Source organism: Macaca mulatta, chromosome 4 (assembly GCF_049350105.2).
Source record: "Macaca mulatta isolate MMU2019108-1 chromosome 4, T2T-MMU8v2.0, whole genome shotgun sequence".
Classification (NCBI taxonomy): domain Eukaryota; kingdom Metazoa; phylum Chordata; class Mammalia; order Primates; family Cercopithecidae; genus Macaca; species Macaca mulatta.
The window spans coordinates 110,749,099-111,844,799 of NC_133409.1; the positions used below are offsets into that span (position 1 = coordinate 110,749,099).

At 36.8% G+C, this 1,095,701-nt stretch overlaps 1 long non-coding RNA gene and 2 pseudogenes across 2 annotated transcripts; 1 reads left to right on the forward strand and 2 right to left on the reverse strand.

The window, feature by feature from the left end:
• Positions 1–325,765: 325,765 nt before the first annotated feature.
• LOC114677563 (uncharacterized) lies at positions 325,766–899,636 on the reverse strand. The gene is made up of 4 exons (XR_003728918.2): positions 899,499–899,636; positions 634,775–634,829; positions 343,261–343,341; positions 325,766–326,155 (listed from the first exon to the last, which is right to left on the reverse strand). It is a non-coding gene; the product is annotated as an uncharacterized LOC114677563 (long non-coding RNA).
• LOC100427954 (protein FAM136A pseudogene) lies at positions 691,050–691,460 on the reverse strand (annotated as a pseudogene).
• An 83,642-nt stretch (positions 899,637–983,278) lies between the features above and the next one.
• Positions 983,279–985,598, forward strand: LOC716221 (protein FAM117A pseudogene; annotated as a pseudogene). Its single transcript, XR_014108.5, has one exon. The product of XR_014108.5 is annotated as a protein FAM117A pseudogene (transcript).
• Positions 985,599–1,095,701: the final 110,103 nt, after the last annotated feature.

The window sequence follows — 1,095,701 nt, forward strand, 5'->3', positions numbered from 1 at the left end:
TGTGTAGGATTGGACATGACCCAAAGATGTGTAACTTTTTAAAATAGAAAACATTTAAAACATTGAGGAGGAAGAAATTCTTCCAAACTCATTCTATGAGGCCAGTATTACCCTGATACCAAAACCAGACGAAGGCACATCAAAAAAAAGGAAACTATATGTCATTATCTCTGATGAATACTGATGCAAAATTTTCAACAAATATTAGTAAATCAAATTCAACGATACATTGAAAAGATTATTTATCATGACTAAGTAGAGTTTATCCCTGGGATGCAAAGACAGTTTAATATATGCAAATCAATTAATGTGATACATCATATCAACAGAATGAGGGATAAAAACTATATAACCATTTCAATTAATGCTGAAAAAACATTTGATAAAGTTCAATATCCCTACTAAACTCTAAAAAAAGATACAGAAGTAATATACATCAACATAATAAAAGACATATATGACAGACCCACAGCTAGTATCATATTAAATGGGGGGAAACTGAAAACCTTTCCTCTAAGAATTGGAACACAACAAGTATGCCCACTTTCACCACTGTTATTCAACATAGTACTGGAAGTCCTAGCTGGAGCAATCAGACAAGAGAAAGAAATAAAGAGCATCCAAATTGGAAAGGAAGAAGTCAAATTATCCTTGTTTGCAGATTATATGATCTTATGTTTGGATCTTAACATACAAAAATCAGTAACATTTCTATGTGCCAACAGTGACAATCTGAAAAAGAAATAAATTAATCCCATTTACAGTAGCCACAAATAAAATTAAGTACCTAGGAATTAACCAAATAAGTGAAAGATCTCTATAATGAAAACTATAACACATTGATGAAAGAAATTGAAAAGGTTGTCAACAAATGGAAAGATTTTCCAGGTTCCTGGATTGGAAGAATCTGTATTGTTAAAATGTTTATACTACCCAAAACAATCTAAATATTCAATGCAATTCTTGTCAATACTAATGACATTCCTCACAGAAATAGAAAAAAACAATGCTAAAATTTATATGGAACCATGAAAGACCTAGAATAGCCAAAACTATTCTAAGCAAAAAGAACAAAACTAGAGGAATCACGATACCTGGGGTCAAATTATACTACAGAGATATAGTAATCAAAACACCATGGTACTGGCATAAAAACAGACACATAAATCAATGAGACAGAATAGAGAACCTAGAAACAAATTCATACACCTACAGTGAACTCATTTTCGACAAAGGTGCCAAGAACATACACTGGATAAAGACAGTCTATTCAATAAATGGTGCTGGGAAAACTGGATATCTATGTGCAGAAGAATGAAACTGGACCCCTATCTCTCACCATATATAAAAATCAAATCAAAATGGATTAACTTAAATCTAAGTCCTCTCATGATTATTGTAGCACTGTAGTTCACTATAGCCAAGGTTTGAAAGCAACCTAAGTGTCCATCAACAGATGAATGGATAAAGAATGTATGGTACAGACACACAATGGAGTACTATACAGCCATAAAAAAGAATGAGATCCTGTCATTTGCAAAAACATGGATAGAACTGGAGATCATTATGTTTAGTGAAATAAGCCAGGCACAGAAAAAGAAACATCACATATTCTCACCTATTTGTGGGATCTAAAAATTAAAACAATTGAACTCATGGACATAGAATGTAGATAGAGGGTTACCAGAGGCTGCGAAGGGTAGTGTGGGAGTGAGAGTCAGGGAAGCAGGTATGGTTAATGGGTATCAAAAATAATAGAATAAAGAAGACCTAGTATTTGATAGCATAACAGGGTGACTATAGTCAATAATAATTTAATTTTACATTTTAAAGTAACTGAAAAAGTATAATTGAATAGTTTGTAGCACTAGGATAAATGCTTCCCGGGATTGATGCCCCATTCTCCATGATGTGATTATTATGCCGTGTGTGCCTGTATTAAAACACCTCATGTAACCCATGCATATCTACACCTACTATGTACCCATAAAAATTAAAAAGTAAAAAAATTTAAAGAATAAAAAATACTCAAGTCTTTCTGTATGTCTTAATTCAATTTAAAGATAGTGGTTTACTGTTGTTTGGACATTTTCTGGGAAGTGTTAGTATATGGCGGTGGGATTTGTTCAAAACATAATCCAAAACAAGCTATGAAATAAAAATGACTGCAAAATCAAAATTTTAAAGCAATGAAAACGATTCTAAAATACAGAATATAGAAAAGTTTAGTAAAAGTCATTCTACAAATTAGTGGAACTAGGACAAACTGGGAAATCCAACTAGTGAATTGTTCTGGTCTTGAAAATGGGGTTTACCATGTACTATGGAATGAATGTTTGTGTCCCCCAGATTCACACTGAAATTCTAAACCTTGAGGTGATCATATTAGGATATGAGGGCTTGGGAGTGGATAGTTAGATCATGAGGGTGGGGCCTGATGAATGAAATTTGCTCTTATAAGAAGAAACACAACAGCTTGCTCTCTACTCTGTCAGGATACTGCAAGAAGGTGCCAGCTGCAAACCAGGAATGTGCCCTCACCAGACATCAGATTTGCTAGCATCTTGATCTTGGACTTCCCAACCTTCAGAACTATATGAAATAAATGTTTGTTATTTAAGCTATCCAGTTTATGATTATTTGTTATAGCAGCCTGAACTAAGACATCATAAAAATTCACTCATGGAGCCAATTTGCCATGATCTGATGCATATCGAAGCTTCAATATACTTCCAAGGCAAAAACCCCTCATTGGTTTTGAGAAGCGTATGCTTGTGTGTGGAGCAGAAGGCCATGCATATCTCTTGTCTCATACTCCAGCAAAGTGTTCTCTGTACTTCCCAGTTATCATGTTACCTGCTCAGCTTCAACTTCCATTTGGTAGAACTGGCTGCAGTATTTAACTTAGTTGCAGTCCAAACAAACTTTTTCCCGTTGCTCTGAGTTTAACTGTGATGTGTGCAGGGTTTGCTTTATATCCCCAGGACCAGATGCTATAGAGGTCAAGATAGACTGAGATTAGTGCCTAATGAGCCACACAGTTAGTCAGCAGAGAGTTGTAAAATACATAAAGGTGGCAATATGGTGAGTGCTGGGACAGCCCACTCAGGTGCTATAAGAGATGTAGGGGAAAAGTCAGAAAATACTGCAAAAAGAGTTAGCATTTGAGGTGGAGAAGAAGAGGTAGAGATGGGCAGGACATCCTGGGGAGTGGAAAAAGCCCTTGCTAGGGCACCAGAGCATGAAGTGTGAGCTTGAGGAAAGAGCAAGGTAAAAATGAGAGGGCAGATGCCTGGCAGTGTTCATTAGAATATAGAGTTGCAAATGTAGGTCAGGCCCTAATTTGTTTTATCATTTGTCTTCCTTTGTGTTTTCATTAGTATTTGCTCTGTGTCTTCCATCAATTAATGCAGTGCCTAGAAGAGAGAGATAGATTTCTACTTCCTTTATTTTTTCATATCAGTCATCAGACAAATATTTGCCAGATGCTGACTATCTGCACAGAATCATGTTAAACTTGAAATAATTTGATAAGTTCCACACAGTGTGTAAGTAAACCTCTATGCAAGTCTTTGTTCACAATAATAAATTTCAAGATATGAAGATCCCATTACTATTTAATCAATTTATTCTTTTTTAAAAAAATAAGTGTTATTGTGTATGTTTAAGGTATACAACAGGATGTTCTGGGACACAGATAGTAGTAAGACTACTGAAATGAAGCAAATTAACATATCCATGGCCTCACATAGCTTCCCATTTTTTGCGTGTGCTACAAGAGCCACAAGATCTACTGATTTAGTATGAATCCCAAATACAGTAAGATTTTATTATAGTTTTCATGTTGTACCTTGGATCGCTAGACTTCTTCATCCTATGTCATCTACTTTGTATCCTCTGATCTACATCTTCACACTTCTTCCGCCAACCCTGTTTGTTTTGTTCTCTGTATCTGTAAATATTTTTAAATAAAAGTAATTAAAAATATTTTGCTCATAGCATAACAACATGTAAGTATTTATTTTTGTAATTCTAAATTTTGAAGCCTCTTGATTTTTCAGGGCACAGAATATTTATACTTTTAGAATATATTTTGTTACCCAACTCCATCATTACAATACTGTTATAAAATTTATCACAGTATAGACTCAATAAATAAATGCTTTTCTTTGGCAATTTAATTATGATGGCATAAAGAGACATAGCATAATATATGTATTCATATAGAAATATATTTTGCAGGAAAATGTAGTAGGTAAATCACATTTTGATAAATCGCATAATAGGAACAAGATATTTAACAGGTCCCTAGTTTGACTGCTTTTGTAATGGGAGTACTTCTCTTCACTTAGCTTTTTTGGGTAAATTTAGATTTTTTATGTATCGATTACACTTGATGGATGGTGCATATCATCTTTAAAAATAATTCAAAAGATTTCTCCTGACCAAATTTACATTATTATGTAACTTTTAGAAAATAATAAAAGTATTTTTAAACTAAGGCTGTCAATGAAATGTAAATTAATTTCACATTATTTAAATGCGTGTGGTGGAAATTATTGCTCAGGTGCAGTTTTACTGATTTCTTAAAAAAGAATTGCAATTCACAAAAGACCTAAATATGCCAACTCTAATAGAAGGATGTAAGTAAGTGGGTTTATAGAAGAATAGTGAATGGTATTTTAGCTGGAGGATTGGACATATTAAAAATTTCAAGAATTAAAGGACAAGATAATCTGATTTATCCAGATATGAATTCTCAGCATGTCAGAGTTAGTGGTTCTTATTTAATTCAGAATTCCTGTTTTTAATATAAGTGAGGTTTCCAGCAGTTCTAGTGGGGAGTGTGTAATTGCCAATGTAAACCCATGCCCACTGTTCAGCCAGGAGCCAGGCAGGATGAAAGAATTGAGAAAAAGTGTGAACTCCTGCAACTTAGACTAATAGCCAGCTAAATCTGAGGCTTAATTAACCCATATATTTATACTATATTTTCACAAAATGGTAGCTGGAAATCTGAAGGGAAAAATGGAACTACTACTTGCAAATCCATCTGGAGACTGTTAAATATAACTTACTGATTTTTTAACATGAACATTTTATCTTGTTCTGCCTCCTTGGAAATATAAACTTTTATGCATGGTTGCTGGTACTCATTGCCATCAACTTCTGTCCTTCTGCAACTGATGTCCTATTATAGTGTTTTTTAAAAGCTCACAAAAGATAAAAAAAGAAATCAGCTAACACAATATATTTGCTAGCAAAGGAAAAAAGTTATTTATGTGCTAAATGGGAAGTAGAAAATATTTTATGATTATTTAGAGATAGAACCTGCTCTGTCATCCAGACTGAAGTGCAATGACATTATTATAGCTCAGTGCAGCCTTGAGCTCCTGGGCTCAAGTGATCCTCCCATCACAGCCTCCCAAGTAGCTAAGACTACACCTGGCTAATTTTTTTTTTTTTTTGCCAGATCACACACTTTTTGTTAAAATCAACTTTGTATTAATACATTACAAGGCAATTTTGTGGTAATACATTATTTTATTTTATTATACTTTAAATTCTGGGGTACATGTGCAGAATGTGCAGGTTTGTTACACAGGTATACACGTGCCATGGTGGTTTGCTGCATCCATCAACCCATCATCTACATTAGGTATTTCTTCTAGTGCTCTCCCTCCCCTAACCCCCAACCTTCTGACAAGCCCCGGTGTTTGAGGTTCCCCTCCCTGTGTTCACGTGTTCTCATTGTTTAACTCCCACTTATGAATGAGAACATGCGGTGTTTGGTTTTCTGTTCTTGTGTTAGTTTGCTGAGAATGATGGTTTCCAGCTGCTGCCATGTCCCTGCAAAGGACATGAGCTCATCCTTTTTTTTTATGGCTGCATATTAGTTCATGGTGTATATGTTCCACGTTTTCTTAAGCCTGTCTATCACTGATGGGCATTTGAGTTGGTTCCAAGTCTTTGCTATTGTGAACAGTGCCACAATAAACATATGTGTACCTGTGTCTTTATAGTAGAAAGATTTATAATCCTTTGGGTATATACCCAGTAATGGAATTGCTGGGTCAAATAGTATTTCTGATTCTAGATCCTTCAGGAATCGCCACACTGTCTTCCACAATGGTTGAACTAATTTACATTACCACCAACAGTGTAAAAGTGTTCCTATTTCTCCACGTTCTCTAGAGCATCTGTTGTTTCCTGACTTTAATGATCGCCATTCTAACTGGGTTGAGATGGTATTTCATTGTGGTTTTGATTTGTATTTCTCTAGTGACCAGTGATGATGAGCTTTTTTTCATGTTTGTTGGCCGCATAAATGTTTTCTTTCGAGAAGTGCTATGCATGATAATAGCTCTCATCTTGGGACTCTCCTTTGTAGAAGTTCCAGGAATTCTCTTTGCCTTGCTCTTGTGTTAAGTTCTCATTTCCTATTCCATTATTCCATGTCTTTTTCTTTTTTTTTTTTTGTTAGTCTCTTTTGTTTTTCTCTCCCCTCCCCGCCCGCATTGTGGTGAAGAACATTCTCCAATAGATTCCTGAAAAATAGTGCAATAAGTGCACGGGAAATAAATAATTAGAAACCGTGAATGTCTGAAATTGTTTCCATTCTATCCACACACTATATTGATAGCTTGATGAGACATATACTTCTAAGTTGAAAATATTTTTCCTAAGAATTTTGAAGGTGTCACTCTATTATTTTCTAATTAACATTGCTGTTAAGAGCTCCAGTGACAATCTTATTCTCAGTTCCTTGTCTGTGACCTACTTTTGTTTTCTGACAACTTTTAAACTCATCTCTTTTCCCGTAAAAATTTATGGTGAGAGATTTTAGAATGGATATTTAAAAATCTTCGTTGTCCTGAGTATTTGCAGTTGGGAACCTTGTGCTTTATAGTTTTGCAGAATTCTCTTTTATTATTTTTTCCATCAGTTCCGACATCCTAATAGATTCTGACATCCTAGATCCTTCAATGTTATTTCTTCTTTCTCTTTGTCTATCCTTTTGTTTTATTTTTTAAAATATTTTTATCTTTCATTTTATGTTTAAATTTTTATTTTTGCTGTCATATTTGTAATTTCTAAAAGCTCTTTTTACATTTCCTAATCTCCCTTAAAGATAACACATTTTTCTTTATTTCATAAATAGAATATACTTTCTCATCCCTGAGGGTGGATGATACAGTTTTATTTTTTAAATCCATTTTACCATGACATATGTTGGATTTGAATATGATCTTTTCTGGCGGGATATGAAGTCTTTCTGCTCGGAAAGTACTCCAGTCTTTTTAATCTCCCATTGAAGCTATGAACTTTTCAATAGACACTTCATGCATAGTTGGCAGCTCTGATTTTAAAAAGTGGAATGGATAGCAAAAATAGGAATTTGGAGTAACCGAAGTCCTGGGTAATCCTAAAATAATGCACATAGAGAACATATTTAAGACAATGGGTGTAAATCATATTTCTGAGAAGTGGGAAACATGCCTTTCTTTCACAGATCTACTAGTGAATTATCATCTAAGCTATCTTAATATAAACCATAATGATGTAAATCCAAATCTCTACTAAATAAATGAAGTGTTTCTGTGAAGTTAAACCGATTAATACTGCCTGTTTCTAAAGCAACTTCTTATGAGCCTTTCTTTTAAAAGCACTTCCATTGTGACCATGAGGCTTCAAAACCTGCCTTCTTTCTCACCTCTTCTACTTCTGCAACAGTACTTATCCCTATTTTCTCTTTGCAAATCTTACAAGCAGGACTTTGGTTCAACTTTTATTTAATGAATTAACCTCTGAAATAATCTTCACACTGTTAGTCTTCTCCAATACATCTTGAAACACTTTTGCCAAATTTACTAAATTTAGCTTCATCAAGTGTAATTCTGACCATACACTCTTTTGCAAAAAAAAAAAAAGTCCTTTTGTAGGCTACTCATTGTCTCCACAATTAAATGCGAATTCCTAAACTGGGCATTGAAGGATATCTACATATCCTTTCTGTTTGTCCTCTGCTATTTTCCTCATATATTCCATACTCTATTAGATACAATAATAATGCTCTTCTCTTGCAAATTCATATGGCTACAGGACTAGGCAGGGAGGGTTTTTAGTGACGTAGGTCTATACATTTTGTTTAAACAAGTTTATTGAGGTATAATTGACATATAGTAAACTGTGTATATTCAAAGTGTACAATTTGAAAAGCTTTGACATATATGCATATTTGTGAAACCATCACTACAATCAAGATAATGAACGTATCTATCACTCCCAAAAGTTTTCTTGTATGCAGAAAGGAGGGCCTGGGATTGGCCCACAGAAACAGAAGGTACTCGGGGTTTGCATCCCCTCACTGTGTGGCAGGTTTATCAGCCTCTGATTCTGCCTACACAATTTAGGCCATAAGATGGAGCCCTAGCCAGAAAATTTCAAATAGTTGCAGCCAAGTGTTTGGCTCTCTTCTGAAATTGGAAAAAGGATGATTTTTTTTTTCTTTCACTTACTGACTTTCCTGCAAGAGTGTGATCTTGTTTTCTACAGCCAAAACAAACAAGCTTGAAGATGATGATATGTATCATACCCAACCACAAAAGCAAGGGGATTATCTGAGGCATAGCAAATGGCTTTGGCATGTTTCCTGGTTTCTGCCTGTGCAACATACCTGATTAACTACAAAAATAGTCCTATAAGCAATGGAATTCTCTTTCTCCTCCTTTCCTCCCTGCTTTTCTTCCCTTCAGTATGAATTTGGGTGTGGACAAAGTAATTCCAAATGGAAGGTCCAATGATGGGTCTCTATGATGGAAGATTACAGGGGCCTGCAGTTACATGCAAAACCCTGGGGTGTGAGGAACCACCCTGTCTATTGCAGACAAAACACAAATCCTGAAGACAGTGAGCAATAACATATTTTGGCGTGAATATTAGCCACATCCATGTGCAATCAGTGTTAGTCATTCTCGATGACACCCAATTTCCTTCTAAAGACAATACACATAAACATATAACCATATTTCACATTTTTTGTTGTTTTGAGACAGAGTTTCTGCTCTTTTGTTTAAGATGAAGTGCAGTAGTGTGGACATAATTCATTATAGCCTCAAACTCCTGGGCTCAAGCAATCCTCCCATCTCAGCCTCCTGACTAGCTGGGACTACAGGTACACACGATCAGGCCCAGGTAATTTTTTTTTTTTTTTTTTTTGGTAGAGACAGGGTCTTCCTATGTTGTCCAGGCTGGTCTCAAACTCCTGGCCTCAAATAATCTTCCCTCCTTGACCTCCCAGAGTGCTGGAATTATAGGCATGAGCCACTGGGCCTGGCCCCTATTTCACAATTTTAATAAGAAAGATAATTATTTCTTGTCCCTGGCAATACAGTGTAATCAAGATTTTTACATTAAATATTTGAGAAAAATTACCCTTTAGGTATTTCTGAAATGTGAATACCTTGAGCAAGGCCGAATGCTATTCCTGAAGATATTACTCGGCCCTTTACTCTCAAACAGGCATTTGAAGTAGTGGTCAAGATCTAATAGTCTCAGACCATTTAAGGGTCACTTGCAGGAGATCTACCAAGGGGATAACATAAAACCACTACTCAAGGGCTTGCAAGAACCACTGGAAACCTTCTATTTGTAAATTCATGAAGTGAATAATATATCATTGCAAATGACCACCATGCTGGTACTTTGAAAGTAAACTTTCTGTTGATGTATAACAAATAAAGTGCACAGTTTTAAAATGTATGGCTGGATGAGTTTCCACAAAGGGCATATACCTACATAGTCACTCCTTGTATCAAGAAGCTGATCAGTGGAATCCCATCTTGCCCCCTCCTGATAAGGTAACCACTATTCTGGTCTGTAACACCACTGATTAGTTTCACATGTTTTGGAGATGTATACAAATGGAGACATAGTGCATGTACTTTTTTATATTTGAAGGATTTATCCATATTGTTGTGGGTAAGAGTTGCTTATTTTTGTCATTGCTGAACAGTATTCCATTGTATGAATATTTACAATGTATTTATTTGTTCTTCTGTTGATAGACATTTGATTTTTTCAGTATTTGCCTGTTTTTGTTTGTGTTACTCTTTAAATTTTTATATGTGATTTTTGGTGCCTATTAGAATGCATTTTGAGGGTCATTATACTGAAGAATGGAATTACTGGTTCATAGAATTACCTTTTTGGTAAGCACATCTTTACCAAAGGGTAAGAAAAACTTTCCATTGCTTTTCATTCCTTACTACATTTATGTGTTCCATATAATAGAATTTTCCTTTTGCTTGAGAATTTCATTTATTATGATTTTTTTCTTTAGACCTTTCAGTTTTTGTTTGTCTGGAAATATCTTTATTTCACATTCTTTAAAAAAGCTATCTTTGCAGGGTATAGAGTTCTAGACAGTTTTTTTTCTTTTGCATTTTAAGGCTATGATTGAGTTTTATTATGGTTTTCATCCTTTCTGCTCAGAAGTGGAATGTCAGTCTTAATGTTGCTCCTTAAATATAAAGTGTCTTTTTAATATGATTTATTAAATATATTTTTCTGTCTTTGGCTTTTAGCTATTTATACTGAAAAACCATTGCCTAGGTATAGTTTATTTTATATTTATCTTGCTTTGGGTTTCTTGCACTTCTTGAATCTATGACTTATGTCTGTCATTAGCTTTGGAAAATTCTCAATTTTCATCACTTAATGAATTACTTGGGATTTTATTTATATAGCTTTGTTTTCTGTGAATAAAAATAGTTTTATTATATTCCAATTTGGAAATCTGGAAATAAAATCCACCTTTTATTTTTCTATCTTGTCAAATTGTCCTGGTTATAATCTCTACTATAACATTGAATAGGAGTGGTGAGAACAAATATCCCTGTTTTAGTTTTTATTTTAGAGGGAAAGCACTCATTCTTTTACTGTTAAGATTATGTTAGCTGTAGGTTTTTGCAGATGCCCTTTATCAGATTGCAGAAGTTTCTTTCTATTCTTAGTTTGTTGAATTTTTTAAAATAAGAAAACTGTGTTGGATTTTGTTTAATTCCTTTTATGTGCCTGATCACATAGTTTTTGTATCTTATTTTATTAATATGGTGAATTATATTAATTTAATTTTGAATATTAAATCAACTTTGCACTCCTGGAATAAATCTTACTTGATCATGGTGTATAAATCATCTTATAGTTAGCTAGATTCAGTTTGCCAGATTTTTTCCATACATATTCATAAGTGTGAATGGTCTGCAGCTTTTTTTTCCTTGTTATATTTTTGTCTTTTTGGCATCAGGGTGATACACTGGTCTCATACAATGAGTTTGAAATTATTCCTTCCCTTTCTATTTTATGGAAGTGTTTGTGAAAAATTGTTATTAATTCTTTTTAAAATGTTTGATTGAATTTACCAAGGAAGCTATTTAGGGTCTGAGATTTTCTTCCTGAGAAGTTTTAAAATTAATAATTAAATTTCTCTACTTGTTACAGATCTACTCAGATTTTCTACTTCTTCCGTTAGTTTTGGAAATTTATGTCTTTCTAGGAATTCATCCATTTCATCTATCTAATTTGTCAGCATACAGTTCTTTGTAACATTCCCATATAATCCTTTTTTTTTCCCCGAAGGTCTATAGTAATATCGTCTTTCATTCCTGATTTTTGTAATTTGAATCTTCTCTCTCTTTATCTTCGTTAATCTAGATAAAAATAATTACTCTTTACTTGATTTTAGCCAAAAGGTCAAGAAGTATTGATAGATAATTACTCTTTAAATATTATTTATGCTCAATTTTATCTCTTGTTTCCCTCAAGGACTAAATGACACATACATAGACATATTCACTATAACCTATATTTTTCACATTCTATTATGCATGTTCTACATATGCTATATGTTTTAGTTTAGAATTTTTTTACTGATCTGTCTTCTAGTTCTCTAATTCTTGCACCAGTGACAGCCATTCTGTAAATTAAACTCATTTACTATATTACTAATCTAGTTATTTTTATGTTTGATAATTTCTATTTTATTTTTTTTCTTATAGTGCAGTTTTCTGATTAAAGTTTCAATTTGTCATCCATTTTCTTAAAGGTATTAATCACACTTATTTTAAAGTCCACCTATGAGAACTCTAAAATCTGGATCACCTCTCAGTCTGTTTTTAGTCTGTTTATTTCTGGATTTTATTTCTTGGGAGGCTTGGCGTATTATTCCATTCTCGCACTGCTATAAAGGAATACTGGAGACTGGGAAATTTATAAAGAAAAGAGGTTTAGGCTCACAATTCTGCAGATACTCGCATCTGCTTGGCTTCTGGGGAGACCTCAGGAACCTTACAAACATGGCAAAAGGCAAAGGGGGAGTGAGCACTTCACATGGCTGGAGCAGGAAAAAGAGACAGAGAGGAAAGGTTCTACACACTCTTAAACAACCAGTTCATGAGAACTCACTCACTGTTGTGACACAGTAGCAAGTGGGAAAATCTGCCCCCATGTTCCAGTCACCTTCCACCAGGCCCCATCTCCAACACACATTCAGCGCCAGCCCACGAAAGCAGCCATTGGGGGCTGTACCCTGCAAACCCTCAGAGGTGGAGCTGCCCAAGGCCTTGGGAGCCCACCACCTGCACCAGTGTGCCCTGGATGTGAGACATGATGTCAAAGGAGATGATTTTGGAGCTTTAAGATTTAATGACTGCCCTGCTGAGTGTCAGACCTGAATGGGGCCTGTAGCCCCTTTCTCTTGGCCTATTTCTATTTTTTGGAATGGCAGTATATACCCAATGTCTATATCCTCATTGTGTCTTGGAAGTAACTAACTTGTTTTTATTTTACAGGCTCGTAGGCAGAGTCTCATAGCTCCACCAGGCAGTGTCCCAGTGGGGACTCTGTGTGGGGTCTTCAACCTCCCATTTCCCCCCTGCACTGCCCTAGTAGAGGTTGTCCATGAAGGCTCTGCCCCTGCAGCAGACTTCTCCCTGTCATCCAGGCTTTTCTATACAACCTCTGAAATTTAGGCAGAGGCTCCCAATTCTCAGCTCTTACACTCTTTACATCCACTGGCTTAATATTATGTAGAAACTGCCAAGACTCATGGCTTCCACTCTCTGATGTGGTGGCCTGAGCTGTATCTGGGGCCCATTTAGCAACTGCAGGAGCTGGAGCAGTTGAGATGCAGAGAGTAGTGTCCCAAGCCTGCACAGGGCAACAGGGCCCTGGACCTACCCCACAAAACCATTCTTCTCTCCTAGGCCTCTGGGCCTGTAATGAGAGACCTACTGTGAATGTCTCTGAAATGCTTTTGAGGTCCCTTCCCTATTGCCTTTGCTATTAGCATTTGCCTTCCTTTTAGTTGTTCAAATTTCTGCAACCTGCTTGAATTGTTTCCCTGCAAATTCTGCAAATGGGCTTTTCTTTTTTACCATATGGACAGGCTGCAAAATTTTTAAACTTTTATACTTTGCTTCCTCTTTAAACAGAAGTTCCAGTTTTAAGTCATTTCTTTGCTCACACATATGAGCATAGGATATTAGAAGCAGCCAGGCTATATCTTGAATGCTTTGCTGCTTAGAAATTTCTTTTTCCAGATACCCTAAATCATCACTCTCAAGTTCAAAGTTCCACAGATTCCTAGAGCAGGGGCACAATGCAGTCAACCTCTTTGCTAGGGTGTAACAGAAATGACCTTTGCTCTAGTTCCCAATGAGTTTCTCATTTCCATCTGAGGCTTCCTCAGCCTGGACTTTATTGTCCATATTACTATTAGCAGTTCAGGCACAACCATTTGACCAACATTGAGGGAGTCCCAAATTTTTCCTTGCCTTCCTGTCTTCTTCCAGGCCCTTCAAACTCTTCCAACCTCTGCTTGTTACCCTGTTCCAAAGCCACTTCAACAGTTTCAGATATCTTTATTTCAATACCCTACTCCTGGTACCAGTTTTATATTAGTGTTCTCTTTCTTTGTAGCACTGCTACAAAGAAAGACCTGAGACTGGGTAATTCATTAAGAAAAGAGGTTTAATTGGCTCATGGTCTCACAGGCTATACAGGAAGCATGATGCTGGCATCTGCTTTGCTTCTGGGGAGGCCTCAAGAAACTTACAAACATAACAGAAGGCAAAGGGGGAGTGAGCACTTCACATGGCCAGAGCATGATGAAGAGAGAGGTGAGAGTAAGTGCCACACACTTTTAAACAACCAGATCTTATGAAAACTCATTCACTGTTGTAACACAGTACCAAGAGGAAAGTCTGCCCTCATGATTCAATTATCTTCCACCAGGCCCCACCTCCAACACTGGAGATTACAATTTGACAAGAGTTTTGGACAGGGACAAAAGTCCGAACCACATCATTTGGAAATTTCTGACTGCATACCAGCCACTGTAAATATCATAGAAGTTTTGGGTGATATTGCCTTACAACTCATGAGAAGACTTATTCTATCCTCTGACAGGAAGTCAGAGTAAGGACAGACCACCTCAATCCACGAGTGTTCTCTCTTGATATTGGGTCATTAAGTATAATATAACACATTTAGGAAACAGAACAACTTTATTTTAAAGACAGTAGGTTTTTTTTTTTTTAAATTTTAAGATAAAATCCAGGATATTAATCTTTGAAGGTTTTACTTCAATATTGGTGGCTCCACAAAAGTCAACATAATGTTTGATTAGAAATCATTGATGGAAAAGGTTACTGTGCTCATTTTAAGCCATGGGGTGCTTAATACTGGAATACTGCGGAGTGTTTTGCTCACTGTCTCTCAGAGAGGTGGTAACTGGCAGGAACTTAGACCCTATTCCCATAGGTGATGAATAATACTTAGTCATTAAATTGAACAGCAGAGCTGATTATTTTGAGGACAGTAGTGTCTAAATTCTAGGATTGTTTTAAGGACTAATTGTGGAGCCAAACAAGCACTGAATATACTATAAAATTTACATTTAATATGTATTTATGTATATCTGTCAATCACTTATAAAAATGATTTTTTAACATACTCTTCCCTCCTTGCTCTCCTCTCCCCATCACTATACACATCTGTTGTTGCCTGTTTGCATGTTACCCTGGGCATCAGATCTCCCTTTAGCTAGTGTCTCTATACTACTCATTCTAATAACTGATTGTTCAACATTTAGCTGGCCTATCTTCTGTAATGCTTATATTTTTTAGGTTACCATACCCTATAAGTGCTTATGTAAACCTCTTGCCTCAATGTTACTTGAGAAGAAACTATAGTAAAGTTTATTATCAAGTAAAGTCAAAATCAATTCAAACAAATTCCAAATCACTGTTGACTTCCCAGAAGATTTGGATAGGTGACATGAGCCTTAAAATTGTGAACTGATTAACCTGAGGCATTAAACATGGAGACAAAGAAATGTCGAATATGGCTTCAAGGTCTCTCATGTTATAAATGTAAAAATTGAAAATTTGAAGACAGAGGGAACTTTATTTTCCATAGCTTATTATTTTAGAATAAAGTAAACCAATTTCCCTCCAATTCTTTTGCAAATAAAATAAAGAGAACCTCATTCAGTTCAATTAAGTACTATCATGTTTTTATTTTTTTAATTTATAGGATTAAGATTGTTTATTGGAGCAACTTCAAACAGAAAGGCTCCAAACCTCTCAAATAAGCCAAAATTGTGGCATTCCCCTATCCAATAGAGTTATTTTCAGAGTAAAGTGGTATTAATGTTTTTAGATGGAAACAACCTCAATGGAATATGGAATCCCAAGTTTTCCTTATAAGAAAGCACTTTTTACTGAGCTGTTGAGAATGCTGACATTTGAAATGCACAGGCATGGTTAGTTGGTGGTATGTTTAGACTGGATTGACTTAGCGGGAGAGAAATTTTAAAGGTCGTGCATGAGCCAATGAAGTTGAGGAAGTGACTTGGCAAGGTTTAAGCATGCAGCTTTCTGATATCCAGAAAAGCATTTGTTAGTGCTAAGTCCTAATGAAAGGAATCTTTAACAAACTGGCTACAAATGTAGTTGTTTTCCTCCCTTTAAGAAGCTGATGAGGCCTGTCCTTTGGATCATCACAAAACTGAGAGATCTATGCATTTTTAGTAAATAGCCATTGTGTTCCTACTTCTTTCCAGGAAGAAACAGCTTCTCAACTACAATTTCTCCTGCCAAAGAAAGATTTTATTTGTGAGAATCAATTTGAAAATTGAGTAGGAATTGGTATTTTGTACTCGTTAAGAGACTTAATAAGTTAAAAAATAATAGTGTAGTGTGATGCCTCCAGCTTTGTTCTTTTTGCTTAGGATTGTTTTGGCTATTTTTGGCTCTTGTTTAGTTCCTTATCAATTTTAGAACAGTTTCTTCTAGTTCTGTGAAAGATGCCATTGGTAATTTCATAGGAATAGCATAGAATCTGCAAATTGCTTTGGACAGTATGGCCATTTTAACAATACTGATTCTTTCTCTCCATGAGCATGGAATATTTTTCCATTTGTTTGTGTCATCTCTGATTTCTTTCAACAGTTTTATGGTTTTAATTGTAGAGATCTTTCACCTCACTTGTTAGCTTTATTCCTAGGTATTTTATTCTTTTTGTGGCCGTTGTAAATTAGATTGTGTTCTTGCTTTGGCTCTCAGTTTGGTAACAGTTGGTGTATAGAAATACCATTAATTTTTGTACATTGATTTTGTATCCTGAAACTTTGCTGAAGTTGTTTACCAGATCTAGGAGTCTCTCTGGACAGAGACTATGGGGTTTTCTAGATATATAATTATATCATCTGTGAAGGGAGATAGTTTGTCTTCTTCTCTTCTCATTTGGATGACTTCTATTTCTTCCTCTTGCCTGATTGCTCTGGCTAGGACTTTCGGTATAGGGCAATAAACAGACATTTCTCAGAAGAAGACATACAATACACATGACCAACAAACACGAAAAAAGGCATAAAATCACTAATAATTAGAGAAATGTGAACCAAAACCACAATGAGATACCATCTCACACCAATCAGAATGGCTATTAATAAAAAAGTCAAAAAATAACAGATGCTGGCAATGTTGTGGAGAAAAGGGAATGCTTACACACTGCTGGTGGGATTGTGAACTAGTTCAGCCCCTGTGGAAAGCAGTTTGGAGATTTCTCAAATAACTTAAAACTGGACTACTATTTGACCCAGCAATTCCATTACTGTATATATACCCAAAGGAATTTAAATCATCCTATGAAAATGACAAACACACACACTTGTTGATTGCAGCACTATTCACAGTAGCAGAGACATGGAATTACCCCAGGTGCCTATCAGTGGTGGATTGGATAAGGAAAATTCGGTGCGTATACATCATGGAATACTAAGCAGTCATAAAGAAGAATGAAATCATGTCCTTTTGCAGCAATGTGGATGCAGCTGGAGGCCATTATCCTAAGCAAGTTAACACAGGAACAGAAAACCAAATACCATGTGTTCTCACTTGTAAGTGGGTGCTAAACATTGAGTACATTTGGTGATTACTTGAATGATGAAATAATATATATACCAAACCTCCATGATACACAATTGACCCATGTAACAAACCTGCACATATGCCACCTGATCCTAAAATAAAATTTGGAAAGAAAAAGTAATAATAGTGCAAACAGCTAACTTATTTTATAGGACCTATTAGCAAACTGAATATGTTTTGTTAGACACTTTGATGAAGAAAAATGGTCTTCTTATTCAATTAAGGTTTATAACTGAAGGGCTGAAAACTTAAGAAGAAACTCCTTTGGTTTATTTTATTGAAAACTCGGAGACCTTGCTTTTGAAAATTAGTCATTCTCATCTTTCCAATGCATAGGTTGGGAATCAGTGTGCTCAACAGGATATGTGCCTACTTCAGGGAGATCTGTTCTTCTGTTGCCTCTACAAGGAAGATACTTGGGCCCATCACCCCTTCATCACCAGAGAAAGATTGTTTTCCAGGAGTCAAGGGGTAACTTGGAAAAGTTGGATGGGACCATTTGAGATTTTAAAATAATGGTATTTCCTACATATGTCTTGGGAATTCAGTGTGGACACAAATTATTTCTCTGGGGAAGTAAAAGCACAGGAAGCCAGATATAAAATAACAAAATGCTATTAGTATCCTACCAGGTGCCAAAGCATACTCTAAAGTTGGTTATCAAAATGTTACATTATTAGTATTCAAATCAATGGAACAGAACAGAAAATACAGAAGTACACCTTAGTAGTTAGAAGAATTAGTGTATTATCCATAAAGGTGGTCCTACAAATTAGTAGTAGAGAGGATTATTGGGTCATAATTTAACAAAATTGTCCTGTGATGATTGACTGATATTTGGAACATATAAAGTTAAAACATCACCTTATTTTATATGCCAAAGTAAACTACAGATGGGTTAAAGAGTTACATATAAAACCATGTTTTGAAAGAAAAATATGAATAAAATTCATCTAATTTAGACTAAAAATCCTTCTAAGAATAAAAGCCATGAGGAAGTGCCAAATATTTAAACTACATTAACATGCTGGCATACAAAGTTTAACAGTATCACATTTTAGCTATGTAAGAAAGCAAAAAAGCATCAAAATGAAAAGATAAATGTGGTAGAGGGTTAATATTTTTCTCACAAAGAGAGCTGTAAAAATCATTAAGCAAAACAAGGCTCCAATAAAGTAATGCTCAAACAACATAAAAAGAAGAAATATAAATGGACTATAATGGATACTAAAAAATTAAAATTCATCAGTAAGTGAAAATGCAAATAAAAATGGGATAATATTTCACAGATCATATGGAAAATGATACTAGGATTGCTGGCAAGGATGAGTGTAGGGAGCTTAGTCCCATCCCACATTGATGGTAGGATTATCAATTGTTATTAATGTCTGGAAAATAATACAGCAATGTGTGCTGTCTAATGAGGAGTACTTTATTATTGTAATTATTATAGAAATCAATTATTTTACTAAAAAATTATTTTTATTTTTGATTCAGGGGTACATATGCAGGTTTGTTAAAAGGATATATTGTGTGATACTGGGGTTTGGGCTTCTAATGATCCTGTCACCCAAGAAACAAGCATAATACCTGATAGGTAGTTTTTCAGCCCTTCCCCTTCTACCTGTCTCCCCTTCTTGGAATCCCCAATGTCTACTGTTCCCATCTTCATGTCCATGTGTACCCATGTTTAGCTCTCACTTATAAGTGAGAACACACGGTATTTGGTTTTCTGTTCCTGTGTTAATGTGCTTAGGATAATGGCCTCCAGCTGCATCCATGTTGCTGCAAAGCACATGATTTCATTCTTTTTTTATAGCTTCGTTGTATTCCATAATGTATATGTACCACATTTTCTTTATCCAATCCACCATTGATGGATCCTGGGTTGATTCCATGTCTCTGCTATTGTGAAGAGTGCTGCAATCAACAAATACATGTGTGTGTCTTTTTAGTAGAATGATTGATTTAAATTCCTTTGGATATATACCCAGTAATGAGATTGTTGGGTCAAATAGTAATCCAGTTTTAAGTTATTTGAGAAATCTCCAAACTGCTTTCCACGGGGGTTGAACTAATTTGCATTTCCACCAACAGTGTGTAAGTGTTCCCTTTTCTCCACAACCTCACCAACGTCTGTCATTTTTTGACTTTTTATTGATAGTCATTCTGATTGGTGTAAGATGGTATCTGATTGTGGGTTTTGACTTGCATCTCTCTGACAATTTGTTATGTTGAGGATTTTTTCATAATGTTTATTGGACACCTCTATATCTCTTTTGAGAAGTGTCTGCTCATGTTCTTTGGCCACTTTTTAATATGGTTATTTGTTTTTTTCTTGTTTATTTGTTTACTTTTCTTATAGATTTTGGGGCATCACTGTGTTTCCCAAGCTGGAGTGCAGTGGCTATTTACAGGTGCAATTATAGTATACTGCAGCCTCAAACTCCTGGCCTTAGCAATTCTCCTGCCTCAGCCTCCTGAGTAGCTGGGACTAAAGGCATGTACCGCCATGCCTGGCTAGGAATGATTCTTAAGAAATTATCACATTTAGAGTTAAATGCTACTGGACAAAGTTTTTTTTTTTTGGCCACATTATTTATAGTGAAAAATAAGATGAAAATGAAAACAAAGCTTGCTATGCATTCAACAAAAATAAAATTATCCAATAAAATAAAGAAAATATTATATAATTATCGTAAGTTATGTTTTCAATAAATGCTTAAGAACATGGAAAAACACCTATGGTTTGATATCAAGTGATACAAGGCAGGGTAGAAAGTTTATAATAAATACTCTATTAATTTTGGAAAATTTTAGGCATATATGTACATATGTAAATATATAGGAAAAAACTGGTTGAAAATATATTAAACTGTTAACACTTTCTTGTGGGTGGTAGGATTACATGTTTTAATTTTTGCTTTTTATACGTTATTATTTTTACTATTTGTACATGAAATTTGAGTTGATTTTAATGAGAAAAAATAGTACATTTTAAATTTAACATTCAGTACTTAGTAAAGAAATCAATATACTTGACATTTTTTAACTTACAATGTATAACGATGAGCTATGTAAAAGTGACTAATGTCTTGATGGATATCTGTGACTCAAACATTTAACACATTCCTTACATGTTTTAGCAAGGGAGGGGCATCCTTGTTCTTCTCCCTCCAGGTCTGTCTCTTCACCATAAGATGTGGCAAGAAGAGTGAAGCAATGAACTTCTTCAGGTAAATGGTGCAATGGGAAAAAAAAGAAATTCAGACATTTCCCCATAGAATGTTGTCATCCATTTTACTCTTGGCAAGACACTGATGGTTAGCAAATAGAGAAGTTGTCCCTAAGGTGACAGGCATTTATTTCCTCTGGTATAGGCAACTTTTATCCGCTCATATGGAAAAACTGGCAAAGCAGTGTGATTAGGAAATTGAACCCATAAGCGTTCTATTGCTCCCCTTCACCTCTGCTGTACTTTAACCGTCCCCTTTGCTGTCAAGTCTCTTGAAGAGCTGGTCTGCATCCATATCCTGGTTTCCTCAGCACTTCCTCCACCTTTCCGCCCCCAGCAGTGTAACTCCTGTCCTTTCCATTTCTCTAGAAGTGTACTCTTCTTTGAGAGACTGCCCAGTACCCAGATCCAAATGACCTTGCCTCAATTTTCTATCTTCTTGACCTCTCTAAAACATATAAAGCTAATCACCAGTCCCTTTTATTTTGAAATAGTCTTTTTCCTTGCCCCTGGACACTGTATCATCCGTGCTAAGGGAGGGTACTCTTCAAAATTTCATTGGCTCTATGTATTTCTGTCTTCCTAGTCTTGGGGAAGGGGAAGAATAAAATTACATTCTCTTATTTTAATTATTACTGCCTTGAGATTGCTATTAATAGTTTATTCATTTCTTCCATTATGATGATGATGATGATAATGATGAAGAAGAATATCAACCTTCAAAGTGCCTTAGATGAATTAACTAATTTCAATTTCCCAATAATGCAATGAGGTAGATACTACTATTTTCCATATTTTTCTAATGAGGAAATTGACACACAGAGTTTAAAAAACTTGCCCAGATCCACGCCTGTAATCCCAGCACTTTGGGAGGCCGAGAAGGGCGGATCACGAGGTCAGGAGACAGAGACCCTCCTGGCTAACGCGGTGAAGCCCCGTCTCTATAAAAAATACAAAAAAATTAGCCGGGTGCGGTGGCGGGCGCCTGTAGTCCCAGGTACCGGGGAGGCTGAGGCAGGAGAATGGCGTGAGCCCGGGAGGCGGAGCTTACAGTGAGCCGAGATCGCGCCACTGCACTCCAGCCTGGGCGACAGAGTGAGACTCTGTCTCAAAAAAAAAAAAAAAAAAAAAAAAAAAAAAGACAGAAATCATGTTTAAAATGCTGACTGTTTTTCTGAACGTGATTGGGTGCCCCGATGGATTCTAAACTGGGTAGAGACATAACGAGACTTTCATTCTACGAAAATGACCCTGGAGCCTATACCGAGGATGGAGAAAACAAGTTGCAGGCAGGGTAAATGGGTGATCCAGGGAAGAGATGAGAGGGCAACAACTGAGACATGCGCATTTGCAAGGGAGATGAGGGCCAGACACAACCTTAGAGGGTGGAATTCACAGAAGTAGTATTTGATTACATGTGGGGAAAGATTAAAAGGAGGAGTAGAAGCTAAGTATGACTTTTATGCTGCAGACTGGGGTGGAAAATGATCTCAATTCCTAAAATGAGGAATCAAGTAGGGGAAGCAGGTCTGTGGATGAAGATGAGGAATTCAGTTCTTGAAATGCTGAGTTACAGTAGGTGACAGAGTAGCAGATTAAAAAGGAAGCTGCAAATGTAAGTCTTGGAGTAGGATGAGTGGATTTGGGGGTCCTGGATATGTGAAAGAATGGTAAGTAAGACCATTTGGCGGGAATAACAAGAGGAGTCAGGCAATAGATTCCCCAGAAAATATGGATATTTAAGGGACAAAAGTAAGCAGAGAAAGCAGCAAGGGAGTCAGAGAGAACTGCCAGGGAAGTTTTTGTACAGTTTTGTTAAATCTTTCCAAATTCATAAAGGGCTGACCAGTGTCCTGCTTACTTAAAATATAAGTCTAAATTCCAGGAAGCCCTGGTGAGAAAGCAGGTCAGGAAAAGAAGAGGCATTGGTGAGGAGTTTGGCCTTCTTGCTTTCTTTTGTTCTCTAAGTGGCAAAGAGTAAGCTGTTCTCAAAGGATAAACAGAAGGATCTACAATGAGGTGTGCAATCATTCTGCTGGGCTGACCATCTGTGCGAGAAGAACCAAAAACATAAAAATAAATAATGGTCTCTCCTGAAATGATATGACAGCTTAGGACAGGAATTTGGCTACTTTTTATTTTTTGATTTAATATTTCCAAAATAGCTTTTCTTTGATCACTTTTCAATTTAGATTTTGCTTTTAGAATCATAGAATCATATGACACAGAAATTCCACCCAATTCTACCCAAGAGAAATGAAAATAAATATACGTCTATACAAAAGCTCAGAAAATGAATGTTCACAGCAATGTTATTCCCAATAGCCAAAACTGGAAACAATCTAGCTGTCTATCAACTAGTGAATAGATAAACAAAATGTGATATAGCCATACAATGGAACACTTCTCAGCAATAAATAAGAACAAACTGTTCGATATATGCTGTACATGACTGACTCTTAAAAAGTTATGTTAAAAGAAAGACTGAAATGAAAGCAATAGTTGCTTGGAATTAGGGGTGGTAGCAGGAATTTACTGCATATGGGCTGAGGGAAGTTTTTGAGATGATGAAAATGCTCTAAAACCATAAATTTACTAAAAAATAATGTATACAGTTACAATGGGCACACTTTATGATACGTAAATTATACCACAATAAAGCTTTATGTACCATAAAAATCATAGATTCATATCTTATGGCTGAAAGAGATCATCTATCTAACTCTTTGTCTCAGGTTCTTCCAGTTTTTTCCCACCTATTTCAAATTATTCCTCTTACTCATTGACAAGCTTCTACACATGATGACCTTTATTTAACCTGGCTAGGAGACAGAGTGGATCATAGACCCTTATAGACATGTTGAAACTCTGTAGTTACCTTCCCAAATGACTAAACCTGTATACTTTAGTAACTGAAACTTTTGTAGTTATTTTTCCAAATGACTAAATGGATTTGGCTGAATTCATATCCAATACTAACTATAAGATATTTAAAAATTATCAAAATCAGTTGTTGAAGGTTGGGACAAAACTTGTCAGTTGTGATAAAGTTTATGTTGCCTGTTGATTTTCTGAATTCCTTCCCTTGTGTAAATTACAATATTGTTGGCTGATTGGGAAATTTTAAGAATTCTTGAAGTTTGGATATGTTTCTCTCTGATTTTTCCTTCTAGAAGACTAATTCTCTCTCATTTTTGACATGTAAACTATTTCTGGTGAATCTTACAAATTGTCAGAAGGAAGATCCTTGAAAATCATATGTATTGTTCATTATTCTCATGTATCTATGAGTGTCACAGCTTATTAATGATAAAAACAGGATCAGAGGCTAGTGTAGGTTTAAAATTCCTAAGTGGTTTTTATGATATTGTTCAAAGATTTTATTCTAGTTACCTGTTACCTCTCTTGAACTCTTCTCTCACAGTCAGACTTGTTTATCTGATTCCAAGTACAAATATACATTTGGATGATTTACAGACACCTCTCCCTCAAAGAGTGAAAAATTGAAGTCATTATGTTCTCCCTAAAATTGTGTTCTGTTGAATTTCAAGTCATAGCTACACTATGTGTTAGTTTTATGATGTTGTACAGTAATTTAGCCTCTTTAAGCCTTAGTTTAATTTTCTATAAAATAAGGATCATAATAGTATCCATTTCATTGGTTTGTGGTAAATATTGAGATAATTTTAAAAGTATCATAGACTTGATAGTTTATAAATAGCTGAAATTTATTTCCAATAGTTTTGTAGGCAAGAAGTCCAAGATTAGGGTACCATCATGGTCAGGTTCTGGTAAGGACCCTCTTCTGAGTTGCAGACTATTATCTTCTCATTGTCTTCTTACATGGTACCAAGAGAATAAGAGAGCTTGGGGTCTCTTTTATAAGGGTGCTAATTTCATTCATCAGAACCCCACCCACCTAATTACTTCTCTAAGGCCCCATTTTCTAATACCGTTACATTAGGGGTTAGGATCGCAACATAAATTTGGGGAGACACAAAAATATTCATTCCATTGCAGGTATCTTCATCAGAGTATCTCTGAACTGTGATATTAGCGGTTGCTCCTGGCTGTGCACCTTTCATTTCTGATTTTCCTACAAGGTTCTATGAACCAGATTCTTTTAATAAATTCCTTAAAAGTTTTTTTAGTAGGTTTCTTCTATGGTCTGAATGTGTCCCCTCTGAAACTGATGTTGAAATTTGATTTCCAATATGGCCAAATTTGATTTCCAATGTTGGGAGGTGGGGCCTAGTGGGAGGTGTTTGAATCAAAGGAGATTTTCTTTCTTGGGAGACTTCATGCCATTCTTGTAATAGTGAGTTCTCACTCTTGAGCATCTGGGTTAGTTCTCACAGGAATGAATTAGTTCCCATGAGAGTGGGTTGTTATAAAGTGAGGATGCCCCTGAGTTTTGCCCCCTTGCATGTAGTTTTTTCCCCTTTGACCTTCCACCATGTGATGACATAGAACACAAGCCCTCACTAGAAGCCAGTGCTATGCCCTTGAACTCTCCAGCCTACAGAATTGTGAGCTAAATAAACCACTTTTCTTGGTACATTATCCAGTCTCAAGTATTCTGTTTAGCAACACAAAATGGATGACAGTTTGTATTGTTTGCAATTAATAGCCCTGACTGATAAAGCTGTAGAAAACTTTCGTCAAATGAAAGCTTACCTAGAATATGGAATGTGTAAAACAAATAAGCATTTTTAAAAATGAGGAAATCCAAGAACAGGCAAGCTGATCAACTTACTTATGGAATTGCAACCAGTAGGAGTGACTTTTATGGTGATTTGGGGGGAAGAAGATTTGATGGTCTGGAGTAACGGAAGCTGTTCAGGTTCATTGGGCCATATCACTTTGGCCATGAGTGACTGAGGCAGCTGTTTTCTCATGGAAGTTGAAGAAAGAATAAACTTCTTTCTTATTACTTCTTGAGTTTTCCTAGCGAAGGCCTGGTAGTCTGCTATGTGGACTTTTCACTAGGGTATTCTGTAGGCTTCCCATATGGGACCACCCCTTTGTGAAAAGCACAGGGGGTGGAAGTGGTGAGGTGTGGTTGGGAGCTGATGCTGCAGTTTGTTTTAGTCAGCCTTCCCAACTAGGTCATACAAATAGAAAACATGCTCTCATGCTCTTAAAGATAGAGAATGGCTTCAGGCTGCAGAATTTAATGAGACAATTTAGGTGCCAGGCCAGTCACAGCTTTTGGAAGGAGAGTATACATGGACTAGGTCTTCTACACTACAGATTGCTTGATAATTACAATGTGTAACTGGTTGCATTCTATACCACAGAGCAAGAAGATCTCTTTTTGCCAAATGTCCAGAAGGGTTCACCCAAAGTCATGACAGGTGTTTTTATTTCACTTGCAGACTTCTTTGAAAAGCTCTTGGCATGAATAAGTATTTGGCATGGAAGTTTAACCTGAAGGGAGTTCCAAGTTGCAGAAAGCCTTTCCTTTGGCTAATAAAATTCCTCTACCTCTTTCATTACCAATATCTTCCCTCTGCTTCCAGGAATATTTTATTGTGAGAGGTCTCAAACTGGATCACACCAACATCTGCATACTGAAAGCTTGATTCTATACTTTTGAAGATTTTAGAGGTAGATAACATATATCCTCTTTTGCTACTTCCATATTAAATCTGTGCCTTATCTCAGATTCTGGGGCCTCACTGTCCTTGGTGGGTCCACAGACACATTTCTGTAGAATAGAAACACTGATAAAATTTGCTTATCATATGATCTTTTGTGGGTTAGTTTTTGTGTTTCATATAAATCTCTTCCTTATCTGTTTGGTCACTGTTCCTTTCCTGACCATTTATTTCCTTTGTTTCCAGCTTTTTTTCCCATTTTGTTTTGCCATCTGCATCATTGCCGTTCTTCAGGGTAGTGGGAAGGAAATGTATTCATGTTGTCCTCTTTTTTGATTATGATTTTCACAGTTCTACTAAATACAAGCACAAATACAAGATAAGATCCTTCATAGAAGTGTTCAATGCCATGGGCAGCACAATTCTGTCATGTCTACTTGCATCTGATGGGAGTTCACTGCTTGGTCATGATGTTTCTCAGGGTAGAGGGGACTTTTTGAGGGGCATCCCCTGTCTCAAGAAAGACTTTAACCTACTTCATTCCACATAGATTCTTTGCCAATGGGAATTTTATAACCTCTTCTAGTGTCTAATGATGTCTCATGAATTTCTGCCTTCTGTTCAGACATGTATATAGATGGTATAAACTGAAAAGGTGTCAGCTCCTGTTGTCTCTTCATTTCAAAGGATAGTTTGATGCTGAGATAGACTGGGAATTTCAGATTAAGCTCCAGGTCAGATTGCAGAGGTTGGGTTGTTAAGAAATCCTCAGGCTTTCTTTGAGCAAATTGTTCTGAACTTTAATATTGTCAGGATGGCCTTAGAACTTGCCAGCTTACAGAGGCTTTTTATGCTGGGTGTGCAAAGACCGGAATTTTCCTCGTGGAACTTGGCCTCAGTGAATATCCCCAAGGCCAGGATATAATTTGCATAATTTCTGGGGGTGGAAACAATACCTTCCTTTCCCCAAAATCACTTTGGTATTAGATCATCATGAACATACATTTTCTCCCTATAATCAGGGAAAGGAGAGCAACTAACTAAATTAAATGGAGAGCTATTCTCCATTTAATAGTTATTGATAAGCATAATTAATGGAATCAAACTGTGTATATAACTGACATGTAACTCTTACTGTGCATGAGCAGAAAAGCCATTGTATGTAGGGCCAAATCCAGGCAAATTCTGAGATAACAAAATATAAAGTTTTATATTTTAAATCTCTTTATCTGGGACCTCTCCTATCTTCATTAATATTCTCTAATACTAATTCATATACCCCACATGCACCCAACACTCTTATGTGTCCTTCGTACTTTCCCTTTTAAAAACTTTCACTCAAGAAAAGGTAAAAATGCATTCACACTATTCAGCACTACCAGCACTATTCACACCAAGCAGAGCTGAATACAATCAATTATAAAACTCTCTGTGGAATATTAATGAATTTATAGTGTGAGAGATGTAGTTCTATGGATTTTACTCCATGGAAACTATGCCACAGAGAAAATCGGACTATGATATTTGACCTGAAGTCAACCTAATTATTTTGAATAGTTCTTATGGAATGATAAGACAAAACGTTTGGTGTAGAGGTTGTCCTGGAAAAATTAAGACACAAGATCATTGCACACTGGTGAGATCACCCATCATATCTTCATAAATTCTGTTTTGCTGTAGTAATTTTAGGACTAAATCTGGCCTAACACGACCTTTTCATTTTTTTGTTAGCCATTAGTTAACAGTAGACTAATGTAGACTATTAATATAAACTCGGTCGACCATAAGTTATGTTGATGGGAAAACTAGCACATATTAAAAATTCTTAGAAGTCACTTTCACTTCAGTAGTACACATAATATAGACCTTGTGTAACTGGATTTCAGGATATGATTATTGAATTTATTTGGAAATCATTTCCAACAAATATAAAAACCACCAGTTCTCTATAATTTTTTAATGGGGCTGCCTTCCAACATGGAGGAGTTAGGTTAGTATTCACTTCTAGCCTGGAGCAAATTGCAAGTTTTCTCAAGTATTTATATAAATGACCCTTTACCAGACTATTCTAGAAAAATACATGATAAAATAAGCCTGTTTGAAATGCAGCATTTTCAAAATTCTAAATTTGAGGCAAGAACTCTTGATCCTAATTTAAATAATTTGTATATGTTTTTCATACCTTTTGTTCCTCACTAACATTTAATCCCACTTTAAATTATGGAATAGTTTTTTTTTCTTCTTAGGGAGAAAAATCTATGTTCACATAAGGAATAGATATATAAAAGCTATCATTGAATAGACTACTTTAGTATGTTATCCTGGAAGGTAAGGAATACAAATCTTCCATGCCTTTCACAGTCGTTGGCCCAGGGTAGATACTCAGTAAATATCAGTTTAATAAACAGAAGTGAAAAAAAAATGAATGACCAATTTGAATGATAGACTCAAATATTTTCCTTTGAAAAGCATCACACATTTGTGATTTAAAATGACATCTGCCTAAAAGTCCTCCATGCACTATCTTCTAACATCTTCTAAAACAGTTAAAAAAATAAATATGTAGTGAAAAGGAAAACAGTCTAAATGTAATTCTTGTAGACAACCTACGGTACAGTCTTGGAGAAACTCCAAAGACCAATATTACCAATGTCTGGATTGAAACAATACAACTATTATCCTAGACTAAATGTGTTTTGCCACATCAAATCTTACCTACATGAAATAATGGAAGATATCTACCTCAATTACTAATCTCTGATTTAGACCTGGGGCAAATCAGCTAGAGAACTAGAAAAATAAGTCTTCTACTCATACTCATGGAGGAGGTCAAAATTCTCCCATTTTTTTCTCTATATTAAAATAAAGTGAGCTCATCAAGATGATATATATATACCTAGGAGATGTCAACTCTTCAGAAGACTATCAGAAAACCTGTTGACCAATCAGAACTAAATTTATTAGACCTGATGCCATAAAGCAGAAGCCCACCTTGATCATCTTAGAAGTGTCATAGAAGAGGCACATCACAGGAGGATTTTTATAAAGGTTATCCAGACTTAAGTGGCTTAAGGTTGGTATTTCAAGGTGGAAACATGTTAGAATTGAGCAAAGTTCATAACATAATAGTTTAGGATTGACAATTACAATGGTGTGAGGATCTTGAATGATTCCTAGTAAGTAAAATATTTCCTGGGCAAGCTGCTTAGATTTTTTTTTTTTTATGAACTTGCTTTCAGGAATTTCCTAAAGCAATAAATGAAATTATGTATTTGTTGACACCCTTATCTTCCTTTAATAATGTCCTAGCATAAATAGTTAAGTCATGTTGACACAGGTGTCCTGACTTCCTAGTCAGGACAGCTTCACTATCCAATACCAACCTTTGGATAGTGAAGCTCTGTGGATGCAAGTGTTTTCAACTCTCACCAGTTAGGAAGTAGGGAGAAACTGAGGTGATCATTGCATCCTAGAACATTTAAAGCAGAGGTAAATAGTCTGAAAATAGGAAGAGTCCTGATTTCAGGAAATGCCGTGGATTGTAAATTGTGCACAATCTCTTAGGATTATCAGACACTTAAGAGGTGGAATTTGAAGACAATCTCACCTAAATTTAGCTGAACCACATGAAGACCTGGAAGACACTGGGAATTAAATTAGAAACTGCACATGTTAACCTGCAGTAAGCCTCAAATGGAATTTTGACTGGCATCCAGCCGAAGAATGAGCAGGGCCAATGACCTGCTATTTCCCTAGTCTTTTGGAAATACCACATCTTTATAGGGATCCTCTTATTTGAAGATAAGTACACAGAACAAAACTTACACAGGGCCAATACAAATACAATTGGGAATGGAAGAAAAAAAATCATGTGTAGGCTCATGGAAGGGCATGTTGCTCAAAATGATTTATCTTGGAAATCACAGAAAAGTTTATAAGCTATTTGGTGTTCTTGCTAGGGTGCACAATGACCTGACCACCCTGAAAAAGGAGCAAAAAATTATAGGCATTGAAGAACTCAGATGAAATGAAAAAGGCATAAAATAAAGAGATGAGAAGATAAGATACAGGGGAGCAAGAAGAAAATAATTAAGTTAACAGTTTAATAGCACATTCTTTTACAGGTTCCTTGTTGAAGAATAAACAGTTTTGAATTGTGTTGCAGGATTTGTGACTTTAGAAGCAATTTTTCTTTTAAACATGCTACAGCAGAGACAAAGAACTGCTGTTCAAACACTGGAACTAACAGTTTTTTGGTAACATTTTTTGGTACTGGTGGAAACAAGAATACATCTTTGGGGAAGAAAATTAAAAATTCAAAAATTACATTTGTTTGGTTTATGAATTACCACAATCACATTAAAATCACACTTCATAATTCTTAACTTTTGGAAAAGCATTTAGAAGTCTACAGTGCATATGGCTAAAAACAGGCCTTTATAGTAAATGAATTTAATAGTAGTATAGTCCTTATTTCTATGCACTGAATCGTGGAAAAACAACAAAAATAATTTCATTATATCAGAAAATAGTTATAAAATAGATCTTAGTTTAGCTCATCAGGTCACAAGTACTGTGTATCCTCTAACCTCTCTGACCAGCAAAGAGAATATATGTAGAACACAGTATTGGAATAAAAAATTAAAAATTTCCTTATAAATAGATGAGTGGGCTCATAATTTTATTTTAATCAAAACTGACTTTCTTTTTGAAAGGAGAATCACATTTGTGGTTACAGATTTTTGTCTCTCTCTCAAAATGACAATGCTATATCCTTTAATTTAGATATGTGTAAGACATTCTATAACTAGATTTCAGCAGAGTAATTGAATTGGAAAAAACTAGTTAATACAAAGTTAGATATAAATAACTTCATAAAGCTGGTTACAAAATTTAATAGAAATTTCCTGGATAAGAGTGAAATGAAGCTGCCCTGAAGAACATCCCTACTCCAATTCATAATGAACCGAAAGAAAATAAGAAAGTACAAATCAGCACCCCCACATCTTTCCCCTCCAACAAATAAAAAAGTCCACAGCAGCAATTAAAACCAGAATGGGACAAAACCCAGTGCTTCAAAGAATTATAGCTAAGGAAAGAAACATGACTGTGGAATGGTAAGCCTCTTAAACCCAACCTACTCCTCAGGAGCCCTAGTGACAAATAGAAAAATTCCTGAGAATTTTGTCTTACATTCCCCCATCTGGAGAGAAGCGACCTGAATCGTGACCTTATATTTGCCCTGACTGGAGTTAGGGGAAGTCGCCATGTTGGAAATTAATGATTCAGGTACAATGAACAAGGGCTGCCCCTCCCTGAGAGAAGTAAAAACTTCAGAACTAACAATGAATTTGGGGCCTGATCCAAAATATGAAAGCATATCTCAGAGAACAATACTTTGCCATGTGGAGTGAAACTGATGCAAGAACTTCAAAGCCCAGATCCTTTTAACAAAGATTACTCAACATTGTAACTGAAGTCTCTTCCTCCCTCTACTGCCCTGCTCTCAAGCCACTGGGGAAGAGAATGAAAGATCCTGTGTGAAGCCAAAGGAAAAATCCTCAGCTAATACTGCCACATTTGGCAACAATGAAAAAAAAAAAATCAATGCTTTCATTGTGTTTAAGGTTTATCAGTGCTAATAAAAGATCATCTTCTAGGAACTTAGAATTGTAAGACAATAGAGCACATTGAACAATTTTTGTTATTGCTCAGAAAGCATCACAGACTATGTATATTTCTGAAAATACAAAAACGTAGAAGAAACAAATCATGGTAATGCCATTCTCCATTTAAATGATGATCATAGACCTATTATCAAACACATTAACAACATTGTAAAACAAACAAATACGTTAAAAAAAAATTTTGTGGCCGGGCGCGGTGGCTCAAGCCTGTAATCCCAGCACTTTGGGAGGCCGAGACGGGTGGATCACGAGGTCAGGAGATCGAGACCATCCTGGCTAACACGGTGAAACCCCGTCTCTACTAAAAATACAAAAAAACTAGCCGGGCGAGGTGGCGGGCGTCTGTAGTCCCAGCTACTTGGGAGGCTGAGGCAGGAGAATGGCGTGAACCCGGGAGGTGGAGCTTGCAGTGAGCTGAGATCCGGCCACTGCACTCCAGCCTGGGTGACAGAGCAAGACTCCGTCTCAAAAAAAAAAAAAAAAAAAAAAAAAAAAAATTTGTGACACCATGTAATTTTCCAATGAATAAGGCTTAAAAATTTAAGTGTTAACAAGGCCCAGAGTAGTGTTTTGTAAACCAAGGGTCTTATACAATTAAATAATTATTTGATCCTAGTGGCTCAAAATTAGTATTTTTAAAAATTATAAAATAAAATGGAACAGAATAAAAGTATCGTTTATCCTTAAACAACTTGTGTGTTAGGGCTGTTGACCTCCCTGAGAAATAGAAAATCCCTGTGTAACTTCTGACTCACCAAAAGCTTACCCACAAATAGCCTACTGTTGACCAGAAGCCTTACTGGTAACACAGAAAGGTGATTAATGTATATTTTGTATGTTATATATATTATACACTGTATTCTTACAATAAGCTAGAGAAGAGAAATGTTATTTAGAAAATCATAAGGAAGAGAACAACACTTGTTGTTCAAGGCTCCACTGAATATCAATGCATTTTGTAAAGGTAAGTGTTTTTTTGTAAAACTGTTATTTAATTTTTGTGTGTGTATGTGTTCACAGAGTTGTGAGGTAAAATGCATTTCTTTCTGGGGATTATACAAAAGAATTTTTAAGGCCACCAGTCTACAAACTAAAGATTACATTTCAGATGCATGAAGAACATCTTATATCTTACATTAGAGAAAACAAAACACAAGAGAGAAAATCTTTTACAATAAATGGCAGAGCATACCAAAATCTAATCTTCACTAGTCAGCAAATCAATTCTGTTTAGGTAATTAGACTAGAAAAATTCAGTTTTTTTAAATCATCTTAAAGTGAGGCTCCCTCCAACATTCCTTTTAATTAAAAATGTATCATTAAGCCCTAGAGACCACTTACATTCTTGTCCTAATTCCCACCTATTCCAAAAGATTACTTTTTTTAAAACTCAAGATTTATGAATTTTACTCTACAATTTTCTTACTAAATACTTGCAATTTCTAATTCTAAATTGATTTTATAGACAATATTAAATGTGAAAAGGCTATTCATTAAAATTTCACAGATATAGCCATCTCTGTACACAAAAGCAAATTCATAGCTTTAAATCATATATTAAATATAGAATAGGAGAAACAAAAAGCAGATAGGAGACAGGACTAACATGCAGCTCCCACTTTCATGGAAAGAACAGCATCTAAAGACTCACATTGTGAACATTTACTTCAAGAACAACTGCAGGAACATACCAGGAAAATAGAAAGATTTCACAGATCCTTTGAAAGAAGCAGCTTGCTGCTGTGAACACTGTGAGAGAGCCAAAAACCTGTGAGTTCCCAACGTATGAGAGGGGAAAAAGCCTCCAAACACACATTCCCACTGGAGAACCTGAAAATCCAGGTCACTGGAGAAGGATTTAACCTTACCTATAGCTGGCATGGATTTAGGGGGCTGAACAACATATAAAAGTACAGGAAGCAATGGGAAGGGCCCTGTAGGCACTCCCAGTTCTCAGCTCAAGCTCAGGGAAGCCATTATTGGCCTTATCTCACAGAGGTCCTTGGGGAAGAGAAGGCAGTCAGAGGAATTTGGGAGGGTCCACAAGGTGAAGGAAGCTCCTAGCTAAAGTTTGTAATAATTTCAACTGGGCATGAACTTTCCTGAGCAGTATCCAGTATTGGTAGGGAGGAGGGGTGAACAGGAAGTACAGATATGAGTGCAGAAGCCACAGCCAAAGGTGTGGGCAGGGAGGGAGGGGCAAGGTCTGAGAGCCCTGCTTGCTTTCTCAGCAGGGAGGCTTATAGCCTGGGGCAAGGTCTCAGCCCTGCTTGAAGGCTGCCTGGATATAAACTCAGCATGATTAGGGAGGCATGGCAGGAGTGAGACTAGCCTTGCTGGCTGTGTGTGAGCTGGGGGAGGCCTGTCACTGCTGGCTTTCCTTCACTTCCCTATGACACAGTAGAGGCAGCCATAACCCCCATTGGCCTGGGAACCAACCCCAACCCCCTACACTGGTCACAGTTTGTCCCACCCAGGAGAGTCTGCGCTCGGGCCCACCTAATCCTGCCCCTACCTGATGGTTTCTTTCTACCACTTGGTAGCTGAAGACAAAAGGCATAATGTCTTGGGAGGTCTGTGGCCCTGCCCATCACCTGAGAAACTAGAGTACTCATCCTGGCCAATGTAGGACAAGATTATATCCCCCTTCTACTGTGTCTGGAATTGGTGGGTTCTTGGTGTCTCTAACTTCAAGAATGAAGCTGCAGACCCTCGCGGTGAGTGTTACAGTTCTTAAAGATGGTGTGTCTGCAGTTTGTTACTTCTGGTGGTTTTGTGGTCTTGCTGGCTTCAGGAGTGATGCTGCAGACCTTCACAGTGAGTGTTACAGCTCTTAAAGGCAGCATGTCTGGAGTTGTTCATTCCTTCCAGTGGGTTCATGGTCTCACTGACCTCAGGAGTGAAGCTGTAGACCTTCGTGGTGAGTGTTACAGTTCATAAAGGTGGTGCGTCCGGAGTTGTTCATTCCTCCTGGTGGGTTCTTAGTCTCACTGGCTTCAGGAGTGACACGGCATACCTTCACAGTGAGTGTTACAGCTCATAAAGGCAGCGTGGACCCAAAGAGTAAGCAGCAGCAAGATTTATTGTGAGGAGCGAAACAACAAAGCTTCCACAGCAGGGAAGGGGACCTCAACAGGTTGCCACTGCTGTTTCAGGCAGCCTGGTTTTATTCCCTTATCTGACCCCACCCACATCCTGCTGATTAGTCTTTTACAGAGAGCTGATTGGTCTGTTTTGACAGGGTGCTGATTGGTGTGTTTACAAACCTTGAGCTAGACACAGAGTGCTGATTGGTGCATTTACAATCCTCTAGCTAGACATAAAAATTTTCCCAGTCCCCACTCAACTCAGGCACCCAGCTGGTTTCACCTAGTGGATCCTGCACTGGGGGCCGCGGGTGGAGCTGCCCACTAGTCCTATGCCTCATGCCCGTACTCCTCAGCCCTTGGGTGGTTGATGGGATTGGGTGCTGTGGAACAGGGAGTGGTGCCCGTCGGTGAGCCTCGGGCCATGCGGGAGCCCAAGAGGGGGGCCTCAGGCATGGCAGGCTGCAGGTCCCAAGCCCTTCCCAGTGGGGAGGTGGCTGAGGACTGGCGAGATTCGAGCGTGGCATGGGCAGGCTGGCAGTGCTGGGGGGCCCGGTGCACCCTCTGCAGCTGCTGACCCAGGTGCTAAGCCCCTCACTGCCTGGGCTGGCGGGACAGTCTGAGTGCAGGCCCTGCTGAGCCCACGCTCACCTGGAGCTTGCGTTGACCTGTGAGTGCCATGAACAGCCCTGGTTCCCACCTGTACCTCTCTCTCCACACCTCCCCACAAGCAGAGGGAGCTGCTCTGGCCTCGGCCAGCCCAGAGAGAGGCTCCCACAGTGCAGCGGCAGGCTGAAGGGCTCCTCAAGTGCAGCCAGAGTGGGTGCCGAGGCTGATGAGGTGCCGAGAATGAGCGAGGGCTGCCAGCATGCTGTCACCTCTCACTACTACTGCAGCTGCAACTCTCTTGAAAGTGCCACCTCCTGGCTGGAGGCCAACCAATTCAAGCCATTACAGCAACTTAGAACAGAACAACATTGCTCCAATGAAGGAGAAAACAATAGCTTATTCCACTACCTGCAACACCCTGGCTAACCAGAGGTCTTCAGTCTGTCTACATGACAGCTTAGCTGTTAGCAAAACCATCAGAAAAACAGTTTACTAAACAAAAGTATAACCAAAGACTCCCACAGAGTCCACTTCACTTCCCTGCCACCTCAAATGGAGCAGGTACTGATAACCATGACTGGGAGACCTGAAGATGAATCACATCACAGGACTTTTTGCCAACGTTCCCCAGCACCAGCCTGGAGCTTGGTGTCCCTGCTGGGTGGCTAGACCAAGAAGAACAATAACAATCACTGCAGTCTGCCTCTCAGGAAGCCCTATCCTTAGAGGAAGAGGGAGAGCAACACATCCAGGATCAGTCTGTGAGACAAAAGAATCTGAACAGCAGCCCTTGAGTTTCAGATCTTTCCAGTGATGCAGTCTACTCAAATGAGAAGGAAACAGAAAAGTAATTCTGGTAATATGACAAAACAAGGTTCTATACCTACAAGATCACACTAACTCTCCAGCAATGAATCCAAACCAAAAAGAAATCTCCGAATTACCCAAAAAAAGAATTCAGAAGGTTGATTATTAAGCTACTTAAGAAGGCAGCAGAGAAAGGTGATAACCAACTTAAATAATTTAAAAAACACTACAGGATATGGATGAAAAAGTCTCCAGAGAAGTAGATATAAAGAAAAGATGATCACAAGTTCTAGAAAGGAAAGACACACTTAGAGAAATGCAAAATACACTGGAAAGCTTCAATAGAATTGAACAAGTGGAAGAAAGAAAGAGCTTGAGGTTAAATCTTTTGACTTAACCCAATCTGACAAAGAAAAAATATTTAAAAAGTGAACAATGCCTCCAAGAAATTTGGGATCATGTTAAATGACCAAACATAAGAATAATTGGTGTTTCTGAGATAAAGGAGAAATCTAAACATTTGGAAAACTTACTTGAGGGAATAATCAAGGAAAACTTCCCCAGCCTTGCTAGAGATCTAGACATCCAAATACACAAAGCTCAAAGAGCACCAGGAAATTCATTATATAAAGATCATCACCTAGGCACATAGCCATCCAATTATCTAAAGTCAAGATGAAAGAAAGAATCTTAAGAGCTGTGAGGTAAAAGCATCAGGTAACCTATGAAGGAAAACTTATCAGATGAACAGTGGATTTCTCAGCAGAAACCCTGCAAGCCAGAAGGGAATGGGGCCATATCTTTAGCCTCCTTAAACAAAATAATTATCAGCTAAAAATTTTGTATATAGCAAAACTAAGCTTCATAATGAAGGAGAGATGGTATTTTTCAGACAAGCAAATGCTGAGAGATTTGCCACCACCAAGCCAGCACTACAAGAAATGCTAAAAGGGGTCCTGAGTCTTGAAATAAAATCTTGAAATACACCTAAAGAGAAGCTCCTTAAAGCATAAATCTCACAGGATCTATAAAACAATAACACAATGAAAAAACCCAAGGTATTCAGGCAACAACTAGTAAGATAAATAGAACAGTACCTAACATCTCAATACTTACGTTGAATGTAAATGGCCTAAATGCTCCACTTAAAAGATACAGAATGGCAGAATGGATAAAAATCCATGACCCAAGTATCTGCTGTCTTCAAGAGACTCACCTAACACATAAGGGCTCACATAAACTTAAGGTAAAGGCGTGGAAAAACTATTCCTTGCAAATGGAAAACAAAAGTGAGCCAGAATAGTTATTCTTAGATCAAACAAAACAGACCTTAAAGGAACAGTTGAAAAAGACAAAGAGGGGCATTATATAACAATAAAAGGATTAGTCCAACAGTAAATTATCACAATTCTAAATATACATGTGCCTAACACTGGAGCTCCCAAATTTATAAAACATTATTACTAGATCTAAGAAATGAGATAGACAGCAATGCAATAGTAGTGCGGGATTCAATACTCTACTGATAGCACTAGACAGGCCATCAAGAAAGAAAGTCAACAAAGAAACAATGGACTTAAACTATATTCTAGAAAAAATAGACTTAACAGATATTTATAGAACATTCTACCCAGCAACTGCAGAACATACATTCTTTTCATCAGCATATGGAACATTCTTTAAGATAGACCATATAATAGGTCACAAAACAAGTCTAAATAAATTTAAGAAAATTGAAATTCTATCAAGTACTCTCTCAGACCACAGTGGAATAAAATTGGAAATCAATTCCAAAAAGAACCCTAAAAACTATGCAAATACATGGAAATTAAATAATCTGCTACTGAAAGATCTCTAGGTTAACAATGAAATTAAGATGAAAATTAAACAATTAGTTGAACTGAAAGATAATAGTGACAAAACCTATCAGAACCTCTGGAATACAGCAAAAGTGGTGCTAAGAGGAAAGTTTATAGCATTAAATGCCTGCATTGAAAGTCTGAAAGAGTACAAGTGGACAATCTAAGGTCACATCTCAAGGAACTAGAGAATCAAGAACAAATAAAACCCAAACCCAGCAGAGGAAAAGAAATAAAAAAGATCAGAGCAGGACTAAGTGAAATTGAAACAAGAAAAACAATACAAAAGATAAATGAAACAGAAAGCTGGTTCTTGGAAAAGATAGGAGCAATATTGATAGACCATTAGTGAGATTAATGGAGAAGAGAGAAGACCCAAATAAACTTAACTAGAAATGAAATGGAAAGTATAACAACTGATACCACAGAAATACAAAAGATTATTCAAGGTTACTATGAACAGCTTTACACACACAAACTAGAAAACCTAGAAGAGATGGATAAATTCCTGGAAATATACAACCCTCCTATATTAAACCAGAAAGAAATAGAAACTGAACAGACAGACCAATAACAAGTAGCAAGATTGAAACAGTATTAAAAATATTGCCAACAAAAAAAGTCCAGGACCAGATAGATCCACAGCTAAATTTTATCAGATATTCAAAGAAAATTGGTACCAGTCCTACTGAAGCTATTCCAAAAGATAGAGGAGGAGGGAATCCTCCCTCAATCATTTTATGAAGCCAATATCACCCTAATAACAAAACCAGGCAGGGACATAACAAAATACAGAAAACTACAGACCAGTATCCCTGATGAACATAGATGCAAAAATCCTCAACTAGCTAACCAAATGCAACAGCATAGCAAAAAGATAATCCACTGTGATCAAGTGGGTTTCATATTAAGGATGCAGGTTTGGTTTAACATATGCAAGCTAATATCACAAGTCAATAAATGTGATATACCACGTAAAGAAAAGTAAAAACAAAAATAATATGATTATCTCAATAGACACAGAAAAAGTATTTAACAAAATCCAACATCCTTTTATGAATAAAACCCTCAGCAAAATCAGCATAGAAGGGACATATCTTAAAATAATAAAAGTCAGTTATGACAAACCCAGAGCCAACTTTATACTGAATGGGGAAAAGTTGAAAGCATTTCCCTTGAGAACTGGAACAAGACAAGGATGCCCACTTTTGCCACTTCTATTCAAAATAGTACCAGAAGTCCTCTCCAGAGCAATCAGACAGGAGAAAGAAATAAAGGGCATCCAAATTGATAAAGAAGTCAAACTGTCACTCTTTGCTGATGATATGATCACCTACCTAGAAAACCCTAAAGACTTATCCAAAAAGCTCCAAGAACTGGTAAATGAATTCAGCAAAGTTTCAGGATACACAATCGTTGTACACAAATCCATAGTTCTGCTATACACCAAAATTGCCAAGCTGAGAATCAAATTAATAACTCAACCCCTTTTACAATAGATGTAAAAGCAAATAAAATACTTAGGAATATACCTAACCAAGGATGTAAAAGACCTCTACAAGGAAAATTACAAAACATTGCTGAAAGAATTCATAAACAACACACACAAATGAAAACACACACAAATGATGTATTTTCATGGATAGTGTCAGTATTGTGAAAATGACCATACTGCCAAAAGCAGTCTAAAAATTCAATGCAATTCCCACCAAAATACCACCATCACTCTTCACAGAACTAGAAAAAACAATCCTAAAATTCATATGGAACCAAAAACGAGTATAGCCAAAGTAAGACTAGGCAAAAAGAACAAATCTGGAGGAATCACATTACCGAACTTCAAACTATACTATAAGGCCGTAGTCACCAAAACAGCATGGTACTGGTATAAAAGTAGGCATATAGTAGGCATATAGAAAAATAGAACATAATAGAAAACCCAGAAATAAAGCCAAATACTTAAAAGCCAACTGATTTTTGACACAGCAAACAAAAACATAAAGTGGGGAAAGGACACCCTATTAAACAAATGGTGCTGGGATAACTGGTTAGCCACATGTGGAAGCATGAAACTGGACCTTCATCTCTCACCCTATACAAAAATCACCTCAAGATAAAGACTTATCTAAGACCTGAAACCATGAAGATTCTAGAAGATAACACTGGAAAAACCGTTCTAGACATTGGCTTAGGTAAAGAGTTCATGAACTTTTGGGTTCAAGAACCCAAAAGCAAATGCAAAAAAGACAGAGATAAATATATGGGGCCCAATTAAACAAAAAACTTCCACACAACAAAAGAAATAATCAGCAGAGTAAACAGACAACCCACAGAGTGGGAGAAAATATTCACAAATTATGCATTGGCAAAGGACTGATATCCAGAATTTACAAGGAACTCAAACAAATCAGCAAGAAAAAACCAATCCCATCAAAACATGGGCTAAGGACATGAATAGACAATTTTCAAAAGAAGATATACAAATGGCCAACAAGCATATGAAAAAATGCTCAATATCACTAATTATCAGGGAAATGAAAATCAAAACCATAATGAGATACCACATTACTCCTGCAAGAATGGCCATAATTAAAAAATCAAAAAATAATAGATGTTGACATTGATGTGGTGAAAAGGGAACACTTATACACTGTTGGTGGGAATGCAAACAAGTACAAACACTATATATTTTACCTAACAACTAGAAATGTTACAACAAAACAAACATAAGGAAGAAAAAAAGAGAAAGAACTGATAAATACGAAAGCACACAGAAATGATTTTGAATACAGAATGGATAAATAAAATTGATGTATTTCTTTGGGAAAAATTATAACTATGGCAAGATTTAAAAAGCTAAAAGAGAAACCCCATCCCCTGCAGAATTAAAAACAAATTTGAAAGAAAAATGGTATTTATTACCAGATAAAATAAACTATTGAAAATTACAAAAGAATAATATGTGCAAGCTCTATTTGGAAATACCTGAGACTAGGGATATTTTTTGAAACAAATTAAAATTAATAGCAGAAAATATTAGTTGTTCAATAATACTGGAAGAAATAATAAAAATTAGTTATCTTTCCCAAAGATTGCAGTCAAATGGTCTTAAAGAGTAGTTATTTTAAACTGCTACGTTGTAACTATTTCCCTCAGTATATTCAATTTTTGAAAGTATAGAAAAAATGAAAACATTTTCATTAGGTTTTATGAAGGTAGCATAATGTTGATACTAAATGATAACACAAAAATTTAAAAATGAAAATAAATATAAAAGAAACTACTTAGCTCATATTTGAGTTTAAATGATAAAATGTTTAGTAAAATATTAGCAAATCGAGTTTCAAGCATATTAGAAAGAAATATTGAGATCAAAAAGGGTTTATTCCAGAAATAGAAGGGATTTTAAAAATGGTAATTCATTAATATGTTAATGTCAAAACTGTATATTTTAATATTTCATATAGTAGTGGTATTAAAGAGGGACAGTTTTCTTATTTAAAAACAGCAAAACATTAAAAACTCTTTGTAAAATAGGAATATATCAATATTTTTGAAACTTATAGAGGTTATCTATTTTCAAACAATAGACAAAAGGGTGCAGTAGCCAATGAAACATGCTCCCAATGGCTAAAGCTAGAACAAGTTGAACAGTAAAATTTTAAAAAAGTATTGGATTGTAACTCAAAGTATAAAAAACTATGCACGAGTTCATACAGATATGAATAAATGATCATATCAATTGTTTGATGAGGGAGAAGAGATAAATTTATTTTGCGACTGGGCATGGTGGCTCACGCCTGTAATCCCAGCACTTTGGGAGGCCTAGGCGGGTGGATCACGAGGCCAGGAGATTGAGACCATCCTGACTAATATGGTAAAACCCCGTCTGTACTGAAAATACAAAAAAAAATTACCCAGGCATGGTAGCGTGCATCTGTAGTCCCAGCTACTCAGGAGGCTGAGGCAGGAGAATGGCGTGAACCCAGGAAGTGGAGGTTGCAGTGACCAGAGATTGCGCCACTGCACTCCAGCCTGGGCAACAGAGCAAGACTCCATCTCAAAAAACAAAAAAAATTGTAGAATTCCAAGTGAGTCATGTAGATATTCTAACCTAAGAACAGAATAAAACTTTCCATCCTTTAAGACTACATATAATGACTTCTTTCTAAAGAGTACGGTATGGAAAGAGGGAAAAATGTGTAATATTACAATGGATAAATCTGACAAACACATTTCATGCAGGTGACCGAGGTAAACATAAACAGTGATAGGTTATGACATTATGTTCCCTGGATATGACATGAAAAGGCATTTTATATTTGTGGTCTTCTTTCTTAAACCCCATATATCTAGTCTAATCAAGAGAAAAACATCAGAAAAATCCTAATAGAAGTCTGGAGAATAACGTCCTCAAAATTGTCAAGGTCATCAAAAACAAAGAAAGTCTGAGAAAATGTCACAACCAAGAACCTAAGGAGCCAGGACAACTAAATGTCATGTGGTAACCTAGATGGGATCCTGGATCATGAAAAGCGATCAGGTGAAAACTAAGGACATCTGAATAAACTATGTATGGATTTTAGTTACTAATAAATGTGTCATTTGTTCATTAATTGCAACAAATGTACCCTATTATAGTTATAACTAGTATTATTTTAAATCAATTGTGGTTTTTTTGCCATTAAAAGTAAATGGCAATTACTTTTGCACCAACCTATAATATAAAATGTTAATAAGGGGAACCTGTGCAGAACATATGGGAGCTCTTTGGAGTATCTGTTCAATTTTTCTGTAAATCTAAACTGCTCTAAAGAATTGTTAGTTAAACACATACAAAACGCAATTGCCACATTCAGTCTGAGCAGTGAAAACCTATTCTAGGGGATTTTTTGATTACTATAGTTCTTTTTAGAAGTTCTAACAATCAATAGTACATGAAACAGAAATATGGTTCAAAAATAGGTGAAAAATAATCTTTCTTTACAGGAGATAGTACAGTTTCCTAGAAAATTCAACAGAATAAAAAAAAACCTCCTAGACATAAAAAGAAAATTCAGAAAACTGAGTGTGGCTACAATATGTATATACTTTTCATACATCAGTAATAACTAGTTATAAAATAAAATGGAAGATCTCATTTGTAGTCCTCCAAAATAGAAAATACCTAAGAATTAATAGGAAGTTTCTACGTGAAAAAGAAAACCTTGCAAAACTATACTGAAAGATGTAAAATATTTGTATAACGGAAACAAGGCTCTTTGTGGCAGAATCTGATAGTTGTTGTCTGATACCCATTTTGAATTCTTCCTTTTAGGGATAGAACCCCATGTTTTTAGTGGGGTACATGTAACCCAGGAAGAGTTCACATTTCCCAGCCCATCTTGCATTTGGGTGCAGTGGTCACATAATTAAGTCATGGTCTATTGGATATGAGTGGAAGTGATGTGAACACCTAGGCCACATCCTTAAGAGGAAACTGCTCTCACTTTTTACTCCTCCATGCTTGGGTCTGCAACACAGATGTGGTAGATGTGATGAGCTCCTGATTTACTGAACTTTCCTTAAGTGGTAGGTTATTTAAGATGCACTCTCACTCTGTTGCCCAAGTTGGAGTGCAGTGGCACAATCTCAACTCACTGCAACCTCCACCTCCCAGGTTCAAGCGATTCTCCTGCTTCAGCCTCCTGAGTAGCTGGGACTATAGGCACATGCCACTGTGTCCAGAATTGGTGGGTTGTTGGTCTCACTGACTTCAAGAATGAAGTCCTGGACCCTCGTGGTGTTACAGTTCTTAAAGATGGTATGTCTGGAATTTGTTCCTTCTGATGTTCGGATGTGTTCGGAGTTTCTTCCTTCTGGTAGGTTCCTGGTCTCGCTGGCTTCAGGAGTGAAGCTGCAGACCTTCAGGGTGAGTGTTACAGTTCTTATGGCTGTGTGTCTAGAGTTGTTCATCCGGGGGGCGGAGTGGGGTGGTGCGTTTATGGTCTTGCTGGCCTCAGGAGTGAAGCGGCAGACCTTCTCAGTGAGTGTTACAGCTCATAAAGGCAGCATGGACCCAAACAGTGAGCACCAACAAGGTTTATTGCAAAGAGTGAAAGAACAAACCTCCCACTGGGGAAGGTAACCCAAGTGGGATGCCACTGCTGGCGCCGGCAGCCTGCTTTTATTCCCTTATCTGACCCCACCCACATCCTGACCATTGGTCCATTTTACAGAGAGCTGATTGGTCCGTTTTACAGAGAGTTGATGGGTCCGTTTTGACAGAGTGCTGATTGGTGCGTTTACAATTCTTTAACTAGACACAGGGCTAGACAGAAAAGTTCTCCAAGTCCCTACTAGGTTAGCTAGATACAGAGTATTGATTGGTGTATTTACAAACCTTGAGCTAGACACAGGGTACTGATTGGTGTATTTACAATCCCTTAGCTAGACATAAAGATTCTCCAAGTCCCCACTAGACACAGGAGCCCAGCTGGCTTTGCCTAGTGGATCCTGCGCTAGGGCCTCAGGGGAGCTTCCCGCGGTCCCGTGCTGAGGCTTCACTCCTCAGTCCCTGGGCGGTCAATGGGACTGGGCGCCACGGAGCAGGGAGTGGCACCAGTTGGGGAGGCTCTGGCCCTGCAGGGAGCCCATGGCAGGGGAGTGGAGGGGGGAGTGGAGGGAGAGGCTCGAACATGGCAGGCTGCAGCTCCCGAGCCCTGCCCCGCTGGGAGGCAGCTGAGACCCTGGGAGATTTGGAGCGCAGCGCTGGCGGGCCAGCACTGCTGAGGGACCTGGGGCACCCTCTGCAGCTGCTGGCCCAGGTGCTAAGCCCCTCACTGCCCAGAGCTGGCGGTGCCAGCGGCCAGGCTGCTCTGAGTGCGGGTCGCCAGCCCACACCCACCGGGAACTCGCGCAGGCCTACGAGCACCGTGCGCAGTCCCGGTTCCCACCCGCACCACTCCCTCCACACCTCCCTGCAAGCAGAGGGAGCTGGCTCTGGCCTTGGCCAGCCCAGAGAGGGGCTCCCACAGTGCTGTGGCGGGCTGAAGGGGTCCTCAAGCTCCTCCAGAGTGGACGCAGAGGCCGAGGAGGTGCTGAGAGCGAGGGCTGCTAGCGTGTTGTCACCTCTCACCACCACGCCCAGCTAATTTTTTTGTATTTTTAGTAGAGACAGGATTTCACCTTATTAGCCAGGATGGTCTTAATCTCCTGACAAGCTCATAAAGCCCGCCTGCCTTGGCCTCCCAAAGTGCTGGGATTACCAGCATGAGTCACCATGCCTGGCCAAAAGCTTATTTTTGTCTTCATTTTTAGCTTTAGTATTTTCTTTCTCCAGAACCAATTGTTCCCGCCCCCCCAGATGTTTAGAAACTATAAAGTAACCTTGAAAGACTCCGACATAACACCTTGACTAAGCTTGAATCATGCGACTATGTTGCCACCTTGCTCTGTTTTTCCTGCCCTTGAGGCCTTTGGCAACATCCTCTGTGATATGAATACCATTTGTAGTTTGCCTACACTTTTAATAAAACCTTTTTGCTGGGATAAGCATTGCTCCTTCCAAGTTGTTGCTTGCCCAAGAAGGCAATGCCCATAAGTGCCACCATATGAGCAAATCTCTTGCAAAACTTGTGTCTTTGGTTTTGTGCACAGGTGCTGATGAAGAGATGTTCTTCCTAAGGAATCAGGTTATTCAGGCTTAGTGGCATATTTTTCCGGTTGAAGCTTGTTTTAGAGATTGTGGTAAAGTTTCTTTTAGCATGTATAGAGAAATAAGTAAATCAAATAGTGAGATATCCTCATTGTAAGAAGAAAGTCAAAGAGTATCTTACTTATTTTTCTTACTTACTTTCCTCCTGTCTTGAAACAATGCCACTAGAATGGAAAGGTTGTACAAACACAGTTCTTAAGGAAATTGACACATGCTGAACATTGATTGTCGGGGTAGGTGTGGGGGAGGTGGAGCTTAAGCTGGTCTATTTTCTATTGCAATTCCAACTTGCCTAGTTGTCTGTCAATCCATTGTCTCCTCATCTCCTTATCTCCTTTCTCTACTTGCTTAGTGGAGCAGCTTCTGGAGATCTTCTTGTTGAGTGTATGAGCACACACATGCATACTCTCCAGTATCTGAGAAGGGCAGAATCAGCCCAGTTCCGCCCATGTGACTGGACAAACAATTCCAGATGATGTTGATAACACCTTTGTTTATAAAAAAAATGTTACTAATGTTCTTACGACAAATGGGTTAAACTGATTGTTTAAGATCCCTACATTTGGCTTGCATAGTAGATTTTCCTCTTGTTTGCAAAATGAAAATTGTTATATTATTCTAATTGCAAAATAATACATGTTTTTGTAAAATGTTCAGATATTAGAGAAACATATTAAAGTAAAAGTTACCTACATTTCAGTATCTAGAGATAACCACTCCTACCACCTTGGTGTGTGCTTCCAGGTGGTTTTCCATGCAAGCTTTCTCAAACTGCTCTCTGTAAAATGCTGGTTCAGATTATTTTTTAAAGTAGAAGACTTTAATGAAAAATTTGAGATATGCTGGGTTAAACAATGTTAAGCATGCTTATTGTAGGCCACAGAATTTTTATTCCTGATTGTGCTATGAGAAACTCTAAAAAAGACTTAATTTGCAGTACTTCCCAAATCTATGAGACTGGACTACTTTTTTTTGAAGAACAAAACAAAACAAAAAATCTGGAAAATGCTATCCTTTGAACATTTACTCGTACATTAAGACATGTCATACAAATGAGATAAAAAACTCAACCTAGTTTTTGTCCTGTTTCCATATAAACTCAGCAATGTATGATGAACATTTGCCCATATCCATAAATAGAGATTTACATCATTCTTAATGGCTGTGTAATATTCTGTTGTATATATGTATTATCCTCTAGTGAACCAAATTCTCTGTTAGTGGATGTTGGACACAAAGGAACATTGAGCAAAGAGGCAAAAAAAAAAAAAAAAAAAAAAAAAAAAAAAAAAAAAAAGAGAAACATGCACAGAATTCACAAAAATATTTGCAAAAACTAAAATGAAATCAGTAAACAAACAGGTCAGTATATCTTTAAGAACATGTACAGAGAACACAGAATTCACAGAAAGAGAAACAATAGACCATTATAAATATAACATAATGTTCAGCTTTACATCTATGCCATGCAAATAAGGATATCCAGTTATAATATTTAATTGATTAAAGTAGCAAAAAATAAAGACTACAAAATATGGCATCGTTGAGGATTTGGGAAAGTGTACACATTTACCCTGTTAGTGAAAAATGTAAATTGGTGCCACCTTTCTTAAGGGTAGGGTATCTACACCCATTAAAAATTTCAATAAGCATATCCTTGGAAACAGCAGGTCCAGTTTAGATTACTTTTTTGGCTGCAAGACTATGATCTCCTTTTTATAAACAATCCCTTATTGAGATCTTGCCCTGGGCTGCACACTGTGCTAGATTCATGGACAGGACAATTTTCTCAAGAAGTCTATGATATGTAGAGTTTGAGCAAATAAGGCTCACACAGAAACCACTGGACTGTCTCCCAAAACTTTTGAATCTCCAGTAATGATAATGCATTTGAATAAAATAATAATTATAACACTGAAATTAATCAAGATTTTTCTAAACAGAATGTATGTAGTTTCAATAGTGATTAGAAGAAAGTTTATATTCCTTTAATTTCCTGGCAGAGCTAGCATTTACTACAACTGGAAATCCTGCTAGTGAGTATAAGCTAATAAACAGCCGGTTTCAAAAATCAGGATTTTTTTATTCTGAGACATGCTTTTCTGTCTTTTTCTTCTTCCAAATAATTACACTTCTAGTTCCGTCATGTTTTCCTACTTCAGTCACTGCGTGGTAGCTTTCTTCATCAGAAAAATAAATTCTGATGCAGAGGAAGAAGTCAGCTGGATGCATATATTTAATCCATTCTGTTGGAAGCTCTGTGAGGGAATGGATTGTTTTACCTCCACAGATCCCCAATACCCAGTGCCTGTTGCTAAGCCCATTGGGTGGACTCAATATATTTGTTGACTATAGTTTGAGTGGACCTTACATAAGGTGATATTAATGAACTTAGAGCTTTGAAGATGAGTTCTAGATGGAAAGATTAGCCATGATATCTATTCCACATCCAAGTACTTTTTAAACATAATTGCCTAGAGAGAAATGTAAAATCACTGGATAGAAAGAGTAGAAACTTCACAGCCAAATGCAAATTTAGGTAAATGAAAATTATAAGAAGCAAGTATTTGGAAATTCCCCTTTGTCTAAATCAGATTGAGTCATTAACATAGAATATCAAGAAATAAGTGATTTGATAAATATGAAAATAAAATGGAAGGAGAAGGAAAGGGGATCAGAAAAAGTATGCACTAAGGACATTAAGTACAGATTATACCTTTAGGGATATACTACCTTTAATCCTCCCTATCCCTACGATGCTGCAAGATTATTGTTACTGTGCTTATTTTACAAACGAGGACAGAGTGTGTATAACAGTTTAAATAATTTACTAAAGACCACCTATCCTGCTAGTACCTGGAATACATTGGAAATAAGCTCTGCCATTCCTTCTTATAGAGAAAGACTTGCCAAACACGGTGAAGATAGCAAATCGAAGGAACAGCATAAAAATTATCCATTGGATATACTATGGAAGTGGTTCTCACACTTTAGTGTGTCAGAATCACCAAAGAGCTTGTCAAAACCGGCTTTCTGGGCCCCACCTCCAGAGTTTCTGAATCAGTAGGTCTGGAATGGGATCAGATAATCTGCATTTCCAACCAGTTCCCAGGTGCTGCTGTTGCGGCTGCCAGTCCAGGAAACACACCTTGAGAATCATTGAACTAGAGGAATTTCATTATTATCATCTGTCTTGATTTTAGAAGGGCATTTGCAAAGTCTTTTTATGATATCCATTTGGTCAAGATTTTTTAAACTATTAATTCATAATTAATTCAACAACTGAGTCATTCAGCAAATAGAATAGTGATGGAGACAAAGCATAGAATTACAGTTGAAACCTGTTCCTAATATATAAAAAGTGACTTAATAACTTAATAGATATTTTAAAAGTTTAGATCACAAAGTCAATATATGGTTAAAGGAAAGAGGCTCTAAAATTACTAAGGCTTCTGATTATACTAATACAGGAAGTCTATCTATTTTATTAATTTTTTTTGAGAAATCTGCTCCTGAATTCATTGATCATTTGAATGGTTTTTGTGGCTTGATCTCCTTCAGGTTAGCTCTCAGTTTGGTTATTTCTTATATTCTTCTAGCTTTGGGATTTGTTTACTCTTGGTTCTCTGGTTCTTTTAGTTGAGATTTTAGGTTATTGACTTGAGCTCTTTCTAGGTTTTTGATATGGCCATTTAGTGCCATAAATTTCCTTCTTAACATTGTCTTAGTTTTGTCCCAGATATTCTGATTCATTGTATTTTTGTTCTCATTAGTTTCAAAGATCTTGATTTCTGCCTTAATTTCATTATTTACTCAAAAGTCATTCAGGAGTAGGTTATTGAATTTCCTTATAATTATATGGTTTTGAGTGAATTACTTAGTCTTGAGTTCTAATTTGATTTTACTGTGGTCCAAGAGACTTATGATTTCAGTTCTTTTGCATTTGCTGAGGAGTGTTTTACTTATGATTATGTGAGTGATTTTAGAGTAAGTGCCATGTGGTGATGAGAAGAATGTGTATTCTGCTTTGTGTGTGTGTGTGTGTGTGTGTGTGTGTGTGTGTAGTTCTGTAGGTATCTACAAGGTCCAATTGATCCAGTGCTGAGTTCAGGTCCTTAATATCTTTGTTGATTTTCTGTCTCAATGATCTGTCTAATATTGTCAGGGGAAAGTTAAAAGTCTCCTGCTATTATTGTGTGAGGGTTTAAGTCACTTTGAACGTCTCTAAGAACTTGCTTTATAAATCTGCGTTCTACTGTGTTGGGGGCATATATATTTAGGATAGTTAGCTCTTCTTGTTGAATTGAACCCTTTATCATTTTGTAATACCCTTCTTTGTCTCTTTTGATCTTTGTTGGTTTAAAGACTGTTTTGTCTGAAAACATAATTGCAACACCTGCTTTTTTTCTGTTTTCTATTTGCTTGGTAAATTTTCCTTCATCCCTTTATTTTGAGTGTCTTTGGATGTGAGATGCATTTCTTGAATGCAGCATACTAATGGGTCTTGGCTCTTTACCCAGCTTGCCACTCTGTGTCTTATAATTAGGGCATTACATTTAAAGTTAGTATTGTTATACATGGATTTCATCCTGTCATTGTGATGCTAGCTGGTTATTTTGCCAACTTGTTTATGTGGTTGCTTTTTAGTGTCACTGGTCTGTGTACTTGAGTTTATGTTTGTAGTGGCTGGTAGTGATTTTTCCTTTCCATATTTAGTGCTTCCTTCAGGAGCTCTTCTAAGGCAGGTCTGGTGGTAGGCATAATATGACAATTATGGGAAGGAATCCCACTGTTCCCTGGATTGAAGAGAATATATAGATTAATAAACTTAATTCCAGGTGCCTCTTCAAAAAGTAGAAGAGACTCTAGAGTAGTGAAAGTTCTAGAACTTGTACATGAAATGCCAGGACACAAGGAAGAGTAAGTGGCTCAACTTACTTGGGTTGTGGAGTAGCAGCTCCTATGCTGGTGAGGAATTGTACAAAATAAACTCCATCTGCCTCTGACTTAAGATTTAGTTCAAATTTTAGGGGAAAGACACATAAACAACTATTATACTGCAACATAAAAGGAACCAATTGCTATAATAGGGCTTATTAAAAATCGGCCAGGAGAGAATAGGAAAGAGGGAGTAGATAGGGCCATCATGATCCAGCAAGGTTCACAGGAATGCTGCATCCAAGGTGAGTCCTGAGAAAGTAGTAGAATTTCAAAATGTGGAATTTAAATTTATTCAATTCAACCAACACTTGTGGGACATTTATTGCATGTGGGACTAGGCACCAGATACAAAGATAAATACAATATTGTTTCTGCCCTCCAGAGTGCTGACCATGGCACATGTTGTGCTAGTTGCTGGGTATAGGGTGGTGGGAAGAAAACAGAAGTGGGTTCTAAGTCTCATGAAGTATATATGACAGAAATTTGTATAATGGGATAGAAATTTTGAAAGAAGGTGGAAAGGAACTCTATGGAAAGAGCATGAAAAGAAACACCAATATGGCTGTCAAATGCAAGAGGTACTCTCCTTGGCTGAGCAGTTCACTTGTGGGAGTGAAGATGTGAATAAATACAGTGAGAGATAGTTTGGGTGAGTATTAGTGTAGATAAATGAAGGGGACATGCCTGGTGAAGTTTAGACCTCATTAATTGGGTAACAGGATTTATGTAAAAGATGTGGGAAAATGGGGTTGATATCATCCAGTCTGTTTGGGAGGATAACTGGTGACCACATAAAGGACAGATTTGAGAAGCAAGAGGTTAGATGTGGGGAAATTAGGTGAGAGGTCACTGCTCAGGACCTTGTGAAAGGCGAGAGCTTTTGCTCATTATGTTAGAAAGTTCAAAGATGATATTAAAGAAAAAATGTACATGGTATATGCTTAAAAATATTCAAAATAGCCATTTCCTTTCTTCTCTCTTTCCTCCCTGCCTTCCATATCTATTTGCCTCTCCTCTTCTCTTACATTTTCTTACTGTTTGGAAAGATGTTTCTAGGTCCAATAAAATATTTTTGTGTTAAAATTACTAGAGGGATTTTTCCTGTGTTTGACTGAGAGATTCTAAGGGGGCAGTTTGCTAAATTGTATCACTTATTTATCAGTTGGTAAAAACCAAATCCATATTTTCATAGCATTCATTATGATTTGGACCATAGGTATGAGTGCATGCATTGCATATTTTATTGTGTTTTCCTTTTTGGCATGGTGCATCGTAAAATGATTTTGTTATTAAGCTCTACTTTTAATGTAATATTATTCCAGTTCTATGCTGAAGGTACCGTGCTGCCAGAGCAGGGAGTTTTCTGTACTACTTACCAGTCATTGGCTTATCTTATACCAATGTCCTTTCCTTTGGAGCAGGAGAACCCAGGGAAACAAATAAAGCATAGGTTAAATAGTCATCAAGTCAATAGCATTTTGGATTTCAAACAAGACAATAGAGCACCACTAACAAATCAATGTAAAATGCTAGTGAGGCTAAGAAGTTTAACATCAAGGGACAATAATAAAATTAAAACTTCAACAGTCTGCTCTCCACACTAAACTGTTCTCAAGTTTATTTGGTAATTCTCTTATTCTGACTATATTGCATCAGTACAAACAGCGAGAGGAAAATCTATCTAACTTATGATAACTTATGAACTATGGCTTAGAACTATCTATCTAACTTATGAACCTATGGCTCTCATTAAACTCTGTGACATAGTTTATTTGCAATGAGGGTACTTAATGTGGTCTTTGAGTTATTGTTTCAAAGAATTCCATTTATCAGAAGGGTATTTTCAATGGCTGTGGATTCAGGCAACATTTATTTGTATATTAGATTGATTAGATTACTTCCACCAATTTTAAAATAATTATGTCAGAGAATAGAATTTTTTGTTTGGTGTGATAAAGTTAATTATATTGACTTGAATAACAAAAATAAATATGATTGAGGAAAGGGAATGAGATAATATTTCTGTTAGCCTGTTAGGATAGGAGCAAGTGATAATTGTTGAGAGTCCACAGGTTTGGCATTAGCCAACTGAAAAATAAGAATACATGTCACTGTAAGGAAGAAATATTGGTGATAATGTGCTCGTGGCTATTTCTGTAACTCTAGCTCTTTATACCAGTGGCACAGATGCTACTTCTGAGTGTAGAAAGATACAAAATTTGCAACTTCAAACAAGTAAGCAAGAAATGGAACTCATCTAAATGATCTCAACTAAGACCTATCTAGGAATCTGTACTCCACGAACATGTAACATATCCAGTTTCAGTTACCTTTGGAAGTTCTTCCTTCCCAAGGCCATACCAGAAAGCAGAAGGCATAAAGGGCCATGAGAGAGGCTTTCATCTCAGGCGTTGAGTGGTTGCTGACACCTCATTAATGAAGCCGGCCTGGGCTGTTGTTTATGGTGCTGCTGCTCCTGCGCCAATGTGAAGGTGAGAATCTTGGCCTAGGCTGAGAGTTCTGGTGTTTAGGGCTCATTTTATTTGCACTCTGATATATTTTCCTGGCATTCCAGCACTTTATGGGTACTGGCTCCCCAGTATTCTTGGGATCCTGTAGACCCTATCTTCTTCATAGCCTCTGAGAATCTCTGCTTTTCTTACTCTCAAGATTATTTTTGTTCTCCCACTCTCCTCTTGGGATCCAGAGGACAATCTTTAATTAGCACAGACTCAGACCCTTGTGAAAGATTACAAGGGGATTTTTATCCAAGCTGAAGGAGATGTTAAAAAGGTCTTGCTTTTGGTTTGGAATAGGGGAAAAAATCTATAAGGCAAACAACTATAAAATAGCATGTTGGTATATTACAACATTTCTTATGTTGCTTCCTTTCTCTGGTGATGCAGATGTGGGCTTACTAGTATAGACTGGTTGGGTCTCTTTATGACTGTGGAGGGCCTATCTGTTATACAGCTGGGGGCTCCATTCCCCTCAGAGTCAAGCTATACAGAGTCAGCATGGTTGCACACCAGCCTGGGTTCAGTGTTGGCAAGCAGAATATCCTGACAAACATGGTAGGTTGCAGAATTAGTCCTGCATCTTGCCACCTCTATCCACCTCTCCCTCATCCCCCTACCTCTCTCAACATGTGACTCTTATTTCCCTATATTTGCTTTTCTTCACTTCTATGATCTGTTATGTGACTCCGTTCTTCTGATTTTCTTATTTTGAGTTTCCCTTTGAAGGATAAGCGATGCTGGAAATTTCCTCTGTCAACATGGCAATGTCCTTGTCCCTTTGTGTCCGAGCATCACAAGATATATAAGATATCTATACAATAAGATGGAAAATACATCTGACTTCACTCCTATTTGTAAACATTTGGGTCTGGGAAGAATGCAGAAAGGAAATGCTAATACTACATTTCAAGCTTATAAACATTTATAAAAATACATGCATCAAATTTGTTTTTTAGATACCATTTTGCAACATGTAGATGCAAATCATACCAAAATAACTTCTTTGACAGGTGTTTCTCTGAGTAGGCATGGTGTCAGTTCCATTAAGGCAGAGGGCTTGATACATTTTTTGATGTTTCGATGTCTAAAGTTCCCTTCCCTTCCCTTCCCTTCCCTTCTTCCCTCCCTCTCTTCCTTTTTTCCTCTCTCTCTCTCCCTCCCTCCCACCTCCCTCCTTTTCTTCCTCCTTCCCTCTCTTCCTCCCTCCTTTCCTTTCTTTCCTTTTCTTCTTCCCTCTCCCTCCCCCCCTCCCTCCCTCCCTTCCCCCCCCCCTCCCTCCCTCCCTCCCTCCCTCCCTCCCTCCCTCCCTCCCTTCCTTCCTTCCTTCCTTCCTTCCTTCCTTCCTTCCTTCCTTCCTTCCTTCCTTCCTTCCTTCCTTCCTTCCTTCCTTCCTTCCTCTCTCTCTCTCTTCAACACAGTTTGGCTCTGTCACCAGGCTGGAGTGCAGTGGTGTGGTGTGATCTTAACTCACTGTAACCTCTGCGTACATGTTCAAGCATTTCTCCTGCCTCAGTCTCCGAGTAGCTGGGATTACAGGTGCACGCCACCACATCCAGCTAATTTTTGTTTTATTAGTAGAGATGGGGTTCCACCATGTTGGCCAGGCTGGTCTCAAACTCCTGACCTTGAGTGATCCACCTGCCTCAGCCTCCCAAAGTGCTGGGATTACTGGTGTTAGCCATGGCACCCAGTCTAAAGCACCATTTCTATGTGAACAGCATACCAAAATTTTATTCCGGACTAAAATCCCAAACAAAAGACAAAGAAAATCTGTAAAATTCTTGCAGCAATTTTATCATGTTTTGTTTATTGGCTATATTTTAAATAAATAAATGAAATATTACATCAAATGAAAGCATCCACATTGAATTCTAAACAAATAAAATGGAATGAGCAAAATTGAGTCAGGGAGCAAGAAGTATTTATTTGAAGCCCTGTGATATGCCTGATACTGTTTTAAGTGCCCAGGAATGCATGAAAAACATATAAAAATAATCCCTGCCAATAAAGAGTGTTAAATCTAGATTGAAAAACTGTGTAGAAAATAGCTCAAGAACAATGTAGGAAATGACAGATTTCTTTTAGTAGGTACAAACTTAAGTACAATATGATCAGACTATAAATTTATTGTAGGTTCAGTTAGGAAAGTGAAGTTGCAGTAGGACCAAGAAACATAAAATCGAAGAATCAGTTTCCTACTTTCAAGACACATTTGAAGTCTTGCTCGTGGTTGGAAGAAGATACACATTTCTAAATATGTTTAATATGTTTTACTAAACTTATTTTTTTTTTTTTATGTAGAAGTGCTGTTATTTATTTATTTATTTATTTATTTATTATTATACTTTAAGTTTTAGGGTACATGTACATAACGTGCAGGTTTGTTACATATGTATACTTGTGCCATGTTGGTGTGTTGCACCCATCAACTCGTCAGCACCCATCAACTCGTCATTTACATCAGGTATAACTCCCAATGCAATCCGTCCCCCCTCCCCCCTCCCCATGATAGGCCCCGGTGTGTGATGTTCCCCTTCCTGAGTCCAAGTGATCTCATTGTTCAGTTCCCACCTATGAGTGAGAACATGCGGTGTTTGGTTTTCTGTTCTTGCGATAGTTTGCTAAGAATGATGGTTTCCAGCTGCATCCATGTCCCTACAAAGGACACAAACTCATCCTTTTTGATGGCTGCATAGTATTCCATGGTGTATATGTGCCACATTTTCTTAATCCAATCTGTCACTGATGGACATTTGGGTTGGTTCCAAGTCTTTGCTATTGTGAATAGTGCTGCAATAAACATACGTGTGCATGTGTCTTTATAGCAGCATAATTTATAATCCTTTGGGTATGTACCCAGTAATGGGATGGCTGGGTCATATGGTACATCTAGTTCTAGATCCTTGAGGAATCACCATACTGTTTTCCATAATGGTTGAACTAGTTTACAATCCCACCAACAGTGTAAAAGTGTTCGTATTTCTCCACATCCTCTCCAGCACCTGTTGTTTCCTGACTTTTGAATGATTGCCATTCTAACTGGTGTGAGATGGTATCTCATTGTGGTTTTGATTTGCATTTCTCTGATGGCCAGTGATGATGAGCATTTTTTCATGTGTCTGTTGGCTGTATGAATGTCTTCTTTTGAGAAATGTCTGTTCATATCCTTTGCCCACTTTTTGATGGGGTTGTTTGTTTTTTTCTTGTAAATTTGTTTGTGTTCTTTGTAGGTTCTGGATATTAGCCCTTTGTCAGATGTGTAGATTGCAAAAATTTTCTCCCATTCTGTAGGTTGCCTGTTCACTCTGATGGTAGTTTCTTTTTCTGTGCAGAAGCTCTTTAGTTTAATGAGATCCCATTTGTCAATTTTGGCTTTTGCTGCCATTGCTTTTGGTGTTTTAGACATGAAGTCTTTGCCCATGCCTATGTCCTGAATGGTACTACCTAGGTTTTCCTCTAGGATTTTTATGGTATTAGGTCTAACATTTAAGTCTCTAATCCATCTTGAATTAATTTTCGTATAAGGAGTAAGGAAAGGATCCAGTTTCAGCTTTCTACTTATGGCTAGCCAATTTTCCCAGCACCATTTATTAAACAGGGAATCCTTTCCCCATTTCTTGTTTCTCTCAGGTTTGTCAAAGATCAGATGGCTGTAGATGTGTGGTATTATTTCTGAGGACTCTGTTCTGTTCCATTGGTCTATATCTCTGTTTTGGTACCAGTACCATGCTGTTTTGGTTACTGTAGCCTTGTAGTATAGTTTGAAGTCAGGTAGCGTGATGCCTCCAGCTTTGTTCTTTTGACTTAGGATTGTCTTGGAGATGCGGGCTCTTTTTTGGTTCCATATGAATTTTAAAGCAGTTTTTTCCAATTCTGTGAAGAAACTCATTGGTAGCTTGATGGGGATGGCATTGAATCTATAAATTACATTGGGCAGTATGGCCATTTTCATGATACTGATTCTTCCTATCCATGAGCATGGTATGTTCTTCCATTTGTTTGTGTCCTCTTTTATTTCACTGAGCAGTGGTTTGTAGTTCTCCTTGAAGAGGTCCTTTACATCCCTTGTCAGTTGGATTCCTAGGTATTTTATTCTCTTTGAAGCAATTGTGAATGGAAGTTCATTCATGATTTGGCTCTGTGTTTGTCTGTTACTGGTGTATAAGAATGCTTGTGATTTTTGCACATTAATTTTGTATCCTGAGACTTTGCTGAAGTTGCTTATCAGCTTAAGGAGATTTTGGGCTGAGGCAATGGGGTTTTCTAAATATACAATCATGTCATCTGCAAACAGGGACAATTTGACTTCTTCTTTTCCTAACTGAATACCCTTGATTTCTTTCTCTTGCCTGATTGCCCTAGCCAGAACTTCCAACACTATGTTGAATAGGAGTGGTGAGAGAGGGCATCCCTGTCTTGTGCCAGTTTTCAAAGGGAATTTTTCCAGTTTTTGCCCATTCAGTATGATATTGGCTATGGGTTTGTCATAAATAGCTCTTATTATTTTGAGGTATGTTCCATCAATACCGAATTTATTGAGCGTTTTTAGCATGAAGGGCTGTTGAATTTTGTCAAAAGCCTTTTCTGCATCTATTGAGATAATCATGTGGTTCTTGTCTTTGGTTCTGTTTATATGCTGGATTATGTTTATTGATTTGTGAATGTTGAACCAGCCTTGCATCCCAGGGATGAAGCCCACTTGATCATGGTGGATAAGCTTTTTGATGTGTTGCTGAATCCGGTTTGCCAGTATTTTATTGAGGATTTTTGCATCGATGTTCATCAGGGATATTGGTCTAAAATTCTCTTTTTTTGTTGTGTCTCTGCCAGGCTTTGGTATCAGGATGATGTTGGCCTCATAAAATGAGTTAGGGAGGATTCCCTCTTTTTCTATTGATTGGAATAGTTTCAGAAGGTATGGTACCAACTCCTCCTTGTACCTCTGGTAGAATTCAGCTGTGAATCCATCTGGTCCTGGACTTTTTTTGGTTGGTAGGCTATTAATTATTGCCTCAATTTCAGAGCCTGCTATTGGTCTATTCAGGGATTCAACTTCTTCCTGGTTTAGACTTGGAAGAGTGTAAGTGTCCAGGAAATTATCCATTTCTTCTAGATTTTCCAGTTTATTTGCATAGAGGTGTTTATAGTATTCTCTGATGGTAGTTTGTATTTCTGTGGGGTTGGTGGTGATATCGCCTTTATCATTTTTAATTGCGTCGATTTGATTCTTCTCTCTTTTCTTCTTTATTAGTCTTGCTAGTGGTCTGTCAATTTTGTTGATCTTTTCAAAAAACCAACTCCTGGATTCATTGATTTTTTGGAGGGTTTTTTGTGTCTCTATCTCCTTCAGTTCTGCTCTGATCTTAGTTATTTCTTGCCTTCTGCTAGCTTTCGAATGTGTTTGCTCTTGCTTCTCTAGTTCTTTTAAATGCGATGTTAGAGTGTCAATTTTAGATCTTTCCTGCCTTCTCTTGTGGGCATTTAGTGCTATAAATTTCCCTCTACACACTGCTTTAAATGTATTCCAGAGATTCTGGTAGGTTGTATCTTTGTTCTCATTGGTTTCAAAGAACATCTTTATTTCTGCCTTCATTTCGTTATGTACCCAGTAGTCATTCAGGAGCAGTTTGTTCAGTTTCCATGTAGTTGAGTGGTTTTGATTGAGTTTCTTAGTCCTGAGTTCTAGTTTGATTGCATTGTGGTCTGAGAGACAGTTTGTTATAATTTCTGTTCTTGTACATTTGCTGAGGAGTGCTTTACTTCCAATTACGTGGTCAATTTTGGAGTAAGTACGATGTGGTGCTGAGAAGAATGTATAGTCTGTTGATTTGGGGTGGAGAGTTGTATAGATGTCTATTAGGTCTGCTTGCTGCAGAGATGAGTTCAATTCCTGGATATCCTTGTTAACTTTCTGTCTCGTTGATCTGTGTAATGTTGACAGTGGAGTGTTAAAGTCTCCCATTATTATTGTATGGGAGTCTAAGTCTCTTTGTAAGTCTCTAAGGACTTGCTTGATGAATCTGGGTGCTCCTGTATTGGGTGCATATATATTTAGGATAGTTAGCTCTTCCTGTTGAATTGATCCCTTTACCATAATGTAATGGCCTTCTTTGTCTCTTTTGATCTTTGATGGTTTCAAGTCTGTTTTATCAGAGACTAGTATTGCAACCCCTGCTTTTTTTTTGTTCTCCATTTGCTTGGTAAATCTTCCTCCATCCCTTTATTTTGAGCCTATGTATGTCTCTGCGTGTGAGATGGGTCTCCTGAATACAGCAGACTGATGGGTCTTGACTCTTTATCCAGTTTGCCAGTCTGTGTCTTTTAATTGGAGCATTTAGTCCATTTACATTTAAGGTTAAGATTGTTATGTGTGAACTTGATCCTGCCATTATGATATTAACTGGTTATTTTGCTCGTTAGTTGATGCAGTTTCTTCCTAGCCTCAATGGTCTTTACATTTTGGCATGTTTTTGCAATGGCTGGTACCAGTTGTTCCTTTCCATGTTTAGTGCTTCCTTCAGGGTCTCTTGTAAGGCAGGCCTAGTGGTGACAAAATCTCTAAGCATTTGCTTATCTGTAAAGGATTGTATTTCTCCTTCACTTATGAAACTTAGTTTGGCTGGATATGAAATTCTGGGTTTAAAATTCTTTTCTTTAAGAATGTTGAATATTGGCCCCCACTCTCTTCTGGCTGGTAGAGTTTCTGCTGAGAGATCTGCTGTTAGTCCGATGGGCTTCCCTTTGTGGGTAACCCGACCTTTCTCTCTGGCTGCCCTTAAGACTTTTTCCTTCATTTCAACTTTGGTGAATCTGGCAATTATGTGTCTTGGAGTTGCTCTTCTTGAGGAGTATCTTTGTGGCGTTCTCTGTATTTCCTGGATTTGAATGTTGGCCTGCCCTACTAGGTTGGGGAAGTTCTCCTGGATGATATCCTGAAGAGTGTTTTCCAACTTGGTTCCATTTTCCCCCTCACTTTCAGGCACCCCAATCAGACGTAGATTTGGTATTTTTACATAATGCCATACTTCTTGCAGGCTTTGTTCATTTCTTTTTCTTCTTTGTTCTTTTGGTTTCTCTTCTTGCTTCATTTCATTCATTTGATCCTCAATCGCTGATACTCTTTCTTCCAGTTGATCGAGTCGGTTACTGAAGCTTGTGCATTTGTCACGTATTTCTCGTGTCATGGTTTTCATCTCTTTCATTTCTTTTATGACCTTCTCTGCATTAATTACTCTAGCCATCAATTCTTCCACTTTTTTTTCAAGATTTTTAGTTTCTTTGCGCTGGGTACGTAATTCCTCCTTTAGCTCTGAGAAGTTTGATGGACTGAAGCCTTCTTCTCTCATCTCGTCAAAGTCATTCTCCGTCCAGCTTTGATCCGTTGCTGGAGATGAGCTGCGCTCCTTTGCCGGGGGAGATGCGCTCTTATTTTTTGAATTTCCAGCTTTTCTGCCCTGCTTTTTCCCCATCTTTTGGTTTTATCTGCCTCTGGTCTTTGATGATGGTGATGTACTGATGGGGTTTTAGTGTAGGTGTCCTTCATGTTTGATAGTTTTCCTTCTAACAGTCAGGACCCTCAGCTGTAGGTCTGTTGGAGATTGCTTGAGGTCCACTCCAGTCCCTGTTTGCCTGGGTATCAGCAGCAGAGGCTGCAGAAGATAGAATATTTCTGAACAGAGAGTGTACCTGTCTGATTCTTGCTTTGGAAGCTTCCTCTCAGGGGTGTACTCCACCCTGTGAGGTGTGGGGTGTCAGACTGCCCCTAGTGGGGGATGTCTCCCAGTTAGGCTACTCAGGGGTCAGGGACCCACTGGAGCAGGGAGTCTGTCCCTTCTCAGATCTCAACCTCCGTGTTGGGAGATCCACTGCTCTCTTCAAAGCTGTCAGACAGAGTCGTTTGCGTCTGCAGAGGTTTCTGCTGCTTTGTTGTTGTTGTTGTTGTTGTTTAGCTGTGCCCTGTCCCCAGAGGTGGAGTCTACCGAGACAGGCAGGTTTCCTTGAGCTGCTGTGAGCTCCACCCAGTTCGAGCTTCCCAGCAGCTTTGTTTACCTACTTAAGCCTCAGCAATGGTGGGCGCCCCTCCCCCAGCCTCGCTGCTGCCTTGCCGGTAGATCACAGACTGCTGTGCTAGCAATGAGGGAGGCTCCGTGGGCGTGGGACCCTCCCGGCCAGGTGTGGGATATAATCTCCTTGTGTGCCCGTTTCCTTAAAGCGCAGTATTGTGGTTGGAGTTACCCGATTTTCCAGGTGTTGTGTGTCTCAGTTCCCCTGGCTAGGAAAAGGGATTCCCTTCCCCCTTGCGCTTCCCAGGTGAAGCGATGCCTCTCCCTGCTTCAGCTCTCGCTGATTGGGCTGCAGCAGCTGACCAGCACCGATCGTCCGGCACTCCCCAGTGAGATGAACCCAGTACCTCAGTTGAAAATGCAGAAATCACCGGTCTTCTGTATGGCTCGGGCTGGGAGTTGGAGACTGGAGCTGTTCCTATTCGGCCATCTTGCTCCGCCCCCTACTAAACTTATTTAGGTACCATTGGTCATGTTGGGAGGGAGTAACTCCCAACTTAGGCCAAATGCTCAGTGGGGAAACATCCTACCTTGGCAGGAGAATAAGACGAAAGGTGAAACAATAAGGCATTTTCCAGGTTCAACCAAGTTCCATGTAAACTGAAGAAGCTAGGGTGAGAGCAATACAGAATTGTAAAAAGATCAAATGAAAAAGAATTTGTGCACTGACTTGCCTCTGTGACTAATTTGATAGTGAAATTGTTATCACATAAGCCATTTCCTGAAGTTTTAAAAAACATCAGGCCCATCTTTGAACTCTGGTTTATCTACCTCCAAAGTCTGTGTTCCGGCATCCTTCATCTTCCAACAAAGAGCCCCGGGAGGTGCTGTTGGGAGAAATATATCATGAAATTGCTTGAGGCACTTCTAGGAGACAGAAGACATTGTGGAACTAGCAGTAGAGCAGAGAGATTCAAACTCTAGCGAACCAAAATTGTCTAGGAGACAACTGGGACTGGTGGTGACTGTGGAAAGTATACTCATGTCTCAGAGGACCCCTGGCTAATCAGCCTCTGCCAACTGTTGTCATAAGGAGATGTGGGTATACTTAGTCCTCCAGTGTTTCAAGAGGAACCAGACATCCAATTGTTCATGTAAAATATCTCTCATATTTTAAATGCTGGTATTTATTCATTTGTTTTTAAAAATAAAAATATTCTATAGGTCAAATAAAACATATTTCTGGCTGGTAATTGGTCTATGAGTCAGGAGCTGGCAAACCTGAGATGGTGTGCCATGCTGAGCAAGGCTCATAATTTGAAGGTTTCTTGTTTCAGCTCTTCTTTTACTTGAGAAAGCCTTTAGGGAGACAAGGGTTATCTTCCTTTGTGCTTTTGACTTTCAGGAGAATGGAGCTATTCTGGAGAGAGAATGGCAATGGATTAAAGGCTCCGAACCTGCCTAGGTCTCAATCATAGAAACCCGAAACAGCCATTGGACCCCATTGCTAATCCCTGTGCAGTCTATAGTTACACCTGGAGTGTCAACTTTTATAGGTGGAGGTAAGCTTTATATACGTTCATTGTAACTAGGCCAGGTTGAGACAGAATGTGAATACCCAAGAAACACCCTAATGCTCACAAAACCATTTAATGTAGATCTAGGCATATGAAATGGATAATATTTGATTGTTTTTGACCTTAAAAGAGTCAATTTCATATTATTGTTACTGGCTCAAAGCCATTTCCTTTCTCAGATACTAGCCCATATAAGCAGATTTGTGAAGTCATCAGAGTTTGTTTTTGAAGAAATTTAGCGTGATGGTTAAAAGTATGGGGCTATGGAGCCAGGTTACCTGGGTTTGAATACTGGCTCTCCTACCTTCTAGCTGGTTTGCCTCAGATTCCTTATCTGTACAATAGAGCTAAAAGTAGAAACTACCCTATTATAATATGTTTGAGAAGGCCAGAGGCATTATTTCATGTAAGACTTAGAGGTACAAGCATCACAAGGTATGCTCTTGGCAAACGAAAGTTATTATTTTCATTTTCTCTTTCTTCACTTGCCTGATTTGATTGATTAGGAGTCCTTTCCTGTTATGCCTTACCCAGTCTAATTTTTCCCTTCAAAATGACCTCATTTATATCCTTATCCAAATTTCTTACCCATCAATCCTAACCTTGGTTGACACAAGAAACACAATTGGATAAATATGACTGATGTTAGCTTACTAGGTAACTTTTCCCAGTAGCATTTTCGTTTTAAACACTGGAAGAAGCTTGAATCTATATTTTTAATAACTACCTCACGTAAATTATTATTTCCAGTCAAGTTTGGGAACACTGTTTTAAACCAAATAATGCAATTTCTGATGATGGCACACCATCCTCTATGATTGACACATTTTCTTCCCCTTTCTTTGGGGGAGTTTGCATATGCACTTCTAATGCTCCCTAAATAACAAACATGCGCAACTTTCTTCTCCACCCACACAGATAATCTGAGATCTTAATTTTAAAATTAACTGCAAAGCACACCATTTCCTCTCCCCACCCCAATTAGTTATTCTGCCTTAAAGTCTTCAAGGAAAAGATCTTGCTTGTATTGTTGCTCATACAAATACTTTTCAGATTAGTGCCATTCAAAGTGAGGAGGAACAGGAGCATTTGCACCATCTGAAAACATGATAGACATGCAGGATTTCAGGCCACATCTCAGATCTAATTGACTCAGAATCTGCATTTTAACATGCACACTAACGTTTGAGAAGCACAGGTTTAAAGTGTAAGTCCTTGCTGATACACATTTAATTTATTCAATATAGTTTAGTTGGCAGTGAACTTTATAAAACCTCTTCTGTGTTCTTGATATTATTATTATTATTTGAAACAGAGTTTTGTTCTTGTTGCCCAGGCTGGAGTGCAGTGGCATGATCTCGGCTTACCACAACCTCTGCCTCCCGGGTTCAAGTGATTCTCCTGCCTCAGCCTCCTAAGTAGCTGGGATTACAGGCATGCACTACCATGCCTGGCAAATTTTTCTTTTTTCTTTTTTTCTTTTTTGTATTTTTAGTAGAGGCGAAGTTTCTCCGTGTTGGTCAGTCTGGTCTTGAACTCCCGACCTCAGATGATCTGCCTTGGTCTCCCAAAGTGCTGAGATTATGGGCATGAGCCACAAGACCCAGCCTCTTAATATTATTTTTAAGGTAATATAGTGTTTTATATTTTGACAATATTTTAGATGAAAGCAAAAGCCTTATGTTGCATATTTCTATCTGTAGAGAGCCTTTTCTGTATGTTAAATCTTCCTACACATAGGTAACACTTTAAGCAGTGCATTTTAGCCAGACAGTAACCATATAGCTAACCAACCACCATGAACATTGGCTCAGTGAAAGGGCTGAACATGCCTTCCATACATGGCAACTTACAGAAAAAACACATGAATGCGATGTGGATTTTCTATTTACTTGACATACTGGTGCTTTCTTTGCAGACTACGTCTCAGCCACCTCTCTTTAGCATTTTGATAAAAAGTTACACAGAATATCTAAAACGAATTTAGATCAATGACATTTGCTTACTAGACAGTAGTACTCATTTTTCCATGTTTAGTAGGGAGAGCAATTCACATTTAAAAAATTATGCTGACTTAGATACATGTAATAAAAATTAACATTTTCTTTTTATCTCCTTAATCTTCACCTCTCACTTTCCACCTTCCAGCCCCTGATCCTCTCATGTAGCATGTGCCCCATTACAGTACTTGCTTATTTAATATTTGTTGAGTTATAAAAGAATTGAGTTTCACTCATGACTGTGCTGCTGGTCCTATGTCAGTCTTTTCAGTTATGTCTAAATACACATGTAATGCTGGTGGTCCACATCATCTTTATGCAAGAGTCATCCAGCTCTCTGTGGACACTCATTAAACACTTATTGAGAATGAGGTTGTTTTTGCAGAGCATGTCTCTTTGAGAAGAAACATGAGCATGGCAACATGCTCGTATGGATTTTTAGTCTATTCTGAGGATCATCCACCTCTAAGTGACTCAGATTAAAAATATGTTATTTCATGAAATAAAAAGAAGCTGTTGACTCAGTGTTTAGAGAGTGTATGTATTCTACCAGAAAGGTAATCAGCTTCTCTGAGTCATCCATACTCTCGAATGGAACATATACCAGGAAAGGGGGATGTTCAGATCAGTTTTATTTACAGAGGATCACAGGGTTTAAATAAAGGCAATCACAAATCATTGGTATTCCTGTCTTTACTTTCTACAACCATAACCTCTCTACCCATATTTATAAGTCAAATCTATATGGAGAATTGGCTTATTTAAAATAGAATTTTAACAAATACAAACAACAACCCAGAAGTGGAATTGTTTTTATTAGTCTTGAAATTGACTTGGGGATGTCTTTGCCATCAGAATATTGTTAGTATGACACCATTAGAAGGTTCAAAATATGGTGCAGCACAAAGCAAAGCATGTAGTCAACTCAAATTGTGATGGTGCAGAGCATGACACTAAGTATGTAAATATCAGTATTGTTTTACTTTATAATAGCCATAAAATTTTTCATAGCTTTTTTACTGCCACATGTGGGTTTGGATTAAAAAAAATTCTCTCGTATTTTAAATTCAAGCAGGTTCCAAATCACAAACATCTGGAGAAGAGTTCTTGAAAGATTATTAATTTCACAGTACTTTATTTTCAGAATATTTTACATTTAAAAACAAAATCAACTATGTATTTCAACACAAAGAAAGCAGAATGAAGTTCATTATGTGGTGAAATGCCAAGACCAGATGTTTTTAAAATGATCTTGGACACTCAGTTTCTAAGAGCATAGAAAAGTATTAGCAAAACAATGTTTAAACTGAAAACTCTGATAAACAAAATTGTTTTTATATTTTTCAGTTAGAAAATGTAATACATGCACCATTGTACCATTGTGAATTATAAACTTAAACTTTTTTTTGAAAGGAAGGAATGCTATCCATGATGATGCAAAGCTGCGAACCCCTCATGATCTATTGTTAGATCTATTGCCTCTTCTAAAGGAAGTCTACAGCTGTGCTGTTCAATATGATATCCACTGTATATAAGGGGCAGTGGCCACATAAAGTTTGGCTACTAAGACTAAAGAAATCCATTCTGAAATTTTATTTAATGTTAATTAAATTAAAAATTTAATAGCTACATGTGACTAGTGGCTATAATATTGGTAAGTGCAATCTTACACAATAAAAAAGAAAGAACTCTAGTTCCTAGGAAATCATTTTTGGCTTTTTAGTGCCTGAAATTTTGGCAGTAGATTGCTATATCCCAACTGGGCTCTTAGATTTTTCCAGACTAAACAGGTTAATGTAGATGAAAGTTTAAGCACAGTCTGTGACAGTGAAGTGGTATGTATGCTCACTCAATTACTTTACTACCACGGTTGTTAATGTTTCTACACAGGCATCTTTCCTTCCAAATTCCCTGGCTTTCTAAGAAGTTCACCCACAATTCTGCATGTTGGAGAGCAGCTTTGGTGTGAGTTTCTCATTGCTCTTGGCTCCACTTCACATTTGACTTCTTTCAGGTAATGACTCCCCTGAGTTATCTATTTGAGTAGGGAGGGAGGGCCAGGATTGCAACCATATCCCATATCTTTCATTCAGTCTCTAGAGACTAAAGGGCTATGTAAATAGGATTTCCATTCATGCTGAAAATGACTAGGAGATAAAGCCACAGGCACACATCACAAAGAAATAAAGCGGAATAAAGGCAGACAAGTAATAGAAGCCTAAAGAGTCAACGAAACTATTGAATAAAATATATTCACTAATCCTGGAGAAAATACATGTTTAATACTCTAAGTTAGAAGACATGAAGGTAAAAAATTTGACCAAGGAATGTATGAATCAATCAGATTTTACTGGCGCAGGGAATGTTTTGAAGAGTAATTTCAATATCTTATGTAATAATGAAATGCACCCAGAGAGAATAAATGAGTTGACTCAGATCACATGTGTATGGAAAGAGCTCTGGTCTATACTGTGAGTCAAAAATGACTAGGCCAGTGGTTTTAATTGATAAAACATTTCATATTTCTTTAATATTCTGCAGAGAATGCCACTTACTGTTGTTTCATAAAACATTTCATATTTCTTTAATATTCTGCAGAGAATGCCACTTACTGTTGTTTCTGAAGTGACCTGAAGGACAGTGGAGAGCCAACCTAATGCAGGAATGTCTCTTGTCTCTTTTCCCAGCGCTCTCTCCAGAAGGGAAAATCCCCAAACAAGTCTTCAAATATGAGCTTTTCAGCTATCCATAATAACCTATAATTTCAAGCTTTTTAAGGTCATTCTGGGAGAGAGGTTTAAGATGAGAGAATTCTTTTTCCTTTTGAAAAAAGAAACCTCTGGTTTTCCAAACATTTCATAAACCTCTGGAATTCTTTGGAGTGAGCCAGAAGTGGAAAAAGTAACTGAAACTGCTTGGGAAAAATTAGTAGTAGCTGCTGAAAAGAGCATTTATCAGTAATCCAGACATTGAGGACGTTTAGACTTTGTTGAACAGGCAGTTTGTGGCAAGAAATGACTGGATTAGGGGCATTGCTGGTCAGACAAGCTGGGCTAGAAGTGGCTGGGTTGTATTGGTTTCCTAGGGCTGCTGTAACCAAGTACTACAAACAAGGTGGCTTAAAACAGTGTAAATTTATTCTCTCACAGTTCTGGAGGCTATAAGTCCAAACCAAGTTGTCCTCAGGGCCATGCTTTCTCTGAAGGCTGTAGAGGAGAATCTGTTCCATGTCTTTCTCTTAGCTTCTGGTATTGCTGGCAATCCTTGGTGTTCCCTGGCTTGTAAATGTACATCAATCTTGACCTCTGTTACATGACGTTCTGTCCTGCGGTGGTATCCTCTCCTCTTCAGCATGTGTCAGTCTTATGCAAATGTACTTACCCACACGGTGACATCTAGTGGGTCTGAACATAGATAGTTGAATCCTCTTGAATGCTGGAATCTCTTGATGGTTTGACTATCTCTTTATTTGAGGATCATAAGCCTATGTGTTTCCAAGGAATTTTGCTGACACTATGGAGCTATCAGCATGAAATGAGGCTGATACTAGTAGCTCTGTGAACGTAATAGATGGAAACTATACTTGACCTGTTTTTTTTTTTCTTGGAAAGCCAATACAATTTCACACAAGCCAGGATGGAACATGAGACACAAGTCATTTCCTCCACCATTAATATCTTTAAGCCATAAGAGAGGCAAAGTCTCATCTGAAAGAGACTTCACATATTTGTGTATAAAGTTTTCCTCATTAAATGTGACTCTTAAATGGAAAAACAAAGGTATGTTTTACTCAGAGTCCTCTTCAACTTTTCTTTCGTCACCCTCTTCCTCCCCCGCCGACAGCTTTGTTTTCATTCCTTAAGAGCTATTTGTCTTATCCACAGTGGATGGATCATGTTTTCAAGAGCTTCTGCATATGTAGTCACAATCCTAAGGGAAAGTTTATTGAGATGTTCAAGTATGGTTTGGTTTAAATGTTTATAATTATATATATATGTGTATATATATATAATGTATATATATAATGTATATATATATGTGTGTGTATGTGTGTATGTGTGTGTGTATATATATATATATATATATAGAGAGAGAGAGAGAGAGAGAGAGAGAGATAGCGCTGATATGAATGAAGAACCACAGGTCAAATTTTAAACATTAGGTGAATAACATTAAACAAGTAGAAATGTTTGTTTCTTGTGAATGTAGTCATTGGTTCAAATGTGAATGTTAATGTATTATCAGATTACTGTGTAATGCTTTCAAGGGGGCCAGGAAATAAAGTAACTGCTTGTTCTAAGATAAATGGTCTCACAAAAGACATGCTATGCTTTGTATTTTCTTTCTGAGAACCTAGCAAAACAAAAATAGTCTTAGCCAACCATTTTTAATTTTTGCAACTATGTAAATTTCAGCATGAGAGCTTTCTCAGAACGTGAATCATAAAATATCATTATTAAAAAAAAAAATAGCCAGCCCATTTTCTTGCCTTTTCTTCCTCAGTTTCCCAAGGTGAACTATTGTTGGGCTTACATTCAGGCCTAAACGTAGTCTGGGTCCTAAGTCAAGAGTTTCCTTGCACAGCAGCTCATCTTTTTGCGGGGCATTGAGTTACACTGTGTTGGGCACAACCTTGCTGAGCCAAAGCCTCCCTTGGTTGTTGGCCCAGTCAGACATTCATGTAGCTTCCTCATGTCATATGCTAGTTTTTCTATAAAACAGATGGTAGTCTGCCTTCTTGACTGAAGCCCTGGTGCCTTGGTTAATTCTTACAATCCTCTTTCCAGGGAGTTTGATCCTGTTCTCTGAACTCCCACGTTCTGGCTGAGTGCACCCACCTTCCAGGGTCATGGTGCTACTCACTTTCCTGTTGCTGCTGGCCAATGCAAGCAACTGACTCTGTGCACCAATAGCTACTTCTGATTTCTTGTTACTTGTTCTTGTTTTTGTGTTTTTGTGAACCACACTTAAACTTCTTTTTTTTTCTTTTTAGACAGGATCTTTCTCTGTTGCCCAGGCTGGAGTGCAGTGGTGTGATTATGGCTCACTGTAGTCTCAATTTCCCAGGCTTAAGTGGTCCTCCTACTTCAGCCTTCTGAGTACTTGGGACTACAGGCATGTGCCACCATGCCCTGCTATTTTTTTTTTTTTTTTATTATTTTTAGTACAGACAGGGTCTCACTATGTTGCCCAGGCTGGTCTTGAATTCCTGCGCTCAAGCGATCCTCTCACCTAGGCATCCTAATGTGCTGGGATTATGGGCATGAGCCACTGCATCCAGCCTTTAACATATTTTGACACTACCATGAACTGACTGGGTTCCCCTCCCCACTTCATAGGTGTTTCCCCAGTTTCATTAAGTCAGTTCCTCAGATTTCAGATGCCACCCTCCTGCTCTCCAGAGTTTCCATAGGTGGGGCTCTCTCTGGCTGTGCTCATGATGGGGAGAGGCCTGTGTTCTGCTCTCCTAGACTTTGTATAAGGAAACTAGGATGGCAATCTAATTGGAAGAGAAGGTCTGTGAGATTTGCTGGGAAGCTGCATTAAGAACAGACACACCATTTTCTTTAGATTAAACATGTATTAGAGTTGACTGTGGGAGAGGTTGGGTAGTGGAGTTTAAGCACTCTGCGGTACCCGTTAGTGCTATTGCAGAGCCTAAACATATCTTTCTCATTTTCTAGGAAACTTTCTTTTTTTTTGTCTCAAGAACTTGACACATAGTAGAAAAAAATAACTAAATTATTACATTAAAAAAACCCAATATAATCGTATTAACAGCTGACCAAAGGGCCTAAATATCTTGATCCAAAGAAATGACTAATTACAGCCACCTTAGGCATATAGTATGCCAAGAATGGGGGCGGTAGTCTTGGTAATTTGTAATTCTTGGTTCAAGATGTGATCTTCCTAAACTTTACGTATGAGGCAACCCAAACAATGAGAAGAGAGTGCTTACTTATGTGTCGCTTTTCCCCCTAAAGTCACAGCGTGATCCTTTGGCATCTGGAACAAGTAAACTTCCTCATAATAATGAAAATTTGCTTTGGGTTTCAATTTCTCCATTAAAAAAAGCTCCTCATCATTTAAGTATTTTAATAAAATGCCTATTCAAGCCATTTATTCTTCTTACTCCTTTCTTGACTGCTTTTCTATTTGATCCTTGCTTATTTATTTTATGTCAGTCTCTTTTTTCGGTGACTCTACAATAACTCACACTTCGGTGTTGCTACCTCAGGTTGCTTGCTGAGAAAATAGAGTTTAAGACAGAGGTTCCTCCAATGCTGTGTCCTTAAAAAAGGGCTTGAAGATAGGAGCCTAAATCAGTCAACCATTTGAGGTAAGGACAAGTAAAACACATAGCCCAGAACCAGGAGACAGGTTGTTTATTTATTTTTTAAAATCCCTAATCCAAAATTAAGATAGGCAAAATTTTCAGCAGAAGTGAGAACATCAAGGAAATACTAGGAGCCATTACTGAACTAGAATTCTCAAAGTTTTATTTTGTTTTGTTTTGTTTTTAGAGCCATCATTGACTATGGCCAAGACCCTTAGGCTGAGGCACTTTTCTCAGTGGATGTGAGGCCATAGAAAATTTAAAACTGATTTGGGAGCCAAACTTGGAGAAAATAGGAACAAAGATGGCAGATAATAAATTTTGTAAGTTATCACATGATGTTGCCTTGAATACTTTTACCTTGATCTTGAGTTGATAGGTCAAAGGATTCCAGATTTGCTTTTACTTTACTTCGAAGTGGACAGCACATTTTCCTAGACTATATCCTTAAAGCAAAAATCAAATCTTCACCCTAGAAAACAGAAATCTATTTTTCATGTAATGGAAATTATGTCTGAGAAAGTCTTTACTGCTCAGTTTTCCAGTTTTTAAGTTAAAAAATTGTCTATTTGCTTCCTATGACAAGTACACATTATAAAAAACAAAACCTTCTTCGATTTCATGCTATATCAATATACTAAATGTCTAGAAGAAAATAGATCAGGACTGATCCTTGAGTCTGGGTGCCAGGTTGAAGTTAGTGTGGTATTTGATGGACGGGTAGTATGCATGAAAATTAGCTTTGCTGTTGCAAGCGTTGTTTATTGTCACAGAATAGTTTGCTCTGCACTGACTGCTACAAAATTGTAGTTTGGTAAACAACAACAGCAAAACACAGAGGTTGTGATAAGGGATCAGTAGGAGTGTGTACATATGTGTGCGTGGATGATCAAGTTCATGTGTCCGTGCTTATGCATAAACCCTGGAATTAAACGTTTCCCTTTTTTCATGCCATACATTTCAGTTTCTCCTTGTAATTAATTTGTTGTATTTGGAGTAGCAAATGGACAAGGAAGCATCGCCAAATTTGGAGCTGGTTGCATCCATTTCTTGTAGGGTAAGAAGGACAAGGAGGACAATTTTATTGTTTTTCCTTCATAATTAGGACAAAATAGAATATGATGACCTCTGCAGATCTGTCTAGCTTTATGACTTTATGATGTTAAATGTTAATGTTAAATGATAGGCAAAACTGAACCTTCATGAGTAAAAGACGTATTATACCTTTGTACAGAGAGCTAAAATATAAGACAGCATGAAGGTAGGAATTGTGTGAAACACTTACCCTTGTGTATAAAATGGCTGCTGAGTGTGTAGATATAACTCACAGCTAGTGATGACCAGGGATATTGAATTATTATTCAGCATGGTCCCATAGCCTTCCAGTAGCTGGGTCCCTACCCCTTGAACTAAATACCATGCACTGCAGTGATTTAAACTGCATTTTCATTAAAATATCTATGATTGTAGAATGAAAGATTTTGCATTGTTAAATGGATTTAAAGAATCAATGAAGAGAAAAAGGTAATTGGGGATGAGAAAAGTTAAGGAAAATGTGATTTTCCTCTGAGATGACATAAAAATGTCCAATTGTCTGTTCTGTATGATTGAGTGCTATGAATCTACTATGGACAAACTTCACAAGATGCTGAGTGTGATTTGCTTAGAAGAGCATGGGATTTGAAATTCAAGGATGCTTCAACTTGGGTTCCTCCGGAAACAGAATCTGAGATAGAGATGAGTGTCTAGGAAGCTTATTAGGAGCTTCCTTGAGAGTAACACCCATCGAAGGGAAGAGAAGCAAGGAGTGAGGAGGAAGAAAGTGAACTCTGAGGCAGCTTCAGTGGAGGCCACAGCTGACATCAAGTGGGAATTGAAGGCTTCCTAGCTTGCAGAACAAATAAAAGAAAAAAATATAAGTTAGTTAGTTCTTTACGCCAAATCATACCTCTTCCAAGGTAACCCACATGCAAGGACTAATATGGGATTATAAGGGATTGGTCCTCTCCCCTATCTTAAGACAGTTCAGAGAAAACTGAACTCTCCTTGGAGTTTCCTGCAACATCTCACACTATTACTACTATCACCATGAAAGATGGTGAAAGTTTCATTGAATGAAAAGCTTCTACTTATCTTGGACTCTATAAAGTGTAAGAACTGAGTGATTTGATTTATATGGCAAATTTGTTCTCATAGTTCCTTCTCTTTTGTCCAAACTCTCCCTTTACTGGCACCACTTCCCTCACTCTTTCTACTAGTTCACCCATTGCATGTATTTTGCTAATGAGTTGTCTGTATTACTTTTCAGAATACATAATTTGTACAGAAAGATTTTTTTGATTAACTATGATGCATATAATAGCTTTAGGAAAAATTACTGAAATGATAATTGTGATAGTCTTTACTTAAGTGAAATCTGCCTATGATACTATAAATATATACTACATACTTTTGTTAACAGGCATAGAATTTATGCTGCTATTTGTGTATGCAGGGTAATAATTTCCTAAGCAATCTGTTTTATAATTACAACATGTTTCTTGAATCTCTTTTAAGATTGACAGGACACAATTCTCACCTACTTGACTTTTTTTGGGAGTTCTAAGTTAGGAATGATAATATTGCCAGTATTAACAGAGTCAGAATAACACACATGATGTCTTTAACATTTGGAGTTTGAAGATTTTAGAATTTCTTTTTGTGTGTACACATCACAAATATAGTTGAGCACATAACCATCTCTAGATGTATATATTTATAAATGTTACATGTTCATATTTGGAAAAAAAGTAAAAGCCTAAGGATAAAGTGTACGTTTTAGGTCAAGGGAGCAAAATACTTCATGTTATGAAGTTGCATTTCGATTATGGTTTTCTCAAATGGAAAGAAATATCCAAGAATGAATCAAATCTAGGCTTACTTGACTACTCAAGCTTAGTTCTTTATTGGAGTTCTGAAATCCAAGAGAATAATCTCTAATTTGGCAATATTCAACTGACTATTGATTCAGGCTATAGAATTGGCTTGTTTCCTCTTTTTCTTCATCTGGCATCACTCATTTTATCTCATTGTCTTCTGTCTTCCTATAAATTCTGATTCTTTTATGGCTAACCGAAGTCCTAGGGTTACATTTTAAGTAATGAAGACAAAAAATGTACTTTTCTTAAAGGATTAAAGTTCTCCAACTCTTTCTCTTTGTAATTCTATCTAAAATGTGTGACAATTATGGAAAGAACTGATTACATAAATGTATTCTCCAGCAGTAAATGTGGACCCAACTTCTACCTATGGACACAGCTCCAGGGGGCAACAAACAGCCCTGAGAGTGAACTTAGTACAACATCCAGTAGCACAGCATTGTTACTTAGAAACTACTGAGAAAACTGAGGAAATGCAGTTATTCCGACAAGTGCCCTGACATAGCCCTGACAACTTCCATAATCTTTAATGAAGACCCTTGACTTTTCTACTTGTGGGAAGGGAATTATAAATTTATATCTCAGCTTAATTTCTTCAGGGGGGTTGTGATTTTGGTAAGGGTTTAGCTAAAAGTGCCCCGTCCCCAACCTAGAATTCTTCTTATGCACAAGAAAAACTGGGCTTATCTAAGTCTTAGTGACACTTAGAAGAATTCAGTAGACTAATGACTGAAAATGCACGTTGTCAAAATAAGAAAACAAAATAGGGACTTCATCAACCAAACCAATATTTGAAGCTTTGCTGGAAGTCAGATGGACAAAAACCAAGAGTAACCAATGAGTCATAGCTCAAAACTTTAGTGAAGAATCCTGTCATACAGGGCACGCAACATTATAAAATCTGTTGAAATGCTTCAGAGATTGGGACCTGTGCCGATTCTGCCAGGCAGGGTTCTCAGCACAGGCTGCTTTCCATCTTGCTGAAATCAGTCCACTTTCAGCTCCAAGCTCCAATGGGGGACATGCATTGCATCAGACTTGGGCTTTTGATCCAACAGTGCCCAGTTGCAGCTTGGACAGCGTTGTTTGAGGTGATGTGGCATAAAGTGCTGTCTAATTCGGGGAAGTAATTAATTAAGGTCAGAATGTAAGGAAAGAACATTGATAATGAGATGAGGGCTGAGTAAACATGCATTAGTGGGTCTCTGGCATATCATATTTCTAATTTGACCACAAGTATCCTCAGCTAAAGTGAACTGAGGAAGCCTCTGCTTGCTACAGGCAGCTTGACATTAACACTTGACCCTAAGTGTCAGCCACTCTCTCTTGTGGCTTGGTGCTGACAGTCAAGAAATCTGATCACCGCTGGTTTCAACATCTTTGGTAGGAAAAGCCACATTATCTGCCTTATATAAAAGGATGAACCAACCAAAGCCAATAGGTAGTATAGAATGACTTCAGAAAAAAAAAAAATGAGGTTGTGGAGTTGTGAAAACCTTAGGGGTAAAAGTTGTCTCTCCAAATGCTTCTCCCTAGTTTTGGTAGACATTAACCTCCATTCAAATGGAAACACCTTCATTTAAGCAAATGCCAACTGGTTAATGTAAAAATGAATCAGTAAAATTCCTTTCAAACCATCCTTTGGATTTTAGGCATATTATTACTTCTAAGTCTTGAAAAATTACATGAACAAGCTTATTTTAAGGTTGAACAGAGGACTGACAGTAGAAAATCTTGAGACATCAAACAAGGGAGCTTCTGAAATTTGTGAAGTACATTCATTTTAAGAATATGAGGGTGTGCCTGCATGCATTTTTGGCAGCTGTGGTTGTGTGGCTAGGTGAAAGTGTTCAGATGAATTATGAATGGGAAAGAGTTGATTATTCAGTGCAGAGCACAGGGTGTTCAATTTGGCACACAGAGAATAAGATGATGTGGTGTAATGCCAGCTGTGTCCATGTGCTCTTGTGGACCTAGTGTATTAGCAAACTGGAAAAGTTATCTCCTCTGTTGATGTAAGCATGCCACTGATATTCCTCATTGCTAGATACATTCCAACCATTTATATTTCAAGCTTCTTGGAAAACAAAATCTCAGACTGCCTGGAAGGTTTTGCTACTTCGTGACATTGCTGCCAGTATTTCATTAGAAACATATTTAGTTAAGTACCTTCAGAAGAATTTTATATACAAAAAGAACCCCAAATTAAATTTTAATATTTTGTTATATTTTGACAAATAGCAGTTAACTTGAAATATAAAATTCTTTATATTTTATATTTAATATAGAGTAGCATTATTTGTTGACTCAGTATTTACCTATATAACAAATCCAAAATATTTGTTTCAAAAAAAAAAACAAAGGATGAACTGAATGTTTCTTTTATATTGTGCCACATAGACCCAATTTAAAGGCTCAAGAGAAAAACTCCCCAGGAGGGTGTGAAATCTGATTCCTCATATGCCCTCACAGGTCCAATCAAGCACTAATGGAGGAGATTTGGCTTCAGTGAGATCATTATATATACATGCATTGCTTAACAATATCAATAATTTGTATTCCTAAGTTATTTTTGTGGCTGTTTGTTAGTTTCTGGGAACTTTGACATTAACTGTTACAAAATCAAAAATGGGGAAAGGTTTATTTAGAATCAATCAATAGGTGGAAAGAAATCCATTAAACCACTTGGCTGATAATAGTGAACAGTTTCATTAATAGGTTGATGAGGGTATGTGAATGAGTAGATACTGAATGTGACTCCACTAATGTGGCAACATTAACATCCTGAATGCAGCTCTTCATGAAATAAAGAAAAAGTTAAATTCAAATGTATCTAAAATACATTTAACTATAAGCACATTCAAGGCTTCCTAATTCTGACAAATTGCAGGGAGGATTAGTATAGCACTAAGCTACTTTTCTAGGTTGGCCCAGTAAGGAAAAGAGTCAGAAAATTGTTGAAGGTCTTCAGGGGCAGCCGATGGTATCTATTAAAACTTAATTGAGTTCAGCATCTTCAACTTATATAGAGTATTATAAGTTCTTCTATAAAACAGCATGTGATTTATGAAAATTAAATATGCTACGTGTAATTTTATTAACAAGATAACCTTGTCCAGAAGCCCTTCTTTCCTGGACCGTATGAATGTAAATATTGCTTTGTGCCATTAAAAACAATTTGGTAGTTCAAAGTTGTGGAGTCTAAATTAATATTGAAAACTATAGAGAACCAAAATATCACAGGACAAAGTTTAGATTCATTTTAGTACTTTTAGATACTTTTACAGAAAACTCATGTCACTAGCACGTGCATAAACAGGCACTATGATTTGGAGAAAACTATAATTAATCTATGTTTTGGGATTCTTTTTTAAAATTTGATCTAGTTGTATTTTTCTTCTGAAATCTATCATGCCATGTTTTATTGTGTGGAAAGCTAAGCATAAATAGTAGGGGCTGCATTTTTCTCCTGTGGTGGTTTGTGGTAATTTGAAACAGGCAAGGCTCTTCCACATTCTGCATCTGTACCGGTGCTCTGTACCAGGACCTTACATTGATCACAGAGCACGGCTGTCCTTTGTCTTTGAATCTCTACCCTCCTTCTACCTGGTGGTCCTTGGATTTCCTTTCAGCACTTCCCTTCCTACTTCTCTTCCTCCACATTGTTTTCTCCTTCCATTCTTCCCCCTCCCTGTCTCCTATTGCTTCTCATTTTCTTTCTTTCCTTTCTATCCTTTTCTTCAATATCTTTAAAAAATTCTCTTTCTTCAATAAAATACTCTTTCTTCAGTATCTTTAAAACATTTTATGAAAATATTAATTTGAATTGTTGAAAATTAGAAAAGTACAATGAATAAATGTCATCTTGCCACCAACCACAGAACACCATGTGGAAACTCTAATGCGTGTCTTTCCAAATTTTTCATATGTATAAAAATATATTTTATAAACCTATAGTTTTTTATATATACACATATAGTTTTTATGTATATTTTACATGTTATGTGTTTATATACATGTAAATATATGAATGTATGTGTGTATTTGTGTGATTGGTTGTAGTATAACCTGCTTTTTCCAGTTAGCCATCTTTCAGTCTACTGTTTCAGTACATTTTCATCTAATATGATACCAAACCTTATTTAAATTTCTTCAGTTGATTCCAGAATGACTTTTGCTGCTGGTTTATCTAAACAGTATCCAATTCCCAGCCACAGTCTGCATCTGGTGGGTATATCCCTTTGAGTCTATTTTCATTATTTTTCTTATCCATCAGGATATGCCTAGATATATACCATTTACATCAAAACATATTGGATCTTACTGTCCTCTTTCAGTGTGCAGACTCAGATCTTTCCTCAGCCCAGACATATTATATTTTCATGTGTCTATTTCATTGCTTTCTTCCCAAATACCCAATATTTGCTTGTCAGGTTTTCCATAACTTTTCATCGTTTACCACATGCCTTCTACTACTTCCTGTGTTTTAAGCTATAATTTAATTCCTGTGCTTTAAGATTTATTAACATTAGGTTACTGATTTTGGTCATTCACTGGTTAAACTCGTTCTTGTTTATTATCAACTGATTTGTTTTCATTGGAAAATAATGATTGTACTCTCCAGAGGATATTTTGTTTTGTTTTGTATTATGTTTGGATCTCCTTCAGCATTCATTATTAATTTTTTTCAGATGATCATCTGTCTGATATAGCAGTGCATGTATCCACATTGTTTGCCTGGTCCTTTTATTACAGGTTGTGGGCTGTGGTAAAGATGTCAGCTCTCCTTAGGTTATAGGAAGAAGCTTCCCTATTCTCTGTCATCCCACAGTCCCTCAGCCAAGTGAAGGTAAAGAAGACTTTTCATTTTCAGCTGGAAACTAAAGAACAGATCATTGAGAGAAAACACCCACAGCCCAAGAATCCTTTACACAACCAGAATTCATTTACATGTCAGGAAAAATGTGAAGTTGCGGATAGGCAAGCACTAACTGAATGCCACCCAAGTTCCCCATATGAGGAAAATGCATGAGAAAAGACTCTAACTAAACAACAAACTACCCCAGGCAGACACCTCAACCTGGACCAAGATAAAAGAAACAATCATGGTGGGGCAAGGCAGTGTGGCCCAGGAATTATGTAAACAGGCTCTGAGCAGCACACCTGGATTCAGTTTCTGATTATGTCACTCACTGGCTGTGTGAAATTAGGCAAGTATTTAACATCTCTTTGTTTGACTTCTTCATCTGTAAAAGAATAAGAAAAACGGTGGAGCTTATCCCATAGTATGGTCGCAAATATTTAATATTTCTATTAATCTTCATCTACAAGATCAGGCTCCAGAAAACAAACAAACAAACAAAAACCAAAACAAAACAAACAAAAAAACCCAGATAGTTCACTCAAATTAGAGCAATTTCAGAATGGTTTGAAAAAGATATTATTTATTGAAACAAGGGCATAGGGTAAGAAAACCAAAAAGAGTAACACAGTATGCCAGCTAGTAGCAGTGGAGTTGTTGCCACGCTTGTTGTTGAAAGGAGAAGGAGAGGAAGCCCTAATCAGAATTTGGAAAGAGGAAGTGGTACAGAAGATATCCTCAGTGACTTTCTGTGGAGAGTTACAGCCAGCCTGAAATGACCCACTGGGGAGAGAGGCAGAGGTGTGTGTGTGCGTGTGTGTGTGTATGTGTGTCTGTGTGTATAAAATGTCCTTCAGTCTCACTCTATTCCTTATCTCCTGGTATTCTCTATCTGTGAGCCCAACTGGAAGCCAGAGGGCCCTGCAGTTCACTTAAATGGTCCATACTGGTCAGCCTCCTGGGTCACACTGGAGGGGCAAGCTGAGCTATCCAGAACATCAACAAATTAAGAGTGAGTTCTCAATCTAAATAAATACCTCTAACATATTTCATGCTGGGAAATTACAGGTTGTCACCTAAAAATATGAGATCTATTTTGTTATAGATAATCAACAAACTACTGGTTTAAATCATATTCACAGGCTTTCTTTGCAGGAAAAAGGAAAAAGTCAAAAATAATTGAGTTATATTATTAAGTCGAGCAAGTTGCTAAAGTACATTTGCAATGTGTTCTTATAAGGAGTGTAATTTACTTGCCTAAAGTTTTGAGACAACATGGAGAAGATTTCAATTAAAGAATCTGAAGAGCGTACTTAAACATTTTTTTTTTTTTTTTTGAGACGGAGTATCGCTCTGTCGCCCAGGCTGGAGTGCAGTGGCCGGATCTCAGCTCACTGCAAGCTCCGCCTCCCGGGTTCACGCCATTCTCCTGCCTCAGCCTCCCGAGTAGCTGGGACTACAGGCGTCCGCCACCTCGCCCGGCTAGTTTTTTTTTTGTATTTTTTAGTAGAGACGGGGTTTCACCGTGTCAGCCAGGATGGTCTCGATCTCCTGACCTCGTGATCCGCCCGTCTCGGCCTCCCAAAGTGCTGGGATTACAGGCTTGAGCCACCGCGCCCGGCCTTAAACATTTTAAAGAATCTTAATAACCCATGTTGGATCAATATTTAAGTGACACATATGCTACAGAGGGGAACTGAAGTTGGAGTTTTATTTTGATGAAAGAAAAATTATCCCCATCTGGTGAAGGAAAGACAACAACTTGTACAGTGACTTCTATTTCACTAGTCAATTAGTCCCTAGCATTGGCTTTGGCTACCATTTACAGTCACATTGATGTGGCATTAAAGACATCAAGTATGAAACAGCAATCAGTGGTCTAACCAATATTGATCAACACTGTGGCTTGACATTTAGGCTTCCATAGATATTTCAGAATGGCTTCTTCACCCTTGTTAAAGAAATCCAGCACTTCTTGACCACTGCAAGGTAGCGCGTGTCTGGGCAGAACAGAACAAAAGAAAATGAAGAAATAAGACATGGGTTTATTTTCCTTGCTCTTATTTACGTGTGCATTCCGTCCTCCTTTTTGATACCATCATACCAAACTGGATGAGTAATTAACTCTAAAAAATCTGTGGCTTCTCTTATTCACTGATTGGGGTTCTACAGTACTACTGAAACCTCTCAATGTCAATAATAACATGAAACACCAGGATATGCCAGGGTCTATCCCTTTCCTTTGATTTCCTGGCTTCTCTTCTTTTTATAACTCTTGAAACTCTTCAAGATTTATGCCAGCAACTTTGTTAGTAAATTTACCTATGATGTCAAGTAACAGGATCATAAAAATTAAGAGGTGAGAAAAATCTTAGGGATCATCTAGTCCAAACTCTAATTTTAAGGATGAGAAAAATGAGATCAACAGACTACTTAGCTGTGCAGAGGGCATAGTCATTAGTGGCCAGGACTAGGAACTTATATATCTCTTTGTATCTAATTAATTGCTTTTTCTATTATTTCTTATTAACTGTTAAATAAAAAGTACAATTTAGAGAAAAATTTTATACCTACCTGAAAAATATATCTAAGAAAGCATTTAAAGAAAAATAAAAAGAGATAAGTAGAGCAGAATTGTGCTGCTAATGATTATATAGATTCTTACCCTAATGCCTAAAGTAAATTATAATTACATGTTAGAAAAAGTGATATCAAGTTTTATTGTAACTTTAAATTAGGCTACTTATTTGATCACATGATCTTCTAGTGTTTGAAATATGGTAGACAATACATTGCATTTCTTTATTTTTTTAGGAGTATTGAAAGTAAAGAGAAACTCTTACGGCACATTTTTTGGAAGGAGAGAATAGTTAAAAATTGTTTGTAATAAAAGAATGGTTAGACTTATAGAACCTTATAATTTGAAGGGCATATACTGATTTCTAGTCTACCTTTCTACCTAAAAATAGGAATTCCTTTTGTAGTATCCCTGAGAAGCAGACCATGGTATCTGCTTACATTTTTCTAGTAATAAGAAACACGTGATTTGTGCAGAAATAGTTTTTGCCAAGATGACATACAATTCTTCCATATGGAGCCTAACTCAGTCCCTGCAACACTATACCTTTAACTCGGTAGTATTAATTCTTATTTCCTCGAAAGTAAATAAAACAATTTCTGTAATGTTTTTAGTAGCCATTGCACATACATTTAAAGATTGCTATTCTATTTATCCTAAGTGTTCTATTGCACCAGCCCAGCATTTCGAGTTTTTTTAGTTGTTCCATGTAAAACATGGCTTTGAATTTCCAGCTATTTTAGTGATTCCTCTGAATATAGTAATTTGTCAATGTACTCCTAGAAATGGATTCTTACATAACTATTGTGGATTCACAGTTCTTTCTTATATATTCCAGGTATTGTTTACCACCTGGAGTGGTTGGTACATTATGTTCTTGGATTGGGGCATAAAGCTTTCAGTACAGTTCTGGTTCATGTTCACTAGGGAGGCAGGGATTGATAAAATATCCGAGATCTTTTCAACATGAGCCTTGTTTAAATCTCCCTGATCCTATCCTGGTGAAATTCAGTTGATAAAACTTAATTATAGAACTCTACATGTTTTCTTGCTAAATTTTTTCATGAGTTGTTTACAGTATTCTAACATTGTGAATGACATGAGCAAGTGACAAAACTTGGGTGTGGGGACATTCTGGCTTTTAAGGGAACACACCGATGGGGATAAAGAAATATTGGCCAGGCATGGTGGCTCACGCCTGTAATCCCAGCACTTTGGGAAGCCTAGGCAGGTGGATCACCTGAGGTCAGGAGTTCAAAACTGGCCTGACTCATATGGCGAAACCCTGTCTCAACTAAAAATACAAAAATTAGCCAGACGTGGTGGCAGGTACCTGTAATCCCAACTACTTGCGAGGCTGAGGCAGGAGAATCGCTTGAACCCGGGAGGCAGAGGTTGCAGTGAGCCAAGATCGCCCCCACTGCACTCCAGCCTGGGCAACAAGGGCGAAACTCCATCTAAAAAAAAAAAAAAAAAAGAAATATCGAAACAGGAATGAGGCAGAAGGGGAAAAGTAAAAAGCTTCCTAAAGGCAAACTTGAATAATCTGTAATTTTGTCTGGGGCTGGCTAAATGTAGGGCTTAACAAAAAGACATATTGATATTTTATTATATAGAATTCATCTTTTATGCCAAAAATGTCATGGGGGTGAATTAGGGGTACATTAGTCAAAGATTCTCTATTATTTTGGTGTAAAGTTTTTTAGAGCAGGACTTTTCAACCCAGTGCTATTGACGTTCGGGACCAAATAATTGTTGTGAGAGGCTATCCTTTGAATTGTATGATGTTTAACAGCATCCCTGGGCGCTACCTGCTAGATGCCAGTAGCACTCTTAGACTAGCTGTGACAACTCTCACATGTCCCCCTGCTGGGATTACAGGCATGAGCCACCATGCCCGGCCTAATTATTTTTTTTTCCCAGCGCCTCCATGCTATTTATTTGCAAAATATGTAAAATATTAATTCATTAAGTTAATACTTTTTGAATTTCTACAATGCTCTTGGTGTAATTCTACACACTGGGGTTACAGCAATAAATAAGAAAGTGGAGAACCCCTGCTTTCATAAAGCATGAGTGTCTGTGTATGTGTGTGTGTGTGTGTGCACGCTCATGAGTGGTGTGCTGGAAGTGTGATAAAGAAACAATAAAATTAAAAAAAATATCACAGTGCTACAAAGTGATTGAAGTACCATGAAGAAAACGAAAGCAGAATAAGACAGGACAAAGAGGGTATGTATCCTTTCATTAATTGGTGGAGAAGACAACTTGTTTGAGGAGAGGACATTTGAGTAGAAGATGGGATTGTATGAAAAAAAATGAAGCATGAAAGTTCTTAGAAAAGAATATTTTAGCTAGAGGAAATAACATTCTTATGGGATGAATTGCGTTCCTCCAAATTCATACATTTAAATCCTAATCCTGGTACCTGAGAATGTGATTGTACTTGGAGATAAGGCCTTTGGAGATAGGCTAATTAAGGTAAAATGAGGCTGTATGACTGATCCCTCAATTGAGTATAATTAATGTCCTTGTGAGAGGAGAAAATGTGGACACAGATAATATATGAGCATAGAACAAAGACCATGTGAGGACCCAGAGAGAAGGTGGCCGTCTGCAAGCTGGAGAGAGAGAATAAATCAGACCTGCTGACTGATACCCTCACCTTGGACTTCCCGCCTCTAGAATTGTGAATAAACATATTTCTGTTGTTTAAGTCATCTAGTCTGTGGTTTTTGGTACGCAAAACCTAGCAAATGAAACAAGCATGTCAACTAGAGGGCTTTGATGTGTTTGATGAACAGCAGGCAGGCCAGAATGAAAGAATGAAAGGAGGAGAGAGTAGTAGAAGGTATGACTGGAAAAAAAAAAAAAAAAAAAAAAAAAAAGACAGGGATCAGACCATGTGGTGATAAGGGGTTTAGACTTTGTTCTGAGTATAATGTGGTCAGGTTTTTGAGCAGGTAACTGACACGAGTGACTTACATTTAAAGAACAGCAATTTACTGCAGCATGAACCATTGACTTTAAAGAGCTAAGAACAGAAGCTGTCGATGGATTAATAGGCACGTGTAGCAGCCCACATGAGAGGAGAATGTGGCTTGGACAAGGTTGCTGTCGGAGTAGGTGAGAAATTGTTTGATTCAGGATATGTTCTGAGGGCAGAGCCAACAGATTTTGCTGATAGACCTGAAGTACTGTGTAAAGGAAAAAGAAAGCAAATACAAATCTTAGGTTTTGCACCTAAGCGAAAGAGTTAATGATGGTTTTATTTTCTGAGAGGGGGAAACTTGAAGGAAGAAGCCTCAAATGTACGCTTATTGCAGGATCTGGCCGGCAGCCCTCAATGCAGCGGGGCTCTCTCTTTGTTCCCAGGTGGATCGGCAGGTCGAGAAATAATAGACACACACAAGATAGTGAAAGCTGGGTCCAGGGGGGTCACTGCCTTCTGGTCCCGCGGTGCCAACAATGCACTGGATAGGCCAGCTTTGTTATATTATGTGCATAATGAAATATTTTTCCTTAATTAAAAATGATAAATGGAGTAGCTGTGGTGAAAATGCAAAAAATATAGGAGTATATCGAATAAAAAATTTTCTGTTTGTAATCTCACTCCTGAGAGTTGAACAAGGCACTGTTAACAGTTAACACTGCATCTTTCTAGACCTTTTGTTCTAGGTATCTTTAATCTCTCTCTCTCTTTTACACACACACACTTCTTAGAAAACTGATTTATATTATCATGAAAAAAGTACCAGAATTCTAAAAATATTATTGAAATCAATGGAACATGTATTTATCTCCTTAAAAAAATTTAAGTGAGCTTGCTAGAATTGTATGTAGAAGGTCAGCTAGTGGGTGGTAAAACCACCACTTTGAGGAAAAATGAGTGACATTCTCAAATGGCAATCACTGCTGTTATTCTGGGCTCCAGATTCTCGATCTTTGTTGTCAACTGGATTTAGTTTTTATTAAGGTGAACTTTGTTCAATTGATTCAAATGTTATTTGCCTATAATTTTACAAGTGTATCATTTTTGGGGTCTGGTGAAAAGTTATATACATATATTAGCCACTGGAGTAATTTTTTGTTTGATAATTAATGTTATTTTAAGGGCTATATCTTTTTTATGCAGTGATTTTTTTTTCTAAAATTTTTACGTGATTAAACCAAATGTGAACACGGAGATTTAAGAAACCAAATTTACTTGCTGAATGCACCAAGTCTCTAGATTGGAAAAACAGAAATGAACAGATTCCATATAAAACATGCAGAGGAAAGGGCAAAATAAATTCAAAATCTTCATCTAAAATAATTTAACAGACCGAAGTTTTTAACCCATAAAGCACTGTAAAATAAGATAAAGTGAAAGTTATGTGTGTGGCTAATAAGTTAGTATATCACATAGAAATAAACATTGTAATATGTTGTGTATGATTCTTGAAGAAAGATTCTCAATCATAAACCAACAAATTATCCACAGTCCACACTATCCTGTTCTTTCTGGTCCTTCTTTCCCTCAATCCCCATACAACAAGAAATATATTCTAGAGCAAATGAGCGATACAGTGCTCTGAAAAAGAGTGAGTAAATTCAGAGGACCACATGTGGCTCTGGAAAAAGGAAACATGGCTCACACGCTGTATGGGGTCTTTGGAGAGAGAAACAGTGTATCTATGCCAGTCACTGTGACTAGCCTTTGACATTGACATCTCATTTAATCCTTACAATCTGATGAGTATTGTTATTCCATTTTGTAGACAAGCAAGCAGACCCAGAGACATTAAGTGACTTGCCCAAGTTCTTCCATTTGGTAAGCTTCAGGAGCAGAGAGGTATACAGACTTGTCGGACCTCAAAGATTAGGTTCTCTCCCACGTGACACAGTGCCGTCTGCTCTGCATCTGAGTACTGAACAGGTGTTTACCAAAGTAATAATCAATGAGGGATGTCATACATTTGTCACTTACTATTATTTCCTTTATATTAGAAATATTTTACAATTATATTTTCTATTTTCAAACTAAATATAAAACTCATTGTATCTCAATCAACTTTACATCTTGAGCCTTTAGCATTGCATGTCACATAGAGTGAATGTGAAACAGACATTACTGATGGGATGGTGAAGGTCAATCTTTTGGCATCCCAAAAAGAGAGAGTGTGTTTATGACAGAAGCCTATTTTTTATTTAAAACTATCTTATACATACATTATACCATCTTAATATACACGAGGAAAATAAAATTGAGAAATATGAAAAATTTTATTTAGAAATGTAAATACAGAATCTATAGCTTCCAAGACCTACAGACAAAATATATAATCAGTTATGGTTTCTTTCCTGTTGGGTTAATCTTTTTTAGTGTTGAATACACATAGGACTTTTGTTATTTCAAATTATTTATTAATATTAATATAACTCAGGACTGGTGCAGTGGCTCATACCTGTAATCCCAGAACTTCAGGAGGTGTAGACGGCCGTATCACTTGAGGTCAGGAGTTCAAGACCAGCCTGGCCAACATGGTGAAACCCTGTCTCTACTAAAATATTAAAATTAGCCAGGTGTGGTGGCGGGCACCTATAATGCCAGCTACTCTGGAGGCTGAGGCACAAGAATTGCTTGAACCCAGGAGGCAGACGTTGCAGTGAGGCGAGATTATGCCACTGCACTCCAGCCTGGGTGATACAATGAGACTCAGTGTCAATAATAATAATAATATTAATATAACTAATTACTCTTCTCTGAGCTGCTAATGTGTTGTAAATGTTTACCAAATGGGATAGGTTATTATTGTGCATGTATTTCCCCATCTAAATGTTAATATTGACATGTAACTCAGGTTTTGAATGTTCCTTATTTCTTTACATTTAACTAATAGAGCTCATTTAAAGATGTCCAAATTTATAGTTTTGTGGTGTTATATTAAGCAATAGAATATTATTTATACTACATATTACTCCTGAATCTTGAGCTTTTATGATACATGTAAATAATTCATATGCCCACTACATTTCTCATAAATAATTTCGTCCTAGCTACAGGAAGGTTTCTTCTACAAACAGGCTAGATACCAAATAGGAGTGAAAATTGCTCCTTGAACTTTAAAACTGGAAAAGGTGGGAATAACATTTTTAAGAAATTTAGCTAATAAATTCTTGTCTTTATATTTCCAAGACCCAATTTCTTTATGAAGAACTTCAGTTGGCTGAAGCAGATCACAAGTTTCTCTCATTGTAAAGAAAGGATAGCACTTTGCAATTAAGACTGAGACAAATATCTTTTCTCCAGAAGAAGCAGGGCAAGGTGTAGACAAAGTTCTACTAAGAGGGGAAGAGGAAGTAGGAAGCCACCTGCATTTTCCATGGGATTGTGGGAAGAGGAAGATGGAGGTCAAATATATGACAGGACTTCTTACTTTGGACCCAAACATCAGGGAACAAGTTGTATTTTTTACCTTAAAGTCTAAAGCTGAGGAATATTAGATCACTCTCTCTTTTGGAACCCTAGAAAGACACTGCCTTAGCTTATGGTCTCAAAATAACATAGTGGGATTATAGTAATGACGTCCATTAGTTTAGCAGTAGCCAAAGAAGATGTCTGGATAAATAAGCTTGACTGGGAATTCTCAAGACTGACCTCGGACTCTGATGTCATAGAAATTCCGACATGCTCTGAGGGAGAGGGCGAATATAGTTAAAAATTTGACTGGTTAACTTGGCAGAGACTTATTCTAATTAAGACAAACTGATGTTTCACAAGGACTGGAGAAAAGGAAACTTGTTGAGGCAGGAACTGAAGAGAAGTTATAGACAGACCTCATAGGAGACCCACAGTGCAAGTATAAGCTAATGTAGGGCTGGCTCAGCAAGATATGCAAACAAGAGAACACCAGTTGCCTGGAGACCAACAGGGTGCCAATGATGAGGCTGACAAGGGACAGCACCATGAAGAACAGAGATCCCAAAAGACACAGGGCAAGACAAGGACATTTATGTTGTTCCTCCCCGACAATGAAGCCTTATAAACCTTCTATCTTTCTTCACTTATATCTTTAACCGAGATCCACCTTGAAGGTGAGCATGGAGATGGGAGAAAATTTGAATGACTGAACATTTACTCAAAGGAGACAGAGTAATGGAACAGGGTCTCTTGTACTTGAAAAAGTTGAGACACCACTGATCTGCAAGGCTAAGATCTCTCTTTCACCTTGGCATGAAGACATGAAGATGAGTAGATAATTTTTTTTTCTGCCCATTTGTAAACCAATGCGTACTATAATTCTTGTTGACAGTTTTTTAGGCATCTTTTAAAAAATCAATTATTTTCCTAGATTGAGACACCAGTGAGGCTCGTAGCCTCTTTCCTCTAATGTGGTGGAGAGCTCTTTAGCAGCAGTAGTTTTGGCATGTACTATCTGGCCGCACACTTTTTTTTCAGAAGACTTTAAAGGGTCTTTAACTCAGTGAATTATTCCTGGGTAGTAATAGATCATGAACAGTAGCACTTTCATCTAGCTTCACTTTTAAGTTTTCCCTTCAGGCTTTAAGAACCATTATTGCTGATCCTCTAAATATGCACTAAAATGTCTATTTGGCCAATTTCCTCAACTTTGGTTGATTGGTTGATTCATTAACTTATTCAACAAATAAGTACAGAGTACTATGTGCCAGGTATGGTAAACCAAGCTGAAAACTTACCTATTGTCTCTGTCCTTATGGAACTCATATTTTGATTATTTGGATTATTGTCACCACAAAGGCACACTACAGCTCTTGCTTACATAGTTTGTCCTTTATTCTCTACAATTGTTCCTATTGTTAAACAACTCATCCTTTATGTATGTGCAACATTTGCCTTTTTTATCTCCACTATCAGTTTTACCTTTTTCTGCTTTTATTTCCCTTGTATTTTTATGCCTTTTAATATCACTTTAAACATTCTCACTATGTCTACACTTACAGTGTCTTAAAAAGTTTCTAATGTTTGAAAAACAGTTAACCCATACCTATAGAAAGCACATCAATGAATGAGGTGCACAATAACCAAATGTGTAGCAATCTGCTACAGTTACTAACATCATCTATTGGTGATCAGCTTTCGCTCTGAGACATAGTTTGTTCATATCTATGGAAATTCCTGAGTTAAAGTTTGTAAACTAAAAACAGAACATGTGTTTAATTATTCAGTTGAAGTAAAAAGAAATGATCAAGCAGTAACCAGAGAGACAAAAATTAATAATTAAAAATTTCTGCCTTTAGAAACGTATTCCCTGGATGCGGAGACCATTATCTAAAAATAACTTTTAAAATATGTTATGTATAAGGTTTTAGGTGTATAATAAATGAAGGTGTGTTTAATTATCTACAAAGAAGAGGTTACATTTGATGTGGGCCTTGAATACCGGGTAAGAGCTGGCTGAGCAGATGGGAAAGAATGATGTAGGCACAGGAAACAGCACATGCCAAGGCAGAGAGGTGGGAAGGTTGCCATGAGGCACAACATGGGAAAGAGAGAGGGAGCTGGAAAATAAATCAGGATCTGAAGGTGCGGGGTTTTGTGTGTCATGCTAAGGAGGCTGTAGTTAATTCTATAACAATGAGAGCCCCTAGATGCTTTAAAGTTGACCTGTTCACGTTTAGGTTTTGAAGCTGTCTGGCAAGTGGACAAAGGAATATTTGTGCTGAGAGAAGGGTGAGGAAGTAGTGCTATCACTGGAATATATTCCTTATTTTATTTTATTTTATTTTATTTTTTTGAGATCATTGCTTGTAACAGGAGTATATTACAGTTTGGATTTAAAATATCAATATGAATATCCTACAGAGTGAAAATATGTCTACTGGGTTACATACAAGGTATCTATGCAATTATTGACTTGATCGCTTTCTAATAGTGCGTTTTATTGCTGAAAACAACCCAATTCTCAGAAACATGAGTTTTATCTGATCAATAGCACAAGTTTACAACTTGTAATTTCCAATACTTCCAGCTTATTTGGTGTAGACATAGTTATTTCAAGTTTTTCAAGTTCTTATTTGTAGAAAGTGTATTTGGTTCATTCATATTTGTAATCCTGATATGCTTTACACTTTAGTTATTTTATAAGGTAACATTGCTGAAGAGAGTAATTGGATTGCACTTCAAATGAAAATAAATCTAAAATTATTTTTCCTTACAAAAAATCTAAAAAATTGTTAACAAATTTGTAAACTCTAAAAATGTGCAAAAACCTATGCTAAGGTCAATATAAGGCATTTTTTTCATCTTGGCTTTATTTCTAAGAAAATAAAATTTAGAGTTGCCATAAAATCCTATGGTAAATTCAATTTAAAAATTCAGCACTGAGTATAAACTGTCTAACACTATGAATGCAGATTTTGGGGGAGCATCTTGTCATAGTATACATAGTGCTCTTATGAAATTAAAAGATATATAGAGATCTCCATTTGGAATTGATTGTCAAAATGTGTAATTATTTAAACACACATTTAGAATAACTGAACTATAATTCTTTGCGAAAACGGTGACATTGAACAAAACAAGGCAATGCATATTTTTTCCCTGTACCTACCAATAATTAGATGCTAAAATATACTTGAGCAGGAACCAATCTAGTTTACAATGGAATTGCGGTGTTTGTAAAGATGTCCTTTAAATATTGGCTCATTTTTTTTTAAAGTTTGTTGGAAATCTTTAATCAAAATATTTAATAAATAAAGTCTATAGTGATTGTCTATCATAACTTGGATGGTAATAAAATAAAGTAAAAAAATTTAAAAAGAATAATAATAGATACTACAATCAGATGATTGACAAGTATGTAAGGAAAAGTTTCCACTTGTATAACATCATGCTAGCTATTATGACAAATGCAGGGATAAAACAGACTCTTATAGCCTGCTAGAGGAGATACCATTTACATTCATGAAAAATGACTGTGTTTAACCTATTGTAGTTGTAATTACATATCTGTGTGGTTACAGCAGTAGAAAAGGAGTTCGAGATAGGAGTGAATACTGTGACCTGGGGTTATCATTTCATCTTTACAATATGCTTAGCACTATGTAAGAAATTGGAAATACAAGAAGACAGAGTTCTTATTCTCAAGAAACTCAGAATCTCCTGAACCAAGGTAAGCCTCAGGTATCAGGTGAGATACACCATTCTGGGCAGTAGAATAGAACTTCTCATAGAGGAATAAGCATTGTAGGTGGAGTGAGCTTTGTTTATGAGTGCGGTTGGCTTGGCTGGAGTGGAGGGAGCATTGAAGAGTGATGGGAGGTAAGCCTGAGTAAGCAAAGTAAGAAACTCCATAATAAAAACACTCCGGATTGCTTTCTGAGCATGGCATTTGGGTGTAGTCTGGCATAAAAGTGTATTTCTGAAGACCTGCTAGGTTGCTAAGTTTTGTGTTAGTAGCTTTATAATTCTTCCATTCCTCCTGTATTACATGGAGAACAAATAATATGGTTCTCACTCTTGTTAACACTAGTTTCTGTATCAAGCAGTTCTCAATCATGTAAAATGGCATTAGCAGCCACACTATGGTGTGGAGTTATTATGTGGGTAAATTTTTTTCACACATTTGACACAAAAAAACATTCTGCACAATAGAATATTAGACTTCATTTCTTTGTTTTATGGAAGGAAACCACAGTCCATAACAGTTGCCTAAGATCCCACTCAATGTGTGGAGGGCCAGGACCCAAACTACATTCTCCTGATGCCTGGCAGGGGCTTTTTCCACTATATCAGCATCTCCACGATGGGATCCCAGGAATACTCATTCCAGAGGTGTTAATTGGGGCTCACAGAACAAAAGTTTCTAGGGAGAAAAATAACCTTGGAAGTATTGCATGTTAAATCCTTCTCTCAAAGATGCAGAGTTCACAGTAGTACATTAAAGACTTACAAGAGTTCCAACAGTAAAGAAGAAAGTTATTTAACAATGTTAAATAGTTAAAATGATACTCCGGGGGGGCGGAGCAAGATGGCCGAATAGGAACAGCTCCAGTCTCCAACTCCCAGCGCGAGCGACACAGAAGACCGGTGATTTCTGCATTTTCAACTGAGGTACTGGGTTCATCTCACTGGGGAGTGCCGGACGATCGGTGCTGGTCAGCTGCTGCAGCCCGACCAGCGAGAGCTGAAGCAGGGCGAGGCATTGCCTCACCTGGGAAGCGCAAGGGGGAAGGGAATCTCTTTTCGTAGCCAGGGGAACTGAGACACACAACACCTGGAAAATCGGGTAACTCCCACCCCAATAATGCACTTTAAGCAAACGGGCACACCAGGAGATCATATCCCACACCTGGCCGGGAGGGTCCCACACCCACGGAGCCGCCCTCATTGCTAGCACAGCAGTCTGTGATCTACCGGCAAGGCAGCAGCGAGGCTGGGAGAGGGGCGCCCGCCATTGCTGAGGCTTAAGTAGGTAAACAAAGCCGCTGGGAAGCTCGAACTGGGTGGAGCTCACAGCAGCTCAAGGAAACCTGCCTGTCTGTGTAGACACCACCTCTGGGGACAGGGCACAGCTAAACAATAACAAAACGCAGCCGAAACCTCTGCAGACGCAAACGACTCTGTCTGACAGCTTTGAAGAGAGCAGTGGATCTCCCAACACGGAGGTTGAGATCTGAGAAGGGACAGACTCCCTGCTCAAGTGGGTCCCTGACCCCTGAGTAGCCTAACTGGGAGACATCCCCCATTAGGGGCAGTCTGACACCCCACACCTCGCAGGGTGGAGTACACCCCTGAGAGGAAGCTTCCAAAGCAAGAATCAGACAGGTACACTCGCTGTTCAGAAATATTCTATCTTCTGTAGCCTCTGCTGCTGATACCCAGGCAAACAGGGTCTGGAGTGGACCTCAAGCAATCTCCAACAGACCTACAGCTGAGGGTCCTGACTGTTAGAAGGAAAACTATCAAACAGGAAGGACACCTACACCAAAACCCCATCAGAACATCACCATCATCAAAGACCAGAGGCAGATAAAACCACAAAGATGGGGAAAAAGCAGGGCAGAAAAGCTGGAAATTCAAAAAATAAGAGTGCATCTCCCCCGGCAAAGGAGCGCAGCTCATCGCCAGCAACGGATCAAAGCTGGACGGAGAATGACTTTGACGAGATGAGAGAAGAAGGCTTCAGTCCATCAAATTTCTCAGAGCTAAAGGAGGAATTACGTACCCAGAGCAAAGAAACTAAAAATCTTGAAAAAAAAGTAGAAGAATTGATGGCTAGAGTAATTAATGCAGAGAAGGTCATAAACGAAATGAAAGAGATGAAAACCATGACACGAAAATACGTGACAAATGCACAAGCTTCAGTAACCGACTCGATCAACTAGAAGAAAGAGTATCTGCGAGTGAGGATCAAATGAATGAAATGAAGCGAGAAGAGAAACCAAAAGAAAAAAGAAGAAAAAGAAATGAACAAAGCCTGCAAGAAGTATGGGATTATGTAAAAAGACCAAATCTACGTCTGATTGGGGTGCTTGAAAGTGAGGGGTAAAATGGAACCAAGTTGGAAAACACTCTTCAGGATATCATCCAGGAGAACTTCCCCAACCTAGTAGGGCAGGCCAACATTCAAATCCAGGAAATACAGAGAACGCCACAAAGATACTCCTCGAGAAGAGCAACTCCAAGACACATAATTGCCAGATTCACCAAAGTTGAAATGAAGGAAAAAATCTTAAGGGCAGCCAGAGAGAAAGGTCGGGTTACCCACAAAGGGAAGCCCATCAGACTAACAGCAGATCTCTCAGCAGAAACTCTCCAAGCCAGAAGAGAGTGGGGGCCAATATTCAACATTCTTAAAGAAAAGAATTTTAAACCCAGAATTTCATATCCAGCCAAACTAAGTTTCATAAGTGAAGGAGAAATAAAATCCTTTACAGATAAGCAAATGCTTAGAGATTTTGTCACCACTAGGCCTGCCTTACAAGAGACCCTGAAGGAAGCACTAAACATGGAAAGGAACAACTGGTACCAGCCATTGAAAAAACATGCCAAAATGTAAAGACCACCGATGCTAGGAAGAAATTGCATCAACTAACGAGCAAAATAACCAGTTAATATCATAATGGCAGGATCAAGTTCACACATAACAATCTTAACCTTAAATGTAAATGGACTAAATGCTCCAATTAAAAGACACAGACTGGCAAACTGGATAAAGAGTCAAGACCCATCAGTCTGCTGTATTCAGGAGACCCATCTCACACGCAGAGACATAGATAGGCTCAAAATAAAGGGATGGAGGAAGACTTACCAAGCAAATGGAGAACAAAAAAAAGCGGGGGTTGCAATACTAGTCTCTGATAAAACAGACTTTAAACCATCAAAGATCAAAAGAGACAAAGAAGGCCATTACATAATGGTAAAGGGATCAATTCAACAGGAAGAGCTAACTGTCCTAAATATATATGCACCCAATACAGGAGCACCCAGATTCATAAAGCAAGTCCTTAGAGACTTACAAAGAGACTTAGACTCCCATACAATAATAATGGGAGACTTCAACACTCCACTGTCAACATTAGAGAGATCAACGAGACAGAAAGTTAACAAGGATATCCAGGAATTGAACTCATCTCTGCAGCAAGCAGACCTAATAGACATCTATAGAACTCTCCACCCAAATCAACAGAATATACATTCTTCTCAGCACCACATCGTACTTACTCCAAAATCGACCACATAATTGGAAGTAAAGCACTCCTCAGCAAATGTACAAGAACAGAAATTATAACAAACTGTCTCTCAGACCACAGTGCAATCAAACTAGAACTCAGGACTAAGAAACTCAATCAAAACCGCTCAACTACATGGAAACTGAACAACCTGCTCCTGAATGACTACTGGGTACATAACGAAATGAAGGCAGAAATAAAGATGTTCTTTGAAACCAATGAGAACAAAGATACAACATACCAGAATCTCTGGGACACATTTAAAGCAGTGTGTAGAGGGAAATTTATAGCACTAAATGCCCACAAGAGAAAGCAGGAAAGATCTAAAATTGACACTCTAACATCGCAATTAAAAGACCTAGAGAAGCAAGAGCAAACACATTCGAAAGCTAGCAGAAGGCAAGAAATAACTAAGATCAGAGCAGAACTGAAGGAGACAGAGACACAAAAAACTCTCCAAAAAGTCAATGAATCCAGGAGTTGGTTTTTTGAAAAGATCAACAAAATTGACAGACCACTAGCAAGACTAATAAAGAAGAAAAGAGAGAAGAATCAAATCCACGCAATTAAAAATGATAAAGTGGATATCACCACCGACCCCACAGAAATACAAACTACCATCAGAGAATACTATAAACACCTCTACGCAAATAAACTGGAAAATACAGAAGAAATGGATAATTTCCTGGACACTTACACTCTTCCAAGACTAAACCAGGAAGAAGTTGAATCCCTGAATAGACCAATAGCAGGCTCTGAAATTGAGGCAATAATTAATAGCCTACCAACGAAAAAAAGTCCAGGACCAGATGGATTCACAGCTGAATTCTATCAGAGGTACAAGGAGGAGTTGGTACCATTCCTTCTGAAACTATTCCAATCAATAGAAAAAGAGGGAATCCTCCCTAACTCATTTTATGAGGCCAACATCATCCTGATACCAAAGCCTGGCAGAGACAAAACAAAAAAAGAGAATTTTAGACCAATATCCCTGATGAACATCGATGCAAAAATCCTCAATAAAATACTGGCAAACCGGATTCAGCAACACATCAAAAAGCTTATCCACCATGATCAAGTGGGCTTCATCCCTGGGATGCAAGGCTGGTTCAACATTCGCAAATCAATAAACATAATCCAGCATATAAACAGAACCAAAGACAAGAACCTGATGATTATCTCAATAGATGCAGAAAACGCTTTTGACAAAATTCAACAGCCCTTTATGCTAAAAACGCTCAATAAATTCGGTATTGATGGAACATACCTCAAAATAATAAGAGCTATTTATGACAAACCCACAGCCAATATGATACTGAATGGGCAAAAACTGGAAACATTCCCTTTGAAAACTGGCACAAGACAGGGATGCCCTCTCTCACCACTCCTATTCAACATAGTGTTGGAAGTTGTGGGAAGGGCAATTAGGCAAGAGAAAGAAATCAAGGGTATTCAGTTAGGAAAAGAAGTCAAATTGTCCCTGTTTGCAGATGACATGATTGTATATTTAGAAAACCCCATTGTCTCAGCCCAAAATCTCCTTAAGCTGATAAGCAACTTCAGCAAAGTCTCAGGATACAAAATTAATGTGCAAAAATCACAAGCATTCTTATACACCAGTAACAGACAAACAGAGAGCCAAATCAGGAATGAACTTCCATTCACAATTGCTTCAAAGAGAATCAAATACCTAGGAATCCAACTTACAAGGGATGTAAAGGACCTCTTCAAGGAGAACTACAAACCACTGCTCAGTGAAATCAAAGAGGACACAAACAAATGGAAGAACATACCATGCTGATGGATAGGAAGAATCAATATCGTGAAGATGGCCATACTGCCCAAGGTAATTTATAGATTCAATGCCATCCCCATCAAGCTACCAATGAGTTTCTTCACAGAATTGGAAAAAACTGCTTTAAAGTTCATATGGAACCAAAAAAGAGCCCGCATCTCCAAGACAATCCTACGTCAAAGGAACAAAGCTGGAGGCATCACACTACCTGCCTTCAAACTATACTACAAGGCTACAGTAACCAAAACAGCATGGTACTGGTACCAAAACAGAGATATAGACCAATGGAACAGAACAGAGTCCCCAGAAATAATACCACACATCTACAGCCATCTGATCTTTGACAAACCTGAGAGAAACAAGAAATGGGGAAAGGATTCCCTATTTAATAAATGGTGCTGGGAAAATTGGCTAGCCATAGGTAGAAAGCTGAAACTGGATCATTTCCTTACTCCTTATACGAAAATTAATTCAAGATGGATTAGAGACTTAAATATTAGACCTAATACCATAAAAATCCTAGAGGAAAACCTAGGTAGTACCATTCAGGACATAGGCATGGGCAAAGACTTCATGTCTAAAACACCAAAAGCAACGGCAGCAAAAGCCAAAATTGACAAATGGGATCTCATTAAACTAAAGAGCTTCTGCACAGCAAAAGAAACTACCATCAGAGTGAACAGGCAACCTACAGAATGGGAGAAAATTTTTGCAATCTACTCATCTGATAAAGGGCTAATATCCAGAACCTACAAAGAACTCAAACAAATTTACAAGAAAAAAACAAACAACCCCATCAAAAAGTGGGCAAAGGATATGAACAGACATTTCTCAAAAGAAGACATTCATACAGCCAACAGACACATGAAAAAATGCTCATCATCACTGGCCATCAGAGAAATGCAAATCAAAACCACAATGAGATACCATCTCACACCAGTTAGAATGGCGATCATTAAAATGTCAGGAAACAACAGGTGCTGGAGAGGATGTGGAGAAATAGGAACACTTTTACACTGTTGGTGGGATTGTAAACTAGTTCAACCATTATGGAAAACAGTATGGCGATTTCTCAAGGATCTAGAACTAGATGTACCATATGACCCAGCCATCCCATTACTGGGTATATACCCAAAGGATTATAAATTATGCTGCTATAAAGACACATGCACACGTATGTTTATTGCAGCACTATTCACAATAGCAAAGACTTGGAATCAACCCAAATGTCCATCAGTGACAGATTGGATTAAGAAAATGTGGCACATATACACCATGGAATACTATGCAGCCATAAAAAAGGATGAGTTTGTGTCCTTTGTAGGGACATGGATGCAGCTGGAAACCATCATTCTTAGCAAACTATCACAAGAACAGAAAACCAAACACCGCATGTTCTCACTCATAGGTGGGAACTGAACAATGAGATCACTTGAACTCAGGAAGGGGAACATCACACACCGGGGCCTATCATGGGGGGGGGAGGGGGGACGGATTGCATTGGGAGTTATACCTGATGTAAATGACGAGTTGATGGGTGCAGCACACCAACATGGCACTAGTATACATATATAACAAACCTGCACGTTATGCACATGTACCCTACAACTTAAAGTATAATAATAATAAATAAATTAAAAAAAATAGTTAAAATGACTTATTCGTAGAAAAGACTTTTCTTTGTATACTTTTCTAATAGGAAATTATTTTCCCTTAAGTTTGAAATGACTTCACTGTCTTCATCCTCATTTCTCAAATTTAGGGTAGCCCAATAGACTTTGCTGCAGGTAGCTGAGATGAGGAGGGCCAGTATTCCTACTGAAAAGACAGCAGAAGGATTTCACAGCAGGGCTTCAGCCTCAGAGATTACTGAAGGAGTAACTGGAACCCTGTTTTATTGAGTGTCACCAGACTGATGAGGCTTGTACTGGGCTGAAATATGAGCTAAGTGTATCTTATTTCTCACTTATTGAAAGCAGTGTGGCCAGCAGTTGAGAGCTTGATCTTTGTGTCAACTAGCCTTGTTCTTGCCTTGTAGTAACTCTGTGATGTTGAGGAAGTTATTTCAGCTTTTGGAGCCTCCCTTTTCTCATGTAGGATGGGGCTAATGATTCCTAAGTCTTAGAATTTTTGTTAAGGCTGAGATACTGTAATATGGACCATCTAAAGTGTTACATATAATGTATGATATATAGTTTTTGTAAGGTTCCTAGCAGAATTCTTGGCACACAGTTTGTGCTTGTGTTCAGCTCTATGGGGATTATGTGATAGCTCCTGCTTACAGAGTTGAGTGAACGTGACTCAACTCTATTATATTAGAAATAATAGCTGCTGTTCAGTGAAATGTCCTGTATGCCAACCACTCAACTAATGCTTTTTATGAGTTTCCTCATTTAATCTTATCAATGATCATGTTCATTCTTTTAATATTTTCATTTTATGGAGCAGAGAATTGAGGCACAGAAGGGTTGCATAACTTTCCGAAGGTTACACTATTAATACATTGGCAGAGCCAGGATTCAAATCCAGGAAAATGTTGTGTTTTTCTGCCTCTTTAATCAAGATAAACTATAGATTCATTTTAAAATTTCTATTTTTGTGTTAGACATATAAACATAGTATAATACAATAGATATTCAGAAATTATTTTGAAATATATAAAACAATACTAAAATTAGTATAAATTTTAAAAAATCTATTATACAATCATCCAAATGTAGTTTTCACATGATATTTTTCCTTTTAGCCTTTGTGAAAAATAATATTTTCCATATTTATAACCAATATTGTGTTGTTTATCAGTAATATTATATCATAACAGTTTTAATTTTCATTTTAGTTTTCATAGCTATTTTTAATCACTAATATTTCCTCAAGATGACATAACATAATTTGCCTGATCATTCTTCCATTGCCAGACATTTTGATGTTTTCCAACCTTCTAATTGTTCTGCATACATGATTTAGGGTCACTTTTCATAAAAAATCATAAAACCCTAAAAACAAACAAACCTGAATCATCTATATACATCGTTGATTTTAAACTTAGTATTTCTTTAACAAACCGAATTCTGGGATTTTAGTTACAGAATATCACTATCCTTTGGAAAAGCAACTTAGTATATTCTAGGATTTTCAAAGCCTAGCCAGGGTTGCACAGATGCAATTCTTTGGAAGAGGAACTGGTACAGCCTGCTCACACAAGCATCCCCTTGGACTTTTATCATCACACATATTTTACCCTCAGAAATGGAAGAGGGAGCGAACAAACAATGCCAAATTCCTACAGAAGAGAAACCCATTTCATATTATCAATCACCTCTTGGAATAAGTAACATGGTGTCAATCACGCTGCTAAAATGAACTTCCATTGCTGATTCCGTTTTCTGTTATTTTTCTCTTCTCTTTTTCCTGTAAGCTATACTCAGAGTGTTGCTGTTAATAAAAGAATATTCTTCTTCTGTTTCTCTACAAAGATACCTAGTATACCTCTGTAATTTATGGATCCAGAAAACATTATTTTTCCTAATTGAATCCACCAGCACTAAAATTACATTTTTCATTCTCCGTATTGCCTTCATTATTACAAGTTTAACAGAATATGAGATATTCATACACATTTTATTCATCAGACTTTTTTTCTGAAGTTATGGAATACATTTAGAAATGACTTGGTTCATTTTGTCATCTAACTTTTAGCTACTGAATAATGCCATGTTATCTATTTTGGGTCATACTTATATTAGAAATAAACATCTATTGAGATTTCAAAATTTCTTATTTTTTTCCAGAGTAAGGCATACATTAAATTTGGTATTACAATTTATCCCAACAGTACAGAGCCTGCTTAGGAAACAGTTCATTTTTTCAGAGTATAATGAAAGGTTAAGCTTTGTGTATCTTTCTTGGAGGGCCAAGTACAGCTTGCCTACATCTGCAATCTTAGGGGAAATGATCACTGCATAAACTTCATATTTTTAATGGAAAAGAACAAGCAATAGCTCTCCAAAGACTCTTTTAAGAAAGGCAAAATTATGGAACTTGAATATTTTCTGAAATGTTTGGCTTCATGATATATTTACATTAGGAACTCACTGTTTTCCTTGAGCCCTCAAACTTTTATTTTAAGACTTGTATCATTCTAAAGCTATAAGTTAACTGCTGAAGGATGGAATTTTACAGGATGTACTGTGGACAGGGTGCAGGCGGAGGAAAGCATATGTTCTCACACTTTAAGTTGCTAGGGGAAAAAGGTATTTTAGCCCAAATTGGCATCAGATGGCAGGAAAGTCTTGGTTGGTTAAAAAAAAAAAAAAGTCTGCTCTGTTGAACCACAATGAATGAGCTCCTCAGAATCATGTACGTTTAAAAAATGATTCATATTTTTAAGCAAACTTGGAGAAAATTTGGGAAGGAAGGGATCTTGAGATCGTAGGTCGAGGTTAGATTTCCGTCGGCATTTTCTTCTTCCATTGTGGTGCCAGTGTTGCAATATCCATTCTAGCTGAGGAAAATACAACTAGCGCTCATTCTCAAAATCTCCAACCACCAGACATTTCCACTCAAACATCCTGCCACCATCTGAAACTCATTTAATGTTGGACTGATCTTTTCACTTCTCCCCGAACCTATTCCTTTGCTTTCCTTCCTTATATTAATATAATCATTTTCTCATCCCTTAGACGTGAAGACTTGAAATTAATTTTAACTTTCTCTCCCTCACATTCAATGAGTCACCAAGTTCTTTATTCCATCTTTCCTATGTATCTGTCCCCTCCTGCCCATCTCTACAGCCTCTTCTTATACCATACCTTGGAAGCAGCACACACCTGATCCAGAACAGATTTTTGGACTCTGGACTCAAATTAGATACCCTGGACTCAAATCCTAAAACTGTTATTTACTAGCTTGGGAAAATAAAATAGGGTTGTTAGGGCCATCTTATAAAATTGTGATAACTAAAAAATAATGTATATAAAGCATAATACTTGACACAAACCAAGCTCTATAAATGAAAATTGATATCTGTCTTGCTGCTCTTCTTTTTTCCAAGCTCAACACTGGCAATTCAGTCTAACTAAACCATTTTCAGCATTCTATCCTTAGCCTCTGGACTTGCCAGTACTCACTGCACCCCAAAGACTGGTTTTAAGCTATGTGGTTATCATCTCTTCCTCTACATACTTGAATGCTTTACTCCTTCTAACCAGATTTTTTGTTTTAACAATCCCCAGAAACTGGTTTGCATTTTCCCACCTTTCATTGCTGTCCTGCTTTGGCTGATACTACCTATTCACTAGGAGTATCTTCTCTCTGTAAATCCTTTCTACATATCCAAATCTTGTAAACTCTTTAGAATAATGTCAAACCTATCATTACTGAAAAGTCATGCCTAACTGTGGCAGATGAGAGTAATTTTGTCATCTTCTGAACTTTTGTAGTTCTTAGTGTCAGTGACTAACTTTTTGGGCATAACCTTATGCCTTATGATATGGCTTTAGTATTATTCTGAACTTTTCTTGTTGTGTGTTACTGTTACTTAACCTTCCACGTATTTATTTCTTAGCTCTTCAGTTGTTTTCTCAGTTCCCTGAAGGCAGAGAACATGTGTTTTCCTCCGTAGTCTCTGTCATAATATCTAGGACTTAGTAAATCTTACTAAATCATAAGTGATTGAAGAGGATACAATTACTCTTGCCTGACATTCAGATATCTTGCATTAATATATGGGGCAAACTTTTGTAGAGAAATAAAGTTGTGGAGCACTTGCTTTGTGCTAAGTACTAAAGTGGGTAATGGGGATAGAGAGATTGATAACATGGTTCCTCAAGTAGCTCACTCTGGGAGAAATGGACATGTAAATACATTCATGCAAGAGGGGGTATGTTTCAAGTAGTACTAGACATACTTGCAGCACTAGGGAGGTTGTGTTCCATTCTGCATAAGGAGGCAGAGATGGTGACACAGAGAAGCAGAGGAGAAAGCTGAGAGCTGGTTCTTATAGAATGAGAAGTACTTTGCTCAAGAAATGGATGTGTGTGTTAGTATGTGGGTGGGAAAAAGAAGGAGTATCCTTTGAGGTACATGGCAATTCATAGAAAGAGATCATCTGTAGGAAATATAACAATCCTTTCAGAAGAATATGGAAATAGAGACGTCCGGTTCCAAAATGGTGTCATAGAAGCAAGTTGGCTCACTCCCACCACAGAAAACCAAAACTAAATATATAGCACCAAGATTTATGAACAGTAATATCCCAGGACTCACATATAAGGAGACAGTTCCCAAGGCACAGAGAAGTGAAAAAACTCCAAGCAGGTGGTAAGAGAATAGGACTTCCATTCTGTGATGCTCCTCCTCCAAATCTGATTGGCTCCAAAAATGCAGAAAATTTCTTCCCAACTCATGGTCTCTACACTAGAAAAAGTGAGGTCATGGTGAACAACCATCTTCCCTAACATCCTGCGTTCCCTGGCAGGCAGCCTATTCCTATCTCAATCCACCATCAGGAACCATCAAGAGAGCCTGAAGGAAGAGATATTCCTTTAGGCAGAGACAAATGAAGGCAGGACAACAATCCCCAGCCCAGGAAACTCTGCTCTGTAACTCAGCACTGGTCAGGAAGTTTGTTCCCACGTATGTCTTGGGCAAGAGCCCCTAACCAGCTTTCCCACACTGCCAAAATAACTCTTTTAGTATCTCCCTCATCTGGGATGGGCAATGCTCTTATCATTTACTAGAGCTGAGGGAAACCTGGACTTAAGGTGCCATCTAGTGCTGAAGAAAGACAGCAACTTACCAGAAAAAATGATATTTGATAGGTAAATTACAAAAAAACTCTAAGCATATTCAGTAATAACCAATATGAGCCAGACATAGAAGACTGGCATAAATAATTCTTTAATGCAAAGACATAGAAATATATCCACAAGAAACAACAGCAAACAGGGAACCATGACTCCTCAAATGGACAAAAAGAAATGACTCACCCTAATAAGATAGTGATATGTGAGTTGTCTGATCAGGAATTGAAAATGACACTTTTAAGGAAACTCAGTGATCTCCAAGATACCACAGAAAGAAATCAAGTCAGAAACTTAGAGAAATTTAATAAAGAGATTAAAATAATTTAGAAAAACAAATCTTGGAACTTAGAAATACATTTACTGAGCTGAAAAATTTATTATAGGATTTCTACAACAAAATTGATCAAGCAGAATAATTAGTGAGCTTGAAGACAGGCTATTCTAAAATACAGAGGAATAAAATAATGAAGATTATATATGAGATACAGAAAATTACTTAAAAGGATCAAATTTAAGAAATGTTGATGTTCAAAAAGGAGTTCAGCAACAGCAAAACTTTTTCATATAAATAATAACAGAAAACATTCCAAAATTGAGAAAGATCTAAATATGCGGGTACAGATAGAAGGGCAGAGAACACCAAAGAGATTTGACTCAAATAAGACTACCTTAAGGCATATAATAATCAAACTGTCAAAGGTCAAGTCAAAGAAAGGATCCTAAAAGCAGAAAGAAAAAGGAAGCAAATACCACATAAATAAAGGAGCTCCAATTCATCTGGTAACAGATGTTTCAAAAAAACAAAACAAAACAAAACAAAAACAAAAACCCAACTATACAGGTCAGGAGGGCATGGAACAGCATTTTCAGTGCTGAAAGTAAGAAACTGCCATCCAAGAATACTGTGTCCAGCAAGACTATTCTTCAAATGTGAAAGAGAGATAAAGTTCTTCCCAGACAAACAAAAACAGAATTCACTACCACCAGATTCATCTGGCAAGAAATGCTAAAGAGAATTATGCAATCCAAAGGGGAGAAAAGCATTAAATGTGCAAAACAAGCAAACATTTAAAGGTATAAAACCCAATGATAAAATTAAATACAGGGACAAGCCCAGAATAATCTAATACTGTAATTGTGGTATGCAGTTAACTCATAACTTTAATATGAAGCCCAAAAGACAAATCTATCAAAAACAATAACAGCTACAGCAACCTGTTAAGAGATAGGCAATATAAAAATATATAAATTGAGACAACAAAAAGTTAGAATATGGGGAGGATGGAGTTAAAGTACAGAGTTTTTGTTTTGTTTTGTTTTGTTTTTTACTTTTTGTTTCTTGTCTTTTCTTTGTGATCTAAGATAAGTTATCATTTCTTTAAAATAACTTATTATATTGATAAGATGTTCTTTGTAAGCCCCATGGTAACCACAATGCAAAATCCTATAATGGATCCACTAAAAATAACAAGCAAGCAACACATCAAGCCACAAGAGCAGAGAACCACAAAAGAAAATAGAAACAAAGGAATATAAAAATACAGGAGTTGCAAAACAACCAGAAACAAGCAACAAAATGGCAGTAGTAAGTCCTTAATATCGGTAATAACACTGAATGTGAATGGACTCAATTCTCCAATTAAAAGGCGTAGGAGAATAAAGACAGAATGAATAAAGAAATATGACCCAACAATATGATACCTACAAGAAACCCATTTCTCCTATAGAAACACAAATAGCCTTAAAGTGAAGGGATGAAAAATGATATTACATGCAACTGGAAACCAAACAAGAGCAGGAGTAATTATACTGGGATAAAATAGACTGTAACTCAAAAAGTACAAAAAGAGAAAAGGTTACTATATAATGATAAAGGGGTCAATTCAGGAAGTGGATGTAACGATTACAAAATATCTATGCACCCACCACTGGAGCTCCCAAGTATTTAAAGCAAACATGAATAGATGTAAAGGGAGAGATAGATGGCAATACAATAATATCAGGGACCTCATCACCTCACTCTCAATAATGGACAGATAATCTAGACAGAAAATTGATGAAGAAACTTTGGAGTTAAACTACACAATAGAGCAAACAGGCCTAACTTATATTTGCCGAACTTTTCACACAACACATTCTTTTCATCAGCACATGAAACATTCTCTAGAATAGACTATATCTTAGTCCACTAAAGAAGTCCCAATAAATTCAAAAACAGACAAATAATATCAAATATCTTCTTTGACCACACTGGAATAAAACTAAAAATGAATAACAAGAGGAACCTCAGAAACTACATAAAAACATGGAAATTGAACACATGTTCCTGAATAACCAAATGAGTTAATGAAGAAAGTAAGGAGAAAATTTAAAAATTTATTGAAACAAATGAAAATTGAATTATAACATACCCAAATATATAGGATATAGCAAAAGCAGTACTGAGGTAAGTTTATAGCAATAAGTAACTACATTAAAACAATAGAAAGGCTTCATATAAAAACTCAAGCATACGTCTCAAAGAAGTAGAAAAGCAAGAACAAACCAAACATAAAATTAGTAGAAGGAAAAGTATAATAAAAATGAAACATTAATTTAAAAATTGAGACTAGAAAAAAATATAAGACTAACAGAAGCAAAAATTGATTTTTGAAAAGATAAACAAAAGTGACAAAATTTTAGCTAGATTAACAAAAAAAGAGAGAAGGTCCAAATAAATAAAATCAGAAATGAAAAGGGAAACATAGCAACTGAGACCACAGAAATAAACAGAATCATTAGAGACTATGATGAGCAACTCTATGCCAACAAATTAGAAACCCTAGAAGAAATGGATAAATTCCTGGATCCATACAACCTACCAAGATTGAACCATGAAGAAAAGGAAAATCTCAACAAATTAATGCATAATAAGATTGAAGCTGTAAAAAAGTCTTACATCAAAGGAAAGTCCAGAAACTGATGGCCTCACTGCTGAATTTTACCAAAAATTTAAAGAACTAATACCAATTCTACTCAAACTTCAAAAAAAATTGAAGTGGAGGGAATACTTCCAAACTCGTTCTATGAGGTCAGGATTGCCTTGGTACCAAAACCAGACAAATACGCAACTAAAAGAGAAAACTACAGGCCAATATCCCTGATGAACACAGATGCAAAAATCCTCAACAAAATACTGGCAAACCAAATTCAATAGCACATTTAAAAGATAATTTACCATGATTACATGGGATTCATCTCAGGGATACAAGGATATTGCAACATAAACAAATAAAAAAAAACCCCATAAAACATTACATTAACAGCAGCAAGAACAAAAAACATATGATCAGTTCAATAGGTGCAGATATGAAAAAGCATTTAATAAAATTTACCTTCCCTTTATGATGAAAACCCTCATAAGCTAGGCATAGAAAGAATATACCTCAAAATAATAAAGACCATATATGACCAACCAACAGCAAAGATTGTATCTAATGGGGAAAAATTGAAAGTCTTTCCTTTAAGATCTGAAACAACAAGGATGCTTACTTTCATCACTGTTATTCAGTGTAATACTGGAAGCTCTGGCCAGAGCAATTAGACAAGAGAAAGAAAGAGTATCCAAATTGGAAAGAAAGAAGTCAAAGTAGGCTTGTTCACAGACAACATGATCTTATACTAAGAAAACCTAAACTATTCATCAAAAAGCTGTTAGAACTAATAAGCAAATTCAGTAAAGTTACCAGATACAAAATTGACCAAAAAATCAGTAGTATTTATATATGTCAAAAGTGAAGAATCTGAAAAGGAAATCAAGAAATCTATCTCACTTATAGTAGCTGCAAAGGATATAAAACAGCTAAGAATCAACCAAAAAAAGTGAAAGATTTATACGAGAAAATGTATAACCACTCATGAAAGAAATTGAGTAGGACACAAGAAAGGAAAATATATTTTATGCTCATGGATTGGAAAAACTAATATTATTGAAATAAGAATACTACGCAAGGCTATTTACAGAATCAGTACAATCTCTATCAAAATACTAATGACATTCTTCACAGAATTGTCATCGTATTGGCATAACAACAGACACATAGACCAGTTGAATAGAAGCGAGAACCCATATATAAATCCACATACCTACAGTGAACTCATTTTTGACAAAGGCACTAAGAACATAAAATGGGAAAGGATTGTTTCTTCAATAAATAGTGCTGGGAAAAGGTAAATAACCATATGCAGAAGAATGAAACTAGACTCCTATCTCACCATAAGTAAAAAACAAATCACAACAGATTAAAGACTTAAATCTTAGACCTGAAACTATGAAACTACTAGAGGAAAACATTGAGGTAATGCTACAGGACATTGGTTTGAGCAAAGATTTTTTTTGTGTGTAAAACCTCAAAGGTTCTGACAACAAAACTGACAATAGATAAAAACTGAAAATAGATAATTAGGATTACATCAAGTTAGAAAGCTTCTGCATAGCAAAGGAAACTGTCAGCAAAGTGAAAAGATAATTTCCAGAATTGGAGAAAATATTTACAAACTATCCAGATGACAAGGAATTTATAAATAGAATCTATAAGGACCTCAAACAACTCAAAAGCAAAAACAAGAAAACCAAACCATCACATCACAAAAAACAAACCAATTAAAAGCAGGGCAAAAGACCTGAATAGACATTTCTCAAAAGAAGACATAAAAATGGCTAACAGGTATATGAAAAGTGCTGAACATCACTAATCGTTAGAAAAATACAAATCAAATCTGCAGTGAGATATCATTTGCAGTTAAATGGCTTTTATCAAATAGGGAATAATGGATGCAGGTAAGGATGTGCAGAAAAGGGAACCCATGTCCACTGTTGGTGGGAAGGTAAATTAGTTCAGCCACTATTAAAAACAGTGTAGTGGTTTCTCAAAAAACTAAAAGAAGATATACCATATGGCCTAGCATTTTCACTGCTGAGTATATATCCAAAAGAAAGGAATCAATATATTGAAGAGATATCTGCACTCCAATGTTTATTGCAGCACTATCACAGTAGCCAAGATAAGGAATCAACCTAAATTTCTATAAATGGATAAATAAAGAATATATACATTCTATATATACATTTCTATAAATGGATAAATAATACACACACACACACACACACACACACAAAATGAAATATATTTAGCCATAAGAAAGAATGAAATTCTGTCATTCACAGCAACATGGATGGAATTGGAGGTATTATGTTAAGTGAAACAAGCCAATAACAGAAAGACAAATACCACATTTTCACACGTACATGGGAGTTGAAAAAATGGATCTCATGAAGATAAAGAGTAGATTGCTCATTACCAGAGCCTGGGAAGGGTAAAGTGGAGGTGAGTGGGGGTGGGGGTGGGGGTGGGGGACAAAGATAGGCTGATTAATTGGTAGAAATGTATAGTTAGAAGAAATAATTAGTGTTTGATAGATCAGTAGGATGACTATAGTTTACAAAACTCTATTGTACATTTCAAAACATAGAAGGGAATACTTTGAATGTGTCTAGCGTACAGAAAAGACAGATATTTAAGATGATGGATATCTCAATTATCCTGATTTGATCTTTACATATTATATTAATGTATTATATCATCATATGTACATCTATTATGCATCAATAACAATTTTTGAAAAAAGAACATGGAAAAATAAAGATGACTTTTTAATAATGAATAATCTGTAATTTAATTTCCAAAAACTTGTTCACACCAATCCTCTGTTTTCCTCCCACTCTCCTCCTTCCTTCCTTCCTTCCTTCCTTCCTTCCTTCCTTCCTTCCTTCCTTTCTTCCTTTTTTATTCCTTTTTTTCCCATTTAGGCTAGACATCTAGAGCAATCTTAAACCTGCTAGGATGTATTGACCTCTTGCTGTGTGCCAAGCTCTGTGCTAATCTCCATCATATATGATCTCATTTAACCCTCATACAATCCTAGGATGCTAACATTATTTCTGATGAAGAACTTGAGGCTTAGTGAGGAAAATAACTTGCTTAAGGTCAGGTAGCTGACAAGTCATATAGCCGAGGCTCTAAACCCTGCCCTTAGTCACAAAAACAAAACTGCTTCACTCTCCCTATTCTACTCCATAATATTCAGCACATCGTAAGTCCTGCCATTTTTAACTCCTAAATATTTTTCATTGTTTTCATCCCTATTACCACAGCCCCAATTCTTGCCTAGACAATTATCACTTCCTCCTGATGGGTCTGACTGCATGTAGCCTTTCTCTAGTTACGCCTGTCTTAGATGGTGGTCAAAGTGATATGCTTGAAAGGCTGCAAGTCTTCTTGTTGACTATCAGACACTTTAGTCAGGTGATGCTGACTGATAGTTTGGAACACACATTGAGAATCACTGCCCTGTAGTGTTTTGTCTGAGTTTCAGAAGAGGAAATGAAAGGTAAAAATATGGCAGATAGAAGACTGAAGAGAGCAGAGAGTAACCCCTGGAAATCCAGATGAATTATTTGGTCTTTACTTGAATGTTTGGCATCACAGATATAGAACTTGAGAATGAACAAGCTCATTGCTAGGTAAAGTCAAAGAAAACTGATTCACAGATAATTTCGTGTATGCATTAAAAGAAAGTCTGAGCAGTGAAAATTTGCATCATCCTTGAAAATCAATGTGGAGGTATATGTGCTAATTTTCACCCTGGTATTTAATTTTCTGAAGCTATTTTTTTTGTGTCTAGTTTTCCAGATATACATTTTATTAACATAGTTCAATAATGAAGTATTGACATAATTAAATAATACAGATTGATTTGAGTCTTCTCTTAATATAAAAGTGGGAGAACATGATGAGTGAGTCACATTTTATATCTTTCCACATTCTTTTATTTATATTTAGATTGAAGTTGGGAAAAGCAATCACTGTCAGAAAGCAAACCCTCTTGTGCCTGGTGCTCAGCTGGAAGATTGTTCTGGACTCTGGGTGGGTATCGTATGTGTATGTACAGGGCTGTATACTCGCACTCAGAGATCGGGACTCTTAAGCAACTCTAATTAGGAAGTTAAATAAATACAGAAATCTTTAAGAATTATCTCAACCCTATTCTCTTCTCAATCTATGTATCTATCTCTGGATCAGGCCATTGTGTGATATGAAAATCTTTCCTATGTTAGGAAGCAGAATGAGGTTATGATGTATTATTTTTATTGTGTTAAGTTTTCTTTCAGTGTAAAATTCAAGAGATTAAAGCCAAAATAGAATTATATAAACTACACTGTGTATTCAGTTGTGTGCCTCTGTATGAACAATTATATAAACTTGTTCAAATTGTTCCTAGACTGTTTTTTAATATTCATTTAAATTGCAATGTGAACTCTTAATCTCATTTTTGATAGATGATTATCATAAATTGTCTACAAGTGGATTCCTTTTCTGTGATTTTATTTTTTTATAACCCTGAATCTGACCATGTTTTTTAAATTATGTGTTTGTCATGCTTGGCGGTCCCTTCCATGTTTGGCCATTCCTAAGCTTCTGTAATTCTTTAGAGGGCTCCAAAAGGTCATTGTGTGCCCTGACCTCCTGCTAGGAGAGCTGCTTTTTTCTCTCTCCAGATGTTTTGCAGTTTAAACTTTTATTGTTGTACTCTGTATACAAGTCATATATGAAAAGTGTTAAATATCATTGTCCAGCAGTGAAATTAGGACTCTTCCAAATTGGAGGGGAATGTTAACAGAGTGCAACTGTGTCCTGCCAGTGTTTCTCCTGGCAAGCTGGCTCTGAGAACGCTGTTTTCCCTTTAGCCATCTGTGCTTCCATAAACAATCTGCAGTGGTTTCTTCTTCTAATTCAAATTCTAGCAGCTGGTTTTCCTCCTTAATTCCTTTTGATGCTGTGACACCAGTAGCAGCACACCCATGAATCTTTGTGCTTCTTTCTACTTTTAGGGATTATATCACCAAAAATGTTAAATAAGCAGTTCACCATGAGTTTCCCACATGGGGATTCTGCAATGCATGTGCTAAAGTAGGCCAACTGACTCCTGCGTGAGAAAATGGAATAGAGCGTTTTATGCCCCCTGCCCAACTTTAAATGTCCATGCTTCTTTTTCTCTATTTAAAAACAGGTAAATCTTCCTATCTAGTTAACATTTTTGTTGTTGTTGTTGAAAAATCTACCTCATTACTCTATCCCCACTATCCACCAATGCTACCTACTTCTAGTATCATGCACTTCAGCTTTTTGGATTCAGTTCAAAAAGTTTTTTTTTTTAAATAAATAAATATCTTAGTTTGTTAGGTATTTGTGGATGTAACCCTGCCTAGTGAAAGTCTTTAGATATGTAATTAGTGTTACTATATATGTAATATATAAGGTTCATAGAACAGAACACACACTCTTTATTCCTGTTTAAATTCATCTAATGCACAAATATTTTGCTGTTCAATGGAATTAGCAGTCATTAAAATTGGAATTTTTCAGAATACAGTATATTGCCTTTTTATAATTTAAAAAAGTTAAAAAAATCTTACAGTAGTTATAATTTTAGTAATATTTCCTTGCAAAAGATTCATGTTGCAAAGTCTATAAAATATGTTTTCCTTAAAGGAAAGACAAATGTCAGAAAATAAGATGTTATATAAACAAAAAGTAAATTTCAAAATATTTTTCAGAGGGGTTTGTGAGTAATTGAATTGGCAACCTGATAGTTGAAAGCAGAAGACCAAGAGAGAACACAATGACTTTTCCAAAAAAAAAGAGAAAGAAAACACCCAAAACCAAAAAACTAAACTAAAAAACGTTAGTGGCTTAAATGACAGAAAAAGCCCATAGAGATAAAGATAAATTAAACCATCCAAACATTAAATACTTTTTCATTGTGATACAAAAGATTTGGATTTAGTGAAACATTCAAGTGATTGATCAATATTCCTCTTTTCACTGAGCAGTTTTGTTGATTTGTAGGATAAGGACATTAAAAATGAACTTGGCTATTGGTCTTAATACGATACTGTTAGTTTCATGTAGTTTCATATCACTAGACTCATTTCTAGAAAATATTTCTTTCTCATAAGAAATATTTTCTTGAATTCAATCAGAATAATGAGCTTTTCGTTGAGAAAACATTCTTAAATTCCTATGAAATATCAATTAATGAATCCTGATAAATAATGCTGAGCATCCAATATTACATGAAGACTCAGGAATTGATTTCCATTAGCTAAAAGTTCCACAGGGTCAGTGGTTATCTTCTTCATTGTGGTCTCAGTGTCTATATGGTAGGCACTCAATTAATGACTGGAAAAAAAGTGAATGAGTGTTAAAATAAGGTTTGAAATTCGTTACTCTTAAGTGGCATTGGAGGAGATGCAAAGGCTAAAAATCAGAAATTCTGGTTTTGCTACTTAGCCATTTGCGTAGCCTTGAGAAAGGCACTTGATAGCTGCTGGTTTCCACACCCCTAAAATGAAGGGGTTGAAATAGACGGTTTCTAAATTCCCTTGCGGCATTATTCCAGTGTGATCTCTAGGAGGAGCAGCATCATCTCATTTATGCAATAAATATTTATTGAGCACTTTGCTAACACCATGCTGAAGTAAATAACACAGAAGTTAGGACATAATGGGAAAAATAACTTGAGTAAATGGATAAACTTTGATAAATACTGTGAAGGGAATGCACTAGGCTTTTTCAGGGAATGTCACATGAAGGGAATCTGGTCTAGATTAGGAGTCTGTTGGGATCTCTCTGGGCATGTGATATTTCTGTAATTCAAAGTATAAGTTAGGCAGAGGATAACAGGTATGAAAAGTATTATTAGAAGATAGTAAATAAAGTGAAAACCCAGAGGAACCAAAATAAAACATTATGTGGTAGGAGCATACTGGATGATGTTAGAAAGCAGCAGATGAGGAAGAAGAGAAGCAAATTAGGAGGCCCATGCCATGGTCCAGAGGAGCGACAAAGTAGGTGGGGACTAAGGTGAGGCAGTGAACTGGGGAAAAGTGGATGAAATTCAAATTTATCTTGTACCCACAGCCAACAGTCCTTGGATAGGCTTTTTATGAAGCATGAGTGATCAGGCACCATCAAGTGATTCCTAAAATTCCTGCTTGCTTGACCCACTGAGTAATGGAAGTCTCATTAGTTAAGGTGAAGAATTCAAGTGGGCAGGAGATTTGTGCATATAAAGTTTGACTTGTGGACATTAAGTGGAGATATCAAGCAGGCAACTGGATGTACTGAGCTCAGGGGTGAGGCTAGGAGTCATCAGAATATATAGATGGCATTTAAATTATAAAATTTGGAGCAATAAATGCAAGTATATTAAACCTAAAGCAACTCTAATACTTTTTGTTTCAAGAGGTATTTAATGTTATCTGATCCATTAGAATGTCTTTTTCAGTTGAGGTGATATATGAAGTAGTCATTAATAGCCAAAAGTTTTAGTGGCAAGATTGTGCAGAGATTTTTGTCTTTTTAAATCCACATTTTCTAAATATTACAGAAATATTTTTGTATCAAAGAGTAGTCTTTGATTAGAGATATATTTATGTAATATATACATTTAAATGTGAATTTGCTCCATGAAACTCATATGGGAGAAATGTCACATTTTAATATTTTGTGTTACTCCAACTTCACAGGCTTTTATCCTCCATACTCTATTGGTGGGAAATTCAACCTTAGTTTTGCTTTTCTGAAAAAGTTCTATTCTTTCAATGGCCTTGACAGAATTCCAGAAATTTACCTGGTCAGAAAACTTGACCAAGGACCCTCTGAGCTCTTCACTTTCCCATAGTAGACTGCTCAAGCCATCTATGGCTTCATCAGGCACTGAGAAGCTATCTTTGCCTTAAAGAAAGCTGCATAGGATTTAATTTTGAAAAACAGTTTGGGCTGATCTTCCAATCAGAATTCCTATTATGTTGCTCACTTCTTCAACAGCCTAGGAATAAAAAACTTGGCTAAGAAAATCTCTCTCTTGTTTTATAACACCCTTTGCATTTCTACATGGGTTTCTTGGATAGAGGGATCCAGGCTGTGAGCACTACAGGCCCTTCCTGTACTCCGGAGAGGCTGGTGCTGTCAGATCACAGACAAGCCCTCTTCTACCAAGTGTCCATCACCAGGGAGAATTTCAAGATTTTCTTCTTTCCTAACAGGATGAGAGACTATTTTCTTGTGGGACCAGGCAATTTATCTCCCATGCTGTGTCCTCATATGACAAAAAGAACTCTGTTCTCTTCAGCCCCTTATAAGGGCACTAATCTCATTCATGAAATTTCTTCCCTCATGACACAAGCATTCTATCTATAGCAGGTACCCTAGCCAGAGCCCTCCAGATCAATCTATTGTTATAGTCTATATATTCAGACATCTTTTCAACTAGCCTCCTGGTGTTTATCCAAAAGGCTGACATACCCTGCTCTCTGGTGTTCAACCACATCCAGGAGCCTGTTTGATTACTTGAGACATTCATTCGAAGTCACTAAAGTAGTAATGGCTTTGACAGCATGAAGATCACCAAGATTTGATCCTAAGACAGCCCATTGTCTGCCCCCCATTGCTAAAGTATTTGGTAATACATCCCAGCCACAGTTCATATATCTCTTAGGCTGGGAGTATCATTCTTGGAAAATGAATTCAATTATTGATAATTTGCTTTTTTCATCAAAAGGAGTACAGCATTCCTGTGTGTTCTTTTTATTTAGCGAGAGATTTTCTTCTGAGAAATTCAGGGTCTGAGATAAGAACATCAAAAATCAATTTCCATGCTCCTCCATTTTTGGTAATTTTTTAGTAATGAGAGAGAAATATATCTCTTGGGCAACAAAACTGCACTAGTCTTTTTTTTTCCTTTCTCAAATTTTTGAATATTGTTCTATATTTTCTTAGGAGATTCAAATCATTCTGTACATGCTTTCAAACCTAGTTCTGTTACATCTGTTTTCTCACATTCATCTTTTTCAGCATCCACATTCATCTTTGCACAACAGTTTTCCAACAGGGTCACAGCTGTGACTGGTTTCCCCGACAGTCTAAACTCAGTGGAAAGTGAATATGAAACCATTCTATTTTTCTCCAGTCACTTACTGCAACCATACTCAGATGAATCTCTTTTTCTTATAACTTAACAACATCTTGGACAGATGAACATCTTAGACATCTTGGACAGATATGGGTCACTTTAGATTATTTAAAGTGAGTCCATTTTTAGACTGTAATTTCCTGTCTGATTGAAACATTAGCCCCTCCTTTTTCCCCAGTAGATCTGAAATGGGGAGTGATCATGATCTCCTCTTTTTTTCTTCTTTTACTTGTGTGGAGTGAGGCTGGAACTGGAATCCCTCAGGGATAACTCTTCTCTCTTTTCTCTCTTCTTATGCTATATAGCGCTTCCTGTGAATGGAACAGGGAGCAGAAGATGGAGAATATATCACCATTGTCACTGGCTACTACTGTCAATCATCACTCTTTCTTTGACTAACACTGACTTGCTGTTAGCTTTGCTGTGCTGGCTCTGAGTAGAGGCAGGTGTGTATTTTCAGAGGGCCCTATGGGGGCCTCCTATTCCACAGTTTTTGGCATGAGAGATCTGGTTGCAGCTTCAGCTCTTCCAACTGTTTACAGAATTATCTAGTGTTGCCTCAGTCAGCAGCCAGCCTTCCTGGGTGGCAAGTCTGCTCATGTCTTAAGACTGTGTGTTGCTCTAGTTATTTGTGATTTGCTTCAGGATATGCACCTGGTAGTTGTTGTCACTTTATGTCCAGTATTTGGCCCTAGCAGTCAATTCTGGGCTTCTGAAAGAAACTCCACTCAAAAATAACATTGCTTTAGTCACGATAGGATAGGTTGTGTTGCAGTTGCAATTACAACATCTCAGTGACTTAACACAGTGTTTATTTCTTGCTTATTTTATAAGTCCAACACGGATTAGTTGGACAGCTCTGCTCATTATAGTCAGTCAAGAACCCAAAACAATGGAGGATCCATTTTGTCATATACCTGCATAATTACAGAAAGAGGAAAAGAGAACATGAGGAATCTCACTTTCCTAAAGCTTCTACCTAGAAGTGACATAAGTCACTCTTTATTGGTCAATGTGTGCAATATTTCTAAGCCTACCCTCAAAAAGAGTGAAGTGTAACACTTTCATGTGTTAGGAAGGAGAATGGGAACACTTGTGAATAGCCCTAATGACTGCCAAAGGCTGACCTTTCTGGTTCCCAAATATTTGGTTCCCCCTTACCCAAAAGTTCCATCCAGTGACTGCATTCATTGTCGAGTCCAGGATTTCTGAATGGTGCTCCACAATCTTTTTATCACATCTGGGCATGGCTCCTCTTAGTCTGCAGACCTGTAAGTGCAATTGAAAATTGTCTATCTCTTATACACCCATTATACAATGGTGGGAGAGGGATAGGATAACAACAACAACATCCTCATTAAGTAAGGGGAAAGAGTATGAGACACAAAGCACTGCATAGCAATTCTGAAATCCAGTCAGGCCTACACTGACAGTGAAAAATGTTATTTAATGAGACCCCAATTCTGCCATTTGGGAGGGCTTCCCGTTCACTACTCCCCGTGGTTCCTGGCTCTGCTGCTTAGAATATTCTTCCTTTTCCGTTACCCTTTGATGTAATCTAAAGTAGACACTGGAAAAGTTATCTGCCACTGAGTGCTGAGCAGTTTTATCAGTCTGCTTCCTAACTGTGGAAGGTTGGAGACCTAAAATTATTTTAAGACGCTGACCTTTTTCAGTTTAGGTATGTGGTTCCTTTGGTAGTGTAACTGTATTAACACATAGCATCATATGTATTAGATTACATTCAATGTTGTATGCCAACAACCACACATAGTTTGGTTTTAGACATACTAATTAGATTTATTGTATTTCCCCTCTGTCTCCACCCTCTGTTAATTAGGAACCTACCAGGTTGTTTTTTTTTTTTTTCCTTTCTTCTAAACCATTTTTTCAATGGAAAGGAATAAGTAAGCATTAGGCCTTTAGTTGCACTTGCTCATCTTGCCTTCTTAATCTAGCTAGAGCTTGTAAGAATGGGTTTGAAAGCTATACTCTTTATTTTATCCTCATTGAGTTATAATTGGCCTTGTCATTTTAAGACGTTCTCAAGCTTTTCTTGACAAGTTGAAAAAGGAAAAATAGTAGCCTCTTGCAGCTTTGTATGTATATGTGTATTTTTGCTATTCAATTTTTATTTCTATAAAAGAAAGTGGCTGAAGTTAACCAATTCTTTTCTGAACTCATCTCTTCTTCATAATACCTTATCAAAGGAAGCCAACAGCAATCAGCACAGCACACAAAGCTAACATTATTTTCTGATCTCTTTTATGAAAGCTGCAGGCCTTTTAGATACTTCGTCTTCCTTCCAAGCCACTATAGGAAGCAGTTTCACCAAAAGGACTATTGATTATAATCCTTCTAGCTTCCTTGCTACTTACCACTTGATTGCTAAGCAATTCTATGTATTAATAGCTTTATATTATGCATTATGACTACATCTCACATTGGGTTCCGATTTCTATACCAATCAGAATGTGTTCATTATTCTGTATATTGCAGGTAGAGCTTACAAGAATATGTTGTACTAACAAACATCTCTAAAATTTAAGTGGTTTAATCCAACAGAATTTATTACAATTCAAATGGATTAACTCAAAAAATTATTTCTTGTTATGGTTACATGTCTAACACAGGACAAAAGAAGAGCTTTGTTCACATAGTTGTTCAGAGATTCAGGTTGATGGAGGCTTCAGTTGATGGATGTTCCATGTAACTAACTTTCATTGGCTATAGCTACTCACTTGGCCATGCGTAACTTCAAATTGATTAGGGAAGACTAATACTACCAGATGCCTGGAAAGAAGACTGGAATGTTTGTGAACGGTCCTAATTAGCTGTAGCTTGTAACATTTTAATTTGCCCATGTGTGGTGCAGATGTGAGATATACAAGGATTTTTTAGCAATTCTGATATTTCTTTAAACCTGCTTCTTCCATAGTATTCCCATTCTACTTAATAACAATTCCATTTGTTAAATTATTTGATCAAAAATTGTGTATCTTTCACAATTATCTTTTTATTGCACCCAGCATTCACTGGAATACCAATCCTATTGGTTTTACCTTCAAAATATATCCATAATTTTATTGCCACTTCTTACTACCTTCATCCCTACCAAGATCTAAGCTACTATTATTGTTAATCTTCTAGCTGGTTGCCCAATTTCTGCAATTTAATCCTGTGTAATTATTCTTAACATGCTTATCATATTAATGCTTTCAATGCATAAAACATATAACTTGTTTGCTCAAAACTCTCCAAAAATATCACATTTTACTGCATGACCAGCACCTTCTAAATTCTTCTGTCCCTCTCAAGTCCTTCCTTTTTACATTCCTTTGCTCAGTGTACTCCAGCTGCATTATTTTCCTTACAACCCCTTAAACATACAATCACTTCCTGCTCATTTTCTTCTTCAAGAGATCCAGTAACTTACTCTCTCACCTCTTTCAGGTGTCTGCTCCTTTGTCAATGAAATCTTTGCCAACCAACACATTAAAATGTCCACACCTCCAACACCCTCTCCCTGCTTTCTGCATTCGTAGCAATTATCACCATCTAATGTATTTTTACTTATTTATTTTATCATCTCTATCCACTAGAATGTTAAACCCAGCAGAGCAAGAGGGCTTGTTTCTTTTACCTTTTCTCTTTCCCTTCCTCCTCCTTATTCTTCTTAATTACTATTATTTTTTTCAAAAAATATTTTTATATTGCTGTATCTCTAGTACCTTAAACAGAAGAACAGTGCCTGGAACATAGTAAGTATTCAGAAAAGTTTGTCAAACACATGAGTAGAATATTGGAGCATAAAACATGAAACCTAACTGAATAACCACACAGCAATTGTTGTAAACGGTGAAAGTGACTTTTCATATTGGTGAAGAAAAGAAGGATTTGCCATAATGAGTAGTTATGTAGAAAAATATAAATTAGGATTTCCTCAAAAGTTGCTGCTCACTCCAAAATAGATTGCAAATATATACAAGATTTAAATTTTTGAAAAATTATAAAATACTAAAATAAATGACTGGAATATGGGAAAGTATTTATGAGCATGGTGTAATAGCTGGAAACTATAAAATAAAGGATTGATAAATCCAGTTTATCAATTAGAATATATGCAATTCAATTGCATATCACTATAAACAAATTGTGTATGGCAAATGTACCATAAAAAATCAAAACAAATAAATAGGAGAACAAAAATCTTTCAGACTTATAAGACAGACAAATAGTTAACTTTCTTGCTATATGATATAATCACTTCTTCCAATTCAAGACAAAAGGAAAAAGAAAAACCCAAACAATGAAATGCATAAGGAATATGACCAGAGAGGAAAAGAAATAGAAATGGCTCTTAAACATATTTTAAAAATCACAATCTCACTGCTAATACTGCAAAAAAGCAATTTAGAACTGCAATGAGATACAATTTTTAAAAACATATTATTGGTAGAAATAACTTGTTTTTAAACATCTGGTGTTTGACAAATAGGATAAAATTATACTTCTAGGAGAAATGATAAACACCAGATTAAAAAGAAAATCTATCATAAGCCATAAATGCAAATAAAATTCCATCACAAATTTGTTAAGCACTTTCTGTTAACACTTCATTTTCCCAGGAAATACCAATATTCTTTAAAATGTTCTGAGATTCTCCGCATAAGGAGAAGAAATAATGATGCTCATTCCTTTACTCTGATTGGATTGGGTGCTGAGTCAATGAAGAGTTTTCTTTGGATTCTTGATACATTATGGAAAGATCGTTGAGAAGATTTTGTTTCGTTTCTTACCAGGAAACATATTTACTGAGAGAAAAACCTTGTTTCGCTTGTACTTAACAGACAGAGGGATTATCAGGATCATACCATTATGCAAACCATAGATATAAGAGTAATAGAGCTGCCTATTCAATTTTGGGGACCCATCAAAGGTGGTGGATTCTCCATAGGCAGCATGGCTGTTATGCTTTATTCTCGTTCCTAACACCTCTATACCAGTGCCTTTTTGCTGGCAGAATTCTTGACATTGATTTATCTTATTGTCTGTGGCAGCTGAGCTCTAGAGCTTTTGCTCAAATGAAAAGGCAACAAATTAATGCAATATTTCTTCTTGGATGTCTGGAGGAAGAAAGAAGGATCTTTAGAACAACTGGACAGGATGCTTAGCTGTTTGACACAATGCTTTTGAATTCTTTCACATTCTCCCCCAATCCCTCTTCTTTCCTGCCTGCTTCTAACTCATCTAGGTCTTCCCACAGAGGTCTCCCGCACCCTCCCAGTCTGGCTATGTTTTCCCCAGGCACTAGAATTGGAAGTACTTTCTGTTAGGCAGGACTGGATTTTCAGTAAGGCCAGTAGGAGGATATGTAGAAAGAACAGGCTGTGGGGGCAGTGAAGCTGTTTCTAAAATCTTGCCTTGAGGCTCAGAACATAAACCTAAACTACTAGTAGGAAGCCATAAATCCTTGATTTCAGTGAAAGGGTTGTAATACACTTTTTACAGCTCACAAGGAGGTTAACAGAAAAACATTTATCTTGTCTAACCTTGTAAAATTGTTCCAGAAACAGACTAGAAGGGGACAAAAATGATGGGAAAGCACTAACTACGAAGTCACTGTTCTTACAGGCAGTCCTCTGCAGGAGGGAGCTGTGCATCCACACAAAAATGCTTTCATGGTCTGGCTCCATTTCTTTGGCTTGGATGGGAGGCCAGATTCAAGGGTTTCCTTCAGGGAGATCTGCTTGAGATTTCATTTACCCTGGGCCCCACTTCACTACAGTTATATTTTTCTGTCTCTGATAATGATGATCCGTAAACAGTCATGGCCTCTCTGTGGCAACCCAGATGTGAGTTATACACTATGATGCAGAGAGAATTAAAAAAAATAAATTGGCCCAGTATTTTCTTTGCGACATTTAGAATTCCTTTGAGAGGAATTTTCCAACTTAAAGGTCTTTTTTTCCTCTCATAAGTATTTTATAAATCTTGCAGAATGATTAATCATTCTAAATAAAACATTAACTACTCAATGTCTAAATAAGGTATTTGAAAGGCAAAAAGGTCTTTGTCTCTTCTTGAAATAAAACATTTCTAACAATTTTTAGATGAAAGGATACTAATGTTCTTAGGTTGAAATGTGTCAAAAAATTTGAGACAATAGGGATGAAACCTATTTACCTGGTGACCTGGCTGTATTACTGCTCTGCATTTATGTTTTGTTAAATGATTTGTAGCATATTGAGCCTGGGAGGCCTTAGCAGTGTTCCAATGCATTCCATTATATTTTCACTGCTAACATAATTACAGACATCTACAGAATATCAAGTATGTATAAAAATGAATCATTCTATTTCTGCTGGCTTAACAAGCTTCTCAAAAGAAAGAGAGAGAAAAAAGGAGTGTGTCTATTAATAAGGCTCCCCTCCTTCCTCCTTTCAGTTTCCCAGTATAGGGTATTTCTTTAGCTACTATGACATTACCTTCTTTATTTTTTTCTCATTTCCAGGTTTAGTGAATAATAAACTTCCAAATTTCCTTCCTTCACAACAACTGACCATGACTAACTCTTTGTGAAAGAACTCTGAACACTATAAGGTACTGTAGTAATGTTAAGTAAACTTTGCCATAGGAAGAAAAAGGAAAAGTAACAGAAATAAAATGACAGAAATAAAAAAGAGAAAAAAGGCATAAATAGAGAAAAGTTTAATTATGTAGTGATAATTATGGGAGAGACAAAATATAAGGTAAGTTTTGTTCAGAGATAAGAAAATTATGGTTCCAGTGATCCCTGATTCAAATATTAACATAATTTTGATGAGTGGGCAAAAATATGAGATGACTAGAAAATGGAAGAGATACCTGGTCCTTTTAATTATCATTTTCTTTATATGACTTGGGAAACCAATAATTTGGGTAACTTAACCCAGTAGTTCTCAACTGAGTTGTTTTACCTTCCCCAGGGGGGATATTTGTCAATGTCTGGAGACATTTCTTGTTGTCACAAATAGGAGGAGGTGTGTTACTTGTGTCTAATGAGTAAAGGCCAGGGATGTTGAGGAATATCCTCTAGCACACAGGACAGCCCCATGTCCTCACAAGAAGAATTATTTGGCCCCAAAGGTAAAAAATGCTGATGTTGAGAAATCTTCGCTTAATCCAATTCATTTTTAAAACCAAAATGATGGGTTTTAAAACCCCAAATAAGCAAACACACGTAAAAACTGAGCTTCATATAATCTTCAGTCATTCCTTCTTTTTGGTCTGTTCTGTGATCTAGTACTATTGAACTATCCAGAGCCCCACTACATGGAACTTTATGATCCTGTACTTTAGTACTTTTTTCCTTTTTCCTTTCCACATTTAAGGATCTTCAAGACTTTTCTTATGTATTACCTCTCCTGTGAGAGATTTTCTGTGACATTGCCTCTACAAGACTCTGTCTCCTAGGAAAGGTGAACTATATTCTAAACAACCAGTGTCTATGCCTTTACTATGTACTAACTGTATTAGTCTGTTTTCATGCTACTGATAAAGACATACCCAAGACTAGGAAAAAAAAGAGGTTTAATTGGACTCACTCTTCCACATGGCTGAGGAGGCCTCAGAATCATGGTGGGAGGCGAAAGGCACTTCTTACATGGCAGGGGCAAGAGAAAATGAGGAAGAAGCAAAAGCGGAAACCCATCAGATCTCATGAGACTTACTCACTATCACAAGACTAACAGGAGAAAGACTGGCCCCATGATTCAATTACCTCCCCCTGTGTCCCTCCCACAACATGTGGAAATACTGGGAGATACAATTCAAGTTGAGATTTAGGTGGGAACACAGCCAAACCATATCACTCACATTCTATTATTTGTTCACATGCAACCACCTTCCCCAGACTACGAGCCCTTGAGGGCTCTTTCCTGGATATCTCTCAGGTTTCTCAAACTCAACCTCAACAAAACCAAATTTATTTCTCTTTCTAACTCATTTCTTTTTGCAAATGCCCTGTATTAAGATAAATATACAACATGAGGATCATTGTACACCTTTTTTTGTTTCTCAAATGACTAAACTCAATTGCTTTCAAATTCTTCCTTCTCATTTCCGTAACCGCTGCTTTACTTCAGAAATCTCACTCATCATTCTGTTGCTTCCAGAATTTTTTTAAATGTAAATCTCTCCTGTCCCCTGGTTAAATTGTTCAAGGGTTCAATGGCTCTTCATTGTTGGTAAATAAAATCCATACTCTGTAGACCGATAGTACAGAACACTTCATAATATTACTCCATGATATTATCTCCCTAGCCTTATCTCATCTCACACCTACATATGTGCTCCCAGCACACCAGTTTGTGGTTTCTTAAATTATTATGCTTTGTCCAGTGCTTTTACCTGTTTTGTTTCCCTTGCCTAAAATCACCTTATGTCCCAATCCCTTTTGTCATTCACCCACTGTCATCCACCATGCACATCTCTCCCGAAAGTATCACTTTTATCTTCAGGATGGATTGGTGTCCTTTTTCTGGGTTCCCAGCTCTTTCTGCCTGTATTTCTAGCACAGCTCATTTTTCCTAGTGTTGCCAGTGTCTGTCATCCCTATTAGATTGTGACTTATTTAAGGAAGGAGAAGGTATGACATCTCTATCTTCCTATTGCCTATCACAGTACTTGTTACAGAAGAGTCAATAAACATAAAGCCTTTCATGTGGAAGGTAATCAGTAAATACATATTCAGTTAAGCTGAATCTCAGAGGAAGAGTCCATTGGAAATACATCTGGAGGTGTCATGGTTGCAACATCTTCAGGTGTCTTTCATGTATGAACATCACTTAGTGGAACAAAAACTCAAATTGTCTCTCCAAAGTATGAAGCTCCAGTCTCTTGGTTTGTCTGCCATATTGACTTCTGCTAATCTTCATTCCTATGCTATCTTTTAGACCTTATTTAACAATTCAAACTCACAAAGATACCATTCAATTACTTTGTTGAGTGGAATTTAGTTTGGCTTTTAGAAAAGTACCCTAACTCTTTCCAGCCACAGGTTATCATTTAGTCAGAGTATTGTGGTAGCAGTGGTTGGAGAATGAATGTGGAGGTGATGGTGGTCTATGACGATATTGCAGGAAGCACATAAACGGCAGGAGCAACGTCCAAGTACACAATGTGAGAGAAAGGATAACTGGGTGTTAGGTGAGGTCCAACAATGAGATAATCCAAGTAGCATTTCCAGCTTTCAGCTACTACAGGAATTTTGAAGATTTAAAAATAGATATAATATGTTCCTTGTTGCATTCCCAGACATGGAAGGGCTCTTCTGTCACATTCTCAGACTCTGTGGGTCCTACAAGACATATAAAATAGAGAATGGGTGTTTAAGTCTGGACAAAACGGAGGCACAAATTAACGTTCCACATTCCAAAAGGAAAAAGAAAAACCTCGAAACAAAATCACATCACTCTATATCCTTGCAGACATAGCTGAGGTTAATGTTAAAAGTGTTAAATCAGCTCTGTTTTTTTTTCTCTTTCTGAGAAGTAAAGTATTGGGGGAAAGGAGGAAATAAAGTTTAGGCGGGTGAATACATGACTTATAGTTTATATTTTATAGAAAAATGTAGTTCTGGAAAAAATGTTGAAAATTGTATTATTACAAATTTTGAATGCAGGTACATTTTATCAAAATGAAAGTCAAGTAGTTCACCACCCAAAAAGCATTCATCCTGCTTTTTGTTGATGCTAAATGTTGTTATGTAGTTATTTAGTTGTTATTTAGTTGTAATTTAGTTTGTTATTCAGATTTTACCGATGTGTAGGTCAGTTCTGAGTTACGGAAACCTTTATGGACTCATGTATGACAAGAAAGTACATGAAAATCTTTTATGTATTATTTTATTATAGTTTAAACTTTTAACAGTGAATATTTTATTCAGCAGTTTATTTCTTAAAGTAACAGCTAAATTAAACATAGTGAATTGTATTACCTGAGAAATCACCTATTTATTAGGAAAACTACGCATATTACTGACATTTGATCAAAAAGAGGTTAAGAAATATTTTGCTGAGGAAAAACTGTAAAAAGAATTTTTCTTAGTTTGTGAAAATGAGTAGAAGTCAAGGACAGAGCCTCTTCTATCATTCATAGTGGAAGGATTAGTTTGGTTTTTTAAACATGGGTTTATGGGGAAAATTGAAGGGATGAAAATTTCCACACCACTGATTAAAAACTTGCTTGGGCAAATCCACTTGCCACCCTGTGTTTTAGTTGTCCCATGTATAAAATGAGGTGAGATTAAGTATGCAAAATTTCTCTAAGCTTTAAAATGTAATGATTCTTTTAGCTTCTTAATTGCCTTAAAAAAGTTGATTGAAAAATATATAACACTATAAAATGGGTATTGTAGCACAAGTCTTTGGAAAAATGAACATTATTGAAGATAAAAGATCAGGTAATATTTAATTTGTTCTTATCTTGCTTTTGTAGTTAAATATTTTTTAAATGAAAGAATAACAGTTCTATATGTTGAACTGTTTAAAGAGGTAGTAAAATACACATTTTGGTCAGATGCTGAAAGTTTGGGTGTTAAAGTCAATGTCTAGTTAAAGACGAGGTTAAACAGCATCATAGAAAGAGTGCCATAGAGAAAAACCTGAAATTTTATCAAAAAATTTAATTGTTATTAAATTTTTCATGTTAAAATGTTAAACATTTTAAAGAGGCAATTTATGCAGGAGCAATGATCTCTGAGCACTGTCAACAACAAATTTCTCTTGAGATTCCTCTCAACTGTATTTATGTTGAATTAATGTTAGTGGAAGAGCCTTACTTTTCTCTAGCACCACCATTGTTTTTTCTTCATATTCTTTTTAATTTCTAGATAGTAGAAACTTTTCATTGTCATTGCCAATGTGATTTTGGATTCCCACCCTAAAATCCTGGCTATCTTGAGATGTTAAATCTTGAAATGTTAAATTAATATTCTGCTTTTAGTTCATCTTGACATGTAAACATTGCAAACTGGTACTACACTCCTTGAAACATTTATGACCTAAAAATAAAAAGATATAGGTACATGAGAAAACACCAAGACATTAATCTTTCCTAAACATTGTAACTTTTGTTATATAATCACTTATTTATGAAACCAAAACCCAAAAAATTCTTAAAATGTTTTGTCTTCATATACATGTGTCCAATTCATTTGGTTGCAAAACGTTATCTGAACTGACACCCATCTCTTTTTAATGTTTATTTACTTAGAATGACTACCATACTGGGAAAGTATTAATGTGTTTGATTACAATTAATTCCCAGATCTACTGGGGAGTTTACATAACACATATTACATATACCATGTAACCTATCTAATAGCTGAATAATTCTGAATTCTACAATACATCCTACCCCAAAGATTTCAGATTTTCCAGTTGTTAGGAATATGCTGTGGAAAATTGTGTTTTCCAAAGACGTCCTCAACAAAATTTCCCATTCCACACTTTCTTTTAGAACCTTGCCACTCTTCCATCCAGAGGTGGTGTCTAATTCCTTTCCCCTGAATTTTGGCATATTTAGCAACATTTTTTATAACCAATGGAATGTGGCATTGGTGATGCTATGTGATTTCTGAGACTAGATTTGAAAATGCCACAAAATTCCCTTGTTCTTACGGGATACTCACTCTTGGAAGCCCTAAAAATGTATTAAAAGGCTCACTCTGGGATCCCGGTTCCACAGTCTTAGTTGAGTTTTCAGCCAATAAACTGTACTAATGTGTCAGCCACATGAGCAAGACATCTTAAAAGTGAACTCTCCAATTTCTAGTTGAATGACTAGGTGACACTATGCTTAGTCCTGCTCAAATTTCAGACCATGAAATTTGAAAGCATTCATAAGCAAATAAATATTTTTTGCTGTTTTAAGCCACTTGGGGTAGTTAGCTATGTAGCAATAACACTAGAACCCTAACCTGCCTTACAAGCAATTCAGTTGTCCTGGGAAGACCATGCAATAAAGAAGCCCAAACTATCCCACGTGGAGATCTCATGGAGAAGCTCTGGGACAATGTTTAGAAAAAAGATACCTGGCCAGTCACCTGGTCGAGCTCCAGCCAACATTTGACTGCAGCCACACGAGACGCCTGGGTTAGAACCTCCTATCCAATATCTTCTTGAGTTCCTGATCAACAGAAACTGTGATTGGAAATACAACAATTGTTTTGAGCTACTAAGTCTTGAAGTTATTTGTTACATAGTGATAGATAACTGGAACATCTGCACATAATTTTTAGAAAACAAAAAGGAAAACTATGAACTTTAAGAAACAGAAGAGGCAGCAGTTTGAAAACCATTTGTACAGAAGACCAAGCTAACTCTGATAGTCCCTGTAGCCATGGGTTCTGGGGCTCTCACTCTTTTTTTTTTTTTTAATTATACTTTAAGTTCTGGGGTACATGTGCATAATGTGCAGGTTTGTTACATATGTATACTTGTGCCATGTTGGTTGACCTAATACCATAAAAACCCTAGAAGAAAACTTAGGTAATACCATTCAGGACATAGGCATGGGCAAGGACTTCATGTCTAAAACACCAAAAACAACGGCAACAAAAGCCAAAATTGACAAATGGGATCTAATTAAACTAAAGAGCTTCTGCACAGCAAAAGAAACTACCATCAGAGTGAACAGGCAACCTACAGAATGGGAGAAAATTTTTGCAATCTACTCATCTGACAAAGGGCTAATATCCAGAACCTATAAAGAACTCAAACAAATTTACAAGAAAAAAACAAACAACCCCATCAAAAAGTGGGCAAAGGATATGAACAGACATTTCTCAAAAGGGGCTCTCACTCTTATCTCTCTCAAAGAGGATAGACCTTCACAGAGTATGTACCAGTATGCACATATGCATGGGACCACAAAGAGGAGGGTGATTAATTCTACTCTGTAGCATTTGTAAGCACTTTGCAGGACAAATCATATTTAAACTGGATCTTGATGGGTAGTTATGAGTTTTCTGCAGGTTCCAAAGTGTGTGTTGACATGTGCTGTGGCTACGTGGCCAGAGAGAATAGGAAAAAGAGAAACAATTGTAAGAATAGTTACTTAGAGTTCCAGTGGCTTATTATTGGTTTCTGTGCTTCCTGATGCCCCATTAAACTTTCCTTAAAAAATTTCCTTGAGAAAGATATTTAAAATAATTGAACTTTTTTTTTTAAAACTAGCCATCAAAAGTCTTGACTAAGACAATTCATCTTTTTAGCGGTTTCTCTATTCTAGATATAATGATATTCATATTGCATATAAACCTGTTTAATTTTTACAACTGCTTTTTGAAATGAATATCATTGTTCACATTTTGAAAATAGGCAAGTGGAGACTTAATAACCTGTTATAAAGTGAGTATCCTGGATTTCAAATTTGGACTTTTGCTCTTCAGTGTATAATGGCTCTAATATATGATCTTACTACCTTTATAGCTCACCTCGTGTGTGTGTGTACGTGTGTGCGTGTCTGTGTGTGTGTGTGTATGTATTAGGTGAGCCATAAAGATGATATACACACACATTTGTATATCAGGTGAGCTACATATATATGTCTGTGTATATATTATATAAATGTGTGTATATACACACTTACACATTTGTGGTGTCCATACTTTTTTGTGTGGACATATTTTATCCCCTAAATTTAGAGTAAGGCAGAATTTGTATTTATTTTTCTTTTCTTTTAGAGCTGGCATTGTGTTTTGTCTAGGGTAGATGCTCTGAATGTTTAATTGACTCAATTTATAAAAATAATTTAAAAAGCTATTGGAAGATAAAAGTTTTAGATGATGTTAAGACTTGGAGGAAAATGAGAAATGGACATGTTTCTTCTGTTTCTTTCCTTGGGAGGGAGGAAAGAAGTCTGTGACCTCTGGGTGTGTTGAACTTTCAGGGTATCTATAGTAGGCTGGAGATCTGGAAGGCCCTGCTGGAAGAGCTACTTATCTTTGTTTTTTAGCTGTTCTCTAAGATAAAATAGACGTTTGAAAACAATTCTTGAATTCTTTGTAGATGACTGAATTTAATATTATTGCCTTTAAAAAGCTCTTGCCTTTGTACAGCAAGATTCTCCTTAAATACTACAAAACTTTTGTTTCTACATTGTTATTATTTACACTCTTCTCTTGCCTCAGATACGCCTATTCCTTTCTTGTCATTGTGATAAATAGTGACAATAACAAATCTAATAATTAGTTGACTAATGTCTTTTGGAATATGGATAAATTAGATATACGCATATAGATTCTATGATATAATTTCAATTCATTCAATTTTTATTAAATCTTTATCTCCATAATATCCCTCAGGTTAGCCTAATATATTAAATAGCTTTTCAAGTTGAATCACAGGATGATAGAATTTGGTACTTGGAAAAAGGAAAAGTATGAAAAGTGAGATCTAGGCTTTATAAAAAAACAAATAAAGACAAAAACCTCTCCAGGTGCCCCGCAAAGCCAAGCCAGGATTGAAAACCAGCATTCAATTCCTTTATTTTACCAATGAAATAATTAGGTTATAGGGAGCGTTGGTAGAATGACACATTTTATACCAAGTTCTCACGTGCTACTATTCCTCTTCATTGTTGAACTTTATCCTCTTTCATTGCAAGACGAATTTATCCACATGGTAGCAAATGCGTTTGCCAATGATTTACATATTTGACACCTCATTATTCTGAAGGCCCTGAGAAGAGAATGACCTCAAGCTTTCCTTAGGACTGAATTAAGATATCCTAGAAAGGGATTCAACATGAACTGGGCACAAACCCTAAATCAAGTTGGACCGGGGGACAAGGTTACACTGTATTGAAAGAAGCACTCCCATATAAATCAGGTTGATAGTGGAAGAGGCAGTTTTTAGAAAAGGAATACGTAGCAAACCATCTCAGTTACCTACTAAAAGAACTTCATAAGTTACTTAATTTTAAAAATACATTACAGATATTTTAAATTTTATTGAAAAATCTTTACATGAAGTATGATATAGTGCTTTCTTGGGAAATATTTAGTTTCTTCAGAGTAGAATCTTCCATTCCCTTGGGCAGTAGGGTAGCCTGAGAACCCCTCAGCTCAACAGACAGACTTTTACTTACTCTCCTTGCATTTAGTCCTTCATTTCATTTCTGTATTTGGGTCTGCAGCTTAAAACATCCTAGTTCAGTTTTGTCTAGTCTAATTTCACCTCTCTTTATATGGCAAAGGAGTAGGAGAAAGAGTCTTTTTTTTTTCATTGTACTTTAAATTCTAGGGTACATGTGCACAACGTGCAGGTTTGTTACATATGTATACATGTGCCGTTTTGGTGTGCTGCACCCATTAACTCGTCATTTACATTAGGTATATCTCCTAATGCTATCCCTCACTCCTCCCCCCTCCCCACAATAGGACCTGGTGTGTGATGATCCCCTTCCTGTGTCTAAGTGGTCTCATTGTTCAATTCCCACCTATGAGTGAGAATATGCAGTGTTTGGTTTTCTGTTCTTGTAATAGTTTGCTGAGAATGATAGTTTCCAGCAGTATCCATGTCCCTACAAAGGACAAAAACTCATCTGGCTGCATAGTATTCCATAGTGTATATGTGCCACATTTTCTTAATCCAGTCTGTCACTGATGGACATTTGGGTTGATTCCAAGTCTTTGCTATTGTAAATAGTGCCTCAATAAACATATGTGTGCATGTGCCTTTATAGAAGCGTGACTTATAATCCTTTGGGTATATCCCCAGTAATGGGATGGATGAGTCATATGGTATTTCTAGTTCTAGATACTTGAGGAAACGCCACACTGTTTTCCACAAAGGTTGAACTAGTTTACAGTCCCACCAACAGTGTAAAAGTGTTCCTATTTCTCCACATCGTCTCCAGCACCTGTTGTTTCCTGATTTTTTAAATGATTTTCATTCTAACTGGTGTGAGATGGTACCTCGTTGTGGTTTTGATTTGCATTTCTCTGATGGTGAGTGATGATGAGCATTTTTCATGTGTCTGTTGGCTGTATGAATGTTATCTTTTGAGAAGTGTCTGTTCATATCCTTTGCCCACTTTTTGATGGGGTTGTTTGTTTTTTTCTTGTAAATTTGTTTGAGTTCTTTATAGGTTCTGGATATTAGCCTTTTGTCAGATGAGTAGATTGCAAAAATTTTCTCCCATTCTGTAGGTTGCCTGTTCACTCTGATGGTAGTTTCTTTTGCTGTGCAGAAGCGCTTTAGATTATTTAGATCCCATTTGTCAATTTTGGCTTTTGTTGCTGTTGTTTTTGGTGTTTTAGACATGAAGTCCTTGCCCATGCCTATGTCCTGAATGGTATTACCTACGTTTTCTTCTAGGGTTTTTATAGTTTTAGGTCTAACATTTAAGTCTCTAATCCATCTTGAATTAATTTTCGTGTAAGGTGAAAGGAAAGGATCCAGTGTCAGCTTTCTACTTATGGTTAGCCAATTTTCCCAGCACCATTTATTAAATAGGGAATCCTTTCCCCATTTCTTGTTTTTGTCAGGTTTGTCAAAGATCAGATGACTGTAGATGTGTGGTATTATTTCTGAGGGCTCTGTTCTGTTCCACTGGTGTATATCTCTGTTTTGGTATCAGTACCATGCTATTTTGGTTACTGTAGCCTTGTAGTATAGTTTGAAGTCAGATAGCGTGATCCCTGCAGCTTTGTTCTTTTGGCTTAGAATTGTCTTGGCAATACAGGGTCTTTTTGGTTCCATATGAACTTTAAAGCAGTTTTTTCCAATTCTGTGAAGAAAGTCATTGGTAACTTAATGGGGATGGCATTGAATCTATAAATTACCTTGGGCAGTATGACCATTTTCACGATATTGAGTCTTCCTATCCATGAACATGGTATGTTCTTCCATTTGTTTGTGTCCTCTTTTATTTCACTGAGCAGTGGTTTGTAGCTCTCCTTGAAGAGGTCCTTCACATCCCTTGTAAGTTGGTTTCCTAGGTATTTTGTTCTCTTTGAAGCAATTGTGAATGGGAGTTCATTCATGATTTGGCTCTCCCTTTGTCTGTTACTGGTGTATAAGAATGCTTGTGATTTTTGCACATTAATTTTGTATCCTGAGACTTTGCTGAAGTTGCTTATCAGCTTAAGGAGATTTTGGGCTGAGATGATGGGGTTTTCTAAATATACAATCATGTCATCTGCAAACAGGGACAATTTGACTTCTTTTCCTAACTGAATACCCTTAATTTCTTTCTCTTGCCTGATTGCCCTAGCCAGAACTTCCAACACTATGTTGAATAGGAGTGGTGAGAGAGGGCATCCCTGTCTTGTGCCAGTTTTCAAAGGGAATGCTTCCAGTTTTTGCCCCTTCAGTATGCTATTGGCTGTGGGTTTATCATAAATAGCTCTTATTATTTTGAGATATGTTCCATCAATACCGAATTTATTGAGCGTTTTTAGCATGAAGGGCTGTTGAGTTTTGTCAAAAGCCTTTTCTGCATCTATTGAGATAATCATGTGGTTTTTGTCTTTGGCTTTGTTTATAGGCTGGATTACATTTATTGATTTACATATGTTGAACTAGCCTTGCATCCCAGGGATGAAGCCCACTTGATCATGGTGGATAAGCTTTTTGATGTGCTGCTGGATTCAGTTTGCCAGTATTTTATTGAGGATATGTGCGTCGATATTCATCAGGGATATTGGTCTAAAATCCTCTTTGTTTGTTGTACCTGTGTCAGGTTTTGGTATCAGGATGATGTTGGCCTCGTAAAATGAGTTAGGGAGGATTCTCTCTTTTTCTCTTGATTGGAATAGTTTCAGAAGGAATGGTACCAGCTCCTCCTTGTACCTCTGGTAGAATTTGGCTGTGAATCCGTCTGGTCCTGGACTTATTTTGGTTGGTAGGCTATTAATTATTGCCTCATTTTCAGAGCCTGCTATTGTTCTATTCAGGGATTCAACTTCTTCCTGGTTTAGTCTTGGGAGAGTGTAAGTGTCCAGGAAATTATCCATTTCTTCTAGGTTTTCTAGTTTATTTGCGTAGAGGTGTTTATAGCATTCTCTGATGGTAGTTTGTATTTCTGTGGGGTCGGTGGTGATATCCCCTTTATCATTTTTTATTGTATCTATTTGATTCTTCTCTCTTTTCTTCTTTATTAGTCTTGCTAGTGGTCTATCAATTTTGTTGATCTTTTCAAAAAACCAGCTTCTGGATTCATTGATTTTTTGGAGGGCTTTTTCTGTCTCTATCTCCTTCAGCTCTGCTCTGATCTTAGTTACTTCTTGCCTTCTGCTAGCTTTTGAATGTGTTTGCTCTTGCTTCTCTAGTTCTTTTAATTGTGATTTTAGAATGTCAGTTTTAGATCTTTCCTGCTTTCTCTTGTGGGCATTTAGTGCTATAAATTTCCCTCCACACACTGCTTTAAATGTGTCCCAGAGATTCTGGTATGTTGTATCTTTGTTCTTGTTGGTTTCAAAGAACATCTTTATATCTGCCTTTTTTTCGTTATATACCCAGTAGTCATTCAGGAGCAGGTTGTTCAGTTTCCATGTAGTTGAGCAGTTTTGATTGCGTTTCTTATTCCTGAGTTCTAGTTTGATTGCACTGTGGTCTGAGAGATAGTTTGTTATAATTTCTGTTCTTTTACATTTGCTGAGGAGTGCTTTACTTCCAATTATGTGGTCAATTTTGGAATAAGTGTGATGTGGTGCTGAGAAGAATGTATATTCTGTTGATTTGGGGTGGAGAGTTCTGTAGATGTCTTAGGTCCACTTGGTGCATGGTTAAGTTCAATTCCTGGATATGTTTGTTAACTTTCTGTCTCGTTGATCTGTCTAATGTTGACAGTCGGGTGTTAAAGTCTCCCATTATTATTGTATGGCAATCTAAGTCTCTTTGTATGTCTCTAAGGACTTGCTTTATGAATCTGGGTGCTCCTGTATTGGGTGCACATATATTTAGGATAGTTAGCTCTTCCTGATGAATTGATCCCTTTACCATTGTGTAATGGCCTTCTTTGTCTCTTTTGATCTTTGATGGTTTAAAGTCTGTTTTATCAGAGACTAGTATTGCAACACCTGCTTTTTTTGTTTTCCATTTGCTTGGTAGATCTTCCTCTATCCCTTTATTTTGAGCCTATGTGTGTCTCTGCATGTGAGATGGGTCTCCTGAATACAGTAGACTGATGGGTCTTGACTCTTTATCCTACTTGCCTGTCTGTGTCTTTTAAATGGACCATTTAGTCCATTTACATTTAAGGTTAATATTGTTAGGTGTGAACTTGATCCTGTCATTATGATATTAGCTGGTTATTTTGCTCGCTAGTTGATGCAGTTTCTTCCTAGCATCGGTGGTCTTTACATTTTGGCATGTTTTTGCAATGGCTTGTACCTGTTGTTCCTTTCCATGTTTAGTGCTTCCTTCAGGATCTCTTGTAGGGCAGGCCTGGTGGTGACAAAATCTCTAAGTATTTTCTTCTCTGTAAAGGGTTTATTTCTCCTTCAGTTATGAAACTTAGTTTGGCTGGATATGAAATTCAGGGTTGAAAATTCTTTAAGAATGTTGAATATTGGCCCCCACTATCTTCTGGCTTGTAGAGTTCCTGCCAAGAGATCTGCTGTTAGTCTGATGGGCTTCCCTTTGTGGGTAACCCGACCTTTCTCTCTGGCTGCCCTTAACATTTTTTCCTTCATTTCAACTTTGGTGAATCTGACAATTATGTGTCTCAGAGTTGCTCTTCTCCAGGAGTATCTTTGTGGCGTTCTCTGTATTTCCTGAATTTGAATGTTGGCCTGCCTTACTAGATTGGGGAAGTTCTCCTGAATGATATCCTGAAGAGTGTTTTCTAACTTGGTTCCATTTTCCCCATCACTTTCAGGCACACCAATCAGATGTAGATTTGGTCTTTTCACATAATCCCATATTTCTTGGGATTTTATTCTATCACTGTAATAAATCTTTGCCATTAGTAAAATTATCTGCTGAGTCCTGTAATTCCTTCTAGTGAATCACTGAAAGCGTGAGTGGTCATTGGACACTCAAAAAGGTAAGGGCACACCTTAACTCTCGGGTTTATGGTATTCCCAGTTCCTGAATCTCTCTTCAATATCACCTCCCATCAGCTTTCTATCTTCCAGGATGCAATCTGTCACTACTTCTGCAACAGTGTTGACTAATACAATTTTTCACTACTGTAAGGCCATTTTAGGGCAGATTCATGCCAGAAAAGATATAAAGAAATGTGGCTAGGCTATTATTTATAAGTGGAAGTCCACTAATATCTTTAAGAAGTTTCCTGTTCTATTTATCCCAGTCACTTTTTGAAGAACACCAGTTCTTTATATTTTGGATCCCTAATATCACTCCTAATGTCTTTTCCTTATCATTTTATCGATTCATTCATTTCCTCATTTTGTATAAATTTTTCTGAAGTTACTTTTCCATACTGCTATTAGAGTATTCTGTATACTGATGATTTGATGTTATAAATTTTCAATTGGTATTATTTTTCTCCATAATTTTTGTTTGGTTGTGCTTATTTAATTTTTAAAATAAAACAGCATCCTTGTGATAATGTTAACTCATTTTTTAGCATGCTTCATTAAGTCTTCAACATTTCTTGATTGTACAGACACATTGGTTTAAGTTTTTAAATGATACATATATATCGTAATTTCTAAAAATTCACATATTTCTGATATCCACTGTTCCTTTTCTTTTTATCATTTTTATAGCTATAGTATTTTTATCATAATTCCAGGTTACACTATTTTTCTACCTATTTGTCTCGTAGTGGATGGTTATTACTGCACCTGCTATTTGCTCCAGAATAATGTGGTTGCAATTTATTTGACTTCATTATTTGTTTACTTGTGCATTGTATAAATATTCCCTTTCAAGCTTGAGGTTTAAATGTTAATAGTTTATATTTTCTTCAGCAGTCTACACTTTTAATATCACACCATGGGCAGATAAAATCTGAGTTCTTGTTTTGCTCTGTTTTACTTCCATTTGCCCAATTTTTCTATAAATTTGTTGAGACTCTTGTGATACAAATTGTGACACTTCAATTTTGCTTGGTTCACCTTGCTTCTGCATAAGTCAGCACTTTGGTGAGAATTCAGTTTAGAAAAAAGCTCAAGTTTTGTTTCATAGATCAACACATATTTTGTTCCCCACTGCCCTTCCAAAGTTATCTTTGGTATGAAACTGCAGAGCTGGCTTTGAGAATATTCTTTTTTACTTCTCAAACAACCCATCCTCACCTTCACATCTAACATCTGTCAGTTAAGAAGTAAAGTTAGAGGAGAAGTAATAGTAACAGATAATGCTAATAGGTAAGTTCCCGGTGTCTCTTCCAGATTCATCTCCACAGATGACCTGTGGATATGGGGCAATGTATAGAAATTTCCTGTCTTTCCCTCTCTGCTCTCCAGTGCTTGTGCCCACATGCTGGGGAATGTTAGTGGAACACTTCCAAGGTCGTCCTTCATTTTGGACTAAATTATATCTTTCTTAAATTATTTGATGCATCTTATGTGAATTGTGAGATGTTCCGCCATTTGAGAATAGATACATTTCCTTCTGTATTATTTCTTATTTTATTTCAGCTAATTCTGAAAGTGTTTTCAATGTACACCAAAAATACTATCTTCTCCAGAAGGCTTTAAAATAGCAAACTGCTTAGATTGATATTATATGAAATTACTAGCCTTAATGGAAACTTTTGGGTAGGTTTAACTAAAAATAAAATGATCCAAAAGATGGGGCTTCTCTGCCATCACACACATTGACTCACCTACATCACATACAGTGACTTAGAAAAGGTATCCTGTCTACATTGATAAATTGGAAAAAAAGATTCCGCTTCTGGCTTCACAGAGTGCAAGTGAAACAGCAGCACTTGGTAGGTGAAGCAAGAAATATTTTGATCATCACTCAAGCTTCTTGGCTGGCTATAAATTGCATGATCATAGGAAGAAATCCTACATAAAAGCACATAGATGTCTAATAAAATCAGCAGTGTTTACTTTCTTTCTTTCTTTCTTTTCTTTTCTTTTCTTTTTTTTTTTTTTTTTTTTGAGATGAGTCTCACTCTGTCGCCCTGGTTGGAGTGCAGTGGTGCAATCTTGGCTCACTGCAACCTCTGCCTCCTGGGTTCAGGCAATTCTCCTGCCTCAGCCTCCCAAGTAGCTGGGACTACAGGTGCATGCCACCACGCCCTGCTACTTTTTTGTATTTTTAGTAGAGACAGTGTTTCACTGTGTTAGCCAGGATAGTCTCTATCTCCTGACTGCGTGATCTATCCACCTTGGCCTCCCAAAGTGCTAGGATTACAGGCATGAGCCACAACGCCCATCCTAGCAGTGTTTACTTTCTATGCGAAATAAATCAATTTTTTTTCCCCTTTGGTCATACTAGTTTTATAGTTTTAGTTATCTGCGTATTTAACTATATTTCATTGTTGTCATCATGCCTTTTAAATAATTTACAGATAAGATGGGGAAAATGCATTTCAGTGACTATCTTACTTCATGCTCAGTTTACAAAAAGCTGTGAGCAATGGTAGAACTTGCTGATTTTAGGACCTATGATGCTATTTTGTATAATTTCATACAGATGATAAGTTTAAAACTTTATAAATTTAGGCTATTAGACAAATGAAAACTGCAAATTACTTAAAATATTACTAATGTAATAGCATTCTGCTACCTGAAAAATTTAAAAATTTAACAAATTTTAAAAAGTGAATCCCATGAACATAGAGAGCAGATTGATAAAATAGAACAATAAAGATGGTAAATCATAGACGTATATTGTATCTCAATAAAAACAAAAATAAATCTGTGCTATCAAGAATTTTTATTGGCTGGGAGGTAATCCCAGCACTTTGGGAGGCCAAGGTGGGTGGATCACGAGGTCAGGAGATCGAGACCATCCTGACAACACAGGATGGTCTACTAAAAATACAAAAAATTAGCCAGATGTAGTGGCACACACCTGTAGTCCCAGCTACTCAGGAGGCTGAGGGAGGAGAATAGCTTGAACCTGGGAGGTGGAGGTTGCAGTGAGCCGAGATCATGCCACTGCACTCCAGCCTGAGCAACGGAACGAGACTCCATCTCAAAAACAAACAAACAAACAACAAAACATATAATTTTTATTAGGTAAATTAACTACAGCATATTTTCTGTACATTCTCACGCTCTGAGTTTAGTTTTCTGGAACCTATTCACTATCCACTTATTGTTTTTAGCAACTTCTAATGCAAACACTACATAGAGTAATTGCTAAATTTCTTTGGCAGCAGAACTGACATTCAAGTGGATAAAATAAGATTAAAGTACTCAAAATACAAAAACAAAAACTAAGTCTGTCATGTAGAGTTTTCTGTTAGCACCAGGAATTGCAGATGGTCTTGTCACCAAATGGATCTGCCATATATGTTATGGGATTATGAAGTTGAATTTTTAAAGCTGTGACAGCATTCTCTGGTTGTTACCACTCACAATATTTTTAAATTGTTTACTTCATTTTCTAAATATTAGTTCTGGGTTTCTGCTGCCATAAAAGAAGATAAATGAGAGGCAAATGTAGCAACTGTACATATAGGGAGGATGAAATTTTGCAAATTATTTCAAAAACTTTAGTTGAGGCTGGGCACGATGACTCATGCCTGTAATCCCAGTATTTTGGGAGGCTGAAGTTGGTGGATCACTTGAGGGCAGGAGTTTGAGATCAAGCTTGGGCAACATGGTGAAATCCCATCTCTATTAAAAAATACAAAAAAATTAGCCAGATGTGGTGGTGCAGATCTATTTTCCCAGCTACTCCAGAGGCTGAGGCAGGAGAATGGCTTGAACCCAGAGGCAGAGGCTGCATTGAGTCGATATCGTGCCACTGCACTCCAGTCAGGGCCATAAAGTGAGATTTAATTTAAAAAAAAAAAAAAAAAAAAACAACAAAAAAACCTTGGTTGACAAGTAATATTGAATTATCATCCAATTGTTTCTTTTGACAACACCTTTAATACTGAGTCCCACCGACACTGAAATATATTTTAAAAACAAACACAGATAATTTTATTCCTTTGGTTACAAGTTTAAAGCTACTCAGTTTGGCCAGGTTCAGTGGCTCACGCCTGTAAACCCAGCACTTTGGGAGGCCGAGGCAGGCAGATCATGAGGTCAGGAGATCGAGACCATCCTGGCTAACATGGTGAAACTCCATCTCTACTAAAAACACAAAAAATTAGCCAGGTGTGGTGGCATGTACCTGTAGTCCCAGCTACTTGGGAGGCTGAGGCAGGAGAATTGCTTGAACCTGAGAGGCGGAGGTTGCAGTGAGCCGAGATCATGCCCCTGCAATCCAGCCTGGGTGACAGAGCTAGACTTCATCCTCTCCCCCCAAAAAAAGATACTCGTTTCATGAAAAGTTTTACATATTAAGTGGAATGGATTATATTTGGAACATTATTTATATTAGACATATGGAAATATGATATATACATATGAATAGAATAAAATAATTGCATGTGTGGATTAAGGTATGTTATTGCCATTCAGCACTCTATCAAGCTTCTCCGATTTTGGTTAAGTCAACACTGTGGGGAACATGATATATTGACTTAAACAACTTCAAGTATTTAGTTCCTACATATTGGTTGCTCTTTCCTTTTTTATTTTGGCATAGATCTATTGGGTCTACAAAGATCTGAAGTTACATCAACACATTTAGTATACAAACTATTATTATAACATCTCATCACAAAAGAAAAATGCTATTGAATTATCAAACACAAGCAAATAGGCCCAGCAGATAGAATAGTATAAATATAAATTAGTGGGAGGGGGGAGTTATTGGGTTATAAGGTTTTCTTTTAACATGAAGAAACTTGATAGGTAAGCAAGGACTCTGGATTAATATCCTTTGTGAAAAAGAATTCTTATAGAAAAGACAGAAAACTGCAATTGGTCTAAATTCTGAGTTAAAGTTTGTACTCTGATTGATTCAGCTTATATAATAAAAATTAAAATAAAATACCCCAGATATGAAATATTTTCCTGAACAGAAGTGGGAAGATAAGAACTTGGTTATTACCCAATTGATAATTTAATGTGTATAAGAGTTATACATCAATCAATGAAAGATTGATCTACTCATTTAATAACAAAAACAACCTTGATGTGAATGTATAATTATCTGATTTGGGGGATTCTGAGAGTCAGATAAATTAAAGAATTTGTTTAAGTGTTACCCAACTTATAAATGCACATGAATAGAATGTTGTTCAATCTCAAATGTTCATCAGATTTTGGTGATACTACAGATAAAAGCAAACAAAATTAATTTATAAAATATACAAAAGAAGTATTATTTAAAATTTCTGTCTCTGAACTTGATTTTAGACTTGATATAAAATTCTCTTATAGTCCTACTCACAGCAGATTAACACAAGTGTCTGACAGTAGGGAAGCATAACCTCAGCTTTAAAGTTACTGAGAATACCTTTAGCAGACTCAATTTTAATTAAGCCCTTAGTAAGTCACATGTTGCTAAGACAACAGGTAGTTCTTAACTATGCCTATTAAGGAGGCTATTAAAATTCCCATAGTATTTCGGGTGACATTTGCTTAAATCATCTGGTACTCGTCATTCAGCCATGTGATGCAGTTGGAATAACAGGTATTTATAAACTTTAAGAACCATTCAATCTATGGACAGATAGAATTTTCTTAATTATCCTTAGTTATTAAGAGTAATTTTGTCATCATAGATGTGGGCATGGGTTAATAGACAATATAAAGAACAAAAATAAATATATTTTTCATGTATATTAAATTTCAAGTTGTGAACTCACTTCTCCCATGCATTTCCAAAAAGTTTTAGAGAGAAATTTGCCAAACAGTACACCCCACCCCCAACACGCTTTTTTTTTTTAATACAATACATTTAAGAGGAGAAAAACAAATATGCCCAATGTAAAACTCAACATAATTGTTCTGAAAACATACATTCTGATAAGAGATCACCAATGCAAAAAAGACGACGTTTTAAATTAATGTAATTTTCATTTTCAGAGAAGAGAAAACAAGCTGGCTGTTGAGAAAGACAATTCTTTTCCTAATGACCAAACTTAGCAAAAAATAGGCAGCAGTAGTTTCTTAGTAAATCTAGAATCAAAATTCAAAGGCTTGCTTCCAATATTACCTTGATAAACTGAGGATTAAAATAAAAATGTAAGTCTGTGACCAACACCCTGCAAGGAGTTAATATAACAAGATCCCAGGTATCGATTCGGTGGAGTAGACTTTGAGGTAGACCTTCAATGACTCACTTGATTAAAGAACATACTTTTTAAAATTTTTTTCTTTTGTACGATGGAGTCTTGCTCTGTCACCCAGGCTGCAGTGCAGTGGTGTGATCTTGGCTCACTGTAACCTCTGCCTCCTGGGTTCAAATGATTCTCCTGCCTCAGCCTCCCAAGTAACTAAGATTACAGGCGTGCATGCACCACGACGCCCGGCTAACTTTTGTGTTTTTAGTAGAGATGGCATTTCACCATGTTGGCCAGGCTGGTGTCAAACTCCTGACATCAAGAAATCTGCCTGCCTCAAATTCCCAAAGTGCTGGGATGAGATTCAAAAGTTTACTTTTAATTTTAAAAGGAATGTGCACAAAGCATATATTTTAAATCATCTTCTATTCTGTAAATATCTCACATCACTTAAAAGCAACACTGTATTAACTTTGAGAAATTAGACGAGCAGGCGATATGATCATTTGGTGTTAGTGAAAACCTAAAAGACTGCCAGTGTTCTCCCCTGGATGAAAAGACCCGCCGCTTCCATAATGAGCTGGAAAGACGATCTCTAGTACCTGCCTCTTAAGCATGTATGTTTCAATATTTGCTGTCATGACTGTTGAGATTTATGATTGTTACGGGTTGAATTGTGTCCTCTTTCCTATGCTGAAGTCTTAACTCCCAGTATCTCAATAGTCTTTACCAAGTTAAAAATCAGGTGATGAGAGTGAACTCAATTCAATATGACTAGCATCCTTATAAAAAGGAGGAATTTGGAGCTAGACTCACATATAGGGTGAAGACCACATGAGCATGAAGATGGCTACGCATAATCCAAGGAGAGTGTCCTGGAACAGAGCCCTTGGAAAAAATCTGACCCTTCTAATACCTTAACCTCAGATCACTAACCTCAGAACTATGAGACAATAAATTTGTTAATTAAACCACAAAGGTTATGATATTTTGTTATCATAGCCCTAGGAAACTAATACCATGGTGATGACATAACTTCTAGATTTAGAAATTCTGAACATGCATCAGAATAAATCCACAAATTAAAATAAGTGGAAGGAAAAATGTAGCTGCCTTTCTTTCTATTAGTCTTCATGTTTAGTTGCCATTTTCCACTGAATATAACTGTGTAGTGTCAACCAATACGTACCTCTAAGCTGTTAACCAGTCACAAATTGTTGCAGAGCACTTATGGGTTTTTAGAATACATATAAATTCTTTCATTTGCCATTTAAGTGAAAACAGTGATTTTACCAAATGAGGGTTTTAGATTTAAGTGCTTTGATGATACAGCTATTAACTGTAATAGTAACTAAAGGAAACGTGTGCAAGCCAGCATATTATCTTAAACTGTCTAGATTTTTCCCCTCTAACTTCTCTACATTTTATGGTATGTCATCTACTGGGAGACCTGTTTTCTTAGGCAGTAGTAATTCTACTTACAAGGTAGCAGAAGGAAATTCTTTTAATAAAGAAAAATTATTGGACCAGTGAGATGACTGGTTGTCACGAAAACTTATTGGCCACTAAAGTACCAGCTGGCACACTGTGCGCTATGCCTGCCACACACCTGTACATCCTTCAGATCCCTCAGTCACCCTCTGGACTCCTGCTGTCTACTAATGAGTGATTCCATATGAGGCACTTAAATGGTGCGACTTAAATGACACTGAATTGATTCTGTATTTTACACTTAAATGACACGACTCTTTTCGGAGCCTTTTTCATAATTTCAAAAGAAGCATTTTTTATAATGTTTCTAGACTAAATTCTGCTTACGAGTACCTTGAAATTTAATGACAAATCTGGTCCCTTTCATGTGGCAAAACTTCCACCATTAAAATAAAGTACAGAGAATAGTACAATAGCAAATCTTACTTTAATTAGTATGTCAGTTTCACAAATTGGAATGTAAAGTTGTGTAATGGTGCAGACTTTAAAAGAAATAAACAGCCATGTAAATAGTTGAGATAATCCCACAAAGTTTGTTAGTAAATATTTTCTCTGAAAAATGTGGAAGACACATGTAAATAAAGTTTTAAAAATTCCTGAAGAAAACAGGAGAAGCTATTCACATAATTTCCAGTAATAGAACAAATCCCTGAGGAAAGTATGCTTACTGTTAACATGTTTTATTAAACTGTTTTGCATTCAGAGACACAATTTTATAATCTGTGGGGAGTGACTGTTAAGATTACATATTCTCCAGGTGCAAATGATTTTCTGACCTATTTTTAGTGTGTTTTAAAAATATAGATTGCAACCGATAGGGATGCCTTTTCTTTGAAGAACATTTGTTAAATACAGTGTGATTTTTAGATTTACAGAGCTGGCTCTTCTGCCTTGCAATGATATGTCTTGCTTATAAAGTCATGCTTTTATTTTCAAGTGAAACTGAAAGAAAACTAAATCTTTGTGTCTTTGTCTAACTTCAGCTTTTGACTTTCCCAGACTTTCCCCCGAGCATTAAATATAATTGCTAAGGTACATATACATGTGTAATCACAGGATAGTTAGTTAAATGGTTATTGTCCACTAAGGACTGAATCGTTTTTCCACAAGTTCATATGTTAAAGCTCTCATCCCTAACACGTCTATATTTAGAGATAAGGCCTTTGAGGAGGTAATTAAGGTTAAGTAAGGTCATAAAGGTGTTGTCCTAATTAAATAGGACTGCTGTCCTTAAAAGAAGAGCAGGCGACACTAGAGATAGCTCTTTTCTCTGTGCATGCACAGAGGAAAGGCCACATGAGGACACAGCAAGAAGGGGACTCAGCAAGCAAGGCAGGAAGGCATGCAAAGAAACGAGCTCTGCTGGCATCTTGATCTTGGACTTCTAGCCTCCAGGGCTGTGAGAGAATACATTTATTTCTGTTGTTTAAGCCATCCAGTCTGTTTTTTTTTTTTTTCCTGGCAGCCTGAGCAGAGTAATACATTGTCGAAGCTACTCCAGTGTCCATGGCATACTGGCTTTTGTTCCTTGGCTTGTCTCATTATGGTTGCAAAATGGTCACTCAAGCTCAGACATCACCTTTCTCACTGCCTCCAACAGAGGCAGAATGTGGAGTGTCTCCTTATATCTTTCTTTTTCTCAGGAAGGAAACATTTTCCCAGAAGCCCCAGGTATACCTCCTCTCAAGTTCTATTGGCCAAAATTGAGTCATATGCCCATGACCATAATGCAGAGGAATCTGGGAAAGTTAGTTATTGGCATTTCCAGCCTTAAAGTGTGAGGTGAGCTCTGCTAGCCAGTAAGATGGTTTAGGGAATGATTGTTAGATAGACAACCAATATTGTCTGTATGTATATGTGTATAAATACTTTTGTAAATGATAATACTCAATACAATAATACTTGCTTTCCAACAAACTATGTATTATGAATATTTTTCCTGCCATCAAATACAATCTGCATATTTTAAATACATACGTAGATATACATCCCTGTTTCTCCCCCCATCACCCTCAAGAATGGCATACAGCTAGTAAGAAAGTCAGGAATAGAATCAGAACCCATGCTTTTAAAACGAATATAATGCTATTCTTTAAGTAATCTTCCTCTTTTGGATAGTTAGGTTGTTTCCAAGCATTTGCTATTATAATATACGCTTCAAGGAGTATCCTTATAATATCTTCTATATATACGTCTAATTACGTTTTCGAGTTAAATTCCTAAAAATTAATTTGCTAGATTGACAGGTATACATATAACAAGGATTTAATATGTACTTTCATATTACCTTCTAGAAATGTGATATGTATTTACACTTCTACACCTGTTTTTCTATATTCTCCTTAAAACTATGCATGATTACTAATTTACTAATTTTATTCTTTAACATTTCATTAGATAATTATCACATGACCTTATTTTAAAAATTCTCAAGTTTCTCCTTAATGATATCAATAGATATATATATATTAGCCATTTGTATTTTTCTTTTGTATATTATATGTTTATTTGCTTAATTCATTTTTTATTCAGATATTTTTGTCTTTCTTGTTCATTTGTAGGACAGACTTTATGTATGAAGTTGTGTCAATGAAAGTTCTCTTTCTCTTAGCAAGCGTGGAACATACTCTGGGTGGGTGGTTGAGGCTGGTACAGGTTACGGCTCCCCTCCCATCTGTAATATATTAACCTAATTTATTTAACTGATTTTCCCTACTAGACCATAAATCTCTTAAGAGCAACCTTTATGTTTTTCAAGTTTCTGGTATTCATCAAGTACTTAATGCATTTTGAAGAAGTAAGAAATAATTTACTTGCTTTCAAAAATTAGTACAATTTCATGTTTTACTTAAATGACATTATAGACAAAACAATATTGTGTTGAGCAGCTCTGAAATTATCCATCTGATAATGGAAACCAGTTATAAATTTTCAATAAACACCCATTTGGTTATTTAAAAACCTCTCCAATATGTGAGGATTGTCCCAAAGCATATATTTAAATAATGTTTTATGTCATTATGTTTCAAAATCTGCTAATAATAAGAGGTGCTACAATTCCTGACAAGTGTGTCAGGAAGAATCCTGTACACACGGTTTGAAGAGCTATGAGGACACTGATGTTCAGCAGATCCAGACCACAGGTATTCCGTCAACACTAAAAACAGATTTGCCAATGGGAATTTCCCAATTTCTGTTTTTTCAGAGCATATGTGCTCAGTAACATTTGGTTTTGTTTACCAACTTGTCCTTTTAAATAGATCACTGTGCTAGCTACTGTGAAGAATTATAAAGAAAATCAGACTTCCAGACTTCATATTGAAGATACACTATCACTGAGTCTGCTATATTGACTCTAAGGATGTGTCTTGCAAGAAGCCATCAGAGCACAAGTCTCATCATCTCTCCCACACTTCATCTAAAACCACTCTTATGTTGTGTTTTGTCTAAAACACCATCTATAGAAGCACCTCTGATTCAGAGATCCCTCTGCTTCTCTTGTAAACTCCCATGGAGGATACAGTGTTCGATGTCTCTGGCTCTTCTCGGAAAGTGGTAGTGGTGGGGTATCCAGAGGCCTGCACTGGTGACTGTCATCAGTAGCACCGGCATCATCCTGTGGTGTGTGTGTGTGTGTGTGTGTGTATGTGTGTTGGGGGCAGGGAAGGGAGCTTCCTGCTCCTGTTCTCCTACTACAGGTAATCCTGGCACCACATCTTGGTACTGTAAACACATCTCCAAAAGGCAGTTATCACACATTAAAATTTACTGTCACAACTGATTTGTTAAAATGTAACTTTAACTTTCCCAAGAGTGTCAACTTCTGCTCACTGGAAAACACTCAATATCACTACTTCTAAGTAACATTGATTCAAAACAGTTGCTTTCAGGAAATTATGTAGTTTAGTATCCAAAAACAAACAAACAAACAAACACCCCTCCCAAGTGGTTTCCCCTATCTAGGGGCTTACAAGGGGAAGTATATGTGACTCCATTGTGTAGGGACCTCAATTACCTCTCTCGGCAATCAAAACCCTCCCCCTTAGTTTCTACTAGTGATGTCAGTCCTTTCAGTCTTGATGATGCTTCTCATCTTTTCCTTGGAATATCCAGATCCCCGCTAAAGTGTTGGAGGATTTAGCAAACAAAAATGTCGGATGCTCTTGGAATTACAAAATGGAGTGTGTTCAGTGCTGTTACTCCAGTGGTCTTCGGGGAGGCAGACAGCTCTCCTCCTCACTCCCCAACATAGAGAGATGAGGCCCATGGGCGACATGGTGTTAGAAACTCCTGGTTTGCTGACTACGAAGCACTTCATGTGGGAAGTACATTGAAAGAATACCAGAAGTGACCCACCCACTCATCCAGAAACTAGTAGCTCCCTGTGCACCTGGGCTTCACAGTCCATCAAGTACTGTGGTAGCCACCATGGAAGTTCAAAAAAAATGGCCAAAAGATTGCTGAGAAGGAAGTGACAGATAGGAATTGGAATCAAGAAGATGAAGCAGAAGAGCTGGGAACATTCTCAGTGGCCAATGAGGAAATTTTGAAGAATAGAGTTAAAAAAAAAAAAAAAAAAAAAAAGGCAAAACATAGAAATGTTGGATTTCAATCAGATAGGCGATTGGGCTTTCAAAGATTTCAATGGACTGGTTGTATATTCTGAAAGGAGAAGCATTTTCTGAATTTGGGAATGGTAGTGGAGTTAGCCTTTACAAGGACTGCCAAATGGAAACAACAAGAACTAGTGCCCTTTTCTTCACCAGTCCAAATGCAGCCGGGAAACCAAGGCAACGTTTCATTCCATTCTTGTAATTGAGGAAAAAATTTTCAGATCTACAGTCTAATAGCGACAGTCAGTAGCCTCACACTTCTGTTTTTACCGTGAGTAAATCATGCCGTAGTAATCCCTGTACCACACAGGCAGTTAGCTGCTTTAAACTGTTTATGACTGGATAGTTAAACACTTGAATGCAAGCCCACTCTGTGATGTGAAACCTATTTTTAAGAACTCTAATAAATATTTAGCAAATATTGAACAGCAACATGGGAACAATGACCTTAGTAATTCTAAAAATGAAGCTAATAAAATATTAGCTGAAACATAGTCTCCTTACCTATTTATTTCAACAAAATTATAGCAAGAATCAACATTTTGGTTGTATCTCAGCAGCAGAACTGAGAACATCTGTGAGGAAGATGGAGGCTGAGTCTGAAAAAACAATGAACCCATCAGTAGGAGCACCAAGTGCCTTGACAAGAAAATTGATTGCTGTGTTTTAGTTAGGCTTGTTTATCTCTGGACTCTTGATTGGATTTTCATTTTCCCCTGGACACTCCAGTTTATTTGGCAAAAATATTACCCAGAGTAATCCAGGCTTTTGTTGTGTTGTTGTAGTTGGTTTTAACCATTTTCCAGTAAAACATTGCAGAGTCAAGGAAAAGATGGCAGTAATGAATGTAAAGATGGAGACAAAGGGAGAGAATCAGGAGCCAACTAGAGTAATAGTTACTGAAGTAAAAGCAGAACTTTTTATTCCAGAAAGTTTAATGCTTTTTTTTTTTACAAGAAAGATAAGTTTAAAGAGAAGGATGTAGGTACCCTTCTCTTAAAATCTGTAGCAAATCAGAAGAACAGTTGTTACTGGGGGCAAACACCAATTTAGGCAATGTACTGCTGAATATTCTGATTCTACCTAATATGTTGTGTAATTGAATAGAAAGAACAATGTACTTATTTTCTGTGTTTCAAATCTACCAATTTATGAGAAAGATGCCATGACCTCAGCTAAGATATTAATTTGGTTAAATCTAAGTGATCATGAAGATGAGTAGGACAAAACTTCCTAAGGAAAAAAGATGCCTGAAAACAATCAACTGAGCAATCATGGCCAAGTTGCTATTTCCCCTCTACCCCCTTAAACTTAGTCAGCTTTTCTTCTCTTCTACTTTAACATTTTGAGAGTTTACAGCTGACTTAAAAACTTGTGAGGAAAATTACCATGACCAAGGAAAATTTAAAATGTAATTGACAAGAAAAATATACAGGATACCCAGTTAAAATTGAATTTCAAATACATAAGAAATAATTAAATATTTTTTTATTTATTATTTTTATTTTATTTTATTTTTTCATTATTATTATACTTTAAGTTCTAGGGTACATGTGCATAATGTGCAGGTTTGTTACATATGTATACTTGTGCCATGTTGGTGTGCTGCACCCATCAACTTGTCATTTACATCAGGTATAACTCCCAATGGAATCCCTCCCCCTACCCCCTCCCCATGATAGGCCCCGGTGTGTGATGTTCCCGTTCCCGAGTCTAAGTGATCTCATTGTTCAGTTCCCACCTATGAGTGAGAACATGCGGTGTTTGATTTTCTGTTCTTATGATAGTTTGCTGAGAATGATGGTTTCCAGCTGCATCCATGTCCTTACAAAGGACACAAACTCATCCTTTTTTATGGCTGCATAGTATTCCATGGTGTCTATGTGCCACATTTTCTTAATCCAGTCTGTCACTGATGGACATTTGGGTTGATTCCAAGTCTTTGCTATTGTGAATAGTGCCGCAATAAACATACGTATGCATGTGTCTTCATAGCAGCATGATTTATAATCCTTTGGGTATATCCCCAGTAATGGGATGGCTGGGTCATATGGTACATCTAGTTCTAGATACTTGAGGAATCGCCATACTGTTTTCCATAATGATTGAACTAGTTTACAATCCCACCAACAGTGTAAAAGTGTTCCTATTTCTCCACATCCTCTCCAGCACCTGTTGTTTCCTGACTTTTTAATGGTTGTCATTCTAACTGGTGTGAGATGGTATCTCATTGTGGTTTTGATTTGCATTTCTCCGATGGCCAGTGATGATGAGCATTTTTTCATGTGTCTGTTGGCTGTATGAATGTCTTCTTTTGAGAAATGTCTGTTCATATCCTTTGCCCACTTTTTGATGGGGTTGTTTGTTTTTTTCTTGTAAATTTGTTTGAGTTCTTTATAGGTTCTGGATATTAGCCCTTTATCAGATGAGTAGATTGCAAAAATTTTCTCCCATTCTGTAGGTTGCCTGTTCACTCTGATGGTAGTTTCTTTTGCTGTGCAGAAGCTCTTTAGTTTAATGAGATCCCATTTGTCAATTTTGGCTTTTGCTGCCGTTGCTTTTGGTGTTTTAGACATGAAGTCTTTGCCCATACCTATGTCCTGAATGGTACTACCCAGGTTTTCTTCTAGGGCTTTTATAGTTTTAAGTCTAACATTAAAGTCTCTAATCCATCTTGAATTAATTTTCGTATAAGGAGTAAGGAAAGGATGTAATTTCAGCTTTCTACTTATGGCTAGCCAATTTTCCCAGCACCATTTATTAAATAGGGAATCTTTTCCCCATTTCTTGTTTCTCTCAGGTTTGTCAAAGATCAGATGGCTGTAAATGTGTGGTATTATTTCTGAGGACTCTGTTCTGTTCCATTGGTCTATATCTCTGTTTTGGTACCAGTACCATGCTGTTTTGGTTACTGTATCCTTGTAGTATAGTTTGAAGTCAGGTAGCGTGATGCCTCCAGCTTTGTTCTTTTGTCTTAGGATTGTCTTGGAGATGCGGGCCCTTTTTTGGTTCCATATGAACTTTAAAGCAGTTTTTTCCAATTCTGTGAAGAAACTCATTGGTAGCTTGATGGGGATGGCATTGAATCTATAAATAACCTTGGGCAGTATGGCCATTTTCACGATATTGATTCTTCCTATCCATGAGCATGGTATGTTCTTCCATTTGTTTGTGTCCTCTTTTATTTCACTGGCAATAAGGACCAATAAAGGACCTCCTTGAAGAGGTCCTTTACATCCCTTGTAAGTTGGATTCCTAGGTATTTTATTCTCTTTGAAGCAATTGTGAATGGAAGTTCATTCCTGATTTGGCTCTGTGTTTGTCTGTTACTGGTGTATAAGAATGCTTGTGATTTTTGCACATTAATTTTGTATCCTGAGACTTTGCTGAAGTTGCTTATCAGCTTAAGGAGATTTTGGGCTGAGACAATGGGGTTTTCTAAATATACAATCATGTCATCTGCAAACAGGGACAATTTGACTTCTTCTTTTCCTAACTGAATACCCTTGATTTCTTTCTCTTGCCTAATTGCCCTAGCCAGAACTTCCAACACTATGTTGAATAGGAGTGGTGAGAGAGGGCATCTCTGTCTTGTGCCAGTTTTCAAAGGGAATGTTTCCAGTTTTTGCCCATTCAGTATGATATTGGCTGTGGGTTTGTCCTAAATAGCTCTTATTATTTTGAGATACGTTCCATCAATACCAAATTTATTGAGCGTTTTTAGCATGAAGGGCTGTTGAATTTTGTCAAAAGCCTTTTCTGCATCTATTGAGATAATCATGTGGTTCTTGTCTTTGGTTCTGTTTATATGCTGGATTATGTTTATTGATTTGCGAATGTTGATCCAGCCTTGCATCCCAGGGATAAAGCCCACTTGATCATGGTGGATAAGCTTTTTGATGTGCTGCTGAATTTGGTTTGCCAGTATTTTATTGAGGATTTTTGCATCGATGTTCATCAGTGACATTGGTCTAAAATTCTCTTTTTTTGTTGTGTCTCTGCCAGGCTTTGGTATCAGGATGATGTTGGCCTCATAAAATGAGTTAGGGAGGATTCCCTCTTTTTCTATTGATTGGAATAGTTTCAGAAGGAATGGTACCAGCTCCTCCTTGTACCTCTGGTAGAATTCAGCTGAGAATCCATCTGGTCCTGGACTTTTTTTGGTTGGTAGGCTATTAATTATTGCCTCAATTTCAGAGCCTGCTATTGGTCTATTCAGGGATTCAACTTCTCCCTGGTTTAGTCTTGGAAGAGTGTAAGTGTCCAGGAAATTATCCATTTCTTCTAGATATTCTAGTTTATTTGCGTAGAGGTGTTTTTAGTATTCTCTGATGGTAGTTTGTATTTCTGTGGGGTCAGTGGTGATATCCCCTTTATCATTTTTTATTGCATCTATTTGATTCTTCTCTCTTTTCTTCTTTATTAGTCTTGCTAGCGGTCTATCAATTTTGTTGATCTTTTCAAAAAACCAACTCCTGGATTCATTGATTTTTTGGAGGTTTTTTTGTGTCTCTATCTCCTTCAGTTCTGCTCTGATCTTAGTTACTTCTTCCCTCTGATAGCTTTCAAATGTCTTTGCTCTTGCTTCTCTAGTTCTTTTAATTGTGATGTTGGAGTGTCGATTTTAGATCTTTCCTGCTTTCTCTTGTGGGCATTTAGTGCTATAAATTTTCCTCCACACACTGCTTTAAATGTGTCCCAGAGATTCTGGTATGTTGTATCTTTGTTCTCATTGGTTTCAAAGAACATCTTTATTTCTGCCTTCATTTCGTTATGTACCCAGGAGTCATTCAGGAGCAGGTTGTTCAATTTCCATGTAGTTGAGCAGTTTTGATTGAGTTTCTTAGTCCTGAGTTCTAGTTTGATTGTACTGTGGTCTGAGAGACAGTTTGTTATAATTTCTGTTCTTGTACATTTGCTGAGGAGTGCTTTACTTCCAATTATGTGGTCAATTTTGGAATAGGTGTGATGTGGTGCTGAGAAGAATGTATATTCTGTTGATTTGAGGTGGAGAGTTCTATAGATGTCTATTAGGTCTGCTTGCTGCAGAGATGAGTTCAATTCCTGGATATCCTTGTTAACTTTCTGTCTTGTTGATCTGTCTAATGTTGACAGTGGAGTGTTGAAGTCTCTCATTATTATTGTATGGGAGTCTAAGTCTCTTTGTAAGTCTCTAAGGACTTGCTTGATGAATCTGGGTGCTCCTGTATTGGGTGCATATATATTTAGGATAGTTAGCTCTTCCTGTTGAATTGATCCCTTTACCATTATGTAATGGCCTTCTTTGTCTCTTTTGATCTTTGATGGTTTAAAGTCTGTTTTATCAGAGACTAGGATTTCAACCCCTGCTTTTTTTTGTTCTCCATTTGCTTGGTAAATCTTCCTCCATCCCTTTATTTTGAGCCTATGTATGTCTCTGCATGTGAGATGGGTCTCCTGAATACAGCAGACTGATGGGTCTTGACTCTTTATCCAGTTTGCCAGTCTGTGTCTTTTAATTGGAGCATTTAGTCCATTTACATTTAAGGTTAAGATTGTTATGTGTGAACTTGATCCTGCCATTATGATATTAACTGGTTATTTTGCTCGTTAGTTGATGCAGTTTCTTCCTAGCCTCGATGGTCTTTACATTTCGACATGTTTTTGCAATGGCTGGTACCAGTTGTTCCTTTCCATGTTTAGTGCTTTCTTCAGGGTCTCTTGTAAGGCAGGCCTAGTGGTGACATAATCTGTAAGCATTTGCTTATCTGTAAAGGATTTTATTTCTCCTTCACTTATGAAACTTAGTTTGGCTGGATATGAAATTCTGGGTTTAAAATTCTTTTCTTTAAGAATGTTGAATATTGGCCCCCACTCTCTTCTGGCTTGTAGAGTTTCTGCCGAGAGATCTGCTGTTAGTCTGATGGGCTTCCCTTTGTGGGTAACCCGACCTTTCTCTCTGGCTGCCCTTAAGATTTTTTCCTTCATTTCAACTTTGGTGAATCTGGCAATTATGTGTCTTGGAGTTGCTCTTCTCGAGGAGTATCTTTGTGGCATTCTCTGTATTTCCTGGATTTGAATGTTGGCCTGCCCTACTAGGTTGGGGAAGTTCTCCTGGACGATATCCTGAAGAGCGTTTTCCAACTTGGTTCCATTTTCCCCCTCACTTTCAGGCACCCCAATCAGACGTAGATTTGGTCTTTTTATGTAATCCCATACTTCTTGCAGTCTTTGTTATTTCTTTTTCTTCTTTTTTCTTTTGGTTTCTCTTCTCGCTGCATTTCATTCATTTGATTCTCAATTGCTGATACTCTTTCTTCCAGTTGATCGAGTCAGTTACTGAAGCTTGTGCATTTGTCACGTATTTCTTGTATCATGGTTTTCATCTCTTTCATTTCATTTATGACCTTCTCTGCATTAATTACTCTAGCTATCAATTCTTCCACTTTTTTTTCAAGATTTTTAGTTTCTTTGCGCTGGGTATGTAATTCCTCCTTTAGCTCTGAGAAATTTGATGGACTGAAGCCTTCTTCTCTCATCTCGTCAAAGTCATTCTCCGTCCAGCTTTGATCCGTTGCTGGCGATGATCTGCACTCCTTTGCCGGGGGAGATGCGCTCTTATTTTTTGAATTTCCAGCTTTTCTGCCCTGCTTTTTCCCCATCTTTGTGGTTTTATCTGCCTCTGGTCTTTGATGATGGTGACGTACTGATGGGGTTTTGGTGTAGGTGTCCTTCCTGTTTGATAGTTTTCCTTCTAACAGTCAGGACCCTCAGCTGTAGGTCTGTTGGAGATTGCTTGAGGTCCACTCCAGACCCTGTTTGCCTGGGTATCAGCAGCAGAGGCTGCAGAAGACAGAATATTGCTGAACAGCGAGTGTACCTGTCTGATTCTTGCTTTGGAAGCTTCCTCTCCGGGGTGTACTCCACCCTGTGAGGTGTGGGGTGTCAGACTGCCCCTAGTGGGGGATGTCTCCCAGTTAGGCTACTCAGGGGTCAGGGACCCACTTGAGCAGGCAGTCTGTCCCTTCTCAGATCTCAACCTCCGTGTTGGGAGATCCACTGCTCTCTTCAAAGCTGTCAGACAGAGTCGTTTGCATCTGCAGAGGTTTCTGCTGCTTTTGTTGTTGTTTGGGTGTGCCCTGTCCCCAGAGGTGGAGTCTACAGAGACAGGCAGGTTTCCTTGAGCTGCTGTGAGCTCCACTCAGTTCGAGCTTCCCAGCGGCTTTGTTTACCTACTTAAGCCTCAGCAAAGGCAGGCGCCCCTCCCGGAGCCTCGCTGCTGCCTTGTGGTTAGATCACAGACTGCTGTGCTAGCAATAAGGGAGGCTCGGTGGGCGTGGGACCCTCCCGGCCAGGTGTGGGATATACTCTCCTGTTGTGCCGGTTTGCTTAAAACGCAGTATTGGGGTGGGAGTTACCCGATTTTCCAGGTGTTGTGTGTCTCAGTTCCCCTGTCTAGGAAAAGGGATTCCCTTCCCCCTTGTGCTTCCCAGGTGAGGCGATGCCTCGCCCTGCTTCAGCTCTCGCTTGTCGGGCTGCAGCAGCTGACCAGCACTGATTATCCGGCACTCCCTAGTGAGATGAACCCAGTACCTCAGTTGAAAATGCAGAAATCACCGGTCTTCTGTGTCGCTGGCGCTGGGAGTTGGAGACTGGAGCTGTTCCTATTTGGCCATCTTGCTCCGCCCCCTAATTAAATATTTGAAACATACTTATGCTAAAAATTGTTCATTCTTTATCTGAAATTCAAATTTAACTGTGTCCCATATTTTGTCTGGCAATTCTATCTGCTATGTCCTATAACACATCACCAAATCACATGCATATTCTCTTGCTTTTGTTAGAAAGGAAAATGAGAAAAGAAAAAAAAAAAAAAAGAGAAGGAAAGAAAAAAGATAGATGAGTAGAATAAAGGAATTTAAACCCTAAATTAAATATTAATCTTGAAAGTAACTTTTTCTGTCTTTTTAAATATGATTATTTTAGATTCAAGGTGGTGCTTGTGTATGTTTGTTGTATCAGTACATTGCATAATGCTGGAGTTTGGGCTCCTACTGTACCCACCACCCTAATACTGAACATATTACCCAATGTGTAGGTTTTCAATACTTGATCTCCTTCTACCTTCCCTTGTTTTGGGGTCCCCAGTGTCTATTGTTTCCATCTGTATGTCTGTGTGTATGCATTAGCTCCCACTTATGAGTGAGAACATGCGATATTTCTGTTTCTGCATTAATTCACTCAGGATAATGTCCTCCAGCAGTATACATGTTGCTGCAAAGGATACAGTTTTATTCTTTTTTATGGATGAGTAGTACTTCATGGTGTATATGTAGCACATTTTCTTTCTCTAATCCACTGTTGATGGGCACTTAGGTTGATTCTGTTAGAAAGTAACTATTTCAATCAGTGTTATCTAGAATATAACCTGATTCGTCTCAAACTTTAAAAGTCTGTGGGTTGGCCTAAGACCTAGAAAACACCTCACCAAAATACCTATATAGATGGCAAATAAGCATGCAATAAGATGCTACACATCATATGTCATTAGGGAAATGCAGATTTAAACAACAAAATGCTACTATACACCTATTAGGATGCCCCAAATCCAGAAAACTGACACCACCAGATACTGGTGAGCATGTGGAACAACAGGAACTCTCATTTATTACTGGTGAGAATTCAAAATGGAACAGACACTGTGGAAGACAGTTTGGCAGCTTCACACAAAACTAAAGATATTCTTAACATAGGATCCAGAAATCATACTCCTTGGTATTTACCTAAAATGAGTTGAAAATACACCCTCACAAAAACCTGCATGTGGATGTTTATAGCAGCTTTATTAATAATTGCTCAAACTTGGAATTAACCAAAATGCTCTTCCATAGGCAAATGGATAAATAAACTCCAGTACATCCAGGCAATGGGATATTATCCAGTGCTAAAAAGAAATATGCTATCAAAACATTTTAAAAGTGTGGTACACTTTAAAACTTAAATGCATGTTGCTAAGTGAAAGAAGCCAATTGTAAAAGGTTACACACTGTGTAATTCCAACTATATGACATTCTAGATAAGGCAAAACTATGGAGTCAGTAAAATGATCAGTGGTTGCCAGGGGTTAGACGGGGGATAAAATGGTGAATAGAGAGAGTGTAGATTTTTTGGCAGTAAAACTATCATGTATGATACTATAATGGTGGATACATGTAGTCACACATTTGTTAAAATACATAGAATATACAATGCAACCCTAATGTAAATTACAGACTTTGAGTACTTTCTGTTCAATTTTCCTGTCAACCTAAATTGCTCTAATAAATAAAGACTATTTAAAATGAGGGAAAGCCTGTGAGAATATATTAGGTCACACTAGCATTTAATACTCAAAATTTTCTGTACCTCAGTGTTGCTTCAAATTCTTTCCAGGTATATCTGTAAGTCCCCAAGATTGTCTCACAGGTGCTCAGGAAATGTGTATTTACATTATTTGACTAAAGCTGCTTATGTGAGGTCCACCATGTCAACAACTCGAGAAACATCCCCACTGCCATCAGGACTGCTGCTGGAGCTTATGGATAGAATGCTGCTTTTCAGGGGAGGGTGTTCTGGGGTCCATCTTTTTTCTGTCCAGCAAAGTAGAGCATGGTGGTATTCCGTGGCGACTACCTTGAGTGGTCAGGTGGTGAGCTGATCACCCATACCTAAGTAAGGGGGAACTGACCCTCTGTAACTCTGTGTTGCACTTTGCTATATAGAGGCCCAAAGCTGCACAGTTCTATGTTCGAGCCCCAGTATCTCAGATGAAAAAATTCTTTCTTTTATGTCTTTTTCTCCTTGGAGCGTCCTAAAGAGATGAGACTGTTGTGGGTATGGGAAGGCTTAAGAGCCATCCCCTTTATTTTCTTCTTTCCTTCACTCTTTGGAATTGGAAAGTAAACTAACTGAAATAAAAAATCAAATTTATTGGAGGTGTACAACAACACTATTGGGCAGACAGCTTAAAGGAGATTGGGGAACAGAGTTATGTTTAAATGAAGTTTTTGTATTTCTATGAACTTAAATTGGTATTGACCTGAACTAGATTGTCATAAATTAAGGTGATAATGACAACCCCCAATGCAACTACTAAGAAAATGACTTAATAATATACAATAAAAATGAGCAAATTAAACTTATAAGTGAAAAAATAGCTATTTAATGAAAAAGAAGGCAGTAATACAGGAAAGAGGGAACTAAATGACATAAGACACATAGAAAACAAATAGCAAAATGACAGACAAGTCTTTCCTTATCAGTTAATGAATGAAATTTATTAAATTCTTTGATGCAAAGGTAGAGATTGACAGACTTGGAAAAAAATAAACATGATCCAATTATATGCTTTATGTAAGAGCCAACATTTTAGATCCGAAGACCAAATAGGCTGAAAAAAAAAAAAAGGAATCTATATGCCATGAAATTGGTAAGCAAAAGAGAATTGAATTGGCTATCTTAATATCAGACAAAGTAGTAATACAAAAATGGTTACTAGAAACAAACAAAAGAAAAAAAAAAACACTGTGTAATGATAAGAGGCCATTCCACCAAGAAGATATAACAATTATAAACCTACATGCACCTCACATTAGGGCCCCAAAATACATGACAAAAAGCTGAAATAATTGAAATAAACACATCAATAATAATAGTTGATTACTATTATGCCCCATTAAAAATAAATAGAACAACTACACATTATCAACAAGAGAATAAAATACTTGAACAATGCATAAACCAACCAGACCTAATAGATATCTAGAAACCACTTCACTGAAGAGCAGCAATCTGTACATTCCTACGTGCATATGGAACATTCTGCAGTACAGATAATATGCAAAGCCTGAAAGGAAGCCTCAAAAAAACTTAAAATGATTAAAATCTTAGTGTATTTTCTACAACTATAATGAACTGATATTAAAAATCAATAACAGAAGAATATTTTAGAAACTCACAGATATATGGAAATTAAACAATGCATTCCTATGTAACCATTGTGTCAAAAAATCCAAATGGGAATTAGAAAATAAGAAGATAAATGAAAATAAAAAATCAACACACCAAAATTTAGGGGATTTAGGACAAACAGTGCTCAAAGGGGAAATTTATATCTTTAAATGCCTGCAAGAAAACAAAGCACATCTTAAATCTATTACCTGTTCTTTCTTTTTAAGAAAGTCGAAAAAGACAAACTGAAAGCAAGAAGAAAGAAAGAATACAGATTAGAGTGGAAGTAAATGAAATAAAAAAGGTAAAAAAGGGAGAAAATTGGTGAAAATAAAAGTTGGTTGTGGCAAAGGACAACCACTTTGGCAAATCATTAGTTATACTGACCAAGAGAAAAAGAGAAAATTGTATTTGAATTCAATTTATTAAAATTAGGAATGAATGAAGGGAGATTACTACTGATCTTAACAGAAATCAAAGATTATGTGAGAACACAACGAACAATTGTATGCCAACAAGTCAGATGACTTACATAAAATGAACAAATTTCTAGATAGACATAACTATCAAAAGAAAAAAAAAATATCGGATTATATTAGATTTACCCGATGTAAAGATATTGTTTTAGTAATCACAAAACTTAGCACAGAGAAAATACCAGGACCTGAGGCCTTCACTGATGAATTCCAACAAATATTTAAAGAATTAACACCAAACTCTTCCAAAAAATAGGAGAGAAGGAAACATTTCCTGACTAATTTTTTTGAAGCCAAACTTACCCAGATAGCAAAATCAGACCATGATATAATAAAAAAGAATAATATAGGCCAATACTCCTTATGAATACAAACCCTAAATTCTCAAGAAAATACTGGCATATCACAACCAGCATCATATAGAAAGGATCAAATACCATGCCTAAGTGGGATTTATTACAGGAATACAAGCTTAATTTGACATATAAAAATCAATCAACGTAATACACCATATTTTTAGAATAAAGTTTTTTTAAAAAACACACAATCATCTCCGTAAATGCAGAAAAAAATCTGACAAAATCTAACATCACTTTATGACAAAAACACTCAGCAAATGATGACTAGAAAGGAACCTTCTAAACATGATAAATTACATCTTTGCAAAACCCACAGCAAATATTACACATAAAAGTGAAACACTGAAGGATTCTTCCTAAAATCAGGAACAAGACAAGCATATTAACAATTTTCACTACTATTCAAATTTTACTACAGGATATAGTCAAGACAATTAAGTAGGAAAAATAAAGGTGTCCAGATTGGAAAGGAAGAAGGAACCCTATATTTGAAGGCGTAATACTATATATAAAATTTTATAATTTTATATATAGGAAACCCTTAATAATTCATTCAAAAAACTATTACTTGCTAATAGATAAGTATAGCAAGGTTGAAGTGTACAAGATCAACATACAAAATTATTTGTATTTTTACATACCAACAATGAATAATCCTAAAATGAAATTGAGAAAATTTTATTTACAATAACATTAAAATATTTAACAATAAATTAAAAAATAAAAGTACAGGGCATGCATGCCAAACATGAAATGTTGAGAGAAATAAAAGAAAATCTAAATAAATGGAAAAACATCTCTCATTTATGAATTGAAAGGCTTAATATTATTAAGATGGTAATACTCTCCAAATTTATCTACACATGCATGAAAATTCCTATGAAAAGAACAACTGCTGTTTGTTTTTACAGAAATGACAAACTGATCCAAAAATTTATATAAATAGTAAAAAAGAAAGTTAAAAAGAAGAACTAAGTGGGAAAACCCACTTCTTGATTCAAAACATACTACAAAGCTACAAAAACCAAGATTCTGTGGTGCTCAAAGATATGCATATAGATTAACAAAGTAGAAGAACCGATAATCCAGATATCTACCATATACTTATATTCAATTAGTTTTGGACAATCTTCTGTACTTCTTCCAAGTACAGAAGATCTTTTCCGCAGATAGCGCTAAGACAGCCTGATATGCACATGCAAAATAAAAAGTGTGCACATATATTTTGTATCATATGCCATAATAAGCCCAAATATGAACCAAAGACCTAACTAAGACCTGAAACTATAAAAACCATAGGAGAAATCAGAGATGTAAATTTTCATGATCTTGCATTAGGCAATGATTTAGCTATGGACACTGAAAGCAAAAGCAACCAGCGAAAAAGTAGATAAATGGTACTTAACCAATTTTTTAAAAACGTGCTTCAAAAGATACTAGCAAAGAAAGTGAAAAAACCCTGCAGAGTGGGAGAAAATATATGTAAATCATATATTGGATAAGGGTCTAGTATCCATAATATGTAAAGAACTCTTACAACTAAAAAGTAAAAATCTAAATAACCAAATTTAAAACATGGGCTAAGATTGTGAATATATATTTCTCTGAAGAAGATGTACAAATAACTGATTAGCCCCTAAAAAGCTAATCAACATAATCAGCCATTAGGTAACTTCAAGTGGAAACCACACGAGATACTACTCAGTTGGATCCTCACACCTACTGGGATTGTTCTAATAATAATTGTGGACAATAACAAGTGCTTTCAAGGATGTGAAAAAATTGGAACCCTAACACATTGTTAATGGAAATGTAAAGGGTGCAAAGGCTGTGAAAAAGTGTTCCAGTTCCTCAAAAAGTTAATATAGAGTTACAATATTGTCCAGTAATTTTACCTTTAAGTATATATGCAAGAGAAATAACACATCTTCACACACAAACTTGTATAGGAATGTTAGTAGCAGCATTTATCATAATGGTAAAAAAGTAGAAACAATCCATATGTCCATCAATATATAACAGAACATTATTCCACTGTAAGATGAAGTTCTGATGTATGTTACAACATGGAATGAAACTGGGAAACATGCCTGTGAAAGAAGCCTGACAAAACAGACTTGTGAAAGAAGCCTGAAAAAATACCATATAACATAATTCATATTATATGATTCCATTCAGATTAAATATCTAGAAGAGAAAATACCAGAGGCAGACAGTAGAATATTGATTGCCAGGAAATGAGGGGTGGGAGAGAAATAAAAGTGACTGCTAACAGCCCTAGGTTTCTTTTTAGAGTGATGTAAATAGTTTTGTATTAGATAGTGGTGATGGTTGTATAACCTTGTGAATATATTAAAACTACTCAGTTGTACATCTTAAATTGTGAGCTTCATGGCATGTGAATTAAATCTCAAATTAAAAAATTAAAGATTGAAGGAGGACTTTAGTTACCAACAAATACCCTTATTACATTAATTCGGGCAAGTAAATGCATAGGAGTTCAAAGGGCTTACATACAATTTTATACTCAGTTTGAAATCATATATGTTTATAAATTTATTTTAATAGAGGGTTCAAGACATATTACATTTCTTTCTCTCTCCCTCCTTTCTCTTTAGAAACATAAGAAAGCTCTGTGTGAATTATGCTGCATGTAACATTCTGGGAAAAGCTTTTGGGTCCTCATTCCATGTTGGCTATCACTGCCAAGATAATGTTTCACAAGTGTGTAGGTGGATGGCCAGGGAGCATTCATTCTGATCTTGGTCAGAGCATATCTTCCTACAGCTTCTCAGACACAGTTCTTAATTTTAAGTGCCTTGAGTTCCCCTTGGTTTTCCCCAACAGAAGTTCCATCATCTCCTGTGATATATCTGCAACATAAATCCCCTGAAATGTGATTTCACTAATTTCTTGGGATAAAGAAAAAAATATATCTACAGCAGAGAGAACAAAACACTTACAAATTATCTTGCCTTATAAGTGGAGAAAAAAATGCCTGAATGACTTATACCAAAATGTGTTGAGTGCTTATCTTTGGATAACGGGAATGATGATTTTAAATTTCTTTCTCATGCTTCTTGCAGCAAAAAAAAAAAAAAAAAAATTTAGTAATTTTTTAAATCCTGGTTACAAAATTCAATTTAACTAGTAGACTAATGATTAATTACAGCCATACATTGCTAATATGTATCAAGTAATTTGGAAAGTAATAGGGAAATGTGATCTACATTTCAAATATATTTGTGTGATTATCACATATAAAGCACTTAGTATAATGCCAGGCATTTAATAAGGTTCAATAATATGACATGGCCAGAAATAACACTAAAAACATTTATTACTTTCAAATGGAAACTTGTAAAGGAGAATAGCTTCTAATTTCTATAGATTCTATTTTTGACTCATAGCTATTTTTGACTCACCCTTTTGAGTCATGGCTGGCGCTTGAGTGGCTGGGATGCAGGAAGCCATGTCCTGAGTCTGGGCAGGACAGCAGGGCCCTGGGCCTGGCACACAAAAGCATTCTGTCTTCCTTGGCCTCAGGGCCTGTGATGGGAGGGGCTGTCTTAGATCTCTGAAATGCCTTCAAGGCCTTTTTCTCCCTGTCTTACATTTTAATACTTGCATTTTTAATTGTTAAAATTTCTCTAGTAAGTGGTTGCTCAGCAGCCACTTGAATTCTTCTTCTAAAAATGGGCTTTTCTTTTCTACCATGACCAACCTGCAAATTTTCTGAACTTCTATGCTCTGCTTCCCTTCTAAATATAACTTCCAGCTTTAAGTAATTTCTTTGCTCCTGCATATGAGCACAGGTTGTTAGAAGCAGTCAGGTCAAATCTACAACACTTTGCTGCTTAGAAATTTCTTTAGCTAGATACCCTAACTCATCACTCTCAAGTTCTTAGTTCCACTGATTTATAGGGCAGAAGCACAATGCAGCTGAGTTCTCCGCTAAGGTGCAACAAAGGTGACCTTTGCTTCAGTTCCCAATAAATTTATCATTTCCATGTGAGAGCTCCTCAGCCTGGATTTTATCATCCATATCACCATCAGCATTTTCATCACCAACTATTTAATCAGTCTCTAAAACGTTTCAAACTTTCCCTCATCTTCCTGTCTTCTTCTGAGTTCTCCAACCTCTTCCAACCTCTGCCTGTTACCCAATTCCTAAAGTGTTTCAACATTTTCAGATTTCTGCATTTTCTTTATAACAACGGCCCGCTCCTTGGTAACAATTTTCTGTATTGGGCCATTCTTGCATTGCTATAAAGACATACTTGAGACTGGGTAATAAAGAAAAGAGATTTAATTGGCTCATGGTTCTGCTGGCTGCACAGGGAGCATGATGCTGGTATCTGCTCACCTTCTGAGGCCTCAGAAAACTTACAATTATGGTGGAAGGTGAATGGGGATTAGGCATGTCACATGGTGAAAGCAAGAGCAAGAGAGTAAGGGGGGAGGTGCTATACACTTTTCAACAACCAGATCTCACAAGAACTCACTCACTGCCACAGCAGTACCAAGGAGGGTGATGCTAAGCCATTCATAAAAAATCCTCCCCTATGATTCAATTACCTCCCACCAGTCCCCACCTCCAACACTGGGAATTACATTTCAATATAATTCAGATTGAGTGGGGACATATATCAAGACTATACATGCAGCATATCACTGTATAATATTAGCACTTCCATGATAGGTTTTTTTTTTTTTTTTTTTTTTGAGACGGAGCCTTGCTCTGTCGCCCAGGCTGGAGTGCAGTGGCGCGATCTCGGCTCACTGCAAGCCCCGCCTCCCGGGTTCACGCCATTCTCCTGCCTCAGCCTCCCGAGTAGCTGGGACTACAGGCGCCCACAACCGCGCCCGGCTAATTTTTTTTGTATTTTTAGTAGAGACGGGGTTTCACCGTGGTCTCGATCTCCTGACCTTGTGATCCGCCCGCCTCGGCCTCCCAAAGTGCTGGGATTACGGGCGTGAGCCACCGCGCCCGGCCCATGATAGGTATCTTCATGTGATTATCACATATGAAGCACTCAGTAAAATGCCAGGCATTTAATAAACATAAAATAAAAAGGAAATTTGGGAGTGATCATGTAGACAAGTTTAGTATAACCATTTGGTGTAGGTAACCCCCACAGACAAAGTTTATTGATAGAAATAAGTTTGGCCTTTCCACACACACACACACACACACGTACACACACATACACACACATACACACACACACACATACATGCATACTAAAGCATTTAGAAATTCAGAAGCAAGGGCTGTATAAGTTGATTTTTAAAAACACTTCTAACACTAAGGCTCTCAATTTAAATAATTTGGGGAAGTAAGTGGTTCTTGGGACATAAGTGGTTCTTGAAGAAGAGAGCTGCTTTTGTAACCTCAAATCAGAATTGAGACTTTTACATTCTAATAATTCAATTAGGTCTAATGATTCTAATTATCAAAATAAACTTGTTATAGAGAAATAGAGACCAGTGCAGACTTGGAACGAAGTATTAGCAGTGGTGTAAGTGGTCATGGATGTGCCTGTTGTCAGTGGTTAGTGTTTTGATCAAGTCCATATTTCTAAAAATATATAATTTTACTCAAGTTAATGCCAGTTGGGTTGAGGCTTTAGAGTATGGATTTATTTTCTATTCTGACAGTATGATGCCATTTGGTTGAGATGCATGTACTACTGCTTACTCCTGGAATTGCTAGACTGTGGCAACGTTTGCCAAGTTTTCCATCTATGTATGTGTAGCTCTGGGTCAAATCTGTTTTTCCTTAACGTTCTATTTCCTTAGAAAGACAGTTTTGGCCTCCATAAATCTCCCATACAATATTTTTGTGAAAAATAGAATTTAAAATAATTATCTATCCTACTCTACAATACACCTGGGGTTTATTTCCTTTGTTAATTTTTTTTCGTTATTCACATTGCAAGAGAAACTTGTTTATGTTCTATTAAATAATCACAGAATAATTTTAATAGATTGATAAATGATGACTGTGAAATTGATATCAATTTTCAAGGATATTAAAATTAATGCAAATTTTCATTTTTAAAAGGTAAGATTTATTTTGAAGCTTTATATTAAAAATAGCAATATCATCTTTTCATACTCAAGGCTTAATGAAAACAATAGGAAATAAGGAGGAATAAGTTGTTAATTTTTAGTTAATGCAAAAGGCTATTTCACTTTGAAAATTGATGTGAGTGCCATAGAAACTTAATGCATCAGGTATTCCAAAATGTTCTCTTACTTTGTTAGGAATAAAATGGATTGTTATTTTCTTCAACAGATATGTAGAGTTTCCCAGGGACATTTTCATTACATATCAGGGACGTGATGAGAGGCTAAATTTTGACTGGAACAAAATAACAGCAATCATTATAGTGGTCATGGATATGCCTGACATGTGTGGTTAAGTATTCTGATTAAGTACATACTCTGAAACTTTATTGTTTTACTCAATATGATATTTTATGTAAAAGCCTAGACATTCTCAATGTGCAAATTTTTCTCTTCCTCTATAATAAGCTAAAAGTTTTAATTCATACCTACATATTCAAAACCTTTGTAACCAATATTCCACTCTCAGTTTATCTTTATTTTAATATCAATGTCATAGTAACCCTCCTATGTGATGCTACTCCATTCCATAAAAATTATGAATGACTCTCTATCGTTTTAAGGAAAAACATACTATCCTTATCTTGAAGTTCGAATCTCTTCACAATCTAGCTCAATATATCTTTCCATGGACGCAGCTGGAAACCATCATTCTTAGCAAACTATCACAAGAACAGAAAACCAAACACCGCATGTTCTCACTCATAGGTGGGAACTGAACAATGAGATCACTTGGACTTGGGAAGGGGAACATCACACACCGGGGCCTATCATGGGGAGGGGGGAGGGGGGAGGGATTGCATTGGGAGTTATACCTGATGTAAATGACGAGTTGATGGGTGCTGACGAGTTGATGGGTGCAGCACAGCAACATGGCACAAGTATACATATGTAACAAACCTGCACGTTATGCACATGTACCCTAGAACTTAAAGTATAATAATAATAAAAAATAATTAAAAACAAACAAACAAACAAACAAACAAACAAAATATATCTTTCCAGCTTAAGCTCCTAAAATTTGCTTTTTTGGACCCTTACTTTGTCCCAAACTTGTCTATGTGATCACTCCCAAATTTTTTTTTTCTTTCTTTTCTTTTTTTTGAGACAATTTTGCTCTTGTTGCCCAGGCTGGAGTGCAGTGGCATGATCTAGGCTCACTGCAACCTCCGCCTCCTGGGTTCAAGTGATTCTCCTGCCTCAGCCTACTGAGTAGCTGGGATTACAGGCACCCGCCACCACACTTGGCTAATTTTTGTATTTTTAGTAGAGACGAGGTTTCACCATGTTGGCCAGGCTAGCCTTGAATTTCTAGCCTCAGGTTATCCGCCTGCTTCAGCCTCCCAAAGTGCTGGGATTGTGAGCGTGGGCCACCATGCCTGGCTCCAAATTTCTTTATGGTTTCTTTTGTTAAAGTTCGCAAGTTTCTTGGACCCCCTATATCAGAATTGCAGTGAGTGAATGTGTTTGTGTGATATAATTTTTTGTTAAAAATTCAGGTTCTCAGTCACACTTCAGACCAATTGAATCAAATATCATGATGCAGGCCCCCCCAAATATTTTGATAAGCATCTGCATGATTCTTACTCATGCTAAGCATTTGTCTTCACCTTTTCAGCCACCTGTAATATTATTGTTTAGTGTGTCCACTTTATGTAACTTTCAGACTTCTGTTTAAATCTCAGTTCTTTCAAAAAATTCTTTGTTTCTCCAAGATATTTAAAAAATTTTATTTACTTTCATGTTGCTTATTGTTAAGATTCCTCACATAAAACTTATATGCTCTGGTCCTCTGACATCACTGGACAATCCCTTAAAGCAGATAATTTTAATATTTTTTCTTGACCCATATGTAAGATACTTTACACCAGGGTTTAATGTGTGTGCATTAAAGGGTGCACACACACCCTTAAACTGAAAAAAAAATCAAAAAACAATATTAATTCTTATTTCATTAAATACATTTTGGTTATTCCTATTCTGTTCTGTTTTATTCTATTTCATTAACAGATGCTTGTAGAGACCTATTTCAAAATATTATGGCTCACTCATGGGTCACTCTAAATGGTTTGAAAAACATAGACTTAAAGGGCTAGTTTGAGGCCAGCAAAGCATGTTGTAATATTTTCCTAAGTGTTTAATTCCTGGAGAAAGCATTAGTTTTGGTAATAGAAAACAGATTATTTTAAAATGATAAGATTGTGGTTTGGCTGAAATTGAATATTCAAATGCAATATGTTTAACTAATTACATGATAATTTTGCTTTGAGCTGGTTTTTGTCAGAAATACTTGCCTGGGCAAATAATTTAAAAGGCTTGAAGAAATTGCTTTGTCAAAAGATTATATGATCATATTCTAAATACAAAAGAGTGGATGAATTTTTCTGTAGACTGGGATACAACGTCTGTCTCTTAGAGTTAGTTTGGCCCTTACATTTTTATAAAACAGTCTCTTGTACCTAATTAAATCGGAGAAGTCTCTTTTAAAGTCTTGGAGCATATCTACTAAGGATGTTGAGGTCCCTCAAGGACTATAACAGATAGACATTGTAATTTTCCATCTAAGAACCTAGCACAGTGCTCTTTACATACTAAATGCTCAATAAATCTGCTTGTCAGGTACTATGCTTATTACCTGGGTGGCAAAATAATCTACACCAAACCCCCATGACATGTAGTTTGTAACAAACCTCAAATGTACACATAAACCTAAAATAAAAGATAAAAAAGAAACCCAGAAATAGATTTCTGCATATTAGTAAAATAACCTTTAAGATCAGTTTTAAATTTTATTTTTTTTGTCTACAACAAAAAATGCATATATGATTACGACTGATGATGTATATCATTTCATGATCTGGCAATGACAAAAAGTAGCCTACATCAATATTCCTGGATTTTACTTTCATTCATGGTCATTCATTTATTTGAATATAAATGCAATATCTTATTACATTTCTATTTAAATAAAGATGCTAATGGGAGTTTTAGAAATATAGGCACAGGAAAAATGTAAAGTTACTTTCTATATGATCATGATTGTATCAACGAGATTTTAACACTAAGCAATAAAAATTTTATTATAATAAAAAAACTATAGTTCAACACCCTCGAGTCTTCATTAGCTGACTCGATAAAGCTATAATTTAAAACTTCATTAATTTCATCTTAAGCCCTTGAAATCCATATTAGATTTTTAAAAATTTTATTTTAAAATAATCTTAGATAGATAGAAAAGTTGTTGAAGTAATAGGGTTCTCACATATTCTTTACTTAGTTTTCCATAATGTCAACCATTTATATAACCATGGTCCTTTTGTCCATACTAAGAATTAACATTGGTACATTGCTATTAATAACTCATTCATAAGTTTTATTTTTATTTTTTATTTTTTTACTAATGTCCAGAACTGAATCCAAGATACCATGTTTCATTGGGTAGTAGTGATGCCTCCTTAGTTCCCTACAGTTTGTCAGGATTGCTTTGTTTTTCATGACTTTGATACCTTGAAGCATACTAGCTACGTACTTTGTAGAATGTCTTCGTTTTGGCTTTGGCTAATGTTTCTGTCATGATTAGACTGGGTTCATGGGTTTTGAAAGAATATCACAGAAAAAAAGTACTTTTTTCATCACACATATATCGAGAGTAGTACACAATATCAACACTGTATTGATAATGCTAACCTTGATAACTTGGTTAAGGTACTGTTTACTAAGTTTCTCCACTGCAAAGTTACTATTTTTCCCTTTCTATATTCTTTGACAGTGAGTCACTAAAACTGTTTTACACTCAAGGGGGTGGGTATTAAGCTAACTGCCTGAAGAAAGTAGTATATATACATGTAGTATTAGGAGTTCTCTTGTAAGAAAAATGCATTCCTTCTCTTCCAGCATTTATTTATTAAAATAATTTATTCATATTAGCATGGACTCATGTATATTTATTTTATATTTTTGGTTGTAATATAAAACTTTCCTTTTTTAAAAATTTAATTGATTTAAAATATTTTTTTCGTAAGTTTAAAGAGTTGCAAAGGATGTAATTTTCAGAATATTGCAAATATTGTAATTTTTAAATAAAATTTTCCATATCTAAAGGAATCCAAACATACGTATATAAGCTCTTTCTTTTTTTTTAAATTATACTTTAAGTTCTAAGGTACATGTGCATAACGTGCAGATTTGTTACATATATATACTTGTGCCATGTTGGTGTGCTGCACCCATCAACTGGACAGCACCCATCAACTCATCATTTACATCAAGTATAACTCCCAATGCCATCCCATCCCCCTCCCCTCTCCCCATAATAGGCCCCGGTGTGTGATGTTCCCCTTCCAGAGTCCAAATGATCTTATTGATCAGTTCCCACCTATGAGTGAGAACATGCGGTGTTTGGTTTTCTGTTCTTGTGATAGTTTGCTGAGAATGATGGTTTTCAGCTGCATTCATGTCCCTACAAGGACACAAACTCATCCTTTTTTATGGCTGCATAGTATTCCATGGTGTCTATGTGCCACATTTTCCTTATCCAGTCTGTCACTGATGGACATTTGGGTTGATTCCAAGTCTTTGCTATTGTGAATGGTGCCTCAATAAACTTACGTGTGCATGTGTCTTTATAGCAGCATGACTTATAATCCTTTGGGTATATACCCAGTAATGGGATGGCTGGGTCATATGGTATTTCTAGTTCTAGATCCTTGAGGAATCGCCATACTGTTTTCCACAATGGTTGAACCAGTTTACAATCTCACCAACAGTGTAAAAGTGTTCCTATTTCTCCACATCCTCTCCAGCACCTGTTGTTTCCTGACTTTTTAATGATTGCCATTCTAACTGGTATGATATGGTATCTCATTGTGGTTTTGACTGGCATTTCTCTGATGGCCAGTGATGACGAGCATTTTTTCGTGTATCTGTTGGCTGTATGCATGTCTTCTTTTGAGAAATGTCTGTTCATATCATTTGCCTACTTTTTGATGGGGTTGTTTGTTTTTTTCTTGTAAATTTGTTTGAGTTCTTTGTAGGTTCTGGATATTAGCCCTTTGTCAGATGAGTAGATTGCAAAAATTTTCTCCCATTCTGTAGGTTGCCTGTTCACTCGGATGGTAGTTTCTTTTTCTGTGCTGAAGCTCTTTAGTTTAATTAGATCCCATTTGTCAATTGTGGCTTTTGTTGCCGTTGTTTTTGGTGTTTTAGACATGAAGTCCTTGCCCATGCCTATGTCCTGAATGGTATTACCTAGGTTTTCTTCTAGGGTTTTTATGATATTAGGTCTAACATTTAAGTCTCTAATCCATCTTGAATTAATTTTCGTATAAGGAGTAAGGAAAGGATCCAGTGTCAGCTTTCTACTTATGGCTAGCCGATTTTCTCAGCACCATTTATTAAATAGGGAATCCTTTCCCCATTTCTTGTTTTTGTTAGGTTTGTCAAAGTTCTGTTCTAAGAACAGAACCCTCAGAACAGGGCTCTGTCCTCAGAAAAAAAAATACATTTATTTTGTATTTTTGGTTGTAAAACTTTTCTTTCTCAAGTCATTTCAGCTTTTACTGCTCAAAGTTCATTCAGATTGGCTCCTGTGTTTATTTGACGTGACCCACAATTTATTTATTTATTTATTTATTTATATTTATTTATTTGAGTATTTCCTTACTTTCTGGCACTACAAGATGCTTCAGGCTCATCTTGTATTTTGACTATTCCAGGCTTAGAATCAGCTATATATTCATGTAACCATTATATACAATAATAATATAAACAACTTAAATTCAAAATGATAGAGAACAATAAAGCAGCAGAAATTAGTAAATACAAAAGAAAAAGTTAATGAATTAGAAAGCAGAAAAATTAGAGAACTTATAAATAAATCTAAAAGCCAGTTCTTTGAAAAATATCCATTTTGTTGGTTGAAATTCCTTGTTGAAAGAGAATTCTTTTTGAAAAACTACCAACAGAATAAACCACTGACTAATCTAGCAATATAAAGAGAAGAAAGCACAAACAGATGAAATTAGAAATGACAAGAGGAAAATAACCATCAAAAAATAATTTTCAAAAGGAAAATTTTTAAATAATGAGACTAATTTGCACAATCTTTGCAAATAAATTTGAAGGCTCAGATGAAATGGCTAATTTTCTAGAAAAATACAACTTAACAAAATTGATATCATCCGAAACGGAAAATCTAAACAGACCCATTATTATATAAAAAATGGAGAAAGAAAGTCTCCCACCCAGTAAACACAAAATACACCAGGTCTAGATGGTTTCATAGGGGAATTCTACTAATCCATTAATGATCAGATGTTTCCAATACTATTTAGTGATTACAAATCATAGAAAAAATCCAAATTATGTCAAAAAACACCTGAAGTAGATGATATACATTATGCACATTATTTTGCAACTTATGTTAGTGGTTTAACAGTATTTATTGGCCATCCCATGGGTTAAGGTGTATGAACCCTAAATTATAATTTTAATGACTAGTTTCATACTTAGTAGACAGACATAATAATTTATTAAGTCATTCCCGTATTCCAGTTGTTTTCAGTTTATTTTTCTTGCAAACAGATACAGAGTTACAGCTAGATGTGTAGAATAAGTTTCAGTGTTATGTAGCACTGTAGAATGAATTATTTTTAAAAAGTTAGAAGGGATGATTTTGAATGTTTAAAACACAAATAATAAATGTTCAAGGTAATGTATATGCTAGTTATTCTAATTTGATTATTAAAGTTATCAAAATATCACTCTGTGTTTACAACTATTATGTGTCTATTAAAAATAAAAAGGAAAAAATCCTGTGCACATATTCCTGGGGGTCAGAGCTTTTGTTTTGGTAAAACTAAGAGGCCAGTCAAGGTGATGAGAAACAAATTATTTAAGGAAATAAATATAACACAAGCTGAGTTCAAGAACATGTGTAGTTAGTTCCTAGAAAATCATTATTATTATTAATTAATAATAATTATTCATTAATACTGTTAAAATACATAGTCCATCATCTGTATTAGGTATTTCTTCTAATGCTATCCCTCCCATAGCCCCCCACCCCCTGACAGTCCCCGGTGTGTGATGTTCCCCTCCCTGCATCCATGTGTTCTCATTGTTCAAGTCCCACTTATGAGTGAGAACATGCGGTGTTTGGTTTTCTGTTCTTGTGTTAGTTTGCTAAGAATGATGGTTTCCAACTTCATCTATGTCCCTGCAAAGGACATGAACTCATCCTTTTTTATGGCTGCATAGTATTCCATGGTGTATATATGTCACATTTCCTTAATCCAGTCTATCATTGATGGGCATTTGGGTTGGCTCCAAGTCTTTTTTATTGTGAACAGTTCTGCAATAAACATATGTGTGACCTGCACATTCTGCACATGTACCCCAGAACTTAAAGTATAAGAAAAATAAAAATACATGGTTAATATAGGTCAATGAATATTATCAACATTTGTCTAAATTTTTAAAATCAGAATTTCAAGTAAGTTCAACAATGCAATCAGTGTGCTTCCTCAATGCCGTGTGATATGGTTTGGCTGTGTCCCCACCTAAATCTCATCTTGAAATGTAGCTCTCATAATTCCCACAAGTCATGGGAGGGACATGGTGGGAGGTAATTTAATCGTGGAGGTGGGTCTTTCTTGTGCGCTGTTCTCGTGTTGGTGAATAGGTCTCACAAGATCTGATGGTTTTATAAAGTGGAGTTCCCCTGCACACACTCTCTTGCCTGCTGCCATGTAAGATGTAGCTTTGCTCCTCCTTGCCTTCTACCATGATCGTGAGGCCTCCCCAGCCATGTGGAACTGTGGGCCCATTAAACCTCTTTTTCTTTATAAATTACCCAGTCTTAGTTATGTCTTTATCTGGAGCATGAGAATGGGCTAATACACCATGTATTTCAATAAGGTATTTCTTTTACAGAGAAACATTAATAATCACATTTCTGAAGAACACCAGCTGTGCACATCTTTTGCTTAAATTATTTCAGTCAATTAAATTTAAACCAAGAAAAGAAACACTTCAAGATATATTTAAAATGGGAGTGATTTAGAGATAGTTATAAGAACTCTTAGTTAATAATCATTTTGCTACCTGAGTAATATTCCAAAATAACCCTTTTCCATTATTATTTGAACTAAGTGTTTAAACCATTGCAGTTTCATGGTATTAAGTTGCTTTATTTTGGTATATTCATATTAATAATAAAAAATTTACCTGTTACATAAATGAAAAATACTGTGAATCTGACAAATTAAATATCCTGTTTTACTTAGTAATCCATAACACTGAATGCAATTTATTTATTTTTTCTTTATTATTATTATGTTTTGAGACAGAGTCTTGCTGTGTTGCCTAAGCTGGAGTGCAGTAGTGTGATCTCAGCTCACTGCAACCTCCATTTCCCAGGTTCAGGTGATTCTCCTGCCTCAGCCTCCAGAGTAGTTGGAATTACAGGCACGCCCTACCACTCCCAGCTAATTTTTGTATTTTTAGTAGAGAAGGTGTTTCACCATGTTGGCCAGGCTGGTTTAGAATTCCTGACCTCAAGTAGTCTGCCCGCCTCAACCTCCCAAAGTGCCGGGATTACAGGCATGAGCCACCACATCCAGCCACTCAATGTAATTATATCTATGTGTATATATGTATATTATGTATTTAAGTGTACATGTGTTTACTAGAATTCATACATGCAGAGGAAAATGTACATTATTTGATCTAGAGCTAATTTCTGCTTCATCAGTTCTCACATATTGTTTAGCTGAAAAAAGTATAAACTTATTGTACATTCTGGCTTTAGACTTGGTCTGAACTGATATTTTCAGTAGTCACTTTGGTAATATTCTGTCTCTTAATATCATCTTCCTTCCTCTGCCTCTTTTCTTAAGATAGTTTTGGAATATAAGTGAACAGCGGGTGAGAGCTTGCATGCCTTAGTGGTATGACTGGGAAAAGTAGTGGTCTCTTATCTTTGGTCTCTTATCTCTTATCTTCAGCCCTGAATGCCGGCTGCCTGGGGTCCACTGGTTTCTGGGGTGATAACATTTGCCATAGCAGATGGTTCCTAGGCCTTCCAGAGTCTACAGCTGGTGAAACTGAGGTCTCTTATTTCTGAGAAACAATAGGGCACCTGCCCTTCACCGATTCATATTCCTCTCACTTCCTCCTGGATCTGCCACATACTCCATACTGTCTGTCAGTCTTGTAAGCAATTTCAGACCCTTTGGGACCTTGGCAGCCCTGTTGACTCTCCTGTTAGGCTCCAAACTACCCAGGAAGTGAGAAAGGCTCAGGAAAGCCAATCAGATTCTTTCTCTGTCTCACCATACTTCTACACTCTCCTAATTAGGCTGGGTTGAGATGTATTGGCACCTGGTTCTCTGCATAGTAATTTCCTGATACCCAGATTGGGCAGTTGAACATTAACTCCTGTTCTCTCTGTGCCTATCCTCTGCTTCGGTTTATCTAACACACATCCAGAAATAGAAAATAAGAATGCATACTGTATCACTTCTTCCATTTATTTCCTCTTGTTTGTCAATATCGTGGACCAACCAGATTATAAATGTCAAGAACACTGGAAGGCAAAGGGAAGAACACAAACAATATTTTTATTGTAACTTGTGGCATATACATGAATATAAAGTGGTATTTCCTCCTAAATCTTTTTAACTTCCTTCCAACCAGAAAAATAAATCTAGTATAAAACCAGTTCAGCAATTAAAAATAATATAAATTACTACACTGAGGAAGTATTAATTCTGATTTTTTTTTTCATGTGCTCTTACATACTTCTGAGATTTGGTAAAAATAAAAGATGATTTCCACATTTTTCTTTAGTTACTGAAGCTAAACAACTCATTTTTATAAGACATGTTTATTATAATGTTCAATGGAAACTTCATTGTTTATATTAATTATATTCAGTATAAAGACAAAGCTAACCAACCTTGAATTCACATGATGTCAAACATTTGGATGAAAAATTCACATAATCAGCTAAATGTTTCTAAAGATGTAATCGTTGACACTGTGTAGAAAGATTCAGACGACTAGCTGAATTCTGTAATATTTATTTACATATTTTTATATAATATGCACTCAAGCTTTTACTCAGCACCTTAGAACTTAAAAGTATGTAGTTTCATGGAAGAATATTTTTAAAATATTGGAGTACAAATAAAAATCTTCTATTTTATGACTTGGACTCTCAAATCAACAAGTTCATTCACATCTTGTAGCATTTAAACACCAAGAGTTTTGCTAAACCAAGCATGTAAGATGCATGACAGAAATAAGAAGTGCCAACAAAATTTTCAATAATTTGAGTTCTGTCATTAAATTGTGTTATCACAATTTAATCCCATAAAACCCTAGCATATAATGCTTATTTTGTTTTCTGATTAGTTTGGTAGTGTCAAGTCATGGCATTAGGAAATCTGCGAATAAAACAAAGGAAACTCTCTAACTATTCATAAAGTAATGATAAAAGTGTCTGAAAAAATGATTATTTACATAGTGAACTTTATTCTTTCTTTAAACTTAGCTCTTTAAAATTGTATTATGTATGTTTGTGCAATTAAAAACACAGTAGAAATGTTAGGAGGTAAACTTGTTTTTATTTATTGTATTTACAAAATTTAATGTGCATAGTGTACATGAAAAATACAGGGGCAAATATATTGAGAGAAAAAATAAAGACATGCAGAATGCAGCCAAAATTATAGAAATGCTATAATAACTATAAACTTGTAAAATAATTATTGTAACCACGTTGAGGGCACATTGGTAAATTCCAAAAGTATTTTAAGATAAAAAAAATTAGGTATGGATTTCACAGCACATGGCGTTTTTAAAAAACTGTATAGCTGTGACTAGAAGGAAAGCTTAACTATAAGAGACTTTTTTTTTAAATAAAGGAAGAGTTATGCTAAAATGTTGTAAAATTTATAAAATAAAAGATTTTTAGTAATACTTTAATTATGTGGTCAATAAGCTAGCATAGGTCTTAAGATTTGTTATGCCTCCCTCCTCTTCTCCCTATCTATGCTCATTCATTGACCTTATGTTGAAAGAAAGAAAGAAAAAAAAAACACTGTTGAAAGAAAGAAATTGGATTATTGGATCATTGGTAATCGATGACAGTCTTTCTTTTTTGTAAAACTAGGGTTATTTATATTTCTTAAGCCTCCTTTCCCACCCCAAAATGAAGAATTGGACTACATTATCTCCAAGATTTCTTGCAGGTTCAAATCTTTTTTGTTTGTTTATTTGTTTTTGAGACGGAGTCTTGCTCTGTCACCCAGGCTGGAGTGCCCTGGCACTATCTCAGCTCACTGCAAGCTCCACCTCCCGGGTTTACGCCATTCTCCTGCCTCAGCCTCCCGAGTAGCCGGGACTACAGGCGCCCACCACCAGGCCCGGCTAATTTTTTTTTTTTTTTTTTTTAAATGGAGATGGGGTTTCACCGTGTTAGCCAGGATGGTATCGATTTCCTGACCTCGTGATCCTTCCACCTCGGCCTCCCAAAGTGCTGGGATTACAGGCGTGAGCCACTGTGCCCAGCCCTGGCGGGTTCAAATCTTATGACTGTACTTGATAGTCTGTGAACAAAAACAAAAACAAAAATTCCAAAATTTGAATGTGCAAATGATAGAAAAAGGAAGTGATGGGTAGGAAAGTATAAAAAGATCACGCACTTCCCTTCTTGTAATTCACGCCCAGGTCACTAAGGGGTGTATAATACAGACAACCGCATTTCCAGATGTGAGGAAGGAAACTGTGCCAGAAAACATTAAGAAAGGATTTTTCTGCTTTTAAAGTAGTCAGAACATAGGTTAAGGATCAGAGAAGCCTAATAAGCCATGGGGCTTCGAAGTGAGCCTCTCAGCATCCTGTTGTGATCCTGAGGAAAAAAAAAATATTTTTACTGACTTCTTCCAATGTCTCCTCTATGTAAGTAGAAACATGTAATATCAGAAATGGTATGCCTACGGCTACTCACACTAAACTCAGAAATAAATAAATCTACTACAAGGCTTCCAGTTTTATCCCAGAGATGTATACAGCTGGAAAGCATCGTTCCCATCCCACAATAAAATATAAGCCCGAGCAAAAGAAAAAGTAACAATTTTTCTTACACTCATCAGAAAACTAAAGTTGCAAGGCAGACATCTTACCTGAAATCTGTAGAGACAGGAACCTGCAGGGAGAAACAGGACCTATGCATTTGCTTATTTGAATTGATGCCAGCAAATGCCATACAAATCAGTAGGAAGATTAAAATAATAATTTTTAATGAAGTAATAAAGGCTGAGTTTAGGTGAGTGTGGAAAGCTAGAGTGGCTATATTAATTTCAGATAAAGTAGACTTCAGAATAAGAAATATTATTACGAACAAACAGGACACATTATAAATTCTCCAAGAAGACATGGAAATCCTAAATGTATGTATGCACCTAAAAACAGAGCTTCAAAATGAGGTGAAAATTGATAGATTTGAAAGAAGAAATAGACAAGTTCATTATTATAGTTGGAGACTTTATTATTCCTCTCTTGGTAATTGATAGAATAAATAGGTGGAAAATCATTAAGGGCGTAGGAGACCTGAACTATAAGTATGTAACTATGATCAACCATATATAGTATCAGTCAATATACTTAATACAGTTACTTATGCTATAAAATCTCCTCTGACAATTTTTATCAATGTCCAATATATTCTAATACATCAGTTTTTCCCTTTTTCCTTTTTTTTTTTCAGAAAATCTATAATTTTGGTCCATATATCTCCTCTCAGACTGAAGATTTTTATTTGCGAGCTTTTTAAATTAATAGGAATGTACTTTTTGCTTTCTAATGCTGTTTTTATAATTTATGTTCTTAAAGTCTATCGAGGTTAACTTGTGGTCTAAAATATACTCCCGTATTTGGCAAATGTTCCATGTATACCTACAAAGAGGATATATTCTGTACTATCAAGGTTTAGATTTACTTTACTGGTTATGTCACATAGGTCTTATTAATGTTTTATTGACTTCATCACAGTTGGATCAGCAAGGTGTATTAAAATATTCTACTATTATTGTGTTTCTGTCTATCTTGGAAACTCATGTAGTTTCTGCCCTATGAAAGCTGTTTCTTTCTCATTGGATGAATAAATACATATCAATAACCATATATTTTATAAAATTTAGCACTAGAAAGTATCCATTTTTGCCTTTTAAAATATTCTGATTGCCAAGTTTCAATAGGTATAAAGTTTCAGTTACGCAAAATGAAAAATTTCTAGGAATCTGCTGTACAACATTGTGCCCATAGTTAGCAAAAATGTACTGTACACTTAAAAATCTGTGAAGAGAATAGTTTGTATTATGTTTTTTTAACCACAGTAAAGAAAAAAAAGAGAGTATTCTATGTAAAATAAATTTGAAGTCTTTGAAAAAATAAAAAAAATAAAAATAAAAAAATAAAATATTCTGGTTGCTAGGCCTTCAGATATTAAAAATTTTGAAATTTACTTTCTTTGTATTTATATGCTTGTATATTTGTCCTATTATTTTATCATTATGATTTTTTTTTGTTGCAGGTATGTCTTTAGTATATACTATAGCATTTATTTTTGCTCTGTTGACCCATTTGAACATTTTTTCTTTTAATATATGTTTTGCACATTTTAATTTATTGGTAAGATTAACATGTTTGCCTTCAGTTCTGCAATATTGTATTTCATTATATATGGATATATTATCTATGTATTAACAAAAGTATGGATGTAGATGTAGTCTACTATGTAATTTGATTTATTTGTTTTCTATTTTTTATTATAGTATATTTAGAAATGTTTGTTTTCTCATTCTAATGGTTACCTGCATATTAATTCATTTATACAATACTTTTAATGCCCATCCACTTTTTGGAGGCTACTAATTTATTCGCTACTCTTAGAAGAAAAATTAACTTGTACTGTCTTCCAGTCCCTAATCTTCTTATTCCTCAGCAATCTAAATTTAAACAATATACTTGGTATTAGTGAGCTTGTTCTACTACTCATATACATCTCCAATTCATGAATGATTGTTGTAGTTACACTGTTTCTATTTTGTAAGAGAATGTAACTATCATATACTATATTATCTTTTAAGAAATGCTTATTTACTTTTATTTCAACAGGTAAATATAAATGTTATGCTCATAACTAGTCTTTATGCCAGTGAATATCTGGTCATTTTAATATCTTGAAGCTTATTTTCTAGCAGATTATTTACGAAGTTCTCATGGCAACAATATTTCATATTCCTTATGGTTTATTTATAAAAGAAAGTCTAAAATTCTCTTTTTTTGTTGTGTCTCTGCCAGGCTTTGGTATCAGGATGATGTTGGCTTCATAAAATGAGTTAGGGAGCATTCCCTCTTTTTCTATTGATTGGAATAGTTTCAGAAGGAGTGGTACCAGCTCCTCCTTGCACCTCTGGTAGAATTCAGCTGTGAATCCATCTGGTCCTACACTTTTTTTGGTTAGTAGGCTATTAATTATTGCCTCAATTTTAGAGCCTGCTATTGGTCTATTCAGGAATTCCGCTTCATCCTGGTTTAGTCTTGGGAGAGTGTAAGTGTCCAGGAAATTATCCATTTCTTCTAGATTTTCTAGTTTATTTGCGTAGAGGTGTTTATAGTATTCTCTGATGGTAGTTTGTATTTCTGTGGGGTCGGTGGTGATATCTCCTTTATCATTTTTTTATTGCGTCTATTTGATTCTTCCCTCTCTTCTTCTTTATTAGTCTTGCTAGTGGTCTATCAATTTTGTTGATCTTTTCAAAAAACGAACTCCTGGATTCATTGATTTTTTGGAGGGTTTTTTGTGTCTCTATCTCCTTCAGTTCTGCTCTGATCTTAGTTATTTCTTGCATTCTGCTAGCTTTTGAATGTGTTTGCTTTTGCTTCTCTAGTTCTTTTAATTGTGATGTTAGAGTGTCAATTTTAGATCTTTCCTGCTTTCTCTTGTGGGCATTTAGTGCTATAAATTTCCCTCTACACACTGCTTTAAATGTGTCCCAGAGATTCTGGTATGTTGTATCTTTGTTCTCATTGGTTTCAAAGAACATCTTTATTTCTGCCTTCATTTCGTGATGTACCCAGTAGTCATTCAGGAGCAGGTTGTTCAGTTTCCATGTAGTTGAGCGGTTTTGATTGAGTTTCTTAATCCTGAGTTCTAGTTTGATTGCACTGTGGTCTGAGAGACAGTTTGTTATAATTTCTGTGCTTGTACATTTGCTGAGGAGTGCTTTACTTCCAATTATGTGGTCAATTTTGGAATAAGTGTGATGTGGTGCTGAGAAGAATGTATATTCTGTTGATTTGGGGTGGAGAGTTCTGTAGATGTCTATTAGGTCTGCTTGCTGCAGAGATGAGTTCAATTCCTGGATATCCTTGTTAACTTTCTGTCTCGTTGATCTGTCTAATGTTGACAGTGGGGTGTTGAAGTCTCCCATTATTATTGTATGGCAATCTAAGTCTCTTTGTAAGTCTCTAAGGACTTGCTTTATGAATCTGGGTGCTCATGTATTGGGTGCATATATATTTAGGATAATAAGCTCTTCCTGTTGAATTGATCCCTTTACCATTACATAATGGCCTTCTTTGTCTCTTTTGATCTTTGATGGTTTAAAGTCTGTTTTATCAGAGACTAGTATTGCAACCCCTGCTTTTTTTTGTTCTCCATTTGCTTGGTAGATCTTCCTCCATCCCTTTATTTTGAGCCTATGTATGTCTCTGCACATGAGATGGGTCTCCTGAATACAGCAGACTGATGGGTCTTGACTCTTTAATCCAGTGTGCCAGTCTGTGTCTTTTAATTGGAGCATTTAGTCCATTTACATTTAAGGTTAAGATTGTTATGTGTGAACTTGATCCTGCCATTATGATATTAACTGGTTATTTTGCTCATTAGTTGATGCAGTTTCTTCCTAGCCTCAATGGTCTTTACATTTTGGCATGTTTTTGCAATGCCTGGTATCGGTTGTTCCTTTCCATGTTTAGTGCTTCCTTCAGGGTCTCTTGTAAGGCAGGCCTGGTGGTGACAAAATCTCTAAGCATTTGCTTATCTGTAAAGGATTTTATTTCTCCTTCACTTATGAAACTTAGTTTGGCTGGATATGAAATTCTGGGTTTAAAATTCTTTTCTTTAAGAATGTTGAATATTGGCCCCCACTCTCTTCTTGCTTGTAGAGTTTCTGCTGAGAGATCTGCTGTTAATCTAATGGGCTTCCCTTTGTGGGTAACCGGACCTTTCTCTCTGGCTGCCCTTAAGATTTTTTCCTTCATTTCGACTTTGGCGATTCTGGCAATTATGTGTCTTGGAGTTGCTCTTCTTGAGGAGTATCTTTGTGGCGTTCTCTGTATTTCCTGGATTTGAATGTTGGCCTGCCTTACTAGGTTGGGGAAGTTCTCCTGGATGATGTCCTGAAGAGTGTTTTCCAACTTGGTTCCATTTTCCCCCTCACTTTCAGGCACCCCATTCAGAAGTAGATTTGGTCTTTTTACGTAATCCCGTACTTCTTGCAGGCTTTGTTCATTTCTTTTTCTTCTTTTTTCTTTAGGTTTCTCTTCTCACTTCGTTTCATTCACTTGATCCTCAATCGCTTGTACTCTTTCTTCCAGTTGATCGAGTCGGTTACTGAAGCTTGTGCATTTGTCATGTATTTCTCGTGTCATGGTTTTCATCTCTGTGAATTCGTTTATGGCCTTCTCTGCATTAATTATTCTAGTTACCAATTCTTCCACTCTTTTTTTCAAGATTTTTAGTTTCTTTGTGCTTGGTACGTAATTCCTCCTTTAGCTCACACCAGTAACTGACAAACAGAGAGCCAAATCATGAATGAACTTCCATTCACAATTGCTTCAAAGAGAATAAAATACCTAGGAATCCAACTTACGAGGGATGTAAAGGACCTCTTCAAGGAGAACTACAAACCACTGCTCAGTGAAATAAAAGAGGACACAAACAAATGGAAGAACATACCATGCTCATGGATAGGAAGAATCAATATCGTGAAAATGGCCATACTGCCCAAGGTAATTTATAGATTCAATGCCATCCCCATTAGGCTACCAATGAGTTTCTTCACAGAATTGGAAAAAAAGTGCTTTAAAGTTCATATGGAACCAAAAAAGAGCCCGCATTGCCAAGACAATCCTAAGTCAAAAGAACAAAGCTGGAGGCATCACCTACCTGACTTCAAACTATACTACAAGGCTACGGTAACCAAAAGAGCATGGTACTGGTACCAAAACAGAGATATAGACCAATGGAACAGAACAGAGTCCTCAGAAATAATACCACACATCTACAGCCATCTGATCTTTGACAAACCTGACAAAAACAAGAAATGGGGAAAGGATTCCCTATTTAATAAACGGTGCTGGGAAAATTGGTTAGCCATAAATAGAAAGCTGAAACTGGATCCTTTCCTTACTCCTTATACGAAAATTAATTCAAGATGGATTAGAGACTTAAATGTTAGACCTAATACCATAAAAACCCTAGAAGAAAACCTAGGTAATACCATTCAGGACATAGGCATGGGCAAGGACTTCATGTCTAAAACACCAAAAGCAATGGTGACAAAAGCCAAAATTGACAAATGGGATCTAATTAAACTAAAGAGCTTCTGCACAGCAAAAGAAACTACCATCAAAGTGAACAGGCAACCTACACAATGGGAGATAATGTTTGCAATCTACTCATCTGACAAAGGGCTAATATCTAGAATCTAAAAAGAACTCAAACAAACTTACAAGAAAAAAACAAGCAACCCCATCAAAAAGTGGGCAAAGGATATGAACAGACAGTTCCCCAAAGAAGACATTCATACAGCCAACAGACACATGAAAAAATGCTCATCATCACTGGCCATCAGACAAATGCAAATCAAAACCACAATGAAATACCATCTCACACCAGTTAGAATGGCAATCATTAAAAAGTCAGGAAACAACAGGTGCTGGAGAGGATGTGGAGAAACAGGAACACTTTTACACTGTTGGTGGGATTGTAAACTAGTTCAACCATCATGGAAAATAGTATGGCATTTCCTCAAGGATCTAGAACTAGAAGTACCATATGACCCAGCCATCCCATTACTGGGGATATACCCAAAGGATTATAAATCATGCTGCTATAAAGACACATGCACATGTATGTTTATTGCAGCACTATTCACAATAGCAAAGACTTGGAATCAACCCAAATGTCCATCAGTGAAAGACTGGATTAAGAAAATGTGGCACATATACACCATGGAATACTATGTAGCCATAAAAAAGGATGAGTTTGTGTCCTTTGTAGGGACATGGATGCAGCTGGAAACCATCATTCTCAGCAAACTATTGCAAGAACAGAAAACCAAACACCGCATGTTCTCACTCATAGGTGGGAACTGAACAATGAGATCACTTGGACTAGGGAAGGGGAACATCATACACCAGGGCCTATCATGGGGGGGGGAGGGGGGAGTGATTGCATTGGGAGTTATACCTGATGTAAATGACGAGTTGATGGGTGCTGACGAGTTGATGGGTGCAGCACGCCAACATGGCACAAGTTTACATATGTAACAAACCTGCACCATGTACCCTAGAACTTAAAGTATAATAATAGTAATAAAAAAAAGAAAATAGAGGGTAAGTTGTTAATTATAGTCACCCTATAGTGCTGTAAAACACTATAATTTATTCCTCCTATCTAGCTGTAATTTTGTATCTGTTAACCAACCTCTCAGAATCATCCTGCCATCTTCTCAGCCTCTGGTAACCACAATGCTACTCTCTACTTCTATGTCATCAACTTTTTTCACTTCCACATATGAGTGAAGTATTAGGAATTTATCTTTCTGTGCTAGGCTTATATCGCTTAACATAATGTCCTACAAGCTCATCCATGTTGTCTCAAATGATACAATGTCATTCTTTTTTGTGGCTGAATAATATTCTATTGTTTGTGTATACCACATTTTCTTTTTCTAGTCATCCACTGATGGACATTTCGGTTGATTCTATATCTTTGCTATTGTGAACAGTGCTGCAATAAACACAAGACTCTTTTGTCGTGCTCATTTACTTTCCTTTGGATAAATGTCAAAGAGTGGGATTAGTGGGTCATATGATAGTGTTTTTAGAAACATTTCCATGTTGTTTTGCATAATAACTGTTCTAATTTACATTCCCACTACCAGTGTAGAAGAGTTCCTCCTCATCCTCTCCAGCATTTGTCATTTTTGTCTTTTTGATACTATCCTTTCACTGGGGTGAACTGATACTTCTTGTAGTTTCAATTTGCATTTCCCTGATGATTAGTGATACTAAGTATATTTTTCATATACCTGTTGGCCATATTTATGGTTTTTTTTTTATGAGAGATGTCTTTTTAGCTCATTCCTCATTGCTTAATTGGAATTTTGTTTGTTTTTGGCTTTTTTCTTGCATATTCTGGGTATTAATCTCTTGTCAGATGAATAGTTTCCAAATATTTCTTCCATTTTGCAGGTTATCGATTCATTCGTTGATTTTTTTTCCCTTGCTTTGGAGATTTTTTAGTTTAATAATATCTCACTTGTTTATATTCTCTTTTGTTGCCTGTGCTTTTGAGTTCTTATTAATAAAATCTTTGCTCAGACCAATGTCCTGAAGCATTTCCCCTATGTTGTTTTCTAGTAGTTTTATACTTTCAAGTTTTACAACTAAGTCTTTAATCCATTTTGTGTTTATTTTTGTATATGGTGAGAGATAAGAGTCTAGTTTCATCCTTCTGCATATGGAAATCCAGTTTTTCCAACACCATTTATTGCAGATTGCAGAGACTGTTCTTTCCTCAATGAATATTCTTGGTACCTTTGGTGAAACTCAGTTGACTGTAAATACATGGATTTATTTTCAGTTTCTCTATTCTCTTATTAAATAGTGGATTTTCAGTCTCTTTTTTACAATTTTTGATTTCTGTCTGTCTTATGTGACATAAGTATTTCTACTCCTGCTCAATTTTGGCTTGTTTGTATGGGCTGCCTTTTTCGAACTCTTCATTTTCAGTCTATCAGTGTCTCTTGAGGTGAAGTGAGTTTCTTATGGGTGTTCTATGTTTGAATTTTTTTTAAATTATTCATTCAGGCAGTCTATATATTTTGATTGGGATGTTTAATCTTCTTACATTTAAGATTGTTATTGATAAGGGAGGACTTACTCTTTTTTTATTATTATACTTTAAGTTCTAGGGTACATATGCACAACGTGCAGGTTCGTTACACATGTATACACTTGCCATGTTGGTCTGCTGCACCCATTAGCTCATAATTTACATTAGGTGTATCTCCTAATGCTATCCCTCCCCCTTTCCCCCATCCCACGACAGGCCCTGGTGTGTGATGTTTCTTTTTCTGTGTCCAAGTGTTCTCATTGTTCAATTCCCACCTATGAGTGAGAACATGCAGTGTTTGGTTTTTTTGTCCTCGTGATAGTTTACTAAGAATGATGGTTTCCAGTTTCATCCATGTTCCTGCAAAGGATATGAACTCATCCTTTTTTATGGCTGTATAGTATTTCATGGTGACTATGTGCCATATTTTCTTAATCCAGTCTATCACTGATGGACATTTGGGTTGGTTCCAAGTCTTTGCTATTGTGAATATGCTGCAATAAACATACGTGTACATGTGTCTTTATAGCATCATGATTCATAAACCTTTGGGTATATACCTAGTAATGGGATGGCTGGGTCATATGGTATTTCTAGTTCTAGATCCTTGAGGAATCGCCACACTGTCTTCCACAATGGTTGAACTAGTTTACAGTGCCACCAACAGTGTAAAAGTGTTCCTATTTCTCCACATCGTCTCCAGCATCTGTTCTTTCCTGACTTTTTAAGAATCACCATTCTAACTGGTGTGAGATGGTATCTCATTGTGGTTTTGATTTGCATTTCTCTGATGGCCAGTGACGATGAGCATTTTTTCATGTGTCTGTGGGTGGCATAAATGTCTTCTTTTGACAAGTGTCTGTTCATCTCCTTTGCCCACTTTTTGATGGGGTTGTTTTTTTCTTGTAAATTTGTTTGAGTTCTTTGTAGATTCTGGATACTAGCCCTTTGTCAGATGAGTAGATTGCGAAAATTTTCCCCCATTGTGTAGGTTGCCTGTTCACTTTGATGATAGTTTCTTTTGCTGTACAGAAGCTCTTTAGTTTAATTAGATCACATTGTCTATTTTGGCTTTTGTTGCCATTGCTTTTGGTGTTTTAGACATGAAGTCCTTGCCCATGCCTATGTCCTGAATGGTATTGCCTAGATTTTCTTTTAGGGTTTTTACGGTATTAGGTCTAACATTTCAGTCTTTAATCCATCTTGAATTAATTTTTGTATAAGGTGAAAGGAAGGGATCCAGTTTCAGCTTTCTATATATGGCTAGCCAGTTTTCCCAGCACCATTTATTAAATAGGGAATCTTTTCCCCATTTCTTTTTTGTGTCAGGTTGTCAAAGATCAGATGGTTATAGATGTGTGGTATTATTCCTGAGGGCTCTGTTCTGTTCCATTGGTCTATATCTCTGTTTTGGTACCAGTACCATGCTGTTTTGGTTACTGTAACCTTGTAGTATAGCTTGAAGTCAGGTAGCATGAATGCCTCCAGCTTTGTTTTTTTGGCTTAGGATTGTCTTGGCAATGTGGAACCTTTTTTGTTTCCATATGGACTTTAAAATAGTTTTTTCTAGTTCTGTGAAGAAGGTCATTGGTAGCTTGATGGAGATGGCATTGAATCTATAAATTACCTTGGGCAGTATGGCCATTTTCACGATATTGATTCTTCCTATCCATAAGCATGGAATGTTCTTCCATTTGTTTGTGTCCTCTTTTATTTCATTGAGCAGTGGTTTGTAGTTCTCCTTGAAGAGGTCCTTCACGTCCCTGTAAGTTGGATTCCTAGGTATATTATTCTCTTTGAAGCAATGGTGAACAGAATTCATTCATGATTTGGCTCTCTGTTTGTCTGTTACTGGTGTATAAGAATGCTTGTGATTTTTACACATTGATTTCGTATCCTGAGACTTTGCTGAAGTTGCTTATCAGCTTAAGGAGATTTTGGGCTGAGACGTTGGGATTTTTTAAATATACAATCATGTCACCTGCAACGGGGACAATTTGATTTCCTCTTTTCCTAACTGAGTACCCTTTATTTCTTTCTCCTGCCTGATTGCCCTGACCAGAACTTCCAATACTATGTTGAATAGGAGTGATGAGAGAGGGCATCATTGATTTTTTGAAGGGTTTTTTGTGTCTCTATCTCCTTCAGTTCTGCTCTGATCTTAGTTATTTCTTGTCTTCTGCTGGCTTTTGAATGTGTTTGCTGTTGCTTCTCTAGTTCTTTTAATTGTGATGTTAGGATGTCAACTTTAGATCTTTCCTCCTTTTTCTTGTGGGAATTTAGTCCTATAAATTTCCCTCTACACGCTGCTTTAAATGTGTCCCAGAGATTCTGGTATGTTGTATCTTTATTCTCATTGGTTTCAAATAACATCTTTATTTCTGCTTTCATTTCATTATGTACCCAGTAGTCATTCAGGAGGAGGTTGCTTAGTTTCCCTGTAGTTGAGTGGTTTTGAGTGAGTTTCTTAATCCTGAATTCTAGTTTGATTGCACTGTGGTCTGAGAGACAGTTTGTTACAATTTCTGTTCTTGTACATTTGCTGAGGAGTGCTTTACTTCCAACTATGTGGTCAATTTTGGAATAAGTGTGATGTCGTGCTGAGAAGAAGGTATATTCTGTCTATTTGGGGTGGAGAGTTCTGTAGATGTCTATTAGGTATGCTTGTTGCAGAGCTGAGTTCATTTCCTGGATATCATTTTTAACTTTCTGTCAATGTTGACAGTGGGGTGTTAAAGTCTCCCATTATTATTGCATGGGAGTCTAAGTCCCTTTGTAGGTCTCTAAGGACTTGCTTTATGAATCTGGGTGCTCCTGTATTGGGTGCATATATATTTAGGATAGTTAGCTCTTCTCGTTGAATTGATCCCTTTACTATTATGTAATGGCCTACTTTGTCTCTTTTGATCTTTGGTGGTTTAAAGTCTTTTATCAGAGATTAGGTTTGCAACCTCTGCCTTTTTTTGTTTTCCATTTGCTTGGTAGATCTTCCTCCATCCCTTTATTTTGAGCCTATGTGTGTCTCTGCATGTGAGATGGGTCTCTTGAATATAGCAAACTGATGGGTCTTGACTCTTTATCCAATTTGCCAGTCAGTGTCTTTTAATTGGAGCATTTAGCCCATTTACATTTAATGTTAATATTGCTATTTGTGAATTTGATCCTTTATTATGATGTTAGCTGGTTATTTTGGTCATTAGTTGATGCAGTTTCTTCCTAGCATCAATGGTCTTTAAAATTTGGCATGTTTTTGCAGTGACTGGTACCGATTTTTCCTTTCCATGTTTAGTGCTTCCTTCAGGAGCTCTTAGGGCAGGGCTGGTGGTGACAAAATCTCTAAGCATTTGCTTGTCTGTAAAGAATTTTATTTCTCCTTCACTTACGAAACTTAGTTTGGCTGGATATGAAATTCTAGGTTTAAAATTCTTTTCTTTAAGAATGTTGACTATTGGCCCCTACTCTCTTCTGGCTTGTAGAGTTTCTGCCAAGAGGTCTGCTGTTAGTCTGATGGACTTCCCTTTGTGGTTAACCCAATCTTTCTGGCTGCCCTTATCATTTTTTCCTTTATTTCAACTTTGGTGAATCTGACAATTATGTGTCTTGGTGTTGCTCTTCTTGAGGAGTATCTTTGTGGCATTCTCTGTATTTCCTGAATTTGAGTTGGCCTGCCTTGCTAGTTTGGGGAAGTTCTCCTGGATAAGATCCTGCAAAGTGTTTTCCAACTTGGTTCAATTATCCCCGTCACTTTCAGGTACACCAGACACAGGTTTGGTCTTTTCTCATAGTCCCGTATTTCTTTGAGGCTTTGTTTATTTATTTTTACTCTTTTTTCTCTAAACTTGTCTTCTCACTTCATTTCATTCATTTGATCTTCATTCACTGATACCCTTTCTTCCAGTTGATCAAATCGGCTACTGAAACTTGTGCATTCATCACATAGTTCTCCTGCCATGGTTTTTAGCTCCATCAGGTCATTTAAGGAATTCTCTACACTGGTTATTTTAGTTACATGTTCGTCTAATCTTTTTCAAGGGTTTTAGCTTCTTTGCAATTGGTTTGTACTTCCTTCTTTAGCTTAGAGAAGTTTGATCGTCTGAAGCCTTCTTATCTCAATTTGTCAAAAGTGAACAGAGATATTCACCTTTGTTCCCTTGCTGATGAGAGGCTGTGTTCCTTTGGAGGGGGAGAGGCACTCTGATTTTTAGAATTTTCAGCTTTTCTGCTCTGTTTTTTTCCCCATCTTTGTGGTTTTGTCTGCCTTTGATCTTTAATGATGATGATGTACAAATGAGATTTTGGTATGCATGTCCTTTCTATTTGTTAGTTTTCCTTTAAACAGTCAGAACCCTCAGCCGCATGTCCATTGGAGTTTCCTGGAGGTCCACTGCAGACCCTGTTTGCCTGAGTATCAGCAGCAGAGGCTGCAGAACAGTGAATATTGCTGAACAGCAAATGTTGCTGCCTGATCGTTCGTCTGGAAGCTTCATCTCAGAGGGGTACCTGGCCATGTGAGGTGTCAGTCTGCCCCTACTGGGGGTGCCTTCCAGTTAGGCTACTGCCTTGAGGAGGCAGTCTGTCCATTCTCAGATCTCAAACTCCATGTTGGGATAATTACTACTCTCTTCAAAGCTGTCAGACAGGGACATTTAAGTCTGCAGATGTTTCTGCTGCCTTTTGTTTGGCTATGCCCTGTCCCCATAGGTGGAATCTACAGAGGCAGGCAGGCCTCCTTGAGCTGCGGTGGGGTCCACCCAGTTCGAGCTTCATGGCTGCTTTCTTTACCTACTCAAGCCTCAGCAATGTTGGGCACCTCACTGCTGTGTTGCAGTTAGATCTCAGATTTCTGTGCTAACAATGAACAAGACTCCATTGGTGTGGGACCCTCCGAGCCAGGTACAGTATATAATCTCCTGGTGTGCCATTTGCTAAGACCATTGGAAAAGCACAGTATTAGGGTGTGAGTGACCCAAAAAATTTTCCAGGTGCTGTCTGTCACAGCTTCTGTTGGCTAGGAAAGTGAATTTCCTGACCCCTTGTGCTGCCTGGGTGAGATGATGCCTTGCCCTGCTTCGGCTCATGCTTGGTGGGCTGCACTCACTGTTCTGCATCCACTATCCAATAAGCCCCAGTGAGATGAACCCGGTACCTCAGTAGGAAATGCAGAAATCACGCATCTTCTGTGTGGCTTATGCTGGGAGTTGTAGACTGGAGTTCTTCCTATTTGGCCATCTTGGAACCCAGTTCGAGGACTTACTCTTATGTTTTTAATTGTCTTTTGGTTATTTTGTATATCTTTTGTTCTTTTATTTCTGTTTTTCATGGAGGTTTGGTGGTTTTCTGTGGTGATAAGTTTTTATTCCTTTTCCTTTCTCCTCTGTATCTGTTCTAGCAGTGAGTTTTATACTTTTGTGTGTTTTCATGATGATAGTTTTGACCTTTGGCTTCCAGATGTAAGAATTCCTTGAATATTTCTTGTAATGCTAACTAGTTGTATTGACTTTTTTAGTTTTTCTTGTCTGGGAAAGACTACTTCTCCTTTGTCTCTGAAGTATAACTTTGCTAGGCATAGTATTCTTGGTTAGTACTTTTTTTTTGCCTCAGCACTTTGGATGGATAATCCCAATATATTATGGTCTATGAGGTTTCACCTGAGAAACCTGCTGTTGGTCTGATGGAGATTCTCTTATATGTGACTTGTTGCTTTTGCCTGCTGTTTTTAGAATTCTATCTTTGTGTTTTGACAATTTGTCTATAATGCTCCTTGGAGGGTACATTTTGAATTTAATGTATTTGGGACTCTGAGCTTCCTGGATCTGGATGTTCATACCTCTCCCCAGACTTGGAAAGTTTTCAGCTATTATTTTAGTCAATAGATTTTTGGTGCTTTTTTTATTCTCTTCTCCTAGTCTCTTCTGGTAATCCCATAATGCAAAAATTTGTGCACTTAATATTGTCCCATAAGTCCTGTGAGCTTTCTTCACTCTTTTTCATTCTTATTTATTTATTTTTCTCTGATTTTACAATTTCAAATGACTTATATTCAAGTTCAGAGGCTTTTTTCTTCTGCTTGATCAAACCTGCTGTTGAAGCTATTAAATTCTTTATTTCATTGATTGAATGCTTTAGCTATACAATTTCTTTTTGGTTCTTTTGTATGATATCCATCTATTTATTAAATTTCTCATGCCCTTCATGAATTGTTTTTCTGTTTTTGTTGAAATGCTTGTCTGTATTCTCTTGCATCTCCCTGAGTTTCCTTAAGATTATTATTTGTCATTCATTTTATGAAAATTCATCTCTGTGGTATGTTACTGGAGAGTTATTGTATTCTTTTGGTGCTATCATATATCCTTGCTTTTCCATGTGTTTTGTGTCCCTACATTAACGTTTGTGCATTGGTGGAGCAACTACCTCTTTCAAATTTTGCAGAGTGGCTTTCATAGAAGAAGACTTTCATTTGGAGATGGGTCTTTGTGTCAATTGAGAAGAGTATGGTGGCTTTGGTTCCAAGTAGGTACAGTGATATAACACCCATGAGACTTCCTCTGCTGCTGTCAACATCAGTGAATAGTGTGGATGCCTCAGTGACCTAGGCTATGGGAGTTTGTAAAAGCAGTGGTGGTGCCATTATCAGTTGTTAAGTTTCTTGGTGTTGAGGGCTTTTGAGGTCCTCCATTGTTCTCATTTTCTCCACAATGAGGAACTGAGCCAAAGGAATCTCTCTTCCTGTTAGTTTTGATATGATCTACAATCAACTGCAGCCTCCAGTCCCTTTGGATAGCAAGAGTGGCCTTTATAGTACTGTTTTCCCAAGTATCAGAGTACCATTTCAGCTCATGCACGGGAGGATGTTGCTGCTCTGGGAGGCCAGAACACCTCTTCCTTGGGATATCAGGTGTTTTAGCTACAGCACAGGAAGATAGAGTGCAGCAGGAACTGGGAGGAGTATATTGCATGGCTTTGCCAATGTACCTCTTCCATAAAAGGCTGTATGTAGCTTTACTTTGAGTCCCATTGATAGGGACAGGAGGTAAGGGAATTCTGAGCAGAAGAGGTGGGTCCCTAGCAGGGACCACAGCCTCAAGCCTGGAACCACAGCCCAAAGTGGTTCCCTGTTTTCTTGCTCAAATATTGCCTTTTCCAAAACCACCCATGGCCAAACCCTACCGCACCCCTGCCAATCCTGTGCCCATAAAATCCCCAGGCTCCACCAGTAAAGAGAGAAGAGGAGAAGCAGCTGGACAATGGAGACTTTGTTTGGATGTTGGAGAGAAGCAGCTTGACTTCAGAAGGATGTCTTGTTGGTGTAGCTTTGGACAGGAGTCTGGTTGGGTATGGCTAGACTCTGGGGGAAGATTATATTCCTGCTTCATCCCCTTTTCAGCTCCCCTTCATTGAGCCGACAGTCACTTCCATCAGCAATAAAATCCCCCACACTTACTATCTCCAATTTGTTTGTGTGACCTCATTCCTCCTGGATACTAGACAAGAACTCAGGTGCAGGTGCAAAAGGTCACATTAGCCCTCCACTGAGCTCTGAACACTTAAGCCATCTGTGGATGGCAAAGCTAAAAGGTCACCGACTATAATACTCCTTCTAGGACTTTAGGAGTCAGGAGCACCCTGCTGGATGCTGCTGTGGAGTCAACGCAGTTTGTTCCTGCCAGCACCCAAAAGTGCTCACCCCCAGCTCCTGCACTTGCTCACCAGCATATTCCCTCCTGTGAAGGGTTAAGCACAGTGGGTTCAAGTGATTGAAGCTCACCTATTCTGGTGCCTATGCACTCCAGTTCCAATCCATGAAGGAGTCAGGGAAAACCATGGAGCCAGCTAAAGATACAACTGGGAGGGGTTTTTGGAACAGTTCTGCCAAAGCACCATTTCTGCAGGAGGCAGTGTCCAGCTTCAGCTCTGGCTCCTATACGCATGGCACAGCAGCAACTGGAAGTGGTAGATGTAGCAACTCCACCAAAGGACTATTTCCCTAGGAAGGAGTGCACAGCTTTAGCTCTATCCAAGGGTGCAGGGCACAGGTGTGACTGGAAGAGACAGATAAAGTGGCTTTGTTAAGGTATTGTTTTCTTAAAAGGCCATCGGCAGCTTCACCTCAGATCCCTAGGGGCAGGGTGCAGCAGCCATTGGGATGGTTAGATGTAGCAGCTCTGCCAAGGCATCATTTCCTTAGGAGGCAGTATCTGGCTTTTAACTCCAGCCTGAGTGGGCTGTGGTGCAGCTGTGACTAAGCTGAGTAGGCAAAGTGGCCCCGTTGCCACTTAGACCCAAAAGGAAGAGTGTAACAGCTGCTCACAGCTCTGTTGTGCCACTCTAGTGCCACTTGCACTAGAAGCAAGACACACTCTTGCAGCAGTTTCAGTTCCAAGATGATATAGTGCAGTAGCCATGTGGGCTGCAGGGGCAGGACACAGTGTTAATTCTTTCTCTAGGGAGAGCATAGAGGTGTGGACTCCAGGCACCTCTCTCAGCTGGATTTAGTACCTGTGAGGCTGCAGGGTGAAGATTGTAGGTGTTCAAGGGGTTGGGGACTGCTAAAATCTTCTGATTGACCATTTCCCCTCCAGCAGAAGTTTCTCCTGCTTCCTGGCTGATTCTGGCTCAGGGATAGGGTGATGGAGGCTAGGTGTTTCCTTCTGTTCTCTATCAGAACTATCCTGAGCTTCTGTGATCACCAGTTTCTGTTAATTCTTTGATGTGCTCTGGTGCTCTCCTTTACTTATTTCTCTCAACATGTATTTGTTTCTTGGTTGTTTTGGTTGTCTCTATTTGGGGGGTGGCAAGGATGAGTGCTAAAGGTCTCTAGTTGGCCATCTTGCTGACGTCCGACTCACATGATCTTCTAATATATAGTTTCAAGCCTTTTTGAAATTTTAGAAATAATTTTCTTTGGTTGTAATGTTTAGTATTTATTCTGTCCTATTGCTTTGGATTTCATCTTCGGTGACTTTTGTTATGCATATATTGAGTCGTTTTGCATGTTGTCTATCTAGCACTTTCTCTCAAATTCTTTTAATCACTTTCATTATTTGTTTTTCAATCATGTTATTTCCATATCTCTTTCTCTTTGTCACTTTGTTATTTTTATTTGCTTTAGTGTTATTTTCAATTTGTTCTTCAATTGTGAAGTAATTTTTGAATTCTTTTATTATCTTCCTCTGCAGATCTTTGTCTCCTTTATTCTCATTTATGAGTTTTTCTAATTCTGGTTTATGCCAATCCTATTTTCTTTATTGCTCTGATATGTCCTCAATTTCTTTTAACTTGTTTTGACATTTTCTTTATTTTTTATTTCTTTTTTTTAACTTTTATTTTAAGTTCAAGATACATGTACAGGTGTTTATGTAGGTAAACTTGTGTCATGGGGGTTTGTTGTACAGGTTATTTCATTACCAAAGTATTGAGAATAGTACTCACTAGTTATTTTTCCTGATTCTCTCCCTCTTTCCACCCTTCACCTTCTGATATGCCCCAGTATGTGTGGTTCCCCGTTGTGTCCATGTGTTCTCATTTACTTCCCACTTATAAGTGAGAATATGTAGTATTGGTTTTCACTTCCTGCGTTAGTTTGCTAAGGATAATGGCCTCCAGTTCCATCTATGTTCCTGCAGACAACACGATGTTGTTCTTTTTATGGCTGCATGGTATTTCATGGTGTATATGAACCACATTGTTTTATCCAGTCTATTATCAATGGAAACTTAGGTTGGTTCCACATATTTGCTATTGTGAATAGTGCTGCAATGAACATATGCATGCATGCATCTTTGTAATAGAAAGATTTATATTACTTTGGGTATATACTCAGTAACGGGATTGCTGGATTGAATGGTATTTCTATTTTTAGAGGAATTGCCACACTGTCTTCCACAATGGTTGAACTAATTTACACTTGCACCAACAATGTATAAACATTTCTTTTTCTCCACAACCTTGCCAGCATCTTTTGTTTTTTCACCTTTTAATAATAGCCATTCTGACTGTTGTGTGATATCACATTGTGGTTTTGATTTGCATTTCACTAATAATCAGTGATGTTGGGCTTGTTTTAATATTATTGTTGGCTGCATGTATGTCTTCTTTTGAAAAGTTTTTGTACATGCCCTTTTCCTTCTTTTTAATGGAGTTGTTTGTTTTTTTTTCTTGTTAATTTGTTTAAGTTTCTTATAGATGCTGGATATTAGACCTTTGTCGGATGCATAGTTTGCAACAATTGTCTCCCATTCTGTAGGTTGTCTGTTTACTCTGTTGATAGTTTCCTTTGCTGTGTAGAAGCTCTAGTTTAATTAGATCCCATTTGTCAATTCTGGCTTTTGTTGCAATTGCTTTTGGCATCTTTATCATGAAATCTTTGTCCATTCCTACGTCCTGAATGGTGTTGCCTTTTTGCTATTTGCTTTCCATATATCTCGATGTGTTTTGGTTCTTCTCTTTCTCCATTACTGCTGTATTTTGTCTTCAATATATATTTGTTATTGTACCATTTTAATTCTCTTGTTTTTTGTACTATATATATTTTTAGTTATTTTCTTAATGGTTGTCTTAAGGATTACAATTAATATCTTAATTTATGCAAATGCAGTTTGGTTTAATATTAACTGATTTCAATAGTATACAAAACTGCTCTTAGATTGCTCAGTCCCCCACATCCTTTATGCTGTTATTGTCACAAATTGCATCTTTATACATTGTGTGCCTGCTAACTTAGATCTAGAATTATTTCATTATGCTGTTTTTTAAAAATAATATAGAAAAATAATGAATTGCAAACAAAAATACATGTATACTGTCTTCTATATTTATCCATTAGTTATTTAGATGTCCTTAAATACCTTGAACCAAAAAGTCTCTCAGTCTTTGAAATGGGGCTCTGTATGCATTTTGAGTACATTTCAACACTCAGCCAGGCAGCTGACAACTCAACCTTATCCTTCACTTCCTGATTGCATAGAGCCTCAATGTCAGTCTGAAGTCAGAGCTTAGAGCATTCTCAGGTATTTCCTAAAAATGCACGTAGCACTGGTCATGAGCATATCCCTACACTCACGTGGCCTAGGCTAGATTTTCAGGAATACATCAAAGCATTTCAGATCTCTCCTATGGCCATCTCATTCCTCTGCTTTTCTTTTTAAAACAGTTTGGTTAGTCTAAGATTTCCCCCAGTGCCTGTCCACAAAGGTAACCACAAAGTAAATAGTTGCCTATAATTGATTTTGATAACACCACTACAGGGAAAGGCTTTTGAGCAGGAAGAGAGAAAGGGAAGGATTTTCATACTGGCTGAACTCTGAGTCAGGTCAAATGCAGATAGCCTTGCAAGTAAGATATTTTAGTGAATGACCAGATAAGTTAAATAATGACAATTCTTTGGGAACTTGAGGTTATTTCAGATTTTGAAAGAGCTCTGGTCTCCTTCTTCAGGTGACTTGCAGGCTGCTGGTTCTCACAGAGTATGGGTTGTCGTTTTACAAGGCTACTATGAAGCTGAAGAATAAGGATGGGACTTGGGCAGGTTAAAATGACACAAAGCTTGCTGTTCTTACTGAGATAGAGCTTATTCTTTCCTTTTTTCCTCCTTCCATCCCTCCTTCCTTCCCTCATTCCCCCCTCCTTTCTTATTTCTTTCCCTCCTTCCCTCTTTTCCTTCCTTCCTTCCTTTGTTCGTTCGTTCGTTCCTTCCTTCCTCCCTCCCATCCTCCCTTTCCCTCTCTGTCTTCCTTCTCTCTCTTTCCCTCTTTCCTTCTTTCCTCCCTCCCTTCTTCCTTCTTCCCCCCTTTCTTCTTTCTTTTTCTTCCTTCCTTTCTGCCTGCCTTCCTTCCTTCCTTCCTTCCTTCCTTCCTTCCTTCCTTCCTTCCTTCCTCCCTCCTTCATTCCTTCCCCCCTTTCTTCTCCTTTCCTTCCTTCCTTCCTTCCTTCCTTCCTTCCTTCCTTCCTTCCTTCCTTCCTTCCTTCCTTCCTTCCTTCCTTCCTTCCCTGTCTTCCTCTGTCTCTCTCTCTTTCCTTTCTAAAAGCCCCCTGGGTTGCTGCAAACTTGTGGTTAATTTCCAGAGTTCTGAAGTAGTCAATTTTGGCCACTTTTTGCCAGTTTTCTCACTGCTTTTATGGGGGAGAGAATTTTCAGAAGTCCTTATTGAGACATTGTACTGACATCCAGAGCCACTGGACTTTAAACCATGGAGTATACTTGTCTAATGAGCTTATTGGCAGTGATATGGATGGACTAAAACCAGAGAGGTTTTCCTGTAATGATTACTCTGCTTTAGATTCCAGGACCTTCCTACATATATGGGATAGATTTGGAAAAGATATCCAACAAAGATGATTGAGACTAAATTTAGTATTGAGTTAGATACTCTGGGGGCCTTAAAGTGAGATTTAACTGAGTCAAAGAAATTAAAGTTACTTGGCATTTCCTACACATTGGACTTTGAAGTGGCAAATTAATATCTGTTACGGTAGCCTCTAGCTGCTTTTCTTCCTTCCTTCCTTCCTTCCTTTTCCTTTTCCTTTTCCTTTTCCTTTTCCTTTTTCTCTTCTCTTCTCTTCTCTTCTCTTCTCTTCTCTTCTCTTCTCTTCTCTTCTCTTCTCTTCTCTTCTCTTTTTTCTTTTCTTTTCTTTCACCTTGAGTCTCTTTGTCTTCACAAACTCACGATTGGTGAGGCTTCTAAACACCTCAGTGTCATCCAAAGGCTCCTTTGTAATTTCCCAATTAATTACAGCAATTAAAAAAAATAACAGAGAGCTTCTGGGGCACCAAGAGCTCCCTACGCATGCACGCACACGCGCACGCACACACACACCCCATACAAATAGGGCTTTTGTTTTATATACTAAGTTTCAACATATGATGGTTGATTGCTAAGAAAAATGTTTATAACTGATAACTTGAAGGTATTTTTTCTTAAACACAAATGAACTGGTGAACTTGATAAAGACAGATCCCCTGCCTTCACCGTCAGAGATACTTATATATAGTAGGTTTATATGGTGAGTATAATACAGGTGGTCTTCAGACAACCATTTGGAAAAAGCAAAATACGATGTACAAGAGTATGAAAAAGGCAGCATTCAAAATGTCTCATCAATTGGTCAACCCTAGTTTTGCAAACTTGAAAGAGGCTGTTTTCCCAAGATTGTCTGTTGTATGTATTTTGCCCGTGCTGTGCCTTGGCCGAATTATTTACTGCTATCTGACGTGCATTATTTGTCTTTTATGCTTGACTTCATTCTACCCTTCCTTAAAGTTTAGCTGAAATTTCACCTTCTCCATTTTATTGACTCTACCTAATTTAACCTACAATGATCAGAAGGACAAATTGGGCTAAATACTACTGTTTCTCCAAGTAACAGCAATGATTGCTCAGTTTAAAATTTTCTGATTTCATCACCTTAGGGTTTAAATATGACTTGCTTTTCTCTCCCTGATTAGCTGGAAACTTGCTGGGCCTGTCAGCCAAACCTGGCCTGAGACCACAGGGCAGGGAGACAATCCTGATCCAAAGATGTGTCTAGAAACAATATGGGAGTGAAAAGCCAGGTGAATAGCTCCTCTCACATGGTAATCTGACAGGATAGAGAGGCAAAACCCAGATGGAAGCCACTGAATAGAAATAAGGAGCCACAGATGAGAGCAAGTTCTGAGTAAGGGCAAGGATCCAGTGCCAGTGTTTTTACTGTGAGCTTCATTTTTGCACAGTATGGGCTTGGGTGGAGACATCATTGGAGGCCCTGACAGAGAGATGGAATCATAAATTATAAATTACATTTTTCTTGCTCTTAAAAAGGATAAAAAACCACAATAAACTAAACCTAAACTCCCTCATCAATAAACTAAACCTAAACCTAAATGGTCACAACTGGCTTAACTCACTCCTAGAGAGACTATCTTTGGCCTTGGGTTTGGTTTTTTACTATCTTCATTCAGTCTCAATACTAAGAGTTCCTCCAGGTACTAGAGGGTGGAGGGAAAAATATGAAATAATCTTATGCTATGTTGATGGTAACAGAGGCAAAATAAATGTTTATTGCTTCCATTTTAAATTTGAAATACTGATAATTATAGAGGGCTACCATTGTACTATATTAAATCAGCATTAAAATATATTTAACAATTTTGTAATTAATATACATAATATTTGTACATAAGAGAAAAAGCTGATTTTTTTTCTCCCACAAAACTACTTTCAGTGTTATTTAAAATTATTTAGGCTGCTGTGGTGGTTCATGCCTATAATCCTAGCACTTTGGGAGGCTGAGGTGGGTGGATCACTTGAGGCTAGGAGTTCGAGACCAGCCTGGCCAACATGGCAAAACCCTATCTCTACTAAAAATACAAAAATTAGCCAAATGTGGTGACACATACTGCTATAGTCCCAGCTACTCGCGAGGCTGAGGCATGAGAATCTCTTGAGACTTGGAGGCACAGGTTTCAGTGAGCCGAGATCACAACACTGCACTTCAGGCTGGGTAACAGAGCAAGACCTCTTGTCTCAAAAAAACACTCTGACTTGTTACCAAAAATGTTAATATAATTTTTTCTTAAATCACTCTATGCCATTTGATGATGCTTTCATACAATTTTCACGGTCAGTATACATACATACATATACATATATATGTATGACGTGTGTATGTGTTTATACATTCACATATATATATGTTTATTTATCTGCAAGTATAAGCATAGTAAGACAGAATAGAAATGTTACTGTGTATGTCCCTTTTCTCTTGTACTCTTCATTTCAACCTTTGCTTTTAATCTTATTCTTTCTTAATCTCTAATGCTCCTTGATTGATAGAGTGTAATATTTCCTTACTGTCATTGACATATTAAATAATTGTAGAAATGATACATATAATATACAATGGTACTCTCTTTTCTAGGGGAGGATGACCCCCACTGAATGCCTGAAACCATGAACAGTGCTGAATCCTACGTGTATTATGTTTTATTCCATTAATAAATACCTAAAATAAAGTTTAATGTATAAATTAGGCACAGTAAATAATAAAACGCTAATAAAATAATAACTAATAATAAAATAGGAAAATGTGAACAATATACTGTGCTAAACGTGATGTGAATGTGGTGTCTCTCTCTCTCTCAAAATATCTTCTTGTGCTGCACACACCCTTCTTCTTGTGATGATGTGAGATGATACAATGCCTACATGATGAAGTGAGGTAAATGGCAGCATTGTGATGCAGCATCAGGCTACTATTGACCTTCTGTAGTCCTGAATTTGTGTAACTATCCTTCATCCTTTACTTGCAGTAAATGGCTTGGTGTCACTCAGTGTAGTGAATTCTTTGCTAAAGTCTTCATTCAGCTTAGCCTCAATGCTTTCTGATGCAATACGTTCCCATTAATCAGAACACATTTTCTGTTCATGTCTTCCACCCACAAATTCAATGCCTTTTCCATCTTAACTAATCACTTATCACACCCTGTGCCTATAACTTGCAGTTTGAGGTACAACAACAAAACTAGCACAACTTTTTTTTTTTTTTCATAATTTTGTGGATAGAAGATTGGTTCTTACCATAGATCTTTGCAATCTCAGCATATATTTGTTTCTTTCTTTACTGAGAAATTTCATCTTTTCACTTAAAGGAAGTACTTTCTACTTTCTCTTTGGCATATCTGAATTGTCAGTATCACTACTCTTGTGTTTTGGGTCCATGAGTAAGTTTCTTGACCACAAGCACTGTGATACCTCAACTGTTGATCTGGTAACCATGATGGCTACTAAGTCACTTAACAGGTGGGACACGTCTATAGCACAGATGTGCTTAACAAAAGGCTGATTCACGTCCTGAGTGGGATGCACAAAATTTCATCATGCTACTCAGAACAGCAGTCAATTAAAGCTTATGAATATTTATTTCTATAATTTTCTGTTTAATATTTTCAGAGTATGGTTGACTGCAGTAACTGAAACTGAAAAGCAAAATTGCAGATAAAATGGAGTACTGTATAGTTAAATCCTTGAATAAACAAGAGACATTTATAGAAAGTGAATAATTTGTATAGCAAATTAAAGGGCATTAAATATAAGTAACTATAGGTAGAAAAATCTTATCTTTATGGTTAGATATGTTTTATAAATTTTTTAAAAGCTAGTATTTATATAAACACATGCACAAAACACCTCAAGGTGATTGGTTACTCCTTAGACTTTCAGACAATATGTTGAGTTTGAGGCTGAGAGAGAGGTTGTTTGATTTTTTCATTTTTCATTCATTTATTTATTTGTCGAGCACATACTACATGCCAAATAAGCGACATAGGCAGTCTCTATTCTCATGGAGCTGCTATTCCAATGAGGGAAGGCAGAAAGAAAGCAGGTAGACAGTTATTAAAAATGATAAGATTTCAAATAGCTTTCAGAGTTATCACAAAAATAAAGGTGAGGAGTGGAATATGGGGAGAGAATGACTGGAGGAGGCAGTGCTTTAAATGTAATGATAGGAAAGGTATCCTTGAGGAGGTCTATCTAATCCAAAGCCTAAAATATGAAAAGCAGTTAGGCTGGTGAAAATATGAGAGAAACTGCTCTAAGCAGAGTGCGAACACCCGGAGGCAGGAACACCCAGCGTAAACACCCAGAGGTGGAGTCAAGATTGGAAATGTGTGGGAGAGGAAGAAATCTAGGCATATGAGGTCTAATGAAACAGGAAGCAAGAAAGAGCTGACGTAGAAGTAGTCAGGAGCTGGATGGTATAGAGTCCTGTGGACTATGGTAAGGGATTTGGCTTTATTCTAAAATTTATGAGAAACAAAAAGATTTCAGACACGAGAGTAAAATAATCTGATGATGAACAACATGGGCTACAAAGCAGGCAGGGGACCATCTGGTTTGGCTTTAATAGGTATATCAGATCAGTCATCCTAATTCTGTTCCTCTTTATCTTGTTTTAACTGCATCCAGAGCCAAGCAGGGGACTGTGAAGGGGCTAACCTCTTTTGAAGAACATAGTGGTTTAAAGGAATCTTTTGGAGAGTACTGAAGACCATAAAATGTTTGAATATTGGTAGATTGCCCGTGAAAGAACAATTGCCAAGGGATTTTAAAATGCATATCAGGAACAAAATGTTCCCTTATTCATGGAATGCAGAGTAGAAACAGTGTAATTTCTCTCTGTTTCTCTCCCTCATTATAACTTCCTACATTTCTCTTTTTTAGCTGGTATATTGTTTAATCCATAGTGTTTGATATCATTGTAAAAAAAGACATTTAATAGCACAGATTTTTTTCTCAAGTATTTTATAATAAAGGCCAATACAAAAGAGAGAGACCTAATATGAGCTGTATTTCCTTCTACTTCAGTTTTCTTCTCTTTCAATAGGTGATATAGTCTCTTCTTTGCTAGAGCTCATAAGGGGGCACAATTGATAGGTCAATTATATTTTATTCTGAAGGAATACAATTTCAATTAAAATATTATTTATTACAATCATGTTACTATTTCATATTGCATATTATTCCATATTGCATAGTATTCTTTTTTTATCATTATACTTTAAGTTATGGGGTACATGTGCAGAACATGTAGGTTTGTTACATAGGTATACACGTGCCATGATGGATGCTGCATCCCTCAACCTGTCATCTACATTAGGTATTTCTCCTAATGCTATCCCTCCCCAGTCCCCCCACCCTCCGACAGGCCTCAGTGTGTGATGTTCCCCTCCCTGTGTCCATGTGTTCTCATTGTTCAACTCCCACTTATGAGTGAGAACATGAGGTGTTTGGTTTTCTGTTCTTGGTGTTACTTTGCTGAGAATGATGGTTTCCAGTTTTATCCATGTCCCTGCAAAGGACATGAAGTAATCCTTTTTTATCGCTGCATAGTATTTAATGGTGTATGTGAGAACTACAAACTACTGCTCAAGGAAATAGAAGAGGACACAAACAAATGGAAAAACATTCCACATTCATGGGTAGAAAGAATCAATATCGTGAAATGGCCATAGTGCCCAAAGTATAGATTCAATGCTATCCCCATCAAACTACCACTGACTTTCTTCACAAAATTGGAAAAAACAACTTTAAATTTCTCATAGAACCAAAAGAGCCTGCATAGCCAAGACAATCCTAAGCAAAAAGAACAAAGCTGGAGGCATCACGCTACCTGACTTCAGACTATACTACAAGGCTACAGTAACCAAAACAGCATGGTACTGGTACCAAAGCAGATATACGGACCGATGGAAAGATCAGAGGCCTCAGAAATAACATCACACATCTACGACCATCTGATATTTGACAAACCTGATAAAAACAAGCAATGGGGAAAGGATTCCCTATTTAATAAATGGTGCTGGGAAAACTAGTTAGCCATATGCAGAAAGCTGAAAGTGGATCTCTTCCTTACACCTTATACCAAAATTAGCTCAAGATGGGTTAAAGACTTAAATGTAAGACCTAAAACCATAAAAACCCTAGAGGAAAACCTAGGCAATACCATTCAGGACATAGGCATGGGGAAATACTTTATGACTAAAACACCAAAAGCAATGGCAACAAAAGTCAAAATAGACAATTGGATCTAATTAAACTAAAGAGCTTCTGTACAGCAAAAGAAACTATCATCAGAGTGAACAGGCAACCTACAGAATGGGAGAAAATTTTTGCAATCTATCTGTCTTACAAAGCGCTAATATTCAGAATCTACAAAGAACTTAAACAAATTTACAAGAAAAAAACAACCCCATCAGAAACTGGGCAAAGGATATGAATAAACATTTTTAAATTTTATTTTATTTCTTGAAACAGGGCCTCTCTCTGTTGCTGTAGTTGGAGCATAGTAGCATGATCATAGTTCAGTGCAGCCTCAAATTCCTGGGTTCGAGAGATCCTCACACTTCAGCCTCCTGAGTAGCTGGGACTACAGGCATGCATCACCACATCTGGATAATTTATTTATTATTATTTTTGGTAGAGATAGGGTCTTGCTATGTTACCAGGGCTGGTTTGAACTCCTGGATTCCAGCAATCCTCTCAACTAAGCCTCCCAAACTGCTAGGATTACTTTGGGTGTGAGCCACCATGCCCAGCCAATAAATACTTTTTTATATTTCCAAATAATTAGGTAATATTTTTAAAATATTGTCAAACCAGTTAGAAAGAATAAAAATACTTATAAAATTATTTAGGTAAAAAGCATTTGGTTTTTTAAAAGACGTATTTGGGCCCTGTGTGGTGGCTCGTGCCTGTAATGCCAGCATTTTGGGAGGCCGAGGTGAGTGGATCATCTGAGGTCAGGAGTTGAAGACCAGCCTGGTCGACATGGTGGAACCCCGTCTCTACTAAAAAATACAAAAATTAGCTGGGTGTGGTGGTGCACACCTGTAATCCCAGCTACTCTAGAAGCTGAGGCAGGAGAATTGCTTGAACCTGGGAGACAGGGGTTGCAGTCAGCCAAGATGACATCACTGCTATCCAGCCTGGGTGACAGAGCAAGACTCCTCAAAAAAAAAAAAAAAAAAAAAAGAGAGAGAGAGAGAGATTTCATCTGATTGTCTACAAAATCCAAACCACCAATATCTCCAACTGTCTCCTAATTATTTTCAAAAATATATATATATATATGTTCTTTTTTTTAATTGGCCCAGTAAGGGATTCTATCATAACTGTTCAAAGTAGGTTTGGAGTTGATGAGTAGACTGGTTCATACACTTTTGCAGCAGCTGCTCTCTGCCCTCATCATTTCCTTGCGTGCCAAGACCCCCAAGAAGTCCCAGGGTGGACAACAAACAGCTCTGGGTGGCCTGGAGCTGACCAAGGACCTTTGTGTATCCTGTAGGCCTTCTGAGACCACCTTAAGATTTTTTTGGATTTATTATTTTATGAAAAAGATATATGTGATAAATATCCAAGAAATATTTCTCTCTATATATATAGATAGATATTAGATATAATGTATAGCAAATAACACATCACATAAAATATAATATATATTTTAAGGAAAACAGAATCACAAGATATATTCTCTTTCAATTAAAAAAAAAAACTGATTTAAAAAAAAATTAACCAAAGGAAAGCTAGTAAGGGAATTGTTAAACTTCAAATAATTTTTCCTTTCAACAAAAGGTAATTAATCTTAGAGGATTCTTCTAAAACTAATAAAAACCCTTATGAAAAACTTAAAGGTTGATGACTATTTTAAAGCTATACGTTTCAGCAAGACAAAATTGGTTGATTAACCTATTTTAAAGATGTGGAAGTACCTCATTTAAGCTTCCTCGTTTTCCCTAATAATCAGAATACACTCTGAGTTTGATATATTTTAAATTTTACAATTCTAAGACATGTAGCATTTATAGTCTCTGTGAGCTACCATTCCCACAATTTTTTTTGTACTAATCTAAAATATACCACGAGTCCATTTTACTATGGCTTCTCCATTTTAGAGTTCCTCGTTGGATTTATCTTTTGTTTGATTCCCTTTCACTGTCATTTTAATTTATTTGTTTGCTTGCTTGCTTTCATGTTCCAAAGAAGTACTACTCATAACTGCTGCTTTTCCTGAGTTCTTGAATGCACTGAATATTTTTCAGATATCTTCATATTTGAAGAAAACAGTTGAATTTAATGGTTGATTCACATTTGCTTCCATGCATCAATTTACCCAACATTATTAATTGACTTTTTATTATGTGCCAGGGACTGAGGATCCAGGGTAAACAGCACAGACAACACTGTTGCCCTTGTAAAATGTACCATCCAATTATGGTTAGAAACACAGATAAATGCATGGATTTTACATAGTGATGTGTGTTGCAAAGAAGAAAAATAGGGTAATGGATAGGGTGGCTGTGAGTCATTTTAAGTGAGAAGGCTAGATAGTGCCTTCTTGGAGATGACTTTTGAGCTGAGTTAGTAATGACTCTAAAAGAAAGTCAGCTAAGTGGAACTGGTTAAAAAAGCATTCCAAGCAAAAGAAACAGCAGAAAAACAAGTGCACAGGCCCTATAATAGAAAGGCAAAAAAGTTTTTTGAAGATTTGGAGAGGCAAAGATAACATAGTTTTTGCTGAAAAGTAGTAAATGAAAGTGGGAGTGGGTGTTGTATTAGTCTTTTCTCGTACTGCCATAAAGATGCTACCTGAGACTGGGTAATTTATAAAGAAAACAGGTTTAATTGACTCACAGTTCTGCATGATTGGGGAGGACTCAGGAAACTTGGAATCATGTTGTAAGGTGAAGGGAAAGCAAAGCAAGGCATGTATTCACAAGGCAGCAGGAGAGAGCAAGCAACTGCAGATGAAACTACCACTTTTTAAATCATCAGATCTCCTAAGACTTCACCCACTATCATGAGAACAGCATGGAGGAAACCACCCCCATGATCCAATCACCTCTCACAAGGTCTCTCCCTTGACACATGGGGATTACAATTCGAGATGAGATTTGGGTAGGGACACAGCCAAACCATATTATTCTGCCTGACCCCTCCCATATCTCATGTACTTTTCACATTTCAAAGCCAATCATGCCTTCCCAACAGTCTTCCAATTTCTTAACTCATTCCAGCATTAACCCAAAAGTGCAAGTCCAAAGTCTCATCTGAGACTAGGCAAGTCCTTCTGCCTATGAACCTGTAAAAGCAGAAGCAAGTTAGTCATTTCCAAGATATAATAGGGGTATGGAAATAGGGTAAATGTTCCAATTCCAAATGGGAGAAATTGGCCAAAACAAAGGGACCACAGGCCACGTGCAAGTCTGAAATCCAGCTGGGCAGTCATTAAATATTAAAGCTCCAAAATTTCCTTTAACTCCATGTCTCACATCCAGGGCATGCTGATACAAGGAGTGGGCTCCCAAGGCCCTAGGCAGCTCCATCACTGTGGCTCTGCAGGGTTCAGCCCTGTGGCTGCTTTCATGGGCTGTTGTTGAGTGCCTGCAACTTTTTGAGGTGCCTGGTGGAAGATGTTGGTGTATCTATTTTTCTGGGATCTGGAAGACAGTGGCCCTAGTAGGCAGTGCCCCAGTGGCAATTCTGTGTGGGGGCTCCAATCCCATATTTCCATATTTCCCTCTCACACTGCCCTAGCAGAGGTTCTCCATGAGGGCTATGACTCTGCAGCAGACTTCTGTCTGGACATCAGGGTATTTTCCTCTTTTTTTTTTTTTTTTTTTGGCAGAGTCGAGCTCTGTTGCCCAGGCTGGAATGCAGTGATGTGATCTCGGCCCACTGCAACCTTCACCTCCCAGGTTCAAGTGATTCTCCTGGCTCAGCCTTCTGATTAGCTGGGATTATAGGTGTCCACCACCACACCGGATGAAATTTTGTATTTTTACTAGAGATAGGGTTTCTCCATGTTAGCTAGGCTGATCTTGAACTCCTGACCTCAGGAGTTCAAGATCAGGAGTTTGAACACCCACCTCGACCTCCCAAAGCGCTGGGATTACAGGCATGACTCATCACACCCAGCTCATCCAGGTATTTTCATACAGCCTCTGAAATCTTGAGGGGTGGGTTCCAAAACCTAAATTATTAATTTCTGTGCACCTGCCAGCCCAACACCACATGGAAGTCACCAAGGCTTGGGGTTTGCACCCTTTGAAGTAACAGCCTCCAGTACATTGGCCTCTTTTAACCATGGCTGGAGCTGCAGTGGCTGGGACCAGGGCACCGAGTCCTGAGGCTGCACAGAGCAGTTGGGCCCTCGACCTGACTCACAAAATTATTTTTCCCTTCTTGGCTTCTAGGCTTGTGATGGGAGAGGCTACTGGGATGGTCTCTGACTTGCCCTGGAAATCCCATGATCTTGGCTATTAGCATTCAGCTCCTTGTTACTTATGCAAATTTCTGTAGCAAGCTTGAATTCTTCCCCAGAAAACGAGGTTTTTTTTTTTTTTTTTTTTTTTTTTTCCTCCCGCATGATCAGGCTGCAAGTTTCCCAAATCTTTATGCTCTGTTTCCCTTTTAAACACAAGTTCCAATTTCAAGCCATCTCTCTGTGAACAAATATAACCAAATGCTTTCAGAATAAGCCAGGTCACCTCTAGAATGTTTTTCTGCTTAGAAATTTCTTCTGCCAGATACTCTAAATCTTCTCTCTCAAGTTCAAAGTTCCACAGATCTCTGGAGCAGGGGCAAAATGCCACCAGTCTCTTTGCTAAAGCATAGCATGAGTAACCTTTGCTCCAGTTCCCAACAAGTTCCTCATCTCCATCTGAGACCACCTAAGACTAGACTTTATCATCCATACCACTATTATCATTTTGGTCAAACCATTCAACAAGTCCTTTGGATGTTCCAAAGTTTTGCACATTTTCCTGTCTTTTTCTGAGCCATCCATGGTGTTCCAACCTCTGCCTGCTACCTAGTTCCAAAGTCATTTCCACATTTTCAGTTTATCTTTATAGCAGTTCCCCACTGCCTACCAATTCTGTGTGTTAGTCCATTCTCACATGCTATAAATATACTACCCGAGACTGGGTAATTTCTACATAGAAGAGGTTTAATTGACTCACAGTTTGGCATGGCTGGGGAGGCCTCAGGAAACTTACAATCATGGTGGAAGGTGAGGGCATGCAAGGCATGTCTTACATGGCAGCAGGAGAGAGGCAGAGAGTTAGGAAGTGCCACACTTTTAAAACCATCAGATTTTGTGAGAACTCATTATCATGAAAACAGCATGGAAGAAACCTCCTCCATGATCCAATCACCTCCCAGCAGGTCCCTCCATCAGCACATGGGGATTACAGTTTGCAATAAGATTTGGGTGGGGACAAAGAGACAAACCATATTAGGACTGTAGACCATGTAAGGCCTGATAGGCCATTGGAAAAGATTTGGGATTTTTGTAATTGCAATGGGAATTCCACCTTCTACTCTAGGCACTCTCCTTTTTGCCCCCAATTTCTCATCTGATATTATTTTATCTGTCCCTTTCAGACTTCTCTCATCACCACTCTAAGACCTCATTGACAAGCATACAAATAGCTATACGTTTGCCTCATGTAGGAGTCATTTCTCTGCCCTTAACTTTCCTGAGGTTATAGTAGCATTTTATCACTGACCACTTCCTTTTTTTTCCATTGGCGTGTATGACACAACCTTTTATGGTTTTCTCCCACCTCAGACTTCTTCTCAGTCTCTTTTTTATGTATCTACTCCATATTTATGAATAATTGTATACAGTCCTATGACTACGATATCATCTGTGTAACAGCATCTCCCAAATATCATTGTCCTAGTCCTTCCCAGAACTCCAGTTTCATATATGAACTGCCCACTTGACCTCTCCACTTAGATCCTTAATATACATCTGAAACATAACATGGCCAAAATCAAACTCTTCTTTGACCATCTTAAACTAGTGCTCTGACAGACTACACATCTCAGTCACTGGCACCCCTTTCCACTCAGCATTATTCTTGATTATTCTCCTTCCCTTTTACCCTAATACAATTAATTCATTAGCAAGTACTGTCACTTTATGTCTAAAATACACCTTTGGTCAGAACAATTTGCTCCATCTCTAAGATAAGCAGCCTCACCCTAGCTGCCATTATTGCTTTCTTATGCTAATTCAATAAGGTTCTAGACAATCTGATTGGTTCTAATCTTACCCCTACAAATTCACTGTTTTCCGAATAACCAGAGTGATTATTTTAGAATGTGAATTAGGACATGTCACTCCATGACTTAAGTTTTTCTAGTGCCTTCTCATCACACTTATAAAAAATGTTTCTAAAATGCTTATCTTAGATTCCAATTGCTACCTGCCCTTTTATGCTTACCTTGGCTCACTCTCCTCATTATTTAATGATTTGTAGGTTAAGTGTAAGTCTTCAAAATTGTCAAATATATTGAGTTCATTTCCTCATACTTTTCCAAAATTTTAGTCAATATGTGTTAGAAATCCATCAAAGGGTTAGTTTCCACCACAACTGTTTTTTTTTTTAAAGTGAAAAATCTGGACAATAAACACCGTATGTCCTTAATTGCACCAATTATTAACATGCCAAATTTACATGTGCTCTCTTTCTTATATCCCTTAACACCTCAACATATGTATATAAATAAGGGCATTCTCCAATCACAATACTAGTATCCTATACAAAAATTAAAAGTAATTCAATATTATCTGATATCCAGTCCATATCCACATTTCTCCAGTTGTCTCAAAAATGTCATTAAAGCTCTCTCAACTAGGATAAAAATAAAAATGTTTGATTAAGTATTTTAAACAAATATATATTAGAAAGAACTTTAACAGGAAAACAATCTTATATGCAGATATTAGCCATTTCTGATGTTATTTTATTTGTGAAGATCTTGGTTTTCCTCTGGTATTACTTGTCTTCATCCTGAAGATGTCCTTTGGTTTTTCTTATAGAGTAGGTCTGTTGGTGATTAATCCTCTTAGTTTTCCTTTATCTTAACTTTCTTTATTTTGCTTTTATTTATAAAGGATATTATCACTGGATATGAAATTTTATTTTCTTTCAACAACTTATTGAGATGTTGTTCTATTGTTTTATAGACTATGTGGTTTCTGATGAGAAATCTGAGAAATACAAATTGTTGTTCCATTGTGTGTTACGTGTTGCTTTTCTGTAGCTACTTTCAAGACTTTTTCTTCAGCTTTGAATTTCAGTAGTTTGATTATGATGTTTCTAGACATTAAAAATAATTAATTTTATTTAAAGTTTGCTAATCTTCTTAGTCTGTAAATATATGTCTTTCATAGGATTTGGGAATTTGTTGCCTATTATTTAAAATATTTGTCTTCTTCAATCTCTTCTTGACTTCTGACATTCTAACTACATGCATGTTAGACTTTTTAATATTATCCCACAGGTCTCTTAGGCTCTATTCATTTAAACACTTTTCTTTTCTCTTTTCTTCTGGGTAATTTCTATTTAATCTGCAAGTTCCTGAGTTCATTGCTACCTTATCTGCACTCTGTTATTCAGATTATCTAATTCATTTCATTCATTCAGATATTATTTTTTTAGCTCTAAAATTTCCTTTTGTTGTTTTACATATTTGGTATTTCTCCACTAAGATTTCCTGTTTTCCTTTATTTCTAGTGGGTTTATTTCTTTTTTTTTTTAATTTCATGGAATGTAGTTACCATAATACCTTTTATTAAAAAAATTTTAATTTCCATAGGTTTTTGGAAAACAGGTGGTATTTGGTTACATGAGTAAGTTCTTTAGTGGTGATTTGTGAGATTTTGGTGCACCCATCTCTCAAGCAGTATACACTGAACCCAATTTGTAGTCTTTTATCTCTTACCCCCTACTCACCCTTCCCCCTGAGTCCCCAACATCCATTGTATCAGCTTTATGCCTTTGTTTCCTCATAGCTTAGCTTCTACTTATGAGTGATAACGTACAATGTGTGGTTTTCCGTTCCTGAGTTACTTGACTTAGAATAATTGTCTCCAATCCCGTCCAGGTTGCTGTGAATGCCATTAATTCATTCCTCTTTATGGCTGAGTAGTATTCCATCATATATATACCACAGTTTATCCACTCATTGACTGATGGGCATTTGGGTTGTTTCCCTATTTTTGCAGTTGCAAATTGTGCTGCTATAAACATGTGTGAACAAGTATCTCTTTTGTATAATGACTTCTTTTCCTCTGGTTAGATATCCAATAGTGGAATTGCTGGATCAAATGGTAGTTCTGCTTTCAGTTCTTTAAGGATGTTCCACACTGTTTTCCATAGTTTTTGCAGTGGTTTACATTCCCACCAGCCACACAGAAGTGTTCCCTTTTTTCTGCATCCCTGTCAACATCTATTATTTTCCAATTTTTAGTTCATGGCCATTCTTAGAGGAGTTAGGTGGTATCGCCTTGTGGTTTTGATTTGCATTTTCCTGATCCTTAGTGATGTTGAGTGTTTTTTCATATGTTTTTTGGCCATTTGTGTACTGCTTTTGAAAATGTCTATTCATGTCCTTAGTCTACTTTTTGATGGAATTATTTGTTTGTTTTCTCTTGCTAATTTTTTTGAGTTTGTTGTAGACTCTGGATACTAGTCCTTTTTCAGATATATAAATCCTGAAGATTTTCTCCCACTCTGTGGGTTGTCTATTTACTCTGTGGACTGTTCCTTTTGCCATGCAAAAGCTCTTTAGTTAATTAAGTTCTAGCTCTTTATCTTTGTTTTTATTGCATTTGCTTTTGGGTTCTTGGTTGTGAAATTCTTGCTTAAGCCAATGTCTTGAAGGTTTTTTTTTTTTCCCCAGATGTTATCTTCTATAATTTTTATAGTTTTAGGTCTCTGATCTCATATTTAAGTCCTTGAGTTGATTTTTGTATAAGGTGAGAGACGAAGATCCAGTTTCATTCTCCTACATGTGCCTTGCCAATTATCCCAGAACCATTTGTTGAATAGGGTGTCTTTCCCCACTTTAGGTTTTTGTTTTCTTTGTCAAAGATCAGTTGGCTGTAAGTATTTGGGTTTATTTCTGGGTTCACTATTGTGTTCCATTGGTCTATGTGCCTATTTTTATACTAGCTGGAGGTTTCCTCTGGTAGTTCTCCCCAAGGACCCCTATGAGACAAGGCAGAAATGGCTCACCAGGGAACCCAGAGAGCCCATAGGGATTTTCCCACTGTTTCTTCTGCACCTGTATTTCTCTTGGCTCTCTAGATTGACTCAGATCTAGGTAAGGTCAGAATCTTCTCCCATGATCTAGTCCTTCAGTTTCCTCAGTTGGTATGTGTGTTCAGGGACAGACGATCCCCCTTTCCCACTTCCACAGCTTGGACACGCACAGTATTTGGAGTTTCTCCTGGGTCCTGCAGGGCAATCTGCATCTTTCAGAGGGTCTGTGGGTTCTCTCATCTTTCCTGGTTTATTCCTGAACTAGTTCTGGGGCGCAAGTTCATGACGTGAGTCTCCACACATTGCTCTGTCCATCCACATGGGAGCTGCAATCTAGTCCTGCCTGCCATTCAGCATGATCCCTCCGTCATCAGTTAGTATAACACCTTTAAAGACTTTGTCTAATTACCCCAATAAATTTGTTACCCTGATGTCATTCTCTTGAGAATGTTTCACATTTTCCTGATTCCTTGTATGTCAAGTAACTTGGACAATATCTGGCCAATATGACAGTGAATGTCATACTGTAGATTATGGGCTTTGCTACAATCTTTTAGAGTGTATCTGTGTTCTTGTTTTAACAAAGAATCAATACAGTTAGGATCCAGTTGCAATTGCTATTTCACCTTCTATACGTGGTGATTCGAATTCTAATTCCCTGTGTTTTGCTTTGCATTTAAAGGGGTCAGTCTTATGCATGCATACTTCAGGGGTTAGACCGAAGTGTTTATATTCAAAATTAAAGAAAATACAGGGAAAGAGCTCTTCCTCTGACAAGATTTTTTCCCTCATATATTATTTCCTTCCTAATAATTACTCTGACCAGTAATATGGCAGGGGGTTTCCACTGTAGTTTTAGGCTCCTATCTACACTGTTCCACCACAGGAAAAAAAATAAATAAATAAAGGCAGGAAACTCACCCCGTGCTGGTTACTTCTTCAAACTGAGTCCCCTTCACAATCTACCTACTTTTGTTTACCTTTCACATTTATCTAGTAGCTTTTTTTTTTTTTTCCTTTTTCTTTTGTCCGGAGTTCATAGTTATAATCAGTGGGAGGTATGTTCTGCCATAAAAGAACCAAATCTCCTAATCTAGCTACATTTCCATCAAAGCTCAGAATTTTCTATCAAAATTTTCTGAATTTTAGAGTTCATGCAGAGACACCAGGTGCTTCACTCTTATCCATCTTCTTCTATTTATAGATTTTTATTCAATGTTTTATCATTAATAGCAATTATTATTATTTTTGATGCTCAAATTTCCCCAAATTTGGCTAGTAAGAGCCTCTTCAGATGTCCCAGTCTTTTTTATACTTTTTTAGTGCCAAGACTTCAGTTAGCCAGTTTTTTTTTGTTTGTTTTCATTTTTTCAAAAGAGTCTTGCTCCCTTTTGGTGGAAAATGCTTTCTGGTTTTATGCTTGCATTTCCCAATCAAAATGCAGTTCCTAATCAAGCCTAGCTAATGAAGTTCTTTAAAATTTTGATAATTAAATAATTCAATGAATATAAAATCAGATAAATCTAGAAGATTAAGCATTATCCAAGACAACTGACCTATATTCATTTAAAAAATGTAATGTCTTCAGGAGAAGAGGGAGAGAAGGATAGTTTATTTTCTACAGATTGAAAGGGATTAAGAAATATAACTACCAAATATAATCTGTGGATCTCTATTGAATCCTGAAATAAAAATTTGAATAGCAATGGCAGAAGAGTATTAACACTATTCCCAAAATTGATAGACATTTGTTCTTGTCCTTAAACATAATTCATAAAATTCATTCTTCATGACATATACTTCAAGGATATGATCATTCTTAAAATTTAATAGGATTTGTTTTTCTCTCATTATCAAAGGTATTGGTAAATTTTCTGGAGCTAATATTAATTAAAATAAAAATTTCTTGCTGAATTTCAAAATAGATTTTCCTGAGACATAACTCTATGCTGTCCTAACAGTCTTAATCTTTTTTTTAGAATTTAAATAATAAAGTGTAATACAAAAAAAAAAAAATACTACCAGTTAACTGCTTATAACTACTTTTTCAAAGTTAATTTTTTCCTTTGAATTTATGAACTTTGACACAGTTTATTACTGCAATTCATGACATCCTTGCAATTTTAGTTTTTTTCCCAGGTACTCAAAACTGACTGTAATTAAGCTTTTTTACCCTCTTTATTTGAGGTAACCATTAAACAAATATGTAAAGATAATAATGTTTTGTAAGTAATGAAAATGGACATTTTCTAATTTGTGCAAAGTTAAAGACAAATTTAATTATTCTTTTCCCTCCATCTAATGAATTTACAATAAAACCTGTATCACTTAACTAAAAAAGTAGTGCTCTGAAAAAGGTACTATGTTCTATGTTTTTAACCATTTCTTTTCTAGTAATTCAATAAGAATTTGACTATATTGAAAATATCAGATTCAACCCAACATTTCAGTATAGTTTGAGAGTAACTGGCCAGTTAAGCCAAACAACTCATGTATTTTTTCAAACTCAATTTTTTTCTCCCTTATCAATAGACTTTCGTGTATGAATTAAGAGATTTAGTCAATTGTTTTGTCATTGAACTTACATAATCCTTTTACTCACCAAATTACCAAATAAGAGGCAAATATTGTATATTATTGACATAATTTTATTTTTAAATGCAGCTCAAAACTATAGAATTATTTGAAGTTAAACAATTCTTAGAATTAGAGGGTGTATATTAATAAATATTATTTTACTTCTTTAAGTTTTCAGTTATTTCTTACAGGTTCCATTCAAAATATTTTGATGGGTTTTGTACTGCTAACTTGGTTTAATTCATTTTTTTCAAGGTAAAAAGAGAAACGGCTAGAGGGTCTTTAAATTATTCCTTCACTCCATTAACATACCTATGTTTTAATTTGATTTACAAATACATTAATAATTTGAATTTATAATTTTGAAAGAGTTTGTGTCTATATTTTTTATTTCACAGGAAATTAGTAAAGATCATAAATGTTAGAATAAGACAAACCTCAGCTGATCTCCCAATTCTGTCTAAACTTGAATTTCTTGCAAACATATATCTGATAAAAGGTTAACATTCAAAATTTATAAATAACTTATACAATTCAGCAGTAGAAAAACAAATAACCCTATTTGAAAATGGGTAAAGGCAGGAGATGGAGCTTGCAGTGAGCTGAGATCGTGCCACTGCACTGCAGCCTGGGAGACAGAGTGAGACTCCGTCTCAAAAAAAAAAAAAAAAGAAAATGGGTAAAGGATCTGAATAGACATTTCTCTAAAAAAGACATAAAAGTGGCCAAGAGGTATATGAAAAGAGGCTTAATATCACTAATCATTGAGGAAATGCAAATTAAAATCACTATATCACCTCACAATTGTTAGGATGATTATCATGAAAAAGCCAAAAGAAGGTAAATGTTGGTGAGGGTATAGAGAAAAGGGAACCCTTGCACACTGTTGGTGGGAGTTTAGATTGGTGCAGCCAGTATGAAAATAGTATGGAGATTTATAACAAAATTAAAGATAAAACTACCATATGACCCAACAATCCTTCTTCTGAGTGTATACCCAAAGGAAATGAAATTGCCACCTCATAAAGGTATCTGCACTTCCAAGTTCATTGCAGCATTATTCACAGTAGCCAAGATATGGACACAATCTAATTGTCAACAAATAGATGAAGAAACTGTGGTGTACATATACACAATTTCTTTATCCGTTTCTACATATATAGGAAAAAATTATTCAGCCTTATAAAAGTAGGAGATTCTGCCTTTTGTCACAGCATGTGTGAAACTAGAAGTATGTTAAATGAAATCAGTCAAACAGAAATAAAAATATTGCATGATCTCATTTACATGTAGATTTTTTTTTTAAATAAAATATACAGAGATAGAGAATAAAAGAGTGGTAACCAGGGGTAGGAAGTGGGTGTGGTTAGGGAATAAAGGAGATATGTATGTCAAAGGATACAGACAAGTAGATATGTAGTATGAACTAGTTTAGAGATCCAATGTACAGCATGTGATCTGTAGCTTATAAAATTATACTGTATTTGGGATTCCTGCTAAATGAGTAGATTAGCTACTCTTGCTATGAAAACAAAAAAAATAAGTAACTATGTGAGATGATGAATATGTTAATCCAGTTTACTATAGTAACCATTTTACTAGATGTATCTCATAACATCATGGTAAATGCCTTAAATATACACAATTAATTTTATTCTTTTAAAATATTGGATTTTATAAATTTTTAAAGTCAATAAATATTGTTGGTTATAGACAATTTATTAGGTAGAATGTATCAGATGCTCAAAATACAGTGGAAGGATAAATAGACTTGGATCCTACCTTAATAAAGTTTAAATTTAGTGATTTAACCTCTCTAACCCTCAGTTTTTTCAGTTACAAATAGTTTAATTTATTTTTAATTTTGGGGGGTACATAGTAGCTGCATATATTTATGGGTTACATGAAATATTTTGATACAGGCATACAATGCATAATAATCATATCAAGGTAAATGTGGCATCCATCACCTCAAGCATTTATCCTTTGTGTTACAAGCAATCTAATTATACGTATTTATTTTTAAATTTACAATAAAATTATTTTTGACAGTAGTCACCTTGTTGTCCTATCAAATACTGAGTCTTATTTATTCTTCCTATTTTTTGTACCCATTAACCATCTCCCTTTCCCCTCCAACGCTCCACTACCCTTGCCAGCTTCTGGTAGCCATCTTTCTACTCTATTTCCTTGAGTTCAATTATTTTAATTTTTAGATCCCGCAAATACATGAGAACAGGCAATGTTTGTCTTTCTGCGCCTGATTTATGTCACTTGACATAATGACCTCCAGTTCCATCCACGTTGTTGCAAATGGTATGATCTCATTCTATCACAAATGTGTGGTAATTGTGAATGGCAATTGTGAGTTGCATTCCTGATTCGGCTCATGGCTCGGCTGTTGTCAATGTATAGGAATGCTAGTAATTTTGGTATGTTGATTTTGTATCCTGAAACTTTACTGAAGTTGTTTAAAAGCTGAAGGAGCTTTTGGGCCAAAACTATGGGGTTTTCTACATATAGAATCAGGTCATCTGCAAACAGGAATAGTTTGACTTCTTCCCTTCCTATTTGGATGCTTTTATTTCTTTCCCTTGCCTGATTGCCCTGGTGAGGTCTTCCAATACTATATTGAATAGGAGTGATGAGAGAGGCCATCCTTGTCTTGTGTTGATTTTCAAGGGGAATGCTTTCAGCCTTTGTTCATTCAGTATGATGTTGGTTGTGGGTTTGTCATAGATGGCTCTCATTATTTTGAGATATGTTAAGAGTTTTTAACATGAGCAGGTGTACAATTTACAATGTTATTGAAAGCCTTTTCTCTATCGAAATAATCATGTGATTTCTGTCTTTAGTTCTGTTTATATGATGAATCACACTTTTTTGGTTTGCATTTGTTGAAACAACCATGCACCCCAGGTGTAAAGTCTACTTGATTGTTGTGGATTAGCTTTTTGATATGCTGCTGAATTTTGTTTTCTAGTATTTTGTTGAGGATTTTTGCATCCGTGTTCATCAAGGATATTGGCCTGAAGTTGTAGTGTTTTTTCGTTGTGTCTCTGCCAGGTTTTTGTATCAGGATGATGCTGATCTCATAGAATGAATTGGAGAGAATTCCCTCCTCAATCATGGGGAATAGTTTCAGTAGAAATGGTACCACTTCTTCTTTGTATGTCTGGCAGAATTTGGCTGTGAATCTGTTTGGTCCTGGGCTTTTATTGGTTGGTAGGCGATTTATTACTGATTCAATTTTGGAGATTGTTATTGATGTATTCAGGAGTCAGTTTCTTCCTGCTTTAGTCTTAGAAAGGTATACGTGTCCAGGAATTCATCCATTTCTTATAGTTTTTCTAGCCTGTGTGCATAGAGATGTTCATAGTAGCCTCTGATGGTTATTTGTATCTGTGGGGTTGTTGGTAACATCCCCTTTTCATTTTTAATTGTGTTTTTTTTTTTTTTGGATCTTCCCCCTTTTCTTCTTTGTCTAGATAATGGTTTATCTTATTAATTTAAAAAATGTCCTGGATATCTTTGTTAACCTTCTGTCTCCGTGCTCTGTCTAATATTGACAGTGGGGTGTTAAAGTCTCCCATTATTATTGTGTGTGAGTCTAAGTCTCTTTGTAGATCTCTAAGGACTTGCTTTATGAATCTGGGTGCTCCTGTATTGGATGCATATATACTTATGATAGTTAGCTGTTCTTGTTGAATTGATCCCTTTACCATTATGTAGTGGCCTTCTTTGTCTCTTTTGATCTTTGTTGGTTTAAATTCTGTTTTATCAGAGACTAAGACTGCAACCCTTGCTTTTTTATTTTTAATTTTTTTGCTTTCTATTTGCTTGGTAGATCTTCCTCCATTCCTTTATTTTGAGCCTATGTGCATCTTTGCACATGAGATAGGTCTCCTGAATACAGCACACCAATGGGTCTTGACTCTTTATCCAATATGCCAGTCTGCATCTTTTAATTGGGGCATTTAGCCCATTTACACTTAAGGTTATTATTTTTATGTTTGAACTTGATCCTGTCATTATGATGTTAGCTTGTTATTTTGACCATTAATTGATACAGTTTCTTCATAGTGTTGATGGTCTTTACAATTTGGCATGTATTTGCAGTGGTTGGTACCAGCTGTTCTTTCCATGTTTATTTAGTTCTTTATTCAGGAGCTCTTATAAGGCAGGCCTGGTGGAGACAAAATCTCTCATCATTTGCTTATTTGTAAAGGACTTTATTTCTCCTTCACTTATGAAGCTTAGCTTGGCTGGATATGAGATTCTGGATTGAAAACTTTCTTTAAGAACGTTGAAAATTGGCCCCCACTCTCTTCTGTAGGGTTTCTGCCAAAAGATCTGTTAGTCTGATGGGCATGGACTTCCCTTTGTGGGTAACCTGACCTTTCTCTCTGGCTGCCCTTAACATTTTTTCCTTCATTTCAACCTTGGTGAATCTGACAATGATGTGTCTTGGGGTTGCTCTTCTCGAGGAGTATCTTTGTGGTGTTCTCTGTATATCCTGAATATGAATGTTGGCCTGCCTTGCTAGGTTAGGGAAGTTCTCCTGGATAATATCCTGAAGAGTGTTTTCTAACTTGGTTCCCTTCTCCCCATCACTTTCTAGTACACCAATCAAATATATATTTGGTCTTTTCACATAGTCCCATATTTCTTGGAGGCTTTGTTTGTTTCTTTTTACTCTTTTTTCTCTAATCTTGTCTTCTTGCTGTATTTCATTAATTTGATCTTCAATCACTGATATCCTTTCTTCCACTTGATCGAATCAGCTATTGAAGCTTGTGCATGCTTCACGAAGTTCTCTTGCTGTGTTCTCCAGCTCTATCAGGTCATTTACGGTCTTTTCTACACCGTTTATTCTGGTTAGCCATTCATCTAATTGTTTTTCAAGGTTTTCAGCTTCCTTGTGATGGGTTAGAACATGTTCATTTAGCTTGGAGAAGTTTGTTATTACCGATCTTCTGAAGCCTACTTCTGTCAACTCGTCAAACTCATTCTCCATCCAGTTTTGTTCCCTTGCTGGTGAGGAGCTGCAATTCTTTGGGGAAAAGGTGATCTGGTTTTTGGAATTTTCAGATTTTCTGCTCTGGTTTCTCCCCATCTTTGTGGTTTTATCTACCTTTGGTCTTAACTGTTGTTGACCTACTGGTGGGGTTTTGGTGTGGATGTCCTTTTTGTTGATGTTGATGCTATTCATTTCTGTTTGTTAGTTTTCCTTCTAATAGTCAGGACCCTGAGCTGCAGGTCTGTTGGAGTTTGCTGGAGGTGCACTCCCAACCCTGTTTGCCTGGGTACCACCGGCAGAGGCTGCAGAACAGCAAATATTGCTGCCTGATCCTTTCTCTGGAAGCTTCATCCCAGAGGAGCACCTGCCTGTTTGAGGTGTCTGTTGGCCCCTACTGGGAGGTGTCTCCCAGTCAGGCTACAGAGGGGTCAGGGACCCACTTAAGGAGGCAGTCTGTCTGTTCTTGGAGCTTGAACACTATGCTGAGAGAACCACTGCTCTCTTCATAGCTGTCAGACAAGGATGTTTAAGTCTACAGAAGCTGTGCCTTTTGTTCTGCTATGTCCTGCCCTCACTCCTACCCATAGCTTTACTCCAGTGTGGAATAAATTTTCTAGACAAGGTGATTTAGAAACATTGGTTCATTTTTTAATACAATAGTTTGTTAGGTTACCTAATTTTTGGCTTTTTATGACTCCCCAGGAAGAACTGACTATTCTCTTCATCATACCTCCAGATATTCTGTTTCTTCTATCTAAAATATTGCATTGCTCTTTCTTATTTTCATCTTTTTTCTCCTATTAAAGGGTACATCTTTTAGAACCAAGAGCTATGGTGTGTTTGTCTTTGTGTTCTCAGTGCCAAACATAGTAGATTCTCCCCAGGAAACAGATGAATGAATGAATAAATATGTAAATTCATAAATGAATGAAGCATGAAGCAGCTGGCTTGAAACTCCTTTTGGAATGTCACCTAATCATCAGTTAGAGCTGCCTACCTGCCAGAAATTACTCAGAACTATGGTTTTGGCTCGCTTTACTGCTTTCCTTTTCTCATAGACTAAGATAATTTTAAATAGCCAGGTATGAAGATTATCAGCAATCTGAGGGGACAATGGATTTTTTTTATATTTGAATTTTTGTAATGATTAGAAATTTCAGCTACGAGCTACCATATCATGTAAATGTAACTAACCTGATTTGTAGACTAGAAAATAATACAATAGGACCGTGTTTCTTCTGGCTATATGACTACACTTATAGTAGGGAAATAAAGTAGGAGGAGGTTTCACAAGCCAAGAATGATGTATTTTTAACAAAATAATTTTGGAACCTGCTAGAGATTTTCGAACAAATTAAAATAAGAGCTTGCTTCTGGATTGCTATTAGCCACATCACCTTCTCTAGATCATTTGAAGTGGGCTTCATCCCTGGGATGCAAGGCTGGTTCAACATATGCAAATCAATAAACATAATCCAGCATACAAGCAGAACCAAAGAAAAAACCACATGATTATCTCAATAGATGCAGAAAAGACCTTTGACAATATTCAACAGCCCTTCATGCTAAAAACTCTCAATAAATTTGGTATTGATGAAACGTATCTCAAAATAATAAGAGTTATTTATGACAAACCCACAGCCAATATCATACTGAATGGGCAAAAACTGGAAGCATTCCCTTTGAAAACTGGCACAAGACAGGGATGCCCTTTCTCACCACTCCTATTCAACATAGTATTGGAAGTTCTGGCTAGGGCAATCAGGCAAGAGAAAGAAATAAAGGGTATTCAGTCAGGAAAAGAAGAAGTCAAGTGGTCCCTGTTTGCAGATGACATGATTGTATATTTAGCAAACCCCATTTTCTCAGCCCAAAATCTCCTTAAGCTGATAAACAACTTCAGCAAAGTCTCAGGATACAAAATCAATGTGCAAAAATCACAAGCACTCTTATACACCAGTAACAGACAAACAGAGAGCCAACCATGAATGAACTTCCATTCACAATAGTTTCAAAGAAAATAAAATACCTAAGAATCCAACTTACAAGGGATGTAAAGGACCTCTTTAAGGAGAACTACAAACCACTGCTCAGTGAAATAAAAGAGGACACAAACAAATGGAAGAACATACCATGCTCATGGATAGGAAGAATCAATATCGTGAAAATGGTCATACTGCCCAAGATAGTTTATAGATTCAATGCCATCCCCATTAAGTTACCAATGACTTTCTTCAGAGAATTGGAAAAAACTGCTTTAAAGTTCATATGGAACCAAAAAAGACCCTGCATTGCCAAGACAATCCTAAGCCAAAGGAACGAAGCTGGAGACATCACCCTATCTGACTTCAAACTATACTACAAGGTTATGGTAACCAAAAAAGCATGGTACTGGTACCAAAACAGAGATATAGACCAATGGAACAGAACAGAGCCCTCAGAAATAATACCACACATCTACAGCCATCTGATCTTTGACAAACCTGACAAAAACAAAAAATGGGGAAAGGATTCTCTATTTAATAAATAGTGCTGGAAAAACTGGCTAACCATAAGTAGAAAGCTGAAACTGGATCTTTTCCTTACTCCTTATATGAAAATTAATTCAAGATGGATTAGAGACTTAAATGTTAGACCTAATACCATAAAAATCCTAGAAGAAAACCTAGGTAATACCATTCAGCAAATAGGCATGGGCAAGGACTTCATGTCTAAAACACCAAAAACAACAGCAACAAAAGCCAAAATTGACAAAGGGATCTAATTAAACTAAAGAGCTTCTGCACAGAAAAAGAAACTACCATCAGAGTGAACAGGCAACCTACAGAATGGGAGAAAATTTTTGCAATCTACTCATCTGACAAGGGGCTAATATCCAAAACCTATAAAGAACTCAATCAAATTTACAAGAAAATAACAAACAGCCCCAACAAAAAGTAGGCAAAGGATATGAACAGACACTTCTCAGAAGAAGATATTTATGCAGCCGACAAACACATGAAAAAATGCTCATCATCACTGGCCATCAGAGAAATGCAAATCAAAACCACAATGAGATAACATCTCATACCAGTTAGAATGGCAATCATTAAAAAATCAGGAAACAACAGGTGCTGGAGAGGATGTGGAGAAATAGGAACACTTTTACACTGTTGGTGGGACTGTAAACTAGTTCAACCATTGTGGAAAACAGTGTGTTGATTCCTCAGGGATCTGAACTAGAAATACCATTTGACCCAGCCATCCCACTACTGGGGATATACCCAAAGGATTATAAGTCATGCTGCTATAAAGACACATGCACATGTATGTTTATTGCAGCACTATTCACAATAGCAAAGACTTGGAATCAACCTAAATGTCCATCAGTGACAGACTGGATTAAGAAAATGTGCCACATATACACCATGGAATACTATGCAGCCATAAAAACAAATGAGCTTGTGTCCTTTGTAGGGACATGGATGCAGCTGGAAACCATCATTCTCAGCAAACTATTGGCAAGGGCAAAAGACCAAACACCACATGTTCTCACTCATAGGTGGGAACTGAACAATGACATCACTTGGACACAGGAAGGGGATCATCACACACTGGGTCCTATTGTGGGGAAGGGAGGGGAGGGATAGCATTAGGAGACATACCTAATGTAAATGATGAGTTAATGGGTGCAGCACACCAACGTGGCACAAGTATACATATGTAACAAACCTGCACGTTGTGCTCATGTACCCTAGAACTTAAAGTATAATAAAAAAAAAATAAAGAAAATTTCCAGTGAAAAGTCGTTGAGACTCAGAGTTTGTGTAGTGCGCTCTTTCTCTCCAGAGCTGTTGTTTCTGCAGAAATAAAGGAGAAATTTGATCTTGACTGCATTCCTGGAGTCCATGCCTAAACTAATTTATTCCCAGTGGAGCTGCACAAGGAAGAGTTGGTGAGTCTGCTAGCCAGACCTATCACTGCAATACTTTCTTCAGAATGTTTTGCCATCTGGAAAATGCATGATTCAGCTGGAATGGCACAAGTACATCATTTGTAGGAAATAGAAGAACAATAATATTAATTGAACAAACTTCAAAATAAATACAGAATATTTGTACAGGAATGCTAACCAGTTGGTGAAATGTGAATAGGTCTAAATGGCTTTCATCTTGAATGGTCTGGACACTCTGTTTCAGTCTGTTTTATTTTTGTAGTAGAAATGCTAATTTTTCAATGTGGTGAGTATAAAGAAAAAGAACGAAAATGTAGTATGTAAAACATATCAAAAATAAGGGAACCCTAAAATATGGGAATTCTGGACTGGAAGATAGGTTTTTATTCCATGAAGAATATTGCCCACAAAAATTATGCCACAAGCAACTGAGAAACAGTGATAATAAGCTCCTAATTTTAGTGTTAGCACTGACAATGAAATGTTTAACTTGTGTGGTATCAGAATAGTAAACTTTAGTGACATGATTAATATTCTGAAAAATTGGTTGCTATCAGAAGATATGAAACGAAAATTTTTATTAGGTCACACCTCAGACCGTTACCTTTCTTGCTCATTTTGTATACATCTATTTTTTTAGATGCACCTCCATGAATACAGCTATCAGGTGTTCATTCCCAAATACATAAACACACACTTCATCAAGTACAAGGATACATTTCCCAAGTAGTATTCATCATCTTCATCATCATCATAATCACCATCATCATTGATACAATGATAAGACTATTTACTAAACACTACCAAAATTTAATAGATTGAAAGATGCACATTTTTTCATATTTTAACATTTCTGATGTCAAAATGTATCTTTCAATGAATGTTGTTTTACAGTTATTATCAGCCAGGAGGTGGACATGACATAGTTGTTTAACTGACATTTATGGAAAGATCAAGAAAGGGCCAACATGAAAATTTATACAAAAAGTGCCATCACCTTGAAATATTATCCTGGAGACAATGGTGAAGTCTTTTAAGAAAAGCTGTGTGACCAATGATCATGATGAAATTGAGAAGAATTATTTTGTGGAAAACTACCGAAATCAATGAATTTTATTCTAGAAGTGTTCAGAATGTTCTAAGTACTTGAATCAACTAATTTTATTTCTATTTTCTTTTTATTTATGTAGAGTGATGTAGGATAAAAAATATATACTATATAGGTCTAAAAGTTTAAAACACACACTCTAGCTTTGGTTATGAGATCCATGGTAGATTCTCATAGTTTACAGTAGAGAAAAATAAAAACCGGAGCAATTTCACTCTCAGACATGTAGCAGTAGAATCACATAAAGAAAACAGACACTCAGTTCTCAGCCAGACTAAGAATGCATTAAGATGGGAATACAAAGACAATTTAATTCAATAACTTCTACCTTCTACATTAGGTAGGAGGAAAGCCTTCTAATAAGAATGGGAGGTAAGAAAGAAGAGTAGTTGGAAATTTAAGAAGAAATAAAAATTCCAAAAAAGGGAAGATGTTGTGGAGACACAAATATAAAATAACAAGTAGCAGTAAAGGCCTATAGTGAAACAGAGATGAGAAATCCTGTTTCTGGGACATCTGGGAATCCTTTTATGAAGGACCTTGGCCTCCCTAACCATTTTCCAGCAGGATTTCTCATGACCACTGATATGGTTTGGCTGTGTCCCTGCCCAAATCTCATACTGATTTATAGTTCCCATAATCCCCACATGCATGGGAGGGAGCTGTTGGGCGGTAATTGAATCATGGGGCAGTTACCCCCATGCTGCTCTCATGATAGTGAGTGAGTTATCACGAAATCTGATGGTTTTATAAAGGGCTTTTCCCTCTTTTGCTCAGCACTTCCCCTTCCTGCCGCCATGTAAAGAAGGATGTGCTTCCCTTCTGCCAAGACTGTAACTTTCCTGAGGCCTCACCAGCCCTGCAGAACTGTGAATCAATTAAACCTTTTTCCTTTATAAATTATCCAATCTCAAGCAGGTCTTTATGGCAGCATAAGAATGGACTAATACAACCATCTAGAGAGCTACTGAAAAGGCAGATCTCTTGACTTCCTTTATAGAGACTCAGATCTGGTACACCTGCATTGGCGACCAGGCATCTCTGTTTTGAACAAATACTGCAGGTGGTGCTGATGCTAAACTTTTACGAACACTGGTTATACAATTAATTAACAATTATTTGATGATTCAGTACACAAATAACTCTTTGCAACCAGGTTTATGTTATTAGAAACAAACTAACTAGATTTCCCAGGTGTGGAAAGCTTTCACAACATACCCTAACTTAAATAAACTTAAAATTACCCATGTAAATATTTACTAAAGATTTTTAATATAAATGATAGTGATACACAAATTTGAGTAATAATTCAAGAAACTAAGTGCACAATTAGGCTGTTAACTGCTGTTTATCTGATTATGTGAAATACCCATTAGCTTCCCTCCACCCTTTACTCTAACTGCCATAAAACCCTCCAACCAAGCCACCAACCTATACCCACCATACTTACCACTCTGTCCTCAAACTCCTGTTTGGGCATTTGCTCCTGATTCTTGAAACTTCATTCTGAGAAGCTGAATAAAATTCCCTCCTTAGAAAACACTCTGTTCATGGTTAAATAACTAATAAATAGTTGAGCCAGAATCTGAATCCAAGCCTATCAAAAGCCTGAGTGAATTGAAGCAGTTCAACTGGTTCTTATTCTGTCACAGTTGTAAATCCATACACTTTGTCTATGGTAGGCAGAAAGCTTAATTTTGGCTTGTCTCCATAATTCTATTGAAGAGATATCAATGGACTCTGTAAAAATTCTGGACATAAAGAAGTTTAGCGAAAGGCATTGTCAGCCTTCAGCATCACTTTGATTATTTTCTCAATTCCTTGGTCTTTAACGACTTTATCTAAGGACATCACTTCCAGTGGCTTCCACCACCAAGGCCTAAAGGCAAAGAGAGCCAAAGTGTCTTATATAGCTAGAGGTAATAAAAAGTGCAAGTTTGTCTGAATGTTTCAGTTACCTAATGGTGTAAAATAAATTACTCAAAAACTTTGTGACTTACATGAAAATCAGTTTATTATTTCTCAGTGTCTGTGAGTCAAGAAATTAGACTGAGTTTAACTATGTGGTTTTGGATTGAAGTTCATCAAATTATTGCAGTCAGATGAGAAGGTGAGTGGAGCTGGAATAGTGCATGGTATCAGCTGGAAGCTCACCAACCATCTCTCTCTCTTATCATAGGGTCTCTTGCATATGCTAATTTGGGATTCTTCACAACATGGCAGGTTCAGGGCTGTTTGACTGCTTACATAGTAGCTGGCTTTCCTGTAAGTGAGTGTCCCAAGAGAGCCAGGCAGAAGACATATCATGTTTTATTATCTGACCTCACAGAGCATCACTCCTACCATTTCTATAGATTGATGGGAAGAGTGTCAAAATCTTTATGAACATGATTTTTAAACACCACAACCAGCCACTGCCAAAATATCTTCTGGTTATGAGCTATTCTGAGTGTCCATAGCAGGAAAGGGAAAGGACAAAAAATACACTGCATGTGGTGCACAAGGTGGCTTATATGTACACAGTGTCTATAATGACATATCTCAGGGATTATATGGATATAAATATTTAAATCTAGAAAGTCATATAGAGTTGTTACTTCCAAAGTGTTTGAGGGTCTCTTAGGGTAAGCATACATGTATTATGACTAATACTACAAGACATGCATAAGTGTCCTGCTTGAGTGATGAAACCACTCTATATTTCTATTTATTTAAATGGCTGGAAAATGCTCAAAGATAAAAGACACAGTGCCTTTAAAAAACTGAAAGCAGATCCTTGGTAGATGTTAAATTTTTAAGTGGCAAAATAAATAAATCCACTTGATGATTAGGCATTGCTTATGAAGGAGGTTGGGGTTGAGTGAGTGAGTTGAATTCATTGCCAGAAATATCATTTCCTTGTTAGAAGTAAAATTTCACAGATTTTTAAAATACAGATTTCATCCAGCTTATGCGCAGCATCTGAGGAGACAAATTCATGTCTTTCAGATTAAACTAAGCCTTATGTAGTTGATTACTGAGGTAGATTCTACAGATCTAAGAAAAGTTATGGAAGAAATGGAAGTATGAAGAAAATACCTAAGGTCTTTCTATAACTGGTTTTGAGTATTAAATAATTTTATCCCTAAATGACTCAGATGAACTGCTGCAAGGTCAAGAGAACAAGGTCCCAAGTTAGGGCTCAGTATATGTGGGGTTTCCTCTACCCCTCATGGTTCCCTGGATTGCTGGTAAGCTTACTGTCATCCTGCATCTTTTTCCTTAAATATTCTTTATTACTAATTACCCAAGCAGCAGCCATGACTTGACCTTATGATCCCTTCCCACCCAATTTCCAGTCAACTAGGCTCAATTTCTTACTTCTTCCCAGTTAGAAAATAAGTATATCTTACAATCTGGGATGTTATTTTCTATGTCTCCATTTAGAAAGAAAAATGTGGATTTGAGTCCTCTCATAACTGCCCTTCATACAGAATAAGTGTCTTCATGATTATCAGTACTTGAGATGATTTTTATTGCAGTGAGTTTAGTAAAGAAAATTGGTACCATGAATTTGGCTTGGGATATATGCCATAGCCTGGCAAGATTTCAGCATTTAGAATGACATTCTACTGTCTTTTTTCCCTTACTCTTCTGCCTTGTCAATAACACTTAGATCCTTGAGAAAGCTTTCTCATTAAATTTGTAGTGCTAAAACTCTGTCACAATTTGTCTCAGTTCCTTCTTTAGTCTTAACGCAGGTTTTAAATTTTCTCAACGTTTTGCATTGCATCTATTTGAGTCTTCTGTTCATCTTTTTATCTGTTCTGGTACTGAGATATTTCATGCTCAGTGTTAAATATGCTCTTCAGAATTTTCTACCGGGAAACAAGAATTTACAATTTAGTGAATTTCTGTTTCTTCCTGGCTCTACTTAGGGTTGCCTTAATACCAGTTCAGATTAAGTGATATGTCTCTTGTCCCTGAAAAATTCATCCTCTGTGAAGGTGCTACAAAACCTTGAATTTCATCTCTAGATAGTCATTCTCAAACTTACTTCTTGCTTACTTCTTTATAAGCATTACTTGGGAAACTTGTTGAACATGGAGTCCCTGCCTCACCCAAATCTCGTTAATGAGAAGCTATAGACAGGGAATGATTCTTTGTATGTAATACATACTTCTCTCTATATATCACAAGTACTAAGATAAGTACTAATAATTTTTAAATATACATAACAGAAGCCCACAGAGCATTTTATTCCAAGGTTTGCATAAGCTTGAGTTGTAAGTAGAATTGTAGCTATCATTTCTACTTTTACTTAGATCTTCAATGGTAGTGAACTTCCTTAATAAGGTATAAAGTTTACAACCAAGCAGTGATTGCATAGGTAACAAGAATTGTGATCACTGACATTGTTGATAATAGAATTTGTGTGTGCGTGTGGTCTAAAATTTTCTCCCTATCTCACGCCATTCTTCTGCCTCAGCCTCCTGAGTACCTGGGACTATACAGGCGCCTATCTTCTTAAACTCACTGGGTCCTCTGGTAGATGTGTTTGTTGAGGCATGGTGAGACTTCGGTTATTTTGTTTGTCAAGAGACTTTTAAAATTTGATTTAAAGATAGAAAAGAAAATTCACAACATAAAACGAAAAATAAATAATACTCAAAGACATTTTCATCAGGAAAAGGGAGAAAATTAGACAGAAATTATCCACTTCAAGAAACAGCTCTCAGTTTTAATCCACATTTATATTTGACTATCTTATTAAGGACAGAATAAATGAAGGCCTTTTGCCTTAAATGTTGACTTAAAACCATGCCATAGAATTTAAATACTGTCCTCATTAACCCGATAGGAAAGCCAACATCTTTTGGCTTGGACTATCCTTGTGTTTGGCAGAGACATTGGAGACACCCCGGATTGACTCGGTGTGGCACATGAGCATGACTGGGTAATTTATTTCCAGATGGAAACATATCGTAATAAACTATAATTCTAAGAGGAAGCAATAATAAAGAAAATTTTTTCCAGAATTGGGGAAGGTCGTGGTGTCTGAATTAAAATGAAGTCATCAGAAAACAAGCTTACATAGCAAAAATAAAATTAAAGCCATCTTAGTAGTTATCCGCTATAAACATTTCACTTTCCACTTTTAATTATTAAAGACAAAGGAGTCAGTTTTTGTAAAACTGAGTAGTAATGACAAGGTATTGTGAAAAATTTTACTGTTTTTTTTTTTTCCCAGTAGAAAAAAATTCAGTGCTTTGAATGTCAGACTATTGGAAAGTATAGACAAACATTTTCCTTTAAATCAATAAAAACCTAGATTGCTTCAAGAATACATAAATATTAACTGCCAAAGTATACATTATAAATATATTTTTAAAAAGCACTAGGGGAAAGTTAAAGTAAGTTGTCACATGAGGAAGGGACAATAACATATTCTCCTAATTGAAACCAATACACATTTGGTTCTATACTATAATTATTTGTGTAAATATCTTATTCTTAAACTTGAAGAGGATCAGTTGGATAGGTTGAACATTGCACTGTTGCCTAGATTGCCTCTTCCAGTATCAACATAGTTCATTCTCAAAAAATGGTTAAAATGAATTTAAATCTATAAATCCAAAGTTGTTTGAAGAAATAATAAATGAGGCAATATTATCCTAGGTTAATTTCTCCTACATGCATAGGAGAAAGGTATTCTGATATGTTCTCGTATTATTTGGGAAGATTGAGGTTATGAAAGTATGACTCAGTTAACAATAATATAAAAAACACAGGGTGAAGATAAGAAAATAATTCTGACTACTATCAAGCCTGGCACAATATCATGTGGTATATGGACTGACATATACTATGTGATGTGAAGCATCAGAAGAGAGCATCCACTCAGAAATATTGGTATTGTCAAGTAGAAATAGAGAGTCAGTATATTTCAAATCTTATGCATGCTACATGCAGCTCAAAGTATGTCTGCTCTAACCCTCAGTAGGATAAAAGTCACAGATCCTTTCTCCCTTGTATGACTGATTCATTTTGACAAAGTACCCACACAGCCTCCATTGTTCCCATACTTTTCAAAGTGATTTGCACCAACTGCTTCCTGAAGTTGTACCGCTTGCATTCCTGAAACCCTCAGATTGGTCCTTGATGTCGCTTCTATTGTTATATTGAAGAGCCAAGTCAAGGCAGCTTGTAGAGGTACCACTGTCCTAACAAGTCACACCAAATTTGCTTCCATAACTCTACTGTCATATGTGGTTTCAAGTGAGGTCCTTGCTCTCACCATTTTCAACACCTCTGAGCAATCTGCTCTTCCTTCTCCATAGCCGCTGTAACTGCTATAATCCAAAATAAAATTGGAACTTCACCACTGCTAATAGTTCTTCAGCTCTTTGAGGGCTCTTAATCCTCACCCTGGGCTAAAGATTTGGTTGATCATTAAGTAGCCACCTGAAGATGCTGTCTTTGTGGACACTTAGAGGGGTGTCTGCTTCAGACAAAAAGGGTTTGCTCTGGTAAACATCCTGACTTGGGAGTTAATTAGGATAGACAGGCCATTTAGTTAATAATATTTTTTGATCCTAAGCCTTAGGACCCAGTTCCCACTTTGGGAAACAGTGGCCAGACTTCCTATAAGTCTGACTGAGCAAACGTTCACAATATACTGATATCAATAAGCTTTTTATTTGTTTGTTAATTTCAGAGATATTTTAATAAATAAAAAAATGTAACTAGATTTTTCATTGGCTTTGCCTAACTCCAATCATCTGTCGTATCTCCCTGCTACTGTTTCTGAGTATTGATACAATGGAATTGGGGATAAATTTGTCTTCAGGTTTCTCAATAAAGAGTGGAAAGCTTGAGTTTATCACTTTTCAATTAATAGTTTGGGATCATGTTTACTATCCTAGCTAGAGAAGGGGACATGCACCCCAAGAATACATTTTATATAAGGGCCCCAGTTCTTTCACTTCATTTGGTCTGTGTGTCTGTATTAGTCTGTTCTCACACTGTTTTATAAAAAAGTACCTGAGACTGGGTAATTTATAAAGAAAAGAGGTTTAATTGACTCATGGTTCTGCAGGCTGTACAGGAAGCTTAGTGGCTTCTGCTCCTGGGGAGACCTCAGGAAACTTCGAATCATTGCAGAAGACTAAGGGAAACCAGGCACATTTTACATGGCTGGAGCAGGAGGAAGAGAGGGAGAGCGAGAAAGTGCCACACACTTTCAAATGACCAGATCTCATAAGAACTCTATAACTATGCAGTACTAAGGGGAGAGTGCTGAACCATTCATGAAAACTCTGCTCCCATGATCCAATTACTTCCCAACAGGACCAACACTGGGGATTACAATTTTACATGAAATTTGGCGGAGATATAGATCCAAACCATATCAGTGTCTATATTCTAACTCTCCTCAGGATGATATATTTCTACATCTCTGTACAGAAATCATGATGGAACAATTGCATTTATTATAAACTGTGCAAATTTAATTAAACACAAAGTCTCATCCTCCCAAATTCCCATATTCAATTAGAAATATTTTTCTTGTCCAAAAAAAAAAAAACAAAAAAAAAACCAAGAAAGCATTGGAGAAACAAATCCATAAAATATTTTATACTCTATCCTGTAAGTAGGGTGTCCATTACTGTGCCATCATTTACTCCTTGTAAGCACCTTAATTATTACTCCCCTGGCAGCTTTTTTTAAATTGATTTGATTTACTAAACTGTCTGCTAGAAATCTTGACTCTTCCTGAGCTATGGCATTTTTCTCCTATTTGACATTGACTTCATGACTTTTTAATTTCCTTCCTTCCTTCCTTCCTTCCTTCCTTCCTTCCTTCCTTCCTTCCTTCCTTCTCTCCCTTCCTTCCTTCCTTCCTTCCTTCCTTCCTTCCTTCCTTCCTTCCTTCCTTCCTTCCTTCCTTCCTCCCTCCCTCCCTCCCTCTCTCTCTCCTTCCTTCCTTCCTCTCTCTCTCATTCCTTCCTTCCTTCCTTCCTTCTTCCCTCCCTCCCTCTCTCTCTCCTTCCTTCCTTCCTCTCTCTCTCTCTCTCTCCTTCCTTCCTTCCTTCCTTCCTTCCCTTCTTTCCTTCTTTCCTTCTTTCCTTCTTTCCTTCTTTCCTTCTTCTTTCTTTCTTTCTTTCTTTCTTTCTTTCTTTCTTTCTTTCTTTCTTTCTTTCTTTCTTTCTTTCTTTCTTTCTTTCTTTCTTTCTTCTTTTCTTTCTTCTTCAGTGAAAGAGCCAATTCTAGTTGCAACCCAAGAGGAATGTCACTGGTGTCATCAGTTGTAGAATTTTTCTTTATAGTGACTTTCTCTGTTATAGCATCATTGTCTACCTAGGGAAAGATCCATGGCCAAGAATACATGTTTCATATTTTATGCCTTTTACATGGTATCCTACAGGATGATAAAGAAACACACTAACTGACATATTTAAGTTCATTTAAATAATTGACCACTTTTTGTTGATTATCTGGGTGGTTCATAATCTGTGTAAGAAACTCAAATTCAATAAGAATTTCATATCACTGTACACCCAGACTTTTAAAATATTAAGTAAACTTGTCTTTTCTTACACTGGATTTAAGAAATTTTGGAAAAGCAAGGAGAAAAAAATCCTGAAATAAACAGCTGTATTTTGCCAAGGAGACTTCAAATTGGAATTCTCAACTAAGCACAGGCATGTGGTATTAAATCTCCACTGGCATGAGCTAGTGAATTTTGCAGAAAAGAGTACATGTGAAAATCAGCAAACTCAAGCTTTAGGGTAGTTCACCAAGGGAATTGAATGACAGTACATCTTGAATCTACTGGTTTTTGGCATGTTTAGTGTTTGTCTTAGGACAAGTTTAAATATTGACTTCTGTTTGTCAGAATGAATGTAATCATAACAATTATGAAAAAATTCTTTCCTATCATAAAGATTCTGAGTGTAGCTGAATTAAAAAGTTAATAGGAATGTTTAAGAGAAAAGACTCATGGATTTTCCTTTGTTAACTCAGTTTTCCTCTTTATGTCTCAACGGAATAAAACAGAACATTCTGACATTCTTTTAAATTAAAGGAAGAAAAAATTTCCAGGGAATCCCATTCCATTTAAACTCTTCTGACTCTGAACAGAAGTGTTATTGCTATTCAATGTGACAAATTATAGTTTAAATTATTCTGCCTAAAACAAAATGAATATATAAATAAATAGGTTTTCAGCCAACATCTTGATGATTTTAGCAATATATCCACAATGAGGATGATCTCTTTTGTTCTATGACTTAGCACTGTCCTTATTAGACAACACAAGCTTCAGTATAACCTTGTTAGGTATTGGTATGCTGCAGATAAGCAAAAAGAAAACAAGGCAAAATAATCTTATTTTGCAGATATTCTTTTCCAAATATTAATTTTAATATAAATAAAATCCAGACAATATTTTTGTGTGGTTAATCAAATATACACTATCATTAAAGGATTTTTGACATTTTAATGATCTTTGGGTCATATTGCTATTTCACATCCTACCAAGTGTTTCTTCCAGTTTAATTATATAACAGTAGACAAAATGTTCCAGTAGTATATGAACTGGCATCCAGCTACAAACACGAAACACATGTGTTTGCAATTTAAGTCAGAGAGGGCACTTTGGTTAAGACTCAGGAGGAGTCTGTGTTGCAGCTGGAAAGGTGACTCCACTGGAGTTGGGTCCACTGGACTGTGAGGCGGGGTGAGAGGCTGGGCATCAAATACACATCACTCCTCATAGTGTTCCATCGCGTGGTAGTCACTCAGCCTCTCTATTTTTTGGTTTGCTCACCTACAAAATGGGGAAATATTTGTCAGCTAAATATATTTAGGGGTCTCCAAAACTTTACAAAAACTCAAAAATCAAATGAATGTAACTAGCCCAACATGAGAAATATAATTGCCTGTCCATTTATCTTAAAATTCAAACTAACTCCTGGGGAATTCTAAATATGAATTGCTGAAAACTAGTTCAAAAGATGGTATTTATTATATTTTTGAGTGTAAAATCTGTGATGTTAAGGGCTCTGCTTCTGCTGCTTCTGCTTATTGGCATTTACAATCTTGATATTGGAAGTATCATCATATATATAATTCAGCACTTACACTATCATAAATGCACTCATTAAGTCAGTGCAAAATGAAAAACTCACACTCAACATGCTAGTAATAAAAACATTTATATAGCACTCAATTATGTACTAATTGTCATTAAATTAATGATTTGTTTTATTTTTGCACTAACGCCTTTACAATAGGAAGGCCAAATGTTGTATTACACTCCCCTTACTGGTGAGGGAAGTGAGGCTTAGAGAAGTTGTGACCTGTCTAAGGCAAACAGCTAATATGTGAGAGAGACAAAATTTGAGCATATCTTTCTTTGTGGTTATAATATCAAGTTAGCGCAGGTTAAAGGCTGTAGAAAAGTTACATTAAACATAAAGCAATTATGTTGCAGGAAATCAGACATTAAATTTTTATTAAGACCGTTTGACCCTTATATTTTTCACATTTTAATTGTTGTGTATATTTTGCTCATATTATTGATAAAAATGAGAAAGACTTGAAATGGTGGATTAAATTCTACAAAGCAAATACGTCACTGAGTTTATAGCATACTTGAATTTACCCAGAGAATTTTTCCAGAAATCCTCACTGTCTTGGGTGAAGATTAGCCCTGTCATCACGGGTGGTACAAATTCTGAGAAGTTCTGTAGCAGAATAAATGGTTTTATTTCCAGGTTTTCCTATCAGTGATAGTAGCATTGGGGGAAGCAAGTAATTTCTTCACAGATGGGGTCGAACAAATAATAGCGTGTGACAAAGTGAAGAAACAGTAAGGCTACGAAATAATCAAAGAAAGAAAAATTATTGGCACCTCACTTTTATCTTTGGCATACACAGGAGCACACGTTTAGAAACGAAGGAAATATTGCCTTATGTTGTCATATACATTAACGGGTTCAGGAATCCTGTGGCAAGAAAGTATATTCTAACTGATATATTCTTTGCTACAGGTAAGTTTTTCGCACAAACTTAAGTGCGTTATCAAAACGGAACTTTAGGTTTTTTGGTCAAATTGTTATGGGATCCTTGGGGGTGTTGCTTTTCTAGCCAGAAACCTCTGTGGCTGGTGGCGCCTTTTCCTGAGTTTTGCTCGGGCCTGCTGGGCCCACTTGGCCTACCAGGCTGCACTGGGCTTGCACTGTCGGCCTGGATTCCACGTCTCTGAAGAGACTGGAGCAGAGCGGCAAGAGGTGTGTGAGTGAGCAAAACTGTAGTCTGGCCACGGCACACAGGCACCCTGGCTGCTGCAGCGGGGTGGGCAGCTCCACATGCCAACACAGGTGCCAGTTCCCTGTGAGGCTGCAGCTGGCCCAGTCGCACTGCAAGCAGCTTTCATGGCTGCCACCAGGGAATGTGGTGGTGCCTGAGAGCTTGGAGACTCCAGGAACTGCGGGGCCCCAAATGAGGAGTCACAGCCCTGGCTTGGGGAGCTCCCAGGTCTGGGCCCCCTGAAGGGCCCCAGCTCTTATCTCCTTCTCTCTTATCTCCCTCTTGTCACCTGAAAGGTAGCAAGCAAGGGGCGTGTTTCAGCTCTGTTTGTATTACAGCTTTTTTAGCCCCACCATTCGGTGGGTCCTGAGTTCTTGTCCTGCACACAGGAAGAATGACATATGCAGACAAGTGGAGGGTGAGTAAGATGAAGAGGAGCTTTATTGAGCCATCGAACAGCTCGGAGGAAACCAGCAGAGGGTAGCTCCTCTCTGTAGCCTGTGTGTCCTAATGAGTGTTCAGCTCTCAGCAGAGAGAATAGATCGTCTCTGCAGGCAGGTTGTCCCAATTACAAAGGCAAGACTCCAATGATCTGTTCATCAAGGAAGAAAAAATTATGGGTGAACCATGAAAAATGTGGTGATGAACGAATTTGTAATTTTTATCATTTGGTATCAATTTGTAATTTTTATCATTTAATGCCATTCTCAAAAGAAAACAAGAGAAAGATTGTGAGAGAAAATAGTAATAAGGTTCAGCTGCAACCATGATTGCACTGAAAAGTACGCAAAAAGCAACAGGATCTTCCCAATGGAACACATGCCAGGGCACAGCTTCTTTTGTTCTCATTACTTTGACAATAAATTTTAATATTTTCCAGAAATTTGGATGGATATGATAAGCAACTATGTTTATAGTAATTTGATTGCATCTGTTAAATTAAAAACAGCTAAGAAGTTCATGTATTGTTTGCTATTTGGTGATTAATGAGCAACTAAAGAGACTGGCATCTGTAGAAATTCCAAACAACTTTGGTCCCATTTAGTTCTTATAATAGTTGAAATGAGGGCAAGATTACATATTCTATGAGATCATCTTGCCTGAACTATCTTACTCAATTATTCTCTTCCTGATATTGAGTTAGTTCTATTGCATCATTAAAAATTTTTATGATGCTACATTAGTTATGTACTTTATCCACATCTTGAAATTTATTTGGTGTTCTGTGGACTATGTAATTTGAGTTCCTGCAATTCTACATGCATCATCAGTATTCATAGCTGTAAAGCATGCATCTCTTTCTAAGTGGCTTTCAATAAAATTAATAAGAAAGTACAATGCCACTGGAAACGTGTTGACTCTAGTTCATCTTGTTAACTGGAAGTAAAAATATTACATGCAACCTCTAGCAATCCTGTTTTATACAATATTATCATACTAGTCTAACTCACAAAATTATAACCATTTTGTTGGTGGACCAAATCTTGCCAACCAAGATCCAGGTTAATGGGTTCAGACATATTAAAATAAAGATAGCATGTAGTACAAATACTTCTATTAATTGCTAGTTGACCAGGCACACATTCTCTTGGAAAACCAGCAAGGCTAATCCCTTGATTAAATTTATTTTATGAAACACAAAGAGTAAAACTTTAGTTATCTGAAAACCATTTGGAGACTAGTTTAATACAATACCATTAAAATGTTTATAGGCCTTACAATCTGCTAGACATAGTGCTAGTACTGGAGAAAATAAGATGGATCTCTCCCTGAAGGAGATCAGAGTTATATCGACAAATGATGCCAGAACATTGTGGTAAATTCAATAATGAATATGGGGCACAGTGATGGAAGGCATAGGAGTAGAATGGGTACATTCTGGGGAACAACTGCATGAGGTTGCAGAGAGGTGGGGGACTGAACAATGAGAAAAGACATGTGAGAAACAAAAAGGTAAGGGAAATAAAGACAAGAAGAAATATTCCAGTCAGAGGGAAGAGAGGCTCACGAAGCACTGAGAAAAACAGTGTTATAATAAGATATTTGAAGAATTGCAAATATGTCATGTTTACAGGGAAGAGAAGTTTGAAACTATACTGAACAAGAATCAAAGTCACATATGTAGGGAGGAATGACTTGCACAGCATGTAAGAACCTTGGAGATTTGCATGTATACCAGTGGTATCAAAACACACAATGAGTAAAATAAAATAAATTTTAAAAGAGCATTCGTTTGACATATGTGTGTTTACTTATTTATATAATTGTATGTAAACTTCATTAGAGTATTAATTTTTTAAAACAAAAACCTATTGTATTTAATGATATCTTTCTATTGTCAATAACAGTACCTGGACATGGGAGTCTTAATAAGTCACTATTGAGTGAATGATATACCTTATTAAACCCAAATAAAAACAAATTCCAAGGGGATGTTCTAAAGGTGAAAAAAAAATGTAGTTTTAAGGGTTCTTCTAATTGGATGGGTTTATATTGTTATTAGCTGATATGCAAAGTTCAATATATACTTTGAGGTTCATCCCTCATGAAAGCAGATATAAATTAATATTTCTGGTAGTCTTCTTAATAATGTTGAACATTTTTGCCTAGCGTCTTATCAAATCTTTCTAGATCATCCTTTTCTTTACCTTGAGATGGCACTGGGTGTTAAGGGAAGAAGATGTTTCAGTTCTACAAGTTTAAACTTGCTCTTTGTGCTTATATTCTTTTTTTTTGTGCCAAGGCTCTTTATTCTTTTTTTTTTTTTTTAATGATACTTTAAGTTCCAGGGTACATGTGCACAACAAGCAGGTTTGTTACATATGTGTACATGAGCCATACTGGTGTGCTACACCCATTAACTTGTCATTTACATTAGGTACATCTCCTAATGCTATTCTTCCCCACTCCCCCCACCCCAGGACAGGCCACAGTGTGTGATGTTCCCCACCCTGTGTCCAAATGTTCTCATTGTTGAATTCCCACCTATGAGTGAGAACATGCAGTGTTTGGTTTTTTGTCCTCGTGATAGTTTGCTAAGAATGATGGTTTCCAGCTGCATCCATGTCCCTACAAAGGACATGAAGTCATCCCTTTTTATGGTTGCATAGTATTCCATGGTGTATATGTGCCACATTTTCTTAATCTAGTCTATCATTGATGGACGTTTGGGTTAGTTCCAAGTCTTTGCTATTGTAAATAGTGCTGCAATAAACATACGTGTGTATGTGTCTTTATAGCAGCTTGATTTATAATCCTTTGGGTATATACCCAGTAATGGGATGGCTGAGTAAAATGGTATTTCTAGCTCTAGATCCTTGAGGAATCGCCACACTGTCTTCCACAATGGTTGAACTAGTTTACAGTCCCACCAACAGTGTAAAAGTGTTCCTATTTATCCACATCCTCTCCAGCACCTGTTGTTTCTTGACTTTTTAATGATCACCAATCTAACTGGTGTGAGATGGTACCTTATTGTGGTTTTGATTGGCATTTCTCTGATGGCCAGTGATGATGAGCATTTTTTCATGTGTCTGTTGGCTGCATAAATGTCTTCTTTTGTGAAGTGTCTGTTCATATCCTTCACCCACTTTTTGATGGGGTTGTATGTTTTTTTCTTGTAAATTTGTTTGAGTTCTTTGTAGGTTCTGGATATTATCCCTTTGTCAGATGAGTAGATTGCAAAAATTTTCTCCCATTCTGTAGGTTGCCTGTTCACTCTGATGGTAGTTTCTTTTGCTGTGCAAAAGCTCTTTAGTTTAATTAGATCCCTTTGTCAATTTTGGCTTTCCTTGCCGTTGCTTTTGGTGTTTTAGACATAAAGTTCTTGCCCATGCCTATGCACTGAATGGTATTGCCTAGGTTTTCTTCTAGGGTTTTTATGGTTTTAGGTCTAACATTTAAGTCTCTAATCCATCTTGATTTAATTTTTGTAAAAAGTGTAAGGAAGGGATCCAGTTTCAGCTTTCTACTTATGGCTAGCCAGTTTACCCAGTACCATTTATTAAATAGGGAATCCTTTCCTTTCCCCATTTTTTGTTTTTGTCAGGTTTATCAAAGATCAGATGGCTGTAGATGTGTGGTATTATTTCTGAGGACTCTGTTCTGTTCCATTGGTCTATATCTCTGTTTTGGTACCAGTACCATGCTGTTTTGGTTACTTTAGCCTTGTAGTATAGTTTGAAGTCAGGTAGCATGATGCCTCCAGCTTTGTTCTTTTGGCTTAGGATTGTCTTGGCAATGCGGGCTCTTTTTTGGTTCCATATGAACTTTAAGTAGTTTTTTCCAATTATGTGAAGAAAGTCATTGGTAACTTCATGGGGATGGCATTGAATCTATAAATTACCTTGGCAATATGGCCATTTTCACAACATTGATTCTTCCTATCCATGAGCATGGAATATTCTTCCATTTGTTTGTGTCCTCTTTTATTTCATTGAACGGTGGTTTGTAGTTCTCCATGAAGAGGTCCTTCACATCCCTTGTAAGTTGGATTCCTAGGTATTTTATTCTCTTTGAAGCAATTGTGAATGGGAGTTCACTCATGATTTGGCTCTCTGTTTGTCTGTTGCTGGTTTATAAGAATGCTTGTGATATTTGCACACTGATTTTGTATCCTGAGACTTTGCTGAAGTTGCTTATCAGCTTAAGGAGATTCTGGGCTCAGATGATAGGGTTTTCTAAATATACAATCATGTCATCTGCAAACAGGGACCACTTGACTTCCTCTTTTCCTAATTGAATACCCTTTATTTCTTTCTCCTGCCTGATTGCCCTGTCCAGAACTTCCAATACTATGTTGAATAGGAGTGGTGAGAGAGGGCATCCCTGTCTTGTGCCAGTTTTCAAAGGGAATTTTTACAGTTTTTGCCCATTCAGTATAATATTGGCTGTGGGTTTGTCATAGACAGCTCTTATTATTTTGAGGTACGTCCCATGAATACCTAATTTATTGAATGTTTTTGGCATGAAGGGCTGTTGAGTTTTCTCAAATGCTTTTTCTGCATCTATTGACATAATTATGTGTTTTTTGTCTTTGGTTCTATTTATATGCTAGCTTACGTTTATTGATTTGCATATGTTGAACCAGCCTTGCATCCCAGGGATGAAGCCCACTTGATCATGGTGGATAAACTTTTTGATGTGCTGCTGGATTGGTTTTGCCAGTATTTTACTGAGGATTTTTGCATCGATGTTCATAAGGGATATTGGTCTAAAATTCTCTTTTTTTGTTGTGTCTCTGCCAGGCTTTGGTATCAGGATGATATTGGTCTCATAAAATGAGTTAGGGAGGATTTCCTATTTTTCTATTGATTGGAATCATTTCAGAAGGAATGGTACTACCTCCTCCTTGTATCTGTGGTAGAATTTGGCTGTACCATCTGGTCCTGTACTGTTTTTTGTTGGTAGGCTGTTAATTATTGCCTCAATTTCAGAACCTGTTATTGGTCTATTCAGGGATTCACTTCTTCCTGGTTTAGTCTTGGGAGGGTGTATGTGTCCAGAAATTTACCCATTTCTTCTAGATTTTCTATTTTATTTGCATAGAGGTGTTTATAGTATTCTCTGATGGTAGTTTGTATTTCTGTGGAATCAGTGGTGATATCCCCTTTATCATTTTTTATTGTGTCTATTTGATTCTTCCCTCTTTTCTTCTTTATTAGTCTTGCTAACCATCTATCACTTTTGTTGATCTTTTCAAAAACAGTAGCTCCTGGATGCATTCCTAACATCAATGGTCTTTACAATGTGGCATGTTTTTGCAGTGGCTGGTACCGGTTATTTCTTTCCATGTTTAGTGCTTCCTTCAGGAACTCTTGTAGGGCAGGCCTGGTGTTGACAAAGTCTCTCAGCATTTGCTTCTCTGTAAAGGATTTTTTTTCCCTTCACTTATGACGCTTAGTTTGGCTGGATATGAAAATCTGGGTTGAAAATTCTTTTCTTTACAAATGTTGAATATTGGTTCCCACTCTCTTCTGGCTTGTAGAGTTTCTGCTATTAGTCTGATGGGCTTCCCTTCGTGGGTAACTCGACCTTTCTCTCTGGCTACCCTTAACATATTTTCCTTCATTTCAACTTTGGTGAATATGACAAGTATGTGTCTTGGGGTTGCTCTTCTTGAGGAGTGTCTTTGTGGCATTCTCTGTATTACCTGAATTTGAATGTTGGTCTGCCTTGCTAGGTTGGGAGGTTCTGGATAAGATCCTGCAGAGTGTTTTCCAACTTGGTTCCATTCTCCCCGTCACTAGGTACACCAATCAGATGTAGATTTGGTCTTTTCACATAGTTTCATATTTCTTGGAGACTTTGTTTGTTTCTTTTTACTCTTTTTTCTCTAAGCTTCTCTTCTCACTTCATTTCATTCATTTGATCTTCAATCACTGATACCCTTTCTTCCAGTTGATCAAATCAGCTACTGAAGCTTGTGGATTTGTCATGTAGTTCGCATGCCACAGTTTTCAGCTACATCAGGTCATTTAAGGACATCTCTACACTGGTTATTCTATTTATCCATTCATCTAATCTTTTTTCAAGGTTTTTAGCTTCTTTGCAATGGGTTTAATCTTCCTCCTTTAGCTTGGAGAAGTTTGATTTTCTGAAGCCTTTTTCTCTCAACTTGTCAAAGTCATTCTCTGTTCAGCTTTGTTCCATTGCTGGTGAGGAGCTGCATTCCTTTGGAGGGGGAGAGGTGCTCTGATTTTTAGAATTTTCAGATATTCTGCTCTGTTTTTTCCCCATCTTTGTGGTTTTATCTACCTTTGTTCTTTAATGATGGTGACGTACAGATGTGGTTTTGGTGTGGATGTCCTTTCTGTTTGTTAGTTTTCCTTCTAACAGTCAGGACCCTCAGCTGCAGGTATGTTGGAGTTTGCCAGAGGGCCACTCCAGATCCTGTTGCCTGGGTATCAGTGGCAGAGTCTGCTGAACAGCAAATGTTGCTGCCTGATCATTCCTTTGGAAGCTTCGTCTCAGAGGGTTACCCGGTCGTGTGAGGTGTCAGTCTGCCCCTACTCGAGGGTGCCTCCCAGTTAAGCTACTTGGGGGTCAGGAACCCACTTGAGGAGGCAGTCTGTCCATTCTCAGATCTCAAACTCCATGCTGGGAGAACCATTACTCTCTTCAGAGCTGTCAGACAGGGACATTTAAGTCTGCAGAGGTTTCTGCTGCCTTTTGTTTGGCTATGCCCTGTCCCCAGAGGTGGAGTCCACAGAGGCAGGCAGGCCTCCTTGAGCTGCGGTGGGCTCCACCCAGTTGGAACTTCCTGGCAGCTTTGTTTACCTACTCAAGTCTCAGCAGTGGTGGGCACCCCTCCTCCAACCTCACTGCCGCCTTGCAGTTCCATTCACAGACTGCTATGCTACCAGTGAGCAAATCTCCTTGGGCGTGGGACCCTCTGAGTCAGGCGCAGGATATAATCTCCTGGTGTGACGTTTGCTAAGACCGTTGGAAAAGCACAGTATTAGGGTGGAAGTGACCCAATTTTCCAGTTACCGTCTGTCACAGCTTCCCTTGGCTAGGAAAGGGAATTCCCTGACCCCTTGTGCTTCCCGGGTGAGGCGATGCCTCGCCCTCCTTCGGCTCATGCATGGTGGGCTGCACCCACTCTCCTGCACCCACTATCTGATAATCCCCAGTGAGATGAACTCAGTACCTCAGTTGGAAATGCAGAAATCACCAGTCTTCGGAGTCGCTCACACTGGGAGCTGTAGACTGGAGCTGTTCCTATTTGGCCATCTTGGAACCGCACCCGCTGCTTATTATCTTAGTATTATCTTCAGTCAGTGATGTTTTGGGATGAATATTTTTAACCACTCATTCATTTTCTGAAATTTTGTCTAGTAAAGACTAAGTGATATAATTAATGATATGGTTTGGCTCTGTGTCCTCACTCAAATCTCATGTCAAGTTGTAATCCCTATAATCCCCGTGTGTTGAGGCAGACACCTGGTGGGAGGTGACTGGATCATGGGGGCAGTTTCCCCCAGGCTGTTCTTGTGATAGTGAGTGAGTTCTCATGGGATCAGATGGTTTTATAAGGGCCTCTTCCTACTTAACTCTCTCCTCTTCCCTGTTTCCATATGAATAAGGTCCTTGCTTTCCCTTTGCCTTTTGCCATGGTTGTAAGTTTTCAGAGGCCTCCTTAGCCATGTGGAACTGTGAGTCAGTTAAACCTCTTCCTTTGATAAATTATCTTTATAGCAGTGTGAAAATGAACTAATATAATTAATAAATGCACTTGCTGATACATAGAGTGGGAGTGTCACCATCAAACTTTTCACTGAGGCACCTCATCTCTTACCTCTGAATTCTTCTTATTTCCTGTGTGACCACATATCAGTGGAGTTGAGGCAAAGTACCGGGGCCTAACTATATATTTAGCATCAATACAGCTCAATGCATTTCTTTTTAAAGATAAAAAGTATGGTGCCATAAATGTAAATGTTTTAACATTTGTTTCTTATACTGTAAAGGATTGTCTTTTCCCTCTGAAGAGTATGCATCACCAGTTGGAGACCATGATTATGAAAACTGAAAATGATGGAAAAGTATTGAAAACAGAGTGACATGTTTAGACTTCAATTAAAATAATTGCTCTGTAACTAAGTTTCTTAGACAGCTTTAAGTATTTATTTTAATTTTGTCATTTTGGCTGAATAGAAAACTTTCTAATATGTAGTTTAGATTTCTTTAATTTATTAATTACCATTATAACAGTACTTATATTCTTGTTTTTAACACTATTATAATGTGCAGCAATACAGAAAGCTCTTTAGATTCTATTACAGTTTAAAAAAAAACATGTGTTGGCTGGGCACTGTGGCTCATGCCTGTAATCCCAGCACTTTGGGAGGCCAAGGCGGGTGGATCACTTGAGGTCGGGAGTTTGAGACCAGCCTGATCAACATGAAGAAACCCCATCTATACTAAAAAGATAAAATTTACTGGACATGGTGACACATGCCTGTAATCCTAGCTACTTGGAAAACTGAGGCAGGAGAATAGCTTGAACCTGGGAGGCAGAGGTTGCAGTGAGCCAAGATAGTGCCATTGCACTCCAGCCTGGGCAACAAGAGTGAAACTCCATCTCAAAACAAACAAACAAACAGACAGACAAACAAACAAACACTCTATATTGTGGCCCCATATTGTTATTCTTTTAAAATCCCTGTTGTTGATTTTCAGAAAGCTTTAGCCTCTTCTCCTATATCTAGCTATTGTTATTATTATTATCATTTCCTTCTTGACTAATCCAATTTAATATATATTTAGAGAACATGAAACCAAGATTACAGGCCTCAGAAAAATTATATCTAAAATAAGGCAAGATGTTTCTGAGTTCGGGCCTGAGGGATATTCCTCTATGTAAATTGAGTATGTGGTTGATTATGTGGACTCAATAATTCTGGTCTTTCGGGAAGCTTTTTTGGCTCAATTTTTGAGTGTAGGATAAATTCCAGATAAATATAAATACTATTAGACCTCTGAGTTCTGGACAAAGAAAGCAATGCCTCTGTGTTTTACACATAGTGTTGATGGTTGCTCTTTATAAAGACTGGTTAACATTTCTTTTCATTTGTTAGGACATTTGAACTTCTAAATTTGCTGAATGGTTGAGTAGATATAAACAGGAAAACCTTGATCTTGACACACAAATTGACTACTGAAAGCAGGATGAAGAAAGAGGAAGAAAAGAGAGAGTAAGGAGGGTAAATGCATACAAAATCTAGAACTTACTGTGAGCAGGAGCCCTTTCAAACTGCAAGTGAACCCTGCATAAAGTCACAGTGTAGAGGTATAAGAAGAGGTACCTCTGCAGATGGTCAGAGGGAGGCCATGGCCACTTGGGTGTGACACAATAATGATACCTTGGCAGTGCACACTGCCGGGCAGACAATACTCAGTGGGTGTCTAAGAGGAATTTAGGCTGAGCTGACTTCCAAATAAATCAACTTATGATAAACAAAACTGTCTCCTTCATACGTTATTGTGTGCCCAATGAATCAAGATTGTATTTATTCCACTGACTATCGGGCGATTCACCCATTTTTATAAAAATTTTCATAAATACAGAAAAGCTCTAAAGGCAATATAAGAACACATACACATCTTCTCAAAATTATCCTATTTACCTCAGGCTTGTTTAAAGGAATAAAGTGTTAAAGATGCAGTTTAATTTCTTTTTAAATCCCTTCCCAGCCTCAGAATTGAGAGAGTGCGCCTTCTACTACCAAGGGCAATTTTGGAGTTTGAGAAATTAGCGGGAAAAAATAAATATGTGATTTTATTTTCATCTCATATTCTGGGTTATGCTGTACATAAAGTAAAAGGAAGTATTACACATTCTTTTTCTATAGATTTGTTTTTCTTTTTCATCATGTAATAGTGCATCAAATGTCTCATCAGATATTCATTAGGTCTACTTGATGGATAGCAGTACATTTGTTTTGGCACATACTATGTGGGTAAGGAGTTTCTAAAGTCGTGTTTAATGAAGTTACATAGTTTTAATACCTGACGAGGGAGTGCCCCGACTGAGCAACCACAAGGGAAATAAAATGATTAAAACATCCTAGCTGCTGTTCTTTTTCACTTAGGAAACACAGAATACCAGATGCAGATATTTCGGGTGCAGAGTTTGCCTGTAGACAAATTATTTGTCTTTCCCATATGATATTTTATTCTGGATCATAAGATAGGAAAGATTGTCACAGGTTGCATTCCCAGGAAGCAGACACAGATTTGGGGTTTGCATGCAAGGGTTTTATTGTGTAATGCCTTGGAAACACTCCTGATGAGAGTGAGGGAGGCAGGCTTTTGCAGAGGAAAAAGTTGAACTGTGATGCAAATGCAATACAGGACTTAGCTGATCCCATGGAGCTCTTGAAAGCAGGGTGGCCCTTCTCACCTTTCCCCATTTGAGGCAAGAGTAAAAATGCTTGCTTCTGTGGAGGGAGAGATAGTCTTCAGTGAGGCAGTTCCTCATGGTCTAAGGTAATTTCACGAGAGGGCCTTAAGTGCACACCGTCAGCAGGAAACACTACCAGCATCTGGAGAAATGAGTGCCACAGTCCTGAAGGGGGAATCCACAGGGCTCGCCATAGCACTCAGCCTGTACATGCAGTGTATTTAAAATAGCATAAAGCAGATACAAGGGCATGCATATTGTTAATAGTCAAATCACATGTTGATAGTCAAATAATCATTCAATTTCATCAGGGCAGCTATCCAAATTAATGTAATTTGATTTTTCTGCCAATATATATTTTATTCTTAGTAGTAAAATTATAAAAGTAGGTGAATGTTTTTTCATATCTTTAAACAATTAAACCATTGAAATATCTATTTAAGAACTATTTCATGAAGATGATCTCAAGCAATCAGACAGTAAGGGGATGTGCAAAAGTAAGAAAAACCATGTTCATTCTAAAGAAACAGTAATATAATTTGACAGATTAAATACACAGATGAGAACAATCATGTAACAACACATAAGAAAGTGCACAATAATGTCATGGAATGAAAATTCTAGCACAATATAGATTGCAGAAGCTGCCAGAGTATGTTGGTATCTGTGCTGGCGAAGAAATATCATTAATAAAAGGAACACTTGAAGTTTTTCCTTTTACATTTCTCCAAAGGTACTGCTTTTAGTAGGTTAAAGGTAATTACTGTCTCATTATTCTTTTTGTAAATACCTAGGTTATCAAAAGTTATCAAAGGAAAAATGGAACAGATACATGTTAGTTTCCAAAACTGTTTAGTCCAGTAATTAATTTAAATGATGTTGCAATTGTATGACTTTGGTTACAATCTGGATTAAGTAATTTCCCCGAGTAGTTCTTTGTATACCTATAATGGAAAAGACATAGAACATAAGTATTATTCTTGTGTTCATAAGAGCAGAGTCATAGTCCTGATCTACTAGAAGTCAGCATTCTGGTGAAAATGCATTTACCATGTTGTTAACCATATCTCTGCGATACACAGCTACTGTCCTCTATATGATAGCCTATGATGTTAACTATTCCTTAAGTTTAGAAAGAAAACAACTACATTTAGAAGTACTAATCCTGTAGTTCCATAGGATTCTGGAAGAAATCTGACTACTGAGGCTGATTGATTGATTGGAATGATATGATGTTTGAGTGAACTGTCTGAATATAAAAATTATATAGTATAATCAGGGCCCAGGCTAGACTACGTTTTGTTCTGAAAGCTTCCTTGAAAGTTGAAAGTTTGGAGTTCATGGGAAAATTTACCCAGTAAGCATCATTTTACTTAAAATAAAGTTACAAATGAGAGGCAGTCCTAGGCTACTTCTCAGATGTTTAACAAAACTCGATTTTCTTAGATCTAACTTTGGGTCAAGGTTTCACTAAGTATGGATCCCTTGGTGAGTTGTGAGCTCCAGAGGTGACATGGAAATCTGGTGGCAGAAGAGGCCGCAGGGAGAGGAGAAAGAAGGAACCGGAGCTTCCAACAACCTGTATCTCATCATGGAGAGAAAAAGTGAGCTGAGCAGTAAAGGAAGAATGTCTGTTGAATACATTAATGCCATTTCAATCTACAAGTTGTTTCCATGTTAGGGATTGTTTTAGATGATATTTTAGGATAATACTTTAAATAAATAACATTCAGTTTGATGGTTTTAATTCAAATTCATTTTGATATTTGACTCAAATTTATTTTACTTTGATAATTTTTCACTTGCTTGTGGTAGTTTTAAAATATGTCTTTACTTTATGGTCTTAATTTTTACTTTCTTTTGGATTGTATTTATTGCCTAAATAACATTATAGTAACAATACAATAAATCAAATAGAAGAAAAATTTACTCACCATCTCCTCATGTTGACATATCAGCTGCTTTCATTTTTCTGTTTTTTTTGTGTAGTGTTTCCATACATAAACATTATAACCAAAACAGAGACACTTTTGTGTTCTGCTCTTTTTCACTTGACAGTGTATCATGTTTTATGATTTTTCATCCTTTACCCTCTACCACTCCTAAAAAGGAGAAACCTTTGCTTTCCAGATTCCATGTTGGGTGCCCAGGCTTGTAAACCTCTGCCCTGGGCAATGACTTTTTATGCATCTTCCTTTCATGATGGGGCTATATGTTCCATCTATGAGAACATGCATCTCTGTGGATGTCTTCTCCAATTAGAAGGGAATGACTTTCCATTCTCCTCTTAAAAGTGCAAAGAAACTGCACCTTCTCAGACACCACTTTGGGGATGCTTATTATTTTCAGTGTCATTTGAATTTAAAGGTAATTTCAAGTTTTATAGTTGAAACACTTCTCAACTGGTTCCCTTTGTGTGATGCCTGGCATGTAGCAGGCATGCAATAAATGTTTATTAATGAAGAATATTTTCATACAGGATTGCAATCAATTACATTAGCAGAAGAAAATTTCTCATAATGCGTCTCCAAAAGAAAATTTGTGTGCCTACAAGAATAATTATTAAAAATAAACAAACAAAACTTCCTAAAACAAAAGTCATAATGCATTGAAACATACAGTTTGAAGAATAATGCTAGCCATTGTCGTATTTGCTTATAAACTCTTTTAAGCTTCACAACAACAACAACGTGTGATACTTTTATTTATACTCCTGTCTTGTAGATGAATATGATGCAAAGAAATTAAGCTTGCCCAATTAATAAGCAAGTGTTGGAGCTAAGATTTGAACACTGCCCTTTAGAGTTCCAAGTCTGTGTTCTTATATCTTTGTAGCACCTACAGGATGCTTGTAGGTTGTAGACAGCATAAAGATCAGAATGCTGTAGAAAGAGGCTTCTAGGTGTCCCTTTAAGTATGATGAGTTGGTGCTTTTGAGTGGGAATGTCAGAAGCTGTGATTTCCTGGTGGGGATGTTCCTGATTCCATCCTAGTGTCTTAGAGCAGTTAACCTCTAGATTTTCTGAATTGTCTATAGGTGTAGATATGAACTTTTTAGGACCTTCAGTCATTTAAAAGTGCTCATACCTGGTACAGGTTACTTAACTGCTTAGGAAACTATAGAGAAGATGATACTTCTATATTATACTTGCATATGAAGTGTTTGGGGTTGGCAGGGGAATGCTATGGGTTCTGCCATGGAAATTTCTAAAAATTACAAGTTTGAAATTTAATATAATCAAGCAAAAGGAAATAAAATGAAGTGAAAAAAATTACATCTTTTAACAAGAAAAAGGATTGAATGTAATACTTGATTATATGTAGAGATGTGTTTTGTGAAATTATCTCACAATTAAAAAACGTATAAATGCTAGAAGGAATATCTAATGTTTTATAAAATTCTATAAACATATATTTTACTTTTATTTATTTTGAATAAATTGTAATATTAAACTCTGCATATCAATAAATACAACCTTAAGATAAAAATAAGTATGTTGTAGAATTCCAATTAAAAATATACAATATTTTTAATATTGCATGAAATATTAATATTTATTAAATATTAATAAATATTATTAAATATTAATAATAAACATTAATTAATAAAACTTATCATTAAATATTATTAATTAATATTAATTAATAAAACTTATTATTAAATATTATTAATTAATATTAATTAATAAAACTTATTATTAAATATTATTAATTAATATTAATTAATAAAACTTATTAAATATTAATATTTAATAAGCTATGAGTACTTATAATTTAACCTTTATTAGAACTAGTAGTAATTTTTTTTAAAAAAGCCTTATTTAGACCAAGCATCCACTAAGTAATGGTTGCCTTCTTCAATTCCCTGGGAAATTTTAAAGGACATAGCTAAACATTCTTAAAAATACTTCTGAGAAATACAACTCCACTTCATAGATATAGTAAGTCTGTCAAAAACATTAAATGTCTGAGCACAATAGCAACATTCTATTTTGGTGTCAGGAATTAATTTTAGGAAATATGAGCTTGTATTCACAATGTGATGCTATAATTGTAGGTTATAGAAATATGCTGGGAAGATAACACCATAAATGTCTCTTCCATAAATTACATAAAGTGAGGCAATTTGAAATGAAACTGTATGGTTTTTTTAATGATTAAATTAGTGTACTTTATGTTATTTGAAATACTCAGTTTTCAGAATGAGGCAAGGATGTTACAAACTAGTAACTTAGAATTAGGGTGCGGATCCATGTTTGTATAATATATAGCTCATGAACTGTGCTTCTGACCTGCCAATATTTCTCAAGATTTTTCCTAGAAAGGCAGCATAAATTTGAAACACAAATCAACAAAATTAAAACTACAAATGCACTAAAAACTATAATTTTGAGTTTTGAAAAAATTATCCATCTGCTTAAGTGATGAGGTCGTGACTAGCAACTAAACTGAAGACAAAAGATACACTGATTAAAAATGTATCATCTATAATGCTTTTGCATATCTGTTGGAGAGTCTCAACTTTTGTATTTGAATAGCCTTCCTTAGTTGTTAGTGCTTCTTAATATTTATGCCAAAATGAAAATATGTGTGAGGCATATATAATAAATCTACCAGAATTCACTTTTCTCACTTATATCTGGAACGATATTAGCCCAGTTAATTTTATCACTAGCTTATTTGTGTGAATTGCATTTAATAAAACAAAGAGTTACTATTGACAGTATTAAAGAAAAACATTTGGTGGGTGTTGGCCATAGCCAGGTATTCACTTTGGGCTTTACACTCTTTATCTCATGTAATCTTCAAACAACCCTGTGAGATGGAAATATTATTATCTCTATTCTATAGATAGAATTTCTATAAAATTATAGACAATTTTGTTTTCAAATATACTGTTTCTTCCTTGCTATGTCTAAGGTATAAAGAATCCATCCTTAGTATAGAACTAACATAATAATCTAACTTGATACAATTGAAGAAATCTATCTTTGTAGACTTTCAGATAGTCTTTCAGCTGCATATTACTACCATCCTTAAATAAAGGATTTGTTTTGTACCAACAACTTTGGAAAATATACTTTTGGGTTACTCGAAAATTTACTAACTTCATTGTCAGGGTTAAGGTTAGATGCTTACTGAAAGAAATTTATCAAGATCTGCCATTGACACTACAGTTGTCCCTCAGTATATACAGGAGGTTGGTTCTAGGACGCCTCATATACTACAATCTGCACATACTCAAGGCCAGTTGTCAGCCCTGAGGAAACTGAGTATACCAAAAGTTGGTCCTTCCAATATGCCTGCTTTGCATCCTAAGAACATTGTATTTTCAATCCACGTATGGTTAACAAAAATCTGCCTGTAAGTTGACCCTTGCAGTTCAAATCCATGTTGCTTGAGGGTAAACTATATTTGTAAATAATTAGTGAGTAGGAATTAACCATGAGGCAAGGTTTTTTTATTGCACTGTAAAAAATGTTCAGCACACTTTTCTAAAATAGCTTAATATTATAGCTGTACAGCTAAAGGTGAACTGCTAAGCACAGATATCACTGTAGTGAATTGAACTGAATAATGATTAGAAGAACAAATATTAGAGTGAATAAACTCAGCAGAAAGGCCATGCTCTTTCATTTTTTTGTGTGTAACTACCTAGGTTTGGACAAGCTGAGTCATATGGCAGGTATATGTTTACTTTTTGAAAAACCCGCAAACTGTTTTCCAAAGGAATTGTTCCATTGTACATTAAGACCACCAATTTATGAGTGTTCCAGTTCCTTTACATCCTTGCTAGCAGTGGGAGCGTTAGTCATTCTAATCAGTATGTACTGGTACCTAATTATGATTTGAATTTGCATTGCCTCATAACTAATGACGTTGAGCTACTTTTTCTGAGTTTATTTGCTATCTCTACATTTTCTTTGGTGAAATATTTCTTAAAATCTTTTTCCCATTGTTTTCATTGGGATATCTGTTTTCTTATTTTTGAGTTTTGAGAGTTATTTATATATTCAGGATGCAATTTATATATTCAAGATGCCAAGTTTTCTGAGGGACACATGATTTGTAAATATTTTCTCCCAGTGTATAGCTTGTCTTTTCATTCTCTTAAGAGGATATCTTAAAGGCTTGGACATAAATGTTCATATAAGCATTATTTGTAACAGCCAAAATATGGAAACAACCTGAATATACATCGACAGGTGAGAAGATAAACAAATGGTGGTATCTAATCCATGGAAAACTATACAGCAATATAAAGCAAAGAATTGTTGACACATAACATGTCAGCTGAAGAATAATGAGGTTCATAAATTTAGAGAATTCTGTGTTTTATAAAGGGTTGCTACTGGGGAAGTGCAGCCTCTGATAGAAACCAGAAGCAGATGTTCTTAGAGAAGAGTGACATAGAAATTTATGCTGAATGAGTCAACTAAGTATACGTATTTAACAGTTTATATGAGAAGTTGTAAATATTCACAAAGGGGGCTTGCATACATGCATAGTAAGCAAACTTGCATGTTAACATATGTCCCATGTTTACTTTCAGTGCATGAAAATTAGGCTGTATGCATCAAGAGGTGAAATGCAGGAAGCAAAGTCATCTTGTATGCAGCCTCTGTAAACTGGCCAAAAGCAGTCTATTATTGGTGGTCCTTTATCAGAAAGAAATACAGGTCAGTTGTGTAGATCAGCAGCAAAGCACATCTTTCAAAAGAGCTGGTTTCTGTTTAACATAGGGGACTGGTTTCTGTTTAACTCATAGCCTAATGGCGATTACTGAAGGAGGAGATTTAAGGAGGTTGTTCAACCTCCTATCTTCTCATGGCCCAAATTCAGTTTTTAAGTTTCTCTGGGGTGCCCCAGCCAAGACAGGGTTTGTTCAGTGGGTTGGGGGACTTAGGATTTTATTTTTATTTCTCAAGCAACATGGGTTGCTCTCAAAATAATTATGCTGAAGCCAGACTAAAAAGAGTACACACTTTATAATTACATTTATATAAAATTCTAGAAAATGCAAACTAATTTATAGTGACAAAACACGATAAGTAACTGCATGGAAATAGGAGGGTGGGAAGTGGGAAGGATGACATAAAGGCATGAGGAAATTTTTGGAGGTGATGAGTACATTCATCATACTGCTTTCAGTGATGATTTCATGGGTTTATTCATGTGTTCAAACTTGAATTGTATACTTTAAATATGTACAGTTTGTTGTATGTCAATTGTACCTCAAAAAAGCAGTTTTTAAAATCAGCAGAAATTTTGCATTATACTCCTTTTACTTGTACTGTTAATTGAATTACCAAAAAAAAAAAAAAGGAAAAAAATTATAGAGTACATAGTACTCTAAAGTTATACTGCATTTCATTCCTATTGTTGCAACACCATTTGGCTCCTTCTAAGGTAAAACATTAACATTGCAAAGGGATAAAATTCTTGCCCTTCTCCTTTAAAGTTTAAGATGAAGAAATTTCATTCGGAAAGTTCTATTTAGAAAATAATGCATCATAAAATTCTCAGTATTTATATTGACTGTGAGAAGAACGTATTAAAAAACTGTTTTTCATAGAAAACATAATAAATTCTGTCCTTGGCAAGGTATGTAATTAAAAACTTAAAAAAATACCACCAGCAGGCATTAATTTCATATGTCAGGTCATGCAATAGGAAATAATTGATTTTTTTTAAGTTGGATGATTGAAATGAAAGGATATTTATAAAGGACAGCATGAAGTAAAGCAGGTCAACAGAATCATTTGGGGAAGGGTTATAAATTTCACTGAGCATTGTTGGCATATTTTCCGGTTTTCCCGTTTTATGGCCCTTGAAATATACAGCACAATTCTTAATACTGAGTTAAACAAGACTGAATTCCAGCAGAAGGCCGGAGGCAGGTTCCATGGGATCTGCTGGGAGTAGCAACAGTTTACAGCTCACCACCCACAGGCAGCAGCTGGCTCAGGACTGTTCTCCCCATCTCCACTCCCCACTGCTGCCCTCCCTTATGTGCCACAGAGGAAGAAAAGGGTTTACTATTCTGCTCCATTAGCCCTTGTTTCTTATATTTTTTCCCCCTAGATAATAGATTATCTTTTCATTTTATTCATATTCCTTAGCCATGTCCTATTAGTGAAAATACTTTCATCCTGAATTAGCATTTAGTCTACCTTAATTCTCCCTGTTTGTTCCCTCCATTTATACATTTCCTTAATTTACTGTTTCAAATCTGCTTAGAGTATTGGACATCCTATTAAAGTTGTTGCAACTACAGAGGACAGAGAGAAAGAAATTTCAGAGGACTGCTTCCTTCATTTAAAAGTTGTGAATATTATTTACTTCTTGCTTTAATTACTTTGCAACATACCTCCTTGACTTTATAGATAATTGTAGATATTTAATGTATTAATGATAATAATAATTTCAATAATTTTTAATAACAGTGGAACTCTTCAAATGAGAATTTTGAAGAATTTTAGCATGCCATGTAATGAAAGTGTAAATGTAAATTACTTCTTAATAATTAAGAAATGCTTACAACATGATTAAAGGGAACATTTTCATTTGGGATAAGAGCGAAAAAATACAAACATCTTTTTGCTTTCATAAATGTCTTACTTAGAATGGTTTTAGATTTATAGGAAATTTTTTTTTGAGATGGAGTTTCGCTCTTGTTGCCCAGTCTGGAGTGTGGTGGTGTGATCTTGACTCACTGTAACCTCCTTCTCCCAGGTTCAAGTGATTCTCCTGCCTCGGCCTCCTGAGTGGTGTCATTACAGGTGCCTGCCATCATGCCCAGCTAATTTTTTTTTTTAATTATACTTTAAGTTCTAGGGTACATGTGCATAACGTGCAGGTTTTTTACATATGTATACATGTGCCATGTTGGTGTGCTGCACCTATCGACTCGTCAGCACCCATCAACTCGTCATTTACATCAGGTATAACTCCCAATGCAATCCCTCCCCCCTCCCGACTCCCCGTGATAGGCCCCGGTGTATGATGTTCCCCTTCTGGAGTCCAAGTGATCTCATTGTTCAGTTCCCACCTATGAGTGAGAACATGCGGTGTTTGGTTATCTGTTCTTGCGATAGTTTGCTGAGAATGATGGTTTCCAGCTGCATCCATGTCCTTACAAAGGACACAAACTCATCCTTTTTCTATGGCTGCAGAGTATTCCATGGTGTATATGTGCCACATTTTCTTAATCCAGTCTGTCACTGATGGACATTTGGGGAGATTCCAAGTCTTTGCTATTGTGAATACTGCTGCAATAAACATACGTGTGCATGTGTCTTTATAGCAGCATGATTTATAATCCTTTGGGTATATACCCAGTAATGGGATGGCTGGGTCATATGGTACTTCTAGTTCTAGATCCTTGAGGAATCGCCATACTGTTTTCCATAATGGTTGAACTAGTTTACAATCCCACCAACAGTGTAAAAGTGTTCCTATTTCTCCACATCCTCTCCAGCACCTGTTGTTTCCTGACTTTTTAATGATTGCCATTCTAACTGGTGTGAGATGGTATCTCATTGTGGTTTTGATTTGCATTTCTCTGATGGCCAGTGATGATGAGCATTTTTTCATGTGTCTGTGGGCTGTATGAATGTCTTCTTTTGAGAAATGTCTGTTCATATCCTTTGCCCACTTTTTGATGGGGTTGTTTTTTTCTTCTAAATTTGTTTGAGTTCTTTGTAGGTTCTGGATATAAGCCCTTTGTCTGATGAGAAGAATGGAAAAATTTTTTCCCATTCTGTAGGTTGCCTGTTCACTCTGATGGTAGTTTCTTTTGCTGTGTAGAAGCTCTTTAGTTTAATTAGATCCCATTTATCAATTTTGGCTTTTGTTGCCATTGGTTTTGGTGTTTTAGACATGAAGTCCTTGCCCATGCCTATGTCCTGAATGGTATTACCTAGGTTTTCTTCTAGGGTTTTTATGGTATTAGGTCTAACATTTAAGTCTCTAATCCATCTTGAATTGATTTTCATATAAGGAGTAAGGAAAGGATCCAGTTTCAGCTTTCTACTTATGACTAGCCAATTTTCCCAGCACCATTTATTAAATAGGGAATCATTTCCCCAGTTCTTGTTTTTCTCAGGTTTATCAAAGATCAGATGGCTGTAGATGTGTGGTATTATTTCTGAGGACTCTGTTCTGTTCCATTGGTCTATATCTCTGTTTTGGTACCAGTACCATGCTGTTTTGGTTACTGTAGCCTTGTAGTATAGTTTGAAGTCAGGTAGCGTGATGCCTCCAGCTTTGTTCTTTTGACTTAGGATTGTCTTGGAGATGCGGGCTCTTTTTTGGTTCCATATGAACTTTAAAGCAGTTTTTTCCAATTCTGTGAAGAAAGTCATTGGTAGCTTGATGGGGATGGCATTGAATCTATAAATTACCTTGGGCAGTATGGCCATTTTCATGATATTGATTCTTCCTATCCATGAGCATGGTATGTTCTTCCATTTGTTTGTGTCCTCTTTTATTTCACTGAGCAGTGGTTTCTAGTTCTCCTTGAAGAGGTCCTTTACTTCCCTTGTAAGTTGGATTCCTAGGTATTTTATTCTCTTTGAAGCAATTGTGAATGGGAGTTCACTCATGATTTGGCTCTCTGTTTGTCTGTTACTGGTGTATAAGAATGCTTGTGATTTTTGCACATTAACTTTGAACCCTGGGACTTTGCTGAAGTTTCTTATCAGCTTAAGGAGATTTTGGGCTGAGACAATGGGGTTTTCTAAATAAACAATCATGTCATCTGCAAACAGGGACAATTTGACTTCTTCTTTTCCTAACTGAATACTCTTTATTTCTTTCTCTTGCCTGATTGCCCTAGCCAGAACTTCCAACACTATGTTGAATAGGAGTGGTGAGAGAGGGCATCCCTGTCTTGTGCCAGTTTTCAAAGGGAATTTTTCCAGTTTTTGCCCATTCAGCAAGATATTGGCTGTGGGTTTGTCATAAATAGCTCTTATTATTTTGAGGTACGTTCCATCAATACCGAATTTATTGAGAGTTTTTAGCATGAAGGGCTGTTGAATTTTGTCAAAAGCCTTTTCTGCATCTATTGAGATAATCATGTGGTTTTTGTCTTTGGTTCTGTTTATATGCTGGATTACGTTTATTGATTTGCATATGTTGAACCAGCCTTGCATCCCAGGGATGAAGCCCATTTGTTCATAGTGGATAAGCTTTTTGATGTGCTGCTGGATCCAGTTTGCCAGTGTTTTATTGAGGATTTTTGCATCGATGTTCATCAGGGATAGTGGTCTAAAATTCTCTTTTTTTGTTGTGTCTCTGCCAGGCTTTGGTACCAGGATGATGTTGGCCTCATAAAATGAGTTAGGGAGGATTCCCTCTTTTTCTATTGATTGGAATAGTTTCAGAAGGAATGGTACCAGCTCCTCCTTGTACCTCTGGTAGAATTCAGCTGTGAATCCATCTGGTCCTGGACTTTTTTTTCGTTGGTAGGCTATTAATTATTGCCTCAATTTCAGAGCCTGCTATTGGTCTATTCAGGGATTCAGCTTCTTCTTGGTTTAGTCTTGGGAGAGTGTAAGTGTCCAGGAAATTATCCATTTCTTCTAGATTTTCTAGTTTATTTGCATAGAGGTGTTTATAGTATTCTCTGATGGTAGTTTGTATTTCTGTGGGGTCGGTGGTGATATCCCCTTTATCATTTTTTTATTGCGTCTATTTGATTCTTCTCTCTTTTCTTCTTTATTATTCTTGCTAGCGGTCTATCAATTTTGTTGATCATTTCAAAAAACGAACTCCTGGATTCATTGATTTTTTGGAGGGTTTTTTGTGTCTCTATCTCCTTCAGTTCTGCTCTGATCTTAGTTATTTCTTGCCTTCTGCTAGCTTTTGACTGTGTTTGCTCTTGCTTCTCTAGTTCTTTTAATTGTGATGTTAGAGTGTCTATTTTAGATCTTTCCAGCTTTCTCTTGTGGGCATTTAGTGCTATAAATTTCCCTCTACACACTGCTTTAAATGTGTCCCCGAGATTCTAGTATATTGTATCTTTGTTCTCATTGTTTTCAAAGACCATCTTTATTTCTGCCTTCATTTCGTTATGTACCCAGTAGTCATTCAGGAGCAGGTTGTTCAGTTTCCATGTAGTTGAGCGTTTTTGATTGAGTTTCTTAGTCCTGAGTTCTAGTTTGATTGCACTGTGGTCTGAGAGACAGTTTGTTATAATTTCTGTTCTTGTACATTTGCTGAGGAGTGCTTTACTTCCAATTATGTGGTCAATTTTGGAATAAGTGTGATGTGGTGCTGAGAAGAATGTATATTCTGTTGATTTGTGGTGGAGAGTTCTGTAGATGTCTATTAGGTCTGCTTGCTGCAGAGATGAGTTCAATTCCTGGATATCCTTGTTAACTTTCTGTCTCGTTGATCTGTCTAATGTTGGCAGTGGGGTGTTGATGTCTCCCATTATTATTGTATGGGAGTCTAAGTCTCTTTGTAAGTCTTTAAGGACTTGCTTTATGAATCTGGGTGCTCCTGTATTGTGTGCATATATATTTAGGATAGCTAGCTCTTTCTGTTGAATTGATCCCTTTACCATTATGTAATGGCCTTCTTTGTCTCTTTCGATCTTTGATGGTTTAAAGTCTGTTTTATCAGAGACTAGTATTGCAACCCCTGCTTGTTTTTGTTCTCCATTTGCTTGGTAGATCTTCCTCCATCCCTTTATTTTGAGCCTATGTATGTCTCTGCATGTGAGATGGGTCTCCTGAATACAGCAGACTGATAAGTCTTGACTCTTTATCCAGTTTGCCAGTCTGTGTCTTTTAATTGGAGCATTTAGTCCATTTACATTTAAGATTAATATTGTTATGTGTGAACTTGATCCTGCCATTATGATATTAACTGGTTATTTTGCTCGTTAATTGATGCAGTTTCTTCCTAGCCTCGATAATCTTTACATTTTGGCATGTTTTTGCAATGGCTGGTACCGGTTGTTCCTTTCCATGTTTAGTGCTTCCTTCAGGGTCTCTTGTAAGGCATGCCTGTTGGTGACAAAATCTCTAAGCATTTGTTTGTCTGTAAAGGATTTTATTTCTCCTTGACTTATGAAACTTAGTTTGGCTGGATATGAAATTCTGGGTTGAAAATTCTTTTCTTTAAGAATGTTGAATATTGGCCCCCACTCTCTTCTAGCTGGTAGAGTTTCTGCTGAGAGATCTGCTGTTAGTCTGATGGGCTTCCCTTTGTGGGTAACCCGACCTTTCTCTCTGGCTGCCCTTAAGATTTTTTCCTTCATTTCAACCTTGGTGAATCTGGCAATTATGTGTCTTGGAGTTGCTCTTCTCGAGGAGTATCTTTGTGGCGTTCTCTGTATTTCCTGGATTTGAATGTTGGCCTGCCCTACTAGGTTGGGGAAGTTCTCCTGGATGATATCCTGAAGAGTGTTTTCCAACTTGGTTCCATTCCCCCCCTCACGTTCAGGCACCCCAATCAGACGTAGATTTGGTCTTTTTACATAATCCCATACTTCTTGCAGGCTTTGTTCATTTCTTTTTCTTCTTTTTTCTTTAGATTTGTCTTCTCGCTTCATTTCATTCATTTGATCCTCAATCGCTGATACTCTTTCTTCCAGTTGATCCAGTCGGTTACTGAAGCTTGTGCATTTGTCATGTATTTCTCGTGTCATGGTTTTCATCTCTGCCCGTTTGTTTATGGCCTTCTCTGCATTAATTATTCTGGTTATCAATTCTTCCACTCTTTTTTCAAGTTTTCAGTTTCTTTGCGCTGGGTACGTAATTCCTCCTTTAGCTCTGAGAAGTTTGATGGACTGAAGCCTTCTCTCATCTCGTCAAAGTCATTCTCCGTCCAGCTTTGATCCGTTGCTGGTGATGAGCTGCGTTCCTTTGCAGGGGGCAATGCGCTCTTATTTTTTGAATTTCCAGCTTTTCTGCCCTGCTTTTTCCCCATCTTTGTGGTTTTATCTGCCTCTGGTCTTTGATGATGGTGACGTACTGATGGGGTTTTGGTGTGGGTGTCCTTCCTGTTTGTTAGTTTTCCTTCTAACAGTCAGGACCCTCAGCTGTAGGTCTGTTGGAGATTGCCTGAGGTCCACTCCAGACCCTGTTTGCCTGGGTGTCAGCAGCAGAGGCTGCAGAAGATAGCATACTGCTGAACAGCGAGCGAGTGTACCTGTCTGATTCTTGCTTTGGAAGCTTCCTCTCAGGGGTGTACTCCACCGTGTGAGGTGTGGGGTGTCGGTCTGCCCCTAATGGAGGATGTCTCCCAGGTAGGCTATTGAGGGGTCAGGGACCCACCTGAGCAGGCAGTCTGTCGGTTCTCAGATCTCCACCTCTGTGTTGGGAGATCCACTGCTCTCTTCAAAGCTGTCAGACAGAGTCGCTTGCGTCTGCAGAGGTTTCTGCTGCTTTTTGTTGTTGTTGTTGTTGTTGTTTAGCTGTGCCCTATCCCCAGAGGTGGAGTCTACAGAGACTGGCAGGCCTCCTTGAACTGCTGTGAGCTCCACCCAGTTCGATCTTCACAGGGCTTTGTTTACGTACTTAAGCCTCAGCAATGGTGGGCGCCCCTCCCCCAGCCTGGCTGCTGCCTTGCGGTTAGATCACGGACTGCTGTGCTAGCAATGAGGAAGGCTCCGTGGGCATGGGACCCTCCCGGCCAGGTGTGGGATATAATCTCCTGGTGTGCCCGTTTGCTTAAAGCGCAGTATTGGGGTGGGAGTTACCCGATTTTCCAGGTGTTGTGTTTCTCAGTTCCCCTGGCTAGGAAAAGGGATTCCCTTCCCCCTTGCACTTCCCAGGTGAGGCGATGCCTTGCCCTGCTTCAGCTCTTGCTGGTCGGGCTGCAAGAGCTGACCAGCACCGATTGTCTTGCACTCCCCAGTGAGATGAACCCAGTACCTCAGTTGATAATGCAGAAATCACCGGTCTTCTGTGTCGCTCGCACTGGGAGCTGGATACTGGAGCTCTTCCTATTCTTCTTTTTTTTTTTTTAAAGCCCAGCTAATTTTTTGTATTTTTAGTAGAGATGGGGTTTCACCATGTTGCTCAGGCTGGTCTCGAACTCCTGACCTCAAGTGATCTGCCTGCTTTGGCCTCCCAAAGTGCTGTGATTACGGGCATGAGCCAATGCGCCTGGCCATATTTATAGGAGATTTTTGAGGATACTACAGTCACCACATACTCTGTACCTAGTTTCCCCTATTGTTATCATCTATAGATGTTATGATACTTTGTCACAACTAATGAACCAATATTGATCCATTATTATTAACTAAATTTTATAATCTATTTGAATTTTGTTAGTTTTTACTTAATATTCTTATTCCGTTCCAGGATCCCATCCAGAATACCACATTACATTGAGTCATCTTGTCTTCCTAGGCTCCTCTTGGCCATGACAGTTTCTCAGGCTTTCTTTGTATTTGATTACCTAGAAAACACTGAAGAATACTCAGAAGTATTTTGTAGTGACCCTCAATTTGGTGATGTTTTACTCATAGATTAGTTAGACTGGGATATAGGATTTGAGGAGGACATCACAGAGGTCAAGTATCATTTTCATCGCATAATATCAAAGGTGCATGCTATCAACATGATGTATCCCTGATCATGTAAACATAGATCACCTCATTGAGTAGTATTTGTCAAATTTCTCCATTATAATCTCCTCCGCCTTCCACTCACCCCTCCTGAATGTCTATACTGTGCTCTTTGAAAGGAAGACACTAAGTGTAGCCCCACTCAAGGGAAGAGTGAGTTAAACTATGACTTTTTGATGGGGAAGATATACACAAATTATTTGGAGCTCTTCTGTACACATTTCTCTTCTCTGTTATTTATGTATGTCTGTATATATTTAATTATTTAAGCATTCATTTATATCAGTATGAACTCATAAATATTTACCTTGTGCTTTAGGATATAAATACTACTTCATTTATTTTGTTGCTCATATTGCTTCAGCTTTGGCCATTGGGAGTTCTTCAAGTTGGCACCTTTGTTGCTACCCCATCATTTTGTGTTTTGAGCACTTCCTTCCTCTCTGACACTACAATATGCTCCAGGCTTATCTTGTATTTTTCCTGTATCAATCCTAGAAGTCACTTCTTTAAGGAGATCTGTTTCTTTTTATTGGAGAACGTTATTAGAAACTATAATCTGAATACCAGGTATGCTCTTGCTACTTGGCATTTTATTAGTTCTGAGCACTCTTAGTTGACAAAACTAGGAAATATGTGTATGTGTAATAACCCTTGGATGTACACACATCTATAATTATTCATCCGTTAGCGTTTTGCATGTTTTAAAAACTAAAAAACACTACCATATTCCTTGTAACATTATACAACTTCCTGGGCTCAAAGTATTTTAAAGATGCTAAAATTTATCCATTTTAAAGATCTATCCATTTTGTCCATTACCTTATCTTATTAATAATCTACAATTTATGTACTTATTCCTTTTTGATGATAATCTAAGTTTTTAAAAATTTGTTATTACAAATGATGTTATTTACAATTTAGGCCATAAAAGTATTTTCATTTATTTTTGAATATGTGTCTCGTAAAGTTTCTCCAGAGAATACCAAAAAGTGAACTTGCTGGATCATAGGCTATTTATATATTGATTGTATTATATATTGCTAAGTTGCTACCCAAAATGATTGTTCTAATTTATATTCCCAACACAAATGTAAGGAAATTTTTGTTCCTACATATTCTCACCAGAAATTTATACTGTCTAGTTTATTGATTTGTATGAATCTTATATTTTCAAAATAGTGGCTCACTATGGCTTTAATTGGCTTTTTCTTGGTACTCATGAGGTTGCATATCTTTTTTTAGGTTTATCAACCCCTGGGTTTGTCTCATCTTTGTCCATGGTATATTTTGTTGTTCAGAAGTTTATCTTACTGTGATTTAGTGTAAAATTAAATGAACTTTTCCTTTATGCTTTGTAATTTTTGTGTGTGTATAGGTTTATTTTCATAATTCTTCTCTACCCCCAAGTTATAAAGGTATTTATATTTTTAAATAATGTTTATTCGACTTTTGGTTTCACGGTTATATTTTTAATCAATCTCAGGATTTATTTTTTGCAAACTGTGAGGTAAGTTTCTAATTTTATTATTTTCCTCATGGCTGGTCAATTCTCCCACAAAGTTTATGGGATTCTCTATCCTTGCTGTATTAATTGAGTAATACATCTGTCACAAATCAAAATCATTTTTATACATGATTTATTTCTGTGCTTTCTGTTCAGATTTGTATTTTTTTGTTATCTTTGGTTTATGCATTTTATTTATAAAGTTATAAAATCTGGAGTAATTTCCATTTAACAATATAGTAACTTAGATTATTACAATTTGAATAGAGATTGTTTTAAATGTAGCTATCTCATTTAAGTGTATCAAAATGGAAATAAATTTTCATGATAAGAGTTTAATTATATTCATATTTAAAGTTGCATCTGACTAGTATTTTAGAGATCTTACTAGGGATACACAAAAGAATAAAGAAAACTTAGACTTGAAGACAGTAGAATTGAACTTATGATAGGATATAGGTAAAATTTCCAATCTTTCACCTCCTAATTATCTTACTTATACTGGGGTTGATGCAAGTTTTAGACTCACAAATTCACGTTTCCCAGTAATGCGAGCCCATTCCGCTTGTCTCTTCTATAATATATGGTCATGAAAATTTAATGAAGCATTGAACAACTCTTACTCATTGAATGAAAACCTGCCTAAAAAGTTTTTTGAGAGGCAGCCCAGGCAGTCCTTCTCCAAACAAGTTTATTTATTAGAATATGTAATTAACAACTGTAAAGCAAATATGGGGAGGAAAAAATAAATAAAGTCAAAGAATAGACAGAAGAAGAAGGATCATGAAGAAAAATGTATTGGAACTAATTAAGAAGAGAAAGGTCAGAATGATCCGGGTGCTGTTTTTTCATTTATTGTAATGAAAATTTTTAAAAGTTAAAATTTAGGATAAATTTGACTATTACATATCAGTAATGAAAGAGGATGAACTGTGAGATAAAAATAATTACATATCAAAATTGTAACCACATAAAATATAGCAATTAAAATTTCTGGAAAGAAGTGAAGGTTAAGAATTCTTATGATTGAAATATATTGCAACACAAATAGTTCTAGTTATGCTGTATTGAGAAATTCAACAAACAGGTGAACATGTAAAATCCAACATGAGAATTGTTTTAGTGAAGGATTTGTAAAAATATGTTACATAATAATGAAGACATCATTATTCCATATTGATATTATTCTCCATTCATTATTTTACTTCATAACTTTTTTTAAAATCTGAAAGTGAAATGAGGGTACCTGAAGAACCTGTACTTGTAGCTTTGAATGAATTAACAGGGACCAGGTTTAACCCCATTGTCATAAACGACTGAAAGATTCCCGCCCCCCGCCAACCAAAAAAATAGCACCACTCTTCATCATTGAACTATAGACATCAGGACCATGATCACTGAGAAAAGGAAACCTAATAAGGTGAGGGGAGTGCCACAATTCCCTCAGTTTACTGACTAGAGGCAGTTCCCAAGCTGTAGTGAGCTGAGAAGAAACTCAAACAGAACCCCAAAGTCTCACTGAATTGTAGAGACAGAGATTGGGAATTTGGGAATCCAAGACAGCCACAATCTGTGAGACAGAGAGGAGGGAGTTGCATAGAATAACTTCAGAGATCTGTGGGCAGGGATGTGGTATGGTGGGGAGGCTCATCACTGGCTGAGTACTTACCTATGGCATGTACTAGAGGAAATTACCCAGATGTGGGAAAACAAAAGAAAAATAAAACAAAATAAAAATACTGTAAAGCAGTAATCCAAGCAGATAAGAAAATAGTTTGTATTCCTACAAATGACAGTGGAAAAATCTCATGATACCTGTGGCATTGGGTTGAATCCTCACAAGAATGTTGTGTTGGTAATGGAGTTAAGTTAGCCTTAACCTAAAAATCCACCCTAATGGAGCTCTGGATGCACTCTAACTGAGCTTAAAAGAAAGTCACAAAAGGCCAAACAAACTCTAATACTCTTTAACAGAATACAACAAAATCCAGCAATGAACAAAGTGAAATTATATAATACACATTGCCAACCATTTGATCATATTTTCCTGCTTCTATGAATGCAGGGAAATTCAAATAATGTAAGAATTCAAAAAAGCAGGAAAATGTAACCCATAATCAGGAAAAACAAAACCAATATAAAAAGATTAGGAAATGGCAGATTTTTATTTTTTAAAAAATAAATTGATTGACTTTTCTCTTTGCCTCAAATATTATAAAGTCTTTCTCCTCTTGTTGGTGGAATTCTCACGCATTGCTAGTGAGAATGAAAAATGCCACATCTACCTTGGAAAATATTTTGGAGTTTCTTTATAAAGTTATGTGGATGCTTACTGTGAGATTCAACATTCTTACTTTTAGGTACCCAGGAGAAATTAAAACATACATTCTCACATGTTTGTATATAAATGTTCATAATATTCAAAACCTTGATAGTATCCAGACATCCATCAACATTTCAATGAGTACAATGAGTAAACAGATTGTGGTGTATCTATTCTACTCACTAACAAAAGGAACAAACTGGTGATAAATACAACATGAATGAATCTCAAAATCATTGCTAAGTGAAAGAAGAGAAATACAAATATTTAGAAGATATGACTAGAAAAATCAAAATCTTGGTGATGAAAAGCAAATCAGGGGTTGCCAGAGGCTGGAGCTGGGGAAAGAAGATTGACTATAAGTGGCATGATGAAATATGTAAATATGAATGCATATAGTTTTCAAAACTCATTGAATTGTACACTTAAAATTGGCGAATTTTATTGTTATGTAAACTTTACCTCAATGAACTGAGTAAAAATAAGTGGAATTGATTTTGGGGTAGAACAAGTTTCTGAGACCTAAGACAGCTTGAATAATTTTTAAGTTTACTAGTCTTAAAAGAGAAACAGTTTAGTAGTAAAAATCAATAGGAAATAATTGCCTGTGGTAAAGTAAAGCTTCTTGAATTAATGTCAAACAAAGAAAACTATGTCCACATTCAAAGAAAGCCTTGTAATAGTCCAAAGTAAACTAAGAAGCACTAAAATAGTCAGAAATAAACACTACATCAGAGTATTAGGAAAGCTAAGATTTTTGTAAGATTTAAGGTATTTTTAAAAATCAAATATATGGCCTTGAGTTCATTGCTGAAATGGTTAAGGTTTTTTCCCTCTTTTGATTTATACAGTACCAGACACTTGTAATGAAAATAAAATTTAAAGATCAAGAATTGCATAAAATCGGTGACACGACTCATAGCTCTTCTCAGAGTTGGCATACTCCTTGTGGAAAAAGACAGTCATCATTCTCATTTTGAAACACTCTGGTGGGCAGCTCCTCCTCATTTTGGACAACCAAAGTATTTGCTCAGAAGGGTTTTCTTAAGAATTGTTTATTGCTTTTTCACGGTAACTGATGCAGTTAGGAAAATATGTTACTTTCAACATCATCATTCTTTATGCTGATTGCATGCTTGTTAATATGAAAAATTTGTAGCAGCAATTTCATCCACAATTAAATGGCTGGTCCTTCACTCGAGATATGTTCATTAATTTGTTCTTTTTTCTTCGATTAATTTACTCAAGATCGATTGTACATCTCATTTAATGATGCTGCAGGAGAGCCACTATCATTCAAACTTTTAACAAAGCCTTAAAGGTAAAAGTATAGTGAGACTGAAAAAATTAGCCAGGCGTGGTGGTGGGCACCTGCAGTCCCAATTACTTGGGAGGCTGAGGCAGAAGAATGGCCTGAACCCAGGAGGCGGAGCTTGCAGTGAGCCGAGATGGCGCTGCTGCACTCCAGCCTGGGTGACAGAGAAAGACTCCATCTCAAAAAAAAAAAAAAAAAAAAAAAAAGAAGAAGAAGAAGAAGAAAAAAAAATATATATATATATACACACACACACACACACACACACACACACACATACACACTCAGAGAGAGAGAGAGAGAGAGAGAGAGAGAGAGAGAGAGAGACTGTCAAAGTCCAGTCATTCTGTATGGTTTTGTGGAATCTGAGTAGATTTCGTGTAGTAATCTGACCAAAGCACAGAAATCATGTGTCTTTTTAACCCAAGGCTCTGCGAGAGGAAAGTTTCCTAGTTTATCTTTCATTGTTCCCAGTGTATTAATCCTGAGAAGCCAAAACTTTCAAATCTATGAAAATAATTTTAAAATCCTAGAGAAAATTTGGGCCTTTTAAAATAAAAACTTTACAAGATCTTGTTTGTGAAGGATTCTTTTTATTTATCATTGAAGGCTAGAATTATTTAAATCAAATATGCTTGATTTTTCTTTATTGGAAGGCTCCCAAAGGTCATGAAAGTTCTGTTAAATCAAGTCCTGAAATTTTCTTGGGCTTCTAGACTATTGAAGCTGGACGCAGTTATGTTTATTAAATCTGTCTTTGCATTTTTGGCAATCAGTTTCTCACACCTTGACTTTAGAAATCTGGGAATCATTGACATGTCCAGGCTTCAAAATATCTGAGGCTAATTTTTCATAGACCAACATGCCTAATTATTGATAATACTTTTGGAAATGCTTCCATTACTAATCCTCCAGGGATTCACACATGGCAAATGCATTTAAAACACCATCTATCACCTAGACCCCTACTTTCAAGTCCTCAGGAAAATGTTTTTGTAAACAATTGGCCCTTGAATATATCCTTTGAGCCAAGAAGTTTGTGTTTCATCAGACCAAAAGAAGAAGCACATTCCAGAGAGGAGGGTTCTCTGAGGACAAAACAGTGTGTCAAGATCTGCCACATTCTGTCATTTCTGAGCTTGCTGCAAGTGATGTCATAAATTTAAGGTCAAGAGGAACCATTACATGCCACCTCCAAAGACCCACTTTTACAGTTTCTAGCATGTGTTGTGAAAGGTTTCTTCTAATTTCTAAAATTGAAACAATTACTATGATCTACAAAATTTGAAGAACAACTATAAATTAATAATTTACTGCTATAACCAACAAAGGATAAACTAACTTCATCTGACACATGCTGAAGAGTCTACGTAAATATGACTGCAAGTCATGGCAAGTATTCGTAAGTGGTAACTAACAATGATAGTGACATTTACACAGCCAATCTGAGCATTTATAAGGGTCACTTGGGAACGTAAGGGTAGGCGTGGCTAAAAAGGAAACTGCCCAGAATTTCTACTTAAGACACTGTAACAAGAAACACCTGAAGTGCATGTTAAAAACACGATTCGTAATCATTACCAGTAAAGATGCCAGATAAAATACAGGATATCAGCACATTTGAATTCTATATAAACAATAAATAATTGTAGTTCTGTATATTTTATTTCAGATAAATAATATTTCCATATTTTATTGCTGAACGGGGCAATATGCAGGGAATGAACCTTCATGTTTAATTAGAATCTCAGGTGATTCTTATTATCAAGAGAGTTAGAAAAACAGGGCTAGAGGCGAATGCTACCATTTTCTTTCTCCGGCAAAGAACTTCTAGTTCTTAGTTAGACTTGGTAGGACTTATTCTCTTTTCTTGAGGAATTAAGACTGGCAAGGTAGCCTGAGTCCTTCTCCAGGCAGGAAGGGAGAAGCAGAATGACAGAACCTTTGGTCCAGCTACAGTTGGGAGCAGGTAGTGCCAGATTACCTGTCAGGTAAACTCCTTTACTTTTTCCCTTTTCTACAGTGGTTCTACAGGAAGAAATACCTAGATTATGTAATATTATCTGTGTGTGTGTGTGTGTGTGTGTGTGTGTGTGTGTGTGTGTGAGAAGTGGTATAATATAGAAGTTCTGTTTAGAATAATTTATGTTAGAATTGATGGCTAGAGATGTATATAAAAGAAGATTGGCCAAGAATTGATAATTATTGAAGTCACATGTTATATATTTGGGTGTCTGATATTATTCTATGTTGGTGTATTTTTGAAATATCCTGTAACAAAAAAATTGAAGAATTTCAAAAAAGATCTTTGTTAACTGCATCTTGTGTGATTAGAGTTTAATGCAAGACAACTGCAGCAAAACCAAATCATTTAAGATAATTAAATTATTTCACTAGCATATTTCCATTGCAGTCATTCTTTATAGTTCTTTGTCTAGTATGTCGTGCCTAGAACCTTACAATGACATCCCTACAAGCCTTTATTTGTTAATGTCAGCTTTGTAGTAAAAACGTGGCATTTTAGCTTTTTATTCTGTCTAGCAATAAGAGTTAGAATCTGAAAACCTGGTTTCAAATTCACTTTCTGGCTGTGTGAATCTAGAAAGGCATTTATAGTATAGTAAATTCTTTGACTCTGAACTTTAAAATCTTGGCCCTATCACTTTGAAATGGTATGACACTGGTGAGCTACCTAGCCTGTCTAAGCCTTGCTGTCACTCTGTAATTGAAGGTTGTCTTAGTCCATTTGGGCTGATATAACAAAGGCACTATAGACTGGATGGCTTTTAAACAACAGCACTTGTATTTCTCACAATTCTGACAGCTGGGAAATCTAAGATCAAGGGCTGGCAGATTTGGTGGCTGGTGGGGGCCCACTTCCTGGTTCATAGACAACTGTCTTTTTCACTGAGTCCTTACATGGCAGAAGGGTAAGAGAGCTCTCTTGGGTCCATTTCGTAAGGGCACTAGTCCTATTCATGAAAACTTTGCCTTCATGACCTAAGTACCTTCCAAAGGCCCCACCTCCAAATACCATCACACTGGGGATTAACTTTCAACATATACATTTTGGGGAGACACAAACATTCAATCTATAGCAGAGCTGATGGTTGGCATGAGAAATAAATCAAGTAGCATATAATAGATGGTCAGGAGAATGTCTGTGACCTTGTAGGCATTCAGTGAATGGGGGGTTTTATTAGTTTCCCAGAGCTGTTGTAACGAATTACCACAAGCGGAGTGGCTTAAAATAACAGAAATGTATTCTCTCACAGTTGAGGCTAGAAGTTTGAAGTTGTCAGTAAGGCCAGGCTTCTGCTGAAGGCTCTAGGGAAGACTACTTCCTCGCCTTTTGGTTGCTGGCAATTCTTGGCATTCCTCAGCTATAACTTCATTACTCCAATCTCTGTCTACAACTTCATGTGACTGTTTTCCCTTTGTGTGCATCTGAGTGTCTCTGAATCTTTTTTTCCTCAGGAAGATACAAATCACTGGATTTAAGGGCCTGACATAATTCAGTATAACCTCATCTAATCTTGATTATACCTTTAAAGACCTTATTTTCAAATGAGGTCTCCTTCACAGAACCATGGGTTTAAGACTTCAATACATCTTTTGGGGGGATGCAATTTAACCCATAACAGTGGTCTCATTGTGACTTAAGTAACTCAATCTTGTTTCCTCTTCCCAAAAATAAAGCAGCTAATATCTGTTTCACAATGGTTATGAGACTTAAATGAGATATTTCATGTGAAAAACCTGACACAACCAACACACAAACTCAATCTGAATTATCCCTTTTCTGTTTAATCACATCCAGCCATTCAGTTTTTAAATTTTTACATGTTATTTTTAAACACAAGAGCCAGCTCTCTCACAGCTTAAAGTGCTATAGAGTTTTGCCCACTTTAGAAGTTCAAATATAGGTGTAGCAGCTGGGTAAACACAGTTTCTGTCATCTATATTCACAGAGTGGACTTGTCTGATTTGATGACTAATGGGTCAGCCAACTACATATGTAACTCTGCACCAAACCCATTTCCTTTAGCTCACAGGGTCTGTTTGTGCTTTGCTTTAGGGAAGGAGTGGGAGAAAAGGGAACCGGGAGAAACAGTCTAGCTATTGTCTGCCTGAGTGACCTACATAAATGGCTTCATTGGAAAGATGTGCATAGTTTTTCCCACACACAGAAAGGAAACTAGTGCCTCTTCTGGGCTAGATCAAGAGATGTTTTTCTCCCAAATTTGGAGAGGAGGACAGGAGTGCTAATCACTGTTGTGAACCAAAACCTCCAAGTCCTAAAGAACGTTGAGTCTTGCCCCTGGGGAGGAAATGACAACAGAAAAATTAAATTTGAGGGGATCCTAAAGCAAGAATACTTTGGCCTATGTTTCCAGGTATAGCCCAGGATCCCGTCAGCCTTGCAAAGAAGCCCTGCACTCTAAATGATGCACAGCTGTAAGACAGCAAGGATTGAGTAGGCAGTCAGGCCTAAAGGAAGACTCACATGATGCCAGGGAAGTGTGGAAATAGGTAGCTAGAGAATGCAAAAGGCTTTGGAGTTCAAGTAGGGAAGGAGAGTTCTGTTATTGTAATTTGGACAACAGGCACCATAGTAAACCCAGGGGCCTTAGCATTAATAGCACATAATGAAAATGACCAAATATAAAGTGTTCGGTGGAGGCTAGTTTTAAGAGGTGGCCAAGGACCAGATTCCCTTTGCCACCAGTGACATGAACCACTGCACACTTCCGGAACCTCAGCAGTGAGAAGGAAGAAGTTCTAAATTAACATTCTGTCTCCTCAACTAACTGAGTTTAAATCCTGAACTTAGGAAATTTAAAATCAGGATAGAGCAAAGTAATCTCTGCTAAATTTAGGCAGTGACTAGATAATATTTTCTAATATCAGTACAAAGAGGAGCCTACAATGGCAATTGCATTTGATTGTGGAAAGATGAAGAAAGCCATATTCTTGCACATTGAGTTTTGTTTGATCAGACACACAAATAAACATGATTCCCTCCATCCATCTGGGGGCACTTGATTTCATTTTCTGTTGCTCTCTGTACTTCTGGTTTCTTTTGTGTAAAGAATTTGTTTACTCTGCTATTTGTGCACATAGGTCAAACCTGGCTACATCAAAATGGTGCTCTTGGTCCATAGATCAACTTCATCTGAATGTGACAGCAGAGACTAGTATTTTAAATTCCAAACATTAGAATCACCAGAACAATATGATTGTCCCACTGGAAATGTATCCACAGCTGATGAAATCATTGATTGTTTGGGTGTTGGAATTGAGATCATGTTATACAAACTTGGTTTTATACCCATAAAAGAGATAAAGGAAGAAAAGAGAAGAGAGGAGAGTGGAGGAAGCTACGGTGCTCTTTCTGGGCACACAGGAAGACTGTTTCTGAGGCTCTTTGGCTCACTTCTAGTCAATAGGATGTGGGTAGAAGTGATGTACACCCTTTTTAGGGCTTACCATAAACCTTCTTCACAATTGTCCATGCTCTCCCTTCTCCTTCTGCGGCAAATTTAGGGACCACAAGTTTAAGATAAGTGTCTCAACATGGAAGGAACCGTGGTGGTTCTCCTCCAAGTGGGTCCTTGAGTTACCACTTGGAGGAAAACCACCAAAGAGAGCAGTTCTACCTATATATATTGTGATGTGAATGAGAAATAAACCACTGTGTTGCTAAATCAATAAGACATGGGGGTTTGTTTGTTACTAGAGCGTACCTCAGCCTATGTTGATAAATATTATATGCTGCCTTATACAAGACTCCGAAATTAATTTATTGAAGTGGATTTTCTTATCTGGATATGATCATATGAAAGTGATTGATAAATAACTCTAAATGAATTCTCCTGTCCATTGAAGCCAATTTGAATTGAAAGCTTCAAATATCAGTAACAAGTAAAATTAAAACAATGAATACATTTTTCAGTACAAAGCAAACATGGAATAAAAACATACCAAACAAAATATTGCTTCATGAAAAGCTTTTTAAAAAAGAATATTTTATTTAAAATACAGAAGAAAATAAAAACTCAATAGTACAATAGAAATACATATGTCTTTTAATCAGTTGGAAAAGATGTTCAAATTCACTCATAAAAAAGATGAAAAATTCATAGAGATATGACTTCTCACTATAAGTAAAAATTAAAACTACAAAGTTTTACAACATACTTTGCTAAAGAAGTTATGGTAAAACAGCACTCTTACATTGTTAGTGAAATTGCAAATGACACAAACACTGTATTGGGACATTTCAAAATATCTAAATAGATTGCCTATCCATTTACCTCTTGACTTACAAATGGTATTTCTAGAAATTTATCTCAAAGATACATCACCAAAAACAGGTACTTTGTTTGCATAAAGCTGTTCAAAGAACTATTCGTAATATCAAAAACTGGAAGAAACCTAGTTGTCTATCTACAGGGTACTAGTAGAATAAATGTTAGTATCCCCATCCAAAGGAGAAAAAATTCCAGGCAAAAGGAAAGGTTGTACAGTTTGATATTGTTTAGCTAAAATATATAAATTATATATATATATATATCTGTTAGTATTAAAAATAAAAATTGAGCCTGTAATCCCAGCCCTTTGGGAGGCCAAGGTGGGCAGATCATGAGGTCAGGAGATCAAGACCATCCTGGCTAACCCGATGAAACCCCATCTCTACTAAAAATACAAAAAAAAAAAAAAGAAAAAATTAGCCACGCATGGCGGTGGCGCATGTAGTCCCACCTACTCGGGAGGCTGAGGCAGGAGAACTGTGTGAACCCGGGAGGCGGAGCTTGCAGTGAGCCGAGATCTTCTCACCACTGCACTGCAGCCTGGGTGACAGAGACTCCATCTTAAAAAAAAAAAAAAAGAAAAGTAAACTGAAAAGCTGACTTTCTCAAAATATAGCTTTGCTTAATTTGGGGACCATGGAAATATTTTACATAATTATAAAATTAAATAAATAAAAGGATAATCCTTAAGAATAAAAATTTTAAAATGAACCTAAACATGTATTGTCAGTGATATAATCACATGAGAAGATAAAATTCCAAGTGATTTCAAAATAGGGTAATTTGAATATATACTTTTTGTGGGATATATCATAATAAAATAACTTTAAAAAATTAAATTCATCTCATCATGGACTCTAGATCTCATTTCTCGCTAAAATCAACAGGGCTTCTGGAAAAAAATGACTAAGTTCTCTGGCTTTAAATTCATTTTTCTATGCTTAGAAAAATGGGGTTAAAATAGTTCCTGTCTTATAGGGTACTCCTCAGGAATAAATGAATTATCATATATTATGCTTGGAGAAATAGTGTCTGGTTATATGGCAGGTATTTAATTAATGTATGGCATTTCTTTTATTCTCTTTTACTATCCGTAAAGTATCATTTGCCAGGAATATATAGACTACTTTGAATTATGTATATATTTGACTCTTCAGCCAGAGCTTTGGTGGAGAACTCCTCACTTTAAAGATGGCAAAACCAGCTTTTTGAGCAGGCTCACATAGAGATTAGCATTGGTTACTTACTTCCTGATTTACCTTGTTTGAAATGATAATCAAAATAACCAAGCAAACTGTTTTTTTTTTTTTAATTAAGAAATAAGGAAACTGAGACTTAGAAAAATGTTGAAGCCCTGTCCTTGTTTCAGGGTTAGTAAGTGGCACAGCCACCAGTCAAGTCAAGCCTGTCTGACATTGAGCTCTTTCCGCCAAATCACTGCTTTCCTAAGGAAGGCCTCCTATGTCTTGTCGACTGATGCCCGAAGTCCTGCTATTAGATGTATTCCTATGACTTACCTCTTTTCCTCTGTTAAAATGCAGATGTCCTTGTAATAACTAGTTATTGCTATCTTGGATACAGAGAAAAATATATTTATATTTGGATATATTAAACTTTAATTTTGCACCATAATTGGGGTTCTCTGGATCATTCTTAGAATCAAGAAGCCAGCTTCCCCCCCGCCCGCCCCCACAATAAGTCCTTTAGCTTGTTGCAGAACTTGAATGGGAAAAAAAAAAAAAACAACATTTTTATAATGCCTGGTTGCAGAAATAGTACAGAACTGCTCTAGTGAAAATTATACCTTGGTTAACAGCTTGAAGAAAGGGTCCTCCAGAAAATAAAAATCCACCAGGTTATGTTCTTTAATTTCATAGCACCTTATTTTTGTATTTTTGTCTTATGTTTCTGAAATCCAATTTTAGATCTGAGATTGTATAAGACGCCTATTTCAGACTCATATGTTTTCAAATGAGATAGTTAAGAATTTGGGGCTCATGTTTTGGTTGTAAAATTAAATCTAATTTCAGAATAACTAGTAAAAAAAATTGGCAAGGTAACAGCATTTTAAGACACAGCCAAATTTTACCATTTTCTGTTCTCAATTTTGAACTCAGGAAAATTAGATGTGATAAGTTGATTCATGTTTTTAAAATTATGTAAACATACTTTTCCCATACAAAAATCATACATCTGGTAGAATGTAAAATAGATGAAGTCGAGGGTGCAAAAATGAACTAAATGCAAGAAAAAAGTAAACGCCATGAAGACATTACCACATGGCACATATTCTAGGAATTGTTTTTGTATGTTTGGAAATGACTCCTGTATGAATAACTGATTATTCTAAAAACATTTGGAATAGTGGAAAAAATGTTGTTTGTATGAGTTATCCATATTTGCAAAAAATTTTAAGATAAATTAACAGGGTTGTTTATAAAAACAGATCAGTTAAATTTAAAACATCCTGAAAGCTCTGGTATAAAATTACAGTCACACTTTTTTTCCACTGTTAGTATTTTATAGGCATTCTAATTCACATCATTCTAATTTCTTGAGAGAAAAATAAATAAATGAATACATAAAATATAGTGGATATAGATATACATACATATCTATGTGTATATGCAAATTTCATTTAATTTTCCTGTTATGCTTTTATTTTCAAAGTCTCATTGTTGATAAGCAGTATATATTCACATATACAAAAATCTTAAAAGGATTAGGTTAAGAACAACTTTCTTTAGGAGACAGAAATGGATAAACTTTTAAAATAATAAGTTATTTTGTGATTGATTTCATTGAAAGCACTAGCTGATTAATAGAAACAAACGGGAAGAAGAAGGAAAATATAAAATTAAAATCCCTTTATTTCACTTTAGAAAAGTTTCCCACACCATCACCACCACGCTTCCACCACCCCACCCACACACAAAAGAATTCTCGATAATGTTAAAAAATGCATTTTAAGTGAAACTCTTTGAAACAGACAAAACCGTGTCTGTATCCTTCACAGTCTTATGTCCTGAAGACTCCAGAACTTTAAAATTTGCTTCTAGATCATTTTTATAATCTCTGAGTTAATTTTCAATATGAGAATTTAGAAAGTGATTAATTTTCCTTACAAGTTAAATTTATTCTCTGCAGAAATCAGTTGGGAAAAAATATTTATTTTAGTAGGATCATATATTTAGAGTCCTTCCTTTAACCATATCTTCAATAATTAGCTGACATATAACACAGAAATAGAACACACAGTTTTCATTTTATGATTTTCACTATGGATAAAAATACCCATCCCTGAGAAAGTAAGATTTGGAATTACAGTTTTATTGAGGTTAGAATACAACTGGACGAATGGCATAAACCTTTGAGGATCTGAAATTCCTATTGTAGGTGAACTGTTTCTTAAGTCACAGGGTTCACCCAGATAAGCTGTGGCATTGTCTGTGTTTAAAATTCATGGTCTATCATTACACTCCTAGTGCTCTTGGAACGTCCATCGTAATTTGTAGGAATTTAGTGACGCTCATCATCTTTTGGGGTCCAAGAGCTGCCCATATGAATTCTCAGCCAGCCTGTTCCTTTATAGGAACATGGTCTAAAGAAAATCTTGTCTACATTTTATAGTACATTCATTTCTATCTTGTAGCCATGAACTCAATTTATGCAATATAATAATTAATTTTTATGTACTTTCCAGTAACTTCTTAATTTTCTTCTCCCATACAATAAATTCACTATTGTCTCAACCAGTTTAGATACCACAAGACATTATTACACAGGATAAAACTTGGCTACAATGTATATATTTCTGCTAAACTGAAGACCATGTGACAGTTTGGGCTGGGCCCAAGTGACCTTTTAAACAATGGCAGGGACGGGCCATTTCAGTGATACAAGAATAGTATACAAAGCTGAGTGGGAGAGAGGTACACCTGAGGCTCACTCGAAGTCTATTAGGGAATCTCATAAACTGTGAGAGCAGAGCCTTTCTCCTCTGTTATGATCAGCTCCTGCCTGTGGTCTTCCAAGAGATTTTCTAAATCTATTTTGTCACATGCTTCCCTCTCCTATCACATTTTGCCCTGTACCTTACCCTCTAGACTAATAAAAGTAACTCACCATTATTCACTTTTCCAAGCTTTTGACTCTGTTTCACCATTGTATGTGCTCCAAAATCTTACATCTACTTCCTCAACTTACACCTTCCTCCTTTCTATCTACCACCTCTCTTTCACACTATAAGGTATCTTAGATCAGGTTGCTGATAAGCTGACTTTGAGATGGGAATTTGAATGCAGAAGGTTTACTGGAGATTTCTCCCTGGAACAAGTATAAAGGAAATAAAGAAGTCAGATTGGGAAGAAGGAGAAGTGGGACTTCCATGCATTTCCAAGAGCGGTTCCAACAAACCTCACAAGGTACTCTGGAGTTGGCATAGTCTTCAGTGTTGTCTTCTTTAAGGCAAAAGGCTGAGTTTTTGTATTCTACCCATCCCTTGCATCATTCAGCCATTGGATGGTGTAGGTAGGAAAAAAGAAAGTCAAAATTCATAACCTGGGGCAAACAGCTTTTTTCTGCCTTGGCCAATTCTCAGGAGGGACTCACCTTCGGGTTATTGTATTCTTCAGACATAATCATTAAGGCCAGCCCATACGTGAGTATAAAGTTTCATCTCCTGGAAGGGTTAGCAACTGCTTATTTGGAATTCTTCTGTAAGAAAGATGTAAATGTCCCATTTTCAGTGAAGAATCACAAAGCATACACAGAAAAAGGAAGGAAGAGTAAGCCCTTACTAAACATTGTTGATAGGTTCTTTTAAACTGCAATTTTAAATAAAACATGATATAACAGAAACCATTTTTCTCATAAATGTTATTATAAAATGATGTTGCAGGCTGGAATGCAGTGGCACAATCTAGGCTCACTGCAACCTCCGCCTCCCGGGTTCAAGCAATTCTCCTACCTCAGCCTCCTGAGTAGCTGGGACTACAGTCGTGCACCACCACGCCCAACTAATTTTTATATTGTTAACAGAGACGAGGTTTCACCATGTTGCCTTGGATGGTATCTATCTCTTGACCTCATGATCTACCCGTCTTGGCCTCCCAAAGTGCTTGGATTACAGGCATGAGCCACTGTGCCTGGCCCCATTATTTCTCTTAAACTCTTATTTTTTAAGAACCTATCAGTGATGTTAAGCGAGGACTTACTGTATAACTCATTTAAAGAAAAAAAATGAATAAACAGAAACTGGATATGTTTTAAATGTTTTGTGATAAGCATTTTTTAAAATAAAAATCCTCAGAAGATTCTGGGAAGACTTGATAAAAGATCAGAGAAAAACTTTAAAACAACTCTCTTAAAAGTGCTCTAAGAACTAGAGAAAGATGTGGAGAAAGTAAAAAAAAAAAAAAAAAAAAAAAAAATCCAAAAAAATAGAAATATCAGTGAAGAGCTAGAAAACCTCAAAAGAAATAAAAAAACATTTTGGAGCTGAAAAATTCAATAACTGAAATAAAATCACTAGAGGAGTTTAAAGGTATATTTGAACAGGCAGAAGAAAGAATGAGTGAACTTGAAAATAAGACAATGGAAATTATTAAGTCTGAGGACAGAAGGAAAACAGATTAAAGGAAAGTAAATAGAGCCTAAGGAGCCAGTGGAACACTGCTTAGAAGGTCAACATATACATTGTAAGACTCTCAGAAGTAGAAGAGAAGGGGAGAGAGAAAAGGGATGTATACACAGAGAGAAAAAAAAGAGCATTATTTTATGAAATAAAGGCTGAAAACTCCCCACATTTGATAAAAGACGTGGATATAAAAATTCAAGAAGCTCAAACTCCAAGTAAAATGAACTCAAAGAGACCCAAACTGAGAAATATTATAATCAAACTTTTAAAACACAATGAAAGAATCTTGAAAGCAGCAAGAAGGAAGTGACTAATTACATACAAATATCCTTAATAAAATTACCTGCATATTTCTCAACAGAAACTCTGGGGGCCACAAGGCTATGGTCTGTGTATTAGTTCATTCTCATACTGCTATAAAGAAATGCCTGAGACTGGGTAATTTATAAAGAAAATAGGTATAATTGGCTCACAGTTCCACAAGCTGTACAGGAAGCATGGTAACCTCTGCATGGATTGTGGGAAAGCCTCGGGAAATTTTCAATCATGGCAGAAGGCTAAGGGAAAGCAAAGCATCACACATGGCTAGCACAGGAGGGTGGTGCCATATACTTTTAAACAACCAGATCTTGTGAGAACTGTATCATGAGAACAGCAATAGGGGAATGGTGCAAAACCATTAGAAACCTGCCCCCATGATTCAGTCACCTCCCACCAGGCCCCAGCTCCAACACTGGGAATTATAATTGAACATGAGATTTGGGTGAGGACAAAAATCCAAATCATATCAGTCTGATATATTCAAAGTATTCTCTGCCAAACCATGAATCCTACATCTGGCAAAGCTTTCCTTCAAAAGTCTGGAAGAAATAAAGACAGTCCCAGATAAACAAAAGCTGAGGCAGTTTGTTACCACTTTCCCTGAAACAAATGTTCAAGGAAGTTATTCAAGGTGAAATAAAAGGATGACTGGACCATAACTCAAAATTGTATTAAAAAAAAATCTAAGGGAGGGCGGAGCAAGATGGCCGAATAGGAACAGCTCCAGTCTCCAACTCCCAGCGCCAACTACACAGAAGACCGGTGATTTCTGCATTTTCAACTGAGGTACTGGGTTCATCTCACTGGGGAGTGCCGGACGATCGGTGCTGGTCAGCTGCTGCAGCCTGACCAGCGAGAGCTGAAGCAGGGCAAGGCATTGCTTCACCTGGGAAGCGCAAGGGGGAAGGGAATCCCTTTTCCTAGCCAGGGGAACTGAGACACACAACACCTGGAAAATTGGGTAACTCCCACCCCAATACTGCACTTTAAGCAAACAGGCACACCAGGAGATCATATCCCACACCTGGCCGGGAGGGTCCCACACCCACGGAGCCTCCCTCATTGCTAGCGCAGCAGTCTGTGATCTACAGGCAAGGCAGCAGCGAGGCTGGGGGAGGGGCGCCCGCCATTGCTGAGGCTTAAGTAGGTAAACAAAGCTGCTGGGAAGCTCGAACTGGGTGGAGCTCACAGCAGCTCAAGGAAACCTGCCTGTCTCTGTAGACTCCACCTCTGGGGACAGGGCACAGTAAACTAAACAAACGCAGCAGACACCTCTGCAGACGCAAATGACTCTGTCTGACAGCTTTGAAGAGAGCAGTGGATCTCCCAACCGGGAGGTTGAGGTCTGAGAAGGGACAGACTCCCTGCTCAAGTGGGTCCCTGAACCCTGAGTAGCCTAACTGGGAGACATCCCCCACTAGGGGCAGTCTGACACCCCACACCTCACAGGGAGGAGTACACCCCTGAGAGGAAGCTTCCAAAGCAAGAATCAGACAGGTACACTCGCTGTGCAGAAATATTCTATCTTCTGCAGCCTCTGCTGCTGATACCCAGGCAAACAGGGTCTGGAGTGGACCTCAAGCAATCTCCAACAGACCTACAGCTGAGGGTCCTGACTGTTAGAAGGAAAACTATCAAACAGGAAGGACACCTACACCAAAACCCCATCAGTACATCACCATCATCAAAGACCAGAGGCAGATAAAACCACAAAGATGGGGAAAAAGCAAGGCAGAAAAGCTGGAAATTCAAAAAATAAGAGCGCATCTCCCCCGGCAAAGGAGCGCAGCTCATCGTCAGCAACGGATCAAAGCTTGACGGAGAATGACTTTGACGAGATGAGAGAAGAAGGCTTCAGTCCATCAAATTTCTCAGAGCTAAAGGAGGAATTACGTACCCAGCACAAAGAAACTAAAAATCTTGAAAAAAAAGTGGAAGAATTGATGGCTAGAGTAATTAATGCAGAGAAGGTCATAAACGAAATGAAAGAGATGAAAACCATGACACGAGAAATACGTGACGAATGCACAAGCTTCAGTAACCGACTTGATCAACTGGAAGAAAGAGTATCAGCGATTGAGGATCAAATGAATGAAATGAAGCGAGAAGAGAAACCAAAAGAAAAAAGAAGAAAAAGAAATGAACAAAGCCTGCAAGAAGTATGGGATTATGTAAAAAGACCAAATCTACGTCTGATTGGGGTGCCTGAAAGTGAGGGGGAAAATGGAACCAAGTTGGAAAACACTCTTCAGGATATCATCCAGGAGAACTTCCCCAACCTAGTAGGGCAGGCCAACATTCAAATCCAGGAAATACAGAGAACGCCACAAAGATACTCCTCGAGAAGAGCAACTCCAAGACACATAATTGCCAGATTCACCAAAGTTGAAATGAAGGAAAAAATCTTAAGGGCAGCCAGAGAGAAAGGTCGGGTTACCCACAAAGGGAAGCCCATCAGATTAACAGCAGATCTCTCGGCAGAAACTCTCCAAGCCAGAAGAGAGTGGGGGCCAATATTCAACATTCTTAAAGAAAAGAATTTTCAACCCAGAATTTCATATCCAGCCAAACTAAGTTTCATAAGTGAAGGAGAAATAAAATCCTTTACAGATAAGCAAATGCTTAGAGACTTTGTCACCACTAGGCCTGCCTTACAAGAGACCCTGAAGGAAGCACTAAACATGGAAAGGAACAACCGGTACCAGTCATTGCAAAAACATGCCAAAATGTAAAGACCATTGAGGCTAGGAAGAAACTGCATCAACTAACGAGAAAATAACCAGTTAATATCATAATGGCAGGATCAAGTTCACACATAACAATATTAACCTTAAATGTAAATGGACTAAATGCTCCAATTAAAAGACACAGATTGGCAAACTGGATAAAGAGTCAAGACCCATCAGTCTGCTGTATTCAGGAGACCCATCTCACACGCAGAGACATACATAGGCTCAAAATAAAGGGATGGAGGAAGATTTACCAAGCAAATGGAGAACAAAAAAAAGCAGGGGTTGCAATACTAGTCTCTGATAAAACAGACTTTAAACCATCAAAGATCGAAAGAGACAAAGAAGGCCAGTACATAATGGTAAAGGGATCAATTCAACAGGAAGAGCTAACTATCCTAGATATATATGCACCCAATACAGGAGCACCCAGATTCATAAAGCAAGTCCTTAGAGACTTACAAAGAGACTTAGACTCCCATACAATAATAATGGGAGACTTCAACACTCCACTGTCAACATTAGACAGATCAACGAGACAGAAAGTTAACAAGGATATCCAGGAATTGAACTCATCTCTGCAGCAAGCAGACCTAATAGACATCTATAGAACTCTCCACCCCAAATCAACAGAATATACATTCTTCTCAGCACCACATCATACTTACTCCAAAATTGACCACATAATTGGAAGTAAAGCACTCCTCAGAAAATGTACAAGAACAGAAATTATAACAAACTGTCTCTCAGACCACAGTGCAATCAAACTAGAACTCAGGACTAAGAAACTCAATCAAAACCGCTCAACAACATGGAAACTGAACAACCTGCTCCTGAATGACTACAAAGATACTTTGTTCTCTGAATGAGAACAAAGATACAACATACCAGAATCTCTGGGACACATTTAAAGCAGTGTGTAGAGGGAAATTTATAGCACTAAATGCCCACAAGAGAAAGCAGGAAAGATCTAAAATTGACACTCTAACATCGCAATTAAAAGAACTAGAGAAGCAAGAGCAAACACATTCGAAAGCTAGCAGAAGGCAAGAAATAACTAAGATCAGAGCAGAACTGAAGGAGATAGAGACACAAAAAACCCACCAAAAGATCAATGAATCCAGGAGTTGGTTTTTTGAAAAGATCAACAAAATTGACAGACCACTAGCAAGACTAATAAAGAAGAAAAGAGAGAAGAATCAAATCGACGCATTTAAAAATGATACAGGGGATATCACCACTGACCCCACAGAAATACAAACTATCATCAGAGAATACTATAAACACCTCTACGCAAATAAACTGGAAAATCTAGAAGAAATGGATAATTTCCTGGACACTTACACTCCTCCAAGACTAAACCAGGAAGAAGTTGAATCCCTGAATAGACCAATAGTAGGCTCTGAAATTCAGGCAATAATTAATAGCCTACCAACCAAAAAAAGTCCAGGACCAGATGGATTCACAGCTGAATTCTACCAGAGGTATAAGGAGGAGCTGGTACCATTCCTTCTGAAACTATTCCAATCAATAGAAAAAGAGGGAATCCTCCCTAACTCATTTTATGAGGCCAACATCATCCTGATACCAAAGCCTGGCAGAGACACAACAAAAAAAGAGAATTTTAGACCAATATCCCTGATGAACATCGATGCAAAAATCTTCAATAAAATGCTGGCAAACCGGATTCAGCAACACATCAAAAAGCTTATCCACCATGATCAAGTGGGCTTCATCCCTGGGATGCAAGGCTGGTTCAACATTCGCAAATCAATAAACATAATCCAGCATATAAACAGAACCAAAGACAAGAACCACATGATTATCTCAATAGATGCAGAAAAGGCCTTTGACAAAATTCAACAGCCCTTCATGCTAAAAACGCTCAATAAATTCGGTATTGATGGAACGTACCTCAAAATAATAAGAGCTATTTATGACAAACCCACAGCCAATATCATACTGAATGGGCAAAAACTGGAAAAATTCCCTTTGAAAACTGGCACAAGACAGGGATGCCCTCTCTCACCACTCCTATTCAACATAGTGTTGGAAGTTCTGGCTAGGGCAATTAGGCAAGAGAAAGAAATCAAGGGTATTCAGTTAGGAAAAGAAGAAGTCAAATTGTCCCTGTTTGCAGATGACATGATTGTATATTTAGAAAACCCCATTGTCTCAGCCCAAAATCTCCTTAAGCTGATAAGCAACTTCAGCAAAGTCTCAGGATACAAAATTAATGTGCGAAAATCACAAGCGTTCTTATACACCAGTAACTGACAAACAGAGAGCCAAATCTTGAATGAACTTCCATTCACAATTGCTTCAAAGAGAATCAAATACCTAGGAATCCAACTTACAAGGGATGTAAAGGACCTCTTCAAGGAGAACTACAAACCACTGCTCAGTGAAATAAAAGAGGACACAAACAAGTGGAAGAACATACCATGCTCATGGATAGGAAGAATCAATATCGTGAAAATGGCCATACTGCCCAAGGTAATTTATAGATTCAATGCCATCCCCATCAAACTACCAATGAGTTTCTTCACAGAATTGGAAAAAACTGCTTTAAAGTTCATATGGAACCAAAAAAGAGCCCGCATCTCCAAGACAATCCTACGTCAAAAGAACAAAGCTGGAGGCATCACGCTACCTGACTTCAAACTATACTACAAGGCTACAGTAACCAAAACAGCATGGTACTGGTACCAAAACAGAGATATAGACCAATGGAACAGAACAGAGTCCTCAGAAATAATACCACACATCTACAGCCATTTGATCTTTGACAAACCTGAGAGAAACAAGAAATGGGGAAAGGATTCCCTATTTAATAAATGGTGCTGGGAAAATTGGCTAGCCATAAGTAGAAAGCTGAAACTGGATCCTTTCCTTCCTCCTTATACGAAAATTAATTCAAGAGGGATTAGAGACTTAAATGTTAGACCTAATACCATAAAAATCCTAGAGGAAAACCTAGGTAGTACCATTCAGGACATAGGCATGGGCAAAGACTTCATGTCTAAAACACCAAAAGCAACGGCAGCAAAAGCCAAAATTGACAAATGGGATCTCATTAAACTAAAGAGCTTCTGCACAGCAAAAGAAAGTACCATCAGAGTGAACAGGCAACCTACAGAATGGGAGAAAATTTTTGCAATCTACTCATCTGACAAAGGGCTAATATCCAGAACCTACAAAGAACTCAAACAAATTTACAAGAAAAAAACAAACAACCCCATCAAAAAGTGGGCAAAGGATATGAACAGACATTTCTCAAAAGAAGACATTCATACAGCCAACAGACACATGAAAAAATGCTCATCATCACTGGCCATCAGAGAAATGCAAATCAAAACCACAATGAGATACCATCTCACACCAGTTAGAATGGCAATCATTAAAAAGTCAGGAAACAACAGGTGCTGGAGAGGATGTGGAGAAATAGGAACACTTTTACACTGTTGGTGGGATTGTAAACTAGTTCAACCATTATGGAAAACAGTATGGCGATTCCTCAAGGATCTAGAACTAGAAGTACCATATGACCCAGCCATCCCATTACTGGGGATATACCCAAAGGATTATAAATTATGCTGCTATAAAGACACATTCACACGTATGTTTATTGCAGCACTATTCACAATAGCAAAGACTTGGAATCAACCCAAATGTCCATCAGTGACAGACTGGATTAAGAAAATGTGGCACATATACACCATGGAATACTATGCAGCCATAAAAAAGGATGAGTTTGAGTTCTTTGTAGGGATTTGTATGCAGCTGGAATCCATCATTCTTATCAAACTATCACAAGAACAGAAAACGAAACACCGCATGTTCTCACTCATAGGTGGGAACTGAACAATGAGATCACTCGGACTCAGGAAGGGGAACATCACACACCGGGGCCTATCATGGGGAGGGGGAGGGGGGAGGGATTGCATTGGGAGTTATACCTGATGTAAATGACGAGTTGATGGGTGCAGCACAGCAACATGGCACAAGTATACATATGTAACAAACCTGCACGTTATGCCCATGTACCCTACAACTTAAAGTATAATAATAATAAATAAATTAAAAAAAAATCTTAATAAAAGTAAATACATGGGTAATCATAAAAGCTAGTATTAATATAACAATGATTTGTAACTCTTTTGTAATTTCTAAGTAATTTAAGAAATTAATAGATTAAAATTATTAATCTAAAAGTTAGTATTATTGTAATTTTGGTTCCTAATTTCAAATTTTGTTTTCCACATAGTTTAAAAGATAATGCATTTAAAAGAATTATTAACTTATGTTTTGGGAAACACAAAAGATGTAATATTTTTTACATTAACAACCAAAATGAGGAGGGGACAAAGCTGTAAAGGAGCAGTTTTGTATGCTATTGAAGTTAAACTGATACAGATTGAAATTAGGGTAGTATAACTTTAGGATGTTAAGTGTAATCCAATGGTAACCACAAAGTAAATACCTATAGAAGACACCCAAAAGAAATTGAAATTAAAATGTAAACACATAACTGCAAAAAAAATCAACTAGCCAGACATATTGGCTGACACCTGTAGTCCCAGCGCTTTGGGAGGCTAACGTAGGAGGTTTGCTTGAGCTCAGGAGTTCGAGACCAGCCTGCGTAACAGAGTGAGACCCCATGCCTACAAAAAGTTAAACAATTAGCTGGGCATGGTTGAACATACCTGTGATTCCAGCTACTCTGGAGGCTAAGGTGGGAGGATTGCTTGAGCTCAGGAGGTTTAGGCTGCAGGGACCTGTGATCATACCACTGCACTCCAGCCTGAATGACAGAGCAAGACCTTGTCTCCAAAAAAAGAAAATAATAAACAAAAGACAAAAGAAGACAATAATGCAGGAAATGAGGGACTAAAAAGACAAATAGCATACAGAAGGCAAAAAGCAAGTGATAGTAGTGCTTCCTTATTGGTAATTACTTTAAATGTAAATAAACTCTTGAATCAAAAAACAGAATAGCAAAATGGATTAAAATAAAACACATGATCCAACTATATGCTGTCTACAGAAGTCTCACTTTAGATCCCAAAACAAATAAATTGAAAGAATGAAAAAGTTACTCCATGGAAATAGTAAACAAAAGAGAGCAGGGATGGGTATACTAATATCAGACATAGTAGACTTTAAATCAGAAAAGTTTACAGAAGATGAAGAAGAACAGCATACATTGATAAATATTTCAACAGAGCATAAAGGTAAAGTATAAAGATTCACACATGTAATAAACAGACCACCAAAATTTAGAAAGCAAAAACTGACAGAATTAAAGAACAAAATATACAGTTCTACAATAATATTTGAAGACTTCAAGAAAGCACTCTCAATAATGGATAGAATAGCCAGACAGAAGATAAGTAATAAGTAGAAGAAAACACAATGGACCAATCAGATTTAATAGACATACACAAAACACTGTACCCCAAACAACAGCATCTTCATTCTTCTTAAGAGTACATGGGAAATTTTCCAGGATAGACCATGTGTTGAGTCACAAATTGAGTATCAATAAATTTAAAAAGGTAGATCTCATACAAAGTATGTTCACTGACTATAATGGGATGAAGTTAGTAATCAATAAGATAAATAAAACTGGAAAATTTATAAAATTGTGGAAATTAAATAATACACTCTTAAACAACAGATGAGTCAAAGTAGAAATCACAAAGAAAATTAGAATATACTTAGTGATAAATAAAAATGAAAATACAATATACCAAAATTATGGAATGCAACAAAAGCAGTCATGAAGTGGAAATTTATAGCTATAAATGCTTAAAAACAAGAAAGATCTCTAATCAGCAACCTAACTTTTAAAGAACTAGAAAAGGAATTAACTAAATGCAAAGCTAGCAAAAGGAAGAAAATAAGAAAAATTACAGCAGAGATCAATGAAATAGAGACTAGATAAACAATAGAGAAAATGAATGAAACCAAAAGTTGATTCTTTGAAAAGGTCAATATAATTGATAAACCTTTAGCTAGATAGACTAAGAAAAAGATACAGAATGCTTAAATTACTGATATCAGAAGTGAAAGTGGGGGCATTACTACTGATTCTACAGAAATAAAAAGGATTATAATAGAGTGCTGTGAACAAGTGTATACCGAAAAAATGGGATAACCTAGATGAAATTAGCAAATTCATAGAAACACAAAACCTACCAAGACTAAGTAGCAAATAAATAGAAAATCTGATTAGACATTTAATTAGTAAGGGAATTAAATCAATAATGAAAAAATCTCCTGACATGGAAATGCCCTGGACCTGATTACTTCACTGGTAAATTCTACCATTTTAAAAAAGAACTAACATGAATCTTTCTCAAACTTTTCCAGAAATTGAAGAGTAGCCAATATTTTCTAACCCATTCTATAAGGCCAGTATTGCCCTAATACCAAAGCCAGACAGAGACACTACCAGAAAGACAAACTACAGAACAACATCCCTTTTAAATATTGATGCAAATTCCTCAACAAAATGTTAACAATTTTAACAGCATATTTAAAAAATATACACCATGACCAAGTAGGGTTTATTACTAGAATGAAAGGATTCCTTAACATATGAAATTGAGTTAAGGTAATGTACCACATGAACAAAATTTAAAACCCCCATGATAATTGAAACTGATGCACCGTATGACAAAATTCAACACCCTTTCATGATAAAAACACTCAGAGAAATGAGACTAGAAGGAAACAACTACAACATAATAAGAGCCATATATGAAAAACCCACAGTGAATATCATACTCAATGGTGAAAGACTAACAGCTTTTCTTCTCAGATTAGGAACAAGGCAAGGATATTCACTTTTGTAACTTCTATTCAACATAGTACTAGAAGTATTAACCAGATGAATTAGTCAAGAAAAGGAAGTAAAAGTTATCCAAACTGGAAAGAAGTACAATTATCTGTTTAGAGATGATATAATTTTATACATAAAAACTCAAATATTCCACAATTTTTGGAACAAATGAATTCAGTAGAATATCAGGATGCAAAATCAACACAAAAATTCGTTGCATTTCTATATACTAGTGCTGAATAATGTGACAAAGAAATTAGGAAAATTTCCATTTATAATAACATCAAGAATAACAGGAATTATTAATAACTAAGTGACATGAAAGAATTGTACCAAGAAAATTGTAAAACATTGCTGAAATTAATTAAAGAGAACATAAATAAATGGAAACACATTGCATATTTATGGATTTGAGGACTTAATATTGTTAAGATATCAATACTACCCAAACTGATCTGTAAATTCAATGCCATCCTAACAAAAATCCCAATGGTGTTTTGTTGTAGAAATAGAAAAGCTCATCTTAAAATTTATATGGAATCCCAAGGGACCTCAAATAGGCAAAATATTCTTCAAAAAGAATAACAAAGTTGGAAGATTCACACTTTCTGATTTCAAAACTTTCTACAAAGCTACTGTAATCCAAACAGTATGGTACTGGCATAATGACAGATGTGTAGACCAGTGGAATATAATAACAAGCCAAGAAATCCTGGCATATACAGTGAAATGATTTTTGACAAGGATGCCAAGACTATTCAAATGGGAAAAGTCAGTCTTTTCAATAAATAGTATGAAAAAACTGGATATCCATATGCAGAAAAATGAAACTGTACCCTTATCAAATACCATATACAAAAATTAACTGAAAATAAAACAAGTGCCTAAATTTAAGACCTAAAACAATAAAAATTATAGAAGAAAACCTAGGATAAAATCTTTACCACTTTAGATTTGACAATAATTTCAGATTTGACAACAATTTAGATATGACATCAAAGGTATAGGCAGCAAAAGAAAAATTGACAAATCAGACTTCATGAAAAATAAAAATGTTTGCACATCAACAGAGTAAAAAGAATAGAAAAGAAGATTTGCATACCACCTAAGAGGTTAATATACAGAATATACAGAAAATTCCTAAAACTAAAAAGTTAAACAATCCAATTCAAACATGGACAAAATTCTTAAATAAGCATTTCTCCAGTGATGATGTATTAATGGCCAATAAGCACATGAAAAGATGCTCAGTATCATGAATTATTAGGGAAATGCAAATCAAATCTACAATGAAATGCCACTTCATACCCATTAGAATGGCTGCCAGCAACAATCCAGAAAATAACAGGTGTTGGTGAGGATGTGGAAAAACTGGAACCCTCGTGCATTGTTGGTGGAAAATATAAAATGGTCCAACTGCTATGGAAACCAGTATGGTGGTTTCTCAAAAAATTAAAGATATAATTCACATTTCATGCAGCAATTCCACTTCTGGTTATATACTCGAAAGAATTAAAAGTGGGATCTCAAAGAAATATTTGCATGTCCATGTTTGTATGTTTGTAGCAGCATTATTCCCAATACTAAAATGTGGAAACAACCCAAGTATTCATAGATGGATCAATAGATAAACAAAATGTGGTACATTCATACAATTGAATATTAGTATCAAAAAGGAAAATAATTCTGATATATGCTGCAACACGGATGAACCTTGAGAACATACTGCTAAGTGAAATAAACCAGTCACAAAAAGGCAAATACTCTTTGAATCCACTTATACCATGTACTCAGAGTAGTTAAAATCACAGAGAAGAAAGAATGGTAGTTGTCAGGGGAGAAGGAGCGGGAATGATGAGTTATTGTTTAAAGGGTATAGAGTTTCTATTTTGCAAGATGAGTCATGGAGATGGTGTTTTCACAACATTATAGTTAACACTACAGAAGTGTACACTTAAATATAAATAAGATGGTAAACTTTATGTTCTATGTATTTTACCACAATAAAACATTTAAAAAATCTTTAGCACTAATGTCAAAATTCATTGTACAATATTTAATTTTTTGAAGTGAAAATAAGCCATTGATGTTCAGGATGTGGGGATACCTCATATAATGCAAGAATAAAAATGCATTCAATTCTGAGACTGGACATGAATTGTTAAGCAGGCAGCTCTTCTTGTTTATCTCTGGGACTGTACAGGATGTAATTTTCTTTTCTCTGCATTTTGCCACACTCTTTCTTGGAGCCTAGCTTTCTCTGTTTGGGGAGGACACATGTAATCAATAAGGAAGAAGGTCAAAAACAAGAAAAGTTGCCAGAAAACTTGCATATGCATTTTAATTTTACATACTCATTTAAAGTTTAGTGTTAATAATGTAGGTAAACTTAAAATAAATGGAAGAGGGAAAATTTCATTAATGATAATATAAATGTATGTTCAATTTGACAGGAATATTTTAAATTTCTTTTAAGTCTTTCATAAGCTTTTTATTGAAGAAATAATGTGCCAGAATTCAGTGTATTACTGACTATTGTTTTCAAAAATACTATATATCTATGCTTATGTCTATGCCTATGTTTTTGTCTACCTATAAGCTAACCTGTGTGACTCTATTAGTATTTCCCAAAAGAAAAAATCCCTAAAGAGGAATTTTGCTTTACCATCGTTTGGATACAAATAGAAGATAAAAATAAAGAATTTTTTTTTCTAGAAAAACTTTGTGTAGTAGTGAACACAGTACCATATCCGTGAGTCCCGTGATTCTGAATGCATAGAAACCATAATTAATATCTTAGGAAACTCAGTAAGCACCTGAGATAGATGAAGAAAATAGTCCCTGATTATTTTTCAGGAAACTGGAAAATAACTTACATCCATTTGTCCCAATGAAAAGGAAGCTAAAAGCAAAAGTTTGGAAACCTCTGAGACAAAAGAACTAACTAAGATAACTATTAGAGCCATTTAGGGTTTTTCTCCCCCCGCTCAGAGGAAGAGTTAGAGTTAAAGGAATGGAGAATGTTACAATAGAAATTATCCACACATAAACATATAGGAAGATTGCTGGGAGAACAAAGGGTGGGTAAAAGAGGACAGAGAGCAGGCACCAGCATTTTCTGAACATTATTTATAATGTAAATTGGCTTCACTGGGGAAATGACAATTTTGTAAAGATTAACAAGGAATACCTTTCTGTGAGATTTAATATCTGCAGAAAAAATAAAGATTAAGAGTATAATGATATAAATATGTAATTGTTCCTTAAGTTTTATGATTTTGTTAATGAAGAGTTGAGGGTTTTATGCATTTTACAGACAGTATTTTACAATAAATCATCCAATTAGTAGCATCTTTTTTATTGTTTCACTTCCACCTGGACACAATAGCATTTTTGGCCTTGCACTCACATTCCTTCACTCCCACATTTCTGGAATGAATGAGCCACATCAGTTCAAGCCCCACTGATTGTAAATCTTTCACCTTCAAAAATAAAATAGGGTATAACTCTCAGTTCCTCATCATAAATCCAAAACTTCATTATTTCTGGCAGTCACAAATATTAGTTTTGATTGCAGTGCCAAAAGCAATAGTTTCCAGTAATATGGATGAACCCGGTTAAATTTTGCTGTTTCTCTTATTTTAATTTTTTTAAATGTCTCAAAAAAAAAAAAAACTGGAAAGGATTAAATAGCTATATATTAATGAGTCTTTCATATTTACATCATTCAATTTGTAACAATAGATGATAGAATAGATAATAAATAATAGGTATCTGTCCTACAGAAATACATTATAAATATAAACAAATTATACTATATTTTATTTTTTTGGTTTGGGTATAATTAATTTATTGTTACAATTATTTGCTTGTAATTTGATAGAATGTGGATCAAAATTTTTCAAAACTTCTGGTGTTTTCTAGTGATGTAAACATTAGGAGACTAGGTTGGTACACAAAAAATATTTTTATTTTGCAAAATGCTTAGTCACTGAACTTGGTTTCTAATTCCATTTGTCATAATTTGAACCTTGATAATATAATACGTTAATTAGTCTGATTTGATCATTCCACAATGTGAGCTATACTATATTTTAAAGAGAGTCTAAGTAAAGTTAAATTTTATGAATATAATTTCTAACCTTTTGGAGTTTGTGTATTTTGAGAGAAAGAACATACAAGTTTTAAATATAACAGATACGAAATAAGCATATTGAGAACTTATACTAATCAATTTTTTAGATTTCTTTAAATTTCAAGTTATTTCATATTTGCTGTCAGCCAGCAATCTCTTCTAACTTAAATATTTTATTTATTTTTTACATTTAATTTAATTTTATTTTAATTCTGGGATACACAAGCAGGACATGCAGGTTTGCTACACAGGTAAACTTGTGCGATGGTGGTTTGCTGCACCTATCAACCCATCACCTAGGTATTAGACCCCACATGGATTAGCTGTTTATCCTGATGCTGTCCCCCGCCTACTCCCCGACAGGCCCCAGTGTGTGGTGTTCCCCTCCCTGTGTCCATGTGTTCTTGTTGTTCAGCTCCCACTTATAACTTAGAACATGCATGGTTTGGTTTTTCTGTTCCTGTATTAGTTTGCTGAGGATAATGGCTTCCAACTCCACCCATGTCCCTGCAAAGGACATCATCTTGTTCCTTTTTATGGCTGCGTAGTATTCCATAGTGTATATGTACCACATTTTCTTTATCTAGCCTATATCTGATGGGCATTTGGTTGATTCCCTGTCTTTACTATTGTGAATAGTGCTGCAATAAACATATGTGTGCATGTATCTTTATAGTAGAATGATTTATATTTCTTTGGGTATATACCCAGTAATGGGATTACTGGGTCAGAGAGTATTTCTGTTTCTAGATCCTTGAGGAATCACTCCGCAATGGATGAATTAATTTACATGCCCACCAACAATGTAAAAGTGTTCCTATTTCTCCCTAGCCTCACCAGCATCTGTTGTTTCTTGACTTTTAATAATCACCATTCTGACTAGTGTGAGATGGTATCTCATTGTGGTTTTTATTTGCATGTCTCTAATGATCAGTGTTGTTGACCTTTCTTCATATGTTTGTTGGCTGCATAAATGTCTTCTTTTGAGAAGTGTCTGTTTGCATCCTTTGCCCATTTTTGTATGGGATTATTGGTTTTTTTCTTGTAAATTTGTTTAAGTTCCTTGTAAATTCTGGATATTAAACCTTTGTCAGATGGATAGATTGCAAAAATTTTCTCCCATTCCGTAAGTTATCTGTTCACTCTGATTATAGTTTCTTTTGCTGTACAGAAGCTCTTTAATTAGGTCCCATTTGTCAATTTCTGCTTTTGTTGCAATTTCTTTAGATATTTTATCATGAAATCTTTCCCCCTGCCTATGTTCTGAATGGTATTGCCTAAATTTTCTTCTGGGATTTTTATAGTTTTGGGTTTTACATTTGTAACTTAAATATTTTAATAGCTGGAAATGTCAGTATTAATTCAATATAGTTAAAGTAACTCAATAAACATTTAACAAATATTCTCTAGCTAATCCAGTGAGGGTTTTATATTCAGAAAAAAGATTTCAAGTGATGTGGAAGATTTGCATCTTCCACTAACACTGTCTCTTCAATTAGAAGTTTAATTTTTCTGATTAAAGAATTGATCATTGTCATCTGGCAAATTGTTTAATGTTAATAAAAGTTTTTCTAAGATTTATATTGTTTCAGTCAAGAGCTGACCAAAAGCAAGGGGGTAGAAATCTGAATAAATTCATAAAAAATGAGGAGAGACTATGGTATCCATCATCACATGGATGTGGGAGGTTAGTTTGGCTGACAAAACTTATCAAACTGCTTATCCTTCCTTCCTCAGTCCTACAGGTATGTCCTTCTAAAATCTGAGCTAGTGTACGATGCTTTCAATAATTAAAAAAAAAAAGTCAGACTTTGGTCAGGGGAATAAAAGTAACTGGTGCAATTTACTACAATTTTAAAGTAAGAATAAGACCTCTGACTGCAATTTGTTATAAGTATAATTTGATTATATTAACATATCTTATATATATTAGGAGTTATGGGGTTGATTAATTCTAAATTGAAGCTTTGTGCTGAATTTAAAAGTCAAAAAGGTATTTGGGTCAGGTGTATTTGTTTTCAATAATTATCCTATTTAACATAAATTTTTTCTAATGCTTAATTCTCATCACTTATTCTACTCCATGACAGGAAGGCCTACTGATATAAACCAAGCCAAATAATGTAATTGTAATTGTATTATTATTTTATCTAAATTAATTGTTTGGAACTTGTTATAGAGACATCTAGTTGCCGTCCACATTATACTTTCTCCCCCTCCTTAGTAACAGAATACTGACTTTTAGCAGGTCACACTACTTCCCTGGCTGAAAAAATACAGTATTCCTTGAAAGTAGGTATGCCCTATAACTAGATTCTGGACAATGAGAACGAAAAGTAACTATTAGAAGACAAAATCTCACTGAAATTATAATGATAATAGCTGATACACAAAGTTTAATAATGGAGTTGGAAGATGACAATGGAACAAGTTTCCTAGAAAGAAAAAAGAAAGATGAGAAGAGAGAAAACAGGGTTAAAAATATGGACTTAGCAGATCAGTCTAAGAGGCTCAAAATACATATAAGAGGAACTTCAGTTAGGAGATAAAATGGTGAAGAAGAAATTATTAAGAAATAATACAAGTCCCATTGCTTCACTTAGCCTAAAAAACAAACAAACAAACAAACAAAGGCATTTCCCCAAAAGAAAGAACATGAGTCTCAAGTTTAAAAGACCGACTGCATGAATGAAAGAAGACACACAGAAAGCATATTAGCATTATTAGCACGGTATTCATTCTCCTCTTTCTTTCCTTCCTTTCTTTCCTTCCTTTCCTTTCTTTCCTCCCCTCCCCTCCCCTTCCCTCCCCTCCTGACAGAATGTCACTCTGTCGCCCAGGCTGGAGTGCACTGGCATGAGCTCGGCTCATTGCAACCTCCACCTCCTGGGTTCAAGTGATTCTCCTGCCTCAGCCTCCTGAGTAGCTGGCATCACAGGCCTGGGCCAACATGCCTAACTAATTTTTGTATTTTTAGTATAGATGGCGTTTCGTCATGTTGGTCAGGCTGGTCTTGAGTTCTTGGCCTCAAGGGATCTGCCTGCCTCGGCCTCCCAATGTGGTGGGATTATAGGTGTGAACCATCACGCGGGGTTTAGTACGATATTTCTAATTATCAAGGACAAAGACAAAATCACAAAAGTCTCCAGAGAGGAAAAAGCCTCCTCATACAGGAATAGCAACACTAGGTTAGACCAGCCCTTCTCCAATGTTAGTGTGCTTACGGCCTATGGCTCTGGTTAAAAATGCAGATTCCAGTAGGTCTGAGGTGGAACAAGGGATCTTTTTTGACAAGATTAGAGATGATGTTGGTGCTGGCGGTTCACTGACTCCATGTCGAGTTACAAATTACTGGCAGATACAAGTAATGCCTTCAAATGTTAAGAGAAAATACCTTGAAATCTAGAATTCTGTATCTGGTAAATTGACTTGTCAAATAAAATAGTAGAATAAAGCCATCTTCAAGTATGAGAACCTCAAATGCTATCTCTTATATCCAAAGCTAGCAAAATGAAAGGAGAATCAAGAAGGGGAAGACATGGAATCTGGGAAAAAGGAATCTAGTAGCGTAAAGTGGTGACTTTGGTCACACATATAGTGAGCAATCTGATGAGAAAATGAAACAAAGTGTAAGAGAGTAATAGAGCAATGAATAATTCCAGGAAAATTAATATAAGTTGTACAAGAGATGATTTATAATCATGGTATAACACTTGGCTCAGGAGTGATCTATTTTATTTTATATTATGAAGAAATATGCTGACAAAAATTAAAATAAGCAAAAATCATATGTGTAAGTACATATCTATATTTTACATATTTATATGTATATATTGCATATCTTTTAATATATAATTTCTATTATATTCTGTAATCAGAAACAACTACAGACGAAAAACCTATAAGAATTAAAAGTTTTTTGTTACTAGAAAGCAAGAGGATAGAAAGTGAGATCATTTAGGAGTGAGAGACTGCTTAAATTGTTTGCAAAATTTTTAGTATTATTTAATTTTTATACAATAAGCAAATATTACATTGACAAAATGAGAATAAAATACAAAAATAAAACAGTGTGTATAGACCTAATTTTTAATGCAATCACATTTTAAATGCCACTGTGAAGCCAAAAAACTCTACATTTGATATTAGTGTAGTGACATTTAAGTGGTTCATTTTCTCTGATAAACATCTGACCTGGAATATACAAAATTATGTTAATTAATTTACAGTAAGACGATCTTGCTAATAGTAGCAACTTTAAATCTTAGTCTGTAAAACTCATTTTATATATATTGGCATTTTACAGTTGATGCTAGAACTGAAGGAATGATTTTAGTTTACTATTTAAACAGTTACTAAATTTTATTTTTGCTATGTGAAAGGATCTAGAACAAAAAACTAAAACATACGGGAAGCTTATCAGTTTGTTGTTACAGGCATAGAAAGTACCAATTTTAATTATTACAAATAGAGAAAGGTAATTTTTGATAGAACTTTGTTCCTGATTTTGAAAAATCCTGTTTTAAATGCTATTTAATGATTTTATAATTCATGAAATGCATTTTCTTTATTCTATAATAATAAGACTTTCTCATAGTATAATAAATTTTTAAATAAAAGTGTGCTATTTATAGATTATAAAACTTTTTATTACATAATAAGACATTAATAATATTAATATTATATTGTTATCTGACTTCCCCATTACCTGACATCTGCCATTGGAGACAGACAGACTGTAGTTAATAATAATGTAATGTACCTTTCAAATGTTTTAGAAACCATGTAAAATATTACCTTAATAATAATGTAATGTACCTTTCAAAAAGAGAGGATTTCTCGCCGCAAATAAATAATAAATATTTGAAATGATGGATATGCTAATTAACCTGATTTGATCATTCCACTGTATATGTATCAAAACATTATGTTAAGCCGTACATATATGCACAATTAAAAATAAAACCAAATTTTTAAAAATTTCCAGATTTTAGGAAGATAATTATTGGCAGATATCATATTTGACCTAATACTTCTACTAATTTATGGAGCAGAATTTCATAATTAACCTTATTCTTATTTATATCTAAATTGTATAAATATTTATTTTGCATGGGGCAAATTGAGACTATTTAGAGCCTCAAGTTAGTTCCTGTTAATTTTTCTGCTAATTGAATTTAGATAATTTCAAGTATTGTCAGCATATTGGTTAGGAAAATTTTTCTGTTTTTAGAACTATCTGGATTTTTGAATTGTGGATAAGGAACTGTGGACTTGAGTGTTAAGAAATGAAAATAAAATACTTGTCATCAGAAAGTTGCAGAAAATAATTCTTAAAGGGCTTTGCTTTTCATGATCCGTACAATTTGTCTACTTGCCCAGATACTATCTTTGCTTTAAAATCTAGTCTTTGAACCAAAATATCCTTGTCAAGATTATTTCTGAGAAAGTTATTAATGTAGTGCATGTATATGCTCTATTTTTAAAAGCGGTGTGCCAACACTCCCGTAGTATGTGTGAAGCACAAAGGAGAGTGAATAAGACTTTTTACTTAAGATACTTCTGATATATTTTCCTGCTTTTTAAAATTTAAATAACTGCTACAAAGATTCATATGGATTTAAATTTCTGAGATAATGTAGAAACATTTGTTTAAATATTGATGGAATATATATATATATGTGTGTGTGTGTGTGTGTGTGTGTGTGTGTCTTACTGACCTTCATTAAAGATCAAAAGGTTCTTGTTATCATAATAGTGAAAACAATAGCCTGCATTTAAAGTGCAATTACTCTGATACAAAGAGTTTAAGAGAAATGTTGTATATTTTATCTCATTAGTTCTTATAAATGTATAAGATAGGTATAGTTCTTGTTTAATAGATTACAGATTAAGGGATATTAGTTTATCCAAACCTTCACAGCTAACAGTATTAACCAGAGTTTGGAATCAAAATCTCTTTATTGAATATGATATACTCAGAATCAAAATACAATGAGAATTGAGTTATTTTAAATGTTTGTCTATATAAATAAACAAAATTATACAGTTTTCAATTCAACAGCCAAACTGAATGTATCATATTGCAGTGAACACTAAAAATAGTGGACCACAGTTTGGTTGGAAACATCACAGCAGCCTTTCTATTTATTTTTCACTGTAGACAGTGATTGTCACATAGCAAAAACTCAGAACTATAGGTTAAAGATTGGGCTGTAAAAAATGTATAGGATACAGTCCTTGCCCTCAAGTAAAGCCCTTGCCACACCACAAAAATTTTATTGTCAGTTGGAATCATATTAGGAGGGAGACTAGATTTCAGGTTTTTATTGGAGACGTGTACATTGAGGCTGATGGGCAGACTTGGTTTCAACAACTGTACTATGTATATAGCCTTTTCTCTTAAAAATTGCTGCCTGACACAACTATATTTTTTACATTTCAATTAGGAAGTAATGGTAAAATAGTGTTTTCATATTTATAAAGCAGGATTCAAAACCCATCAGAACACTATACAAGAAAATTATAAAACATTTTTAAAAAGAAATTATTCAAAATGAAATTATAACACAAAATTTTAAAGCATTATTTTATTGGTGAGTGAGCAGAGAAGTATTTTCTCAGTCTTCTTCACTTCTTTGTATTTTATTTTCTGTAAGGATAATGTAAGAATGCTAGAATTAAAAAACCCTATAACAAACTGTGTTTAAAATATGACAATAATGAAAATAATAGAATAGAGACTCAGAAGTTAAAATCTTACTTAAATCAAGGTTTTTAGGAAGTAAAAGAGTATGATCAAAACATTGATGTTCCTAAAACATTTCACTTATGTAAAAATATTTATTTCAGAAATCAAAAAGTAGGAGTCATACATATAATGAAATTCTTAACTATAAGGTGGTGAAGGCTCAAACATTAAAATAGTACAAATGGAAAAATTATGTTGAATTCAAATTTCAGCATGATTAAATATTTTATTAAAACATACACTTTAAAAAAATCTCTTGTATTTTATTACATGATTTTGCTTGAAAAGTAACATTCTTTAACAGCATCAGCGTTTCTTTATTCTTCAGACATATGAGTTAGAGTAGCATGAAATGACATTGGAAAAATCAAATATCTTCAGAGGTTTGAATATTCACTATTCTGATTTTCCTATGTTGTTCATAGGAAAAAGTATGATCTCAATGTCATCTCCATTATATATTTTCCAATTTATATCCCAATAAAAAAAGAACAAACTATAGTTTTTATTGCTTTGTTTTAATCACAGCTTTTGAACTATAGTGCTTAGCTTCACTGTGAATGTCACAGGTCAGGAAATCTACAGAGTATCATTTGTTAGAGAAACAGAATGTTTAAACACAACATGTAATATATTCAAGACTATTAGACATGACAATAATTACCAAATAGTTTTAAATCAGCACATCTTCTTCATGTAAAAAGTCCATTTCTCCATCCTAGATGCTGTAGTGGTGCTAACACAAATGATTTATACTCAAGACATGTTTGATAAAAGTTAACTAACTTATTGAAATGAGTGGTTAAATTTCTGTATGGCAGATAAATTTATTTTAACTAGAGGAACAAAACAAAGGGCTTTGATCTTCTTTTCTAAGTGACTAACTTAAGGTTTGGGGAAACAAACAGTGACAGTTAACATATATTCAGTGTTCACTAAGAGCCATGCACAAACCCAGGAAATTCATGTTACTTCATTTAATTATCACAGTTTCTATAAATGTTTTAAGATGAGGAAACAGTAACTCCCCAGAGTTACGTAGCTATTAAAGAATGAAGAGTGATTCAGTATGTTTGAATACTGCATCATGGGGAAGGGAGTGACTTTGGCTTCTAGAGAAGTTTCAGTTCTATTACAGAGGTCATAGGTGGGCATATCCACTCAGAGTCAGGTCATCTCTCTCCCATCAGGAGTTAAGGGTGAATTGTACACTGGGACTGAGACATTTAGCATGGGGTAAGGGGGTTGCTACAGAAATCCATTTCTCCTTACCTCACAACACTGACAGCCTGGTCACTGCTATCTATTTTGAGCCCACTAGGCCAAGACTCATTCTGCCCCCCTTTTTAAATTGTCAGGCTTCATGGTAAGTCCTAGCTCTCAGAGGCCCCACTCTGTCCATGTTCTAGTCTGTGTCTTTCTCTCTCCTCCCTCCAACTCCTGAAACTCTCTGTGTTCTCTGGATTTCTCAGTTCATCTTGAGCAAAAATCTGCTATTTTCTTACCTCTTTTCTGAACTTACCCTTCACCTTCTTGCCATTGTGGAAACCTGGCTCTCTCTAGAATACCCTGCGACTCCTACAGCTCTATAATTAGTGGGCCATTTTTGTTTGTTTGTTTTGTTTTGTTTTTCCCTTATAGTGCTTATACTGCCATGCCTAAATATTGGCTGGGTATCTTTTTTGTCTATTCAAGATCATTCCCTGGGCCGGGCGCGGTGGCTCATGCCTGTAATCCCAGCCCTTGGAGTGGCTGAGGCAGGCGGATCATGAGGTCAGGAGATCGAGACCATCCTGGCTAGCACAGTGAAACCCCCACCTCTACTAAAAGTACAAAAAGTTAGCCGGGAGTGGTGGTACGCGCCTGTAGTCTCAGCTACTCGGGAGACTGAGGCAGGAGAATCCCTTGAACCTAATAGGCGGAGGTAGCAGTGAGCCGAGATCGTGTCACTGCACTCCAGCCTGGGCGACAGAGTGAGACTCCTTCTCAAAAAAAAAAAAAAAAAAAAAAAAAAAAAAATTATTCCCTAAGTTTCACATGATTGGTTTAATACCTTGTCACTGCCATTTTAGCCTCAGCTAATTGCCTCTCATTTCCTGATGGTTTTAGTTCGGATACTATTCTTGTCTTTATTATATAAGTAGATGATTTTTTCCAGCTCTTTTCCTTCCTGTTTTCCCAGACTCCACACTTCCTCAGCTCTTTCCTTCATGACAATTACCTAGACTTTGTCATTATCAATGACTGCAACACTTGCCATGCATACCAATCCCTGACCAATACCTTTGCTCTTTTAAGCTCACTCCTTCCAGAACCCCCATGCCAACAATTCAGCATCTCTCCTGGAATGTCCAATACATTGATGCTCCCAACATTCGCTGTCCCACCCCTTGACATCCTTTTACCTTTATTACTTAGACTAAAATTTAAGTTCAGTCCTTACACAGCTTCTGCCTTAGCTGTAGTCTGGAACCAACTTTTTCTGCTTTCTTACTTCTACTGAGTATTAAATGAATTCATAAAAATAGGAAATCCTCACTGTAAGTATAAGGTGTGTACTACACGACTATTTAAGTACTACATTGGGTATGAAGGGGTATACAAAGAAATAAGTATTGGTTAAGATTTGAAGGTAAAGCTTGAGTACTCCAAAACTACTATCATTAACTTTCCTTCACTTTTATAGTTTTTAACTAAGGGAAGATGATGCACAAATAATGAAAGTTGCTCACGAAACAAAACAATTTGATCAATATCTGGGAAAGTGTTTTATATGACAAAGCAAAGCTGTAGAAAAGATTGGATATTTTAGTGTGGCTTCGGTATCATGCCAAACTTGGGCTTTCTATTGAATATTTTGAATCTGAATATTGGAACCCACATGCTCACACATGCCTATGGGAAGAGAGAGTGATGTGACTGTGAATATGGGGTAGATCTCAAGTCTACCCAACCAGTCACACATTCTTAGAGCTGGGTCATACAGAGAAAGGGATAGACTTCTCACAGCAAAAAGAAGTCCTGTCCAGGTGAAAAATGAAGAAGAGATCCTGATGCATTGATAGTGGAAGAAGAAGTGGGAAAGTTTGTTACCCGTAAGGTATAGTTAACTGATACATCACTGAATGTGGTTTAACTAATGTTTCACATTCTTAGCAACTGGAGTAGCAACTCCTCTTCTAGAAAGACATAGGAAAAGTAGGAAAATTCTTGACAGGGGAAGAGTTTGATTGGGAAGGATCAGAAGTACTCATTTGTTTATTCAGTACATTAATTTAATAATATGTATGCTGCATGGTACAGAAGATGCAGTGATGAATCAATAAGGTCCCTATCCTTGAGGAAAACTCATTTTAGAAAGAACTGAAAGGCTTAGGTGCCAAAATACTTTATCTTGAGAGTTGTAGGTCATGATTTATTAGGCATCTATCATCATCTCTTTATCATGTAAAAATTATCATTGGAAAAAATAAAACAGATCTCAGAGGTATAGAGCTTCAATTGCTTAAGAGCAGTTAGAGTTAGATCTTATAATAAATATAGTTTTAAACAATTGGCAATGAATATAAAAAATAGCTTTATAAAACAACTGACATAACCATAGAAATCAGTTTCTATATGTCTACATGGTAGCAGCACAATAAGTACTTCAAACACTTTCTGGAGAGAAAGTTGGGTGTGTTTGTGTGTGCATCTGCATGATCTTACAGACATGTGTATGTATGTGACTATTCATATTTTAATCTACTTTCTACCTGATGTTCTGGGCTCTTAGCACTCTATGACCCCATGTTTTGGAATCTATTAGAAATTGCTTGTTTTCTGAGAAAACTTTCCTTTGAAGACAGAATGTTGAATCAATGAGAATCAAATATACAATCAAATAGAAACTTTTGGTTCAGATCGGTTATGTTTTATCTGACTTTTAATTGGTAATTTACTGGGGTAAAAATTACCTTGAAGTGATAGAAGTTTAGTAAATGTGATTTGGCTAAGTAGGGTTTCCTTTTTGTGTCTGGTAAGGTCTTTTATTTTCAAAATACTCGAAATTTAGGAAAAATATTAAAATACATACACCTTATTTCATGCAGCATCATAATACTTTCCACAGAGAAGTTAAAACACTAAACAGAAGATAAGATCCATGGAGAGAAATACTTTTCTTCATTTTTTGTCATTATCTTGAGAGCCTTATCAAATGGAAAAACCCACAATCACTTTTTGTTCCCAACTTCTCCCTTACCACCTTATTTAACATCTTTCTTTGTTTTTCTTCATAATCTTTGCTTCATTCTTTCTTTTTTCCCCTTCTCTATTGGCATTTTTCAGACTTGCCTGAAATGATGACCCTCCCAGCTCTACTTCTTACCAGGGTGTGGCCTGGGTTGACTTCCTATTCTTTTTTCAGCTTTGACTTCTTCCTCCACAAAATGAGGATGGCAATTAGTAAAAAGAGAGTTAAAGTAGGAGTTGTTCCAGGGTGCACATGCATAGGAGTGCTCAGTGCAGCCCTGGAACATAGTTAAAGTTTAAATAAGCAGTATAGTAAGTAATAAGGGTATAAATACTACTAATAAATGTATAAAAATAATAGAACGATAAATTATGAGTCACAAAGCTTTGAACTGGACATATTTGAAACAAGATAACATGAGAAAACATGGTCTAGGCTTAATATAAATCGTAAAACATGTATTCAAAACATTAAAAATAGATCACAGTTGTTCCTTTTAATTATTTTTCCTTCTATATTTTGCCCTAGCATCCAGCAAATAATAAATCACATTTGCCACTAAAATCTATAGAAGGAAAAATGTTTTCAAGGTTTGTACTGAATGAAGGATTACTATGTAGAAAGTAAGAAGAGTCACAGCTGCACTTTCCATTTCACTAAAATACTGCTGCACCAATCAACAGAAATACAATGTAAGAGCCTTTTGAAGAAAGTCTTGTTAAAAGCCTTCTTCCTTTTAGTGACCCAACTCCATGGCAGTCTTTGCTGAAAAAAGGGTTTGGCTTTGTAGTGAGCACTGGTGCCTGCTGCAATGTCTGAAAATGGATGAAGAACAAAGTGTTGAAATTTTGATTGAAATTGAAGTTTACATTTTTAGAACTCAGTTCTATAATGGAATAGAATAAACAAACTCCAGTTCCCAGTGTCTTAAAAAAGTGGATAAAGTGCTGCTGCTGCTCATTAGATATGGAGACTTTAGATTAATTGATAATTCTTATAAAATTATAAGAATATAAATAATTCTTATAAAAATTAAACCATTGTTTAACATTTTGTTGAAAAATATATTATTTAGTGTAAATTTATTGATATTATTTGCTTTCCTAGGTGAGCTTACTAAACTTATTTTCTACATTTTAATTCCCTAATTCTCAAATTTATCAATGGCTAAAAATGGATTGAGGTCCTTGAGAATATGAAGATTTCTGAACCCCATTTCTAGAGAGACTTCAATTCGTGGTTCTGGAGCAGCAATGTACAGTTCAGCAGGCCTATGACCCATGGGCAAAATCCAGCCAATGGCCTACCTTTGTAAGGCCTGCCTAAGTAGTTTTTACATTTTTAATCAGAAAGAAAAAAGAAAGAAAGAAAGAAATTAAAAAGACACAAAGCCAAACTATTTATTATCTGGCCTTTACCGAAAAAGTTTGCAGACCTCTGCTGTACATGATCCTGATTCATTCCCTCTACAAATATTTGATGATAGCTTATTTCATCTTGGATGTACTCCTTGGCCTGGTAATAGGGAACACAGAGACCAAGAGATGAAAAGTGTCTCGTCTCTTGGGGGTTACATCCCAGAAGTGAGACAGTATTCAACGTGTGATTATCATTTGTGAGCTCAGAAATACATCAACAAGGTAACTTCAAACAGTAATGGGTTATGAAGAAAATGTAACAAGAAAATGTTTTCCCCAAAATATTTGAACTAAGACCTTAATTTTCGACTTGGACACGGTGTGATTTGAGGAGAACCTGGTAGGCAGAGAGAAGAGCCAGATGAGAGTCAGGAATGAGCTTACAGTGTTCAGAGAGGTCAGTGTGGCTAGAGAGTAGCTAGCAAGTAAAGGGAAAGCTTGAGCAGCTGTATCAGAGAGCAAATCTCGCAAACCTGGGCAGGTCATCAGGAGGAGTTTTATATTTTATTCTAAGTGCACTGGTACTCATAGCCTGTAAACTCCATTTCAGACACATGCCTTAGAAATGAACTAACCGTATGTCACTACTCTAAGTTATAGTAATTCAAATTAAATAATTAAGTTAAAAAAAGAGAGACATACCTAAATAACACTAGTAATGTTTATATTGCGGATCAAATTTGATACTTTCTTTCTTTTTGTGTTCATGCATAATCTTAAGGGATATAGAATTCAGTATTAATTCTAGACTAATGTATTAAAATATATATTTAATTCAAGCAGTATTTAAAGAAGTTGAAAGCTTAAAATATTGTGAAATTTATTCAAAAAGTATATGTGCACAACTCTGTGTTCATTAAAGATAATATTTTATTTAAAGCTATAATGTAATTTTATTAAGTAACAATCTTTTGTCCCTTATACTAGGAAGGTTATAACACATATATGACATATAAAGGAACTTTAAAAAGAGCCATAAGTGTCGGTTTTAGGTTAACATTCTCTATGGCAACTATGATATATTATGATGACTTAACCATAAATGCAAGTGTGAGAATCCAATGAATAATTCACGCTGTCTGACCCTAACTTCATACATTAATTCCATTAGACATCAGTTTAAGCTTTCAATGGAAAATCCATTTAAAAAGAAACTGAATGGCACTGAACACAAATAGTAACAAGGACTCTAGGAGACCATATGGTAAACCACAGAATTTATTATTTTAAAAAGTTAATTTTGTTTACCAAGAAAGAATATAAATAATGCATAATGTATAACTTATACTCCCAACACATTTCAAATAGAAACATTTCAAATCAATTTTATTTTATTTTTTATAAATCACATCATATCCATCTGGCATTGAACTTAATTTGTTTGAAGGAACAAACTGTGGGACTAAGGATATGGTAGTACAAGTTGAGAAAATAGTGATTTATCAAACCAGCAGTTTCTCAGTTGTCTAGCAAATCATTAATTATCCTCATGGTCTGTCACTGTGTTTGTCTCCCAGAGAAAATTATAAGCTTATGGTGGTCACATTCACCTGTTAGGACCTCATATTTGTAAGTGATACATACGTGTTTGCTGAAATAATAGATTAATTTTCTCTGGGTATAAAATGTCAAAGAAAATATAAATAATGCTAAACTATGCACGAAGGAAAGACATATAATCAATACATGTGATCAATAGTACAGAGCTGATATTAGTGCCTTTACACAACACATTTCTCTGGGGGCCAGAAAAAAATCTGAAATGTATTTTCTCAGGAATGGGAGTGACTTTTACTGGGTGTCTCTGTATGCTGATGAATATAGTCCTATGCAAATGAAACAGGATTAACCTGAAATGACACCTTCAGACCTGGGGCTATTTGGTCTAATGCTGTCACTGACTTCTCTTATTTGTTCTCTTCTCTTGTTCCTTTAGAAATAAATTTTTAGAAAGATGATATTATTACTTTATAAAAATGATGCATGCTTATTACAAGAACTTTAGTCAGTACGGAAAAGAAAAAAAAAAAAACTAATACTGCCTAGAAAGACATTAATACTAGAGGGACATAATTCAAGGCATCTATGCCTATATACATACATACAAACTGAAAGATAAATACGTTTGTAAAAATAATATTAAACTGTACATACTATTTTAAATATATAAATTATTACATTTAAGTTTAATAGGAGGGAATGGAAGTAATAGTTGAATTTCAAATAAATGTTTCTGCATAAGAGATATTAATCTCTAAAAGCCCATTCAAGTTTTTTAAAATTATAAAGATTTAAAAAGTTAAAGACATATTTTTTAAATAAACAGTTTACTTTTGAATAGCAACACTGGCTCCCAGTTTCAATATGAGGAAATTAGTGCATTTCCACTTGACACTGTGTGTTCTAAACCTAAATTTTGTTATTTAGAAATTTTTAAGTTGATAAAAACATAATAACATTTACATTCTGTTATGTATTAATGATTTCCATTGTATTTAGTCTTCTTGTGGCTTTTCCACTTCTGATCTCAGTTTAAATAATCTTCTGATTGACTGAATCTCACCATCTTTTGTTGAAGAGAACTTCAACATTCCCTGAGTCCTTGTAGACTTGAGAACATTTGCCAATTGCCTTAATAATACATTAATATGGTCAAATACAGAATTTGGTCACACTTTTTTTCTCTCTTGGCATTTCATACACATTGCTTCATGGTCTTATGATATTGAGTGAACATGGCTTTCACCATGACTTTCCCATTCATGACTTTGTTGGTTTGATTTCTTTGTTTGGTGCTTTTCTTTTTCTCAACTAGAGCTCAAGAGTGCTTTAGTCCCTGAATTCTTTAAAATTTGAAAGTGTCTACTTGCCTTTATCCTGAATGCCAGCATGACAATAGCATGCATTATTGTGGGGTCTTTCCACACCGTTAGCTCCACTGTGAAGCAAATCACTCATATCTACCTCTTCAAACCTCAACAGTATGAGCTGGGAAATGTATTACAGTGGGTAGAAACAAGTCTCAGACCAAGTGTTGAAAAGTGCCCCTCACGATGTTTTCTCCAGCCTCTAGGCAGCCCCAGGGATGAATATCTGGCCTGTATCTGGTTGTTTGTTCAGGTAGATGTCCTCTCATCTCTCTAAGATGTTAACTGAAGGCTTAAATCGAAGTGTTAGTTAACATAGTTTAGACATGACTCTCCCAAGATGGTGTTACTAAGAAATACTAAGTAGTATTTCTTCTGTGAGTCAGTCAACAAACACATCTGATGCTCAGCATTTACTGAGCATCTTCCACATGCCAGGTGCCATTATCTGTGATAGGGAAATGATATTGAATAAGATAGACAAAAACTCTGCTGTCGTAGAGCTTAAATTCTAATGAGATCCTTGAGAAAACTGCAATGAGTAATGTAGTTCTAGTGAGTTCTTGGTTGGTATTTATCGAATGAATACATGTAGGCATGCATTATTGAATGGTGGTTAGTCCACTGGACTGCTAAACACAGTCTGAAGGGGTCTGTTGAAAATATAGCACTGAAAATATAGCACCAAGGTGGGTGGATCACCTGAGGTCAGGAGGTGGAGACTAGCCTGGCCAACATGGTGAAACCTTGTCTCTACTAACAACACAAAAATTAGCTGGGCATGGTGGCAGGCACTTGTAATCCCAGATACTCAGGAGACGGAGGCAGGAGAATTGCTTGAACCCAGGAGGTGGAGGTTGCAGTGAGTGGAGATCACACCACTGTACTCCAGCCTGGGTGACAGAGTGTGAGACTCCATCTAAAAAAGTAGCTCAAAACTGGGCTTATACATGCCTAGTGGAAAATAAAATTGTGTTCTAAAGCTTCACATTGCTCCACTCTGCTCTGTCATTAAATGTGCCTGGGACAAAGTCTGAAGCTAGTCTAATTTTTCTTCCTCTTGTCTGATAAATGAGTTGCTTTTTTACTTGGATGTCTGAAGAATTATTATTAATATCTCAGAAGTAGCATAACTCACCCAGGATATGCCTGACAGTTTATCCATTGCTTCATATTAATTTTTGTTATAATAGGGTATGCTCTTTCCTCTGCAGACGAAATTCTTCCTTCATTTCAGGAATCTTTTCTTCATACGCATTATTTTTCCTCAGAATTCACTGTAGTAATCTTGATGCTTTTCTCTATAGAAGCCGTTTCAGTTCAACTGTATTATATTCATTGTTATTTCTAATTTATTTAGAAGTTGATCATCAGTTTTGAGTGATGGTCTGTTCTTTAGAGTTTTTCCACTGCAATTCTGGCTCATCCTTTTGTGGTTTTATTTCTTCTTGTGTTATTGTAGCCATATAATTATTATATTTTCTTTTACAAACTGTGTGGAGAATTTTATTTTTTAGATTATGTTCCTATATTAAGTTATAGATGATTTCTATATTACTATAGTCCTTTTATTTTCTTTTCAGACATAAAAGTTCCTCTGACCAAATCATAAAATATCATCAGTTGTCATTGTTATTGCTTTTAGTATGTTGTCTAAGTCAACTAATGGTATCTGGTATCCTTCATATATATAGATATGAAGGATATATATGTATTAATAAGGAAACACTTATAATCAATAGTGATAATTTTCTCATAAATTTCTTTAGAACATGTTTTAGTCTCTTTAGTGGTTGCATGTGAGTTTAAGTTAGAAAAGAATAGAGGTCACATGGAATATTGTAAAGAATTTCTCTAGTTATAACTAGCTTTTCTCAATGGTATTGATTTTTACATCTTCCAACCAAATATCTCTACTACAGTTAGGAAAAGCATGAGAATTTTCAAATCTTTTGACAAATGGGTAAATGACATGTTTCACCCAATGTTTCTATCTATTTTTCTTAGCACTCACTGCATATGAATTACTCAAACACCATCTTGAAAGGGTCATGTCTAAACAATGTCACTAACACTCCAATTTAAGCTTTCAGTTAACATCTTAACTGAGATGAGATGCAGTGAATGGAGATCGCACCACTGTACTCCAGCCTGGGCGACAGAGTGAGACTCCATCTAAAAAGTAGCTTTAGTGATTTAGATGAGATAAACATCTACCCAAACAAGTAACCAGACTCAAGCCAGATACTCATCACAGGGGCTGCATATGATCTGGGGAAGACATTAGGAGGGGGGCACTTTTCAACACTTGGTCTGAGACTGGTTTTTACCCCCAGTAACACATTTCCTAGCTTATACTGTTGAAACTTAAACAGATAGATATGAGTGATTTCGGATCATCAGAAGTCTAATATTTATAAAATTTAGCATTAAAAATATCATCAGTACTAATTTAGTTACCTGTTCTATAGACAAAGAAAAAATAGAAATTAGGAGAACCATCCTTCCAGAAATGTTTTTCTGATAATTACTCAGTGAGAAAACTCTAGTAAATTGCATTTCTTAATTTATTGGCACAAACCTTTGCTGTAGTAAACTTCACTTTTGTTATGGTTATAAATAAATTATATTTTTATGAGGCTTACTGCCTTAATAATTACAGATATAATTTACTGAGAATTTACTTTTATGCTAGCCAATGTTATATATTTTATAACATTTTTCTAAGTATATACTATGTTATGCATTTTATACTTTTTCCTTATTCAAATTTTACAAGAACTATGTGCATCTTATTTCTGTTTCATAGATAAGGTAGTGTATGTATACAGGATTTAAGATATTTGACAAGATCACAGATATGAAAAGCCTCAGAGCTATGGTTTTAATCTAGTTATCATCCAACCCTAAAACACTAAGTAGTATTTTCTGTGCATCAGTCAAGAGACAAACATTTATTGAGCATCGTCCACATGCCAGGCACCATTTTCTGTGATAGAGAGATGACATTGAATACAGTAGACAAAAACTCTACTGTTATGAAGCTTAAATTCTAGTGAGGCCTTTGAGAAAACTGCAATGACTGGTGCAGCTCTAGTGAGTTCTTGATGGGTGTGTGTTGAATGAATACATGTAGGCATGCACGTTTGAATGGTGGCTAGTTCATTGGTCTATCAAACACGCTCTGAAGAGTTCTGTTGAAAATGTAGCATTATTCAGACAAATGCAAACCAAAACTACACTGACATCATCTCACCCAGTTGAAATGGCTTATATTAAAAAAACAGGTTATAAAAAATATTGGTGAGGATGTGGAGAAAGGGAACGCTTGTAAACTGTTGGTGGGAATTAAATTAGTACAACCACTATGTAAAATAGTTCAGAAGTTTCTCAAAAATGAAAAATTGAGCTACCATATGGTCAAGCAATCCCACTGCTGGGTGTGTACCTAAAATAAATGAAATCAGTACATCAAAGAGCTATCTGCACTCCTATGTTTGTTGTGGCAGCAATGTTTACAATAGCTAAGATTTGGAAGCAACCTAAGTGTCCATCAACAGATGAATGAATAAAGAAAATGTGGTACAGATACACTATGGAGCACTATTCAGCCACAAAAGAATGAGATCCAGTCATTTGCAATGACATGGTGAAATAAGCCAGGCACTGAAAGACAAATATTACATGTTCTCACTTATTTGTGGGATCTAAAAATCAAAACAATTGAATTCATGGACATAGAGAGAAGAAAGATGGTTACCAGAGGCTGGGAAGTGTAGTCAGAGGCTGGCAGGGAGGTGTGAATATTTTAATGGGTATAAAAAAAAAAAAAAAAAAAACACACAGAAAGAATAAGGAAGGCTTACTATTGGTACCACAATAGGGTGACTACATTCAGTAATAACTTAGTTGTGTAATTTAAAGTAAAGAATGTAATTGGATTGTTTGTAACCCAAGGATAAATATTTGAGAGGATGGATACCCCATGTTCAATGATGTGCTTATTTCACATTGCATGATTGTATCAAAATATCCCATGTACTGCATAAATATATATATATATATATATATATATATACACACACACATACATACATACCTACTATGTATCCACAAACATTTTTTAAAAGTAGCATTAAGATTGTTGTTCAAAACTAGGCTTATGCACTCACCTAATGGAAAATAAAATTATGTTCTGAAGCTTCACACAGAGACAGAAGTTCTCCAGATCGGTAAGCATAAATAATATTCTAATACAAATGTCAGTCTTGGTTTTTGCTTTTTATTTTTTACAGGTATAGAAAACTAGAGGCAGTTTTTAAAACTGTTTAGACAATAGAAAAGTATTCACAAACATTAGAAAGGGTAATAGAAGAAACTCTTAATACAATATATAATCTAGTATGTGTATAAACTAACAGAATAATGTATCCTTCATTCTGTGGCCTATAATTATTGCAACTTGCTAGAAATAAACATTAAAATGGTAAAAAGTCACTTGGAACTACAATCCTGATAATAATAAGACTGCAAAGCTGAGGTTTCCTTTGGTTATGAAATAAAGAGGCTTATGAAGATAATAATCATGTTTTCCAAAAAGTGAGCTAAGAAGAAAAAAGGAGAACCTTTAGTTCTTGATTAATTATAGGCTAAAATATTTAGTTTTTAACAGCTTATTGATTTATTTTTATGTGCACACTACATGCAGATAGTTTTAAGATGTAAATAATACTACAAAAACTTTTAGAGATTAAAATTTTTTTTTTAACTTCTAAGTTCAGGGGTACAAGTGCAAGTTTGTTACATAGATAAACATGTGTCATAGGGGTTTATTGTACATATCATTTCATCACTCAGGTATTAAGCTTAGTACCCATTAGTTAGTTGTTTCTGATCCTCTCTCTCCTCCTATCATCCACTCTTCAATAGACCCCAGTGTGTGTTGTTCTCCTCGATGTGTCCATGTGTTGTCATCATTTAACTCCCACTTATAAGTGAGAGCATGCAGTATTTGGTTTTCTGTTTCTGTCAGTTTGCTAGGGATAATGGCCTTCAGCTCCAACAATGTTCCTGCAAAGGACATGATCTCATTGTTTTTTTTAATGACTGCATAGTATTCCATGGTGTGTATGTACCACATTTTCTTTATCCAGTCTATCATTGATGGGCATTTATATTGATTTCATGTCTTTGAGATTGTGAATAGTGCTGCAATGAACATGTGTGTGTATGTGTCTTTATAACATAGTGATTTATGTTCCTTTGGGTATATACCCAGCAATGGGATTGCTGTGTCAAATGGTATTTCTGTCTTTAGGTCTTTGAGGAATTGCCACACTGTCTTCCACAATGGCTGAACTAATTTACACTCCCACCAACAGTGTATAAGCGTTCCTTTTTCTCCACAACATTGCCAGTAACTGTATATTTTGACTTTTTAATATTATAATAGCCATTCTGACTGACATGAGATGGTATCTCATTGTGCATTGGATTTGCATTTCTCTGATGATCGTGATGTTGAGCTTTTATTCCTATGATTGTTGGCCATATGCTGTCTTCTTTTGAAAAGTGTCTGTTCATGTCCTTTATCCACTTTTTGATGTTTTTTTTTCTTTTAAATTTGTTTAAGTTCCTTATAGATGCTGGATGTTAGATCTTTGTCGGATTCATAGTTTGAAAGTATTTTCTCTCATTCTGTAGGTGGCCTGTTCACTCTGATGGTAGTTTCTTTTGCTGTGCAGAAGCTCTTTAGTTTAATTAGATCCCATTTGTCAATTTTGGCTTTTGTTGCCATTGCTTTTGATGTTTTAGTCATGAAGTCCTTGCCCATGCTCATGTCCTGAATGATATTGCCTAGGCTTTCTTCCATGGTTTTTATATTTTTAGGTTTTAGATTTAAGTTTTTAATCCATCTTGAGTTAATTTTTGTATACAATGTAAGAAAAGGGTCCTGTTTCAATCTTCCGCATATAGCTAGCCAGTTATCCCAGCACCATTTGAGTAGGGAATCTTTTCCCCATTGCTTGTTTTTGTGAGGTTTGCCAAAGATCAGATCGTTGTAGGTGTGTGGTCTGATTTCTGGGTTCTCTATTCTGTTCCTTTGGTCTATGTGTCTGTTTTTGGTACCAGTACAATGCTGTGTTGCTTACTGTAGTCCTGTAGTATAGTTTGAAGTTGGATAATGTGATGCCTCCTGCCTTGTTCTTTTTGATTAAGATTGCCTTGGCTATTGGGATCTTTTTTTGTTCCACATAAATTTTAAAATAGTTTTCTCTAGTCCTGTGAAGAATGTCAGTGGTAGTTTAATAGGAATAGCATTGAATCTGTAAATTGCTTTGGGAAGTGTGTCCATTTTAACAATATTGATGGTTCCTATCAATGAGTATGAAATGTTTTTCCTTTTTAAAAAAGAAAACAGGAACCCTGTTTCCAATTTTTTTTAGATGTTTTAAAAATGTACCAGGTTTTCAAATAATATGTATAAAGATCTCATTTTTAACCCTGTCATTTAAAAAAATCATTTTATTTTTAATTAAAAACAATTGTTGTTTCATTTTTTATTTCAGATTGTGCTTGCATACTTGCTTCCTCTTTTCTTTCTTTAATGTTTCTTTTTTTCTTTCTTTTAATCTCTTCTCTTTTCCTTACTACATTTTATGACACCATATTTTTCTTTCATAGATGCAAGATAATCTTTCTTTGAGGACTTTTCTTCCCGGGCTTAATATTATCTCTTGTTTCTAACATTCCTTTTTCCATGAGGTTATTTTGGCTTCACTCTTCCAAGTCAAAGACTTTTCACAAAGGCCTGGTGATTCCTTGGCTGCCTATTTAAAAATAAAAATGAGACACTAGAAAGCTGATGTTGTGCCAGGCTTCATTCCTCCATTGGCTGTCCATGTTCATATAGTGTAGTTCTAGTTTACAAATGTCATTTATTTTTATTAAAAATTCTATATCTATTTTTCTTATTTTTATGAAGTAATTTTTCTGAGACTAATAGGCTGAAAAGGGTTTTTGTGCAATTTTAAAATTAATGTTATGAATATTACGTTTAATGGCCTAAGATTTACTAATTTCCACTTTCAGATCTGTACCCAAAGGGTTCAGTCTCTCTACTTTTACCTAATTAATCTAGATTCAAATTCAGACTTAGGTTTTATCAGAAACTTTTTATTGATACTCTTAACTGTTTCTAATTTTCTATACAGTCATTCAAGACTTAGTGTAGCTTTCTAGTTTTAAATGTTAATCTCATTAATCTGACAGTTATCATGACACCCACTTACTTTCTTCGTTACTTTGAACATGTATTCATTTATTAAACTAGCAATGTCTGAAACAACTTTCTTTTTTTTAATTATTCTTATTATACTTTAAGTTCTAGGGTACATGTGCATAACGTGCAGGTTTGTTACATATGTATACTTGTGCCATGTTGCTGTGCTGCACCCATCAACTCGTCAGCACCCATCAACTCGTCATTTACATCAGGTATAACTCCCAGTGCAATCCCTCCTCCCTCCCACCTCCCCATGATAGGCCCTGGTGTGTGATGTCCCCCTTCCCTAGTCCAAATGATCTCATTGTTCAATTCCCACCTATGAGTGAGAACATGCAGTGTTTGGTTTTCTGTTCTTGTGATAGTTCACTAAGAATGATGGTTTCCAGCTGCATCCATGTCCCTACAAAGGACACAAACTCATCCTTTTTTATGGCTGCATAGTATTCCATGGTGTATATGTGCCACATTTTCTTAATCCAGTCTGTCACTGATGGACATTTGGGTTGATTCCAAGTCTTTGCTATGGTGAATAGTGCCGCAATAAACATACGTGTGCATGTGTCTTTATAGCAGCATGATTTATAATCCTTTGGGTATATCCCCAGTAGTGGGATGGCTGGGTCAAATGGTATTTCTAGTTCTAGATCCCTGAGGAATCAACACACTGTTTTCCACAATGGTTGAACTAGTTTACAATCCCACCAACAGTGTAAAAGTGTTCCTATTTCTCCACATCCTCTCCAGCACCTGTTGTTTCCTGACTTTCTAATGATCGCCATTCTAACTGGTGTGAGATGGTATCTCATTGTGGTTTTGATTTGCATTTCTCTGATGGCCAGTGATGATGAGCATTTTTTCATGTGTCTGCTGGCTGTATGAATGTCTTCTTTTGAGAAATGTCTGTTCATATCCTTTGCCCACTTTTGGACGGGGTTGTTTGTTTTTTTCTTGTAAATTTGTTTGAGTTCTTTGTAGGTTCTGGATATTAGCCCTTTGTCAGATGAGTAGATTGCAAAAATTTTCTCCCATTCTGTAGGTTGCATGTTCACTCTGATGGTAGTTTCTTTTGCTGTGCAGAAGCTCTTTAGTTTAATGAGATCCCATTTGTCAATTCTGGCTTTTGCTGCCATTGCTTTTGGTGTTTTAGACATGAAGTCTTTGCCCATGCCTATGTCCTGAATGGTACTACCTAGGTTTTCCTCTAGGGTTTTTATGGTATTAGGTCTAACATTTAAGTCTCTAATCCATCTTGAATTAATTTTCGTATAAGGAGTAAGGAAAGGATCCAGTTTCAGCTTTCTACCTATGGCTAGCCAATTTTCCCAGCACCATTTATTAAATAGGGAATCTTTTCCCCATTTCTTGTTTCTCTCAGGTTTGTCAAAGATCAGATGGCTGTAGATGTGTGGTATTATTTCTGAGGGCTCTGTTCTGTTGCATTGGTCTATATCTCTGTTTTGGTACCAGTACCATGCTGTTTTGGTTACTGTAGCCTTGTAGTATAGTTTGTAGTCAGGTAGCGTGATGCCTCCAGCTTTGTTCTTTTGATTTAGGATTGTCTTGGAGATGTGGGCTCTTTTTTGGTTCCATATGAACTTTAAAGCAGTTTTTTCCAATTCTGTGAAGAAACTCATTGGTAGCTTGATGGGGATGGCATTGAATCTATAAATACCCTTGGGCAGTATGGCCATTTTCACGATATTCAGTCTTCCTATCCATGAGCATGGTATGTTCTTCCATTTGTTTGTGTCCTCTTTGATTTCACTGAGCAGTGGTTTGTAGTTCTCCTTGAGGAGGTCCTTTACATCCCTTGTAAGTTGGATTCCTAGGTATTTTATTCTCTTTGAAGCAATTGTGAATGGAAGTTCATTCATGATTTGGCTCTCCGTTTGTCTGTTACTGGTGTATAAGAATGCTTGTGATTTTTGCACATAAATTTTGTATCCTGAGACTTTGCTGAAGTTGCTTATCAGCTTAAGGAGATTTTGGGCTGAGACAATGGGGTTTTCTAAAGATACAATCATGTCATCTGCAAGCAGGGACAATTTGACTTCTTCTTTTCCTAACTGAATATCCTTGATTTCTTTCTCTTGCCTGATTGCCCTAGCCAGAACTTCCAACACTATGTTGAATAGGAGTAGTGAGAGAGGGCATCCCTGTCTTGTGCCAGTTTTCAAAGGGAATGTTTCCAGTTTTTGCCCATTCAGTATGATATTGGCTGTGGGTTTGTCATAAATAGCTCTTATTATTTTGAGGTACGTTCCATCAATACCGAATTTATTGAGCGTTTTTAGCATGAAGGGCTGTTGAATTTTGTCAAAAGCCTTTTCTGCATCTATTGAGATAATCATGTTGTTCTTGTCTTTGGTTCTCTTTATATGCTGGATTATGTTTATTGATTTGTGAATGTTGAACCAGCCTTGCATCCCAGGGATGAAGCCCACCTGATCATGATGGATAAGCTTTTTGATGTGCTGCTGGATCTGGTTTGCCAGTATCTTATTGAGGATTTTTGCGTCAATGTTCATCAGGGATATTGGTCTAAAATTCTCTTTTTTTGTTGTGTCTCTGCCAGGCTTTGGTATCAGGATGATGTTGGCCTCATAAAATGAGTTAGGGAGGATTCCCTCTTTTTCTATTGATTGGAATAGTTTCATTAGAAATGGTACCAGCTCCTCCTTGTACCTCTGGTAGAATTCAGCTGTGAATCCATCTGGCCCTGGACTTTTTTTCGTTGGTAGGCTATTAATTATTGCCTCAATTTTAGAGCCTACTATTGGTCTATTCAGGGATTCAACTTCTTCCTGGTTTAGTCGTGCGAGAGTGTAAGTGTCCAGGAAATTATCCATTTCTTCTAGATTTTCTAGTTTATTTGCATAGATGTGTTTATAGTATTCTCTGATGGTAGTTTGTATTTCTGTGGGGTCGGTGGTGATACCCCCTTTATCATTTTTTATTGCATCTATTTGATTCTTCTCTCTTTTCTTCTTTATTAGTCTTGCTAGCGGTCTGTCAATTTTGTTGATCTTTTCAAAAAACCAACTCCTGGATTCATTGATTTTTTGGAGGGTTTTTTGTGTCTCTATCTCCTTCAGTTCTGCTCTGATCTTAGTTATTTCTTGCCTTCTGCCAGCTTTTGAATGCGTTTGCTCTTGCTTCCCTAGTTCTTTTAATTGTGATGTTAGAGTGTCAATTTTAGATCTTTCCTGCTTTCTCTTGTGGGCATTTAGTGCTATAAATTTCCCTCTACACACTGCTTTAAATGTGTCCCAGAGATTCTGGTATGTTGTATCTTTGTTCTCATTGATTTCAAAGAACATCTTTATTTCTGCCTTCATTTCGTTATGTACCCAGTAGTCATTCAGGAGCAGGTTGCTCAGTTTCCATGTAGTTGAGCGGTTTTGATTGAGTTTCTTAGTCCTGAGTTCTAGTTTGATTGCACTGTGGTCTGAGAGACAGTTTGTTATAATTTCTGTTCTTGTACATTTGCTGAGGAGTGCTTTACTTCCAATTATGTGGTCAATTTTGGAATAAGTGCGATGTGGTGCTGAGAAGAATGTATATTCTCTTGATTTGGGGTGGAGAGTTCTATAGATGTCTATTAGGTCTGCTTGCTGCAGAGATGAGTTCAATTCCTGGATATCCTTGTTAACTTTCTGTCTCGTTGATCTGTCTAATGTTGACAGTGGGGTGTTGAAATCTCCCATTATTATTGTATGGGAGTCTAAGTCTCTTTGTAAGTCTCTAAGGACTTGCTTGATGAATCTGGGTGCTCCTGTATTGGGTGCATATATATTTAGGATAGTTAGCTCTTCCTGTTGAATTGATCCTTTTACCATTATGTACTGGCCTTCTTTGTCTCTTTTGATCTTTGATGGTTTAAAGTCTGTTTTATCAGAGACTAGGATTGCAACCCCTGCTTTTTTTGTTCTCCATTTGCTTGGTAAATCTTCCTCCATCCCTTTATTTTGAGCCTATGTATGTCTCTGCATGTGAGATGGGTCTGCTGAATACAGGAGACTGATGGGTCTTGACTCTTTATCCAGTTGCCAGTCTGTGTCTTTTATTGGAGCATTTAGTCCATTTACATTTAAGGTTAATATTGTTATGTATGAACTTGATCCTGCCATTATGATATTAACTGGTTATTTTGCTCGTTAGTTGATGCAGTTTCTTCCTAGCCTAAATGGTCTTTACATTCTGGCATGGTTTTGCAATGGCTGGTACCGGTTGTTCCTTTCCATGTTGAGTGCTTCCTTCAGGGTCTCTTGTAAGGCATGCCTGTTGGTGACAAAATCTCTAAGCATTTGCTTATCTGTAAAGGATTTTATTTCTCCTTCACTTATGAAACTTAGTTTGGCTGGATATGAAATTCTGGGTTGAAAATTCTTTTCTTTAAGAATGTTGAATATTGGCCCCCACTCTCTTCTGGCTTGTAGAGTTTCTGCCGAGAGATCTGCTGTTAGTCTGATGGGCTTCCCTTTGTGGGTAACCCGACCTTTCTCTCTGGCTGCCTTTAAGATTTTTTCCTTCATTTCAACTTTGGTGAATCTGGCAATTATGTGTCTTGGAGTTGCTCTTCTCGAGGAGTATCTTTGTGGCGTTCTCTGTATTTCCTGGATTTGAATGTTGGCCTGCCCTACTAGGTTGGGGAAGTTCTCCTGGATGATATCCTGAAGAGTGTTTTCCAACTTGGTTCCATTTTCCCCCTCACCTTGAGGCACCTCAATCAGACGTAGATTTGGTCTTTTCACATAATCCCATACTTCTTGCAGGCTTTGTTCATTTCTTTTTCTTCTTTTTTCTTTTGGTTTCTCTTCTCGCTTCATTTCATTCATTTGATCCTCAATCGCTGATACTCTTTCTTCCAGTTGATCAAGTCGGTTACTGAAGCTTGTGCATTTGTCATGTATTTTCGTGCCATGGTTTTCATCTCTTTCATTTCGTTTATGACCTTCTCTGCAGTAATTACTCTAGCCATCAATTCTTCCACTTTTTTTTCAAGATTTTTAGTTTCTTTGCACTGGGTACGTAATTCCTCCTTTAGCTCTGAGAAGTTTGATGGACTGAAGCCTTCTTCTCTCATCTCATCGAAGTCATTCTCCGTCCAGCTTTGATCCATTGCTGGCGATGAGCTGCGCTCCTTTGCCGGGGGAGATGCGCTCTTATTTTTTGAATTTCCAGCTTTTCTGCCCTGCTCTTTCTCCATCTTTGTGGTTTTATCTGCCTCTGGTCTTTGATGATGATGGTGACATACTGATGGGGTTTTGTTGTAGGTGTCCTTCCTGTTTGATAGTTTTCCTTCTAACAGTCAGGACCCTCAGCTGTAGGTCTGTTGTAGATTGCTTGAGGTCCACTCCAGACCCTGTTTGCCTGGGTATCAGCAGCAGAGGCTGCAGAAGAGAGAATATTGCTGAACAGCGAGTGTACCTGTCTTTTTCTTGCTTTGGAGGCTTCCTCTCAGGGGTGTACTTCACCCTTTGAGGTGTGGGGTGTCAGACTGCCCCTAGTGGGGGATGTCTCCCAGTTAGGCTACTCAGGGGTCAGGGACCCACTTGAGCAGGCAGTCTGTCCCTTCTCAGATCTCAGCCTCCATGTTGGGAGATCCACTGCTCTCTTCAAAGCTGTCAGACTGAGTCGTTTGCGTCTGCAGAGGTTTCTGCTGCTTTTGTTGTTGTTTATCTGTGCCCTGTCCCCAGAGGTGGAGTCTACAGAGACAAGCAGGTTTCCTTGAGCTGCTGTGAGCTCCACCCAGTTCGAGCTTCCCAGAGGCTTTGTTTACCTACTTCAGCCTCAGCAATGGCGGGCGCCCTCCCCCAGGCTCGCTGCTGCCTTGCCACGAGATTGCAGACTGCTGTGCTAGCAATCAGGGAGGCTCCGTGGGCATGGGACCCTCCTGGCCAGGTGTGGGATATAATCTCCTGGTGTGCCTGTTTGCTTAAAGCTCAGTATTGGGGTGGGAGTTACCCGATTTTCCAGGTGTTGTGTGTCTCGGTTCCCCTGGCTAGGAAAAGGGATTCCCTTCCCCCTTGCGCTTCCCAGGTGAGGCGATGCCTCGCCCTGCTTCAGCTCTCGCTGGTCGGGCTGCAGCAGCTGACCAGCACCGATTGTCCGGTACTCCCTAGTGAGACGAACCCAGTACCTCAGTTGAAAATGCAGAAAACACCTGTCTTCTGTGTCGCTTGCACTGGGAGTTGGAGACTGGAGCTGTTCCTATTCGGCCATCTACAACTTTCTAATATAATAGAAATGATCTATAACTGCATCATCCTGACATGGTCACCTCTAGTCACATGTGACTATTAAGCACTTAAAATGTGGTTAGTGTGAATAATGTACTGAATGTTAAAATCAACTTTATTTTAATAATCTAACTTACAATGTAAATAGTCATATGTGGCTAATGGCTACCAAGTAAGACTCTATAGCATTAAACAAATATCTATTTCATATCCACTGTATGCTGGGCACTCTTTTAGACATTAGGCTGTATCAGCAACAAGTACAAAGATCTCCAAATTTTTGAAGCTTACATTCCAGTAGGAAACACAGTTTAGTAAAACAAAGAAATAACAAATACATATATTACATAAAATATTTTAAAAATGTATCATGGGAAAATTAAAAGGAATAGTTGGGCAAGAGAGTGCAGAGTCCTGAATGTGGAAGGCAGGCAAAATACAGAAAATATCCAGCAGAGTAAATCTTTTACTCTATTAGGATAGGTGAAAATATTTATTTTATATTATCACCTTTTCCACCTCCTGCAGGTGGGGTAACATTTTTTCACCCTGCTGTCCCTTCCAGTACTTTGCAATACACTTTGATTTGTTAATTGTTGTGTTTAAAAATATGTTTCTGTTCCTTCTTTGTTTAAATTCATTTATTAAAAATGTAAGTCTGAGTGCACTGGCTCACGCCTGTAATCCCAACACTTTGGGAGGTCAGGCGAAGTGTTGGGGGGATAACTTGAGCCCAGGAGTTCGAGACTAGCCTGTGCAACACAGTGAGACCCCATATCTACAAAAAATTAAAAGGTAGCTGGGCATGGCGATGCCCACCTGTGGTCTTAGCTACACAGGAGGCTGAGGTGTGAGGATTGCTTGGGCCCAGGATGTTGAGGCTATAGTGAGCCATGTTCACACCACCACACTCTAGTGTGGGTGACAGAGTGAAACATTGTCTCACAAACATACAAATAAACAAAAAATGTAACTAATCTAAGGAATATGTTGTCACACAAATTTTGATATGTCTTTATTCAGTATATGGAGACTTATTTTCTTCTTTAAATATTGCAGAGTGCTGAATGTGGAAAGTAAGTGAAATATGGCAAATAGTCAACAGAATAAATCTTTCACTCTATTAAGATAGGTGAAAATACTGATTTCCATACTTTATTTTGGTTGTACTTATAATTGTATAATTGACATAAGTTGTTTTGGCACCCTCCATTCATTTTCCTTTCTCCTGTTGAAAATATCCCAAATACCTCTGCCTCACTCTGAGTCATGTGGTTTTGAAGAGGCTTTGGAGAGTCATGTGACCTAAATTCTGCCTCAATTGGTAAATTCACGAACGTAGCATTGATGGTTTTTCAGGGATAAGTAAAAATTTAATTCTGGCCAGGAAAAGTCAGACTCAAGATTTTAGTTTGAAATTGTTGTAGAAAAAGAGATTCTCTTTTCCTTTTCACTTGAACTTACGAAGATGCTGAAGCTAGAGCTGCTAGAGTCATCTGCTACATTGGGAAACCTGAGAATAGTCAATAGAGAGAAAATACTGGTGAAAGATGAAGAGAAAAACTAGTCATTGTTGATATTGTTGTGGCTGTTTCAGTCACACAAACCAAAAATACTCCCCTTTAAACTCCAGCCCCTAAAGTTAGGAGATTTCATACTTAAAATGTAAAGACTACTTCTCAGCTGTTATTAGGAGTGGCTGAAATCACTGTTTGAGCCAGGAGATCTCAGTTCCCCTTAACTCTGCCTTTGATTATTTGCATGGATTTGGGTCAATCACTTTATTCTCCAGTCCTGGCTGCCAAATGTGGGAGTTAGGTGAGACATTCTCTCTGATACCTTCCAGTTCAATCATTCTGTAAAGCAGGTTAATGTGAGCATATGACTAAAAACACCATGACATGCCCTGATATTCTCCCAGACTAGAACACTTGAAGTCCGTTTCTATCAGCTGTTCATGGAGGTGGAGCCAGAACTCATTTGCACAAGTGCCTGGCTTAACTCTGTTAAAGTGTTGGTAACTCCTGCTAAAACAATCATCAAGTGGCTCTGGGACATGTGCTAGAGCCTGCCCAGTCTCTGATGCACGGTCCAGCACTGAGCCAAAATATGTCGTTTCCAGGAGAAACATGGCCATATGGACTGCTTAATTTGTATTCCTTGAAAATGTCACAATTTTTTTCCTATGTTAGAAAATTGCTGTGGAATGACTTTTGAAAAATTCCCAATAATGAATTAAGTGAACCCTTTGAGAAATGTTGACTGTGGTTTTAAAAAATTAAGTTAAACAAGCCTAAGAGACACATATTCCAATGCATTTTGCCATGTTTAGAGGCCATTCGCTTCACTAGAAATGTGTGGGGTGCCTACTGTCTCCGTATATGGCCTCTAAAGTCAGGCTTACCATTTTTATCTTAGCTTTCTGGCTTGACCTCTTACCAGCTGGGTGAATTTGGTCAAGTCACTTAACCTTTCTAGGCTTCAGTGGTCTCTCCTATTAAATGAAGATAGTAATATTACATATCTCTTAGGATTCTTGAGGATAAAAATTCTTGAGGAAAAATAAAATACTATGTAGAGAGCCCAGCATTTAGGAAATATTCATTAGCACATTCAAGAAAGATACCTGGTTATAATATTATATATATATTTACATATGCATACACACATATATCACATGTGTCATGTACATATACACATATATGTATTTTACATGTATTATATGCTATCTTTATTGAATAGTTAATGTGTTACCACTGTATTTTTTCCTTGTTATTTCACGTATGTATCTCTAATAAAAGTAAAAATTCAGAAATGTCCTGTTTTGTGGCTTGCAATATAAATTATCTGATTGTCCATCTAAATGGATTATAACAACTGAATAACTTCCAATTTAAACACCTCATTGTCTACCATGAGGAAAAATCATATAAATTTAGCTCTAAACATTGGCTTGCCTATATAACACCTGACTTGAAATTTCAAGGATCATGGCAAATATAACAGCAAATGATGTGTTATAGGATGCACAACTCTGCCAACACCAATTGCATATATTTTTCCATTGTGTCTTTAAATGCCAATAAGAGCTTTTGTTTGCTAAAATATTCTGTTATTGTGAGAAGTGAAAACAAAATACTGTCTTCTGAGGCATCATTATTTATTGAGAAATGAGAATTTTATATAACCATTTAACTCATCTATCCTGTGGAGATCTAAAGATCACATTTAACTAGTTTTCCACTTCTAACTTTCTGCCTCAATTTTAATAAACTATTGAGCATGGGCTAGACTCCAAGTCTTAAATTCACACATAGTAGTGAGCAGTTATATAATTGCCATTTTAATAACAACTCAATAACAAGAACTTTTATATGTTCCATAGATATTGCCTAAAGAATTTGAGATCTATTTTTGTATCTTCTGTTGATTACAGTTTCAAATAGGCTGATCAAAATCTTTGTTCGGTTCTATTTTACAATGGTTAACATTTTTAGAAACAAACACAAAAAGTAATACAAAACTTTAGAACTTACAAATTCCAATAATTTACTAAAATTATTCATTAAGCTCTGTTTAAAAAATTGAAAGAACAAAAGCCCTGAAAATTTGTTTTATTTTTAAAAATTCTATTGTTCAGTTTGTCTCTAGTTAGACACACATACAAGAGAAGTAAATTTTGCCACCCCTGGTAAAACACTACTCAGGGGAAAAAATAGGAATTTATTCTTTTGCCTACCTTTCATGATTAGAATTCATCTCCCTTCCTTCCATACAGTCCTAACTTCCCAGGGTTTCACATATTTATGGAGTGCCTCTTCAATAATAGCCATCAGTTTTAGGTGCTACATTTACAAAGAGAAATTATATATGAGCTCTTTGCCCTGTTTTTCATCCTTTTGTATCTGAAGAACTATTCATCCTTCAACTCTCAGATGGAAGATTCTCTCCATCAAGAAGCATTCTCTCTTTGGGCAGCCTTGATAGTGCAACATCTACCTTGAACTCTCAATATATTCTGTACAAAGAGCTACATGATCTATAGGACTTTAGAGCCTTGATTTGGTTACATGCCTGTATTCCTCTGATAAGCTTTAGGTCTCTAGGCAGTGAGGACTTTGTTTTACTTGACTTTGACTTTCCCACCTAGCATTATGTTTTTCAAAAAGCAGTTACATTATTTCTTTGAATGCATGATAGAATAACTGAGCTCACAGCCTAATCTAGTTCTACACAGTGATACTGTCTCCTGGAATGACTCCATCTTTCCAAAATGTAAGACCTCCTAAATCCCAGAAAAAGGAAAAAAAATGTATTAAATCTCTCCACTCTGAGTCTATTTTCAAAAGTTAGTTAATTTATTACTATGTTGACAGATGATGCAGATTTTGCTTAAATTTTGTTATATGAAATTGATTGTAAATTCACAGAGGGTTGTAAAGATAGTATAGAGAGTTTCTGTGTTTCAGTTACATCTAATACAGCAATAATGAAGTATAAAAACCAAGAAACTAGCATTGGTACAATATATGTATATAGTTCTATGCCATTTTATTGCTTGCAGGTTTGTGTAAACACTATCACTATTAAGGTACAAAATTATTATAACAGTGACATCCCTCTCTATACTCCTATATAGTCACACCCATCCTTTCCTCCAACTATCCCTAACAATTGGTAAACAACATTTTGCTCTCTGTCTCCATAATTTTGTAATTTCAAGATTATAATCTAAATGGAATCATATGTGTCATACTATCATCACATTGTTCATATGTAATTTATCACAGTCAGTTGTTGCAACACTTTTTAAGATGAAGTGTGGCAACCTTACCTACCTTTATACTCTTTTAACATCTCTTATTTATAATATAAATGTTTTGAATATGTTCCCTACATACATTTAGAAGATCAGATGGTGATAAAATTATTGTTTCAACTGTCAAATATAATTTAGAAAACTCAAGAATAAAAGAAATGTCTATTATATTTACCTATAGTTTTACTTTTCCTATTTTTCTTTCTTGCTTGCTGATGTTCTAAGATTCTTTCTTTTATAATTTGTTTTTTGTTTAGCAAATTTTCTTTAGCTTTTCATTACAGTAGGTCTGCTGGTGAAAAACTACAGTCGTCTTTCTTCATCTGAGAATGTCTTGCTTTCCTCTTCATTAATGAAGAATATTTCAGTGGATGTAGGATCCTAAGTTGACAGTTCTTTTCTTCCAGTACTTGAAAAGTATTGTATCACTTCCTCTTCACCTCCATTTCTCTCATTGGATGAGAAATCTGCTGTCATTCAAATTGTTTTCCCCCCATAGGTAAGATTTTTTTTCCTACTGCCTTCAAGATTTATATTTGTTTTTAGTTTTTAGAAATTTCATTATGATGTGTTTTGGCATGGATTTCTTGGATGTATCCTGTTTGGGGTTTACTCAACTTCTTGAATCAGGTAGATTTACATATTTTCTACCATTTCACCCATTATTTTTAAAACTGCTTTTTCAGCTCCTCTGTGTTTCTCCTGTTCCTCCAGAATTCTGTTAACATGAATTTAGAGCTATTATTATAGCCTTACAGGTCCCTAAGGCTTTGTTTATTTTTTAACAGTCCACTTTCTTCTGCTGTTCAGGTTGAGTAATTTCTATTATTTTATCTTCAAATTCACCAATCCTTTCCTCCGTCTCCGCCACTCTGCAGTTAGGTTCATCTATTGAGATTTTATTTTGGTTATTATATTTTTTTATTTCTATTTAGTTATGATGATTAGTAATGTTGAACTTTTTTTCAAATGTTTGTTGGCTGTTTGTATATCTTCTTTTGAGAAATGTCTGTCTTTTGCTCACTTTTTAATGAGGTTATTTTTCTTGTTGATTTGTTTGAATTGTTTATAAAATCTAAATATTAGAATCTTTATAGAATCTAAATATTAATGCTTTGTCAGAGGCATAATTTGCAAGTATTTTCTCCCATTCTGTAGGCTGGTGGTTTACTCTGTTGATAGTTTATTTTGCTGTGTAGAAGCTCTTTAGTTCAAGTTCCATTTGTCTATTTTTTATTTTGGTGCATTTGCTTTTGGGGTCTTCATCATAAATTCTTTGCCAAGGTCAATGACTAGAAGAGTATTTCCTAGGTTTTCTTCTAGAACTTTTATAGTTTGAGGTCTTACATTTAAGTCTTTAATCCATTTTGAGTTATTTTTTCTATATGGTGAAATGTAGGGGTCCAGTTTAATTCTTCTGCATACAATTTTTCCAACACCATGATGGTTAATTTTATGTACTAACTTGTCTAGGCTATGATGCCCAGTTGTTTGATAAAACACAAGTCTAGGCTGGGTGCGGTGGCTCATGCCTGTAATCTCAGCACTTTGGGAGACTGAGGTGGGTGGATCATGAGGTCAGGAGATTGAGACCATCCTGGCTAACATGGTGAAACCCTGTTTCTACTAACAACACACACAAAAATTAGCTGGTGTGATGGGTGCCTGTAGTCCCAGCTACTTGGGAGGCTGAGGCAGGAGAACGGCATGAACCCGGGAGGCGAGGAAGCAGTGAGCCGAGATCGTGCCACTGCACTCCAGCCTGGGCGACAGAGCGAGACTCCATCTCAAAAAACAAACAAACAAAAAAACAAACAAAAAACACTAGTCTAGATATTGCTGTGAGGGTATATTGTAGATATTAATAGCTGCCATTGGTTGACTTGAAGTAAATAAGATTACTTTTGTTAATATAGGTGGGTCTCAGTAACTTGAGGGTTTTAAGAGTAAACACTAAGGTTTTCCAAAGAATAGAGAATTCCGCCTCAAGATTGTAATGTAGAAATCCTGTCTGAGTTTCTACTCTGCTGGTCTGTCCTATTGATTTCAGAGTTTTCATTCTTTGCACTCACATGAGCCAATTCCTTAATCCTTTGACGGTTTGCCCTGAGAACAGGGCACTTTTGCAGAAGTGTTTACTCTGAGATAACTTTGCCATGAAATATCTTGCTTTTATTATTATTTTTGTATTGCTCTAGTATATCAACTTTGGAAACAAAAGACATCATTCTATTTATAGCATTCTAGTTTTAGTAGTGGTATTTCCATTTACAAAATACAGTAATTCTCGACCGCTGAAAATGTCAAGTCCTAGAAAATGTGGAATTCCTACGTGTGATGTCAACATCGTTCTCGAGGATTCATTTGATGAATCTCATGTTTCTGAAATAGATGATCCTGATGATTCAGATGATTCTGATGTCAGTGCTGTTTAGAAATCACTCTAAGAACTGTTTTTATTTTATTTTTACACTGAAAATCAGTCAAATTTGCTTCATCCTCAAAAAGTGTGTTTATTTATGTAGAATAGGTGCTGGCAGCAAGCTGTACTTTGTTTTTCTAAATGGGAAAATGGTTAAAATAAATCTCTCTTTTTTTCTCTTTAAGATCAATCTATATATGTATGTATGTATGTATCATCTATCATCCATCTATCTATCTATCTAGCTAGCTAGCTAGCTAGCTACCTACCTACTTACCTACCTACCTACCTACCTCTCTTATTGGTTTTGTTTCTCTAGAGAACACTGACTGACAAGTTACAATAGATATGCTACAAAACTATAGTGATTGAATTTTTTTAAAGAACAGTGATGAAAATTTTAACAGGAAGGAAGAAAAGGAATAGAGGAGAAAAGAAAGAAAGTGAGAAAGAAAAACAGAAGAGAAAGAAGAAGGAAGAAAGAGAAGGAAGGAAGGAAGGGAGGAAGGAAGGGAGGGAGGGAGGGAAGGAAGAAAGGAGAGACAAGAAAGACAAGAAACAAAGAGCAAGAAAATAAGTCATTGTGGTAATGGTAGAGGATTATATCAATAGATCCATCGAACTGAATATGACCCAGAAATAGGTTTATGGATATATAGGAACTTTATCATACAGAGGGCACCACATATCAGCAAACTTGAAAGAGAAAAAATATAATTGAATCTCTACATTACAATATACACAAAGCTAAATACCAAATAGATTAGAGGTATGAATTAATAGTTGTGATATTATTAAAACTGAATTTTCTTACAAAAATATTAACTGCCTGCTAACAATCTGTCAGAAATCATTCACAATGTCTAAAACTGAGAGATATTTGATTTACAAGATATAAGAAATAAACATGAAAATAAATAAACAAAATAAAACTGAGGAAACAATAGCTGGTTACCAGAATAGAGAATACAAATGTCCAAAAAAAAATATGGAAAGATGCCCAATATTAGAATTCTCACAGGATGATACAGTTTTTACTAAAAATATAGGCAAAAGATGCGCTTAATACTAGTGGTATTGGCAAAGATTGAGGTAAGATAGTGCCAAATATTGGCGAGAATATGTGGGGTCAGGGATGAGAGTTGAAGTGTACCACCATAGTGGTGTGTATGAATATATCCTTCCCTACCAGCATTCTGAATGTAATGAGTCAAATTTTGTTATATATTATCTTATGACCCAGTGAAACAAGTCTTCAGAAGAGAAACTTTCTCACAAGCCAATCAAGGAATTTGATGGCGTTCAACATTACCCTGAGTATGGCAACTGGGACATGGAAATAATTCAGGTGTCCATTTCAAGGAAATGAACAAGGCAACGTGTTGAGTGTATACTATATAAAAACTATGCCCTCAAAAGAACTGAATGTACATAGCAATGTGAATAAATATTAATAATGTAGTGCTGATAAAAAATTAAAGCCATAAAGTGATCTGTGGTATTTTCAAATACCATTTTTTGAAAATTAAAAACACAGGGACAGTCAAAACAACCTATAGATTTTCAAAGTTGCACAGATATCTAAGAACATGCATGAAACATATTAAGATCGATGTGCATGTTAGGGAAAGGGAGGGAAGAATGGAAACTGGAAAAAAGGGAAAAAACAAAATAATCAGAACAGTCCTGTAAAAGGTGGACCATGACCTAGACGAGTATAATGATGGCAATCTTGAGCACTCAAGATACTAAAAATAAATAAATAAATATTGTAAAAAAGGAAATTCTTGGACAGACACCCACAGAAGCAGAAGATCTGCATATGCTGCATAAAATGTGCATTTTTAACAAGCTCCCAAGGCCATTCTTACATATGTGGAAGTTCCAAGTTCAGAGTTTGGAATTGGGACTGAAGGCATTAGATTTACATCTAGTTCCATCAGTAATATGCTCACAATTTCCTAATTCTCTACGTCTCCATTTCCTTATTCTTCATTTATTACATAGAATTTATCTTATCTGACTCTTCAGTGAGGAAAAATTTTTTTTAATGCAAGTGTTTTGGAAACATGTCAGTAAAATGATTATTAGATTTAATTAAATTTTTTGTACAGACTAAGGAGTTCAGGACTCAGATTTTGTACAGCTTGTAGAAGGAAACAAAATACAGACAAATCCTGCAGAATTTGGATGATGGGTATATTTAATTAGGAAAATTGCCATATCAGTTCTAAAATAGAAGTCAAATATAAAACCTTCAAGAAGGCAGTGTAGGGCTCTTCCAACAGAGGTGGGAATTTATACATTGTAGGAGGAAACCACATGGAGAGCCCATGGAAACCACATTGGAGAGCCCAAAAGCACTAGGATTTTGGCATCTAGAGATTTATTTTTACTTTACAGCCTGAAAATATGCAGCTTACAAGAATAAATAACATTTCTTGAAACAATTTTTCTGGAAGACAAATATTGCTTTCCATTTTGCCCAATCTGGGCAGAAAATGTCATTACTATTCCCTTTATTTCCCTGCCCAATTATGTATTTACATTTTGGAAAAAGAAAATGTAATACAAATGTGTAATACTATCCTGAAATCAGACACTGTATACAGAGGTTCTTCATTGAAGGAGATTTTGTCCCTCCCTGCCTCACAGCTAGTTGGCAATGTCTGGAATCATTTCTGGTTTTCAGAGCTGGAGCGAGTAGGATTGCTATTGGCATCTACTGGGAAGTGGCCAGAGATGCTGCTGTATATCCTATAATTCATAGGATAGCACACACAATGAAGAATTATCCCACCCAAATTGTTCACATTGCCACTGATGAGAAACCCTGTTGTGTAGTATTACTTAATCATTCTATTTACGTCATGCTTAATTCTAATAAGCTCTATAGGAAAAATCCAGTTAATCCTCTTACATTTGTTTTACAGACAATCTTATAGTATGGAATATATGCTTATGACTGCCCACCATCGATTTAACCATTTATCTGATCTTCACTCACTTAACTCTAGTGTACATTGGCTGTCTACTATGTGCCAATAATCATTCAAAACACTCCAAAGCTAAGGAAGAGTAAGACCCAGTCATTGCATTGTAGATAATCTCGGTTCATGTAAAGAAGTGTTATAATATAATCTAATATGGTACAAAATCATCATGGTAAAACAAGCTAACATAGAGGAGAGAATAATTATATATTATGCTGTATAAATTAATAAAATGTAATAAAATAATCACAGCATTTTAATATGCTAAATACAGTAACATACATATACATATATATACACACACACATATATATGAAGGTCTAAATACCCAACAAATGTAATTATTTTAATTAATTTTGCATTTTCTTTTTTTTTATTATTATACTTTAAGTTCTAGGGTACATGTGCATAACGTGCAGGTTTGTTACATATGTATACTTGTGCCATGTTGCTGTGCTGCACCCATCAACTCGTCAGCACCCAACTACTCGTCATTTACATCAGGTATGATTCCCAATGCAATCCCTCCCCTCTTCCCCCTCCCCATAATAGGCCCAGGTGTGTGATGTCCCCCTTCCCGAGTCCAAGTGATCTCATTGTTCAGTTCCCACCTATGAGTGAGAACATGCGGTGTTTGGTTTTCTGTTCTTGTGATAGTTTGATAAGAATGATGGTTTCCAGCTGCATCCATGTCCCTACAAAGGACACAAACTCATCCTTTTTTATGGCTGCATAGTAATCCATGGTGTATATGTGCCACATTTTCTTAATCCAGTCTGTCACTGATGGACATTTGGGTTGATTCCAAGTCTTTGCTATTGTGAATAGTGCCGCAATGAACATACGTGTGCATGTGTCTTTATAGCAGCATGATTTATAATCCTTTGGGTATATCCCCAGTAATGGGATGGCTGGGTCATATGGTACATCTAGTTCTAGATCCTTGAGGAATAGCCATACTGTCTTCCATAATGGTTGAACTAGTTTACAATCCCACCAACAGTGTAAAAGTGTTCCTATTTCTCCACATCCTCTCCAGCACCTGTTGTTTCCTGACTTTTTAATGATTGCCATTCTAACTGGTGTGAGATGGTATCTCATTGTGGTTTTGATTTGCATTTCTCTGATGGCCAGTGATGATGAGCATTTTTTCATGTGTCTGTGGGCTGTATGAATGTCTTCTTTTGAGAAATGTCTGTTCATATCCTTTGCCCACTTTTGGATGGGGTTGTTTGTTTTTTTCTTGTAAATTTGTTTGAGTTCTTTGTAGGTTCTGGATATTAGCCCTTTGTCAGATGAGTAGATTGCAAAAATTTTCTCCCATTCTGTAGGTTGCCTGTTCATTCTGATGGTAGTTTCTTTTGCTGTGCAGAAGCTTTTTAGTTTAATGATATCCCATTTGTCAATTTTGGCTTTTGCTGCCATTGCTTTTGGTGTTTTAGACATGATGTCTTTGCCCATGCCTATGTCCTGAATGGTACTACCTCGGTTTTCCTCTAGGGTTTTTATGGTATTAGGTCTAACATTTAAGTCTCTAATCCATCTTGAATTAATTTTCGTATAAGGAGTAAGGAAAGGATCCAGATTCAGCTTTCTACCTATGGCTAGCCAATTTTCCCAGCACCATTTATTAAATAGGGAATCCTTTCCCCATTTCTTGTTTCTCTCAGGTTTGTCAAAGATCAGATGGCTGTAGATGTGTGGTATTATTTCTGAGGACTCTGTTCTGTTGCATTGGTCTATATCTCTGTTTTGGTACCAGTACCATGCTGTTTTGGTTACTGTAGCCTTGTAGTATAGTTTGAAGTCAGGTAGGGTGATGCCTCCAGCTTTGTTCTTTTGACTTAGGATTGTCTTGGCAATGCGGGGTCTTTTTTGGTTCCATATGAACTTTAAAGCAGTTCTTTCCAATTCTGTGAAGAAACTCATTGGTAGCTTAATGGGGATGGCATTGAATCTATAAATAACCTTGGGCAGTATGGCCATTTTCACAATATTCAGTCTTCATATCCATGAGCATGGTATGTTCTTCCACTTGTTTGTGTCCTCTTTAATTTCACTGAGCAGTGGTTTGTAGTTCTCCTTGAAGAGGTCCTTTACATCCCTTGTAAGTTGGATTCCTAGGTACTTTATTCTCTTTGAAGCAATTGTGAATGGAAGTTCATTCCTGATTTGGCTCTCTGTTTGTCTGTTACTGGTGTATAAGAATGCTTGTGATTTTTGCACATTAATTTTGTATCCTGAGACTTTGCTGAAGTTGCTTATCAGCTTAAGGAGATTTTGGGCTGAGACAATGGGGTTTTCTAAATATACAATCATGTCATCTGCAAACAGGGACAATTTGACTTCTTCTTTTCCTAACTGAATACCCTTGATTTCTTTCTCTTGCCTGATTGCCCTAGCCAGAACTTCCAACACTATGTTGAATAGGAGTGGTGAGAGAGGGCTTCCCTGTCTTGTGCCAGTTTTCAAAGGGAATTTTTCCAGATTTTGCCCATTCAGTATGATATTGGCTGTGGGTTTGTCATAAATAGCTCTTATTATTTTGAGGTACGTTCCATCAATACCGAATTTATTGAGCGTTTTTAGCATGAAGGGCTGTTGAATTTTGTCAAAAGCCTTTTCTGCATCAATTGAGATAATCATGTGGTTCTTGTCTTTGGTTCTGTTTATATGCTGGATTATGTTTATTGATTTGCGAATGTTGAACCAGCCTTGCATCCCAGGGATGAAGCCCACTTGATCATGGTGGATAAGCTTTTTGATATGCTGCTGAATCCGGTTTGCCAGTATTTTATTGAAGATTTTTGCATCGATGTTCATCAGGGATATTGGTCCAAAATTCTCTTTTTTTGTTGTGTCTCTGCCAGGCTTTGGTATCAGGATGATGTTGGCCTCATAAAATGAGTTAGGGAGGATTCCCTCTTTTTCTATTGATTGGAATAGTTTCAGAAGGAATGGTACCAGCTCCTCCTATACCTCTGGTAGAATTCAGCTGTGAATCCATCTGGTCCTGGACTTTTTTTGGTTGGTAGGCTATTAATTATTGCCTCTATTTCAGAGCCTGCTATTGGTCTATTCAGGGATTCAACTTCTTCCTGGTTTAGTCTTGGAGGAGTGTAAGTGTCCAGGAAATTATCCATTTCTTCTAGATTTTCTAGTTTATTTGCGTAGATGTGTTTATAGTATTCTCTGATGATAGTTTGTATTTCTGTGGGGTCGGTGGGATATCCCCTTTATCATTTTTTATTGCATCTATTTGATTCTTCTCTCTTTTCTTCTTTATTAGTCTTGCTAGTGGTCTGTCAATTTTGTTGATCTTTTCAAAAAACCAACTCCTGGATTCATTGATTTTTTTGGAGAGTTTTTTGTGTCTCTATCTCCTTCAGTTCTGCTCTGATCTTAGTTATTTCTAGCCTTCTGCTAGCTTTCGAATGTGTTTGCTCTTGCTTCTCTAGTTCTTTTAATTGTGATGTTAGAGTGTCAATTTTAGATCTTTCCTGCTTTCTCTTGTGGGCATTTAGTGCTATAAATTTCCCCCTACACACTGCTTTAAATGTGTCCCAGAGATTCTGGTATGTTGTATCTTTGTTCTCATTGGTTTCAAAGAACATCTTTATTTCTGCCTTCATTTCGTGATGTACCCAGTAGTCATTCAGGAGCAGGTTGTTCAGTTTCCATGTAGTTGAGCGGTTTTGATTGTGTTTCTTAGTCCTGAGTTCTGTTTGATTGCACTGTGGTCTGAGAGACAGTTTGTTATAATTTCTGTTCTTTTACATTTGCTAAGAAGTGCTTTACTTCCAATTATGTGGTCAATTTTGGAATAAGTGCGATGTGGTGCTGAGAAGAATGTATATTCTGTTGATTTGGGGTGGAGAGTTCTATAGATGTCTATTAGGTCTGCTTGCTGCAGAGATGAGTTCAATTCCTGGATATCCTTGTTAACTTTCTGTCTCGTTGATCTGTCTAATGTTGACAGTGGAGTGTTGAAGTCTCCCATTATTATTGTATGGGAGTCTAAGTCTCTTTGTAAGTCTCTAAGGACTTGCTTGATGAATCTGGGTGCTCCTGTATTGGGTGCATATATATTTAGGATAGTTAGTTCTTCCTGTTCAATTGATCCCTTTACCATTATGTAATGGCCTTCTTTGTCTCTTTCGATCTTTGATGGTTTAAAGTCTGTTTTATCAGAGACTAGTATTGCAACCCCTGCTTTCTTTTGTTCTCCATTTGCTTGGTAAGTCTTCCTCCATCCCTTTATTTTGAGCCTATGTATGTCTCTGCATGTGAGATGGGTCTCCTGAATACAGCAGACTGATGGGTCTTGACTCTTTATCCAGTTTGCCAATCTGTGTCTTTTAATTGGAGCATTTAGTCCATTTACATTTAAGGTTAATATTGTTATGTGTGAACTTGATCCTGCCATTATGATATTAACTGGTTATTTTGCTCGTTAGTTGATGCAGTTTCTTCCTAGCCTCGATGGTCTTTACATTTTGGCATGTTTTTGCAATGGCTGGTACCGGTTGTTCCTTTCCATGTTGAGTGCTTCCTTCAGGGTCTCTTGTAAGGCATGCCTGTTGGTGACAAAATCTCTAAGCATTTGCTTATCTGTAAAGGATTTTATTTCTCCTTCACTTATGAAACTTAGTTTGGCTGGATATGAAATTCTGGGTTGAAAATTCTTTTCTTTAAGAATGTTGAATATTGGCCCCCACTCTCTTCTGGCTTGGAGAGTTTCTGCCGAGAGATCTGCTGTTAGTCTGATGGGCTTCCCTTTGTGGGTAACCCGACCTTTCTCTCTGGCTGCCCTTAAGATTTTTTCCTTCATTTCAACTTTGGTGAATCTGGCAATTATGTGTCTTGGAGTTGCTCTTCTCGAGGAGTATCTTTGTGGCGTTCTCTGTATTTCCTGGATTTGAATGTTGGCCTGCCCTACTAGGTTGGGGAAGTTCTCCTGGATGATATCCTGAAGAGCGTTTTCCAACTTGGTTCCATTTTCTCCCTTACTTTCAGACACCCCAATCAGACGTAGATTTGGTCTTTTCACATAATCCCATACTTCTTGCAGGCTTTGTTCATTTCTTTTTCTTCTTTTTTCTTTTGGTTTCTCTTCTCACTTCATTTCATTCATTTGATCCTCAATCGCTGATACTCTTTCTTCCAGTTGATCGAGTTGGTTACTGAAGGTTGTGCATTTGTCACGTATTTCTCGTGTCATGGTTTTCATCTCTTTCATTTCATTTATGACCTTCTCTGCACTAATTACTCTAGCCATCAATTCTTCCACTTTTTTTTCAAGATTTTTAGTTTCTTTGCGCTGGGTACGTAATTCCTCCTTTAGCTCTGAGAAGTTTGATGGACTGAAGCCTTCTTCTCTCATCTCATCGAAGTCATTCTCCATCCAGCTTTGATCCGTTGCTGGCAATGAGCTGCGCTCCTTTGCCGGGGGAGATGCGCTCTTATTTTTTGAATTTCCAGCTTTTCTGCCCTGCTCTTTCTCCATCTTTGTGGTTTTATCTGCCTCTGGTCTTCAATGATGGTGACGTACTGATGGGGTTTTGGTGTAGGTGTCCTTCCTGTTTGATAGTTTTCCTTCTAACAGTCAGTACCCTCAGCTGTAGGTCTGTTGTAGATTGCTTGAGGTCCACTCCAGACCCTGTTTGCCTGGGTGTCAGCAGCAGAGGCTGCAGAAGATAGAATATTGCTGAACAGTGAGTGTACCTGTCTGATTATTGCTTTGGAGGCTTCCTATCAGGGGTGTACTCCACCCTGTGAGGTGTGGCATGTCAGACTGCCCCTAGTGGGGGATGTCTCCCAGTTAGGCTACTCAGGGGTCAGGGACCCACTTGAGCAGGCAGTCTGTCCCTTCTCAGATCTCAACCTCCGTGTTGGGAGATCCACTGCTCTCTTCAAAGCTGTCAGACAGAGTCGTTTGCGTCTGCAGAGGTTTCTGCTGCTTTTGTTGTTATCTGTGCCCTGTCCCCAGAGGTGGAGTCTACAGAGACAGGCAGGTTTCCTTGAGCTGCTGTGAGCTCCACCCAGTTCGAGCTTCCCAGCGGCTTTGTTTTCCTACTTAAGCCTCAGCAATGGCGGGCGCCCCTCCCCCAGCCTGGCTGCTGCCTTGCCGCGAGATCGCAGACTGCTGTGCTAGCAATGAGGGAGGCTCCTGGGAGTGGGACCCTCCCAGCCAGGTGTGGGATATTATCTCCAGGTGTGCCTGTTTGCTTAAAGTGCAGTATTGGGGTGGGAGTTACCCGATTTTCCAGGTGTTGTGTGTCTCGGTTCCCCTGGCTAGGAAAAGGGATTCCCTTTCCCCTTGCGCTTCCCAGGTGAGGCAATGCCTCACCCTGCTTCAGCTCTTGCTGGTGGGGCTGCAGCAGCTGACCAGCACCGATTGTCCGGCACACCCTAGTGAGATGAACCCAGTACCTCAGTTGAAAATGCAGAGATCACCGGTCTTCTGTGTGGCTCGCACTGGGAGTTAGAGACTGGAGCTGTTCCTATTCGGCCATCTTGCTCCGCCCCCCTAATTTTGCATTTTCATAAGAACTCATCACTCACTTCTGGAGATTCACCAAATAGAGTTTGAAAGTGTGTGGTGTCCTGTCTTTTCACATCAGAAATGATCAATACAATGACACATGCCATATGCAGGTAAGATTACAGAGACCTTCTCTGAAAAATCATGATGAGGCTTATTTTTTATGCACGAGGCAGCCAAAGTATGAACAATCAGTACATTAACAATTCAGAGAATCTGAGAAAAAAAAGTAGCATCTTATGTATTAAAGGAGGAGAAAATGGCCCATAATATATTCAATATGTGCCTCTGTGGACTTGGAAAGTCTCTGTAAATAGAGCAGACTCTTTCCTACTTATTTCAAGAGCTACTCATCAAAGTTTTCCTACTGCAAATCTCCTCCATTCTGTTTAATTTATTTTCAAAATTTTTAGAAATTGAGTATGACAGTTGTTACTCATATTTATGAGTCAGGCTATTCATTTTTTTACAAAAAAATGATTTTGAGATAAAATTGCCTCATGAGAAGAGGGACTCCACCAAGTTTTGTGGGTAATAACTTTGCCTTGGTCTGGCAGAGCAGGTTTCATGTAAGGAATTTTGGGGAAGAAGTCGTCCAGGAAGCTGAAGTTCCTGGCCCATAATGTATTATGCTACTTTCTATAAGTCTATGTGATTAGGTGGTCCACATGCTTCCTGATACACTAGGCTTATTGAAACTGATGTCCTTGACTCGCAAAGGGGGAAAAAAAAAAACAATTAAAAGCAGTACAGGAAAATAGACTCAAGGATTGTTCCTGTGTCGTGAACTGATGTGTTTCCTGACATAGCCGACTGGACCAAAAAAACAAAATGTTAGAGATTTTCACATAACAGAGGCATATGGAATAAGTGGTATATGAAATTACCTTTTTTCTCACTAAGGAAGTTGTAAATGTTCTAATTTCTTAAAATAGATATACAGAAATTTAGAAAAATTCCACACCAGAAAAATATGTCCATGTACCAGAGATATTGCTCTTCTAAGTAAATTTTAAAATATATTATCAATTTCATTTTCAACATGTTGTTTTCAGAAAATGCTTTGAGTGCCACTATGTTTACTCTTTTTAACTGTATACATCAATGGGTCATGCCACTGAAATATACTCCATGTGAGCAAGAGAAATTTATCTGACATACCAAAGGCTTCTGTAGAAGATAAGATACAAGCCTAAGCATATAACATTCTCAAACGTCATATGAATAGAAGGAAAAAGTAAATATGTGAGAAAACCTCTCAGGCCAAAAAGCAGACAAATAAAGGAAATAATTTGTACATTTTCAATTTAATTTACAAGTTGTAGAAACTCCAGGGAGGAAATATAAATAAATAAATAAATATATATATATTTGAATAATCATATACGTGTGTGTGTGTGTGTGTGTGTATGTCATTTGTCAGTGTACTTCATAGAATTTTTTATGCCCAAGGGAAGTTGTCAGAAATGTCACGAGGAATGACAAGAACAATAAAATGCGTAACCCAGATGTCCAAGTCATCTACATCTCCATGTAGTCAAGATTCTTAAAAATTGTAGAAACAGCAGAAAGGGAACAAATGATTCCTTCCCTGGATAAGCACTCTCTTAATCATGCTATCGATTTATTTGTTTCTTTTCTTTAAATGTTTATTATTTCTGGTTATAGAAGTGACATATTTGTTGCCAAAATATTAAAAATACACAAATCATCTTTTTAAAAGATGTTGTTACCACCCAGAATTTAAAGTATATTCCTCCAAAAACATGTTCATCTTAACATTAAGATGAAGAATGATTGGCAGCTGTTAGCACTGATTTTGCAGTCCTACTCAGTGTACCCGTACTATGGGCAACTCATGTCAGCCTTCTGCCATCGATAGGGATCTTGAGAAGCCCGCCAACACATCTCAGTCTTCTTTCTAGACAGGAGAAGAGAGAAGAAGGGAATAGAAGGGAAATAATTAATAAAATAGAGTAAGAGGAAGCTGATACTATTTGTATTTAAAATGTTAGCCCTCAGCAGTGAGGAGAATGGGGTCTTCTGGGAAGTAGGAAACTAGGAACCATAAGTGGTTCCACATTTTACTTGCCAAGTATTTTCTAGACTGTGTGTAAGAGCAAAGATACTGGAGGTCTTTGCATCATAATTTAAAGAAATACTTCAATCTCGGACATTGGTAAATGGAATAAAGGACACTGTATATATGTATGTACCCCTTTTTCTTATTTTTAGGACAGTAGTAATAATCAGTGACTTCTATTAACTGTTTCCTACGTGTCATGCACTATGCTGAACTTTACATGCATTATTTCTTTTTCTTTTTTTTTTTTTTTTTATAGATAAAGTGAGTAGAAAAGGAAAGATATAACCAACAGTTACAAAGTGGCAGAGCCTGGGCCCAAATCTATTTAGATCCTATGCCAGAGCCACTATCCTCCACCACACTTCCCTATCCTTACCAGCCCCAACAACTATGTGAACCATTTTTTAAAAGAGTATCTTTCAAGGTAAAAGATTTCCAAAAGAAAATTTCTTAACGAATTAGTTATTAGAAAATTATGAGATACTATTTTAAAAATGTACTATGTGGAAAACAAGTGAAGACTTTGAAAGAGCCAGACACTGTTGATTAACATTATGTTTATAAAATAGACTGTCTTTTAATCCCTTAATGGTGATGTATAATGCCATAATCAGTTAAAGAGTTTATCTCATGTCATTACATCGTCTTTATATTGTATTTTTTTTTAAAAAGAAAAACATACTGTCATGGGACTGAAATAATAATTCCTGATCCATTGATCTTTCAAACATAGCCATATCATCCTAAATACACCGATAAAATAGAAACAAAAAACGAACTAGTTGGACTTACAACTCCCTCAAATACATTGAGCAGGTAGTAAGCAAAAAGCCTTCCACAGTACCTGTTGGTATCTTAGTGGGTTAAAAAATAGAAATTATTTGTTCTGTACTCATAAGCATAATGATTTCTAAAATATTTGAAAACAAAACAGCAGGGAGTTGTTGTTTAATGGATAAAAAGTTTAGTTTTCCAAAATAAAGAGTTCTGGAGTGTGCTTGCATAACAGTGTGAATGTACTTAACACTACTCAACTGCACACGTTAAAAAAGGTTAAGATGATAAATTTTATGTTATTTGTATTTTGCCAAACAAAATACATGTAAAAATGAAAACAAAATAGCTTTGGTCTCAGGTCAGAGTTTTCTCTCCCGGCCTTCTCTTCTGCCCCACTCTGAGTCTTCCTTTAACTGAATAAATTCAGCTTGTGAGCAAAAGAAGAACAATTTTCTATCATAATCATTACAACTTTTAAGATATGTCAGTGGTTTACTGCTGACATATTAATTATGTCAGCAGTAAATTAATTTATTAATTTATATGGTTAATTAATTTATATGGTTTCTATTAATTTATATAGTTTCTCATAGTTACTATAAATATTGAAGAATTACTTGCTTTCAGAGTTGATAGATTAAAAAAATAGATCTCTCACTATGGCTTTCCTTTTCTTACTAGAATTTTTCTTAATTTCCCTAGGACTTATCATAGTGAATGGCAGCCTTGATCACCACCCCTACTGATTATCTTTTACATAGTTTCCAAAGAAGGGATGACAAAATCTAACGCCTACTGCTTGGCAAATCCCAAAGAGATTTGTACAGATTCCTTTAGCTCATTAGAAACAGAGTTGGAAGAGTTGTTTCTCATAGACACTTGGGCTGTTTCTTGACACATGTCGGCTCTGTGATGAGGCATACCCCAACCTTCTTGTCAGAAGCCAGTTTTGGCATGTCAAAGATGGAGTCACTTGGCAAACTAATCTTCAGGCAGTTAACCATAGAAGACATGAGATAGTCTAGTCCCAAGAGTCCAGTCCCAAGAGTCCAAGCTACTCCTCTGCACCAGAGATTAAGACCACAGTGGAATTCTAGCATATCAATGCTGCTTGGAAAATGTACACTCTCCATCTTAATCAAAACCCAGTTTCATTATGGTTCCTCCTACTGGGTACTATTTCTTTTGGCTTTAATCTAAGTAGCAGTTGCCCAAAATAGAATCCCCATTCAGCTATGAGTCAAACTCAATTGCACGGTTTATCCTAGAGTTTGACCAGCTTCGGAGATCCAGAGTTGGAAATAAAGGATCAAGGAAAACCAACAATTTTCTCAAAATACAGACTGGAACACACGTGCTTCAGCAACAGCTTTGTTGACCCAGCTTCTCCTTCGAGAATTTGGCTTGAATTTGAGGCATTCGTTTTCAGTGAGGTGAATGAAGAGTTGGCAGTCTGGCTCTTACTTACTGTAATTGAGTCAGACAATTAAATTGCTTCCCAGTTACTGAAAATGTAAACCACATACACGTTATGTAGGCCACAGCATTCCAGTGGTGCATGTCCAGTATAGTGACTTAATGCCTGGATATGGAGGACATTTGAGTCAAAGCAGTACAGCACCCTGGCACAGCAGATGCACATGCGTGCACCAAGGGAAATACCAAAGATCTGTAGCTTTGGAAGATATCCTAGAATCAGTGCTGCGGCGAATGGATTTATTTAGACAAAACAATGTATCAGCTTATCATTGTGCTATAATTTTTGGATAGCTTTCCTTAAAAATCTTAAAATGAAGTATGTTTTAAAAATATTTTTATTTACACAGAACCCTCCCCCAAATTCTCCATTTGTCTTCCCAAAATCAAAGTTGTACTTAAAGATGTAAAATAAACATTTTTGCACTGAGAACTTGAAGAAAGGCTGACCAATGTCTCATCTTAGTTTGTGACATTATGTAGACTTTGGAAAAGCCAACTTAGTGACACTGGCAGAACTGAGGAAAGGAGGTAGACTGTGCATATGTTTAACTTGATTTAATATGAATGCCAGTGCTGTCCATTGATTATTTTAATATCAGTGGTGATGAGGAAGCAATGTGTTTTAAAATCAACCTTACTTTCAGGTTAATAGCTATTTTTTAACATCTTAAAATTTTATAATACAAAAAATAATATTGTAATCCTATAATACAAAAAGTGTTATAATACAAAACATAGACTATTAAAATTGTTACTTAAGAAAAAAGATCTGTATTTGGATTTTCCTTAGCAAATCTTACATCTCAGGGCTGTGTAACCTCTCACTCTGTTTTTTGGTATCTGGCTCCATAAGCCCATGTTGAATGTTAAAGAAATGCTTTTCTAGCCTAGCACAAGCAGAATTACCAAGATACATTTGTATGCATCAATGTGTCTGTGTGTGTTTCCCAACCAGGGATATTTCCTGTGCAAGCATCTTTACTGATTCTTATTTCAATCCATTCCTATACTTAGCATACTATGTTCATAGAATTACATTAAGACTTCAATGAGGAAATCCAGTGTTTTCATTGGGCTTGCTCTCTAATTTTCCCCATTTCTATTCTGAGTGTTCTGCTTATGAGATTATCTTCATTAGCATTAACCTTTCTCCAGTAGCCTTGGGTTAAAAGATAAAGTCTAAACTTGTGAATCTGGCTATTATTTTGCTACTAAGTTTTATTGCTTTCATTCTGAGTGCAATAAGGTTAAAAATTTCTCAGTTTCAGAGAAACATATTCATGCTAGTTCCACCTCTTTCAGGTTTTCTGAAACCAACCTTCTTCTGGAAGCTACTTTCATTCTAAGGACGGAGCCAAGTGCTCCATAATAACGGTTATACTTGTTCAATTTCCAAGTGTATGTCTTGACACTGTGATAGAAAAAAATACAACACTAATGGTGAAAAATAGTCATTATACCAAGTCCTGTTCCCATTAATTACTTTTTAAATTTTCTAATTCAAGGAATGCATTAATTTGTATTTCAAGGAATACATTATAATTCAAGGAATGCATTGTGATGTTTAGGGGAGGTGAGGAAATAACATGGTTAGTGTATGTATGTCCTATACTTTAGATAATCTGAAAAATTGTATTAGTCTATTCTCATGCTGCTATGAAGAAATACCCAAGATTGGGTAATTTATAAAGAAAAGAGGTTTAATTGACTCACAGTTCTGCAGGGCTCAGGAAGCCTCAGGAAACTTACAGTCATGGCAGAAGGGGAAGCAAACATGTGCTTCTTCACATCATGGCAGGAAGGAGAAGTGCAGAGCAAAAGGGAGAAAAGCCCCTTACAAAACCATCAGATCTTGTGAGAACTCACTATCACAAGAACAGCATGAAGGTAACAACTCCCATGATTCAATTACTTCCCATCAGGTCCTTCCCACGACATGTGGGGATTATGGGAATGACAATTCAATATATTTGGGTGGGGATACAACCAAACCATATTGTAAACATACACACACAACATATACAATTTTAGAACGTAATATTAAAAATAAATTTTAAATCTTAATAAGCATTTATATCATTTTTTATAAAATTCTTTTTTCTACAAGTCTTTGTTATGCAAAAGTTCTTAAATAGCCAAAATAAAGCATATAAATACAGCAAAAGACAAAATTATGGCATATATTACATTATGAAAACTAGTTTAAAAATTCTTTCATAATGAAGAATTATAAAAGATGCCAAAATACCAAATAAATTTTCCCAGAAAAGTTTCCAAGGCACAAAGCCTATCATCACAAATATCACCTATAAATGCAATGCAAAAGAACTCTAATTCACAATAGCAATTAATTTACAAACATCCACGTTTGCCTCTAATAAGAAACATGTTACCAATTTAGAGAAAATAACAACAGAGTATAAGAAAATTTGAATGACAAGAAATAAAATGTTCTTATTTTAAAAGATGTCAATAATTTTACCCAAATTATAAGAGAACACTGACAAACTTGCAATGAAACATTTTAAGCAAAAAATGAAGGAAAAACTATAAAATTAATTTCAAAAGTCCAAATTTACTCCCATTAAAAAAATATATGTTCAGAGGCTGGTATCATTGTTCAGTTGTGGAGTATGGAGTAGGGAGTGTGCAGATGTCGCTAAAATAGGGGGAAGCCTCACCTCAGGAGTGACAGGCGCCAACAGCAGACAATCAAATAGAATTAGAAAGTGTGATAAAACAAGGTTCAACACAAGGACAGCAGACAGAATTGGTGGCCAATTAGAGGGAAGGAGATACAGATTGAAGCTACAAAATCTGAAATGCTCCAAAATCCTAAAATTTTTATCACCAGCATAGTACTCAAAATGAATAGTCTTCTGAGGATTTTGGATTCTGGATTTTTAGGTTTGGGATGCTTAAACCTAATACAGATATTCAAAACTCTGAAAAAAACTAAAAAAAAAAAATCTGACACTTCAGTCCTAAGCATTAAAGAAAGGAATATTTTACCTTATATATGTCATGTCTCAAGCATCATGTCAGAAATCCCAAAATTCTAGTAGCAAATCTAAGTAGAAATAGTACATAGAAAAGAGTCTAGACATAAAAATATGAAAGAGACGCTACTTTTTATCATTCATCTGACCAGGATGTAGTATGTGAGTGAGTTGGCATGCATATACAGAAATAAACTGGGAAGAACGAGAAAGTTGTGAATAAAAAGAAAATGGGATGACTAGCTCTATCCTTTGTTAAAGCATAAATATAATGATTTTCTTTTTAAAAAATAAATTTAAAAGCATGATGCAGTAAGAGGGAAATACAGAATCTAATACTAAGTGGTATTATGACAGAACAAAAGAAACATCACAATTTAGCTTCACCCAAGGCTGCTATTGAGAGAAATAATTAGTAATTTATAAGAAAAATATGTTTAAATCTCATATCTCATCATAATATAAAATACATTTCAATTGGCGTATAGAATTAACTATATTTTAAAACAAAGAAAATGGTAATTTACTATTTCATACCTATTTATAGAGTACCTATGTGTATGTTATTACTCCTATTCTGAGTGAAACAGGTCATCACTGAAGAATTTTAAACAGAGGAATGAGATCATCTTACTTAACATTAAAAAAAAAATGTCCCTGGGCCGGATGCGGCGGCTCATGCCTGTAATCCCAGCACTTTGGGAGGCCGAGGCGGGCAGATTAAGAGGTCAGGAGATCGAGACCATCCTGACTAACGGTGAAACCCCGTCTCTAATGAAAATACAAAAAATTAGCCGGGCGTAGTGGCGGGAGCCTGTAGTCCCAGCTACTCAGGAGCCTGAGGCAGGAGAATGGCCTGAACCCAGGAGGCGGAGCTTGCAGTGAGCCGAGATCGCGCCACTGCACTCCAATCTGGGTGACAGAGCGACACTCCTTATTTAAAAAAAAAAAAAATCCCTCTCTCTACTATAGTGAGAATAGATCATGAGGAAGCAAGAGTAGATTCTACTTAGAGTAATGTAGCTAAGAAAGATGGTAGCAAGTTATATTCAAATTATGAATAAATTATTTAAATAAAGAGTAAATGGGATTTGAGAAGAAACTCAGTGAGGATTTTGAGAGAAAGAGAGATCCTAAGATGATCGCAAATTTTTGGCCAGAGCAACTGGAAAGATGTCGTTTACTGAGATGGGAAGTCTGTGGGAGGATCATTTGGGGGCAAGATTAGCAGTTCACTTTTGGACATGTTTGCTTGAGATTCTGATTAGATATCCAAGTAGAGATTTCAGGCTGGGTGGAGTAGAGGGAGTGGGTGGCATTTGATTTAGTCTAGAGTTTGGGAAAGAGGTCTGGGTTGAAGATAAAAGTGTTCAAGTTTTCAGAATATAGATGGTATTTAAAGTTGCAAGATGTGAGTAAAGACTGAGGAACTGGGGCGAAATCAACAAAGGAGACTAAAAAGGAGCAGCTGGTGAAAAGAGGAAAATCAGGAGTGCGTTGTCTTGGAAGCCAAGAGGGGGACAAAAGTGTTTCAAGGTGGAAGGAGAGATCAATTGAGCCAAATGTTCCTGATAAATCAAGCAAGATGACAACAGAGAATTGCATTTTGCATTGAGGAGTGGAGTACGTGGTGACAGAGTAAAGGGCTGTTTCAGTGGAAGGATTTTAGCAAGAACTTGATTGGAGTGGGATCAAAAGAGGATAGATTAAAGGAATTAAAGATAGCACACATAAATAATTTTGGGGAGTTTTGCAATCAATGGTAACAAAGAAATGAAAAGTGTCTGGAAGGAGATATGGATTCAGGAGATATATTTTTGTTTGGTTGGTTGTTTTTTAAGTGGAGAGAAATTGCGTTTGCCAAATGGGGTTACATAGTGGAGAGAAAAAATTCGTAATGCAAGGAAAAGAAGAAAAAACATGAACCAATGACCCTGAGTAGGTGAAAGTTGAGTGGAAGGTGTTGAACTTTGTTAGGTATGGGGCCATCCATCAGTAGTAACATGAGGGAGGGCAGACACATGGGTACAGATACAGGTAAGATGGTAGATGTGGCAGTAGAGGCATGGTTTAATATTTAACTATATGTTGTAGATTGTTTTCAATTACGTACGAACAGTTACTCTTATCCCTATATTCGTATACAGTTTCTCATATCAACAGGCTGAATCTATTAAAACTACCTGTGGCTCCTGGTGCAGCCAGTGGATTTGTATTCATTTCACATGAGATGAATTTCTTAATGATTCAAGGATTTTATTAATGAATAGCTCTAAATCAAATGTAGCTCAGTTATATTTCCTTTTTCAATGTCATTCTCTATGGTACATTTTGCTTCTTAAACATCCAGCAAATCTATGATTCTCAGTCTGGGATGATATCATCCATGGGGGTGTATTTTAATCTCATGAGTGTGGAAAGTATATATGTATACTTTAAAAACCCAAATTCAATGTTATACTCTAATTTTTTCTTTTGGGAAAAAACTTCCTGTATTATTATCATCATATAATCTACAGAAAGAAAACCTCAACAAAATATTTTATTACAAGAATACACAGAAAATAATGGATTCCTCTGGGAATCACACTCAGTATGATGTATCAAAATTGGTGGGGGTCGTAGAGGCATTCATGTCCTATATGTATCCAAGGGAACATGCTAAAAAACACTGATCAACATTAGATACATGATATTATTGGTCAGTATATTAAAATGTAGGGCACATGGGTTTTAGCATCTTTTACAACTTCCCTCTGTGATTCACTTCTTTCTTTCCTACCCCCATCTCCAAACTCCAGTAACCCTTTCTTTTATTGCCACTTCCACCCACATCTTAATGATACACTGCTCTGCTCACAGCACATAATCCTCAGGATGATTAAGCTTAAGCCACTACTGCCCAGGAGGAGCTGGCACTTGACTATTGCATATTGACTTTGAAATTAATGAGATAATTGTACAGCTCTTCATTCCACATTCCCAGAATAGTTTCAGATTGTGCGTTGAAGTAATTTACCCTGAAGCTTAATCCATAAATTTGTTGTAAAAAATGAAATAAAGGTCCAGTGAATTATGTACAATGTCAAATACCTATTACATTTGGTATTTGGAAAATGTTAAACCACTGTAAAATAACTGATTTTCACTTGCCAAGCATTTTCATTGCCATTACCATGACCATTTGTTGAAAACCTTCTCAATTAGGAATATTAACTCTTAAGAAGGAAATAAACATACACACACACACACACTAACTTGGTGTGTATTTGAGTTTCAGCCACCAAAACATTTCTCCTCCTTTTCTTTTCCATTTCTGCAGCAAAAAATAAAAGATTTTAAATTTTCTGAAAAAAAAGTCTAATGTATTTCTAAGTCTACATGTTCTCCTACATGTATGTTCTGGTGTATAATGACTTATAAGACCCTTTCTTACAGAGTACAAAACCTAAGTAAGGAAATCATAAACCTTCAATAAGCCTATATAGTCAGCTGTCTTCTCTCTTCTATTATATCCAACAGACAAGGTCAGAGATGACTTAATGAAAGAGCTCATGATAGGGGAACTGGGTAGACCTGGTTGGCAATTGATGCTAGCATTCAAATTGTTACCGTGGTCTCAGTAAAAGGTTAAGAATAGCCCCCATATATTTTATTTTTATTTTTATTTGACTTCGTTTCATTTATAACCAAGTCAAATGTCTACAGTAGTTAAGAGAGAATCACAATTTTGGGGGGAATGAAAATATTGCTGATCGTAAAAACAAACTTTTGAACTGTTTTAATTCATTTAATTAATTAATTTTGAATTCTCATTACTTCTGTAATGATTTGAGATATTAGAATTTCTCTAACATCTTTGGTTTTAGTTCTGGTAGATCTCATTGTGCTTTTGTGACCTTATTTCCTGCAATGGACAACTCTATCTGCAACATGTCCAGGGAATGGTAAACCTGAATTGCATGTTAGGTTATAATAGTAGATGCACATAAATAAAACCTGCCATTACAATAGGCCCTCATATCCACAGGACAGATTCAACTAAGGCCAATGGAAAATATCTGGGGAAAAACAATAAAAAATAACAATATAACAATAAAAAATAATACACATTTTAAAACCAATACAGTGTAACAAATATTTACATAACATTTGCATTGTATGAAATACCTATGTATTACTTATAATACCTGATATAATGCAAATGCTACGTAAATATTTGTTATGATATTTCAGATGATTTAAAGCATACAGGAGGATGTGACTAGGTTATATGCAAACACTGCCATTTTAATTCAGGGACTTGAGCATCAAAAGATTTTGATATTTATGGGGTAGTGGGGGAGGGGATAAGTGTGTGTATTTTGGAACCAATTTCCCTCAGATACTGAGGGACAATTGTACAATAATAAGCAACTGCTATGGTATTTGGGCTGTTGCTTTTTAAACTTAGCAATAAGAGATGAAGATGTGAGTGCTCTTCCATTGGGTTTTGCACTCCAATTTAATAAACATCCCGAATACAGTAACAGCTGAGATTAGACAGGATTCAAAAGTTGGTTCAAATATTTTAATTAAAAATATTCTTAGAATATAAAACTTTTTTACATGTTCGCATTTAGATAGAAAAGAACAAAATATTTCTTTGCAGAAATTAAACCAGGTTCATGTTTTAGTTGTTGCTATTTATAGTTTTCACATTTATGGCACTATTAGGAACCTATGCTATGTTCAAATATATGAAGTTATTATCTGGATAATAACAGCATTTACTAAATTGTTTCTTTGATTTTAAGATAAGCTGTATTTCAGATTTATAGAAATGTAGAACTACCAAAATCCTCTATGGATTGACTAATTCATGCTTCCATTTTACTAGCAGGAAAATTAGAGAGATTAAAAGGTCTGCTCAAAAATCACAAAGCAAATAAGCAGAAGATCGACCACTAAAAGCTAGACTCTGTTTCATTCAGCAAATGTATGCAGGGTCTAGTTTGTGCCACGTACAAAGACAAGTTGTACACACTCTCTGTCCTTCAGTTGCTCATTATCTACTTGAGGGAGTCAAATGGCTTAACAGGTCACTATAAAAGAACAAAGGGACAAAGATTTTTACAGGGTTGAGTTTAAAGGTTAGATTAGGGTGGCTTCTTGGAGGAGGTGAAATATGAAGTGGCATTTAAACCACCTAGAGTGATGGAGAAGCAGAAGGATGTGTCAGGCAGAAGGTAATTCCTCAGGCTCAGAGGTGAGAAAACACATGCTGTTTAAGGGACTGTGGGTCTCTCCACACACTGGAGTAAATCTGGAGCTGGCTAAGAGCAGAGAGAGAGGAGATTAGGGTGATGACAAGGGGCCAAGAGCTTTGTCAAATTTTGAAATTTACACTTTATTCTGGAGGCAATTGAGGAGACATGGTTGGGATTTTGGCAGAAAAATAACATTATCAAGCTTGCATTTTAGGAATGATATCAGACTGCAGCATGAATATTGAACTGGAGAAAGGAAGAGACAAGAAGCCAGGAAAATGCTTCCTCTATCACAACACAAAGGGTCTTTGTAAGAATTAGAAAAAGAACTCCTTCCTATTGGAAAATTGTCATAACACGCAGAAGTTATTAGAACAAGATTCTCTATCACCTTTTGCTGCAGAATTACTGGCATTCATATAGAAATCTATGTGATGTGATATGATACTTTTGTGCAATACACAGCCTCCCCAACTGGTTCTGTCCTGCCACTCCTCCTAGAAAACCCATAGAATAGTTATGACTAATTCTGTCTAGCTCTTGAAAATTTACAAGTCCCATTCAGAAACATTATTTCATGTACTGTTCCTGATAATCCTGTGAAGTAGTTAGAAAAGGAAGTATTTTTACCCTCATTTTACAGATGAGAAAATTAAGCCTTAATTAGGCCAAGTGACTTGTCTACCACCACAGCTGGAGACAATGGAGCCCAAATCTCTCCACCGTTATTTCAACCTCTAAACATTATGCTTCATCAGTTTCATTTCTTTATTGCCTCTATGACTTATAGCAGGTAAAAATATCAAAAATATAAAATATGCTAATTTCTTAAAGAAGTTTAGCAAACATCTGACAATATAGCTAGGGTTTGGTAGGGTGGGTAAAAGACCATAACCTTTCCTTTTTTTAAGGTCAGAAATTAAATTCAGAAATTGTGCCATGGAATACTGATCTACTAGTTAGTCTCTGAGTGTGGGGACAGGAAATTGACTTAGTTCTATTTTCCTGATTCAAAAATGCACTTTGTTTTTCTAATATTTAAAATCCTCTAGGATTTCAAATGTATTGCAATTCATATTTTAGTAACTCAGTCTGTATTTCTTATCCTGCAAATCTTTAATATAGATATACATGAATAAGAAATTAAGTTCTAATTACAAATAAATATTCCATATTTTGAACTAATTGAGATATACAATGTGTTAATATAGCTGTTAAATACCAAAATGTGTAATGTATTTCGCACTTGTCACTTTTCATCTAATTAAGGAAACCTTAATGACTCTGTTACAAAAAACATTTGGGGATTACTTTATAACCTTGCCTGCATATTTTAAACTGCTATTTAGTACAAAATATCAAGCATATTTGGTTAGCAGACATTTTAAATGTCACCTAGAGGGAAGGAAATTAGAATCAGGATTAAACATTTCATAGCTATGCAAGGATGAGTGATGGTTCTTCTGCTGTCCTGTCATTGGGGCTGAACAATGGAATTAGTTATAGAAAATCAAACTCTATCCATAGGATTAGAGTTGCATGGAGTGTTTTTTTGTTTTTTTGTTTTTTTGTTTTTTGTTTTTTTTGGCCTGGAAAATAGAAGTGAGAAGGTCTAGCAGAATTCTAATTACTTGATGGTCCTCTTTTCAACACAGCCCTCCAATGCAGAGAAGCAGTGCGTGCTATGGTTAAGAGCAAGAGTCTTAATAGACTGGGTGGCTATGCCACTCTGCCACTGAGCAGCCATGAGACACTGGGCAAAGTTCTTAACCTCATTTTGCTTCATAGAGTGGTAATGAAAATTACATAAATTAATGTATGCAAAAATACCGGAACAATATCTGGCACATAATATGTGCAGTTGTAAGCAGCAGTTTTTGTCATTAATAGGATTGGAAGGAGTATCAAATTCCATTGTATCTGCTCAATTGTGAAAATTAGGTTGCTACTGAAAGTTTTATTACATAAACACTATGGAGCATGTGAAGAAATAGAGTTAAGAAAAGCTTCCCAAATCTTCATTAGGAAAAGAAAAGGAAACTCTACAACTTTATGTTTCCTTTCTAGGGTCAAGTTCTATTACCTTCTCTATCTTCAAAAGGAAAGAAGGTAGATTAGTGAAATTGAATCCTTGTAGATGCTCAAAAGGCATATACAAATAAGACTGTGTAAGTTATAATTGACTGGGAGGAAAACTTTAGGTTAAGAAAGCATCAAATAAGCAATTCCTGTCTGAAAGTCTGTTTGATTTATACCTAATACAGTGTTTCCAGGGCAATTCCTAATGATGTCCATTACGTAGTGGGAAAAAATTGCTCTAAATACCTGATCAGTGCTGTCATTTGCTTTCAGATAAATAGGATGTAAATGCATTTCAATTAGCAATCCTTAAAACATAAAAATAAAAGCAAACCACTGATTTCAGTGGTTTGTGTGTTCATCTTCTCCACTAAAATGTGAGACTCGAAAACAAGAACTATTTAATTTTGAAAATATTTTTACTTAGAAATAAAAAGTAAACTCTAATTATTGTTTTTAATAAAATGATTACTTCTTAGCATTCTCGCTATCTCAAAAGTGAAATAAACATAGGTTTGTTTAAGAGCCTAAATAGCAGACTTCTCAGATTTCAGGTAATTGAAGAATATACAGCTGTGAACTTTATACCATAATTTAAAACAGGCAGGACAGTACTATAATTTTCCACAGATAGTCATTTAATATTTCCACAGAAATGCCATTCTTCTTAGATTTCAAATGCTTTAAATTTTGTAACGTATCATAGTTTTGCAATAAAATGTTTAAAGAAAGGTTATTTCGAAATTTTCTGTTGTCTGGGGAAAAAAGGACAGGACATTTTTTATAGCTAAGTTGTAAAGGTTAGATTTCTTTTGATTACAAGTGAATGAAGATCCAAACCAAACTGGCTCAAACAAAAATAAAATTTATTGCCTCAGCTAACCAATATGTTCAGGAATAAGTCTAGCTTTGGTCAAAGCTTGACCGTGGTAAATTATATCATCAGGACATGCTTTTTCTCTGTAACCCTTGGCTCTGCCTTTTACTTGTTGTAGAGAAGTAGTTGTCAAATCTCAGATGAAGTTGACTTTATGGTTATAAGTTGACTGCCAGTGGTTTACACTTACAGATGTGAATAATTCAGCTGAGATAAAAGACCCAGAATGCAGTCTCAGCAGCTCTGATAGGTTGAAATTGAAAAGGACACAAAAAAGTAAGGATAGTCCATGAGTCTGAATTAGAAGAATTTAATATTATTAAAATGACAAAACTTCCCAAAGAACTTGACAGATTCAATTCAATCCCTATCAGAATACCAATGATCTTATCTACAAAACAGAAAAAAAAATTCTAACATTTTATGGAACCACAAAATACCTCAAAAACACAAACAAACAACAACAACAACAAAAATCATGAGCAAAATGAACAAGCCTATACAAATCAGAATACCTGACTTTACATTACAAAATTTTAGTAACCAAATCAGCATGGTACTGGCATATAGACCAATGGAACAGAATACAGAATCCAGATATAACTACACATATATTTATAGCCAATTCATTTCATACACTGGGGAAAGGATGATTTATTCAATAAATGGTGCTGGGAAAACTGGATAACCATATGCAGAAGAATGAAACTAGACCCTGTCTCTCACCATATACAAAAAAATGAAATCAAAATGGATTAAAGACTCACACCATGAAACTACGATGACCTCAAAGACCTCAAACTATGAAACTGCTATGAGAAAACTTGGAGAAATTCTTTAGGACATTGGTCTGAGCAAATATGTTTGTAAGTCTTCAAAAGCACAGGCAACAAAAATAAAAATAGACAAATGGGATTACATAAGCTCAAAAGTTTGCACAGCAAAGAAAACAATCATAAAATGAAGAGACAACTCAGAGAATGGGACAAAGTATTTGTAAACTATTCTGACAAGAGATTGATACAAGAACGTAAAAGTAGCTCAAACAAATCAACATCCAAAAAGGAGAAAAGAAAAGATGAAGAAAGTGGACAAAACTTCTGAATAAACATTTCTCAAAAAAGACAGAGAAATGGCCAACAGCTATATGAAAAAAAAAGCTCAAAATCACTTATCAGAGAAATGTGAAATGAAAATTACAGTGAGATATCACCTCACTCCAATTAAAATGGTTTTTATCAAAAAATAAGGAATGATAGATACTGGTGAGAATGTGGAAAACGGAGAACTTTCTCCAGGGTTGGTACACCATTGGTGGGCATGTAAATTAGTACAGCTGTTATGGAAAACAGTATGGAGGCTTCTCAAAGAACTAAAAATAGAGCTGCCATGTGATAGAGCAATCACATTACTGGGTGTTCATCCAAAAGAAAAGAAATCAATATATCAAAGAAATACCTGCACTGACATGTTTGTTGTAGCATTATTCAGCAAACATATGGAATCAATATCAATGTCTATTAGTGGAAGAAATGATAAAGCAAATATGTTATTGTTATACAATAGGATATTATTCAGGCATAAGAATAATAAAAGTTTGTCATTTGAAGCAACATAAATGGAACCAGAGGTCAATATGTTAAGTGAAGTCAGCTAAGCACAGAAAGACAAATATCACATATTCTCATTCATATGTGGAAGATCAAAAGTTAAAATAGAAAGTCGATTGTTGGTTCCTAGAGGAAGGAAGAGTATGGGGAAGGGAGGGATGAAGAGAGGTTGAGTAATAGGTATAAATAAACATTTAGAAGAATTAAGACCTGGTGTTCACTAGACCAGTAGGGTGACTAAAGTTAACATTAATTGATTGTACATTTTGAAACAACCAGCAGAGAATAATTTGAATGTTCCTAGCTTAAAGATAAATATTTCAGATGATGGATATTCCCATCACCCTGATTTGATTACATGATTATATCAAATCACAGGTAGTGCAAAAATATGTATATCTAATATGTATCAATAAAATTAAAAAATACTTGTGATTTTGTTGCTTCTTTGTATTGTTATGTAGTCTCCATTTCATTGATTTCTACTCTGATATTTATTTATTTTCCTAATTTTGGGTTTGGTGTGTTCTTGCTTTTTATTTTCTTGAGATGGATCATTAGGCTGTTTATTTGAAATCTTTCAGTTTCTTTTTTATATAGAAATCTATTGCTATAAATTTCCCTGTCAGCACTACTTTTTTGTATCCCATAGGTTTTGGTATGTTGTGTTTCCATTTTCATTTGTTTCAAGGAATGTTTTGTTTTTCTTTATTTATTGACATAGTGGTCATTCAGGAGCAAGGCATTTAATTTCATATATTTTTACAGTTTCCAAAGTTCCTCTTGTTGTATTGATTTATGGTTTTACTTTATTTTGGTCTGAGAAGATACTTAATACAATATCAATTTTTTAACATTTGTTGACACCGTTTTGTTGCCTAATCATATTCTATTCTGGAGACTGTTTTGTGTGTGAAGGAGAAAAATGTATATTCTGCAGCTGTTGGATGACATATTCTGTCAATGTCTGCTAGGTCCATTTGGTCTGTTGGGCAGATTAAGCCGGTGTTTCTTTGTTGATTTTCTGCCAGAGTGATTTGTCTATTGCTGAAAGTGGGGTGTTGCTGTCCCCAACTATGATGGTATTGGGTCTATGTCTCTTTTTAGCTTTAATAATATTTGCTTTATATATCTGGGTGCCCTGGTATTGGATACAATTTACAATTGTTATATCCTTTATCTAGGTTAATTGCATGTATTTACAATTGTGAATAGTGCTTCAGTGAGCATTCATGTTCATGTGTCTTTATAGTAGAATGATCTATTTTCCTTGGTATACCCAGAAATGGGATTGCTGGTGTGAATGGTAGTTCTCTTTTTATATTCCTCTTTGAGGAATAGCCATACTGTTTTCTACAATGGTTGAACTAATTTACATTCCTACTGACAGTTGTATAAGTGTTCCCTTCTCAATGCAACCTCGCCAGCATCTGTTATTTTTTGACTTCTAAATATGGCCATTCTAACTGGTGTGAAATGGTATCTGTCTGTGGTTTTGATTTGCATTTCTCTAATGATCAGTGACATTGAGCTTTTATTCATAGTCTTGTTTGCCACATGTATGTCTTCTTTTGAAAAGTGTCTGTTCATGTCCTCTGCCCACTTTTTAATGGGGTTTTCTCTCGTAAATTTGTTTAAGTTCCTTATAGATGCTGGATGTTAGATTTCTGTCAGATGCATAGTTTGCAAATTTTTTCTCCTGTTATGTAGGTTGTCTGTTTACTCTTTTGATAATTTTCTTTGCTGTGTAGAAGCCCTTAAGTTTAATTAGATTCCACCTGTCAATTTTTGCTTTTGTTGCAATTGCTTTAGGTGTCTTCGTCATAAAATATTTGCCCGTTCCTATGTCCAGGATGGTATTGCCTAGGTTGTCTTCCAGGGTTTTTATAGTTTTGAGTTTTACATTTAAGTCTTTAATCCATTTTGAGTTGATCTTTGTATATGGTGTAAGGAAAGGTTCCAGCTTTAATCTTCTTCATATGACTAGCAATGTATCCTCGCACTATTTATTGAAGAAGGAATTCTTTTCTCATTGCTTGTTTTTGTCAATTTTACTGAAGATCAGATGGTTGTAGGTGTGCAGCATTATTTCTGGGCTCTCTATGCTGTTCCATTGGTCTATATGCCTGTTTTTGTACCAGTACCAAGTTGTTTTGGTAACTATAGCTTGTAATATAGTTTGAAGTTGGGTAACCTGATGGCTCCAGCTTTGTTCTTTGTGCGTAGGATTGTCTTGGCTATTTGGGCTCATCTTTAGTTCTATATGAATTTTAAAATAGCTTTTTCTAGTTCTGTGAAGAATGTCATTGGTGGTTCGATAGAAATAGCATTGAATCTGTAGATTCAATGGGCAGTATGGCCATTTTAATTATATTGATTCTTCCCCTCCTTGAGCATGGGTTGTTTTTCCATTTGTTTGTGCCATCTCTGATTTATTTGAACTGTGTTTTGTAATTCTCATTGTAGACGTCTTTCAACTTTCAACTAACTTTCTTTTTTTTATTTTCTGACTGGGTTATTTCAAAAGTCCTATTTTCAAGTTCAGACATTTTTTTTTCTGAAATATGAACTAGTCAATTGTTGAGGTTCTCAATTGTTTTTGTTTCATTCATTGAGTTATTTATTTCCAAGATTTCTATTTTTTAATGATATCTGATTTTTTGTTGAATTTCTCATCCAGATCATGAATTGTTTTTCTCATCTTTGTGTTGTTCGTCTGTGTTCTCTTGTATCTCACTAATTTCCTTTAATATTATTTTAAAAATTCTTTTCAGTCATTTTACAGATTTTCTTTTCTTTGGGATCTGTTACTGGAGAACTATGATGTCATATTTTCTTGCTTTCTCACGTGTCTTGTTTCCTTATTTTAATATCTGCCTAACTGGTGTAACAGTCACCGATTCCAATATTATAGATTGGTTTTTGTAGGTAAAGATTTTTCCTATTGATGCATCTATAGCGTTTATTGGGTAGACTCCTCTTTAATTCTGGGTGAATGTAGTAGTATAATCTTCATATGGTTTCTTTCTTGGCTATAGTCAGCATTAGTGGTATCTGTAAGTTCCTCAGTGGTTTAGACTGCAGTTGTTAGTGAAGGTTGTGGTGAGGCTTTGGTAGGACAGAGTGGGCCAGACCTTGGATACCTATGGTAGTGATGGCAGGCATACTGTGCCTGAGGTTTTAACAGGTTTATAGTCCTTAGGGTTTTAACAGCATATGCTGGTGCTGGTGGTGGTGGGTTTGGGTGAGCTAGTCTTCAGGCCCATACGCAGCATGCTTAGGTGCCAACAGTGGCACCAGCAGACTGGGTAGGCAGATCCTTGGTTCTAAGTGATGTGTGAAGGTACCTGTGGCGGTAATGCTGGCCTGGGTTGGGTGGTCCCCAGGCCCCCAGGTGAACACTGGAAGTGGCAGTAGTGGCAGGTTGGACAAAATGTTCCCCAGACCCTTTACAGGTTCCTGCAGGCTCTTAGTAGGTCAGTGTTTATGATCCTGGATGGTGAACACATGCATCAGTGGAGGTGGACAGGGAAGGCCTATCCATAGGCCCACAGACAGTATATGTGAGCCATGATGGCAGGTGAGATGGGTTTGTCATCAGACCACAGTATAAGTATGTAGGCACTGGCAGTGGCACCAGTGGGCAGGTCAGGCATCTCCCCAGGACCCTGAATGGCATGCACAGGTGCTGGTTGTGGCAATACAGACACAGGCAGGGCGGGTCAATCCGCAGTTCCCTGAACAGCTTTCTTGAGCACTGGAAGTGGTGGCAGTGTGTAGAGTGGGCCTGTCCTCAGGTTCTTGAACTTCAGGCACTGGTGTTGGTGGTAGCAGAAACTTGGATGTTGTGCACAGGTGCTGGTAGTGGTGATAATGTATAGGGCGGGCCCATTCTTAGGCCACTGGATGGTACTCTTGGGCACCAGTGGTGGTGGGCATGTCAGGCTGATTTGCAGGTCCTCAGATGATATGCCTAGGTTCTGGCAGCAGCAGCAGGCAAGGCTTGACTGTCCTTAGGCCTTGTTGGTGTGCATGAGTGCTGGCAGCAGCAACAGGCAGGGTAGACTAGTTATGAAATCACTTGATGAGACGTGGTTGCTGTCAGTGGCAGGGGTGCTAGGCAGGCTGCTGTCAGGCTCTGGAGAGCGCATGCTTCAGTTCCCTTTTTCTGAAGACAGCCCCCTTGGTCCACTGTACTGCCTGTTCCATGGGGTGCAGGAAACTGTAGGTTAGAGTGCTGGGGATCTGGCCACACCTATGGTCCAGCTAGCATCATCACACTGCAGCTTCCTGAGTGGACGTTGGGGGATATCAACAGGGTTCCAGGGATGTGGAGATGCAAAGATGATTGGGTCCTAGGGTAAGATGTATTTTGCTGGGGGCTCAGCTTCCAAAATAGCTCTAGGCTGCAGCTGCTTGGGCCTCAGCAGGTTGCAGGGAGAGTACAGTGGGACCCAGTCCAAACTCCCTCCCTGAAACAGTGTCATCATGGGGATGTCAGGTTCAGGGCTACATTAGTCTCAGGGCCTTCAAAGGTTGAAGGGCTCTCCCATGGCTAGGATTGCAAGAGCCCGTGGTGGGAATACGAACTGAGGGGGATCTCTCACTTAACTTTCCCTGCAATACGGAGTTCCCCTGGCTCTGAATTGATCCTGGACCTGCTGGCTGCTTTGTTTCCCCCTTGTTCCATGCTTCAGAGTTTCCCTGTCACTTTCTTTCCAGTGTTCTCTCCTAGAAGCTCCAGTCAGCGTGCAGTTACCTACTCACTCTTCTGGTCCTTCTTTGTGGAGGAGGTGAGTGCAAGTGCAGGGTGCCTCTAGTTAGTCATCCTCCACCCCTGGAGTCCTCATATTTATATTTTTGTTATGTCATGTGTACTAATCTGGTGCTCAGGAAAGATTGCTCAAAAATATGAATTATTGTTCACCTTAGCACCTTTTGCTTTGTAGAAAAAAATTGTTGATTATAAAATCTCTCAAAATTGACTGAAAACTGCAGAAATACCATTTACTCTGTGGCACAGCTCTATTCCTAAGCCTATAAACACTTAGGAATTCCTTTTTCTCTATTTAACTTTGCATAACAAGTAACTTAAGTATCTGCTGGTAACCGCTGATTACCACCACCCTGGCAAACACACACACACACACACAAATCTCTAAAGTCTAAGCTACTAAATCTGAACTTACACTGAACCAGTATTTTGTGTACAAAGACTGTTCTATGTTTGAATTGGGTCTTCATCAGTCAGTGAAAGATGACACAGTACCAAATATATCATCATTTTCCCCTTGAATTACTAGGATTTCCACTTAAGGAAAATAGGACATATGCGTGAAATATATTTAAATGCAACTTCCACAGTGACATTAAGAAAAATAATTGGAAATAAAGTTGTATTCATTTCTTTAGTGGTAGTTTGCTTCCTTGCTTATGAAGCATGTTATTTTAAGTGAAAATATCAAAGAATATGAAGGAATAATGTTACTGAAGCCAAATACTACAGGATATATAAATACTTGAGTAAATCCTTATGAGAAGAAGAAATGTTTTCAAATCCTCAGCTTTTCAGAACAGAAACAGTGTTGATTCTGGCACTGAGTGTAAACCACCTACATATCACTTTTCATGAGCTTCCAAAAGATGAAGCCAAAGGACAAAAATCTATACTGAAACTCCCTGTTGAGAATATGGCAAAAAAAAGAGAAGCCCAACAATAATGGTGATATTAAGTCTGTATATTTAATAGTTCTAGACTATTCCAACCAAGGAGTGAGGATTGTAAATACTTGGTCATATTTATTTCTTGTGTTTCATTTATTGCCTGTTTTTAAAAACAATAGGCATTGTAGCCAGCATTTTATCTGTGTGATTGACTATGTGAATTTGCTTAAGACCAGCTCTGGGGAAAGAAATTCTTTTTTCTGAAGACTTTGTCCCTCTGACCCATGTAACTGGAAAGAAGAGGAAAAAGATTGATGACAAATCTCATTGTTTTCTTTCTTGGATATATATCTCTTTTAACTCTAAGACCATAGTCTAACTAGAACATAATGCTATTATAGCATTAATACAAACGTATTATAGCATTAATACAATACAAATATTGAATATTTATTCAATATTTTGAATAAAGGAAGCTTTTAATATTTTTATCTTAATATGTTGTATTTGATTGACCCCTGTGAACTACTTGCTGCTAAAAAACATTAATCTGATTTTTTTGGTAGAATACTTTATGAGCTACTTCAATCTAACCAAATATTTAGGTAGAATCTAATTCAGTTGTAATATATAGAGTTATAGCAAGCACATTTGCAAGGAGTTCTCATTGATTTCTTAAAAAGTGTTTTATTGCCTAGGTGTAATATTTTAAGAAAATATGGTAAATCTACCAGCAGAAATATACAGTCATTGAAAAGTATGTTGAAAAATAATTTTCAATGTAAAATTTTTTAAAAATATAATGCTATTGTCGATGAGCATTTTTTCATGTGTCTGTTGGCTGTATGAATGTCTTCTTTTGAGAAATGTCTGTTCATATACTTTGCCCACTTTTGGATAGGGTTGTTTGTTTTTTTCTTGTAAATTTGTTTGAGTTCTTTGTAGGTTCTGGATATTAGCCCTTTGTCAGATGAGTAGATTGCAAAAATTTTCTCCCATTCTGTAGGTTGCCTGTTCACTCTGATGGTAGTTTCTTTTGCTGTGCAGAAGCTCTTTAGTTTAATTAGATCCCATTTGTCAATTTTGGCTTTTGCTGCTGTTGCTTTTGGTGTTTTAGACATGAAGTCTTTGCCCATGCCTATGTCCTGAATGGTACTACCTAGGTTTTCCTCTAGGATTTTTATGGTATTAGGTCTAACATTTAAGTCTGTAATCCATCTTGAATTAATTTTCGTATAAGGAGTAAGGAAAGGATCCAGTTTCAGCTTTCTACTTATGGCTAGCCAATTTTCCCAGCACCATCACTGGCCATCAGAGAAATGCAAATCAAAACCACAATGAGATACCATCTCACACCAGTTAGAATGGCGATCATTCAAAAGTCAGGAAACAACAGGTGCTGGAGAGGATGTGGAGAAATAGGAACGCTTTTACACTGTTGGTGGGATTGTAAACTAGTTCAACCATTATGGAAAACAGTATGGCGATTCCTCAAGGATCTAGAACTAGATGTACCATATGACCCAGCCATCCCATTACTGGGTATATACCCAAAGGATTATAAATTATGCTGCTATAAAGACACATGCACACGTATGTTTATTGCAGCACTATTCACAATAGCAAAGACTTGGAATCAACCCAAATGTCCATCAGTGACAGATTGGATTAAGAAAATGTGGCACATATACACCATGGAATACTATGCAGCCATCAAAAAGGATGAGTTTGTGTCCTTTGTAGGGACATGGATGCAGCTGGAAACCATCATTCTTAGCAAACTATCACAAGAACAGAAAACCAAACACCGCATGTTCTCACTCATAGGTGGGAACTGAACAATGAGATCACTTGGACTCAGGAAGGGGAACATCACACACCGGGGCCTATCATGGGGAGGGGGGAGGGGGGAGGGATTGCATTGGGAGTTATACCTGATGTAAATGACGAGTTGATGGGTGCAGCACACCAACATGGCACAAGTATACATATGTAATAAACCTGCACGTTATGCACATGTACCCTACAACTTAAAGTATAATAAAATAAATAAATTAAAAAATAATAATAATGCTATTGTCAAATGAAAGGCAGAATATATAATTTTTAATGCAGTATCAACTTAATTATATATAAAATATATAAATAGTAAAGATAAGAAAGAAATTCAAAATATGAACATTGGTTGCAAAACACATGTGACTATGACAAACTTCTTTCATTATTTTATCCATGCATCCTTAAACCCTTCTTCTCTTCTTCTATTATTATTATTGTCTATGACTCAACTCTCCAATTTTTCCTCTGGTCAGAAGCATGCCATAGGCTTTCCTCTCTTTGAATAATGTCAAATCTAATCAATTGTTTTAACCTAGAAATTCTAATTTTCAAATATTTTTATATCTTGCTTTTTCCATTTCCTGTCCTGCTATTATTGCCCTGTATCAGGCTTGCATCATCTCTTTCCTGGACTGCAACAGCCTATTACCTGTTTTCTACCTCTACTTTTGGCCCCTTGACAACCATCCTCCGTGATGTACTCTAGGAAATTCATTTCAAGTGATGACATTACCATGTACTTGTTTTTAAATGATGTCCTCTTGCCTATAGAATCAAGTTCCTCAGTGTGACATAAAATAATCCCTCTATGACCTAGCCCTGATCTTTTCTTCAGTCTCATCTTGCCCTCCTCATATTTACTACATATGCAGAATGTATACATTATGAAATTTTACACTGTATAGATTTGTTCAGACTATTTCTACTGCTCAATATCCCCTAAAGAAAGCTTATTCCTACTACAACTTACAACTAGGGTAGCTTCTCCTTCCTGGAACCTTTCCTCTATTGAGGCTAAGTAGCTTAACTATCCCTGACATATCCCTATTGCTTCCCAGTTAGCCTATACTATATAATATTAAATTAATTTACTTAGCAATTTATTTTTTTCACTATAGTAAAATCTTTTGGAGAGCAGACACTGTTAATAATTCACAATTCATTCATCCCAGTACTTAGCATGGGTCTGGAATACAGCAGACACTCAATAAATGTCTGTTGAATGAAACTGAACTTACAGTTACATAAAATTAAATTTGGATTCAATGTCTTGCTCTAGGAAGTTAATGCTTAGCTATACTAAGAACCAGTTAAATAGATGTTGAATACTGGAATTGGGCAGTGTTATCACTACTTTGGTATAATACAGAAATCTAAAAATAAAATAAAATAAAATAAAACTAGTTTATCTTGTGACGTTTCTGTCTCTTGTTACATCCTACAAAATTGTATATTGAAGTTCCTTAGAGATATGAGGGCAAAGGAAGTGTGTTCTTCTTTAAAGCTTTGAATAAAAAAGCAGACAAGTATAATATGTCATAAATTAAATAGGCACAAGGTCAAACATTGTCTCAATTCTATTCTATGTAGTTTCTGTGGCTTGGAAGCTTCTTTTAAAGGCATCGTATTTTTCCTGACACTTACCTAAGAGGACATACCTAAGGTTTGGAAATCAGTAGAGAACATCCATTTCTGAGAAATTTCCTGTGTTTTGTGGTTCTGGTCAAGATGGTCAAAAGCACTGTGCCATGTATCCTTTTGGTCTGGTCTCAGGCTTAGCATAAGAAGATCCTTGAGATTCAGGTTCAAATACTGATTAACTGCAGGCTCTGAGAAAACCAAAGAGATGCTTGGGTTTCAATTTCCTTCTCTGTTATACACCAGCATCAATACTTCTCAGGAAAAGAGGTCAGCCATCTCATCCAAGCATGACCAGACAGTTGCTTTCACCATCCACTACAGTCTCAGAAACTACCTGGAAGAAGCGCAGATTGCAGAGCCTTAACTTTTAGCATGTTGTTACTGGTTTTCTAAGATATTGTGAGAAATTAGATCTATTATTTCAAGTTTTCAAGTATAAATAATATTCACAACCCGAAGCCATTCTTCACTGGTGCATTGATAGCCTGTGGTTCCCTGTCCTATGTCCACCAGTTTCCTTTGTGTTCTTCGTCGTTAGTACAGTTGTGCAATCTATAATTATATGCTTTATAATGCATTGCCCATTATTCTTTTGATCTGGCCATTGTTTGATAATGTCTTTTCCTGGGTTAGAATAAGTTCCCAGGTAAAATGTTTTGGGAAGCTGGTTGTATGTTAAACTTTTACTCTTTCAAATATTTACGCAATTATTTTTCACACACACACCCCCTCATTCTCATCTAAGCCATAGAAAACCCTCTTTATGCAGAAAAGCACAGATTGCCCACCAGGAAGGGGATTCCCTTCTGAAACCAGAACAAACTTTTACTCTAATAGTTTAACTTTTCCTTCACCTTAAGGAAGAAAGCAACAAAACAATCACTTATAAAAGGGGATTAGAAATAGACTGAAACAGAAGTTTGGCATGTTTAGTTCTTCTAATTTTATCCACTGATTTCTTCCAGTGATGTTAATAGTACCTAGTATAGGAACAGTGGACAAGGAAGAATGAAATACAAAAGAGAATAGTAATCTATAATTAGAAGAAATAGAAGACAGAACAGGGAAAAGAGAAAGAGACTGAGTAAAGAAAGGCGATTGCTTACTCTGTGTCAGGCAAATAGTCCAGAGCTTTAAATTTTTTAAACCATTGAATCTACGTTTTACATACTCACTAAGCAAATAATCTTATTATTCCCACTTTAGAATTAAAGACATGAGTCTTGCAAGATTAAGTAACTTGGCCAAGGTTACACAGTTCAAGGCAGAGCTTCCACTTCAATTTCAACAAATATTTGTCCAGTCTTTGTTAAGCGTCTATGCTGTGAATAATATAAAGATCTGTGACTCATTTTCTTTAATTTTCTGAGGAATAATTTTATAGCTCATTTTTTCTTTCTGTATAAGCCAAATATTAGACATTTGTTTCCCTACACATATTATTTAAATGTATGATTTATTCAATATTAACAATTGGAGAAGTGTCTTTGAAACGTAATGAAAGCATTTGGGTCTTCTTCAAAGAATTAGGTTAAATATAATTATTTTCTCTTGGCACAAAAGTATATTGCTTCATGATAAAACATTATTTTTCAGAATTAAGAATCTAATAAAAATGGTTTAAATGTATTTAGCTTGCTGTAATATTTTTGATGAAGAGAATCAAACGAAGTTTCATTATATTTTGAAGTCAGCATTTTAATGGCATGTGAAATTATGCTATGATAGATAAAACTGTTTTTAGTTATCTGTGTACAGAAAACATTAAAATGGAAAATATTAGATAGTTATAATCAGTCATTCATATTATATGCAGATAAATATGGAAGATGAAATGTATTTTAAACAATATAATTCACTCCTATAAATCAGTTATCACTGTTATATATTCGAGAGTTTCAGTAAGTATGTAGCATAGTTAGATATTTAAATAAGTGCTTATTAGAGCTGGCTATAGTGGTCAAATTTTGCCATTTTGCAAATATATTAGCTATTTATGAATATTTATACTACAGAAATTCTTAGAAGTTTTACAGGAGGAAAGATATTATAAATTAGGGCTAATTGTCAAATTCATTTAAAACTTATGTAATCTTACCCCTGATGATTTTAGGGAATTAAGAAGCCAAAATGTATTATGTGTCAAACTATGTTATAGAATTGTCTTATTCAAAATATGGCATCTAGTAGCTAATTGGAGGAATGTGGTTTTTGTCCTTAGAATGGAAATACCCTAAACATAGGTAAGTGAATTGTGTCACATTATGAGGCTGAAAAAAATCAGGTCAAATTCCCAGGGGTCGTGTGCTTCTGGCTAGCTGTCACCTGCCCTCTCTAAATTGGGAATAATAAACTGTAGGGTTTTGTAATGTGAGGTTGTCATGTGCGTGTGGAAGAAAAATTCAGGAACTAGAAGAAGAAATGAACAAATAATATCTTAGGCAGTTTCCATTATACAGTGAATAGATTAATGAGAAAAATCAGAAAAGAGATAATATGGCACTTAACACCAGGGATTGGCAAACTTTTCTATAGAGGGACAGTTAGTGAATTTTTCAGCTTTGTAGGCCATACTGCCGCCATTATAACCACCCAATATGTTATTGTACTGTGAAAGCAGACATAGACAATATATAAATGAGTGAGCATAGCTGTATACTAATATAACTTTGTTAACACTGAAATTTGATTTTCATGCAATTTTTATGTGTCATAAGATACTCTTCTTCTTTTGATTTGCTTTCAATCATTTACAAGTGTAAAATCAATGATTCTTAGCTCCTGGACCATATAAAAACAGGCAGCAGGCCAGATTTGACCTTAGATGAATAGATGAATTTTTGTCTGGATGGAAAAACAAGGCTAGGAATCAGAGAATTTGCCTGAGCAGCATCCACATACCACATTGCTATGCCTGTGGTGAATATGGCCAGAGCTGATCACACCCAGTTCTGTTTTGACTAGCACCCAAGGACACTGTGGGTACAGAATAGTAGCGAGGAGTAAACAGAGCATCTCCTTTGAACTGTTAAGACAGTTTTGGCTTTGGGGTCTTCATGGTTAATGTCTGTCTTCTTCAAAAGCCTGATAATTCAAGGAAGGCAAAGGCTGTGTACAATACCTGGCACATAATAGCAATCTTTACATATTAGATAAACTGAATAGGCCAGTGACTGTTAGACCCCTAGCAAACATATACCCAATTTGTTCAAAATGAATACATTCAATTGCTTTATGATAACAATTCTGAGGTGGGAAGTCAAAATAATATAAGAGATATAGCAGAAGCTTTTATTTGTTCAGCTAAAAAATCACATACAAGCTTCAAGTTAATTTGGTAGTTAAGTGACCAAAAAGGCATTACTTAAACGCAACTCTATGCATTATGAATAGAACTTCATAAAGTTGTTAAGTCTATATAAAGTTACTATAAACTTTAGCTGATATATAAAGAACAACACGAGAACCAGACCTAATGAAGTATGTCTGCTTCGGCTCAAGTACAGAAGCCCAGCTCATTCTCTGCCACTGAATCAAATTAGAAGCAGATGGTAATTTGGACCAGATGAAGTTTCAAAGGGCAGAGATGCAGGACATTCCAAAGCACACATTGAACTTTTTTCCACAGACTAATGTTCATTACTATGACATTGTAGCCACTGAACTTATACACGGCAACCGAATTACCTTGACAGTAATGCAATTCATTTTCACAGGCTGACATCATTCAGTATTTTGGGGAAATTAATAGGAATCAGTGACTTTGTTAGTTACTTTGTCATGTTTTACATGCTCTGTTCTACAAGTACTGCTTCCTTACAAAAAATAAAAGTCCTTTTATATTTTGCTTTACTTTATTCATATTAAATCATTTAGTTTCCACCAAAATTAATATTTTATTAAGCCAGCAAAATAAACTTTTTGTGAGTGTATGCAGTGAAGTTCATTTATAGTTATTCTATTATATATTCCATTTTTCTGTCTGTATAATTCCAACATATTCTTTAAACAAACAAAAAGTAAATATTTAAGTTAGAGTGTTTCTGACTTTAGTATAATCCAGAAACACAATTTTTTCAGTTTTAGGAGAACACTGTTTGGCAACTACTTATCAGAAGGGTTTGTGGGAGGAGCCACAGGAAAATGTATTCTTATTTTCTTTATCCCCAGTAGGAGCCCATGCGTATTACTCTAGTAGTGGCTCTGACCATGAGTCACCAACCATGACAGGGAGATCATGTCTACTGTGGATAGATCATGCTGGATGAACAGCCATTGAGGACTGCCACTTTAAAGGTTAAACAGACCAGCACAAAAAGCAAGTCCTGACTGGGAAGTAGTCAGATTACAATTAGTAGGGGACAGTTTGGAGTACATAAAAGAGAACACCAATGTGATTCCCCTTTTCAAGAACCTTTGGGTGATACACTGAACACTGTGATCTAGCCCACCAGATTACCTCTTTCTTATTAAAGCCACCTCTGGTTTTTTCTGTGTGCTTTTGTGGGAGCACAAAGCTATTTCCTTTCCCATGAAATTCATATCATACATCCCTATCTTCTTTAGGACCCTAGAACCCAAGCCTGTGGTATCTCACTCTTCCAAATGTCCACGGCAGTTATTAGTTTAACACAGAGTTTGCAAGCTTAGCTGCATATGGAGGTCAGGATCTTAATGAATGAACTGAGCTGGTTGTAGCAAGATAGTTCCTTACAGAACGTCAATGTTGGATGCAACTTACCTCTATTGGATAAAGCTGCCTTCCTTCCAAGCCATTCACGTGAACTACATGGGAATATGGGCCTGACATTGCCATGGATGCTAAGTGAAAAAAAAAAAAAAAAAGAAAGAAAGAAAAAAAAAAGTGCAATCTTACTGTGAAAATTTCAAGGGTTGGCAACACTAATTTAAATTCTCAAATATGTACATTCTACATTTTTGCTTGAAAGGAATCATACTGGTACCTGTTCTTTAACTACTTATTTGAAATCAATTTATATATGATGCTTTGAGTGTTTGACATTAACCATATGAGCATCATAAACATTTATTTAAATAAGTTGTAATTTTAGAATATATATTAGAGTTTATTTTTCTCTATCCAAATAAAATACAGACTCCTTTGGGGAGATTATATTTTATATAGTTTTATTTCAGAACTGCAGGGTGACATGTGCATAAAAGTGTTGAATAAACAGCAATTTGGTTGATAAACTATTTTTTTAAAAGAACATGAAAATTATGACAAGGAGGTATAATAAGTAAAACGGGAAAGAATAATAAACAAATTTTAATACAAGTTTGTATTAAAAGTGATACTTACCTTTGACTCAAAGAAGCCTTTGTTATAAGGCTCAAATGAGACATGAGATGAGAAAAAAATCCCTTTGTAAATTGAAAAGGACTATAGATATGTTCAGGGTGTTATTTTAGAGAAAAATCAGGGAAGTATTTGAACTTCTGTAACAAAATTAACAATGTCCTACAACTTCATTGGCTCATTCATTGATGGTTAATTATTGTATCTATTTGGGGTCTATAGTTGCTAGTTTAATACAAAAAACATCTCTGGGTAAAATTTTCATTCCTTTAGGTTTTCTTCACTGTATACTAATTTCCTTTAAAAATAATCCTGTTTTTTTAGATTTGAGAAAGTCCATCCATGGGAGCAGGACAAAGAGAAAGAATCTGATCATCCCTAAGAGGTTTCAAGGTAGAGTATATTCATTGTTATTTTACTTCTCTTCGCTTACTCTAGTACAATAGCTCTCTCAAGACAAACATTTTTAACAGGAAGTTGTTGTGAATGAATAACCTATTTAAGAGAAAGAAGTAAGGTAATTTGGATGAAAATTTAAGTTTTATACTATATTGAACATGGGAATTATGAAAAAAAACTGTCCTTTCTCTTTGTGTCCTTATTGAAAAGTTTCATATGCACACATTTGAAAAATAGAAAAGTGAAATAAAATGTTATTATTTTTATCTCAAGAAACAAGCTTTCTGACCTACTTGAGATATTAAGGAGGGAAGTCTGTTTGCAGTTAATAGAAAGAGATCATTTATCAGATCAACTTCCAGTACATGTTAAGATTTTAGAGGACATCATTGTGCTCTAATGTTTTTCCCCATTCTCCCGAACTATGGACCTTCTAATGTTCTAAAGGACTGCCCTTCAAGTGGCCAGAGGTTAACCCAAACCTCCCTTTTCACATTTCTATTTGGGTTCTAAATTTCGGATGCCCTTGGAATCCAGACAAGCCATATTCTGACTGACAAATCTCAGTGAGAAATGGCAAGCAGATAAAAAGGAAAGTGGTGTGAAACCTTCCCATGGGTAACCAGGAGGAGAGTCAATGGTGAAAGTGTGGCTGGGAGCAGGCCTGGTTGGTCAAGAAGATACTGAAAGACTCAGGGCCTCTTTGATATGTGGTCAGTCATAAGGCTTCATCTGTAAGTCTCACTGTTTTTTTTTTTTTTTTTGGTGGGGGGCATTTTTCAGTGGATTTAAGGCCAGAAAAAAATATTTATGAAATGCAAAATGACATTTTGTGTTTATATTTTGTTTTTGATGAACAAGCTTATTTAATCAGTCTGGGTTACTTGCATTTTATGTGAGAAACAAAGAGATTAAGAAAAGAAAAATGTTCATTCAAAGACCAGTGTAGAAGGGAAGTGATCTTTCTGTTTAAGATCCTTCCAGTGAAGACTAGCATGCTGAAGAAAACATTTTTGTTGTTTATTTGTTGATGACATTGAGAACGACCAATATCTGAGGAATAAATTTGGTGTAACTTTCAGGATGTGAAGAATTTAGTTCCCTATGTTTTCTGTAACTAATCATGTTACTCTCAAGTTTCCATTCTGGCCTTCTGGCTTACATGATAACTAACTTAAGTGCCCCACTGGAATTTCTGAAAGGTGAGAAAGAGTGAGGAAGGCAAAGAGGCATATGGAATGTTCTAGGCAGAGGCAGGGAGAAAATAGTAGGTACAAAGGTCTGCAAGAGGCTGCTTGTGGCTAGAGCCTAGAAATAAGGAGGACCAAGTGAAGAAGAACTTGCTAACCTTATTTTAAAGTGTTTGAACTTTATCCCCAGGGCCATTGAAGGGTTTAGTTCAGAGAGGTACATAATTGTATTTTCATATGCCAGATATTTGATCATCTAGAGGCAATTAATATCAAATAGAGCACATGAATGTAGCAGAAGGGGAGCCATTCTTTTCCTTTGACTTGACCTCACTCCTATACATACACCTCATATGTCCCCATGTGATGATCTGCTTCAGATGTAGTAAATATGAATTCAGATCTCCCCTCCCCCATGTCATCCCCTAAAAACCCCCACTGCTCAGGAGGCAAAACTAAAGAATAGCAGGGTGAATGGGAGGCCTCTTTATGATAGAGAGAACAGAGTAATGATACAAGAGCACAAGCAACACATTTAATTTAATCCAATGTGACAAAACTTTATTGAGCACCTATTTTGTCTCTGACACAGTGAAGGTACTGAGATTAACACAAAATAAAATAGCTAATCTCATTCTGATATGACTGTATTGTTACACAATTACTATTCAATATGATGAATCACAATCATGCCAAAGGAAGTTATAAAGTCAAAAACTATGTCTAAAGTTATTTTCCAAATACTATGGAAATACAAATTAATGTACTGTTAATTGTTCAGACCAAGAAAAACAACAGCATTTTGGGAGGCCGAGGCTGGCAGATCACGAGGTCAGGAGATTGAGACCATCCTGGCTAACAGGATGAAACCCCACCTCTATTAAAAATACAAAAAAAAAAATTAGCTAGATGTGGTGGCAGGCGCCTGTAGTTCCAGCTACTTGGGAGGCTGAGGCAGGAGAATGGTGTGAACTCAGGAAGCGGAGCTTGCAGTGAGTCAAGATCATACCACTGAACTCAAGCCTGGGCGATAGAGCAAGACTCCATCTCAAAAAAAAAAAAAAAAAAGAAAAGAAAAAAGCATTTATAAAAATGGACAAGAGAGGACATACTTTTCTGTATTTATTAAATGCCTTTTCATTTCTTAATCATTTACTCATTTATCAATCAACTCATCAATCAATCAGTTAGGTAATAAAGACTTACGGAATATCAAACATGCCAGGCATTGTGTTTGGTGCTAACTATACCAGGAAACATATAACACGTTCCTAGCCTTCATGGATGCACAGATAAACAAGACCGTGCTTGCACTTATAAGGAGTAAAATATATACATGACTATAGCAACTTATGTGTAGAACTTCTCAAAGACAAATTATTTTAATACACATCACCCAATTCATTTATTGTAACAATATTTTTATGAAACTTACCACAGTAAGAATATAACTTACCAAAAGTTACATTCAGAATTGTGTCTTAAATCTTGATCATCATCCCAAGGCCCAAGTTCTGCACACCAAACAAGGTTGAGTGGACTCAACCTTGACTCAACTACTCAGAAAGAAGAGAGAGAAAGAGAGAGAGAGTCAGGGATGTGCCATATTCCAGGCAAAAGAAGCTAGCTATAAGTTTGTGAAGATAACAGATGGTAGGACTTAAATGACTATGGATCCTGAAATAGGACACTCCAGGATGACAGTAAGCAAGAGGTGGGATATTAGAAACCACATCCAGGTAAGTCTTCCATTTGGTAGGAATATAGGGTTTTTATAGGGTATGGGAAATATGGGAGGAAAGATAGGTAAGGATCAAATTCTCCAGTGTCAGAGAAATTATAGTCTATATAGAGCAGGGAACAACTCTCCTCAAATAACTTATATAAAATGAAGGAACATGGATTTGAAAAATAGTTAAAGTTCCTTCAACAGTAACGTTTCATCACTTTTCCATACTGTGTCTTCTAAATAGAAAATCTTATCAATAAATAATCCTGAAAATTTTAATAATCTAAGTAAATCTTATTTTCAAATCATCTGAAATGCCAATTAATTTTCCTATAAAATAGCTTTGGTCATTTTCTCCTAATAGAACATTATCAATTGATGACAGATCAAAATCTGGGACTGCTAAAGCTTTAGTACATTTTCTAGTGTTCAATTGACAGTTATTGTATTGATCAACTATTTATGAGTTATATAAGCTTTTTGGAGCCTAGATATACTCATTAGTAAAAATAATAAGAAGGGCATATTTGTTGTCAATGATGCTTTCTGAATTCTTTGAGTCAAAACATCTCAAATGAGTAGTGCACAATGTAAGTAATCCACATCTAATGTTATTCAAACAGAGTATATGTTCTAAGACCAAAAATCACATGATTATAACGGAAAAAGAAAGCTCAAACAGAATATCCCATATATATTCCTTTGAGGAAGCATTAAACACACAAGGCCATCAATTGATGCTTCTTTTATTTAAATAAGCTTAATAGAGTATTTATTGGGACAGACAGATATCTCAGTCCTTCTATATTTTCAAAGGCATATGTGGTAACTTTAACCTTGTGAGCTATAAGTTTGTATAGCCATGCAAGAGATGAAGAAAGCAAAACTTAGCCATAAAAGGTCACAGACTGCCTCAGAGTTTTGGAGACTTGCAGAACTAAAACTGGATGGTCTTTCCTCAAGGTTCAGCCTCTAGAGAGGAGCAGAGTGTAATTTAATCCTGAAATTACGGGTCTGAGCAAAGAACTAAAGACCCAAAGTTTTGCTTTATAAATATAGACTGAAATGTGAATCAGTGAATGAATCTTTGCTGAAATATAGCCCCAGCGAGAAGATTATGGATTGCATCTGGGACATTCTGTTTTTTAGGCAGCAACAAAGACCATCTTTCACCACAAATATGTACTCTAGATTAACACTACTTTTCTACTAAGGAAAAAAAATGGAAATCCTTTTCAAAATTTCAAAATTTATCATCAGTACTGGTAAAAGTATTATTGGGATGAATAAGTTAAAGTTTGCTTGAAAGGACAGAAAAGAGATTGGTCAGCTTTTTCTGTAAAGTGTCAGACAGTAAACATTTTAGGCTTTGCAAGCCACACAGTCTGTGACCCAACCACTCAACTCTGTCCTTTGGTATGAAATAAATCATAGACTATGGGTAAATGAATGGGAATGGCTGTGTTACAAAATCATTTTATTTACAAAAACAGGTGTTGGATAAAATTTGGCATCTAGGTTTTCCATATCTCACGATACAAAAATTTTCCGAAACTAGATGATGCTCAAGAACCATCTAGGAAGTTTTTTCAAAAATACAGCTTCCTGGGCTGTCCCTCCAGGGATTCTGATACAGAGGAGGTAGATGGTAGGGAACTAAACTTTAAGAAACCCCATGATGAACTGTTTTCAAATGCTCATGAAATTATAATGAAATTAATTATAAATAGTTGTAATGAAATTAATTTGCACAGACTGTAGTAGAGCCTTGGAGACCAGAAAGTAGCAACTGTTCATGTATAACCCCAGACACCAGGACCCCTGATATAATATATTCCAGAGATACATGATCAGTCATCAGCTTGCAGAGAGGTGTCCTATAAACATTTAAGAGTCATCCAATCCTCTTTTAACAATCCTGAGTCATTGTCACAGTGACTATGCAGCTTAATTCCTTGATCTCTGTCCCAGTTAACTCTTTTTTTACTTTGTTGTTCAGTTATTTCCCCTTTTTAATAATTTCAAACACACAGAATTCCTTATAAATCCATTTTTAATGTTGGAAGTTTTTAATAATGGTCATAAATTTAAAGGCCTTAATCACATATGTAGCATTTTTATAGGATTTATTGAGGTCTATTACTTTCTATTTTCTTTGGTATCTGATAAGATTTAGTTGGCCTTCCTATCTTGTGGATTTCATAGATATAAAATAAGGAATTCATGCTGTGTTGCCCAGAGCTATAACTTTTTCATGCAGTCAACAGGAGTAACTCAAAAGCAAAGCTAAAATGCCTTTTTTGAATTTTCTGATGTCAGAAAATAATTGTGACATAAACCCTCTCAATGTGTAACTCAATCTTGAACTTACTTGAGGATGTAGTTTGTGGGAAACCCTAGATAAGCTGGAGTTCACATATCTCTGGTGGTACACAGAATTTCTAAGAGACAAGTGAAAATGGAGAGTCATAAGGGGATCTATTTCTAAGTTCTCACCTTCTTTAGGTACTCTTTCCCAAAACTGACTTGCCCCTGGAATGTGTACATTGAAGTCATTCAGTCAGGGCCAGCTTCATGGGCATGTGATCTGTGCAGTAGCACAAGGTCACACAGTGGTTTAATGCTCTCTGTCACCATCTGAAAATTCTTAATAATTTTTTTAAATAAAAAGAGCTGTACATTTCCAGTTCACAAATTACATAGCTTGTCCTGGATTTAAGTGTTACTCTGGTTCTGCTTTACGACAACTCCTTTTCCCATTTTAGAAAAGAGAGTTTATCAATCTTACTAAAATACATTCCCCTGGAAGAAGGAGCGGGGTGGGGTGGGGGTCGGGGAGTGCAGGATGTAAAAGAGCCTTCTGGCTGCAAATAAAGGGACAATTCAAAATATTGATTGAGGCCTGGGCTGGCTGTTTTGTCTGTCTCTGTTATATACATATGTCCTTAACGTTAAACTTGATTTTAGAACTTTGAGATTGTGTCATGTGTGTAACTCTTCTGAATTCCCAGCGCAATGAGAATGTTTATTCTTACCCTCATTGATTTCATCCTTGGCCTACCTTCAAAGAATGTAGTGGTCTGAAGGGAGGTTCCCCTGTGGGCAAAGTAAAGGAAACAGTACTGAAGGTAGCAGCACCTCATTCCATCCAGGTCACCAGTTCTGGGCAAGGTCCTGCGCTTCATCCTTCTACTGAATCTCCCTGCCAGCCTTACTTAGCTCTTTTAGAATTCCAATTCAAAATTATGATGCTTGCCTTGAAGTTGAGTACTAACACAGTTATTTAAAAAGGAAAGAGGAAATCAGACACTTTTGGGAAGAACTTATGTCAGATTTAGCTGAGGTTGATAATTGGGACTGACCTGGTAATTTATTTTTTATGGGGCTATTTTCCATACATTAAATTAAGTATATGTGAAGTTTCAATGATTTTTATTTATAAAACCATTTCTGGGCACATACTATTTGCCAGCCATTATTCTAGGTGTTTGGGGAGGGAGGGAGAGAGAGCGGGGTGTGTGTGTATGTGTGTGTGTGTGTGTGTGTGTGTGAGAGAGAGAGAGAGGAAGGATGAAGAGAAGGGAGGGAGGGAGGAAGGGAGGGAGGAAGGAAGGAGGGAAGGAAGGAGGGAAGGAAGGAAGGAAGGAAAAAGTGAGCAAGCTTACTGCCTTTCACATGGAGCTTACATGCTAGTAAGTGAAAACAGACAAGGAAACATAAATACAAAAGATAAGTAAATTATGTATGTGTATGTCCTGGGCTTTTTTTTTTTTTTTTTTTTTTTTTTTTTTTTTTTTGGTTGGTAGGCTATTAATTATTGCCTCAATATCAGAGCTTGTTATTGGTCTATTCAGGGATTCAGCTTCTTCCTGGTTTAGTCTTGGTAGGGTGTATGCATACAGGAATTTATCCATTTCTTCCAGATTTTCTAGTTTATTTGCATAGAGGTGTTTATAGTATTCTCTGATGGTAGTTTGTGTTTCTGTGGGGTCAGTGGTGATATCCCCTTTATTATTTTTTATTGTGTCTATTTGATTCTTCTCTCTTTTATTCTTTATTAGTCTAGCTGGTGGTCTATCTATTTTGTTAATTTTTTCAAAAAATAATCTCCTGGATTAATTGATTATTTTGGAGGGTTTTTCATGTCTCTATCTCCTTTAATTCTTCTCTGATCTTAGTTATTTCTTATTTTCTGCTAGTTTTGGATTAGTTTGCTCTTGCCTCTCTAGCTCTTTTAATTGTGATGTTGTATGTTTCTAGCTTTCTGATGTGGGCATTTAGTTCTATAAATTTCCCTCTTAACACTGCTTTAGCTGTGTCCCGGCGATCCTGGTATGTTGTCTCTTTGTTCTCAATGGTTTCAAACAACTTCTTGATTTCTGCCTAAATTTCATTATTTATCCAGGAGTCATTCAGGAGCAGGTTGTTGAATTTCTATATAATTGTGTGGTTTTGAGTGAGCTTCTTAATCCTGGGTTCTAATTTGATTGCACTGTGGTCTGAGAGACTGTTATGATTTCAGTTCTTTTACATTTGCTGAGGAGTGTTTTACTTCCAATGGTGTGGTTAGTTTTAGAATAAGTACCATGTGGCACTGAGAAGAATGTATATTCTATTGATTTGGGGTACAGATTCTGTAGGCATCTACCGGGTCTACTTGATCCAGAGCTGTGTTCAAGTCCTGAATATCCTTGTTAATTTTATGTCTTGCTGATTGGTCTAATACTGACAGTGGGGAGTTAAAGTATCCCACTATTATTGTGTGGGAGTGTCTCTCTGTAGGTCTCTAAAAACTTGTTTTATGAATCTGGGTGCTCCTGTATTGGGTGCGTATATATTTAGGACGGTTAGCTCTTCTTGTTGCATTGATCCCTTTACCATTATGTAATGACCTTCTTTGTCTTTTTTGATCTTTATTGATTTAAAGTCTATTTGTCAGAACTGGTATTGCAACCCCTGCTTTTTTGTGCTTTCCATTTGCTTGGTAATTTTTCCTCCATCCCTTTATTTTGAGCCTATGTGTGTCTCTGCATATGAGATGGGTCTCCTGAATACAACACACCGATGGATGTTGACTCTTTATCCAATTTGCCAGTCTGTGTCTTTCAACTGGGGGCACTTAGCCCATTTACATTTAAAGTTAGTATTGCTATGTGTGAATCTGATCCTGTCATCATATGCTAGCTGGTTATTTTGCACATTATTGGATGCAGTTTCTTCATAGTGTTATCTGTCTTTATATTTTGGTGTGCTTTTGCAGTAACTGGTACCAGTTTTTCCTTTCCATATTCAGTGCTTCTTTCAGGCCTTGCAGGGTAGGCCTGGTGGTAACAAAATCACTCAGAATTTGCTTGTCTGGAAAGGATTTATCCTCTACTTATGAAGCTTAGTTTGGCCGTATATGAAATTCTAGGTTGAAAATTCTTTTCTTTAAGAATGTTGAATATTGGCCCCCAATCTCTTCTGGATAGTAGAGTGTCTGCTGAGAGGTTTGCTATTAGTCTGATGGTTTTCCCTTTGTATGTGACCTGGCCATTCTCTCTGGCTGCCCTTAACAGTTTTTCCTTCATTTCAATCTTAGAGAATCTGATGACGATGTGTCTTTGGGTTGATCTTCTCATGGAGTATCTTAATGGTGTTCTCTGAATTTCCTGAATTTGCATGTTGGGCTGTCTTACTAGGTTGGGCAAGTTCTCCTGGATAATATCCTGAGGTGTGTTTTCCAGCTCGTTTCTATTCTCTCTCTCTCCTTCTGGTACTCCAATCAGTCATAGGTTCAGTCTTTTTATGAATTCCCACATTTCCTGGAGGCTTTGTTCTTTCCTTTTCATTCTTTTTTCTCTAGTCTTGTCTGCATGCCTTAAGAAAAGTGGTCTTCAAACTCTGATATCCTTTCTTCTGCTTTGTCAGTTCAGCTATTAATACTTGTGTATGCTTCACAAAGTTCTCATGCTCTGTTTTTCTGCTCTATCAGGTAGTTTAAGTTCCTCTCTAAACTGGTTATTCTAGTTAGGAATTCCTCTGACCTTTTATAAAAGTTCTTAGCTTGTTTGCATTGGGTTAGAACATGCTCCTTTAGCTCAGCATAGTTTTTTATTACCCATCTTCTAAAGCCTACTTCTGTCAATTGGTCCATCTGATCCTCCATCCAGTTCTGTGCCCTTGATGGAGAGACATCGTGATCATTTGGAGGAGGAGAGACACTCTGGCCTTTTGGGTTTTCAGAATTTTTTTGATTCTTTCTCATCTTCCTGAATTTGTCTAGTTTTGGTCTTCAAGGCTGCTGACACTTAGATGGGGTTTTTGTGGGAGCTTTTTTGGTTGTTGTTACTGTTGATACTGTAGTTGTTGCTTTCTGCTTGTTTTTCTTTCAGTGGTTAGGTTTCTTTTCTGTAGGGATGCTGTGGTTTGCTGGGGGTTCACCTCAGGCTCTATTCATCTGATTTGCTCCTGCACCCAGAGTTGTCACTCAAGAAGGCTGGAGAACAGCAAAAATGAGTGTCTGCCCCTTCTTCTGGGACTGCCAACCTCAAGGGGCATCAACCTGATGCCAGGAGGATCGCTCCTGTATAAGGTGTCTGACCACCCTGTTGGAGGGTCTCACCCAGTTGGTGACATGGGGAATAGGACCCGTTTAATGAAGCACTTTGTCCCTTGGTGGAGGGGATGTGCCTTGCTACAGGGAAACCCACTTGACTGGGCTGCCTGGATTCCTCAGAACTACCAGGAGGAAAGGCTAGGTCTACTGGTTTGCAGAGACTGCAGCCACCCCTCCTTCTAGGGGCTCAGGCCCAGGGAGATCCTGGTTCTGCCCTTGAGCCTCTGCCTGGAGTTATTGGAGTTCCTCCTGCAGGAAAGCCCTGCCCAATGATGATGCATGGGTCATGGTCAGGCCTGAAGGGGCACTCTGGCTGCAGACTGCCACGGCCAATGTATTAGGCTGTTGGGGACAAGTCTTGGGACCAAGCTGTCCAGTCTCCCTGGCTCTAGCAGGGGAACAGCGCAGCCTGTAGCTTCCGAGATGGATGCCACCCTTCCCCTGTCTAGGGAGCTTTACTGTGTTAGGCAGTTGCCAGTCCCAGTGCTGGCTGCTGCCCCTCCCCCAAGGAGTTCAAACAGGTTAGACAGCAGGCAGCCACAGCTGCAGGTGCTGGTCACCCCTTCCTGCAGGAGTTTGGTAGGCTTAAGCAGATTCCAGCTGAGAGGCTTTTGAGAATCTGCACATTCCAGGGTTGGGACAGGTAGGCCCCAGTGGCATGGGTTTGAGAGTGGGATTTTCAAGTCTGTGGGTTGCACAGTTCTGTGGCAAAAGCATGATTTCCCAGGCTGGGTAGCATGCTCACTCATTGCCTCCCTTGACTGGAAGGAGGGGGTCCCCTACCCTGTGTGGCTCTCAGGTGGGCCACCACACCACACTGTTCTTCCTTCTCTCAGTGGGTCATGCCAGCCTCCTAGTCAGTTCTGATGAGAGAACCTGGATATCTTGGTTGCCAGTGAAGGATTCACAAGCTTATTCTGTTTTGCTTTGTTTCTTTTGTTTTGTTTTGTTTTGTTTTCCTAATGGGAGGCTCTGAACGCCACTGTTTCTAATTGGCCATCTTGACCCTGCCTCCTCTAATCTATTTTTATAGTAGATGATGGTGGGTGTCAACTTGCTGTTTTTTATGTTCCATTGAATACATTGAGAAGAGTCATATAACACTATTTTATATCAACATCTATAGTATGTTGTATATTACATTCTCTAAAATTATTTATACTCGTGTTAAATATTTTTAGCTGTTAAACATGTGTGAGGGGCCAGAGTTTTTCAAAATTATTTTAGGAGGAATGTCAGTACAAATTTTATAGACCACCAAACCACTGGTTTGGGCTTTATCTCTGTTCTAAAAATTCTATCCTTCCTTGGGTTCCTTACCATTCCATCATCTGTTTATCTTCCAATATCTCTGACCTTTTCCCTGCCTGTTTGCTGGCTTCTCTTTCTCATATAATTTTCAAACTATAGATAATAGTGTTTTTCCTTAGTTTTCTCACTTCTGTGTCACACATTTAGTCTCAAAGTAATCTTATTCACTTTAATATTCAGTTCTGACCTCCTCGCAGAGGATTCTAAACATAATTTGTGGCTGTGTTAACATGGTTGTAAACTGTAATGCCTCATTGCCAACAGTAGGCTGGTGGTGGTATCTCAAACTCAAAGAGTTCAAACTCCCCCCAAATAAAATAATTTTTCTTCTGAATTTAATGCAATTGTAATGATCATTTAATCAGTAACAGTAGCCTGAAACTTTAATTTCCTTTCTCTCCTATACTCCATCATTGACTTTTTTATCTTCAAAAATTTCTGAGTATTTATGGTTTAGTGAAAATATACACAGAACGGTGAGAGAACTGACTCAGTATCTGAATATTTTTTCTCTCTTTGATGCCAAAATAATTAATAAGAAACCTCATAACCAGTGAGTGGTTGATACTTTCAGTAATGATTTGTAATGTGGATTTGTTCATTTATTAAAATGGAATTCCTTCTAATTATTGATTCTAAAGTAATATTGATGACTTGGAATTCATATTTTATATCTCAGTGTAATTATTTGTTTAAGCTTAAATTTAGGAGATAGTGACAAGAAAGAAAAGACTTATTTAGCAAACAACAAGTTTTCTTTTAATTCAATCTTTTATACATCCTTGACTATGAAGATGCACAATGTGTTTACAAAACTACTGTAGAAGATTTCTAATCAATGCATATATTTTCATAAAATATTAATAAAACAGCAAAGTGTGCTGTTTAAGTGACTCCATTTTAAATCAAAATGTTTACTTGATTAATCGTGTATTTACTAGAAAATGAAATTACTTAGAACACATGATATCTTTAGTATAATGAACAAGACTTTGTTGGTTTGTTTTCAAATGTAGAGAGAATGATCTGTTTCATACCAAAATTAGTGACCCTTACAACTACTCATAGAAATTACTTTCCCCCAAAATTACGTATTTTAAAATTAAGAGGAGTAAATTGTGAGTCAAGGAAAAATACTGAGAATAATAAAATGTGCCTCTAAATTAAAACAGAAGGGATATTTTATTAGTCTGTTCTTATGCTGCTGTAAAGAAATACCTGAGACTGGGTAATTTATAAAGGAAAGAGGTTTAATTGACTCACAGTTCAGCATGGCTGAGGAGGCCTCAAGAAACTTACAATCATGGTGGAAGGTGAAGGGGAAGCAAGACACCTTCTTCACAAGGCTGCAGGAAGGAGAAGTGCTGAGTGAAAAGGGAAGAGCCCCTTATAAAACCATCAGATCTCATGAGAACTCACTATCATGAGAGCAGCATGGGGGAATCCACCCCCATGATTCAATTACCTCCACCTTGTCTCTCCCTTGACATTTGGGGATTATGGGGATTACAATTCAAGATGAGATTTGGGTGGGGTCACTAAACCTAACCATATCATTCTTCCCCTGGCACCTCTGAAATCTCATGTCCCCTTCATATTTCAAAACTAGTCATGCCTTTCCAATAGTCCCCCAAAGTCTTAATTCATTCCAGCATTAACCTAAAAGTCAAAGTTCAGAGTCTCCTCTGAGACAAGGCAAGTCCCTTCCACCTACGAGCTTTTATAATCAAAAGCAAGTTAGTTACTTCCTAGGTACAATGGGGGTACAGGCATTGTATAAACATACCTATTACAAATGGGAGAAACTGGCCAAAATGAAGGGTGTACAGTCCCCATGCAAGTCTGAAACCCATCAGGGCAGTCAAATTGTAAAGTTCCAAAATGATCTCCTTTGACTCCATGTCTCACATCCAAGTCATACTGATGCAAGAGGTGGGCTCCCATAGCCTTGGGCAACTCCACCCCTGTGGCTTTCCAGGGTACAGCCTCCCTCTAGGTTGCTTTCATGGGTTGGCATTTAGTGTCTGTGGCTTTTCCAAAGTTATGGTGATGGTGCAAGCTGTTGATGGACCTACTATTTGGGGTCTGGACGATGGTGGCCCTCTTTTCACAGCTCCACTAGGCAGTGCCACAATAGGGACTCTGTGTGGGGCTCCAACCCCACATTTCCCTTCCACACTGCCCTAGCAGAAGTTCTCCATGAGGGCTTCACTCCTGTAGCAAACTTCTGCCTGGACATCCAGGCATTTCCTTAGGTCCTCTGAAATTTAGGTGGAGGTTCCCAAACCTCAATTCTTGACTTCTGTGCAACTGCAAACCCAATACAATGTGGAAGCCACCAAGGCTTGGGGCTTGCACCCTCTGAAGCAGCAGCCTGAGCTCTATGTTGACCCCTTTCAGCCATGGTTGTGATGCAGGGCACCAAGTCCTGAGACTGCACAAAGCAGGAAGGCCCATGAAACCATTTTATTCTCCTAGGCCTCTGGGCCTGTGATGGGAGGGACCACCATAAAGACCTCTGACATGTCCTGAATAACTTTTTCCCATTGTCTTGGCAATTAATATTTGGCTCCTCATTACTTATGGAAATTTCTGCAGACAGCTTAACTTTCTCCCCAGATAATGAGTTTTTCTTTTCTATTGCATCATTGGGCTGCAAATTTTCTAAACTTTTTTGCTCTGCTTCCCTTTTAAACATAAGTTCCAATTTCAGATCATCTCTCTCAAGTTGAAAGTTCCACAAATCTCTAGAGCAGGGCAAAATCCTGCCAGCCTCTTTGCTACAGCATAGCAAGAGTGACATTTACTCCAGTTCTCAGTAAGTTCCCTATACCTATCTGAGATCACCTCAGTCTGGACTTCATTGTCTATATCACTATCAGCATTTTGGTCAAAATCATTCAACAAGTCTCTAGGAAGTTCCAAACTTTCTCACATCTTCCTGTCTTCTCTGAGCTCTCCAAACTGTTCCAGCCTCTGCCCATTACCCAGTTCCAAAATTGCTTTCACATTTTTGGGTATCTTTAGAGCAGCACCCTACTATATTGGTACCAAGTTACTGTATTAGTCCATTCTCATGCTGCTATAAAGAAGTAATTGAGACTGGGTAATTTATAAAGGAAAGAGGTTTATTTGAGTCACAGTTCAGCATGGCTGGGGAGGCCTCAGGAAACTTATAATCATGGCAGAAGGTGAAGGGAAAGCAAGGCACCTTTTTCACAAGGCATCAAGGAAAAAAATGTGCTGAGCAAAGTGGGAAGAGCCCCTTATAAAACCATCAGATCTCATGAGAACTCACTCACTATCATAAGAACAGCATGGAGGACACTGCCCCCATGAGTCATTTACCTCCACCTTGTCTCTCCATTGACATGTGGGGATTATGGGGATTACAATCCAAGAAGAGTTTTAGGTGTGGACACAAAGCCTAACCATATCAAATATAAAATAAAAATAGTAAACATGCATTGTCAAAGATCTTGAGTAAACTTAGCAAGAAGACTAGAGACAACTGTTATTTATGATTGGACACATTCAACTACTACTCTACTTTATGGCATAATTTATGCCATAATTTGGACATAGAATAGATGGAATATAGACTGTTTTTCTCTGAGAAAAATATGTTCTAATAGAGGAAAGACTAGTAATTAGTTAATTTCAATGTAACTGAGATGTCTATAAAGATGATATAGAACTTTATTAACATGGTTTTTAATTTACACAAGTAGTTTTTTATTCTAAACACTGTAAATTGTATTAATTTATTAAGTCAGAAAGCGAAGTGTTTTTGTATTTCAAGTTATTAGTTGACTAAATTTGTGTTAGTACCCATAGGGACCAATGTATATTGGGCATATAAAAATATAAAATAATTTTATTTTAATGACATCCCTAAACTGTTATATATATTTTAAGTAAAAATGTTCTCAGACTTTTATGCTAATAGTTAAATTTGACCCTATGTCACTTAATACAAGGGAAGAATAAATGTTTACATGTATCAACATAAAAACTGGTTTACTTCTTTTACAAAGAAAGTAATAAGTAGATACTTACTAGATTCAACTTCTTTAAAAACACAATTAACTTCATTAAAAAATTCAAAAGATCAGTGTTCTAATCCATTTAAAAATTTAGCTGTGATTAAAGACAATATCATTATGCTTTGATTTCTCCAGTCTATAAGGATAAGAACTAATACCTTACCTTCGCAAAATTATTTAAAAACTTAATTGAAAACTAAATATGCTTTATTAATATACTGCTTACCTGAAAAGGTACATACATTTTTCAAATGCTGGATTGTTTGATTTTCAAAAAAGTTAGATCAATTTAAATATAGTTATAAAGTCAAGAACTCCAACTATGAGGTGAGTGAGTGCTGCCAGTTTTATAGGTTTATTTTGTATTGGTTATTTTAATTTATGCTCCACTCCACAATTTTGTGAAAATTTTGTTTTTATTTCTTATAGAACACTTTAAGTCAGATAATAGTAATGCTTGAATAAAATCAAATTTAATTTAATTATGTTAATTTAATTGCAGTTATTTTTTATAATAGAATATTTTATAGCATTTAAAATAATGGGTAATCAAAATGAAAACTATTTTATTTGCAGCAAATGGGTCTCATGAAAGATTCTACTAGAGTTCAACATTAGTGTGCTAAAATAGTCATCTGTATGACTGTATGAAAAGAACAATATTAAAACTATAGTATTGTAAAGCATAGAATTTTATAAGCTAAATTGAGAATTTCTGAGCTAGATAAAACATATTTGGTTGGGACTCAGATAAATCACAACAATGAGATATTCTATAGTGGTTCATTCTTTTATGTTTTTTTATTTCATTTTTGATTTTGTTTTTGTTTTAAGACAGAGCTCACTCTGTCACCCAGGCTAGAGTGCAGAGGTTCAGTCTCAACTCACTGCAACCTCTGCCTCCTGGGTTCAAGTCATTCTCCTGCCTCAGCCTCCCACGTAGCTGGGATTATAGGTGTGTGCCACCACACATAGCTAATTTTGTATTTTTAGTACAGACAAGGTTTTGCCATGTTGACCAGTCTGGTCTCGAGTTCCTGACCTCAGGTGATCTACCTGCCTCTGCCTCCCAAAGTGCTGGGATTACAGGGGTGAGCCACTGCACCTGGCCCTATAATTGTTCCTTTAAACGAAAGTTTCACATTATAAAATGCAGTCAAGGGGAGAAACTGATACACATATCGTTTTTTAAATGGCTACCATAAAACTTTCTAGAGCTCTCTGGTTGTGAAAAGTTTGTTAGCAGTGATGTGTTTAATAGGCCAAAGAAAGCCAAATAGCTAAATAAATCAGACATTATTTATTTGTCTTTTCTGGTCTATATTTTATATTACCTGCATCTATCCTTAAGTTAATATTTAGTCAAAATTCCAAGTGAAATTCATTAAAGATAATACACAATCTTTCTATTTCAATAAGATCTCACTTTCTACTCCAAACCACGTGGTCTTAGCATCCTCATTTTCCATCCTATTCTTTTATTTCCCAGGACCTTCAGACTGATTTCTCAGCAGAAGAGTCCACTTGGCCAGATTCAGACTTTAGCTCTTGGTCTTTTGAGGATACTAAGACCACGTGGTTTGCAGTAGAAAGTGGGAGGTCGGCCTAGAGATTCCCTTAGAAGTAGTCTCCAGGCTGTAGCCCTAGGACATTCCATAGGGAACCTGTAGGTTGGCTCAAAGATAGGAAGGACTCAAAAAGGTATTAAGCATCCTTAGCCACCAGCTTTAGGCACGTGATACTTGAAAAAATTCACTGACTCTATGTCACTTTCCTTTTTAAACTATTAAATATCATGTATACCTGTACCAATTTGGAATTTTCCCACTGAACCATCAACAACAGAGTTCCCCACGGTTGTATATGTGTGTGAGTATATGTGTGTGTATGTATGTGTGTGTGATTTTGTGTTCGTGCTTGTCCTATTTTGGACGGCTGATAGTATGCAATTGACCAGTGATGTTCAGGTACAGTTCAGTGGATGAGAACAATTTTTTGAAGATTATTATCCATGAACCAAAACTAGGGTGGAGGAAATATTGAAAGAATGTTTAAATTCCATGGTTTTAGGAATACAAACTTCAGTACAACCCTTTTGGGATTTGTAAATTTTTATTTGGGAACTCTAAAATACAAATTGGAACATTATTATTTTGCTATTCTCTGATATAGGTAAGGCCACAATACAATTTTGTAATTGTTTTACTCATTTTTAATCACCATTTGTTTTCTTTTCTGGGAAGTATGTGATTTTCATGAAACTCCCACCCCCAACTTCACATTCCATTTTACAAAAAGAATTAAAGTCATGAAACATTGATTAATTCGACAAGTATTTATCAAGGCACTTACTATGTGTCACAATCTGGGTTAGGTGTTAGGGTACAATGATTGGGTGATATCGGTAAACATGCACTTATAAATACGAATTAGATGTATAGTTTGCAAATATTTTCTCACATTCTGTAGGATGCCTGTTTACTCTGTTGATAGTTTAGTTAGCTGTGCAGAAGCTCTTTAGTTTAATTAAAGCTCTTTAGTTTAGTTAGGTCTCATTTGTCAATTTTTGCTTTAGTTGAAATTGCTTTTGGCATTTTTGTTATGGAATCTTTGCTAGTTCTTATGTTTAAAACAGTATTTTCTAGATTATCTTCCAGGGATTTTATAGTTTTAGGTTTTACATTTAGGTCTTCAATCATTTAGTTGATTCTTGTATATGGTATAAAGTGGGGGTCCAGTTTTAATCTTCTGCATATGGCTAGCCAGTTATCCTAGCACCACTTATTGAATAGAGTACTTTTCCTCTTGCTTTTGTCAGCTTTGTCAAAGGTCAGATGGTTGTAGGTGTGTGATTTATTTCTTGTCTAATATCCAGGATCCACAACGAACTTAAGCCTACAAGTGAAAAACAAACCCACTAAAAAGTAGGAAAGAACATGAATAGACACTTTTCAAAAGAAGACATAAATATGAACAAGTCAATGAAAAAATGCTGAATAGCCCTAGTCATTAGAGAAATACCATCCAAAATCACAATGAGATACCATTTCACACCAGTTAGAATAGCTATTATTAAAAAGTAAAAAACAAACAAACAAACAAAAAAAACCACAGATGCTGAAGAGGTTGCAGAGAAAAGGAAACACTTATACACTGCTGGTGGGAGTATAAATTAGTTCAACCATTCTGGAAAGTAGTGTGATGATTCCTCAAAGAACTAAAAACAGAACTACTATTGTGGTATATACCCAAAGGAATATAAATTGTTCTACCAAAAAGATGCATGCACACATATGTTCACTGCACTCCTCCTATTCACAATAGCAAAGACACGGAATCAACCTAAATGACCATCAGTGATATACTGGATAAAGACAATGTGGTATACATACACCATGGAATACTATGCAGCCATAAAAAGAACAAGATCATGTCGTTTGCAGGAACATGGATGAAACTGAAGGCCATTATCCTTAGCAAACTAATTCAGGAAAAAAAAACAAATACCACATGTTCTCATTTATAAGTGAGAGCTAAATGATGAGAACACATGGACAGTAAGAGAGGAACAACAGACACTGGGGCCTATCAAAGGATGGAGAGTGGGAGGAGGGAGAGGTTTAGAAAAAACAAACAAAAACCTATCAGGTACTATGCTTGGTACCTTGGTGCCAAAAAAAAAATAATAATAATAAATCTGTACACCAAACCCCTGAGTCACAAGTTAACCTATATAACAAACCTGTGCATGCACTCCAAACCTAAAATAAAATTAAAAGATTAAAAATAAATTGCTAAATAAAAACTTAATGTAAAAGATATGCATTAGTCCTGGCTAATTAGACATAAAGAGACTTTTAGTGAGCTTCTGGGAAAGCTGTTCTCCCCTGACAAGAGGCAAGGACACTGCAAAAGGAAAGCTCTAGGAATCCCTTCTCTCTGACCTTGTTTTGGATTCCATTGTTTGAAGTCACATGACTGCGAGGTCAAGATGGTGATCACATTGTAACCCTTACGGGCAAGCTGGAACATGAAAGACAACATGCTAATAGTGGTGAAGCAGAAGAATAGCAAGAGCCGGGATCCTTGTGAATATTCCTGAGATGCTTAACTAATATCAATACTCTCTACTTCTGGATATCTCACAGGCAAGCATTTAATTTCTTGTGGTTTCAGCCACTGTTAGGCTTTCTTTTTTATGCCCAAAATCATCCTGACAGAAAATGTCATGGGGGCACTTAGGAAGCGCACCAACTCCATCGTTCTTGGAGAAGAATTGATGCTTCCACCATATATATGATGAAACCTGAAGATGTACTATACGACTGACAGTCAAATGAAGGTCAGATGTGAGTGGGAAGGATGTTCCAGGCAAAGGTAGCAGCATACAGAGATACTCAGGAGAGTAAGAATAAGGAAATCCAAGTAGTGTGCCCCTCCCCAAAACATGGATATGAAGAGAGAAGTCCAGATAGATCATGTCACTGTTCAAAACTCTGCAAGTGCTCCCCAATTCCCTCTTAGTACAAGCCAAAATCCTTAGAATGACCTTCAAGTTTTCACAAATTCTTGCTCTGACTTCACCTCCTACTTCTCTCCTTTCACTTTCTCTGCTCTAGCCACCATGGTCTAATTTATATTCCATAAATATCCTTAACCTGACTTTGCTTCAGGACCTTTGCACTTGTTATTTCTCTCTCTGGAATACTTTCTCCATACATATCTTCACGGCATACTCTCTCTTGCTTTCTTTAGGTCTCTGTTGAAATATCACCACCTCGGTGTATAAAATAGCATGTTCTAACAACCTCTTCCCCAGCATGTTTCTTTAATCCTGTTTCCTTTCTTTTTTTTCACAATACATGCCAGTATGCTATGTTATAGTTTTATGTTTTTATTTGTTGTCATTATTTCCCCCTTGAGAACAATAATTGGTTTTATTTCACTGATACATCCCTAGCACCTAGATGTACTTTGTTTCACTCCTAGATCCCTAGCCTCCAGCCATTAGCAGGAGGCTCACAGAAAAGTATTTGTTAATAAAATGAGTAAATCAATAAAGACAAGTCATTTGGATTCCTGGGTGCCATGGTTGTAGGCCCATTAATCATATTAACTTGCTTCTTTCTCCTACATTTCAAAACTTAACCAACTCCTCATCCATCCTTTCCTTCTGTCAGCATTGTAGGAGGTGGTTGGCATGCAGCCAGAGACATGGGTTGCTTACAAAGTGTTTTGGGGCCATATGAAAGAGTTCAGGATTTTTACTGAAGTATTTGTAGCAGGACAGTGATGTTTTCCAACTCAGCCCCATTAAAAAGTGGGCAAAGGACATGAACAGACACTTTTCAAAAGAGGACACGCAAGCAGCCAACAAACTATTCAAAAAGCTCAACATCACTGATAATTAGATAAATGGAAATCAAAACCACAATGAGATACCATCTAACACTAGTCAGAATGGTTGTTATCAAAAAGTAAAAAATAGCAGATGCTGGTGAGGTTGCAGAGAAAAAGGAATGTTTATACAGTGTTGGAGGGAGTGTAAATTAGTTCATCCATTGTGGAAGACAGTGTGACAGTTCCTCCAAGACCTAAAAGCAGAAATACCCTTTGGCTCAGCAATCCCATTACTGGGTATATATCCAAAGGAATATAAATCATTCTATTATAAATACACACATGTTTGTATGTTCATTGCAACACTATTCAAAATAGCAAAGACATGGAATCAATCTAAATGCTCATCAATGACAGATTATATAAAGAAAATGTGGTACATATACATCATTGAATACTATGCAGTCACAAAAAAGAGCAGGATTATGTCCTGTGCAAGTATATCAGTAGAACTGGAAGCCATGATCCTTATCAAACTAATGAAAGAACAGAAAACCAAATTCCACGTGTTCTCCTTCATAAGTGGGACCTAAATGATGAGAACACATGGATACACAGAGGGGAACAACATGCACTAGGGCCTATTGGAAGGTGGAGAGAAGAAGGAGGGAGAGGATCTGGAGAATAACTAATGGATACCAGGCTTAATGCCTGAGTGATGAAATCTGCACAACTACAACAAAATCCCATGACACAAATTTACCTACATAAAAAACCTGCACACATACTCCTGAAATTAAGATAGAAGTTAAAGATAATTTTCCTTAAATGTAGAAAATGTAGAGAGGATGAGACCTATGAGGAGGCTATTGCAAGAATCCAAGAGAAAAATGATTAGAATATTAACAAAAGAAATGACAGTTGGAATTGAGGGAAGAATGTTGTCTGAGGCCTAATTATGAGGGAAACTCTAAATGATTTATTATAAGATCAGACGAAGGATATGAAAGAGAAGACAAAATCTGGAATGCTCCAAGTTTATGTTCCAGAGATCTAGATAGACAGTTTATCAAGAAAGGGTAGGTGCCAGCCTGGGCAACATGGCAAAACACTATTTCTACAAAAAATACAAAAAATTAGCCAGATATGATGGAGCATGCCTATAGTCTCAGCTACCCAGAAGGCTGAGGTGGGAACATCAGGAGGTCAAGAATATATAACAGAAAATATTTAATTTTCTATTATTTTTAACTTTTATACCCTGTTCTATTATAAAAATTTATTCTATAAAAGATGTGTCTAGAGATATATTTTAGAGCTAGGCTTCAACAGTAGTCTGGATCCAAGCTGCCCTCCCTTACTTCTGCTTTTTTTGTATTTCAGTGCTTGTGGAAGTCAAGCCCTTGAATCAGAGGCTGTATACAAATACTCCAGCATCAAATCAATCACTCAGTGTAGAAAGAGACATGACAAATGGTTATTTGAAATCGTGTAGCCTGAATGGGTACAAAGGGTATCAAGAGATGGGGCTATAGTCGCTCATGATCTAATGAGTCTCATGAACCAGCATGAGTGAGCTGAGTTGCTTTGCCCCGTATAGGCTTAATATAAATTCTGCTCAAGGAAACCTTTCTAATACAGATGTCCAAGTTGCCAAGAATAAGCTGAAAGTTAGATACCCAGTGTCAGTAGAGTCTTCTGAGGGTTTCCTGGATGAAGGTGGGGCCCAGGCTTTGGTGCTGGTTCTTACATGCCATCTCCACAGTCTTTCAGCAGATTGACTCGGTGGCTAATGCTAATGTCATACATGCTGTGAAGAAGTTTGCTTGTGGCCAGAAGTCAATGGCAGTAAGTGGAAATTTGGGGCATGTACCTTTTGTCGATGAACATTTTGTCAGCCCAGAGCAGCAAATACATGAAAGTCAGAAGTCCCTCATACAACGTTTGTCTTATATTTTTTCAATGAGATAAAATACCTTAAAGCATAAGTGCAGATAATTATTCCCAGGTGACCTAAAGTCAAGAAAACATCCTGCTTAAAAAATCCTGCTTCATGTAGATGTTCTGCCTTTTGTGCTCTGGGTTGGACCTGTGCATGTGTTCTTCATCTATTACAAAGAAAAACCATTCAAAACAGTCCTGGGAGAAAAGGTCAGAAAAGTGAATTATGCCAGTTTTTGTTTTTTTGTTTTTTTTTTTTCCAGACTGGTGCCTGTTTTCACAACTCATTATTCCTGAGGGAATTCTTTAGGAAAAAAAGTTGACAGGAGATGATTCACACTAGATGTAAATATGTGTACAGAACGCAGTGGTACAGAGAGTATAACATCTGAAATCAGAAAAGGTAACTCCACCATTTGCTTGCACTGTTATGTTTTAAAAAGCTAACCCATATTCAGTGTTTTCACCTATAAAATGGAGATAATGGAGATAATTACACAAAAACATTAGAAATATTGCAAAGGTTCATTGAAATGAGGAATACTAATAGCCTAATGTGACCCTGGCATATAATGGATAATATGTAAAACAAACAAACAAACAAAAAGCATGTGGTTTCTTTCTTCCCTAAACAGCCAGCCAAAGTGCTGATGTCCTGCCAATCACATCAGCAGGTCATTTCACACAGATCTTCATAGCTTGTTCTTCTACTTGGCCAAAGGCTCATCTAACTCTACTAAAAACATTGCTTTTCTTTAAAAGTCTTTCCCCTCTTACTGCTATCTCTCTCCTGCCAGCATCTTATCATTCCAGGAAAGCTGAAGGCCCACAGGCTGCCCAAATAACTACATGTGTTTGCCTTGAGTGAAACACTAGATTGATGACTCCAATACTTCACTCACTGTGCATCTATACTCTTTGCCATGGTTGGGGTGATGTCCCCTTTACTCTGGTTTGGCAGTGGGGCTGCCTTTGGCCAATGGATGTTAGCAGAGTTGACACTAGAAGAGGCTTGAAAAGTACTTGTTTATTACCACCTTTGCCCTCTCATGCCATGATGACCACCATGAGAACAAACACAGGTGGGCCTTCTGAGGATAAAAGGGACATGAAGGAGAGCTGAGTCACCCCAGGTACCCTCGCTAAGCCCAATCTAAATTGCTAACCTAAAGACCTATAAGCTAGCTAATATTTATCATTCTAAGCTGCTGAGTTTTCTGGGATTTGTTATCCAACACTACTTTGGCTGTAAATAACTGGTAAACTCTGTCAAAGATGAGCATGTTGTCAACTGCCATCAGGGGCCTGCAGAAATTATTTCTGCTGAGAGAATTAATTACAAGTTTTAAAATTGAAAACACCTATACACTGTGGGTAGGAGTGTAAATTCGTTGAAATCATTGTGAAAGATAGTGTGGCTATTCCTCAAGGACCTAAAACAGAATACCATTTGACCTAGCAACCCCATTACTGGGTATATACCCAAAGGAATGTAAATCATTCTGTTATAAAGACACATGCATGTGTATGTTCATTGCAGCACTACTCACAATAGCAAAGACATGGAATCAACCTAAATGCCCATCGATGACAGATTATATAAAGAAAATGTGGTACATATACACCATTGAATACAATGCAACCACAAAAAATAATAAGATTATATCTTTTGCAGGCACATGGATGGAGCTGGAGGCCATTGTCCTTATCAAACTAATGCAGGAACAGAAAACCAAATACCAGTTGTTCTCTTATAAGTGGGAGCTAAATGATGAGAACACATGGACACATTGAGGGGAACAACACACACTGGGGTCTACCAGAGGCTGGAGGTGAGAGGAGGGAGAGGATCAGGAAAAATAACTAATAGGTACTAGACTAAATGCCTGTGTGGTGAAATAATCTGTACAACAAACTCCCATGACACACATTTACCTATATAAAAACCCAGCACATGTAGCCCTGAACTTAAAATAAATGTTATATTAAAAAACAACAACAACAACAACTCCTAGCTGCACTCTCTTATGGAAAAAAAGCAGGAACACAGAAAGACTGAAGCACCCTCCTGGGACTCCAGTCTTGTATAATGGCTCCCTGATGCTGTAACACTCTTCTCCTTTGTTCCTTTTCCCTTTGAGGAAGAATTAACCCAGCTTAATGGTCATTTGCAAGCATACATTTCAGTCTCTCCCCAGTTCTATGTAGGTGGATGTGAGACCTAAACTCAATTCAAATGCTTTGACAACCTTTCTGTGGTAGAATGACAGAACGTTACACAAATCCTCCTGTAGAAACTTCATTAATCAGCCTCTCGTTAACCCCATACTCTGTAATATAAACAAATGAATAAGCTCTAGAAAGTTCAGGATTTTTAATCTCAATTTCTGCCTCCATCCCATCTATGTGAGTGCATTTAGTGTCACTAGGCCCTGTTGTCCCCAGGTTTCTTGTCTTTGGGAAATTATTAGATGACAACTAAATTCTTTTACTATGGCAATGAAGCCAGTTGATGAAGTTACCTCTCCTTTCCTGACCCTAATCTAAAGTGTTCCTAACATGCAACCATTTAAGGCAGTTGACCTGGAGCTAGTTTCAGCCTTCTGTCTGCTTTGTTACAAGGTAATATTATTTTTATACAAAGAATATCTATTATAAAGTATATTGTCTAACTATACTGTCTTTGTGAAACTCAAATTGTAGAAATACAAGGTCAGCAAGATGTCAGAAAAATTGTCTCAAAAATATTTTGAACAGTACATACAATTTTCAGGAATCTTTTTGGGAGCATGAAACAGCTTGAGAATATGTTTCTGCTTGATCCTACTCATACAATCCTTTACTATTCCTGTCTGTGCTGTCATACATCCATTTACCACTATTCAATAATTAGTCAAAGTGTAGGTGCAAACTGCATACCTTTATTTCTGGGATGATAGGTCTTTTTGGTGGACTCTGCCATTTAATTAATAGTAGCTTCGCTTGATAGGTGAGAAAAAAAAATCCTTGATTTTCCCTTAAAAACTGGATAAATATCCCCCAGATCAACAGAAAATTTGAGGCCACTTTCCTCAATCATCCACACTCGGAGATTGTTTTGGAGAGGAAAGTGGTATTTATTTGTATTTAATGCCACTGAACACAGCAGGAAAATCCTTAGACTAAATAATAGCACCATATCAAAGGCTAAAACTTAAACTTGGAAGCTCATACCTCTTCCCCAGTGCACCAATCCTAAAGTGTCCTAAATCTGCTTGGCCTGCCCCCAAACAAAACCAAAGTATAATTGGGTAGAAGACAGACCAAGATCAAGACCTGTTTTTGCTTCTAATTTCTTTTTCTGAGTTACTTTATCCTTATCGTCTACTGTTTCACCCATTGAGTTGTTAGAACCATCCTACAAGAAGGTGAGTAATGAATAACCTATATTCCTTATTTTCTTAATCTCTCACAGTGCTGATTCCCCCTCTCTCTGCCTCCCTTTATTTTTTCTGTTTTTCCCCTCAAACAAAGGCATTTCCTCTCAAAGAATTGCTTCTGCTACTGTTGCGGTTACTCTCCTTCTGTTGCTCCTTGGAATGTATTGTGAAATGCCAGACAAGATGACTCAGGAAATGGAGGAAAAATTTTGCAAGTCTTGGTCTCACATAGTGTATGGAATAGACTACAATTAAAGAGAGTATATTTTGCCAAAGTCATTGGAATAATATGCTGATAATATTTTCCACTATCAAATGCAATACCACGAGGACACATAAATGATGAATATGAGCAGGAAAATGTCCTTAATGGTTTAATTTGTGGAAGGAACATGGAAGTGGGGTGTCACAGCCTGGCTAGAAACTCTGTACACATTTAGACAGTGAAAAAAAATGTGAACTTGGTCTAAGAAATGAAACCAAATGAGGAAATATGTACTTAAGAGCCCTGTGCTTTTCATTTAGTGAAAATATGCCCCTGAGTTCTGTCAATGTAATTTTAAATGTATTATTTAATATTTGAACTTTGGCCACTGTTGCAAAGAACACTCCAGCATGGAAACTCAACAATTCCAGAAATTCCTTGATCTCAGTCTCCCCATTTTCATGGTTCAGAAATAGCATTTCACTCTTGGGTGGAGACACAAAGGGGACTGGGAACAGGGAGAGACAGCAAGGGTTGGAATTGGAAGAAGGGCCGAAGAAAGACGAAAAGATGAAGAAAATAATTTTTTTACATGGCCCTTGCTTTTACTAGGCTATTAAAAAAAAAAGATTTCACAACTAGAAGAAAACAATTGAACAATTAATGTCAAATTTCCATAATTTTTCTTTTGTCATAAGTACTAAAATTTTTAGAAGGGAGTGGAGAGCAGGTTATTACTAATAAGATCATCTCAGATTGCATAATGATTTCACTTTTCAAAGTCATTTTATTGGTAACCTTATTTATTCTTTGTAAACCAAATATATTTTCTTAATTTGCATAATTTCCAAACTCAAAAGAAGGGCTCCCTAGATGACTAGTAGATTTACAGGATAGCCCAGTGTCTATCACGGGATGCCTGGAGCGTTCTGCATTGTGTCCATGTGACTAATGCTCCTTGACTGCACAGTTGCGAAGTGGAGTCAGGGACAGCCTGCCTCTTACATCCTACCTTGGGATGAAGTCGTCAGTTTACTCTTTCGCAAATTGGGAGTTAGACTAGATGTCTTTTAAGAATACTTTTCCTTTGAAATTTTAAGGTTTTCATATAAGAGTTTCAAACTATAATGACATATATCTATTCTCTTTCTTTTCCCTTCCACACCAAGGGATGTATCCTTCTGTGTGAAAATATCCCGCCTCTGGAAGTTGCCAGAACAGAATCAAGTTGCTATTTTCAGATGATACAGCCTGTTAATTTAACGTTTATATTCTTGGAACTATCTCAAATTCTCCATGGGTAAATGTGGGGTTAAAGATGTAAACAAACAAGTCATCTACTTTGCAAGTTTCCCATGAGAGTAGTAAAACTTGGGTTAAGGCTGTCATCCTGGAATGGAAGAGAAAGACCACGTTGAGATACTTTGCTGATAATTCCCAAGAAATATATGATATATCTTGGAGAACAGGCGAGGCATACCTGTTTCAGGAGAAAAATAATAAATAGTCCATGGACAGGCGGGTGGGGGTGCGAGAAAAAAGTCCTCTGCCAAAAGTCACAGCTGACTGTTTTGCCTGTCTGCTTTGAGTAAAAACTATTTTTTCATAACACTTTGACAGAAGGTCAAACTGGCCAGACAAGACTGAGCATGCAGATGTTCTCGTGATAACCCCAAATTCCCATGATTTTTATTCCTTCTTAAAAGATGAAGAAGTGAAACTTGACATATGTTGTTTGCCAAAAGACACTTACTTATTAATAACCAAATTGTGCCTCCCAGTAGTCACAGGCTTATTTGAAAACTTTGAAACAGACTGTGGCAATCTGAGTACTTAGATTGAACTCTTTACACTTCCAGGAAACTTTAAAAGCTATTTCTCCCTCTCTTCTATATTAAGCATAACTTCACATCCAAGTGGCTAAGACACTTACTTAATCTATTGGCACTATTTCTCTTAGATTCAAATCATGCAAGTTGTCTGGAGAAAGGAATACCATGGAGTTACTGGAGATGAGATGGATTAAGAGGAATAATATGGATTTTGATTCGGAGTTGAGGCTGGATCCTGGTTCCACTGTTTACATGGGCAAAGCACTTAAACTTCCTAAGCTTCTCATTTATCATACATTTTATGGGAATAACAATACTTAACAGAACTGAAGTGAGACAAAAGAAGTATGGGAAGGTTTAATACAATGCCTGGTGGATAATAAATGATAGGTAGCTCTCATGATAAATGTTAAGTCTTGTTTGTATAACAAATAATAAAGACTAAAATAGGGCTTGACAAGCTTTTTCTACAAAGAGCAAGACTATATTTTCGGGTTTTCAGACCATACAGTTTCTGTAACAACAACTTTTTTGTTGTAGCACAAAAGTAGCCATAGACAATAAGGAATGCTTGTGTGTGGCTGTGTTTCAAAAAACTCTATTTATAAAAATGGGAGATACAGCAGATTTGGCCCAGGGAGTATAGTTTGCCTGACTCTGGGCTAAAGTGACAGACAAATTATTTTTAAGACAATCAGTGTTACAGTATTATATTTCTAATAGTCTCTAAAAGAATTATCTCCAAAGAAAAATTGCATAGTAAATTTTTCGCCATAGGCAATTCCAAATGTCCCTGTTTGGTAGGCAAACTTCATGAATTCTAAATCATAATCACTCACAAGTTATTCTTTGTATGAGATGACATTTGCCACTTTATTGTTTAATCTGTTAGCCACTTTTGATGACTAAATTGCAAGTGGAATTAGCAGCTGTTCAAATCACATGCTAAAGTATATCAGGAAAATCTGGGGTTCAGAAGATCAGTTTTCAGGGCATTTCACAGTAGATTGAAATCCACAATGAAGTACCACACAGATTTTCCAGATAAATCTTTGATGTTAAGCCTTTCTGACAGTATATAAAATTTGTCAGAGTCCGCCTTTGTTGAAAATATGAAAGTCTCAAATATTTAAATGATGTAGTACAATTAATAAAGTTATGTTAATCTGTTTAAGATTTGTACAACAGTTTTAACCATACCATTCTTTTTCTTGGTATTCACTTTATTTTCAGGTCTTGTGAGAAGTTTTTGTGCTATCAGTTTTAGTTTTATGTGATCACATTGAATTCTGTTCAAGCTGTGAAGAAACAAGTTTCAACAGAAACTAAATTCAATCATTTTTAGATACATACACAGCCAAGAAGAACTATGTAAAATTTTAAAAAATGAAATGACTATGATTTATCATTCACTGATTTAAGATCTTTATTAAATTTAATAAATGATAGGTAGCTCTCATCATGATAAATGTTGATCTCATACTCAGATCTCATACTCAGATCTAAACCTCATGGAGTGAGAACTATGGTGCTGAGTCATCTTTATTTTAGGGAGATTACTTTCTCTACTGCAGAGTGGAATCTGATGGAGTGCAACAATGCTGAGTTTTCTTGCCAGAAGCTATTCTCAAATCAAGGACAATAACATATTTTCTGTGATTAATCATAAGCTTAATTGCTCACTTCAAAACTTCAAAACTTTGTCTATAAAATCTCCTTTTACTTTATGTCATGATACAAAAATTGCATGCATTTTCTTTGTTATTACCCTTATATTACCATAGGAGTCCAGAGACTTGTGGTAGCTACCTTACTTTCCTCCGTGTAGACATGTTGGGCAGCAGTGACACTTCAGTACTGTGCTGATTCCCCCCCGCCCGCAGTCCTGCTCTTGCCTTACCTCACAAGGGAAATTTATGGACAGCAATTTTTTTGAAGGGTGGAATAGCATATTTGTCTCAAGGCTATATTTGCATAGCGAACAGACTTTTTCTTTAGTATGTCTCTTTCAGGTGGCTTGATGGAGACTGGTAGAGATCATGGAGTTTTTATGGTCCCCCAGGCTACTCCTTGTTTTAACCATTATCCCTTCCATCAGCCTTAGTTTTCCCTAAAGTCCTTGTATTCTCTATAGTTTTCTTGCACACAGCCGTATTATTTACGCTGTGCCACACAGGAAGTGTTGACATTTTTTTACTTGCTTCTTATTTGCTATCCATGTCAGAACTTCTTGCTTTTCTTTAAAGAGGAGGTATGAGGCAAAATTACATCCCACATAAGAGTTTTTCAGGAATCTCGTCTCTACTAAAGATGTATATAACAGTTGTCCAGTTAAGAGCTGTTCCCACAACAGTATTCAGGAATATTTCCTGAGGATGAAGAAGGACGAATTCATCCTGTAGACTAGTTAACCAGTGCTGTGATTTTAATGCGCTTTGATTGTAAACCTAGATTTTCCTCCAACTATTAAACAATATTGTTGAACTGAATTGATTTAAAAATAATCTTCTTTATAAACATCCTAACTCTTCTTTTTCTACGTGTAATGCATAATTAAAGTTTACTTCTATATTATAATAAGAATGTTATTCACAAGGTTTAAATTAGCTATCAAGACTTAAAAATCAGTAGATTGCACATAAACATTCTTATTTATGGCTTTCATAGGAAAGTGATAGTTAACATTGTTGGGATGGCCTTTCTCCTTGTAAATTTGAAGGGAAAAACTGTTTCAATGTCATGTTGAAGGGCTGAGGAGTCAGTTGGTTCTGAGGATGGCCCAATTTTTGAGTTCAACTTGTACTATCAAAAAAAAAAAAAAGGGGGAGGCAAATAAAAATTTATGGTCTTTGAGTAAATTCTCTATGGAACTTTCATAGTTCATGCTGTGAACTGCCTTGATGTCAGCAGTTTTCTTTGGCTGTTTCAGATTGAGGTTTCCTTTTTCCCCATAGACAGGATATTTGATGGCACATTTGTTGCTTTGGCATCAACAGAGACAGGAGATTCCACCACAGCAAGCAGGAATTGGGGCAGGAAAATAGTGGGTGCTAACCAGTGGCCAAGGACACTACTGTGCAGCACATTCCTGGAATAAACTTGTAGATTCCCCCAAACAATGAGTGGCGAATGTGAGAGGTTTTTGTTTCCAAAGAATAATTTTTGTAGAAAGCCAGATAACTATAAATTATGATTTTTAAAAATTTACAGGCTGGTATTACTTAAAAATATGAATTATCTATGTTAAATTTTATATTACCTCATAGATCTCTGATTGAAGGATTTCTTAAAGTCTTCAGAGAAATTATATTGCAAAAGACTGACAAATATACGTAGTATAAATGTTAATTATTATCATCATTAATATTTTAGTATTGTTCTTGCATATTCTAAATGAAGAGGGTGTCTTAAGCCATCAATCTTCAATTTAATTATTGTATTCAGAACGGTAATAAAAATCAACATCATTATACATTGTAGAGGCTAGATACCAAATTTTACAATAAAAGCTTTTTGTGCTTTTTAGATGACACTTTCAAATCCATATTGCTTTTGGAATACATTCTTACCAAGAGCAACGCTGACTGCTTGGGACTGTTTGATCAACATTATACACTTTTTAATATATTCAAGGAAGACATGCCAACATCATTCTATTAAGATATAGTTAGCATCATCATTGCATGAAAGAGTTTAGTAGCCAGTGCTATTACTTATGCAGAGTTTCTGTTCTTAGCGCTAGCAGCTTACTGACAGGAAATGTCAAATAAAATTTTCTTTTCCACCTTCCACCTAAATAATATGAAAACTATTTGCCTTGCCACCTAGATCAAACATGAACTGTTTGCAAAATAAATTACCTGTGAGGTTATTTGTAGGCCAAATACGATCCTGGAAAATATGTGTATATGGAAGGATAATGCAAGTCAGTGAAAAGAATAACTGATATCCAGAGTAAAGAATGAGTATTGAAAAAATTTCCAAGTTGGAAAAAATGAATAATTGAAAAGGGATTTGCGTTTTCTTTTCCACTGACTTTATTTTGAAGGCAAGAACTCTGTGGAGAAATCTCCAAGTGAAGCTGCTATTTCCTAGTCTCACATTTGATTTTAATGCTCAACTTTTGACAAATAAGAAGGAATAATATTTCTGCTAAGGTCAGATGTTTCTGTGGTTATATCTGGCCCTGAAATATAAATATCCTCAAAAAGAAAGAGTTCATATCATGTACTCATACAGTTAAGGTTGTTAAAAAGTGCATATGTATGATTTTGCATATGTGTGTGTGCATATGTGCATGTCTGTGTAGAAATTCATTCTGCAAAAATAATTTCTAACATTGAAATATGAGGCTTTTGCTGTACAAGTTGTACATAATTTCCCCAGAAATTAGTGCAATTATTTCTTGTATGTATACTGTGTAAGACAGAGTCCTTTTGATGCAAGAGCAGTGTTTTATTTGTTTTTGGATCCCAAGCACCAATAGAGTGCACACCTCATAGATATTCAATAGATCTTCCTGATGATTAAATCTTGTGGCCAGAAATTGCCAATGGCATTTAATATTACAAACTAACTGGTTCTAAAAATATATATAATTAGAGGTGGCAATATAATGGAAAAAAATGTATTTGAAATAAAAAGTAATGAAAATATCTGGATTCAAGCCCTGGTTCTCATAAGTTACCACTGTATGGCCTAGATTATTGTGCCTTCAGTGGATAAAAGGAGGAGGGTAAAGAAGTGTAAAAATAGTCAAATAAAAAGACTACATGGGGATTATTAATTTTTCAGTGATTTTTTCAGTCATTCAAAAAATGTATTTTAAGTTCTTACTATGTGTCAGACACTGTTTTTGGGTAATGAAACGATGGAAAGATAGCTTTCTGTTCTCAGGAAGTTTACATTCTGGGGAGAGTGTATTATGTTATATTACATGACATTACACTATACGTTAAGTACTATACTTTGCAATTTATGCTATATATTAAATAGTATATTAAATAGTATATTAAATAATATTGTGTTGATAGACATTTTAGAAAGTGTTTTACCACTATATTAGTGAGATTATATACAGATGTGTGTGCATATATATTTATTACATAGACACAAAAATAATTGGTATGAAGAAAACTAAAGAATTGTGAGATTATGGTGTTGACATTCTAGATGAGATGGTCTGAGAGACGACATTAGAGCAGGGCCCTGAAAAAAGTATGTCAGTAAGTCATTGAAGAAATAGGGGTAGAGTATTATAAGCAGAGGGAAACTGAAATGAAATGTTAAAGAAAGACTCAGCTTTATTTCTTCAAGAAAAAAATAAGAACTTCTGTGTGATCAAGCATCGTGAGTCAACTGAAGCATGGAAGGCCATGACGTTGGAGAGCTGGGCTGAGGCTGGACTGTGAAGGGGCTTTCTATGCTGTGCTAAGTGCTTGGAACTCAGAATAAGTCAGTCATCAGTACCTAATACATAATCAATTCATAAGTACCAATTAAAGTCAGTAGAGAGGAAAAATTCCCAATGACTGAACCTAGGGAACTCCTGTATTTAGAATTTGAAATTGGGATGAATACACAGCCAAGGAGACTCGAAAGAAGCGGCCGGTGCTGTAGGAGGAAAATGGGGAAAATGTGCTTCACACAAGCAAGTGTGAAGAATGATGAGGGACCATCTGTGTCAAATATCACTGCAAGATTGAGGATGACAAGGACTGATAATTGTCCTTTGAATTTGCTGCCCTTCACAGGAACAGTTTAGTGATGTGATGGAGACAAAATCTTGAAATAGGAACTTTGGGACTTGGGATGAAAATGGGAACTTGGAATGAAAAATGAAGAAATGGAGCTATTGAAAGAGGGGGTGTGGGGGAAATGAAATCTTTCTTCTAAGATGGGATATATCATTTCATACGTGTAAGACAACAGGATTGGACAGATGGAGATTGTGATGGGGAGTGTATTCCTGGAAGAGCAAACTCCACGAGCAGTGATCACAGGTCTGGCTAATGCTGAGGGTAGAGGTGTAATAAGAGTCATAATGTCGATGTTATCAAGTTTACAGTCTCAAATTTCCAACCCTAAAAGCTAATGAAAGCACTTTGCATTATCAATATTGAGAGGGCAATATAAAATAATCCTTTTTGTACTTTTTCAAAGTTGCACCCTATGTAAACAGTTGATAGTAGAATATAATAGAGCCTAAAGTCAACAAGTAGCTTCAGTTCCTCTTGAGTCAGCCTTACAACTGATGAGTTATGGGTTGTTGGTAAATATTTAACCACAAACTCTCTGGAGAAAAGAAAACACCCTGATTTATAATGACTGCCAATTATTGTAGTGTAAATACTCTTACCATGGACGACTTAGGCTACCAACTATTTAACAAGCAGGTTACAACATTCCTGATTATTTAACAAGCAGCTCTCATATGTGTAGGAGCCAGCTGCTGCACAACATGGCCAGTTATAATTTCAAAATTACAGTCCCTCCTTGAAGACAGACACTGTGCCTGGTCCATTTCTCTATCTCTTTAAGCACTGAGTATGTTGATTTACCTAATGTAGACGCACACTAAATATTTGGCGAATGAAGGAAGGATGGCAGGTGCTCTGACTAATATCTGGAATAACATCTGCAACTGGAACTGTGCCTAGAACACGCTTGCCTGATTCTGCCTTACATGAGTAACCTTAATTGTCACATTGTTAGAAGGGCCTCTCTACTTATTCTAAACAAGTAGATTCTTCACAATTATTTTATCTCTCTGCACTCTGTTTACTTTATTCATAGTATTCATCATGATTCTTATCATTTTACACTATTTATTTATCTAACTAACCTACCAGACTATAGTTACAAATAGAGCAGGGACTATGTTTATTTTATTCCCAGTGCATAAATGGCACTCAGAATAGCACTTAACCCATAATACACACTCAATCAATATACTTTGACGAAGTAAGTGTTTTTACATGATTTATCAGTAAAAAGCTAGTTAACAAAATGTTTAATCTTACTGGTAAATTATTTTGATATCTACAATACCATTATTCTTTATTTTCAATTTTTCTTATTAAAATAGAAAGTTCATGTTGTTAATGTTCACCAACTTTGTTTTCTACATGTAGATGTCATTGTCATTTTGAAACTCTGTGATACTATGTTAGTTTTATATTCTAGAATGTTATCCATTTTCTCTGTGCTCACTTTCGAAATTCACATATGCTGCCATACACACATTAGAAACAGAGGCAAACACCGGTAGACAAAGAAAAAGACATTTATCCTACTAACATGCATTAGAAAATGTGAATTTTAGCTACAGAGACCTCCAGCCTAGCATTGTATGGCCTTGCTCACCTATTTTTTATGATGCTCTTTGTTAACACTGTTTGCTCCAACTGGAATGTCCTTTTCATCAGAGTTGCCACCATCAAAATTCTATTAACAAATGCAATCTCTACTGTCCAGCTGTGAAATGTTTCTCATTTTCATACATCACTCATTAAAAAAATATTTACTGAGAAACATCTATGTATGTTTCTGGGACTAAGTGATTACAAGTAATTCAAGATAAATAAGATAATAGCCTGGCTGTGAGGAGCTTACTGTACAGATGGGATTCAGACAAATAAGCCAAGTGGGCTTCACACAAGGTCAGGTGGGAAATGCTAATCAAACCTGAGCAGTCAGGAATTGCTAGAAAAGGCAGTGGTTATCCTGAGTCATATCCTCTCCAGATGTGTTTTCCTCTTCATTCAAGTCCTACAAGACTTTTATTTTCCTTATGATGTTGGCAAAGTTTTATACTTATTTAGATATTATAAGTGTATATTATATATCACGAATATGCTTATTTCTGTATGTGTCTTTATTTGTTAACACATCATCTTTATTTCTCATTCATGTCAATTAATTATTTGGCTGGTGGCCCACCTGCTTACTCAGGATCTGGGTTCCTTCCACATAGTGGTTGCTCCAAATACCCCATTGGTTCCTCTGAGTCTGGCCAGGAGATGAGAGAAGAGAAATATCCAGTAGAGAATCTCAGGAACAATTGCAAGGGTCACCTACCACACTAGACACATTCAAATGGCCATAAGTAGGTACATGTGGCCTCAATTAATTTTACCTATTATTAAACTGTGAACTGAATTATGCAACTAATTTCTAATATAATGGTAATAACCATTAAAGTATATTTATTTATAATACCTTCCCATTCTTTTTATCTGAAAAAAAAAAAGAAGTTAAAAGTTTAATTGCATACTTTTCAATATTGTTCCTGTCTAGCATTAAATCCACACATCTGGTAGAGAATTCTCATTAACATTCCATGCTGGGGAGTGAGGTACCCAAAGAGGCAGTTCATCCTTGAGTTAAATGTGCAGTCCTGGTCCAGACACAGCTGTGGGTCACCAGGAGGTTTGGCTGTTGAACACAACACTTTCTGTCTTCTGGTTTATAAACACTAATTCAGCAATTTGAAGTGAGAATATTTTTCCAGAATTTTATGAAAATGTGGCATTTTTCAAAGCATTCATACAAGAAAAGATCTAGCTGCAAACTCTATCCATGGACAATACCACCATGTTTCCCAATTTTTCCCTTTAAAAAGTGAATGAATTTGTGTTTCAATGCCTTCTAGATAGAAATTTTTCCTAGGTACACTCCAGTACCATAGTAAAGGCCAATGACAGCTGAAGGGTTAATAGTTTCCTAAACATTATATGAATTGAGAATAGGCATAACTGCTAAAGATTGGGTGACCATGTAATTTATCTTGTAAGATGATATAAGTTAGCATCAAGTCTGTTTATTGACACAGCAAGAATTACACATCATGAAATTGATGTATATGACATAGATATATGAGGCTAAGAAGATCAACATGTGCAATTAAAATATTCCTAGTCATTAGGGTTATAAATTCACTTCTAACAATTCCTGACATAACAGCTGAGCCCTCTGATAGAGCTATAATCCATCCTAATTATTTTTAAAATTATATAACTTTAGCAGTGTATACATACATAGATGCAGAAAGTTTGGAAAATAATGAAAATGATAAAGAATATTTTCTTTATAATACCAGAAGATTAGCATTATAAGATTTTGCTATATTTTACATGTATCCATGTATATATGCGTGTGAATATTTGATATAAATGCCAAAATATATTTTAAATAAAATTAGGCCTCACATAGTTTTGTGTCCTTATTTTTTTGACTTATTAAGAATTTTCCAACATTGAAAACAAGACTTAGAATACATCAAATAGAATTCTTCTTTTGCCAGTCACAAATACTGAATTGAACTAACGTAGCAAATATGAAATTAAAGGAAAAATATGACTGAACACACAAAATCAAAGGGATTTGTTAAGGACAGGAAGCAAGAGTGGAATTGAAAATATCTTGAATGGCATGAATCACTGTACCTTTCTGAACCAAAGCCAACCATGCAGCTGCTGAGCTAGGCATTATCCCTTTATTTATTTATTTATTTATTTATTTTGGTTTTCTTATTTATTTATTTTTTTTCTTTTTTTTAAATTTATGTTTTATTATTATTCTACTTTAAGTTCTAGGGTACATGTGCATAACATGCAGGTTTGTTACATATGTATACTTGTGCCATGTTGCTGTGCTGCACCCATCAACTCGTCAGCACCCATCAACTCGTCATTTACATCAGGTATAACTCCCAATGCAATCCCTCCCCCCTCCCCCCTCCCCATGATAGGCCCCGGTGTGTGATGTTCCCCTTCCCAAGTCCAAGTGATCTCATTGTTCAGTTCCCACCTATGAGTGAGAACATGCGGTGTTTGGTTTTCTGTTCTTATGATAGTTTGCTAAGAATGATGGTTTCCAGCTGCATCCATGTCCCTACAAAGGACACAAACTCATCCTTTTTTATGGCTGCATAGTATTCCTTGGTGTATATGTGCCACATTTTCTTAATCCAGTCTGTCACTGATGGACATTTGGGTTGATTCCAAGTCTTTGCTATTGTGAATAGTGCCGCAATAAACATACGTGTGCATGTGTCTTTATAGCAGCATGATTTATAATCCTTTGGGTATATACCCAGTATTATGGAAAACAGTATGGCGATTCCTCAAGGATCTAGAACTAGAAGTACCATATGACCCAGCCATCCCATTACTGGGTATATATCCTTTATTTGTTGGAATGTTGGGTCATGCAGAGGGTACCTGGGCAGAGGCTGGGTTAGCTGTGGCAATGAAGAACTCTCAGAGGGCAACAGCTACTTATGAATAAGTTTAGAAATAATTTTATATTTTAAAATTATTTCAAACCAGAAAGGCAGAACAGTGTATCCAGTGGGATGTCAGCCATAGCAGAAATCAGAGAGCCCTGGTGAAGCTTATCAGCAAAAATTGCTTGAGAGCCTTGTCTAGGCACCAGCAATGGAAAGAATAAATAAATATTTCATTTTTCCTTTCTGTGTGCAAAATATTCAAATTTCAGATAAGGACTCCATTGGCTTTCCTTGGGTCAAATGTCTATCCCTTGTCTAAGGAGATATGGGACACCTAATCTCATATCCAGTAGGGGAGAGAGATTTGGAAGTATGATTACCAAAGCAAGGTGGAATGAATACTGCCATTTGTGTGAAGATATCATAGTTTAATTTACCATTTCCTCTTTGTCAGACCTCTGAGGTGTTTCTAATTTTATCATATATAACACTATGCTACTATATATATATGTGTGTATATATATGCTTATGTATATATATAATAATATGTTTTCCTACCTTATATTTTTAAATTTTTAATTTTTGTTTTAAATAATTATGTGCATACATAGTAGGTGTATATATTATATTATGTGTATTGTATAACTCTATAAATCTTTGCTCTTAACTCTGATTTTTAAAATTGTTTTTATAGAAATAGTGTTACTGAGTAAACAGGTTTGAAAATCATTGAACTGAGACATAATGGGAAATTACTTTCTACAAAGATGATACCAACCTATATTCTGACTAGCAGTGGTTTAAAGTGCTGTCAAGAGTACTTGATAATGCATTTTATATTCTTTTGTACTTACAATGAGCTGATAACCATTTCAGTCTCCAGAAATATGGTGGCAAACATACATCTTTGCTACTGTAGAGCTTAAATTCTAAATAGACAAGAGCATTTCACAACTGGTAAATGCTATAAAGAAAATTAGGGGAAATGCTATAAAGAAAATGGAAAGTTATTCCCACCTGAGGCTAAAGCACATTGGACAAAGTAGCCAGGAAGATTCCTCTGAGGAAGTGACATTTAAGCTGAGACCTGAATGATGAGAAGGATCTATCCCATGAAGACCAATGGGAAGAGTTCTCTTTGTTTCCCCACTACCCTAATTTTTACTTAAAAAAATTTTGTGGGTACATAATAGGTATACATATTTTGGGGGGTACATGAGATATTTTGATACAGGCATGGAATTTGAAATAAACACATCATGGAGAATGGGGTATCCATACTCTCAAGCATTTATCTTTTGAGGTATAAACAATTTAATTACACTCTTAATTATAAAATATGCAATTAACTTATTATTTACTATAGTATCCCTTCTATTGTATTGAGTAGTAGGTCTTATTTGTTCTTCTAACTATTTTTTTTTTGTACACATTAACTGTCCCCACCTCCCACCCAGCCTCCCACTACCCTTCCCAGCCTCTGGTAACCAACTATCTACTCTCTATATCTACTGTTTGATTTTTAGATCCCACAAATAGGTGAGAACATGTGATGTTTGTCATTCTGTGCCTGGCTTATTTCACTTAACATAATGATCTCCATTTCTATACACTTTGTTGCAAATGACTGGACCTCATTCTTTTTTATGGCTGAATAGTACTCCATTGTGTATGTGTATCACATTTTCTTCATCCATTCTTCTGTTAATGGACACTTAGGTTGCTTCCAAATCTTACTTATTGTAAACAGTGCCGCAACAAACATGGGAGTGCAGATATCTCTTCAATATATTGACTTCCTTTCTTTGGGGTATATACCCAGCAGTGGGATTATTGGACCACATGATAGCTCAATTTTTAGTTTTTTGAGTGTATTAGTCAGGGTTCTCTAGAGAGACAGAACTAATGGGATAGATGTATATATAAATGGGAGTTTATTAAGGAGTATTAACTCAGATAATCGCAAGGCCCCACAATAGGCTGTCTGCAAGCTGAGGAGCAAGGAAGCCAGTCTGAAACCCAAAACAGAAGAACCTGGAGTCCAATGTTCAAGGGCAGGAAGCATCCAGCATGGGAGAAAGATGTAGCCTGGGAAGTTAGGCCAGTCTAGTGTTTTCATGTTTTTCTGCCTGCTTGTATTCTGGCCACTCTGGCAGCTGATTAGATGGTGCTCACCCACATTAAGAGTGGGTCTGCCTTTCCCAGCCCACTGACTCAAATGTTAATCTCCTTTGGCAACACCTTCACAGACATTCCCAGGAACAATACTTTGTATCCTTTAACCAAATTGACAGTATTAACCATTACATTGAGGGACCTTCAAACTGTTCTTCACAGTGGTTGTACTAATTTATATTCCCACCAACAGTGTGTGAGGGTTCCCTTTTCACCACATCCTCGTCAGCATTTGTTATTGCCTGTCTTTTGGATATAAGCCATTTTTACAGGGGTGAGATGATATCTCATTGTAATTTTGATTTTCATTTCTCTAATGATCAATGATGTTCAGCACCTTTTCATATGCCTGTTTGTCATTTGTATGTCTGCTTTTGAGAAATGTCTTCAAACTTTTGCCCATTTTTAAAATCAAATTATTAGATATTTTTCCTACAGAGTTGTTTGAGCTCCTTATATATTCTGGTTATCAATCCCTGGTCAGATGGGTAGTTTGCAAATATTTTCCCCCATTGTGTGGGTTGTCTCTTCACTTTGTTGATTGTATCCGTTGCTGTGCAGAAGCTTTTTAACTTAATGTGATCTCATTTGTCCATTTTGGCTTACGTTGCCTGTGCTTTTAGGGTATTGCTCAAGAAATACTTTGCCCAGACCAATGTCCTGCAGGTTTTCCCCAATGTTTTTGTAGTAGTTTTATGGTTTGAGGTCTTCGATTTAAGTCCTTAATCAATTTTGATTTGATTTTTCTGTGTGTGTATGGTGAGAGAGAGGGATATAGTTGCATTATTCTGCACATCAATATCCAGCTTTCCCAGCAACATTTATTGAAGAGACTGTCTTTTCCCTAGTATATGTTCTGGCACCATTGTTGAAAATGAGTTCACTGTAGGTGAATTTGTTTCTTGGTTCTCTATTGTGTTCCATTGGTCTGTATGTCTGTTTTTATGCCAATACCATGCTGTTTTGTTTACTAAAGCTCTGTAGTATAATTTGAAGTTAGGTAATGAGATTACTCCAGTTTTCTTCCTTTTGCTTAGGATAGCTTTGGCTATTCTGGGTCTGTTATGATTTCATATAAATTTTAGGAATATTTTTTCTATTTCTGTTAAGAATGCCATTAATATTTTCATAGGAATTGCATTGAACCTGTAGATTGCTTAGGGTACCATGGACATTTTATCAATTTTGATTCAAGAACATGGAATATGTTTTCCTTTTTTTGGTGTCTTCAATTTCTTTCATCAGTTCTCTTAGTTTTCATTGTAGAGATGTTTCACTTATTTGATTAGGTTAATTCTTAGGTATTACATTTTATTCGTGGCTATTGTAAATAAGATTACATTTTAAATTTCTTTTCCACGTTGTTCACTGTTGGCATATGGAAATGTCATTGAATTTTGTATGTTAATTTTGTATCCTGCAACTTTATTGAATTTTTTTTTCAGTTCTAATAGTTTTTGGTATCATCTTTAGGTTTTTCCAAATATAAGATTATATTATCTGCAGACAAGGATAATTTGCCTTCTTCCTTTTGAATTTGGATGCCCTTTATTTTTTTCTCCTGTCTGATTGTTCTAGCTAAGACTTCCAGTACTATACTGAATAATAGTGATGACAGTGGGCATCCTTGTTGTGTTCCTGATCTTGGAGGAAAGGCTTTCAGTTTTACCCCATTCAGTATGGTACTAGCTGTGGGTATGTAATATATGGCTTTTATTATGTCGAGGTATGTTCCTCCTGTCCCCAGTTTTTTGATGATATTTATCATGAAGGGATGTTAAATTTTATCAAATGCTTTTTTAGCATTAATTGAAATGATCATATGTGTTTTATTATTTAGTATGTTTATATGATGAATCATATTGATTGATGATGGCAAATGTTGAACCATTGTTACACCCCAGGAATAAATCCCACTTAGTCATGATTAATGGTCTTTCTAATGTATTGTTGAATTTGGTTTGTTAGTATTTTGCTGAGAATTTTCGTATCACTATTCATCAGAGATATTAACCTGTAGTTTTCTTTTTTTGATGTGTCTTTGGTTTTGCTATTAAGGCAATATTGGCCTCATAAACTGAGTTTGGAAGTATTCCCTTCTCCTCTATTTTTTGGAATAGTTTGAGTAGAATTGGTATTATTTCTTGTTTAAATGTTTGGTAGACTCAGCAGTGAAGCCATCAGGTCCCAAGCTTTTATTTTTTTATTTTTTTACTAGGATTCTTTTTTGTACAGCTTTGATCTTGTTAGTTGTTATTGGTCTGTTCAGAATTTGAATTTCTTCTTGGTTCAATTTTGGTAGGTTGTGAGTGTTTCAAAATGTTTCCATTTATTCTAGATGTTCCAGTTTGTTAGCATATATTAATAGTTCCTCATAGTAGCCACTAATGTCCTTTAAATTTCTGCAGTATCAGTTCTATTATCTTGTAATTTCTGATTTTATTTAGATCTTCACTCTTGTTTTCTTAGTATGACTAAAGATTAATTAATTTTGTTTAATTTTTCAATAAAACAACTTTTGTTCCATTGATCTTTCTTTTTTCCTTTTTCATTTCAGTTTCATGTATTTCTGCTCTGATCTTTATTATTTCTTTACTGCTACAAGTTTTTGGTTTGGTTTGCCCTTGCCTCTCTAGTTCTTTAAGATGCATCATTAGACTGTTCATTTAATGTTTTTCCTGTATTTTGATGTGGCATGTGTAGCTACAAACTTCCCTCTTAGTGCCGTTTTACCTGCATTCCATAGGTTTTAGTATGTTATGTTTTCATTATCATTTGTTTTGAGAAATATTTCAATTCCCTTCTTAATTTCTTCACTCACCCACTGGTCATTCAGAGCATATTGTTAAATTTCAATTTATTTGTATAGTTTCCAAAATGTTATCCCACTGTGGTCAGAAAAGATGCTTGATATTATTTTAATTTTTTAAAATGTTTTAGGACTTGTTGTATGACCTAACATATAGTCTATCCAGGACAGTAGTTCACGTGATGAGAAAAAGACTGTATATTCTGCAGTTCTTGGATGAAATGTTCTGTAAATATCTATTAGATTCATTTTATTTATAGTGCAGATTAAGTCTGATGTTTCTTTGTTAATTTTCTGTCTGGAAGATCTATCTAATGCTGCAAGTAGGATGTTGAAGTCTTCAACTGTTGTTACACTAAGTCAATCTCTCTCTTTAGCTCTAATAATATTTGCTTTATATACCTGGATGCTCCAGAGTTGGGTGCATATAAGTGCTATTTGGGAGTCAGGGACTACAGTAAAAAACGTTAGAAGTCTACCTGGTGTTCTATTGTATTGCAGTTGAACTGGCACTCAAACCACAAATTGTAGTCCTTCCCACCTTTCCCTCAACTTTCCAAAAGCAGAGACACTTCACCCTATAGCCCCACTGGCACTGCAGTCCACAAGGGGTACTGCCAGTCTATCGCTGATGTTCCCTAAAGTTTCAATATCTCTTAAGTTAGCTTATGAATGTTGCCTCGCCAGGGACTCACTCATCAGGGCAGTGGGTTCCCTGCTGGCTCAGGGCAGGTCCAGAAATGCTGTCTAAAAGCCCACTTGGTGTTCTACCCATCTGTGGCCTTTCTGTTACATAAGGTGCAAGTCAAAATCCCCTTTACTTTTCCCTCTGATTTTTATAAGCAGAAAGAGTTTTGCCACATAGCCACCATAGCTGGTAATGTGCTGAGTCTCACCTGAAACCAACAAGTCTGAGAGACGTGTCCAAGGCCCTCAATGTAGTACTTGGGTATCATTGCTGGTTATTCAAGGCCCAAGGTAGCATCTTCAGGTAGTAGGTGATGAACGCTGCCAGGAATGGGATATTTCCTTCAAGGCAGTGGGTTCCCTTCTAGCCCAGGATGTGTCTAGAAATGCCTTGGAGCTGGGGCCTGGAATGGGGGCCTCACAACTGACTGGTGCCTATCTTGCTGTGGATGAGCATGTATCCAGGAAGCAAGACAAAGACCTCCCTCTTTTTTCTTTCCTCTCCTAAAGCAGAAGGATAGGATCTCTTTTGAAGCTGTGAGATGTGCAGGCTGGGGTTAGGGGAGGGGTGACGCCAGCACTCTGTTGGATGCCCCAGCTGATGTCTCAGTATGTCATATGCCCTCCCAGTCCACTGTCTGTGGGCCTAGTTCAGCACTGGGTCTCACCTAAGAGTTGCAGTCCTTATGTCCTAGACTGTCTTTCAAGTTTTCTTGGAGACACAGAGTGCTGTAGCCTGTGGTGGCGAGGCTTGTAGGCACTTACATTTTGAAAGCTGGGATTGGAGATTCCCCTCTGGCTGGGATTGGTTTAAATGCTCCCTCTATGGGTGGGCATCAGCTGAGTTTGGTCCAGTTTTCCTTTCTACTCTCCTAAGACAGCCCTGAGTTCAATGCCTCACAAATACTGTGCTGTCCTTCCCCCAATACCCAGAGATGGTTTCCCAGCACCATGCCACCTCTGCTGAAGGGTGGGAGAGGGGTAATATCGGTGGCTCAGGACTGTTTTTTCCTCTCTCTTCAGTGCATCTTTCAGTGATATGAAGTTAAAACCAGGTACTATGAGTGACCACCTGATTTTTGGTTCTTATCAAGTGTTTTTTCTGTGTAGATAGTTGTTAGCTTGGTGTCCTTGCTGAGGGGACAATTGGTGGCACCTTCTCTTCAGCCATCTTACCCAGGAACAACTGTCTTAATTGGAGGAACAAGTGCTAATGACTTGAGGCAGGAAGGGTCTTAATATGTTTAAGGAAGGAAAAAAATGCCAGTGCTGTTGAAGATGAATGAGGACAAGGTGCTGAGTAGGAGAAGATGAGAAGAGCAAGATACAGGAGGGCCAGATAATGCAGTAGCTTCTCCACCAAGCGAAGATATTGAGATTTTATTTTGTTATTGAAGAGTTTTAAACAGGATAAGGATATTATATTCATTTTCTAGGGTTGCCATACCAAAGCACCAAAGACTTGGTGTCTCAAACAATGGAAATATATTTCCTCACAGTTCCAGAGGCATTAAGTCCAAGATTGAGGTGTTCTTAAGATGGAGAGTTGGCAGGGTTTGCTTCTTCTGAGGCCTTTCTCCTTGCCTTACACATGGCCATCTGCTTCTGGTGTCTTAGCACAGTCTTCTTTCCATGCCTGCCTGTATCCTACTCTCCTCTTCTGACAAGGACACCAGCCATATTAGATAGGGCCCACCCACATGGCCTCATTTTTACCTTACTTGCTTCTTTAAAAGCTCTGTCTCCAAGATATAGTCACATTCTGAGGTATTGGTGGTTAGGCCTTCAACATATGAATCAGGAGAACAAAATTCAGCCATAACAGTTATGATGTGATTTCTTGTTAAAAAGACAGTATCAACCTCTCTTTAGTTTTTCCGTGGGGAATGGATTGTAGGGAGGCAGCAGTGGAAGTAAGGAGATACATTAGGAGGTATTTATAACAGTTCAGTTAGAAGACGATAGAGACTTGAACAAAGCTGGTAGCAGAAAATGGAAAGTATTGAACAAATTTTGGATATGTTTAGAGGTTAGTGGAACCATCAGCTCTTCTTGGTAATCAGTGTATTAGTTATAGGGGGCTGAACTCTGGTACCAAATAGTCAGTGTGTATTTGTGCCTCTGTGTGTATGTATGGACTTAAATAGAACTTTATTCCTCACTGTTGTACCAACCCAAGGAAGATTTTTTTTAATGTGAATTGGCAGCAGTCCTACAAATGAGGATTCAGAGACTCAAATCTTCATCTTTTGACTGACAGATATCCCCAGGAGACTTATGATCATTTTCTCTAACTTAAGAAAGCAAGAGGATATTGGCTTGAATTTCCAAAACAATTTTGGACAGCAGTGATGAAATCTAGAATCCTTGCCATTTTCTTAATTTTAATGAGTATGCATACTGCCTGTTCTGTGGAATATAATTTATATTAATATGTGGTTGAAAAAATGAATTCTGTGTTCCTTTAGTTTGAAAAAGGATGGTTGAACAAAATAGTCTGGTCTCTTCACTGATAGACTTCTTGGAGCCTTTAAAATTCTATAAATTGTATAACACCAAGAATAGGCTGCCTTATCCAAAATTTTGACCATGTAGCCTCCTTTATTTAAGGAAACAATGTGCAAGATTGGTGTACAAAAAAGCCAACAATTTGGGAAACAGTTTTTGAGCTCCATTTTAAGTACACATCTGGCTATTAGTTTAAGATAGTTTTTATTATATTAAGTATGGAACTTTCTGTTCCTACTTATCTAGGAGTTTGTTTTATTCAAAAGTCAGTATGTATTAAATGTAATCATAAAATGGCATAAAAATCTGTTGATAGCAAGATGGCCGAATAGGAGCAGCTCCAGTCTCCAACTCCCAGCGCCAGCGACACAGAAGACCGGTGATTTCTGCATTTTCAACTGAGGTACTGGGTTCATCTCACTGGGGAGTGCCGGACGATCGGAGCTGGTCAGCTGCTGCAGCCCAACCAGCCAGAGCTGAAGCAGGGCGAGGCATTGCCTCACCTGGGAAGCGCAAGGGGGAAGGGAGTCCCTTTTCCTAGCCAGGGGAACTGAGACACACAACACCTGGAAAATCGGGTAACTCCCACCCCAATACTGCGCTCTAAGCAAACAGGCACACCAGGAGATCATATCCCACACCTGGCCGGGAGGGTCCCACACCCACGGAGCCTCCCTCGTTGCTAGCGCAGCAGTCTGTGATCTACCCGCAAGGCAGCAGCGAGGCTGGGGGAGGGGCGCCCGCCATTGCTGAGGCTTAAGTAGGTAAACAAAGCTGCTGGGAAGCTCGAACTGGGTGGAGCTCACAGCAGCTCAAGGAAACCTGCCCGTCTCTGTAGACTCCACCTCTGGGGACAGGGCACAGTAAACTAAGACACACAGACACCTCTGCACAGACGCAAACGACTCTGTCTGACAGCTTTGAAGAGAGCAGTGGATCTCCCAACACGGAGGTTGAGATCTGAGAAGGGACAGACTCCCTGCTCAAGCGGGTCCCTGACCCCTGAGTAGCCTAACTGGGAGACATCCCCCACTAGGGGCAGTCTGACACCCCACACCTCACAGGGAGGAGTACACCCCTGAGAGGAAGCTTCCAAAGCAAGAATCAGACAGGTACACTCGCTGTTCAGAAATATTCTATCTTCTGCAGCCTCTGCTGCTGATACCCAGGCAAACAGGGTCTGGAGTGGACCTCAAGCAATCTCCAACAGACCTACAGCTGAGGGTCCTGACTGTTAGAAGGAAAACTATCAAACAGGAAGGACACCTACACCAAAACCCCATCAGTACATCACCATCATCAAAGACCAGAGGCAGATAAAACCACAAAGATGGGGAAAAAGCAGGGCAGAAAAGCTGGAAATTCAAAAAATAAGAGCGCATCTCCCCCGGCAAAGGAGCGCAGCTCATCGCCAGCAACGGATCAAAGCTGGACGGAGAATGACTTTGACGAGATGAGAGAAGAAGGCTTCAGTCCATCAAATTTCTCAGAGCTAAAGGAGGAGTTACGTACCCAGCGCAAAGAAACTAAAAATCTTGAAAAAAAAGTGGAAGAATTGATGGCTAGAGTAATTAATGCAGAGAAGGTCCTAAACGAAATGAAAGAGATGAAAACCATGACACGAGAAATACGTGACAAATGCACAAGCTTCAGTAACCGACTCGATCAACTGGAAGAAAGAGTATCAGCGATTGAGGATCAAATGAATGAAATGAAGCGAGAAGAGAAACCAAAAGAAAAAAGAAGAAAAAGAAACGAACAAAGCCTGCAAGAAGTATGGGATTATGTAAAAAGACCAAATCTACGTCTGATTGGGGTGCCTGAAAGTGAGGGGGAAAATGGAACCAAGTTGGAAAACACTCTTCAGGATATCATCCAGGAGAACTTCCCCAACCTAGTAGGGCAGGCCAACATTCAAATCCAGGAAATACAGAGAACACCACAAAGATACTCCTCGAGAAGAGCAACTCCAAGACACATAATTGCCAGATTCACCAAAGTTGAAATGAAGGAAAAAATCTTAAGGGCAGCCAGAGAGAAAGGTCGGGTTACCCACAAAGGGAAGCCCATCAGACTAACAGCAGATCTCTCAGCAGAAACTCTACAAGCCAGAAGAGAGTGGGGGCCAATATTCAACATTCTTAAAGAAAAGAATTTTAAACCCAGAATTTCATATCCAGCCAAACTAAGTTTCATAAGTGAAGGAGAAATAAAATCCTTTACAGATAAGCAAATGCTTAGAGATTTTGTCACCACTAGGCCTGCCTTACAAGAGATCCTGAAGAAAGCACTAAACATGGAAAGGAACAACCGGTACCAGCCATTGCAAAAACATGCCAAAATGTAAAGACCATTGAGGCTAGGAAGAAACTGCATCAACTAATGAGCAAAATAACCAGTTAATATCATAATGGCAGGATCAAGTTCACACATAACAATATTAACCTTAAATGTAAATGGACTAAATGCTCCAATTAAAAGACACAGACTGGCAAACTGGATAAAGAGTCAAGACCCATCAGTCTGCTGTATTCAGGAGACCCATCTCACACGCAGAGACATACATAGGCTCAAAATAAAGGGATGGAGGAAGATTTACCAAGCAAATGGAGAACAAAAAAAAGCAGGGGTTGCAATACTAGTCTCTGATAAAACAGACTTTAAACCATCAAAGATCGAACGAGACAAAGAAGGCCATTACATAATGGTAAAGGGATCAATTCAACAGGAAGAGCTAACTATCCTAAATATATATGCACCCAATACAGGAGCACCCAGATTCATCAAGCAAGTCCTTAGAGACTTACAAAGAGACTTAGACTCCCATACAATAATAATGGGAGACTTCAACACTCCACTGTCAACATTAGACAGATCAACGAGACAGAAAGTTAACAAGGATATCCAGGAATTGAACTCATCTCTGCAGCAAGCAGACCTAATAGACATCTATAGAACTCTCCACCCCAAATCAACAGAATATACATTCTTCTCAGCACCACATCATACTTACTCCAAAATTGACCACGTAATTGGAAGTAAAGCACTCCTCAGCAAATGTACAAGAACAGAAATTATAACAAACTGTCTCTCAGACCACAGTGCAATCAAACTAGAACTCAGGACTAAGAAACTCAATCAAAACCGCTCAACTACATGGAAACTGAACAACCTGCTCCTGAATGACTACTGGGTACATAACGAAATGAAGGCAGAAATAAAGATGTTCTTTGAAACCAATGAGAACAAAGATACAACATACCAGAATCTCTGGGACACATTTAAAGCAGTGTGTAGAGGGAAATTTATAGCACTAAATGCCCACAAGAGAAAGCAGGAAAGATGTAAAATTGACACTCTAACATCGCAATTAAAAGAACTAGAGAAGCAAGAGCAAACACATTCGAAAGCTAGCAGAAGGCAAGAAATAACTAAGATCAGAGCAGAACTGAAGGAGATAGAAACACAAAAAACCCTCCAAAAAATCAATGAATCCAGGAGTTGGTTTTTTGAAAAGATCAACAAAATTGACAGACCACTAGCCAGACTAATAAAGAAGAAAAGAGAGAAGAATCAAATCGACGCAATTAAAAATGATCAAGGGGATATCACCACCAACCCCACAGAAATACAAACTACCATCAGAGAATACTATAAACACCTCTACGCAAATAAACTGGAAAATCTAGAAGAAATGGATAATTTCCTGGACACTTACACTCTTCCAAGACTAAACCAGGAAGAAGTTGAATCCCTGAATAGACCAATAGCAGGCTCTGAAATTGAGGCAACAATTAATAGCCTACCAACCAAAAAAAGTCCAGGACCAGATGGATTCACAGCTGAATTCTACCAGAGGTACAAAGAGGAGTTGGTACCATTCCTTCTGAAACTATTCCAATCAATAGAAAAAGAGGGAATCCTCCCTAACTCATTTTATGAGGCCAACATCATTCTGATACCAAAGCCTGGCAGAGACACAACAAAAAAAGAGAATTTTAGACCAATATCCCTGATGAACATCGATGCAAAAATCCTCAATAAAATACTGGCAAACCGGATTCAGCAACACATCAAAAAGCTTATCCACCATGATCAAGTGGGCTTCATCCCTGGGATGCAAGGCTGGTTCAACATTCGCAAATCAATAAACATAATCCAGCATATAAACAGAACCAAAGACAAGAACCACATGATTATCTCAATTGATGCAGAAAAGGCTTTTGACAAAATTCAACAGCCCTTCATGCTAAAAACGCTCAATAAATTCGGTATTGATGGAACGTACCTCAAAATAATAAGAGCTATTTATGACAAACCCACAGCCAATATCATACTGAACAGGCAAAAACTGGAAAAATTCCCTTTGAAAACTGGCACAAGACAGGGATGCCCTCTCTCACCACTCCTATTCAACATAGTGTTGGAAGTTCTGGCTAGGGCAATCAGGCAAGAGAAAGAAATCAAGGGTATTCAGTTAGGAAAAGAAGAAGTCAAATTGTCCCTGTTTGCAGATGACATGATTGTATATTTAGAAAACCCCATTGTCTCAGCCCAAAATCTCCTTAAGCTGATAAGCAACTTCAGCAAAGTCTCAGGATAGAAAATTAATGTGCAAAAATCACAAGCATTCTTATACACAAGTAACAGACAAACAGAGAGCCAAATCAGGAATGAACTTCCATTCACAATTGCTTCAAAGAGAATCAAATACCTAGGAATCCAACTTACAAGGGATGTAAAGGACCTCTTCAAGGAGAACTACAAACCACTGCTCAGTGAAATCAAAGAGGACACAAACAAATGGAAGAACATACCATGCTCATGGATAGGAAGAATCAATATTGTGAAAATGGCCATACTGCCCAAGGTAATTTATAGATTCAATGCCATCCCCATCAAGCTACCAATGAGTTTCTTCACAGAATTGGAAAAAACTGCTTTAAAGTTCATATGGAACCAAAAAAGAGCCCGCATCTCCAAGACAATCCTAAGCCAAAAGAACAAAGCTGGAGGCATCACGCTACCTGACTTCAAACTATACTACAAGGCTACAGTAACCAAAACAGCATGGTACTGGTACCAAAACAGAGATATAGACCAATGGAACAGAACAGAGTCCTCAGAAATAATACCACACATCTACAGCCATTTGATCTTTGACAAACCTGAGAGAAACAAGAAATGGGGAAAGGATTCCCTATTTAATAAATGGTGCTGGGAAAATTGGCTAGCCATAAGTAGAAAGCTGAAACTGGATCCTTTCCTTACTCCTTATACGAAAATTAATTCAAGATGGATTAGAGACTTAAATGTTAGACCTAATACCATAAAAATCCTAGAGGAAAACCTAGGTAGTACCATTCAGGACATAGGCATGGGCAAAGATTTCATGTCTAAAACACCAAAAGCAACAGCAGCAAAAGCCAAAATTGACAAATGGGATCTCATTAAACTAAAGAGCTTCTGCACAGCAAAAGACACTACCATCAGAGTGAACAGGCAACCTACAGAATGGGAGAAAATTTTTGCAATCTACTCATCTGACAAAGGGCTAATATCCAGAACCTACAAAGAACTCAAACAAATTTACAAGAAAAAAACAAACAACCCCATCAAAAAGTGGGCAAAGGACATGAACAGACATTTCTCAAAAGAAGACATTCATACAGCCAACAGACACATGAAAAAATGCTCATCATCACTGGCCATCAGAGAAATGCAAATCAAAACCACCATGAGATACCATCTCACACCAGTTAGAATGGCAATCATTAAAAAGTCAGGAAACAACAGGTGCTGGAGAGGATGTGGAGAAATAGGAACACTTTTACACTGTTGGTGGGATTGTAAACTAGTTCAACCATTATGGAAAACAGTATGGCGATTCCTCAAGGATCTAGAACTAGATGTACCATATGACCCAGCCATCCCATTACTGGGGATATACCCAAAGGATTACAAATTATGCTGCTATAAAGACACATGCACATGTATGTTTATTGCAGCACTATTCACAATAGCAAAGACTTGGAATCAACCCAAATGTCCATCAGTGACAGATTGGATTAAGAAAATGTGGCACATATACACCATGGAATACTATGCAGCCATGAAAAAGGATGAGTTTGAGTCCTTTGTAGGGACTTGGATGCAGCTGGAATCCATCATTCTTAGCAAACTATCACAAGAACAGAAAACCAAACACCGCATGTTCTCACTCATAGGTGGGAACTGAACAATGAGATCACTCGGACTCAGGAAGGGGAACATCACACACCGGGGCCTATCATGGGGAGGGGGGAGGGGGGAGGGATTGCATTGGGAGTTATACCTGATGTAAATGACGAGTTGATGGGTGCAGCACAGCAACATGGCACAAGTATACATATGTAACAAACCTGCACGTTATGCACATGTACCCTACAACTTAAAGTATAATAATAATAAATAAATTTAAAAAAAAAAAAAATCTGTTGATATTACCATATGTCTATTTATAGCCTACCTATTGATAATGAGGTATTTAACTAATATTTCTGTAACATTGTACCGTCCTTTAATTCCTAAGATAAATTCTACTTGTTAGAGTGAGTAGGTCTTTCTATGAGCTATTGAAATGTGTTAATTAAATATATACCTAGAATTGTTGTATCACACAAATATAATTATCTTTACCTTTCTTCTTTTTGTGCTATTATTAGCTTTTACTATCATTATAAAGCTAATTCAAGCAAATGGTAGTGGCTGTACATTGTTTTGAATCTTTGGAAAGAGTCCATATTATATGAAATTTTAAAGAATGCCCCGTAATGGACCTGGAGCTGTCTTCATATGTAATTCTTTGAAAAAAAAAGTTAGTTGCTTACATGGTTGTCAATCTGCTATTTCCTTTGTGTTTTAATTTTGCTATATATTGTCTCATTTTTAATTATTTTTAATATCTTTCAAACACTTTTTCAAAATTAATGAGCAAAAGCTATTACATAGTTTTTCTTACACTTTAGCAAAACTCTTTATTGTTGATATTTCCACATTCTCCTTTCTATTTTTGTTTTACTTCTGTTTTCTGTTTTTTGCCTAATTTTATTATACTGCCCCCCTTTTTAAAATTTTACTGGTAGCTTTTTCTAAAATAACCATATTTTAGAGTTATTAATCTTTTAATGTTTCTGTTTAATTTATTTGTCTTTTGTAAAACATATGAGATCTTTCTTTTTCTCCCTTTATTTAAACTTCATTAAGAACTTACATTTGTAATAGCCGAATGCCTTTTAAAGGGCATTTTTACAGAAGACTAAATTTTAAAATTCACTTACTATATTCCTTTCTGATTTTTGCTTTATTAATTATGATTTAGCCACTTTAATATTTTCCAAATATTATAATATATACAATATTTTAAATTAAATAAATAATAATAAATACTTAAAATGTTTCAGTGTTTGAGAAACAAGCTTTAATCTATATTTTTCTAATTATCAGAGTCAAGTATGGTACAACTTTGACTACAATTTATATATCAATGCTATTTACAACTCTTTTACTTTCCTCACTTCTCTACTTTCCAATAATTTCAAACTATGTTTTCTAAATATTATCCTTGGATTATTTCACTAAATATATTTTTAATATGTTTTTAATATATTTAACTGTATTATCATATTACTGTTGCCAGTGCTATTCCCCTAGCATTTCAATAGTGTCTTTTCTCTCTTGAGCTTTTTCTTATGCTCATCTTTTGCTTAGTTGGCATATTTGTTCAAAAAATGTTTTCCAGAGACATATAGATGACAATAGGATTTCTTCTGAGGTGGAGGGAAACTACCTTCCTCCTTCTGATCATTTTCTTCTTGCCCTAGAAGCTTAGGCACAAAGAGGATTATTTCTTAATCCAGCATATTAATTATATAGTTCAGATAATTTATCGTGTTTAATTGACAAATCATCAGTCAATATCCTGCATTTCTAACATTTTGAGATTTGTGAATTTTTTGAATGAGTCTTAAACATGGAAAGTTGGAGGATCTAATCTCATCCACAATCAGAAGTAGAATTAAATATTAAAGGTTAAGAAGAAGACAGCATCTCTGAGATTTCTGTGTTTATATTGCAAGGGTCATAAAACTTTTCTCTAAAAGGCCAGATTGTAAATATTTTAAGCTTTGTGGGATGTACAGTCTTTGTCACGATTACTCAATTGTGCAGTTTCTGTGTGAAAGTCGCTATAAACAACATGGAAACAAATCGATGTGGTTGTATTCCATCTGACTTTTTCAATGTCAGGTGTCATGCCAGATTTTTGCTCCACTATTAGTATTTTATTGACTCCTCTCATATTCCATTGTAATGTCATGATTAAAATGACACCATTCTGTCAAATAGTCTGTTATTGAGTTTCTGTGGCTGGCACAAGGCATTGGGATATTTGTAATTATCCCTAATTTCATGGAGTTTTCAGATTTCAATCATGCAAATAGCCTAAGACCATAAATTGATTACAACCTTTGTCTTCAGTACAGCTACAATGTATTGATTCACAGCTATTTAGCAGAATGATGACAGACAAGATGTACATGATATTTTCCACGGAATAATATCATCAATGAGTATAGTCAATTTTCCCTAGTTATTACACCTAATTCTTATTCTCAAGGGAATGAATCATGGCTTGAAGGTACCCATTAATAAGGTGAACACTCTGTGCTGATGCTGACCAATAAGGAGAAAATATTAAGATTAAGTTAAAATTGAGATGAAGTAATAGCCAGTCCAAACATGTTAGTTTGAACTAACATGTTGGGCTAACATAGCCAGTCAAAACTTTCTATTTGATTAAAAGGTGTATAGACATTCAGGACAGAGCTGTGAGGGCAAGACAAAGATAAAACACCCTAACATTGGAGTTTGAATTGGGCCTCTGAAAGAATTTCCTTACCTACTGAGTAAATGTTTAAAAACATCCATTATTTTCACTATCACTATCATTATCCACTATCCATAATCACTATTCATTATCCACACATCCATTATGTTCATTGTGGAAGAATGAAGTTCTCCACCTTTGGTAGTTCACATTCAAATCATTCTCCTGGACTTTGAGAAAGACAAATAGATCAGTGGGCATGTTCCTTGGAGAGGAGCAATGAGATAACTCTCATTGATGAAAATACCTCAGAGTATTTTATTTAATTATTTATTTTTAATTTTTTATTTTTGGAGGATCATATTAGTGTTCAGTTGCTGTCATAGTGAACTCATAAACTTACTGGCTTAAAACAACAGAAATTTACTACCTTACAGTTATGCAGGTCAGAGGTCTAAAGTGAGCCCTAGTGGGCTAAAATCAAGGTGGTGGTGGGGCTGCATTCTCTCTGTTGGCTCCAGAGGAAATCTGTTTGTCTTTTCTAGCTTCTAGAGGCTGCCTGCATTCCTTGGCTATGATATGGTCAGGAGGCCAGGAAATACTGGGCAGAAGAGGGTGGGGTCCATGCAAGGGCTCCACCCTTAGGCCTGGGCCCCTGGCCCTAAATGAACACTTCACATCCCTGTTTTCCTACCCAAATGTTGCTTTTTGGCATGTCCTCCCCACTCTCTTATGCCCATGTAAACCCCAGATCTCAGCTGACAGAGAGACAGGCTGCTGGATATCAAGAGGAGAAGAAGCTACTGAGCATTGTCAGAGACTATGGATAGACACAGCTTAAACTCAGACGGCACAATTTCAAAGAGGAGGTGGCCAGGCTTCAGGGAAAGATCACCTCCTTCCCACACCATCCCCTTACCAGCTCCCTTCCACTGGAGCCACTTCCATCACTCAATAAAAACTCTGCATTCCTCACCTTGTAAACTGTTCATGTGACCTGATTCTGCCTGGACACCAGACAAGAATTCGGGATGCACTAAGTGCAGGAACACAAAAAGACTGTCATACTGGCCCTTTGTCCTTGCTGGCAGAGGGCAGTCACCCCACGTGATGAAGCAAAAGACCCACTGAGTCGGTAACACACCCTCTGGGGCACCGGGGATTGCCGGCACCCCCTCTTCCTCAAAGTCAGCAACAGAAGGTCGAGTACCTCTCATCTCACATTAATCTGACCTTCTCTTCTGCCCCACGTCTTCCCCTTTTAAGGTCATTACATTGGATCCACCTGCATAATCCAAGGTAATCTCCATATTTTAATGTCATCTGATTAGCGACATTACTTATCTCTGCAAACTTCATTCTCCTTTGTCATATAGCCTAGCATATTTACAAGTTCAAGGAGTTAGGATTCAGCCATGTTTGAAGCCATTTTTCTGGAAAACACAAGGATAAAGTTATACATAGAGTGAAATAAATTAAATTGAACTTTCCAATAGAGGTATTGATGGGTCCCTAGTCATCCTTACATCTGGTGTACCTGAAGAACGAGGCCAAGCATTTGTTGGAGAATTAGCGTATGCACTCAATTTTATTTTTAAAGCCCTAATTAGCATATCTTATCATTTACTTAATGGTTAAGAACATGGGCTCTAAAACTAGAGAACAAGCACCTTCAGATATAAGGCCTTAAATAGCTGACTTAGCCCTATAATTCAGTTTATTAATCTGTAAAATGGGGATAATAGAAGATCTATTTACCTTGTATAAAATTGTTGGAATAATCAGTAGAGATGACATTTAGCCTCTTAGAAGGATTTCTGGAACATGGAAAGGGCACAGGTACCAAGAGCAAAGGCACAGGTGACTGACTTACTTAAAGGACAATTTATTCCTCCCTTAATATTGTTTGCCTGGAACACACAGAGAAGGAGATAGGGAGTGGGACAGGGTGGGTTTTCTTAACTTTGATCTGGTATTCATATTATTTTCATTGTGGAAGAATGAAGTTCTCCACCTTTGGTAGTTCAAATTCAAATCATTTTCCTGGACTTTGAGAAAGACAAACCAATCAGTGGGCACGTTCCTTGGAGAGGAGCAACAAGAAAATGCTCTACGAGACTGTTCTTCCTTGAGATGACCTGCATCCCTCATTTGGTACCGTTTGACATATGAAGTAGTAGAATTTAGCATATTGAATTCCACTCATTTTTGTGGTACTCTAGGCCGCTCTGTTACCCTCTTAACTCCAAAATTATGCTTAATTAATAATTAGCTAAAATTCTGCTCTGCCATTATCTTAGTTAACACAGGTAACATATAACTAATATTTATGTTGATAGCCGTAAGTATTTCCATGTATTCTGACTAATATACTTTCATGTTTTACTGCTTTGACACATACAAAAATCTATATCTTAGGCAATATTTCTGAAGAATTCCTGAACCAAAGGTGGTTACAAAATGTTAGAATAAAAAAGTAAGGAAACCTCAAATAATTAAAGGATTCTTTTCTAGGCGTCTCTAGGCCGCACTGGCCAGGTTTGAGATTTTGAGATTGAAGACTCAGGACTTATTTTTTTTCCCGCTTTATTGAGGTGTAATTGACAAATAAAAATCATGTATATTCAAGATGTACAACATGATGATTTGATATACATATACTGAACATTGTGAAATGATTACCACAATCAAATTAACACATCCATCACCACACATAGTTATTATTGTGTGTGTGTGAGGGGGTGAGAATACGCGATACTCTCTTAGCAAATTTCAAGTATGCAATACAGGATCACTAGCTATAGCCATCATGCTCTGCATTAGATCCCTAGAACCCGTTCATCTTATAACTGAACATTTGTACCCTTTGGGTAACATCTCCCCATCTCTGCCTCCCTGGCAACTACCATTCCACTCTCTGGCTCTATGACTTTAACTTTTTTAAATTCCACATATAAGTGAGATCATGCACTATTTGTCTTTCTAGGCTGAGGGCCTATTAAGTTACAAAGGTCATTTGCAATCCAGCAATCAGCCTTGGCTTCTTTAATACCATGTTTTAGACAACTGGGTTCAAGTCACAGTTATCGTGAGAAGATGGCATGCCTGTAGTAATTTTTTGTACTTTCTAATGAGTAGTTATTATTTTGCATGATTTTCTTTTGTAATTTGAATTACATGTACTTATCTGAAACATAACAAACTAATATTAACATTGTTTTGGTGGTATTCTATGCTATTTCCAGCATCCTTGACAAATAGTTTGTGAACTTTCTGCTCTATTTCCTTAGGCTTGATTAAAACAAACAAAAGGTTTATGTCATTTTTTGTAGCTAAATAATATATAAAATGCAAAAGGAAATAATATTTATTGAGCAGACTATATGCCCCAGACAGCTTAATTTATTTCAAACTTACAACAGTCATCCAAGAGACACATTAGTAAGCCTATTAAGAAAATGAGTTGGAGAGGTTAAGTAACTAGCCAAATTCAGACAGCTGGTGAGCAACCGAAGGTAGATTCCTGTGTAAACTCTGAAGTCTCTGATTCCAAGCCTAGGTTCTAGTAACCATATTACTATGTCTTCTTAAGACCCCGCTTATCAAACTGAATGTGCTAGCCAGAGTGATGCTACCTGATAGTTATTAAGTACTGCAGTCAGTCTTAAATCAGAATTTCCCTGTGGATTTTTAGACCTGTAAATAGCACTCCATTTAACCTGGCGGTACATGAATGGAAAGCTCTGCACTCTGGCACAAGGACATTTCCATTACTCTGCTTTCTGCTGATTCAAACCATTACATGGATTTATATAGTGGGAGTAACTGGATTATATGTGTGTCAAAGACAGTCCAAATAATGTAATAAAACATATACTTAGGAAAAAAAGTATATGCCTACAGAGTTCAATATTAAACGTTATTTAAAATAATCCATGTTTACTTCACTTCAAATCTATTCTTCTAAACAAAACCTTTCAAGTGAAACAAATCTACCACTTTTATTTGGCCAAAATTCATCATCGACAGGCTTACTCACTCAGATACTCCATTGTGTGGACAGACAGACCATTTGCACTCACCAAAAAGGTCTAGCATAGATATGGAAAGATTATAGTTAGCCTATTTCTTTTTGAAATTTTATATGCTAACAAAATAAACAATTTCTCTTGCATGATATGATTTCCATTCTACTAAGGTTTTCAAGTCTTTCTGCTTTCGATTATCTTATTTTACTGAGCAAGTGGTTATTTGTTTCCCTGAGAAAAGAATTTTACTTTTTCCATTTCAATATTCATACACAATCTTCCACAGTTACTTACAGTGTAACATCTGGTATTTCTAAATAAAACACCAGAAAACCTCTGAATCATAGTAGGAAGAACTAAAATATCAAGTACTGTACAAATGATATACTTCACAGAAGGGGAAAAAAACTTCCTGCTTGATATAATTGCTCTTTAGAGATCACAAACAATGCTTACATTCTTGCATCTATGTGGAACAGATCCTTTGTGGCATTAAAAGCCTAACTGTTCATTTGATGGCCATGTGTAATTCCTTTTAGAGAAACTAAAAATAAGTTTCCAACAGGCTTACTCACTCACATACTCCATTGTGTGGAAAGACAGCAAACAGGGGCAGAGAGCTAAGCCTTGACCCACTTACCACCGTCAGATGGTTCTGATCAATGTCTAAGAACCTATTAAAACCTTACTATTAGGGGATTAAAGGAAATAACAGATTCCTCCTGGTTCCCCAGAGCTTTTGCCTTTTTTGGGACAAAGTGGGCAAGTTTTTTTTATCTGATCTTTCCCCGAAAGTATGCCAATGAAATTACATACTCTCATCCTATAAAATGTAGTCAAACTTGATACAGAAACTAGTTCATGAAGATCCACAGAATTCCTATATTGTTACCTAAGAATTACATTTTAAATTTAACTAATACAAGAACTATTCTTTGTTCATGCAGTATATTTGCTTGCCTACAGAAATAACCAGAGTCCCCTGAGCCCTTGTGTTTCAGCAGTTTACAATATTAAATGGTCAAACCCCCTGAGTCTAGCTATCCACACCGCTTGCCCCCATCCTTCCTCCAGGCCATTCACCTGGTTCTCAGGCCTTCCCAGGTGTTCTTTCTGTTCTGCTTTCTGGCTACTACACACTGTCTCCCTTCCTGTTTCTAATGTGTAGATAATTTATTACTCTCCCCTTCTTGCTACACAGACTCACTATGTGAGCCCATAGATTCCTTTGTAGGTGGTATTCCTGTTGTTGGACCTGTGGTCTCTCTGGCTGCAGAAAGTGGTATTGGTGATGCCTCTAGAAACCTAAGATACAGTCCAGGCTCCAGCCCTGACATGCAGGGTCCAGCCTCAGTTTGGCCTCTCACCCATTTAATATAAATAATTATCCAGTGACTGAGCAAAGCTATTCTTGAACTTAGAGTATTTCTATTGGGCTTTAAAATTTTCCACCTTTATATTGACACATTCAATAAGTGGCTCTTATATTAAGGCAACATAAATTTATTTTTAGCAAAATTATGCTGCTGCTTGATCATTAGACCAAACTCACAAAAATTATAAAATAGATTATAATTATTTAGAACTTAATTGTTGGTTTCCGGTTTGATACTGATCTTAAGGACCTGATAAAAGTGTCTTTACATTTCCATCATTGACTGATCTTTCTACAGACAGGTTTACTTCTGTTTCCATTCAAGCTCTGATAATCACTAAACCAAGAGGTTTACTTCACACCTTCTTTTATTTTCCTTGTTTCTCTATTGTACAATAGCAAAAGCCTGGGCTGCTGGGTACACCAGAGGTATCTTGTCCCCAGCCCTCCTTAAATGCTTCATATTCTCAGGTACTGTTTGCCCTCACTTGCTTTTCTTTCTCTTTCTTTTTGCCCTCACTTAGTTGCTTTTCTTTCTCTTTATTTTCTTAGTCCTTTTTTTTTTTTTTTTTTTTTTTTTTTGGTAGTGGCATGATCACAGCACAGTATAGCCTTGACCTCCTAGGCTCAGGAGATCCTCCTGAGTAGCTGGGGTTACAGGCACCCACCACCACACCCGAATCATTTTTTTGTACTTTTAGTAGAAGTGGGGTTTCACCATGTTGGCCAGGCTGGTCTCGAACTCCTGACCTAAGGTGATCCACCAGTCTCGGCCTCCCAAAGTGCTGGGATTACAGACGAGAGCTACTGCGGCTGGCCTGAAGTGTATTTTCTAAAATAATCTATAAATTCTCTATATAAGATCTTATTAAATACTTGAATCAATGACAAATCAATAAAATAAATAATTTGTTTCTGATGCCTAAGAAAAATAAAGCTTTGCTAATAGTTACCATATTTGTGGATATATAGAATTTCAATTTATGGGTTATGGTAGTGGTTGAATTTTTCAATGTATTTCTTAATGGAATTTTTCCATATATAATCTGATTTTTCTGATGAATTATTTAATCTGTTTCAATGTGCTTTAAAATTGGGGAAAAAGGTTATGATAATATATGGAAGCAACATGGTGGTGTTGGTGACTCAAATTTAGGTGTACTTGTTACTTGGGTAGAAATTGAAAGATTTGGTAACATTTGCACTCTTTTGGATATAATTAAAAACCACATGTATATAATTTTACATTTTTGCTAGTTTTTCACACAATTAAATTATTTGATCCTCTTAACAAATTCATAAGGTAGATGGGGTATATTTATTTTTAATATTATTTTGCAGATGAGTAAATTATCATTAGAGAGGCTATATGGCTTTGAATTATAAGTCATGCTCACTGGCACCATTCATTCCTTCATTTAAAAAATAGTCATCCCACTATGTTCCCATCACTCTTCTAAACAATGGGAATATGGTGATGAGCAAGATAAAAAATGTTTCTAAACCGATGTGCTTTAACCTGTGTTTCATCTGATAATAGACATACCAAAGCTAAATAATTATTTGAGCCTTGGATATGTTATTAGTACAGTGACCATAGAACCTATTGTCCAAACCAGGATACTTAATTATGAAATAAGGAGCTCTTAAAAAATATGCTGGTTCAAGAGGCATAAACTAGGGACTCTTGCAAACCAATCAGGACCAGTGGTCACCCTATCTATGGAGGCAGTCCCTTGATAAGCAAACCACTAGAGAACACCATCCTACTTATTTTTAAAAGTTTCAGTCTGTGGAATCAACCTAAATACCATGGACCAGATAAAGGAAATATGGTACATATACACCACGGAATACTGCACAGCCACAAAAAAAGAATGAGATCATGTTCTTTGCGGCAACGTCATTGGATCTGGAGGCCATTATCCTAAGTAAGCTAATGCAGGAACAGAAAACCAAATACTGCATGTTCCCACTTATAAGTGGGAGCTAAACCATAAGTACACATGTACACAAAGGAGGGAACGATAGACACTGAGACTATTTGAGGGTGGAGGTTGAGAGGAGGGTGAGGATTGAAAAGCTACCTATCAGGTACTATGCTTATTACCTGGTTGATGAAACAATCTGTATGCCAAATCCCCACAACATGCCATTTACCTGTATAACAAACCTGCACATGTACCCCTGAACCTAAAACAAAAGTTAACAATAAAAATAAATAAAAGTTACAGTGTAATAAGAATTTCAAAATCTGACCTTCATTATTTTAGGGACTTCTGAATACACTGCTTTCCTCTGTCAATTAAACAGGAAACTGCCAGACTGAATCAATAGAATGTTTTTGGCTGTAAGAAATAGAAAACCCAACTGAAACTTGCTTATTCAGTTAATAGAATGTAATATCCTAAAAGGTCTACAGGTAAAGCTGGCTCAGGTAGAGGTTTTATCTAGTGGTCCAGCATTGACACGAAGGACCTGGTTTTGGTCTATCTCCTCGTTCTACAAGTTTTGATATAGGCTTCATCACAGGCAGTTATGCCTCAAGACCACCAGATGGCTTCCATAATCTCTCAGTTCTACAAGTTCCTGTAGTCCCATCAAGTAGGACAATGTCATTGTCTTAGCGGAAAAAGTTGTTATAAATGTTCATCGTTCATAGCGGCTAAGTTTATTTGACTATTTTTGAACGATTCTCTGCATCTGGAGGATGGAATGTGCTGATCAGCTTAGCCTAATGTGATGGTTAATACTGAGTGTCAACTTGATTGGATTGAAGGTTGCAAAGTTTTGATCCTGGGTATGTCTGTGAAGTTATTCCAAAGGAGATTAACATTTGACTCATTTAGATTTACTATCATATTTGGTAAAGCAACTTCTTCTCTGTGTGTGTGTGTGTATACATATGTGTGTGTGTGTGTGTGTGTGTATATATGTTTGTGTGTGTCTATATGTATAATATATGACTGCACAAAGAACAAGCCAGTTTCTGAAACATTTTCTACAGCTTCTACTATAAGGCAAAAGCTGTTTTTTATTGTTATGAATATGTATTTGAAGCCCTCTAAAGGTTAGTCACTGGCAAACAAGGAATCAGACAAATATTGAAAAACTTGTGGGTACAACTCAGTCAAGGAGTCGATTCTCCTCGGGGAAACATAATAATTATCCAATTTTTCATAACCAAAATGTGGTTCTAAACTTTCTCAGAGACCCTCTTCTATGAGAGCCAATAATATAGCTAACTGTCAACAACCCCACAATACCAGGTTTACCCTTTAAATACAAGATGGAGTACATAAACAGATGGAATGCCATGTACCCAGACAACTTGATCCAATTCCCTGGATCAGCAGCCCTCAAAATGCCTTGTCATTAATCCACTTGCAAGGCTCCCCAAACATGACAACAATTCTGGAAACCCCAAACCCCAGTCGACTTGGATAGGATAGCTAGGTCAACCTCTGCATCCATTTCTTATTTTCTCCCTACCGTCATAAGTCCACAAAAAATGTCTGGACCTCTTTATAGTACAAGCCTAAAACCATTTCCAAGCTACCCAGAGTGGCATTCTGCATGGTAACCAGAGTAGGGTGAAAGAGATGGCAGAGAAATTATTCATGCCTCAAACAAACTAAAGACCTTCCACCCTGCAATTTGGGCTTTCCTCAAGGTCTTACAGAAAGAACTGCATTCAGGAGCTTGGGTGGTCCTGTATTGGCAGGGGCCAGAGGAGAAGTGAAGCAATGCATGAGGCACTAGAGACAAGCCTACAGAGTTAAATGCAGCTAAGATACTAACTCATCAGTCAACATCCACCCCTTTCTGTTGTGATGCATGCCATTTTAAATTTAGTGATTTGTTCTTGGACAAAATGCCACATAATACTTTCTTTCATTCTTGAGTTTTCTATTCAGAACACTGTTATAAAAGATACTAGTTTCCACCATGGAAAGCAATCATTGGTATGATTATGTGAATGGAAGATAAATCATTTAAATTTCTTTTCTTCTACTCTTATACTAACAGGATTAAAGGCTATAGAACGAAACAGTAACAGAACAAGGACAGTCAATACACAAAGGAAGAAATAAAGCAACTCCATTAGTAGCCAAAGAAAGGAAAATCAAACTCATCATCACATAGTATTTTTACCTATTATAATGGCAAAAAATGAAAAATAATTGAAAATAAATTAGAAAACCTCCAATGTTGTTTAGGATGTAAGGAAACAGACTTTCATTAACTGCTGGTAAACATGTAAATTGTCAAAACATTTCTGGAAAAAGATTTGGAATTATCAGAGATACTTGATACATGTACAAAGGAATTTATGTGTCAAAGAGTATAATGTATTTGTAAGTGTTTATGCTGCAGTCAGAATATACACAGAGTTGTTTGGTTGGATGTGTCTTTTGATTGGTCAGCCCCAGGCTGTACTAGTTGTAAAATATTTTTATTTTCATCCCTACATATGTGCTAGCACTCATTTCAATATATTTCTCACACTAAGTATATTAGTATAATTTTAAATGAATAATTGGTAAGTAGTAAATGACATTTCTCTGATTTAGTTTTTATTTCTATAATTGTTGGTAAGATTAAACATATTCCCATGTTTACTCAGTATTGCCATTTTTTTTTGAACATTGCCTATTTATATTGTTTGACTTCATTTTTCTATTGGAAAGTTTATCTCCCAGTAATTCATTAGAGCTATTTGTACATTAGGAATAGGTAACATTTTTAATAGCTATCTTTCCCACTTAGTCTTGAGACCACAATAATTATTTCATCATTTTATAAATAAAGCATTTTAAAAATTTCTCAGCAGCATAACCATTTCTTCATTATGTTTGTTTTTGTAAAAATACAGAATTTGAATTTTTTCTCTATAGTCAAAAATCACTATTTCTTCTCTCTTAAAGTCCTCCTATTTACTTAGAAAGTTCTTCACGCCAAACAAAATAAATACTAACCTACCATTAATTTCAAATATTTATCTCTTTAATATAAGTATAGTTTATTTTTTGTGAAGACTTTTTTTCAACAGAAAACAACTTTACTCATGATTTGTGATTTTATATTTGTTATAAAACAAGTCCTGATATATGTACTAGGGTTTGTTTCCTGGCTTTCTAGTCTGTACCATTCTTCACATTATACTTTCATAAGTACTCCTAATTACAATGACTCTAGCTTTTTCTTATCCTGTAGTATCTTACACATCGTAACCCTGAAGTTTATTTTTTTCCAGCATTTTTGTTTATACTCATACATTTTTATGTTTACTATACTTTATAAAGTACCAAAATAATAATATAAATTTTGATTTAAGGTTAGATGGAACAAATTTATCATGATTAGTCCTTTTATCCAGGTCTATGATATGCAACTCCCTTTACTCAAGTCCTTTAAAATGTTTTATTTAAAAAACTTTGTAGTTTCTTCATATTAGTCTTGGTTAGATGGTCATATTACTCTTAGGTGGGTTTCTTTTATTGTTTTTCATTTTTGTTTTATCTTACAGTGGTAATTTAGATTTTCTATATTTTTTATTGATTCTTGCTTAATACATATTTGTTACAACTTATATTGCATTTAGTCATTTTTCTGAACTTTAAAAAAAGGCATTTGTTTCCCATAGACTACTTTAAAATGCTGAGTAGTCAATCACATCTAAAAATTATCACAATTTATCTCTTTCTGATATTTAGGTCTCATGTCTCTGATGAATATATTATCACATTGTCTAGAACTTGTAAAACAGTATTAAGCAATTACATTTGATAGTTGGCCTATTTGTCTTATTCATGACTTTAATGAGAAGTTCCTTAATGTTTTACCATTAAGCATACAACTGGCTGATAATTGAAAAATAATATTCTTTTGCAGGTTGAAAAAGTATATTCTTATTTAAGTTTTTTTAAGAATTTTGAATCATGAATAAACACAGAATTTCGTTAAGTATATTTACTTTTGCTTTTGATTTGTATAGTAATGTAGTCTCTCTTTAAACTTTCTGATATATTATTATATTTTCTAAGAAAAAGCTAAAACCATGTCTTATTGCTGTGTAACAAACCACTCAAAATGTACTAACTTAAAACAGCCACCATTTTATTTTCTCACAATTCAATGAATATGCAGTGTGGGCTGTGCTCTGCTGGGCAGTTATTATGTCTGTCCCACCTCAGCCATTTAGGTGGCTTAAGAAAATTGAAATAATCTGGCAACTTACTAGAGTCTTATGGTGATTAATATTAGGTGTCAACTTGATTGAAGGATGTCTAGGTAGCTGATAAAAGTATTGTTTCTGGGTTTGTCTGTGAGGGTATTGTCAGCAGAGGTTAATATTTGAGTTAGTGGACTGGGAGAGGAAGACCCACCCTCAGTGTGGGTGGAGACCATCCCATCGGCTGCCAGTATGGCTAGAACAAAGCAGCTGGAAGAGGGTGGGATAAGCTGGGTTGCTGAGTCTTCTGGCTTTCATCTTCCTCCCATGCTGAATGTTTCCATCTGTTCCTCTTGCCCTTGAATATCCAACTCCAGGTTCTTTGACCTTTGGACTCAAACCAGTGGTTTGCTGGGGGCTCTCAGGCCTTCAGCCACAAACCAAAGGCTGTACTGTCAGCTTCACTGCTTTTGAGGCTTCTGGACTCAGATTGAGCCACTATTGACTTCTCTCTTCCCCAGCTTGCCGAAGGCCTATTGTGGGACTTACCTTGGGAATGTGTAAGCCAATTGTCCCTAATAAACTCCCTTTCATATATATATATATGTATCCTATCAATTCTGTCCCTCTGGAGAACCCTGACTAATACAAGGCTGGATGGATTAAAATGTTTTCACTCACATGGCTGGTCATTGGTGCTGGCTGCCAACTGGCTTACTTCATTCCTGTCCTCCAAATCATTTTGTAAAACAAGTAGATATGTATTTTTCTTGCTTGAAACCTTTCACTAGACCTTTTCCTTAGGCTTTAAAGTTTATTCTCTTTAGCAAGATTTATAAAATCCTTCATGATCTGGCCTCTGCCTCTCTCCTGCTCATTATAGACTAGAAGACTCTAGTATTTAAAAAAGATGAGGTAGTGTCAGTAGGACCAGGAAATGGAAGAAACAGCACTGTATGGTTTGCAAAAGTCCCTTGCCCCAAAGTGGCGATGTAATTTACCATCCCAACAGGACACTTTTGGAAATAAAAAGGGCTTTCTTAATAATTATGCCAGGATAACAGACATGAACCACTAGTGCTCTGACACAGCAGGGTCTGACCCCACTCCTCCCCACACTTACCCATATCTTTACCTCCACACCTATACTCTACCTAACAATGTACAATCATAGCTCTAGAACTTACCCTACTGCTTCATGCCACTAACACTTTCATATAAATGTTCCCTCTACTTGGAATGTCTTTTATCAACTACAGTCCCCATCAAGTTTCCTCTCAGAAACCTACCTTGAATCCTTATACTGAGCTAACCATCTTTTCTTTTAAATGCTATCTCTATTCCAATATTATACATAATTAACACATAGAATTGGAATCTGGATTTTTTTTATATCCTTTTATGAGGAACTGAGAATTTCTTTTTATAACCCCCCTTTTTTTTTGTTAGAGGGAATGTAGCAGATACAAGGTTTTAAGGTTTAAAGAAAATGAGACTTCATTTTTTATTCTTTGGATGTGACAAGCTGCCGAATGTGCTAAATAAGGGAACCAAAGTTAATGAACCATTTGCTGCCCAGGAAAAGAGTAGTTATGGTCTGAGATATTGAAAAAATGCAAAAATCCGAATATCATTAGTATGTGGTTTTATAGTGTATGCTATTTTAAAAGCAGAAGATTTCTCTTTTAATTATTTTGTCATTAGGCTCAAAAGAAGAACAGTCTGCAATGACTAAACACATGTCAGCTAATATGGGAAACAGAGTTTGGCCTGGGACTGTGCAGGGAGAAAACACAACAGGAAACTAAAACTTATCTCAGTTAATTCACAAAATAAAATTTGTCCATTTTGAAGATAAAGTGCCATTATTTCATTCTGCAACTTCAGTCTTTTATTCCAATACCAGAATGCAAGTTATCATACTTGAAGATTTATATACTCAATAGTTCAATATAGACCATTGACCAGATGACAATTTCATGGCATAATACACATTACCAGTTACTAATTGAAAATTAACTCATGGCAAATTCATATCATATGTCTGGAAGGAGACTGATTAAGTTGCCTTTAAAGCATCCTTGAGATCAAGCTTCTGGCATGAAAATGAAAAATAAGTTGAAGAATATTAATAAATGTTAATAAAACCTGAAAAAATATTAGAGTGTAGAAAAATTACATAGGAAAACTTTTGCTCTGGAAAACAGCTTGAAATGCTTGTCCTTTAAAACTCCATAGACAGTTTCCATATTCATGTCTATATTTGTCATGCCAGAAAAGGATGAAAGGGAGGAAGGAAAGGAATGTCCATGTCTGGAGAGGAACGGGAAAGCTTATGTGCTTCAGGGATTCAGGCTTTACATCATACATATTTGAGATGTTAACTCACACTAAAGATAGATCAAGTCTTCTCCTTAATTACATATATACACTATTGCGGGAAAACTTGCGGAATTAAACTTAGTGTTTTCTTTCCAGTATTTCTTCAGGATATTTGACAAATCCACAACTGATGTAAAATTTAGAAATACTTCTATAAGAAATGCCACATTTTCCATCTATTCACTGATTTCTAGCTACTTTGATTTGTGCCCTAATTTCTTAATAATAGCTCAAACAACAAAGACAGTAATACTTTACAGTGGAAATAATGATTTGGGAATCAAAAATTACTGAAGAGCAGAACTGACTTTCGTGTTTATTTGAGGACTTTTTATGAAACAATGATTTTCAAATTCAGTTCTTATCTCCTCTATTATATGATTCTAATGGGAGAGTTGCAGTTGGGAAAGTGGTCTCCTTCTTATGACTAACCTCAGTCCTTTACTGCAGCATGCTGCAATCATCAAGGCTTGTAAAATCTTTTTTGCAGGGCTATAAGGAAGTAAATTACAATATCTTCATTGGGGTCTATTTGTCTAAAAGCAGAAGCTGGACTGACTGAACTCATACAATCACAGAGTTCAACTAAATTAGGTTGTTGAATTGTTATGATGAACAATCAAATAGCATGAGACTGCCACCCTTTTTCAATGTCACCTAGAAAGAAAATTTCAGATTATGTAAATAAAAATATTATATTTAAAAAGTTAATAGAAAATAAAGTTTTATCATCCATATTCCAGATATAAACTACTTTGATAAAATCTATGTCTATAAAATGAAATACTATTATTTCTATATTTCTAATGTTATATTTGGCTTTACATAGTCTAATATACGGATTGCTGACCAAACTTTTCATTTTTAATTCAAATATTTTTTATTGTGTAATAACAGCATACATGTTGATTGTTAATTTTAGCATATTGCGTATTAGAGAACAAGAAAGATAATATTTTGAAAAATAAAAACAAAAACACTTCTGCAGTTGAAATGTTGCATAACTTAACTTCTTTAGAGTATACTGAATTTATGTATTTCTCATTTCCTTGCCAAAAAATAACAAAATAGCAAAATAGATATATAGAATATATTATAACTACATTGAAAAAGAAAATCTGAAAATTGAGAAAAAAAGATATACTAAGAATGGCAATTGGTACCATCAAAAAGACATGATAAGGCATAAAACCTGACTTGTAATGTCAAGGAACCAAATATGGCATAAACCAACACCTAATTCCTTTCCTCCTGGACACATAGTTAAGCTGTATTCCCCACTCTCCTTGCAGTTATGGTAGCCACATAACTGATTCTTGATCAAGGAAATATGAGCCACAGAGATGTGCACCACTCCTAAACCCAGGCTACACAAGCCTCTCATGCATAATTTTCTCACTCTTTCCCAACTCTAATATTTAAAGAAGGATGAACTCACAAACTCGAAGGAGTCTGGGTTTTTGAATGACCACATTAAAGGCGATTCACACCTTGGTTCCAGAAGTACCCACACTGGCTCTTGTGTGAGTGATAAATAACACTTATTGTGTTAAGCCACAGAAATTTTTGAGTTTGTTTATTACAACGGTTGGCATTACTTACCATACTAATACACTAAGGCAGTTCCTTGATTAGAGACAAAAAATATATTCAATTTTCAAGGAAAATCAAATTTGATTATTCTTAATTATTCTTAATTTTGTAGGTAAAAATGAGTACTCCTTTCATAAAAATGTGTGAGCAACATAAAATGCCAAAATTAAAACTGTACATCTAATACTTACAGTAAGTTTTTGTCAAAGCTTGAAGATAGTAACAGTTCAAACATTATTTGGTCACAATGACTTACTGAAAAATCTAATGTAATATGGTCCAAAAGTATAAACTTTTATTTGGTCATCTTTATGAACAACAACAGCAACAACAACAGAATTTAAACAAATAAAGGAGAGGATGAGGTCTATCAATTTTCAAATATTTTTCATTTTAATTCACACCAGATAATAGTGTCATGTATGACACACTCCCACATGTACCAGGTGCAACTTCATCTTTTCCTCTGTCAAGAAAGATAATGGGATGCAAGGGTATAAGAAGAGTGTAATCATTAGGTGAATCTTAACTTCATTCTGACTTAATTTGTAATATAAACAATTCGTCAAATTTAAGATTTTCCCAATGTTGAAAAATAAATAGTAACATATTGTAGAAGAACTCTGCCTTTTGCTGTGGTTAGAAAGACTCGGATAGAATTAGTGTTTTGGTCTGTCAGAGAAAGCCAAGACCAGTATCCTAAGGCTTTTTGACAAATAAGCCCATTCTGGTCACTGCTGCCTCAATAGCTTGCTATCTCTGCCATCTCTTCACCAGAGTAGATCCCACCTGATGTCTGCCTCAGCATCTGGAGACGGGATGGCTCTGACCGCTACAGCAAGAGCTCCTCCCGCTTAAGCAACCACAGGGAGGCTGGAAAGGCGTGCTGGTCTTGTGCCTCAGCAAGGCAAGAACTCACCGGCTGAAAAAAATTTTTATGAAAGGAAAAGGGTTCAAAGAATAGGGCAGCCAAAAAGAGTGCAAATAGCTGCTACAGAACATGTATAGAATTAAAAACAAAAATAAGACTTTAAACTTTACAGTAGAGAATCCTGGGCCACACATCAGCCAGGTAATGAAGGCTAACATAGCCAGTGATAAGCTAGTCATATTAATATTATGTACTCCCCAGGAACATGTGATGAGCATGGAAACTTCATTTCTGTGGTCACTCTTCACAAAAACTCACAATCCAGCATCAGACAAACCCAAATCGAGGGCCGAAATATCTAAACAGCACTGCAACCATCAAGGTCATCAAAGACGAGCAAAGACAGAACTGTCATGGGGGAGAGAAGGTCAATGGGACATGATGACTAAATATGATGTAGTGTCCTGAATAGTATCCTGGAACAAAAAAAGACATTAGGGAAAAACTAGTGAAATCTGAATAAAATGTGGAGTTTAGTTCGTAGTAATATACTGACATTGGCTCTTTAGTTGTGTCAGATGTACCACAGAAATGTAATGTCTTAACTATAGGAGAAACTGCCTGAGTGAAGAGTATATGAAAATCTCTGTATGAGTCTTCCACATTTTCTGTAAATATAAAACTAAATTCTAAAACAAAAATATATTTTTAAAATAACGCTTTTGCCCCAGCTGGCGAATGTTTGTGTGCACACTGGTATGAAAAATACTCTCCAGTTTTTCCCCTCACTTTTGCATAAAACAATAATGACTGGTACAGTTCTTTGAAATAGCAGTCTTACTGATTTTTAAAATTTTATATTAAATGTCATTGTCGTTTGTGGCTTTCATTTTAACCAATATTTATTGAAAGTATTTAAGGTTTATAATATTCTATTTCTACTGCCTTTCGCAAAAAATTACAACCAACTATAATTAATGATTTTCTTAGAAATGAGATCCGGAAAACATTCCTTGCTGAGGTTATAATATGATCTAGATAGCAGGAGTTGAAAGTTACATATTTTGATAGAGGCTGGGGCTGGGAATGTTCTTGTCGCTATTAAAAGGCAGGATTAAATGGGCCTTTAGTATGCAATTATAAAGATGAAAGAGTTTAATCAGTTATTCTCATTGAATGAAAGGCATCTCTTTGCCATATGGAGGTGAACTGTGGAGGATTTGCCCAAAGAATTTAATAAACCACTATAAAGTTTGTTCTGAACATTTCTGATAAATATGAGTTATAAAACTTGTGTTTCATCAAAATGTTAGGTCCAAGCCGTTTCATTAAAGTCAAATTTATACTCAAGAACATACCTGTGTGTCTGAATTCTTAGCCACCTAGGGGTAACCTTATTTTAAGATGTTATTTAAATCCTGTTGGATGCTGACTCTATCATAATTTCAAAAGAGAAAGAATTGTAAGACTTTTGGGCAGGATATGAGCTTCCTGAGAAGGTTTTTAGCCACACTGTGTTCATAGGCATGCAGTAAACACTGTGTCTGCCCAGAATGTTATAGTACCTCTCTGCCAAAATTCAAAGACTAATTCTGACGTTTATAATACATAAAAAGGCTTTTAGTTATAACAACCTTCATGATACAAGGCTGTTCTTTTAAAGACTCTCATCAAAGGCACTTTTACATAAAAATTTTTAAAAGAAGCAAAATGATGTTTTATGGTAACATACACTTATGTGACATTGTAGGAGATACATTTTTATATATTAATGATGAAAATAATCTTTAGGAAATGTACTTTTAAAAACTATATTGATGAGTAATTTGATTTATCCAAAGTAGGTCTCTGACAATTTTCTTCCTAGTGAAAGCTACTGAATGACTTGTCTGAAAGCAGCATAAAGATTCTTGAAGACCATGTTGCTACCTTATAAATGGACCCAGCCATAGAGGATAGAGAACTCTAGACCAGAACTTGATGAACAAGGTTTAGCACAAAAATTTCCAATGTTAAAATTGCTGATTAATACATGCTAGCCTACTCTACATAGCTAAATATGCCAACTGTTTCTGCATTTTCATGGAATTTGTCAAATTATTGACCACAGATTGATGATTACTTTATTATATCTGTTATCTTTCTCTCCATTGGTAACATTTTACTCCATCACTTAAGTAAGTAGGATTTCTTCTCTGTACTACTTGCCATACTCATAGGTGAACTACACATATAGAGGGTCATACATAATTAGCCCAGAGGACTATTTAAAAAGTAATGTGCTTTTAAACATTTTGTACATACAATCACTCAAGTTCTGACTGGTGGCTGCAAAAATAAGCAAGCCAAAATGGATATTGCCTATCTGCCTACAATAGGATAAAATCTTCCTATCAAAGGGGCTTGGTTCTAATTATCTTTGTGTCTCCAAAATCATTCAAAGCAATGCCTTACACTATTAAAAAACGAATGGGTATGTGTTAATAAATAAATAATCAAGAAATTGTTATAGTTTCAAAATGTAGATTATCTACTTTATATGTATTTCATCAGAGCTGTTCTCACTTTTTTAGCCAGGATTGATTCTGTACACAGGCATATGATGATCAACTGTGCAGCACAATGTAGGGAGGAAATGTTCAATAGAAAACAGAAGTTCAAGAATCTAGTTCTTTCCTATTGATTCAGCAGCAAATATTAAATTCCCATGTCTATACTTTTACTTTTTAAACTTTTGGCTCCATAAAAATAAAACAGTGACTTACTTCCTGAGTGAAAGTGGCAGACATTCAATTAGTTTTTGGTCGAGACATGATGATAATGGGCAAGAACTAGTCTGAGAGTGATTGGCTTGAAGGGCCGTATCATTTAGGATTTTTAGCAAGGGCTAAAAAGCAGAAGAGTAATACATACTCCTTGGGGACTATAAAGAGGTAATGAGGTCTCTCAGAAGAAAAATTCCTGAATTCACAATTCTAAAGTTGATTATAGGAGTGATTTTTATGGCAAATATAAACATGATTCTTAGCAGGTCCCTTATGCTTTGCTTTTATAAATTTTTTTTTTTTTTTTTTTTTTTTTTTTTTTTTTTTTGAGACAGAGTCTTGCTCTGTCGCCCAGGCTGGGGTGCAGTGGCCGGATCTCAGCTCACTGCAAGCTCCGCCTCCCGGGTTTAGACCATTCTCCTGCCTCAGCCTCCCGAGTAGCTGGGACTACAGGCGCCCGCCACCTCGCCTGGCTAGTTTTTTTTTTTTTTGTATTTTTTAGTAGAGACGGGGTTTCACCGTGTTAGCCAGGATGGTCTCGATCTCCTGACCTCGTGATCCGCCCGTCTCGGCCTCCCAAAGTGCTGGGATTACAGGCTTGAGCCACCGCGCCAGGCCTATAAAAATTTTATAGCCATAATTTGTCTTAGAGAAGTTGTCAATCTTCTATTTTAGCTTCTACCCTACATTTAGTTTCCCTCCCCGCCATCAACAAAAAGCTGTAAACATACTGATAGGTTTACCTATCAAAATTGTTATAGTCATTATTTTATTGTTTTAGGTGTCAGTGGCTGTGGGTTAACTGCTGTCACTCCACTGAATGTCTTTCCATTCCAGAGCTCAAGCTAAAGGAACAGTTCCTATGTGGAAACAGAAAAGAGTAAGAGAATTATTATAAGTTTAGATGTTTCTTAAAACTTGTGCTTAGACCTTGTGTAAGTCATACCTGTTTATGCTTCATGGTCATAAAAAGAGAAAGATTAAGTGGCCTGGACTCTTAACTGTTTTCTCACTCCCTTGCAACCTCCAATTCCAGTTTTAATGATATAATCTCTTGTCATATTTGATGGCTAATTTTAGTTGTCAACTTTACTGAATTAAGGGGTACCCAGGGAGCTGGTAAAGCATTATTTCTGAGTGTGTCTGTGAAACGGTTTCTGGAGGAGATTGGCATTTGGATCAGTAGACTGAGTAAGGAAGAGCTACCCTCAATATGAGTGGGCACCATTCAATTGCTTAGGGCCCGGATAAAACAAACAAACAAAAGAAAGGCAAATCATATCTCTTCTGGAGCTAGGACGCTCTTCTTCTCCTGCCCAGGGACCTCAGAACTTAAGGCATTCCAGCCTTTGGACTCTAGAATGTGCACCAGCTGCCTCCTGGTTTCTCTGGGCTTCAGCCATAGGCTGATAGTTACACTACTTGTTCCCCTCATTGTAAGGCTTTTGGACTTGGACTAAGCCATACCACTGGTTTCCTTGGTTCTCTACCTTGCAGATAATCTATCTTGGGACTTCTTAACCTCCATGACCCCATGAGACAATTCTCCTAATAAACCCTATCTATCTATCTATCTATCTATCTATCTATCTATCTATCTATCTATCTATCTATCTATCTATCTATCTATGTATCTATCTATCTACCTACCTACCTGCCTGCCTACCTACCTGGATTAGTCAGGGTTTTCCAGAGGGACAGAACTAATAGGATAGATGTATATATAAAGGGGAGTTTATTAAGGAGTATTTACTTGATCACAAGTTAAAGTCCCACAGTAGGCTATATGCAAGCTAAGGAGAAAGGAAGCCAGTCCAAGTCCCAAAACATCAAAAGTAGGGAAGTCAACAGTGTAGCCCTCATTCTATGGCCAGAGGCCCAAGAGCCCCTGACAAACAACTGGAGTAGGTCCAAGAATCCAAAAGCTGAAGAACTTGGAGTCTGATGTTCAAGGGCAGGCAGCATCCGGCACAGAACAAAGATGGAGACAAGAAGATTCAGCAGGTCTAATCTTTCCACGTTCCTCTGCCTGCTTTTCTCCAAGCTGTGCTGGAAGTTGATTAGATGGTGCTTGCTGCCCACCCACATTGAGGGTGGGTCTGCCTCTCCTAGTCCACTGACTCAAATGTTACAGACACCCTTGCAGACACTTTCAGACACTAAAATGTTAATCTCTTTTGGCAACACCCTTGCATCCTTCAATCCAATCAAGTTGACACTCAATACTAACCATCACAAATCTACCCCCATCAACTTGAACCCATACACATGTCCTGAAGTGAGACATAATCTTCAAATAAAGACAATAATAAGGTCATAATTATGCCTAACAAAATACTGCTATCTTTCATATGACCAGAAACGTGCCAATCCCCAACCCAAATGCTACTACATAAAGTTAACAACATTTAAATGTTGATATAAAGTCAATAAATCATGTCACATGATAAAAAAGAAAGAAAAATGAAGATATTTTCTTAGTATGAGTGTATACATGCACAAACATGTTCTTAACAAAAGGAGGAGGAAATACTCATGACAATCAAAATCCTCATTTCTGCAACTGCTCACGTGGTTGTAGCTGGTGTTGATGACTACCTTCTTCTACTACCCATTCTGTATTCCCTTTGCTTTCAACAAGCACCTCAGCAGATCATGGGTTTTTACCTGGTGAAGTGACCCAAACCTTCATTTCTGAAGGGTCTGGGCCATTTGTAGTCCTGCCTGAATTGGGCTGTTGTAGTTTCACATTGACCTTAATCACATGGACATGGTTACACTAAAAGATGCCCTAAGGGATCTCCTGTATTCCATGCATAGTCTTCCTTACCTCCATTGTGGAGTAGTAGACTGATTTTGTCTTGATATTCCAGGTAGTCACCCCAGCCAACACTGTAACTTCCTTTTTAGCCTCTTGACCTACAGGTAGGAGAAGCCCAAAGTGGCCAGGTAACATTCTTAACTTCCAGTTTAATGGAGTCATTATTGTGTCTCCTGGTGGCACCAATCCTCCCTCTGGAACTGAGACCTCAAGGCCAGCAGAACAGGAAGCAACAATTTTGCTAGTGGGTCACTAGTGGTGATGGTGAGTAGTGCCACTTCAACTTTCACCCCTTGATTCCTGGACCTGTGAATCCTGGCTATGGGAGAAACACTGCCATCTATTGGATGCTGATTCAGAGCATACATAACCATCTGAAGAACCTTGTCCCAGCCCTGCAAAGTATTTGTCACCTAGTTGGCATTGTGACTTCAAAAGGCCATTCCACTGTTCTATTAGTCCAGCTGCTTCAAGATGATGGGGAACATTGTGAAACCAGTGAATTCCACGAGCACGAGCCCACTCCCACATTTCTTTGGCTGTAAAGTGAGTGCCTTGGTCAGAGTCAATGATATGTGGAATATCATGTGGGATGGTTAATACTGAGTGTCAACTTCATTGGATTAAAGGATACAAAGTATTGATCCTGGGTGTGTCTATGAGGGTGTTGCCAAAGGAGATTTGAAATTTGAGTCAGTGGGCTGGGAGAGGCAGACCAACCCTTAATATGAGTGGGTACAGTGTAACCAGCTGCCAGATTGCCTAGAATACAAGTCAGCAAAAAAAAATGTGAAGAGACTGCCCTAGCCCCCCAGCCTACATGATTCTCCCATACTGGACACTTCGTTTCCTCAAACATTCGACTCCAAGTTCTTCAGTTTTGGAACTCGGACTGGCTCTCCTTGCTCCTCAGCCTACAGACAGCCTATTGTGGGACATTGTGATTGTATAAGTTAATACTTAATAAATTCATATATATATATTAGTGTATATATCAATTAGTGCATAATTATATATATATTCCATTTGTGTGCTCTCTCTCTCTCTCTATATATATATACACACACACACAGTTCTGTGCCTTTTTCTCTCTATCCCTCTCCATATATATATACACACACACACATATATAGATATATATATATATATATACACACATTCCAATAGTTCTGTCCCTCAAGAGAACCCTGACTAATACAGATTTTGGTACCAGGAGTGGTTTAGAGGAACAGAATATTAAGGATGGAGTCTTTTGTTGGTTTTGGGGTTTCTGGAATTGGCTGCTTAATATGATTACACCCAAAAATGCTAAGGACTCTACTTCTAATAGTATGGAGAACACTGATAGTCCTTGGTCAAAATGATATAAAGAGTTATGCAAAATAAACGCATTTGACACTCCTGATTCATTGCTCATGAAAGGCAAGGAGTTTAGTGACTCTATACACAATACATGTGACCATATGTGGAGAACCAAGGAACATAATGAAGCTAGTTGGTGCTCCTAAGTTCACTGGAAAAAGTGATGAAAGAAAATAATGAACTCAGAGATTCTATATCCCAGCTTCAGAAGCAGATACTGAGCCTCAAACCTGCTAACATTGCCCTGAGTGAGAGTCTTATCTCCCATAGAGAAAGAGCTGAAATTGTGGAAAAACAGACACACGTTCTTATCATGCAAATGGTGGACCTGTAACTAAAGGTGCATGCAGAGCCTTACCAGGTGTCCACTGTTAAAGTGAGGGTATTGATTGGAAAAGAATGGGACCCTGTAACTTCGAATGGGAACCTGCGGGAGGACCCTGATGAAGCTGGGGACACTGAATTTGTAAACTCTGATGAAACTTTTTCACCAGAAGAAACAGCTACCCCATCCCCAGTAGTGGCAATATCCCCTCCCCGACTCATGCTGCCATCAGCCTTTCCACATCTGTCTGAGGTAAACCCTGCCCTGCCTGAAGCAACAGTGATGGCCTCCCATGAGGCAGTTTGCCAGACAAGATAATGTTGATTCTCCTCAGGAGCCACCCCAAACATCCCTGTTTGCTTCTAGACCTAGAAGTAGACTAACGTCCCAGCAGGCCCCTAGAAGTGATGTTGAGAGTGTGACCCATGAGGAGGTGTGCTACACTTGGAAAGAACTGCTGAGTTTTCTAATATATATGAACAGAAATCTGGAGAACAGGCATGGGAATGGATATTGAGGGTGTGGGATAATGGTGAAAGGAACACAGAGTTGAAACAGGCAGAATTTATTGATTTGGGTCCACTAAGTAGGGATTCTGCTTTTAATGTCACAGCTTGGGTAGTTAAAAAAGTTCTAATAGTTTGTTTGCTTGGTTAGTTGAAATATGGATTAAAAGATGGCCTACTATGAGCAAGCTGGAAATGCCTGATCTCCCTTGGTTTAATGTAGAGGAAGGGATCCAAAGGCTTATGGACATTGGGATAGTGGATTGAATTACTTACTTTAGACCTACTCATCCCAGTTGGGAGGGTTCAGAAAATACCCCCTTGACCAGTGCCTTGAGAAATAGATTTGTGAAGGCAGCACCTGCATCTGTGACGAGCCCTGTAATTGCTCTTCTCTGTATGTCAGATCTAAGAGTGGAAATCACAGTCACTCAACTACAAAATTTAAATAGAGTTAGAATTAGATCTTGAGGTGTCAGGAGCCAAGTGGCAGCACTCAACCATGAAAGGCAAGTTGGGCATAGCTACGGTAAAGGATAGCAGAGGCCAAATACCAATCATAATACTCTGACTCCTGTAGAGCTCTGGCCTTTTCTAATTAATCACGATGTTCCTAGAAGTGAAATTGATAGGAAGCCTACTGCACTCCTACTTAATTTACAAAAACAAAAAACTTCTAGGTCAACTGAACAAAAGACTAATTTGAATTATAAAAACAGGTAATCAAGGCCCCTCAGTCAATTTCCAGACTTGAGCCAGTTTACAGACCCAGAAACTCCTTGAGTGAAGGGAAGGCCAGGTCTCTGTGAGGAAGGACCCCACTACATTACCAACAATTGATGCAATGAATCTTTCTCCCATCCTTCCCCAAGGAGACCATTGGCCTTTTAACAGGGTAACTGTGCATTGGGAAAAGGGAAATGATCAGATATTTCAGGGAGTACTGGACACTGGCTCTGAGCTGACATTGATTCCAGGGGACACAAAATGTCATTGTGGTCCTCCAGTTAAAGTAAGAGCTTATGGAGGTCAGGTAAATAACGTAGTTTCAACTCAAGTTCAACGTATAGTCTGTCTAGTGGGTCCCCAGACTCATCCTGTGGTCATTTCCACAGTGCCAGAATGCATAATTGGCATAGACATACTTAGCGGCTGGCAGAACCCCAACACTGGATCCCTGACTGGTAGGATGAGTGCTATCATGGTGGGAAAGGCCAAATGAAAGCCATTAGAGCTGCCTCTACCTGAAAAAATATAAATCAAAAATAATATTGCATCTCTGGAGGTGTTGCGGAGATTAGTGCCACTATCAAGGCCTTGAAAGACACAGGGATGGTGATTCCCACCAAATCCCCATTCAACATTCCCATTTGGCCTGTGTAGGAGACAGATGGATCTTGAAGAATGACAGTGGACTACTGTAAGCTTAACCAAGTGGTGACTCCAATTGCAGCTGCTGTATCAGATGTGGTTTCATTGCTTGAGCAAATGAATGCATCTCCTGGTACTTGGTATGCATCCATTGACTTGAGAAACGACTTTTTCTACATTCCTGTCCATAATACCTATCAGAAGCAATTTGCCTTCAGCTGGTAAGGCCAGCAATAACATATACTGTCCTACCTCAGGTGCATATCAACTTTTGAGTTTGTGTCATAATCTTATACAGAGAGATCTTGATCACTCTTTGCTTCCACAAGACATCACGTTGGTCCATTACATTGATGACATTATGCTGATTGGATCCAGTGAACAAGCAGTAGCAAACACCCTGGACTTATTGGTGAGACATTTGCATGCAGAGGATGGGAAATAAATCCGACTAAAATTCAGGGAACTTCTACCTCAGTAAAATTTCTAGGGGTCCTGTGGTGTGGGGCCTGTCAAGATATTCCTTCTAAGGTGAAGGATAAGTTGCTTCATTTGGCCTCTCCTACAGTCAAGAAAGAGGTGCAATGCCAAGTGGGCCTATTTGGATTTTGGACCCAACACATTGCTCATATGGGTGTGTTACTCCAGCCCATTTATCAATTCACCTGAAAGCCTGTCAGTTTTGAGTGGGGTCCAGAATAGGAGAAGGATCTGCAACAGGTCCAGGCTGCAGTGCATGCTGCTCTCCCACTTGGGCCATATGAGTCAGCAGATCCAAGGAGGTGTCAGTGGCAGTTAGAGATGCTGTTCAGAGCTTTTGGCAGGCCCTGACAGGTGAATCACAGCAGAGGCCTCTAGGATTTTGGAGCAAGGCGCTGCCATCTTCTGAAGATAACTACTCTCCTTTTGAGAGACATCTTTTGGACTGTTACTGGGCTTTGATGGAAACTGAACGTTTGACTATGAGTCATCAAGTCACCATGTGACCTGAACTGCCTATCATAAACTGGGTGCTTTCTGACCCATCGAACCATCAGGTGGGTCATGCACAGCAGCATTCCATCATCAAATGGAAGTGATATATACATGATCGGGCTCGAGCAGATCCTGAAGGCACAAGTAAGTGACATAAGGAATTAACTCAAATGCCCATGGTCTCCACTCCTGCCACCTTGTCTTCTCTCCCCCAGCCTACACTGATGGCCTCATGGGGAGTTCCCTATGATCAGTTGGCAGAGGAAGAGAAGACTGGGGCCTGCTTCACAGATGGTTCTGCACAATATGCAGGCACCACCAGAAAGTGGACAGCTGCAGCACTACAACCCCTTTCCAGGATATCCCCAAAGGACAGTGGTGAAGGGAAATCTTTCCAGTGGGCATAACTTCAAACAGTGCACCTGTTTGTGCACTTTGCATGGAAAGAGAAATGGCCAGATGTGAGATTATATGCTGATTCATGAACTCTGTCCAATGGTTAGCCTGGCTGGTCAGGGACTTGGAAGAAGCATGATTGGAAAATTGGTGACAAAGAGATTTGGGGAACAGGTATGTGGATGGGCTTCTCTGAGTGGTCAAAATCTGTGAAGATCATTGTCTTCTGTGTGAGTGCTCACCAACGGGTGACTTCAGCAGAGGAGAATTTTAACAATTAAGTGGATAAGATGACCCTTTCTCTGGATATCATTCAGCCTCTTTCCACAGCCACCCCTGTCACTGCCCAAGGGCCCATGAACAAAGTGGTCATGGTGGTAGGGATGGAGGTTACACATGGGCTCAGCAACATAAACTAACACTCACAAAGGGTGACCTGGCTACAGCCACTGCTAAGGGCCCAATTTGCCAGTAGCAGAGACAAACACTGAGCCCTCGATATGGCACCATTCGTTGTGGTGATCAGCCTGCCACATGGTGGCAGATTGATTATATTGGACCTCTTCCATCATGGAAAGGGCAGAGGTTTTTCCTCACTGGAATAGACACTTCCCTCCAGATATGGGTCTCTGTTTTGAGCCATCTAAACCTGAGGGTGGTGTGACATAAGCCCCACTGTGGTCACCACCACTATGACTGCACCGGGTCAGACCTGGGATCAGCATAGTCCTGGGCCTCACCAAGGCCTTCTGTAACTAGTCCCTTGCTGTTACACATTTTCACTCAACACCCTGACACTCTGCAGTCAGCATGTGGCAAAGCCAGTCAGACCTGTGTCCTTTCCTCCAGGGCAGGGAGTTCCCCTTAGGCCTGGGGTAGGTCCAGAAGTGCCATCCAGAAGTCAGAAATAAGGGTCAAAAATCTTAGCAGTCTACCTTCTGTTATACTGAACTGCTGTTGAGCTGGAACTCTTACCACAAGATGCTGTCCTTCCCACCATTCCCTCCCCTTTCCAAAGGTAGAAGAGCCTCACCCACTACCGGCCATGAGTAACATTGCCAGACTACCACAGATATTCCCTTAAGGCCCAAGGGCTCCTAAGTAAGCTTGTGCTGAATGCTGCTTGTCCTGAGACTCACCCTTCTGGGCAGTGGGCTCTCCTCTGGCCTGGGGCAGGTTCAGAGATGCTGTCCAAGAGTCCAGTCCTGGAATTGGGGACCTCAAGAGCCCATTTGGTGTTCTACCCCACTGTGGCTATGCTGGTATCTATAGTGCAAGACAAAGTTCCCTTTACCTTCACTGTAATTTTCTTAAGTGGACTCTTTTCCCGTAACCACCACAGCTGGTAATGTGCTGAGTCTCACCTGAAGTCAGCAAGTCTCAGAGACTCACCCAAGGCCCCGTGTGTAGTACCTGGGTATCACTGTTGATTATTCAGGGCTCAAGGGCTCTTCAGTTAGCAGGTGATGAGTGCTGGCAGAATTTGGACCTTTCCTTTAAGACAGTGAGTTTCCTTCTGGCCCAAGGCATGTCTAGCAATGTCATCCTGGAGCTAAGGCCTAGAACACAAACCTTATGACTCTGACTGTTGTCTTATACTGCTGTGGCAGGTGTCTTAGATGCAATACAAAGTCTTCCCCACACTTCTCTCTACTCTATGCAAGTGGGAGAAAGTTGTCTCTTTTGGAGCTGCAAGCTATGCAGCCTGGGTTTAGGATAGGTGTGATCCCAACACTTCCTTAGCCACCCAAGCTGTTGTCTTACTAGGTCACATGCTTCCCCAGTCCACTGTCTCTGGGCCCACTAGCACTTGCCTATGAGTTTCAGTCCTTATGGCCTACACTACCTTTCAAGTTTACGTAGAGATCAGAGCTCTTTAGCCCATGGTGGCAAAGTTTGTGTGAAATCAAGTCAGACAGCTGAGATTCATGACTCCCCTCTGGCTAAGAATGATTTAGAAGCTTCCTCCATGGGCAGGAGTCAGCTGAGTTTTGTCCAGTTTTCCTTTCTGCTTTAACAGGATAGCCCTAAGTTTACTGCTTCACAATTGCTGTACTCTCCTTCCACTAGTGCTCAGAGATAGTCTCCACACCACACCACTACCACGAGGGAATAGGCGTGGGGTGGTGGTGGTGATTCAGGAGTGTTTTTTTGAACACTTCAGTGCTTCTTTCAGCAAAATGAAGATAAAACAAGGTTCTATTAGAGCTTGCTCTACTTTTGGTTCTTATGAGGCTGTTTTCCCTGTGTAGATAGTTGTTAAATTAGTGTCCCTGTTAGGGGATTAATTGTGGAGGTTTTGATTCCGCCGTCTTCCCCTGCCTTCCCACCTGCAGCACACTATTACAAACCCATGTTTCTGGTCAATTAGACAAGAGAATTAACAATGGAAAGAAAGTGACTTCAAAGAAAGAGATTGAAATTTTATTTGAATATTTGAACAATTGTCTGAAGATAACAGACTTAAGACTCATTGGGTATATAGAGAACATTCTACCAACATCAAAGTGGATCTAGAGAATACAATTTATCATATGGATCTTTACTTCTATAAATACAAAGTTACCTCACAAGTTTAATAAGACAATCTCACTTTCAGAATCTTTGGCACAGAACTTGACTGAAGAACCTGAGAATCTTATCTAGATAAAAAATTATAAAGAAAATGTAAATTTTTTATTTAGTTGAAGCAAAAATGTTATATTTGTGATAGTCTATTGATTAAAAGACTCCAGTACAAAATTCAGCAGGTTCCAACATTAATAGATACTATAATCTTAAAACAGCTATTGACTGAGAAAGGATGGGCAGGCAGAGAGGTGTAAACTTCTATAACAACCTTGACAAATAGACCTTAAAAGGGAGCAGATGTCTACCATCTTTTACTTCTATTCAAAGGGAAGTTGCCTTCTATTTCATCAAGACCAAATGTATCCATATTTTACTTTAACTATAAATCTCCAGTGTTGGAGTGTATGCGTGTGTATATATATATATATGCTGATACATCTTCCTGTGAATGAAACCTTATAATTAACATATATATTGAAGACAATTATTTCTAGGATTTTATATCTATATATTATTTACTAAGCTTTCCTGCTTTAAATTCTATTTTAAGACACAACATTCCCCTATGCATTTTACAATAGGCCTTGGATGTTTTCTAATATTAAATTATAAATATTATTTTAAAATCTTGATAATTAGTATGTATGAAGGAGACCATTCAAGCCATTGAATATACCTTATCATGGGAATTTGCAACAGAATTTCATCATTAACAGAAAGTTAGATAGTCAGAGGATATAATTCTCTGAAATATGTACCCTACTTGGTATGATTTGGCCATATCCCCACCCAAATCTCACCTTGAATTGTAATAACCCCCTCGTGTCAAGGGCAGGGCCAGGTAGAGATAATTGAATCATGGGGGTGGTTCCCCCATACTGTTCTTGTGGTAGTGAATAAGTCTCATGATATCTGATGGTTTTATAAATGAGAGTTCCCCTGCACAAGCCCTCTTGCCTGCTGCCATGTAAGATGTGCCTTTGCTTCTCCTTTGCCTTCCATCATGATTGCAATATGGAACTGTGAGTCCATTAAACCTCTTTTTCTTTATAAATTACCCAGTATTGGGTATGTCCTTATTTGCAGTGTGAAAACAAATTAATATACTACTATTGCCAGTTTGAAATAAATCTTGGAATAAAATAATAGTGAAAACGTAGTATGTCCTACAAAGTGTTGAAAGACAGAAATCACTGAAAATGGGCTTTTCTACTAAGGAAGAGCTAAATTTAGAACTTGTCCTTAAAGTTGAGTTCAAATTTTACCTTCATTTCCAAAAGGCAATTGAATACTTAAAGATGTACACCCAGAATTAATAGACCATAAGAGCAATTAGATTATGATGCTTTTACAGAAACAGCTTTTGTAATCTTTGGCAACTGACAGTTACAATGAAACACTGCAATTTCAGAAGTTAGTATTACATATTTTTCTTATGGAGTGATAAACATATCCTGATGACATGTCATCTTGGATTTGTAATATATTATTGATTGCATGCCTTTGATTGTGGTTTGAAAGTCTTCTGGCAGTAGGAAACCAAATCTGAGATTCTTCTCCAAGCTTAGTTGAAATGGCCCAATCGGAATGGTTTACCTTATTAGGTAAAGTGGCTAAAAATGTATTCAACCTCAGCATTCCAAATGAATGAAGTTAGCCCATTAACTTGCATATGGAGATGTCTTTTTTTGAAAGTAGAGCAAAAGAACACAGGTTTCTCTAAATATAAAATTTGAATATTTAAATGGTTAATATTAATGTCAATATCTAATTGTGTGAGTACATTTTAAAGGAGAAAAGTGCATAAGTTTAGAAATGTTTGTTTAAGTTAAGACTCTTCCCTAAAGAGGCAGGAGTCAATGAACAAGACCCTACACTCTACAATCTGCAGTTTATACAGGGTAAGAGGCCAGGTAACTAGAAACCTGGATAACAATAGTATAATTCTTCAATTTTTGAGAGAAATTTAAAAATAAATATTTAGAACAGAAATCTATCCCTCTGCAGCTAATTAAGTATCTACACACACAAACACCTTCACAAAAATAAAAAACCAGGTGGGTGCTCACAATACTTGGTTTTAACTTTAGATCGCTGAAAATGACACTGAAGAGATAGAAAAAACAGTCCCGAATCCTTGAGGCTACACCCCACCACACCCCACCCTCAACCTGGCAGTGTCAGCATAGTACAGGGAGCATCTCTGGGTGCTGGGGAGGAAGAGCACAGCTATTGTGAGGCAATGAACTCAGGGCTGTTGTGTTAGAGCATTAAGGGAAATGGAACCAAACTCAGGTGATGCCCACACACGGAGGGAGTATTTAAACCAGCCCCGGCCAAAGGGGAATCCTGGATCCCCATGGTCCAAACTTGAGTGTCTGCAAACCTTGCCACTGAGGGCTACAGCACTCTGTGTCTCCAAGGAAACTTGAAAGGCAGTCTAGGCCATAAGGACTGCAACTCTTAGGGGAGTCCTATTGCTGAACTACGCCCAAAGACAGTGGACTGGGGGTTGGGGGGAGATGCGGGGAGGGCAAGCAAACTACTGAGACACCAGCTGGGGCAGCCAAGGGAGTGCTGGTGTCACCCCTCCCCTAGCCCAGGCTCTACATCTCATACCTCCAAAAGAGACCCCTTCCTTCCACTTACGGAGAGGAGAAGGAAGAGTCAGTCAGGAGGACTTTGTCTTACACCTAGGATATCAGCTTAGCTACAGAAGGATAGGGCACCAGTCAGAGTTGTGATGCCTGTGTTCCAGGCTGTAGATCCCAGACGACATTTCCAGACATGCCCTGGGCCAGAAGGAAACTCACTGGCTTGAAGAAAAGGACCCAGTCCTGGCAGCATTTATCACCTGCTAACTGAAGCACCCTCAGGCCCTGAATAACTAGCAGTGATATCCAAGTACTATATCGCTGGCCTTAGTGAGCCACTGAGACTTGCTGGCTTCAGGTGAAACTCAGCACATTTCCAGCTGTGGTGGCTACAGGAAAAAAATTCCTTCCGCATGAGAAAAGCAGAGAGAAAAGTAAAGGGGACTTTGTCTTGTACTTTAGGTACCAGCACAGCCACAGAGGGGTAGAGCACCAAGTGGGTTCTTGGGGTCCCCAATTCCAGGACCTGACTTGTATGGCAATTCTAGACCTACCCTGGGCCAGAGGGGAACCCATTGACCTGAAGTCACAGGCCAGACAGCACTCACCACTAGCTGACTTAAACCCTTTGGGCCGTAAGGGAATATCTGTGGTAGTCTGGGAGTACTCCTCATGGACTGTGGTGGCAGTGGGGCTAAGGGGTGAGGCCTTTCTGCCATTGGAAAGGGGAGGGAATAGTAGAAAGGTCAGGGTCTTGTGGTCTGAGTGCCAGCTCAGCAGCAATGCAGTAGAACACCAGGTAGACTTCTAAGGTTTTTTACCCTAGTCTCTGAATTCTAAATGGCATTTCTGGGCCCACCCAGGGCCAAGGAGATCTCACTGCCCTAAAGGAAAGGACACAGTCCTGGCTAGTTTTTCAACCTGATGATTGTAGAGCACCAGGGTGATGAGCAAACAGGCAGTAGTGAGGGAGTGGTTACAGCACGCTTTGGGTAAGACCCAGTGCTCTGCTGGCTTCAGGTTTGACCCAGCACAGTCATAGTGGTGGTGGCCACAGATGAAACTCCCAAAGGTCAAGGATAAAGAAAGGATCCTTAAAGGTAGCAAGAAAAAAGAAACAAATAACATACAATGGATTTGCAATACCTTTTGAAGCGGACTTTTCAGTGGAAACGTTACAGGCCAGGAGCGAGTTGTATGACACATTTATAGTGATGAAGAAAATAAAAAACTTTGTCCAAGCATAGTATTAATATATCCAGTGAAAAATATCCTTCAAACATGAAGAAGAACCAAAGACTTTCCCAGACAAATGAAAGGTGAGGGATTTGATGAATGCCAGCCTTGTCCTACAAGAAATGCTAAAGGGAGATCTTCAATCAGAAAGAAAAGGACATTAATGAGCAATAAACAACCACCTAAAGGTACAAGGCTCACTGGTAATAGTAAGTATACAGAAAAACACAGACTGCATTAACCTTGTAACTGGTGTGTAAGCTATTCTTATCCTAAGTAGAAATACTAAACAATGAACCCATTGAAAATAATAACTATATAGCATCGTTAATCATCAGAGAACTACAATCAAAACTACAATGAGATATCATTTCACCCCAATTAAAATGGCTTATATCCAAAAGACAATAACAAATGCTGTCAAGAACGTGGAGAAAAGAGAACCCTGAAACACTGTTGATGAGTTGTAAATTACTACAACCATTATGGAGAACCATTTGGAGGTTCCTCAACAAACTAAAACTGGAGCTGCCATGTGATCCAGCAATCCCACTGACGGATATATACTCCCAAAGAAAGGAAATCAGTATATCAGAGAGATATCTGATCTGTCATGTTTGTTGTAGCTGTCATGTTTGTTGTAGCACTGTTTACAACAGCTAAGATTTGGAAGCAACCTAAGTGTCCATCAACAAGTAACTGAATAAAGAAAATGTGGTACACATACACCATGGAGTACCATTCAACCATAACAAAGGATGAAATTCTGTTATTTGTAACAACATAGATGGAAATGGAGATCATTATGGTATATGAAATAATCCAGGCACAGAACTACAAACATTGCACGTTCTCACTTATTTATGGGATCTCAAAATCAAGGCAATTGAACTTATGGCATAGAGAGTAGAAAGATGGTTACCAGAGGCTAAGAAGGGTAATGGGAGGCTGAGGATGGGGAAGGTGGGGATGGCTAATGTGCACAAAAAAATAGTTAAAGAATGAATACGACCTGCTATTAGATAGCACAACTGGGTAACTATAGTCAATAATAACTTAATTGCACACTTTAAAATAACTTAAGGAATGTAATTGGAGTGTATTCTTTGTAACTCAAAGGATTAATGTTTGAAGGGAACAGATACCTCATTCTCCATGATGTGTTTATGTCATACTGCATGAATATATCAAAACATCTCATGTATTCTATAAATATGTACACCTACAAGATACTCACACAGTGTTTTTAAAAAATCAGAAATGTGTAGAAATATAACCTACATGTATGCAAGACAAAATTTTGATGTTATTACACAAGTTTTATGACATCTATATTCCTGCTAACTGGAATTTGACTGAAATAAGGAGCAAACCAACCACCCTCAGCAATGAACACATATAAAAAACACACCTTTAATACAACAATATGTTTATAACATTTTCATTGATGCCTTCATAATGCCCCAAGCAGGAGAGAAAGGAAACTTCTGGTATAACGATAAATTTATGGTCAGGAGGACCCACATATAAAGACTCTACTGACAGTGAACTTGGAGCAAGTTTATAATTAACTACATAGATATGGTCTTCCACTGCAGGTTATGGAAGAGCACGAAAGTATAGTTTACATAAGGAAAAGTGTGAAAATCAAGTTGAGATGCCACAAACAAAATCTGCCATGAACACACAGTGTTAGAGTACTAGGTGAATAATTAATGTCATATAAAGAAGTTTGGTAGAATATAAAGAATGCAAGACGAGAAATCTGGCACTCAGAGAATAGTCTAAGAGGCTTTCATGAGTTTCTTGTGGGAAGATTTGGAAACATTAATGAATACCAGATGCTCAATTATGATGTTCCATAATAAACTATAGAAACTCTCCACTCAAAACATCTAATATTTTCAGTTTATTATAATTCTTATAGAGTTCTATGTAAATAACTACATTAAGTGCTGTTCTTAGGTATATACCAGCAAACAAATATCGCCCCTCAAAATTACAGATGAGATTTTGTTTCTAATTGGAAAAGGCATGAAAGCAGTACCTCTAAAAGAATGGCGACTTATTTAGGCTTACTTCTGATTAAAGACATAAAGATTATTGGAATGATAACAAGATTATAATAATAATTTTTATTCAAAACATACTAGGTGCCAGTGTTATAAATGTCAAGTATTAATTTATTGAAATAACAGCAGCCCTAATGAAGTAGTTACTATTATTGTTCTCAATCCACTCATGAATATAGAGACACAAAATGGGTACAAAGCTATGAAAGAGAGCATGTCCTAACCTAGTCTATGAATAAAGATAAATTTCTTTACTATAAAGTTCAGTGGCTACTTTTCTATAATCTTAGGAAAAATGCTTGAAGAATATTATTTTCGGCCGAGTGCATTGGCTCATGCATGTAATCCCAGCACTTTGGGGGGCCAAGGCGGGCAGATCACGAGGTCAGGAGATCAAGACCATCCTGGCTAACACGGTGAAACCCCATCTCTACTAAAAAATACAAAAAATTAGCCGGGCGTGGTGGCGGGCGCCTGTAGTCCCAGCTGCTCTGGAGGCTGAGGCAGGAGAATGGCGTGAACCTGGGAGGTGGAGCTTTCAGTGAGCCCAGATGGCACCATTGCACTCCAGCCTGGGTGACAGAGAGAGACTCTGTCTCGAAGAAAAAAGAAAAAAAAAAAGAATATTCTTTTCTTTTTCATTTTTTTATTTTTTGATTTTTTTTTTAGTATTTTTTAATTATTTTTTATTATTATACATTAAGTTCTAGGGTACATGTGCACACTGTGCAGATTTGTTACATATGTATACATGTGCCATGTTGGTGTGCTGTACCATTAACTTGTCATTTACATTAGGTATATCTCCTAATGATATCCCTCCCCGCTGTCCCCTCCTCACAATAGGCCCCAGTGTGTGATGTTCCCCTTCCTGTGTCCAAGCGATCTCATTGTTCAATTCCCACCTATGAGTGAGAACATACGGTGTTTGGTTTTCTGTTCTTGTGATAATTTGCTGAGTATGATGGTTTACAGCTGCATCCGTGTCCCTACAAAGGACACAAATTCATCCTTTTTTATGGCTGCATAATATTCCATGGTGTATATGTGCCACATTTTTTTTCATCTAGTCTGTCACTGATGACCATTTGGGGGATTCTAAGTCTTTGCTGTTGTGAATAGTGCTGCAATAAACATACGTGTACATGTGTCTTTATAGCAGCATGATTTATAATCCTTTGGGTATATACCCAGTAATGGGATGGCTGGGTCAAATGGTATTTCTAGTTCTAGATCCTTGAAGAATCGCCACACTGTTTTCCACAATGGCTGAACTAGTTTGCAGTCCCACCAACAGTGTAAAAGTGTTCTTATTTCTTCACATCCTCTCCAGCACCTGTTGTTTCCTGATTTTTTTAATGATTGCCATTCTAACTGGTGTGAGATGGTATCTCATTCTGGTTTTGATTTGCATTTCTCTGATGGCCAGTGATGATGAGCATTTTTTCATGTGTTTGTTGGCTGTATGAATGTCTTCTTTTGAGAAGTGCCTGTTCATATCCTTTGCCCACTTCTTGATGGGGTTGTTTGCTTTTTTTCTTGCAAATTTGTTTGAGTCCTTTGTAGGTTCCGGATATTAGCCCTTTGTCAGATGAGTAGATGGCAAAAATTTTCTCCCATTCTGTAGGTTGCCTGTTCACTCTGATGGTAGTTTCTTTTGCTGTGCAGAAGCTCTTTAGTTTAATTAGATCCCATTTGTCAATTTTGGCTTTTGTTGCCATTGCTTTTGGTGTTTTAGACATGAAGTCCTTGCCCATGCCTATGTCCTGAATAGTATTACCTAGGTTTTCTTCTAGTATTTTTATGGTTTTGGGTCTAACATTTAAGTCTCTAATCCATCTTGAATTAATTTTCATGTAAGGAGTAAGGAAAAGATCCAGTTTCAGCTGTCTACTTATGGCTAGCCAATTTTCCCAGCACCATTTATTAAATAGGGAATCCTTTCCCCATTTCTTGTTTCTCTCAGGTTTGTCAAAGATCAGATGGCTGTAGATGTGTGGTATTATTTCTGAGGGCTCTGTTCTGTTCCATTGGTCTATATCTCTGTTTTGGTACCAGTACCATGTTCTTTTGGTTACTGTAGCCTTATAGTATAACTTGAAGTCAGGTAGCGTGATGCCTCCAGCTTTGTTCTTTATGCTTAGGATTGTCTTGGTAATGCGGGGTCTTTTGTGGTTCCATATGAATTTTAAAGCAGTTTTTTCCAATTCGGTGATGAAAGTCATTGGTAGCTTAATAGGGATGGCATTGAATCTATAAATTACCTTGGGCAGTATGACCATTTTCACAATATTGATTCTTCCTATCCATGAGCATGGTATGTTCTTCCATTTGTTTGTGTCCTCTTTTATTTCACTGAGCAGTGGTTTGTAGTTCTCCTTGAAGAGGTCCTTCACGTCCCTTGTAAGTTGGATTCCTAGGTATTTTATTCTCTTTGAAGCTGTTGTGAATGGGAGTTCATTCATGATTTGGCTCTCTGTTTGTCTGTTACTGGTGTATAAGAATGCTCATGATTTTTAACATTGATTTTGTATCCTGAGACTTTGCTGAAGTTGCTTATCAGCTTAAGGAGATTTTGGGCTGAGACAATGGGGTTTTCTAAATATACAATCATGTCATCTGCAAAGAGGGACAATTTGACTTCTTTTTTTACTAACTGAATACTCTTTATTTATTTCTCTTGCCTGATTGCCCTAGCCAGAACTTCCAACACTATGTTGAATAGGAGTGGTGAGAGAGGGCATCCCTGTCTTGTGCCAGTTTTCAAAGGGAATGCTTCCAGTTTTTGCCATTCAGTATGATATTGGCTGTGGGTGTGTCATAAAGAGCTCTTATTATTTTGAGATGTGTCCAATCAATACCAAATTTATTGAGAGTTTTTAGCATGAAGGGCTATTGAATTTTGTCACAGGCCTTTTCTGCATCTATTGAGATACTCATGTGGTTTTTGTCTTTGGTTCGGTTTATATACTGGATTACGTTTATTGATTTGGGTATGTTGAACCAGCCTTGCATCACAGGGATGAAGCCCACTTGATCATGGTGGATATGCTTTTTGATGTGCTGCTGGACTCGGTTTGCCAGTACTTTATTGAGAATTTTTGCATCGATGTTCATCAGGGATATTGGTCTAAAACTCTCTTTTTTTGTTGTGTCTCTGTCAGGCTTTTGTATCACGATCATGTTGGCCTCATAAAATGAGTTAGGGAGGATTCCCTCTTTTTCTAATGATTGGAATAGTTTCAGCAAGAATGGTAGTATCTCCTCCTTGTTCCTCTGGTAGAATTCGGCTGTGAATCCTTCTGGTAGTAGACTTTTTTTTTGGTTGGTAGGCTATTAATTATTGCCTGAATTTCAGAGCCTGCTATTGGTCTATTCAGGGATTCAACTTATTCCTGGGTTAGTCTTGGGAGAGTGTAAGTGTCCAGGAAATTATCCATTTCTTCTAGATTTTCTAGTTTATTTTCATAGAGGTGTTTATAGTTTTCTCTGATGGTAGTTTGTATTTCTGTGGGGTCGGTGGTGATATCCCCTTTATCATTTTTTATTGCATCTATTTGATTCTTCTCTCTTTTCTTCTTTATTAGTCTTGAAAGCGGTCTATCAATTTTGTTGATCTTTTCAAATCACCAGCTCCTGGATTCACTGATTTTTTGGAGGGTTTTTTGTGTCTCTATCTCTTTCAGTTCTGCTCTGATCTTAGTTATTTCTTGCCTTCTGCTAGCTTTTGAATGTGTTTGCTCTTGCTTCTCTAGTTCTTTTAATTGTGATGTTAGGGTGTCAATTTTAGATCTTTTCTGCTTTCTCTTGTGGGCATTTAGTGCTATAAATTTCCCTCTACACACTGCGTTAAATGTATCCCAGAGATTCTGTTATGTTGTATCTTTCTCCTCAACGGTTTCAAAGAACATCTTTATTTCTGCCTTCATTTCATTATGTACCCAGTAGCCATTCAGGAGCAGGTTGTTCAGTTTCCATGTAGTTGAGCGGTTTTGATTGAGTTTCTTAGGCCTGAGTTCTGTTTGATTGCACTGTGGTCTGAGAGACAGTTTGTTATAATTTCTGTTCTTTTACATTTGCTAAGAAGTGCTTTACTTTCCACTATGTGGTCAATTTGGAATAAGTGTGATGTGGTGCTGAGAAGAATGTATGTTCTGTTGATTTGGGGTGGAGAGTTCTGTAGATGTCTGTTAGGTCCACTTGGTGCAGAGTTGAGTTCAATTCCTGGATATTCTTGTTAACTTTCTGTCTCGTTGATTGGTCTAATGTCGACAGTGGAGTGTTAAAGTCTCCCATTATCATTGTATGGGAGTCTAAGTCTCTTCCTAGGTCTCTAAGGACTTGCTTTATGAATCTGGGTGCTCCTGTATTGGGTGCATATATATTTAGGATAGTTAGCTCTTCCTGATGAATTGATCCCTTTACCATTATGTAATGGCCTTCTTTGTCTCTTTTGATCTTTGATGGTTTAAAATCTATTTTATCAGAGACTAAGATTGCAACCCCTGCTTTTTTTTTTGTTTTCCATTTTCTTGGTAGATCTTCCTCCATCCCTTTATTTTGAGCCTATGTGTGTCTCTGCATGTGAGATGGGTCTCCTGAATGTAGCAAACTGATGAATCTTGACTCTTTATCCAGTTTGCCAGTCTGTGTCTTTTAATTGGAACATTTAGTCCATTTACATTTAACGTTAATATTGTTATGTGTGAACTTGATCCTGTCATTATGATATTAGTTGGTTATTGTGCTCGTTAGTTGATGCAGTTTCTTCCTAGCATCGATGGAGTTTACATTTTGGCATGTTTTTGCAATGGTTGGTACTGGTTGTTCCTTTCTGAATTTGAATGTTGGCCTGCCTTACTAGGTTGGGAAAGTTCTCCTTGATGATATCCTGCAGAGTGTTTTCCACCTTGGTTCCATTTTCCCCCTCACTTTCAGGCACACCAATCAGACATAGATTTGGTTTTTTCACATAATCCCATATTTCTTGGAGGCTTTGTTCATTTCTTTTTCCTCTTTTTTCTCTGCATTTCTCTTTTCACTTCATTTCATTTGGTCTTCAATCACTGATAATCTTTCTTCCAGTTGATCGAGTTGGTTACTGAAGCTTGTGCATTTGTCATGTAGTTCTTGTGTCATGGTTTTCATCTCTATCTGTTCTTTTAAGGTCTTCTCTGCATTGATTATTCTAGACATCCATTCATCCATTCTTTTTTCAAGGTTTTTAGTTTCTTTGCACTGGTTACGTAGTTCCTCCTTTAGCTCTGAGAAGTTTGATGGACTGAAGGCTTCTCTCAACTCGTCAAAGTCATTCTCCATCCAGCTTTGTTCTATTGCTGGCGATGAGCTGCGTTCCTTTGGAGGGGGAGATGCGCTCTGATTTTTTGAATTTCCAGCTTTTCTGCACTGCTTTTCCCCCATCTTTGTGGTTTTATCTGCCTCTGGTCTTTGATGATGGTGATGTACTGATGGGGGTTTTGGTGTGAGTGTCCTTTCTGTTTGTTAGTTTTCCTTCCAACAGTCAGGACCCTCAGCTTCAGGTCTGTTGGAGATTGCTTGAGGTCCACTCCAGACCCTGTTTGCCTGGGTATCAGCAGCAGAGGCTGCAGAAGATAGAATATTGCTGAATAGTGAGTGTTGCTGTCTGATTCTTGCTCTGGAAGCTTCGTCTCAGTGTGTATCCAGCCGTGTGAGGTGTGATGTGTTGGTCTGCACCTAGTGGGGGATTTCTACCAGTTAGGCTACTCAAGAGTCAGGGACCCACTTGAGCAGGCAGTCTGTCCATTCTCAGATCTACATAATGTCATCAATGTAATGGACCAGTGTGATATATTTGGGAAGCCAAAAGCAATCAAGGTCTCTCCAAATAAGATTATGAAACAAAGCCAGAGAGTTTATATATCCATGAGGTAGGAAAGTAAAGGTTATTGCTGACCTTACCAGCTGAAGGCAAGTTGCTTCTCATGGGTATTATGGACAGGAATGGGGAAAAAGGCATTTGCCAAGTCAATGGATGCATGCCAGGTACCAGGAGATGTGTTAATTTGCTCAAGCAATGAAACCACATCTGGTATAGCAACTGCAATTGTAGTTACCACTTGGTTAAGCTTACAGTAATTCACTGTCATTCACTGCCATTCCCCAAGATCCGTCTGTCTTCTGCACAGGCCAAATGGGAGTGGAACAGGGATATGGTGGGAATCACCATCCCTGCATCTTTCAAGTACTTGATAGGGGCACTAATCTCTGTTATCCCTCCAGGGATGAAATATCATTTTTGATTTACTGTTTTTCCAGGTAGAGGCAGCTCTAATGGCTTTCATTTGGCCTTTCCCACCATAATAGCCCTCACCCTACCAGTCACGGAGCCACTGTGGGGATTCTGCCAGCTGCTAAGTATGTCTATGCCAATTATGCATTCTGGCACTGGGGAAATGACCAGAGGATGAGTCTGGGGGCCCACTGGGCCCCATGTAAGTCAGACCTGAGTTATAACTCCATTAATTATCTGACCTCCTTAAGCCCCAGCTTTAACTGGAGGATCACAATGATATTTTGGGTCCCCTGAAATCAACATCAGCTCAGAGCCACGGTCCCACAGATCCCAAAATGTTGGGTCATTTCTCTTTCCCCAGTGCAGTTACCCTAGCAAAAGGCCAGAGGTCTCCTTGGGGAAGGATGGGAGAAAGATTCATTACATCAACTCTTGGTAATGTAGTGGGGTCCTTCCTCATGGAGACCCACCTTGCCTTCATTCAAGGGGTTCTGGGTCTGTAAACTGGCTCAAGTCTGGAAATTGACTGAGGGGTTATGATTACCTGTTTTTATTATTCAAATTAGCTCTTCATCCATTCAACCTAGAAGTTTCCTGTTTATGTTAGTTAAGTAGGAGTGCAGTAGGTTTCCTATCAATTTCAGTTCTAGAAACATTGTAATTAATTAGCCAATGCCAGAGCTCTAAACAAGCCAGACTATTCTGATTGCCACTTTGCCTCTGGTGTCCATTATGGTAGCTATGCCCACCTTGCTTTTGATGATTGAGTGCTGCCACTTGGCCCTGCCACCTCAAGATCCAATTATCCCCATTGTATTTAAATTTTGTAGTTGAGTGACTGCAGTTCCCAGTGTTAGATCTGACATACAGAGAAGGACAGTTATAAGGCTCTTCAAAGATGCAGGTGCTACCCTCACAAATCTATTTCACAAGGCATTGGTCTAGGGTGTATCTTCTGGAACCTTCCAGCTGGGATGAGTAGGTCTAAAGTGAGTAATCCACTCAGCCATCCCAATCTTCCTAAAGTTTTGGATCCTTTCCTCTACATTAAACCTAGGGACATCGGGAATTTCCAGCTCAGTTACAGTGGGCCACCTTTTAATCCATATTTCAGCTAACCAAGCAAATAAACTATTAGAACCTTTTTTTTAACGCCCCGAACTGCAACATTAAATGCAGAGTCCCTACTTAGTGGACCCAAATCAATAAATTCAGACTGATCCAACTATATGTTCCTTCCACCCTTATCCCACACCCTGAATATATCGATTCCTATGCCTGTTGTCCAGATTTCTGTTTATAAACATTAGAAAACTCAAGCAGTTTTTTTCGACTGTAGCATACCTCTTCATGGGTCCCACTCTCAACCTCACTTCTAGGGGCCCACTGGGACTTCTAGGTCTAAAAGCATACAGGGATGTTTGGGGTGGTTCGAGGAGAATCAATGTTATCCTGCCTGGTGACTGCCTCAGGGGAGGCCACCACTGTTACCTCAGGCAGCACAGGGTTCATCTTCCCAGACAGAGGTGGAAAGGCTGATGGCCACATGAGTTGGGAGGGGATGTTGCCACTACTCGGGATGGGGATGCTGTTTCTGGCCAAAAAGCTTCATCAGAGTTTATAAACTCAGTGTCCCCAGCTTCATCAGGGTCGACCCACAATCCCCATTCCAAGTTGCAGAGTCCCATTACTTTCCAATCAATGCCCTCACTTTAACAGTAGACATTTGACGAAGCTGTGCATGCACTTTTCATTGCAGGTCAGCCACTAGCATGAAAAGAGCTTGTGTCTGTTCTTCCACAATTTCAGGTCATTCTCTGTAGGAGACAATACTCTCACTCCGGGCAATCTTGGGAGATTTGAGGCTCAGAATCTGTGTCTGAAGCCAGGAGATAGAATCCCTGAGTTCATCATTTTCTTTCATCACTTTGTACACTGAACTTAGAAGCAACCAACCAGTTTTATTATGTTCCTTGGTCCTCCACCTATGGTAAAAGGTATTATATAGAGAGAGAGTCACTAAACTCCCTTCCTCTAACAAGCAATGAATCAGGAGTGTCAGATGTATTTATTTTGGATAACTGTCTAAACAACTCACGCAAAGGACTATCAGTGTTCTCAATACTATTAGAAGTAGAGTCTTTAGCATTTTTGGAGCTAATCATATCAAGAAGCCAACTCCAGAAACCTCTTAGCCAATGAAGTAAAATATATAAATATATATATATTTATATACACACACACATATATATACACACATATATGTATAGCTTTTGAATGTGTTTGCTCTTGCAACACATATATACACACACATATGCATATATGTGTGTATATATATGTTAAATAATATATATATTTGTTAAATATTAACTCACATGATGACTAGGTCCCACAATAGGCTATCTGCAGGCTGAGGACCAAGGATAGCCAGTCCTAGTTCCAAAAATGAATAACTTGGAGTCCAATGTTCAAGGGCAGGAAGCAACCAGCACGGAAGAAAGATGTAGGCTGGGAGGCTAGGCCAGTCTCTCTTCACAATTTTCTGCCTGCTTATATTCTAGCCATGCTGGCAGTTGATTAGATTGTGCCCACTCAGATTAAGGGTTGTCTGCCTTTCCCAGCCCACCAACTCAAATGTTAATCTCCTTTTGCAACACCCTCAGAGACACACCAAGGATCAATACTTTATATCCTTCAGTCCAATCAAGTTGACACTCAGTGTTAAGCATTACATGGTAAAATGAAATTTGTTGTTGTTCATATGCTCAAAGTCATACATACAAAAACATGTGAAGACTATAATCAAAGCAATCTTTAAAAACAGACTCAGAACTGGGTTTAGATAAAAATTTATTAGACATAAATTATTTAAGTCCCAGAATTGTAGATCTAAAAGCTGGAACAAAATTTATGAAATGATATGATTTTAGGAGATTATAATTTTAGTAGATCATAAAGAAACAAGTTTTATACAGGCATATATCTAGTTATTTTTAAAATAGTAAACAAATACTGAAGATTTTCAGTTTGCCCCAAAAATTGATTTTTTTTTCAAAAGGAAAAAATATATTTTAATTTTCACTGATGCTAAGAAGCCTAATTGACTGAACATAATGTATATCGTACAAATAAACATGTACTATGGATGAAAAACAATCTATTTTTAAGTAGTGAGATTTCCTAACCACTTAAATTATGCACATCAAAAAAATTTAAATCTAGGTAGCATTATTCACAGAGTACATTTCTCTACTAAAAGGCATTCATGGCCAAGTAAGTCTGGAAATTACCACTTTCTAGTTACCCTGTGTTTGATATTTATAATGTACACTAGTATCTTAAAGTCTCTGAGCATTCCTGCCATAATCTGTCCTATTTTGTTTTATTCAGTGTTTCCCAATCTAATTTTACTAAACACTCAGTTTAAAAATTTTTAAATGTCAGAAAACATTGAGGTAAACAAATCTAAAAATAGAATTATATGGGGAAATGATTATTCACCAGGAAAACAACTTCAACAACAGAATAAAAGGAGTGACCTTAAAGACTTATACAATATTCTAATTATGTAGGCAAATTAAAACAAATATACTTAGTAAGTTATGTGGCTTCATAAGGGGGCAAATATTTTAGCTTTATCTTTTCATTTTAGTAAGTATGTTTCCAATTATACATTGAGTTTTGTATGATCATATTTTATTTTATTCTTTTTTAAAAAAAAACTTTAAATATGGCTTCATATATGTAACCGCAGCATAACTAGTCAATTCCATAATATAATAAAATGTGTAACAAAATATTTGGGTATATAGAATAAACAAATGGTTGTAATATAATCCTAACTTTATCTACTAACTTTTGCATCATATAGATGAAAAGGAGCAAACATACAATCACAAGCTATATTTATACAGCATCTAAATCAAAACAATTGGTCAGAATTTAAGATGCATTTCAATATATTTGTATTTCATCTAAATAAAATCTATATATTTTATCTTAAATTTTATAATTTACCAATACTTAATAAAAATACAATTTTGAAAATGAAAAGAATGTTAGGAAACTGTTTCAAACTCCCCATATTACTTTTAAGGTTAAAAATGGTCTAAAATGGTAATTTTAACCAAAGTCCTATAGGACTAAACACTTTCCTGGTAATATTTGTTTCTATTTCCTAATGCAGTTTAATTCACCCAACCTTTATTGAACAGTTAATATGAATCAGGACTGTCTAATTCCAAATACAAATAACAGGCTACTGAGACTGTAAAATGTTGCAATTACTTGGCAATCTTATCGCAAAGGAAGTAAAGGAGACAAGATGGAGTTCTGTCCAGAAACCACTGAGAAAATATGATTGTAGAGGGTATCTTGAGCAATGGGCCCAGTGCTGCAAAGTATGTACAAATTAAAAGCAAGTTTCTTCTCAGGAGCAATGAATTTCCACAGCAGAATTTCCCTAGTTGTTTTCTGGGACAGTAGCATGTGGCCTCTATGGAATCTTCCAAGATTTTTGGATGACACCAAAAACATGCTTTGAAACCTAGGAATGGAGAAAACTCTCTTCTGTCTTTTATTTCCTCCTTTATTTAAGAAATTTTGGTAAAACATTATGAAGTATTACAAAATTGGGGGCTTGGGTCTTTACAAGCTAAAATTATAGTTTTGCTAACACTGACCGTCTGAGGATATGAGTCGACAAATGCCATTGTGACTGAGCCTCCTGTTTACATAGTTGGTGTTTACATGGACTTTGACCTCAAGGGAACTTGAGAATATGTGGTGGTATTCATTCCATGCTATACGAAAATTAACCCAGACCTAGCTGCATGTATTGTATGACTAAAAGGAAAGCCCAGATGCCTGGCTATTATTCCTAGGCTTCTCTTGGGGGGGAAAAAAAGGAACTTTAATGTTTGGGATTAAAAATGTAGAACATACACGCTTAAAACACTCTCACTTTCTCCCACACTCCAACAAATCTTATGCCACGTCTAGATACTTGGTGTCCAAGATTTTTTTAGATTTCATTGAAGGTCATCCATACACATAAGTTTATATATAAACACATTTTTTTTCTAATGGTGAACAGAAATTTTATAGCTTGTTATCTGTTATACACAAAGATATCCCCCCTTCTCCAAACAGTGTTACATCTTAGGATTTGAATCTGACTGCAAGGATGTATAGTACATTAATTTTATATAAACAAGTACATTTATTTTGTTGTTTGGGGGCCCGCCACTTTTTGTGGTTCATTTTTGTTTGCCTTGTAAGCTGACAGTCATATGAAAAATATCATAATTATAGTCATATATGAGGTTCACTGGGGCTTAATCATGAAAGACCTAGATGGTATACCTATGACTAGATGGTATACTGATGTCATGACGGACTTTGAGGCCTCCATGTCTAATCAAAGTAGAAAGCAAATCAAAGTTTTCCAAAAGTGAAAAAGGTCAGTAGTGGGCTGGCACAATCAATGGAAGCCACTAAAAACAGGGCCTCCATTTCAGTGTTGGTCTTCGGTGTTTCTTACTGTTTGTGGCCAGAATTGGTTCTTCACACAGGCAAATGAGTGGCTGTCTATGCAGTGCCAAAAAGAATATGTTTAGAAAAGTCATAATTAAAAAGTCAGTGTAAAAAATCAATACTATATATGGTAGCAATAAAAATTGGAAATTAATATTTTAAAATACAAATATTTTAAAATAATTTATTTTTTCATTGACAAAGAAAAATTTTAAACAGACAGTCCCTGACTTACAAAGGTTTGACTTTTGATTTGTTGACATTACAATAGAGCAAAAGAAATACTCATTTGGTAGAAATTGTACTTAGAGTACCCATACAACCATTTTGGTTTTATTTTCAGTACAGTATTCAACAAATTACACTAGATATTCAATACTTTATTACAAAGCAGACTTTGTGATAGATGATTTTGTCCAACTGTAGGCTAATGTAACTGCCCTGGGCACTTTCCATTTGGGCTAGGCTAAGTTATGATGTTTGGAAGGTTAGGAGTATTAAAGGCACTTTTGTCTTCCAATATTTTCAACTTATAATGCATTTATCAGGAGGTAACCCCATTGTAATTCAAAGAACATCTGCATATTTATCATGTGCAAAAATTTTTTTATATGCCTACATTGTGGTTGACTAAATCATGATATTTAACATTTATATTACATCACATACAGTTCTTGTGGTGAGATCACTTAAAATTTTCTCTTAGCAATTTTCAGTGATACAATACATTGTCACCAACTATTGACACCATGTTATACAATAGATCCCTCAAACTTGTTCCTCTCAACTAGTTGAAATTTTGTATCCTTTGACGAACAACTCCCCAACCCCCCACTCCCAGCTCATGGTAACCACCATTCACTCCCTACCTTTATGAGTTCAAGTTTTTAATATTCCACACATAAGTGAGATCATGCAATATTTGTCCTTCTGTGTCTGACTTATTTCACTTAATGTAATATCCTTCAGGTGTGTCCATGTTGCTGCATATGACAGGATTTCCTTCTTTTTAGGCGCTGAGTAGTACTTTGTTGTGTATGTATAAGACATTCTTTACCCATTAATCAGTTCATGGACAATTAGGTTGATTGCATATATTATCTGTCATGAATAATACTCAATGAACATGAGAATATAGATTTCTCTTCAACATACTGATCTTATTTCCTTTGGATATATAGCCAGTAGTTGTATTACTGGATCATAAGTTCTATTTTTTAATTTTTTGAGGAACTTTCATATAGTTTTTCATAATGGCTGTATCGATTTACATTCCAACCAAAAATGTGCAAGGAGCAGAAGCTCTTTAGTGTAATTAGGTACCAGTTGTCAATTTTTGGTTTTGTTGCAATTGCTTTTGGTGGCTTTATAAAAATAAATTTTATAAAAAAAAAATTTTTTATAAAAAAAATATTGTCCAAAACAGTATTTCCTAGGTTATCTTCCAGATATTCTAGGTTATCTTTCAGAGTTTTTATAGTTTTACATTTTACATTTAAGTCTTTAACCTATCTTTTAGTTGATTTTTGTATATGGTGTAAGAAAGAGTTCCAGCTTCAATCTTCTGCACATGGCTAGCAATGTATCATAGCATCATTTATTGAAAAATGAGTCCTTTTCCCATTGCTTGTTTTTATCAACTTTATTCAAGATCAGATGGTTGCAGATGTACAGCATTATTACTGGTCTCTCTATTCCATTGGTCTATGCATCTTTTGTTTGTTTTTGTTTTTTCACAAGTACCATGCTATTTTATTACTGTGGCATTGTAGTATGGTTTGAAGGTGGGTAATGTGATGCCTACAGCCTTTTTCTTTTTGGTTAGGACTGCCTCAAATATCCATGCTCTTTTTTGGTTCCATATCAATTTTAAAATAGTTATTACTCATTATCTGAAGAATGTCATTTGTAGAGTGATAGGAATAGCATTGAACCTGTAAATTTCTTTGGGTAGTATGGCCATTTTAACAATATTGATCCTTCTTACCTATAGCATCGAATGTGTTTCCATTTGTTCATTTCAACTCTAATTTCTTTCAGTAATGCTTTGTAATTATCCTTGTGAAGTATTTTACCTCCCTGGTTAGCTGTATTCCCAGGTACTTAATTCTTTTTGTGGCTATTATAAATGGAATTGATTTGGCTCTAGCTTGGGTGTTGTTGGTATATAGATATGTTACTCATTTTTGTGAATTAACTGTATATCTTGAAAGTTTCCTGAAGTTGTTTATCAGATCTAGGAACTTTGGGGTGCAGACTATGGAGTTTTCTAGGTATATAATCACAATGTCTGTAAACAGGGATACCTTGACTTCTTCTATTCCAATTCGAATGCCTTTTGTTTCCTTCTCTTGCCTGATTGTTCTGGCTAGGACTTCCAGTACTGTGCTAAACAGGAGTGGTGAGGATGAGCATCCTTGGCTTGCTCCAGGTCTCAAGAGGAATGCTTCCAGCTTTTGGCCATTCAGTATGATGTTGGCTGTGGATTTGTTATAGATGGCTCTGATTATTTTCAGATATATTTCTTCATTGTCTAATTTGTTGAGGGTTTTTAACATAAAGGAATGTTGAATTTTATCTGCAGTCTTTTCTGTATCTGTTGAGGTGATCGTGTGGTTTTGTCTTTATACCTGTTTATATGATGAATCACATTTATTGATTTGCATGTTGAACCAAGTTTGCATTCCAGGAATAAAGCCTACTTGATCATGATGGATTAGATTTTTGATGGTTTGCTACTATTTTGTTGAGATTTTTGCACATTATGTTCATCAAGCATATGACCCAAAGTTTTCTTTTTTGTTGTGTCTCTGCCAGGTTTTGGTATCAGGATGATGCTGGCCTCATGGAGTAAGTTAAGGAAGAGTCTCTCCTCAACTTTCTGAAATAGTTTCAGTAGGAATTATAACATCTTTTCTTTATATATCTGGTAGAATTTGACTGTGAATATATGTTTGGCTGGTCCTAAGCTTTTTCTGGTTGGTAGGCTTTTTATTACTGATTCAATTCAGAAGTCATTATTTGTTAGTTCAGGGATTCAATTTCTCCCTTGTTCAACCTTGGGAAATTGTTTCTAGCAATTTATTAATTTTTTCTATATTTTGTCATTTGTGTGCATAGAGGTGTTCATAGTAGACTCTGAGAGGTATTTATATTTTGGTGGGGTCAGTGGTAATGTCCCCTTCATCATTTCTGATTGTGTTTATATGGATCTTCGTTCCTTTTTATTTTTAGTCTAACTAGTTTTCTGTCAATATTATTTATTTTTACAAAGTGCAAACTCATGGAAGTGTTGATTTTTAATATGGTTTTAAGTAGCTCAGTTGCATTCAGTTCAGCTCTGATTTTGGTAATTTTTTGTCTTCTTCCTGCTTTGGGGTTGGTTTGCTCTTGTTTTCCAAGAACAGGAGGACAGCAGGTATGCTCCCACCGACAGTGGTGGGGTGGCAGGGTGTGCGTGCACTTGCACACTGGCAGGGTCACAGAGGCAAGTTCCATCCACACAAGTGCACCTGCATGGACAAATCTATTTCATACAAATAGGAAGATGAATAGAGCTATACTAATATCAGATGAAATATACTTTAAGTAAAAAACTGTTAAAAAAGACAAAGTTTATTATATATTGATAAAGGAGTAAATTCATATGATGATATAAAAATTGTAAATATATATGCAGCCAACATCATAGTGCCTGAAGCAAATATGAAGCTAGTATTAATGTATGTGAAGGGAGAGATAGACTGCAATGAAATAATAGTGGGGAATTTAATACCTCACTTCTAGCAATATAAATATCATCTAGACAGCAAATCAATAATAATAATTAGTAAGGTTCTGCATGTCCATGTTGTGTGGAGCGTATGGAAAATGTGTGCCAGCAAAGCAGAGGGCCAATGCTGCGGTGATAGGAAGCTATGGGTGGGCTGGTACGCCTCAGTGGAGGCCAGTCTGCTGAAGCTCTCCAACAGTCAGGCATAAGCCTTCCAGCAAAGGAGTTATGATGAGGGTCTCCAGGAAGCACCCTGGTTTGGCAATGAGGCTGCCCTACTAGAGGGTGCAGTGATGCTGGATCCCAAGGAGAGGCCAGCAGACATGGGGTGCTCAGATCAGACTAGACTCATCACTTGGACAAGACTGCTCTGCTCTGTCCAGGTTTGAAAGTCACTCTAAGGCTACATTATTTTTAGAGGAGAATGGCAAGCTGTGGGATATGGGCAGCTCTGCTCATCTCCCATACTCTGCTACAGCTGTTCCCTTGCCAAACTCTACAGCCTGGAGTTCTATGCAAAGTTTCCTGACACTTCTTTAAGCAACTCTCCCTACCAAGTCAAGTGTCCATTGATGTCATGGGGTCTCCTGCTTTTAGGATTCTGGAGGTCCAGGGTGAGAATGGGCTACTCCTCACCTGTTCAATTCACCCCTTCCCCAGGAATCGCTGGGGGCCAGGAGTGAGTTCTGGTGCTCAGCAGCCCTGTGCTAGGTTCCCGGCTTTCTCCCCTTTAATCCTAGCATCTGCATCCTTCCCTATTCACCTTTCAGTTCCTTCCTTCTAAAGATCTGTTCAGAATGTACCAGTCTTCCCAATGTCCTGATCTCTTGGTGGGAGATGTTCCTTCTGGCTGTATCTAGTGGTCCATCTTGGCTCCTCTTTCTTTTTTGATGTAGAATTTTATTGCTGTAAACTCCCCACTTTGTATCATGTTTGCTGAATTTCATAAGTTTTGGCATATTGTGTTTCCATTTTCATATGTTACCAAATATTTTTTAAATTTCGCTTTTAATTTCTTTTTTGATACTTTGGTTGTTCAGAAGCATGTTATTTACATTTCATGTGGTTGCTAATTTTCTAAAATTCCTTCCACTATTCATTTTTAGTTTAGAACTAGGATGGTCAGAAAAGATACATGATATGATTTCAATCTTCTTAAATTTGTTAATACTTGTTTTGCAGTCTAACATGTGATCTATGCTGAAGAATGTTTCATGAGTTCCTGGGAAGAAGGTGTATTCTTCTGCTTCTGGATAGCATGTTATGTATACAACCATCAAGTCCCTTTAGTCTAAAGTGCTTAGACTTTATTCCAATGCTTCCTTATTGATTTGCTGTCTGGATTATATTTCTGTCACTAGAAGTGAGGTATTAAATTGTCCACTATTATTTCATCACAGTCTATCTCCTCCTTCAAATAGATTATTATTTGCTTCATATTTGCTTCAGGTGCTCTGCTGTTGGGTGCATATGTACTTATGATTTTTGTATTTTTGTATGAATGCACTCCCTTTTCATTATATGATTATGTTGTCTCTTTTTATAATTTTTTACTTAATGTCTCTTTCATCTGATATAAGTATAGCTTCCTCTGCTCTATTTTTGTTTCTATTTGGATGAATTATCTTTGCCCATGCCTTCTTCAGTCTGTGTCTTTAAGTGTGAAGTGAATCTTTTGTAGGCAATATATTGTTGTTCTTTCAAAAAAATCTATTTGGCCATTCTATGTGTTTTGATTGGAAAATTTAATCCATTCACATTCAAGATAATTATTGATAGGTAAGGATTTACTACTGCTATTTTTCAGTTGTTTTATGCTTGTTTGTGATGTTTTATTATTTCCTTTTTCTCTTTTATTTTGTGATTGGATGATTATTTTGATAATCTTCTTTGATTCATTACTTTCTTTTTATTGAGATAGAGAATCACTATCTACTATCTTTTCATTGAGACAGGGTCTTGCTCTGTCACCCAGACTGGAGTGCAATAGTGTGAGTATATCACTTCAGCCTTGACCTATTGGGCTCAAGTGATCCTCTTATTTCAGCTTTCTGAGTTGCTGGGAGCACAAATGCACACCAATACACATGGCTAATTTTTAAATAACTTTTTTTTGTAGCAATGGGGGTCTCCCCGCATTGCCTTGGCTGGCCTCAAATTCCTGGGCTCAAGCAATCTTTCTCCCTTGGCCTGCCAAGGTGCTGGTACAGGTGTGAGCCACCATAACTGGCCTGATTCATTACTTTTTATCTTTTTTGTTTTCAGTGTCCACCAAGGAATCTTTCAAAAGACCAATCACAACATGAGATACACATGCACATTATGTCCTATACACTGCTCCTAAAACAGGTATTGTTAGGAGCAGGATAAAAAGCTGAGAGAATTCGTCCTTCTATTAAATAGCTTTCTCACTTGCTCCTGCCTTTGTTTAAGGTTTCCCTTGTAGACCTTAAATGTATCTACAGAAAGAATTCTCTTTCTGGAATCCTTGAGCCTCAGAGAGTCTATGTTCTTACGACAATATAATGCAGAGCTTTAATGTCCTTGCCATTGAATCAAACTACTTAGCTTCAAATCCTTGTTTTATAAACTATAACAAATTAGCCAGTGACTTGACTCTGTGACTTAGTTTCCTCATCTGTGAAATGTGGCTAACAATAGCAACTACTTCACAGAGTTGTTATAAAGATTGCATGAATTAATCTATTATAAGGGTTCCAAATTCTGAGTTCTTTTTCAACAAACTCGACTTCAAAAGGTAAGCTTTATATATGCAAATAAGTCCTGGACCTAGCTGGAGACTCATGGTAATAGTGATTCATCCATCTTCTTCTTTTTAAAAAATTATTATTATACTTTAAGTACTGGGGTACACATGCATAATGTGCAGGTTTTTTACATATGTATATATGTGCCATGTTGGTGTGCTGCACCCATTAACTACAGGCCCCAGTGTGTGATGTTCCACACCCTGTCTCCAAGTGTTCTCATTGTTCAATTCTCACCTGTGAATGAAAACATGTGGTGTTTGGCATCATTCTGAGCAAACTATCGCAAGGACAGAAAACCAATCATCCATCTTCTTAATAGAGCATTTATTATTTATTAAGCAATGATTTGGTATGTGACAGACACAGTTTTAAACCCTTATAAACTCAGTATTATTGATCCATTCTACAGATACTGCATATATAAGGCAGTTGTGAGGATTTGATGTGTGACTTTGGGTAAGTCACCTTATATATCACCATTAGTCTAATGGGGTCAGGAGAATGTATACATTTCTACTTCATCCCCTGGAAGAAGGAAAAAAGTATATAATGTGCTATGAGAGACATATGTAGTGTAAATTACAATGCTATATTTATATATGTTTAGATGAGCTGAAACTTTTTTTTTCACATAAAGTATAATTAAAAAAATACCCTAAGTTCTAGGGTACAAGTGCATAACCTGTAAGTTTGTTACATATGTAAATATGTGCCATGTTAGTGTGCTGCACCCATTAACTCATCATTTACATTAGGTATATCTCCTAATGCTATCCCTCCCCTCTCCTCCAACCCCATGACAGGCCCTGGTGTGTGATGTTTCCCACCCTGTGTCCAAGTGTTCTCACTGTTCAATTCCCACCTATGTGTGAGAACATGGTGGTGTTTGGTTTTCTCTCCTTGCAATAGTTTGCTCAGAATGATGGTTTCCAGTTTCATCCATGTCCCTACAAAGGACATGAACTCATCATTTTTTATGGCTGTATAGTATTCCATGGTGTCTATGTGCCACATTTTCTTAATCCAGTCTATCATTGATGGACATTGGGTTGGTTCCAAGTCTTCGCTATTGTGAATAGTGCCACAATAAACATATGTGTGCATGTGTCTTTAGAGCAGCATGATTTATAATCCTTTGGGTATATACACAGTCATGGGATGGCTGGGTCAAATGGTATTTCTAGTTCTAGATCCTTGAGGACTCACCACACTGTCTTCCACAATGGTTGAACTAGTTTACACTCCCACCAACAGTGTAAAAGTGTTCCTATTTCTCCACATCCTCTCCAGCACCTGTTGTTTCCTGACTTTTTAATGATTGCCATTCTAACTGGTGTGAGATGGTATCTCATTGTGGTTTTGATTTGCATTTCTCTGATGGTGAGTGATGATGAGCATTTTTTCATGTGTCTGTTGGCTGCATGAATGTCTTCTTTTGAGAAGTGTCTGTTCATATCCTTTGCCCACTTTTTGATGGGGTTGTTTGCTTTTTTCTTGTAAATTTGTTTGAGTCCTTTAGAGGTTCTGGATATTAGACCTTTGTCAGATGAGTAAATTACAAAAACTTTCTCCCATTCTGTAGGTTGCCTGTTCACTCTGATGGTAGTTTCTTTTGCTGTGCAGAAGCTCTTTAGTTTAATTAGATCCCATTTGTCGATTTTGGCTTTTGTTGCCATTGCTTTTGGTGTTTTAGACATGAAGTCTTTGCCCATGCCTATGTCCTGAATGGTGTTACCTAGGTTATCTTCTAGGGTTTTTATGGTTTTAGGTCTAACATTTAAGTCTCTAATCAATCTTGAATTAATTTTCCTTGTAAATTTGTTTGAATTCTTTGTAGATTCTGGATATTAGCCCTTTGTCAGATGAGTAGATGGCAAAAATTTTCTCCCATTCTGTAGGTTGCCTGTATGCTTTGATGGTAGTTTCTTTTGCTGTGCAGAAACTCTTTAGTTTAATTAGATCCCATTTGTCAATTTTGGCTTTTGTTGCCATTGCTTTTGGTGATTTAGACATGAAGTCCTTGACCATGCCTATGTCCTGAATTACCTAGGTTTTCTTCTAGGGTTTTTATGGTGTTAGGTCTTACACTTAAGGCTTTAATCCATCTTGAATTAATTTTTGTATAAGGTATAAGGAAGGGATCCAGTTTCAACTTTCTACATATGGCTAGCCAGTTTTCCCAGCACCATTTATTAAATAGGGAATCCTTTCCCCATTGCTTGTTTTTGTCATGTTTGTCAAAGATCAGATGGTTGTAGACGTGTGATATTATTTCTGAGGGCTCTGTTCTGTTCCATTGGTCTATATCTCTGTTTTGGTACCAGTACCATGCTGTTTTGATTACTGTAGTCTTACAGTATAGTTTGAAGTCAGGCAGTGTGATTCCTCCAGGTTTGTTCTTTTGTCTTAGGATTGTGTTGGCAATGTGGGCTCTTTTTTGGTTCCATGTGAACTTTAAAGTAGTTTTTTCCAATTCTGTGAAGAAAGTCATTGGTAGCTTGATGGGGATGGCATTGAATGTATAAATTCCCTTGGGCAGTATGGCCATTTTCTCAATATTGATTCTTCCTATCCATGAGCATGGAATGTTCTTCCATTTTTTTGTGTCCTCTTTTATTTCATTGAGCAGTGGTTTGCAGTTCTCCTTGAAGAGATCCTTCACATCCCTTGTAAGTTGGTTTCCTAGGTATTTTGTTCTCTTTGAAGCAATTGTGAATGGGAGTTCACTCATGATTTGGCTCTCCGTTTGTCTGTTAATGGTATATAAGAATGCTTGTGATTTTTGCACATTGATTTTGTATCCTGAGACTTTGCTGAAGTTGCTTATCAGCTTAAGGAGATTTTAGGCTGAGACAATGGGGTTTTCTAAATATACAATCATGTCATCTGCAAACAGGGACAATTTTACTTCCTATTTTCCTAATTGAATACCCTTTATTTCTTTCTCCTGCCTGATTGTCCTGGCCAGAACTTCCAACACTATGTGGAATAGGAGTGGTGAGAGAGGGCATCCCTGTCTTGTGGCAGTTTTCAAAGGGAATGCTTCCAGTTTTTGCCCATTCAGTATGCTATTGGCTGTGGGTGTGTCATAAATAGCTCTTATTATTTTGAGATACGTCCCATCAATACCAAATTTATTGAGAGTTTTTAGCATGAAGTGCTGTTGAATTTTGTCAAAGGCCTTTTCTGCATCTATTGAGATAATCATGTGGTTTTTGTCTTTGTTTCTGTTTATATGCTGGATTACATTTATTGATTTGCATATGTTGAACCAGCCTTGCATCCCAGGGATGAAGCCCACTTGATCATGGTGGATAAGCTTTTTGATGTGCTGCTGGATTCGGTTTGCCAGTATTTTATTGAGTATTTTTGCATCAATGTTCATCAGGGATATTGGCCTAAAATTCTCTTTTTTTGTTTTATCTCTGCCAGGCTTTGGTATCAGGATGATGCTGGCCTCATAAAATGAGTTAGGGAGGATTCCCTCTTTTTCTATTGATTGGATTAGTTTCAGAAGGAACAGTACCAGCTCCTCCTTGTACCTCTGGTAGAATTCAGCTATGAATCCTTCTGGTAGTAGACTTTTTTTGGTTGGTAGGCTATTAATTATTGCCTCAACTTCAGAACCTGTTATTGGTCTATTCAGGGATTCAACTTCTTCCTGGTTTAGTCTTAGATGAGCTGAAACTTTGAGTTGAGTGTACAGTGAGACTTGTAATAATCTAACCTGACCAAAAGGGAGATTTAGCTATTTACAATGTTTAATTCACCAGTTATTTGACAAAAAGTAATTGGTTGAGTTAATAAAAAAATGATGCTTGTGTGTGCATGTGACTGAGTGTGCAAGGGTGTATGTGCACAAATTACTTTTCCATTAGTAACTGGCTCTTTAATGGCATGAGGAATACATAAGAATTGCTTAGTTTATATGACTTAGTGTTATGGGTTTGATATTAACTTTCTAAAATTTAGACTGATTAATTCGCTCATATACAACTGGGAATTTGTTATTTTCTGAAGACATACAATAAGTATTGAATTGTCTAGGATATGGAAATCTATTGAAAGTTGTAAATTGATAAAAATATAATGCATGAACATGAGCCTTGGAAATAGCTAAAATAAAAATTAGTATTTTCTAATGTACTTAAAATGACTTTGTTTATGAAATGGGAAATTATTGTGGATTTTTACTCAAGTCTATTATAATTTTGCAGTGTTTTCCTTAATGGATTCTTTCCTTTAAAAAGAGAAGTTAATATCTACATTGTGCCATAGGCAATCAGAGTTTATTATATTTATTTAATGCATAAAATATTCATCAAGAAATGTTTTCATGTCAATCAATATATAAACCCTTTCTGAAGACACTTGAGGGTGTTAAGAAGAGATCAAGGAAATATATGAGCTTTTCTTGTCCTGGAGAGTTAGACAAGGAAAGCAGATGAGATATGAAATTTGAAAATACCAAATTTCAGAGTCCAAAATTGAATGTGCCTTTCACACTCTTTTTTGCTATTATAAAATATACAAACTGGACAGCGACAGTGGCTCACATCTGTAATCCCAGCACTTTGGGAAGTCGAGGCAGGCAGATCACAAGGTCAAGAGATCAAGACCATTCTGGCCAACATGGTGAAACCCAGTCTCTGCTAAATACACAGAAATTAGCTGGGCGTGGTGGCACATGCCTGTAGTCCCAGCTATTAGGGAGGCTGAGGCAGGAGAACTGCTTGAACTTGGGAGGCAGAGGTTGCAGTGAGCCAAGCTTGCACCACTGCACTCATGAATAAATAAATAATAAAAGAGAAAAACTAAGCATATCCTTCTTCTAGACTGGAAGTTCAAAACAGTGTATGAGTTAGTACGTGATTATGTTCTATATATCTTGCAAGTCCTAACTAAATGCAAGGAAACTACTGTGAAAAATATATAGCCACAGAATCCTTTCCCCTGTATTCTATGTAAATTAGGTTATTTTAGACTAAATCAAACTAGCATTGCGTACAAAATGTATTTTGATTTAATTTTTAAATGACTCCAACAAAAATCCTGAAGCAAAAACCAAAATATTACACCACAGGGATCTCTCTGCCTGCCTTCTCCTCCTCAGTTCTCTCAACGTTTGATTCTGGAATTAAACTATTTGGGTTATAATTATATAGTCACTTTAAATTTATGAGGTAGTCCCATTTTGTTATTGAGGTATAAAGATATTGTTAAGTACAGCATATTATTATTTAGTTATTTGGTCCCTGAAGGATTTTTTTTTAAAACAGTGATATCATAAAATAAAAAGACATGGAGTGGTGAAATAAATTTTAGAAAAGATCCATTGATTTGTTGCCTAAAAAGAACACTTCATCAATAAAGACACACATAGAATAAAAATAAATGGCTGGCAAAAGATACTACAGGCAAATGAAAATCAGAAAAGAGCAAGGATAGCTATACTTATAGCAGAAAAAAAAATGTTTGAAGACAAAAACTATAAAAAGAGACAAAGAAGGTTGGTACATAATGCAAGGTTGCCAATTAGACAAGATAATATGATAATTGTAGTTATGACCACAATTGAATACAACTAGGAAATAAATAACAAGAGGAATTTTGGAGATGGTCTGGACACATGGAAGTTAAGCAATATGCTCTTTCAGAGGGTCAATAAAAAAATTTAAAATAAAATTTATTGAAACAAATGATAATGGAAATGTAACATACCAAAACCTCTGGGATATAGTGAAGGCTGTAATACGAGGAAAATTTTTAGCTATAAGTGTCTACATCAAAAAAGTAGAAGAAAACTTCAAATAAAAAACCTAACAATATATCTTAAATAGAAAAGCAAGAGCAATCTAAATCCAGAAATAATAGAACTAAAGAAATAATAAAGATCATGTATAAATAAAGCTGAAATGAAGAAAACAATACAAAATATCAACAAAACAACAGTTTTTTTTTGTTTTTTTTTGTTTTTTTTTTGTTTTTTTTGAGACGGAGTCTTGCTCTGTCACCCAGGCTGGAGTGCAGTGGCCGGATCTCAGCTCACTGCAAGCTCCGCCTCCCGGGTTTACGCCGTTCTCCTGCCTCAGCCTCCCGAGTAGCTGGGACTACAGGCGCCCGCCACCTCGCCCGGCTAGTTTTTTTGTATTTTTTAGTAGAGACGGGGTTTCACCGTGTTAGCCGGGATCGTCTCTCGATCTCCTGGCCTCGTGATCCGCCCGTCTCGGCCTCCCAAAGTGCTGGGATTACAGGCTTGAGCCACCGCGCCCGGCCGAACAGTTGTTTTAAAAGAAAAAAAAAGAAGACCCAAATAAAATTAGAAATGATGGAAAGGAAATATTACAACCAAGAATACAGAAATTCAAAGGGTCATTAGAGGCTACTATGAGCAACTATAAAAATCTGGAAGAAATGGATAAATCCCTAGACCCATATAATTTGCCAGGATTGAACTATGAAGAAACCAAAATCTGAACAGACCAATAGCAAGTAATGATATCAAAGCCATAATAGTCTCTCATGAAAGAAAAGCCCAGACCCAATGGCTTCACTGCTCAATTTTACCAAACCTTTAAGTAGGAACTAATACCAATCCTATTCAAATTATTCTATAAAGTAGAGGAGGAGGGAATACTCCCAAACTTGTTCTACATGGCCCACATTACCCTAATACCAAATTCAGACAGAAGATACATCAAAAAGCAAACTACATGCCAATATCCTTGAACAATGATGCAAAAATTCTTAACAAAATACTAGCAAATCAAATTCAACAACACATTAAAAAGTCATTCATCATGACCAAGTGGGTTTTACCCTTGAGATGCAAACATGGTTCAACATATTCAAATCAATCAATGTGATACATCATATCAACAGAAAGAAGAACAAAAACCATACAATCATTTCAATTGATGCTAAAAAGGCATTTGCTGAAGTTCAACATCCCTTTATGATAGAAACCCCTAAAAAATCTGGGTATAAAAGGAACATACCTCAACATAATAAAAGCCATATATGACAGACCCTCAAATAGTACACTGAATGGGGGAAAACTGAAGCCTTTCCTCTAAGATCTAGAACACAACAAGGATACCCACTTTCACCACTGTTATTCAATATAGTATGGAAGTCCAACTAGAGCAATCAGACAAGAGAAAGAAATACAGGGCATACAAATTGAAACAGCAGAAGTCAAATTTTTTTGTTTGCACATGATACGATCTTACATTTGGAAAAACCTAAAAACTCCACAAAAAAAAAAAAAATTGTTAGAACTAATAAATTCAGTAAAGTTGCAGGATATGAAATAAACATACAAAAATCAGTACTATTTATATATGCCAACAGCAAACAATCTAAAAATCAAGAAAGTAATTCCATTTAAAATAACTACAAATAAAATACAATACCTAAGAATTAAATTAACCCAAAAAGTGAAAGATTTCTGCAATGAAAACTGTAGCACACTGATGAAAGAAATTGAAAAGGACACAAAAAAGTTGAAATATATTTTATGTTCATGTTTTGGAAGAATCAACACTGCTAAAATATCCAGACTACACAAAGTAACCTATAGATTCAATGCAATTCCTATTACTATGCTGAAAAGAAATCAGTATATTGAAGAGCTATCTGCCCTCCCATGTATGTTGCAGCACTGCTCACAATAGCCAAGATTTGGAAGCAACCTAAGTGTCCACCAAAAAATGAATAAAGAAAATGTACTACTTGTACACAGTAAAAAAGAATAAGATCCTGTTATTTGCAGCAACATGGATGGAACCAGAAGTCATTATGTTAAGTGAAATTAGCCAGGCACAGAAAGTCAAAATTCACATGTTCTCACTTATTGCTGGGAGCTAAAAATGAAAACAACTGAACTCATGGAGATTAGAGGGTAGAATAATGGTTACCAGGGGCTGGGAATGGTTTTGTTAATGGGTACAAAAATATAGTTATATAGAATGAATGAGATCTAGTATCTGATAGAACAATAGAGTGACTACAGTTAACAACTATCTATTGTACATTTTAAAAGTATAATGAGATTGTAACACAGATGATAAATGCTTGAGGTCATGGATACTCACTCCATTTATCCTTATGTGATTATTATGCATTGCATGCTGTATCAAAATATCTCATGTACCCCATAAATGTATATACCTACTATGTACCAAAAAACATTAAAAATTTTTAAAAAATCACAAAAAGTGATTTCATCAATTACTATGGAGTAAAATTTGGCAATCTAATTGTCTATCTACTATCTATCTATTGTGAATACACCTATTCTTCTATCCAGAATTTTTACCTTTAGGAATTTATCCTTCATCTGTATTTCAAAAAATTTTCAGAGGTTTATGTATCAAAATAATTATTGAATCATTAGTTGTAATAATAAAAGATTGAAAACAACCCAAATGTCCATATATGAGACAATTTAGTAAATGAGGGTAGGCAGTGTTAATAGATATGCTAGGCAGAAGTTAAAAAACACAAAGGCAGCCCTATTTGTTTCAATATGAAATACTCAATGAGTTATACTATTTTGAGAAAAAGCTAGAACTTATAACACTTTGTAAATTATGCACGGCTTAAAATTATAAATGTATTCATATACTCATAAACACTTGGAATATCTCCAGAAAGATAGATAAAAATTATTAATAAAAACTATGAAAGAGGATTAAATAGATCGGCTGTCATACAGAGTGGGTGGCAGACCTAGCTATCATTTAATTTCTTCCTTTTAAACATGTATTTTGTGCAGGGATTATCTATTAATATAAATTAATTATTGTAAAAGGTAATATATATCTAAAAATCATTGCTTACACTGAAAATAACAAAGAAGGGAAACACACTACTAATAGGAAAAATAAATAATAGACATGTTGGGAAAATAAAACTTAGTCAATGAATACAAATGATTTTAAGCTGCTAGTATTTAGTGCTAATATTTAAAAATATTACTGAGAAGATTGCAATGTGGTAAAGATTTATTTACATAAATTGCTGGGTCAGAATAATTGCAAAGAGAACACTCTTCAGCAGCAATTAGAAGAAAAATTAAAAGTAAAATATTGTTAGCTGACAATGTTTGCAAACCACACATGCGGAAATAGGCTGTATTCAGAGTGGTAGACTAAAGGAAAAAGTTCCTAGAAAGAGGCTGGACTTCTCTTGTACGAGTCAGAAGCATCACCCTGCATCTTTATAATATATCTAAGACTAAGAGCTAATAAACATAACTCAGGACCTAAAGGAAGGAAGAATACAGAAAATTTATCCAAGAATATCTCTGCAAGGTGGGTCCTAAGTCGATTGCCAACATCTTTATGAAAGAATAAATTATAATCAGAAGTTTTCCTTTAAAAATTTATTTTGCTGGTTAGAAGGGAAAACTTACTGTTCCTACTTCTAGAACTATAAACTTATGACATATTCAGCCAATTTATCAATTTAGTTAGAATTATATGTGGTTGGTGACTGTTTCTTTTTTATTCTTGTGTCTTAATGCTTTTCAATGTTGTTGGATTATTCTGATTTGATCATATATTTATAAAGTTTGAGTGTAACAAAATCTTAAAGAAATTAATTATCCTCACCTACACACAGTGAAGTTAGTTACTTCAGTTGTTGGTTATTATTGACATATAATAACAAAAATAATCCAGAAATTGTTAAAAAATTATACTTTAAATTGTTAAAAAAAATTAGACTATGCCACCAGACAGGCCCCATCTCCCATATTTGGGATTACAGTTCAACATGAGATTTGGGTAGGAACACAGATCTAAACCATATCATTAATTTTACAGTCTATATGTTTAACTATATTCAAATATATTTTTTGCAAACCACTGTTTCTTTAAATCAACATTAAATGAATACTAAGCCAAAATAATTCTACTTATATTTAGCTACATATGTGAAACATATGTAAGTATGCTACATATTTTTTAAAGTATACATTATATAAATATATATAATAAAACAGACATTTATTCCTACCCCACAAATTTTATATTTTTTGCCTTAATGAAAGAAAGCAAGTTTTTTACAGCTATCACATTAAACTCTAAGAAACTTGCCTAAAACTAATATATTATTAATAATATATAAATAAATAATGTTTATTATTTTGGAAGTCAGAAATCTGTCATGGGCCTTACTGGACTAAAATCAAGGTGCCAGTAGGGCTGCATTCCTTCTTGAGGCTCTTAGGAGAGAAATTTTCCTTTCCTTTACTTTCCTCTCCTTTCCTTTTTCCTCTCATTTTTCCCTCTCCTTTTCCCTCTGCTTTTCCCTCTCCCCTTTCCTTTCCTTCCTTTCCCTTTCCCTTTCTGAGACTCCCAGCATCCTTGGTACATGAACTCTTTCCTTCATCTTCAAAGACAGCAATGATAGGTTGAATCATTCTCACATCACAGCCCTGGACCTCCTTTTCCACCTTTAAGGACCCCTTTCTTCCACCTTTAAGGACCCCTGTGATTACATTGGGCCCACTTGGGATAATCCAGGATAACATTCCTCTCATAAAGTCAGCCAATTAGCAACCTTAATTTCAATTAGCAATCTTAATTTTCCATTGCCATGTAAACTTACATCTTCATAGTTCCAACATTTAGGATGTGGACATCATTGGGAGAGTATTATTCAGCCTATCATATGCTAAACAAAAATTATGGGAGGTAATTGTTTTGGATAGCTCCTGCACTAAACACCAGCAGACCAGGCCAATCCAGAAGAGTCACCTGGGCTAAGTGCCACATAATCAAAGTGAACTTTGAAACAGGCCAGTTTTCAAAACAAAAACAAAGAAAAATAAATAAGAAAACAAAAAACAAACCAACAAAACCACAGAAGTTTCACAGCAACCATTCAGAAGGCATGCAGTTAACCAAAGGTTTCTCTATTTTAACTCCATGTGGGAAGTAACTTTGAAATAACCAGTCTGCCTTTATTTTATTATTGTTTTCCAGGATTAATTCTTCATTTACGCTTTCTTTAGCCTTTTTCTGACTATAAAGCCAGTCTTCTCTGCTCAGCTCATGGGTGCACTTATTTTATTTTATAGCATGGGATGCTTCCCCGATTCATTAAAACATGTATATAAGATTCAATTCTCTCCTTCCTCACTTTCCTCACTCCCAAAATATGTTTATGCTTTTTAAATATATTCATTAAACAGGTTTCTATACTATTATTTTATATGTTTTAAATTTTCCAATAACAATATATTATTTATGACAACTTACATCTTGGTTTGTCCAGGATAGTCTGGTTTATGCTAATTGTTCAACATATGTATTAATAGTACTTCTCAAGTAGTATTCTTCATATCGTTTTGCAGCTAGTATTTTTCACTAAGCATTTTTTAAAAGTTCATGTTACTATTCATAAATCAACATTGAAATGAAATAGCTACATTTTCTGTTTTGTAATAGCTCAGTAGTTCAAAATTTTTAAATATTATGACTCTACATTTGTATTCACATATGCCACATCCTTCTTATATTATACTTTTGTAGTTAGTCATGAGAATGCTGGGACTTAGACTTGATATGCTATGTCTTTAAAAACACTTTCTTGGAGACCCCTCTTGATATTATAGTTTTAGACATCCAGATGTCTCAGATTTCTTATTATGCCTTGGTTTTTCTTCTGTCAAGTGTAAGTTTGTTGGTCATTTACCGATTTAATAAGCTCTTTAGTTTTCATGATCATTGATTAGACACTCAGTAAGCCATTCATTGTAATTTCCAGATTCTTCTGTAATTAAACCCTTCTGATTGAATACGCTAGATTAATAAGCTATATTCCCTCGTGGCATAGGCCTATTAGAGCTCTTTTAAAAACTGATCTTATAACGAATACTTTTCAAAACAACACTTGTTTTGGTACCATGCTGTTTTGGTTACTGTAGCTTTGTAGTATAGTTTGAGTCAGGTAGTGTGATACCTCTAACTTTGTTCTTTTTGCTTAGGATTATCTTGGCTTATGCGGGCTCTTTTTTGGTTCCACATGAAATTTAAAGTAGTTTTTCTAATTCTGTGAAGAAAATCAGTGCTGGCTTGATGGGGATAGCATTGAATCTACAAATTACTTTGGGCAGTATGGCCATTTACATGATATTGATTCTTTCTATTCATGAGCATGGAATGTTTTCCATTTGTTTGTGTCCTCTCTTATTTCCTTGAGAAGTGGTTTGTGGTTCTCCTCGAAGAGGTCCTTCATCCATTGTAAGTTGGATTGCTAGGTATTTTATTCTCTTTGTAGCAGTTGTGAATGGGAGTTCACTCATAATTTGGCTCTCTGTTTGTCTATTATTGGTGTATAGGAATGCCTGTGATTTTTGCACATTGATTTTGTATCCTGAGACTTTGCTGAAGTTGCTTATCAGCTTAAGGAGATTTTGGGCTAAGATGATGGGGTTTTTAAAATATAGAATCATGTTATCTGCAAACAGAGACAATTTGACAGATATATAGACCAATGGAACAAAACAAAGACCTCAGAAATAATGCCATACTGTTCTCACTCATAGGTGGGAACTGAACAATGAGATCACTAGGACTCAGGAAGGGGAACATCACACACCGGGGCCTATCATGGGGAGGGGGGAGGGGGGAGGGATTGCATTGGGAGTTATACCTGATGTAAATGACGAGTTGATGGGTGCAGCACACCAACATGGCACAAGTATACATATGTAACAAACCTGCACGTTATGCACATGTACCCTACAACTTAAAGTATAATAATAATAAATAAATAAAAATAAATAAATAAATAAATAAAAAGAAAAAAAGAAAGAAATAATGCCATACATCTACAACCATCTGATCTTTGACAAATTTGACAAAACAAGCAATAGAGAAAAGATTCCCTATTTAATAAATGGTGTTGGGAAAACTGGCTAGCCATATGCAGAAAACTGAAACTGGATCCCTCCCTTACACCTTATACAAAAATTAACTCAAAATGGATTAAAAATTAAATGTAAGACCTAAAACCATAAAAACCCTAGAAGAAAACCTAGGCATTACCACTCAGGACATAGACATGGGCAAAGACTTCATGACCAAAACACCAAAAGCATTGGCAACAAAAACCAAAATTGACAAATGGGATCTAATTAAACTAAAGAGCTTCTGCACAGCAAAAGAACCTATCCATCCAACAAAGGGCTAATATCCAGAATCTACAAGGAACTTAAACAAATTTATAAGCAAAAAACATGCCATCAAAAAGTAGGCAGAAGATATGAACAGACACTTCTCAAAAGAAGACATTTATGCAACCAACAAACAGATGAAAAAATGCTCACCATCACTGGTCATTAGAGAAATGCAAATCAAAACCACAATGAGATACTATCTATCTCACACCAGTTAGATTGGCGATCACTAAAAAGTCAGGAAACAACAGGTATTGGAGAGGAGATGATGTGGAGAAATAGGAGAGCTCTTACACTGTTGTTGGGAGTGTAAATTAGTTCAACCATTGTGGGAGACAATGTGGTGATTCCTCAAGGATCTGGAACCAGAAATACTTTTTGACCCAGCAATCCCATTACTGGGTATATACCCAAAAGATTATAAAGCATTCTACTGTAAAGACACATGCACACGTATGTTTATTGCAGCACTGTTCACAATAGCAAAGACTTGGAACCAACCCAGATGCCCATCAATGATAGACTGGATTAAAAAAAAATGTGGTACATATACACCATGGAATACTATGCAGCCATAAAAAAGGATGAGTTCACATCCTTTGCAGGGACATGGATGAAGCTGGAAACTATCATTCTCAGCAAACTAACACAGGAACAGAAAACCAAACACTGCATGTTCTCACTCATAAGTGGGAGGTGAACAATGAAAACACATGGACACAGGGAGGGGAACATCATACGCCAGGGCCTGTTGGAGGTGGGGGCTAGGGGAGGGATAGAATTAGAAGAAATACCCAATGTAGATGACAGGTTGCTAGGTGCAGCAAACCACTATGGCACATGTATACCTATGTAACACACCTGCACATTCTGCACACGTATCTCAGAACTTAAAGTGTGTGTGTATATATATACATACATATATATAGAGAGAAAGTATATATGTATATATAAAGTGTATATAAAATATATATATAACTTGTATTCTGAAACTGATTCAGTTTTAAACTCACAGTGTTTCTTTTTTCATTTAAGATTTTACAAATAATTAATACATACCAATTGCACATATTTAATTGGGTATCATATATTTTTTCAGTGCATTATACATAGTCTAATGATCAAATTGGTGTAATTGTTATTTGCTGTAGTCACCCTATTGTGTAAAAGGAAACCAAGACCTATTCTTCCTAACTAAATGTAACGTTGTACCCGCTGAATAACCTCTCCTGGCTTTCTCTTTCCCCAATCCTCCTCATCCTCTGATAACCACCATTCTACATTCTACTTTTACAAAACCATGATTTTTAGATTCCACAGAAGTGAGATCATATGATATTTGTCTTTCAGTGCCTGGTTTATCTCACTTAATGTAATGTCATCCATGTTCATTTATGTCGATGCAAATGACAGAATTGAATTCTTTTTGTGTCTAAATAATATTCCTTTGTATACATCACATTTTAAAAAATACATTCACTTGTAGATGAGCACTGAGGTTGATTCCATATCTCAGCTATTGTGAATAGTGCTTCAATAAATATGGGTGTTCAGATGTATCTTTAGCATACTGGCTTCACTTCCTTTGTATTCCCATGTTGAGATTGCTGGATCATACGGTATTTATATTTTTAATTTTTAAAGGAACCTTTATATTGTGTTTCATAATGGCTTTACTAATTTACATTTCCACCAGCAATGTATAAGGATTTCCTTCTCTTCACATCCTCACAAGAATTTATTTTTCATCTTTATTATACTGTCTATGGTTAATAAGCATTCTGACTGGGGTGAGATGATATCTCATTGTGGTTTTGATTTTCATTTTCCTGATGATGACTGATGTCGAGCTTTTTTCATATATCTGTTGGCAATTTGTGTCTTCTTTGAGAAATATCTACTCGGATCTTTTGCCAACCTATTAATTGGGTTACTTGTTTTTTGCTGTTGAGTTGTTTGAGTTCCACGTGTATTCTGAATATTAACCCCTTATAATGTAGTTTACAAAACTTTCCCCCATTCTGTAGGTTTTCATTGTATTGATTATTTCCTTTGGTCAGCAAAACCTTTTTAAATAGATACAATCCCATTTGCCTGTTTTCACTTTTGTTGCCTTTTCTTTTGAAGTTTTATTCAAAAATTCCTTGTCCAATCCAATTTCATGTAGCATTTCTTCTATTTTCTTCTAGTAGTTTTATGATTTCAGGTTTTATATTTAAGTATTTGTTCCATTTATAGTTTATTTTTGTGTATGGTGAGAGATAGGGGTATAGTTTTACTCTTCTATATGTAGATATTCAGTTTTCCCAGAAACGGTTTTTGAAGAGACTGTCCTTTCCCCAATATGTGTCCTTGAGGCCTCTGTCAAAGATCAGGTGGCTCTAAATGCATGTATTTATTTCTGGGTTCTCTGTGCTATTCCTTTGGTCTGTATGTCTGTTTTTATGACAGTGCCATATAGTTTTGGTTACTGTAGCTTTGTAGTATATTTTGAAGTTACATAATTTGGTACCCCCATTTTGTTATTTTTGTTGAAGATTGCTTCATCAGTGTGGGGTCTTTTGCATTTCCATATGAATTTTGAAATTCTTTATTTCTATTTCTGTCAAGATTGTCATTGGCATTTTGATGGGGATTGCATTGAATCTGTGGATTGCTCTGGGTAATATGGGCACTTTAACAAATTTAATTCTTCTAGTCTATGACCACAGGATATATCTTTCTATTGATTTATTTACTCTTCAGTTTATTTCATCAGTATTTTACAGTTTTTTGGTAGAGATCTTTCATCTCCTTGGTTAAGTTTATTTATAGGTGTTTTATTCTGTTTTATTTTTAGATATTGTAAATGCAGTTCTTTCTTAGCTCACTATTGGTGTATAAAAATGCTACAATATTTTTATATTCATTTTGTATCCTGCAACTTTACTAAATTCATTTATTATCACAATTTTGGAGTGAAATCTTTAGGGTTTTCTCTATATATGATCATTTTGTCTGTAAACAAGAACAATTTTACTTTATCTTTTCCAATTTTCATGCCCATTTTTTTTTTCTCTTGCCTAATTGCTCTGGCTGGAACTTTCCATACTATGTGGAATAAAAGTGGTAAAATTGGACATAAATTTTTGGTTTTAGATCTTAGAGTAAAATATTTCAACTTTTACCCATTTGGTGTGACATTAGCTGTGGGTTTGTCATATATGATCCTTATTGTGTTGGGCTATTTCTTTTATACATGATTTGTTGAGGGTTTTTATTTTAAAGTGATATTGAATTTTCTAAAATGTTTTTTCAACATCTATTGGAATGTTCATATGATTTTCATCCTTGATTATGTTAATATGATGTATCACTTCTATTGATTTGCATATGTTGAATCATCCTTGCAGCCATGAGATACCACTTGATTATGGTGAATGATCTTTTAATATGTTGTTGAATTCAGTTTGCTAGTATTTTGTTGAAGATTTTTACATATATGTTCCTTGAGAATATTGATCTGTAATTTTATTTTTGTTATTATTGTTGTGTCCTTCTCTGTTTTTATTTTTAAACTTTAAACAGGGAGGTTTAATGTAAAGAATTATGTAAACTATGATAGGAGAGAACTATAGACATAAAGAGAACTCTAATAGGTAATCTGAGATTGAAGGAGAGGACCTAAAACAGGACAAACTTTGTAAAGGTCCCTTCTCAAGTTTGGATATCATACTTCACTGGAGAAGGTACGGTTGGAGCCCACTGGATGGGGAAGTCCAGATCTGGTCACTGTAAAAGTAAGAAACATCTCTTCAGGGTACAGGTGGGTTAGGACTAGTAGGGAGAGAACTGTGGAATGGGAACTGCAGCCAGGAACAACTCTCAGGGACTAAGAGATGCGAAGCTAGTGGGTAAGTGGACCCAGGGATGGTACCTCAGGGACAGGATCTAAGATGTTGTTTCCAAGTCAGAAAAGCCATGGGAAGGAGGTCATCAGGCCTCAGTTGGAGCTGCGATTCTTCTTAAATGTTTTACAAGGGACTTTTGTGGAAAAGCAACATCCAGCGTTCCCACAGATACACCACTGCTTGTCTGGTTTTGGTATCAGAAAAAGGCTGGCCTCGTGAAATGAGTTTGGAAGTTTTTCCTCCTCTTCATTTTTCTAAAACAGTTCACATAAAATTGATACGTAATTATTTGGGTTTTTTGTTTGTTTGTTTGTTTTTTACTGTTTGGTAGAATTTAGCAGTGAAGCCATCAGGTACTGGGCTTCTCTTTGATTGAAACACTTTTATTATTGTTTTGATCTTGTTACTCATTATCGGTCTGTTCAAATTTTCTATTTCTTCATGATTCAATCTTGGCAAGTTGTACTTGCCCAGAAATTTCTCTATTTCTTCTAGGTTTTACAACTTGCTTGTGTGTCATTTCTTACAGTAGTCTCATATAATCTTTTGTATTTCCGTGGTATCAATAATTGTAAAAACTCCTTTTCTTCTTTTTTTTTTTTTTAAAAAAAAAAATCTAGCTAAAGGTTTGGTGATTTTTTTTTTTTAAATAGCTTTTTGTTGATCATTTATATTTGTTTAGTATCTATTTCACCTCTCTCTGCTCTGATCTTTATTATTTCTATTTTATACTTATTTTGGGTTTATATATTCTTGTTTTTCTAGTTCCCTGAGGTTATTTTAAGATGTTTATTTCAGATTTTGGTGTAGGAATTTATCACTAGAAACTCCACCTTGAATGTGCTTTTGCTGTGTCTCATAGGTGTATGTTGTGATTTCATTTGTCTTAAAGAATTTTTTAATTTGCCTTTTAGTTTCTTCATTGACTCATTGTTTGTTCATAAGCATGTTGTTTAATTTTTATGTGTTTAAAGAGTTTCCAAAGTTCTGCTTATTATTGATTTCTAGTTTTATTGCATTGTGTTCAGGAAAGATACTTGAAGTGATTTTACTTTTTAAAAAATTTTAAGACTTGTTTCATGGCCTAACATATGGTCTATCTTGGAGAATGTTCCATGTGTTATTGAGAAGAATGTGTGCTCTGCAGCTGTTGGGTAGAATGTTCTGCAAATGTCTATTACGTCTATTTGGTCTAGAATGTGGTTTAACTTTGATGGTTTTTTTTGACTGCCTGCCTGAATGATCAGTCCAATGTTGAAAATGGGATGAAGTTTTCTATTGTATTAGAGTGTGTCTTTCCCTTTAATTCTGTTAATATTTGCTTTATATTTTCAAGTAGATCAGTGTTGGGTATGTATGTATTTACAATTTTGATATACTACTGCTATATTGACTCTGTTATCATTATATATGACCTTTGTCTTTCTTTATAATTTACATCTAAACTTTGTTTTATCTGATATATAAGTATAGCCACTCTTGCTCACTTTAAAAAAATCATTTTAAGTTTCAGGATACATGTGCAGGTTTGTTTTACAGAAAAACGTGTGCCATGATGGTTTGCTGCACCCATCAACCCATCACATAGGTATTAAGCTCCACTTGCATTAGCTATTTATCCTAAGGCTCTTTCTCTCCCTACTCGCACCTGTCAGGCCCTAGTATATTGATTATTTACTTTGAATATCCTTTTCCATCCCTTTTCTTTTAGTCTATGTGTATCTTTATAAATGAAATACAGTTGTTATAGACAGCATATAATTGGGTTTTGTTTTTTATCCATTCAGCCACTCTATGTTTTAATTGGAGAGTTCAGTACTTTTATATAATTATGTTTTTTTTTGTTGTTACCCATTTTCTTTTACTTTTTTTTTTTTTTAATTATACTTTAAGTTCTAGGGTACATGTGCATAACGTGCAGGTTTGTTACATATGTATACTTGTGCCATGTTGCTGTGCTGCACCCATCAACTCGTCAGCACCCATCAACTCGTCATTTACATCAGGTATAACTCCCAATGCAATCCCTCCCCCCTCCCCCCTCCCCCCTCCCCATGATAGGCCCCGGTGTGTGATGTTCCCCTTCCCGAGTCCAAGTGATCTCATTGTTCAGTTCCCACCTATGAGTGAGAACATGCGGTGTTTGGTTTTCTGTTCTTGTGATAGTTTGCTAAGAATGATGGTTTCCAGCTGCATCCATGTCCCTACAAAGGACACAAACTCATCCTTTTTGATGGCTGCATAGTATTCCATGGTGTATATGTGCCACATTTTCTTAATCCAGTCTGTCACTGATGGACATTTGGGTTGTTTCCAAGTCTTTGCTATTGTGAATAGTGCCGCAATAAACATACATGTGTATGTGTCTTTATAGCAGCATGATTTATAATCCTTTGGGTATATACACAGTCATGGGATGGCTGGGTCATATGGTACATCTAGTTCTAGATCCTTGAGGAATCACCATACTGTTTTCCATACTGGTTGAACTAGTTTACAATCCCACCAACAGTGTAAAAGTGTTCCTATTTCTCCACATCCTCTCCAGCACCTGTTGTTTCCTGACTTTTTAATGATCGCCATTCTAACTGGTGTGAGATGGTATCTCATTGTGGTTTTGATTTGCATTTCTCTGATGGCCAGTGATGATGAGCGTTTTTTCATGTGTCTGTTGGCTGTATGAATGTCTTCTTTTGAGAAATATCTGTTCATATCCTTTGCCCACTTTTGGATGGGGTTATTTGTTTTTTTCTTGTAAATTTGTTTGAGTTCTTTGTAGGTTCTGGATATTAGCCCTTTGTCAGATACGTAGATTGCAAAAATTTTCTCCCATTCTGTAGGTTGCCTGTTCACTCTGATGGTAGTTTCTTTTGCTGTGCAGAAGCTTTTTAGTTTAATGAGATCCCATTTGTCAATTTTGGCTTTTGCTGCTGTTGCTTTTGGTGTTTTAGACATGAAGTCTTTGCCCATGCCTATGTCCTGAATGGTACTACCTAGGTTTTCCTCTAGGGTTTTTATGGTATTAGGTCTAACATTTAAGTCTCTAATCCATCTTGAATTAATTTTCATATAAAGAGTAAGGAAAGGATCCAGTTCTGTTCCATTGGTCTATATCTCTGTTTTGGTACCAGTACCATGCTGTTTTGGTTACTGTAGCCTTGTAGTATAGTTTGAAGTCAGGTAGCGTGATGCCTCCAGCTTTGTTCTTTTGACTTAGGATTGTCTTGGAGATGCGGGCTCTTTTTTGATATTAATATGTAAGGTTTACTAATATCATTTTGTTACTTGCTTCCCAATTGTTTTATCACTACCCTCTTTCTTTCTTCATTTTTCACTGTCTTCCTTTGTGGTTAAGTGATTTTTCTCTGGTTATATGTTTTAATTCTTTGTTTTATTTCTAGTATGTCTACTGTAGGTTCTTGCCCTGTGATTACCATGAGACTTAAAAAAATTCTTATAGCTATAGCAAGTTACTTTAAACTGATGACAAATTAAGTTTGATTGCAAAGAAAACAAACAAAAAACAAACTTTATATTTTAACTCCATCCCCAAATTTTGACTTTTGGACTTCTCTATTTACATTTTTTTGTATAGGCTATATCTTAACAAATTGTTGTAGTTATTTTTAAAATATTTATGTATTTTAGTCTTTATACACCTCAATTATGGTATTAGAGTATTCTGAATTTCTCTTTATATAGTTTCTTCTTGAACAACAGTGCTTGAACTGTGCAGGTCTACTTATACAACAATTTTTTTTTCCATCTCTGCTACCCTGAGACAGAAAGATCAACCTTTTCTCTTAGTCCTTCTCCTCAGCCTACTCAATGTGAAGATAATGAAGATGAAAGGTTTGATGATGATCCACTTCCACTTAATGCACAGTAAATATATATTTGCCTTTTGAATGATTGTATTAATATTTTATTTTCTCTAAATTATTGTATGAATACGATATATAATACATACAAAATACATGTTAAACTGTTCTTGTTACTGCTAAGGCTTCTGGTAAATACTAGGCTATCAGTAGTTGTGCTTTAAGAGAGTACAAAGTTTTATGTGAATTTTTGACTGCATAAGGTGTTGGTGCCTCTAACTCTCACACTGTTCAAGGGTAAACTATGTTTGCTTTTACCAGTGAGTTTCACGCCCTCAGATATTATATTGTTATATATTAATGCTCTTTTTTCAGGCAGATTGAGAAACTCTCTTTAGCTTTTTATGTAAGACAATTTTGGTTGTAGTGAATTTCCTCAACTTTTGTTTGTGTAGGAGCATTTTAATCTCTTGTTCATGTTTGAAAGATAGTTTTTCTGGATACAGTATTCTCAGTTGCCAGTTTACTTCTTGTTCCTTCAACACTTTGAATATGTCATTTCACTCACCCCCAGGCTGTAAGGTTTCCATTAAGAAGCCTGCTTCTGGATATATTGGAGCTACTTTACACATTATTTGCTTCTCTTCTCTTACTGTTTTTATAATCATATCTTGTCCTTGATTTTTGAAAGTTAGGTTATTATATACCTTGGAGTAGTCTTCTTTGAGTTGAGTCTGCTTGATGACTTTGACTTTCCTGTACCTAGATATTTATATCTTTCCCTAGTTTGCAAAGTGTACTGTTATTATCTTTTTGAATAAGCTTTCTACCCCTTTCTCTTTCTCTACCCTCTATTTAAGGTCAATGACTCTTAAATCTGCTCTTTTGATGTAATTCCCTAGATCTCATAAGCATTCTTCATCCCTTTTTGTTTTCTCTCCTATGACTTTGAATTTTCAAATATTCTGTTTTTGAGCTCACTGATTCTTAATCAAGTCTGCTCTTGAGACTATCTAATGCAATTTTTGGTTCATCTATTGTATTTTTAAGCTCCAGTTTTTAAAATTATTTTAATCTCTGTTAAATTTCTGAATTTGCATGTTTGTGTTTTTTAAAAAGTTAATTGAGTTTCTCTAAACATCTATTTTGAATTCACTGTCTGAGAAGTCAAGTATCTCTATTTCTTCAGTATTGGTCACTGGCACCTTACTTAGTCCGTTTGGTGAGGTCATAGTTACTCAAATGTTCTTGATGCTTGTGGAAGTCTGTTGATGTCGGGGTAGTACTGTAGAGTTGGGTATTTATTTCATTCTTTGCAGTCTTGGCTTGTTTGTACTTGTCCAGAGGGCCTTCCAGGAATTTAAAGGGGTGCTGACTGTTGTTACTGCAGCTGTTTCAGCACAAGAGGGCACCCTAATCCCAAGTAAGCTGTGGCTCTCTTGACTAATCCTAGGTCCCTAGCCCTGATTTGCTTGGTGATAATCAGAGAAAGTTCCCTGGGTTCCCAAGTAAAGTCCCTAGCTCACTCCCATCTCTTTCCCCCAAGCCAAAGGAGTCATTCACTGTGCTGTGTTGCCTGGAGTTGGAGGAAGGATGATGCAAACACTGCTGTGGCCACTTCATCTGGAACCATACCTGCTTGGACCACAGCCTCCTAGTTGAGTGAAGCATCAGGGCTCACCAAAGGTCCCTGATTACTACTGTCTGGCTGCTGTTGATATTTATGCAGGGTTCAAGGCAACTTTATTTAGCTAGAGGTAAAGCTGGCTTGGAGTCAGCTTTGTTCCACCTGGCAGCAGATTCCCTACTGGCTTGAGGTGGGTCTAGAAGCATTCTTGGGAGTACCAGCCTGGAATCGGGGTCATGGGATTCTGTTCATTGCCCTGTTTTACTATACCAGGGCTGGTACTAGATTCCCAGGCAAAGTCCCCTAACTTCCCCGCAAGGAGAAGGAGTTTTTCTTCTGACTGCACTCCCTGGTGTTGGGAGTGGGGTGATGCATGCACTTCTGTAGCCAGCACAACTGATATTGGTTTACACCCAAGCCCATGGCCTCACAGACTAGTACAGCAATAGCGCTCACCCAAGGACTGTGGCTATTATGGCCTGCCTGTCAATGAAATATATTCTGAGCCTTAGACCACTTTAGTCAGCTGGTGGTGAAACGGGTCAGGACTCGATTCTTCCCACTGCTGCAGCCAATACCCTTCAGTCCCAGAGTGGGTCTAGATGCTCCCTCCATGAGCACCAGCCTATAATCAAGGGCCATGGGTTTCTGCCTGGTGCTGTATTTTACTATGGTGAGTTCTAACATAAAGTCCCATACACGGCCGGGCGCAGTGGCTCAAGCCTGTAATCCCAACACTTTGGGAGGCCGAGACGGGCGGATCACGAGGTCAGGAGATCGAGACCATCCTGGCTAACACAGTGAAACCCCGTCTCTACTAAAAAATACAAAAAACTAGCCAGGCGAGGTGGCGGGCGCCTGTAGTCCCAGCTACTCGGGAGGCTGAGGCAGGAGAATGGTGCAAACCCGGGAGGCGGAGCTTGCAGTGAGCTGAGATCCGGCCACTGCACTCCAGCCTGGGCGACAGCACGAGACTCTGTCTCAAAAAAAAAAAAAAAAAAGTCCCATACACTTCCTTCTCCCTCCCCCATGCAGACCGATTATCTCTTATGCTGTGCTGCTTGGGATTCGGGCAGGAGTGCTACATGCCATGAGTGACTTGAGACTGGCCTTCCTACCCTTTTCAATGTGTCTTTCTTGTTATTATGCTAAAACCAGGTACTGCGATCTCCCACCTGATTTATTTAGCTCTTGAGACAGTGGGTATTTTCTTGCATAAATAGTTGTTTAATTTGATGTTCCTCTGAGGGAATGATTGTTGGAGGGTTATTATCCACTATTTTGTTCTACCTCTCTGTTCTTTCTCATCAGTGAATACCTTGATCTATCAACCCCTTCCCCAACACCCCCCTCAAAATAAGTGTGCCAAAATTCCCTCTATAACTGAATTGTTTTGTTTCTTTTTCTTTTACTTCTGTCAATTTCCTTTTTTTAAATGTATTTTAGGGCTATAACATTAAATATATAGATTCAGAAACTTTTTATCCTCATTGTGAATTATTTCATTATCACTCTGACCAGTATTTAGGTATTTTTCTCATTAAAAAATACCTAAACATTCACTTTTGGCTAATATTTATGTGGTTATGTTTTCCATCTCACTTTTATAAATCTTCCTGTATCCTTTATATTCAGATGTCACTTATAAATTTTATTTTGTAATTTATTTTTACCATATTTTAACGGGTAAAAGTAATTCTCCAGATTTAGTATAAGCACTGATATCATGCACTTTGTCCCATATAATGTTATACATTCTATATATGGCTTTCTTGTTGCTTCTTGAACATGTTTGATTTAGACACAATGACTAGCTCCTCTGTCCTCGTAAATAATAATGAGAGCATTTTAACTCTGATCACCACGTTTCCCTTAATTTATTGCCATCCAGTATTTTAGTTCCACATTGTTTTTATTCTTATTAGATACTATTATAAATCTTTACATTCTGTGCTGTTTGTTTACTCATATAGTTACCAATTTATTTTTCATCATTTCTTCTTGATACTTAGTTCATTTTTTATTCAATTTCCTGGCATGTATCTTATAGAAGATCTTTTAAAATGGTTTTTTCATAATCAATTGTCTCAGATTTTATATGAATAAAATGTTTTATATTGGCTTTTGATAATTAAATTCTTAAAATTTTGGGTTATATCTATTATGCTTCTGCCCTTGTGACATTTTATATCTTCACAAGCTTGCCACAAAAATATCTCCCATCTCACAAAGTCTTCTACAATGTGACTTTACCTCTCCCACATTGAGAGATGAGATTTATGCTACACTTCTCCCCACTATAAAACTTTTTGGTTTTTTACTGGCTTTTAACCAACTGACTGTGGCAAATATGCAGCTGCATATATTTCAATACAGCCAAAAAGAGTAATGTAAGTTTTAACCTTACAGACACACTGACTTAAGAGCTTTGAATGACCATTTACTAAGTCTGATCATCATGAGGTCACTTGAGGAAATACAGTCTTCTAAAAAAGACCACATGAGGCTCTGGTCACAGCCTCAACTGAGATCCCAGTTAGCATCCAGAATCAGCCAACATACAAATGACTAAAGACACTTCTAATGACTCCAGTCTCCAGCTGTCAAGTAATCCAAGCTGTCTTGTCCCAGCTGAGGATACAGACAGATTACAGCAGAAGCAAACAATTTCCACTGTGCTGTATCCAAATTCTTGGCCCACAGACTTTGTAAGCATAATAAAAGGGATTTTTTTATGACATTAATTTTATGATAATTGATTATGCAACAATATTAACTGGAACACAATGAACCATCTTCTGATCCATTTTGTTGTTCCAAAAACTTTTTCCTCGCATTCCTTTTTGTATAACATTCTAGTTGTGTTTAGATTTTCCTTTTTGTCTTTGAGGAAGAAAAAAACTTGAAAGATAAAGATAGGTTATAGCATAGAAGTAGATAAAGAAATAGATGTAGAGGCGTGCCCAAGATGGCCGAATAGGAACAGCTACAGCCTCCAGCTCTCAGCATGAGCGACACAGAACACGGGTGATTTCTGAATTTTCAACTGAGGTATCGAGTTCATCTCACTGGGGCATGTCAGACAGTTGGCGCTGGTCTGTGGGTACAGCCCAACCAGCGAGAGTTGAAGCAGGGTGAGGCATTGTCTCACCTGGGAATCCCAATAGGGAAGGGAATTCCTTTTCCTAGCCAAACGAAATTGAGACACACAACACCTGGAAAATCAGGTAACTCCCACCCTAATACTGCACTTTACCAAGGGTCTTAGCAAATGGCACACCAAGAGATTATTTCCCACACCTGGCCCAGAGGGTCCCATCCCCACAGAGCCTCCCTCATTGCTAGCACAGCAGTCTGAGATCTAACTGCAAGGCGGCAGCGAGACTGGGGGAGGGGCGCCTGCCATTGCTGAGGATTAAGTAAGTAAACAAAGCCACTGGGAAGTTCAAATTGGGTGGAGCCCAACACAGCTCAAGGAGGCCTGCCTGCCTTTGTAGACTCCACCTCTGGGAACAGGGCATAGCTAAAGAAAAAGCAGCAGAAACCTCGACAGAGGTAAATGCCCCCGTCTGACAGCTTTGAAGAGAGCAGTGGATCTCCCAGCAAGGAGGTTGAGATCTGAGAATGGACAGACTGCCTGCTCAAGTGGGTCCCTGACCCCTGAGTAGCCTAACTGGGAGACATCCCCCACTAGGTGCAGACAGACACATCACACCTCACACAGCTGGGTACACACTGAGACGAAGCTTGCAGAGCAAGAATCAGACAGCAACACTCGCTGTTCAGCAATATTCTATCTTCTGCAGCCTCCGCTGCTGATACCCAGGCAAACAGGGTCTGGAGTGGACCTCAATCAAACTCCAACAGACCTGAAGCTGAGAGTCCTGACTGTTAGAAGGAAAACTAACAAACAGAAAGGACACCCACACCAAAACCCATCAGTACGTCACCATCATCAAAGACCAAAGGCAGACAAAACCACAAAGATGGGGAAAAAGTAGTGCAGAAAAGCTGGAAATTCAAAAAATCAGAGTGCATCTCCCCCCTCCAAAGGAACGCAGCTCATCGCCAGCAATAAACACCTCTATGCAAATAAACTAGAAAACCTAGAAGAAATGGATCATTTCCTGGACACTTACACTCTCCCAAGACTAAACAAGGAAGAAATTGAATCCTTGAATAGACCAATAGCAGGCTCTGAAATTGAGGCAATAATTAAGAGCTTACCAACCAAAAACAAGTCCAGGACCAGACAGATTCACCGCCAAATTCTACCAGAGGTACAAGGAGGAGCTGGTACCATTACTTCTGAAACTATTCCAATCAATAGAAAAAGAGGGAATCCTCCCTAACTCATTTTATGAGGCCAACATCATCCTGATACCAAAGCCTGGCAGAGACACAACAAAAAAAGAGAATTTTAGACCAATATCCCTGATGAACATCAATGCAAAAATCCTCAATAAAATACTGGCAAACTGGATCCAGCAGCACATCAAAAAGCTTATCCACCATGATCAAGTGGGCTTCATCCCTGGGATGCAAGGCTGGTTCAAAATACGCAAATCAATAAACGTAATCCAGGATATAAACAGAACCAAAGACAAAAACCACATGATTATCCGAGTAGATGCAGAAAAGGCCTTTGACAAAATCCAACAGCCCTTCATGCTAAAAACTCTCAATAAATTTGGTATTGATGGGACGTATCTCAAAATAATAAGAGCTATTTATGACACACCCACAGCCAATAGCATACTGAATGGGCAAATACTGGAAGCATTCCCTTTGAAAACTGCCACAAGACAGGGATGCCCTCTCTCACCACTCCTATTCAACATAGTGTTGGAAGTTCTGGCTAGGGCAATCAGGCAAGAGAAAGAAATCAAGGGTATTCAGTTAGGAAAAGAAGAAGTCAAATTGTCCCTGTTTGCAGATGACATGATTGTATATTTAGAAAATCCCATTGTCTCAGCCTAAAATCTCCTTAAGCTGATAAGCAACTTCAGCAAAGTCTCAGGATACAAAATCAACGTGCAGAAATCACAAGCATCTAATACACCAGTAACAGACAAACAGAGCCAAATCATGAATGAACTCCCATTCGCAATAGCTTCAAAGAGAATAAAATACCTAGGAATCCAACTTACGAGAGATGTGAAGGACCTCTTCAAGGAGAACTACAAACCACTGCTCAGTGAAATAAAAGAGGACACAAATCAATGGAAGAACATACCATGCTCATGGATAGGAAGAATCAATATTGTGAAAATGACCATACTGCTCAAGGTAATTTATAGATTCAATGCCATCCCCTTCAAGCTACCAATGACTTTCTTCACAGAATTGGAAAAACCTGCTTTAAAGTTCATATGGAACCAAAAAAGACCCCGCATTGCCAAGTCAGTCCTATGCCAAAAGAACAAAGCTGGAAGCATCATGCTGCCTGACTTCAAACTATACTACAAGGCTACAGTAACCAAAACAGCATGGTATTGCAACCAAAACAGATATAGACCGATGGAGCAGAACAGAGCCCTCAGAAATACCACACATCTGCAACCATCTATTCTTCGACAAACCTGACAAAAACAAGAAATGGGGAAAGGATTCCTAATTTAATAAATGGTGCTGGGAAAATTTGTTAGCCATAAGTAGAAAGCTGAAACTGGATCCTTTCATTACTCTTTATACGAAAATTAATTCAAGATGGATTAGAGACTTAAATGTTAGACCTAAAACCATAAAAACCCTAGAAGAAAACCTAGGTAATACCATTCAGGACATAGGCATGGGCAAGGACTTCTTGTCTAGAATACCAAAAGCAATGGCCACAAAAGACAAAATTGACCAATGGGATCTAATTAAACTAAAGAGCTTCTGCACAGCAAAAGAAACTACCATCAGAGTGAACAGGCAACCTACAGAATGGGAAAAAATTTTTGCAATCTACTCATCTGATGAAAGGCTAATATCCAGAACCTACAAAGGACTCAAAAAAATTTACAAAAAAAAACCAAACAACCCCATCAAAAAGTGGACAAAGGATATGAACAGACACTTCTCAAAAGAAGACATTCATACAGTCAGCAGACACATGAAAAAATGCTCATCATCACTTGCCATCAGAGAAATGCAAATCAAAACCACACACAATGAGATACCTTCTCACACCAGTTAGAATGGCGATCATTAAAAAAATCAGGAAACAACAGGTGCTGGAGAGGATGTGGAGAAATAGGAACACTTTTACACTGTTAGTGGGACTGTAAACTAGTTCAACCATTGTGGAAAACAGTGTGGCGATTCTTCAAGGATCTAGAACTAGAAATACCATTTGACCCAGCCATCCCATGACTGTGTATATACCCAAAGGATTATAAATCATGCTGCTATAAAGACACATGTACATGTATGTTTATTGCAGCACTATTCACAACAGCAAAGACTTAGAATCAACCCAAATGTCCATCAGTGACAGACTGGATTAAGAAAATGTGGCACATATACAACATGGATTTCTGTGCGGCCATAGAAAAGGATGAGTTCATGTCCTTTGTAGGTACATGGATGCAGCTGGAAACCATCATTCTGAGCAAATTATCACAAGAACAGAAAACCAAACACCACATGTTCTCACTCATAGGTGGGAATTGAACAATGAGATCACTTGGACACAGGAAGGGGAGGAACACACACTGAGGCCTATTGTGGGGAGGGGGGAGAGGGGAGGGATAGCATTAGGAGATATAGCTAATGTAAATGATGAGTTAATGGGTGTAGCACACCAACATGGCACATATATACATATGTAACAAACCTGCACATTGTGCACATGTACCCTAGAACTTAAAATATAGTAATAAAATCAATGTTTAGAATTGTGTTTAATGAGAGAGATTCCTACACTGTGTATGTTTTATTAGATCAAATATATCAATGTGTGAGTAAATAAACATATTTATAATTTAGATTCACTTTGTCTCTTTCAATCTACCACTGCCCCTAAAACAGTGACTTGCACACAAAATTTAGTTATACTGGCTTCCTTTCAGTTCCTTCCCACCACAGGGAATTTTCACAAGTGCTTTACATGTCAATACTTTGTCAGGAATAACACAGACACACCCATGCACAAACACACACACACCTCACCTTGCTAGTCCATGTTTATCTTTCAGATCTCAGTTGGAATGTGATATCTATACTAGATTAGGTCCCCTTGATTATATGTCCTTATGGGACTCTGAACCTGACCACAGTCACCTCAAATTGAATAGGGTCCACAACTGTCAACATCATGTTTTCTAATTTTTATGTGGCGCTTCATTATTGTAAAAATACTTTCCTATTTATTTTTCTTCTACTCATGGAAATAACATTTCACACCATATGGACATGGCGTCCATGGTGTTACGTGGTGTCCAGCATGGGCTCTGGAATTGTACCACCTGGCTTTCCATCCCAACTGTTCCACCTAGTAGTTGTAAGACATGACAAGACACTTCTCTGCATCTCTAATGTTTTGTCTATAAATCAGAATAATAACAGCACCTATATGATAGGCACTGGAACAGTTCCTGACACTTTGCAATTATTCAGCAAACATTAGCATTTATTATTTCCTCTCTCACTTTAGATTAAGGTAAAATGGCTTGGTCAAGATAAATGAACAGTGTTGATTCCTTTTTACAAGTCATTTTTGGGGCTTTCTTTTTCAAAGCAGATTTATTGGTTTTGCTGTTATTATAAATAAGTTTTAAATTAGCATTTCATTCCAAGATGTTGTGTCCATTCTAATAAAGGTAAGTCATCTTGAAGTCCTTGATTTTAGTTTTCTATATAACTAGCTGTTTTTAGATTCATATTCAAGAGAAAACATTTTCAGAATTCTATTTTTAGTCAAATGCACTGATTATTTCCTACAGAAGACATGCTGTACCAATTGAAACGAGCACAAAAAAGAAAAAGAGGAACAAAGGTTATGACATTTAACACTGAATGCCAAGCTTTCTCGACATTAGAAACAGAGTCTCTTTTTGTTAATTTCTGTATCCAGAAGTTCTGTATCCAGAGTTTGTCTCTTTATTTAGTGATGACTTTAGGCTTTTATTATTGCTTTCTACAGTTTTTCCTGAGTACTTGTTCTTTTTTATTTGTATTTTACTTTCCATTTATACATTATTTTACTTTTATTTAGAAAGGAAAATAATCTGTCTTAACTTTTTAAAAAATTAACATTGACTGATAATTGTTATTTAAAATTAATAAATTGTAGAAATCTAAAGTAACTCAGGACTTCCCAGCCTGACAGTACTCTACTGTTCATGAGAATATTTCTCCTCACACATTAGAGGTACCATGGTATCCCTACCTTGTTTGTGGTTTCCTTGGACTCTTCCACTTAAAGTTACTGAAGAAGCTAAAGTGAATGGAGTCTTTACAGGAATCTTCCAAGTTCTTCATAATTAAAATTATTTTAATATTTGTTTCCTAAGTATGATACATGTCAACAGTGACTATCAAATTGTATACTTTTCCTCAGTGATTTTCAGGTTTGCCTTCATTTCCCAATGGTATTTATGATCCTATACTTAGAGCTCAAATTGTCCATTTTTATGATGTAGGGATTTCATATTTGCCAGTTTACCTGCTTGCTAAAATGTATTTTTAACCTCAGAATCAATATTCTCAGCGCTTTCAGTCATTTGCAGACTTGTGCAGAGTGGGAAAAGTTGTGAGTCACCTGCCCATACTTTCTCAGCTGAGCTTAAACAAGACGGTGCTCTGCTTCTTGTTTTCAGCTTTCTTACTATAAATAAGTGTGTCCTTTCTTCAGTTTATTTAATGCCACATTTTCCCCATTTTTGTGCTTTTTGTCACTGATTTCTCTGTTTAAAATGTTTCCCAAGCAGGGTGCTAAGGTGCTTGTCTAGTGTTCCCAAACACAAGACTGTGATATAGCTCATGGAAGTACATGTGTGTTAGATAAGTTTTGCTCAGGCATGAGTTACAGTGCTGTAGGTCATGTGTTCAATGTTAATGAAGCAACAATGTATATTAAATAAGGTGTCTTTAAACAGAAACACATACACATCCAGACTATGTATTGATTAGTTGACAAAAATATTTTGATGAAAGACTCACAGAAACCTAACCATATATGTCCCATAAGAGCAATGGTTCAATATTTGCTAGCTTAATGTTCATAGCAACTTTACTGAACGTAACTATATTGAATAATGAGAATCAGCAGTACTTTGTCATCGATTCCAAATCTTTGAAATTAGAATGTAAAGAGGGTCAGGGCCCACCCCCTAAGCCAGGATGTCTCTGAGGCTCCACCTCCAAGTTCAGGCAGGGCCCAGCCTTGGGGGGCAGAGAGAGGCGGTGTGCGCCCAACCAAAGTGATTGTGCCCTTGGTTGGAGGGCCAGGGGCATGTCACCTGTGGGAATCGAACAGGAGCAGCAACTTCTAACTTTGTTCAAAGCCACTCTCTTTTTAAATGCAACAATTTGAAGCTAAGAAGTCCCCTGGAGAAAAGGAACGTTGCGCTTGAACGGCAAGCAAACTATTTCCCTTCGTGTGTTCTGTTTTCTCCTCCTAGTCCCTTCTCCTGCCACCTCTCCAAGACTGTTCGTCGTGGGACACCCACTTCCCTCTGTTATGCAGTACATGACTATGTAAGCATTTACGGGTGTTCTAACAATTATTATTAAACTGAAATGTGCCAGGAGGTGCTATGAGGCATAGCAAAATTGGAACAAGGTATTTAAAAATTTGACTAAGCGTGCCTGACTCCATTGCATTGTTTTGAAACTTAACATCTGGCGCCCCCCCGGGGAGTCTTTCCAATTAGAATGCTTGGGGTCGCCCAGGTGTCTCTGTCATTAGACTGCCTGAGGTCGGTGGGGGTCTCTCCAATTAGAATGCCTGGGGTCGCCCACGTGTCTCTATTGTTAGAACGCCTGGAGTCAGCCAGAAGTCTCTCTCATTGGAATACCTGGGGTCAATATGGAAGGCAGCTCTTTAGACAGGGTTGTGATACCAGATGCAAACTTTACACAGGAAATAATCAACATAGAAGGCTAAAATGAAGGTAAACATAAAAGACATTTTGTTCTTGTTTTTTAATCACTATAACATTTCAACCAGATTTAAAAATAAATTGTTGTATTTATCAACTGGCAACCACATTTAATATATAAGTTAAAGCTACTGTAGATATTTAACGGTTTTCTACCTTTGCCTCTTAAAAGAGAGCAGAAACATTAGCTTTTAAACTTAATTGTGACACCTTCAAGAGCTGCTTTAACATAGCTAACATGCCTGCCAGCATATTAACTTGGACAATTAATGAATTTTTAAAAGAGGAATTAAATACTTTCATTAAACTGTAAAATCAAGCTACTCGTTTAATCTAATCTAGTTGTTTTATACCAATATAGTGTCAAAATATTTAGTCTGCTATACTAATTCTACACTGTATTAGTTAAAAAAAAAAAAAAAAATTCTCCAGTGCTACAATTGAGCTATTTGTATTTTAATTTGTTTTCTGTGTGTTATCCAGATAGAGTTTTAGTGTGCTAATTGACAGCATCGCATTAAACGATCTTTTCAAAATCCAAATCCTGAAATGGAGCATATAGCCTGAAAAGGATTAATATGTTGTAAAATTTAATAACAATATTTTAACAATTAAATTTAAATAAATGCAAAATGATTCACATATGCCTAGATTATACATGTAGTCTATAAATTAAATAGCAATTGATTCTGAAAAAAAATGATTGTGACTTAATCCAAATATTAATATATGTGTTAAGAACCTGCTATTATGGACAGTGAAATTATGGCAGTAAATAAGATAGACAATGTCCCTACCCTCATGAAATATAGTCTATGGCATAAAGAGAGACTATTAATAACAAACTTCACAAATAAAGAAAGTGATATGTGTAATAAAGACAGTATATTAAAGAGATGTGCTAGAAAGTGATGATAGAAGAGGAAGCTACTTTAGATATTCTGAATGACAAGAAGTCAAGTGAAAGTTTGGGGATTAGAGCAATCTAGACAGAGAGCCTAAAGTATCTTCAATCCTTTACTCTGCAGATTCTTAAATCCTGATCTCACAAGTAACAAGTAAATTAATCTCAATTCAGTGAGATGATGATGATGATGACAGCTGAATAAATACATGATTTGTTGAGGAATTACTATGGACCTAGCACTATTCTAAACACAAATATAGCCTTATCAAATCTTCACAACATTTCTAGGAAGAATTCTATTTCCTCTTTACCAGTGAAGAAAACTAAGCCCCAAAGTAACATAGCTGGGAAGTGGTGAAATCAGAATCCATATATCATGGTTCTGCCTCCAGGGCCCATATCTTAATCATAACAGTGTATATTTGTAAAATAGTTTTATTTTTATTCCATTATTATACCTAAATGAGTTTTCTTTCTTGATTTTCCCAGTCACTTTTGATAAAACTACATCTACTTTGATATTCCAATATCACATCTGACTCTAAATGGAATCTTTATAGCAACACCACCACCACCACTCGCTGGCCAGGATTTGCTTAGGTATGAGGAGGTAAAAAGAGGGTGGTCTGACTTTTCATTTTCATGGAAGAGGAATTGATCCAGTGTACTTCTTGATCTCCCTACTCCTGGTGTTGAAAGAGGGAGGAGGAATCCAATATGAAGCGAGGACTGTATTTTGTATTTGGTTGGAAGTAAGAAGCCATCTTTGTGTGGGCTGTCTGCTGCTGACCACCTCTACCAGGGTGGTGGTCTCAGGTTTCAGTCTCAAGCAACCCAGTGGAATAGGTGCTTAACATATATTTTTTCATTCAATAACCCTGTAAGTGAATGGTGATAATCTTCATGTTAATCAGACTCTAAGATCTTAACTAGAGTTAGGTTCAACCATAGGTATTATCAGGTTCAAAGTCCATGCTTTCACTATATCGCACTGCCATACTAAAAATGTTCCAAGAATGCCATCTATAAAATGGAATGTCACTGTATATTGTACTGTCTTTGTGATTATAAACAATGGAAAAACCTTTCATAAGATGAAAGAGGCTTGAGTTTATTTTAGCTGCTGCTCAGCAACAAAGATTTTCAAAATAAATTTTAACAGTACCAAAGAATATTCTTTTTTCTTTCTTTGTTATAAATACAAAACTGGAGGTCATAATATTTCAATTATTTGAAGCACTTTTATAAAAATAAGTTTAAAAATACACACATATTTAATGTGAATAAAAACAAAGTATAATATAGGGATAACTTCAATTTTATTTTTACAAAAAGTATTATAGGCTCTGAAGAAAGCCTGTATATCTTATGTGAAATTGAGAGTATTTTGTTCAAGCAGAGTTCATAATTGACACATAGCAAAAGGCATAATCATGTCTTTGAGGATTTATAAAGATACGCAACATAGAAAGGACTATTTTTTCTATAATTATAAGAACCTAAAGACCAGTAAAATAAATTTGTATTGTCTAGCATGCATATATTCAATAAGCACCTTTTTTTGGTTAACATTTTCCTAGACACTAGATAGGCAAACATAAATAAAATACCGGTCTCTGACCATACTACATTCTGAGGCACCTAAGCATACCTAAGTGTACATCAATTCTTATGACACAATAAAATAAATCCATAATAGCCATGAGATTCAGAAACAAAGTTATTTATAGAAATGGTTTTGATATAAAAAATAAACAGTCAATATGATGAGTTTCTACATCAGTAAAAATAATTTCATTTGAAATTTATTATAGTCTGAGCACCTACTACTATGTAAGAGACTCCACTGGGGGCCCTGAGAGATAGAAAGATGGCTTAAATACAATGTTGACACCTTTAGTTATTGATAATTTACTATAACACGGCAGTGTGCCTAGTAACTGGAACTATATGGCAAAAACTAATAAATCTGCTTCATGAGATCCTTAGCAATTACTGTTCCATCTGCCTAGAACTGTGTGTCCCAACATGTTTTTGGTTGCTCCCTTTTAGAATTCCTGTCTTAACTCAAATGTCCCCTCCTCAATAAAACGTTCTCTAACATTTGATCTATGTTAACCCTCTTTCTCAGTTTCTTCACTGCAAACAACATTTATGATTAATTATAAAGGTCTAGCATTTACTCATTGTTATTGTCTGTCTCCCCTACAAGAATTTAAGCTCTATAAAATCAGGGAATTTTTCTGCCCATCACCTCTATATTCCCAGTGCCAAGAAGGATTCCTGGAACACAATAGGTACAAAATAAGAAATTTCCAATCATTGAATTAAAGGAAATATGAATAAATACATAACTTGTTTCTTCCTCCCATTCATTTATTTGAGAAACATTTATTAAGTTCCTACCATATGTCAGGAAATTAGACACTGAGGTTACAATGTTGAGTTCCCTAAAAGAATTCACACACAATATGATCAGAACAATAGACATAGAAATAAACAATGAAGTAAATACAATTAGAAGGATTAATGCTGACAAGAATGGGCATATATAGCAGCCTATGAGTACCAAGGAGGCTTCATTTAGGAGATAAACTCTGGCCTGATATTTTTTATATTATTTAAAATCCCTTTTTAACTTTTAAGTTCAGGGGTACATGTGCAGGTTTTTTAGGTAGGTAAACTTGTGTCATGGGGGATTGTTGCATAAAATATTTCATTGCTCAGGTATTAAGCCTAGTACCCATCAGTTATTTATTTTTCCTGATCCTCTCCTTCCCCCACCCTCCACGCTCTGATAGGCCTCAGCATGTGTTGTTCCCCTGTATGTGTCCCTGTGTTCTCATTACTTAGCTCCCACTTATAAGTGAGAACATACAGTATTTGGATTTCTGTTCCTGTGTTAGTTTGCTAAGGATAAAGGTCTCCAGCTCCATTCATGTCCCTGCGGAGGATATGATCTTATTCTTTTATATGGCTGCATAGTTCATGGTGTATATGTATCACATACATTTCCTTAATCTAGTCTATCACTGAGAGGTATTTAGGTTGATTATATGTTTTTACTATTGTGAATAGTGTAAAGAACTTCTGCACGGAAGAAACTATCAATAGAGTAAACAGACAACCTACATAATAGGAGAAAATTTTTGTAAACTATGCATTCAACAAAGGTCTAATATCTAGCATCTATAAGGAACTTAAACAAATTTACAAGAAAAAAATAACCCCATAAAAAAGTAGGCAAAGGACATCAACAGACACCTTTCAAAAGAAGACATACATGCAGCCAACAATGATATGAAAAAAAGCTCAACATTATTGATCATTAGAGAAATGCAAATCAAACCACAATGAGATGTCATCTCACACCAGTCAGAATGGCTATTATTAAAAAGTCGAAAATAAAAAAAAAAGATGCTGACGAGGTTGTGGAGAAAAAGGTGTGTTTATATACTGTCGGTGGGAGCCTAAATTAGTTTAATCATTGTGGATAACAATATGGTGATTCCTCTGGGCTAAATTTTAAAGAGAAAAAGGAGGTGGTCAAGAGAAAAAGAAATAGGCAATAAAAGGAAAAATAAGACAGGCAGAAGCATAAAAAACTCCTGGTTCTGGACAAGATGGAACAAGCACATTCCACTCTATTGCTCACACTAATTACAACAACAGTAAAAAAAAAAAAAAAAAAAAAAAAAAAAAAAAAAAACCGACAACAACAAAATGCATAAAATAACTATGAAAAAAATCATTGAAATGTAAAGAAAAAAGTTAGAGACTTTGACAAGAGATTGAGGGATCTAACAAAGCATCCTGCAATTAGAAACACAAATGGACACATGCCAAAAAAAGCTCAAGAAAAGCATAAGCCTTTTTTTTCTCTATAGCCAAAGGACCAGGAAGAAGTCAGCTCCGCAGCTATTAGCTCTGCAATTATGCCCACCTCTCCCACTTCCCACTAGGCTCCATGAAGACTGTGGGTGATGCTTTGTCAACCATCCCCACCCTTCAAATGAGAGTTGAAATAACTCTCCCCACCAGGTGCTTCAAAGCAGGTGGGGTGCAGCCCTGTTGACCATACTCACTCTGCAGTACTGTGAGTGGAGGCCGTGCCCTTCCTTCTCCCCACTGGGCTCTGTAGAGATGTGAGTGGACTATTCTCAATCATCCCTGCCTACATTAAGTGAACAACAACAAATAGATAGCACTCTAGCCCCTTTGAACTAGTGAGTGGGGGCAGAACTACAGAGCACACAATGCTGAAGAAAATGGTTCTCTAAATCTGTGTGTTTAAAGCCTTGGGAAGGTCCCCACCAGCCCCTGCATGGCATTGACCAGAATCAGCACAGCAAATGGTTTGAGAACATAATTATGGTATGTAATGGCACTCAGGTTTCAAATTGGCCTCTGGGTAGCACACAAACAGAGCTAACCACAATAGCACAGAAGAGTCTCTGAAAACTAAACTGACATTTGAATCACAATCCACAAAATGGTCCAAGAGTTGCTTTCTAAACCTAAATTGGTTGACTTTGACTATTTGCTAAAATAGAAATTTTAAACGGCACTTAGAGGCTGATAACACAATGTTCAAACTGTCTTTGACACAATCTAAAGCCAAAAGTACTTTTCGACCAAAAAGTAGAAAAATCTCAAAGAAATGAGAAAAGACAATCAAAAGATACACAGAGGTGGCACAGATGTCAGAATATCTGACAATGATTTTAAAGCAGCCCCAGAAGGAGGAGTCAACATGGCCAAATAGACACAGCTAGGAGGAACATCTCCCACTGAGAGATGGAGTTTGGGTAGACTGGCACATTTTCAGCAAATCTTCAGAGGGAAGGCATTGAGAGTGGATGGAGGGAGGATGCAGACACTGGGGTGAAGTGGAAGGAAGCATGGAACCCTGGTTTTGCTGAGCACCAGGGGTTGATTCTTGACTACCAGAGACTAGTGGAGAAGGGGTGAGTTGAACAGGTAAGGACTGGCCCGCTTTTGCCACAGACCTGCAGAATTCTAGTAGCAGGACATTTCACAACTGCCATGGACACTTGAGTGGGGAGGGAGAGCTGCTTAGAAAAGTGGAAGAGGAAGGACTCCAGCCTGTGCAGATCATACAGCGTTTGGTGCAGGAATGTCTGTAGTGGAGTACAGCCAGCAACATCCATAGCCTAAGGCTTGTCATATTTTCAGAGGACTTTATCTTTAGGGCAACTTTTGGACCTGGACAGAGTAGGGCGGTCTTGCCTGAAGGATGGGGCCAGACTGCTGTGAGTGCCTGTCCATCTGCTGGCCTCTTATGGAACCCCAGCATGACCACACCCTCCTGTAGTGTAGCTTCAGATGCACCGGAGTGGTTTCTGTGGGCTCTCATGACAGCTACTTTGACAGCAGACCATCACACATGCCCATCAGAGAGCTCCAGCAGACCAGCCCCACCAGTATGCACCAGCCTATCTGTAGCCTCCCTTCACCATGGCATAACCCTACTGCTTTACTGGCATACACTCTCCCATGCCCATCCCCCAACCACTTTGCTGGCACATGCCAATGGGGAGGCCTCACCACTCCTGCCCTGCCAGCACACGGGTGCATGTGCACTGCTCTGCACCACCACCATTAGCACAAGTGCACCGCAGTGCCCCTATACCTCACTGACTCACAGACATCCTTCTGCACCACCACCACTAGTGCAAGTGCATGCACTGATACTGATATTCCTGTGCCCACAAGTACTCTACCTTCACCAATATCAGTACAAGCATGGGTAGGAATACCACTGCCCCACTCCTGCCAATGCCCTGCCCCAGCTGATATGCATCACCCTGTTGTGCTGCTGCAGATGCTATTACGTGCATGCAAGCATGGATCCTGCTGTGACTGACCTGAAGAAGGACTTTGGTCGACACCACCCATGAGAGTGTTGTGGGAAGTAGACTGGGAACACCTTGACCCTTCCAGCACAGCAGGTTCCAAACCTTGAGGTGCTAGAGAACAAAGCCAGAGTACCAGCCCCCCAGAGTTAGAGCACACATCCCAGGAGTGCTGAGCCAAGTCTTTTCCTCTCTAAAATCTTCCAGAAATGAAACCAGTTTACTGAGCCCAACTTACACCAGCATTAAGCCCCCAAGGGCATCAAGGAAGATAAAAGCAAGAAACGCCATCCAAAGGAGAGCAACTTCAAAGACTGAAGGAACATCAGCCCACACAGATGAGAAAGAAACAGTGAAAGATCTCTGGCAACTCAAAAAGCCAGAGTGTCTTCTCACCTCCACATGACCACACTACTTCATCAGCAAAGTTCTTAACCAGGGTGAACTGGCTGAAATGACAGACTTAGAATTCAGAATACTGATAGGAATAAAGATAATCAGGATTCAGGAGAAAGTTAAAACTCAACACATGGTATGTAAGGAATACAATAAAACAATACAAGAGCTGAAAGATGAAATGGCCATTTAAGAAAGAATCAAACTGATCTGGCAGAGTTGAAAAACTCATGTCAAGAATTTTATGATACAATCACAGGTATTAACAGCAGAACAGATCAAGCTGAGGAAAGACTGTCAGAGCTCAAAAACATGTTCTCCAAAATAACTCAATTGAACCAAAATGAAGAAAAAAATAATAAATAATGAACAAACCCCCTGAAGAACATGGGATTATGTGAAAAGACCAAATCTACCACTAATTGGTGTCCCTGAAAGAGATGAAAAGAAAGAAAGCAACTTTGAAAATACTTCTGAGGATATTATCCCTAAAAATTTCCCTAACCTCTCTAGAGAGGCCAACATTGAAATTCAGGAAATGCAGAGAACCCCTGTGAGATACTATACAAGATGACCATCCTGAAGACACATAGTCTTCATAAGATTCTCCAAGGTCAAAATAAAAGAAAAAATGTTAAAGGCAGTTAGACGGAAGGGGAATATCATTTATAGAGGAAACCCCAACAGGTTAACAGTAGATATTTCAGCAGAAACCCTACCATTCAGAAGAGATTAGGAGCCTGTATTTAGCATTCTTTAAAAAAAGAAACTTGGTGATTCCTCAGGGATCTAGAACCAGAAATACCATTTGACCCAGCAATATCATTACTGGGTACATACCCAAAGGATTACAAATAATTCTACTATAAAGACACATGCACATGTATGTTTATTGCAGCGCTGTTAACAATAGCAAAGACTTGGAACCAACCCAAATCAATGAAAGACTGGATGAACAAAATGTGGCCCATATACACCATAGAATACTATGCAGTCATAAAAAGGATGAGTTCATGTCCTTTTCAGGGACATTGATGAAGCTGGTAACCATCATTCTCAGCAAACTAACACAGGAAAAGGAAACCAAACACTGCATGTTCTCACTCATAAATGAAAGTTGAACAATGATAACACATGGTCGTAGGCAGAGAAACATCACACACTGGGGCCTGTCGGGGGGTGGAGGGTTAGGGGAGGGATAGCATTAGGATGTAGATGAGGGGTTGATGGGTGCAGCAAACCACCATGGCACATGTATAACTATGTAACAAACCTGCACATTCTGCACATGTATCCCAGAACTTAAAGTATAATCTAAAATAAATAAATAATTAAGTAAGTAATAAAAGAAACTTGGGAGGTGGAGCAAGATGGTGGAATAGAAGTTTCCATGGATCATCCCCCATGAAAGAACACAATTTAACAAATATCTATACCAAAAGTACCTTCATAAGGAACAACACTCAGGTGAGCAAAACAGTAACTTGTTTTAACTTCATATCACTGAAAAGGACACTGAAGAGATAGGAAAAAAAATCTGAAATTTCTGAAACCACTCCTCCCTCATCCTCCTGCAGTTGTGGCATGATGTAGAGAGCATTTCTATGCGCTGGGCAGAGAAAGAACTCAGCAATTGTGAGGCATTAAACTCAGTGCTGTCCTGTTACATCAGAAAGCAAAACCAGACAAAAATAATCTGATGCCTGCCAATTGAGGGAGCATTTATACCAACCTTTCTTTTAAGATCTGAAACACAGCAAGAATGCACACTTTCACCACTGTTTATTCAACATGGTACTCAAAGTCTTAGCCAGAGCAATCAGACAAGAGGAAAAAAATAAGCGCATCCAATTTGGAACAGAAAAAAAGTCAAATTATTCCTGTTTGCAGATAATATTATATTTGGAAAAACCTAAAAAGCCTGCCAAAAAACTATTAGAACTGATGAACAAATTCAGTTGAGTTGCAAGATATAAAATCAACATATGAATTCAGTAGCATTTCTATATACTGTGAAAGGAAAATAAATCTCAGGACCCCGAAATTACTAAGCCAAGGAAACAGTTAAGCTGAGAATTATGTCAGGCAAACCTGCCTCCCATTTTATTCCTAAATAAGATAGCTACAAAGATAAAAAGCTGTATCCCTCCCTCACATGTTGCCCACAAGGAAATTCTTTTTGGACAAAGGATAGACAGAACTCAAAGTCATCCCTCTGAGGCTCACCTGAGATAAACACATATCTGATTGCTTCTTCTGTCCCATTGTTTATGTAAAAATGTAGATTAATTGAGCCAGGTTAAATTTCATATTCATTGGAAGGCTGATCAAAGACTCAAAAGAATGAAAACTTTTGTCTCTTATCTACTTCTAACCTGGAAGCCCCCCCCCCCGCCCCTTGCGTTGAACTTTCCCACCTTACTGAACCAAACCAATGTACATACTGATTGATGTCTCCTGTTCCCCTAAAATGTATAAAAGCAAGTTGTACCCTAATCACCTTGAGTACATGTCTTCAGGACTTCCTGATGTTGTGTCATGAGTGCATCCTTAACCTTGGCAAAATAAACTTTCTAAATTCATTGAGACTTTTCTCAGATATTTTTTGGTTTACAATGCCAATACTAAACAATCTAAAAAACAAATTAAAAATTAATGACATTTATGATAACGACAAATAAAGTTAAATACTGAGGAATTAACCAAAGAAGTAACAGATCTTGCTAATGAAAACTATAAAACACTGATGCAAAAAATTGAAGAGGATACCAAAAAATGGAAAGATATTTCATGTTCATACATTGGAAGAATCAATATTGTTAAACTGTCCATACTACTCGAAGCAATCTACAGATTCAATGCAATCCCCATCAAAATACGAATGACATTCTTCACAGAAATTTAAAAAAAAAAAATACTATCCTAAAATTTATATGGAACCACAAAAGATCCAGAATACTCAATGTTATCTTGAACAAAAAAGAACAAACCTTAAGGAATCACATTACATGACTTCAAATTATACTACAGAGCTATAGTAACCAAAATGGCATGGTATTGGAAACAAACAGACACAAAACCAATGGAAAAGAATAGTGAACCCAGAAATAAATCCACACACTGACAGTGAACTGATTTTCCAAAAAGCTGCGTATAACATCCCTGGGGAAGACAATGTCTTCAATAAATGGCACTGGGAAAACTGAATATCCACATGGAGAGGAATGAAACTAGACCCTTATCTCTCACCATATAGAAAAATCAAATCAAAATGAATTTAGACTTAAATCTAAGACTTCAAACTATGACACTACTACAAGAAAACTTTGGGGAAACTCTTCAAGACATTGGTGTGGGCAAAATTTTATTGAGTAGGTATACACAAATGGGATCACATTAAGTTAAGCTTCTGCACAGGAAAGGATACAATCAACAAAATGAAGAGACAACCCACAGAATGAGAGAAAATATTTGCAAACTGCCCATCTGACAAGGGATTAATAACCAGAATATATAAGGATTTCAAACAACTCTATAGGGAAAAATCTTATAATTCCTGTTTTGTAAAATGACAAAATATTTGAATAGACATTCCTCAAAAGAAAACATAAACGTGAAAAATGAGAAGGTGCTCAACATCCCATTAATTATTAGAGAAATGCAAGTCAAAACTACCATGAGATATCCAAGTTACAATGACTTTTATCCAAAAGACAGGCAATGGCAAATGCTGGTGAGAATGTAGAGAAAAACAGAACCATCATACACTGTTGGTGGGAATATAAGTTAGTACAACCACTATGAAGAAAATTTGGAGGTTCCTTGGAAAACTAATGAATAGACCTACCTTGTGATCCAGCAATCCCACTGCTAGATATCTACCCAAAGGAAAGGAAATGAATATATGGAAAAGATACATGCATTTGTATGTTTTACTGTTCACAATGGTCGATATTTGAAAGCAACCTAAGTGTCCATCAGCAGATGGATGAATAAAGAAAATGTAGTACTTATACACAATCAAGTACTAATCAGCCATAAAAAAAAGAATGAGATCCTGCCATTCACAATAACATGAAATAAAACTAGAGGCCATTATGTTAAGTGAAATAAGCCAGGCAGAGAAAAACAAATATCGCATGTTTTCACTTATTTGTGGGATCTAAAAATTAAAACAATTGAACTCATGGAGATAGAGAGTAGAAAGATAATTACAAGAAGTGGAGCAGCTTCTTGTAGGGAGTGGGAGGGAGGTAGGAATGGTTAATAGGGTATAAAAATGTTAATTATGATTCTAGTTATCTTCAAGTGTACAATTAAATTATTGACTATAGTCACCCTGTTGTGCTATCAAATATGAGCCCCTGTTCATTTATTCTAAGAGTATAATTGGATTGTTTGTGACACAGAGATAAATACTTTAGGGGATGCATACCCCCTTTGGCATGATGTGATTGTTACTTATTGGATGCTTGTATGACAGTATTTCATGTACCCCAAAAATATATAGACCTACTGTGTCTCCATAAAATTTTTAAGAAAAAATTTCAGAAATTTCAACCAAGAATTTCATATCCAGATAAACTAAGCTCCATACGCAAAGAAAAAATAAGATTCTTTTCAGATAAGCAAATGCTACAGGAATTCAGCAGACCTGCCTTATAAGAGGTCCTTAAAGGAGTTCTACATATTGAAAGAAAAGAGCATTATAAGCTACCACAATAACATCCTATGTACATAGACCATTGACACCATGAAGTAACTACACAATCAAGTCTGCATAATAACAAGCTAAAAACATGACAGAATCAATTCCACAAATATTAATATTAACCTTGAATGTAAATATGTTAAATGCCCCAACTAAAAGGCACAGAGTGGCAAGTTGGATAAAGATGCAAAACCCTTTGGGTATATACCCAGTAATGGGATGGCTGAGTCAAATGGTCTTTCTGGTTCTAGATCCTTGAGGAATCGCCACACTGTCTTCCATAATGGTTGAACTAATTTACACTCCCTCCAACAGTGTAAAAGTGTTCCTATTTCTCCACATCCTCTCCTCAAAAGCATCTGTTGTTTCCTGACTTTTTAATGATCACCATTCTAACTGGTGTGAGATGGTATCTCATTGTGGTTTTGATTTGCATTTCTCTAATGACCAGTGATGATGAGCTTTTTTTCATATGTTTGCTGGCTGCATAAATGTCTTCTTTTGAGAAGTGTCTGTTCATATCCTTCACCCACTTTTTTATGGTGTTATTATTTTCTTATTAATCTGTTGAAGTTCCTTGTAGATTATGGATATTAGCCCTTTGTCAGATGAATAGATTGCAAAAATTTTTCCCTTTATAAATCATTCTACTATAAAGACACATGCAGACTTATGTTTATTGCAGCACTATTCACAAGAGCAAAGACTTGGAATAACCCAAATGTCCATCAATGATACACTAGATAAACAAAATGTGTCACATATACACCATGGAATACTATGCAGTCATAAAAAAAGATGAGTTCATGTCCTTTTCAGGGACATGGATGAAGCAGGAAACCATCATTCTCAGCAAACTAATGCAGGAACAGAAAACCAAACACCTCATGTTCTCACTCATATGTGAGAGTTGAACAATGAGAACACATGGACACAGGGAAGGGAACATCACACACTGAGGCCTGTTGGGGGTTGGGGGATTAAGGGAGGGATAGCATCAGGAGAAATACCTAATGTAGATGACGGGTTGATGGGTGCAGCAAACCACCATGGCACATGTATAACTATGTAACAAGCTCAGAATTTAAAGTATAATAAATGTAAATATAGGCTGGAAAAAATAGTCATTTTCTGTGACACCACAGTCACTTCACTTATGTGAACAATGTGGTCTGTCATTTCTATTAATTTCCACATTCCTTTTGTAAGCAATATTGACAAAGACAATTACTTTAAAGAATGGAAACTGCGTTTTATCAAAAGGAGTGGGATGAAACAGTAGAAAATTTGCATTTTCTCCAAAATGAGAATCTTATGAATTCTGGGTGGGCTCTAATTTTGGTTGCTAAAGGTTGTCAGTCTTTCTGGGTTAGAAGTATGACTGGAATTTACTCGAGTCTTTTTTAATATTGAAGGCATGGAGACTAAACATTTTTCAATGTAGAATTCCAAGGTTTTTTAATGATAAGGTAACTAGTATTCAAATGGGGCCTGGCTTGACCACCAAATGTAAAATGTCTCAAGTCCAAACAATTTAGCATGCCAAATATCACTGAGGTGGTACAATCTCTTTGGACCTTAACCTTACTTCAGTTCCTTTTGGACCTCAGTGTCTCACAGTGTTTACGTGCATGGATTCCAGAATCAGTCTGCAGGCATTCAACTCCCACCTCTATCATTTATTAGCTATAGAATGCTGAGCAAGATACTAATCTTGTTTGTACCTCAATTTCCTCCCCTATAAAGTGGGGATAATTATAGGATGGGGATGGGGCTCATGGGGATGGGGGTCAGTGGGCTTATGCCTGCCAAGGCTCTGACACAATGGTGGTGCAGGTGCACGTGCACATTGGTGGCAAAGGGAAGGCAAGGTCAACCTCTGCACACATGTGCCAGCAAAGCAATGTGGGTTGTGGTCATGGACAACTAACTTCGTGCAGGCAAAGAAACATGGGGGAGGTATCATAGTACTAGGGTAAGGCTTAAATGTAAAGCACTTCAAACAGTATTTGGAACAGAGTAAATATATATAAGTGGTAGTTAACTTTTTCACAAAGTTCATTTCTGTCCACACAACACTAATTAATGTTTTACATTAACGCTTCAATCTTCTTGTGCTTCATAAAGCATTATCCTCGTTGCTACCAGGTGACTGGCCTTTTTCTAAAAGCATTCTTTGGTTCTCTTGTTCCAATCTGTTTATTTTGGAGATAAATATTTCTTCACAGTTACCATATGCTTTCCATGAGTGGTGGTGCTATCTTTATAACTAAATCATGGCTCCTCTTTTTTGTACTCAGGCAACCATCTTTGTTTTTTGTAGTACTATTAACAGATGGCAGTGCCAGGCATCATTTTACCACAAATGACAAGAATATTTTGTTTGTTTCTAGTTTATCTAAAAAGTTGTTGTAAGAAGCTTAGCAATTATCACCACATCCAGAATCTTACATGTCTTTTGTTATCCTTAATATACCAGAAATCATAGTTCATAATGTCTATTAGTTTCCTTTAAGAAAAACATCTCAAGGAAAACCTCTAAGATAATGTTTTCCTTCAGTTATTTGATTTTCTGCATTGTGTAACTTCTGAAAGTAAAACAGTGTCTGATCCTTGGATTCCTATTTACTAACAACAGTAGAAAACTGTATAGCACAGATTAATATCATCAATAACTAGTATGTTCATTGGATTTCAAATAACCATGGAAAATAATAACAGCAGTTTTATGTTATTTCTAAATATTAGAAAATGCTCTGAAATATTCCTATATTTCAGTTGTCCTTTCTGAAAAATCTCTTGAAAATATTTACAAGTAAAATGTAATTTGAATTCATCATGAATATGCTAATAATTTTAAATACTTCTGATTCTGAATGTAAGATATCTTCAGTGTTTTATATTTTACATAATTACTTCTATTTTAAATCTTTTTGTTGCCGGGCGCAGTGGCTCACGCCTGTAATCCCAGCACTTTGGGAGTTCAAAGCAGGTGGATCACGAAGTCAGGAGTTCAAGACAAGCTTGGCCAAGATGTTGAAACCCTGTCTCTACTAAAAAAACAAAAAGATTAGCTGGGCGTGGTGGTGGTGGGTGCCTGTAATCCCAGCTACTCAGGAGGCTGAGGCAGAGAATTGCTTGAACCCGGGAGGTGGAGGTTGCAGTGAGTCTACATAGCACCACCGCACTCCAGCGTGGGCGACAGAGACCTCATCTCAAAAAAAAATCTTTATGTTTATCTTTTTATGTTAAATCTTTCCTATGTTAAACTCTGACTCAAACAATTAAGAGTATCAACTTTATTTGAAAATAGGGTGACTAATTTATAATGAATATAAATAATTTCACCAAGTGGCAAAGACAAGTTATATCAGGAGAGGTGCCAATAAGAAAATAAAATTCCTGGACCGTTATTATTGCCTCAGATGAAATGGATATTATACCCATGCACTCGATAATTAATTTCCCAAACATATACTGAAGGCTTCCTACAGCTTCATGACATCTAGCATCAGTATTTAAACATGTATTCCTTAATAGACAGTGTTGACTTAGAAGTGCTATCCCAATAAATTTCAGTTAAGAGATAGAGTTTTGGAGCAGGATGTGCTTATTTAGTAATTGTTAAGATACTTTCTAAGTCTGTCAAAATGGCTTCATTTTTTTCTCTGAAATTCTATAAAGAAATTTTTTTTGCAAATATTTTTCTCCCCAATGTATCTGGTTTAAGTTATCTCAAAATTAGAATTCTTATTTGAGACATGAATAGCTATTATTAGAAGCACAAACGTATTAGAAGATATAAACGTTTCCAGATTTATAAAAGAAATTTGTTTAATAAGATATACTGTTAATAGTTTCAAACATAAAATCAATTTTTCCCAAAGCTTTACTTCTCAGCCATTGAGTTGTCTAATCCAAGTGCTTCTGTAATTTCTACCGTGTTTAATTACAAGGCATTTTCAGAAAATGTTCCCATTATTTCACTAGCATAATTGTCTGTGAGACCTGCCTCGCCATGCTTTGGATCAGAGAAACAATGAAAACCAACTTGTTAAACTTCAAGAAAGGGCTTTTACTAATACAAATGTCAGTAATTTTGGCTTGTCTAAGGAGACTAAACAAAATAAAGTACATGTTAGGAAATAGTCATAAGACTTTCAAGCTTCAGAAATATTTACTTAGATTGTTTTGAAAGATTGAAACATAGCAAACACATTCTTAGTTGAGTTCAGATTTCTTTTATTCTGGCTAAATCAAGCCAGAGTTAATAGTATACAGAAAGTCAAACATTAGTTCTCATCCTTTTTTTCTATCCCCCAAACACATGACCATAACAAAATTTCATTAGTAAAAGAGGTTTATGAAAGCTCTGTTCAGTAGGAAAACGGGGGAAGAGATAATCCAGTTAGGCTATCATACCAATTCTTGCTTTTATCAGAAACATGTCTGTAGTTTGAGCCTTTCAGGTAAATCTGAACCACTTTCCTGTCCACATACATATTCTTACCAGAACTTTTAAAAAATTTATTTAATTTTTTGAGACAGAGTCTCGCTCTGTCGTGAGACTGGAATGCAGTAGCGTGATCTTGGCTCACTGCAACCTCCACTTCCAAGATTCAAACAATTCTCCTGCCTAAGCCTCCCTAGTAGCTTGGACTACAGACATGCGCCATCACGCCCAGCTAATTTTTGTATTTTTAGTAAAGATGGGGTTTCACCATGTTGGCCAGGATGGTCTCGATCTCTTGACCTCATGATCTGCCTGCCTCAGCCTCCCAAAGTGCTGGGATTACAGGCATAAGCCACTGCACCTGGCCCCTTAATAGCTCTTAAAAAAGGTTGAACAGGAAACGATTCTCTGCATTTGAACAGGTATCATTTGTTCTTTTTGAAATGAGATGCCCACATAGTACCTAAGTCCAAAAATCAAGTAGGTGGTGTGGTAGGCAGAGCAATGACTTCCAAAGATGTCCATATTTCAATCTTCAGAAATGTGAACACATTACTTTACATGGCAAAATGGCAAAAGGGACATTGCAGGTTTAATTAAGGCTAATGACATTGCAATGGGGAGATGATCCAGGATTATCCAAGGAGTCCAATCTAATTATAGTTTTTAAAAGCAGAGAATCATTCCCAGCTGTGGTGAGAAAGAGATGTGACAATAAAAGGAGAGGCAGAGACATGCAATGTTGCTCTCTTTGAAGATGGAAGAATGGATGCATGTGCCAAGGAATGAGGGATCCTCTCGAAGCTTGAAAAGGCAAGTAATAGATTCTTGCCTGGAGTCTAGAGAAAGGAACACAGTCCGACCAGTACCTAAAGATACCTAGATTTTAGCCCAGTGAGACCTGTGTCATACTTCTAATAACGGAACGGTAAGATGAGAAGTTCATGTTGTTTTCAGCCACTAAGTTTATGGTAATCTGTTATAGCTCCAGTGGAAAACTTGCGTAGATGGTAACGTGATTTTGACTTTATTCTTGCTTAAGATGTGTCAGACAGCTGCTAATCCCCTTTTATTTACTCAACTTGAATTTCAGTATATTACAAACTTACACTCAAACTTATTTGTAAGCAAATAACACCCATTCTTTAACAATTACGTGGTTTGAACATTTTCCTGGTGCTCAGTTACCAACTTTAAGTTTATTCAAAATTTCCCTAATAAAACAGAAACAATCATTTAGCCACCTGCAAAAAATTAGCATAGTCTCAATGTTTGTTTCCAAACCAAGATAAGCACAATTTAATATGTATTTTTTCCAAAACTTCCCAAAATTACATGTAATAGAGTATACCTAAACAATGGATAAAATAAAATTTTTAGTAACATCTGTTTACTAATTTTTCACAGTATGGGTCTCCAGAATCTTTTTTTTAAAATTCTTTATTATTATTATTATTATTATTATTATTATACTTTAAGTTTTAGGGTACATGTGCATAACGTGCAGGTTTGTTACATATGTATACTTGTGCCATGTTGCTGTGCTGCACCCATCAACTCGTCAGCACCCATCAACTCGTCATTTGCATAAGGTATAACTCCCAATGCAATCCCTCACCCTTCCCCCCTCCCCATGATAGGCCCCGGTGTGTGATGTTCCCCTTCCCGAGTCCAGGTGATCTCATTGTTCAGTTCCCACCTATGAGTGAGAACATGCAGTGTTTGGTTTCCTGTTCTTGTGATAGTTTGCTAAGAATGATGGTTTCCAGCTGCATCCATGTCCCTACAAAGGACACAAACTCATCCTTTTTTATGGCTGCATAGTATTCCATAGTGTATATGTGCCACATTTTCTTAATCCAGTCTGTCACTGATGGACATTTGGGTTGATTCCAAATCTTTGCTATTGTGAACAGTGCCGCAATAAACATGCGTGTTCATGTGTCTTTATAGCAGCATGATTTATAATCCTTTGGGTATATACCAAGTAATGGGATGGCTGGGTCATATGGTACTTCTAGTTCTAGATCCTTGAGGAATCGCCATACTGTTTTCCATAATGGTTGAACTAGTTTACAATCCCCCCAACAGTGTAAAAGTGTTCCTATTTCTCCACATCCTTTCCAGCACCTGTTGTTTCCTGACTTTTTAATGATTGCCATTCTAACTGGTGTGAGATGGTATCTCATTCTGGTTTTGATTTGCATTTCTCTGATGGCCAGTGATGATGAGCATTTCTTCATGTGTCTGTTGGCTGTATGAATGTCTTCTTTTGCGAAATGTCTGTTCATATCCTTTGCCCACTTTTTGATGGGGTTGTTTGTTTTTTTCTTGTAAATTTGTTTGAGTTTTTGTAGGTTCTGGATATTAGCCCTTTGTCAGATGAGTAGATTGCAAAAATTTTCTCCCATTCTGTAGGTTGCCTGTTCACTCTGATGGTAGTTTCTTTTGCTGTGCAGAAGCTCTTTAGTTTAATGAGATCCCATTTGTCAATTTTGGCTTTTGTTGCCATTGCTTTTGGTGTTTTAGACATGAAGTCTTTGCCCATGCCTATGTCCTGAATGGTATTACCTAGGTTTTCCTCTAGGGTTTTTATGGTATTAGGTCTAACATTTAAGTCTGTAATCCATCTTGAATTAATTTTCATATAAAGAGTAAGGAAAGGATCCAGTTTCAGCTTTCTACTTATGGCTAGCCAATTTTCCCAGCACCATTTATTAAATAGGGAATCCTTTCCCCATTTCTTGTTTCTCTCAGGTTTGTCAAAGATCAGATGGCTGTAGATGTGTGGTATTATTTCTGAGGACTCTGTTCTGTTCCATTGGTCTATATCTCTGTTTTGGTACCAGTACCATGCTGTTTTGGTTACTGTAGCCTTGTAGTATAGTTTGAAGTCAGGTAGCGTGATGCCTCCAGCTTTGTTCTTTTGACTTAGGATTGTCTTGGAGATGCGGGCCCTTTTTTGGTTCCATATGAACTTTAAAGGAGTTTTTTCCAATTCTGTGAAGAAACTCAATGTTAGCTTCATGAGGATGGCATTGAATCTATAAATAACCTTGGGCAGTACGGCCATTTTCACAATATTGATTCTTCCTATCCATGAGTATGGTATATTCTTCCATTTGTTTGTGTCCTCTTTTATTTCACTGAGCAGTGGTTTGTAGTTCTCCTTGAAGAGGTCCTTTACATCCCTTGTCAGTTGGATTCCTAGGTATTTTATTCTCTTTGAAGCAATTGTGAATGGAAGTTCATTCCTGATTTGGCTCTCTGTTTGTCTGTTACTGGTGTATAAGAATGCTTGTGATTTTTGCACATTAATTTTGTATCCTGAGACTTTGCTGAAGTTGCTTATCAGCTTAAGGAGATTTTGGGCTGAGACAATGGGGTTTTCTAAATATACAATCATGTCATCTGCAAACAGGGACAATTTGACTTCTTCTTGTCCTAACTGAATACCCTTGATTTTTCTCTTGCCTGATTGCCCTAGCCAGAACTTCCAACACTATGTTGAATAGGAGTGGTGAGAGAGGGCATCCCTGTCTTGTGCCAGTTTTCCAAGGGAATTTTTCCAGCTTTTGCCCATTCAGTATGATATTGGCTGTGGGTTTGTCATAAATAGCTTATTATTTTGAGATACATTCCATCAATACCGAATTTATTGAGCGTTTTTAGCATGAAGGGCTGTTGAATTTTGTCAAAAGCCTTTTCTGCATCTATTGAGATAATCATGTGGTTCTTGTCTTTGGTTCTGTTTATATGCTGGATTATGTTTATTGATTTGCGAATGTTGAACCAGCCTTGCATCCCAGGGATGAAGCCCACTTGATCATGGTGGATAAGCTTTTTGATGTGCTGCTGAATCCAGTTTGCCAGTATTTTATTGAGTATTTTTGCATAGATGTTCATCAGGGATATTGGTCTAAAATTCTCTTTTTATGTTGTGTCTCTGCCAGGCTTTGGTATCAGGATGATGTTGGCCTCATAAAATGAGTTAGGGAGAATTCCCTCTTTTTCTATTGATTGGAATAGTTTCAGCACGAATGGTACCAACTCCTCCTTGTACCTCTGGTAGAATTCAGCTGTGAATCCATCTGGTCCTGGACTTTTTTTTCGTTGGTATGCTATTAATTATTGCCTCAATTTCAGAGCCTGGTATTGGCCTATTCAGGGATTCAGCTTCTTCCTGGTTTAGTCTTGGGAGAGTGTAAGTGTCCAGGAAATTATCCATTTCTTCTAGATTTTCTAGTTTATTTGCATTGAGGTATTTATAGTATTCTCTGATGGTAGTTTGTATTTCTGTGGGGTCGGTGGTGATATCCCCTTTATCATTTTTTTGGGGGGTCTATTTGATTCTTCTCTCTTTTCTTCTTTATTAGTCTTGCTAGCGGTCTGTCAATTTTGTTGATCTTTTCAAAAAACCAACTCCTGGATTCATTGATTTTTTGGAGAGTTTTTTGTGTCTCTATCTCCTTCAGTTCTGCTCTGATCTTAGTTATTTCTTGCCTTCTACTACCTTTTGAATATGTTTGCTCTTGCTTCTCTAGTTTTTTTAATTGTGATGTTAGAGTGTCAATTTTAGATCTTTCCTGCTTTCTCTTGTGGGCATTTAGTGCTATAAATTTCCCTCTACACACTGCTTTAAATGTGTCCCAGAGATTCTGGTACGTTGTATCTTTGTTCTCATTGGTTTCAAAGAACATCTTTATTTCTGCCTTCATTTCATTATGTACCCAGTAGTCATTCGGGAGCAGGTTATTCAGTTTCCATGTAGTTGAGCGGTTTTGATTGAGTTTCTTAGTCCTGAGTTCTAGTTTGATTGCACTGTGGTCTGAGAGACAGTTTCTTATAATTTCTGTTCTTGTACATTTGCTGAGGAGTGCTTTACTTCCAATTATGTGGTCAATTTTGGAATAAGTGTGATGTGGTGCTGAGGATAATGTATATTCTGTTGATTTGGGGTGGAGAGTTCTGTGATATCTATTTGGTCTGCTTGCTGCAGAGATGAGTTCAATTCCTCGATATCCTTGTTAACTTTCTGTCTCATTGATCTGTCTAATGTTGACAGTGGGGTGTTGAAGTCTCCCATTATTATTGTATGGGAGACTAAGTCTGTTTGTAAGTCTCTGAGGACTTGCTTTATGGATCTGGGTGCTCCTGTATTGGGTGCATATATATTTAGGATAGTTAGCTCTTCCTGTTGCATTGATCCCTTTACCATTATGTAATGGCCTTCTTCGTCTCTTTTGATTTTGATGGTTTAAAGTCTGTTTTATCAGAGACTAGTACTGCAACCCCTGCTTTTTTTTGTTCCTCATTTGCTTGGTAGATCTTTCTCCATCCCTTTATTTTGAGCCTGTGTGTGTCTCTGCAGGTGAGATGGGTCTCCTGAATACAGCAGACTGATGGGTCTTGATTCTTTATCCAGTTTACCAGTCTGTGTCTTTTAATTAGAGCATTTAGTCCATTTACATTTAATGTTAAGATTGTTATGTGTGAACTTGATCCTGCCATTATGATATTAACTGGTTATTTTGCTCATTAGTTGATGCCGTTTCTTCCTACCCTCGATGGTCTTTACATTTTGGCATGTTTTTGCAATGGCTGGTACCAGTTGTTCCTTTCCATGTTTAATGCTTCCTTCAGGGTCTCTTGTAAGGCAGGCCTGGTGGTGACAATATCTCTAAGCATTTTCTTATCTGTAAAGGATTTTATTTCTCCTTCACTTATGAAACTTAGTTTGGCTGGATGTGAAATTCTGGGTTTAAAATTCTTTTCTTTAAGAATGTTGAATATTGGCCCCCACTCTCTCTGGCTTGTAGAGTTTCTGCCGAGAGATCTGCTGTTAGTCTGATGGGCTTCCCTTTGTGGGTAACCCGACCTTTCTCTCTGGCTGCCCTTAAGATTTTTTCCTTCATTTCAACTTTGGTGAATCTGGCAATTATGTGTCTTGGAGTTGCTCTTCTCGAGGAGTATCTTTGTGGCATTCTCTGTATTTCCTGAATTTGAATGTTGGCCTGCCCTATTAGGTTGGGGAAGTTCTCCTGGATGATATCCTGAAGAGTGTTTTCCAACTTGGTTCCATTTTCCCCCTCACTTTCAGGCACCCCAATCAGACGCAGATTTGGTCTTTTTACATAATCCCATACTTCTTGCAGGCTTTGTTCATTTCTTTTTCTTCTTTTTTCTTTTGGTTTCTCTTCTCACTTCATTTCGTTCATTTGATCCTCAATCGCTGATACTCTTTCTTCCAGCTGATCAAGTTGGTTACTGAAGCTTGTTCATTTGTCACGTATTTCTCGTGTCATGGTTTTCATCTCTTTCATTTCATTTATGGCCTTCTCTGCATTAATTATTCTAGTTATCAATTATTCCACTCTTTTTTCAAGATTTTTAGTTTCTTTGTGCTGGGTACATAATTCCTCCTTTAGCTCTGAGAAGTTTGATGGACTGAAGCCTTCTTCACTCATCTTGTCAAAGTCATTCTCCGTCCAGCTTTGATCCGTTGCTGGCGATGAGCTGCGCTCCTTTGCAGGGGGAGATGCGCTCTTATTTTTTGAATTTCCAGCTTTTCTGCCCTGCTTTTTCCCCATCTTTGTGGTTTTATCTGCCTTTAGTCTTTGATGATAGTGACATACTGATGGGGTTTTGGTGTGGGTGTCCTTCCTGTTTGTTAGTTTTCCTTCTAACAGTCAGGACCCTCAGCTGTAGGTCTGTTGGAGATTGCTTGAGGTCCACTCAAGACCCTGTTTGTCTGGGTATCAGCAGCAGGGGCTGCAGAAGATAGAATATTGCTGAACAGCGAGTGTACCTGTCTGACTCTTGCTTTGGAAGCTTCCTCTCAGGGGTGTACTCCACCGTGTGAGGTGTGGGGTGTCAGTCTGCCCTTAGTGGGGGATGTCTCCCAGTTAGGCTACTCAGGGGTCAGGGACCCACTTGAGCAGGTAGTCTGTCCCTTCTCAGATCTCAGCCTCCGTGTTAGGAGATCCACTGCTCACTTCAAAGCTGTCAGACAGCGTCATTTGTGTCTGCAGAGGTTTCAGCTGCTTGTTGTTGTTGTTGTTGTTGTTTAGCTGTGCCCTGTCCCCAGAGGTGGAGTCTACAGAGACAGGCAGGCCTCCTTGAGCTGCTGTGAGCTCCACCCAGTTCGAGCTTCCCAGCAGCTTTGTTTACCTACTTAAGCCTCAGCAATCGGGGGGGCCCCTCCCCCAGCCTGGCTGCTGCCTTGCCGTTAGATCACAGACTGCTATTCTAGCAATGAGGGAGGTTCTGTGGGTGTGGGACCCTCCTGGCCAGTTGTGGGATATAATCTCCTGCTGTGCCTATTTGCTAAGACCCTTGGTAAAGCACAGTATTGGGGTGGGAGTTACCCAATTTTCCAGGTGTTGTGTGTCTCAGTTCCCCTGGCTAGGAATAGGGATTCCCTTCCCCCTTACACTTCCCAGGTGAGGTGATGCCTCGCCCTGCTTCAGCTTTTGCTGGTCGGGCTGCAGCAGCTGACCAGCACCAATTGTCCAGCACTCCCTAGTGAGATGAACCCAGTACTTCAGTTGAAAATGCAGAAATCACCTGTCTTCTGTGTCACTCACGCTGGGAGCTGGAGACTGGAGCTGTTCCTATTTGGCCATCTTGCTCCGCCCCCCCCCCCCCAAGATTGTGTTCTTAATGTCTCTAATAGATTATAAATGGAATAAAGAAAACCAGAAATACCCTTATCTTAATTTGTAGAAAATGGGAATCAATGTAACTGATTTGATTTTGCATAAACTTTTACAATCAAAATGTAAAATATTACTTCAATGAAAAATTTTGAATCTTTATATCTGGTATCAACTCTAGGAAAAACAGCAGACAGTCAATTCAGTCTTTCACTTCACCTCCTACCTCCACCATGAACACCATCCCTGCTTGCTTTTTATAGAGGGAATGTGTTTTTTATCATTAAACCTTAAGGAAGAAGAAAATCCTGCCACTTAGTTAACATGAGGATGAACTTTGCAGGTATTATGCTAAGTGAAATAAGCCAGACAGAAAGGCAAATACCTGTACTAAATGATCTCAGTTATATATGAAATCTAAAATAATCAAACTCATAGAATCAGAGTTCTGCTGGGTTTTGCCAGGGGCTGGAGGGAGTGGGAAATGGAGAGATGCTGGTCAAATGTTACAGACTTTCATATATCCAGTATGAGTAAGTTCTGGAGTGCTGATGTACAACACTGTGACTATAGTTAACAATGTTGTATACTTGAAATTTGTTAAGAGGGTGGATCTTAAGTGTTCTCACCACAAAAAAATAAAAATAAACCCAAAAGAAGAAAAGAAAATGGATACTATGTGGGATGATGGATATGTTAATTAGCTTGATTATGATGATTGTTATTACTAGTATTTATTTTTTATTTAATTTTTTGAGAGTCTCACACTGTTGCCCAGACTGGAGCACAGTGGGTGTGATCTTGGCTCACTACAACCTCTGCCTCCTGGGTTCAAGTGTCTCCTGCCTCAACCTCCCAAGTAGCTGGGATTACAGGTGCCCACCGCAATGCCCAGCTAATTTTTTGTATTTTTAGTAGAGATAGGGTTTCACTATGTTGGCTAGGCTGGTCTCAAACTCCTGATCTTGTGATCCATCCGCCTCAGTCTCCCAAAGTGTTGGGATTACAGGCGTGAGCCTTCGTGCCCAGCCTGTGGTGATTATTTCATAGTGTTTACATATATCAAAACATCAAATTGTACACCTTAAATATATACAACTTCTACTGGCCAATCACACCTCAATAAAGCTGGGGAAATATATGAAAAAAAAAAAAAAGATACTTCAGCACAGCCCAGGGAAGAGGAAATACAGTGAGACACATAACAGAGAACCATCCAAACTAAAAAAAAGAAATTGCTGTTATTTAAAAAGCAAAACAAAACTCACCATTATATTGAAACAGGTTTTATCAATTTCAACAGAGGAAGAGTTATAATTTTATATTAGGACCCCACTATGTAATTTTTTAAATGTTTTGATATTTGTAATTATGCTTAAAATTCTCTAGTAATTGATATATAGTTATCCTATAAAATGAATCAATAATTTTCAATGTTTTCTACTGTATTTGTGAAATCATGTGTTAAATCATTTTTTAGGCATTGCTTTAAATACATCTTCGAACTTGACCGTAACTTACAACTTTAGCCAAAACATTATGCCCAGAGCAGGCAGACCTTCAAACTATGGTGCATTAGCAGTATTTCCATAATGCAAACCAGAAATAGTTGCCAGTTGATTATTAATACCAATTTGGTGAGTCACAGAGAAAGCTGTCACTGTGTCTCTTCCTCTCATCAGCCACAAGTTGTCATAGAAACCGATGCCAGAACATTTTACTAGAGACCCACTCAGAAGATAAAACAAAAGAGAAATATGGCTTTCTATGGCTGATCTTTCTTTATCAGGGGAACCAGCCCCCAATATTTCAACGTAGCTTCTTTCTATTTTCCCTAAGAGTCAGCCGGTCTGAGAAATAAAGAGAAAGAGTACAAAGACAGGAATTTTACAGCTGGGCTTCTGGAGGTAACATCACATATCGGTAGGTCCATGATGTCCCCCGAGCCGCAAAGCCAGCAAGTCTTTATTAGGGATTTTAAAAGGGGAGGAGGTGTATGAACAGGGAGTAGGCCACAAAGATCACATGCTTCAAAGGGCAATAAAGATCACAAGACAAAGGGCAAAGCAAAGATCACAAGGCGAGGGCAAAATTATTACTGATGAGGGTCTGTGTCCCGCTGTGCACATATTGTCTTGATAAACATCTTAACAGAAAACAGGGTTTGAGAGCAGAGAACTGGTCTGACCAAGATTTACCAGGCTGGAATTTCCCAATCCTAGTAAGCCTGAGGGTACTGCAGGAGACCAAGGCGTATTTCAGTCCTTATCTCAACTGCGTAAGATAGACACTCCCAGAGTGGCCGTTTAGAGACCTCCCCCCAGGAATGCAATTCTTTTCCTAGGGTCTTAATATTTAATATTCCTTGCTAGGAGAAGAATTTAGTGATATCTCTCCTACTTGCAAGTCCATTTTAGGCTCTCTGCAAAAACAAAAATATGGCTCTATCATGCCCGACCCTGCAGGCAGTCAGACCTTACAGTTATCTTCCCTTGTTCCCTAAAATTGCTGTTATTCTGTTCGTTTTCAGGGTGCACTGATTTCATATTGTTCAAACATCCATGTTTTACAATCAATTTGTACAACAGTGGTTCTGAGGTGACGTACATTCTCAGCTTATGAAGATAACGGGATTAAGAGATTAAAGACAGACATAAGAAATTATAAGAGTATTATTAGGAAAGTAATAAATGTTCACGAAATCTTCACAATTTATGTTCAGAGACTACTGTAAAGACAGGAATTATAAAATTATTATAAGAAATTATAAAAGTATTAATTTGGGGAACTGATAAATGTCCATGAAATCTTCACAATTTATGTTCCTCTGCCGTGGCTCCAGCCGGTCCCTCCATTCAGGGTCCCTAACTTCCCACAACATTTCTTAAATGTTTGCTGTGTGCTAGACATAGATTTAAATCCTCAAAATAACCATATATAATTTTTATTTAAGGGTGAAGAAACAGTCATGGAAGTTTTAAATGTTCATCCAGGTTCACAAAGTTAGAGAGTGATGAATCTGAGCTTTAAACCCAAATGCCATCAAAATATAGCTTCAAAATTCATTCTTCATGATGTATCCATCAATCCAGAGAATGTATATTTCATCTTAAATATTCTACAATTAGTTATGTGATAGTGATAATTTTATAATTCTCTTTATGTTTTAAAGTAAATGAATACTTTTATTTCTTCAAAGAATAAAAAAACACTGAACACATTTCTAAAAATCAAAAAATATATATATTAGTTATAAATAAATGTGTTGTAGAATCTGGCACTAATATCAGTTGTTGGTCAATTTCTCCTAAAGTTTGTACAGGTGATCAAATAACATTTCAAACATTTATTTATAAATAGAAGACATGTTTATGCAGAAAAGATAATTTAAAAAACTGCATGAAAATTTTAAGTATAGGTACAGTGTAAGTGTGATTTTAAGCAACATAAAGTAAACTGCAGCTTCCCAATTGCAAGTTACTTTTCTACATAAGCTTCTATTTTCTAGAAATAGCAATAGTATTGTTAATTCACTTTTTAAATTGCTCATCTTAACAAGATCAATATATCCCAGTGAAATGCCATCTATTTTTACTGTATTTTCTAAAAATATATTTTTTAGAAGGCTAGAAAAGTTGGTAAGATGGGAAAACAGTTTTGATACCTGGAAGGTTTCCAGTCCTTCAGTGGCACAGTTTATTTAAAAGTCCACTAAATCAAACATGTTTTAAAAATAAGGGAGTTGTTGTCTTAACTCTGATGCCAAATAACAGTATTTAGTAAGCCATGAAATTAGTCTAAGCCTCCATTTCCTCATCAGTAAAATGGGTAAAACACTTGTGTTGCTCTCTCCCATCTGGAATATTGGTCCTCGCCCTCTTCCCAACTTCTCCTTTCTATGCTTAGAAAATTATATATGAAGTTTAACTCAAATACCCCCTTTTATTTCTGTAGCATTCATTCGACCTCACTTTTACCACTTTTAACTGGTTTAATGGCTGTATTACAATCCCATTTTATGCATACCACTTTCTTAATACATATATAATATATACAATATAAAAGGATTTTATCACATTTATCTCCTAATACAAGCTCCTTGAGGGGAAAAAAAAACAGAAAACAATGTCCTCTAACTTACTATTCTCTCATAGTCTCTAACTTTAAGTTTTAATATCTTAATATTGGTAGTATAATAGTAGTAGCAATATCCAGGTGCTAAAAAGAATAATTATAAAATTACATAATAAAATCATTCCTTTTCATTTTTCTAGGAGAAAGTTGATTTCCTGATTTCCTAAATGTTAGTGATTCTCAGTAGTCAGTGCCTCTACATTACAGCCTCATAGGAAGGTTCTTTCTTGTTTGTTTGTCTGTTTGTTTTTAAATACCATTGTGGGCTCCCGGAACAGCTCTGCTAAATCACTATATATATAGTGATTTTTATATATATATATATATATATATATATATATATATATATATATATATATATATATATTTTTTTTTTAATGAAAGTAGGTAGGGAAGCCAGCTTCCAGTGTTTTCAAAGCTTCCCATGTACTGGGAATGCACAGCCAGGACTGAAGATATGATACACGGAAGCACTGAATCACTGCCCTGCATTTATAGAAGGGTTGGGGTGGGGAAGATGAAGTGAAGGGATAGATACTAACATGTGGTTTAATTTAGAGCTAGGTAACTGGGCATGTTTGCGAAAACAAAAAGAATAATTCATGATTTTAAAAGGACAGACTATGTCAATCAGTACCCCACTTTTTGATTTATGTGAGCTTATCTAGTTCACAGTCAGTTGAGCTATTTTTCACTGATGAACATTTAACTAAAACATTTTCTCTTCTCACCAATAATTCCAATAAATCTTGTTTTATAAGTGGCAAATTTTACAATAAAAAATATAGAAAAGATATTGCAAAACAAACTTTTAAAATTTCAAATATTTTATTTGTAGTTTCATATGGCAAACACTAGTCCTACCTCTGCCCTCTGTGCCTCTGTTTTGAAATTTGGGTACAATTTGTTTGCAATAAAAAAAGAAAACGTGTTCTCCATACTTGTGTCACCCAGTCTCTTGACCAGGGAATTGCATTAATTAAGTTAGTTTTTAAAATTCCTAGTTTCATTTTTAAGTGTTAGACTTCATTGGGACCAACATTTCTCTTAAGGAATAAAACTACTATGTAAAAATCAGACACGTTTCCTAGTTTCCCTGAGGCCTATGACCTGCTGGATCAAAACTGACCATATTCTTTCCTCTTTGATCTAATAACAACCTTGATAGGCTTTTATTATCCTGCTGACATGACTTTATTTTTTTTTTTTACACTTATTTAAGGTCTTGCAGGTGTTTTTCCCTCTATTAACTTCCCAAGGAAAAGCACATATACTCAGCACATGGCACACACCCTAGCATATAGGATTGAATATCTATTGTACTCAAAATTGCACAAATAAATAAATAAAATTCTGGTTATCTGCTTCTTTCTTCTCCCCATGCATCCCTCTTCTCGATCTAAATTAATAGATTTTCATTTTTTTTAGTAAAGGTCATCTAACTATATTATAGGTAGTATATACATATTTTATATGTATTCACACAGCATATAATTCTACTTTATATATTTTATATATTTTTTTTCCTTTTTGACCTGTCTTAATTTTTTCACATAAAATTCCACCACATTGTATGAGAATAATTTGATTCCTTACCATAGTATTAGGGTTTATAGGTTTTGCAGTGTTTCATTTTTAACCCAATGATTTTTAAAATTTTTATTTCAAGGTAAATAAGAAATATTGACCAGAAAAATAGAAAATGATATGAAAAAACTCTGACTGGCCGGGCGCGGTGGCTCAAGCCTGTAATCCCAACACTTTGGGAGGCCGAGACGGGCGGATCACGAGGTCAGGAGATCGAGACCATCCTGGCTAACACAGTGAAACCCCGTCTCTACTAAAAAATACAAAAAACTAGCCGGGCGAGGTGGCGGGCGCCTGTAGTCCCAGCTACTCGGGAGGCTGAGGCAGGAGAATGGCGTAGACCCGGGAGGCGGAGCTTGCAGTGAGCTGAGATCCGGCCACTGCACTCCAGCCTGGGCAACAGAGCGAGACTCCGTCTCCAAAAAAAAAAAAAAAAAAAAGAAAAAACTCTGACTGATTCATATTTATTCTTTATTACATTAAACATGAAATTGATATATTAATGACTATAGAGTTTTGAGTGGAAATGTTATGACCCCAGAATGTTTTTATTTTACCCTGAAATCTTGTTTGTTTGACTTATGAAGAAATAGATAATCATTATCAGATCTGTAAGGACTCAGGAAATATTCTACCTTTGGGTCCAAGCTGAAAATATTTCTCAAACATGTATTGACAATTTAAAACCCTCTCTATATGTGTCAAAACATCCCCTTGTACCTCCATAAATATGTACAACTATATGTCAATTAAAAATGAAACTTTTAAAAAATTGTATTGACCATTAAAATCACTTAAATATGGAATTAAAACTAAATAGTTGCCACAGCAACTATTTATATAATATCTATATAATATCAGAATTATATAAATGCTAAAATATTTGTAAAGAAGTGCATAAGTTACAACACTTAATAATTTGATTAAAAACTATTTTAAACACAAGACTATACTAACAAGAACAGGAAACACAAATGATCAATACAAGGAAGATAATATCCTCAGATAATAAGTGAAATAAGAATTAGATAATAAGTAAAAGATTAGTTCAATACATTTTTCAAAACTATGTGATTAACAAAGGTTGTAAACAAAACATTAATTTATCCTTCATTACTACTGGAAAATTTTAAAAGAGAAAGAAAAACCTTAGTTCATGAGACAAAAAATACAAAATACAGAAAACAAAATGGGAGTACAAAAATAGTGAATGAGTTGATCTAAGTAAAAATTGCTAAATCTGTCACTACAATATATACATATGATTTAATTTTCTTACCAAGGCCAGGTGCAATGGCCTTCACCTGTAATCCCAGCACTTGGGGTAGCCAAGGCAGGCAAATCATTTGAGGTCAGGAGTTCTAGACCCGCCTTGTCAACATGGTGGAATCTTGTCTCTTCTAAAAATACAAAAATGAGCTGGGTGTGGTGGCGGGCACCTGTAATCCCACCTACCTCAGGAGGCTGAGGCAGGAGAATGGCTTGAACCCGGAAGGCAGAGATTACAGTAAGCCGAGATAGTGCCAGTGCACTCTAGCCTGTTGATAGCCCATCTCAAAAAACAAAACAAAACAAAACAAAACAAAACTTACCAAAAGACAAGGACTCTTAGCTTGGGTCCACATACAAACATGCACACACACACACACACCCCTACAACCATCTGACCTTCAACAAACCTGACAAAAATAGCAATGGGGAAAGGATCACCTATTCAATAAATGGTACTGGGAAAACTGGCTAGCTATATGCAGAAAACCGAAACTGACCACTTCCTTACACCTTATTCAAAAATTAACTCAAGGTGGATTAAAGATTTAAATGTCAAACCCCAAACAGCAAAAACCCTAGAAGAAAACCTAGGCAGTACCATTCAGAACATAAGCATGGACAAAGATTTCATGACTAAAACACCAAAAGCAGTTGCATCAAAAGACAAAATTGACAAATGGGATCTAATTAATCTAAAGAGCTTCTGCACAGCAAAACAAACTATCATCAGAGCGAACAGACAACCCACAGAACAGGAGGAATTTTTGCAATCTACCCATCTGACAAAGGTCTAATATCCAGAATTTACAAGGAACTTAAACAAATTCACAAGAAAAAAAAACAACTCCATCAAAAAGTGGTCAAAGGATATGAACAGACACTTCTCAAAAGATGACATTTAGGCCGGGCGCGGTGGCTCAAGCCTGTAATCCCAGCACTTTGGGAGGCCGAGACGGGCGGATCACGAGATCAGGAGATCGAGACCATCCTGGCTAACACGGTGAAACCCCGTCTCTACTAAAAAATACAAAAAACTAGCCGGGCGAGGTGGCTGGCGCCTGTAGTCCCAGCTACTCGGGAGGCTGAGGCAGGAGAATAGCGTAAACCTGGGAGGCGGAGCTTGCAGTGAGCTGAGATCCGGCCACTGCACTCCAGTCTGGGCGACAGAGCGAGACTCCGTCTCAAAAAAAAAAAAAAAAAAAGATGACATTTATGCAACCAACAAACACATGAAGAAAAGCTCAACATCACTGATCATCAGAGAAATGCAAATTAAAACCACAATGAGATACTATTTCATGTCAGTCAGAATGATGATTATTAAAAAGTCAGCAAACAATAGATGCTGGTGAGGCTGTGGAGAAATAGGAATGCTTTTACACTGTTGGTGGGAATGTAAATTAGTTCAACCATATGGAAGACAGTATGGAGACTCCTCAAGAATACAGAAGTACCATTTGACTCAGCAATCCCATTACTGGGTATATATCCAAAGGAATATAAATCATTCTACTGTAAAGACACATGCACACGTATGTTTATTGCAGCACTATTTACAATAGCAAAGACATAGAACCAACCCAAATGCTCATCAATAATGGACTCAATAAAGAAAACGTGGTACATATACACCATGGAATACTATGCTGCCATAAAAAGGAATGAGATCATGTCCTTTTCAGGGACATGGATGAAACTGGAAGCATCATCCTCAGCAAACTAACATGGGACAGAAAACCAAACACCGCATGTTCTCACTCATAAGTGGGAATTGAATAATGAGAACACAGGGGAACAACACATACCAGGACCTGTTGAGGGGTAGGTGGGTGAGGGTAGGGAACATAGAGAATGGGTCAGTAGGTGCAGCAAACTACCATGGCACACATATACCTATGTAACAAGCCTGCAATTCTGCATGTGTATCCTGTTTTTTGTTTGTTTGTTTTGTTTAGAAGGGAAAAAAAAGACAAAGACTCTTAGCTTGGGTACACATGCACACACAGACACACACACACGAACAGGTTGTGAAAATATGTAAGAAGAAAATTCACAATAAAATAAAATAGGAATTTTAAGAGGAATAGATAGTAATGTAGGATTCTGGGGAAATAAACAAGGAAGAGATTTTTTAAATAAAATTTATAAATTTGCCTACAACAGTGATTAACCTTTATAAATAACATAGCAATAAAATTGAACAAAAATATTTAGATACAAGAAATATCTGTAGAAATAATGCTGTAGTACACAGAACAAGTATGTAAAAAGTAAATTCCAATATAAAGGACTATATGGAAATTAAATTTTTAAAATAAGAATATTTTACCTAAAAGCTTTTGGAGGAAATAGGAAATTATGCTGCAATCATAAGATATTTAGAAATTTTGTTGTTGTTGTTGCTGTCGAGATGGAGTTTCACTCTTGTCGCCCAGGCTGGAGTGCAATGGCGTGTCCTCAGCTCACTGCAACTTCTGCTTCTCGGTTCAAGCGATTCTTCTGCCTCAGCCTCCAGAGTAGCTGAGATTACAGGCATCCACCACCACGCCTGGCTAATTTTTTTGTATTTTTAGTAGAGATGGGGTTTCACCATGTTAGACAGGCTGGTCTCGAACTCCTGACTTCAGGTGATCTGCCTGCCTTGGCCTCCCAAAGTGCTGGGATTACAGGCATGAGCCAAGTTTTTTAAAAACTTTATATAAAATAAGAATAATGTGCAAAGTATTTCTCAGAATCAAATCCATAGCCATAAGAGTTACTTATTAAAATAAATGAAAGAACCTAGATAATAAAATAGAGAACAAAAATATAAGGAATGTAATGAGTAAACAAAAATAACTGAATAAGTAAATAAATAACAAAATAGTTGAATATACATAAATAAATTTGAGAACACAGACTTTGAATAAAAATAGTTTACAATTATACACACAAGCTTAAAGTAGTATACTTGACAAGAGAAAAATAAGATAATAAAACTAAGGGCATGAAATACAGATAATAAGAGTTCAAATTGTTGCAAAATAGTATGTATGTATAATATAAATAAAAGTATGTTATTTAATGTATACATATAGTAAATAAATAAAAATTTTACTGGAGAGGAACAAAGCAGAAAAACATGAAATTATTTATCTGTGCATTATTTTCTCTGAAATAAGCCTCACAGGAATTTTGAATTCATTTCTCAAGAACTCTGAATACATATATACATGTATATATATCACATTATAAACAAATATACACATATATATCGCATTGTAAACATGCTTTTTTTTTTTTTTAAAGAAAGAGAGTCTTGCTATATTGCCCAGTGTGGCCTCGAACTTGTGGGCTCCAGATGTCTTCTTGACTGACACTTTTGAGTAGCTGGGACCACAGACACACACAGCTATGCCCAGTTATATGCATCATTTAAATCTTATTCATAAAAATTAGAATTAAAACTAGATCCTGTCATTTTAATAGCCACCCTAACTCTTATTGTGACAATGTAAGTAATAATAAAAAATAAATCAGAAAGATAGATATTTTAATATTTCAAGTAACCTTGAATAAAAATGTTACTGGAGAGGGAGGAAACAGAAAACATAAAATTATGTATCTGTGCATTTTTTCCTTTTCCCTAAAATAAGATTTATAGGAATTTTGAATTCTTTCCTCAAGAACTGTGAATATAAATAAAATTTAAACTAGCAAAACTTAATAAAGACATAAAATCAAAATAGTATTATCCCTTTAAAAATTGAATATAACCTTAGAAATACTTTTTAATACTATTTTCAATCATAGATGTGAATGACTTTGTCAGAGCTTTACTCTCAGGTCACCAAACCATGCTATACAATATACTGAATACACTGCACATTGAAGTGGGTATTCAATCACAAGTAGATCTGGACTCAGGGAGTTTTATAGCTAGTATTTTGCCACTAGAGAGCTGAAATAGCAATAATAAATTGGGTTTTGACCTAATGTGGCAAAAATATAAGACTGTCACATCTAGAAGAGACTTTGGAGGATCAGAAAAAAATCTGATCATTCAGAAACGTATTTTAAAATACACCATAGAACAGGTTTCTATATTAGCTGAAATTTCAAAATGAATTAACTAGCCACTTAAGTACATTGTGTTCTTTCTAAACTATCTGACTTTAAGTTTTCACTTCTAAATTTTAACTTCATGAATACAGAAATATTAAACATCCAAATGTAGACATCCAGAGATTCTCATCTGTCTCATGTTTTCCATCAAGGAGGCATTTCAGGTTTCCAGGGACTCCATAGTAATATATTATATGTGAGGGGGTAGAGAGATGCCAAACCTCTGTCTGCAGAGACAACTGTTTCGGGAGAAAGAAACAGAAACAGAGCTTGCTACGTTGTTTCCATGCCTGGAAGTCCAAGGAGTTGGGCTGAAACTTGACCTTTGTATAACTAAAACCACTGGGTAGTATTTAAAAAGCAAAATGTGGGCTTTAAATAACATTTCATATGCTGACTCTAAAAAACAGAAATAACTTCTGGGTGTCCAGGCAGGACGTCTAAAGTCTTTAGCAAATGGTAAATCACAAATCAAGTCAAACATGGGATCAAGAATAAAAATACAATGACACTGTATTGTTATGGGGAAAAGTAAGTTTTTCTTAAGTCTTTAATTTCCTAGAAATTTGTTTTTCTGTTGTTGTTAAGAAGCATACACACCATAGACAAAGCACATTATTCAAGATTTTGTCCTCCAAAGTGAAGTCTTTTATATTCCCAACACAAAAATCAGAGATTTCTCTTTTTTAAAAAAGGCTTTTAAAAGTCAGGCCAGCACAGTGGCTCACACCTGTAATCCCAGCACTTTGGGAGGCTGAGGTCGGTGTATCACTTGAGGTCAGGAGTTTGAGACCAAGCCTGGCCAACATGGTGAAACTCTGTCTCTACTAAAAATACAAAAATTAGCCAGGTGTGGTGGCCCACGCCTGTAATCCTAGCTACTGGGGAGGCTGAGGCAGGAGAATCACTTGAACTTGGAAGGTAGATGTTACAGTGAGTCAAGATCATGCCACCGCGCTCCAGCCTGGGCAACAGAGTAAGACTGCATCCCCCCAAAAAAAAAAAACAAAACAAAAAGTCATTTTCACATAGGTATATTTTTCTAAATATAAAAGTAAAATACTATCAGCTCTCAGAGTGTAGTGTATACAAAGTTCCTCTCTTGCATACAGCCTTAACTTCAATTCACCTTCATTACCCTGCCAAAATTTTAAAGACAAAATTTCATAGCTGTAGTATATGTATTATGCTAGCAGAAGTTCACCTATGCACTTTTCACTCCTCTTAAATTAAATTTGTACTTAAAGATACAGGGAATTAGAGCTGGAGGCATCCTTAGAATCATCTCTATGAGATTTTATTATTAATTGTCTCTAAATGCTACCAGAAAAGATGTGCCAGGGAAAATCAAATAAGATAATTAAAATATTGATCAAAAACAATTCGATTTTCCTCTTGTTGTAGGAAGCAAGCTGATGCTGCAACCATTTTGGGGGTTTGAGCCTCTTTCTTGTCTCTTTCTGGCTCAAAATGGGAAAAGGTAAATGAGAAGTCTAGGAATTGCAGTTTGGCCTGTTGATTAGCTGGTCACTGTCCTCAGACAACCAATCCCAATATGATCAAGGGCTGGCCCTGTTAGACAATCTACCTGCTACAACCATCACTACTGCAGTCTGTGTGAAAGACACAGCCCTCTACCCTGGGCTCTTGGCCTCCCAGGAAACTTCTTTACTAGTCTGATTTTCATTTATCTTAATTACAGCCCCTGTCCCTGGGACTATCACACTCATCCAAAGTGAGTAATTATAGATGTTGTGAACTGAATGTGTATGTCTTCTCAAAATTCACATGCTGAAGCCCTAACACTAATTGTGATGATATTTGAAGATGGGACTTTGAGAAGTTATTAGGTTTAGATGAGGTCTTGAGGGTGGGCCTCCCCAGATGGGATTAATGTCTTTATAAGAAGAGAAAGACCATTTAACAAATGGTGCTGGGAAAACTAGCTAGCCATTTGTAGAAAGCTAAAACTGGATCCCTTCCTTACACCATACACAAAAATTAATTCAACATGGATTAAAGACTTAAATGTAAGACCTAACACCATAAAAACCCTAGAAGAAAACCTAGGCAATACCATTCAGGACATAGGCATGGGCAAAGGCTTCATGACTAAAACACCAAAATCAATGGCAACAAAAACCAAAATTGACAAATGGGATCTAGTTGAACTAAAGAGCTTCTGCACAGCAAAAGAAATTATTATCAGAGTGAACAGGCACCTACAGAATGGGAGAAAATTTTTGCAATCTACCCACCTGACAAAGGGCCATTATCCAGAATCTACAAAGAACTTAAACAAATTTACAAGAAACAAACAACCCCATCCAAAAGTGGGCAAAGGATATGAACAGACACTTCTCAAAAGAAGACAGTTATGCAGCCAATAGACATATGTAAAAAATGCTCAACATCACTGATCATCAGAGAAATGCAAATCAAAACCACAATGAGATACCATCTCACACCAGTTAGAATGGTGATCATTATAAGGTCAGGAAACAACACATGCTGGCAAGGATGTGGAAAGATGGGAACACCTTTACATGGTTAGTGGGAGTGTAAATTAGTTCAACCATTGTGGAAAACAGTGTGGCGATTCCTCAAGGATCTAGAACCAGAAATATCATTTGATCCAGCCATCCCATTACTGGGTATCTACCCAAAGGATTATAAATCATCCTACTGTAAAGACACATGCACACGTATGTTTATTGCAGCACTATTCACAATAGCAAAGACTTGGAATCAATCCAAATGTCCATCAATGATAGACTGGATTTTAAAAAAATGTGGAGTGGAGGACTGGTGGAGGGATAACATTAGGAGAAACACCTAATGTAAATGACAAGTTGATGGGTGCAGCAAACAAACATGGCACATGTATACCTATGTAACAAACCTGCACGTTGTGCACATGTACCCTAGAACTTAAAGTATAATTTAAAAAAGAAAAGAAAAGAAAAGAAAGACCAGAGCATACTTTCCCTCTCTTTTCTTTTTTCTCCCTCTGCCTCACTCTCTCTCTCCACCTTGTGAAGGACACAGCAAGAAGGCAGCCAAGTCAAGAGGAAAGCCTTCCTTAGGAATCAAATCTGCCAGTACCTTGGACCTCTGGTTGCCAGAATTACAAGGGAAAAAAATGTTTGTTTTTCAAGCCACCTAGCCAAAGGTATTTTGTTATAGCAGTCTCAGCTGAATAAGATATGGAGCGATTCGACTTCCCTGAATTCCAGCCAAGAGTATTTTTCCTTACCCAGTTTGGCACTCTCAAGGTTTCTTTTGATCAGTGCCTTGAGGGCTACTGAATCACTTCTGTTCTTTCAATGACCATGGAGGGTTGGGGAGAACTGGTTGTCAGCCTCCAAGTATCCAGATCATTACTCTTCCTCACCAAACCCTTCTAATCAGAGATGCCTGTTAGACATGAATACACATCTGATATACAAACCAAAATGATGAAAATAAATCTTAAGTTGTTACTTACATTAGTATGGAATATAATCCAATCATGAAGTTACAAAGCTGAGCTGCAACTTGGAAATCAACACGGCAACAACACCTTTATTAGATAATTGAGGAAACTGAATCACAAAAGTATTAATAACTTATCTAAATTCACAAAGTCAGGGTGGAAGTGGGCAAAGAAATAATACCCTGTCAATCTCTATTGTTCAGCTCATTTCATGCTTTAAACAAGCATTTTTATAGCCAAAAAAAAAAAAAAAAGAAAATGGCTAAGATAAAATTTTTAAATTATACACATACATATGCCTCATTCTGTCTTCTAAGGCTTTGGAAACATTGATATCACTATGAATGCTCAATATTTTCCCACATGCTGAGATTACAGCATGGCAAATCAAAGCCATAATAGTAACCATTGCTTCCTGATCGTCTAATTTAAACTGTCATCTCCTAAACCAAAAGTCTTCCACATCAATTAAAGTAAAACTTAGACATACACTTTACGCATTTGAGGATGGAGATAAACAAGACAATTCATGCCTTAAGTAAAGCACAGCCCACTGGGAGAAACTGACTACTGAACAAGTCAGCTAGTAGGAAATATGCTTGGATCATTTCTATAATGAGAAATGCTGTAATCAGAAGGCAAATTCTTGCAATCCATCAAAGGGGGTAAAACAATTTCTTTTGAAAGAATCAAGGAAAAGTTCATACAAGAGATTTCACACTCTGAGTAGGATTTAGATAGAAAGAAACAGGAAGATATGGAAAATGAAGGAAATTCTATGAGCAAGGAAGGGCACAGAGGTGGGCAAAGCAGGACTTTTCCAGTGAACAGCGACTAGGTAAGTATTGCAGAAGACAATGGAGAATGGATGAGGTGGTAGTTAGGCAGAGTATCAAGAAGGGAGGTCAGAGTCAGCCAGATCATGGATATTGATGCTGATATTTGCATGCTAAGAAGTTCATTTTAACTTAGTAGACAAAGGAGAGCCAAGAAAAATGATCCTTATAATACAACTCATCAGGTCTCTGAATTACAAAATTACAACACTAAAAACAAATTAATAATAATAACAATAAAAAGTGTCCAGATACTGTATTCTCTTTACTCTTCATTGAGACATTTGGAAATTGAGTAGCCAGTTTATCATTATTTACCAGTGAAATCTTACCACCAGAGTTATCCTTTCATTTTAACTTATTTAATCCTTCCAAAATCTGCTAATGTTTTTACTTGTGGCCTTCTAAGACTCTGGCTCTAGCTCCAGTCATCACTTAACAACTCCTTGGCTGCCCTTCTCCATTCATCCATCACATGCTTGAAGTCCATCCAAAATTATGCAGTATATTTCACTTTTTCCATTTCTTGTAATCCTCATGTTATAATACATTGGCCTCTTGGACACCTGAAAATTAGGTTCAAGTAATTTCTGGTTCTGATGCCCCAAGCACTTCATGCCATTGTTCTTTTAGAGTACCCCTCAAGGCCCAGGTTGCACTCATCTTGTTGAAACTAGCTTTAGGTAGCTCTCTCTGTCAAGGTTCAGCCTGATTGTGATGGAGAACAAGAAGAATGAGGGTCCCCCTACACTTGTCTGTGAAACTGAGTTGAAGAGTGACAGAGTATTAATTAATCCTATATATTATTTCTAAAATTGATCTCTGCATTACCTACCTCTTGCTCTGCTATGTTTTTCATACATTTTAAGCCATCTTATCCAATTGTTTTTTATTCTGATGGTAGCCGCTAAAAACAGCAAAATATTCTAAATTCATAGAAAGATGACATTTCAGTGCAATGTGTAAATCCTTGTTTTGATAGAGAAATCTCTATTTCCATAGATAACTCTCCTGTAACTCATGCATTAGCTCTCTCCCTCTCTCTTCCTATCCCTCTTCTTATTCCTCTTCTCCCTTTCTCACCTAATTCCCTTATTTTTTTTTATCATCAAGCACTTATCTCAAATTATCCCCTCAGAAATTCTAGTTCAGCACTTTTAAAGATTAAAAAGACATTCCTTAGAGAAATATGCTCATTTTAGAGATGAAGACACTGAGACACAAGGAAGATGTGAGTATTTAGGTTTATATGTAAAGGTAGTTACAAAGCTAGCATAGAAACAAAGTTCCCAATCCTTAGTCCACGAGAAAGGTACAATCCTGTTTTAAAATTAGTTTGGAAGAGACCAAGATTCTTTGTTCTATCTTGGCAATAATCTTGGCTTCTAACTAAGACATCAATTACATTATATAAATTAACTCAAGAACAGAAAAGCCTGTCCAATACCCAGCTGACCCATCATTTGGAACTGGCTCTGCCTTGAGAACTCTTTTGTGTAAATGATCTAGCATCAGTAGCCACTGCAGAATCCTACCCTTTGCTTAATTATCTTGCTTAAATTCTTCATTTAGCAAATGCTACTTGGGCATGAGATATGTCAGTTTTTTGTACTAAGGGAAATAATTTCATTCAGTTTGGAAAAGAATGTGTTTGTTGATAAATGCTATTACATATAAGCTGATTTTTCCACTGCAATTTACTAGCATTTCTGACAGTTTTTTCAATACCATTATAAATTTTGCATTAATTTCTGAACATTATAGAATTAACTTTCAAGAATATTGTCATATCTGCATTATAATAATCTCTGTCATCCATTTTTTAATATAATTCATCTGCATTTTTGCCATTACTTGTTCTGACAAATCATTGTGTATGTTATCAAGCACATACTAATAAAAGACTTCATTGTTTACGAAATATAGGAGATAACTTTTTTCATAGGAAAATGTCTGGTTTTGGAACTAGGGAGACTGAAGCTTAAATCTTCCCTTGGCCATTTGTTACTTCTAGGGTTTAGGCAAGTTACTTGGTATCTCTTTATATGGACTACCAATTACAATGGTATTGTAAAAAAAAAACAAATAATGTTATTACAGTATTAGAAAGTGTCTAGTTCAGGGATGCCTTATAGTATGCGCTCAAAAATATTAGCTCTCTTTCCCCTTTCCCAGAATGTAAGAATATTGCACCATTTTAATGATCCTTTAGACCTTATGATTTCACTTGAAGTGACCATTCTTCGTTTCAATAATTATATAAAAATTAGGCACATTAATGAGGGAAGAATAGAGTACATTTACTTCTAATTGCAAAAACATGTTGCCAATTGAAATTTAAAAGAGAAATGTTTTAACACATGCTATATTTTCCTCAGCCAACTAGTACAGCATTTATGGGGATGTCATCCTGCAAATTTTATTTTACTTAAAATCAAGCGCCAAGTTGTTTTTCTCATTAAACCAAAAATAATCTGTTGCCTGATTATATGTCTAACATGTTCTTGAATGAACATTCATGAGCTCATCTCTTTTTTGGAATGTTTTATGTCATATTTCAAATCTATCTTACAGACTCACCAAAAAGGATAATTTAACATTAAATCTGAAGTTAAACATTAAGATAAATTAATGAAGAAAGACAAGTTATAAGGGAATTGAAAAGAAAAACCACACGGGGAGGGAGGGAAGAGTAGAATGAAGACAAGAGAAAAGTGAGTCAGAGGAAATTCACAAAATTTGAAGTATATTAATGTGAATGTGTCCATGGCTCCAAGCTGATTCAGTATCTCATTTGAATAACACAACATAAACCTATGAGAGAAAACAATGTGATTAAGAAAGGTCTGGTGCTTTTATAGTTATTCAATCGAATTGATATGAAGTGAATCTCAACCATGTGCAAGTCAGAGTCCCATTAGAAAGGCAGAGTATTATGAGCACTTAAAATGGAGTAAAAGGGCACAAAAGAGTCACCAGAGGACCATAAAAAGAAGAAAAAATATCCTGAATCCATTTATTTAACAAACTTTTAAAGGTTAGTGTTTTGCCATGACTTTGGCTATGTCACAAAGTAAAAAAACAACTTATCTCTATGTTTACCAGTGTTTGATCTTGAACTTAAAAACATATTCCTCTTTTATTCTCAAAATTGTTACTTGGTAGTTTAGAAAATCTTGATTATCTTGGATGTAGTATGGGAAAGGTGAGATCAGATGCATGTTGGACTAAATGTTCCACACATTTTGGGTTCGATAAACTCTAAGCTTATTTTTTCAGAGAACATCACATGCTTGTTTATATTGAAAAACACATGAAGCCATGTTTTCAATCTCTTTCATTTAATTCATACTATTTTTAAAGAACTACTTATTGTACCAAAAGTCATGGTTTCTTTACTGAATCTAAGTTTTCTTTAACACAACAAGAAGAAATTTGAAAAACAGTAGGTATAGGTTATTTTTAACATTAATGTTAAGTTAGTTTGAAATCTATAATGTTATTTCTAGAAAGAGAGTAAAAATCTGTATAATTTTTTCCAGAGATGTCCCTCTTCCCCCAAACAAGAAGTAATTCTAGGTAAAAGTGCCATTCAAATAGATTCATCTCAAAATTGTGATAAAGAAAAATGTACCATTATGTAACTGTAAAAACCCCACCTTTTCACCTGATAGGTCACTTTTATCTCTAATCAAAATGGCATAGATTTAGAGAAAATGTAAGTGCAGATAATATCAAAACTTACGTTATAGTAGTTTTAATTTTTCTTTATACATTTATGAATGAACTATATATAATTGACTTAGTCTTTCAGAAAACATTTATTGAACAAATTTTATGTGTCAAGCATCATTCTGGGTTCTACAACCAGAGTTGACAAGAAAGACAGTTTCTGTGCTTATGAAGTTGACATTGCAGTGGAAGGCAGTAGATCATAAGTAAGGTAATGACAGAAGAAAATAAAAGAGCTGATGGAGTACATAGTGATGGTAGTAGGAAATATATTTAGATAAGGTAGTAACAAAAGCTTTTATCTAATGAGGAAGTGATAACTGAGCTGAGAGTTGAAGGAGTCAGCCATGGAAAGATTTGCGGGCAGAATTCCTAAAGGCAGAAACAAGGGTGTCAGGTACACAGCACAAATGATATTGGAGTAGTCTTACGGTGCATCACAGAAGGTGGCAAATTCTTGACAGTTATCATGAGACAGTGTCTATTTGCCCTCACCTTGAATTTGGGCTGGCTTGCAACTTCTTTGACCAATCGAGTGTGTTAGAAGTGAGGCTGTGACAGTTCTGGGCTAATTCCTTAAAGGACTGGCAGATTTTGCTGGATTCTTTAGATCCCTTAGAGGACACAGAACATTCCTTAACTTTCCTAGAAAGACCACATGGAGAAAGCCTGCTACTATAAGGAGGGGGAAACAGAGAGAGGCCACACTGAGTACAGCTTTTCTGTTAGCCCATCTAGGGCTCCAGACACATGAGTGAAGCTATTTTGGAACCTCCAGTCTGGCAGCTGGTTGAATATACCATGAATAGCAGGACAGTCACCCAGCCAAGCTGTACCAGAATTTTTTCTTAACTCACAAACTTGAGATAAATTGTTGTTTTAAGCCACTAAGTTTTGGAGAAGCTTATTATGCAGCAAAAGGTAACAGGAACATTGCCCAACAGAAAAATACCATTATGGTAGAACCAGGATGAACAAAGGACACCATAGTCTGGAATAGGGCCAGATATTTTATTCTGCCCCAGAATGTGTACACATTAATGACAAAATGTGATTCTGATCTGATATATAGATATCTTTTGTAGACATACATTAGGCATGTAGACATATATTAGGTATGTCTATAAGAGATACCTATATATCAAGTCAGAATCACATTTTGTCATTTAATTCTGAATCACCTTTTGTCATTCATCTCTTACCTCTGCTACTTTTTAGAATATAGATTTTAGAGAGGTAAGAATATAAGGGAGAGCAGTTTTCAAAAGAACATTGTAGTGATATCGTCGCATTTAATTCTCATAACACTTGAGTAAGCAAGCAGTCTTTCTTTTATTTTGTAAGTGAATATGCTGAGGAACACGAAAGTTAAATAATTTACCCAGGGTTGTGTAGGGAGTGAAATGTGAAAATGGAGAGGTTGCTTAGTTGTGTCAACTGTTGTTGAACAATCAAGTAGGAAGAGGGCAGAGCACAACCAGTGAACTTAGAAAGAAGCTATTGGTTATCTTGAAAATGGGTAAATTTGTAGATCCTTTGGTGAAGAAACTCTGATTATAGTAAAATAAAGAAAGAATAGAGAGAGAAGCAAGGGAAGCAAATGCATAAGCTATCTTTTTGATAAGTCTTTTCTTTCTATTAAGTGTAGAAAGATGGTAGAAGGATTTGAAATTAGGTGTGTTTTTTGTCTCAGACAAAAGATATTAGTGAATTTGTATATGCCATTAGGAACTTCAGTATAGGGAGAAATTGAAGTTGGGAAGTGAGGGAGAAAGGGAGAGAAACACACACACACAGAGACAGAGAGAGACAACAGAGGGAGAGGGAGATGAGAAGAAATTTACATAAGTGAAGTTTCTGAGTACACAAAAGTAGGGAGTTTATTTGACTACAGATAGGGTCATTGACTCTTTTTATCTGAAAATGAGGTGAAGCAAAGTATCCTAGCATAGATGAAGGTCAGTCTAATAAGATGATGACATGGGTCTGTGTGTTTACAACTTGTACTGTCTGAGGTCATATGTCAGAGCTGGGGGTGATGTGAATTGAAGGTACAGAATACATTTCTTGGGATGTAGAGGAAAGTTCATAGAAAAATGCAGGAGAATTTTTAGCCACTGTTTGGATACCATCTGAAATTTATGGTCATTATTTATTGTGCGACTATTAAGAAGACTTATTTTTTCCAATGAGGTGAGTCTAAGGCTGGGACTTTTTGGAATTAATTGTATTAAAGTAAGAAAGGAAAAGGAGTTTGTAAAGGAAAGTGATTATAGTGACACATCATGGAATCATATATTTTAATGTCTGTAAGGAGGAAATTGAACTATAAAGGGAATTCTGAGTAGTGAAAATAAGAGTCAAAAGGGGTGGGATTACCAAAGAGGTTGAAGAATTATGGCTGCATAAGTACTAGAATAAGTAAGCCAAATGAATAGGAGGTGGTGGCTGGACACCTGGATTCCTAAAATTGAGATTTTGGAGTTTAGATAGTCATTATTAATTTAGAGTTACATAAAGTATATAAATTATATAAAATATAATTTAGAGTTATATATAAACCATGAGAGTGGGAGGCTGAGGGAGTTGGGAAAAAATATTGCAGAAGTCGTCAAGTATGGAGAAACCAAGATATTAGGTATATAACAAACAAGGTAGTTATCACAAAGAATGATGTCAGGAACAGTGATAAAAAGAAAATCAATGAACCAGCCCAGAATTGTGTGTATGCTTGTATGTAAATATAAAACACGTTTAATCTTTCCTTCCAGGTTGTACGATCCTTAAAGATAAGATCCAGGTCTGATTAATTTTGGCCTTGTCCAGTGTGCTAACTATATGGTATTTTTTGGTAATTTTATGTTTTGTAGAAATTTAATTCAATTTATTAAGTCTTCTTTTCTTTTTAAAATTTGTCTGCATTTTTTGTATGTGCACAGTAGGTGTATATATTAATGGAATACATGAGATATTCTGATGCAGGCATGCAATGCATAATAATTGCATCATGGAAAATAGGCTATCCATCCCCTCAAGCATTTATTCTTTATGTTACAAGTAACTCAATTATACTCTTATATTTATTTTAAAATGTTCATGTACATTATTTTGACTATAGTCACTCTGCTGTACTATAAAATACTAGATCTTATTCATCTTTCTAACTATATTTTTTGTACCCATTAGCTATCCCCACTTCCCCATCACCTCCTACTACCCTTCTTAACCTCTGGAAATCATTCTTCTACTCTCTATCTCCATGAGTTCAAGTGTTTTGATTTTTGCATCCCACAAATACGTGAGAATATGTGATGTCTGTCTTCTGTGCCTAGTTTATTTCACTGAATATAATTACTTCCAGTTCCATCCACGTTGCTGCAACTAACAGGGTCTCATTCTTTTTTATGGCTAAATAGTACATTATTGTGTATAAGTACAACATTTTCTTTATTTATTCATCTGTTGATGGACACTTAGGTTGCTTCCATATCTTGGCTGTTGTGAACAGTGGTGCAACAAACATGAGAGTGATGATCTCTCTTCAATATACCGATTTCTCTTCTTTGCGGTATACACCCAGCAGTGGAATTGCTGGATCATGTGGTACTTCTATTTTCACTTTTTTGAGGAACCTCAAAACTGTTCTCCATAGTATCTGTACTAATGTACATTCCCACCAACAGTGTATGAGGGTCCCTGTTTCTCCACATCCTCACCAGCATTTGTTATTGTCTGTCTTTGGATAAAAGCCATTGTAACTGAGGTGAAATGATATATCATTGCATTCCTCTGATGATAGATGATGATGAGATCCTTTTCATATGCCTGTTTGCCATTTGTATGTCTTCTTTGGAGACATTTCTTCAAATTTTCTGCCCATTATCTTACTGAATTATCAATTTTTTTCCTATAGAGTTGTTTGAGCTCCTTAAATATTCTGGTTATTAATCCCTTGACAGATGGGTAGTTTGCAAATATTTTCTCCCATCCTGTGAGTTGTCTCTTCACTTTGTTAACTGTTTCCATCACTGTGCAAAATATTTTTAAGTTGATATGATTCCATTAGTCCATTTTTGTTTCCATTGCCTGCACTTGTAGGATATTGCTCAGGAAATTTTCCCCCAGTGAATGTCCTGGAGAATTTCTCCAATGTTTTCTTGTAGTAATTTCAATAACCAATTTGGATTTTATTTTTGTATATGAGGAGGACAAGGGTATTATTTCATTATTCTGCATATGGATATCCAGTTTTCCGAGCATGGTTTAATGAAGAGAATGTTTTTTCCCCAATGTATGTTCTTGGCAAGTTTGTCAAAAATGAATTCACTGTAGGTGTGTGGATTTGTTTCTGGGTTCTCTATTCTGTTCCTTTCGTCTATGTGTCTCTCTTTATGCCAGTACCATGCTCTTTTCGTTATTCAAGCTCTGTGGTATAATTTGAAGTCAGGTAATGGGATTCCTCCAGTTTCATTCTCTTTGCTCAGGATAGCATTGGTTATTCTGGGTCTTTCATGACTCCATATAAATTTTTGGATTTTTTTTCTATTTCCGTTAAGAATGTCATTTATATTTTGACAGGGATTGCATTGAATCTTTAGATTGCTTTGGTAGTATACACATTTTAACAATTTTGATTCTTTCAATCTATGAACATGGAATATCTTTCCATTTTTTATTTATTCTTCAATTTCTTTTGTCAAAGTTTTATTGTTTTTAATGTAGAAATAATTCACTTCTTTGGTTAAGTGAATTCCTAGGTATTTCATTTCATTTGTGGCTATTGTAAATGGGATTACTTTCTCAATATCTTTTTCAGATTGTTCACTGTTGGCATATAAAAATGCTGCTGATTTTTATATGTTGATTTTGTATCTTATGACTTTACCAAATTTATTTATTATCACTTACGTTTTTTTGGTGCAGTCTTTAGGTTTTTCCAAATGTAAGAGCATGTCTGCAAACAGGGATAATTTAATATCTTCCTTTCTAACTTTCATGCTCTTTATTTCTTTCTTTTCTCTGATTGTTCTAGCTAGGACTCAAAAAATATTGGCTATCAGTTGTGAAAGTGGACATTCTTGTCATGTTCCAAATCTTACAGGAAAGGCTTTCACTTTTTCCCTATTCAGTATGATGCTAGCTGTATGGATGTTATATATGGTGTTTATTTTGTTGAGGTATGTTCTTTCTAAATCCAGTTTTCTGAAGATTTTTATCATGAAGGGACGTTTAATTCTATCAAATGTTTTTTCACCATCAACTGAAATGATCATATGGTTTTTGTTCTTCATTTGGTGGACATGATGTATTATTCTGATTGATCTGCATATGTTGAACCATCCTTGTGTCCCTGGGATAAATCTCACTCGGTCTTGATGAATGATCTTACTAACGTATTGTTGAATTCAATTTGCTAGTATTTTGTTAAGGATTTTTTGCAACAATTTCATCAGAGACATAGACCTGTAGTTTTCTTTCTTTCTTTCTTTTTTTTTTTTTTTTAATGTGTCTATGTCTGATTTTGTTATCAGGGTAATAGCAGCCTATCACAACATTTGGAATTATTCCCTCCTCCTCTGTTTCTTGAGAATACTTTGAGTTAAACTGATATTATTGAAACCATTGATAAAATTCAACATAGAAGCTATCCGATCACAGGCTTTTCTTTGTTAGGAGACTTTTTTATTATAAATTAATCCCTCGTTATTGGTCTGCTCATGTCTGGATTTCTTCATGATTCAATCTTAGTAGGTTGCATGTATCTAGAAATTTATCTATTTTCTCTAGAGTTTCCTATTTATTGGTGTGTAGTTGCTCATGTAATTTTTTTTCTGTTCACTAATGATCCTTTGAATTTCTGAGGTATCAGTTGTAATGTCCTGTTTTTCACCTCTGATTTTTTTATGTGGGTCTTCCCCTTTTTTCCTTCATTAGTCTGGCAAAAGTTGTTCATTTTTTATTGCTTCAAAAAATCAACTTTGTGTTTTGTTGATCTTTTGTATTGTTTTCTTCATTTCAAATTCATTTATTTCTGCTCTAATATTTATTTTTTTTCCTTTTGCTAATTTTGGATTTAGTTTGCTCCTGCTTTTCTAGTTCCTTAAGATGCATCATTAGGTTATTTATTTGATGGTTTTCTTCTTTTTTGATGTAGGCACTTAGAACTATACATGTCTCTCTTAGTACTATTTCTCCTGTATCCCATAGGTTTTGGTATGCATGTTTACATTATCATTAGTTTCAAGACATTTTTCTACTTCCTAATTTCTTCATTGACTCACTGGTCATTCAGGAGCATGTTGTTTAATTTTCATGTGTTTGCATAGTTTCCAAAACTCCTTTTATTATTGATTTCTCATTTTATTTCATTATTATCAAAGAAGATTCTTGATATAAATTTCAGTTTTTTTAATGTTTTAAGACTTGTTTTGTAACCTAACTTGTGGTCTATCCTTAAAATGATCCATGTGCTTGAGAAGAAGTTTGTGTATTCTGCAGGCTTTGGATGAAATGTAAGTATCTGTGGTTGGTCTACAGTGAAGATTAAGTCTGATGTTTCTGCATTAATTTCTGTCTTGGAGACCTTTCCAATGCTAAAAGTGAGGTGTGAAAGCCTCCAGCTACTATCATATTGAGATCTATCTCTTTCATTAGCTCTAATAATATTTGCTTTATGTATTGTGTGCTCCTGTATTGGGTGCATGTGTATTTACAATTGTTATATCCTCTTGCTGAACTGACCCCTTTATCATCATATAATGTCCTTCTTTGTCTCTTTTACAGTTTTTGTCTTGACATCTATTTAGTCTAAATATAGCTACTCCTGCTCTTTTTTTGGTTTCCATTGGCAGGTAATATCTTCTTCCATGCCTTTACTTTCAGTATATGTATATGTGTATCCTTTTTTTTTTTTTTTTTTTTTTTTTTCTGAGATAGAGTCTCACTCTGTCGCACAGACTAGAGTGCAGTGGCGCGGTATCGGCTCACTGCCAGCTCCACCTCCTGAGTTCACGCCATTCTTCTGCCTCAGCCTCCCTAGTAGCTGGGACTACAGGCATCTGCCATCACACCCAGCTAATTTTTTGTATTTTTAGTAGAGATGGGGTTTCACCATGTTAGCCAGCATGGTCTCGATCTCCTGACCTTGTGATCTGCCTGCCTTGGCCTCCCAAAGTGCTGGGATTACAGGCATGTTATATGTGTATCTTTATAGGTGGAATGTGTTTCTTGCAGGCAACAGATCAATGGGCCTTGTTTTTTCATTCATTCAGCTCCTCCATGTCTTTTGATTAGAGAGTTCGGTCCATTTATATTCAATGTTATTATTGATAAGCAGAGATTTACTCCTGCCATTTTGCAATTGTTTTTTTTTCTGGTTGTTTTGTGGTCTTCTCTTTCTTCTTTCCTTCCTTCCTGCCTGCCTCTTAGTGAAGGTGATTTTCTCTGGTGATATGCCTTAATTTCTTAATTTTTATTGTTTGTGTTTTCCTTCTATGTGTTTTAAACTGATAACAGGTTAACACTGATTCCATAAATAAACAGGAAAAAGAAAATCAATGAAAACCCTACACTTTAACTTTTTTTTTTTTTTTGAGTTTATTATACTCTATTCAACGTGTGTAGTTGAGAAGATCAAGTGACAAGTGTTCAAACAGGAGGCAGGCACTATTCTCAACCTACACCACTTAGAAAGGTTCTATTTTATTATTATTATTATACTTTAAGTTCTAGGGTACATGTGCACAATGTGCAGGTTTGTTACATATGTATACATGTGCCATATTGGTGTGCTGCACCCATTAACTCATCATTTACATTAGGTATATCTCCTAATGCTATCTTTCCCTGTCCCCGCACCCCGTCACTCCATGACAGGCCCCAGTGTGTGATGTTCCCTATCCTGTGTCCAAGTGTTCTCATTGTTCAATTCCCACCTATGAGTGAGAACATGTGGTGTTTGATTTTCTGTCCTTGCAATAGTTTGCTCAGAATGATGGTTTCCAGCTGCATCCATGTCCCTACAAAGGACATGAACTCATCCTTTTTTACGGCTGCATAGTATTCCATGGTGTATATGTGCCACATTTTCTTAATCCAGTCCATCATTGATGGACATTTGGGTTATTCCAAGTCTTTGCTATTGTGAATAGTGCTGCAATAAATATACATGTGCATGTGTCTTTACAGTAGCATGATTTATAATCTTTTATGTATATACCCAGTAATGGGATGGCTGGGTTAAATGGTATTTCTAATTCTAGATCCTTGAGGAATCATCAAACTATCTTCCACAATGGTTAAACTAATTTACAGTCCCACCAACAGTGTAAAAATGTTCCTATTTCTTCACATCCTCTCCAGCACCTATTTCCTGACTTTTTAATGATTGCCATTCTAACTGGTGTGAGATGGTATCTCATTGTGGTTTTGATTTGCATTTCTCTGATGGCCAGTGATGATGAACATTTTTTCATGTGTCTGTTGGCTGCATAAATGTCCTTTTGAGAAATGTCTATTCATATCCTTTGCCCGCTTTTGGATGGGGTTGTTTGATTTTTTCTTGTAAATTTCTTTAAGGTCTTTGTAGATTCTGGATATTAGCCCTTTGTCAGATGGGTGGATTGTAAAAATTTTCTCCCATTCTGTAAGTTGCCTGTTCACTCTGATGGTAGTTTCTTTTGCTGTGCAGCAGCTCTTTAATGAGATCCCATTTGTCAATTTTGGCTTTTGTTGCCATTGCTTTTGGTGTTTTAGTCATGAAGTCCTTGCCCATGCCTATGTCCTGAATGGTACTGCCTAGGTTTTCTTCTAGGGTTTTTATGGTTTTAGGTCTAACATTTAAGTCTTTAATCCATCTTGAATTAATTTTTGTACTTCATTCCCCCACTTTGAAAATTGTTGTTATCTTTATGTCTTACTGTACTGTCTATGTCTTGAAAAGATGTTGTAGTTATTATTTTTGATTGGTTTATTATTTAGTCTTTCTACTTACAAATATGTAGTTTACACACCACAATTACAGTGTTATAACGCCCTGTGTTTTTTCTGTGTCTTACTGTTACCAGTGAGTTTTGCACCTTTATATGATTTCTTATTGCCCATTAACATCCTTTTATTTCAGATTGAAAAAATCTCTTTAGCATTTTTTGTTAGATCAGATACATATGGTCTTGATGAAATTCTTCATCTTTTGTTTGTCTGGGAAGGTCTTTATTTCTCCTTTATGCTCGAAGGATATTTTCAAAGAATACACTATTCTAAGGTAAAAGGTCTTTTCCCCCAACTTTCAGCACTTTAAATATGTCATACCATTCTCTCCTGGCCTGTAATGTTATTTATTTGTTTATTGTTTTCTCTTTCTGCTTTTAGGATTTTTAATTTATCCTTGTCCTTTGGGAGTTTGATTATTAGATGCCTTAAGGTAGTCTTCTTTGGATTATATCTGTTTCATGTTCCACAACCTTTTTGTATTTGAATGTTGATATCTTTCTCTAGGTTTGGGAAGTTCTCTATTATTATCCCTTTGAATAAACTTGCTGTCTCCTAATAATAGAGAACTTTCTCTACTGACTCTGCAAGGCAAATAACTGTTCAATTTGCCCTTTTGAGGCTATTTTCTTTATCTCATAGGTATGTTTCATTATTTTTTTATTCTTTTCTCTTTTGTCTCCTCTGACTGTATATTTTCAAATGGCTTGTCTTCAAGCTCACTAATTCTTTCCTCTGCTTGATCAGTTCTGCTATTATATTACTTTGATGCATCCTTTAGTATGTTAATTGCATTTTTCAACATTAGAATTTCTGCTTCTTTTTTATTATTTCAATCTCTTTATTATCTAATTCTGATTTTTTTCTCCATGTTATTTTGAATGTCTTTGAGTTTCCTCAAAACAGCTATTTTGAATTCTCTTTCTGAAAAAATCACATGTCTTTGTTTCTCCTGGATTGGTCCTTGGTCCTTATTTAATTTGTTTGGTGCAGTCACGTTTTCCTGATTGATCTTGATGCTTGTAGTTATTTTTCAGTGTCTGGGCATTGAAAAGTTAGGTATTTATTGTATTCTTCACAGTCTTGGCTTGTTTGTGCCCATCCTTCTTGGGAAGACTTTCCAGGTTTTTTAAGGGACTTTGACTGGAAACACAATATTGTTTTGTTTTTGTTTTTCAGACTCTAGAGGTACCACCTTCGTGATCTTGGATAAGATCCAGAAGAATCCTCTGGATTACCAGGCAGAAACTCTTGTTCTTTTCCCTTACTTTCCACCAAACAAAGTCTCTGTGTGTTGAGCCACCTGGAACTGGGTTTGTACTAATGCAGGCAACCCTGTGGCCTCTACCACTGCGACTGTGCTGGGTCAGACCTGAAGGCAGCAGAACACTGGGTCTCATCTATAGCTCACTGTAAACACTAGCTGGCTACCTCCTATCATCACTGAAGGCCCTAGTGCTCTACAACCAGCAGGTGCTGAAACTAGACAGGTTTGTGTCCTTCCCTTTAGGGCAGGAAATTCCCACAGGCCACAGATGGGTCCAGAGATGTCAGGGAGCTGGGAATCAGAGTCAAAAATTCTAGAAATGTGCCTGATATTGTATTCTACTGCAGTCAATAGGCACTCAGACTACAAGACAAAGTCCTTCCTACTCTTCCCTAACCTTTCCATAGGCAGAAGAGCCTCTCCCTGTGCCCACCACCACCACCCATGGTGGAGTTTCTGCCAGTCCACAACCAAGATTCACTTAAAGCCAAAAGGCTCTTCAGTCAGCTTATCCTGAATGCTGCCAGGACTAGTACTCACCCTTCAGGGAAGTAGGCTCTGCTCTGGCCCAGGGAAAGTTACAAAATGGTTAAGAGACTAGGCCTGGACTTAGGAATCCCAAGAGCCTGCTTCTTGCCCTACCCCACTGTGGCTGAACTGTTACCTGAGGTACCCTTTACATTTCCTTCCACTTTTGTCAGACAGAAGGAGTCTTTCACCATAGACACAACAGCAGGGAATGTGCTGGGTCACACTTATAGTTGGCATGTCTCAGAGCCCAAGGCCCATGGCATCCTATCTGGGCATCACTTCTGGTTAATCAGGGCCAAAGGGCTTTTTAGTCAACAGGTGATAAATCCTGCAAGGACTGGGTCCGTGAAGGCACCAGGTTCCCTTTTCGCCCTTGGTATATCTAGAAATGTCATCCAGAAGCTAGGGCCTAGCATGGGGGCTTCACAACTCTGCCTGGTGCCTTATCCTGCTGAGGCTGAGCTGGTATACAAGATGCCAAAAATGGACTACCAAAAAATACCATTTAAACATTTAGTGAATTGCATTTATCGAAAATCAAGCTTGCAATAGCAAAGACATCAAAATTTAATCCAATAAAAACACAGGAGAAATTGTATCAATTAAATGACATCAACTCAAAAGTACATGAAATTTAATTTTGAAATTTTACTATTTCTCCTTGTAGCATATTGGCATAAGAGAAGAATCTTTTTAATACAGTTTCTATATTCAACTGGATAAATGCATACTCATAATTTTTCAGCATTTAAATTTGAAAAAAGTTAAAAGGGACATAAATAGAACCAACTAATTTAACTATGTTTTGTTGAAAATATTTGTTAAATAATTAAAAACAGTATCTGTTAAAATGTTTAGACTAAAATATTTAAAAATTTCAATTTAAAAACCTTTGAGACCGGGCACAGTGGCTCACGCCTGTAATCCCAGCACTTTGGGAAGCTGAGGCGGGTGGATCACGAGGTCAGGAGATCGAGACCATCCTGGCTAACACGGTGAAACCCCATCTCTACTAAAAAATACAAAAAATTAGCCGGGCATGGTGGCGGGCGCCTGTAGTCCCAGCTTCTTGGGAGGCTGAGGCAGGAAAATGGTGTAAACCCGGGAACCAGAGCTTGCAGTGAGCCGAGATTGTGCCACAGCACTCCAGCCTGGGCGACAGAGCAAGACTCCGTCTCCAAAAAAAACCCCAAAACAACAACAACAGAAAAAACCTTTGAAATGAGTATATTCTCTATTTAATAAGAATTTGCTCAGAACTTTCCAGGTAACTTAGAACCTGCAGAGAAAATATTTTTTCTTTCTTTCGGAGAAATGAAATATGGTAGACATAGGTAGTCTTTAAAAACTCTGCATATTTCATGGGTTTCTCACACACAATTAGACAAGAGAGACCTTGGCACAAATTAGAACTATCAAGTGGAGGACAATCAAACTCATTTGAGCTTATTTTAATGGAATTGCAAAAAACATATATTTTTTGCAATTTTATAGTTGTTAAAGACATTTTTAAATAAACAGAAAAAAAAATCCTACAACTCTTATGGAAATACAAAGGACCACATATAGCCAAATCAATCATGAAAAAGGAGGACAAAGTTGCGGGCATCACACTTTCAGATTTCAAAATATATTACGAAGCTTAGCTATCAAAACAGTTGTGTTGCTGGCATACAGACAGTCATGTTGACCAATGAGACAGAACAGGGAGCCCAGAAATAAATTCACACATATACAATCAATTGATATTCAATAAGGGTGCCAAGAATGGATAATGCGCAAGGATAATCTTTTCAACAAATAGTGCTGGGAAAATTTGATATTCACATGTAAAAGAACAAAATTGGACACTTTTTTTTTCTTTGAGATGAAGTTTTGCTCTTCTTGCCCAGGTTGGAGTGCAATGGCGAGATCTCAGCTCACTGTAACCTCCGCCTCCTGGGCTCAAGCAATTCTCCTGCCTCAGCCTCCCAAATAGCTGGAATTATAGGCATGTGCCACCATGCCTGGCTAATTTTGTATTTTTAGTAGAGTCAGTGTTTCTCCATGTTGGTCAGACTGGTCTCGAACTCCCAACCTCAGGTGATCTGCCTGCCTCAGCCTCCCAAAGTACTGGGATTATGGGCGTGAGCCACCGTACCTGGCCTGGACTCTTGTTTTATACCAAACATAAAGATCAAATCCAAATCAATTAAAATGTAAATATGAAACCTGAAACTGTGTGTGATTCTTGAGGATAATCATAGGCAGAACAAATTAAACACATTACAGAATTATATCCTTATAAGACTGATGTAGAAATTGTATATGCAGGAAATTAGGACAGTTTCTTATGCCTACAGAATGGGAGAAAATATATGCAAACTGTTCATCTGACAGAGGATTAATATTCACATATACAAGGAATTGAAACTTTTCAACAGCAAAAAAATCAATTATAAAATGGACAAATAATATAAACAGATGTTTATCAAAATAAGACATTTAAATAGTCAAAAAATACATTTTTAAAAATGCTCAACATCACGAATCATCAAGGAAATGCAAATTAAAACCACAGGGAGCTATCATTTCTCTTCAGTTAGGATAAAGATGATCAGAAAGATAAAATATAACACATGATGGTGAGAATGTGGAGAAAACAGAGCTCTTATACACTGTTGGTGGGAATGTAAAATAGTATAACCACTATGGAGAACACTATTGTGGTTTCTTAGCAAACTACACTTAGAACTACCATATGATCCAGCAATTCTGGGCTTTTTTTCCAAAGGAAAGAGGACCTGTAAATCAAACACATCGGTACCCACATGTTTATGGCAGCACCATTCACAATAGCCAAGATATGTAATCAACCTAGTTGTCCAACCACAGATGAATGGAAAAGGAAAACGTGGTATATGTACACCATGGAATACTATTCAGCCATAAAAAGGAATGAAATTCTGTCATTTGTAGCAACGTGGTTGGAACTGGAAGACATTATGTTAAGTGAAATAGGCTAAGAACAAAGTTAAACACCACATGTTCTCACTCAGATGTGGAAGCTGAAAAACTTTTCTCTTGTAGAAGTATGAAACAGAGGATATTAGAGGCTGGGAAGGATGGGAGAAGGGGGATAGGGAAAGGTTTTTTAAAGGCTACAAAATAACAGCTAGATAAGAGGAATAAGTTCTACTGTTTTATACCACTAGGTATAAATGTAGGATGACTACAGTTAACAATAATACATAGTTTCAAACAGCTAGAAGGAAGGAAGATAGTGAATGTGTTGAGAACATTCACTATCTTCCTTCCTTCTAGCTGTTTGAAACTGTTATTGCTAAAGAAAAGTGTTGGAGGTGATGGATATGCTAATTATACTGATCTGATCACTAGATAGTATATGTATCAAAACATTACTATGTATTCCATATGTATGTGCAAGTATCATATGTCAATCTAAAAATTAAAACTTTTCAAAAGAGAAATTAAAAAATCATCAAATGAAACACTGATTAAAATTCTAAATATGAACCAATAATATTTTATGTTATCTCTAAAATTAAGCAATACAAAGAATGCTTATATCACCTTCATAAATAAAATATTACTTTCAAACATTTTGTTTTTGAATATGGTTTTTGATGAGAACTATTTTATATGTTCACCAGTATAATAAAAGTAATTTGTTAGTAAAGTAACATAGATCTCAAAAGCTTATATATTTTTTATTATTATAGCATCACATTTCACTCCAAAGATACCCAGGTTTTATGATAAATTATGTGATTGTCAGATTCACCATTGTTTCTTTAGGGATTACTCTATGACTCCTTTTTGTTTACAATAAACTCTTGAACTATGTTCTGAAATTCAACTAAATGAATGCCTAACGTAGATGTTTTGTGCTGGAGCCTCAGCAAATTTTAGAAATGAGAGAAATATTAAAGATTACATAATTCAAGCTTCATATTTTGTGGTTGAGAATGTTCAACCCAAGTGCGCACAACTTGAGAGCTATATGTAGCTGGGATGGACCTGGAATCCCAACCTCCTAAGAATCACGCTAGTGTTCTTTCTAGCACACAGTGCTTCAGGTACAAGCCTTCTACTAAGGTAGTCCTACAAACTTATGGTCCAACTAATGTGGATTATATTTTGCTATTGGGTTCTTTGATGGCTTTAATTTACAAATTTACAAGTCAAAATTACATTTTTCTACCAACCTTTTTCTTCTTTAGATTTTTTCCATGTGTTGTCCTGATAAAAAAGAATTGAATATAATTTTCAGGATTTATTTTTATTTATTTTGGTTTAGATCACTGTGAATGTTTTTTCTAACTTAAACATTCTATGAAAATAACAATTTGAGATCTTAGTATTCAATTTGTGGTTTAAATGCTGACATTAGGGAATGAACAGTTCTCATTTATCTCAAGACTACTATTATGATGCAATTTCCTTTTTACAAAACATAAAAATCTCAAGCTTTTATTGATTTATAGAGGATGAACTTATGCTTGTATTTCAAGAGGAAAAATAACCACTAATTTAAAAAGCAAATTGTCTTCAGTTGTATTATCTTCCAATGTGTCTGGGTAGGGATTCAAAAATAAGCTCCTATTTTCTGCTGGAAAATCTACTTGAGATATTTTTCAATTTCTCTCCCAAGTTATGAAGGAAAAAAAATCTAAACTCTAGAATCCTTTGTGCATTTGTTGATGGGAACTGATACTTTCTGGCTATCCTTTCACTGAGCATTTGAAACTTTTTACTTTGATTAAAAAGAGCAAAATACCAGTTTCCAAGAAAAGATAAAAGCTTTCCTTCAGAATATGTGTTTACAGCAATCGTTATTACTCTTAGAAAATTATCCAAAGAAGGTGTCAAAACAAAGAGATTTTCCCACCTCTATACATAAAAAAAATGGATACAATAGCAAAAAATCAGATATGCAAATCTGTGTATATGTATATACAGTCAATCCACATTATTCCCAGATTCTGTATTTGCTAATTCACTCACTAAAATGTATTTTAACTGCAAAATGGATACTACGGGCACTTTTGCAGTCATTCACAGATATTCATAGAGTGACCAAAAAAAAAAAAAGTGTGTCTCTGAAACACGCATATTCCCACAAATGTGATATTTTACCACACATATGTATACACACATATACACATATACACAAATATATATTAAATAAAGTGACTAAACAGAAAAACTCATAAAACAAGGTTTCATATTATGGATTAGTTGATAAAAATATCACAAGGATAGGCTTATGGGAACCTAACCCTGTATTTCCCCTAGGAGCAATAGTTCAGTGTTTATTAATTTAGTGTATATGCCAATTTTCTAAAGCATAACTGTCAAAAGTAACAAGAATTGACTGTATACATATATACAAATATATGCATATATGAACACATGTATAAAACAAAACCTACAATTTGGAAGAGGAGATTTAGAAAACATTTATGATGTATTTCTTGTTTCACTATATTCTCAAACTTTAGTGTTCCATTTAGAACTGATAGCTAGAAATAGGGTGAGAAATTGAAATACAGTAATTTTCTTCCTTTCATCATTTCACCTCTAGTTTCTTGAGAATCCTAGCAAATAACTCTCCAGAAATACAGTTCCCAAGATCTGAGCCCATCTGTTAAAGCTGAAAGAGGTCAGAGGCTGGCCCACATGGACACCCTTCACACTTATCAGGCTACAGGACAGATCCTCCAAAAACCAAGAGCCTCATATAGCCTCATCATAGACAAGAACATGCAAAATCCTCGTTGTTTCCAAAAAGAGAATAAAGCCTTAGCACAGTTTGCTTTTGAATAGAAAACTATTATTCCCAAACTTCAAATTAGAAGATGTCAGCTCCAAGTCAATGCCAAAGGAAAAAAAAATGTTTTGCTAAGGGCAGAGTGTTTTCTTAATTGTGAGGGAAAGAAATTGCCAAATTATTTGTAGATATTATATCAGAGTCCATCTGGTTAAAGTAAAGTCAAATGAAAATACTGAATTTATATTTTCCAAACAGTTAAAATAATCCTACATATTTTGAGCAACAGGTGTGTAAAAAACATGTTTTAATTCACATTCAGGTTCAGGGTGTTTTAAAAACACCCATATTATGGCTCTGGATGTGTGAGAGAGGCTGGTCACCGATACACTATTCAATGAAAATATGTCTGTCTTGACCTGTCTGTCTTTATGGTACCACTCTGCCTGGCAAAGGTGAACCATCTACAACACAGTCTCACTGGGTCAACAAAACAATCGTTGAAGCATAAGCTCATATTGACTGTGAGGACACTGAACCTATTACATTTCCTGCATATCTTTAATGCACTATAGTATGTATATTTCTACCCTGATGTTGGTATATTCTAACATAAAAATTCCAGAACATAGAAGCTGTTTAACTTTAAAAAAATACAAATGTAAATGCATGCAAGCTGACAAATGTCAGCTTTCTACAAAAAGAATAATTAATTAGAAGTACCACAACATCCTACTCTTCTGCATGAATTCCCACTATAATGGGAATAAAGTCCATAGAATCTTTCATGGCCCCCCAGGCCCTATCTAACCTGCCTCCAATTACCTCTCCAGCCACATCTCCTCCCTCTCTCCTCCTCCCACTATACTTTAGCCATATTGTCCTTTATATTCCTTGAATAGCCAACTTTGTCTCTGCCATACTCTTTGCACTTTCTGTTCACTCTCCTTGTAATGTTAGTTCCATGTCCTCACATTCCTTAAACACTCTTGTCTTTCAGCTCTCAATTCAAGACTCAATTCCTTATTGACTATTCCTTCCAAATTAAATCCAGTATCCTGAAACCCTCTATTACAACACTTCTTTTTACATTTCTTCATAGCCTTAACTCTATCTAGAAATCACCTACCACGTATTGGTTCATATATATTTTGTCTATTTATCACCCTGGAATATGAATTGAAGTCTTATTTATTTATTCTCCACTATTACCCAAACACTATTTCTCTATAAAACTGCCTGGAACACAGCAGAGTTCATTATATTTGCTGGGGAAAAAAAAAAAAAACAAGTAATTCATAGCATTTATATGCAAAGTATGGACTCTCAGAGGACATTAAATATAATCACATCTGGATGGTGTGATAAATTGCTATTGAAAATCTTCAAAATTATTTCCTCTATGTGGATGCTTTGTCCACACAATGTACAAAAGAGATTTATTTTTTGTTATTGTTTTTGGAGTTTTATTTCCGTTAAATTGCCAGTACAAGTCAAACTTCCACAAAGCTTTGCAAGAACTTCCCAGGCCCAAAAAGGCAGCTAAGTTATGGAATACATTGTTAACTACTGAACCACTAAAACAGGTTAAATTAAAAGTCATGGCAAAATTCCCAACTCCCACGGTCAAAGGATCAAAAAGAATTGGAAGTATGGTAGTAAGAGATCAGATAAGGACAAGCAGTGTCATATTTTATCTCCTCTTAAATATGTGTCCCATGTTGTAATCTCTGACCTGAAATCCACCCTATGTGTGAATATATCTAAGAAACATCCCGTCTAAGATAACATAAAGTCATTTAGGTTTTGGCATGTCTACACTCAGATTTATCCTTCTCCACAAAATGTTCCACGCCTTCAGAGACCAGAAAATGTACAGTTGTGTTTCATGTTTTCTTCTCTTCATGCCACATGCTCTCATATACCAAATTTCACCCACCATGCCTCCTTGAAATGTCTTTTGGCTCTAGGCCTTATCTCAGACTAGATTCTTGGAGCCACCAGCTGGCTTAGATCCACATCATCTCGCGTCAAGACCATGTTCTCATTCTCTCCTGAGATGAGCTGATCTCCCCAAAGCCTGACTCTAAACCCTGAGATTTGGAAAGTGGCCTTACCTACTGAACTGTATCATCACCTTTATTCTCAGAATTGTTTATCTGTATAAACAGCTTAGAGAAGCAAGCAAAAAGAAAGAATGGTCTAGGAGACTTGTTTTGGTGCTGCACATGTATAACATTTTAATTAAAATTGAGGGAATTGCAGAAATCCATTATCCAAATTAAAGAGTAAGATGAAGGGCTGATGAACATTACTGGGAATATGAGGGGTAGAGATCACCCAAATCACTCCTTGCTCTCACTGATACTTAGGGCCCATTTTGCTTTGTTTCTATACATATTGGTCATAGTTTTTTATTTGTACAATATACAGCATGGTGTGTGTAGAGCATGAGGGGCTTTAGATTACAAGATTAAGATAAAAACCATGGCTCCTAACTAAATTCCAAGTACTTGTTACAATACATTGTCTTATTCAAATTTAAACACAAGGACCTATGATGATATGTATCTCATTATTTTTCCCAAAATAAAACTAATGTGGCTACCAAATAACCTAGAGTATGACTAAATTATAATTTAAAAAATTGTTTTTAATTAATAGCTATTGCCCAATAAAATTTCATAATAGAAACAATATTTTCAAATGTACTCAATAAAATAGTTATTTTGTTTGTTGAGGAATCTTGATATTTTAAGGAAACATCACAAATTCAAACTTATTGTTAATTCCTCAATGACAAAAATTTGAATCTCCATGAAAGCATACATTTTAAAGGAAAGTACAGGAGGTTGTTAACAGTTGTGATCAAATCATTCTTAACAGTGGTCCCTCTGATACACTAGCTCAGCTGGCAAGAGTAGAGCCGACCAGTCTGACATTTAAGCTCACCACATGTGGGATAGTTAGTTCCAGTTTGCTTCATGACCACAAATTATATACCTCACTCTTGTCTACCAATTAAAGTGTATGACTTTGGTTGTGAGAATGGCCAAATAAAAGAATGTGGCTGTCTTGTGACAACATCTGTACTGGGAAAAACCACCTTAAACTCTCTTCCTTGTTGATGATTAATCAATAGTGCCATTGATATATAGAGACAGCATTTTAACGCCGTATACTAAATGAGTATCCAATTGTTTGACGTTAATTTTATAAAGAGAAGACATGAACACATTTTTGAGAGCCCATGAAAATATACATACTAAAATTTAATTTTACTGCTTTCCTAATACATCTCCTTCTTATTTTCAGTGACAATTTCAGATTGATTTCTGTCTATGAGACTAAACAGAGAAATAGAACAGTCATGTGCATTTGCAAGATGCTGTCTCTTGAGAGTAGTCCCTCAGGATCATGTTGCATCAGAGATTATGTTGCATCAGCAAAGCAGAAGTGATGTGCAAAGATTTTATATAGTAACTATCAAAACCTTAGATAATGAAGAAACAGTGGCAAGATATACTTTCTATCTGTATAACTAGGTAACATCCCTCCATATTTTAATCTCCTCTGGCACACTGAAAGAAAAAGAGAAAGGTAACAAGGATGGAATTGGTGGTCTCTACATAGATATTCCACTATATCATCTAATCATCTCTTGGTGATTTTTAATTTTATTATTCTTTAATTTACCTACCTGTGAAAAATCCCTGTATTTCACTACTATTGCCATGAGGATGTTATAAGTTAGCTTCCGGTAATTATGAGTCTTGCCTATCTGGTGGCACTTAGGATATTCTTTCCCGGAATATTAAGCTCACCCCACTTCATGCTCTCTGCTTGTCGCTATTTCATAAACTTCTTAAAAATACCATAGTTTGTAGACTTACTATAGATTTTTAAAAGCACAACCAATAACCACAAGGTTGCTATGTGTTTTTTGTGTCCAAATAAACTTCTGTGTAAACATACAAATAAATACTGTATTTAATATAAAGGACAGGTATGAGAAAGAATATTGTATGCAAAGAAAGACTACTAGTCCAGTATTCTCAAAGATCCTTTCTCAGAAAGGACCTGGATGAGATGATTCAGTGTTAACAGTCATGCCTGTAATACTAAGGGCTGAATTTCATGACAGAATCATGGACTTTGACTGCTCTCTACTGGATAGAAAATATATGAGGTCTTCTCAAATGGGTAAGCATTTCTGAAGAGATTGTTTTTATCTTCTTTCTCTTCTCATATTAAGGTAGCTAAAGATTCCATTGCCTTGTTGTACTTCTTTATATGTAAGATAACTATAAGTTATTTTCCACATTCCAAACTTCTGAATATTTTAAGATGATAGATACACAATGATATATTTATTCGTAGCTTTACTTTTAAATGTGTTTTCTCCCAAATTTATTCCCAAGTCAGTTCCAACAAATGGCATTTATATTATAATTTCTTTCAACATATATAGCAATCAGTGTTCAACCAACAATGCTCTTATGTTATTACTGAAAAGAAGCCCTCCATCTCACACACATACACACATACACACACACACACATACACACACACACTCATGAGATACTAACAATGCTTTGATGATCATTTTTGGTTTTAAAACTAAACAAAACAATCACAATTTATGTTTGATACTAAATAGCTAGAGATTAGAGTTTCATCAATGAAATATGATGCCTCCGGGACACTGCCATCATAAAAACAGGAAAGGTTACGCTGCCTTCCTGAGGAAGGCGACTGTTCATTCCAAGCACTGATGTCATAACTGCACTTCTGTAGGGAGATACTGAGTAGGAAATAGTTTTTATTCTTTCATCTGTCAGTGTTCTCTGTGCCATTATATGAATAAAAAGTAAAGGCAACTCTGATATAAAGAAAATTCAGTTATGTAAAAAACATAATGAAAACATAATACAAAATGAAAATTAATACTTAGAGCTTTCCTGAAAATAATACATAAAATAAGCCTTCTTCAGACATTTCCAAGATATACTTCCTAACTTCTTCTAATATTCAGGATAAAAAATATTTATGAATATTTGAAATATTATCTGTATATATGTATATATATATGAAATATTATCTGAATTAAAAGAAGAGTCTTCAAACTGAGATATATGTATTTCTGGGTTACCTGAGACTTTCTAAGGAATTCCCACGAAAGGATGATATTAAGGAAGTTTATTTCTAGTACCTCAACCTTTGTATATTCATTTTTCCTACATATTTACCTGTCTGAGACTTCAGGAGTCTCCTTTTATAAAGAACTTTTCTCTATTGTTTTCAACAGCCAGATTGGAAAAACCTCATAATTCACATGGCAACAATATAAAGGTTTTGGCCCTAATCGTTGGGAATTAGCATGATAATAAATGCTGACATAAGGTGCTGCTGAAGATTGCCTTTCCTCAAAAAACTGCGGTCAAGGGCTCCAGTTCGTACCAATTCAAGCTGAGAACTCAGGACACACCCTCCTGCCTCACACCTACCTCTGAGCAACACTGTGGAGAGCCAGCGGTGTTTTGTTAATATCTATCTATCTATCTATCTATCTATCTATCTATCTCTATATATTTATATAGATATATTTATATATTTATATTCTTAGCTTTATTTTAAAATGTACTTCTCCCAAATTTATTACCAAGTCACTTCTAGCAAATGGAATACATGTGAGATACCATATGTGCATATATGCACATATATACAAGTATACACAGACACATATATACCTGGTGTGTGTACACGTATTGAAAGTATATATTTAGAATAAATAATTTGAAATAGAGTGTTTAATTTTACTTTTAGTAGATGTTGTCAAATTTGCCTTTTGTAGATGCTGTACCACTTTATATTCTCAACAAAACCAAAGAAATATGTGGAAGATGTTTCTCCCACCTTGTGTTATTGAAGGTGGAAGAAACATCCTTTTATAAACCAATAAGTGAAAAATGCAATCCTATCATTAATTTTCATTTCTTCAAATTATAAAATGAAGCATATTTTCATGCATTTAAGAGACAGACCAGGTGTGGTGGCTTATGCCTATAATCCCAGCACTTTGGGAGGCCGAGGCAGGAGGATTGCTTGAGTCCAGGAGTTCAAGACTAGCCTGGGCAACATGGCAAACTCTGTCTCTACAAAAAAATACAAAAAAAATTAGCCAGGCCTGGTGGTGCATGCCTGTAGTTCCAGCTACTTAGGACGCTGAAGTGAGAAGATTACTTAAGCCGGGAGCCCGAGGCTGCAGTGGGCTAAGATTGTGCTACTGTATTCCAGCCTGAGGAACAGAGCAAAACCCTATCTCTAAATAAATAAATAAATAAAATTTAAAACTATATTAAAGAGAGCCAATTCTTTCATGAATATTTACATTATTTTTCTTATTTTTTTCTACTAAGTTCTATTTTATTCCAAAAATCTGTCTGTTTCCTTATATACTGTGTTAATTTGTATAGCTTTATACTGTATTTTATTTCCTTGTAGGGCCAATCTCTCTTCCCTTTTAGAATTTCCTTCAATATTTTTGCATGTTATTTTCATATATTAATTTTATAATTTGCCTCATGGGTTAAAAAAGATTCCGTTGGTGTTTAATTCAGTTGGGAAAACTTTGGACTTAAAGTAACAAAAAAGTATTTGGGGTGCTTAAATAAAAAGTTGCCTACTTTTCTCTTTGTCTCGAAGTACCTAGCAGCTGGCTTTGGTTCAACAGTTCTGAGATGTTAGGCCAAGGTCTCTGTGAGTGTTTTGGCTTGTTTCTCACACATACAAAATGATGCTACCTCACAGCTATCTTATCCAACTTCCACTTAAATATCATTAGCAGAAAAGTCACTTAAATATCATTAGCAGAAAAGTATCAGATGGCCATATCCAACTTCCAGAAAGGGCAGAAAAGAGATATTTAGCTTTCCCAGCCTCTATAATGAAATAGAAGGCAGTTGAGAATGGAGTTGGGTTGATACCAATGTCCATTTCAGTGTGAAAAAGAGAATCTTATTCAATGTGTAAGTTTTAGAGAGAAATGACATGACATTGAGATATTTATGTCCAACTACCAGATATGACTTCTATTTATTCAGCTCCAATTTTATATCCCTGAGAAAAATTTTCAAATAGGTTTTGTATATTTCTTGTTAAGTCTGTTCCAGAAGTATTTATGTTATTATTATAAATAGAAGCTTTTGTTGTATTTTGTAACTGATTGATGTTTGTAAACAGAAAATCTGTTAATTTTTCATATGTTATTTTTCCCGAGCAATTTAATAAATTATCTTATTTGTTCAGTCTTTCAATGGATTATCCTGGGTTTTCTACGGATATAATCACATAATTTGCAATTAAGCTAGTTTTACCTCCTTTATAATTGTTAAGCTTTTTTCCTTGCAAATTATATTGGATAGTAACTCCCTAACATTATTAAATAATAGATGCTGTATTAGTGAAGGTACAGGCTAAGCTACTATAAAAGAAAGTTACAAAAATACAGTGATTTAAGTAAGACAGAAATTTATTTCTCAACCTGTAGAAGTCCAAAGTGAGTGACCTAGGACTGGGTGATTCTCAATGTATGGCTTCTATCTCTTTTTCCAAAGGGGCTCCTGCATTTGTCAACATTTCCCAACTAACAGCAAGAGAGAGAAAAGAATGCCCCTGAACAAGAACCTTTATCTTCTTCAAGGAGATTTTCTGGAGACTGCACACATGACTCCATGTACAACTCATTGTTCAAAACTTAAGTCACATGGCCACAGCCACACTTAGCAGTGAAGCTGGAAAATACAGACTAGCTCAGCAACCATCTATTACTAAATGGGAAAAAAAGTCAACAGATACAATACAGTTAGCATAAAGAACACCAATGCCTTCTTCCTTACTTTAATGAGAATGCTTCTAGACTTTCCCATTAGGTTTTGTGGTGGCTACTGTGTTAATAAAGTATTAATTTATTCATACTTTATTAAAGGTTATTTGTATTAGAAATTAATGTTGAAGTTTATCAAATTTTTCCACACATATGGAGATTGTCATATATTTTTTCATCCAGCAATATACTGAAATATATTACATAAAATATATTTTCTAACGGTTTCTAATATTGAAACTATGCTTGTGTTCCTGATATGACTCTCTGCAGATATCCTTCCTGAAAGGGTCAAAAATTTAAAATAATTAAAATCATATTCTTTAGAAAGATAAATGAAGGTCAAGTAGTCCTGATTGTTTAGGAGACAGGTTTACATGATCCTTTGGGGCTTAAATTAAGCAGGGGACAAAATCTCAGATGTTTTCGGAGACTAGATGGGTAATGAATATAGATAAAACATAGTGATGTTATCTGGGCGGGGTTAGTGTGACTGGACAAGCCAGGGGAAACGGGCACCTGCTACTCAGTTACAGCCTTGAGGGGATGTTCAATGCTTTTGATGCAATCTATTGTTAATTTTTTCAAGCAATCCAAACCTCATATTTTTACACAAAATCTCTCAATTTAGGTCAGGCGTGGTGGCTTATGCCTGTAATCCCAGCACTTTGGGAGGCCAAGGCCAGTGGATCATGAGATCAGGAGTTCAAGACCAGCCTGTCCAAGATGGTGAAACCCCCATCTCTACTAAAAATACAAAAATTAGTCGGGTGTGGTGGCACACACCTGTAATCACAGCTACTCAGAAGGCTGAGGCAGGAGAATCACTTGAACCTGAGAAGCAGAGGTTGCAGTGAGCTGAGATGGTGCCACTGCATTCCAGCCTGGGTGACAGAGCAAGACTCCATCTCAAACAAAACAAAACAAAACAACCACTCAATTTATAAACACTGACAGCAAATTTACACACACACATACACACACGAACACCAGTACACAGGCCAAAGAAAACACAGCTACAGAATGGATTAGCCTGCCATTGGTTACCTCTAGTTTAAAAGATGTTTACCAGATCTGTAAGGAACTCAAACAAATCAGCAAGAAAAAGACAAATAATCCCATCAAAAGGTGGTCAAATGACACAAATAGACATTTCTCAAAAGAAGATATAAAAATGGCCAAGAAACACATGAAAAAATACTAAACATCACTAATTATCCAGGAAATACAAATGAAAACCACTCCTACAAGAAGAGCCATTATTAAAAAGTCAAAAAAGCAACAGATACTGGTGTGGGTGTGGTGAAAGGGGAGAGCTTATTCACTGCTGGTGGGAATATAAATTAGGACAACCTCTCTGGAAAACAGTATGGAGATTCCTTAAAGAACTAAAAGTAGATCTGCCATTAGATCCAGTAATCTCACTACTGGGTATTTACCCAAAGGAAAAGAAGTCATTATATAAATAAAAACATATGCACACATATGTGGATTGCAACACCCTTCACAATTGCAAAGATATGGAACCAACCTAAGTGCTCATGGACCCATGAGTAGATGAAGAAAATGTGGTTTATATACACCATGGAATATTATTCAACCATAAAAAGGAATGAAAAAATGTATTTTGCAGCAACTTGGATGGAGCCAGAGGACCTTATTCTAAGTGAAGTAACTCAGAAATGGAAAACCAAATGCCATATGTCCTCACTTATAAGTGGGAGCTAAGCTATGGGTACGCAGACATACCAAGTGATATAATGGACTTTGAAGACTCAGAAGTGTGGGAATGGGATGAGGGTGTGGGATAAAAATCTACATATTGGGTACAACATATACCACTTGCATGACAGGTGCACTAAAATCTCAAAATTCACCACTATGTAATTCATCCATTTAACCAAAATCCACTTGTACCCCAAAAGCTACTGGGGAAAAAAAAGGTTTTTTAAAAATATATATATTTAGCCCAGCCTAGGGGAAAGTTTAATGGGAAGGGTAGGAGGCAACATAGCTCTGAGTTTATGAAATGGCAGTTACCAGGACCAGCCCTGGTGGAGATCTCCTGGGCTGGTCAACACCACACAGCTATCTATATGTATGCCCTGACAGCACTGGTACCTGCTCAAAGAGATCTGCTCAGGGCTTAGGCCATGAGAGTCCCACAACTTTGGATGATGTTGAGGATTGCCTTCCCCAAAGCATTGCTTTGATAGGCTCCACAGTGGAGTAACAGTCCAAGCAGAGGACCAGTGTATGGCCCTCCTACCCCACCCCCTACTCCAAAGAAGAAAATCTGAGATATTTTGTATGGCTACTAGTAGCCGAATTAAAAATCAGAAGAAACATGAGATGGTATCATTTTCCCCACATTATATTCTTCTTGATAGTTGTCTCTCAGGTCAATACAGTTTAGCTCACAGTCATAAATTTCTAGAAGAATCATTTATCTGCAGATATCCCATCTTCACCTCCTCTTCTATTCCATTTTCCTCATATGCCACCAAGTAAACTATTATACAAGATTATTGCTCTTTACTTCAGATACATTGGTACTAACATGTTCTTCAAACTATGGGCATGCAATGGAATTCAACAAGCTTTTATCAAGAATTTATTATGTAGAGACCAATAGATGATCTTCCAGATGGGATGCCAAAAATCTTAAATATAGTCTATAATGTGTGTACAAATTATCCTAAAATAAGGTAAAATGTGACAAGTATCACAGGAGAGTCAAACAAAAATGCTATAGAAGAGTGGAAGGACAGCCCATTTCCGTAAAGATGACCAAAGAATGCTTAGTAAATGACTTAGTAATTGGGCTGTCCCTATAGGGTCAATAGATCTTTGATAGGTGGAGAAAGGAGGCACAGGTAAAGAATACATAAGAGAGACAGAGTAAGAGATGAGAAGGACATTAAATTACCAAGCAGTTTGGTTTATTTGGAGCATGGGGAAACAGCCGAGCTTTAAGTAAGCAAATTCGGTTGGAAAGAGATCAAAGAGATTTGATGGCTCATACAAGGAATTTTGAATCTATTCTTCCAGAAATGGAATGCAGAAGATTGATGAACTCTGTAGATTGCAAAAGGGGACTAGGACCCGAAGCAAAGAAGCTCTGAACTTTGAGTGCGCGACTGGTAGGAGAGCAGACAGACTGCCATATGTCCTCTAGCTACATGGACTAAGTTATTCTTCACTTTGGATGTAAAATGCATAGCTGTAAATTACATTTTCCCAAAATAAAACAGGAAGTAATTTGTAGTACCTCCTCATCTGGGATGGTAAGATTTAAAAAAGATTAGACATATAAAGCATTTAACACAATAACTGCACATAATAAAATAGTAACTCCTCAGTAAATGTTTATTATTAATATTATTAATTTGAAAGTGTTTTAAAGATAACAATTAGTTGGGTTTTTGTTGTTATACAAAGTTAATTGTAAGCACTTCTTAGATTTTTTCAGCTATCTAGAATAATTATGTCACCTCTTCCCATGGCCCAGCATATAAATATCAAGTAATGTATTGTATGTGTTGACATATGCAAGGAGAAAATCGGGAGGCATGTACATGAACCTGCTGATGTGCTAGGAAATATTTTCTCTAGGGGTTGTGATTACAGGAGGCTCTCACATTCTGTGACAAACATAGGTAAGATGTTTACATTTTTTAACAATTGCTAATTAATTCATAAAAAGAAAATAATAGGAAAAAATTAAATATATAGCAAAGACAAGTTTATGCTTTAGTTATTCCCCATTGTAGTAACAACAAGTTGTGTGTTCCACATTCGGGACTACGTTCCTTCTCAGATTTGTGGTTTCTGGGGCATGAAATAATATATCTAGTCTTCTGTTATATGATTCTTCATGCCATCATATTTAGAAATTACAACAGAAAATGGAAGTATTAAAGACAGAGTTTGGAAAATGTTAATAATTTGGCAATATTCTCTGGACTTTTAATACCATACGAATTCTCAAACAACTATTCGATTGTTTATCTGAAAATAAATATTATCAAGTACATAGGCCTTTTCTCAGTTCCAGTAAATGAGTTAACATTTTCCATTTTTCCAAGGATAATTTGCATGCTTTCATCCAATGGGTTAGCATTAAAAACTAATTTTGACATTGTGCCTTTATTCCTTCTACTATGTGCACATATATTTATTTTAAAGAGATATTTTGGTATTTGAACTTAAAAATCCATGGTTAAAGTTCTGTTAGCTAATGGTTTTATGAGTTTTTATGCACTTCATCAAGATATTTGCAAAACTGTTTCAAAGGCAGTCACGTCAACCGTTTTACAGTAATTTCACCTCCCCACCTTCACCCTAACTTCAAAGAAATCTTCTGGTGCAGGGAAAAAGTTAAACTTCTATAAATTTGATTTGTTTGTACATTGCAAATAACCAGTTAAATACTAAATTTGTTTTCTGAAAAAATTAGAATCCCAAAAATGATATACTTAGAAAGAATTTAAGCCATTTAGGCCCAAAGATTTATGTGAATGTCTCTAGAACACACAGCTGTTTCATGGCAGGTTTTGGGCCAGCACCTATATATCTTGATGCTCACTTCCATCCTCTTCTGGTTTTTATGCACAGGAAACTTCCCTGACACTAACTTTAATCTATTTATTCACACCATATTTATTACCTAGACTCTGTAATGATCAAAGAATGCCCATTTGAACAGGCAATGCATTTGAACAGGAATGTCTTTGAAAGGGGTGCTACAAAAATGGGTAAAAAAAGGTACAAAATTTTGTTATTGTTTTTATTATTGTTATTTTAACATATATCTCCTCCTAAATTTTCATTATTAACCCTTAGCTGCTATTCTTCTGATATGAAATTCTAAGAGTTTATTGTTATGCTTTTGGCAGATTGTGAAATGTGGCATAGCCGATGAAATAGAAAGTCATATTGCTTTGTAAGGTCAGATGAGGAAGGAAATAAAATGTTCCTTGTGTCTGCTTGAATATTCTTCAAGATCAAGTTCTGCTCAGAATCTGACCCCAGAAAACAAAATGATTGCTTCTATCTATGTGAGTTTGATCAAATGGGAGCTAACACTTTGTTGGTTATTATTAACTGTGAAGCAGAATTGCTTCAAGATTGCTGATAATCTAGCCACTTGTGAGGACAAGCAGGAAAAGAGCATAGTTTTCTTGAGTCACTCGTCTTTTGTTTCATATTTAATCATTATATCATTTAAATTTTAGTTTTTTGCATCTGATTTATATTCAAAATCTGCCATAACACTCATTTTTAATACCTTAACATATCTTATAGTATACAATAAAAATTTTATTTCCCCCCAATACCAAAACTCTTCTAATGCTTGGAGAAAAACTTTCGAGGAACTAAGTTTCTAGAATCTACAGCAAAATCAAGACAATCTTTAATTATTTTGAATATTTCTTATGTATGGAGTTCTAGGAAGTATATCTGAAAAAAACCTCAGGTATAATTTAATTTACTGTACACAAACCTTTACTGAGAAAAATTGCTTATAATATACTTCTAGTTTAGTTTATAATTTTTCAGAAATTCTCTAATTCACCACAGTTGATATTAAATGAAATACTATAGAATAAAAAGGTAATGTTCTTTGATAATATAATTAAGCTAAATACTTTAAATAGCACCAAGTATTGCTGAATACACACCTAGTACTCTACATATTACTCTGAAATACACATTCTTTATTATAACTTTATATTAATATACTATCTTTCAAACTCTATGAAATTAACTTAGAAGCTAAATGTTTGAAGCATTCCCTTACGAAATTGTATTACTTTACACACTTAAGTTAATTATTTGAAAAGTCTTTCAAAAGAGAAGCCAAGAAAATGTATTTCTTCCTACATGTATTTAGATATGACAATTTCTGCATTGGGACATTATTGACATACAGTAATTAGATTTATTCTTTAGATCTTCTTAATGAAGTGTCTTAACATGCATTAAAATTGGCATTCTTTGGGAGCTATTTGCAAGGGAAAAGAACAGACAATTTCTAGGAGGAATGTCTCTTGGCAAAGGACTTTACTAGTTTTCTTAACCACATTTAGAAGTTGTTCTTTCTTGCCATTCAGAACAACATTTTACATGCTGTCCTCGTGAATTATGGTTGTGGCAAATCAAAAGAAAGCTGGAGGATGTGTAACGGCCAAAAATCCAGTAGTTGTTATATTATTTTAAAAAGAATAAAATGAAGTAAAATGAAAGGAAAGTGAGAAAAACTTCATGATATATTTAATATCTGTGTTTTTAATGCTAAGGAAATGAAATCATTAATAAAACTACCTGATAGATTGATCTATGCACACTAGATTGCAACTTATTTAGAAATTGTAAAATATAAGTTGTATATGTGTGCTAACTATAAATACTACATGTTTGTATCAGTCCATTCACACATTGCTATAAAGAAATACCTGAGACTGGGTAAATTATAAAGAAAAGATGTTTAATTGGCTCACAGTTCTGCAGTTTGTACAGAAAGCACGGCTCAGGGGGCTTCAGGAAACTTACAATCATGATGGAAGGTGAAGGGGAAGTAGGCACGCGTTACATGGCTGGAGCAGGAGGAAGAGAGAGAAAGGGGAGGTGCTACACACTTTTAAACAACTAGATCTCATGAGAATTCACTCACGATTACAAGAACAACAACAGAGTAATCCGCCCCCATGATCAAATCACCTCCCACCAGACTCCTCTTCTAACACTGTGGATTACAATTTGACATGAGATTTGGGTGGGGACACAAATCCAAACCATACCAATGTTTATACAGCATTTTTCTTGGAAGTAAAATAGGGAGAAGATAGCTTTTGGATTTTATTCACTTGATGTGAAAATGTAAAATGATTAGTTGATGGGCTTGATCTAGATGTTGAAGTAGGAGCCTCCAAATTCTTTAGGCCAAGAGGAGCACACCCAAGCAATCTGCTTTGTCCCAGTCTACAGTAAAAAGGAAAGTCTACTAAGGACCTACAAGTAAGCTGATGGCCTGTATCACAGATATCTCACAGCGGATTGTCAGTGTTTTGTGTTTTTCTCCATTGCTAGCAGTCATCAATTGATGCTAGGTAGGTTACTCTCTTTTCTTTTCCAAACCTTTTCTTTTCCTTTTCTGTTTTCCTTTCCCTTTCCTTTTCCTTTTCCTTTCCTTTCCCTTCCCTTCCCTTTCCTTTCCTTTCTTTTTTTCCATTTCTTTTTCTTTTCTTTTCTTTCTTTTTTCCTTTTTTCTTTTTCTTTTCTGTTTTTTTTTTTTTTTTTTTTCCTTAAGAGATGTGATCTCATTCTGTTTCCCAGGCTGGAAGCAATCCCTCCTCCTGTGCCTCCCCAGCAGCTGGGACTGAAAGCACACCCTACCATGGCTGACTGTGATTATTCTTTCATTATTTTGCCTTGTGTTATTTTCAAGTGTCTTTGATTCTTTGTTATTACCGAGTTATTTTTCACTGCAAAATAGGACCACGGAAGGTCAGCAACTAACAAATTATGTTCCCTATTGAAATGGGCCATAGTAAAAAAGATTTGAGAACTATTAGTGAAACACAATTTCTGGTACATCAGTAAGCTACCTATCTGTTGCCATTTGAGAGAAAATTTTGAGCCCAAAGTGTCACCCAAAAGCTCAGATAATAGAATTTCAAGTTTAGAGATACATTGCTCCACATAGAACATGATAATCTAGTAAATACCTGTTTAAATAGAAAAAGCCTAAAAGACAAGTACTTTGTGTGTTATTACTTAAGTAAAATTTGCTTTACAATTTTGGCTTCCAAAATAACACCTATCTCTAATCAAAATGGCAGAAGAGACAAATTTTGAGTTTAAGAGGTGAGTTAAGTGATGACTGATAATGTTCACTCTGAAGATGTTCTTTTTAATTTTAAGTTCAAAAATAAGGTTATGAAGATTGCCAGGTAACAGGACAGCAAGGATGAACACTCTGGGTGTAATACATAACTTGTGGAAAGAATCTTCAGGGCATTAAGAAGACGTCAGAGCACAAAATAAGCTAGAGAAAGAGACAAGGATCAGGAAGGTAAGAAAATGCATGCCACGGTGAAAGAGTATAAATTTTACTTTGAACTTAACAGGGAGTCATTGAAGGGATATAAGCAAGGGAAAGAAATGACTAGAATCTAGTCATAGCCTTGCTTCTCAGTGACTTCAATTCAGGTCAAATTATTTGATGCAATTCCTGTCCAACTGTTTTAGCCAAGGCAAGCAGACAAACAAACGAAAAACCTACAAACTTTTTTCAAACAAAAGGTGTTCAGAACCAACACATACACATACATCAGATAAACAGAACACTCTGGCTGAAGACTTGCCTGCTTGGCCCTTTTACTCTTTGCAACAATCTGAGACTCTTCCACAAAATCCCCAGAGCTCCATGGATTACAGTGTAAAAAAACCACTGGCTTTCCATATCTGCTTCCTCAACTGTGCCAAATTCCATAATCTCTAAAAGGCTTAACATACATTTTTTTTTCTATAGAGCCTTACACAGTTGATTTCCCCCTATAGACGTTTTAAAGCACTCTCTTGATCATTTGATTGTGCAAAGATGTTAAAATTGTACTTCATCTTGCTGCAGGGGAGCTTGCTTCAGTTTCAAAACATCCTTCCAGAGGGTAACTTTAAAAGGGAGGATGTCCAGATACAGTTGTTAGACTAAGTGCAAGAACCTCACTGCATTTTAAACAGTTGTGCATGCTAAGGCCCAAGTAAAAGGATGGGACCATTAACTGGTAGTACTTAAAAGTTTTTAAAATCTCAACTATCAAAATTATGCTTCAAACATAAAAACAAGTATGTTATCAGGAAAGACAACAAGTGTGATTTTGTTGCCTTTCAGGTTTATTCATCTCAAACACTGTATTCCAGGTATGACCTTTTAATGAAAGCATTATTTCTATTCATTTTGTTTAACATCTAATAAAAGTCTCATGTTACATAATTCTATTAGTTTAGCTGACACTATCCTGGAGAAATACTTTGATTTTTCATTATAAAAGGTAAAAACAGACATTTTGAAGAAAAAATTAGGAGACAACATCATCTTTGGATATGCTGAAGTATCAAAAGTGGTATTCAGTCCCCATTCCCAGTGTACTATATGGCCCTTCCAGCATATAGAGCATCCTGCCTCTCTGTGGAAAAAAAAAAAGGATGCCAGCAAAAGACTAGGAAACAAAAGCAATGCAGGATTTATCACTTCAGAACAAAAATAATTTAAGTAGGAAAAAATTAATTTAAAAATTCAAATCCTGTAAGATTCAGCTTGAAATTTATGACCCCAAAATAGGTGCACATGTTATACAGAATAGTGGCCACCCAAATACGTCCATATCCTAATCAGAAACTGTGCGTATGTTACCTTACATGGTAAAAGGCCGATGTGACTTGGTTAAGGATCTTTAGAGGAAGAGATCATGCTGGATTATCCTGATAGGTACCATGTAATCATAAGAACCTTTCTGATTAAGAGAGAGACAGGAAGATTAGAGTTAGAAAAGAAACAGAGATGCCATGACAGAAAGACAGAGTCAAAGCCAGAAATTCCCAGATGCTATGTTTCTAGCTTCAAAGGTGGAGGAAAGCATCACTAGGTAGGGAATACAGGTGGCCTCTGGAAGCTGAAAAAGACAAGGAAACATTCTCTCTTAAAGCCTTCAGAAGAAATGTAGCCTTGCTGTCCCATTTTGGATTTCTAACAGCCAGATAATAACCTGTGTTTTTTTTTAATCCAATGTTTGTCATAATTTTTGCCAGAGCAAAAGGAAATTGATACAGGTTCTGTCACTGTGAGTGGGGCACTGCTGAAATAAACACTTAAATAGGTAGACAAGGCTTTGAAATTGGGTAATGGACTGGGAGAATTCTGAGGAACATAATAGGAAAACTAAGTTGCTTGGAGCATAATGTGGATTAAAGGCACTGCTGGTAAAGGCTCAGAGTGAAGTGAGGAGTATGGTAGAGAAAACCTGTATAAGCCCAGAAAATAATAAAATCATCATAAGCCATCTGTTGGTAAAAATATGAATATTAAAAGCACTGCCGGTGAAGTCTGAGAAGAAAATAAAGAACATGTTATTTGAACCTTGCTATATCATGGCAGAAAAATTTAGCTGAATTATTTCCTACAGTGATGTGGAAAGGAGAACTTGTAGTGGATGAGCATGTATATTTAGTTCAGGAGATTTCCAGGCAAAACGTTGACAGTCCAATTTAGTTTCTCCTTGCTGCAAATATAGTAAAATGTGAGAGGAAAGAGACAGACTGAGAAGAGTTGTTAAGCTCAAGGAAGTTGGACTTCATGATTTGGGAACCCATCAGCCTATCTAGATTGCAAAACATGCTAAACTTGGGAAATTTCTTGTTAGCAAAATGTTCTCTGAAGAGAAAGTCAAGAGCATGAAACTTTTTCCAGGTGCCTCAGAAGGGCAAAAAGATCAGAATGTTCATTCTCACAGAAGACACTGTGAAAAGATTAGACTCATAAATTGCCACACATCTCAGATATATTAGCAGAAACAAAGAATATAGATGCGGTTATTCAGAAACAATCTGTGGAGGAGCCCTTTGTCTAATAAGTCCCTGTGATATACACAGGAGACTCACAAGGTTCCTGAGAATTATATATCAGCAGAAAGAGTGCAACTTGGATTGAAAATGATGGACAAAGGACAAAATTTTAAAAGGCTGTAAAACTCCCAATTCTACAGGCAGGAAACAGGATAAAACTACCTATCTGCAAACAAATGTTACCCTTTATTTAAAAAAAAAAAAAAAAAAAAAAAAAAAAAGATGAAGAAGGATGACCTCAAAGGTGGAGCCAAGAACCAGAAGGGCAGAGAAATGGGCTTAGAAAATGGAGCAATGGGCCACAGGGGATTATTTCCAGGCCTTAATCCTAAGGAAATTTGCCCAGTTGTATTCTGAAATTGCTCAGGACACCGATTCCATTTATTGCTTTCTACTTTCTTTAAAAAAACTTTTCTACTTTTTAAGTGGGGATGTATACAGCTATTAACCTATCCCTGTCCCATTATTTTACTTTGGGAGCAGATAATTTGTTTTCTTTTTTCACAGGTCCACAGATGGAGAGAAATTTTTCCCTAGGAACGATTATATCTTGAGCCTCACCAATGCCTAATTTAGATGATGAACATAATGATATCTGGTACTTTGAAAATGATGTCTTAAATGAGATCTTGAACTTTATACTATAAAAGAACTGAGACTTTGGGAGACCTTGGGATGGCATAAATCTATTTTGGATGTGAGACAGATGTAAATTTTTGAGAGCCAGAGGGCTGACTATGGTATACACAGTAATTGGCTTTCCAAAGATGTTCATGCCCAGTAATAAGAAACATTAGTTTGGAAGAACCTTCAAAAACAGATGCCAGGTTTTCCTATCACAGAATAAATAAAAATCCAATAGAGGAAAACTCTACTGTTGAGTTAGATGGAGTAGTTTGCTGAAGATGAGCACTCCCAACAAAGAATAACTAAAAGCTAAATAACATACAAAATATATGTGTTTAAAGCCAGCAGAAAGCATGGGAATTACTGAACACCAGTGGAATTAATAATTCAGAGAGGAGAGCACACTCAGAGATGATCAGAGGATCTACAACTATTTTTCTATAGGATCATATATCAATTTCCGGCAAATATACTATCAGGGAATTTAAACTTAAACTTAGCACCTTAAAAAGAAATTTAGATGGAGAATAGAAAAACTAGCAGAACTTCTGGTGTTCCTGCAATAGGACAGTTACAAAATTAGAGACTTGATGAGCCTTCACAGAAAGACAGGTTTCCCCTTCAAAATATTTGCCTGAGTTGAAGCTGCACTGCATAGGAAGACAAAGAACTAAGATTAAAAACATCTGCTAATCACAACACAAAATTCAGTAGTGTTTTCATTCTGAAGAGATAAAGACGCTCCAACAGGAGAGGTCCCTGTGAACAGAGCAAGAGAAATATGAAAATCCCAGAGGGAATAGTAGACAGACAACTGCATCCACTTTTTCTCAGGGATTGCTTGCAGATTTATTTTCTTTATTTTCATTCATTCATTCATTCATTCATTCATTCATTCATTCATTCATTTTGAAACAGGGTCTTTCTCTGTCACCCAGGCTGGAGTGCGGTGGCGCAATTCTGGCTCACTGCTACCTCTGCCTCCATGTTCAAACGATCTCCTGCCTCAACCTCCCAAGTAGCTGGGATTACAGGCATGCACACCCATGCCAAGCTAATTTTTGTGCATTTAGTAGAGCCATCAAGTCATTGAGTCAAGAGGCTCTACAAACTCTAGGCCAGATAAGTGAAAAGAAAATCACAAAATATATCTTAGCAAGACTGTAGGGAAAAAAAGACAAAAGAAAAGAATTTCAAAAGAAAAAAGAAACAAATATATATTACTGTATGACTTACAAATGATTTCTTAACAGAAACAATGAAAGAAGACAGTAAAATCACATCTTATAGGTAAGGAAACAAGATAACTGGCATCTTGAATTCTATTTCCAGGAAAATTATCCTTGAAAACTAAGAACATTTTCAGACAATCAAAAACTATAGAATTTGTCTCCAGCAGACATGCTCTAAAAGATACATTAAAGGAAGTTCTTCAGGAAGAAGTAAAATCATTCTAAAGGAAAACACAATAATTGAACAACAGTAAGAAAGAATGGCCAAAAATGTTAGATATCAATGTATGGGTAAACATAAACAGATTTGATTAACAAAATATTATAATAATGTATAATATAGTTTAAAATATATGTAGAAATAAAACTTATGCCAACAAAGACGTAAAGAATAAAACGATAGTAAAAGGAGTTAAATGATTTAGAGTTCTAGCATAATTGTAGAAGCAGAAATGAGATCATTTGTGTTAGATTATTATAAAGCAAAAATGGAGATTGTCTAGTAAGAGTAAAAGCTGGTTTTTAAGTGTCATTAACAAGTTAATAGTAGGAAAAATAAGATATATTTTGTTAATCCAAAATAAAAAACAGGGCAGAGAAAATAGAATATAAAACAGGGGGGTCAAAGAGAAAATAAAATGATAGATAAAAATCCAGTTGTATCAATAATTATGTTGAATGCAAATGGACTAAATGCTAAACATAAAATAATCATATATTAGATTAATTCAGGAAAAAACTATATGCTGCATGCAAGAGATACATCTCAAATATAAAGACACAGAAATGTTTAAAGTAAAAGACTAGAAAAATATATACCATGCACACACTAACCAAAAGAAAGCTAGTATGGTTATTCTACAAATTAATGAAGTTTTTTTTTTTCTTTTCTTTTTTTTTTTTTTTTGAGATGGAGTTGGCCTGGCTGGTTTTGAGCTCCTGACTTCAAGTGATCCACCCACCTCTGCCTCCCAAAGTGCTGGGATTACAGGTGTGAGCCCCCTCACCCAGGCAATCAATGAAGATTTTAAGTAATGAAGCATTATTATATATAAAAATGGATCTTTTATAACAACACATTCAATATGAGGTAGTTAATAACACCAGGAAGATACTGCAGTTCTAAATCTGTGTGTGCGCTCAGCAACATACATATCTTGAAAAATATATATAAAGTTCTGGGCGCAGCGGCACACGCCTGTTATCGCAGCACTTTGGGAGCTCAAGGTGGGCGAATTACTTGAGGCCAGGAGTTCGAGACCAGCCTGGATAACATAGTGAAACCCCATCTCTACTAAAAATACAAAAATTAGCCAGGTGTGAGGTTGCATGCCTGTGATCTCAGCTCCACGGGAGTCTGAGGCAGGAGAATTTGTCTGAATCCAGGAGGCGGAGAATGCAGTTAACTGAGATCTCACCACTGTACTCCAGCCTGAGCCACAGAGGGAAAAAGAAAGAAAAAAGAAGAACACATAAAGCAAAAAAATTGACAGAATAACACTGTGACACCTAACACTGTGTGAACAATTTTATACTTTCCTTAATAGATAATAAAACAAGCAGGACAAAAATCAAAAGGGATATAATTCTAAACAACACAATTCATATATTTCCTCTAATTAATATGTATAAAACACTGCATTTAACAACAACTGGTTAAACATCCTTTCAGCCAAACATGCATTATTAACCAAAATTAATGACATGCTAATTCAACAAAGTTTTGACAAAACTCAAAGATTGAAATTACATATGGTATATTCTCTGAACACAATAGAATTAAGCTAGAAATAAAAAATACAATAAAACACTAAATTATCAAATTCTTGGAAATGATCATAAACAACTTATATATACACGAATATGGAAAAGTAAAATTTGTAATTTAATTGGAGTTGAATTATAATGAAGATAGTACATACTGAAAATGGTGAAATTTCTCTAAAGTAGTGCTTAAAGGAAAATGTATCACTTTCAGGTTGATCATCAATTCTCTGGGTTTTAATTTTATTTTTTCCATCCTAGGCACTTAAAAAAAGAACAGTAAATCAAACTCAAAGAGATGTATAATGAAAGAAATAATAAATATAATAGCAGGAATCCAACTATAAATAGAGAAAAGTCAAGTCAGTTATTTATTTGAAAATATTAATAATTCTGAGAAATCTTTAACAAGATTAATTGGGATAACACAAATCATCAGGACTGTAAAGGGTACATCACTGCAGATAATACATGCATTAAAAGAGACAACCAGAAGATATTATAAACACCTCTATGCCAACATCAGAATTTATATTAAATTGACAAAATTCTTTAAAAATACAAATTATCAAGACAAGAAAAAATAAAATATTTGAATAGTACAATATTGTTTAAAGAAACAGAACCTGTACTTAAGCACTTCCCCACAAGAAAACATTAGACCCAGGTGATGTTATTGATAAATTCATCCACATAACTCTTTCTTTCATGTAATTAAAAAATAACATCAGTCTTGCCTAATGTCTTCCAGAGAACAGAAAGAAATACAAACATTTCCCAAAATTTTTTGAGGCTATCTTAACATTGATGCCAAAACTTGACAAAGACTTTGTTAGAAAGTAAAATTTCCTATCTGCCATTTGAACATAAATACTAAAATACTCAACAAATATTAGCAAATAAAAAGCAGTGATATTTTAAAAAATATTATGACCATGTAAGAATTAGTTCAGGAATCCAAGGTTGGGTCAAGACTCAACAAATCATTCAATGTATACCACATAAACATTTTTTAAAGGTATATGATTATCTCTGTTTTTTTTTTCCAGAAAGAAAAATATTTGACAAAATTTAATATTGATTCATTGTGAAAACTTTCATAAAGAATAAAAGGGAACTTCCTTAATTTGTTAAAGACCTACTTAAAAACACCTACAGCAAATATATTTAATGGTGAAATATTGAAGCCTTTCTGCTGAGATCAGGAAACAGAGATGAGGATTTGTGCTAGCACCACTTCTCGTCAACATTTTACTGGTGTGCAATGAAACACAAACATTATAATTAGTGGGTAATAAGGCAAAGCTGTAGTTGATATTTATTGTTTCCTTTTTTCCACCATCCATTCCACATTTATTTTGCCTTCAAGCAGAAAATCAGCTGGACTAAATTCTTTCCCAAATGAATTAATACAAACCATCATTTCTGAAGGGTTTGAATTCTCAGTGATCCCACCCCTCTGTTGTTGCTGTTGATTGCTAGAGTCTTCTGTTAATTTTTGCTGTTGGACACTGAAGTGTTAAAAGGTGTCTGAGATAATTCTCTGGATTCCAAACATAGAAAACATGTGATTTTGACAACCACTCAAAGAAGATGTCTTTATAGGGAACAAAGAATGGTATAAAATAAGAATGAAGAATAAGATATTTGCTTAAATTCAGTGCAGTTCCAATGTATGCAGCTCAAGATCTACATCTGTACATCTCTGAATCCACATACTTATTTAAATGCCAGACTTAAGACTTTTTGTACTCAAATGTTTTGACTTGAGGGCCCTACTTCCCATGAAGCCTCTATTTAGAATCCCCACCTCTGTCACCACTCTGAGTTTGTTTGGTTCAACTCTGTCATGTTCTGGTGTCATTGTAATGTATGTATCTGGAACTAACTGATGCTTGCTTACTTTTTAAGAATCATCAGATGTCAGTAATAAGAACCAATTAGAAATAAAACCTTTTAAGGAGAGAAAGTGAAGAAAGTTTGGAAAGAGAGAAAATGCTTTAGATATTTCCCAGTCATTATTTTACTGAATGGGCAAAAGCTGGAAGCATTCCTCCTGAAGACCAGCACAAGACAAGAATGCCCTCTCTCACCACATCTATTCAACGTAATGTTTGACATCCTCACCAGACCAATCAGGCAGGAGAAAGAAATAAAGGGCATCCTAATAGGAAAAGAGGAAGTCAAAATATCTCTGCAGATTATATGACTCTATAGCTAGAAAATCCCATAGTCTCAGCCCAAAAGCTCCTCCAGCTGATAAACAACTTTAGCCAAGTTGCAGGATGCAAAATCAATGTACAAATATCACTAGCATTCCTATGCACCAACAACAACCAAACCAACTGACAGACAGCCAAAGCAGAAAAGCAATCCCATTCACACTTGCCACAGAAAGAATAAAATACCTAGGAATACAGCTAACCAGGGAAGTGAAATATCTCTACAATGATAACTACAAAACACTGTTCTAAGAAATCAGAGAAGACACAAACACCCCATGTTCTTGGATAGGAAGAATCAATATCATTAAAATGGCTATATTGCTCAAAGCAATTTACAGATCCAGTGCTACTCATGCTACTCCTATAAAATTACCAACAACATGCTTCACAGAACTAGAAAAAAACTATTTTAAAATACATATGAAACCAAAAAATAGCCCCAATAGCCAAGGCAATCCTAAGCAAAAAGAACAAAGCTGAAGGCATCACATTACCTAATGTCAAGCTATACTACAAGGCTACAGTAACCAAAACAGCATGGTAATGTTACAAAAACAGACACATAAACCAATAGGACAGAATAGAGAACCCGGAAATAAGGCCACATACCTACAGTCATCTATTTGTCCCTAAGAAGAAATGAATGCCAAGCCCAGAGGGGAAATCTTAGATGTTGCTGACAGACTTACAAGGAGAAGCAAGAGGTTCTTGACTCCAGTTCGGCACAGAAAAAAAGCAAGTATGGTAAAAAACAAATGAACAAAAACCTTGTACTCATCATTGCATTAAAGCAAGAGAGAATAATTTACTAGAGGTAATATGTAACCAGACATATCTGATAGCTCTTGCCAGATATCTTACATTTGTACCTCCAGATTCATTCTTCTCACCTCTTCATTCTGCTCTCTTCCTACTGGCTTCCAGTGGGGTTTGGCCAATGAGAACCACAGAAAAACAAAATGGAGGGAAAAAAGTGGTGTCAAGATATTGACTCCCCTAAAATTTTCCCTGAAGAGTCATCTTAGGTTGGCTGCATCCCTTGAATAATCGAAGCTCCTTCCAAGTCAGCCTTCACTGCTAAATTGTCTTTGCTTATAGGTTCTGGTAGCCAATTCTTCCCTCACTTTTAGAGTTTGCTGCTAGCTTTGTGTATTTGTACTATCATTTTTGGTGTCTGTACATTCACCCACATCTTCGTAATTAGTTTCTGTGTAAATAAACTATCCCTGAATTACACTAACTTGAGTGTGCCATTTACTTCTTGTAGGGATTTTATGAATATAGAGCCCTTATGCATCCTTGTGCATCCTACTGTGTTTCACGGAGGCAGAAAAGTACAGTTTCTTAAGCCACTAAGAGCAGTAGGACACAGCCCGTTAGCCCCATTAGTCCTAGTGGCCTTTCATATAGACAGAAATGGGAGTAACAGTAACGGGGCAAAAATCAGATGGGAAGGTAGGTTTCTTTGCAGATGCTAGCACCAACAGATGGCTACCAATAACCAGATCCCTCATTACCTAATACCCAATCCCCAAAGCCTTAGCATTGCAAAGCCCTCCAGAAGCATAATAGGTCAGAAAGTGTAAATTAAGTTATTATAGCAACAAAATTATTTTATTATACCTTATAGACTAAAACAAGCATTTACATTATACAGTTCACATGAAACCTGGAAATTTTGAAGTTATTTTGGACTATTTGATATCCTTAACCCTTTATCAATTAGTAAATGAGTACTACAATTTTTCTTGCAAAATATCTTTTAGATCTATTTTGTCCTCTGTTTTTATTATTAGCTACACCTTTGCTTGGGTACTTATTCCTCATTCCTGAATTGTTGCAGCGACTTCTTAACATGTGTTCCACATTAATCTAGAAAAAGTTAGACTGCCCTCAGTCTACTCACTTCTAGCATGAAATCATTATGAGTGTATTTGGTAGTGACAAATATACATAAGCCTGGTACAAAAGAAAGAAGAATGTCAGCTTTCAAAATTAGGGCTCCTGTGTACTAGGCATGAGTCTTGCTCTCAGCTTTAAGTCTGTCTCACTTATAATATTTCCAAGCTTATAGGAAATAGTATTTACTTTATTTTCTGACAAAAAAAGAAACTATAAATAAAGATTTAATTAATTTAATTGTCACCTAATAGTTATTGAATGAGTAGGATATCGTAAGGTGTAAAAAAACAAAGCAATTTTATCGTTTCCTACTATCCTTGCAAATGTGCCCCAAGATTTCCACTCGCCTTTAGATAAAATTAGGGCAATACTTACAGCTTCTCTGGTCACTACAGTCTCTTTCCATGGTAATAGAGAGTCTATTCTACATAAAATTCTAAAGTTCATTTAAATAGTCTTGCCATTCTCTGCTCTGGTTGACTCCCCCTTGGAAGCGTATGGTAGGGCAGAGGGCTTTGGTATAGACTTTTCTTTCATCAATTTCCCAAATTTCCAGCTGCTTTAGATCTCTGGAGGACTAATCTGAGAAAGAAAAGTTAAGAGGCAGAAATGCTGTGTGTGACTGATTTAGTTGTCACCTAGGGTTGTGCTCTCTAGGGGTGATATATTCTACATGCTAATTCTTTCTCGTGTAGGGTGCTTATACACTGAGACCTTTCCCCAGACAAAATTGTTGGCAATATTTCCTTTGAAAGACTTCTTTTGGCTTTCCTGTTGACCCACCAATATTTCTACTTAAGGTTTTCAGATTAGGTTGTTCTCTTCCTTGCCCTAATCAAACCTGACTGACAACCCATTACACAAATCAGCAGATTCTTCCAGGCCTTGTAAAAATGAAAGATTTTAGGTATTAAAAATACATTTGACCCAGCAGTCCCACTCCTGAGTATCCACCCAAAAGAAAAGAAATCATATCAAAAAGACACTCGCACTCACATGTCTATTGAAGCACTATTCACAGTAGCAAAGGCATGGAATCAATCTGTGTCCATCAACAGATGACTAGATATAAAGAAAATGTGGTACATATACACCATGTAATACTACACAGCCATCAAAAAGAATGAAATCATGTCTTTTGCAGCAACGTGGATGGAGCTGGAGGCCATTATCCTAGGTGAAATAACTCAGAAGCAGAAAAGTCAATATTGTACGTTATCACTTATAAGTGGGAGCTAAACAATGATTATACATGGGCAAACATAGAGAAAAATAGACACTGGGGACTCCAAAAGGGGAGGAGGTAGGAGAGAGGTGAGGGTTGAAAAACTACCTATTGGATACATTGTTCATTACAAGGAAGATGGATACAATAGAAACCCAAGCACCACCAGTAGGCAATATATCCATGTAACAAACCTGCACAAGTACCCCTTGAATCTATAGAAAAAAATACATTCAATGGTCACTTACAGTGATTTCTAGGAAAATCTATAATGTAGATAAAAAAATGATTACTATGTACCAGGAACTTTACAAATGGTATATTATTTACTCTTCAGAAAATACTTTGGGAAAACTATCTTTATCACCATATTACAAATGAGAATACTGACACTCTGAAGAGTAACTTGCCCTAGATTACATAAGTAGTGAATTGGAAATTAGAATTCCAACCATAGAGATGATTAATTACGAAAATCAAATGAGCTAATATCTGTAAAGCACTTAACTCATATAGTAGACATTAGACAACACTTGTTTAAGTAAGCAAAAATATGTTGTCTCCAGAAGGTCGTTTTTAATCTTTCATCTGTCATTCAAAAAATATTTGAATGTACTTTATCCATCCACAAAATGTACTGACACAGACTACTTGTATAGCATGACTCTCTGCCTTCCTAGGGCCTAACAACTCATTTGAAGATGAGGCATATATACCTGAAACAATTAAGTAACACTGCAAGACAGTATTTCAAGGAATGGTCGTTATTAGATTTTGAAAAAAGAGATCAATTAGAATGCAGCATTCAGAAATGAAGAGTTAACATAGAACTCTGGAGACATGGCCACGAAAGGCAAAGCGTTTAAAAGAAATCTATGCACAAAAGTTAAAACTGGAAAAAACACCCACAAATCACTTTTATACCCACCACTAAAGATACAAACCCCAAGTAAATTATGCAAACAGTAACTGTTACCAAGTGTTCTAAAAAATAGGACACATGCTACTTATGGGTAGTGGGGTGTCAGGGAAAAAGGGACTATGTGTCTAGAAGAGAAAACTTTAATAAAAAATAAAGGAATGTTCATTGTCATGGAACAAAAAATACAGAATACTCAGAATAATTTATGTAAACAGACTGATTGTTCTAGCCAATGTGGAAACAATAAGTTTTTAGTCAAGGTTCAAAAATAAAAATAGAAATTTAAAGAGACTGTATTTTATGTGTTCTTTGGTTTTATAGCTGTGTAGCTCAAATTTAATTATTCATTGAGTAAATAAGTTTGTCATTGAATATAAATGTAGTGCACATATTTGTAAATTTTCATATTCAAGTATATAACCTAATAAAATGCCAAAATTAAATTAAAAGTATATATGAATTCTGTTTTATGCTTACTTCATTATTTGAGCTTTATCTGTTTTAAATTTTATTTTTTAAATTTCTTAAAATTTTTATTATTTATTTATTTATTTATTCATTTATTTTGAGACAGAGTCTCACTCTCTCACCCAGACTGGAGTGTAGTGGCACAACCATGGCTCACCACAGCCTCAATACCCTGGGCTCAAGCAATATTCTCACCTCAGCATCCCTGGTAGCTGGGACTACGAGCACACATCACCACACCTAGGTAATCAAAAAAAAAAAAGCTGTAGAGATGTAGTCTCACTATGAGAAGCTTTGAGCTTCATCTTCAGACTATTTTAGTTCTGCTCTTAAAAGAGATTCCAACAAATTATTAACTAATAACTAAATTTTGGATGCATAAACACTTTTTAAATGAAGTTTACATTAGTTAACTAGCTTTATGTCTCCAAATGCCTTTTAAAATTTACCTTCTCTGGAGGCATCACACTATCCAACTTCAAACTATACTACAAGGCTACAGTAACCAAAACAGCATGGTACTGGTACAAAAACAGACACATAGACCAATGGAACAGAATAGAGAACTCAGTAATAAGACCACATACCTACAACCATCTGATATTTGACAAACATGACAAAAACAAGCAATGGGAAAAGGATTCTCTATTTAATAAATGCTGCTGGGAGAACTGGCTAGCCATATTGCAGAAAATTGAAATTAGACCCTTCCTTACACCTTTTATAAAACTCATCTCAAGACTGATGAAAGATTTAAATGCAAAACCCAAAACTATAGGAACTCTAGAAGAAAACCTAGGCAATACCATTCAGGACATAGGCATGGACAAAGATTTCATGAAAAAAATGCCAAAAGCAATTGCAACAAAAGCCAGAACTGACAAATGGGATCTAATTTAACCAAAGAGATTCTGCACAGCCAAAGAAACTGTCATCAGAGCGAACAGAAAACCTACAGAATGAGAGAAAAATTTTGCAATCTATCCATCTGACAAAGGTCTAATATCTAGAGTCTACAAGGAACTTTAATTTACAAGAAAAAACAACCCCACTAAAAAGTGAGCAAAGGACAAGAACAAACACTTCTCAAAAGAAGACATTCATGCAGCCAACAGACATATGAAAAAGTTCAACATCACTGATCATTAGAGAAATGCAAATCAAAACCACAAGAAGATACCATCTCATGGCAGTCAGAATGGCAATTATTAAAAAGACAAGAAACAACAGATGTTAGCAATGTTGCAGAGAAAAAGGAACACTTTCACACTGTCTGTGGGAGTGTAAATTAGTTCAACCAGTGTGGAAGATGGTGTGGCGATTCCTCAAATATCTAGAGGGAGAAATACCATTTGACTTAGCAATCCCATTACTGGGTATATACCAAAAGGAATATAAATCATTCTATTACATACATGCATGTGCATGTTCATTGCAGCACTATTCACTATAGCAAAAACATGGAATCAACCCAAATGCCCATCAGTCATAGACTAGATAAAGAATATGTGGTGCATATACACCATGGAACACTATGCAGTTATAAAAAGGAACAAGATCATGTCCTTTGCAGGAACATGGATGAGGCTGGAAGCTGTTATCCTCAGTAAACTAACGCAGGAAGAGAAAACCAATTACCACATGTTCTCACGTATAAGTGGGAGCCAAACGATGAGAACACAGGGACGCATGAGAGCAACAACACACACTGCAGCCTGTTGAGTGTGGGTGGAAGGGCAGAGAAAGCATCAAGAAAATAGCTAATGGATGCTGGGCTTAATACCTAGGTGATGGGTTGATCTGTGCAGCAAACCACCACGGCACGTGTTTACCTATATAACAAACCTGCACATCCTGCACATGTACCCCAGAACCTAAAAGTTGAAGGAAAAAAAATAAAAAGTTTAGCTTCTGACCAAGAATATGTCTTTTCTCAAATAATTATTTTTAAAATATACTTATTCTTAAATTATAACTCCTAATTTTTCTGCCTCATATATTTTCAATTCTATTTATTAAAAATCAGTAGCCTTCTCTGATCAGTGAATGTGGAAACACGTATTTAAGCAAATTAAACAACCTACCTATGAAGTAAGAGAAAAATAGTAAATCAAATTATATAACAAACATACATAAAAGAAATTCATTGTATTAAGTTCAGAATCAATTAACTAAACATTTTTAAAATCAGCCCAATCTTAATCATTTTGAGATCAAGAAATTTTATTTTTAAATAGGAAATATTTAATATGAATTTGTAGAGTGAATGAATGAGGCACCCATATTATAACATGCAATTTTATTGCCTCCTCAATGATTTTTAATATAATATGCATTGAAATACAATAAAGATTTTAATATTTTACTGTCAAAGAAAACCCTTGTGATCACATATATAAGGCTACAATCAATTATTATTCACATTCAGCTTTTATTAACATTTATACTAGATTTACCCAAAGTTTTTAAGCGCTTAAAAATATTAATGCTTTAATTTTAACTTTATATAAGAGTCTATGAGGTAGGTATGATTATTATCTGCATTTCACAGACAGGAAACTGAAGTAGAGAGAGTACATAACATGCCCAAGATAGAGCGGGGGTTCAAACCCAAGCAGTCTGGACCTGTAGAGTTTATGATATTAAGTACTCTACATGTTGTCCCTAATTATGCAGACTTTACATGCCAATCTATTAAACCTTCTTTATATTCATTAAGTAAATTGAGGCCTTAAAATAAAACTGTTTCTCATAGTCTACAACAAAATATTCATGTATCTTATGTATCTTTTTTCTATAAAGTCATCCTACTCTCCTGTCCTACCAAAGAAATAGGACCTTCTTATTCATTCCACATTAAACAGAAGTCAGGTACTCAAAGAGTCAAAGAGCTATTTTGCTTCACCTCAGATAATTTAAGCAATATATCCCATTGATTTAATTCTGAATACTAAGAACTTATATATAGCTCTTTTGAAGGTCAAGATAAAGTAATGACTTTTAGCCAATTTCCTTAAAAAAGAAAAAACTGTAGTAAAGGTATTAAGAAATCAACAACATTGGTCTCTAAGTTCAAGATGTGAGAAGCTTCTAGATTAATAGTGCTCTATTACCATGCCTCAGAAGCACCTGAAAGGCTTGCTAAAACACAGATTTCTGGCCCCCAACTTGGCAGTTTCTGATTGAGGCGATCTAGGGTACAGTACAATAATTTGCGTTTCTTACAATTCCCCAAGTGATGCTGATAGTGAGACTAAACTCTGAGAAACATTTATCTAGACCAAGGTTTCCAAGGTAGAGTTAAATAGGAACTTTTTCTTAGGAAAATACAAGTTTTCTTTGAAAATAAATTTGTGAGGCCGGGCGCGGTGGCTCAAGCCTGTAATCCCAGCACTTTGGGAGGCCGAGACGGGCGGATCACGAGGTCAGGAGATCGAGACCATCCTGGCTAACACGGTGAAACCCCGTCTCTACTAAAAAATACAAAAAACTAGCCGGGCGCGGTGGCGGGCGCCTGTAGTCCCAACTACTCGGGAGGCTGAGGCAGGAGAATGGCGTGAACCCGGGAGGCGGAGCTTGCAGTGAGCTGAGATCCGGCCACTGCACTCCAGCCTGGGCGGCAGAGCGAGACTCCGTCTCAAAAAAAAAAAAAAAAAAAAAAAAAAGAAAATAAATTTGTGATCAAAAGATTAGGAAATTATATGAACTTGAGGGATCACCAAATGTATTAGTATATTATGAGAAGTCTTAGAAGTATCTCTCATTTAATTTAGCTAAACCTAGATTTTCTCAAAACTCAAATGACCACCATTTTTGTCAGAACACCTATTAAGTCACACGGAATTGCCGTTCTGAAAAGCATTGAGGAATGTTTGACTGATACTCAAAATTAGTATATACTGCTCCTAAATTAATTTTCCCAGGTGTTTTTGTTCTCCTCTTTGATTTATACAACTACCTTATGAATAGCCCCAGAGAATTCATTCGTCCCTAGTCATGATTTATTTTTTATCAGTAAGATATAGTAGAAACATTGCCAATCCTAATATCAGTTCCCTAAAATTATGATGTCAGCTGATGGTGGATAGAATACACTAAAGTTCAAAAGACTGTCAAATTAAGACCAGACACCTAAAAAATGTGCATGTACCTTGGCAGTATGCACCACATTCATCTTAAAGTTTGCTAAATCAGCATTAGAAGAAAAAAGATTCTTACATATGGAGGCAATTAAAAATCATTCTCACATTAAACACGATTAAATTATTTCACTCATCCTTACATCAGTGTGCTGTATGGTAAGAGAAAAAAGTTATAAAACTTTGAATACATGGAGTTTTGTTTTCCAACGTAAGTGTCTCCTCTAGCAATATTCAAGATGATTGTTATTCACTTCAGATAGGCAGATGTTTTCCTGAGCTAAGATTAACAAAAGTGCCTTTCAAAGGAGGTAATCAGTAATTGAGATTTTTTTTCTCCCAATCACTTTCTATTACAAATGTACTTTTTAAAGAACAGTTTTCGAAGAAAAAGAAAACTTGAGCAGACAGTACACAAAGTACAGCTTCTCCTATTTTAAATGTCTTATATTAGTATAGTACTTTTGTTACAATTAATAAACTGGTATTGACCCATTATTAACTGAAGTCTGTAATTTATTTAATTCTTTAACATTTACCTAATGTCCTTTATCTATTTGAGGATCCCATTCAGGATACCACATCACATTTAGTTGTCATGTCTTCTTAAGCTCCTCTTGGCTGTGACAGTTTCTCAGACTTCCCTTATTTTTGATGACCTTGATAGATTTGAGGAGTACTGGTCAGATACATTGCAGGATGCCCCTTCCATAGAAATCATGCTTTTCTCATGATTAGATTAGCGTTGTGGATTTACTGGAGGAAGACCACAGAGGCAGAGTACCATTTTTATCAAATTATGTCAAGGTTACACACGATCAATATAATTTGTAACTGTTGATGTTGACCTTGATCACATCATTGCCTGAAGTCTTGCTGCTTTTCTGATGTCTCCACCACACAGTCACTACTTTTTCCTCTTTCCCACGTTTTGCTCTTTATAATAAAGTCATTATGCACACCCCACCCTTAAGGAGTGGGAACTTATGCTCCCCCTCCTTTAGTGTGGAGTATATAAACAATTTATTTTTGAAATTCTTCTGAATAGGTGTTTCTCTTCTTCTCTATGTGTTAATGTATTCAACGATTTATTTCCATCATTATTAACTCATGGTTATTCATTTCATTCCCTGGGTATAACCCAATATGACTTTACTTATTTTGTTGCTCACAGTGCTCCAGTGTTGATAGCTCTTTTACTTGACTCCTGTGCTCCATCATTGTGGGTTTTTTTGTTTTTTTGTGAGGGACTGGGGAGACTTCCTGACTTTCTGGCACTGTAAGTTGCTACAGGATCATCTTGTATATTTTCTGCCCCAGTCCTAGCTCTTTCTCCAAAGAACCTTGGTTCCTTGGTTCCTTTTACTGGAAAATGGTATTAGAAACCAAGTTATGGGCATGAAGTATATTTGTGGCTACTGAAGTGTTATTTCTTTTAGGCCTTCTTAGCTGCCAGAGCAAAGAAATATATGTGTTTTTATATGACATGTATATGTTATACATATACCACATAATTTCTATGTGAAGCTAGCCATTAAATTAATAATTAAAATATCTATTTATTAAACTAATTCATGACTTCTTCTTACAGGAATTGCAATTTTAATCTCCTGTATATGAACATTTTTGTAATGAGAAATTCAATAGGCTTCCTAGAGCAGGTCACCTATATAACAGTCGTAATGAATAGCAAATTATGAACAACTTACATTCTAAAAGTAAGAAAAGTGGAATCAAATGTGGGTGCAAGTCAAGGACAGCACAAAGTCTTAGAGAAGCGATATGAAGAGGAGGAGAAATCAATGTAATTCATTAAGAAAAACAAACAACAGCTGAGAATATGGTACACATTACTAGTGCTGCCCAACGACCGTTCCTGCCCTCCTTCAGGCTCACTACGCTTCCCTTGCCTCTTGGTGAGGTGCAACCATGAGTCTCGTTATGCCCATTGGGTTAGGAGAGGAAGCTATGTGTGTCATAGCAAGCCTGATGGACAGCAGTGATCGTTTAGAAACCCAGTATTTTAGTCTACTAGGGCTCCCTTAACAAAATACCACAGACTGGGTAGCTTAAACGGCAGATATTTATTTTCTCACAGTTCTAGTGGCTGGAAGTCTGAGATTAATGTGTCTGCAAGTTTGTTTTCTCCTGAGGCCTCTCTCCTTGGCTTGCCGGTGGCCACCTTCTCGCTGATTCCTGACATCGTCTTTGTTCTGTGCATCTGTATCTTTAGTGTCCCTTTCTAGGTCATCGGTTATATTGGATTAGGGCCCACTCTTATGACCTCATTTAACTTTAATTATCTCCTTAAAGACCTTGTCTTTTAATATAGTGACATTGGGCTAGGGCTTCAACATTTGAATTTGGGGAGAAACATAATTAATCATAACACTAATATTATTTACAATAGAAAATATGAAACACAGAAATAAAATGTCATGATAACTTTTATTGTTACTCAGACTAGGAGGCTAAGACAATGACATAAAGTCAACTGGTAGTAATGGGAATGGGAGGGGCCAAATATAAACCACTGTTTTTCAGGGCATGGCAGTTCCTAAGATAGTCCCCTCAGATGCTTGCCACATATCTACATACTGTTTGCTTTTTCTAGAACAATAAAAGATAAAATACAAGTTTTAAGTGCAAGCAGAAAATTTGTTTAAAAAAATGCTAAAAATTCAAATGCAGTCTTGTGTATCTTTATGACATGGATACATGCTAAGAAATGTGTTGTTATGTGATTTCATCATCGTGTGAACAACATAAAGTGTACTTATACAAACCTAGATGGTACAGCCTGCTACACATCTAGGCTACATGGCATAGCCTATTGCTCCTAAGCCACAAAGCTGCACAGCAAGTTACTGTACTGAATACTGAGGGCATTTGTAACACAATGGTATTTGTGTATCTAAACATAGAAAAGGTAAAGTAAAAATAAATTATAAGAGATTAAAAATGGTACACTTGTATAGAACACTTACTGTAAATGGTGATTGCAAAACTCAGTGTTACTCTGGGTGAGTCAGTGAGTGAGTGGAAGTGAACGTGAAGGCCTGGGACATTACTGTACACTACTGTAGACTTTATAAATACTCTTCAGTTAAGCCACACTACATATACAAAAAATGTTTTTCTTTCTTCAATAATTAACCTTAACTTAATGTAACTTTCTTACTTTATAACCTTAAATTTTCTGATATTTTGACTCTTGTTGTAATGCTTAGTTTAGAAAACAAATATTGTATGGTTGTACAAAAATGTTTTCTTTATATTCTTATGAGATTTTTCTATTTAATTTTTTAATATTTTATACTTAAAAAAAAAAAAACGAGGACACAAACACACATATTGGCCTACACCTACACAGAGTCAAGATGATCAATATCACTGTCTTCACCTTCACATCTTGTCCCACTGGAAGGTGTTCAGTGTCAATAACTTACACACGGAGCTGTCACCTCCTACGATAACAATGCCTTCTTCTGGTATACCCCCTGAAGGATCTGCCTGAAGCTGCTTTACAGTTATTTTCTTTTAATAAATAGAAAGAGTACACTCCAAAACAATAAAAATTATAGTATAATAAATACAAAGACCAATAATATAATTGTTTATTATCAAGTAGTATGTACTGTACATAATTGTAGGTGCTACATGACTGGCAGTGCAGGTTTGTTTATACCAGCATCACCACAAACACTTGAACAATGCATTGCAATACAATATTACAGTGGCTACATCATACGATAGGAATTTTTCAGGTCTATTATACTCTTATGGGATCACGGTTGTATATGCTGTCCACTGTTGACAAAGATGTTTTGAAGCACACGACTATATATACAGTAAGCTAGAATGTCATAAAAATATAAAATTTTTGATGTATACAATGACAATGATAATTACAGTAAATCATTGTCATAATGATAAAAACTATCTATGAGGAAATGCTGAAAAAGGAATTAATACAGATTAAAATGAAAACCTGAAAAAGTACCAAGGCCAAGAAAGGGATGAAAGCACGATCCTGTGAGGTCATGTCAGCTCGATGATTTTTCTTTGGCAAAACACCTATTAAATCATACGTGCCTGCTGTTCTGTGGGAATAAGATTTGCTCTAAGAGTTGCTCCTCCCCAAATTGCTACAGAACGTTTCCCCCCTTGGACATCTCAGTGCTATATTAATCCTAGCTTTTTTAACTCATTTTTTCCTTTGTCTTCAGTTTATGATTTTATTATTTTTTTGAACTGTGATATACTGCACCATTTTCTCTGCACTTCCAAAACAAAAATCCTGTTACTTTGAACTCTTCCTTTTTGTCTCTTCTCCTCAAGCCTATCAACCAATAAATCCTACCCACTCACACCTTCAGCAAACGACTTTCTAAGACCAAATTTGCATGTCAGCAGGGTTCTAGGTATTAGGATACCGTGATAAGCAATATAAAAATTCCATATATTCTGTACATATTCCATATTGGATGATAGGCCATAAAATAAATAAATAGGAAATTGAGTGATAGGTCCCCTGATGGAGAACAAGGAGAGAGGGAGTCAATAACAGGAAACGTTGGGTTTATAGTCATTATTCTGTTCCTATGACTCTTCTAATATATTCTCGTTGTACTTAGAAAAAAAAAATCCAAATTTAATAACATTTTAGCCCACAAGAGGCCATCATCTGGCCCATACAAACTCTTCAAAGTCATCTCCTTCATTTAATACAAACTTTAGATTTAAAAAATTATTTTCAAATTTTAGCAACTCTTTTTCAAGTCTCATTTCATTTTTCTGGCTGCGACTTATAACTACATTGAAAGAAATTTATGGTAAGACCCAATTACTGTATGATTTAGAATAATTCTATGACATGGAAACCTGCATGTAAAATAAGCAGGTTTAATCTACTAAATGTAGAGCCTTCATAAAATATTTATACAGCCTCCTAAAATCCTTTATTACATGCAGCAAGGTGCATACCTTAATGGGGTAAGCAGAAGAATGTCCTCCAAAGATGTTACCTTACAGGGATAAAGGAACTCTGAAAATCTAGGTGAAACCAACACAATCATGATTACTTCCTCCATAATCACACCAATACTTATAGAGGAAGAAAGGAGGTAGAAGGGTCAGAGTAGGTGTGACTACTGAAGTCAAGGTTGGAGTGACTGTTCACTTTTAAGAGGGAAGAGGGCCACAAGTCAAGAAATGAGGATCACCTCTAGAAGCTAGAAAAGGCAAAGAAACACTAACCTAGAACCACAGAAGAAACACTGCCCTGCTGACACCTTGTTTGTAGCCCAGTGATAATTCTGACCTTCAGAACTATAAGATAATCAATTTATCTAATTTAAGCTACTAAGTGTATGGTAATGTGCTACAGCAACAAGAAATTAATATACTTAATCCAATAAATTTATAGTTATAGTATTTGAACAAACATATACAAACACCTGAATAGACTGCTCACAAAAATATGTAGAACTGTTACCACCACCTCAGTTTGTTTGTACAAAATAACAACTGCTGATTTTTCTCCAGGTCTATAACTTTATTGTGACTTAACCAAGGATGTATAAATCATCTAAATTTTATTTGAAAATATTAAGATGATCTCTAAGTTTTATAGATGTACAAGTCTTTATTTTAATTTTAAAGCATCAAGTATTCTCATTGCTACTTAAAGGAAGTCTTTATTACTGTTAAAAAAGGAAATAAACTGGTATATTTGTCTAAATAGTCTACAACTTTATTCAGATGAATCAACTATGAATCATATCTATTGCCATATGACTAAGAAAGAAATTGAATCACTTGTTTCCATGCATGCATGTTACTACAAAATTGGACTGATGTTTGGGAATTTGGGGTTTTGTTGTTTTTGTTTGGTTTAATTCAATAAACACACATTAAGCATATACATATATTATGTAACAGCTCACAATCCATTCACAGGGACATTCTGCCATTATACAGCTGTTCAAAATGGAAGACTTATTTTTCTGTTTCGAAATTCACTAACCCAACGATATCTCAAAAATATTTTGTAATTTTCATTCCTTCAGGTATTGCCAATAAAATCAAATGTGTTAATCATCTGGTTGTAGCATAACACCTAGTTTGGTCCCACATTTTTAGCCAGAAACATACTAACCAAGCAAACACAAATGTTTTGTATCTCAATTAAAAAAATCAAACAGCAATTATTTGATAGATGCCTAATTAGGGCCCATTATTTGTTCATGTAACAAGTATTTTTATACACACATATTCAAAGGATTCTTAAATGGGCGTATTCCTGTGTAAGTTGGCAATCAAGAAGAATGCAGTTGTAGTGTGGTTATTAGCCAGAATTTTTATTGAAAACAGTGGGCTACTTGTTTTATATTTGAAATTTTCATGCAACAATATTTTCTTAGGTAGTTCAGACACTCTAGATTTTCAAATGTTTACAAAGTACTGATTTTCATTTACTCTGGGAATTTTCTAACTCAATGCATTAGCAAGTGGAGAAAACACCTGCATGCCAAAAACAAAAGGAAGCAAAACAAACACAAAATCCACGTGCTCCATAAAGAGAAAGATGAGATATATTTTTAAATGATTAACTCATTTATATCTAACAGTTAATTTGTTTTAAAGATTTATTTTAAAATATATTTGAAAATAATTAAGTGGAACAGCTACACTCTGTGTTTTTCCCAATTTAAGGTAGTGTTTATATACTATAGGTTATATTAAATTGTCAAAGTCACCTACATTACCCTCTGCCTCATCATAAATTCATAGACTATTAAAGGTAGACGAGAATTTGAGATCACCACCTCTGGCTCTTTCATTTCTCAGGTAAGAAAATGAAGCCAAGAAAAAAAAAATGCTTCAATATAGCAAAGACTTGGAATCAACCCAAATGTCCATCAGTGACAGATTGGATTAAGAAAATGTGGCACATATACACCATGGAATACTATGCAGCCATAAAAAAGGATGAGTTTGAGTCCTTTGTAGGGACTTGGATGCAGCTGGAATCCATCATTCTTAGCAAACTATCACAAGAACAGAAAAGCAAACACCGCATGTTCTCACTCATAGGTGGGAACTGAACAATGAGATCACTCGGACTCAGGAAGGGGAACATCACACACCGGGGCCTATCATGGGGAGGGGGGAGGGGGGAGGGATTGCATTGGGAGTTATACCTGATGTAAATGACGAGTTGATGGGTGCAGCACAGCAACATGGCACAAGTATACATATGTAACAAACCTGCACGTTATGCACATGTACCCTACAACTTAAAGTATAATAATAATAAATAAATTAAAAAAAAAAAAAAAAAAAAAAAAAAGAAACAAACTTCCATGCCAGAGGTTCCTAAACTTTCTCAGTTCACAGGGCCCTTACATTCTCAGTAGCTTTTTCATGGTGCTCATAGTACAAAAGAAATGCTTGTAAGTTCCCCTTATTACGTAGTTACATCCAAACAATATTTTAATTAAATTTATTAAAAACTTTATCCTACAATTTAATAGCTACTTAAATGATACATGTAAATTGAGAGGAAAAAAATAGTATCTTTACGCCATTCTTAACCACAATTACTTACTAACAGTATCCATGCTCTTGCTAGGCATTGCATGATTTGCCAAGCCTTGGAAACGTTGTATACTGCCACCCTCATTTCCTGTTGCATGTTGATTTTCACATACTATTTGCTTTTTATCACAGCAACTGTTGAAAACTCAGCCTCACAAAAAATATGATCTAATTACAGAAGTTGTAATGTGAACTAATGTAAAACTGTGGACTACTATGAGCTACTAGTGTGTGCAGTATCCAATGAATGTCAAGTGTCACCTTCAGAAAATATTAGAATACTTCACTAGCTGTCCCCTGTGAGTTTACTGCCATGTTCCAGAGGCTTTGGTGCACAGTTAGAGAACCACAGGTCTAGCCAAAGATAGAGCGCACTGGAGTTGAGAATTCCTGATTCTATGTTCAATGTTCTTTCCACTATATTCAAAATTCAGAGGTAATATATTTTATTTCTAAAACCTTTATTTTTCTACCTCAGCAAGTTAACTTTCTAATAAAACAGAGTACCTACTAACACAAAGCATTAAAATAATTTGTGCCACACTGAATAGCTGCAGATTTTACCCTTTCATCTTAACATGAGTCTTTATTAATCCCACTCTGAATCATAATGTTGAAAGTTATATATGAAAATTCTTCTTTCAGTATTGTATGGTGATTAAGATCAGATACCCTGGAGTTTATGGCTTAGGTTCTTATATCAGTTCTGCCATTTACTTGACTATGGGTATATTACTTACACTCTCTATTACAAGTTCTTCACTTGTAAGATAGAGATAACAATAATATTTACTTTAGAGTAGTGGTGAGAATCAAATTAGCTATTTCTAATAAATTACCTGAGTTGAGTTATAGTAAGATTCTTCCATTATCTTTCAATCTTCATCATCACACACATATCAAGTAGCATTCCAAGTTTACATGTAACAATGTTGCCTACTATTACTACTCTATAAAATATCTTAGGTCCCACAAATTTTTACCTATGTTAATTTTAAAATTTAAATAGCATATTCAATCACATTTAAACACATGGCATTGAAATACAATATCTGATATACATGTTATAAGCTTTCCACATAATAAAATGAAGAGGTATACACTATCAACAGAGGGAAAATGATTTTCACACAAGATACAGCTTATAAACACTATAGTTTGGAATGGCATTTTACACTGTATTGTTTTTAGAGGAATCCCCAAATATTAGCCCTTTGTGTATTATCCATGCTCAAATTTCCTCTCATTAAAGGATTGGAAGTGTGGAGACTATTGTATCTCCAGCACTCACAAAAAGTTAATTATAAAATATTTTCAAATATCATAAAATTAAGAATATCTTTTGCTTTTCCCTCCAGGGTCACATCTTTTGTCCATGAGGAAACACAGTCTTCTTAGTCATATCTGCAGTGTGCTTGAGTATTGAGCTAATAGAATGACTAATAATAAAGTCCTAATCCAGTATGCTTTAATTAAATAGATAGCTAAGGGATTTCACTCTTCAGAACATTATGTCTCAGAGATAAAAATGTTTTATATTTTGAAAAGATGAATTCATTATGGTGTGTGAGTGCATACAAATAATTCTAACCTTATTCATTCAAAAGGCTTACTAAAGGATCAAAGAAAAACAAGTCATTAACTTCTCTAACCACATTATCCACCTACACAAAGCTCTATGACTTTGTGACTATCAAAAGCACAAAATTTACAACAGCAGCAACACTCAATGATGACTAATTCTTCAATATTGGATAAGAATCAAGTTGACATCGTGAATTCTTGATGTTTTCTGCAACATGTAGGAAATTAGAATGATTCAGTTCAATTTGGCTGAGTTAAAATTTATCTTAGAGCTATATATGAATAATTGACTGAAAAATCATGTGTGCAGTTAGAATGTATTTTTGTTCTTGCTGTTAACAGTCCAAACAAGCACAGTGTCTTGGTGTGTTTTTTCACCTGCAGTGCCCAGGATGGCATTTCTTGATGGAAGCATGGGTGTGGACATGAGCAGATAAGTGGAAATATTGGGGTTTCCTTATCTCCAAGGTGTTTATGTAGGAAATTCTTTTCTGATTCGAACTACTAGGATTGAAGAGTAAGTGTAGTCATTAAAACTGTGTTCCTGGTATTAAGGAAACGAAATTTGTGAAGAGAATTTAGGCATTTAGGTTGCAGATAAACATTCAACAATTATATATTTAACTTATCCTAGGTTTTGGTATTTGCTAGATCAGAATGAGCTGTGATAAACCACCAATTAGAAACCTCTGGTTTCTACTATCAGGCATCTTGAATAAAATCTCCAAAATCAAAATCTGCCAAATTGGGGCAGGGCTTCTATACTTTTTTAAACACCAGAGACCACTGTAATGTTCAGGCAGGGTAAGAAACTCTAACATGGAACTTTAAAGAACTTTAATTTGAACCTGGAGAATGGGTACGATTTTTGTTATTAAAAAATAAAGGAGAAAGAATTTTAAAAAGAATTAATATAATTAATAATGTGTTCAAAAGTTAACATTATTTACCAACTTCTATGCCTCCTACAAAGCCCAGGTCAAAATCACCTTAAAGAATACTATTTTGATTCCACATGCTTTGTGTTCTAGCCTATGTTAGCCTATTAACTATTTCTGTAAACGTCCATGCTGTAGGTTTATCTTTGTAGGCTATAGGTGCTTTTGCCCTGCCCTTCCTTTATCTGGTAAAATAAGAGGAGAGACTAGAGGAAGCGTATTCAAAACTAAACAAAACACACTTACAAATGTGTAAATGCCTTTCAGTCACCCTTTCAGCAAACATTTTCACATATTCAACTGAATTAGTCACTCCCATTTCTATCCTCTGATAGAATTTTGTTCATGTCCTTTTTATAGATTTAATTATGTTACATTATGGAGTCAGTTGTGTTTTATTTTATATGATGCTTTCCTTAGGTAGAAAAGAAAATAAAGACTTGATGCTCTTCTAATCCCTAAGAAGTTTGCACAACGTCTGGCAAATAGATCATAGAAATATTCATAATGCTGAAGCTCCTCTGCTATTCTGTACTTTTTCAATAACACAGACTATAAATCTGTCTTTTATTACATTGTATGTGGGTATATTCTTGTGCATGTGTGAGGATGTAATATTTGCTGCTTTTATGGAAGTTCCTTGAAAGAGTGGACTGAGTTTTCTTCTAGCCTGAATCTACCTATCCCACATAGAATATAGCAGATACTTTTTTCTTGTTAATTAAATTGGGGATAGCCTAATTGTATTCAAGACTAATTACTGGGACAACAGTTTGCAAAAAATAGATTCGGAAAAACATTGAATGTTAGGATGAAAGTATTGATTCGATTCAGTAGAGCATGAACTGTCACTGTGGTTTCTTGAAGGGATAAAACTAGGTATAATGGGAAAAAGATTGCTCTGCTCTTTGCCGGTTGTGTATTTTTGATGAATTCTCATACCTTTTCTACATCTCAGTTTTATCATGTGTGAAATGAGAGGACTGGACAATGCCAGTGGATTCAAAACCTCACTGATAATCAGAATCAACTGGGGAGATATATAAACATACAGATTTGTTTCCATCCAAATAAATCTGAATCTCTCTGAGTGGACTCCAAAAGTTTAGATTTTAATACATTCCCAGTTTATTCTGATAATCATTCAAGTATGGTCCATGTTATGGACTAAACGTTTGTGTCTCCCCAAAATGTATATATTGAAACCCTAATCCCAATGTAATGGTATTTGGTGAGGTGAGGTCTATGGAAGGTAATTAGGTCAGGAGAAGGAGCCCTCACAGGTGGGATTAGTGTCCTTATAAGAAAATGCCAGAAAGCCAGCTAGTTCTTTTCGTACCATGTGAGGACACAGCAAGACGATGGCTGTCTATAAACCAGGAACAGGACCCTCAGCAAGAACTCGACCCTGCTGGCACCTTATTTCAGACCCCAACTTCCAGAACTGTGAGAACTGTGATAAATAAATTTATGTTATGTACAAGGCACCCAATGTCTTTTTTATTATAGCTGCCCAAACTGACTTAGACCAATAACATCAGCATCACCTGGAAACTTGTTTAAAATTAAAATTGTTTATTTCCACCCCACACCTACTGAATCAGAAACTTTGGGTGGTGTCCAGCAATGTAAGTTTTAAGAATTCATCCAGATAATCCTCACACACACCAAAATTTGAGAGCTACTTAGATAAAGGATGGATAAAACACCTGTCATCTTTGCAATTCAGTAATTATATGATCAAAGGCAAGCAGGAAGACTATTCAAGAGGAGACTCTAGAGGAAGGAGACCCATATCTAAACAAAATGTATGTGTAAATACTTCTTCTATAAGGGAAAGATTAACTTGAATTCAGCCTTTAACCGTAACACAAATAGTTGTACTTAGCTTTCAAATATCAGATCATGTCACCTTTTCTTATCAGTGTGTTCTTAAATGTATACCCGAACTTCACTAAATCCTTCTCTCTTCTCTCACAACATCCTCTATAATTACTTATTACATGCTTATAATACAATATAACTGTAGTTAATTCTCAACTATTTAAGGAAAAAACTATTTCTTGTTATCTCTGTAAACCTACCTTCTAACATAATGTTTAGCTCCTCATGGATATTCTAGAATGTTTAATAAATGAGTAAAGTGAGTACCCTAGATAACGAGTGATACAGAAATGTGATTCTAATGAATTCTTTTGACTTTAAATTAAGACTGAGTGATTTAAAGAATTTGTATTTCAAATAAAAATGCTAATTTTTCACTTGATAACACTTTCTAATTATTTGTAAATAAATTAAGCTATAAAAAAAGGACATGCCCAAAAGACAAACAAGTAAATATCTAGTTGTCAGCTTTTAGTAAATGATCCGTAACACTAAGTTACCTAAAAATTTGGCTGGAGACAGTCAATATTTTTATAAGCTGGCAGCTTAAATTGTCTTTTAAGAGACACCTGAAATGTTACAATAATATAAAAATAAAGCAGAGATTTAAATTTTTGTTAGTGTTGTGAAAACATTTTTCTTCAGTTGCAGATACATAAATACTTGCATATGTTTTAAAGATTGAAGTTCTAAGTCCATTATTTTGTCTGGTAGGAAAAAAACTGCTTTCTCATTACTTAAGCAGAATGTTACTAAGTATATTAAAAACAGTTTTCAATTAAAAATATGATAGTGGTATGAGAGACCTTATTTGGTAGTATAAAAATATCAACCATATTGTTCTCCCTATTTCTTTAAAGAATCTAGTGGTATCAAAATAAAAAATATATAACTTGTAATACTATGGATTTTAGCCTGTTTCAAGGTCTAACCTTTCCTTTCTTGTAATAGGATATCACTGTTTATTCCAGGGCAATAGGAAATGGAAACTGATACATGTATTCTCAGCTAATTGAGGAAACATCTATTCCATCTACACTTGAGCAAAGTACTTTTCATCTATATTTTCTTTCTTTAGGTTGTATTTCCTTCTTTGGTACAGAAATTGTCTAACGGCTATCACTATTTCATTTTTCTAAACCCCTTCTTTTTAATCAATTCATAACACTGATAATTGTATTACTTTTGATAGTTATTATATTTATAAATCACACACAGAATGATATCAGCTAAAGCAGATAATTAACTTATTAATATGAAGCTATGCATTGGCTGTCTTGCATACCATATTCTAATCCTGCATAGAAATACGCAGGATTAAACTTCCCAAGATCACCTCTCCTTTAGGGCTATTTCTTCAGAGAAATAAATGGGGCAGTGTTGGTTTGGTTCACCAGGCTCTCCAGTGAAGTTTCCAATAAATTCTATTACTCTCTGACCCAACATTTGCCCATCTTTTTCAAGGAGAAAGTTTCTGGCCCTAGTCTCAAAGTACTATCTTCTCTCAACTAATTCCACCACAGAATCTACTGCTTCAAGGGGATAGCTAGCAGCTGTGTTCTGGGTACAGGAGCCTGTTCTTTGACAGATGGATTTCTTAGGAGGTATCTAGTAAACTCTAGAATTTCTGCTATTTTGCTGTGTTTAATCCTAGCAAAGGATATAGCTAGAACCCATAATTAAAAATAAATGTCTACATCATCTCTTATGGTAGTTTGCTCATATTATTCAATTACTGAAGACATGGTCTTTCAAGATAAAGATGACACTACCGCTTCCCCTCTTAAGAAAATTGTTTTGCAAGTAACTTTAAAGAATGTAGAGTGACTCATACACCCTCATTTTGTTTCCCTTTGTGACCAAGAACAAGTATTTTGAGAGAGTTGGCTGCATTAGAAGTTCAATCTGTGGTCACTGAAAAAGCTGATAGACCAAAGTGCTGAACTCAACAGCACTCTGCCCTTCCTCTTATTTCCCCCTTTATCCTGTCCCAAGAGAAAAGTGAGTAGAAGTCTTGGGTCAATTCTACCAAATTTTTCATATTGATGGTTTTTTACAAACAACAAAAAATAACAAAACTGGTGTTTTAAATAATCATACTAAGTTGAAGATTCAAAATTTGAAACAAAATATTGTAGCCTGTATAATAATTCTGAAAAGAATATTTATACAGAACATTGAGTGTTTCTATTTTATTCAATCAATGTTAATTTGCTCCATTATTGTCTTCCATTTAGTAAGACAAATATCAGAGAATTTTGTCTTCATAGCTTTGGATTTATTATAATCAAGCAGATTGAGATTCAAAAGTCCATATCCAAAGGAATAGCATGCTTTAGAACAATCTAGGTTTCGTTTGTTCTTAAAAAGTTTGAGAGAAACAAATAAAACATCACTACTCTTAAAGTAATAATAAACCTGGGACAGTAGCAACAACAAGAGCATTTGTTTTACTTTGAAAAACAGAAATATTAAATTAAATTACCCCAAGATTTATTTTTCTTCTAGTATTTTAAAGATACGAGTATTGAAACTATTAAATAATTCCATTTTTAAAAAAAATTCAAAGGAAAGATCCAAAATGTTATAATTACCTCTCAGTTTTTGATTGATTTCTTCTTTTTCCTTTCCTATATTTTCAAAATGTATGTAATACATTTAGATTACTTTGAAAACCAGAACATATAAATTCCATTATATGTACTCAGAAATTTTAATGTCATTTACTGTTTTTCAAAATATTCCATACATATCAGTCCTTTGGATGACAAGTGACTCATCCTTTGTTCCCTCTCTTATTCACATTCCCAAAGGGCAGGAATCAAGACACTTGCATCTGAGTTCCTCAGACATGACTTTGCAAGGTCCTTGGCATGATGTGTTTTTATTTTCAGAAAACAGTTTCTGCAAAGAAAAATTACAACGAATTTACAGACAGTAAAGAATAATACCTGGAAGCAAGTAAAGAAAAGATGTCTAGCTCCCATGAAACTAAGAGCTTATATTTTAAAATTTACTGCTTAAAAATTATTTGCTCTCCCTCAGTCAAAAAGGTAAGTAAAAAACAATACTAAGTTTTCATTAAGCCCTTTCTCCAAACAGACTCAGAGGTGAAGTCAGGAGCAAGAATTCTGACCAAAGATTACACTTGGGACAAACAGAAAAAACAGTGAAAAAGAGAGAACATTTTGTTGCCTCTGTTCCAGACCCCATTAACACAAACTCTCACTACTGTAGACCATTTTCCACAGAACCCTACCAGAGAATTTATTACACCTAAGAATCAGATAACTCTGGAAAATGTCCTGGTTAAAACATTTACTGCTAGCAAAGTCTTGGGAATTTATATTCAATCTCTTCTCCCTTATTCTTACCCCCAAAGGTTTACTGCAATAGCTCCACAAAGTTAGGGAGAGGGGGCACCTCCCCCAGAGTGCCATGTGGAAGACCCCATCCTGTAAATAGTTGCCTCAGTAAAACATCATCCCATAAAGCATAGCAGGCCATACCTTCAGGGAGTGGGGATAAGAAATCAAAATATCTCAGTAGCCTCCAATTTCAAGAGCATGAGTGTTAAGGATCAGATTTGAGAGCCCATAATCCAAAAGGAGGAAATGAAAAAAGCAATAATAAAAACTGACTAACATATCCTTGGAAAGCAAGTTAATATTTTTAAGAGAAAACATTTCTCACCAATTAATTATTTTACTTAAAAAAGGAGGAGAAATCTTACTATCTTTGATTTTATAATCTTTTGAGGAAATATGTATGTAAAATCAGAATCTAAAAGCTGCTAATCTTAACATTTATGTTGGTAACGTATTTAGGTCCAATGATTAACGATTAAGAATACCCATCCTTTCATAGTTCAGTGATTGATTTTACCACTGAAGAAGCATTTTAGATGTGAGGAAGGATTTTAATGTGTTAATTTCTATATATTTGAAATTTTGGATTATCTAGTTTTAAAAAATTGGTTTAGTTCACAGCTGTTACATTACCTAAGCATTTATTTGTTAAAATGTGTGAACTATAATCAATGTAAAATTATTGAATATAAAAAGAAAACCCAAACAATTGCCAGGATGTTTCCAAATATTAGCATTAAATTTTATCATTATTTAGAGCCTAGCAATATGAGGAAATTGTTTATGTCTGCATTGTAGACATTGGCAAATTATTCAAGTCAAGAAAAAATTCCCCACACTGCTGTATGGCAGAATAAGAGGCTGTGTCTATACAACTCTGCAATAGATTGGAACAAGAGCCATCATCAATCAACATGTTTATCAAAACAACGCCCAACAAGATGAATACAGCTTTTGTTTTCTGGTGTTTTTTTTTTCTCAATAAATTTACTAGTTGGTTTGGTATCTCATGTACACAGTCTGAAGGACAGGGGAATTGACTGAGAAAATCTGGGAGGACAAACAAAAATATTAAGTCATTTTGGAAAGTACATAGACATGAAAAATGGATCAGTAGCTTCCTCAAATCAGGCCAGATTAGTGTAGAGATATAAAGCCTTGAATAGGTGATGTTATTGATATACTAGTAAGTTCAACATTAGGGAATTTGATACATTCTTTCCTATTCTTCCCTCCAAGGCATAACAAATTGAGCTTGATGAACAACAAACCTTTCCAGGAAATGCTGGCCTTCCACAATTCTCTTCTCATTTCACAAAATAGCCAGTTCTACTTTCACAAATTTTCTTATTCATCCTAGACATATTACTACAGATAAGTGTATATTCCAAGTTATTTTTTCTTGAAAAAGAGATAATATTTGCCATTATCATCACTTAACAACTTGAGCATCAACAGAGACAGAAACTGTGTGAGGTCTGGAAGCTCAAGAGGAATGTAAGAACTTGATGTGATGTTTCTTCACTGTTACTAAAAGACAAATCCCTGTTCTATGGAATGCTACCCCAAGGAGGCTTCTGACTCTTTAATCATTGTAGAAATAAAAGCAGGTATGTGCTCTGGCTATCCGTTGCCTCACGTCCCTGAATAGAAGAGCCTGTAATGCTGAACAGAAGTTGATGTTTAAAACACTTTCATTTCAGAGTTGAAAGAAAGTATACATAAATAATGAAGATGTTCTTGAGTATGACAACATGAACATAAAAATCATGCGGGTTTATGAACATGTAAAAACAATGGCCAAAATATAATAGAAACAGTAAACAAAAAATAGTCACTATTACTCAATATTGTGAAATTGTCAACAATATTCGAAATTCTACTAACTGACATTCATGCATATATGCATATACAGACAGATTCATAGATTCGTGAACAAAAGGACTTTCTTTGAAACAAATAGTTTGTTTTTAATAAACTTATCTTGGAATAATTTTAGATTGGCAGCAGAGTTCTAAAGATAGTACAGAGTTCTCATATACCCCGGTTTCAGTTTCCCCTACCCTATTGTCTGACTTTACCATGATATATTTTCAAAATGAAGAAACCAACATTGTTACACTACTTTTAACTCAACTCCAGACTTTATTCTTATTTTACAAGTTTTTCCATTTCTGGAAATGTCTGTTCCAGTTCCCAATCCAGGATTCCATATTGCACTTACTTCTTTTTATTATTATTATTATTATTATTATTATTATTATTATACTTTAAGTTCTAGGGTACATGTGCATAACGTGCAGGTTTGTTACATATGTATACTTGTGCCATGTTGGTGTGCTGCACCCATCAACTCGTCAGCACCCATCAACTCGTCATTTACATCAGGTATAACTCCCAATGCAATCCCTCCCCTTTCCCCCCTCCCCATGATAGGCCCCGGTGTGTGATGTTCCCCTTCCCGAGTCCAAGTGATCTCATTGTTCAGTTCCCACCTATGAGTGAGAAAATGCGGTGTTTGGTTTTCTGTTCTTGTGATAGTTTGCTGAGAATGATGGTTTCCAGCTGCATCCATGTCCCTACAAAGGACATGAACTCATCCTTTTTATGGCTGCATAGTATTCCATGGTGTATATGTGCCACATTTTATTAATCCAGTCTGTCACTGATGGACATTTGGGTTGGTTCCAAGTCTTTGCTATTGTGAATAGTGCCGCAATAAACATACGTGTGCATGTGTCTTTATAGCAGCATGATTTATAATCCTTTGGGTATATACCCAGTAATGGGATGGCTGGGTCATATGGTACATCTAGTTCTAGATCCTTGAGGAATCGCCATACTGTTTTCCATAATGGTTGAACTAGTTTACAATCCCACCAACAGTGTAAAAGTGTTCCTATTTCTCCACATCCTCTCCAGCACCTGTTGTTTCCTGACTTTTTAATGATTGCCATTCTAACTGGTGTGAGATGGTAACTCATTGTGGTTTTGATTTGCATTTCTCTGATGGCCAGTGATGATGAGCATTTTTTCATGTGTCTGTTGGCTGTATGAATGTCCTCTTTTGCGAAATGTCTGTTCATATCCTTTGCCCACTTTTTGATGGGGTTGTTTGTTTTTCTCTTGTAAATTTGTTTGAGTTCTTTGTAGGTTCTGGATATTAGCCCTTTGTCAGATGAGTAGATTGCAAAAATTTTCTCCCATTCTGTAGGTTGCCTGTTCACTCTGATGGTAGTTTCTTTTGCTGTGCAGAAGCTCTTCAGTTTAATTAGATCCCATTTGTCAATTTTGGCTTTTGTTGTCATTGCTTTTGGTGTTTTAGACATGAAGTCCTTGCCCATGCCTATGTCCTGAATGGTATTACCTAGGTTTTCTTCTAGGGTTTTTATGGTATTAGGTCTAACATTTAAGTCTCTAATCCATCTTGAATTAATTTTCGTATAAGGAGTAAGGAAAGGATCCAGTTTCAGCTTTCTACTTATGGCTAGCCAATTTTCCCAGCACCATTTATTAAATAGGGAATCCTTTCCCCATTTCTTGCTTTTCTAAGGTTTGTCAAAGATCAGATGGCTGTAGATGTGTGGTATTATTTCTGAGGACTCTGTTCTGTTCCATTGGTCTATATCTCTGTTTTGGCACCAGTACCATGCTGTTTTGGTTACTGTAGCCTAGTAGTGTAGTTTGAAGTCAGGTAGCGTGATGCCTCCAGCTTTGTTCTTTTGACTTAGGATTGTCTTGGAGATGTGGGCTCTTTTTTGGTTCCATATGAACTTTAAAGGAGTTTTTTCCAATTCTGTGAAGAAACTCATTGGTAGCTTGATGGGGATGGCATTGAATCTATAAATTACCTTGGGCAGTATTGCCATTTTCACGATATTGATTCTTCCTATCCATGAGCATGGTATGTTCTTCCATTTGTTTGTGTCCTCTTTTATTTCACTGAGCAATGGTTTGTAGTTCTCCTTGAAGAGGTCCTTTACATCCCTTGTCAGTTGGATTCCTAGGTATTTTATTCTCTTTGAAGCAATTGTGAATGGGAGTTCATTCATGATTTGGCTTTCTGTCTGTCTGTTACTGGTGTATAAGAATGCTTGTGATTTTTGCACATTTATTTTGTATCCTGAGACTTTGCTGAAATTGCTTATCAGCTTAAGGAGATTTGGGCTGAGACAATGGGGTTTTCTAAATATACAATCATGTCATCTGCAAAGAGAGACAATTTGACTTCTTCTTTTCCTAACTGAATACCCTTGATTTCTTTCTCTTGCCTGATTGCCCTAGCCAGAACTTCCAACACTATGTTGAATAGGAGTGGTGAGAGAGGGCATCCCTGTCTTGTGCCAGTTTTCAAAGGGAATTTTTCCAGCTTTTGCCCATTCAGTATGATATTGGCTGTGGGTTTGTCATAAATAGCTCTTATTATTTTGAGATACGTTCCATCAATACCGAATTTATTGAGCGTTTTTAGCATGAAGGGCTGTTGAATTTTGTCAAAGGCCTTTTCTGCATCTATTGAGATAATCATGTGGTTCTTGTCTTTGGTTCTGTTTATATGCTGGATTATGTTTATTGATTTGCGAATGTTGAACCAGCCTTGCATCCCAGGGATGAAGCCCACTTGATCATGGTGGATAAGCTTTTTGATGTGCTGTTGGATCTGGTTTGGCAGTATTTTATTGAGGATTTTTGCATCGATGTTCATCAGGGATATTGGTCTAAAATTCTCTTTTTTTGTTGTGTCTCTGCCAGGCTTTGGTATCAGGATGATGTTGGCCTCATAAAATGAGTTAGGGAGGATTCCCTCTTTTTCTATTGATTGGAATAGTTTCAGAAGGAATGGTACCAGCTCCTCCTTGTACCTCTGGTAGAATTCGGCTGTGAATCCATCTGGTCCTGGACTTTTTTTGGTTGGTAGGCTATTAATTGTTGCCTCAATTTCAGAGCCTGCTTTTGGTCTATTCAGGGATTCAGCTTCTTCCTGGTTTACTTAGGAGAGTTGCACTTACTTCTTATGTCTGAAGAGCTCCTCTAGCTCCTGACAGTTTCTCAGTCTCCCTTTGTTTCATGACCTTGAAGTTTTGAGAAGTACTTATTAGGTATTTTATAGAATGCCATTCAATTTGGGTTTGTCTAGTGTATTTCTTACAATTAAACTGAGGTTATTGGTTTTTGGAAAAATTACACTGAATGTAAAGTACCCTTCTAAATAAGTAATATCAGGGGTAGATGATATGAACATTAGTTGTTACTGGTGATGTTAACCTTGATCATTTGGTTAAGGTGGTGATTACCAGGTTTCTTCACTGTAAAGTTACTGTTTTTCCCTTTCCATACACTATTCTTTGGAAGAAAATCACTAAAATATAAAATATTCAGCAATTGAGTGTGAGTGTTTGGCTCACACTCAAAGGTGGCAAACTTCATCTCCTGGAGAAGGGATTTTAGAAAATTAGGAATTTTTATGTAAGGAATATTTATCTCCTTGCCCCAATATATTTATTCAACAAATCATATTTATCACTATAGATCCATGGATACTTATTTTATATTTTATACTATAATTCAATACTACATTACTCATTTTGTTACTCAAATTGTTTAGCTTTGGCCATTGGGAGCTCTTTCAAATTGGCTTCCATGTCCCTTGAACATAGCTGCATCCTTTTGTTTCTGCTTTTTTTTGTTTTCACAATTTATTTCCTGGTAATGCAAGATGGTGAGACTCATCTTGTACTTTTTCTGCCTCTGCTTTAGACTCAGCCATTTCTCCAAGGACTCCTTGTTCATTTTATTGGAGTTGGACAACGAGTAGAAAAAATGAGCTTTTAACAGAATCAAGATCAGTGTCCTGAAAGGCCATCAAATATATGCCTTCTTTTTTATTTTCATAAGCACTAACACAGTATCAAAATTTAAAAAGTACAATGTAGGCCAGGCGCAGTGGCTCACAACTGTAATCCCAGCACTTTGGGAGGCCAAGGCAGGTGGATCGCAAGGTCAGGAGATCGAGACCATCCTGGCTAACATGGTGAAACCCCATCTCTACTAAAAAAATAATAATAATAATACAAAAAATTAGCTGGGCATGGTGGCAGGTGCCTGTAGTCCCAGCTACTTAGGAGGTTGAGGCAGGAGAATGGCATGAACCCAGGAGGCGGAGTTTTCAGTAAGCAGAGACCATGAGCCACTGCACTCCAGCCTGGGTGACAGAGTGAGACTCCATCTCAAAAAAAAAAAAAAAAAGAAAAGTACAATGTATAGTAACTTTTCAATCAAAACAGAGCCTCACAGGTGGAGGCTGAAAGCCTGCCATTGTTTGTGGTTGCTGTTGTTCAGCAGCTGATACAGGTGTTCTGGTGATGCTACTGTGCTGCTTAGTCACCCTGTACACATTATTATTATTATTATTATTATTATTATTATTTTACTGAATTAATGGTATGTCACATTTTTCACTCTTAAGTGCTTGTATGTGAGTAAGTATAAAACAATTATTAATTATCAGTAGCATATAAATCCAGAGTCAGAAATGATGGTGATGCTAAACACACACAGATTGTCCATGTGGGTGGCTGAGACAGTGACACATTTGTTTTCTGATAGTTCAACATACACAAACTTTGTTTTATACACAAAATTATTTTTAAAAATTTACCTTATTTCACTATTATTGCCCAAGAAAAAAATTTGTTACTATTTATTTTCACTGTAATTTTGAACCTCCCTATGTTGTTCTGAAGCCATTCAACTTTTATAAGAGAACCATTAATTTATTTCTACAATTTCACATCTTTCTAAAAGGACTATCATCTCATTATAACTATTCTGTTTATTAGCCATATGGCCTTGGGAAAATTACGTAACCTCTCTAATCCTGTTCACCTCTCAGGACTCCAGTAAGGTTCCAATGAAATGGCAGACATAGACATACTTCATAAATTATAAAGCACTAGATAATACACATAATGTTTTAGGAAATACAACTATCAGTTTTGTCAACAAATATCTTCCTTAGGGTTGACCTATTTCTTAAAACATGTCATTGTACACCTTTTTCAGTCAGTTATGTCCTGTAATTGAGACAAATAAGTGCATAATTTTACATAGCATAAGCAGCCCTAGCCTTCTTACAACTCACACTTACACCACTTGACAAACTGCTCCCAAGACTGATATTTAACCAGAAACCATCTGTAGGCCCTAATAGTTATTTGTGGTTGCTATTTATTATGACTGGTGATTGATTTCTGTCCTAATGGGTGACTGTACCTTTTCTGATTAGAGACAGATATGCCATACTAGTTGTTGAATATTTTATATGTCACCTTGATCACACACATTTATCTCAGACAGATAATACAAAAATAAGTAGTTCTTTCTTGGCATCCCTACATAAATCTTACTCCAGTCTATGTTTTCTTCTGGCCTGACAGTCCCATGGGTCTCTATTCATGAGGCTCTTAACATGGCTTCAAGATTGTACTTAAGTGTCTCAGCTGAAGACAATCAGGTGGCACTAGGCACAGCCAAGAATGGGGAAAAGGTAAACAAAAGGATAGTGGGCTTCATTAAACCATAAGGGCAGCAAGTCTCTTCAGGACCCTTACAACGTATGATGTAATTTGGTCATATTGATTCTAAAAGACTCCAACTTCCTTAAGTGGCCACTTTAAGGGACAGCAACATAATTTGGCCAGATGAGTTTCAGTAAATTAAAAGAAAGTTTACCTTTATTATTCACACGTAATGAATATTAAGTATGAATAATATTCTAAAATATTCTTTTAAAAAGTATAATCTAATGACTGTTATAGTCCAGAAATGCAATGTAACAGGAGGAAACTGTGGCCAAGGCAAAAACACCTACAATTTCTGAAAGAATAGTTGGACTCAATGAAATAACTTTGTTATAAGCTGTTTACATAGTGTTGGCACAGGGCAGTCCTGTAATAAATGCTTGCTCTTTCATTGATGTATTAACAAAATAAATGCTGTTCTATGCTGAAACTCTGAATCACATTAAATTAGCACTAACATGACAATGAAGCTGCAGAATGGTATATGGGTACATCTCAGGAAAGAGCATTTTCCACTAATAAAATGAAGTAGCAGTGAAGTACCAAACTATAACACAAGAATTGATCTTGTGTGTATGGAGAAGACATCCATGCCAAACATGAGTGTTCATTCTGATTCAAATTTGTGAACTTAAGCAAAAGAAACACTTCGGAGAAATTCATCTTCATGAAAAAGAATTGTCATACCAAAGTCTCGATCTATTTAAAATGGATTTTGTAAATAATATGACTCATTTATTTTACGTATTGTCACTGCGTCTCTACAACAGACAAAGCAAAAGACTTGTTATTACACAGCTTCTACTCTCAAGCAGCTTACAATCAGAATTCAGAATCTCACCTCCCAACCTGTCCTCTTCAATATCCCCATCTCAGTATATTACTCATTTCTCATATAAGGAAGTTATCTTTAAAATCTCCTTCTCTTATGTCCCACAGCCTGTCAAAAATCAAGTCCTGATATTTCTACTTTGTAAATATCTATCAACTTCTTCTGAACCTCTCCATCTCTCTTTCTTCAGCCCTAGTTCAAACCATCATCATCCTCTCTCTTCTGGATCCCTCTGGCTGAGAACTCAGGCAGTGAAACCAGATTGTCTGAATTGAATTCCTGGCTCTGCCATTTAATATATGTGGAACCTTGGTAAAATTGTTCCTTTTCTGCTATGGTTTGAATGTTTATGTGGTCTAAAATTTATATGTTGAAACTTGTAAACCAAAAACGTATCTGAGATAAGTCTCAATCAATATAGTGTATTTTGCCAAGGTTAAGGATGCGCCTGAGACACAGCCTCAGGAGGTCCTAACAACTTGTGCCCAAGATGGTAAGGGTACAGCTTGGTTTTATACATTTTGGGAGACATGAAACATCAATCAATGCGTGTAAGATGTACAGGGGTTTGGTATGGAAACACAAGACAACTTGAAACAGAAGCTTCCAGGTCATAGATAGATTTAAAGATTTTCTGATTGGCAATTGGTTGAAAGAGTTATTATCTAAAGACCTGGAATCAATAGAAAGGAATGTCTGGGTTACAATAAGGGGTTGTGGGGCTGGGCACGGTGGCTCACGCCTGTAATCCCAGAATTTTGGGAGGTGGAGGCGGGCGGATCACGAGGTCAAGAGTTCGAGACCAGCCTGGCCAACATGGCAAAACTCCATCTCTACTAAAAATACAAAAATTAGCCGGTCATGATGGTACACACCTATAATCCCAGCTACTTAGGAGGCTGAGGCAGTAGAATCACTTGAACCCGGGAGGTGGAGGTTGCAGTGAGCCAAGATCACGCCATTGTACTCCAGCCTGGGTGACAAGAGCAAGGCTCCATCTCAAAAATAAATAAATTAATTAATTAAAATAAAATAAAGTAAGGGATTGTAGAAACCAAGGTTTTATCATGCAGATGAAAGCTCCAGGTAGCAGGATTTCAGAGAAAATAGACTGTTAATGTTTCTTATCAGATTTAAAGAGTCTGTTCTATCAGTCTTAAGATCTCTGTGTTGATGTTTGTGAAGCATGTCTGACCCCCATTTCCCATCATGGCCTAAACTAGTTTTTCCGAATAATTTGGAATGCCCTTGGCCAAAGGGAGAGGTGGGCTTAGAATTGACTTCGACTTTTATTTCTGGTTTACAAACTTAATCACCAATGTGATATTACAATGTGAGGCCTTTGGGAGGAGATGAGATCATGAGAGTGGAGCCCTTATGAATGTGATTAGTTACCCTTATAAGAAAAGCCCAAGAGGTCTGCCTTGTCCCCTTCCACCAAATAAGAACACTGCCAGAAGTCACTATCTGTGTACCAGAAAGTAGGCCCTTACCACACGTTAAATCTGCTGGCACCTTGACCTCGGATTTCGCAACCTCCACATCTGTGACAAACACATTTCTATTGTTTACAAGCCACCCACCTTACTGTATTTTGTTATGCAAGCCCAAATGGACTCAGACATCTTCCTTGTGCCTCAATTTGCTCATAGTTAACAGGAAAAATAAAATGGCCTACCTCATTATGATGATTTAATTAGCCATTACATTGTGTAAAGTCCTTAGAAGAAAGCCTGGCAACAAGTATTCAACACATTTTAGATAGCCTTCCCTGCTGCAATAACTTAAAAACATTAATCTGCATTTTTGCCCACTTGGCGTTATTATTTTGTTTTGGTTTTTGGTATATCCAGAGTGATTTCTCCTCTTCTTAAACAAAATCCTGATTGTGTCAAGACCTCGTTTCAATGACTTCCCATTATTCTTATGTTTAACCAAAATCCTTAATATTGCCTACAGGTTCCTGCATGATCTGGCTTTTTTTTTTTTTTTTAATCCTCAATATCTGCCAGCTTTTGTTAAATTAATAATAATGCTCAACAAACAACTCCCCCAAATCTCAGTGACTTAAAATTTCAAGGGGTCATTTTTGCTCACATTACACACCAAATCTGGGCCAGCTAATCTCTGAGACTCTTCTCTAGCATGTGAGGGCAATTTTCACCACTGTCTTCACATTTGGGGATGAAGGGTGAAAGATCCACCTGGGTTCAGTGCATGCTGGTCTATCAAGGCAGAGGGCAGGAAAGAGAATCCTAGTTAAGCCATGCCATTGCATCGAAAGCACTAGCTCATGTATGAAAAAATATTATGTCTATTCATATTCCAATGTCCAAAAATATATAATAAGGCCAAGCCCAAAGTCTAGGCAGGGAAGCATCCAAGGGCAGAAAAGGAATACATAATTGTGAAAGAATATATAATTCAGCACACTTGGTGAGCTCCACCATATTGGTCTCTGTTTCTTTCCTCATGTGTTAGTGTCTTGCTTTAAGTTCTTGCCACATGCAGTCTGTCTAGAATGTTCTCTTTCCTGCTCTTCATCTTCTACAAATATATAAAAAATTCCATCTGTTAGATTTTCCCCCATAGCACTTTTCAGAATGGTAAGTGCAAAAATAATTGATTCACTGATTCTTGAATGTCTTCCTCTCCACCACCAAATCTAAATTTGAATAAAAGTGAAAGCTATTTGGGGACAGAAAAGGTGTTAAATCTCTTCTGAAAGATCACCATTTGAGTAATATTTGAATTGCCTAAGGACACGGAGATTGACATTTTGATTAACAAACGCCCATCAGACACTTGAGGCAAGGCTATGAATTTAATCCAGTTTCCACTCTCTACTTTTGACTTCATGGTGAAGATAAAGCCCAAAGGACTTTGGAATTAAGACAACAATAAAAATTGAGATTACCTTGCAAGCAGTAATAAAAACAAGAAGTTATAGGTACCACAATAACAGGAAATCTGTTTTTGGAACATCAAAGATTTTTAAGAATACCATTATTCCCATTCTGTTTTCTGTCAGGATTCTGGAACTTTTATTTTTCTTGCAGCACAGGGGAAATTAGAATGAAGTTAAAATCTATTTGTTATTGACAGTATACTTTCTTTTCATATTGAAAACATCAGTGATCTCATCACGCTAGTTTTGCTTTTCCCTTCTAATGTATATATTTTTAAAAAAACAGCATATTTTCCACTTGCATATAACAGTGGGTTGCACATTCCTGCGGTCCTTAGGAATTATTCTAAAATTGACTGCAGTGGGGGTTTCCTTTGACACTTAACCATGTCACTTCAAAGACTATTTTTAATTATGTGCCCAAGAGAAAACACAGTTTCTGGTTTTAATTTATTTATAATCATGAAGCCTAGCAAAATCTTTAAAAAAAATAAAAATAAAAACTCTTCCTGGACAAGAAGGGCTATAGTTTCCCACCCCTCTCCCTTTGCAATATAACAATGGTGGAATACCAAGAAACAGAATGAACACAACGTACATCTTGACCTCAATGCAGTCACGTCAAAGAACAGAGGTAATGTAAGAAACTCACTCAGCTTTCAACGTGCTTCTCCTGGGGATTGCATAGCATCATGAAGCGCAGTTCTCTGGGAAGGAAAAAGAAAGCAGAGCCTGCTTTATACTCATATGCATCTCTATGTATATTAGTGTGTGTGTTTTACATTACATTAAATCTTTTGTTGGCTTTCAGACTCTCTCTGAGTGAAAGTGCACAACCAACACCTACACTGTCAAAGTTCACTATTTTCCTTCTAGTCTAGTTTACATATTGCTGCTAGAACCCTTTCATCATGTCACTCGAGGACTCTAAAATCTCCAACAGCTTTCCACCACCTATAGGACCAAGTTCAAACACCATACCTTGTCATTATATTGCATCATTCTCCCTCTGCCAAGGTATCTCCACATTTGCCTCCACAGGAGTCTTCTCCTTCATCTAGACCCAGTCCTCATTGACCCTTGAGTGCCCCTGCTCTTTTTCAGCCTTCCTTTATGTTGTTTCCTATATCTCTTCATTAATTACATGGAACCCATCAAGGTCCATTTAAGACTACACGTATTTACCATTTCACTGAACTAGTGTACCTTTCTTCTTTCTGTGACCAATAATGGCACTTCTTCATATACGACATTGCATTGTTACTCAATTGATTCATAGCCATGCATCAGCAGCCTCTGTTAAACTATATTCTCAGATGATGTAAAAAGTCTGATTTTTTTATCTTTGTTGTACCCATTATACCTATTGATGCTAAACATAACAATACATGCATTACTAAATCTCAGGTATTTTTAAAAGTATATACATAAGTAAAGTTAAATATGTATAAGTATAGTATAAGAGAGGATTATAGTTCTGCAATTTCCCTTCTTCCTCTTTCATAAAAAGGTTTTTTTTGGTATATTTCTCAAAGAAGGGTTATAAGTTCCCCTATGTGTGATCAACAGAAATGAGAACCAGGATGAGCCTTTGAGTGCATACCCAAGGCACATGCTAGTTCTCCACCAACAAAGAAAAGAAATAGTACAGGGTTGGTTTCATAACTCTTCTTGGATGAACTGTGACAAGTATGAAAAATTCATACTCTCTGTAGTCATTCCCATTGCAGAGCATAGGGACATGGAGGGCAGGAGCAAAGGTAAAATATTATAATCATCATGTTAGATAACTTTCTCCTGGATCTGTTTCCTGCTAGATAAGACCAAAATGAAATTTAGTTTGACCATTCACAAACCAGAGCTCCTCAGGTAGTTTATTTAATGTAGCCCTGTGAACTGAAGTTTGGGGAGCTATTGCAGGAGTAGCTCTTCTCAGGAGACTGTTCAGAGAGTCCAGGTACCACTCTGACACCGTTCTATCATATTGGCTCTGCAATTCCAGTTGAAATTAGCATAGAATTTTGCCAATGAAAGCAAGCTGCAGTGGTCTTTTTCTTAACACTTGGAACCCTTACTTGGAAAATAAGATGCTGGCGAGAGTTGAGGGTCTTGAGGTGCACGTTGTTGCAGAAGGTTTTCTGCCATCCTTGCTGTGGCAACTGTGAAGGAGGGTGGCACATAAATGAGTCACCTACCAGGTAAATTGCCAGAAAAAATACAGGGCACCCAGTAGAATTTGAATTTCAGATAAACATCAAATAGTTTTTTTAACATAATTTGTAGAGTATTTCTCATGCAATATTTGTGACATTTAACACATTTATAATTATCTGAATTCAAACTGAGCACCAGTTTATTAAATCTGGCAATCATGTAGACAGATGGTTAAGATGCTTTTATCATGGCAGAAGTAAATAACACTTCCCATAGAATTTTTAGGTCCCTTATCAAAAACACATCTTTTATGAGCCTATCAACTGTTACAGTTGACACTTTCCTTTTAGAAATCAAATAATGCGACATTTGTCTAAAATATGAACTATACTGGAAGAAGAAAATGCCATTGCTAAAACTTAAAATTCTCTATTTTTGCCATCCCATCTCTCAAGTAGAAATACTTAGTATCTTGATTTAGAGAAAACTCAGTAATGATAAAATAACTACTATCAAACTCAGCATCCATATGTAGAGGATTGTGACAAGGAGGGTACATCTCATTTTTAAGCAGGTATACAAAAATTGTTATTGAAAAACCATTTCTAAAAAAAACTTCATGGTTCCAGCTAAGTCAGTCAGTCTTATAATGGGCTCCTTCCATCCTCTCTGACAGTCTTTAGTCAAGACAGTCTTTAGTCTTGACTTTAGTCTTGACTGACTTTACCAGCCTCAGGATACAGGCTATGTATCACACACTAGCATCAACAGGTGCAGGAAGCCCTGCTCTGCAGCCTCAAATGTACATTTCTGGATGGATCTTTCTCATTTGCTGTTATTCTTTCTAAATAACAAAAATCTGTTCCTGACTTCTCAGCATGGTTGGTTATCATCAATGAATAAAACTCCAAAGAAAACAAAAGACATCACCCAATTTGGATTCTGCTCAGTAAAAATTAGTATCTTTAGTGAATGCAGGACTGTGAAACTGGCTGCTTTTCCATGACTGTGGTAACATCTGGTAATGCGTATTATGTCCTGATCCACACGAAAAGATCTGAGAAGAGCAGCAAGGATGGGACGACAGTTTAGCCAGAGATTTGGAAAGAGCCATGTGCATAGACAAGAAGTATGCTTGACCTATTTTGTTTTACTTGGAAGATTCACACTACCAATCCCATGGTTTTGGATAAAATGTTAAAGTGTTTACCTAAGAAGTTTTGACTGACAAGTTGATGACTGATTTATAAATTAAATCAGGTCAAGAAGACACTTGATTGGTAAGTATGTGCTGGTTGCTGTGCTTACTAAAAGTTAGGGAGACACTCAAAATGAGAGCCATTTAGAAAGATTGACTGAAAATTATAGCTTTGTAGAACTTACGTCCTGGGGAGTTCAGATGAAACTAGAATTGGCCTTATGTATATAGCCTAATTTTTTTCCAAATTAAACATATTATTTAATCATGTATTTTACTTTGGAAGCATCTTAGAAGAGTTTAAGGGTATTGTTTTCTATTAATGCTATTCCACTGACTAGAATTCTTTTCCACAACCAACCCTATTTCTGAAGTAAAAGTGGCTTTCCTCAGCCTTTAGAATCTGTTTCCAAAGCTCAAAAGGCAGGTGCCACCTGGTGGAAATTTATTAGAAATCATTTTGATTCCTACTGGGCCATGGAAAAGCTGTACACTTTTCTCTTTTAAAAATGCACATATGGAGGCTGAAGCAAGAGAATCGCTTGAACCCAGGAAGCAGAGGTTGCAGTGAGCTATCGCCCCACTGCACTCCAGCCTGAATGACAAAGAGAGACTCCATCTAAAAAATAACTAAATAATTTTAAAATGCATTTATTTCTTGTCAGTGAACAGAAGTTATTCCTGTCACTTCAGAAGTTTATTTTCATAAATTATGTAATTTTCAATGAGATCTGTCATTGAAAAACACAAAGATTTGGAAGGTGGGAAGACAAAGCTGAGAGAGAAGTCATGTCATGTCACAGGGCTCCCTAAGTCAGCAATAATATAGGGAACATGGTGAGAGGAGTTTACAAGGTTCCATTTGATTACCCTAAGTGATTGTCCATAGCAAGTCTCGCTTCTGCCAGGATTTATTCAGCAGTACAAAATTATATCCTATTTCCTTCCTAAGAAATAGAAAACTAAGAGAAAGAAAAACAAACTTTTAATTATTGCATAACTTTTAATTTTTTTCAAATTACAAAACATACTTAATCATCTAAATAAAGAAGGAGCAATTAGTCTGAGTACCTTCCATTTATGTGTGTCATGTTTAAGTTATTCTCAAGAGAACATTAGTTAAATAATTAGAGCTGTGTTGCTAAGCAAAGCATTTCAGAAAGAACTATTTACTTCTTGTTAATTCAAAGAATGAAAGCAAAGAGAAACAAAGAGAGAAAACAATAGCCTGAGAGAAAAAGAGAGAGAGAGAGAAGGCATGTGAGAGAACCAAAATAAGAGAGAAAATGTAAGGGAACAAAGGAAGAAAAAAAGGAAAGGAGTGGGGAGGGAGGAAAAAACGAGGAGGTTGGTAATAATTAGGTCATTGTTGTGGTTATTTAAGGACTACATAAGCAATATTCACATCTCTGAGAAATCAAACTGAGGAACTTCTTTCTGAGGACTGTCAATTCCCCACTTGTTAGGTTTTTAACAACTTGAGTGACAAATCTTCAGCAAGTTTGAGGTTTTGACTTGTGTAAAGAGAATGTCTGAATTCTTGGGGAAAGTGTGTAGTGTCATAACTAATGTCCAAATATAAGTAGTACTTCTAAAGTAAACAGATTTACAGGAAGTTTTCAGGGACTTCGAAGGTTCTGTAAATACTCGTTTTACTTATCCCTGCACACTGGCTTGAAAGACTGTTCTCTTTTTCACTAGCAAAAGTTAATGAGCCACTTCTGAACTTGTATGGAAGCTAAGGCCAAGAATTTAAGTTTATGTCACTGAGCTAATACGTTTTAAAAATAATTATTATTTTAGTAAAATCAGTAACATCCTTTTCATTGCCTTCCTATTACTTTTACAGAGTAGGTCTCAGTTCATCGTTGTTAGCACACAAGAAGCATCTGAGAAGAGTTTTTTTCATAGTTCCCGGCTATGAACGGAGAACTCAAGTTTCTCAGTTCACAGCTGTTAGCGCACAAGCTGCTCAGTTGTTAGCAGCTGCTTGTGTGCAAACTATGAATTGAGAAACCTGAAAAAAAAACTTTCAAGCGAGTTTTCAGGGGTAGGTAAAAAGACTGTTTACAGAACCTTCGAGGTCTCTGAAAACTGCCTCTAAATCTGTTAACTTAAGAAGTACTCATATTTGGACATTAGTTATGGCCTTACACACTTTCTCCAAGAATTCAGATACTCTCTTTACACAAGTCAAAACCTAGAACTTGCTGAAGATTTGTGACCCAAGTTGTCAAAACTTAACAAGTGGGCAAGTGACAATCGTCTCAAGAAGGAAGCCTATACCACAGGAAATTACAAGGGTCAGTGCAAAGGATCCATTCCAGTATTGTGTTACTTACCACTAAAGTACCCTTACAGACACACAACAAGTCTATAACTGGAGCAAAGTTTATCAACTCTGCCCACCATCGACAGATTACAAATGTATTCATTTTAGCCTTAACCATTGCCTCACATATTATACTAATCTGCTAAGGCATGTGTTATGTGGTTGTGCTTAGATTTGAGAAGGTTTAAGAACAGGAAAAATTAGTACATAGTAGATTGTTACCAATGTTTACTAATAGCCTGTTCTCTACTTCTAAATATACAAAAATTGTGCTTCTCTATCTCTTTGAAGGCAACAGTGGTGATGGGCCTTCATTTTGCCGCCCCCTCCCCGCCCCCCCGCCAAAAAAAAAATATGAGGGAAAATAATACACATCATTTGTAGAGGAAGCATTTGATTTCAAGTGCTTAACTCCTGCCCCCATTACCCCAGGAGCTGAAAACTATGAAGCAATACATTGAAATGGAGCCAGGATAGGATAGTGAGGAGTGGCTTTGTGGAACAGACACCCAACCTCCACAAGTGACCCACAGTGGACATGTAACAGGAGCACCTAAGTAAACTTTGGGTGTGTTAAGCTATTGAGATTTTGGCATTTTTTGTTGCTTGAGCATAAATTATCCTAACACATTGTCTTTTCCAATAAAGTGAAAAAGAAATGAGAGGCTTAGAAATGCAAATAAAAAGAGACACATGACTATGCTGAAAATAAAAATGATTGCGTTTTTAAATAAGTGATAAGAAAATGAAAAAAGATTGTACACACAGAATAAGCATTTCAACTGTAAGAATATTTCTAAATATAGAGATAGTATTATACCACATGTGAAGAATTATACCACATGTGAAGAATTCTATTTCCTGTATGCCGATACACTATTTTAATTATTTATTAATTTAGAAAGAATATATACTTATTTGTTGTCTTTCTTTCATTTTTCTGCATTTTGTCTTCTTTCTTCATCTTCTTTACATACTTTGAAGGTCACTTCACCACCTCTTCTCTTCCATACTCAGACTTCATTTGCTAGTCTAATATAGTTTACAAAAGTTTCAAGGCTAAGTAGATTAAAGTACTTTGTGGCAGGATACTTAAGAAACAGCTATACTTTCTGACAAAGTTACTATTAGATGTATTCACACAGACATTACTTTTCTTTTTCGTTTGTTTGGTTTTTTTATTTATTATTATTATTATACTTTAAGTTCTAGGGTACATGTGCATAACGTGCAGGTTTGTTACATATGTATACTTGTGCCATGTTGGTGTGCTGCACCCATCAACTCGTCAGCACCCATCAACTCGTCATTTACATCAGGTATAACTCCCAATGCAATCCCTCCACCCCCCCGACTGGATTAAGAAAATGTGGCACATATACACCATGGAATACTATGGTCTCTTTGTTCTTAAGGTCACAGTGACTAAGTTAGGTTCAAGTCCAGAATACATTTGTATGTAATAGACTAGTAACTAATTCTCCAAAGGTTTACAACTTTGCATATTCTCTTCCTAAATATGTCTTTTTTATTAGGAATCTTTTTACAAAAGTGGTCACTATTATACATTTTGTGGCTAACAATACTTACATATACTGCTTGAACCCATGTTACCAGACAGAAGTTATGCTTGTGATATAAACTTTGTCGATTTTATTTCACCTGATTAGCCTTTAATTTCTCAAAGTTCTACATATCTCCTAAATTAACAGGATGTTTCTCCCTTTGTGAATAGCCATCTCTTGCTGAATATTATCAGTTAACTGGAAATAGAATACTATGCAGCCATTAAAAAGGATGAGTTTGTGTCCTTTGTAGGGACATGGATGCAGCTGGAAACCATCATTCTTAGCAAACTATCACAAGAACAGAAAACCAAACACCGCATGTTCTCACTCATAGGTGGGAACTGAACAATGAGATCACTTGGACATTACTTTTCTAAATAGAATTATAGACTTCAGGATGGGAGCTATGGCGTGGAAATGAGGGAGTTTTACTAAGAGTTCACCTTTGGTCTTAAGTAAAAATAACCACTGTAAAAATTTCCAACGAGTCTTCATTCCATTTGTAATTAAACTACATTGACCAAAGAGATGTCAGTAATTTCTAATGCACACCACTGTGCTTTACACAGATCTCATCATTGGAAAATTTTTCTTTAAAAAATTGACACCCAAGGATATTTTATCCAGTGAAATTATCCTTCACAAATGAAGGAGAAATAAAGTCTTTTATAGATAAGCAAATACCAAGGAAATTCATCACCACTTTACTGGTCCTACAAGAGATACTCTAGGGGGCCCTAAAATTGAAAGTGAAAGAATCACAGTTACCATCATGAAAACAAAAATGTATAAAATTCACTGGTAAAGCAAACATAGAAATAAGGAAGAAAAAAGACTCAGATGGTACCTCTATAGAAAACTACCAAACCATAAGAATAGTAAGCAAAAAAAAAAAAAAAAAAAAAAAAAAAAAAAAAAAGAAAGGATTAAAGAATATACAAAACAACCATAAAACTAACAATATGATAGAAACGAAACCTCACCAATAACTTTGAATGTAAACACATCAATTATCCACTGAAAAGATAGAGACTGGCTAAATGAATTAACAAAACATAATCAACTATATGCTGTCTACAAAAACAACAAGGGATTAAAAAAAGATATTCCCCAGCCAGGGATGGTGTCTTATGCCTGTAATTCTAGCACTGAGGAGGCCAGATTGCTTTAACCCAGGAGTTCAAGACCAGCCTGGGCAACATGGTGAAATCCCATCCCTATAGAAAAATACAAAAATTAATTGGGTGTGGTGGCATGCTCCTGTAGTCTCAGCTACTCAGGAGGCCGAGGTGGGAAGATTACCTGAGCCCAAAGAGGTATAGGAAGCACTGAGCCATGATCTTGCCTCTGCCTCCAGCCTAGGTGACAAAGGGAGACCCCCAACTCAAAAAAAGAGAGACAAAAATAAAAGACAAAGGTTTTCTATGCAAACAGAAACCAAAAGTGAGCAGAAGTAGTTATATTTATATCAGATACAACAGACCTTAAGTCAAAAAGAGTTTTAAAAGACAAAGAAAATCATTACCTAGTGTTAAAGAGATCAATTCAGCAAGAGGATACAATAATAATTCTACATATGTATGCACCTAACACTGGAGCACCTAGATGTATAAAGCAAATATTACTAGATCTAGAGAGAGAGACAGACCCCAATATAATAATAGTGGGCAATTCCAACACCCTCAACTCAGCATTAAAAAAAAATCATCTAGATAAAAATAGCAACCAAGAAACACTGGATTGAAGCTGGACTTTTGACCGATGGACTTAACAGACATTTTTACCCAATATCTGCAGAATACATATTCTTCTCATCAGTGCATGGAATATTCTCCAGGATATTTTTTAGACCACAAAATAAGTTTCAATAAATTTTAGAAGACTGAAATCACGTCAAGTATCTTCTCAGACCACAATGGAATAAAACTAGGAGTCAATACCAAGAGGAACTTTGGAAATTCTATAAATACATGGAAATTAAACAACATGCTTCTGAATGATCACTGGGTCTATGAAAAAAAGTTAAGAGGAAAATTTTAAAATTTATTGAAACAACTGAAAATGGAAATTAAACATATCCAAACCTGTGGGATACAGCAAAGCTAAGAGGAAAGTTTATAGCAATAAACACCTATATCAAAAAAGTAGAAAGATTTCAAATAAACAATCTAAGAATGTACCTCGAAAATTACAAAAGCAAGAATAAACCACATTCAAAATTACTAAAACAAAAAATACAATAAAGATCACAGCAGAACTAAATGAAATAGAGACAAAAAATAAATACTAAGAATCAACCAAAAGAAAAGTTGGTTTTCCAGGACGGGCGCAGCGGCTCATGCCTATAATCCCAGGACTTTGGGAGGCCGAGGCAGGTGGATCATCTGAGGTCTGTAGTTGGAGACCAGCCTGGCCAACATGATGAAACCCCAACTCTACTAAAAAAAAAAAAATATACAAAATATTAGCCAGGCGTGGTGGTGGGCACCTGTAAGGCCAGCTACTCAGGAGGCTGAGGCAGGAGAATAGCTTGAACCTGGAAGGCAGAGGTTGCAGTGAGCTGAAATTGCACCACTGAACTCCATCTAGCCTGGGTAACAAGAGTGAAACTTCATCTCAAAAGAAAAAGAAAACAAAAAAAAGAAAAGTTTGTTCTCCAAAAGATAAACAAAATTGATAAACTGCAAGCAAGATTAACCAAGAAAATAAAATATGCAAAATCATAAATGAAAAGGGAAACATTATAACTGATATTACAGAAATACCAGAAGATCAGGACTATTATGAACAAGTATACACTAACAAACTAGAAAACCCAGAGGAAATGGATAAGTTCCTGGATACACACAACCTGTGAAGACTGTGTGTATGGACAAATACAACCTATGAAGACTAAAAAACAGAAAACTTGAACAGATCAATAATAAAAAGTATTCCAATAACAAAAATAAAAAAAGCCCAGGACTTAATTCAATGTTGAATTCTACCAAATATGTAAAGAAGAACTAACAACAATCCTCCTCAAACTACTCCAAAACGCATTCTCCTGAATGCGTTCTATGAAGCCAGCATCACCATGAGACCAAAACCCAACAAGGGCACAACCAAAAAAGAAAACTACAGGCCAATATCCCTGAGATATAGATGGAAAAGTCCTCAACAAAATACAACAGACAAAATCTAACAGCATATCAAAAAGATAATACACCATAATTAAGCCAGATTTATCCCAGGGGTGCAAGAATAGTTCAACATATGCAAATCAATAAACTTCATACATCACATTGATAAAAGGGAAGACAAAAACCATATGATTATCTCAATAGGTGCAGAAAAGCATTTGATAAAACTCAACATCCTTCCATGATAAAAAAGGAAATGAATAATAAAGGCCACATATCAAAAACCCACAGATAACATCATACTGAATGAGAAAAAGTTGAAAGCCTTTTCACTAAGAATTGGAACAAGACAAGGATACTCACTTTCACCACTCCTATTCAACATAGTACTCGAAGTCCTAGCTACAGAAATTAAGCAAGATAATAAATACAGGACATACAAACTGGAAAAGTGGAAGTCCAATTGTCCCTCTGCAAATGGCACATTCTTATATTTAGAAAAAAAATAGAGGACTCCATCAGAAAACTCTTAGAACTGAAAAACACATTCAGTAAAGTTGGAGGATAGAAAATCAACATACAATATTCAGTAGTATGCAGAAATAACAAAATGATGACAAAGAAATCACGAAGGCAATCCCATTGACAATAGCTACAAAAATATATATTGAATTCCTAGGAATAAGTTTAACTAAGAAAGTGTAAGATGCCTACTAGGCATCTTCAAAACACTAATTAAAGAAATTGAAGAAGACAAAAACAAAAGCAAAGGCATCCCATGGTCACACATCAGAAAAATTAGCATATTTAAAATGACCATACTGCCCCCCAGATCTCTAGATTCAATGCAATCCCTGTCAAAATATCAATGCTATTTTTCACAGAAATGGAAAAAGCAAACCTAAAATTTGTATGGAACCAAAAAAGAGCCAGAATAGCCAAAGTAATCTTGAGCAAAAGAATAAAGCTGGAGGCATCACATCACCTGACTTCAAAACATATTATAAGGATATAGTAATATCAAAATGGATTGGTTTAAGTATAAAAATAGATACATAGACCAATGGAACAGAACAGAGAACCCAGAAATAAATCTACATATTTATAGTCAAATAATATTTGACAAAGCTGCTAAAAACATACATTGGAGAAAACATCTGCAACAAATGATGCTGGAAAAACTGGATAACCATGTGAAGGAGAATGATACTACATCTTTATCTCTCCCCTTATACAAAAGTAAACTCAAGGTAGATTAAAGACTTAAATGTAAAAGCCAAAACTTCACTAGAAGAAAATATAGGGAAAACTCTTCAGGACATTGGTCTAGGCAAAGATTTTATGGCTAAGACCTCAAAAGCACAGGCAACAGGTATAACTCCCAATGCAATCCCTCCCCACTCCCCCCTCCCCCCTCTCCATGATAGGCCCCGGTGTGTGATGTTCCCCTTCCCGAGTCCAAGTGATCTCATAATGATGAGTTGATGGGTGCTGATGAGTTGATGGGTGCAGCACACCAACATGGCACAAGTATACATATGTAACAAACCTGCACGTTACGCACATGTACCCTAGAACTTAAAGTATAATAATAATAATAAATAAATTTTAAAAAAAAAGAAACCATGAAAGCAAAAAAAAAAAAACAATGGCAACAAAAACAAAAACAGACAAATGTTACTATATTAAACTAAAAATCTTCTGCACAGCAAGAGAAACAATTAATAGAGTAAACAGACAACCTCTTAAATTGGAGAAAATATTTGCAATCTACTTACCTAACAAGAGACTAATATACAGAATATACAAGGAACTCAAACAACTCAACAGTAAAAAAAATCAAATAATCCCATAAAAAGTGAGCAAGGAACGTGAATTTTTCATGTTCAAAAGAAGACATTTTTCAAAAGAAGACAAAGAAATGGTCAACAGGTATATGAAAAAATATGTTCAATGTCACTAATCATCAAGGTAATGCAAATCGAAACCACAATGAGACTATCATCTTACCCCAATCAGAAAGACTATTATTAAAATAAAGACAAAAGGTAACAGGCACTGGCAAGTATGTGGAGAAATGGGAACTCATTCACTGTTGGTGGGAATGTAAATTTGTACAGTCACTATGGAAAACAGTATGGAGATTTTTTTAAAAAAAACTAAACATAAAGCTACCATAAAGTCCAACAACCCCATTACAAGTATTAATCCAAAGGAAAAGAAATCAGCATATAAAGGGGATACATGCACTACATGCACTTGCATGTTTATCATAACTCTATTCATGATAGCAAAGATACGCAATGAACCTAAGTGTTCATCAATGAATGAATGAATCAATGAAGGAGGAAAATGCGGTATACATAAACAGTGGAATACTACTTGGCCATAAAAATAATGAAATCATGTCATGTGCAGCAAGATGGATAGAACTGAGGTTGTAATGTTGAGGGAAATATGCCAGGCACAGAAAGACAAATACTGCATGTTCTCATTCATATGTGGGAGCAAAAAGCTTGACCTCATGGACATAGAGAATAGAGTGATAGATACCAGAGACTGGGAATGGTGGATGAGTGGCAATGGGAATGAAGAGAAGCTGGTTAATGGGTACAAACATACAGTTAGACAGAGTAAGTTCTCACGTTGTACAGCAGAATGGGATGCCTATATTTAGCAGAAGTACTTGGTATATTTTAAAGTAACTAGAAGAGAGAACTTGAAATGATACTAACATGTAGAAATTATAAACACTCAAGGTGATGGATATGCCAAATATACTGACTTGACCATTATACATTTATGCATGTAACAAACATTCCCATGTACTGCATTAATAAGTAAAATAGTATGCATCAATAAAAGTGAGGAAAAAAGAATATTCTATTTATATTCAGCCTGCATCTGCCTTGATTTGGTTTTTATTGGTCAGTATTTCTTGTGTTGGCCAGAAGTACACAAAGCAAAGGAGGTAGTGAGCTACAGTGGTTAAATACTAGTCCTCTGGGGTCAAAATATCCAGGTACAAATCCTGGCCCCACCATTTAGTATCTGTGTGTCTGCAGGAAAATTACTGAACTTCTTTATGCCTCAATTTCTCCATCTGGAAAACAGAAATGATCTGAGAATATAAACAATTATGTCTGCATCAAAATGTTGATTTGCACTTAAATTGAGCAATAATCACATAATTAGTGTTACCTGGATTATAACTTCCTCTTCCAAATTACAACCATTCAAATATGTGTTTCTTCTGCAAGCTAAGTATCTCCATTTTCTTTATCACTTACTACCTATTCTTTAAAGCTTTAATTTTGTGTAAGAGGCAACGGTTTTGATTATGGAACAGAAAGATGTCCGCAAAGATTTCAGAGGATTTGAGTAAATCATCCAGAAAGGGAACAGCAATGTGGCCCTTCTCTGGGCATAAATAAAGGCTTAGAAAATAATCATATTTCAGACATTAGAGAGTACTCCAATTTAATCACTTGCAGGCAAAATAATGTGGAAATATTGCTCTTGAGCTCATATTTATCTAGTTCAAACAGATAAATGCTGTATCTGGTATTCAGATTATGGTCCTTCGAAATAATTTGCATTTTACTGTTGTAGTAATCTGTCAATATATAAAAACGCAGTGTTTTCTCCCTAAATGTTTTATCTTCAAAATGTTGTTTTCTTCCAAAAAGAGTAAGAAGTATATCAAGCAAAATTTTAGAGATTTCATATAAAACTCTAATTTTTATTCATCAAAATATTTAAAGTTAATTTTTCACCAGTTTAATCCAAAACAGTATCAGCTTGAACTACTTCTGCACCACCCCATCCCACCAGTTACTTCAGCCATTATCCTCTATATCCTTGAGTTAATTCAATATAAGCAAAATTTATTAAATATAAGATGGGGAGAAATGTATCTTAACATAAACAAAGTTCATCAACTATCAGATAAAGAGAAATGTATCTTAGTGAAAGACCAATGATTCATACAAACTAAAAATTCATGTAAGCTAACTTATGAATTTATGCGTTATATTCAAGGAATAGTAAGATAAAAATGAAGGAAGGCCGGGCACGGAGGCTCACGCCTATAATCCCATCACTTTGGGAGGCCAAGGCGAGTGGATCATGAAGTCAAGAGATCAAGACCATCCTGGCCAACTAACATGGTAAAACCCTGTCTCTACTAAAAATATAAAAATTAGCTGGGTGTGGTGGCATGCACCTGCAGTCCCATCTACTCAGGAGGCTGAGGCAGAATCACGTGAACCTGGGAGGCAGAGGTTGCAGTGAGCCAAGATCGTGCCACTGCACTCCAGCCTGGTGACAGAGTGAGCCTCCATCTAAAAAAAGGAAATAAAAAGAAATGAAAGAAAATAATTTTATGGAAGCCAAAGGAAGATAGTTTGAAAAAGATAGACTGTTAATTAAATTTCTGCTAAGAGAGCTAATGATATTTCCCATACATCCTCAGTGGGTAAGGAGTATGGGAAAAAAAGAGTTATGGTATGCAGCTCCATACAATTTTCTATAATTGGAGTCATGGGTACTAGATTTCATCTGTCGTAAGAGAAATTCCATTTGGGACACATTTGAAATGTTTTATGGATAATAATACATAGGGTCAACTATCTGTAACATTAACTCCATGACAATGCATTATCCTGCTGATATTCTCTCCTAGAATTTGGCTCTCGTCTTCCTGTTCATCAAATGGGATGCAGGTAGTCATTGATCCCCTGGGGACACAGTGGGTTGCATAAGTGTGACACTGCTGTGAAAAGAGGGACCTGGTTAAACATAAGTCTTAAACGCACCCTACGACACACTCGTATTTCTTCTCTCATCTTGGGAGAACCATTATTTCATGTCTCCTACTTCTGTCTAGTCCTTTCTCTGTGTTTCCATGCACCTGCTTACTGAAAAGGACTATAGAAAGTAACACACTAATCTCTCTTTCCAACCAATGATAGATTTATCACTTAGAATTGATTTATTAGAAAAGTAGTGAGCTGGTGCCAAGGAAAGTACTTGCTATTTTTCTCTTTATAAAGTAGCTTGGAAACTTTATACTTGAGACTTATTGTGACCTAAAATTAATACCTTTCCAAAGTTTAGAATGCTCTCCATGATCTCTTTCTAAATAGTAATCATAAATGTATAAATTCAAATAATATTCCCTGATAAAACATATACTGATTAGTTACATCTATTCTAACAAGATGTTTGTATCTGTGGAAAACTTTTAAATGATTCAAAGAGGAAATTAAATTAAACATGAGAAAAAAACAGATTTTTTAAGATTTAGGAAGTATCATAAATGCATTTATTTGCAAAAGTAAAACAAGTTTATGGTAGAAGAAATTTTTTTTTTTCTTTTTTTGAGATGGAGTCCCGCTGGGTTGCCCAGGCGGGAGTGCGGTGGCACGATCTCGGCTCACTGCAACCTCTGCCTCCCAGGTTCAAGCAATTCTCCTGCCTCAGCCTCCCAAGTAGCTGGGCCTACAGGTGCATGCCACCATGCCTGGCTAATTTTTGTATTTTTAGTAGAGACTGGGTTTTACCATATTGGCCAGGCTGGTATCAAACTCTTGAGCTCAAGCGATCCACCTGTCTCGGCCTCCCAAAGTGCTGGGATTACAGGTGTGAGTCACCACGCCTGGCCAGAAATGAATTTTCTATATGAAAAATTTCTGCTTCATTTGCTGACTACTAAAAATAAGGGGGAAAATATTAAGAAAAGAGAAAGGAAATAGTAGACAGGAAGAGGAGGAAGATACAAAGGGAAAGCAAGGGGAAAAGAAACATGAAGAAGAGACAATGCAATCATAAAATGTAGGAAATACGGGAAAGGAGTTATAACAAAGAGAATCAGTACTGCTTTAAAATAAGGTTAATTTGGGACATATTTATTATTTTTAACTATAATTACATCAAGAAACACAATTGCTCATGGGGGTACTAGTTGTAAGAATAAATTCATACTCAGGCTTTAGTTCTTTTTGAATTCATCTCTACTCAAACACTGTGACACTTCTTTCTGAAAAGAAGTTTATTCAGAATAAACTTCTGAATAGTATACCCAGTAAACTATTTTTTTTCTTTTACAATCGTTATTCTAGAATCAGGGGTACATGTGCAGGTTTGTTACAAAGGTATATTGATTGCATGATGCTGAGATTTGAGGTATGGTTGAACCTGTCACCCAGTGAGCATAATACCCTATAGGTAGTTTTTCAGCCCTTGCTTCCCTTTCTCTGTTCCCTATCTAGTAGTCCCCAATGTATGCTGTTGCCATCTTTATGTTCATGTACATATAATGGTTAGCTTTCACTTATAAGTGAGAACATGCAGTATTTTGTTTTCTATTTCTGTGTTAGTTCGCTCAGGATAATGGCCTCCAGCTGCACCCATGCTGCTGCAAAGACATGATTTTGTTCCTTTTATGGCTGCATAGTATTCCCTGGTATATACACGCCACATTTTTGGACATTATTTGGCACCAATCTACCATTTATGGGCACCCGGGTTGATTCTATGTCTTTCCTAATATAAATAAAGCTGTGGTGAGCATATGGGTGCATGTGTCCTTCTGGTAGAACAGTGTGTTTTCCTTTAAGTATATACTCAGTAATGGGATTATTGGGTTAAACGGTAGTTCAATTGAGTTCTTTCAGAAATCTCCAAACTGTTCTCTATAGTGGCTGAACTAATTTACATTCTCACCAACAATGTATAAGTGTCCCGTTTTCTCTGCAGCCTCACCAACATCTATTATTTTTTTGACTTTTTAACAAAAGCCATTCCAACTGTGTGAAATGTTATCTTATTTAAGGTTTTGATTTGCAGTTGTATTTCTCTAATGATTAAAAATGATGAGCATTTTTTCATATGTTTGTGGGCCACTAGCATGTCTTCCTTTGAGAATTGTCTGTTCATGTCTTTTGTCTAATTTTTAATGCTTTTTGCTTGCTGATCTGTTTAAGTTCATTTTAGATGCTGGACATTAGACCTTTGTCGAATGCATAGTTTGTGAATGTTTTCTCCCATTCTGTAGATTCTCTGTTTATTCCTTTGATAGTTTTTGTTGCTGTACAGAAGCTCTTTAGTTTAATTAGGTCCCACTTGTGGATTTTTGTTTTTGTTGCAATTGCTTTTGAGGACTTAGCCACAAACTTTTTGCCAGGCAGTGGGTTGCTCCTGTAATCTCAGCAACTTGAGAGGCTGAGGTGGGAGGATCACTTGAGGCCAGGAGTTCAAGATGAAACTCTTTTTAAAGTACTTACTATGTACCAGAGGTATAGGCCTGATTAGAGCAACTTATAACTTGTGGGAAAAAATATTTTGTGCTAAAATGGCTGCGATTATAACTTTTTTTATTATATTATAGAATCATTCTAAGAAAACTTCCATGTTGTCCTTGATAAGTATAGCCAAAGTTCAAGCACAAACCCAACATTCAAGAAAGGCTAATGCAAGAATAAAAAGACCCATAGTTTGGCTTATCTTAACCATAGCAAATCTTCAATGTAATAAAAACGTAAGCAAATATGGGAAAATAAAAAATATAATCCTTTCTTGAGAGCCCTTGTTTTGCTTTGGTTGTTGTGTTACTTCCAACACTATGATTCCTTGCAGCAAACTGCTATACTCTGAGCTCTTCCCAGTGAAATCCCAGACAAACAGAATTATTGACTTTCACAATCAAGTTACTGCCTCTGTCCATAGATCTTTGCAGGCAGGCTCAGTTACGATTCACAGGTCTTTTGATGCTCTTAAATCTGAAAAGAAATCTTTGAAGATTATAGGCCATCTCATTTTACAGGCTCACTTCATAAATGAAAAGATGCAGTAATACAGAGGCTCAGAATTTGTCTAGTACAAATCAGATACTTGATTAAAGTAACAAAACCTATAAAGTTCTGAACAGTTATGTATAGTATCCATGATGATAACAGAAGCCTAGGATAAACTATGGAATTTCTTGTTCTTTCAAAAGTAAACACTATTATAAAAAGAAGTGTCAGAATAATTATCCAATGAAAAATTATTCCATGGCTGCCTAGGTATTTCTAAATGATCACGTCTCTCTAAAAATGGCAGGTAAAAGATTCTTCATGAAGTAAGCCCTGGTGCTGATTTTATCATCATCACTATCATCATCAGTTATTTGTGCTACTTGGCATCAACCATCAGTTAAAGCAATATGTAAAATAAACCATTGTAGAGGTTCTGTCTAATTTATTTAATGTCATACTTGCCAGACAACTACATATTCTAATAAATGCTGTTAAATTCAATCGATTAATCTTAGTCAGAGATATTGTATATTGTTATTTCTTTGCAACCTATAAGTATTACTAAAAACATTGAAAGTAAAATTCTATTTGCCATATGTTCAGTACACACATGCAAATACCATTACAAAGTGTACACATATACATATTTTAGCTTGTGAACTAAGAGTGCTAAGATGTTAATCAAGATAATGAAAATGTAAATTCCTAAGCTTAAAAGATCTTTTCCTTAGTTTTCCTCTTCTCACTCATCCTCCCAGATCCTGAGTTTCCTACCCAATTCCCAAATGTATGTTGTTTGCATACAACTAAAACTTAAAATCCTAAAGTGTAGGAAAGAGTGGAGTGATGGGGAGGGAACATTGTCAATGAGCCTAATTGAGGACAGAAGCAGGAGCTCTGGCCCTAAATCAAAAGGCAAATTCATTATAGCTCCCTGCTGCCTTGTTTGCCAACTCCCATCAAGCCAGAAGAGATTAAGAAGCTTCCAAAAACAATTTGGGGGCAGACTAAAAATGTAGCCAACCAGTAATTCGCATGAGTGAGTTATTATAGCTACTCCGTGAGCACAAATTCTACTTGTAAGATCAAATGATCAACTTGAAATACAGCGGGCTTATAAATCTATAGGAATTTTGCCACTATTTTCTTGCCCAGTGTTGAAATTCAAGTAGTTTTTTATATATTATTTGGCCATAAAAATGAATATTAAACAGTACTGAATGTTCTATTCAAAATAGACTTATCAAAAACACATTTAATCTCATCAATTTTCTGGGAGTAAACAAATAAGCCCATTCCATTTTGAAACAATGTATGCAGCAGATTTTAACACAGTATTATTATCTTTCTTCTGAGTGTTTGTTGTTGTTTATCAAAAATGTGTAGTAATGCATACGTTAATTAGCTCCATTGAACAATTACATAATGTCTACATATTTCAAAACATCATGTTGTACATGATAAATATATATAATTTTTGTCAATTAAAAAATAAAATTAAAATTTGCTTTTCTTTTAAAGGCAGGGGACATTGCAAGATTTTCTGTTTGGGCCCTATAGTTTACATTTATTTTACACAAAATCTACTGTGGTAGAGATCTTCTGGGTATTGCTTAGAACGTAGTCAATTTCTATGAGTAAGATCTGCCCCACACATTAGTAGTGGTCCCTCGGCAGCCATGTTACCTTTCACAACCCCATGTCCTACCCAAGCAGTGTGGACCATATTTAAGCCAAAGCAGTAGAAAAGTAGAAACAAAAAGACTGAGACTACTACCTGCTCCTGGAATAAGTACTTTTGTGGCCTCACTGATCTTAGATTCTGTAAAATGTCCAGTACTTATTCACAAAAGTCCCTTTGAAAAGTTGCACTGTTTTAATGTGTATTTCTATTCATTTCAACTAAGAGGAAAGTGACCAAGACATCATAAGTTTTTCCTGTCAGAATGATCTTCAATTTTACTACGTTCACCAATAGTTTGAAAGAACAGATTTAATCATTTTGTAAAATCAATCTGTGATTTAAAAATATTCATTTAGCTAAGTGAAGAATTGTCAATTGCCATCTTACTTTTTTACTTCATGTCCCTTTTGTTAGTTCGAAATATGGTGAAATATTTCTTCCATAAAGAAGTGTAAAAATAAGTTTAAAAAAAATAGGATTATTCTATTTAAAGTAATAGCTGGCATATACTGAGCACTTAGTACACCTCAAAATCTGCTAAAAGCATGATCTCTACGGTATCTCATTTCATCATCACAATGACCTAACCCCATGAGGTCACCTCTTTTACTATTATCATTTCACTAATAGGGAAACTAAGACATTGAAAAGTTGCCCAAGATTATATAGCAGCAAAGTACTAGAGCAAGAATTCAAACTCCAGCACAGTGGCCTCAGAAGCGTACTCCTAGCTACCACGTTGTACATTTTAGACAGACTAACAAGGCACAACCAATCATAAACACATTTAAAAAGTATAAATAGTGATTTTGTCCTAGAAAAGAAAAAAAGATCTCAACAGTAACCTTATTTTTAAAATCCTTAGTCCAAAATAGTTTTTTAACCCCTGTTTAAGATTTTCAATACCTTAATAATAACTTACATCATTGTTTAATATTGTAAAACGGGTTATAAACATGTAAACTTATTTAATCCTCAGAACAACCGAATCAGGAACTGTATCAGGAATAAATGTTACAAAAAAAAAAAATTCTCTTTGGAGGGGAAGGGATTAAAATTTTGTCTAAAAAGTTTCTCTACTCCTTTCTTCCCTCTGTTCTTCCTCTTCATTTCTCTTAAACATCCACGTATGAAGGGATGAGAGAGTGAAGGACTTAAAGCCAGGCTAACAAAACTGGCTGGAACAAGTTGATCATTTACATGTTGATGAATGGTTATGTAACAACATTCTTCACTGAAAACTTCACTGCTTGTTTTTTGCTGAAGTAGATAGTAAATTAAGTAGCCAAGACATGGCGGTCAGAAACAAATACCACGAAGACTTTTATTCTTTCTTTGTGGATGTGTCATGGTATACTAGGTCTACAAAAAAACAACTTTCTTCATACCTTTTAAAATATAGCACCCTGAGAGCACTACCAAGAAAAAACAGTCCCAGCCTAAGACCGAAAAAACACAGGGAGAAACCTGCTGCTGTATCACTTAAAATATTTTTGTGTGTCTATTTATTCATCTATCCCTTTAGAGTTTATCTCTGGAAAACATTACATTCCAAACAGTCCAAAAATTAATGTCATCCTGACCAAACTGTGAAAGCCTTTTAAATAGTCAAATAATGATTTATAGCTAGTTTGTTTTCTATCTGGAAATATAGCAAGTGAACTATTTACACAGTAGCTGCTTTCCTTATTCATCTGGTTTGGATCAAATTAATCCACTTTTGGATAAAAGTTATCGTCAATTGTATGTTTATGATGCACAGTGGTATTTACCAGACATCTCACAGTTGCATTCATCTATGTTTTTGGTTAATCCTTCTCCTTTGACACCTAAATAATATAGAACACTTCTGCTCATTGGGAAGAGAATTACAATTATTTTACTCCAAATAATAAATCAGCAAAGAGATAACGAATTTCTAAATGGTGGCAGTTGCTCCCTGAGAAGTGCTGATCTGAAAGAATGGCTCTCAAACAAATGCTCCTCTAGGTGATCTACCCTTCCAAGGAAGGCTCAGTGCCGCAGGCAGCAACATGTGTGCTTAGAGCAGCTCTCAGCTTCCGCCTACTTACACCTGCTTCCTCCGCCCTACCAAGGATGTTTTCTGGGATTAGATATGAGAAGCCAGAAGATTTAGCTTCCGACAGAATTATCTGCAATTATCATTCTTCAAGGTACCTTTTTCAAATCTAACCATAAAATCAAAATAAATGTTTTAAAGAATAAAATTTTAAGCTGGCATTAGAAAGTGATTATCATTCATTAGTGTTACAACAATTTATTTACGTACATATACATACATTATGCATGTGGGCTATGTTCTGCTGTCTCCAATCTGAAATTTATAGATATAGGTTGTAGTGTGTGTTTTAAATATAAATCAATAACGGCTAGGAGCCAAAGTCATTGTTTTAGGAAGATATAATAATGAAATAATTCTTTCCCAAATACTGAGCTCATTATTTATTAATCCTGCGTAAGGCAAGAAGCCAGGAAAAAACATTTGTCACCATCACACTTGGGATCTCTGATAAATATGATCAGTGCTGAGATGCAGCCCAGGCTGGATATGAGCTCAGCTTTTTTTGTTTTTCTTTTTGTTACTTCCTCCACATCCCGCCTTTCAGCCTGTCCTTACTCCTCTATCAACGAGATTATGTCAAAGGGAGATGAAATGAGGACAGGGCCAGAATAATCTGCAAGTTTCTACTTTGGTTGATTCAATCAGTCTATTTTCAAATATGCCATTTAGTCCCGTTAATGCCATTGCTTTAAAAGTAGTTAAATTACCTGGTCATGGTTAAAAGAATTACTTCCCTGCAATTGCTCAGTAGTTCCAAAAGTGACTTTTATTGAAACAAATTAGCAAACAAAAAAGAACTAGATCATGTGCTATTTCTCTGAGAGCAAAGAAGTAATCTAAAATTGATTGATTAAGAATAGTATCAGGTACTATGGTACAAAAATTTTTCTATTTTCTGTTCTTATTTGTGTTGAAATCAGCATATGAATTTGTTATATTGCTGGAATTCCTTACTTTCAGCTCAGTTTTATCCTTTGCCCAAATATTTCTAAAAGTTATTTTGGATAAATTTAGTTTTATTTTCTTTGTAGAAAGACAAATAGAACTTCACCAATTAATAAAGAGAAACAGACATTAATAAAGAGAAATGGGTGCGATCACAAAGTGCATTCTGACCTCCAGCTGCCAGACTGGGTAAAAATATTATTTTCTCTGACCCCTGGCACACATACATGCCCAGTCCTGATGCTTTATCTTCCAGAATGCCAACACTATTCTGTTTAGTATTCCTTGGACACTCTCCCTAACAGCCATCTATTCCAAACCCCTAGATTTTTCTTTAGTTCTCTTGATCTTGGTCCCATACGTTTTTCAACTTTGATTACTACCCACTCTCTCAATTCCAAAAACCCGAGATAACCTATGGTGATAACTATCTCATCAGATACAAATCACTAATTTTGGAACCAAAGCCCATGGACTAAGCCCTTGCCAAAATTTGGTGGTATTCTGATCTTATACCTGGACTTGGGACCTACAGGTATGCTTATGATAACTTGGGTTACATCATCAAACCACGGATTAACTTGTAGCTTATTTTCCAAGGGCTCACTTAGTCTTCAAGGGTCCAGGATGTTATTGTGGGGCATGCTGCTAAAGCAGGACCTCCTCTTTGTTTCAGACTGTGAAGTGTATAAGTCTGGCCTAACAATTAGATTTTAAAGTCAATAGTATGTAGATCATTGCTGAATTCTACTAAGCAGCTCTCCCATGGAGCAGAGATGTGAAGAAAGAGTTCTGAGTAACATTATTATTTAACAGAGGAGCACAAGAAAAGAAACCAAAAGCTGCCATCAAACATATGAAAAAATACTTAACATCACTAATCAACAGAAAAACATAAATCAAAACTACAACAAGATACCGTCTCACACCACTCAGAATGGCTATTATCAAAAAGACAAAAAATAACAGATACTAGCGATGCTGTGGCGGAAAGGGAATGCTTATAAGCTATTGCGTATGTACAACAGTGAACGTAAATTACTTAAGCCGCTGTGGAAAGCAGTTTGGAGATTTCTCAAAGAACTTAAAATAGAACTACCACTTGACTTTGCAATCTCATTACTGGGTATATACCGAAAGGGAAATAAACTGTTCCACTTAAAAAAAAAAAGAGAGAGACATGCTCTCGTATGTTCATCACAGCACTATTCACAGTAGAAAAGACATATAATCAACCTAGGTGCCCATCAATGGTGGAATGGATAAAAAACATAGTACATATACACCATGGAATACTACACAGTCATAAAAAGAATGAAATCATGTCCTTTGTAGCAACATGTTGCAGCTAGAAGCCATCATTCAAAGCAAATTACACAGAAACAGAAAACAAAATACTACACATTCTCACCTACAAGTTGAGAACTAAACATTGGGTACATATGAACATAAAGATGGCAACAATAGACACGGGGGATGACTAGAAGGGAGAGAAGGTACGGGGAAGGTCTGAAAAATGACCTGTATTAGTCCACTTTCATGCTGCTGATAAAGACATACCTGAGACTGGGAAATTTGTAGAGAAAAAGAGGTTGAATTGACTCACAGTTCCACATGGCTGGGGAGGCTTCGCAATCTTGGTGGAAGGCAAAAGGCACGTCTTACATGGCAACGGTCAAGAGATAAAATGAGAGCCAAGTGAAAGGGGAAACTCCTTATAAAACCATCAGATCTCACGAGACTTACAACCACAAGAACGGTATGGAGGAAACCACCCCCATGATTCAATTATCTCCCATCAGGTTCCTCCCACAACATGTGAGAATTATGGGAGCTACAATTCAACATGAGATATGGGTGGGGACACAGCCAAACCATATCACTACCTGTTGGGTACTAGGCTCAATCCCTGTGTGGATGGGATCATTCATCTCAGCAATCACGCAATTTACTCATGTCACAAACCTGCACATGTACCCCTTGAATCTAAAATAAAATTTAAAACTATGTTTCAAAAACAAATGAAATCAATGAAGAAGATTACAAAAAATAATCAATAATAAATACAAATAATCACAACAGGATGTGGCCTTAGCAATCAAGAGAGAAAAATGTTTCAAGAGAAAAGAAGAAAACATGCCTAAACTGTAAAATATTAGTAAGAGACGACATGCAACGCATCCCAAAGAGTGCAACAGAATGCCATATGGTAGGATCTTTTTCATTAACTTGAGTCTTTAACATACAAAGATTACTCTCCCTCTTCCGGTTCCCTTTCTTTTCCAAGCAATTCAGACCCAAAACCATTAGGTGATGCCAAGCAAGACAGGGAAGCATCAGTGCTCTCAAAGTGGTCTCAAAACCTGAGCAGAATGAGATAGCTGTCTGTATTGGAGGGCTGCCCAGTGTGAGCTATTGGGGCACAAGTGTAGTGAGAAAAGTGCCCATATAGAGAAGGATAGCCAGGTCTGTGGTGTTAGAGCCCAGAGCAAGACGGAGAGGGTATCTATGCAGGGAAGGGTACAGCAATGGCAATGGAAGACTGGTTACATGGAGGGGATTGATCAAATAAGTATATATATTAAAAATAATTGTAGACAGCATTATCACTGTAGTTGAAGGAAGTTAAAAATTTGGAAAGAGAGAAAACTAGGATGAACCATGCGATGTCAGATTGGAATTGGGTATATCAGTATGAACTCATCCATTTCAACAAACATATAGATAGATAAAAAAATAAAATTAGCTTTGTCCACCAAAATGGTCTGAGAACAGCAACACCAACTAGCAAATCTACCCCTCAGGTCTTTACTTCTAACTATCTTCCTTCAACAAAAGGAGCCTTAGAGAAATGGTTAACTTCATGTCTGGGGCAGGGAAAATACAGAATGTTATGCCAAAAGATTTAAGCCCTCCAATACAGACAGCTATCTCATTCTGCTCAGGTTTTGAGACCACTTTGAGAGCACTGATGCTTCCCAGTCTTTCTTGGCATCACCTAACGGTTTGGGGTCTGAATTGCTTGGAAAAGAAAGGGAACAGGAAGAGGAAGAGTAATCTTTGTATGTTGTTGGAGTAGATTTAAAAAAAAAATAAGCCTTTCTTTTGTATAAACAGCATTAAATATACACAGTGCAAAACGTTTTCAGGGAATAATGGCAAATGCAATTCCTAAACAGGTAATCAAGACATTTTATCCTCTGGGATATGAAGAGTGAACTAATGAATATATTAGGAAAATAGAGAGATTGACATATTGCAACAATCCTATATTTTTAGGAAAGACAATATATATTCTTTTATCAGAGATGACAAGTGGATTATCTGACAATGCTTCTATTGTTGCTTAGGAACTCTTGATCTGAGGCTAATAATATAAAGTCTCTTAACTGAAACCTTCAGCTGGCTAAATATTGTTTAAGCAAGGAACTCAGAAATATGAGTTCTCTGATGACTAGATTGTCTGAAAATGTAAAAGTTAAACAATTGAAAGGATTATGAATGTTTTAAAGGCAAAATATACAAGGCACACAAGGCAACATGAAGTGAGGAGTGGCTCTAGCAGAATATTGAAGATATCATCACCTTTAGTAGGATAGTGTACAACTGAAGTAGAGAACGTTAAAAATACAATGTCCCTTATTTGTGTACGGTTTATAATTCCTAGGCTTTCTTTTTAAAACACACATCACTTAGAAATTTTTTTATTAAGTCTTAGTGTCCTAGAGTCTTACCTGTAGAGAAAAGACAGGATTAAATACAGGCAACTTCCCTAGAACTCTTAGCACTTAGGCACATCTATGATATTTTGGAAAGTTTAGGAAAGAGAAGGTTGGAGAGGGGAGAAGGGCAATCCTACTTTTGGCTTACTTGGAGCCAGTTTAGTATAGTCTCCAGCTAGCATAACTAATTTTACTCAGTTCTGAGGCAAAACCAGAATAATTTCAGCCTGGATTCCAGCAAATGCAGGATGATGGCCACAAAAGAAACTAGGCCCAAGAGTATAGGTGGATCAATGTAAATCCATCACTACTACCCGAAAAACAACTCTAAGGACATGCCCCGGCACTGCACAGGGATAGATACTGTCATCTACAGATAAGGAAACTAGGAAGAAAACACAAATCTATTGCTTCACAGATTTGCTCAGAGTCAGCTCCAAATAAGCAAGGGGGAAAGGGAAAAATAGAAACTGGAAATTATAAGTGTTTTTTTAAATTACCATTTTCTTTGAGGAATAGGCAAAATGCTTGATTAAGAAACTACAAGAACAACGTGGAATTTAAAATATTTTAAATTATTCTTTGAAATATAGATTAAGGCATGTGTATTATCTATTATCTCAACAGAAATTCATGAGTCATAATAAACAATAAGCCAAAACTATATTAGTAAATACAAGAGAGTAAGTGATTTGCTTATACGAGATAATTCATTCCTGAGGCATTTGAGCTAAAATATCTAGATGAGAGAAGACCTCACTAAATTAGCTTCACTTTTTTCACTGTACATATAATTGCCTCAATACATTGATTCACTTTTATTGGTCTATACCTACCCATATAGAAAAGGATATATTATATTGCTCCTAAATCCATCTTTATGTTTTAAGAAGCAAAAAATTAAAATTACCTCATTTCTCAAAGAGATGATACCAAACATTTTTCAGCACTCTATTGCCTAGCATACCTTTTGACTGTTCTTGAAAGGATTATATATAGTTTTGTTATGAAGAATCATATGCTTTTTAACTTCATTTAATTGAGCACAATTGTTTAATACATTTGTGTTATATATGGCATAGGAAGTTAATTTTTCTACATAATATGTCTTAAATAAAATAAAATCCAATATTACATATATATACATACTGTTAAAAATGAAAATAATAGCTACAACAAATCAAACATTAAGCATTATACTTTGTAAGTTGTTCATAATTTTCACAGTAGCCTTATGGTGTTGCTTTTTATCATTGCCATTTTATAGGTGAGAAATTTGGAACCCAGAGAAATTAAAAACTTTATTACAGAGTTAGTAAATGGTAGACCTGGATTTCATATAGTTTGTTAATTCTGGTTGAGCACATTTTTCAGTTAAAATATATCTTTCCAAATTTAGATACCATTCTTTCTAAGATACAAATATAATCTTTTAACTTACACAATTGTGTCTTATTAAAACATGAGACTCTTAAGCAATGACCTAGAAAGCATAGAATAGCCTAGTGAAGGTAAATATAGAGTAAAAAATTCTAGTTTTAAATAATTATCAAATAGCATTTATAACAGATTTTTGGGAAATTAGCTATTTTTCCATTTTGGAACTAAAAGTTTTAGTAGAAAAACAAGTTGTGTGAATTTATGCATTTCCTTTTTGTGATTGAAACACAGTATATAAAAATTTCTTACCATGATCTTAAGATGAATAGTTCAGTACACATACTAAATTGTTACTAGGGAAAGGTTTTGAGCTAGGTGTATTTTTATTAAAATATAATTATTTTCTTCAGTTTAAAAATGTTCCCATTGTTGAAATATATGATTTTTCATGGTTTCTGGTCCTATGGGAGATTGTAATTGATTTTGGTATAATATGTCAATTATAGTATTATTTTACAACTTAAATAATTTACTGTCTTGTGGTTCTAACTTTAGATATTTAAACACTTTCACTAGTTACCTGGAGAAAGTAAAAATATTAGTCATTAGTTACCTAAAGAAGTAAATACTACTCTTCTAAGAGAAACATTTTAATCACTCTTAAAAGAAAGGTCTAAATTTATTCATGTGTTTCTTATATTCTTTTACTTAACAGTATACATATCATATAGGACAAATAAAATGGAACAAATAAAAACATCCCCTTAGAACACACATTAGACAGATGACTGCGTGTGTCACTGGTAACTTGCTTTAAATATATATAATAATTGCTGTGCTGATTAATTTTTTCTCTTCTTCCATAGAACTCTAGGATATTATTTCAATCTTGTTGAAAGTTAAATATTAAAATTTAAAATTAACATTGCAACAAAAATATTATTAGTAAAGTGGTGGTAGCACATTAGGCTGTACAAAGAGCTATATGTGCGGGGAAAGCTTCTGTGTGGAGGGAGCTCCACACAGTATACACAGTATAAGCATACTATTTATTTTCACTTTCTTACAAGACCAGGTATGTGCCAGCAAATGTAAAGGAAATTACGTCTGCATTTTTATGTGTAACAATAATTGGTACCAATTTTTATGAGATTCTTTTTGGGGAAAGTAAGTATATTAAGTAGGCCAAAAATGTTCTTGTTTTAACTTTGGCTGTGAATTTGTGGGACAGCCATTTAATCTTTAGATTATTTTTTCTTCCTCCTTTTGTTTCTGCAAGATATCATGGGAATGAAGGAGAGGTGAAAATTGATAGCACTTTGGTGAAAGCCTTCAAGTGAAGGCAGCCAAAATTTATGAGTGGGAATTCATATATGAATAAATAATTTCCTATGTTCTCAATTGTTATATAGTTACCATTTCTGACACTTGCAATAGAAATATTTTGGAAATGAAGAGATCTTTCAAGGGACTAATATTTCTACAGTTCAGAGTATAAATATTTTTAAATCCTTAACTGTTATTTATTTTATAGCTGAAACATGTTTGAATGGTAAAATATTTTAAATTTAAATGTCAAATAAAAATTAATAAAACTTACACATAAATTTAAACATGTATTTTAAAATTTTCCTAGAGCTATTTATCAGCTCAAGTGAGTACTACTTTCCCTACTCCTCTTTTATCTACCCTTGAACACAAACATGAGTAATGATGGCAACTAAGTATGTTTATTTGAATTTTTAAAGAAAGAATAGCATATATTTTATTATATAATATAGCTTATTTTTCCAGGCAATACTTATAAAATTTACTCTGAGCAATAAAGGAAAAAGGAAGCATTCAGACTGAGTCTGGAAACAGAGATTTTAATTTGAGTCAGATTCTGGAGTTACCTCACTTCTACTCATTTGGCAAACCTCAGGAAAGCATTTGATTTCTCATATTTTAACTAGCCTTATGCTATCTATACAATGTTGTGTTTTATTGAAAGTCTAATCATTTCCTAAAACTATTCACCTGCCTACATTAAGTCATTCATTTTTCATTGTACAGATCTACAAAATACACATTGTGACTTTTACCAATTAATGTTCTAATAATATCATATTTTAACATATTTATTTGTACTCCTATGAAACAAGAGGAATTTGATGATAAAGCTTGAAAGTAATTCATAAGTTTGTTACTGCTGATATTTACTGTATCGTTCTATTTCTCACAGGGTATTAGATAGCTGTTTCTATCCCCATTGGTAGGAATTCTGTAACTTGAAAATTAATATATTGGTCTCCATTTAAACTTAAGGCTAACTGGTTTCTACATCATTTTAATATAATAGAAGTCTTTTTTGAAGGTGAAGAAAAATTTTATTTTGAAAAAATACATTCAATGTTAATAAGATTGAATATTATGTAATAAAAAGTCATAATTTTTAAAATTAAAAAAAGAAACTGAACAAATAGCTTCTTTTTTTCAGAAGTAAATGGAAATTACTTCACTATTTTAATCATTCATACTCAATTTTATACCCAGAATCTCAAATTGTACCATTTGGAAGCATTTAATATTTTAATCACCAACTTCTCCCTCTATATATACCTCACTATATTTGTCATTAGCCTTTCAGACATTTTTTCTTCTTCTTCTTCAGTGCAAGCACATAGTTCCTACTGGGACTAAAGGCAGTTAGTAATGTTCATCGTATAAAGAATAGGTCCAAATATCTGACAACTTTGTGGAGACAGACAGGAAATACCAAAGAAAGATTTTACTCTAAGGCAGATTCTGATTAACATCAAAGTTTTCAGTCTTTTGTCTTCTTTTCCAATTTTCTAAATAATGGAATCTCCCTTTCAAAGGTTGAAGTAAAATTTTATAATTTTTTTTTTCATTTCTTGCTAACTTAAAGCTAGAAAATAGTAAGTAATGAGAGTGCTAAAAAGTTAAGCTAACTTTTAAATTTTTCTGTGTGTGCATGATAGAACAACCACGAGTTGAAAAGTCAACTTAAAAATGTGGTTAATCAACTGAGTATTTTATAAGCAGAAAGAGTACTCTTTTCAAAATACAAATCAACTCTGAAACTTTCAATTGCTTCTATTACTCTTGGGATAAAGACCAAATTTCTAACCAAAAACCGACAAGGCTACTCTCTCTTCTAACCTTAAACTCCCTAAGCTCCCTCCACATAGGAGCTTTCCCTGCACAAGTAGATTATCTGCCTGGACCAGACTTCACTTGCCTTTTCATTGTCAGAGTTAACTGGGTCATTATTTCCTCAAGAAAGTCTTTGCTATCCCCATGGATGTGTTCAAACTCTTGTAACATCCTTTAATTCCCCTTTGGAGTTCTTATTACTATAGCAGTGTACATATATATATGTTATTTTTTGCTTAATGCTAATCTCCCTTACTAAACTGTAAATTCTCTTAAGTCAGGGACAGTGTTTGGCCTTTGTTAGACATTGGGTCCACAACATCATTTATGGGCTGAGCTTTGTGCCTGTATTCATAGGTTGACATACCTCAGAAAGTGACTATATTTGGAGATAGTTTTTAAAAAGGTGATTAAGTTAAAATCACATCATTAGGGTGGGCTCTAATCCAATATAACTGATGTCCTTAAAAGAAAAGGAGATTAGCACACAGATGTGCACACACACAGGGAACACCATGGGAAGACATGGCAAGGAGATGACCTACATGGAGTACAGTCAGTCACCTCACCATAGAATGATGGCTGGAGAATGCCATATGAAAGAGTATTTGTAAAATAAATAAATAAAGACTGTTCACGATGATTACTATTTCCCTTCTTAACTATTGAAAGAACTCCGGAACAAATTATACCATTGGGAAGATTTTCATGATTCAGTTGATTTTCCAAAAATGAAGCTATCCTACCCAACCAGGTATGGAGGCAATCTGCTTTTTATTCTGTTGTTACCACTTACCCAAGCGAACTGTGATAGGAATATAAGCAACCATGGACTCGTGAAGGTCCAGGTCTATTTTGCCATCTTTCAGATAAGATATTTTAGTAAAAAAAAAAAAAAACTGCCATGATGAGCTGCCTTATAGAGCTCTTTGAAAATATTCAAGTTGATGAAGTTCTTTGAGGACAAGTTAGTTTGTGCTGTTTAAGAATAAACAATTTGGCTTAACCATCTTCTGAAAGCCTCAGAAGAAACTAACCCAGCTGGCATCTTGATCTGAGACCTCTATTCTCCAGAATTGTGGGAAAATATGTTTCTGTTTTTCAAGCTATACTGTCTGTGGCACTTTTCTATGGATACACTAGCAAACTAATACAATATTTAGCTTAACATTTGGCACACAGTAAACATTTTTGGATGAATCAATCAGTAATATAAACCTGGATTTGAATCCTAGTTCTGTCACATTTATTTTTGTGATCTTAATCAAGTTTCTAAAGAAATTTTCTTAGCCTCATGACCCTCTTTTGTAAAGCTGGTACAAAAAACACAATTTATAGCATTGTTGAGAAGCCTAACAAGATATGTGTAAACTCTTAACATAAGTTTGTGGGCATCAACAGGCTCTATTTCTACTCCTTTCGCTTACTCTCTTAAAACAGAAGAATGAATTTTGAAAAGTTAGTCTCTTGACAAATTTTATTAAATAAAATACCAACCTTTAGTGATAGCATATGCAAATTTATAGTTTTGCCTTTCAAATCCCAAATATTTAAAACCTGATCGAATATTCAACAGTATAGGTTGTTTTATTCTTGAAATCTTTGACAAATCAATTTCATGAATCTTCATTGTAGACAGCAATAATCAAACTGTCATCAAAAGTCAGAAAAAAGCCTTCTGAATTTTATCTAGAAATAAGTATATACTTCTTCCTTGCTACTATTCCAAAGTCGTCAACTCCTCCAAGATCCATGTCCCCACGGCTCTGCTCCATGTCAACACAAGGAATCCAAAAGTGGTTCATAACTAGCACAAGGTTGTGCTTCTTGTTTCTGTGCAAGTCACATATCTTTTTGGGGATTCTTGGGCTATTGTATTTTGTGTTTAATTTGTACATATGTGATATCAAATTTGTCTCTTTTACAGTATGGTTTGCTTGCATTTATTAGAATCAACTGCCACTAGTTAAAAAAAGAAGTAAATAGGAACAGTAAATAGGAAAAAAAACTTTGAAAAATTAACACTTTTCTCCAATAATGAATATACTGTATTAGCTAAATATGCCAGCCAGCCAACATGCCAAAAACACAGACATTAAGGATGATTTTATACAAAAGAAGATTAAAAAAACAAAAACAAGAAAAAAAGATAGCAGTCAATAATAATAATGGCATCAAACTATCCTGTTATAGAAAACCTTACTATTTAGGTCTTTATACAGATCCACTTGGATCTGAGAAAATTATAATAAACACTTTCTTTTTCGATCATTGAGTATACTTTGCAGTTATCATAAAACATCTGTATCTTTCTATAGCCATTCCTCTTTTAGGTCTTTACAAGAGGACCAAGCTATTTCTATTGCTGTGCTCATCCACTTGAACTTGTCAGCTGTCTTGATATTACATTTGGCCAGTGGTAATAAATATCTGCAATGTTTCAAATTCTAAATCCTCTTTCTTTAGGTGAGTGTAATCAATCTAATGGGCTTCACCTTGCTTGTCTCGGAAATGTTCTGAAAAATGGCAAGTCAACACCATCTCCCTGGAATTCAGCACTCTCCAACATCTCTTCCTTCCCTATTACAGGCAAACTAGGCTAATTACTTTAATTCCAAAAAACATACCTTTGTTCACAGTGGTCCATGACATCAGTTAGGATTATACTAGTAACAAATAAAATAACAAACTACAACAGGCAATACCCCACCACAACATGCTTTTTGCCCAGTATTAGCTTCTTTCCCTTCCCTACATTACTTTCTGCTTGTCCTATTAGTGCTTCCTGGAGTTATATTTTTATCGAATTTTAATCTCCAAGTGTGCTTCTAGGGAAACACAACAAAGACAATGGTGACAGAACCTATGTGTATTCAATCTTCTTATCACACAGTCCGCTAAAACTTTTTAACCATATTCTCATTGCATTTGTTGAGATAATTCTGAGATTTAATAGTTTTGGAGTTGCCATTCAGGATTTTATTAAGAAAAAATAAAACTTACAGGTCTCAAGTTGAAACGGGTTTAATATAGGGAATTAGTGGGTCATACAACCATGAGAAGGGCTGAAGGAGCAAAAGTCAGGGAAACTGCTGATAGAATTCAGGAAATTAAGAAGTGCCGGCCAGGTGCGGTGGCTCACGCCTGTAATCTCCGCACTTTGGGAGGCCGAGGTGGGTGATCACGAGGTCAGCAGATCAAGACCACCCTGCTAACACGGTGAAACCCCATCTCTACTAAAAAAAAATTCAAAAAATTAGCCAGGCATGGTGGAGGGTGCCTGTAGTCCTAACTACTCGGGAGGCTGAGGCAGGAGAATGGCCTGAACCCGGGAGGCAGAGCTTGCAGTGATGCAGTGAGCCAAGATCATGCCACTGCACTCCAGCCTGGGCGACAGAGTCAGACTCCATCTAAAAAAAAAAAGAAGAAAGTGCCCACTGTAGCCTCCTTTATAGGAGCTGCCAGAGAACGGCTTCTTCTCTTTCAGTTTCCAAATTGAGTCCTACTGCTTCCCATTAGCAGAATCTAACCTGAAACACTCCTGGTAAGGGAATCTGGGAAATGGTTTCCCAGGCTTTCCCCTTACTTAAGTCATGTATATAAGGGAGTGAGGATGAAAACAAATTTACCTTACAGTGGGACACTATTTACTCATGAAGTGCAGCAAGCCATTTTTCTGGTTACCCATTTTCTGAAAGTCCCAAGCATCTACAGAAAGCCAAGCCTATTCCAGAGGCTATTCATAGACAAATCCATTAAGTAAGGTTCCTTGGCAAACACATAAAATGCCAAAGTTTGAATTAATGTCCAACCACTGAGAAAAGCAAAAAAATACTACACAATTTAGTCAATTCCTTTGCAATTCTGTGAAAGAAACTTAAATTTCTCTTTGAAAGACCATGCCAAGACCTGGTAATTATTTTCAAAATTTCATTGTGAAGGAATACCCATTGTTCTCATAGCTAACAACAAAGGGTTAAATTACTGTGTAGGTAAGTTTAAAGCAAGTTTACTGTAAGAGGAATTTTGGAATGTCTCTGTTGGTTAGGGAGAAATAAAGAGCAAGAAAAAAGGATGGTATGACTTCAAGGTCTTTGCTCATCTTTAAGATTTGTGTTGTCCAAATATCTATATCCACACCCAACCACGCCCCATTCCTCTTACTTCAAAAAAAAAAATCAAATCACATTTTTGGCAAAAAAAAAAAAAACAGTTTAATGATTATTTTGCCAGAAATTAGATTCAGGAAAAATGACTGAAAGAGAATTTTTCTCCATGTACACTCAGAATTATTAATATCCCTCTACACATGTACATCCATTAATGACCATTCAATAGAAATAGTGCATAGTTATGATTTTTAAATATATAAAAGTGTAAAATCATTTTGGTATGTCAATATCTTTAGATTATAAACATTTTTTGTGAGTTATTTCATGACAAGTTTATGAGCACAAATAGCAATTCTGATATACTAATTCTACAGAAAAATAAATGATGTTAAAGCAGTTTATTTTAATAAACACTAGAAACATTGTAAGAATAGAATATTAAAATGACTTCCAATAATGATTAACTATTTTTGAACATTTATATTAAAACTCCCATTAAAAAGGGAATTCACATTTAAAATGGTAATTTATTCATACATGATCAATTTTTAAATAAAGCTGTTTTAAAATTTTTAAGATTTTCTTCTGTTTTTTCTTGGCTTTCTGTAGATGCTTCATTTTTAATAAAAAACAAAGAGAAAGTCTGTCCAGGCTACACTGTCCAAACAACAAAAATTCACGTTAGCCATAATGTGATATTATGAGGTATCTTATGAATAGTTCAGCTAAATACTGCCCTACTCATATATTTTCATTCTCTTATGGAAGTGAGATTACTTTTTTCCCATCAAATTTTATTTCAAGTTCCAAAATACGTGTGCAGGATGTACAGGTTTGTTACATAGGTAGACATGTGCCATGGTGGTTTGCTGCACAGATCAACCTATCACCTAGGTATCAAGCCCAGCATCCATTAGATATTCTTCCTGATGCTCTCCCTCCCCACACTGCCTCCAACAAGCCCCAATGTGTGTTGTTCCCCTCCCTGTGTCCATGTGTTCTCATCATTCAGCTCCCACTTATAAGCGAGAACATGCGGTGCTTAGTTTTCTGTTTCTGTGTTGGTCTGCTAAGGATAATGGCCTCCAGCTCCATCTGTGTTCCTGCAAAGGACTTGATCTCATTCCTTTTTATAGCTGCATATATATTCCATGGTGTGTATGTACTACATTTTCTTTATCCAGTCTATCATTGATGAGCATTTGGGTTGATTCCATGTCTTTGCTATTGCAAATGATACTGCAATGAATATATGTGGAATGTATCTTTATAATAGAATGATTTATATTCCTTTGGGTATATACCTAGTAATGGGGTTGCTGGATCAAATGATACTTCGGCTTCTTGATTTTTGAAGAATCACCACACTGTCTTCCACAATGGTTGAACTAATTTACATTCCCAACAACAGTGTAAAAGCATTCCTTTTTCTCCGCAGCATTGCTGGGATCTGTTATTTCTTGACTTCTTAATAATCACCATTCTCACTGGTGTTAGGAGCTGGTACCATTTCTAGTGGAACTATTCCAAACAATTGAAAAGGAGGAACTACTCCCTAACTCATTTTGTGAGACCAGCATCATCGTGATACCAAAACCTGGCTGAGATACAACAACAACAACAAAACTTCAGGCCAATATCCCTAATGAACATTAATGCAAAAATCCTCAATAAAATACTGGCAACCCGAACCCAGCAGCACATCAAAAAGCTTATTCACCACAATCAAGTTGGCTTCATCCCTGGGCTCAACATACACAAATCAATAATTAAAATTCATCACACAAACAGAACTAAAGACAGAAACCACATGATTATCTCAAAAGATGGAGAAAAGGCCTCTGATAAAATTCAGCATCCCTTCATCTTAAAAATTCTCAATAAACTAGGTACTGAAGAAATAAACCTCAAAATAATGAGAGCCATAGACGACAGCCAACATCATACTGAATGGGCAAAAGCTGGAAGCATTACCCTTAAAAACCAGTACAAGAGAAGGATGCCCTCTCTCACCAGTCTTATTCAACATATCATTGGAAGTTCTGGCCAGGGCAATCAGGCAAGACAAAGAAATAAAGGGCATTCAACTAGGAAGAGAGGAAGTCAAATTATCTCTGCAGATGACAGGTTCCTATATCTAGAAAACCCCACTGTCTCAGCCCCAAAGCTTAAGCCAGTAAGCAACTTCAGCAAAGTCTTAGGATACAAAATCAATGTGCAAAAATTGCTAGCTTTCCAATACACCAACAACAGGCATGCAGAGAGCTAAATCATGACTGAACTCCCATTCACAATTGCTGCAAAGAGACTGAAATACCTAGGAACACAGCTCACAACGGATGTGAAGGATCTCTTCAAGGAGAACTATAAATCACTGCTCAAGGAAATCAGAGGGGACACAAAAAAATGGAAAAACATTCCATGCTAAAGCATAGGAAGAATTAATGTCGTGAAAATGACCATACTGTCCAAAGTAATTTATAGATTCAATACTAGTCCCATTAAACCACAATGGACATTCTTCACAGAATTAGAAAAAACTATGTTAAAATTCACATGGAACCAAAAAAGAGCCCATATAGCTAAGACAATCTTAAGCAAAAAGAAAAAAGCTGGAGACATCATGCTACCTGACTTCGAACTATGCTACAAAATCTTCTTCTTTAAAATATTTCAAGTCGCTGGGTGCGGTGGCACACGCCTGTAATCTCAGCACTTTGGGAGCCAAGGCGGACGGATCACGAGGTCAGGAGATCGAGACCATCCTGGCTAACACGGTGAAATGCCGTCTCTACTAAAAATACAAAAACTTAGCCAGGCGTGGTGGTGGGTGCCTGTAGTCCCAGCTACTCAGGAGGCTGAGGCAGGAGAATGGCATGAACCCGGAAGGCGGAGCTTGCAGTGAGCCGAGATGTTGCCTCTGCACTCCAGCCTGGGCGGCAGAGCCAGACTCCATCTCAAAAACAAAAAACAAAACAAAAAAAAAATTCAAGTCATATTCTGGAAAAAATCAAGATTAAAATTTAGAGTCACAATTTCTATTTTAAAGCATTTATATCAAAACTAAAAAAAGTTAAAATTCTACTTTTCTGTTCGAATTACATATGTAAATACTTTAATCGAAAAATTCTCATGAATATTCAGTAAAAATAGCAACATTTTACACACCAAAACTTGTTACTTAAATATATGTTATAAAAGAAGTTTATTAAATTCATCACACTATAACCTCTTTTGTTCCTCACATTTATTGAGGCATAATTGGCAAATTTTAAAAATTATATATATTTAAGGTGTACAACTTGATGTTTTCACATACATATACTCTGCGAAATAATCAGCACAATCAAGCATTGACCAAAAAACCCAAAGTCTGTAAAACATTTGCAGAGGTTTATTCTGAGCCAAATATGAGAACTATGGTCTGTGACCACCTCAGGAGGTCCTGAGAACATGTGCCCAAGGTTGTTGGGTTACAGCTTGGCTTTATACCTTTTAGGGAGACAGAAGTTACAAGCAAAGGCATAAATCAATACATGTAAGGTATACATTAGTTAGTCCCAGAAGGGCAGACATCTCAAACTAAATACTTGCAGGTCATAGGTGAAGTCAGAAATTTCCTGATTGACAAATGGTTGAAAGAATTAAGCTTTGCCTGAAGAGTTGAACGCAGCATAAAGAAATAATTGAGTTAAATAAGGAAAGGAAGTCAACGTTCTTTTTACATAGATGAAGCCACCAACAGGCTTCAGAAAGAACAGATGGTAAATGTCTCTTATTGGACCTTAACAGGTGTCAGACTCACCAGAAAAGATTTTTAAGAGAAGAAGATTGTCTACAGAATGCACATTTCCCCAACAAGAGATAGCTTCACAGGGCCGTTTCAAAATATGTCAAAGAAATATATTTTGGGGTAAAATACTTTGACCCTCTGCAGGGCCTCCTAACTGAAATGTGATGCATCATCAGCATAAGGTTGGAATTTGGTATTTTATTGCTACAAAAAGTGTTTTGTCAGTTTTAAGATCTCTATTTAATGTTAAAGCTGGTCAGTTGTGCCTAAATTCCAAAGGGAAGGGTATATACTAAGGCATGTCACATGCCCCCCTTCCCATCGTGGCCTGAACAGGTTTCTTTGGGGTCCCTTTGGCCAAGAAGGAGGGTCCATCAGTTGGTTAAGAGGTTCAGAATTTTATTTTGGGTTTATACAAGCTAATTAACATGTCCATCTTCTCACAGAGTTACCATTTTCTCTTCTATGTCTGTGGTGAAAATATGATACTATCCTAGGAAATTTCAATGTTCACATTAGCTCTCCTGAACTTATTCATACTGTATATTTGAAAGTCTATACCCTTTGGCCCACATTTCTAATTTTTCTCCCTCCTAGTCTCTAGCAACCACCATTCTACTCTCTGTTTCTATGAGTTTGACTATTTTAGATTCCAGATCTAAGTGACGTGGTAACAATATTTGTCTTTCTGTGTCTGGCTTATTTCACTTAACATAATGTCCTTCAGATTCATCCACCTTGTCACAAATGAAAAGGTTTCCTTTTTTTTTTTTTTTTTTTTACAGTGGAATGTTAACCTATTGCATGGATTGTGTGTGTGTGCAGTTAGAATACACACACACACACATGCACATTGTCAGAGCAACCTTAGCTCTAGATATAGATCTAAAACATATAAAATTATTATCTGGAATAGCTGGTTCCACGCTCATGATCATTAAAGCATTATTCACAGTAGGCAAGATATAGAAACAACCTAAATGTCTATCAATAGATGAATGGACATTTTATATATACTACATATACCCATATATACTACATATAGGTTCATGTATCTTTCTAATGTGTTATTGGATTCAGTTTGCTAGTATTTCGTGGAGAATTTTTGCTTTTATGTTCAGGAATACTGGCCTATGTTTTCTTTGCTTGTGTTATCTTTTTCTGGCTTTTGTATTAGAATAATGCTGGCCTCATAAAATATGTTTGGAAATATTCCCCCTTTTCCACTTTTTTGGAAGAGTTTGAAATAAATGAGCATTAATTATTCTTTGAATATTTGGTGGAATTCACCAATGAAGCTATCTGATCCTGGACTTCTAGTTCTTGGAAGGTTTCTGACTACTGATCCAATCGCCTTATTTATTATTGATCTGTTTAAGTTTTCCATTTATTCTTGATTCAGTTTCTGTAGGTTGTATTTTTTTTAAAAGATGTATCCATTTCTTTGAGGTTATTTAATTTGTTTGAGTATAAGTTTTCATAACAGCCGCTTATAATTCTTTTATTTATGAGTCATCTCTTATAATTTCTTCTTTTTTTTATTCTAACTATTTGAATCTTCTGTTTTATTAGTTAGCATAGCTAGGGGTTTGTCAACGTTTATCTTTTCAAAAAAAACAACTCTTAGTTTTTTCAAATTTTTTCTATTCTGCATTTTACATATTTCTACTGTTATCTTTATTATTTCTTTTTTCCAATAATTTTAATTTAAAATATTTTAAATTTAAATTTTAAATTTTCTACTTTTTAAAATTAGGTTTTTGCCATTATAAACTTTTTTCTTAGTACTGCCTTTGTGCATCCATAAGTTTTCATAGGTTGTATTCTCATTTATCTTGAGATACTTTTTATATTCCCACTATGTTTTCTCTTTTATCCAATGTTTGTTCAAGAGTGTGTTTAGTTTCTATGTATTTGTGAATTTTCTCATTTTTTTACTGTTATTGTTTTTAGTTTTATTCTATTGTAGCTGAAAAAGATAATTGGGGTAATTTTAATCTTTTTAAATTCATCAGACCTGTTTTGTGATATAATGTGATCTATCCTGGAGAACATTCCACATGCACTTGAAAAAAATATATATTCTTCTACTGTTGGATGGAAATATCTGTGTATGTCTGTTAGGTCCACTCAGTCCATAGTGTTCTTCAAGTTAGCTGTTTCTATATTGATTTTGTATCTGGATGTTCTATCTATAAAGGACAGCACTGAAGTATCCTACTATTATTGTATTTTTGTCAATCTCCCTTTGTAACTTTTAGTATTTGCTTTATATATTTAGGTGCTCTGATGTTGGGTATGTGTATATTTGTAATTGTTATAACTTGCTGTTGAATTGACCATTTTATCATTATATGACAGATTTTTTTTTCTTTTACTGCTTTGACTATATCATCCCACTCCCTCCTGTTCTGCAAGATTTCTGGTAATAAATCTTCAGATAGTCTCATGGAAGAACATGAAAAAGAAGCAGTGAAGGAGACTTAGAAGGAACAGACAGTGAAGTGGGAGGAGAATCAGGCAACAGGGAGCCCACACAGCGATGATCAAGAGTTTCAAGGAAAAGGGCATTGTCCACTGTGTCAAATGCTACTGTGAGAGGAAATAAGATAAGGCCTTAGACTTGGGGAAAACATGTAATAGCAGGATTAAAATAAATCAGTCAAGCACTTTAAAAATGCTCAGAGCAGTAAAAAGCAAACAAAGAAATTAAACTACCACCTAATGATATTGGGAAAGGTAACAAATAGCAATGAGCAGGTCAATGATCAAGAAAAATAGAAATTTTTGCTTAAATATTTCTTATTTAAAAATGGTCTTCATAGCAGCATAATTTATAATCCTTTGGGTATATACCCAGTAATGGGATGGCTGGGTCATATGGTACATCTAGTTCTAGATCCTTGAGGAATCGCCATACTGTTTTCCATAATGGTTGAACTAGTTTACAATCCCACCAACAGTGTAAAAGTGTTCCTATTTCTCCACATCCTCTCCAGCACCTGTTGTTTCCTGACTTTTTAATGATCGCCATTCTAACTGGTGTGAGATGGTATCTCATTGTGGTTTTGATTTGCATTTCTCTGATGGCCAGTGATGATGAGCATTTTTTCATGTGTCTGTTGGCTGTATGAATGTCTTCTTTTGAGAAATGTCTGTTCATTTCCTTTGCCCACTTTTTGATGGGGTTGTTTGTTTTTTTCTTGTAAATTTGTTTGAGTTCTTTGTAGGTTCTGGATATTAGCCCTTTGTCAGATGAGTAGATTGCAAAAATTTTCTCCCATTCTGTAGGTTGCCTGTTCACTCTGATGGTAGTTTCTTTTGCTGTGCAGAAGCTCTTTAGTTTAATGAGATCCCATTTGTCAATTTTGGCTTTTGCTGCCATTGCTTTTGGTGTTTTAGACATGAAGTCTAAAGACACATGCACACGTATGTTTATTGCAGCACTATTCACAATAGCAAAGACTTGGAATCAACCCAAATGTCCATCAGTGACAGATTGGATTAAGAAAATGTGGCACATATACACCATGGAATACTATGCAGCCATCAAAAAGGATGAGTTTGTGTCCTTTGTAGGGACATGGATGCAGCTGGAAACCATCATTCTTAGCAAACTATCACAAGAACAGAAAACCAAACACCGCATGTTCTCACTCATAGGTGGGAACTGAACAATGAGATCACTTGGACTCGGGAAGGGGAACATCACACACTGGGGCCTATCATGGGGAGGGGGAGGGGGGAGGGATTGCATTGGGAGTTATACCTGATGTAAATGACGAGTTGATGGGTGCAGCACACCAACATGGCACAAGTATACATATGTAACAAACCTGCACGTTATGCACATGTACCCTACAATTTAAAGTATAATAATAATAAATAAATTTAAAAAAATGGTCTTCAAATTAAAGGTGAGTTCAATAATAAGGAGTGGAAAGGCAAGCCCTTGATATTTGTAAAAATGGAATTCTGCCATAAATGACTTGTTGGCAGGGCCTCTTCAAGTACCTGGCTGAGTGATCTCAAACTTGTTGACATGTATCACAAGTAGCCACAAAGAATATGAGGGTTTCCAAAAGACTATAAATGAACAAATGTGACTTTTATTAAAGAGGAGCAGGAATTTTAGTATTAATATTGATATGATATTTAACAATTTCTATAATTGTTTATTAACAAAATTGCTTTGAGATATTGTTCATCAAGCCATCATTTAACAAAAGCTACTTTTGTTAGAGCACCTACTATGTGCAAACACTATGCTATAAACTGGTGACATTAACATAAAAGCATTTAATATCTTATATATGTATTATTTTTTAGTCACGAAACACTTTACATACAATATCCAGTGTGATAATCACAACAACCCTATGATGTAGACAAAATAGACACTATTTAACAGATGTGAAATATAGAATTCAGATAAATGTAGTGACTTCTCCTGGTAATCCAGCTGGAAAGCGAAATTTTTAATGATTATGTCTAGTGATCTTTTTGTTATATCATGGCTTTGCAATAATTAGGAGCTACTATCTGAAATAATCTCCATCCTTATAGCATTTTTAGGATATTAGAACAGCATATTCTCATAGTTTAGCAGATTATGACACTGCTAAGTCATTTGTCAAATTCCTCATGAGCATTTAATCAATGAGATATAGTAATATGGGTTGATGAAAAAATTCAGTAGTTTTCCAAGCAGGTTATACAATCACCTCAAGAGTCAATATTAATTTAAAATGCTTCTTCTAATGAGGAAGTACAGGATTCTACTCATAGCTTTGTCCCTCAATATGCAGTAGTGGTGCAGATATAAAGCCAGGTATTTCAGGTATTTTTTGTTAAATCAGCCAGAGATCTATAATACATATTTGTAACTAATACAATGAAAAAATTAAAATTATCTTAATAGGTGAAGATCATACATAATATCTAATGTTATTAAAGTAAATTTAATATCACACATTTTATTTCAAACAATGGCACATATAAGGGGAGATTTAAATTAGTACTAGCTTAAATAAAAATGAGTTGGGAAGTTAAAATTTATTTTAAAGGGTTAATAACCCTATCAATCTGCTAAAAGGCATAGTCATCAGGAAAACACAAATTGAAACCAGAATGAAATACAAATTCAAAACTACCAGAATAGCTATATTTAAATGACTAGCAAGATATGTCGCAACTAGAACTCATTAATTGCTAGTGAGAATGCAAAAGGGTACTATCACTCTGGAAAACTGTTTGACTATTTCTTAAGAAGTTAAATATATCTTCTGCCCTAGCAATTTTATTCCTATATACTTACCCAAAAGCAACAAAAAATATGTTCATTAAAGTTTTTACAGAAATGTTCATAACCTTACTGTTATAATACATCTATATATACATATGATATAATACATACTGTATAATTCCATTTTTATTATCACTAAAACTAGTCAATAGTGACAGAAGTAATAAAATGATTGCCTTTAGGGGACAAAGAGCAGGAAATTAACTTGAAACAGGAATAGTGATCTTTCTGGAATGAAACAAATGTCCTATATCTTATGTTGAGTAGTAGTCACATAGGTGTCCACAATTTTCAAAAATCATCAAAGTGAAAACTTACAACCTCTGTATTTTATTCTATTTTAAATAAATGATACCTTAATTTCAAAAAGATAAAACATAAAAAAACATTGTTTTCCATTGAAGGAATACAAGAAAAACTGGTATAAGTTACAGAAAAAGAAATTTTGTTTTGACATAAAATTTTCTAAACTTAAGAAACTTCAAACATAGAATAAGCTATTTCATTAAACTATATTTATCATTTCTAGGCCAGACACGGTGGCTCATGCCTGTAAACAAAGCACTTTTGGAGACAGAAGCAGGCAGATTACCTGAGGTCGGGAGTTTGAGACCAGCCTTGCCAACATGGCGAAATCCCATCTCTACTAAAAATACAAAAATTACCCGGGTGTGGGGGTGGGTGCCTGTAATCCCAGCTAATCGGGAGACTGAGGCAGGAGAATCACTTGAACCCATGAGGTGGAGGTTGCAGTGAGTCAAGATCATGCCATTGCACTCCACCCTGAGTGACAAGAGTGAAACTCTGTCTCAAAACAACAACAAGTATATTTATCATTTTTGAAAATATTCAAACAAAAGGAGAATGACCTACTTTTGGAGACTAATTCAAATATCCAGGCAGAAATACTTCCTAGAGCATTTTAAAGCCTTTTTATCAGACTCACTGATATCCTAAGTTAACAGAGATTTTCTTTTATCACACTTAGTCCATATTTAACTTCTCATCTCCTTCTTTTACATCTAATTAAACAGCATTTAAGAATGCTAAAACAGTAGAAAAAGCTAACAGACTTAAACTTATAAGCCACTTCTATAGGCTTATAATGCATACACTACTGCATTAAGAAGGATCCTGAGGACAAACCCACAGGTTAGTAGCAAAAAATATTGTCACTGTTTAGTGGAATCTGCCATGAGCCTAAGAGGCAAGGGAGTGACAAAAATACCAGACTTTGCCATCACAGAGTTAAATAAAATGTGTAGAGCTGTACGTCAGATAAAAATGGTTATTATAGACTGAGGCCTCAATATGCCATAAACCAATAGCCAACAAATTAGTAAAGAAACGAAATAAGGAAGAGAAAAGAAAGTGTGAGGGAAATATTAGTATCTAAATATATATTGCTTTATGGCAGTTTTCTTTCCTGGTTGCCAGATTTAGAGTATCTGGAATATTTAAACAATGTACTAAATTGATTTGGGCATGATAGCTAAGCATAAACATAGTGAAATAGTCTAGGTTTTCTCCTCAACAAAATACTAGCAAACTACATTCAACAATACATTAAGAAGATCATTCATCATGACCAGGTGGGATTTATCCCGGGGCTGCAAGAATGGTTCAACATATACAAATGAATCAAGGTGATACTACATATCAACAGAATAAAGAACAAAAACTATATGATCATTTCGATTGATGTTGAAAAAGCATTTGATAAACTTTAGCATATCTTCATAATAGAAATCCTCAAAAAACTTGGTTTAGAAGAGCTATAACTCAACATTTAAAAAGCTATATATAACAGGCCCACAGCTAGTATTACACTGAATAGGGAAAAAAATCAAAGTGTTTCCTTTTAGATCTGGAACATTACAAGAATGCCCATTTTCACTACTGTTGTTCAGCATAGTACAGAATGTCTTAGCTAGAGCCATCAGACAAGAGAAAAAAATAAGGGGCATCCAAATTGGAAACAAAGAATGCAAATTATATTTCTTTGCAGATAATATGATCTTACATTTGGAGAAAACTAAAGACAACACCAAAAAAACTATTCAAACTGATAAATTCAATCAAGTTGCAGGATACAAAATCAACATATGAAAATCAGTAGCATTTCCATATACCAACTATGAACAATCTGAAAAAGAATGAAAGTACTCCATTTACAATAGCCACAAATAAAATGAAATAACTAGGAATTAACCGTAAAAGTGAAAGATCTCTATAAAGACAACTATAAAATGATAATGAGAGAAATTGAACATGATACAAAAAATTGGAAAGATATTCTATGTTCATGGACTGGAAGAATCAATATTGTTAAAATGTCCATACTACCCAAAGCAATTCACAGATTCGATTCAATTTTTATAAAAATACAAATGACATTCTTCACAGAAATGGAAATAGCAATTCTAAAATTTATATGGAACCACAAAAGACCCAAAGTAGCCAAAGCTACCCTAAGCAAAAAGAACAAAACTGGAGGAATGACACTACCTGACTTCAAATTATATTAAAGGGCTACAGTAACCAAAACAGCATGGTATTGGCATAAAAACAGACACAGAGACCAACAGAATAGAATAGAGAATCCAGAAACAAGTCCATGCACCTACTGTGAACTCATTTTTGACACAGGTGCCAAGAATATACACTGGAGAAAAGACAGTCTCTTCAATAAATGGTACTGGGAAAATTTAATATCCATATCGATATCTACCTGCAGAAGAATGAACTCTCACCATATACAAAAATCAAAGGAAAATGGATTAAACACTTAAGTCTAACACCTCAAACTACTATGAAACTACTGCAAGAAAGCATTGAGAAAACTCTCCAGGATATTGGTATGGGCAAAAAAAAAAAAAATCCTTGAGTACTACCCCACAAGCATAGGCAAACAAAGCAAAAATGGAAAAATGGGATCACATCAAATTAAAAACTTTCTGCACAGCAAACAATCAACAAAGTAAACAGATAACACAGAGATTGTGAGAAAACATTTGCTAACTACTCATCTGAAAACAGATTAATAATTAGAATACATAAGAAACTCAAACAACTCTAAAATTTCTAGACTTCAAAAAACTTAAAAATCTAATACTTGATTTAAAATTGTCAAAAGATTTAAATAGACATTTCTCAAAAGGAGACATATGAATGGCAAACAGGCATAAGAAAAAGTGCTCACCATTACTGATCATCAGAGATATGCAAATCAAAACTATAATGAAATATCATCTACACTCCAGTTAAAATGACTTATATAAAAGTAAGGCAAGCCAGGCATGGTGGCACATGCCTGTAGTCCCAGCTACTCAGGTGGCTGAGATGGGAGGTCACTTCAGCCCACAAGGTCAAGGCTGAAGTGAGCTGAGATCACAACACCTCACTCCAGCCTGGGTGACAGAGTGATACCCTGTCTCAAAAAAAGAAAAGTCAGGCAATATCTAACGCTGGCAAGGATATGGAGAAAAGGGAACCCTCATACACTCTTGGTGGGAATGTAAATTAGTACAGCCATTATGAAGAACAGTTTGGAGTTTTCTCAAAACAATTAAAAATAGAGGTACCTTACGATCTAGGAATCCTTCTGCTGGGTTTTTACCCAAAGGAAAGGAAACAAGTATATTGAAGAGATATAGCTGTACTCCCATGTTTGTCCCAGCACTGTTCACAATCGCCAAGATTTGGAAGCAACCTAAGTGTCCATCAACAGATGAATGAAGAAAATGTGACACTTATATACAATGAAGTATCTTATTCAGCCATAAAAGAAAATTAGATCCAATCTTGTCATTTGCAATAATATGAATGGACTGGAATTCGTTACATTAAGTCAAATAAGGCAGGCAGAGAAAAACAAACGTCTGATATTCTCACTTATTGGTAAGCATCTAAAAATCAAATCAATTAAATGCATGGAGAGAGAGAATAGAAGAATGGTTACCAGAAGCTGGGAAGGGTAGTGGGAAGGAGATTGAGATGGTTAATAGGTACAAAAAAGATAGAAATAATAAATAAGACCTAGTGTTTCATAGTACAACAGGGTGATTGTCATCAAAATAATTTAATTGTACATTTTAAAATAACTGAAAGACTATAATTTAATTGTAACAAAAAGGAGAAGTGCTTCAGGGGATGGATACCCAATCTACATGTTGCGACTATTATGCTTTGCATGCCTATAGCAAAATATTTCATGTACCCCATAAATGTATACATCTATTTTGTACCCACAAAAATTAAAAATTAAAAAATTTTAAAAGCCTGGATTTGCAATAAAAGTTAAAATACTGTAATAGTACTCTCCTAAAATCAGACTGAAAGCACAGACATAAAGATTTACATAAAGCTAAATCTAGTAGAAACCCACTTTGATTTACAAAATTGTAAATATTTTTAGGAACTTTGTAATGCATAAACTTCTCCTTCCCTGCCTCACACAGATCTAAAGTGACCAAACATACTAAATATGTAATGTGTAATTTCCAGCTGAAAAAAACTTAACCCAGCCCCTCCTGGCTCAGTTAGAAGGTCATTTCCTTGGAAAGAGCTATACCACCAATGGTGAATAAAGTTCCAGTTGCAGTCACAAATGTGGCAATACACAAGATGTCTTCATAGCAAGGCTAATCACCAGATGGGGAGTTTGACTAATTGGCTGAAGATGTTTTCTGCTCTGGTCATACCTTGGCAAATAGAACAAAGAGAGGCCAAGAGACCTAATGGCTAGAACATGAGTATGAGTGTGGAGTTCTGTGATCTGCCCTCTGTCTGTTGTGGGTCTCTGGACAATTCCGTTAACCTTACTGTATTTTATTTTACTATAAATATAAGTAAGACTCTGCATACTTATCTAAGATATTTTCCAGAAAATGTTACAGGCAAAATTATTAAGGTTAAAATAAGAAAGAATTCCTCTATATTGAAACATTCTTTTCTGAAGCAAATTAGGTTTATTCTTAATTTATCTTGGTTCAGCATGTAGGGTCAGTTACATGGCAGCATTTTCTTAGGGATGAAAATTTTAAGGGGTAAAGAACCACCGACAGTCAAACACTAGGGGCCAGGACTCCTCCATGGCAAAGAGCAGCTTAAGGTCAAATTTATTCACTCAGTGTCTTACTTCTTCCTATTCACCCAAAAGTTAGGGATAAAGTGAGCACCCACCAGCAGAGGTGCAGCCAGGTTAGAAACCAGCTTTCATGTAAACAAGTCAGTACCAAAATATTTAGGAATAGCCAACACACAAACTAGACAGAAAAAAAAAATGGTTCTCAAATTTTAAAAAAATTTAGGATTACAAGCATGAAGAATTAATGCTAATAATTAATGAGGGTCTGCTATTCCCACTAGTCTGTAGATTCCTTGTGGGTAGATACTACATCTCTTGTTCCCACAGGTTTGTGTGATAAGACACAGCTAACACAGTGTCATAAGATACAGCTCCAACCATGGCAAAGGTCAAGGTGGGTAGAAATCGTGGCCCGAATTGGGCCAGAGACAAACCAAGGTCTTAAGAGAGAACCAGAGAAAAGAGATATGTGCCAGAAACTGGGAGGTGTCACAAGACACAAGGGTAGCAGAAAATGCTCACCTTGAGACCAGAACAGAGGAAGACTGAGTGGCTATAGCAGAAACTGAAAGCATACAATAGGCAACAAATGAACAGAAGATGCTGAGATTGGAGGCAAAAGCAAATGCACATCTGAGCACCTCACCTCTGAAATCAGAAGGAAAATGCCTTGAGAGGGGAGATGAGTTTTTACAGCAGAAGCTGGATTTTCAGTCCAGTGCTTCTTAAAGGAACCTGGCTTACTTTTGCTATCATGCAATTGGAATAATTTGAGGTAAACAAAAAAAAAAAAAATCTAAAAATTAAAGAAAAAAGCAGAAACTGAATGGTCTTTCACAGCTGGACAGGGTATGGCTGGCCAAGACAAAGAAGGACGAGGCAGCAAGAGGTACCAACACTGAGAGAGCCGTTGATCAAAGCATAGCCTGTCAGGCTCCAAGTTATTGTTGGAAGATCCTGGTACCACAGCCTCACAGGCGTTGGCCTCTCCTGAACCTTTGCTTGTTCTGCCTCACAGTGGCAAATCAGTTTTCGAAGCAGCAATAATTGAGTAGTAAAGTCATAAGCTATTGTTAGAAATTAGAAAAAAATCACTTTTAAAAAACTAGAAAAATAGTGTTTTATCTCAAAAATGTATAAACATACAGATATATTTAATTTTAGTTAAACCTTCATTTCGTAAGTTTGGAAAAATCACCTAGATTCCTCTAATTGTTCCTGTAGTCAAAAAGTAAATCTACATGTCCTATGCTGTCTTGAATGAGAAGGGTCTATTTACTGTGTTCCTGTCTAAATTCCTTGACCTTTTCCTGTCCAAATAAGTTGGTACTATTAATAATTCAGTCCCCAACATCAGATAAAATATAAAATTAATTCCCTTTTCCATGAATTTAGATGATATAATTAGGCCACGCTTTTGGCTTATGACTATTTCCATGACTAAAATCACTTGAGAACTGCTTGTTTCCCATCAACATTTGGTCGTAAGAGGGATGGTGGGTGTCTTCTACAGGAGACAGTAGGTCAATGGCCAAAGGCCAATGGAGACAAACAGATGTTGCGGTTAACCAAATTGAGAAGGAATACATAAATTTTATTCCAAAAGCCTCTTGCCAGAAGTGCTATAAAGAGCAAATCCATGCTTGATCCTCTACCTCCCGTTTGATGGAAAATAGTCAGATGTATTTGTCTGAATTCTTCAAAGAACCCTGGCAACTTGGTCTTTCCAATAAATATATGCCAAAAGGGTTATTAATCCCTTTTATAACCCACCAACCTCAGTATGCATATTCTTAAAAATGTGTGTGAAAAACTGAAGAAAGTTATACATGTAAACAAAATTGTACCTTCTGCTCAAATATGGTGACATTAACAAAAACGAAAAAAGTACATGTTGCTGAGCAAGTTCATTTCAGAAAATGTCACATATATGCTTTTCTCAGAAATCTTCCTGGAAACCTTTTCTGGGAATAGATCAAGGGACATACATTATTGTGCATTACAGGAAAAATGGGAAAGGAGCAATTTAGTATTTGAAACTGTGCCTGAGAATTATTTAAAAAGTATATTTCTATACAAATTTATGAGCCAAAAATTGTAGGAAATATAGTCACTTTATTTTAAATACTATGAAACTGGAGTGTGTACTTTTGCCATGAACATTGAAGTAGTCTCCAGTGTGAGAACAAAGGAGAGAGCCTGGAATATTGGCACTGCTAAGCCACAGATAAGCACGAGAGAGTATTGCCTACTTCCCAAAAAGCACATTAGGGCCAGGGGTACGTGTGTAAAATGAAGTGGGAATAGATGGCAATAACCAGACAAGCCAGAGTTTCTGACCACTGTTCAGAAGGCAGATTTCCTAGATACAAATAATCCTGCGGACCATATGTGTGTGTGTGTGTGTGTGTGTGTGTGTGTGTGTGTGTGTGTGTGTGTGGCAAAAGATAACTTGTTCCCCATGACCCATGCCCTTGTAAAAATCTCCTCTCCTTGAATGTCAGCAGAACTTGTAAATATGATGAGATATCACTCCAAAACTATATTATAGAGCAAAAACGATATTATCTAGGCTGGCCTAACCTGATCACATGATCCCTTTAAAAACAAAGAGTTTTATCTGGCTGGTTGCAGGAGAGGAAGTCAGAGATTTGACAGCTAGCAGACAATGAGGAACTCAGTCATAAACTTTCAAGGAAATGAATTCTGCCTACAACCAAATTAACTTGGAAGAGAATCCCAAGTTCCAAATAAGAAACCCAGCCCTGGACAACACCTTGATTTCAGCCTAGTGAAACCCTGAGAAGAGAATACAATGACATTGTACCTAGACTTCTGGCCTACACAACTGTAAGATAATAAATATGTGTTGTTCTAAGCTGTACAGTCTGTCGTAATTTGTAGCACAGCAATAGAAAACTAATACAATCATGGGTGTGGTGGCTTATACCTGTAATCCCAGCACTCTAGGAGGCCCAGGAAGGTGGATCACTTGAGTCTAAGAGTTTGAGACCAGCCTGGGCAACATGTGAAACCCTGTCTCTACAAAAAATACAAAAAAAAAAAAAAAATCACCCAAGCATGATGGTGTCCGCCTATAGTACCAGCTACTTAGGAGACTGAGCTGGGAGGATTGCTTGAGCCCAGGAGGTCAAAGCTACAGAGAGCTGTAATCATGCCACTGCACTCCAGTCTGAGCAACTGAGCAAGACCCTGTCTCAAAAAAAAAAAAAAAAGAAAAGAAAAAGAAAAAGAAAACTAATACAAAATCAGGGATACAAATACAAAGAAGAAACTAATACAAAAAGAAACTAATACAAATACAATACTGTACTTGCTGAGTCAATTATGACTAATCTAAGAATCTGCTAACACAGTGACTGTAGACCTAAGAATCTTCTAGTTCTACGATTCTATAATTTTAATAAATTTCTTTGATAGTGTTATCATGTCAGTCATTACAGCTCATTTAAAAATTACCCCATTAGGGAACTGAACTGATGACATACTTCTTTAGTATCTGTGAGATGTTTCTTTACACCAACAATAGACAAGCAGAGAGCCAAATCAAGAATGAATTCCTATTCACTATTGCTATAAGGAGAATAAAATACCTAGGAATACAGTTAACAAGGGATGTGAAAGAACTCTTCAAGGAGAACTATAAACAACTCTCAAGGAAATAAGAAAAGATGCAAACAAGTGGAAAAACATTCCATCTTCATGGATAGGAAGAATCGATATCATGAAAATGTCCATACTACACAAAGTAATTTACAGATTCAATGCCATTCCCATCAAACTGCCATTGACATTCTTCACAGAATTAGAAAAAAACTATTTTTAAATTTCACATGGAATCAAAGAAGACCCCATATAGCCAAGACAATCCTAAGCAAAATAAATAAAGCTAGAGGCATCATGCTACCTGACTTCAAACTATACTACAAGGCTACAGTAACAAAAACAGGATGGTACAGGTACCAAAACAGATGTATAGACCAATGGAGCAGAACAGATACCTCAAAAATACCACCATACATCTACATCCATCTGATCTTAGACAAACCTGCCAAAAACAAGCAACGGGGAAAGGATTTCCTATTCAGTAAATGGTGCTGAGAAAACTGGTGAGCCATATGCAGAAAACTGAAACTGGACCCCTTCCTTGCACCTTACACAAAAATCAACTCAATATGGATTAAAGACTTAAATGTCAAACCCCAAACCATAAAAATTCTAGAAGAAAACCTAGGCAATACCATTCAGGACATAGGCATGGGCAAGGACTTCATGACAAAAACACCAAAAGCAATTGCAACAGAAGCCAAAATTGACAAATGGGATCTAATTAAACTAAAGAGCATCAGCACAGCAAAAGAAACTATCATCAGAGCAAACAGGCAACCTACAGAACAGGAGAAATTTTTGTAATCTACCCATCTGACAAAGGTCTGATATCCAGAATTTACAAGGAACTTAAACAAATTTACAAGAAAAAAAACAACCCCAGCAAAATAGTGGGTAAAGATATCAACAGACACTTCTCAAAAGAAGACATTTATGTCACCGAGAAACATATGAGAAAAAGCTCAACATCACTGATGATCAGAGAAATGCACATCAAAACCACAATGAGTCACCATCTCACGCCAGTCAGAAACAATAGATGCTGGTGAGAGTGTGGAGAAAAAGCAATGCTTTTACACTGTTGGTGGGAATGTAAATGAGTTCAACCATTGTGGAAGACCGTATGGAGATTCCTTGAGGTCTAGAACCAGAATGCCATTTGATCCAGCAAGCCCATTACTGGGTATATACCCAAAGGAAGATATATATCATTCTACTATAAAGACACATCCAAATGTATGTTTATTGCAGCACTATTTACAATAACAAAGACGTGGATCCAACCCAAATGCCCATCAATGATAGACTGGGTAAAGAAAATGTGGTATATATACACCATGGGATACTATGCAGCCATAAAAAAGAATGAGATTATGTCCTTTGCAGGGACATGGATGAAGCTGGAAGCCATCATCCTTAGCAAACTAACAGAGGAACCGAAAACCAAATACCTCATTTTCTCACTCATAAGTGGAAGTTGAACAATGAGAAAACATGGACATAGGGAAGGGAACAACACACACCAAGGCCTGTTGGGGGGTGGGAGGTGAGAGGAGGGAACTTAGAGGATGGGCCAGTAGGTGCAGCAAACCACCATGGCACACATAAACCTATGTAACAAGCCTGCACGCTCTGCATATGTATCTCATTTTTTTAGAAGAAATTATGAAAAGAAAGAAAGAAAATAAGCTTAAATAAGATAAAAATACAAACTTAAAAAAAATGTTTAAAATAAAATCCAAAAAAACAGATTTTTTCAGTAAACAAAGTTTCTTCGTGTTATTACACTGTAGGAGCTTTGTATATATTTTAGCAAATTTACAATATTTTATGGGAAATATTTTGACTTTGGTCATCAAAACCTGTGTGAAAATTGTAGGTTATTCAAATCACATGCTCATTTAATGTTACCTTAGAGTGTTTTCCAACATGAGGATTTGATCCAATGTCCATAATTTCAAAGGATGTAAATCTGGTAACCATAAAATGGTAAGCCAGCACAGCCAAGTATAGAAACCATGTGCAGTGAAGCAAGTATGTTTCCATTTGGTCTCTGTATTCTTTACTCTGGAGAAACCCTAGTCCTCTCAAACAAATCTTGTTTTACTTACATCTGTTTTAAATAGCTAGTATGTAGAGCAAACTACCACATATGGTAACAAGATCATATCATCTAAGAGGCATTTGATATTGATATTAAAGTATTTTTAATTGAAACAAATTAGTCACAACTCCCAATTTAAACAACACCTCTTCTGGGTGAAAAGTATCACAAATGTTTAAAAGAAATTATTTATACAAAACTCTTCTTAGAAGAAAGAAAAAGAAAATAAGTATTCTATCTTTTCCCTGATGAACAGCACTTGTTTTATAAACCTGAATAGTAACGGATTTTAGTTTTAGTTTGTACTGCAAGAATGATCATAAATGGCAATTCTAAAAGCCTGGTTTGTCAAAAATATAGCTAGAAAACATCACACACTTCTAAAAAGTGATATATAATTATTTAGTAATGAATAAGGCAATCTTTTTTGTGGCAAGGAGGGGGGAATTAAACCTTATTTATTTTTAAAACCAAACCACTAAGAAAATATATCACAGCCTGAAAACAGCAAATGGACAGGCTGTATTATCATTTCAAGTAATAATCTGGTGAAAATACAATGAGGTTGGTATCAAAATAATAAGGAGCCATGCCAGGGAAGGAACAATGCAAGCTGCGAAAGCCCCGGGCAAAAATGGTATTTGATAATGGGGGCTGCCTCTCCTTTGCTCTAAGGGAGTCAGCTCATCCTAGCCCAAATTGTTCACTTTTTCTCCCTTGAACTTCCTGTTGCCAGGGGTCTCAATTGGGCTCTGTTAATTCAGGGAGCTAAGGAAATAATGCTAGGTTTAGGCTTCCATTTCACTCTGTTTTATAAAAACCAGGTTTTTCCAAATCCAGTACTTCATAACTCTCTTATAAGCAAGTAGCCAATTGCTCCTCTTTTACTATTCATTACTAGATACTAATATATATCACAATCAAAACCCCTTTCTTCTTCAAGGGGAAAGTGTTACTGCAACATTGTCCTGTCATTTTGCTACACACATCCTCAAGGCCCATCAGCCAGTAAGAGGGAAGCTCTGCTTCTCATAATTAGTGTGTCGTCGCCTCTCATGTTTTTGCACGGTATCCAGGTTGAAAGATGCAGCATGTAATAATTTTGAGAAATGTACATCTACATCTTGACCAGAAATGGGGATCCACAAGGATCTTCAAAGTTCTTATCCAAACTACTCTCCCTCCCAATTCCACATTTTAAAATCAACTTGCATCAACTTGTATACCCTTGTATCAATTACACAAAATCAAGAAAACAAAGACCCAGAAATTTTTTTCTCCCTTCTAAGTTATTGACCTCATGGATTTTGTTTCACAGCCTATAGAAAATGGTGTGATGAGACTTCTGGTAAACAGGATATTTGGCAACAAAGAGAAAATATCTCTCCTCAAACTCCATCAAGTCTAACCTGCCAGCCTGTTGGTATTAAGAAGAGTCTGGTAGCTTGGAGGGCTCTGGCTTGTTACAGGTGAGATCCTTACTGCCAGGACAAGCACTAGCCACAGGAACATAAGCTCTAAAACTTTCTGTAACGTCTCTGATGCAATTTAGCATCACTTTTTCCCATTTCACTTTTTAGGGCTGAAACATGAAAGAACCAGTGTCCAGAGGCAAGCGACATATGCCTTACACTTGTTGCCATCCTTAATTTCTTCATAAACTTTGCTTAAAAGACTAAAATTCCCAATTCCTTATTTAAAAATATATTTTTGCCCTCATTCCTGATAGCCACTGGCAAGGACTTTTATTACCCAATGGATAAGAGAGCCTCCTTCTTCTTGGTCACGGTTGGGATGAGGTGCACGTGGTCATCTATACACTCAGTCACACGACAGTCCAGCTGCCGTTTCACCTGAAGCTCCTTACTCCCGGCATCTATTTAATCTTTGGTTTTGTCGTTGCAATGTATGGTGCACCTGGCCTGGCAGTCCTGGAACTTCTCAAACTTACTGGTGACCAAGGCCTAGACTTGAGCCAGAGGCACATGACTGCGCTGGATGCACTGGTGCACCTGCTGCATGGATGCCTGGCTGTCCTCACAACAGCTGGTGCTGCATGGGAACATGAGACTCTGCATCTTCTGGATGTTTTCTCTCTCTAGGCTCTTTACCATGGAGTCCACCATCTCCTGCACCCGCAGCTGCTGCAACTCCGCCATGATGATCCTGTGCTGCCCCAGGCCGCGCCCGTGCCCACCAATAAGGCAATCTTAACTAGCTAAATTTAAATAGGATGTCTATGGCAGATTACAAATATAAAAATGTTTAAAGTCAGATATGTTAAAAATTTGTGAAAATCATTGCCCAATGATAGGGCAAGGCAAATGTATCCAAACAAATGAGTTAATGTATGTAAAACATTTAGAACAATCCTGAACTATTGTATATATCATTATCATTATTATTTTTACACTATATTTTCCCTGTGGACATCCTTCAACTTCAGCCCTTTTGTTATGTACAAAAGTGGTTCGCACCAGGCACGGTGGCTCATGCCTGCAATCCCAGCACTTTGGGAGGCTGAGGCAGGTAGATCACCTGAGATCAGGAGTTTGAGACCAGCCTGGCCAACATGGGGAAACCCTGTCTCTACTAAAAATACAAAAATTAGCTGGACATGGTGGCACATGCCTATAATCCCACCTACTTGGGAGACTAAGATAGAATTCCTTGAACCCAGGAGGTGGAGGTTACAGTGAGCCAAGATCATGCCACTGTACTCCAGCCTGGGCAACAAAGGAAGACTCCATCTCAAAAAAAAAAAAAAAAAGAAAGAAAGAAAAAGAAAAAAAAGAAAAGAAAAAGAAAAAGAAAAAGAAAGTAGTTCCAGGTGCACTTCCAAATATCATAAATTTGCAGTAGTTCAAGTGAAGAGATTAAAAGATTCCACGTAATTCCCAAATAAATAACAAATAGCCACAGTGCAATTATTTCTTATGGTGTCTAGAAAAGCATTCAGTGTTACCTGTTCACTTGTCACTGCCTGTTAAAATATCTACTCAGGGCCAGGAGCGGTGGCTCATGCCTGTAATCCCAGCAATTTGGGAGGCTGAGGTAGGCGGATCATGAGGTCAGGAGATTGAGACCATCCTGGCTAACACAGTGAAACCCTGTCTCTACTAAAAATACAAAAAATTAGCTGGGCGTGGTGGCAGGCACCTGTAGTCCCAGTTACTCAGGAGGCTGAGGCAGGAGAATGGCATGAACCGGGGTAGCAGAGCTTGCAGTGAGCTGAAATCAGGCCACTGCACTACTCCAGCCTGGGCGACAGAGCCAGACACCATCTCAAAAACAAAAATAAAAACAAAAACAAAAGCAAAAGTATCTACTCAGGCCAGGCAAGGTGGCTCATGCCTGTAATCCCAGCACTTTGGGAGGCCGAGGCGGGCGATTCATGAGGTCAGGAGATCGAGACCAGCCTGGCCAACATAGTGAAACCCTGTCTCTACTAAAAATACAAAAATTAGCCAGGTGTGGTGGCAGGCGCCTGTAATCCCAGCTACTAGGGAGGCTGAGGCAGGAGATTACTTGAACCCGGGAGGCGGAGGTTGCAATAAGACAAGATCATGCCACTGGATTCAAGCCTGGGTGACAGAGAGAGACTCCATCTCAAAAAAAAAAAAAAAAATTGTCTACTCAGATCTGCTCATTTCTCTGACCAGGAAGGCAATATTTTGTACACTCCAGTGTACATGCAGTCTCTCATTGCCAGTACTTGACAATATAGTTATTAGTCCTCTCCCCTCTTGCTCAGTGCCAGCTTATCCTCAGTACTCTTTTACATGAGTCTCTCAGTTCATCACTTCACTCCACAGCATTTACAGGACAGGTGAGAATAGAGATAAACTTCTCTCACTTGATGAACATCTGTGAAGAGATCCAATATGCCACAGGACATTAACTCGAAAACATTGTGTCCAACAAGCTCTTTTGCAACCAATTTATTGAATGAACCGAAAAATATAAGTAGGATATTTTAAAAATTTTATACATATCTGTCCTCAAACCTCTTTTGTTGTATTTTCCTTCCCCTACCCCTTGGCCATATCTTAGATTCCATAGCTTTCTGATTACTTTCAGGCATTGGAACAGTCTCCTTTTCCATCTTCTTTCCAGTTTAATACACATCAAAGCATTCAGTTCTCACTCAATTTTAAGCTTCCACTTCCCAGTCTCACTCAGAACTGACTCTCAGTTTCATAGTAATTGGAAGCAAGAGCATATCATGATATTTTACTATGTTTCCACCTTTCTCTTCCAACTTCATTCCTGACTCACTACACTGCCTCTAGCTCCCCCTAGATGTGGGTTGGGAAGAGGGATGCATGTTAAATTGGAAACATCTGTTTAAAATTAGTGGCAGCATTTGTATTTTCTCCTGGTTGTTGGAAATCCTCTGTCACGGAAGATGTCCAAACATGGGCTCTCTCACACAAGGGATGTTTTGGTGGGTTCTCTGGAGACGCTTTCCCGTAGGAGTGTTCAACATTACATCATTTAACAGTGAGCAACATTTTTTCTGGATGCCTTCAAGTGGCTTATCCACAATCCCCATTTCTAATGGCACCCCACAGAACCTTCCTTTGCTGGGTCAACTTGCCTCACTGGACATCCTCTCTAAAGGGCTCTATTTTGCTTCCTTCCACAGTGCCTTCTCTTGCTCCAGTAACTGTACCTGTCCCTCCTACTAATGGATTTATTTGCTACCACTGCAGCTTTCCTCTCCTTACTTGTTCTTTAGCAGTTACTCCAGGTAGCTTTTCATAATTGAGCCTCTTCTAGGTAAAACTTAAACACATTCCTTGTGCACATTGAAGCCAGGGTAAACAGATCAGCATCACCCAAGCTCACTTCCACAGCTCAGCCAACAACCACCAGGGACAATACGGCAGTCTCCCTTCATTATAAGAAGACATCCTCCACCACTTAGCTGAGTTAGGAGAAAACAGCTTCCTCTTGAGTAAGCCAACAATCCTTTTCAAAGCATCTTCCTCCTACTTCTCCAAATTTATTATCTCATGTCACATTGGCTAAAGATCATAAGATCATTTTTATGTCCACTCTTTAGCAAGTCCTTTGGAAATGTCTCTGGTCTTCAGAACAAGAGAGCACTTAAAATATAATGTTCCCAGCTTCGAAGCCTCTGCTGACATTCTGGGACAGGAGGGTCATATTTAACATTAATACTCTAGAATTAAGGAAAAATAAACATAATTTTGTGGGTTCACTTTCCCTAGTAATTAGTTTAGACTTTATTAGGAATATACCTATAGCAATTAGATATATATCAATAGCTTCAGAAGTCAAGGTAAGATATTTTCCTGCTAATAGGAGAAACAGAAAAGAAAACTTTCAAAACAAACCTGGATCCTTAGTGGCTCAATTATGTTGGATAGTTTCCTGAGCATTATTTCTCTGTCCTTTCAATGCATATGGTAGTTTTAAAATATATCTGCAAACTCCTTTATATTATACTCCTCACTTCAAGAAGTGGAGTTTAATTCCCCTCTTCTGAAATGTGGGCTGGATTTATAACAATAAACTTCAAACCAATAGATTGTGGCAGAACTGATGGAATATGATGAGGCATAAAAGTCATTGAGGGTTCTTGCTTTTTCTCTTAGACCCCTTGCTTTGAAAAAAGTCAGTTGCCATGCTTTCAGGACACTCAACCACCCTATAAAGAGGCCCATGTGACAATGAACTGAGGACTCTTGTAAAGAACCATGTGAGTGAAACATCTTAGAAGTGAGTCTTATAGCCCCTGTCAAACTTTCAGATAACTATAGCCTCAGCCAATAACTTGACTGCAGACTCCTGAGAAACTACACCAGAACCTCAGCTAACCTCTCTCCAATCCCTGACTCACAGAAATTGTGATTTAATAAATGCTTGTTATTTTAAGTCACTAAGTTTAAGGGTAACTTTTTATATAGCAGCAGATAACTAATACAATATGGCATTTTACATACTGAAATAAATTTAAAATCCCATATATTCTTTCCTGAATTCTATATGCCATGTACACCCAAAATATACCAATAACCAAATGCATGCCTTGACTCAAAGTCAGGTGCTGTGATAACTTCTCTTTATAACAGTCTAATCATTCAGCTGAGCATGATTACTAATCCACAGATGGATCAGCTGATAACCTCCCCAACTCTTGATGAAATGACTTGTTCTGTCAGGAGTTATTGAGAAGGACATACACACATTAACATAATGTGAATCTGCTTATTAAGGATCATACTTAGATTCATGGTCACATGGGCCAATAATAAGTAATGAAGAGAAGACTCTATTGTGCAAAATTATTCCTCTGTCACTAACATTTTAAACTCAAATATTATAACATGTCTATTTTTTAGATTAATTCAGTGTTAAAATTCATGTAACTTCAGTAGAGATAGTTCTTTATGTTGCTTGAGGTAAATTATTCTTTTGAATATGAATACAAAGAGTGAGATTAGGATGTAGGCCACCAAGAAGAAAAAAGGGAAATTAATTCAAAAGCTGAGAGTGCTAAGGAAAAGTTCACTGGCTTTCCAGACACACTGTGGATGGCTTTGCGCCCTCTTAAGCTCTGTGAATTAGAGATCATCAGCTCCCAGAAGGCAGAGACTAAGTTGTGTATCTGTTATGAATACCACCTAACACAATCCAGTCGGTGGAATACTAAACCACAACAAAATCATTAGCACCAGATAAAGTCAGATGTCTATCCTAATAAGCAGCTGTTAGACTTGGAACTGTCAGGAATATCGCATGCAATTTCCTGGATGTTTTCATTAGAGTCACCTAGAAACCACACCAATAACAAATAGCAAGACAAAAATTTACTCAAGGAACACAACCAGACTCCTAAAGTGTTGCCAGTTCCAAAACAAAGCCTGCTGCCACTCAGCTGAGCTGTATTCTATATATGTGACAGAGACTTGACAGTTAAATCTCACAGCAATTTGAGATGAAAAACCAAAGGGATGTAACCACAAACAGGACAGTTGGAAGAAATAGGACCACTGTGATTAGCTGAGTCAAAGGACATCCACTCCCTATGGGAAAGTAAAAAGCAAAGGATAAGCTATTCTGGGGATCAGAAATCAGAGATGTCTCAGAATGTAGCTTTGGCTATACACAGAGAAGAGAAACTATGACCTTGTGAATACAATCTCCTTCAATGTAGAGAAGTCTAACCAAAGTCTAGTGAGAATCTTGTTATATACATACACAAGTATGTGATAAACCACACACATTGTATCCCACTACTATCAGAAAACATCCCTGAATATATACAACAGCCACCTACATCTTTGAACCCATTTGTGGAGAATTTGTTTTCATTTTCTACTGAGTTAAATCCTATGGGATAAAAAGGGCTCTCTCTCTACATGTCAAAAAATTAAATGTTGTATTAGATGATTACTAGTACCCTCATGGTTCTGATTATTTAACAAAAAGAATATTTGAGACCACGTGAGAACAAAATGTCATCATAAACCAACTTTTAAAAAAAGAACTTAGATTCTAGTGAAACTATATTCATTGTGAAAACACAAATTGGTTAGAAACATGAGACATATTACTTTGACACTTCAGACTTGAAAAAACTGCAGATTAAAACTAGACATTATTTTACAGCGAGAAAAGCCATTAGGGTTGATTTTTGCCAACTTTATATTCAGGCCACAGATGTTAGCATGACACTTAATATTTCTGATTTATGGGGAAAATTAGAACAGAATGCTCACAATTTAACTGATATGTAGCCTGTCTGCAACCTTGCTTTTTTTATCTAAAGAAATTCAAATGCAGTTTTAATAACTGAAAGAATTCCATAATATTTTGACTTAGTAATTTGACAGAAGCACCTACAAAATGGCGGTCTGTTTTATCAAAATTATTCAAATATTTACTTACTGTCTGCAAACTGAAATTATATTTCCAACTTACCATTACTTGTCAATGTTTATTCTATATACTTTAACAGATTTTAAAGATGAATAAGGGAGGATATGCTTTATCATATGTATTATATTTCATAAACATACAGCTAACTTAAATTTTGTATTCAGTGTGGCAGTGTGGTATGCAAAATAATTTCTTGGTTTCCTGAAATCACAGGATAAAATGCTTTTGTTACTCTAAATTACAGTGTCCTCCAATAATTTTGTAGCTAAACTCCAAATTTGCTTCACAAAGACCAAACAGCATGTTAAACCACTTCATGATACAGACTTTGTCTTCAGATGTGACACATAAACAAAGCTTTATGACATGGAGACAGTTATAGAAAGTAATTTGCTGGTAAAACAGAAATCCTTCAATGTGATAATTATCTCTTTGGGCTTTGTATATTTTATTTCTTTTATAATCATAGGTAACCCCTCCCACAACACCTCTAGCATCAGAAATAAACCTCCCACTACACTCCTTAGCCACATTCTTAAATTCATCCCTCTCAAACTACATCTATTTAGCATCACTATAAATCCAAGGTAAGAATAAATGCATGTATTTAAATTTCCTCTTAAGCTGCAGGAAAAATCAGAATCAGAAAATAGCAAGTTATAGTGAATGACTTATGGTCCAGTGTGAAAAATATTGAGTAAAATATAAGTAAATAAGACAGGTCCATATATGCTAATATGATAAACTACTTGGAAGTCTTCAAATTCATTATATTCATAGAGAATAATCAGAATACAATGTATTCTTCTAAAGATGAACCTTAGTCTGCCTTTCAAAAATCAATACAGACAAGTTTGCAAAGAGTGACTATCTCACAACAACCAAGAACTTCAGCTGGAAGACTGCAAGATTGTCTATTTAAAATCCTATTTTTCAGAGAAGGAAATACAGACTCAGACATTTTTGTAAGTAAACAGCCTGTTTGTTAGATGTGTACTTGAGACTTGAGCCTTGAGGTTTCTAAGGCTTTTCTCCAATGTTCTTTCTTTAAAAATTTGCTTTACTTATCTGTGTTATTGATATCTTTTGATGAACAAAATTCTTAAGTATTCTTACTAATAAGTAGTTTTTTGGTTATCATAAAAATGGTCTTTTAAAAATTGAATCATCTAACTGCATATAAAATGCAATTGGCTCTTATGTGTTGATTTTATTTCTCTGAACCTTGCTAAACTTTCTAATTAATTGCAATAATTAGTCTGATAATTCTCTTGGGTTTTCCATATAGACAAACACACATATCAACTGTAAATAATTTAGGTTTTTGTTGTTGTTGTTGTTGTTGTTGTTGTATTTTTTAGTTCTGGAAGCTGGAAAGGCCAAGGTGAAGAGGCTGAATCTGGTAAGAGCCTTCTTTCTGGTAAGAACTCTCTACAGATTCCCATGGTAGCCCTAGGGCATCACATTGGTGAGGGGGCTGAGTGTGCTAGCTCAGGTCTCCTATGATAAATTTCAACATGAGTTTGGAGTTTTTAATCCTTATAGAAAAATTTTCCCTAGAATCTCCAGTACAATACTAAATATAAGTTTCAATAGTGGGACTCTTGTGTCATTCTTTATTTAAAGGAACATATGTTAAAAAGTAGTTACATCAAGTGAGCACAACATCTCAAATTGAAATCTGTCAAAACAAAGTATCAATTAACCATATGATATATCAGAAGGAGCTAATTAGCTGAATTATAAAATGAAAGCATTCCAGACAAAGGATACTTGAATATACATCTCTATGAACAGAGACAGTGTAGTTAATAGAGCTTGAAAATCAAGAGGGAAGGGATACAAGATGAGGCTGGAGAGGCAGGCTGATTTCAGACCTTTCATGATCTCATAGGAAAGCGCTATGATTTTAATATGTGTCCTCCAAAACTCATGTTGAAATTTATCATAGGAGTGGGACTGGTAGCTTTATAAAAAGTGTAAGAGAGACCCGAGATAGGACACTCACCTCCTCACCATGTGATGCCCTATGCTACTTTGGGACTCTACAGCAGGTCTCCAACAGCAAGAAGGCTCTTATTAGATGCACCCCCTCAACCTTGGACTTCCCAGCCTTCAGAACTGCAAGAAATAAATTTCACTTCTTATAAACTATTCAGTTGCAAGTATTCTGTTATAAGAAACAATTAAAAAAAAAAAACTAAGACAGAAGGTTAGTATCAGAAGTGTGATGTTCCCAAGAATGAATATCTGAAAATGTGGAAGCAGCTTTGGAAATGGGCAATGGACAGAGGCTAGAAGAATTTAAAGGATCAGGCTAGAAAAAAAACAGATTCTAGTGAGAACATAGAAGACAAGAAGATTAGTGAAAGTCCAGAATACCTTAAGCTTGGTTAAGTGATCATGACCAGAATTCTGATAGAAATATGGACAGTAGAGGACATTCTGATTAGGTCTTTGATGGAACTGAGGAACAACATATTGGAACCTGGGGTAAAAGTCATCCTTGTTATAAACTGTCAAAGAACTTGCCTGAATTGTTTCCATGCCTGAGGGTTTTGTAGAAAGCCAAACTTGAGAATGATAAACTAGGGTATCTGGCAGAAGAAATTTCTAAGGAAAATATAGAAGAAGCTTCCTGGTTACTTTTCACCACTTATGCTGAGATTTGGGAGCAAAAGAATAACTTAAGGACAGAATTTATAATCAAAAAGGAAAAAGAGTGAATTCTTTGGAAAACTCTCAGCCTGGCACTTAAAGTATTGAGAAGTGTGTTCAGGAGAAGAAACCAAGCCCAGCAACCTTTTGCCAAAGAGATTAGCATGAATAGAAGGGAGCTAGGTGCTATACCTCAAGACAGTGGGAGAAATACCTCAAAGACATTTCAGAAAACTTTGAAGTTGCCCCTTTCATCACAGGCCAAGAAGTCTAGGAGAGCAAAATAATTTCCAGAGACTGGACATCATGCTCTCCATGAGATCACTGCCCATGGCCACCTTGGGATTCTGATCCCTGTACCACAGTGCAGTGCTTCACAGCTACCCCAGCTGTGGCTGAATAAGTCCCATGTATGCCTTATGCCCCAGCTTTAGAAGGCATACGTTGTAAACCTGGTAACATCAATGTGGTGCTAATTCAGCAAGCTTGCAGAAAGAAGGAGCTGTGAAGGTTTGGCAGCCTCCACCCAGATTTCAAAGGATGTTGTTGAATTCCTAGTGGACCCAGGCAGAGACTTGTTTCAGGGAAAAGCCACTGCAGAGAGCCCTCACTGCAATAATTCTGAGTGGCATGTGAGCAGGGCATGGGTTTGGGGGTGGGGCAGGGACAGAATGCTATGATTTGAATATTTGTCCCCTCTAAACTCATTTAAAATGTATCATGGAAATAGGATTGGTGGCTTTATGAGAAGAGAAAGAAGGATCTGAGCTAGCACATCCAGCTCCACCTCACAGTGTTCTGCAGAGGATCCCCATCAACAAGAAAGCTCTTGCCAAATAAACCTTCTCAACCCTGGACTTCCCAGATTCCAGAACTGTAAGAAATAAATTTCATTTTTTATAAATTACCCAGTTTCAAATACTGTTACAAGCAATAGAAAATTAACTAAGAAAACAAATTTCAGAGTAATGGGAAGTCACAGCTGGCTTTAAGGGGCAGGCTTAATATGATCAGATTTGAGTTTTAAAATATTTAAAATATTAACTAATTGTGTTAAAATATTAACTAATTAAAAACCTGTCAGTTATTCACAGATTGTTTGTGTATGTGTAGATACAATTTGTCTACATGGAAAGTCCAAAGGAATTCTCAGACTAATTATTATAACACACTCTGACTATAGTGTGAAGAACTAATATAAGAAGACAGAGGGTATAGAGAACATACTTAACAGAAGATTGCAATCATGGATGGAAGATCAAAGTAGCTCATGTTTTGGCAATCCTGTTAGAGAAGATGGGAATGAACCAGTCAATTAATCAACAATAATTAATATCCTCCAGTTAAGGACCATTCTTTGTCCAATTTAGGAACTTAAATACCCCCTAAGTTTAATGGAATAAAATAATCCACTCCATTTCCTATCCTCTTTCTCAATCCCTCAGTTTCCCATCCAAACCCATATGTACAGTTGTTTCTCAGTTGAAAAACAAAAGATGTCATGCATAGCAATATAAATGGATGGTACGGTAGGTAGAATAATGGCTTCCCAAAGAAATCCAGTCCCCAGAACCTGTGAATATGTTACTTTATATGGCAAAGGAGACGTTTTGCTGATGTGATTCAGTTAAAGATAACAAGATAGGAGGATTACTACATTATCTAGGTGAGCCAAACATAATCACAAGGGTCCCTAATAGAGAAAAGAGGGAGTTAGGAAAGTCAGAATCAGAATAGGAGATGTGAGGATGCATCTCCCTGGCCACCAGCCAAAGAATAAGGCAGCAGCCAGAAGCTAGAAAAGTCAAGAAGCAATTCTCCCCCACAGCCTCCAGAAGAAATGTAGCCCTGTGGACCCATTTCAGACTTCTGACCTCCAGAACTATATGATAATAAATATGTGGGGTTTTAAGCTGCTAAATGTTTAGTTGTTATAACAGCAATAGTAAACTAATGAAGATGGTAGAGGCTGTGGGGGCTTTGAAGTTCTTATCTTCACTTTCAAAAATTGTCCTAGCCCAATCAGTGAAAACTGTCTTGTTAAAAATAAAATGCATTTTTATTTTTAAGAAAAAAAGAGTTAATCTATGTCTGTTCATTTAGATAAAGCAAGTCTTTATTGGATGCTTAGATTCCAATAACCAGGCTCAGGGAAATGAGTTTGGTTAAGGACCTTATGATTATTCAATCCAGAGTGTATGCTTTATTAATTTGGTTTACTTCAGGTCAACAAATAGTTATGCACTGTGTAGTATTTGTACTGATCGTATAAAAATTTACAATTTGCCATGGTTCTCACAGAAATAAGAAAGGGAGACAAAAGTTTCCTATAAAAAAGGTGAAGAAAATTCCATGAAATTGGGCTCAACTTTGGGTCACCAGTCATGATGGATTCCAACAGACTGTTTATAAAGCATATCAGCATGGATTTAGTAACATTTCTCATTACACAGTTGTCTATACATAACTACATATATAAACTTACATATATAACTATGTAAATGAAAAATTTTATGTAAACTACAATACAAACAAAGCCATGGCATCATTTAAAAATATTTGTCATGACTCCAAAAATTAAGGACATTCCTAATCAGGGAGACAACATCCAAAAAAATATATAAAGAATACAAAATATCATTATAATAAAGTAAGCACTATGAAAGAAATGGTCACTGAAAATTTTGGTGGAGGACAGAAGAGAAGCATTCCTGAAACAGGTGTTGCCTGAGCTGGAATGAAAACAAAGAAATGCACAAAGAGAGAAAACTCAAGGTGCCTGAGGGAGTCACAGGAAACTCAGCATCCATGTAGGATACTAAGTTAAGAAAAGGAAAAAGAAGAGCCAAAAGGATATCTAAAAGATAGACACAGAGAGACAAACAGGGCTACAGAAATTCCAGCATGTCATGTAAATAGATTTTACTTTATCTTGTAGGTAATGGAAAGCTTTGAATGATTTTTAAGCAGTGGGTTGACAGCATCTGATTTGTATTTTATGTGCATTCCTCTGATGTCAGAGTAAAGACATATCTAAGAAAGCGTGACCAGTAACATAGCCTATTAAATGCTACAAGTATCTAGATCAGGCTAGGGCAGTGGCAAGCAGAGATGGGAAGAAGCAGATCTGATAAATGATTACAGAAACAGGACAGCAGGATTTGGAAAGAAATTCAATTGATCGTGGAGAAAGAGGAAGGGCCTAAGATTATCCCTAGTTTGGCCAATTGATTAGTAGGTTGGGTTATAATTGAGGCAAGAAATGCAGAAAGGCGAAGAGTTTAAATTTTGGTGAAGGCTAATAATCAGTTTCTTGTGGCACATAGTAAGTACCAGAAAGAATGTCGCTCCTGGTGTGTGAAGGGATAGAAAGAAAGAACAAGTCCCTAACTGAGCTATTGTAACCAAAGCCTGTGACCCAGAGTGGTTTTTACCTTCAGAATTTTTCTTGATTTTTTTTTCTTTTTTTCCATGTCTCACCTACTTTTTCTGTTTGTGTTTGCCTTATTTTTTTTCTTTTTTATTATACTTTAAGTTCTAGGGTACATGTGCACAACGTGGTTTGTTACATATGCATACATGTGCCATGTTGGTGTGCTACACCCATTAACTCGTCATTTACATAAAAAAGAAGAGGTTTTGAACAGCTTGCCAGTGCAATTCTCTGTATAACTAAATCAAGCTAATAGAAAGAAAACCCGAGTATTGCACACTTACCAAGAAAATATATGGCGCTGGGCACAGTGACTCATGCATGTAATCCCAGCACTTTGGGAGGCTGAGGCAGGAGGAATGCTTGAGCCCAGGAGTTCGAGATCAACCTGGGCAACATAGCAAGACCCTGTCTCTACAAAAATAAAAATAAAAAATTAGCCAGGCATGGAGGTGCACACCTGTACTCAAGAGGCTGAAGCAGGAAAATCAGGAGCCTGGGAGGTTGAGCCTGCAGTGAGCTGTGATCATGCCACTGCCCTCCAGCTTGAGCTACAGAGTGAGACAGTCTCAATAAAGAAAAAAAGAAAGAAAATATACATATGTGGTTTATAAATGAAGGAGCTGGGAAGCGTTAAATAAATTGTGGAGTGGCTATAAACTTTGCTCTTAGTGTAAGAGTTTATTCTAGAGGGTTGAGCTTCTAACTGGCAGTACTTATAGTTTCCAGCTGAATATCCTGCTATTGTTTAATTGCTTGTTTAGATTCTGCATTTGTGTTAGAGCCTCAAAGGTACTAAAAGACTCTAATTATGTGACATATGCAGCAACAAGTATTCGAAGATGTAAAGCTTAATATGAAAACAATCCAAAAAAATTATGGCCAGATAAGAACCCAAATGTGAAAATCTGCTTCAGTCTCAGGGATACTAAAGTGTTCTATGTAGCATGACATGCTAATTCAGAAATTCGTCAGAAAGCAAACTAAACACCTTACAAATAAAATTTAAAATTTCATTAATTTTAAAAAGTCTTAAATTAGCAATTTAAATAACTCTTTTAAAAAGTAAGAAACGCAGTGTAGTACAGTGATAGAAGCCATATTGTATGGCTCTGTTTTCTATATGGAATATTAAACCTGGTTTATTTTCAAATAATTTTAGAGAACCCTGTCTCGATCAGTATCCCATTTCAGTGTTCCATCACAGGAACATCTCCTTAGGTCTTGTTTCTCCTATGTATTTTTCCTAGATTATTTGAACTCTGATATGCCAAATGCATAGAAAATGATCACTCTCAGATTTTTTTTTTATAATAACAAGCCAAAGCTATATCTAAACATTCCCCTTTAGAATAGCTCATTGCAATCTGAATAAAGGCTTTCTATGGTATATACGATGTAGTGTTATTAGAAAGAGATAATTTAGTTTTACTATTTTTACACTTGTCTTTCAGAAACAGAATGGACTCTGTTCCATTACTATGCTTATATTAAGAAAAAAAAAACTACCCCCAGACCAAGTGGCACGAAATCACCTAGCCTCGGCTAGAAAACTTGAAGGCTGAGGTCTGGAATAAAATGAGATCATTTACTCACATGTCTGACACATGATGTTGGCTGTCAGCTGAGAATTTTGCTGCAGCTGTAGCCCGGAATATTTATTATCCCACATATTTATTATCATATTCATGGCTGCCCCATGATGCCTAGCCTTCCCCACAAATTAGTAGCCAGATCCCAAAAATAAACATCCCAAGAAAGAGCCAGGAAGAAGCCACATCGTCTTTTATGACATAGTCTCCGAAGGCACACAGCATCATTTCTGCCACATTCTATTGGTCCAAGCATTTACAAAACTCTACCCAGATTCAAAGACAGGGACTATCATTCCCAACGTAGGTTAGACAATGTCATTTATCATTGTCACATTGCAAGAAGAGCATGGGGATGGGCTATGTATTAGTGCAGAGCTTTCTAGAAAATACAATCAGCCACAGGCTGTTTTCCAGCAAGAATGTGTCACACATCAGAGACATCATTGCTAGAAAATAACAATGTTTAATATCAGTAGGCTTAGACAGAGTGATAATGTAAAGAAGAGAAACATCTTTCTTATTTTACATTTTATTTACACAGTATCCACAGCAAAAAAAAAAAAAAATACACAGTTGTGCAGGATTTTTCATAGATAGTATGTGAATATAAATTTTGAAACATAAATAATTTCAATTTGAAGAGAACATTCCAATAAACCATTGTGTACACAAGCATATAAACAGCTGCCACTATACAGCTTGAAGAGTAAACATTGAGATCACTAAAGGGATGTGAAAACACAGAAGCTTCTGTTACCAATTACAAAAGTGATGGGGTGCATCTTCAAATACTGATGAGGATTTTTACAGGTTCTTACAGGAAGACACTACAGAATTTGTTAACAAATAAATTGAACTGCTATTTTCAAATTGAACTGCTATGTATCCAATCAACTTGGATTGAAAATATTCCAGTATTTTCTGCTTTCTGAATTTACCAAAATTTATTATGTCATGGAAATGTAATCTCTATTTTGCTCAACTCTATTAAGCCTGGGTACTAAAAATAAGCCACAAAAATTACAAATTTAAGGAAAAAGATGAGAGGATTACTCTTTCTCTTAACTGTGTAAAACATGTAGCTCATAGTGTGCAATCAGACTCATAATACAGTTTGCTCCTGTGTAATACAAATTATAATTGGGGCTATTGTTTTATGTAACTAGAACGCCCCTAGTTCCAATGCCTTCTTTTGAGAGCTTCCCCAGCCCTTTCTCCGTCTATATATACTTTTCCTGAGAATTATTAAATTCTTAAAAGATTTCAACCTTCTGGCTAAAATCAATTGATGCTGCAATGAAATCTGACCTAAGCCATGACAAGGAAACCACTTTTCTGGATTTGGAGACCTGAAATCAATGAAGTCACCTGGTGGCAAAAGCTGTAATACATAAAACTGGGAGGTAGGAGTTGCCATGTTTTCAACCACAAAACTACTCTACTGCAAGTAAAGAATGAAGCCAAAGTAGAAAGAAAAGTGGAAATTGAGAGAGAGTCCTGATTTCACTGGAGTCCTGGATGCTCTTGAGAACTAATCACATCATTGCCCTCAGATTCTGTGACATGCCCCATTGATTAACCAGAAATTATTCACTGGGATACAAAGAATACAAAACTCAAACAACAGCAGCTTCATTTTTTTGTTTGTTTGCTTTTTCTTTTTCTTAGATTCCATGATGTCCAGAGCTGAAGTAAGGATGCCATCTAGGGCCTAGGTTACCTCCATCTTCCCTGATCTACCACACTTAGCATAGAAGAGCATTTGTCATAATAAAGAGAATGCTGCACATCTTAGGTTTGGTGAGACCCTGAAAGGTAATATATCTGATTTTCAGGCAGAACAGAATAAAGAACAGCCAAAGGGCAAAGTGTAAAACTCTTCTCAATTTGAAATTTTATTTGAGATGATGGGTCTTCCCAGGGACTCCTACCAGAGCACATGGTCACTCCTAGCTTATCAGAGGTTGACATTTCTAATTTTCTGGTTTTCTACCTTAAGAATTTGGGCCTCATACATTACTAGCATGTAGGGAAGATGTTCAAAATTTTTGATTGTGCAGAAATGAAAAATATCTACTACAACCTAGTATACTTTGACTAATCTATCTGTCATTAAGCTTAACTTGAGTTTCTGAAACTTATGGGGCTAATTTCTTTTATTTCTACAGGTTATAATGGCAACCTCACTGTATCTTGTTTCTCTGTCATCTTGATATCTCAGTTGTCACACACAAAAAGTAAGAGCTAAAATGAACATCTTAAACACAAGAGTAGTAATATCTTGCATAAATACTTTTTGAGTGAGTGAAGGAAGGGGCTTAAATATAGAACCAAAATATAGTAACAAGGTTTTTTGTAAGTCTAGCTTTCACAAGCCCTTCTCCTCTTATAAGACATTACCTTTCCCTCTGAAAGGATGTTATATATCATCTGGTGTTTTTCTACAACAAGAGAAGGATGCAACATGGTGTGTGGTACAAGGTGAGCCTGCAACAAATGTTAGATCTCATTGTTAAATCTGTCACTGTGCCTGAGCTCTTCTAGCAGCTCTATATTCTTTTCTCCAATAGCATCTTGGACAGTTCTTGCTTGAACACCACCACCATGGAAACTAAAAAGTGTTCATCATCTTTCCACAAGAGTTAGATTTTCTTACAATTTTCTGTGAAACACAATGACCGCAGTCACTAGGCTTGTCATTATGCCCATTGCTGAGGCCTCTTCAGCCTTCTTTCTTCCTTCTCCTCTTACAAACCACTTGTCCTGTGACTTGATTTTAGGCTGCCCATTTTTCTCTGTCCCAATACCTGGAATGCATGCCTTCCTAGGCTGCCTACCTAGCTTCAAACTTGTGACTTTCTTTGCCATTTTTTCATGCATATTTGGAACCTGTTATATGCCTCTAGCCTTTAATACTCCAACACAATGGTTCCAAAGAGATTGCCTGCTCAGAGTAGTCCTCAATACTATTCTTCCTGAATTGTCTGTAATGTGGGAATTCTAACTTACTACCCTATAGATTCTTACTCTCTGGTCATACAGCGACAACCCTTAATCCTTTCTCACGCTCTTGTTCATGTCACCTTCATTAATTTCCATATAACCAGCAGAACAAGCTACTTAATTTGCAGGGTCCAGTATAAAATGAAAATATTGAGTTTTCTATTTAAAAATTATTCAGAATTTAAAGACAGCCACAGCACAGCATTAAATGAAGCATGGGGCCCTTCTAGTGTGGAATCTTGCGTGACCCCATAGGTCTCAGGCCCATAAAACCAGCCCTGATTATTAGTCTATTCAAGGGCTTTTTACCACACATTTTTGTCTTACTGAAAGCACTTTCTAGCTGGTTTCTCTGACAGTAGCTGTCTAGTTGTCTTATAAATATTTTTTTCATTTCAGTGGTTCCCCATCCACTTGTCTCCTTTTAACTCCCTGGTTAAATTACTTCTTCCTCTAAAGGTCCATAGCTTTTATGGTCTGTGCCACATAGGAGACTGTCTTGGCCAAAAAAAAAAAAAAAAGTACTGTCTGGCATGTAGGTTTTTTTCTGTGGGGGATTTTTGGCCTCCTCCATCATAAGATTTGGCTCTATTTTTATCTCTCTAATACTCCTGATATGTCATGCATTTAATACATGCATTGATTGTCTAAAGGGTTTGGAGTCTAATTATTTTCTGTATACTATACAAAGGCGGCCTTTAACTCCAGACATTTAAATGACTGCTTTTTCCAGGAAAGGTCTGAGAGGGCACTTCTGTTCATTCTTTGCTTTAGAATAAGACTGACCAAGATGCCCAGGTATAGGGTGCAGCGAGATAGAGAAAGAAAAATAGAAGAAAAAAACTGGAGATATTCCCAGTTCCTCCTAAATTGGTAGATATCCTGGCTTTTTAATTTATTAGTAGTGCTTAGGCTTTAGACAAATGAATCTGCCTGTAAACACAAAATGCATTCCAAATGAAATGGGCTGGGGATTCAGTTGCATATTAATGAATTTATGGCTTCTGTTCTCATCTATTAGTGAGATAACTGTAAGTGGAATTTATAAAATGAACATAAAAAGAAATGAATTAGTAAAAGTCATATTTCTTCTTATTTATTAGAGAATTGGATGGTGTCTAAAATGTGCATTCAGCAACATTGAGACTTTTATTTACCATGTATTAATTACTATTAATGGAATTGGAATTAAAAAATTAGTAACATATGGTCTCTGATTTCTGCATATCAAGAGAAATAAAATCTTATGTCTTCTAGAAGACATGGGTCCTTTTCTCTGATATGGGAGGTAGTTGGAGTGGTGGCAGCAACAGAAATAAATTATATTGGAATTGAACAAAAAATAACAAGAGCAAAGGTGATGAAAAGACCTTCCCTGGTGATGGAATACAGCCTTCCTCTACTCCAGGAGAAACTTTTGCTGAGAAACACGCAACTGCAGCAGCCAAGAGCTGCGAGGTAGACATTGCAGTGCAGACCCAGAACATCTGTTTGGGAGTGTCATCTGCGTGGGAGACATTAAAAACAGGGGAATAAGGACAAGCTGAGCCAGAAAGATGCTAAATTTACCATAACAGTGGAATCCAGGTATTAGTAAACAGAACTGCCTCAGGGAGTTTTCTCAAGTTAGGAAAAAATGTATTACTCTCCCAAGTCAATTTCATTTATTTTCTCTTAGAATGAATCGCCAATGTTGTCCCCCCGGGAATCTTTGTAAAACTAGCCCATGCTCACAAAGAATCTTATAATCATACAAAAGAGTAAAAGACACAAAGTGGTTGTTAAGAAGAACAAACTTTTGATAGGCAAGTAGTTGACTATCTCTAAAATGCCATTAGAAGCAATATTATCTCTCATTTTCTCTGCCTCCCCACTTCCTGAACTAAAAAAAAAGAATAATAGTAAAGTGGAGGGAAAAAAGGACAATCTCTGCAATTAGAAAGCAAAGACAGATTTCCTTTTTCCCTCTGCCTTAATCATAAATTCGATAAGCTTGCCTTCCATGATCTTATCCAAGTCATCAATACACATGTTGAATAAAACAAAGCCATGGGCAAAGTCTCAAGTTACAACACTAGAAATTCTCATTATTCAAGATAATTTGGATTCAGTTGTTCACCCAGGTGAGATTCTATATTTCTGGTCAAAAGTGGAAAACTGATAAAAGAGGTGGTCAACCTCTTGATCAGGGCAGTGATTACATGGATGTGATCTCGCTTATCAAGCTGTACTCTTCTTGTGGGTTTGTATGATGTACTTCAATTTAAAACTTAAAAATTAATACCACGGTATTGCAAAATACAAAAAAAAAAAAAGAAAGAAGAAAGAAGGCAAACACAATGGCACTTACCTAAAAAGGTCACTGACAAAAATGATACATTCTCCAATAATAGGTGAATATCATCAGTCCCATTAGAATGTTTTCATGAATCATACAACATTAGCTGTTTAACATTTTAGGAAGTGTGGGATGCATTAAAAAGAAGAATTCCAAGATAAAGGTCAAAGATAACCAGATATCAATTGGGGGCCCCATAAGTTCCAGGGAGGCTGGCATGCATTGCACCAAGATTTAAGGGACCGCCTCTGGGAGGCGTGTTTGAGATGTGGCAATAAGAGTGAGACAGGTGCCCTGAATCCAACATCATATTCCCATTCCTTAAGAGGAGATAATCAAAGAACAGGTTTCATATGGAATCTGTGGTGTTAAAGCTCAGACCCCATGTGGGACCTCTCTTGCCTGAAGGAAGGCAACTGAGGAACTAAGGCTTCTAGGAAGGCTTACAGAGTACATTTTAACATGGCTTTCAGAATTGTTTGGGGATGGCTGGAAGAAGATGATTTTCTTATTTTAAAATTTTGTTTCATTTTGCTTTTGGAAAACTGTGTAATTTCAGCAGCATTTGTGGGTCTCTGACCCCAAATGTCCACTGTGGTGTCTGAGTAAAAAATACAGTGGTACTTAAGGAGAGTGGAAAGCTCTTATATATCATTTATTCAACTTTAAAAGCTGGAGGGCACTTCTAAAGCGCCTGAGAGCCAGCTAACCACAACTTTGCTACAATTATTGTGGCATGGCAACAGGGAAGAATCTACACTAAAACAAGATCAATAGTTAATTTAGCGAGGTTCTGACAAGGGAGCCTTGCTAATTAAATATCCTTTGTTGCAGAGTTATACCGCTGTATTTTTCTGACACTGGATGATACAGACCAAGAGAGGTGACAAAGAGAGGTAAACAGATGAGCTCACTAGGTCAGTTATCCCATTCTATGTCATATGTCCCCATGGACCTTTCGCTGGGCCACTCTCATTTCCAGAAAACAGGTGGCAAAGCTAAGGCTAGAAAGGTAATCCCTTATTCTAAGTCCCAGTGCTCTTTCCACTGCATCACTATACCTTAATTTGGTCTTGCTAAAATAATAAAACATTTCTGAAAGAGTAAATCAGCCTAAGAAAATATATATAGAATTCATGTCAATACGACAAATTATGACCATTAATTTTATCTAGCACTATCCTAACCACCATCCCTCCAATCCTAAACATCTCCTGGACAATTTAATTCCCTAAGATTACACACTGTGTAAAATTTAGCATTAGTTGTGCACCTTCTATATGCCAGACACAGTATTATTTGCTTTATGTATCTGATTATCACAGTCAGGTCTTTTATAATCCCAGTTTATAAGCTAAGCCTGCTGAAGTTAAATGACTTTTGTAAGAGAATAGCAGAGACCGAGTTAGGCTGCTTGACTGTAAGATCCATCTTGTTAACCAGATCTTTACGGCATCTGTTCTCACCTTCAGTAAGGCCCCTCCATCCTGAATGCATTCATTGGTTATACTTCAAAACCAACATAAGTCATTGGACAAGTGAAATAAAAGTCAAAAACCACTTTAAACATTTTGTTAAAAGCACAACTACTGTGCACTAATAAATGTAACTGCATACCTGGAATACAATCTATAAATACCCAACAATCCATTTTTTGCATATAAAACCATGTAGTTGTCAAGTTGCTACCATTTGTATAGGTTTCAATGCTTACCTGTTGCATTTCTCAATGTAAAAAACAAGAAAAAACTTGAGCTAAACAAATCACATGGATTGCAAAAATCAAACATTGGTGGCAGCATTAAAGCCACTGGAATGGATATGCATATCAACTTCCAAGATTATCATTCCTGTCATGACTGGTTTTAATAGCCTATATGTTCTTCTAAATAAATGTAGATTTTTCTAATACTACAAAATGATTAGCTGAGAAATGTTTAAAGAAAAATATATTTGGGCACCATGAAAAAAAAACAGTCCAGTTATTTTCCATCAGATAAATTTTTCCAAAGCTTTATTTGTCTCAGATAATACAGCATGTTTTAGATTTTAAATGTCAGATTTAGCGTATCTGTACCTCAATGAGAAGCATATTCTTTTGAAAGGAAAAGCTTTTTTAGCAGAGTGAACCAAAAGTATAACTATAATGAAAATTATACTCTCCTTTAGATAGAAATCTATGCCATAGATTACCTATGTGCATGGTGTGTTTTGACACACATAAAAAAAATACAAATTATAACAGAAAGCTTTTTGTCACTTTCCTGTCTCAGTGCCGAAACTGTCACTGTCAGTCACTGCTCTGGGTTGGATAAAAGACAGTTGTGTCAATTAGCATTGTTGCCTTTGAGGAAAATAGTAACTGTTAGCTGTCAATAACAAATACCTTGCAGATGGTTAAACTACAATATTAGCCCCTATGAGAGTGAGACATAGCATATTTAAATATTGATAGATGGAAGCAAAGTTTGGAAGCATAGAAAATCAAAAAACAGAAGTGAATAAGTGGTACTAGGGAGTCAGAACAGCCTTAAAGACACTTTCAACAAGTAATTGCTAATTTACTTTTAGTTGTAATTGTGCTCTTAAATCTTGTCTATAATACAACACACCTTTAGTTATTAATATTGTTAGGGTACTAGAAAAAAACACTTGTGGGATGATTACTATAATATTTAAGATAAGCAAAAAAAACTAGTTTTGATATTAAATATCAGAAGTTTTCAAGTTCAATGAAATATTAAAGTTAATATTAAAATAAAATATAAGACTATTGGAGATCAGAAGTTTTGGCAAGAGATACCAATTGATAAGCTCTGTAATACAGATACTAATACTTGGCCTTCTAAGTTCTTGGTCAAAGTGTATAAAAGAAATTCAGCTAGACTGCTAGAGAATTTTAAAAAAGAATTAAAATAGGTATCCCTCTCAAACTTTTAGTCAGGCTAATAAAACATGTAGTTAAGGATGAGCTTTAAAACAAACGAGGAAAAACATAAGAAATGGTCAAGCATTTGTCCCTGAACTCCCTATCCTGCTATTAGAAATGTATGGGTAACATTTGTTCACAGGTCACTGATTCCAGAACTTATTTCACTCTTGGAACTCATAAAACAGTTTTTCTCATTTTTCCTGTAAGAGTTACTTAGAGAATGGTTCTCTTCTGTAATAAGTCAAAAAGAATGCAGACACCCTGCCAAAGAATGTTTCCAAGAAGATAGAAAACCAAACTATTGGTTATCAGAATGGGCATTTTTAGCTTATCTGACATTGTGATTCCTTTGTAAGGTCCACTTGGAAGTACTTATCCAGTGAAGAATGTAAGCTCCATATCCAGAAATAAGGACAAAGTGGTACCAAAAATCAAATCATACCAGATACTGCAGTATCATCACTGACAGGTAGAATGCGGGGGTGGAAAATGCTTATCAAAGCCTGGTGCCTTTCAGACAAATAAGTTATTTGTTGTTGTATTGTTGTTATTGGTTCTAAAACAAGAAGGCTTCAGTCTACATTTTAATATTGCCTAAAAGTCTTTAATATGATAAGTGCATAATATGAGCACCATGAGGAAAAAATACACAATTGTTTATAATGTTCTCATTTATTAATGAGCTAATTAGAAAAACAAATACTTTCCCGGTTCAAGGATTCACAGCAACAAATCTGTGTAAGATGCCAATGACCTATGCACTATTTTCTGAAATGACATCCGTTTCCACCCACAGCTTTACAAAAGAAGCACAAGAAAAATTGTATCTCAAAGAATATTAGACCTGTCAGAGACTTTGAAATCATGTAATCTAGTTTTTCACAAAGTATGGGACCCAGACCCTAGTGGTACATGTACAGAGCATTAAATAATTTGGAGTGACATTATAAGAAAATGACTGCCTTGGTTTTTTTTTTTCCCCTGATTAATTCAAGGAAATAAACCTCAATTACTAATCTTCTTTAACAAAGGGAGAGCTGGCCTCAAGTTTAGAATCTAAACTAGGCAATGGCACCAAGCATTGTTTTGATGTATGTGTTCCTTTTCACAGGTGCCTTCTATATTTATAGCACTATTGCTCACTTCCTATTTACAGTAGTAACTTGTAGTTTCCTAACTACCTGAATGTACTTTGGAAAAAATAAGTGTTTTTATACTAGATGTGATCATTTAGTTTAAAATGCTTCATTATAAACAGCAGGATGTGTATTTTGAAGTACTTTTTTCTAATCTACATATCGGAATGATTAATATTTGAAGTACTAATCAGGACTCAACATCTAAGGATAACTACAATTAAAAGTTAGCATGTCCATAATCAAAGCTCTACCAAAGGCTTTGCTAATTAGTGTAAGGTATGTTAGAAATAATCTTTATTGGCTTAAATGGGTGTTCTTTAAAATAGGTGAGTTGAGAATACTGTGCAAACCCCACCACCCATGCATAAACCCTGAGAAGCCAAGTGTAGCACACAAGATCAGGAGCAATTAAGATGAGTACCAATTCTTCCTCCATTCTTCCGTTGCATGGAGAACCCCATAGCGTGATCTTATTACAAAGATTGCTGTTTCTGGCATCAGAACAATGGGATATCCCTCTTGGAGTAAACTTTCTTGCTAGGGCTCATGTCCTTAGGTCAAAAGTGTAACTTCAAAAGTACTGAACAGAATGGATGATGACATATTTTGGTGCTTAGTTGCTAATATCTTATTTCTTTAATCTTAAAGCACACACTTTTTTCTCACATTTTAACATATCTGGAATTGGATATGTCTTATATTTTGTAATTATGATCAGCAGTGTTTCTTTCACCCTCGCTGTTCCATAATATTACTGTGTATCTTGCAGTAGATGATATCTTAGTTTTGGTGAAATACAGTAAATGTTTGTACATTTGACAGAATTTAGTCTGAGACTTTCACTCACTGTAATATATCATCTGATTAAAAAAAGTTGTTAGAAAGAGGCAAATATCCTTCACCAACGTGTAACTACTAGAAGACTACCAATATTTACCAAAGAAATGTTTGCTGAATGGCCCAATTAGCTTCAAGTAATTTTTGCATCATAATAAAATTTGAAGAATTCAGTAAATAACACTACAGTTTGCAAGTAGGTATAGAAAATATTAATAAATAAATGACTGAAGTTTGAGAAACACTAATCTGGCCAAATCCCACAAGTAAGCAAACTATGAACCAGAGAGGTTAAGTGATTTGATGAACATTGTAGTAAACTGAATGGCAGAGTTTGTGTAATGACCAAAGTGCATTTAATTATTTTATACTATATCCTAATTACCTATTGTTCCATAACAAATTATTTCAAAGCTCAGTGGTTGAAAATGGCAAACATTATGTCACTGTCTCTGTGTGTTGAGAATTCAGATGTGGCTTAGCTGGATGCCTCCAGCTTGCAGGTCTTTCATAAGGTTACAGTCAAGCAGCTGGCCAAGGCTGAGGCCTCATCTGAAGGTTGGACTGAGGGGGAATCAGCTTCCAAACTCATTCACATGGTTGTTCGAAGGAGTTTTAAATAATGCAGATATCCCCTGAGACAATATATTTCAGGATGTCATTTATTCTATATTATAATAGACACTCAGCAACTTTACAGATTATGCTGGCTCTTTCAGATATTCTAAGATTATCATGGCCATAGACAAAACTATTGAATGTATAAAAATTATGTTTAAATGCAGTGCCTGTTATTATATATATTTAGGAAAAACACTAAAAGATTAATAGGGCATTTTTTGGATAACAAAAATATGGACGCTTTTGTTTTACTTTATATTTTTCTAGAGTTTTCAGGTTTTCTACAATACATGTAAAATGCAAGTTATTTTAATAAATGAATTTTAATGTTTTAAAACCCTTTAACAATTTAACACAAATTATACTTCCATGTTTGCTTTAAAATGCATTACTTGCTGCATTTTGGATTTTTTTCTTGGAAGTTGAGAATTATATATCCTTGGATATATTTTTCCCTGGATAAGTCTAACACCAAAAGAGATTTTAACTCTGTTCCAAATCACAATTCATGCCAAGTTGCAGACAAAACGGTAGAAGAAAAGGCCAGGTTCTTTCAGTCTCTTAAACAAGGTGACAAGGTCAGAAAACTTGAGCAATTTTTTTTCTTTTATAAGCTTGGCTTACTGAGCAGGCAGGTCAATTCACAGCTTTCATTTCTGTCTTGCCACTTCTCACAGAAAAACGTGGGCTGCATAAAGAATCATTGCAAGGGGAAGCCTCGTTGCAGTATCTCCAAGTGAAGACATTTGGATGGCCATCTCCCTTTCTCACTAGGCACAGCCCCGTTTGAAGGTGGTGTTTGGTGTCTAATAGCCCTGAAATGTTTTCTTTCTTCCCTGTGCCCCAGGGTTGGCTAATTATTAATGTGCCAATTATTCCAGAGAACATGTCCTATCTGCTTGAGAGACAAGATTCAGGTCAAGTGTAAACTTCAAAAAAAAAAAAATACCTTAAAGTGATACTGAGTTAGCCTGAGGAGACATTTTTGGAATGTGAATTATTTATATTAAAACAATAAAAACAACTGCATCACTTTTTTTTTTTTGAAGACAGCACTGAGCTGTGATCTCACACAAAGAACTTGACATTTTTGTCCCTAACTCGTGATTTATTCTTTTTAAATCAAGATGGTTTACTTTATTAGCAGATCAGAAAGGCTCATTTTGTCTTAAATGTTTCCAGAATGTGATTCTTTCTGAGGATCCCACTGCAGTAATATAAACTTGTACATATGTTCACTCACAATTATAAGCTTAGAAGAGATCACAATTCCATGACTTCATCACAGTGGCTTTCAGGGCTGGAATAGTAATTACAGCTGTGTTCACTGTACTCATTATGGTGTACATAAAAAAAATTCTGTACATAAAGTAATAAGCTTCTTCAAATTATTTCAGAAATAAGGTGGTATATAAATAAATATACTGGAATCTAAATGATTCATATTTACAGTCCAATGTATTATTTTTAGCAATTTGTGACAGCTTCCTTCCTTTAACTTAGCCCCTCCAAATAAAAAATAAAATGTTAAAAGATGGCCAGGTAAAAGTAACTTTATGCAATCAAGCACAGCCATGAAGAATCAGGAAGACTAATTTTTATACAAAACTCTAAATTAAAAAAGAAGGTCAGTAAGAAAATTCCTCAGATTGCTTAATTGTTGGCATTTGTATTATGCATTAGAATCTCCTTCTAAGTCTTTGGATTTATAAAGTGTTTTTTTTCAAATTTGAGCACTTTCTCATATGAAAACTCTTACTAAAAATATCAAGAGCCAGTACAATTGAAGTATCTACAGATAAACAAAACCTACCTTTTTTTCCATATTGCCTCAATACCATTCATATGTAATATTTAATTAATCATGACTGTCATGATGATCAGTTATTAATAATAGAAGTTAGTATATTAAATCCTAATGTTTAATAAATGAGAAAAAGAAGAAAGAAGCATATTAATAGAGTAGATACAGAAAGAACAAATGAAGAAATTTTGGTATAATGTTATTTAAAATACACTCTCAAAGGTGCATGTGATATTCAGCTATTTCTCAAACTTACTTGCCAAAAGCTCTTCTTCTGTTGTTTATTTTATTTTATTTTTTTGTCATTTGGCTTCTTGTGGGACTGTATTCTAACAACAGTTCTTTGCTTGGCCAAACTTTAGTCAGGCTTCTGAACTTTCTCCTGGGCCTGTCTGTGCACATCATTATAAAATCCAGTTTACCAATACGCTTTAGCAAGAATTATTCATCCTTGATATCTGATCACTCTCAATATCTGATCAAAATTTTTCTCTGCTCACTCCTGTTAGCTGATCACCCTGGCCTGTTTTCAGCAGGAATCCTGTTAGGTTGGTTCTGCCAGAATTTCCCCCAGACTTGATATCTCTTGTTAAAAATTTTCTGATCCCTGCTCTTCGGCTATAAATCCCTATTTATCCCTGATGTATTTAGAATGAAGCACAGTTCTATACGGGGGTCTCTCTTCCCCTATTGCAATAGTCCTGAATAAAATTTCTTTTCACCACTTTAATTTCTGTCTCTGCTTTTTTTTGACAGTCCTAAGAAATGTGTTTGAAAAATGTACCAACATTACCTGACAAAACTTAGAGGGCAAGTTGGTACATCGTAGCCTGAAATTCTACTCATTCGATAAAATTTAAGGTACTATTATGCGCTCTTCTACAAGTAAGGACTAAGGTGATGTTTAATACACAGGCGTTTTCCTTAACAAGTTTCCAATGAAGTGGTCATTCTTGCAGCAATAAATTACTATCAGCTCCATATCTAAAGAGGCACATGTAGTAAAATAAATTAAACCTGTCTCTGAAGTAAAATGTTAACATAATTCCTCTTCTGTAATTCTTTGCTCTCTGCACACAAGCAGCTGTTACTACTCTAGACACAGATAAACTGTTAGATGGAATTCTAACTAAAGAATAGTTCTTACCAGCTTTACCAGCCCTAAGCATTAAAGCTGCATCCGAAAGGAAACCTAGTAGACATATTTACCTGCAAAGACACCTGGAGGCATTACTAACCCCAGAACTTTATGAAGACAACAGCAGAATTCTCAAGAATGACTATGCACATTGTCAAGAAAAGCTGCTTCTCTTCACAGTACCGTGTTTTTTCATACTACCTGACAGAACTAAATATAAGTCTTCCATCACTCCCAAGGTGTGCAGAATCAGGGGGCAAACAAGACATAAAATTATCCGATTTTCATTTTGAAAGCACAGTCTAGCTGTATAATAGTAATATTTGAAGGAAAATGTGATAACATGGGAATTTTTTATCACCACCTTCCACCCCGAAACTAGCTAAAGACCCTTAGGGCCTAGAAGGTGGAGGGCACCAGGCAGTGGCCCAGGCAGAGCTCTAATGAAAGATAGATTTAGAGGAGTCCCAGAGTAGAAGGGTGCACCCTGCCTGTCTGGACTGTAAGGGTGGTAACCTTGCCAAAGTTTCTCCTACCTCCATGGTAAAGTGGGGACAGAATGGTTGCAGGGGAGCCTGGCCAGCGGGCTTGTAACTCAGGGAGGCTTCTGCAGTCCCATCTTAAAGCGGCAAGCAAAACAGCAAAGGAGCCTGATGTTAGTAGATCTGGAAAGGTCATGTCACCAGGAGCAGAGCTCAGACAGGCAAACACAGGCATCTGGACAGGTGCCAGCATGGATTGATAGTTATGCCGAAGCTGGAGATCTTAGATGCTTTCATGAAGAGGAGGACAGGGAAACTGGAATTTAAAAAAAAAAAAAAAAAAAAAACACTTGGTGAAACATTGGATGATGTCTAGGCTCACCTGGAACTATCTAAAGTTTCCTACTATCTAGCAGAAAGAGGGCTAAGTGAGCTCAAATTGACATGCAAGAAAAGGGAAGGAGTTACATTTTTCACATACCCCTGTGAAAATAGTAGCCACTAAACAATGACCTGTGGTATCTTTAGTAAGTACTGATATCTACCTCTAGTTCTTCCTTACCAGAAAACTGGTAATAACTAACCCAGAGTAAGCAAGACAAATAACAAATTCTTTTCTGGAATCTCTTTGTGACCCTCTTGTCCCCTGCTATCAGCACTGATAAGGTTGCTAAAATATTACTGCATTTCTAAGAAATCGTCTTTCACTTGTACATTTTCAAATCACAGTTTTTAAATGTTGAATTATCAGCTGGTTTCTATAAGAGTTTTGCCTTCCCGCCATTTTACTCAACAAAATATTGCCTGTGAATATGCAATGCTGTGGCCTTATAATTTAACTAAACTAAATAATTTGTGTTTGTATTTCTGAGGACTGTCTTCTCTCTGTTCTAGCAGAAATATTGTGAATATTAGACAAGGGAAAAGAAACCATGAGTAATTCTAATGGAAAGAGTCAAATTCTCTTTGTCACTTAAGGAGACTCACTAAGTACCTTCTGGGTTGTGGAAAGAGGGTGGGAAACTATAAATGAATCTGAGCTGAAAAGTAGACCTTCCATTGCGTACTTATGGAAACAATGGAATTCTTACGTAGCACCATTAAAAATTACTCCAGAGGTAGCAGCCAAGAAACATCTAATATCAAACAGACCACACCAACTTCTAAAGACAGTTAACACTTTATATTGCAATCACTGATTTCTTTTCCTATTTTCTAAACTAAATTAACAACTCCTTGAAAGCAAGGACAATATCTTCTTCATTATTGTCATTATTAATCTCTACAACAATGCTTAGGACATAATTAATATTCATGAACAGAAAAAATAAATTAGTGAAATAAAAATTTAATTATTACATTAATAGACTTATCCAGCTGTGTGTGAAATATATAACATCAATCAGAGCCACAAGTTAATCATTCTTTCTCATTTCCTGCTCTACGTTTAAATGAGATCATTTCACCAAAATTTGGAACTTCCTCCAATCATTAAGAAGAAACCACAACATCCATTTAAAGGTAAACAGGAAACCACATCTAAGGCTGTTTGTGGGCTAGTGAAATGTTTCCGTTTAAATGGAAATTTTTCCATATATAGGCAGGTTAACTAACTTGAGTTCAGACTTAAGTCAGCAAGTGATGTCACTACCTCTTTTTACATTTTAAGTGTTTTGTATGTATTTTTGTATATTAACCTGAAAGAGAGGGTATTAAGATTTAAAGTAGTAATCTGCTCCCAGTAAACTAATAAGCCAAGCCTTGTTTGCATGTGATTTGTATATTTGAAATTCTTTTCATTCACCTTATCTAATTTAATCTTCTCAAAGTTTTCATGAATTAGAGAGATTCTCATTTTTCATTTAATAGATCAATAAACAGGCTCAGGGACTGGCTTAAGGTCACATGGCTTTTAAATGGTGGAATCCAGGTCTTCTAACTCCATAGCACACTAACTCTCTTTCCTACACCAAAATGCTGTCTTTTATGAAGAAAAATATGTCATTTTGGGTGATTTTGTCTATAAAAATAAGAAAAAATTCTTTTGTTTCACATAAAGATGCATTTGGCATTTTTAATTATGACTGTGAATCAGTGACACTAAAGAAGAAAAACCAAGGGTAACTGCTGTGTGTCTGTTAAAATGTGTAGAGCACAAAGATACATCTTAAAGTAATGTATTTTCCTGAGAAGATAAATTAGTTCATAGATGCATTATCTCATTTCCTGTGGCAAAGCTTTGTCATCCTGCTTTGAGCACACACTGGGACATAGAGCCAGCATGTAACATCTGATGGAATCCTGGCAGGAGAATTCTGGCTTCACAGTAGCTTTCTATCACCCACAAACACTAAGGGAATATGCAAATATTCCATGGAGATCTAATGACTGCAAAGTGGAATAAATTATGAATTACCTTTTTTAAAAAAAATCACACCACACTGTCTTTTATTTCATACATAACCTTGACTTCTTTCTAATTCATGTAAGTAATTTGGCTATAAATTCATGACGAAAAGACAGAAGATTTTTTTTTTTTATTCCTAGCATATTGCCTAGTTTCTGGCACATAGGTGCTTCGTAAGGGCATAAATTCAGTATAAATGTACCTGTAAAATATTATTTATTATGAAGAAAACCTCCCCGTTTCCCACTTGCCTTCTAAAGAAGTAGCTTGTTTGATGATCAGTGTGGTGGGTATGCGGATAAAAAGGCAATAAAGAGAAGCTTGAGAAAATGTAAAGATATAAATATTTGATAAGAATTCTAGGAAGCAGAGAAGGATAAAACAAAACTGAAGAACCTGTGATGATGAGTTTCAACAGAAAAAGCAGAGGCTAAAAAAGAAGTTGGAGAGGGATGGAACAAGAACTTTTAGTGGCTTTGTTTTTTAATGTTTGCTTTATAACCTATGACACTACATTCTGTATCACCCACAAAATCTTTAGTATAGATATTATACTCCAACACTGTGAAATTGGACTTGTTTGGGAGACATGTACAGATATTCTAAGTTTACTTCAAGGAAGGCAAAGAAGTTACTTAGATCTGTTTCTACTAGCTTAGCTTAGCTTACAGGATCTTTTCATATGTGTAAATTCATAGACTTTTAGAATGAGAAAGATCCTCAGAATTCTTTATCTAATCTTCTAGTTGTACAGCAGAGGAAGCTGGAACACAGAAAAACTTAACTGACTTTTATTCTCTTTCATCAGAGCTAAGTGTCATTATGAGATGCACCATTTTTACTACATCACAAGAAAACAGAATGCTATTAATTAATTTATATGCAACTTTTTTATTATTTATAACTTTATGTTATAGCAATTTAAAAAATATAAACTTTTTATATTAAAAAAGTAGCATTAAGAATAAACTACCATAGATTAAAATAAACTTAAGACATTTTAACCAAATACAATAAGCGAACCTTGTTTAAAACCTGATTCCAACAAATGAATTATAAAAATTAATTTCTCATGGCACTCCCTTTTTAATAAATGGTGCTAAGATAACTGACTTGCCATATGCAGAAGATTGAAACTAGACCCCTTCTTTACACCATATACAAAAATCAACTCAAGATGACTTAAAGACTTAAACGTAAAACCTAAATCTATAAAAATTCTGGAAGAAAATCTAGGAAATACCATTCTGAATATAAGTCCTTGCAAAAACATCACACACCGGGGCCTATCATGGGGAGGGGGGAGGGGGGAGGGGGGAGGGATTGCATTGGGAGTTATACCTGATGTAAATGACGAGTTGATGGGTGCAGCACACCAACATGGCACAAGTATACATATGTAACAAACCTGCACGTTATGCACATGTACCCTACAACTTAAAGTATAATAATAATAAATAAATTTTTAAAAAGTAAAAAAAAAAAAAAAAAAAAAAAAAAATTTCATGACAAAGATGCCAAAAGAAGCTGCAACAAAAGCAAAAAGTAAGTGAAACCTAATCAAATCAAAGAGCTTCTGCACAGCAAATGAAACTATTAACAGAGTAAATAGATAATGTACAGAATGGGAGAAAATATTTGCAAACCATGCAACCAAATAGGTCTAATTTCAATAATGTATAAGGAACTTAAACAAATGAACAAACAAAAAACAAATCACCTTATTAAAAAGTGGGCAAAGAACATTAACAGACACTTTTCAAAAGAAGACATATACGTGGACAATAAACATGTGAAAAAATTGCTCAACATCACTAATTACTAGAGAAACGCAAATCAAAACCACAGTGAGAGAAGTGGAGCAAGACGGCAGAATAGAAAACTCCACCTATCATCCTCCCCCAAGGACACCAAGTTAAAAACTATCTACACAGAAAAAAACACCTTCATAAGAACCAAAAGTCAGGTGAGGACTCATGGTTCTGGTTTTAACTTCATATTGCTGAAAGAGGAACTGAAGAGTTAGAAAAAACAGGCCTGAATTTTTAGATGCTACCCCCTTTCCACCCCTGGCAGAGTCTACATGGTGCAGAGAGCTTCTCTGGGCACCAGGGTAGGAAGAACAAAGCAACTGTGAGGCACTGAACTCAGTGCTGTTCAGTTGGAGTAGAAAGGAAAGCCAGACCAAACTCAGCTGATGCCCACCACAGGGGGAGCATTTAAACCAGCCCTAGCCAGAGGGGAATCACTAATCCCAGAGGTCCACAGTTGAGTGCCCACAAACCTCACCACCAAGGGCCAAAGTGCTGTCAGTATCTAAGTAAACTTGAAAAGCAGTCTAGGCCGTAAGGACTGCGACTCTTAGACGAGTCCTAGGACTTAACTAGCCCCAGAGGGACTAGGGGACTGTGAGGGCACGCAACATGCTAAGACACCAACTGGGGTTGCCAATAGAGTGTTGGCATCACCCCTCCTCTAACCCCAGAATTCATCGCTTGTGGCTCCAAAAAAGGCCCCTTCCTCCACTCGAGGAGAAGAGAGGAAAGAGTGGTGAAGACTTTGTCTTGCATCTTGGATACCTGCTCAGCCACAGGAGGATAGGGTACAGGTAAGAGATTTGAGGTCCCTTGTTTCAGGCCCTAGCTCCAAGGTGGTATTTCTAGACACACCCTGGGTCTGAAGGGAACCTGCTTGAAGGAAAGGACCCAGTTCTGCCAGCATTCATCGTCTGCTTACTGAATAGCCCTTGGACTCTGAATAACCAGCACAATACCCAGCTACTACATGGAGGGCCTTGGGTGAGCCTCTGGGACTTGCTGACTTAAGGTGAGATTCAGCACATTACCAGCTGGTGTGGATATGGGGCAAAATGCCTTCTGCTTGAGAAAATCAGAGGGAAAAGGAAAGGGGACTTTGTTGTGCACCTTAGGTACTACTATAGCCATAGTGTGGTAGAGCATCAAGTTGGCTTTTGGGGTCCCTGATTCCAGGACTTGACTCTTGGATGGCAATTCTAGACCTACCCTGGGCCAGAGGGGAGCCCATTGCCCTAAAGGCTGAGTCCCAGGCCAGGCAGCATTCACCACAAGCTGACTTCAGAGACCTTGGGCCTTAAGGGAAATAATGACAGTAGTCTGGCAGCACTCCTTATGGCCTGGGGTAGCGATGGCTATGGGTTGAGGCTCCTCTTACTTTAGAAGGCAGAGGAAAGAATGGGAAGTACTGCATCTTGTGGTTTCAGTGCCAGCTCGGCTGCAATATGATAAAACACCAGGTAGGCTTCTAAGATTTCTGACCCTAGTCCCTGACTCACTGACAGCACTTCGGCAGCCACCCGGGGCATGGGGGACATTATCGCCCTGAAGGGAAGGACACGGGCCTGGGTGGCTTTGCCACCTGCTGACAGTAGAGCCCCAGGGCCATAAGCAACCATAGGAAATGGCCCAGGTGTGGTTATAGCAGGCCTTGGGTGATATACTGCGCTGTGCTGGCTTCAGGTCTGACCCAGCACAGTCATAGTGGTGGTGGTCACAAGGGTACTTGTGTCACTCCAACTCCATCTTTAGGTGTCTCAGAACAGAGAAAAAGACTCTGTATGTTTGGGATAAAGTAAGAAAAAAGAACAAGAGCCTCTGCCTGGTAATCCATGAATTCTCCTGGATCCAAGACCATAAAAGTCATACCTCTATGAGTCTGAAAGAACCACAGCATTATTGGGCTTGGGGTGCTCTCTAAAGCAGATACAGTTTAAATCACAATACCCAAGTTCATTCAAATATCTGGAAAGCCTTCCCAAGAAATATGGCTACAAGTAAGAATAGACAGTGAAGACTACCATAAATACCTAACTCTTCAATGCCCAGACAATGAGGAATATCTACTAGCATCAACGCCATCCAGAAAAACATGACCTCACCAAGTGAACTAAATAAGGCACCAGGGCCAAATCCTAGAAAAAGAGAGATATGTGAACTTTCAGACAGAGAATTCAAAATAGCAGTGTTGTGCAAACTCAAAGAAATTCAAGATAATACAAAAAGGAATTCATAATTCTAGCAGATAAATTTAACAAAGAGATAAAATAATTAAAAAGAACCAAACAGAAATTCTGCATCTGAAAATTGCAATAGGATACTAAAGAATGCATCAGAGAGCTTAAAAAGAAAAATTGGATCAAGCAGAAGAAAGAATTAGTGAGCTTGAACACAGGCTGTTTGAAAATACACAGAGGAGACAAAAGAAAAAAGAAATAAAAAACGAGCACACCTACAAGATCTAGAAAATCTTAAAGAGGAGGTAGAGAAAGAGATGGGGGTAGAAAGTTTATTCAATAGGATAATAACAGAGAACTTCCCAAACCTAGGAAAGATGGCAATATCCAAGTACAAGAAGGTTATGGAACACCAAGCAAATTTAACCAAAAAAAAAAAAAAAAAAAAAAAAAAAAAAAACTACCTCAAGGCATTTAATAGTCAAATTCGCAAAGGTCAAAGATAAAGAAAAGATCCTAAAAGCAGCAAGAGAAAAGAGAAAAAAAAAAATAACATACAAGGAGCTCCAATATGTCTGGCAACAGACTTTTTAGTGGAAACCTTACAGGTCAAGAGAGAATGTGGCATGATATATTTAAAGTGCAAAAGGACTCAAGCCTGTAATCCCAGCACTTTGGGAGGCCGAGACGGGCAGATCACAAGGTCAGGAGATCGAGACCATCCTGGCTAACATGGTGAAACCCCGTCTCTACTAAAAAATGCAAAAAACTAGCCAGGCGCGGTGGCGGGCACCTGTAGTCCCAGCTACTGGGGAGGCTGAGGCAGGAGAATGGCGTAAACCCGGGAGGCGGAGCTTGCAGTGAGCTGAGATCCGGCCACTGCACTCCAGCCCCGGCGACAGAGTGAGACTCCGTCTCTAAATAAAATAAAATAAAATAAAATAAAATAAAATAAAATAAAGGAAAATAACTTTTATCTTAGAACAGTGTATCTGGTGAAAACATCCTTCAAACATAAAGGAGAAATAAAGACTACCTCAGAAAAACAAAAGCAGAGGGATTTCATCAATACCAGACCTGTCCTACAAGAATGCAAAAGAGAGTATTTGAATTAGAAAGCAAAGGACATTAAAGAGCAATAAATAATCACATGAAGGTACAAAATTCACTGGCAGTAGTAAGTACACAGAAAAACGTAGAAAATTACAACACTGTAACTGGGATGTGTAAATTACTGTTATTCTAAATAGAAAGATTAAATTATGAGCCAATCAAAAATAATAACCACAACTTTTCAAGACAAAGTACAATGAAATATAAATACAACAAAAAGTTAAAAAGCTGAGGAATGAACTTAAGGCACAGAGTTTTTATTAGTTTTCTTCTTGCTTGTTTCCTGATGCAGTGTTAAGTTGTTATCAGGTTAAATTAATGGATTATAAGGTAGTATTTGCAAGCCTCATGGTAACTTCAAACACAAAATATAAAAGGCAGAAGGTAAATCATATCACCAGAGAAAATTACTTTCACTAGAGCAAGACAGGAAGAAAGGAAAGAAAGAATAGAATACCAGAAAACATATAAAAAAATGGCAAGAGTCTCTACTTACCAATAATAACACTGAATGTAAATGGACTAAACTTTCTGATCAAAAGACATACCATGGCAGAATGATTTAAAAAACACAAGACCTATTAATCTGTTGTCTGCAAGAAACACACTGCACCTATAAAGACACAAATAGACTGGAAATAAACAGATGGAAAAAGACATTCCATGTAAATGGTAACCAAGAAAAGAGCAGGAGTTGCTATGCTTATAGCAGACTGAATAGATTCCTACACAAAAACTAGAAAAGACAAAGAAGGTCAACAACATATAATGATAAAGGGGTCAAATCAGCAAAAGGATATAACAACTTAAAATATATATTCACCCGCCACTTGAGCACCCAGATATGTAAATGAAATATTATTAAAGCTAAAAAGAGAGATAGGTCCCAATACAATAATAACTGGAGACTTGAAAACCCTATTTTCAATACTGGACAGATCTTCCAAACAGAAAATCAACACGGAAACATCAAACTTAATCTGCACTATAGACCAAATGAATCTAATCGTTATTTACCAAACATTTCATCCAAAAGCTGCAGAATATCTATTCTTTTCCTCAGCACATGGATCATTTTCAATGATAAACCATATGTTAGGTCACAAAACCAGTCTTAAAACATTCAAAAAACTGAAATAATATCAAGTATCTTCTCTGATTACAATGGAATAAAACTACAAATTAATAGCAAGAGGAAGTTTGGAAGCTATATATATGCATGGAAATTGAACAATATGTTCCTCAATGACCAGTGGATAAATGAAGAAATCAAGAAGGAAATTTTTAAAAAGTCATGAAACACATGATAATGGGAACACAGCATGCCAGAACCTAGGGGATACAGCAAAAGCACTACTAAGAGGGAATTTTATAGTTATAAGTGCCCATATCAAAAAAAGAGGAAAAACTTCACATGAACAATCTGATGGTGCATCATAAGAACTAAAAAAGCAAGAGAAGGCCAAACCCAAAACTAGTATAAGAAAAGAAATAAAGAATGGAGCAGAAATAAATGAAATGGAAATTAAAAAATTTCAAAAGATCAATGAAATTAAAAGTTGGTTTATTGAAAACTTCAACAAAACTAACAAACGTTTAGCCACACTAAGATACAAAGAGAGAACACACAAATAAATAAAATCAGCAATGAAAAAAGAAGACATTACAACTGATACTGCAGAAATTGAAAGGATCATTAGTGGTTACTATGAGTAACTACATCTCAATAAACTGGAAAATCTAGAATAAATGAAATTCTTAGATTCATACAACCTACCAAGATTGAACCAGGAAGAAACCCAAAACCTGAACAGACCAAAAACATATAACAAGATTGCAGCCATGATAAAAAGTCTTCTGGTCAAGAAAATCCCTGGATGTGATGGCTTCACTGCTGAATTCTACCAAACATTTAAAGAACTAAAACCAATCATATTCAAACTATTCCAAAAAGTAGAGGAAGAGGGTATACTTCCTAACTAATTCTATGAAGTCAGTATTGTCTGATACCCAAATCAGACAATGACACATCAAAAAAAGAATATTACAGGCCAAGATCACTGATAAATATTGATTCAGAAAACCTCAACAAAATACTACCAAGCTGAATTCAACAATACATTAGATCATTCATCATGACCAAGTGGAATTTATCGCTAGGATGCAAGGAACATACGTGAATCAATCAAGGTGATACATCATATCAACAGAAAGAAGAACAAAACTCATATGATCATTTTGGTTGATGCTGGAAAAGCATTTGATAAAGTTCAACATCTCATCTCTTCATGATAGAAATCGTCAAAAAACTTGGTGTAGAAGAAAGATAACTCAACATAGTAAAAGTCATATATGACAGGTCCACATCTAGTATTACATTGAATAGGGGAAAAATCAGAGCCTTTCCTCTTAGATCTGGAATATGACAAGAATGTCCATTTTCACCACTGTTGTATAACATAGTACTGAAAGTCTTAGCTAGAGCAATTAGACAAGAAAAAAAAGTGAGGGGCATCCAAATTGGAAATGAAGAATGCAAATTATGTTTCTTTGCAGCTGATATGATCTTAGATTTGGAGAAAACTAGAGACAACACCACAAAACTATTCAAACTGATAAACAAATTCTGTCAAGTTGCATGATACAAAATCAACATATGAAAATCAGTAGCATTTCTATATGCCAACAGTGAACAATCTGAAAAAAAAATAATGAAAGTACTCCCTTTACAATAGCCACAAATAAAATGAAATAACTAGGAATTAACCATAAAAGTTAAATATCTCTATAATGACAACCATAAAACAAATAATGAGAGAAACTGAACAAGACACAAAAAATTGGAAAGATATTCTATGCCCATGGACTGAAAGAATCAATATTGTTAAAATGTCCATCCTACCCAAAGCAATTCACAGATTCGATGCAATTTTTATAAAAATACAAATGACATTCTTCACAGAAACAGAAAAAGCAATTCTAAAATTTACATGGAACAACAAAAGACCCAGAGTAGCCAAAGCTATCCTAAGCAAAAAGAACAAAACTGGAGGAATGACATTAACTGACTTCAAATTATACTAAAGGGCTACAATAACCAAAACAGCATGGTACTGGCATAAAAACAGACACATAGACCAGTGGAACAGAATAGAAAACCCAGAAACAAGTCCACAAACCTACTGTGAACTCATTTTTGACACAGGTGCCAAGAATATACACTGGAGAAAAGACAGTCTCTTCAATAAATGGTGCCGGGAAAGCTGGATATCCATATGCAAAGACATGAAACTATACTCCTGTCTCTCACATGAAAATCAAATCAAAATTAATTAAACAAATCTAAGACCTCAAACTATGAAAATACTATAAGAAAACACTGGGAAACTCTCCAGGACATCAGTCTGTGCAAAAATTTCCTGAGCAATACCCTACAAGCACAGGAAACCAAAGCAATAGACAAATGGGATAACATCAAGTTAACAATCTTCTGCACAACAAAGGATACAATCAGCAAAGTGAAGAGACAACCCACAGAAAGTGAGAAAATATTCACAAACTACGTATCTGACAAGGCATTAATAATCACAATATATAAGGGGTTCAAACAACTACAAAAAAAAAAAAAGGAATAATCCAATAAAAAAACTAGGCAAAATACTTGAATAGACATTCATCAAGACCTACGAATGACAATCAGGCATATGAAAAGGTACCAAACAGCACTGATCATCAGAAAAGTGCAAGTCAAAGCTACAATGAGATATAATCATGCCCCAGTTAAAATGGCTTGTATCCAAAAGACAAGTCAATTACAAATGTCAGTGAGGATCTAGAGAAAAGGGAACCCTTGTACACCACTGGTGAGAATGTAAATTAGTACAACCACTATGGAAAACACCTTGGAATTTCCTTAAAAAGCTAAAAATTGAGCTAGCATGTGATCCAGCAATGCCACTACTGTGTATATACCTAAAAGAAAGAAAAGCAGTATATTGATGAGATATCTGCACTGCCATGCTTGTTGCAGCACTGTTAACAATAGTGAAGATTTGGAAGCAACCTGTGCCCATCAACAGATGAATACATAAAGAAAATGTGGTACATATACACAATGGAGTACTATTCTGCCATAAAAAAGAATGAGATCCAGTGATTTGCAAGAACATAGATGGAACTGGAGATCATTATGCTATGTGAAGTAAGCTAGCCACAGAAAGATAAATATCACATGTTCTCACTTATTTGTAGGATCTAAACATTGAAACAATTGAACTCATGAACACAGAGTACAGAAGGAGGGTTACCAAAGACTGGGAAGGGTAGTAGGAGACTGGGTGAGTAGAGATGGGGATGGTTTATGGATATAAAAAAAAATAGAAAAAAAGAATAAGAACTACCATTTAATAGCATAATAGGGTAACTATAGTCAATAGTAACTTAATTGTACATTTTTAAATTACTTAAAGGGCATAATTCGATTGTTTGTAACTCAAAGGATAAATGCTTGAAGGAATGGACACTGTATTTTCCATGATATACCTATGTCACAATGTATGTCTGTATTAAAACATCTCATGTACCCCATAAATATATATCCCTACATGCCTCCAAAAATAAAAAATAAAAGTAAAATGAGAAAGGAAAATGGAGACACAACAATCAAGACCATCAAAATACAAAGAATCATCAGAGGCTATTATGAACAACTATACTCCAACAAATTTGAAAACCTAGAAGAAATGGATAAATTCCTGGACGCATACAACCTACCAAGATTAAACCAGAAGAAATGGAAAACCTCAGCAAACCAATAATAAGCAACAAAACTGAAGCCATAATAAAAAAGTCACCCATCAAAGGACCTGATACCTTTACTGCTGAATTTTACCAAATACTAAAAGAATAATTAATAGCAATTCTAGTTGAACTCTTTTAAAAAATGAAGAAAGAATACTTCCCCACTCATTCTATGAGGCCAGCATTACCCTGATACCAAAGCCAAAAAAGGACACCATAAAAACAAGAAAACTACAGGTCAATATTCATAATGAACATAGATATAAAAATCTCAACAAAATATCCGCAAGTCAAATTTAAGTAAGTATTAAAAAGATCACTCATTATGACTAAGTGGGATTTATCTCAGAGATGCGACGATAGTTCAACATAAGCAAATCAATAAACATGATACATCACATTAACTGAAAACAAAAGCCATATGAGCACTTTAATAGATGCTGAAAAGAGATTCAATAAAACTCAAAATATCTTTATTATAAAAACCTTCAACAAACTGGGTTAGAAGAATATCTCAAAATAATAAAGGCCACACATGACAATCTCATAGTTAACATTGTAATTAATGGAAGAAAATTGATAATTTGTGCTCTAAGATCTGGAACAGGACAAGGGTGCCTGCTTTCATACCTTTTTCAACATAATACTGGCAGTCCTAACCAGAGCTTGAATCTGGCTATTTCCTTGTGACCTGTGTTCCAGGTCATGTATTTTCTTTTCAACAATGTCTTGTTTAATCTGCAGGCAATTTATGCCTTGCATTTTTAAATCACTGTTATCATATTTTTCAGTTCTAGAATTTACATTGGGAATTTCCTAATTGCTTCCACTTCTCTGCCTAATTTTCAGATTCAAGCTCTGGTTAGGACTGTCTTACACAATTAATGAAGGAAAAATTTTTAAGATATCTTAATCTTTGCCATACTACTTCCTCATTTCTTTAATTCAAGAGGCTTAATGATGATAATAGATTATTCCTTTTTTTTTTTTTTTTTTGAGACGGAGTCTCGCTCTGTCGCCCACACTGGAGTGCAGTGGCGCAATCTCGGCTCACTGCAAGCTCTGCCTCCAGGATTCAACCATTCTCCTGCCTCAGCCTCCCGAGTAGCTGGGACTACAGGTGCTCGCCACCATGCCCAGCTAATTTTTTTGTGTGATTTTAGTATAGACGGGGTTTCACCGTGTTAGCCAGGATGGTCTCAATCTCCTGACCTTGTGATCCACCTGCCTCAGCCTCCCAAAGTGCTGGGATTACAGTTGTGAGCCACCACGCCCGGCTGCTTATGATTATTCTAAAAATATCCTAGATTTTTTAAGTGTCTAAATTCCAAAGTGTTGGAACTGAATTAAAGAAACTGAAGAAGTGTTATTACTAGCTTCTTAAGAAGTTTCTCCTCTCTGAAAATAGAGAAATTTTCTTAATTAAGTAGGCCTATAGTTTTGTGTATATTTTTAAATGCTAAGCTTAGCAGTGGTAGTACCATCTAAAATTACTTTGAATTAAGACAAAATGTCTTAGTATCATAAACAGTTAAAATCCAAATTAATGAAAATGATTTTCAATTAAATGAATGACTTTCTTTCCAATAAGTTCAGAAAAAATTTAATATTTCATTATTCTGCCACATTTAAAGAAACTGTTACTTTCCATGTGGTTTTCAAAACAATTTATCATTTTATCATGATAAATTCATCAATTGATTATTTTATCAATTTATCATTTTATCAATAATTATATAGTTTATTATAATCTGTTTTATTGGAAAACCTCTGTTAAAATTTTCATTATTAATATAATGAAAAATACCTAAATTAAAAAGGACAGACTGAAGGACAGTATGAAAGAATAAACTAGATATAATTTGCATAAATTAAACTGCTTAACATACATTAAATATACTTGCTAACTTAGACAAGTCAAATAGTAACTTATGTTTTTCCTTTTCTGTCATTCAGCATTGATTCAAACCATTCAATATCATTTTGTGTAGGCAGTTGAAGGAATTTAGCAATACAAAACAAACTCTTAGCTTTCTTCATGATGAAATTATGAACAAACAAGTAATTAAAAAAAGAATGAGTTCTGGGATATACTGGTAATCTGAGAACTTAGTATAATGAAACCAGTTTGGTTATCATTCAGTAACCACATTTTATACCAGCATAATATCTCTTTAGATATACATGGTTACTGTTCACACAACACATGGAGGGGAGGAGAGGGGAGTGGAGGACAGGGGAGGGGAGGACAGGGGAGTGGAGGGGAGGGGAGGGAAGGGAAGGGAGAGAAGGATGGAGGAAGGAAGGGATGGAGGGAGGGAGGAAGGAAGGAAGGGATGGAGGGAGGGAGGGAGGAAGGAAGGGAGGGAGGAAGGGAGGGAGGAAGGGAGGAAGGGAGGGAGGGAGGGAAGAAAGGGAGGGAAGAAAGAGAGAGAAAGTGAAAGAAATGAAAAGATGGATGGATGGATGGATGGATGGATGGATGGATGGATGGATGGATGGAAGGAAGGAAGGAAGGAAGCCAGCCAAAAAGAAGGAAAGAAAAAAGGAAGGAAAGAGGAGAGAGAGAGGGAAGGAGGAGGAGGGAGGGAAGGAGGAGGAGGGAGGGAAGGAGGAGGGAGGGGAGGAGAAGGAAGGGAAGGAGGAGGAGGGAGGGAAGGAGGAGGAGGGAGGGGAGGAGGGAGGGAGGGAAGGAGGAGGAGGGAGGGGAGGAGGGAGGGAGGGAAGGAGGAGGAGGGAGGGAGGGAGGGAGGAGGAGGAAGGGAAGGAGGAGGAGGGAGGGAGGGAAGGAGGAGGAGGGAGGGAGGGAAGGAGGAGGAGGGAGGGAGGGAAGGAGGAGGAGGGAGGGAGGGAAGGAGGAGGAGGGAGGGAGGGAAGGAGGAGGAGGGAGGGGGGAGGAAGGAGAAAGGAGAGAGAAAGAAAGAAAAAAAGATGGATGGGGAAGGAAGGAAAGGAAGGAAGGAGGGAGAAAGAAAGAGAGAGAGGAAGAGAAAAGAGAAGAGAAGAAGAAAAACGGAGGGAAAAACAAAACTTGGGCCAACTCTGATAGATACCTAGAAAGTGACATTACAGCATCATTTGTATGCTAGATGCCACAAAGGCATTTCGTCTTTGGAAACAGACACTCTTTAAAGTTACATACCAAAAATTTTTAAATGGTTGAACTGTTTTAAATTATGAAAGAGTGTACTAAGATTAAGAAACCAAGAAAGTTAATTCACAGATTGATTGATGATATGAAGTCAAATAGTTGTCATTGAAATTGAAAGTTGCAAAAGAGTGTAAAGATATTTTAAAGGATTAAAATGTTCAGGAAAAAAAAACAAAGCACCCTGAAACTTGTGTAATTGGGAAGTAGTACCTGGTAGAAAATTATGCAATCATTAAACCCATGCTCACATAGCAGTATCTCGAATTAGTAGTAAAAAATGCTCAAAAGAATACATAATGACAAAAATTTTCATGATATAATAACCAATGTAAAAAATCAAAGTATATAACTATTTTATAAGATTTCAATCTTAATATAATGGTGAAAATGTATTCTTTGACTACTCAACATCCATCCAGTATTAGGGAAATTTTCTACCTTTTAACTCCTGGTGAGAGGCAAGAGTGACCTTCAAAATTTAGGAGCCAATACTCCTTTTCCCAAGTTCCTTCACAGTTAAGGCATAGACATGGAAATTAGTCTATGCTATTGTCGAAGACTGGCTCGAGAGTTACTGTCCAAAGAGGTAAAAGTCAGGGAGTATTGTGTTTGGCAGCAGCAAGGAAGAGTTCCTCCTACTGAAAATGTTCTGGGTTTGGGCTATTTTCCCTGGCTGCTTAGTAAACCTGACTCTCCTGACTTCTCCAAAATTCTCTAAACTACCCAATATTTACTTAATAAATTAGTTTCCTATTTAATTAAAACAGAATCAGCTTCTATTGCTTACAATTAAGAACCCTGACTTAGAGTGATATTTACCAAATTGTTAAGGATAATTTATCTGAAAGGTTTTTGATTTATTTTGGATTTCTTCTTTATACTCAAGTTCACTGTCTGTGTAAATGTAGGTTATTTTATAATTAGAATAAGAAATATTGTTTTTCAAATCAGAGCATTCTTTGGTGTTTAGTGAATTTAATGGAATATGATTTATGTAGCCAGTGGTGTGGTAGAGCTGACTGGTATCAGATCACAAGAGCCAAGTATACATATCTCTTCCCAACTTAACTTTCTGTGATGGTATGTTAGGAGTTTGAAATCAGACATGGTGGTAGTACTTACATGATAGAAATTGGCATGGCTTTCTTTTTTCCCTAGAGACCTTTTTAAAAAAATATCCAAGCCTTTTTGACCCTCACAGAGCTAGTTGTTAAACATTTATCAGCACACTATTGTATTTAGCCTGAAATATCTTTCAACTCTTATTCTATCACCAAATTCCTTAAAAGTTATAAGATAGTGTTTTTTGTGTTTTTTTTTTTTTTTTTTTTTTTTTTGCCAGACTCTTTTGCTGCTATAAGCTCAGTGACTCTCATGATGTTTCAGTTCTGAAAAGTCCTGATCAAAATGGCTTAATCCTTTACTACACAATGTATGGCCCATAAAATAGTATCAGAATCACCTACAAATGAATTCAAAATGTAAAGTATTGGGCTCTAACCCAGCAACACTGAATCCAAATCTTCATTTTAGCAAGATCCTCAAGCGATTCATATTTATATTAATATTTGAGAAACAGTAACTCCAACAATCGTGGTTTTTCTTACATAGCCAGAAGTAAGGAGAAAGATGAGAACAGTACTAATTTATTGACTCAAGAATGTTAAGGTCTTGGGATACCTTGTCTACAACTCTTTTGGTCTTCCCTTCAAGGTAACACATGAACCACAGAAACTCTAAGCATCTCTAAGTAATTGTCACATATCCAAGAGGAAAAGGATTTCTTCATGTATCTGTATTGTTTTATCACAACTCCAAGATATTGGCCCTCAGCTTCTTTTGGCCAGAATTGAATCACATGCACATTTCCAAGAGCAGGCTAGAAAATCAAGTATCTGGCATTATCATTTCATTTTATGGCAGGAAGGTGAGTCCCGCCGGCAATATTAAAGAGAAAGAAAAATTGCTAAGTAGAGGTTACCACAGTATCTGCCAAATGAAATGACCTTTTCATTTCCTACACCATAGATAGAATGCTACCAGTCTCTTCATACATATATCCATGGAAAATATTATTAATCAATCACTTCGCTCCTCCCTATGGAGCCTGGAAGCAATTACCCATAATTAATTTCAACACAATAACCCTGAACATAAACTGAGTTAGAAAAAGCAGAAGCAGAGTTATTATCAATTAAGAACTTGTATAGTGCTTCTTTCTATTCACCCTATCAGCATATCTCATTCAGTGTCTAATATACATACTATTCTAAGCATCTCTAAGCAATTGTCACATATCCAACACAAAAGGTTTTTTTCATATATCTCCATCTTTTTATCACAACCTCCAAGATACTGACCTTCAGTTTCTTTTGGCTATAATTGAATCTATGCACTGGGGGAAAATCATTTGCTTGATTTATCATGGTTTAATTTATATACATATGAGAAAAACATATTAATTATTTTATATTTGTTATTACAAAAAAATCCATTATTCTTATAAAATAGAAAATACCTGGGATTCTTAATTTTCAAGATCAAAAAGAGATATGACAATTTACCTTTAAATCTGCACAACAAATTAACCTGATGTTAAAACAGAAGTGAAGTCATAAACTAGAGGAGGTATGATGTAAAAATATTTTTGAATACTTAACCTAGACTATGAAAAACAGTCTCAGAGACTGTTATACCTTACTATGGAAGTGTAATAATGTTCATGTTATTGGAGTCTCAGGGAAGAAGAGAAAAACGAGCTGAAAGAGTTAACAAAGAATTAATGATTAAAAATTTCCGAAATTTTGCAAAAGACCCAAATCTACAGTTTTAAGAAGGTGAATGAGTAGAATTAAAAAAAAAAAAAAAAAAAAAAAAAAGACAAGAAAATAAATCTGGCGAGATGCAGTGGCTCTCACACCTGTAATCCAAGCACTTTGGAAGGCGAAGGCAGGTTGAATCACTTGAGCCCAGGAGACTGGGCAACAGAGCAAAACTGTATCTCTACATAAAAATACAGAAGTGAGCCAGGTGTGGTGACATGTGCCTGTATTCCCAGCTACTTGGGAGGCTGAGGCAGGAGAATTGCTCAAACCCGGGAGGCGGAGGTTGCAGTGAGCCAAGATGGTGCCACCGCACTGCAGCCTGGGCCACAGAGCAAGACTGTCAAAAAGAAAAAAAGAAAAAGAAAAAGAAAGAAAAGAAAGGGGGGCGGAGCAAGATGGCCGAATAGGAGCAGCTCCAGTCTCCAACTCCCAGCGCCAGCGACACAGAAGACCAGTGATTTCTGCATTTTCAACTGAGGTACTGGGTTCATCTCACTGGGGAGTGCCGGACGATCGGAGCTGGTCAGCTGCTGCAGCCCGACCAGCGAGAGCTGAAGCAGGGCGAGGCATTGCCTCACCTGGGAAGCGCAAGGGGGAAGGGAGTCCCTTTTCCTAGCCAGGGGAACTGAGACACACAACACCTGGAAAATCGGGTAACTCCCACCCCAATACTGCGCTTTAGGAAACAGGCACACCAGGAGATCATATCCCACACCTGGCCGGGAGGGTCCCACACCCACGGAGCCTCCCTCGTTGCTAGCGCAGCAGTCTGTGATCTACCGGCAAGGCAGCAGCGAGGCTGGGGGAGGGGCGCCCGCCATTGCTGAGGCTTAAGTAGGTAAACAAAGCTGCTGGGAAGCTCGAACTGGGTGGAGCTCACAGCAGCTCAAGGAAACCTGCCTGTCTCTGTAGACTCCACCTCTGGGGACAGGGCACAGTAAACTAAGACACACAGACACCTCTGCACAGACGCAAACGACTCTGTCTGACAGCTTTGAAGAGAGCAGTGGATCTCCCAACACGGAGGTTGAGATCTGAGAAGGGACAGACTCCCTGCTCAAGCGGGTCCCTGACCCCTGAGTAGCCTAACTGGGAGACATCCCCCACTAGGGGCAGTCTGACACCCCACACCTCACAGGGAGGAGTACACCCCTGAGAGGAAGCTTCCAAAGCAAGAATGAGACAGGTACACTCGCTGTTCAGAAATATTCTATCTTCTGCAGCCTCTGCTGCTGATACCCAGGCAAACAGGGTCTGGAGTGGACCTCAAGCAATCTCCAACAGACCTACAGCTGAGGGTCCTGACTGTTAGAAGGAAAACTATCAAACAGGAAGGACACCTACACCAAAACCCCATCAGTACATCACCATCATCAAAGACCAGAGGCAGATAAAACCACAAAGATGGGGAAAAAGCAGGGCAGAAAAGCTGGAAATTCAAAAAATAAGAGCGCATCTCCCCCGGCAAAGGAGCGCAGCTCATCGCCAGCAACGGATCAAAGCTGGACGGAGAATGACTTTGACGAGATGAGAGAAGAAGGCTTCAGTCCATCAAATTTCTCAGAGCTAAAGGAGGAAGTACGTACCCAGCGCAAAGAAACTAAAAATCTTGAAAAAAAAGTGGAAGAATTGATGGCTAGAGTAATTAATGCAGAGAAGGTCCTAAACGAAATGAAAGAGATGAAAACCATGACACGAGAAATACGTGACAAATGCACAAGCTTCAGTAACCGACTCGATCAACTGGAAGAAAGAGTATCAGCGATCGAGGATCAAATGAATGAAATGAAGCGAGAAGAGAAACCAAAAGAAAAAAGAAGAAAAAGAAACGAACAAAGCCTGCAAGAAGTATGGGATTATGTAAAAAGACCAAATCTACGTCTGATTGGGGTGCCTGAAAGTGAGGGGGAAAATGGAACCAAGTTGGAAAACACTCTTCAGGATATCATCCAGGAGAACTTCCCCAACCTAGTAGGGCAGGCCAACATTCAAATCCAGGAAATACAGAGAACGCCACAAAGATACTCCTCGAGAAGAGCAACTCCAAGACACATAATTGCCAGATTCACCAAAGTTGAAATGAAGGAAAAAATCTTAAGGGCAGCCAGAGAGAAAGGTCGGGTTACCCACAAAGGGAAGCCCATCAGACTAACAGCAGATCTCTCGGCAGAAACTCTACAAGCCAGAAGAGAGTGGGGGCCAATATTCAACATTCTTAAAGAAAAGAATTTTAAACCCAGAATTTCATATCCAGCCAAACTAAGTTTCATAAGTGAAGGAGAAATAAAATCCTTTACAGATAAGCAAATGCTTAGAGATTTTGTCACCACTAGGCCTGCCTTACAAGAGATCCTGAAGGAAGCACTAAACATGGAAAGGAACAACCAGTACCAGCCATTGCAAAAACATGCCAAAATGTAAAGACCATTGAGGCTAGGAAGAAACTGCATCAACTAATGAGCAAAATAACCAGTTAATATCATAATGGCAGGATCAAGTTCACACATAACAATATTAACCTTAAATGTAAATGGACTAAATGCTCCAATTAAAAGACACAGACTGGCAAACTGGATAAAGAGTCAAGACCCATCAGTCTGCTGTATTCAGGAGACCCATCTCACACGCAGAGACATACATAGGCTCAAAATAAAGGGATGGAGGAAGATTTACCAAGCAAATGGAGAACAAAAAAAAAGCAGGGGTTGCAATACTAGTCTCTGATAAAACAGACTTTAAACCATCAAAGATCAAAAGAGACAAAGAAGGCCATTACATAATGGTAAAGGGATCAATTCAACAGGAAGAGCTAACTATCCTAAATATATATGCACCCAATACAGGAGCACCCAGATTCATCAAGCAAGTCCTTAGAGACTTACAAAGAGACTTAGACTCCAATACAATAATAATGGGAGACTTCAACACTCCACTGTCAACATTAGACAGATCAACGAGACAGAAAGTTAACAAGGATATCCAGGAATTGAACTCATCTCTGCAGCAAGCAGACCTAATAGACATCTATAGAACTCTCCACCCCAAATCAACAGAATATACATTCTTCTCAGCACCACATCATACTTACTCCAAAATTGACCACGTAATTGGAAGTAAAGCACTCCTCAGCAAATGTACAAGAACAGAAATTATAACAAACTGTCTCTCAGACCACAGTGCAATCAAACTAGAACTCAGGACTAAGAAACTCAATCAAAACCGCTCAACTACATGGAAACTGAACAACCTGCTCCTGAATGACTACTGGGTACATAACGAAATGAAGGCAGAAATAAAGATGTTCTTTGAAACCAATGAGAACAAAGATACAACATACCAGAATCTCTGGGACACATTTAAAGCAGTGTGTAGAGGGAAATTTATAGCACTAAATGCCCACAAGAGAAAGCAGGAAAGATGTAAAATTGACACTCTAACATCGCAATTAAAAGAACTAGAGAAGCAAGAGCAAACACATTCGAAAGCTAGCAGAAGGCAAGAAATAACTAAGATCAGAGCAGAACTGAAGGAGATAGAAACACAAAAAACCCTCCAAAAAATCAATGAATCCAGGAGTTGGTTTTTTGAAAAGATCAACAAAATTGACAGACCACTAGCCAGACTAATAAAGAAGAAAAGAGAGAAGAATCAAATCAACGCAATTAAAAATGATCAAGGGGATATCACCACCGACCCCACAGAAATACAAACTACCATCAGAGAATACTATAAACACCTCTACGCAAATAAACTGGAAAATCTAGAAGAAATGGATAATTTCCTGGACACTTACACTCTTCCAAGACTAAACCAGGAAGAAGTTGAATCCCTGAATAGACCAATAGCAGGCTCTGAAATTGAGGCAACAATTAATAGGCTACCAACCAAAAAAAGTCCAGGACCAGATGGATTCACAGCTGAATTCTACCAGAGGTACAAAGAGGAGTTGGTACCATTCCTTCTGAAACTATTCCAATCAATAGAAAAAGAGGGAATCCTCCCTAACTCATTTTATGAGGCCAACATCATCCTGATACCAAAGCCTGGCAGAGACACAACAAAAAAAGAGAATTTTAGACCAATATCCCTGATGAACATCGATGCAAAAATCCTCAATAAAATACTGGCAAACCGGATTCAGCAACACATCAAAAAGCTTATCCACCATGATCAAGTGGGCTTCATCCCTGGGATGCAAGGCTGGTTCAACATTCGCAAATCAATAAACATAATCCAGCATATAAACAGAACCAAAGACAAGAACCACATGATTATCTCAATAGATGCAGAAAAGGCTTTTGACAAAATTCAACAGCCCTTCATGCTAAAAACGCTCAATAAATTCGGTATTGATGGAACGTACCTCAAAATAATAAGAGCTATTTATGACAAACCCACAGCCAATATCATACTGAATGGGCAAAAACTGGAAAAATTCCCTTTGAAAACTGGCACAAGACAGGGATGCCCTCTCTCACCACTCCTATTCAACATAGTGTTGGAAGTTCTGGCTAGGGCAATTAGGCAAGAGAAAGAAATCAAGGGTATTCAGTTAGGAAAAGAAGAAGTCAAATTGTCCCTGTTTGCAGATGACATGATTGTATATTTAGAAAACCCCATTGTCTCAGCCCAAAATCTCCTTAAGCTGATAAGCAACTTCAGCAAAGTCTCAGGATACAAAATTAATGTGCAAAAATCACAAGCATTCTTATACACCAGTAACAGACAAACAGAGAGCCAAATCAGGAATGAACTTCCACTCACAATTGCTTCAAAGAGAATCAAATACCTAGGAATCCAACTTACAAGGGATGTAAAGGACCTCTTCAAGGAGAACTACAAACCACTGCTCAGTGAAATCAAACAGGACACAAACAAATGGAAGAACATACCATGCTCATGGATAGGAAGAATCAATATTGTGAAAATGGCCATACTGCCCAAGGTAATTTATAGATTCAATGCCATCCCCATCAAGCTACCAATGAGTTTCTTCACAGAATTGGAAAAAACTGCTTTAAAGTTCATATGGAACCAAAAAAGAGCCCGCATCTCCAAGACAATCCTAAGTCAAAAGAACAAAGCTGGAGGCATCACGCTACCTGACTTCAAACTATACTACAAGGCTACAGTAACCAAAACAGCATGGTACTGGTACCAAAACAGAGATATAGACCAATGGAACAGAACAGAGTCCTCAGAAATAATACCACACATCTACAGCCATTTGATCTTTGACAAACCTGAGAGAAACAAGAAATGGGGAAAGGATTCCCTATTTAATAAATGGTGCTGGGAAAATTGGCTAGCCATAAGTAGAAAGCTGAAACTGGATCCTTTCCTTACTCCTTATACGAAAATTAATTCAAGATGGATTAGAGACTTAAATGTTAGACCTAATACCATAAAAATCCTAGAGGAAAACCTAGGTAGTACCATTCAGGACATAGGCATGGGCAAAGATTTCATGTCTAAAACACCAAAAGCAACGGCAGCAAAAGCCAAAATTGACAAATGGGATCTCATTAAACTAAAGAGCTTCTGCACAGCAAAAGACACTACCATCAGAGTGAACAGGCAACCTACAGAATGGGAGAAAATTTTTGCAATCTACTCATCTGACAAAGGGCTAATATCCAGAACCTACAAAGAACTCCAACAAATTTACAAGAAAAAAACAAACAACCCCATCAAAAAGTGGGCAAAGGACATGAACAGACATTTCTCAAAAGAAGACATTCATACAGCCAACAGACACATGAAAAAATGCTCATCATCACTGGCCATCAGAGAAATGCAAATCAAAACCACAATGAGATACCATCTCACACCAGTTAGAATGGCGATCATTAAAAAGTCAGGAAACAACAGGTGCTGGAGAGGATGTGAAGAAATAGGAACACTTTTACACTGTTGGTGGGATTGTAAACTAGTTCAACCATTATGGAAAACAGTATGGCGATTCCTCAAGGATCTAGAACTAGATGTACCATATGACCCAGCCATCCCATTACTGGGTATATACCCAAAGGATTATAAATTATGCTGCTCTAAAGACACATGCACACGTATGTTTATTGCAGCACTATTCACAATAGCAAAGACTTGGAATCAACCCAAATGTCCATCAGTGACAGATTGGATTAAGAAAATGTGGCACATATACACCATGGAATACTATGCAGCCATAAAAAAGGATGAGTTTGAGTCCTTTGTAGGGACTTGGATGCAGCTGGAATCCATCATTCTTAGCAAACTATCACAAGAACAGAAAACCAAACACCGCATGTTCTCACTCATAGGTGGGAACTGAACAATGAGATCACTTGGACTCAGGAAGGGGAACATCACACACCGGGGCCTATCATGGGGAGGGGGGGAGGGGGGAGGGATTGCATTGGGAGTTATACCTGATGTAAATGACGAGTTGATGGGTGCAGCACAGCAACATGGCACAAGTATACATATGTAACAAACCTGCACGTTATGCACATGTACCCTACAACTTAAAGTATAATAATAATAAATAAAAAAAAAAAAAAAAAAGAAAGAAAAGAAAAAAAGAAAAGAAAGAAATCCACATCATGCTACATCATATTGAAACTTGCAAAAAAAGGAAAAAAAAAAAATCTTGAAGGCAAGGTGAGAGAAATGTCTTACACAACAAAAAATAGTAATTAAGGCCAGGCGCGGTGGCTCACGCCTGTAATCCCAGCACTTTGGGAGGCTGAGACCAGCGGATCACGAGGTCAGGAAATCGAGACCATCCTGGCTAACACGGTGAAACCCCGTCTCTACTAAAAATACAAAAAAACAAAAAAATTAGCCAGGCATAGTGGCGGGTGCCTGTAGTCCCAGCTACTCAGGAGGCTGAGGCAGGAGAATGGCGTGAATCCCAGAGGCAGAGTTTGCAGTGAGCTGAGATTGCACCACTGCACTCCAGCCTGGGGGACAGAGCGAGACTGTCTCAAATAATAGTAATAATAATAAGAATAATAATTAAAAAGACAGGCAATTTTCATCAGAAACCATGGAGGCCAGATGAAAGTAACACAATATTTTTCAAGAGCTTAAAGAAAAGAATTGTCAAACCAGAATCCTATATCCAGTGAATACAGTACATCCAGTGAATGATGGAGAAATCTAGACATTCTTAGATGAAGAAAAACCAAGAAAATTTGTCCTCAGCAGACCTTAATTAAAAGAATGAGTAAAAGAAGTTTTCTAAACAGAGAGAAAATAGTAACAGAATTTTGGAACATCAGCAAGGAATAAAAAATCAAAAGAGTAAAAATTATGAGTAAATATATTTCCCTTCTCCTACTGAGTTTCCTAAATTATGTTTGGCAGTTGAAGCAAAATTACAACACTGTCTGATGTGGTTTCAATTAATATACATTAATATTTATAAGATTCTATTAAAAATGAGAAAGTAAAGTGACAGAAAGGGAGATATCTACAATTCACTATAATCTGTAAAATGATACAATAGATAGTGATAACTTATGTATATATGGTATAATAATTGAAAATAATTGGAAGAGCTATAGAAATAGATACACTGAAATACACTATAGATATCTAGAAATGGAACTGTTCAAATAACCCAGAAGAAGTCAGAAAAAAATAAAACAGAGGAATGAAAAACAAAGAGAAATAGAACACCAAAATTAAAATGACAGACTGAAGCCTAACATATAATTACATACATAAATGGCCTTTGTATATCAATTAAAAGACAGAGATTGGCAGAGTGAATTGAAAAACATAACCAGCTGTATGTTATCTATAAGAAACTCACTTTAACATAAAGATACTGGCAAGTTGAAAGTAAAAAGATGGAAAAGGATATATCACGCAAACATTATTTATATGAAAGCAAGAATAGCTACACTAATATTAAATAAAGTAGATTTCAAAGCAAATTATCAGAGATGTTATGGTAAAAGAGGCAGTATAACAAGAAGACAAGCAATCCTGCATTTGGATGCTCCAAACAGAGCTGCAAAATAGGTAAAGAAACACTGACATAACTAAAAACAGGAATAGACAAATCAATAATTATAGATGGAAACTTCAACACCCCTCTCAGAAATTAATGGAAGTAGGCAGAAAAACAATAATGTAGAAGAATTGAACAATGCCATCAACCATAAGAATATAATTGACATTTATAGAACACTCCACACAAAAGCATTCTTTTAAAATGTCCACAGAACATATATCAAGATAGACAAAATCCTAGGCCTTAACATGCTTAAAATAATTGAACTCATATAGAGTGTGCACTCCAGCCACAATGTAATCAAACTAGAAATCAGTATGAAAAGAAGATACCCAAAATCTTAGAAACAAAATAATATACTTCTAATAACCACATGAGAAAGAGGAAGTCTCAAGGGAAATTTTAAAATTACGTTGAATTGAATGAAAAGGAAAAATGCAACATATTAAACTTTATGAGACACAGCTAAAGCAATGCTGAGAAGAAAATATATAGCACTAAATGCCTACTGGATTACTCCGATCTGAACTCAAATCACGTAGGACTTTAATCGTTGAACAAATGAACCCTAATTCTAAACAAAATCAGAAAATAGAAAACATCTTAAATCAACACTCTAAGTTCCTGCCTCCAAACATGAAAGAATGAAAAAAAAGCAGAAGGAAGGCAATAATTAAGAGCAGAGAACACTGAAATTAAAAACAGAAAAAAAGAAAATCAAAGAAAGAGAGTTGGTTGTTTAAAAATAACAATAAAATTAATCTTCAACAAGGCTGACAAAAAGAAAAGACAGAAATTACCATAATCAGGAATGAAAAAGGTGCATTATTACAGACTTGGATACATCAAAAGGGTAATAATGAAATACTGTGAACAACTCTAACTCATAAATTTGACAAATTTGTTAAAATAGACCAATTATTTAAAAAACACAGTCTCCACAACTTACCCGATTAAAAAAACAGACAATTTGAATAGTTCCAAAATAATTAATGAAATTGAATTAATAAGTTTAAAGCTCCGCCCAAAAAAGAAATCTCCAGGACAAGATGATTTTGGAGAATTCTATGAACTGCTTAGGTAATTAACACCAATTCTACATAATCTCTTCCAGAAAATAGAATAGAGGGGAACATTTCCCAATTCATTTTATGAAGCTAGCATTTCCCTGATACCAAAATCAGACAAAATGCAAAGTAACAACAAACAATAGAACAACATCACTCATGAATATAGATGCAAAACTCCTTAGCAAAACACAGGAAATATAATTCAGCAATATATTTTTAAAAATTACTTACCATGATCAAATGAGATTTACTTGAGCTGGTTCATTACTAAAGAATCAGTTGGCCGGGCGCGGTGGCTCACGCCTGTAATCCCAGCACTTTGGGAGGCCGAGGCGGGCGGATCACAAGGTCAGGAGATCGAGACCACGGTGAAACCCCGTCTCTACTAAAAATACAAAAAATTAGCCGGGCGCGGTTGTGGGCGCCTGTAGTCCCAGCTACTCGGGAGGCTGAGGCAGGAGAATGGCGTGAACCCGGGAGGCGGAGCTTGCAGTGAGCCGAGATTGCGCCACTGCACTCCAGCCTGGGCGACAGAGCGAGACTCCGTCTCAAAAAAAAAAAAAAAAAAAAAAAAAAGAATCAGTTACTGTAGTCTACCACACTAACAGGCTAAAGAAGAAAAATAATAAATAAATTGAAGCAGAAAAGTATTTGACAAAATCCATCACTCATTCATGGTTAAAAACTTTCACATTCCTCAGTTTGACAAATAATATCAACATAAAACTTACAGTGCCGTTATATTATACTTAATAATGAAAGACTGAATGCTTTCCCCCTAAGACTGGGAACAAAGCAGGGATGCCTGATTCCACTATTTCTTATTCAACATAGTGCTGGAAGTTTCAGCCAGTGTAATAAAGAAACGAAAGGATGTGAAAGACACATAGATCAGTAAACAAGAAAAACAAAAACTCTCCCTTTTTGCAGATGACATGACTGTCTGTGTAGGAAGTCCTAAGAAATCTATCCAAAAAATGTAGAATAAAATAATTTAGAAGTTTACAGAATACAAGATAAACATTAAAAATTGATTACATTTCTGTTCTGTGTAATAGCAATGATTACATGGATGCTAAAATTAAACATACAACATAATTTAAAATTAGTCAAAACATGAAACACTTAGGTGTAAATCTAACAAGACATGTATAGGACATGTAAAAACTACAAAATGCTGATAAAATAAATCAAAGATCTAAACAAATATAAAGACATACAGTGTTCATGAATTGGAAGACACTGTATCAAAAATATGTCAGTTCTCTCCAAATTGACATAAAATTTTAACACAATTCCTGATAAAGTAAAAGCAAGATTTTCTCTAGATGTAGACAAGATAATTATAAAATGTTATATAGAAAAGAACTCAAATAGCTAAAATGAGGGACTGAAATATAGATCAATGGACTAGAATAGAGAACACAGAAACAGACCTACACAAATATGCCTTCTTTAATGGAGAAAGAATAGCCGTTCCAACAAAGTGTTGGAGCAACTGGATATGCACAGGGAAAAAAGTGAAACTTAAGTCTTACACTTAAGAAAGAAATTAACTCAAAATGGATCACTGACTTAGTCGTAAAATGTACAACTATAAAACTTGCATTAAAAAATAGAAGAAAATTTGAGAGCTAGGGATCAGCAGAGTTTTTAGCTTTGACACCAAAAGCACTACCCATAGAAGAAATTCTGATAAATTGAACTTCAAATTAAGTATTTTTGATCTGCAAAAAGCCCTATAAAGGAATGAAAATGAAAACTATAGATAGGGAGAGAATATTAGCAAACCATATATCCAACAAAAGAACAATATGAGAATGTAAAATGAACTCCCGGAGTTGCTTCCAAGATGGCCAAATAGGAACACTCTGGTCTGCAGCTCCCATCAAGATCAGCACAGAAGATGGGTGACTCCTGCATTTCCAACTGAGGTACCTGGTTCATCTCATTGGGACAGGTTGGACAGTGGGTGCAGCCCACAGAGGGCAAGCTGAAGCAGGGCAGGGTATCACCTCAACCAGGAAGCACAAGGGGTTGAGTGATTTCTCTTTCCTAGCCAAGGGAAGCCATGACAGACTGTACCCAGAGAAATTGTATACTCCTGACTAAATACTGTGCTTTTCCAACAGTCTTAGCAACCTGCAGACCAGGAGATACCCTCCCGTGCCTGGCTCGGTGGGTTCCATGTCCACAAGCCTTGCTTACTGAGATCAACCTGTGATGCCACAGCTTGATGGGGGGAGGGGCATCCGCCATTGCTGAGGCTTGAGTACCTCACAGTGTAAACAAAGAGGCCAGGAAGCATGAACTGGATGGAGCCCACTGCAGCTCAGCAAGGCCCACTGCCTCTATAGATTCCACCTCGGGGGTCAGGGCATAGAACAAAAGGCAGCAGACAGCTTTTCAGACTTAAACATCTCTTTCTGATGGCTCTGAACAGTGCAGTGGTTCTCTTAGCATGGCATTCGAGTTCCGAGAACAGATAGACTGCCTCCTCAAGTGGGTCCCTGACCCCTGTGTAGACTGACTGGGAAAAACGTCCCAGTAGGGGCCGATAGACACCTCAAACAGGCGGGTGCCACTCTGGGACAAAGCTTCCAGAGGAAGGATCAGGCAGCAACATTTGCTGTTCTGCAACCTCTGCTGGTGACACCCAGGCAAACAGGGTCTGGAGCGGACCTCCAGCAAATGCTAACAGACCTGCAACTGATGGGTCTAACCGTTAGAAGGAAAACTAACAAACAGAAAGGAATAGCATCAACATCAACAAAAAGGATATCCACAACAAAACCCCATCTGTAGGTCACCAACATCAAAGCCCAAAGGTAGATAAAACCACAAAGATGGGGAGAAACCAGAGCAGAAAAGCTGAACATTCCAAAAAACAGAGCACCCCTTCTCCTCCAAAGGATCCCTGCTCCTCATCAGCAAGGGAACAAAACTGGACAGAGAATGAGTTTGACGAGTTAACAGAAGTAGGCTTCAGAAGGTCGGTAATAACAAACTTCTCCAAGCTAAAGGACCATGTTCTAACCCATCACAAGGAAATTAAATACCTTGGGAAAAGGTTAGACGAATGGCTAACTAGAATAAACAGTGTAGGGAAAACCTTAAATGACCTGATGGAGCTGAAAGCCATGACACGTGAACTTCATGATGCAGGCATAAGCTTCAATAGCTGACTCAATCAAGTGGAAGAAAGGATATCAGTGACTGAAGATCAAATTAATGAAATAAAATGAGAACACAAGATTAGAGAAAAAAGAGTGAAAAAGCCGGGCACGGTGGCTCAAGCCTGTAATCCCAGCACTTTGGGAGGCCGAGACGGGTGGATCACGAGGTCAGGAGATCGAGACCATCCTGGCTAACACGGTGAAACCCCATCTCTACTAAAAAATACAAAAAACTAGCCGGGCGAGGGGCGGGCGCCTGTAGTCCCAGCTACTCGGGAGGCTGAGGCAGGAGAATGGCATAAACGTGGGAGGCGGAGCTTGCAGTGAGCTGAGATCCGGCCACTGCACTCCAGCCTGGGCGACAGAGCGAGACTCTGTCTCAAAAAAACAAAAAACAAGAGTGAAAAAAAAAAAACCAACAAAGCTTCCAAGAAATATGGGACTATGTGAAAAGACCAAAAACACATTTCACTGGTGTATCGGTAAGTGGCAGGGAGAATGGAACCAAGTTAGAAAACACTCTTCAGGATATTATCCAGGAGAACTTCCCCAACCTAGCAAGGCAGGCCAACATTCAAATTCAGGAAATACAGAGGACATCAGAAAGATACTCCTCAAGAAGAGCAACTCCAAGACACATAATTATCAGATTCACCAAGGTTGAAATGAAGGAAAAAATGTTAAGGGCAGCCAGAGAGAAAGGTTGGGTTACCCACAAAGGAAAGCCCATCAGACTAACAGAGGATCTCTCGGCAGAAGTCCTACAAGTAAGAAGAGAGTGGGGGCCAATAGTCAACATTCTTAGAGAAAAGAATTTTCAATCCAGAATCTCATAACCAGCCAAACTAAACTTCATAAGTGAAAGAGAAATAAAATCCCTTACAGATAAGCAAATGCTGAGAGATTTTGTCACCACCAGGCCTGCCTTACAAGAGCTCCTGAAGGAAGTGCTAAACATGGAGAGGAACAACTGGTACCAGCCACTGCAAAAACATGCCAAATGGTAAAGACCATTGATACTATGAAGAAACTGCATCAATTAATTGGCAAAATAACCAGCTAACATCATAGTGACAGGCTCAAGTTCAAACATAACAACATTAACATTAACGTTAAACGTAAATTGGCTAAATGCCCCAATTAAAAGACACAGACTGGCAAATTGGATAAAGAGTCAAGACTCATCAGTATGCTGTATTCAGGAGACCCATCTCACATGCAAAGACACACATAGGCTCAAAATAAACGGATGAAGGAAGATCTACCAAGCAAATGGAAAGCAAAACAAAGCAGGGATTGCAATCCTAGTCTCTGATAAAACAGATTTTAAACCAACAAAGATCAAAAGAGACAAAGAAGGTCACCACATAATGGTAAAGGGATCAATTCACCAAGAAGAGCTAACTATCCTAAATATATATGCACCCAATACAGGAACACCCAGATTCATACAGCAAATCCTTAGAGACATACAAAGAGACTTAGACTTCCACACATAATAATCAGAGACTTTGATACCCCACTGTCAATATTAGACAGATCAATGAGACAGAAGGTTAACAAGGATCTCCAGCACTTGAACTCAGCTCTGGACTAAGAGGACCTAATAGACATCTACAGAACTCTACATCCCAAATCAAGAGAATATACATTCTTAGCACCACATAACACTTATTCTAAAACTGACCACATAATAGGTAGCAAAACATTCCTCAGCAAATGTAAAAGAACAGAAATCACAACAAACTGTCTCTCAGAACACAATGCAATAAAATTAGAACGCAGGATTAAGAAACTCACTCAAAACCACACAACTACATGGAAACTGAACAACCTGCTCCTGAATGACTACTGGGTAAATAACGAAATGAAGGCAGAAATAAAGATGTTCTTTGAAACCAATGAGAACAAAGACACAATGTACCAGAATCTCTGGGACACATCTAAAGCAGTGTGTAGAGGGAAATTTATAGCACTAAATGCCCACAGGAGGGAGCAGGAAAGATCTAAAATAAACACCCTAAGATCACAACTAAAATAACTAGAGAAGAAAGAACAAACAAATTCAAAAGCTAACAGAAGGTAAGAAATAACTAAGATCAGAGCAGAACCAAAGCAGAACTGAAAGAGATAGAGACAAAAAAATCCTTCAAAAAAATCAATGAATCCAGGAGATGGTTTTTTTCAAAAGATCAACAAAATAGATAGACCACTAGCAAGACTAATGAGGAAGAGAAGAATCAAATAGACTCAATAAAAAATGATAAAGGGGATATCACCACTGACCCCACAGAAATACAAACTACCATCAGAGAATACTATAAATACCTCTATGCAAATAAACTAGAAAATCTAGAAGAAATGGATACATTCCTGGACACATACACCCTCCCAAGACTAAACAAGGAAGAAGTTGAATCTCTGAACAGACAATAACAGGTTCTGAAATTGAGGCAACAATTAATAGCCTACCAACCAAAAAAAGTCCAGGACCAGAGGGATTCACAGCCGAATTCTACCAGAGGTACAAAGAGGAGCTGGTACCACTCCTTCTGAAACTATTCCAATCAATAGAAAAGAGGGAATCCTCCCTAACTCATTTTATAGGGCTAGCATCATCCTGATATCAAACCCGGGTAGAGACACAACAAAAAAAAGAGAATTTTAGGCCAATATCCCTGATGAATATCAATGCAAAAATCCTCAATAAAATACTGGCAAACCAAATCCAGCAGCACATCAAAAAGCTTATCCGATCAAGGCTGCTTCATTCCTGGGGTGCAAGGCTGGTTCAACATATGCAAATCAATAAACATAATCCATCACATAAACAGAACCAATGACAAAAACCACATGATTATCTCAATAGATACAAAAAAGTCCTTTGACAAAATTCAACAGCCCTTCATGCTAAAAGCTCTCAATAAACTAGGTATTGATGGAACATATCCCAAAATAATAAGAGCTATTTATGACAAACCCACAGCCAATATCATACTGAATGGGCAAAAAGTAGAAGCACTCCCTTTGAAAACCGGAACAACACAAGGATGCCCTCTTTCACCACTCCTATTGGAAGTACTGGCTAGGGCATTCAGGCAAGAGAAAGAAATAAAGGGTATTCAATTAGGAAAAGAGGAAGTCAAATTGTCCCTGTTTGCAGATGATATGATTGTATATTTAGAAAACCCCATTGTCTCAGCCCAAAATCTCCTTAAGCTGATAAGCAACTTCGGCAAAGTCTCAGGATACAAAATCAATGTGCAAAAATCACAAACATTCTTATACACTAATAATAGACAAACAGAGAGTCAAATCATGAGTGAACTCCCACTCACAATTACTACAAAAACAATAAAATACCTAGGAATCCAACTTACAAGGGATGTGAAGGACCTCTTCAAGGAGAACTACAAACCACTTCTCAGTGAAATAAAAGAGGACACAAACAAATGGAAGAACATTCCATGCTCATGGATAGGAAGAATCAATATCATGAAAATGGCCATACTGCCCAAAGTAATTTATAGATTCAATGCCATCCCCATCAAGCTAACGACTTTCTTCACAGAATTGGGAAAAACTACTTTAAAGTTCATATGGAACCAAAAAAGAGTCCGTATAGCCAAGACAATCCTAAGCAAAAAGAACAAAGCTGGAGGCATCACGCTACCTGACTTCAAACTATACTACAAGGCTACAGTAACCAAAACAGCATGGTACTGGTACCAAAACAGTCATATAGACCAATGGAACAGAACAGAGGCCTCAGAAATAACACCACACATCTACAAGCACCTGATCTTTGACAAACGTGACAAAACAAGAAATGGGGAAAGGATTCTCTAATAAATGGTGCTAGGAATACTGACTAGCTATATGTAGCAAGCTAAAACTGCATCCCTTCTTTACACTATACGCAAAAATTAACTCAAGATGGATTAAAGACTTAAATGTAAGACCTAACACCATAAAAACCCTAGAAGAAAACCTAGACAATACCATTCAGGACATAGGCTTGGGCAAAGACTTCATGACTAAAACACCAAAAGCAATGGCAACAAAAGCCAAAAGCCAAAATTGACAAATGGGATCTTATTAAACTAAAGAGTTTCTGCACAGCAAAAGAAACTATCATCAGAGTGAACAGGCAACCTATAGAATGGGAGAAAATCTTTACAATCTACCCATCTGACAAAGGGCTAATATTCAGAATCTACAAAGAACTTAAACAAATTTACAAGAAAAAAACAAACAACCCACCCTATCAAAAAGTGGACAAAGGATATGAACAGACATTTCTCAAAAGAAGACATTTATGCAGCCAACAGATATATGAAAAAATGCTCATCATCACTGGTCATTAGAGAAATGCAAATCAAAACCACAATGAGATACCATCTCACACCAGTTAGAATGGCAATCATTAAAAGTCAGGAAACAACAGATGCTGGAGAGGATGTGGAGAAATAGGAACACTTTTAAACTGTTGGTGGGTCTGTAAACTAGTTCAACCATTGTGGAAGACAGTGTGACGATTCCTGAAGGATCTAGAACTAGAAATACCATTTGACCCAGCGATCTTATTACTGGGTATATACCCAAAAGATTATAAATCATGCTGCTATAGAGACACATGGACACGTATGTTTATTGCAGCACTATTCACAATAGCAAAGACTTGGAATCAATCCAAATGTCCATCAATGATAGACGAGATTAAGAAAATGTGGCTCATATGCACCATGGAATACTATGCAACCATAAAAAAGGATGAGTTCATGTCCTTTGCAGGGACATGGATGAAACTGAAAATCATCATTCTAAGCAAACTATCATAAGGACAGAAAACCAAACACCACATGTTCTCACTCATAGTTGGGAATTGAACAATGAGAACACATGGACACACAGGGTGGGGAACATCATACACCGCGTCCTATGGGGGATGGGAGACTGTGGGAAGGATAGCATTAGGTGAAATACCTAATGTAAATGACGAGTTAATGGGTGCAGCACACCAACATGGCACATGCATACTTACGTAACAAACCTGCACATTGTACACATGTACCCGAGAACTTAAAGTATATTAAAAAAAATGAACTCACAAAACTTAGTTTAAAAAATAAACAGTCAAATTAGAAATGGGCAAAAGACCTAAACAGACATTTCATTGAAGATGATATTTTTATGGGAAATGACCACATGAAAATATATTCAATATCATAATTCATTAGGGAAATGCAAATTAAAGTCACGAGTTATCACTACATACCTATCACAATCACTAAAAAACCAATGAAAACATCCAATATTGGCAAAGATGTGGAGAAATTAAATGTTATACATTGCTGGTGGTAATATAAAATTGTATGACCATTCTGGAAAATACTTTGGTATTTCTTTAAAAGTTAAATATGCAATTACCTTATAACCCTATAATCTATCTCAAAGAAATGAAAGCTGATGTCTGCACAAAAACTTATGCACAGGAGTTTATAGGGGCTTCATGCATAAGAGAGAAATACTAGAAAGAACCCACCTATCTTAAAAGGATGAATGGTTACACTGTCGTACATGCATACCATAGAATACTACTTGGCAATCAAAAAGAATGGCCTATTGATTCATGCAAGAACCTTTGTGAATCTCCAGAAAACGATGCTGAGTCAAAAAAAAAAAAAAAAGCCAGTCCCAATAGGCTACATAGTCTATGATTCTACTTATATGACATCTTCAAACTCAAAATTATAAAAATAGAGAACAGATTAAAGGTTGTCAAAGATTATGGATGGAGGGGAGGGAGATGGGTTTTGATATAAAAGGGTGACAAGAGAAATCCTTATGGTAATGAAAATGTTACGCATCTTGAATGTATCAATGTACATACACTGGTTGCAATACTGAACTGTAATTTTGCAAGATGCTAATATTGGCAGAAGCTAAGTAAAGACATCATGGAATCTCTGTATTATTTCTTATGACTGCATGTGAATCTACAATTATCTCAAAAATAGTTTGGTTTAAAAAAAGAATAAGAATAGAATATTATGAATAATTGGCTAGGCGCATTGGCTCATGGCTGTAATCCTAGCACTTTGGGAGGTCAAGGCAGATGGATCACCTGAGGTCAGGAGTTCGAGACCAGCCTGACCAACATGGCAAAACCCGTGTCTACTAAAAACACACACACACAGACACACACAAAAATAGCTGGGTGTGGTGGTGTGCTTCTATAGTCCCAGCTACTTGGAAGGCTGAGACAAGAAAATTACTTAAACCTGGAAGGCGAGGTTGCAGTGAGCCAAGATCATGCCACTGCACTGTAGCCTGGGCAACAGAGTGAGATTCCATCTCAAAAAACATATATATGAAAAATTTTATAACAATAAATTTGACAATTAAATAAAATGCACAAACTTCCCAGAAGACACATAATAAAATTCACTAAAGAAGAAATATATAACCTCAATAACTCTATAACTATTGAAGAAATTGAATTTGTCTTTTATTTTTTCAAAGACATCTCCAGACCTAGACTGCTTCAGAGGGGAACTCTCTCAGTCTTTAAGGAAGAAATAATACTAATTCAACACAGTCTCTGAGGAAATTAAAGAGAAGAAAATATTTTCCAATTCATTCTATAAAGCCAGCAATTATACTGATCACAAAACTAGAGAAAACCATTATAAGAATAGAAAACTATAGACAAATATTTCTCATGAATCTAAATGCACTTTTTTTTTTTTTTCCCCTTGAGACTGAGTCTCACTCTGTTGCCCAGGCTGGAGTGCAATGGCACAATGTCAGCTCACTGCAACCTCCGCCTCCCGGGTTCAAGCGATTCTCCTGTCTCAGCCTCCTGAGTTGCTGGGATTACAGGTGCCCGCCACTACACCCGGCTAATTTTTGGTGTTTTTAGTAGAGACAGGGTTTCACCATGTTGTTCAGGCTGGTCTCAAATGCAAAAATTCTTAACACAAATTTTAGCTAACCCAATCTAGCAGTATATATACATAATACAGCATGACCAGTTGAGATTTATCCTGGAAATGCAATATTGTTCAGCATTTAAGAATTAATCATACAAAAAGAAGAACCATATGATCACCTCAACAGATGGAGAAAAAGCATTTGAAAAAAAAATCCAACATTTATTTGTGAAGAAAAGAAAGGAGAAGAAAATTCTCAGCAAGCTAGGATCCTCAATACAATAAAGGACATCTGAGAAAATCTAAAACTGACATCATACTTCTTGGTAAAGCTTAGATGATATCCCTTAAGCTTCCTCTGACCTTTTCTATTCAACATTGCACTGGAGCAATAAAATTAAAAATAAATAAATAAGTAAAAACTAAAGTAACCCAGATTGGAAAACAAATAAAACTGTGTTTGTGTAGAAAATCTGACAAAATATACATAATTACTAGATATAATAAATCAATTAATAAGTTTGCAGGATAAAGACCAACATACAATAAAACTATATATTTCTACATATTTGTAATAACTAAAATTTAATATTTTTAAAATAATTATGATCATGCCAAATATTATAAACCATTATTTTAACATCAAATTAAAATATCTTTCTCTTTGAAATACATACTTAAGAAAATAAAAAGATGAGCCATGAACTGGAAAAAATTATTTCAAAACATACATCTGACAAGGGGCTTATACGGAAAGAATATATAAAGAATTCTTACCGTGTAATTAGAAGACAATTACAAAATGGTCACAAGACTTAAGCAGAGAGTTCATGAAAGAATATATACAAATGTAAAAGAAGCATATGAAAAGATGCTCAATATTACTAGCTATCAGGAAAATGTAAATTAAAAATCACAATGACATATCACTACCTCTTCACTGATGTGGCTATAATTTTTAAAGATTGATCACATCAAGCACTGTTGAGACTGGAGCCACTGGAATCCTTGCGCATTGTTAGTAAGAAGGAAAAATGATACTGCCACTCTAGGAAATAGTAGGGTAGTACCTTACAAAATTTTACATACACTTATCATAGACCCAGCAATCCCACTCCTGGATATTCATTCAAGACAAATGAAAACACACAAAGATGTACACAAATGTTCAATGCAACATTAATCATAATAGCCAAAAACTGGAAACCATCCAAATGCCTAAGTAAATGTATAAGCAATATGAAATATATCCATATAATACTACTACTTCGCAATAAAAAATACTAATGTTCAAAATAACATAGATGAATCACAAAACCATCATGCTAAATCAAACAAGTCTGACTCAACAGACTACATACTATATAATTCCATGTATATGAAACTCGAGAAGAGGAAAAACTGAAGTAGCAGGAAGCAGATCAGTGGCTGTCTAGGGCCAAAGGTCAGGGGAGGGGATCAATTGCAGAAGTATAGGAGTAAACTTTTCAGAGGGATTTTGGTGCTGGTTGCACAACTCTGTACCACTAAGAAAATTCAGCCAACTGTTGATTTAAAACAGCTAAGTTTTAATGTATGTAAATTATACCTCAATTAAGCTGAGATAGATGATAGAAAGGGAGAGAGAGACAGACAGATAGATTGGGAAAGCCAGCAGCACTCCCCCCAATGTGGTCTTCAGACTGCCATAAATTACCAGTTGTAGTGGCCTGTTCAAATCTGAGGACTTTTGCAATCCCTTTCCTTGTAATTCTCCATAACTATGGCACCTACTTTGCACATCCAGCTATGAGTGGTATCTATTCTCAAAAAAAAAAAAAAAAAAAACTTGCAAACTGCCACTTTTCAAGGGTATTTTACTGAATTCCATTAGGATCAGAGGAATCCTGATTTCTAACTGATGGCAAAAGTACCATCAACTGACAGTGTTCAAATAACAGTGTTAAAAAAATATTAACTTGCTTATTCACTTAAGAGTCCTACTGAAGCATAATCATTTTATTATTCTAGTACCTTTGTTGAAATCATAAAAATATAGAATACTTTCCATAGATGGGCCTCGAATGTGCATCTGGTTTCTTTCTTTGTTTTTTTCTTGTTTTGTTTTTTAAGTCTTTGATGAAATTTGGAACCACTGACTCACAGTTCCATTGCCAAGGCTGATTTTCTTTTTATTCTCTTCATTCTTGTGAGTCTTAGAAATGATTTAATTTCCATGTATATTGCCTTTTACAATATTTTAGATGATTTGTCTAATATTTTGACAGCCATTCTTATGAAGTATTATATTTAACCTATCTGAAAATCTCCTGAGAGAAGAAAATTGAGATTTACTTTACTTTCTAAATGACTGATTTAAGGTCAGCATAATTATAAGTAAATAGTAAATTGCAATTACTAACAAAATTTTCAAAAAAGCAAATATAGATAAAAATAAACAGCAAAATTGTTAGCCACCTATATTGCAAAAAAGAATACATGGTCCAATAATTAGTTATTATGATATATTCTATCATAACAGAGTTTACAAGAGAAATAAAATGTGGATTTCAATCCTCAAGAAGCTTGCAATCTCAATGATGATATGAAGCATAACCATATAAAACATTTAGTCAACATTTAGTGTAATACTTCATTTTACACTATGCAATTTTAATATTCTTTATATAAATCCATTTGGAGAAAAATGTATTCTTTCCAGAACTTCTTTGAAATAAGTTTTTTTCACCTAGACCTATCTGCTAAAACTTGCATAGAAAAATATATGTATAGAAAGTATTTATAAAAGAATTATTCCCTTGTGATATAAGAAAACATTATACCAAAGGTAGTATAAGATGAATAATAGTGAAATTTCTTTTATTATAAATCCTTCCAAATTTAAATAAAAGAAAATGATCCTGGCATAGTTGCTTATGCCTCTAATCCCAGTGCTGTGGGAGCCCAAGGCAGGAGGATCAATTGAGGCCAGGAGTGTGATGCCAGAAGTGTGAAGCCAGTCTGGGCAATATAGTGAGACCCTGACTCTACAAAAAATTTAAAAGTTAGCCAGTGTGTGGCATATGCTTATAGTCCTAGTTAGTCAGGAGGCTGAGATAGGATCATTACTTGAGCCCGGGAGTTCAAGGTGACAGTGACCTATGATCACGCCACTGCACTCTAGCCTGGCTGACAGACCTTATCGCACATAAAAAAAGAAAGAAATTATAAATTTCAGAATTTCTTAAAATTATTTGAAAAATCCACGTGTGTGTGTGTGTGTGTGTGTGTAAGGATGGAATATTATATTTTCTAATTATGATTTTAGGCTGTAAAATGACTCATTAAGTAAGTCTGTTTTCTTCCCCCAAAGAACATACAAAATAAAAATACCCGTGGTCTAATTGCAGCTCTCACAAATCACTGGCAGTGATTTGAAGAGATTTTGTACATGAGACCTGCTTTCTAGATAGGATATAAACAGAATTTTTAAAGGTCTGTGACTGACTGCACATGATTGGAGGCTCTGAAGTTCAACTCTGGGGAAAAAAAATGGATAGGAGGGGAAAACGTCAAGGAATAGATCGAAAACGAATAACAGTAAGAAAGAAGCATACTTACCACACAGATTCAAAATGTTCTATTTATGTGAATTTCACCAGATTATTAAAAACTTAAAACAAGGTAACATGTCTCACTCATTTTGTATACTTAGCACTGAACATGGCACCTGGTGCCTAACAGTAATGAATAGATGGGTTAATGAATGTATCTCTCTCTCTCTCTCTCTCTTTCACACACACACACACACACACACACACACACACGCACACACATACACACACACACACACACACACACACACACACACACACACACACACACACACACATTGGACTACAGAATCCAGAATAGAACAAGGAAACATGTGGTGGTACATAGGGAAATAAAATATATTTTCAGTTATCTTTTGTTAGAATTTTCAAGTTTCAAAAGTGTTTTATAATAGAACAAGGCGGCCTTTATTTTTGAAGACATAAAGTAAAACATTCAGAAACTAGCAAGTTCCTGGTTTTATAGAAATATAATTAATGGTTGAAATAGTTTGAAAAGGGGTCACATTAATATTTTTTATAAATTCAGGTGCTAGTATGTTAGCCCTGAAGAGGCTTGTGCTCTTGAATGACTGAGTCCTGCCAGTGGGATGCACGTGAAAGTGAAATGTGGCCAGGCCTGGCTCATAAGAGTCTCTCACAGGCATGCCCTCTGCCCCCTGGGACTGTTCCTCCTAGCTTTTTTCCTCTCCTGGCTAACTAGGACTTAGATGACTACATTCCTTGGAAGTCACATTTCAAAGATGGCAGAGCCTTGCTCAGCTTTGATTACTGATTGATCCCATGGAGAAATTTCTGTCCCCGCCAACCAGAAGCACCACCACAAACAGTTATGTGAGCAAGAACTAGATGTCTACTGTGTTTGAGACACACACATTTTGCATTCTATTGAAAAAAAACACCTTGCATTAGCATAATATACCACTCTTTAAATATACCTTGAATATCTGCCTGGAGTCATTCATTTAACCTTTCATTTGACAGCACTTTTTTCAGCTCCTAATCACTATAGGCACAAAGGATAGGGAAACCAGTAAAACATACTTTTTACCCAAATCCTCAAAGTAGTTGGAAAAGAAAACAAGCAGACAAATAATTTTGCTACAAGTTATCAAAGAGTGCAAGCACACAGAAGAAACCCTATCAGATTGGGGTGAGGGAGATGATGGGTCAAGAAAAGCTTCCTTGAGAAGGCGATATTTAAGCTACATTTTGAAGGAGAGTAAGAGTTAACAAAGTGGAGAAAGAGGGGCAAGGCATTGTAGGCCAAGGGTCCAGCAGGTTTGGTAGCAGGGTGGGCTTGTGGAACTACTAGTCATTAGGAAACCTTGGGACCTGGGGTATGGAAAGGGGAGTCCCTGAAGAGGGAGAGAAGGCAACATTCAGAGTGTATGGAGAATCCACAGTTGCTGCAATGTCAATAGTTTATGTCTGACATAGCAAAATGTGAGGTGTGGCAATTCTTGGGAGCTTTTGGTGCTGACTATAAATAGGTTACCTTGAAAAGGGAAGGGTCCCATATTTTACCATATTTTTTAAGGTATCAGGCTACAAACTCAAATGATTTCCTATATACCTTCTTGTCTGTCAGGACTAAAATATAACAAACAATATAAAGGTTCTCTGCAAAAACAGTTAAGTTTTTTTAGCTTTCTGTTTGTTTGCTTTTTAATATTTGGATAACATATTGGAGCAAATTATTTTGATCTCTACCTTCATTTGCTAAAAGGAGGAAGTAAAATAAATAAATAAATAAATAAATAGCTTTGCTACCAATTTGATTCCATTGGTAGATATGTGGATACCAACAAATCAATGTTAAAAATATGTGAATATCATATGCAGTGAACAGTGAATACACAGTAAGTAGCATAATAAACATTTACAAACCAGAGGAATGTGTATGTTTAATCTACTTTAATTATTTGGTGTCCCAGGAGATAATATAAACAGGATGCAACACACTAAATGCCTATAGTCAAGAGACAAAATAATTATCAATATTTAGAAAGAATCAAACTGCCCTAATTTCTCATTAATATGACATATTGAAAGTCATGAACATTCTTGATGATGTCACAATTATGAGAGATCAAGAATGAGTCTGTACTGAAATGATTTTTGTTAATTTTTCTATGATCAATCAACCCTAAAAATTTCCAGTATTACTGGTGTTTTAAAAACTCCAAGGAGGACAGCATCACCAACATGGCAAAATAGGAAGCTCCTGACTCTTCCTCCACCTACAAATCCATCACATAAACATTTATCCATGGATCAGTTCCCTTTGAGAGAGTCAGAGAGCAGTCAGGAGATTCCTACCCACCAGGCAACTGAGAAAACATCCATATTGAATGGATAGAAAAAGCTGAAGCACACTGGGGCACAGACTCACCTTGGGCACTGAGTCATAAAACTGGGAAAGAAATCTCCAACACACAGTTCTTCCCTATAAAGAGTAGGGTCTAGACCTCACATGTAGGACCCCAACCCTAAGTTTCCCCACATTTTGATTCTTCATTCACCAGCTACAGGGGTGGAGAGGAGTAAACACATGTGTGTCTCTCTAAAAATCATAGGAAAAAAATTAAAGACCAGAAGTTTTATATGAGCTGCAAGCACTTTCAGAGACTTCATCCTCCTAGAAGTGTCACAAAGGGGCTTACAAAACACATCCCCCCAATTCCCCTGGAAGAGGTTTATGAAACATCTCTCCAGCTGCTACCTGGCAATCTGACTTCTAATTAACTTGTATTGGGGAGTTAAAGGGAAGTAAATAATTAACCTGCCACCAGACTGGGGGGAATTTGCACTCATATCAAGAGCCCAGACTTTTACAACATCCACCTAAGGGACTGCATCTAAATCTCCTAGCCCTGGGAACAGAAGGAACTGGCACACATATGTCTCTCTATATCTTAGGATAAATGCAGCATTTTTAAATGATGTGCAAGCTCCTCCAAGAATTTTATCCCCTAGGAAACAGTGCAGAGAAGGAACTTTAAAAATGCAACTCACTGTTTAACCCCAGAAGGGGTTTAGAACACACACCAAGAGCCCCAATTGTTAAGGCTACATCCAAAATGACTTCATCCTAAACGTCATAGCTCTGAGAACAAAAGTGAATAAGCATATATATAGACAGAGAGAGAGAGAGAGAGTCTCCCTTCATCTCAGAAAAAATAAGTGGTTTTAAACAGGCATCCATACACTTTCAGGGGCTCTACCCTCTTGGTGTAGTAAAAAAAAAAAAAAAAACAAGGCAGGAATGTGTACTTTTCACTTTCTGCCTGGAAGAAGCTTATGAAACATACACTCTGTGGCTACTTGACAGCCTGGTTTCTAATGAACTTGCATAGTGGAGGTAAAGGGACAAATACACAATAGCTCCTTGGTAGCTAGAGCTGGAGCTCAGCACTTAGAACCCCTAACTCCCCAGCTTGCCCCAGAGATAAATCCAGGCCTATTCATGCTTTTTTTTTCTGTAAGGCATTAGGCCATTCACTGACAACCACAACTTCATAGCTCCCACCTAATAGACTGTCTCCTAATGGCCTAGCCCTGGAAGTCAAGGGGGCTTTATGACCCTGAATAACCCAAGACCACAAAAAATAAACAGGTGGCCAAATAATGGGCCCACTTCCAGAAGCTATCCCTTCTGGGTCAGAAGGTACAGGAATTTGCCAGAGGTATTCTTTCCAGTTTAGTCCAGAAAGAATGGGATATCGATACCCATATTCAGCCTTCCTGCAAACATAGAACTAAAATTCACATTTAACGCCCCAACTTTTCCAGCTACATCTAAAGAGTCTGGCTCCTATTATACTAATCTCAGGTTACTGACAAGATATGGCACATCCTAAGCTCTAGTGGGCCACCAAAACCATATATAGAAGACTGGACAAGTGTCAAGATTTGGGAGGCACCTTAAAATCTCTGGCTGGCTGGACTGGTGAAAACCTCTCCTACACAAATATAGTCTAACAAGCTAAAAAGAGGTAGTTATCTTATCTAATGCACAGAAATCAACACAGAGAATCAAATAAAATGAAAATATACTTTAAATGAAAGAACAAGATAAATCTCCAGGAACTGACCCAAATGAAGTGGAGTTTTATGATTTACCTGAGAGAAAACTCAAAATAATGGACATGAAGATGATCACAGAGGTAAAGACAGCAGTGCAAGAAAAAAACCGAGAACTTTTAACAAATAGAGAGTATTTTTTGAAAATACAAAACAGAAATCATGAATTTGAAGAACGCTATAACCAAACTAAAAAATTCAATAGAGGGGATAAATGATGGACTAGATCAAGCAGAAAAAAAGAACAGTGAACTTGAAGGTAGAGCACAGGAAATTATCCAATCTGAGGAGCAAAATAAATAAAAAAATAAATAAATAAATAGAATGAAAAAGTGAAGATAGCTTAAAAGATGTATGAGACACCATCAAGCAGAAGAAATTACACAGTATTAGAATGCCAAAAGGACGAACAACAAAGAAAGGGATAAAAAACATATTCAAAAAAATAATGGCAGAAAACTTCCCAAGTCTGGGAAATAAATTAGAAAGCCAGTTCCAAGAAGCCAGTAAGACATCAAATAAGATGAATCCAAAGAGATCCACACCATGACATGTCATAGTCAAACTGTCAACAGTTAAAGAAAAAGAGAATGTTAAAAGCATCAAGGAAAAGTCAAATTGCCACATATTGAAGAACCTCCATAAGACTATCAGCAGATTTCTTAGCAGGAACGTGAGAAGCTCAGAAGGCAGTGGGATGATATATTCAAAGTATTAAAAGAAAAAGGCTGCCAACCAAGAACCCTGTCTTTGTCAGCAACCATCTTTCAAAACCAAAACAAAGGAGTGATAAAGACTTTCTCAGACAAATGAAAGCTGAGAAAGTTTATCACCACTTGAACTGTATTACAAGAAAATGTGAAAGGAAGTTATTCAAGCTGAAAGAAGAAGATATTAATTAGTAATAAAAACATACAAAAGTATAAAACTCACGAGTAAAAGGAATTACGTCATCAAATTCAAAACACTCTAATACAGTAATGGTGGTGGGTAAATCAAGTATATCTCTAGCGTAAAGCTCAAAATGCAAAACTATTAAAACAATGAAAGCTATACCTGCTAAGGAATACATATTATTTTAAAATATGAAGTGTGACATCAAAAACATAAAATGCAGGAGGAGGGGCAATAAAAATGGAGAGTTTGTGCATGTACTCCAAATTAAGCTGTTATCAGCTTAAGTTAATGTGTTATAAGTATAAAATATTTTATGTATGTCTCAGGATAACCACAAAGGAAAAGCCTATAACATATATTTTTAAAAGAGATAAAAAGAATAGAATCATAGCACAGCACTACAGAAAGCCATTAAACCACAAAGGAAGAAAATAAGAGAGGAAGAAGGAATTAAGGATCTACAAAACAACTAGGAAACAATGAACAAATATGGTGGGAGTAAGTCATACCTATCAAAATGACCTTGAATGTAAATTGATTAAATTATCTCATGAAAATACATACAGTTACTTAGCCAGGCGTGGTGGCTCATGACTGTAATCCCAGCACTTTGGGAGGCTGAGGCAGGTAGATCTCTTGAGCCTAGCGGTTCAAGAAAAGCCTGGGCTGCATGGCAAAATTGTGTCTCTGTAAAAAAATACAAAAAATTAGCCAGACATAGTGGTACACACTGGTAGTCGTAGCTACTTGGGAGGCTGAGGTGGGAGAATCACCTGAGCTCAGGAAGTCGAGGCAGCAGTGAGCTGCGATCATACCACTGTACTCCAGCCTGGGCAACAGAATGAGACTCTGCCTCAAAAAAAGAAAAAATATATATACGCACACACACAATATATATAATATATACATTATATATATAATATATACATAATATATATTTTATATATAATATATAATAGAAGTAATAACACTGTATGTATATACATATATGCATCTGTGTATGTGTATACATGTGTATATGTATATACATATAACTGTGTGTATACATAACACAGTGTGTATATAACACACATATGTACACACAGTTATTACATGGATGAAAAAGCAAGACGAAGCTATATACTGCTTATAAGGGACTTAGCCGTAAGAACACACATAGATTGAAAGTCAAGAAGTGGAGAAAAGATACTTTATACAAATTGAAACCAAAATCAAGTGGGAGTAGCTATACTTATGTCAGATAAATTGGACCTTAAGTCACAAACTGTAAAAAGAGACATAGAAGTTCTCTTTATTTAAATTATAATATTATATAATAATAAAGGGCTCAATTCAGCAAGAGGATATAACAATTATAAATATATATGCATACAATACCAAAGTACAAAAATATATAAAGTAAATAATAATAGATCTATAGGAAGAGATAGGCTGCAATACAATAATAGAAGACTTCAATACCCTATTTTCAGCAATGGGACAGATCATCCAGACATAAAATCAACAAAGAAACACTGGAGTCAAACTACACTTCAGATCAAATAAAACTAACTGACATTTACAAAACATTTTATCAAACAGCTGCAGAATTCATATTTTCTCATCATCACATGAAGCATTCTCCAAGATAGACCATATATTAGAACACAAAGCAGCCTCAAAATAATTTTTAAAATTGAAATTATATCAACTATCTTTCTGATTACAATGGAATAAAATGAGAAATCAATAACAAGAGAAACTATGAGAACTGTACAAATACATGTAAATTAAACAACATGGTCCTAAATAACAAATGAATCAAAGGAGAACTTTAAAAAAATGATAAAATTTTTTGAAAACAAGAAAAAAGCAAGCAAAACATACTAAAACCTATGGGATGCAGCAAAAGCAGTACAGAGGGAAGTTTATAGCAACAAATGACTGCATCAAAAAAGTACAAAGCCTTCAAACCTAATGATGTACTTCAAGGAACTAGAAAATCAAGTGAAAAACAACCCCAAAATTAATAAAAGGAAAAAAAAAAATAAAGATCAGAGCAGAAATACATGAAATGAAAACTAAATAAATGCAAAATATCCACAAAACAAAAAGTTGTTTTTTAAAAAAGGTAAACAAATAGACAAATCTTTCACTAGGCTAAGATAAAAAGAGAGAAGACCCAAATAAATAAAATCAGAAATGAAAAGGGAGATATTACAACTGATAATCAGAAAAATACAAAAGATCACGAGAGACTATCATGAAAACTATATGCCAACAAATTGGAAAACCAAGAAGAAATGGATAAATTCTTAGACAAATACAACCTACAAGATGGAACCATGAAGAAATAGAAAACCTGAACAGACCAATGATTAGTAATAAGATTAAATCGTAATCAAAAATCTCCCAACAAAGAATAGTCTAGGACTGAATTCACTGCTGAATTGTTGAAACTTTTAAAGAAGAGCTAATACAAATTCTTCTCAGGGCAGGCATAGTGGCTCATGCCTGTAATCCCAGCACTTTGGGAGGCCAAGGCGGGCGGATCATGAGGTCAGGAGATCCAGACCATCTTGGCTAACACGGTGAAACCCTGTCTTTATTAAAAATACGAAAAAATTTAGCCGGGGTGTGGTGGTCAATGCCTGTAGTCCCAGCTACTCAGGAGGCTGAGGCAGGAGAATGGTGTGAACCCGAGAGGTGGAGCTTGCAGTGAGCCGAGATAGTGCCACTGCACTCCAGCCTGGGCGACTGAGCGAGACTCCATCTAAAAAAAAAAAAAAAAAAAAAAAAAAAATTCTTTTCCAGTTTTCCAAAAATTGAAGAGGAGGGAATTTTTCCAAACTTGTTCTATGAGACCAGTATCACCCTGATTCTAAAAGCACATAAGGACACAACAAAAAAAAAGAAAAAATCGTAATAACCATAGGCCAATACTCCTGATGAACACAAATGGAAAAAATTCTAAACAAAATACTGAAAGCAAACTGAATCCAACAACACATCTAAAAGATTACACATTGTGATCAAGTGGGATGATTATCCCAGTGATGAAAGAATGTTTCAACATACGCAAATCAATAAACAACACATCAACAGAATGGACAGAAAACATATGATTATTTCAGTTTTATCAAAACATATTTGATAAAATTCAACATCCCTTCGTGATAAAAAAAAAAAAAAAAAAAAAAAAAAAGTCTCAACTAAGCAGGTATAGGAAGAACGTACCTCAACTCAACAAAGGCCAAACATGACAATCCCACAGCTAACGTCATACTAAACAGGAAATGTTGAAAGCCTTTCTTCTAAGATCTGGAACAAAACGAAGACGCCCACTTTCATTGCTTTTATTCAAAATAGTACTGGAAGTCCTAGCCAGCGCAATTATGTGAGAGAAATAAATTAAGGGCATACAAATTGGAAAAGAGAAAATCAAATTGTCCCTTTTTGCAGATAACATAATCTTATATTTAGAAAAGCCTAAAGACTCTACCAAAACACTCTTAGAATTGATAAACAAATTTAGTAAAATTTCAGGATACAAAACCTACAAAATCGGTAGCATTTCTATATGTCAAGAGTGAACAATCTAAAAAAGAAAACAATCCCTTTACAATAGCTACAAAAATAAATAATTAAAATACCTAGCAATATATATAACCAATGAAGTGAATGACCACTACACTGAAAACTTTAAAAGATTGATGAAAGAAATTGAAGAGGACACACACAAAAATATGGAATGGTATATCATGCTCATGAATTAGAAGCATTAATATTGTTAAAATGATCATACTATCCAAAGTGGCTGACATTCTTCACAAAAAAACACACAAAAAAAATCCATCCTAAAAGTTATATGGAAACAAAAAAAGACTGAACCATCAAAGCAATCCTGAGAAGAAAGAACACAGCTGGAGGCATCACACTACAATTTCAAAGCTATTGTAACCAAATCTGTATGGTACTGAGATAAAAACAGATACATAGACCAGTAAAACAGAATAGATAATCCGGAAATTAATCCACATATTTACAGACAACTCATTTTCAACAAAGATGCCAAGAACGTACAATAGGAAAAAGACAGACTATTCAATAAATGGTGTTGGGAAAACTGGATAAGCATATGCAGAAGAAGGAAACTAGACCTCCATCTCCTACCACATACAAAAATCAAAATGGATTAAGACTTACATGTAAGACCTAAAACTATGAAATTACTAGGAGAAAACATAAGGGAAATGCTCATCACATTGGTCTGGGCAAGAATTTTTTTTTGAATAGGACCGGAAAAGTGCAGGCAACAAAAACACACACAGACAAATGAGATTACATCAAACTGAAACGTTTCTACACAGTGAAGGAAACAATCAACAGAGTGAAGAGACAACCTATACATTGGACTAAAATGTTTGCAAACTATCCATCCGACAAGAAATTAATACCTACAATATGTAAAGAACTCAAACAACTCTAAAGCAAAAACAAATAATCCAACTAAAACTGGACAAATGATCAGAATAGTTTTTAAATGAAGACATACACATGGCCAACAAGTATATGAAAAATGTTCAGTATCACTAATCTTGGAAATTCAAATGAAAACCACAATGAGATATCACCTCACCCCCGTTAGAGTAACTATGATCAAAAAGACAAAAGCTGGCAAAGATGTGAAGAAATGGGAATTCATATACTGTTTGTGTGAATGTAAATTAGCAAGACATAATGGAAAACAGTACAGAGATTCCCAAAAAAAACTAAAATAGAAATACCATATGATCCAGGAATCCCACAACTGAGTATATATGCAAAGGAAAGGACATCATTATGTAGAAGAGATATCTGAAATTTCATGTTTATCACACTAGTCACAATAGTCAAGATTTGGAAGCAACCTAATTGTCCATCAACAGATTAATGGATGAAAAAATGTGGTATATATATACACAACAGAAAATTATTTAGCCATAAAAAATTAAATATCTCCATTTGCAGCAACATGGATGAGCCTAGAGAACATTTGTGTTAAGTGAAATAAGTCAGGCACAGAAAAATAAATACCACATGTTCTTACATGTGGAAACTTTAAAAAGTTGATCTCATAGAAGTAGAGAGTAGCATACGGGTTACCAGAGGCTGAAAGGGGTGAGGGAGATAAGAAGAGGTAGATTAACAGGGACAAAATTACCATTAAATAGTAGGAATGAGTCTAGTGTTCTATACCACAGCAAGGTGACTATAGTTTATTGTAAAAATAACTAGAAATGATAATTGATTGAGGTAATGAATATACAAATTACCCTGATTTGATTATTACACATTGGATACATGCATGAAACTATCACATACATCACATAAATATGTACAGTTATCTCATGTTGACTTTTATTTATTTTTTTATTTTTTGTTATTTTTTTTTATTATTATACTTTGAGTTCTAGGGTACATGTGCATAATGTGCAGGTTTGTTACATATGTATACTTGGGCCATGTTGGTGTGCTGCACCCATCAACTCGTTAGCACCCATCAACTCGTCATTTACAGGTATAACTCCCAATGCAATCCCTCCCCCCTTCCCCCCCATGATAGGCTCCGGTGTGTGATATTCCCCTTCCCGAGTCCAAGTGATCTCATTGTTCAGTTCCCACCTATGAGTGAGAACATGCGGTGTTTGGTTTTCTGTTCTTGTGATAGTTTGCTAAGAATGATGGTTTCCAGCTGCATCCATGTCCCTACAAAGGACACAAACTCATCCTTTTTGATGGCTGCATAGTATTCCATGGTGTATATGTGCCACATTTTCTTAATCCAGTCTGTCACTGATGGACATTTAGGTTGATTTCAAGTCTTTGCTATTGTGAATAGTGCCGCAATAAACATACGTGTGCATGTGTCTTTATAGCAGCATGATTTATAATCCTTTGGGTATATACCCAGTAATGGGATGGCTGGGTCATATGGTACATCTAGTTCTAGATCCTTGAGGAATCGCCATACTGTTTTCCATAATGGTTGAACTAGTTTACAATCCCACCAACAGTGTAAAAGTGTTCCTATTTCTCCACATCCTCTCCAGCACCTGTTGTTTCCTGACTTTTGAATGATCGCCATTCTAACTGGTGTGAGATGGTATCTCATTGTGGTTTTGATTTGCATTTCTCTGATGGCCAGTGATGATGAGCATTTTTTCATGTGTCTGTTGGCTGTATGAATATCTTCTTTTGAGAAATGTCTGTTCATATCCTTTGCCCACTTTTTGATGGGGTTGTTTGTTTTTTTCTTGTAAATTTGCTTGAGTTCTTTGTAGGTTCTGGATATTAGCCCTTTGTCAGATGAGTAGATTGCAAAAATTTTCTCCCATTCTGTAGGTTGCCTGTTCACTCTGATGGTAGTTTCTTTTGCTGTGCAGAAGCTCTTTAGTTTAATGAGATCCCAATTGTCAATTTTGGCTTTTGTTGCCGTTGCTTTTGGTGTTTTAGACATGAAGTCCTTGCCCATGCCTATGTCCTGAATGGTACTACCTAGGTTTTCCTCTAGGATTTTTATGGTATTAGGTCTAACATTTAAGTCTCTAATCCATCTTGAATTAATTTTTGTATAAGGAGTAAGGAAAGGGTCCAGTTTCAGCTTTCTACTTATGGCTAGCCAATTTTCCCAGCACCATTTATTAAATAGGGAATCCTTTCCCCATTTCTTGTTTCTCTCAGGTTTGTCAAAGATCAGATGGCTGTAGATGTGTGGTATTATTTCTGAGGACTCGGTTCTGTTCCATTGGTCTATATCTCTGTTTTAGTACCAGTACCATGCTGTTTTGGTTACTGTAGCCTTGTAGTATAGTTTGAAGTCAGGTAGCGTGATGCCTCCAGCTTTGTTCTTTTGACTTAGGATTGTCTTGGAGATGCGGGCTCTTTTTTGGTTCCATATGAACTTTAAAGCAGTTTTTTCCAATTCTGTGAAGAAACTCATTGGTAGCTTGATGGGGATGGCATTGAATCTGTAAATTACCTTGGGCAGTATGGACATTTTCATGATATTGATTCTTCCTATCCATGAGCATGGTATGTTCTTCCATTTGTTTGTGTCCTCTTTGATTTCACGGAGCAGTGGTTTGTAGTTCTCCTTGAAGAGGTCCTTTACATCCCTTGTAAGTTGGATTCCTAGGTATTTTATTCTCTTTGAAGCAATTGTGAATGGAAGTTCATTCCTGATTTGGCTCTCTGTTTGTCTGTTACTGGTGTATAAGAATGCTTGTGATTTTTGCACATTAATTTTGTATCCTGAGACATTGCCGAAGTTGCTTATCAGCTTAAGGAGATTTTGGGCTGAGACAATGGGGTTTTCTAAATATACAATCATGTCATCTGCAAACAGGGACAATTTGACTTCTTCTTTTCCTAGCTGAATACCCTTGATTTCTTTCTGTTGCCTGATTGTCCTAGCCAGAACTTCCAACACTATGTTGAATAGGAGTGGTGAGAGAGGGCATCCCTGTCTTGTGCCAGTTTTCAAAGGGAATTTTTCCAGTTTTTGCCCATTCAGTATGATATTGGCTGTGGGTTTGTCATAAATAGCTCTTATTATTTTGAGGTACGTTCCATCAATACCAAATTTATTGAGCGTTTTTAGCATGAAGGGCTGTTGAATTTTGTCAAAAGCCTTTTCTGCATCTATTGAGATAATCATGTGGTTCTTGTCTTTGGTTCTGTTTATATGCTGGATTATGTTTATTGATTTGCGAATGTTGAACCAGCCTTGCATCCCAGCACTCCATTGTCAACATTAGACAGATCAACGAGACAGAAAGTTAACAAGGATATCCAGGAATTGAACTCATCTCTGCAGCAAGCAGACCTAATAGACATCTATAGAACTCTCCACCCCAAATCAACAGAATATACATTCTTCTCAGCACCACATCGCACTTACTCCAAAATTGACCACGTAATTGGAAGTAAAGCACTCCTCAGCAAATGTACAAGAACAGAAATTATAACAAACTGTCTCTCAGACCACAGTGCAATCAAACTAGAACTCAGGACTAAGAAACTCAATCAAAACCGCTCAACTACATGGAAACTGAACAACCTGCTCCCGAATGACTACTGGGTACATAACGAAATGAAGGCAGAAATAAAGATGTTCTTTGAAACCAATGAGAACAAAGACACAACATACCAGAATCTCTGGGACACATTTAAAGCAGTGTGTAGAGGGAAATTTATAGCACTAAATGCCCACAAGAGAAAGCAGGAAAGATCTAAAATTGACACTCTTAACATCGCAATTAAAAGAACTAGAGAAGCAAGAGCAAACACATTCGAAAGCTAGCAGAAGGCAAGAAATAACTAAGATCAGAGCAGAACTGAAGGAGATAGAAACACAAAAAACCCTCCAAAAAATCAATGAATCCAGGAGTTGGTTTTTTGAAAAGATCAACAAAGTTGACAGACCGCTAGCAAGACTAATAAAGAAGAAAAGAGAGAAGAATCAAATTGACGCAATAAAAAATGATAAAGGGGATATCACCACCGACCCCACAGAAATACAAACTACCATCAGAGAATACTATAAATGCCTCTATGCAAATAAACTGGAAAATCTAGAAGAAATGGATAATTTCCTGGACACTTACACTCTTCCAAGACTAAACCAGGAAGAAGTTGAATCCCTGAATAGACCAATAGCAGGCTCTGAAATTGAGGCAATAATTAATAGCCTACCAACCAAAAAAAGTCCAGGACCAGAAGGATTCACAGCTGAATTCTACCAGAGGTGCAAGGAGGAGCTGGTACCATTCCTTCTGAAACTATTCCAAACAATAGAAAAAGAGGGAATCCTCCCTAACTCATTTTATGAGGCCAACATCATCCTGATACCAAAGCCTGGCAGAGACACAACAAAAAAAGAGAATTTTAGACCAATATCCCTGATGAACATCGATGGAAAAATCCTCAATAAAATACTGGCAAACCGGATTCAGCAACACATCAAAAAGCTCATGTTGACTTTTAAAAAAACAGTTCTTTAAGGGTCTGTTACTGCTGCTTCTGTTCGTCTTTGGTATTGGCCCTTGTCCTCTCATTTCTGCCTTTGCTTCAATATCCAGTTAGTTTCTTTGGAAGCAGAATGACAGACAACCATCACCGATAGGTCTTGAAATTGATGCAACACACATAGAGGCCTTGTCCAAGAATAAATAAAGACCATATTTAATAAAATAAATATTTTTAAAGAAAGGGAAGGAGGAAAGACAAGAAATCTCATTTCCTATTGCTAACTTTTGAAGAGCTTTCAGATTCATTAGGCTGGATGGAACTAGTTTAGAAAAGAACAAAAAAATAAAATAAAACTGGAGATATCGAGCTTATAACAAAACAATCTGCCAAGAAAGTCTTTCAAATTCATTAGAGGGAAAGCCGCCCTTCATTCTTCAAGACGCAAAATGTGGTCTTCTCTAAGGGACAGCTGTAACCCACATGTCTTTTGCTAATCACGCATAGCCTCAAAAAAAAAAAAAAAACTGAATCTTTTTCCTTGATTTTGTCATGGCTTCCTGGCCACCACCTGCTGTGTTACAGAGGCTCACCCCAGGAATTCTGTGGCCCTATTTCATTCCTTAATAAATTTTTTCTCAAGCCCAGAGATTAAAGAGTCCCTTTTCTTAGTATATGCAGAATGGGAGGTGGGGGGCTCTGCAGCTGCTGCAGCGGCTGCACTTCATGTCTACAATGAAAAAATGAAAGCAGCTGTAGACCTCTTAGAGGTCTCTTGGCACAGAGTACAAACAGGTCACCCTGGAAAGTGAAAGCTCTCATTAGGTTAAAATGTTCTGTGTTCCCCATTTGATGCTCACTCACGTTCCACATGCTGCTGTGCTCCACAGTATTAAAACACACACACACGCAATGGTTGTGTTCACAGGCAGAAAAGCAAGGAGGAAAGAAAAAAATTCCCATTAAGTTTCCAAAAATCAACCATTTAGACAATAGAAAAAATACAATATTTTATTTTATTTTACCTAGCTGGATGTCTCTATTCCAGAAAGGTATAGTCAACAATTCTACTAATATGGAAATCAATCCATAGACAGCTCTAGGACTGTCACTACCCTAAGAGTGACCTAAATATTACTTCAATCCATAAACTGAATTGTTATGATATTAAGACAAGCTGTAATGGACCAGGAAATGTACGACACTAAGAAATTCTGAATGTTCTTCTTTGAGCTACCATTATGACTTTCAGAACATAATTTAAATTCTTCATGCTAGGTCTATAAAATAAAAGAGTGGTCATGCTCAGTGGTGTCTACAATTTTATTATATGCACATTTTTCCATTTTTACTCAACATTTTATAAATAATCAAGCAGAATAAGCATAATAAAATGTAAAATTTAAGCCATTTAAACATAACTAAACTTAACTTTCACTGAAGCTCTTGACTGAATATCAGGTTTCACACATCTAAGAATGTAAAGACCTAGGGATGACATGGAATTCACATACTATACTAGATTCCTGATTAATTGCATATGGAAATAAAGGTTAGATAAAATAACAAAATTACACAGAATTCCAAGGTCTCATTCATTTATAATGCCAAAGAGCAAGGAAGAAAATCCAATTTCCAAGTAAGAAAAGCTAAAAGAATGAAGGAGAGAAGGAGAAATAACAGCAGGAGAAAGAGGAGGAAAAATAAAACAAATAATTGAGGTTAAAAATAAGTTAAACTGTCATGTCATTTAAATAGTTTTCAAAGTATAGTCCCTGAACCAGCATCATCTAGCAGTTCACTAGAAATGCACATCTTCAGACCTCACTCCAGACCTGCAAATCAGAAACCCTGGTTGAAGAGCCAGAAATGTGTGTTTTAACACAACCTCCAGATAATTCTAAGGCACACTTAACTTTTAAGAATTTCTAATCTAGAAAAAAAAAGATTGGATTAAATTAACGAGTGGTAGGTGACTGAACAAGCACATAGAATAGGATAAGGAAACGTTCAGGAATGTAAGGAGGATACAAGAAAATAATTGTTTTATTTTTAAATATACTAACTAAATTTATATCCATGAAAACAAAGTCTTTTGAACTTGTTAGAACAAGAGCATGGAGACAGAAGAGCTGAAGGGACTCTGATCTCCCAAGAGCTTGAATGCCAGGACTACCTGGGGGCCTTTTTCTAAGCTAGACATGCCTCTCTTCTCCATTGAAAATTTCTTCCATATTGAGCCATTCTATTTATTGGAGCATTTTTATATCCTTCAGATGAGCTAGGGTGGAACAATTTCTGAAAAGCACTAGAATAAGATATAGTAGCAATAATAACATAAAAATAGTTGCAAATTATTGGGTATTTTTTCATACCAGTACTGCACTGAGAACCTGACAATTTTTAGCATTAACACTCATGACAATCTTTTAAGTTGAGCATTATCCTCATTTGTAAGATAGTAAACTATAAATCAAAGAGGTAAGTAATTATGCAACACTGCATACTTAGTAGCTGGTATAGCTCGAATTTGAACACAAGATTTTATGAACCCACCCCACAACCCATGTCCTTTTCTCAGAAACAGTGTTTGTGATTCAGCAGAGCACTTATGACTGGAGGTATAAAATTGGTCATCAGTGATACATTGTCAATACAGTCATGTGTCGCTTAACAAGAGGTATATTTTCTTAAAAATTCATTGTTAGGTAATTTCATTTTGTGAACATCATAGAGTGTACTTAGACACACCTAGATGCTGTAGCCTCCTATATACCTAAGCAACATGATACAGCCTATTGCTCCTAGGCTACAAACCTGCACAGCATGTTACTTTTCTGAATACTGTAGGCAATTGTAACAGAATGGTAAAAAATTATATATCTAAACATAGGGGAGGCAATGCATTATGCTATGATTTTATGACATTACAACAGCTACATCACTAAGCAACAGGAATTTTCCAGCTTCATTATAATTTCATAGAATCACCATCATGTAATCAGTTCATCATTGACCAAAACATTTTCATGTGGTACATGACTATAGTTGAAGCCTCTGCAGAATGCAAAAATTCTCGCTAAGAGATGAGAACTAAGGTTGGAAGTCTGAGGAATGCCAACATTTAAGGGTTGAATTTAGGTTAATCAACCTTCTTAGTTTGCCCAGGACTGAAGGATTTCCTCAGACAGGGGCTTTTGGTGCTAAACTTGAGACAATCCTTGGCAAACTGGGATAGTTGGTACCTACAGGTGGTGGAGAAAAGAGACAGCAAAAGAATGAGAAGGAGCAATTAGAGAGCCAAAGCATGGAGCAAGGTCACAAAGACCGGACAGCACAGAACATCCATAATAGTTAGTGCTCATGTTTCAAAGGCAAGATTAGAGGAAGACTGTAGTTAGTGTGTTTGCTAAGGACTGGGGAGACATAAGCACATTTTTAAACTGGGAGGAGAGACAATAAAGAAAAACAGTTCAAGATGCTGGAGATGGAGGTTCATGACTATAGCTAAATAACAGAAGAGATAAACATGAAAGAAATTGCATACCTTTTATTAAAATATGGAATACATAGCAAATATGTCTAGGGTACAAAAAAAAGTGAACAATCATGGTGTGTCTGTTATGGGCCAGACTCTGTGACTAGTACATTTATATATGTTGTCACATTAAACTCCATTGAAAAGCCAACTGATTACTCTCAAAGAATTATTTAGTAACAATTAGAAGTAAATATATTTCTTGAGAACTACAAATAGATCAGAGAAATTTACTGTACTACAAATATTATGACGTTTCAAATGTTTCTTCACATTAATTGGCAAAATTGTCTTTGATTTTTTGCCATGTTCATACAAATAATCATAAGTGGAGTTCTGAAAATTGGGCAGTTAGCCCTTCTTACTCAGTGTTCAAGGTCTAGAAGACTTAATCGTATTTGTAAGTGGTTAGCATCCCTTTCTTCTTAATCCACCTCAGTTTAAAGCTAAACAGATTCAAGAAAAGTGAACTTAAAAACTTTATCTGTGGTCTTCTAGATTTCACATTCTCCAAATGAAAGAGAGAGAGAGAGAGAGAGAGAGGAAAGAGGGTGGAAGGGAGGAAGGGAAGGAAGGGAAGGAAGGAAGAAGAGAAGAGAAAAGTAAAGAAAGAAAACAGTAACTTTAAATATAAACATTTAGAAGTATCTTGCTTTCCATGAAGTTATTTGGTCAAGTACTAAGACCTGATGCTATCTAAGGTCAGTTTATGATTTATAGCCAAGTTTAAAATGATACTATTTTACTGTATAAAGCAGTAGATATAACTTCAGGACAATGTCTTAGAGTTATAAATAATCTACAAATGCTTACTAAAAATGAACTCAAATAGAAGATTCCATAAAGTAAACAAAGAACTCAGTACAATTTCCGACATAAAGCAGGGGCTAAATAAGGTTTAGTTCCCTTCAAAGTAGGGATGTCCAGGTAAGTTTATGGAGTTTTTCTTAAATACAATCAATAATTTATCTCTGCTCCTAAATTCATCAAAAAGTTAACTCATTTACAATGAAAAAAGTCTATACTATTTTGGAAGTGTTTTTTCCATTTATATTTATTCGTATACCAGCATACCTCATTCTGCCAGACTAATAGCTTCAAATCTTAAAATATTTAAATATTTTAATTTAAATTTAAAACTTAAAGACTTTTCACGATGGTTGATTAGAAGCAGCTAGTGTGCACCACTCTCACAGAGAGAAACAGAAGGGGCAAATAAATACAACACCTTCAACTGAAACATCTAGGTCCACACATTGGAATTCATCAAGAAAACAACTTAACCCACGAGGAATAGAGAAAAGCAAGGCAGGACAACCACCCACCCAGGAATGACACAGAGCCAAAGGAACCTCCCCACCCAGGGAAGCAGTGAGTGAGTGAGCAACCCATGCTTCTTTCATAGATCTTTGCAGCCCTCAGGTCAGGCAATCTCCTTGTAAACCCACTCCACCAGGGGCCACAGTCCAACATACAGAACTACATGAAGTCTTGGCAGAGCAGCCACTCAGGCACATATGGAGCCCCAGGAGCTTTAGATATCCGAGCTTCCCAGCAATAGGAGCTGCAACTCCAGCAAAGTAGAATGTTAGACCCCCACACATATCCCTAGAAAAGGGTCTGAATGCATGAGACTGAGCAGCAACAGTCGGTAGGCCCCATTTGCACAGCACCTCACAAAATAAGACCCACTAGCTTGGAACTCCAGCCAGCCACTGGTAGCAGTGTTACACCTCCCTGAGGTAGAGCCTTGAGAGGTAGGGGCAGGCTGCCATCTTTGCTTTAGTGCTGGCGTAGCCATTATTGCCTTCACCGCAGCTGCCCTGTGGAAGAGCAGCAAGGCTGCTTTTTTTGTGTGGGTCCCTAACCTTGCTTCTCTTCACTGGGAGGGACCTCCAGACTGGGGCCACCAGTCACTCTCGCTGGTGTTTTCCAGCTGGCAGTGGTTCCAAGCCTCCTGGGATGGAGCTCCCAGGGGGAGGGATGGTCTGCCATTGTTCCAGTTTCACAGTCTTAGCCATTGTTGTCTTTGGGTTCCAAGGAGTCTGAGGCAACTAGTGATTGAAGCAGTCCACTAGCACAGTGCAGCAGCTCTAGAAGAAGCAAGTAGGTTGCTTTTTCACACTGGTCCTGGATCCTGTGTCTCCTGACTGGGCATAATCTCCCAGCTGAGGTCTACAACCACCTCCACTGGTATGGAGGCAGTTTTGCTGGCAACAGGTTCATACCTCCTTGGGACAGAGCTCCCAGATAGAGGGCAAGCCACCATCTTTGCTGTTTTACAGCCTTCACTGTTGATACCTTAAGGTGCCGGAAAATCCAAGATGACTAGGGACTGAAGTGGACCCCCAGCAAACTTCAGCAGCCCTATGGAAAAGTGGCCAGACTGTTTATTACATGGGTCCCCAATCCCATATCTCCTCACTGGGTGGGTTCTCTTGGTTTGGGCCTCCAACTATCCACAGCAGGGACTATCAAGCAAGTAGCAGCTCTGCAACTCCCTGAGACACAGCTCCCAGTCGGGGGGTTGGGTGCCACCTTTGCTGTCTCACAGTCCTTGCCCATGCTGTCTCCAGGCTCTGGAAAGTCCACAGGGACCAGAGGCTGGTTTGGACTGCCAGCATAGAGCACCCACCTTGCAGAAAAGTAACCAGACAAATTCTTCATGCAGTCCTGGTTCTCACTTCTCCTCACTTGGTTGGGTGGCCCAACCTGGGACTCCAGTATCACCACCCTGCCCCTACCTGGCCACTTTAATCAGAGGCAGCCCAGCAGTTAAAAGAACACCCACACACAGAGATGAGAAAGAAACAATGCAGTAACTCTGGCAACTCAAATCTTCAGAGTCTTACAGCCTCCAAAAGACCACACTAGTTCTACAAGCAAGCTTCTTGACCAAGCTGTGTTGGCTGAAATGACAGAAATAGAATTCAGAATACGGATAGGAATTAAGATCATCAAGATTCAGAACAGCAAAACCCAATCCAAGGAAACTAAGAATCACAATAAAAAAATATAGGAGCTGACAGATGAAATATCCAGTAAAAAATTGCCTAACTGGTCTAATAGAGGTGAAAACCACACTACAAGAATTTCACAATGCAATCACAAAATACGAACAGCAGAATAGACCAAGCTGAGGAAAGAATCCCAAAACTTGAAAACTGGCTCTCTGAAATAAGACAGACAAAAATAAAGCAAAAGAATGAAAAGGAATAAACGAAATTTCTGAAATAAATGGAATTATGTAAAGACGCCATATCTACGAATCACTGGCATCTCTGAAAGGAATGGGGAGAAAGCAAACAACTTGGAAAACGTATTTCAGAATATTGCTCATGAAAACTTCCCCATCTCACTACAGAGGCAAACAGTCAACTTCAGGAAATACAGAGAACCCCTGCAAGATTTTACCCAAGAAGATCATCCCCAAGACACATAATCATCAGATTTCCCACAGTCAGAATAAAAGACAGAATGGTAAGTGCAACTAGAGAGAAAGGGCAGGTCACCTACAAAGGAAACCCCAATCAGGCTAACAGTGGATATCTCACCAAAAATCCTACAAGCAAGAAGAAATTGGGGGCCTATATTCAACATTCCTAAAGAAAGAAATCTTCAACCAATAATTTTATATCTATCCAAACTAAGCTTTCTCAGCAAAAGAGAAATAACATGCTCTTCAGATAAGCAAATGCTGAGGGAGTTTGTTACCACCAGACCTGCTTTACAAGAGATCCTGAAAGTACCACTAAATATGGAAAAGAAAGACCCTTGCCAGCCAATACAAAAACACACTTAAGTACAAAGACCAGTGACACCATAAAGCAAACACACAAACAAGCTGGCATAATAACTAGCTAACACCACAATGACAGTTCAAATCTATACATATCAATATGAACCTTGAATGTAAATGGGCAAAATGCCCCCATTTAGAAGGCATAGAGTGGCGCGCTTGATTAAAATGCAAGACCCAATCGTATACGGTCTTCAAGATACCCATCTCACACACAATGACATTCATAGGCTCAAAATAAAGAAATGGAGGAAAATCTACCAAGCAAATTGAAATCAGAAAAAAGCGGGTGTTACAATCCTAACTTCAGACAAAACAGACTTTAAACCAATACAGATCAAAAAAGACAAAGAAAGGCATTACATAATGGTAAAGGGTCCGATTCAACAAGAAGATCTAACTGTCCTAAATATACATGCACCCAGAACAGGAGCGACCAGATTCATAAAGCAAGTTCTTAGAGATCTACAAAGAGACAGACTCCCATTCAATAATAGTGGGAGACTTCATCATTCCACTGATAGTATTAAACAGATCATCAAGGTAGAAAATTAACAAAGATATTCAGGACCTGAACTGAACATTGAACCAAATGGATCTGATGGACCTCTACAGAATTCTCCCCTCAATTAACAACAGGACATAAATTCTTCTCATCACCACATGGCACATACTCTAAAATTGACCACACAATAAAACAAAACAATCTTAAGCAAATGCAAAGGAACCAAAATTATACCAAACATACTCTCAGACCACAGAGCAATAAAAATAGAAATCAACACCAAAATCAAAACACTCAAAACAATGCAATTTCATGGAAATTAAATAACCTGATTGTGAATGACAATTGGGTGAGTAATGAAGTTAAGGTAGAAATAAAAATGTTTCTTGAAACTAATAAGAACAAAGATACAGCAAACAGGAATCAGTGGCACACAGCTAAGGCAATTTTAAGAGGATTATTTATAGCACTAAACACCTACATCAAAAATTCAGAAAGATCTCAAATTAACCTAATGTCACAACTAAAAGAACTAGAGGAGAAAGAGCAAACCAACCCCTTAAGGCTAACAGAAAACAAAATTTCCAAAATCAGAGCTGAACTGAAGAAGATCAAGAAACAAAATACCACTCAAAAGATCAATAAATCCAAGAGTTAGATTTTTGAAAAAAATTAATAGGCTGCTAGCTAGACTAAAAAGAAGAAAAAAGATAGGATACAAATAATTACAGTTAGAAATGACAAAGGGGATGTTATCATTGACTCCACAGAAGTACAGCCAATCATGAGAGATCAGTATCAATACCTTTAGGAAACCTAGAAGAGTCAGAAATAAATAGCCTGATTCGATGATTTTGTGGTTTAGTAAATGAAACCATAAAAAGCCTAGAACTAAACAGATTCACAGTTGAATTGTACCAGATGTACAAAGAAGAGCTGGTACCATTCCTACTGAAATTATACCCAAAACATTGAGGAGGAGAGACTCCTCCCCAACTCATTCTAGGAGGCCAGCATCATGCTGATACCAAAATTGGGCAGAGACACAACAAATAAAGAAAACTTCAGGCCAGTATTCTTGATGAATATTGATGGAAAAATCCTCAACAAAATACTAGTAAACTGAATTCAGCAGCACGTCAAAAAGCTACTCCACCATGATCAAGTAGGCTTTATCCCTGGGATGGAAAGTTGGTTCAACATATGCAAATCAGTAAACATTATTCATCACATAAATAGAACTAAAGACAAAAACCATCTTATTATCTCAATAGATGCAGAAAAGGCTTTCAATAAAATTCAACATTCCTTCATGTTAAAAAATCTCAACAAACTCAGTACTGAAGGAACATACCGCAAAACAAAAAGAACCATCTATGAGAAACCCACAGCCAATATCATACTGAATGAGCAAAAGCTGGAAGCATTCCACAAGACAAGTATGCCCTCTTTTCAGCCTTCTTAATCAACATAGTGTTGAAAGTCCTGGCCAGAGCAATCAGGCAAGAGAAAGAAAGGGTATCCAAATAGGTAAGAGAGGAAGTCCTGTTTGCAGCTGACATGATTCTCTATCTAGAAAACACTATGGTTTAGCCCAAAAGTTTCTTTAGCTGATAAACAACTTCAGCAAAATTTCAGGAGACAAAAATCAACATACAAAAACCACTAGCATTTCTGTACACAAACAACAGCTAAACCAAGAGCCAAATCAGGAATACATCCCATTCACAATTGCCACATAAAGAATAAAATACCTAGGAATACAGCTAACCAGGATTACAGGGAGGTGAAAGATCTCTACAATGAGAATTACAAAACACTGCTCCACTGCTCAAAAAAATCAGGTAACACAAACAAATGGAAAAAAAAAAAAACATTCTATCCTCATGGATAGGAAGAATAAATATCATCAAAATGGTCACACCATCCAAAGCAGTTAACAGATTTAATGTTATTCCTATCAAACCACCAATGACATTCTTCCCAAGAAAGGGAAAAAAACTATTTTAAAATTAATTTGGAAGCAAAAAAGAGCCCAAATAACCAAGGCAACCCTAAGCAACAAAAACAAAGCTGGAGGTATAATTTTACCTAACTTCAGACTATATTAAAGGGCTACAGTAACCAAAAGAGGGTACTGGTACAAAAATAGATGTATAGGTCAATGGAAAAGAACAAAAAGGCCAGAAATAAGATAGCACACCTACTACTATCTGATCTTTAACAAAGCTGAAAAAACAAGCAATGGGAAAATGACTTCTTATTCTATTCAATAACTGGTGCTGGGATAACTGCCTAGCCAAATGCAGAAGATTGAAACTGGACCCATTCCTTACACCATATAAAAAAATCAACTCCAGATGAATTAAAGACTTACATTTAAAACCCAAAACTGTAAAAACCTTGGAAGATGACCTGGGCAATACCATTCTAGACATAGGAACTAACAAAGATTTCATGACAAAGATACCAAAAGCAATAACAACAAAAACAAAAAATAGACAAATGGGATCTAATTAAAGAGCTTCTGCACAGCAAAAGAAGGTATCAACAGATTAAAAAGACAACCTACATACTAGAAGAATATTCTTGCAAACTATGCATCTGGCAAAGGTCTAATATTCACCATCTATAAGAAAGTTAAACAAATTTGCAAGAAAAAAAACAACCCATCAAAAAGTGGGCAAAGGACATGAACAGACACTTTGCAAAAGAAGACATACATGTAGCCAAAAACATCACTGATCATTAGAGAAATGCAAATGAAAACCACCATGAGATATCATCTCACACCAGCTAGGATGGCCATTATTAAAAAGTCAAAAAATAAGAGATGCTGTTAAATTGCAGAGAAAAGAGAATACTTATACACTGTAGGTGGGAGTGTAAATTAGTTCAACCACTTTGGAAGACAGTGTAACAATTCCTCAAAGACCTAAAGAGAGAAATACCACTCAACCCAGCAATCCTATTACTTGATACATACCCAAAGGATTGTAAATCATTCTATCAAAAAGACCCATTCACACATATGTTCATTGCAGCTCTATTCACAATAGCAAAGACATGGAATCAACCTAAATGCCCATTAATGGCAATTTGGATAAAGAAAATGTGGTACATACACACCATGAAATACCATACAGCTATAACAAAGAACAAGGTCATGTTATTTGCAGGAACGTGGATGGAACTGGATTCTATTATCCATAACAAACTAATGCAGGAACAGAAAACCACATACCACATGTCCTCACTTATAAGTGGGAGCTAAATGATGAGAACACATTGACCCATAGAGGGGAACAACATACATTGGGGCCTACTTGAGGTTGGAAGGTGGGAGAAAGGAAAGGATTAGAAAAAATATTGAGTACTAGACTTAGTATCTGGGTGACAGAATAATCCGTCCAACAAACCTTCATGACAAGAGTTAATCTGTATAAGAAACCTGCACATGTTCCCATGAACCTAAAACAAAAGTTTAAAAAAGAAACCCTACAGAAAATATTTCCAGTGATAGGAGTTGAGAGGGGAAAGAACAGAGATGATAAAAGAGTACAAGTGGGTTAAATACAATAAAGTGGGTTTAAAAATAATAAAAGTAACAAAAATAAACTTTAATTTAAAATTAAATATTACAATACCTAAAGATTGTTTTGTCAATACCATCAGTTTTGAAAACCATTAAAACTACATAGAATAAAAATCATATTTGTTTAAAGCAGTTTGTGTACATGTCAGATGTTTATAAAGCTTAGGGATTGTTAATACATATTTTTATAATGACAATGGTAGTGATGTCAACACTAAATAATGCCTTGTGGCTGGGCGTGGTGGCTCATTCCTATAATCCCAGCACTTTGGGAGGCCGAGACGGGTGGATCACTTGAGGTCAGGAGTTCGAGACCAGCCTGACCAACATGGAGAAACCCCGTCTCTACTAAAAATACAAAAAATAAGCCAAATGTGATGACACATGCCTGTAATCCCAGCTACTCAGGAGGCTGAGGCAGGAGAATCACTTGAACCTGGGAAGCAGAGGTTGCAGTGAGCTGAGATTGTGCCATTGCACTCCAGCCTGGGCAACAAGAGCAAAACTCCGTCTCAAAAAAAAAAAAAAAAAATTCTTGTTATAATAATCATACTGCTAAATCAATATGTATTATGTTATTTCTATGTTCTTCTTAATACAATAGTTCAAAAGAGCAGAATGTTCTGTACCCAAGAATTCCACAATATTTCTCCACTGGATTATATGAGAAGTGAAGATTTTAAAACCACACAGAACTACAAAGGTCAAGTATTTGAATCAACTGATTACTTCACCAGTAAAATCAAAAAACAAATTTGAAATTTTCTTACACACTAATTTGACTGATTTAATATTCTAAAGGTAAAAACTCAAGATTTTTTACCATTTCAGATCAAAACTAGCATCACTTTGTTTCCTATGAAAACCAAGTTGTTTTACTTGATATGGTATATACAACAATATAGTTATCATTATAGTTAAAATGCTATTATTCATAATAAAAATATGAAATCAGAGAAACTGCTGATTCTGGACATTTCAGTCTTACTTTTAGTGGTTTGAAGTAACCCAGTTAACATTGCAACTGTAAGTCTATAAACCCTAAAAAGTATTGTAACGGTGAATCTACAAATAAAAATAATTATATTTCAATTAAACACTATGAGCAATAAATGACTTAAAGAAACTACAATCCAAGTTTATGAAATCTTTTGAAATATTTCATTTTCTAATAGACCAATAGAATCCAGCATATAGTTTTTCTTCTACAATCACTTACATTCACTTATTCAGCAAGAATCACTGCTTGCCAGGCACTATGCTCTGTGCTAAGTGGAATAAATAGGTGAGTAATATCATTAAGAAACCCTGATTGATTGTCATCCCAGAAAATAACAATAATAAAAAAATCGTAACCTTTAGAATAAGAAAGGCAACCCTATTAGGAAAGCCATCTGTATTTATAATTAAATGAAGTCTTCAGCTAGGAAAATTTATGGTTAGGAATTTTGCTAAACAAACCTGAAAAATAAGTATTATAATCAGAAGCATGTGTGTTATATTACACTCTGTCCTCCAAAAAAGTGTCACACAACATCACAGCTATAAATTCTCATAGGTATTTTTGTTAGAACACTAAATTATTTTAATATTTTGTAACTGCCATCTGTTATAAATCTTAGAAAATATTCACTAGATAATCTTTTTTCATTAATGAAAGAGTTTCCAAAAGGGTACTAATTCTCAAAATATGAATTATTGAAATATTAGAAAATTTGTTTTAAAAAGTGCCCACTTCCCTACCTTTTCCCCCAAATCTCCAGTGAAAAAACCCTAGAAATCAGTTAATACATCACTACAGTGGTAGTAAGACTGAGGTGACTAGAGGATATTCATAAAAACAATTTATCTTTTAGTCTTTTATAGAAAGAGGTCTGAATTTTGGAAACATTCTATCACAGCTTCTTTCATTAAATAAAGAAGCTTCTTTTTGTTTTATTTTGTTTTTCTCTTTTCAACCTTCTCCTCTTGCCATTTAATTATATCTTATTAGAGAAAGCAATTACTCCTTTTCTTATCCTTGAATCTTTCTTTCTTTAACCACGGTATTCTGGCCCCCTAGTAATCACTCATGAGTTTCTTAAACAAGAGGTAATGGTCTAAGATTTGTCGTTTACTTTGTTATCTATTCATTTTCCTTCTCCTTCAGACATATGAAAATGGAAAAACTCCTAAAAAGTCCCTGTCAGTCTATCATTAGGATTGAGTCTGTTGTTTTTATTAGGCCATAATCTTTTTGTACCCAAATTTGTCAATCCTTTCAAATTTCCTTTAGAGAAATTTTGAGGGGCTCAGCCTTGGTCTGAAATTGTCCCTACATCAGACAGTCTGTCCAGAATTGGTGAAGGGCTCTCAGCAAACCACACAGTCAGGAAGAACTTGAGTTCTAATCAATTCACTACCACGATTTCTTTTCACTGCCTCAAGGGTGCCAGTGTTCTGAGATAGCAAAACAGATGCTAATAGATTTAGAATGTGCTTTCATGTGTAGGCTTACCGGCCATCTTCCATCACGGGCTTCCATGATTCTCTGAGGGAGGACAATTCTTTCCTTTGCAGCTGACCTCACTTGAATTCCTAATGTCACAAATCTTAGCTGTCATGTTATTTAAAAATTCTTCATATATATTTATTCCCCTGGGTTTCAGCCATATCACACTTTGAATCTTTGTTCCCCTTCCCTGCTCCCCACCCCCGAATTCATCACGGTCAAGGATTGGGCAATTTTCCTTCTTTCCTTTTCAACCCTCAATTGCATAGGGTTCTACCTTGCCTGACCTTTTCACTGCACTCAACCTTCAAGTACAACTACCCAGAATGTCTTCAAGGGGTCCTACATCTGTCTGAAATTCTCTTTGTTGACTCGGGCTGGATTAGATCAACTCTGTAGATCCACCCTGCCCCATCCTACTCTAACTTCCTCCAACATTCTCCAGGAAATTGGACCTTTATGAACCTTATCAACCTGCCTCCTTTTCCTTATACCTCAGCTGGTGGCCAGTGGGGGTTATGGCAGCCACAGAAATGCATCTTTCAGAATTCCAACTCTCGGGAGTATAATTCATTGACAACCCCAGTTGTGTATTCTGAAATTCATCACCACATATGTGTCTGAAGGCCACATCCTATGGGCTACTCCCAAGCAATCGTTGAACACATCAAAGAAACTAAGGGAGGTTCATTCCTAGAATACCTGAGACTCCATTAATAGACGACTTCCATTTTGAAGCTTTATTAGAACAGCATGTCAGCTTTATTAGAACTGCATCAGAGGAAGACCAAATCTTCCTTCCCTCTCCCCACAGACTTTATGTGGTAGTTTGATGATTCTCACAGCCTCCTTGGCTTCCTCCCTATTTTCTCTTATGGGCATTTCCTCAATAAATCTATTGCATGTCTAATTCCACCTTGGTATCTTCTTCTTGGAGCACCTGACCTAACATATGATAAGAATACAAGATGGTGAGGGTATTTATTTTCTTGAGTTCCTTCCTGTTGTGCCACAGGTTGACAGGGGCTAAGTTCCTTTCCCCTATGACAATATTTCCCATTGGTTTACCCTCTCTAACAGGTACAAGTCTTGCTGACCTCCAGTAACTGCTCAGTCAACTTGTTCTTTCAAACATAGAATTGGAAGCAACTCCCTCCTGTTGCCAGTCCTGGGATACTTCATCATCCCTGTTAATTATCTTTAACTTTGCCCATGTTATAGACACTTTCTTGAATTCTTTTCCAACACTATTTCTTATTTTGATATATGTTTAAATGTTTAGAAAATAATTAATGTACAGAACTCATCTATATCTTTTCTTCAGATTCCCCAATGTTCAATATCATAAACAATCACTCTGCATGTGTGTGTAATTATTACTTTTTCTGAATTATTTGAAAGTTTTATGTCGGATGCCCTGTGTAGCAAATTCAGTGTGTGTGTTTTCCTAAAAACAAGGACTAAAGATATTACCTTGAATATCCATAGCATTATTTGAAAATAAGAAAAATTAACATTAATGCAATACTATTATCTTAACTATAGATCTTGCTGAAATTTTTCCAGTTGACTTAATAATGTCTTCTATGCAAAAATTCTAGTCCAGGGTTGAATTCAGGATCACATATGCATATTCACCCTCACTGCATGCAGCATCTAATTTTCTCCCAGGATCCTAAAAATTATAATAATTGGTACAAAAATAGGCCCCAGGAAACAGACCTTTAGAATTGTATTATGGAATACGTTTGCTTAAATATTTGATGGGCATATGTATAACTTTCTTCCTTGATGGGGAAGGGGAGAAGATATGACATTCAGTAGCATCATGATCAAATTATCAGTAGTGGCATAAAAGGGAAGAGATAAAATGGATGTGGCATGTAGTTGCTTGGGTGATAATGATGATTATAAAAATTGTGTCATGTGATAGCTTCTTATAATTCTAGAGAACATTATACAAAAAAGGACAAGTTGAAAGCTTCAAATGTACAACACAAGGCACAAGTAGAAAATCAGAAAGTGCTACAGCAGCTCTAAAAGAATCCCTTACTGTCAGTATCCATACAGAAGGTATGGCTAAGGATCAACTAGAGGACTTGAATGTAAGGATTTAGGAGGTGCAACACCAAATAAATATGTAACCTTGACATGTCTCATGTCAAGGCAAGAGCATTGGGAAAGAAGCAGAGCTCTAAGACAGGAGATAAGGACATTGGGCAGACAAGACAAAGCTGAGAACTTTGAGTCGCCAAATCTCCCTGAACTTTGTCTACCAGCAGAAGCAGCCCCTCCTCTCCTGGCAGAGAGGAAGCAACCTTCCCCTGGTATCACCAGGAGTAGTTGACTAATAAGACAAAGGCAGTTGCCTATTTCCCTGAGGACCTTTCCTCAACATCCTTCGTCATCTCCAGGTCCATAATTAAAGTTGAATCCCACCATAACCCAGTCAGAGAGAAATAAGGCCTGATCCAGAAGTAGATAGCCTATGTACCTAAAAGAAATGCAGGATCTTGGCAACGTGAATCAGCAAGAATTTGAGAAGAATGCACATACATGTGTGGATTCTAATATTACATTCATTAAAATGGAGCAAATAAACTGATAGGGTATAATCACAGAGGATTTGAGATTTAATGTATACTGTGTTTCCACAGGCAAATGCCAGTAACAGTAACAGTCTACTAGGTAGATTAACTGAAGCTTAGACTTATCCATGGCTTATAATCAGTGATACCAAAATGCTAGAACTTAAATTCCTGATATACTATAGAGAAGGTGATGCAGGATTTTTTTTCTCAGCCCCTTCATTGGACTCGCAACAGGGGCGAACATTTATTCAGCCTGCTGTGCACAAACCCTTTCAGGAGGGAGCATGTGAGTGAGTGAGTGAGTGAGTGAGTGAGTGAGTGAGTGAGTGAGGGATCCGGTGAGCCATTCCAGGCACTGGCAGGAGGAAACTCCACATAGAGCCCATGGTCAGACCAGGTGTGAGCAGACAAGTATGGAATCCGGCCAGCCGCTCTGGGTGCTGGCAGTAGAAAGCTCCATGTGGGGCTCATGGCCAGACCAGCTGTGAGCAAACAAGTGTGGGATCCAGTTGGCCACTCTGATGGCAGGAGCAAGCTCCATGCGGTGGTTCCCAGGTGTGGAATGCCTGCCACCCCAAAGCCCCAGAGGGGGGTGTTACAGGCTCCTATAGTTCTGCTGTCTGCAGACAGCTTTATGTTAACAGCTCAGTTGGCCCCTTGCCTCATCACATGAGATGGCTGCCCTCCGCCAGCAAGTGCAAAGGGCCAGTGTGACAGCCTTTTTGGGTACTTGCAATCGGGGGGTCCTGAATTCTTCCAGTGTCCAAGAAGAATGAGGTTATGCAGACACCTGAAGGATGGTGAAGGCAGAGAATTTTATTGAGCAGTGGAAATGGCTCTCAGCAGAGAGGGGAGCTGGAGAGGGTACAGGAAGGGCAGGTAGTCTTTCTGAAGTCAGGTTGTCTTCTCCCCAAAGTCCAGATATCTCTTCCCCTAAATCAAGCTGTCTCTCTTCCCCAAAGTCCCACTGTCTCTTTTCTACCAACTGAGTCTGTGGTCTTTATAGGCTCAGAATGGGGGTGGAGCAGGCCATAGGTAGTTTTGGAAACAGCAACATTCAACTGGTAAAAACACATTATTCAGAAAGAACCAATCAGGAGAGAGCAGGAAAACAGGAATAGAAGTTTTCACTTTGGGCCACTGGTTTCAGTTTACCTTGGCTTGAAGGTGGGGTTTCACCAGGGACCCACCCCTGTCTGCCTAGAATTTCTCTGACTCCTGCCTCTATCAAAAAGAGTTCAAAATCCCATGAAGATTAGAGTACCTGCAGCCTGCCCAGCCATTCCCCTAATCATAATCCCTTGAAGGGCCGAGGGGGACACATTTTCAGAAGGACATTAAGAAGTGTATTGGTGAAGGAGGCAATGACATTCTTAGAAAGCTCTGTGAAGTCTATCTTCTATAGAGTATAGATGATGGGGAGATATACTGCAAAAGAATCAAGCTCTTAGTTTAATGGGGACTGTGGGACCCTGGCAAGGTAGAAGCCAGCTACCTAACCTTTAGAACTACATCAGCTGTAAAGACAGGGTAGAAATCAGAATGTTTTTGAGAGTGACAGGAGGCAGCCAAATGTCTAGGCAGATAGGAGCAGGTCCCCAGTGAAACCCCACCTCCAAGCTGAAGACTGTTTAAAGCCTGAAAGCCAAGCTACAGGTTAAACCCTTGAACCAAATTGAGAACTTGTCTTCCTGTTTGGCATGCTGTTCTCTAATTGATGCCCACCCTTCATCTATTTTACATACACCTACCCTTTCCTAATTGATTTTCTACACTGTCATGCCCACCTTTGAGGGGTGTATTTACTTCAACCTTATTTTCATACTAAAAAACCAATCAGCAAGCACACCTCATTCTGAGTCCATAAAAGACCCTGGACCAAGTTACAGGGAAGGGGCTTTCCAGCCGTCAGGTAAGGGAACCACTCACACCACATCCCTTCTTTGTTGAGAGCTTTCCTTTCGCTTAATAAATTCTCCTCCACTCACTTTCCAGTGTCAGAGCACCTAATTCTTCCTGAAGAACTCAAACCTAGCTGAGCTAAGGAGCAGAAAGACTGCAACGTTTTGACCAACACAGGTATCTGGGGCAATGGCTAATGATCATGGGGCACCTAGTGATAAAACTGTGGTAGGTGCACCTTAATATTTATAAACAGGAAAAGTTGACATCAAGTAGGCAGCAACCTGACTCATCACTCTGATTAGAATTGTCAGGCTCTTACCTGGTTACCAAGCTTATACCAGTTCACAAACCTCTTGAATTCTGGGAACAAGTGCCACAAAGAACCTTGCATACTGGATGTAATGAAAATCAGCATCCCAGCCAATGGCTTTCAATCTTGGCAATAAATGAGACTCACTTAGGGAACTTTTAAAAATATTCATGTTTGGCCCTATCTCTGGACTTCCTGACCAATACACATACCATATGATGAACTGGTGAAAAGAAAAACTAAAAGTGGTTAAAGTTTGAAACAATAAAATGATATCCAAAAGCATCCAAATAAATCACAAGCATCTAAAACAATACCCATAGAGTTAAATTCTCCAATTTTCTCTACTTTATAAGGAACAACTGGAGTATATCAGTTTGGTAGCAGTTTACAGAAAGGAGAGACATGAAAATGTAAATGAAAGTGTGAAACATTTAACCCAATAGAACAGAACTGAGGAGGAAAGCCAGAAAGGAATTATTGGAATTAATCACATAATTGGTACCTACAATTTTGTATTGAATAACCATGAGTAAAATGATAAAGGAATTTCCAAAAGTAAGTTGCTTAAAAATCCCCCAAAATTGAAGGATAAAATCAAAAATGTATTGGCAATTAATAATAACTTTTGGCTACTAATTGCTACAAATCATAAACCAAGATTGGCATGCTACTTAAGAAACTGAAAATAAAATCATAAAATGCTAAAATTTTAGCAAAATAAAAAATTATCAAAAATATGATCCAAACAAATTCAATATAAACAGAAAAACCCCATGGCTCAGTTTTGAAATTTTATTTGACTTTAAAATATACTTTTTAAAATATTAAATACACTCATGTTAGATAAAAACACCTTATGATTTTAGCCTTTGGTAAGTTCAAGTTTCTCTAAGGCTACTATAAAACAATTGATCAATCAAATTTTGCAGTAATCATTATAAGCTGTTAATATTCCACAATTTATGTAAACATTTACAACAGTTTAAAAGAAACAAAATTTTAGTAAAGAGATTTAGTACATTTCATGAATTAAGCTTCTTTACATTTATCTTAAGCTAATTGGTTTTTAGCTTATTGACCTAGCACCTGCTGTTCCAAGAGTTTAATACAGAAATTTTATGATCTCTGAAAGCCTCAATTTTCCTCAAACTTATGCTTCTTTAGGCTATGTATATAAGAATAAAAACATCTAAATATGTGGTGGGGCATGGTGGCTCATGCCTGTAATCCCAGCACTTTGGGAAGCCAATGCAGGCAGATCTCCTGAGGTCAGGAGTTTGAGACAAGCCTTGCAATGTGACGAAATCCTGCCTCTACTAAAAATACAAAATTTAGTCAGGCATGGTGGTACATGCCTATAATCCCAGCTACTCAGGAGGCTGAGGCAAGAGAATCGCTTGAACCTGGGAGGTGGAGAATGCAATGAGCCAAAATCATGCCACTGCACTCCAGCCTGGGTGACAGAGCAAGACTTAGTCTCAAAAAATAAATAAATAAATCTAGATATACCATTGTAACAACTATTTAACTCAGAAAAACATGATAATTAATAGCTAAATGTTTAAAAACATATAGAAATTCCACAGACCGACTCAAATGTTTGCTTTCACAAATCATAAATTCAGTCAAAAGGCTGAATTTCTAAGTTTTGTTGGTGGCAATCACTAACAGAAAATATGTATGAATGGTGATGTAGAAAAGGAGGAGGAAGAGAAGAAAGGCATGGAGTACAAGAGGAGAATAATTTTTATCAAGTTCTGGGATACATGTACAGAATGTGCAGGCTTGTTACATAGGTAAACATGTGACATAGTCATTTGCTACACCTATCAACCTATCACCTAGGTATTAAGCCCAGCATGCATTAGCTATTTTTCCTGATGCTCTCCCTCCCCCTGCACCCACCCCACAACAGGTACCAGTGTGTGTTGTTCCCCTTCCTGTGTCTATATGTTCACATTGTTCAGCTTCCACTTATAAGTGAGAACATGTGGTGTTTGGTTTTCTGTTCCCGCATTGGTTTGCTAACGATAATGGCTTCCAACTCCATCCATGTCCCTGCAAAGGATATAATCTCATTCCTTTTTGTGGCTGCATAATATTCCTTGGTGTACATGTACCACATTTTCTTTATCCAGTCTATCATTGATGGGCATTTGGGTTAATTCCATAGCTTTGCTATTGTATATAGTGCTGCAATGAACATATGTGTGCATGTGTCTTTATAATGGAATAATTTATATTCCTTTGGGTATATACCCAGTAATGGGATTGCTGGGTCAAATGGTATTTCTGGTTCTAGGTCTTTGAGAAATTGCCACACTGTCTTCCACAATGGATGAACTAATTTACATTCCCACCAACAGTATAAAAGCCTTCCTATTTCTCCACAGCCCCACCAAAATATGTTGTTTCTTAACTTTTTAATAATCGACACTCTGACTGGCATGAGATGTTCTCATTGTGGTTTTGTAATTATCAGTGATGTTGAGCTTTTTTTCATGTGTTTGTTGACCGCATATCTTTCTTTTTTTTTTTTTTTTTTTTGGAAATCTCTTTTTTTTTATTTATTTATTTATTTATTATTATTATACTTTAAGTTATAGGGTACATGTGCATAACATGCAGGTTTGTTACACATGTATACTTGTGCCTTGTTGGTGTGCTGCACCCATCAACTCGTCATTTACATCAGGTATAACTCCAATGCCATCCCTCCCCCTCCCCCCTCCCCATGATAGGCCCCAGTGTGTGATGTTCCCCTTCCTGAGTCCAAGTGATCCCATTGTTCAGTTCCCACCTATGAGTGAGAACATGCGGTGTTTGGTTTTCTGTTCTTGTGATAGTTTGCTAAGAATGATGGTTTCCAGCTGCATCCATGTCCCTACAAAGGACACAAACTCATCCTTTTTGATGGCTGCATAGTATTCCATGGTGTATATGTGCCACATTTTCTTAATCCAATCTGTCACTGATGGACATTTGGGTTGATTCCAAGTCTTTGCTATTGTGAATAGTGCTGCAATAAACATACGTGTGCATGTGTCTTTAGAGCAGCATAATTTATAATCCTTTGGGTATATACCCAGTAATGGGATGGCTGGGTCATATGGTACATCTAGTTCTAGATCCTTGAGGAATCGCCACACTGTTTTCCATAATGGTTGAACTAGTTTACAATCCCACCAACAGTGTAAAAGTGTTCCTATTTCTCCACATCCTCTCCAGCACCTGTTGTTTCCTGACTTTTTAATGATCGCCATTCTAACTGGTGTGAGATGGTATCTCATTGTGGTTTTGATTTGCATTTCTCTGATGGCCAGTGATGATGAGCATTTTTTCATGTGTCTGTTGGCTGTATGAATGTCTTCTTTTGAGAAATGTCTGTTCATATCCTTTGCCCACTTTTTGATGGGGTTGTTTGTTTTTTTCTTGTAAATTTGTTTGAGTTCTTTGTAGGTTCTGGATATTAGCCCTTTGTCAGATGAGTAGATTGCAAAAATTTTCTCCCATTCTGTAGGTTGCCTGTTCACTCTGATGGTAGTTTCTTTTGCTGTGCAGAAGCTCTTTAGTTTAATGAGATCCCATTTGTCAATTTTGGCTTTTGCTGCCGTTGCTTTTGATGTTTTAGACATGAAGTCTTTGCCCATGCCTATGTCCTGAATGGTACTACCTAGGTTTTCCTCTAGGATTTTTATGGTATTAGGTCTAACATTCAAGTCTCTAATCCATCTTGAATTAATTTTCGTATAAGGAGTAAGGAAAGGATCCAGTTTCAGCTTTCTACTTATGGCTAGCCAATTTTCCCAGCACCATTTATTAAATAGGGAATCCTTTCCCCATTTCTTGTTTCTCTCAGGTTTGTCAAAGATCAGATGGCTGTAGATGTGTGGTATTATTTCTGAGGACTCTGTTCTGTTCCATTGGTCTATATCTCTGTTTTGGTACCAGTACCATGCTGTTTTGGTTACTGTAGCCTTGTAGTATAGTTTGAAGTCAGGTAGCGTGATGCCTCCAGCTTTGTTCTTTTGACTTAGGATTGTCTTGGAGATGCGGGCTCTTTTTTGGTTCCATATGAACTTTAAAGCAGTTTTTTCCAATTCTGTGAAGAAACTCATTGGTAGCTTGATGGGGATGGCATTGAATCTATAAATTACCTTGGGCAGTATGGCCATTTTCACGATATTGATTCTTCCTATCCATGAGCATGGTATGTTCTTCCATTTGTTTGTGTCCTCTTTGATTTCACTGAGCAGTGGTTTGTAGTTCTCCTTGAAGAGGTCCTTTACATCCCTTGTTAGTTGGATTCCTAGGTATTTGATTCTCTTTGAAGCAATTGTGAATGGAAGTTCATTCCTGATTTGGCTCTCTGTTTGTCTGTTACTGGTGTATAAGAATGCTTGTGATTTTTGCACATTAATTTTGTATCCTGAGACTTTGCTGAAGTTGCTTATCAGCTTAAGGAGATTTTGGGCTGAGACAATGGGGTTTTCTAAATATACAATCATGTCATCTGCAAACAGGGACAGTTTGACTTCTTCTTTTCCTAACTGAATACCCTTGATTTCTTTCTCTTGCCTAATTGCCCTAGCCAGAACTTCCAACACTATGTTGAATAGGAGTGGTGAGAGAGGGCATCCCTGTCTTGTGCCAGTTTTCAAAGGGAATTTTTCCAGTTTTTGCCCATTCAGTATGATATTGGCTGTGGGTTTGTCATAAATAGCTCTTATTATTTTGAGGTACGTTCCATCAATACCGAATTTATTGAGCGTTTTTAGCATGAAGGGCTATTGAATTTTGTCAAAAGCCTTTTCTGCATCTATTGAGATAATCATGTGGTTCTTGTCTTTGGTTCTGTTTATATGCTGGATTATGTTTATTGATTTGCGAATGTTGAACCAGCCTTGCATCCCAGGGATGAAGCCCACTTGATCATGGTGGATAAGCTTTTTGATGTGTTGCTGAATCCGGTTTGCCAGTATTTTATTGAGGATTTTTGCATCGATGTTCATCAGGGATATTGGTCTAAAATTCTCTTTTTTTATCTTTCTTTGAGAAGTATCTGTTCATGTCCTTTGCCCAATTTTTAATGGAGTTGTTTGCTCTTTTCTTGTAAATTTGTTTAAGTTCCTTGTAGATTCTGAATATTAGACCCTTATCAGGTGGATAGATTGCAAAAATTTTAGGAAGAGAATAATTAAATGTGTGTTTTCATAGTGATTGTGTTACACACATTGGGTTATTCCAACAACTCCCTGAGGAATTTAAGGTAGTAATAATCTTGTTTTTCAGGGAGGGTAACCAAAACTGAATAAATTTAAGTTATCAAAGCCTAAAGAAAATGGTGAAAGCAAATATAGAATTAAAAACCAGGTAAGATCAAAAGTGTTTAAAAAATACCATTTAGACCTTAAAAATCAATCCCATTGTATATCTTCTAGCATAATAAATAACATTCCTTTTTTATCTTTTTAATTTGAATCAGTGTTGGATATAAAAAAATCTTTTTGAGGCTTCCTTCAGGATCCTGAACTTTGAGCAATTATTATTAGAGTTGAGCAATTATTATTAGACATTCAGTGTTGCCTATAATTGTATATCATGGCCTCTCCTAACCCATTTTTACAAAATTCCAATGGAACACACAACTAAAAAGGATGTGTATGTGGTAGTTTAGCTCAGGAGAAATCTCAACCACGGCTGCTCTGGAGTCAGATGCCAAGTCAGAATCCCAGCTCCATATATGCAGCCAGAGCAAGTGACTTGGCCTCCCTAAGTCTGTTTCCCCATCTCCAAATAGGTAGATAATAATAGCATAAATATCACAGGCTCTTTTGAGAATTGGATGAGTTATCCATATACGCACTTACTATTCTCCTCTTCAGTACATAATAAACCCTCAGAAACTGTTGGCTATATTTTAAAAGGAAAAATGTTTCTTGCATTTTTGTCTAGGAGAATGAACACTAAAATTTTCAATTCAGTGTAACTCCAAAAATACACACGGTTAAGAGACAGCATGTAAAGTTCATTCTGTTCCAAAAACAAGTATGTTAATCTCCAATAACATCCATATCACACTCGGCCCCACTCACACATGGAGCATATAACTCACAACTATATTGGATTATAGGCCATCTTTTGTGTAAGAGTGCCTGTGCATGTGATCACAGACATTCCTTGTCTCTAATCCCATCTGCATTATAGTCTGGACAGTGTCATCAGTGCATAGCTCAGAATTAGGTCCAGATGGAAGCAAAAACATGTACTAGTCTAGTATAGAAAATGCCATAAGAGAAGCACATTTAGTGTGAGTTGAGAGACTGGCGGTTTCTCTGACACTAAACCAAGTTTAGATACTTTACAATATAAGTTTCACAGTTATTTTCAGGTCCACCTTTCCAGTTATTACAAAATAGCTCATTCCTAGGCCTAGTAAAGACAGCATTATTAAAAATAAATAAAGAATAACTCTATGTTATCCTTATGTTTTCATCAATGGGAGATGAAAAGAAAGTAAAAGGTTCTGAGAGTTACCTGTAAAAAGCCCTAAGACTGAGGTTTTAATATAAACATCAATCCATTAGAATTGGATACCAATAAGCAATATATAGCTCAATAATTAAGAAATGTCAAAATATTTTTAAATGTATATTCTGCCAGTGGTTTTAATAACTTTTAGCTGTTTTTTAAGCAATGTGGTAAACTTACTATTGTTTACCTCTGCTTTCTAAGTCTATGGAAGAGTACATATCCCAGACTGCTAGTAATTAGGCAGGGCCATGTAACTAGTTCTGACTGGTAGGCTACGAACTGAAGTAGTATGCTTCAGTTCCTGACCAAAGAATTTAATTGCAAGGGCAAGATCCTCTCACTCTCTAACCTTCTCCATGAGTTTCAGAGGGTATAGCTGCAAGGGAGCCTCTGTCAGCCCAGCTACATGTGAAGCAGGGTGTCCCACCAACCCACATGGAGGGCATCACCAATAAGTTATGTTAAGCCACTTAAACTTGATAATTGCTACTGGTGCACAACCCAAACAATCCTGCCTAATATAAACAGAATCAATATTTTTCTGCCAGATTCCTGAAATAGCTGTGGAATCCTTCTCATTTTACTACTATTAGTGAAAAATGAAATAATCTACATCCATTCAGCTTGCTGTCATCAATAATATGAAAGTACTCTTGAACTGCCTTCATCAACATGACTTTATTACTCCAGGAAACTTTTGCTCAAGGGAAAAAGGTTGCAAATGAATGTATTAATGAATTTCATTTTAAAACTTCCCAATGATCCATTTAAATTAACATCAAACTGCTCAACTTTCCAATTGATACCGTAAAATCACTATTTACTCTTCAAGACACTCTTTCAAACTCTTGTCTCAAAACCTTTGTGATGCCCATGACTCCTAAACTATCATAGCACCAACTTTACCCAAACGGAATCTATATCAACACAGGTTTGGAGATAAGCATTTTGATTGAATGTGGCACCCAAATGTTGAAACCTATTTGCTATTTCTGATCTAGAAGAGTCAGGAATTTAAGGATTCTGGTATGTCTTAAGACAAAGTGGGGCTAACAATCTTAGGACTGGTTGAAAGTCACAAAGATGTAATTAAAGATCTTGATTGTCTCATCTAGTCTAGCAGAGGATTATTCTCCAGAGATTGTGCAAAATGAGGACTATGTATTGAAAATACTGGGGAGAGCTGATGAAGGCATGCTTGCTAAATTCAGGTGAATTTAATAAAAGTTAATATACAGAGAAGAGAGATATCTAGTTCCCTTCCTTGTACCCAATGCTTTGGCTCCCAGAATGCAAGAACTAGGGTTATAGTCTCAAGGAGTATTAGTGGACTCAACTGCAAATGCCTACAGAGACTGATACTCAGTTATCCACAATGCAATAAAAAGTTTTTGATCCTATGAATCCCATGAATTTTAGTTCCTCACTATCAAATATGAGTGTACAGAGATCACCAGATATTTGAGGAAAATCTCTAATATGAAAGAAGCAGTGACCCCCCCAACCCAAACAAAAAAATACTCCAGGAAAATAAACACTATGCAAAGCAGAAGAAATTTAAAAAATAACCTCTGAAAGAAAAAATATTGCATTTGTGGGGAGGTAAGGAGCAGAAGACAATAAAGATAAAACAATATAAAAATAAAAAATATTAAATCTACAAACATAACAGAAGAAAGAAAACATAATTAACAGAAGGACTGAAAAATTAAATTCCACCAGAAAGCAGTATTTAAAAGAACAAGAGATGAACAGTAGGAGAGACGAGATAAACATAAGAGGCTCACTCAGGAATCAATTTGACTAAGTATTACAAAAATAGGTATCAGGGAAAATAAAAGGCAAGAAAGTATCAAATAAATAATGAGGGAATATGTTCCAGAACTATAAATAAGTTTCTAGATTGAAGTATCAGTAACTGCTCAGCACAATGAATGAAAAAAGACCCAGACCAAGGTGCGTCATTGTGAAATTTTTAAACACCACAAGTAAAGGTAAGAGTCTAACAGCTTCTGGAGAGAAACAATAAAGGTCATATACAAAGTACTGATAATAAGAATAGTGTGAGACTTTTCAATAGCATAATCAAGAATTGGAAGACAGTCACAAATATTTAACTTCTGATTATGGAAATTTCAAGTACGTATAAAGAGAATAGTATAAAGAATCTCAATGTATCTACCACCCAGCTTCAATAATTATTTACTCATGGCCAACCTTTACTATAAACTATTTCTCCCTCATCCATGAACATTTAGAAGAAAGTCTTAGCAACATATATCATTTGTAATAATTTTACTACATATGTAAAATCAAGAACATCCCATTTAAAACATAACTATACTTTTATCCCACCCTCAGATAATTATTCAAAAATTTTTTATCAACCAACTCAGTATTCACATGACCATGATTATCTTTTAACGTTTTATTTTCTTTGGGGTTTTTTGTTTTTTGTTTTTGAGATACTTGCTCTGTCACACAGGCTGGAGTGCAGAGGCTTGATCTCCGCTCGTTGCAACCTCCACCTCTTGGATTCAAGTGGTTCTCCTGCCTCAGCCTCCAGTCCCAGTCTCGAGTAGCTGGGACTACAGGCACATGCCATCATACCCGGCTAGTTTTCCTATTTTTCGTAGAGACAGGGTTTCACCAAGTTGACCAGGCTGGTCTCAAACTCCTGACCTTAAGCCATCCACCCGCCTCAGCCTCCCAAAGTGCTGGGATTACAGGTGTAAGCCATCACACTAGGCGTCTTTTCTTTTCTTTTCTTTTTCTAATAGTTTGAATCTGGATCTGAGTAAGATACATACATTGCTGCTGTTAATATGTCTGTGATCTTTTTTAGTCTATAAGTTCCTTCTCCAGTTCTCTTTCATTTCTTGCAAAATTTTTGTTGAAGAAATTGAGTTGTTTTTTCCTTTAGTTTCCCACTGCTTAGATTCTGCAGATTATCTCTCTGTAGTATCATATAATGTGTTCCTCTCTCCACTGTACTTCCTACAAGTAATCCTGTAGTTAGATCCTGAGGTTTGAACAGATTTAGGTTAAAGTAGTTTTTTAGGTCAACAACTTCATAAGCTGTGTTCTGTATTTCAATCAGGAGGCACAGGATGATGACGTAAGCAGCCATTGATGATCACTGCCTGAATCCATGCATTCATTGGTGATTGCAAAATGCTACTCTCATTCTGTCTTTCCGTCTTAATTTATTAACTGGGATACTTATACAAACAGAAAGAAATGTCATCTTATCAACTATTTAGTTACCTGACATAGTTACTACTGGAAAAGCAGAATAAATTCTTGTTTTCTCTTATTTATCTATTTTCAAAATAATGACTTATCTTCCAATGATAATCAATGAAACTTTTGTCTCAAAAGAAGATATTAAGTATGTTTGATGTATTCATCTGCTTCAATCATTGGGGTTATTATTCTTATTGATGCTCAAATTGTCCCATCTTTGGCTAGTGTAAGCCTCAGGGGCCCCTCAGTCCTTCTGACATGATCCAGTAGTTTTGATGGCATTCTTGTTTTTTCATCTAGTATGACTTCCCCAGGTTTATCTATTATATTTTCTGACCCAGACCTGGAATAAGCCATTTCTCCAATGATCATTGTTTTTAGAGGAAATGTTATTTAAGGAACACAGTCTAGTAGTTTCAATGATAACAGGTTGCTCATTGTTTCTAGACTCTAGTTGACAAAGCTATATGTAATATGTACTTTTCAAGACAAAAAGTAGCATGATATAATATTATCAACAATGCACTATTGATTATTCCAATTAAAATGCAATATATGGGTCTTCGACTTAGCCCTGTGAATCTTACATCTGTCCTTTCTCTCATAACAATAGCAACAACTTTATTTGCAAGGACGCCAATATAATTATTATCTGCTTGATTATATGCATGCAAAACTATCCAAGAATAGCAATCCTAGCACTAGCATTAACAATATGAGTAGTATAACAGTTTAAGATATTTTGCAGTTCTTTTGTTCACAGAACTAGGAATATATAGTCAAATTACTGTGTTGTAAAGTAATTTACGATAGTTTATCTTTCTAAGGGTAGGCTGCCAAACTGCCCTGGCATCATTGGAATGTCCTATGGCCCTCTTACACTCAATTTAAGATTGACAATTCTCTCCCAGTTTCAGCTACTGTCCATAGAATTGCCTACGAAGCTCTCCAGTGAGTACCTAATTGTGATAGCAGTTTTCTACAGTTCTTTGGATCCTCAAAGTCTTACTGTCATCTCTCTTCTTCCTCTTAAACTGCTTCTGTTACCACATGGGTTCTGTAGCTAGTGATGGTTTTTTTCCTATGCACTATGCACTCATATTTTGGCCAGTCATTACTGGACTTCTTTGTCATCTGGACTTCTGAAGTCCAGTCATTATTGGACTTCTTTGACATCTAGTTTTGTTGTAGAGGTTGCTCATTGTATTTTATTCTAGTTTTCCATCCTAGTTGTTCTGTTTGTTTTATGAGAAAATTCGGTGAAATTTTTATACTGTACAGTTACCTCCATCTTCCAAAACTCCTTGAATAAATTTCATTGACTAATCTTTCTCTTCAAAACATTGAGTAACAAATAATTTTCAATTTACAATATTGTATCCGGTCAACTTAGCAATCAAGAATAAGGAAAGAATGCAGACAGATTCACATTTGCCAAATCTTAAAAACAATTACCTTGTAGGTACCCTTCCTCAGAAAACTGCTGAAAGATGTGTTTAAATAAAATGAACAAGAGTACAGAAGGAAGAATACATATAATTTAGGAAACAAGAGTTCTTGCCTGGGATACTAGCAAAGAAAATCAGGAGAAATGTTCCAGGATGCTATCGGGCCCTAGAGAGCAATCAGGCCAATGTGGAACAGGATTTAAAGTTCCCAGAGGAAATTCTTCAGAAATAAAGACACTGATAGATTATCTAATGTGTTCAAGCCTATGAAACACAATGTTGAAAGATTTTACAATTTTATTGGAATATTTGGCAAGTGTAGCAGAAACTTCCAAGTATCCCACAATATTCATTCTCATATTAGAAAAGTAAATGCTTATCTACTTTAATAAGTAGTCAATATATAGTACTTAAAATTGACAAATAGTAAAAGGCAATAGAAGTGCATTATTCCAAAATATGTAAATACCAGGAGAAACTGCTAAAAGAGCTGAAAGTATTCACTGATTGAGTAATTAGATGATGGGTGAAGTCCAGTGAGAGCTACTGCTTTTTGTTATAAACCTTCAAGCACCATTTGATTTTTAAACTCTGTGAATTTATATCTTTGATAAAAAATTAAGTAATTTGTAGTTGCTATACTGGGACAGGTGGTTTACCTGGCTTAGATGCAGCAAGATGCATTTTAATTAAAAGCAAAATATCATCTAGCTGATGAGGATAGAGACACAAATATTAGTTCATCACATTCTCTGTAATGGCACAGCATCTAGAACATAGTTGACTTCATTGAATACTTGTGTTTAACTATCAAAAAGATACCTCCTCTTCTATCACTTCAGAAAAATAATATATTTAACATTCTTTAAAACTCCACAGGGGAAACTGCATAAATATCTTCCTGATGAACTTAGTGTCTTCCACATTACCCTGTAAGACAATTATGTTTGGGCTGGGATTGTGTTTGGTTTATTTCCAGTTTTATCTTTAGTTCAGTGTAGGGTACATCAGAGTTGCTCAATTAGTATTTAATAATTGAAGAAAACCATTTCGGAATCTTCTTCCTATAATCTATAGGCAATTTTTACTTTTCATTGGGACATTTCCTTCCTTATTGACACTCTCAAATAAATCCTGGGTAGGATTTGGGCAAGGGAAGAAAACATTCAAAAAAGAAAGACTGACAATTTCCAAAACAAAGAAATGGGAAAGAGCACAACATTTGATAAGGCTAAAGGAAAAGGCAAAACAAGGCATCAGTACTGACCCAGCCTCATATACTTTCAAGCCACCCAGGATAATAACCTGAAGCTCAGAGAGTTCATTAAATTCACCAGTCCTCCAGTGTCCATAGCAATGGACTAGTAATTTTTCATTATATAAATACATAGATTAAAATAAATATATTTACACATACGTAATTCCACAAAAATGAACCACGTAATTGGTCTTCAGATGACTGTGGTTAACTAATGACATGAAGCTGGTTTTACATCATTTTATATTATGCTTTTTCAAAGAGTGGTTTTAAGACTAATCTTTTTCTGAAGCTTATTCAAGGCCTAGAAAACTTTAGGGAAAAAAGGAATAATATATAAACTCAGGATAAATGGATCAATAAATCAGGGATGTCATGATGTGCTTCTGGTGGAATGCTAGATTGGAGACTAGTTATTTAGAAATCACAGAGCTTGTTTAGGAAATGGGAAGTTTGGACAAGTTCTCACGAGTTCAGTATCCCTTTTCTGCCCAGAAACATGCAAGCAACGCACCCTCCCTTGGCCACAAGCATTCATATGACAAGTAGAGGTCTCACTTATCCACTCTTACCAGTAACATTTTATAAGGGCTGCTTAAATAAAATGGCATGTTCACACACAAGTTTTCTTTTAACAATATAGGACTTAGTGTTTTGTATTTGGAAAGCAATTTCCAGGCTCTCAAAACTTTTTAAAATTGTCACGCGGTGGCTCACGCCCTGTAATCCCAGCACTTTGGGAGACCAAGGTGGGTGGATCACAAGGTCAGGATATCGAGACCATCCTGGCTAACACGGTGAAACCCCGTCTCTACTGAAAATACAAAAAAATTAGCCAGGCGTGGTGGCGGGCGCCTGTGGTCCCAGCTACTGGGGAGGCTGAGGCTGGAGAATGGTGTGAACCCGGGAGGCGGAGCTTGCAGTGAGCCAAGATCGCGCCACTGCACTCCAGCCTGGGCAACAGAGCAAGAATCCTTCTCAAAAAAAAAAAAAAAAAAAAAAAAGGCTTAAACCAGTTCCCATAATGCAGAACCAAAAATGAAATTATTATTAATTTTTGAGGAACAGGGTTGAAATTATACAAAAGGAGAATTCTTAAATCTATATATAACTTATCTAACTCACCAGAAAATTGCAAGTTTTTTAATGTTAAAATTATCAATTTCTCAGTGTTAAAGATGACACTACTTTATCTTTGAAATGGGATTTTCTGATAGTATTGGCTATTTCTTGGAATTACATTCTTTAAAATTCCCTTTCAGCAAATCTAATATTGTCTCTTACAGTTTTACACGATGTAATAATTGATTAAATAATCTTGAAAAACGTACACAGGAATTTTAAGTAGAAAGTAAGAACTGAAAGGGAGCTTGCAACATTTTAGTTCCTTGTTCAATCTTACTCCTTTTCTAGAAAGTGGAAAGACTTGAGCCACGAAGTCAGAGACCTAGACTCAAATCCTGCCGCCAACCAGATATGTCACTCAGTTTATTTGCTCTAAATCTCAGCTCCTCATCTATACAAATGGAAGAATAGTATCTCTTATATAGCTGATATGATTAATAAGGAAGACAATACACAAAATTTCCCATTAAGCATTAGATTGTGTAATCAATGAGTGCTTGATACTACTTCAATTCTAGCTCCAAATGATATCTAAAATCACTTTTGGCATGGTCTTGTTTTCAATTTCTCTACCCCTTTCCCCAAACATCTCTAATGCCCTGCTCAAACTTTCTTCCTATAATCTTCACCCTGCTATGCTGTTATTTTACTTTAGGTTGCTCTTAAGAAAAATATTTTCCGGGGCGGAGCAAGATGGCTGAATAGGAACAGCTCCAGTCTCCAACTCCCAGCGCGAGCCACACAGAAGACCGGTGATTTCTGCATTTTCAACTGAGGTACTGGGTTCATCTCACTGGGGACTGCCGGACGATTGGTGCTGGTCAGCTGCTGCAGCCCGACCAGTGAGAGCTGAAGCAGGGCGAGGCATCGCCTCACCTGGGAAGCGCAAGGGGGAAGGGAATCCCTTTTCCTAGCCAGGGGAACTGAGACACACAACACCTGGAAAATCGGGTAACTCCCACCCCAATACTGCGCTTTAAGCAAACAGGCACACCAGGAGATCATATCCCACACCTAGCCGGGAGGGTCCCACACCCACGGAGCCTCCCTCATTGCTAGCACAGCAGTCTGTGATCTACCGGCAAGGCAGCAATGAGGCTGGGGGAGGGGCGCCCGCCATTGCTGAGGCTTAAGTAGGTAAACAAAGCTGCTGGGAAGCTCGAACTGGGTGGAGCTCACAGCAGCTCAAGGAAACCTGCCTGTCTCTGTAGACTCCACCTCTGGGGACAGGGCAATAACAAACACAGCCGAAACCTCTGCAGACGCAAACGACTCTGTCTGACAGCTTTGAAGGGAGCAGTGGATCTCCCAACACAGAGGTGGAGATCTGAGAAGGGACAGACTCCCTGCTCAAGTGGGTCCCTGACCCCTGAGTAGCCTAACTGGGAGACATCCCCCACTAGGGGCAGTCTGACACCCCACACCTCACAGGGTGGAGTACACCCCTGAGAGGAAGCTTCCAAAGCAAGAATCAGACAGGTACACTCGCTGTTCAGAAATATTCTATCTTCTGCAGCCTCTGCTGCTGATACCCAGGCAAACAGGATCTGGAGTGGACCTCAAGCAATCTCCAACAGACCTACAGCTGAGGGTCCTGACGGTTAGAAGGAAAACTATCAAACAGGAAGGACACCTACACCAAAACCCCATCAGTACATCACCATCATCAAAGACCAGAGGCAGATAAAACCACAAAGATGGGGAAAAAGCAGGGCAGAAAAGCTGGAAATTCAAAAAATAAGAGCGCATCTCCCCCGGCAAAGGAGCGCAGCTCATCGCCAGCAACGGATCAAAGCTGGATGGAGAATGACTTTGACGAGATGAGAGAAGAAGGCTTCAGTCCATCAAATTTCTCAGAGCTAAAGGAGGAATTACGTACCCAGCGCAAAGAAACTAAAAATCTTGAAAAAAAAGTGGAAGAATTGATGGCTAGAGTAATTAATGCACAGAAGGTCATAAACGAAATGAAAAAGATGAAAACCATGACACGAGAAATACGTGACAAATGCACAAGCTTCAGTAACCGACTCGATCAACTGGAAGAAAGAGTATCTGCGATTGAGGATCAAATGAATGAAATGAAGCGAGAAGAGAAACCAAAAGAAAAAAGAAGAAAAAGAAATGAACAAAGCCTGCAAGAAGTATGGGATTATGTAAAAAGACCAAATCTACGTCTGATTGGGGTGCCTGAAAGTGAGGGGGAAAATGGAACCAAGTTGGAAAACACTCTTCAGGATATCATCCAGGAGAACTTCCCCAACCTAGTAGGGCAGGCCAACATTCAAATCCAGGAAATACAGAGAACGCCACAAAGATACTCCTCGAGAAGAGCAACTCCAAGACACATAATTGCCAGATTCACCAAAGTTGAAATGAAGGAAAAAATCTTAAGGGCAGCCAGAGAGAAAGGTCGGGTTACCCACAAAGGGAAGCCCATCAGACTAACAGCAGATCTCTCGGCAGAAACTCTCCAAGCCAGAAGAGAGTGGGGACCAATATTCAACATTCTTAAAGAAAAGAATTTTAAACCCAGAATTTCATATCCAGCCAAACTAAGTTTCATAAGTGAAGGAGAAATAAAATCCTTTACAGATAAGCAAATGCTTAGAGATTTTGTCACCACTAGACCTGCCTTACAAGAGACCCTGAAGGAAGCACTAAACATGGAAAGGAACAACCGGTACCAGCCATTGCAAAAACATGCCAAAATGTAAAGACCATCGAGGCTAGGAAGAAACTGCATCAACTAACGAGCAAAATAACCAGTTAATATCATAATGGCAGGATCAAGTTCACACATAACAATCTTAACCTTAAATGTAAATGGACTAAATGCTCCAATTAAAAGACACAGACTGGCAAACTGGATAAAGAGTCAAGACCCATCAGTCTGCTGTATTCAGGAGACCCATCTCACACGCAGAGACATACATAGGCTCAAAATAAAGGGATGGAGGAAGATTTACCAAGCAAATGGAGAACAAAAAAAAGCGGGGGTTGCAATACTAGTCTCTGATAAAACAGACTTTAAACCATCAAAGATCAAAAGAGACAAAGAAGGCCATTACATAATGGTAAAGGGATCAATTCAACAGGAAGAGCTAACTATCCTAAATATATATGCACCCAATACAGGAGCACCCAGATTCATAAAGCAAGTACTTAGAGACTTACAAAGAGACTTAGACTCCCATACAATAATAATGGGAGACTTCAACACTCCACTGTCAACATTAGACAGATCAACGAGACAGAAAGTTAACAAGGATATCCAGGAATTGAACTCATCTCTGCAGCAAGCAGACCTAATAGACATCTATAGAACTCTCCACCCCAAATCAACAGAATATACATTCTTCTCAGCACCACATCGTACTTACTCCAAAATCGACCACGTAATTGGAAGTAAAGCACTCCTCAGCAAATGTACAAGAACAGAAATTATAACAAACTGTCTCTCAGACCACAGTGCAATCAAACTAGAACTCAGGACTAAGAAACTCAATCAAAACCGCTCAACTACATGGAAACTGAACAACCTGCTCCCGAATGACTACTGGGTACATCACGAAATGAAGGCAGAAATAAAGATGTTCTTTGAAACCAATGAGAACAAACATACCAGAATCTCTGGGACACATTTAAAGCAGTGTGTAGAGGGAAATTTATAGCACTAAATGCCCACAAGAGAAAGCAGGAAAGATCTAAAATTGACACTCTAACATCGCAATTAAAAGAACTAGAGAAGCAAGAGCAAACACATTCGAAAGCTAGCAGAAGGCTAGAAATAACTAAGATCAGAGCAGAACTGAAGGAGATAGAGACACAAAAAACTCTCCAAAAAATCAATGAATCCAGGAGTTGGTTTTTTGAAAAGATCAACAAAATTGACAGACCACTAGCAAGACTAATAAAGAAGAAAAGAGAGAAGAATCAAATCGACGCAATTAAAAATGATAAAGGGGATATCACCACCGACCCCACAGAAACACAAACTACCATCAGAGAATACTATAAACACCTCTACGCAAATAAACTGGAAAATCTAGAAGAAATGGATAATTTCCTGGACACTTACACTCTTCCAGGACTAAACCAGGAAGAAGTTGAATCCCTGAATAGACCAATAGCAGGCTCTGAAATTGAGGCAATAATTAATAGCCTACCAACCAAAAAAAGTCCAGGACCAGAAGGATTCACAGCTGAATTCTACCAGAGGTGCAAGGAGGAGCTGGTACCATTCCTTCTGAAACTATTCCAAACAATAGAAAAAGAGGGAATCCTCCCTAACTCATTTTATGAGGCCAACATCATCCTGATACCAAAGCCTGGCAGAGACACAACAAAAAAAGAGAATTTTAGACCAATATCCCTGATGAACATCGATGCAAAAATCCTCAATAAAATACTGGCAAACCGGATTCAGCAACACATCAAAAAGCTTATCCACCATGATCAAGTGGGCTTCATCCCTGGGATGCAAGGCTGGTTCAACATTCGCAAATCAATAAACATAATCCAGCATATAAACAGAACCAAAGACAAGAACCACATGATTATCTCAATAGATGCAGAAAAGGCTTTTGACAAAATTCAATAGCCCTTCATGCTAAAAACGCTCAATAAATTCGGTATTGATGGAACGTACCTCAAAATAATAAGAGCTATTTATGACAAACCCACAGCCAATATCATACTGAATGGGCAAAAACTGGAAAAATTCCCTTTGAAAACTGGCACAAGACAGGGATGCCCTCTCTCACCACTCCTATTCAACATAGTGTTGGAAGTTCTGGCTAGGGCAATTAGGCAAGAGAAAGAAATCAAGGGTATTCAGTTAGGAAAAGAAGAAGTCAAACTGTCCCTGTTTGCAGATGACATGATTGTATATTTAGAAAACCCCATTGTCTCAGCCCAAAATCTCCTTAAGCTGATAAGCAACTTCAGCAAAGTCTCAGGATACAAAATTAATGTGCAAAAATCACAAGCATTCTTATACACCAGTAACAGACAAACAGAGAGCCAAATCAGGAATGAACTTCCATTCACAATTGCTTCAAAGAGAATCAAATACCTAGGAATCCAACTAACAAGGGATGTAAAGGACCTCTTCAAGGAGAACTACAAACCACTGCTCAGTGAAATCAAAGAGGACACAAACAAATGGAAGAACATACCATGCTCATGGATAGGAAGAATCAATATCGTGAAAATGGCCATACTGCCCAAGGTAATTTATAGATTCAATGCCATCCCCATCAAGCTACCAATGAGTTTCTTCACAGAATTGGAAAAAACTGCTTTAAAGTTCATATGGAACCAAAAAAGAGCCCGCATCTCCAAGACAATCCTAAGTCAAAAGAACAAAGCTGGAGGCATCACGCTACCTGACTTCAAACTATACTACAAGGCTACAGTAACCAAAACAGCATGGTACTGGTACCAAAACAGAGATATAGACCAATGGAACAGAACAGAGTCCTCAGAAATAATACCACACATCTACAGCCATCTGATCTTTGACAAACCTGAGAGAAACAAGAAATGGGGAAAGGATTCCCTATTTAATAAATGGTGCTGGGAAAATTGGCTAGCCATAAGTAGAAAGCTGAAACTGGATCCTTTCCTTACTCCTTATACAAAAATTAATTCAAGATGGATTAGAGACTTAAATGTTAGACCTAATATCATAAAAATCCTAGAGGAAAACCTAGGTAGTACCATTCAGGACATAGGCATGGGCAAAGACTTCATGTCTAAAACACCAAAAGCAACGGCAGCAAAAGCCAAAATTGACAAATGGGATCTCATTAAACTAAAGAGCTTCTGCACAGCAAAAGAAACTACCATCAGAGTGAACAGGCAACCTACAGAATGGGAGAAAATTTTTGCAATCTACTCATCTGACAAAGGGCTAATAACCAGAACCTACAAAGAACTCAAACAAATTTACAAGAAAAAAACAAACAACCCCATCAAAAAGTGGGCAAAGGATATGAACAGACACTTCTCAAAAGAAGACATTCATACAGCCAACAGACACATGAAAAAATGCTCATCATCACTGGCCATCAGAGAAATGCAAATCAAAACCACAATGAGATACCATCTCACACCAGTTAGAATGGCGATCATTAAAAAGTCAGGAAACAACAGGTGCTGGAGAGGATGTGGAGAAATAGGAACACTTTTACACTGTTGGTGGGATTGTAAACTAGTTCAACCATTATGGAAAACAGTATGGCGATTCCTCAAGGATCTAGAACTAGATGTACCATATGACCCAGCCATCCCATTACTGGGTATATACCCAAAGGATTATAAATTATGCTGCTCTAAAGATACATGCACACGTATGTTTATTGCGGCACTATTCACAATAGCAAAGACTTGGAATCAACCCAAATGTCCATCAGTGACAGATTGGATTAAGAAAATGTGGCACATATACACCATGGAATACTATGCAGCCATCAAAAAGGATGAGTTTGTGTCCTTTGTAGGGACATGGATGCAGCTGGAAACCATCATTCTTAGCAAACTATCACAAGAACAGAAAACCAAACACCGCATGTTCTCACTCATAGGTGGGAACTGAACAATGAGATCACTTGGACTCAGGAAGGGGAACATCACACACAGGGGCCTATCATGGGGAGGGGGGAGGGGGGAGGGATTGCATTGGGAGTTATACTTGATGTAAATGACGAGTTGATGGGTACAGCACACCAACATGGCACAAGTATACATATGTAACAAACCTGCACGTTATGCACATGTACCCTACAACATAAAGTATAATAATAATAAATAAATTAAAAAAAAAAAGAAAAATATTTTCCTTATTTTTACTGACACTTAAAGGGAAAGATCATTAAAAGTAGCAGGTTACAGTAAATGCCTCTTAAGGTTATTATCCCTCTTAGATTTAATTACAATACGGATACTGTCTTTCTTTCATGCAAAGATGGTCCTACTGGCAGTAGCATCAATGAGTGGCCATAACCTGTGATTATGTAAGATAGATATTATTCTTGCCACTTTTACAGATGAGGAGCTGAGATTTAGAGAGAGCAAATAAACCAAGTGACAAAGATCAATGCATGACCTGCAGTCCTTTTCACGATTATAGCTTATAGAAATCAGCCTGTTTTTAAACTCCAGAAAAATCTACTTAATCCATTTACTACTTTACAATACCAAAAACATGTTCTCAATCAGTGGAGTGATTTGTGTATGTGAATCTGTGGTTGTTTTGTGTTAATTGTTTGTTTTAACACTCCTCTGTATATTGAGCTTCTTACCCAAAACAAAATAAGATTCAGATGTAGAGAAAGAGCACACTTTTGTTAGGTTTGGTTTGGTTTTGATTTCGACTTTTTGGTTTTTTGGGGGGGGGGGAATTTATTTTTTTGGTATGTATTTCAGTATATATTTTTTTACCATGAGAAAAGAGATAAGCTTTCAGTTATTCCTCTACAGACAATTCTCTACTACTAAGAGCTCAGACTGGGGAAAAAAATTAGGAGAGATAGTCTTTCAACAGAGAAAACTGCACATCCCAAGAGTTGTGGTTAGCAGCTGCCCCAGAAAAACTGGACCCTGGAAGAGGTCTATTTACTGCGAGCTGTAGAGTTGAAAGAGAAGGGAATTTCTCAATGTCAAGCAACAATTAAAACAGACACTATCCACAATTTTGAGTATTTGCTACTACAACCAAGTTTTGTACTGGCAGCAGCACTTCCCACCCTTTGGGGAATTATCAAGTGAAGTCCCTGATGAGAGATGTGAAAGGAAAGGATTTATCACAGAGGCCCTGGGGAGGAAGTAGCTTTAATCTGAAAGTCTAGATCCTCTCTTGAAGAGGGACTGTGCCAAAGATAGATATGAATGCAGGTAAGTATATGGGTTGAGAAAGGAGAAGGAAGTGCAGCTAAGAGGGATGCCACCAGACAGCTTCTACTGCAGAAATGCCCTACAGGTTTGTACACACGTAGAACAAAATGTATCTAAGAGGGTTTGATTCTGAATAGTGACTGCGTTTGTTTTCATTACAGAGCTGTTAATGCATGTTTTGGCAGTGCTCTCAGAGCTCCCGTTCTCTCTGCCAGTATAAGCTATGAACTGCAGCAATGCCCTAGGCCAGTGTGCACTCTAGCACACTACCTGCAAGTGAGGGAATCCACAGTGGACCATGGTTAGTCCACTTGGACCTCTCTGCTATTTATTTTGTGATCTGAGGAACCATGTTGATCTGTAGTAACTGATTAAAAGATGTGGATATGGTAATGCTGGATCCAAGTAAAGAAGAGCATCAGCAATATTAAAACTCCAATTTCATGGCATCTCGAAGTACCTTCAAAGATCTAATAAAGATCAAAGGGTATCTAGCAACTGGTGGGAATTCTTTGGTATCGTAAAGAGCATTGGCTGAGGCCTGGGGTTATGGATTGAAAACTGCATGAATGGCTGCAGTAAGAAACTGATCAGAGGCTCATCCTAACTCCAGGGCATATGCAAGGACCACGTATTGAGAAAGAACAACTATGTGTACTGTGCTGAGAAAGCAGCCTCTAAACTTTGCAGAAACACCCCCGTAGAGCTTGGCTCAGCATCTACTGCTCCATTCCCAGGAAGGCATTCCCTCACCTCCCCTACCCTCCCTGTCCAAATGTCTTCTCCACACACAGAGACAGCTAACTTAGGAGATTTACTTCTAATATTTGGTCCCATATCACACTGATAGACACCTGCTTATATACACTTCCATAAGAGAATGAGTCATCCTCTACCAAGTAGCCAGAGAACTGGCTGCACAGGGATATAGCAGAGGCTGACTCAGTTTGGGGACTGTAAATGCATGTACGTATCTCTGCATATCTGTTCAACACAGTTCTCATTCTACTGGGGAGGTGGGTGAATGAGAAGCAGATGAGGAAAGCGAAAGGAAAGAGGAAAGAGGAAGGGAGAGGGAGAGACTAGAGGAGCGAGAAAGACCAGGTGGGAAAAAAAACAGATAATAACATTCTCAACAGATTTGTGGCCCTTTTTTAATCAAACAATTTATATGATGTTTCATGTTCCTAAGCCATTTTATGTCTATTACTTTCACATGTGGATATCTGTAGATAAATGAATATGCTTTCAAATATCTAATGCAATTTTAACCAAATATGTCTACAATTATCCTATTGTATATCATATTGACTAGTTTTATAACTGTGAGTTTGAGTTTTCATAGGTTTCTTCACCACCATTATCCTGGTTAATCAAGAATCAAACTCACCTTATGTTAAAGAAAATAAATATTTTAAATGACTCCCTGGTTTTTCCATTGTGTACTGGATTTCTTAAGTCAAGGAACAATGTTTTCTTAAAATGTCCTTTTTTCTCTGTCTCCTGTGGTATCTATGTGGCTTCTTTTACTATCTGTAGAGTGAGAGGAAGAATTGGGGGATGGTGCCCATTTCATAAGGTACAACACCTTTCAAAATGAAACCCAGTACTGGCTATTCGCGTTTCTAACCTCTTGATTTTTCTATGAAATTGTCTTAATGATGGAAGTCTTTTCAAAGTAGGAGCCACCCAAACACAGCTCAACAAGAATAACAGAAAGACTTCAATCTTTCTTGGCTTCAGCTTATCACAGAAGCCAAAAGAATTTATCACAGAAGAGTTTAACCAACCTTTATAACAAGCTATGTATGAACTAAATATTAAACCAGAGGGTACAGTCAGGGGAAGTTTAAGTGCCTTTGAAATTATTTTAAACCTCAATGAGAAAATGTATACATACATCCTCATTTTCCTTTTTAAAGTCTAGGTTTATGCATATTATCTTGGCATAATAATTCATAGTGCCTCTTGTCATTTCCCAATGTTCCAAATAAACTCGAAACTTCAGAGGTTTAAAATAGTAGTTATACCAGTCATTTCAAAAGCACATCTTTGGTGTTAAAAGGGGAAATGCACCTGGAAGGAACCTCATTGTCCTTATGTTCAGATAAATACCTTTCATCTTTCCACCTGAGATATTGTTCAGGCTACGAACCAGGGGGCAGACTGCATCAGAGTGCCTTGGAGTGCACATGAACTTTCTTAGAATATACTGTTATTTTTCCCCTCGTGAGACGTACACTCTCCCTTTTCCACTCTGCATATTGCCAAAGGTATCACAAGCTCTCGTGGCTTCACTTTTCACAGGCACTTTCACTGGACATAAAATCTGGATTGATAGGGTTGCGGTTTTTTTTTTTTTCGTTCTTGGTTTTCAGTACTTTAACTATGTAGCTTCATTATCTGTGGGCCTCCCTTTTTTCTTTATGTATATTACCATCAGTAATTACATGCATCATTATTCCCTATATGTAATGTGTCAATTTTCTCAAGTTGCCCTCAAGATCTTCTCTATATTTTTGAATCTCCACAGTTTGACTATGATATTACTGGGTGTGGCTTTATTTACATTTATCCTTGCACTAATACTTAGAGTTTTCTGAGATTCTTGGATTTTCAAGTTCAAGTTTTTCACTAACTGGGGAAATTGTTTAGACATAATGTTTTCAAATATTCCTTCTTCCCAATTCTATCTTTTTCTTTTCTTTCTGGAACTTTAATTACATGGATTTTTAGACTACTTGATATTTTCCCACAGGTCACTAAGGCTGGTAATGTGTTTTTTTCAGTTTTTTCCTGTTTTATTGATCTCTCTTCATGTTAACTGACTCCTTCTTTTGCAACTTCTTATCTGATATTAAGCATATCCAGCTCAAATTTTTCAGATAACATATTTTCAACTTTACAGTTTCCATTTGGTTGTGTTTTAAAGTTTCCATTACTCTTCTGAGATTCCTCATCTGTTCATTCACTACAACATATTTTTCTTCCAGCCCATTAAAATACTTACTTAGTGTAAAATACTTACTTAGTTAAAAAGTAGTGGTCTGGTAATTCAAATATCTGAGTGATTTTGTGGTTGATTTCTATTTACTGATTTTTATCTTATCTGTGAGTCACATTTTCTTGTGTCTTTACATGTCAAGTAATTTTTATTCTGTACTGATCATTATGATTATGTATTTTAATATTCTGGATTTTGTTACCGTTTTCAATAAAGTATTGATTTTCTTTTTCTTTTTAGCAGTTGGTTAACTGGGTTGGACTCAAACTTCAAACTCTGGCTCCCCTGTGAGCAGCTGAAATTTCCGCTCAGTTCTGCTTTCTTCCAGATCTGCTTAATTTCCCCATAAATGCATAGTTCAGGGATCAATCAAGGACTTAAATAGGGTTTACATGCTGACGTGGGGGCCTCCACCTCAACTAGCTCCGGCTTTCCAAGAATCTTCTTCTTTTCATCTACCTTGGCAATACTGAACTCTATCTTCTGATATCTTAAGTCAGTAAGACTACAAGTTCTACTTGAGTTCCAGCCACCCCAAGTCACTCTGAATGAAGAATGCCCTCAAGAAGAAAATTCATAAACGTGAAATTTACTCAGTGAAGTTTCCCTTTTCAGGAGTCTACACTCCTCCAGTTTCTGCCTGCTTTTAGTCAGTCTACAGTGCCTTCAAATAGTAGTTCTTTTTTATCTAGAATGTATTATTCTTTTCTGTGAGATGGTCAATCCAGCACTGGCTACTCTACTTACTACTAGAAGCAAAACTTCCCAATTATGTTTTAAGATAAACTAAGACCTAAATCATACTTGAGTAGAAAACAGTAATAAGAAAGGCCCCTACTTTCTATTGAAAAATATTTAAAATCTATGCACTTATTCTATGAAGTCAAGATTTTTAAAATGTAATTATTCTATTGCATGTTTAAATTACCATCTTTCCTTTAAAAATATTCAGAAATTCAATTGCAATAACATTTACTCTCACTTCAAATGCTTATTCTAAGACAATCCTGGATTAGAGAGCAGAAAAAGAGTTTCAAAAGTGAGTCCTTTTCTGAGAAAGAGTCAGAGATTTCTTCTTCCTTGCCTCTGCATAAATCAGAAAATTGTAAGGCTAGAGTAGTTTAACAACTTGGTTTTCAATCCTCAGCACTTGGTTGTGGACAACTAAGACACAGATATAGATGTGGATATAAATAAATAAATGTTTGTAGGTATCTTAATAAAAAAAAATTAGCAAACAATCCCAACTTATGACTCTTCAATTTTGGGTCAAGGACAAATTGGACTACTAAAATTAAAAAGGCCCCACATTAAGGAGAATCAACAGAAAGCATTCATTAAATTAAAAAACTTTGATATTCTGTACTTTTTTTTCAAATTACAAAGATAAGTGAGAGGTTTTAGAGATACTATTTAATGACAATTGTGGATCAAATTTTCTATTTACAAAAGTTTTATTTTCTGTCTCCTGGCCAGACTTACAGTTAAGTCACTTAATGAATGAAACTCTCAAATAAGATTTTCATGAACTAAAGGGCTGTGTCGTTAACAAACAAACAACAACAACAACAAAAAAAAAACACTAAGAAAAAAAGAACTGAATTAGGCACAAATCTCCTATTTTTATTCTTTGCTATACTGTGATGCACATAATAACTACATTGGCTGAGAATCGAAGACTTGTCTTTAATTTTTTTATGCAAAGGTGAGAATGCCATTCATTCAGGTATCAATCTTGATTAGGCTTCTTAATTTTTACTAAAGGACCATATTCTACCTTTGGACTGGTCGTTAATTATAAACATCTGTTCTTAATAAGTAACCTAACTGTTCTAGATAATAAGCAGTAAACACATCTTTGAAATTTCAGCTGCCCATGCTTACTTAACTTGGAGAAAATAATATTTATAGCTGTTAAAAGTAACATGACCACAGTAACTATCATGTCATATTTTAGTCTCTCATACCATTCTTCACCTGGAGAAATAGCTGATTCCAAGACTAGGGTAGGGATGGTACAAGGTGAGTTTGAGATATGTTCTTGTGACAGGAAGCAAGAAGCTTTCAAAGATTAGTGGGGTTGATCAAAAACTAATAAAAGGGGACATCCAGAAGCTAATATAAGGGAACAAAAGTAATAATGGTTCTAATTAAATAAGCCACATGAATTTCCTGGGACTTCATGGATACAATATAATAGAAAGAGAACACCAGAAAATTTAGCTGCTAATATTTGAGGTATTTATTAAGCCAAATTCATATTTTGAAAATTGATTAAATGAAAAATTAAATAGTTATCCTGATTTTTCAATAAAAACTGTACTTCAAGATAACTAAATAGGTGACTTAAATTTATGTTTCTATATTCCAGGAGAATGCTAGCAAATAAATGTCACATAACAGAAAGCATATTAATTAAAGATTATCGATTATAATTAAGACCATTAGGTGAACAGTTGGTGGAGAACTGACATATATGTAGTGAAAAAGTAACACTCCATTGATTACTATCATGATTCAGTTAGAAGACACATTTGTACAAAGGGGGGACCAGGCTTTTATCACTCTAATTCATGGGTCAGTCTGAACATTACTAAGAATGGGGTAACCATATATAATGTGTCTCCTGATTTAATGCAATATGATGAACACATATTAATTAGGAAATACAGATGATTTTCCACAAGAGAGAAACCCGATAAAATAGAAAATGAAATATATTGCAGGACAAATAGCAGTCTCTTCAGCAAGTCAAAGTCATGATAAAAAGCATTGTTCTACAGAAAACCAAACACCACATGTTCTCACTCATAGGTGGGAACTGAACAATGAGATCACTTGGACTCAGGAAGGGGAACATCACACACCGGGGCCTATCATAAGGAGCGGGGAAGGGGGAGGGATTGCATTAGGAGTTATACCTGATGTAAATGACGAGTTGATGGGTGCTGACGAGTTGATGGGTGCAGCACACCAACATGGCACAAGTATACATATGTAACAAACCTGCACGTTATGCACATGTACCCTAGAACTTAAAGTATAATAATAATAATAATAATAAAGCACTGCTCTAGATGGACAAATGCTTAACCAACATAAGATTCAATACATAGACCTGGATAGGATTCCAGTTTCAATAAACCAGTTATATAAAGAACATTTGGGAAACAATTGGGGCATATGGAGTATGGACTGGTTATTAGCTGAGACAAAATTTATTGACATGAAAAGTAAATATTTTAACCAATAATTTAACCAGAAAAAGCAACTTACAAAATAGCATGCATAATGTGACTTTTTTTGCAAAACACATACTATGTTTATTTTTTTCTGGGTAGGGATAAAATGGTTTTTTTCTTCTTTTTATTTATAGGTATCCGTTGATTTTCTACAATATACATATACTGCTTTTATAATAGCAAAATATTATTTTTAATTGGAAAATGTTTATGTTCTAAAAATGTGCAGTCCCATTCCTGTATGCTATCACTACTTGTTCTAACTTTTCCCTTGAAACAGCCTTGTTATCTCAGAGCTAAATATCTAGGTCAAATTATTTATGCTCACCCCCAACACTGGCAACAGAACTGCTTTCACTGAATTATAAGGCTGTATCATGTATTCAGCTTACTCCAAAGACGATGTTCAAACATTAGAATGTATAACTGTATAATTGTGTATTCATTACAGTTTTCCAGAGAAACAGAACCAATAGTACATATATGGATATATAAAAGGGAATCTATTATGGGAATTGGCTCATGTGATTACAAAGACCAAGAAGTCCCACTGAATACTGTCTGCAAGCTGGAGAACCAGGAAAGTCGTTGGTGTAATTCAGACTGAGAATGAAGGCCTGAAAACCAGTATTACTGGTGGTATAATTCTTAGTTCAGGGTCAAAGGCCTGAGAAACTGTTGGGGGATGGAGGAAAGGTGGAAAGGTGCAAAGTTGCCCTTCTTGCACCTTTTTGCTCTATCTGGGCCCTCAGTGGATTGGATTATGCCTGCTCACATTGGTGAGGGCATATCTTCTTCACTCAGTGTACTGATTCAAATGCTATTCTCTTCCAGTAACCTCACAGACACACCCAGAAATAATTTTTTATCAACTATCTGGGTATCCCTCAATACCGTCAAGTTGATATATAAGATTAACTATCACAAACTGTATCAACTATGAAAGTATCATTAGGGACATTTTTAGGCTGTTTATGAATACCCATGGAAGAAAAATTCAAGTTTTGGTATCAGAAATATCTGTGTTTCTCATGAATCTCTAATTGATTTCTATCTTATGGACATTGACTATTAAAATTATCTTTTAATTTTTCTTCAGCCTCTAGGCAACTTAGAGCCAAATTCTCAGCCACTTTTAGCTACTCTATAGAGTGGTGTGTTATACATTTCTGGGCATCAGTCTTACTACTGCTTTATTAATTCCTTGCTGTACTTTTCACTTTGCCCAGATTTGTTCAAATATTTATGTTTTTTGAGCTGCATATGTTCATTTTAGTTGTTTTACAGAATGAGCCAAGGTGTTGATTAATTAAGGCTGACAAAAAATCTAAGAAATATTCTAGCTAAATCACTCTGACTCAATAACCTCAGTCCTATTCCTCATCATCCAATCTGGTCAAGAGAAAATTACTTCCTTGGCCTACATCATGTCAGCTCCCTATGGGAATGTATTCAAAACTATATTGTCAATTGATTCCCTAAACACAATTGAAAGCCAACATTGTGGAAACTCAGCCATATGAAGACATTTTCTGCACGATTGGTAAAGTTGCTGTTGAAGACACTGCCTGTTATGTTCTTCAATAACAAAGGCAGAGAATTCAACATTTTCTTTTCATCGCTACCTAGGGAGTTTCTATGAGAGTCTACTTCAGAAAAAAAGTTTCCGTCAACTAGAAACGGCTTTTCTCTTGCCAGGAATCATAATACATACATCACCAAAGTTGGATCTAAAGATAAGTGCTTCAGTCCAGTTTCACAAGTCTCAATGTAAACATTCTCTATCATCAGTTTCAACATTGCCACAGAGCAATTTTGGCAGCCTGAGAACATGATCTGGGAATCAAACTAAATTTTTAAAAGAACTATTTTAAAAGAACTATGTGGAAAGTTTTACCTTTGCAATAAATGCAGACTTCAAAATGATCATCATACAATGAAACCATAGTACTAAGAGAAATGGTGAATACAACAAAAACTGATTTATAAACCCGTAGCTGAAACTTGGAAGCTGAATGTAACCGGTTGGGTAAATAATGGAGAATGAGGTAATGAAGTTTCTTATTCAGTATACAAAAACAAAAAAAAATTTAATAAAGCTACTCACATAAAAATCTTGAAAAATCAGGAACTCATAAAATGGAAAAAGACAAAATATAAGTAGTCACTTAATAAACTATTAAGACATACTACCAAATAAACTTTCTTTGTAATCACTATGTAAAAGGTTTAAATTAAATTAATGATGAAGAACCAGTGGGCTTTGGGGATTCCAAGACATGAGCTTGAATGTTGGCTCTGTCATTTACTAACTTTGTGAGCCTGAGCAAATTCTTTAGCCTCTTTTAGCCCAATTTCAGCATCTGGCATGTGGTGTTGATAATTCTCCTACCAGGTAGAGTTATTAGAGTGATTATGTTTCTCTCTTTTTTTGTTTTTTCATTTTTATTTTATTTTATGTTATTTTTGAGACAGGGTCTCACTCTGTCACCCCGGCTGGAATGCAGTGGCATAATCTCAGCTCACTGCCACCTTTACCTTCCAGGCTCAAGTGATCCTCCCACCTCAGCCTCCCCAGTAGCTAGGACTATAGGTGTGTGCCACCAAACTCATCTAATTTTTCTTTTTTGTATTTTTGGTAGAGACTGGGTTTCTCCATGTTGCCCCGGTTGGTCTCGAACTCCTGAGCTGAGGTGATCCACCCACCTCAGCCTTCCAAAGTGCTGGGATTACAGGCATGGGCCACCACAACTCTTAAATGACAAAATGCATGAAAATGAAAATGGTTTAGTCAAATGTATGAAATGTAGTGTGTATTTCATAAATGGTACTGTGTAGTGGCTATAATGTTCACTAAAAGATCACTGAATTTCTAACATCATTAAATTTCAGAGTATTTTCTCTGTGAAACTGAAACTTCTTCCCTTTGATAACTAGGCCATAACAGAATACTGTATATATATTTGAAAATCATGAAAACAAGCAAAAACTAGTCATAAAGGCAAGAACCAGCAGAATTGAATATTGCAGGAAATAAATAACTGCTTGAGAGAAAATGTCATAAAAACACCTAGAAGCAATATTTGAAGGGAAACAAGTGGCAAATATAATCATGAAGACATGGCAGACATTTAGCAGTTACTTTGATAGTACAAGGTTGTTTCTTAAGTGTTTGAAAGATATGTAGGATTCTATAGTACTACATTAACTGTCTGCATAATTTAAAACATTCCTCTAAAATGGAAGTTATGGGACAAGATTTTCTATTCTTATTCTGTGTGTTACTTTTATTCTAACTTCTAACTGGCAAGCACACCATTGCCAACACACACACACACAGAGTAGAGAGTTCTGTATCACAACAGGTCAGCAAGATACTCTGGGCTGATGGCAAAATTACCTAATCTAAGAAACACTACAATAGTTTTAATATCTCAGACCTAGTTATAGTCAAATTTTCTAGATTGTTAAGGGCTACAGGAGGCATTGGCAGGCCCCTCCAGCTTCAAAGATAATCTTTTGCTGAATAGATGAAGACAGTGACATTTAGTGACAGCATAAAGACTGAGACGAAGAGGTTCAAAAGTTAATCAAGAATTCTGCATTCTGCTTTGAACATGTTAATTTGGAGATCCTACTAGTCATCCATGTGGAGTTCTTAAGTGGGCAGCCACACGAGTCCAAATCTTAGTGGGTAGGTCTGGACAGGAGATATAAATTTTAGAGTTTTCAGGATATAATAACAGCTAACCTTTATTGAGTGCTTAGTACAAGCCGCACACTGTTAACATAGTCCTCCTCACCATAACTCTATAACTAAAGTACCATAATTATCCTCATTATATAAAGAAACAGAAACAGGGAGGTCAAGTAATCTGCAAAAGGCCACACAGCTAGCAAGTGGTGGAACCAAGACTTGTGTGCAGACAGTCTGGCTCCCGAGTCCATGCTTTTGTCCTCCATTTTATATGAGTCTTTACAGACTCAGGACTTCAGGAGATGATCTAAGATTAAGATCTGAATTCACAAGAATTTAGCCCAGAAGCGTTCCCCAGTATAAAGGATGGGTAGAAGAGAACCTAGAGTGAAACCAAGGAGCAGTGGGGTCATATAAGTAAAACAGAAAAAAAAAAAAATACTTCAAGAAGGAGAAAATGGTTCCACTGGGTTGAATTCTACTGTTAGGTTAAGATGAATATCAAACAAAGGCCATTGGATTTGGCTACATGAAGATGTTGACATCATCAAAAGTGACCTTGGTCTCTGCAGAGGTGTGGGATCTGATACTAGATAACAAAGAGGTAGAAGGGAATAGGAGGTGAGGAAGTGGGGACAGTAATTACAGAATGCTATTTTAGAAGTTTTATTATAAATGGGAACAGAGAGAGGGTATTTGGAGGAAGTTGTTTTTGAAACTTTTCATTATTTGGTTGGTGATATTGATCCAATGGAAGGGTGGATAATAGGATTGGTCCTAGGAGAAAAAAGGAAAGAGGAAGCAAGGAACAAGTGGGATTGGCTCTTGTTCTCCATCATCCTGAAGCAGCTGGATTGATTTGCAGGGCTGAAGCAAAGTTCTCCAGAAGGCCGTGTATGCTCTGAGTCAGTGTCCAATATATGGTACTGTTTCTCCCATAGCCAGGATTCATAGGTTCAGGAATCAAGCAGTGGAAGGGGAAGTGCCACCACTCACCATCGCCTCTGGTGATCCACTAGCAAAAATTTTGCTTCCTGTTCCCGCGACATTATGTTTTAATGTCCTAGAGGTCTTAGTTCCAGAGGGAGGAATGCTGCCACCAGGAGACACAACAACAATTCCATTAAACTAGAAGTTAAGTTTGCCACCTGGACACTTTGGGCTCCTCCTACCTTGAAGTCAACAGGCTTAGAAGGGAGTTACAGTGTTAGCTGGGGTGACTGACCTGGACTATCAAGATGAAATCAGTCTACTACTCCACAACAGAGGTTAAGGAAGAGTGCGCATGGAATACAGGAGATTCATTAGGGTGTCTCTTAGTATTACCATCTGTGATTAAGGTCAACGGGAAACTATAACAGCCCAGTCCAGGCAGGACTACAAATGACCCAGACCCTTCTGGAATGAAGGTTTGGGTCACTCAACCAGGAAAAAAACCACAACCTGCTGAGGTGCTTGCTGAAGTCAAAGGGAATACAGAATGGATACTGGAAGAAGGTAGTCATCAATACCAGCTATGACCAGGTAACCAGCTGCAGATGTAAGGACTGTATTTGTCATGAGTATTTCCTCCTTCTTTTGTTAAAAAACATGTTTTTGCATTGATACACTTGTACTAAGAAAATATCTTCATTTTATTTCCTTTTCCTTTATCATGTGAAGTAAGATTTATTGACTTCATATCAGCATGTAAGTATTATTAACTTTACGGAATAGTATTTGGTTTGGGATTGGTGTGTTTCTCGTTGTAGAAAGGATATCTGTATGTTAGGTGTAATTATGACCTTATTCTTGTTTTTATTTGAAGAGTATGTAATATCTCAGGAGATGTGTATGGGTTCAAGTTGACAAGGGGTGGATTTGTGATGGTTAATATTGAGTGTGAACTTGATTGGATTGAAGGACACCAAGTATTGATCCTGGGTGTGTCTGTGAGGGTGCTGCCAAAAGAGATTAACATTTGAGTCAGTGGACAGGAGAAGGTAAATCCACCCTTAATCTGGTGGGCCCAATCTAATCAGCTGCTATTGAATATAAAGCAGGGAGAAAAACGTGAAAAGGAGAGACTGGCCTAGCCTCCCAGCCTACATCTTTCTCCCGTGCTGGATGCTTCCTGCCCTTGAATATTGGACTCCAAGTTCTTCAATTTGGGGACTCAGACTGGTTCTCCTTTCTCCTCAGCTTGCAGACAGCCTATTGTGGGACCTTGTGATCATGTAAGTTAACACTTTATTTATATTTATATAAATATTTATTTATTTTTATATATATATATATATATGTCCTATTAATTCTGTCCCTCTAAGAGAACCCTAATACAGCTGTGATCAAAGGATAATTACTTCCTTCATGGAAATAGAAAGGAAGAAAGAAAGGGCACAGATGCACTAGAGAAAAATGATTTGGTTGTAGGAAGATAGAGTTTCCAAGTTAATATGTATTGTCTCAATTAAGTGTGAGCTGAAATTATCAGCTGAGAGAGTGAAAGGGTGTGGAGTATAGGAAAAAAGAAAGTATAACAAATCTTCACCTTCAGTGGGAAGACAAGCTTAACAGAGAACAGGACTGATTACTGGGCAGTGATGAGGGCCAGCTTGAAGTCTATAATAATGAATTCTCATGATTTTTTTTTCTGTAAATTGTACAACTGAAAATCTCAGTTTCTTTGCTCTAGTGCAAGCAGGGGAAAATGAGAATGATGACAATGGTAGCAATACTCATTGAGGCCTTAATTTATGCCACTCTCCTAAATGTTTTAAATATAATGAATTTTAAATAATCCTGGATGGGAAAGTTGCAAATCTAATATTAATCACAGAGAAGAGTTGAACAATGCATACCATCAAGTGACTATAATTGCAGATCAGCAGTGAGAAGGCAGGGCATGATATCAGCAAATAATAACTTCAAAGGAGCTAGAAGGAACAGCTTGGAGACAGCCATGGAACACTGGAAAATAAGGGAAGCATTGTCCCACATCTTGACCCTGGGATATATGACTAGGGAATGCAATGTCCTCAAGGACAGCTAGGTTTTTATCTGGCTAATAGGTAGAAAGAGCATTCAGAGGAGATGTTGAGAAAACGGTGGGGTTTGCTGGACACAGGTGGAGCACTCCAGAAGGTACATACACAACTTTAGAAAAAAAGGGAATGAAAGAACGTTGAATTCAATTTGATTATGGTCAGAGTACCATGGGAAGGAAAGTCTGGGTGATAATGTTTGGGAAGGATGTTTAGACCTTTGAGGGTAACCACATCAAATGTGTGTGAAGCACAATGGAGCTAGTTCTGAAAGTATGTCAGAAGACTGGCAGAACTAAGTTCTAAGCATGCTATAGGGAATTCTCAGCCTGATGGCTATATCATAAGTCAGAATTCAATCAGAAAAACAAGGAACATTTTAGGTGTTTTGAGCACAAAGGGATTTAATTCAGGGAATTAGAGAATTTAAAAAATCATGGGAAGACATGGAAAATGAAGAAACTGCAGGGAGATAGCCCTGATGATTTCAACTGCCCATAGAAAGAAAGGGATGATTCTCAAGACACAAAACTTCAAGTTAGCTATTACTTCCCCAGTAGAAATAGTGCCTTTCTTCTGCATATGGCTAGCCAGTTATTGTAGTGCCATTTATTAAACAGTTCTTTCCCCATTGCTTATTTTTATTGCTTTTGTCAAAGATTAGACGGTTTTAGGTGTGCAGGGTTTATTTGGAGTTTCTCTATTCTGTTCCACTGGTCTATATGTCTGTTTTTGTACCAGTACCATGTTGTTCCAATCACTGTAGGCTTAAATATTGTTTGAAGTCAGGTAATGTGATTCCTCCAGCTTTGTTCTTTTTGCTTAGGATTGCCTTGGCTATTCAGGCTCTTTTTTGGTTCCAACTGAAATATAGAATAGATTTTCCTGATCTGTGAAAAATGATGTTGGTATTTTGATAGGGTTAGCATTGAAAATATACATTGCTTTGGGCCATATGGCCATTTTAACTATATGCATTCTTCTAATCCATGAGCATGGAATATTTTTCCATTTATTTGTGTCATTTCTGATTTTTTTCCACAGTGTTTTGTAGTTCTCCTTGTAGAGATCTTTTAACCTCTTTACCCTAATTAAAGAACTTCTGCCCAGCAAAGAAATTACCAACAGAGTAAACAGACAGCCCACATAATAGAAGAAAATATTCGCAAACTGTATCTGACAAAGATCTAATATTCAAAATCTACAAGGAACTTAAATCAAGCAAAAAATTAAAAATCCAATTAAATGGGCAAAGGACATGAACAGATATTTCTCAAAAGAAGACATACACGTGGCCAACAAACATGAAAAAATGCTCAGCATCACTAAACATTAGAGAAATGCAAATCAAAAACCACAATAAGATACCTTCTCACACCAGTCAGAATGGCTACTATAAAAAGACAAAACATAAGAGATGCTGGTGATGCTGCAGAGAAAAGGGAATGCTTATACACTATTGGTGGAAATGCAAACTAATTCAACTGCTGTGGAAAGCAGATCGGAGATTTCTCAAAGGATTTAAAATAGACCTGCCATTTGACCTAGCAATCCCACTACTGGGTATATACCCAAAGGAAAATAATTCACTGTGTCAAAAAGACACATGCACCCATATGTCCACTGCAGCACTACTCACAATAGCAAAGACACAGAACCAACTTAAGTGCCCATCAACAGTGAACTGGACAAAGAAAATGTTGTACATATATGGAGTATAATGCAGCCATAAAAAAGAGTGGTGGAGCTAGATGCCATTATCTTAAGCAATCTAACAGCAAACCAAAGAACAGAAAACCAAATAACACATGATCTCACTTATAAGTGGGAGCTAAACTTTGAGTACACATGAACGTAAAGACTGGAATAATAGACACTGGGATCGCTAGATGGGGGAAGGAAGGAGGGGGTAATGGGCTGAAGAACCACCTGTTGGATGCTATGCCTACTGCCTGGGTGATGGAATTGTTGGGACCCCAAGCCTCAGTATCACACAGTTTACACACGTAACAAAACTGCATGTGTACCCTTTAATCTATAAGAAAAGTTGAAATTAGAAAAAAAAAGAAATAGTGCCTTTGCTTCTCCCTGACTCCCAAATCTCATGTCCGTACCTCTCACTGACAGAATTTATATGGAAACCTTGCTAACAGGGATTTTGGAAAATGTATTTCCAGGTTTCCAGTTCCAGTATACAGAGAAGTGAAACGGGAAATAATGCTGACTTACCAAAAAATGAGACTGGGCGAAGTGGCTCACACCTGTAATCCCATCACTTAGGGAGGCCAAGGCAGATGGATCACAAGGTCAGGAGTTTGAGACCAGCCTAGCCAACATGGTGAAACCCCGTCTATACTAAAAAATACAAAAATTAGCTGGGCATGGTGGCACGCACCTGTAGTCCCAGCTACTCCGGAGGCTAAGGTAAGAGAATCACTTTAGCCTGGGAGGTGGAGGTTGCAGTAAGCTGTGATCATGCCACTGTACTCCAGCCTGGGGGACAGAGCGAGATTTTGTCTCAAAAAAAAAAAGAGATACCCCATGTAACATGCTATGATTCATTGATTCATTCATTCTCTCTCCCGTCTCTCTCCTCTTCCTCCCTGAAGTCATAGGGAAATTTGTCTGGCTTGGCCATCACCTTCACCTTTGCATCTCTACATTCCCATCTAAACAATAACAAACTTCTGTTTGTTACCACACCCTATTCTGGCATTGTATTTACTCAAGACTCTATCTCACATGCTGGCCTTTACACTTTCTATTCTCTCTGACTTCCTCCTCCAACTCAGCACCCTCTTCCTGTGCTTATTCCTAGGGTTTCTTCAGGTATCAACTTGCTATTACTTATTTCTGAGACCTTCCCCTTGTGTCCTCTCAAGCAGTTTCAATGCCCCAGTCCTACACTTCCATAATACTTTCCCCATTAGAATTCATATTACAACTTTATTTAGGTTGCTTGTTATCTCTTTTCCTGCACAAGCTCTGGGACTGTGTTAAGAAACAGACCATATCTTTCTTGTTCCTTTCTGTGACCTCAGTGTCTTTTATACTCTACGTCCTTAACAATTATTTTTGAAATGAAAGAAGACAGGGAGAGAAAAAAAAAAAAAGGAAGAAAAGAAGGAGAGTTATGAGACTTCCATTTTATTTCTTAATTGGAGTTTCATTGATGTAATATGGTCTGTTTTAAAAACTCACACATCTGGAATACATCATTTACCACGTTTGTAAGGAATTTCTGATATATTTATATTGCTTTTGTTTATATTTCCATTGAGGTGAAACTAAAATAAGAAAATACACTGCCTATAACAAGAAAAATTGGCACCTATTTTACCCTTTTAAAATAATTTCAAAGACTAGTGAACCCTTAAAAGTTGATATTTCCAATTGGGACAAAGGGTGAAAGTATTACCCCATCCTGAGTCTCTCCTATATGACCCCATCGCCCTCCCACCAAAAAATATCAAATTATCAAACATAACAAACCTCCCTTGTTTCAGTCCCAAGTTTAAGTTTTCCAAGAAGAAGCTTTTAAGAATTCATATTAAAATGTTCTGAGACTATGTATTAGTCAGCTCAGGCTGCCATAACAAACTACAGCAATCCCCTCTAATCCCCTCTAAGTTTTGCTTTCCACAATTTCTGTTACCTGCAGTAATGGCTGTCTGAAAATTGATGAGCATAGTACAATGAGGTATTTTAAGAGAGACACAGAGAAAAAATATATATTCACATAAATTTTATTTATTTATTTATTTGTTGAGACAGAGTCTCACTCTGTCACCAAGGCTGGAGTGCAGTGGCATGATCTTGGCTCACTGCAACCTCTGCCTCCTGGGTTCATGCCATTCTCCTGCCTCAGCCTCCAGAGTAGCTAGGACTACAGGTGCCCGCAACCATACCAGGCTAATCTTTCTGTATTTTTAGTAGAGATGGGGTTTCACCATGTTAGCCAGGATTGTCTCCACCTCCTGACCTTGTGATCTGACTGCCTCAGCCTCCCAAAGTGCTGGGATTACAGGCGTGAGTCACTGCACCCAGCCCATTCACATACATTTTATTATAGTATATTGAAATAATTTTTCTATTTTGTTATTATTGTTATTCATCTCTTACAGTAATCTATAAATTAAACTTCATCATAGGTACCCATGTATAGGAAAAAGCATAGCATATAGAGGGTTTGGCACTATCCATGGTTTTAGTCATCCACTGGAGGTCTTGAAACATATTCCCCATGGATAAGTGGAGACTATTGTATCATAGACCGTGTGGCTTAAACAGCAGAAGTTTATTTATTTATTTATTTTTACCATTCTGGAGAGTAGACATTCAAGATCAGGGTGCCAGTATGGTCAGGTTCTGGTGAGGGTTCCCTTCCTGGTCTATAGATGGCCACCTGCTCAGTATATCCTAAAATAGGCTTTCCTCGGTGCCTGTCAGCCCTTGCTCTCTCCTTCTTGTAAGGTCACCAATCCCATCATGAGGGCCTCACCCTCAGGATCTCATCTAACCTAATTACCCCTGAAAGGCCCCATCTCCAAATACATCACACTGGCGCTTAGGTGTTCAATATGAATTTTGAGAGAACACAATTGGGTCCATACCAAACCAATTTATTATCCTTCTAGGGACCTTAGAAAAAAACAGAACAATCTGTATTTGTTCTGTCCAATACAATAGCTACTAACACCATGTAGCTATTTAAAATTAAACTTAAATTTTTTAAAATTAATGAAATTTAAGATTCATTTCCTCCATGTCAGTAGCAACATTTCAAGTGCCCAACAGTCACATGTACCAGGGGATCTCATATTTGGCAGCACAGATACAGAACATTATCATCACTGAAAGTTCTATTAAACAGTGGTGGTCTAGATCAATCGTTTAACACTAAGGAATCTCTCAAGGTAAGAATTTTAGACATGTACATAAGTAAGAAATCTATTGAGGGATAGGCTGAGTACTGGTTTCTCTACTTCTTCTGTTCCACCCTTTAACAAAAAGGTGGGTTGTTATTACACATACTAGGAAATGCAACTCAACCTGACAATTAAGGATTTCATTTACTCACACAAAATGGAAATTCAAAGAGAATTCTGGTATGGTGTATCAGGGCGTTTGCTCCATTTTTCTCTAAATCTTTCAAAGTCTTCTATTAACATTTTAAACCTGAGCCTAGTTTCCCTCCATGATTACAAACGGCTGCAGTAGTTCCAGGCCTCACATCTGTACCCCACATCATTCAGAGAAAGAGATTCTCTTTTCATCCTACCTTAGAAGGGAAGTTCTTTATTTCACCCTGCTTGGCTCAATATTTAAAAATAATCATTTCCAGGTAAGTAACAAGAATTGATAGTCTTAAAACTAGTCACTGATTCAGTCATCATGGCAGCTGTGTCAGGTTAGGCTGATTTGCTCACGCCTGTGAGGACTCACTCTGGGGACTGAGATGAAGTCAACCCCCTGCTTCCCCCCAAAACTGCTCAGTTACTATGCAATAGAGGAAGGTAGTTCTGCAAAAGAAACTGTGCGCTGTTGGAAAGGAGAAGAATGGTGTATCAGTCTGTTTTCACACTGCTATAAAGAAATACTCAAGAATGGGTAACTTATAAAGGAAAGAAGTTTAATTGACTCACAGTTCCACATGACTGGAGAGGCCTCAGGAAATTTACAATCATGGTGGAAAGTGGGGAAGCAAGGACTTTCTTCACATGGCGGCAGGAGAAAGATGAGCAAGCAGGGGAAATGCCAGATGCCTATATAACTGTCAGATATCGTGAGAACTTACTATCACGAGAACGGCATGGGGAAATTGCCCCCATGAAATAATCATATCCCACAAATTCCCTCCCTCAACGCGTGGGGATTATGGGGATAACAGTTCAAGATGAGATTTGGGTGGGGACACAGAGCCAACCCATATCATATGGATACTGAGCAGGCACCCAGCCTTGTGTGTGCCCCTATACACATCCTCAGCAGTCAAAGGACTGGCTCTGGATACAAGTAGCTACTCATAGTAGAGATTAAGCAGTCTGTTAACTCCTAACCCAGACGACTACAGTTTCCCAATGTTGTGCTCTGATTCCACAATTCTTTTTGCCTCCTATTCCAGCCAAGAGCCAGAACTGATTCATTTTAAGCTTTCCTCATTATTATTTTGGGATATATATGTGCTTTCCTTATATTTCTTAAGATGTCTCTTATTGTATAAGGGGCTTTAAAATCGAGCAATAAAAGAGAGAAGGAGGTTTCAAAATAAATAATCTGAAGTCAATAGCTTTCTGAAATACAAACAACAATCAGAAAATATTATGGAATAAAGGATATATTCAGGACAATAAGAAAACTGCAAATCCAAACTCTATCCTTTAAGTACCCTATGCCCCTAAAGAATTCATTTAAATCATTTACACAACAGTAAAACAGGATCTGTAAATAATAATTACTAGGATTAATAACATAATATAAATTTTTAAAGTGCCTGATCACAGTGATCATACAATAAATATTATGATGATAAAATAATGATGATTATGTCAGATAAATACCTTGAAATCATTTTAACAATAGATGAGTTAGACCTATATGAAGAAACTATAGTTTCCCAATTAACATAAGAAAAAATGTCAATAAATGGTAAATCATACCATAATACTAAATGGAAAAACTATTTACAATCAAGACTGTATTCCAAATCCATGTAAGAAAGAATAGACTATTTAACAAATGTTCTTGGCATAACTGGCTAACTAGGAAGAAATACATTTATATGCTTCAATATTACCCTATACAAAACTAAGTTCTGAATAAGTGAAATGTTTTAATGTATAAACTATAAAATTCTCTAAGAAAATAGGAGTAAAATGTATATAATTTGGGGGCAGGGAAGGCCATTCCAAGAGTGGCAGCAACATTTGAAAATTTAAAGAAAAAGACTAACAGATTTTAAAGATAATTTACTGATGCAGAGTGGCGGCTGCCTGGCTTCAAAATCTAGCACCACCAACACTATAGTTTCTTCATATAGGTTTGACTCACCTGTTGTTAAAATGATTTCAAGGCATTTATCTCACATAATCATCATTTTATCATCATAATATTTATTTTATGATCACTGTGATCATAGAGAAGCAGGTTTTCTCTTGTGAAAGTTTCTTATCTTTTCTCTGCATCAGTGTCCTCTTCTGCTGAACACCTATTTATATTGGACATTTGTTTCTACCCTCCTCTGTGTTCTGCTCTACACACATATATTTGTTGCAGGAGCAAGAAGTCTAATACTACATTTCCCAGACTTCCTAATAACCAGGATTTGTGATGCAATCTTGATTCTGCCAGTGTGATATATGGCCACAAGATTTGGAAGACAAAACACAAGGTAGATGTCATTCTTTTGTGGCTGGAACAATTAACTAGCAATTTCCAACACATGAGTTTTTGTAGTGGTCAGGGTTCACATTCCAGAATGTAGTCACGATCTCCTGGTCGCTAGACGTTTTAGTATGGGAATGGTGATATCAGAAGCAGCAGCAGCTTCCTAACCTGTGGATTTCCTCTATCTAAATCTGACCTTAAAACTAATAGCTTGATGGTGACTCTCATGACTTCCACTCCTCCACCCTTCCAGTGAAATTTGTAAGAACTCAGTTCCCTCTACTAAATATTTTTCTCTTTGAAATTCCTGGAATGTGTTCTATTTCCTGGGATGAACCCTAACTGATACAAACATCTAGTTATTCTTTTACTTCAAAAATAATTACAAAAGATTATAGGGAAATCAACACAAATTTTCATAAAGTAGACATACTAAGTAAAAGCTAGCTTTCAACAGGAAATTGATCAAGCATAAAATACATAGAACACAACGCAGCCATTAAAATGGTAAAATATTCATACAGTTAGTTCATAATTAAATTATATTGTGTGAATAACCTTATATACAAATGCTATAAATTCAAAACGAGTATAAATGTATATAGTAAAATATAAGGAAAAAATCTCGTCCACATTTATCTCTCAGTTACCTGATTATCCTCTCCAGAGACAATCCAGGTAGCCAAAATTTTCTTTATATTTCAAGAGATATTCTATTCCTATACAAATACATGTAAGTACATTCAAATATATATATTGCTTTTCTCACTATATAATGTTTCTCATAATAGGTACATTTGCCTTATTCTTTTTAATGACAACATAAGATTTTATTGTTCTTATGTACTGCTTATTTTACTGATAAATAATAATTGTACATATTCATGTGGTACATAGTGATGTATTGATACACATAATGCATAGTGATGAAATCAGGGTAATTAGCAAAACCATCATCTCAAACATTTATCAATTCTTCATACTGGGAGCAGTCAATATCTTCCTTCTAGCTATTTGATACTATATATTATTGACTGTATTTTTAACTATAGTCACTCTATAGTGCTGCAGAACAGCAGAACTTATTCCTCCTATATAGCTGTAATTTTATATCCTTTAGAAAACCTCTCCCTATTACTCCCTTCCCCCTATCCTTCCCAGCCTCTAGTATCCTCTCTCTTCTACTTTTTACTTCTATGAGATCAACGTTTTTAGTTTCCACATTTGAGTGAGACCATGCAGTTTTCAGCTTTCTGTTCCTGGCTTATTTTACTTAACATAGTGTCCTCTATTAACATCCATGTTGCCACAAATGACAGGATTTCATTCTTTTTATGACTGAATAGTATTCCCTTTAATATATAAACCACACTTTCCATTCACCTGCTGTTGGACACCTAGATTGATTCCATATCTTGGCTATTGCAAATAGCACTACAATAAACACAAGAGTGCAGATGTCTAATCAACATACTAATTTCCTTTCATTTGCATAAACTCTCAGTAGTGGAATTTCTGCATCATATGGTAGTTCTGAGTCTGTTGGAGAATCTCCATATTATTCTTCATAGTGGCTATACTACTTTATGTTCCCACCAACAGTGTATGGGTTCTCTTTTCTCTCCATCTTAGTAGCCATCATAACTGTGGTGAGATGATACTTCATTTCTGATTTGCATGTCTCAGAAGATTAGCAATGCTGAGCATTTTTATATATTTGTTGGACAATTGCATATCTTATTTGGAGAAATGTCTGTTCAGATCATTTGTCCTTTTTTAATCCGATTTTTTTTTTATTTCTTATTATTATTATTATTATTTTTTTTTTTTTTTTTTTTTTGCCGTTGAGATGTTTCCATTCCTTGTATATTCTGGATATTTATCCCTCTCAAATGAGTAGTTTACAAATATTTTTTCCACTCTATAGGTAGTCTTTTCTCACTCTATTGATTATTTTGCTGTGCAGCTTTTCAGTTTGATATAATCCCAGTGGTTTTACTTTTGTTGCCAGTGTTTTTAAACTCTTATTCATAAAATCTTATCCCAGACCAATGTCTTGAAGCATTTCCTCTACATTTTCTTCTAATGGTTTTATTGTACAGTGTGAGAGGTGGGGGTCCAGTTTCATTCGTCTGCATATGGATATCCAATTTCCCTGGCACCATTTACTGAAGAAAGTCTCCTTTCCCCAGTGAGTGGTCTTGGCACCTTTGTCAAAAGTAAATTGGCTATAGATAGGTGGGTTAATTTCTGGGTTCCCTATTCTGTTTCATTGTTTTATGTGTCTGTTTTTATGCCAGTACCATGCTGTTTTAGTTAATACAGCTTTGTGATACCTTCTGAAATCTAACAGTGTGATGCCTTCTGCTTTGTTCTTTCTGCCCAGGATTTCTTTGGCTATTGGGGTCTTTTGTGTTTCCATACACATTTTAAGATTTTTTTCTATTTCTGTGAAGAATGTCATTGGTATTTTGACAGGGATTACATTAAATCTGTAGATTTGGGGAGTATTGTCATTTTAACAATATTAATTCTTCTGATCTATGAACATGTGATTTATTTCCATTTGTTTGTATCTTCTTCAATTTCTTTCATCAGGGTTTTGCAGTTTTCCTTGTAAAAGCTTTTCATCTCCTTGGTAAAATTTATTACTCAGTTGTTTGTGTGTGTGTGTGGCTGTCATAAATGGGATTGCCTTCTTGGTTTCTTGTTTTGGCTGTTATTTATTTACAATACTGATTTTGTGTAAGTACTGTATCAGAAAAATCATGCTGATTTTGGATATTGATTTGGTATTCTGCTGTAACTTGACTGCATTTGTTTATCTTTTCTAAGAGTTTATTTTGGTAGAGTCTTCAGGTTTTTCTATATATAAAATACTATTATCTGCAAACACAGACATTTTTACTTTCTCCTTTCTGATTTGGATGTCTTTTATTTCTTTTTCTTGCCTAATTGTTCTGGCTAGGACTTCCAGTGCTATGTCGAATATAAGCAATGAAAGTGGGCATTCTTGTTGTGTTCCAGTCCTTAGAAGAAAAGCTTTCAGCTTTTCCCCATTCAGATATTTGCTATGGGTTTGTGGTATATTTTTATTTTGGCTCTAATCTTCATTATTCTTTCCTTCTACTATTTTAGGGTTTGGTTTCTAGTTCTTTGAAGTGCATCATTAGGTTGTTTATTTGAAATCTTTCTAGTTTTTTGATGTAAGCATTTATTGCTATAAACTTGCCTCTTAATACTGCTTTTGCTGTGTCTCATAGGTTCGGTATGCTGTGTTTCTTTTCTTATTCATTTCAAATATTTTATTTCATTCTTAATTTCTTCCATCACCCATCGGTTTTTAAGAAGGTGTTTAATTTCCATGTATTTGTATAGTTTCAAATGTTCCTTTTTTTACTGATGTCAGTTTTATTACATTACATGCAACACGATGTGTGAATGAGTATGTATGAAAAATAAATGTCTAGAGATTTAAAACTATGTAAAAATGTTATACTCACCTTTACTTTTGAGAAATACATTACGTCCAAAAGTCCCATGAGTCAAAGATATTTATTTTACTTACAAGTTAGTCTGCCACCGTTATGAGTGTGTATGTCTGCACATGCATATGTGTATGCATATGTATATATATATGTACTGACAGAAACACTAGACATCTGGACCAGAGAACAAATCATATATTACTCACAGCAAAAAGAGCAGCAAGAGTAATATCTTGCATGAGTTCCCCATGCCCCAGTTCCTCACAGGGCAATGCAATGAGGACACGGTATCGACCTATATGTGTGGCAGAGTTTGCACCACAGAACAAGATCCCTGAAATTATGAGACTAATGATTTATATAGGGTAGCTGGTATATCTGCTCCTCTCTCTCCTTATGTACACAGAGAAAGAGAGAAATCTTACAACCCTGGAAGGTAACTGAATATTTGTCCATGGGAGGTAAGTTTCTACAACTCTCTGGAGCAATTCACAATCTCTAGTTTCCAAGACCTTTGTATGAAAACATGTCCCTTGCTCAGAAATCCCAAATCATGCAGAAATGTGAAACTATGCACAGAGAACTGACTTCCAAAAATATTATATCAAATTAACCTACAATGTGATATCTCCACCAAGTTGGAGACTGTTTCCTCAAACATTCACTACAATAAAGTTATCCATTTTAATTTGCTATTCTAATACGTTAAAATTTTATTTAAAATTTGTTTTAATTTCTATTTGTAATGATTAAAAGTTATATTCTTATTTTTGTAAAAGTTGTAATTTTTGTTAAACTGCTAGTTTACATAATTTGCCTATTTTGCTAGTGTACTAGTTGTCTTTTAGTATTGATTTATAGAATTTTTCCCTGAGATCCTCTGAAAGTGCATCTTGAGGAAAACATTGATGTATGCATGCTATATTGAGGAACATGATCCCAGAAAGCAAAGGTGGGGGACAGCAGTATATGTGGAAGAAGAGAGTCAATACAGCCAGTTTTTCCAAGTTAATATACAACTGTGAAAAACTAACAGACTTTCTGAGAAGCCTTATGCAGTGGACCCCAACCTTTTTTGCACCAGTGGCTGGTTTCATGGAAGAAAATTTTTCCATCGAGGGGCGTGGTGCAGCGGGGATGGTTTCAGGATGAAACTGTTCTACCTCAGATCATCAGGCATTAGTTAGATTCTCATAAGGAGCACACGATCAAAGTCCCTTGCATGTGCAGTTCACAATAGGTTACGAGCTTCTATGAGAATATAGTGCCACTGCTGATCTCACAGGAGGTGGAACTCAGGTGGTAATGCTTGCTTACTCCCACCTCCTGCTGTGTGCCCTCTGCCCCACCTGCTGTGTGGCCCAGTTTCTAAGAGGCCACAGACCAGACCAGTACCAGTCCGCAGCCTGGTGGCTGGAGACCCCTGCCTTACAGGATATGTCTCATGAAGGAAGATGGAAGCATTTATGTCTAGGCTCCTGTATCCATTGGTCAAGAGTTGGCTGATTTGCTGGGTGTAAACTATCCCACACTTCCTTGTGGTTGTCCATGCCTGAGTGCCAGGTGATTCCTATGGAACCCTAAACATTAGGGCAGGAAGAGAGGGACTCACAATATGTTCCTAGAGTGAGCCTATGTCAGGATACATCTGCTCAAAACTGATCAAAGCCAGTCCAGAACTGGTCATCATAGCCTTGGTCAGACTATAAGATGAAGCTGAGAGGATGTCAATGGGGCATATGAAGTGTCCAATTGGTACACTTACGTCCCTCTAGATCTCTCAAATCCACTTTTTCACTGAGTCCCCTATAACACAGAACGTTTTTCCAGCATTTCTATCAATAAAATATCTGTTATTTACGTTTTTCTTCCCTTAACCTAGGACTTAAATTAGGGTAGAAAAAATCCCCCAGTACCTTCCTTGGAATTCCACTACTGAAGTTCTGTCTTAGTGTCGTCAGGTTGCTGTAACCATAACCAAATACCATAAACTGGGTAGCTAATACACATAAATTTATTTCTCAGAGTTCTGGAGAGACAGGGATGTCCAAGATAAGGTACTGGCAGATTCAGTGTTGGTGAGGGTCATTTCTCTTTAATGACACCTTCCTGCTGCATCTTTTACATGGTGGAATTGGCCAATGAGCTCCTTGGGCTTATTTTATAACAGCACTAAACCCATTCATGAGGGCTCTACCATGATGACCCGGCCACCTCTCACCTCCCGATACCGTCACTCTTGGGATGAGGATTTCAACATATGAAGTTTGGACAAATACAAACATTTAGACCATAGCAAGTTCTATTCTAAGGATGTTCAATTAGTGTCACTCTGAATTTCCGGCAAAGATTCCAGTGGCTCCCATGAAGCGTTTCCAAAAGAACATCATTTTATTCAAAACTGCTCTATGTCTTCTGTATCTGGACAATATATTGTACTTATTAGAATCCATTTGAACAAATAACAAATAATTTTGAAAAAACGCAAAGTACTCTCAGGCAGTAATAGTCTCATAAATAAATTTAAGAAAAGGTCAAATATGCTGTTTTTACTCTTTATTTGTAAATTAGTTTTAATTTCAAGATTCAAGGAGATGAAACATAAAAATATAACTGTCATTGACAAAAATTATGTGTACTCTTTGAAACTAACCTCTACTCCAACCCATTTATTACAATAACTCAATCAGATTTTAAAGTTGCCAAGTACCTCACTACCAGATTAAAGATCCTCTAGTCCTTAATTAAGTGGAGAGTACATTTGGAGAAGTAGAATGAAGTCAAACCTGGAGTTGTCCAATTCGTTTTTCTTTAATATGGGCCCTGGGAAATCTTTAAACACTAAATCCGGAAATTCACCTCAAGTAAGGCAGCTTATCTAGGCCGGAATTTAAGAGATATGACACTTATAGAAACATTATATTTTTCTTATAGAACCAAATTTAACAGGATTGGTGAAAATCGGTCAGGATCACACTACTTTTGGACTCTCTCATGATTACTTTACATATTGATAACAACCCAAGAAGATATAGTGATTTTGATCGGATTATCTATGCTCCCCATCCTTATAGCGGTACTTGGAATACATTTCATGGCTCTGAATGAGCATTCTGAACTTTTGCAATTGCAACCAAAGCAAAAAATTGACAAATGAGATATAATTAAACTAAAGAGCTTCTGCACAGCAAAAGAAACTACCAACAGAGTGAACAGATAACCTACAAAATGGGAGAAAATGTTTACAAACTATGCATCTGACCAAGGTCTAATATTCAGCATATGTAAGGAACTTAAACAAATTTACAGACAAAAAAACTAACAATCATATTAAAAACTGGGCAAAGAACATGAACAGACACTTTTCAAAAGAAGACATTCATGTGGCCAAGAAACATATGAATCAGAGTTCAACATCACTGATAGAGAAATACAAATCAAAACCATGAAGAGACAAATCTTTTTTAAAAGAAATCTTATCTTCAAGTAAGGAAGATAACATAATGGTACCTTTTATGTGTGTAATTTTTAATTCATAAAATAAACTTTGCATTCTAAAAATAAAAATGTAAAGAATATACAGCCACAGACCCCAATTCTTTGCTCCTTCCAGGAACAGCATCTCCTCTTCTGAAGCCCCTGGCAAAGGTCCACAGAGTTACCAGAAGTGAATATCTGACTCTGCAGGTGGGGATTCTTTCCACTTCCCCTGGAACTTTCAGTTTTTCCATACACTATATTCTGCTTTGACAAAGGACTATTAGGAATAAACGCTTTTTAAAAGCAACATCCTATAATAAAATGTATCAGCTCATTTCTAACTTTGGACACCGTCCATGCACTCAACATGAAATGACATCCTGCAAAATCCCCAAGTGGGGCTGGCAGCCTGTGTGGCTCACCATGTGAAGATGAAACCAAATCACCTTCCCCAGGACCACAGAGACTAAATAAATAAAAAACCAAAGTGTAAGAAGGGCAGGATAGCACATTCGCAAACTTTGGGGAAAGCGTTCTTCCTTCACTTTCCCTCCTTGATACCTCAACAAGGGGAAAACAGCTGACCTTTTCAGTAGGATGTTCCTTTTATAAATCCCCACCATCCTCCTGCAAATTTCTTTAATACAAAGATGAAAATATTGAGAAGACAACTTCTCTTGTCATTCTATCATTGTTTTTCTTTTTTAAAACTCTTAAATATGGAGTTTTGAGGGGAAAAAAACATTGTTTCACCTGGGATTAATAGAATAAAAACAGTTAAAGGTAAACTTCAAAGTGAAAATCCTAAGAACGAAATATTTGAATTTTTAGACTTTTCCATTCTGGTTAAAAGGAAATTAGAGGAGTTTAAATTGTTTTCTTAAAGATTGCCCATTACTACTTTATCACTCTCCTGTCCTTAAAGAAACCATCAAGTCACTTAAGGATTGTAGCCATATTTGTATAAACAATAGTGGATATAAAATGCTAAGCACAATACCTGAAATATGAGCACTTGATGATGATAATGATGATGATAATGATGATGATGATGATGATTTCCCCGCAATACTTTCCCTATACACATAGACCTCTGTAAATACTTTATCAGGTTCTTTGATACCAATCACATCCAACTAGCCCTGGTCTAAAAATATCTAGATTTTTAATCATGAACTTTAGGCAACTAATAGAGAAAGTATTTACCATGGCATCTTTTTTCTTTAATTCTGTAATGACAGATAGTTGTTCTGTACTAAAATATATGTTGAGAAGAAAAGTAATTAAAATCCTTCTGATCTACTATGTAGACATCATAGTTTTCCTCTACAATTCACGAAAAGACAGTCCATGAAAAAAAAAAAAAAACCATCTGTACTTTCTTCTATACTTGTCAGCATCTCTAAAATTAGCAAGTAATAACTCAGATGACCCTAAGAGTATACAATTCAAGGAATGTGTTTTATACTCCCCTCTTTGTGCAAGTACAGTGTGCTCTGCTACTAACAGAAGGTCAGCTGTTGACAGGTAGAGTCATTAAAACATAAGTGATCTTTCATTTCAACACTCTTTGAAATTATTTTGCCAAGGAAATGCAGTTGTAGTATCCTCAATGGTTTGGTGAAAATACATAAAGAGGAAGTCATAAAGAGAAATCGAAAAATCATCCTAATTGTTATAGATTTGTCTCTCTCTTATTTAGCCATTCTTCTTGAGGCAAATTTATACAAATATTCATAGTTGGCCTTTTATAAACCCTAGCTAACTTTAGAGTTATTAAAGAATATATACTAGATTATAGTTCAAAATACAAAACCTAGGAAAAACAATTCCTTACTAAATTCCAACAAACAGAATAGTATATCACAGCAATTACTTAACAGCAAACTGCATGAGGAATGTATTTCAAACCAAAGACTCTGATTATACTAATGGATCGAAGAATTACATTTGCTTTAAAATTTAGCTCAGGGCACTCCTGCATTATTTTAAGCACTTTGCGTTATTTGATTTAGACCACTGATAAGAAATTGTTCTGACAATTTGGCAACAGAAATATAAGATTCTGTTATTGTAAAACTAACAAATACCAAGATCTTAGAAATAAACTCTAGATTCCCCAGACATATCAAAGTAACTGAGACAGGATAGAAATATCTTTTACCTGAGTAATATCACTAGCCCTGAGCAGGATTCTCATTAGAACAAAACCACTGTGAGGACAAGGAAATCAGCACCCAGAGGAAAAATTTAAAAATATATCTTCTTTAAAATGTTTTCTAGAGCCTGAGTCCATAAATTTTATATTTGCTATAAAAATATAGCAAATTGCTGGGATGAAAAGAAAATGTAGCAGAGGCTGCCAGCTGTCCAAAAATGAAAATAAGATTCTTCCCTTCTTCCACTGTAAAAAATTTGTAGTTGTGACTTCACTGCCCAGCAAGAAACTGAGCTCTCCAGCCCCCACGCTCTAAGTGTAGGCTATGATTAAGAGCTTCACCATGGGATTGAAGCATACATTATGTGTTTAACTTGTTTAAGCGTAATTCCCTGGCCCCAGATTTCTGTTCTTTGCCCTTTCATCTGCCTCAAGGTTCTCCTCCATTCTTTTAAGCACTGAGGAGCCTTTTGATAAGGAACCTTGAATGTGAGTTGTTGACAATGGCAATGCCACATTATTCACCTGATTCCAAAATACTTGCATGGAGGAGAGCCTACTACCAACCTCAGAGAAGGTTAGGAACGATAAACCTAGTCTCTCAGCCACCGAACACTTTAATTTCTTTGTTCAAGCACCTTAGGTGCCCCTAACCAAACACAGAAAAATTTGGAAATGATGAGAAGAGAAGACCACTGAAAGAACGGGAGGAGTCGACCATCTAAAAACATGACATCACTTAAGAAGTTGCCACATTGCCAACACAATCCTAAGCCAAAATAAAAAAGCTGGAGGCATCATGCTACCTGACTTCAAACTATACTGCAAGGCTACAGTAATCAAAACAGCATGGTACTGGTACCAAAACAGAGATATAGACCAATGGAACAGAACAGAGTCCTCAGAAATAATACCACACATCTACAAACATCTGATCTTTAACAAACCTGACAAAAACAAGAAATGGGGAAAGGATTCCCTACTTAATAAATGGTGCTGGGAAAACTGGCTAGCCATTTCTAGAAAGCTGAAACTGGATCCTCCTTATATCTTACACAAAAATTAATTCAAGATGGATTAAAGGCTTAAATATTAGACCTAAAACCATAAAAACCCTAGAAGAAAACCTAGACAATACCATTCAGGACATAGGCATGGGCAAGGACTTCATGACTAAAACACCAAAAGCAATGGCAACAAAAGACAAAATTGACAAATGGGATCTAATTAAACTAAAGAGCTTCTGCACAGCAAAAGAAACTACCAACAGAGTGAACAGGCAACCTACAGAATGGGAGAAAATTTTTACAATCTACCCATCTGACAAAGGGCTAATATTCAGAATCTACAAAGAACTTAAAGTTACAAGAAAATATCAAACAACCCCATCAAAAAGTGGGCAAAGGATATGAAGAGACACTTCTCAAAAGACGACATTTATGCCTCCAACAGACATATGAAAAAATGCTCATCATCACTGGCCATCAGAGAAATGCAAATCAAATTCACAACGAGATACCATCTCACACCAGTTAGAATGGCGATCATTAAAAAGTCAGGAAACAACAGGTGCTGCAGAGGATGTGGAGAAATAGGAACAACTTTTACACTGTTAGTGGGACTGTAAACTAGTTCAACCATTGTGGAAGACACTTTGGCGATTCCTCAAGGATCTATAACTAGAAATATCATTTGACCCAGCTATCCCATTACTGAGTATATACCCAAAGAATCATAAATCATGCTGCTATAAAGACACATGCACGCATATGTTTATTGTGGCACTAGTCACAATAGCAAAGACTTGGAACCAACCCAAATGTCCATCAATGATAGACTGGATTAAGAAAATGTGGCACACATACATCACGGAATACTATGCAGTCATAAAAAAGGATGAGTTCATGTCCTTTGCAGGGACACGGATGAAGCTGCAAACCATCATTCTGAGCAAACTATCGCAAGGACAGAAATCCAAACACCGCATGTTCTCACTCATAGGTGGGAATTGAACAATGAGATCACTTGGACACAGGAAGGGGAACATCACACACTGGGGCCTGTCGTGGGATGGGGGAAGTGGGGAGGGATAGCATTAGGAGATATACCCAATGTAAATGATTAGTTAATAGGTGCAGCACACCAACATGGCACATTTGTGTACATATGTACACATATGCACATTGTGTACATGTATCCTAGAACTTAAAGTATAATAAAAATAATAAAAAAAGAGGTTGCCTAACAAATGTGAGATATAATTCTCAAATAATTCCAACTCATCTGCTAGACAACAAATAATTACTGACTCTGTAACCTTTGCTAGGAACTCTGAGGAAATGAAGATGAAAAAGACAAAATTTTGCCCTTTGGAAACACAATATCTGGAGGTGCTCAATAAAGCAGCTCATGGAAGGAAGCCAATTCCAGAGACACAACAGGCTTCCTTCAGCTACCCTTCCCTTCTCTTTGCCTCTCTTCCTCATAGGCACAGAATTGTTAATATATGTGACACGGCAGGAAGAAAAGAGAAAGCACAGATTTTTTAGAGATGATGGTGTTAGGTTTTTGTTTCCCATCTTAATGAAAATTTTTAAATATTTGCCATATTACAACTTTAACTTCTTTTTACAACATAACTGATCTCATAAACTTTTGAAGGTTTGGTATCTCTGGGGTTTTCTTAAGAAAGATATTCTCTTCTGAGAATTTGTTGACAGTATATTTACAGTCTTTGTAAATTCATAAATTGTTATAGATAATTTCCAAGGAAGAAGTTTGCACCCATGGTATTGTTTCCCTAAGATTCCCTACCACCTTGAAAGCAGAAAGCAAGTCTTCTATACTTATTCATTTTGCACCATGCCTGGCACCCAGCAGGAATTTAAAAAGATTATTAGAACTGTAAGTAGGTAAAACACCTTACCCTCATGAAGCATGGCAGAGCTAAGAGAAAACAAGAGTCTTGCCTCTTAGTGTAGTGGTTTTACAATATCTGCTGGTTGCTACATATGACACTCTATGAATCAAATTACTCAATATTAGCTATCAATCTTATGGTGAATTTTAAAAAGACAGTTGCTTCCCTTCTCTGATGTTTGTCTAATTACTTGCATTGACTAGTTCTAGCTTATGGCTATGTTCAAAAATTCAGCTGGATCTAACATTTTATATGTGAAAATATAATGAAATAAATCAAATAAACCCAATTGTGGAATATTCTAAGGAATACCATAATTTGGTGATTAGTGATTTTTGTCAAGGTAAAAGGAAAAGATATGTCTTGAAGGGAGAAAATAATAATTCTGAGAAAATGTCTTCAAGCGATATACGCCTTTGCTTGATTACAATATGGTCTCCTGCGTAGTGCTATCCATAACCATTCTCTATATCACTCCTCTCTTCCTCATCCTCCCAACCACAGTTAATAATTACTGCCTTTGAGATCTGTAGGGGAAGGAAAAGGCTGAAATCTAGACAGTAGGTGATTGAAAGAGGGAGTTAATGGCAATCAAGATTTGAAATATGTTATCAGAGGGATGTGCATTTTAGTCCTCCACTTACTTCCTATTTAAGAGCTTGTAGGATTTAAAACAGGGACTATTATCAGACACAGTCAAAATACTTAAAAGACTCAGTATTTACCTAGTCTAAGAAGGAAAAGTAAAACATACATGAATAAAATAAGGGAGAATAAATATAAACATATGTTATCTATGCCCATATATATTTTATGTGAATGTTTGCTTGTGTGTGTATATATACGCATACCTGAGTGAAGTCAGAGTAAAGGTGGGTGTGGAAATAAGAAAATATATTAGTATAATAAAAATGAAAATGACTTCCAAATAAGGGAAAATATCATAAGAAAGGCTAAAAAAGTATATTGTATAGGAAACAACTGAGGGATATCCTTGGCCATGTTGGGAAGTACCAAGAAATAAGGCTGGTTAGATGTTGATACACAGAAGTAGAAATTAGAAGATCCTGAAGACCAGGCTTGAGACATTTGTATATGTCATAACTAATAACAAAAAAAATACTTTCCTAAGAAAGCAATGTAATAAAAGCAGATACCTGCAGAGACCAAAATTCATGCATGCTCCAGTTCCAGATACCAAATAATGTCGTACTTGTATATAGGCTATACACATCCTCCTGTATACTTTAAATAATATTTAGATTACCTATAATACCTAATTCAATGTAAAGGCTATATAAATAGTTGTTACATTACATTGTTTAGGAAATAATGAGATGTGATATGTTTTTCTTGCAATTTAAGTAAAGGTTTGCAATGCTTTAATTAGAGATGTTGAGACTCAAATAGAAACTTGACAGGAAGCTTGCATTGTGTGCAGAAGCGTGATGCTATAGATATGGATAAAAAGAAATGACTCCTGAATTATTCCAGAGGAAAATCCATAAATATTGAGCATATAATAGGATTTATGTGCCAAAGAAGAGTAGTCAGAAATAGTCCTGAGGTCTGGAGAACGTATTTGCATTGTTACGGCATCACAAGAAAACAAATTTGTTTTTTCTCTTGATCTCTTTATAGAAAGCTGAAACATTCATAATCACAAATAATTTTTTGTCATAATTTTGTTCTGTTCTTCATCAAACTGAAATCAGTCGGCTCTCTGTATTTGTGAATTCAACATCTGCAGATTCAACGAATCATGGTTCAAAAACAGTCAAAAATATTGTGTCTGCACTAAACACGTAAAGACTTTTCCCTTGTTATTATTCCCTAAACAATACAGTATAACAACTATTTACATAGAACTTACATTGTATTAGGTATTATATGTAGTCTAGATATTATTTAAAGTATACAGGAGGATGTCGATAGGCTCTATGCAAATACTACACCATTTTGTATCGGGAACTGGAGCATTCATGGATTTTGGTATCTGCAGGAGGTCCTAGAACCAATCCCCCATAGAGACCAAGGGATGACTGTATGGCCAAAACTTTTTATTTCAGTCACCTTGCCTCATCTTACTATGCACATACACACATGCAATTCCTTAAATAACATATTTTGAGGAGTGACATATATGGTTTTTATATACAAACATTCAGCAATTATATATGTTGTGCAAGATTAACTTATCTTCCCATCACCATCTCCCATTCCTCAACACCCACAAACACACTAAGCTCTAGCCTAAGGGACTTGTGCCTTCCTGAATACATTTGTCCATACCTCTCTGTGCCTAGCACATGATTCTAGATGATGGTCCTTCCATCAGATATTCATCCTTCCCCTTGTTCACCTGAAAAGAATCTGCTCATTCTTCAAAATCCAGATAATTGATTCCTACTCTGTGATGCTTTCCTCAAAGTCCTGTGCATTTCTTGATGAGCATTTTTTGGCACCACTGAGCTTGCTAAAGGCCCTTTAGTACATAAAGATTAAATATAATTTTCATTCACAGAAGTTCACAGACTAATGGAGTGATAAGCATACAAGCAAGCAATTATAAAACAATAAGATATGTTCTATAATAAAGGCAGAGCTTATAAAAGGTAAAATAGAACGCATAAGGAAAAAATTATCTAGGTCTCTGTGGAAGGCAAGAAAAGTTTCCCATAACAGCTTGAACATACTCCTGACTATAACAATTGCCACGTTTTAAAATGATTGTTGTATGTGTCTGTGTGTTGTCAGTTCAGGTAATCTGGAAGTACACACCAAGATGAAGTATAAGAAATGTGTTGAGGGTAAAGGTTAAGAAACATAAGAAAAGAAGGAAAAAGAATAGCAGGGGAAGCCTTTATACCATGATGCAGATCTGACACCTGTGAAACAAGAAGAAAGAGAAAAGGGCAGGATTGGGTAGGAAGTTCAGGGGAGCACTAAGAAAGTCTTGGGCAGGACACAGGGGAATCCAGCACAAGAATTACTAGTGGAGCAGTCCTGCTTTGGGTAAAAATATGGTGAGGCCTGGCATCTTCATTATGCTCAGTAATTGACAGGGAGCTCCCTGGGGAGAGCTTGACTCACCTCAGTTGAACCAAAAACATGAGTAGTCAGAACTACATGGAAAAGCGGGTTCTCTCTAGAAGGAAGAACTAAGAAATACACCTTCATGGCTGCACCAGGCTGGCTAAAATGCTGAATTCTTCTAAGCCAGAAACCAAAGTTTAGTCTATTTGTATTTCCAGCCTTTATTATAGTGCCTGAAACTCAGTAAGTGTACAACCAATGTCTAACAAAACGATATTTTTAAGTGCAATATGGTGAGTTAGGCATTGTGAATGTAAAATGTATTAAAATGTATTATTTGATCCTATAGATCTTAACAAAAATATAAATGATACTGTAATAGAACAAAACCTGAGTGACAAAGGAAAAGGTACATACAGAAATTGCTACAGGGATATAAATCTTACACACAATGGGCCCACTGGCAGTTCTAAAGGCCTGCCAAATTCCAGATTCCCAAAAACATCTGGATAATAGATTCTTGTCATAGCTCTACAGAAATTAAGTTAGAAATATGTTTGTCCCACGCTGGGATAGCTGGGGAGGTTGGGAATAATAGATAAGATGTTCAGGGCTGAGTGTACTGGATGCACAGTGCTCCTTACCTTTGCAGTCATACTGTACACTGTGCAACTCTGAAATTTATGAGATCTGCTGTGATCCCTGCTCACTCAAACAACATATGCAACTGTGTTCCACTGGTAGGTCCAGTTTGAGAGTTCCATAAACGTAGACTTTTTACCTGTCATTAAACAATGTTGTGATTTCTCTATTGTGTACTCTTATTGAGCTAATTTCCTTATGTTTATTTTAGATAATTAAACCTAATTTGATTTACCCAAGTGGTATCTGTGTATGGCTCCTTTCAGCAATCTAAGCCTATTATTAACATTTTTCAGTATGGTGATTGTGCAGATTGGTAGAAGCCAAGGGATTTATGCAACAACTCTAAGACCTATCATGGCCACGTCTCTGAAAAAAAAAAAGTTCTGGAACAGTGGAAAGCAGGGGAATGCAACTGTAGTGTAATGCTTGCTGACCTTCCAGTTTGAGATGAAAAAGACCTTAACACAAGTGATGCAAGGTAAAATACATCAGCAGAGAATGAATAATATACCACCAACACTCAAAGGTCTGACCTGCTTGATAAAATAAATTAAAAATAAAAATGCATCATGGCCCAGTAATTTCTGGACAAAGTGACAAGAGACTCATTAAAACTTTGCAGCGATAGGAAGCAGAGGCACAAAGGCAAAGGTTATAGTCAACACAGAGATTTGTAGCACATGAAGAGTCATAATGGGCTGGAGCGGAAACCAAATGCTTGAAGGAGGTGAGTTTAAACCGAGTTCTTAAAGGCACAAAGAAGGAGGTGGGCATTGTAGGAGGGTGTTGTGACAAAAAAAAAAAAAGTTGGAAAATTATAAGGGAGCTGACCATATCCTCGGTATGATAAAGAGGCCCTTGTAAAGAAATATTGGTAAATCATTTGTTCATTTATATATGTCTTATCTTGTTCCAAAAAGGATTTTGGACCTTTTATTGGAATATTAGTTTGGGATCAGATTACATCAGAACTTGAATTTTAGGCTGTAGAATTCATCTTTTCTTCATAAAGAATGAAGAGCAGCAATCAGAACTGTGATGAATTTCCATCTTTCAGCTGAGTGTAGAACTCAGGTGGATGGATGTGAAGACAGTGTGTACATATAAAAGCAGGTACCCAAATACTAATTTATAAAGACCATCCTGAAGAGAGATGAACATCTTTTCAGTCTATACCATGGGTAAAGCAAATATATTTGTGTGCATCTACAGTTCAACTGTTTCCTCTTACACTGTCACTTGTGAGAGATCTAAGTAGCTGTGTATAAAAACAAAGACTGGAGAGAATAGGTGTAAGTGGACTACAGACCAAGAGCCAGATGTCAAATATATGGGCCCACTAGCAGGGCACCCAAGTTGGGCAAAGGGACTCCAGAGAATGACATCAAAGACAACCAAGAGAACACACCTTCCTAAATCACCCTTGTTTCAGGGTCCTAATTCATTTAGTATTTTCTGTATCTTTTGTGCCTTAGAGGCAAGCAGTTGGTATGGGTGTGTAACCTTTTAAGTGTCTTTCAAATGCTCAACCTCAGACAGCACATATAAAGAGATTAATTAGAAAACCATTGACATGACCAAGCAAGAGCAAATGTGGAGGAGGCATGGGACTTTGGCAATAGGTAAATACAAATACAAGAAATATCATGAAGAGTTTACAGAATCTAGCAACTGAATAGAAGTAAGAACTGAGAAAGAAATCATGATAATAGAATGGCACTAAAAGAATCATATAGCTTTAGAAGATATCCACTTTTAGGAGTAGGAAGGAGAAATGGAAAACTGGTGACACAAAAGGAGCCATCAGAAGATAATAAAATGACCAGCATATGGCAAATCATGGGGTCCAAGGAAGGAGAGAATTTCAAAAGCTAGAGAAGTTGTAAAAATTATGCAGACAATAGAATAAGTACTGAGATACCGAAGACAGTATAGATATAATACACTTTCAAGAATTTTGGAAGTCTAAACAATGTGAGGAGTAGGATAGAAACTTGGAAGGAAATCAGGTTCAAGAGAAGGATTTTTCTTTTCTGTGAATAGAGAGGATAAGGCATGTTTGCAGGAAATGACGTGGTCATTAGAAAGTGGAAGCATGAAGATAAAATGAGAAAAGGAATAGAAAAACTTCACAAGGTTGACAAAAGGGAAAGGAATCAAAAATAGTCAGTTATATGTTAAGGGGAAATAAGACAATGTTGCATCACGAAGGTCAAAGAAAGAGACATTAAAAATAGGTATAGGAGTATTAACAGCTTGAAATGTTTGAAAAAGATGAACGAAGAAATCTTAGAAAGGGTCGTTGGTTGTCTATTAAGAGATCAAACTGTGCCTTGGAAGGGAATGTTTTCAACTGTCTGTTGGGAACAGAAGCAAGATTGCAGAAGGACAAGGGAAAGGTAGGAAGTAGAGGCAGTAAATGTGAACTACTCTTTTGAGAACTTTCCTGAAGAGAATGAGATGAATGGGTAATAATTCAAGAGGTGCAGAATCAGAAGATGTATACAAACTCAGGGAGAACTGAGTAAGTTTGCAGGGGAGAGGAAGATACCAGTAGAGAGAGAAAGGATAAACGTACTGAAAAGAAAGGGAATAATGCTGAAGTAAGGCATGAAGAAATTGGGGAAAAAATGAATACAAAGCATAAGATGAAGGATTCATCCTGGAAAGAAGATAAACAACTTGTCTCTGAAAAAGAACAAAAAGAAGAAGATTTCAGTGAATGCATGTAACAAGATATTTTGAGAAAGGGAGTAATTTTAAACTTAGTCCAAATTCCTCCAAAGTCTTTATGAATGGTTGTCATTAACAAACAAACTATGTCAAGTATAAACCGTGCATAATAATCTTATGTTTCGTTTGAATTTTTCATTTAAATGGTTTTGATCGAATTCAGCTTTGGGTCTAGTGTCCTGTCTCTATGCTCTATTTCCATTGGATTGAGAAAGAATATGTTCAAGCAATTTTTAAATAAGACGGTGGATGGTGAAGTAAAAATATCACTAGATTTAGGGAATTACCAACTGCTGTAAACAAAACCATAAGGAACAAAAGCCCTGTCTGCTTCCTAACAGAAATAAAAGAAAGAGGAATGATGAGGATTCAGAATAGAGAGAATATTTATGTTCATTGGTATAGCACTGCAGACCTGACCTCTATTTTCAGAGATACAAGTGAACATCCTCTGTGCAGTACAACCCCAGGTAGTAAAAGTGCTAAGAGAAGGCTAGGAAGGAGGAAGGTAGCAGACATGGTAAACAGTTTGCTCCACATGGAAGCTGCTCTTCTCCTCATCAGCTTTCCACATTCTGCAGAAACTGGAAAGCTAAAAAGCTTTATTTCTCAGATCCCTTGCAGCTACTGTTCTGGGTATGCCTGCCAATCAGATGCCTGTGCATGAGACTTATAATTGAAGTAAATGGAGAGAGAGGTAGAAACACTTGAGATGTAATAAGGTAGTGCTGATTAGCAGCCATGTGGCTCTGAAATCCATAGTTCTGGGAGTGGATTCCAATTGATCCATCAGATGTAAGATGGTATGTTCCTGGAGCCAGCAGGCCTCCCAGAGGCAGAAAATACTGAAAACTGACTGGAATAAGCAGTCTCCTTGGCAGGCCAGTTCTAGCATGTTGATCTGGGGCTCATTCCTGGTGGTCTAGCATAAACCCTATTCCTCCAGCTATTCCAGACATTTTGTAAATACTTAAATCCCTATATTACATCCCTTTCCGCCAGTGGCTTCTGCTTCCTGAAACCAGACTCTGAATAATGCAGTAGGTCAGATGTCAGCAAACTATACCCCTAAGCCACAGTGGGCAGCTGTTTTTTGTAGCCTGAGAGGTAAGAATGGGTGTCACAGTTTTAAATGGTCACATGTTAAATGATTACATAAGTTAGATTTGCTTAATAAAAATAGAAGATGCCAAGTTAACCTTGAATTTCAGATAACAATTTTTAAGTATAAATATGTCCCAAATATTGTATGGAACATACTTATATTATTCAATGTTTGATTTGGCAACCCTAATGAAAATATTCTATTTTATTATAAATTTTGCCTGTTGGTCTGCAAAATCTAAAGTATTTATTATCTGGTCCTTTAAGAGAAAGGCCTTCGGCCGGGTGCGGTGGCTCAAGCCTGTAATCCCAGCACTTTGGGAGGCCGAGACGGGTGGATCACGAGGTCAGGAGATCGAGACCATCCTGGCTAACACGGTGAAACCCCGTCTCTACTAAAAAATACAAAAAAAAAAACTAGCCAGGCGAGGTGGCGGGCGCCGGTAGTCCCAGCTACTCGGGAGGCTGAGGCAGGAGAATGGCGTGAACCCGGGAGGCGGAGCTTGCAGTGAGCTGAGATCCGGCCACCACACTCCAGCCTGGGTGACAGAGCGAGACTCCGTCTCAAAAAAAAAAAAAAAAAAAAGAGAGAAAGGCCTTCAAGGGATTTGAGGACCACCTGCAGTAGATAACTCTTCTGCACATGTACCCCTCATGGTCCAGGGCTGTTGCACAAATTCCATCAGTTCAAGCTACATCTAATGAACATCTACTATGTGCAGTGCCTTGGGGAGAAAGTAAGGATTGTGTGTTTTCTTGGGAGTAAACTGGAAAGACTTGAGGTGACCAGAAAGCTAAGGGAGACCCCTTGGTAAAGCAGCAGCTAAATCCTTCCCAGAGAGAAGGATCCTGAAGCTGAGAGAGGTAAGGCCTCGAGTAACAAAACTCAATAACAGAAATAAAGATCCAGAGGAAAGAGAGGGGGCATTTGTCTCCAAGAAGACAGGCTGGCCCCAATTTCGAGGGAACTAGAAACAAACAGAATAGTCTCTAGCACAAGAACATCCCCAATGTGTTAAATTTTTTTTTGGTTTCTGTTGTTGTTGTTGTTGTTGTTGTTTTTGAGACAGAGTCTCGCTCTGTCACATGGCTGGAGTACAGTGGCGTGATCTTGGCTCACTGCAACCTCCACCTCCCAGGTTCAAGCGATTCTCCTGCCTCAGCCTCCTGAGTAGCTGGGACTACAGGTACATGTCACCACACCCAGATAACTTTTGTATTTTTAGTAGAGATGGGGTTTCACCATGTTGGCCAGGATGGCCCCAATATGCTATCTTATTGCATTCTGCCTCAATCTGGAGAGATGACCCAAGGCTATTCATATCACAAGGGCCCAGAGATATCTGTAAATCCACCATAAAAATGAGCAAAACACAGGAGTCCCCTGACTACAAAAAATGGAAAGCAGATCACATGTTGTGCCAGTTATTAAGGTGTTATATTATTGTCCCTCAGCCCCAAACCTACATTGCTTTACTATCACACTGCATTTGGGACTCTACCAACTACATTTGTGCTTTACTGAATCCTTCCTTGTTACGCTTCTCAAACAGGGGACTCTGCATGGAGACTTCCACACCGGAGGAGGAAAAAGAGATTGGCTCTTTCCCCCTGTGTTTCCTGAGGACTTCTTGTCTGTAGCAATTCCTGTGAAGCAGTACTTCTTGCCCCTAGCAGCAGCAGGTCCTTCCTTCAACTGTATGAATCTAGTTTGCAAGTTTTCCAGCACTTTCAAAACCAGTCTCGGGATCCCTGCTGAGAAATACCAACACCTCAAAGGTTGAAGTTTCAGCTCTGTGGGATTCCTTCTGTAAGTTTTTAAGATTTCGTGATTTCAACCATATTAAGCTCAAATCTTCTTCAAGATAATTGGCTATGGGAAACTTAGTTGACTGACAGCATCCAGTCACCTCCACTATGGCCCCATCACCACAACTGAGCTGAAGTCAAAGCCCCACCCACTGACCTCCACCCCTCCCACCAGCCCCTGCTCAATTCCTGCTAATGCCTAGGCACACTTGGTACCAGTGCCAGCCTTCATTCCTAAGGGATGTGGGACTCTTCTTGATGGACAGCTTTGTCTAGGGACTTCCCACCATCATGGTCAAAACTTTCTTAGAACAACTCCATGGTCTGAGAGTTTTCTGCCCTCCCTCCTTTTGCACAGGTGTCAGACCCACCCCAAAGCCTGAATACTCTTCTGTCTAATCCTTTGCCCTTCCCTTTTATCCCTCACAGGCATTTCCCCCAATAAATCTCTTTCACATTGAATCTTGTCTTGGTGGTTGCCTCCCCAATGAATTAGCACAGGAGTAATCGCAGTGGTCCAGGTAAAAGATGACACCTGGAGGGTGTTGAAAGTGGATATGGGGAGAAGTAGACAGCTTGGAGGGGGTGTTGGAAGTGGATATGGGGAGAAGTAGACAGCTTGGAGGGGGTGTTGGAAGTGGATATGGAGAGAAGTAGACAGCTTGGAGGGGGTGTTGGAAGTGGATATGGGGAGAAGTAGACAGCTCTAACACATACTGACCCGTATTATAGTAAAAATAATACACACCTGCCAACTCTAGGGCAGGTGGGAAGCAGGGATTTAAATTACATCAAATGGCATTGAACTACAGTCCCTGGTGACTTTGGATATAAACTGCCTCTTGTGTTATAAAACAAAGCTCCCTTTGGAATTCACTGAGGTAAATTCTCAAGTTTTAAATCATGATAGATAATGTTGCTAAGGGAAGTTGCATCAGATATCTGGAGGAACTTAATAGCCAGTTACTATACTAGTATTTCTCTCCCTCACTCTTTATCATGTGTTCTTTCTTCCTAAATTATTTTGTCTTCTATTTAGATGAATGGAAGTCCTTTCTCAGGACTCATCTTACTCCCAGCAGCAGTTATCATATATGATTGCTCACTATTTTCTTTTTCTGCTTTGAGTTCTTGGCTTTTGGGACACCACACATTCTCAGTTCTCTTCCCACCAAACACGCTACAACTTCCCGTTTCTATTTCTAGTTGCCCCTTCTCCACTTGACCTTGAAACATCAGAATGTCCCTGGACTCAATCCTCAGCCTTCTTCTTGATTTATACTCATACTTCTCACTAAGTTATCTTACGCAGTTCTGTGGTTTCAAATACTATTAATACATTTGTGACTCCCAGATTTATATATGAAACCCTGACTTCTTCCAGAGTTCCAGGCTTGCTATACAACTGCCAACCCAACAACTCTATTTGAATATTTAATAGTCATTTTCAACTCAACATATTCAATATGAACTTCTGATTTCCCAACACTCCCCCTATCCCTCTGCAATTTTTCTCCTCTCCCAGTCTTCCCCATCTCATAAAGAGGGTTCCCCATTTTCCCAGTGTCTTCCTGTCTTCTGTAACTGCTCTCCTTCCTTCTCTCTGGACTTCTTAACCATCAGCAAATCCTGAAATACCCTGTCAGACTTGACCTCCCCCATCACACCCTATCTACTTTAAGAGCTTACTTTGTCTTCACAGAATAATTCACTATTTGAATATGTGTATATACAGGCATACCTCAGAGATATTGCAGGTTGGGTTCCAGACCACTGCAATAAAGCAAGTCAGACACATTTTTTTGCTTTCTCGGTGCATATAAAAGTTGTTTACTCTATAGTGTAGTCTATTAAGTAAGCAATTGTATAATGCCTAAAAAACAAAAACAGTGTGCATACCTTAATTTAAAATATTGCTTTAAAATGCTAATGATCATCTGAGCCTTCAGGGAGTCATAATCTTTTTGCTGGTAGAGGGTCTTGCCTCAGTCTCAATGGCTGTTAACTGATCAGGGTGGTGGTTGCTGAAGATTGGGTGACTGTGGCAATTTCTTTAAAAAAAAAACCATGGATTTTGCTGTACCAATTGATTCTTCATAAAACGTTTCTCTGTAGCATGTGATGATGTTTGATACCATTTTACACACAGTGGAACATTTTCAAATATTGGAATGAATCCTCTCCAACTCTGCCACTGCTTTACCAAATAAGTCTATGTAATATTTTAAATATTTTGTTGTCATTTCGACAATGTTCACAGTATCTTCACCAGGAGTAGATTCCATCTCAAGAAACCACTTTCTTTGCTCATCCACAGAAGCAACTCATCACACACTCAAGTTTTTCATGAGATTGTAGCAATTCAGTCACATCTTCAGGCTCTATTTCTAGTTCTCTTGATATTTCTAACATATCTGTAGTTACTTCCTCTAATAAAGCCTTGAACTCCTCAAAATCATTCAATCAACTTCTTCCAAATCCTTCTTAATGTTGACATTTTTACCTCCTCCTGTGAATCACAAATGTTCTTACTAGAATTTAGAATGGTGAATCCTTTCCAGAAGGTTTTCAATTTACTTTGCCCAGATCCATCAGAGAAGTCAGTGTCTATGGCAACTATAGCCTAATGAAATGTATTTGTTAAATAATATTTGAAAGTCAAAATTGCTTCTTGATTCATGGGCTGCAGGATGGATGTTGTGTTAGCAGGCATAAAAACAACAGTAATCTCATCACACATCTCCATCAGAGTGCTTGGGTGACCAGGTTCATTGTCAATGAGCAGTAATATTTTGAAAGGAATCTTGTTTTCTGAGTAGGTCTCAAGCGTAAGCTTAAAAATGTTAGTAAATCATATAGTAAATAGATGTGCTGTCATTCAGGCTTTGCCATTCCATTTCTAGAGAATAGAGAGTGTCAATTTAGCAAAATTCTTAAGGGCCCTAGGATTTTCAGAATGGCAAATGAGAACTGGCATCAACTTAACGTGACAAGCTGCATCAGCCCCTAAGAAGAGAGATAGCCTGTCTTATGAAGCTTTGACTCCAGGCATTTACTTCTCCTCTATAGCTATCAAAGTCCTAGACGGCATCTTCTTCCAATAGGAGGCTGTTTCACCTTCACTGAAAATCTGTCGTTTACTGTAGCCACCTTCATCAATTATCTTAGATAAATCTTCTTAGATACTTCCTGCAGCTTCTCCATCAGCACTTGCTGTTTCACCTTGCACTTTTATGTCCTGGAATAGCTTCTTTCCTTAAACCTCATGAACCAACCTCTGCTAGCTTTGAACCTTTCTTCTGAAGCTTCCTTGCCTCTCTTAGCCTTGATAGAATTGAAGAGAGAGAGAGCCTGCTATGGATTAGGCTTTGGTTTAAGGGAATGTTGTGGCTGGTTTGATCTTCTATTTAGATTATCAAAGCTTTCTCTATATCAGCAATAAGGCTGTTTCACTTTCTTATTATTCTTGTGTTCCCTGGAATAATACTTTTAATTTCCTTCAAGAACTTTTCCTTTGCATTCACAACTTGGCTATTTGGCATACAAGACATATCTCTCAGTCTATTTTGGCTTTTGATATGCCTTCCTCACTAAGCATATTTCCAGCTTTTGATTGAAAGTGAGAGATGTATAGCTCTTCTTTTCACTTGAACACTTAGAGGCCATTGTAGGGTTATTAGTTGGACTAATTTAATATTATTGTGCCTCGGGGAATAGGGGGCCCAGGGAGAGGGAGAGGGAGAGAGATGAAGGGAAGGCTGGTTGGTGAGCAGTTAGAACACACACAACATTTATCAATGAAGTTCACTGTCTTATGTTGACACAATTCTGTCACCCCCAAACAGTTACAATCAAAGATCACTAATCACAGATCACCATAACAGATAAAATAGTAATGAAAGAGTTTGAAATATTGTGAGAATTACCAAAATGTGATACAGAGACGTGAGGTGTGTACACGTGCTATTGGGAAAACGGCACCAATAGATTGGCTCAATGCAGGGTTGACACAAACCTCCAATTTGTTTAAAAAAAATTGTTAAAAAATAGCTGCAAAGCTCAATAAAGTAGCGTGCAATAAAATGAGGTATGCCTATGTACCTTTGGTTTACTTGTGACCAAAAAAAAGTAATCTTGCCTGTTTGTTTATAGCGATTTCTCCAGTACCTGGGACTATACTATACCTGCCACATAGAGTAGGCATCATAAATACTTGTCAGATTAATGAATGCCTGGGAGGAATAAGTAAATGAATTGAGACATCAATGAAATGCCCCCCTGCTCCCTTTGACGTTACTCCGTTTTGGCCCTTTTGCATTTACATTCCAAAAATCATTTCCTGCTTGCAAGTGGTAGTCCTCACTAAGAGTTTCAGATCACTGAAGCTATTAATGTAACAACAGTAATTACTTTTACTAAGATTTTAAACTCATATTTATTTATTATTTTAAACTTCACTGGCATTTTCTGAAAAGTGCGTAAGTAAATAGATGCTCCTCCACTTTTCAGGATGTCTAAACATTTACCGAAAGGATCTGTCTCCTGACCAGCATCATCTGGTTTTCAACAAAATTCTAATCCAGAAAAAAAAGAACGTTTGACTATTTTCCTTTTCCTTGCATTGCTTTTAGCTATCTCTTAAAAGCAATCATCTCCACATTTTTTGTTATGATTATTAGATGATTTCTAACTGGTGTCCTGAAACCTTGAACTTTGCTAATGTCATCGTTTGTTACCTGACAGAGTGTGTCAGTCCTCTTCTCCTAGTTCAAGCCCAAAAGCCTACAAGTTGTATCCTTTGAAACACTTCTTCTTGTCTGTCTGTTTAGTCCAACCAGTGCACATTCCATTTTTAAAAGCAAAACTATCTTTTCTGGCACTAGTAGTCACCTGAACAGATAAGGCTAACAGCTATGCCATGAACTAATTGTTCCAGGGACATTTTAAGGTAAGGAAGCCTAAAAGCAACATATAGAAAGGTAAGTATGTTTTCCTGGCAAATGGGCTTCCTGAGAAAATTTGGTCAAAAAGTCAGTCTTTCCATTCCATGTTTGTGGTAGTTTCTGAGGTAGATAGATAGCCCTTATCAATGAACTGTCCCAAAATCCTAGAACTTCAGGAAGAAGGAACCAGTCCTGTAATATTTAAATTTCACAGGCATTATCTAAAAAGTGAGTAAGTGAATAGACTCATCCCCACTTTTCAGGATGTACAAACACTTGCCTATAGAAGCCTATAGATGCTGTCTCCCAGTCAGCAATCAGCTAGTTTCCAATAAAACTGCTTTTAAAAAATATTTATAGCTCCATCTTTGAAAAGGGAAAAAATTGTATAATCAAAAAAGCAATTTACCTGTTTGGCTTCTGCTGAAAATGGTGGGTAAAGGCTGAAACTGGATGATTAAGGAACAATTAATTAGCAAGATCTAGTGTTCTAACTACTTGCTGTGAATATAGTTTGCTAAATGAAGAGAATAATGTGTATTTTATAGATACAGTTTCTGTTCTCTCTCTCATGCTTCGTAAAAATATTAACTCCTTTGATGTAAATACATGTCAATACTACAAAAATCAAATAAATTTAAAAGTAACTTGATTCCTCAACAGAAGGAAATTAAAGTTTTCTTTCTAAAAATTCTATATATAGTGTATATGCAGTGTATATTTATACACACTATATATAGTGTATGTATAGTGTACATTTATATACACTATATATAGTGTATGTATAGTGTATATAGTGTATATTTATACACACTATTATAATGTATGCATAGTGTACATAGTGTATATTTATACACACTATATATAGTGTATGCATAGTGTAATAATGTATATTTATACACACTATATATAGTGTATGCATAGTGTACATAGTGTATATTTATACACACTATATATAGTGTATGTATAGTGTACATAGTGTATATTTATACACACTATATATAGTGTATGCATAGTGTATATATAGTGTATATTTATACACACTATATATAGTGTATGTATAGTGTATATAGTGTATATTTATATATACACTATATATATTTTTGTATATATTTGTATATAGTGTTATATACACTATATATTTGTATATAACACTATATATTTGTATATATTAATATATAATTTATATACACTATATATTTATATACACTATATATTTATATACACAATTATATACACAATTTATATACACAATATATTTATATACACTATAGTGTATATTTATATACTGTATAGTGTATATTTATATACTGTATAGTGTATATTTATATACACTATGTATAGTGTATAGGGTATATATTGTATAGGGTATATATACACTATGTATAGTGTATAGGGTATATACACACTATGTATAGTGTATAGGGTATAGTGTATAGGGTATATTTATACACACTATGTATAGTGTGTGTATAGGGTATATTTATACACACTATGTATAGTGTGTGTATAGGGTATATTTATACACACTATGTATAGTGTATAGTGTACATAGTGTATATTTATACACACTATATATACTGTATGTATAGTGTACATAGTGTATATTTACATACACTGTATATAGTGTGTATAAATACAGTGTATATATAGTGTATATAGTGTATATTTATATACACTATATATAGTGTAAAGTATATATAGTGTATATATAGGGTATATATATTATGTATACTATATTTACACACACACAATATATACACACAATATTATACACACACACACACACACACACACACAGACTGGCATAGTGGCAGGATAATCGCTTTAGCCGAGGAGTTCAAGACCAGCCTAGGCAACACAGCCAGATCCCCCATCTTTTAAAAACAAAACAAAATAAAATCATATATACATCTTGTGCATTAATTTCAGTTATGTATTTGTTACAGGATACTCTACAAAAATATGGGCTGTGTCATTACAGAGTATGAGACTTTTGATTTTATTTTGGGTAGCCGAGGCCATTTATTTCATGTTTAATTTTATGACAGAATTGTGTCTTATAACCTTGCATACTTACTAATTACTGATCTTTTGTTTTCCTCATATATGTTATGTTTCTTTACTGTAGCATTATCCTACTAAGTTTGCCACTCATAATTCCTTCCTTCATTCATTCATTCAACAATCATTGATTGAGGTGCTACTATATGCCAGGAGCTACACTAGATATTGGAAATGCATTGTCAATACTAATCAATGGGAATTGATTAGTCCAGTGGTCTGGTTTTATGCTGGAATGCCTAGAATTGAGCATTTTTGAGGAAATTTTTAAAAAAGACACATATAGCATTAATTATCTGTTGCCCTGCTCATCTCCTCCACCAGACTGGGAACTCTTGAAAAAATAAACCATATAATAGTCTTTCTGGTTCTTTAAAATCTGTTGCATTCCTAGATATAGAGTAAGTGCTCAGTAAATACGGACAGCAGTTTCTTAGCCTGGATTTAGTCCATTTAACACATCCCAAGAATAGCAGATAAAACAGAAAGGTAAAAATCAATGTACTTTCCCTAATGTTGTCTGGAGATGGTTAAAGAGTCCTGGACCAAATCAGAATTGTCAGGGTCATCCTGAAACAAATTAAAATGTTAAATGGGATTGGAGCCTGACTTGGCCTGGAAACTTATGGTAAGTAACCCTGAGAATTACCTGATTGGTAATAAAACCAGGTTTATAGAGATGTGTCCATAGATATGTTATGGGTTTTCTAGGACTAGACAGTTGACAACTGTACCTCTGATTGAGAATTTTCAAATCTTTGGCTAAGCATTTACTATAGTGTAAGGTCCCCTGGTGACCCCCTTTCATTCATCCAGTCAGCAAATATTTACTGAGCTTTCTAGGACTAGACAGTTGCCAGTTGTACCTCTGATCAAGAATTTTCAAACCTTTGGGCAAGCATTTACTACAGCATAAGGTCCCACAGTGACCCCCATTCATTCATCTAGTCAACAAATATTTACTGAACACTTACCATGTTCTAGAGAATGGGTTGACTCCTACATTAGATAATGAACACTGTGCTCAGTACTACATATAATTCCAGTAGAAACTTCTACTGTGCTGAATAGGATGGCCTATTTGGCCTCTAGAGCACCAATTTTTCTTTTAGCACAGGACTAAGAAAGAGGCAGGAAAGCAAATTGCCCATAATCATATGCTTGTCTTATAACTCTAGTTGTTACACTCCAGTCCTAGAGTAGAGACCCAGACAAGAAAGCGATCCCTAAACCAAAGACTTGAGCCAATGTTAAGTGACTCATTTCAATTCCCACTGGTCTCACCCTGATACTGATCAGGACTTATAAGGGTGAAGTTATACCCCTCAACTGGGTGATTCCCTAAAATCTGGCATTCATCCACCAGCATGATGGGAGTGAACAGAACTAAAGCATTCCCCTCAGCAGAAAGTTTCTATAGAAATGTTTTGTTGACAATCCCTTACTCCTCCCACCAAATATTCCTCCCAGTATATTTCACTGAGAACTTCATTCTAACCCCTTTTCTGGATAACAGAATAAAGAAAGGGAGAAAGCTTTGAGATTATAGATATCAAAAAGTAGGGCTGACATTACTGTCCTCAGTCTTTCCAGTAGTCAAAGTCTATGGTGGTCTTAGTCAACTGAGGCTGGGCTATACTGACATGAAGATATAAAGCATGCTGCCCTTTTTCCCACACACCTATTTCCCATGGAATTTCCTTTTACTGTAACCACAGAGCAAGCCAGGACATTTGCTCTCATCACCACTTACCTCTTTAATCGGGTTTTCCATGAAGGGAATGGCAGTTAGGCTACGTAGATAATGTGTCTTCATTTTCAAAAACAATAATATATTTTCCACTTTCTCACAACCACACTTTGCAGTTAGGAAAGACAGGGGATCTTGCTGTCTGGTTCTTTCTATACTTCACCTTTCTTTCCCCATCCTTTGTCCCCCTAGCCACAATGCCACTAATGATATCAATGTCTTCTAGTCAATGATGGAAAGATGCACTAGGATTGTGTGATTTGGTAGTTAGCCATCAAAAAGAACAATTCCCTTTGGAAAGCCGGCACTCATTTGTTTTCTTCTTCTCTTTAAACTACTTTGTATCTCCACAATTTGGAGAAGATATAAGAAATTTATTTAATCATTTTTTTCTGTCTTGCAGCTCATAGTAATTGCCCCTACAGAGATAAAAACTGTTTCACCCATGTCTATTATCCATCATTTGGCATATTACAGGGACTTCGTGAATACTCAGAAGATCTGTAAAATTTTAGCATTGGAAATCTAATTTATACACATTTGTATAAATTTAGAAATACCCAAATATTAACAAATTAATCAAGTATTCAAAGTGCATACAAATCTTCAAAGTGTGGATTCTGGTACTTTCTTTGAAAATGCTTCCTCGATATCCATTTTCTTTCAATAAAGCCTGCCACAAAAATCTGAAGTGCTTTTTCCCAGCTTCTACAGAGGTTTCCTCTTCCTTCAAGCAAGTAGGTCTGACACGAACTCAGTATCTGTAATCTTCCTTAGCCTGTGTTCTTTGGAAACACACAACTATTTCTGACTGGATTCAATCCTAACAAAACCAAAGTCTTAATACCAAAAACCAGAATAGTTACATAGAGGAAAACTTCATGTAAGATGCTTGTAAATTTTCATACTCTTTTCTTCCCAGAAGATACACATTCTCTTTCATAAAAATGTTTGAAACTGTTTTGAAAACAGCAATGCATACTTCACAAAAATGTAAGATTATCATGCCTTTTTCCGCAAAACATGTAAATATTCATATAAATCTGAATTTTAAATGTAATACTGCAAAGCCTCCGATCAACATATTAGACACAGTCTAAATTGTTTAAATAGGTTATACTCCAAAACCATTATGGCCATGAATTAATTGTCAAAAATAAAAGCTAATTCCTATGAATAGCACACAACATATAATGCTAACTTTAAGAACTGATTAATTGCTCAGAATTAGGAATATGTTGTAGGATCTCAGGAAGAACTTTTCTTTGTCACCTCCACACACTTGCACTAAATATCTGCCTTTTTCTCCCTTTCTTTTTTCTCCTTATTCCCTGGAATTACATCTACTTTAATAGTTTTAGAAATCCAGAAAAATAGAAAAATTATTTTTTTGTTGAGAGAAAATTTGTTACAGGTTTTTTGTGCTTCTCCACGTGGCACTGTCTTTTGTTTCAGAATATCTTATCAAAAATGCATATATAGCAAACAGCCATGTAGGATAGGGACACATCTCTCTCTTGACCAAAGGGCAAGCATGACTAAAGTCCATTATAAAAGATTCAAGTTCTCTGAGCTCAGGGATCCTGTCCTTTACTGCAACTCACTGCATGTGCACGCGTCATCTGATCCTCCTGGTATTGCCTTCAGGACTCAAAGAACTGATGCAAAGATGCTGATGCCCATGCTGCTTGTTGTACTATGAGTAACAATGTCCTTTGTCTCTGACCTAGGAGGCCTGTGTCTTCTGGTAGCATTCATAAAACTATAACAAACTAACTTACTAGCTTATAAGTAGGGTAAATCTCAGACCCCTCAGAGTTCTGGACAGTTTTTTAAAAAATACTGGCCAGTAAAATCGCCAACTCTTTATTCCTTTAAATTTTCTTTTAAAAATGTTCATAATTAAGGATGGAGAAAAAAAATAAACTTGGTCAAGGACTGATAACCTCTCAGACCAAAGACTTAATTGCAGGAGTTTAGACAACACATCCTACATAGTGTTGCCCTAATTTTAACCTGGCCTTGCATGGCCCTAGGGGACAGTGCTCCTGAAAGGAAAGAACTTTATTAAGTAGGATAGGTTACCTTGCCTAGAATCAAACTGTGCAGGTCTCACATGACCTTTTCACTTTAAGAAGATATATTCCTTCAACAGTGAAGGAGGAAGACATTATGACCACCCAAAGATAGGAAAGACTCTCACTTCTCAACCATAATACTCAGTAGTCTTTGGGATGGAAGATGGAGAGAAAAGACTGCAGGGAAGGGAACACCTGTGATCTGCTTCCTTTGCCACAGTGGCAGGGCAGGCGGTCATTCCAGGGAGCTGCGATGTCAGGTGGCAAAATTCCTCTGATTTCTTTCAAATCTAACACTTGGTTACAAAGGAACAGCATCTGGAAATACTTTATTCTTCTACTGGATGGTATTCCATACAAACAGTCACTTCAAATATATATTCAAAAGCTAAAGCTTAAGTCTACATCAACATAAAGAAGGAAGAAAAAAGAAAACTTGGCAGAATTTTTTTCCTAAAATAAGCATTCTGTGTTCTTTTCTTTTCTTTGTCTCTGAGTCTGCTTTTTTAAAATAAGCATTCTATATTCTAAGCCACTAGAAGGAAGTTTGGAACTTGTCTCAGTTTCTCCATCTCACCATACAAATTGAACTAGATTGTCCTTTGGAACCAGTCAGAACTCCTTGAATCAAACTGGTATTCTTCAAATTGTGGCCAATAGGGCAAGAAATAAGGCACAGCTTCTGGTGACAGTTCAGATCTGCCTTCATTGTCCTCTGTCTCTATTCATATCATTTGTGAAATTCAATTAAAAGGGATTCAAGTCACTAATGGTGAAAAATAGTAGGGAAAATATCTAATTGTAATCATGATTACCAATAATTAACTTGAAAAAAATCTTTTTATTAAAACAGCCAACAAGATTCTGTGGGCATTGTGATATTCATTACTTCCTCTTCTCAGGACATCACATTTCTTTTCTTAATACATAATTCTGAGCCCCATATAAGTGATATTTCCACAGCTGTAAGGTTCCATTCTACAGACAGACAAATATCCTTTCAGGGATAGAGTCTTGCGGCAGAAGTATTCCTTTCCAGCAACTTGACTCAGTAACTCAATGTAACTGGAGCTCATGTCTCTGTGCTTAAGAAACCTCTAAGAGGCCAGAAAAGGCACAAAATCTTTAATTTTACAGATGTAAAGAATAAATAGGCTCTACATTCTAAAAATCTTGGCTGTTTAACGTGAAGGTAACTTCTTCCTTTAAAGTCTTTTTAACATAAAAAGAATAAAAATATAACATAAAAAGAATAAAAATATAACATAAAAAGAAAAAAAAGAAAAAGCAGCTTCACTCGGGAAAAGACTTTCTCTTCATGGCTGCAAAGTTCTCCAACATGGCTCCAACTCAGAATCCTTGGACATACACTACTTCAATCTTGTCTTTCCTTTCATTTATGCCTCCACCTCTTCAATCCTGAAATCCAGGACTGGTCTATCACCATAGGACCTTAATACCTGTTACCCGCTAAGATAGCACCTGAGTGAAGGTCATCTTCTTCTAGAAGTCTTCCCTGATACCTGGCTTAGGAATGCTCCAGAGAATATTATAGTTTTCCTGTCAAATATGTGTGTGTTGTGTGCTATAACTGATGATTTTCTTTCATTAATTTCCTTCTAGACAACACTCAATGAAGTCAGAGACTCTCCAGAAATTAATACAATGTGTGACATCCTGTTATCACTCAATAAATATTTTCTGAGTCAAAGAAAATAAATCTGCTTGCCCTTAGTTGAATATAGTTCTATTTAGAGCTAAAAAAAATAAAGTCCCACAGTAACATTGTTATTCTTCAATGAAGAAATACTAGATGGCTCAAAAAGTCATTATTAATCAAAATAAGTAGGTCTATTCTGATTTAATATAGCATATGCTATGTGCTTGCCTAAGTTCAACACAGTATAGGTAAAAGAGAAAGGAATTTCTCAGCACAGAATATTCTTTCTGTTCTGCAAAAAAAAAAATGTTTATACTGAAGGGAAAAGGAATTTAATTCATGTGTAAATACGACCAGTTTTAAATATTTCCATGAAACATCTCCATTAACCGTAAACTCTCCTTTCCAAAATATGAAAAAAGAAGTATTCACTAGCACTAAAGCAATATATGTAACATCTTTGTATTTTTTTAAGTGTCTTATTCTTCAAATAAAAGTATGTCATTAAGTACAGCTTGGTACAAAAGTAATTGCAGTTAATGTACATTAAAAGTAATGGCAAAAACCGCGACTTTGCACCAACCTAATATATGTATGTAATGCATTTAAAAATAAAATTATTTTTAAAATTATAATTTAGGGAAAAAACTCCATCAGCTTTAACCAAAAATGATAAAGCAATTGGAAGCCATAAATTATTTAAGTGGATAATATTTGTCATTATTCTTAAATGTTACTTTTGATAACAGCAATATTCTTCATTTACTGTATATTTTGTTTGTAAAGAAAGAAGCTATCAATACAATTGTTGAGCAAGAAATATACTTGAAACAATGACTTACAATAGAATGTAGCAGTTGTTAAAACAATTGGTGCCATTGGGTTCCCTGGAGTAAGTAAATTAAGGAAGAACATAAAATCTGAGAAGGTTTCGCAGAGGAGTTGAGACTTCTTCAGCTTCAGTATGACACAGGCAAATGGAAAGATAGTTCAGGCCGAGGAAGCCGTGTCTACGGTGCACTTGGTGACAAGGGGGAGACCATCGAGGATCCATGAGGACTAGAGCGTCAAAAATAGAAATGGTAACCACGCAGGCGCGGAGGTGGGTACACCGGAGAGGTTTCCGGGAGGCTTTGTAAATGGGGAGGAGATATACACGTGTTTTAAGATGATTAATTGGCCCGTAGTTTACAAAACAGATTGGAGATGGAAAAGACTTGGAAAGAAAGAGTTTATACCAAGGACAGCCAAAATGAAAAAGGAGAGGGCAAATGAAAGAGATATCCCCAAAGATGGCTAACAGGGAGTTAATAACCGAAAATTTGAGACAGCCCCCTCGCTTAGATTTCTACAACAGGCCATTGACTGATGCAGTCATTTCTATCCTTGCCTCCCTGAAGCCAGGGGATCTTTTCTTACCAAATAAAATCCTCCCCTTCAGCGTCCCGGTTACCCTCATGACAAGGCATAGAAATCTGACACAACTCTGAATGATCAGGTTCATGTCAGTCTACCTGGCTTCATGTCCCAACTCACACCTCTACTCACTGCACTCCAACCACATCTAGGTTCCCTCAAATGAGGCATTTCTCTACTTGAAATTTTTCTAACTCATTTTTGCCTTCTGGATATAGCACTATATCTCTCCATCTCTCTTGTACACAAATACGCACCCTACTAACTCACACTAATCCTTTGCATCTCAATTTGAATGTTGCTTGCTTATATAAATTATTACCTCTTACCAGACTGGATGAGGTTAGTGATTCTAGAACACTCTCAATTTTCTTGTACTACCTATCACATTCATAATCATTTGTGCAGTATCTTCCTCTCCACTACACTGTAAGTTCCATGAGGGCAGGGACTTTCTCTGACATGTCTAGTGTTATATTCACAGTACCCAGTCCAATACCTTGAAACATAATGTGCATTCTAAAAATGTTTATTATATAAATTAGAGAGCTCCCAAAGTACTGAGTGCTAGTTATTGAAATGATCTTCTGGCCCCAACACTTCACCTAAAATTCAGGTCTTGGGAGAGGAAGCCACCATGCAAAAAACATATAGATAGCTACCAGCAGTTTTGCACTGGCTTCTACAGGTAAATAATTACCTCCATTTGTCCTCACCTACCCAGTATTTCAATGCCATTTATTTATAATACATATGAGTAGTCTGCACCTTTGGCTTGTATCACCCAAAGCCAAAGAAAATAACAGTTGGCATCACCTAACCTCTGCTTTATCTCCCATAATTACCCACATATAAAATTATTTTTTAAATTGAGATATAAAATTGTCAAAGCACTCTGCATTTTTAATATGCCAAAAGTTATGTTTAAGAAGACTTATTTTCTTTTCCCTATCTTCAGAGGATTTTTCTCATCTTCTATAATTCAACTTATATGCTATTCAAACAACCAAAACAATGATTCAGATTCTAATGGAACCTAAATTATCCTCCCTCCTAATGTGGAAAAATGCCCAATTTTCTATTTCCATTATCATGTCATTTCCTTTTTCATGGGGCATTGCTAGCTTTAGGGAACATTGGCATAGGAAACAAAATATGGTCTTTCTCTTTCCATATATTGAACAAGGTTCCAAACATGCTATGAAAACAATGACTGGAATGTAAGCTAGAAGACAGAGCTCATCTCTTACAGTGCTTTGTGAATTATAGAAATTCAATGACTTTAATAACTTTCAAAAAATCTTATTAAATTGCCAATCTCAGCAATTCCTAGGACTTAGAACACTATCATATCCTATACCCACCAAATTAATAAAGAACATACAAGACTTTAATTATTAAACAGGGATTATCAAAAGGCAATTAAAGGATTAAAAAGGAAAACTTGGAAGAGAAAGGCTGAAGAAAATGGAATATTCTGACCCAACACTTTGAGACTTAACTCAGAGTTCTGAAGATAATTAATATCATATTACTATCATCATCTATGTCCTTCTGTTATAGTTGTTTTACATGCACATTTTGAGTTTTTCTTCTCTCATGACCACTGTATCTACTATAAGCCCAGTATGTTATAAGCCAATTCTCTTCAAGAAGAAATAAGAATAAACTAAAACATTTACATTACAGAGGAAGAGTCTAAAAGTAAGAATTGTAAAATACTATCAAAATTGTTCAAACACAGTCAAAATCTCTTTATCTGAAGTAATCAAGAAATGAGTGCCTCTGGCTAAACATAGTAGCCAAGTATTACAAATTTTCAAAGCATTAGAAAATAATAGAATATGCTATAATGAAAAATTATATCTAACATAGTCTAATCTATACTTCATCCAAACTCCCTCAGAATCCTCCCAGACTCCTGACCAGCATTCAGAATGTCATTTGTCATTGCCTTTTCAGGTTGGAAGGATAAGAAGAGACTAAGTTGAGCCCACTCTCTAAGACATTGGGAAGGCTTTGCTATTGTTTAATAAATCCATGATCTTCATAGTAACATATTTACTTATTTTTCTCTAACTTTGCATATGACAATTTAATGCCTGTTTCCACTTCAAATTAACTAATTGTAAGCCAGGAAATAGAGATTCTTGTCTTGAGTCTGCCACTATCTCTGCGACCTGAAGTAGATCAAAAGACAAATCTCTTTGTAAAATAAGAAGCCAGTTGAAATAATTAATCATGGTCCTTTCTACAATAAAAATCTATGATGGTAAGAATAATTCTTAGAAAGTAATAAATAATTAATCAAGGCTCTTTCTACAATAAGAATCTATGATGGTAAGAATAGTAATTCTTAGAAAGTTCTGTTAAAGAAAATCATCAATGTAACAATGAAAAACAAGTTTTCCTTTTTATGCCTAGAGACCATGAAAATCAATGAATGAACACAACCATCACTCTATTATGGGAAAAACCATGAGCTCTAGCAGTGTAGTATTTCTCTCTGCAGGAACATCTCCAAGGAGGAAACTCAGCTGTGGTATCTGAAAGTGAGTTAGGCCTTTAGGATGGGCAAAGTCAGGCCTGGAGAAGGGCTTCAGAAAGAGTTCAGGGAAGGGAAGCACCATCTTACAGAATTGGGGAGGACATCTGAGCACCATTGCTAGCTCCCCTGCCTTTTAGTTCAAGACCCAGGACTGGCCCGATTCTGCCTTCATATTTTTCTTGCTTACAGTTCAGCATTTCTTAGTCACCATCTCCATCCAGGTATCTGACACTTAGACACCTTTTACTGAGACTGCAGTATCTTACCCAAGCACACTTGCTTGCTTCACCTTCTGACTTACATTTCTGCTACCTCATCCATTTTCCACTTTCTTATCCCAGGTCAGCATTAATAAGGTTTTACCTTCCCACCCCTGCCACTATGTCCCAGACAGGAAAGAAACTGTCTTTTCTTTGTCTGACATACTTCCTCATAGAAGTGTAGACACTGTTTATAACACTCTAAATGCCTTCTAAGTTAATTTGTTCTTTCAACAAGCAATTCTTAGACTACCATGTGCCAGCCATCATAAATGAATAAGCAAATAATAGGTAAGAACAAACACTAAGATGAAAATGATACAGGGTGGTGTAGGAATGTTACAGACCATGTTAGATTGGTTGGTCCAGGGAAGGCCTCACTGAAGTGGAAACATTTAAGCTAAGTCCTGATTGATAAGAAAGAGGCATCCATGCAAAGATCTTAGAGGAGGCAGAGGGACACTCACAGCAAATGGAACTGCTATGGCAAAAGCCTTAGGACAGAAATGAGGTTGGTGAATTAAGGGACAGAGAGATCAATGAGGCCAGAACACAGGGAGCTCATGGAGAGAAGTCAGGATGAAACTGGAGAGCTGAACTGAGGCAAGGCAAGGAAGGGAGGGATTGTAGACTGGAGTTAAGGAGCTTATGTTTTATTCTAAGAATAGTGGAGGGTTTTAAGCAGTGAAGTGATATGATGTGACATATAAAAAGATGGAAAGGGAGAACAGTAGAATCCAGAAGGTCCATTACAAATCCATTGCAATGATCCAGGCGAGACATACTGATAGCTTAGAGTGGTAACTGTGCAGCTTTTTAAAAGTGGGGATAATTTCAAAATAGATGTGGCAGGACTAGCCAATTAATTAGATTATGCCATGAAGGGAAGAGAAATCAAAGACGTCTTCTAGATTTTTGGCACCTAAGTGGACAGTCATACCACTTACTGAAATGGGTAAACCTGTTAAAGCAATGATCTGCTGGTAAATGTTTCACAATCAACTCTCAAGAAGAAAAAATCCCTGATTTGCAGTGTTTGGCATATCAAGGGTATAAATACTCCCACCATTGCCTAATTCCACCTGCATACGTAATGTCACTGAATGAGAAATGGTCGCCAGTTGGCTTTCGGGACCTGGTAGAAACTGGCTCCAGCACATTATCGGTAGTTACAAGCCTTGAGGAAGTCAAGAATTCTATTTTAATGTGAACTACATTTTAAAATTCTATTGACTATCCAAGAAACCATAAGTTGCTGGATTTTTTCACAATTGTATACAATTGTATAATTGTATTTACATATGAGAACCAACTTGTATCTTTGCAGTCAAGGTACCTAGACTAATGGCATTATCTTAACTCCTTATAGAAATATCTTTACTGATGTCTTTTTTCTCTTTTTTAGTCCTCTTTATTTATGTCTATATACATATACATACGTATGTATTCATTTTCTATTGCTGCTGTAACAAATTACCGCAAACTTAGTGGCTTAACCCAGATTTATCTTACAGCTTTGTAGGTCAAAGTCTGACATGGGATCTCATGGGGCTAGAATCAAGGTGTCAGCAAGACGGAGTTCCTTTCCAGAGACTCTATGAGTTAATCTGTCTTCTTGCCTTTTCCAGTTACTGGAGATGTCCCTCATCCCTTGGCTTCTGGTCTTCCTTCTCTACCTTCAAAGACAGCAGGTTGAGTCCTTCTCCTATTGTATGACTCTGACCTCTTCTGCTTCTCTCTTCTAAGAACCCTTGTGATTGCACTGGGCCAACCCAAATAATCCAGGATAATCTCTCTATTCTAGATTCAAATTACTAGAAACCTTAATATGCAAACTAATTCCCCTAACCTAACATATTAATAAATTCCAGGGAATAGGATGTAGACATCTGGGGGTGGCCATTAGTCTGCCCAACACAATAAATATGAATGTATGCCTGTATGCATACACATACCAAGGCAAATATGTATATATTTCATTTGTATACCTGTACACACATATCTATTTATGTATATAAGGACAAATTTATACCTATACCCTCATATATTTCTATAATACAAAAACTTACACATTTCTTCAACTAGAATATTGTTCCAGGAAGAATTCTCTCCCTACAAGAACAACTTGTATACCATCATCTCTCAATATCCATTGGGGATTGGTTCTAGGACCTCTCATGGACACCAAAATCCATGGATGCTTATGTGCCTGATATAAAATGGTATAATGCTTGGATATAACCATTGTGCATTCTCCCATGTACTTTAAATCATCTCTAGAGTACCTATAATACCTAATATGACGTAAGTGCTATATAAATCATTGTCATACTGTTTTGTTTTGGAAATACTGACCCAGAAAAAGTATGCACATGTTTAATACAGACTACAGATGCAATCTTTTTTTCCCAAATATTTTTGATCTGCAGTTGGTTGAATCCATGAATGCAGAACTAGTGGATATGAAGCTCTTACTCTACTTTTTTCTTTTTTTTAAGTTCAGAAAAACTGTAAACTCCATCAGGTTGACCTTACCTTGTTTTCCAAGAAGCTCATAACTAAATTTTAATTTCACTTGTAATTGTTTACTAATTCCAGATAATGACTACATCTATTTATCACCTTTTATTAATTGAAATATTGCATCTACATGGGAATGTTTATAATTGTACTGTATTATATTTATTTCATATTGAAAACTACTTCAAATCCTTTTTTGAAAATAGAATAGGTTATAAATTATAAACAATGACAGCTCTGACAGAAATCCCAGGAAAGCAAAATGATAGTGTTACACTTTCTTTAGACCATGACATTAAAAAACAAATCATGGAAAGCTGAAACCATACAGTAACAAGACTCCAAATCCCTGAGAAGGGAAAGAACATTCACACTAGCTTTCCATTTTCCACAGTTCTGAGCTCTGAGCCATTCCAAGAAAATCAAAATGTGATAATCCCAGTCAGATAGAATATCCGAAAGAAAAAAGAAAGAAAACTTTCCAAGAAGAAATGGAGCCTGAGTGACTGCATGCTGTCACTACATGGAAAGCTTTGAATTTCCTCAAGTTTTGCCACTCCCTGGACATTCACCCTTTCATAATACTTCACCTCTAGAGCTCAGAGACCCATGGGCATTTTAAAGGATTTCAGATGAGCCACTGGGTGTGAAATACATCACTCATACTAAAAGGCCCAACCCAGAGCTGGAGGTAGTCCCAGCAACAGCTATTCCACAGCTAAACCACAGTCCCCATGCCCATTCCTGTCAGCAGTAGTGAGGACAGGAATTAATTCAACCTCATTTACAAAAGTAGCTCATGGATCACGGACCTAGATGCCACCTCCAGAGTGGGAACACAAGCCCTCCTGGAGTGGGCCTACATCTCCCTCCCCTCCTCCATGTAGGTGATCTTGCTGTCTGTGATGACTTAGACACGTATCAAGGTAAAGCTTACAAGCAGGGTGGGCCAAGGAGGAGGCCTGATGTGTACAGAGAAAGGAAGCTCTGATTGCCACACTGCCCCACCTGAGCGACTAGTCACCTCCTTGAAAATATCTCTCTTTAAGCATAGGTAGCAGAAATGAACTCAAAACCTGGCACCAAGATCTACCCATATGTGGCCTTTGGCAAGTCACTTATGCCTAAGAAGCCTTATCTCTAAAACAGGATTAATCATAGCGCTCGCCTTGTAGATTTGCTGAGAATGAAATGCCATGATATATATAAACTCCTTAGCATGCTGTATGATGTAGTAAATGTCCCGTAAATGGTAATTAAAGGAATAGATTAAAAGAATTAAAATTAATAATGCTCCATCTGGAATGCCAAAAACACACTGCATATCGAGTAGTGCAACAAGATCTATTTGTTTAAATTCTCGAAACACAGGAAAGAAATTTGGTCCATAGAAAACAACAAGGCAAACATTTAATCTGCAAACAGCCTGCAGTAGTAACACCTATCATTTTTTTCAGGTATACGCCATACCTGTTACTGGACTAAGCAATTTTTACATACAATATAATCTTAACAATTACCACATACTTACTCATTTGAAACATCAAATTACTTATGCATAAGTAAACTGGGGAGCAGATTATACCCAAAGCCCCACCCCACAGCTGATGAGTTGCAGCTCTACCCCAAACCTGCTTTGAGGTCAGATCTGATGCTGTTGATTATATGCATTTTCATGTTTGTTACATCCCTGAGAGAAATTGAGACTCCTAACAATGCCAATCTTTTAAGAGTCCATTCATACGGTGACCACACAGTCTCTTTGCAGAATTGGCCTCCTCTCACTAAAGGTCCATTCCCCATACCTTGCTTTGCACACTATGAGCCAAGCTGTTTTGTAGCCTCCACCAGGTCCTCATCCCCAGGAGGTTTTCCTCTGGATATTCTGTCCTTTTGCTTCCCTGAGTTCCGCTGCTGGCAGGCCCCCCAACTTTTGAAATGAGGGGGCAGAATCTTTTCTATTCATTTCCATGATGGCACCATTTTTTGTTCCCTCCCTCCTAGAAAGCAAGAGCACTTTAACACTGGCTAAGAACTTCAGGTCAGAAGTTAGGTAAACTTTGTTTTAAATCCTGGCTCCAACTTTTACTAAACATGTGACTTTTACTAAACATGTGACTTTGGGTAAGTTCTTAACACCAATTTTCTTTATTTGTTGAATGGAGCTAATAGTGGTATTTATCACACTGTTTTCTTGAAAATATTGTACGATTAAATGAAGATTAAATGTACAGCTTTTAGCACAATACCCAGCACAGAGCTAGCATTCAACATATGCAAGATATTAATATAACACTCATACAATTTTAAGGCTTGAGATATATTTTCTGACAGACTCTAAGTGTCATATTCATTATGGTGTCCCTAGTTCCTATCACAGTGCCCAGCCTGTAGCCTGCTGACTGATGGAATGAAAGCAAGCTGTGGATGAATCCTTTATCAGGCATAGCACAAACCACTCTCACCCTCCCCCTAGTGGTGATCCAATAAATGCCCCTACTTGGAGATTCCTAACCTTTGCCTTTAAATTGGATGCGTCGGGGACAAAGAGAGAAGTAGAAATAGTTTTTAAGAAGCTTTATACATAAAGTGCTGTGTGAAACCTCTGCACTATTCTCTTTCAAAACACTTAAAGATCAACATTATTTGTCTTGGCTTCTAGCGTCAAACTGCTGTTTCTTTGACAGTGATACAACACAGACCCTGGGTCACATGGGACTCGGTTATATTCCGATTATACACATGTTCACAGAGCCTACTTCCAAGAAGGGTTCTCTTCCAAGGAGTGTTCATTATATGCTTCCCTAGCCTTTTTGGTGTGTTGCGGCTAACCACTCTAGTAAGAGAAAATAACTAAACCAGAATGATGGAAAGGAGATGAAAAGAATGGGAAGAGCAGTGTGAACTGCGTTTGGAGAGTGAATTCTAGGGAATTTTGAGAAAGTATCATGCGTGAAACAGTAATGTTTGAGCTAATGTGAGACGGAAAGAATAAGTATTTTAAGATAGTTTCCTGTGTGTGGTAAATGGAATTCGCCTTAAAATTTCTTCACAAGACTTCAGTACACATTTAAATAGCTTTTCCAAGATTTTTGGAACATCTAAGTGGTGTTTCTTTTGAACAGGATACCTTGTTAAGACTGCCCAAAATGGGTCCTGCTTTCTTTCAGCTTTTATACATACTTGGTCAATGAACGTCCATTGCTATAAACTGGGCTATGTAGGTAGACCAGTTTCTCTTTCTTCAATACTCTGAACCATACACATCTTCACATGGATCCCTGTATAATGACTTTCTCCTTTGAAACTGCCTTTTACATCCTTATTTCAGCTGCATTAAAATGACTACTTGAAGAAGAAAGCAGATTATTTAGCATAATTCCCCAATGATTAATTCTCTTTCAAGCATAGATTTCCAGTAAAATTGCCTTCCACGCCTCCTTTCCTGTTTTGTCAAATAAATAACTGGCTGTTGGCCTCCACCAATATCCACAGAACAGTAAGGAGTATGGTTCTTTAGGCGACAGTGTTTCTCTACTCTCTCACCTACTACTACCAGTGTGTGACCTTCATAAAATCACAGACACTCTCTACGCTGTTGATCTTCCTTGTTTTCTCTTTTATTTTGAAAACTTTGTATTGGATTTTAAATACATGCTTACTGCAAAAATCTCAAATAATATGAAATTATATAAAGTGAAACGCTTGCTCTCTCCCCACTTCCCACCCTAATCAATATTTCTACTTATAGTTGCTATCTTCTATTTTTATACAAATAATATGTAAATTAGTATATAATTTCTACTAATAAAAATAGCATTGTATGGTATGCATTATATAGTGTGAAATTTTCTTAAAAATTAGATCACGCTAAACATAATAACCAAGTTACTTTTTATGTTTTATGTTAAACATAATAACCAAGTTACTTTTTATGTTTTCAAATGGAAATAAAATGGAAATAATAGAAACAGAGGTTTTGTGAGGCTCAAGTGAAATAATGTATTTGAAAACAATTCAACAGTTATAAGAGACCCTGCAAAGATACCATCTTTTTATTATAACTAGGAGCTCTTTGCTCATAGTTTACTCTTTTCATATGGTACCTGGAATGACCAGCTTTTCTTCTTTCCCCTGGTTTCCTGAAATTACCCTTATTTTCTCAATTTAAAGACACTCTTTAAAAAATATTTTACCGTCTCTGAAACCAAGATACATATTACAATAAATATTGTGTTCTGGTTTAATTTTGTAATTTTTTTCTATCTTACTGATTCATAAAATAATGGTATATCTTAGAATGATGGCATCTTAGATTTAGTGATATTCACTAAGTATATATCTCTTCTTCTTTCCTTACTCAATTTGACTACAAAATTGTCGCCTTAGGTAAACAACTTCATCTCCTTATGTCTAAGCATCACTGGCCATTAAATGGTGGTAATATTTCGAAGAGTTATCATTTTAAAAGTACCGAAGATAGGAATGCCTTATAGTATAAATTCATTAAGTATGAATTTCATCTTTTCCTGTACCCCTCTAAATTAAATTCTTAATTTCAGGCTGATATTTAAAGCCCTAACCACATCATTGCATGTCATATACTCTGTCCTTCAATCAACCTATATCACCTGCTATTCCACAAAATTACCCCATATTTTCTCAGCCCTGACCGCTGACCAAATAGTTGTCTACCTAAGTCCCACCCAACCCAATTCAGCATGCATAGAATTTTTTTCTGATGTTCTTGGAACAGATGTGATCTCTTTTATATTTGAGCCTCCATAGTAATGTATTTTGCTAAGTACATTTTTTTGTCTTATCCTCACCTCTATCTGCTAGAACTTGCTTCAAAACACTCTCTTCATTACCTGCATATCCCATACAACATCACACTACCTTACATAATGTAAGTGTTCGGTAAATACTTTTTCATAGAAATGTACCTTCAACATTAAAGTCTGTGGTTATGAAGCATTGCTCCCAGGAACTGTAACATTTTCAATATTTCAATCCTTACATAGTTCTAACTTGAATTTGTATTAGTCTTAAAATACATTTCAAGGTAGTTTGTAGGCAAATATTTTCTTAATTCCTTGAAATCCTTTTTCAGAAGAAGAATTTTATGGCTGGGAACAGTGGCTCAAACCTATAATCCCAGCAATTTGGGAGGCCAAGGTGGGAGGATCACTTGAGTCCAGGAGTTCAAGACCAGCCTTGGCAACATAGGGACACCCTGTCTCTACAAATAATTTAAAACTTAGCTTCCTGTGGTCACTGTGCATGCCTGTGGTCCCAGCTACTCAGGAGGCAGAAGTAGAGGGATCACCTGAGGCCAGAATGTCAAGGCTGCAGTGAGGTGATATTATGGCACTGCACTCCCAACTGGGTGATGGAGCTAGACTCTGTCTCAAAAAAAAAAAAAAAATATATATATATATATACACACACACACACACACACACACACATATATATATATACACACACACAGACACACACACACACACAGGTTATTTTATATTTTAAAGAAAATTATATAAATTTTCCAAATAAGAAAATTGAGAAAGGGCAAAATCAATTCACCAATTATAGTTGGTGCTTTGTCACATAAATAGAAATAATACTGAAGACAAAGCTATTTGAAGACCCTGAAATGTGGATATTCATCCAATCCCACCCAAGATAATTGCCACAAATTTTGTCCTGTATAAACTGAAACTGGCTATAACAGATAGAAGGCTTATACAGTTTCTAGCTATTGAAAACAGAAATATAGCTAATTAGCTTCCCTTATTCAATATCAGTGATTTTGTAAGGGAATGGTTCTCTTTATAATAATGATAAACATGCATCTTGCTAAAATTACACAGAGAAACAGAGACCTCCAGTGGCTGAATAACTTCACATAGGGAGACTGTGAACAGCATAAAACAGATGGGAAAGACATAATGGATTATTCACCCAAAAGGTTCTTCAGTCTAATCTTTCTTTCATGGCATGTACTCTAGTACTTCCTTAATTCCAGTCTAAGTGTCTGAGGACAACTGTGTTCTCACCATTATGTCAGGAAAATCATATCCCTAACTAAGAGAAGTTGTTACTAGACGGTTTACCTGGTATTTATTTAAAATTATTTTTAATTATGTTATATAAATTAATTTAAATTATATCTTCCAATTATTTTCTGTGATGTTTTCTATTAATATAGTTTCACTGCTTACAAGCAGTGATACTTAAATCTTTTAAATTCTCAATTGACTTTTGTGAGATAAACAGCAGAGACTATATATGTAAGAAGAAAGCTATATACATAAATATAACATTTTAATAATTCAAATTAATGAGGTGAATGCAAGTAAACATGACAGCTATAATATGTATTTCTAAAACTAACATAATTCATGTTGATTATGTGATTCCACTTAATTCTGATGTGTGTTTCCAAAGATCAATGAGATATATGCTTTAATGAAATCAAAAGTATAAAAATTGCTTGAAATTAAGCAAAAAGGGTTTTATTAAAGGTCTGAGGATCTTTAAAAACTGTAGGTTCTCTATAGCATGTTAAATATTTCTCCCAAAGGGGAAAAAAAACCATGTAGGTTCATTTTCCTTTGTTCTGTCTCTAATATTAGAGAACCACGTAGTTTCACTCATTCAAAGAACAAATAGTTGCTAGATATCGAGGATATAAAGATGACTTAATTAACCTTTTAAATATTCAGTTTTCACCAAACACTAAGTTACAAATTAAGCTTCTTCGACTACTCAACAAAATTCAACAGTATATGTCAAAAGCTTTTTAAGACAGCCCAGTCCTAGCTTAGAGGTTACTTCTGTGTTTTTAAAATAAGGCTGGATAGAATAATAAAATAATGCCTTTCAAAACAGACTTTTCTCCCAAATACTCAAACACATCTCCTTTCCCAAATCTCCATGTTTTGGAGGTTTTCTCTCTAAATACAATTCTGAGGCCAAATGCATAGGACACACAGTAAAGAGAAGTTTGGTTAATATAAGACATTACATACATTTGGGTTTTTATACTTAAGATCAGGACACCTGAGGTCATAGCTACTACAAATAGGAGCCATGTCTTTGAACTCACAGTACCAGACATTGGACAGTCATTCTTATGTGCTGTCAGTGAGTGACTGAGATAAAGTTAGAGCATCAATCTTCATCTCTCCTGAACAATCAAGTGGGTAAGTCTGTTATGCCATCTTCAAAGCAATAAAGAAGTGTAATTGTACCAAGTGAAAATTCACATTGTGTAAATCTGAATTGCAGGTGGTATCAGATACATGGGCTGCTTGGTACAGATGGATGCTATCAAAGCATTAGAACACCCCATTTTTTATTCAGCTATGCTGAGGAGAGAGATTACAGACTTTTAAATCTCCTCTACTTGAGAAATGATTACCAAAACTAGATTACCTTCTTGGGAATCACTGAAGTAAGAGAAGAGAAATCAGCATGGTAAAAGAGTGAGAGCAAGGAAGAGAGGGAGAAGGGGAGGAGAGATCAAGATAATTCATACTCTGTGTAACCTGTTTCTGGATGAGTATGAGTATTTGCCCAAGTAACCAACCAGATTGATAAGCAAACAGTTTGATGTGACAATGTAGGTTCATCAGTTGCAACAAATGTACTCTTTGGTGATGGATGTTGATTTTTTAAGGGATAGGGAAGTAGAACTTTAGTTTTTAAAAATCACCAGATGATTCAAATAATTCTCTAGTCATAAAAGTTTTAACTAAAGAGTCAATCAAAATGTGGTCTTTCTAAAAATATTTTATTACTTCTAAAAATGAGAAATGATTTTGCTGCTTTTTTCTCTCTAAAGTTCTTTATAGCATACACATTTGCCATTTCCTTGGATATTTTGAGCTTACTAGTAATGTTTCAGTTCATCTTTTCTGTGAGCCCAAAGTGCCAAATTTCTGAGCTTTGTGAATTGTGAATGAGGACCTGATGTCACATTTCTGAAAGATCAGGATTTAAAAAATTGATTTTTTTTCCATTAATATTCCATGTGTTATATTAAATTCAAACTCTCTTGGCTATTTCCAGATTTTGTTATTATAAAACCATGATGTATCTGACTTTCATTATTAAATGAATATTTGATTCATATGACATTTATGAGAAAAAAGAAAGAGCTAAAAAAGAAATTCGTATTGAAAGAAAACATATATAAACATTATCAAAGAAGCAATTTAACCTTCTATTACAAACCACCTTAACTACTTTACCTACCAATGTCACAGATACACATTTTTTTTCAGGTTTTTGGTACTTTTATGTGTGTAAAGGCATGTACACACACAAAGGAAATAATGTAGACTAGTAGTTAAAGGTTAGGACTAAGAGAAACTTGTTCATTGATCAATTATCAGATCATGGACAAACTACTTAAGCTGGCGGGAAGAAAGGAAAGGGGGTAAGAGTTGAAAAATTACCTACTGAGTACAATGTTCACGCTTCAGGTGATGGGTGCACTAGAAGCCCTAACTTCACCATTACACAATATATCCATGTAGCAAACTTGCACATGTACCCCTGAGTCTATAAACATTAAGAAAATTACTTAGCCTCAAAAATATGGCAACAGTAAAAGGGATCAGTTGCTGCCAGGGGTGGGGCCAAGGGATGAGTAGGTGAAGCACAGAGGCTTTTTAGGGCAGTGAAAATAGTCTGCATGACACTTTAATGATGACTATCTGTCACTATACATTTGTCCAAATCCATAGAATGTACACTAGCAAGAGTGAACTCTAAGGTTAAATATGGACGTTGAATGATTATGATGTGACAATGTAGGTTTAATCAATTGCAACAAATGTACTCTTTGGTGATGGATGTTGATCATGTGAGAGGCTATGCGTGAGTGCAGGCAGGAGTATATGGAAAATAGCTGTGCTTCCTCTCAATTTCACCGTGAACCTAAAACTGCTCTTTAAAAATAAAATTAAAAGATAAAAATAAAAGGTTGGAGGTTCCTAGATGGCTGAATAGGAATAGCTCCAGTCTACAGCTCCCAGCATGAGCAATGTAGAAGACTGGTGATCTCTGCATTTCCAACTGAGCAAACGGTACACCAGGAGATTATATCCTGCGACTGACTTGGACAGTCCCACGCCCACTTAGCCTGACTCACTGCTAGCACAGCAGTCGGAGATCGAAATGCAAGGCGACAGCAAGGCTGGGGGAGGGGCGCCTGCCATTGCTGAGGTTTGAGTAGGTAAACAAAGCGGCCAGGAAGCTCCCACTGGGTGGAGCCCACCACAGCTCAACAAGGCCTACTGCCTCTAGATTCCACCTCTTTGGGCAGGGCATAGCTGAACAAAAGGCAGCAGAAACTTCTGCAAATTTAAACGTCCCCGTCTGACAGCTTTGAAAAGAGTAGTGGTTCTCCTAACATGGAGTATGAGATCTGAGAGTGGACAGACTTCCTCCTCAAGTGGGTCCCTGAAGCCCGAGTAGCCTAACTGGGAGGCACCTCCCAGTAGGGGCCAACTGACACCTCATATGACTGGGTGCCCATCTGAGACAAAGCTTCCAGATGAACAATCCGACAGCAACATTTGCCATTTTGCAATATTTGCTGTTCTGCAGCCTCCTCTGGTGATACCCAGGCAAATAGGGTCTGGAATGGACCTCCAGCAAACTCCAACAGACTTGCAGCTGAGGGATCTGACTGTTAGAAGGAAAACTAACAAACAGAAAGGACATCCACGCCAAAACCCCATTTGCACGTCACCATCATCAAAGACCAAAGGTAGATAAAAACACAAAGATGGGGAGAAATCAGAGCAGAAAAGCTGAAAATTCTAAAAACCACAGCACCTCTTCTCCTCCAAATGAACACAGCTCCTCGCCAGCAACAGAACAAAGCTGGATGGAGAATGACTTTGACAAGTTGAGAGAAGAAGGCTTCAGACGATCGGTAATAACAAACTTCTCCAAGCTAAAGGAGGATGTTTGAACCCATCGCAAAGAATCTAGAATAAACAGCGTAGAAAAGACGTTAAATGACCTGATGGAGCTGAAAACCGTGGCACAAGAACTACATGATGCATGCACAAGCTTCAGTAGCCGATTTGACCAACTGGAAGACACGGTATCAGCGATTGAAGACCAAATGAAAGAAATGAAGCAAGAGAAGTTTAGAGAAAAAAGAGTAAAAAGAAATAAATAAAGCCTTCAAGAAATATGGGACTATGTGAAAAGACCAAATCTACATCTGATTGGGGTACCTGAAAGTGACAGGGAGAATGGAAACAAGTTGGAAAACACTCTTCACAATATTATCCAGAACTTCCCCAACTTAGCAAGGTAGGCCAACATTCAAATTCAGCAAATACAGAGAACACCACAAAGATACTCCTCGAGAAGAGCAACTCCAAGACACATCATTGTCAGATTCACCAAAGTTGAAATGAAGGGAAAAATGTTAAGGGCAGCCAGAGAGAAAAGTAGGGTTAACCACAAAGAGAAGCCCATAAGACTCACAGTGGATCTCTTGGCAGAAACTCTGCAAGTCAGAAGAGAATTCCACATCCTTAAAGAAAAGAATTTTCAACCTAGAATTTCATATCCAGCCACACTAAGCTTCATAAATAAAGGAGAAATAAAATCTTTTACAGACAAGCAAATGCTGAGAGATTTTGTCACCACCAGGCCTGCCTTACAAGAGCTCCTGAAGGAAGCACTAAACATGGAAAGGAACAATTGGTACCAGCCACTGCAAAAACATGCCAAATTGTAAAGGCCACCAATGCCAATGCTAGGAAGAAACTGCATCAACTAAAGGTCAAAATAACCAACTAACATCATAATGACAGGATCAAATTCACACATAACAACATTAATCTTAAATGTAAATGGACTAAATGGTCCAATTAAAAGACACATATGGCAAACTGGATAAAGAGTCAAGACCCATCAGTTTGCTGTATTCAGGAGACCCATCTCACATGCAAAGATGCACACAGGCTCAAAATAAAGGGATGGAGGAAGATCTACCAAGAAAATGGAAAACAAAACAAAAACGGGTTGTAATCCTAGTCTCTGATTAAACAGACTTTAAACCAACAACAATCAAAAGAGACAAAGAAGGCCATTACATAATGGTAAAGGGATCAACTCAACAAGAAGAGCTAACTATCCTAAATATATATGCATCCAATACAAGAGCACCCAGATTCATAAAGCAAGTTCTTAGAGATATACAAAGAGACGTAGATTCCCACACAATAATGGGAGACTGTAACACCTCACTGTCAAAATTAGACAGATCAATGAGACAGAAACTTAACAAATATACAGGAATTGAACTCAGCTCAGCACCAAGCAGACCTAATAGACATCTACAGAACTCTCCACCCCAAATCAACAGAATATATAATCTTCTCAGCTTCACATTGCACTTATTCCAAAATTGACCATATAGTTGGAAGTAAAGCACTCCTCAGCAAATGTAAAAGAACAGAAATTATCACAAATTGTCTCTCAGACCACAGTGCAATCAAACTAGAACTCAGGATTAAAGAAACTCACTCAAAACCACACAACTATATGGCAACTGAACAACCTGCTCCTGAATGACTACTGGGTACATAACAAAATGAAGGCAGTAATAAATATGTTCTTTGACATAACATCAGAACAAAGACATAACATACCAGAATCTCTGGGAAACATTTAAAGCAGTGTGTAGAGGGAAATTTATAGCACTAAATGCCCACAAGAGAAAGCAGGAAAGATGTAAAATTGACAGCGTAACGTCACAATTAAAAGAACTAGAGAAGCAAGAGCAAACACATTCAAAAGCTAGCAGAAGGCAAGAAATAACTAAGATCAGAGCAGAACTGAAGGAGATAGAGATACAAAAAACCCTTCAAAAAATCAATGAATCCAGGAGTTGGTTTTTCGAGAACATCAACAAAATTGATAGACTGCTAGCAAGACTAATAAAGAAGAAAAGAGAGAAGAATCAAATAGACATAATAAAAAATGATAAAGGGGTATCACCACCATTCCCACAGAAATACAAACTACCATCAGAGAACACTTTAAACACCTCTACACAAATAAACTAGAAAATCTAGAAGAAGTGGATACATTCCTGCACACATAAACAATCCCAAGACTAAACCAGGAAGAAGTTGAATCCCTGAATAGACCAATAACAGGCTCTGAAATTGAGGCAATAATTAATAGCCTACCAATGAAAAAAAGTCCAGGACCAGACGGATTCACAGCCGAATTCTACCAGAGGTACAAAGAGGAGATGGTACCATTCCTCTGAAACTACTCCATCAACAGAAAAAGAGGGAATCCTCCCTAACTCATTTTATGAGGCCAGCATCATCCTGATACCAAAGCGTGACACAGACAAAACAAAAAAAGAATTTTAGACCAATATCCCTGATGAACATCAAGGCAAACTTCCTCAATAAAATACTGACAAACCAAATCCAGCAGCACGTCAAAAAGCTTATCCACCATGATCAAGTGGGCTTCATCCCTGGGATGCCAGGCTTGTTCAACATACACAAATCAATAAATGTAATCCATCATAGAAACAGAACCAAAGACAAAAACCACATGATTATCTCAATAGATGCAGAAAAAGCCTTTGACAAAATTCAACAGCCCTTCATGCTAAAAACTCTCAATAAATTAGGTATTGATGGGACGTATATCAAAATAATAAGAGCTATTTAAGACAAACCCACAGCCAATATCATACTGAATGGGCAAAAACTGGAAGCATTCCCTTTGAAAATTTGCACAAGACAGGGATGCCCTCTCTTACTACTCCTATTCAACATAGTGTTGGAAGTTCTGGCAAGGCAATCAGTCGGGAGAAAGAAATAAAGGGTATTTAATTAGGAAAGAGGAAGTCAAATCGTCTGTGTTTGCAGATGACATGATTGTATATTTAGAAAACCCCATTGTCTCAGCCCAAAATCTCCTTAAGCTCATAAGCAACTTCAGCAGTCTCAGGATACAAAATCAATGTGCAAACATCACAAGCTTTCCTATACACCAATAACAGACAAACAGAGAGCCAAATCATGAGTGAGATTCCATTCACAATTGCTTCAAAGAGAATAAAATACCTAGGAATCCAACTTACAAGGAATGTGAAGCACCTCTTCAAGGAGAACTACAAACCACTGCTCAGTGAAATAAAAGAGGACACAAACAAATGGAAGAACATACCATGCTCATGGATAGGAAGAATCAATATCGTGAAAATGGCCATACTGCCCAAGGTAATTTATAGATTCAATGCCATCCCCATCAAGCTACCAATGAGTTTCTTCACAGAATTGGAAAAAGCTACTTTAAAGTTCATATGGAATCAAAAAAGAGCCCACATTGCCAATACAATCCTAAACAAAAAGAACAAACCTGGAGGCATCATGCTATCTGACTTCAAACTATACTACAAGGCTACAGTAACCAAAACAGCATGGTACTGGTACCAAAACAGAGATATAGACCAATGGAACAGAACAGAGGCCTCAGAAATAACACCACACATCTACAGCCATCTGATCCTTGACAAACCTGACAACAACAAGAAATGGGGAAAGGATTCCCTATTTAATAAATGGTGCTGGGAAAACTGGCTAGCTATATGTAGAAAGCTGAAACTGGATCCCTTCCTTATACCTTATACAAAAATTATTTCAAGATGGATTAAAGACCTAAATGTTAGACCTAAGACCATAAAATCCCTAGAAGAAAATCTAGGCAATACCATTCAGGACATAGGCATAGGCAAGGACTTCATGACTGAAACACCAAAAGCAATGGCAACAAAAGACAAAGTTGACAAATGGGATCTAATTAAATTAAAGAGCTTCTGCACAGCAAAAGAAACTACCATAGAGTGAACAGGCAACCCACAGAATGGGAGAAAATTTTTGCAATCTGCTCATCTGACAAAGGGCTAATATCCAGAATCTACAAAGAACTTAAAGTTACAAGAAAAAAATCAAACAACCCCATCAAAAAGTGGGCAAAAGATATGAACAGACACTTCTCAAAAGACGACATTTATGCAGCCAACAGACACATGAAAAAATGCTCATCATCACTGGCCATCAGAGAAATGCAAATCAAAGCCAAAATGAGATACCATCTCACACCAGTTAGAATGGCGATCATTAAAAAGTCAGGAAACAACAGGTGCTGGAGAGGATGTGGAGAAATAGGAACACTTTTACACTGTTGGTGGGACTGTAAACTAGTTCAACCATTGTGGAAGACACTTTGACGATTCCTCAAGGATCTAGAACTAGAAATACCATTTGACCCAGTCATCCCATTACTGGGTATATACCCAAAGGATTATAAATCATGCTGCTATAAAGACACATGCACACGTATGTTTATTGCGGCACTATTCACAATAGCAAAGACTTGGAACCAACCCAAATGTCCATCAATGACAGACTGGATTAAGAACACGTGGCACATATACACCATGGAATACTATGCAGCCATAAAAAAGGATGAGTGCATGTCTTTGTAGGGACATGAATGAAGCTGGAAACCATCATTCTGAGCAAACTATTCCAAGGACAGAAAACCAAGCACTGCAGGTTCTCACTCATAGCTGGGAATTGAACAATGAGAACACTTGGACATAGGATGGGTAATATCACACACAGTGGCCTGTCATGGGGTTAGCGGAGAGGGGAGGGATAGCATTAGGATATATGCCTCATGTAAATGATGGGTTAATGGGTGCAGCACACCAATATGCCCATGTATACATATGTAACAAACCTGCACGTTGTGCACATGTACCCTAGAACTTAGTGTATAATAAAAAATTAAATCCATAATATCTTTTTTGAAACTTGTAATTTTAACTATCACTTTGATGATGGAAATCTTCCATTTAAGGAAAAAATTATTTTACTGATAATGTAACATGAATTTAATTTAAAAATTTACTTCAAAAAAAAAGAATGAGATATATCCCTGGGAAATGCAATTTTAGAGATGTTTTTCAATGTCTATATTTCATTAATTATTCATAAAGTAGGGTTTTGAGGCAGAAACAATTTTTCCATCATATTTGTAACCATAAAAGATTAAAGATGGATTCATTTTTTTTTCAACTTTTAAGTTCCAGGGGACGCATTCATTTTTAATTAAGTGGAAGTAATGCTTAAACCATGAATAAAGATACAGATTCATTAGAAAAATAAAAGTAAAAATAATTAAAAAAGAAAATTAGCCTATATGTGCTCAGTTTCCTTATCTGTTAAATGTCACAATAAAGTGACACACCTATTTATGAGAATCAAATTAAAAAACGCATATAAACAACTTAGTGCATTGCAGACCCATAAGAAACATTAGCATATAGTTATTATTTATTACTGAGGAAGTTGCAAATGAGGCTTTATACAATATTAAAACAACTGTGTCTTTTAGAACAAATTTGAGAGCAAGCTGCCTAGGTTAGGGCAAAGCTAATGTGCAAAAAGAATAATTCAGACCAAAAAGGAAATATTTCAAATGAAAAATCTAGAGGACTTGAAGCCTAAATGAACAAACACCAAGATTCAGTACTCTTTTCCCCCATTCTCTCATTCTTTCTCTCCTGTTGATGACCTTCTTTTTGTCTTCTTTTACCTTGGCTTCCAATGAGACACTGTTCTCTGGGTCTCCTCCCAGAACCTCTGATGATTTCTCTTTTTTTCTTTCTTTCACTCCTGAAATGCATATGATCCAAGTTTTTACCCTTAACATTTTCACTTCTGTTTCTCAACTACCTCATTCCTTTGAACAATCTATTCAATCCCCTGTCTCCAGTTGACACTTCTATAAAAATGGCCTCCAAATCTGAAATCCAGGCCAAGTTCTCTCCTTTACATTTCAGCTGTGTATTTCCAGCTGCTTCCTGAAGCCGTCCACCTGTCCCATCTGCTCTTCACACTCAGTATATTTGCCCCCTTCTCCCTTCATCCAGCTACTCCTCTTGACTTCTCCAGTTTTACTAATAGTGAGGCCATCTTCCTGGGCATCAAGATTTAACATTCTGGTATCACCTCTGTATTAGTTCCCTCTCACATTGTTATAAAGAAATGCCTGAGACTGAATAATTTATAACCAAAGAAATTTAATTGACTCATGATTCTGCAGGCTGTACAGAAAGCATGGTGGCAGCTGCTTCTGGGGAGGCCTCAAGGAGCTTTTACTCATGGCAGGAGGCACAGTGGCAGCAGGTTCTTCACATGGTGAAAGCAGGCACAAGAGAGAGACAGCAAAGTGCCATGCAGTTTTTTACAGCCAGATCTCCCAAGAAATCACTCAGTATCAAGAGGGCAGCACCAAGAGGATAGGCACTAAACTATTCATGAGAAATCCACCCCCGTGATTGAATGACCTCCCACCAGGCCCTGCCTCCATTACTGGGGATTGCAATTCACATGAGATTTGAGTAGGGACACATATATAAACTACATCAAGTCTCTCACTTTTTTCTCTTATCCTCCATCTCCAAGTTTTAGCTAAATTCTATACATTTCAATTCTGCAATATATTTCTAAATAATTCTTATCTCTGTTAACACTTCCTCTGTCCTTTAGTCCCTATCAACCTTCAACTGATATTAGAAAGGCCTCCTATGGGTCTCTCTGCCCTCAGAATATCCTCCAGTCCTAATCCACTTTACAGTATACTCTTCCTGCTCACAATTCTGAATAAACTACTTACTGGCTCAAAAACATTCATTAGCTCTTCACTATTATAGAGTCAACCCCCTTTTCTCTACCATTCTCAAGCTCCTATGACATGGCCCATATCCTATTTTTCCAACATTTTTTCCTGCCTACTCTTCTTAATGACTCCTCTACTCCAGCCCAATTGAATCACTTGTTCATTCCAATCTATACTCTGACATTTTTAACATCACAATTTGTTCACACTTTCTGCTGTCTTGAATTTCTTTCCTCATCTCTGAAGAGATCCTTATTTCCATCACATGTGCAAGTAATCTCTCACCCCCTCTGACTTTCTCAAACCATCCACAATTCTTTTGCAATACTTTTCATTTTATACTTTCTATTCTAGTCATTTGGGTATGTCTTATCCTACATATGAACTGTAAGTCAATAAGGACAGGATCTATAAATTATACAATTTTGTATCCACCATTATCACCAGTGCAGGGCTTTCCACATACTACATCATCAACAATGTATGTTGATTGTCAAAATAGTTATGAAAAGTCCTTCTTTGATCCTGTTAGCATAAATTTAATTGGCAGTTCAGGATCCTATTTGCCTAAATGAGAGTACAGCATCACTGAAGTATTGTATGGTCCTTGCACAGCCTACTGAGAATTACTGTAAAACGAGCAGAGAGACGTTGCCACAAAAATGCATTCGACAAAACCAATAGACACAAGCACAATCTTGGTGGCAAGATGACACAAGAATCAAGGAAATCCCGTAACTATCCTTGCAAATATCTCTCCTCACAGCTTTCAGCTCTAAATGCAGCTATTAATTGGTAGCATCGACAAAATTAATTTGGTAAATCCCTCTGAAGCTTGTTGATTTAAGCTTCCTGTGATACTGCTAGGTTTTAGCCCTTAATTAAATTTATGTGCTGATATGTTAAATCCTTTTCATTTCTGTTTAACCCCCTATTCAAGGAGGTTTGGTTCCAATATCATATCAAAACCTAGCTGGATCACAAAGCAAAGTTTAAAGACGACTGTAGTTTTTCTGACTTTCTAGTTACACTTGTAGAATTAGAATTTGAAGTCTATATAAGAAATCCCAAATGGGGAAATTAAAATGCAGTTGTTCCTAGGCATCTCCCCGTGCCTGATGGGCTCAACTCCAGTTCTTGTATTTTGATGAATTACATTACAAATTAGCCCTATCATCTCACCATCAAATTTGCATGTTTTATTCCTTCTTTGGAACTTACAGAGATTAAAAATAAATTTTAGTTTCTTCCAACATAGTTTCCAAATTTACTACTCCTCTTTCCTTCACATCTGACACTAAGCCAAGCCAAAGGCAGAGTACTCCCTCCCTGGTGATGTCCCTGCTCATCCATCACGCCTTGCTGATGCAATCCAGTTCCATAAGCTGTCTTCAGGGAGCATGGGTGGCCAACAGACGTGAGCCCATGAGTGAATGGAAGAATTGTGTAAGACTCTGTCTTTTGTGTAGGGAAAATGCAAGGACATGTTTGCCAGATCTTCTGGATGCTTTCTGTGGATAGTTTTAATCTCTTCTTCAAATAGAAGAAGTTCTTCCTTTAAACATTTATTTTTATAATTTTTCTTTTTTGTTTTTGTTTTGCACATAAGCTTAATTTATGTGTACCTTTTAAGATCTTGGTTAAAAAATTCTCCCAAAAGAATACTAGCTACATACCAGGGAAATAGATACAGAATGAAAAATTATCCAAAAAGCTTGGTTAACTTCTTTATCCCAACACACACACTTTGTATTAGCAAAGAAACTAAGCTAGACCGAAAATAATCTTCAATTTGGTTTACCTAAATAATTATTCAATTTCCATTTTAATTTTCCTAGTAAAAACTTAATGTGCATTCTCTGTTTTATTTCTAACGTGTTAGCACATCTATAAGATATAGATCTATGTAGATTTCCCTTTCAAATTTCACATTTTGATTATATAAAAATTAAATGATATTTAGAGAGGATATTTGATAATATAAGGTTTTACTTGCACATTTGGTAAGTGTTAACTTTGTTATTGTTTGAGTTTTCTTTTAATAGGCTGTTAGCTATGCATCTGGGAGCCCTAGCAGATGCAATTTCTCCTTCGATAGGGACAAAAAGCAGCTAGATGCTCTACACAGGCATTGGAAAGGTCATCCAAAGCATATTTTAAGAGCCTCTATTACTTTTGCAGGTTTTTGTCACACTGAACCTTGTGCTTGGAAATAAAAAATAAGAGATTTTTGTTTTACTTGTCAAAGCACTCCCTCCTCTAATATGCACAGCAATAATAAGGGGTGGGTCAATTTGCATGAGGAGCCAATGATTTTCTGTAATAGAAAGGACCACAGTCCTAGTCTCTGTCACCAACTTCCTCTCCATAAAGGTCAGGGTAGATTTAGATGGCCTCATGAGGCAACGATGAACAACAGGACTCCTAAAATATGGTTAAAACAAAGGTAGAGAGTGAAGGGAGTGAGCAAGGCCTGGAATGAATCAGGGTATCATCTGTGCTTCTGAGTCTCAGGGTGTGGTAGGCACGAGAATACACCTGGTGGACTTCCACCCACAAGAAGCGTGTTTGACTAAGGCCCCAGCCACCACTCCCTGAAACCTATCCCTGCATTTGTGCCATGGCCACATCTCCCATAGGCTGCTTCCTGCCAATGACCTGTCTCTGGGAGACATGAGACTTCTTTTTGGCTGACTGGCTCGAGAACTCCCCTAAAGTTTTATCAAACCTTCCTGAGACCATATAGAAATCTAGGAGGCTTGCAGCCAACTTTCTCTCCCTCTCTCCTTCACTTGAGGTCAGACTAGCATCACATTCTGATGACTGGCTCAACTCTCTTCCTACTTCTTTTACATGCAGGCATTTCCTCCTAATAAAATCCTTGCCTGTTTTATTCCATCTTGGCATCTGCTTCTTGGAGGACTCACACTAACATGCACAGTACAAGTGCTGAACCTGTCTTGACCTACTTCGAGTCATTTGTGTCCCAGGAGCTATTAGAATGAACCTTATGAAACTGCCAGCATCCAACCATTGGTGACTTACAAAAATAGCCATTTCATGTAGTTCAACCTAATAGTAGTGCAGAATGCTGACAGGGTTGAAACACTGGAGACTCAGTTCTCTAAAGCCCAGAGTTTCTTTGAGACTGAAATAAGAATCTACATTCCTTTTCCTGAGAGGGCTGAATCTGAGATAGTTAGCCCAGTCCCTGAGCTCAGGATAGCTTTGATCCAGGAAATCTGATGCTTTCCTTTGCCCATGTTTCCCTCAGGATACAGCTTGGCTGCTTAATCAGCCTTACTCAATGGCTATTTCCACTGGAGCCCCACTCATCGTCATTACTTACCTGAAAGACGATGGGCATCAAAACGTGCCCTGATTCTCTCCTGTAGGTAGCCTTTGCCTCATGGAAATGCTTTGGCTCAGGAATTGATAGAACTTTAACCTTGAAGGCACTGATAAGTTCGTGGGGAATTCTTTTTAAAATCAGAGGTATCCTAGAAACTGGGAGAGTCCACCTTTCCAGAACTAGGCAGGATTGATTCAGAACTCAGAATGACTGCTGCACAGGGAACTCTGCACCACCTTTCTTGTTTCCAACACAGCCCAGGAAGGCAGCTTCCACTCTGGAGACAGGAACCCTCTGCCACAGCTGGCATACTGAACTAGGAATAAATCAGAGAATTCTCTTCCACTTTCCAGATCACTGAAAATAGGGACTCATAGGAGTATAAAGAAAAATAATGGGACCTTGGAGGGGAATATACTGGACTTCTTGCTCCTATTGGCAATGGTAGTTCAGTCTGGCTTGACTAGGGCATGCAACTTGCCCCTCAAATTCAATATGCCAACTACACATAGTAAAAATGTTAATGTAAGAATTTACCTTTTAATGGAGAAATTAATTTTCACAATTATTAAACCTAAATCAAATTGTAATTTAAAGTATGGAGATTTTGCTATTCAAAAATCTTTATGTTTCTGAAACTTTAGCTTTTAAAATTAGGTAACCACATAACTTTTATTCTCAAATGCTATGAGAAAAGTCTTACTTTTCCTCCAATAATTTCCTTTTTATTAAAGAAGAAAAATAACTTTACATGTGATTAATTTGAGAACTTTAATATAAAAAATAGCCTCCATTTCTGAGCACTTACGGTCTGCTAAAATAAAGTTAGGAACTATTGAATACTTGAGTTCTTCCACCAGTACTGACTCAGTGCTATGAAATGAATAGAATAAAATCACTATTGCTTTTGTGTATGTTTCTTCTTTGTGTATTCTATATTTCTTCTATGCAACTTGAAACACTGCCATATTTTGTATTGCACTTTACATAAACATTTCTCTAATTTATCATAAGCCTTTCATGAACATTATTTTTCCATTGTGTGCACATTATAAGATGTTTAACCCTTCCTTATGTTTAGATACTTAGATTGTTTCACATTTTTTTGCCTCAACTGAACATATAATCATTCTCAAGAGTAGAATTACTGGGTTAAAGATTACAGTAGTCCCCCCACTTATCCACAGGAGACAGGTGGATGGTTGAAACCAGATATAGTACTGAACCCCATATATACTGTTTTTTTCCTATACATACATACATATAACAAACTTTCATTTAAAAATTAGGAACAGTAAAAGATTAACAACAACTAATAAAAAAGAACAATTATAACAATATGCCAGCCTCACTACTTTTGCACTTTGAAGCAATTATTAAGTAAAATAAAGGTTATTTGAACACAAGCACTGAGATACCACAGCAGTCAATCTGACACCAAGACAGCTACTAAGTAACTAGTAGCGTCTACTGGGTGGATACGCTAGACAAAGGGATTATTCACTACCCAGGTGGGACAGAATGGGATGGTAGAAATTCGATCATGTTTCTCAGAATGGCATACAATTTAAAACTTATGAATTGTTTATTTCTGGAATTTTCCGTTTAATATTTTCAGATTGTGGTTGACCAAGGGTAACTGAAACCATAGAAAGTAAAAACCTTGGATAAGGAGGGACTACTGTATTAACACTTTTAAACTCAATATACATCTTCAAATTTATCTTACATTTTTATCAGCAACACATGAATATTCCTATTGGAGACCTTGAATAATATGGAAGAAAGATGTGGAAGATCCTAAGATATTCTTCAGAAAAACATCTTTTCTAACATGAAAAAAATGGCATTTCATTTAAATTTCCATTACCATACCAATAATATTTGACATTTTTCACCAACTTTGTTAAGTAATCTATATCTGTATTATTTAGAGTAACTCCAGAGTTCTTACTTTCAAATGCTCAAAAGTCATCTCTGTAATCCTCTTGAAAATTTTCACGAGTTATTTCAAATAGACAGGCTTAAATAGGACTGTTATCTATTCTGCATCACTTAACTCTTTTGTCTCAGTCTAATTGGTGTAGTGGAATTTACATTAATAAATGAACCAGGATATTTACATAGTTCTCTCCCTCTCTTTCTGTGTGTGTGTATGTGTGTGAGAGAGAGAAAGACAGAGAGAGGCTAATCTTCAATCTTCTCTCAAACCATAGGAATCACTGACTTATGTCACAATCATAAGTCACTCATAACTAAATTTATTTTCCTCTTCAAATTACATTATCCTTGTTACTTCTCACATGTTCCATTTTGTCCTAAAAGTTTCTTACATTATCACCAAATATATAGTAAAAATCCTCAATATTAAAAATTAACACACCATGATTCAAGTTGATTTTTAAATATTTTCTCCCTAATGATGTATGTCTTGGTGAAGAGAATTTTTTTTCTAAGATTAACTTACTCAATTCATTCTCTCCAGATTGTGGATTGGAAGTTGGATGAAACATTATAAATCAATGTGGAAAAATAATTTTGCCAAATTTCAATCTCAATCAGTATCCATCAAAACTTTATCCTTTGGCTGTTTCAAGATATTTGTGTGATATTTTTAAGCTGTTAAAAGTTTATTTATTTTAAAGGCTCAATGGGCTTCCTGGATGCCAAATCACTTTTTAAAAAATTTTGATGATACAAACTAAAATGAATTAAAAACACATGGAATCAATGTTCTCTAAAATATATGTGTTTTCAAAGTTTAGAGAAAGAGGGTGGGAAGAGGTGCTTGGCAGCATGTTTGGGTTTTAGTAAATCCGAAATTTTCGAAAAATTGTTCCAGATGTTGATGAACCCCTTGGTTCCCCTAAGTTTCACCCAAACCTGCTATAAATAAAGATAATTATAAACAGCAATAAACTAAGGTTAAGGCAGTATGTAATGAATGCCATAGGAATCATAATTAATTTGAATTAACTCTGAACTGAATTTAGCCACAGAAAATACAGATGTGGATGGGTTGTAAATACCATTAAGAAAAGTAAAGTTTTACGTACGCTCACATAAATAGGAAAATAAAAACAGAACTATTTCACACATAAAAACCTGACAGCATCCTGGCATTTCATCCTGGCATTCAGAAGCTCTCATTATCTAGCCCAGTGGTTCTTCAGACAGGATGATAAATCTCCCATGGAGGATGTTTGGAAACTTGTGGGACATTTTTGGTTGTCACAATGACTGGAAAGAGCTACTGCCTTTTATTACCCAGTGGCCAAGGACGATTAACATCCTGAAATTCCCATAAAATGAGAAAATATTCACCCAAGTAACCATGGTGTCCCCACCAGTCTCCCCAGCACTCTCTGACCCCTAAATTTGTATCTCACCAAGTTTCCTCACATCCTCCACAAATCACAGCCACCCTGCCTTTGTGTTTTTCCTCTACTGTTCCTTTCCTTGGAATTTTTTGCGCCTCCTCTTCAATAATCCATATCTAGTATTATCTTCCAAGAAAGACTCTTTTTCACTTCAGGTCTCTCCTCTGGAAGACTGACTTCCATAGTAAACTTTTTATCTTCTCCTGAGGTATTTCAATAGCCTCATTCTCACTATTTCATATTCCCCAGTTATATCCAATACAGGGTAGTTTGTGTACACAAAAACAGCTTAATTAACTACTGCTGAACTTTTTCTTATCAAGATTGTGGACTTGTACAGACTCAGCTATAGTTTAACTTTCTTATTTGGCTTTGTTGAAAGAACTCTGCCACGTGTGTTCACATGCATACATATGTGTATGTCTGATGATATAAATATAGACACAGACATAGATACAGATATAGATTAGATACATTCCTATAAACAGACAAACCGTTGACCTCTCATTTAAGGATGGCATTGTTGGAGTAGAATTTGTCCTCTTGGTTCCATTCCTTTGATAAGCACTTACCTCTGATTCTCATGGTTTTGCCTCTTACTAGTTACACTACAACAGTAGAGAATCTTTAGAACCTTGAAGGGCAGCCAGGAAGAGTTGACTTGGAAAAATATAATCTAATACCTCTGGAAGGAAATAATTCCCACAGACGTTTGCTGGAAGATATGAACTATACATCTGGACTGCAGTAATGCTTCAGAATGACTAAGGAGAGTTTCATCTTTCAAGCCAGCGAGAGCTGTACTAGAAAGTATACTTTCGAATAGCCCTTCACTGGTTTCACGGAACAAGACTTAGGGGCTCAGGTAAAAAATGAATAACTGCTACTTTAATTTAGGGCTGATATCACTTTATGGTGATGTCTAGTACACACAGCCTCCGTCTCAAGAACATGTGACTTTTGAATGACCTCATCCCCATCATGGAGGCTTCCTACTCCTCTGGACCCCTTCCAAGTACCCCTCTTTCCACTGTAGGAGCTCTCACCAAGAGCAGCCTACAGTCCCTCTCAGCCTCAACCCACCTATAGTCCTAGAGAGGGCACAGGATTGAAAGCTCAAAAGATTCAAGATTTCATTTCAGAATGCAAAAGGGAAGAAGTGTACTTTCTGTGGACATATAAGTCTACTGGTAACACTTTCTTTATTCTCTCTGTGAAATAACTGGCTAATATGAAAATGTATAGCAATATAACAATCTTTTATTAATAAAAATGCCAAAAATAACACCATTAACACCATTGCTTTTTCTGACTATGAAAGTATCACATTTATTATTTTAAAATAAGAAATGCACAAAGATGGCAAAATAATTTGGAAATTATTTCTAATTCTACCATGTATAAATTATCACTGAATATTTCAGTAAACATTCATCCAGAGTTTATATTCACACACACACACACACACACACACACACACACACACACATGTGCAATCCAAAATAGTATTAAATAAGGTATATACACTGCCTTCAATTTAACTTATTACTTATTATGTTATGGACACATTTCCATGCCAAACACAAACAGAGAAGGTATAACTATATAACAAGTTTTTAAAGCTGCTTAGTATTCCACTGAATTAATGCATCATAATTTATATTAACATGGCCTTACCATCTGGCATTCAGATTGTTCTCAATATTTCACTATCTCATTCACCGCTGTGATCAACATACATACATTTTGGACATTTCTCTAAGTATTTATTTTTAAGAGATAAATTCCAAGAGTGGAATTCCTGATTCTTATTAGAGTAGAAAAATAATTTTAATTTCCATTATCAAGTTCTTCCCTCAAAATGCTATACCAATTTACTCTCCAACCAGAAACATCTTAAGAAGTAATAAATCCTGGGCTTTGAACAATTAATTTACTAGGTTTTTTGGGGTTTTTTTTGGAATATAACCCACTTTGAATTTTGAGGGTGCTTGTGTGAATATTTTAGTTGTTTAAAATTATGCTTCTTAAACTGTATTCTGGTTTGCTCTGTCAAGGACCAAGGAGCAAGAACCTAGAAGAGGAGGGTGTGGGAGATGGGTAGAGAGAGGGGAAGTTAACTTTTCTGTTTTCAGAGTTGAACTAAAACAGGGCTTCTGCTTTTAAAGATTTATATAAGCTTCCCTCTGAGCAAGACTGAATACAAATGTTCAAAATCTTTAGTTAAAAATATCTTTCCTCACAGTGCCAAGGAGAAAAGGTAGTTGTTGTTCTAGTTCACTGTCAGAACTGTGGTGGGAATGTAAATTAGTCCCTGTAACTGCGGAAAGCAGTTTGGAGATTTCTCTAAGAACTTAAAACAGAACTACCATTTAATCTAGCAATCCCATTACTGGGTATAGATCCAAAGGAAAATAAATCACTCTACCATAAACACATATGTACTCATGTTCATCACTGCACTGTTCACAATAGCAAGGACATGGAATCAACCTATCATAAGTAGGTACCAACCTAGGTACCCATCAACCGTGGATTGGATAAAGAACATGTGGTACATCACCATGGAATACTATGCAGCCATAAAAAAGAACAAAATCATATCCTTTACAGCAACATGGATGCAGCTGGAGGCTAGCATCCTAAGCAAATTAAGACAGGAACAAAACACCAAATACCACATGTTCTCACTTGTAAGTGAGAGCTAAACATTGAGTACACATGGAAAAAAAGATGAAAGCAATGGACACTGGGGACTGCTGGAGAAGGAAGAGGGCAAGGGGATTGAGAGGTGAGGAACTGCCTACTGAGTCTGTGCTCAGTACCTGGATCATGGGCTCATCCATACCCCAAACCTCAGCATCACACAGGGTTCCCATGTGACATACCTGCACAGACACCCCCTGAATCTAAAATAGAAGTTGTAATGATTAAAAACAAAAAAAGATAAACAGTTCTCAAAAGAGTATCAATTCACCATGACTTTAGGGTAAAATAAAAATTTCTATAAGGGTGACTGGCTGTACCTTTGAACTGTCAATCTTAAATGGGCTGTCATTTGTAGTAATAGTTGGAGCTATTTAAATAAAGGCAAAATCAATAATTTAACTTGAAATTAAATTATGTCAGGTTGTTAAAAAAAGAGCAAAACCCCCTGAGTTTATACAAATGCTGAGATTAAGCAAATGAGGTTATTTTACCAATTCCCATTAATGTAGTTTTGATAATATTAATAAGATAACAGGAAATGTGAGATTCAACTGTTTCATTGCAAAGACATTAAATAGTCTATCATAGTGAAGCATTTTAAAGTATAACTTTTGCAGAAATAGAGACAAGAGAAGGATACATTCACTCTCTCAGTGAGTGGGAAAGAGCAGGCTGAGCGGTGAGTAGCCTGACTGGAGGGAGAGAACGGGAAAAGCAAGGAGAACTAAATACGTGGGACCCCAAACCACAAGACATGAGGTCATTCCTTGAGGTCTAATAGAAAACCAAGGGCTCAGAGTATGTGATAGGGCATTAGGAACTGGACCAATCACGCTACTGTTTAATCTGCCATTTGCATGGGAGTCCAGCAGGGGACTGTCTCTGGCAAAGACCTATGTGTGCACTCTGGGGCAAGTATTGACAAGAGAGGAGAACCACATTTTAGGGACCACAACACTCTGCTTCCTGTTTAAGCACTACTTAATGTTTAGTGCCATGAGGAACATTTTTAGGAAAGGAAAAGTAAGTAGCTCTGTTGTTGGAAAAGCAGGTATTAAATAAATTGTTTTGTGAACTCTAGACTGTAAGAACAGCCCCAGAAATGATATTGTATTTGCTTTCAACAACCGAGCATTAACATAGCATGAATCACAATGTGGTAATGTAACATAACACAACAAAACGTAACATAGCATAACATAACATGGTAGAGAACCCGAATTCCTGTGTTTGCCAATTAAGATTCTTTTCTAAATGAAAATTATTCAAAAATCAGTGAAGACTGAATCATCAGCCCCTACACAAACTTGGCTCCACAGTTGGGCAATTCTTGACCCTCTTTGGGTCTTAATTCTTTTGTCTACAAAACTAGGGAGTCAGACATCTGAGGAATCTTCCACTTCCATAACTGTCCAATTGTATAATTCCTAGAAATATTCAAATAAGGTAAAATTAGAGACTTTTTTTTAGCTCACAGAATTACTTAACGCCCTATGAAAGGAAATGTGTTTTCCTTATAGCTCCTGGAACTAGACTTTGTCCCAGCTCCATCCTCTGCCCCTCAGGCACAGCAGCTGCAAAAGCTGCAGAAAGTGGCCCGGTTCCAAAAAGCTCTTTTCCTTCTAGCACAGGGGTGAGAATATTCAAGAGCATCTGGAAAGTCTGGTTAGTGTTGCAGTTGCTTCCCAGGGTCTCATGTTGCTTCCTCACAGCAGCTAATGATACCCACAGAATAAGCATCCAAGATGTCTTCCCACAGTTCACATCCTCTGCTTCATCTGCTCTAAGGGTGACAGAGAAATGCTTGCTTTACGATTTAAGTGGCAGGTGAAAACTAGTACTGCTATTTGCCACATACACATCTTTAAGCAGCTAAAAACCAATGTCTAACTCTAACTCTGGAAGAAAATTTCAAGGCTAACATTTCCTTTAAGAAATCAGCAAATATTTGGTTAGCGGTTGGATTATAAACATAGATGTAACGTTGTATCTGCATCCTCATGCTTAGTAACTTGTAATGTTTAGTCAGACCAGTCTCTTACAGTCTTTGTGCAGACTATTGAAGAGATCCATTTCCCTGAAAATCAAAAGGTGGTTGACTTAGAAATAATTCAGTCACTGTGTAGCTGAAGGAAATCAAAAAGCAAGATACCAAAATATTTGAAAAACGTGTTTTACTAGTTTGGAAAAAAGTTAGATCAACACTGTCCCACATGTTTAAATCTATCCAGGAAAATTAAGGGAAGGCCTAGGTTAGATCCAAAAAGCACTTCCTACTGGCTTTCTCATTATTTCTGCAAAGCTATTTGCTTTCTCCACTAGACTCTACCCCTGACATACCTTATGTTCTTCTCTCACTGGTAAAAAACATAGGAAAGGATTTTTTCAATGCATTCACTAAGAGGTAGAAATGGCTGATAAGTTGCAAATGCTTCTTATAAGCTATTCCTCTCTCAACACAGAACAAAACCATAACCAAAGGGATGAAAGACAAATTGCAGAATGCTAGGCTGCAACCAGTCAAAAACAGAGGTTTGTGGAGAAGTGAACACTCCCGGGAGTTAACAAATGATGGTGTAAGTAATTGCCTAACTATCCACAGAATAAAATGTCTTTGTTTATGGTATCAATAATATTCTCTTTTCACCACTAAACTAGGGAAACAGGTGACAGTGACAGAACTAACTTTAAAACCTCAAAGTAATATCACTTCACTGCTAATGCTCAAAAAGTTTTGAGCACAGATTTTAAAGTAAAAACATTGAGAGAAAAAAAAGAAATCTGAGTTTACCTACTACACTGACCATCCAGGGCCACTGGGAAATCTCCTGAGTTCAGAAAATTTCCTTAAACTTTCGGAGTATAAATATGAATAATGTAATGATAATTAAATTGCACTAGACATCTATTTGATTTAATTGAATATAATGACCAAAAGTTATTCTAGTACAAGTATTTTCAGAATGACTCTCTCAAGTAGACAATTGCCAAGCACCTCAATATTAAACTGGTGTGAGGTCTGGTTTCAATAGAGCAGCAAATAAACAATAAAATGAACACAACTACAAGGTCGTATGTCACAATTTATTTTCTGAGGAAAATAATTAAATTGAACAACCTGAAGGAAGTAGTTCCGTGTTTGTTATTTATAGTTTTCTTTAGGTCATTTAATTTTTCTTAAATCTCATTGGAAGCTTTTAATGTCTTCTTGTACATTGGAGTTGGAGGGAAATAAAATAATAATTACTTAATTATTTATAAAGAAACAGAATGTACCAAATACCATCATTTTCCTTCACGTGCTTTAACTGAATTTTTCATCTTATTTTCTTAACCATTTATACAAACATTTGCCCATTTGCCGATGCTCTCACATCTGAATTTATTCCTTACAAATAATGCTTTTCTTTCTTACAACCAGTACAATAAAGCGACTTATGTTAAAGGCATTGTATTTTGATTCTCTTTTAAAAAAAAAAAAAAAGTCATTCAAAATTGTAAACTTAATTTTTATAAACTGATAGTATTGACTCACATTATCGTATTACAGATGCTTTCCCTTGGGGGAGGAAAAGAGCCTTAGACCTAAGATATCTAAAGTCTTTTAGATCAAGAAACACATTTTCTTAAGAATGTGGCAAACCATCATTACTTTATATGGAATAATTTTTCTCACCTAATAACATTGTAATTCCAATACTATACAACAATTCAGTTAAGTACTAGAAATTTTAATGAATGCTAAGGATTGCCGAGAAAAGAAAATCTTTGTTTAAACAAAATAGATTTATCATTAGGGTTAAAAAATATTTATTCCCAACAGCTTCCAACACCTTTTTATTTTTGTTTATTTATTTTTTTAACTTTCTGGCCTTCTTCCATACAGCTTTACTACAGATGGTAAAGCCATAGGGAAAATAGAAGGCTTTGGGTTTGCATTTCAGAGAGATGAACCCAGGTTAAAATTTATCTGTCTCTTCTGCTTCATTACCTACAGTGATCTTGTTTGACCCCAGAGTTAATTTATAAGCCCATAAGAGGAAAAGTGCTGGGTTTAAAAATTCCTGTAATAAAGTAGACTAGAGAAAATAGTAATGGAGAAGAAAATGGAAAGAGTATGTCTGGTAGAAATGAGGATCATTTAACTACTCCCTAACACATCTAATATCAACTACTCCCTAACACATCTAATATCTAACACAACTACCAGATTACTAAAACAATATGGTGACCCTGGCAGAAACTGTATCAAGTGTTCAGATTGAATAATTTAATAGTTAAATTAAATCCCAGATTGTACTTTTAACAACTAAAAAAAGTACATAGTGAAGACATGAAGAAACGCACTTGCATATTAAGCAAATTTGATCTATTCTGGACATAATCTAATTCTTTTTCATTTCCAAAGTGATTCTAAATCAGCACAATGTCTGAATGAATTAGTTCATTTATTACAAAGACAGGTTAGACATGGTAGCAGACATTAAACTATTCACTGACTTCTGGTTCCCCTCGGCTTTGTAATCGCACATCCTGCCCTCATTGAAGTTTACCATGCTATGTGACTAACTCTGGAAAATCAGTTGTTAAAAGAAGAAATTATCTGGCTTTTCCCATCTATTATGATGGAAACTCTATCAATATTGGTTCCTAAATGGCTAAAATAAGTTTCCCCATTACTGCTATCAAATTGCATTGGACAGAGAGCATGGACAAGAAATAAACCTTTGTTGTTATAAGCTACAGAGATGTGAGGGCCGTTTCTTACTGCAGCGTTATCTGACCTTTATCAATCACTACAGAAAAAAAAAATTTTTTAGAGTCTCGCTCTGTTGCCCAGGCTAGAGTGCAGTGGTGCAATCTCTGCTCACTACAACGTCTGCCTCCCAGGCTCAAGTGGTTCTCTTTCCCCAGCCTACTCAGTAGCTCAGAATACAGGCACATGCCACCATGCCTGGCTAATTTTGTATTTTTAATAGAGACGGGGTTTCACTATGTTGGCCAGGCTGGTCTCGAACTCCTGACTTCGTGATCCACCTGCTTCAGTCTCCCAAAGTGCTGGGATTACAGGCATGAGCCACCATGCCTGGCCTTACAGAAAAACTTTTAAAATCTTTCTAAGAAAATTTGCTCTGAAGCACATTAATATAGTACAGTAGTATAATGGCAGCAGTAATAACTGTGATCTACTAAGACTAATTCTCTGTTAAAACTAATTGGTACTCTCTGTGCAGAATTTTTGTGACAGAATATTGAGAAATCTGTAATTATTTTTTCAATAATAACTTACTTGCATATAGTAGGCACTCAATAAGCATATAATAAGTAAATTTAAGAAGTGGTCCAACTACAGGACATTAATATGCATTTTGGCAAATAACCTCACGTCCATGGGTATCCTGAATCCTTAAATTACAGCATATAAAGAGTATGACTTTTATTCAAATTGATTTAATCTCTAAGCAAATCAATAATACATTAATACATTTCTACTTTAGCTACAGTAATCAACGCAGATTTGAAATATTTTCTGCAACAAAGAATCTCTTTTGGAATTGGACTGCCTTCATCCAAATGCTGATTTTACCACTTTTTTGTGTATGGCCTTGAACATTTATCTAACCCAACTGAATCTTCCCTGTCTCTTTTGTGAAATGTTCACCTCAGATGTAAAAATAAAATTATTTTAAGTTATATGTGAAATGTTGAACCCATTGCCTGACACATACTATACTCTTAACAGTACTAGTTAGATCCTGTTTCATGTGTCAAAAGTAAGATTAGGTTTGGAACTTTCAGTTTATAACTTACAAAATAATTATGTAAACCTTTATGATTATATTCACAATTACTAAATCCTATCATTACCACTAATGAAATGCTCTTCAAATGCAGACAGTAAGCAAGATTTATTATTTTAATAAGAAATTAACTTTTTAGTTTAATAAAATAATCTATCATTCAGAGCTACAGAATTATTAATTTAAAAAAAATTTTGTGTTTGAATTTGTTACCACAGCAAAAATATGGTCTTATTTAACAAGGGGAAGAAAGACATAAAAAATACACTGAAAGTCTACTTGGATGCAGTATAGTTCTTACAAAACAGAATTTTGATGACATAGCCAAATGAGTCCAAAACATGTGAATTACATTTCCCTTAAAAAATTACATATGGTTCAAAAATAAATAAATATGGAGAGAAATTATTGGGTACAATGAGCTTGGACTTTATTAAATGTCAAATATTTTTTAATTTGTGACATTTGTAAACTTAAAAGATCACAAGCTCATTAAAAATATTTTCTGATGTTCATATACATGCTTAAATTATTTCATTGTTACCTCAATCTCAATAATTCCCACTTGGTTTAAGCCTTAACCATTATAAAAAATAATTTTATCAATTTTTAATTTGCTCATATTTTCAAATTTTGTTCTTTTGCTATGAAATTTAAAACTCAGGGTTTTCCCATTTCAGTAGCTGAAAGTGAGAAAACTCATTACAGTACAAACTGCTGCTGAAATAAAACTCAATGACAACAAACAGAAAGAATGCTTTGGTTTGCAAAGAGTTTTGACTGGATGAAAGAATATAACTGCATAGTCAATAATCATGGCTGATTTTATTGCACCAAAATTTCTTACAGTTAACTCAAGCTTTGCAATGCACCAATCACCCACCCTCTGCCCATGGCAGTCTTTTAATAATTGACCAGTTTTCCAAACATGAAGCATTTTAGCCACATAATACTGATATTACAAAACCTGACCAGTTATTGCCATGCTCAAACCGATAAACTAGGAAGGTATTAGGCAGAACCATACTTATATAACTTTTTCAGCTTATCTTAATCTGCACAGGTAAAGTTTCTGTTATGATTTGTGGTCTTTCATTGGTTCTGAGAGAATAAATTCACGTACAATGATTCATATCATTAAAATGTAGAATAGGTTAGTATATTGTATAAACAGCTTTGATGACAATTGCTATTCTTTGCTCAGAAATAAGTATTAATCTTCTGCCAGAGAATGTAACAGGATGTTAAGTGAGATTTTACTTATTTCTGGAACCAAGGCCAAGGCTTATAGCTAAGGACAATAAATGGCCACTCCATTTTCTAGGTTCTACAAACCAATGACCCCCATATGAGGCTTACTAGTAGAAACATTAAAAGTAATGGCAAAAACCACAATTACTTCTGCACCAACCTAATAATTCAGAAGTTGGGCTTTACAACAAATTCCTACTTTCCACACATACACACCAAAAAATAGAAGAAGACTAAGAGGTAATGGAGGTCAGCTTGACAGTTGGGCATCAGGAGGGGAGAAAACTGTTTTTGAGACTGTTTCATCTGTCCTGTGATTGAGGAAAGTCAGTACATCCCTTGTCTAAAGCCAAGGGAAATAATTCAGATGTGAAGACAGGGGCCCCAGTTGAATATTCAGCCAGAAGTCTTGCAAACAAGAGAAAAACAAGCACGAAAAGACAAAATGATAAAGGACTGTCAGGTGGAGTGGAGGCACCTGAAATCTTTGTTCAAAAGAGATATATTCAAGGGATTCCCCATGTGCATACAAGTCTGACTACTGGCCTAGGGGAGTAGGTGATATTAAAGGCTTCAATCTGTTGAGACCACTGAGTGTAGGGGGCAGAGAGAGATGCATATGGTGACATTAGTTGGGAAACCCCAGAAAATATGAACAAATCTCACCAGGAATCACAAATGCTTAGAGGTGCTGCTTGGAGGTAAGTGTTGAAACCACTACCCATCCAAGCCCATGGGCAACAAATTCAACAGCATCTAACCCAGGGGAAGAGCCAACCTTATAAAGTTAGAACACTTTTGCCTTTCCTCTACCCTCCTCTAGCTCTCTTCTTCCCTGGACCCACGCTAGCCTGCCCTAAAAAAAAGATCTTTTAAGCAGATAATTAAGAAGGTTTTAAATAAAGAGATGTCAATAGTAAGCACCAGGTTAAGACCATTCTAATAAATGTTTAAAATCGGCTGAGAAGTTACAGGATTTGGCTTAAGATGTTTTAAGCATGTTTCCAGCCACTGGAAATATATATTTAAATAGCACAAAATGGCAGGGGGCTGTTACTGAAAAAAAAGAAATATTTTGATTTCTACCAAATGAATTAGGTTCCTTAGAAAGGTTCAATACTAATGGATTTGATTTTCATGATTAACAAACTGAAAATTTAAAAAGATTTAATCCAGGAACTTTCCAATTTTAGGGTACATTAAAATCACCTGGGTCTGTCATCTAAATTGAAGTTTCCTAAGGTCCACCCCAACTCCAGAGATCCAATTCACTCACTCAGTAGCAAGAACCCAGAATCTGCATTTTTAACAACTTAACTATTCAATGCTATATATTTCCCTTTAATCACTACTTTGACTGCATCCCACAGATTTTGAGAAGTTGTACTTTCATTTTCATTTAATTCAAAATAATTTTTAATTTCTCTTGAGAATTTTTTCATTAAACCATGTGTGATTTAGAAGTATGTGGTTGGGGGGTGCAAGCAAGATGGCCGAATAGGAACAGCTCCAGCCTCCAGCTCCCAGTGTGAGCAACACAGAAGACGGGTGATTTCTGCATTTTCAACTGAGGTACCCAGTTCATCTCACTGGGAAGTGCCAGACAATCGGTGCTGGTCAGCTAGTGCAGCCCGACCAGCAAGAGCTGAAGCAGGGCGAGGCATTGCCTCACCTGGGAAGTGCAAGGGGGAAGGGAATCCCTTTAGAAACTGAGACACATAACACCTGGAAAATCGGGTAACTCCCACCCTAATGCTGCGCTTTACCAAGGGTCTTAGCAAATGGCACACCAGGAGATTATATCCCACACCTGGTCCAGAGGGTCCCATGCCCACAGAGCCTCCCTCATTGCTAGCACAACAGTCTGAGATCTAACTGTAAGGCAGCAGCAAGGCTAGGGGAGGGGCCACAGCCATTGCTGAGACTTAACTAGGTAAACAAAGCCTTCTGGAAACTCGAACTGGGTGGAGCCTACCACAGCTCAAGGAGGCCTGCCTGTCTCTGTAGACTCCAGCTCTGGGGACAGGGCATAGCAAAAAAAAAAAAAAAAAAAAAAAAAAAAAGCAGCAGAAACCTCTGCAGATGTTAATGACCCTGTCTGACAGCTTTGAAGAGAGCAGCAGATCTCCCAGCACGGAGGTTGAGATCTGAGAATGGACAGTCTGCCTGCTCAAGTGGGTCCCTGACCCCTGAGTAGCCTAACTGGGGGACATCCCCACTAGGTGCAGACTGACACCTCACATCTCACACGGCAGGGTACACACCTGAGACGCAACTTCTAGAGCAAGAATCAGACAGCAGCACTCACTGTTCAGCAATATTCTATCTTCTGCAGCCTCTGCTGCCGATACCCAGGCAAACAGGGTCTAGAGTGGACCACAAGCAATCTCCAACAGACCTATAGCTGAGGGTCCTGACAGTTAGAAGGAAAACTAACAAACAGAAAGGACACCCACACCAAAACCCCATCAGTACGTCACCAGCATCAAAGACCAAAGGCAGATAAAACCACAAAGATGGGGAAAAAGCAGGGCAGAAAAGCTGGAAATTCAAAAAATTTAAAAAATCAGAGTGCATCTCCCCCTCCAAAGAGGGATGAACGCAGCTCATCGCCAGCAATGGATCAAAGCTAGACGGAGAATGACTTTGACGAGTTGAGAGAAGAAGGCTTCAGTCCATCAAACTTCTCAGAGCTAAAGGAGGAACTATGTACCTAGCACAAAGAAACTAAAAATCTTGAAAAAAGAATGGAAGAATGGATAACTAGAATAATCAATGCAGAGAAAGCCATAAACGAACTGACAGAGATAAAAACCTTGACATGAGAAATATGTGACAAATGCACAAGCTTCAGTAACTGACTTGATCAACTGGAAGAAAGAGTATCAATGATTGAAGATCACATGAATGAAATGAAGCGAGAAGAGAAGTCTAGAGAAGAAAAAGGAAAAAGAAATGAACAAAGCCTCCAAGAAATATGGGATTATGTAAAAAGACCAAATCTACATCTGATTGGTGTGCCTGAAAGTGACGGGGAAAATGGAACCAAGTTGGAAAACACTCTTCAGGATATCATCCAGGAGAACTTCCCCAACCTAGTAAGGCAGGTCAACATTCAAATTCAGGAAATACAGAGAACGCCACAAAGATAGTCCTCGAGAAGAGCAACTCCAAGACACATAATTGTCAGATTCACCAAAGTTGAAATGAAGGGAAAAATGTTAAGGGCAGCCAGAGAGAAAGGTCAGGTTACCCACAAAGGGAAGCCCATCAGACTAACAGCAGATCTCTCAGCAGAAACACTACAAGCCAGAAGAGAGTGGTGGCCAATATTCAACATTCTGAAAGAAAAGAATTTTCAACCCGGAATTTCATATCCAGCCAAACTAAGTCTCATCAGTGAAGGAGAAATAAAATCCTTTACAGACAAGCAAATGCTTAGAGATTTTGTCACCAACAGGCATGCCCTACAAGAGATCCTGAAGGAAGCACTAAACATGGAAAGAAACAATTGGTACCAGCCATTGCAAACACATGCCAAAATGTAAAGACCATCAATGCAAGGAAGAAACTACATCAACTAACGAGCAAAAAAACCAGCTAATATCACAATGACAGGATCAAGTTCACACATAACAATATTAACCTTAAATGTAAATGGACTAAATGCTCCAATTAAAAGACACAGACTGGCAAATTGGATAAAGAGTCAAGACCCATCAGTTTGCTGTATTCAGGAGACCCAGCTCACATGCAGAGACATATATAGGCTCAAAATAAAGGGATGGAGGAAGATCTACCAAGAAAATGGAGAATAAATAAAAGCAGGGGTTGCAATCCTAGTCTCTGATAAAACAGACTTTAAACCATCAAAGATCAAAAGAGACAATGAAGGCCATTACATAATGGTAAAGGGATCAATTCAACAGGAAGAGATAACTATCCTAAATATATATGCGCCCAATACAGGAGCACCCAGATTCATAAAGCAAATCCTTAGAGACTTACAAAGAGACTTAGATTCCCATACAATAATAATGGGAGACTTCAACACCCCACTGTCAACATTAGACAGATCAACGAGACAGAAAGTTAACAAGGATATCCAGTGTAATTTTATCTTACTCTGGTTGAGATTTATATTTCTACTCTTTGCAGAAATTTTAAAAAGCTGGATTTCATCCTGTGATGTAGTTTACAACTATATAACATCTAGAAAATACAGGATGGCATATAATGCTTTGTTGGAACTCATCAGGTATAAATAATTATACTTCATTTGGCAAATGGTGATAGTTCAGCACACCTGTTGATTAGAAGTAGTATAGTACATTCTGTACTTTAGAAATTCCCATAGCTATCAATTACTATAAAGGAATATTTTTGATGTTTACTTACCCTGAAAGATCATATTCAACATCTGGGGTTTTTTTTTTTTTTTTTTTTTTGGTATATGCAGAACATACTTTAACTTACTACATAAGTTGCCTTTAAAAAATATGACATGATTAATCTTTTTCTTGTTGTGAAATGAGTCTTAGAATGAATTACAAATGTGACTCAGAAGAAAAAGCCTTGACCCTCATAGCTCAGTTTTGGATTCCATACAATGAGATATGCTTATAACATTATAAATTTTGACTCTTTAATACTGTAAGGCCAGGGAGAAATTCAGCTATGTAGGGAAACAAGAAAAAAGATGGTTGGTGTAAGGCACATGTGACTTGACTTTTCTTCTTTCTTCTGTCAAGATGATGCAGGCATTGCACAAAATTTTGCATGCAGCATCTCCTATAGACTCAACATGTAAAAAATGTATTGCCTTCAGTTACCCACAGATTAAAATTGTACATATTCAAATTCAGTAAGCAAAAAAATTAATTAATTGGATATAATCATAGATGCCATATCTGGGTTCTTAGTGCTTAAGAACAATTTCTCAAATGAATATAATCCAGAAGCTATATTTAATTTAACACTTTCTGAGGATTTTAATGCCAATTTGGGGTCCTGAAAATGCTTCAATGTCATCCTTCTGAATGCTTATCATTGTACAGTACCTTAGAAAACACTGTGATGCTATTAACATTTATGTTAAATACCTGACAAATAAAAATGTATCACATCACCTCAGAAAGACTGACCATTTATTCTGATGAAGCATTGAAACTTTTTATTTATCTACTTTTACCTACAGTGTAGAAATGTAAAAGTGAGTCATTCCTTTCCTAACAGTGACAGAAAGCCAGATGCACTGCAAAATCACTTTTCTTGACCCTGTTGGGGAGCTGACATTGTAGAAGAATCAAGCAACCTAAAATCCCAGGAGGTCCCCTCACCAAGGTGAGATGGGAGCAAGAACGGTCTCACCTGTGACAGCATGGGAGGAAGATGAGGCTTCCATTCAAGTGGGTTAAAAAAAAAAGTCAGCCAGCATTAGCACAGGCTACCCTAGCAGCAGAGAAAGCTGTAAAACCAAGGAAGTTCCCACACATAGCCAGGCTTCTTTTTTATTTTATTTTTTATTTATCTTATTTTGTTTTGTTTTGGTAGATGCTCACCTGGTGCTCACAAGAAATAGTAAAGGCAAGACAGGAGCTTGGAGACAGACTCCCTCTGTGGTACACATAGTCAAAGAAGAGAAAATCAGCACCACCACTGGCAGGCATGACGCCCTGCTCCTCTGCTTAGAGCCTTCTCTCAAAAGGCTTCAATTAAGCCTCTGGGGTACAGGCAATAAAACCTGCCACCTCCAGCAGGACAGAACCATTCTTCCCTAAAACGATAGAAGAAAACACCTCTATCTCCAGGAGAGGAGCAAAAAAAAAAAAAAAAAAAAAAAAGTCCTAAGCCCTGAATCCTACACCAGTACTACTAGAGGTCTCCTACCACTGAAGTAGGGAAAGAAAATCTTCACAAGACCTGCCATAGATACAGGCAGAGAATTGGGTGCCTGCTACAAGGAGGAGGAAGCTGCACCCCTAGAGGCACAGGCACCTTAGCATGAGGCTGGACCGGAACAATAGAGACTAGGCCAGAACAGGCCTTCTGCCCTGTTTCCTACCAGTTGAGTGAATACTGACTACAAACGAGAAATGACCACAGTCTACCAGTGGGAGAACGGAAGGAACATGGCCCCCTCTCAGGTGTAGACAAAGAAGGACAGCTGAAAGCTGAGGGTTGAAAGCAAACATTGAGATAAAGTGTGAGGCACCCAGGTCTTCACCCTAAGCACAAGACATTATTAAATAAATTTAAAGATAGTAGCATACTGAAGATAGTCATAGCAACTGTAAAACCCAAACCCAGTTTCTCACATTAACTCCTATAGGAGTTAAGTTAGGAAATGTGAAAGGAAAATAAAATCTTGGGACCCCAATTCACTGTGCCAAAAGCAGAAGATTAAGCTGAATGCTGAGTCATACAAGAAATTGCCTTTCCTTTTGTTTCTTAGCAGATAGCTAAAGATAAAAAGCCAGATATCTCCACAGGTAACTACTCTATGTTCGTCTTATGTAAACTGCAGATTCCCCTACCTGTTCCTTTTCTCCTGCAACATATGGATTCAGTAATGTAACCACACCCTCCCTCTTTGCCCTCCAGGCTGCTTTTTTTCTTTAAATATTGAAGCCCTTAACATCATCTTTGGAAAAAAGCGTGGACCAAAGATTTGTTCCTGTTGTTTTGTATTCCCTTTTCTCCAGGCATGTTCTTAACCTTGGCAAAATAAACTTCTAAATTGACTGAAACCTGTCTCAGATACTTTTTGGTTTATAAAACCAATAACAAATATATATATGGAAGACCCCTGAATATACAGAAATCAAACAACAAATTTCTAAGTAACCCATGGGGCAAAAAGGAAGTTACAAGGGAACCTAGGGAGTGCTTAGTATTGAAAGAAATGAAAGCACAACATATCACAACTTCTGAGATGCTGCTGAAGCAGTGGATCTAAGAAAGATGAAATGTTGGCCGATTGCAATAGCTCATGCCTGTAATCCCAGCACTTTGGGAGACAGAGGCAGGTGGATCACCTGAGGTCAGGAGCTCGAGACCAATCTGGCCAACATGGCAAAACCCTATCTCTACTAAAAATACAAAAATTAGTCGGGCATGTTGATATATGCCTGTAGTCCCAGCTACTCAGGAGGCTAAGGTGGGAGAATCACTTGAACCCGGGAGGCGGAGGTTGCAGTGAGCCGATATTGTGCCACTGCGCTCCAGCCTGGGTGACACAGTGAGATGCCCTCTCAGAAAAAAAAAAAAAAGAGTAAAGAAAGATGAAAGGTCAAAATAAATATCTAAGCATCCACAATAAGAACACTTCTAAAAAGAGCAAATTAAACCCATAGCAAAAGAGGGAGGAAATAAAAATAAGTGGTTGCCAATGAAATTAAGAATGAAAAAACTATACAGAAAATCAATGAAACCAAATTTGATTTCTCAAAATTTATGAACCTCTGGCCAAGCTGAACAAGTTTAAAAAAACAGAAGACATATAACAAAAATCATGAAGAGGACAAATCACTACAGACCTCACAAACACTAAAATAATAAGAAATATTGCAAAAAAAGGTATGCCCATAAACTTAACAAGCTAGATGAAATGGAAAAATTCCTTGAAAGATACCAGCTGTTGGAGTTCACTCAAAAAAAAATTAGATAGCCTGGTTAATCCTATACTTACTAAAGATTTTGAATTCATACATAAAAATCCTCAAAGAAAACTCCAGGCCTCGATACTTTCATTGCAAATGTTGTCAAACATTTAAGGATTAATGTTAACAATTATTTTTAAAAGTTCTTTCAGAATACAGAAGAGGAGGAAACACTTAACTCATTTTATGAGACCAGCATTACCCCCAATAATACCATCAGAAAAGATATTACCAAAAAAAGACAAAACAGCAGATGACTATCTCTCATGAGCATAGACAAAAAGATTCTCACCAAAATACTAGCAAATTAAACTCAGCAATATTATATTTTGAACAAACAAACTTTGTAAACAAGTGGGGTTTTTATCTAAGTATTGCCAGACTGATTCAACATTCAAAAAAATCAGATTGGTCAATATCATTAACCACATAACTGACAAACATGATCGTATTATCATCTCAGTCGTTATAGGTGAAAAAGCACCTGATGAAACCCAACATCTTTCTCTAATTTAAAAAAAAAAACAAAAAAAAGCCCCCTCAGCAAACTAAGAACAAAAGGTAACTTTCTTAACATGGTAAAGGGCATCTACAAAAATACCTGCTTCAACGTACTTAATAGTGAAAGACAATAGTGTCTCCCTAACATCAGGAACAAGACAAGAATATCTGTCCTCACCAATTATATTCAACATTGCCAACCTAAAATAATCCAGACGCTAAGGGTCCAGTTAAAAGAGCTTATTCAACCACAAAGCATGAGGGTGGCCATCTGGGGAGCAGAGCTACACTGATGAATGGTAAGTAGTGCTCCCAATGTGGAGAAAAATGGGGGTCATTTACATAGGCTAAAACAGAGGTGCTAAACAGAATTACATTTTCCATACAAAAGCTAACATAGAGAGCACAGAGGTCTCTATCTCCAACGTTATTTAGCTTGGTTTAAATATGGAATAGAGAGTCTGGTTAATGTATAACATCTCAACACAAAGGTCAGAAAGTAACCGCCATGCACCAAAGAAAAAAAACTGTTATGTGAGTCAGCTTTCAGGGCTTAACTTTTCCCTTGGCAAAAATTTAGAAGGTCCTGAAATTTTATTTTAGTTTTATAATATTATACTTGAGGAACTAGACAGTACAAATAAAGCAAGAAAAAGAAAAGGCCAACAAATTGGAAAAGGGGAAATAAAACTATTTCTATTCACCGGCTACATGATTATCTACAGACAAAATCCCAAAGAATCCCCAAAAACCATGAAAATTAGTAAGTGTGAAGTTACAGGACATAAGACCAGTATACAAAATATCAATTGTATGTATGTCTACATATTTCAAATGTGTAATATATGCATATTTCTCCTATTGTACTTTGTTTTATTCTGATTTGTTTTCTTTTAAAGAATCTTCCCACATAAAAATTTAATGCCCATTTTCCCAGCCTTCCAGTTTTTATCTTAAAGAAGAATTAACATTAAACTTTTTTTAAGTACTGTTTACAACAGCAACAAAAACAAATAATACTTAGGCATAAATCTAATAAAATATGAATATGATATGCTGAAAGCTAAAAAAAATGATAAATTAGTGATCTAAATGAATACAAAGATATGCTGGGTTTGTGGTTTGGAAGACTCAATCTTGTGAAAATGTCAATTCTCACTAAACTGATCCATAGAGTCAATACAATTCCAGTCAAGTCACAGCACAAGTTCTTTACAAAAACTGACAAGCTGATTTTTAAAAGTATATGGGAAGACAAATAGATAAAGGAAAGACCTATGTATATGGTCAATGAACAACTGAATGTCTGTATGAAAAAAGAACCTGACACTCAAAATAAGTATAGACTTTAATGTAAAACCTAAAATAATAAAACAATAGGAGAAAAAATTTTGGACATTGGACAAAGATTTCTTAGATGCTACACCAAAAGTATGATTCATAAATAAAAACGATAAATTGGACTTCATCCGAATTAAAAATATCTGCTCTTCAAAATAAATTGTTAAGAGAGTGAAAATGATAGGATCAGAAAACAGATCAGTGCTTGCCAGGGACTGAGAGTAGGAAGAGGGATTGACTATAAGAGGCCTAAAGGAACTCTTGAGGTGTTGAAAATGTTCTGCATCTTGATTATGGTGGTAGTTCTGTACGCACTTTTCAAACTTCACAGAACTGTATCTAAAGAGAGTAAATTTACTGTGTATAAATTATACCTCTGTATATGACATATGACACACTGCATATGTATGTTCATATATATGAAAATGTATTTACTGTCTATAAATTATACCTCAATAAATGTAACATATATTAAAACATATATATATAAAATCTATGTTTTGTACTACCTAGTACTTTGAGTTAAATCCATTCACAGTGTAGTTTTTTTTTCTTTCCAAGAAAATCAACAAGAACAGCATAGCTTTGGCACAGTTTTACGAAGCAGACCAATGGAACAGAATAGAAATCATGAAAAAGACCACCATAACACTATTTATGTTAAAGGTGGTATGGCAGAGCCGTTGGTACATAAAGCCTTTTGTATGAATTTTATTGTGGCAATCTGACATCTGCATAAAAAAGTAAAATTTAACTCCTACCTCATCCCATAACAATAATCAATTTCCAACAGATTATGAATCAACTGAAAAAAAGTAACAACAAAGTTTATAGGGGATAATATCAGAGATTATTCTTATGACTTTTTGGTAGGAAATAATTTTTTAATCAGGACATAGAACATGGTCATCATGAAGGAAAAATTGATAAATTTAACAACAAGAATATTAGTAAATTTTTCCCATTAACAGGCACTATTAAGAGAGTGAATAACCAAGGCACAGACTGAGAGAGGATCCTCACCACACACACAATTAACAAGGGGCTTCTATACTTAATATATGAAAAACTATTATAAAGTAAAATGAATAATACAGACAACCTAATGGAAAAATGAGCAAGAGGTTTCAAAGGTATTTCACAAAGAGGGTATCCAAATGGCCAATAAGTGCAAAAAGGGTATTCAAGCTCCCTAATCATTTGAGAAACTCAAGTTAAAACCATAGTGAGATACCATTTTATACCTACTACCATGGCTAAAATAAAGTGATGGGAAATACCACATTTTAATGAAAACATGAAGCACAAGGAAAGCCTAGATACAGGGAGATGCTATAACAATAATCCCCAGAGAGATGCAAGTTAAGGAAAGACTGACCTAACAGGCAGTAACAGTGGGGACGGAAGAAAAGGAACGTGTGTGAGAGGGCAAGTAAAAGAATTGCCAGACATTCTTAACTGATCAGATGCAAGGGCAAAGGAGAAATAAACAACGCAATAATGTTTCAAGCAAATAAAGAAAACTTAACCATCATATACTTCAAGGAATTTTTATCTTCTTTCATGATTAAAAAAAAATGAATTACATTATAATAAACACTTTACCAGGTCTTTATCATACCCAGAAGTATTTCTGTTGTACATGATAGGCACTGTACCAGGGATGGTGTGCATTAGAACCCCTGCATCCCCACATTTATAATTTATTATATATATAGTTATAAGAATAAAATTATAGGCCGGGCGTGGTGGCTCATGCCTGTAATCCAACACTTTGGGAGGCGGAGGCGAGTGAATCACTTGAGGTCAGGAGTTAAAGACCAGCCTGGCCAACATGGTGAAACCACATCTCTACTAAAAATACAAAAAAATTAGCTGGGCATTGTGGTGTGGTGCCTGTAATCCCAGCTACTCAGGAGGCTGGGGCAGGAGAATTGCTTGAACCCAGGAGGCAGAGGTTGCAGTGAGCTGAGACTGCACCACTGCACTCCAGCCTGGGCAACAGAGCAAGACTCCATCCCAAGGGAAAAGAAAGAATAAAATTATTTAAATTATACCAAGTTTTCAAGATCTATTCACACTTTTAGCATTTTTGCATATATATGCAAGTATTGATATTGTCTTATAAATCTTTCAATTTAGTCACCAAAACAATATTCATTTTTTATAAAATTTACTAATTTTGTAGACCAGTAAACCACAGCCTTGAATGATCCAATCTTGTAGTATTTTTCTCTGTTGGACTGAAATCAATTTCCCAAGACTTTATCAAGCCTAATTAGAAAGGTTATTAGAGTCCATTCACTTAAATATTTCAAGTCTAATTTAAGATGCATCTTATTTATTTTACGGTAAACTCTGTTTGGCTGTTTATCATTTAAAATTTCCAGGCCACCAAACTCCAAACATAAGATCCAGCTGCTTTATGTCTCAAGTGAATGGTTATTGGTCAAAGGACATGTCCTTAAAGTCAAAAAGTTGAGTATGAGTCAGGCTGAGTCAGAATTTAGAGATAGCACATTATTCCCACTAAACTGTGTTATTCTGATGTTTCGTTCTGAAGAAACCTCCCATAGAAAAATTTAATCTCACTTTTCCATCCTCCTAGTGTCCTTATCTTACTCCAATGTTTCTTCCAGCTTTGCCTTCATCACATTTGCTCTGATGTCCCATGTTCTAACGTCCGAATTTTTCTCTCTCCAAAACTAATCAATACCCTCACATTTATGTTAGGTAACTAGTTAAAGGGTGTGTTAATGATTGATAATATCTTACTGAACACTACTGAGAACGCACTTCCTTAAGAAGAGGAATTCACGAAATTAAAAATTCAGATAAAGGGTATTCTTGGAAACAAAGACATTAAAATAATGGAGTGTTAACCTTTTGTCCATTTAGTCAATGTGTGACCCTTTTTAAGCCTTAAAATTTTTACTCTCTCATTGTCACAATAGGACCAAATGGAGGGGAAAAGACCCTGTGTTTTGGGCTGTAACTTTTGGTTTATTTGACCCATTAGGGGAAAAATAAATCTCCAAACTTTCAACGATACATTAATGCAGGCTCTACTAACCCACACAGGACTAAAAATATTCAGCCATATATTGAAAAGCACCATTTTCATCTTGTTTTTCTTCGGGGGGGACTAGAACTCAGGGATAAAAAGTAGAGTTGGTCATGAAGAGGGGTATACGGATGAATATTTGGAGAAAACAATGTCATGCAAATTACAGAGCTCCAATATATTAGCAAATGAGATATCATCAAATCTGAAGGAAAAACTCAAGTTAGAGGGAAAAAAAATTCCAAAAGTTAACTTAAGGGATGCTTTAAGTATTAGTGAGAAATTTAAACATCATTCATACTAAAAACTAATCTGAATGTGGAGAAAGAAACATAGACTGGGAGATTCCATCAGAAGCTCTAAATCTTCTCACCAGCTTTCCACATACCCTTTTTACCAATGCTACTATGAATATGTCTGACTTTTATTAAGGAGTCTAGGGAATGTCAATGTCAGCAGTAATACCAGGGACCACCTCAAGCAAATATGAACTGCACTAAATTATTTCTAATTGGGAACATATTCAGATTGTATTTAAAATAGATAAGACCTTCCTGGATTTTTTTCTCTAGCCCTTAAAATTTTTAATCTAGGCAAGCATAAATTGATAGTCACACTCTCAAAGCTGCAAAAAAGCAGAAAAGCTAGAGTCTAGAGAAAAGATAAATAATGGTACCATCAATCTAGAGAGTTTGAAAGAGAAAAGGTATTAGGCAAGTAAATAAGTATATTTCAGGCACAAGAAACACGTGCAAAAGTCCAAAAGCATTTCTACATTAAAAACAGGACTGCCCAAGAAAATTTATGGACACAAACTATCATAGGAAATTTAAGTTTTTGTTTGAATTACTTTATTGATACTTTGGATTTTAAAAATAAATATTTGTTTTTATATTAATAAAATATTTCAAAATAGATGAATTATTCATATCAGAAGGGGGAATAAAAAACTGAAAGATAAGGATCAAAAAGAAATTATCAGAGGGAATTAAATCCAGATAGTAATGTAAAGTTTCATATTAGGAAGGAAAAAAACTCAACAATACTGTATAAATATGGCAAAGGCAAAGAAGAAACAAGTAACAATAAGCTCAAGAAAAATAGGTAATGGGACTTGGTCTGAAGATGGTCAACTAGAAGCAGTGGTGATCAGAGGCTCCCATCAAAAAGATTCAAAACAGTGTGTGAATCCTGCACCAGCAACCAAGGTACCCAGATTCTGTCATTAGGACTGACTAGGCAGCTGGATGACACACAGAAAGAAAGGAAGAGCAGTATGGTGCAACAGCACACCTGAGAGCCACGTGGGGCAGGGCCCACACTCCCAGCCAAGGGAGCCTACTATCCAACCTGGGAAACTATGCTTTTTCCATGGAACTGTTCAACCCACGGATTGGAAGATCCCACTCGGGAGCCCACACTACTGGAGTCTTGGGCCCCAACCATGGAGCTGCACAGATTCCCAACACCCACTTGGCTAGAATTAGCCTAAGCCTGCTGTGTTCCCAGGGGGAGGGGTGGCCATCACCACTGCTGTGGCCGCCTGCTGTCTAAGCCATCAGAGCTCCTTGGAGGAGGGGCAGCAGCCAACATTGCAGCTGCAGGAACTCCAACTCAAGCCAGGGGCTCAGGGAACACCCCCTCCACCAAGGAACAGCCAAAATGCCTTGTTAAATGGGTCCTGCTTCCTGTGCCACCCAACTGGGTGAGCACACATCCCAACAGGGGTTGTCAGACATCCTATACAGGAGTGTTCTTACTAGCATCAGGTCAGTGCCTCTCAAGGTCAGAGATCCCAGAGGAAGGAGAAGGCACCCATCTTTGCTGTTCTCCAGCCTCCTTGAGTGACATCTCCAGGTGCAGGAGCAAACCAGATGAATAGGGCCTACAGTGAACTCCCAGCAAACTATAGCAGTGCTACAAAGAGGGACCTGACTATTGAAAGAAAAACAAACAGAAAGCAACAACAACAGCATCAATTTAAAAAGTCCCCACAAAAACCTCCTCCAAGGGTCAGCATCCTCAAAGATTAAAACTAGACAAATTCATGAAGATCATAAAGAATCAATGAAAAAAAAATACTGCAAACCAAAAGGGCCAGAGTGCTTCTTCTCCTCCAAATAATCACAACCCCTCTCCAGCAAGGGTGCAGAACTGGATGGAGGATGAGACAGATGAATTGACAGAAGTAGGCTTCAGAATGTGGGTAATAACAAACTTTGCTGAGGTCAAGGAGCATGTTCTAACCCAATACAAAGAAGCTAAGAACCTTGATAAAAGGTTACAGGAGCTGCTAACTAGGATAAACAGTCTAGAGAGGAACATAAATGACCTGATGGAGCTGAAAAACACGGCACAAGAACTTTGTAAAGCATACACAGGTATCAATAGCCAAATTGACCAAGCAGAAGAAAGAATATTAGAGATGGAAGACTATCTTACCGAAATAAGGCAGGCAGACAATATTAGAAAAAAAAAAAAGAGTGAAAAGGAATGAATAAAACATCCAAAAATATGAGACTATGTAAAAAAAAAAAAAAAAAAAAAAAAAAAAACCTACAACTGATTGGAGTACCTGAAAGAGAGGGAGAGAATGGAACCAACAGGGAAAAAATACTTCAGGATATTATCCAGGAGAACTTCCCCAACCTAGCAAGACAGGTCAACATTCAAATTCAGGAAATACAGACAACCCCACTAAAATTCTCCATGAGAATATGAACCCCAACACATATAATCATCAGATTCTACAAGGTTGAAATGAAGGAAAAATATGTTAAGTGCAGCCAGAAAGAAAGGTCAGGTCACCTACAGAGGGAAGCCCAGCAGACTACCAGCAGATCTTTCAGGAGAAACTCTACAAGCCAGAAAAAGTGGGGGCCAATATTCAACATCCTTAAATAAAAGAATTTTCAACCCAGAATTTCATATTCGGACAAAGTAAGTTTCATAAGTAAAGGAGAAATAAAATCCTTTTCAGACAAGCAAATGCTACGGGAATTCGTCACCACTAGGCCTGCCTTGCAAGAGCTCCTGAAGGAAGCACTAAATATGGAAAGGAAAAACCAGTACCAGCCACTGTAAAACACATGAAAACATAAAGACCAATGACAATATGAAGAAATGGCATTAACTAGTGTGCAAAATAATCAGCTAGCATTATGACAGGGTCAAACTCACACATAACAATATTAACCTTAAATGTAAATGGGCTAAATGCTCCCAATTAAAAGACACAGACTGGTGAATTGGGTAAAGAGTCAAGACCTATTGGTTTACTGTATTCAAGAGATCCATCTCACATGCAAAGACACACATAGGCTCAAAATAAAGGGATGGAGGAAAATTTATCAAGAAAATGGGAAGCCAAAGAAAAAAAAAAGAAAAAAAAAAAGCAGGGGTTGCAATCCTAGTATCTGGCAAAACAGACTTTAAACCAACTGTATTAATCCGTTTTCACACTGCTGATAAAGACGTACGTGAGACTGGGCAATTTACAAAGGAAAGAGCTTTAATGGAGAGCTCACAGTTCCATGTGGCTGGGGAAGCCTCACAATCATGTTGGAAGGCAAGGAGAAGCAAGTCACATCTTACAAGGATGGCAGCAGGCAAAGAGAGAACTTGTGCAAACTCCCATTTTTAAAACCATCAGGTCTCATGAGACCCATTCACTACCACAAGAACAGCATGGGAAAGACCCACCCCCATGATTCAATCATGTCTCACCAGATCTCTCCCACAACAAGTGGAAGTTAAGGGAGCTACAAGATGAGATTTGGGTGGGAATACAGAGCCAAACTATATCATTCTGCCCTTGGCCCCTCCCAAATTTTGTATCTTCACATTTCAAAACCAATCATACCTTCCCAACAGTCCCCCAAGTATCAACTCATTTCAGCATTAACTCAAAATCCACAGTTCAAAGTCTCACCTGAGACAAGGCAAGCCCCTTCTACCTATGAGCCTGTAAAATCAAAAGCAAGTTAGTTACTTGGGTAAATACAGCCATTCCAAATGGGAGAAATGGGCCAAAACAAAGGGGCTACAGACCCCATGCAAGTCTGAAATCCAGCGGGGCAGTCAAATCTTAAAGCTCCAAAATGATCTCCTTTGACTCCATGTCTCATATCCAGGTTACACTGATGCAAAAGGTAGGTACCCATAGTGGTTTTGCAGGATACAGCCTCCCTTCCAGCTGCCATCACAGGCTGGCAATGAGTGTCTGCAGCTTTTCCAGGCACATGGTACAAGTTGTCAGTGGATCTACCATTCTGGGGTCTGGAGAATGGTGACCTTCTCACAGCTCCACTAGACAGTGCCCCAGTAGGGACTCTGTGTCAGGGCTCACAGCCCACATTTCCCTTCTCCACTGTCCTAGCAGAGTTTCTTCATGAGGACATCACCCCCCACCCCCCCCACCACAAACTTCTGCCTGGGCATCAAGGCATTTCCATACATCTTCTGAAATCTAGGTGGAGGTTTCCAAACCTCAATTCTTGACTTCTGTGCACTCACAGGCTCCACACCACGAGGAAGGTGCCTCAACACCATGTGGAAGCTCCCTTTGAAGCCATGGCCCAAGCTCTATGTTGGCTGCTTTCAGATGTAGCTGGGGCAGCTGGGAAACAGAGCACCAAGTCCCTAGGCTGCACACAGCATGGAAACATTGGGCCCAGCCCACGAAACCACTTTTTCCTCCGAGATCTCCCAGCCTGCTATGGGAGAGGCTGCCATAAAGACCTCTGACATGGCCTGGAGAAATTTTCCCTATGGTCATGGGGATTAACATTTGGCTCCTCATTACTTATGCAAATTTCTACAGCCAGCTTGAATTTCTCATCAGAAAATGGGATTTTCTTTTCTATTGCATTGTCAGGCAGCAAATTTTCCAAACTTTTATGCTGTTTCCCTTTTTAAACTGAATGGCTTTAACAGCACCTAAGTCATATCTTGAATGCTTTGTTGCTCAGAAACTTCTTCCACTAGATACCCTAAATCATCTCTCTCAAGTTCAAAGTTCTACAAATCTCTAGGGTAGGGGCAAAATGCTGCCAGTCTCTGCTAAAACATAACAAGAGTTACCTTTGCTCCAGTTCCCAAGAAGTTCCTCATTTCTATCTGAGACTACCTTAGCCTGGACTTTATTGTCCATATCATTTTTTTTTTTTTTTTTTTTTTTTTTTTGAGACGGAGTCTCGCTCTGCCGCCCAGGCTGGAGTGCAGTGGCCGGATCTCAGCTCACTGCAAGCTCCGCCTCCCGGGTTCACGCCATTCTCCTGCCTCAGCCTCCCGAGTAGCTGGGACTAAGGCGCCCGCCACCTCGCCCGGCTAGTTTTTTGTATTTTTTAAGTAGAGACGGGGTTTCACCGTGTCAGCCAGGATGATCTCGATCTCCTGACCTCGTGATCCGCCCGTCTCGGCCTCCCAAAGTGCTGGGATTACAGGCTTGAGCCACCGCGCCCGGCCTATTGTCCATATCATTATCAGCACTGTGGGCAAAGTCATTCAACAAGTCTACAGGAAGTTCCAAATTTTCCCACATTTTCCTGTCTTCTTCTGAGCCCTCCAAACTGTTCCAACCTCTGCCTGTTATCCAGTTCCAAAGTCACTTACACATTTTCAGGTATCTTTTCAGCAACACCCCACTCTACTGGTATCAATTTACTGTATTAGTCCATTTTCACACTGCTGATACTGGGCAATTTACAAGGAAAGAGGTTTAATGGAGAACTCATGGTTCCATGTGGCTGGGGAAGCATCACCATCATGGCAGAAGGCAAGGAAGAGAAAGTCACAACTTAGAAGGATGGCGACAGGCAAAGAAAGAGCTTGTGGAGAGAAACTCCCATTTTGGAATACTATGCAGCCATAAGAAACAATAAGTTCACATCCTTTGCAGGGATGTGGATGAAGCTGGAAGCCATCATCCTTAGCAAACTAAAACAGGAACAGAAAACCAAACACTGCATGTTCTCACTCATAAGTGTGAGTTGAAAAATGAGAACACATGGACACAGGGAGGGGAACATCACACATTAAGTCCTGTCGGTGGGTTGGGGTCAAGGGGAAAGAAAGCATTAGGACAAATACCTAATGCATGCAGGGCTTAAAACCTAGATGATGGGTAGATGGGTGCAGCAAATCACCATGGCACATGTATATCTATGTAACAAACCTACATATTATGCACATGTATCTCAGGACTTAAAATTTTAAAAAAGGAAAGAAATGATGTACAATCACTGAAAAAAAAGGATAACATTAGAGAGGTATCAGATAGCCAAATAAGATAGAGTTAAGTAGGTCTTAGTAAGGATTTTGATTTTCACAGCATAAAATGGAAAGCCAAAGCAGACTTTAGGTAGAATGATGACTGACTTCATTTCTTTTTTAGAAGGATCACTTTAGCTGCTGTGTCGTAAACTGGCTGCATTAGAACAAGGGTGAAAGCAAGACTGTAGTTTGCAATAATCCAGATGGAGGAGGTGCTGGCTTGGACTGAGATAATCACAAAAGAGGCAATGAGAAGTGGTTGGATTCTGCATGTGTTTCAGTGTCCCATCAGGAATTTCTGATGATTTGGGTATGGTATCTGAAAGAAAGGAATCAATGATGTCTTCTAACTTTTAGGCTTGAGCAACTGGAGAATGGAGTTTTATCATATATGGAAGGGGTGGGATGACTGTGAAAATGGCAGGTTTGAGCAGAGGGTGAGAGCAAGCTATAAGTCTGGAGTCTAAGGAAGAAATCAGGAAATAAATAATAAATTTGGAAATGGTCAGTTGAATTCAAAGCCAGGAACTAAATAAATTTACCTAGAGAGTAAAGTAAATAAAGAGAAATGATCCAGTGACACAACCCTTGGATGGTCTCTAATCTTTGAAGGTAGCAAAGGAGTAAAAGATCCAACAAATAAGGCTAAGAAGGAACACCTGGTGGAATGAAGCAACCTGGAAAGGAAGGTTCCACTACAGCCTAACTAAGGGTTTCACAGAAAGACTAGCTTTGTCTGATGCTTCTAACAGGAGGGTAAGATGAGAGAGTTGACATTTACCCTCTAGATTTGACTAAAGGAAAATCACTGATGACCTTGATAAGGTGAATTTGGCTGAAGTGGTAGAGACAAAACTCTTAATTGGAATGGATTCAAAAGAGAATGCAGTTCTCCATATTAACATTAGGTCAGTCTTACCCAAGTCAGAAATGTAGGGTTAATTCCTGATATTACCCTCTTCACCCTCTAGAGTTAATGATTTGGTGAGTTTTATTGATTCTACTTGTAAACACATCTCCACTGACTTCTTTCCATGACTACTGCCACCATCCAAGACTCTTTTCTAAGCCAACATCATGTCTTATCTGCACTTCCTAGGTGACCGCCCCCCCCCCCCCCGCATCTACTCTTGGCCCTTCTAGTTCATTCTCCACAAACAAACAAACGAACAAACAAAAATAGAATCCTTCAAAAAATCAGATCCAACTGGGTCCATTCCAAGAGGGCTGAATAGGGACAGCTCTGGTCTGCAGCTCCCAGCGTGAACGAGGCAGAAGATGGGTGATTTCTGCATTTCCAACTGAGGTACCTAGTTCATCTCATTGGGACTGGTCAGAAAGTGGGTACAGCCCACAGAGGGTGAGCCAAAGCAGGGCAGAAACTGAACAACCTGCTCCTGAATGACTACTGGGTACATAATGAAATGAAGGCAGAAATAAAGATGTTCTTTGAAACCAATCAGAACAAAGACACGACATACCAGAATCTCTGGGAAACATTCAAAGCAGTGTATAGAGGGAAATTTATAGCACTAAATGACCACAAGAGAAAGCAGGAAAGATCTAAAATCGACACCCTAACATCACAATTAAAAGAACTAGAGAAGCAAGAGCAAACAAATTCAAAAGCTAACAGAAGGAAAGAAATAACAAAGATCAGAGCAGAACTGAAGGAGATAGAGACACAAAAACCCTTCAAAAAAATCAATGAATCCAGGAGCTGGTTTTTTGAAAAGATCAACAAAATTGATAGACCATTAGCAAGACTAATAAAGAAGAAAAGAGAAGAATCAAATAGATGCAATAAAAAATGATAAAGGGGGCCGGGCATGGTGGCTCATGCCTGTAATCCCAGCACTTTGGGAGGCCGAGGCAGGCAGATCATGAGGTCAGGAGATCGAGACCATCCTGGCTAACACTGTGAAACTCCATCTCTACTAAAAATCCAAAAAATTAGCTGCACGTGGTGGTGGGCGCCTGTAGTCCCAGCTACTCGGGAGGCTGAGGCAGGAGAATGGCGTGAACCCAGGAGGTGGAGCTTGCAGTGAGCCGAGATCGTGCCACTGCACTCCAGCCTGGGAGACAGAGTGAAACTCCGTCTCAAAAAAAAAAAAAAATTATAAAGGGGATATCACCACCATTCCCACAGAAATACAAACTACCATGAGAGAATACCGTAAACACGTCTACGCAAATAACCTAGAAAATCTAGAAGAAATTGATAAATTCCTGGACACAAACACACTCCCAAGACTAAACCAAGAAGAAGTTGAACTCCTGAATAGACCAATAACAGGTTCTGAAATTGAGGCAATAATTAATAGCCTACCAACCAAAAAAAGTACAGGACCAGATGCATTCACAGCCAAATTCTACCAGAGGTACAAAGAGGAGTTGGTGCCATTTCTTCTGAAACTATTCCAATCAATAGAAAAAGAGGGAATCCTCCCTAATTCATTTTATGAGGCCAACATCATTCTGATACCAAAGCCTGGCAGAGACAACAAAAAAAGAGAATTTTAGACCAATATCCCTGATGAACATCGGTGCAAAAATCCTCAAAAAATACTGGCAAACTGAATCCAGCACATCAAAAAGCTTATCCACCATGATCAAGTGGGCTTCATCCCCGGGATGCAAAGCTGGTTCAACAGATGCAAATCAGTAAACATAATCCATCACATAAACAGAACCAAAGATAAAAATTACATGATTATCTCAATAGATGCAGAAAAGGCCTTCAACAAAATTCAACAGCCTTCATGCTAAAAACTCAATAAACTAGGTATTGATGGAATGGATCTCAAAATAATAAGAGCTATTTATGACAAACCCACAGCCAATATCATACTGAATGGGCAAAAACTGGAAGCATTCCCCCTGAAAACTGTCACAAGACAAGGATGCCCTCTCTCACCACTCCTATTCAACATAATGTTGGAAGTTCTGGCCAGGGCAATCAGGCAAGAAAAAGAAATAAAGGGTATTCAATGAAGAAAAGAGGAAGTCAAATCGTCCCTCTTTGCAGATGACATGATATCCAGAATCTACAAAGAACTTAAACAAAGTTACAAGAAAAAATCAACCCCATCAAAAAGTGGGCAAAGGATATGAACAGACACTTTTCAAAAGAAGACATTTATGCAGCCAACAGACACATGAAAAAATGGTCATCATCCCTGGTCATCAGAGAAATGCAAATCAAAACTACAATGGGATACCATCTCATACCCATTAGAATGGCAATCATTAAAAAGTCAGGAAACAACAGGTGCTGCAGAGAATGTGGAGAAATAAGAACGCTTTTACACTGTTGGTGAGAGTGTAAACTAGTTCAACCATTGTGGAAGACACTTTGGCGATTCCTCATGGATCTATAACTAGAAATACCATTTGACCCAGCCATCCCATTACTGGGTATATACCCAAAAGGATTATAAATCATGCTGCTATAAAGACACATGCACACGTATGTTTATTGCAGCACTATTCACAATAGCAAAGACTTGGAACCAACCCAAATGTCCATCAATGATAGACTGGATTAAGAAAATGTGGCACATATACACCATGAAATACTATGCAGCCATAAAAAAGGATGAGTTCATGTCCTTTGTAGGGACATGGATGAAGCTGGAAACCATCATTCTGAGCAAACTATCGCAAGGACAGAAAACCAAACACCACGTGTTCTCACTCATAAGTGGAAATTGAACAATGAGAACACTTGGACACAGGATGCGGAACATCATACACTGGGGACTGTAATGGGGGGGCAAATGGGGGAGGGATAGCATTAGGAGAAATACCTGATGTAAATGAGGAGTTAATGAGTGCAGCAAACCAACATAGTACATGTATACATATGTAACATACCTGCACATTGTGCACATGTACCCTAGAACTTTAAAAAAAAAATCAGATCCAACCGTGTCACTTACCTGCTTAAAACCTTTCAATGTTTTTCACCAGTCTTAGCTAAGTTTAAATTCCTAAAACACATATCCATAAGTGTAGCTGTTCAACCTCCAGAATTTTTTCCTAATCTTCATGTCTATTCCATGTGGCCCTGCCTTGAAATGATTCTCCTTCCTGGGAATTTGAAATCTAAGAAAAGGGAATAGATACCAGCAACTATAGTTAATTCCTGACCCTACTTAATATAAGGGCCCTAGAAAAAGTTCACAAGCAGACCTATTTGTAATACTTGCAGGGCCCAGGGTAAAAAGTACAAATGGAAAACAACATGCCACATGTTGAAATATGTAAAAGTTATAAGCCAAGCTTACAACTCATTAACAGGAATATATTTTGTCTGCTATCCTTCATAGTGATCTGGAAGCCTAGATTCAAATTTAGAATTTTCACGTTCCTGAAAATTCTGAACCAAATGATTCAGAATTCTACCTGAATTCTTTTTCTGCCAGGTGTTTTCATATGCCTCTTTAAGGGCCTTGTGTGCATGTCACTATATCTCTTCTGACTGAGTCCTGTTTATTCATTGATCAGCAGTGTTTGAGAACCTAAAATGCACCAAACAATGTGGTAGAAAATCGGTATCACCTCAGTTTTCGTGTCCTATCTCCAAACAAAACCCCTCAAATGGATGTTTCCAGGGTTTTCACTCTAATGGAAGATTCTATAATGGGGAGTAAGAGATACACACAAATTCCAAAAGTAGGGATGGTAATTTTAGAGCAGAGAAAACCAAATTCCAAATACCATGGTGTGATCTAGAGGATGGATGTAGGCTCTGGGTAGGCATTTACACTTGGCCCTAAGAACCCCTTCCTCCAGAGGGAAGAGTATCGTTAAAAGAAGGACAAAACAGGACCTTCCAAAGGACAGGGCCTAGGACAAGGATACCTTTTGCTAATGTTTAGTGAAAGTACTACCTATACAATATCTTGCAGTCAAGATCCTTGGAGGTGGTCAATATTCTTATATCAGATAACACAGACTTGAAACCAACAGCAGTAATAAAGGACAAAGAAAGGCATTATGTAATAATAAAAGGATCAATTTAACAAGAAGATTTAACTATCCTAAATATATATATATATATATATGCAGCCAACATTGGAGCATCCAGATTCACAAGTACTTCTAGATCCACGAAAAGACCTGGACAAAACAAAAGTTGTGGGGAACTTCAGCACCCCACTGACAGCATTAGGCAGATCATCAAGGCAGAAAACTAACCAAGAATTTCAGGGTTTAAACTCACCACTTGACCAATTAGAACTAATAGACATCTACGTAATATTCCACTCATCAATCATAGAATATACATTCTTGTCATCTGCACATGGAACATCCTCCAAGATTGACCACATGCTTGGCTATAAGCAAGTCTCAATATATTTTTAACAAGTCAGAATCATACCAACCATACTCGCAAACCAGAGTGGAACAAAACTAGAAATCAATACCCCACACAATTATAGGGCAATTAAACAACTTGCTCCTGAGTGACTTTTGAGGAAACAACAAAATTAAGTCATAAATTAAAAAATTATTTGAAAGAAATGAAAACAGTTACAAAATATCAAAATCTCTGGGATGCAGCAAAAGCAGTGTTAAGAGGTTTATAGTGCTAAAGCCCTACATCAAGAGAGAAAGATCTCAAATTAATGATCTAACATTACACCTAGAGGAGCTAGAAAAACAAGAAAAACTAACCTTAGAACTGTCAGAAGAAAAGAAATACTAAAATCAGAGCAGAACTGAATAAAATTAAGACCCAAAAATTTACACAAGGTGTCAAATAAAAGTTTGTTTTCTGAAAAATAAACAAGATTAATAGACTACTAGCTAAATTAACAAGAAAAAGATCCAAATAAGCACAATCAGAAATTACAAATATGACATTACAACCATTTCTACAGAGATACAGAAGATCCTCAGAGATTATTATGAATACCTCTACGCACACAAACTGCAAAATCTAGAGGAAATGGACAAATGCCTGGAAAGGCAACTATGATATAACCAAAGAGGTGAAAGATCTCTACAAAGAGAGTTATAAGACAACTGCTGAAAGAAATTATAAATGACATGAACAAATGGAAAAACATTCCATGCTTATAGTTTGGAAGAATCAGTACCATTAAAACAACCATAGCGCTCAATGCAATCTACAGATGCAATGCTATATCAAACTACCAATGTCATTTAACAGATTTAGAGAAAACTATTCCAAAATTCATACGGAACCAAAAAAAGAGCTCAAATAGGAAAGCAATCCTAAGAAAGAAAAAAAAAATGCCCCAGGTATTACATTACCTGACTTCAAACTACACTATAAGTCTACAGTAATCAAAACAGCATTGTACTGATACAAAAACAGACACATATACCAATGGAATAGAATAGAGAACTCAGAAATAAAGTCACAAACCTACTACCATCTGATCTTCAACAAAATTGACAAAAATAAACCGTGGGGAAGTGACTGTGTATTCAATAAAAAGTGCTGGAATAACTGACTAGCCATATGCAGAAGACTGATGCCGGATCCCTACCATTTACCATATGAAAAAATTAACTCAAGATGGATAGGATTTAAATGTAAGACTTCAAACTGTAAGAATCCTACAAGAAAACCTAGGAAATATCCTTCTCGACATCAGCCTGAGCAAAGATCTTATGGCTAAGTCCTCAAAAGCAATTGCAATAAAAACAAAAATTGACAAGTAGGATCTAATTAAACTAAAGAGCTTCTGCACAGCAAAAGAAACTATCATCATGGTAAACAGACAACCTACAAAATGGGAGAAAATATTTACAAATTATGCATGCAACAAAGGTCTAACATTCAGAATTTATGAGAAACTTAAATCATCAAGCATAAAGCAAATAACTTCACTGAAAAGCAGACAAGGGACATGACACTTCGCAAAAGAAACCACAGGTGGCAAACAGACATATGAAAAAATATTCATAACTAATTATCAGAGGTATGCAAATCAAAACCACAATGAGATACCACCTTAAACCAGTCAGAATGGCTATTATTAAAAAGTCAAAAAACAACAGATGCTAGTTAGGCTGCAGAGAAAGGGAATGCTTATATACTTTCATGGGAAGGTCAATTAGTTCAGCCACTGTGGAAAGCAGTTTGGAGATTTATCTAAGAACTTTAAACAGAACTACTTTTTGACTCAGCAATCCCATTACTGGTATATACCCAAAGGAAAATAAATTATTCTACAAAAAAGACACATGCACTTGCATGTTCATTGCAGCACTATTCACAATAGCAAATACATAGAATCAACCTAGGTGCCCAACAGTGGATTGGATAAAGAAAATTTGTACCTACATACTATAGAATACTAGCCAGCCATAAAAAAGAGAATGAAATCATGTCCTTTGCAGCAACATGGATTCAACTGGGGGCCATCATCCAAAGTGAAATTAATGCAGGAACAGAAAAGCAAATATCACACATTCTCACTTATGAGTAGAAGCTAAATATTGGGTATACATGGACATAAAAATGAGAGCAATAGGCCGGGTGCGGTGGTTCACGCCTGTAATCCCAGCACTTTGGGAGGCCGAGGCATGCGGATCACGAGGTCAGGAGATCAAGACCATCCTGGCTAACATGGTGAAAGCCCGTCTTTACTAAAAATACAAAAAAATTAGCCGGGCGTGGTGGCAGGCGCCTGTAGTCCCAGCTACTCGGAAGGCTGAGGCAGGAGAATGGCATGAACCCAGGAGGCAGAGCTTGAAGTGAGCTGAGATCACGCCACTGCACTACAGCCTGGGCGACAGAGCTAGACTCCGTCTCAAAATAAATAAATAAAGTAAATAAACAAAAAATAAATGAGAGCAATACCAGCCTGGGCAATATGGTGAAACTCCATCTCTACAAAAAAATACAAAAATTATCCAGGCATGGTGGCTCATGCCTATAATCCCAGCAACTTGTGGGACTGAGGTGGGAGGATTCGCTTGAGCCCAGGCGGCAGGGGTTACAGTGAGCTGAGATCGCACCACTGCACTCCAGCCTGGGTGACAGAGCGAGACTCTGTCTCAAAAAAAAAAAAAAATAGGAACAATAGAGGCTGGGTACAACTAGATGGGGGAGATAAGAAAGGGAGCAGGAGCTAAAAAAAAAAAAAAAAAAAAAAAAAAAAAAAAAAAAAAAAAAAAAACTACCTATTGGGTACTATGCTCACTACTTAGGTGACAGGGTCATTCATATCCCAAACCCTAGCATCATGCAATAAACTAATGTAATAAACCTGCACATGTACCATGTAAATCTAAAATGAAAGTGGAAATTTAAAAAAATAAATAAAAATAAAAGATTACTGGATCTACCCAATCTGTCCTGCATATTGGTTGTTATTTCCTTTCATTTATATGTTATTTCCTTTCACTGTCAAGCAAAAGAAACTTAATTTATATAATTCTGAAGGTGGCTTTCATGGTTCTGCATAATCTGATTCCTTCCTAGTCTCTAATTTCTCTTCATTTTACTTTCCATGTCACTTACTGGCCATGCAGGCTTCTTTCAGTTTGTCACAGGGGTGAACTTCCTGTCCACCTCAGTATCTTTACACATGGTCCTGTCTCTGTCTAAGCAGATCTCCTCTTGACCTAACCAATACTTTTCTTTCAGGAATCAGATTAAATATCACTTTAGGAAGCCTCTCTGCTCACACCCCATTCAAGCACCACCACATGTTCATCATAGCATGTCTGTCTTCTGAGCACGTGTCACTAGTGGTTAAATTTTTGTCATATTCAAGTCTTCCTGATAGAGCCTAAATGCAACCAGGAAACTCTTGTCTATATTATTCATGCTTCTCTCCCTTGTGCAACACATGATCCAGAACAAATGTTCAATGTATATTTGTTGGGTGAACAAATTAATGTTATCACGTGTCTTGATGCTTTCATCCCCCATCAACCAGAACTCAATTTTCTTCTTTGCATTCTATATCACATCTAAGACCTTCCTTCACACCTAGTTTCTCAGTAAATTAATTGTTTCACAGGTACTCTGAGAGAAATGAGCCTCTACCTTTTTTCATCATGTAATAGGTGAGAATTGTTAATTTTTGTGGGTACATGGCAAGTATATCTATTTATGAGGTACATGAGATATTTTGATACAGGCATGCAATACATGATAATCACTTCATGGAAAAGAGGTATCCATCCTCTCAAGTATTTATCTTTTGTGTTACAATCGAATTATATCATTAGTTGCGAGGGTCCATCCTGCAGACCCTGACCCAGCGATGGATGAATAATGTACACTGACACAGATATTATGCTTGTCAGCCTGGCTGAGAGTCCAGGCTGCTTATAGACTCCCAGGAGAGTGCTGTAAAGAGTTGCAACCAGGGGCTCCAACCCGCTGGCCACCCCTCCAGCATTTATTCAGCACACATTAAATGACAAAGGCTTTGAATCAATACCATTAGAGGGTAATCAACTGGGTCACCTTTCCCCACACCAACCCCCTGCCTCCAGAGCACCATCCTGCCTACAAATGATCAAAGGTTAGTTTTAGAACCACATGAATAAACAAGCTATTTAGATAAACTACTATACATTCCTATGTATCAGTGCCCTAAGCTCTCTGACTCCTGAAAAGAGAATCTAGCTGTCTTCAGCCAAACTTTTTATGCAAACCCCCAGGCCTGCCAAGAGGGTTTGTGTTAATTTTACCGTTTTTCCCACCATCCTGACTGAACCCCTACAGTTAGTTATTTTTAAATGTATAATTAAATTATTGACTATAGTCACTCTGTTGTGCTATCAAATACTAGATCTTATTAACTATTTTTTTCAACCCATTAACTATCTTTATCTCCTCCCCATGCCCCCCATGACCTCTACAATTCCCAACCTCTGGTAAACATGCTTCTACTCTCTATCTCTATGAGTTCAATTGTTTTTATTTTTAGATCCCACAAGTGGAAACATGCAACGTTTGTGTTTCTGTGCCTGCTTATTGTATTTAACATAATGACCTGCAGTTCCATCTAGGTTGTTGCAAATGATAAGATCTCATTCTTTTTTATGGCTAAATAGTACTCCATTGTATATAAGTGCCACATTTTCTTTATCCATTTTTCTGTTGATGGGCACTTACATTGCTTCCAAAACTTGGCTATTGTAAACAGTGCTGCAACTAACATGAGAGTGCAGATATCTCTTTGATAAGACTAATTTCCTTTTTTGGGGAGTATATACCCAGCAGTGGAATTACTGGATCATATGGTAGCTCTGTTTTTAGTTTAAGGAACCTCCACACTGTTCTCCACAGTGATTGTATGAATTTACATTACCACCAACAGTGAACAAGAGTTCCCTTTTCTCTGCATCCTTGCCAGCATTTGTAATTGCCTATCTTTTGGATAAAAGCCATTCTAACTGGGGTGACATGATCATATGCCTATTTGCCATTTGTATGTCTTCTTTTGAGAAATGTCTATTAAAATTTTTTGTCTATTTTTAAATCAGATTATTAAAGTTTCATCCTATAGAATTGCTTGAGCTCCTTATATATTCTACTGTGAATCTTTTGTCAGATGGGTAGTTTACAAATATCTTCTCCAAGTCTGTGGGTTGTCGCTTCACTTTGTCGATTGTTTCCTTTGCTGTGCAGAAGGTTTTTAACCTGATGTGATCCCATTTGCCCATTTTTGCTTTGGTCGTCTGTGCTCGTGGGAAATTTTTGCCCAGTTCCATGTCCTGGAGTTTCCCCCAATGTTTTCTTGTAGTAGTTTCATAGTTTGAGGTCTTAGATTTAAGTACTTTATCCATTTTGATTTTTGTATATGGTGAGAGATAGGGATCTAGTTTCATTCTTCTACATATTGATATTGTTTTCCCAGCATCATTTATTGAAGAGACTGTCTTTTCCCCAGTGCATGTTCTGGGCACCTTTGTCAAAAATAAGTTCACTGTAGGTGTGTGGACTTGTTTCCAGGTTCTCTATTCTGTTTCATTGGTCTATGTGTCTGTTTTTATTCCTGCACCATGCTGTTTTGTTTACTATAGCCCTGCAATATGATTTGAAATCAGGTAATATGATCCCTCTCATTTTGTTCTTTTTGCTCAGGATAATGTTGGCTACTCTGGATCTTTTGTTGTTTCATATAAATTTTAGGATTGTTTTTCTATTTCTGTAAAGAATGTCATTGGTATTTTGATAGGAATTGCATTGAACATGTAGATTAGTTTTGGGTAGTATGGACATTTTAACAATATTGATTTTTTCAATCTATGACCATGGAATATCTTTCCATTTTGGGGTATCCTCTTCAATTTTTTCCATCAGTGTTTTATCATTTTCATTATCGAGATCTTTTTTTTTTTAATCAATTCCTAAATATTTAAGGGTCCATAGGCTCTTTAGTCAGCAAGTGATAAATCCTGCCAGGACTGGGTCCTTCCCTTCAAGGTGTCAAGTTCCCTTTCATCCCAGGGTATGTCTGCAAATGTCATCTGGAATCTTCGGCCTAGAATAGGGGCCTCAGCACTCTGCCCAATGCCTTATGCTACTATGGCTGAATTGGTATCTGGGATGCAAGACAAAGTCCTCTTTACTGTTTGCTCTATGCTGTCATTTCCTTTAAGCAAAAGGAAGGATTCACTTTCCTTGATGTAAGAGCTGCACTGCCTGGAGTTTGGGGAAGGGCAGCACAAGCACTCCCCTAGCCACCCAGGCCAGTGTCTCCATAGGTCATGTGTTACCCTGGTTCTCTGGCTCTGAGTCCAGCCCACCACTAGGAGTTTCCTGGGAACTGCAGTCCTTGTGTCCTAGACTGTCTTTCAAGTTTACCTAAGACCCCAGAGTACTTTGGCCCGCAGTGGTGAGGCTTGGAGAAAAACTCAAGTTCCAGCCACTAGGATGGGTGATTCCTCTCTGGCTAGGGCTGGTCCAAATGTTTCCTTTAAGCACAGGCACTGGCTGAACCCAGCTTGGCTCTGCACTCCACTATGACAGGGCAACATTGAATTCAAAATAAAGTTTCCCAATTGCTGTGCTCTCCCCCCAAGTCCCACCCCAGAATGCACAGATGCCTAGTGCCACATGGCTGCTGCTGGGGGATGGGGAAGGATTGGTGTTGGCAATTCAGGACTCTCTAACTCTCTTCACTACTTCTTCCAGTGATATTAAGTTAAAACCAGGTACTGTTACTGCTCACCCGATTTTTGGTTTCTGTGACAGTGCTTTACTGTGCACAGACAGTTGTTACAATTTGGCATTCCTCCATGGTGGAGGACTAATGGTGTAGGTTTCTATTCCACCATCTTGTTCTACCCTCTAGATGAGAAATTAAATGAGAAAACAAGTACCTACTGTCTTAGTCCATTTTCATGCTGCTGATAAAGACATACCAGAGACTGAAAGAAAAAGAGGTTTAATGGACTTACAGTTCCACATAGCTGGGGAAGCCTCACAATTATGGCAGAAGGCAAGGAGGACCAAGTCACATCTTACATGGATGGCAGCAGTCAAAGAGAGAGCTTGTGCAGGGAAACTCCTGCTTTTAAAACCATCATATCTCGTGAGACTCATTCACTATCACAAGAACAATGCAGGAAAGACCCGCACCCATAATCCAGTCACCTCCCACCAGGTTCCTCCCCTCCATGACATGTGAGAATTGTGGGAGTTACAATTCAAGATAAAATTTGGGTGGGGACACAGTCAAATCGTATCACCTACTATGCATCAAACTATGTTAGAGAGATTACAGAAACCAACTAAACCTGCTTCCTTGCTTTCAAGGAGTTTGCAGTCTTCACAAGAATGTGAACATGCTGGTCTTCACCATAGCTAGGTTTCCCCTCCCCATCTTTGTCTTTGTATCACTGAGTTCCCAATAGCTGCTGCTATTGGGCCTTCTTGGTCCATATTACCTACACATTCATTTCCACTACACAAAGTGCCTGGACAATGCTATGTGCTAAGAGTGGATATAATAATGGCACAGCTAAGAGCAATTTTAGACCCCTAGATGGGTTGGTCTCATCACCTGTAGATCTTTTTTCCTCATATCCAAAAATAAGACCAGTTATTTTATCTAAACATAGCAGACCACCTTGGATTCCTTTCCCCAGTCTATTCCCATTCATCTTACTCAACCACTGCCCAGTCATGGTTCTATCATAAAGGCAGGGAGTGGAAGGGAATCTGCTTATATAAGATTTCTAGATACTTGGATTCTAGACAAATAAATGTGTGTTATAAAGATATGTTTAGTAAAATCTAGACAAATACTTGCCATAAATAAAAATTATATTCTTAACATCTTCACCATATGATGACTGCAGTCCACACAGAGAAGTACAGGCAATTTTTTAAGGTTCCTATCTTTTAAAATGCAGAAAGGAAGTTATCACCCAAATACAAAGAGATATTTTGCTAAGGTCATTCCCTTCTATACTACTTGTTTAGAAAGACACACTGGAAGGAAGAATATTTGGTTTTCTGAAAATATATGCTGTTAAAGATGCTATTAAACAATTGTTTACCTGTAATGGAAATAAACAGTCAAAGGGAGTATCTTTAATGCTTTCTGGCCTCCTTCATTCATGGCTTGTTTCTCTATAAAAACTTAAATATCTTCATTTTTGTACAAAACAAAACTTATGTTTAGAGATATTGAGAGGAAAAATAAGTTTTCTAATGTAATATATACAATGTAAAACTTTATTAAAATGAACCCATAACAATTAGAAAGACATTTATTTTCCCCTTTTTACAATAACATGTCCAGCCTAGACTACCTCGAGGTAATTTCTTAATTTACTCCACATCATCACAAGGAATTAAGAAGCTTAAGATTCCATTCTCCAAGTAAAATATCAGGAAAATACTTTTAGATCAGTTTAATAATTTTCTTCTAGTTATAAAATATTAATATTGGCCATCCTTAATTTTTCTCCATTATATTCCACTTATCAAACTTTTCTAGGCATGATATGCTGACACAGGTTAAATTTTTCAAAGAAAATGCTTTAGGATTTATAAATTTCAAAATATTAATATTCTAATTGGGGCAAAAAATCTTTAAAATAAAATGTTGACAAGACTGCAGTCACTATTTTTGAAAATGAATATGAGTAAAAAACTACAAATAAGTGTTTTTTAAAAAATTGACTGTAAAGTTTATTTTTTAATAGTTTATCTTTTTGTCTGTCACTATACAGTATTTTATATTGGACAAATGGAAGATTGATCAATGGCTGTTATAAATAAAACCAGAATATATTTCTAAAATTTTAAAGCCATATAAAAATCCTGTGTATCTCTCTGAATAATTCACAGACTAAAATATTGTACCGAAACTAAGAATGGAGCAAGTTGCTCCATAGGGTGGTTTATAGCTCAGTGCTATTCATAGACTATTAATTCTATTTTATTTTTCAGGGGTGTATCATGAGTTTAGCAAGTGTTTCCAGTAGCATCTCTTATTCGTTATTTATTCATAAGAAGTTTGAGAGTTATCTATTTGGCAACCTTAATAATTTTCTATTTTGAAGCTTTTAGAGACCCCCCAAAAAGGAAGCCTCTTGCATTCATCACTGATCTTTTCTTCCGCCTTGTCCAATGAATAAATAATTATTCTCCCCTATATATTAACTAGGATTATTTTGGTTGCAAATGACAGAAACTCCAATCACAAGTGAGCTAAGTAAAAAGATAAAATTTCATCTCCCCTAACTGCAAAGTCCAGGGAAGGACTTCCCTCAGATATGGCTTGATAAAAGGAATAAAGTAATGAAAACAGAACCAATACTCTATTTCTAGAACTGGCTCTGCTCACCTATATATGAAAACTTCCTTTTTACACAGGCTGTCCCCTCTGGTCAGCAGGTTGCCAGCAGCAGTCAGGGTTAAATCCTCCCAGGTTCAAACCCAAAGGACAAAAGAAAAATCTGTGTTCTAGCATGCCCAAAAAAACTGATACATTTCTTTTAAAGTAGCTTAGGTCACATGTCCATGGCTAAGCCAATCACTGTAGCCATAGAACTATAAGGAAATAATTGTCTAAGGCCTTAGGTGGAAATAGAGATAGGCACCCAAATGAAAGTTGGAGCTGTTGGCAGAAGGAAACAGGGATGCTGGGGTGGCAGACAATCACTAGCATCACTGCCGCCTTGGGCTCACTTTGATATTTCAAATGGCCCATTCATATGCACAAGTCACTTTACTTTAAAAAAAAAAATGTATTTTCAATCTAAGAAGTAAATAAGTAGCAAATTACAAATGCAAAACATAGTCATGAAGAACATCTTAAGATCCCTCTTTTAGGCCTCAGTCTTTAAGGAAAACAAGATCTTTTGTCAGCATTTCAAGTAAAACATTCATGTTCAAACAAAATTACTCTCTCCAAAACTACCCAGCACCTGAGGCTCATAGGCCTTTGCACTGAGCTCCACCATCCTCTCACCTCCCATCTAAATCCAGTTCCACCCGTTGAATTGTATTGCCTGCCCTAGATGACTTGAAGGTGACTTCCCTAGCTTATCTTTCTCAAAAAATATCAAGACGGCATAGTCTAGATAACTCCAGCACTCTCCTTCAATTGCATTCCTTTTTACACCTCCTATCTTTGACCCGTCCTCAGTCAGAGAATGTAGATACTCTTCCAAGGCTGGTGCAAAAGTAATTGTGGTTTTGCCTTTTTAATGTCATGGCAAAAACTGCAATTACTTTTGCATCAACCTAATATTAATTTTCCTACTAATCAAGGGAGTGGTTCAGTGGCTAAGAGTCTGGGCTGTAGAGTGAGATTGCCTGAATTCAGATATTGACTCTCCTTAACTAGCTGTGAAACCTCAGACAAGTGGTTTCATAAAAATCCCAAGCCTCCTCAACTTCATCTGTAAAATTAGAAAAATTTTCTTGTCTCCAGCAATCTCATCTAGCTAGCTACCTATTTCCCATATGGTTAATTGAGATAATATAGATAAAATGCTCAGCATCTGCACATAGTAAGCCTTCATATATATGAATAGCTGTATTTTCAATGATACTGTATTACCACCTTCCTTTAACCCAATAGTCTCATTTCTCTGCTCCTCTTTATAGCAAACTCAAAAGAGCTGTCCATACTAACTTCATTTCTCAAAGGGTCTTTGTTCACATCTGTGTTCTGTTTGCTTTGACTACAGTGTTGAGTATGAGACCTGTGTGCCCACTACCGAGCTAGCTCACCAGCATATTTCCAACCACTTCATTTGTCCTGCTTTGGTCAGGGGATAAGGCCACTCTAGGATGTCTCAGCTCCCCAGCAACAACAACTTTCCTTTCCAAGACTGATCACAGGAAATAAAGAACAGTAGAAAAGGGAGAGACAACCAGACACCAGGGAGAGTCCTGGGAACAGGAACTCACTCAGAGCAGAGTCCACATTCACTCAGCTCCCAGAGTGGTTCTCTTGTGTTCCTCTCCCCAGTTTTTCCCATATTACTTTCTCTCTTATGAGTAGTTATTTTGCCTCTCTTATGAATAGTTCTTTTGCCTCTCTTTCCCTCTTCCCCAGCCCAAGTATTACCTAGTTTCTGAGAGCTCAGAGAACCTCTCTGAATCTCCCTGTCGTTTTAGCCACTGGCCTCTCTTAAAAAATGCCCTCATCTTTGGGGCTGCTTCAGATGCAGGTGGCTGTTGTCTCCACAACAGTCTAAAAGGAGGGTCTGTCAGGATACTACAGAAGAAAGAAATACTTGACATGGATTAATACCTTACAATATGATCCAACCACAATTTTTGTTGTTGTAATTCTTTTTATTGTTGTTGTTCCAACTGATGTTAATATTAGCATCTCCAAAACTCACAGTTCCAACAATGTAGACCTGAAATTTTATTTTCCAGGAAAAAAAAAAAAAAAAGAGAGGTAGGTTAGAAAAAGATCTTTACTCTGGGAGAAATAACTTCAGTTTAGTATTCTCTGTTCAATAACCTGTTTATTATCTTTAAACTAATCAACCACTCATTGAATAAATTAGTATACATCTCTGCTGTGAAAACAATGCAGCCATTAAAAGATTGAGGTAGGTCCTGAAACAATCTTTAAGATATTGTTAAATTTTAAAAAGCAGATTACACAATTGCTTGATCTCATTTGTGCTATGTATTTTTTAAATAATTCTGTTTTAATTTCTTTTATATGCCTCTAAATTATGCACTGGCATATATGCATACAAAGTGTTGAAGACATACATCAGAAACTATTGAAAGGCATATTACCTCTGGCAATTGAAACATTAGGTTACAAATAGAATAATCACTTTTAACTTAGTTTTATTGTTTGATTTTTTACCATGTATACAGCATTTTATAATATGAAAATAAATAAAATTTAATTATTCAACTATACCTGAAGGTCTAGGTTCCTTTAAAGCACATATAAGTTATATCAGTAAGGGGTACAGATTTATGATTATAAAAACAAAGAAAAACATGGCTTAGTCATGGGAACTTAATCCAAAATCCTGTGCTCAAACTGCCTCCTCTCCGTGCAGGGTCTGAGAAATACATACACACGGAAGGAAATATGTGCACAGAGGGAAATGGCCATCAAGTAAACACCCTACTTCTCTGAGCCTGTGGCCAAGCACTATAAGCTGTGGTAGGCCACCAAGGGACTCCTTATGCCAAGGGGTTAGGAAAGCATATGTAACCTGGAGCCAAAACAACAACAATGGCCTGCTTTGCCCACTCCCTCCCATACCCTCAATCAAATATGAGGTACTCCCACTCTTAAGAAAGGAAGACTAATACAGAACAAGCCAAAGAGAAAAACAGTCAGAGCAATAGTATATTTGCTCACGCCCTGAGCAGAGATAGCTAGTCTAGAATTTTGAGCCCAAAATTGTTCTTGGAAAACAGGCTGTCAATTGAGTGGCCATCAAGAGGAGGCTCCCAAGGGAGCTGAACCCGAAGACAGAGAGAAATCACATCCAGCACTTGTGCACTAGTCACTCCCATTGGCCCTGTGCAAGAGTCTTCCCTTTGTGGTGCGGTCAATGCACTTTCCCGAATCATCCTTGGTCAAGGAATAAGGAAGGTAATCTACACCTGCTACAAGTCAACTTCATGTTTACATTCTACAGAGTATTTCTTTAAGTTACTGTCTGATTGAAGTCACTTTTAAAAATGTATTTTCAAATGGCCATCAATGTATTTACCTTGATTAAATATGTCATCTTTCATTTGAGAATTAGTTTGAGTTAAATGTGGCTAATATTCTAAAAGATGACGGGTTATTTTAATCTGGTAGAGACATTAACACTGAGAAACCAACTGACAAAAAGCATCATATCAAATAGAACATCAAGGACTACTTTGCTGAAATAACAATAGCATTATCTTTAAGTGTTTTTCCACACAAGATAGCACTTAAAATGCCCAACCCCCAACATTGTCTTACCACAACACACACACACACACACACACACACACACACACACACAGAACAGAGTCAGAGGGCCAGGCTATGGCATTTGTTTTAAATGTTCACTGGGGCAATATCCAAAATTCTGGTCACAGGTATTTATTCATAACATCTTTAACATCTCTGTATTCCAGAATATCAAACATAGTAGATCAGCAATAAATATTCATGAACAAATGAATGAACACTCAAAAGTTAAGAAACTTTAAACCAAAAGAATATTTTTTTCTTTTCTGTGAACCCTGTTTATTAACACTTCTATTCAAGTTTTCCAATCTTTTGTTGTATCTCTCCTAATAATTTAATGGATTTTTAAAATCATCTTCAGAACTGAAAATGTTTCTTGATAAAAATAACAGGTAATGATAAATTTGGGCAGTGTCCCACTTCAGTCCTCCTCCACCAACTAGGTATTTAAGAAACTTAAATAGCTACTACCATTTTGAATTTGCTGAAGAATTTGATGAATATGTTCAATAACTCAGAGTTGAAAATGTATGTAAGGGTCCTTAGGGTCACTTGTCAGACTCTAGTACCCAAAACAGTGAAGCAGATGAAAAGCAACATGCTTCTCAGGAAGCCTGGACAGCGCAGGAGATAAGCTCATAGTAGTTGACTCTTCAGACTCATGGTGCAGGCCTTGCAAAATGATCAAGTCTTTCTTGCATTCTCTCTGAAAAGTATACCAGAGTGGTATTCCTTGAAGTAGACGTAGATTACTGTCAGGATGTTACTTCAGAGTGGAAGTCGAATGCATGCTAACTTTCCACTTTTCAAAACAGAATAAAAGATGAGTGAATTTTCTGGAGCTAACGAAGGAAAATTTGAAGGTGCCATTAATGAATTAATCTAACCATGTATTCTGAAAACATAACCAGCCAATGGATGTTTAAAACACATAATTTTTTTATGTTCAGAAAAGAAAGATGAAGTATGAAGACTACATACCCAACTGTCATCAATTGTAAATGACAAACTTTTATTCTACCCTTTAAAAAAGGAAGAAAAGAAGATGTATATTAAAAATTAACAGTCTGAATTGTTTACACAACCGATACACATGGACACTACATGCCCATTTTCTGATGACAACTCAACAGGTTAAACATAGGCATCTCTGGTTATTAGTTAAGATTTGGGGATTACAATTCAAACTACACCTCAGTGCCTATAGAATCAAATATCTGGTCCTACACCAAGATTAGCTGTAGCAAAGATACTGGTTTAGTTCAGGGTGTAGGATAACAGGGCTGCTGAAGACCATAAAGCCCTGTTGGTGGGTAACCCACTCAGAATGTAATCAGCAAATTATAATGGTTCTCACTTTGAGATGTAGTTGAAATAATGGTAGAAAGATAGACTGGGGTAGAATTACAGACTGCTGTATACTAGGCTAGTTATATTGAACTTTTTTCTGTTGCAATGGAAACCCATCAAGCAATTTTCAGTAATGTAGTGACATAACTTTAATCAGGAGTCAGCAAACAATAGCCTGAGGGCCAAATCTGCCATTCTTATAAATAAAGTATTATTGGAACACAGTCACACTCCTTCTTTATAAGTTCTCTGTGCTTGCCTTTGCTCTATAAAGGGAAAGAATTGAGTAGTTGCAATAGACACCAAGCCTATACGGCCCATGAAACCTAAAATGTTTACAATCTGGCCCTTTACAGAAAAAGTTTGCTGACCCCTAATTTAAACTCATGTTTTAGAAAGAACTTTCATAGCAGAACAGAAATATTAGGCAGAGGCCAAAGAGACTACTTCAGAGATTATCACTTGTGAATGTTTTCCGCAGTTCCAGTGAATGAACGGAGGGACTAGGAAGAAAAGCCTTCTGTGAGAATGAAAATCTTCATTCTTACCGATACCTTGCAAATACCTTATAAAATCTAGGGCCAAAAGAATTCTGAAACACTACTTGATATGGTTTGGCTGTGTCTCCATCCAAATCTCATCTTGCATTGTAGCTCCCATATTCCCCATGTGTCATGGGAAGGACCTAGTGGAAAGTAACTGAATCACGGGGGCATGTTTCTCCTGTGCTGTTCTCAGGATAGTGAGTAAGTCTCACAAGATCTGATGGTTTTTTTTTTTTTTTTTTTTTTTTTTTTTTTTGAGACGGAGTCATGCTCTGTCGCCCAGGCTGGAGTGCAGTGGCCGGATCTCAGCTCACTGCAAGCTCCACCTCCCGGGTTCACGCCATTCTCCTGCCTCAGCCTCCCAAGTAGCTGGGACTACAGGCGCCCGCCACTTCGCCCGGCTAGTTTTTTGTATTTTTTAGTAGAGAGGGGTTTCACCGTGTTAGCCAGGATGGTCTCCATCTCCTGACCTCGTGATCCGCCCGTCTCGGCCTCCCAAAGTGCTGGGATTACAGGCTTGAGCCACCGCGCCCGGCCAAGATCTGATGGTTTTATAAAAGGCAACTTCCCTGCACACACTCTCTTGCCTGCTGCCATGCCTTTGCTCTTCCTTCACCTTCCACCATGATTGTGAGGTCTCCCCAGCCATGTGGAACTGTGAGTCTATTAAAACCTTTTTTTCTTTATAATTACCCAGTCTTGGGTATTTCTTCATAGCAGTATGAAAATGGACTAATACATTACTTGTAAATTATCTTCTCAAATTCCATAGTCCTTAGCCATCCAGAAGAATTAAAAGTTCACGAAAATGCCTACCTTTCATATCCCAAACTTCTTTCAAGTGCTTATAGTCTGGCCTATTATTTATTTACTTGATCCCTACTAAGTACAAAAGCTGGGCGCATACATATATAAAGTTACCATCCTTGAAAAATTTGAAGTCCATTAGATGGAGTCATAACAGTAAATTCCTAATTTTCAAATAAAGTAGTAATGGTGGCCTAAGAATTGAGGAAATTATAATTTCTTACTTTGTAGGAATACCAATATCAATTAACCAAACAAATCTTCTCTTTCAACCCAAACTGTGAGTCAAAAAATGTCTACATCAATATCCCAACTAGCTTCCTGAGAATATGGTTCCATTTAAAAAAAAAATGCAAAATTCCATTTACTTCTAAAGAAGCAAACACTGTAAGTTACCCAAACTCAGTTGGCCATGGAAGTTTTTTGGCCCTTAGCACTTATTAACATGTCATAATTTTCCATAATTTGGAAAATTGTAGTTTCATAATTCCAAACAGCAGAATTTAAATTTAACAGTTTAGCTAAACAAAGGTATATAAACCAGGCACGGTGGCTCACACCTGTAATCCCAGCACTTTGGGAGGCCGAGGCGGGCAATCACCTGACGTCGGGAGTTTGAGACCAGCCTGGTTAACATAATGAAACCATGTGTCTACTAAAAATAAAAAATTAGCTGGGCATGGTGGTACGTGCCTGTAATCCCAGCTACTCAGGAGGCTGAGGCAGGAGAATCACTTGAACCTGGGAGGCAGAGGTTGCAGTGAGCCAGGACTGTGGCACTGCACTGCAGCCTGGGTGAATGAGTGAGACTCCATCTCAAAAAAAAAAAAAAAAAAGGATATGTTTGCCTATCTGGGTGTTTGATTCACTGTAGCAACCGAAATATCTATTTAATTATCTGATTATTTTACTTATTGGTATTGCATAGGCCCAACTGAAATCCTATAGCCTTCACAAATAAAGAAGCATTTGCCTGTGTTTAAAGAAGCAAATGGCCATATATCAAACAAGCTTGGTTAATTATAGACAAGTTTAAAGAATCTGCTCAAATATAACATAAGATTTTATGAAAAATCTACTTAAAACTTCTGCTTCCTACAGCATTTCTTAAACCATCTAAAAACAGTAGTTTCTACTATCTGCCAGGAACACACACGCACACACGCACGCAAAGTATAATTTTTTATCTATTTGTTTTTTTTTTTTTTTGGAGACACAGTCTTGTTCTGTCACCCAGGCTGGAGTGCAGTGGTGTGATCGCAGTTCACTGCAGCCTTGACCTCCCAGCTCAGTAGATTCCCCTACCTCAGCCTCCCAAGTGTCTGGGATTAACATGCACGCCTCCACATCCAGCTAATTTTTTTACTTTTTATAGTGACAGAGTCTCAGTATGTTGCCCAGACTGGCCTCAAACTCCTGGGCTCAAGCTACTCACCTGCCTTGGCTTCCCAAAGCACTGGGATTACAGGTGTGAGCCACTGTTGCCAGCCTACATTGTTAAAATAAACATATTCTTAAAATAAGCAAAAAAAATTAAACTCTTTAAATATTTCAAATAAACATATTGATACATACCATATGATCAGAAAAGTACATAAATCTTAAGTTTGCCAGTGAATTATCACAAAATGAACACACTTTCAGAAAATCCATGGAATGTAGGCAATAGCATCCCCCTTTAACAGGCAAAGAAATTAAACGTTAGGGAAATTACGTAATTTGCCCAAGGGTACATAGCTGACAAACAGAAGATGCAGGAATTTGGAACAGACCCCTGGAGTTACTTGGAAAAATACTACAAGCCCTACCCTGCCAGACGAAGACGCACAAAACACCATAAATGACTTGCACATTTGCTGGTTCAATTCTTGCTTGCATTTTGCTTGCTTGTGCTATGCCAGATCTGCAAGTGAACTCAATTTCTAAACGTCTCATTCTTTCATTCTTCACCACCCAGGCCTGATTATTCTTCTCCATACAGGTCTGATGTCCTGGCTTCCTGATCTCCATCTTGTTCTTGGCCACAATCAACTACTGACTCCCTGGTCTTCATTTTCTGGCTCCCAAATCACTGACTTAATTCAGACCTGGACATCTGTCTGGCACTTTCCTGACCCCCTGCCGGCCCAACCCAATCCTGCTATTGCCCACACAAGCACATCACAGACACTCCCAGGGGAGGGGTTGACATTTCTCACTAAAACCATCTCAATCATTCAGATCATTTGCCAATCAGGCAACTCTTCTGCTGCTGGCTTTCAGGGCCACTCCAGAATTAAGCAATACATTATGTTTACTAGGAGGAGAGGAGTTCCTTTCCACCAGTGGATCACATGCCAGTGCTGTATTAGCCATGACTACTTTCAGCACGACCTATTCAATTTACTTATTTAAGACAATATTCACATGTATGTGGAGAAAAAAAAATTATTGTGTCAATTTCCTTTCTGCCCTCTGTTTTGAATTCTCAACTGACTTTAATTAATTAAATGTGTTAACATCATGAGTTTGGCCTCAGAAGCTACTTAAATGTCTTGAAGCAAAGTGAACTAGACACGTCTTCTTGCTGTCATTAATCTATAGAACCATGCAGGTCCTGTGTTCTGGTGCCATTTGAACATTCTTAAGCCTAACACCAAAAATCAAATCAAAATGTACTCAAGGTTCCCCAGACTGCCCATTTCTAAGAAAAAGTCAATACTGACCTCAGCATACTCATGGTATAAGTCCCTGGAGGGTACTTACAGCATTAGGATTAGTGGTTACTGAGCAGAGATGCCATCATTGTCTTGGCCCAGTTTAGTTTCCAATAACTGTCTGAGATAAACCCACAATCCAATGACCAGTATTAAACATTCAGAAGAATCTCTAAGATTTAAAACAAAAGATATTCTAACCAGAATAGAAAATATAAAATTTCTATTAAACACAGATAAAAGATGGGATCTGAATTATAAGCAGGTTTAGTAGAAAAGAGAATATACCACAGGCAAATCATAATACATGTGCACTAAGCATGTTTGTCTAGAACATTTTTGAGGTTTACAGACCATTATTCTATGTTCCAAATAGGTCACTTCATGGTTATTGCCACTGAGTGACCATTCATAACTATTTATCTATTCAAGTATGTCATGCATGATACTATTCACAGTGTATCTATTCATTGTCCCAAATATCTCAGTTCTTGGAATGTGAATCTTCAAACACGAAAGGTGCATTCAGTTAAGGCTATGGGACGGGTATAGATGATGAGAACTGGAAGTCAGACAAGGCACTGTGCCATAAGATATCACAGTATAGGATATATAAATCAAGAAGAATGAGTACTATACTATTTAGAATACATAGTTTTCTTTATGTGGAATGGTTTAGGCTGTTTTGGTTATATTTTCTCAGTTTTCTGTAAGACATATGTAAAGCTTTGAATAATTTTTTAAACATAACAATGGGGACAGGACTCCTTATTCAATAAATGGTGCTGGGATAACTGGCTATCAAGATGCAGAAAATTGAAACTTTTCCCCTTCCTTTCATTATATTCAAAAATTAATGTAAGATAAATTAAAGACTTACACATAAGACCTAAAACAATAAAAACCCTAGTAGAAAACCTAGGAAATACTATTCTGGAGATCAGCGACATCAGCCTCAACAAAAGAATTTATGACTAAGTCCCCAAAAGCAACTGCAACCAAAAAAAAAAAAAACTGGCAAGTGAGATTTAATTAAACTAAAGAGCTTCTGCATAGCAAAAGAAACTATCAACAGAGTAAACAGACAACCTACAGAATGAGAGAAAATATTTGCACTCTATTAATCCAACAAAGGTCTAATATTCAAAATAGATCAGGAACTTAAATTAGCAAGCAAAAAAAAATAACCTCATTAAAAAATGGGCAAAGGACATGAACAGACACTTCTCAAAAGAAGACATATTGTGGCCAAAAACTACATGAAAAAAATATTAATCATCACTAATCATCAGAGAAATGCAAATCAAATCCACAAGATACCATCTTACACCTGTCAAAATGGCTATTACTAAAAAGTAAAAAAATAAAAACCTGCGAAGAGATTGTAGAGAAAAGCAGTCACTGCAGAAAACTGTGGAAATTTCTCAAAGAACATAGAACTACCATTTGACCCAGAAATCCCACAACTGGGTATATACCCAAAGGAAAAATAGTTCTACAAAAAGAAGACACATGCACTCGTATGTTCATTGCAGCTTCAGAATAGCAAAGACATGGAATCAACCAAGATGCCCATCAACGGTGGACTGGATAAAGGAAATGTGGTACCTATGCAACATGGAATACTACACAGCCATAAAGAAGCGTGAAATCATGCCCTTTACAGTAACATGGGTATAGCTGGAGGCCTTTATCCTAACTAAACTAATGCAGGAAGAGAAAACCAAATACCACTGATAAGTGGTAGCTAACATTAAATACACATGGGCACAAAGATGGGAACAATAGACAGTATAGACTGCTTGAAAGAGTGGGGAGGAAAGCGTGGTTTGGAAGACTACCTATTGGGTGCTGTGCTCACTGCCTTGGTGATGGGATCATTTGTACACCAAGCCTCAGTGACACATAATTCACCCATGTAACAAATCAGCACATGTATCAGCACATGAACCTAAAATAGAAGTACAAAATAAAATAATATTTTCTAAAAAGATACTTGTCCATTCTCTAATTACCACAACCCAGGCCAGTAGTGATAGACATATTTTAAGAGAAAATATATTTTCTGTCCTCTCAAATCAAAAATTCAGTATTTATTCTTAGAACAAAGGCAGATTTATCAAGCTAAATGTTTTAAATACTATGTCAACTACTAAAACTCTGTTCCCTAAGATGGTGTGTTATATTTATCGGTTGGAAACTTCCCCACAACAGCAGTAATTAGTTAATTAATTAATACAAACTATCGTGAGAGTTCCTAGTTCTTTAAAGTTAGACTTCAGAGTATTTTTAGTAAATTACCATCAGCAGTTCCCTCTAAATCTTGGGAGCAGAGCTTAACTGCTGAAGAGTGCCAGCATCTGGAGCACTAGCATGAGGTTTTATTTGATGTCCGTTATTATTCAAAAAGAATTTGTTTATAAAAGGAGAGATCCAAACCATCAGAGGCAACAAACAAATGCTCTGCATGGCTGAGTCTATCAGTTATCAGTTCATGATACCTTTAGAAAACTCCTTTGAAGATCCTCAGGCACTGCAAATTTCACTTAGTTCTGCTTTGCTATTTGTGCCAGAAATCACAGGTTCAGAAATGGAAAATGAAGAAAATGTACTCCGGACTCTAAAACACACATGCAACTGCATCCATGAGGTGAGCCCGAAATAACAAAAACCATCTCTTTACGCTGGTTTGAGAGCTTCATCTCTGTGTTTTAGGTTAATATATAGGCACCACAGACAGCATAATTGATTTAGAAAACATTGAACAACATGAAATCATAATAACCAGCAGGATGTGCTGGAATAAAACCTCTAACATGTAAATGGTAACGTCACCTCTTACATCCCCAACATCTGAAGTGCAATTTGTCATTAATTCTTTATTAAGCCCTTTCATTTATAATGTGGCTTCTAATTGTGATTAATTAGCAAATTCAAGCTCCTTCCAAGTGAAGCTAAGTGTGTGTAATTTAGAGATGGTTTCAACATATTTCAGGGAGAAAATTTTTCAAAAACATTCACTGGATAAAGCCTGGCATCTCGAAACCCTCACCAATACTGGAGTTAGCGCTGGTAGCAGGTAGAATGGCCCAGATATCCACAAGTCCCTCCCCAAAGGTCCATGGCAGCCAGTGGTAGAGTCATTTCCAAACAGCAGGCTTCTACCCACTAGTAATCTGACACTTTCCTCTGAGGAGAAATAAGAGGCCTTTTAATTATCAACAGAAAACAAAGCGTTTTCATTCTTATGGTCCACTTAACCTTAATTTGAATGTATGAATTCAGTATACATTATAAAACTTAATACTCTTTAAAGTATAGAATGCAATGAATCTATTCATCTAGGATAAAAAGAAGCCTCCAAATTATATGTGACTTCCCGGAAGATCTTCCACTAAAAATGAAGCTTCCACTTGTTTGGCTTACTAATTAATAAATGTATAAATACATATACATATATTTATACATATACATATATCTATACATTTTAACCCAGAATTTGAGAGCCTTTAAAAACATACATGTATTTTTATGTGTTCTTTAAATATTTCAAATAAACATTGATACATACCATATGATCAGAAAAGTACATAAATCTTAAGTTTTCCAGTGAATTATCACAAAATGAACTCACTTTCAGAAAATCCATGGAATGTAGGCAATAGCATCCCCCTTTAACAGGCAAAGAAATTAAACCTCAGGGAAATTAGGAATTTGCCCAAGGGTAAATAGCTGACAAACAGAAGATGTAGGAATTTGGAACAGACCCCTGGAGTTACTTGGAAAAATACTACAAGCCGTATATATATATAATATGTGTTTTATGTATGTTCATATATATATATGTTTTACGTATGTTCATATATATGTTTTTAAAGGCTCTTAAGTTCTGGGTTAAAATAGCTAACCTTTGCTGATTGTATTATGACAGACTTGTCAACTTCTTTCCCCTACCTCTTTGCAAGTCTATATTATAGCCAGTCTCTTTCCTTAAGGTTAGTTTAAATTTCTTGTTTTCCCCCAGCTCTCTCTCTATAATCTTCAGTTCTGAGACTCTCACTCCCTGAATATGCCAGCTTTCCTGCTCCTTGTCTTCAAACCTGCACCCTGGAACTTCATGGAGGTTTCCACCTCATATTTTCTCCCCAGCTTTCACCTCTCTTCTTGCTCACTTCATTGCCCAGCCTGCCAGATCTGTTGTTTCAGATCCTCCTTTGCCATAGTCCTCAACCCCTCAATCTCTTGTCCCTACCTCACAGCATGATTCCAACCCTGGGTATTAGGGACTGAATATTTGTGTTCCCCCCAAATTCACATGTTGAAATCCTAACCCTCAATGTGCTGGTATTAGGAAATGGGGCCTTTGGGAGTTATTTAGGTCATGAGGTTGGAGCCCTCATGAATGGGATTAGAACCCTTATAAAAGAGACCCCAGAGAGTTCTCACATTCTTTCCACCATTTGTAGATACCATGAGAAGTCAGCAGTCTGCAACAAAAAAAGAAAGCCTTCACCAGAACCCAACCATTCTGGCACTTTGATCCTGGACTTCTAGCCTCAAAAGCTGTGAAACATAAATATTTGTTGTTTAGGCCCCCAAGTTTATGGTATTCTGTTATAGCTGTGCAAACTCACTACGATAATTGTTCTATGAAATAACGTTTGAGTTCTGGTAAATATTTCCTCCTTACAAAGTACATCTCAAGTTTCTTGACTATGCATATACTGGTTTAGTTGTTCTACAAGTGTTCTTTAAGCTTTATCATGTCCATTACAGATCTCTAAAAGTCATATCTACCTATACAAACTAATGGAATAGTAGAGATCAGCAGCTCATTATGACAGCTTCTGATTGGGTTAGTTTCTGCAAATATATCCTTAAGATCATTCGAAATTAGTTTCTACAGATACATCCTTAAAATGGTGTATCACCCAAGGACAGGAATTATCTCAAATCTATAAACTGATCATTAGATATAATAAAAATTAATTTTCAACAAATATTTATTCAATGCTTATTGTATGTATGATTTGATAACAATGGAAAATTTAATCCAGTCAAGGACAAAAGATATATACACATAAAAAGATAATCTATACTTTAAGGTGACAAATTTAAGAGCTGATGACTGACAATTATAGGCACAGGACTACAGAAAAGGGGGCACAACCACATGCTAAAGTGGTTGAGAAATACAGTATCTGAATGGGGATTTGAAAGTTGGGAACAATGCTCAAACATAGGCAGGGAAAGCATGAAGTATTCAACCAAAGGAAATGGTTTTCAAAATTCAAGGAGTATAAACATATTTAGGAGCCTGTAACTAGAGCAGTCTGGCTTAAATACAGGTTTAATTCAACTTGTAAAAAAGTGCTTAGGGCACCTACAGCAGCCCAACCCTGTTCCAGGTGCTGGGATATCACTGTGAAGAAGTCAAACAGGCTAGAGGGGGCTCCGCTGCTCATGGGGCTTCCAATCCAGTGGGTAGAGACAGACAATCAGTAAGTACACACAAAAAAGAATGTCTTATGGTGGTAAGTTCTGCAAAGAACATAAAATAGGAAAATAGAACAGAAGTACACAGAACTCTAGCTTAGACTGGATAATCAGGGAAGATATCTCTGGGGAGATGGCATTTGAGCTGAAATTTAAGTGACTAGAAGGTGCCAGTTACATAACGCTTTGGGGAAGCAACACTCTAATCAGAAGCGATGCGAAAGGCAAAGCCATGGGGAGAATAAACTGGAGTGGTCTGAATAAAAATAAGACCAGTGTAACTGGAGCACAAATATCAGTGGGGAGGATGGTGGCAGAAGAGGGGAGCCCCGTCACACAGGCCTTGGGTCTGGTCATCAATGTAGACTTGCATCTACTTGACATAGGAAGTCACTGGAAGTTTTAAGAAGGGGAGTGATATAATCTGATACATGTTTTTCAAATTCCTCTTTACTTGTGGGAGTGGCAATTTTAGGAGAAAATATGAAAGCAGTAACACATTTATGAGGCTAAACAGACTGAATTTATTTTCCATAGAGGCAGTTCATACTGTGAACACTAGCAAAAAATTGAGAAACTTTTTCCTGACTGTGGCCAACCACTGACCTTTAGGCAACTATGAAGTTCAGATGTTTTCTTATAATTTACGTGGTATATGCTACTGTTTTTCATCCAGTGGACTATAAACATGGAAGTTTCTACATGCACAGTTGATTTCACCATTCTGGTGATCAAAAATCTATATGAAACCATCTAACTCTGTCAAAAAATCCATTATCTCCAACCTGTTTTGCCCAGTTTTTATGACTGACTTGACCAGGGTGTTATGTCCATAAGCATTAGCCAGACCTGTGTGAAAGCGGACAGAGCAGTCACCCGTGATCCACATTGCCAGGATTGATGCAGTGGCTCTTTCAGGGCAGCTTAATCTTGAGTGCATAGCTGACAGTCCAGCACATGCCCTACCCTGCAGTCTACCAGCTTTGAAATTTTTCATCCTTCCCTTCCCTTCCTTCCTGTATTTTCTGTCCATCTTCAAGCTGTAGCCTCTACTTCTCTACATTTCGAAAGTGAGTAGAAAGAGAATAGAGATTTCTCAAAGAATCATACTGGTAGAAAAAATATATATATATTTGTGTGTGTATATATATATAGAACCAAGCTCCAACAGATCCACGTACTTGATTATTCCTAATAGTTCACAGCAGAAATATTCTGCCATGAAACCCAATTTAAAGCAACTCAATTCTAGGCCAGTGTCACTAGGGCCCAAATAACTCAGTTTAGTTTTGTAGGATTATTATTTGGAAGGGATTCCAAATAACACAATTTAGTTTGTGTGTATATACATGTTTTTGGCTACCTTTACAGATAAATGACCAAATGATAGTCAAAAGAAACAACTTAAGCACCTTTTCCCTAGACTTGTATAAAACTTTTTGATGAAAAAAAGTCCTTATAAATTATGCATTAAAATAATCATGAAAACCATATTTCTGGCTGCATAATATTGTAAAATACAGTTATCTCTCTAAATGATACCTCTTTCACCTGTAAAATGACCATATTAATTATTCCTTTACAGGGCTTTTGAAAATGTTTGCATTTCTATGCTTTGAAAACATTAAAATGCCATATAAATATTATTTTATATCATGAAACAGTAAAGGAAAATAGCCTACTAAATATGTATGTTTCTATATAGCCCCTGTGGGACAGACTACCTTTTAAGTAGAAAGATAGTCTGTCCCACAGGGGCTATGTCACTTCAAATTATTCAATTAACTACAGTTAGTTCAGAAAAACCTATTATGTGGATAGCCTCTAAATGGCTCCCAGTGATGCCCTGCTCCTGGTTTTCACATGTCCTATGGAGCCTTCGCCCCTTGTATATGGGTTGGACCTACTGACTCACTTAAATAAAATATGACAAATGATGGGACATCATTTTCAGTATTAGATTTTTAGAAGACCCTGGCTTCTGGCTTCTTTTTCCCCTTCTTTTGCTCTCTCAATTCTTTACTCTGATGGAAGTCAGCTGCCATGTTGTAAGCTGCCCTATGAAGAGAGGTCAATGTGAAAAGGAACTGAGAAGGTCTCTGCCCAGTAACCAGATAGCTAGTGCAATCCATAGTTAACTTTGTCCATGGAATACAATTAGGAGTAATTAAAGATATTTCAGTACTTGCAATTGATGGCTTATAGTTATCAATTTTCATGTGATTTTGATTGAGAATCTATGTTCCATAGAAACAAGAGCAAAGAGCTCCATAGAATGGAAAAAGACTCTAAATGGGTCACCCTGTTTTTGTCAAAGAAGATGTATTGCCATCAAATTATTTTATTTGTAAATATTCATGGGATACAAGTACAATTTTGCTACACTGACATATTGTATTTTGGTGAAGTCAGGGCCTTCAGTACATCCATCACTGGAGCAACACACATTGTACTCATCAAGCAACCTCCCATCATCTACCCTCCTCCCACTCCCCTCACCCCTTTGAGTCTCTGTGTCCATCACTCCATACTCTGCTTCCAAGTGTACGCATTGTTTAGCTCCCACTTATAAGTGAAAACATGCAGTATTTGTCTTTCCACGTCTGAGTCATTTCACTTAAGATAATGGCCTCCAATTCCATCCATGTTGCTGCAAAAGACATGATTTCATTCACTTAACATAACGTCCACCAAGCTCCTCTATGATCCTGTGAATAACAGAATTTTATTACTTTTTATGGCTCATAGTATTTTATTGTGTATATACCACATTTTCTTTATCATTCATTGATGGACACTTAGGTTGATTCCATATCTTTGTTGTTGTGAATAGTGCTGCAATGCAGATGTCTTTTTGGTAAAATGATTTCTTTTCCTCTGTGTAGATAGCCAGTTGTACAATTGCTGGATCATATGATAGTTATATTTTTACCATCAACTTATTTTATACATGATAACTCACAAATCTATGCCTTGTTTATAAAACAGTATCTGTAGGGTCTCCTTTAACTTGGAATAGATTCTTCTATAAAACTTTTGCCAAGACATCTACCAACCTAGCACATATCACCAAGAAGCAGGACGTTTCCAACAAACCAAGGCTGGTTATTTATTTCTCTCTTGTTTAAATGACACATTACTTTCTACTAAAAAATAGAAGCTTGAAATCATGATATCTTTATTTACCTTTATGGCTAGGAAATTTAGAGTTTAGGTTAGTATAGAAAAATAATAAAATGTAAACCCTCAGTTTCTTTCTACCTCTAAAGTAGAATAAGTAGATTATCTGCACCCTATCTAGGACTAAAAAACATACATTTTTTAACTACCCAGTTGATTACCAAGACAGCATGAAAATATATTTTACCATCATTCCCTCTTCTGATAATTAGAATTTGTTAGAAATATTTTTGAAACAAGTTATCTTTTCTCTTTAGGACCAAAAAGAGATAATGCTAATCTTTTGTTTCGTGCTTATAAGGTAAAGGAACTCACTGAAAATGTATCTCAAGATCAAAAGCCAAATTGAGGAAAGAAAAAAGATAGTACTGACCATGTTCATGCCTGGAACTTGAATCTGCAGGCAGACCAACATTAGTCTCCCAGACTAAAGTTGTCTTAGCATCACAGAGCATCCAGCAAGGTATTTGGAGATCCACATGGTACCAACGCAGAGATGAATCTCACTGACTGCATAGGGACACAGTGACTATCTGCTTGAGGGAGTATCATAGAGTACTAGACAAATAACATAAACCAAAGCCATAGAATTCCCAAATAATTTCCAAAATATCTAAAATTCTTGGATTTTTCTGGGTAGCATATGTTGATTTAAAGAAAATATTCCGCCACTTAGAAAACAGGGGATATCTAGAGATGACCCTTTTTAATAAGTATTAATGAGGTTCCAGCTGGGATCTAAGAGCTGAAAAAATGTGTCTTTCACTCTAGGCTTTTCTAGTCACACACCCACATACCACTCTCTGCTGTATAACTTCTTTTCTAGTTTTCTCAGTATACTTTGGGCTTGGGGTATTTTGGAGATAGGTTTAGATGACAGGTCTTAGTAATAGAAAGTGATCACAGTTAATTCCTCTCTTCATTGCTACTGTGATCAAAAGCTAGAGTTGTGAATTGACCTGTGAAGAAAAGTTTAAGATCAAACTTTTCCCCTTGTTTATTTGGTAAATGAGAATTTCTGCACTTTAAATGCTATTTGAAGTCAAAGATAGTTTTATATATCTGTTTGCTAGTTTTATATATCTATTTGCTTCTGAGGCCAGTTTAAGTTGAGCGACCATAAACATTTTCAAATGTTAAAGAATCATAAATGGTATTACCCCTGAATGGGTGCATTCATCCTAATAAATGTATCGCGTATCCTAAGTTATACAAAAATTACTATCATTTTGAAGAACCCAGTGATATTGACCTTGATGGAGAATACAGTTCATTGCAGGAGGCAGGACTAAGTCATTGTGATTTCCTAGCCATCTGGAAAAACCCACGTTTTACACATGTTTCAATGACCTATCTAATTTCTATGAGGATTGTATTCATTTGCTGGGGCTGTTATTACAAAGTACCATGCACTGATTGGCTTCAACTACAAAAATCGATTGTCTCACCATTTTGGGAACTAGAAGTCCAAGATCAAGGTGTTGACTGGGTCATGTACCCTCTAAAGTCACTAGAAAAAGGTCTGTCCCAGTCCTCTTCTGGTACTTTTTGTGGCAGCATAACTCCAATCTTCACATGACATTCTCTGTGTGAAAGTCTGTGTCCAATTTTTTTAAAAAATAAGGACACCAGTTGTATTTCATTAGGAACGCACGCTACTGCAGTATAACTTTATCCTAACAACTTACTACATCTTCAATGACGCTATTTCCAAATAAAGTCACATTCTGAAGTACTGGGGACTAGGACTTCAACATATGAAGGGGGAGGTGGCGCACCATTTAACCCAATACAAGGATCAATAAAACAAGGTCATGAATTACTGATTTTGCCATCCAGTTATGAATACCATCACCATCACTAAGCACTTTTTGCAAATAGACTATTTTGGTGAGCCTTGATGGCAGATCACAGTCACTACCTTGAAAGGGTGATGCGGTCAAAAAGCATCTCTCCTGAAAGAGAAGCCTGACCTGGTAGCCAAGGCAGAAGAAGGTTTATCTACAGAGAGAATATTGATGTACTTCTTTTAAAGTCAGAGGTAAGCAAAACTGCGATAATCAGGACCTAGGGAAATTGGGCAGAAAAGAAGAGCAAGATGGCTCAGAGATTTTTAGAGACAAAATCATAGAACTACTTAATTTTTTAGATAAGGACACTGAAGGTGGAGGCTGAAGGGTACACAACTGGTTAGTGGTAAACTGGAATTAGATTGAAGATCTGCTGACACTCTTGTCTAGTGAGCTTCTCTCTACATCACACAGGTTAGAACTCCAAAATGAGGCAGGACAACCAGGATAAAAAAAGTACTAACCCAATACATAATTACTTATCTCTGCATGTCTTGAACTCTAAAAACAGTGCACATCCAAAATACTCAGTACCTTTCATTCCATTTAGCCTGAAACACATAGCTTGATGGCTGACTGGTAAGTTGACACTGCCTTCCAGAGCCCTGTGCTATCTGCTCAGTTGCCCCATCTGGCTGCCATCACAAAGCCTCTTGGTCAGCTGCCTACTCAGAACATCACTGTCACTAATTAGCTTTTCCTAAGTGGAGGGTATTCAGTCAGAGTTTCAGCAGTACATTCTGTGCATAATTAAATACATGCAGTCACCAAACAAGAAGGCAAAGGCACGTTTTCTTAGCATGTGGGATAGTTATTCCTCACTTCACAGAAACTTTGAATAATTCATTGGAACTCATTTATCTGGCATCAGTTCCAGAACTGACTGAAAACAAAAGCCAACCCATAAATCCAAAGGAATCATCCATTTTAATTATGCATAAAATTCAAAAGCAGTCAAAGTATCAAACTGGAAACATAAAAAACAAATTACTATAGACCCATCTCAGAGAAGGGTACTAAAAGGTGAGTAAGATCCCCTTTTATATTTCTCAGTTTCCTCTCCAGAAATCTATATAAAGGCATCTGAGAAAGCAATGTTTTAGCTCTTCTTTCTCTTATTTAGTTCTACTTCTTACCAGCTTATGATACAAAGAAAATCAAACTGGGACTCAGGAGTCTTGAATTCTGCAACAACTTCTTCTGCTAAAAAGATGTGTGACCTTGATCAACTCCTTTAACCTCCTGTATCTCAATTCCTTCAACTTTAAAATGAGGGCCTGGTTTAAATGATTTCAAAGGACACTTGCAGATTTAACCCTCTATAATTCTCTGAAATCAATTTTGCAAGAACTAAGTCTTGAATTCCAACAAACCTCCATGGTCTTGAATTTCCCTACTTTATATACCATAAAGCGGTCTATATTATCAATGCAGTTGCCTTGGCAATAGGTCAAAGAGCTAGAGCCATTATAAATGATGATGCCCAAATAATTATTTCAAATGCCAAAAAAACATTTATTTCTTTTAAATTTATACCATTTGGAATAAGAATAATTTCCACAGGAATTTTCAAACACTTAAAAACATCTTGTAATTTTGCCTCATATCTTTTGACCTGACAACTAAGCTGTTAGACATTAACATTTCAATGTAGCAAACTTGCTACATTCACAGTGAGCAGCTGTGACCACTAATGGGAATCAAAAGCTCCTTCTGGTCAAACTCATAAATACTTCTCTCAAAATGTGAGAACATAAAGCAGAATCACATATCTTTATATCCACTCAACTATTCCCAAATTGTTTCTAACTTATTAAATTTGTGGTGCTTCCTATCATAGCATCTATAAGCTACAAAATTATAGGCAGTAAATCTAATGTGCAATTCATTTTTGGAGTTATTTTTGGACAAGTGAATTGAGCATACTCAGAAATGACTCCATGTTTTATAAACAGACAATTAATTTCCTCACTACTTCTGGCAGGGCAATTTGCAATGCAGTTATTACCTATTAAAGATAAGAAAAGCATGTAAGCATTTCTGATGATGTGGTCAACTCAACTCTAAAATATTTTGCTTCTAGAATGCTTATATCTCAGGTTTCCAGGAGAAATATATGCCAAACAATGAAAACCCCTGGGAGGCTCCACCGCACAACACCACTCCAAAAATGTTAGTAATATGAGAGCTTACTTTCCTGTTTGTCAAACTCTATATGGTTAACTGGTAGAAATTCTAAGATTCCAATGGTAGTCCATAAGAAAGACTGAACAGAAGGATGAGACTAGGATCTAACTGAATTATGAATCAAGGGTGATCTGAAGTCCAAATTGCAAAGGAAGAGCACATAAAAACTTTGTGCTCAATTAATACTAACGTCCAAACCCCAAAGATCAATATGGTGAAAGGAAGTCAATAGCAGAAGTCAGCAGGGTGCACTTATACTTTTAGTCTAGTGGGTAAAAGCATTAGGGGTACATTGAGGCTTATGTTCTGTGAAATTAGATGTCAGACAGTGACTGAGGATATGGAGACAAGATCCAGCATCTGTTATAGTGAGAGGAGCAGGCAGCTTATAACAGCTAAGTAGAAGGTCAAGGCCTTCTAGTTTGAGTAGAGAACTGGGATACAAGAAACAGAGAAGGGGCCTAGAATTTGAAAGCTGTGCCTCAGTATACCCAGAGCCTTCCTAAGACCAGGAGATTCTGCAATTAGTCAGTGATTCAGACAAGTATCACATCCCTTCTATTCTCTTTCTCCAGTGGTGGAGATAGAGCTCCTGACTGCTACCTGGCTTGGTTCTCAATGTCTCAGGAACCACACAGAGCTGATGCTGGGAGGTAAACCTTTTGACAATAAGCCCCAAGATGGTGCAGGGATAGGCGGAAACTGACACTGCTTGCTAATTACCTATTAACAATTTCTTCCTTTGTCTCTAACCTGTGATCTTTCTTTTCTTTCATTCAAGCTCTTCTGATAAGGTGTGGGAGGATTTTAAGTGGAGAAAGACAAAACCAAGTAGAGATGAAACTCAAGACTAATAACTGTTGAATGGCACTAGTAAGATTCTTAGACTGTTTAACTTTAAAAGTTTTAAAAACTAAGGAATCCCAACTATTTGTTTCTAAATGAGGAAACAAAAGCACAGAGAGGGAATTGTCTCACTTAAATTCACGTAGCCTGTTGGTCTCAGAACCATAAGAACCAAGATATTCTGCTTTAATCCAAAATACGCCCTACTAAAAGACCTTGTAATCATAACTGATGTCCCTGAATGGAATTCTGAGAATGGTAAACATCCCACAGATGCATCCCATTTGACAACCAATTTATCGGAGCTGACTGTATTCTTTTTCACTTACTGATGTGCCAGAATAAGAGGGCTTTTTGAAAATAGATCCATACGATCAATATTTTTCGTGAACATAGATGCAAAAAATTCAACAAAATACTAGCAAACCAAATTCAACAGCACATTAAAAGGATTATTCACCATGATGAAGTGGGATTTACCTTTGAGGTGCATGGATGGTTCAACATAGACAAAACTATAAATGTGATACACCACATTAATAGAATGAGGGGCAAAAACCATATGATCATCAATAGATAAAGAAAAGCTCTTTAACAAAATTTGGCATCTTTGCATGATAAAAAACTCAACAACTTAGGTACAGAAGAAATGTACCTCAAATTAATAAAGGCCATATATGACAAACCCCCAACTTAGGTACAGAAGTAATGTACCTCAAATTAATAAAGGCCATATCTGACATATGACAAATCCTCAGCTAACATCATATTCAACAATGAAAAATTGAAACCTCTTCACCTAAGATCAGGAACAAGACAAGGATACACACTCTCATCACTTCTATTTAACATAGTACTAGAAGTCCTAGGCATAGCGATTAGGCAAAAAAGAAATAAAAGTCATACAAATTATTTTTCAAAATGCAAATTGCCCCTATTTGCAGATGAGATGATCATATATATATATATATATATATATATATATAGAGAGAGAGAGAGAGAGAGAGAGAAACCTTAAATTCACCAACTGTTAGAATAAATGTATTCAGTAAAGTTTCAGAGTCAACATACAAAATTCAGTAGCAGTTCTATTCACTAATGATGAACTGTCTGAAAAAGAAATTAAGAAGCCAACCCCATTCACAACAGCTAACCCAAAAATGAAACATGTAAGAATACATTTAACAAAGGAGGTAGACTTGTACACTGAAAACTATAAAATATTGATGAAAGAAATTGAAGAAGATGCAAATAAATGAAAAGGTAAGTTCATGTACTGGAAGAATATTGTTAAAATGCCATATTACCCAAAGCTATCTACACATCCATTGTAATCCCTGTCAAAACTCCAAAAACATGTTTTCACAGACATAGAAGAAACAGTCCTACGATTTGTTTGGAACAATAAAAAATCCTGAATAATCACAGCAATCTCGAGCAAAAAGAACAAAACTGGAGGCATTATACTACCTGGCTTCAAAATACCCTGCAAAACAGCATGGTACTGGCATAAAAACACATTAACCAGTGGATCAGAACAGAGAGCTCAGAAATAAACCTATCCATTTACAGTCAGTTGATTTTCAACAGAGGTGCCAGGAACACGCATGTAGAAAGGAGAGTGTACTCAATAAATGGTGTTGAAACAACTGGATATTTACATGCAGAAAAAAATAGGCCCCTTTCTCACATTGTATAGAAAAATCAACCCAAAATAAATTAGACTTAAATATAAGACCTAAAACTGTAGAACTACTAGAAGAAAACATAGACAAAAAGTGCCATGACATTGGTCTGAACTATGATTTTTTGGATATAACCCCAAAAGCACAGGCAACAAAGGCAAAAATAGATAAATGGAATTACATCAAACTGAAAACCTTCTGCAAATCAAGGAAAACAATCAGCAGAGTAAATCAACACCCTATAGAATGGGAGAAAATACTTGCAAACCATATATCTGAGAAGAGGTTAATATCCAAAATATATAACAAACTCAAACAACTCAACAGCAAGAAAAAAAAATTTTTAAATAGGCAAAGGATCTGAATAGACAGTTCTCAAAAGAAGATATACAAATGACTAACAGGTATATGAAAAAATACTGAACATCACAAATCATCAGGAAGTTTAAAGTTAAAACTATGTGATATCACTTCACACCTGTTAGAACGGCTATTATCAAAAAGATGAATGATAACCAGTGCTGGGGAGGATGTGGACCAAAGAGAACCCTTGTGTTTGGTTGGTAGGAATGTAAATTAGCACCACCATTATAAAAAACAGTATGGCAGTCCCTCAAAAAATTTTTTTAAATTTTTAAAAATTAAAAAAATAACCTTAAATATAAATGGAACTATCCCTATGATCCAGTAATTCCACTACATACCCAAAGAAAATGAAACCAGTAAGTTGCTGTACTCCCATGTTCATTGTAGCATTATTCACAATAGCCAAGATATGATGTCACACCTAAGTGTCCATCAGTGGGTAAATGGATAAAGAAAATGTGGTGTATGTATATAATGGAATACTATTTCACCTTTAAAAAAAAAAAAAAAGGAAATCCTGTCCTTTGTGACAACATGGATGAAACTGGAGGATATTATGTTAAGTGAAATAAGCCAGGCACAGAGAGACAATATCGTGTGACATCACTTACACGTGGAATCTTTAAAAGTTGAATCCATATAAGCAGTGGGTAGAATGGTGGTTACCAGGGTAGGGAGAGGGAAATGGGTGGTCAAAGGATACAAAATTTCGGTTAGATAGGAGGAATAAGTTCAAGAGATCTATTGAACAACATGAGGACTACAGTTAATAACAATGTATTGTATTCTTGAAAATCACTAAGAGAGAAGATTTTAAGTGTTCTGGTCACAAAAAATGATAAATATGTGAAGTAATGCAAGCGTTAACTAGCTTGATTTAGCCATTCCACAAGTATACCTATTTCAAAACATTATGTTGTATACAATAAATATACACTATTTTTATTTGTCAATTTTTAAAAAATAATTTTCAAAAGAAAATCAGCTACTAGATCTGCATTTGATGTATACTGGTGAAATCAAAAAACAAAAAAATATATACATAAATAACAGATGAATTTGGATTTGATGCCCACAAAACACTGAGAGGAAAAGGGCAGAACCCTAGAATGAGATGGATGGCATGCAGTCAGCCTGAGAAGCCCCAGGAAACCCTTAGTGTCAGACGTGACATGTTGCCAGCCATACCCTTAGAACATGTCTGGAGCTCAAAGGGCACTATGTGAAAAACATTCATCCAGATGCATTTTTCATATATTGCAGTCATAAAGATGGTTCTTAGAACAAGCTAACATTTTTCTGATTCCCAAATGTAATGCCAAGACTAGGGGGAGAAAAAGTAGATGGCAGCAGCATATGTTGGAATGGACCTAGTATATTCAGATCAATAATGTAGGATGCCAGATGACTCCTCGCACAAATTCTAACATAAGTGGTCAGATGAAGGAAAACTTGGTTTCCAGATGAGGCACCAGTTTTAAAAGCCAAAAATGACTCTATATCCCAGACAGGATATGGCGGGATGCTATAGGCAGAAGGTGGAAAAACTGTCTTGTTTCCCCTTCCCCTGCCAAGTCAACTTGGCCATGTCAGGACACCCACTGCACATTTTTGATAGCTTCTTGCTGCCTCTGAGGAGTTTCTATCATGTGTCAACTGCTTGAGCAGGGCGAGATTTAAGATAATTGCTATGTGAAATATAAATCAGCCAATGCCAATTAAAAGTTCTTGGCAAAGTGAAACAATGCTAAATCTATTCCCTGGGTTTATTAGAGCCCATGTGCTCTGCAATGATTATGGGAAAACAGCATGTTGACAACTTGAATGTAAATGTTAAGTTGAAGTCGCTACACAGGAATTGTTGTTTGTTGTTGCTGTTTTATAGGAATATCTTCCCCTTTAGAAACCTAGATGTCTCATTTACAAAAAAAAAAAAAAAAAAAGCAACACCGAATGGATATTTCATAACTATACATTGCTGAAATCCTGAAAAAGAAGGTTTCATGAAGTATTTTCATCTCTACTCTCTGGAACACAGGGCAGCTGTAAGGTAGACCCAGTCACAAATGAAAGTCACATAAATGAAAGACAAATATGGATAGAATTAGTACTCACAACTTGCAACATATGTGGAGTAAGGGCTTTCTCTAACCATGGCCAATAGGCCACAGCCTATTCTATGTTCCAATCTAAGAAGTACTCTGATTCTGCCCACATATAGGTTCTGCTCTGATTTATGAAGAGGGTTTTTCATTTTTCTTTTTCTTTTTTCCTAACTGCAACTAAAACAAGGAGTGGGGAATTTAATTTACTCACTGTTTCAGAAATGGTAATCTTTCTCCTTCAACCTCACTCCATTCCTACTAAATCCTCTGTTTTTAATGGGCACCAAGAAACTTGCTAGAAGAGGTGAAGTTTCTTTTGTTGCTATTTAATGTTCTTCCTATTATCAAAGCACTTGATAGTTGAGTACAATCAACCATATGTATTTTTCTAGACTAGAAATGATTCATTCTCCTAAAATAGTGATCCTCAAATTTTAGATTTTTTCATACTCACCTGAAGAGCTTGCTGAGACATAGATATCTGCATTCTGATCCAAATCCAGAGTTCTGGATCCAGGAGGTCTGTCGTGAAGCTCCAGAATTTACATTTCCAACAAGTTTCCAGGTGATGATGATGCTGCTGCTCCAGGAACCATATTTTGAGATGTACTGTTTTAGAATATCCTACCAACCTCTGAAGGTCATACAAAACAACCCAAAGGAGTTTACATCTAGAGAGTGGGTCATGTGTGATTATTAGTTTCAATCTATTTTATGCAAGTAATTATTATGGCATAAGAACTATATTTTTTAAATGCAATAATAAACCTGGACTGGGTTCTCTCCTGTATATTGTAATGCATATAGCATAGCATATATATGTATGCTAGGGACTCAAATGGTGAGCTAGCACATCATGTTTCAGAAAAGTGCAGAACAGAAACCTTGACCTAGAAGGTTAGGACAATTCAGTGGTGCCTCAGGGTATCCTTTGCTAGCAATCTGCAACTGTACTGTGGGCTTTACTTTACAACAGAAACCATGTCTAAGAGGAAGACACTCAAAGAGGAAAGTTGAATAAGGAAAAGAGTTCAGGAAGTTGGTATTTGCCTTTAACTGGATAAGATTTCTAAATTGAATATTTTCCAGATGTGAGGAAACAAGATAAAACCCAGGGGCTTCAACATGAACAGAGAAGGAACTTTGACAGCCTATTTGAGACTAGAATATAGACATTATCTTACAATAAGGAAATAAGGGAATGTGAAGCACAGTCCAGCTTATGTAATTACATTTACTTGGATACTTAGAACTAAAAATTGTATTTTGAGGACTTTATTTTGATGAGGTTTGGAACTTTCGTGGTTATTGTTATTTCCTCCCTCCGGGTTTTCCCTTTCTTTGGGTTGTCATTGCTCTTTGTATTCTCTATCAGAAAATGATTCTAGTTATTTTTGCCTAAGTATAATAGAAGTTAAGGGGGTTTTTTTTCTTATTAAGGCCAAAGACAAAAAAAAAAACCATAATTCTGAGAGTCAAGAAGCACAGTGGAAATTAAAATGATAGATGCCACAAGGCAAGACAAAAACACAGGATGTTGTAAAACACCTGAATCTCACACTTGGGCATTTCTTATCGAAGAATTTTACTCAATCTTTGGAGAGTTTTATATTTTTATATAAGCTACTCATTTGCTTAGACCGTAATGGGAGCTGTCAGTATTTTTGCTCAAGATCAGAGTTTCCTGAGTGATTCATACACTCAGGAAAGTAGAAAAAGATGCCTCCTATTGCCTCAAAGTCCTAATATGCAAAGAGTTTGATTAGTAAATGTTTGTTTAACAGCTACTTAAGTGCTGGATATATTAAAGGAGGAAACAGATTCCTCTACCCTCTAAAAACTTAGTCTAGTGGGGGTACATAGACAAGTAAAAGAATACAAACATATGGAACATCATGTGAAGCTTTATACAAGTAGTTCAATGCGGGCTGACATTTGAAAGGTAAATTGAAAAAATCAGAACTAGCCAGCCAAAACGGTGTTTTGCAGGTAGGAAGAACAGAGCACATGAAGGCTCAGTGGTGAATGATACCACATGAATAAAGGGGACTAAAAGGAAATTGGTATAACTGAAGTGCAAAGGAGTGAGGTCTTATAAGTAGAGTGACCATATAAATTATTAACCAAACAAGGACACTTTGGAACTACAATGCAGTTGCTATTTATAAACACACTGGAATAATAATGGCTTAAACTGAGATACACGCTCACTCTAATTGTGGCCCATGTTTTGGAGCTTGAACTCTATTTTTTCTCTTTTTCTGGGCAATTTTTTTAAGTTCTGGGATACATGTACAGAATGTGCAGGCTTGTTACACAGGTATACGTGTGCAATGGTGGTTTGCTGCACCTATCAATCCATCCCAGAATTTCATATCCAGCCAAATTAAGCTTCATAAACAAAGGAGAAATAAAATCTTTTCTAGACAAGCAAATGCTGAGGGATTTTGTCATCACCAGGCCTGCTTTGCAAGAGCTCCTGAAGGAAGCACTAACTATGGAAAGGAAAAACTGGTACCAGCCACTGCAAAAACATACCAAAATATAAAGACCAATGTCATTATGAAGAAACTGCAAAATAGTGTGCAAAATAACCAGATAGCATCATTCATGATGACAGGATCGAATTCACACATAACAATATTAACTTTAAATGTGTATTTGCTAAATGCCCCAATTAAAAGACACAGATTGGCAAATTGGATACAGAGTCAAGACCCATCAGTGTGCTGTATTCGGGAGACCCATCTCATGTGCAAAGACACACATAGGCTCAAACTAAAAGGAAGGAAGAAAATTTACCAAGGAAATGGAAAGCAAAAAAAAAAAAAAAAAAAAAAGGTTGTAATCCTAGTCTCTGAGAAGACAGTCTTTAAACCAACAAAAATCAAGAAAGACAAAGAGCATTACATAATGGTAAAAGGATCAATGCAACAAGAAGAGATAACTATCCTAAATATATATGCACCCACAGGAGCATCCACATTCATAAAACAAGTTCTTAGAGACCTACAAAGAGAGTTAGACTCCCATACAATAATAGTAGGAGACTTTAACACCCCACTCTCAGTATTAGATCAACGAGACAGAAAGTTAACAAGGATATTCAGGACATTAACTCAGCTCTGGATAAAGTGGACCTAATAGACATCTACAGAACTTTCCACCCCAAATCAACATAATATACATTCTTCTCAGTGCCATATGGCACTTATTCTAAAATTGACCACATAATCGGAAGTAAAACACTCTTCAGAAAATGCAAAAGAACTGAAATCATAACAGTCTCTCAGACCACAGTGCAATCAAATTAGAACTCAGGATTAAGAAATTCACTCAAAACTATACAACTACATGGAAATTGAACAACCTGCTCCTGAATGACTCCTGGGTAAATAATGAAATAAGGCAGAAATCAAGAAGTTCTTTGAAACCAGTGAGAACAAAGAGACAATGTGCCAGAATCTCTGGGGCACAGCTAAAGCAATATGAAGAGGGAAATTTACAGCACTAAATGTCCACATCAGAAAGCTAGGAAGATCTGAAATCGACACCCTAACATCACAATTAAAAGAACTAGAGAAGCAAGAGCAAACAAATCCAAAAGCTAGCAGAAGACAAGAAATAACTAAGATCGGAGCAGAACTGAAGGAGATAGAGACAGGAAAAAACCTTCCAAAATCTTGAAATGAAGTCTCACTGCAACACCCAGGTGGTAGTGCAATGGCACGATCTCAACTCACTGCAAACTCCACTTCCTGGGTTCAAGCGATTCCTCTGCCTCAGCCTCCTGAGTAGCTGGGATTACAGAGGTGCTCTACCATGCAGGTTAATTTTTGCATTTTTAGTAGAGACGGGGTTTCACCAGGTTGACCAGGCTGGTCTCAAACTCCTGACCTCAAGTGATCTGCCCACCTGAGCCTCCCAACATACTGGGATTACAGGCATGAGCCAACACACCCAGCCCCAAAAAAATCTCTTTTAAAAATAAAGGGTAATTCATAGAATTATAAGCAAGGACATGGCATATTCACATTTGTATTCTGCTATGATTATTCTGGCATCTGAATAGAGAATAAGTTGGAGGCACCATCCTGGAAGAAGAGAGCAGTTAGACAACTGTTCAGCAAAAGATAATGGTTACTAGGGAAGTGCCTGAAGAAATGGAGAGGAGTGAATGAATTCAAGCAAGTCTCAGAGGCTCAGTTTGAGTCTACATGGGACCTATAGAAATTGGTAATTAGACTGGGAAGAGAGTTATCAGGAAGGTTCTTTCCACTTGTTTTGCTTTCAAAATCTGGCAGGCCATTTATAGTCATGCCTTTAATTAAGGAACTTCGATACAAGTAGTGTTTTAAATAAGTGAGAATCAGTCATGTTATATGTTGAAAATAGAAATCATATATTACTAATTACTGAACCCTTCCAGAAGTTTAATTGATACCAAAATAAAAGTAATATATAGATTGGTATGACTAGATGTCCCAGTTTTCTAATATCAGTTTTTATTTCATTTAAATTCACCCTGGTCACTCTTGGTTAAAAATCAGTTACTCATTCAGGTTAGAGAAAGATTTCTTTGATACAACAATGAAATCATGATTCCTATAAGAAAAATTTTATATGTTAAACTTTATCAAAATTAAGAACTCTGCTTTCAAAAGACATTAAGAAATGACAAGATGAGCCACAAACTAGGAGAAATATTTTCATATTGTATATCTGATTAAATGCTTGTTATAAATATATATATATTTTAATTCTCAAAACTCACTAACAAGAAAACTAACAACCCAATAAAAAATGGGTAATTTGAACAGACATTTCACCAAAGATAATATATGCATTACAAATACGGACACCAAAAGATGTTCACATTATTAGTTGTTAGGGAAATGCACATTTAAACTACAAATAAAATCACTACACATTTATTACAACGCCTAAAACTTTTTAAAAGATTGACTGTTCCAAGTGTTGACAAGGATGTAGAGCAACTAGAACTCTCATACATTTCTGATAAGAGTGTAAACTGGTACAACACCTTAGAAAACAATACCTTTGATCGTTTCTTAAAAGTTACATATAACTCTCCAGGACAATCTAGTCAGTCCACTCCTAGGTATTTACCCCAAAGAAATGAAAGCATCTTTCCATGAAAGGGCAGATGCAAAAATGTCCATAGGGACTTTATTTGTAATAACTGAAAACTGGAAAAAAACACAAATGGTGATAAACAGATGGGTAAACAAAATTACAAAATGTCCATACAATGAAATACTACTCAAAAACAATCAGAAGAATCTTCTTGACTCTCCAAGAAGCCAGGACAAAATAGAAGACTAAAAGATAGCACACTATATGATTCTATTCATATACAATCCTAGAAAACACAAAATAATCTATTGAAACAAAGCAGATCAGTGTCACCTGCAGGTAGGGAGAGAAGAAGGGGGATTACTTTTGAGAGTGATGGATATGTTCATTGTCTTGATTGTGATGTTAGTTTCACAGGTATAAACATATGTCAAACCTTATCAAAATGTATAATTTAAATGTACAGTTTTTGTATGTCAATTCTACTTCAATAAAGCCATGAAAAACAAAAGAAAGAAGAAAAAACCAGTTATCTACAGTGCACAATGTTGGGAATTTCTGATGAGCTGGCAAGAAAACTCAGGTAGTAGGCCAGGCGCAGTGGCTCATGCCTGTAATGCCAGCACTTTGGGAGGCTGAGGCGGGCAGATCACAAGGTCAAGAGATTGAGACCATCCTGGCCAACATGGTGAAACCATACTCCACTAAAAATACAAAAAATTAGCTGGGCGTGGTGGTGCAAGTCTGTAGTCCCAGCTACTCCGGAGGCTGAGGCAGGAAAATTGCTTGAAACTGGGAGGCAGAGGTTATAGTAAGCCAAGATTGCACCACTACACTCCAGTCTGGCGACAGAGCGAGACTCCATCTCGAAAAAAAGAAAAAGAAAAAATCAGATAGTTTTTGTGAGATCATCACCTACCTTGGAACTGGTCATCGAAATTTATTTACTCTCAAATATGAGCAGGAAGTACAAGAATAAGCCAGGCCAAAAGTGGGCTAAGTAAGGTGATCATACAAGCTGAGGTTCTTGGGATGGTTCCAATTTATACACATTGTCTGACATAATTATTAAATGCCCTGTTATTCACAATAGCATCCTGATTTGGAAACAATGAATTACACAGCCACCATACTTTTAGGCAAAATGATCACATCTTCCCAGCTAGTCAAGGCAGAAAACCAAACTGAAAAATCACCCAAGTAACTATTTTAAAAAGAATGTTAAGTTATACTTTAGAGCATCCAGGAAGGTCTGTTAGCCAAAATAAAATTTGGTTTCCAAAATGCAAACAAAATAAAGAAAGGAAAACATAACCAGACTTTAAACGAAAAAATCAAAATATGAGCAAAAGAGTCAAAATTTATTTCAAGGCCTGAGAGCACTTATATTTATTCATTTATCACAAACAAAGTGCCAGGTACTATGCTGAATGCTGGGAATACAATTTTGAATGAGCAGCACGGAAAAATAAGATGGTTGTAAAGCAGGCAATCTTTGGAAAAGATGGGGCCAGCTCATTCTAATGGTGAGATCATTTCAAATGGTTTCAAACAGTCTTTAGGACAAGGGCAGAAATCTGTTGCAAGAACGTTTAGCTCATTATCTTCCATTTCTTTCAAGAAACTGTTTTAGCAATATTAGGCATGAAATAAATACTTATCAGAATTAATTAATTTTCATTCAATGATTTTTCTCCCAATGACTCCTTGAGCTAAACTGACAGTTTTTGCCAAAGACAACCATCAGTTACTGCCAGGACAAAGTCTCTTGATTATGTCTATTTGCAAATGCAGTAATAGTTATAAGCTTCCATTTGTCTTATCCTACTAGGTAACCCAACATATTTTAGAGAAAAACTAAAGATAATTGTACATCGAAAAGATGAAAGTTAAATTAACTATTAAATGCATAGAATATAATCACATAGTATTTTTTAAATTATACTTTATGTACTGGGACACATGTGCAGAAAATGCAGGTTACATAGGCATACATGTGCCATGGTGGTTTGCTGGACCCATTGACCCATCATCTACATTAGGTGTTTTTCCTAATGTTATCCCTCCCCTTGGCCCCCACCCCCTGACAGGCCCCGGAGTATGATGTTGCCTTCCCCATGTCCATGTGTTCTCATTGTTCAACTCCCACTTATGAGTGAGAACATGTGGTGTTTGGTTTTCTGTTCCTGCGTTAGTTTGCTGAAAATAATGTTTTTCAGCTTCATCTATGTCCCTGCAAAGGACATAAACTCATTCTTTTTTATGACTGCATAGTATCCCATGGTGTATATGTGCCACATTTTCTTTATCCAGTCTATCATTGATGGACATTTGGGTTGGTTCCAAGTCTTTGCTATTGTGAATAGTGCTGCAATAAACATACATGTGCATGTGTCTTTATAGTAGAATGATTTATAATCCTTTGGGTATATACCCAGTAATGGGATTGCTGGGTCAAATGATATTTTTGGCTCTAGATCCTAGAGAAATCACCACATTGTCTTCCACAATGGTTGAACTAATTTACACTCCCACCAACAGTGTAAAAGTGTTCCCATTTCTCCACATCCTCTCCAGCATCTGTTGTTTCCTGACTTTTTAATGATTGCCATTCTAATTGGCCTTAGATGGTATCTCATTGTGGTCTTGATTTGCATTTCTCTAATGACCAGTGATGATTAGTTTTTCATATGTTCATTAGCCACATAGATGTTTGTTATTACCAACCTTCTGAAGCCTACTTCTGTCAATTCGTCAGACTCATTCTCTGTCCAGTTTTGTTCCTCTGCTGGCGAGGAGTTGTGATCCTTTGGAAAAGATGACCCATTCTGGTTTTTTATATTTTCAGCCTTTTTGTGCTGCTTTTTCCTCATCTTCGTGGATTTATCTACCTTTGGTCTTTGATGTTGGTGACCTTCGGATGGGGTTTTTGCGTGGTCCTCCTTTTTTGTTGATGCTATTGCTTTCTATTTGCTAGTTTTCCTTCTAACAGTCATGCCCTTCTTCTGCAGGTCTGCTGGAGGTCCACTCCAAACTCTGTTTTCCTGGGTATCACCAGTGGAGGCTGCAGAACAGCAAAGATTGCTGCCTGCTTCTTCCTCTGGAAGCTTCATCCCAGAGGGGCACCCACCAGATGCCAGCCGGAGCTCTCCTGCATGAGGTGTCTGTTGACCCCTGCTGGGAGGTATCTTCCAGTCAGGAGGCACAGGGGTAAGGGACTCACTTGAGCAGGCAGTCTGCCCCTTAGCAGAGCTCAAGTGCTATGTTGGGAGATCTACTGCTCCTTTCAGAGCCGGCTGGCAGGAACATTTAAGTCTGCTGAAGCTGCGCCCACAGCCGCCCATTTCCCCAGGTGCTCTGTCCCAGGGAGATGGGAGTTTTATCTATAAGCCCCTTACTGGGGCTGCTGCCTTCCTTTTAAAGATGACCTTCCCAGAGAGGAGAAATCTAGAGAGGCAGTCTGGCTACAGTGGCTTTGCTGTGATGTGGTGGGCTCTGCCCCGTTTGAACTTCCTAGTGGCTTTGTTAACACCGAGGGAAAACCACCTGCTCAAGCCTCCGTAATGGCCAACGCCCCTCCCCCTACCAAGCTTGAGTATCCCAGGTCGACTTCAGACTGCTGTGCGGGCAGCGAGAATTTCAAGTCAGTGGATCTGAGCTTGCTGGGCTCCATGGGGGTAGGATCCAATGAGCAAGACCACTGGCTCGTTGGCTTCAGCCCCTTTTCCAGGAGAGTGAATGGTTCTATCTCACTGGCATTCCAGGCACCACTGGGGTATGAAAAAAGCTCCTGCAGCTAGCTCGGTGTCTGCCCAAATGGCCACCCAGTTTTGTGCTTGAAACCCAGGGCCCTGGTGGTGTAGGTACCCAAGGGAATCTCCTTGGGAACCTACCAAGGTTCCCTGGGAAACCTTGGGAGACCATGGGAAAACCATAGTATCTGGGCTGGATAGCACAATCCATGACAGCTTCCCTTGGCTAGGGTAGGGAGTTCCCTGACCCCTTGGACTTCCCAGGTGAGGCGACACCCCACCCTGCTTCTGCTTGCCTTCTGTGGGCTGCACCCACTGTCTAACCAGTCCCAATTAGATGTACTGGATACTTCAGTTGGAAATGCAGAAATTACCTGCCTTCTTCATTGATCTCCTAGGAGCTGCAGACTGGAGCTGTTCCTATTCAGCCATCTTGCCACTTTTCAAATAGTACTTTTTATTGCACATGGGAGGGTATGAAAAGCCCAATTCAGAGATCCTGAGCTTTCATTTCTACACATCCATTAAAAATCCTTAACAGGCTGGGTGTGGTGGCTCATGCCTGTAATCCCAGCACTTTGGAAGGCTGAAGCAGGTGGATCACAAGGTCAAGAGATTGAGACCATCCTGGCCAACATGGTGAAACGCCATCTCTACTAAAAATATAAAAATTAGCCGGGCGTGGTGGCTTGTGCCTGTAGTCCCAGCTACTTGGGAGCCTGAGGCAGGAGAATTGCTTGAACCTGGCAGGCGGAGGTAGTAGTGAGCCGAGATCGCGCTACTGCACTCCAGCCTGGTGACAGAGCAAGACTCTGTCTCAGAAAAAGAAAAAAAAAAGAGAGAGAGAGAGAGAAAAAAATCCTTAACAGCTGAGAAGGGCTAGAGTTTAAGTGCTGCACTCTGGCAAGCAGCTCCTTTGACCCCAGGCACTTCACTCCCCATTTCTCTCTCAACATTCAGCAAGGATCCTGGAGTCACAGGTGTGAGATGCAGGTGTTGTTCATTTGTCCTGATATTCAAAATCTGACTGATGAGTTTAGTAATTATGTCAAAATTTCCTCTCTCACATTTCAAACTTTCATAGTTCTTGCTAGAGCCTCATTTTCAATAAACTAAACCAAATAAGGATACAAATGTTGAAGGCAGCAAATATAAAGCTTTTAATAAGCCCATATGCAATATTGTTTAGTTTTTTTAATGTAACAAATTCCAAGTTATAATTCTGAACACCATAAGTTAATTGGGCAGGGTTCACCTCGTCTTATTCATAGTGATAGGGAAATATGTGATTCTAAAGAAGGTATGGGAACCAGCACAGTTGAATTAAATCTCATTCATTTTACCATCCATTTCATCTGTGAATCTTATTAGCATACCTAGAGGACCAATCACATATGAAAAATGCAGCAGAAAATAAGAAAATACTCATAACTAGGGTAGAGGAAGCCTACCAGTCACTGAAATGCACAAACAGTAGCATCTGACTACTTTGGGAAGCGAGTGCACTGGAGTAGAATGGAGATTTACTGAGAGGCATTGCAATCATCTCAAACACTGACAGGAATGTCAAGTGGAAGCGCTGGCATCTATGATACAGTGTGCACCAAGCTCTCTCAAAGAGCGCTTACACACATGTAGGCAAAACTGTATTTCACATCATTGTTTTAAAAAATAATAATTCTGACATTTTAAACTGCAGGTTTCATATACATAAAAACTTGTGTGGTTTCTCCATTTCTCTGAAAAATACATTTTTCCTCGTTATAGTTTATTTTAATTCCCATGTTAGGTCAGGACACCATTTATAGTTTAAGAAAATTAGGGGGAATAAAAGGTCAGTGTAGGGTTCAGTGTTGTAGTGGAAAAATATCTGGCTGCTATATTTTATGGAATGTTTTGCAATCACTTTTAAAATCTCTGGAAAGCTAAAGCTGAAGAACTTTATAGAAATTAAGGAGTTATTGGCAAGGCCTGCTGACTGAGACAGGTCAGTGGAAATATACCAATCACCACCCCCACCACTGCCAAAAAAAAAAAAATCGTAATTCAGGTTCTCCCTTTTCTTTCTCTAACAGTTGCCTGCCATCTAGTGGATATAATGCAGTCAAGTCAGCAAGTGCTTTCTTTCAAAGCAATCAAGGGTGTTTATTGAATCATGTAATAATGTCATTTGAATAAAAACAAGGACAGGAGCTTATCCTACAGCACACCCCCCAGAATAAAACCACCTCTGGTGAAGACTTAAAGGAACTATGAAAAGTCTCAAAAAACAGATCATTTTTGTGCTTGGCTAATCAAAAACCAATTCCTTTTAAAGCCAAGCAACATTAAATAAAAAGAGAATTGCTATTTTTATGCTTTCTTTGCATGTTCTTGTGCTTAGTCTACAAATAACCTTATTTTGCTTCAGCATATTATAATTTTAACATGAGTGTTAAAAATCATTTAATCGATAATTATTAAAGCTAGATATATAAGACCAACTCTTAGATTTACAACCTAGTGAGGAAGAAAAAGAAATCCAAATGCTCAACTAGCAACTGTGCTAACTTATGTGGTCCAAAGGAAGGAAAGGACAGTAAGGAGGAGAGAGACCTTCATAGTGACACTTGAGGACTTGAGGTGTGTTTTGAGTTAATTAAAGACAAATGACCAAGTCCCTGGGCCTGGAGACAGTGAAGATACTTTTGACAGGAATGGGGAATTTATATCTTACTATAAAGCAAAAGGAAAATGAATCTATAATGAAATAGGCTCACGAGATTGGTCATTCCAGATTAACCTGGCCATACTGTAGGCTGACCAAATATCACCCAAGCACCTAGTGCAACATCATGAAGATCTTTATGAAAGAGTTAAATTATATTGCTACCACCCTCTGAGCTCTTAGATCCCTCATTATTTGTGACAGTTGAGCAAATGCTGCCTAATTGTAAGTGGAAACAAATGCCCTAATTGGACTCTAAGAATACTCTTGCAAGACTTCCTGTTAGCCAAAGAGAAGCTCTGTTTGCCAGACTCTTAAAATGTCTGAGAAGGGAAATCGGCGTTTATAGAGCCAGGTGCAATAGTGAACTCCCAAATCATCCTTTCAGGTGTTCCCTTTTGCCAACAGGTGAGGCTAAACAGCCCTTTGGAGGCTTGGGCTGCTTTCTAGGGCCAGCGTGGAGCACTCACCATTTTCAGGAGCTGATAACTATTCTTCTTTCATTTCTCCCAAACCAACTTTTTATATTTGAAAGTTTAAACTACTCTTCAGCTCACTTTAATATGAATTTTAAAGTGCTTTAAATTTTAAAGCAATTCTTGGTTCCACAGGTAAATATTTCTGTTCCCATTTGCCTGTTCTTTGATTTGGGACTCCATCCTATTTACAGGGACTACATAACCACCATGAGAATTATCCTTTTTTAATCTACTCTCTACTTATGTTCTTTTGTGTAATCCTATAAGATGAGTATTGTTACCTCACTTTTACAGACAAGAAAATCAGAGGCTATGCAAATTGCCTAACATTACACAGAAAGTAACAAAGTAGGGATTTGATTTTAGATTTTTCTGATTTCAAATTGTGTGTGTGTGTGTGTGTGTGTGTGTGTGTGTGTGTGTTGTTTTTTTACTGGGCTCTGCGGCTTTCTACTAAGGAATACATCTTTTGCCCTTCTGTTGGAGCTGTAACCTTTATATACATTTCTTCATGACTCACAAACCTTGATTGAATCAGATGAATTCAATATGGAAAAGGCCTTTTAGGTCAGGGAGTACTACTTCCTGCCAAGACTAGGATTTTTCTGTATAAAGCATTTATTTTTCCAAACACATTTATAATAAATATCACATTTTTCTATTGCATACCCCCTATGAAGCCATCCCAATATCCAAGATTGCCATGTAAATGCTGTCAAATATTTCCCAACCCCCATTTCCAGCCTGTCACAGTTATAGTTTCCCACTCTCCAACTTTTCTGTTTACCAAATAGAAACATTCTTCCATTTCTACTCAAGGGAATAATCTTTTCAGTGGCTAAGGTATCACTTAACTGCAATAGAGAGACCAGGTCAACAGATACTTTCTGTCACTAGCAAAAGACTTTGCAAAGAACAAAATGACCTCAACCAAAACCTTAGAGAGGCTGAGTATTCTCAGGGGCCCCGCTAGTGGTCACATCTGTGGTAAATACTTGCTCCTAAGGTTCTTTAGGAAAAAGAAGTGGGCAAGGACCCATGTGAGTCCCCAGCTCTCAGAGAATTATTAGCTGGCCTATTGAAATAGCATATTCACTGAAGGGTTCCTATGGGAAAAAAAGTTTCAGTTCCCTTTGAGTGTTTCCCAAACATTAAAAGAACTATTTCACTGGGCCGCAACCACATAAATTGCATGAGAAGCAACTTGTACTCTGTCCCAATCAAACTCTGCCGAGCCGAGAGATCTAGAAGCTCAAGGTCCTTATAGACAACAAAAACCAAAGTCAGAGTATCAGAATCTTCCATTGGGTTATCCTCATTAAGCAAGAGATTTACAATAAGGTAGTAAATATTTAGAAGACGTCATTAAAACTTGCAGTAATGTCAAATACACACATCAGTTTAAAATTTGAAAGGGATATTAGGTCACCTTAGTGAGGGTTATTTTCATGACTCTGGTCCCTACAAAGACAGCAGAGAAGATCATAGAAAGCCAAAACTAGAATCAGAGACCAGAGACAATGGCTGCCACATCTCCGTCAGTGCAGCCAAAACCCCGAAAAGCCAGATGCCCTGTATTAGTCCGTTTTCACACTGCTAATAAAGACATACCTGACACTAGGCAAATTACAAAAGAAAAAGGTTTTATTGGACTTACAGTTCCACATGGCTGGAGAGGCCTCACAATCATGGCAGAAGGCAAGGAGGAGCAAGTCACATCTTAAGTGGATGGCGGCAGGCAAAGAAAGCTTGTGCAGGGGAACTCTCTCTTTTTTTTTTTTAAACCATCAGCTGTCCTGAAGCTAATTTACTATCACGAGATCAGCTCAGGAAAGACCGGCCCCCATGATGCAATCACCTCCCACCAGGTTTGTCCCATAACACGTGGGAATTATGGGAGTACGATTCAGGATGAAATTTGGGTGGGGACACAGAACCAAACCATATCATACCCCTTCTACTGGAGATACATTTTACAATGAACAAAAGTTAAAGGACTTTTCTGAAACTTAACTGGGGCAGGGGACAGGGGGTTGGGTGGAAACTCACAATTTCGGAGCTCCTAAAAATCTGTAAACGAAACAACTTAACAGAAGCTAAGAAGACAGAATCAGAGAGCCCTGAGTCCAAATCCTACCTTGCTACTTTCCATCTTAGAAAACTAACTTGACGGCGTGGGGCTCGCTGTGGGGCTGAGGCAGGCAGCCGGGCTGGCCATGGCAGGGGCCGCAGCGGGCGGCAGAGGCGGAGGTGCCTGGGGGCCGGGGCGCGGAGGGTCGGGGGTGCTCCGACGGGGCTGCTCTCCCCCAGCCCCCGCCGGCTCCCCCCGGGCTGGGCTGCAGCCGCTCAGGGCCACGATCCCCTTCCAGCTGCAGCAGCCGCACCAGCGCTGGGACGGGGGTGGCCGTGCAGCCAGCGTCCCATGCTCGGTGGCCCCAGAAAAGTCAGTGTCTAGGCCTCAGCCACTTCAGGTCCGGCGTAATTCTCCCTGGACACCATCCTCAGCTCCTACCTTCCGAGCCAGTGGCCACGAGATGCTGATGGGGCCTTCACCTGCTGCACCAATGACAAGGCCACCCAGACACCCCTGTCCTGGCAAGAGCTAGAAGGTGAGCGTGCCAGCTCCTGTGCACACAAGCGCTCAGCATCCTGGGGCAGCACAGACCACCGAAAAGAGATTTCCAAGTTGAAGCAACAACTGCAGAGGACAAAAGCTGAGCCGCAGTGGGAAAGAGAAGGAGCGAGGTTCCCTACTCCCAGGGGACCACGCAGTGCGGGGAGCACTGAGGGCGTCCCCTCCCAGCTTCCCCTCAGGGTCCCCTGTCTTGCGACTCAGCCCCTGCCTGCACAGGAGCCTGGAAGGGCCCAACCAAGAGCTGGAGGAGGTGTTTGTGAAGGAGCAGGGAGAAGAGGAGCTGCTGAGGATCCTTGAGATCCCTGATGGGAACCGGGCCCCAGCTCCTCCCTAGAGTGGCAGCTGTGATCATCCCCTCCTCCTCCTGGAGTCTGGCAACCTTGCCAGCTCTCCTTCCATTTCCTTGGCATCCCCCCAGCCTTGTGGCCCAGCCAGTCATGAGGAACACCGGGGTGCCGCCGAGGAGCTGGCATCCACCCCCAACGACAAAGCCTCCTCTCCAGGCCACCCAGCCTTTCTTGAAGATGGCAGCCCATCTCCTGTCCTTGCCTTTGCTGCCTCCCCTCGGCCTAATCATAGCTACGTCTTCAAATGGGAGCCCCCAGAAGGCTGTGAGAAAGTGCGTGTGTTTGAAGAAGCCACGTCCCCAGGTCCTGACCCGGCCTTCCTGACTTCCTGTCCTGACAAGAACAAAGTCCATTTCAACCCGACCGGCTCAGCCTTCTGCCCCGTCAACCTGATGAAGCCCCTCTTCCCTGGCATGGGCTTCATCTTCCGTAACTGCCCCTCAAACCCGGGGTCTCCCCTTCCCCCGGCCAGCCCCAGGCCACCACCTCGGAAGGATCCGGAGGCCTCCAAGGCCTCCCCACTGCCCTTCGAGCCATGGCAGCGCACCCCACCATCAGAAGAGTCTGTGCTTTTCCAGAGCTCCCTGATGGTCTGAGGGTCCCATCCCTGCCCCACTTTACCATAGAGACCAGTGCCTTGGTGGCAGGTCCCTCCCCAGGTCCCCTGAGATGGGGTATGGAGGGGCCCTTCCCTCTCGGCCTTTGAGCACTTTCTTTCACTTATCGTGTCAAAGTCCTGGGTCCTCTTTTTGATGGGCACTGGCCCCTCTGAACGTGATGGGACCTGCCTTCTCCACTAGCAGCTGGGCAGCTCACAACTCACACCTGTGTACCTGCCACATCCCTCACTTGGTGGAAAACACCCAGAAGGTCTGGAGTCCCTCACCCCTGGGTGTCAGTCCAAATGACTGTATAGGAGGCCCTTATTTTTGTCACAGAGCAAGCTGGCCATGAATGAAGGAGAGAGGACGCCATAGATTTCCTTCCCTCCCTTCCAGGAGACCATAAGATAGATCCCCCATCCTCTCAGCCCTATCCCGACGCCTCCCTCTCATTAGAGGAGCTGACCAAAGCAGTCCTAATGGGCCATAACACTTGACCAATTCAGCTGCTGGCAGAAGGAGGAAACAAGTGTTTCCCCAAGTGGCATTTTCATCTCGCTTTCACCCTGACTAAAGATTGTCTTAAGTAGCAGGCCAGCCCGCCCAGCCCCAGATGGGTAGTGGGGAGGAGAGTTGGCATTCCTCCAGGTGGCAAATGGCAAATCTATATTCTCCGCCCACCCCAGGGCTGGATTGGATTAGAAAAATGCCTATTTTTCTTGTATCGATGTAGAAACTCTATTTTCTCCCAAAGACACTATTTTTGCAGCTGTTTGAAGTTTGTATATTTTCCGTACTGCGGAGTTTACACAAAATTGAAGAATGTTAATGTTCGAGTTTTCTTATCTTGTGTTTAGAGGTTGTTTTTTGCAGATCTTGGTGTTAATAGACCAAATAAATAAATAAATATTCCCAGCAAAAAAAAAAGAAAACTAACTTGACTTCTCAGAACCACACATTCCCTGTTCGAAAATTGGAAGTGTTGTGAGGATAAAATGAAATAATGTCTGGAAGCACTTGACACACTGCCTAGTGCATCCTGTGAATTCAAGAAAAGGCATTTACCAAAACCGAGGAGGCTATTAGTGTTGTTACCATCTCTAATTGTTCATTAACAAAATAGACACTGTATATAAAAATTTTAATCTAGTATAGCAAAGCCCTGGTCCATCTTTACCAACCTCACCACCACTTCAGACACACCAGAGGGCTGCTCATCCATTGCCTTCAAAATCGCATCAAATAGGCTATTCAGTACATTCATGCACAAAATCAACTTTAAATCTCTAAAAAGTATGGCGGAGTCTAGCAGACCTCCTATTATATAAGTTATTAAAGTCTGATCTGCCAAAGACCACTGGAGGCAAGCCAGTACTCTAACAAACTCAGATTTATCAATGTAGATGCAGCAAGGGAGGGCACAACCAAGCAAACACAGAATGCTACTCAGCAGGTAGGAGGAGGGAAGCAACTTTTCTAAAGTTTGTCTTCTGTGAAAGATTCTGAGGAAGATCTAAGGGAAGCAGGGACAAGTTCTACATTGGTTGCTGTTTCTTGGGGCAAGACTAGGAAAAATAAGGATTAACTAGGGACTGGGCGCTGTTATGAGGCAAGGTTGGTTTAGCAATTGGATGTCTCCAGTAATGGATGGGCAAAGTGGATCTGTATATTGGGTATAAAGGGAACTCTCTGTGCTATCTCCGCAACTTTTCTGTAAGTCTAAATAGTCATAATAGTCCTTTAAATATTATTATTTTAACCCTAAAACTCTTCACCAAAGGAAACTGCCACCTCACCACTCTGCTCACTGGTCCTCTGGTCTCACATTGAGTTACCAAGGAACCCCACTGGGCAGAACACTCCTGGTGTGGTTTGAAATCCTCAGTTTGGGCCGTCTCCCGAGTCACCCTTTCCAGAAGCAGATTGTACTGTTGGCTCATATTGTACTTGTGGAAAACTAAGATCCCTGAAGTTTATCCTATCTAAACTGGTAATAAGTCAACTGTCCTTTTAACCTTCATCTCCGAACTGTACTCATGTAGCCTGTTCTTTAAGCCAAGCCTAGAGCGTTACTGTTAATGTTTGTCCTGTAAAGTTCCTCCTCTGTCAGTGCTATGACATAGTAGAAGAGGACTAAGAATCAGAAATTCCAGGTGCAGATTCTAGTTCTCCAACCAGTTGCATAACTTTAAACAGGCCACTCTATTCCTCTGGGTGTCATTTCTTTGTAAAATAAGCATGTTGTCACTAGACAGTCTCCCAGCCCTAACATCCTGTCATCTCTCCTCATGCTTCAATCACACTAGGAGTCAGACTATTGCACTAGACTTTTATCTTTATTTTATCTGCATTTTGTCTTTATTTTGCTGACGAATAAAATGATTCCGGTGTGCCAATTAAATTGACCAATATATAGCTAGAGGATTCTAGCAAGCACTTTCAGGGTCTAAACTCTCTTTTCCCTACACACAACAGCCTCCCCTTAACCTTGTTGGGTCCTCCTGCATCCTCCATCTCTCCTTTCCCCCTGCACACAAAGCTATCAAAAATCTTCTTAGCCTGGAAAAACATTTTCCGCCCCCATACAACCTTCATTAGCTACTCCATCCTGTTCCTTCTCATGCAACTTCTCAAAGGGGCTATCTGTACCCCTGTTTGCATATTATCATTTACTTATTTCTTCATCCCCTGAAAATCAGATTTATTTTCCTACGTGCTTCTAAAACTGGTTTCTCAACCAGTAAACCTAGGGGCCTTGTCTCCATCATTATCTTCATTGACCTACCTGATACTGCATCTCTGACTCTATTTCCTTCTGCCCAGAGTTTCTCTGAGGCTTCATTTGAACTATTCTCTTTTTTAGAAAGCTTCAACTATCATCTCTATACAAATGCCTCCCAAGTCTTCCTAACTAGCTCTGAATTTCATTCATAAGTGACAGGATCATTTTATCGGGATACTAACTTTGGCCTCTCCCTGCATTTTCCTCTTCTGCTATTTCAGACAGGCAGCTGAGCCCTTAGAGATTCCTTATGTCAGGGCATTTTTGCTTCATAGAAATCTGAAGGCTCTTCAGCTCCCTGCTCAGCTTCTAGCCTCATTTGCTAATACAACCTACTAGATAGAAATTCTGTCCAACTGGCTATGGGCAGAGCTGTGGTAGCCGTTGTCCAGGAGTACTACTACTAACTAAAAGGCTATAAAGCAGGTAATAGGCCAGAGTGATATTTAGCAGTAGGTTAGAGCATTAACAGGCATTTTGCCAATATCTCATAAAAGTACAGAAATGTTCTCTTTTCAGCCAGAGGAAGAACAAGCGATAAAGTTTAAGAGGAGGTCTGGTTACCTAGATGTGTAAATAAATATAGTTTGTTTTAAAGCCGAGAACATTTTTTAAAATCCTTATCCATTTACATGTCATGGAAACAGTCAAAACAATCCATATGACAACTTTTTAGTGCAAACAAGAATTTGCTGTAGAGATTGCTGAAACAAAACAGAAACACACCAAGAATAAAGTGAGAAGACAGCTAAACTGAGCACTCAACACACTAAAAAAAGGAAGAAGAATCTCTTTTCATTGAAAGATGTATTTATGAACACTAATTAAATGTCTTTCAATGTTTTGTGAAACAGATGGGAACTTTATTTGTTGTAAGGATTTAGAGATAATGTAGAATTGAAGAGCAAAGCTTAAAAACCCGGAAACCCCACCACCATCACTTATTCTACCCCCCAAAATTAATATTCAATTAAAAAACTAAATTTAGTCACATCTTTTTAAAAGACCACATTATTTATTAGTATGATAAAAGCTGAAAATTAAAGTATTTCTGTAGTTTTTAGACTACATTCTTTATATTTTCTAAAACAGTGATGCTTGTGGGAAGACAATAATTTTGAAATTGGTACCACGTGTTGCAATGTAACAGCCTTTCTATTGAGTTAGGTCACTTATGGATTATTTAAGGACAGTTTTATTTTCTATTTCTTCTTGAATTCGTTTTTCCTATGAAAGCATATCCATGGTAACAGTTCAACATTGATGAAGAATTCCCAAAGCCACCTTGCTGGGTTGGAAATCTTACTGCCTGAGATGGGCCTGGTTTTTCAATCATGGGGGTTCATTTCGGAACATCAATTTGAGGGAAGGATGTTATGTATATGAAAATATTTTTAAACTAATCAAATAACATCTGACTCTGAGAGAAAATTACAAAATATGGCTCTAACCATCCTGGGGAGAGAAAAAGTGTGAGAGGTGTTAAATTCAGATTAGGAATGTGTCGTGTATTCAGGAAGACAAACTAAGAAAGGGGACAGGAGGGAACATTAAAGAGTACAAGTTGTCCTTCATCTCTATTTTTCCCCTTATGAAAGGAAAATAAAATATTGGGACCCCAAACTCACTATGCCAAAAAGAAAAGTGAAGCTCGGAAACTGAGTCATGCAAAAACAGCTGTCTCTCCTTTTGTTCCTAAACAGCTACAAATAGAAGTCCACATATCTTCACAGGGGGCCTCCCTCACCAGACAAATGTAAATTGACAGCTTATCTTCATGGGTGTGGGACAGAGGAGACTAGAAATAGCCCCTCCACCCACCTTGAGATGAATGCTTATTGGACATCTTCCTCTACTCTATGTTTACTTTATCTTATGTCAAATATAGACCTACTGAGTATAAGATGAATACATAATTAAAAACTCCTCTACCCGCTCCTCTTCCCATGCAACATATGGATTCAGTGAGTGCTACTCAAAGCCTCAAAAGAATGTAACCGCTTGTCTCATTTGTCTCTTTTTTTTTCTCCTTATCCTCCTGCCTGCTTTTTCCCCTTTAAGTATTAAAGCCCTCAAAATTCTCTTTGGAAAAAGTACAGGCCAAAGTGGCTTGTGTCTTCTTTCCTTGGATGCATCCTCAACCTTGGCAAAATAAACCTCTAAACTGATTGAGAACTATCTTAGACACTTTTTTGGTTTACACCCTTCTAATAGTAATCCACATTTCAGCTACACACCTGACCACTTTCAATAAGCGCTAAATTTCCAACAAGTTAGATGTGGCTCAGTGATCTTTAACCCAATGGGATACAAGTAGAAGTTCCTGTAACAGTTTGCAGAAGATTTCCTAAAGAAACAATTGGTATTAGCTGTTGGCCCCTTCTTTTTTTTTTTTTTTTTTTTTTTTTTTTTTTTTTTTGACACGGAGTCTCGCTCTGTCGCCCAGGCTGGAGTGCAGTGGCCGGATCTCAGCTCACTGCAAGCTCCGCCTCCCGGGTTCACGCCATTCTCCTGCCTCAGCCTCCCGAGTAGCTGGGACTACAGGCGCCCGCCACCTCGCCCAGCTAGTTTTTTTTTTTGTATTTTTTAGTAGAGACGGGGTTTCACCGTGTTAGCCAGGATGGTCTCGATCTCCTGACCTCGTGATCCGCCCGTCTCGGCCTCCCAAAGTGCTGGGATTACAGGCTTGAGCCACCGCGCCCGGCCGGCCCCTTCTTACTTCTTCCTCCATCCGGCTGCTTGGATACAGATGTGATGGCCTCATCTCCATCTCGAACTATGAAGACAAGGACCTTAGGGAAGACAGAATAAAGGCCAGAGAAGAACTCAGTCCTTGAGGACTTTGAGAAGCATTGCTACCATCCAGCCTTAGATTACTACGTTACTTTCCTAGGGTTGCCATAACAAATTACCACAAACTGGCCAGGTGCAGCAGCTTACGCCTATAATCCCAACACTTTGGGAGGCCAAGGCGGGCAGATCACCTGAGGTCAGGAGTTTGAGACCAGCCTGACCAACATGGAGAAACCCCATCTCTACTAAAAATACAAAATTAGCCAGGCGTGGTGGCACATGCCTGTAATCCCAGCTTCTCGGGAGGCTGAGGCAGGAGAATCACTTGAACACAGGAGGCGGAGGTTGTCGTGAGCCGAGATTGTGCCATTGCACTCCAGCCTGGGCAACAAGAGTGAAACTCCATCTCAAAAAAAATAAATAAATAAAATACCACACACTGTGTGGCTTAAAAGAGAAAAAATGTATCCTCTCATAGCTCTAGAGGCTAGAAGTTCAAAATCAACACATAACCAAGGCCATGCTCACTCTGAAGCCTCTAGGTATGGATCCTTCCTGGCCTCTCCCGTCTCTGGTGTTTGCTGGTGTTGGGAAAATGAATTAAAAACAAAATAGTCACTTAACCCAGAAAACCTTTCAACAAAGCTAGAAGAAAAAGAAAATTTTATTAATCAGTAAGCGTGAACTAGAATGGGATGTTCATCATAGGCATTTCAAACCTAGGAAATGAGATTGCAAACCTAGGAAACAAAATTCACTCTTTTCTACAGACGGGCCTATACAATTCATTCCATACATGTTCTCAAGATAAACAAATAACTAGTCCTTAAGTAAGAGGACTTGACTGCACCATTTGTTACACATCCTAGATTCACCTGGCAGCTGGGTGACAGTCTGTGTTTGCTGATTGGATCTACCCAAAGGAAAAATAAATTTCTCCTATCTTTGTGGCAAGAGATAGTTTTAGAGAGTGGTGCCTGCCCAAGTTAGGCTCCCACTCAGAAGAAGAAGAAGGAGAAGAAGAAGACTGGGAAATAGGGGTACTATCTTCCTTAATGATTGAATTTCAAAGAGATGACTCCCAGGTAAGGGAAAAAAGACATTTCTAAAGAGAAGAAAGCTGAAAAGAAGCTTATTTACCTTTTAAAAGATTTACATAATTTCTAACAGGCAGATAAAGAATTTATAATTACAAGTTTCCTAAAGTAAATGTTCACAGGGAAAATTAAGCCTCTTATTTTTAATTTGTATTTACCCTTACACAGGCAATCCTTGGCTTGTAGTTACATCGTCCCAGTCTCTGCCTCTGTCATCACAAGGCACAGTCTCTGTGTCTTTCTGTCCAAATTTCCCTCTTCTTAATAGGATACCAGTCACTGGACTAGAGTACATTGTAATCCAGTATAACCTCATCTTAATTTGATGACATCTGCAAAGAGCTTATTCCCATGTAAGGCCACATTCACATTCACAGGTAAGGAGGGGAAAGGTATCTTTCTGGGGGTACATATCTTTTGGGGGGACACAATTCAATCCACAACAATTGTCTACTTACAAAATTGTATGTAGGAGAAAAAATTCTAATTTGGGTAAGCCACCATTATTTGGGGTCCTTGTTACTCATACCCAAAAAGTTCTGGGACCTGGCAGAATCCAATGATGAATTAAGAACTCCAGCATCCTTCACTAAACCAGGTAAGCTCATCTGCCTTAGGGTGGAGGGAACACTCTGGAGAAGATGCCCCAGACCATCTCTTGTGTCATTAGTCCTTTATTATCCCAACTCGCATCCCAGTTATAACCTTGAGGTGTTGCCTTCATTTTATCTCCTTGTTGATATCTAAAACTGCTTTAAAAGGAAAAAACAAAACATTTTAATCTCTTAGAGTTAAAAGTCCAAACAGACATATATGCTAGTTGTAGTAACACTTTAAAGTGAATGGGTTCCTACAAAAATGCAATCAAACTATCAACCAACAGATATAAATTACTGAACTTAAATCCTTGGCTCTTTTTTAGGGAAAAGCATGTGGTGAGAGCAGAAACATTTCATTTTTCAAAGATCATATCCAGAATACTATTAAAATAGAAGCAATTTTTGAACAGATAAGATGGAAAATGCATTTAAAATCCTAAATATTTAAGTTTTGTTAGAATTACTGGATCAACTAGTGAAATCCTGAACATGCCATAACAACAACACAAAAAGCCCCTTTGTTTCGGCCCTGTGATAATTCCAAACTGCCTGAGGCAGACAACTTCTCTGTTGCTGATATAAGGTTATACAACAAAATGCATGTCAAGACAGAGAAGTAAAGGACCCAAAACAAAAACAGAGGTAAAAGGTATGTACGAGTTGTCCAGAAGGGGACTATTTATGGCAAAAACTGGGAGAGACACCATTGGAGCTAAGGTCTCTATTGCTTAAGGACAATATTTTCAAAGGCCCAAAGTTTTAGAGAAAAAGAATGTCAGAATTTTAGATTTGCAATGAGTTGGGCTTCGCCTGTGTTAGGTCCCAGCAGGTACAAGTAATTGAGTTTGGCAGTTCCTCCAGAAATCACATATCCCAAATGCTCAGAAATGAGCATTGAGTCAGTGACTGGTCAACAACCAATCAGCCTTATCACACAATACAGGGTTTCTGCAGAGATGGTAAAATTAGTTGCACTCCAGGTAATTTTAACTTACCTATACATTTTCCCGCTGAATCCTCCCGACCTTTCCAGGTTTCCCACAACACAAAGCCATTTTCTAGCCAACCACATCAAAGGTTATCTCAATTTACATAATAGACGAAGTACTAAAAACTGGGTTAGAATTCTATATTTTAGCAAGCTAAATTCTGTGTTAAATGTGTTAAGTTTGTTACTTAAACAATAATATTCTTCCTTTTCTGTGTAGATCCGGACAGTCATAGTTGCATTTTGCTTAACAGGCAAGGGGCACATGAGAGCTTCTCCAAAAGAGGAATTTCACATAAAGAGAATTTTTAAAAACTCTTTGTGGCCAAAATAATGAGATTGTTACCAAGCAATGGGAATTTCAGAATTCCGTAACACTTTTCATTTTACTTGATCTAAAATCTGCAAGTGTTTTATTTTAGTAACCCAGAAGGCTGCCATTTTGAAGTGCTATGCTAAAATCTCTGACTATAAAAGGATGGCAGATGGTGCTTTAGTGGTTGGAGTGATAGAAAGCAGACAAATGCCTTGTTTACTTAGGATTGCAGTTGTTCTCAACATCCTAGAATCATTCAGGGAGACTGTTGGAAATACAGATTCCTGATTGTAACACTCAGAGTTTCTGATTCATAAGGTGCAAAGTGAAGCCTCAGAATCTTCGTTTTCATAAGCACCCCAAGTAATCTGCTGCAGGTGATCAACACATCATACTTTCAAACAGAGCCTTACCCGCAGAGCCAAAGCAAGACTAAGACAAAAGAACAAATCTGAAGGCATCACATTACCCGATTTCGAACCAAGGCTATACTTACCAAAAGAGCATGGTTTTGATATAAAAATAGGCATGTAGACCAATGGAACAGAATAGAGAACCCAGAAATAAAGTCAAATATTATAGCCAACTGACCTTTGACAAAGCAAACAAAAACACAAAATTGGAAAAGGACACCATATTCAATAAATGGTGCTGGGATAATTGGCAAGCCACACGTAAAAGAATGAAACTGGATCGTCATCATAAAAATTCTAGAAAATAACTTCAGAAAAACTCCTCTAGACGTTGGCTTAGGCAAAGAGTTCATGACCAAGAACCCAAAAGCAAATGCAACAAGAACAAAGATAAATAGATGGGACTTAATTAAACCAAAAAGCTTCTGCACAGCAAAATCAGCAGAGTAAACAAACAACCCACAGAATGGGAGAAAATATTTGCATTCTCTGCATCTGACAAAGGACAAATATCAAGAACCTACAAAGAACTCAAATAAATCAGCAAGAAAAAAACAAATAATCCCATCAAAAAGTGGGCTAAGGACATGAATAGATAATTCTCAAAAGAAGATATACAAGTGGCCAACAAACTTGAAAAAATGCTCAACTTCACTAATTATCAGGGAAATGCAAATCAAAACAACAGTGTGATACCACCTCACTCCTGCAAGAATGCCATAATCAAAAAATCAAAAAGTAATAGATGTTGGCATGGATGTGGTGAAAAGAGAACACTTTTACACTGCTGGTGGGAATGTAAACTAGTACAACCACTATGGAAAACAGACTCCTTAAAGAACTAAAAGTAGAACTGCCATTTGATCCAGCAATCCCACTACTGGGTATCTACCGAGAGGAAAGTAAGTCATTATATGAAAAAGACACTTGCACATGGATGTTTTTAGCAGCACAATTTGCAATTGCAAAAATGTTGAAACAGCCTAAATGTCCATCAACCAACAAGTGGAAAAAATAAAATGGGGTGTGTGTGTGTGTGTGTGTATATATATATATGTGTGTGTGTATATATATATACACATACACACATACACATACATACCATGGAATAATACTCGGCCACAAAAAAGGAATGGAATAATGGCATTTGCAGTGACCTGGATGGAGTTGGAGACCATTACACTAGGTGAACTAATTCAGGAATGGAAAACCAAACATCATATGTCCTCACTTATAAGTGGAAGCTAAGCTATGAGGACACAAAGGCATAAGAATGATACAATGGATTCTGGGCACTCGGGGGGAATAGTGGAAGGGAGGTGAAGGATAAAAGAGTATACATTGGGTACAGTGTACACAGCTGGGGTGATGGGTGCACTAAAATCTCAGAAATCATCACTAAAGAACTTTTCCATGTAACCAAATACTGCCTGTTCCCCAAAAACTACTGAAATAATAATAATGATAAAATTAAATTAAACAGTGCCTTAAACTTTGAATTTGAAAGACTACAATTTGTTTGTAATGTATAACCCTGACAGTATATCCCACCACCCCTGGAGCCAGGCTAGCCTTAACTTCCTGCCACTATCACCCCTCCCCTCCCAGCCCATATATACACATGCTGTGATTTCTAGTTTGCATGACAAACCAAACTGATTCTCCCATGTATATAGGGTAATGGGCCATCAAGTGGTAGCGATGACCTGGTGATTTTTGCCCCTAATACAATCATTGTAAAACATCCTTGAAATCTAGTCTACTTATTGCAGGGATCTTGATTCAATAATTTAACCAAACAAACAAGTACCTCTGTGTATAGTAGTTCAAGCAGCAGTGTAATCCACAGAAACCCTTTAGTGACCAAGTACATTAGCACCTAAGTCCCATGAGCATTGAGGCCCACAGACTCTCTTTTAAAACCTTGAGCCCTGACCTCAAACTTTAACTGTGAATCAATAGTGGAATTATTGCAGGTTTTTTATCTAAAAGTTTTTTTACCTCAATGATCTGGTAACTGCAGGAGTTAGAATTGCATTCCTAAACTGCCTTTGTGGTACAAAAATATAAGGTAGAGATATTGTAGGAAGCTGATGGGAGAAGTTTCCTGGCCAACTTGTTTTAGAACAAAAATTTACTTACCCAATTAGTTACATTGAAAGAGATTGACAGCAAAATCAAAAATACTACCAACCAAACTAATCCTGGCCCAAATTCCCAATGTTCATGAAATTAACACTTTTGGCAGCAGAAAATGAGAAAAAATAAAACATACCAGAATTCCACAAATAAATAAGGTATATTCAGAGGATTAAATTTATGAAAAATCCTCAGCATCAAAATAAACCATCTCAACTAAGCATTCAAGCTTTTAATTCACTTGAAAAGGATGAACAAATTGGGTCCCTATGCATTTCTGTTGAGTAAAGTAAATAAGATTATTTTAATCTTCTAATATGGGAGGAGCAAAATAATAGAATAGCCAGAAATTTAATCTTTGAATCTGTGTATTTTACATTGCATTAATCATTGTCAAACACATTAGTTTGACAATGCTGAATAAGTTCCCAAAAACACAAAGACATTGCTATAAATGTAACATAAGAATAAGGAATATAAAATAAATAACTTTTGCATTTTACACTTCTACAACTTGCACAAAGTGTATATAAAGGCACAGGAAACAAATGCTATCATCTAAAAAACAAAATGTGTTTTACCAGACAGGATGGACCAAATGACCTTTATTCATGCTATTAAAATGTCTTTTGGCCTTTAGTTTATGGAATATCATTATTGAAAATTATGTTTATCTAAAGCACCTCTAAAATGTGGATAATCATTTCAACAGAAAGGACTACTAGCATTCTATTGGAATGCCTCATGCTGTTTCGATTACTACAAATCTTTAAGTAGATGAAAAAAATCATTATGAGAGACTATAGTTAAAATAGTGAAAGCACTATAGAATATATTTTTATTACAAAAAGAGCAGGTACCATTCTAATCACATGGAACAGTCAAACAGGCAAAGGCCTTTGGGCACCTTTCAGTCACAGTCTTCTTCCTGGCCCATAATACTTTAAATATAAACCTAGATTTACCCAGCTCAGAGATCTCACCTTGGTCGTATCTAAAGGTATGCTTGTAACTCAAAGCCTTTGTGAGAAAACAAAAGGATTGCTTGAGTAGAACAAAACCCACACTAGTAAATGCATTGTGAACACCTTCCAAACATGTGATATTTAAGTAAATACTACCAAAAATAACAAAAGAAATAATTATACATGGTTATTAAAGTCTGTTGTTACTACCAATCCTCAGAACTGGAATATCAGTGAGATCCCCAGAATATAATAAAGTAAGTAAAATTTCTCCTGGGCCACTTCAGACCCTCTTTTCACATTATCCATGCCATTTCCATCCCCAAAGGAAATACATTTGCCAAATGGAATGAGTCAAATGTCAAAAACTGGAAAAGGAGCCAAAGAAATTGCAAGCTAGAGGAACTCAGCCAAGGAGATGCAGAATATCAATAGGAAGTCAAGTTTAACGGAAGCCAACAGTCAGAGAAAGTAAGGCTGAGGGTAAGGACGGGTTGGTGGCACCTCTGTAAACGCCAATTGTCAGATTTGTATGAAGGAGTCAGCAGGTTGTACTGGAATACAACTGCAATATCACTGCAACCTCTGCCTCCCAGGTTTAAGTGATTCTCCAGCCTCAGCCTCCCAAGTAGTTGAGACTACAGGCGTGTGCCACCACGCCCAGCTAAAATTATGAAAGCAGTAAACACATGGACAGGGAAATGGAAGATCATAAGCCTCAGGACTGACTTCTTGTTCCACTGAAGCAAGAGCAAGAATTGCCCTCTCAACCACAAAGAGTTAGGGGATGCAGGTGTGACACAGAAAATGTCTAACCTGGCCAGGCGCGGTGGCTTATGCTAGTAATCCCAGTACTTTGGGAGGCCGAGGTGGACAGATCACTTGCAGTCAGGAATTGAAGACCAGCCTGGCCAACATGGTGAAACCCCATCTCTACTAAAAATATAAAAATTAGCCAGGCATGGTGGTGCATGCTTGTAGTCCCAACTACTTGGGAGGCTGAGGCTGGAGAATCACTTAAACTTGGGAGGCAGAGGTTGCAGTGAGCCAAGATCGTGCCACTGCACTCCAGCCTGGGTGACAGAGCGAGACCCCATCTCAAAAAACAAAAACAAACAAACAAAAAAAGACCTAACCTGGCTGTATTCCCAATTGCTGCCTTATGTTTCCCTACCTTGTTGGCCAGGGCTTAATGCCAAAAAATAATTAATAGAACATATCAATTTTGGATGTGTTGGCCTAGTTTACAGTGTTTTTTAATTATAAGCTTAGGCACAGTAATCAATAATGGTAACAATCTCAAATACCTGAGCCAAAATCACAAGCCTCTTCCATAAGAAATCCTCATAATTTCTGCACATTCTCAGCTTTACTTACCTTTTTTTAATCCTTTGGTGGAAAACAAGGAATGTCATTTCCTTTATTTCATTTGAGAAATAAATAAATTGGAAGAACATAAACTTACCTATCACCTCTAGATTTCTTATTTATTCAACAAAGATTTATTGAGCACTGATATGTCTCAGTCATTTTGCTATATACTGGAAATTCCAAACACAAGCAAGCCATAATCTTGTGCTTTGCTGGCCAGTATTTGGAAAATAACTGTCTTTATCTTTCGGGCAACAAGTAAGGATGTATGGCATCTTGGTTTTCATTATCCTGAAGGAATTCAGTGTTTAAGTATGCTCTACAACCTCAGTTTTACCTAACCTCCTCTAATTTCACAAATTTTATTTCCTTCCTCCTTCCCCCATTCCCTCCCTTGGCCACTGCCTGGCATCCTGTCCTTATTGAGTGATTCCCCAGCCCTGAGATGTCAAATTTCAGTAGTCTTCTCTCTCATATCTGTCTCTTGTCTACCTTGCTCTCTCATTCTCTTTTTCCTGCTGAGGTTATTCTTCATCCTTGATATGTCCTCCAATATGGTTTATTCCTCCACTTTATATTTTTTCTTCCTTATTTACCATGATCATCATTTAAAACATACCTTGACTAAAATCCAAACTCCCTTGCCACTTGCCCTTCCATTCGCTTTTTTAGAAATACACCTCTGAACCAATCCAGCTGTTCTTCTTTGCTCCATATCCAGGTTATTAAGTGCCATTGAACAGAGATTTTACAAATGAAGTATGAGGTGAGAGAATTTGAGCTCCTACATATTTATGATGTAGAACTCCATTATATTTTTTTAATTTATTTATTTTTTATTATCCTTTAAGTTCTAGGGTGCATGTGCACAACGTGCAGGTTTGTTACATATGTATACATGTGCCATGTTGCACTATTGACAATAGTAAAGACTTGGAACCAATACAAATGTCCATCAATGACAGACTGGATTAAGAAAATGTGGCACATATATAACTCCATTATGATTTTAATGCTGGTAAACAGTTTTCTGTGTCCTTGAATGGCTTCTCTTCATATTCCATCTTGAGGCTCTTTCATATCTTCATAAGTCTGTTCAAGTATTTAGCCCTATTACTTCTCCCTCCCCTTCCTAGTTAATGGTCATTATCTACTTCACAAAGAAAATAAAGGTCATTGGCACAAGCTTCTGTGAATACGTTTTCTAACTCTTAGTTGATGCCTAGAGCAGATTGGATAAATGTTCTTGTCCTTGGCCTTGCTCTGCCCGGTCAATATTTGGAATAAGAAAGTTCAAATTCCTCTCTCTACATCTATCCACCCATTTTTCTCTCTCATCTCCATGCACCACTGTCTTTTCTTCAGTCTGCAGTGAGTCTCTCTGCTCTATTTTGTATCCCAACCCCTTTATTGTCTTAGGGACTCTATCACATCAAGACAATCTTTTACTTCTCCCTTCCTGCTGCCTTTTTTCTCAGCCTATTCCCATGAACAAACCTATTCCATATTTAAGACCCTCCCCTTAACCCCAAATCTCCCTCTAACTATGGCCTATCTGATTGTTTCCTTTCTTAGAAAAGTTTTTTTCTTTAAGAGTAGCCTGGACCCCAGTAGTGCCAGGGCTGAGGTTCAAGAGAAGCACAGGCTGCTGCCCCTGGAGTTTAGCACCAGAGGCAAAAGCATGAAGGAGGTGCAGGATGCCACTTTTAGGACTGAGACTCAAGTGAAGCACCATGTAAGAGCCTAACCCAACATAATGTGAACCATTCTGGAGCCCAGTGATTCTGGGGCTAAGTTGCAAAAGAAGAGCTAGCTGCTGACTAGGGGTCTTAGGTGCAAGCAGTTGCACCTGGGGCTGAAGAGCAAGTGGTACACATATTCTGCAGTCACCAGTCTAGAATGCCATTAGTGAAGGCAGTGACCTCCCACCACAGTGGCAGGGCAGCAGCACGAGGGATTGTCCCACCCCTGCCTACCATGCCTACCATGGTCAGTGCCTATATACAACATGAGGGGATTTCAGAATGATCCAGCCCAGCCCACTTTGCCCCTTGTCCCCATGCCAGAGCACACAGTCTGGGAGCCACAGGATTGTCCAGCCCAGTTCACCAGCATCACCACCTGATCACTTCTCCCAAGGGACTGAGGTTAGCCTACCTAGCCAGCCACTACCACCATATCTGACACCTAGCTGGAGCCACCCACAGGCCTGGAGACTGGGCTACCCTGCCCATCACGGCCATTGCCAACACCATCGCATACTGCTCAGGACCCAGAGGGTTATCCTGTCACTGCCATTACCCATGTGGCACTGGCTGCCCAGGGGCCTGAGAACTCACCCATCTGCCCAGCCCATGGCTGACAACATTGAGTAAGCCATGAGTAAGCCACCAACAGGCCCAAGAATTGGCCTGCCTAGACCCACTAACACCCATGCCAGCATATGCCACCCTGGGACCAAAGGATAGGCATGCTTAGCCCACCACTATACCCATTGAGGCCCAAAGACTGGCCTACTTGGCATCCCAGTCTCCAGCAGAACATCACCACAGCCTCAACTAACAACCACACCCTAAGCCAGAAGGGAAATCATAGATACAACTGATGCTGTTCACAGACCAAAAAAATCAGAGACTATACTGCTGCATGCACCAAGAATCAAAGCCAAAGTGCTCTACCCAGTCAACACCCTGGATTCATCTTCAGGAAAAAGTAATCACCTATGAAAGCAAATTCAAAAAAGTAGAAGACATGATGGATACACTAGATGCACAGATATCAACATAAGGACACAGGAAATGTGAAAAAGAAAAACAAAATACAGCACCTCCAAAGGAACCAAAAAATTCTCCAGCAATAGATCCTAATCAAACAGAAATTAACAAAATCCTGGAAAAAAAGAATTCAAATTATTGATTCTAAAGAAGCTCAGGGAGATAGCAGAGAATTTCAAGAAAATGAATAAATCAGAAAAACAATTTAGGATATGAATGAGAAATTTACCAGAGAGATAGATATCACATGAAAGAACCAAACAGAAATACTGAAACTGAAGAATTCACTGAATAAACTATAAAACACATTTAATCAGTTCAAAAACAGACTAGATAAAGCAAAAGAATCTTAGAACTTGAAGATAGGTCTTTTGAAATAACACAGTAAGACAAAAATAAAAACAAAAACACTTTGAAAGAGTGAACAAAGCCTTCATGATATATGGGACACCATAAGGCAACCAAATTTATGAATTATTGGTATCCCAGAGGGTGAAGATAAAATGAAAGTGTTCAAAAACCTATTTAATGAAATAACAGCTGAAAACTTACCACATCTAGCAAAAAATTAGGCATCTGGGTACAGGAGGCCCAGTGATCCTCAAGAAAATACAATGCAAAAAAAAAAGTCTCCACTGTATGTTATAGTCAAAATATCTAAAATCAATGACAGAGAATTCTAAAAAAAAAAAAGAGAGAGAGAGAGAGAAAAGCATCTAGTCACCTATAAAGGAATCCTTTTCAGACTAGCAGCAGACTTCTCAGCAGAAATCTTCCAGATCAAAGAGAAAGAGATAGTATATTCAAAGTGCTGAAAGAAAAAACACTGCCAGCCAAGGATACAATATCCAGCAAAATTATCATTCCTGAATGCAGGAGAAAAAAAAATGTCTTCCCCAGACAAGCAAAAGCTAAGAGAATTCATCCCCACTAGACTAGTCCTACATGAAGCACTCGAGGGAGCCCTGGAAGCAAAAGGACAACATTTACCATTATGAAAACACCCAAAAGTATAAAACTCAATAGTAAAGCAAACACACAAGTGAGAAAGAGAAAGAACTCAAATGGTACCACTACGAATAACAGCCAAACTACAATGAAAAACAATAAGAGAAAAAGAAAGGAACAAAGAATATATTTTTAAAAACATAAAACAATTAACAATATGAGAAAAACAAAACCTTGCAGAACAATAATAACCTTGAATGTGAATGAGTTAAACTATTCATTTAGAAGATATAGACTAGCTGAAAGGATTTTTAAAAAGAAAAAACATGATGCAATTATCAGCTGCCTATAAGAAACACACTTTACTTTTTAGGACATTTATACACTGAAAGGAAAGGAATAGAAAAAGTTACCATGCAAATGGAAAACAAAAGCTAGTGGGAATAGCTATATTTATATCAGATAAAACAGACAAAACAAAAGCAAAAAAAGACAAAGAAAATTATTATATCATGATACAGGGATAGAGAAAATAACAAAGATTTTATGGTTAAGACCTTGAAAGCACAGGTAACAAAAAAAAAGACAAATGGGACTATGTTAAACTAAAAAGCTTCTGAACAGCAAAGGAAACAATCAACAGAATGAAAAAACAGCCTGTTGAATGGTGGAACATATTTGCAAACTATTTATCCAACAAGGGACTAATACCCCAAATATACAAGGAACTCAGCCAACTCCATGGTAAATAATAATAATAATAATAACCTCATCAAAGAATGAGGAAATGACATGAACAGACAATTTTCAGAAGAAGATGTAAGAATAGTCAACAGGTGTATTAAAAAGGTCTCAATATCACTAATCATTAGAGAAATTCAAATCAAAACTACAATGAGATATCATGTTGCCTCAATTAAAATGCCTGTTATGAAAAAGACAAAAAAATAACAAATGCTGGTGGAGATGCATAAAAAAGGGAATGCTTATATACTATTGGTGAGAATGTAAATTAGTATAACCAGTATGGAAAATAGTGCATAGATTTCTCATAGAACTAAAACTAGAGCTACCATATAATCCTGGAATCCCACTGTTGGATACTTATCCAAAGGAAAAGAAATCAGCATATCAAAGGGAAACCTGCATTCCCATGTTTATTGCAGCACTATTTACAACAGCAAAGATATTAATCAACCAAGTGTCAATCAATAGATTAGTGGATAAAGAAAATGTGGTATGTATATACAATGGAACAGTATTTCACCATGAAAAAGAATGAAATCATGTCATTTGCAGTAGCATGAATAAAACTGGGTGCCATTATGTTAAGTGAAATGACGCAGGCACAGAAAGACAAATATTCCATGTTCTCACTCATATGTGTGGAAGCTGAAAAGCTCGATCTCATGGAGAAAGACAGTATAATACCAGAGGCTGGGAAGGGTGTGTAGGTAGGCGGGGGCATGAAGAGATGTTGGCTAATGAATGCAAAGGTACATTTAGATAAAAGGTATAAGTTCTAATGTTTCACAGTAGAGAAGAGTGACTATTTGAAAAGTTGATCTCATAGAGGTAGACAATAGAAAGATACTAGAGACTAGGAAGGCATGGAGGACAGAGGGTGGGAGGATGAAGAGATGTTGGTCAGTGTGTGTAAACATATATTTAGATAGAAGGTACAAGTACTAATGTTCGACAACAAAGTAGGGTGATTACAGTTAATAACAATATATTGCATATTTCAAAGTAGCTAGAGGAGAGGACTTGAATTGTTCTCAACACAGAAATAATAAATACTCAAGGTGACAGATACCCTAAATACCCAGACTTGATCATTACCTGTTCTATGCATGTGACAATATATCACATGTACCCCATAAATATGTAAAATATCAATTTTAAAATTAAATAAAAATAAGTAAATAAATGAAAAATAAGTCGTATTTAAATATACTTGGCATTTTAAGACCTACCAAGTCTCTACAGATGCATGTTAAACAGTTATGATGTTAAAAGACAATTTAAAAAAAGAGAGAAAATCAAGGTCGCTGCATATAAAGCAGAAAAGTTCCAATTTTAAGAGAATTTACAGATGAGAGTTTATTCAATTGAAAGTCCCATAATATGAAAATTCCTAAGGTAGAAACCAAGTCCTAAGGTAGAAACCAATTCCTAAGGTAGAAACCAAGTCAAAATATTACTCATGTGCGACTATTTTTAAGTTTTTAGTGGAGGTTAAGTAAATCTACAGTGGGAAAAGAACATTTTACTAAATGAAGTGTCTTACTCTGTATGTCATACCCCAAGAGAATAGTGTAAGTGCTAGTGCCTGAAAGTTTTTTTAATGAACTAAGATTGTCACTGGCAAATGCATTGTGGGAACAGCTCTGGCAGTAGGAGGCAGAAAGAAACCAGATGATCTAAGGGTTGGTCTTTTTCTTGTCCAAAAATGACGAGTCTGTGAAGTGGGTAAATCATTCTTTAAATGAGCTTTTAAAAATAAGCAAATACGAGAAAAATAAAAATAGCTGTTATGATATTAGAATGAAGCTAAACTTGAAATGTACACAGGGGAGAATTATACTCCAATGAAAGGCAAGAGGCTAGAAGTGTGTGTGTGTGTGTGTGTGTGTGTGTGTGTGTGTGTGTGTGTGTGTGTGTTGTTTGGGAAAGAAAATATTGAACTATCCAAAAGTAGTTCTGGTTTGTATGCTGTCCACAAATGTTTCGGCTGGGATGGGGTTAGCAGAGATGAAAGGTTTTGGAAAGAGCAAACCATGAACAGTGTAGGAAACAAACAAAAAGTACTGGAGATATTTCCATTGTCAAGAAATGCCTCCAATAAGTGGATTTAAGAGAAAGTGAAAGTTCTAAAGCATGTTGTGCAAAGAAATACAATACAATAAAGGTAAGGTAGCCTTTTTGTATTTAACCTAGTCCATATGAGTATTCATGATTGAACTATTATAAACATAACATTCTAGCAGTAGAAGCAGCTTTAAGACTGAATAGACAGCTCAGTGGATACTGCAGTACTTGCCATCTTGTAAATGACCTTATGATCAGGTTTTTTTGTTTTGTTTTTCCACTACTTACTTCTTTCTCAGAAGCTTTATTCAAGCATGTGTATCAACATGGCTCATGAGGCATAATTCATCTTGAAAGTATATTCTATCAGGTATTTATTAAAGGACTCTAAATCAGCTTCAGCTCTCACCACTCCTCCTACCATGCATGCAGAAACTAGCTCTTTTTACCAGTTGTTCCAGCTTGCCCTCCCAGGTCTAAGGAAATAGTCATCCCTTGCTTGAACATCATGTAATGCCTCATCTGGGACAGATGTCTTTTAAGGACGATGACTTCTCACCAAGATTCACCCCAACTACCATTTGTTGCCATTAGACCCAATACTAGGGTCCCATCTCATCATGCTCCTGGGAGAAAGGACAAAGTTCAAACTAAAAAGGGATACCGTATATACCAAAAGAATTATGAGATTTTGCTCATGTGTGTAGATATATACCTGCAACCAAAGAGAACAAACTATAACCCTGAATCTGGCTACATTTAGTGACATGGGTAGACTTCCAGAGATTTAGGGTTTAATGTTGCAGTATATGCAACTGGAATTAGCTCCTATAGTTTATTTCATTTTTGGCTAAAACTTTGACTTAACTTTGACCTACATTTAATGAAGCTGGGGTCTCAGAACCTCCCTGACATAATGCAGAGCAAGGAAACCAAAGGTCAAGGGAGATAGGAATGGTAAAGTAAATGTATCATATGTGACTTGCATTCACATTCACTCCTGCTACATCCCTTGAGAGTTCCCCGAGGATACTCCCCTTACCAAGGCATTAAGAAATACATTAGTAAGAAGGGTATTAACATTCTTGAAAAGCTCTGTTGTTGCTTTCTGTGTAGGCCATGTATCATGGTAGAAGATGACACCATTGAGATGACTGCCAGATTTCCGTGGAGATGATGAGATCCTGGTGACCTCATGACCAGGTGACAAAGCCCAGGTGACAGTGCTTAGCTGCCAGAGACAACGTGGATGAATTCACCATAAAGGGCAGTAGGGCATTATGGCAATCAGAGTTATTCGACCTATAGGAATCCTTGGCACGGCTAAGTCACAGTGTCCTTGGGAATGAAAGAGATGGAGAGCCTACTAAAATGTTACTATCTTAGAAACACCAATACCTCAGAAAAATCTCCCAGCTTGGTGACCAGAAACTTGACTTATTACAGTGGAGGGTCATGGCTCTCATTCTGTTTTCAGTCCTAAACAAATTTATACACCTGGTGCCTCTTGAGTGAAGGGGAGGCCAGGTCCCCTTGAGGAAGAATCCTTCAGCATTGTCACAAGTATAGACTATACATTTTCCTCCGAATTCTCCCCAGAAGAATCTGTGCCATTTACTAAAGTGACTGCACACTTAAGGAAAAAAAATACCTGAGACTTTTCAGGAATTACTAGACACTGGAAGATGTCACTGAACAGTAGAGATGGAAGAAACTTACCAATATTATCTTCAGTCGTCTTATTTTACAGATAAAGAAATTAAATCAGATAAATAATAAATTAATTACAGATAAAGAATAAATGATTTGCCCCTGGTCGGTAAGTAGCGTAGCCAGAACTAGAATCTAGTGCCCATTTCTTCCACTCTATATCTCTCTCACAGCTGCTAAAATGAATGTAGTAAGCCATTGCTTTAAGGGATTTTGCACTTTAGCAATGATCAAACAGCTGACTCATCTGTTAGAGCTTGCAGCTTTTAATTTATGGCTTTAACTTTTCATTTCCTTTAGATAAAAACTGTGATGAAATTAGATACAGATCTTTTAAAATATTCTGAATAAAAAAACTAAACATCAAAAGAGCTCAGTGCCAATCTTTTCATACAATCCCCACCCTGTGCTCATTACTTGTAATTCCTCAAAACAAAACAGCTGAATAGGCTTGGATTGAAAATAAGAAAATGTATTAAGATAAAAACTTAAAATGATTAATTGATGGACAAAAATATGACTAACCCAAATATATAAACTAGATACCTCTCTTCCTTTCCTTCTCCTCATACAAACTAATTTGCTGTGCCAGAGGAATTGCCATACTCACCACCCATATAAATTAAGTTGTTGAACTATCTAATCCCTACAGGCTTATTTCACATTCAACTTTTGCTCTCAGAAATATTCCATTTACCATATATATAAACTCTGAAAGCCTATGGGAGATTAAAGCCAAAGGAGACCTGTTTCTTGCCCTCAACATTTTAATCTACAGTCTCATGGAAAAGACAATCAAGGTACCACAAGGACACAGAATTTTTAACTGAATGTTGAGAAAGAGATCATTTTTTAAAATGGCAAGTGAGATGAATAGGGAATATTTCAAATAGCAGATATAGGAGAGGATTTTCAAGTTAGATTCCCATTCTGTGACTCCTAAAACCTAGATATGCTTATTCCAATGGAAGACTAATTATGCATTAAAATATGTACATTTTTAAAAGATCATAAAAGTGAAGATATTGGGCAAGGTTCATTTTAATGGAGAAATTAGCCATGAATCAGAAAGCAGAATTATTTTTATCAAGCACTTAACTCAGGTTTGAAAACAAAATGCTAGGTACAATACCTATTATTTTCATTTCATTTCCCTCTTGTAAATGCTTTAGAGGAAAGAGTTTTCCTGAAATTATAGAAAACCTTCTCAGATATGAGATCAAGGTCACCATGGTTGAATTTGATTTTGGTACATCTAACACTGAGGTTAAAATTCATAGCATTTTTTAAGTAATCATAAAAAATACAAGCAAGATTTGTGGAAGAATAGCAAAAATAATACATCACTGTTTGGTCATCACTTCAATCACCCAATGGTAGCTGCTGCCCCAGAGATAGAAGAACATGGGGAACCAAGAACAATATTTTAAAAGCCACTGAATAAACTCAACTTTAGGCAACCAAACAGAACTTTAAGCACATTAATTACTCTTATTTCAGACAAATATTTAAGATGCACTGACATGTAAGAAAACAGCTTTGAAGTCAAACTACTTGGTTTTGAATCCCAGACGCAGCATTATTGCCTGTGTAAACGTGGCTGCATCATTTAACCTCTCCAAGTTAAATATCCAATGACTGTTGGTCATCATTAATAATTAATTACCCAGCCCATGTCACATTAGAAGCAGCACATTTGAAATGAGACCTTTGAGCAGCAGTCAGCATCAACAGCATACTGTAAGACAGAAAGAGTGCAAACTATAAGAGCTATAAAATTAGAATCAAGCAGTCAATAAGAAGGGCAGTCTCAGGATGTTTAGCATTGTGGTCAACAGACCATGTTACTTTTGTAGTCCCTGATGGTAGGAATAAGCTTAATAAGAAACGTACAGAACATTTTTTAAGAAAATAACAATACATTACCAAAACATAGTTTTTAAAAACATTCTAAAAAGTAAGAGATATTCTATGTCTCTGAATGAGAAGATTCAAAAGATGTTCATGTGTCCTAAATTAGCGTATATGTTATGCAGCTACAACTGAAAACCTAAACAAGATTATCATTTTATTTTGTAAAGGGATTCTACATGTGAAAATAATGAATACATTTTAGAAAAAGAGAGAAGGAAGTAGAAGGACTTATGCTTCTGAATACCATAACATTTTAAAAGAATATACCGATTTAAATAATTTTGAATGGGGCAAGAGTAGTCAAATTAAACAAAACATAAAGCCCCAAAATAGACCCTAATATTATAAAAATTTAGGATTTTATAAGAAAAGAGAATACATGGGGAAAGGAAAGATCATTTAACAAATAGCTCTGGGACAACTGGCTATATATTTGGAGTTAGGGGTAAGTTGAATTAAACTAAATTCCTACCTCAACATACCAAAATATGTTAAAATTAAATATAAAAATTAAATCCCCATTGTATTAGTTTGCTATGGCTACCCTAACAAAATACTGCATGCTGAGTAACTTGAACAACAGAAATTTATTTTCTCAGAATTTTGCAGACTAGAAGTCCAAGATCAAGGTGTCAGCCGCATTGGTTTCTTCTGAGGCCCCTACCCTTTTGGCTTATAAATAGCCATCCTCTCCCTGTGTCTTCACATAGTCTTCCCTCTCTGCATGTCAGTGTGCTAATTTCCTCTCCGTATAAGGATATCACTCATTTAGAATTAAGACCCACCCTAATGATCTCATTTTAATGTAATTACTTCTTTAAAGACCCTATCTCCAAATACAGTCACATTTTGAGAGACTTGGGTTTAGGACTTAAATATATGAGTGGGGGACAGGGAATTATTCAGCCCATAACCCTTCCTATTCCTCTTCATTTTTTTTCCTTTTTTTCACTTCCCTTGCTGTTTAATAGTTTACTTCTAAAGCCATTGGCTGCGGCAAAATAAGGTTAGGTGTCCACATCAAAGACAGAGGAAACGCAGCAACCCAAATTTGGGTGTCAGAGCCTAAGAAGAATGAAAAGCACATCCATGTTGGGGCAAGGGTACAATTCCTGGCACCAGGTCTCAGAGTTTGAGCAGGGTGAGCATATTTACTTTGGGAGATGTCAATCAAGCCAAGAATAGAGTGAGGAAGTGTGTGCCCATGGCCACAGGGTATTAGAGCCCAAATGAAGTGAGGAGATTATTACCATGAAGGGGCACCCTGACATGGAATGCTGATTCCACTGGACTGAAGAGAAGCAATAGCAACAAAAGATTTAACAACAAATAATACTGGAGAAGAGAGTTATAAAAATGGAAAAAGAGAAAACTAGAATTAACTCCCTAAGATTTGGATGATATAGAGAGATGTAAATATATACAATATATTCTCTAGCTCTATCCACTGAAGGGGCCTGGGAGCAATGGCATCCCAATAACAATGAGCCCACCAGGTACCCATGTTTTGACTTCTAAAGACCATCTCTGCTAAGAGGAACAAAAGAACCACTCTTTGTGGAGAAATGATTCATTTCAAGGCTGAGGCAGGATAAGCATGAAATGAGTGTGAAACAAACATCTCATTGTGTCAAAAAATAAAAAATAAGAAGGTGGTCAAATAATGAAGGGGAAATGCCAAAAGGACACAGAAACCAACATGAATAAACTCTCACTAGCTAAATAAGGAGACATTTGAGCATCAAAATAATTGATTGTAATCATCATAATGCATAAGATAAAATAGAAAATTCTGAGTCCATGTCAATATAAATAAGTGAATGAATTAAAACTCTATTTGATAAGAAATGGATTCAAAATACCTCCACACAAAATATGTATCACTTACAAAGGGGAAAACAATAACTTTAACCCAGAGAAGCCTTGCAGGTACCATCTTAATCAGGTGATCAAAATTTAAATCATTAGTGAAACAAATTGAAATCACATGCTACCTGGTAGGATACAATGAGAAGCATTCAGTGCTGCCTCTGTGATAGTCCTGACAAAAGAAAATGTTTAGCTTCAATCTTGTCATGAGGAAATATAAGATATAAAACCAAACTGAGAGACATGCTACCAAAATCTGGCCTGGAATCTTCAAAATTATCAAGACACAAAAATTTTTAAAAGGCTAAAGAACTGCTCAAGACTGAAGGAACTTAAAAAATACATAACAACTGTGGTTCTAAATTAGATCCACTTAATAGGAAAAATATTATTGTGATAGTTATTAAAGTGAGTGAAATTGAAGGATTACATGGTATAAATGTATTAATGTTAATTTCCCAATTTTGATGTTTACATTGTGGTTATGTAGGGGAATGTCCTGGGATTTAGATGAGTTTAACTAATGCACATTAAATATTTTAGGGATAAGGCATAAGATCATAAAGTTACTCTCAAATAGTTCAGGGAATAAGTATTCTCTCTCCTCTTCTTATAACTTTTCTCAGGCTTGTGATTTTAGGAAAAAAAATTGCTAAAACTTTAAAATAATTAGATTGAATGAAGAACTTTCTCAACAAAACAGCAAAGAAGAGTATCATAGAGAAAAAAACTGGTATGTTGTTTCAAATTTTATATAGCCAAGAACAAATAAATTCAATGGAAATAGCAAACTGAACAAAAGCATTTGCAACATTTGCAAACAAAGCCGAATTTTGTTCAGAGAAGCACGGTATCCAGCTGTAGATGCTGTACTGGGCTACCCAGATGCTCCCTTTAGAACTGAGGCATTCATTCCTCCAGCTTCCAGGAGTGTTGGCAGTTGCCCCTCTCAGCTAAGCCATTCCTAAGAGATTGTCCCCAGCCAAAGAGAGCCACCTTGCCCAAGTCTGCACTCCTCCTCAGCAGCAGTCTGCATCTTCAACCGGTCAATATAGAACACAAAGACCCAACGCTACTCTACTTTAAGTGACCAAACTCTAAAAGTCTGCACCATCATCAAAATGATGGCAGGGATTGGAGGTGATCTTTTTACAACTACATCTCAATCCAACCCTTTCCTCTGCCCAGTACAATTTCCTTTTGCTTTCCCAAAGGTAAGTTTCCTGAGGATTTGCCACAGTAAATTTCCTGCATGCAAATACTCATCTCAAAATCTGTCCCGCTAGAAACTCAATCTGAGACAATGGGCAAACTGTCCCCAGCCAAAGAGGGGTTGGTGCATTTACACCATCTGATCGATGAGTTTCTGGATGGAACTTCCAGGAAAGAGCTTTAAAAATGAAAAGACTCAGTTAGTATATTCCTATTCTCTTTACCTTCCTCCCTTCGTCCTGCCTAAAATATGGATATAATATACAGAAATAGAGCAGCCGTCTTGGATCCACAAGAATAAAAGCCGTCACTAAGGATGGTGGAGCAAAAAGCTAGAAGGAACCTGGGATTCCTATACAGCCCTTGAGAGCTTCCCTGCCAAATGGTATTAGGGAGCTATAAAGAAAATCCCAGTCATATCAGCCATTAAGCAGTTAGGTCTTCTGTTACTTAGAGATGAATGCATTTCTAACAGATACGTGAATCCACAACAATCTGCCATGGGCTCATGTGATTACATTCCGCCTTCTTCTCCAGTATCACACTCAAGGTCTGAGTTTAGGGCTTCTTCGTGGACAAAATTTAATGACTCTTCTCAATCACTTTTAGACATCAGCAGTTATGCATAGCACCATGAATGATCTGCTGTTTATCATGCAAGATAATGATCTTGACTTTTCACCATATTTAAGACTGACAGTGGAATCTCAAGGTATATGGAAGATATTAACTCCATTTCTTGTTTATTTTTTCCCTAGTTGACCTCCATATCAAATGAAGTTACACAGTCTTTCCTGAAAGTCAGGTGAGTTTTTGACAGAAATGTGTTCATTATATGTACAATAATCTCTTAATTACACAAAAAAAGAGCAAGCTCTCTTAGCTTTGAAAATTGTATGATATACTCTAAGACACTTGACAATTTCCACTACTTCTCATTGCATTGTCTATAGAATGTCACGCATTCTTTGACAGGAACAAATTTTTGTTTTACTGCTATTAATACATAATTATATCATCTTTTTGAATATGTTTTGTGTTACAATTAGTGATCCATATTTAAAACTCAATCACTTGTGAAGATAATAATGACATAATTATACTGAAGTGGTGATTATGTAAACTGATGACATCTGTGGGTAACATGGTTTTTGCATGTACAATGACACTGACAACTTTCCTATGCCTGGCAGACAATTACAGATTGTCTTTCCACACCACCTTCCAATTACAGATATATTAAGAAGGAAATGCACATCTTAGAAATATGGAAACTTGGTATTAATACAAATTTTTTAACCTAAAGATGATCATATTTCAGCAGCATTGTGCAACTTCCTTTCTCTCACAAAATATAATAGTCATTTTTTATCATTATGCATAGATCTACACATTCTAAAAGGGCATTTTATAATATGAATATATCATATTTACTTAATAATTTCCAAATTTAAGCACATATTAATTCTTGTTTTCTCTAGTTCTATTCACTGAAAGGGCCTGGGAGCAGTGGCATCCCAATAGCAATTTTATGGTTTGTCTCATTTATAAATATTGCTAAAATGACCATCCTTGTACAAATACTATAGAATAGGTTTCTAGAACTGAAATTACTGGTTTCAAGGGCATATGTGTTTGTAACATAAATTGGTATTGCCAATTGCCCACCAAAGATGCTGTATTAATTTACTCTGCCTGCAACAGTTTGTGAGAGTATATGCTTCTTCATATGTTCACCCATACCAGCATTACCAATCTTTAAAATGTTTACTAACTTTATAGTCTAAAAGTATTACCTCATTTTTTAAATTTACATATTTTTAAGATTTTTGGCCACTTGTATTTCATCTGAATTGCCTGTTTATATCTTTCACCCATTTTTCTATTATATTGATGGCCTCTTCCTTTATTGATATGTATGTTATCTTTATATTTTTTGCATAGTAAGCCTTTATTTTACATGTTGCAAATATGTGAACTTATTTCTTAATAGTAACTATAGTGTCATTTGCCATATCAAAGTTTTAACATTTTATGTAATTAAATCTTTTAATATTTTTCTCTATGCCTTCCAATTATCTAGTTTTCATAAAATCCAAAATTGTAAAGATACTCATTTCTTAATACATGCCTTTAAGACTATTTAGTACTATTTAGGCAGTATATTATAGAATTTTTATGATGTAAGTAGTCTAACTTTTATTCATTTCTAATAGACAATTATTTTACTTTTTATTTGAGTCTTCAGTTCAAAAGGTTTTTAGAAAAATATTTTTGAATTTTCAAATGTATAGGTAACATTTTTAATTTTTTGTCAGTTTTTATTTTTTTCCTTTCATGTGTTCAGAAAACATAGTGTGTATTATTTTTACTTTGAAAATCACTGAAATTTTGTGTGACTAACAAACATGATTATAAATGTTACATCATAATTTTAATAGAATAAATATTTTTATATGGTAGGCACAAAGAGAAAGAGAGAAAAATTGTTAATTTTATTATTCAAATTCCCTACACATCGACTTTTTGTTTTTAATTTGATAGATCAGATTCCTAGAGATCCATGTTCAAGGCTCACACTATCATTGTGGTTTTGTAAATTTCTTCTGTCATTACTAAAAAATGTGGTTTTGAATAAAGCAATGCTACATGGTAAAGTGAGTTAGGAGAAATGTTGTATAGAAATGATTTTAAGATACATCTTTACAAACAGCAAAGCCAGGTAGAGAAGAGAAGAAAGGGAATTCAAGACTGTTAGGACAACTTCTGAAAACACACAGAGTACATTAAATAAATGGCAACCCCATTTCATCCTGACTTTTAGAACCCTGCTTTTTCAAAAGTTAGGCAGCATTACCCTCCAGAGAGGTGAGATCCTGCTCAGGTACATGGGATTAATAAAATTGTGATATTTTGTCAAGACAGGTTTAAGGATGGACATACTTTTAGCAAACGAGACCTATGAAGAAGTTAGCTGGGGGCCTTCTTGGAAAAGACTTTCCTCTCTGACTTAAAAGAAAAGAAAATGCAAGAAGAAACGTCTTCCCTTCTTTGGATGTGATTGTGTGAAGCCTGGCTGGGGATGAACACAGGCCACAGCTGACATGTGTGGAATGCAAATTAAACATTAAAAGGTTTTGTCCTTGTGCAGCTGAATTATCAACACCATCTGCCACTGGGCTTTTTGTTATCCAAATAATGTATGTCCTTATTATTTAAGCCATTTTTAGTTCAAGATTGTATTGCTTCCAGCTGAAATACTAATACAAAAAAATGTATATGGAAAGGTGGAGCAGTAAGAAGGATCACGTGGGCTTTTTGGGATACTGGTAATGTTTATAAAAGAGTAGTCACTTCATTACTGTTCTTTACATCTCACACATATATACATATATTTTTATATGTAAAAAAAAAAGTATATACTTTTCAGGAAACATCTAGAAGTGTAATAGGGTTGGCACAGAAAGCAAATTGAAGAATGTAATAGGAGAAAGAAAGGCTGAAAAGCGTTTTTAAAGAGTTTTAGATGCTGTGCTCCTAAGCTTTTCTGTAAACAATGGGGAATTCTGCATCTGCTTACATGTAGGAAAGAGCATTTTGGAAGGGATTAGAGAGAGGCTGAAACTAGAGGCTCAGAAACGGAGATAAAGATAAGGTTCTCATCTAAAGGAGCTATTCTACCATCCCTTTATTTCCAGGGCACTGTAAGAAATCACCTGGTCCTTCCCTTTCTCCCTTATTTTGCTCCTTCCCTGTCTCACTCTCTCCCTCTGTCCCTTATGTTCCATACTTGACAAATGGAAGTTCGCTGAAAAGTTGTGCAAGTGTAACACTGAAAAGTTACAGGTTACCTTAGAAATACTATGAGAATGTGTTTTGTAATTTTGGCTATAATAAAGTTGATGTCCTACAGGAAGAGTAACAAATCCATGGATGAAAATGCAGAATTAGAAACTAAAGAAGTGGTTAAAAAAAAAAAGTACAGGAAGAAAGAGATTACAGTTTGTAAACAGGTATATTTCCTAAATTTTTTACTTTTCTCTCCTCTTTCTCCAGATTACACTCTCAGCCTCAAATCGACAGTCTTGTCCTTGCTCGTGAGAACTGCAGACAGTAACAAAGTCAATATTCTACCTATCACTTGTTATTTGGAATTTTTTTAAGCCTATAACTTCAGAAAGTCTGACAATGCCATATTAAAAAGTTTAGAAGGATAGTAAGAAATTTGGGGTACATATGCATACAATAGATCTCTACTAAAAATACAAAAATTAGCCAGTGTGGTGGCATGCATCTGTAGTCCCAGCTACTCAGGAGGCTGAGGCAGGAGAATTGCTTGAACCCAGGAGGCAGAGGTTACAGTGAGCTGAGATTGCCATTGCCCTCCAGCCTGGACAACAGAGCGAGACTCTGTTCCATAAAAATAAAAAATAACAGTGAAGAACATCCTTAAGAGCTGATTAAATATGTCCTCAAAGAAAATGAGCAGAACAATCTAAATAATCCTAGAACATGTAGTTTAGGTGGCATTATTTCCAAATTTCATATTTAGAATGTCCCAAGTAATTAAGAAACATCTCATTTTGCTTTGATTCACATATTCACAGCACCTTTATAAAGGTAAACAACTAGAGTCTGCACAGAAAAAAATAACTATCAAAAGAGTAAACAGACAACCTACAGAATGGGAGAAAAGATTTGTAAACTCTGCATCCAACAAAGGACTAATATCCGTAATCTATTGAAATTTACACAATTCAACAAGGAAAAAACAAATAACCCTATTAAAAAGTGGGCAAAGGACATGAACAGACACTTGAAAGAAGACACACACGTGGCCAATAAATGTGGAAAAAAATGCTTAACATCACTAATCATCAGAGCTATGCAAATCAAAACTACAATGAGATACCATCTCACACCAGTCAGAATGACTGTTATTAAAAAGTCCAAAATTAGAAATTGGCAAGGTTGTGGAGAAAAGGGAATGCTTATACACTGTTGATGGGAATGCAAATTAGTTCAGCCCCTGTGAAAAGCACTTTAAAGATTTTGCAAAGAACTAAAAATAGAATTACCATTTGACCCAACAATCCCATTACTGGGTATATACCCAAAGGAAAATAAATTGTTCTATCAAAAAGACCCCTGCACTTGTATGTTCATCACAGGACTTGTCACAACAGCAAAGACATGAAATCAACCCAGGTGTCCATCAATGGTAGATAGAATAAAGAAAATGTGGAATACTACACGGCCATAAAAAAGAATGAAATCATGTCCTTTGCAGCAATATAGATGCAGCTACAGGCCATTATTCTACACAAATTGACACAAAAACAGAAAATCAAAACCACATATTCTCACTTATCAGTGTAAGCTGAACATTGACTACACACAGACACAAAGATAGGAGCAATAAACACTGAGGATCCCAAAAGGAGGAAAAGAGATGGGGAGGCAAGAGTTGAAAAACTACCTATTGGGTACTATGTTCACTACTTGGGCAAAGGAATCATTCATTAGAAGCCCATATGTCAGCATCACACAATATACTTTTGTAACCAACCTGCACATTTACCCCCAAATCTAAATTTTAAAAAATAGAATTTTATAAACAATAAAACCCTATAATTTTCAAAAAAAAAGAAGAAGAAGAAGATACACAACTGGTACTAGCCTACTGGAGGTCCATTAAGTAAAAGTACAACCATTTAGCTCTGCAGCACTCCTTCAAACTGTGCAACAAAGGACTCCCAAATTCATAGAAAACTGCAACAACAAAAATTAAAAGAACCTTTGTAGAAAGCTGCAATAGAGAAAAGAAACTCTTGAGGAGAAATGGATTTTTTTTAGTTAAATTTTGGCTGGAACTCTCCTTTCAAAAGTAATGAATCTTTCTTCAGCAACCAAAGTCTAATAAAGCCAGTGTGGGGTAACTATAATATAATATATAAATCTATATATATAGATTTCTATAAATATGTGGAGAGTTATATATAACTGTAATATAAATATAAATCCACAATAATAGCCACAATTTATTAGGCCCTGCTTTCAGATCAGATGTTTTACAGTAATTATTTTGAATCCTCACAACTCTACATAGTAGGTACTATTTTCTTCATTTCACATAAGAAAAGAAAGACTCTAGCAGATTATATGCCTAGTCCAAAGTCAAACAGACAATTATCGAGCAGAAATTTGAACCCAGTTCTTCTACCAAAACCCATTCACTTTTCACTATACTACACTGTTCCTAAAGGACTTAAAAGGCTAAAATAGATTGCTGAAAGTGGTGATCCACCTAGGGATGACACTCTTATTTCTGCTGGAGGAGCCAAAAACAACCAGAGGGTTATAAATTACTTGAGACCAGCATTATTCAACTTGTATCCCACCTATTTGGTTTCTTTGTTCAGTCACCACAACTAACTAGTGACATCAGCAAGATGGCAGACTAGAAGCCCCTAGCACTCATCCCCTCCCAAAATAACTGAAGGAGAGCATCACAGCGCATCAGAGAAGTAACAGAAGTCTTGGTGAGCACAGAAACTCAGGATGGCCACATAGAGAATCAGAGGAAATCTCAGGACAACACCATCCCATCCCCCAACTGAGATAAGCTAGAAATCTCTAGGAACTTCTTTCCAAGGCAAGGTGATAAGCAGGTGGATCACAGCAACCCCTGACAACACCTTGGACACCTACAGACCTCACCACTGGAGTCATTTGCCATCTTTACAGCCACAGGCAGTAAGCCCAGCTGAGTGAGCTGGCTAGAGTCCACATAGCCATGTTCCCTCCAGAAAAGATGCCAACACTGTGCCCCACCCTCTGTGGCCCACATGGCTACTGCACTAAGCATCTTGGAAGTGTCTTGCTCTGGAGACAAGTAGCCATGGCTCTCCTTCATACTGAGGCTAAGCCACCACCAAACCACCCCAGTCCAATGGTCTGACATCCCCAAGCTGAGCTGTCAGCATCTCTTATACTCTTTTCCATGGGGCCAAGCAGAGGTTGCCACCTACTTCTCCCCCCATCCCCTTGGGCCAGAGGTGAAGCACCACCCTGTATCCTGAGCAAACAGTACCTTGGAAACTCAGAGCAATCACGCCTCTCAGGTGTCTAAATGGAAGCAATGCCCTACCTCTCAAGAAACAGTGCCTGGTCACCCAGAGCAGTTATGCGCCATAGTACCTAAGCCAAAGCTCCAACCTGCATCCCAGGGATAAAGTGCTTGGGCCACCCAAAGTAGTCACGACACCCAGGCCTGAGCCAAACTGACAAATGGCACCCTGCAGAATCGGTGCCCTGGCTAAGCTGAGCAGCTCAGCATCCTAGAGCTGATTTGACATTGTATCCTCTGTCCAAGGGAAACGCCACTGACTGAGCTGAGACACCCCGTGTTGGGTGTGTATATATTTAGGATAGTTAGATCTTCTTGTTGAATTCAACCCTTTACCACTATCTAATATCCTTCTTTGTCTTTTTTGATCATTGTTGGTTTAAAGTCTGTTTTGTCTGAAATTAGAATAGCAATCTCTACTTTTTTCTGTTTTTCATTTGCTTGGTAGATTTTCCTTCAACCCTTTACTTCGAGTCCATTGGTGTCATTGCATGTGAGATAGAGCTCTTGGACACGGCATAGCATTGGGTCTTCCTTCTTTATTCAACTTGCCACCCTATAACTTTTCATTGGGGCATTTAGCTACTTTACATTTAAGGTTAGTATTGATATGTGTAGATTTGATTCTGTCATCTTGTTGTTATCTGGTTATTATGCAGACGTTTGTGTGGTTGCTTTATAGTGTCACTGGTCTATGTATTTAAAGTGTGTTTTTTTAGTGGCCAGTAATGGTCTTTCTTTTTAATATTTAGCACCTCCTTCAGGACCTCTTATAAGGCAGGTCTTGTGGTAACAAATTCTCTTAGCATTTGCTTGTCTGAAAAAGGATCTTATTTCTCCTTCACTTATAAAGTTTAGTTTGGTTATATGTGAAATTCTTGGTTGGAATCTCTTTTCTTTAAGAATGCTGGATATGAGCCCCCAGTCTCTTCTAGCTTATAGGGGTTTTGCTAGAAGGTCTACTGTTAGCCTAATGGAGTTCTCTTTGTAGGTGACCTAACCCTTCTCTCTGGCTGCTCTTAATATGTTTTCTTTCATTTTGACCTCAGAAAATTTGATAACTATGTGTTTTGTGATTGGTCTTCTTGTGTGGTATTTCACAGGGGTTCTCTGCAGTTCCTGAATTTGAATGTCGGGCTTACTAGCAAGGTTGGGGAAATTTTCAGGGATGATATCCTAAAATCATCTCTGATTTTCCAAGGTGCTTGCTTTCTCTCCCTCTCTTTCAGGGATGCCAGTGTGTCATAGATTTGGTCACTTTATATAATCCTATACTTCTCAGATGTTATGTTTATCCTTCTTTTGTTGTTTTTCCTTTATTTTTGTCTGAGTTATTTCAGAGATTCAGTCTTCAAGCTCTGAGGTTCTTTTCTCAACTTGGTTGATTCCGCTGTTAATACTTGCAATTGAATTCTGAAATATTAATACTTGTAGTGAATTTATCAGCTCTATCACATAAGTTTGGTTCTTTCTTATAAAGGCCATTTTACCTTTCATCTCCTGTATCATTTTGTTGTATTTCTTAGAATCCTTCCATTGGGATTCAACTTTCTCCTGAATCTCAATAATCTTCACTCCTATCCATATTCTGCATCCTATTTCTGTCATTTCAGCCATGTCAGCCTAGTTAAGAACTGTTGCTGGGGAACTAGTGCAGTCATTTCAGATAAGAAGACTCTGGCTTTTTGAGTTGCCAGAATTCTTTCTTATCTTTGTGATCTGATGTTCCTTCAATCTTTGAAATTACTGTCTTTTTCCTTTGTCCTTGTAATGTCCTTGAAGGTTTGATTGTGGTATAAGGTGGGTTCAGTCAACTGGCTTCATTTCTGGAAGATTTTAGGGGGCCAAAGCTCAGCTCAGGACTTCTGAATTGCATTCTCGAACTCTAGGGGGTACTGGTATCACATCCACAGCTTTGTTCTCTGGGTCCTCAAGGTTAGGAACCTGCTGTACTGGAGGGGCCAATGTGTTCCCAGACTGTTGGTGGTGCCAGCCAAAGCATTTCATCAGGCAGTGGCGGCAGGATCCATACTCATTCACACTTGCCAGCAGCAGCAGCAGTAGTGCAGCATTGGTGCATGCTTTTTGGGTGAGGTGGGGCACTGGCAGGTACAGGGTTGCCAGTCTTTGTGTGGACATTTGCAGCAGTGGCAATGGTAGTGTGGGGGCCCTTGCTTTTTATATTAGGTTTAGAATCTATGCCATATGACTGGTTTTTGGCTCTCAGGTTGCTCATATTCCCATTTCCTATTATGTCCTGTATTTCAGAAAACTAAAATTCCCAGGATGTCTTATCTTCCGCCTTTCTGGAAGATTTGGCAATGACAGGCAATGGCAGAAGATAGGAGTGGAAGAGTAGTGAAGCCAGAGTATTTTTCCCTCTCTCTCTTTGCCTTTGGTGGTGCCACTGGCAATGGCTGTATTTCTTCTGTGGTACTAGCTCTCAGCTGCAGCCTCTACCATGCTCCTAAATTTTTCCAGGTATTCTAAAATTTTAGGGTCTGAAAACATTAGTTGTTCCATTGTTTTTCTCATGTGATGGAGAGAGTAGTGTGTTGCTGTTGCCATTCTCTGGATTGCCTTATTATACCCTGTTTGGCTGCTGAGCATTTTTATCATCTGTTTGACCAATTGCCTTTATTAAATTCTCTTTGCTGAACAGCTATAGTGATTATACTGTTTCCTAGCTGGACTCTAACTGATACTGATCCTACATACACGATGAGACTTCCTTGCAAGTTTTGTTCCTCATTATGGGTGTATGTAAGTAACCAGGAAAAAAGAGATGCGGCCGGGCACAGTGGCTCACACCTGTAATCCCAGCACTTTGGAAGCCTGAGGCAGGCAGATCACAAAGTCAAGAGATCGAGCCCATCCTGGCCAACATAGTGAAACCCCATCTCTACTAAAAAAAAATAATAATAATACAAAAATTAGCTTGGTGTGGTGGCAGGTGCCTGTAATCCCAGCTACTCTGGAGGCTGAAGCAGGAGAATCACTTGAACCAGGGAGGTGGAGATTGCAGTGAGCCAAGATTGCACCACTGCACTCCCGCCTGGCAACAGAGTGAGAATCCGTCTCAAAAAAAAAAAAAGAAAAAGAAAAAGAAAAAAGAAAAAAGAGATGCTTAGTAGACGAGTGGATGAAAACGTATGAGCAATATCATAGCAGAGGGAGTGACTTTATCCTCTCACTTATGAATGTCTCACAAATAACTATTAAGAACCTCATATTGGGCCAGGCACAGTGGCTCATGCCTGTAATTCCAGCACTTTGGGAGGCCAAAGTAGGTGGATCACTTGAGGTCAGCAGTTCAAGACCAGACTGGCCAATATGGTCAAACCCTGTCTCTATTTTTAAAAATACAAAAATTTGGGGCATACTGGCACACGCATGTAGTCCCAGCTACTTGGGAGGCTGAGGCATGAGAATCACTTGAAACCAGAAGGGAGAGGTTGCAGTGAGTTGAGAATGTGCCACTGCACTCCAGCCTGGGCAACAACAGAGCAAGACTCTGTCTCAAAACAACAGAGAAGAAAAAAGAACCTCATCCTGGAATAGTTAATCCCACATGGAAGCCAGATTCTCTTCAAAATTTGAAAGTCCAAATATGAAAAACTATTATTTCTTAAAAAGTTACTTATTTAATGCTTGATGGTTAATTTAAATAGAATTAGAAAACTACTATAAGCCTAATCTCCTCTGAAAACTGCATGGTTTTATTCTTAAATAATTTCATTCATTAAGCCCCTCTGAGGCTCAATTCCTCAAATGTGTAATCTAGGATGGAGAGACTAGATCAGTGGTTTTTAAATGGTTTGGAGATATCAACCCATTTGAGAATCTAATGAAATTATAAACTCCTTTCTCAGAAGAACGAACTTGGTCACAACTTTTGTGTACTATTTCAGGGGTTCTCAGACCCTTCGAATCTCATCCAGGGTCCTGTGAAATGTCCACAGACTGATGATTATTAGACACTGGACTAGATCCCAGACATCTCCAAAGGTTCATTTGATTGTTGCATTTTGGGTGGGGTCTATATCAGGTAAGGAAGACAAAACACCTGGAAATTGATTTGAGAAGACTGCCATGGTTATCTTCAATGTTGCCCAATAGAATGAACTGACAAAGATTTTCCCAGTCCTAGAACTCATACCTTTCCCAAGTGCCTGAGATGAGATCAGCTTCTTGGAATTATCAACTTGCTGGCATGCACACAGAGCATGAGGGCTGGAGATGCAAGAGCTCCCTGGGATTGATGATAGAACAAGGCTGCTTGCCATTTCCTCTCCAGTCTGAAAAAAAGGCAAGTAGAAACCCCTAGAGGAATTACAGAATGGTAACATTTCCAAATTTCATAACAGAAACTGGAAACTTTAATAAAGCTCCGCTTTGATTCAGCCATTCCAACATTTTTCACTTGGATGGCTCCTTTGCTGTCTCCCATTCCCCCACACTCCTGCCATCTATATACCTCCTGGTCTCCATCTGTTTCTGAATTGCTTTCAGCATTGACAGACAATGCCAAAATCTAATGATAACACTTTCTTCTCATGAAAAGTATGCATAGTAATCAAAAGGATTACTGTAGATCGAGAAGGAAATGCAACAATTCTAGAGAATATTATTCAGATAACAGAAAGATAGATCATCACTTTTATATTTAATTAAAACTTTAAAAGCCCAGGCTAACCTCCTTTATTTTGTTATAATAAACTTATATAATTTTAGATATTTATTTTTAAATGTAAGTTATACAAAATGGTTGACAGCAGCTATACTGGGCTTCAGAATGCCTGAGCTTTAAGATTCATTTCTGCCATTAACTACTTTTGTGACTTTAGATAACTTAAAATCTTAAGATTAGAATAAGTCATCTCCAAATTGTATTCCAGCTCTAAAAATCTTATCATTTTGCTAGCATTTCTCAAAGTATATTTTAGGAAACAGTGGTCCTTCTAATGTTTTCTCCAAAACAAAAATTGTACATATGCAAAAACTTTTAAGAGACCACACAAATCTATTCACATTTTCATTTTATTCATTAGAAATTCCCGATACAATGTAAGACCTAAAACCATAAAAATCCTAGAAGAAAACCTAGGCAATACCATTCAGGACACAGGCATGGAAAAAGACTTCATGTCTAAAACACCAAAAGCAATGGTAACAAAAGCCAAAATTGACAAACGGGATCTAATTAAACTAAAGAGCTTCTGCAGAGCAAAAGAAATTATCATCAGAGTAAACAGGCAACCTACAGAATGGGAGAAAATTTTCGCAATCTATCCATCTGACAAAGGGCTAATATCCAGAATCTACAAAAACCTTAAACAAATTTACAAGAAAAAATCAAACAACCCCATCAAAAAGTGGGCAAAGGATATGAACAGACACTTCTCAAAAGAAGACATGTATGCAGCCAACAAATATATGAAAAAATCCTCATCATAACTGGTCATTACAGAAATGCAAATCAATACCACAATGAGATACCATCTCATGCCAGTTAGAATGCAGATCATTAAAAAGTCAGGAAACAACAAGTGCTGGAGAGGATGTAAAGAAATAGGAATGCGTTTACACTGTTGGTGGGAACGTAAATTATTTCAAACATTGTGGAAGAGAGTGTGGTGATTCCTCAAGGATCTAGAAATAGAAATACCATTTGACCCAGCCATCCCATTACTGGGGATATACCCAAAGGATTATAAATCATTCTACTATAAAGATACATGCACAGCTATGCTTATTACGGCACTATTAACAATAGCAAAAGCTTGGAACCAACCCAAATGTCCATCAGTGATAGAGTGGATAAAGAAAATGTGGCACATATATGCCATGGAATACTGTACAGCCATAAAAAAGGATAAGCTCATGTCCTTTGCAGGGACATGGATGAAGCTGGAAACCATCATTCTCAGTAAGTTAACACAAGAACAGAAAACCAAACACCATATGTCCTCACTCATAAGTGGGAGCTGAACAATGAGAACACATGGACACAGAGAGGGGAACATCACACACCAGGACCTATCAAGGGGTAGGGGGCTAGGGGAGGGATAGCATTAGGAGAAATGCATAATGTAGGCAACAGGTTGATGGGTGCAGCAAAGCACCATGGCACATGTATACCTATGTAACAAAACTGCATGTTCTGCACATGTACCCCAGAACTTAAAGTATAATTTAAAAAAAAGAACAAAGCTGAAGGCATCACATTACCTGTCTTCAAAATATACAACAAAACTATAGTAATCAAGACAGCATGGTACTGACATTAAAAGAGACAAATAGATCAACATAACAGAATAGAGTGTCCAGAAATAAATCCACATGTTTAAAGTCAATTGATTTTCAGTAAAGAGGCCAAAAACAATGGCCTTTTGCAATGGGGAAAGGACAATCTCTTCTTGGTCTTGGGAAAACTGGATATCCATATGCAGAAAGAAATTAGACTCTCATCTCACATCATATATGAAAATGAACTCAAAACACATTAAGGACTTAAACAAACAAAAGACTTGAAACTGTAAAAAACAAAAAGAAGAAGAGGAAGAGGAAGAGGAGAAGGAAGAGGAAGAGGAAATTCCCAATACAGGCCGGGCGCTTTGGCTCAGGCCTATAATCCTAGCACTTTGGGATGCCGAGGCAAGTGAATTACCTGAGGTCAGGAGTTCGAGATCAGCCTGGCCAACCTGATGTAACCCCGTCTCTACTAAAAATACAAAAATTAGCTGGGCATGGTGGCAGGTGTCTGTAATCCCAATTACTCAGAAGGCTGAGGCAGGAGAATCGCTTGACCCCTGGGAGGCAGAGGTTGCAGTGAGCTGAGATCATGCCATTGCACTCCAGCCTGGGTGATAATAGCGAGACTATGTCTCAAAAAAAGAAGAAAAAAAGAAATTCCCAATACAAGGGAACCTATTGAAGGCCATGAGAAATCTTAAAAGGAAGGAATGGAGGAAGAAACATGTTTAGTTTTGTTTAATTCACTGTTTTCTAAATGTATCTGGCCTCAGAAAAACTTTTATTAAACAGTATCTTTTGAGAGTCCATAAAACACACTTTGAGAAACACTGTTCAAAGTTTTCTATTAGCAAAAGTGTTGATGTTTGAAAATTACTCTCAAGAATTACGGCTCAAAAAAACACTCTCAAGAAAGAAAATTTCCTCAAGAAAGCAGAATTATTAAAAAATTTAAGAGGGTAGAGGTTTCTACAGAATATGTAAATAAATGAGAAAAGACCTAGGATTTTGTGACCCAAAGGGTATTAAGTGGATCCCTTGATAAAGTATTAATCAAAGTCACACTCACCTGAAACTAGGATTGGCTGGGAAAGAGCAGGGCGACAGTGGCAGGGGGCAACATTTCCCAGAGATATCTCTGGCACCATTCATTTTGCAGTTAGCAGCTAACCAAGCTCTTTGGCATGACTGACATCCTGCACATAATTCCTTCAGGCTACCTACAGCCAGGTACAAGTGGGTCAGGTTTTTTTAATTCAGTGAAGGTATTAGCAGGTATATTAGTTTCCTAATATAATAAACAGAAATGTGTTGTCTTACTATTCTGAAAACTAGAAGTCTGAAATCAAGGTGTCATTAGAGCTATGCTTCCTCCAAAACCTGTAAGGGAAAACTTCCTTGCCCCTTCCTAACTTCTGATGGTTTAGTGGCAATCTTTGAGGTTTCATGGCTCATAGCTGCATCTCTTCAATTGTCTATCTTCTCTCTCCATTCAGTATGTTAGCTCTGTGTTTGTCATATATGACTTTTATTGTTTTGAAGTATGTTCCTTCTATGCCCAGTTTGTTGAGCATTTTTATCATAAAGTGATACTGAATTGTATCAAGTGCTTTTTCTGTGTCATTGAGATGATCATATGATTTTTCTCCTTACTTCTGTTGATATAATGTATCACATTTATTGACTTGGGTATGTTAAACTATCCTGACATCCCTGGCATAACTCCCACTTGATCATGGGGTATTCTTTTTTTGATATGCTGTTGAATTCAATTTGCTAGTATTTTGTTAAGGGTGTTGCGTTTATGTTCATGAAGGATTTTTTTTTCTGTGTACTTGTCTGGTCATATCAGAATCGTACTAGCCTCATAGAATGAGCTAGGGAGAATCTCCTCCTCTTCAATCTTTGAGAATAGTTTGAGTAGGGTTGGTATTAGCTTCTTTATGCGTTTAGTAGAATTCAGCAGTAAATTCATTTGGTCCTGGGCTTTTCTCTGTTGGAAGATATTTTGTTACCGATTCACTCTCACTACTCATTATTGAGGTTTTCACTTTAAATATTGGTGGTTGGATGTTTTCTCCTTCTTTCTCATTCAATCTTGGCAGGTTACATGTTTCCAGGAATTTGTTCATTTCTTCTAAGTTTTCCAGTTTGTTAGCATATAGTTGTTCATGATACACTGTGATGATGAATTTTGTATTTCTGTGATATAAGTTGTAATATTCCATTTTCATTTCTGATATTGTTTATTCGGCTCTTCTCTCTTCTTTCCTTACTCTAGCTAGCAGTTTATCAATTTTGTGTATGTTTTTGAAGTACCAACTTTTGTTTTTTGATCCTTTGTAATTTTTATTCTCTATTTCATTTAGTTCTACTCTGGTCTGTGTCATGTCTTTCCTTCTGCTAATTTTGGATTTGGCTTGTTCTGCCTTTTCTAGTTCCTTGAGGTGCATCCTTAGATTGTTTATTTGAAATCTTTCTACTTTTTGATGTAGGTTTTTTGGTTATAAGTTTTCCTATTAGAATTGCTTTTGCTGTGTCCCACAGGTCTACATGTTATGTTTCTGCTCTCATTTGTTTTAAGAATTGTTTTTATTTCCATATTAATTACTTTATTGATCAAATAATGATTCAGGAAAATGTTGTTTAATTTTCATGTATTTGTATAGTTTCCAAGGTTCCTCTTGGTATTGATTTTTGGTTCTATTCCGTTATAATTTGAGAAGATACTTGATACGATTTTGATTTTTTTAATCTGCTGAGATTTGTTTTGTGGGCTAACATATGGTTTATCCTGGAGAATGTTTGATGTGCTGATGTGAAGAATCTGTATTCTTCAGTTTTTTGATAGAATGGTCTATAAATGACTGTTAGGCCCATCTGGTCTAAAGACCAGCTTAAATCCAAAGTTTCTTTGGTGATTTTCTGTCTAGATGATCTAAGGCTGAAATTTGGGTGTTGAAGTATCCCACTATTATTATATTTCAATCTATCTCTCTCTTTAGGTCTAGTAGTATTGCTTCATGAATCTGGGTGTTCCAGTGTTAAGTGCATATGTATTTAGAATTGTATCTTCTTGCTGGATTGATCCCTTTATTATTATATAACGACCCTCTTTGTCTTTTTGTAGGGATTTAGTCAGGATGGTGGGTAAAATTATAAGCCACAAACCTTCTTGGAAGGCCTGAAGGTTTTTGCAAAAGCCTCAGGATAAGGTTATGGCTGAAGGCAACCTAAGCCTTACCTTGAGTAAATAGCTTAAAGTGGGTACAAAGGAAGATAGAGTAGTTTACCTAACTAGCTTGTTTACTCATGTGGTCCTAAGACTAACCTTTGATCTATCTCGGGTGTTTGCTTTCTACTTAGGAGGTCCACAATGCCAATTACCCTCTAGTGGTGTTTACTCGTGACCTTTGTCCATTAATCTTTACTGAATAAATACAAGTCTCACTGACTGATCAAGGCCACGGCTGCTACTAAGTGACCCAGATGCTCAGCCGAACTGACAAGGCAGAATATCTGTGTGTCAGCATACTTTATTCATCTGTTGTTGGGTCAGGGTCTGCGGGACAGACCCCCACATCTTTTTTTGTTGTATTTTACTGCTTTTGACTGAAGTCTGTCTTATTTGATATAGGTATACCTATTCCTGCTCACTTTTGGTTTCTGATTATGTGAAATATCTTTTTTCCATTCATGTCTTTATAGTTAAAGTACATTTCTTGTAGGCACCATATACATTTTTAACCATTCAACCAGTCTACATCTTTTAAGGGTAGAATTTAATCCATTTATAGTCAATGTTCTTATTGTTATGTGAAGTTTTGTTTTTGTCATATTATTCATATTTTCTGGTTGTTTTGCTTTTCTTTGTTCCTTTCATTTTCTTCTATTGTTTGTATTGTGGTTTGGTAGTTTTCTGTAATGGTACTAATTGAGTCCTTTCTCTTCCTCATTTGTGTGTTTACTTTGCCTGTGAGTTTTTTAACTTTGTTTTCATGATAGTAAATCTTGTCCTTTCACTTCTAGATTTAAGACTCCCTTAAACATTTTTCAATGGGCTGTTCTAGTAGTAGTGAATTCCTTCAGCTTTTGTAGCGAATTCCTTCAGCTTGTCTGGGAAATACTTTTTTGCCTTTATTTATAAAGGATAATTTTACTGGATATAGTTTCCTTGGCTGGCAGAGTTTTTTTTTATTTTAGCAATTTGAATATATTATTCCATTCTATCCTGACTGGTAATGTTTCTGCTGAGAAGTTTACAGTTAGTCTGATAGGAGTTCTTTTATAGGTGGCTATACGTTTTTCTCTTGCTGTTTTTTTTAATCACTGTTTGTCTTTGACTTTAGACAGTTTGACTATAATGTGTGATAGAGAAGACCTTTTTGCTTTGTATCTCTTTGGGGATCTCTGAGTCTCTTGTATCTGTATGTCTAAATATCTTGCTAGACTTGGGAAGTTTTCAGCTATTATTTTGTTAAGAGGTTTTCTAACGTTTTCATTTTCTCTTCACCTTCCAGTGAAAACCTCTTAATCCCAACAATTTCAATATTTGGTCACTTTATGGTACCCTATAAGTCACAAAGGCTTTGCTTATTGCTTTTTTCTTCTTCTTCTTTATTTTTATCTGACTGGATTATTTGAAAAGATTGTCTTCAACTTCTGAGATTCTTTCTTCTGCTTAGTCTAGTCTATTGCTGCAGCTCTCAAATGTATTTTGTATTCATTCAATGAATTCTTCAGTTTCAGAATTTCTATTCCATTCTTTTGTATAATATCTAGCTCTTTAGTAAATTTCTCATTCATATCCTGAATTGTTTTTCTGCTATCTTTCTATTGTTTTTCAAAATTATCTAGTATCTCAATGAGCTTCTTTAGAATCATAAGTTGGATTCTTTTTCTGGGATTTTGTGAATTTATTTTTGGTTGTGATCTCTTCCTGGAAAATTTTTATGCTCCTTTGGAGGTGTCATGTTCCCTTGCTTTTTTATGCCTCCAGCATACTTATATTGATATCTCTTCATCTGGTGTAACCATTGCTTCTTCTAATTTTTTGAATTACCTTCATATGAGGGGACTATTTCCTAGAGATGAATCTATGATGGTGGTTAAGTAGGGCACTTTGGCTTCAATTCTGGGTGCATGCAGGAATGTAGTCTCTGTGTGATTTCTTCAGATAATAGCATCAGTGATATCTGTGATTTCCTCAGTGGCTTAGGGTGCAGTTATTATTGGAGGCTGTGGTGAAGTTTTTCTGGGGACTAGGATGCCAGTTGGGCCAGTCTTCAGGCCTCAGTGGTTTCAGTGGTGAGCTGAGCTTGCCTATCCCCAGGACCCAGGCGGGATATGCTGGCACCTGGAGTTAGTGTGTCTAAAGCTGATTCTCGGGTCTCCATGTGGCCTACTCATTTGCTGGTAGCCGCAGCAGTGGGTTGGAAAGCACGATGAGTTATTGGGCCACTGGGAGGCTAGCATGGTGTGGATGATGGTAGTGGCAGTAGTGAGATGACCTTCCAATTCCTGGGCAGTATGCTGGTGTTGGTGTTGGCTTAGATAGGCTGAGTGTGTCTGTCTCCAGGCCTGCAAGAGGCGTGTGCAGGTAAGTGCCAACTATGGTATAGCATCTGAGTGGGGAGGCCCAACCTCACACCCCCAGGAGGATTGTTCAGATGCCAATGGAAGTAGATGAAACTGGGCAATCTCTTAGCCCTTAGACTATGTACTCTGGCACTGAGGAGCAAAGCTAGGCTGGGCAGGTTTATTCTCAGGACCCCAGTGGTCTGTGCTGTGGTAGGCAGGGGCAGGAAATCCCCAGGTCATTGGTAGGATACTCAAGTGAGAGGTGACAGTGACCACACTGCTACCTTTCCACTGTGGAGGGTGGTACTGCCTTCAGTGGCAGGCAGCCTAGGCTGGCTGGTAAGGAACACATGCACCTCTCATGCCTTAGCCCCAGTGTGTTCATGCCTAAGCCACTGCTTAATGTGCAGCATCACATTCAGGCCTTAGGCCCAACATTTTTAGCCCGTGCATTGGCCATGCCTCAGCCCCTGCTGCAGTAGCCTGCAGCCACTCACATCTAAGCCTTATGGGCAGCAGCCATGCCTCTCTCATGCCTTAGGCCCAGTGCTGCTGGGCTTCCAGACAGTATTCAGTCTCCTGGGGGTAGAACTCTAAATCGGAGCCTTGCTATAGCTGCTTAGGTCCCAGGGAATGTGTGGGACCCCATATGAGCTCCCTCTTTGGACAGTTTCATCCCACGATTTCTTGGTAGCTCCCTATGTTAGTTTCAGGACCTGCAAGGGTCGATAGGCTCTCCCATGGCTAGGCATGCAGGAGTTCGTTGTGGAAATGCGTACCAGTAAGGGTTCTTCACTTCCCCTTTCCCTGTATTGGGGAGTCTCTTGGCTCCCAGATGATCCTGGCTGAGCAGGTTGCCTTGCTCCCTTTTCCTTCCTTGCTTTAAGTATTTCCTGTCACTTTTCTTTTGAATTCTAGTTTTCTCTTTTGGATTATCTATTCTAAGTGTGATTATGTACTCACAATTTTGGTTCTCAGTAAAGGAGGAAGGTATAAAATGCCCCTAATCAGTGGTCTTCAAGCCTCCTCCCACAGATAATCTTTCTTTTGTCATATAACATATCATGAGAGTAATTTCTCCTACACTTACCCACACTTACATGAGAGGGGATCATACAAGGGTAAGAGTCATTGGAGGTCATCTTAGAATCTGCCTACAACATCATTCAAAGTTTCTGTTTTGTGTGTCCTAGACACTTTTATGGCCTTAATAGCACTTTATTTTAAAAGTATGAACAGTGTAAAATTGCATCAGAAGCCATAAATTCCACAAGAGAACTATTTAAAATGTCTTTTAAAACTAACATGTTTCAGTTGTTCAAAGTTATCTGGAAAATCTATAATTAGGCTGGTGCTCACTTTGCTGGTCTTTGTCTAAAACACAATATCAGGGAGGGATTTTTCAGAGACATTATTTCTATCACTGTGAAGTTACAAAATCAGAATAAAAACTAGGCTAGGGAGAATATTTTGAAAATTTTTTAAGTTCAAAAAATGCTAAGGTTTAACTTTTACATATTTGTAAACACAGGAAGGAAACCAATTATCCTGAGACTAAGAACATCTGGAGCAATATAAGAAGAGTATTAAGAATGATAGAAAACAACTCTAATCATATACACACTATCTATATTTTCTTGTACTCAGAAATAAATATTCGTTATGTTCAGTGAGCATCTAAACTGTCTCTTGTTCCATGAAATCCACAACTGAAATTCTTAACTCACCAGACTTCCTCTAGTTCAAAATTCCATTTTCCAAATTCTAGCTCCCTTCCTATCAAAGGTCTGAACATTCACAAAATTTATAAAGTGGAGGCTTGCCAATCCTAGAACTCAAATTAATGACTTAAGGCCTTGTAGTATGGACTTTGAAACAGACACCCCATGTCAGACTTTGTAAAAACATCAGGAGAGACACACCAACTTACGAAAATGTGTCAGGTGAAAATACAATTCCTCTTATTAAAAAAGACAATGATACAAACAGTGTGTTTTATTATGTGTCTGAACATTCTATTTGTTTATATCAGCAATTGTATGACAAAAGCAAGGTTTTGGAATGCCATTCTAGCTTCCATTATTTTGAAACAGAGGTTCTAAAACACCAGCCCAAAGCATTCTTCAGAAAAGCATGTCTATCTATGCCACAATGGGGTGTCTGGAAGAGAAGGGAAAATATAGTAAAAAAAAAAAAAAAAAAAAAAAAAAAAAAAAATTCATACATTTGTATTTGTCATAATTAGGTGATGTCTTATTTGGTATTACTAAGAATATAAAATCAAGATGGGAATTGGAGAAAATCTGCTTTGATTTACTTATTAGACAAACTCTATTTCATTTAGGATATATCTGTCTGCAGGTAACAGAATACACAACTAATGATGGCTAAAACCATGAAGACATTTACTGTTTACAAGTAGAGAGATAGATGGTCCCAAGTGGATTCACTAAGTCAACAATGTCGACTAAGACTCTGGCCCTTTCCACTCTTCCCATCTGCCATCCTCAGCACAACAGTGTCTTCCCTCATGACCATAGGATGGCTGCAACAGATCTGAGAGTCATGCTCTCAGCATTCCAAGCAGAAAGGACGAAAGCAGGTAGAAAGGAGCTCTCTTCCATAGTGCTTTTCTTATCAGAGAAGATCTGATATTGCCTACTCTAGATCCATCACACAATTGCAAGAATGTTGGCACATTCACTGGGAGATAATAATTTGAAGTTAATTCTGTGATAGTAGTGCTGGATGCCTATTCAAAATTTATTTTTCCTTCTTCCTTACAGATGTTACTCTTTCCTCCATGTGAGTCAGGTAAAGGTAACCCCATTCCCAGATCCTCATTCTTCTATGTCAATCAAGAGTGTTCCTATAAATCAAGTTTTCTGGTGCTTGCCACTGAAAGCACCTTAACTAATGCACTAAACTATTTATAAAAGTGGGCCTTGAGCCATTCTAAGTATCCAAGAATAGGAAAATGTACTGTGGAAAAATAAATCATGAAATGGAAAGATATTGGCTATATGCTAAGTTTTAAACCTAAACAGAAAACAATATAATCTCACATCTCTACCAAAAAGAAAGCACAAAATGCATATATATGGGGAGGAGACGAAGGTTATAGCCCAAAATGTTAGCAATGAATAATGGAATTGTTGACAACTTTTCTTTCCATTTTTCTTTCTTCCTTTTCTCTTTTGTGTTTCCTAAGTTTTTATCATGAATATATAATAATCTGATAGTAAAACTCAATTTAATATATGCCAAAAGAAGTGTTACCATTATTTGAAAACTATGTGGACTCATATTAAGAAAACTATTATTTCTTCAATGTATTTAATAGTACCAAAAGGAAAATAATCTTGAAGGCTGTTTTTCTAAAGCATATGTATTTATGTAAATGTGTTTTATGGTATAGTCTATTTGTATGTACTGAAAAATATTAATACAATGATAGTAAAAATAAATAAAGTTTCTCTTACCCAACATGAAAATGACTTGTTATACAAGTAATGGCTATTGATTAACAAAAAATCATAATGACTTTATTAATATAATAAAGACCAAGTAATTGTCACTAATGGGTAGAATTATTTTATTTGAGGAAGTTGTAGGAAGAATAAAGTAAAACTATTAGGCAAGGTATGGCAAACAACTTGTGTTAGAAAAACTTCAGACAAATTAATTTTTTTAATAGAGGCTCACTCTGTCACCAGGCTAGAGTGCAGTAGTGCAATCAGAGCTCACTGCAGGCTCTACTTCCTGGGCTCAAGCAATCTTCCCACCTCAGCCTCCTGGGTAGCTGGGACTACAGGCATGCACCACTATGCCTGGCTAATTTTTTAATTTTTTTTTTGTAGAGATGTGGTCTCCCTATTTTTTTTTCCCAGGCTGATCTTGAACCCCTGGGCTCAAAGTATCCTCCCATCTCAGCTTCCCAAAGTGCTTGAATTACAGGTGTGAGCCACTGTGCCCAGTTAGACAAAGCAAGTTTGACGGAGTTTGAGTAAAGAATGATTTATGAGTTGGGCAGCACTCAAAACCAGAGAAGTTCAGAGAACTCCACCCAGCAGCATGAACAGTGAGGTTTTATAACACAAATATGGAAGCAAAGTAGAGAAGTCATCTGATTGACTGCAGATAAGCATTTGTGTTGGTTGGGTATGGTCTGATCATTTGGCTGCCCATAATGGCTGAAGCTTGGCTGTTTATGATTGTCTGAGAATTGGCTGTTTGTTACACTCCTAAATTAGGCTTTTGTTTGTTTACATACTAAGTTAGGTTGTAGTTTGTTACATAGGAACTCAAAGTATGGAGACATCCTCAGGCAAATGGCCTCCTATGTTGTTAGTCTCAAGTAGAGCTATTAAGAAAAAATATTCTGAAGACTTAAAAAGTGAATTTCCTAACTGATGGAAGCCTGAGGTTCTGCAGCAGTGCCTTGGAGGCCACCCCATGTACTGCACTGTGAGGTGGATAAGCTGAGTGCCTAGTGCAGCCCCTCTCCTACTCCAGTTGAGCTGCTTTACTTTTATCCATTATAAAATTTGTTTTCTAGATGTCTTTTGGAAAAATAAAAGGGAATGGGGGAAGTTTTGCTACAACATGTCTGCACAAACGAAGCTTCTTTTTCCTACTAAGAGGATAAACGGGGGTCCGCAGATGCTTATATAATTTACTGGATGAAAATAAATAGACTTCATAAATTACCTCCCAAATATTTGCTTCATACACTCTGAACAACTATTAATGAGGTCAGGGCTACAGGAAGAGAAATTGTAAGATAGCTCTGGTTCCTGCCAAGAGTTAATCTAGGACAGGCTGCTGGATCCCTCCCCCAAAATCAACTCTAGAAAAACTATAGATGCTAGATGGAAACACAGAATGCAGCAATTAACAGCAAGTAAAAAAAGGTAAGAAAACCACACAGACTGAAGCTTGCTATAAATTGATTTGTGTGAGAGTAGGGTGGCCAAAACCCAGGAGCCAGTGATGAGGGAATGGGTTGGAGGAAAGCTTTTTCTCCAGTCTTACCCCCACTTTGTCTTGGAAAACTCATTTCCTGACGCTATATCACAGATAGTAGCAACTTCCTGGGCCCTTTGTGATCATGGAGGGGAAATATCAGAGCAGTGCACAAGTCCATTTGAGGTAAAGAGTTTTGGAAAATATGCCGACTGACCACCCATCCTCAACTCTTCAAAACCCAGGGCTGTGGATGAAACACAGGAGGCTGTCTCCTCCAGTGATGTCTCTTTCCAGGAATTTCAAGATCAGTCCCTGACCAGAGAGCAGCTGAGCAGAATGGCAGCAAACAGCAACTATCAATGAATGTTTGTGGCTCCTGGACTTTTCCTCCTCCCTCTTCCTAATTTGCTGACTGAGTAGGGGTTAGTACTTATCTCCTTCCTAACATATTACCAAACAAAATAGCTGGTAGTCCCAGGAAAACATTGCCTTACAGACTCAAATAACAAACAAGATATCTGGGAAGTATAAGTTATTTAAGTCAACAAACTGAAAAATATATATCATTTGAAACAATGTTGTTGGAACAGACAAGATTTTAAATTAAGCATGATAGATATTCTTTAGAAGATAAGGGGAAAATAAAATAAAACAAAGAAAAATTTTTTCAAACAACCGAGTGGAAATATTATCTATGAAATACTCAAAAGAGAGAACATAGTAGATTGGTGTAATAGCAGGCAGATGCTTTAAAAATCAACTGTAAGAAGACTGGGTTGAGGAGTTTCCCCAGAAGGCGGTGAGAAAGAGAAAAGGAAAAACATACAGAGAGTACAAAACTAAATGTAGCAACATCCACATAATAAGAGTCTTAAAAGGAGGCAAAAAATGAAGAAATATTAGAAAAAGTAATAGAATTAAATGTCTTAGAATTAGAGAAAGATGAAAGACCTCACATTAAAAAGGCCAATTCTGTGCCAAACAGAAGAGACTGGGGAGCCACAGAGATATATTAAAGTTAAATTAGAATGTTAAGGGCAGACAAAACTTTCAAAGATTCCAGAAAGAAAGAGCACATCACCTACAAAAGATCAAGAAGTAGACTGGCATTAGACTTCTCAAAGCAAAATTAGATGAAATAAAACAGTGAAGTAATTTATTAAGGTATTCAAGCAAAAGTCTTGAATATGGAATTTTATATCCAGTCATTCAACACTGAGCATATAGTAAAAAATTTCTCAATTATACAAGGTCTGAAAAATTTTGTAACTTATAATAACTATAAGATGTTTTTTGTAAGCCTCGTGATAACTACAGAGCAAAAAACTACAATAGATACACTAAAAACAAAAAGCAAGGAATTAAAACCTACTACCAGAGAAAATCAGTTAACCACAAAGGAAGACTATAAGAAAGGGAGAAAAAAAAAGAGAAGATTTATAAAATAACCAAAAAAACAAGTAACAAAATATCAGTATTAAGTCCTAATCTATCAATAATAATCTTGGATGTAAATGGCCTGAATTTTCCAACTAAAAGACAGAAAGTGACTGAATGGCTAAAAAGACCCAATCATATGCTGCCCACAAGAAGCTCACTTCACCTATAAAAACACACATAGACTGAAAGCAAAGGAATGAAAAAAAGATATTCCATGCAAACAGAAACTAATAAAGAGCAGGAGTAGCTATACTTATCAGATAAAATAGACTTTAAGTCAGAAATTATTTTTAAAAAAGACAAGACCATTATATAATGATAATGGGGTCGATACTGCAGGATAATTTAATAATTTTTAAATATATACATTCAACACTGAAGCACCTAAGTATATAAAGCAAATATTAACAGGGCTAAAGGGATAGATTTACCGTGATACAATAGCAGTAGGGCACTGCAAAATCTCACTTTCAGCAATAGACAGATAACCCAGTAAGAAAATCAACAAAGGAACATTGGAGTTAAACTACGCCGTTTTTTTGTTTTGTTTTGTTTTGTTTTGTTTTTTGTTTTTTTGACAGAGTTTCACTCTTGTTGCCCAGGTTGGAGTGCAATGGCGCCATCTTGGCTCACTGCAACCTCCACCCCTACACCGCACCCCACCCCAGGTTCCAGCAATTCTCCTGCCTCAAACTCCCAAATAGTTGCCATTACAGGCATGCGCCTCCACACCTGGATAATTTTTGTATTTTTAGTAGAGACAGGATTTCATTATGTTGGTCAGGCTAGTCTCGAACTCCTGACTTCAGGTGATCCACCCACCTCGGCCTCCCAAAGTGCTCAGATTACAGACATGAGCCACAGTGCCCGGCCTAAACTGCACTCTAGACCAAATAAACTAACAGATATTTACAGAACATTCCACTGAACAGCTGCAGAATACACATTCTTCTTAACAGCACATGGAACATTCTACAGGATCAACTACAGGAACAAGTCTCAAAAAATTTTTAACAATTGAAATCATATCAAGTATATTTTCTGACCACAGTGCAATAAAACTAAAAATCAAAAACAGGAAGAACTTTGGAAATTATTTAAATAAATGGAAATTAAACATGCTTATGAATAACCAATGAGTCAATGAAAATATTTTAAAAGAATTAAGGACAAATGCCATATGATTATTTCAATAGATGCTGAAAAAGTATATGATAAAATTCAACATCCCTCATCATAAAAACTCTCAACCAGCTGGACATAGAAGGAACATACCTCAACAAAATAAAGGTCATATGTGACAAACCCACAGCCAACATCATACTAAATGATGAAAGCTAAAACTTTTTCTCTAACATATGGAACAAGACAAGGATGCCCACTTTCACTACTTTTATTCAACATAGTACTAGAAGTTCTAGCCAGAGTAATTGTGCAAGCAAAAGAAACAGAGCCTCAAATTTGGAAAAAAGGAAGTCAAATTGTTCTTGTTTGCAATTACAGGATTATACATAGAGAAAACCCTAAAGACTACACCAAAAACAACTGTTTGAACTTGTAAATGAATTTAGTAAAGTTGTAGAATATAAAATCAACATATGAAAATAAGTAGTGTTCATATATAGCAATAGCAAACAATCTGAAAAACAAAGCAAGAAAATAATTCCTTTCAAAATAGCTACAATGAATAATATAAAATACCTAGGAATAAACTTAACCAAGGAGATGAAAAATCTCTACAATGAAAACTACTAAACATAATGAAAGAAATTAAAGAAGAAACAGATAAGTGGAAAGATATCTTGTGTTCAAGGATTGGAAGAATTAGTATTGTTAAAATGTCCATATTACCTAAAGTGATCTACAGATTCAATGCAATTGCTATCGAAATACTAATGGCATTCTTCATAGAAATAGGAAAAAAATCTTTAAAAATTCATACAGAAACGTAAAAGACTCCAGATAGCCAAAGCAATCCTGAGCAAAAAGAACAAAGCTAAAGGCATTACACTACCTGTATTAGTCCATTCTCACACTGCTATAAAGAACTACCTGAGACCAGGTAATTTATGAAGAAAAGAGGTTTAATTAACTCAGAGTTCCACAGGCTTAACAGGAAGTGTGACTGGGAGGCCTCAGGAAACTTACAATCGTGGCAGAAGGTGAAAGGAAAGCACGCACATTTTACCATGGCAGAGTAGGGGTAGTAGGAAGGGATGTGCCACACACTTTCAAACAACCAGATCTCATGAGAACTCACTCACTATTTTGAGAACAGCAAGGGGGAGGTCCATCCGCCATGATTCAATCACCTCCGACCAGGTCCCTCTTCTGACACATAGGATTACAATTTAAGATGAGATTTGGGAGGCAACACAGAGCCAAACCATATTATTCCACCTGTGGCCCCTTCCAAGTCTCATGTCCTTCTCACATTTCAAAACCAATCATGCCTTCCCAATAGTAACATGATGTCTTAACTCATTCCAGCATTAACTCAAAATTTCAAGTCCAAAGTCTCATCTAAGACAAGGCAAGTCCCTTCTGCCTTTGAGCCTGTAAGATCAAAAATAAGTTACTTCCAAGATACAATGGGGGTACCAGCATTGGGTAAATGCTGACATTCAAAATGGGAGAAACTGGTCAAAACAAAAGGTCTTTGGGCCACATGCAAGTTTGAAACCCAGTAGGGCAGTCTTTAAGAATCAAAACTTCAAAATAATCTATTTTGACACCATGTCTCACATCCATGGCACACTGAAGGAAGGAGTGGGCTAATATAAATTTATATATATTATAAATTTAAAAATTTAAACAAAAAGAAAAAGAAACATGGGATGGGAATCATAATTTCTGAAAAATAAAAATGCAAGGCAAAAACAATCATAAGAGATAAAGAAGAATGTTACAAAAAACAGGAACAATTGAAAAATGTGTCAGTCAATGATACAGTGTATCAACAATGATACAGTGTATCAACAAGGTATAGATTTTAACATACCTTCTTAGAGACTAATATATCAGCCAGAAAAAAATAATATGCAGTAATGTCAATAACCTGAAGAAATTTAAACAATAAGTTCCAATTATTAGACAATAGAGAACTTTTCACCTAAAAGAGAATATTGGATCTTTTTAAGCATACCGTATAACACTTAAAAAGTTAAATCTTGTATTTGTCTATAAGGGAAGATTCAATGCATTCCACAGTATCAGTGGTTTATATACTGCATTCTTCTAGCACAATGCATTAAAATTAGTGACTACTAACAAACAGAGAGCTTTTAAAAAAAAAAAAAAGGCCGGGTGCGGTGGCTCCAGCCTGTAATCCCAGCACTTTGGGAGGCCGAGATGGGCGGATCACGAGGTCAGGAGATGGAGACCATCCTGGCTAACACGGTGAAACCCCGTCTCTACTAAAAAAAAAAAAATACAAAAAAATTAGCCCGGTGAGGTGGCGGGCGCCTGTAGTCCCAGCTACTCGGGAGGCTGAGGCAGGAGAATGGCATAAACCCGGGAGGTGGAGCTTGCAGTGAGCTGAGATCCGGCCACTGCACTCCAGCCTGGGCAACAGAGCGAGACTCCGTCTCAAAAAAAAAAAAAAAAAAAACTCACCTGTTTGGAAATGTATGTTGCCAAATTGTCCCTGCGTTAAAGAGGAAGAGAAACAATATAAAGAACTGACTGGTAATACCAACTTTGCTTTTCAGCCTTTGTTGGACATACCTAAAGCAGTACTCAGAGAAATTTTAACGTTACATTTGTCAAGATACAAGAAAATTTAAAAATAAATTGATGAGTCATTCAACTCAAGATGTTAAGGAAGGGGCTACAGAATAAACTTAAAGAAGTAAGAAGGAAGGAAGTAATAAAGACAGAGAGAAAAATACATAGAATAGAGACCAAATATTAAATAATGAGAAAAGTAATAAAACTAAAGCTGATTCTAGAACAGACTAATAATATTGACCAATAAAATGCAGAATGAAAAAATGGAAACTAACCATAAAAATTTGGGAGAACTTAAAAAATAATAAAAATATTATAAATAATTATATGTGAATAATTCTGAAATCTAGATGAAAATATTAAATGGCTAGAAAATTTTTAAATGCAAAAACTGATGCAAGAAAAAAATAGAAAACTTAGATAAGCCAATTAGGACTAAAGAATCTGAAAAGGTAAAGATCTCACTTCCCCCACAAAAGAAAAAGAAAAAACAACACCAAACAGTTTTTTGTGTGACTGAATCATTAAATTCTGTATTACTACTAGTCATTCACAAAAACAGTAAAAGAATGCAAGCCTGTTTAATCAGGCCATTTTTTCCCCCAAAACTATATAAGAACAGGGCAAGAAAAGAAATATAAGCACATGTCATGTATGAGCATAGCTAAAGCCAACAGAAGTAACTAAAACAACATAGGGGGCAGGGAAGCCAGCATTCCAGAAACGTTAAAGGCCTCACAAAAGTTTTATTTAATGATATGCTTTATTCACTTAAGGAGAACATCAGCAAATTAATAAAAATATCAATAGCTATTCATATTTGTAGGCAAATCATACAACTATATTGCTTTGATTTGAAATAACCCTGTATAAGAAATAACCTCCCCATCATGGAAAATTCTAGATAAATACAATAACTAACTTAAGGCATTTTGTTACATAAAAGATAATATACCACTAACATATGTGAGTGAAAAGGATGATTTATTACATTCATTCCACTTGCCCCAATTTTATGTATAGTTTAGTGGGGTAGGGTCCAAAGAAATGAAATACAGGACAATTTAGAAGTGTCAACTTTGTTCCCCAAAAGATTGGGTTATACAGTGAGGTTAGCAGGCCCTCCTGGATCCCTGGAGGGACAGCCCTTCTGACTCTGCTATAAACTGACCCTGCTCATATTCCAGAAGTAGGAAGCCACTAAACATATTCATCACCTTCTACTAAGATGGCTTCTGGGGGCCAGAAAGCACTTAAATGCCAGGATTGACTTTTTTTTCACCCTAGTCTGAATAAATCTAGCTTTTAAGGAGGAGAGAAGGCACTTTTTGGAGAAGTCATTTCCATAACAAAAGGAGCATTACAATTGCCTTCTCTGTAGCAGAAAAAAAGTGAAGCATGTATTTAAACTAAGTATCAGACCACATCCTGTGTCACATGGCATGGTATGGGAGTAATGACTGATTGCTGGCACAAAACGATAACTCTTTGGAAAAGAGTCTTATCCCTTTGTCCTTTTTCAGGAGTCATTACTTAAAAATTTAATGGGGCTAATTCAAAAAAGAAGAATCTATCCTTCCAGGAAGACAAAAATAAATTCCTCATCCCCTCTCACCTACCCTCCATACATACACAGATGTATACACACACACACACACACACACACACACACACACAAACCAGAGGAGCTGGGCTCCTAGGCAGAGGCCCCAAGACACACAGCAAAGTCCAGAAGACACCAAGGTTTGGGGCTGCCAATCCAGACACATCTGAAGATTTTCTAGTTCATTCTCCTGCCTTTCAGCTCGGGGGAGAGACAAGAGGAATCTTTAGTTGAACGATGTATCCAACCAGGAGCACTGTTCCCAGGATGAATCAACTCTACCTCTCAACTGGGTAGAAAAATATTTTTTCCTAAATCTTATAGGGAGTTTGTGTTCCCATGCAAAAAGAGGATGAAGCAAGAATTAGGAAATCCTAATAAAAATAATCTAAGACTGTCTTTAAAATCATATAAATTCATTCTGATTTCCTCACATTTATTTTTTCAAAGATCAATACAATTTTTACATAAATCTTAAATTCTGTAGGATTGTACGGCAGGAAGAAGTCCAAATCAAGACATTTTATAAATAAGGAAGCTGTAGGACAGCTCTTAAAAGAGAGCCAGGACTTGAACCCAAATGTCCTGACCACTAGTCCAAAATTGTTTCCACACTATGTTACTTTTCTGATAATTATGCATATACACATTCTGGAAGAATTTTTTTTTTTTTTTTTTTTTGAGACGGTGTCTCGCTCTGTCACCCAGGCTGGAGTGCAGTGGCACAATCTCGGCTCACCACAACCTCCACCTCCCCAGTTCAATTGATTCTCCTGCCTCAGCCTCCCAAGTAGCTGGGGACTACAGGCGCCCGCCACCACGTCAGGCTAATTTTTTGTATTTTTAGTAGAGACAGGGTTTCACCCTGTTAGCCAGGATGGTCTCAATCTCCTGACCTCGTGATCCACCTGCCTCAGCCTCCCAAAGTGCTGGGATTACCGGCGTGAGCCACCGCGCCGGCCAAAGATAAATTTTTAAAGGAAATCTCATTCAATCCATCATGTTTTAATTCACAACCAAGAAATTTTGCTGAACTATCAGAACATATTTGTGTCTCCCTATAAAACCATCAATGGTATTTATAGCTTTACTTAAATAAGCACAGCAAAAACAAATGGTAATTAACTAATCCAGATTTCCTGCCTGGGATTTGCTCTATACATGCCTTTTTTTTCTTCTTCTTCTTCTTCTTTTTTCATTTATTTGGAAAAAATTACCTTAACGCTCATTAACAGAAACATGAGTTAACTTCCTTTTTTTCTTTTTTTAAGGCAGAGTCTCACTCTGTCATCCAGGCTGGAGAGAGTGGCATAATCTCAGCTCACTGCAGCCTCAACCTCCCCAGCTCAAGCGATCTGCTCACCTCAGCCCCCAAAACAGCCGGCACTACAGGCACGCACCACCACGCCCGGCTAATTTTTGTATTTTTTTGTAGAGACCAGGGTTTTGCCAAGGCTGGTCTCCAACTCCTGGGCTCAAGCGACCCACTTCAGCCTCCCAAAGTGCTGGGATTACAGGCATGGGCCACCACACCCAGCGGAAAGTTCATTTTCTTAAATGGTGAATATAATAAGTTAAAGAAAAAGTAGGAAGGATCTAGTATCTAATGAAAGTGAATTATACCTGCTCAGAGACCCTCCGTCATTCAGCACGTTGCTGTCACAATTCACTACGATGGCACTCCGTTTTCAGCTTCTCCATTCATTAAGCATTGCCATTATTTTATGTATTTATTTGTAGTGGATTTTAAAAGGGAAACGGGGAGGATTCCAAATTACCTGCATCTGTAAATGAACCATTGGCCTTCTACTAGCTTCTACTTTAAATGCTTCTGTTAGCACACATACCAAACCTAGTGCCAAGATAACAATCAGGTAAAATTAAAAGCAATAGCCTGCAGCTGGAAAGGAAAACAGCAGTAATTTATTCTTTGAGTTGGGGCACGAGTTCTGATTAAAATTAATGATTAAAAAAGAAATCTTCAAGTTTGGCTACAAATTTCTCAGTATGCTTGGATTAGCCAACTTATGTCATCAACTAGGGTCTAAATTAAAGGAAAATTCCTGTATTGACTAGACAGCTATCTGTTCAACAATGAAATGTTGGAAATTGTTTCCTCCCTCATATTTTTCTCTAAGCTCTTCCTACAAGACTGAACCATAATCATTTAATTCATTGACATGCTTCACAATGGCTTAAAAGGATGTCCTATTTTCTTCTAAAGAAATGTTCTAACATGTTAGTTTATATGCACATATTAAGATTCTCTGTTTTTTCTTAATTCTTCTCACAAAAAGCTCACATAATTACAGTGTACCCTGGAGATCATCGATACACCAACCTTGTCATCTGACAGTTGAGATAAAACTAAGATAAGAGAGCCTTACACCTGGTCCATTGTTTGGTCCCCGATGTTATAGTGGCTTTCTTTTCTATCCTAACTACTAACCACCATCTTCCGTGGCCATGTAGTGGTAACATAATAGGTACTATAATAATAGTAGTTCAAGTTGCATTTCCCCTACAAAAAAATTGTGCTTAAGTAGTTCCAACACTGATCCAAATGATGCAACTTTTTTTTTTTTTTTTTTTTTTTGAGAAGGAGTCTTGCTCTGTCACCCAGGCTGGAGTGCAGTGGCACAATCTCAACTCACTGCAACCTCCACCTCCTGTGTTCAAGCGATTCTCCTGCCTCAACCTCCCTAGTAGTTGGGACTACAGGCATGTGCCACGACACTCAGCTAACATTTGTAATTTTAGTAGAGACAGGGTTTCGCCATGTTGGCTAGGCTGGTCTCGAACTCCTGACCTCAGGTGATCCACTTACCTCAGGTGATCCACTTGCCTCAGCCTTCCAACAGTAGTGCAATTTTAAAGCAACATTTGATAATAAAATTTCAAGTCAACAGATTAATTGGATGTCTCCTTACAGCTAATTGTGACTATATGTAACTTATTTGTTTATTTATTCAACCACCATTTCTTGAGCACCAGGAACTGTTCTAAGAGCAAACAAGAGAAATCAAGAGAGAGAGAGTTAGAACTTATAATCTACTGGGGAAAACAAGCAATAAAATGGTAAGTTTATAAAAGAATTAGTAACATTTCAACTAGTGATAAGGACCATAGAGAAAGAAATCCAAAATGCATCAAAAAAGTGATTGCTTCAGGGAGGTAGAAGACAGGGTAACCTTAGCTTGAGTGGACAGGGAAATGTCAGAGAAATGACATTTATGCCCAGATCTGAATGACAAGGTAAAAGCAGGAAGCACACCTGAGCAGAGGTGGCAGGGTAGGGTTTGACCTGTGACGTAGTGTACATGTCCTTCTCTCCAAGTATTCTTGTCCAAAAGACTGAACATGAGCCAAACTCTTTCCACCTTCAGGCCTGCCTCTAGGAAAAATTGAATGTAGATAAAATTTATCCTGGTAATCTGAAGCCCTTCTTTCCAACCTTCTGTTTTCTCTCTTCCCTTCACTGATGCCTGAGGTTATATCCCCAAATCACCCATCATCTTCTTCCTCTTTCCACCCCCAACTGCATGCAAAGCAACCCTGTGATGCAGTGATGCTCTTTAAATTATTATACTGAAAACCCTACTGCAGATGGGCATGAACCCATGCACATGAGGGCTCTGCATCTGTGTGTTATGCTATGAGGAAGTCATGGGAAATGTAAGTTACAGATCAGGCTCTCCAGGAATGTACCGTCTATTAGGAAGACTCAATGCACAAATAACCATCACTGAATCCTCAAGGTGTGCATTAACCACGTGGTAGAGAACAGCTACATGGTTAATCCACATTAAAAGGAGTGCCTAAAATGGAAACATCACCACCTGTGTAAACCTGGACTCTTATAATACAAAGAAATTTCAAAAAATAAAGGCTTAGTTGGTGAATATGTCTCACAATGACCCTCAAGATGACCTGTTCTTTGTGCCTAATGAAAGCCTGGAGTTATCAGGATGCCCATTTCTACTAGAAAGGCTATTTGCCTCAAGCCCAACTTCCATGCTGGCCTTTAAAACAAGCTTGCTACTTCAAGTATTTCAAAGCTATTTGTGGCATTTCTACTAAAATAATACTTGGAAAAATGCAGTAAGTAATAAATGTGATGGTAAACTGTTTATGTGGAGAGCATTAAGTGGGATTATCAAAAGCCGTTGACTGGAGAGTTGAGGAAAAGACTGTAGTCTATTTCTGCTGGAAGAAGTCAAGAGCTCTGGATTCTAACAGTCCCAACCACACACTTCAAGCAGGGCATTTAAACATGTTTACAAGTGACTAGTAAGGAACTGAACTTTGAAAGAGCCTTTGATCAAACTTGGCTTTGGCTTTCACAGGTCTGAGAGAGTGGCATCTGGGACTTGTTTACAAAGATTGGGATAAAAAGCTATTTACATTTCAAATACATATTTGCCCTTGAAAGAAACAACTTCAGATGGTTTGCAGGTTTTATTTGGAGACCCAGTCAAAGGCGGAGTCCTCAACTGGGAGAAATACTGTCCCACAGTTTTGATTGCCACATTGTGGGGATAATTCCTCAGGCATCTCCCATCTGAGGGTAACCCAAGGAGCCAAATGTCATGTGAGAGACAGTTGGACACTCCCATACAACCAAGAATTGTCCCCACTAAAATGCAAGTTATCTAAGTAAAATAAGCCGGTCACAAGAAGAGAAATACTTATATGAAGTATCTAGAATAGTCAGATTCAGAGACAGAAAGTATGATGGTGGTCACCAGCAGATGGGAATGAGGATCAGGGAAGGGATGGAGAGTCACTATCTTATGGGTACAGAGTTTTGGTATTGCAAGATGAAAAGAGTTCTGAAGATGGACAATGGAATTGGTTGCACGACAATGTGAAGTACTCTACAGCATTGAATTGTACACTTACAAATGGTTAAGACGGTAAATTTTATGTTACATATATTTTACCACCATTAAAAATGCAATGGCACCTCCGGTTGAGATACACTGAATCCCAGTCCAACTGTGAATCAGCCAAATTGAACATCAGTGCCAAGGAACACACTCCTTTCTCTTCCATCGCTTAGCATTAACGAGGGTAGAGTCATAGCATTTAGCTGTAATACAAAGCCCACAGCCAAGCAGTTGAAAGTCTCATGAAATATAAACAATAACAAGTTAATACAGATCAAATCATTATGATATATGCAAAGAGACTCCATTCCAGTTGGTCTAAGAACTCAGAGAACACCTCATTGGGTTCCAGATACGATTACATGTATAAAAGATCTTTTTTAAGTTATAAAACAGGGGCCGGGCGCGGTGGCTCAAGCCTGTAATCCCAGCACTTTGGGAGGCCGAGACGGGCGGATCACGAGGTCAGGAGATCGAGACCATCCTGGCTAACACGGTGAAACCCCGTCTCTACTAAAAAATACAAAAAACTAGCCGGGCGAGGCGGCGGGCGCCTGTAGTCCCAGCTACTCGGGAGGCTGAGGCAGGAGAATGGCGTAAACCCGGGAGGCGGAGCTTGCAGTGAGCTGAGATCCGGCCACCACACTCCAGCCTGGGTGACAGAGCGAGACTCCGTCTCAAAAAAAAAAAAAAAAAAAAAAAAAAAGTTATAAAACAATATATAAATAAGGTATCATACTTCCTATTTAATACAAATCCTCAATCTTGTTCCTTCAAATTACGACAAACATTCTACCACAAACAGAATCAGAAGGGCTTTATCTGGCCTAATTTTCTCAGAACACAATAGTTACTACACAAGAGGAGGGAGAAAACACATTAATTTTGCATGCCGGCATACACTACCAAATTTTGTGCTTATACTGTTACAAATCCGTTTTAAAAAGCGTGACATGCCTGCGGAAATATGAACAAACAATTTTCTAAAGATATACAAATCGAGAGATAAATATATGAAAGTGTTTGATTTCATTAGTATTTGGAAGGTGCTAATTAAATAACTAAGATATATAGCCTTATTAGCAAGATTAGAAACGATGTGGCTAGACTATAGGCCCTACCTCTTGCCTTGCCCCAGAGACTAATAAGCTCCTTGATTAAGAAAAATCATTGCTAGAACAGTCATCTCACAGATTGCCTTTATACATGCAAAGAAAAAGACAGAAAGGGATGCAGATCCTTTCCTGCCCTTGCAGTCCCTAAGGTGCGTGATCTGGAAACAGGAATAAAAAGAATGCTAGCCTACATGAAAAGAAAGAAACAGCTTGCAAACTATAAGACAAGAAAACAATTTCGTCTTCTTTAGGAATTGAAACGATCCATTGCCCAAGAATTAAAACTTAACCTTGGGAGATACATGAGCACTTATTGGGTTTAACAGGAGTAATGGTAAATAGCCAGATGGGCCCTCACCTGGCCTGGTCCTACAGAGGGACTTGTGCTCCAAACCCTCTCAAACAGAAGGGCTTGGCCGGGCGCGGTGGCTCAAGCCTGTGGCGGATCACGAGGCCAGGAGATCGAGAGACGATCCCGGCTAACACGGTGAAACCCCGTCTCTACTAAAAAAAAATACAAAAAAACTAGCCGGGCGAGGTGGCGGGCGCCTGTAGTCCCAGCTACTGGGGAGGCTGAGGCAGGAGAACGGCGTAAACCCGGGAGGCGGAGCTTGCAGTGAGCTGAGATCCGGCCACTGCACTCCAGCCTGGGTGACAAAGCAAGACTCCGTCTCAAAAAAAAAAAAAAAAAAACAGAAGGGCTTGCTTCTTTCTTAACTGCTTGCTCTTTGGATTTCGGAGAAAATATCACTAAGTACATCATATTACTTCCCACTTCCTTTAAGTTCTTTTTATTTTTATTTTTAATTGCCTAGGCCCCTTAGTAAAGAAAGTTGCAAACACCTAAACAGCTAGTTTGGTGGTTTGGGGAGAATAAAGCACAGATTGCCCAGGAAAGGTCTCCACTGTAAGGTAGAGAAGGGGGCCAGCAGCCTGTCAAGTCAGGCCAGCCAGTGGCCAACAGCAGGAAGGCCCTGCCTACATTGCATATCCCCTGCTGGCAGGGACTAGATCGTCTTCTTTGTTTAATCTTGTTCAGCATTAGGCCCAATGCCTTATCATTAAGTAATGCTCAATTCCTTCACAGGCCCATTTTTATGGCAACTATCAAGTGGCATTTTTCCTTTAATACAAAAACAGACTCTTGTTTTCCTCCAGATGTTTCCCTCTCACTTGGAGTTTAGTGAAATAGTTTATTAAATAAAATATCGCAGTGATGGGTTACAAATGACCCTGGGGGCAGGAGTGGGAAAATTGAAAATTCCCTGAAACAAAAATATCTCATCCCCATTTCTTCTGGGGTGAATTGCATGGGGCCCAGTTTAGGACAGGACACCTTACATCACTTATGGATTGTGAGGCTGTGTTTCATTAGAAGATCGCTAGGAATTTATGTCGATCTGGATGCTGCTCAAGCCCTAGAGGCCAAGTGCTGACGGTGGGTGAGACATTTTATGCCCAGTGCTCCTGGAATGAAAGAAAACAGCTGTGTTTGTTTAAAAAAAAGAAAACAGGTGGACATCATTACCATGATGGTCAAATAGTCATTGGATAAAAAGTAATTTATCTCCCTTTACAGGAGGCAAGGCGATGAGTCTGTCAGGGGAATGCTCTTTAAATTAGGGCCTAGAAATTTGGGAAAAAAGTGCAAAATTCTCTTCATTACTTCCAGCTCTCCAGAGTCCAGGAGACTTTTTAACAATGACACATCTAGTGGCTTTAGTGCCATTTGAGAAATAAGCAAAATCCTCTGATGCAATATTTTCCTTTATTAAAAATATTAGCTATTCATCAAGAGCACTGTCTTAGCCCCAGATGTCTAAAACTACCATTGGGATGGATCTTATCTCAGGATAGGAGGGCATCATTTAACTACCTGAGAGGGAAAAGCAGACACATTCCAATGCTGTCCAACAACATAACTCAAGACACGCCAAGACTCTTTCATGACATCTGTTATAACTACTCCATTGTTATCTAATGAATGTTCCCCCTGAATCCCCCTAGGTGATGTGTCCTTCCCCCCAAAAGCCACAGGGGCAGAGAGAAAGGAAAAGCGGGGAGGGCATCCCTGAGTCTGTAGCCAAGACTGCTTGCAGGATTTTGCATCCCATTGACCCTGTCATCTATTCCTTCCAATGCTAGTAAATATCTCAGAAACTATTCCCTTTGTCCCCACCACCTCTGTGATCTGGATTACTGGAATAACCTCCCAAAATACCCATAGCCACTCCAAAATCAACCTTTTTATCTACTCCAAATCAGCCCACATACCACATTTGCCTTTATGGGGAAAAAAAAAAAAAAAAAAAAGTTTATGCAGTTTGACACTCCCCAACTCAATAACAAATGAATAGCAACAACAAAAACAATTCTTATTCAAATGGCTCACCACAACATCCAGACTAGACTCACCCTTCCTATCCTAAATGTCTGCCCACAGATAATAGTTCCAATGACTGGAAAGAACTCAGCCAAATGCAGCTAACCACAGACAGTTTGACCTGGACAGCCTGAAGTGGAACTGAACTAGGTAATAATGGGCTGTGAGGGCCTCAGCAAAGAGGAGGGTCTTTAGCAAGCCTGGCCTTAAGTAAAAACGAGGAAGAATAGAGAGCATCATGAGGAAGAATGGCAAGCACATGGGGCTTTTCACTTGAATCTCTCGCTTACAGTGAGATACAGGGTAGGCTGAGGCAAATGGTAAGTGAGCCCTCACAGGCAGCCTCAGGACACAGCTGTAGAGCTTAACCATGAACTTGTACATCTGAAGGAACCTGCAGTGGGAGGAGGGAGTTGTGCCTTGAGCATCCCAAACTAAGCCAGTGAGCCACAAAGGCAGGCTGGGGTAAAGACTCTGTTCTAGGTGGAATAGATTCTTCCCCAGTCCTTCAGGCTGTTGTGTTTCTCAGCCAGGTCTTCAGGGCAGATGAATTTTACCAGTGTTACTGAGCACGCTCAAGGTTCTAGATTTAACTCATTAGAGCCAGGACTAGGTTCTGGGCTGGCTGCACAGAATTTCATTCTGCATTTCCAAAGAGGGAGCTGTAGCACGACCAACCTCATGGTTTGTCAACACATCTACAGTTACTCACTAGCAAAGACTATCAACTAGGCTCTGAATTGAATCATACGTGAGAAAGTACCCTTCCCCAGGGGGCAAGAAAGGGTGGTAGGGCTGCCACCACTGCAAATTTCTCAACTTTGCAAGAAGGTAGCGATGTCTCAGGTACCACTTTCTGAGAGTGAAAATAGGATGGATTTTTTTCCCTTAAACAAAACTGATGAGAAATTTCTTCCAGTTGATATTAGGTTATTAATTCATTGTGGTTTCTGGACAACTGGCATTGATTGGCATCCTGATAAAACTAAAACCAACTATTGGTTTCTGTCATTGGTTGGTTGGTTATTATTGTCTGGTTTCATCTAAACTTCTAACATCAGATACTAGGGTTTCTTCTGTGATCTTTGGCAACACTACATACTAGGTTCTGGGAATATCATTTAAGTTACTCACTGAAGTTGTTGGGTGTGGGACTAGCACTGTGAGGCTCTGTTGACTCTTTGTACTCTTTTCAAAAAGGAGGTTTGTCAGAGAACTGGCATCAGAGATTCTGAGGCCCTAAGTCAATTGTACCCATACAAATGAGTGGCATGCGGGATCTAGGTGTGTACACAGAGGCCAAGGACTTCTAACCAAGACTGAACAGAATGAGAAACTGGGAAGGACAGTAATTTATGTTATTAACTCATAAAAGCAACAGAACATGATTTGTGGCCTTAATTTTTTAATATACATTTTAATTTCTCTCAGGGAATTTTATAAGGGCAGAAGTTTGAATTCAGATTTTGGACATCCCAAAGTTGTGGAAAAAGCTAAACTAATTACCGCTTTAAAAGGCAAAGGATTTATGCTGGGTTTTATTGTTATGTTTATTTACTAGTCATATAATCACAACAAAACCTTGAGAGACAATGTTGGGCATAAATTGGGATAGCAATTAGAAGAGGAAATAACTTTCACCCTTGGACACAAAGTGGTTTTTGAGTTTCGTTAATATGTTTTAACCACGTATGTACTTTCTGGGTCAAAATCTATGTTGCCTACCAGTTGGTCCCAGAATAACAACTAAAGGAACAGTGTTTGGTATTGAAGGGTAACCAGGTGAAGATGGGATCAGGATTATCCTGAAGACAGCGATCATCTTACCCAAAGGGGATGGTTGTGCCCCCGGTTGACCTTGAGCTTAATGATTAAGCCCAATGAGCAAGAGAGCACAAGGCAGAGAATGTTAGGGGAAACATTCCTCGACACTCCTGTTGTTTCCTTCCAGGTAGAGGTTGCTTAACTGAAGTGGCCATTCTGACCTCTTGCTGCCACTTTCCTCTCTCAAAGCAGATGAGATGCAGTGACTCACATGATTAGCAAATGTGGGCAGCATGCCCAGTTTAGTTCTTTCCTCCTCTTAAGAGTGAGCTGCCTATAGATATCATTCATTATGCTACTCCTTCAGGGATCTGTTATGAGGTCTTTTGGGTCTCACACAATACTAGAATATCAGATTTAACCTTTATTAGAAATGAATGTGATGTCTTGGTTTCTCATCTGCCATTCCTTTGTTTTATTTCTGTTTATTCAGCAGTAAGGGAAGGAGGAGGAGGCACTGTTTATTGAGACCCACTACTCCTCTAACACTGTTTATCTGCTAGAGTCATACCTCTTGTTGTTGTTGTTGTTGTGATTATAAATGGAATAACACTTTACTCACAGAGAAGACACAGAGCGAGATCAGCTTTAATAAGTGAGCACTGGTCCCCCACAGCCCAGCAGGTCTCACCCGACAGCCAATGCAGGTAGACAGTCTGCACTGCAACCCTCTAAGGGTTGGTCAGGAGCCATGATATGAACATGCTCAAGCCGAACAAAGCACACATCAAGGAAACAACAGGGAAAGATACTTCCAAACAAGATGATGAGTCCAGTACAAGCTATGATGGCTCCCTGTCTCTCTGGAAGGAAATGCTCCAGGCCTGAGGCACAATTGTATCAGACACTGCAAGGGTCAAGCAAGCTGTTCATGGCTGCCTTTCTCAGCAAGTATCAATATTGTTATGCTCTTGGTGGGTGGTCATTTATTGTTTACTCTGTCCGAATCTCCTTCCTACCTGCTTTATTTATTTATTTATTTATTTATTTACTTATTTATTGTTTTTGAGACTAAGTCTCGCTCTGTCACCCAGGTTGGAGAGCAGTGGCACAATCTCAACTCACTGCAAGCTCCGCCTCCCGGGTTCACTCCATTCTCCTGTCTCAGCCTCCCAAGTAGCTGGGACTACAGACGCCCGCCACCATGCCCGGCTAATTTTTTGTATTTTTAGTAGAGACAGGGTTTCACCGTGTTAGCCAGGGTGGTCTCGATCTCCTGACCTCGTGATCCGCCCGCCTCGGCCTCCCAAAGTGCTGGGATTACAGGCGTGAGCCACTGCGCCTGGCCTGTTTTTTTTAAATAAATTTTATTGTATACATTTAAGACATACAACATGATGTTATAAGATACATATAGACAGCAAAATGGTTTCCATAGGGAAGCAAATTAACATATCCATCATTTCATATTTTTTATATTGACACAGTCATGTTAGTGTTGATTCTAAGCCTTTTATAAGATAGTTCCACCTTCCTCAAAAGTATTTCCCTCTCATTTTCCAGTTCCTCAAGGCTCAGCAACTCCTCAAATCTCTTCCTAAATAATCCTATTCCCTGTACCTCATCTAATTTACATTCTATCATTCATATTAGTGCAGAGTTATTTTATACACCTTTTATTTCCTGAGCATCTGAACTCTTACGCTTGTTTGTAATACCTCCATCTTTGTGTTCCCCAACACAGTGTACACACGCTGAAAGCAACTGATAAATTACTATTTTAATGAGCACTTTCTCTGCATTTCTCTGACATCTAAAAACATTCTGAAAAGTCTTCTATTTTAATAGAATGATAATAACTTTAAAAATCTGAATGTTTGGACCATGATATAGTTGGGATATTTGTCCTCTCCAAATCTCACATTGAAATGTGATCACCAAGGTTGGAGCTGCGGCCCAGTGGGAGGTGTTTGAGTCATGGGGGCAATCCCCTTATGAATGGCTTGGTGCCCTTCCCATAGTAATGAGTTCTCACTCCATTCATGCACAAAGGAGCCAGCCGTTTAAAGGAGCCTTACCACTATTCACAATAGCAAAGACTTGGAATCAACCCAAATGTCCATCAGTGACAGACTGGATTAAGAAAATGTGGCACATATACACCATGGAATACTATGCAGCCATAAAAAAGGATGAGTTTGTGTCCTTTGTAGGGACATGGATGCAGCTGGAAACCATCATTCTTAGCAAACTATCACAAGAACAGAAAACCAAACACCGCATGTTCTCACTCATAGGTGGGAACTGAACAATGAGATCACTTGGACTCGGGAAGGGATGGGTGCTGACGAGTTGATGGGTGCAGCACACCAACATGGCACAAGTATACATATGTAACAAACCTGCACGTTACGCACATGTACCCTAGAACTTAAAGTATAATAATAATAAATAAATAAATAAATAAATAAATAAAAGATTATGCTCACAAAAGCATTTCATGCACCATCTCAGGGGCCTATCATGGGGGGGGAGGGGGGAGGGATTGCATTGGGAGTTATACCTGATGTAAATGACGAGTTGATGGGTGCAGCACAGCAACATGGCACAAGTATACATATGTAACAAACCTGCACATTATGCACATGTACCCTAGAACTTAAAGTATAATAATAATAATAATAAATAAAAAATAAAAATAAAATAAAAATAAAAAATTAATAAAATAAAAAAATAAAAACAAAAATAAAAATAAATAAAGGAGCCTTACATCTCTTGCTTCCAATCTCTCCATGTGACCCACCTGCCCACTCCCTTCACGTTCCACCATGAATAAAAGCTCCCTGAGGCCACACTAGAAACCAAGCAGATACTGGTGCCAAGCTTGTACAGCCTGCAGAACCATAAGCCAAATAAACACCTGTACAAACTACCCAGCCTCAGGTATTCCTTTATAGTACTCCAAAACAAACTAATACAGACCACAAAAAGCAAAACTTTTTAGGTGTGTACTGCTTTTTGCAATATGTCTGAATTATATGTGGGAAGTCAAATGAATAATATATATATTCTAGGTACAAGGGGTTCTGGGTACAAGGAATGCAAGAGGAAAATAAGAGCCCAGCTCTCGTGGAGATCATCCTCAAGATTAGTAAGCTCCCAAAGTACGGCCCAAAGATCATTTCATTAGAGCACCAGTAGTGACTTGCTAAACATTCAAGTTCCCAGGTCTCAGGACCTACTGAATCGCCATCTCCAGGAGTGGGCCCAATAATCTCTTATTTAATGAGTTTCCCAGTGATTCTTAGGTACTTTGAGAACCACTGCTGAAGAGCAAGACAGTGACAAATAAATGCTGTCCTCGACTAAAGGAGCACAAGGCAGAGCACCTGACTTCAACTGCTCTTAAGAGGAAGCAGAAGCTTCTCGAAGTGATGTCTGAGCAGAGGTTGATGACAGATAATGAGTGAACCTGATGACAGAAGGAGGAAAGTAGTTCTAGCAAGCAATGGAGTTTTTATTTTTTATTTTTATTTTTTCTTTTTTTTTTTTTTTTTTTTGAGACAGAGTCTTGCTCTGTCGCCCAGGCTGGAGTGCAGTGGTGCGATCTCGGCTCACTGCAGGCTCCACCTCCCGGGTTTACGCCATTCTCCTGCCTCAGCCTCCCGAGTAGCTGGGACTACAGGTGCCTGCCACCATGCCCGGCTAATTTTTTTGTATTTTTAGTAGAGATGGGGTTTCACCATGTTAGCCAGGATGGTCTCAATCTCCTGACCCTCGTGATCCGCCCGCCTTGGCCTCCCAAAGTGCTGGAATTACAGGCGTGAGCCACTGCTCCTGGCTGAGTTTTTATTTTTCATTTATATCTACAATGGTTTTTACTGAAAATAAATTCACCCAGCAGGGTGCTGTTGTGGTAGTTGTGATTGTTTTTAACATCTGCTGTCAGGCCAGGCGCGGTGGCCCACGTCTGTAATCCCAGCACTTTGGGAGGCTGAGGTGGGTAGATCACCTGAGGTCAGGAGTTCAAGAACAGCCTGGACAACATGGCAAAACCCCATCTCTACTAAAAATACAAAAAATTAGCCAGGCATGGTGGTGGGCACCTGTAATCCCAACTACTTGAGAAGCTGGCAGGAAAATTGCTTGAACCCAGGAGGCAGAGGTTGCAGTGATCCAAGATCGCGCCATTGCACTCCAGCCTGGGTGACACAGTGAGACTCTGTCTCAAAAAAGAAAAAGAAAAGAAAAAAAAAAATCTGCCGTCTGGATAACACATTGTATTTAATTCTCATTACAATTTTCCAACACAAGCAGAGCATTATTTTAAGCCTATTTTATAAAGAAACCGAGGTAAATAATGTACTCATACCATGCACCTGGGAAACATCATACCTGGGATCAGAAGAAATGAAGTGTTCTCATCCCCAATACCTGTGCCTTTTATTTCACCATGCCATGCTATTTCTTAAATAATTCATAGTAACTTTAAAATACACTCTACCACCCACTTTCCCCCTTCCAATTAAGGATTTAAAAATGATTTATGCATACTAGATTACCTCTGATGTCCACCCAAGCACCAAAATTCCACAGATCTGTGGTGTTAAAATAAGATCTAAGATCACCACTAACAGATTCATTCATGAGACATTGCCCTTAGTTTCCAAGCATGTGTTTATTTTCAGGCAAAAGCCATGGTCAAATTGGAAAACATCTACTGGAAAAAAAAATTTAAAATTAATGTTATAATTCAAGTAAAAATACAAAAAGAAAAAGACAAGGCCACCATGACTAAATGTTGTGACATGACATGGTATTATATGAATAATATTCAAATACCAGCAAACTTTTAAAAGGAAAACGTTTAACTACTCATAGAATTAGTTCTAGCTTTGGAATCATTTATTTGAATTGACACAGCCTTTATTTTTATGACTTATATTCACCAGCTCCTTTGTGCGTGAATGGAGTGAGAACTCATTAGCATGGGGAGGGCACCAAGCCATTCATAAAGGGATCGTCCCCATGACCCAAACACCTCCCACTGGGCCACAGCTCCAACACTGGTGATCACACTTCAACATGAGATTTGGGGAGGACAAATCTCCCAACTATATTGTGGTCCAAACATTCAGATTTTTGAAGTTATTATTCTGTTAAAATAGAAGACTTTTCAATCTAACAAATGAAGAGTGTAGAATACATACCCAGGTCGGTCTTTCAAAGAGGATTGATGTTTCTTCAAATGTGGATATTTTTTAATATTGATTTGTGTTAACAAAGTGATCTTTCAGATTTGGGGAGGGAGAAAGAAAACAGGATAAAACATATCATTTAATATGCTTTTAACTTAAGTAACTGAAAACTTCGGTTCAATTTATTCAATCAATAAGGAATTTATGATCTCACATAGCAAGAAGTCAAAATACAAAATGTTCCAGGACTGATTAATTTAGCAGCTCACTGGCACCATTACGGATCAGGTTCTTTTCCTCTTTTTCTCAGTTGTCTTCGGCAACTTCACTTCATCCTCTGACAAATGACAGCCACAGTTTCTACACAACATATCTTCATGAAAATGGCAAGACACCAATAAGAAACTATTTCTTCTCATGTATCATTTTTAACAACGGCTTAAAACTTTCCCAGAAGCCATCCAGCAGACGTTCCCTCTCATCTCATTGATCAGAATTGTGTCAGATCCCCATGCCTACACCAGTCACTGGCAAGAGGAAAGGGGCCCCGTGTTGCCCTGGACTTGTGGTTCTCACATGGAACCAGATCTCCTACCTACACTTCAGCATGTCCTCCTACACTTCCCCCCATACCCTGTTCACATGGGATACTTAGAAATGTTTGGAGTATTTAGGTGATACAGTGATCAGAGATGTTTTTGAAATTTAGACAATGGAAATCAAGGATGTCAAATGTCCTGCAATGCATGATATGTTCCCACAAAGCAAAGAATTCACCTGTTGTCTAAAATACGGATTCCCAACTTTAAGAATCACTGTCATCAGCCCTTGGGGCTGGATACAGGGCCTTCTCCTTTGAAGCACACAGTCAACTGAAGTGTGAATCCTGGGGCAAAATCATGGTTCTGCTGTTCACAGCACCATCGCTACCTGCTATGGAGTACAAACCAGTGAAAGCAGTAAGACAGTGAGAATGCTGGAAGCGAATTCAAGGTATTCTTCTTTTCTTTTTTGTTTATTTACTAACTTTTTTTTATTTTTTTTTTTTTTTTTTTTTTTTTTTTTTTTTTTTTGAGACGGAGTCTCGCTCTGTCGCCCAGGCTGGAGTGCAATGGCGCAATCTCGGCTCACTGCAAGCTCCGCCTCCCACGTTCACGCCATTCTCCTGCCTCAGCCTCCCAAGTAGCTGGGACTACAGGCGCACGCCACCACACCCGACTAATTTTTTGTATTTTTAGTAGAGACGGGGTTTCACCATGTAAGCCAGGATGCTCTCAATCTCCTGACCTCGTGATCCGCCCGCCTTGGCCTCCCAAAGTGCCGGGATTACAGGCGTGAGCCACCGTGCCAGGCCACTCTTCTTTCTTTCTGAGCTCTTAGACTCACACGTCATAAACCTTACACAGTTTTTATATGATTTTTATAACAATTAGCACCCCAAACATGATACATGTAGGAAAGTCAATGTTCTAGTCAAATGAAAAGATGAACATAATGACCTTCACACTCAGTCCCTGCTTTTTTTATTATTATTATTTAATTTTATTTTTGTTAGATAGGATCTCTCTCTGTTGCCCAGGTTGGGATATAGTGGCGATTTTGATAAGAATGGTAATTTTCACTTTCCTGTTTTGTTCTTAATTGTGAAACAGCAAGTTTTGTTCATCCTTAAATGGCTACGAAGTGGAGTATAAAATTTATCCACACGTGCCAACTTTTTTTAATCAAAAGCAACAAAATACTGTGAGAGCGGGCTATGGAATTTGAAGTATACCTGCACTAGGCTAACTGACAACAGGGCTGCATGTAGGGGGCAGAGTGGGGAAACCACCCCTGGCTGGCAGAACCAGCAAATCTTGTTCTGATGTATGAAGTAATGGGAAGTGGGGGACGGAAGGGGAATGGACAGATCTGTCAGTTCTTTGTTTTCCTCTTCTGCAATCTGTTCTGCATCTTGAATTGAGCCCTGGGCTATATTGATGAAAGATTTCAGTCTTTGAAAATAGAATATTGTCTATAAAGATTTGAAAGCTGGTCATATGTTAGAGATTAGACATTTCTCTATGGCTACATAGACCAGGATAAGTGGGTGAAAGCTATCAGGAGACAATTTTCTAGCAGCCAGAGATTTCTAATGATGGAAACATAAGCCTTAGGAAAGGGTGAGGGTGTAGGTTTGGCAATGTCTCTGAGAGAGTTAAAGAGTTTTAGACTAGATGATCTTTATGGTTCCAGAGCCTTCTGGCCCAGTGATTAAGTGGCCCTAATGAAAAACTCATTTGGGGGAACCAATTCTATTTCCTATACCTACTTCCTGGGCCCATATTTCACAGTGAATTTCATCAGATCTCTTCAATCCAAATCCAAAAGACAGTGCTAATTTATATCATTTTAAATAATGAGTACACTACAGTAGATCTTTTAAAGGAAAAGGAGATGGTTAGAATGTCTTGTCTTATTTAGCTCATGTTCAAGCAACTTTCATTACTACATGATATGATAAGAAAATTCTTCACAAATCAAACCCAAATTTGTTCACATATTCTGCCTAACCTAGACTCTGGGAATCCATCCAAAAATCTTCTAAATTACATGCAGTTCCAAAGTGTCCATCTTCTACAGCCCTCAGTAATTCTTGGCTTCACTGGTCAGTTATCAAAAGCATCACCTCGTATATTTGAAACACTCCCTTAGGAAATTAGATATTTACTATTTCAATATATGTCTGTCCTATATATAGATAGATATGTAGATATATATTTTATATCTTAAAATGTGATTCAGTGACTTTTCAGCGCTCCAGCTAGAAAATGTAACACAAAATTCATGTTCTTCAGTGATAGTTTCACTAACTACTTATAAATTTATTTATCCCAGTCCTATTTAAGAGAATACACCTTAAATCATATTCTCTTTTCTAAGTACTCACACAATTCTAGAAGAAAAGAATAAGTGTGCTGAGAAAAAAGTAGATGAGATTCATAAGCTACTGAGGACAAACTTTTACTTTTTAATGAAACTGACAGTTATTTAGATGCCAAATACTTGATCAACATCCTTAATTATAATAAATATATTTGGAAGTTTTATTTCTAAAATAATATTTGTCAAAAAAAAGTTTCATCAACTTTAATAAAATCTATTACATGATGCTCCAAAAATACTCTTACTCAATTCATGATTTAAAAATAAACCTAAACTGAAATAAGCCAGTCACAAAAAGACAAATACTGTATAATTTCACTTACAAGAGGTAGAGAAGTCAACTTTATAGAGATATAATGTAGAATGGTGGTTGCCAGGAGCTTAGAGGATGGTAGATGGGGAGTTGTTGGGTACAGAGTTTTAGTTTTACAAGACAAAAAGAGATCTGGACATTGGCTTCACAACATTGTGAAAATACCTAACACTCCTGAACAGAACACTTGAAATAAGTCAAGGTAGTAGATTTTATGTTATGTATCTTTTACCACAATTAAATTTTTAAACTAATTTTAAAAGAAAAAATATATATATTTCTAGTTCTGACTACTGAAATGGCCTAGAGGCAATGATATCCCCAGTAGCAGTGGGCACATCTGACATCCAGATCTTGTTTTCTACATACCATTTCTAACTAAAGGGAGAAAGGCTGATTCCAGTGAAAATGTAAGTTGAACCTGAAATATCTTAATATGCCAATAAGTGGGGCTCAAGAAATGATGGGGATCTATCAAAACGACACAGAAACCAGGCTGACAGTTTCTAGTGTCCATACTTTCAACAATTTAAGCATCAAAATGACTAATCAAAGTCACAGATTATATAGTACCTTGAATAAAAATAATCCATACCGAGACTAAAGCAAACAACAAGTTAACTAAGAGAAAATGTTATTTAAATTAGAAAGCCACATTCTAATAAATATAGAAGAAATAATCGCACTGGAAAAATCACTCTTTTGCAACCATTATACTAATAACTGGTTCAGGCAAGAACTATCACTGGATGCTAAAATCACCTAATGCATATTTGTGTGGAACAGATAATTTGCAATGTCTTAAATATCTCCCCACAGAAATTTTATTAATTAATTTCAAAAGGGGGCAAATGGTACCTTTATAGTATAGAAATCTGGAAAATACCACCTGAACCTGCTGATCAAAGTTACCATCAATAATGGGAGAAACTGACATCAGGTGCTTCCTGGTATGACACAGTGAGAAGGACACAGCATATCTTATATCGTAATAACTCTACCAAATAATCATAATCTGGAAAAAATGAAGGACAATCAGACAAACCTAAATTAAGAAATGTTCTACAAAATAACTGGCCTGTCTTCTCCCAATATATATCAGTCATAAAAAACACTGAGGAAATATTGTAGATTAAAGTGATGAGGGAGATATGGCATGCTATAAATGTCAATATTGGCACAGTTGGCAAATTTTGAATAGGACCTCTATGTCAGATAATTATTGTATTAATTTTAAATTTTCTTAATTTGATCATTATAGTATGATTACGGTTATATAAATGAATTCCTTGTTTTTAGGAGGCACAGAAAAGAAGTAAACATTATATCTGTATACACACACATTAAGAGAAGGAAAAAGAAAGAAAATAGGACAAATGTTAGTAATGAGTGATCTTAGGTGAAAAGTATGCACAAATTCATTGTTCTATTCTTGCAAGATTTGAAGTTTTTCCAAATAAAGTGTTACAAGTTTAAAATCCTGTCACAAAGGCACAGGTCTTGATGCAGGTCATAATCTGGATTTCTAAATCCAGATTGATTTAGAAATCAGGTCTTGATTTCTAAAAATTGAGTTATTTCAAAATCAAATATATTTTCAGATTGACTTCCTAAGAATATCTAAAAAATATGATCACCACTTCTTGTTGCTTTTTAAGCTACTAAAAGTTTACCTTGAAAAAATAACTACAACATTACTATTGTTGAGGTAAATAACATAGAATCTTTAAACCGTCCTTTCATATGAACTTCGACCTTCTATAACTCTAGTTTTGTGAGACCGCAGTAATACCTGTGATGTAAGCTGTTTACTGATTTTTCACTATGTTCATACATTATATTTTAGGAAATGTGACTTAAACAAAAACATATCTAAATAAAAATAAAGATACTATTAATACTGAATTACTTTAAAAACTTAATTTCAAAGCATATTCTATATAATCATCCAGATGTTAGAAAATACAAATGATCACCCAGGTCCCTCAAAGAGGCCTATATTCCCACCAAAATGACAATCAAACAGGACTGAAAACTAGAGAGTGACAAGCTTAGTTCAGTGCTTTGCATAGAGTATTCCCACAACATGTGTAGACCAGGGTTTCTCAACCTCAGCACTATTGACATTTTGGCCCAGATAATCATTTGTTGTGGATAACTGTCCTACTCTTGTAAGATGTTTAGCTGAGTCCCTGGTCTCAGGTAAACACTAGATTCCAGCAGCACATACTCTCTACCTCTCCCCAGAAATGACAACCAAATATGTCTCCAGACATTGTCAAATGTACTCTGGGGAGGAAGATAAAAACTCTTCCCTATTTGAGAACAAGTTGTATAAAATGACTGATGAAAGCAAAACAAAGAGGAGAGAGAGATGAGGAAAGAAGGGAGGGAAGTCATGTTCATTCTGAATTGGTTTTATCTATTATATACTCTGATTTTTTAAAATTATAGAACAAAATTTTGTTCTCTACAGTTATTCAAAGTAGAATTTATACACTTACATACATGAAAACAATTTGAAACTATCAATCTTTCTAAAACCCAACCCGGATTGTGTACGTTCTCTACTCAAAAGTCTACAATAGTTTTTACCAAAGTTCAAATCCCTAGCACAACACATTTTCATACCTACCTTTTGAGGTTTACCCTGAAAAGCACCTGTTTAGAACAAACCATCCTAGAAAGTTCACTCAAGTGCCATGTTTCAATTTCAAATACCAAAACAAGTAACTCTGCAGCCTTACGCAGACAATTCTGCTCCTCTTGCAATCCCAGGAAGAGATGGAATTAAAAGATATGATGAATAAATTAATTAATTACATAGTATTAATTTGGGGGGTAAATTAAGTATTGGTATTTATAGGTTTTGTAATTTTTATATTACTTTGTGTATATTTTGTTTTTTAAAGACTTTGAAACACTAACATGATCTGATATACTAAGTATATGAAGTTTATAGTATAATATTTATAAGATATATTATGTTTGTTAAATATATAACACTACCTTATAAGTATTTTACAAGTTTTCATGAATCAATTATTTTAAATTTGCAAATGTAGATTTGTCTTCATTCATTTTGTGCTGCTACAGCAGAATACCTATGAGTGAGTAATTTAAGAGGAAAGGAAGTTTATTTAGCTCACGATTCTGCAGGCTGAGAAGTTCAAGGGCATTGCCCTGGCTTCTGAAGGGGGTTTTCATCCTGAGTCAAAATATGGTACAGAAGGTCAAAGAGGAAGTAGACACATCTGAAGAGGCAAAACCTGAAGGATGTCCTGCTTTTTTTTAAATAATCTACTCTCAAGGGACTAATCTACTCTGAAGAGAACTAATGCAGTCCCAACAGAGGGAGAACTCACACACTACAAGAACAGCACCAAGTCATTCGTGAGAGAGCCTCCTACATGACCCAGACACTTCCCACTGGGCGCCGTCTCCCAACACTGCCATACTGGGGATCAAATTTCAACATGAGTTTTGGTGGGGACAAACTCAAACCATAGCAAGATTGAAATGACTAAGAGAATTTAATCAAGCGTACAAATGGCATTAAATATTTATATATTAAACATTTCATATATTAAAACTTTAAGATTTATTAAACATTATTCCAAAAACAAATGTAAAAGTGACTGCAATGCAAAAAAAATCAAATTTATTAGTAAAATATTAAATTAATAAGTTGATTTTACAGGCATAAAAAAACAACGTTTTAAAATGTACACATTTAATAAAATTGAATATTAATTAACATGCAAGTAAACTATGTTTTGTTTTCTATTTATAAATGTTTCTTACATACATTTGAAACTCAGTTAATAACATTAGCTCTTTCCTTACTCTGCCTCATGTTCCATTTATTTGTGTACATGTATCACTTCTGCTAGATTTTAATTTCCTGGAAGAGAGAAATTGTACCTTCCTTAACTTTTATCTCCCACAGTATCTAGCAATATATCTTGCATGTAGAAATAGTGCATTATGCAGCAAAAGAAACTACCATCAGAGTGAACAGGCAACCTACAGAATGGGAGAACATTTTTGCAATCTACTCATCTGACAAAGGGCTAATGTCCAGAACCTATAAAGAACTCAATCAAATTTACAAGAAAAGAACAAACAACCCCATCAAAAAGTAGGCAAAGGATATGAACAGACACTTCTCAAAAGAAGACATTCATACAGCCAACAGACACATGAAAAAGTGCTCATCATCACTCGCCATCAGAGAAATGCAAATCAAAACCACAATGAGATACCATCTCACACCAGTTACTATGGCAATCATTAAAAAGTCAGGAAACAACAGGTGCTGGAGAGGATGTGGAGAAATAGGAACACTTTTACACTGTTGGTGGGACTGTAAACTAGTTCAACCATTATGGAAAACAGTATGGCGATTCCTCAAGGATCTAGAACTAGAAATACCATTTGACCCAGCCATCCCACTACTGGGGATATACCCAAAGGATTATAAGTCAAGCTGCTATAAAGACACATGCACACGTATGTTTATTGCGGCACTATTCACAATAGCAAAGACTTGGAATCAACCCAAATGTTCATCAGTGACAGACTGGATTAAGAAAATGTGGCCATATATACTATGCAGCCATAAAAAAGGATGAGTTCGTGTCCTTTGTAGGGACACGGATACAGCTGGAAATCATCATACTGAGCAAACTATCACAAGAACAGAAAACCAAACACCGCATGTTCTCTCTCATAGGTGGGAATTGAACAATGAGATCACTTGGACACAGGAAGGGGAACATCACACACCGGGGCCTATTGTGGGTAGGGGGTAGAGGGGAGGGATAGCATTAGGAGATATACCTAATGTAAATGACGAGTTAATGGGTGCATCACACCAGCATGGCACATGTATACATATGTAACAAACCTGCACGTTGTGCACATGTACCCTAGAACTTAAAGTATAATAAAAAACAAACAATTAAAAATAAATAAATAAAAATAAAAATAAATAAATAGTGCATTATGTTATGTAAAAGCATATGTGTACTATAATATGCAAATACACTGATTTTTTTCATATTAGGCACTCAATAAATTTTTCTAATGTTTACATAATATTTAACAATAAGAAGAGATGCATCTTGTTGGATTCACATTATCCTCATATCACAGCTCAGATTTTCAATGTTACTACTTACACTACAAATGCTTAATGAAAAATGAAAATACCAGCCATTAAACTTGAAATGCATCTAATCAGTCTATAAAGCACTGGGGCATCATTTCCTACAGATGTATCAAACCCATTTAATGGATACCAGGAGATTGCACAAAAATATCTGGCAAACTTAGCACCCAATCACAATGCACAGTTTTTATTTTTAACCTAAGCTTACTTCTTTGATGTTTTAGTTTAACAACCCTTGACTAACATGGCCAGGAAACAAACAACCAAGAAGAAGCCCATCATTCTTGGATCAAATAGCTTGAAAATAAGTAACCTCTATGGATTTAAAATGTAAATTAGATCTCTGCCAACAAGATTCTATACTATGTAAATGAAAAACATAGGAATTCTATTTCTCCTTTGAGGGGAAGAAAAATTGGTTCGAACTCTGGATTGTATCTTACTTTGGACATCTGAAAAATTGAACTCTCTAGAATCTGGGTTCATCATTCAAATAAATCTTCCATGCGCTATTTTAAAAGATATATCACATTTGGAAAAGAGCACTGAAAGATCCCCTTTCTTATATAATAGTTATGGAAATATTTACTCTAGAAGTGCAAATGTGTTGCACATTTTTAACAATTTGGCTTATTTTACTATAGAGGTTCTCATAATTGAAATGTCTATAGCCACTCTATTCCTTACATTTTCCATATAAAAAGTAAGGAAACTTTACAAATAAGATGGGTATTAAAATTGGAATTAACATACTATAGGCAAAAATTTTATTTTACTTGTATGGAGTAATAATTTCACTTCCAAAATTCCAATTATTTGGGATAATTCACAATATTTCCCACTCCAACATTATTCTCAAGCTCTGGGAACTAAAGAAGCCAAATATAAATTTGACAAAGAATCTTTCCTGGAACTTGAAAAACATGTATTTCATATAATAGAAAGAGATGCAGTTGGAAAAGAGTGAGATCAATTCATTCTTATTACGATATATATATAGCACATAAGAGATTTTAGACAACTTTAAAAGAATGTGACAACACATTATTTCATTTTAGAACCAAGTATATGGTTTCTCTCTTAATTTTTCTAATATAACCGATTTTCTTCATTTGGAAAGTGTGTAATTGTTAATACCCTAAGCTACCTGGAAATTGAAATGTATATTATGAAATTTGTTCTTCTAAAAACTTTAAACAATTAACTGTATAACTTAGAACATATGTACTTGATTATGCTTGCTAACAGCACATACACATCTGTTCCTTCCTTAATATACAGATTCAGGAGACACATTATTTCTCTGTAGAAGCAACACCTAGAAGTAATATGCTTTAACATAAGGGAAACTGTAACCAGGACTATAGGAGAACTTTAAAAGGTATTCTACTTCTAGTATTTTGATGGCTAATCTTATGACCTTGGTTAAATAACGCTTCTATTCTTTGTTGTAATATCAAGGATATCTACATGGCTTAACATAAGGACCTCTCTACAGGTGTGAGCTCATCAACCTCTTCAATCATCTGCCACATCTCACAATTTTATACAAGAGAAAATGAACATCTAAAGCAGATCTGAAGGAGAAAAGGAATCACAAGAAGAAAAATATGAAAAGGGCACAGTTGGAAAAATAAAGGGGAAGTCCAACCCATTTTCTTTGAGAATGTTTTATGGACTATTACCATATGCCACTACTTGAATGAATCCACTGCTTTAAAGACTCTACCTAGCCACTCCTCTTCAACATACCACTTTGATATTACCCATTAATGTATTTTATGGAGCACTTTGTTCCAGATAATATTTCTGTAGGTGTCAACTACAAAGGAAACAAACCCCTTATCTAAACCTCTCTGCACATCACCTCCTTGCAATATCCATTGCCACTTTTTGACTGGCCAAGCACTAGTGTTATTTGAACATTTTCAATCTCATGTAGAATGCAAAATTCTTCTTTATACACCTGATTCCAGTTTCTGATGATGTCCTGAATGTAAGATACAATCTGGATTTCTTTTTATTATTATTATTATTGTAAGTTCCACGCACAGGGTGCGCAGGTTTGTTACACATGTAAACGTGTGTCATGGTGACAACCATAGATTTCCTATCTCTTCTTTGTAATTCCAGTTACAACAGCCTTAATAGAAATGAAGACAACTGTTTTCCTGTCACATTAACATTATCTTGAAAATCCAGAAATCTGCCCAGTCTTCTAAGCAGATACTTGGTTACCGGTGATGGGTGGAAGGGAGAAACGAAAATAGAGACAATGGACCAAGCAAGACAAAATAAAGGTCACAGGGAAGAATATGAAAAGCATTTGAGCCAGGATAGTTAGAGGTGGAAACACCAAATGACAATCCTAGATTCAAAAGGGAAATCTGAGAAACACACACAACACTAAAGCAGAGATCTCCAGAGCACCCTAAGGTTAACTGTTAAGGGCAGTTGCAGCAAATTCACATCAGTTATGCGTTTCACGTGTTGTCATTCATCATCTATGGGTTCTCCCAGACATGCAGGTATCTTTACTTAGCTAAAATTCACCACAAAGAAATTGTTTAGTATTCTGATATTATCCATTCTCCTCACATTTCTTGCCCGTGAAAGTCAACTTTCTATAATTGTTATATCAACTAGTTAACATTCTTGCTTCCCAGATTCAGTGTTGGAAACCATAAGGCTAGTTTCTTCTCCGTCAGGAAATCACCCCAAAACAACTACTAGAATGAGAAACAGAAAGGTGAGCTCTATTTTTAATAAAATTCAGAGACTTTTATAATCTCAAAACATAATACATAAGGATGAGCTGCTAAATGCATTGCAGGTCAAATGGAGGTATGGGAAGACACCCAGAAATGAAGTATTTAGCTGAAGATTTCAAACAAAGCCAAAAGAGTACAGGTCTCCATGGCTTGTAGGACAACCTGAGAGAGTGTGTAGCCTGGATCAAGGAGGATTAGGAAAGGTAGGGGTAAACCAGCAATTACTCACACACACCATATTTTCAGAAAACTGTCAGGAAGGGAGGTAAGGCTGAGTAGAATACATTACATACATGCTGGCCTGCCAATCTCAGGTGGCTGGGAAGAAATAAAAGCTAAAAGAGTTTACCCACATAACCCTGTGTCATAAGGAATTTTACTTGTAAGGGAAATGTTCTACAAGCCGGGAAAATTCCCTGACCCCTGTTTCACATAAAGCTTCTCTACTATATACAGTACAGAAAGAACACGATTGGTTCAAGAATGAGAGACGAAAAAACAAAAAAGGAGGCATCAGATGAACCTCACCAAAATACCACCTAAAAACGTACACATATGTGTCTGTCTCTGCGTGTCTATGTGTCTGTTCGTGTGTTTGAGTTTTTGTGTGTGTGTGTGTGTGTGTGTAGCATAAAAGAGGGAGAAGGAATAAAAGAGAAGAGAGAACTGATAAAACAAATGGTAAAAAAATACAAGAAAAATTGTTTCCATGCAGCAGATAAAAGCAAACTTTAAAACTTAATGAACTAATTAGTTCTATAAATCAGGAGCTCACAGCAAAAATACAGGAGTTCAAGCAAGAAAATCCTTATCAAAATGGTGGCTCATGCCTGTAATCCTAGCACTATAGAAAGCCAAGGCAAGTGGATTGCTTGAGTCTAGGAGTTGGAGACCAGTCTCAGCAACATGACAAAATGCTGTCTCTACAAAAAGTACAAAAATTAGCTGGGCATGGTAGTGCACACCTGTAGTCCCAGCTACTTCGGGGGCTGAGGTGGAGGATGGCTAAAGCCCAGAAGGTTGAGACTGTAGTGCGCTGTGATCACACCACTCCCCTCCAGCCTGACAACAGAGCAAGACTCTGTCTCAAAAAAAAAAAAAAAAATCCCAGTGACAATTTTGCAGAAATAGAAAAATCCATCCTAAAATTTATATGGAATCTCAAGGGACCATGAATAACCAAAACAATCTTTAAAAAGAAGAGCAAATTTGGATATCTCACACTTCCTAGTTTCAAAACTTAATACAAAGCTATAGTAATCATGTCTCAGAATGAGGAGCAGGTCAAATAAATAAATAAAAGCTATAGCAATAAAAATGGTGTGATACTGGCATAAAGACAGACATATAGGCCAATGGGATAGAATAGAAAGCACAGAAATAAATCCTTCTATATATCATCAAATGATTTTTATAAGTATTCCAAGACCAATGGAGAATGGACAGTCTTTTCATCAAATTCCACTGGGAAAACTGAATATCCACATGCAAAAGAATGGAATTAGACCCTTACCTTACACCATGTGAAAAATTAACTAAAAATGGGCCAAAGAGCTAAATGTAAGAGCTAAAACTCCTAAAAGAAAATGGGAGAAAACATTATGACATTGGATTTGGCAATGATTTTTTTTGTATATGACACCAAAAGCATGGGCATCAAAAGATAAAATAAATAAGTGGGACTACATCAGAATTTAAAACTTCTGTGCATCCAAGGACACTATCAGCAGTGTGAAAGACAATTCATGCAATGGGAAAAAATATTTACAAATAATATATCTTATAAGGAATTAATATCCAGAATATATAAAGAACTCCTACAATTCAGCAACAAAGGAGATATACCTAATGTAAATGACGAGTTAATGGGTGCAGCACCCCAACATGGCACATATATACATATGTAACAAACCTGCACGTTGTGCACATGTACCCTAGAACATGAAGTATAATAAAAAACAAAGAAAGAAACATCCAACTAAACAATAGATACTTAAATAAACATTTCTCCAAAGAAGACATATAAATGGCCAGTAAGCACTTGAAAAGATACTCAACATCACTAGTCAATAGGGAAATGCAAATCAAACCCACGAGATGTCACTTCACACCCATTTGGATGGTTACTTTCAGAATAACAGAAAATAACAAGTGTTGGTGAGAATGAGAAGAAATTGGGACCCTTGTGCACTGCTAGTGAAAATGTAAAATGATGAAGCTTCTGTGTAAAAGAGTATGGTGATTCCTCCAAAAGTTAAACACCGAATTATCATTTGATCTAGCAATTTCACTCCTAGTTACGTACTCAAAAAGAATAATTGAAAGCAGGGACTCAAACAGATATTTGTACACCTATGTTAATAGCATCATAAATCACAATAACTAAAAGGAAGCAACCTGTGTTCATTGACAGATGAATGGAGAAACAAAATAAAGTATATATATTCAATGGAATGTTACTCAATTTTAAGAAGGAAAGAAATTCTGATATGCTACAGCATGGATGAACCTTGATGACATTATGCTAAGTGAAATAAGCCAGTCACAAAAGGCCAAATACTGTATGATTCCACTTATATGAGGTACTTAGAGACAAAAAGCAGAATGGTGGTTGCCAGGGCTGTGGAGAGCTGGAATGGGGAGTTGTTCTTTAATGGATATGGAGTTTCCATTTAGGGAAATAAAGTTCTGGAGATGATGGTGGTAATGGTTGCACAACAATGTGAAATGCATTTAATGCCACTAAACTATACACTTGAAAAGGTTAAAATGGTAAAATTTTATATGATATATATTTTACCATGATAAAAGCGTTGCAAGTTATGCATGAAGGAAGTTCAATAAAGTGCCCTAGTTTAAGCAAAAAGGAAGATATGTTATAAGGCAGAGGAGTCTGTCAATGCCAATGGCAGAGCTACTCATGGTCCTGGGGAAATGAATTAGGAAAAGTGACTAGACCACTGGAGAGAACCAGAAGATCCTATTTCTCATCTCTGCCACTGTCTGTCATCTGCCTCATTCTTTTTGCTCACTGCAGACTTGGTTTATACTTCCTTTGTTTGAGAGAACAACCACTGTCTTGAATCTCTTGGTCTCAGAGCTAAATGTGAGAAGGGATACATTGCCCCACTTTTGTCCAATCACCTGTGAAGGCAGAGACAGGTTGTGTGAACCTGGATGCTCCTACTGTAGTCACGTAAATGGCCTTGGGGTGGGGGGCAGTGAAGCAGGGGCAAGGAATGAGGAGTTACCAGAGAAGGAAAAACCACTGGGGTGGCCAGGTAGCTACACGGATGTCTGCTACAAACCCACACACATATTTAGCTTTCCATACTTTTCCAAATTGCTCATTTTCTCTTCATATCCCTTGCTCTTACTGGCACCTACATTCTCTAAGGTTATCAGATTCTGTAAGTTCACTGGCCCACCCATACATACCTTAAATAAACTACTCTGTACTAGGGAGGAATTTACATGTCCCAAATCCCTTTCCCAAGGGCTGCATCCCACTCTGCAACTCAAAACAACCCATTTGGCTCTTATGATAACACATGGTCCTTCTTGAGTGATCCTGTGAGCAGTTTCACAAGACTTTCTGGATAAAATGTTTTATTTCTCTATGCCATTAACAAATATTTTAGGGCAGAAACTTTTCTACACTCTACAAATCTAACTGCAGGGAAAAGGTGGCATTGGCAAGCAAGCTTGGGTCAGTTGTGGTGTTTGACAAACAATTCATAAGGATAATTACAGGGCTAAAAGTTTATAAACTTAAAATTATATATGTGTATCATTATATATAATTTTTACTAAAAACACCAGAATTCATATTATATAAATTCCTTTACTATAGTGAAAGAAGACTTTAAAGTAGTAAAAACATGTATTATTACATTAACTACCAAAAAAATGGTTTCCATAGTAAAAGAAACCAAAACAATACAAATTGCATAAAGAAAAGAGTTTGAGCAAATCAAAGCCAGACGACAAAAGCTGAATACTAAAGAAAGAATGGCACACAGATGGTTCAAGAGAAGAACGGAATCAGCAAAACAAAATTCAAGAACACAAAGACCAAGCCTGTACTGCCCCAAGATCCTCAGGAACGCTCACTGATTGGAAAGATGTCTGTCCTGAATTGCAAGAGAGCCAACTAGAAGGCTGATATAAACTCTGTGATTAAGAAAGTGGGCACTGGAGCCACAGTGTGGGTTCAAATCTCACTTCTGCTCTTAAGAAGCTATATAACATTGGGAAATAACTCAACAACTCTAAACTCATCTTTAAACTAGGGACAATAATTGTACTTTCCCCATTTGGTGACTAGATGAATTAAGAGGCAATAAATTTAAAACATTTGCTTTAAGTACTAAATAATATTTTGATACATATTAGCTGAATATTTGAAGATAATATTAAGAATACACAATGATATACCAGATCCTATTATTCCTGAAATGGCATTGTAGTGTTTTATCATCAGACTCCAGTTTTTACTCTAGATTGCTTTCCCCAAAACATACATCTTCAATGTTTGTGATCACACCAGGAGCTAGGGGATTGTGGATCAATTCTGCAAGACTTAATCTTGGTCAATAGGATCTGGTGAAAGTCAGTGAGTGAAATGAGGCGGCAGGGTGGTATAATGGTTAGTAACACATGCTCTGGAACCAGATTGCTAGGATATGAGTCCAGGTTATACACATACTATCATGTGATACATAGTTCACCTCATTTGTCAGTGTCTCCGTCTATAATATTGCACTTACCCTGTAAGGCATTTGGAAGGATTACCTGGCATTAAACATGTAAAGCACTTAAAACAATGCTGGACACATTGTAGTCAAGCAGTCAATGTTAGCTGCTGCCACAAGTGACAGATGGTGGCCAGCAACAGCTGCCCTATTGGAGAGAAGACTGGACAAGTGTTATGGATGAGCCCCTTGACAATGCCATATGATGATTTTCCTTTCTCACAGGAACACAGAGAACACAGAGTCCATACTCTGTGATTACTAAGCAATTGTCATCAACATCTTGGTGTTCTTTTCCCAGGAAATAAACTGCCCTGAGGAAGAGAAAATGAAACATCTGGACTCTCCTGCTCAAAGCTCCTTTGTTTAAAATTGGGATGGCTTGCTTCTTTCACGTCCCCCCAGCATTAGAGAGGACTTATCCTTCTGTGTACTGGATAAAGGAAGAGGGTAGTGATCTGACAGCAACCTGGCACAACGTATCTTTCCCAAAGAAGCAGTAAAAGGAGTTACACCTAGACACACACACACACACACACACATACACACATACACACACACACACACACACACACACACACTGAAGCACTCACTTTGTCGTGCCTTCAAATGCAGGTGCAGGAGAATCCTTCTATTTCAGCCCTTCAACCAATGGGCCACAAAGTCCTTGAAAGAACCCCACTTTCAACACAGGGACTGAAGACAATGCAATTAACACCTAATATTGCACAGCACTGTCTTAAAGTAAAGAACCTGCAGAAACCTCTTTTCACTGGTCTCTGTCTCTTGTATCTTGACACTTCTGTATCATTGCAAAGTAAGACCTAGCCAAGAAAGCGAAAACATCCTGATCTGGGGAAATGTGAAAACAACTTGGATGCAGGAAACCTGTTTTAGCCCCTGCCCCAACTTTAACCTTGTAATGTGGGGAACATTACTCGGCCTCTCTGAACCTGTTTCTGGTTTCCTCACCTGAAAACAGCTGGGTGAGGGAGTCACTTCTAAATTGATAATAAACGGATAAGTCCTCTGCTTGGCCTTCTTCTTCTACCCAATAACTGATAGATTTGAAAGAATTCCGTCAAGGGGGAAGCTTAGAGTGCAGCTCTCTGTAGCATTTTATGTGAAAAGAAAGAACAACTGTCTCTGAGTGGAATCCCCATCACCCTTTAAGGTGGCAATGAACAAACAAACGCTCTCATGCAAAAGGAGGGCTAGGCCCTACGCTGGCCTCTCCTGGAGGCATGGCTCTCACATTACAATTTTAGCTTTCTTAAATTCCATTCAGTATAGCTGAAATAGGTCCAAAACATTTAGAAATCACTAACATCCAAGGGAAAACAGAATGAGAAGAAAATGGGCAACTAAATAATCTGGTTTAGGTGGCACAGTTCACCCATCTTCACCTGTTTCCCAGCCTGTCTGTATGACAGAGGTGTCTTCAACCCCTCCTTCCTGGGAGCATCCTCAGGCGTATCCAAATATCCCTGCCCAAAGCCAAGACAGCAATACCCAGAGAAATGCAAGGGCTCCCTCTCCCACCTCCCGATTTCCAGTTTTCTTCCTAAGGACCCACAACTTCCCCCAGATTACGGTCCCAGGAATTACTGTCTCCTTTAGGGAGAAGAAATTCCCACCCCAGGACCTTCCCTCTCTCACCAGGACAACTGTGTCACAAACAAGTATTCACTTGAAGGGAAAAAGAGGATGGCTGGGCCTTATGGAGGTAAGCTCCCTTCATTATGGTATCAAACCCAGTAATGCACTTTCCTGTTAGAGAATTTCTAGACAATCCTCCCAAATGAGAAGGGTTTCCTGGATTATCATAAAACGTTTCTCTATAGAAAAGCTAGTTGACAATGAAAAAGAACACGCAGAAGTTGAGTGCTGTACAATGAAGTTGGGCTTTGAGAAGCCCTCCAGGCAACCAAACCTCCACTAACAAGTCCATTTTGTTGTCTTTTCTGTCATGTTTATTCTTCTCCAGCTGTGACTATAAAAGAGGACACCCTGGGGAGAAACTTACTTCAAGTACAAAGCAAAAGTGGGTGGAAAAAGATAGTAATAAATACATGTTCTATGATTAATCAGGATTCTTGATTCCATTAGGAGATTAAAATTCCACAAATTCTAGGTCAAACTTTACTTGCCATAACTTATTCCCTAACCAAAACAGGCTAGAGAAATGACAGTAGAATTTGGCAATAGTACCTCTTTCTAAACTGTCCAGAGGTTAATGATTTCTTCAGTTTCGAAAATCAGGATTTACTTTTATAAAGTCAAAAAGAAACTCCCACTCTGTACATGGCTTTTTTTTTTTACTCTAAGAATAACAAATTATTATGCATAAATTACATGCCAAAAATAAGAATACATCCTAAAAAGTATGTGGTAACAGAAATAAGCAGATTATTTTAATAACCTTATCACCTGTTTTCCCAGAAAAGAGAAAAAGCCTTGAGATCTCGTTTCATTCTTAGTATTCAACAGGAACGTTGAAATTAGGCAACAATTTGGGGGAGGTACTTTCTTCCCTCTAATCCTCTTCTGCCCTCTAATGGTCGCATATTTTTAAGTCATACAAGATAATTGCCATTTTGAATATCTGGTTGTTATATTTCCACCATTAGAGTAACTCTATTGTATTTTACCCCTGTCATAAACCTTAAAACCAATTTAATAAACACATCTGACTATGCAATAAAACTTCACGATTATTCTAGTACTTATATATTGTGTATTAACTTACAACAACTTTATCTAAAATATTTTCCCTGGAAAACGCCCAGAGGTATTCTGGGTAAAATGACATTCATGTGCTGGGCTAAAGGTTCAGAAAGCATGGAATATCATATCCTTCTTTTAGAATTCAAAGTATACATTATTATATTAAAGATAAATCCTACAGCAATGATGCTTTTTGTGATTTCCTAAACTTTGCCATTAAATACTTTTTTTCACGTTAGACCTGTTAGCGTCCTACAAAATACCATTTGGGGAAGTGTTGGTATCTAAGAATTATTCTCAACCCTCTTGTTTTCTCCTGAGGATGACTGAGAATTTCATTCTTTGTGACTCTTCTTCCTTTGTCACACCTATTATGTCCCAATATATCAACTTCAATTATTTTATTTGAACACCATATCAGGTTGATAAACTAATATACACTCCATAGCTACAACTCCAGCAGGGTATCAAAAGCAAATCCTTGAGATGCTGCTCAGCAGTAAAAGGAAATGAACATTGACACACACAACAGCTTGGATGATCTTAAGTGCATTTTGCTCAATGGGAAAAAAATCATCAAAGCTTACATACTGTATGACAATTTGTATAACATTCTCAAAATTACCATTATCAAGACAGAGAATAGATAAGTAGTTACTAGCGATTAAGGAAGGATAAGGAGGGTGTGACCCTAAGCAGCATGAAGAAGTTCCTTCATGATGAGTAAACAAATCTGTGTCTTAACTATAAATGGTAGTTACATAAATCTGTACCTGTGATGAAAATGTCCTAAAATTATACAAAAAATACATGTAAAAATAAATGCCTGTAAAAAGAACATGAAGCCCAGTAAGGTCTGTAGTCTAGTTAACTGTTTCCGGCTAATCAATGTTCTGGCTTCAATAATGCACCATAGTTAGATAAGATGTCACTGCTGGGGGACACAGGATGACAGGCATGCAGGACCTCTGTGTACTATCATACAACTTTTCGTGAGTCTATAATTATTTCAAAATTAAAAATGTTTTTAAAGTAAAATTCTATAGCCCACACCAATGAGTTCACAGTATGGATTCCTTTGGATTTTTCTGAATTTCTCAATAATGTTTAAACTCCTCTAAATTATGAAAGAACAAAAATAGGAATAGAGCGTTGTATAAGAATAATTAGTTAATACGTTGTTATTCTGTGCATTGGCAGATTACTCACGGGTCCTGACTATCTACTGGTTCTCCTCACTAGGGATGAAATTAGATGAAATAAGCTTCACTCAAATGAATCCTTGATAAACACAGACACACACACACACACACACACACACACACACACACATACACTTTCACGTTCTCTGTCTTTCTTCATCTCAGTAAGTGCCTTTCTCCCATCCCCTAGTTACTAAGGCCAGAAATTTTTTCTTTTTCTGGGCTTTTCATATTTAGAAGTAAGGCCAGACTTTTTGAATCCTCTGTTTTCCTCACTTCCTACATCCAATCTATTCCCAAGTCTTACTGATAAGACCTCCAAAATACCCCAAGTCTGCATATAAACAATAGACAAAGGGAAATGAGAATTCAAAGGAAACTGAGAGAATGCATCTGACAAGTGGGAGAGTGTGCGAACATAGAAGGCAAAGGAGGGGACAGAGCAAGAGGGTTGAATAGAAGCCTCCAATGATTGTCCCCCCTGCAGGAAAGCCAAATTTAGTAACTATCTATACAAAAAAAAAAAAGCATCTTCATAAGAAGCAGAAATCAGGATACAGATACCAGCTCAACCACAGTGGAGGACAGCGCCAAGCAGGCTCTTGGGGTCCCCGATTCTGGGCCTTGGCTTGTGGATGACATTTCTGGACCTATCCTGGTCCAGAGAGGAATTCACTGCCCCGAAGTGGGAGTCCCAGGCCTAACAGCATTCACCACAAGCTAGCTGAAAAGCCCTTGGGCCTTAAGAGAACTTTGACCATAGCCTGCCAGTACTTTCCATGGGCCTGTGGTAATGATGGCCATAGGAAGAGACTCCTATGCCTGTGGAAAGGGGAAGGAAAATGGAAATAACTTTGTCTTGTGGTTTAAGTGCCAGCTTAACTGTAGTAGAATAGAAGAAAAGGCAGATTTTTAAGGTTTTTGACTCCACTCCCTGGCTCCTGGATAGCATCTCTAGACCTGCCCAGGAGTTGGGGTAACTTGCTGCCCTGAACAGAAGAATACAAGCCTGGCTGGCTTCACCACCTGCTAATCGTAGAGTCCCATGGTCTTAAACATAGGTGGTGGCCAGGTAGTGATTACAGTGGGCCTTGGGTGAGACCCAGTGCTGTACTGACTTCAGGTATGACCCAATACAGTCTCAGCGATGGCCACAGGAGTACATGTGTCAGCCCTCCCTCAACTCTGGGTGACTCAGAACAGAGAGAAAGACTCCATTTGTTTGAGAGAAAGTAAGTGAAAAGAACAATGGTATCTGCCTGGCAACCCAGAGAATTCTTCCAGATCTTATCCAAGACCACTAAGTCTGCAAGAAACACAGTGTTACTGGGCTGGAGGTGCTCGTGTTCCCTAATGCAGATATGGCTTAGATCATAACACCCAAGTACCTTTGAATACCTGAGAATCCATCCCAAAAAGGACAAGTACAAACAAGCCCAGACTGTGAAGACTACAATAAATACAAATACCAGCTCTTCAATACCTAGACACCAACAAACACCTGCAAGCTTCAAGACCATCCAGGAAAACATGACCTTACCACATAAATTAAATAAGGCACCTGGGACCAATCCTGGAGAAACAAAGATATGTGGCCTTTCACACAGAGAATTCAAAATAGCTCTTTTGAGGACACTCAAAACAATTCAAAATAATACTGAGAAAGATTTCAGAATTATATCAGATAAATTTAACAAAGAAATTGAAATAACTTAAAAGAATCAAGCAGAAATTCTGGAGTTGAAAAATATAATTGACATATTGAATAATGCATCAGAGTCTCTTAATAGCAGAATTGATCAAGCGGAAGAAGAAATTCATGAGCTTGAAGATAAACTATTTGAAAATACATCATTTGAGGAGATAAAAGAAAAAAAGAATAAAAAAGAATAAAGCATGCCTTCAAGATCTAGAAAATAACTACAAAAGGGCAAAGCTAAAAGTTATTGGCCTTAAAGAGGAGGCAGACAAATATATAAGAGTGGAAAATTTATTGAAAGGGATAATAACAGAGAACTTCGCAAACCTAGAGAAAAATATAAATATCCAAGCACAAGAGGGTTATGGAACTCCAAGCACATTTAACTCAAAGAACACTGCCTCAAAACATGTAATAATCAAACTTCCAAAGGTCAAGGGTAAAGAAAGGACCTTAAAAGCAGCAAGAGAAAAGAAACAAATAACATACAAGGAAGCTCCAATACACCTGGCAGAAGACGTTTCTGTGGAAACCTTACAGGTCAGGAGAGAATGGCATAACATATTTAAAGTGCAAAGGGAAAAAACTTTTACCCTAGAATGGTATATCCAGCAAAAATATCCTTGAAACCTGAAGATGAAATAAAGACTTTCCCAGACAACAGCTGAAGGATTTCATCAACACCTGTCCTACAAGAAATGCTAAAGGGAGTACTTCAATCAGAAAGGAAAAAAAATAATGAACTTAAGAAATTATCTGAAGACAAAAACTCACTGGTAATTCTAAGTACACACAACAACACAAAATATTATAGCATTGTAATTGTGGTATATAAACTACTCTTAAGTAGAAAGACTAAAAGGTAAACCAATCAAAAATAATAACTACAACAACTTTTCAAGAAATAGACGGTACAATAAGATATAAGTAGAAACAATGAAAAGTTAAAAAGCAGGGGGACAAAGTTAAAAGTGTTGAGTTTCTTTTCCTTTTCCTATTGCTTTTTTGTTCATGCAATCAGTGTTAACTTTTCATCAATTTAAAATAATGGATTATAAGATATTATTTGCAAGCCATAACCTCAAATCAAAAAATATACAATGGGTACATAAAAAATAAAAGGCAAGAAATTAAAGCATACCACAAAAGAAAATCAACTTCACTAAAAGGAAGACGAGAAGGAAGGAAAGAAGAAAGAGAAGACCACAAAACAACCAGAAAGCAAATGACAAAATGGCAGGAGTAGGTCTTTACTTATGAATAATAGTATTAAATGTAAATAGACTAAACTCTCCAATCAAAATGAAGAGTGGCTGAATGGATTTTTAAAACAAGACCCAGTAATCTCTTGCCTACAAGAAACACTTTACCTATAAAGATGTACATATACTGAAAATGAAGGGTTGGAAAAAGATATTCCATGCCAATGGAAATCAAAAAGAGCAGGAGTAGCTATACTTATTGCATACAAAATAGATTGCAAGACAAAAACTACAAAAACAGACAAAGCCATTATATAATCATAAAAGGGTCAATTCAGCAAGAGGATATAATAATTGTAAATATATATGCACCCAACACTGGAACACCAAGATAAATAAAGCAAATATTATAAGACCTAAGGAGAGAAATAGACCCCCAACACAATAATAGCTGGAGACTTCAACCCCCACCTTTCAGCATTAGACAGATTTCCCAGACAGAAAATCAACAAAGAAACATCAGACTTAAGCTGTACTAGAAAACAAATGGACCCAATAAATATTTACAGAACATTTTATCCAGTAGCTGAAGAATACACATTCTTCTTCTCAGCACCTGGATCATTCTCAAGGATAGCCCATAGGTCACAAAACAAGTCTAAAACATTCAAAAAACTATATCATAATTTTGAATATATAATGAAATAATATCAAGCATCTTTTCTAACCACAATGAAAAAAAAAAACTAGAAATCAGTAACAACATTAATTTTGGAAACTATACAAACACATGGAACTTAAACAATATGCTCCTGAATGACCAGTGGGTCAATAAAGAAATTAAGAAAGAAATTGAAAACAAATTTAAATAAGTGATGGAAATACAACATACTAAAGCCTATGGGATACAGAGACAGTTACACTAAGAAGAAAGTTTATAACTATAAGTGCCTGTAGCAAAAAAGTAGGAAAACTGCAAATAAACAACCTAACGATGCATCTTAAAGAACTAGAAAGGCAAAAACAAACCAAACCCAAAATTAGAAAAAGAAAAAAAACCATAAAAGTCAGAGTAGGAATAAATGAAATTGAAATAAGGAAAGCAATAAAAAAAATGGATGAAATGAAAGTTGGTTTTTTGAAAAGATTACCAAAATTGAAAAACCTTTAGCCAGAACAAACAATATTAAAAAAGAGAGAAGAGCCAAATAAATAAAATCAGAGATTAAAAAGGAGACATTACAATTGATACCACAGAAATTTGAAGGATCATTAGTGGTTATTATGAGCAACTACATGCCAGTAAATTGGAAAATCAAGAAGAAATGGATAAATTCCTAAACACATACAACCTACCAAGATTGAACTATGAAGAAATCCAAAAACTGAATAGACCAATAACAAGTAATGAGATTGAAGTCATAACAGAGTCTTCCAAGAAAAAAAAAAAAAAAAAATTGGGACCCGAGGGTTTAACTGCTGAATTCTACCAAACATTTAAAGAACTAATACCGATTCTACTTAAACTATTCCAAAAAATAGAGGAGAAGGAAATACTTCCAAACTCATTCTACAAGGCCAGTATTACCCTGATACCAAAACCAAACACACATCAAAAAAGGAAAACTACAGGCCAATATCTCTGATGAATATTGATGCAAAAATCCTCAACAAAATACTAGTAAACCAGATCTAACAATGCATTAAAAAGATCATTCATCATGACCAAGTAGATTTATCCCAGGGATGCAAAGATGGCTCAACATATGCAAATGTATCAATGTGATACATCATATCAACAGAAAGAAGGACAAAACCCATATGTATTAGTCTGTTTTCATGCTGCTGATAAAGACATACCAGAGAGTGGGAAGAAAAAGAGGTTTCACTGGCTGGGGAGGCCTCAGAATCATGGTGGGAGGCAAAAGGCACGTCTTACATGGCAGCAGCAAGAGAAAATGAGAAAGAATCAAATGTGGAAACCCCTGATAAACTCATCAGATCTTGTGAGACTTATTCACTATCATGAGAATAGCACAGAAAAAACCAGCCCCCATGATTCAATTGCCTCTCCCCAGGTCCTTCCCACAACATGTGGAAATTCTGGGAGATACAATTCAAGTTGAGATTTGGTGGGGACACAGCCAAACCATATCATTCTGCCCCTAGCCCCTCCAAATCTTGGGTCCTCACATTTCAAAACCAACCATGCCTTCCCAATGGTCCCCCAAATTCTTAACTCATTTCAGCATTAACCCAAAAGTCCACAGTCCAAAGTCTCATCTGAGTCAAGGAAAGTCCCTTCTGCCTATGAACGTGTAAAATCAAAAGCAAGCTAGTTACTTCCTAGATACAATGGGGGTACAGGTATTGGGTAAATATGGCCATTCCAAATGGGAGAAATTGGCCTAAACAAAGGGATTACAGGTTTCATGCAAGTCCGAAATCCAGGGGGGCAGTCACATTTTAACGCTCCAAAATGATCTCCTTTGACTTCAGGTCTCACATCCAGGTTTCGCTGACACAAGAGGTGGATTCTCATGATCTTGGGCAGCTCTGCCCCTGTGGCTTTGCAGGGTACACCCTCCCTCCCAGCTACTTTCATGGGCTGGCACTGAGTGTCTGTGGCTTTTCCAGGTGCAAGGTTGAAGGTATTGGTGGCCCTCTTCTCACAACTCCACTAGGCAGCATGCCACTAGGGACTCTGCATGGGGGCTCCCACCTCACATTTCCCTTCTGCACTGCCCTAGCAGAGGTTCTCCATGAAGGCCCCAGTCCTGCAGCAAACTTTTGCCTGGGCATTCAGGCATTTCCATATATCTTCTGAAATCTAGGTGGAGGTTCCAAAACCTCAGTTCTTGACTTCTGTGCACCCACAGTCTCCACATGAAAGCTGCCAAGGCTTGGGGCTTCCACCCTCTGAAGCCACAGCCTGAGCTGTATGTTGGCCCCTTTCAGCCACAGCTGGAGTGGCTGGGATGCAGGACACCAAGTCCCTAGGCTGCCCACGACATGGGGACCCTGGGCCTAGCCCACAAAACTGTTTTTTCCTCCTGGGCCTCCTGGCCTGTGATGGGAGGGGCTGCCATGAAGGTCTCTGACATGGCCTGGAGACATTTTCCCCATGGTCTTGGGGATTAACATGAGGCTCCTTGCTTCTTATGCAAATTTCTGCAGCCAGCTTGAATTTCTCCCCAGAAAATGGGTTTTTCTTTTCTATTGCATAGTCAGGTTGCAAATTTTCTGAATTTTTATGCTCTGTTTCTCTTTTAAAATGGAATGCCTTTAACAACACCCACATCACCTCTTGAATGCTTTGCTGCTTAGAAATTTATTCTGCCGATACCCTAAATTATATCTCTCAAGTTCAAAGTTCCACAAATCTGTAGGGCATGGGCAAAATGCCACCAGTCTCTTTGCTAAAACATAACAAGAGTCACCTTTGCTCCAGTTCCCAATAAGTTCCTTGTCTGCATCTGAGACCACCTCAGCCTAGATTTTATTGTCCATATCGCTATCAGCATTTTGGGCAAAGCCATTCAACAAGTCTGTAGGAAGTTCCAAACTTTCCCACATTTTCCTGTCTTCCTCTTAGCCCTTCAAACTGTTCCAATCTCTGCCTGTTACCCAGTTCCAAAGTTGCTTCTACATTTTCAGCTGTCTTCTCAGCAATGCCCTACTGGTACCAATTTATTGTATTAGTCTGTTTTCACACTGCTGACAAAGACATATCAGAGACTGGGAAGAACAAGAGGTTTAATTGGACTTACAGTTCCACATGGCTTGGTGGGGGGGGCCCTCAGAATCATGGTGGGAAGCAAAAGGCACTTCTTACATGGTAGCAGCAAGAGAGAATGAGGAAAATGAGCAAAAGTAGAAACCCCTGCCAAACCAAACAGATCTCATAAGACTTTTTAACTATCACGAGAATAGCACAGAAAAACCAGCCCGCATGATTCAGTTAACTCCCCTTGGGTCCCTCCCACAACTTGTGGGAATTCTGGGAGATCCAATTCAATTTGAGATTTGGCGGGGACACACCCAAACCATATCAACATATGATCATTTCAACTGATACTAAAAAAAAAAAAAAAAAAAAAGATAAAATGGAACACCCCTTCATGACAAAAACCTTCAAAAAACTGGTTATAAAAGAAACATACCTGAACGTAATAAAAGGCATATATGACAGACTCACAGCTAATATTATACTGAATGGGGAAAAAATGAAAACCTTTCCCCTAAGATCTGTAACACGACAAGGATTCCCACGTTTACCACTGTTATTCAATACAGTACTGGAAGTTCTAGCCAGAGCAATCAGACATGAATAAGAAATAAAGGGCATTCAAATTAGAAAGGCAGATGTCAAATTTTCCTTGTTTGCAGGTGATATGATCTTGTACTTGGAAAAACCTAAAGACTCCACCAAAAACTATTAGAACTGATAAACAAATTCAGTCAAGTTGCAGAATACAAAATCAACATACAAAAGTCAGTAGCATTTCTATATGCTAACAGCAAACAATGTGAAAAAGAAATCAAGAAAGTAATGGCTTTCTTTTTACAATTTACAATGGCTACAGATAAAATTAAATACCTAGGAATTAACCAAAAAAGTAAAAGATCTCTATGATGAAAATTATAAAACACTGATGAAAGAAATTGAAGACACATGCTCATGAACTGGAAGAATCAATATTGTTAAAATGTCCATACTACCCAAAACAATCTCCAGATTCAATGCAATACCTATCAAAATATCAATGACATTCTTCACAGAAATAGAAAAAAAAATCCTAAAATTTATATGGAATCACAAAATACCCAGAATAGCCAAAACTATACCAAGAAAAAAAATGAAATTGGAGGAATCACATTACCTGACTTCAAATTATACTACAAAGCTATGGTAACCAAAACAATATGGTGCTAACATAAAAACAGGCACACAATGGAACAGAATAGAGAGCCCAGAAACAAATCCATACATCTATAGTGAACTCATTTTCAACAAAGGTGCCAAGAACATACATTGGGGAAATGACAGTCTCTTCAATACTCTGGGAAAACTGGATATCCATATGCAGAAGAATGAAACTAGACCCTGTCTCTCACCATACACAAAAATCAAATCAAAATGGATTAAAGACTTAAATCTAAGACCTCAAACTATAAAACTACTGGTGCAGCAAAGGAAACAACAAAATAAAGAGATTATCCACAGAATGGGAGAAAATATTTGCAAACTACTCATCTGCCAAGGGATTAATACATAATATAAAAATTAAAAATGGGAAAAATATCCAAATAGACATTTCTCAATAGAAGATATACAAATGGTAAACAGGCAAATGAAAAAGTGTGTGACATCACTGATCATCAGAGAAATGCAAATCAAAACTACAATGCAATATCACCTCACCCCAGTTAAAATGGCTTTCATCCAAAAGACACATGATTACAAATACTGGCGAGGATGTAGAGAAAAAGGAAACCTCATCCACTGTTGGTGGGACTGTAAATTAGTACAACTACTAAGGAGAACAGTTTGGAGGTTCTTCAGAAAGCTAAAAATAGAGCTGCCATATGATCCGGCAATGGCACTGCTGGGTATACACCCAAAAGAAAGGAAATCAGTATATCAAAGGAATATCCGCACTCTCATGTTTGTTGCAGCATTATTCACAATAGCTAAGATTTGGAAGCAACATAAGTGTCCATCAACAGATGAATGCATAAAGAAAAGTGATACATATACAAAACATAGTACTATTCAGCCATAAAAAAGAATGAGATCCTGTCATTTGCAACAACATGGGTGGAACTTGAGGTCATTGTGTTAAGTGAACTAAATCAGGCACAGAAAAACAAACTTTGCATGTTATCACTTATTTGTGTGAGCTAAAAATTAAAACAATTAAACTTATGGAAATAGAGAGTAGAAGAATTGTTACCAGAGGCTCAGAAGGGTAGTCGGGGGATGGGGAGAAGTGGGGATGGTTAATGGGTCCAAAAAACTGGAAAGAGTGAATAAGACCTAGTATTTGATAGCACAACAGGGTGACTAGAGTCAATAGTAATTTAATTATACATTATTAAAAACAAAAATATTATAATTGGATTGTTTGTAACCCAAATGACAAATGCTCCAGGTGATGGATACCCCATTTACCCTCATGTGATTACTACACATTGCATGCCTGTATCAAAATATCTCATGTACCCCATAAATGTATACACCTACTATGTACTCACAATCATTAAAAAATTTTTTAAAAGAAGGTAAAGGAAAAAGGGGACTCAGGAAGAAGAGTAGTCAACAGTTCCAAATGCTAAGATGTCAAGAAGACAAGCAAGGACACTGTCCATTAGATGGAGAAGTAGAGAGCCAATCACAAGATTTAGAGTAGCTTCTGCAAGGTAAACCCAGGTTTTAGTGGCTTGAGGAATGACAAAGAAATGTAGGTAATAAATATAAAAAACTCTGTCAAGAAGTTTAGCTATGAAAAGAGATGAGATAGAGTCAAAGCTGAGAAAGATGCAGAATTTTTGAGGGGAAGCTTTAGGATTTTTTTCAGTTCTGCTAGAGAGAAGTCAATTACTATCTTTTCATAATATCTTTTATTTTGTCATTATAATACTCCAAAAGTATATTTAATAATTCACAATTACTATGTTAATTACTGAAATTAGTTAAAACCAAAAACAATTGAAACCTTATTCCTGCAGACTTGGGCAAGCGTAGAAAGAAAGTAAATAATTTAATAAGAACACACAGAGCAGCATTCGCTCATAATTGTATGAGTGAGGTTAACTTTTTATTTGGCAGTTTAAACACAAGACTGAAATATCTATGGTGTTTGAGACTCAGCTGAGATTCTGCACTAATCTCCATAACTGAAATTTAACAAATCACCCAGTAGTCATGCTTAGAACTATTTCTTATTTCCCTCTCATTTGCATTTCTTTCTTTCCATCATTTTCTCCCTTTACTTCTACTGCCATTTCTTTATCTTTTATTTATTCATGTGGGAAAGTTGTTCATTGCTGGTACCTCAAATTCTATTCAGTTACACATTCCTGAACATGTACAGCGTTAAAGGTAATGTTAGATGCTGTGAGAGACAGAGCATTGTACTTGTCCTTGTAATTAGTAGCTAAACAAATTAACTGAGTTTCTGCAGAATATCAGACAATAGGATTTAAAAATAAATATTATTTCCTTCATTAAATAAACTAAATGTTTTGGCATTTGCCATATTGAGTATCTACTATATGCTGAACTCTGTGTAGATAGTGAAGATTAAAAACTAAGTAAGGCATAACCCCTGCCCTCCAGCAATGTGCTTCTCATTGCATTGATATGCAGAGTAGAGAAAAGATAAAGGGAAACAGGGGCAATAGTAGAGGTGAAAATAGGACTCTCAGAAGCTACCGAGAGAAATGTAAACCTAGTTTGCATTTCCTAACAATAGAAAAAAGTCCCTTCCTATGTGTTCCTTTATAGTAAAAAAAAGAAAAATAAAATCCTTCAAACCACGAGTTTTTACTTACCAACCTGCCATATAATCTTATATTCCTAAATAATTTACCCTGTTCTTCAATATCTGTCAACCAATTCCTAAGAAAACAAAATGTATGGTAACTTGTGGGGGATGTGGGGGAATGAAAACTACAAAATCAAAGACTCCAGGAAGAAAGGTAGTTGTCCATTTTCACTTGTTTGTGATGCCAAGACCTTTAGTGCATAACTTTATTATTACAACATTATCATTATTTCTAAATTATACAATGTAAAGCCTACAGAGAACACTGAGTACCTCAGTCAGATGTATTAGACAGACAGACAGATAGATAGATAGATAGATAGATAGATAGATAGATAGATAGATAGATCTATCATAGATCTCAGCATTTATTAGATAGATGATAGAGAGATAGAGATGATAGGATAGATAGATAGATGATAGATAGATAGATAGATAGATAGATAGATAGATAGATAGATAGATAGATAGATAGATGATAGATAGAATCTATGGTGTAGGATAGAAATTCTAAAGATGTGAACTTAAGATGTGGACTGTGAATTAAAACCAACACCAATTTTAAAAAACAATTAGTTCACAATGCGAGGCAACATAGTTAAATGGTAATTTGTATAGTACAGATCCTAAAGTGGGAATGGCAAAGTTCCCGCTCAAATGCCACCATCTGGCCTTGCCTCATCCGTGCAGACATCCACAGTTAATTCCAACTCTTATTCCCACCAGGTTCAGAAGTGGCCCTCAAAACTCTGGCAAAATCCCCCAGGGCAGTCATTTCCAACTGATCTCAGCTGGTACTCAAGAGGACATCAATTTGGCATCCTAACTGTAAGAGTTTATTTTTAAAAACACAATGAGTAAGTTTTCCTAGAATGGATGGCAATTCCAGTCCTCCCATCTGTGACTGCAGGCAGGTGTGCCAAGAGCAAAGGGTAAGTGTTGGGGCTGAGCCAACAGCACTGGCTAGGAACAGGACAGGAAGCAGGAACTGGGAAAGCCATCAACCTGCTAGAATTCAGACTTAAGGAAATTCATGCCACAACAGTCATGGAGTCCCTGCTTCATGCCACACAGACGTCTTGATTTTGCTCTTGAGAAGTTGTGAAGGGAGGAAAAAATAGAAGTTTTAGGACTTGTGCAAGGCACTTCATCTCCCTAGGTCTTAGTATAATTGGGGAGCTGTGTTCATTTCCTAAGACTGCTATAACAAAGTACCACAAAGTGGGTGGCTTAAAACATCAGAAATGTATTGTCTCACAGTTCTGAAGGCTGCGTCTGAATCAAGACGTCTGTAGTGCCATGTTTCCTCTGAAACCTGTAGGGAAAGCCTTCTTTTCCTCTTCCTAGCTTTTGGTGGCTTGGAGGCAACTTTAGGCGTTCCTTGGCTCGCAGCTGCATAACTCCAACCTCTGCCTTCATCATCACATGGTACTCTCTCTGTATGCCCCTGTCTCCTGATGGCTGTCTTCTTATAACCTTATAAAGACAGCAGTCATATTGGATTAGGGGTTCACTCTACTCCAGTGTGACCTCATATTAACTAATTAAATGTGCAATGGCCTTATTTTCAACTAAGGTCACATTCCAAGGTACTAAGGGTTAGGACTTCAACATACTTTTTTGGAGACAACACAATTCAACCCACAACACAAGCTCAATTTACAAACCTTTTAACCTCTACCATATTCAACGCTCGATGCCAAAAAAAAAAAAAATAGTAATGGATAAGATACCATTTTAAGAAGCGTCAGCCACTAATTAGCATCCACTCTACTAACCAACTTCAGGGACCATGTGCTCACTACCTTCTGATTCAGGGATGCTCTATTTGGTTCTTCTTAATATTGAGCCAAACTCTACCCACTTGGAATGATTCTGCGACTTGAGCTTGCTCATAGCAGTCTTTCGTATATTTGAAGAGAAGTGTTAGAGTCTGAGTTGTCTCTTCCACCAGCTGAGTCTCTGCATATCCTTTAATCTTTCATCCTGACACCATTACGGCTGCTTTGCTGCATGTGGACTCCAGTTGGTCTACTTTCCTAAATCGTGACATTAGTAACTGGACATAATACCCTGAAACATGCAGAACTAATACCCTCCTTCATGTGAAAACGGGAAGCATTTGCTGTCTTGTCACTGACTCATACTTTTCTTAACCATGAAGTCTTTCTCATGGGTGCTGCAATTTAATTTCCCTCTCATCCTGAACTCACGCAGCTGTCTGACTTTTTAGATAATTGGAATAACATAAAAGGAAATAAAAGCCAACTACCAATCAGAGTGGAGAATCATCCAAAGTTCTTTCATCAGCCCTTTACCCTAGGGATATGACCTTGCAGTAGACGGGCAGAAGACAGAAAGCTTTGGCCCACAACTTCCATGAAACAAACAGAAAACTTAAGGCAAAAAGGGAGACCTGGGACTTGCTGATTTTGAAACACAGTAACTGACAGGAAAAGCGGAAAACGTGGGAATTTCAGAATGGAAAACAGAGATAAAATAGGGGATTTCTGTAGGGAAGAAGAGGGACATAGCCTAAACAAAGCAACGAGAATCCACCCACAAGTTTCTCTGCTAGCATAGGACACTGTCAAAGTCTGGGCAGTGAGGTCTAATATTCCTGTACAGGCTGACAGGACAATGCAACTAGATCAGGGGCCACAATATTCCTATATCTGCATCTTTATAATCGGGATTTATCACCAGTGATTTTGAATAAATTATTTCCTTCTTTGTGGTCCCATTTATGAATTCACTGTAGTAGAAATGATGGCACAGGCAGTAGTGGGAAGGAGAAGAAAATCCATCAGCCCCCAAGTCAAGTACCACCTCTAGCCCATTGTAATTATTAGAGATAACATCAGTACAGGCTACAGGGCATCAAAGAGACCCACCCTTCGGCAGCAGCTCAGCTAGTGAATAGTAGAATTCCCTTCCCTCCTACCCAAAGTTACACATATACAGCTAACACCTAAACTGTATCCACCGATGTATGCACACATATAGTTATAACCATGATTTACTAAGCACCTAATATATACTAGATACTGCAAACCTGCCCAATATCATGCTCTTGGTGGAGGTGTTGGGGTTACTGAGGAAATGCAATAAATCCTTCATTCCCATCTGGTAAACAAAAGCTAACAAATGAAGGAACCAAAATATTCACTCTATTACCGATAAAGGCTAAATGGGGGACACAACCTGGTGTGAGTACCTAATGGATCTTCCCACTATAGCCCGTTCTTGGCCAGAATTCCTCAACCTTTGCAGGCAGCTCTGGGCCTAGGCAAGACCTAGGTCAGCACAGGGGAACTGAGGATGATGTCAGGGTGGAACCCAAGAGGGAGATGAGCCCACCATTGCCATTTAATTCTTCCTAACTTGACAGTGCAGAAAAGCGCTCTGTCTCCTTTGGGATGGAGCGAGTGAAGGAAGAGACTCTAAGAAAATTTAAGGAAAAATTCCACCTCATACACACCAGGAAAGAAAACTCTCTCCCCTCTAACAAGAGGCAGATCCAAGACTCAAGGCCAGGCCTTCCTGGCACCAAAGCCCATGCTCTTACCCATCACAGTATCTATAGATGAATGTGTCTAGTGCACTATTGGCAGGGAGGGCTACAAGGAGTCAATTTTGCTTGAAGATTTTGGAGCAATAACAGAGAGGGAGAGAGAAAGGGAGACAGGGAGATTGAGATTGTGTCAGAAAGAAGAGAGATTAGGAGGACAGTAAAATACCTGTACTTCATGGCTTAAGGTCCAGCCCCCGGATCTTAGGTCTCAGAGAGAGAGAGCATGGGGAGGAGGGGGGCAGGCAGAAATTAAAAGAACAGTTGTCATTTAAAAACTCTGTGAGCACTGAGGCACAACTAGCCCTACTAAGAATACAAAACGGCCGGGCGCGGTGGCTCAAGCCTGTAATCCCAGCACTTTGGAAGGCCGAGACGGGCGGATCACGAGGTCAGGAGATCGAGACCAGCCTGGCTAACACGGTGAAACCCCGTCTCTACTAAAAAATACAAAAAACTAGCCGGGCGAGGTGGCGGGCGCCTGTAGTCCCAACTACTCGGGAGGCTGAGGCAGGAGAATGGCGTAGACCCGGGAGGCGGAGCTGCAGTGAGCTGAGATCCGGCCACTGCCCTCCAGCCTGGGCGACAGAGTGAGACTCCGTCTCAAAAAAAAAAAAAAAAAAAAAAAAGAATACAAAACGATAAAGTATATAGCACAGAGACAGGGAGAGAATAACTCCTCACTTCATTGTGGAACTCACTGTGGCTTGAGAGCAATGAGGCCTCCAGAGAACACAGTTCATCTTTGGCACAGAGATGGAAATGGCAAAACTCAGGGAAGACTGGGCACCAGGGCTAATGCTCATGTGTTTATAGGTCCTTAATGGTAGAAAAGATGGCAACACCAAGTGCTGCCAGTTAGAAATGTTAGCTGCATACATCACAATTAATTTTTTTTTTTTTTTTTTTGAGACGGAGTCTCACTCTGCCGCCCAGGCTGGAGTGCAGTGGCCGGATCTCAGCTCACTGCAAGCTCCGCCCCCCGGGTTTACGCCATTCTCCTGCCTCAGCCTCCCGAGTAGCTGGGACTACAGGCGCCCGCCGCCTCGCCCGGCTAGTTTTTTGTATTTTTTAGTAGAGACGGGGTTTCACTGTGTTTGCCAGGATGGTCTCGATCTCCTGACCTAGTGATCCGCCCGTCTCGGCCTCCCAAAGTGCTGGGATTACAGGCTTGAGCCACCGCGCCCGGCCGACTTATTTTCTTATTAGTTTTCTATTGCTGTATAACAAATTAGCACAAACTTAGTGATTGAAAACAATACACATATTTTTCTCACAGTTTCTCTGAATCAATAGACTGGGCACGTAGTTGGGTTCCCTGTTTAGGGTCTCCTGCAGCTATAATCAAGGCACCAGCTGGGGCTGCAGTCTGTTCTGAGGCTTAACGAGAGAAACATCCACTTTTGTGGACAGAACTCGGTTCTTTACAGCTGTAGGGGTTTCAGTTTCTTACTGGCTGTCAGCTGGAGGCTGCTGTCAGCTCCTAAAATCTGCTCTTAATTTCTTGCCCAAAATTGGCAGCCCACATGGGCAGCTCACTTCTTCCAAGCCAGAAAAGGATGGAGAGACTCCAGCAAGCGGGTAACTACAATCTAATACACACTCTGTCGCCTTTGCCATATTCTGTTGGCCAGAGGCAAGTCACGAGTCAGACACACACTCAAGGAAAGGGATCGACAATGGCCTGATCACCAGCAGGCAAGGGCCATGGGGCCCACCCTAGGGCCTCCCCACCGCCACAACTGGTTTAAACAAAGTAGATGTTTTCTCACTTGCAGAAGAAATCCAAAGGTAGGTGGTTCAGGGTGGCACCATAGTCATCAGGGACCCCAGCTCCTTCAAGCTCTCCAGCCTCCAGTCCTGAGGGTTTGGTCTTCCCCGTAAAGGACCAAAAAACTGATGGAGCTTCAGCCAGTCATCCACAATCCAGGCAGCAGGATGAAGAAAAAGAAAAAAAAAAATTGTGCAAGATACCTACTCCCTTCCTTTTAAGGATACTTCTCACAAGTATCACTAGTATCTTTAGCCTATATCCCACTGACCAGAACCTGGTCGAGGACTCAACCTTGCTGCAAAGGCATCTGGGAAATGTAGCTCCTCCTGAGACTAAGGAGGAGGAAGAGAAGGGGTTGAATAGGAGGAAGAAAGTGGCAGTCTCTGCTACACTGAACATCAACAAAGTGGGCCAGATAGGAGAGAAAGAACAAAGCAAATCCCAGGTGACAGCTCTTGGGATCTTTTGTGAGAGCATGGAACAGTCCTGGAAGCCCCCAGGAATCACTGGGAAGGACTGTCCAGCGGGGCTGGAGGCCCTACATCATCATTTAGATGGCATGGATGATGCTATTTCCGGGATCCCATTTCATACCCACGCCAATGAGGCCTGGAAAACTCATTAAATAATCCAGTGGTTCTCAGATTAAAATAATCGTCAGAATCACCTATTTGCTTAATAATTCAGATCCAGAACCTGATTCTAGATATGCTGAATTAGGATTTCTTAAAGTAAGGCCAGAAATTTTTATCAGACCAAGCTCTTAGAGAGTCTAATGGCTATCAAGTTTGGAAACTACCATTGTAGATATTTTCAAAAACTAATTACTTCATCTTTTCCCAGTCTCCAAGCTAAGTTTCCTAGACTTGGGATATAAACTTATTGGTTAATCTAAATATCTGTCCAGTGATTCCAATGACTCTACTCCTGTATAAGAATGTATTAACTTAATCATATTAAATAATTGGCATCATGAGGTGATCTAGAAGGGCCCAGCATCACTTAGCTATAGTGCTTTTCAACCTCGGAACTTTTGATATTTTGGGTAGAATAATTCTTTGTTGTAAGGAGCTGTCTGATGCATTGTAGGATGTTTGGCAGCATCCCTGGCCTCCATTCCCTAGATGACAACAGCACTACCTCCAACTATGTTAACCAAACCATGTCCAGACATTGGCAAATGGTAGCCGAAGGCAAAATCACTTCCAGTTGAGAACCCCCAATTGTGAAATGCCATCTTTAGTATTTCACAGAAGCCCAGAAAATTCATGGCAACAGAAATATTAAATAACACTGGATGGGAATTAAGAAAATGTACATGAAATCTTATGTTCTGGCTAAGACAATCCGTGCCTCCATTTTCTTGTGTGTATAAAAACTATGTGTTCTATATACTTCTATATAATTTCCAGAGCTTGAGTGCTCACCTCACATTAATTTTTTTCAATTTGTGTATTACTTACCTCTCCACTGAGTGGGGAGGTAAAGGAGGCTGGTGATCAAATTTCTTCAACTTCATTACATTGCTACCTTGCAACACAATAATCCCTACTCTAAGCTAGCCTCAAATATCCTGTTTCTCATAAATAGGCTTACATAAGGGAGGTGTGCTATAGACATGCTTTATGCTAAAATAAAAAGAACACATAATAAATAGATGGGAATTTAAACTTTTATTAATAAATCATGATTTTCTATTGAATACATAATAAAGTATAATTAACAATAACATAACATTCCAACATTAAAAATTAAAACTTTCAGAATCACCTTGATCAATATATAAAGCTTTAGTTCCTGGAAAAATAATATTTCAACAGTGTTCTTCTCGTATGCAAAACAGCTTCCCAAAATAGGAGATTCGTGAAGGAAATTTTATAAAGCTTCCCGTGTACAAAAAAGATTGACTCCACATCAACTGTCCCCTGCTGAAAATCCAAACCATAAAGGCTTGAAGGACCAGAATGGAGCCACATTCTATTAAAGTTATCAGAGATAAAATCTTAAAGATCTACAAATGGAAGGAACATGGAACTACCTTCTACCACCAATTCAATATACAGGGCAAACGTGGTACATCTTGGCCTCAAGACAACATAAGATAGAATGATTCTTGAATATGTCGCAACAGATATAGCAATTTTATCCCTATTACAGAGACACATGTATACCAATTGATAACTTTTCTTTGCAGTAAGAAACTCAGAAATCATCTAGGAAATATCTATTTTCCTATGTTACAGTTGAAATGAAAATGACAATGTATTTTGTAAAATGATGCAATGTGGTACCGTCTTGATGAGACATGAAAACACAACTCACTGGCTAGAAATAGTTGTAAAACAAGCCTACTTTCACTGATACATACTTATTTTAAAAGTTATACTTACTGCTTAGTTTTCTGAAGAAAGAAGGAGAATGGTCCTCTATTCAAAGTAGTGATAAAAATAATTGCACCTCAAATTACTCCCAGTGTAACATAAGATATTTAATATTAACATAAATATCATTTGCATAGATGATAGAAAAATTCTAATTTCTTAAAAGTGCTATACCTTCCTGGAATTTGAAAACAAAAAAAAAAGTGAGGAAGATACTCTGCTGCCTGTCCAACAGAAGC